The sequence below is a fragment of the Mustela erminea genome, chromosome 6 (assembly GCF_009829155.1).
Source record: "Mustela erminea isolate mMusErm1 chromosome 6, mMusErm1.Pri, whole genome shotgun sequence".
NCBI classification, from domain to species: Eukaryota; Metazoa; Chordata; class Mammalia; order Carnivora; family Mustelidae; genus Mustela; species Mustela erminea.
The window spans coordinates 117,621,115-118,700,021 of NC_045619.1; the positions used below are offsets into that span (position 1 = coordinate 117,621,115).

Below are 1,078,907 nucleotides of genomic sequence, written 5' to 3' on the forward strand. Positions count from 1 at the left end.
CTTGGATTCTGCAACTCTTGAGCAGATCTAGACATCCATGGGCACCCTGTCCCACCAATGGTTTCACTTGAGGAAGACCAAGCGAGACTATGGTTCACTAGGTTGAGCCACGTTTAGGTTCGAGACACGGAGACTCAACCAGAGGCAAAATGCTATTCCCACACTTCACTTTAAGGAATTGGTTTTTGAATCTGTTGGCTTTCCTTGTGTACCTTGGCAGGTTCAAAAATTGCAATTGTTCATGTGTTGACTTCTCATGAGAAAAGGTACAACTTACGGTTGAAAATAAATTATATTATCTGTGCCACCAATATCTCATCTAGAGAAAAACGTTCATCTGAGCATGTGAAATGAGCAGCTCAGGGACGTAGGTAGAGAGAAATCCAGATCTATGTACACACACACATGCAAACACATGACAGTTAATTATCTGAAGCATCATTATTTGTGCTTGCTTTACTACTTCTGAAAATATAGTAGTAGTAGAATAGTATAGCTATTCTGTCTCTCTTTATGCAGAACTGTAAAACTTAGAATTCAGATTTAACTCTTTTAAAGGCAATGCTAAATTCAGATTGAAACTGCTGGCTCATTCATCTAAAATCATAACTTAAATACTCTCATTTATTTATCTTAAGGCATGCTTGGGAGACTAGAGTACTAATTCAAAAAATATTGCCCCAAAAGTACATATTGCTTACACAGTATTTTAGAGTCTCTTCCTGGAAAAAAAATACCGGACAGTCCCTGTTTCCACACAGCCTGTGCAAATAACAAGCTAAGCTTGGATATTCTTGGGAAGTCACTCCTGTGGCCCGAAGGATGATTGAGCTCACCAGGCCCCCGCCTTTTCAGACTGTATGTAAAAAATTCGGTGCATTTTAACAAGTTGTATTTTTGGATGCAGCTATGCCATAGGATTTAAAGAAAATAAATCACTATACGGAGATCAATGTGAAGTTTGAAAGTACTAGCAGGAAGCCAAATAATTGTCTATTAACTACTCACCAAATTTTAAGATACCTTACACAGATATTGCTAGAAGTCAAAGACACATCACTGGATTCAAGAAGCTTCCAAAATAACATGGGGTTTTTTGTGTGTTTTGTTGGGCCCAGATGTCAATCCCCAGAGTGGTCAAAATGGGCAAGAACACTTCCAGGACAAGTGTACTGTGACAGCAGCTCCACTGTCCGTCCCTCCTTGGCCTCTCCTGGCCCTTGGTACCTAACTTCAGTACGCTCGGCCACGTGGGGTGTGTCCCCACGTCAGATTCCCTAGACCACCCGAGCTCGGACTCTGCACATCTGTGGCGTGACTGGAGAATGTGCCTGGGACAAGCAGCCCCAGCTGATGCTAAGGGAGGTGATCTGGAATGCTCTCTGGGAAATCCCGCTTTAGAGACCTGTTCTTCCTCCTCAGGATCACACGAATTATCCAGACCACCATGTACCCAGCATTTTCTAAATACTAATCTTCATGAAGATGGTTTCCTCAGGTGCATAATCTGCTTAGCTCCCTTCCTCTCAGCAGGCTTGCCACCGAGGAAATCAGCATTCAAGACACGATCAACATTAAAAAGAATTCAGTTAGTCATCACTAGTGAAAGAAAAAAAAAAAGCCCAACAGTCTGTTCACCTTACTCAGAGGTTTCCAACACATTTTATTTTTGTCGACCACTGGTCTTTAGCTTTTGAGGACCAACATCTGTATAAATCCCTAGAAAACGTCCAACGAATGTCCGTTCCGAAGCAGCCTTTTGGGTGCCGCACACCGTACTTATGGCTTGAGTTCCAGCTACACTTGCAAAAAGGCTGCCCTCTGGCTCCTGACGGAGGGCGCATCCCAAGGGAAGCCTCTTCGGGGGCGTCCTCTCCGCAGGGGTGGCTTCCTTTGGCAAGAAGATCTGTCGTCACGGCTTTGGTGCCCGGGCGCAGGAGGCATCAGAGACTCGCAGGGCCGGCGGCTGCTTCCCTCAGGCGGACACTCGAGGAGTCAGCGCGCTGCTTACTAACCGCGATCCCTCCTTATGGTTTAGTGGGTTAAAATAGAAGGAAGCCTCTGTTTTTAAGTAACACAGATAAACACCTTTTTAGATCGTCTATTTGTTCTAGCACTACAAAATTTAATTCAAGAAAATATAGGTCCCATGAAAGACTTAAAAGTTTTATAAAACTAAAATCTAGTTTTCCCCAATAAATTGTACTTTTAGCCAAAACCCTCCCAACGCTTCTCAAATGATACTAAAGGGGGCATCTGATTATACAAGAGCAATAAAAAAAATTAAATATTTATTTGAATAACAAGTTTCAGTTCGAGCTGCGACGTTGGCAATGCAGATTTTTAACACAGATCACAAAAAGCGTGCACAAAAACGTACTGGCGCCAAGGACAAAATAATGCTAAGATTTCGGCTAAAGAACTGCTGAGTTCAGGAAAACAAAAGGCCTGAAATCACTATACAAAATATAAAATGTAGTAACCACTACCATCCACAGAACAGTCTTTATTATTGATTATATTTCAAAATTATTTGTGTAGTTAATTATAGACTGAATTGTAAAGGAGTATTATTATACATAAACCCCCTTCCGGAAGGCCGATTCCTTGTTGCACGAGCGAACATCTAATTACACTGCAGTAAGGATCCTTGCTTGCTGTCCATAAAGAAAACAGTTAATAGTATTACTGTAAATATTAGGAAGGCTACAAAAAAAGAAACTAGCTTTCTTTTTTTGTCTTCAAAGTGCTTTCCATGCAGAGTTAAGCACTTGCCTTGCTGAACTGAATACACTACTGGGGAAATGTCTTGGGTCAAAAGAGACACTCTTGAATGAGGAGACCGGGCTTTACAAAGCAAGGACTAGAAGGAACCATGCAACCCTCTCACTCATGGGATACCAATGTGTCACTTACCAATTCCATCTTTTCAGAATACCATCCAAGACACTTACAAAAGACCAGACCGAGAATGATAAATACGCACAAAATGGAAAGACACCAACTGCTATCTGACACCACGACGGGCATGTCTGTGCTACGGGAAAGCACCTTTAAAAAGAGCCTATGCGGCAAGAGATAAGTGTCTAAAGATTCAAAATGAATCAACAGTATTGGATAACAATATAATTCTCAACTCAGAAGCTGCCTCAAGATTAGGTGCATCTTCAGTTAATGTAACAGGAAAAAAAGGCGATGGATTTTATTTTATTAATTGCATCCACTCACAAATCGACCTAAGGTCACCAGATGTGTAGACACAATGAGATTTTTTTGTGGCCGTTTATAGTCTTTAATTGAAACGATGAAAAAGGAAATAGATCTATTTAAAAACAAAACCAAAGAGCTACTTGGGTTGAGATTAAGAGGTGGCCCCCGGGGTGGGGTTCACGTTCTGAGTGGCCACCTGCGGTGCGACTTCGATGATCCGGGGCTTGTCTATGATTCTGGCCGTGCGGTTGCCCTTCTCCACGATCCCAATAATCCATGCTTGGTGGCCTTCCCCGTATTTGGGAGACTTGATCTCTGCGCAGAACCGGGCGGCTTGCTCTCGCGGTAAACAGATGAGGAGGCCTCCTGGCAAAGGGAAAAAGAGAGAGAAAGGATCATCGTCTACTGGGATGCCCTGTTGGTGGTTTCTGGGCCGCTGGCTTTCCAGGGCACATCCACCCCCACCGCCGGCTGGCCACCAACCTGTTTCTGCCTCTAAGTGAGCCACCCTTTTCAGTCAACAGACTTTCCGCTGATGACACGGTAGAGCAATGTGCGGCTTCTTGGTGAACAGCTTACTCTCTTAGAGGAACACACGCAGTGAACCTTAAACTCTGAAAATGACCTCGTGAATCCCTGAACATCGTGCACGAGTTAGGGGTCTGAGGGCTCAGTAACACACGTGGTAGCTACTTTCTTCTTCCCACACTCAAAGTACTTAAAACTGAAAAAGAACTTTTCTTTTTTGACTTGATTTTCTACGTGGATTCCTCCTTTTATAAAAAAAGACTTTTCTGTATTTTTTTTTTTAACTTAAAAGTTAAGATCATGAAGAGGTGTATCTCTCAAAGTACCAAAGGTCCTGTCACTGGCTCTGTTGCCTCCCAAAGAGAAAAAGCATAAAATATGTTACAAAAGCCTTCACCACAATGTCGCTAGCTAGGACAGAAAATTTTATGTATTCATAAGTAGAAATAATACAATCAGGAAAAAATATAGATCTATACTTATCAAAAAGTAGAAACTTCTCATTTTTGAGTAAAGGAAACAAAAGGAATTTGATGGTACTATTTGTTTGTTCATTCAACACTTATTCCAGGCCCACTAGGTGGCGGACACTGTTCTAGCCAGATGCGGAACCAATAGTTCCCACTGCCTGCCTGGAATTTTCTTACTAGAAACTGGATTTTGGTTTGTTGTTGTTCTAAGGACAGGAAACTGCAGGCTCCTGGACAGAGGCCGTGGGAAGCCTATAGGCAAAGCGCAGGCCTGCCTAGCTGGCGGGTGGGCAGAGCTCTGTGGTCTCGCCTCTGGCTGTACCCCCAGAAGCCCACTGAGGCACTGATAGAATTCCTGCGCACCGGGCCCACCCTAGACTGCCAAAGTCAGGTTTCCTGGGGGTCAGGTGTAGGCACTGGTATTTTTAAATCCCCAGATGATTTCACTGCTTTGTTAGGGCAGGGAAACTATGAAGTTCGAAAGAAAAGAGAAATATGAAAAATCGAAAAGAGTGGGAGGATATCCAGAGCGAAATACAAGAGTCCAGGTAAAGGGCACTCTGGAGACATCACATACTACCTCATTCTTAAAATAGCAATTTTGGACATTTTCTTCAAGGAAAAAAATAGCATGTTCAATGTAACCTATAGGGAATCACAGTTCATTCAAATGCTAAGTGTCCTAGGAAAGCCGAGGAAGGACTCATTTCCCCATATTCTCCCTCCCTCCTGTCCTGTCACCAAAAAAGCCACGGAGTTTCATGCCGCCGGATCACACACAGACGGGCAGGAGTCGGGTGACCTACAGCCCCCGGGGAAGCTGAGGACATTCGTGTGAAGAAGGCCTAGGTTATCTGCCAGCACTGACCTCACACACAGTGGGGTCGTGCTCATGTACTTGGCTTCCTCCTTGTCAGGGGACTTTCCGTTAGCCTCGCTAGTTTAATCCTCAGATCTGGGCCCAGGATCCTTGTACCTGATGTCTCCGGGCAAGTCCCGTGCATGAGGCCAAACATGTTTCCACAGGCCTTGCTCACAGCAGCCATCTTGGCCAGGACAGGAAGGTTGTGGATCACGAAGGACACCTCGTTCCTCTGCTGCTTGGCCAGGTTCTGCGCATGACCCAAAATTCCAAAGCCCGTGATATCAGTGGCAGCGTGGGCATTGAATGTGTGCATGAGCCCGGCAGCTAAGAGAAAACAGAGGAGCCATTTATTATCTGCTGACATAAATGAAGATGGACAAAAAAGCCGCCTTTCCTCAACTCAAAATTTTGCACACTTTGATCTCAAAATTGCAAATTTGTCGGGGTGGTGGCATACTGGAATAATGAAAATGTAATTTCTAAAACAAAACAAAAAAAAGATCAGAGTGAAGTTTTGAAAGCAGATTTTTTTTTTTTTTAAGATTTTACTTATTTGAGATAAAGCAAGAGAAAGAGAGAGAGCATGAGCCATGGGGAGAGGCAGAAGGAAAAGCAGGCTCTCCTGAGCAGAAGGCCCGACGTGGGGCTCAATCCCAGGACCCTGAGAACATGACCTGAGTTAAGGCAGATGCTTAACCAACTGAGCTACCAAGGCGCCCTGAAAGCTTGTTTCTTATTCTACAAGAACCATTTAGAACTATCAGCAGCTTCAATCAACAGTAATTTTCCAGTAAACAACCAAAAAAAAAAATCTGTCCAGAAGAATCAGATCTAAGCCATTCTAAAATCAAAGAACAAGACTTTTTAAGACCGACGTAATTCAAAGCACTATTATAAGTGACTTGCCTACAAGGTTAATTTTCTAATTTAAAAAAATAGTTCTCTAGTTTTAGGTTTAAAGAAAATTGAGCAGGATTACCCGAGGTTCCCGTATAGTCCTGCCTTCTTCTCCCATTATTATTGTTATTATTTTTTTTTAAAGATTTTATTTATTTATTTGACAGAAAGAAAGATCAGAGTAGGCAGAGGGGCAAGAGCTCGATCCAAAGACCCTGAGATCATGACCTGAGCCAAAGGCAGACGCTTAACCCACTGAGCCACCCAGGTGCCCTGCCCCTTCTCCCATGATTAACATCTACATCTGTTACAAGGGATCCAAGCCATTACTGATGCATTATTAAGTGAAGCTCATAGTTTACATAGACACCCACTCTTGATGCTGTACAATCTCCGGGTGCTGACAAGTGTACGATGTGTCCCCATGATTGCAGTATCATATAGACTAATTTCACTACCCTAAGAATCCTGTGCTCTGCCTACTCAACCCACCCCTCTCCCCAACTCTTGGCAACCACTCATCTTCCAACTGTCTCCATAGTAGTGTCTTTTCCAAAATACCAGAACTGGAATCAGAATATTTTCTCTTTTCAGATTGGCTTTTTTCACTCAGAACGATGCGTTTAAGTTTCCTCCACATCTTTTATGGCTTGATAGCTCATTTCTTTTTAGAACTGAGTACTATTCTATTGTCTGGATGGACCTGTTTACTTACCCATTCACCTGCTGAAGGACTTCTTGGTTGCTTCCAAGTCTTGGCAAATATGAATAAAGCTAGGACAAACATCCGTGTGCAGGTTTCTGGTCGGAGAGGTTTCAATTCAGGTTGGTAAATACCAAGGAGAACAACTGCTGGATCATATTAGTGTTTATTGTATGACTATGTGGGGTATAAGGACTTTCTCCCAGTCTGTGGCTGGTCTCCTTTCTTAGCGTCTTTCACTGAGAAGTATTTTTATAAAGTCCAATTTCTCAATTTTTTCTTTAATGGATCGTGCTTTCGGTGCTATATCTAAAAAAGTCATCACTAAACCTAAGGTCACCTGCATCTTCTCCGAGGTTACCTTCTAGAAATTTAACAGTTTGGGTCTATGATCCATTTTGAGTTAATTTTTATGAGAAGTGTAAGGTCACTGACTTGAATTTCTGCCTGCGAATGTCCACTTGTTCTGAGCCATTCGTTGAAAGGATGATCCATTCTCCATTGAACCACCTTTCCTCTGTCAAAGATCAAACTACGATTTTTATGGGTCCATCTCTGGACTGTGTATTCTGTTCCACTGATACATCTATTATTCTCTGACCAGTATCACACTGTGGTGATGACTGTAGCTTACACCGTCTTGGAACTGCTCTTTGGTGTCGGTCCTCCAAATGTTCTTCAACACTGTGTTGGCTGTTCTGAGTCTTTCCCCTCTGTATATAAACTCAGAATCAGGGGCGCCTGGGTGGCTCAGTGGGTTAAGCCTTCAGCTCAGGTCATGATACCAGGGTCCTGGGATCAAGGTTCGCATTGGGCTCCTTGTTCAGCAGGGAGCCTGCTTCTCCCTCTGCCCCTCCTCAATCTCTCAATCTCTCTCTCTCAAATAAATAAGTTCTTTAAAAAAAAAAAAAACCCTCAGAATCAGTAATAACTGGCTAGGATTCTGAAGGGGACCACACTGAATCCATACACCAAGTTGGGAAGAAGTGACATCTTGACAATATTGAGTCTTTCTATCCCTGTGCCTCGAAAACTTCTCCATTATTTACATCCTCTTTGACTTCTGCCATCAGTTTTACAGATTTTCTTCACATGGAGCACATACTTTGTTAGATTCATATTGAATTATTTCATTTTGGGGGAGTAAATGAAAGTCTAAATTTTAAAAAATTAAATATCTCTTTCTCATGAAATAAAATACATCCTATGTTTACAGGAGTACCCTGGAGGAAATGCGGTTTTTTGGCAAATATTCTCTTTGTAGTCCAACATTCTCAACCAGAGGTGGAGAGAAGAATTGACATTTTCTGGTCCATCGTGGTAGTTAGGCAACCAGACATCCCATTCTGTTAATGCATTTGCCCCAGGGCAGTGGGGTAAGAAGCCAAGACCTGCACTTCAGAAGCTCTTCCTGGTGTCATCTTGGGAGAGCTTAGAGGCCCAGAGGATACAAGAGGACACACGCGGACTCCTAGTCAGTAACAGGGATTCCATTTTTAAGGTACTCATCACCACCCTGTCCCTGCAAAGGGAACTACTGCTGCTAATATTTCCTATGGACATTTTAATGAAACACAGAAGCAGAGAAGAACAGTACAACAAACTCCTGTGTACCCAACAAAACCCAGCTTCATCCACTACCACCTTTCCACTAGGGTTCCCTCTCTTCTGGACTACTTGTTCCGGGATGGGAGTAGGGTGGGTGGATCACTTTATTTTATTTATTTTTTATTTGACACAGAGAGATCACAAGTAGGCAGAGAGTCAGGCAGAGAGAGGGGGAAGCAGGCTCCCCACTGAGCAGAGAGCCCAATATGGGGCTCGATCCCAGGACCCTGAGATCATGACCTGAGCCGAAGGCAGAGTTTTAACCCACTGAGCCACTCAGGCGCCCAAAGGGGTGGATCACTTTAAAGCAAACCCTAGTCCTACCACTTCTCCTGTAAATATTTTGATATGTAGCTCTTAAGGAGTTACGTATCAAATAGATCTTAACCATAATACCACTGTTATTCCAATGCAATTAATATTGTATGTAACAGATCTCTCTTAAACCTCTGAATTTTTAAGCTTCCCCTTTTCTCCCCCATGACCTCTGTTTGTTATGGAAATGGAGTCCCTAGAAGTTCCTGCATTCTGGATTTGGCTGTCCTCCCTGATGAGATAGATTCAAGTTCTTTTTTTCTGGCAAGACTACTTCGTTGGCGGGGATAAGGAGCACTTGTCACCTCCACCTGAACCTTTCACCTAATGGTTTTAGCAGCTGTTAATGCTTGTTGAGATTCCTTAAATCAAAGCGGGCAGCAAAGGTGGCAAGTGTGTGATTCAATCATTCCTCCTGCATTTATGAGAAGTGACTATTCTAAAGAGTTTAAAAAGCAATTGTTTGGATTTCCTGAAGTACAGCCCATACAAGAAAGGTGAAATGTGTGACTGATTCCTTTAATTTATTTTCAGGATGCACTGGTGTTCTAGCAACTTCCAAAGGTGGTGGCCCAAAATGTTAATTACTGCTATGGTTTCACTGATGTTTAGGGATGTGCTTCCGCTGGCTTCAGTCACTCTCCTTGCTGATGTCCACACGGCCCTCCTCCCCGTTTGATTGGCGGGAGCCTCCTCGAGTTCTGGTGCGGTGACATGACCCCATCAGTTGACACCTCCATTACTTTCAGGCACAGGAGGTCCCAGGCTTATCTTCTGTACTTCCTTTCCCAGAGCTGGAATCAGCTGTTTCCCCAGGGAGTGCTGGCACTTTTTCGTGGGAAATGTTAATTTTCGGATTAGAATCTGGGCACTACAAGTTCATTACTACTGGCTTATTATCACTTCCAGGCTTGGAGATAAACATATTTGGGGGGAAAAAATAGTCCTGAGTTCATACTGATGATTCCAAAGTAAAGATTATAGTTTTTAACAACTTAGCTTCTTCAGTCTTCTTTTTATTCTTAAAATCTTTGTTGCAAATTGTATTAACTTATTTGCTTTCAGGGGCGCCTGAGTGGCTCAGTCAGTTGAGTATCTGCTTTTGACTCAGGTCATGATCCTGGGGTCCTAGGATCAAACCCTGTTGGGCTCCCTGCTCAGTGGGGGAGTTTGCTTCTCCCTCTCCCCCGCCCCTCTCACCTGCTGATTCTCTCTCTCTCAAAATAAATCAATAGTCTCACAAACGCAGGCCCGGTGAATACAATGAGATTTCTTTGTGGGATTTTGTCCCAAGGATACACATTGAAAATATCGGGCTCAAAGTGACTTGAAATAATTTTTCCCCGTGTGGTTTTGCCACTAATTTAATATGTTAGGCAGCTTTTAAAAAAATTTGGTTTAGAACTGTAAGCAATGTTATTTTTTACATAATTTTTAACCATAGAAAACATTCATTCTGAAGGCAAACTACAAAAAGTTCTACTTCCTCTTACATGGAACTATTTAAAAAAATTTTTTTTTAAATTTATTTATTTAACAGAGAGAGAGAGAAAGAGAGAGAGAGAGATCACACGTAGGCAGAGAGGCAGGCAGACAACGAGGGAAGCAGGCTCCCTGCTGAGCAGAGAGCCTGATGTGGGGCTTGATCCCAGGACCCTGAGATCATGACCTGAGCTGAAGGCAGATGCTTAACCCACTGAGCCCCCCACGTGCCCCTACGTGGAACTATTTTTATTCGTGATTCATTTTCCCATTGTTCTTTGTGAAAGTATAAAATACATATTATTAACATAAGAATGCACAAAATGTAGCCTACCATATATGTTCTTCTGTCCCTTTCTTGTTTGATTATATCTTAGAGCATCCAGGAATAAAGAACCTGCTTTCCTTTTAATGGCTGTATAGTATTCCACAGTGAACATGTAGACTAGACAACTCTGTAACCTACGGGTGGATATGTAGATCGTTCCCCTTTTTTGCTATTATAATTAGTGCTTCAATGCATAGTCTTATAGACCTGCCATTTCATATTTTGGCCACTGCAGCTTTGAGGCAGAGTTATATAAGTAGGACTGCTTAGGTCAAAATAAATGTACACATAATTTGCTACATATGATCAAATACTCCCTCATAAGCTTCTGCCATGTTGTCACTACCAGCTGTGCATAAAAAGTAAGGACAGGGAATCTTAAATGCTCAAATACAAGGAAACTGAAAATTCCTACAAATAAAAATTAATCCATTACAAATCCCTTACTGTTAAATGACTTAACTTAAAGAATCAGAAAAGGGAAAAAGACTCCTTGTACAGTTTAAATTGCACAGGAATAGAAAGAAAAAGCCTTGGTGGTAAGTGAAGAGAGCATCGGGGGACAAAGAATTAAACAATTACGATGTCACTTTGGAACAGGGCCAAAGAAATATTCCTGGAATGCAGAAAACAAACTATGGAAAAATTTGATGCCCCAAAAAACTATTCAGGAGTGGGCAAAAGGTAAATTATGGTGTACCTCTCTGGTAGACCATCCAGGCATTAAAAATTGTGTTCCAGGATTATATAATGTGAAAAAAAGAACTCAAAAAGCAGACTCAAATGCAAATAAAATGTACGATAATCACTAGCTGAGAACATGAACAATAAAACATTAAGACAGTAAGCCCCGATCAACCACAGGAAAAAACCCTGGAAGGAAACACAAATATACAGTAAGAGAAGATGTTTTGGAGGGTGAAGACTATGGAAAAAGTTTCTTCTCTCCTTTTTTCATTTTCTAAGAACTTCTATAATCCGCGTGTCATATTATTACAGTAAAAAATATACATACAATAAATGGGAAGAGAAAGCACATTACAGAAATTTTCTAAAAGCAGTGGACCACTGGATGCCATCGTGTGTAGGGCCCCCGGAAACAGTGAGCACCGGCCACAAAAGCCACAGCACCGCTGACCTCTTACACGTAGTATCCCAGAAGCCCTGGCCTAGAAAGTTCTCAGCGGGAACCTGAATGCCCACCAGCAGTAGACCACATAAGTCAGTCACAGAGTGGAAAAGTATACAGCGGAGAAAATGAGTTAAATACAAGTACATATACCAGGAGTAACGCTCCGGAACGAAACAAGAAAAACACATAGGTAGGATTCAAATAAGCAAAAATTTTAAAACTAACTGCTTACAGATACAAGTCTCTGTGATGAAAAGACTTTACAGTGCAGAGAATGAACATGAGATTCAGAGCAGTAGCTGGGTCTCCCCCACCCCCGCCCCAGCAGCAGTCCCGGAGCTGAGTGTGGGAGGGGTAACTCTGGGCTTCCAAGGCCAGACTCTGTTTCTCATACCAGATGGTGCTGCATTGCTGATCCTGAAGCCCTGCACAGATTTTATAAAGTTCTTTTGTATAAACTTGGGATCTCATAAAAAAAATTAACAAGAGGGGAAAGGCAAATATTGGGGGAAAAAAAATGTTCTCACATTTTTAAGAACCTTTAAAACCAGAGTGTCAGTCATCAAGATCTTTTTAGATCTTTTCAGATCTGCTGGTCAACCCTAACATTTCTTCTTCTTTAAAACAACCGAAGACTCCATGATTAAGTATTACATACAAAATGATTTGGAGAATGGTGAAGAACAGAGGGAATAAGACAAAGAAAATCCATTCAAATGCATTTCTTTCTTTTTTTTTAAGAGAAGCAGAGTCAAGCAGACTCCACACCCAGCAAGGAGCCTACTCGGGGCTCGATCCATAACCCTGAGAGACCGTGATCTGAGCTGAAATCAACAGTCAGACTCAACCCTCCGAATCATCCAGACGCCCCACATTCAAATCCATTTCTGGTTGGTGGCTTAGGAAACCCTGAAAAACTAAACGAAGAGTGGTTTTTTTTGTTTTGTTTTGTTTTAGTAGGCTCCATGCCCTGCATGGAGCTCAGTGCAGGGCTTGAACTCACGACCCTGAGATCAAGACCTGAACTGAGATTGAGAGCCCAATGCTCAAACAACTGAGCCACCCAGGTGCCCCAAAGAGTGACTTTTTTCAGGAAAAGATTTCTGAACTTCATTTTTCAAGTTACAAAATAAAATGTCACCCAACCCACATCCTTAAATACAACATGCCAATAATGATGAGAAAGAAAACTGGTTTTTCCAGAAAAAAAAAAAATCATAAAAATTTCCATCACTGAGCTTATCAACATTGATGAAATGTGGTACTGGAGAAAAAGCAGTGTTTATAGTTATACAGTTTTGGGTCTGAGAACAGGATCTGCCCGTATTAATGCATTTCCTCTCGGGCAAAGGGGAGAAAGAAGGTCGAGTTCTCATGATTATGAAAGAAAGGTCTGTGAGGCACCGTAAAGAAAGCTAGCACGTGGTATACGAAGTGAACTCATCGGGTCCACATTTAACGAAGACCTACAGTGAGATCGAGTCCCTCGTTCTTCGAAGCACTGGGGCCACCACAGGGAACAAAACCAGTGGAAATCCCCGCCCTCTGGAAGCTGACATTCTACATGCTGGCTTGCTTCTAAAACATCTGCACAGAAGCTTTTCTAGAAACACTTCCTCTGGCATGTCAGAGGTCAGGCCTTCAAAGACCGAGGAGAAGAGCTTCCTTCTTAATTGCACAATATGCCTGATATTTTCTACATCCATATGAAAGCCAAGAAAGGGGGGAGGGAGCATAAGATGCTTGAACTGTATCAAGTAATTCCCTTGGCAAGCCTTGCTGCTTTCTAGAAGATGAATTGTGGTTCTTGAACTTTCCTGTTTCATTTTAATCTGCTTTTGAAACAGTGTGGTACACCAAAGCACTCACTCATTTACAGTGCATAAAGACTGTGGAATAGCCTCAATCTCTTACTTAACTGTTCAGAGACGATAGATAATAATACTTGAATGTGTCATAAGCGGTAGTCCCATTAAAGCACTGTGGGGCCCTGAGCAAGTTACCGCTCCGTAACCAGACGAGCCCTCCCACCCCAGTACCTGTTCTGTTGAGCCTCGCCATGTTCATCATTGCCTCCTGGTACGCCAACTCGACGTCTTCTTGGGTGACCACTAGTTTGATCTTATTCCATTTTTCAGGCTAGTAACAGGAATAGAGGTTAGGAGGAAAAGGGGGGAAAATGTGATTAATCTTCTAACCACTTGAAGAAAAAGCATACTTGGGGGGGTCATTTTCTGGGGGTTTGTTTACCTAATTTTGTACATAAAGTTAGGTTTCCAACTTCTTGTGACCAGTGTTTTAGATGCCCCCATTGGACGCTGAATCATGCAATCTTTTCTGTTTTCCACCCCCCTCCTGTGGTCCAGTCGTGCAGCTTCCTGGCCACATAAGCCCAGCAGGACACAGGGCTGCAGAGAGAGGCTGCGCAAGTGCCAGGGTGCCTTCTTCCCATGGAAGGGCGCAGATCACTCCGGGAATAGTTCCCAATGTCCTTTGCCGCTCTCCTCTAACAAGCTGATGACCTGCGTTTTCATACAATTATACTTTTACTGACTTTACCTAAATTCTGCATTGAGCCATCCTGATGGACAGACGAGGGCGAAAACAGCTTTGACTACATGTGCCCTGAGGACAGTCTTGGGTAACCACAAAGGAGGTCACAAAGGTCAGGAGAAAATTAGTTTCCTTTTTCCTCAGTCTGATTTCCAAAGACTCTAGCATCATGACACCATCATCCTGCTCCATGAGTGGCCGTCATCCAGGCATCTGGTTTTTTTAATAACACCGAATAATCCACCACCCAATGCAGTCACTGAAGTCCAACCATGTGCTCCTCCCTTAACCCACAGCTCCCCGAATCTCCCCCAGAGCTAACAACTAATTAAATTTTAAATTCATCTTTCTCCTACCATACAAAATGAAGTATTCTCATACATATAGATGCCAAAACAATATATTCTTTGGTTGCTTCTGACCTTTATGAAAGGGCATTACGTATTTATGTAATTTTTGGATCTTTCTCTTTTCAATTCTGAGCATTTAAAAAAACAAACAAACCAAAAAAGTAAAGGTGGTGTCAGGTCGGGGGTAGGAAGAAGGATCCCAAACCCCTCATCTTAGAGGCTCCTCTGCCTCACCTGCTTCCTTGCTAAGAGACTCCGACCTCAGCAGTCGCATGCAGAGTTACTGTGGACTGCTGGCCAGTTATGGCCTTCCGATCTGATTTAGAGATCGAACTTGATGGGGGGTCTCCCCTCCTCACTGGATGGAAGGGAAAAGTAATTCAAGGAAGTGGCTCAGAGATTTTTCTCTACTCTGCCATAACTAGGAAGATATATCTGCTTGATCAATAACATAAAATTATTATTCGTTTTCAACTGTTTCTCAGGAATGGTAGTTCAGATGACAGCGGCAGAAATTAAAAGCACCAAGCTATGTGAGGATAAGCCACAACTGTATTAATTTTTGAATTGTGGCAAGGAGAAGATCCCTAAATGAAGTGTGATCATAGCTCAGCAGAAAAGTGACTCAGGATAAACATCTTCATATTCTAGAGGTTTTCTCTACAAGATAATTATTTATCAAAATGTTTGAGTTACTTATTAGTTTAAAAAGACAACACAACCAAACACCTCATGAATAAAATTAAATTGTCAGCAACGCTGCCTGTATTTATACCCCCAAACACTACACTTTCCATATATTCTCCTATGATTTCTTTTAGTGATGCTTAAGACATGGAGATAAAGCACTCAATATGTGGAACTCTGATTTAATAAAAGACAGCCCCCAGAATCTGTGAAGGACATGGCTGACACTCTAATCCCTGGTGGTGGAGCTGAAGAAGCTCATTTCTGGAAGCCAGAGTGAAGACACGGGGACGATCTAGGTCTGAAACGTGCGAATGCATCTAAGGGGCAACGCTCGCTCCGGAGCAGACACGTCTCGAGAAAGCGTATTCCGGCACGAGCAGACCAAGGAGACACTCGTTCAATCTGAGGAGCAGAGTGAACGCCCTGCTCTCCACACCCATCAACATGCTGTCCACCCCGCCCCCACGGCAGGCGGTCCTCCACTCACAATGTCCAGCCACTGGTGCACGGCCACGGCCACCTGCGTCCCCAGGGGCTTCGTCAGCACTAGCACATCCCCTGGCACCGCATTATCTGGCCTGAAAAGAACAAGTCAGTTCAGTGTAATCAAAGAGGTAACTCACTAGCAATAGAACAGGAGGAAGAAAAGCCTGGTAAAACGGCAGTAGAACCTTCCTTGCGACTTGCCACTGAGGCCACTGCTAGAGCAGAAACACTGAAAGGACTGAAGGGTCTGCAAATTACCTACAGGATCGTCCACACCCCCAAGGAGTGGACGAAGAAGCAGACCACAGCCTTCGAAGGCAAAGGTCTCATTGGGTCACACCTGTGTGCTTCCTTAGTAGGGACCCACCATGGTTCTGGGGCAACAAGCCTTCTGACACCAAGCCCGTTTCTCACTATCACTTGTGAGGTAGAGACGCAGTAGGATGGGGCTCCAATCAGTGAGTCTAATGTTCTGGTGATTTCAGCAAAGTTCGCAAATTCAAACTGACCAACACTAGGTTCCCTAGTTGGCATCCAGACAGACAGGCCAACCCTAAAAACACAAAGTCCGACCCCCCAAGTGAATCCCCTGTCACACTGCATCCTCACTGAGGGTCTTCCTTATGTCAGTTCAAGCTGACCACCCAGCCACTCTTGTCGTCTGACGGGAGAGGACTCAGATACTCACCCACGTTGGGTCACCAAGCCAGGGGCACAGACTTAAAATCAACTGCTAGCTCCCCAGCTCATCCTGTGATCTCTCTATCCACTGTTAGCTTTGAAAAATGTTCACCTGGTAACGGTATCTAAGAAACTCCTCTTCCAAAAACTAGGCCTTAAGACATTAGTGTCTTTCAGGTGTGACTCAGCTGCACTTCAGCGCTGGTAGGTTCTTAGAAGACACAGGTCATGTGCCAGCCACAAACCTGACTATCCACAACTGCCGGGTGATTTTCAAGTTCACGGGCACTACTGGAGGCACATATACTCAGGTGGGCAGGCTCCTTCCTGTCTGACAAACTAAACATAGCACTGCTGACCAAAAAAACCCACTGAAGCTTGTTTTGTTATGTTTTCCTCTCTCATTTTTGCAATGGCTTAAGTTCTTTTTCTACCGAAAAGCTGAAATGTGGGAGGCAGTAGACCCTGGGATCTTCTGTCCTCTCTGTGTGGAAGCTTGAGAACCAGCAACACATAACACAGGAAAACAAAACTCTGGTGTAAGTAAAATGCAAGACCCGTCATGTGAAAGCTATCAGAAAATGTCTCTAAAATGAGCTCCCATCAATTAAAAAATGGGCAAAAGACATGAATATATGAAAAACATGCTCAACTTGCATCACGAAGGAGTAAGGTTTATGCCACCAAACAGAACAAGAGGGTTGCACGGAGTGTTGGTGGGGAGGTGGGGGCCGGGACACTCTTGTCCACTGCGGGCTGAGCCTCTACACAGGCCAGTCTGGAGAGACTGATGACAATCACTCTGCATGTATATCTGACCTAGCTATTCTTTTTGAAGAAGTTCTTACTAAGAGTCAGACACATGCAAAATGATGTACGTATCAGGTTACAATGAAATACCATTTGCAAAGTCAAATAAACTGATTAATCTAGATGTCAATATTAAATTGGCTCAAACGGCTCCCTCGCCCAGTAAGGGAAACCTGGTGATGAGGAGGAGCAGAGGCCCTGGCACTGCAGATCTCTATCTTCTGAACACAAGTCATGTGAACACGGAGCCTGCTAGTACTTAAGTACTCATGCACAAAAAAAGGCGAACGGGTGCCCGGGGGGCTCAGGTGGCCCCATGTCAGGCGCCCTGCTCTGCTCGTGCTCACCTGCCCTCTCCCATAAATAAAATCTTAAAAAAAAAAGGTAAACAAATGGAGTTTCTTCTTTCTTCATAAAATGGGACATTTTCCATTCTTAATAAGACATCAAACATGTGAAGTTAACAACTTACGTAGAGAGAATCCTTAAAAAAAAAAAGAGAGAGAGAGAGAGAGAGACTCTTCCCTGAAGATCTAGAAATGACCAGAAAGCACATGAACAGATCATACGATCGGCTATCAGCTACCAGGGAAATGCCAGTTTCACACAGGGACGCAGATGCCCTCGTGCCCGCGAGGATGGCTATTCTTAAACGCATAGACCGGGGAATGAGGACTAGTGAGGATGTGGACACAGGCATTCTCCTACGCTGCGGTTTTGAATATAAAATGGTGCCACCGTTAGAAACCAGTGTGATGGTGGCTCAAGCTACAGTTACCACGTGACCCGGTAATTTTCAGGTACATCACCATGGGAAATGAAATGTTATGTCCACAAAAACTGGCACATAGAGGTTCACAGCAGCATCATCTGTAACAGGTAGAAACAACCCAAAGGTCCATCAACTGTGAACACATGAACACACGCTGGTCTACCATACCATGGAGTGTCATCCAGCCATAAAAAGGCACAAAGCAGTGACACACGCCACGACACGGAGTCTGGAAACGTCACGCTAACTGAAGGCAGCCAGACCCCAAATACTGAAAGGGCCTAGGATTCCATTTTTCTACTTATCAGAAATGGTGAAAATGGGCAACTTCACAAGGCAGAAAGTAGATCAGTGGTTTCCAGAACACAGGGGGAGCAGGGAGTTGGGAGTGACTGCTTATAGACACAGGGTTTCTTTTTGGGGTGATCTAAATGTTCTGGAATCGGACAGTGGTGATGGGTACACAACCTTGTTAATACTAAAAACCAGAGAAGAATATATTTTAAAAAGCTGAATTTTGTGGGGTGCTTGGCATCTGACTCCGGTTTTGGCTCAGGTCCCGTGTCAGACTCTGTGCTCTGAACGAGTCTGCTTGCCCACCTCCCTCCCCCTCCGCCCCACCCTCTCCTTTCTTTAATAAATAAACAAATAAGCAAACAAAAAAATAAAGGATTTTTTAAAACGTTGAATTTTATGTGATGTGAATTTTGTTATATGAATTGTACTTCGGTTTAAAAAACCCCACGGGGGCACCTGGGTGGCTCAGTTGGTTAAGCGACTGCCTTCGGCTCAGGTCATGATCCTGGAGTCCCAGGATCGAGTCCCACATCGGGCTCCCCGCTCGGCAGGGAGTCTGCTTCTCACGCTGACCTCTCTCCTCTCATGCTCTCTCTCTCTCATTCTCTCTCTCAAATAAATAAATAAAAGCTTTAAATAAATAAAAATTAAAAAAATTAAAAACCCCATAAAATTAAAAAAAATAGGAATAAAGTACTGCTATGTGCCACAAAACGATGACCCTTAAAAATAGCATGCTAGTGTCACGTGACGTGAAAGAAGGCAGAATGGGAGTCGGAGAACGTGGAGTGACAGCGAAGGGGGATGGGCTCCCAGCTGGGGTGACGAAACGTTCTACAATCCTCGCTGGTGACAGGTATGTAACTGTGACACACCACTGATGGGATGTGAATTCATATTTCAATAAATCTTTACAAAATAAGAAAAAGAAAGGCAGAACCAGGCCAGGTGATGGGAAAACAAAATATGCTTACATGATGAATTCGTTGGGCTGGCAGACGGTTGTGGCCACTCCTCCCAGCACGATCCAGGGGTTTAATACCGTCTGGCCGCCAGTCACAGACGTTCCTGCCTCCTCTGCTGCATCTTTAAAACCCTGTATAATTAGGGGCATCACTTTATCCCTTTCCTAGGGTTTAAAAGAACACAAATTAAAAGTCACGTAACTCAGTTCAAAACCCAGAAAAGAGAATCTACGCTTATAGTTATAAAAAAAGGATCATAAAATCCTACAGGGGGTCCTGTGGTTTACAGCCAGGGTGGGGGATCAGAGGAAGAAGCAGGGAGCGCTTACACTGTAGCCATTTTTTATCAGAAGTTGGAAGGCGCTCTAGGTTACAACGTGGATAGAGCCCAGTCATCACGGAATTTAAAACTGGAATTTGATGGCTCCACAGGTCTGCCCACATCTGAGAGCCAACTCTTTCAGGGGTCCTGAAGAATGCCAGGACTAGCTTTGCATGCATCCACACGCCCTCCTCCAAATGTGTGGAAGCGATGACCAGCTCTAATTTCTACGAGGTATGGCAAACCTCTATCTGGGGCACAAAAACAGGTACCTTTTAAAATCTATAGGGAAATCATCCCTGTGTCAAAGGACAAGGGCTGGCAGCAAGGCCTTGGACGCCGCTGTGCGAGCAGGTGACTGCACGGGGCACCCCGCCATGTCACCGATCAGGACCCCATCAGCCAGCGGAGAGGCGCTTGCCCTACGTGGGGCACACCCTGGGTCTGTTAGGGTAGGCCTGGGCCACATCAACTTTAGTAAAGCAAACAAACATGCCTGTCTTGGCTTCAGTCTACCTGGAAGAGAGAAAGGGAAGCAGGTGGTGGAGATGAGAACAAGAATAGGCCAGAGTCTCTATTTTAATTCACCAGTAGCTGCCAAAAAATAAACGGGGAACCCGATGGAAGAGGACAGGCGTGCAGCTGGGCGCCGCGCATTACAGACGGGGGATGAAGGACTAACCGATCCAGTGACACCAGCAAGCCAGCAGACCACTTACCCTGTCGGTCATTTTATTACTGATTCCAAGCAGCATCAGCATATTGTCACATTCCGTGACCCCCATGGCGTACAGGTCACTGAGGACGTTGGCACATGCTATCCTGCCCTGGAAGAGAGAGGAGGCGTGAGAGAGGACAACTAGGGGACTTTCCGTGCGTGCCTACAGAGCACCTCCCTGGACAACTCGGGGACTTTCCAGGGACAGGGTCCCCACTTTCTGTGTCCTTTATCACACAACCATGAGGCCATTCCTTCACTTCTCAGACATTCCTGGGACCACCTCTTCTTTCTTGTGCAGAACACGTAATTTCCGTGTTCCTTCCCATTCGGAATATTGGGGGAAGCCTGCCATTTATTTAGATGCGGGAATGGGGGTGGAGAGCAGAAGCTGGGGCGAGCAAGGCGGGAGCTCATGGGTCTGAGAGGAGAGCTTAGGGAATGAAAAAGTTGGAAAACAAATGTCCTAACAAACTTGGAAACAGCCACGTATCCAGAACAGACTCTAAAAATATGTGGACTTTATTGGTTATAGAGAAGATGGTTTTTATAACACAGGAAGGGAGACATTTCGAAGTTTCTCTTCAAGGCTGTATAAGATAAACAGGAAAAACATCTTGCTTGAGAAATCAAAAAACAGAAGAGAGAAAAAACCATCTAGGCCTGAAGTCAGATTGTTTTCTAAAGCACATAAAAAGCATTTCCAAGAAACTATATTATTTAGTAAGGAGTTTCAATTCAAAAGAAATCTGAAAATAAACTTTTTTTCATCTCTACTGCAGAGTTTTTAAATATAAGTTGTCAGGGGCACCTGGCTGGCTCAGTGGGTGCGGCACATGACTCTTGATCTCGGGGTTGTAAGTTTGAGCCCCATGTTGGGTGTAAAGATTACTTAAAAATAAAATCTTTTTTAAAAAGTAGGGCCCCTGGGTGGTGCAGTCTGTAGAGCGTCTGAGTCTTGATTTCAGCTCCGGTCATGATCTTAGGGTTGGGAGACTGAGCCCCATGTCGGGCTCCGCCCCACTGTGGGCATGAAGACCGCCCGAGATTCCCTCCCTCCCTGTCCTCCCCACCACCTCCTAAATAAATAAGTAATAAATGCAAGTTGTCATTTCTAGACAGTGAAGGAGAAAATGACAAATTATCCTTCTGACACAAGGATAATCAAATTCCCAAGTATGATCACTTCAGCAGCTGGCTTAATGCTCGTTGAGGTTTTCTTATGACTTCCCGGCAGATCGGCAGTGAGCACGGAAGTGACAGGGGCAATGGAGGTTTGGCAGCTTGGAGATGCCTGCCGCTGCCTGGGGAGGCAGCCATGTTGTCCCCTCTCTGATGCTTGTAAGAGACGCTGGCTAGTGGTGCCTGGGTGTCTCAGTCAGTTAAGTGTCTGCCTTCAGTTCAGGTCATGATCCCAGAGCCCTGGGATTGAGTCCTACATCGGGCTCCTCGTTCAGCGGAGAGCCTACTCCCTCTCCCTCTGGCGTTCCCCCTGCTTATGATCTCTCCCTCTCTCTCTCTGTCAAATAAATAAGTAAAATCTAAAAAAAAAAAAAGAAAGAAAGAAAGAAAGAAAGAGAAAGAAAGAGAGAAATGCTGGCTAAAGGCTGAATTCTGGTCCTAGCTGCCTCCACTGTCTGGTCAGGTAGGGCACCAGTCTCTCAGGAGTCCTGCTCCAGAGGAGAGAACAGATGGTCATGCAGAGGCCAGACAGGTTTCTAGTCAACCGTACGTCTGTCACTGGCACCTGAGAAGTGACTTTCCTCTTCCCCATACTTAGTTGTCTCGGGGTCCAAGTCCCTATGCATGTGTGGCTTGAGTCCAATGCCCCTGACACACAGGGAGGTCCTTTTCTTTCTTTCTTTTTTTTAATCTTATTTATTTGACAGACAGAGATCACAAGTAGGTGGAGAGACAGGCAGAGAGAGAAGCAGCAGGCTCCCTGCTGAGTGGAGAGCCCGACGTGAGGCTCGATCCCAGGACCCTGGGATCATGACCTGAGCTGAAGGCAGAGGCTTTAACCCACTGAGCCACCGAGGCGCCCCAGGGAGGACCATTTCTTAACAGCATGATGCTCCCCATCTCTTCACTGGCTCCTTGTCCAGGAGGGTAGAGGGTCAAAGTCAGGCAGACCAGGGGGTTGCTGGCGTAGCCAGGCACTGAGCCATCTGGAACTAGATCTAGGCAGGCCACTGTCAGTAGCCAGGAACTTAACGCCACAGTTCAGATATGCATTCTACACAGTGACCCATGACACCCTGAGGTGCGTAGTGACCAGAGTCAGAATCAATGTCCAATAGCTTAACTGTGGTGAGATGCTAAGCTATTTATTTCTGGAAGGAAACAGGAATCCAGCTACTTAGTGTGATGAAGCCTGAAACACAGGAATGTGGAATTTACAAATGTCAGAGAGAGGAAAAAAGAAGAAAACGCTAAAAACGTCCATCAGCAGACGTGCTGAGGACACAACAGGTGTTGCGCAGGTCCAAGTGTGGCACAGCAACTCCCCGCGCCTGCCTCCACTGCCTTCTGCCAGGTACCGAGTGTGAACAGGGCAAACCTGACGGCTGTGAGGGCGGTAGGATGATGACAGCTGGCACGTGTATGGAAAGCAAAGGCCCCAGGTCCAGCCCCAAACCCAACCAACAAGCAGTTCCAGATGCAAACACACACCCGGACCAAACTCACCATCATGTAAGGGTCATCGACAATAGGATAGATGTAATCCGTGGTTTGAACCAAAGAGAGACCACCATGCCTCAAAGGAATGACGCAAGTATCCATTCCAATGCCTGCAAAGATGAAAGTTGTCAGCATCCAGAAACCAAAAGGAAAAGCCATTTCATTTTATACCATCAGTGCTGGGACCTGGAGCAGTTTCACGCATGACGCTTACAGAGCACTGCGCCCTGCCAATAAGGCAATGTGTTTCCTATTGAGACCGGAACTAAAATAAACGTGAAACAGAACTAGCTTAAGATGGAAAGTGAGAATACGATTTGTTAGTCATAAGACTCAACTTCAATATGGTACAATTTCTAGACTTTAATGGTGCCTCCAATGGACATTTTTCCTTTGTATTACTGCATCATCTGGGCTGGCACCACAGAGAATTTCTTTAAAGACGAGAAAGCATCAGTGGAACTTGGGTTGTCTTAACTACATTGCTTTTTGAGCAGATCTTTAGGCATTATTCTATTTTTCCCAATGGAAAATGTGTAAAAGCTTTCATATATAAGAAATGTTATTATTACTTCTCCATTTTAGTCAAAAATGAAAATGACAAAGGTGGGGAGGGCACCTTGCCAGCTCAGTCTTGTGACTCCTCATCTCAGGGTCGTGAGTTCAAGCCCCATGTTGGGTGTAGACATTAGTTAAAAATAAAGAAATTAGCTTAAGTGAGAGCAAGAGAGGGAGAGAGAGAAAGAGGAAGGAAAGAGAGAAGGACAAAGTCAGAACAGGTATTCATGGTTTCCAATCCAGCTTGGACAGACACTGGTACTTATGGGATCTAGTATGTAGGTTCCCAAAAGTGTTTTTTAAGAGGAAACTTTAAAATCCCATGTTATTTCTCTTGTGGAAAACTTGTAAATGTCATCTTTACTAATGCTATAAATAGGGAAAAATATTTTGCTAAACAAGCCTGCCGGAAATACTTTATTAAAAATTGTTACTAAACATTTAGAAAGACAATATGGACGGTGGATGATCTAATTAGAAATAATTCCCTTTTACTGAAATCAGTTTAGAAATAGTCAAAACTAAGATACAATAGGTAACATTACTTTGGAAATCACCTGTATGGGGGACATTTTCAAATTAAGACCGGCCTTCCCACCAAGTAAGCAGAATACAGAGTGCTTTCCCTCCCCTCTCTCAAAAGGACACCAACTTAGATATCAACTTGGCAGCACGACAGCCGAAGGTGGAGAAAAAAATCTGGTTAAAATACCAAAGGAAGTAAGTGGATGGCACCCTCTAAATTCAGAATTCCAAATGGAACAAGAATGAATCGTATCTTCACGTTGAAACGAACACATGAGCACCCCTCATAGGGAGTAAAACTGCCGTGGCACGACCATCTCCGCATTGCCATGGCAAAGAACCCACGAGAGACTGCGTCACAGCGGCGCCTCTTATTCTCAGGCCTTGATCCATTATTATTAATGCACAAATAGAAATTGAGTTTAATAAAAAGTCACGCTCTGTGAAGGCAGACTGATTTCCAGCACACAAGATAGCAAGGTGGTATCTAGGTGGCAAGTCTCAGGGAATGTGGGACCACAGAGCACGCTGCCCCGGTCAGGAGTGTCCATGTGCATCAGATGGGACACGTGTGATAATTCATCCAAATGACAAGTATGTGCACACCTCCCAGAATCTTCACCAGATGACTGCTTTTGAACAGTAAGTGGAAAGAGGGTGAGAACCACAATTTTACTCATACTGAGTCTCCCTAAATTGACCCAACAGGTCATTCTGAGGATATTAGTGTTCGCTTTAGGAAAGAGGGAAATACAGTTTTCTTTGGGGTTTCCATGTATAAACTACAGGACTCCTGAAAGAGATTAGACATAGCTACTGAATGTTAGCTTTAAATGTTTCCCAGCAGGGTGCCTGGGTGACTCAGTGGGTTAAGTGTTTGCCTCTGGCTCTGGTCATGATCCCGGGGTCCTGGGATCTAGCCCCTCATCCAGCTCCCTGCTCAACGGGAAGTCTGCTTCCTTCTCTTCCTTGGCCCCCGCCCAACCCCCCCGTTTGTGCTCAGTCTCTCTCTCAACTAAATAAATAAAATCTTTAAAAAAAAGTAAATGTTTCTAATCTGGTTATCCAAATTTGAATTAAATAAATTTGATTTGTGAAGGATTTAATTTCTATTTATATGTATCATCAGAGCACTTAAACTGATGACTCTTAAGCATGTTTACCAAAAAAACCCCAATATTTCATTAATAATATTTTATAACAATTGTGCGTTTATTTTCTTTTACAGATTTTCTTTATTTTTTGACAGAGAGTGAGCAACAGCAGGAACATAAGAATAGGAAGTGGGAGAGAGGTGGGAGAGAGAGAAGCAGATCACCCCGCCAAGCAGGGAGTCCAATGAGGGGCTAGATCCCAGGATCCTGGGATCATGACCTGAGCCGAAGGTAGACGCTTAACAACTAGGCAACAACTTAGCCAACCTAGGCACCCCTCAATTATGTGTTTAAATGACGTTTTTCATGTATAGGGTTAAGTAAAATACGTTAGAACTAATTTCACCCAATGCTCTAAAATTACACGTGGCCCACATAGTATTTTTTTTTTAAGATTTTATTTATTTATTTGGCAGACAAAGATCACAAGTAGGCAAAGAGGCAGGCAGAGAGAGAGAAGGAAGCAGACTCTCTGCTGAGCAGAGAGCCTGATGCGGGGCTTGATCCCAGGACCCTGAGATCATGACCTGAGCTGAAGGCAGAGGCTTAACCCACTGAGCCACCCAGGCACCCCCACATGGTATTTTTTTCATACAGCACCCGTCCACAGTGTCTGGTGGTGAGAGGGCATCTGAGATGAGCCCTTGGCCTAAAAAAACCAGGATGAAGTTGAAAGGGAGGGACAGTCCAGGGAAAGGGCAGGTGGAAACAGATGCAAATACCACAGCAGGGAGAGGAATTTTGGGTTTTCAGCAAGACTGAAACCATCCATCAAGAAGAAGAACCTTGTGGGGCGCCTGGGTGGCTCAGTGGGTTAAAGTCTCTGCATTCCCTTCAGGTCATGGTCTCAGGGTCCTGGGATGGAGCTCTGCATCAGGGCTCTCTGCTCAGTGGGGAGCCTGCTCCCCCCCCCCCTGCCTGCCTCTCTGCCTATTTGTGATCTCTGTCTGTCAAATAAATAAATAAAATCTTTAAAAGAAAAGAAAAAGAACCCCAAAGACCATACTAGCACCAATGTCGGCAGTGATCAGTATTTGACAGCTCTTAAGTCCCAGGCAAGAAACACCGACTTCAACATTTCTTTAATGAGAAAACATCTAAATCAACACATATACATTTAACAACTGTCATCATCTTAGGATCCAGGAAATCTGACACTCCTTTAGAGAAACAGTTTAAAAACAGATAAACACATTGACTGCTGTGTACATAGATTATATGTCTGTCTGGGTAAAGATACACATGGTACATACACACACACATAATTTCTTGTACTTCCAACACTTAGAAACCATAAGTATGGTTAGCTCATTCTAAAGATCGGGACACTGTCGCTCAGATTAACATTAGTGACTCGGTAGTGACTGTGTCCAGACAAGAATCTAGATCTGATTTCAAAGCAAAGCTTTGGCTCTCTAGAAGTTACCACTTCTGGACGAGGTTTTAAATACTACGCTTCCTTCAGCACCCATCTGCTGGTAACCTGGGGTCCTTCTACCCCTGGAGAATGCCATGAATGCTCAATTTTGTGAGTGTGCATTTTTCTGGGAAAAGGTCATGGCTTCCAAATGCTTCTCAAAAGCCCTAGGAGACTAGACTCCTTCGTGCTAGTGTTCTAACAGCTTTTCCCTGCCTCTCCTCTTGCTGTTCCCATCTGTCCCCTCTGCCACAGTTAGTATGTAGCCTGCAGTCCCTCTTCTCATTGCAAACATGCTGGACTTAGAGAAACTGGGCGACAAAACAGTATGGTGAGCAGAGGAATCAGAAAACATGGATTCCAGGTCCCCACCCTCGCTTGCCAAGTGACACGGAATGGATTACCTGGCTTTCCTGAGCGTCATGGGGCTGAGGCAAGGAGCAAATGACCTGACCCGTTTTCAAAGTGCTTAACAGTCCATGGCATGCTCATCAGGTCAACCGGGGACGTCATCAAGAGGAACTCCCACTGTATCCATAAGGCTTCTATTGCATTTGGTTTTGCCCATTTGGCAGCTTATTTCTCTCGACAGAGTTAACTGACAGCGTTCTCAGTACATTCTTATTTTTTGACAAGTAAGCCAACATCTAATCCAACTCATTCACGTGGTATTTCTCCATGCTTAGGCATCAGCTAGACGAGGCTGGTTTTCTAACTGAGCTCGTGGGAGCCAGCCCTGCAGCCCCTAGAGCGTGGGGTGTGAAGTTTCCCCTCCTCCAACCAAAGCAGCTCTGCTTTTGTATCTGCTTTACATATCAGGGAAGAAAGGAGCATCCTGGGTTGTGAGACAGAATGCTGTACACCAGAACTGCACAATAAAACAATGGGTGAAAAAGAACAGAATGAAGACCTTACGTAACAAAGCTGATCGGGTCACACACCACGATCACCAAACACTCAAACTTCTAGAGTCTGTGCCTGACACTCCAAAGGCCAAGTGATCATGGGGTTATGCCACGTCCTTAACACACCAGACAATAAAAGCTTAACAAATATCCCAAGAGCCTAGAATTTCCTTCTGAACTCTGTGTTTGGGAAGAGGCAAACCACTAAAAACATGAGGAATTTAGTCAAAAACAAAACAAAACACCACACTCTCCAGGTCAGACTACATCCTAGGGTCAGGCACAGACTGGGCCTCGTCTTCTCCTTCTTCCCTATTGGAGCTCATCAAACAGCGCACGACGCAGAGGAACACCAGAGCCCGCCCCAGCCCAGTTACCACCCTCCAAGTACCGCACAATGACACATACGGACTACCTTTCCTAAGGCAAAGGAGAGAATGCAAGAGCTTTAAGGAAAATTTTAGGACAGGGGTAATAAGGAGTTTCTGCTTAATCCTCAGCTAACTATAAAATTCCATTTAGTAAAAAATACTCTTACTGTAACAGAACTGTCTCAACTGCACACTTAATGGTTTAAAAATGGTTAGAGTACATTTGATGCTTTTCAATACTTTCTCCAAATAAGTTAGGAAAATAGAATAGTTATCGTTGCTTTGCTCTTTAAATCCTTATAGAAATTAAACTTGTTGAACAAGGCACCACGGGATGACAGAAATTTGGCTTTCAACTCATTGACTACAGTTGCAGCCAAGATGCTCTCCTTTTGGGAAGCGTAAAAGAGATAATGGTTCACATACCAAGCCTTGGCATAACTGCTCCCAGAAACTGCTCATCTTCTTGGAAGTGGTTCTCTTGTAAAGATTCCAGCAATTTCTGCAGGACATCTTGGGGCACTTTGCAGCCGGTGCCCTTCAGTTCAGTGAATCTGGTTAGCCGGAAGCTCTTGTCCAATTCATAACTTTCCGGGTTAAAGGACTCCCGCGTAGACATGGTTCTGGGGCGCGCACTCCTCACAACCCGGCTCCTCCCCTCCCTCTCCTAGCTGGCTGGTTTCTTCAGAGATCCACCTAGGTCAAGCCAAAAAACAAAGACACCATTAAAAGAATTCTCACCGGTACTTGCTAAGAATCAAGTGAATACAGGACAGTGACAAGTAAGTGTGAAAAGAGCTGGTCATCAGACCACAGGCAGAGGGCGACCAGAGGCCCCAACAGTTCATCACAGGGATGCATAAGCCAGAACAAATCATTTTAAAAAGTGACTGCACCATCACAGACATCTTCTAAGAAAGAAGACCTGACGTCTGTGTTGCTGTAACTGGGGCTCTGAGGGGCAGCCAGGACACCTCCCCTGAAGAAGGCAATCTGTGCCAGCTGGCACATAACACAAGGCCATCTTGAGCAGTAAGTCCCAAAGGTTCCTCTGGCGGCCAGCATCATGAGAAAACTTCTAGTCACTGCATCTGTCAACCTAGGAGCTCTATGGTTTAGAAATTACAAGGCCTGGCTAACGGCACTTTTCTGGAAAACCTTTTAATATCTTCTGTTATCTCACATAGAAAAATAAAATGCCCATGAGACAGACACCCTGCAGGAAAAGGATGCTGATGGAAACGCATTTCATGAAATTCTTTGTGATGCTCAATTCAATTTTAGAAAAGCATGTTTTTACTCTCAGCCAAAAGTAGAAGATGATCCAAAACTAAGGAAGCCTCACTAAAGAACACAACTTGAAAAGTGGAATGCCTGTTTAACACAGCAAGATTAATTTTCTCCAAGAGAGCAGTGGAAAATTCTCTAATATTTTAATGCAGAGCGCTTTCCTAGAAAGCAAACATCCCGCCCAACCAACCAGTACACACACATCATTGACAAAACAAATACGCTTGCTCCTGCTCACTACGGTGTCACTGCAGAACAAAAATGAGAAATTAAACTGTACTAAATCACCGGCATTTATGGTACTAGGTACCAGTGAAAAGTTTCTAGGGCAAACCCTTCTAAATTTGAAGTCTCCGAGGTTAAACCAGAATCTTACAAGTGCTCCCAGGTTTTACAAACCTCCAGATTGATATTTTATTGGGCATAAGATTACAAACACCCAAGTTTTTTAGTCAGTTTCCCCTATAAAATTTATGATAAAGAACACAATTCCCATTTATAGAGTTTCTGATCTCCTGGGAAGCACATCACTCATTTAAAATCTCTCTCTCTGGCACTCATGCGTACACACACACACACACACACACAAAATAACTAAATAAAATAAATCTCACAAAGCCCGAGTATGGGCAGTAATCCAAACTGTCCTTACAAAAACATGTTTGGGGGTGAGCAATCATTTCGGTTTGAAACCTACAACTCTGAAGGAATAAACCTCCCAAGACTCCAAGAAAACCACCTGTGCAAAAGGAGGGTGGCAGGAGAGCAAAGCAAATTACCCAGAGGGGAATTCTGAAGCCATTTCAGAGTTAGGAAAAGTCCAATAGCACTTTGACTTGGAAGAGTTTGGAACAAAACAACAGTGCTTTGCTCACAAAACGCCTCGCACTTAACACAGCCTCACTCCTACCAGAGGGGAAAAAAATCCAACTCACGAGGCATCCAGTTATTTTCCTACCTCCAGCCCTACCAACTCCCCCTTCCCCGAAAGAGGCGGGGAATTTGAGCGACTAACTTCTTTTTAAACGTAATTTCTATTTTCCCAGATTTTTAAGAGAAATAAAGTTTAAAACACCTTAAGTCCAGAAAGAACTCAGGCGCCTTAAAATTCGAAATGGAACGAGGGACACACATCCACACTCTCGTCCGAACCTTGAAAACTTAGTTTTTGGAGGGTGGGTGTGCGAAAATGGGGGTGGGGGGGTGCTTGGGGAAATCGTAATTAATGGGGGGGAGTAAATGTGCATAGCATGAAGCAGTCCCCTCCAACCCAGAAGCCGCCTGTTTACACCTTTAAAACAATGATATGAATATTTAAAGACAACGGTTAACCCTTTCCTTCTCGGCCACCTTTAATTTTTTTTTTTTTTTAAACCGAGGGCGCCAAGCGGGCCGCACAGCTCGGGGTGCACGGTAAGCAGGGATGGGGAGCGTGCTGCCACAGCCCCGTACCTACCTCCCAACCCCCAAGCCCCTGAGCCCAGGAAATAAACAAAGAGGTGGACTCCCGGCCCGACGCGCGGAGACCGGGCGCTCTCCATGCAGCACGCGTCCAGGACGCAGCCCGAGCGCGGAGGCCGGCACGCGGGGACACCTTAAGTCCCAGGCTGCCGCCTTTAAAGGCAGACCGGGCCTCCGCTCTTTGTGCTGCGCGGCGCGACCGGCTGGCCGCGGCCGGGCGGAGGCAGCGCGGCACCGCCGGCTGGGCCATGCCCGCCAGCTCTCCCGGCGACGGCGGCGGCAACCGCAGCGAGGGCGCGAGGCGCGCAGGGCTAACCGGCCGCGGAGGGGCGGGCGCGAGCGCAGCGGGACCCCGGCCCGCGAGGCCGGCCTGGCCCGGGCGCCAAGGGTCAGGCGGCGCCGGCGGGCCGGAGGGCGCGCGCGTGGGGGCGGGGAGGGCCCCGGAGGGGCCGCGCGCCGCGCCCGGGGACCGGGCTGGGTTCTCCCGCCGCGCGCGCGGGCCGCCGCCGCCGCCGCGCAAAAATGTCGGCGGGCGAAAAAATTAACCCCTGCGTTGCCGCCGCCGCCCTCCCCCTCCACTCCTCCCCCGCCCTTTCCTCCCTCCCTCCTTTCCCGGCTCCGCGCGGCGGCGGCGGCGGCGGCGGCGCGGGCGGTGCTTCTTTTTTAAAGCGGCCCCACCAAGCCCTGGCTCTGCCCCTCTCCAGGCAGCGCTGGAGAGCGCCGGCCGTGCACGGCTCCCGGCGGGCCCGGGCGGCCCGGAGGGGGATCTGCACGGCCGCCATGGGCCTGCGGACGAATATTCCCCTTTAAGCCTGGCGTCGCGCCCCCCCCTCCCCAAGCCAGGCGCTTACCGGTTCGCTTTGCGCCCTCCTCCTCCTCCCGAAAACGGGACTCCGGCGCTCCCACAATGCACCGGGCGCGGCCGGGCTCCCTTAAGCGTCGCCTGAATAAAAATGCCGCTCCCGGCGGCGGCGGCGCGGAGGGCGGGAGGGCCCGGGCCGCGCCTGGGCGCCGCGGGGGCTAGGCCTGGCTCGGCGGGCCCCTGCCGGGAACCGGGCCGCCGCGCTCCGCCGTGCGCCGCGCGCGAGGGGCCTTTAAGGGCCGGCTACCGCCCTTTAAGAGGCGGCGGGCCGCGGCCGGAGCGGCTCGGTGGCTGCGTGCGGCCCGGGAAGGGGGCGGGGGCGATGTGCAGGCCCGAGCGCGGCAATGATTGGTCTCGGGGGAGGGGTGGGGGGTTGCAAACCCGAGGAGCGGTGGCATCCGTTGCATGATGCAAAAAGGATTGATTTCAAAAGTTGCGAGTTGCATTGGCAGCAGCTTTTGGCGCCCGGGCCACCACCTACTTTTCCTCGACCCGCCGGAAGGGCCGGGAATGTTTTCCAAAACCTGGCCAGGCTCCACCGCGCTACACCCTGCGGGACTCTGTACCTGCTCCCCGAGCGCCGCCGTCGTTTCGGGCTGGGAGACAATGACCGTGGAAAACAATTTGAAAAAGAGTGGGAGCAGAGGGGAAGCCGCCTCTGCCACGGGAAAGATTTTTTTTTTTTACAAAAAAAAAACATAAACGGCGCCTTTGATTAATGATGACCCCTGTCGTCTCTCCTTTTCTATTGTTTAGCCTGGCTCGGGAGCCAACGTGAGCCTTAGTGGATATGCAGACGTCCCGCAAAGTTTCTTGACTGTTCAGCGTGCTTGGTGGGGAGTCCGAGCCCAGGGTTCCTCGGTTACATTGTTTGCTCTTCACATGTCCAAGTAAATATGGCAGCCTAATAACTCTGTGTCTGAATTAACACTGATAGAACAGCTTCCGCATGAGAGAAGGCTTCCTTCAGGCTTTCCACTCTCTAATGCATTGCTGATTCCAACAAAACGCTTTCCCAGAACTGCGTCTTTCAGGGCTGCCCTCAAAACCAAGCAGTGTGCAAGAATGCCAACCAAACTTTTCTAGGGTGGTTCAGCATTTTCTAAGTGGATTTGGGGGCAGGAATTTTTCCGGTCACCGAAAGGTGCTTTTCGTTGTGCACCAGGTTCGCAGGCTATGCAGATGCCCTTTTCAATCTTTAAATTTCTGCTGAACGATTCCTCCGGGGTTTAATCTCAGTAAGGATGCAGAAGTGATGTAACCTAGCAGACCGGCTGATGCAGGCTTTTCCTCTCTGTGGGTCCCGCTCCCCCCCCCCCCCAGGACCTCTACAGTAAGTTAGAAAAGAGCAGAGTAGCCAGGATTGTCTAATGTGAGTGGTTGGACTTGTGTAAGAATGGCATAACGTTGTGTTTGGCAAAGCTGCATCGCCTCTGAATCACCTGGGATCCCCAGGCAACCCTCCAGACCTCCGGAACCAGGGACAGGGGATGCAGTATCTTTATTCCTCCCATCCTCTCCTTTTTGAGATAAGTTTTGTGAGTTGTTTGGGGATTTTGGTTTTGTTTGTGAGGTGTTTTGTTTTGTTTTGTTTTTAAGCAAAAAAGTCACAACTAGGAAAAAAAAGATTTGGGGGATTAGTGGCAAGGTGAGTAGGGCCCTGCATGGAGATGGTGTGTCACGCTGGGGAGTTTGGTATTTATGCCTTAGTCACCAGAGTTTGTCAGATTTGGTTTTTACAACTTGAGCTCCTAAAAAGGCTGTACCACATCTGGGAGGATGCCCTCCCCCAGAGGGGAAAACGGGGCCACATCTCTAATTAGGAGGTAATTGTAATCATCCAGCACAGAGTTGAGGGAATTTAATTTGGAGGAAGAAGCTGAAGATGACCCCCCAGGTTTCTGGTTTTGGGGGACTGGGTGGGTAGTAATGCTAACAGAAATAGCAACTATGAGAAGGCAAACAGGTTTAAGGCTGAGTTGGGTTTTGGAAATAGTCAATTTCAGGCACCTGCCAGATATTCTAGGCAGAGTGCAGCTGGTCAAACTAGGGCTTGGCACTTGGGGTAGGGGGGTGGGCTCTGAGTTTGAGATGGAGATGTGGGGTCTATCAGCATGTAAATAGGGTTTAAAGCCGCGGAAAGAGGTAGGATTAACCAAGAAGGGGAGTTCGGGATGAAAGTGACGTGGAGGAGACCTTGGACAGAGCCCTGCGGGGCTTCCAAATGGAATAGCTAGGCGAGCTGGAGGCTGTTCCTGCGGAGTCTGTGGGAGGCCAGCATTCTCAAAACCTGCTCCTTCCTCTCCCAGCACCCCCCACCCCCCACTTTAGCAGTTCCACAACCACTGAAGGCAAATTCTTCTGGGCAGAGGCTGTAGACTCTTCTCTAAGCCACGGATGCCTTCATTCATATGGAGTCCGTCTCCAGGCTTGGGACCCGGTAATCTACTGGATCTCTCCACCCGCCTTCTTTGCCCTAAAAGCATGCCTCTCTGTGCTTCCCCCAGTACGCTTTTCTCGCACCAACCTTTTTCCGAGTCCTCCCCAATGGAACCATCGAGCCCCATTTCATTGGAAGCCTTCTTCCCTGGGTTTTTATGTCCTACAGACTCCAACTAAAAGATGGTTCTCCTGGATTCCTTTACCTTGTGGACCTTTGTTTAAAAAAAAAAAAAAATACACATTTACCAGCCCTGCTCCAAAGATTGTATCTAGCTGGCGTAATGGGTTGAATCGCTAGAAAGATTCTTTGCTTGACCAAATTTTAGTCGGGCTCCTGAAACTTTTAGGCCCATCTAAGTGCTTCCTTGTAAAATCCCGTTTTAGCAAGATTCCCTCCCCCACCCTCAAAAATCTGATCGGTTCCTCACCCCTCACCATCCCCCAGGTGCTGTCTGATCACCCCAGCTGCCTGTTGCAAGAATCCTGTTAGGTCGGTTTAGCCAGAATCCCCCCACCCCTGTTATTTCCTCCTAGTAATTTTCCACACACGGGTCCTCACCCTGCTCCTTGACTGTAAATTCTGTCTTGCCCATGCTGTATTTGGAGTTGAGCCCAATCTCTCCCCCCTACTACAAAGTTTTCTTGCAATGGCCCTGAGTAAAGTCCTGCGGTGTCTAACCCCTGCCATAAACCATTTTTTTTTCTTTACTAATTGTGTCCCCTACCAGAGATGGGTTTGAAGTCTTAACCCCTGGTACCTGCGAATGTGACCTTATTTGGAAGGGTCTTTGCAGGTGTCATCAAGTGAAGAGGAGGTCATGATAGATTCGTGTGGGCCTTAAATCCAAAGACTTAGGAGAACAGGGAGATTTGGGTACAGAGACACAGGGGAAAAGGCCTTGTGAAGACCAGGGCAGAGATGGAGTGAGGTGCCTTCAAGCCAAGGAACGCCAAGGATTGCTTCTGACCTCTAAAAGCAAGGAAGACCCTCACTAGAGCCATCAGAGAGCACGGCCCTGCCAACACCTTGACTTCGGACGTCTGGTCTCCAGAGCTGTGAGAGAGTACATTTCTGTGTTCTGCATTAAGCTGTCCAGTGTTGTGGTATCTGTCACGGCAGCCCCAGGAAACGAATAGAGCCAGTTGGGGTATGTGTTTGGGAGCAAGGAGTACTAAGAATCATTGCTTTTAATGGGCTTCCCTGGTGATGGTGATGCTGATGCTGGGGAGTGGGTGGTGAGCACTATCTTATCCGGCACTCGAGGGACAGGAGGCTGCCTGTTCCGCCTCCCACATTCTGCAAGCTCCAAAGCAGCTTCAGTGTCATGGCTTACCTCCTGTCCTGACTTTCTCACTTAGGTTTTTGCTATCCAGCATTACCACCATCTGTTGCCGGGGTAGTCACTCCCCTATGTTGTTTGCGTTGTTCATGTTCAAAAGTGGTCCCTGATTTGTCATCATGGGAGGGGGGTATGGGAGGACTCTCTGGTCATGACTAAGACCTGGTAGGTGATGGACACCTCAAATCTAAGGACTTTTATCTTCACTCTACTGTAGCTACCCATTCTCATCTCTACACTATAACTGTCTCTTCTCTGGAATATTAAGCACCAGCATCCTATCTCCGGTCCAGTAATCCCCTCATTTCTTTATACCTGGCCTCCTGCACTTCCCCTGTGTGGGGGTCACTGGTCTCTCAAAATGGTTCCTTTTCCTTCTGTCCAGCCTGGGGCCTTCAGTATGCTCCACAGCTTTGTGTCCAGCCTGGAGTCCTCAGTATTCTCCACAGCCTTGTCTCTGGCCTGGAGCCTTCAGTACACTTCCACAGCCTTGTGTCCAGCCTTGAGCTCTCAGTTTTCTCCACAGCCTTGTCTTGGACCTGGAGCCTTCAGTAAGCTCCACAGCCTTGTCTCCTGCACTGCCCTTTGACCACATCCACCCTCAGACGTCCTCCACCCTCTTCCCTACCATTTTACCAGGAGAGAAAACTCAGAACTTAGTGCTATGATGGATATACGCTATCCGGTGCCCACTGGGCTTTCCCAGCAGCTCAGAAATCCTTAAATATGCTCTTTCGAATGTTCTTTATTGTCCCCAAAGTCTGTACCACGCCTGTATTGCCCTCAGGAGCAGATGTAGCTCAAGAAGAAAATGGATGCCCTCAGAGGAAACCCTCAGTTTTCCCACCGTGTCCTCACCCCTCCCTTCTGACCATCAGTGTCTCGGAGGGAGAACCATCTCTGTCTGTCTGAGGCTGGCCCCTCCCAGGGCACCAGCTGTCCCCTTCCAACAATAGCTAAATTAGGTTGAGGACTTACTATACACCCCACTGTATAGACTCTTTTATGTACGTTCACTCTTAGAATTCTCCCCAACGGTCTTGCAGTCCAAGTACTATGATATATTTTGCTTTCATGGTGGAGGAAACTGGGGCTCAGACTGATTGAGTCACTTGCCCAAGATTACTGTCTTACTTAAGTTTCTTCTGCGGCAGATCTCTAGATGAGGATTTGGAGGAAGGGAGTTGATTTGGGTGGTGATCTCAGGAAGCACAAGGCAAGAAGTGGGCAACATGAGTCAGGGAAGGAAGAGAGTGCAAAAGAATATAAGTGAGTGGGTCGCCAGTGTAGGCTCAGCCCTGTTGGCGTCTGTCTGGGAAACTGGAACCCCCTCTGGGAGGTAGACTAATGTCCCTTCCCCAAAGACGTCTGTGTCCCAATCCCTGGGATGTGTGAACCTGTTATGTTATTGGATAAAGAGGAATTTGGGTTGCAGATGGGACTAAGTTTGACCTTAAGGAGGTTATCCTGGATTTCCTGGGTGGACAACACAGTGTAATTACGGGGTCCTTACATGTGGAAGAAAGAACCAAAAGAGAGACTCAGGGACATGACAGCATGACAAGGATTCAGCCCAGTGTTGTCAGCTACGGTGGAGGAAGTAGCCACAAATCGAGGGAAATGGGAGCTTCTGGAAGCTGGAAAAGTCAAGGTAACAGAGTCTCCTCTATTGTGTCTAGGAAGGAATGCCCCCTACAAATACTTTGCTTTTCGCCCAGGGAGCTCCCTGTCCAGCTTCTGACCCACAGAACTGTCCGATCACAAATGCGCCTTTGTTCACAAAGTTAGAGGTAATGTGTGTCACCGCAACAGTAGAAAACAAGTATGCCCTCCTAGAATCATAGCACTGGCAGACAGGGAGACTGAGACATTTCCCCGATGAACACTCTGGGTCTCCCTCCCCCTGGACAGGAGGGAGGAAAAAAAAATGCACTGGAGCTTGAAGACTTAAAAAGAGAAAAAGAAGGTAAACTATCTCCATAGTTTTTATATCGATCCATTTTGAAATAGAATAATATTCTATTTCGGATAGGCTGGATCCTGGAAAATAGATTATTCATTTCATATGTTGCATTTTACTTGTTTTGCTGTGGCCACTCGGCCACTGAAAGGACATGGCGGGCTGACCACCTGATTCTACTGGGCGTTGCTGCTCCGGACCCTGCCCCAGACACAGGCATCCACCAGCGTCCCTCAGAACCTCACAGCGCACGTGAGGACCGAAGGAATCTAAAGAATCATTTCCTTCCAACCCTGACCCCTCCACCCCACCCCTGCACCCTGGCATCTCTCCCCCTTACGGACTATCCTGGCGAATGGACAATTATCCGTAGCGTTGTACATGCCGTGGCCCCAGTGGCTCGCCCCAGTCCCCCTTTTCCTTTCCCCTCCCCCTCCCCTGCACTGCCCTCCCCTCCCCACTCCTGTCTTGATTCATTTTCTCATCCTTCACCTTGACAATTGTGAAAGTATGCTAACTGTTTGGTTTTGTTATAATGTTCTCTTGTTTCCATTCATTCCGAAGGGACCGATGCTGCCGGATCAACGTAAACCTGACCATGTTCTTTTCCCTGACGAAAACCTTCAGGTGGTCTGCACTGCCTCTGGCTCTGTTTCTCCAAGTCCGGGGCTCATTCATGGGTGTGTGTGGGTGATTTTAGGTGGTAGATGCAAGACCGTTTTCTTTTTGTAGTTGTGTATTTGTTTTAACACACATTGGGAAGATAGACCTATCCTATAAAACCTGTGATTTGGGGGACATTATTCTTTAGGACAAAAAAAATGAGTCGAGAAAATTTTAAATGTTTTAAATTTGTATTTATTTACTTTACATTTTATTTATTTGTTGATCTGAGAGAGAGAGCAAGAAAATCTTAAGCGTGTTCCATGCTGAGCGTGGATCCCCGTGTAGAGCTCGATCGCACAACCCTGAGATCATGACCTGAGCTGAAACCAAGGGTTGGACGCTCGAACTGACTGCGCCACCCAGGCGCCCCTTTATTTATTTATTTGAGAGAGAGCATGGAGAGAAGGGGCAGAGGGAGAGAGAGTCTCAAGCAGTCGCTGCTCAGAGCAAGGAGCCCCAGATGGGGCTCCATCCCCTGACGCTGAGATCTGGACCCCACCGAAATCCCATTCAACCAACTGCGCCACCTATCCACCCCGAGTCAAGAAAATTTTTAAAGAAACAGTAGCCCACGTTCAAGTAATAGCATTGTTCCAGTGAATTTCAGATACATTGCAGACTCTTGACTAAGGTTTAAAAAAAAACCAAGAGCAAAGAAACCTTCTGTAATCCAGCTTCTCCTTTTTCTCTCTAATCTGGTCTCAGGAGGAACTCCCTTCCAGTTCTTCAGCCTTGCAGCCAGACCAAGCATTGGCCTATCTCCAGCCTCATCTTCTCTCTTTCTCCGCTTAGCTCAGCAAGCGCTGTTCCTCTGCTCGTACCTACCGTGTCCCCTCTTCAGGCAAATGAGAACTAAACCCGTAAGATTCTGCTCCAAGAGTCTTCTTTCTCAACAGAATTTCAAGAGTTTTCTCTCTCTGGCAGCTCCAAGAGGAATGACTGTGCCATCTCCAGGAGGCAGCTTCTTAGCCCCTAGTATGATTTTGCAGATATAAGTTAATTAAGGACTTTTTAAAAAAAATTAAGGATTTATTTATTTGACAGACAGAGATCACAAGTAGACAGAAGAGGCAGGCTGAGAGAGAGGGAGAAGCAGGCTCCCCACTGAGCTGAGAGCCCGATGTGGGGCTGGACCCCAGGACCCTGAGATCATGACCTGAGCCAAAGGCAGAGGCTTTAACCCACTGAGCCACCTAGGCACCCCGAGTTAAGGATTTTTTTTTTTTATAAGATTAGCCTGGATTATCTGAATGGACCAAGGCAACCACCAGGATCAGAGTGATCAGGAGTCACAAACCAAAGAATGTGGGCAGCTTCTAGAAGCTGCAAAAGGCAAGGATATTCTCTCCTTGAGCCCCTAGGAGGAACACAGCCCTGCCCGCCCCATTCTGCTCCTCATCTTGGAACCTATCCTGATGATCTACAATTGTTCCTTATACTTAATCTCCCTTCTCTCCCCAAAAGCCCTGAGTTCCTTCTAGAAACCGTCTTCAGTATCTTTGCCTCCCAGTGCCTAGCACATTCCCTGGCATTGGTAAGAATTGCAAGAGAGTGGTATTCTGGAATTGGGGGGACAAAGAATTTTAAGAAGGTAGGAGGAGCTGACATTGTCAAGTGCTAGAGAAAATCGAGGTAAGATCGTAACTGAAAAGAGATCATTGGGTTTCAGGGGTCCCCGGTGGCCTTGCGGGGAGATAGTTACATGCAGGGTCTAGGATAGAAGGTGGGACATGAGTGTAGACACCTCAGCATGCCATAGGGACCCCTCAGTGGCTTAGTCGTTAAGCGTCTGCCTTCTGCTCAGATCATGATCCCAGGGTCGAGTCCCACATGGGGCTCCCTGCTCTGTGGGGAGTCTGCTTCTCCCTCTCACTCTGCCCCTCCCCCAATCACATGCTTACATGCACGCACACACGCTCTCTCTCAAATAAATAAATAAAACCTTTAAAAACAAAACAAACAAGAAAACAAGATTGATTGCTATGTGCTGGCCCTCTTCTTGGAGCTCTACGTATATTAATTCATTGAGTCCTCCTAACAATCTACGAAGTAGGTACCATTATTATTTCCATTTTATAGATGAGGAAATCAAGGCACAGAGAGTGTAACTTGCCCAAGGTCACAAAGGCGGAAAGTAGAGGACTTGGATTTGAACTCAGGCCCTCTGTCCCTAAGTCCGCATTCCCGGATGGAGGCACTGAGGAAGTAGTTGTCAAGGGAAGGAGGAATGGCGCTGGGCTTCGCCCGCTCCCCTACATAGCAGGATGGGTTTGCTCTGCTGCATCTCTCTTCTCCCTTCCCCACAAAGGGCCTCCTCAGCATTGTCCTCTCACAGATGAGGCTTCTGTGAAAGGTCTAGCTGTCTATTGGACCAGGGCTGAGGCCGCAAAGATGTCCAAGATCTTATCCTTTAACCTCCATCCTGGAAGCAGGACTCCAAACACTCGGTTCCTTTAGCATGACCCCTTTCCAGACACCCCCCTCTTCCCTCCTCCTACATCTTGGCTGAGGCCAGAATGAGGATTCACAAGGTTGGCCCTTGCTTCCCAGCAGGTTGCTGGAATATTCCTTCCACGTGGCCCTCTGTGGGCTTGGTTTCACTGCCCTAGAATTGTCTGACAGCAGGGCTTAGAGCCAGGGTGAGGGTCCAAACACTACTGTAGGTAGGTTTCTGTCGGGGGAGGCAGAAATTCAGACGCAGAACCAGGAGGGTGAGAAAACCTAGGAAGGCATGATGGGGACTGGACAGGTCAGGCGGGAAAGTGACATGGAATCACTCATTTTGGGTAAGCTTGCAGCCAGCGTTGTCCTGGCAGGTGAATTCTGGAAAGGAACAAGTCCCCTAAGACAAATGCTAGGCTGCATTTTGATCTTTGGGAGGGGCGGTCCCCTCTGTTTTCTCCTAGGGCCCTGTTGAGGCTTATTCTTATAACTACACATTTTTCCAGATCAATTCTCCCAAGAGCTTAGGCTCTAGATCCCTGTCTGGATAAGAGAGATTGGCTCTGTTTCTTCATGCTATGAAATTTCCAAGGGATCCAAATCCTAATAAAAATGGAAATAACTGAAAGGCCAATAGAACATGTTTTCTTGCATACCATAAATATGTGTTCTCCCAACTTCCTAAATATCTTTTCTCTCATTCCACCCCTCTGGCCTTAAAAAGGTTAACAGTGAGTCTTAGCTTTGAGGAACTACTGGTTTATGGGCACTGCGCTCAGTATGGGGACCCTAAGAACAGGTCAAAATCCCAATCAGTGAAAGAATTGCTGTAATACCAAATGCTAGGTGGAGATCTCAGATTTTTTTTTTTCTTTTGGAGGGGAGTCCATGAACATTCTGAAATGATGTGCAAAATTGTGTCTGCTTGTGCATTTCTGGGAAGAAGAGCATTCCTAGCTTTCACCAGCCCCTCCAGGGGGGTCTCTGACCGCCAAACTGAATAACGTGGTGGCAAGTGTTATGGGAGGGTAGAATTTGAATGTAGAGGAGAACGTTGAAATACAGGGAATACGTTGTTATTCCATTAATTCATTAATGCTACAGGGATTTCAGTAATCATCATTCACTTTCACCAGTGGACTTTTACAATCTGCAGTAAAAACCGTAGGTTTTTTTGGTCAAGAAATAAAAGGTCACGAGAAATTTAACATGGTGTTGGCACTTCTGTGTTTGGTTTCAGAAGCAGTGACTTGATTATTTCTAAATGAAGGACACTTTTTTTTTTTTTAATTTTATTTATTTATTTGGCAGAGAGAGAGAGAGAGATCACAAGTAGGCAGGGAGGCAGGTAGAGACAGAGGGGGAAGCAGGCACCCCGCTGAGCAGAGAGCCCTATGCAGGGTTCCATCCCAGGACCCTGAGATCATGACCTGAGCCGAAGGCAGAGGCTTAAGCCACTGAGCCACCCAGGCACCCCATGAAGGGCATTTTTTAATTTTTTTAAGTTTTTTCTTTTCAAAGATTTTATTTATCTCTTTGACAGAGAGACACACAGCGAGAGAGGGAACACAGCAGGGGGAGTGGGGGAGGGAGAAGCAGGCTTCCGCAGAGCCGGGAGCCCCATGTGGGGCTCAATCCCAGGACCGTGGGTCAGGACCTGAGCCAAAGGCACAGGCTTAATGACTGAGCCACCTAGGCGCCCTATGAAGGACACTTTAAATAGAGTCGGTCCCAGTTAAGGAGCCCCCTCCAGACCTCCCCAGGGTCTCCCGAGTGACACCCCTCTCCCCGCTGAGCTGGAGGCTCCCTCTGAGACCGCCCCATGGCACCCTCCCCCGCACTGTGCTTGGCTCTGTGATTGGGCTCAGGAAGGCTCAGGGAACCATGTCGAGGTGGCAGGTTGGCGGCAGGATGAAGGATTCTGACTCAGTGTACACACTAATGAAAGAGGACACCCATCTGATGAAGATGGACAAAAAGACGATCCCCAGTGTGGTCGGTCACGGGGGAGAGGCCACTGAAATGGGATTAACGGTAAGGCAGTTTCCGAAATTCTGGCCCTGAACCTCCCAAAATGTGGCCACTTTCCATAAGATCCCACCATGTCGTGGTATTTTCCCAGCAAATCCTGTTTCTTTCAAGCACAAAGGTGATTAATTTGGTGCTGTGAAATGAAGATGTCATTGTTTGCACCCAGAAAGCATCTAAGGCTACAAAATTAGTAAGTTTTCCCTTTGTCTTTCTCATGCATGAAAGATAACACTGGGGGGAAAGGATTTATTGTCTTTTATTGCATGCTCTGTCCTTCTCTCCCTGTCTCACCGGATTAAAATGCGTCTAGTTTTGCATCTCATTTCAAAAACCCGCAAATCCTGAGACCCCGATAGCCAACCCCTCTTGATTATTATTCTTTTTTTAAAGATTTTTATTTACTTATTTGACAGACAGAGATCACAAGCAGGCAGAGAAGCAAGCAGAGAGAGAGGAGGAAGCCGCTGAGCAGAGAGCCGGATGCGGGACTCGATCCCAGGACCCTGAGATCATGACCTGAGCCGAAGGCAGAGGCTTTAACCCACTGAGCCACCCAGGTGCCCCCCCTCTTGATTATTTACCGAGTTTTTCACTCAAACATTCAATTCTCTTCTATTCTTTTTTTTTAAAGATTTTATTTATTTGACAGACAGAGATCACAAGTAGGCAGAGAGAGGGGGAAGCAGGCTCCCCGCTGAGCAGAGAGCCCTATGCAGGACCCTGGGATCAGGGGCTTTATTTAACCCACTGAGCCACCCAGGCGTCCTCCAGTCTCTCTTTTAAGAAAAGCTGCTCTGGGGATGCCTGGCTGGCTCAGTCAGGAGAGCGTGTGACTCTTGATTTCAGGGTTCTGAGTATGAGCCCCATGTTGGGTGTGGAGATTACTTAAGGAAGAAAAAAAATCCCTGCTCGTGCATTCTTATCAGGTAGCCTGTCCCGGCAATTTCCATCACCTCCAGCCTCCTGTCCTGCAGGGATTCTGCAGCGTAGAAAGAGTCTTGATGACCTGGGTTTGGGCGCATCTCTTCCCACTTTTTTGCATCACAGGTAACTAACTGGCTCTCTTCTGTCCTCTGCTCATGGTCATATTGTAATGAATGGTGGTGGTTAGAAGCCAGGCTGTCCTGTGTATTTGGCGGAGACGGGAGAGGAAGGGAGGGGGGTGGAAGGGTTGGGTGGAGAAGGCACCTGCGTGTGAATGCGCGTCTCGGGCTTCCTGTCTCTCTCCTATTCTCAGAATTGGTTCAATTAAAACTGGCCCCAGAGGGGCGCCTGGGTGGCTCAGTGGGTTAAAGCCTCTGCCTTCGGCTCAGGTCATGATCTCAGGGTCCTGGGATAGAGCCCTGCATCGGGCTCTCTGCTCAGCAGGGAGCCTGCTTTCCTTTCTCTCTCTCTGCTTCCCTCTCTGCCTGCTTATGATCTCTGTCTGTCAAATAAATAAATAAATAACATTTAAAAAAAAAAAAAAACTGGTCCCAGAACAACGTCCTAAGTTAGCTAGAAGTCACTGTTGTCCAAGCGGGGCGGAGGCGGGTGGGGGGGGACACGCTACTCATTCAGTCTTTGTTCCCAGTGCTCAAGCCATGGCCGACTTTACCCTTTGCCCCCCACAGGCACCATCTTCCTTAATTATCTCCTCAGGCCAGAGGTCACTGGGGGAAGTACTTACAGATTGAGCTCCTCCTACCCCATGGTGACTGTCCTCGCCCCGCACTCTGTGTTGGAGCTCTGCTGGGCATATGCTCAGGAGTGGATGTGGCCTTGGGGTCTCCGGGCAGGATGCAAAATGAAGAAGAAAGTATAATGGTGGAGGCAAAAGTTGTTTTTATTTTTACTCCCTTCAGAGCACCCACATCTGGAACACAGGGACCACGTCTGCTTTTGGATGTTGTTCAGGTTTGGCGGTCCTCGGCTCGGTTTTCTCTGCGCAGAGCCAATCCTCTGTCCTTTGCAGCATTCCGCTCTTCAGAGAGAGTGAGCAGGAAATGTTTCCATTTTGATGTTTGGCAGGCGGAGGCAGCACATGGGCGGTTGTACTGGGTGCACACTGAGACCTTTTCTGGTTCGGAGAGTCTGTGATTCATTTGAAGGGGAGGCGCACCCCTGATGGTTTGCTGGTATTGATTTCCTCTGCTCAGTCTGGCTTCCAGGGGATCCTACAAAGGCTGAGACCCCACTCAGCTGTTACAGGAAGCCCTGCCTTGTGCAGTGACTGCCTACCTCTCTGAAATTCCTGGAATGTCCACGGTGCTTAGATGTCCCACCCAGCAAGCCCAGTTCGAATGGCTCATTATCACCCAGTGCCAGATAGTCTTGTCCTCACTCTTGAAATGAGGAAGGTGGATACCAGAGGCCCTCAGAAGTCCAGACAGTAGAGGCCCCTGTGTCTTCCATCACGTGAGCATGAAAAATGCCAAAACTTGTAAGCAGGAGTGGTATCATTAAAATATATATATTTAACGAATTAATGGTTTTCATACCCATACACAAAAATCAATGCAATATAATTGTACAAGTTGCAGGGTAATTACAAGGTTTATTGAGGAAAAGCAAATCTTTACACTTAGAAAAGGAAGTATCAGAGTTTATGTCCGATGAGCAAGAAAGATTTTCTTTCTTTCTTTTTTTTTTAAGATTTTATTTTTAAGCAATTGCTATACCCAGTGTGGGACTCGAACTCACAACTCAGAGACTGTGTCAGAGACAACTCAGAGACTGAGCCAGCCAGACACCCCAAGAAGGATTTCTTTTTTTTTTTTTTAAAGATTTTATTTATTTATTTGACAGAGAGAGATCACAAGTAGGCAGAGAGACAGAGAGGAGGAAGCAGGCTCCCTGCTGAGCAGAGAGCCCGATGCGGGACTCGATCCCAGGACCCTGAGATCATGACCTGAGCCGAAGGCAGCGGCTTAACCCACTGAGCCACCCAGGCACCCCCAAGAAGGATTTCTTAAACAAGACAAAAAGCACATATCAGAAAGAAAAATATCAGTAAGTTCGGCTATATTAATACTTGAAAATGTTCTGTATATTTTAAAAATATGCTTAAACCAAGTTAAAGGACTAGGAGTAGAGACGTGTAATTTGTAATCAACGAAGGAACACTTTCCAGAATATGTAAAAAATTCATAGAAATAAATAAGGAAAAAAATCCAGTGGAAAAGAAATGGTAGAGATCTGAACGGGGAATTCACATAAGAGGACATCTGAGTTGCTAATTCATGAGAAGATGTTCAACTTCCCCGGTAATCAGCAGAATGTAAATTAAAACAAGATAGCATTTTATGGCCACTAGATTAGCAAAAATTAGCAAGACCACATGTGGCCAGGAATGTGGGGGAATTGGGGCTCTCTGATGCTGATGGCAGGAACAGAAGAAATTAGTAAAGCCATTTTGGAGAGAATTGGACGCTCTGTAGTAAAGCTGAAAGGTGCATGAACCTCCTGACTCATTAATTCCTCTAGCAGGTGGATGAATGCACAAAGAGACATATGTAAGAGCCAAAAATTGGAAACAATTTAAATTTCCATCGAAAAGAGGGGGGTGCCTGGTGGCCCAATCAGTTGAGCTTTGGACTCTTGGTTTCAACCCTACACTTACCATTTGCCTCCTAGAGATGTTCTCTGGTTTGCAAAGGCTGGTCTCACCTGGGAAGTTACTGGACATGCAAATTTGGGGCCCGCCCCCCCACCACCACAGGTGAACTCAGGTGCTTCTGGGGTGGGGCCCAGCAGTCTGCTTTAATGAGCCCCTGGGAGTGATTGTGGTGCTGGGGCAAACTTGGGGAACCATTGCTTTTCTATAATGAAGAGATTTCTGCCTGCTTTCAAAACTCTATCTGAGGCAGGGAGAAATTTCCCAGAAGTGCTGCAGCTCCCATGGAAAAGTGGGATATTGTCACATACCTGCATATGTTCTTCACAGTCCACAGACACTCTCCCTCACCCCCTAACCCCCACCCCTAGCCCCTGTCTGGTCAAAATATCGTTCTATCCTCCTTAGCTTGGCTTTTAAGACCTTCAGGAACCTGACCCCATCTGCTCTTGTCTCTCCCCTGAAAGCACCTTAGGCTCTAGAAAACAGCAGTACTTGCTCATAGAAGATCCTCGCGCTTTCCTGTCTCTGAGGCTTGCATTTTGTTGTATTGGTATTTCTTCAGTCTGGTGAAGGGTTTCCGTATATGACAACTCCATCCCCATCCCCCAACCCATCCCCACTGACGTAGCTTATCATTTCAGATCAGTCTCAAATGCCATTTCCTCCTTCTCTAGCTAGAGGCAATTGCTTCTTCCTTTGTGTTCGCCTCATAGAGGGTTTTATCAGCCTCTATAACCTGCCATTTATCTCCTACATCCCATCTGGTATTCTAGTTTATGTATATGTCTTACCAGGCCATAAAACCTTTTATTCGAACCTCTTAGTCAAGTTGAAGCTTCTAATAATGCTGAGCATATTTTCAAATTCAAGTGATATAAATAAGTGTATTATTCAAAAATACCTAAGACATGCTCTAAGGTATGTCTATGTCTAAAATACCTAAGACATACCCTAAGACCTCCAGTTTCTGGAGGTCTAGAGGGTGACGGGGACACCTATAACAAGGTGACAGAGTTAAGGACATGGTGATGTGGTTGCTGGGAGGATAGAGTCAGCTTGGGAAGAGGTGTGGGATGGAGGTGGGCATAGTTTGGACAGAAGGTGATACTGGATGTTGTCGATGAGGAGATGCTTAGACCAGGCACAGACCTCCTCTGCTTTTTTGGGGTTTGGGGGGGCGGTCAGAAAGGTATATGGGGCAAAGAAGAGAAGTAAGTTCAGTTTCACAGGAGCCAGGGCCAAAGTATGGAGCTATAAACAGCACCAAAATTTACGTACAGAGATGCCACAACAAAAGGTCAGCATTCCTGCAAGACTTATTGTGGAAAGTATTCAAGGTGCATAATCCCGAGTACAAAGATGGTGTCTGCGCTTTGCACAGAGCTGGAAACTGAAGGCACCTCTTAGAATTTAAGGCTTGGTTGCTGTTTGAACTTCTTCATTTTCATGATTTAGAATGGTGTTTTTCAATCTGGGGACTGCAGAGATCCCCCCTTCCCTTTAGAAAGTCTATTATGAAGCACTGAACGACAGTTTTCCTACCTGTGGGCTTTGTGCAGTGTCTCAAGGTGGCCAGAAGGGGGCAGCACGACCTAATGTTCTGTGTCAGGAGCCCCAGTTCCGTGCTTGGGTTCTTTTCTCTATACCCTGGAAAAGGTAGGAATTAACAAATAGCCAGACATCTTCAAACGTTCAATGAAATGGGGGTTCTGTGCCTTGGCCCTGAAATCTTGAAAAGCTCAAAGCTTTTTACAAGCTCGTCTTTCTCGTTATTGCAAGTGGAAAGTGGCATATAATTCACAGTAGACATAAAAAGTAAGAAGACTGGTGGTGGACCTCTGGTGTGCAGACATACCTGAACTAAAATAAACACCCGAACACACTTGCACCTACAGGTGTGAAAAAGTGGAAAAACATGGAAGAGAATAAATACACATCTAGAACAGGAAGTTAGGAGAAAATGGTGGTTGGCTCGCGTATGTGTTTGGATTCCCTGGCTGCTACAGTCTCTTACGGATTCACGACGTGCTTTAGTGTAGGGGAAGCTCAGAGTAGCTCTGTCCTACAGAAACAGAATACGAGCCCCAGGTGCAGTTCTGAATTTTCTAGCAAGCCACATCAAAAAAGTTAAAAGGTGGGGCGTCTGGATGGCTCAGTCGGTTGAACGTCCAACTCTTGACTTAGGCTCAGGTCATGATCTTGGGGTTGTGGGATCAAGCCCTGCATGGGGCTCCACGCTCAGCACGGAGCCTGCTTGAGATTCTCCCTCTCCCTCCCTCTGCCCCTCGCCCAATACCCCCATTCCTGCACATGCATGCCAGGGCTCGCTCTCAAAATATGTAAATCTTTAAAAAGTAAAAAGGAACGGATGAAATTAATTTTAACAATATATTTTACTGAACCCAGTATACTCAAAATAGTATCATTTCAATGTGTTACTTATTATTTTAAAAACTAGTGTCTTGGAGTGTCTGGGTGTCTCCATCGTTAAGCATCAGCCTTTGGCTCAGGTCATGATCCTGGGGTCCTAGGATCGAGCCCTGGTTTGTGCTCCCTGCTCAGCAAGAAGCCTGCTTCTCCCTCTCCCACTCCCCCCTGCTTGTGTTCCCACTCTTGCTGTCTCTCTCTGTCAAATAAAGAAATAAAATATTAAAACAACAACAACAAGGAACAAAAGCCTCTTAGTCTTTGACATGAGGTATGTGTTCTACACCTCAGCACATCTCACTTTGGATGAGTCACGTCTCAGTCTCCAGGGCTCAAGGGCCACACATGGTTGGCGGCTACCATATTGCACAACCCAGTCTCAGAGAACCCGTGCCTAGAGGGAATCTTAAGGAAAACCTAAAACATCAAGAAGGTACCGGGAAAATAGGGGAAAAGAATCAAAGGCACCTTTAGGTTAATTTGTTAATTTCAAGATCAACATCTTAGGAGAGTGTTAAATGATGATGACTTACATTAAGATGAAAAACTTCCTTGTAACTGTGTTTCTGCTAGCACTGCTGGCAGAGATCAAGCGAGGTGCTTGCAGTCAAGGCCAGGAGGCAGGGGGGCCTCGTGTTTGCTGCTTTGGCTTCTCGCTTAATCTTAGGTTTAGCTGCTTCTGAGTGTCTGCAGGTTGAGGCTGTGATTTGGTTGGGCGATTTTGGGTTGGGCGATTTTGTTTTATTTTAATGGGCAAATCGTGTATAGTAACAGCAACTATTTCTCAAACTCTTTGGTAACACGTAAGTTTAGCTCCCCGTGTCATCCCAATTTTCTGGCTCCCTTACTTTTCACTGTGTCTGCGTGCTGACATACTCTTCACTCCCCCTACCCCCGACTCTCTCTTCCCTTTGTCTCATCCTCAGACCAGGTTCCCCCAGACTGAAAAGGTGACAAACCTGAAGTATTCGGTCTCATTTTGACCTGCTCTGATACCTCCCCCCACCCGCGCCTCCGTAAAAATGTTGTATGATTCACCACATTAATGAGAGTGGTTCTTTTTCTTCTTCCTTCCTTCCTTCCTTCCTTCCTTCCTTTCTTCTTTCTTTCTTAAGGTTTGTTTGTTTATTTGAGAGTGAGACAGAGAGCATGAGCAGGGGGGGAAGGACAGAGGGAGAGGGAGAAGACGACGCCCCGCCAAGCAAGGAGCCAGATGTGGGGCTTGATCCTAAGACCCTGAGATCATGACCCCAGCTGAAGGCCGAGGCATTATCGACTAAGCCCCCCAGGCGCCCTAATCGGGGTGGTTTTTTATCAGTGCTGGCTGTATAGTTGCGTCATGAACTGTGACCACAAGTCGGAAGACCTTCTCTAGGGGCGCCTTGGTAGCTCAGTTGGTTGGGCAACTGCCTTCGGCTCAGCCCCCTCATTGGGCACCTTGCTTGGCGGAGAGCCTGTTTCTCCCTCTCCCTCTGCTTGCTACTCTGCCTGCTTGTGCTCTCTCTTTCTGTCAAATAAATAAATAAAATTTAAAAAGAGGAAGAAGAAGACGAAGACCTTCTCTAAACCTTTCTGTGAGGGCTCTGGATACTGGTCAGGAAGATGGCAGTGAAACTAGACCCCGACTCTTTGCAGAGAATGTTCAACCTACCTCAAAATTCATCCAAAGGCTATCTGCTTTTCCTTCTCAAGTACTTTGCTTGTTCCACCGTCTGTTAACAATTTAAGAGTCAAATCCTCCTCTAGGGTTACTGAGTGGGTATCTCCTTTTGTTATGAAAGAAGGTGTGTAATTATTCCGCCCAGGTTCGGACACCCGATCCAAGCCAGCAGATCTCCCAGGGACGCTCCTTAAGTGCCCACTTCCCCAGTGACTTTCTCCAGCGGGCAGTGCCACGAAACGGAACCTGCTATCGGGTTGCCCCTCTTGGAAAGCAGCAAACCTCCGCCAGGCTCAGAGGAGCCTGTTTTATGTAAACGTGCACAGCTTAGCTCTGTCATCTCGTGACTTGCGCATAGATCCAGGCAACTGAGTTGGGACCACATGCTTTCGATAATTTTTTTTGGCAAGTAAGCACTTCCTGAAGCCAGGATTTCTCATTATCCTTTCCCTTCCTTAGCTGTTGAGAAAAATACATACATATTTTGTTGATTGCATTTTTTGAAAGTCGCTTGTCTGTTTTTTGGTGTCTGAAATAACTTTTATAGCCAAGAGTGTTGGTTTGGGTTACTTCCCTCCTGTGGGTGAAGTGATTTTCCTTCTACAGGGGGACCAGAAAGATGGGCAGGAAAAAATGACCCGCAGAGAAAGAGGGACGGTGGGTTAGGGCAAGGCACCCCTATGCTTCTGTCTGAGATTCCTGTGACTCCCTGCTGTTCCAACCTTACTCCCTCTTCCCAGTTCAAGTTTGCTCTCCGGAGCTGATAAAGTCATTTGTAACTTAGGTGGTTTTTGGTTTTGTTTTGTGCGCGCGCGCATGTGTGTTTTAGATATAATACATGTATCTAACATTCAATTCTTTAAAGTGCTTTTTTAAATTTTTAATTTATTTTTAAAAATATTTCTTTTAAAGATTTTCTTGTTTATTTATTTATTTATTTATTTATTTGAGAGAGAGAGAGAGATCGATCAGGGGCGGGGGGGGAGGGTAGAGGGAGAAGCAGACACCCTCCCTCCCCTGCCCGACCCTGAGTGGGGAGCCTGACACAAGTTCAATCCCAGGACCCTGGGATCATGACCTGACAGACGCCCAACCTACTGAGCTGCTCAGGCACCCTAAAGTGCTTTTTTAGTATAGTCCAAGATCTTACCACCATCACCCCTATGTAATTCCAGAACATTTTCATCACCCCAGAAAGAAACTCTGTACCCATTAGCTGTCACGCTCCTTGCTTTTATTCTTTTTGTGCAGGGTACTGTGTGGGCATATATTTTCATTTCTCTTAGTTATAGACTTCGGGGTGGAATTTCTGGGTCATATGGTAACACCATGTTGAACTTCTTGAGGGACCGTTCTCCAAAGAAAGGGGCTGTTCCATTTTACATTTCCGCCAAGAACGCAGGAGAGCCCCGGTTTCTCCACATGCTCGCAGACAGCGGTTGTGGGTGTCCTCATGGGTGGGAAGTCGTATCTCCTGGTTGTCATTTGCATTTCCATAGTAACTGATGACGTTGAATGTCTTTTTGTGTGTTTATTTCATTGCCTATCTTCTTGGGAGAAACGTCTCTTCAAATCCGTTGCTCGTTTCTCAGTTGGGTTATTTACCTGCTCATTGTTGAGTTGTTAAGAGTTACTTGTGTATTCTGGGTACTAGACCCTCATCAGATAGAAGATTTGCAAATACTTTCTCCCATTCCGTGAATTATCTTTTTCCTTTCCCGACAGCATCCTTTGAAGCACAAATGTTTTTAACGTTGAGGAAGCCTGAATTATCTATATTTTATATGGTTGCCCAAGTTTAGGATATATTTAAGCTATGTTACCTCCTTTAGTGTACTGACTTTTTAGATCTTAGCTTTAATTATAGAATGATGGGCTGTTCCTTCGGTCAAAGTAATATAGGCAGTAAGATCAAGTTGGCAAAGATCTTGAGGGGCAGGGGACACCCAAACGATCTGTATGTTGGAAAACACTAGGTAAGGGGCGCTTGGGCAACTCAATCGTTGAAGTGTCTGCCTTCAGCTCAGGTTCTGATCCCGGAGTCCTGGGATCAAGCCCCACATCAGGCTCCCTGCTCAGCAGAGAACCTGCTTCTCCTTCTCCCTCTGCCACTCCTCCTGCTTGTGCTCTCTCTCTCTGTGTCAAATAAATAAGTAAAATCTTAAAAAAAAAAAAAAAGAAAAAGAAAGAAAGAAAGAAAAGAAAAGAAAAGAAAAAGGAAAGAAAACACTAGGTCACAGGCCAGTGGTGTGATAGGCACCTTAGTGCAGGGAACCCTAGAACAATCTGGGGGTGCCCTCCCCAGTCAGAAATCTGCATGTCACTTTTCACACACTCAAAACTTAACTACGAACAGCCTGCTATTAGTAGGGGGCCTTACCAATATCATAAATAGTCGATCAACACATATTTTGTGTCTTGTATGCATTATAGACTATATTCTTAAAATAATGTAAGCTAGAGGAAGGATGGTGTGAAGAAAATCACAAGACAGAGAAAATTTATAGTACTGCACTGCATTTATTTATTTATTTGGAAAGTTTTTATTTATTTATTTATTTGAGAGAGAGCACACAAATGCCAGGTAGGGCAGAGGGAGAAGCCGGCTCCCCAAGGAGCCCAGGCCCCATCCCAGGCACCAAAGGCAGATGCTTAACAGACTGAGCCATCCAGGTGTCCACTCTTAATGGTCTCCCAATTATTTTAAACATACTCAGATGCTGACAATGCTTTTAAAACATACGGCAACAGTCTCAAATTTTAAGCCTCTTGGCTCTGTTAAAGAACTAACACAGGGCGCCTGGGTGGCTCAGTGGGTTAAGCCGCTGCCTTCGGCTCAGGTCATGATCTCGGGGTCCTGGGATCGAGTCCCACATCGGGCTCTCTGCTCGGCAGGGAGCCTGCTTCCCTCTCTCTCTCTCTCTCTCTCTGCCTGCCTCTCCATCTACTTGTGATTTCTCTCTGTCAAATAAATAAATAAAATCTTTGAAAAAAAAAAAAAGAACTAACACAAAAATTACAGATCAAGATGAGAACCCGTGGTTCCCAGGGGACCTATGTGATAAGTGTGTTCCTGGGAGACAAGGGCTGGTTAAGCTAACCCTGATCTCAGGCGAGCAAAGTGGCCGCATCTGGCAGGTAGCAGGCACTCAGGAAGTGATTAGCGAAGCCGTGACCTCCAGGACCAAAACAATTATTCCCTTCGTTGATATAGTGGAAAGGCGACCAGCCCTGCAAGAGGGAAGCCAGGGTTCTAAGCTCAACTGTACGACCCTGGCTGGGATATTCGCTCTCCAGCCCTCACCCCATCATCAATAAGGGCGTACGGGTATGGGTGTTGACGCCTGACTTCAGACACGTGGCTTGCCGGTCAAATGTGATGCATGGAACTTGGAGACTGGCTCTTTCTCCCTCTCTCTGGGTCTGCCTGTCTGTGTCTATGTATTTTTTTTTTAAGATTTTATTTTGAAGTAATCTCTATACCCAATGTGGGGCTCACATGACTGAGATCAAGGGTTGTGTACTCCACCAACCGAACCAGCCAGGCGCCCCTCTCCCTGTGTATTTTTTTTTTAATTTTTTTAATTTTTTATTAACATATAATGTATTATTAGCCCGAGGGGTACAGGTGAATCACCAGGTTTACACACTTCACAGCACTCACCATAGCACATACCCTCCCCAATGTCCATAACCCCAACACCCTCTCCCTATCCCCCTCCCCCTGGCAATCCTCGGTTTGTTTTGTCAGTTTAAGAGTCTCATATGGTTTGTCTCCCTCCTAATCCCATATTGTTTCATTTATTCTTTTCCTACCCCCCAAACACCCCATGTTGCATCTCCACTTCCTCAAATCAGGGAGATCATATGATAGTTGTCTTTCTCCGATTGACTTATTTCGCTAAGCACAATACCCTCTAGTTCCATCCACGTCATTGCAAATGGCAAGATTTCATTTCTTTTGATGACTGCATACTATTCCATTGTGTATATACACCACATCTTCTTTATCCATTCATCTGTTGATGGACATCTAGGTTCTTTCCACAGTTTGGCTATTGTGGACATTGTTGCTATAAACATTCGGGTGCACTTGCCCCTTTGGATCACTACATTTGTATCTTTAGGGTAAATACCCAGTAGTGCAATTGCTGGGTCATAGGGTAGTTCTATTTTCGAGTTTTTGAGGAACCTCCATGCTGTTTTCCAGAGTGGTTGCACCAGCCTGCATTCCCACCAACAGTGTAGGAGGGTTCCCCTTTCTCTGCATCCTCGCCAGCATCTGTCATTTCCTGACTGGTTAATTTTAGCCATTCTGACTGGTGTGAGGTGATATCTCATTGTGGTTTTGATTTGTATTTCCCTGATGCTGAGTGATATTCTCCCTGTGTATTTTTTTAAAAAAAATTTTTTAAAGATTTTATTTATTTATTTGACAGACAAGTAGGCAGAGAGGCAGGCAGAGAGAGAGGAGGAAGCAGGCTCTCCAAGGAGCAGAGAACCCGATTTGGGGCTCGATCCCAGGACTCTGGGATTGTGACCTGAGCTGAAGGCAGAGACTTTAACCCACTGAGCCACCCAGGCACCCTCCCTGTGTATTTTAATTGAACTAAAATCCATGTAACATGAAGCTAACCATTTAAACGTGAACACTTAGTGGCAAGCAGTACATTCTCGGTGTTGTACAAACACCACCTCTATCTAATTGAGAACATTTTCATCACCTCAAAAAGAATCTCCACACCCATTAAGTAGTCAGTCCCCATGTCCCCCTCCCCCAGCCTCTGGCAATCACCCATCCTCTGGCCCTCTCTCCGGGGTCCCCTGTTCTGAACATTTCCTATAAACGGAGCCATACAGTATGGGACCTTTTGTATCTGACTTCTTTCCACTTAACGTGATGTGGGCTGGTTCTTTATTCCTTCTCATGGCTGAATAATATTCTGTTGAGTTGCCCCGCTAATATCTTTTAAGGAAAATTAATTCCTTACTATCCATAAATGGATAGACCAACGGTCTCTACCGGTCCTTTGCTGTGTTATGTAACCACAGCCTGCCAGGCAGAATGTTGCACTAACGGGATTGGACCTATTAGTCACTGTAGTCAAAGCCGACTCTAATTAATCAGATAATGTGAGCTGTTCCAATTTAATTCCACTCAAATAACATCATGACATCTGGGCGCTATCAGGGATTATTGGTAGAAGAAAATAGATAAATATGCTTAAAGCCTCTGAACGGATTTGATTTCTGTTCGAATTGTGTCATGTACTACTGTTGTGAACGGTCAACCTACCTACCATTCCCATCTGTAAAAACACCCCCGCAGCCTGCAGTCACAGTGGGAAAAAATACTCCGCCCTGGGGCTATTCCAACTCTAAAAAATGTGATTCTGTGGGTCCTTAGTTTACTGCCCAGAAGGGCTCACATTTCTTTATCTAGAGACATTTGGGGGAAACCTCCAGTATATATGAGGTTACCAGGGACACCTCGCTCAGGGCAGTGAGGATGGGGTTTAGGTTTGGAGGGACACTTGAGATCTCACACAGGCGGTGGTCACAAAAGCTGGCTGACTCCTGGACATGGACATCTGGAGAGCCAACGGTATGGGTTCTAGATGCTGACTGCAAGAGTTGAGTTACCTGTGGGTTTCTTCTTTGGTTTCTTTCTTTCTTCAGTTTTCTTTTTCTCTTTTCTTTTATCTTCTTTTCTTTTCCTTCCTTCCTTCCTTCCTAAATATTTTATTTATTTATTTATTTATTTGAGACAGAGAGAGCGCAAACATGAGCAATGGAGAGGGGCAAAGGCAGAGGGAGAAGCAGACTCCCCGCTCAGCCGGGAATGTGACACTGAGCTCCATCCCAGGACCTAGAGATCATGACCTGAGCCAAAGGCAGACACTTAACTGACTGAGCCACCCAGGCGCCCCTCTTCTTCAGTGTCTTTTATTCTTTCTCAGGGATAGTGGGAGAAACCAAGGGACCCTCACTAAAAGGGAAGGAGCAGAGCCGATTTTTTTTTTTTTAAGTGGTGGCAGCCACACATATGAAGTAGGCAGGGAAGAAAGCTGTGATTTAGAACTACAGGAGGTGGTCGAATTGAGTCCTTGGGAGGTGAGATCAGAGAAGGAAAAGGATGAATCTCTCAAAGCCACAGTTTATGCAACTGAAAAATGCAAATGATAATCAAAAAGCACTTCCCACTTACAAGTGAAATCAAAGTTTATTTGTCTTTCTTTGTCTTCTTTCATGTAGCATAATACCGTGTAGTTCTGTCCATGTTGTTGCAAATGGCAATATTTTCTTCTTTTTTATGCCTGAGTGATAGTCCATGATATATATACATATATATGAAGAAGGTGTGAGATATTTTTATATCTCACATCTTCTTTATCTATCTTCGTCTATCTTCTATCTATTGTCTCTTGATGGACGCTTGGGTTGCTTCTATATCTTGGCCATTGTAAATAATGCTGCAGTAAACCATGCATATATCTTTCTGAATTAGTGTTTTCATTTTCTTGAGGTAGACGCCCAGCAGGGAAATTACTAGATAGGATGGTACTTCTATTTTTAGGATTTATTTTCCCTTAAAGCTCCATTTATTTATTCATTTATTTATTTAGCTCCACCCCCACTGTGGGGCTTGATCTCACAACTCCAAGATCAAGAGTCCCATGTGCTATCAACAGAGGCAGCGAGGCACACAAGCAATGTTTAGTTTTGTTTGTTTGTTTGCTTGTTTCTTTTAAAGATTTTACTTATTTATTTCACAGAGAGAGAGATAGGGAGAGAGGGAACACAAGCAGTAGGAGTGGGAGAGGGAGAAGCAGGCTTCCTGCGGATCAGGGAGCCGGATGCAGGGCTCCATCCCAGGAGCCCGGGGATCAGGACCTGAACTGATAGGCAGACACTTAATGACTGAGCCAACCAGGTGCCCCAACTTTAATTTTTTTGAGAAAACGTCACACTGTCGATCATGGTGACCGCACCAGTTTACATTCCCAGCAACAGCGCACAAAGGTTCCCTTTTCTGGACATCCTCTCCAACACTTGTCATTTGCTGTCTTTTTCATACTAACCACGCTGATGGCATGATACACTATTGTGCCAAGCATTTTATAATATGTGCAATTGTTGAGCCACTATGTTGTACACTTGAGACCAATTTAATATTACATGTTAATTATTCTTCAATTTAAAACAAAAACAAAAACACTTCCCACTGTAAGGTGCCAGGAGAAAATGTCAGCCTTGGTTGCACACTCCAGTGGCCGGTGAGGCCGTTGGAGAAGATCAGGGCGTGGCACTCCAAAATGTGCTACTTTGGCAGAAGGATTATTTTGAGCTGAAGGCAATTGAGGATCAACAGATGCAGGCAGAGTTCTCTGGCCTCCCCTTATCTGCCGAAAAGCAGGGCATCAATTTCCTTTTGTGACAGTGTCCTCTCTTATACCAGGAAAAGGAGAGCAACTTATCACTGGAGACAGAGTCAGCACAGAGATGAGTCTGCATAAACAGATGTTACTAAAATAACATTCATAGTCACTTCCTTACAATTTATTATCCCTTGAAGCCCCAAACTCCTTTCCTTTGTTAAAATGGTATATAATGGGGCACCTGGGTGGCTCAGTCTGTTAAGGGTCTGCCTTTGGCTCAGGTCATGATCCCAGGGTGTTGGGATCAAGCCCCACATCAGGCTCCCTGCTCAGCAGAGAGTCTGCTTCTCCCTCTCCCTCTGCTGGAACCCCTGCTTGTTCTCTCTCACATTCTGTGTCAAATAAACAAATATAATCTTTATTATTTTTTCTTTTTTCTTTTTTTTTTTCCCAAAGATTTGATTTATTTATTTGACAGACAGATCACAAGTAGGCAGAGAGGCAGGCAGAGAGAAGGGGAGGCAGGCTCCCCGCTGAGCAGAGAGCTTGATGTGGGGCTCCATCCCAGGACCCTGGGATCATGACCTGAGCCGAAGGCAGAGGCTTAACCCACTGAGTCACCCAGGAAACACAATGAATATAATCTTTAAAAATATATAAATAAAAAAAGTATATATATATATATATATAAAATAAAATGGTGTATAAGCCTCCAAGTCTAACTATCTCTTTGAGTTTCACTTCTTTCTGTGAATATTAATAAATATTGTGTGCCTTTTCTTCTGTTAATATAGCTTTTGTTATTTAATTTGCAAGCCCTGGCTTTAAGAAGTTAAGAGGGTAGAGGAAAGGTTTTTCCTCCTACATACCATGCATCCTCCAACTTGGGTAGATGACCCTGAGGGGTCTCTGACTTTTGCCAGTGGAGGTGAGGGTGCCTACTCACAGCTTGATTCAATGCCTCCGCATTGTAGGAATTTGCCAAAGCTATTTTTGTGAGGGCTATCTCTTAGAATTGTTTAGTAAGTAGCTGTTGACTGATTGGCTGAAGACATTTTAACAGGAATTAGCAGAGAACAGCTTTCTTCTCTGGAGTTGTAGTCAGACTCAGAATAGAAAAGGGAGTAGAAACAGTCAGATGGTAAGGTGGGGTGTGGAAAAAGAATGGAAAACCTGTTTGCTGAGAAGTTTGCTGAAAAGTGTCAAGAGGCACAAAGTGGTAATGTTGTTAGTTTCTTTCATTTTCCATAAGAAAAAAGGAAGCTCCCCAAAGGTAAAAGGGACTTAACCCAAACTGTTGACTGATTTGAAAAGAATTGACAACCCAGTCATCTAGAAAGGATGCTTCTCATCAGAAAAATATTCCAAGGCAGGAACTTTGTTTAGAGAATGTAGATTACAAAGTCTCTTGACTGTAATCCCCAAGGACATGTTGGTGAAATTTAGTTTCCCAGAATAAGTGTGTTATTAAGCCTCCGGAGAAAGACAATACCATGACACATCTTTTAAAAAAAAAAAAAAAATAGTTGGGTATCCTAGAGAGAAGATGAATCACTATGTTGTTCACCCGAAATGAATGTAACATCGTGTGTCAACTCTACTCACATAAGAAAACTTGAAAGAAATATTTAGGGATCACACCGGGAGCCTCTGATTTAATTTTTCAATTTCACCACACCAGGCAGGACAAGAAACAAACTGCCTTTAAGTCTTAAATGAGAAGTAACTTGGTTATAAAAGGTTGCGGTGACTCACAAGCCGCTTTAATGCTAGCCAGGAAAAGCAGGAGCCAAACCCAGGTTATGGATGGAGGACCCGGCAGCCGGATCCGGCAGGCGGATGGTGGAACCATCCTTCCAATGTTTGAGAGCAGAGCAAGGCGACGCGTTACTGGAGAGCCTGCCACTGACCAGGCTAGCTCTGCAGGCGGCGGGGGGTCCTCGGCCAGCTGCTGAGATAGCATCTTTGAGATGGGTTCGTTGGCCCGGGATCACACTAGAAGAGGCCGGGGTAGGGGTCCCTCCGTCCCCGCACCACCTCCCCCCCCCCCCCCCCGGCCCAAACCCGCCACCCGCAGGTGGCTCCCACCACGGAGATCTCCGTGCATAAAGGGAAAAAAGAACCCTGGATCAGGAGTATACACACACGAAGAGGAAAAGTTCGGCCAGCTAAAAAGGAAGGAGAAAAGGGGAGGGAAAGAAAAATGCAGCGTGGCTAGTCCTTGTGGTCAGAAGCGAGAATCCGTGAAAACTGGTCGTTCTTACTCTCTGTGGGCAGAAGTTTCAGCCGGGCCAAGGGCAGATAAAGGAATCCAAGGCCGATTGCCAAAGACCGGAGGGAAAAGACTCTGGAGGAGTTCAGAAGTTCAGGAAAATAAAAGAGGATTATCGCTGAAGGGTTCTGTGAACCAGAGAGGTGAAGTGACAGGAAGCCCTGGGAGTGGCCGGGGGTGGGGCGGGCGGGCGGGGCGGGGCAGTGGCGGCGGAGGAGGGGTGGAGGGGAGGGGCTGCCCCGCAGGAGGGGTGTGCAGGGTTCCGGAAGGCGAGCAACCTTAGGTAAGCAGGTTGCTTCTTCCAAAGCACTTTAAACACCCAATGAGCTCCTAGGGGGAGGAAAAAAAAAAAAAAAAGTCGAGGCTGGAGAGGACCGTGGAGGACGGTTTGCAGGCAGGCTCCATGTTCCCACTCTTGGAGAGAAAATTCCTCTGCCACGGCCTTTCCATTTTTGGATGTGTTCGAAGTGTGTCAGCGCTGTATGTGCACGTGCATACGTGTTTACACTGTACGTGTAATCATATGCACCTGTACAGAAATGCGTGCACACGCACACACTTCCGTTTTACATAAAACCATGCCTGATGAGAGAAGGCGTTCGGAGAGCTGCAGGAACAAAGGGAGACAGACAGGTCCAGGCGGTGGGAGATAATGAAAAAAAGGGAGAGGTAGTTAAGCGGGGTGTAGGCAGGGCAAATCAGAGAGCTGAGCTACTACACAGAACCGGAGTCCGATCAACAGGAAAATATTGACAGCAAGGAAGAAAGGGGAAATCTATGCAAATGATGGGTGTGAAAAATCAAATGGAGACAAACACAGGAAAGAATGAAATCTAAAGCAGAAGGCAAGGCAGGTCCTAATCAAAGTCTTAAGCAGGAAGGCCCATTGAGGGGAGGGCAGAGAGTCACAATGTGGATAAAAATTAAGATAAGTAAGAACTGATGAAAAGAATTTTGTAAAGATATAACGTTTACTATGCTCAAGTTTCGAGGCTCTCTTAAGAGGAAGCAGATGGGACCGAATATTTAGATTTTAAAGGCTGAAATTAGAGCTTGAAAGGTAAGAAAGAAGATAAAGAATGTGGTTTGTCGTCATTGTTTAGCTAGACTTGTTGTTGATTTAAAAAATAATAATTTTCAGTATTTGGTCATAGGGTTTTGATGCATTCTTGGAAATTTGAAATGATAGCCAAAAAGGAAGTCAGAGATAATTTTTTTAAAAGACTTATTTACCTGAGAGAGAGAGAGAGAGAGAGAGAGAGAGCAAGCACGCACAGGAGCATGAGCAGGGGGAGGACCAGAGGGAGGAGAAGCAGACAGACAGACAGACCTGGGTGGGGCTCGATCCCAGGACCCCAGGGTCATGACCTGAGCCAAAGGCAGATGCTTAACCGACTGAGCCACCCAAGCACCCCCAAAGATAATTTTTTAATTAATTATTTTTAATTAACATATAACATATTATTTGCCCCAGGGGTACAGGTCTGTGAATCGTCAGGCTTACATACTTCACAGCACTCACCATATCACATGCCCTCCCCAATGTCCATAACCCAGCCACCCTATCCCTACCCCCTCTCCCCACAGCAACCCTCAGTTTGTTTTGTGAAATTAAGAGTCTCTTACGGTTTGTCTCCCTCCGGATCCCATCTTGCCCAAAGATAATTTTTTAAAAAACACAATCTATTTGCTCTATTTCTTTCTCTCATTCTCTCTCTGCACACACCCCCACTCAAATATTCTTTTCCTGAAACATTTGCTGACATCATGATACTTCAGTACGCATTTCGCATGAGTAACAACATTCTCTTACGTGCCCACAAAACCACCGTCCTACCTAAGAAAACCAGTAGTAATTCCACAATGTCTAATGAGCTGTCTTATCAGCAATGACAAGAATCGTTTTAGCTGTTTGTTCAGTTGGTTCTTTTTTTTTTTTTTTTTTTTAATAAACAAGAATCCACTAGTCCAGGTCACCCATCATATGTGCTTCTTTTGTTTCTTGGGAGTCTGTACACTTTCTAGCCCAACCTCATCATTTTGGGCATGAGAAAAATTCTGTCCGGACAAGGTGATTTTGACTCAAGGCCATTGCCGGGAGCACGTACTCCATTTTACTTAGGTGAGATTTTATGGTTAAGATAGATTTAAAGTTGTGTGTGTGTGTGTGTGTGTGTGTGTGTGTGTGTGTGTTTTAGAGGCAGGCAGAGAGAGGGGGAAGGGGAAGCAGACAGACAGAACTGGGTGGGGCTGGATCTCAGGACCCACTGAGCCACCCAGGCGCCCCTAGCTTTAAAGTTTTGAAGTAACTTATAAGTGATGGGCATCCAAACTGTCTTCATCGCACAGGAAGTGCTGCTGCGCCGGGCAGCACTGAGCCCTCTCAGCGTGTCAGAGGGCACACGGGACATTTGCACGTGGGAGTTCAGTTAAGGCTTCCGCAAACCCCAGGCTGCCAGCGTGGGGAGACCCACTAAGGTCCCCCTTGGTCCCCGTGCCATAGGAGAGGCTCCAAGCTGTTCTCAGGCCTGCCCGAGGTCTGGCAGAGGGCGAAGGACCCTGATGGCCCTTTGCGGAGCCTTTTTACCACTTTCCTGCCCTGGCACCTCAAAGCACTAATGCATGTTGCTGCTTCCAGATGTCGTCTGTAAATTGCACGCGACTCTCGAGAAAAATAACAATATGAGGTAAAGTCTTCAGCCTTGGCCACTTGGGCCGATGCAGGCTAATGGAAGCCGTAGGCCACGTTTTGGCAATAAAGGGAGACTGTAGCACACCTGTTAACACTAAGAGGAAGCACCGCTGATGCAAATGAGACACACTGTTTGTGTTGCCAAGTGAACATCCATTCAGAGTCAAGTTAATAGAAGCGGATCTTTCTCTCTCTCTCTCTCTCTGCCTTTTTTTTTTTTTTGTAAGTGAAATGAAGATGCCAGGAAGTCTAGGGTAGGTATTTTGCTTTATTTACCTTTCCATTCCCAGGATTTAGTGCATCATTTAGAATATATGTAGGTATTCAGATAATAACTTTGTTTCAGCAAATAGATCCTGAACGCAGGACTGTGTTGGTCCCTGCCCAGAGGTAAGAAGCAGACACACAGGCTACTTCCAGTCTGGTCCATACACAGGACTGGCGATGGGACAAGTGGCTGGTGTCCTGGGCATGCAGGGGGACCTGATACAGGCTGGGAAGGGACAGGAAAGGCATCCAGGAAGAAGTGTCATTTCAGTGGCGACTGAATGGAGAGCAGCGATGCAAGTTTGCGGAGCTGAACGGGTGGATTTTCTTTTCAGGAGCTCCAAGCCACAGGGCAAAGTAAACCATTTATCCAGACCTTTCTTGTTTGAATTGGCAAAGGATATCTACAGTCCATGAGCTGCAAGAAATGGGTGACAGGTAGCCTGTGGGTGTAGGAACCTGAGTCACCAGGGCAGGAAGGTACACCCTTTTGTCCCTTTTGAATTGTTCACTAATTTTTTTTTTGAGTAATTAAAAATAAATGTATGTTCTCTCTCTCTTTTTAAGATTGTATTTATTTATTTGTCAGAGAGAGCGAAAGCGCAGGGACAAGCAGGGGGAGTGGCAGGCAGAGGGAGAAGCAGGCTCCCCGTTAGCAGGGAGTCTGATGCGGGACTCGATCCCAGGACACAGGGATCATGGTGTTCTCGATGTAAGGTCACTGCAGGGAACAGACAAGGAGGGGCGTAAACATTTCCTCCTTCGGTTTCGTAAAATTTGAGGATGCCGTGGAACGGACAGTGGGAAGGAGCCACACTTTTTAGTCTGCGACCACATCTTCAGGGCCCAAAGATGGAAGACCACGTCAGTGAAGCTGTTGGAGAGAAAGATTGAAGGTGAATGGATTCATTCAAAATCTTGGCAGTGTTCAAAAGAAAACCTCTAGAAACAGAAATGGAGAGAAAATCTGGAAACAGAAGAGGAGAAAAGGAGACTCTTGGGAACATGCAGGCAAATGTACCCCTGAAGAAATTAACCAGTATTTTTCCATGCTTAGTTTTTTGGTGTTTTTTTTTTTTTTTTAATATTTTATTTATTTACTTGAGACAGAGAGAGCACATGCAGGGGGAGAGACAGAGGGAGAGGGAGAAGCAGACTCCACACTGAGCAGGGAGCCCGACACCGGACTGGATCTCAGGATCCCGAGATCATGACCTGAGCCGAAGGCAGATGCCCAACTGACTGAGCCACCCAGGTGCCCCTGGTTTTTGTTTTTTTAAGATTTATTTATTTATTTAAGATTTATTTATTTAAGATTTATTTATTATTTGAGAGAGAGAAAGACCATGAGCGGGGGAGGAGGGAAAGGGGTAGGGGGGATAGAGCGGAGGGAGAGGGAGAGATTCCCGAAGCAGCTCCCTGCTGAGCTTGGAGCCCGACGTGGGGCTCAGTCCCACAACCCTAAGATCATGACCTGGGCTGGAATCAAGAGTCAGACACTCAACTGACTGAGCCACCCAGGTGCCCTTCTATCTTTAGGGGTGCTTCATAATAATATGAATCAGAAAAAGAATGTTTGGTTTTTGGTTTTTTTTTAAGATTTTATTTATTTGTCAGAGAGAGAGAGAGAACACATGAGCAGGAGGAGCGACAGGCAGAGGGAGAAGCAGGCTTCCCACTGAACAAAGAACCCGATGTGGGACTTGATCCCAGGACCCTGGGATCATGCATAACCTGAGCTGAAAGCAGACACTTAACCGACTGAGCTACCCAGGCATCCCAGAGAAAGAGTGGTTTTGATGAAGACGTTTTGTAAAGGCGATGTGTCTTGTATGTTAGCATTACTGTGTTAGAGTGTTCAAATGTGAGTTGTTTTTTTTTTAACGGACTGATTTATTTTTTAAAAAACTGCACAAAGGCAGCACTTTAAAGAAAACACGAGACTTCTGTTAGTCCCAGGGAAGAATGAGAAGATGCTTGGTAGTCTGCAGGGAGGGTGTATGCCCCAGAAGGGCTGGAGTTTGGATCACTGGCTCTGTACTCACTGGCTTTGGGACCTTGGGGATATTATTTAATTTCTCTACATGGTTATGACTTTTTCAGTGGAATGCAGGGTGTAGCCTTTGGGACAGGATCGTTCTGTAGGCAAAAGTGGAGAGGCAGCCTCCTGCATCTTCCTCAGGTTACTAACACAGGCAGGGTGACCAGAGTCCTAGGACACCACGCATCTCATGGATGGGGAGCACGCTGCTGCTGGTTCTGGAAAAGAGCTGTGAAAAGTGTGATGGACCCCACAGATTGACAAGAAATTCCCAGTTGCTTGCTGGGTGTGTCAGCTTTTACAGCAGGCATCCAGCCCTGCATCAGGCTCCCTGCTCAACAGGGGAGTCTGCTTTCCTTCTTCCTCTGCCCCTCACCCTGCTCATGCTCTCTCTCTCAAATAAATAAATAAAATATTTTTTTTTTTTTTTAAGATTTTATTTATTTATCAGAGAGAGAGAGAGGGAGAGAGAGCGAGCACAGGCAGACAGAATGGCAGGCAGAGGCAGAGGGAGAAGCAGGCTCCCCGCCGAGCAAGGAGCCCGATGTGGGACTCGATCCCAGGACGCTGGGATCATGACCTGAGCCGAAGGCAGCTGCTTAACCAACTGAGCCACCCAGGCGTCCCAAATAAATAAAATATTAAAAAGAGAGAGAGAGGGAGAGAGAGAAACTGGGGTGCTTGGGTGACTCAGTTGGTTAAGCATCTGCCTTCGGCTCAGGTCATGATCCCAGAGTTCTGGGATCGAGCTCTGAATCAGGCTTCTCTGCCCTGCTTGTGTTGTCTCACTGTGTCAAAAAAAAATAAACAAAATCTTAAAAAAAAATACTACTGGGGAGAATCATGTAAGGGAAGTCACTTTCCTAGTCAAGAATCCATAAGTGTACCTCTCTTTTTTTTTTTTTAAAGATGTATTTATTTATTCCAGAGAGAGAGAGAGAGAGTGCGTGCCTGGTGGGGAAGAGGGGAGAGGGCAAGAGGGAAACCCAAGTAGACTCCATGCTGAGTGTGGAACCTGATGAGGGCTCCATCTCACAATCTAGGATAGCCCTGAGCCAAAACTACGAGTCAGATGCTTAACGGACTCCACCACCTAGGTGCCCCATAGCTGTACCTCTTGTCTGGGTGTTTGAGGCCTACTGTACTTTGGCCAGCACATGGCAAGAGGCACATAAAGTGTGGTTTTAGGGAGGGAGATGGTCAGAGAGGAAGGAAAGAACATACTAGAATGACTTTGTGGAGGAGGTAGCAAGAGAAATATGGAGGTTGGGGAGTTGATTCTAAGTGTTGGTTGAGTTTAGGATGTTTGGTGAGATGGGTGGGTTGCACCACTGGGTTTGGAATGTTTGGTGAGACGGGTGGCCATGGTAGTCTCTGGGTCACCAGCCTGAATTCTGTCTGCTGGACGTGCCACTGATTTCCACCCTGTGAAAGGGGCTTGGATCTATTCTGTTAGCAAGTTGATTTCAGCATTTCTGATGGCTTTTGTGTCCGTGCTTGGGATACTGCTTTGAGCCAGTTGTAATATTTTAACCCTTCCATCATTAATTAATGAATAATTCATGAACATATGTTTATTTTGTTTATATTTGTATAAGAATTCTAATTCTTTTTTTTTTTTAAGATTTTATTTATTTGAGAAAGAGAGTGCGAACATGCATGAGCAGGGGGAGGGAAGTTGGGGGGCAGGGGGAGAGGGAGAAGCAGGCTTCCTACTGAGCAGGGAGCCCCACTTGGGGCTCAAACCCAGGACCCCGAGATCATGACCTGAGCCAAAGAGAGATGCTTAACTGACTGAGCCACCCAGGCGCCCTGAGAACCCTGATTCTTAAAAACAATCTTTGACGCAGATTTTCTCATCCCAATTCACAGAATTGCAGAGGTACAAAGAGGGCAGACACGGAGGCTAAGCAAACACTAAAGACCCTGTTTTAGACTGACTTGGGCCTACCAACCCGTATCTCCAAGTAACTTTGTTCAACCAGTTACTAATCCACTTAATCCTACCAACATGCCTCTACTGAGAAACAAGTTGTCTGTAAGTCTGTGGTTCCTAAGTTCAAAGTCATTAAGGGAGGTGAAAATTCGCTGTCCCCAGATGCATTCCCAGCAATGATGAGCAGAGGTCAGATTTTATAACTTTAAAATCAGCCATAGATTTCTCCTGCTCGCTCATATACATTTTAATGGATGGATACCCTTTGCCAAGAGAAATTCGTTTTACCTATGCTGAACATGATTCATGATCCAGTGGGATAGCACTGAGCAGGAGGAATGCATTGCTCAGGAGAAGGGGAACTTGGGGGCTGGTTAGTAGAAACAGAATGTGGTAAGTGAGTGAAGTTAAGGTTGTCACAGGTCAGCAGGATGGGGTGGAGACAGAGCTAGGGTCAGGAGGGGGTGGCTACAGAGAATGTGCTTGTGGCCACATGACATTGAGACCACTAATGACACCATTGGACTGAATGGAGGAGGAGGTACCACGGACCCTGCATGACGCAGGTACCCTCCTCCCTGGAAATGGGTCCCTCCCACATGCTGATGATGTTGCAATGATTACGTAAGCACCCCGATCTGGATGTAAGCGAGCCAGTGTCTATCCTCCCTGGCAGGACGGGGGAGGGGGTTTGAGAGGGAGGTCCTTCTCAGCAGAGGGTGAGACACTGGACTGGAAAGATTGAATTAGGAGAACAGGAGCCGACCAGGCAGCCTGGGGCATTGGAGACCTTCTTGGGCATTGCAGAGCGGTGGTTTCTCCCAGGCTTGGTTCAAGGCTGAGTACATGCCTCACTGTGGCCCTCCCTGCACTAAAGGTACATTGGGAGGAACGGGAGAGGTGAGGCAACACATTGGGTAAGCTTGCAGTTCATTTCTGAGCATTCGCTGTGTTCAGATCCACGAAAAGTACTGAGGGTGGCCGTGGCATGCCCACTTTCCCGCAGGTGCTGGGGCGGGGGATGAAGCCAGCCAGCACTCACTCCCGACCCGCCTTGTCTCATCCGTGAGGTCTTCTGCTGAAAAGCTTCTGCATTACGGTTCAGCCCCCACTTCTCAACCTTTTCTCCAAGGTTGAGGGACTTATTTAACATCTTGCTAAAGTTCTGACCCGGTATGTTTAACACTTTTTTTCTAATTTACCAAGGTCACCATCGAAAGGAATTAAATTAATCGTCCAGAACACAGCTGTACCTTAGAAAGGTTAAGTTGTCACTGGTGTGCAGGATGTCTGGGAGGACAGGACAGAGAGGGGAGGGAGGAGTGTCAGGGAGACGGGTCTTGCTGGTAGGTGTACCCAGACAATGGCGGTTGGCCCTGGAGGAGACTACAGAGATGGAGAGGTGGGGAAGAATGAGCTGAATGAAGGCTTTCAGACTGAGCCACTGAAAGGTCTTTGGTGGTCTTGGGGTCGAGGTGAACTAGGTTACAAGAAATTAGGGAAGGAATGAATGGGTAGGAGATGGAGAAAACAGGTGTAAGCCACTCTTTCAATCAGGTTGGTGTGAAGAGAACACCAAAGTCGGGGTGGGTAGACCAACGGGAGTGGGACGGAGGGTCGTTCTTAGGATTGGGTAGTTTGGGAACAGTCATAAAAAGAGGGGAAGCAATTAATGTGTCTGGGAAGACTGACGATACGAGCAGAGAGGGGAGAACTACTGAGCTGGCGGAGAGGAACCCCGGGGAGGGTAGTAGATGGGCCATTAAGAGCTTAAGCACACGGACGAAGGATGTAGGAAGAAGGAGGAGGCTTGTTCCTGAGAAGGAAGGTGACAGTCTGGATGGACACTCAGGAAAGTGTTGACGCAAAGTGAAGGCGTGTTGGACTAGGTCACTTCAGAGGCTATGAAAAAAAATTTTTTTTTTAATTTATTTATGAGCGTGCACCACAAGCAGGGGGAGGAGTGGAGGGGGAGGGAGAGGGACCAAAAAAACTCCCTGCTGAGTATGATGAGCCTGACGTGAGGCTCGATCCCAGGACCCTGAGATCACGACCTGAGCCGAAGGCAGACACTTAACGCACTGAGCTACCCAGGCGCCCCGATGGCAAATTTTTAAAGACAAGGCAAACCTGCGGGTGAGGAATGGGTGAGCTAGAGAGTCAATTAACCACCCACTCAGATGCCTGAATTCTGTACTTGACTCCATGGTGCCCTCATGCCCTTGACCTTCTGTTGTGTCCAGTCTGCCCAACCCTACTTCAGAGAGACAAATTCCCTGTCTTTCTGGACTTTCTGTTCAACTGAGGTAGCCAGACAGTAAGTAGTGGTGTGGCAGTAGTAGTAGTAGTAGTAGTAGTAGTAGTAGTAATTTTATAAAAGGACCGTGAACAAAGACAAGGCAGAGTAAGAATTTACAGGGCTCTGGGGAAGGGTTATCTGGAGATGGCTGGATTACAGATGATTTGGGTTTTTTTTTCTTTGTATTTTTCTCTAGTTTCCAAAGCATTTACAGTAAACACGCGCCCCTTCTGTAATTAGAAAAAAAAAAAAAGAAAGTGATCTGGAGACACACTGTAGTGTCCCACCCGGTTTCTACTTCTACTTGGTTATTATGTGTCTATCCCCACAATGAAAAAGAGCACCTCTGGGGTTGTCCGAATCCACACCCTCCACCACGGACCACTGTGGCCCCAGCCTCAAGGCTCGGTGTAGATCATGGTTGACAGCCCCCACCAGCAGGGCCCTTGTCCGAGCCCAGTGCCACCTGGGGAAGGATGTCTGCAGCCCCTGGCTTGGAGCTCAGGGAAATGAGCCTGTAGCACCTGTCTGTAACCTGTTTAGGGGTTATGGAGCTCATAGAGCAGAGTCATGTAAAGATGGTAGATGGATAAGAGTCTGCTTTGGAATTCAGCATAGAGAATCTGAGGAATTGGAACCAGGTATAGGCCAGTGTTTTAAGAGAAACACCATAATTCGTTGGAGAAAGACGCTGGGGCCAGATAGAAAAGTTCTGTAGGTTCTTGGAAGGTAGTGCTATTAGGTCTCTATGTGTCACTTATTGGGATGTAGATGTCCTCCGGACATCCCGGTTCCTTGGATCGTTCAAATGCTCCTCAGCATGTTATCTCCCCACCGAGGAGATTCTCAAAATGAAAGACTTTCATTCCGTGATTGGATACAAGGTTGAAAATGGAAATTCTGCACTTTGGATGCCAAGCTTACTAAGACCTGGTTCCGGCCCCAAGGAGAACAGTGTGGTGTGAGGTGCCAGGTGCCGGAGAAGGGCAAGACGAGGAAGGCAGTGGCCACAGGAATGTGGGCCCTACGTGCAGGTATAATTTCCATAAATTATACAGTTCAAATGTGAATGAATTTTCAGGATTGTTTTTGTAGGGAGAATTGTTTTTCTTTGGGATTTCATTAGCTGAATCTATTCCACAACCTACCTTTTCCTAAGAGGACGCCACTGACCGATAACATGAGTAAGCACAGAGCAGCCCCACCTTTTGGCTGTTGGCACTGGACCCAACTCTAGTGGTCTTCTGAGGAGCTTTAAAAGTCACGTGGACCTGGGCACCTGGATGGCTCTGTTGGTGAAGAGTCTGCCTTCAGCTTAGGTCATGATTCCCACGGTCCTGGGATCGAGACCCTCATTGGGCTCTCTGCTCAGTGGGGAGTCTGCTTCTCCTCCCCGCACCGCACCCGTTGCTGTCTCTTTCTCTCAAATAAACAAATAAAATCTTTTTTAAAAAGTCATGTAGGTCAACTACAAAGTGAATTAGTGTATTGTGGTTTGTGAACGATAATACAGGAATAAGGTTTTATGTCTGTGGGTTTTTCTTATTGCCACTGTAACAAATCATTTCGAACCTGAGAGCTTAAAACAACACAGATTTATTATCTGACAGTCCTGGAAGCCAGAGTCCGAAAGAAGTCTCAGGGGGCTGAAATCCAGACGCATAGGCAGGGCTGCTTTCCTTCTGGAAGCTGCAGAGGAGAATCTGTTTTCTCAACTCTTTCTGCTTTTCGAGGCTGCCCACATACCTTGGCTCCTGGCCCCTTCCTCCATCACAAAGTTCATTGTTCCAGTCTCAACTTCTGTCCTCATGTCTCTTTTTTCTGACCTTGACCCTCCTGCCTCCCTCCTTATCTCCATTGTCATGTAATACATATTTAACACAAAACTGGCCATTTAACCCATTTTTAAAGTGTGCAATTCAGTAGCATGAATTACATTCACAAGATAGGGCAGCCATCACAATTTGTAAAACCCTTCACTACCCAGGTAGAAACTCTGTACCCATTAAGCAACAACCCCCACGCCCTCTTCCCCCAGCTGATGGTGACTGCAAATCTGCGTGCTGCCTCTATGAATTTGCCATTCCAAATATTCCATGTAGATGGAGTCCTGCAGTATTCGTCCTTTGTGTTTGATAATTTCACCTAGCATAAGGTCTTCAAGGGTCATCCAACTTGTAGCATGTTCTAGAACTTCCTTCCTCTTATGGCTGAATGATATTCCATTACATATACATATATGTGAATACTGGAGTGCAAGTATCTATTTAAGTTCCCGTTTTTTATTCTTTGTATTTATACCTAGGAGTGGAATTCTGGGATTACCTGAAAATTCCATGTTTACATTTTTAAAAAATTTATTTTTATTTTTTAAAGATTTTATTTATTTATTTGACAGAGATCACAAGTAAGCAGAGAGACAAGCAGAGAGAAAGGAAGGGAAGCAGTTTCTCCATCAGCAGAGAGCCTGATGCGGGGCTCGATCCCAGGACCCTGGGATCATGACCTGAGCCGAAGGCAGAGGCTTTAACCCACTAAGCCACCCAGGTGCCCCCATTTTTTTTTTTTAAGTAGGCTCCACATCCAACATGGGGCTTGAATCCAGAGTGCTGAGATCAAGAGCCGCATGCTCTATAGACCGAACCAGTCAGGCACCCTTATGTTTACATTTTTTTTTTTTTAAAGATTTTATTTTTATTTATTTGAGAGAGGGACAGTGAGAGAGAGCATGAGCGAGGAGAAGGTCAGAGGGAGAAGCAGACTCCGCATGGAGCTGGGAGCCCGATGCGGGACCCGATCCCAGGACTCCGGGATCATGACCTGAGCCGAAGGCAGTCGTCCAACCAACTGAGCCACCTAGGCGTCCCTATGTTTACATTTTTGAGGTGCTCCCAAATTGTTTTCCCTAAGTAGCTACATCACTTTACCTTCCCACCAGCAATGAATGGGGGTTCTTGTTGCTTCACATCCTTGCTAACACTTGGTATTGTCTGTCTTTTTGATTCCAGTTATCCTAGTGGGCATGAAATGGTATCTCCTTGTGGTCGTGTATTTCCCTAATGACGAGCAATTAGATGCACTCCTTCGGGTGCTTGTTGGACATCTGTGTATCTACTTTGGAGAGATGTCTAGTCAAGTCCTTTGCCTGTGCACTAATTAAGTGGTTTGTCTTCTTGTTGGGTTGTAAGAGTTCTTTATATATTCTGGATATCAGTCCCTTATCAGACATTTGATTTGCAGGTGTTTTCTCTCATTCTTGGGTTGTCTTTTCACTCTCTTGGTCATATCCTTTGCCTTCTTCTTCTAGGGATCCTTGTGATTATATCTAATAATCCATCTCAAGATCATAATGTAATCACATCTGCAGGGTCTATCCCGTTTGTGAGGTAATTTACTGAAAGATTTTGATGAAAGGATGTGAACATCTTTGGGGGAGCCGTTACTCTATCACAATTCCTTTCAAAAAATGTCTACAAGTCAGAAACTGTGAATGTATTTTTGGGAAGAGGTGAAAGCAAGCCAATTCAGCCTGTCTGGTATGCAGCCCTAAGGTAGGGCTTCTGCCCTGAATTCCTACTTTATTGGGGTTCCTCCTGTCCTCCCATGAGTTTTAAGGGTGAGAGGTAAATAGACCGAGTTTGGGACTTTTTGTCCTCTGCACCCATCAGAAGTCCCAAATATAAAAAAACCATTTTTGGAAATATTAGGAAAGCAGGAGCACAACAAACACACAAATACACACCATCAAATACCGTTTCTGTTTGGGTCTGTATCAGAAAGAAAAATCACAGACTTGTGAAGATTAATGAGACCATATCTCTGAAAACCTTTGAGCCCTTTGGAGGAAAAGCACTTGGTAAATGCCAGCATTTCTGTGCCCCCTCCTCACCTTTTCCCTACTAGCAGCTGCTTTGCTTTTTGATGCCCCGTATCTACCGCAGCACCCTGTAATTACAGGGAGTCCTAATGGTGCTTGGGTGGAAAAGTGGGCAGAGGGTGAACATACCCCTGGTAAGAATGTAGGACCAGATGTTGGATTAGCATCAGGGGAGGGCCCAGCAAGTTCTTCCCCTGACCCACGAAGTCACAGGCTTGGAAAGACAGCTGTTTTCCTGTGCTCCAAAGGCCTTGAAGGCAAATGTGTGCATGTTGAACACAGTAATTTCACTTATAGGAATGTAGCCAAGAGAAATGATCAGAAATGCAGGCAAGGGTGTATGCCAAAGATGTTTGTCAGCAGTATTTGTAATTGTTAAAAACCGGAAACAACCTAAATGTCCAATGACCGGAAATGGTTGAGTCATCTGTGGCCTGAAACACCATGCAATATTATACAATCATGCAACATGTCAACAGATCCTTTGTTGTTATTATTCAAAAAATTTGTAAAGATTTATTTATTTATTTATTTGAGAGAGAGTGTGCAAGCATGAGCAGGAGGAGGGGCAGAGGGAAAGGAAGAAGCAGGCCCCCTGCTGAGCGGGGAACCCATGTGGGGCTGGAACCTAGGACTCTGGGATTGACCTGAGCCAAAGGCAGATGCTTAGCTAACCAAGCCTAAAAAAATTTTAAAGTAGACTCCACACCCAGCACAGAGCCCAGTGTGGGACTTGAACTCACGACCCTGAGATCAAGAGTCAGATGCCTCAGCCACTGAGCCACCCAGGTGGTGCATCAATGGATTCTTTTTAATGATGTGTGGAAAAGTGTGTGATAAAATGTAACAGAAAAAAACAAGACTCTGATTTCAATATAAAGGATGCTCTCAACAATGTGAAATACTGGTGGATGGAACAAGTAAGAACGGAATACAGCACATGTTACCATGTGGTGTGGTGGGATTCTGGATGATGGCAGTCAACAGTGCCCACGGTGGCACTTGCCCGCCATCTTGCTAATTACTATAGGTGATGGTAACATGCAGGGTTGTTTTTTGATACCTGCCTTGCTTTGGGGATGGGTCATAAAGTCAAAGTATTAAAAAAAAAATTAGGAGAAAACCATAGCTAACAAATACTGAGATTTGAACTACTATAGGTGTTGTTTTTTGAAATTTCATTAACAAGCGTAGAGTAGAAGAGTAGAGAGTAGAAATGAAAATAACGAAACAATACAGTTTCTCTACATCCTTTGCTAGAAACTGAGCTATTTCCAGTAAGTTAAAGCATTATTGATTGGACTTGTGCTTATGCCATGTGCCACAGAGCCTCCCAGGTCCTTACCTACTGGGCTGGATTGTGTCCCTCACCCCCAGATTCCTATGTTGAAGCCCTAACCCTCAGTCCCTCAGAACACGGTTGTCTTTGGAGACCCACCTTTAAAGAGGTGATTTAGGAGCTCCTGGGTGGCTTAGTAGGTTAAGTGTCAGACTCTTGATTTTGGCTCAGGTCATGATCTTATGGCTCTGGGATTGAGCTTTGCGTGGGGCTCTGTGCTCAGTGCGAAGTCTGCTTGAGGATGCTCTCTCCCTCTCCTTCTGTTCCCCTCTACTCCCCCCATCCACCCATATGCTCACACACATGCTCATGTGAATGCGTGTGTATGCTCTCTCTCTCTAAAGTGAATAAATAAATCTTTTATTTTTTAAAAAAGATATTATTTATTTATTTGACAGAGAGAATGAGCATAAGCAGGGGAAGGAGCAGAGGGAGAGGAAGAAGCAGGCTCCCTACTGAGCAGAGAGCCTGACTTGGGGCTTGATCTCAAGACCCTGAGATCATGATTTGAGCCAAAGGAAGATGCTTAACAAACTCAGCCTCCCAGTCATCCCAAAAAAATCAATCTTAAATAAACTAAAGAGGTGATTTAGGTAAAATCAGGTCATATGGGTTGGACTGGTGTCCTTATAAGAAGAAGAGATTAGAACACAGATACTGCTATGGATTGAATGTTTGGGTCTCCCCAGAATACGTTAAATCTTAACCCCCAAGTTGGTGCTGTTAGGAGGTAGGGTCTTTGGGAAGTGATTAGGTCATGGAACCGTCCTGAATGGGATTGGCGTCCTTATAAGAGAGACCCCAGAGAGCTCCCTCATCCTTTCCACCATGTGAGGACACACAGAACCAGGAGGTGGGCCCTCACGAGGTACCAAATCTGCTGGTGTCTTGATCTGGGACTTCTGGCCTCCAGCACTGTGAGCAATGCAGGTCTAGTATTTATAAGTCACCAGGTTTCTTATCTTATGTTAGAGCGACCCAAATGGCCTCCCACGGACATACACGGAGGGAAAAGCCCGTGAGGACACAACGAGAGGCAGCCGTTTGCAAGTGGAGGAGGGACAACCCCACACGGCTGGCACTACGATCTTGGGCTTCCAGCTTCCAGAACAGTGAGAAAATATATTGCTGCTGCGTAGGCCGCCCAACTGTGCTATGTTGTAATGGCGGCTCTAGCAAACTATGAAATACACACACACACACACACACATTAAAATGTGTTTGTGTCCACTTTTGAGGAACCCAGACCCCTCAGGACAGGGATAGTTATGGTGGGCGGGGGGTGAAGCATCCGTGTCTAAGGCCCTGTGTTTAGGGACAGTGAAACAAGAAGATGTGCATTGTTTTTTAAACTAGAACTTTAATGTTTTCCTTGGATTTCTTCCTGCAGGGCTCTGCGTTCCTGTTCCCATTCCCTCCTCTGAGCCTGGTTACTCACCTCACTCATGGCGAGGGGCCTCCCACTAGTCCATGCAGACCATCCATCCCACCCAGCTCCTGTCCTGGGGCCAAAGGCCTTCCCACCACAAGAAGGGGCCCCAAAGGTAAGGTCAATGGCGATGTCAAAGGCAGTGGTCAGTTAAATTCAGACTTGAGGACGAGGCAGGTGGGGTTCGTACCCAACAGGAGGTTGAGGAGGGGTCTGCCTTCTCAGGGCTGTGGGGTCTGGCCCTGCCTGGGCCTCCCTACCACCCATCGGTCATTCAGATTGGGAGGTTCTGCTGCCTTCTGTCCTATCAGCACATCTCAGGCTGTTCCACTCTCCTCTCTTTCTGTTCGACAAGGACCTGAACAAGGGAGGCATTTTGCTTTCTTGTCATCAGGCCCTGTTTCTCATCCATGTCTGTGACCCGGCCTGGCAGGAGCCACGAGAGGTCTATGGATTCCTGACAGCTTGGGATGTGCTTCTGAGTGAGGGAATTCTGGGCTCTAAATGGAATCCACATGAGTGCTCTGCACCTTCCCTTCGGCCAGCCAGCTCTAACTTGGCTTCTTCAGTAGGAACTTCTGACTTCCTTGGACCAGCCATGGCGTCTCCCCAGCTGTAGGCCTAGAGTTTGTATGGCTTGTCATGGCTTTTGTCTGAGAAGTTTAATTGATAACACCACAGAACACCTAAAAATGCACAGTAACCCCCATCTCTTGAACACCGAGGAGCTATAGACCTACCCCAGGGTCCACCTGTCCTGGGATTGGGGCACTGCCCCTCCTGGCCTTGTGGGCTGGCTGAGGGTCCTCCTGACCTTGTCACACATGGCAGGACACCCTCCTGGCAGTAATTCCAGGGAACGTTTCTGGTCATAGAGTAATTTTTTCAAAGGTGATAGAATATTTGTCACCCATAATTGTAACTCCCCCTTCTTCGCTGGCTGACTTCTCATCCCTCTGCAGCCCAGCCCCGTGCCGGGAAGCCATGTCCAAATACGGTCAAGGGCTGGGATCCTGCTGCTTGTGAGCTATCCATTCAGCCATAAATTGGAAATTTTTCTTTTGTTTTATTGTGAAATGTGTTCCGTTAGTACATGACATCATAGGTAGTACAGTAGGTCTTAAGAAAAATGGGTGGCTCAGTCGATTAAGTGGCTGACTCTTGATTTCGGCTCAGATCATTATCTTGGGGTCCAGGGATGAAGCCCTTCATCGGGCCCCTTGCTTAGCAGGAAGTCTGCTTGAGGATTTTCCCTCTCTCTTTCCCCCCACCATATTCACATGCACACGCTCAGACTCTCTCTAAAATACATAAATGAATCTTTAAAAAAAAAAGAAAAGAAGAGAAAAGAAAAGAAATGTTTGGGCTCTGGTACCAGACTGCCTGAATCCAAATCTGAGCCTGGCCAGTTGGAAGCTGTGTGAACTTTTTCCGTTACTTAACAACTATGGTCATTGGTTTTCTCATTTGTAAAATGGGGGTGATGATATTGAACCTAATTTCTTTCTTTTTTTTTTTAATCATTCTCTGTCTTTATGAGTCTGCTTATGGTTTGTTGTTGTTATTCGTTTTGTTTCTAGATTCCACATATAAATCAAAATAGTGCCAAATAGTATTTGTTAATATTATAGTACAAACAGTGTTTGTTTTTCTCTGACATATTTCACTCAGTATAATACCTTCTAGGTCCATTCATGTTGTCAGAAAAGGCAAGATTCTTTTTTATGGCTGAGTAATATCCCACTGCAGATATATACCACATCTTCTTTATCCATTTTCCATTTATCTAAGGATGGACACTTGGGCTGGTTCCATATCTTTTTCTTTTCTTTTTCTTTTTTTAAAAGATTTTATTTATTTATTTATTTATTTGTGAGAGAACAAGAGCAAGAGAGAGCACAGAGGGAGAGTGAGAAGCAAATTCACAGCCGAGTGGAGAGTCCAATGTGGGGCTCAATCCCAGGACCCTGGGATCATGACCTGAACCAAAGGCAGATGCTTAATGACTGAACCACCCAGGCACCCAGGTTGCTTCCATATCTTGACTATTGTAAATAATATTGCAACACCCAATATTGCCTCACCCAAAGTGCATGAGGGTTCCCTTTTCTCCACATCCTCACCAACACATTATCTCTTGTCTTTTTGGTAGTACTCGTTCTGACAGGGGTGAGGTGATACCTCACTGTGGTTCTGATTTACATTTCCCTAATGATGAGTGATGTTGAGTATCATTTCATGTGTCAGTTGGCCATCTGGATACCTTCTTTGGAAGAATGTCTATTAAAATCCACTACTCATTTTAAATTTTATTTATTTATGTATTATTTATTTTTAAAGATGTATTTATTTATTTTAGGGAGAAAGAAAGCAGATATAGGGGGAGAGGGAGAGAATCTCAAGCAGACTCAAGCATGAAGCCCGACAGGGCTTGATCTCATGACCCTGAGATAATGACCTGACCTGAAACCAACAGTTGGATGCTTAACCAACAGAACCCCCTGGATGCCTCCACTGACATTTTAAAATCATTTATTTGTTTTTTGGCTTTAAGTTGTGTTTGAATGCTAACCTCTTAGAGGAAATGTCATTTGCAAATATCTCACCCATTCACTAGGTTGCCTTTTTTTCCCCACTATTTTCTTATTAATTATTATTATTAACATATAATGTAGTATTAGCCCCAGAGGTACAGGTCTGTGAATCGTCAGGCTTACATACTTCACAGCATTCACCACACCACATGCCCTCCCCAATGTCCATAACCCTACCACCCTCTCCACGCCTCCATCCCCCCAGCAACCCTCAGTTTGTTTTGTGAGATTAAGAGTTCCTTATGGTTTGTTTCTCCCTCCCATCCCTATCTTGATTCATTTTTTCTTTCCCTACCCCCGAAACCCCCACTCTGCCTCTCAAATTGTCTTTCTCTGATTGACTTATTTCGCTCAGCACAATACCCTCTAGTTCCATCCACGTCGTCGCAAATGGCAAGATTTCATTTCTTTTGAAGGCTGCATAGTATTACATTGTATATATATACACCACATCTTCTTTATCCATTCATCTGTTGATGAACATCTAGGTTCTTTCCACAGTTTGGCTATTGTGGACATTGCTGCTATAAACATTCAGGTGCACATGCCCCTCAGATCACTACATTTGTATCTTTAGGGTAAATACCCAGTAGTGCAATTTCTGGGTCATAAGGTAGCTCTATTTTCACCTTTTTGAGGAACCTCCATGCTGTTTTCCAGAGTGGTTGCCCCAGCTTGCATTCCCACCAATGGTATAGGAGGGTTCCCCTTTCTCCGCATCCTCTCCAACATCTATCGTTTCCTGACTTGTAAATTTCAGCCATTCTGAATGGTGTGAGGTGGTATCTCATTGTGGCTTTATGCTTGATCTTAGCCAAAAGGCCAAGAAGCAATCTCATTGTCGTTTTGATTTGTATTTCCTGAAGCCAAGTGATGTTGAGCACTTTTTCATGTGTTTGTTGGCCATCTGGATGTCTTCTTTGCAGAAAAGTCTTTTCATGTCCTCTGCCCATTTCTTTTTTTTTTTTTTTTTTTAAGATTTTATTTTAAATCTTGGGCGCCTGGGTGGCTCAGTGGGTTAAGATTTTATTTTAAATCTTATTTGTGGAGCATTTTATCTTATTTGTGGAGCATAACAAATATCATGGAGGACAAGGGGTGTTAGGAGAAGGGAGTTGGGGTAAATTGGAAGGGGAGGTGAATCATGAGAGACTATGGACTCTGAAAAACAATTTGAGGGTCTGAAGTGGCGGGGGGGTGGGAGGTTGGGGTACCAGGTGGTGGGTATTATAGAGGGCACAGATTGCAGGGAGCACTGGGTGTGGTGAAAAAATAATGAATACGGTTTTTCTGAAAATAAATTAATTAATAAAAAAATAAATTAAAAAAAGATTTTATTTATTTATTTATCTGACAGAGAGAGAGAGAGAGATATCACAAGCAGGCAGAGAGGCAGGCAGAGGCAGAGAGAGAAGCAGGCTCCCCACTGAGCAAGGAGCCCGATGCGGGGCTTGATCCCAGGACCCTGAGATCATGACCTGAACTGAAGGCAGCGGCTTAACCCACTGAGCCACCCAGGCACCCCTCCTCTGCCTATTTCTTGGCTGGATTATTTGTTCTTTGGGTGTTGTGTTTGATAAGTTCTTTACAGATTTTAGATACTAGCCCCTTATCTTATATGTTGTTTATGAATATCTTCTTGCATTCTGTCAGTTGTCTTTTGGTTTTGTTAACTGTTTCCTTTGCTTTGCAAAAGCTTTTGATCTTGATGAAGTCCCAATAGTTCATTTTTGCCCTTGCTTCCCTTGCCTGTGGCGATGTTTCTAGGAAGAAGTTGCTGAGCCTGAGGTGGAAGAAATTATTGCCTCTGTTCTCCTCAAGGATTTTGATGGATTCCTATCTCACATTGAGGTCTTTCATCCATTTTGAGTCTATTTTTGTGTGTGGTGTAAGGAAATGGTCCAGTTTCATTCTTCTGCATGTGGCTGTCCAATTTCCCCAACACCATTTGTTGAAGAGACTTTTTTTCCATCGGGTATTTTTTTCTGCTGTGCTGAAGATTAGTTGACCATAGAGTTGAGGGTCTATTTCCGGGCTTTCTTTTCTGTTCCGTTGATCTGTGTGTCTGTTTTTGTGCCAGTACCATACTGTCTTGATGATTACAGCTTTATAATAGGGCTTGAAGTTTGGAATTGTGATGCCACCAACTTTGGCTTTCTTTTTCAACATTCCTCTGGCTATTCGGGGCCTATTCTGGTTCCATATAAATTTTAGAATTATTTGTTCCATTTCATTGACAAAAACATGATATTTTAATAGGGATTACATTAAATGTGCAGATCGTTTTAGGTAGCATAGACGTTTTCACAATATTTGTTCTTCCAATCCATGAGCTTGGAATGTTTTTCCATTTCTTTGTGTTTTCCTTAATTTCTTTCATGAGTACTTTATAGTTTTCTGAGTACAGATTCTTTGCCTCCTTGGTTAGGTTTATTCCTAGTTATCTTATGGTTTTGACTGCAATTGTAAATGGGATGGACTCCTTAATTATTCTTTCTTCTGTCTTGTGTTGGTATATAGAAATGCAACTGACTTCCGTGCATTGATTTTATATCCTGACACTTTACTGCATTCCTGTACGAGTTCTAGCAGTTCTGGAGTGGAGTCTTTTGGGTTTTCCACATAAAGTATCATATCATCTGCAAAGAGTTAGAGTTTGACTTCTTCTTTGCTGATTCAGATGCCTTTAACTTCTTTTCGTTGTCTGATTGTTGAGGCTAGGACTTCTAGAACTATATTGAATAGCAGTGGTGATAATGAACATCCCTACAGTCTTCCTGACCTTAGCGGAAAAGCTCTCTGTTTTTCCCCATTAAGAATGATATTTGCTGTGGGTTTTTCATAGATGGCTTTGATGATATTGAGGTATATACCCTTTATCTCTACACTTTGAAGAGTTTTGATCAAGAAAGAATGCTGTACTTTGTCAAATGCTTTTTCAGCATCTATTGAGAGTATCATCTTGTTCTTTCTTTTATTAGTGTATTGTATCACATTGATTTATTTGCGGATGTTGAACCAACCTTGCAGTCCAGGAATAAATCCCACTTTGTGATGGTGAATAATCCTTTTCATGTACTGTTGGATCCTATTGGCTAGTATTTTGGTGAGAATTTTCACATCTGTGTTCATCAAGGATATTGGTCTGTAATTCTTTTTGATGGGGTCTTTGTCTGGTTTTGGGATCAAGTTAATGCTGGCCTCATAAAATGAGTTTGGAAGTTTTCCTTCCATTTCTATTTTTTGGAACATTTTCAGGAGAATAGGTATTAATTCTTCTTTAAATGTTTGGTAGAATTCTCCTGGGAAGCCATCTGGCCCTGGGTTCTTATTTTGGGGGAGATTTTTGATGACTGCTGCAATCTCCTTACTGGTTATGGGTCTGTTCAGGTTTTCTATTTCTTCCTGGTTCAGTTTTGGTAGTTTATATGTCTCTAGGAATGCATCCATTTCTTCCAAATTGTCAAATTTGCTGGCATATAGTTGTTCATAGTATGTTCTTATAATTGTTTGTATTTCTTTGGTGTTGGTTGTGATGTCTCCTCTTTCATTCATGATTTTATTAATTTGGGTCCTTTCCCTTTTCTTTTTGATATGTCTGGCAAGGGGTTTATCGATCTTATTTATTCTTTCAAAGAACCAATTCCTAGTTTCATGGATTTGTTCTACTGTTCTTTTGGTTTCTATTTCATTGATTTCTGCTCTGATCTTTATGATTTCTCTTCTCCTGTTGGGTTTAGGTTTTCTTTGCTGTTCTTTCTCCAGCTTCTTTAGGTGTAGGGTTAGGTTGCATACTTGCAAACTTTCTTGTTTCTTGAGAAATGCTTTTATCGCTATAAACTTTCCTCTCAGGACTGCCTGTGATGTGTCCCACTGAGTTTGAACAGTTGTGTTTTCATTTTCATTCGTTTCCATGAATTTTTTCAATTCTTCTTTAATTTCCTGGTTGACCCATTTATTTTTTTTTGTAGGATGCTCTTTAGCCTCCATGTATTTGTGTTCTTTCCAACTTTCCTCTTGTGATTGAGTTCTAGCTTCAGAGCATTATGGTCTGAAAATATGGAGGGAATGATCCCAATCTTTTGGTACGGGTTGAGACCTGATTTGTAACCCAGGATGGGATCTATTCTGGAGAATGTTCCATGTGCACTACAGAAGAATGTGTATTCTGTTGCTTTGGGATGGAATATATCTGAATATATCTGTGATGTCCATCTGGTCCAGTGTGTCATTTAGGGCCTTTATTTCCTTGTTGATGTTTTGCTTGGATGGTCTGTCCATTTCAGTCAGGGGTTGTTAAAGTCCCCTACTATTATTGTGTTATTGTTGATGTGTTTCTTTGATTTTGTTATCAATTGGTTTATATAGTTGGCTGCTCCCATGTTAGGGTTATAGATATTTACAATTATCAGATCTTCTTGTTGGAAAGACCCTTTGAGTATGATATAGTATCCTTCTTTATCTCTTATTATAGTCTTTGGCTTTAAATCTAATTTATCTGATGTAAGGATTGTCACCCCAGCTTTATTTTGATGTCCATTAACATGGTAAATTGTTTTCCACCCCCTCACTTTAAATCTGGAGGTGTCTTTGGGTCTAAAATGAGTTTCCTGTAGTCAGCATATTGATGGGTTTTGCTTTTTTATCCATTCTGATACCCTGTGTCTTTTGATTGGGGCATTTAGCCCATTTACATTCAGGGTAATTATTGAAAGATATGAATTTAGTGCCATTGTATTGCCTTTAAGGTGACTGTTACTTTATGTTGTCTCTGTTCCTTTCTGTTCTACTACTTTTAGGCTCTCTCTTTGCTCAGAGGACCTCTTTCAATGTTTCCTCTAGGGCTGGTTTGATTTTTACAAATTCCTTCAGTTTTTGTTTGTCCTGGAAGCTTTTAATCTCTCCTTCTATTTTCAATGATTGCCTAGCTGGATATAGTATTCTTGGCTGCATATTTTTCTCATTTAGTGCTCTGAATATATCATGCCAGTTCTTTCTGGCCTGCCAGATCTCTGTGGATAGGTCTGCTGTCAATCTAATATTTTTACCATTGTATGTTACAGACCTCTTGTCCCAAGCTGCTTTCAGGATTTTCTCTTTGTCACTAAGACTTTTAAGTTTTACTTTTAGATGATGGAGTGTGGACCTATTTTTGAAGATTTTCAGGGGGGTTCTCTGCACCTCCTGGATTTTGATGCTTCTTCCCTTTGCCATGTTAGGGAAATTCTCTACTATAATTCGCTCCAGTATACCTTCTGCTCCCCTCCCTCTTTCTTCTTCTTCTGGAATCCCAATTATTCTAATATTGTTTCATCTTATGGTATCACTTATCACTCCAATTCTCCCCTCATGGTCCAGTAGTTGTCTCTCTTTTGCTCAGCTTCTTTTTTTTTTTTTTTAAAGATTTTATTTATTTATTTGACAGGCAGAGAGGCAGAGAGAGAGAAAGGGAAGCAGGCTTCCTGCTGAGCAGAGAGCCTGATGTGGGACTCGATCCCAAGACCCTGGGATCATGACCTGAGCCAAAGTCAGAGGCTTTAACCCTCTGAGCCACCCAGGCACCCTTTTGCTCAGCTTCTTTATTCTCCTTCATTTGGTTCTATATCACTAGTTCTCTCTTCTGCCTCATTTATCCTAGCAGTAAGAGCCTCTATTTTTTATTGCACCTCATTCATAGCTTTTTTAACTTCAGCCTGGTTAGATTTTAGTTCTTTTATTTCTCCAGAAAGGGATTTTATTTCTCCAGACACGTTTCTCTAATATCTTCCATGCCTTTTTTGAGCCCGGCTAGCACCTTGAGAGTTGTCATTCTGAACTCTAGAGCTGACATATTACCAATGTCTGTATTGTTTAGGTCCCTAGCCTTATGTACTGCCTCTTGTTCTTTTTTCTGTGGTGAGTTTTTCCACCTTGTCATTTTATCCAGATAAGAATATATGAACAAGAGAATAAAATACAAAAAGGGTGCCAAAGACCCCAGAAAAGTGTATGTTAACCAAATCAGAAGAGATCCAAAACTGGGAGGGGGGGTGGTAAAAAGAAAAGAAAAAAATATATATAAATATATATTAGACTGGTGAATAGAACAGAGCCACCCACTTGATTTTGGGTATATTTTGGTCTCTTAGAAGAAACTACCTCCCATAATTTTAAAAAAGGAAAAACTTATATATAAACAAAAATAAGGGTAAATGTGATGAAGGGATGGAATACAACTGTAAAGATTAAAATTTTTAAAAAAATTCTAAAAAAGGAATTCACAAGATAAATTGGTTGAAAAAAGAAAGAAAAAAAAAGTGCAGAGAATGTGCTTAGGCTGGAGACTAGAACAAAGCCCTGTGCTAGATTTAGGGTATATTTTGATCTATTAGAAAAACTTGTATCCCAAAAATTTTTAGGAAAAAAACCCCTATATGTGTACAAAAAATAAGGTTAAATACAATGAAGTATGAAATATGATTGTAATAATGAAAGTTTAAAAGATTTTTTTAGAATGATATTATTAAGATAAACTAGTTAAAAATGTGAAAAGAAGAAAGAGGAAAAGTTTAAAAATTAGAATAAGAAAAAAGTAAAATTTTAAAAAATTAATTTAACTTCAAGACTAAAGAATCATGGGGGAAAAAGCCATGAATTCCAAGCATTGCTCCCCTAGCTCTGGAGTTCTGCTATTCTTCTTGATCGGCTTGGTCTTTGCTGGATTTCTTGCTGATCTTCTGGGGGAGGGACCTGTTTCAGTGATTCTTAAATGTCTTTGCCCATGCGGAACTGTGCTGCCCTTTCCAGGGGCCGGGCTAAGTAATCTGCTCGGGTTCTCTCTTGGGAGCTTTTGTTCTCTGAACACTTTCCGCAGAGCTCTGGAGGATGGGAATGAAAATGGCAGCCTCGCAATATCCAGCCTGGAGGAGCTGAGAGCTTAGACCCCACTCCTCAGTGCACCCTCAGAGAAAAGCAGTCAATCCCTCCTGTCTCCCTGGTGTCCGGTTGTGTCCGGTTGTGGTCACCTGGCCTGTGACTGAGCGTTTCTGTCTCTGGCGCACAGCCCCATTTGGAGTCTCCAAACCCAGGAGATTTCTACTGCTCTGCTCTTCCGTGGATGAAGGTGGGTCTCCCTGCATCTGTTGCCTGTGGGGTTCCTGCCCAAAGAGTAGTGGCCCGAATGTGTCACAGATCACAGTTTAAGGTAACCCCGAGCTGAGAGCTCACTCCAGGGCTCTGTCTCTGTATTTGGCTTCCTGCTCTGTGAGCTCTGCTACACTCAGACACTCCCGATCCTTCTGTGACCCCGCAGGGCCTGAGACTGCACTGTCCCTGTGAGGGCTCCAATCCTGCTTAGCCTTTGGAGCAACGTCCTTTGGTGGAACACACCTCTAAAAGTCCAGATTTTGTGCTCCGCTGCTCCACCGCTTGCTGGGAGCTGACCTCTACCCCCTCACCGTGGTCTATCTTCCCGTCACTTCGGATTCACTTCTCCTCAAGTCCTACCTTTCAGTAAGTGGTCAATTTTCTGTTGCTAGAATTGCTGTTCTTTTTCTCTTTGATCTCCTGTTGAGTTTGTAGGTGTTCAGAATAGTTTGATAACTATCTAGCTGAACTCCTGTGACTTGATGTCATCTCAGTCTGCTACTCCTTTGTCATCTTGCCTCTCTCTATCTTTTTGTTTTGTTAATGATTTCCTTTGCTGTGCAAATGCTTTTTATTTCAGTGTAGTCCCAGTGGTGTATTTTTTTTTTTTTTTTGCTTTTGTTTCTGTTGCCTGAGGAGACAGGTCCATAAACATGTTGCTAAGGCCAATGTCCTGGAGATGACTGCCTATCTGTGGTATCTACTTTAAAGATTGTTATGAGGGTTGGGACGCCTGGGTGGCTCAGTCCGTTAAGCACCTGCCTTTGGCTCAGGTTGATCTCTGGGTTCTCGGGTCAAGTCCCATGTGGGGCTCTGAGCTCCATGTTCAGTGGGGAATCTGCTTTTCTATCTCCCTCTAACCCTCCCCCAACTCGTGCTTTTTTTCTCATTCTCAAATGTATGAATAAAATTGTTTAAAAATAGATTTTTATAAGAGTTATATGAGTTTTAAACAATGAAAGTTCTTAGAATAGTGCTGGGCATATAGGAAGCACTCAATAAATAATAAATAAAATCTTTTTTTATTGTGATGAAATACACAAAGCATAAAATTCACCATTTTAACAATTTTTAACTGTACAGGTCAGTGGCATGAGGGTAGGTTCTCACTGTTGTGCAGCTATCATCCCCACCCATCTCCAGAACTTTTTCGTCTTCCCAAACAGAAACTCTGCCTCATTAAATATTAACTCCCCATTCCTCCCTCTCTCTAGCCTCTGGTAACCATTGTATGAATTCAACTACTCTAGGTTCCTTCTGGAAATGGGATCAAATAATACTTGTTCTGTTGTGAGTGGCTCATTTCTCTTAGCATAATGTCTTCAATGTTCACCCATGTTATAGCACGTGCCAGAATTTCCTTCCTTCCTTTTTTTTTTTTTAATTTATTTACTTGAGAGAGAGAGAGAGCATGTGAGAGAGCATGAGCAGGGGAAGGACAGGAGAGGAGAGGCAGACTCCCCCTTGAGCAGGGAGCCCCACTTAGTTCTCAATCTCAGGACCCTGAGATCAGGACCTGAGCCAACGTCAGATGCTTAACCCACTGAGCCACCCAGGCATGCCAATATCCTTCCTTTTTGAAGCTGAGTAATAGCCCATTTTATACATATAGACCACATTTTGTTTATCCATTCATCTATTGATGGACATTTGGGTTGTTTCCACCTTTGGCTTTTGTGAATAATGCTGCTGTGTATACCAGTGTACAAATACCTGTTTGAGTTCCTACTTTCACTTCCCTTGGGTGTATATCCAGAAATGGTATTGCTGAATCATATGGTAATTTGGTGTTTAATTTCTTTTGAGAGACCGCCATACTGTTTCTTATAGCAGTCTCACTATCACTCTTGTGTTTTATACACCACAGACTGATAAATTCTGCTTTATGCCTATGTTAGGTCTTTTCTGAGATGTAGAAGGATATACACAATTGCCTACTTGATCTTGTCGGTGAGATGTCTCACAGGCATCTTGAGATTAAACAAGTCCCAGGTGAAACCTTTTACCTCACCTCCTACTCTTCCCCATTTTGGGAAATGGCAGTAATGAAGCATCTAGTTGCTCAAGCTGGAAATTTTCAAGCAGGGCCAGTTTCATAATTTGGTAGACTCAGTGGAAAATGAAGACATGGAGCCTCAGCTGGGCAGGGAAGTCTGTTCCTTCTTCCCACCAGTCTATTGCCCCATCCCACAGTGAATGGGCAGCCTGCAAGGGCCAGCTGGCAGCCCGGAGGCTGGGAGGTGCTCAGTGCCTGGATCTGGGGTGGCAAAGAGCCCTCCACTGAGGCCCCTGCCAGCCCAATGTGGGGACAGCTTGTGTACTCATCATGCACCCATGTAGCTGGCCTAGCCTTCGATGAATCCTTGATTCCTGTTTCCCTCACCCTCCACATTCACTTTGTCACCAGGACCTGTAAATTCTATCTCTAAAATAAATCTCAGCCCTCTGCTTCTCTGTCTCTACTGTCATGACCCACCTCCAAGCAATCACTTTCTCTTTGTATCAGACCACCCAGTGGGTCTTCTTTCCTCCCATTGGTCCCTCCCACCATATTCCACATAAAAGTCAGAGTCATTGTTTCCACAAATGAATTAGTCCATGTTTACTGCCAAGTTTTAGAATATGGGCTCCTTGCCATACCTGGAATAAGATGGCAGCTCCTTACTATGGCATACAAGGGTGTGTACTGTCTGCTTCCACCTACTTCCTTGACTGACTTAATAGCTGTTCTCTTTTCTGTTCTTCTCCAGGCATGGTGTCCTGCTTTCTACACCTTGAAGGTGCTGAGCCTATGATGGCCTTAGGGAAGGCTTTCTCAACCATGTCAACCATTGACGTTTTGGATAATTCTCTACATAAAGGTTTGTCTTATGCAAACTGTAGGATGTTTATTTGCATCACTGGCCCCTAGCCATTAGATGCCAGTAGGTTGTTTTACCACCATGTTGTGTTGAGTACCAGAAAGTCTAGACGTGGACAAATTTTCCCTGTGCGGTGGGGGGGGGGGGCAAATTCCATATTCTTGAGAACACTTCCTTGCATCCTTGGGGTGCGCTGGTTCGTCTCTCTGTCTAGATCTTCGCCCCGACATCCAGCACCACCTTCCTCCTTCTAGTGCTTTCTTGCCCTTCAGATATCAATTTAATGTCACCTTCTTCAAGAGACCTCCCCTGACCAACCAATATAAAACAGCCACTGAGTCATTTTCTCTGGTTTCAGTGGCTGTATAAACCCCACCCCAATCTCTGATCTCTTTTTTAGGCAGTAATTTAGATCATTTTGTTGGGTGCTGTATTTCTAACACCAAGCATGGAACCTGCCACACAGTGGGGGTTCAGGACATATTTGCTGAATGAATGAATTCATGACACTCTGAATCTGCAACCTTTCTTGTTCCTGTATACTTGTTAGGTCATTTTCATATATTTCTAGTTTGTCCTCTGTTCTTCCTTTGTAAAATTGAAGGATAGTCAACCTACAGTGTAATATTAGTTGTAGGTGTTCAATACGGTGATTCAACAATTCCCCATTACTCTGTCTATCATGATGGCTGTGCTCTTAATCCCCATCACATTTCACCCCCCACTTCCCCTCTGATAACCACCAGTTTGTCTCTTTTTTTCTTTGTCTGTTTTGTTTCTTAAATTTCACACAAGAGTGAAATCATATGGTGTTTGTCTTTCTCTGTCTGACTTATTTTGCTTAGCCTTATGCTCTCTAGTTCTGTCCATGTCACTGCAAATGGCAATATTTCATTCTTTTTTCATGTCTAAGTAATATTTCATAGTGTGTGTGTGTGTGTGCATGTGTGTGTACCCTATCTTCTTTATTCATTCATCTATTAGTGGAAACTTGGGTTGCTTCCATATCTTGGCTATTGTAAATAATCAGCTTTTCTTTTAATACACATTTTTAGGGCACCTGGGTGGCTCAGTGGGTTGAAGCCTCTGCCTTAGGCTCAGGTTATGATCTCAGGGTCCTGGGATCAAGCCCCGCATTGGGCTCTCACTCAGCAGGAAGTCTGCTTCCTCCTCTCTCCTTCTCTGCCTGCCTCTCAGCCTACTTGTGATCTCTGTCTGTCAAATAAATAAATAAATAAATAAATAAATAAATAAATAAAATCTTTTTAAAAAATGCATTTTAAAAAAGATTTTATTTATTTATTGGAGAGAGAGTGAAAGAGAGAGAGCATGAGAGGGGGAAGGGCCAGAGGGAGAAGCAGACTCCCCACTGAATGGGGAGCCCCTCATGAGACTCAAGCCCAGGACCTCAGGATCATGACCCAACTGAGCCACCCAGGTGCCCAATCACCTTTTCTTTTGATAGCCTCTACTTTCCCTTTCTTATCCCCACTTTTGCTTCCTGTTGTTTTTTCTCTCTCTTCATTATGCAGTGGGTGATATTTCCCTCTATTACTCTGATTGAACATCTTCCACAACAGAAACTCAGACTAGGATAACAGGATGCAGATAAGGTTTCGGTGAAGTTATCCCTAAGGAACAAGATCTGACGATAAGAGCTTGTTGAACTGTACATGACAGGAAGGTTCCTGGGACATAAGTTCCAGGAATTGACTGGAATTGGAGAAGACAGCCCTGGTGGGAACCTAGGTGGCCCTCTCGCTCTGTCTCTTGTCTTTCCTTCCCTCTGAGTCTTGGCTTTATTCTTTATAAACCAATCCCCCAAGCCTCTCTTCATCTGGCAAGATCCAATGGTGCTGCTGTCTGTCTGCACCTCAGTAGGCTGTATTAATAAATCTTGCAGACTGAGCTAAGAGATTTTTTTTGTTGTTGTTTTTAGAGATTTTATTCTTTATTTATTTTTGCGAGAGAGAGAAAGAGAGCACGAGAAGTGGGGGAGAGACAGAGGGAGAAGCAGACTCCCCTGCTGAGCAGGGAGCCCAATGCAGACTCACTTCCAGGACCCCAGGATCAAGACCTGAACTGAAGACAGCCGCTAATGGACTGAGCCACCCAGGCACCCCTGAGCTAAAATGTCTTAATCCCAAGTTCAAACGTCTGCAGAGAAGATTCATTGGCTCAGGCTAAGGTGGAAGTTTTTCTTACTGTGTGTCTACCATGGGCTGGGTGCTCTCCAGGTGATGAGGGTCCAGTAAAGAACAGAAGAGACAGAATCCTGTTGTCACTAAACTTATATTTTTATGTTATTTACTCTATGTTTATGACTAAGCACCTATCAAGTTTCACGAGACTCGCAGCTGTAATTGCATATGGTGATAAGTTCGTTCATTTTTTAGTGAACTTTCTAGACTGCTATAGGAACATAAAGTAAGGGCACTTGATCTGCTGAGTGGGGGTGTGGGGCTGGGGAAATTTTTTTTGATGGGAATTAAATTAACTTTATTTTTTAGAACAGTTTTAGATTTACAGGGAAATTGTAAAGACAGTACAGAGAGTCCCAGATATTTCACGTCCAATTTCCCTTATTATTTACCTCTTCCACCACTGTGGCACGTTTGTCATGTATGGTGAACCATTATTGGTATATTATTATTAAGTCAAGTCCATACTTAATTCACATTTCCTTAGTTTGTACCTAATGTTCTTTTTCTGTCTCAGGAGCCCATCCAGGACATCACATCACATTTATTTATTTTTAGTTTTTAAATTTTTGTTGGTAAAGATTTTATTTATTTATTTGTCAGAGAGAAAGAAAGCACAAGCATGGGGAGTGGCAGAGGGAGAGGGAGAGGGCAAAGCAGGTTACTTGCTGAGCAGGGAGCCCAATGTGGGCCTTGATTCCAGGACCCCAGGATTATGACCTGAGCTGAAGGCAGACACCTAACCAGCTGAGCCACCCAGGTACCCCTCACATCACATTTTGTCATCATATCTCCTCTAGGCTCCTCTTGAATATGAAAATTTCTTAGACTCTTCTTGCTTTTGATAACCTTGACAGTTTTGAGGACTACTAACAAGTTATACTGTAGGAAGCCCCCTTACTGGAATTTTTCTTGTTGTTAGGCTGGGGTAACAGTGTTATGGGGTTACTTTCAACCTGACTTATCACTGTTGATATTGACCATGATCACTTGGCTGGTACAGTTCTTGTCACGTTTCTCCAGGGTGGAGGTACCTCCCTTCCCTCTTTCCCTTTGCATGTTATCAACTTTGGAAGGAAGTCACTATGTGCAGGCCACATTTAAGGGGGAAAGGGGCTCTACCTCCTTGACGGTATTGTTGGATTTTTAAAACTAGCTTTAATGAGGTATAATTTATATACCACAAAATTCACCTGTTTTAAGTGAACAATTTGATGAATTTTCAGAAATTTATACAATTAGGCTGGGGTGCACTAGTCTTTGAACTGCCATCCAAAAGATAAGGATAAGTTAAGTAGGCAGAGGAAGGGAAATACTATTTCAGGCAGAGGTAACAGCACATTCAAGCCCCTCAAGGGAGCATGGAGCATTCCAGGAATTTTGGTTCACCCAGAATCACCCAGAAAAGGTAGAACATGTCACCATCTTTTATTTAATATGCTTCATAAATATTTTCTTCAAAACATTTAAAAGTCAACAGCCTTTTATTGCCTGAATGTATCAACTTTAGTTCTTTGAAACACTTCTCTGGAACAGCTCATCCCCTGATGGTTTATCTAAGATTTTACTATAACAATAAGTAAACATTAGGGCAGTAAAATGCAGAGTGGTCCCTGAGGAGAAGAAAATGTCATAAAATTTCCTTCCCATTCAGGTCTTGTTTAAACAAGAATGTAAAGTGCAGGTACTACTTCCTTTCCGATAAGCCCTTGATTTATTTCCCTATGGAACAAACACACCAAAACAAAGTGGGAATGGGGAAGGTAACTCGGAGGTAGAGGAAGGAAGGAAACTATACTCTGAAATGTGTCCGAGACAAATTTAGCACTGAAAAAAATCCAGTTAGCAAATACACTGGAAGGCTTTTTCCATGCATAAAGTAGACAAGAGGGTCTCTCAGAACTTCTGTGGTGCACTGGAAAGTCCGGGCACGTATGGGCACCCTATTAGTCTGGATAGGCCGGGAGTGCTGCGGTAACAAGCAGACCACATATTCTTAGTAGCTTACTCTGATAGGTCCTTGCTTGTTGGAGGTCCGGCGGCTCTCCTGCAATGATTGATTCAGGCCTCTAGGCTCTGTTTATCTTGCCATTGTGTCATCTTAATCCTATGTCCTCAAGGTTTGCCAAGGAGGATGAGGAGTGAGTGTGGATGATGCCGTAGGGGATATTATGAGGTGGAAATGAGATATATCATTCCTGCCTGCATCCCTTCAGTAAGAACCTGGTTACATAACCAGAGCCTAGGCACGTAGGACGTTGGGAAATTTAGTTATCTCGTGGATGCAGGAAGAAGAAAATAAAGTGGGATTGGATGAAGGCATTTGCCATAGGCTTCTAAACTTTCTTCATTTGATGTTTTTCAAATGATAAAATATGTGCTTGGTATAACAAGTGAAACACGGGTGTAGAAAAGTGAAACTAATTATCTCCCTACTTCCTGTCAGCTCTCACTCCTCCCTGTCTGTGGATCCTGCCACACCTTCTTCCTTGCTCATATGACTGTATTCCACATACATGGGTGACTCAGGGGAAATGAACTCCTGGCAGACACTTCCGGTCTGGAGGTTTTCATGATAATGCTTCTAGTTGCTAAGAAACACTTGAATGAATTCTTCATCCAAGAGGTACCTCATGCTGACAGAGGAGAGAGAGAATTTTGCTGGAATTTAAAATTGAGTGCTTTTGTTTACGTTGGTCTTGGCTTTTCTACAGTTCTTTGGCATTTACACCTCCTCTGGGAAGGCTCTCCCAGCTCCCTTTGTATTAGGAAAGGCTCTGCCTCTGAGTGGTGCCAGCAGCCATGGAATCAGAAAGATCTGGGTTCAAATCCTGGCTCTGCCTCCTATAATTCCTGTGACTCTGGACAAGTGATAAAGTCCTCCAAGCATCATGGAAGCATAGCCAGCTTATATTTGAAACAAATCTAGAACCTAGGACTTGGGGGTATTTTCAGTACTACAAGATAAATTCTACTCTTAAGTCTTGGGTGGCTGGACGTCTGGACATCTTAATGTGCACAACTAGAGACCAAGGCAACTAGTATTTAAAACCAAGGGTGCCTGGGTGACTCAGTCAGTTAAGCTTCTGCCTTTGGCTCAGGTCATGATCTCAGGGTCCTGGGATCAAGCCCCACATCGGGTTCCCTGCTCAATGGGGAGCCTGCTTTTCCCTCTCCATCTGCCCCCCTATTCGTGTGCTCTCTCTTTCAAATAGATAAATAAAATCTTTAAAAATATAAAGAAAATAAATTGTGCACAATGTGACTAAGAAGCTGAGGTAATCTTCTATGAAACAAAGTACCGTAAGATGGGGAGGAAAGGGAGAGAAAATCCAGACTGGAAAATGTTAGTAGGCTGAGGAGGATTTGGAATATTCATTTAGGAAGGAAAGAAGACATATAGGGAAATGAAGATCGGACGATGTAGAAGTTATTAGAAACATGTTGAGACTGATCAGGCCGGATTGCTCCCAATTTTCCTCTTCATTAGTTATGCATAGCTCCCATCAACAGGGACACAGTCCTGCTGTGCGGACCTTTTTTGTTAATGACCCAGTGGAAGAAAAGGTTCCCTGGAACTTGGAGGTGTTCCCAGAGAAAGGAATGGGGGTCTGCTCGGTGTTTTAAGGCTGTTTTGCAGTTGAATGTAACCTGGGCCTAAAAGAGGAACCCGGTTAAGGGCAAGCATCCAATTTTGCCAATGTCAAGGGCAAGCATCCAATTTTGCCAATGTCGAGAGGGTGGTAGGAAGAAACATTAGCAACCACAAAATTAGCAACAGGAAGATCCTGTCAAAGAACTCTGAGGACAAAGGATAGGGAGCCAAACACAAAAACTTGGGCATCGCCACAAATATCCAAAAGAAAAATGTACAGAAGAAAAAAAAAAATCAAGGGTCCATCAGTAAGGGTGTGGTCAGGAAAACCAGAAACCACTTTAGCTATTTCAAAGTAAGAGGGAATTGTCTTAAAGCTGTTGAGAGGGCGAGGAGAGCAAAATGGCAGAAAGTGTTGTTACCCAAAGACTGGAAATTCCGGGAGCTGGACCGATCCCGTGCAGTTCAATTCTGGACGCTGAAGCCTGTCTATCACCCAGTGTTTTAAGAACAGCTCTGCAGCTTTCTGGTCTTTGTGTTATCCATCAGTATGGCATAGCCTAGAATCCCAAGCCTTAATTCTGTGCAGTTGCCTATAGGTGCTCAAGACTCTGACAATGATAAGGTAGTAATGGAGAGGCTATGAAAACTAGTCCATGGTGTCTCAAAACTTTAGCCCACTAGTGGCCATTGACACAGATGGGCTGCGGAGAATCGCTCTCTTGGTTTTGCCTTTCTCTGATTCAGGCCCCAGGGTGCGTTTGTTCTGTGACTGGTGGACATTTGTATAAATGAAGAGATGGTGTGGGGAGGCCTTTCGTGGTTCTGGGTAGTTCCCCCGTGAACATCTTTGTTGTAAGTCACGTTGCTGGGTAGCTAATTGATGGTAAAGCCATTTTCCTGTAAAAGATTAAAAAAAAAAATAGCTGGTTGACCGTTTGGTTTGACAGTTTGTTGGTTTCATCAATGGGTTTTATTTCTTCATTGATGCAGTACTCCCATTTTTATTGTATATAAATCTCAGCCCTCTTAATGGTCTGTGTAGCGCTGCAAAGTTTTGAACCCACATTTCCCATAGAACTTTGGACCATTTATCAATGGACATCTGATGATATGCCAAGAACAAACAACAGCGTAGAGGCTTTCAAAATGCAGCGGCTTTCCCAGGACAACGTAAAACTCGGGTATAAACATGCGTCGTAGTGTTTGGAAGCCAAAACCTTTTTTTTTTTTTTTTTTTAAGATTTTATTTATTCATTTGACAGATATCACAAGTAGGCAGAAAGGCAGGCAGAGAGAGAGGAAGGGAAGCAGGCTCCCTGCCACGCAGAGAGCCCAATGCGGGGCTTGATTCCAGGACCTTGGGATCATGACCTGAGCCGAAGGCAGAGGCTTTAACCCACTGAGCCACCCAGGCGCCCCCTGAAACCTCTTTTAATGAAGAAAGACACTTTAGCAAAAAAAGAAAAAGTATGCCGACAAATCAGGAAATGAACTAACATATAGAAAAGGAGACAGAAAGGAAGAAAGAAACCGAGAGAAAGCATGAGATTATAGAGGAGAGATTTTGAAGACTAGTGGTTAGGTACAACCCATAAGATAAAATCAGTTATTTGTGCCACCTATGGCTGAATCTACACACATGTTCAACGTGTTCAGATATTTTGTATTTTGCAGTAAAGTTCTTTTACATATGTTATACATTTTTTCACGTTTCATTATGTAGTTTTTTAGTGAAGATGCCTTTTTGATATTTTTGCAAGTTTGTCTTTTACGGCAACATCGCTTGCCTGCCGAGCAGGTGGCTAAGATGCTCATGGGGAAGATGCTGGCAGCAACGCCAGTGGACAGGGGAACAGAGCACAGTTCTGCACAGCTGCCTGGAGTGGTGCTCTCTCTTCCCGGCAACTGCACCCTGCTCATCCTGTCCTCTTTTGCACCCCTGCGCCTGTCCTGCCAGCGCTGTCCCTCCCACCCAGGCTGGAAGAGCAACCCTTGCTTCCCCCCATTCTCTCTGCACCTGCCGTTGACACACGTGGTGTTAACATGGAGCCCAGCATCCCGGCTGATCGGCCGTCAGCCGCGGCTCTGTTGGTGGAGTCTGTGGTTTTGTGAGGAAGTACTAAGTGATGGGTTTTCTGCTCTTAAGCCCCACTTGCTACCCTGGAGTTTCTACTTTGTTCCTCACCCATCACCTAAGATGGGAGATTATGCGTCAAGAAATAAATGTTGCCACTGAGTCCTCTCCCCAAGAGCTTTCCAGTCTCCCTAAAGTAGGGTCAGGGGGCGCCCGAGTGGCTCAGCTGGTTAAGGATCTGCCTTCAGCTCAGGTTATGATCTTGGGGTCCTGGGTCCATCGGGCTCCCTGCTCAGTGGGGAGCCTGCTTCTCCCTCTCTCTCTGCCTGCTGCTCCCCCTGCTTGTGTTCTCTCTGTTGTGTTGAATAAATAAATAAAATCTTTAAAAAAAAAAAAAAGTAGGATCAAGTGCCCCAGCCTGAGAAGTCTTTCAGACTTGGTGTGATACCCAACTTGTTCTGGAATCTACCAACAGTCACTGAGCAGGGTTCCCTCCCCCCAGCCCCATCCACTCTGATCCCGCATTTAGTTTCCTCCTTCATAAGGTGCCACTTCTCAAAGTTTTCTCGGCGGGGACCGTCTTAGAGCAAGTGTCTCCCAACAACTCCTGAGCCCAGCTGGCCCAAGGAAGGCGGCATTCTAGACAGCTTCTTGGAGAGTATGTTCTGGAAGCCTGAGGTTACTTCTCCTGCGTGTGATCGCTGGGAACGCCCAGACCTGGAAGCTCCTGCCAGCTGATGGAAGGCACGCAACTTTTCCCACACAGTGTGGTTTGCAGTTTGCAATGCTTCCTACATCCTAACACACATTGTTACTTTGATCCTCACGTTTGTGATTTTTCACAGATGACAAAATTGGAGTTTCAGGGATTAGTGTATTGATGCCTGCTCACACAGTAGAAAGTTGGGCAAGAAATCCACTCTAGATCGTCAGACTTTGACTTCTAGACCCTTCTCCCCATACTGAAGAAGGAACAGACTAAGGTGGAAACTATAACGAGTGGGAGTGTTTACAGAGAATTTGACCTTCCAAGGTCAAAAAGATGAATTTGGGCACCTGGATGGCTCAGTCGTCGAGCGTCTGATTGTGAGATCGAGCCCCATGTCAGCTTCGCACTCGTGCAGAATCTGCTTGAGATTCTCTCTCTCCTTCCCCTCCCCCTGCTTGTACGCTCTCCATAAGAAAAGAAAATCTTACGGGCGCCTGGGTGGCTCAGTGGGTTAAAGCCTCTGCCTTCGGCTCAAGTCATGATCCCAGGGTTCTGGGATCGAGCCACACATCGGGCTTTCTGCTCAGCGGGGAGCCTGTTTCCTCTTCTCTCTCTGCCTGCCTCTCTGGCTACTTGTGATCTCTGTTTGTCAAATAAATAAATAAAATCTTAAAAAAAAATAATCAGCAAGTCAGGAAATGACAGATGCTGGCGAGGATGCGGAGAAAGGGGAACCCTCCTACACTGTTGGTGGGAATGCAAGCTGGTGCAGCCACTCTGGAAAACAGCATGGAGGTTCCTCAAAATGTTGAAAATAGAACTGCCCTATGACCCAGCCATTGCACTATTGGGTATTTACCCTAAAGATACAAACGTAGTGATCCAAAGGGGCACGTGCACCCGAATGTTTATAGCAGCAATGTCCACAATAGCCAAACTATGGAAAGAACCTAGATGTCCATCAACAGATGAATGGATCAAGAAGATGTGGTATATATACACAATGGAATACTATGCAGCCATCAAAAGAAATGAAATCTTGTCATTTGCGACAACATGGATGGAACTAGAGCGTATCATGCTTAGCGAAATAAGTCAAGCAGAGAAAGACAACTATCATATGGTCTCCCTGATATGAGGAAGTGGTGATGCAACATGGGGGCTTAAGTGGGTAGGAGAAGAATCAATGAAACAAGATGGGATTGGGAGGGAGACAAACCATAAGTGACTCTTAATCTTACAAAACAAACTGAGGGTTGCTGGGGGGAGGGGTGTTGGGAGAAGGAGGGTGGGGTTATGGACATTGGGGAGGGTATGTGCTTTGGTGAGTGCTGTGAAGTGTGTAAACCTGGCGATTCACAGACCTGTACCCCTGGGGATAAAAATACATGTTTATAAAAAATAAAAAATTTTAAAAAAAATCTTAAAAAAAATAAATAAATTTACCCTTCTGAGCCTGCTGATCAAGGAAAGGAAGAAGATGGGGTAGACAAAGGAGAGGTTTAAGTATACATCATAACTCACCGTGAGCCTTGTTTTTCCTGGGCCTTCATTTCACAGGCTTCACTGCCCTGAGAATATTCAAGAAGAGTCGTGGAATTGATGAGTTTGAATGGTTGTTCTCTTCTTTTATCTAAGCATTTTTGCATCATTGGAGTAAGAGAATCTTGTTTATTTTAGTATGTAATGTATTCCTATCTCTCAGGGAAGATTGGAAGACAGAACAGTCTAGTGGGGGGAAAAAAAGCACGGACCTTGGATTAATAATCAGCTCGCCTTTGCTGACTTCTGACTTTGTCGCAGAGATGGTTCTAAGCACCTGACTTGTGCTGACCTGTCGTAATCCCTGGAGATAAGCACTATCCGTGTTTTATTGTACAGGGGGAAATGAGCATTTACAGAGATGAAATAACTTGCCTGAGGTTGCACAGCTAGTAAGTGAGGAGTTAAGATTTGAACCCAGGCTGTGGGACTCCGGAGCCCAGATTGTCAATGCCTCCCACGTAAGGTCAGGACGTTGCTCAAAGTCTCTGAGCCTCAGGATCCTTATTTGGACACTGGTGATAAATATACTCCATGCCCCATGGTCCAATGGAAGAGCAGGCTGGGGGCGCCTGGCTGGCTCAGTCAGTTAAGCGTCTACCTTCAGCTCAGGTCGTGATCCTAGGATCCTAGGATCAAGTCCCACATCGGGCTCACTGCTCAGCGGGGAGCCTACTTCTCCTTCTGCCTGCTGCTTCTCCTGCTTGTGCTCTCTCTCTCTCTCTGACAAATGAATAAATAAAACATAAAAGAAAGAAAGAACGAACAAACGGACTAAAGCATCTGGCGTGCAGTAGGTTCTTAGAGATTGGCTGTTATTATTAGCACAGTGGAAATCTGCCCTATGGTTCTTCTGAATGGAAACCAGGATGTGGCCCCTGATAGCATGTAGACATATAAGCAACTGGGCCCCCCTCTAACAAGCTCTGTGATTTTGGGGAAGTCGCTTCACTTCCCTGAACACGTGCCTCATTAGTAAAGTGGAGAGGATAATAATAATACTTCTCTGTTAGGGTTGTTGTAAGGATCACATGAGACCATGTGAGCTTGCCTGGCACCTGGAGCGGTTTCAGTGCATGTGAGCTCTTATTATTTGTTAAAGGTACGTTTTTTAAAAGAAAGCCTCTTGTGAATAGTGGTGGGGTGGGGGTATGAAAGCAGGGTATGGTAGTGGAGGAGCCCCTCCATTGAGGCAGCTATTTCAGACATTTTCCAGGGATGCCTGGGTGGCTCAGTTGGTTAAGTATCCGCCTTCCACTTAGGTCATGGTTCCAGAGTCCTAGGATCGAGTCCTGCGTCAGGCTCCCGGCTCAGCTGGGAGTCAGCATCTCCTTCTCCCTCTGCCCCTCCTCCTGCTCGTGCTCTATCATCTTTCTCTCTCTCTCTGACAGATAAATGGACAAAATTTTTTAAAAAATTATAAAAAAGAACATTTTCCAAAAGTAACATCTTTTGGTTAAAAAATATATATATATTAGAGGGGAGCCTGGGTGGCTCAGTGGGTTAAAGCCTCTGTCTTTAGCTCAGGTCGTGATCCCAGAGTCCTAGGATCGAGCCCCACATTAGGCTGTCCGCTCAGCGGGGAGCCTTCTTCCTCCTTTCTCTCTGCCGACTAGTGATCTCTGTCAAATAAATAAATAAAATCTTTAAAAAAATATTAGAAAAAGCAGCTCTGTTCAACACGTGGTTGAGGGAAGAGGAATTTGACTCTAAAATTCCCAAAGAAGGTAGTAGAACGTGGTGTAGTTTCAGGCTCCCGTCTCCCAAAGCAGGTTCATCCCTCTGATGCTAAATCTTAGGTATCCTCTAGGAAGAAAAGGGGAAGAGGACTTGAAAATATATTGATTTTTCCCTGCTGTGACACCCCTGGGCCCTCCGTCTCGAGTATGTCGAGAGTTGCTGATCAGACTTTATATCCCCGATTCAGGCCTCGTCTGGGGCTGCTGTGGGATTGGTGAGGCAGATCCTTGTTCTAGCTCCAACCCTGAAAGGTGTATTTATCTAAGAGTTTATTTATTCATTTTGAGAGAGAGAGCGAGGGGAGGGCAGAGGGAAGGGAGAAGGACAAGACGACTGGGCACTGACTGCAGAGCCTGAAGGCGGGCTCGATCTCAAGACTCAGAGATCATGACCTGAGCTGAGAACAAGAGTTCGATGCTTAACCGACCGTGCCTTCCAGGCGCCCCTGCGGGGCAGTTTTTAGCACAGCAAGGCCACCCATCACCCTTTTGGACATTGAAGGTACTCAGGAACCTCCACAGTGGCCCAGCGTGGGGTGGGGATGGCGATGATCCAGGGTTCTGTCCTGGAGGGAGGAGGCGGGTCAGCAGGTGGGCGGCATCCATGTCCTGGGGGAATTACCCAGTAGCCTCTGCTGGACCGCAGACCCGTGAACGGGAGGCAGGATGAGGGGGAGGCCCCTTGCTGGGGGGGTGGGGTAGCACCTCTCCTTGTAGGGAAGCGGAGCTGGAGTTGGAGAAGGTAGTGCATGCTGCGTTGCTGTGAGGGGACACACACATCCCCGTGACACTATTCCCGGAAAGGCTGAGAGGTCTCGTGGTGGCTGAGTTACCCTCCAGTGGCAGGCAGGGTCAGGGCTAGGGAACTGTTGGACTTCAGTATGAAATGTCTTCTTTGAGGGGTCTGTCCCCTGCCAGGAAGCAGCGTCCCCACCCCCTGTCGAGTGGCCACTCAGAGGCCAAGCAGGTACTCCAAGAGATGGCTGCAGGGAGCAGGAGGCTCACCCCGTCAGTGCCCATGTTTGCTTTGCCTCAAAGGGAGGGCATTCTTTCTGCTCAGGAAGCCCCAGACCACGGGCCTGTAATCGAAGGTATGTGTGACAAAGGTGACAAGGCATCTGTCTTTCATCAGGTTTCTAGGGGCAGAGCCATGCCTGGCTCACCTTCTTCTCTCCTCGGTCCCCCAATCTCTCACAGCCCCTAATCTAGACTATTCGTAGACTCTGGTTGGACTCCATCAGTTGGTCTCCCCCACCCCTCCCCTCCCCTCCCCTCCAGGCCCTGCTTGAGGACTCCACCTACCAGCCCCCCCCCCCCTACCAGCCTACCGGCCACCAAGCATGCTAGGGAGTGAAAGGAGGGCCCAGGGAAGTCAGGGAGATGGTTTGCAGGAAGGGGAAAAACAGAAGAAATGGGAGGGAGTGTGTGCAGTGAGGCCAGGTGAGGAAATGTGGTTAGTGGCTGCTCACCTAGTTTTCAGCCAAGCGACTCAAGGTAGATAGATCACTGCTCCCTCTGCAACCCTGGCCACCCTCCGTCTGCCTTGAAGCAATAGCAGAGGGCTCACGGCACATAACTGATGGGAAGAAAACTGTCCCGTAAACAATGTCACCTCTAGGGCTGACATTGCACAGTCTTCTGAGCTTTGAATCTGGATCTCGGGCTTAATCTTGAGGAGGCCAAGTAGAGTGGGGGTAGTGGTGGGAAGGTGAGGACTCTCGATTCTCGCCATCCTCACTGAGCACCGCGCGGATTCTGGAGAGCGGGCGGTATCAGTAGGTCTTCAGTGCCCGGATGTAGACCCTTAGTCTCCAGAATGTGACATGCCCCCAGAATCCGAGGGTCTCTGTCATCTTAGGCAGGGCTGGCTTCACATAGAACCTCAGGCACAGAAGGGACCTGCCCTTGAGGAATGCTCTGTTGCCACCGTGTTGAGATTCTTATTTTTTCTTATTTCATATATATATATATGTATATATATATATATATATACATATATATATATATATTTGTTTGTTTAAGATTTTAATTTTTATTTTATCTCTACCCCAAATGTGAGACTTGAACTCATGACCCCAAGATCAAGAGTCACACGCTCCCATGGCTGAGCAAGCCAGGTGCCCCAGTAAATTTTCTATTGTGGTTAAATATATATAACATAGTATTGTACCATAATTAAAAGTAAAACATATCATAAATTTTGCCATTTTAAAAATCCCAGGATAGTTAACATACAGTGTAATATTAGTTTCAGGTGTACAATAGGGTTCAACACTTCCGTCTGTCACCCAGTGCCTGTGACAACCAGTTCGCTCCCTCTCCCCATCATTTTTTCACCCATCCCCACACCCACCTCCCCTCTGGCAACCACCAACTTATTCTCTGTGGTTAGGGTCTGGCTTTCTGTTTGTCTCTTTTCTTCTTTGTTCATCTGTCTTGATTTTTAAATTCCACATATGAGTGAAATCCTATGGGATTGGTATTTCTCTGATTGACTCACTTCACTTAGCATAATACTTAGCTCCATCCCTGTTGTCACAAATGGCAAGATTTCATTCTTTGTGGCTGAGCAATATTCCATTGTGTGTATATTATATATACACATGTGACATGCATATATATGTGTGTTATATATTGTATATTATATATTACTATATATTATAGATATTACCTGTATAATGTATATGTGTATATATATATATTATACACACACACATACACTTTTTTTTTTAAAGATTTTATTTATTTGACAGAGAGAGAGATCACAAATAGGCAGAGAGGCAGGCAGAGAGAGAGGGGGAAGCAGACTCCCCTCTGAGCAGAGAACCTGATGTGGGGCTCGAGCCCAGAGCCAGGAGATCATGACCTGAGCTGAAGGCAGAGGTTCAACCCACTGAGCCATCCAGGTGCCCCATATACACATACCTTTCTATATATCTATATATATCTACCATATCTTTATCCATTCATCCAATGATGAACACTTGGGTAGTAAAATTTGCCATTTTATTTTTTAGCTTTTTAAAAAAATTTTTATTATTTTTTCTTAAGATTTTATTTATTTACTTGACAGACAGAGATCACAGGTAGGCAGAGAGGCAGGCAGAGAGAGGAGAAAGCAGGCTCCCCGCTGAGCAGAGAGCCCGAAGCAGGGCTTGATCCTGGGACCCTGGGATCATGACCTGAGCTGAAGGCAGAGGCTTTAACCCACTGAGCCACCCAGGTGCCCCTAGTTTTTGGCTTTTTTTAGAGACACAGAGTATGTTCGAGTTGGGATTGGGAGGAGCAGAGGTAAAGAGAGAGTCTTAAGCAGGCTCTATGCACAGTGTGAAGACTAGTGCAGGACTCGTTCTCTTTGACTGACTGAGCCAACCAGGTGCCCCTAAAATTTGTCATTTTGAAGTGTACAGTTCAATGGCGTTACATTCACAATATTGTGCAATTGTCACCACTACCTGTTGTCAAAACATTTTCGTCATCCCAAATAGACAATCTAAACCCATTAAGCAATGACCCTTCATTCCCGCCTTCCCTCGTCCCCTCAGCAGCGATTGCCTCTAACGCAGGTTCTGTCTCTGTGAATTTGCCTAATCTGGGTATTTGACGTAAGTAGAATCATACGATATTTGTCCTTTTGTGTTAGGTCTATTTCTTTTAGTATAATGTTTTAAGGGTTTATCCATATTAGAGTATATGTCAGAACTTTATTCCTTTGGGGGCACCTGGCTGCTTCCGTTGGTAGAGCCTGCAACTCTTGATCTTGGGGTTGTGAGTTTGAGCCCCACACTGGGTGTAGACATTACATAAAAATAAAAAATCTTTAAAAAAATAACTTTATTGAGAGATTATGGACTCTGAAAAACAATCTGAGGGGTTTGAAGTGGCGGGGGTGGGGTGGGAGGTCGGGGTACCAGGTGGTGGGTATTATAGAGGGTACGGATTGCGTGGAACACTGGGTGTGGTGAAAAAGTAATGATACTGTTATGCTGAAAATAAATAAATTAAAAAAAAATAATAACTTTATTTTTTTATGGATTAATAATATTCCATTGTGTGTATAGACCACATTTTGTTTATCTATTCCTCTGTCGATGGACACTTAGGTTGTTTCTACCTTTGTAGATGCAAAGGCATGTAATGTACAAATATGTGTTTGAGTCCCTGTTTTCAATTTTTTGGGTTTATTCCGGGGAGTAGTATTGCTGGGTCATGGAAATTCTGTGTTTAGCTTTTGAGGAACAACCAAACTCTTTGCCATTAGCTTTTGAACAAGGGGCCCTGCATTTTCATTTTGCACTGGGCTCTTCAAGTCATGCAGAGTTTCCTCTCTCAGGGCCATCTTCAGGGGCTATCCCAGTCTAAAGACGTCTTTTTTTTTTTTTTTTTTTTTTTTTTGGTAAAGATTTTATTTATTTATTTGAGAGTGAAAGAGCACAAGCAGGGGGAACAGGAGAGGGAGAAGCAGGCTCCCCACAGAGCAGGGAGCCCGATGCAGGACTCGATCCCAGGACCCCGGGACCATGACCTGAGCCGAAGGCAGACGCTTAACCATGTAAGCCACCCAGGCCCCCAAGGATATCCCAGTCTAAAACATACCTGAATTACCTGTCCCTTGGGAGGTCCAGCATGTTATCAGCCCTCTATAGCCAGAACTTAGCCATCCCACCTACTCTAGGGCCTGTGGACCCACATAGGTCTACTTGTCTGTTTTCTGGAAAGAGAATGGTTAATGTAAGCTAAGCCATTTAGCTTGAGGACTGAAACCACCAAGTCCCACTTAGCCTCTGGGTGTTCACTAAGCGTGACTTAATCCCACAGTCTTTACCAATATACTTTCTCTATTATAGAAACACTCACCAAAGACAAAAAGTCGTAAATGGCTGTTGTCTTAGGAACTTACCAAAACCCACTTAAAACTGCTTAACTTCAAAAGATAGCAGTAAAGGACTATTAACTCACCTTGCTGTGCCCACGATCCTGATCTTTTATATCATGAGCCTTAGCCAATCCTAATCCACCCCACACCAAAACACCCACCATAAATGCTGAAGCCCTGACTTCACCACCCCTCCTCGGAGATAGTGTTAAAACTGCTAAGAAGGGGGCGTCTGGGTGGCTCAGTGGGTTAAGCCTCTGCCTGCAGCTCAGGTCATGATCTGAGAGTCCTGGGCTCGAGCCCCACATTGGGCTTTCTGCTCAATGGGGAGCCTGCTTCCTCCTCTCTCTCTCTGCCGGCCTCTCTGCCTACTTGTGATTTCTATCTGTCAAATAAATAAATAAAATCTTTTAAAAATAAAATAAAATAAAATGTTAAAAAAAAAAACCAAACAGCCGAGAAGCAAATTCTCTTCATGTCAAGAGCTGTGCCTTATCAACAGATCGTCCTTGTGTTATTTTATGGGAGCCCGTATTCAATAAACTACAGTTCGTGTAGTTATATAGTTTATTGAATCTACGCTATGCATTTGCTCCGATTCTATTTTGGATATTTCATCCCATACCCATTGAGTTAGGCACCTTTAGACACTAGCTTTGTGATGACTGGGACAGATCCAGCTTTCAATTTCATAGAGCTCACCCTCTCCTTCATCCTTATATCACATTTCTGTTGCTAGGGAAAGTAGAGACCGAGAACCACTTTCAACTTGAATTTATTTGAAAATGGAGCTTCTCCAGCAAACAAGCCAGGACTCTGCTTTTTAAATCTGGATGTCTTGATATTGTTGGGGAGGGAAAAAACTTTTCTTCTACCCTCTTAGGTTCAGTGCCTGGGGACCTGCAAATTTAAGCAACAAAAGATAGACAAATAAGAGAAAAGGAATACAAATTTTATTAATCTATTTCTTGTGAAGGAGTTCACAGAAAAGAGGTGGTTAGACTTGGTTTGGGGCTTGTGTGCCGTCTTTATCAATGGAAAGGAGATTTGGGCTTTAAGGAGCCATACACTGCGAAGTGATGAGGATATATATGGGAAAATGAAGGGGTTTTTTAGTAAGGTCTGTTAATGCAGATTCATCTCCGTGATGACTCCCTTGGTGATAAGAGGCACTCTCTTCCTAGTATGGGAGATGGGGACACCTTCACAAAGGGAAATTTATGTTCTGCTTTTAGGCAGAAAAGCGAAGGGAGCAGAATTCTTCCTTCCTGCATTTTGTTGATTCTCAGATGCCTTCAGCTTAAAATAACTCTTATGCCAGGGCAGCATATATTTGGGTGGAATATCTTGATCCCCTTCAACTCGATCTTTATTTTTTTAAAGATTTATTTATTTATTGGGTGCCTGGCTGGCTGTCATTTAAGTGAAGGTGGCTGCCTTCACCTCGGGTAAGGATCGCAGGGTCCTGAGATTGAGTCCCACTGAGCCTGCTTCTCCTTGTTCTTCTGCTGGCAGCTCCCCCTGCTTGTAATCTCTCTCTCTGCCCAAATCTTTACATCTAAAAAAAAAAGATCTATTGATTTGAGAGAGAGACCAAGAGAGAGCATGCCTGTGAGTTGGGAGAGAGAATCTTCAAGCAGACTCCCTGGCTGAGCTCAGAGCCCCAGGCAAGCCTCCAACCCACAAGCCATAAGATCACAACCTGAGCCAAAAGCAAGGGTCAAGACACTCAACCGACTGAGCCACCCAGGTGCCCCCATTAGAAGGCAAGGCAGCAAGATGTTCTTCGAATGAGATTGTGGCTCGTAATGGTTCCTTGTTACTGCAGGCTACTGCTGTGCTGCCTTACCTCCAAGGTACTCCTTGTGTCCTGGTGCTGGTCCTTGCTGCTGTTTCAGGGACAGAGCCCAGGACTTGGACGTTGTGAAGCCGCCTGAGCCTCCCCAACCGGGCTGCTTTGAAGCCCTGTGTCCAGTTGGTGAAATGACCCCCAGAAGGGACATGAGAGCCCCCCGAGGGATATTTCCAGGATATGCCATCAGTCTGGTAAGGAAGGGACCTTATCAGAGTCTTCACCAAGAGATTAGGACCCGCCAGACTGGTTTGTCCACCAGCTCCAGCCACTTTGGGGTGACTGTTGGCTGTCTGGGGTAATGCAAATCTGGATGCTCAAACAATTCTGTCAATGTTTGGTTTTCTTTTAACTGAAGAAGCGCTTTCACTTTTCTTCTCGTTTAATCTGTGTTGCAGCTGGTTCTTAGAGACCCTCTAGCCAAGTCTGTTGATCTTGTGAGTTTCAGAAGGCGCCCCACCCCCATCCCCACTCCCATGGCTCCTTCCCCATGCATGTGATTACATCTTTCCTTGGTAATGGGGTTTCGACTGGCCTTTTGTAGCATGCGAAGTCACAATGGGACAAGAATATTCTCCCCTTATTTTTATCAGGCGCTTTTATTTCCTGAGCTGTTTTTGTAAGTGTGCTTGTTTCTGGTTCTGCTCCTCATCTGGAAGGGGGCCCGGGATTCAGGGATAAGATTAGATGCCCTGCTGTGTCAATTGGTCTTTAAAAGAAAGAAGCAAAAGTTGATCACATGCTGAAGCTCAGGGCTGATGCAGAACCGCCTCCCAAGAGGCCAATCAATTTCAATTAAGGAGATTAAAAGCCCCGAGCACTGAAAGGCCTGGTCACGGGTTTCTGAATGCCTTGCTCCTCCAGCAGCCTAAAAAGCAGGCAGCGGACCCCGGAAGCACTGGATCTCATCCTCCAGGCCAATGTCAAGACCACAATGAGGGAGCACATGCAACAGAAGAGGCTAGCTGAAGGGGCGCAGTGATCCTTCAAGGGGTCCTACTGGCATCTGTCACTGTCCTTACGCACACCAGGTATCCAGATCCACATTACTAGGTCAACCAACCGAGTGCAAACTAACACCCCATCATACTTCCGTGGACCGAACTACCCCAGGTTTTCATGGTTTGTCCCCTTCCCTTCCACTGGGCATCACAGAGGCTCCGAGGTATCTGTCCCCTCCACCGGATTCCAGGACCCCACCTTCCCTAACTGCTCGGGCATCCTAGAGCCCACACCACTGAGGGGTGAGGACAAAGGCCAGAGAGGGGGATTGCCCAGCAGAGGAGAAGGGCCTTAGCACCCCACAGGGTCTGCCTCTTACCAGCTCTGCACTGGCCCTGAGTCAGCACATGAACAAGTTTCTTTTTGAGAATGGTTGGCACACCAGGGTATCCCCTCAGCACCCAGGGATCTCAGCGAGCCTCCCTTGCCGTGTGTCTCAAAATGCAACAACCCCCAGGTTGGCCAGCCTCTCAGGAGGTCACGCATGTATACATCAAGCGCCTGACATCCCCTTGCCACCATCCGCAGGCAGCCTTTCTGATGACAGCGGCCCTGCGCAGACGGGGAGGTGGGGGGTGAGATGACATTCAGCACCGCTCCCCCCATCTGGTAGGTTTTGTTCAGAAGCCAGTGACTCAACAGTACTGTTAGTGCCCAGCCATCATGCTCTGTCTGCCGCGAATGCTGTGTAAATACTGACGCTGCGTCACCGGCCAGGGAGAGGGAGAACCAGGGCTGAATAAGGGGGGTGCCAGGATGCAGGGGAGGGGGCTTAGCCTGCTGCAGCTGGAGCAGGGCAGGAAGGAAGAAGGGCTCTCCAGGGAGGGGAGTGGCAGGATACTCGGACAAGAAAGAGAAGTGGCCTGCAACTCTGCTTCGTGCCCCGGAGTAGCTACAGAGACAAGATCTAGCAAACACCAAGAGTCCGAAGCCTCTGTTTCCCCTCGCTTCTCTCTCTGCCACTTCTCCTCTCACTGCTGTCCTATTTACAGGCTGGTCTGGTGAGAGAAGGTGCCAAGGAGGAGGCTTGGTCCAGGCCATGCGGCTGCACGTCTCTAAAGGACAGGAGGGGCCACTGTGGACCGCCACTGCATCGAGAAGTATGGGGTCACAGCTCTCCCAGGCCTGTGGGGTGCCAGGTGCCCAAGGTCGGCTCCTGCACTTGCTCGAGGTCACTCTAGTTCATGGCAGGGCCATTTCCCGTGGTCCTTCTCCCAAACCTCTGGCTTCCTGGGCCTGCTTTCATCCCTGACCTACTTCTCCCAAGATAATTGAGAAACGAATGACCAAAGCTGCAGGCCTCAGCTTGCCGGGAAGGCTTGGGATGGCTGTTCATCAACATGAAAGCATTTGGACCTTTTTCCCCCACTAAAACAACAAGAAAAGTAAGTCTTGGGCAGATTGCATTAAATACAAATGGCATATTTCTGGATACAGATATATTTTACAAATGTAGAAAAATGGAACTTATCATTCACATCGAAGAGGAGGAAACTATTGCTTTGTGGAGTTTTAAGGAAGCTCTAAGTTGCTAAAGAAGGAGTAGATGAGCTGCTCAGAGGAAGCGTTGCCTCCAGGTAGGACCAGCTTTGTGGGAGGGAAGGAATCAGGAGCGACTAGCCCGTCCTTCTTAACACAGAAACTACCTGTGGGATGGCTGCTCCGTCAGGCAGCAGGGAGGCCCTGGGCTGTGATGTGCACTCGGACCTGCCTTCTTCTTCTTCTTCTTCTTCTTCTTCTTCTTTTTAAGATTTTGTTTATTTATTTGAGATACAGAGTGAGAGAGAGCATGAGAGGGGAGAGGGCCAGAGGGGGAAGCCCACTTCCCGTGGAGCTGGGAGCCTGATGCGGGACTCGATCCTGGGACTCTGGGATCATGACCTGAGCCAAGGGCAGTTGCTTAACCAACTGATGCACCCAAAATGAAATCTTAAAAAAAAAAAAAAATTGTTGACCAAAGAGAAGAGTGGAGCAGTAGATTTCCTCCATGTCTAAGCCAAACATGGACCTTGTGAGCACCAAACAGCTGGTCAGTCTGGGCTTTCTGGGCTCTGGCATGGGAAACCCCATAGACGTGATCCTGGGGCACTAGGCTCGCTGTCTGGAGACCAGGGGTCTCTCATTCATCATCGGCAAAGTGGCAGCAACAACCCCAGTATTAGCTGGCGGGGGTGGGGGGATGCCCTAACCAAGCCCCAGGGCGTGAGGGGTTTAAACAACAGAAATGTATTTTCCCACAATCCCTTCCCTCATGGCCTCAGAAGGAAACAATCCTGCACATAACTCCATGTCCGATTTCTAACCACCAGAACTGTGAGAAAATAAATGTCTCCAGCAGTGAAATAAGGGGTGAGCCTGCGATCCCCCAGATTCAGCCCGACTAAACAGATTATGTGCCCGCGCAGAACTGCGCCTCAGCCTTCCCCACGCCGCCGAATGTGTGACTTTGACCGTGTAATCGCTCCAGGTTAAAATTTATGTATAAAGCACAGATAATAAAAATAGCATCTATTTATCTCCCCAGGTGTTCTGAGCCTTCAGTGTGGTTGCAGGGATGATGGATCACAAAACGAAACAAATGAGTCTTTGGGACGGTCGACCTAGGGGCAAAATCAGCTACCACAACAAAAAAGACAAGCTTTCAAACCAACAAGAGAAGACAAGATTGTAATGCCTTCCTAACAACGTTGCTTTATTGATGCAATGCAAGGAAAACGACATTAGATTCTATCGATTCTCTCTGAGATCTAATAATATGCTTTATTCAGATCTTATTCACAGACGGCTTTCTCCATGGTCTTCTTGGAGCTGAAATTGGCCAGTTACAAACAGAATTTGTTCTCCTGTCCTTTGAAATCACAGAAGCGGACGTGTTTTAGAACACAAAAGATACCAAGCTTTCTCGGGGAAACAAAGCAGAGCTGGGAAAAAGAAAACAAAAAACAAAAAACTCCCCTTTAAACAAAATTGAAAGCATGCCTTACTTGAGATTTATTTGATTACAAAGTCTTTCTCGGGGCTAATCAGTTTTAGAAGCCGTTCCTATTGGCACCAATGAGCCAATAAAAAATCCAGAAGGAGAGAAGAAGTATCACAACTCAGGGAAACAAGGTTGTTCATTTTTTAAAAAAGCACTGAATTAATGTTTACGCTGTAGAGTCCAATTATTTATACGTATGCTATAGGATTTGCATCACCAGAATTTGTTAGCATTCATAGTATGATAAATTGTACCTGACTGACTTGTGAAAAATCATCTCGAGGAGGATTTTTTTTTCCAGTGGGAAAATATGTAGATGACACACAGTGGTTTATTGGAACTGTTCTTCAGATGAACAGCCTGAAGGGAGAGGCAAGTTTTTAGATGTCACAACGAATGGTTAAGAATTTCGGCTATGGGGTAGTGTTATCAAGCTCATCGAGTCACTGCATTTCTCTACCTCGTGTTCATCATCTCTCCAGTAAGTTCCAAACTCAGGGTTTTCTGCAAATTTTCAGAATCTAATCAATGTCAGCTTTTGTATCATTATTATTATAGAGAATCTTTTCCTGTGTATATTGTATTTGCAAAAAAAAATTACAAAAAGGATTAAATCTTTTGGGAAAAAAAAAACCAACACAGTAGGTTTTTTGCACCTCCTTAATGCATGTACTATGTCAGGTCTAAGAAAGGAGGTTAACAAGTGTTAGGAAGCCCATGGAGAATCCAGAACACTCGTTTGTTGCTGGTGGGGCATTGAAGGGTCAGACACTTTGGAAATCTGGTCGTTCCTTAAAAATGTGAAGCACACGGTTACTCTTGGCCCAGCAGCTCCACTCCTAGCTGTATGTATACCCACGGGCATCGAATACATGCATCTATATAAAATTTGCCTATAGATGTTCCTTGCAGCATTATTCACAATAGCCAAAAGGCAGAAACAGCTTAGGTATCTATCAGCTCATGAGTGGAGAAGCAAATCATGGTAGGATATCATCTGGCCAAAAGTAGCAATGATAACACTGGTAGATGCTACAATGGAGATAAACCATAAATACATTGTACTAAGTCAAAGAAGCCAGGCGTCATAAAAGACACCTTGGTATGATTCCATTTTTTTAAAAAAAATTTTTGATGTAGAAGTTTTATTTTTATCACTGGCAAATTGTATTTTCTCTTCTGATTTTTTAAAAGTCATTTATTTTTTTTAAGTAATCCCTACACCCCGTGTGGGAACTCAACCCTGAGATCCAGAGTTGCATTCTGTGATGGCTGAGCCAGCCAGCCGCCCCTCTCATGATTATTTGAATATGATATTGTTAGTTTCAGGTGTATAACATAGTGATCCATCTTGTGCGTTTGTTCTAAAATGATCACTTTGATAAGTGTAGTCACTGTGGGTGATTCCATTTATGTGAAAGACACAGAGGGGCACCTGGGTGGCTCAGTGGGTTAAAGCCTCTGCCTTCGGTTCAGGTCATGATCCCAGGGTCCTGGGATCGAGCCCCACATCGGGCTCTCTGCCCCGGGTCTGCTTTCTCCCCTCTGCCTGCCTCTCTGTCTGCTTGTGATTTCTCTCTGTCAAATAAATAAAATCTTTAAAAAAAAAAAAAAAAGACACAGAACAGACAAATCCAGAGAGACCAGAAAGTAATTAGCTGTTGCTTAGGTTGGGTCAAGGAGCTAACGGGTGCAGGGTTTCTGGAATTCAGTAGTGATGATGGTTGTGCAACTTTGTGACTGTACTAAAAGCTACTGAGTTGTACACTTTAATATGGTTAGTTTTATGGTCTATGAATTATTTCTGGGGGAAAAATTTTGAAGGCTTAATGTGGAAGATAAGAAGGAAACAAAAACATTGCAGCATCCAGAGATAATCACTGCAAATGTTTTGATGTAGTAGATCCTTTAGACTCAAATGCAAATATACACATTTAAAAAAAAATAATAAAATGGGATCACACAGTGCATACTGCTGAGTAGAAGTTTTATTTTTATAGTAGTATGCTATATTAGGAAATTGCCTCTACACTTCGGTGACTTCTACCTTGGAATCTTCCAGAATGTCTGGCCTTTCCACCTTTCTTGCCATGTTGTTCTCTTTCCAAAGCTCTTCAGGAGCACTTTCCAAACTATTTTGCACTCCTCGGATCACCAGGATACTTCGGGGCTTGCTGTCCCAACTTGCCCCGTGTTCTAAGATATTTCATTAACACCTATAATTTCTATAGCATTGATTCATAAATCCATATTTCTACCTTGACTTTTATCCCCTCTACTAGGCATCTCCAAATGCCTACTGGAAATTCCCACTCGGATATTCATCACTGACATTATCGTATGACTAAAATCGAACTCATTATACTTTTCAATGCCACAGCCTGGCACGGCAGAAGATGTGCTGAGTGGTGAATCTTGAGAGGAGAGTTCGTGCCCACACTTAACCTTTCTGATTCAAATCAGGCTTCTTGGAAGTTACGGAGACCTATTCTGGCTAATTTAGAAATGGGATGCAGGGAGGGACTTGTGGTCGCTCTCGCCACAGGCAGGAAGGCTGGATATGGGACGGGGCAGTGAAAAACAGCATCCGTCCACTTGGCTTAGCCTTGATTTCCTTAAACCAAGAAAGATGGGGATCATTGTGCCTCATGGGATTTGTAAGGAAGACGGTTGGGATTCTGGAAGATACTTTGTCAACCAGGAACCCCTGCACAGGTGTGAAGTTGTTTATACCAGAAAGTGAGGTTTTCTTTCCAGTTTCTGTTCTGTTCCTGACCATTTGTAACCTCTGTGTCCCCTAAGCGTCCTCCTTACCCATTAGCAGGCCCTTCTCGCCTCCGTGCCCCCTCCCCGCTCCACACCTCCATACCCAAGCCGCAGGGTTTGTGTTCATTATTCCTTCACCTTTCTCCCATCTTTTTCTCCCCATCATCACTGACACCTTATTCAGCTGCACCAATGGAAACAAATGTTTCCCACGCCTGATTACACATTGGACTCACCTGGGGTAATGATTTCTGCCTCAAAAGGCCTATCACAGACCTCCTCCTCGCTTATTCTTTTTTTTTTTTTTTTTAAGATTTTATTTATTTATTTGACAGAGAGAGGGAGAGGTCGCAAGTAGGCAGAGAGGAAGGCAGAGGGAGAGGGGGAACAGGCTCTCCGCTGAGCAGAGAGCCCGATGTGGGGCTCAATCCCAGGACCATGAAATCATGGTCATGACCCGATCATGACCCAAGCTGAAGGCAGAGGATTAACCCACTGAGCTACCCAGGCGCCCCCCGCTGAACCAAGCTCCTAAGGAGGGCACAACAGAAATGGGCCTACCCTACGGAATCAATGACCAAGTTTCTCACTTGGAGCACTCATCCCCAGAAAGGGGTTCCCTATGGAAGTAAGTTTGGAAAACGCTGCATCCATCTCCCTCTTCAAGATCCACCATTTCAAGACATCCTGCAGGTAAGATACCTGGACGACTGTGCAAACGCGTAAGGCCTAGGAGACTGTAAACCCATTCTGTCCCGTGATACTGTGGTTTATCGTAAAAAATATGTATTTGGGCTTGTTTCTAGTGCAAAATTCCTCCAAAGCGTTGGAATTTCCTCAATGATGAGAGCCACAAAGGTGTTTGCTATGTAAAGGAGGTGACTTTTGGACCCCACCTCAGGCTAAGGCTGGTTGACAGGAGAACCTGACATGCCCTCCTTCCAGTATCCCCCCCGACCCCCACCCAGCCCGGCCCTTTTGGTGAAGGGGGAGGAGTTGGAGGTTGAGTTCAAACAAGAGTTTGAGTCTAACGTGCCTGTGTAATGAAACCTCCATGAAAACCCGAAAGGAGACGACTCCGAGAGCTTCCAGGCTGGTGGGCACGGGGAGATTCCGAGAGAGTGGCGCGCCCAGAGAGCCGGAGGCACCTCACCTCTTTCCCCACACCTGGCCCTGTGCTCCCTTCCATCTGGCTGTTGCTGAGTCCTCTCCTTTTATATGATAAATTGATCCTCTAAGAAGTAAAGTGCTTCTGAATTCTGTGAGCCACTCAGGCCAGCTGATCGAACCTGAGGAAGGAGTCATGGAGCCGGTATGACCTCCGGAAGTGTTGACATTTTGTCTCTTTGCTGACCCTTTGAAAGCAATGGCCCCGCATAGGTTCTTTTAGACTCTCTTCTGGGTGCAGGGCCCTCGTCCAGCTGGTGTGCAGTAAACGGTTGTTGGTTCGCTTCCCGTCTTTTGGGACTCGGTGGTTTTGCTATCTTCTCCAGCTGCTGCGGCTAGACCTCCTGGGACGTGATGTTGGTGGTGTCAGCGTCGTTCTGGAGGGCAGGGTGCTCGGGCAGCCATGCGCAGGGAGGGAAGGGAGGCCTGGGAGGAACCCGCTGGCCGACGCGGACTTAGGGAAGGGGGTGACAGGCTGAGTCTGTGCCCAAGGAGGGGACGTCTGGTGTTAGCCCTTGCTCTAACTCCTCCCTGCTGTCTGGGGTCCTCGATCACAGCAGCCACAAAAAAGAAGGGGCGGGGTTTCAAATTTTCCCCATAGCAGCCGTTCCCACGCTTGGCCCCGGCTTCACGGGGGTCCCTGGAGAACTGGGCACTTCCCGTTGCTTCTATAATGCCACCTGGTTCTCTCCAGTCAGAAGGTAAAGGGCAGTGATGCTGTCACAGGGAAAGCTTTGAATTGCTCGAATTCATTGAGGGAGTGAATTCACACCTTGTTCTCGTTGGTCACGAGTTACTGGTAATCCTCTTCGTGGCTCCGAGGATGGGGCCCTGCCTACCTCCCAGGTGTTCTGGGGCTGTGGCTCCCAAACTTTGGCGCATATCAGGAGAGGCTGGGGGGGGGGTGGCGGCGATTTAACACCCACCGCGCCCCACCCCAGAGCCTCTGGGTGAACTCCGGGAGATTGACAGCTCCTCCAAGTTCCAGGGTGACAGCAATGCTGCCCGTTTGGGGAATCCCAGCTTGAGGAGCGCTGACTTTTGGCATCACCTGCAGGAACTATCTCCCTGCTATATTATGGGGTTTTCCGTGATTTCCGTGGCTTTCTTCATTCTAGAGATCGTCTTTCTTCCATTTAGTCTCCCCCGATTCCTGTCCAGACGGATGGACAGTGGGGAGTGGGAGGAAATCGAGGATAAAAAGACACCAGAGCTAAGTGAGTGACAGATCTAGTATTTCAACTCTCGTCATTCTGGTTGCAAAACTCCTTCTTTTCAGCACTCTGCTGTGTTCTCTTGAAAGCTTTTTAATAAAGAACCTATCGTCAGGTTGAAGACTACGAGCTCCTTCTCGGCCTCTTTCTGGCACTATGTTGAGGATATTTCAAATGAAATGATTCAAGTAAAACACTTAGGGCCCAACATAGACTAGATAGCCAATACATTTATGTAGAAATACATCCTAAACCATAAGGTTTAGAAGCATGGCCTCTAGATCAGAATGCCTGGGCTTGAATCCTGGCTCAGTCACATACCAGGTATATGACGGGGGGAGAGTTATTTCAGCTCTTTGAGACTCAGTGTCCTCATCTGTGAAATGGGCATGATAATAGTACTTCCGGACTTATAACGGAGATTAACTGAATTAGTACGGGTAAGATACTGAGGACAGTTCCTGGCTCTGAAGAAGCCTCAATACACATGTGTTGAATGCTTTTGTGCAAAATCCTGGCTCCATGCTTTTGTGCAAACTAAGGTATAAAGAGTACTGGAAAGGAATATCATATATGCCCATCTCACCCGGGTCCTTCTGAACACTTCTCTTACCTGGAGTCAGAGTCCCATTCCCTGGTTTCAAATCTTGACTAAAACCAGTCCTTAGGTCTGGGAGCTGAGACAGGTTACTTCCCTTTTTTCCACCTGTTAAATGAGGATAATAATCGGATGTACTCTAGTTACACCACACGGCCTGAACTGCTTCAATTCTTGGCCTCATTTGCCTCAGCAACTCCCCGCCCCACCCGCCCCCGCCCCACCCCCAACACACTGTGGTGATTTTGTTTTTGTTTTCAGGTAGTCCTCCAAATCCCAAAGGCCCTGATGGTGTCGTTTTTTTTGAACTGATTTGTCAAATGCCCTTGTAGCTCCGATGGGCTTCTTGTCTTGCTGCTAATACATTTTTTACAGAGCATCATCTCCAGTTTCCTTTCAAGTTACTGAGAGGATATCCTTTTCTGGTTAGCCTGCGCAATGGTTGTTTTTTTTCCCCCCTCCCTTTCAAAGTAAAGCCTTAACCTTCAGAGTCCTGTAAATAGGTTCAATGTACATACCATTGGAGTAGCGAGTTGAAATTTTCACTGGAACTTATGTGACATTTCAGAAGCCGGCATTACAAGGAGTTATGCTGGTATTTCAGACATTTCCTAACAGCATCCAAGCGGCATTATATAGTCACGGATCTATAGACCACTGAGTGCCCTTTCTTCCTACACGTCATTCTTTTACAAAGGGTAACTAAGCTGATAGTAAAACATCATCTGTACCTTTTTATTTTTTTTATTTTTATTTGTTTATTTTTTAAAGATTTTATTTATTTATTTGACAGGGAGAGATCACAAGCAGGCAGAGAGGCAGGTAGAGAGAGGAGGAAGCAGGCTCCCCACTGAGCAAAGAGCCCGATGTGGGGCTCGATCCCAGAACCCTGAGATCATGACCTGAGCCGAAGGCAGTGGCTTAACCCACTGAGCCACCCAGGCGCCCCTCATCTGTACCTTTTTAAAGCAGTAGGTGGCTATTGGTATACATTTTGGGGACATCCTGCAATCTGGCTGTGTTTGTAGTTGCAATGACCATGACTTCTGACTTTACAAAAAGAAGTGCATTTCTGAAATTAAGAAGTACGAACAGGCTGAACATACTATTTAACGGTAAGCATACCACATTTCTCCACGCCATTCAGTTTCCTACATTATTAAAAAATCTTTAATTTCCCTTCTCATGGCAAAAGCAGCATGTTCTTGATCGCAATATTAATTTAGGTAACCAACAGGAAGAAACTTTTAAAGAACCTATAATCTTACTATCCAGAGATAACTGATCAACAGGTGGGTGTATGCTCTCTTCGAATTTTTTTTCTATGATTTTCTGCATTCAAAAAAAAAAGATCCTGCAGTATTTATTTTTCTGTGACCTGCTTTTTTTCAATGAACTGATTGTGGATTTTTATGTACACCACTTAGAATGGCTGCATAGTATCCCATTTTAAGGAGGTATTGGAATTTAAACTATGGTTGGTCATTGTAAATTGTCTTGGTTGGTTGGTTTTATTACTTTAGCTATGTGTGATGAACACGCTGTGGTTTTGTGGCTTGATCTTTGAGTAGATCTTTATCGCTTTCAGAAAAATTCCTTCGGGCACAATTGCTGGGTCAAAGGTTTTGAACAAATTTGATTTATGTTGCCAAACCACCCCCCAGAAATACTGTACTAATTAACGTGCCTATCGGTCGTATCTAAGTGCCTTTCATTACAAGAAACACTAGTGTAACCTTTCTTTAAACTTATGCCAGTTGAATGAATAACCAAAATATTTCCTGGTACTAAATTAATTTGTATTTCTTGGTTTCATTTGAGCCTTTTAGTATTTACTGGCCATTTGATTTATGAGTTGGATGTGTAATAAGTATAATCTTAACAACCATTTAGTTTGCAAATATTTTTCTCATTTTGTCATTTGCTATTAAGTCTTGTGAAATTTTGGTGCTCCTGGCTGGCTCAGTCCATGAGTCATGTGACTCTTGATCTTAGGGTTGTAAGTTCGAGCCCCACACTGAGTGTAGAGATTACTTGAAAATAAAATCTTTAAGGGGCCCCTGGGTGGCTCAGTGGGCTGGGCGACTGACTTGGGTTCAGGTCATGATCTTGGGGTCCTGGGATCAAGCCCACTTCTGGCTCTGTGCTCAGTGGGGAGTCTGCTTCTCCCTCTCCCTTTGTCCCTCCCCGCCCCACTTGTGTGCTCTCTCTCTTTCTCTCTCCTTTTCTCAAATGGATGAATAAAATCTTAAAAAAAAAAATTAAACTTTTTTGGTAAAATTTTGAAAGTATAATTTAAATGTTTTTAGTTAATGAATTCATTTTCACTTGATAATTTCTTCATGTTTTGGAAATCCTTTCTCTCCTCAAGCTTATGGAAATAAGAATTTAAAACTTCCTAGTATTTTTATTATTTGTTTTGCTTGAATCCTTGAAATACCTGGAATCAATTGGCACATACAGGTTAAGGTAGGAGGGTCTAACTTTATCAGTAGTTTTTATGACCTATTCATTGTGATAGAATTCATACACAGAAAATTCACATACTATAGACTGAACGTTCATGTAGAAGTCTTCTGTGTACACGTTTTCAGTTCTCTTGGGTCTATTCCTAGGAGTGTAACTGCTAGGTCTTACGGTGAGTCTATGTTAATTTTTAGAGGAATTGCCAATCTGTTTTCCAAAGAGCCTGCACCATTTTACATTCCCACCAGCAATGTTTGAGGGTTCCAATTTCTCCACATTTGTACAACACTGTTGTCTGTCATTTGATTCCAGCCTTCTTTGTGGGTGTGAAGTGGTATCTGGCGGCTTTGATTTGCATTTCCCTAATGACTGTAATGTTGAGCATCTTTTCATGTGCTTATCAGCTTATTGGCCATTTAGATATCTTTCTAGAGAAGTCTGTTGGAATCTCTTGCCCATTTTTAAATTGGGTTATCTTTTTATTTTTTAGTTGTAAAAGTTCTTTATATATCCTAGATATAAACTCTTTATCAGATATATGCTTCGGAAATCTGTTCTTCCCTTCTGTGAGTTGTCTTTTGACTTTCTTTGAAGCACAGAAGTGTTTTATTTCTGTGATGTCCCGTTCATCTATTTTTCTTTGTCACTTGTGCTTTGGGTGTCCTATCTAAGAAACCATGACCTGCCCCAAGAGTGTGAAGACTTACCTCTCTGTTTTCTTCAAGTTTTATAGTGTTAGCTTTTACATTTAGGTTTATGATCCATTTTGAGTTGATTTTGTTCTTGCAAATGGCTGGCTGGTTGCCTTCAACGCTATTTATCAAATCATTTGTCCTCTCCCGCCATTTAAAATGATATTTGTGGAACCAACAACTCTTTGTCCCCAGTATCCATTCTCCCACTCCTCTTGGTAGTAACAGAATGCAAATTCTGGCTGGACACATAGCCATCCAACTAGAAATATATTTCTTAGCCCCTTCTTTGTTGTAGCAGAAGTGATCTATGCAACCCCCAAATCAAGTTTTCCTAAGGAAATAGTTCCCCTCCAGTAACTTTTCCCCACCTTCACATGGGCTCAAACAGACTTCTCCTGGTGAGCCAGCTTTGACAACATGGTTGTAGACCTCTTCTAGGAGATGAGAGAACAATAAGATATGAATGGGTTTGGGGGAAATTGGAAGGGGAGGTGAATCATGAGAGACTATGGACTCTGAAAAACAATCTGAGGGGTTTGAAGTGGTGGGAGGTTGGGGTACCAGGTGGTGGGTATTAGAGAGGGCATGGATTGCATGGAGCACTGGGTGTGGTGAAAAAATAATACTGTTATGCTGAAAATAAATAAATAAATTTTAAAAAAAAGATATGAATGGGTTTCTAGATGACCTCATGGAACAGAGCTACCTACCATCAGTATGGACCATGCAACCCACTCTGGGCCATTCTGAGTTAGAGGGGGAAAAAAAAATCTGTATTTCGTTTGAACCCCCTTTATATTTAGGCCTCTTGTCATTACAATATCCTTAATATATGCTATATGTCTCTATAGGTAAGGTTTTCCTTAAATTCCCATTCTGTTTTATTGATCTATTCTTATACCAAAACCACAGCTTCAATTTCTGTAGTTTTATAATATGTTTAAGTGAGGGAATGAAGGGAGGGGAGTAAGATTCTGTCACAGATCCTAAAGCATTTTCTTGGCTCTTCTCCTGCATTCAATCTGTCCAATGAATTCAGACTAATTTTGTCAACTTCCACCGCCTTCTCCTTCCCACCTCCAAAGTCACTGGGTACTTTCCAATCAAAAGTCATTTCTTGGTCTTTGAGAGTTTGTTCATTTTCTAAAACTATATATTTTGCTAGCTTGGGCATGATCGAGGTGCATTTTGGCTCCTCTTGCTTCACGCAGGTGGTAGCCTGTGTCCGGGACTCAGCCCGATGCTGAAATACACCCACACCACCAGGACTAGTGAGCCAGTCCCATGAGGACAAAGTACAGGAAAGATGAGCTGTGGTACTTGCCCCCAAGGAATGCCAACACGATGGAGGTGGGTAGGACAGACATACTTTAACAGTACAGCACACAAACCAAATCTTCATGATGAAAGTCTTCTCATCATGAGAATCTTCATGATGAGAGTCAAGGCTGTCCACAGCTGTGGGTCTGTCTGTTACAGGGAGAACTGGCAAGAGGAGTGGAAGGAGGTAGCAATGCTTCACACCGTGAAATAGTTCCCCTAACCGGGCAGTGTTACAGTATTCCTCACAAGAGGGGGATAGGGTTAGCATAGGGGTTGTTAGCTGAGTTGCTTCTGGTTTCCAGGGGTTAGAAATACATCACTTTTGGAGGATGCTTAATTCAGTAATATACAGAGTCAGTGCCATCTATTCTAATGTATTCTCTTTTTCTGCCCGTTGCTAGTGTAGAGCAGGAGGTCGTTTTTTCTACCAGAATATGCAATTGGTCCACCACTTCATTGAACCAATTTAGGACGCTCAATTTCCTTTGTAAAATTGATTTTTCTCTCCGTATTCACATCGAGGGCCCTCCACGTTTTGGATCTGTTACGGTGGCGTGGTGGAGTGTGTGAACACCTGAAAGTCAAGAGAGCCAGTTTCTGACCAACGCCTCCATTTCCCATGCTCCCATCAGCTGCATTTTGGGGAAGTATTTTAAAAGGAATTATCTAAAGTAGCTTAGTTTCAAACTTTAGGTTTAAGATGTCCCTCTATTTCTTAGCATTAACAGATAAAAATGGCAAAAAACAAAACAAAACAAAAAACAAAAAAACCCAACCCACACAATTAAAAGGCCCTTAAGTATCAAGTCTTTTTGAAATATCAGCATGTGTAACGCACAGCATACTGAGGTTATCCCATCTGGGCTTTGTTTCCAGACTGTTCTTTGGCTTTTTCATATGTATATTTCATATGTCTGTGTGTGTGTGTGTGTGTGTGTGTGTGTGTGTGTGTGTGTGTAGTTTTAGGGGGAATTATCTGTTGCCTACTATTGAGGTTACAAAGTACAGACTGAGATGATTTGTGTAAATTCGAAGGGTTGCTCTGAATCATTTGAGTTCCCAAATTCTCATGGGTCCCACCTACATGTCTTGTGTGGCACTTGTGCTCTGTTGATGAAGAGTGTCCATAAAGGGACAGAGAAAGGGCATGGGATTGAAGACTAGGGGACAGAAGAAAGGAGAGGGCAGCACACAACACCCCGCATCTGTCACAGTCCACCCCTTCTTGGGGAGAGTGACATCCAGAAAATGTCTGAACCAGGGCTTCTAACGTTTCCTTCATGGTCTTACAGATAAGGTCCCTGACCTCATGAGGCTTAGATGCCAGTGGAAAACAGGCCATAAACAATCATGTTGTTAAACAAGGCAGTGTCAGTGAGTGGTAAGTGGGCAGACAGACGGAGCCTGTGACCTGATGGAGGCTGCTTGTGAGCCTCGGGTTAGGACTCGCTCTGTGCTGATGTGTAGTTGAGACTCGAATCATGCTGCATGAAGGGTGCTGCGAATCTTGATTGCCTCTAGTTTGGGGGTGAGCTACAAGTTCAAGTGCCTTCTCTGGTTCAGGAGCATACTGTACCTTATATCCTGGTGTTTCCTCAGGGCTCACACTTTGTAAATGATGGTCCTGGCGAGGACTTTGGCTCACTGTTCTCCTGGCCTCTAGAACAGCACCAGGCACATTCTACGTGTTCAACACACACATGTTGAATGAATGAATGGAGTCACCTCCACACCCTAACGCACATGTCATTCTTCTCCCAATGGCGCCTCTCCGTGTTCCCTACCTTAAGGAGGACAAAGGACCCTGAGGTTCCCCAACCAGAGCCCCTCCCTAGAGCTGCACTCCCCTTTCTACCCCAAGCTAGTCCTGTTGGATCTCTCCTGCTTGGGCATTCAGGGCTGTGTCCTCATGGCAGCTCGATCTAACACTAGCTATTCCAGCAGCTTCTTAAGGGGACTCCCTACTTGAGGCTCGCCTGTGCCCAGTCAATGTACCATATTTCAGCCAGACAGATCAATACGTTCTATGAATCTGATCAAGAGCTCTTAGGGTGCCTCAGGGGCCCTCGCGACCTCCCACCCCTGCCCTATGTCTTCCCAATTTCTTGGGATGGTCTGCACGGCCTAGCCTATTTGGTCTGGGGCCGACCTCCCCAGTCTTGGCCCTCACTGCTCTGTCCCTTGCTTCCAAGTGTCCCTGCTGGACCGAGCCAATGCAGCACTTGCCCACAGTGGGTGTTTAGTGAACGGCCGAGCTGGGCTCGAGGTGCCTCTGGGGAATGAGCCAGCGACTGCTCCCAATCATGCTGTGAGGCCAGGCCTGTGGAAGGGGAGGCGACAAAGGAAGTCTGTGAGCTTTCTGTCTGTGGGGATGGGACATGGTCCCCTTCCTGGTGACGCCTCCCATGGTGCACCTGGGCCCCCCACACTGCCCTGGAGAGCCCTTTAGAGCTGTCCGTTGGCTGACAAATGTGTGGGAGCGAGGGCATCCTAGGGCCTTGGGCCATTGCATCATGGCAGTTGGGGCCGGCTGGTGTCAGGCTCCCAGCTTCTAGGAGGCATGGGGATGTGAGAGCCTCCGGGCGGCTGGAGTTCGGGTGTTCCTGTTCTTGCAAGCACCTTGCCCTGCTGCCTTCTCACCCTCGACCCAGCTGCTTTCTTCTGTGGCAGCTGCAGAAGAGCTCAGGGCCCTCCCAAGTGGAACCCCGAACCAGACCCCGAAGAGAGGCCAGGAGAGAATGGACAGACCAGCCTGGGTAGGCTCCAGGCTGGGGAGCATTGGGGTGGGGTGGGGGCCATGAGAGGCAGCGCCCTCCTGTGTTCAGAGAGGAGAAGAAAGCGATTATGTTGGACCAGCCACTTTGCATTAAAGAAGACTGATTTGTCCTTCTGATGTGTTGTTTCCATAGAAGCAGGGCTTAACCTTTTAAGTGAAGATTATAAAGCTACCTAATTCATTTAAAATTAGGCTTCAAGCCTATCCGTACTTAATGCTCCAGTGGTACGAGGGGGACCGGCTTCAGCCATTCACGGGGACTGCCAGGCAGAGCCTGTGATTTTCTGTGTTTGAAGACAGTCTTTCTGGTGGCAATCTAGTTTATTTATTTACTTTTAAAAATTAGCTTCCTAAGGAGATGTAACCCTCTGTGTAGGATCACCCGATTATTAATAAATACCTTTTAATTAATGATTATCCCTGACTCCTCTTCATAAGCACAGGAGGACTGGCACACAGGCACGAAACAGGCATGTTCAATTAAAGTAATTTATTGTATTCTTCTGGAACGGACATAAAGAGCATCTTGGGAATTGATATCACAACACAATGTTATTCACCATTTCACAACTAGCCTTGTGTTGAAATTCTTTTTAAAGAACATAGTAATTTTAAAAAATCTAAATATTTACATATTAATAAAACATATATACAGAAGATTGAGACATCATCCATAGATAATGGAATTTTTTTTTTTTTACTAAGAAAGCCTATAAAAAGGATTTCTGAATAAAGTCTGAACAGTAGTCACAGTAAGTAAACACAAATACAATTTTAATGTACAAAATATGATTTTACTGTTGCAGTTTTGTGATATGTATTTCCAATTTGTGGATGCATTGCACATACTTGTGAGTTGAGCAGTACCCCCCCTCAAGTACTGAAAAATCCAAGCTGTCACCCAGTCTTGGAAGGAAGTGCTTTCGAAGGTTTGTGACGCGTATTTAACAGATCCCACAGTGGTAAGGTAAATGTTTCTACCTTTATTAGCAACACACTCATCTCACTGTAATAGAGTTGAAAGGTCACTAATTAATCTTTTCAATTCCCTTGAGAAATATCTCCTGCTGAGGGGCAAAAGACAAATTTTAAAACACACGTTGTGGAAAAACAAAAGCCCTGAATGCAGAACTTCATCAGGCCACTTGATGACCAGTGAGACCAGTTTCAGGGAAGGGATTCCTAACTGGCCTAGAAATGTAAAAGGCTAATAACTACAGAACGTGACGGAAACCGTTTTTCTGAACCTTTCTTGTGACTTCAGAAATAAGACAAAAGACGCACGGAAAAGAGATGGAGCTCTCCAGCAGGGAGGTGGATTCCACAAGCCACGCCTGTGACCAGCTTTGTCACATTTCAGGGACACCTCCTAGCTCTCATCTTTGGCTGATGAGCTGGTCTTTGGTGGCACTCCGCATCGCCCCCGAGCTCAGGGGGAGCGGCTTGGCGTGTTACGGCACATGTCCCCTGGACAGGGCAGCTCTACAAGAACTCGGAGCTCTAATGCTCTATGACTCATAAAACAAGTGCTAGGGAAATGACAGCCATTCTCTCCCCCTCTGGCTTGGCGCGGCTACAGACCCAATATCTTTCTGGCCAATTTTTGGCCTTTGGGTCAGGTGCCAAAGACTTTATGGTAATTTAATTATACAGTGAATGAGATCTACGTGCAATGTTTCTAAGTAAAACAGTATTTTTAAATTCACCATCTTTTTGGAGAAGGGAATGTGGAGGTAAATATTTCTGTAAAACAAAAACCCACATGGCAAGATATCTCTTTAGTGTAAACCCTTATTTTCATATGTTGGTTTCCTACGAAGCAGAGGGTGAGCGTCCTTAGAGCCAAATAAAGTATATAATATTAAGTCCCTTTGTGGCTGGTTGTCCAAAACCCTGGGCCCTGCAGTTTAATATCCTCTGTGCAAACAGTTGTCAGGTATCATGTGGGTCACTGGTTACTTTGAGTTCCTCGCCTTTTATTTTGTCACTGTGTTGATAACAATCTTTGTGAAATGTCTTTCTTTCCTTGGAGTTCCTAGATCAACTTACTTACTGAGTAAGTTGCACTTACTCAGTAACAAATGGCTATCTTTGGAGGAAATGATGTCACAAATGATTTCATCTACTAGGTCAGAGCTCTCCTGTCCCCCAAAACAACTTTTTCATCTTCGAAGCCACTGAAGGCCTAATTAATGTTGGCCTTCCCGACTGCTCCCCAGGGCTGGAAAGAGCTGTTTTCCTTTATTCTGCATCCAAGCAGTGCACATTAAAATAAATACGCTTCAAAACTCTATATATTCACATTGAGCTTATGAAAAAAAGAAAAAACGAGAGAGAACTGCTGCTTTTTAATGAACAATGAACTCACCGGTCTGACGCCAGACTTTTGAAAGGAATGAGTTAACTCTCAAAATGATTTCCAAAAATCTTAACACCAAATTGGAGGCTTGATTATCACACACGACAAAGTATATGACAACTATTCAGATATGACGGGAAAACTTCACAGAACGCCCACACTTTGCAGGAACCTGAAATGCTACGTGGATCTTTGAAGGAATTCAACGGAACAGTTACGTGTGCTAATGAACAGTGTCACTAAAAGGAAAGTCTAGGCAGTGAAATCTGGCTCTGTGTCTTCCGTGTTTTCTCTCCTGGTGTCAAATATATGACCTACAACAGAGACAAGACAATGAAGGGGGACCGCTCCTCTAAAGGGGAGTCGCACACTTCTCTATGACTGGGCAAGAGACAAGGAGGCTGGGCAGCTGGAGAACCTCACTGGTGAAGTATCGGCTTCACATTTAAATCCTGATTTTTCAGCCAAGGCTTTAGTTGCGAGCAATTTTAGCCCCTGGAGATTGGTACTGATTATTTTTACAGGAAAGTCCATGACACTGTGTCACTATTAGAGCATGTCCACATAGTGTCTGGGATAAGAATAGGGCTAAATAAAATAGGGTTTACCTGTAAGAGAGAACATGATGCAGCTATTAAAATAATGTGTACGAAGATCTGTGAAAAGTGGATAATGTTTGTTAGGTTAAAAAAAAAAAGGGAGAAAAACTCTCAGGAAACAAAAATTTTATGTAGTTGGGTGTCCGATGCGTAAATAAAAAAGTCTGGGGGGAAAATACCCATTAATGGCTGTCTCTGAGTGGTAAAACTAATTTAAATTTTCTTCCTTTACTTCTGTTAAGTGTTTAGAAGTATGTAAAAGATGGCCCATTTTTGACAAAAATTGCTAGGCCCAGGTGAGCTCTGTTCTCTCCTCTTTCAAATTAAGAAGCCTTCTTGGTCAATTTTAGAAAGCACTGTTTTGATTTTACTTTCTCTGTAGTTTTTTTGTCTCCCCAACACAGCGTGTTCCCCAGTCCTGGGTGGTTTCTTGGGGTTCTCAGAGCGCACTGCCCACCCTGCCCCCCTGCTTGCCTCACATGGGACCAGGCTTCCCCGAGGGCAGGTATTTGTTCCCAGAACCTAACAGGGCTGAGGCGATCGAGACACACTAGTCTAACCAAAATGATCTATTTCCAATGCTGTGACATTTGAGCACCAATCCGTGACTTCGTGTCCCCTTTTCTAAACTGATAAACGGTATTATTTATCATGCTGCTCAGTAACCTGTAGCGAACGTCAATAGACTCGTGAAAGACCTGGCCTAGTCCTCTGTGTCCGTCAGGACCTCCCCACCATGGGCAAGGTTCGAGAAAGAACTCCAGTGAGTTTAAACAGCAGAGGACTTCAGGTAGGCTTACAACAGACATTCTAACTGTGAAGACAGACAGTGGAATGGAATCCTAAAGGGATTAGCACATCCAGTGACTCTTAAGATCTTTAGGAAACATGCAGAGAAAAGCTGGCTTTGGCTTAGGTATAAGAAAGCTACGCGGTGTAAGGGCTGGAAGTCGAGAGGCCGGGGTCCGGCCGGGCCACCAACCAGCTGGGAGACCTTGACAGAGTCATTTAGTGTTTCTGGGCCTCAGGCTTTTTTACCTGTAAAATAAAAGGACTGGATAAAAAGAAGGGAGGGGACTAGATGATCTCTAACGTTCCTTCTTTCTCAGATTCCTTGAAATTCTTTTCAGTTCCGTGAGGTGTTTCTACCATCCCGGGTTCAATTTCCTCATCTGAAACATCTCTCTGCCTCCATCTTCAGACAGGAAAATGCAAAGGTATTATTTCAAGGGGAATGGCTTTCAAATAATAATAGCAGTACTGCTAATAATCACAAAGCCCGCCCACAGTGTCAGGAAGATCATGGGGAAGGGCAGCACTGTGGGCTCTGGGAGGGAAGGGGCTGGGGGAGCGGGGGAGGAAGGCTGGACTGGCACAACCAGGACAGCACAACCGGGACAGCGGGGATTCCTCCGGACCGCCTCCTGAAGTGCACAGTTTCATGCCTGGCGGTGATACTTCCTGTGTCTACTGGGAGCGGGCTGGGTGTGATCAGAACAAGGCTCATACGAGCTGTGCTGATGGACAAGGACACGATGGGAAGGAACAGTAGAGATCATGCATTTCAGTTATCTTAATTCATAAATGTGGAAACGTAGCCAAACAAGCAGTCTTAGATTCCCTTTTGTATGACAGCTGCACACGGTAAGGGCTTGATGTAAGCAGAGCTTTTTTGCACGAGGGGCCGCAGTTCATATATGTGCCCATCCATCTGTTCCTTAGCCACGGAGTAACTGAGCGAGCGGGACGACATTTACACGGCCTGGCTTTCTCACGGCCCTGACCTGGGTCTGTCCCGCAGCTGGGAGCTCTGCTCACCTTGCCTCCTCAGGACAGGTGCTCCCAGGGAGCACACGACCCAGCAGGGCTCCTACGAAGACTAGCTCCTCCACTTATATTTGCTAGATTTTACTTAAAACTTACCACCCTATATCTGGAGTTGGGCTTTTTGGGGTGTCTGGGTTTTATGGGCAGAAAATGGTCAGTTTGACTTTGCAGGGAGGTCAATAAAGAGTCAGGGAGTAAGCAGTCACGTGGCTCAGGGATCAGGGCCCATCCCTCGGGCTCTCAGGCGAGGGCGAACAGAGAGGCAAGAGGCCGGGGTCGGAGTCAAATACTATGAAGTCAGAATGATGTCTGTGGCTTCCCGCTGCAGCAAATGCTGCCTGGAATGTTGTATCAGGCTGATCTGCTTCTAGGACCATGAATTGGCAGCCGGGCTGGAGGGACTGGCCTGTTCATACACTGGCACTATTCGCTGAGTGCCTGTTTCATGATGAGCCACTACTGCCTCTCAAAACCCCTTTTGGGGGAGGTGGACGAGGACAGAATGGACACGAATTTTATCATAAAACTGGTGATCCTTGTTCTAGAAAGCAATATCGTTTCATGTAAAAGTCCTCTTAATGCCCACAGGTTTTGGGAAGCACGATGTTATGACACTAAGTTCTTAGGACTTGCTGTTCTGAGGCTCTCGAGAATGTGAGACAGTGTGAGAAAAACGGGAGCTTTTCAGACTCAGGGTAAAAATATCTCTGAACACAGGGCACTGAGAACCTCTGATTACTAGGGTCTGGGCCAGAAGCCGTTGCCTCAAGCATCTGCGTCTGTGACGTTACAAACATTTTCAATGCAAATATTTTCGTGTGCTGCATTTTCCAGCGGGTGGTGAAAATGTAAATGTGTTTTACCTGTTGGTGGTAGGGAAATGCTGTCCAGTCTTTCATCACCGTCAGCTACCTCTGCTGGTTACAAACATAAAACACAAATCTCATTAGTTTCAGGGAGCACATTCATTTTCCTGAATGCAGTAATACAATTTAAAAACTCCAATAATGCATAATAGTTTCAACTTTCTCCCCCCCTCTTTCAGCTTCAGTTGGTTCACATTACATATTTTAGTACCAGTAGTTAAGTAAAGTATTTTTTAAGATAATGATATAACGTCTTTTCTTCTGCATTGAATTTCTTTCTGGTATCTTATGAGCCTTATTCTGTCAATCACTGATGATTTCAGTTCATTTTCCCTTGTTTGCCAAGGCTTAAATATCCACCCAGTATCTGGGGGGAATTGTTTAAATATGATCATGGAAGGACAGAAGTCAGTGAATCCCTGTGGTAGACTTTTCCTGTGTCATCCCCAGAACCATCCCGGTGGGGGAGGCTTAGGAAATCCTGGAAACGAGCCTTTCTTTGGAGATGACTAGAAACTCTGATCCCAGAGCGGCCTGTCTAAAATTGGCATCAATTCAGTCATAAAGAAAATCAGAAGGAATAAGTGTCTCTTCAAAAGATTCGTCACGTCTGTGTTTTAAAATGCAAACCTTTGCTCATGCCTGATATGTTTTAATCTTCTTAAGAGTTTTCCAAAGGTATCTCCTTCAGTCACAGAGAACCTTCCACTAAGTACAAAAAAGAGAGTGCTCCCATGTCTCGCGATAACTGATGGGGTGCTCGGGCTCCGGGACCTGCTGGGAACAGGTCAAGACATTTCGTCAGGGTCATTTGCTCCCTGCATCCCTGGGCTGGTTCCCTCTCACAGGGGCGTGTGAGGCCAGTCATGTGGGGGCTACCATTTGCCATCATGTTGGAATGTTGACTGGGGGGGCAGCAAAAGTAATACTGTGCTCCTGTTTTTATTGCTGTGGCTTTAAATCCAATCAGGGGGGCAGATATGGCCGGGAACATTCCCCTCCAGTTCATGCTCTCACACCTTGTCCTCAGATTGCTACACCCTGACTGGCCTCAGTGAAAGACCCATTGTGTGCCCGACTGGCTGAATCCACCACAGAGAAAACACCGAGAGGACACAGCAGTCAAGGCCAGGCTGGGCTGGAGAAGAGTTTCTGGTCTTCTCCTCTAAAATGGTGCTGTAGGGGACTATTTAGTAACATAAAACATTCGATTGAAGTGTGAGGATAAATGAGAAGATTAAAAATCTTTAAATAAGCTTATAGACAAAATACAGGACATACTAAAATGTTAACAGTGTCTCCTTCTGGAGGAGAGGCTTATAGGCATTTAAAATGTTGTTCTTTGGGTTTTTAAAACCATTGTAAATATTTATGAAATGATGAACATATATTATCTTTATATTGAGAAGACACCATTTTCTTCTAATTGGCCTGAGTGAATTTCATTAGGGAGATGAACTACATGGTAGTCCTTTCACTGCCTAGGATTTAAAAAAAATTTTCAGTAATAATACCAATAATAGCAACAAGAGCCACCACCGTTTATTAAATGTTTACCGTTTACTGAGCACTTGACATACGTCGTGTCATTTAACTCTTAGAAAATCCTACAAGGGAGGTCAGTTAATATGCCTGTTTTGACAACGGAAACTACTAGAGGTTAAGAGACTAAGGTAATACAGGGAGCTGGCTGGCTCAGTTAGAAGAGTGTGTAGCTCTTGATCTCAGGGTCATGGGTTTGAGCCCCCGCTGGGTACAGAGATTACTAAAAATAATAATAATGATAATGATAATGATAATAATAAACTTAAAAAAAGAGAGAGAGATGAAAGGGCTGTAGCTAGTAAGTGGCCAAGGCTGTGAGTCAGGTTCATGCCTGGGCTCTTAATCTCTTTGCCGTTAACAGTCCAGACATATACTGCCTGCATCACTGTGAGCTAATTTTGAAAATCTTCAACTTCTAGTTCATTTTATATTTTAGTTACTTTCTCTACAAGTATAATTACTTTCTCTTTAGTTATAACAAAACCCCACCCTTTGTAATTTAACCGTCCCTACTTTTTAAAAAAACCAGGCCTAGGCAGTCCTGTGCTCTTGTAAAAACAAAATGTATACATCTGAAAAATATACAAATTATTGTATGCAAATTAGTGTCTGCTGGCTACACGAACAGGGCCAAGTGACACGGCTGAAGAACACGGCTGTGTTCCTTAAATTTAATTATAACATCTGTCTGTACCAACAAACTCATAGTCTTTCTTCTCAGGTGACAGTCAAGTTGTGAAATTTAGAAAAGATTGAGCAAGTTCAATAAAAATTTAATAGCAGTGACAGCTTTGCTCTTAGATCTAACACAAATAAAAAACTGTGGTTGCAAGCTCAGAGGAAATAACCTAATGAAAATGATTAAAAATCTACACTGAGAAAGGAATCATTCCAGTTACAAGAGGAAATTATTACATGGGAGGAGAGCCCCTGATGAATTTTTTTTTCTTTTTTTTTCTTTCTTTCTTTGACAGAGAAAGAAATCACAAGTAGGCAGAGAAGCAGGCAGAGAGGGGAAGCCGGCTCCCTAAAGAGCAGAGAGCCTGATGTGGGGCTCGATCCCAGGACCCTGAGACCATGACCTGAGCTGAAGGCAAAGGCTTAACCCACTGAGCCACCCAGGCGCCCCCCTCAATGAATTTCTACTCGGTCCTGCAGAACCACCTTTCAGATCTTTGTGGGGCTCTTCTCTTTCCTGGAGGCAGGGTGGGCTTCCTTCAGCAGCAAGCCAATGAGCTCGCCCAGTTGGGAGTCTGTGCCTAATCCCAGGAACTGCACCAAATATGGTAAATAAGGTTGAAGATGTGGAACATCTATGGGACACTGTTCGTATGATCATTTGGACAAAGAATAATCAAGACAAAAGAACATGGTGGGACCAACATTGATCTAGGACGCTCAGTTGCTATCAACCTCAGGAAATCCAGGCAAGGGTCCCACTTTGGTGCCGCTTGAGAATGAAGTGTAACAATATTTGATGAAACTAGAAGGGAAAAGCTATTTGGCAGGTCACCGCTGATGTGCTGTGCCTTGGTCTAGTCTGGTCTGTAGGTCAAGGCTGGGTTTGCCCTGGAACCACACCCCCCTTCTCAGATGCAGAAGAGACCTGCCGAGAAGGCAGAGGTATGCCAAGGTGCCCACCACAAATAGCTAGGCAGATCGTCTAAACCCAGTGGTCAGATGTGAAGATGCCCTCAGGCTAATACAGGGATGACAAGGGAAGGGGCAGACACCGTCTGAGCCTGTGAGAGGTTAGGAAGGGTCGGGGAGCGGTCCACACTTTGGACCCCATTCTGCACAAGCAGGCGTGCATCTGTGCAATGTGTGTATCCTCGTGAATTACTAATACAGATGTCAGGATGGTTAAGAAATGTGCTCACTGGCCAGTCTATGGGAAACAGAAGCAGGAACGTGGAGGAAAGTCCCCACTATGCGCAAGTGTGTTTGCTGGGGGGAAGCAGGGAAGGGAATGGAGACCAGAGCTCATCCTAATCGGTCTCAGCAGCTGACACTGGGGTGTGGGGGGGATGTGCTTCTGGATAGAAGATATAGCACAAGGGAAACAAAAATTTTTTAATCAAATATAAATTTATATCAAGATCAACTTTTCCTCCAACCAGCTTACAAGTGGATTTTCCTTTTTCTTTAAACAAACAAACAAATAAACAAACCCTGCCAACTATATGTTGAAGATGTTTCCACACTACCTTACAACAAAGAAACAAAATTTAAACCAAACTTCCTATTTTAGTCATGTGGGCTGTTGCCAGTTGAAAAATACAATTCACCTGAGTAAATGTGGAGACCCAGATGGCTCTATGAAGGGATTCAGGAATCGGGAAGCATCCCACCCAGCAAACAGACAGGAGCGCCAAAGGGCTCCGGCAAAGCATGAAGGTTTTAAAAGGCAGGACGAGAAAGTCATCAACAGAAGAAAGGATTATTGTGGGTAAGGTCACCTTCCTTTGGGGACAGAAGGGTCTTAGTAGGTAGATTACTTAATCTTGCTCGGGGAGACGGGGAAGGTCCATGTGACCGATTACTTTATTGGAGCTGACCCCCAAATCCCTGACTGACCAGTTAGGAGTACATTCCCAGGGGAGGTTGAAAGTGCAGGCAGATTAAGGATGACACCCCAATCTGGTGATGCGGACTGGCACAAGAGACTCCATTTTGAGCCTGTGGGTTTCCTTTTAATACCAGAAAGGCTGTTTCTGTGTCTCTAAAGATAGCTTTCCACAATACACTCTGTATACTCGACACCCTCCCTACTTCTCATGTCTTCTACCTCAGAGGTTCCTCTTCAGACTTAAACTTTTCAGGTCCCCCAGGGACTTATAGCCCTTCTCCTCAGCCAGAGGCACGTGTTCTGTAACACAAAGCCCCTTCCTCCTTCCTTGGAGTTGGCTCTGTCTTTCCTGAATTAGCAGTATCAGTACTCTGGATTCATACAGTTCTTTTTCCCCAAGTTCCCAAGTTGCTCCAAGTATTTCTCCCATTTTTCCATTGCCTCCCCACAACCCTCTGTGGAGCAGGCAGGGACAAGGCAGCTTCTGCGGATTCTAGGCTGAGGAACAGAAGGGCAGGCATATGCTAACACCCCTCGGGCTAGAGGTTGGTGGCATTCCTGGGACCAGTGTGTAGAAGCACCAGAAGGTAGTCAAGTGGCCGGGTCTTGGGTACTTTGGGCCTTTCCCTCTCTTTCAGGCTTACAGACTATTAAATTCAGGTTTCTTCGCTATGGCAAATTTCAGATTTCTCTCAGGCCTGACGATTCTCCTTAGCATCTCTGTTTTTGGGGCTTCAACTATTTCTTCAATAGGTAAACGAAGTTCCTATATATGCAAACAGTCCAGATCGCCAAGGCAGAATTTTGGCAACACAGGACCAATGAAATACTCACTAGCAAAGACACTATTCAGGTTTAATAAACGGAATGTCGCTTGGGGTAGAAAACTGAGGAGATACAGCACTCAGCATGACATCAGTGCTCAGTTTGCTGTGTGGTCTACTGGGCAGGTGTCTTTGAGAACACCTGTCATTCAACTGTGACCCTTTCCCCCAACACTTTCCTGGAGGCTGAAGTAATAAAACGGTCTTTGAGAGGCAAACAAAGCTGAGGCAGGCAGAAGACCTTTAGCATAAGAAGGAGTGAGTGACCCTAGGGGAGTTAACCTTCCTAATTGTTATTCAGTGTGTCTACCTTGAGTGAGGTCAGGCCACTGTGACTCAAGACTCTGAACCTTTGGGGGAGGAAGCAGGAAGAAAGGAAGTCGGGAGAGGACTAAGGAGGTAGGGTGCAGAGAAGGAAATGGGAGAACGCGCTGGAGGAGGAGGAGGAAGGGACACTCAAGGACGACCATGTGCGTGCCACAGGCACAGGAGTCCTAGGGACCTCATCCCCAGGGACCGAGCTCAGTGAGGTTGTCACCCTGTGGCTTCTGGGGGGCCATGGAATAAGTATTTGAATGTCAAGTAAGGAACTAGTAGAACAGTTTCCAGGATCTTACGTGACCAGGATGAGCTAAACAGTAAGACCTTTTTGTTGTGGACTATTGCGTCTTCTTTTCCACGGACTGATTTGTGGGTTTATTCGACAAATATTCTTGTGTACCCATGCTGTGCCACCCACTTGGGATAGAAACACGACTCAGGTGCAGACCCTGCTCCTGGGGATCTCGTGGTCAGTGGAAGAGACAGGAGTGCCATTATTCTGGTGGCAGAAAGAGCACGGGCCACTTATCAAGGCTCCGGGAGGAAGTGTCCTTTAAGATCTGTGACAAGAGTAGGTGCCGTTTCCCAGGGAGAGCCCAGCAGGTTCACAACAGGGAGGTGTCTGGTGAGGCTGGGGCAGGAGAAGTGGGTGAGGAGGGTAGGGCTAGCTGTCAGGGACGCTGCCTGCTGTGCTGAAGGGGGCGGTGTATGAGGGATTGTGTTTGGGGAAGACAAAAAGCTAGCGGAAGTACCTAATTCTCAGAGAGTGAAGTTTAGGGTCTCGGCACATGGCCAATCTGGAGCGGCAAACCGGTAAGCCATCCACGGCGGGACGGGTCAAGTCCTGGGTGAGGCCTTAGAATAACAGCAGCACCAAGAATGGAAAGCAAGCCATGGGGTTTCGGAGGTGCGCCCAGAAGGAGGCAGCGGCCGTGAACTAGACCGAAGGCAGTGTGGGGGAACAGGGAGGACAAGCAAAGACAGGGAGGCCCCAGAGCCCAGGGGAACAGACCCCATGGAGTCAAATCAACAAGCAGGTCAAGTGGAGTGTTAATGTAAGCAGAGAGCGAACGTGATCATCCCACGCGAATGCAGCGGGAGTTTCTGTATGGGGGCGGGGCAGAGGGCAAAAGGCAATGGGTTCTGAAGTGAGCGGGCACAGGGAAGCTGACTCTGGGGTTGGCAAAGGGAAGGAGGATCGGGGCCTGAACATTTTTTGAGCATTACCCATCAGCTTTATATTAGTGGCAATGCTTACATGGTCTGATTCTAACTCTGAAAACAGCCCTGAGGCAGGTATTAGCCTTGTTATATAAACGGAGAGCCCCAGGCTCAGAGAAGGTCCCAGGAATTTGGAAATGGCAGATGGGAGCTAGGAAGTCAGACCTGTTCTTCCCAGTGCTCCCCTGCTGAGTTTATTTGCGGTGATTTGTAGATTAAGAAAAAGAAGGCAGAGGAAAGGGAGAGACCCGGGGGAAGGGCGAGTGTATCATTTATTCATTATCCAAGCCTGGAAACCTGCTCAGGCACAAAGGGTATTAGTAGCAGTTACGCTGGGACAACAGGAGCAGAGAGGACTGCCGGGCAGGGCGGGCTGCCTGGGCCCCTGTCCTAGGACAGCCCCTCCCCAGTGCTGCTGCCCACGAATGCAGACATTTTCAGAAGGCACACTGGTTTTGTTTATGGAGACATTTACGTATGACGTACGTCTGGAACCTCGTGATGCAGGCTTATCTTTCCGTCCCTTCATGACTGAGTCACTGAGGACTGGGAAGCTGGAGTGACTTGCCCGGGGTCCAGGGCTGGTGAAGAGCAGAGGAGAGACCTGAACGTCAGGTCTGGACTCCACTACAACTTACTGCCTGATGCGACACTACGTCTCTACCAAGGACAAATACCAGTCGTCCACTGCTGTTTATGGAGAGCATCAGTTCGTATAAAAGAAAGCAAATGGGGGGAAAAAAAAGAGGAAGGGAAGGTTTTAATTAAAAATAAAATTATCTACAGCTAAGTACTGTAGAGTCCTGATAGCCACTTTATGGAAGAGAACTGTAAGGTTTTTCACCCTGAAGACGTACTTGGTCCCTTGCCGCCCATGTCTTGCTGCATCGAGGGTGTTCCCAGCCTGAGCTGGGGGGCTCCCCACTGGAGACTGGTCACTGTTCCCAGTATGCTGTGAATGCACCTAAGTGATGCAGAGACCCAGGTCCCGTGTGTGTGCTGCTGTTCTCAGGGCCTCCGTACCAGCCAGCTGTGCAGCGGTCAGCATCTGGAGCTTGGCTCCCACACCTGCGCGCTCTGCTAGAGAAGTACGGAGGCTCTTAGCGGGCCAGGCGTCCTGAGGTTTGATGGGAATTGTTTGTTTATTTAAAAAATAACGTCTAGAGGTTTGTGGCCTCCTAGAGATGATTATTCTTACATGATGGCAGAAAACTGATCTCAAAGGAATTCTTCACTGGTAAATCGGCCCACTATCATTTGGGACCGCAAATCACCAAATCTAAGTAGTCCTACTTCAACTGGTATTCACGTTCCTGGGTAAAACCATCTCCAGACTGCCAAAGCCAGATTTGAAAAAACATCTATGCAACTTAAAATCCCTTTGTCTATTTCATGCGGTGTTTCTGGTAGGAGGATTATTTTTTGTTTTTGTTTTTGTTTTTTTACACCTCAAGCAACTGGTACTTTTTAATAAAGTCATGCAGATCCAAACAAATAAAACTCAACGCAAATAGAAGTGGATCATAAAAGAGAGACCTTGCTTCACAGGTAAGACACACAAGGCCACGAACAAGATGAGTAATCTTCTTCATTCATACTAGTAAAAGTAAATGGCCTGATGTAATTTTTACTATTTAACCTTCAGCTGAATTTCAGAACTCACTCAAGTAAGACTTTAAAATGCAAAATCACGGCACCTTCTCCAGAGCTTTTTCTTCAAAAGACAAAAGACAAAATACAGCAAAGCGCCCTAGAGCAGAGGAATTGTACTTTGCTGCATCTAAGAATTCAGGAAAGGGCTGATGGTGATGATTCTTTTCCTGCAGCTGATTCATACCTGAGCCTCTTTTTAACCTTCTTCTGGCCAGTTTGATTTGATCCTGCAGAATCTGTACCCAGTCTCTCGGGCCAGGAAGTTTATCCACGTGGTTAGCCGTACAGTATTTTTCTGTGAAGACTGAGAGAAAATATGAAATATTGTTAAATACTTTCATAAATAAACCACGCAGATCTGAAATAGGAATATATCCCAAAAAGAAAAAAAAATGTGTTTTCCTAAAAGTGGGTATCTTCAACCTCTATACTACGTTCCCTTGGTAAAGAAGGAGGCTGGCAGGAGCCCCCTCACATACACTGGATGGTGCCTCAGGATGTAGCTGGCCATAGAACATGAGTAGATCTAATGGAATCTCTCTTTCTATTTGTTCCACATGCGTGTACATGTCTCTTATGGGCAGAGAAAAAAAAGCTTCCTCTGGGTCTGCTGGTGCCATGACAGAATTCAGCCAATGGATTAGTACTGTTGGTAAATTGAATCTCGGGCAAGATCATACAAAATTAAATGCCAGATGATACAAAAAGATGGCATTCTCACAGTGTTTCCCTCTAACTCAGTCAACACTCGAACAATAATGCAGGTGTGTCTTAGAGTCTGGGCAGTACTAGGAGTCAGCTTCTGGTGTGTGGTGCTTGCACCCGGGAGAGTGGTGTATGGGGAGCTACGGAGGGAGCCGCGATGGGACACAAGGGAGGCGGGACAGTGGCCCTCTCGGTAGACAGTCCCGCTTCCCTCTGCTCCTGGGCACTGTCATACCCTCATCTGTGCAAGAACAAGACCTCGTATGTGTCAGCGCCCCGGCTTTGGTGGTATTTAAAATACTGGCAGTTTTAATGTTTTAAAGGTTTCTTTTTAAAAAGAAAGGGCAAGGGGAAATGTTGACAGATTCCACTCTCTACAACTGTAAAACTTGTACTGAACAAAAAAGAAACATTTCACCAGTTTTAAAAAAGCTGATTGCGCTAAATATGACTGAAGAGGTTCCATATCCACCATCAAAAAAAAAGTTCATTCAAATAAAAGAACTACTTCAAAAGTCTCTGTAAATAAATGGACAGAGTGTGCCCAGGAGACTTGGCAGCTGATACATAAACCAAAGAATCACAGAACACACTTTATGTCACTGCATTAGGGAAATGACGTTAAAAAGCTAATACTTAATACAGAATCAACAGTGGGGACCAGACCCATTCAAACATTAGAGAGCAGGTGGCGGGGGTGACTGGACCTGGTAGATATGGGAGAAACGGCACGTTTGAGGGGAAAGGCACGCTGTGCTGGGTCTGGTTTGGGTCGTGCTGATTTGGGGTGTCTGCGATGGTTAGCCGTTACTTGGCATGGAAGCCTGAGGCTGAGGGAAGGGGTCCAGGCAGAAGATACGGACCCAAGGGGCACATATCTGTAGGTGGTAGTTACAGCAATGAGAAGAAAATGTTGGCCAGGAGAGCATATGGAGTGAAGAGAGCATGGTGCCAAGCCCAGAGCCAGAGAAAACCCCAGACGGAAGGAGATGAAGGCACAGGACTGGCGAAATCCAGAGAACCGGGAAGTGCGGTCTGTAAAGACAAGTAAGGGGTGCTAAGGAAGACAAGGGACAACAGTCTGAAGTGCAGAAGAGAGGGTCAGGCACAGCGCTTTGCTAGGTGTCACTGGAGCCCCTCAAAGGAGAGGTGGGGCGGCCACAGATGACATTCCAGAAATACCAGGTCAGTGGGGGAAGAAGAAGAGGGGCGGGTTGGGGGAGGGCTGTAGGCAGGAGAGACGTGAGCATGGTTTCCATTCTGGAGAAGGCAGGATCCAGGGGAAGGAAGGAGACAGTCAAAGGAACCACGCCAGAAGAACTGAGGCGGTGGGATCCGGAACGGGCTGGGGGGAGGAGCTGCCCTTGAAGAGGAAGAAGACTCCCCACTCGGAGCCCAGAGAGAGTGGGAGCTGGGGTGGATCTAGAAGTGGTCTAGGTTGGAGCAGTCACTCCTGAGACCTCAGTGACTCAGTGGCAAAGGGTAGGGAGAGTGTGGGGAATGTCTGGCATTGCCTCTGAGAAGAAGAGGAAGAGGACAGCGGTAGACCAAGGACGTGAGCATGGCGAGCCAAAGAGAAGCCTACACACTTGTGGTGGCAACAGTCCTGTGGCAGCTTGCAGCTCGGGGCTAGGAGTGGTGCCACTGGATGGCAGTTTTGGCCCAGGTCAGGATTCTGCTGGACGGTTTTGGCAGGAGGACAGGGACAGAAAGCCCTTGCAGACGCCAGTGAGACTCCATGACCTCTGTTTTCTTCACTTCCCTGCCCGCTCCCCAAATCTAGGGAGGAAGCAAAGCCAGAAAAAGGCTCAGACGCTTGGAAAAAAATCTCTGGGGATCAGGGAGTGGAATCAGTGGGGTTGGCAAGGAGGTGTCATAGAGTAAGGGCATTTGAGAGTGTCACGCTGGAATAGACGACATCTGTGGGGGAGCGGTTCTGGGTGAGAGTGCTGAGGTGTGGTCACAGGGGACTGGGTCTGACATGGTGTGGCTAGGGGTCAGGATCTTTCAGAGGATCGTGAAGTCACTCAAGCTGCCAGCAAGACCTGAGAGGGAGAGGAAGGCGTGTAGCTGTGGTAAGAGCCTTGATGGAAAGGGTCCACTCCAGCCTCCGCCGAGCAGAGGAAGGGAGACGATTAGAAAGCAGGGCTGAGGATGGGGGAGAGTGTCAACCAGGCCATCTAGTATACGGCCCGTGGGCATGAGCAAGCCCTGTGGTCTCTACTCTCTACTCTCTACTCGGGAGGGAGGCAGATGCTGTGCTATCCCCACGGGTAGGTGTGTCCTTGAATCTTCTGTGCCAGACTGGAGACCACTTCAAGGGTCCTCATGTATCTTGTCTCCCTCAAAGCACCGACAACAGTGCCCTGTACTGAACGAGAGGTCAATAAATATTTGATGAACACACATATTTTCCAGTTTTGTTTCTAATGGCAACAGATACAATAGCTCATGAATTTAGACTAATTAGGAAGTTTTAGTTCATGGAATATAGTTAAACAAGATTGAATTACATCCAAATGCCCACAGTAACACTTGCTAATCAGAGAACTGCCAAAAGGTTCTCGAAGTTCTATTTTAACAAAAAGAAAATAATTGTATGTAGCACACTGTTAATTTATGTGAAAATGTGTACCACAAAAATGACTGAATATATCATCTTACCAGGTAAACATCTCCCTCTCTGTGATATTATTTCTAAAATTAATTTCTATAGCAACCCCTCTTTTCTTAGATTGTGAAAAGCCTGTGTCCAAATTAGCACACACTAGAAAACAGTGGTTCCAAATTACAAAGTCAGTGTGGGTTATGCCAACATCGAAATGACTCCTAGCAACCACGCATGTCAATAACCAAGTTTAGGAGAACCAAAGGGAAGGCTCCTCTGGAATGTTTTCTCCCACTCTGTGAGGGACTTCCAAGCAAATCCTTCTAAGCTAATCTTGGGCTCAAATATTCTGTCACCCACTAAAAAGGCAATAATTTCAATTTCTTTTTTCTCCTTTCAGTTAAAATTCATCCAGTCACAATAAAAAGCCAGGGAAATCTCTGTCTTCTGGGTCTGCATCTGAGAGCTTTGAAGGCATAGCATTAGGCTTCCCAGAAAATACCTACACCAACAAATAGTTCCACAGGCTGTATTACTGATATTCTATTTCGTGGATCACATTCAAACTTAAAAGAGACTTTTAACTTGGATCTATCTCCTGAAAATAAAATCCTATTCTGTTACATGTGCAGATGAGGCCTTAGAACAAGGCCAAAAGATTGTCATTGTATTGATCCAAAAATGCTCAATATGCTGTGTGAATAGAGGTATCGAGTAAGCAGAATATATTTTGCTGTCTGAATCTATAGCTAAAGGTCAAGCTATTATCCTGGTAACAGTTCCATTAGGAGTAATGATGTGAAAAGAGGCATTGCATTAATGCACTGGGTTTCCTACTACGTTAATGGTGGGTCATTAAGAATCATAGCACAATTTGCATTCATCCTTAGAATGCGATAGGTACTAAAAAGAAATTTCCCTCTTTTTTCTATTTTCATGTATTAAGGAGAAGCAAGGACTAATTTTAAACAAGTCCGAATAATCCGAGCAAGCAGATTAGAGCCAACAATGAGACTAAGTAAAAAGAGTTGAAGCATCTCCTGCGCTTCATATAATTTGAGGTCCCAAGGTACAAAGGGTATGTTAAGTCACTAGGGAAATGACAAATGTTCAGTTTGATCTGTACATGAGTAATGACTTTTCTCATATGCTTGTGTTCATTTGAACCGTGCCCTTTAATTGTATATAAATTATGAATAAGCTGGCGGTGGCTGAGCAGATCTGTCCCTGGGAAATGCAGCATCTAATGTAATCATCAATGAACAGGCGGTCTATAGGGTGTCTGGTTGTGCCCTGCTGAGGACATGGCGGACTGGCCGCGTTCCCCAAACAGCTATCTGTTCACACAGTGGTTCCTAGAGGATTTTTCTGGCTCCCTATCCTGGGAAAAGCAGAACATGGAGAGGGTGTTTAAAGGAAGTCACTGGATGGCAGAGACCCTCAGAGAAGCAGGAGGAGACCTGCAGAGCTTTCGTTTCTCTGTGGCACCTTCAGACAAGGCCACAGCTGGCCAGCAGAGAGAGCCCAAGTTCTGATGTGATGATGCAGTTTTATGTTTTGGTCAAACAGACAAGTGGTAATCAAGGCGGACATCAAGCCACACTGAAGCCAGGTCCACCCGGGCCCTGCCCATGTCCCCAAGCACGAGAGGGGCCAGGGACCAGTGGGAAGGAGCTCTCTCTGTGGTTAGGTTTTGGGGCTGTGCCAAGGAGAGGGAACCCTGGCGCCAGCCTGCAGGGGGAGTCGATGAGGTCTTCCTGCAGGCGGCCCACCTTCCCCCTTCTCACATGTGAGCCACCCGAAGACCACGAGCACCCTCCCATGGCCCCCTCTTCCCTTTGCTCTTTTGAAACTATTATGTGGAGCTTCCTATGTGCTAATAAGCCTGTTAGAGATCTATCTCATTTAATGGTCGCTGTAACCTGATGGTACCAGTGTTGGGATATTGTACTAGAGACAAAATCAAAGTACAGGTGGGTTAAGTAACCTGTCCCAGACTGCATGGCTCATAGGGATTATTTTCCACATAAATTATTTAATTTTTTTAAATAATTTTTTTTTAAAGATTGTTTGAGAGAAAGAGAGAGAGAGAGCGCACAGAGAAAAGAATGAGAGGGAGAAGGAGGCTCCCTGCTAAGCAGAGAGACCTACACGGGGTTTGATCCCAGGACCCTGGGATCATGACCTGAGCTGAAGGCAGATGCTTAACCACCTGAGCCATACAGGTGCCTCCTAATTTGTAATTTAAAGTTATATATGAGCACATAGATTCTGCAGAAGAATAATGACTGAATTCTAAATATAAGCAAATCAATAGCTAACTTAATGTTGTGAATGTTGGTCTTACTTTCATCTACACAAAACAGAAGCAAGGGGGGACAAAAAGGGAGAGGACCCGGGTGTCTGTGAGATCACCTCCCCTCTAGATCAAAGGGGTTGGTCGGCCTGAGGCAAGGAAGGGAGAAGGAGAGTGGGCCTTGAGGAGGAGGGGCATACAGGTTTTTTTCAACTTCTGAGATTAAGGACGTGGTCCACTTTTTTTTTTTTTAATATTTTATTTATTTGACAGAGATCACAAGTAGGCAGGAAGTCCAGGTGGGGTGGGGAGCAGACTCCCTGCTGAGCAGAGAGCCCAATGCGGGGTTCGATCCCAGGACCCTGAGGTTATGACTCGAGCTGAAGGCAGAGGCTTAACCCACTGAGCCACCCAGGTGCCCCTTGGTCCACATTTTATATGGATCTAAGAGAGAATATCTTTTCTTTGATGATAATATGGTGCTTCATTTCCCAGATTCCAGGGGACAGGTGAAATCCCACAAGTCATAGGCTTGATACCCATTCCGCTAATTTATTAGTCACAAGAAATGTGGACGTACTAGGAGAGAAAGGGAAAGAGCTAGAAGAAGGGCTGGAGGATGCTGCATGGTGTTCTAATGCTTCAGATCTCAGGGCAAGTTCTGCTGGTTTGGAGATGGGCTCTCAGTGTGCAGCTTCAAAACTGTGATTGTCTCAGACCACCCAGGGCTTCAGGCCTGAGAAACCAGCTCACAATGTCTAGACCTACAAGGAACTAATCAATAAGCGACAATGAAATTAATTAGTGCGTAAGCGGGGATTACCTTCCTAGTATGTGGAACATCTGTCATAACCCAGTACTCTCACTTCTTGGAATCAAGGTGCTGGAATGAAAAGCTCAACAGAAGGTTTGACTTGAAGCAAAGCTACCTGGATGGTGTGGGGCTGGCCAAGCTCAAAGATGCCTCTGGAAAACCGCCCCATGCCCCCGACCCCTGCTGCTGAAGTGGGCAGGAATGTTTCTTACCTGCGCCCTCAGCTCAGTCACAGCAGTGGCGGGCGCTTGACCACAGACAGCAGAAAAGGATGAGCTTCTCAGAATAGCAAGCAAGGAGAGGCCGAGGGCTTGAGCAGTAATAGGTAAAGCCGAGACCTCATGGTGCAAGTGGCCCTAACACACCTTGCAAACCACAAGGGGGTGGGGTGGGACAGGGGAAGGAAGCAAGGGGAGGAAGCCAGCTGGGAAGGAGGAGAAGGAGCAGATGTGCAGAGAGAAGGGAGACAGAGAGACTGACAAGTGTCGCTTGGAAGCAAGGGAGGCAGCATGCAGGCAGTCAACAGCGTGTCTATTTTGCAGCCTTGCAAAACTTAGCTTCTTCCTAAGGGAGTGTTAGTGACACTGTGTTTTGAGACCAAAAGAGCCTTCTTGAAGAGAACATTTTATACACATTGAAGTCTGGTTTTTCTTTTTCTTCTTTTTTTTTTAAAAGATTTTATTTATTTATTTGTCAGGGAGAGAGAAAGAGAGACAAGCAGAAAGAGGAGCCCGATGCAGACTCAATCCCCGGACACTGGGACCATGACCTGAGCCGAAGCCACCATGATGCTTAGCCACTTAACTGACTAAGCCACCCAGGCGTCCCTCCTTTTTTTTTTTTTTTTTCTCCCTCTCTTCAAACTCACGACCCTGAGATCAAGACCTGAGCTGGAACCAAGAGTCAAGACGCCCAACTGACTGAGCCACCCAGATGCCCCAAGTTAAAACCTGATTCTTAATTCACCACCAATTACACATGAATGACCACCAAACCCTACCATTACCATTACAGTTACAAATTAGGCAACCAAGCACATTCATAAGAATATATACCTAGACAGAGAAAACAGAGAATACCAAGGCAAAGAGACCTTAAAAGCCACTAGACGGAAAAAGATTATCTACGGAAGAACAATAGATCAACAATAGCAACCAAATTTTGAAGAACATGGGATGTTTTCAAATTGCTCTGTAAAAGCCGCCCTCAGGCTAGAGCACAGTGCCCCACTGGACTGCCCACCATTCAACAGTAAGGGTGAAATAGGGAAATGGTCAGAACAGAGACTGCAGCAACGTACCACACAGACCCTCGAAGAATTACTACAGGCTGTAGCTGAGGAAGAAGAGCGCTGAGAGCAGAAGGGAGGAGGGAGAGGGGATGCGGGGAGGGGAGGAAGGGGAAGGGAGGGCATAAGCTCTGAGATACTAGGTGCTCCTGCAATGCCAAACTAATGAAAACTGTAGGACTGGCTCAGAGGCAGACAAAAGACCAAGTGTAAACAGGTAAAGTGCGAGCTTGGTATAGGACTGAGGGGCAATTACAATCCAGGTAAAAAAAAGAGGATGGTGTTTAAATGATGATTGCCCAGAGAGATAAACAAATTAAATCCTTCCCTCACGTTTTAGGCAAAAGAAAATTCTAAGGGGATGAAAGATCCAAACGGAAAAGATAAAACTTTAAAACTTGGTTGGGAAAAAAAGTAGGAATATCATTATATGTTATCATGGTAGGAAAAATTTCTTAAAACAGCCATCCAAAAAAAAAAAAAAAAAAAGGCATAAAGTAGTCTATCTGGTTGTTAGATCTCAACTTTGGTGTGGTAAGTGGTCAGAGACAGAGTTTTCACAGGTGAGAAAATAAGAAGAAAACATTTGTAACATGTGCAACTGACAGAAGAATTCATAGAAGTCAACAAGAACACAATAGCCTATTGGAGAGACAGAAAAAGGATGGAAATTCACAGAGGGAAAAATAACCAAAGAGTGGTGAGTAGGAAAGGATGGTCAACGTTCGTAATCAGGGAATCCACCACTGAGGTACCGCTTAAGACCAATCAGACAGGCAAAGAGTAAAGCTTGTTAGTACCACAAGTTGGCAAGAATGAGGCAAAACAGGATTTCTTATTTGTTGCTGGGGGATATGTAAGTGATGTGTCACATGAAAGAGCCATTTGGCAAAATGCTTAATGAAGCTGAAGACGCTCGTGTCCTCCGTTCTGCTCCCTGGTGTGTCCCCCAGAGATACGCCCACATGAGCCACAGGAAACACAAAGGGGACTGTCGCCAGCCTAACTAACCCTTAACAGAAGACTGCAGAAAAAAAAAATCACTGTGTTGATAGGATGGTTAGTGGTTAAACTGAATCAACGAGATTTATAATGTATTTATAATGTATCGATATGGATAAATCTTTTTTTTTAAGATTTTATTTATTTATCAGAGAGAGAGAGGGGGAGAGAGCGAGCACAGGCAGACAGAATGGCAGGCAGAGGCAGAGGGAGAAGCAGGCTCCCTGCTGAGCAAGGAGCCCAGGACGCTGGGATCATGACCTGAGCCGAAGGCAGCTGCTTAACCAACTGAGCCACCCAGGCGTCCCCGATATGGATAAATCTTAAAAAAAAAAAACTCACAAAGTTGCAAAAGTACAGTATAAGGCTGTGTGTGTGGATTCATAAATTCCCAAGACAGTAGTGCGGGTGATTTATGGACACACACTTAAGCAGTAATGTGGAAAAACATAAGGGAAAAAGATTCACACCAACTTCGGGTTACTCTGGAGTGGGAGGGAGAAAGAAAGGAGATGGTAGAAGAATATTTTTATTAATTTTTGTTAAGGAGGGGGAGGTGCAGAGGGAGAGGGAGAGAGAGAGAGAATCTAAGGCAGGCTTCACCCCCAGTGCATAGCCCCAAGGCAGGGCTTGATCTCAGGACCCTGAGATCATGACCTGAGCCAGAATCAAGAGTTGGATGCTAAACTGACTGAGCCCCCCAGGCGCCCCGAACATTTTGACTCTTAATTAAAAAAAAGGGTGGGTATGCAGTAAATATAACATCTGTTTTAAACCTCAGGGGTACGGTGGAGAGAAAATGAATCTTGGAAAATGTCTTCAACATACTTAAGATGAAGAAGAATGCTACTATTTCTACTTCTGGCCTAACGACCACTGCTAATGGGTACAAATGCCTATGAATCAATCAGAGTTTCTCCTAGGACAATGCTGGGACATCGTCAGTTCTGACGGGATCTCAAGTCTGCTGCCTATATCCACTCTCTGTTGGCGAAGGGGGGATCACAGAGAAGACTCAGTACTTTGCCTGCCCCAAGCAGCAGGGGAAGGCGTCAGTCACCCGCCCCTCTGGGCTCTCAGCTGAAATAAATGTGACCTTCTCAGCCAAGGGCCCCCTGAGCTCCTTAACCAGTGGTTTTCAGAATTACAGCATGTAGTGATCAGTGAGACTCTGCACTTGGCAAGGGCAGAGATAGCGGCTCCCTCGCACATGGTGGCTGGCCCATGTCAGGCAGTGGTTCGTGAAAGAATAAAACCTGAGAAAAAGTTTGCTCAGGTCTGTGGCTTCACTTGAAAGAACTAGAGAATTTCTTCAGTAAACAGCCGTAGGTCTTGAGATTACACGGAGCCCTCAAGTTCATTTGGGATTTCAACTAATCAAAAGATTCAGCACAGTTCATCAACTAATGCACCTAAAAATGACTTTTAAAAAAATGAAATATTTGAAGTTAATAAATGAAGAAAATACAGCAGTGCCAACAATGATGCATTCAGTGATGAAATGAGAATGTCCTCCTGGATTATCTATGCAGGGGACTGCAGGTGAGTCAGCTGGTCAAGCAGAATGGTGACCATAATGTCCATCGTATTCTTTGTCCCCTAGTGCTGATCCCCGTGCGGGGCTGTAATTTCCATAATTGATTCCCAGTCATATTTACTTAATTCTCTAGGATTACTTCTGAGAATGTGGACTAAAATTACTGAACCATAGACTTTCTGAACTGGCAGAGATTTTAAAAATCAGCCAACCCACACCTCTTCCTTTCTTTTTCCCCCCCAAGAGAAGGTAATGTTTCAAGACCTTAATCACAGCATTAGGAGTGGGTCTATACCCACAATGCTCCTTTCAGGATCCCCAAACTGGTGGGGCTTTGAGGTCTGAGCAATCTTGTTTAATCACAGCGATCCTCAAAGATTTGAGGCCAGAACAGTCTGGGGAAAAGAACAATATCCCTTGTCTTCCTTTCGCTACAATGGCATCTCTGTCTAAAAGAAAGTGCCTTTAGTGGTTTCTCAGATTAAACAAAGTTAATCTTAAATTTACTTCGATTCAAGAGAACCCTCAGCAGAGCTCACGTATAATACAACTTAGTGGGAGCTATGATGAACACTTTTCCTTTGGCTTGCTCCAACAACACATGTTTGTTTAACATGTTTGCTATATTTCGAGGGAATAAATTATATCTGTGAAATATTAAGGTCTGGATAATAACCAGTTTTGATGTCATGGTGGTTTTACTATTTACTCCCTTTTTCAGGCACAGAAAACATGCCTGGAAAAATCACAGATTTATAGAAATTCTACTTGGAAGACATCTTGGAGATAGTACAACCCACTTATTTTCTAGATCATAGCTAAGAGAACCATCGGTTCAAGAAGTCAGGCAAGTGGCATAAGGCACTCCCCAACCTTTGGGGCACAAGGCGCTGCTGTGTTTGTCGGCTCTGCATGTAAATGATGAGGAGAATGTACTGACTTTTTCTTCCGGTTTTTAAAGGTAGGGTTTCTGGGACACCTGGGGGGCTCAGTCGATTAAGCATCTGCCTTCGGCTCAGGTCATGATCCCAGGGTCCTGGGATCAAGCCCGGTATCGGGTTCCCTACTTAGTGGAACTGCCTCCTCCCCCTGCTTGTGCTCTCTCTCACTCTCTAATGAATAAGATCTTAAAAAAATAAAAATAAAGTATAAACTAAGGTTTCATGCAATATGAACTTTTGAAGTCATTCCACGAGGTGCTGAGTTCATGCCCTGGCCGGTAAATCTGGAAGCTAAAATACCCACAGTACCAGAGTAAGTTAGGGAACATTCTGGAAGTTCAGGTACTGTCCTGGTCCTCACAACCACCTATACTCAGAGATGGCTAAGGGGGGGAATAATAAGAGTGATGAGCTAGGAGGGCAGTGGTAGTGACAGGGCCTCACCTACGAGGATCAGGTCACTGGATCAGGACGCTTGCCACCATCCCTGCCGCTACTGGCCTGTGGGCGTTGTGTGGGGTGTGTGGTATGGTGGTGTGACTTCAGGGTGACGATGCTGGGGTTTGGGTAGGCCAGTGCCTCAGAGGCTTTTGTTTCCTGTTCTTTCTTAATGGTGATAACCACCTCCTCTAATGGAGATCTGCTAAAGGAGAATTTTGGGGCTCCCATTTTGAGGCTGACAATATAAAAGTTCTCTTTTCTTTGATACTGTCTTTGAGGCACCACGTTGCCATGATGGTGAGTGCTAAAAAACACACATGGATGGGTAAGCACACTCAGGTTTCCAGAAGACTTGAGATGGCAAAGACAGGAACTAGCACACTGAGCCGGCTGTTGGGTTCCACGATGGGGTTTGTTTCCATCACAGTCCCACAATACCATTATTATACGTAACATTTGAAGAGGACTGTTCTCCGGTATGAAGGAAGGCATGACACTCTGCTCCTTCCATGCAGCAGACCGAGGAGGCTGCTCTATGACACTTGACAAGTCAGGGATTTCCAGGTCTCCACTGGACAAAGCGGGTTTGACATTCAGGGTCATCGTGATGCTTCTGGCTGACGAGATTTCTACCAGCCTCGACTGTGGTGCACAACTTGACTTGTCGGTTGGCGTCTCTTCTCATCTGCAGACTTACATTCTGCCTTCTGGAATTTCAGCTGCCCTCCTCTGAGGGTTCATGGAGAAGCTGTGTAGTTCTCCCATTATTCGTGCCCTGTGTGCCTCCAATGTAGTGGAGCTGTGTTGGCATTTTTAAGAAACCACCTTTTTAGGGGCGCCTGGGTGGCTCAGTGGGTTAAAGCATCTGCCTTCGGCTCAGGTCACGATCCCAGGGTCCTGGGATTGAGCCCCACATCGGGCTGTCTGCTCTGTAGGGAGCCTGCTTCCTCTTCTCTCTCTGCCTGTCTCTCGGCCTACTTGTGATCTCTGTCAAATAAATAAATAAAATCTTAAAAAAAAAAAAAAAAGAAACCATCTTTTTCCTTGAAGAGACCTTGACTGCCTCATTCCTTCCATCCCTTTTTCCTTCCTTCCTCTATTTATTCATCATGGATTATGTGGGTGGCACTGTGTCACACGCCGGGGAGCATGCAAAGCAAATCTAGAACGTGGTCTCTGCCCCACGGGGCTTGCAGTCTTGTTGAGAAGACAAGAGGTGCGAGCGTAAGTAGGATGGCCACATATCCTGCTTTGTCCAGGACAGTTCAAAATGCCTGTTTTCCTGGTGAAATGATTGAGAGCCCCCTCTTCACTCTCCAAAGCAACATGGTTTGGGAAATAAATGATACTGTCATCTTCCACATAAACCATGAGTGGCAAAGCAAAGGGTTGAGATTTATGGGTAAACTACGCAAAGGTAACATGTGCGACAGGAATGCAGAGAAAGGAGAAATCAGGGCAGGCTGGGACACTGGGGAAAGTCTCATGGTAGAGATCGTGAGATGTGGCCAGACCATGAAGCGCTGGATTGGTCTAAAGAGAGAAGAGCGTGGCAGTCCCAGAACCCAGCATAACTCAGAGTCCATGATGAGAACGTGACCCCTGGGGAACAGTGTCAATGCTGGGCTGGCTCACCTGGTAGGAAGGGACACTGGGACACGTAGTTGTGAGAGAGAACTCCAGTAATGGCGAGTCTGGAAGAGGCCAGAGTTTGGACTTAACGGGCAAAGACGGGTTAGGTGGGGAAATGGTAGGAAATTTGGGTTTATAAGTAAATGTTACTTGGCCACATGCTAATACAGCAGGAACTGGAGGGGAAAAGGCAGGGCAGGAGGATATTTACAGAGATCTTTTTCCAGACCATCAAAGCCAAGATGATGCATGGCTGGATTAGGATTTTCCCAGTGATGAGGGAGTGAGGACAGAGAGAACAGACAGGGCTGGGTGAGTAGGCAGGATTAGGGGCAAAGGCAAAAAGGCACCAAAGAGGGTTCCGAGCGTTCAAACATAAAAAGAATGTTGATGTCTCTGCCGACAGTGTGATTGTCAGAAGTCCCATGCTACCCTTCAAGGGGTGTGCTGTGTGGGTAAGGAGGACACACCTGACTCTTTCAAAAGAGGCCAGGCCAGGCCCCAAGCCCTGCGATTAAGCCGGCGTGTTCTGCATGTCTTAGTCCCCACCGTCCACTGTCTCATCTGCTCCTGGCTTCTGTGCCCATTTATAATCAGAATCGGCCCCCACTTAGTTGCCTGTGGCTATACTGATAGTCTGGGTGGTGATGAAGAGGTGTGGGAGGGATGTACTTAATGAGTACTGGTTTGTTCTGGGGCCAAAGGCTCATGGTTGGTGAGGGGAGGTTCAGGTTCTGAGAGCTACCAGAAGCTGGCCACGGAGAGGCGTCAAGATCTCATCAAGAGCCCGGTGCAAGAAAGAAGAGCCTTTTCCAGGTTACACAGTCAGTGTAACAAGAGACTTAAGTGTTAGGAGCAGCCGTGGGAAGACGGGATGAGTCCAAGAGGCAGCCTCCCTCTCTTATAAGGGTGCTTTTAACAGGATAGATGCAGCCATGCCTGCTTTTAGACAAAGATGTCTTAAAGGTGGCCAAGATCAATGCCACTTTCAGTTCAATTTTAAATGAAGGTCTATGGATTTTCAAGGGGATTTCTTAATGGAAGCTGACATACACCCTCAATTTTTTTTGCATGGTACTACATGGACTAGAAGTATTCCACAATCGTTTGCACACACACTTTAGGGCAGAAATTCATGCGAGTCTCAATTTCTGCGTCTCTCAGATTTTGGAGGCATAGCTTGTAGGAGATCGTCAACCACCATTCATGGAACAGAACTGGAACTTGTGTCAGGTCACTGGCACCCATGACAGGTCCAGGAGAAAAGCTACAAGGAGTGTAACATGACCAGCGGTGGGCTTCCTCTACAAGTCTGCTCCCCTATAGTGGGAAAGAAAACAGAGATGCAGCTTTGTTGCCTTACGATGCTGGTGAGCGCTCTGGATCAGCTACGTCATTGAGGAATCCATGCAAAAAAAGATGACAGGCCATGAAAACACCGCTTTCTATTTCCGGGGCCATGGTTGGGCCATACGGTGCCGCCGTGCAAACCAGGAAGGCACCCCTTCCTCAGGACGTTTTACTTGTGCCTGCCAGGAAACTGTCATAATGAAGAGACAAATCGGCAAAGTCAACAATGGGAAGGTTGCCTGTAATGTTGTGCAATGCACAGTCACGCTGGAGTGGCCCTCTTTGGGCCACAGAAACTTATCTCTTTTGACAGGAGGCTTTTTTTGTCAACCCAGGTGTTAAAATGTGGGTTTTGTAAGAATTCAGTGACTGGGAGTTGGAGTTGGATCCTTGTGGGTTAGCCCACAGCTGTTTCCTGTCCATTCTGTGAGAGGCTGAATAAAGAGCCACGAGAAGCTGCAACCTTCTTAAGAAATATCTCTCCATTTCCACTTGCTCCTTATGTAGCAAGCAGATGGATCTGGAATTCTGAGGTAGGCAAGATTCCTTTGTTGAGCTTATGGAAGACCGGTGACAAAGGAGGGACAGAATTCTGACTTGCTGTGGCCACAACCCCCCAAATTCTGACTCCTCAGGTCTGACAGGGAGACAGTCAGAAGCTTGGGAAGAAACGTCTAGAAGTACAGCTTGGGCCGGAAACCCCTGGGGAGTGTTTCCCTGGCAGCTACATTCACAGAGTTTAAACACTTCAAGGAAAACAGGTCAGTGAGGACTCAAGGCCCAACAACTCAGAACAGACTTTAAACAGTTCTGGGGGCAAAAGGCTTCCATCCAGTGTTTTATTTAATTTCGGCCTCCTTGAACTTGTCCTGCAGCTAACCTTCTCCACCCCGCTTGCATTTGATCCACTTCTCATCCTTCACGGTCTAGTTCAGAGTCACCTATTCTGCGAGGCCTTCTTTTTCGGGGCTGTCCCTCCTCCGTGCTCTCCCTCCATTCAGTAGTGGGTGCTACTGTAGAGGTTTTGGCATTCTCGTGACTGACCCGGTACTGGAGAAGCAGCCAGGACCACAGTTTTGCTGTCATACATGGTGAAGAAGTTGGCTACACCGAGTGCACCAAACTCGCAATCGAGGAGACTGGCCGTGAGCTTGCCAACAACAGAGAGGACGCTTTCTTCAAGCCTTTACTGAGAAGGCCATACAGAAGACTATACAGCATTTGTTTAGTGATCCAGATGTGAGAGTTGTGGTGATGTCTGGAAAGGCCTTTCTGCCAGTGATAAACGAGGCCATTATTCAGGTGCAGGCATGTCTGAAAGCAGGACCCTCATGCAACACAACGGATATAAGTAATTCCTAGCCCCAGAGGTTCAAAGGACGAGAGCCTTGACATATGCTATTTTCTCATTTGCTCCAGAACAGAAGTAGGGCAGCCTTCAGAAAAAGGGCTGTTCTTGAAGAACAGAAGAAGGAGACCGAGTTTCACAGGGTGGCTCGTATGTTAGAATCTGCCATCAGCATCAGGAGTTCCATGGCGTGGCTTCCCAAGGGTGGTCTGACACCACCTACGTCACCGTGACCCGCTGTTGCTTGTCCAAAGTCAGATTTCTGGGACTACCCTACACCTACTGAATTAGTCTCTGAGGAGGGCACCCAGAAATCTGAATTTCGGTTCAAAATACTTCAGGTGATCCTGATGCATACTAAAATGTGAGACTCGCTATAGAAGGGGTTGAATATAGGGCTCTCTGCATAGAAAGGCCAAGATTCAATACTGCCTATCTGTCACCGGGTCTCCATAAAAAGTGGGAAAATACAACCTCAATAACAACTACGTAAGAGTTCCTGAGCCGGGGACAGCTATGTGTGTGATATAATTATAGAGCTGTTACATGTTATTTTGCTGTTATATATTATGCAGTTTATCCTGTTTTAAGCTGATCTGTTATGTAAAAATATGAACAGATAAATTAACAAATGATTATGCATCTTCCAAAAGGATTCTTGAATTAGAGCATTCATCAATTGGTTTCAATTGCCAAACAGTTCCGCTAGAATTAAATTTATAGACAACTTTGAAAAATTACTTGCATGCAGTGTGACTTCCAAGCTCCATGTACTGGAAGAGTCTCAGAAGTGTCTCTTTTCCTTGGGGAGGGGATCGCACTTCTCTTTTCCCTAGCATGATGGGACCGATTCTCACTAGCTTCAGCGGAGCCCTTGCCCTTGAAGTTGCTGAGTAAACTGAGCTATAGCCCTACCCTTTACCCAGAAACTCACTGTGAATGTGCTCTGCATACACAGTAACCGACTAGTCATTTTAAATGACTAGTCATTTTAAATGACTAGTATAGCCACCTTCCTAGGAATTTATAAAGGATCCAAAAATGCTAAATTTCCAGGCAGAAATTGAAAGTTGGGACACCTTTCTTCTTTCCTTTCAGATACTGCTTGGAGAAGGAAAGGACTGTGCTAGACAGTGGCTCTGGAGCCAGATAGGCCTGGGGCCAAGTCCCAGCTCTACCTTCTACTTGAGGTTTATCCTTAAGTTAGTTACTCAGTTTCTCAGATCTTCAGTTTGCTCTCCTGAAAATGAAGATAAAATCACCGACACCATGAGGCTGTTCACACCCAAGGTGATGGCCCATCCTTGATCTTACAGAGAGTTCTCAGGATGCACAGAGGTATCAAGAAATAAATAATAAATCAGAGGCAAATCCCACAACCATATTAATTTCTATCTCTGTGAGGTCAAGTGAAAAGCAGAATGATGTGCAATAAAATGGAAAATCGAAGTATTCTGAAAGGACTCCTATGGGTCCTTCAAGTCCCCAGAGTTGCCGGGATAAAATGCGAGGTTTTGGTGGTCAACTCAGCAGAGTCTCTAAGAGGGCGATGCCAACTCTGGTTGGGCTTTCCATTCTTGCTAGAGGCATAGTTAAGTTTCTGGAGGCCTGCCAGCCGCGGAGGGTTCCCTCTCAGGGAGGCTGTGACCCCCACGGCTAACGTCAGCACTGACTGCCCGCGGGGGTGGGGGCCAGCGTGTATTCATGTGTTGCAGGGAGTAAACTGAGAGCAGTTGGTGGGGTCTTTCACGTGACAGGCATACAGAATTTCCTCTGAATGCAAGAAGATTCAAGAATCTAGTAGAGTTTGATAGTAATAAAATGTTCTCAACTAATCACCATGAAACTGAATTAAAAACCAGAACCCAGGTCCTAAAAATTGCTTTACAGTAACTGTATTTTCCGAACACAGTCGGAGATCCAAGGATTATATCAATGTTCAGATAACGCTCACTAAGGCAAACTGTACAGTCTCCTGGCATATAGCAAGAATGAGCTGGTCTTCAGAGAACATACCTGGGTCTTGACCTCTATTCAATGTTCTGGCCATGAAGTAAGTTCTGAATTCAATCCAAGATACTAAACTATCCTCAGCCTTAAAATCTAAAGCTCCACTTAATAAGATCATAGGTGCTTCTTTCCAGAGTTAAACTCCAAGTGCTCAGGTAAATGCTTCTAATTAAAGATCCTTTCATCATTAATACTTTGGGTCATATTTATAAATGAATTTTTAATGAATTACCAGTAAGTGTTAACCACCATAAAACAGATTAAAATATGTGAAAAGTGTGATCTCTACAACGACTTACGTCTTAGTTTCAAGATACTGTCATGGGGAATATTAATTATCACTACAAAAAGCCTTGTTAATAATCCCACAATAAACTCTTCTTCTGGGGCGCCTGGGTGGCTCAGTCGTTAAGCGTCTGCCTTCGGCTCAGGTCATGATCCCAGGGTCTTGGAATCGAGTCCCATGTCGAGCTCCCTACTCCTCAGGAAGCCTGTTTCTCCCTCTCCCACTCCCCCTGCCTGTGTTCCCTCTCTTGCTGTGTTTCTCTGTCAATTAAATAAATAAAATCTTAAAAAAAAAAAACCCAAACTCTTCTTCAGTCCATGTCTGTTCTTATTTATAACCATATTACAGATTTTCATTTATCTTTTTCCCCCACTCCTGTTTTAACCAGCCCAATGACTTCATTTGAAACAGAATTCAGCCCCTACTGTTATTTTTAGTTGTAGTATCTTATAAAATTGACCAGTCTTTGCAAATTCCTAGGTTGTAGAACTTTTGCATTTATACGGTATTGGTGTATTATCCCTGAAAGGATAGAGGAAGGAGGACAGTACTTAATATTTGGAAAATCTTGTCCAAATCTGTGGCAGACACCAGCAATGACACGAGTGGTTCTGCCTCCTTACATATAAAGAAGCCATTTTTTTCACTTGCCTAGATGACACTGATTCAAAAGACTTAGGTTAGGGAAGTAAACTTGCCTTTTTATCTCTACCAATAAATAGCAAGAAAAGCCAGGGAGAGTTATAAGACCTTCAATTACTAGCTACTTGCAAAGACCTCTTTAAATTATAATATGTGTATTAATGAACTTTCTAGTGGAAGTATGGTAATGTATGTAAAGGAAAAAGTACTAAGGAATTAAGAGAGTTGTATCTAAATTTATACTGAATTTGGGTTTCCTTCCCCCCCCCCCACTGGCATTTTATTAACTGGTAGAAATTCACAACACTTTTGATGTCAATCCTTTCAAATCGGTTGAAGACATAAAGATGGGTATTTCATATAAGAACCATATGTCAATACATGAAGGCCAAAGTCAAGATAAAAAAATAAAACTCATGTCTGTCCACTCATCCAGCGTGTATTGATGGAAACCCCACTATATGTAAAGCTTAGTGAAGCATCAAAGGTAATAAAAAATATTTAAGACAGAGCTTGTCCTCAGGGTGCTTATGAGAAATTACCAGAATAAATCAGGTAAAAATGATGGCTGACCATTACAAACAGAATGTCCTTGTAGGAAAGACAAATCTGATACCAGAGTCAAACTCTGAACAAAGATTTCATGGGGAAAAAAGATAGGAATGTACATAGTAACTTCTGAAGAATGTGACTACAGAGGCTTTTTAGCTTTCTATACATTTCTATGGTTTGGAATTTTTACAAGCATGTACTATTTTTGTAACTAGGGGAAAAAATCTAGATCAAAATACACACATTTATGAGTAAATACTGCAAGGAAACAAGGGAATATATAGTATTTGTTGACTTAAGTTGGTGGCTTATGGTTGGATTTCTCTGTTTTAAAGTGTTCTTGTTGTTTTAATAGAATTTTAATGCCAGATTTAATTCAACAACAAAAGTATATAGAATATTTAATTTCCTTGATTTGAATAATCTGCTTTATTGAAATTAGGAGCAGAAGCCTTGTTACAATTGTTATTTCTAGCTAAAGAGGAGGGCTATGAAGAAAATGAAGGCATATTCTTTATTTCTCTGTGTAATATGCTTTTCAAACTATCGTATGATGACCAGTCTCAAGTGAAAATGGTAGAATAAACCCTATCACTACTTGTAATGACATATTTCATCACCATCTATCATTAGGGTAACTCCTCTACTGTCATTAAAATGGAACATGGTCACTTCCAGTTCCCTAATTTCTAAATTCTTTCATACTGTTATACACTGTCCTGAAAAAAGAAAATTAAAACTATTCCTGGTGACATTTCAATGTGTTTAAAAGCTTCAGCATGAAAAGTGTCATCAACCTTGACCTTCATGTTTCTAGAAGGCTCCAGCCACATTAAATGGAAATGGGACCCTTCCTGACTTTAGCTGGTCTCAGTTACATCACTGACCGTTTTTCAAATTCAGTAATCTAGTTTTTAGTGTCACTTCAGGCTGAATCATTCTTTTCAGAAATGACACAGATTGTAGTATCTCTGTAGCTTTTCCTATTTAATACAACTCAACTGTCACTTTAAGTGAAAAAATTTCTGTCAGAGAATGAGAAATTTTCTGTTAGTCAACGCTTGTGTCCTTCTGGCCATGAAAAAGGCTGTTGGGTACTTGCTAACTCCATTTAAAAGTCACATTATTTTGTAAAGTTAATTGCGGGTTTCCAAGTATCCTTTAAGCACTATTAAATTCATTTACTCATTTCACAAGATAACGGGGAGCAGGAGTGGGGAGGAAAGCACTCCGCGTCCAGTCCCAGGCTGCAACCCCAGAACGATGAAGAACGTCCTTATCAGCAATTCAAGTGTAAATTAAGGCCTGATCTCAAATGCCATTTTCATGGTAGTTGTGTTTATATTTGAGAATTCATTTACGTTCTTTTTTGAAAATAACGCTTAAGGACTTCTATTACATAAAATTACATTTATCAGAGTTCTACATAAGGACTTTTTAAAGTGAAGAAATGGGTTTAGGATGCAGACCTGGATATAAATGAAAAGCTACTCACACAGGCGCCTGCACGCCTACTGTCGCGTGTGGAGCTCGGGTGTGTGTGCACGGTGCCGAGGGGGAGAGACTCACAGTTTTCTCTGCACATAACTCACGTGACTCCACGCACAGAACCAGAGGGAGCAGAGCAGGCCAGGAATGGGTGCAGATGCACAGGGTTTGGCTTCACTTTTCAATTTCAATTTAAAATGTCTTTACTCTAGAAGCCATGACCTATGTATGTGAAGCAACTTCCGAACTTTGGAAGGAACTGTTTTCCTTTATTTTCCAAAAAACATCATAGTTTTATCCTTTCAACTAAAAATTGAAGTCAAAATCATATTTTGATGAAGTTCTAAGTTAGAAATTACTAAGAGGAAAGATACTTTCTTCTTAAACACTTAGGGAAAAACTTCTTGGTTCCGTAGCAGAACAAACTGGCTCTGAAATCACAATTTTAACAAGCCAGCCTCTCCTTCAAATACCAAATTCTGGTGATATTTGGGGTGCTGAGTTACAGAGCTCATACCCCGAAGCCACACCGGTGTGTAAATTGCCAAGGGCAAATTAAAGTGGCCTCTAGCTACGTGACTACAGGTTCCACTGCATCTTTATGAAATGAAGGCAAAGCTTAACAAAGAACCCATAAAATGAAATGACGCACACCAACCTTTGATTGCACCCACAATATTTTGGTCTAGTCCTTTCCGGTTGTCATTGAGTCCTCTTTTCCTCTTCCCATTGGGTAAGGAGTTAGCCAAAGTCTTGTCATCAAAAAATGCACACACCAGCTTTCTAAACAGAAGGCTTCCTGAGCGAGTGTAGTTTGACAATATAGAGTCCAGCTGTGATTTAGGCATGAACACATCAAAGCCTTCAGCAAGTTGCACTTCTGGCTACCAAAAGAACATAAATATTTCATTAAAAGCAACATTTGAAGCATCTGACTTCGGGCATATGCGTAACAAAAAACCCATCGCTAGCTTCTGCAATGTCCGTATCCTATAAACGAGGTGGTTTCGGCTTTGTGCACCAGTGTTTGCAATTTATAAAACCCATGACTAGTTATTACTCACAAAACAAGATGCTCTAATTCCAGCATTAAGTCTCTTCCAAAGCAACGGACAGGAGCATGCTGAAAAGGCATGTTTGTCCTCAGAAACAGTCAAGAGAAGGCAGATCAACTCAAATTCATAGAACTGTAGAGCTACAGGGGGCTTGAGATTTCTAGGTGAAATACTCTCATTTTCTTTTTCTTGAAATGAAGGAACTAAGGTCCAAAGAGATAATAATAAAATGATTTAAAAATAATCTGAATGTACTCAGTGCATTGTACTTGACAGGCTACTTTCTCCTACGTTAAATAATTTCATTTGCCTAAGCACACGAATACGGGCCTACCCAGAGGCCTCTGCTCTTTTACTCTGCCAGTGGTTTTCGGCTGTGGGACTGCATTCTTTTTTCCTCCAGTGAGAACTTATGGAAACTAATCCATAAAATAAATAGACAGGAAGAGCAGGTGCCCCAGGCACTTTCATTCTGCCTCTCACCCCTACCCCGGGAGGAGAACCTGCAGCCAGGTCCCACAGCACAACTCGAAAACCAATGCACCTGTCACCCTGCTTCCCTGTCAGGGATTTTCTGCCTGGGCTGCCGGAGCAGAAGACCTATAAGGCACCTTTCAACTTGGACTCTATGTGGTACGATATGAGCTCAGATGGTGATAATATATTGTCTGTCAGCACTCCGTGGATGCTTACAGCCTGTCTTTTCCTCTGCAACCCAGTGAACACTTCATTTTCAAAGCCTTTGCTAACTCCTTCCTTCCCGTGGAGGTGGCCACGTACTCTGACTGCTCTTTATGTGACATACTCACATGGCTGCATTTATTACTCTGGATAATTATTTCTTAGATGTGGCCCTTTCTGATGCCTGCAACTTAAGACTTTGTATCTCCTAGGCCTGGCACATAGTAAGTACTCAATAAATTCTTGAATAGAGAAAAATTCATTAGTCATAATCTAAACTATTATGTCATTGGCTATTGATTATAACATAACTCTCAAATAGTAACTTTATTTTTAAAAAGATTTTATTTATTTATTTGACAAAGAGAGAAAGATCACAAATAGGCAGAGAGGCAGGCAGGAGAGGGGGAAGCAGTCTCCCTGCTGAGCAGAGAGCCTGATGCAAGGCTCCATCCCAGGACCCTGAGATCATGACCTGAGGGCAGAGATCTAACCCACTGAGCCACCCAGGTGCTCCTCAAATAATGACCTTAATACGAAGAAATGCAATTGGTAAATGTTCATTAGGAAAAAGGAAGAAAACCTCACGTAAGTAAGATGTATTATAAAAGCTGATTCTTGGATCATTATACTTAACACTTTGCAAATCTGGTCCTACTTTAGATTTTTAAAACCATATTGAAAACAAGAGGATCTGGGATTTGTTCTTCTCCTGGTGAGTAGGAATTATTAGTTTTATTTGTCCTAGTGCTTCTCAAAAATGCCTAGCACACTATGGTCAGCGTAAAGAGGGCGTCAGTGATTCAGATGATGGGGGAAGTTTAGGCCCTGCCCTTGCCAAATACTATTCTCGACTGGATTATCCACGACATCTCATTTCTCTGCTTCACTTTGGTTTTCAACTTGTGGTCCCTGGATGCTTGGTAAACATCATTATGCGAAGAGTGCTGTCAGACCCTTTGCTGAGTTTGGGGTCCTGCGGCTGGTAGAGGGTGTGTAGGGGCGTTACTGGGAGCCAGAGGCTGTGACTCTGACTCCTGTCCCATACTGGGTTCTCCATGCATGTTTGTCGAATGAGTCGATGTGGGAATATTAGATGGAGAGAGTTTTACCATCATCATCTAAGATGAAGTTTTATTCATAACCAGAATTTTGCTATGCCTATATGGCTGCATTCAGACTTTATTCCAAATCAATTGATCTTAGATTTTTGCTAAGTGCTCCTATATCATTTAGAAGCCATTAAAAAAAGGAATCCCAATTTACAGAAGCAGCTGCATATAGCTATATGGGGGCTAAGGGGGTATAGAAGCTTTTCGAGGTTCAGGAGTCAAAAGGGGAAGACACCAGTCATTCTGGTTCGTACACCCAACCGGCTGCTTCACACTCAGCCACCTGACCCGAGACTCCCAGAAGCCGCCCAGGACCCACCCGGCAGGACTTGACCCTGGTTTGAGGACTGTGGACCTAATCTAGCCATCAGGCAAAACTGAGCCCCTCCTTTCTTCAAAGACTCCGTCTTTTCTAGCAACTATGTTTCCAGCACTTTCCACACTGCATTTCTTTGGTTGGGAGTTTTTGTTTCTCATAAGAATAGGCGTTCTTTTATGCTCAGAGAGCCAAATGCCCTGTTACTGCCCAATAGGTATTTGTCAGAATAAACAAAACACTATGTAAGAATTCATTCAAAATTCATTCATTCAAAAATTGTATTGATTTAGAGACCTTTTGGCCCCATGCAAAGGGAGCATATTTGAGAGCCTGCCATGCCGTGGCTGAGCGGATGGTCTTCCCCGGGGCAGCTCAAGTGCTCGCTCGAGGCGCAGACTGCTTGGAGGGCACTGAACTGAGTCAATACGTATTTATTGTGTGTGTAGCTCCACGTGCAGGGGATTTCGGGTTGGGATCCCCAGATGAGATACATGCATAAATATCTGTCATATAAAGTACAAGGTGATAAATGCCACAAGAGAGGTTCAGGGCGTTAGGAAGCATTTGGTGGGTGAGGAGTGAGCGGGGTTGGGGAGGGGCCGGGATGGCATTTTATGAGGGTCTTACAGCAGCATTTAGAAGACAGAGATGCAGTTGCTGTTTCTAGCATTTGCTGCGACTCCTAAAACTGGGTATCTGGAGGTTTCTGTGGGACTCCCTATGGGATCATACAGCATGTTGACTTCCGAGACGCTATCCTAATGCAGAAGCTGGCAGTGCTTCCTAGTCCACTTTCTACTGGCGGACAAAGATTGTTATTTTGAAGTGTTCTTACCAGATCAAGGAACATGAACTTGTCCAGTTATGAGCCGCGTACAGAGGGGGCAGCTTTCTGACTTATGGCCATAGCAGTGGCAGCAAGAGCAGAGGTGGCTCATGTTTGGCCCCTTCCTGCTCTCCAGCCCTTCCTCTTATGCAGGTTCTTGTAGCTCCTTGAAAGGGGCGCCAATGCCATGTGTACAAGGGACACAGAGCAACAAACTCCAAAAAAGAGGGTCGCTTTATTTTCTGAGACATGAAGAAAACAAATCTCGAAATTTCACTATGAAACCTTCTGATTTCCTTCATTTTATAAATAAAATCACCGTGGACTACCATGTGATGAGCTGTAACTCTGCACGCATGTTTAAAAACAGGTTAAAACTCCAGTTGTATCGTTGGATCGCCTCTTTTTGCTTACTGCTGCTGGCTTAAACGAGCTCTCTTTGCTTACTAAGGATGGCTGTGATAGAAACCACACTATTCCAAATGAGCATCATTTTACAAACTAGACTTTCTTTGACAGCATCACTCTCCGCTATTCAAGCAAAGACAGGTCTCTAATACACTAACTGACAGATTCTGTTGTTTACTGAGGTAGTTTGAGATTTAAAGAAGGACATCCAAAGTGTGGGGTTGGGGTGGAATTTACGACACTTAGAGTCCTCATCTTAAGAGTTAAGAGTCTGAATTTGTGCTATAAATTTGGGTTTTCATGGATGTCTTGCCCATTTTGGGAACTGCAGCTACTTAGGACCAGAGCATATCAGAGGTTGAGTTTTCTTTATCTTGTGGTGGGAGGTCCTCTACCCGGGAAATCTGGAGGCAGAAATCACTTGTAATTATAATGTCCCTTAAAAATATTCATGGACTCAGGCCTGGGGGCATTAACTCTCCTGTTTCTCCTTGCACTTCAGTTGAGGCCTTCCTTTGCTTAGTAGAAGTTGAGGGCAGGATCTAGTATGGGTGGAGGATTCCCCTAACCAGGTAAATTAAAAGATTTCCCCCTCAGTCTCTGTGAGTGAGGGTATCATGTGATTCCCTTGTATAATCCAAAGAAACACTTGTAAAGCAATTTTAAAGAGATCATATCAGTGAATCACAGAAGGAACAATTCTGATAGAGGCTATTTTCCGAAGGTATTATCAATGTTGAATTATAGTATAACACGTAAATAGCTAAATGTGGTCCATGGTTAAAGGAGTAAAAAACAGCTGTGTGAATATTCACACCGGACATTAATTAACCTCAGGTTTTCAATTGCCAGTTAGTAAATTACACACAGTAGTTGGTATACTCCGCTGGCTAGCTAGTTGAGCTTCAGAAAAGGGGTTCTGAAAGGGGCTCAAGAAAAAAACTCAAACAAACCATGAATGAAGAGGCTGGATTCTGGGGAATAAGACTGATTTGGGGGCTGAAAACCCATAACAGAATTTTTAAGATTGTGTAAAGACTATGAATTTAGTCTTTCTGCTCCTAGGACTTCCATATACAATGGTCCTTTATTCTCATTTCATATTTATTTTGCAGTATTAGATGTATTTCTAGGCAAATGAGCTTTAGTTTATGAAAAGACATTTTTTAAAAACCACAAAAGCCCCTCACAGTGGATTTTATTTTGCTCAAAAATGTGATCTGGTTCGGTTGCTCACAAATGTGATCTGGAAAAACTGAAATAATTTCCTCTAACTCGGGTCTGCTCCAGGTAGGTGAAGCAGGAACCACTATTACTGTTTATTAAATGCAACGCCATCATGATGGCCAGGGAGCTGGGTAGCCATGAGAATACACCAGATCACAAGGCTGGGCTGCCGCAGCCGGTCTGGCTGAGAGCTAGGAGCCTAAGTGTCGAAGGGGCAGAGTCTCCACCTTGGATGAACTATAGCAAGACTCGATTGTAAGGTGAATGCTCAGCAGTAGGTAAAAAATGCTCGGGCAAAAGTTCTAGCTCAACTATATACTAGCGTACATGTAAGGTTGAACTGGATGAAAATGACAAGAAGTGATTAAAGGGCTAAGCCTTTACAGACTTTTGTGTTCGACAAACTTTTGGTAGAACTAAGCATTTAACTTCAGAAAACACAATACAACCTGGCCCCTTGAAATTTCTCCGTGCACTTGCATAATGAGACACTCTAACGTCTTTTAGAGATGTTTTTGTCTTTTTTCTTCCTCAGATGGTAAATTAATGACTCCAAGCACTATGGCTTGATTATGCCTAAAGATATTTGAGCCCAAATGTTGAAGATGTAAGATGTTAGCTACGGCCCTCTTGCTTCTTCAACTCCAGTGCACCTGCTTCTCAGAGAGCCTGTCCTTGACCTTCCAGACAGAGGGCCAGTTCTGCTCTTGAAGGTTCCTCTGCCATCTTCTGACTGCCACAACTAGACCTTCCATCGTATTACACCGTTCCTCTTGCTTCTGTTTTCCTCCTATACTCCTTGCAGGTCAAGGGCTGTTTCCTTCACTTAGGTATGCCCCGGAAAATGGAGATGTCATTAACATTTACTTGTTCCTCCATATTCCAAGCCCTAGGCTAACCCACGTGAAGTGGATTTTTCTAACTTTTATCCTCACCCCGCGAAGTGAGTATTTTATTATTCCCAGCTTGCAAATGCAAAAAACTAAGGCTTGGAGAGGTCAGATAACTGGTTTAAGATTATCCAGCTAATTAGGGGCAAAGGCAGGATTTGAACCCAAACAGTCGGCACTGGAACATCCTTACTTAAGAATATGCTGCCTGAAGTGCAGTGTGTCAGTGAGTAACAGTCATCTGCTTGACTGATTGGCTTTACTAGTTCCCAGTGGGTGACATATTTATTGGGCTAAGAAGGTGTTAAGAAACCAGATTCTGATTTCAGAAGTTACTTCTGCTGAGAGCAGCAATACATTTTAAATTATTTATTTTTGGAAGAATGACTTAGTATAAACATTAATGAAATTAACTTCAGTTAATGAGTAGCCATAGATTTATCCTCTGATACCTTTTAAATTTGTATAATCTAGGTTTACTGGAAAGTATTCACAATAATTCCAATAAAGAGAAAAAAGTGCTCTACTATTAAAAATTATCGGGCGCCTGGGTGGCTCAGTGGGTTAAGCCGCTGCCTTCAGCTCGGGTCATGATCTCAGGATCCTGGGATCGAGTCCCGCATCGGGCTCTCTGCTCAGCAGGGAGCCTGCTTCCTCCTCTCTCTCTCTGCCTGCCTCTCTGCCTACTTGTGATCTCTCTGTCAAATAAAAAAAAAAATTATTAAAAAAATAAAAATTATCATAAACATATATGATAATTAAAAATTATCATATATGTTTATGATATACTACATATATATGTACACTACATATATATATATATCTATATATATAGTATTTAAATTTGAAATTCGGTTTTGGGTTTTGGGCTCCTGGTTTGGCATCTGTGGAACTTGAATTTTATTTAATGTGCTAATTTAAAACGGGTCAAATATTTCTTCCCCAAAGTAGAAACATTTCTGGCCACTCTATTTTTATAAACACTATTTATTCGTGTATATTATTCATTTACATGTACACTTCAGTTTATTTAACAAACATTTAGATCTGTCCCTATAATATACTCAGCTAGGACTGCTACGGTTCAAAAAAGAACCAATATTTATTGAGTGTTTAAATAATACCAGGAACTATTCAAAGTGCTTCACATAGATGACTTCCTGTAACTCTTCCGGCAGGCCAGTTCGAGGAGGTCAGCATTCCTATTATTCCCATTTTATGGAGAGAAAACTGAGGCGAGGGCTACCTGGCTGAGCTTCTCACAAAGGCAGCCTGATTTCAGATTTTACCATTTGCTTCTCTCCTAGAACCTTCCAAGTAAACAGAACTGCCTTGATCCCACCTTTCTGTTCTCCTCACACAACGATCGTCCTGTGACCAGTTACTGAGTGAGGGTCACATACAGAAACAGAGCTAGAACAGATGCCCAAGAGTGTCACTCAGTGATTAAGGGCGACTGCAGACCTGAGTGTGAGAACCAGCTCAACCTTTCTGGCTGAGACCCTGAGTAGGCTACGTAAGCCCTTTATGCCACTGTGTCCTCATCTACGAGGACAGTAATGACACCTCAGAGAGCGGGGATGAAAGTGATTTAAAATTATTGAGCCAAGGGGGGCACACAAATACTATTATTACCATATAGCCCCTGCTCTGGAGAAATTGGTATTCCTTCCTGGAAGGAAGGGAAATCATGTAAATAATTACAGACCAGTATAAAAAGTTCTATAGAAGAGAATTATCTTGGGAGCACCTGGGGGGCTCAGGCGGTTGACCATCTGACCCTTGATCTGACTCATGATCTCAGGGTTTTGAGATCAAGCCCTACATTGGGCTCCAGGTTCGGTAGGGAGTCTGCTTGAGATTCTCTCTCCCCTTCTCCCTCTGCCCCTGCTGCCTGTGCTCTCTCTCTCCCTCCCTCTCCCTGTGCCCCTCCCCATACTCCCATGCATGCACGAGTGCTTATTCTCTCTCTCAAAAAAAAAAAAAAAAAAAAAAAAATCTTAAAAAAAAAAATTACATTGGAGCCCAGGGAAGGGGTTAGGGGTAATGAGGAGAGAATGAAGAAATAGGAGTTAAGGTGAAGAGAGGTTTCTAATTAAAGCTGAACCCTAGATCTAAAGTTTCCAAAGTTTATTTTGTATATTGTGCTTCATGCAAATGCAGCTGCTTTGTTGTTTGCAGACTAAGTCACATTTATTGAGTACCTTTTACGTGCCAGGCCCTGCAGGAGGGCAGTCGCACATGCTCTCTATCATTTAATGTTTACACACTCGGCGGGTCAGTGCTGTTGGCTTTGGTGAGAGCGCAGTGTTTTTACATATCTGAGTAGGGGTAACCATTGTGGCTCAGAGGACGGGCAGTCTCCCTGCAAGGTCCTGCACGGCCCCTAGACAAATCTGTATTGGGGTGACCCTAAAAGTCACGGTGCAAAACAGAGGACTTAATACACTGTGAATGAAAAAAAAATTAATGTGAATTTTTACACCTAACAATGCCGTGAAAGCACAAGTTTTACATGTATTTTTCTTGTTGCTTCTAGCTCTAATCTTCCAGCCACCCTCCTAAAGACCCAAGAACCTTTTTGCGGTACAAACTTACTTGTGCTTCCCATCTGGAGCTGAAGGCCCGCTTCTGCCCTCGTTTCCCCTACATCTCAGTTAACTGAGTGCCTCACCTGGTTATCCAAAAGAGAAATGTGGGGGTTGTTTTCGACCGAGCCACCACGGCCTCTGTGCGCTTCCTAAATGGCTCCTTTCTCTTTCTGCAGGCTCACTGCTCATGTAGACCTTCCCAGACCTGACCGACTCTGTCTTCTTCCTGGTCTCTTGGTCTCTACTATCTTTTCTCCATCTCCCTCTCATCTACAAGGCAGTGCCACTCTCCACTCTTAACACACAGGTGTGATCATTCCTCTACTTGAAACTTGCAATGGCTCCCTAGTGTCCACAAGATGAAGGTCGAGGGCATCGGCATGGCATAGTAGGGCTTTCACTACCTGGCCCCATACTACCTTTGTATCATCATCCACTACCAGTGCTGGTCAGACAGCTGTTCCAGCAGTCTTGGGCCACTTGCCCAATCCTATAGCTTTGGACCTAATCCTCCCATTGCTGGGTACTTCCTAGGGGCCATCTTCAAATCCACAAATATAAAATTCCCATCCACTTATATATAATCCAATTATATTTCATTTTCTCATATTCACTCTATAGAACAATTCCTACAAGATCACTATGTATTTCCTATTTTCTCCTCTGGATTTCCACCAGATTTAAAAGGACCATGGCTGAGAAATAATAAAGAATAGAAGGGCACCTAAATCTAGATGCCTTTGCACTGATGATTCTGTCCACTAAGGGAGTCAATTCACACACCCTCCCTTGCCCCCCATACCTGCCCTGCCCAGCAACCGTGGAAGCTGGCTCATTAATGCCAGTGAACACCATCTGTGGACAGAACTGCCTCACCCATTGATGGGATTCATTGCACAGAGCTCTTGGCGCCTGTATAGTTTCTGCTGAACAGATGAATCGGATGGTATATCAGCTGGATAATGTAAAGATAATTATCTCTATATATTTTTTGCTTTTAGAAGCATGTTATTCTTCATTCAAAGATAATCAGCATCTAACTGAGTTTTCATGGACAATTCTGAATGTGCTTTGTTTAATTTAACAGCTCTTGTTAGCAAAAATAATTATGAATAAAAGGCAATTTGTTTTTATTTGGCATATAAACAAAATTATGCTGATATTGGTAAAATTCTATTCTGTTTTATTAATGTACATAAGGCTTTTATCAGATCTTCCTCAATTTACCTCTGAAGTATATCTGGAGCTTAAAAATAAAGAAAGGAGGAAGTTCAGTTATTAGCATGGAAGTGACCCATTTAGGAGATGGGTTACACAATTCGAATGATGGCTCCTGATACATTAGTGTCTATCAGAAAAGAACTCTTGGAATGTTCAAGAAAAATATAAAAGTTTTACGAAAACTGCTTAAGATGGAATGTGCTTTGTGTCATGGAATAATTCACCTCTGTTTCCAAATATGTGATCTATCTGTGTTTTGAAACCGGGGCCTTAGTTGCAGTAAGCATATGATATAATCAAATCAGCTGACTGGCCTGGGGTAGAACATTATCAACATTAGTGATTTTTTTTGAAGTTTAGTTTTGAGTTGATAAGAACTGTTTCATAATTTTAGCATGCATTCAAAGATAAAAAACAAAAACAAAAACAAAAACAAAAACAAGAAAACCCTTTTACACTAAGGACTGGGCAAAAGTTCAAATGACTTTATAGTCTAAGAATGTCACCTCCCTTTAGTAAAGACCCAATGTGGATACATACTAGCAAACTGCAATTTCAAAGAGAACACTTTTTTTTTTAATAGTAATTATTTTTTATTTAAAGTTTAAAAGGTAGGGCTGAACTCCAATCCCATATAGGCTTGTGGGTGTTCTCAGCAGGATTCTCATCCTATGCAAACTGATAATAATAGATCACTCATTCTTGTTTATTTTAAGAACTCCCCCAACAAGATGGGGCTCGCATCCATGTACTTAGATAAAGATGTTGTGAAAAGCGTGTGCAGTTGCAAAGATGCATATTCTTAAAGACATGAGTTTATGATCACAGGGCTATAAAATGGCTGGTCGGATGGATATCTTAGATGTCATCCAACATCTGGGACTGCACCAACTTTCTAGCTAGGATATTAAAATAGAAAAACCTTTGCAGAGCGTTAACCTATCATTACACAGAGTAAATGGCATGGCACTGCGACCTAATTAGCAGTGTGGCTTGCATCTGTAAAATAGAATTAGCACTACTGCTCTTTTTCTTTATTATTAGTTTGTGTTTCTAGAAAGGTGTGACCTTATCTGTAAGGCTCTGTTCATTTATGCCCATTTACAAAGGATTTAATTATGTTCCTTTAGCTCTCTACGATGAGGAAATTGAAAACGGCCACATCAGAATTAAAACTGTTCAAGAAATTAGTAGCTGATTATTTACTCCATCAGCCTCCGTGCAGGGATAAAGGCTGGAGGCAGGTTCAAATAAAGAAAGTAGAAGATTTGGGGAAGAGAAAATTCTAGGCAAGGAAATTATTGATAGTCTTCCTTTCCTCTTTCCCACATATCTTTTGCAAGTTTCTCTAGTGTTCTTGCGAGGAACCAGCTACGGAGAAAGTGTACAATGCTACAAAATTCCTGCAAGTGACGTCAGCTTAGTGTCAGCCGCGAGAGAACATAGACTTACATCTGAGGCAGGCGACTCCAGGACAATGCCGAATCCCAGCACGCGGTTCTCCCCGGCAGAGGGGGGCTCGGCAGCCTGGGGGCCAGGCTGCTCGGAGGCCCCAGCTGTCTTCTTCTCCATTTCTAACATGCCAGGCTTCTGCCTCACGGTCAGAGGTTCAACGGTCTTTGGGGGCACTTTTTTCTTTTTATTTCTCTTGCGTGAGACAGCAGTTCGCTGGGAGCATATAAGGGAAATTGGGGGTTGTTGTCTGTTTTGGGTTCCAACTGTGGAGAATGAACAAAAATAGGGTACAGGCACCTGAGTCTAACTTAGGAGAAATTATCACCCATCTACATGTTCCACAAGCTGAGACTGAAACAGGGTTCAGTCAAGGAAGCAGACCAAAGGCAATCTCCTGTGGGACCTGTAGGTCACCAAAGGTGGTCTCTGGAGCATTGTCGAGTTGTACACGCAGGAGAGTAACCCAGAGAAAACTCTGTCCCCCACGCTGGTAAATGATGACACTGACTGCTGTAGCTGGGTTCCGGGAATAGAGGGTTGATGAGCTGTAGGAAAATACCTGAGCCTGATCTCATAAGTCGCAGGACATTTTTATATAAATGGGAACCCAGAACTTAACTTCAGGTGTAGCTGTCCGTGCTTCCTGGTAAGCCAAACTCAGGAATGTTCTAATTGTCCTTTGAGGATAAAATGATCAACTGCTAGCAATCTACAGACACCAAAACTGACTAAGACTGAGCAATGGTGACCACGTACTAAAGAACGAGTCTGGAATGACTACTCCGTATGTGGTCAAAGCCTGCTGGTCATTTCTCAGGGACAGTTACTGCTTCCGCACAAACCCATACTGTCCACACATCAGCTATCTCCACAGCCTTACACTCACTACTGCATTCTGCCCAGGCTGCCCTCCATACCTTGGTTTTAAGTAGCTAAAAGATAGGAATGACATAGTTCTGCGCAAGTCAAGAAGACCAGTAAAATCCAGAAACAAGAGGGAGTTCCAAAGACGAAAGCACCGAACAAAGGCCAAGTACCAGTACTGAATCTACACTTAAGGAAACCAAGGATACTAAGTACAGTTTTCACAGACGCTCTTTGGCAAATCATGTTTGTTAACCATTTAGAAATATTCTGATGGAAAGTGTTAGAGAAAAATACGGCATCATTATTTAAATCTTCATGTATCAATATGGCTTACTAAATATGATCAGAGGATATGCCTGCTTTTTTACAGAAAGAAGCCAAATGAAAACCAAAGATCTTTAAATGCACATAAATATGGATCATCTCCTATCAGTTTGCAAATAAAGGGTATTTATACTTTGAACTTGGTATTTGCATCTCTAGACTGGCAAGAAATTTACAAGTATTAGAAATGAACTACTTGGAGAGCCTGGCTGGCTCAGCTGGAAGAGTGGGCAAACTTGATCTTGGGGTTGTAAATTTGAGCCCCACGTTGGGTACAGAGATTACTTTAAAAAAAGAAAGAAAGAAAGAAAGAAACCAACTACTTGCACTTCATAGGAGCACTGAAACAGTTTTTAGCCACCTGTGCAGTAATTAGTCTTGTTCATTGGAGCTTGACCTTGACTGCACATTAGAATCACCCGGGAGCTTTTTTAAAAAAAAAAAAAAAAAAAAAAAAAAAAGTCCGTGCCTCAGCCTTACCCCAGACTAACTGAATTGGAATTTGCAGGGATGACACCCGGGCACTTAGATTTTTTTTTAAAGCTCTGCCGGTAATTCCAGTGTACAAGCCCGAGAGAAGAACTCTTGTCTCTTCTCTGGACTTCGACCGAAGGCCAGGTCTCCACACCCAAAGTCAAGCGGACAAGGGAATCAGCTCTCAGTGGTCTAGGACTCACACCTCTCCAAGTCTCGCTATTCTAAAGTAGAAGTGAAAATGCTTTGGCTTTAAAGAACACAGGGACTATCTGAGTTTTTCTCCTCCGTTGGCAAGTCTAGACACAGTTGTCCTCCGTTGCTTCCAGATCTTATCATTTTATCGTATTCCTTGTCTTCTCCCTCAAGCAAAGGTGAAACTTTCTGAATATAATTTAAATCTACATGTTACAGGCAATAAGCCTTAAGTCAATCTACCCACACAACACAGATTCTTAAGTTTAAGGAAATTAAAGAAGAGTAATTTTTTCAGTTTATCCTTTCTGCTTTCCTATGAGCTCTGGAATCATTTACTGGCCTAATCTGCAAAGGTTCAGAAAAGAAAACACGGTGACAAAGTGGCATTTACTTAATAGATTCCAAAAGGGCTTCAGTCAAGGATTTAAATGGTTGCAATTTGTAGTTTGCCATTTCGGTAGTAAGGAGCTTAAGTAACAAAATAAATCATTAGAATTTCATATGCATATTTTTTTAAGTGCTACCAAACTCTTCCTCCGAGAAAAGAACCTGTACATCATGGAGTAAACTTTCTTTCTGTGTTCCTCATTTAAGAGATGTTAACTTTTGCCAGGTCAGTAAGAACATGGGTTGTTATGTTGGAACAAGATGAGTGAACGCCTATTGGCCTGACCAAAATGTTTATTCCTTCCTCGGGCTAAAACCAAATTCAGCACATACAATTAGATGTTGCTTCTCAGGGGCCCTTTTGCTCACTTTCCTTTCCTGTGCTCTTGGGTGATGAGCGTATCTAAGTATTAAGCTTTTTATATCAAAACCACATCACTGAATATTATAATTTTACTAGAATTCACCAAATGGTGCCAAGTACGGTTTTGGAAGGACGACCTTCCTGAATCTCTTTCCAGTGCAGGGATGGGAAGGCTGACCGTGTATGACTGTACTATTTCCTGCTCAGGGACCAGTCTTCCCTCACCAGAAGAGGCCTTAATGAAATGACTTAGTATTTTCTGGACCTGTGACCAGAAAGTTGTATCCCGCCCCCCACCACTGATGGAGATTAAACACCACAGCCGCTGTGGTGAACCCGCTCCTGGTCTTTAGTACAACACTAATGAAATAGTTGCTGCCTGTATCATGCTTTACAGACTTCATTTACGTTTACTAACTCATCCTATTTTGAAAACCATCCTGCGAGTTAGAGATTAACGTTCCTGCTCCAGAGGATAAATGTGAGAGCAGAGAAGTCACACAGCTTCATGAGGAGAGCAAGGACCCTGACCCCAGCCTGCAGACTCATGGCTCTTCCACCCCTCCACTTGACTAACAAGAGTGAGAACAGAAGACGCATCGTGTAACTAAGGAAGACAGGACGCCCAGTGTCTTTGGGCTTCTATATGCTGAATATTAGGGAGACAAGCCAGAAGCAGGGCCTAAGAGGCAACACCTCATGTGCTTATGCTCGTGAATGTCTCTTCCAGGACAGCCCGCGCCCCGAGAGTGCCCTCCAGCCCCTGTATGACAGTGCGCGGCTTCCCCTCTGTCGCGCTGCACCCCACAAGGGAGGGGGACGGGCGTGGGAGTTGCTGACGCACACGCAGCCCCCAAATGGAGCACCTCAGGAGGTAAGAGAAGTCAGCCATGCTTTTGTTCTGAGGTGAACTTCATTGCTGACTCACACAGGGAAAGTGAGCTGAAGAACTATGCCCACCTTCACTTATAACTGTTTTCAAAACTCAGTTAACTGACACGTGTCAAGGCCTTGGAGATGAGGGAGTGAACTCTGAGGAGCACGTGTGCACCAGAGTGTGAGAAGTAGTATCAGCGATGAGAAACCTGTTAGAGTTGCTACGGGAAAAACGTGTTGGAGTAAAAGCTGAGGAAACAAAAAAGCACAGCGGAGAGCAAGGTGGGAAGAACCAGGTACGAAGAGCACAATAACCGTCCCAGCCCAAGAGGCCTAAGGCGTCACAAGCCTCCTCCCCGGCCTGGTCTCGATACCTGCTTGAATTTGCATTAATTTCCGCATGGTCCTGAGTTCTTGGAGGATGGCCTGCAACGTCGACTGGCAATTGCAAGTACAGCAGTTTGATCCAACGGACGAATTCATGGCCAGAAGTTCTCCTAAGCATCAGAGAAGAGAATGGCCCACTCCAAGCATCAACAACAAAATTACAAAGGGGTGGGGAGGGGGAGGAAGGTATCTTGACAGTAGTATGAGACAGTGCCCAAGGGATATGGACCTAATAACGGTTACCACCTGAATGTCGGAGGCCCACACTCACTCACAGCAGGCCTCCCTAGTGCCACACCGGTACATCTCAGGGGACAGCACTGTAAAAATTCACTAGAAACACACACTCCATTGTACAAAAATATGAGTTCTGAAAAGAACGGCCTTCCAGAAAAACCTGGGACACACCTGTTCTAAAATCTCACGTTAAAAATGAAATCTGTCTAACTATTAAAAAAAAAAAAACAGTTTTTCGGGGCACCCGGGTGGCTTAGTCATTAAGTGTCTGCCTTCAGCTCAGGTCATGATCCAGGGTCCTGGGATCGAGCCCCACATCAGGCTCCCTGTTTGGCGGGAAGCCTGCTTCTCCCTCTTCACTCCCCCTGTTTGTGTTCCCTTTCTCGCTGTCTCTCTCTCTGTCAAATAAAGAAAATCTTTAAAAAAATATATAGTTTTTCTAGTATTTCCCTAAATTAAGAACTGTCAACACATTAAAACTTTTAGAACACTCTCTGGGGGGTGGGACATCGGGGCGGGGAAGAGCGGGGGGAGCACAATGTACATGGGAGGCTGTATTCAGACTCAGTGGATTCCGGGCCGGGGGTGTGTTCCCTTTCCTCCACCTTAATGAAGGAGATCCTCATACATCTTTTCTCCATCCCCATGTTTTACATTTCCATCACTTTAGCCTCTTTATCTCTGTTTCAATTTAGTATCTTTTCCTTAATAAAACTGTCCTATTAAAGTAAACAGAGGTTGTCCCCTTGTCCTTGGGATGGATACAGGGGAACATTTGGAAAATCCCTCTTTCTGCAGCACTCCCTCTAGTGCCTGTATCCAGCCCGACCACTGGGAACTGGAAATGTGCTGCGGTTACTTAGGTTGTCCCTAGGCGCAATGGGAAAGTTCGAAGGATTGGATCTAATAGTATCTTTTATTATACATTAAATGCAATTTTAATTCTATGGTATGCATTATTTGAGGATACTATAAAAAACTTCACGTACGGACAACTTAAGGCTTGGGGTACCGTAATTATTTACACTCAAAGTTGTAGCAAACAGAAATGTTATAACTTTAAAAACTGCAAACAATTTCAATGAAATTCGAGGTAGTCAGTTATAGATGATGAATGTCTACTGAAAATAAGCAAACAATAAACACAAAAAATCTGTTTTCAAACCAATATGGGGGGAATTTATGTTTGTAACTTTTAACTTTAATAACATTTCTCCCAAGTAAATCCACCATCCTTGTCGTATGCTGTAAAACAGAACACTCTTTACACAGAACTTATTGATGTTGGGTGAACTAACTTCATACACACCTAAGGGTGTCCTATTTCTCTTACCATTTCTTCCATAGCAGTCAAATTAGGAGGGTCTTATAGAATATTCCTAGTCACTATGCTAAGTACTGTCTTTATCATTTTTACAGGACCAAATCAACCCTTTCCAGCTTGTTATAAATCATTTTCTAATTTTAAAGAGAACTGACTTCTTATTTTTATGGAGGAGTCTTTGAAGAGCCATGTCCCCTTAACTTGGAAGCATGCCAGCACGTGAATGTGATCTGGCTTATGCAATATTGAGAGAAAGAGAAGACTCCCGTACGTCTCTTGGGGTCCCTCCTGTCTCATCAGCTGCGCCTCGGGATGGCTTTTCATGCCTCTGAACTGGTTACTGCAAATTGTGTTAAAAAATAATCAAAACAGTTTTCTTCTTGAAGAAATAATGAATGGAAAAAGGAAACCCTTAACTTTTCAAGGAAAATGAAAAATGCAGTCTTGCTTTTTCTTGTTCTCTTTCTGAAAACTAGAGATCTGCACATCCATATATAATTTATGGGACAACTAACATCCAAGGTTACTGAATGGAAAGTTAACACATCCAAAAAAATTTTCAATTTCTTTAAGCTCTGGGAAAAAAAATGCCATTGTTCTTTCTGAACAATTAGGAATTTAAATTAAGGAAATTTTATTCTAAAGGGATAATTTTCAGCCCCAATGAAGCCTGCCCCACAACAAGGGTCACCTGCTGCTGTTGCTGGAACGTGCCATAAAAGCAAAGGTGTCTCTAGGATGTTGGGATATGTGTCCCCTTCCTTTCACCACAAGTCTTGTGCTCACAAAGAAAAGCAAAAAACAAAAAAGAATAGGATGTAATCATAATATACATATGACTGGAAGGTCCCTTTGATGACAAAGGGGAGCTCCTTCTGCCCTAATGTTCAGTCTCTTGTGATAAAAGTATCTGCATGTTGGCAAGTAATAGCTTTCACTTTTTAAAGGGCTGAAATCTCTACTAAGAAATCCTTACTTCTAACATAGAGCCTCAATCTTGCTTCTCAATCTGGTTTTTTATACCCTTTGCATTACTCAGTCAAGGCAGGTGACTAGGGAAGGATTTAATGTACTGAACTCAAAACCATGCTAAACATGTAGAAATAAAACACATTCAGACACACCCCTTACCCCCACAAGCATTCTCAATGTCTGATAATGACCATACCGTTGGAGCTCCCAGTGGTGTGGGGCTGACTCTGGAAGGTTCTAGAGCGGGTGCCATACTGCCCTGAGAACTGCCCGCTGGGGGGTGGTAACTCATTCCATGCACCACGTGAAGGAGGGTGGAGGCTCTGTGGGGCCTCAGCAGAGGAGTTCAAACGTGGAGGCCAGACTGCATCCAAATCCTGGGGTTCTTCTTTTAATTTTTCTCCTTCTTTGCCTACACGTTGATAGATCCTCCCAGTGCTATCATTCAGTAATCTTCTCATTCCTGTGATTTGTTTTTTAATTTCCATGCTTTCATCTCCTAATGGAAACAGGGCCAAAGAGATCACTGTGCATGAGCAGAAGAAAAAATAATCCACTGCCAAAAAACACACCCCTTCTTTGGAAATGGGAACGATTCCTGAGTTCAGAAGCAAGCTTTCAGAAACTTAAGTAATCTATAAAAATTAAAGGCAAGAAAACTGGCTATGGTCTCAAGCAACCCATCATATTCCTGGTGCATCTCATTTTAACTTTCTTTCTGGCTAAGTTCTCTTAGGATAAAATAACTTTTCCTGAGCAGGTTTCCTCTGGAACACATCTTAAATTCCCTCTGAGGGAGGGTGTCATAAGAAAAATGAGCTGAGGCAAAAGACCCACAATGGGACAATAGGGCTGAAAGCCCGGGCTTGGCTCTGCTGCAGACATTCACTTGGGTTGGACGTGGAAGCCAGCCAGCCCGCTCACCCACCGGGCCGGCAGGTGCAAGTACCAGAAGAGTATGTGGCATGGGTTGGGACAGAGAGCTTTCGGAGAATAGGCTGTCGGCACAGGAGACACCCCAGTATGATGCTGTTGCTAAAGGCATCACCTTCAGAAATGACAGTGTAGGAGCAGAGAGATATCCAAGGCAATGGAGGAGAGGGTTTTGTCTTTCTCCAGCCTTCACTCAGCGGGAGACGTCCCTGCAACTATGCCTTCCTGGACCTACCCAGACCAAATCCACTGCCATCCACTTTGTAACTATGTGTCTTCACTTTTTCCCCCCAATTACGGTTAAAAAACACACAACATAAAATTTACTATTTTAATCATTTTTTTAAAAAGATTTATTTGAGAGGGCGCCTGGGTGGCTCAGTGGGTTAAGCCTCTGCCTTCGGCTCAGGTCATGATCTCAGGGTCCTGGGATCGAGTCCCACATCGGGCTCTCTGCTTGGTGGGGAGCCTGCTTCCTCCTCTCTCTATCTTTGCCTGCCTCTCTGCCTGCTCGACCGAGATCTCTCTGTCAGATAAATAAATTAAAAAAAAAAAAAAGATTTATTTGAGAGAGAGAGAGCACGTGCATCCACACACACCCTCGAGCAAGTGGGGGGAGGGGCAGAGGAAGAGACTCTTGAAGCAGACTCTCCATTGAGCGGGGAGCCCAATGAGGGGCTCGATCTCACCACTCTGAGATCATGACCTGAACCAAAATCAAGAGTCAGAGGCTTAACCAATTGAGCCACTAGGCACCTCACTATCTTAACCATTTTTAAGTGCGTAGTTCAGTTAATGATATTTGCATTGTTGTGCAACGGATCTCCAGAACTTTTACAATGACTTTAAGATTCTTTTTCCCTAAAGGGATTTTGTTTTTGAACTAAGGTATCTCTGGATTGCACTGGGGGTACAATAAATACTACTTAAAGAAAAGTCTAATATTAGGTATAAAATTGTTTCCGTATATAATAACATTAGAAGATGCTATGAGGAGTTGTTTTGGACCTCCTGTCTTTTTACCGTGGGCATCACCCGGTGTCCTCCCAAAGATTGAGAGAAGTGGATTTTTTCCCCGGGGTGTTAAAGTGGAAGTCTTATGCCAGGATTTCTGCACCCCACGCCCATATCTGGGAGTTAAAATAAAAGTCTCACATGGTCACTCCATTAAATGCTTGAAATTTAAACTATGCTGAAAACAAAAGATCTATAGAAAGTATCTATCAGGAAAAGCACAGCTCTGGCAGATAAATACAGCACATTTACTATAATGATATTTTAATGCACTTAGCATCATATAAGCCAGATTTCTTTGTAGAATTGGTAACTGTATAATGAATCTAGGTATTTTGTGTTGCCTAGCTAGATATTTAGCTAATTAATATATGGATATATTATTGAATATAAGGAAATTTTATATACTGCTTTGAGATAAGTATCTCCAATTTTAAAAAAGGTAATAAAAGTATTAATTCTGCCTTTACTACCTAACATGGGTGAACACAAATGGCACAGATTTCCAACTTTACAATATCGTTATGTGTTGGTGTCTGCTTGAGAGGAGAAATATTTTCATTTGTGATGAAACTATTTTTACCTCGAACACCTGCGAAAAGGACAACACAGAAACAGTAAGTGATATGCCAGATCTTAGGAGAATGAATGACTAAGCACCATTTAAATAATGCAGAGCCAGCAAAATTTACGACCTCCTCAGGATATCTCCGGCACAGGGTGTGTCTGGAAGAGCTCGGGAGGAATTCCGAAGGAAAGCTGCACACAAACGTGGTGTTAGGTTCAGCACCCAAACACATACTTTCCTGGCTGGTGACCAGCACAGTCTGGGCAAGAAGCTGCTTTCCTGCGGGGTTTTTCTCCTCCATCTTCTCAATGCGGGAGGCCGGGCACCGGCTGATTTCCGCGGGCACGGCTGGTGGCTGCCACGCCCCCCCTCCTGGCACCCTGTCAGGAGCTGTGCCCACTCGGCCGCCTTCTGCCTGCTCCTCCGGTTGGTGCCAACCTGCTTCTCTGCACGAACCCTGACACATCGAGCTAAAGGGATGCTCTCTCTTCAGAGCTTCCACCTCTGCTTTGGAGATCGAGCTCGACGATAGAGGGCTGTCCTCAGACGGAGAGAAAGAAAGCTACCGGATTTGGGACATGCTAAAAGCCAATGTGCTTTGTCACAATCTGAGTTTCTTAGTTCTGAAAATTACCAGAATGAATGAACAGGCCACTTGAGTTTCACATGCTTTCTGTGTTTGTGGGGAGGGTCAGAACCCGGCCCTACAAGTTGAGTCTGCAAGAGGAGACGAGAGTGTGAAGGGAGCCTCTGGTTAGGGGCCATCTCAGCAATGTTTAGAAACATTTCTTCTGAAGTCACAACAAAAACCCACCAAATGACAACAAATCAGGACCCGGTGGGGCCCAAGGAGGAAGACACAGTGCTGGGAAGGAGGACAGCTCATAGTTTATCTGCCTGCAGAGGATCTCAAAGGACAGAAGACAGCGACCTGCTGCAGTCAATGAGGGGAAAGTCAGCGCGGAAGGCGGAGGAAGGCTGAGCTCAGAAAGCTCCTCAGAAGAGACAGGCTGGGCGTCCCTAGAGGACAACCAGATGGATGTGTGCACATGTCGTCAGGGTAACTGAACTGTCCTTCCTTTGGCCAGAGAAGCAGGGAGTAGCCCTGAAAATCCCACCTGAAGAAGATGTCCTGAAGTCCTGCTATACCTACGGGCGATGGCGGTCTTTGGCAGAGAGAGCGGAGAACCTACCCCACGCCTTGAGGGAAGATGGAGCGAGGGTCAGAAACGAGAGCCAGAGATCAAACCATCCGAGTAAACGGACATAAACTGGGATGGAGTGGGTGCCGAACGCAGCAGGCAGGCTGAGAGGGCACAGGTTCTTTGACTTAAAACGAAATGGTGAAAAGTATGTAAGAGATTGAGATGGGAAGCATTAGTTGACTTTACTTGTCTTTCCAGTTGGGATCGGTCAGCTTCTTCGCCATGTTTGTTTAATGCCAGGAAAAGGAAGCTCCGCAAGCATGATTCTATAAGGAAACGTGCACACTTTCTTCATTTCTTTCCAAATCTATGTCTTTACTTACACTCAACTCCAAGGGGCTGAATCTTTTTAGGAAAGACAAAAAGAAATTTTACTAAAAGGTTTAACAACCTCAACTAAAATCCTTTTGAGAGTTTGAACAAGGTCTTAAAAAAATTGCAGAATGAATTCTATCTTGGGCTAAATTTCCAGACTCTACCAGATCACTTTTCTTTGCATAAACAACATACAGGTATATCATAATAATAATCCTACATATGATGATTCTGCATAATAATACATACAAAGTCTTGCAACACAGAGATCATACATGATCTCTCTTAAGTTGGCCAGGAGAGAAGGATTTGCTACACAAATCATCATGGTCTGGGATGATAAAAGAAAAAGCTGGTAACATACAAATATATAGTAAGAGATTATGTGTAAACATCTTTTTTTAAAAATGAAGTTTATTTTTTTTAAAGATTCTTATTTATTTGACAGACAGAGATCACAAGAAGGCAGAGAGGCAGGCAGAGAGAGGGAGGGCGAAGCAGGCTCCCCACTGAGGAGAGAACCCGATGCAGGGCTCGATCCCAGGACCCTGGTATCATGACCTGAGCCGAAGGCAGATGCTTAACCCACTGAGCCACCCGGTGTCTACCTCTAAATGTCTTACTATGAAGATTCACAGAGAACAGTTATCCTATCTTTGCCCTACAAATGTTCTCATGTAGATGCATGGTATGTAGTCCATAAAATTTTCCTAAGTGAATGAAAGAAATGGCTTTTTGAAACCAGAATGAATCCAGTAGAATTAAATGTAATATTAACATTATAAGCAAACACTATACTCATAGAGTGAAGTGAAAAAAGTCACAGAAATAAATTGTTCAACAAACATTTATCAAGCACTTTCTGGGCCTCAGAGATGTAAAGATCATCTGGCACAAATTAAAAGATAGCCCCTCTCCAAATCTCTTGACATTTTTTACCCAGAATGCTTTATATTGATCAGTTGTTCTGAAAAATGGTCCTGATTTTTCCTGGCCCGTTGACCTCTAACATTGTGGACCTTGTGCCGCAGGACTTAAACCAGCAAACTACCCTACTATTTGCCAATGATTTTCTTCCTGCTAAAGCTGAAGACCTTCCCTGATGGTCCTGCTTTCCCTGAAGCCCCTCCCTTTGGGGCTGGAGATGGTGGCTCCCCAAAACATCACACTTCCGGCCCCAGGAGAAAGCTTACTCTTGTCTGAGCAGATGCCCCAGAGCTGTCCCCTCTCCCCCTTCTTCCTCAACGGCGGTTCTGTGTGCCAGGAGTTCAAGCTCTCTAAGGGGAAGGACAGGTGATGAAGTTGAACTGTAGAGCAAGGTCATCCCATTAAGGGCCATACATGCCAGGCGAAGGAAGAATAATTTTACACGGGAGATACTAGGTTATTACTCCGGGTAATTTTAGATTCATATCTCTTTCAATAGAAGGACAGTAAATAATCAGGTCTATCCCATAGAAAAAGAATTCTGGTAAAACTATGGAGAATGCGGTGTGGTGAAAGAAAACCAGTTAGTTACAGTGTCCTTGCTGATGGCTCGGTGAAGGACCTGAGAGTCTGTGCCAGGACTGGAGGGGCTGCGGCTGGAGAGAGACCCTGAAGAAGCTTCATCAGACAGACCTGGTGATGGGCTGGACATGGGGACAGTGGGGCTGGTGAAGGACGAGAACCCGTGAAATAGACACCATGATTTCCACTGGGAATTAGGAAAAAAAGGTTGCTGTGGAGTGAGGTTATAATGATAGTTCTGACAAAGAAAATTCCGACAATAAGCAGGCAACTGGGAATGCAACCGCGTTCATGGCTGGGGCATGAAGCGGACTCCAGAGCCATCCTCTTAATAGTTGCTACTGCCACTACCAGTAGTAGCCAGACCTCTGGGCCGAGTAAGCCCCTGGGGTTCACTAACAACTCAGGGGGTGGAAGGGCACCTTATACAGAGACGCCAGATTTCCTATCAATCTAGCATGCAGAGAGCGTGAAACCCCCATGTCCACAGGAGAAGAGCCACAAGCTCATCTGTTTCCAAGCTGGCAAAGTGGGTCACCTCATTCCTCCTGGGCTTCTGACCCCTGGGCAAGCAACAGTCACCTTGGTCAGAAATGAGTCATCTGCCAAGCCCTCCCTCCCTCCTGCCACCAACAAGAAGTCTACCACGGAATTGCCACCCTTGGTACCACGCCTCAACAGGAGGACTGACAGAATCCTAAAGAACCGAGGGACCATTCCACCATAATTGGCACTGGTCGACCTTCATTATACTGTCATGTCCAGTTTTGTCCTATTTTAAAGAGGTCATTGAGAGTCTTTAGGATGTCATGAAAAGTCAACAGGAAAGGTTAAAGGGACAAGGACAGGTTACTGGAGTTGGGTGTTTCACTGAGAAATAAACGTTTTTCCAGTGACTCATCTTCGACTATACTATGGGCTGTTATGGGTAGAACATTGTTCTTTATCACCAAAGGAGAAATGGATTGCACTGGAGCTTCTAGGCAGGAGGCTGGGCACATCTGGTCTTCAAGAGCTGATCCTTCCAGCCTATAAACACCAACCGTGCAGCAGAGATGCAGCAGAGAACATGTGCAGAAGGAGGGACAAGAATGCTTTTGTGTTTGGGATGATGAAGAAGTTCAGGAAACGGACAGAGGTGGTGGTTGCACAATACTGAACATACTTTAAAAAAAAAAAAAGAGAGAGAAAGAAAGGATGCTTTAAAGCTTCTTGTGTTTTTCAGGTAATGAAGTGTTAAAAGATAAAGAAGTTGAGTACATCAGTAAGAAGCACTAAGAGGACCGGATTTATACTAAACAGTCCAACTATGTCTTCTCAAGCATTAGTAGAAGCAGCACGGGGCCCCGGTGTAGAAGAGACTCCCCCACAGCAGCTCAAATGACAGCACTGAGAGAGAGCAGGAGAAGGGGACAGGGTGCTTCTGGCCAACGCTACAGCTTTCTTGAGCACAAATCTCAACAAACAGTCTCAGAGCAGAGGAAAGGGAAGCAGACGCTGTGCTGTGGGGAGGCCTGAGGTCGACATCCTCGTTCCAAGCCCATCCTCACACACACAGGCCATCAAGGTTCCACCTGGCCACCCTCAGGGCTGAGAGCCGTGTTGACAAAGCACAGGCAAGACTGGGATTCTACCTCAGCAAAAATGGTCTGAAAAGCATGAATTTACAGAGCAATCGTTTCCAAGTGAGCCCTTTCCTCTAATGCAATCTTAAGCGGGACCCCAATAAATAAAGCAGAGTAAAGCCTGCTAAAGAGAACATGCCAGAACGCACATTCCTGCATCAGTCCCTGGGGCGCATTCAGGAACTCTGTGGGCACCACACCACGGAGTCTAAATGCCACTGAGACGGAAGGAGGCAAAGAGTATCTCCAGAATCATTTGCTTGGTTGAATCAAACACTCTGGTAAGGAGTATCTCAGCCGCGTGTGCGTTGGCACATGTGCGGGGACCCAGTTAAACTGAAAGGTAGAAGTGCAAATAATTAAGCAGCTCAGTATATACATGGCATTTTCATTTAAAGGGCAACTAAGATCCTTTCAAATCTATTTAGGGAATAACAGGTTCATTCATCCATTCAATAAATATTTACTGTACTACTACTAAATATGAGATACTGTGGGACTAAAAAAAGGAAAAGAAAAGAGATATAAGCTCCAGTGGCTCCCTGTGAGGGTGCGCAGTCCGGCAGGGCAGACACTTGAATGTACAGACAATTTTAAAAACACGATGCCCCTCTTCTAATGAATGGAAGGCTCACCCAGGATAAGCCACCTGAAGCCAGGGTGGGAGGCTGGAGCTCTTTTTATTGAAGGCATATGAAGCCAGGACAGGTACCAGGAGAGGATGCCATGGATCCGAGCTGGAAAATAGGCCTTCAAAGCAAAAAGAACTTGAGACGACTCTTTAGGGCCCAAAGAGCAAAGACAGACCAGGAAATGAAGCAAAGCCTAGCGATTCAAAATGGGCCATCAGCATTAGTACTGAGCTGTAAGAAAAGAATGAGATCTTGCCATTGGCAACAACCTGGATGGACTCAGAGGGTGTCGTGTGAAGTGAAATAAATCAGACAGAGACAGATAGATACCATAGGATTTCACTTATCTGTGGAATCTAAAAAGCAAAAACATCCAAACAAAACTGAAACATACTCTTAAGGCACAGAGAACTGGGGGTCGCCAGAGAGGAGAGAATAGGAGGATGAGCAAAATAGATGAAGGGGATTAAGAGGGAGAAAAGTCCAGTTGTACAGTAAGACAAGGGGATGAAAAGTATAGCATCAGGAATCTAGTCAATAATATTGTAATCATGTTGTCTGGTGTCTACGGGAAGCACCGGGTAATGTACAGAATTGTCTGTCTGCCGTACACCTGAAGCTACCATACGTTGTACATCAACTACTTTTCAATAAATAAATAAAATCAACTGAACAGCTATAGAAAATGGGCTGTCATACTGCTTCTCAAATGTGTCCCTCAAAGAACACCTACAAAGGAGAATAAACACATAGAAGAAGTTTGGACGCAAAGTCCTAAAAAGGGACTATGGAATAATTTTCTTTGAGTCTTCATATTTTACCTTAAAAAATAAATGCCAGTATTATACTCTGCTCTCTACCCATCAAGTGCAGGTTCCTGTTAAATTGGACTGGTCAGCAGGAGGAGGCGCTGGGCTGTTACAGAAGGCAAAGGGCTTGGCTTTTTAAGTCAGGCTTTTGAATGCCCCCAGCGACTTTCTTTCTTTCTTTTTTTTTTTTTTTAATTTTTATTTATTTATTTGACACAGAGAGAGATCACAAGTAGACAGAGAAGCAGGCAGAGAGAAGGGAGAAGCAGGCCCCCTGCCGAGCAGAGAGCCCGATGTGGGGCTCGATCCCAGGACCCTGAGATCATGACCTGAGCAAAAGGCGGAGGCTTAACCCACTGAGCCACCCAGGTGCCACCCCTCCCCACCCAGCGACTTTCTAAGAGAACATCTCTAGCGTCCATGACGGAACAGACAAAACCAAGAGATTACATGAGAAATGTCTTGGACATTGCATGAATTACAAGGAATTGAGAGGCCGTTTTTTTTTTTTTAAAGATTTTATTCATTTATTTGACAGATCACAAGTAGACAGAGAGGCAGGCAGAGAGAGAGAGAGAGAGAGAGAGAGGGAAGCAGGCTCCCTGCCGAGCAGAGAGCCCGATGCGGGGGTCGATCCCAGGATCCTGAGATCATGACCTGAGCCGAAGGCAGCGGCCCAACCCACTGAGCCACCCAGGCGCCCCAGAGAGGCCGTTTTAAACTAGGAGTGCAACAGCCAGTGTCATGAAGATGCCTGATGTGAGGGGGTCAGTAAAGACGGCTGGCATTTCCACCGGCACTTCTGGGAAGAAGAGGGAGGGTACGGTATCGAGCAAAGACTGAACACAGAGAAAAACAGAATGGGTAATGGTAAACAAGCTAACTCAGCTGGAGTTGAGGCATGGAGTGGGCCAAGTGAACAACAGAAAGACACTGAAGCTTTTACTTTATCCTGCAATGTCAGGAAGTCAACAACGTTTTTCCATGAGACTCGCTGTGATACATAAAGAGTAGCTGAAACTCCCCAACCAATTCCAAGAGTCAGAATCGCTCCCTCAAATGCTCTTGTATCATGGAAAATGAACTTTTATTTTATAATAACTACAACATGGCTGTCCAACTGAATGCTCTTTGGATGTGGAATTCCAGCCATTGTTAACAGAAGCCATCACTTTAAACAATGTTCGAGAATAATTAAGCCAGGGGCACCTGGGTGGCTCAGTGGTTAAGCGTCTGCCTTCAGCTCAGGTCATGATCCCAGGATCCTGGGATTGAATCCCGCATTAAGCTCCTTGCTTCTCCCTCTGCCTGCCACTTCCCCTCCTTGTGTGCTCTCTCTCTCTCTCTCTCCCTCTCTGACAAATAAATAAAATCTTAAAAAATAAGAAACAGTTTAAATCCCTTTATCTCGGGACGCCTGGGTGGCTCAGTTGGTTGGACGACTGCCTTTGGCTCAGGTCATGATCCTGGAGTCCCAGGATCGAGTCCCGCATCGGGCTCCCAGCTCCATGGGGAGTCTGCTTCTCCCTCTGACCTTCTCCTCGCTCATGCTCTCTCTCACTGTCTCTCTCTCTCAAATAAATAAATAAAATCTTTAATCTTTAAAATAAATAAATAAATCCCTTTATCTCCATAATTATTAATGTAAAGAAAATTAAATAATATGACATTCTTTATCTATTAATTTGGCAAAGACTGTAGCTTCATAAAACCCATTTTTGGTGGGAGTGTAGGGTTACCGTTGCTCTCATATGCTGTTGGTAGGGAACCTTTCTGGAGGGAAATTCAGCAATTCCACTACCAGGAATTGATCCTACAGAAACATCCCACCAAGTGCCCATGACATATATACAAGGATATGCACGACGGCATTATCATACTCATGAAACCCTGCGAATCATCCAAACATTTGTCAATGGAGCTTCAGATAAGTGAATAATGGCATGTTGGTATAATGAAATTATGATATATGTTTACATATCCTGTAAAGAACGAAATAGCCCTTTTTATAGTCATTTGGAGGTATGTGCAAGACAAACTGTAAACTTGTGATGGTTGATATCATAGTGACTTCATTCACTACCTTATAACCAGGGCTGGCTGTCTGCCTCAAACTAGCCACTCAGTTCTTGTAGAATACATGGAGCCTCCGTTAAGCAAAAAAGTTATAAAACGTTATATAGCATAGTCCCATTTTCCTTTCATTATAACACACACAAAAACAACTCTATTGTTAACAGTGCTTGTTCCTGGAGAGTCTGATGGGGACAGGATGCTCTCCTTTTCACTTTCTACCTTTTTTTCACCTTTCTCAATTTTAAGTTTAAAAATGGTTTTGAAATTATTTGAAACGTATTTTTTTTGGTAAGAAAAAAACGACCTAGAAGAATTATGTACGATCCTTTCCCTGTGGTATTCTGAAGCTAGGTATAGTGGCAGCTTTGGACATGAAAGCATCTTACAGTGTCACCCAGGAACAGACAAAGGTGGACCGGAGTGAGAAAAAGGAGGCTAGAGGTAGCAGCAAAAGCAAGTCAAGGAAAGAGGATGCTGGGGTGCAGTCTCTTTTGCACCTCTTGGTGTACAGGTCAGATAAATTTCCTCTGAAGCTCACACAAGCCATGTATTCTGTTTTTTTTTTTTTAAGTTTGTTTATGTATGTGTGTGTGTGTGTGTGTATGTGTGTAAGTAATCTTTATAGCTAATGGGCTCGAACTCATGACCCTGAGATTAAGAGTCACATGCTCTTCCAACTGAGCCGGCCAAGCACCCCAACCCATGTATTATTATTATTATTATTATTATTATTTTAAGTAATTTGGCAGTATGTAGTGGGAAAAGTGTTACAGTCACCATTTATGGAGTACTCACTATGTACCACGCCCTTGGGCAAACTCTGCCTACTTTTAATCCTGATGACAAGGTAAGAGTTTTGAATGTTGATGAATACATTTTACCCAGGAAATAACAGAGACTTTGAGACTGGAGTTTTAAACTGGGTAGGTCAGGCTCCAATGTCCATGAACTACTCTACTAAAACGCTCAAGGAACAGGCTGACTGGCAGGAATGAGGCCATTCACAAAATAATGCAGCTGCGTGGTATCCAGGAAGCAGTGAGGACACACACTGGGTGCTGTGTGAACCAGTTAGCACCTTAACCACCCGTTATGTTAACACATATGGTGGAAACAATTCAGTCATTGCACCAAACCATCTATGAATTTCAGCTTAGTTGTACTGTTTCTAAGTAAGGAGAATAAGGCTCAGATATTTCTTTTTAAATTGGCAGCACGTTTCACGTGAATCCTGTGAGTTCTACAAAAGCCAAATATTAACACTTAGAGGAAACACAATCAGAATTTATTTATGTTCGCGATCCTGTGAAACATAGCAAAAGTCTTTGAATGCTGGCAATAGACAGAGCTTAAATAAAACAAGACTAGCATAGGAGCTGCTTCCGTATTCCTGTAGTGGCCTAGCCTAAATCTCGCCTTTATTCAACAAGAGGTAAAATGTTCATAACTTGGTCTGGAAAGAGTCCTTTTCAACAGAATTTGAAGTGCTGATCCTCTGCTCTCCTGCACAGAAAACTTCTAAAAGAATGCTCAGGGGATGCCTGGGTGGCTCAGTCGATTAGGCTGCTGCCTTCAGCTCAGGTTATGATCCCAGGGTCCTAGGATCGAGTCCTGAATCGTGCTCCTTGTCCAGTGGGGAGCCTACTTCTCTCTCTGCCTCTGCCTGCTACTCTGCCTCCTTGTGCTCTCTCTATGACTAATAAATAAAATCTTTAAAAAAAAAAAATGCTCAGAGTGCAAATCTCCTCTCTCCGAGCCCTCAGTTTACACATGCCATTCAGAGACCAGTTAAGTGTGAACGTGTTTAAGAAAAAGGCCATACTGTTTCTTCGGCCATTTAAAATTTTAAAATATTCCTAGTTATATTATATACACGCTATTGTCCTGTCTCATCTTCAGTGCGAATAGTGTTCCTGGTGACGAGAAACGGATCATATTCACAGCACCTTTTTTTCCTGAGGATTTCAGGGAACTCCGCTGAGTATGGGTCCAAAGCACCTGGAGAGTGGTAGCCTTTCCTGAGTGACACTAATGACAGAGCTCCAAGGGTAAGGCAGTCATGGCTTAGGTCGGTGGGTTCCAACCTTTTTTGACCAGGGTTCACAGCAAGAAATGCATTTTTCATGATTTCACACACTTTCATATGCATGCATGTGCATGTGCACACACACACACACACACACACACACACACACTACGTATGTAATTATAGAAGATTCATGAATTTATCCTTCCTGTGTGCAATGCACCCTGACATTTTCTATTCTACTCTCTCTTTGTTATTATTATTACCATTATTGTTGTTTGCTCCTATGGGTGACAATCTGCTAAATCGATTTCATGACCCACTTATAGGTCACAACACGGGTGTGAAAAGCACTGCCCTAAATGTCGAAGGTTTTCAGGATGCTGCCTGGGCAGCCTTCTCACTCCCCACCCCCTTTCTGGACCCACAGATCTTCTCTCTGGCTCCGTGGACCATCTGTATGTGAGGACTCCAGCCCTGATCCCACTTCGGGGCTCCAGACCCACACATCCAATGGCCCACTGGACAGCCCCACTTGTGCACTTCAAAAGCAGCCTTAACGCCATGTCCAAAACCATATTTAATGCTGACTCTCTGTGAGCCTTACTGAACAGCACCCACCCTGCCATTCAAGCCAGAAACCTGGGACTTCTCTCTCTCCCTGCCCTCCCAGAGCCCGTTAATCATAGAGTCCTGCCTACGGTGACTTCCAAATTACTTTTGAATCCTTCCACTTCTCTCCATCCCCCTGTGCCCATTATCTCTTGATGGGGCTACTGCCAAAAACCTCCAGTGTCGCGCCCCTCTCTCCAATCTCTCTTCCACCCTGAGGCCAGTGTGATCTCTCAGACACACAAACCTCATTACATGACACACCACAGTGGAATGCCAACCACCTCAGGATGGAGCCCAGCTCCACATCTGACCTTCTTGGTCTCTCTCTCCTGTCTCAGCTCTTGCCACGTTCCCTCCCCATCCCCATCCCCTTTAGTCTACCCAGGGTTTTGGGGGTGGGAGTTGGTCCGCAGGTCTGGCTGCAGTTAGGATCACCTAGACATCTCTGTAAAAATACCAGTGCCCAGGCCTCACTTCAGAACAATTAAATACCAATCCAATTAGTAGTCAAAATGGACAGCTGGAGGTCCTCTGCTTTCCTTTATTTATTTATTTTTTAATTTTATCTATTTATTTGACAGACAGAGATCACAAGTAGGCAGAGAGGTGGGCAGAGAGGGGGAAGCAGGCTCCCCACTGAGCAGAGAGCCTGATGCGGGGCTTGACCCCAGGATCCCGAGATCATGACCTGAGCCGAAGGTAGAGACTTAACCCACTGAGCCACACAGGCACCCCTGCTTTCCTTTAGAAGGAAGGTCTCTCAGTGGTCCAGAAGTGCTCTCACTGCCGGGCCTTCATAGAGCCTCGGCTCTAGCCCCTCCCCATACTTACCCCTCAGGTGTCTGCTGGAATGTCATCTTCTCAAGCTATATCCCCTAATCCCCCAAGCCTGGTGAGTCCCCTCCTCCCCCATTCCATGTTCCCGTAGAATCCTTCAACTCCCTGTCGCAACCTAGTGAGCTTCAAAATCTTTTAGGTTGGCACTAATGGCTACTCAACAAATACCCACAGAATGAACACAAGAATAAGTAAATTCCAGCATCAGATATGCGGAGAAGCTGCAGTTGAGGGGAGCTAACAAAGAAAACACTACTGACGGGTCAAGACGTAGACCATCTGTGCTTTCTTAGATTCTCAAGTCCACAGGGTGTGTAGGGTTGGAAGCAGAGGCCACTGGGGGTCTAAAGTCAATCATGTCTTCTTATGAAAGCTTTCCCAAAGGAACACAGCTCATCCTCATCAGAGGTGACAGACAGGGACTCACCCGCCCCATTTAACAAAGGATAAGACTAAGTTGCTTGCCCAGATTGACCAAAGCAGACCAGAGGAAGGCAAGTCGGATCTGAGCCGCGTGTGTCCGTGGTGCTCAAGGCAGCAGGCTCTGTCTTCCAGAGCAGAGATAGACAGCAGAACAGCTAACGCACAGAGAAAGCTAAGGCTAACATTCCAGCAGCAACTCCTTTTCAACCATATTTCACACAATGCTTATTACGGTACCCATTAAAGTCTTGCTAGTAATTGAAAAAATTATATATGTGCAATGAGCATGAGTTAATGTTAACAGAAGAACCTTAACTTTTGCATCTCCTGACTTTTTACTTTTAGCTTGTACCTTAACCTTGCATTTTTGTGGGGTTCTTTACATTTTATATGGAGGTGTAAAGTCACATTTGAGATATAATTCCATTAGCCATACAAGCAACTTCATAAGGCTATTATGTTGCATCAACTTTTTCTGTAAAAATAAATTGTTAAGGATATTATTCCTGGAACAGAATAAATTCTTGGAATTACTGAGTAACTTATGTACCGTACCACTGTTCCAAGAACACATTACTTATTTTATCATGACAAAGTAAAGTTATTAATCTTCTGGCTTCCATTTCAACAATGAGAAATTCCGTGAGAGGCAGAGACACCTGCATTACATTTCAGTTCAACTTTATATCATCCATAAACATCTCTGCTTTGGACACCTCATCCAAACAAATGCTCACAGAATCCTCTATGTAGCATTCGATTTTATGAAACTATAAAAGTTCCTTGCTGTTAATTACAGAGACAAATGTCTCATCACACATTTGGTTACCAGATAGCATAATTAGTTTTCTCCATTAACCTTTCAGATATAAAATTTGATTTCTAAGTAAAAAAACATTGTAAAACCCTTGCAATTCAAATGATACAGTATACTTGGACATGTTTGGGAAAAAAAGCAATACTAAGAAAACAATTTTATGGATTCTTATTTACAAGGATACTGATTGTCTGAAACACTCAAAGGCAATCTGTCTAAACTTCTTAATGATTTTAAAATATATGATGGAATATGCATGTAACAAGATGTACTTTGTATAGAAAGGAGGCTCAGTAATCTGACCGTGAATGGAATGTGCCCTTTGATCTCACTCTGGGTATGGTGATGTGGCTGAGTGGGTCCACCTTGGCCGCTCCTCTCTGCCCACTTCACATGGGCATCTGGGAGACAGCTGGTGATGAAGGGTGTATAGTCTAGAGCAGTGTAATAGCATTTCTCTGCTCAAAGCTAAATGATCCCACAGCCTTGTCCTGCAGAGGACCACATGCCAGCCAACATGTGTAGGGGGCATTTCTGATTATCACAATGGGGGTGAGGGGGTGTGCTCCTGACATTTATGTACACTGATGCTGTCAACATTCAGTCCTCTTGTAACACGCAGGACAGTCCTACACAACAAAACCGTCTCGCCACAAAAGACCGACCCACTTGATCAGCAGATAATTGGCAGCAAATTGCATTTTTAACATGTTTTAAACATGGTACTTACTTGTTTATTCAAAAAGAATTATCGAGACTCGACTCTGTGTCAAGTATCGTTTACTAGGAACACAGTCAACAGAGTCTTGGCCTGCAGGAATTCAAGCTGAGATGGGAAAAATGAAGCCTTAGACAGAGAGGGTGGCAGGGGTGGGCAGAGCCCAGCAGGCCAGATGCCAGGCCCACTGGACTGCGGCATCTTGGGAGGCCCGCACAGCATGGTGTACCTGCAGGGACCCGGGGGCCAGGGCTGGTACACATACACAGGCACAGGGATGCGTCCTCTCTCAGGGTTTAACTTTAAGAGGGGGCCCTGCCATTAACTAATCAAAAAGAACAAAAATAGGAAATGAAAACTAAATCATCTGTGATCAGTGTTGACAAATTTTACTCCTGATATGTGACGTCCAGTCAGCTACTAAGAAGGGAGTGTAAATTTTCACCCCCTGAAGCCAGGATGGAACTTGGAGGTAAGAGTTGAATAATAAAGTTTCAAAGTAGCTGAATCCACCACTTGATTTTGCATTTAAAAGTGGACATCTTACTCATTGCCTGAGCATGTACTGGTGATTATCACGTGACCAGCATGGTGCTAGGCAGTGGGGACACAGAGATGATTCTCAGGGAGTTTACTGCCCAGCAGGGAGAGAGAAGTAAACCAGCAATGCCTTGGCTGTAATGGCACCATGCCCTGGAGGCTGTGGGGGAGAGGTGAGGGCAATCAGAGAAGACTTCCTGAAAGAAGTTTCATCAACTTGAAGTCTTTAGGGAGAAGAGAAAGCCAAGCCAAGCAGAGGGAGGATGATGCAAGTGTGAAATTCCAAGCAAAGGAATTTCTCCAGCTTCTGTGCAGCCACCAGGGTGAGAAAGTGCCTGGCCTCAAAGGCCAGGAAGGATTCCTGCTGCAGGAATAAAAGAGGTCTGGTATGGGTGATGCCTGCGAAGGACAATGTCAGCAATGAGCTCCAAAGAAACAGGTGGCAGTTCACTCAGAGTCTTATCTATCAGGCTGAGGAGTCTTAATCCTAACCTGAAAGCCACAAATAATGAAGATGTTCAGGCAAGGAGCAACCCAAGTGGCCCAGCACCTGGACAAATCCCTGCAGGGTTGGGCACATGCCCCTTGCAGGATCTACCACCCCCACTACTGCGTGCACACACTCGGGCACATCGATTCCAGGTAGCATCCGCTCCAGGAATCTGTGACTTATGAGAATAACAGAGTTGCTTTGTAAATGTCCTAGATCTATTTTTAACTTGGAGATGCAAAACACACTGTTCCAAAATCTTTATTTTATCTTATAGATGGCCATGTTATTTTCTTCCAAAAGTAAAAAATCCATATTCCCATGGGAACCAGAGAGGCTAAATTGTTAATACATCTCCTTAGAGCCTGTCCTTCTTTTTTTTTTTTTTTAATTTTTTATTTTATTTTATTTATTTTTTAAATGATTTGGTCACAATCAGAGGAGGAACAGCCAATGATCACAACCTGTCATACATGTTACCCCGAGGGTGGCTCCTGAGCCACACCACGTCTGGAGAAACAGAAAGAAGCAACTTTTCCTGGGGACACGGAAGGGCGTTGGGGAGGGGGCACAGCGCGTGTGCTCCCTCACCGTGTCACATGCACCAAGGTCTGTTGCTGAAGGCTTGGCTTTTGGTTTTTCTGAAATTCAGGTAGGAAAACTTGCTTCCTTTGGAAACTGAGACCCAGACAATGCCAAAAATCAGTTGATAAACAGGTCAGTCCTCTCTTAAGCACCTTTAAGAGGGTGTACCAATGTCACTGCACATAGAGAGCTAGCAGAGCTCAGACTATTTTTGTTTTGATTTTCAACATGTCTCTGGCTTTCATATGCAAGGTCCTCTCCTTTTTGGTATTTCTAAGTTTGAAGGGGGAAAAAAGGTTTCAAGTTGTATCTTACAAATCAACATCAGAAATCCCAAATTTCTGTGCTAGTTGAATATATTATAAAAGATTCTTCCAGTTAAATGAGGCATATTTTAGTATGGCTCACTAAATGTCCCCCAAATCTCAATAGAGTGGTATATTTTATTCTATTTTTTTTAAAAAGATTTTATTTATTTGACACAGACAGAGATCACAAGTAGGCAGAGAGGCAGGCAGAGGGGAAGGGGAAGGGGAAAGCAGGCCCCCTGCTGAGCAGAGTGTCCAATGCAGGGCTTCACCCCAAGACCCTGAGATCATGACCCGAGCCAAAGGCAGAGGCTTAAACCACTGGGCCACCCAGGTGCTCCAGAGTGGTGTATTTTAAAGCAGCTCTTCAGGGTGGCTCAATGGGTTAAGCCTCTGCCTTTGGCTCAGGTCATGATCTGAAGGTCCTGGGATCAAGCTCCACGTCAGGCTCATGCTCAGAGGGGAGTCTGCTTCTCCCTCTCCATCTGCCCCTCCCCCCGCTAGTGTTCCTTCTCTCTCTCAAAATAAATAAATAAAATCCTTAAAAAAAATAAAGCAACTCTTCATTGGTCTATACGACAGTGTCCAAGCTACTCACGCACTTAGATATTTGAGTACCTATCATCTGGGTACCTATTATGAACACAATACTGTGCTGGGTGCTTCAAAGGATATGAAAAAGAATCCAGGTCACACTCGCTCTGTGATCTTACAATTTACAGGAGGAGAGATGGTGCAAATAAACAACCACAGTTCAATGCAGTAATTGTCCAGGTTTGGGGATGATGGGCATGTCTGCAGGGTAACTTGCAGTGCAATAAAGCTGTGTACAAAATTAGTAGGTATTAGGCAGTACATGGGAAGCGCCATAAAAGAGTGATGTTATTATTTAGTGCTAAGACATTCAGAAGAACATTTAAATTCTATTTCAGAAAGAGAACAGACAAGGGGATAATAAAAATAAGAATACAGCATTTCCTACTTTGAAAAAGTGTTTTGTCATTGGGGTTTCCTACATGCTAGAGGAGAACCTGCAGGGGAGGTCAGGGCCCACATTATTATTCTATTACGGAAGACAAAGAAAAACCCTCAAGAGTTTTGTGCAAGGTGTTATTAACTGTTAACCTGAGACTCAAACCAAGGTTTTCTGACTTCAAACCTGACTTCTCTCTACTGTGCTAGACAAACTGAGAAGGCCTCCAGGCTTAGGTAATGTTTGAATTGGGCTTTGAAAACCAATAGGAGATAGGATTGTTAATAGATGGAGTCTGGAAACAGGCTACGACATGGGAGCGCCTGGAGAGAACAGGCTGGAGAGAGGTGCACACTTGGGCAGGGCAAGGTGCTCCAGGAAGGAATGCTAAGAGACCAGGCTGACATGAGCGCATGTTTTTAGCAGGAGGAAAAGGGAGATAAGGCTAGAAAGGTGAGCTGGAAGCAGACTACGAACGGCAAAGGGAGGAGGAAAGGGGGCCTGGCTTTCTCAGAGGCTGCCTCGCAGAGCAGAGCAGCAACAACGTGGGAGCCATGTCCACAACCAGGCTCTCACCTGTGAGCTCTCTGACCTTGGGCAAACTGACATTTCCAAAGACGCCTATTTTTCATTTAAAAATGGAAATAACAATACTTCTCCAGTACGGGAAGTGCCCTGCGTACAGCAAATGTTCGACTAACTGGGCTTCCTTTCTTCCCAAGTGGGTCCTAGGCTCTGCCCAGTGGAAGCTTCCGCCCACCCCTCCCTTCCACCGAGAGCCCATGCCCCACCTCTCACATCTGGGGCCCCGCTCTGCCGGGGAAAGGATGAGACGTTACACACCCAACTCAGCCCATGCGTGCAGAAGGGCAGGCAGGACAGCTGGCAGAACTGCCATGGTGAAAGAGGGCAGGAATGGGCGTCAAGACACCGGAGTCTAAAGCATGCTCAACTACTAATTTCCGTGCGCCCTGGCGCGAATCACTTGCACCTCCAAGCTCTGCTTCCTGTCTGTATAGCCGGTATAACACCTGCCTCATGCGCAGTTGTGATGTTAGCTAAATGATTAACCCCGGTATGCGACAGGCCTAACTGCAAACTTCGCCCGAACTTGAGACCATGAGTAATATCTAAGAGCGTCTCTGTCTGCGTCTAAAGGTAACAGAAGCACATTTACAGGCGCGCTTCTACTCAAGGAAGCCATCAGTGTTCAAGAGTCTCAAGAGGCTCTCTCAACCTTGACTTTGCTTGCAATTGTTCGAGAAGCCATTTGTGGACCTAGAGGATGAGCAGGTCTACTGTTAGTGCTGTAGGAAACCTTAGAAACCATTCTGATCAGAGGTTTTTCCAGGGTGACGGGGGTGCCCTAAAAGCCGTGCAGATGCCTGCAGAGGTGGGGAGGTAGGTTTGGGATGTGTCACCTGCGATAACACGCGAAGTTCTTACCATGGTGGCTGGCACACGGCCAGCTCTTCCAAAATGACCCCTACAGTTACTGGCTGTGTTTCCAACCCCAGGAAACGCTCAGGCCCACTTGGACGGACCTCCATGATATTTGAGGTTGTTTCTCACTCATGGAACTCCAGCCACAGGTGAGGTAACACATCGGGGCCCTTTCCCTCTGGGGAAGAAACAGGAAGCAAGCGGGACCCAGGCTGCCGGACTCTAGGTGAAGAGCACCCCCATTTAACACATGCACATGTCTATGTCTCCGGGAAGGAGACTTATGTTGTCATGAGAGGCTGGCGCCCTAGCCTGGAAAAGTGGGTAGGGATTGAGTGTGTCATCTTTGAGGAGACTCTGGGACCCTGGTGGTGGTGGCTGTCATTGGCAAAGCCATGGACAAAGATTTCAAAATTCCGACATCTCGATCCTGCTCAACTGGCATGGCTACAACATGTGCTTTCTTTGTCTTCTGAAAGCTGTGTAACCGAACCGAGTATTGAAAGGAATGAGGACAAGGCCAGGGCCTGGCATGTAATTGGAGCTCAAGAAATATTTGTCGAATGAATAAATGAATGAGATCGAACACCTGAGAAACAGACATGTTCCAAATTTCTGTCTTATGACAGTAAACCTAAACAAAGCCCAACATCTCAAAAGAGATTTTATCAAAAGTTTGTATTATTGTTATGAGTAATAAACTTGCTGTCTCACTAATATATTTTCCAAAAGTGCCTTGTTCTTTCCGGTAAGGTCTCCTGATGATCCTTGAATTGTCTGGCCCAGCATGGTAGAGAGGAAAGGTCTCTGGACAGGAGCTGTGGGTCCGCTCCAGGTTCTGCTATTTCTGAGCAAGTTGCTTTACTCTGAGCCTCAGGTCTGTCCTTTAAGTAATGGGAATAAGAATGCCTGCCCCAGGGACCTTACAGGAAGTCAAAACCACAGCATGACAGAGGTGAAAGCAGTTCTTAAATGGATGATGCTCACTTAATATCTGATCCTGACAACACTTCCCTGCTGTAGCTTACAGCACCCTTTGCACCTGGAACCTTCTCCAGCTCCCCTCTGTCTATGCAAATTGTCTCCAACTTTGAGGGAGACTCCCCACTTGACCCTCCATTTGATCCTTCCCTTCCCATGCTGCTGTGGCTCACTGCCCCGATGGTCCATATTTGTTGGTTAATTACTGTTCACACCGAGAGGCCTGCAGTGGTGTGTCTCCAGCATGGGCGGATGCACTGGGCTCCCAGCTGTGGCACTTGCTACTTGAGCGGCCTCTGGCAGGCCACTAAACATCTAAGTCTCCTGTACAAAATGGGGAGGATAATGACTTACAGGTTTGCCGCGAGAGGTAAATGAACATAATTCATGTGAGGGACTCAGGTCAACACCATGTGCACAGAAAGTGCCCAGCGACGGGAGCTGTTACAGTCACTGAACATTGTTCCTTAACTGTGCTCTGAATGTGCCCCATCTCCTCAACTGGATTTCATCTTTGAGAACAAGGTCTCTGTCCTTTCCATTTCTTTGGTTACCCCCAATCCCACTCTCATCCCAGAAAAGCACTGAGCACATAGTCTTTTCTAAAAAAAAAAAAAAAAAAAAAAAAATCTGTTGAGTTGATTAAAACAGATAATTGTTTTTCTCCAAACAGGACTCAAATTTTTATGGTCACCCATCACAGCCCGCCTGACAATGTCAATGTCCACAGGGCAAAGTAACCTCCTCTGGCCCTATTATCACACTAAAAATGTGTGGGTAACTCTGAAAGGACTCAGCCAAGTCATTCACACTACTGAGCTATCCTACCATGTTGGATGTGCTGCATTAGTCAACAGCCTAAAAATATTCCAGAGAAATAAATTTCATGTGGGAACATTGCCAAAACCTGGAGAACTCACTCTCTTTTCCTGAGATGTGAACTTTAATATTACAGGTGCGGATAGTATTAAAAATACGACATACGTCTGAACACAGAAAATCCTATACAACATCCTAGGGGCCATGTATTAGGACTAGATTGTATTTGAAACCGTTCTTCTGGTGTTTGGCTAACAAAATCCCTTGGATGTCATAAACCTCACACTGAATTCTACACCCTAGCAAGTAACATCACGGATAGACTCAAGCAATTTATAAAAAAAGCATGCTTTAAATCTATGTTTTGAAATGAGAACCTAAAAACTAAAAAATGCCTGTTTTAGAACATCATAGACAACCAAAATCTTAATTTCCTATGTTTTCAGTAACTATTCCCAATTGCTCTAGAAATTATGATAGTGTAACCACTTATTCCTCTAGTTTTTAAAAAAATGACTGGAAATCACAAAATACAAATGTTCTTTGGGAACTACATCTCACGTCCCCCAGAATAAGCAAGACTGAGAAGGAAGCCAGGCACACGTCGGCACTGTTCAATCTTTGGTCTCTTCATGGCTGAGGCCTTCTTGACCAGAACTTGCAAAGCTTATCCTGACCCTGGTCTTTTGCTAATGTTCTCTTATCTTCCTGGACTCGAGCTGGGAAAAATGAAAGCAGCAGCGTGTGCCCCTTTCAAGAGTTTGCATTTTCCTGAATTCTGAGAACTAGCATCTTCCTATTGTTCAGCCCCCTACTCTGTCATACCCAGAATTACCTCACTGTATAGCATCTTACTGTTTTCCAAACACACAGCAGCCTGCTTTGTTGGAGAATAACTCAACCAAGGACATGATGTTCCGTTTTTATGATAAATGTAAATTTTCTACTAATGGGCAAATTCCTCATTTCCAATGACTACATCGAGTAGTACTTAGATACAGAATTCCAACCAATCAAGCTTAAGGAACTGAAAATACAAAATTCCAACTGATTAAGTTTAAGGAACTGAAGAGAGTGCCAACCAAAAATATTCTCCTTCTGGGTTGTAGCATTTCACTTGACTATTCACTTTTTGGTTTTTAGTTCTCTTAACCGTAAACAGGTGCTGAGCACAGCTGCCGGCCTCAGTGACAGTCTCTGCTTGAGTACAGAGATCTACGTGCTTTCAGTGGTCACTTATGACCACTAAGTTTGTTTGCTGATACTTCCCTCCTGTTTTACCTCACTCAAGTATCCGTTTTCATTTCTCTGTCCACCGCATCCCACCGTTTCTCTCTCTCAAAGCCAGAAAGAGAGATCCTGGTGGCTGAGGACTCCACCATGTGGCTTTCACGTTGTTGGGATCTGCACCAATCCTACGTCCTTCAGCCCTCAATACTCCTCAGGGAGCAGGCAAAGCTGACCCTTGCTTTTCATCACTCTTGCCCCAACTGTCTCCCACTTTATGCTCCCTTGCCATGCAGCACCCAGCTCTTACATCACTACCAAGGATGGTGGGGATGCTCAGGATGGGGAAGATGGGAAGCCACATGCCACTGTTTACTCTCTAATCCTACTTCTCCTCCTCTCTGGGTACTCACTCTTAGTGGCAAAATCGCAAGTTGTTTGCATTTTGGGTTCACAGTCTGCAAATAACGAACTGCACATTCAAGTTCTCTCCTGTATGACATTTGTCCCAAAAGCTGTACTTAGAGAGAGTGGCAATGCTTCTGACCACCTACTTATTCATCATGCAGCTAGCCTTGTCGGATGGTCTCCCGGACGCCACTTTTGCTCGGCCTGTCCCTAAGGGGAGCAGGGAATGAGGATGGTAAGAGCAAAAAGTATGGCTAGTCACCCTGACCACAGGTGTCGGGGTGAAATGCACACAGGTCCAGGAAAATGATACCTAGTATTCTCAAGCGGTGGTTAGGTGGACAATCACACTTTGGTTTTCCTTACGCTTTTTGACTGTAGATTTAATTTAATTTTGTCATGGCAGGATTAGCAACCAGGCCACAGAGGTGAAGGGACTTTATAATAAGACAGCATATTAATCCTCCATCCCACCCAAGGCAGAAGCAAAACCAAACAAATAGCAGCTTCCTGGAAATTGAATTTCTGTTATCCAGATGTCAAAGATGTAATACCCCAATTACACAAACTATTGCCAGTGAAGCATGCCAGCGAATATGCAATGTAAATGGGGTGAGCACAGAGCGACAAACCTGCACAGTCAGCATCTGGCTCTGAGAGTGAGTGATAATTAGCACTGTGTGTAGACACTAATAAACATTTATGTCTGAAATTACAACTTTTAGCAATGTTAATAAGGGATATATTGGCAATCTGTAAAATAAAAGGTCTTGAAAAGAATGTCATACATTAAGCAATGGCAGACATTTCCCGTTCTGGCACAACCTTTTTTTTTTTCCCCCTTCCCCCTAACTGCAAATGGCCACACTGTTTTGCTGAGAAATTAATTGACATAGGAACCTACCTAAATAAATGGGTTGTGTCTCTTTGGCCTCCCCATTAACATCGTTGCTGAATTCTGAGATCTTATATACCTCATGGTGATAATCTGGGATGAGAAAACAACCAAAAATTAAAATTCTAATGACCTGCAAGTTATGAAAAAAATAATAAAAACTAACTCTCCTTATATATAAGAAGTAGAATCTATACTTTAAATTATAAACATAATTTCCAAGAACTCAACTAATCACCGAATTTATAGTCACTAATAATCCCTAAAACTTTGCTTACTCTGAAGAAGTACACAGACTTGAAATATTACTTTGACTTTAGAAAACAGCTTTGCTGATCACATGGTTTTCACAGTAAATTTGGCCCAGAGATGCCAATTACTAGGCCTCTTTGCTTTCAAATGACAACTATGTTTATAAGGGAAAGAAAAACCTTGCCCAATCATAGGCCAGGAGGGTGATTCCAAAATTATCTCAACTCATTTCCATGAGTACAGTATATCAAGAGCATGCTTTAGGGTAAACCGACACTCAGTTTTCTCAGTTTACCCAGCAAAATCCCAGCCTTTAAGCAGCTTACCGGAAAGCACACACGAAAAATACTGATTTGTTATTTCAAATATAGTATAATCTAGATAAGAACGCGAAATTCTCATCTTTCTCACAATCTTTTGCATTCAGCTACTGCACTTTAATATGCAATAGTTTATTTGCTAAAAATGCACCTGCAGAGAGAAGAATCAGACCCATAATTTAAAGAGAGGAAAAAAAGTAAAAAGAAAAACTTGCTATGTCAGTCAAACTTTACAATACAGTACTTTAGGAGCTTCCTTCTTCTCTACCGAGGCTCCTGGGCTTGCCCATGGTCTATTATCTAAAAAGTAGGATCATCTAGGTGAGAAAATAGAGGTTCCTTCTTAACAGCCATTCCTTTTTTTGTGACTTGAGACCTGACAGAACAAGGTCTACAAAACTATTCTCACTTTTCAGATAAAGTAGGAAGTTTCCTGAGGTCATAAATAAGAAAGCAACCTACATTCCTGAATGAATCAATAGACCAACAGACCAGTCACATATGGAGAGGTTTTTTTGTTTTGTTTTGTTTTGTTTTGTTTTTTAAGTACAAATGACTGAGTAATCCACAAAGAGAAAGAGGGAAGAGCCAAATATTTTGAATACGTAAAACGATCTCAGGCCTCTTTCATTAAACAGTATCCAAACTAAATCAGGGGGAATAGACATGAACAGATCTTCAAAATGTCTATAATCAGACCATTTTCAGGCTAGCCAAAAGCAGGCTTTATTGAATCTACATCATAGTTAGCTCAGCTTAGCTTGAAAAGCTCTATTACTTGGAATCACCCTCTAATTTTCATCAGCTCACATGTGACTTCCCCAGGTTGCTGAAACAATCGCCTTGCTTTCTACTCTGATGCCAATGCTAGATAAAACAACAGAGAAAAGGGGACAGGTTCTGTGGTTTGGTTTTGACCTCAAGTTGACTCAAAGAAGATAGTTCAACAAGGTGATTCTAAACTCAGTACCAGGACTTGTGACATTAGGACGAGAAAAGTCACCTCTCTCTTATTTAAGGTGACACAATGCATTTTAGTAGACATATTTTTATTTCTGCTCTTATCTCAAGTTCTCATCGTCTCTGACAAAGTCCAGTCAGGAAAAGAAAGCCTCTGACAAGTAACTGAACACAGACAAGGCGATTCAACTTTCCCCTCCCCTGATAAAATAGACCCAAGCCCAAAGACCGCGATGTACACCTGTTAAATCGTCAGGAACCCGCTGGAATTTTTTTTTTTTTTTAAATAGGGATACTTTTCTGACCGATAAGTGATCTCTTCCCAAACACCTTTCCAACCCAAATAACGTCTCTAGAAAAGATGCCGGAGGTCAACAATTCTCATTTGGGCTCGTACACCTAACGAGCTTCTTTCTGGTTCTTAAGAGAACCACCACCTTTTTTTTTTTTTTTTTTTTTTTTTTGCTTCTGTTTGGGGGAAAAAAGCAAACCCACAACCATTGGTCGGTATCCGTGTGTGCACGGCCTGACGGAGAGGCAGTTCTCCCCCACCCCCCAACCTAGCCACAGGAGTGGAATACCAAAGAAGGCTCTCGGCTCCCCAAGTGTCATTGTTTGCTAATTTCCTGATGTGCCCTCCGACTTGTTTACGCTGAATAACATCCTGCCTCCCCCCCGCACAACTTTCCCCGCCGCGCGGCGTGTGCGGCCGCGGCCCCCGCGGGAGGAGATTCGGGGGTCCCGGAAGCCCGGACCCCCGGCTGGGACGCGCGGCCGCGGCGCGGGGCGAGGGGCGGCGGGCCGGGCGCGGGGATGTTTACGCGGCGCCAAGTCCTCCCTCCGCCGCCCGCACGCCCCCCGCCCGGCCCGGCGCGGCCCGCCGCTTACCTCGGCTCACCAGTTTGAAGCTCTGGGATTTCCTGCTCCTTTTCCTCTCGGAGAACTCCATGGTGCTGGCAGGAGGCAGGGGCTGCGGCCGGTGGGCGGCCGGCGGGCGGAGGGAGCGGCGGCCGAGGCGAAGGCGGTGGTGGCGGCGCTGGCTCTTGTCACCCGGCAGCGGGAGCGCCAGGACCAAGGTCCGTGTCTTGAATCCGCAGGGGGAGGCAAAGGCAAGGGAAAAACCACCTCGAGCCCACTCGGGGGCTGCGGCTTGCGGGGTCGGCAGGAGGCGCTTTCCCGGGAGAAGTTGCCCCCGCCTCGCCGCCGCCGCCCGGTCCCCTCAGCACGCCCCCCGACCCCCTCTCATTCCCGGTCTCTGTGCCACACGCAGCCGGAGCCGAACTTTCCGTTGGGGAGCGAGTTGGGGGCGGGGAGGGCGCGGCGCGGCGGGCCGGGTGCTGCCGGCGCCCTGCGCGCTGGCCGCGGGCCGGCCTGGGCGCTGCTCCGGACGCGGCGGCGGCGGCGGCGAGCGCGGCCCCGGGGACGCGGCGGGCGGGCCGAGGGCGGCGGCAGCGGCGGCGGCGGCGGTGGCGGCGGCGGGGTGCGAGCCGGGTCGGGGCGCTGACCGCCCCCGCGGGAGGAGGGGCACCGGGGAGGAGGCGGCGCCGCCGGGACCCCGGGGCCACCTGCTGGCGGAGCGCGGCCGCCGCCATCCCCGGGGGCCCGGGCAGCCGCCACCCACCGGCCTGGACGCGCGGCGCCCTGAAGAGGAGCCGGAGGCCGCGGCGCAGCGCCCTCGGCCCGGCCGGCCGGCCTGCCTTCCCGCGGGGACTGCGGGCTCGGCTGGACGCGGGGGTCGGGGGGTCGGGGGGTCGGGGTGCTGCTGCTTGGGGCCCGGCTCTCGGCCCCGAGCTCGCCTGCCTGTCGCCACCGCTTCCCGGGGCCGAGCTTGTTATACGTAGTGCTGGGTGTCGGGGACCCTCCGGCCAGCCCACTCCTTGCCTTGAGAGGCAGGATGTCGGAGGGCCACACTCACGGGCTTCATGCAAGTTTTAGGAAACACACACACACTACACACACACGGAGGGCCACACTCACGGGCTTCATGCAAGTTTTAGGAAACACAAATTACACACACACACACACACACACATACACACACACAACTTACCCTCCGCGCTCTGCAAGGAAACGAAGAGATTTGAGAATTTACTGGTAAGAAGAGTATGGAAAAGAGTGAGCTTCAATTCTTCTTCACCAACAAAGAGGGTTGTAGAAGGATCCGGAGTTATATTCTAGGAGACAACTTGGAATGTGGGGTTTGGAGCGGGTGGAAGGAACAAGGGGTGCAACGTCAGTGGGTGCTCGATGGCTTTGCTGACTCTTAGAGAAGAAACGGACAAGGCAGGTGCGGGGGGGGGGGACTCTGCCACCTGGTGTAATAGTGCCAAAATAATTGACAGCAACAATGCTTTTATTACTTTTATATAACATTCTTCTCTGGGGAGCTAGGAGCACGCCATTTCCTTCTTAGAACCTCTTTAGGGTGGGAATGGAAGAGAATTTTACACCACCTGGGAATGGCAGTACAGGACGGTAATCTGACATGCTTAAAAGTACCTAACCAAACTGACCGTCCCTAGACCTAAATACAAAAGAGAGTAAAGAGATGGACAATGCATTCAGCCGTGTGGCAAACTCACGTGGCCCTAAAATAGTGGCGAGGAATAAGGGAAAAGGGTATGTTGATAAATGCAATACATTTCATCACAGGTCACACTCAGAGGAGGAGACAGTACCTCTGTTTAACTGGGATACACGAATAGGACAACTTTGAGCAAGGGGGAAGCTGAAGGCAGCTAGGATACACAACACCAGGAAACAAAACCAAGGAATAAGGTAATCAGATAGTGGAAGCAAGCCTGGTATACCTTCTAAGGTCTTTTTGTAAGGCAGTATGCTGCAAGTGAAGAGGCTGGGTGTTCTACCTGACCAGGTGTGAGGAGAAATGTCCATTCACTTTCATTAAACAAACCTTAAACAAGAGGTTCTTAACCTTTTCTGGGTCATTGTTTCCTTGGAGATTATGTTCAACTAAGGGTCCTTCTCCCAGAAAATATGTAGAGGACACACAAAATTTTGTATAGTTTTCTTGGAGTAACTTAGACCCCTTGGAGCTTCAAAAGGTAGCAAAAGGGATTAAAGTGATAAAAAGGGATTAAATCCACTATGTTATTTGGTTCTCTTCCTTACCTCTCCCTTTCTTTCTTCAAAGTCAGGCAGTACACATCTCATGATGTTTTGAATGTTTCTGAAGAAACAAACATACCATTTTGTTATCTAGGCTCGGACCCTTTCTTTTTTGTGATGTTTACTTAAATGTTGTTCCCTAAAACCACAAGGTTGCATACTATACTGGTTGAGGAACATTTAGGATCGTTCCTGCCTTGGAGCATAAAATGAGATTTTATTATGCTTAAACTCTGGTGAAATCATTGCAGGTGTCACACCAGGAAGAAAATCTCTAGGGGAGAGATGAACACCTTTGCATTTTCAGTTAGAATAGAAATATAAGTTCCATGTATTGAAGAAAATATTTTTTATATAATTAAGAATGAAATATTTTTTTTAAAAAATTTATTTATTTATTTGACAGAGAGAGATCACAAGTAGGCAGAGAGAAAGGCAGAGAGAGAGGGAGAGGCAGCCTCCCCGCTGAGCAGAGAGCCCGATGCGGGGCTCGATCCCAGCATCCTGAGATCATAACGTGAGCCAAATGTAGAGGCTTAAACCACTGAGCCACCCAGGCACCCCAAGAATGAAATATTTTGAAGTAACAATGTTTTTAGATAGTAATAATTTTCCTTGACCCTTTTTCCTGGCTCGGCAAAGGTGGTCTATGAGTGAGTTGGTCTACACAGGCCATGGGTCAGACCTGTCCTAAAAACACATAGAGAAAATCAACAAATATTTATTTTTTATTTTTCACATTGTGCAAGTCACTATGCCTTTATATAACAAAAGTACGTATTCATAGCCTTAGATAAAGATTAATTATGATATTTAATAAAAAAGATTGCTTTGTGGGGCGCCTGGGTGGCTCAGTGGGTTAAAGCCTCTGCCTTCAGCTCAGGTCATGATCCCAGGATGCTGGGATCAAGCCCTGCATTGGGCTCTCTGCTCAGCAGGGAGCCTGCTTCCCTTCCTCTCTCTCTGCCTGCCTCTCTGCCTACTTGTGATCTCTCTCTGTCAAAAAAAAAAAAGAGATTGTTTTAAGCAGTGGGTATCTGTGTTTGTTGCTTGAACTACCATAACAAAATACAGTAGACTAGGTGGTTTAAACTATCAAAATTTATTTTCTCCCAGTTCTGAAGACTAGAAGTCCCAGATGAAGGTCTGGCAGGTTCAGTTCCTGGTGAGAGCTCTCTTCCTGGTTTGTAGATGGCTGCTTTTTCACAGTGTCCTCACATCAGAGAGTTCTGATCTTTTCCTCCTCTTATAAGGACACTAATCTATTAGCACCGCATCCTCAGGACCTCATCTAAACCTAATTATTTCCCAAAGCCCCCACTTCTTAATATGGTCATATTGGGGGTTAGGGCTTCAACATATGAATTTAGGAGAACACAGTTCATTTAATAGCATTTTTGGTGAATTGAATGTATCATTTGTATTGGGGCATCCTGGAAAGTCAGGTTGGAGATCATTTCTCTGGAGGTCATTTCTCTGCCTCAATAGTACAAAGCCCTGAAATGTTTTAGAACTATAGGTTTGCATACTACATATTATTAAAGCTCAGGGAAATTAAATAACCTGTGGCTTCATGGGGCTCAAACATCAGATGAGCATTCAAAAACTCAGTTGATTATGAAGATTCAACATAGATTTTAATTATTGGTAAAGACATGTAATTTGGGGGCGCCTGGGTGGCTCAGTGGGTTAAGCCGCTGCCTTCGGCTCAGGTCATGATCTCAGGGTCCTGGGATCGAGTCCCACATCGGGCTCTCTGCTCAGCAGGGAGCCTGCTTCCTCCTCTCTCTCTGCCTGTCTCTCTGCCTACTTGTGATCTCTCTGTCAAATAAATAAATAAAATATTAAAAAAAAAAAGACATGTAATTTGGCCAGAAAACATTTAAGCAAGCTTCATCCTAATTCTTAAAACTCTTTTGAAAACTCTGTCTTAAGAGAAATAGCATTATGAACTTTCCATCTTTAGTTAGATCTCTGCTGTCCAATAGAAATATAATGCCAGCCATTATAAAGAATTTGAAGTTTTCTGTTAGCCACATTAGAAAAACTAAAAATAAGCTGGTTAAATTCATTGTAGTATACCTTATTTAACCCAGTGTATTAAAAATACTATCATTTTGACATGTAATCAATATAAAAATATGAATGAGATATATTATGTCCATTTTTGTATGAAATTTTGAAGATGATGTGTATATTATACTTAGAGGACAGACAGATCAATTCAGATTAGTGAAATTAGTGCTCAGTAGCCACATATGGCTAGTGGCTACCACACTGGACAGCTCTGATTTATAGGAATTATGATTTGATCCATGCTATTTATATACAGAGAGACAACTGCAACCTTGTTTGTTTTATTAATAATTTTCAAAAAGGAGATAAGCAGGATGGTATTATTGGGCTTGAAAGTTTATAAATCTTTAATTGGAGTTTCTAGAATTGAGTATCTTGTCCCAGGTAGATTCTGGAATCCTTCAGGAAGATTTAATGTTAGGATAAACATTAACTTTTCAGTTGAATGAGAATTGCCTATCAGAAGGGTCATGGAAAGAGTGGGCAGCTCTACTTTAGTACCATTTATCAGTTTATCAATTTGTTGCTGGCCTAACTCAAGTTCCTCTTTATAGGTTTTACTTATTGTATTTTACAAGAATGGAAGTTGTATTTCTAAGAGATTACTTAAGTGAAAATGGTATCTTGGAAGGCTCCACAAATATTACCTTATAGCATTGATATTTTTACATTATCTAATACTCTTAGTTGCTATATGAGGTTGGTAGATATTACTACCAAATGAGGAATTTGCAAATGAGGAAAATCCTAAAACTTTTTTTTTCTTTTTAAGGATTCTATTTATTTATTTGACACACAAAAACACACAGAGATAGCACAAGCAGGGGAAGTGGCAGGCAGTGGGAGAGGGAGAAGCAGACTTCTTGCTGAGGAGACCCCGACTCGGGGCTCCATCCCAGGATGCTAGGATCATGACCAAAGCCAAAGGCAGTCACTTTAACCAACTGAGCCACACAGGCATCCTAAAACTCTTTTTTTAAGTGAAACTTCAAAATGGTATACTGGTTTTGTGATTATCTTAAATGTGATGCATTAACCAAGGTGCATTTCTACATTTCTGTCGTTTCTTTAAAATAAATATTTAATGTTCTTTTTTATTAAGATCTAATTTATATTTGGTAAAGAATATAAATATGGTGTGTACACTTCAATTCCTTTTACTTGGGTATACATCTGTGTAAACTCCCTCCCCCCAGATTAAGATACAGAACATTTCCAGCCCAGCAGCAGGCTCCCCTGTGGCTCCCCTACCCCAGATAATCCCCTAGGGAAACCACAGTTCTAACTTCTGTCACCATACTTCCATATGTGCCTGTTCTTGAACTTTCTGTTTTGCGTCAGGTTTCTTTTGGTCAGCGTCCTGTATGTGAGATTCATTCATGTTGGCTAGAGGGACGGTTCACTCTTTTCCATTGCCATGTGTTCTTTCTTTCTTTCTTTCTTTTTTTTAAGATATTATTCATTTATTTGACAGAGATCACAAGTAGGCAGAGAGGCAGGCAGAGAGAGAGGAGGAAGCAGGCTCCCTGGTGAGCGGAGAGCCCGTCACGTGTCTCGATCCCAGGACCCTGAGATCATGACCTGAGCCCAAGGCAGAGGCTTTAACCCACTGAGCCACCCAAGCGCCCCTGCCCTGTGTTATTTCATCATCTAAATCTACCACAGTTTTTTTTTTATCCATTCTATTGTTGATGGATATTCTTGTACATTTGCTTTTGTCTATTTTAATGGAAGTGTATTAACGTACCGTGTTATATTGGTTTGAGGTGTACACTATAATGATTTAACAATTCTATACTTTACTCAGTGCTCCTCAAGGTGAGTATGCTCTTGATTCCTTTTATCTGTTTCGCCCATTCCCAACACCACCAGTTTGTTTTCTGTTCTTAAGAATCTGTTCTTTTATTTCTCTCTCTCTCTCTTTTTTTTTTCTTTTGTCTGTTTGTTTGGTTCGTTTTTTAAATTCCACATGTGAGTGAAATCACGTGCTATTGTCCTTCTCTGACATATCTCATGTAACATTATACCCTCCAGATCCATGCATGTTGTTGTACCTGGCAACATATCTTTTTTTTTTTTTAAAGATTTTATGTATTTATTTGACAGCAACAGCAAGAGAGGGAACACAAGCAGGGGAATTGGGAGAGGGAGAAAGAGGCTTCTTGCCAAGCAGGGAGCCAGATGCAGGGCTCAATCCCAGGACCCTGGGATCATGACCTGAGCTGAAGGCAGACAACTAAGCCACCCAGGCACCCCAACATATCTCTCTTTTATGGCTGAGTAATATTCCATGGTATATCTGTACCACATTTCCTTTATCCTTTCATCTATGCATGGACATTTGGGTTCCTTCCATATCTTGGCTATTGTAAATAACACCGCAGTAAACATTGGAGTGCATATGTCTTTTAAAATTAGTATTTTTATTTTCTTTAGATGAATCTATAGTCATGGAATTTTTGCATCATATGGTGATTCTGTTTTCAATATTTTGGGCCCTCTGTACTGTTTTCCAAGCTGCATCAGTTTGCATTGCCACCAACAGTTCACAAGGGTTCCTTTTTTCCCACATCCTCACCAACACTTGTTTCTCATGTTTTCGATTTCATTCATTCTGACAGGTGTGAGGTAATAACTTGTTTGGTTTTGATTTGTATTTCCCTGGTGATGAGTGATGTTGTACATCTTTTCATGTGTCTGTTGGCCATCTGTATGTCTTCTTTGGAAAAATGTTTATTCAGTGCCTCTGCCCGTTTTTAAATTGGATTATTTGTTGTTTTTGTGTTGAGTTGTATACTTTATGTACTCTGGATATTAATCCCTTATTGGATGTATCATTTGCTAATATTTTCTCCCGTTCAGCAGGTTACCTTTTCATTTTGTAGATGGGTTCCTTCGCTGTGCAAAAGACTTTCATTTTGGTGTAGTACCAACAGTTTACTTTTGCTTTTATTTTCCTTGTCTGAGGAGATATATCTAGAAAAATGTTGCTAAGACAACGGCAGAAAGATTACTGCTTATGTTTTCTTCTAGGAGTTTATGGTCCCAGGTCTCACATTTAGGTCTTTAACCCATTTTGAGTTTATTTTGTAGATGGTGTGAGAAAGTGGTCCAGTGTTATTCTTTAGTGTATAGCTGTCCCTTTTCCCCAACACCATTTGTTGAAGAAACTGTCTTTTCCTTACTGTATATTCTTGCCTCCCTTGTCATAGATTAATTGACCATGTAAGTATGGATTTATTTCTAGGCTTTCAGCCTGTTCTATTGATCTATGTGTCTATTTTTAGGCTAATACCATACTGTTTTGATTACTATAGCTTTGTAGTATATCTTGAAGTCTGGGATTGTGATAACTTCAGCTTTGTCCTTCTTAAGATTCCTCTGGCTATTTGGCATCTTTTGTGGTTCCATACACATTTCAGTATTGTTTTTTCTAGTTCTGTGAAAAATGCTTTTGGTATTTTGATAGGGATTGCATTGAATCTGTAGATTGCTTTGGATAATAAGGACATTTTAACAATATTAATTCTTCCAGTCCATGAGTGTGGACTATTTTTTCATTTATTTGTGTTGTCTTTAGTTTATTTCATCGATATTTATAGTTTTCAGAGTATAGGTCTCACCCCTCCTTGGTTAGGTTTATTCCTATGTATTTTATTCTTTTTGATATAATTATAAGTGGAATTATTTTCTTAATTTCTTTTGCTGCTACTATGTTATTAGTGTATAGAAACACAAGATATGGGGCCCCTGGGTGGTTCAGTGGCTTAAAGCCTCTGCCTTCGGCTCAGGTCATGATCCCAGGATCCTGGGATTGAGCCCCGCATCAGGCTCTCCGTCAGCAGGGAGCCTGCTCCCCTTCCTCTCTCTCTGCCTGCCTCTCTGCCTGCTTGTGATCTCTGTCTTTGAAATAAATAAATAAAATCTTAAAAAAAAAAAGAAACACAACATATTTTTGTATTTTGATTTTGCATCCTGCAATTTTATGGAATTCTTAATGAATTATGTAAGTAATGTAACTATTTCTGATAGTTTTTTGGTGGGATCTTCAGGGTTTTACATGTACAGTATCATGTCATCTGCAAACAGTGACAGTTTAATTTCTTCCTTAATTATTCAGATGCCTTTTTATTTCTTTTCCCTGATTGCTGTCATTAGGACTTCCAGTACTATGTTGAATAGAAGTGAAGGGAATGGACATTCTTGTCTTGTTCTTGAGCTTAAATGAAAAGCTTCCAGATTTTAATGTTGAGTATGATGTTAGCCATGGGTTTTTCCACATATGGCCTTTATTATGTTGAGGTTTGTTCCCTTGAAACCCACTTTTTTGAGAGTTACCATAAATGAATGTTGAATTTGGTCAAATGCTTTTTCCACATCTATTATGATGATCATATGATTTTTATCCTTCATTTTCTTAATGTGGGATGTCATGTTGATCAACTTGCAGATATTGAACCATCCTTGCATCCCCAGAATAAATTCCACTCGAACATAGTGAATGATCATTTTATTGTAGTGTTGAGTGGGGTTTGCTAATATTGCATTGAGGATTTTTGCATCTATGTTCATCAGGGTTATTGGCCTATTGTTTTCTTTCTTTCTCTTCTTTTGTAGCATCTTTGTCTGGGTTTTGGTATCAGGGGAATGTTGGCCTTGTAGAATGTTTGGTTTAATTTACCTGTGAAAACATTTTTCCTCGAGTTTTGTTTGTTGAGAACTTTTTTGATTATCAATTCAATTTTGTTACTAGTAATTGGGCTATTCATATTTTCTATTTCTCCCTGATTCAATTTTAGAAGATTTTATTTTCTATGTAGTTTGTGTTTTTATTCTCAATGTTCTTTTTTTTTTTTTTCTTAAGTTTTTATTTATTTATTTGCTGGGGCACCTGGGTGGCTCAGTCATCTGCCTTTGGCTCAGGTCATGATCCACCTGGGGTCCTGGGACCAAGCCCTGCATTGGGCTCCCTGCCCAGCAGTAAGCCTGCTTCTCCCTTTCTCACTCCCCCTGCTTGTATTCCTTCTCTCCCTGTGTCTTTCTCTGTCAAAAAATAAATAAAAATCTTAAAAAAAAAGAAAAGAAAATAAGATTTTATTTATTTATTTGAGAAAGGAGAGCAAGAGGGAACACCAGCAGGGGTTGGGGAGGGGAGAGACAGAAGAAGAGGGAGAAGCAGATTCACTGCTGAGCGGGGAGCCTGATGCGGGGCTTGATCCCAGGAACCTAGGATCATAATCTGAGCTGAAGGCAGAGACTTCAGGCACCACCTGTGCCACCCAGGTGTCCCCATTCTGCATGTTCTAAATATCCTTCATTTTATTTATTTTTTGAGTGAGAGAATGAGAGTGAGGATGAGTGTGTCTGTGAGCATTTGGGTGAGGGTGCGGCAAAGTGAGAGGAAGAGAGAATCTCAAGCAGGCTCCATGCTCAGTCCAAGCTCAGCACAGGGCTTGATCTCACAACCCTGAGATCCTGACCTGACCCCAAATCCAGAGACAGAGGCTTAACTGACTGAGCCACCCAGGTGCCCAGCCTCCTTTATTTTAATGAAACTAATTTTATAAACCTATTTATGTCATGTTTAGAAATTATTTTCTATCTGTATAAACTTCTCTTTTAAACTTGAGTTTATCAGTATGTTAGCTCCCTGAAGATATTGTAAGAACTTATCACAAACTTGGTGATTTAAAACAATAGAAATTTAGTCTCTCACAGTTCTGGAGGCCAGAAATTGGAAGTCAGTAAAGCTGGGCTATTGTCAGGTGTCAGCAGGGCTGTGTTCCCTACAGAAGTTCTAGAGGAGAAGTGTTCCTTATTTTTTTCTGTGCCTTTTCTCTTCCAGCTTCTGGAGGCTACTGGCATTCCTTGGCCTGTGGCCACATCATTCCCATCTTTGCCTCCATCTTCACTACATCATTTCCTGTATGTGCATGAGGTGTCTCTCTGTCCCTGTCTAATGAGGACTCTTATGATGGCATTTAGGGGCTACTCTGATTATCTAGGATCACTCCTCTCTCCCCTTAATTTAATCACATCTGTAAAGTTCCCTTTTCCATATAAGGTTATACATACAGGCTTTGAGAATTAGGACATGGATCTTTTGGAGATCCATTATTTGGTCTCACACTCCAATTGGCCTCCAGAGTAACTAAACCTCAAGACAAGATCATGATATTATAGACAAGTTCTGGCTGGAAGTTGGAAGACTTGAGTGTACTTGTGTAAAATGTTAATATCTGTGGGCTTCAGTTTCTTTATAGGAATGATAGCATATGCCTTATCAACTCTACAGAGTTGTTTGGTGGTGAAACTTTGCATATAAAAGGGATCTGAGGGGCACCACCTTAGTTAAGTGTCTGCCTTCAGCTCAGGTCATGATCATGATCCCAGGGTTCTGGGATCAAGTCCTGCATCAGGCTCCTTGCTCAGTCGGGAGCCTGCTTCTCCTGTATTGCAGTTCTCCTTTTTGCAGCCTCAGAGGGACCAGGCTGGGGGCGGAGTTAATCCGGATTCTATCCCAAACACGGGAGACTGTAGCATCATATTTGGAGTGTCCCTCTGGTATCAGACTTACTGGGTTTGAAGTCCAGCTTGATTGCTTCCTAGTGGTACAGTCTTGGGACTATTTGGGGTCTGAAATAATAGAGTATCCTTCCAGCACTCTATCTAGGGACAATTTAATATGAAGACTTGCTCACTAGTAGAAGGGGGCTGACTACTTACAGGAGTAAAAGTTGTGTGCCAACCACTACCTCTTGGCTGAAGAGAGGAGACAATAAAGGAACTAAGGGCCAGGGTGGGAGTCAGTCCTCCTCAGAGAAGCTGTGGATACCTCAGGAACATGCAGCCTGCTGATGGGGAAGGACTTTCCAGAAGGTAGGACCAGAGCTGTGCTGCAGAAGCCGCTAGGGAGGACAGTGTGGCCCCAGGTATAGCTGGGACTCCTCCAAGCTGCCTTCTGGTTTCTCCTGATAGAAGAACAAACATGGAGGGTCAGGGCCTGGAGGGGAGGGTCTTCCTGGCATGTCCCTCTGGTGCCCTCTATTGACACAATATTTGGCCAGTCCCAGCTAACAAAACCTGGCAAAGGAGGGTGCATTTGGAGCCGAGGGACAATACAGTGATATCCGGCAGTTATTTTTTCTCTTTGGCTTTAATGTTCTTCGTCTAGAAACTGGGGATAAGAATTGTGCCCCCAGGTAGAACTATCATACAAAATAAATGAATTAATGCCTATAAGTGCTTTGACCAGTGGCTAGCACAATCTAGGTTAGCTATTCCAACCGATCTTATTTATTCCTCATTCCAGGTCTGTGTCATGTGCTGACATGGAGAGAAAAATCCGACATTCCCTCTGGCTTCATGGAGCCTCATGTTTAGCACCATAATTACCTGGTCAGATTTGAGATACTTCCGAGGTTATATTTTAAGGACAAATACTATCTCAAAGCCTACCCTCAAGAATTTAAAAAATTTCTCCCCATAGTAGAACAATTTTGGTGGGGGGGATCTAGTTCTTTTTAGCAGAGAATATGCATGCTATTTTTCTGTCTGACTCTGTAAATGGAGAATTTAGTGCCAAATAAGTGACCTCCTTTAACCAATCCTTAACTGCATGCTGTGGGTCAGGCAGTGTTCTAGGCACGGGAGTATAGGAGAAAACAAGACAAAAACAAAAAATTTCTGTCCTCGTGGAGCTTAGATTCTAGGTGAGAGCCAGAGGACACAGACAATAAATAAACTAAAAAATGATGTAGACATACTAAATACTATGGTGAAAACTAAAATTGGGAGCAAGGATAAATTTGATTCTTCTCAAATCTCACTACTTAAAAGGAATTGTGCACATGTGTTTTGGTACCAGATTCTTGTCCATTCGGTGATTCTGTGTCATCTGTGGAAACCAGAAACCCCAGGTTTCCTGTGCTGGAGAGCCTGTGCTGGGAAAGTTTTCCTTTTCACACAGAGGAATTTTGGTTAAATTGGAGTTAGGGGGTACCTGGGTGGCTCAGTGGGTTAGGCCTCTACCTTCAGCTCAGGTCATGATCCCAGGGTCCTGGAATCAAGTCCAGCATTGGGCTCTCTGCTCAGCAGGGAGCCTGCTTCCCACCACCCCTGTCTGTCCCTCTGCCTACTTGTGATCTCTCTCTCTTTCTGTCAAATAAATAGATCCTTGATAATGAAAAAAAAAATTGGGGTTAGGCTCTCTTATTTTAAAATCTTCTTCTCATACTATAAACACGTGCACAATTCAGATTCATTGCACCCAGTTTCACATATACTCTGTGAGCAATAAACTCCTCTTCCTTAATGTTCTCTTAACTGTTAGATTGTTGGTGATGATGTCGGGAGAGTTCCTAAACCTCATCTTTTTTCACCTATATGTCTGAATGGCAACATCTCCTTAAATCTGACTAGGAACTTTGTGTTAAGTTCTTTAAAAAAAAAAAAAAATTCTTTCTCTTTTCAATATTCATGGGAATGGCTGATCTCCAACCTATGAAATGAAAGGAGAAGTTTTAGAAGAATCTCTTCCATTTAATTCCCCCACTGTAAAGACTTTAGAAACAGGCCTCGAAATTATAGGAACCACAAATTTAAAAAGTGTTAGTTTGATATGTCTGAAATTAATGCTTTAATTTATTCACCACAGAATGTCTTCACACATCGCTGTTGTGTGTAATTTATACCATATACTGTCTACTCAAGTTAATGTGTGAAGCATGGTTAAATTATGCCTAAAATGGAATATGAAAACTATCTACAATATGGTGACGGGAAAAGGGCCTAAGTAGGAGTAATGGGGCAAAATTTAAATACGACAAATGAAAATAGAAGCTTCAGAAAAACTGTCAGGTGTCTAAGATGAGCCTAAATGGAACACGCTCCCCAGAAAAGACTCTAAGACATTCAGAGAAGTCTACTGGGAAAGGGGCAGACAAAGTTCTAGAAAATATTTCTATAGGGAACACATAATTGTACATGTGGCCTAAAAAATGGACTAGATAATCTAATAGGCTTTTGTGTGTCTCATATCTTCAGTTTTCAGTCTTTGGTTAATCATGTCAAAGAAGCTTTGGGATAAAGATCAAATGAACAATTCTAGAGAAAAAGGAGACCTATTTTGTCAATATGATTTCATTTGCTCTTTTCCCCAAAGTGTATAGCATGCTGATAGGACTGTCATTCATTTTTCTTATGGCTAATTTAATGCTGGTAAAAGGGGCCAAACCCATAGCTCAGGAGAATGCAGTCTGCCCTTCACTCCCCTGACCTTGTGCTCAGTCTCATTCTCAAGGCGTCTGGGGGAGAACCGTAAAGGCAGGATGATCTCCCAGTGATCCAATTTGGCTTTGTTGAGATTAATAATACAATGCTAGTAAGTGTTGTTAATATTAGCAATTTGGAGATTGTTTTCATTAATTCACTGAAACTCCTGCTTATGTGCAAGGCACTTGCTTCTAGGTTTTAGGCCATGTAGGAAATACAGGTCTCTGGGAGACTGCTCCTGCCTTCAGTGGTATACAGCTCGGTCAGCTGCTAAAATGAGAAAGAGCTGCTGTGTTTACAGTGGGCCATCACTTCTAAAACACCGAAGGCACAATGGGAAATGGAATTGAGATTAGGGGCTGGGGAGAGGGGAAGTGCAGGAAGAGGTCGCTAGGTTGGGTGGGTCTAAGTTTATTTCCCTCTGTGATGTTTAATAGTCTTGTTTTTACTCTTATATTAATCAGGGCTTTCCAGAGAAACAGAATCAATAGGCGATATAGATACAGACTCAGATATAGAGATCTGAGGAACTGGCCCGGAGGCGGAGGAATCCCACAGTCCAATTCTGGAAGCTGGAGACCCAGGAAGGTTAGAGGTGTAGCTGGGTCCGAGTCTGAAGGTCAGAGAACCAGAGGAGCTGAGGCTGTAACTCTCAGTCCAAGGGCAGGAGAGGACTGATGTCCCAGCTCAAGCAGGCAGGGAGGAAGGCAAAGGGGTGAATTCCTCTTTCCACTGCCTGTTTTCTTCAGACCCTCAAGGGTTTGGATAATGCCCACCCACCCACTTGGGGAGGGCAATCTACTGAACCAGGCCCACCGAGTCAACTGTTAATCTCATTTGGAAACACCTTCACAGGCACACCAAGAAATAACATTTAATTTGAGTGCCCATGTCCCAGTCCAGCTAACAGATACAATTAACCATAATCACAACTCTGAAGTTGTATTTCAGCAAAAGAGCCTAAGTTTTGGACTTTCCTAGAGGAGGCATCTCAGGACAGTCTCTTAGCTGTTGTCTGCACCACCATCCCTTAGACCTCGCCCTGTTTCACTCACGCCCTGAGTGCCTCTCCTTGATCCCCTGCTGTGTTCTCTGGTTTGGGGCAGAGGGTGCTCTGCTCTCACAGGAGCCGAGTCACCCCCTATGAGCCCACGGCTGCTGCTGCTGCCCCCAGAACTAGCACAGCCCAGGTCCACTCCGACAGTGGGGCCAACCAAGGGCCTCTCATTGCTTCCACACATCCTGGGTAGCTAAAATCCTTGCTTAGGAATGCTTGAATGAGATCTCTATCTTAGGGGGGACCTGTAGTTTTTTAAAAAGCAAAGCAAAACAAGTAAACTGGAGGTCTGCTATAAAATTCAAGTGATCTGGTACACCTTCTGGTTTCATAAATTGGTTATTAGTAATTAATAATCCATGCAGATATGTTCTACCATTTTAGTACTTTTTGCTAATTTCATCGAAGTCGTTTATTTTTTATTTTATTTATTTATTTATTTTTAAGATTTTATTTATTTATTTGACAGACGGAGATCACAAAGAAGCAGGCAGAGAGAGAGGAGGAAGCAGGCTCCCCACTGAGCAGAGAGCCTGATGCAGGGCTCAATCCCAGGCCCCTGGGATCATGACCTCAGCCAAAGGCAGAGGCTTTAACCCACTGAGCCACCCAGGCACCCTATTTTTTATTTCTTTAAAAGATTTTATTTATTTATTTGTCAGAGAGAGAGTGCACGCGCACAAGCAGGCAGAGTGAGAAGCAAGCTCCTCGCTGAGCAAGGAGCCCAATGCTGGTCTTGATTGCAGAACCCTGGGATCATGACCTGAGCCAAAGGCAGCAACTTAACCAACTGAGCCACCCAGGTGTCCCATCGAAGTAGTTTATAATTTCATTTTAAATGAGATGTAAACATATTCTGTATTTGCTTTGAAAGTAATGCTCAACCCCCAGGAAGCTACGCGGCACTAGTTTCAATCTCTGAAGCATTAGGCTGAGCCTGCTTTTTCTTTTCTTATGAGGATAAGCAGTATTGAAGGTGAGCAAGTGAGAATAAACCAGGCTAGACTGTGTTTATCTCTGCAAGTCTTCACATTTCGACTCAATCTATATTAGCGTTTTTCAAGACAAAAACTTCATAGGCTTTTGAGCACTGAAAGTCCTACCTTTCACCCCTGAGTTTTTCCAGGTGGGCCTGGTTTGTTTAGTGTCTTTGATCTCTTTGTCTTCTCAGTCGGGCCAAACAGATTTCCTCCGGACTTTTGTGTTCCTATAAGCAGTTAGCTTTGCAATTCCCATCACCCTTTACAGAAACTGAGAGGAGACTTTGATTTCATCTGTACAAGGTGTGCTCACAAGGAAAGTACCACACGGCTATAGCATCATTTACGCTTTATGGACAAACTGACGTAGTATCTCTCTCTAGTACACCAATAAAATATTTCCAGCTACTTAACCATCTTACTACTCTATGTCTGATTCTGCCGTTTCCAGAGACAGTTTACTATTATTTTTTGATATTCTGATGTTTTAGTTACTTTCTAAAAAAGATTATTTATTTACTTATTTATTTTTGTGTGAGAGGGAGAGAGAGAGTGCATGAGCAGGGGCAGAGGGAGAAGCAGATTCCTGGCCGAGCAGGGAGCCCGACACGGAGCTCCATCTCAGGGTCCTGGGATCACGACCTGAACCCAAGGCAGGCACTTAACCAACTGAGCCACCCAGGTTCCTCCAGGTACATTTTTAATGGGCAACTCAAGACATAGTATCTACCTAAGAATTCCCATTTTTAAGCCTAACGTATTCGTTCCTGGTTGGTATTCTTCTCATTGATTGTCCTAAATTAGGGTTAACAGATCTCTGGGCATAACTCATAAGGGAACACCTAGCTAAATTTGAACTTCACATAAATAATGAATGCTTTTCTTTAAAGTATAAGTATGCCCCATGCAATATTTGGGACCTACTCATACTAAGAAATTATTCATTCTCTACGTGAAATTGAGACTTAATTCAGTGTATCATGTTTTGTTTTGCAACCTTATCATAAATGGGAATTTCTGCTCTGCAGCATCTCCACCCTTCAACCCCCAGAAATTTGGGGGTTCAGAGTCAAAAGAGGGAGAAGGGGATATAGGAGTAGATACTTGGCTTTTGTTATTAGGTCTTTGGTAATTTCTGGGGTTTTAAACCCCCCTTGGAAGCCTAGAAAAGTTGTACCTGAGGCATTCAGTGAAAGGAGAGAGGGACCCCAGGAATGAGGTTGCCCCAGGGATGAGATAGCTCTTCATGACATGGTTTACACATCCATTTAAATCAATATCAATTTATCCACACCCCCGCAGGCCTGCAGCAAAAGATACCAGTGAGTGTGTGGTCCTTGAACTGTTCATCTAGAATCCGTGGGCGGGTCATGTTGTACTGTATGCTATCCTGATAGTGTCTGGCCGAGGTTACTTATCATACTATTGCTGTTTAGTGAAATGGAATTCTGCTTGTAAGATGTTGGTATGACAAGGAAAAAGATTCATATTTCAGGATTCATAGCTTCTCCCCTCCTCACCTTGAAAAAGAGAGTTTCTTTTCATCTGCGCTCTGTCTCTGGTCCCAGGATTGCACAGGGCCAGGTTAATGCATGAGGAAGGGAATTAATACAGCCAAGGCCAGTTCGATTGATCTGAGGAAGCAGCATGATGAGAAAATACCAGATTGAGAAGATGAGAGGGGTAGGCAGAAAAAGAACAGGGTGCTCTATGTGTGCAAGGGGGCCTGGAAGAGAATGAGAAAGGGGGCTTTTGGAGGAATACAACAGAAAAGGAGGAGGTCTGGAGGCAGTGTTCCTGCCAGACTCCATGAAACACCAGAGAAGAGAAAGAAAAGATTAGAAGTTGTGCCACGGATTGTAAGATTCGTCCCCCTCTTGGCATTTTTTGAGAGACTGTGGTTAATATCATTTTTATCTGATGACTTTTGCTTTCACAGAGATTTCCTCTGAGTGTGAGTAGTCCTGAAACATATGTACATGTAACCCAGCTTCTGCCGTTGACACAACAGGGGGAGGGAGGGTAAAGCAGGGCAGTAAGGATCCATTAAATTCTGATCAGACAGTTGTTGGGTAGCAAAACTGAAGCACTTGTATCTCCTGATTTCATCATATACAATTCCCTATTGGGGGGAGTAGGGGGGCTAGAACTGTTATTCCCGACGGGAACACTAAAAAACAAATCAACCCTATCTATTCATGTCTTTGTGACATTATGGATTTTCTCTCTACCTTCATTCCCTTTCCTCACGTAGTTAAGTATGTGTGTGACATGATGTATATATGACATGAGCATGAGAGAAATAAACTTATATTTTGGTCATGCAAGGTAGAACTTACACTCCAAATTAATGTGTTTTTCTTCCATAGTTGTCAACATGAATGCTTCAATCTTTGCATCTGTGCATTATTTCCAGATATTGCATTAACTTTGACACTGCATTGTTAAAAAAATTGGGACCTCCTGTTTGGGTATAATCTTCAGAGTCTACGTCAAATTACTTTGATTATCTTCAGTAATGGGAAATCTTCTTCCTTAAGGATGCATTTGACTTTTGGAAACAGCCAAGGATAATTTAGAACATGCTTTAACGGATAAAGTACATAATCATAATAGATAACACTTCTGTGGGTGCCTGGGTGGCTCAGTGGGTTCAGCGTCTGATTCTCGGTTTTGATTCAAGGCGTGATCTCAGATTTGTGGGATTGAGTCCTGTGTCAGGCTCTGTGCTCTGTGGGGAGTCTTCTTGATATTCTCTCTCCCTCACCCCTCCTCCTGGCCCTACTCACATGTGCTCTCTCTCTGTCTCTAAAATAAATGTTTAAAAAAGAAGATAACACTTCTGGATAAAAACAACTTAGGAAAATTGATGAAGTTTTTGTATCATTCATAAACAAAAAACAGTTATAAAAATAAGGTATTCTAAGTTATTTTCGAGCAATGGATTGAGTTGAATGAAAGTATAGTCTACTGAAAAACTATTTAAAAATAACCATTTGTTTGGAACTGTATTTATTTTTTCATTTATCTATACATTCAACATTACTTCAATAGATAATGCCTTGAGGACCTACCCAATCTTAGAATGGTAGCTGTTGAGAATATCTTAAAAATCTCAAAATCTTAAAAAAGGAAAGAAAGAAAGAAAGGAAAACTTGGTTCTTGTCCTCAAAGAACCTCTAATTCTATAGAAAAATAATTATGTAAACATGATATTAGTTTGCAGATCTTATCTGAAACCTTTCATGGGTTTTAGAACTCAGAATATTTCACATTTTTACAAGGTAATAGGAGGAGATTCCAATCACTGTGGCTGCAAAACATTACCCATAATTTTGTGCCTTAAAACAAAAACATGTATCTTTCTCATGAATCTGTGTTTTGGTCAAGGTGTGGGGTCATATCGCCCTCGACCCAACAAGAAGCCTGGCTCGGATGCATCTTCTCTCTCTTTATTTCCGCAAGTCTACACACTTATATATGCTTACATGACCAATCAGCGAGCAGGGTACAGGAGGGAGCGAATCAGGCTGTGCACCTAAACGAACAACTTCGCTAGCAACCAATGCTGTTTACTTCCTCTTTGGGCGTCCGCTTAGTCTCACGAGGCAATCCTAACCTGGCAACTAGCCAGGCGCCATCTTTTAATGGCGGAGGCCGCCCTGGCCAGGGGCCTGCCTCCGACATCTCCCCCTTTTTTCTTTTATGGCAGGGATTGTGCCTGTCTTCGGTTGTCAGTGGCGGGGAATATCCTTACCCGTCATCAGACGTCAGATATCAATGATCTGCATCCTGTCTTAGGTTGGTATATTTCCCCCACCAATCTTACCCATCGTTGACTACAGTAATGGGAAGAAGATTTCCCATTACTGACTAAGCATACTTAGCCACACTTGGGGGGATGTTCCAGCCTCGATGGCTAACAAGGCCTGCACCATGGCTTGCTGTTGCCTATGTTGCTGTCGCCTCCAAATACTAGCAGAATCAAGCCCACTACAAGGATTGTCATCAGACCAATTATGCTAGCCCATTGTTTCGTAAAGGTTAACACATCTTGCAATGTTTTGATTATCTCTGGGAGGGTTGCAAGCTCAACTCTGGTGTTATTTATCCTTGTTATGCCTAGTAGCAGGTGCTGAGTATAGTTTTGGAATTCTGCAGACTAATTCCCCCGCAAGTATTGGGAGAACTGTCGGGAGACATTCTGTAAGTCACTCATATTAGTATAGGCTATGTGAGTTACACAAATTGCCGGGAAGGGTACTATACATCCCAGTCCCAATAGGGCCCCCCATATGTCCACTTGTTCTTGAACCAAATCCACTCTCTGGTTGACTATCAGGATTCCTGCTTGCAGATGTGCATTGATCTGAGTCTGTGTTTGAAGGGCAGCCGCCGTTCCTTCTGCAAGGGTGTTCACAGCTTCTGCAGTGGGTATAGTTGCAGCAAGCGAGACTGCTGCTGCCGTGGCAGCTGCTGTAGATATAGACAATGCTATCACAACGGCGGCTGTGATACCAAAATCTCTCTTCTTTCTGGATAGCACCACCGGTAACTTGTCCTCTGGAATGGAAACTGGGATAGGAACATGGGTAGGGATACGCATAATCACAGCCAGCTTGAAGGCCGTGACATTCCAGCACTGGGAAAGATAGCAGTTCTTAGTGCAATTCAACGTATCATCCAGCTCACTAGCATTTGTTACGAGGAAAAGGAACGGTGGCCAGACGCATATGGGAGTGGGCTGATAATTAATATTATTGGGACAAGACACATTAACTGTTGTCTCAAAGGTACTAGAGTCATTTTGTTTATAAGAACAGTTGAGGAATTTGCCACCATTTAACATGTACACTGCTGAGATATCAGTACATGCTCCTAGCAAGTTACAGACCTGCCATGCATCAAAGGGAGAGGAGGGATTGCCTTGCTTAGGATTTTGAAAGGAATAATTGTACCCTGTAAAGGTATTATTTTTATAAGTAGGAAAGTGTGAAGTGAATGTAAAGCTATGCATTTCATTGATGTAAACTGAGCGCAAGGTACTCTGACATCCAGACCACTCCGGTGGCCATACCCTGTTATTGGTGCACCTGGGCAACTTAAAAGGTTGATATGGCCCTGAGGCATTAATAGGTTTCACAGGGGCCAAACCCTGGATCACAGGTGGTCCCATTGAGGTATGTTTAGCAAGCCTTCATCTAAGAACCATGGAGCCGCCTTTTCCACTGTATTCAAAAAGGCCCGAGCAGTTTTTGCTTTTGGTGAAGTTCCATTGGCTTTCAGCAGGTCTTCTAAAGACCCTTCCAACCGCACTTTAGATACTTCAGATCCCATTATGAACACACAGACAACAGACAACAGACGCGGACGTTAAAGACTCACTGCTAAATTCCAGCTCTAAGGCCGCCCCGCTTCTTATTGCGGACTCGCTAAATCCCAGCTCTAAGGCCGCCCCGCTACTTATTGCGGACTTGTACAAGATTCCCACCACTTTGATCGTGGTCCCTTCCCCGCTTACCTGTGGTTTCGATAAGAAAATCCCAGCTCTGTGGCTGCCCTGCTTCTTGTTGCGGTCTTGTACAAGTTTCCCACCACCTTTGTCATGGTTTTACCCCGCTTACCTGCGGACTTCTCCCTTGCACGGTTTTTCTATTTTTACTCCCCGCTTTACCGCGGAATTCCCACTTTTGAACGTGGCCTTTACTCCCTGCTTTACCGCGGAATTCCCACTTTTGAACGAGGCTAATATCCCCACTTACCTGCGGACCTTTACTCCCTGCTTTCCTGCGGATTACCTTGCAAGATTCCTTTATTTAGTTCCCGGATGCCGGCGCCATTTATCGCCCTCGACCCGCAAGGACGACAAGAAGCCTGGTTCGGATGCATCTTATCTCTCTTTATTTCCACAAGTCTACACACTTATATACGCTTACATGACCAATCAGCGAGCAGGGTACAGGAGGGAGCGAATCAGGCTGTGCACCTAAACGAACAACTTCGCTAGCAACCAATGCTGTTTACTTCCTCTTTGGGCGTCCGCTTAGTCTCACGAGGCAATCCTAACCTGGCAACTAGCCAGGCGCCATCTTTTAATGGCGGAGGCCGCCCTGGCCAGGGGCCTGCCTCCGACAGGGTCAGCTTGTCTTTGCTCTGCTCAGCCAAGGTGGGGGCACTTGAGTATCAAGGATAGGCATCACCTGAAAATGTCAATTCATTCTTATGTCTGGTCATTGATGCTGGTCAGTCGTTGATGATGACTGGTAACTGAGATCTTGGTTGGGGCTATGGGCTAGAACAGCTACAGGTGGCCTTACTACATGACTGAGCTTCCTCACAACATGGTGGCTGAGTTCTAAGGGCAAGCATTTTGAGAGTGGAATGGAGAATAGGTAGAAGCCATATCACCTTTTGCGACCTAGACTTGGAAGTCAAGCAGTGTCACTTCTACTACTTTTATTCATAAAATCACTCCCATTTTCAAGAGGGGAGTAAAAATAGACCTCCCCTCTTGATAAGTGGTAAAGTTCTAGAAGAATTTGTGGGATGCAACACGTTGCAGTAGCCATTTTCGGAATGATGCATAAGGTAGAGATATGTATACCATGTGTTACATACTGTCATCAGTGGGTCTGAGGCTTCACTCTTCAGTGAAACCCGTTAATATTTCTGCAGCAAAATTAATGAATATTAATAGAAAGTAGAATAAATTGAGATTATAAATATAAGTAGTTCAATTCAGATCTTATCACCAAATGAGTTACCAAAAAAATTTCAGTTTTAAGAGATGTTCTGATTCCATCCAGACTTTCTAGTAGCTGGTTTTTGAGCTGTCATATAATTCACGCTGATGGGAGGCCATAAGTATCTACAACACATCTGAACAAGAGACCGTAGGAGAACTGGAGGAGAAAAAAATCTTCACAGGACAGGTAGCTGAAAGTGGATTATTTAGGAAGGGTGTTCCAAACCAAAGAAACTCCAAAAGAATGGATGTCTGAGTGGAGAAAAGCAAGATTTTCAAAACAGGTAGAATGTACGCATTAGAGAACACAAGAGATCAGATCGTGAAGAGTCTTAGATGCCCTATTATGGAATTTGCATTTTATCCTGTAGAGACAAAATGAAGCCAATTAGGGGTTTTAAGCAGGAGGGAGATGTGATCATATTTGCCCTTCGGAATGATAATTTTGGTGACAGACAGTAGATTGAGGCAGATAAAGATAGGGTTCACTCAGAAAGCTCTTCAACAGGCAACCAAAACTGATGATCACCTGAAATAAAAGCAGGAAAGAACTGTTGCATTTAGCTGCCATTTTCTTTTGTGCTAAGATCAGCATTAAGCATGAAAACTGTGATGTGGAGATGGAGAGGAGTTGTCAGATTGTCTCTTATAATTAATTAATTAGTGCATATATCTTCTTTACAGTGTTAACTAACACAAAACATAGATTAAAAGCCAACGTGCACCGTACCACATCCCATTACCCCAAGTCTTACTCCTTAAAGGCTACGACTTTCTCCCCTTTAAATGGTTTCTTTTGGGATCTATGTAAGGTGCCGCATCTGCTGCAAGTAACAAAATAAACCAATTTGAAAATATCTTAAATAATAACACTTATTCTCACAACAGGATATCCAGAATGGACAGGCTTCAGACACCATATTTGCTTCCATCTCAGCTGGCTCATCATAATCATAAGATCAATGCTTCTGTTCCAAGAATCATATGAAAAAAATCCATTGTAAGAAGAGGGACCATTCTTCTTGTGAGTCTTTGGGGTTTGTTTTGTTTTGTTTTCATTTTTCTTTTTTTGTTTGTTTGTTTAGTTTATTAGCAATTTTTTTTTTCCAGAAGCTCTGTAGCTCCCTTTCCCTCCTGTGCCTTTGGCTAATTTGGGTCACATGCCTTGTTTGGATTCTGTATTGTCAACTTGGCATCACCGCCACCCCTTCTAAAGTCTCCTTTCCTTTGAAGAGAAGCCAGGAGCTACATTTGCTAGATTCCCCTTTGTTGTATGGTCCCAGACTAGAGAGTACTGATGAGAGGCAACCTTGAGCCAAAGTAATGGAGAGCTCATTATTCTCAGACAGTTGCAGCCAGAACTGGGGAAACTTCAAGGTGAGTTTTGAAAACCACCTGCTTGAACACTTCAGATTGAGAAGGTCAGTAGCAGTTTCTCTAACCATTGCTCTCTTAAGTTTCTTGTGGGGAGGGGAATAAGCCACCAATTCCGTGTCTTAAAGCCCCTTATAGCTAGCTCTGGTTTTATAGAATGATCTATGACCCTTCCTAAACATAGCACCAATGTAAGGGAAATGAATTACAACACTGATATAGACAAATCAGGATTTAAGTATGATTCCAGTGTGGAACACCATGGTAATATATGGGGAAATTTGACTTCAAGTAATGGTAGTGTAGCTCAGTCAAGCTGATCTTCCTACAGATAACAATGATAGAGTCTGGCTGGGAATGTTAAAAACCAACTATCTGAAGGCATTGGATGGAGACCAAACACAAGCAGATATTGAGGAGTCTACCTTTAAAAGATTAGAATTACGCCATTGTGGTTTTGAGTTTGTTGTTTTTGCTCAAAGTTGTCCACCAGTCCATTATGTGGCTCAGAATGAAAACCTTACTGAATATTGGTGTTAGAGTATAGAGCTCAGGACTGGAAGAGCAGCTGGGGAGCTGCGAGGGCGCATCCTAAGAGGGAGGAGGTCATAGAGGTTGTGAACCTAAATCTTCATATAAACTCTGCTGAATTTCTTGTTCAGCTGCTGAAATATGCATCAGTAGGAGAGACCACATAGAGTACAAAGAAAAAGTGACTACTAGAAACTGAAAGAATTAAGCAGAGATTTCAGCTATCACCCAGAACAGAGGAGACAGACTTAGGAGTTTGAGTCCAGCCAATTTAACTCCCTGCTGGAACAAAAATCACAGTCTTCTTAACAATGTAACAGAATCCAGAATTTCTACAATGTATAATTTCTAGTGTCTAGTATACAATAAAAGTAACCAAATGTGTAAAGAAATGGGAAAATATGACCCATATGCAAGAAGGAAAAAACAACCAAAGAAAACTAAACCTTACATGGTACATTATAGACAGAAACTTTAAAGCAGCTATTATAAATATGTATGAGAACTTATGGGAAAATATAGTCTTAATAAATGAACAGATGGCGAAACAGCAGCAAAATAGAATGAAAAGTCCATTTTCCTCTGTTTGTGCTACTCTAACAAAAACACCATAGCCTGGGTGGCTTAAATAACAAATATTTATTTCTCATACTTCTGGAAGATGGGCAGTCCAGGATCAGGGCGCCAGCAGGTCTGCTCTCTGATGACATTCTGCTTACTGGTTCAGAGTTGGCCATCTTCTCACTGTGTCCTTGCCTGGCAGAAAGAAGGAGCTCTCTGGGGCTTCTTATACAAGGGCCCTAATACCATTCACGAAGACTCCACCTCATGACCTCATTACCTCTCAGAGGCCCCACCTCCTCTAATACCATCACATTGGGGGTTAGGATTTCAACATGTGAATGGCAGGGAGAGACACATTCCATCTACAGCAGACTCAAATGAAAATTCTAGGTGAAAAATACAGAAACTAAAATGAAAAACTTACTAGATATGCTTAGTGGCAGATTAGGGAATGCCCAAGAATCAGTAAATTTGAAAGCAGATAAATGGAAATTGTTCAAATTCCAGAAAAGGGAGAAAAGATAGAAGAAATATGAATGGATTTTTCAAAGAGCTCTGGTTTCTTAAACACGAGCAGTCTAATACATGTGATTAGAATACTAGGAGCCAAGAGAATAGGGGGGAAGAAAAAATATTTGAAGAAACAGTGGCTGAAAACTTAGCAATTTGGTAAAAACAATAATGGATCCAAGGACAGTGAAGCACAAACAAAATAAATACAAAGAAAACAACACTAGACACATGACTGACTATTGGATTCTAAAGATAAGGAAAAAGGAGTCAGGAGAAGAATAAGGCCTATATGTTACTTAGAGAGAAACTACAACACAAAAAAGGCAGACTTCTCACGAGAAACAGGGGAGACCAGAAGTCTGTGATACACACCCAGATCACACCAGTGGAAAAACCCGTTGCCCCAGCTGAGAGGGGTCCCGTCAGCAGACACCCTTCCATTTTCAGCCCCGTTAGGAGGGATTGACTCAGCTGTAGAGCACTGACTTAAGATCAAGCCTCTTCCTGGGCTGTAGAGCCAGTGGTTGATCAGGGCGGGACCTGACCATCTTGGCCCAATGCAAGACAAATCTGAAGGGCCATTCTTGCTCCAGATCTCCCCCCGGGGCGTTGGCTGAGGCTACCAAAGGACACGCATCAGAGCTCAATTTTTCCTTCTTACTACTCTTGCTTCCTTCTCCTTTCCACAGGTTTTGATACCAAGGAGACTCCTTAGTAAACATTCTGCTGGCTCAATTCCACCTCAGAGTCTACCTCCTAGGAAACCCAACCCATGACGACTATTGGATAACACCTTTAAGTACTAAAATAAGTACAGCTGTTAACCCAGCTTCTATATGCTACAAAATTATCTTTCAAAAATGAAGAAAAACAAAGATGTTTTCAGATGGATAAAAGCTAAGAATTGGTGTGTTGTGCTATAAGAAATACTTAAGGGAATTCTTAAGTGGGAGGTGAATGACATCGGATGATAACTTGGATTCAATGGAAGAAATTAAGAGCACAGGGGTGCTCTTAATTAATTTAGGGGTAAACATGAGAAAATACACACATTTTCTTTTTTTTTCCTTTTTTTTAAGATTTTATTTTTAAGTAATCTCTATACCCAAAGTGGGGCTTGAACTCACAACTCCGAGATCAAGAGTTACATGCTCCACCAACTGAACCAGCCAGGGGCCCCTGGTACCCATTTTCTTAATTTCTTGAAAAAGCATAGGATTGCATAATGCGGCTTATAACATAGTATTGTGGGTTTTATAACACAAGTACATATAGTAGATATGACAAAAATCTCACCAAGTTGGGAGTGTGGTAAATAAAACTATGATTATTAAATGTTGCTATATTTTATGTGAAATAGTACAATATAAACTCTAAGTAGATTGTGGTAATATAAAGATGTATATTGAAGTCATTGGAGTAACTACTAAAATAATGGAAGATATATAGCTAAAAAGTCAACAAAGAAATAAAAATGGAATACTCTAAAGTATTCCAACAACCCAAAAGAAGGAAAGAGGTAAGAGAAAAAAATGAAGTGGACAAACAGAAAACAAACTGAATGCATTATTAATGTATAGTAACGATCGTGGGAGCTAGGTTTCTTATCATCAGAGAAGGAAATTATCAATGTAGAAAGTAGAGTCAACTAGTGGTGTTGGAATTTATTTATATAAGTAAACACACAAATAAGGATATAATATATGTATGTGTATGTGGGTATCCATAGATATCCATAGATACACACAACTATATTATTTCTAGCTGTGACCACCGACAAGGTTTGAAAACATCAACTATGAGCGTATTTAGAGGCCCAGTCTTGATTTCTGAAAATGTTTCTCAGTGTAAAAGAACCAAGCCTTTTTGTTGAGAAATGACTAATTTGAGGACTGGGGTAAGGAATGTACAAAATGAGCCTGGAACATTCTGTGCCCCAAAGTAAGGAAGTCCCTGAGGAGTGATGGGGATCTGTCAACAGCCATAGAATCCAGCTTGACTGGGCTTCCCACCGGTGAAATATGGAACACTGTGACTTCAAAATAAATAATAGTAACAAATTGTAAGCCATTGAATAATACAAGAATTCATGAGTCCACAGTTGCTCTGAGTAAATATGTGAGTAAATTGAAATTTAGGTGAAGGAACAGATATCTATATAGTCTTTACCTCTTCATGAAGCACTTATTGATTACAGAGGGAAAAAGTAAGTTGAGAGTGGGAGAGGCCTGCCAGATACCAGATCTTAATCAAATGAGCCACAGCAACATCCCTAGTAATGGGACAAACAAATCAGAACCACCTGCTAGAACACAATGAGAAGAATACACAAAACATCACTTCTGTGATCACTCCTGTTGAAGATTCATAAGCTGCATCTAATCATAAGGAAACAGCAGAGAAACCCAAACTGAAGGACATTATACAAAATAACTGTTTTGTAATCTTCAGAATTGTCAAGGTCATGAAAGTCAAGAAAGGACCAAGGAACTATTCCAGAGAGAAGGTTACAAAAGAAACATGACAAGTAAATGCAGTGTATTATCTTGGACTGGCTCCTTTTGCTATTACTGGAACAACTGGTGAAACTTAAATGGGTAGAAAAATTAAATAGTAATGTATTAATGTTAATTTCCTCACTTTGATGATGGTGTTGTGATTATGCAGGAGAATACCCTTGCCTTTAAGAAATAAACACTAAAGTATATGAGAGTAAGGAACATGATATTAGTAACTTCTCTCAACTGGCTTAGGATGAAAAGTACTGTGCGCTGTACCTGCAACTTTTCTGTAAGTTTGAGTTTGTCTCCAAAATAAACAAATACCCACTTAGGAACAAAACCCACAAGATAGCATTAGAATGGTTAAAATAAATTAGAAAGGATGATAGAAATGTTGAGAGAAGGGTTCAAAGCAACCAGTACTCTCATAAATTGCTGGTGTAATGTGAAATTATAAAATCATGTTGGAAAATGTTTGGTAGTTTCGTATAAGGTTATCCCTTCCTTTGAGCCAGCAATCCCACTCCTGGGTATGTACCCAAGAGAAATGAAAATGTATGCCAACACAGATACTTGGATAGGAATACTTGTGGCAGCTCTCTTCATAATAGCCAAAATCTGGAACAAAAGATCTCTCAGTAGGAAAATGGATTTTAAATTGTTGATATAATTGTACAGTGTAATATTACTCTGATCAAAATGTACTATTTATACATGTAATAGTATGAGTGAATTTCATAGACATTATGCTGAGTGAACAAAACTGGAGTACATATTGTATGATTCTATTTATGGAGAGTTTTAGAGGAGGCAGAACTACTTTATGATGCAAAAACTAAGAACAGTTACTGCCTCTGGTGGGAATAACTGCAAAAGGACACTAGAGATATTTGGGGGGTATGTAGATGTTCTACATCTTGTTGGGTTACAGAGGTGCATCAATTAATCTATATTGTAGACTGTTGACATAGACAATCCTAAGCAATCTACAAAAAAAAAAAAAAGATGAGAATTTAGCAAGGTTGCAATATACGAATTTGCTACTCAAAAATGAATTTTAATTTTATATACTAGCAGCGAACAATTGGAAATGAAAAAAAATTTTTTTTCAGGGAGAGAGTGGGTGCATGAGCATTGGGGGAGGGGCAGAGGAAGAGGAGTCTAAGAAGACTCCTAGCTGAGCAAGGAGCCAACATGGGGCTTGATTCCATGACCCCAAGATCATGACCGAGGCAAAAATCAAGAGTCAACACTTGACTGACTGAGCCACCCAGGCATCTTGGAAATGAAAAGCATAATGCCATTTACAGTAATGTCAAAATTTACAACATTTGGGAAGAATTTAGCAAAAGATATGTAAGACCCCTATCCTGGAAACTATAAAATAATTTTGAGAAAAAAAGTATTTTTTTAAATCTCAAGAAATGGAGAGAGATACCAAGTTGAAGAATTGGAAGACCCAATATTGCCAGTGTGTCACTTCTCCCCAAATTGATTTCAATCCAACTAGGCTTTTTTTGTAGAAATTGAGTAGCCAATTGTATTTTGGTAGAATTACAAAGGACTTAAAATATTCAAATAATTCTTGAAAAAGAACATTAGAGGTGTTCCTCAATTGTTTAGTGATCAATGGCCTGTCCTTTTACCTACAGAAATAAGATATTAAAAAATAATAATTGGAAGATTAATGTGTATAAATAGGGCTGTTGTCTGCATAGGATTACTGTCTGGTAGGCTTTACTGTAGGCTAATTGGCATAGTTGTTTTATTGGTAAACTATCAAATGCAAATGTCTGCACATTTTCTCCAGGAAGATAGGGGTAGGTGAGGGGTGGTGGTGTGAGGCACTAGTGGTTGGTGGTATAAGCTTGGGAGATGACACTCGGAAAAGGGACTTCGAATGATGCTCACTATGCAGACTTTCATGCAAAAATGTTTCAGGGACATTTCTTCATTGCCTCCCTCTACAAAGTGTCCATGGCCAGAGTGTAGGGTTAAACCTCTCCAAAAATACAATAAATGTCTTACCCCTTCTGCGGGTTGGTAATGGAGTTTATGGAGGATCAGAGATTTTTTTTTTATAAACACTTTAATCCCATTCTCACAACCACCTTCTGTCTTATTTGGTACCTCTAATGTCCAGGCCTTCCCAGGGTTCTTTTTGGTAAATTGAATTGCTTCTTGTCGGCATGTTATTGCCAACAAGTCTGGTTGTGGTTTTTTTTTTTTTTTTTTTAGCTCTCTCCTGTCCTGCTAAGAAAATTTCCACTCCACCATCTGTTTTCCATTTTCCAAAATTTCATTGATAATACTTATCTTTCACTTCCTTCCCTTTCCTTCTTCTTGTGTGTGTGTGTGTTTGTGTGTGCACATGCGTGTGTGGTTTTGCATTTTTAAATTCTTTACTATCATTTTTGTTTGGTTTCAGGAGTGAGCAGGTAAAAACACTTTGTTAATGTGATCTTTAGTTTAATCTACCATGAAAAACTGGAAATCCTTCCGAGCTTTCCTAAAAGGTAGTGTGATTCAGAGTGGTAGAGTGGAGGGGAGGGTATCACAATGGGAGAGAGATGTCTTAGATGGAGAGACGGGACAAATACAAAAGATAGCTATATAGCATTTTTTAACCCAATCCTATTACTTTATATTCTTGAATATATAGCCCCAATAACATGAGTATTTAATCATTCTACTATACAAAGAATGTAAATATACCCTTTTTTTTCTGCACAAACACATGTGGATTATTGTAAAATAATATATGTTTTACTGCTGCTCAAAAATCAATTCTTCCTCAACAGAATATTAGCAAATCAAATCAAACAATGAATAAAAAAATGATACGCCACAACCAAGTGGGATTTATCCCAGTTACGCAAGGCTAGTTCAACATTTGAAATCAATTAATGTAATCCATCATGTCAACAGGCTAAAGAAGAAAACTCACCAGCATATGGATAGTTGCAGAAAATCTGACATTTATTCGTGGTAAAAACTAGGAATGGAGGGGAACTTCCTTAATTTTATAAAGAATGTATACTAAAAAGCCTACTCAACATCATTCTTAATGATGAGAAACTAGGGACTTTCCCACTTGATTGGGAACATGACAGAAATATACTCTCTTGCCACTCCTATTCGACATCATATTTGAAGTCATAGCTAATGGAATAAGACAAGAAAAGGGAGGAATGATAAACAGGTTGGAAAGGAAGATGTAAAACAGTCTTTGTTTGCAGATGACATGACTGTCTATGTAGAAAATCTCAAAAAATCAACAACAAAAAAACGCCGGAAACAAAGTTAGGTCATAGCAAGGTTGCAGGATACAAGGTTAATATACAAAAGTCAATTGACTTTTTATGTACTAGCAACAAGCAAGTGGAATTTGAAATTTAAAACATAGTACTATATACATTAGCACCAAAACGGAAATAAAGATCAAAGAAGATATAAATGAACAGAGAGATATTCCATGCACATGAATAGGAATACACAGTATGTCAAGATGTCAGTTTTTTCCAACTTAATGTATAGACTTAATGCAATCTTAATCCAAGAATAGAAAGCCCAGACATAAATCCACACAAATACAGTCATTTTAGACAAAAGGAGCAAAAAGGAACTTAATGGATAAATAATAGTCTTTTAACCAAATGGTGCTTGAACAATTGGGATACTCACATGCAAAAAAATGAATCGATGCACTTTTCACAAAAAAACTAACTCAAAATGAATTATGAACTTAACTATACAGAACTCCTAGAAGATAAAATAGAAAATCTAAGTGACTGGTTTTGGTGGTGACTTTTCAGATAAAGCACCAAAAGCATGATCCATGAAAGATAAAATTGATAAACTGGACTTCATTAAAATTAAAAAACTTCTCTGCAATAGACACTGTTCAAAGAATGAAATAAGCCAGAAATTGAGAGGAAAAATCTTTGCAAAATACATATCTGATAAAAGACTGGTATCCAAATATGTAAAGAACTCTTAAAACTCAATAAGAAAGCAAACAGCTCAATTTTTTTAAAAGATTTTATTTATTTATTTGACAGAGCAAGACACAGCGAGAGAGGGAACTCAAGCAGGGAGCCTACTTGCTCCCGGGAGCCTGATGTGGGACTCAATCCCAGGACCCTGGGATCATGACCTAAGCCAAAGGCAGATGCTTAATGACTGAGCCACCAAGGTGCCTCAACAGCTCAATTTTTTTAATGGACAAAAGATCTGAATAGTCACATTACCAGAGAAGTTACACAAATGGCCAATAATTATATGAAGAGATGTTTAATATCATATCAAAAGGAATTGCAAATAAAAACAAGAAGATACCACTATACATTGCTATACATCTATTAGAATGGCCAAAATCCGGAACACAGATAACACTAAATGCTACTGAGTTTGTGGAGAAAGAGGAACTCAGTGGTGGTGGGAATATACAATAATACAGTGAGTTTGGAAGACAATTTAACAGTTGTTTTTTGTTGTTTTGTTTGATTTGTATTTTTTATAAAGCCTTAACATACTCCCCTTCCATATCATCCAGCAATCATGCTCCTTGGTATTTACTCAAATGAGCTGAAAATTTAACATTCACACAAAAATCTACACACGATTTACAGCAGCTTTATTCATGATTGCCAAAACTTGGAAGCAAACAAGATGTCTTTCAGCAAGTGAATGGGTAAATAGAATCTGGTATATCCAGGCAGTGGAATATTATTCAGTGATGAAAAAGTAATGAGCTATTAAGCCACAAAAAGACATGGGGGAAAGTTAACTGCATTTTGCAAAATGAAAAAAGCCCATCTGAAAAACCTACATAGTGCATGATCCCGAATATGTGACATTCTTTGAAAGGCAAAACTATAGAGAAAATAATATCAGTTGTTTCTAGGGATTAGAAGGTAGGGGGAAAGAATGATTAGGTCGAGCACAGGGATTCTTAAGACAGTGAAAATATGATACTATAATGGTGTATGTATGTCATTATGCATTTGTCAAAACCTATAGAATGTACAACACAAAGTATGGACCCTACTGTAAATTTGGACTTTAGATAATCATAATCTATTAATATTGGCTCATCAGTTCTGTCAAGTGCACTATACTAATGCAAATGTTAACAATGGAGGAAACAGTATAGAGGGGAAAGGGGGTATCTGGGAACTCTGTACTTTCTACTCATTTTTCTATAAACCTAAAACTGCCCTAAAAAGAAAGTCTATTTTACATATGTATGCATACTTTTTTTTTTTAATGTAAACTCTACCCAGCATGGGGTTTGAACTGACGACCCCAAGATCAAGAGTCACATGTTCTATAGACTGAGACAGCCAAGTGCCACAGTCTATTATTTAAAAAAAAAAAAAAGGAAAGAAAGAAAGAAAAGAAAAATAAACAGAGAAGAGGCTATTTAAAAAGCCATGTCCAGGGGCGCCTGGGTGGCTTGGTGGGTTAAGCCTCTGCTTTCGTCTCAGGTCGTGATCTCAGGGTCCTGGGATCAAGCCTAGCATTGGGCTCTCTGCTGAGTGGGAAGCCTGCTTCTCCCTCTCTCTACCTGCCTCTCTGCCTACTTGTGATCTCTCTCTCTCTCTCTGTCAAATAAATAAATAATAATAATAAATCTTTAAAAAAAAAAAAAGTCAAGTCCATGACAGAGTTATAGTGATGGAAGTTGTGTTTACACATTTGTGTATGTTAATCAAAACTCATTTAACCATAGACTTAAGATTTATACATTTAACTGCATGTAAATTTTATCTCAATAAAAAATCAACTCAGTATTATTATCTGTGCTTAATTTGGCTATAGCCAACTAAATATATGATGCAACTGAAAAATTTAAAGGAAGCAGGACTTAGCTATAAATAAGTGTTCTTGACCTTGAAGAGATGCTGCAGTGTTCTTGAGCATCATGACTAGGTGGAGAATGGCTTTCTCAAATGTATTTCCCTGTGTAGCTAGTCCTCATTAGTTAATATGCAGAGGGGGAAAAAATCTAGCTCCAGCTCTCATTCCTCTCTGACTTTTTTTTTGATGTCTCATTATATCTTTTCTTTTGGATTTCGTCAGAATCTTGGTAGAGGAGCACTGTTGTGAACTTGTTCTTGAAGGAAGTGAGGGGTCTGCATGGGAAGAGAAATTGAGATTCACAGCAGCAGGAATGCCCATAATCTACTGGTGAATGCTAGTGAATAAGAAAGAGGCAGAGCTGACCTGACTCACCAAGAGAAAGGTTGTATTCAGGATCCATGAGAGATAAGTACTTAAACATAAAAATGAGAAATGTGGGTTTGTTTCCATAATCTTGAACTAATTGGGAAAAGATACATTTATCTTGACCTGTCTCCCATATTCAGGAGTTGAGTGACCTGGATTTGTTTCAGTGGCTGTGATGGTTAATTCGCTATTGGCCAGGCTATGGTGCCCAGTTATTTGGCCAAATATATTAGAGGCTATTTGTTCAATGACACTGGCATTTAAATTAGTAGAGTCTTAAGTAAAACAGTTACTCTTTGTAACGTTGTGGGCCTCGTCCAATTAGACGAGGGTCTTTTTTTTTTTAACTTAAGATTTTATTTATTTGACAGAGAGAGGGAGAGAGAGAAAACAAGCATGAGCAGGGGGAGAGGGAGAAGCAGGCTCTTTGCTGAGCAGGGAGCCTGATGTGAGGCTTGATCCCAGAACCCTGGGATCATAACCCGAGCCAAAGGCAGTCACTCAGCCAACTGAGCCACCCAGGTGCCCCATCAGATAAGGGTCTTAAGAGAAAATGGCTGAGATTCCCCAAAGAGGAAGAAATTCTATCTCTAGGCGCCTTTACATCAACACTGAAACATTGGGGCATCTGGGTGGCTCAGTTGGTTGAGCATCTGACGCTTGATTTTGGCTTAGCTCATAATCACACACTTGTGGGATTGAGCCCCGCCTTGGACTCCACACTCAGCATAGAGTCTGCTTGAGATTCTCTCTCTCCCTTTGCCTCCGCCCCTCCCTCCACTCATGTTCTCTCTCAAAATAAATAAAATCTTAAAAAGCAAACCAAAACCAGCAACATCAACTCTTCCTGGGTGCTAGCCTGCTGGCCTGCCCTGCAGATTTTGGCCTTGTCAGTCTCCACAACTGCATGAGCCAATTCCTTAAAATCAGTCTCTTTGTGTATTCATATAGACTGTTCTGTTTCTCTGGAGAACATTGACTAAGGCAATGTCTAATAGCCCACTGCCAGCTCTGAATTCCTCTTGCCTCCTTTTCCCTTCAACCCATATTAGCTTCTAGCTAATTCTCAATTTGTGGAAAAATAGAGAATTTACATTGAAATATTGTTTATGTGAAGTTGGTAGGGCATTTCATATCTTTTTAACAATGATAACGCCCTCAGGCTAAAAAGTTGGTGGAGTGTACCATACATATACATCTAATTATTCATACATGGGCACGTGTTTTCACTTGAGTTTTGGTTTGAGGCTCTTTCTGGATGTCTGGTTGCTACCAGCGGCAGATAGGGGGTGCTAAGTCTTTGTGAATCTGTAATAAATAGATCTTTTCAGTCATGGGTAGTTCATTAAAAACCCAGGTCCACTAGTTCCAGATGTAGTCTGCTGCTCTCAATCAGACATCTCATGTAGTGATACCCCCAAAACCCAAATACTTACATGGGCCTGCTTTATACAACTGGGCTTCTCCCCTGTTTCCTTGTTTGCACTCTAGTAATCTGGTAGTTCTGGAATCATACCACAAAGCAAGACCAATTGGCTGCGCTCTGATCCCCTGTCTAGATTACGTTGTCTCCTCTGCCCCTGGGTATCTGACCTTGTTCACCCCTCTCTAAGTCTCGTTCAACCTGGATAAACTCCTCTTGAACTTTGATTTTGGTTCTGCTTGATTGTGTGTGTTACCACCCCTCTGTGACCACCAATGCCGTGTCCTTACTGGATAAGGCCTCCCAGGTGGATCCAACTTGAACTTGACCCAAATTTTACTTGCTTCAGTGGACATTGTAATATGCATTTAGGGACCCACTATTGTTTCTGGGTTGGTGTATCATGAATCTAGTCCCACTGGCTCCAGTTTATGTACTGGTTCCTGCTGTTTATTTAGCCTTTGGGGATTCAACACACTTCAAATTTTGGTCTGTAAGGGTTATAACAGAGTAGTCTAATCATACCACATGGAAGCAAATAAGGATATCTTAAGTGGGAAAATGACATGATGAAAGTGGTGTATTAGGATAATTAATCTCTTAGTGTTCTGCAGGATAGATTGGAAGCAAGGGAGACTGGGTAGCATGTTAATCTGTTAATTCGGAGATGCGATGCTTAAGATCAGGCCTAGAGTGGTAGTAAATATAAGAAGGAGTAAAGAATCTTAATACTTTATGCCAGTAAAATGCTATTTGCATAAAGATGTTCACTGCAGAATAGTTTATAACTGCAAAAACTTGCAATGATCTAAATACTCAACAGCAGGGAGATGATTTAAGTAAATTTTGGTTGTAGCCCACTTCATGAAATGTTATGTAGCTAATAAATAAACTGTTAAAGCTATTAGTCAAAATATAGAAGTTCCTATGATGTAATAGTAAGGGGGAAAAAAAGCAAGATACCAGCAATGCAAACTGGTGTATCTGCTATGAGAAACAGTATGGATGTTCCTCAAAAAATTAAAAATAGAATTACCATATGAGCCAGTAATTCCACTACTAGGTATTTACCCAAAGAATATAAAAAATGCTAATTTGAAAAGATATTTGTACCCCTGTGTTTATTGCAGTATTATTTGTAGTAGCCAATTATAGAAGCCGCCCAAGTGCCAATTGATGAATGAACGAATAAATACGTGGTGTATACACACAATGGAATATTACTAAGCCATAAAAAATGAGGTCTTGCCATTTGCAAAAACAGGATGGATCTAGAGGATATAATGCTAAGTGAAATAAGTCAGAGAAAGACAAATGCCATATAATTTCACTCACATGTGGAATTTAAGAAACAAAACAAACAAACAAAAGAGACAAACCAAAAAACAGACTCTTAAATATAATAGAACAAACTGATGGTTACTGGGGAGGAGGGGATGAGGGAAATAGGTGAAGGGGATTAAAGAGTACCCTTATCTTTTTTTTTTTTTAAAGATTTTATTTATTTATTTGACAGAGAGAAATCACAAGTAGTCGGAGAGGCAGGCAGAGAGAGAGAGGGAAGCAGGCTCCCCGCTGAGCAGAGAGCCCAATGCGGGACTCCATCCCAGGACCCTGAGATCATGACCCGAGCCGAAGGCAGCGGCTCAACCCACTGAGCCACCCAGGCGCCCCTAAAGAGTACCCTTATCTTAACGAGCAGTGAGTAATGTACAGAATTTTTGAATTACTATATTGTTATTGTAGTCCTAAAACTAATATAACACTGTGTGTTATTAATTATACTGGAATTAAAAGTTTAAAAAGGGTACAAAATACACACACAATTATTACAAAGTCTGTAAATATGCATATAAAATATGTATATAAGTTGTATGAAACGATAACAATGATGGTGGTAGAGTTGGGATTACATATGCTTTCATTTTCTCTATTTTCCAAATTTCTTGAATCTTTAATTTTAAAGACTATAGAATAACTACTACTAATATAATGTAAATATATATAATATAAATAATATAATAACTAATTCATTCTCTCATTTAAGTGATTATTTTGACAAATTTATTGGTGTTCTCATGTCTTCTAGGTCCTGGAATGAGCCTGGAGAAAGTATAAGCATAGCCATTTTGAGAAAGTCATCATTTCATTACCAAACGCAGGTTTGGCTGTTGATGAAAAATAAAAACAAAGAAGCAACAACCACTAAAACATCTTTTTCCAGGTACTCCCAGGAAGACCTACTTAATGAAGAGTTCTGCATTGGATTTATATTGATTTCTAGCATAGCTGGGCTCTAGCACTCTTCTGGAACAACCAGAGGACCATATTTTGTACTCACTTTCTCTTCCCCTTTGGCCATGGTGGGAATTAGTGTTGAAATCAATAAGCCCTAACCATTGTCTCGTTGACATGGCGTTCACCTGTGATTTTTTTGTCCTCTGACAGTGTTCCTTATTTTTACCTTAAGGGAGTGCTAACTTAGTTGGTAAGATCATAGACTTTGAACTAAGGCAAATATGGGTTCAGGTTCTAGGTCTTCTGCTCATAGCTGTATGACTCTGGACAAGTTACATAATCATGCTGTGTCTTTGTTTGCTCAAGTGTGAGATTACTTACCTTTGGGGATTGGAGGGTAGTTGAAGCAAGGCAAAGGAAGAGCTTTGATAGAGCTGTCTCTTAACTTTATCAAATTGCTGCTGAGTGAGAAGGGCTCTGAGTGGATCCTGTAACTTCCACTCCCCCCTTTCAGGGGAGGTCAGGGCAGAGCTGTACTCAAAGACCTTATGTCTTTTGACTCAATGGATTCTGAGATATCATCTGCATTAATGACTCTCCTGGGACATTTGGAAGTCACTGCCCAGATACTCTTTAGAGCTACAGAATTTATTAAGGACAATAATTTCGAGAGGAGGCTGGAAAGGTAGCATTCTTTGTATACCTTAATAGTGGCAAAGATGAGTAGATAAGTCAGTAATCAGAAATAACCTCTGCATTTATATATAATAGCTCTCTGAACTCCTCTCCCCTGAATGCTCCCTTTTTTGGTATTTATTGTTTTACTGTCACCTCTTCCAGGATGACCCAGAACCTCTGGGAGCCCAGCTACTGGTCAAACCTATGTTTGAGCTCAGGCTGCTTAGAAACACCTATAGGACATCCTCTAGCCTGACAAGGGACATTATAATACAAGGCCATAGTCAATAGGTACCAAATAGCAAGGGGAGTGAGTCAGATGGGAGAAGTCCTGGCTGTCCTTCTCCCACTCTCCTCATCTGTCCTTGTCAGAGAGTTTGGACCCTTTGTAACGACAAAGTCCATAGCTCTGGTTGCCTCCCACATTCAATTCCTCCATTCCTCCTTTCCTACCTCAATTTTAGCAACTTTTCTCTATTACACATCCTAGAGACTCACCCCAGCAATCTTATATGAGGCCCCAAACAAGTGATTGGTGAGGTTGATGTAGATACAACCTCCAAGAATAGTTCCAACTCTGGCCCAGTGGAAGGGGGCCAAGACTGCAGGACGCTCAAGGATGCTCATACACAGCCCAGCGGGCAACTCCATTTCTGTCAGAATACCCAGATGGGTGACTCCAGGTCTATCCTCTCTGGTGGGGGGAACTTTTGGAAGAGATTAGCCTGTCTGTATCCTTAAACTGGCCAGCTACTTCTAGCGCATGGGTCCAATCCTCAATGTAAATGAATTGCTACTCTGATATATTGTGCACAGCTTAGAATGCCAAATACTTATTTCAGGATTGCACTGTGTTTTGGGAAGAGATTTATAATGCCTTTGGCTCTTGATCCCTTGCCCCATTTCCTGTTTATGGGTATATACTTGTCCCTCTGACCTCATGCTTGATGCTGTCCTTTGGACATGGCCTTTTAATTTCTCTTCATAGTGACTTTGATTTACCCTTAGGATTACCTCTGCTTCTACTTCATTGAGTCAACACTTATGCCTGGTCCAGCCCTCCCCTCATGATTCCTGATATTATCTTTCATGGCAGGTATTTTCCACCCTGACCCTGTTAAGAGGAACCACATATAAAAAGTAACACATGAGGTTACCATCTACTGTAAGGACTATAGGTTTCTAGGGAGTTTCACCTCTTTCACCCCACAAAACCCCAGTCTAGTAACTCTCAGGGGTAAGATTTATAGCCAGCAGAGTCAGAAACTATCCAAGTATGAACACTTTAAGACTGATGGGGTACAACAAAAACAGGTATAGAATACAACTGGGAAGCTGTAAATAATACATGCATCTAACATTCTTGCTCATGACTCTGATCACGGCATTTTGTTACCTATGTTTCTTCTCTATCTGTTTCTAACTCTAAATGGTTTCCTTGTGGCTGGATCCATGAACTTGCTGGCTATTTTTCTTGACTTACTTCTTCCCCATTGCATTTTGACAATAGCCCTTATTCTCTGTCCCTCATCTGTCCTCCACCCTGCCTCTCCAGCATGGAATGATCAGGTCCTCCTCCACCAACTGCTACTCTTTTCCTTATTTTGTGATCTAGATACTTTTAAATAGGGCTTACACCCCCTATGGGAAATTTAGAAGAAAGACAGTTAAGTGATGGAAAAGGGGATGAGGCAAAGAGCTAGTAGGAAGTGGGAAAGGGTGAAGCCAGGGAAGAGCCATGGAGGGAGAGGAAGAATTGTAAGGTCATTCAGGTAATATTTGGTGGGTAAAACATTTGAAAGAATGAAGACAAATGGTAAATGGAATTCTCCAAGAACAAAAGTAAAGTGTGTGGACATGAGACCTGGACATAGGAAAACAAAATGGGTGTAATAGTCATTGGAGAGGTGTGTGGCAGGAATGAGTGCTGGGAAGGTGAAATACAGGGCCATTCCAAGGTGAAATGATAAAGGTGGGCAACTGAAGCATTAAACAGAGGACTCCCATGAAAGGTCCCTGTCATAGTTCTTGTCTTGAAGAAAGGGATATTTTAAAGTTTATTTATTTATTTATTTAATAATCCCTCCACCTAGTGTGGAGCTCAAACTCATTACCCTGAGATCAAAAATCATTTACTGTAACAACTAAACCAGGAAGGGACCCCAAGAAAAGGATATTCTAAAAAATGGCTTGAATAAGTACAAAAATAACTATACAACAAAGTAGACTATTAACTACAACCAGAAAAATACAAATAAAGGGTAAAGGGTTACTGCAAAAAGGATGCCATGGCAGTTGACACTTAGTGCTGTGCCTTATGTGGAATATATACTCAACAAAACCATTTCAGGAGAAAAGCTGACATTGGAAAGGGTACATGTGTGCTTTTGAAATCATATAGCTGATGTTTACTTCTCTACTAGTGATTCTCAACAATGGATGCACATAAGAATCCCCTGGGAAGCCTTTAGAATGACCAATATCCAGACTCGGCATTCAGAGGTTTTCAGTTAATGGGTCTGGAATAAAACCGGGGCATTACTATTTTTCTAAAGCTCCCAGATGATTCTAATGGTCAACTAAGATGAGAGACCTTTGGTATGTGTACATTTTTTTCTTTTGAAAGATTAAAAGGCTTAGAATCAAAGAATAGAAACACAAATTTGGGAAGTAGAAGGTACAGATTCTAAATTAAGCACTAATGCCAGTTAATACATCTTGGATAATTTTCTGCGAGGAGTGCCTGTGTGGCTCAGTTAGTTGAGTGTTCGACTCCTTGATTTTGGCTCAGGTCATGTTCTCTGGGTCATGACATTGAGAGCCCCACATCGGATTTAGGTGCATTTCAGTATGGAGTCTGCTTGTCCCTCTCCCTCCCCCTCTGCTCCCACCTCGGACTTGCTCATGTGCACTCTCTCTCTAAAATAAATAAATCTTTTAAAAAATATCCTTTCATCAGTACAATTTTTAAAATGGTATATAAACTCAGGGTAATATGTTGTTTCTGTCCCTTATCTTTCAGGAGTTTAGAGAATTAAATTTGGGGATTTTTTTCAGTAGGAAGTTACTATGTAAATACACTTAATTACTATAATCAATCAAAGGAAAATCATGGGTTTTTGTTTGTTTGTTTGTTTTGTTTTTTACTTTCTAAAAATTGAGGTTGGGGCATCTGGATGGCTCAGTTGGTTAAGCATCTGCCTTCGGTTTAGGTCATGATCCCAGGCTCCTGGTATCAGGTTCCGTGTTGGACTCACTGCTCATCAGGGAGTCTGCTGCTTCCTCTGCCCTTCCCCTTCTCTCACTCACTCCATCTCTCTCTCAATAAATAAATAAATAAAATCTTTTTAAAAATGAGGTATGATTGACATATAACTTCAGTTTCAGGTGTATCATGTTATTTTGGGTAACAAAAATCTATTATGATTAAGAGTCCATTTATCATATTAATTTATGCATTTTGACATCCATCATCTCTTTTTTTTCTCTCAAAATCTTTGCCAGTTAAGTATTATCTTTATTTTGCAAATGACTGACCTACAGTCACACCTCATTATATGACAAAGCCACTCTCTATTTTCTTTCTTTAATCTTAAGTATCTTTCTTTTTTTTTTTTTAAGATTTTATTTATTTATTTGACAGATAGAGATCACAAGCAGGCAGAGAAGCAGGCAGAGAGAGAGGAGGAAGCAGGCTTAAGTATCTTTCTAAATCTTTGTTGACATGGTATATTTTACAGTGAGTCAGTAGCATTGGTTATAGTGCAAAGAGTAAAAACTATAGCTCTGTTCAACCAGTTGTCTAACTGATAGGATGATGGAACAGAAATAAAATGTCTTGAGGAGAATAAATAAGTCGGGAGAAATTGGCATTTGCCATTGGCTGTTGCTAATCAGATTAAAATGACAGAAAAAAAAACCAGTAACAAACTATAATGAACTATTCAGGTTTTAGCATTATAACTGCTAAATAAATGTTGAAAGAATGAATAAATGAATAGGTGAATTTTAAAATATTTATGGAAGTGACCATAACGATACATAAACTCATTGAATACTTACATATGCTAGGCACTATTTTTAGCACTTTACGTGTATTATCTCTCTCTCTCTTTTTTTCTTTTTTTAAAGATTTTGAGTAATCTTTACACCCAGCGTGGGGCTTGAACTCACATGTCCAAGATCCATAGTTGCATGCTCCACTGACTGAGCCAGCCAGGTACCCCAGGCTTATCTCAATCAACATGCTAATTCTTTTAGGTCGGTATTATTATCATTATTCATTTTGCAGGTGAAGAAACTGAAGTGCAGACAGATTAATTATAGTGCTGAGGCATCTATTTGTCTTTTCTTTTTGTGGTGCCACCTGCTGGAGACAGGACCTGCTCGTGTTGCCTTTCCAGACCACTAGCTCTTCCATCCTGTTCCAAAGTCTGTCTGCACTGCTTGTCAATGCAGGGCACCTCTTTTGCCTTAACTGGGGATAGGAATACAGGGCCACAGGGCTGATAATGTCATACATAACATAAAGACTCTGGCCCAGGGCATGGATTCCAGTCCTCTAGATTCTGCCTTGGCTCTCATCTCTTCTGTCTTAACCTTGTCAGCCACAGTAAAAACCTGTGCATCCTCTGTCCAGTCATTCTGCAGCTTATTGATTCTGTGGAAGCCATGGATTCTAAGGTGCACCAGTAAAAGAAATTTACTACAAAGAAAAATAAAAAATACAATTATTATTTTATTTTTGTTTATTTACTTTTTTAGAGAGGGCAAGGGAGAGAGAAAATCTTAAGCAGGTTCCACACCCGGGGCAGAGCTGGATGCAGAACTTGATCTCACAACTCTTGAGAACATGACCTGAGCCAAAATCAAAAGTCGGACACTTAACTGACCGAGCCACCTAGATGCCCCATAAACACACCCAATTATAATGATATGATGTCACCAGTTGAAAGATGCATCCTTGTTTCAGAGAAGTTAAAATGTGTAAAAAAATTTTTTTTAATTGATGAAATACGTATTTCATGATGAAATATGTACATGTATGATGAAATATGTACATGTATATATATAAAATGTGTTTTGATAGATTTTTCTGACACTTAAGGGCTGTTCATAACCAGCTTTTCTCATGACCACTGCTATTGCCAACTTGCAGTGTTTGTCCCTCCTTTCAGGTGCTGTGAACTGTAGCAGCTTTTGTCACAAGCAGGGCTTTCCTTGAAAAAATTGTGAAGCATGTGTATTATGGGGAGTGGTGGTTCATACAGGAGAAGAGAATGGTGGAACGCTCTAAAGACTGGATACAATCAGATTGTGGAATATACCACATTATAGGGAGGTTAAGGAGGTTCTAGAAGTGTCTCTTTTACCACTTTGTGACATGTAGAGTTTCCATCCCCCCTCAAAGTTTCCTTCCTGCCCCTTTGTAGTCAACTCCAGCTCAGACCCCAGGTCCTGGCAGTCACTAATCTGCTATCACTACAGTTATAACTTTTTAAGAATTTGAGTGCATGGAGGGTTGCCTGGGTGGCTCAGTCGGTTAAGCATCTGACTCTTGGAACTCAGCTCAGATCTTGATCTCAGCGTGGTGAGTTCAAGATCCACACTGGTGTCCCTGCTGGGTGTGGAGCCTACTTAAGAAAGAAAAAAAAGAATTCATGTACATGGAATCATGAAGTGTATGGTGTTTTGTGTCTGAGATATCCTACTTAGCATAATGTTTTGAAATCTCTCAGCTGTTAACTACCTTCTATTGCAGAATAGTACTCCTTTGAATGGATTGTACCACCGTTTATCCATTTATCAGCTGGTATACATTTGGATTGTGCCCAAACCCAATGGGGGCACAATTTAGTCTTTCAACATCTAGTATGATATTAACTTTGTAATGATATTAACGTTGTATGATATTAACTTTGTAAATGCTCTTTTTCCAAATTTGCTGTCTTCTGCTGTGGGTGTTGGATTTTGTGAAATGCTTTTTCACCTATCATTTACTATAATCACTTGCTTTTTCTTCTTTAGCCTGTTGATATGGTAGATGACATTGATTTCTGGATGTTGAATCATATCCTTGCACATCACTTCATTAAGATATATAATTCTTTTTATACATAGTTGGATTGAATTTGTTAATGTTTTGTTAAGGAATTCCGTATCTTAAGTTTATGAGAGATGTTGGTTTGTTGTTTTCTTTTTCTGTACTGTCTTTGTCTGGTTTTGGTATAAGAGGAATGCTGGCCTCATAAAATAAGTTGGGAAGTGTCACCTCCTTTTCCATTTTCTGAAAGAAACTGTCCAAAATTTGGGTTAATGCTTCTTTAAATATTTGAAAACTTCTCCAGTGAATCTATTAGGGCCTGCGGATTTCTGTTTATATCCCAGAGATTTTTAGACCCTGTGCTCTGATTTTCATTCAGTTCAAAATACTTTCTAATTTCCCTTGTGATTTCTTCTTTGATTCTGTGGGTTATTTATAAGGGTGTTTAATTTCCAGTAATTGGGGATTTTTCTAGAAATATTTCTGTTACTGATTACTAGTTTAGTTCGTTATTAGAAAACATACAGAGCATGGTTTTAATAGTTTTTAATTTATTGAGATTTGTTTATGTCACCAGAATATGATCTGTTTTAGTACATATTCCAAATGGACTTCAAAAGAACATGTATATAGGGGCACCTGGCTGGCTCACCTGGTAAAATATGTGACTCTTGATCTTGGGGTTATGAGTCCAAGCCCCATGCTGGGTGTAGAGCACCCAGCTCTAAAGTTTTAAAGTTTTTTTTAAAAAACTTTAAAGTTTTTTTTCACTTTAAAAAAATAAATAAAAGAGCACATATGCATTCTGAAGTTCGGTGTAGATTGTTCTATAAATTTTAATGAGCTCATGTTAGTTTGGATAGTGTTCAAGCCTATTGTATTCTTGCTGATTTCCTGTCCGCTTATTCTATCAATTACTGATAGTAATGTGTAGAACTCTCTCTCTCTAATTGTGGACTTGTTTACTTCTTCCAATTCGAACAGTTTTTGCTTCATGTATTTTGATGCTATGTTATAAAATACATTCAAATTTAGGATAGCATGTTCTCTTGTTACTGCAACATGTTCATCATTATAAAATCTCTCTCTTGATCCTTAATAATATTCCTAATTCCAAAGTTTACTTTGTCTGATATTACTATAGCCACTCCCAATTTCTTTTTATTAATGACAGCATGCATATATCCTTTCCCATCCTTTTACCTTTAACCTATTTGTGTTTTTATATTTAAATTAGGATTCTTGAGGATGTCATATAGTTGAGTCTTGTTTTTGTTTTTTTTCTTTAAGTCCACCTGATAATCTCTGCTTTTCAATTATACTGTTTAGGCAATTTATATTTAATACAATTATTGGTATATATAGTTTGTTACCTTTCTTTTAATAGGATTAAACAATTAAGAAAAGTCTTTTCTATTTAATCCACGTTTAGCATTTCCATACTGTCATTAGTCCTTTTGCAACATTTTTCATCCATATGAAGAACTTCAACATTTCCTTCTTTTTTTAAAAGAGTTATTTCTTTGTTGTAGAGAGGTGGTAAGGGGCAGAGGGGGAGGGAGAGGGACAAACAAACTTGGCCCTGGTCACTGAGCCCCATGTGGGGCTCTATCTGAGGACCCTGAGATGATGACCTGAGCCGAAACCAAGAGTTGGACACTTAACTGACTGCACCACTCAGGTCCCCCAAGAACTTCAACCTTTCTTGTAGCACAGGCTTGCTGATGAGTCCTCTCAACAATTCTTGTCTAAGAAAAAAAAATCTTTAGTTCATTTCCATTTTTAATAGATATTTTTGCTGAGTGTAGAATTCTAGGTTGACAGTTTTTTCTTTCAGTACTACCAGCTTATGTCATTTTTAAAAATTTGTTTGAAAGAGAGAGAGAACAAGTGAGCGAGCACACACAAGCAGGAAGGAGGGCCAGAGGGAGAGGCTGAAGCAGCCTCCCCAGTGAGCAGGGAGCCTGACTTGGGCTCAGTCCCTGGACCATGGGGATCACGACCTGAGCTGAAGGCAGACACTTACCTGACTGAGCCACCCAGGTGTCCCTAGCTTGCATCATTTCTAATGGGAACTCTGTAGTCATTCTTTCCTTTGTTCCTCTTTACATAATGACTTTGGGTGCAGCTTTAAACATATTCTTTTATCACTGTGTCTCACAAATTTGATTATGATGTGCTTTGGTGTCATTTTCTGTTGGGTTTATGAGCTTTTTGGATATGTGTATTTTCTAGTTTTCATCAGATTTGGAAAAATTTTGGCCATTGCTTCTTGAAACATCTATCCCAACCCCTGCCATCAACCCCTGCCCTGCAACCTCTGATTTCCTGGGGCTCCAATTACAGACACGTTAAGACTACTTGATATTGTTCCACTGGTCACTCATGCTACCTTTTTTTTTGTTTGTTTGTTTGTTTGTTTGTTTTTTCATTTCATTTCAGATACTGTGTTTTTGATCTAAAATTTTCATTTGGTCTTGTTTTTTCCCTTTCTCTCTTCATTATGTTTATATTTTCCTCTGCATTCCTCAGTATCTGGAGCATATTTATAATAGCTGGTTTGGAAGATTTCCTAGTTCATCATCTCTGTCATTTCTAGGCTTATTCATATTGATTGACTTTTCCCCTGGTTATGGATTTTATTTTCTGCATGTCTGATAATTCTGTTTGGATCTCAGGACACTGGATTTTTATGTTTTGGGTTGCTGGATTTTGTTCTGTTCCTTAAAAAATGTTGGCCTTTTATCTGACAAGCAGTTAAGTTAGTGGGGATCAGTTTGATCCTTTTGAGGCTTGCTTATCTGCTTTGTTAGGGTGAATCAAAGCAGTCTTCAGTCTGGAATAATTTAGCCCCACTACTTGGGTGATTCCCTTCTGAAGACTTCATCCAATGGTTGATGCCCTGTGTGAACTCTGGGCATTTGCATGTCCCACTGCTTTATGTTGGTTCTTTACTCACTCTTTGGAATTTCAACGAAATATATGCAGATCGGGATTCAGACAATGACTTGAAGTCTCTCCTCTACAGATCTCTTGAGATCTCCCCCTGGACATCTTTTTGCTCATGAGTACTCTTCCTCCACAAATGTAGCTTCCTCAATCTGACAGTACATTTTCCTCAACTCAGTGAAACAACTGGGCTCTGTTTAGGTTTTCTATACCTGTGCTGTTATCCTGGAAACTGCCTCCATGTAGTAATCCTGGGCTAGGGCTCACCTCATTTGTTTTCCTTCTCTTAGGAATCATAGCCCTTTGTGGCGTGTTGTCCAATGTCTGAAAAATAGTTAAGTTTCATCTGTCATGCCTGTTTTTCTGTTTATGCTGGGACAGCAGTTCCTGTAGCACTTAGTCCTTCAGGCCAGAAGCAACAGTCCATTATACCTTTCCATTATTTTTGTGATTATTATTGGAAATGTATGCTTCCATATGATCTGCAAGTTCATTATCTCCTATTACAAAAACACTGCTCCATTATTATAAGTGAAACATGGAATTTATATATTACCTTTTGAAAGGTGACACTTGCACTCAATGTACAAAAGCAATACCAAGTTTGCTGACGCACTGGCAGGAATCAAAGCAGTGTCGCTAAACTGCACAAGAAGGCTTATTCCTCATCTGCCTACAGTCACACAAAAGCCAGTGTCATTTAAAAATTCTTAAAAAAATTAATTTTTACTAACTTGACACACGAGTAGGCTTTTCTGTAACATTCTGTGAGATGGCATGGGACACAGAAGCACGTCTTCTGTGGACTGAAGTATGATGGTTGGCTGCGGGAAAAGCGCTGGGTCATTGCTTGAATTGCAAGGTGAACTAGCCCTTGTTTTTATGCGGTACTACTTTTGCTTAAAAGAAAAATCAATGGACAAATATGGTTATTCAGATTTGGGTATTTGGCAGATGTTTTCTTGCAAATAAAGTGACCCTGTCTCTTAGAGAAAACAACTGACTATATTTGCTGCTAGTGATAAAGTATGAGCTTTCAGGGAAAATTAGCATTTTACAATTAGTCAATTGCGTCTGCCACCATGAGCTTAATAGCTTCCCAATAATTAAAAGGCTTTTCTGATGAGATTCAGGGGGTGATATTAATGGATGTGATTTCTAAAATGTTGTGTAATAAAGTGTGTCAACATTTGGAAGGTTCACGTGAATCAGTGAACTAATATTTTCCAAATGACCAATGCCTGATGTTACAACGTTATGCACAAGTAAAAGACCCCTTAGAAGTTCAAGATAGGCCAATGGATTTAATGTGATGGAGAATGAAAAGTTTTTCAATAGGTAGGACACCTGGATGGTTCAGTCAGTCAAGCATCTGACTCTTGATTTTGGTCCAGCTCATGATCTCAGGGTCATGAGATTGAGCTCCATGCTGAGTGAGAATCCTTCTTAAGATTTTCTCTCTTCCCGAACCATGAGAGATTATGGACTCTGGGAATCAAACTGAGGGTTTTGGGGGGGGGGAATAGGGGGATGGGTGAGCCAGGTGATGGGTAGTAAGGAGGGCATGGAGCACTGGGTGTTATATGCAAACAATGAATCATGGAACACTACATCAAAAACTAATGATTTACTGTATGATGACTAACATAACATAATACAAAAATTGTTTAACAAAAACAACAGAAAAACTATCTGAAACTTAAAAAAAAAGAAAAGATTTTTCTTTCTCCTTTTCCCTCTGTCCCTCCCCTACCGTGTTTGCACACTCCTGCTCCCCAGATCTTGCTCTCTCTCTCTCTCTGAAAAAAAAAATAATAATAAATTTTTCAAAAGTTTATCACCATGATTTTGGATTACAGGTAACTTTTAGGAAACTACCAGTTGTCATGTTCGGGTGTAGTATCAAAGAAGAATGTCCGCAATTATCTGATAAAGATACTCTTCCTTGGGGCCTGACTGGCGGCAACTCAATCTGGGGCTCCTGGGTTCAAGCTCCATGTTGGGTATAGAGCTTACTTAAAAAATAAAGATTCTCTTCTCTTTTCCAAGTACATATCTGTGTGAGGCTAGACTTTCTTCTTGTAGTTCAGATAAAATAACATATTATAACAGAGATTGAGTGCAGAAGCAGATATGAAAATCTGGATTTTTTTTTTTAACTTAGGTGTGACACTAAAGAGGTTTATGATAATGTGAAAGAATGCTACTCTTCCTAATTTTTTTTGAAAAAAATTTTTTACCAAATATATTATTTATATGGATATATATAATATTTGTTATTTTTAAATGAATTAATAACTTGACATTTTTCCTGTTTTAATTTCTAGGATGGTAAGTATTGATAGTTCTAACCTATATAAACAAAGCCTTTCTGAAAAATTTAAGAATTTTTAAGAATAGACAGGGGCTCTGAGCCAGAAAGTTTGAATTATCTGTTTTTTAAAGATTGCATGCAGTGAAAACATCAGGATCTGATGTTTTTTAAATGGGAGAATTTATAGTCACCTTTTCTTTCTTTCCACCGTAATTGCTTATTTCAGTTTTATACTTTTAGTTGAGCGATTTTGGTAAGTTTTTGTTAGGAAATCATATCTTTAAGGTTTTTTAATTTATTGCCATTGTGTTGCAGGCAGTAATTCTGACATTTCCTTTAATGTTTTTTGTACCCTAGGTTTTTCTCCTTTCTTATTCCTAACCTTGGATTTTTTTCTCCTGAGCCCCTCTTTATTCCCTTCAGTGCCCACATCCCATTAATAAAACAGTACAAAAGCTTTGGGATGAAGGGAATACAAGGGGAGACCATAGCAGACAAGCGCTGTTCAGGAAGAAGGAAAGAGGTCCGATGGGTGTGTGGGGTATCCCTCTAGTTTGATCCCTATGAAAGCTCCAGACAAAGAGACGTCAGTGGGGGTTGCCAGCTGGTCTCTCAGCCTAGGCTTCACAGGGCCATCGTTTGTAGACCCACCTGGATCCAAGCCTTTCTTCTCAAATTTTAGTGTCCTTAACTTTAATATTGCTTGTGTTACCAGATTTGGACCAGGTTCTGGAGTAGCTGGCTAACCCTAGTCACAGAAATGACTGATGTGAAAGCTAGAATGCCAATTTAATAGTTTCCTAACAAATGAAGCTGAATACCTGTTTTTTGTGGATGGATGCACTGTTTTCTTTTGCTTTCAAGTGTTTCTGGTTTCCTAGAGACTGTTCCTGGAGATGCATCTGTAAGGGAATGAGGAAGGCAGGGTTTGGCAGAGGGAGTTGCAACTCTGCTGTCCTGGGACCCCATGGAGAGCTCTGCAGTGAGAATGGCCCCTTGAGATGCTCTAAGTTGAGGCAGTGAGCCGGACCTTGGAATCCCCACATCAGTCAGTAGTTGGTAATGGACACCACCCGGGAGAGCCTGTAACCACAGCTGGGGCAGGTCCCTGCAGCCTGGGGCTTTGCCCAGTGAGGGATGCCGCTGTGCGCCCCCTGTCCCCAGCAGATGGGGGATGGGTGCCTGGGCCCTAAAGACAGGTCCTAGGCAGAACACCACAGCGTTCACTACAAACGCATTGGTTGTAGGATACATCCTGAATTCAGAAACATTAAATGGGAAGAACGTACAACTTAAAATATGGGTAGAACTAGGTTGTAAAGATTTAGTAGTGTTTTTTTGGTACAGAAGTACCAAGTACAAGTTGGACTTCAGGATGAATCCAAGCAGAGAATAGGAAATCCAGAGGGTGTCAGGGTTTATTCTCCATTGTCTGTCATTTATGATTTTTAAAAAAAATCTATTTTATTCTTCCTTCTTGATATTCCAACTTTCTTTGCTGAAGAGTTTAGCAAAGCCCACATGGGAGGTGAATGATGGCCAACACTGTGCTGGTGAGCATATAAGTTGGCTCTCTGGTGGAAAAGAAGTGTGCACATATAGTCATGTAATTTTTGCTGATATAAAGGATATGGAGGACACAATTTTAGGCAATAATGAACTCTACAATATTTTTTCCTCTAAGTTATATAACCAGTTGATTCTCACAGAATGCTTTAATGGATTTTTGCAGAACTCTTGTATCCCCAGCTAACCTGTGATTATAAAGGATGAATGAGTCTAGCTCTGACAAGAAAGCTGGTTAATATTTTTGCCTAAATTAATAAGGCAGAAGTGTAGCAACAACAATGCATGTTAGAACTTCATTTGTTTGTCACATAAGATGACTTCTTTATTGAATCAGATAATAGTTCTCGAATCCTGGGAGAATAGCTCCTCAAGGTTTTCCTCTTCACCTACTAGGAGACAGCTGCAGACACAACACTTTTAAATTTAATTTGTATCAATTCTTTTGGACGGGAGAGAGATTTTGCTCCCCAGAGGATCTTTGGCAATGTCCAGAGACATTTTTGCTGGTCACAACTATAGAAGGAGGGTGTTACTGGCATCTAATAGATAAATAGATGTCAAACATCCCTCTCCCCCAAAAGAATTATCTGGCTCAAGGTTGAGAAATCCTGATCAGTATCAGTAACATTTTCTCCATAACTCTTTAAAGTTTAGATAGTCAACAAAATAATAAATCAAGCCCAGATTTGTAGGAGCTGCCAATTTCAGTGGTGTAAATATTCCCACTATGGCTGATTGAATCTACCAATATGACATCTTCAAGTGTGGAGTCGTTGAAAAATGTGTGGTAGCACGTTACGTAGAATTTCTACCACAGAGAGGCAATAGTTAAAACTAACGCCAAGATTAGAAATTCTAAATTAACGTGTAGTAATATAATTGTATGTAATAGGTTCTGTGTATTTATTGCCTGTATTTATAATGTACTTATGTAAATAAAGATTTAACTTTTAATAATGGCTGTGTTTCACAGCTGGCTCATAAAATTCTTAAAGATTCAGTAGTTTGCTCTTGGAGGTCAGTATAGACCAGCCTGGCTCTAGCTTGCCACTGAAGTGACCATCCTCCACCCTTGAATTCACATTTTGTATTTCCTGCATCTTAGAAAGATCAACCCAATTCCAATGCCAGTTGCCTAGGGAATGGACTCTGGCTGGCCCAGAGTGGGTCAGGTACCTGCCCATGGGGTAGCTATGCAAATATAGCTGGATCTAAAGGGAGCCTGTCCCCTCCCATTAGGAAATTTCTGGACGCTTCCCTGTGCGTGGGAGGGCACCCGCAGAGGAGTCGATGACTGCTACAGACACATAGACACTTGCTTCCTCCTCCGCTCCTGTTTATCAAGACTCCATGCAGACTGAGTTTCTGACTCATCCACTTTTTCCTCCCCAGAGAGATTTCAAAATAATGTATTAGATCAGTGGTTCTCAAAGTGTGGTCCTGGGATCAACAACAGCTGCTTCACTTGGGAGCTTGTTCAAAAAGCAGATTATTGGGCAGGACTTCAAACCTCCTGACTGAGATGTTCTGGGGGGGGGGTGGGGACCTACAGTCTGGGTTTCAGAAGGTCCTCCAGGTTATTCTCAGGGAAGCTGAAGAATGAGAGCCACTGTACTAGATTATCTAGTTTTAAAAAAGAAGTTACATTCTATTCTTTAGGACAGCAGCAAAACAAACCCAGTCATCCTGATTAAATTTGGTATTTCTTCCAGTCTTCAGAAATGACAGACAATCTCCCTTTAGATGAATTACTTTAGCAGAGGAAAAATGTCATCAATCTTATATTGATTGATTTTCACTATTTCTTCTTTTAGGAAATGACTGGTCTTTTAGTTCTGTGAATACTTTATTATAACCTCATCTATGCTATTAAATCATAGTTAACTTATGTAATTTGACTTTTCAGGATCAATTTCTTGATTCCCAAGCCAGCTGGTACTATCCTCAAGAGTAGGGACAACATTTTGTATTTGGTTTAGGTCACAGAACCTAATGTAGTACAGAGCTTACAGAGGACACCTAAATATGGTTGAATAATTATAAAGATTTACACAATTTTTTTTGGTCCAATGCCTTTCTTTCTTTTATTAGCATTATTTAAAGTTTATCACACCTTATTTCTAAAGTAGTTACACTGGAAAAATTTATAAAGAATTTCAATAATTAAAACAGAAAATGGATATTTTCTGGGTATTTTCTCCAAATTACGGGACTGTTATCAAATTATGTGTGAGGAAGAAAAGGAGAATCACCAGTGGTTACTATGGACAGATAACAAGCTGATATTTTATGTTTCCTTCCAATCATTTTTTCTCAGTTTATATGCTTTTCTAGCCAAAAAGAAATCATATGCTAGATTTCTAGTTTCATTAGTTTACTTTTTCACTAAGCACTATATCATGAGCATTCTCATATAATTGTATATTTTTCTGAAACATGGTTTTTTTAATGTTCTAGATTATTCTATGTATGAACTGTAAGTCATTTAGGATATTTGGGTGACTAACAAAATTTGACTTTTTAAATAACTACTGTGATGGAATGGGATGCAGTTTTCTTAAAGGTTTTATTTATTTATTTAGAGTGCACAAGCCGGGGTGGGAGAGTGGGGGAAGGGGCAGAGGACTAATGAGAAAGAGAATCTGAGGTTGACTTCCCGCTGAGTCTGGGGGGCGGGGTTAACCTCCTGCCGCAGAGATCTTGACCAGAGCAGAAATCTAGAGCGGTTTGCTCAACGGACCAAGCCACCCGGTGGCTCCAGAATGCATAGTCTGGAAATGAACACATTCTCCCTCAGAGTCAGGATGGGTTGGTTCTCTCCTAGTCGTCTTTTTATCCCTTCTGTATTGAAAAGCTTACACATCAGTTCGCTTGTTCAAGTACACATCTCTCTGTTTCATTTCAAGGCTTTGTCAAGATTTAATGCATATGTTTACATAAACATCGAAATCAGCGAGAGCCTGAAATTATTTTATTTTATTTTTTAATTTTTTATTTTTTATAAACATATATTTTTATCCCCAGGGATACAGGTCTGTGAATCGCCAGGTTTACACACTTCACAGCACTCACCAAAGCATATACCCTCCCCAATGTCCATAACCCCACCCCCTTTCTCCCAACCCCCCTCCCCCCAGCAACCCTCAGTTTGTTTTGTGAGATTAAGAGTCACTTATGGTTTGTCTCCCTCCCAATCCCATCTTGTTTCATTTATTCTTCTCCTACCCACTTAAGCCCCCATGTTGCATCACCACTTCCTCATATCAGGGAGATCATATGATAGTTGTCTTTCTCTGCTTGACTTATTTCGCTAAGCATGATACGCTCTAGTTCCATCCATGTTGTCGCAAATGGCAAGATTTCATTTCTTTTGATGGCTGCATAGTATTCCATTGTGTATATATACCACATCTTCTTTATCCATTCATCTGTTGATGGACATCTAGGTTCTTTCCATAGTTTGGCTATTGTGGACATTGCTGCTATAAACATTCGGGTGCACGTGCCCCTTTGGATCAGAGAGCCTGAAATTTAAAAGGAGCCTGTTTTTGGTGGCTAGTTTTTTCTCTGTCTTGCGCTTAGCTGTCTCCCATTGGCCAGCTGTTCCTTTGCTGGAAACCTCCCCTCACTGTTACTATCATCCCTGTCAATCCTTCATTCAGGTTTCTGTGTAATAATCTCTCCTCCCTAAAACAGGAAAATGTTAATAAATTATTTGCTTAGGGAATTATAAGTGACTTAAAAGACTGTTAGCCATATAAGAGTGTTGCCATGTTTATTAGTTCAAGGACTTTTTCTTTGTAAAATATTTTAAGCTTTCCAAAGCCTTAAAAATTAGCTTAGTATCAGGGAGTGAGTTAACTTCCTATGTTGATTTATTTCTGGTAAAAGTCAGCCATCTTTTGGATGAAATGTAACCAACACACACACACACACACACATACGTGCACACGCGCACACACAGGTGTACAAAACTTTGTAAATCGACTAACAGTTCTCTACCATCTTTTATTTTGTTAAATCATCTCACCCAGTATCAACGGACTGAACTGAATGATATTTCTTTCCTTTTTTAGTGGGAGAAACTAAACTGTCAAATTTGTTCAATTATGACTTATTTGGAATTTCAAAAACAACTTCAATGGCATAGAACCAAAGATAAATGCTTTGTAAACAGTTCTTAAGATTTTTTTTTCCTTATAAAGATTTCTATTTATTTGGCAGACAGAGATCACAAGTAGGCAGAGAGGCAGGCAGAGAGAGGAGGAAGCAGGCTCCCCGCAGAGCAGAGAGCCCGATGTGCAGCTCGATCTGAGGACTCTGGGATCATGACCTGAGCTGAAGGCAGAGGTTTTAACCCACTGAGTCACCCAGGCATCCCTTAAGGTCATTTTAAAAATTAAAATCTTAGGGGTGCCTGGGTGATTCAGTGGTTTAGGCCTCTGCTTTTAGCTTTGGTCATGATCTCAGGGTCCTGGGATCAAGCCCCTGGGCTCTCTGCTCAGCCGGGAGCCTGCTTCCCCCTCCATCTCTGCCTGTTTCTCTGCCTGCTTGTGATCTATTTCTTTCTGTCAAATGACTAAATAAAATCTTTAAAAAAAATAAAAATTGAAATCTTAAATATAATTTTTCTCCACAATTTAATTTTTCTTAGGTTGGACTGACACACACACACACACACACACACACACACACACACACACTTTCTGATTATATCTCCAATCATGTCACTGAAAATCTTGATTGCTGAACACATGACCATAAAGATTATCTCAGCCTCGGGTAAAAGTTCAATTAGCACCAAGATATGTAAGCCCTTTAGAACTGCGAAATGAGAGACATTTACTTCTGAAGTGAATTAAATGGACGTAGTTGCTTAACTTTACAGGGAATTTAATGGGCTGGCAACGAACACTGTTCCTTTATTCTTTCCTGAGCTAATAGTATTGTTCACGGTTTTCCCACTTTAGTGCATTCATTTTGACAAGCAGGTAACTTCAAGAACTCTGGTTTAAACTGGTTTACTGAGTGAGGATCTGGCCCTAATTAATACAGTTGAAGTGTTCTATGAGGAGACTTCCTTCTGAACTAGTAGATACAAGCAGATGCAATAACTTCTCATTAAAAATACAGCATGTCGACCTCCACCGGCTTCAAGAAGACTCCTGTTTCAGCCTACTTTGAATTGTTAGCTCTCCTAACATCAACGACTGGCGCACTTCCGGAGGGCGCCACGAGGGGGCGCAAGTTTACAGAGGCTTCGTCAACAACAGGGACCCTGGAGCACTCCCTCCCCTCCTCTCACTCACTTCGGCTTCCGCCGGAAGTGGTTATTAACAGTCGTTGTCAGGTACTTGGGCTTGTTTGTGGTGGGCTCGCTGCGCCCTGGTGGGTGAGGCTTGGTCGGAGGAGTCCGAGAGGGAAGCTCGGGCGTAAACCCGGGCAACGAGATGGACGTTCTGAAATCGGAGATCCTCCGGAAGCGGCAGCTGGTGGAAGACAGGAACCTGTTGGTGGTGAGACTCCTGGGCTGTCGTGGGGCTTTGGCGTTCGAAGACGTGTGGATGGGGGGCGCAGGGAGTGAGGGTGGGGTGAAGGGGTCTGGGCAGAGATGAGGCTTGGTGGGAGCTCCTTGGCGACCCGGAGCGGCCCCTTTAGACCCACCCTTTGACACCTACCTCGGGAGTCTGAGGGAGGCTGGGAATCGCAGCAAACGCCCAAATTTTGGCAGATTTACCCCGGCTGCCCTCTTTCCCTCCAAGTTTCTCTGTTTACCCTTTACACCCACTCCCATATGTCTGTATTCTGCGAACGTGCCGCGGTTCTGGTGGTTCACGTCTGTGGTTTTACTGAGGGTTTGTGCCCGGCTGAAACGAGAATAAGGGAGGGCCAGAATTATTTAAAATCTAGGACTCCGTCCTACTTTTGAAACCCGAGTTTTTATTACATTCCCTCAAGCACATAGCACAAGTCTGTTGGCCAGCCCTTCGCTTGTTAGGACGGCTAAAACTGTTGTGGACAAACAGTGGAGTAAAAGGAGAAAGGAGAGAATTGCGTGATTTAGGAACTTCCTTAACTAGATGTTCATGACTTTGTTGCATAACAATAACAGACCAGCGGTTTTCAAAGCCTTAGGCCTCCGGAGCCCTTTACACTATTACAAATTAGGATCACAAAGGGCTTTGGTTGGGGTATTTATAGGTATTTGCCGCATTAGAAGTTAAAGCTGAGAAGTTTTTCTTATTGAAGTTTAGATGAGGTACAAAACTGTATTCGTTGCGGGTGCTTAACATAGTGATTGACAATTACAGACATTACGAGATGCTGACCACATTGCAGTTTAATATGTCACCAACAAAGGTATTAAAATGTTATTGAGTGTATTGCCAGTGCTGTACTTTTCATCAGCCGTGACTTAATTTTATAATGGGAAGTTTGTATCTTTTAGTCCTCCTCACCTGTTTTGCTAGAGCCCCACCCCATCACCTTTTCTCTGTATTTTTAAGTTTTTTTTTCTTTAGATTCTATATATAAGTGATATCATACGGTATTTCTTTCTCTGATTTACTTCACGTAGGGAAATGACCTCTAGCTCCATCTGTATTGTCCCAAATGGCAAATTTCATTTTTTTATATGCAACTATATAATTTTATATAGAATTGATGATTTATCATCCTTTCTGTGTTGAAGTGTCCATCAGTATTTTTCAAAATTTTCACTGGCCACAGTCACTTTAAGAAATTTTTATATTTTGCTCTGATACATATGTGGAAAAAATTTCGTGAAACAGTTACCTTAACTACATGTAATTCAGTCATCTGTTTTAATCTCTTCTGTTTGATTTAAAAATGCTGGTTGGGGAATGGCTGAATTGTTTTCATTACCTTATCTGTAACTGGAAAACACCTGTGTTACCTTGTTCTTCTGGTAGAGCTGCCTCAACTTGGTCATTTCAAGTGATGTCACAGCTTTTTATTGTTTGTCCGAGAGTTGAAATAGTAAGTAGTTATTGCAAGTGTCTCATTGTTAAATTGGAGAAGCTCCTGTAATAGCCTCCTGTCACCTGTCCTAAATTGTCTGCCTGGTGTAACTACTCAGTTAAGTATAGCTCTCATACCAGTGCTTTGGGGCTAGCACAGAGCATCATTATATGGAAAATGCAGGTGCTTAGGGAACAATAGAGCATAAGTAGCAGTTTTTGTTGTAGTGATGAGGATGGGTTTTGGGTAGAATTTTTAGCTTTGTTTTTTCCCCCAGTATTTATTGAATGTTTTGTATATTTCTATATATGTTACACTGTGCCACAGAAGATTAAAAAAAATCATGCTCGATCCTTTAAGGAGTATGCATTCAGTTTCACAGAAAATAGGGAAACCAACAGGCATGATACTCTCACCTTTTTTTCCTGTTAAAACAGGATGAGGTATCCGTTAAAACTTGGGTCAAACTTTCCACCTGCGCACTGGATCCGAGCTCATCCTAGCACCACCAGGAATCTGAAATGTCACTTATCTCATTTCTTCCTTTGCCGTCTATTGGCTTACCCCCTCCAGCCCTGGAACATACTGGATGTCTCTGTCGTCTTTAACATGGTGTTTTTTTGTTTTTGTTTTTGTTTTTTTTTAAGATTTTATTTATTTATTTGTCACACAGAGATCACAAGTAGGCAGAGAGGCAGGCAGAGAGAGAGAGGGAATGGGGCTCCCTCCTGAGCAGAGAGCCCGATGCAGGACTCTATCCCAGGACCCTAAGATCATGACCTGAGCCGAAGGCAGAGGCTTAACCCACTGAGCCACCCAGGTGCCCAACAATCAGGCTTCCTAAAATAAGTTCTAATTTCTGCACACTCCTTAACATGATGCACAAAGGTTGCTGCCCCCACAACAGTACTGAATCCGTTCTAATCAGGGACCCAGTGACCTCCATGCTTTCCAGCTGACCTCGACAACACTTAACACTCTTGACCAGTCTTTCTACAGGTGCTTCTCCACCTCTCCTCCTTTATGATAATACTAAAAGGATCTTGGACTTCCATTTTATTTGTTTGAAGGTGTTTTTTCATTTCTCCTTTGATTTCATCGACACTGCCTTTGTTCAGTAACATGTTGTTGAATCTCCACATATTTGTGAAATTTCCAGTTTGCTTCCTGTAATTGATGTCTGGTTTCATACTGTTGTGGTTGGAAAAGATGGTTGATGTGATTTGATTCTTCTTTAAGACTTGCTTTGTGGCCTAATGCATGATCTGTTCTGGAGAATGTTCCATGTGCACTCGAAGAATGTTCTGTTTTTGGATTGAATGTTCTGTATGTATGTGTTACGTCCAACTGGTTTTAAGGCATCATTTCCTTATTTTTTTAATCTGTCTGGATGATCTGTCCAATGATGTAGCATTGTGTCTCTTCAGATTGTTTGTGTGTCCTCCCATTTGGTATATTACTTTAGGGATTTTAAGACTTATTTTTGTATTTCAGCCAGATGTTGACCCTGCTACATGGTTTACGATCTCATGTATAGTGTCTTTTTTTTTTTTTTTTTTTTTTTTTTTTTTTTTTAAAAGACTGCATCTGAGAGAGCATGTGAGCTGGGGAGGGCAGATGGAGAGAATCTTAAGTGGGTTCGAGAGGAAGCCCCAGGTAGGGCTTGATAACAGGACCCTGAGATCCTGGCCTGAACCTAAATCAAGAGTCTGATGCTTAACTGACTGAGCCACCCAGGCGCCCATATAGTATCTTGCTTTGCATATTCAGGCTGTATATTTGTTGGCTTTCCAATGTGTTTTTGTAGAGTTCCTGGTGATGTTTGTATCTAATTCATATAAGCACTAAAAACCTTGACATGATTCAGGAAGGCTGATTTTAAATTATTGAAATGTTGACAGTCATGCTTGAAAGTTTAAAATTTTGCTTTTCCTTTATTAGTGAAGGCAGACATTTTAGATGATATGGTAGGTAGGTTTCTGTACTTTGGACCTATGAATCTCAGTTTTATAATCTAGAAAGTACGACTTGGATAGAGTCCAAGAATAACATTTGTGAAGCAGCATGTAGGAATTAGGTTCTGTCTTAAAAAGTAGAAGCACTTTTATATACATCTTTTGTGCATTGTTTTTTAAAATCTGTCAGGGTGAAAGGGTCGATAGAAATGTTGGGTGCTTTAGGAGAGAATCCAAAGAAATAAAAACCATCCATTCATATGCTGTCTTAAAATATTTACCAGCCACTTTTAGATTTTCATATTTGTAGGTCTTTATTATGCATTCTATAGTTCAACAAACTTTGAGTTTAAATATTTTGAATATAGTTAGAAAGGAAAGTAAATTTGTAAAGTGAATAAACAAGTTGTAAAACCTGACTGGCTGCATTCCTGCATAGCTCTATAACTTTGGGCAAGTTATCCAACCTCCTTGAGTTACCTTTAAAGGTACTGCATCACTGATATTTAAGTTTTCGTACTGTGTAGTTTTAATTCTCTCATAAGTGTGTCCCCAGCACCTTATATTTCAAAGCATATTTTCAGTATACTTTATAAAATAAAGTTTTATGGTTAGAGAAGCTTCAGTTGCTCTTGCAAACTGCTGTTTTTTTCTAAATAGAAGGCATATAAAGAGTGGCATTTGAAACATGGTGGGTAACCTTTTGTGTCAGACATCTTTTGTTGTCATAAAATAAATGGTCACATAGTACAAAGCAAAGTATTTTTATTTTTCTCATCCTAATTTTGAAATGAAAAGCTAAGTAATTAAAAATTTTATTGTTAGTCATTCATTCGGAGGTGCCTGGGTGGCTCAGTTGGTTAAGCGTCTGCCTCCACTCTGGTTGTGATCTCTAGGTCCTGGGATTGACCCCTGCATCAGGCTCCCTGCTCAGCGGGGAGATCTTGAGCTCTGGAATGCCCCTGGAAGGGATGGGCCTTAGGCAGGAGGAGGGTTTCCTTTTCTGTTCTGAAATGAGAAAAGTATTGGTACAGAGCCCCATAAGGATTGGTACTGGGAGGACTTCTCTTTCAGTGGCTTCCTTTTTCTCTGTAACAGAGTGGTTTAGTCATTTGCTGAGAGTGAGGGGGAAAATGAAGGGGTAAGAGGTCTAAGAGAGTGGAGAATGTTACTGGTCATTGTAGAGAATAGGAGAGCAAACTAAATGGATAAGTACACCAGGATCAGTGGACAGCATTGAGGCCCAAGTGGTTTCCTAATATGCTTAGCACACCGGGTGCCACCATGGGGAGGGCCAATGAAGGGATTCTACTAGGACTGTGGTTCTCACTTCTTGATTTCAGAACCCCTTTACATCTTTAGTTGATGGCTCCAGAGAGCTTTTGTTTATATAGGATGTATTTATTGATAATTATGCAATTAGAAATCAAAACTGGGAAATTTAGGGGCGTCTGGGTGGCTCAGTTAAGTACCTGCCTCTTGATTTTGGCTCAGGCCAGGATCCCAGGGTACTGAGATTGAGCGTCATGTCAGGCTCTGTGCTGGATGTGGAGCTGGATGTGCTTGAGATTCTTTCTCTCTTCCCTCACCCACTCCCCTTACTCTCATGCATGAATGCACTCTCTCAAAAATAATAATAATAATAATAAAGAATTAAAAACTAAAACTGGGAAATTTAAAAATACTTACATTCCATGTTGACTTCTGTTTTATACTATAGTAAACCCATGTGTGTTAACATAGTGCTCTTATGAAAACTGTATTTTCCAAAACAAAAGATATTAGCAAGAAGAATGACATTTTTTACAACTTTGCAAATCTTTTTAATCCCTGTCATGTTAGGAGACAGTTGGAGTCTCCTGTTTCTACATTCAGCCTGTTGGCCTGTTGCGGTATGTTGTTTTTGTTCAAGTATATGAGGAAACTTCATTTTCACATAGCTGGGTAGTTGGAAAAGGTAGTATTTTAATTGCCTTTTCAGATAATTGTGGATATTCTTCTTTGATACTATACTAAAACTACACAAATGGTAAATTTTTAAAGATGAGAGTATGGATTTTGGCTGATACCAATGAACTTTTTTTTAAAAAAGATTTTATTTTTAAGTAATCTCTGTACCCAGTTTGGGTGTCAAACTTGACACACCTTGATCAAGAGTCATATTTCCCACTGGCTGAATCAGCCAGGTGCCCCATCAGTTAACTTTTTATATATTATAGTCTATTGATCTATTATGCTCCAGATCTATTCTAATCTAGCCTGCTCATAAATCTTTTGCCTATGCATAATTTTGGAGCTTGTTTCCTTTGTACTGTCATAGTTTGCTGAGTTACATAGATCTTCTACATGGTGATATGTTTCAATAGATGATGTAAAAATGGCATTCATTAATATAACCACTGATTCATCTGAAAAGTTTTCAAATATTGGGAAGCCATCAAGTTCATAGTGATGGCTGCAAGTTTGCCACCATTCTGATTTTTGCTTGAAAGATGGAATTTTATCATAGGCAAGAAATAGTATTGTTGTCCTTTTAGTAACAGGCTTGCTTTGTCCAGCTTTGAGAAAACGTCTGCCAAACAGGAGACAGCTATCCTACTTTATTATGTAGCAGAACTGATTTATATGTTTAATTTCATCACACTAAATAGTAAAAGATGAAGAATACAATGAACTCTGAGGCATAAATAAAGATCAGTACTTTTATTTGTGCTGAGGTTCCAGTGGGTTTCAGCACCCCTTCAGTGCAAGTATGATCGCAGGGAAGGGGTGGAGGCACATAACCTCTTAGTATTATTATTATATGTCTGACCTTGTACAACTTCTGAAAAGGTCTTAGGGACCCCCCCGAGGTCCATGAACAACATTTTGAGTATCAATGTTCTGGGTAAGATTTTCTTAGGTATATTCCATTGGAATTGGGGTGTGGTAGTAAAAGATGCTACTGCAGACTGGACCACAGACTCTGGCCTGGAGAGTCCTTTACTTTTTTCCTACATAGCTGCTCCTTCTAGAGGATACCAATGTGTGTTTGTCAGTTTATTTATATGAAATGTGACGTGGTGCCTGGGTGGCTCAGTTGGTAAAGCGTCTGTCTTTGGCTCAGTTCATGATCCTGGGGTCTTGCTCTGTGGGAGTCCGCTTCTTCCTCTGCCCCTCCCCTGACTTGTGCATCTCTCCCTGACTTGTGCATCTCTCCCCTGCCCCCAACTCCCACACTCCCTCTCAAATTAAAAAAAAAAAAAAGAAGAAGCTTTAAATGAAAATACAACAGCTGTGTAGTCAAAAGAAATGGCTGATGCTGGGATAAGATATTGGCAGTGAAGAACTGTAGCTTGCAATACTGGATCAGTTCAAAGGATTTAAGGACCAGAGTTCTAGTTGTGCGTGTTACTCATGAGACTCAGTAAGTTGTGAGAATGTCCCCTGCTCTTTCTAACTCTCAGGTTTCTCGTGTCTAAACTAGGATTAATATTATTTGCTTCCGGGGTGCCTGGGTGCCTTCGGCCCAGGTCATGAACCCAGGGTTCTGGGATCGAGCCCCGCATGCGAGCCCCACATGTGCTCTCTGCTCAGCAGGGAGCCTGCTTCCCCCTCTCTCTCTGCCTGCCTCTCTGCCTACTTGTGAGCTCTGTCTGTCAAATAAATAAATAAAATCTTTAAAAAAATATATTATTTGCTTCCAACTTTCTCAGGTAGTTTTGATGTTGGGACGATGCCATCAGTTCCTTATTCCAGGGAATACCTTCAACTTGATACCTATAAAGCTGTGTTTAGTGTGTGGTAGATGAATCGGTAAATGTTCATTGAGTTAATGGACTAAAACAAAGCTGTTTATTGTGAGAAATTTAAACATATGCAAAAAGAGAATTATATAATGAACCTCTCTCTATCCTTGTCTTGACACTTTGTAGCTCTAGAAAATAAGAACATGTTTCTTTATAAACAAGATGTGATCATACCCCCCAAAATTAGGTCCTTAATATCATTAAATACTCTTCTCACTCCAGTGTCTGCAATTGAATGAAAATATGTACATACATGTTTTTTACAGTTGGTTTCTTCAAGTCCGATGCAGTCAATCCACTCATTGCATTTGTTTACTATGACTCTTGGTTTCTTTTAATCAAGAACAATTTCTTCAAACCCCTTTTTATGCCATTAATTTGTTGGAGAAACTGGCTAGTTTGGTAAGTGTCCCAGTTTCTTTATAGCTTCGATGGCGTTTAGTTTATTTCCCTATTCCCTACATTTCTAATAAACTAGAGATGAGACCTACCGTCAACAGATGAATGGATAAAGATGTGATGTGTGTATATGTGTACACACACACAATGGAATATTACTCAGCCATCAGAAAGAATGAAATCTTGCCATTTGCAGTGACATGGATGGAACTAGTGGGTATTATGCTAAGTGAAATAAGTCTGAGAAAGACAAATACCATATGATTTCACTCACGTGGAATTTAAGAAACAAAACATATGAACGTAGAGGGCGGGAAGGAAAAATAAAAATGGAGGCAAACCGTAAGAGACTCTTAGCTTATAGAGAACAAACCAAGGGTTGCTGAAGGATAGGTTAGTGGGGGGAAGGATTGATGGGCATTAAGATGGGCTCTTGATATAATGAGCACTGGGTGTTATATGCAACTCAGAAATCACCGAATTCTATCCCTGAAACTAGTAACACACTGTATGTTAATTAAATTGGATTTAAATAAAAATTTAAAAAGACTTAAATGTATGATTAGATTGACATGGAGCTTTTTGGCAAGAATACTTTGTAGATGTGCTGTATACCTCCTCTGTGTATAATATAGGAGACACTTAATGTTTTCCTGATGCCAGGCCTTCAGGTGTGGTGCCCTGAGCTGTTGATTGTTCACCATCAACTTCTGTTGTCATGATCTTAACATCCATGATCTTAACATCCATGATCTTAACATCCCTGAGCTTGGACACTGAGGTGCTAAATACATGTGTGGAGATATTACTGAAGTACTGTTACAGATACTACTAATAAAGTAGGGCAGTAGCATTATTTGAGCTAAATTATTAGTGCAATAGTATCCAAGATGGATAGCTGTAGACGATGGTAACAACATCCTAATTAGGGACCGTAGGTTTAACAAGAGACTAATGTATAGAACTAATATTTTTTTTCCTACAGATTTAGAGCTTGTCTCATAACATTGAATCCTATAAAACAAATAGCTTTAATGATTTTGTTAATACTTTCAAACCATTTTATGTCTGGATTAAGAATTAATGCAATTTTATGGCTTGATTAATACAAATATAATTAATTGATACAAAAAGATTACAAGTGACAAGAAGAACTTGGACACACACCCTTGGAACTGTCTGGGTAATGGGAGTTAAGATGTCAGATATAGTTAACCCTAAATTTTGTTTAGTTGTTTCTGTTAGGAGAAAATAAAGCATCTGATTTAATGTGGTTCATAATGAATTCATTTGTAGAAATTATCTTTGAAACCAAACATTGGGAAATCACATCAAAACAATGTGGACAATTGGAAAATATTGTTGGTTTCTTCTCTTTGCTATTGGATATGCCTGTTAAAATGATGCTGTAAGAAAAATACTTCATATTTAGAGCGGGGTAGAGGACAGATGCCATGTTCAAGAAATCAGTATAATCTCTGTAGAATCAAACTTGACCATACTCTTGAAAAATTGAAAAATGTTTTTAGGTTGATGGTAGAACATGAAATTTTTCCCCCAGGGACCTATTAATGTACTTCTTTCTTCAATAGGAAAATAGAAAGTATTTCAAGCGTAGTGAACTTGCAAAAAAAGAAGAGGAAGCATATTTTGAAAGATGTGGCTACAAGGTATGACTGCTTGCTTTTATGTTATTGTATATTTGAGTTTAAATTTTTATAGCTGTTGTTAAAGTGATAAAATTATTGATCTCTGTTCACTTTATCAATGTTATATATTAGCCTATAAATGAGAAGCCATCTGGAGAGGTATGAGCTTTTTTCTTTTCTTTTCTTTTTTTAATCTTGAATTCAGGAAAATACATGCATGACTTTTTGGCTTGGAATGGTTTGGCTTTTTGTGGACAGCATGAAGTGGCTTGAGATCAAAGCTTGATTTTTTTTTTTTTCTTTCAAAAAAAAATCTGATACTGGATCTGATACTGCCTCATCTTCATCAACACCACCACGCCTTTCCTCACCTCTCCCAATAAAAGTCTATTTTAAAGGGTTTCAAAACATTTTATTTATTCAACCACTGAGGTGTTACCAGTGGTATTTTCCCCACTTTCACTTGAATATTTTAAGCCATCCTTTTTGTTTGCATTGTTGGTTCCTTTTGGCCCTAAGTACCTCTGTCTGAGATAGTAAGTCATACATTTATATGCTTTTGTGTAATAAGGTACCACATTTGAAACACTGCTTGTCTATTGCATAGAAAATGTATAGAAATATTTGTTAGAAACAAGTGAGTTGTCTGGAAGACTGTATTTTTGAAGCATGACTAAAAGTATCCTTAAGGTTCCCCTATTATTACCCTATTCAACTATTATCCTAGTTGAATAATATTTTGGCGTTTTTATTGGGAGGGGTTAAATGTTATGAGGTGAAGTTCTGTTTAAATTATTTTAAAAGAAGACAATATCTAGTGTGATAATTTTTTAAACAATACTTAGCAGTTCTGTTGAAATATTTTTGCCAGATCATAAATTTGACATCAACTTTTTGCTCGTGAAATGTGTATAATATAATATTCTTGTGCATGTGATGGGGAAAGTTCTAGAAATTAATCTAGCAAAGCATTTCTAGATGGAAGCATGAGGAATGTAAATGGTATGTATATGCATTTGATTTTGTCTTGTAGTATGGCAGAGGGCAAGTGTTAATGTAGTTTTACATTTCTGATAGATTTCTAAAATATGAAAGTTTGCATTTGTATTTTTTATTTCCCATAAATATATTGGTTTCATTTGTTTCCAGTTTAGGAAGTTAAAACATAATTCATGTAAATAGCCATCAAATAGATAATAAGAAGAATTCTTTTGCTTACCCATTGTTGTCTAACTGACACTTGATCTGGAATGATCTGGAATTAGAATCATTGGTTTAGTCTGCTTTCCCCCATTCCTAAATTTGAACCTTTTCCACTTTTTGGTAAGGTAGGGAAATAATTTAAAACGGTCAGTTTTGCATTGTTTAGATTGCTTCAGTGATGTGTTGGTACTTGTTGATTCAGAGCGAAGCACTGAAGCAAAATCACTATTGTAAAGTTACTGATTACAACATGGAGTCCTGCTGACAACATGTCTTCGATTTTTTTTTTTCCTACAAGTGATGAGCTGGCATTCTATAATTAAAAATGCTTTTCATCCTCAGAGTTTGGGAGAAATACCTGTTTTTATGCTTAAAAAGAAAGGGTTTTCTAAAACATGTTTAATATTTCCTTTTGGTAATAATGAAAATACAGCACGTGTTACCTTTATTCCTTTATGAAAACTAGTTACCATTTATGAGGCTTGAGGCTGATGTGGTTTGTGAAAAATCTGGAAGTTTAGTTTTTTCTTCAGTTTTCTGTCTGTACCAGTTAATATAACCAACCTTTAACCCTTAACTACAGAATCAGAAATGATATAATTTTAACCATATAGCCTTTCTTAATTGCTTTTTTCCCCTTAATGTTGACCTTTTATTTATTTATTTATTTAATCTTCTTTTGGCATTTTATTTTTTTTTATTTTTTTTATTTTTTTTTTTTTAAAGATTTTATTTATTTATTTGACAGAGAGAGATCACAGGTAGGCAGAGAAGCAGGCAGAGAGAGAGAGAGGAGGAAGCAGGCTCCCCGCTGAGCAGAGAGCCCGATATGGGACTCGATCCCAGGACCCTGAGATCATGACCTGAGCCGAAGGCAGCGGCTTAACCCACTGAGCCACCCAGGCGCCCTTCTTTTGGCATTTTAGATTAGTCTCATGATCAGATGGAAAACCGTGTTTGAGTATGTTTTTACAGACCACACACGCCATGGGCCTTATAAATTGCTGAACTTAATTTTCCTAAACTGTGAGCTGGGCAGCAGACTCAAGAAAGCACATGTAGAGATTTTTCCCCCTGCAGGTCCCTATATACAAGAATGTCCACTCTCTGTGGATGAGTGGGAAGGTGCTAGAGCTGTTGTTGATGCTGTGGTGCTGTTATTTCCCTGGGGTTCATAGCACAGTTTGGGGGCAGATCTCTCTAGCTTTGGGAGTGTTTCTACATGTCCAGCAGTGATTTCAGTGCACTTGGAATCCTGCCTTTCAAAAAGGAGGGTAGGAAATAAACAGGAGCATGAAGCATCATGGGTTTCTTAGAAAGCAGTTTTTTGGGGGTCTTCATTTAAAACCCAGAGCAAGGATCTGGGTTTTAACCCTGTCAGATAATTTTCTCAAAGAAGAGAAGCCAATTGATTGTTTTTAAGAAAAAAGTAAAATTCTTAAGAGTCTAGGGAGGAAGGAGTCTAAATTACAGCCCTTTTAAAAGTTTTTGATTTTGGAAACCATTATATTTCTGTCACTTTTCAGTAGCAAGAATGCTGTCTCCTGTGTGCATGTTTGCTACTTGTGTCCCTAAAATGGAGGCATTTTATGAGTTTTCAAAAGCATGTCCATTTATTTAGAAGCTTTTTCCTTGGTGGAACATTTAGAAAACCTGGAATATTTGAAACATGTTTAATTTCCATTACCAACTAATGCACAGAATGGTAAATATTAGCTGTATTATACTTTAAAAACCTGAATTTAATTCTTTTGGCTATTTATACAGATACAGCCAAAGGAGGAGGACCAGAAACCATTAACTTCTTCAAATCCAGTGCTAGAACTTGAACTGGCAGAGGAAAAGTTACCCATGACTCTTTCTAGGCAAGAGGTAAGTTTATATATAAGTGTTTGATTGCAAATGCTCTGGAGATTTTTTTTTTTCCATTTATCTTCCATTCTTTCCAGTAAGCTTGTGTCATTATTGCCTGTATAACATGTCTGGCTGAACTAAAATAATGTGCAGCTAGCCAGTTTCCTTCTTGAGATTCTAAATCTCCACCTCGCCCCCCCTTTTTTTTTTAAAGAGAGAGAGATTGCATGCACAAGAACATGGGAGAGGGACCGAGATAAAGGGAGAGGGGAGAAGCAGATGCCCTCCTGAGATAGGGACTTGGGTCTCTATCCCAGGGCCCTGAGATCATGACCCGAGCCAAAGACAGATGCTTAATCCACTGAGCCAATCTCTGCTTTTCTTCATACTCTTAAAGTTTTAAAAGAATATATTTTTCTAAACTTTAAAAATGAAACACATTGCTCCGATATATATTTTTAAAATAATTATACATAGATTATTTGTCTAAATTATTTTAAATACACATTTTGTAACAATACCTCACTCTAGGTCAAAACACAGATCTGTATAATTTTTTATGACTATATAGTTTCCCATAATATTTTAAAAGCCTATTATTATTTTAAAAATCAAACAGTAATGGTCAGTTAGATTGTTTCAGGATTTCCCTATTATAAATCCTACTGAGATGAACATTTTTATACAGATGTCATTACATGCATGCTAACATTGTTCCCTTTGGAAAATTTGTGAAAAGCATGATTTCTGGAGTCTGTTGACTAAAGACTGTGCGTTTCTGTTACTCGGGGTACATATCACTACAGGGGTCTGTAGACATGTTGCCCCAGTTTGTACTCTTAACTGCAGTGCTCGTCTGTACTTGGGTCAATATCAGCTGTTACTTTTCTGGAAAAAAAAAAAAAAATCTACTGTTTTTTTTCTGAAAAAAAAAATCAATCAACTGTCAATATCAACTGTTACTTTTCTGAAAAAGCCAAAAACCACAAAAATTTCAGTATACTCCTGTGACACGAAGATTACATACTATACAGGGAGGGAGAGAACCAAACAAAAATGAACTTGGAAGGGAAGGAAAGGGAGGAAAGAAAGGATGGCTGACCCTAAACGCTATCATGGGAGTCAGATGAAGGATTTTGGAATACCGAGCCTGAAGAGAAGAATATTGGAGACCTTAAAAAAAAAAATCGATTGACAGCAGGTATAATTTTGAAAAAATTTTATATCTTCTGTGGTTTCATGGAGTAGAAATGAGATAAATAGGCAGAATTTTGAGGCAGAGAGATTTTAGTTGAGTGTGAGAAGTAAAGCTGTCTGTCCCAAACTGGTATGGCCTATTGCATAAGAGATGTGGTCCCTGTCATTGGTCAGTTGCAGACCTCATAGAGGTGCATTTGAGGTCATTTCTGCGTTGATGGGAGGTAGCACCAGATGGCCTCTTAAGCTGCTTTTGAATACCGAGCTTCGGTTAATTCAGTGGGAGCTCGACTAGTGGTTTCTGTGCTACTATTTATGTTTCCAGATAAAATTCTTGGTACTTAAAAAACATTTTGGATCAACCTTTATTTTTCTCAGTTACAATTTTTTCTTATGAAATGGAACATATATACAAATAACACACAAAACATGCATGTGCAATATAATGGAAGATTCTCAAACAGACACCATTGACCATCACCCAAGTCAAGACACCATATTCTCAGTCCCTCAAAAGCCCGCCCTGTGCCCTCCCCTGATCATTACTCACTTCTCTTCTGGGAGGTAAGTGTTTGGTTTTCATGTAGTCTTGGCCATGGTCTGTGCGTTATCAGCTGATTCTGGAGTATATAAAAGTATATAAAAGTTTAAAAATATGCTCAGCAGAAGAAGCCAGACATACTTTCATGACTCCATCTATATAAATATAAATAAATAAAAATATATAAAAGTTACCATTCCCTTCCATCTTAATGCTTTTCTTAGGTATTCTGTTATACAGATGGAGCCTTTGCTGAAACAGTCAGCCAAAGGACCTTAAATATGGTAGGGTTTTTTAAAGTGTGACAGTAACTCTTTGTATCCATTCATGGAAAATTAAAGAAAAAACAAACACAACGGACTTTTTCTGTCTACATTTCAAAATAAGTATTTTATCAGTTAAGGGAGGAATTACTATTACTCCAAACACTGGAATTACTATTATTGTTACTACTTCTTACAGGTTATCAGAAGATTGAGAGAAAGAGGAGAACCAATCAGACTATTTGGAGAAACTGATTATGATGCTTTTCAACGTTTAAGAAAAATAGAGATCCTCACACCAGAAGTTAACAAGGTAAGAAGTCAGAACAAAACTTGAGAAAGCTCACTGTACCACATAAACAAGAATAGTATGGAGTTTGAATTACTGCATTATTTTAGCCAAAGATGAAAAAGTAAAGTTGCCAGATTATTGCTGCTGAATGTAAGTTTTCTTTAATTCTTTTAAAAAGCACCTATCTTAAGCATACAGCTCAGTGCATTTTGACAAATCCACACCAGGCATGTAACCACCACCCTTAGGAAGATAGAGAAGGTTTTCACCACACATTTTTGTGTCCAGTGCCCCTTCTTAGCCAGTCCTATTCCTTCTTCTCAATGCCTGAGCCAACACCTTTTAAAATTCTATCACTGTAGATTAATTTTGCTTGTTCTGCATTTCATATAGATGGAGTCATGAAAGTATGTCTGGCTTCTTCTGCTGAGCATATTTTTAAAAAGACTGTTTCTGCAGAAATCGGTAGTTTGTTCCTTTTCGTTGGTGGTGATAGTTGCCTGAATAACCCACCATTTGTTTCCACCTTTGGGCTGTTATGAATAACATTGCTATGAACATTTTTAAACAGGTCTGCTTAGGACCTGTGTTACTTCTCTTTGGTAAATATGTTCTGTCTCTTAGTAAATACCTGAAGAAGAATTGCTGAATAATGAGTAAATGTGTGCTTTAGTTTTTAAGAAATGCCAGGTGTTTGCAAATGTCATCAGTATTTGTTATTTTAAGTCTTTTAAATTGTAACCGTTCTCTTGTATGTGTAGTAGTATTTCCTTGCGGTTCTGTTCACAGCCTCCTGTTAACTAACTGTAATGAACATCTTTCCTTAGATTTACTGCCCATACATTTCTCTGGGCAGTGCATGTTAAAACCTTTTGTTCATGTTTTAGTTGGTTGTTTGCCCTTTTATTTTTGAATTGTAGGAGTTCTTTGTATATTCTGAATACAAGCCCTTACATGTACAGATACATGGTTTGTTACTATTTTCTGCTTGTCTTTGGCTTACCTGTTCTTTTCATGGTGTCTTTTGCTGGGCAAATTTAAATTTTGATGAACTCCACTTTTTTATGGTTATCACTTTTGGTGTTTTTCTGAAGAAATATTTGCTTATCCCAAGGTTTTAAAGAGATTCTCTTTATTTTCTCTAAAAGCTTAATAGTTATAGCTCTTAGGGCTTTGATCAGCAGATGGTCTGTCTTGGTGAATATTCCATAGGCTCCTAAAAAAAAAGGTCTTTTATACGTTGGGTAAATGTCAGTTACAGTAGTGTTGTTCAGATCTTCTGTGGCCTTAATAACTTACCTGTTTGCTCTACCAGTTACTTAGAGACAGGTGTGTGATCTGTGCTGTGTACATGCCGCTCCAAAACTGAGGAGCTTCGAACAATTTACTGTAAAATCTTTTTCAGTCCTCTGTGCCTGTAACGAACCGCCCTGAAACTTAGTAACTTAAGATAATTTATTTTATCACTTAGGGTTCTGTGGTTTGATTGGGGGTGCACTGGACAGTTTTTTTTGCTTGGAGTCTCCCATGTGATTGCAGTCCGATGTGGACTGTGGCCACGGTCATCAAAGGGTCCCTTGGACTGGCCTTCCAACTGCATAATACCATAGAGGTTCATCTATGTGATAGTGTAGGTCAGAATTTCCTTCCTTTTTAAGGCTGAATTAATACGCTCTTGTTCATATGGATCCCATTTTGTTTATCCATTCAGCTTTGATGGACATTTGAGTTGTTGCTACCTTTTAGCTATTGTGAATAATCCTGCTTCCAACAGAGGTTTACAAATACCTGTTTGAGTCCCTGCTTTCACTTCTTTTTTGTATACCTGAGATGCAGACTTGGTTGATTCTACAGTCATTCTGTTTAGCTTCTTTCTTTTAAGCATAAATGAATAAAAACAATTCACCTGCTCTAATGTTCACAGCAATTTTTTGAAAAATTTTCAGACCTGTTGAAATTCTTAGAATTAGTGGTTTTTATAATGCTTAATTTTTACCAACATTTATTTCTTTTCTATATCCTGAATTCCTTTCTTTATCAAAAGATAGTATTAAGGGGCGCCTGGGTGGCTCAGTGGGTAAAGCCTCTGCCTTGGCTCAGGTCATGATCTCAGGGTCCTGGGATTGAGCCCCACATTGGGCTCTCTGCTTGGCCGGGAGCCTGCTTCCTCCTCTCTCTGCCTGCTTCTGCTACTTGTGATCTCTCTCTGTCAAATAAATAAGTAAAATGTTTTTAAAAAAGAGATGGTATTAAAATACTAATGCGAACTATTAAATTAGTATGTGATATAATTTTTCTACTAGTCATGTTTTGTTCCTTGAAAATTTTTCTGGTTATTAATACTAATTTATTACAACCTGCCATATTTTAATCTTCTAAAGCTTTTCCCAGGTACCAAAGAGCTTATTTGTAAATTTTTTAAAAATTGAGGTATAATTGATATATTACATATATTAGCTTCAGATGTATAGCTTAGTGATTTGATATTAGTGTGTTTTGTGAAATGATCCCCGCAATAAGTGTAGTTAATATCTGTCACCATACATAGTTACAAATTTTTTTTGCTTGTGGTAAGGACCTTTAAGATCTACTCTTATCGGGCTACCTGGGTGGCTCAGTGGGTTAAGCCTCTGCCTTTGGCTCAGGTCATGATCCCAGGGTCCTGGGATCGAGCCCCACATCTGGCGCTCTGCTCAGCAGAGAGTCTGTTTCCCACCCCTCTCCTCCCTGCCTGACTCTCTGCCTACTTGTGATCTCTGTCTGTCAAATAAATAAATAAAAAGTCTTAAAAAAAAGATCTATTCCTACCAATTTTTAAGTACGCAGTGCAGTATTAACTGTGGTCACCATGCTGTGCATTACATCCCAGTGACTTATTTTATAGTTGAAACAGACTATTTGAAGATGAAAACGTAAGCGTGAATGCGTTCTAAAGCTCTCCGTATTTACGCCTCCCGGCCACGTCTTAGTCACATTTTATATGTTTTTCTTGTGTATCCTTTAACTTAGCGATTATAGGTTTGTTTGTTTTTTTTTTTTTACTATTTTCATCTTTATAAGTGATTAATCTACTATCTTTACTATATATTTACCTATTCCAGTGAGATTTATACTTTCATATGTTGTTACTAATTAACCCCCTTTACAGCTTAAAGAAGGCCCCTTAACATTGTTGTAAGGCTGGTTTAGTGGCTATGAACTCATTTAGTTTTGCTTGTCTGGGAGATTCTCTCCTCCAATTCTGGATGATGACTTTGTGAGGTAGAGTATTCTTGGTTGGAAGTTTTTTCTTGTAACACTTTGAATATATTATGCTCTACCCCCCCTCCCCATTTTGTCCTGCAGAATTTCTGCAGAAAAATCTGCTGATAGGTACACAACAGATGGTTTTTCTTTTGCTGCTTTTAATATTCTCTCCTTGTCTTTACCTTGTGATATTTTAATTAGAATATGTCTTGGTGTGGGTGCATGTAAATTTTTGAGGTGATTGCCATACACTTTCCCAGCAGCTGTACCATTTTACATTTCCAGCAATGAAGAGTTCCATTTCTCCACATCCTAGCCAGCACTTACTACTTCCTGTTATTTTTGATCATAGCCATCCTAATGGATTTGAAGTGGTATCTTAATGTGTGTGTGTGTGTGTGTGTGTGTGTGTGTTAAGATTTTTATTTATTTGAGAGAGAGAGAGCATGAGCAGTGGGAAGGGGCAGAGGGAGAGGAAGAAGCAGACTCCCTGGGAGAAGAGCCCAATGTGGGGCAGGGTAGGGGGGCGCCTGTCAAAGCAGATGCTTAAATGACTGAGCCACCCAGGCATCCCCTTATTGTGGTTTTAATTTGCATTCCCCTAATGACAAGTGATGTTAGACATCTTTTCATTTGCTTATTGGCATTTTATGTGTGGTCTTCTATTCAAGACTTTTGCAATTTTTAGTGTTTTTTTTGTTGTTATTTTGGAGCAGTTCTTTGTATATTCTGGATATCAGTCATTATCAGATTAGTGACTTGCAAATACTTCTCCCATTCCACTGGTTATCTTTTCACTCTGTTGATAGTATCTTTGCAGAAAAGTTTTTAATTTTGATGAAGTCCAGCATGTACCTATTTTGTTCTTCTGGGTTTTGTGTGTGTGTGTGTGTGTGTGTTTGTTTGCCTGTGCCTTTGGTCTTATATCCAAGAAATGATTGCCAAATCCAATATCATGAAGCTTTCCCCATGTATTGTCCTCTGGGAGTTTTATAGATTGAGCTCTTAAATGTACATCTTTGATCCATTTTGAGTTAGTTTTTGTATGTGGTATAAGGGATGGGTCCAGATTTAAGGCTTCTTCTGTTTTTATCAAATGGTCACAAACTGGATGTGAATAGAATGTGGAATTTTCTGGTTTATTAGAAACCTGGTGAAAGCCTAGGATATAGATAAGACGCTATCTTCATGCAGCTGACTTTGCTGAATGTTAAGGCAATTCAGAGTTGTTGCAGTGAGGTTAGACATTTTAAGTAAACTGGGAAAATGGTTGAGGGCTTGAGTGGAGACCTGGTCACTCGTTCAGCATCTATGAATATTCTCATCACTTACGTTTTATTTTTCTGACCAGAGTGGTTTTGTGCATACATTCTTTTAAATTTAAATATGTTCATTATATTTAACTTTGGGCAATGATAGCTGCATAATAAATTGAAATCTTTCTCAAGTCTCTGGTTTTACTACGCTCTTAACTCCTGTGGAGGAAAAAAATGAACTGAACTTACTAGTAGTGAAAAATCAAAAGGGAAACATGAGTGAAATTCCGTAGTATGTGTAATTTTTCACCTTTCTCAGGGATTGAGAAATGATTTGAAAGCAGCTTTGGATAAGATCGACCAGCAGTACCTCAATGAGCTTGTGGGTGGTCAGGAACCTGGAGAGGAAGACACACAGAATGATTTGAAAGTTCATGAAGAAAATACCACAATTGAAGAGTTAGAGGTAATCTTTACACCCACCTGATCTCATTTCCCTATCACATCCTTCATTTCCTGGGGCAGATGATGCTTGATTTGATCGTGTTGTTCAATTCAGAGCATGCTACTATGGGCTGTGGTCATTACAAAGGCCCTTTTTATAACAAATTTCTTGCTTTTATTTATTCACTCCCTCTTTCTTCATTCTCCACTCACATTACCCTACTTCCTGCCTTCAGATGTAATCATTCTGACATATTTGATGTGCATCCCCTTATTTGTTGGGGGTCTTTGTAAAGCCAGTAGTATTTTGTATGCTTATGTTTTTAATATACGTAAATGATACTATACTGTGAAAATTTTCTTTTAAATGTTTCTTTTTTTCTATTTGAAACTATAGTTAAGATCCTTCTTTGATGCTTTATGTATATCTGAACCTTTGATTTTAACTGCTGCATAGCATTTCCTACTTGATGGCATTCACTGCCTTTTACTTTTTGTTCCCTTGTAATGAGAGCTGGATTTCTCCCAGCTCCCTATTACTGCAAACAGCTTTGTGATGAATAGTCTTGTACGTAACCCCTGTGGACTCAGAAGCAGGATGGCTGGATTTATCTGTGTGTAACTTGTCCAAGTACTGTCATGGTGCTCTCTAGAGTGGCTGTACCAGTCTGCACCCCCATCAAAAGTGTGTGCGTGCCTTTTATTCCCACAGCACTGCCAACACTTGGCAGTATCTTGCTTTTTAATTTTTGCCAATGTGTTGAATGTGGAATGATAAATGTAATCCTAATTAAAAATCCATGTTATATTATCTGAATATCTCGCTCGAGCAGAAATTATGGCTTAGCTGAAAGCTTCTACTGCTTAATAAACAGAAGCTGTTATTTTTCTGTTTCTTTTCATTCCTGGCTGCGTGCTTTGTGAGATCATAGTTGTTTTAATTGTGCCCCCCCCCCCCCAGCACCTCTCTGTAGATCCTAAATTTGACAGAAATAGTGTGACCAACCATTTCTGGCTTTTTTCTTAAATAGCTTTATTGAGATACTCACTTTACAACTTAACCATTTAAAATGTACAGTTCACTGGTTTTTAGTATATTCACAGGTTGTTGCCGCCATCATCATGACCTAATTCTAGAACATTTCTATTCCCGTAAAAAGAAATTTATCCATTAGTTCCCTAAGCCCCTCCCCGCCTTTTTTGTCTTTTGATTGATAAAAGATACCTTCCTGTCTAAATTTCAATGACAGATTGGTGTTTTCTTCTTTTTTAACTTACCTAGACGTTCCTTTGGGCTTTTTAAAAATAGAAATTAGTATATATAATAAATGTCCATGTTCAGACTGGTGTTGAGAATGACTTTTCAACTGTTGGTCTTCACTAATGAACAGAAGCGTTGTTTTTCTGCAGGCATTGGGAGAGTCTTTAGGAAAAGGCGATGATCATAAGGACATGGACATCATTACCAAGTTCCTTAAGGTATGTACTTTTAGGCCTGGGAAAGGACATTTGGGTTGGTTAAAAACTGTTGTTTAATTTTTGGATGATTTAAGGGTTAAGGACTGGAAAGGAAATCCCTCAATAAACATGTTTTGCATGTACACAGTTTATGTTATTGCTGTGCACTGGCATTTGGAGGTTAATCAAAGGAGACATATATTTACTTCACTGCAGCACTTTAAAACTGACTTGTCAATGTAAACACACAGAAAAGAGTCACAGCAGTGGAATGAACAAGAAGTTGGGGGATTTTAAAATTTTTAAAAAACATTCCAGGAGAGAGTGTGGTGAGGGGAGTATTCCAGAAGCTTTTATGAGTGGTGATGACAGTAGGGAGAGGAAGGAGGTGGGAAGACCTTGGCGGTGGAAAAAGGCAAACCCATCAGCAACCTTTCAGAGACTGTTCGTTTTCTCAGTTCTGCAGATAGCTGCGTATCCCTGCTGTGATGAGTTCAATCCATCTTTCTCCTCAGCGTTTCTTGCTTTACTGGTTTAGGTAGAGTGTGTGCAAATGCCAGATTCATTTTAGCATTTATTCACAAACCATTTGTGTTCAAGCCAAGAGATTAAAATGCAGGAAGTGCTTTTATTTATATTAACAGTTTAAGTACAACATATTAGTCATCAAGATTCCCAGTCTATTGAAGATATGGTATGGAATTAGATAAGCCTGGGAACTAATGTGAACTAGAATTTTCCTCTCTGAGTGACAGCCTCTCCTTATAGGGTTACCCATAGGTAATGCCACTAGAGGGCCACTAGAGGGATATGTCCTCCGCCATCTTCCCTGTGTATGTGCCTCTAGGAATGGTGCTTGATGTGTTTGAACCCAGGGGGCCCCAGGGTGGTTTTCCAGGGCCAGGAGGAGGGGTTATAGTTTCTTTATTTCTGTTCTTTGTTTTCCTTCTTTCTCCTTTAGTGACGTGCTTTAGTGGGAGTATTTAAATTGTCCCTACTACCGAAAGCAGAAAGTCCAAATAGAGGTGTACCCCACTTTTATAGTGCTTGGTTTTATTGTGCTTTGTTGATAATGCTGTTTTATTTGGTGATTTTGTTGTTGTTGTTTGTTTTTTTTTTTTTTTTGGTTTCCTATAAATGGATGGTTTGTGGCAGCCATGTGTGGAACAAGTGTACTGGCACTGTTTTTCCAGTAGCATTGATTCACTTTGTATCTCTGTGTCACATTTTGGTGATTCTTGCGGTATTTCAGACTTTTTCATTGTTACTATATTTGTCATGGTTAATTGTGATCAGTGATTAGGACATGAAAGCTTAGATGATGATTAGCATGTTTTAGCAATAAAGTGTTTTTTTAAGGTGGGAAGGGGAGAGGAAGAGAGAGAATCTCAGGGAGGCTCCATGCCCAGTGCAGAGCCTGATGCAGGGGCCCAATCTCAGTCTCATGACCCTGAGAATAGACCTGAGCTGAAATCAAGAGTCAGATGCTTAACCAACCAAGCCACCCAGGTGCCCCAGCAATGAAGTATTCTTTAGTTAGGGTATATACATTTCTTTAAGACGTAGTGCTGTCATACACTTAATAGACTCCATTACAGTGTAAACATAACTTTTATATACATTAGGAAACTAAAAAATTCATTTGAGTCACTTTGCTCTGATACTTGCTTATTAATCCGGTAGTGTGGAACCGGTCCCGCAGCGTCCATGGGGTGTGCCTAGAGCACAGCAACATACTTGGAAGATTAAGTATCACAGCACAGTAGGTATTATGGCAAATGAATCTAGGTGGGTTGAATTTTAGTAGAAATAGGAGTAAAAGTTTATTTCTGTCAAAGTTAGCTATGAAATTTGAAATTTGATAGTTGCTAGCAGGAAATTATTTGCATTAGGAATGAATATATATGTATGTAAATATAGAATAGGGAAGTTAGTGACTTGTTAAGCACTACAAACACTCATGTCATACATGACAAAATAAGCACAAATAGTTCATCAGTTAAATATTGATGCTATTAGAAAAAAATTTACTTTAAAGATGATAATACATTGTTGAGTGTGTTAGAGAACTTTTAAGCCTTTTGAACCACTGGGGGGCATCATAGTCTAAATTTACCCATTCTTTCAACAGTTTCTTCTTGGTGTTTGGGCTAAAGAATTGAATGCCCGAGAAGATTATGTGAAGCGCAGTGTGCAGGGCAAACTGAACAGTGCTACTCAAAAACAAACTGAGTCCTATCTCAGACCCCTTTTCAGAAAGCTACGGAAAAGGGTAAGGTTCCTTGAAAAACGCTTTCACATAACTGATTTTTTAAAGACTATCTAAAGTTAGTATAAATGGCAGTCTGTAATTATACACAGTAGCTTCCATAAATAGTTACACTTTTCTTTTCTTTTCCAGAATCTTCCTGCTGATATTAAAGAATCCATAACAGATATTATTAAATTCATGTTGCAGAGAGAATATGTAAAGGTACATTGCCATGCTGTGCATCAATATCATGGTTATGAGCTTATCTAGGTTGTGTATGCATAATACGTTCATTTGATGTGGAAGTATTTTACATAGGAGCTTTAAGAATAAATGTGAAATGAATTAGTAGTAAAAAACAAAACAAAACCTTTATCTTCTAATTCATTGTCACCTTTATTACTAGGCATCGATAATAAACTTTCCTGACCACATTGGTTTTTTAATCATTTTTACAATAGGTGTAAAGATTCTTCAGAGTATGAACTGGATATAGGCAATGTTTATTTCATGAATGGGATTGAATTTCAAAGATTGTCCAAGATTATGGCTTAGAACAAATTTTTCCATAGAAACAATGTTATGTGGTTTCCCAGGCCAGCTATAAAAGCCTACTTAATCCGTAATATAGCTGAACTATTGTACTAATGATACAATGGAATTTAACCACCCTTTATACTTGTATGAGAAAATATTCCAAGTAAGGCTGCTAGAATTCATCCCACCCATTTCAGAGCAGCAACAATAGCAGGCCCCTTGTTAGGGAAGACTTTTCCCCCTGCCCCAGTGTCTTTGTAGGCAGCGGCAGGGGGAAAGAGCTCCCCGCAGCCCAGCGCTCCTGGAGCGGAGTTCAGGAAGGGGAGTGGGAAGCTGTCACTTGCTGCAGGGAATGGAAGGAGAATGGCCTGCTGTACCAGTAGTGGGGATTGGAAACGTGCCCCTGCATCTGGCCCATCAGCAGAGTCTGAAGAGGGGAGGCGTCTAGTGGTAGTGCCTCTCAAGAGTGAGGAGGAGGGAGTTTTAGAGCAATGGTTCCCCTGTCCGTTCCAGAGCCATAGGTGGGGCAGAAAAGTGGGGAATGCCAGGGCTTACTCCTGTACTCGGAGTATCTGTAGTAAACAGAGGGTTGCCTGGCATGCCTCCCGGCTAGAACCTTGTGCTGATGAGGTGAACGTAGTGTTTTTACTCCCTCTGAGAGCCAGTTTGTTTTATCAAAGGAAATGTTTTTGTTTTGTGCTTATAAATTTTATTCCTGGATAGTTTCTGTTAGTTGCATGGTACTTAATAAGGACAGTTGCCTTGGAAGGGATGGATAAGGTCACCATCGCTGCAGAAAGAAATCAGATCACTTGCCTACTAGCAAGCATGCCTTCCCTCTCCTGGCTTTTTCTATTTTTATATTCGAGAAGCAGGTGAAAGTTTATTTTGTGTAAACTGCAGAAGAACCAAGAAACTTTAATAACCTATTGGGACAGTTTTCTTTAGAAATTTGGGGAGACTAAATATTGGAAATTTTATCAGTTAATAACCAGTGTGAAAATGGACACAAGTCAGAATCTGATAAGTGTGTAACATGCTCTTTAAAATTAAGCTTTGTAAAACTGAGTAGCTCAAATTCAAATTTGCCTTCAGGGCAGAAGATGGTCTTCTAGTTAGCCTATTTGTGGTACCTGATTTTTAAAATCAGCTCTGCATATCAATCGTGTATTTGGTTTTTAAAAATAAAATCTCTTCAAAACCTGGCTATTTGAGCTTCTCTGAAACCCTAGGGGTCTTTCAGAATTTACTTGATTTCTGTTTTATTTTTATTTTTTCCTCCTAGGTAGCCAGACTTGGTTTAGAAAAAGAGCTGTTTGTCTTCATTGATTTCTGTCTTTACATTTTGTAGCTTTTATTTTAAGGCTCTTGGCAGGTGGGAGGTGCAGAAGGGCCAAAGTGAAACGATCTCATCCAGTAACTATTCAGCTCAAGGGCTAGTATTTAATCTCTGTTTACACATCTGCTGTGGACCCTGTGTGATAGTCCCAGCTCACACAGCCGTCCCCACCCTCCCCCCACCCCCCAGCCTCAGCTTTCAGAGGCAGACAGTGGATATAGTTGCAGGTTGGATTCTGAAAAACCAGTCAGCCTCCATCTTCTCCATGTGACCACCTGTAGAGAAGACTGGGTCTAGAGGAGACCGAAACTAGAGTTGCATCAAAGTACCTACCTTGGAATTCCTGATCTGAAATGTATTAATTGCAGGGGCACAAAGGCTGCAAAGGAATGTTTGTCTTTTTACTCACAGGATTAGCTTTGGTTTCTGGTTTTCCATGGACGTTTGTGGTCCTGGGCAGGGCAGTCCTGACACCTCCTATTTTAATTTCTTTTGTTTGAATAATGGAAATGATAATACTTGCAACATGCTGAAGAGATGGATGAAATTTGTATTGTAAGGGGCTGTGAAATACTTCACAAATTGGGACCAACCCAGTATTTTTGTTTTTCCTGATCTCTTAAACTTTTCTTTTTAGGCTAATGATGCTTATCTTCAGATGGCCATTGGAAATGCCCCTTGGCCCATAGGTGTCACCATGGTTGGTATCCATGCCAGAACTGGCAGAGAAAAGATTTTTTCTAAGCATGTTGCGCATGTTTTAAATGATGAAACACAGCGGAAATATATTCAGGTAAGCAACTGTGAGGGAGAGAAGTTGCTCTGGAGGTTAACGTTCTGCAGTTCCCAAACTGTCAGTTTTTGAGAGCAGGAGAAGAATTGTAGCAAACTGGATACAATATGATAGGACACAAGTCCAATTTTTTTAAGTACTTACACTTAAGACCTCTTCACAGAATAGAAGAGAAACCTTGTAAGTTTCGTATACGACGCAAGACAGGATGAGACGTTGTGCTTTAATTCCCTTGGCATTGGAATAATGCTGTTTCATTTGGCTTTGGGAGTTTGGTGAAGAAGGACAAATTTAGACTGTTTAGCAGTAAATCTCATTTTGTCATTTTCCAGATAGATCTAATATCTACTGGGCTAAAAAGAAGGTATGAATAGTAAAAATCTGGCTTTAATGAAAAATTATTTTCAGTAAGATTTAATGATACTTCTTGACACAAACAGGGTGAAAGGGTTAATAGTTTATTTTCTTACGGTCCTCTCTGCGTCACATAAACTTGTTTGCGTTATTGTTGGGTAAAACTTTTCTCCTTAGTGGGGGAAGAAAGTCAACTGTTAAACCACTGTTGCCAAATTGTCAAAAATCCCAGATTCTGTCTGTATAAGGACTTGTGCCGGATGCTAATTCTAAAGTTTGAAGATGATACTCGGGAAGTTTACTTAAAATGTAAAATTTGCTTAGAATGCATAACGTGCTTTCAGATTTTGTGCCAGAGAGCAATTATTACCATATTCATGAATTATCTTGTTATGTGATTTCAGTTCCAAGTGCTGAAGATTAACTCGTGCGTCATGCTTGATGCCTTATTCATATATATTAGCATTTTCAAATAGTTCAACTTGACTCCCTAATACGAATTGTAGAATTTATAGAGTTCAAATATACTTGCTGAAATTCAAAGACCTTTCCATTTTTTAATAACCACTAGTGACTGTTGAAGGCAAAAAGCTTTTATTTCAGTGGGGGGAGGGGAAGGTCATTTGGCTTTAACAATAGAAAACAGTTTCCGATGATTAAATTTGCTAATTGTGTTCAGCTGTACCATGGCCAAAGCCAGAGTGTGTGTAAAAGTTCATATAACAACATAAATTGTCTCAGGGACAGCTTTTAGGTTTTTCAACAATAGCATGATTTCCACTTCCCCACAAACCGCTTTTCGTCTTAAAAATATATCTGACATTTTTAAAGATTCCTGGTTTATTTTTGAAAGCTATATAATGACCTGTTCTTCCATTGGTCTTCTTTTTCAACTCTTCCTTCCCATTTAAAAAAATCTTCTTTTTTTCCTCCAAGATGATTAGGGAAAATTGGACTTGGGCTGAACTTTAGGAGGATGTTTGACCTAAACCTAATACTTTTCTCGTGGACAGATACTGATATGCTAATACAGTCAGGTAGATGCATAGCTGGTTGAGTGCAGGATGCCTCAGGACTCGGTAATGGATCCATGACTCTTCGGATGGATGCTAGTGAGATATCATGGGGTTCTTAGTCACTCAATCCTGTCCTGTTAAAACATTTTAATGATTGATTTGGTTGGCTCTATCTATAGAGAGGTTTATTTATCAGATTTATGGACAATAAGGGTAGGGTGTGTGTTAAGGTGGAAAAGGACATTGGCATTCCAGCAGTTCTTGACAGACTGAAAGAAAGAACAGATTCTAAAAATGCAATATGTAGCAAGAATGACCATAAAAAAATTGGATCCAGGGAACTGGTTGCTTGAATATACAGTCTGAGCAATGTAGATATGAGAAAGGATTAGGGAATTTTGTAGGCTACACATGCAGTAAAATTAAGAGTATGATACGACTTCTACAGAATCTAATGGTAGTTTATGCTACATTATTAGACATAATAATTTAGGTGTAGGTTCCATAGGCAAGAACGTGGTTCACTGTTAACATACCCAGAGTCTAGAACAGTTCCTTACTCAGTGGTGTGTGCTTAGTAAATATTTGCTGATGGAATGAATATTGTATAGGACCAGAAATGTGAAAGTCTTGTTACTTTTGTAGTTCTTGAAGGAAAGGAGACTGTTGGTGGGGGATCTGAGCAAGAGACCTGTAGATAATGGTGGACCTTTTCTGGCAGAAAAGGGAGTAAACTTGTCCTGTAGTTAAGGATCAATTGAAGTAATAGGAAGGACGATGCATTTTTTTTAATCAGCGCAAGAAAACAGTGATTTTCTTTTTATTAAACTTTTATTTTTGAATAATTACAGATAAACTCACAAGAGGTTGAAAAATAGGACAAAGAAGCTTTTTAACAGAAGTGCCCTGAGACAGGAGTAAAGCCACTGGGAATATGTGAGGGAGATCCCTGCCACTTGATGTTTGCCAGCATCAGGTTAATTATTGCCCTTTTTGCTACTTGGATATCTTTGATTCTGCTCTGCCATTTTTCCTTGAGGCCATTGCTTAAACCTAAGGTTGCAAGCTCACATGCCCCAACAGTCAGTAATGAGTGAGCTGAGTGTATAAGAAACACTTGAGCCTCTGTCTTTTGTTTTCCTACTTCTCATATAGGCAAAATCGAAGCAGTATTTCATTTTGTCTCAACTCGTTGTAACAGGGGACAGTGTCAGCTGATGCATGACCCTCACTGGTACTGGAGTTACTTCAGCTTGTTGTTCCCTCGGAGGGATAATAGTAGTGCTCCATCCTCCACTTTTTTTTAATATGCTAAATATCTTAATTTTTTCAAAAAAATTGAATGGTTCTATTTTTAAAATAGTGGCACCAAATTAAAGTAGCATTGTGTATGGACAAGTAAAATGCTGATTTCTGATGTCTGTGGTGCGAATCAGCTCAAGGCCAAAAAACACTGCCATCTCTACGTGAGAGTTTTATGAAATTCTTGATGGCAATGAACGGACTCATTTACTAAGGTCTTTTGAGTCTCCCTCCTGTTACTTTGGTGTTTGGGTGAGGTGGATTTGGACTATCCTTGGAAAAGGAACACTTTAAATATATTATTTGAAGGTTAAGTCAGGGGTTGACAAACTTTGTCTTAAAGGATCGGATAGAAAATACTTGAGGCTTTGCATTTCCCAGGTGTCTGTTGCATCTCTTGGACCCGGCAGCTGGGGTGTAAAAGCAGCTGGTGGCTGCAGTCTGAGTACTATACTTAGGAAAGACGCGGGTGGTCTGTGGACCCTAGTTTGCTGACCTCCAGGAAACTGCCTGACCCACACGTTTTCTACTTTAAGATACTGGTGGAGTAGGCAGTAATGGAAATTCTTAATAGGGTAACTATTTCTACTAAATTGAGGTACAGTTAACCTGTCAAAGGCAGTGAGTGTGTGAGGTGTACTCACCTTCATTGTACAGCTCAGTGATTCTTGGTGTGCATAATAATTTATCAAGACAGAAAACAACATCTAGATGCAGAACGTTTCTGACGGCACCTCAGAAATTTGTTCATGCCTTTTCCGGCTCAAGTCCTCCTGCCGTCAAAAATAACCAGTCTTCTGACTTGTGTTATTACAGGTTAATTTTGCCTGTTTTTGGACATCATTTAATGGAATCTTAGATGTATGGAATAATCATTCTTTTATTTAGAAAACCTGGTGAGAAATATCTGTGTTAGAAAATACGGTTGAAAATAATTCAAGGGGCTATTTTATTGTACCATGATTTCATCTTTGGGTTTTATGTAAACCTCTAGAATTTAAACTGTGAAAGTTGTTTGAAGTGTTCTCTTGCTCACAAAAATTAAACACACCACAGGGAGGGTTTTTTCACCATGCAGATCAAAGAAAAGCTGTATAGTTTATTAGCTAGCCTCAAATCTGGGGTTAGATTTAAGTTGGTGTTAGTAACTTCAAGAACTTTATTTGTTTGCCAAATACAGATGTAACCTTTGGCCCAGATTTGGGAAAAGCTTCTTTTATACAGATTATAGTAAGCTCTTGCTATTGAGAGACTATAATTGAGTCATTTAAAGACATCTCTTGAAAAGGTTCATGTCTTGGGCATTCTTTGCTTGTCTGTGAAGACGAGGAGGAGGAAGAGCTAAAATGCACACCAGGTGGCTGTTTGCTCTGCAGGTCACTCTCCACTTTTCCTCACCTTGTCCTGTGCCCCGAGAAACCTGGCTTTTATGAACATTGACAGGCTCCCTTTTCTTGCGTCTGAGATGGGTAGGCAGTGACAGGGACGGGAAGGCATTTTGTAGGTGGCAGAAGCACAAGTTTGGAGTATTTATTTCCCCGCCTTCCTCCCTGTGGGGTCACTGAGGGATGATGGCACCTCCTACCCACGGCCGTAGCTTCTCCCAGATGGCCGTCAGCAAACAGTTACCCTCTCTGGGCTTCGGTTAACTACCCCCTTTCCTTGCCTCTCAGAGCACAGGCTGGCTACCGCTTCCCAGTGTTGGTAGTCACAGGGCACTGTACTGTCTCCTGTTGGTCCCACGTCCTGCCCATTCCATGCCTTTGTAAAGTTCTGGGAAATACTACCATCGAATTTTCAAGTTTGAGTGTGCTCTTTGTTTCCTGCTGGTAACATCCCTGATATATCTAGATTAATTGATCTGTGTACTGTGTTAGAAAAGATTTCTCTGGGGATTAGATGATTAAGCAGTAATAATTCATTCTGAATTTTTCTTAGAGTCGCACATTATAAAAGGCAAATGTCCTATAACAGTCTGCTCTGACAGTTGTTTTCTGTAATCTGAGTTAGCAAATTCCCTAGTAAAGACATCATTCTAACATGTTCTGTCCGTTATTTCAATCCATATTTCAGGTTTTGGGGTATATACTAACATTTGTAAATTTATAATATATTCATGTGTTGCCCCAAATGATAAAACAGACACTTTAATCACTGCACCGAGTGGTCACAACTTGAGCCACACATTGAATAGACAGTCTCATGGTTAGCTGGTAAGTATTCCCTTAGCGTCAAAGCATATGTCACACTTGTGGGTCATGTGGCTTCATGCTGCCTCCTGGCATTGTTGGCTATGACCTGCCATTTCTTAAATGCAGGTTATTGTGTGATATTGTACTGTTTACCCATTTAATGTTTTCTGCCATATTAGATTTTTAGAAAAAAATACTGCTAGCATTTATTGACCACATACGTCACCTTTTAAGATCATAGAATACCAGTGTTCAGTGGAAACACATTTGGGGAATGCTGAGCTAAGCAGTGCATGTTTCCTTTTCAGCTGGCAACTGAACTGATAGCAAACAGACATTTAACTTGGGGTTCTAAATCTTCTATTTCTCAACTACATGCTTGAGAAAAAAGATCACCCTGTACTGGGAAAGGTAATCAAATAACGGAAATCTTCCCCCAGATGGGTCAGTTAGTAAAAATTTTTACCTAACTTAGCTAAGCAGGCAAGTGCTATTTTTAAAATGGAGTTCTCACTTGTGATTGTACGTTGTTACTTTCTGTGAAATGTTGAGCCTTTGAGCTAGAAATACGTTCTCTTAAAGGAGCATTCAGACAAGTGAAAAATGAGTGCAGCTCTGCTTCTTACTGTGAGCCACAGAGGCACCCTGAGTCCCGAGTTACCAGTTTTGTTTCGGTGTCCATTAAGTTCTACAGATACTGAAAAATTTTATACTTTTGATACTTGCAGTAGGACTTTTCATCATCCCAGGTTGTGAGGTCCAGATAAGTTATTTAAAAGGCTAGAGTGAGTTATTTCGATGAAAGCGCTTTTAATGATCTTGTGTGAAAAGAATTCCTGTAGACAGTTTTTGAGGGATTAGCCTTTTTTTGTCTAACTATGGGTGTTAGTTGAAATTGTAGAAATTAACTTTTCATTATTAAGTACACGTTTTTTGAATATTCTGTTTTAGGTCAAGTGAATATTCCTTCAGTCCAAAGTCAGGATTAATTCTTAAGTGTCTTGTATTAATTCATTTTTTATCAGAACTTCAGCAGCTCATTGACAGAATTTTAAATAGCTAGGAAGAAAATGTCACTCAGCTAAGATCTTACTTTTCACATTCCTGGGCTGTATCACTAGACAGATCTGTGCTTTCATTTTCAAGACTTTGTTCTTAGAGTATAGACTAGTGATAGGGACAGAAATAATTGATGAAATGAAATGTCTTTTTTGTACTTCAGTACAGAGATTACTTAAGAACAGTAACAAAATCTTCCTTAAGTCGTAGTAATTAATGAGAATTTATAAATGAAAAGGCAAGTCTAGCCGAAGAATTGTGATTGTAGTTGGTTTGGTTTTAAAAAGTTACTGTTTTCTGCAATAATAAAAAAAAAATTGGTCATTTTTTAGTGGCTGCAGGTTGATATAATGGTTCATTGATTTTTATCTGGGTATAAACAGCTTTCATTATGGAGAATTTGTATCCTGTATCATGTGCTATAATACACCAGACTGTATCTGTATTTGATACAGATATACTTTATGTAGAATATTCTGTAACACTTTATGTAGAATATTTTATGTAGAATATTCTGTAGAATATTATACACTTTATACTTTATGTAGAATATTCTGTAACACTTTCAATTAGATTTTTGGAATATTGTGAAATAAACAGAATTTACCATGTTCATCACTTTTAAGTGTACAGTTCATCAATTAGACTTTTATTTCAATGCAAGTATTTTTCTAGAAACATACTGATGAAAATAGTTTGGTTAAATTTGTGTGGGGAAGAATCATTAAGAAGCCATTAATGTAAACTATAGAATCTGGAGGGATCAAGATGTGGGACTATTTGACAGTTCTTCTAAAAGGTCAGACTATGGGATGGGGCTGAAAATGAGGGAGTGGCTGAGAATTAGGATAAGTAGGCCAAAGAGATTACTTCTCCCTTATCCAGGTGGGCTCTCCTGCCCTTCTCTGGCAGAAAGCAGTTAACTTCCTAAGGGATCTGTACTGTTCAGGAATGGTGACATGCCTTAGTGAAAAGAGGAAACTTAACTGAGAGCCTGTGTATTGGCAGATGAGCCCTGTAGTTCCTGTTCTCCCTTGATCCCTGTGATCTTGGAAGCCGGGCTTTTACCTTCCCACTCAGGAATTGAGAGGATTCTTCTCTGTGAACTGACTCGAGAAAAGATTGGCAGTTACTTAACATTCAGTATTCCTCCAATGAAAAAAAATAGCTTGCTGCCATATTGTCCCCAAATGAACCTCCACTGACAGGCCCTGCCTATTCAGGGAGTGTCCCTTAGCTCTTCAGTGCCTCACTCGTAAATATAAATGTTCACCTAGGATCATCAGATCTTTAGAGAAAGTTTACAGTGTGAAAGAGACCAAAATAAACCCTAGAAAACAAGGAATTCAGAGAAAGAAGGAGCAGAAAAAAAAAAACCAAAAACCTTCAATTAAAAGCTTGCTTAATATCCTTAGCTAAGACTGTGACCATGAAATAAGAACAGTATACCACAAAGAAGAGTCAGAGAATCAAAATTAGCTTTGAGAAATTAAACATAACAGAAATTCAAAAGTTAAAGGGTTAGAAGGATAAGACAATGAGAGAGTCAGTCTAGAAGATCTGCAGTATTCAGATTCCAGGGAAAAGTGAACAGAGAAATTGGAGAGTAGGAAATAAAGACTAATGCAGAGAAACTTCCCAGAGGTGAAAGATCGAAGTGTCTAGAATGAAAAGAGCTCACTGAATACATAACAAATGAGGATGAAAGTTCTCACACCAAGACCTAATATAATGAAATACTAGAAGGCCAGAAGTTAAAAAAAAAAACTTGAAATGCTTTGGGAGAAAAGAAACAGGTCATTTACAGGGACTCAGGGATTCAAATGCCATCATACTTCTCATTAACAGTTCTGGAAGCTGGGAGAAAGTGAGAGAGTACCTGTGTCATAACAACGAAAATAATTTTCAACTCGTTTACATTCTTCTTTGAACTACCCGATAAGTGTGAATATAGGCTAAAGATGTTTTCAGATGAGTCTCAGAATGTCTTCAGAATGTGACCTCCACGTATCCTTCTCCGGAATCATTGTTAACATTTATATCGTGCTCACTGGATGCTTCACTTCAGTACTTGGGAGCAGCAATATGAGGTTGATGGTATAATTTCTCTGTTTTACAAGTGGAGAAACTGAGCTATGGAGAAGTTTGCAGGGTTACCCAGCTAGGAAGTGGCGGAATGAGGATTTGAACCTAAGTCCATGGTGTTAGACTGCCTCTACTTGAGGATATGCTCCATCACCGTGACAGAGGGAAACAGAGAAGGTCCAGGAAACAAGATCCAGGACAGGAGTGGATCAGAAGGAACTGCCGGATTGGAGGTGAAGGGATGCACCAGGGTAACAGCAGTACAAGGAGCTCCGGAATTCATTTGTTCTAGGTTGGAACACAGAGAGGGCTCCAGGAGAAAAATGGAACAGATTTAATACCTGTTCTGTTTGGCCATATTGAGCGTAGCCTACTGGTGAAAAGTAAATGGGTGGTATCTCCATAAACAAAAAGAGAAAAATATGAAAGGAGATACCGTCACAATATGCTGCGTGGCTCTGCTTTGAATAATATTTGTGTAGACAGTATGCAGTAAATCCTGAATATTGCATCCACTAGGAATTACGATTGGGGAGAATGGGGAAGAGAATTGCGGTTAGGTGTGTATGCCTGTGCAGGGCCAGTGAGTGTGGAGTAAGAGGATTAAATCTCAGCTTTCACAGTAGGAAGTCCATAGAGACGATTTTGAGACAGAAGAAAAATCAGGCACTGTCAATATCAGTACATACCAGAAGAAACAGGAGATTTAAAGTGGTTGCCTCTGGGGTGCTGGAATTAGGGACTGGAAAGTGTGAGGCAGAGGACTGCTATCATTTAAGAAGCATGTGACTTCAAAAAAATAGTTGTGTGTATACAAAACATGGCGTTATTTTTCTGTCGCAGAAATTTTGCTGACACACATAACCTGTGTGTCAGCAAACCTTGTGGTTCTATATGCAGAGTCTGTCTGTGGTCGGGGCCCTTCTCCATACTATCACTGCTGCCCCCTGGGCTCAGCCACCAACCTCTCTTACCTGGATTACTACAGCGTCTCCTGTCTGGACTCTGAGCTTGTATCCTTGTTCTTTTTTCTCTTTTTTTAAGATTTTATTTTTAAGTAATTTCTACACCCAACATAGGGCCTGAACTTAGAACCCCGAGATCAAGATTTGCATGCTCTACTGAGCCAGCCAGGCACCCCATATCCTTGCTCCTCTTCAGGATCTGCACAGCACCCAGAGCGAGGCAGTTCCAGTATGATTCAGATGATGATGCTCTCTTGCTCAGAGCTCTGCAGTGGTGTCCTCGCTCACTTGGAGTAAAAGCTCAAATGCCCTTCTGGCCACACACCCTTCCCTGCTATATTTTTCTCCATCACATTTATCATCTAATATTACGTGTTTTACATATTCCTTTTGTTTCTTGGCTCTGTTCCCTCATTAGAATATAATCTTAATGAGTGTGGGGATTTTTGTCTGCTTTGTTCCCATATTCTCAGCTGAAAACCGTGCTTGGCACACTTGTAGCCCCTGAATAAAGATTTCTTAAATAAATGTATTGCTTTCATGGAAAAAAAATTACATTTAAAAATGGCACCAGTTTTTAGGAAGCTGTTTGCAATAAGCCAAGCTAAGCAGTTCGTTGTCTGACTGGTGTAAGCATCCTCGAGCAATTGGAAACGGAAATCCCGGGGGATCTAATTGAAAAGATTTGTTTCCAATTTGGAAAATAACCATATGCTGTCCTGACATTACACCCCTTGAAAAATGTGTGCTGCGTACTATCAGTCCTTACTGCAGAAGTGGGTCATAATGTTTTGTGGTAACCATTTATGACTCAGACTGTTGACTTTCACAACCTTTTGGCAGCTGAGATTTCAGACAGGATACTGGTATTTATTTTTAAATCCTAGAATCTGCTTAGTGAGGTTAAGTAAACATCAGAGATATCTCCTATGAGGAGCCAACAGCCAAGATTCCATTTCTTACAGGGAACACTACTTCCAGCAGTCTGAACACCAGTTGGCCTCGTAGTGGCTCCTAATCCTCCTTGGCGTGTTGCGGCTGACGAAGGCTGCTCGCATCTCGTTGGCGCGGTGTTGCTCAGCCCTCTGCCTTCTCACCTCTTCGTTCAGAAAGTATAAGGTGCCACACGAGTGCGATCCCCTACATTTCCATGGCTCCAGATCACATGTGTGCATGCACATGGTTAGAGTTCCCAGCGGGAGAAGCTGCACTGTGAGAGGGGAGGGTCTTCATCCTGAAACAAACCCCGATCCCCGGGGGCCAGCCGCGAGAAGACGTGAGCGGGGAGCGACGTGAATGACACGGTCTCTCTCTGCACTGCCTGCCCATGTCTCCTTGGAAGTCAGCTGAAGCATAACCTTACTCCACACTCCCGCTTCTTAAGTTAGCACCGTGTGGCTACGCTTTGAATCTATGAAGGACTTAAGTGAGGTGCTTGAAAATCATGCTCCTCAGATGTTGGATCTGTTAGGCTGTAGTTCCGTGTGTATTTGAGGGGATGTATATTTGTGTTCAGTTAACTGTGGCACCAAAGAGGTTTCGCAGGGACTTTTGTTGTTGTCATTATTGATTTTGTTTGGCTTTTGGTGATTTCCTGAGTGTAAGTGTTGTTTGCATACTTTGGTAATTACAGAGCAAGAGTTCTAAATGCGTGATGGTGACTTGGGTCCCTGTTACGTCAGCGGGCCTTTCCAGGCTGTGTTTTGCCCTTCCTCCTCAGACTTCCAGATACGCCCTTGTGTTACTGCATTGTATAACGATCTATATAATGATAGCCACCCACTGCTTTTCCTGATAGGCTGTGAAGCTCTTTCTTGTTTTAAGAGCAGGTGTTATTTTGTTGTATTGTTTTGAGGAAAGACTGAATCCTGACAGAATCCTAGTTAAGTAGCAGGCAGTGTGCTGTATACCTTTTCATATTCAGTATCTGGTAGAGCTCTGACTGAAGCCAGCCTTTGGCCTGTGATAGGATTTCATTGTTCTTGTTACTGTGATAGGAACTGGGTGGCTTCAGCTTTTGCAAACCCACGATGAGAAACCTTAAACTAATTTGTGCCAAACAATACCTCGTGGGTCATTAAAATGAAGTGCCATTATGCTTGGTGGTGGTTTATGTATAGATCGCAATAAAACATTGGGCAGAGCGTCTCCTTGTAAACAAAGCTTGTAGACTGGCAGACGAGAGTGAATAGCATCCATTGCTGTTGGCGGAGCTCTGCCAGAATTGTTCTGGAGAGATCTGTAGTGACGTGTTGCAGATTTCTACTCTTGCCCCTCTCCTGTTGGTGAATTCGGATAATGACTTAGGGGTATATTTGCTCAGTGGTGGATGAGAAAACCGAGAGGAATAACTAAAAGCCAGATGCCAGCTAAGGGTGTTGAAAGATCACAGAAGGATCTGTGAAGGGTGAGCTGCAGGGAGCCGAATGCATTCTAATAGTGGCAGTTCTTGTCATCGATTCCCAAGTCTCTACAGAGTTACAGACTGGTGAAGAACTGGCCAAACTGCAGAAGAGAGACAGGCACTTGAAATTTGTGAAATCCCATGTGTCTTAGTTGCTTGAAAAGAACCAGAGCCTGGTGACAGATGCCAAAGGTGTAGAACAGAGGCAGTATGGGAGTCCTTGGACTGAATTCTGAAGGAATAGCTGGGTTAGGTTTGGGATGCTGTACTGTGCTCTTACACTTACATTAGAATGTTTTTATCATGTAGTACTTGGTAATATAAAAGAATACATGTAATATATAAGTTATGAAATAAAAAATATATCTAAAGACTGGTTCCCAGCTTAAGAACTAGAACACTCTGAAGAACATTGACTGTTTTCCTCCTCTACCCCAGAAGTAACTGTTATTCTGAATTTGCCATTGCCTTGCCTTTTTCAGAAGTAATTCTTCCATGCTGTGTGTGTATTTATAAGCCATGTATTGTTTAAAATTTTTCAGTTTCATTAAAATGACATTATACTTAAAAGCCTTTGCTCCTTGCTTTTTATGTTCAGTATTGTTTCTAAGATGCATGTGTTTCAGTTCTCAACAAGAATCCCTCATCAACAGAATTTCTGCATGGAACACAGAACATCTTGTGTGTTTTCTCAGTTCTTGCAAGGATGGTACATATGCAGCACTTTCTAGGTGCACTGGAGAGCTGCGATCTGGGTACCTACCATGGGTGCTTGAAAGCAGCACTTTGGGCTTCACTCTCTGTTGGAACCCACTGGAGTTCTAGTTAATACTAAGTTAATACTAGTTGATACTAGTTAATACTAAGTTAATATTAGTTAATACTAAGTTTATTGCTGTAAAATGTTCCATGTGTGAGCATAGTAAAGCTTACTCATCTCTTCTCTCGAGGACGTTTGGGCCGTTGCCAGCACTTCCGTTGTTGTGGACAGTTTCGCTCTGTGTTGTATGCATCTTGGGTGTATGTGAATAAACATTTCTCTCTGTGTACATCTGGTTGGTGTTGCTGGGGTGCTGCATTTTCATGGGGACATTGGTAAACCCGTGAGTAAAATGAAGGGTGATTCGGAATAGTTCATTCAGCTCTATCATAACCAGTCTTTATTCTTATTATCTTCTTAGGGATTGAAGAGGTTAATGACCATTTGCCAGAAGCACTTTCCTACAGATCCATCAAAATGTGTGGAGTACAATGCACTGTGAAGTCTGTGAATGGTGTCGAAGTAACAGGAAACTTGAGTGGTCGTGGCACAGACTTCTGGAATTACCAGCAAGAGTGAGGGAAGAAGAGCAAGGAACGTGGTTTCCTGTGTTTGAGTTCTACCTAATTCTCCTCTCACAGTGTTAAGAAATGGTGTTGGCTCTGTCACATCCGCTGCGAACTGATTTTTGTGTCATTTACTTTAAATAGTCAAAAAATTAAGTTCTAAAAACTTCTTCAAATTTAAATGTGTAGACAACTGTCCCAGAAGGGGATCTAAAATGATGTCTTCCCTCTAGACCTGCAAGCTGGCAGTTAGATGCCTGAAAAGGAACATTTGAGGATGGACTTACTTCTTTCTGTAAAATATGGTAATTTTCACATTGTCTTTTATGTAACATTTTTAAAAGATATTTTTATATATTTCAACAAAAATATGGAACCATTTAGTGAAACTTTATAGTCCTTAAACGTTGCTGAACTTTTGCCATCTTGCAGTAGAATTGGAATGTAAATATTACTACTGTTAACTCAAGTGTTGTTTTTCTTGCATTTCAAGGCTTGCTTTTACCTTCTAAGGAGTGTAAATTTTGGTATTTGTCATCTCTTGGGACAGAAAGAATTAAAAGGAAATCGTGATTTGAAAAAGATGGTACATGATACCAACAGAAGTTTAAGTTAAGGAACCCCAGTGCATCAAAGTTCAAGGTGGGGCAGTGGATTGTCAAGCCAGCCAAGGATGGAGCTGTTGGGACACCACTGGTTCTTCCCAGACCAGGACTGCTGGCAAGTCTCCCCATCGCAGGGTCTGTGGTGGGCTGCCGCCCCTGGCTCTGTGCCACCGGGCAGAGGGACGAGGGCCTGGGACTCCGGTCCCTGCCTGACCCAGTAGGCCGGGTCTGAGTTGGCCCAGATGGAATACTTGTGGATCTCACAGTGTCCTATGCAGATAATGCCGATGAATCGCTGCGGTCTGCAAGCTGCGAGGACTCGGTTAATAGAGGAAGGTGGGTGAAGGGAGCCGACCTGTCCAGGTGGAGTGGCAGTGTCGGATAGCAGTAAGGGGGTGCTCCCGAGGCAGCACTGCCGAGCTGGAGATTCCAGCTTTCCCCCCATGAGTGTGTGACCCTGGGCATCTCTTAGCCTTTCTCCACTTGACTTCCCCATCTGCAAGCGGTCGTGAGGAATTGCAGTGTATACCTCAGCGTGCCGTTGTGGTGTTCAAGTCAAATAAAACGCTTAGCACTCTGCCTGGCAAATGAGAGCTCAGCCGGTACTGGTTCTTGTGTCCTTGTTCCTAGAGTGTTGCCACAGTAGCGTTCCTGAGCCCTGTGCCTAGGGACGATGTGTGCTCAGGTCATGGGAACCCCAGCGACGGGGTGGGAGCGGTTACCAAGCAGGGACCGTGTCTGGGCTCTTGACTGCTCCCACTTTTCAGCCAGTTCGGAGTCGAAAGGGTGAGAGATCATGGGGGAAGCTGGAGTCCGCTAAGTTGTAGGTGGGGGTCGCGTCTCAGCTTCACGGTCACCTATTCTGGCCGCTTTGGGAAGGCTTGAGAGCCTTTTGTGGTCACTTGCGTATGGCCATGCCTGTCGGATCATTTCTGCGGGGTTACTGCTCGGGGTGGCTGGAGCTCGCCGTCGTGAATTGAATCAGGCTTACTCCCTGCCCCACTCCCCACTTTGGAAACCATTTCTTATGATTAAATTAGTTAGGACTTAAGAGAGCTTACTCTAGGGCAAATGAGAGACTTCCAGAAGCGAGGATGCTAGTCTAGACTTGAGTTATGTAGTCTTTTTTGTGTCAGACTTGATAAGTACTGCTGAATGAATACTCCCCAAATTACTTTTTTTTTTTTTTCGTCAGACCACAGCATGGTAATCTGAGGATTTCATACTCTCTTCCCGTTTGCTTTTAATTAATACTCCACATAAAGAAGAAACTATCGTGTGATACCAACACCTTCTAAAATTGACCCATATGGGTAGAAGGTTTGGGGGGAAAAAAATGGTCACCTTCTGTAGTCCTGTGGGCTTGGGTAGAGGGAAGCAGGTTCATAGAAAAGCTTCCATTTCCCTCAAAGTAAAGATCTTCTGCTAAGTGCAAATAATCATGTGGCTATATAGAACAGTGACCTCCCAGATTGTTCACAGCATGAAAATTGTAGCTCAGCATATACGACATTCTTCTGGTTTTAGCCATTTTTAAAATAATAAAGGCATCCTTCAGAAATCAATCACAGCCCTGAAGTAACCATTCTTCCCTTTCTTCATTACTGTCGGCCCAGACTCCTGTCCAAAGGCGTTCTGTCTTTTTGGAGTCAAATTTAAGAAATTCTGGTTTTCTCTCAGAAGTCATATTGTATTTCCTAGGAGTGTTCTTGCCAACTACGTGGAGACCAAGCATTGTATTTTAGCATTACAACACAGAGCCTGTGGCAATCTGGAAGCCAGGGCCGTGCTCTCAGTCTTTGGGGGAAAATTGGGAAAATAAAGTTCAAGCCAAAGACAATGGAGGGAGAGAGAATGAGGATGGTCCAGATCTCCTACAGAGAAGGGCGAGGTCCCGGGAGACCTGAGCTGGGAAGGCAGCCATCACGAGTCCCAGAACTGAGGGATTTGCTCCGAGTTTGGCCAGGATTGGGAGGAATGGGAAATAGGATGGATAGCAGTCGGCTTCTTGGTGTTAAGTTCTTCCATCTGGTGATTTCCTGACCTACTCTCACACTCTGGATTGCCCTGGGTGTTGACCTCGGTAAATATGCAACTGTCTTTTCACTTGAAAGAAAGTAATTTATTCTGAAAGCAAACAGTTTAGAAAAGACAACAAAAAAGTGTTCCAATGTCTTTGGTAGATTTGGGGATTCCTATCACTGACTCCTTTTCAGCCACACAGTCACCCCCTTTTAATGCTTCATATGGAAAGTGGTCGAACTTGGGGCAGTTGCAGTGGAAGGGGAGCCTTAAGTTGCAGTGTGGCAGTTGTCTTTGAGTGTCTTGGAGATGTGCCTCCCCCAGTGTGCTCACATGAAGCCCCTCGCAGACCAATTCGATCCTGTAGAAATGTAGGATATGGGATCACATTGGGAGTCCTGAACTGCAAGAACTTTCTCACGGCATATTTATGTAAGAGTTTCCAGCTGTCCGGAGTGTGGGGAGCCAGTGCCAGTCCCCCGAGGGTCACTGTGGGAACACTGTTATGGCAACTGGTTTTCATCACAGACGCTGTCGCTCCGTTGGCTGAATTTTAACCACACACTAGTAGTGTAATGGTTAATGGTATCCTGCAGATCTTTTGAAATTTAAGAATAAGTTCTGGTGGTGTGGAGTAACTAGGGGGAAGGCGGTGTGGCCGGCGGCAGCAGCTGTGGTATAAGCTGACCCCATTCGGGATTTTGGAGCCATGCTCATTTAGAAAAAGGCTTTTGTACATTTACCAAAACCGCTTATTATGAAAGCTGAGATTACTTACCCAGGTGTCCCCATTGTAACCCCCAGGGTCCTTGGTACAACTTGCTGGAGCTACCCGTCCTCACGCTGCCGTCGGGATTGCTCTGTTGAAGCGGGTGTCTTGGTTTTGTGGAGTTGTGCCTCCTCACCTTTAAGCACCAGGTTTGAAAATCCTGTCAGCCTTCCTTCACAGCATTCCAGCTGGACACATACTTTCACCGTGGAGAGCAGCTAAGAACTTTCGAGCTTCCTTTTGAGTATGATCGGTGACCTCAGACGTGTTCACCGAGCTTCTTTCCACAACTTGCACAGTCTGCTCTCCGTGCCTTTCTGAACTCCCAGTGTGACAGCTTGCCGAAACCAAATTGCCTTTCCTGTCCAGCTGCTCTGTCTTTAAGGCTTCGGAGCAGTCAGGAACCTTTAGCCTGAGCTTGACTTGAGCTTCTGCCCTCAGGGAAGCAGGAGAATTAAAGCTGTAGCTTTGGAAACTTCCTGACCACAACTCAAGACAGTAACAAATGCATCCATACATAAACGCATATGGGACTGAAACAAAGGCTCTCACATACCTCTTCTCTTGTATTTCTTTTAAAACATGCTGGCCTTGACTCCACAAACTGGCTTACAACGCATCAATGCGCCGTGACCAGTAGTTTGAAAACCATTGATTAAGACCACCAGTTATCAGTAGAGTTAAGGATGGAAATGACCTGGTAGATGAATTCAGGACAAAAGGACTCTACTTTTAAAAAGTTTTGTGTTTTTGTGTTTTTTTTTTAATACAGAGCTACAGAGATAATACTCAGCATTCAAGGCTAGTGTGGAGTAGAGCAGATTATAAAACTTTTCCAGTGCTGAGTACTTGGGAAGCAGTAATCCTATCTCAGATGAGGACTGTCCACCAAGGGGGGAGTAACCACAACACACAGCCTAGCACTGGCGGGGCCGGGTGGCCACCTTGTGCTGGCTGTCGGTGGTATAAAGCGAGATGCAACAAGATATAAAATAAATGGGAGCTCAGAGGTAGGGCTGAGGCAGAAAAAGATACCTAAGAGACCAGTATCATGCATCAGATATGTATTGAGAATTGGTGCAGGCCTTTAAAGATTACTTCCCAAGGCTTGGGTAGGGCTGGATTACATTCCCTTTTTATTTTCTTTTCTATTTTATTTTTATTTATTTATTTTAAAAGATTTTATTTATTTATTTGACAGATCACAAGTAGGCAGAGAGGCTGGCAGAGGGGGGAAGCAGGCTCCCTGCTGAGCAGAAAACTGATGCTGGGCTCAATCCCAGGACCTTGAGACCATGACCTGAGCTGAAGGTGGAGGCTTAACCCACTGAGCCACCTAGGCGCCCCTCCTTTCCTTTTACTGTAAATTTTTAAGCAACCGTGTAACACACAAAAAAGGACAAAGAGCACCATGTCCTGATAATATTTTTCAAAGTGAACATCTCCTAAAGTGTCTAGCCCCCGGGTCAGATAACGTTATTAATGCCCCAGAAGTCTCCTCGAGCCCCCTTCTGGTCACGGCCTTGGTCCTAATGTCCCACACCGTTACTGTTCTGTGATGTACACGTCATGTGGTTCATCTATTAAAAGTATCTAGTGGATTTAAAACATCAGAGTTGTGCTGCCATCGCTATGATCTAAGTTCAGAACATTCCTTCACCCCCAAAACTAATAGGTTTGCCTGATTTTTTCATCTGCTCATTTTTAAGTGGATTTGGTGTGGTTGATTTGTTTCATGTTTGCTTTTTTCCGGTTTCTGATTCTCTTCCTCACATGTAGTTGTGGTTGGTTCATTCTCATTGCCACATCCCACCATTTATCTGTTTGACTGTCGGTAGACTTCTGGGTTGGTTCCAATCTGTGTATGAACATTGTGGTGCGTTCTTTGGTAAATACAAATCTCTGGAGGGTACACGCCACGGCGTGAAATCTCTGGGACATGGGTATGTATGTACTCAGCGATATTAAGGTACTGTCCAGGAATTTCCCAAAGGGCTTGTACAGTGGACACTCCCCCAGGCAGGATTTGAGAGTTCCAGCTTCTCTACTTCCCAGCCATGCACGATATAGTCTCTGTCATTTTCATTTTAGCCCTTCTGGTGGGTTAACATGGTATTATTCCATGGCTTGAATTTGCATTTCCTGGCTGACCCGTGCTTGCTGGCCATTTGGATGTTCTGTTTTGTGCAATTCCCCATTCAAAATTTTATTTTTCCCCATGTCTTCTGTTTAACTGCCTGCTGTTTTCTTAGTGATCATAGTTTGTTCTTCTGGGTAGGAGTCCTTTGTTGGACGCATTTATTGCAAATACTTCTCCTACTCTGTGGCTTCCCTCTCTGTGAGGTTCCTCTTTATGCCAAATGGAAATAACCTTGTAAGCAGCTCAAATACTGACATAATTGTTGCTACTTGTGCCAGGTTGTGCAACAATCAAGTCATGTGTTAGTCTTAAAGGAACTTTTTCTCTTGATTAATAAAGTCATCATATTGGTGTGCCTTAAGGGTGTAGGATTTGAGAGAGAGGAAATCATGGATTTTGGGGTTTTTTTTAGTTTTTGCTATACTTCAGTTTTATTAGATTATTATTTTATTTAAGACTTGGCGATTTTTCTCTTCCTTTGGTGTGCAGGTTGGTATGCCATCTGTGTGTGGTGTAGACACTGCTAGTGCTTTACCCTCTTTTCATTCTTCCCCTCTTGGTAACAGAAGCTTAATTTGTTCAGAGCTACAAGGAGTTGAAACTTCTTGCTCTCCCAGGACCCTTTGAAGTTAGGGTTGGCTTTGTGACCTGTCCTGCTAATAACCTGTGGAGAGAAGTCTGTTGGGTGGGAGTTCCCAAAAGCTGTTGCTTTTCTAAGAGAAAAAGAAATAGAATCAGCTGACAGACATCTTTTGCCCTTTCTCTGTTCTGTTCTGGAAGGTGGTTATGAACCTCACATGCTTTGTAGCCATGGTGCAGTCCTTGATGGCGAGAGAGACGTGCTAAACATGGCAGAGCTGGTTCTTGGGTGGTGTCATGGAGTCACTGTATAAACCTTGAACTGCTTTCTTGGGGTTCTCCAGAGAGAGGGCAACAGGAGATTATGTATGTATCTCTATCTCTATAAAGTAAATGATGTAAAGTTATGAATATATATATTAAAATATAGGAGCTACGTGTAATTACATAAATGTATATGTATTATGAGGAATTGGCTCCTGTGACTGTGGAGACTGAGAAGCCCCATGATTTGCCGTCTGTAAGCTAGAGACCCAGGAGAGATGATGGTAGAAATTCCAGTTGGAATCAAATGCTTGGTATAATCAAAGCCAATGATATAAGTCTTACTCTGAGGGAAGGAGAAGACCAAGACCCTAGTTCAATGATCAGGCAGAGAGAGAGAGAGAGGCACACACAGAGCGTGTGTGCGCATGTGCACGTAGTCTGCCCTACCCTCAACTGACTGGTCGGGCCCACCAACACTGGGAGGAGCCATCTGCTTTCCACAGTCCACTGGTTCAGGTACTCATCTTACCCAGAATAATGTTTAATCAGACATCTGGCCCCCAGTGTCCCAGTTGTGTTGACACATGAAACTAACCATAACAGCTGCCTTCCTCTGGGCCTCTTGTTTCATGAGACTAGTACGGGGTCATTTCCTAGGACTGTGTGTTCCCGTATATGCCACTGGATTCAGTCCCTAAGCAATATGTATGTTACTCAGGTATTTTGTGGCTTTCAACATCACTGAGACTCGTGGCAGGTGTGTGATGGTGACCTCAGCTGGACTAAAATGGGACTTGGCCGCATCCTGCTAAGGTAGAAATAGGTGTCGCTGTTCATCGGAGTGAGTGCACTGGGTGCTGGCACTAGGCCACCAGCTGCAGAAGAGCCCCTCATCAGGCTGATGTTAAAGGCAGTTCAGAGACAACCATGTGTTCGAGCCCCAGAGGAGTGCTTCTGGCCGGTCGTGACAATTCCTGCTCATTTGACAAAGCATCTAGCTCTCGTCCCTCTCTTGGGTTTTCCCCAGAGCTTCATTAGAATAAGAAATGACTTGGAGAGGACAGACTCCTAAATACTTCTTACGGATGTGAGACACACTTGAGAAAACAGATGATTGTGACTTCTGTATTTTGGGGAAAATCAGCTTTGACTTGCTCTTCTTCTGAGACCGTGACTCACTTTACACTCCCATGGGCCCAAAAGATATTGGTGTCTTTTGTCCTTGATAACATTTCTTTTAATCTAAAAATTGAAGATTGGCTTGCTCTTAATGTGGCGGGAGCTTTTACCCCTGTCTGATGGCAGAGCCTTGGGGTCCCTGCGTTGATAGGATGCCGTGGGCCTGCCAGTGAGCCGACGGGGACAGCTTGGGGCATGCGGACCAGGCCTCTTCCCACTCGTACCACACCTTGCACGGCAGTTGTGACACGGAACAGCGGGCCGCCTTTCTCCTTGGGTGGCCGGCTTCCTGTTCGGTTCCACTCACGGCGGGCACACGAGAGACAGGCGGCTCCTCTCTGTTGGCTTTTGCCTTCCCTCACAGAGATGGCGTGGCCGCGGCTCCCCAGCTCGGCACAGCGGTCGGGTAGGGACGCAGGAGCTGCTTCCCGTGGGCGGTTTTCCACACGTGGAGAGGGGGCTCCGTTCCTCCGCTCAGAGATCACAGCCCTGTTGGCGGGGGCCGCCTCTCCTGGGGCCCGAAACCCAGCTCTGCGGGTCCTGCCGACTTGCCGGGGCCCCGGGCGGCCTGCTGCCGAGCCGAGCGGCTGCCCTCAGCCAGCTCCTCGCGGGGTTGCCTTCCAGCTCCGCGGGGTGCCTCCTCGTGCTTCTAGGTTTCCACAGTCCCTCACCTTGGTTTCCCTGCCCTGAGCGGGGGCTGCTTCCCTGGGGTCCTCTGCGATCTAGCGTCCTGTTGTGCTGTCCCCTCTTCACCGTCTGGGTGACAGGCCGGCCCTTCATAGGAAATCCTCTCCATTAAGGTCATGGCTGTGGTCTCGGACTCCTGATCCGAAAGGCAGTCAGATGGGCAGCGCCTGCACAAAGGGGAAGAGGCCCTGGGTCCTCTTCCTGGCACCCCCGAGCTCTGAGAAGTTTCCCCGCTAGCGTGCATTGCTGTAGCGTCGAGACCTTCCTCCTAGGTGATACGATTCACTCCGGGGGGCTGAGGTCGTGGGGACACCCGTATTGTCCCTGCTGTCTGGTCCTGAGGTCCTGCCCTTGCTACCTCTCTCCTTGCCCCCCGCTCTGCTCTTCGGCGGCCTCTTCAAGGCATCCTTCCATTCCTGCAGGGACTTCCACTTTCTCAGGACCGCCTTGGCTCTGCCTTTCCTTGTGGATCCCATTGTCATTGTCACTCTCCTGGGGACCTTCTGTTGCCTTGCTCTTCTGTCCTGCCACACGGTGCTACAAAAACCAAGCTCTGTCGTCCCATCAGTGTCCTCCAGAGCGTCTGGAGGGGACTGACCAAGTGTCTGGTGTCCCCTGGGCCCCACGTGATACCTGGAGACATTCTTCCATCTTCTCTCCTCTCGGGGGCTCTCCTCAGCGGACTGCTCGATGCGGACCTGGCCCCGCCGTCTCTTCCCCTCGCGCTTAGCTGCGGCCTCGCCTGGCTTGGCTCGTGCTGGGCTGACCGTGGAGGGGACCTTCAGCGCGCTGTCTGCCTCCACACTCGTCGGCAACTGGCCTTACTTGACTGGCAGGAAAAGCTGTTCTTCCACCCGTCCTAAGTAAAATCTGCTGTCTTAGCACCTGGTCATGTGTTCTAGAACTGATTTCATTTCTCCCTTCCTGCGCTCCCGATCTCACGGAAGTCTCATCAGGGCACGGATGCTGCGTTCTCGGTGTGCTGCAGATGTGAGGCGAGAGAGAGAATGACTGGATGGTCATCCAGTGGTGTGGCAAGATGGTCGGGTGATCCCGGGCTTTCTGGCCTGACCCTGGACGGCTGGAGATGCCTGGTGAGGGAGCAGGTTTGGAGGGAAGGCTCAGAACTCCGGCTCTGGCCATGTTAGCACGTTTGACCGCCGAGCGGTACAGGTGTTGTCAGCCCCTAGATGACACTGAAAACCGTGAGGCCAGGGGAGAGCTACCAGAAGCGTGGTGGCCGGTGGAGGGGAGAAGCCCAAGAGTAGAGCTGGGGGGGGGGGGGCACACCGATGCCAGGGCACCAGGAGATGACATCTGTCAGGGAGGCTGGAAAGAGGAGCTCCGCCCATCAAGAGCAGGAGGACCCAAGAGGGCGTCGCCTCCTGGCCTTGTGGTGAAGGACACTCGGGGAATCCACTGTTTCTTGTTGCTGGTAAGTCACGTGAGCTGAGAACAGAGACTTAGCCATTGTCTGTGGCGCTGTGCCATTCCTTCTTGACCTGGGCAGCAGTGGCTTTGAAGGGGGCGGTGGTAAATCAAAAGCACGCAAGGAGTAGGTTTGACAAAATGGAGGAATGAATGAAAAACAGAAGGAACCTGCTCGTGTGTAGGGATAGCAGTTTATGGGGAGAAGAATGGGTTTCTGGTAAAGACTCTTGTACAGTTCTAAATGTACGGGCTCTGTGAGTCCGCTCGCTGTTTAGACTCCGGCACTGCAGGCCCCGTCGCCTCTGTGTGAGGGGACAGTGGCTGTGCCTGGAGGCGGGGGGCCTTGGTGCAAGACAAAGAGGGTGCAGCAGGTTCGTGCCCTCTCCGCGGCTGTGACGCGCAGCAGCCGGCTCCTCGGACCAGGTTAGCAGTGAGATCCCATGTAGACACTCGGGGATTTCTTCCCCTTCGGACCTCTTTGACTCTTTTCCTTCCCTTTAACGTTGGTGACTTAGTTTGCTCTTCTGTTGCGGTGATGGGTCTGTGTCTAACCCGTGCAAGTGTACGCTTTTGGAGACCGGACTCCCCCTGTCCAGACACGCAGCGTGGCACTGCCTGCCTCCCCCGGCCGGGGCTTCTCGGACACCCGCCCTGGGAAGGAGGTTACGGACCGCCTCTTCTGAACTGGTATTCGGGAGAGAGGAGCCAAAGGCCTGGGCTATTTTTAATGCCTTCTACTGGGATCTTTGGGTGTGTTCTCCGAAAACCAGAATAATAGCTGTGTAGAAGTGCTTTGTGAGCACTTTGTTAGTATGGGGTCGTGGGGGTGGTGGGGGTGGTGGGGGTGGTGTGTGTGTGTGTGTGTGTGTGTGGGTGTGGTGTAGAAGGTGGAGGAAGTGCGAAAGCATGGTCTTCCTGCCGCTTGCCTTCGTGGGCTCGTCAGAGCTTCATGAGGAGATAACGGATTTGTCTCCCGAGCTGTGACATGTCTGCAGGGAAAAAACTTAGAGAAGATCTGTCTGTGTGACGTGAGTGCTGATCATCTTGAGATACGGAGCCCCTGGCTGCTTTCGCAGGGGAAGGCTCAGAAGTGTAAATGCCCTAATGAGCTCGCGTCCCACATGCTTCGCATTCTCTGTGGATGGTTTTCATTTTTGGCAAGGCTTAGCTCGCTCGGGCTGCAAGTGCTCCAGCAAGGGCTTTCCATCTGGGGGGTGCTCTTGGCTTCCAGACGTCTGGGCTCCTGCTGGCGAAGATATGCCTGTTGACCCAGGGGACGGGGCACGCGACCGCAGCACCATCCTTACGAAGGTGAGCAGGTCACCATCTTATCGTTAAGTAGCAGGGTCGGGGGGCTTTTGGTGCCCGCGGACCCCGCAGGCTGCTGCGTTGGGGATGTGACTCCAGCGGTGGGGGATGGGTTTGACGGTAGGGTGGGTGGGCATGGGGCTGGTGAGGAGCCTGAGCATCCCGCTGCCTCCCTGGTGGCCCTTGGCTTCCTGCACGGCCCTGGGCACCACACAGGGGTGGAGAGCCCAAGGACGGCCTCTGAAGCCCACATTCCCTCTCTCCCCCACCACATAGAGTTCTGTGCGGAACAGGACCCAAACCTGGCATGAACTGCAGACCGGTAACTAGTTGTAGCCAACAGTGTCCGACAAAGACCAACCTCTAACCTCAGACCCTTTTTTGTGGCGGGAGAATACACAGCTGAGAATGGATTATCTCTGTATCCTTAATAAGCCCGTTAGAGTAAGGGAGAACTAGACTTGACCACACAAACTGAGCTCATCTGTATCTAACAAGCCAGTAAGGAGATGAGCTTTCAATTGACTTTAAAAAAGGAGTCCAGCGAGGCTGCAGGCACCCGAATTAGAGATTTCCAGACCGTGGGTCATCTAGAAACAAAATCTCCAAGAGGCAGCTGAGATCTTTTCATTTTGAAAATGCTTTAATAAGTGTTGACAACACTGTTTTGCAAAATGTAAAGGTACTATACAAATTCTTAATACAAAAAGAATAAATTAAAAGCAGATTTCTTTTTTAATTCTGCAACTTTGTCTACAACATACATCCTTTTCATTGATTACAGTTGAACAGAATCCAGTAAAATCATTTTCCATGCTCTACAGTCAGTTTCAGGAGCAACCTAACCCTTTCTCCCCGTTATTAAACTAGAGTCCATTTTACACGACGTGTAATAAACTATTGACATGAATGTGTATGTAAAACTTTACACCTAGTTAACTAAGCAGTAACTGGTCATCTGATAGCACCTGGAGGGGTCTGCTCTATTTAGAACTAACACTGAATGAAAACAAATCGGGATTTTAACAGTTTCAACACTCACCTGCATTTAAAAAAAAAAAAAAATCCACCTGTCTTACAACAAAGTCTGATGTAGGTGTTCCTACCAGTCTTCAGGCTAAACAGGCAACTTCTTACATGTATCCAAAGAATCCAGTCGGGCCTTTATACCAGACCAGGGGCTTCAGATTCCATCTTACTTTGTTTTAAAGAAAGACGGATCTGTGAAGAGCTCACAAGTGCTTGTTTGCACTAACTCCCGTTCCCTGCCACACTGATCATGAATCCCGTGGCTCTCAAAGGACTAACATTATGTACATTTTGTAGTAACTGAACGCAGCTCAACAGTAAAACCTGTTTTACGTCATCTCTGTCTTTCCTACCAGACTCTCGTGGCGTTTGAACTATAATTTTCCTCCCTCTCCATTCCTTTCTGCCTCCTGAATTTGAAACCCAAGCGTTGAGAAAGAATTTTCATCTCTTATCCCTGTCACCCAGCTGGGCTAAACGCGCGATCCGAGGGACTGCAGGCTGGATTTGAAACTATGGGACATGCTGTCTAACCTGCAGCCACGTGACCTCGTCACCTCCTCTGTTTCTCTGGACTTTTCCCATTGCACACAGTTCAGTCTGATTAGCCAGTATGTCTCTGGGGTGAAAGAAAAATGGCCCAGTGTATAGTGTTCCGAATGGGGAAGGAAGAAACCTGTTGGCCGTAGCTCTGATCCTCAAAGTATGAGCAACAAAAATAACCGCCCCCTCCATCCCCAGAATCCGTTAACATTAGAACCAGTTTTGTTGATCCCGCAGGGTTTACCCACCTGTTGTGTGAATATTCGTCCCTTCCCCAAGCTGTGTCACCAGTCCGGTGCCCACAGGGCTGGGGAAGCAAGCCCTGAATTGTCCGGAGTGGTCCCAGTGTGCTGTGAGCCCACAGCGCTTTCGAAGCTGCAGCGGAGGGAGCATTGTTAAACTGAGTTTTTAGGGTCCATCTTCCCTCCTGGTCTGGTAGTCTCGTGCTTCTCGGATTACACATACATAAAAAAAAAAGATTTTTCTTTTTATTCTAAAGCTACCTGTGGTTTTGCTTTCCCACAAAACTACCCCACCCCAGCTCCTGTCCCTGGCTGTCAAATGCCTTTCCAATAGGAAGTCGTTACAAGTGAGAAAAACCGTCCCTCCCCCCGCCCCCCTTGCGCCCATAAGCACAGCGTACCACCTCCGTGGAGACCGTGTTTGTGCCATTTTGAATAACCCAACTAAGAGTGTGCGCTTGTTATGATTAGAAAAGTATTTTTGAGGCCTTTGAAGATAGATGGCTTTCCAGTTGTGTCTTAAGCATAGCTCAAAACACATGTAAACATGCAGCTCTTTCTTGCCCTCTGGGTTTCTGCAGACCACTGTGGTCGATCAGGGTCGCTGCCAAGGCCGGAGGCCCCTGGGCCCCCGGGGAGCTGGCGTGCTCTTCAGCCCCGCTCCGCCTGCTAGTAGACACGGGAGTAAACTCTTCCTACCTAAGGGCAGAGTTGGGTTCTCGGAGTAAGTGACACATGGGTAACCGGGTGCCGAGAGAAGTCGGGTCTGGGCTCTTTGTCACACAAGTGTGCTAACAAGTATAAAATGAGCCACAACAGTTAAACACTCGAATGGATCGTGATGTGCTTTTTCCCTTGGTTTCCCATAAAAAGTAAAATCAAACACCTTGTGCAAAACAATAGGACACGCTTTTACTGCTTGTTTTAATGAGAGAGAAGCGCTCTTGGCCATCCCCACCTTCCGCTTCCTACAGATCCCACCAGGAAAGCAGCTCGGTGCAGGGGGCTGGGCCCGGACCCCCACGCAGCCCGGGCTGGCGGCGCACCCTGCTCCCCACCTGCGGGCCTGGCCTCTGTGGGCACAGCCCTGGGGACCCGAGGCCGCAGTGCCGCTCTGGCTCCTTTGACCGGGTAAGTTTTCCAGGCTCTGGCCTGAGAGAGAAGGTGGGACGTTAAGGGCGAGGGATAAAGAGATGGAAACAATTTACAAATGGTTGACTTTTCACTTATGATGAGTAGTAGCAGTTGAGAATTTAAAAGACTTCACTGCAGAAAGAATGTCTTCCTCTTGGCCCCTCATATTTTTTTGTTTTATTTTTAATTTTTTTTTAATCTTTGGCAGCATAGAACTGATTGTGATCCTTGGATGCATCTCTGACACATGACGCTTCCTGTTCATTCTCCTTCCCCTCCCCCAACAGCGACTCCCCCAGGGAACATTCCAAGTGTCAACTGAGCAGTCCCCGCGCATGTGAGGTGTCCTCCTCACCGAGCGCCTGGTGGGCCTGCGGGTGGCAGGCTGACCACAGCGGAACAAACAGTCCTTTGGGATCACCCTGTACGTAAGTCCCCTTTCCTGTTCTCCTGCCACTTGTCCACAGGAATCGGATGTCTGCTACCTTCCCTGATGGTTTCTGGCCTGGGGGCTGTCACGGCCCCAGGATGAGGGGAAGCCACCAAGATGCCATTGAGGATTGGTGCCTGGCTCTCTGTGGGCGAGAGCGCCAGGGGACACACAGTGGGACCGGAACCTTCCAGAATGTCTCCTCAGTCAGGGTTTTAAGGGTGAAGGGGATGCGGAGACGGGAGGAAAAAAAAGTGCTGAGGGCCGAAGCTGGTGCAGGGTGACAGTGCGTCTGGGTAAGGCAAATGAGAGGCAGTGAGGTGATCTCTGAATGGCGTTGAGGCGGTCAGATTGCGGCCGGCTGGCTCACACGAGGGTCCCGGGCTTGGCTTTCTCCTGCCCGTACCACTGGACGTCGGCTAGTTCTGGATAGAGGGAGGAATCCAGGAAACAGCTGTCGGTGTAGCTCCTGCAGGGAGGGCGAGGAGGAGAGGAGCAGGTTAGTGGACGAGCGCGGCCTTCCTCGGCCCGCGAGCACAAGTCTGTGCGCCCGCACGGGGGGGTCTGCTACTGCGGGGGGTCTCCCTGGGTCATGGGGAGGTCGGCCTGAGTCAGGGCCCGGCAGGGGGAAGCTGCTCACAGGCCAGAAAAAAGAAATCCACGCTCAGGAGCCCTGCACCAGGGACGCCTGTGCAGGGGGAGAGGGAGACGGGGGCTTGAGAACTCTAGGAAACCCTCCGGTCGGGGCCCTGCCCTCTGTGCCCACGCCTCAGGAGCGTGCAGACCTCCGGGATGCCTAGAGTCCTCTTTCAGAGAGCAGCTGCTTGGGTCGCCCTCCAGGGGACCTCAGGCACCACCAGCTTTCCCTGCATTTGTATGTGGTCCTAGAAGCACGTTCAGAGTGTCAAGTAAATGGAGATGATATTTTGAAAGGAGTTTAAAAAATTTTTGAATCCGCACTATTTTTGAAAATTATATCCACTGTTTTCTGATTACAGAAACTATGAAAAATGTATTGGACACTAGAATGAAAAAAGAGACTTTTTCAAGTCCTCAAGAGACGCATCACCGTGGAGGCTGGGAGAGGTGAGGAGGTCACGACAGACAGGCCGAGGCCGGTATTCAGGACTAGGAAACCGCCCCTTTCTGATCCCAAACTGGCTCTTTCCCGGCAAGAGTAGAGGTCAGACTTCACCGCCACGGACCCAGGAGAGCGGGTGGCATTCGCCCGGTTGGTATCTGGAGGTGGGCTAAGGGTCTGGAGCAGCCCATGCGGCCTGGGTAGATGAAGGCCTGCCCTCCTCTCCCCTGCCCCGCTGGCCGCAGCCCTACCACTGGCCCGCTCAACTCTGGGCTCTGTTCACGCACTGCATGTCGGGCCTGGCGCCCCCTGGATGCTGTTGCCTTTGTTCCTAGCATAGTTCCTACTGTCCTCTGAGTGTCGATTTGTAGCGAGTCCCACAGCGACGAAACTAGAGGCCTGGAGCCTCCAGGTAATGAAGCAACATGTCCTGTGAGTGACATTGGTCTGTGATTCCGGGGCAGTAGGTGTGTCTAGGCCCCAGAGCATATGCTGTTTCAGGGTAGAGCTGCTGCTTTGGGAACACCATGGGGCTTCTGTGTATGTCAGAAGAGTCCTGGTTCTCCCCGCCCTTGGCGCTAGGGCTTGGGGTGGCAGAAAAGCGACCCCGAAACCCATGCCCCACAGCGAGGTGAGCGAGCACCTTCCCCCCAGCCCCACGAGCCATTCGGTGAGCGAGAGCAGCTGTTGGGCGCATCTGTCTGACTGGCCGACCTTGCTAGGAACGAAGGGATGAAGGCATTTTGGTTTTGTAGATGTTTCTCATCTGGCTTTTAAAAAAACCCATAAAAGTTGGAAAACCCAAGGCATCGGTGGCATCCAGGGGCCTTTACTGAGAGTCCTGGGCTAGGACTCCTGACCCAGTGGGATGAAGGCCGCTTTCAGGAGCAAAGTGACATATGGGCCCTTCCTCCTGGTGCTGGCCATGGGCACCTGTTAGGGCATTTGAGCGGTGCAGGGCCCTGGAAGTGCCGTTCGCCATGTGCCTGAGGACTGAGAAAGTTTTCTGGCAGGAGGTGGTTGGATCCACTGGGGGAACCTATATGTTGTACTTTGGGGGCTGGTCCCTCCCTAACTCCTTGTGGTCCTGACGCTGCCCTTCCCCTTCCCCCAGGTGAACCAGTGACCCAGGTGGGCCAGTTAGAATCCTCCGCTTCAGAGAGGCCCAGCAAGGCCAAGCAGCCTTCAGCCCAGGAGGACGTGTTTCCTCCCGACACTGTAGTTAGCGGGGGCAGGAAGTGGAGGCAGAGATGTACGAGAACTAGCCAGGTCTGGCTCCCCTTGTGCTCTAAACCAGGCATGATACCGGAAAACCCATCCATTTCTAAAACAACAGTTGGATCCAAATTGTTTCTGGGAGTTGGAATAAATTAAGGCTACCTGCTCAGACGGCTGAAGCACCTGTGGAGAAGACACTTAGGATTTTCACTCCCCTAAGTTCCAAATAGACTTGCCCTCTTTTTTCATTCTGGTAAGAATGACTGCCCTGAAGTTTGCACTTCAAAGAAACGGCCTGTATGACAGGTCCTGGAGGAGACCAGCTGGAGCATTTATGTCTCAGAGAGAGAGAAGGCAAGCTCCTCCAAGAAGGATTTTTGGAATTTGTAACAACAAGAACAAAAAACCCTTAGTGGAAGGGCTTTGAATTGCTTCCAGAGCTGCGGGACTATTCCTGTAAACACTGAATTAGTAAGACGGGGACACCTGTCCTTAGTTCCTCAACAACTGGGGTTGCAACTTGATTAAAAGCCAGTAAGATCCCGAAATTTTACTTAGTTGAATTTTGTTTCCTAACAGTTTGGTGGCAGTGCTGGGATCCCAAGGAGACCTCACACGGCTTCGGGGACAGCAAGAAACACAGGCAGCGGAGACTGTGAACCCCAAGGTGTCTCTGTCACCGTTTGTGAGGCCGAGGGTAAGTTCCTCTCGGTTCCGAGCTCTGCTTTCTTTGCGTTAAGCTCCCCATGGAAGTGGCTTGCTGGTCTAAGTGAACACTGTCTGGCCTGACAGGTGGCTCTGAGTCCTCGGCCCTCACTTCACCTGCAGTCCCAGGCCAGGGCGTGGTGGCTTGGCTTGAGCTGGCCAATGGTTGCACCTGGAACCTCAGTCCCTAGTCTCAGTTAGTCCCCAGGGACCACGTGTTGGGGGCTGCTGGTTGTGCACACCTGACACCTCCTTTTGGCCAGTGCACGGCATCATCTCTGCGGTTACTGCGGGTCTGTTAACCTGCCCGTGAGGTGAAGGAATAACAGATGTGATGTTCATGAGAACCTCAGAAGCCAAAGCTGCAAAATGGGTGGGCACAGGCCAAGCACTGAGAAGCCATTAGGGCACTTGCCCCCCAGTGCTGGGGTAAGTGGGTTACGGAATGGGTTAGACGGCCACCAGGTCGACCTCAAGAAAACTTCCACGACCAGGTACACTGCGAAAAGCCCCAAGAACCCCAACCAGAGGCATGCTCCTCTTGGGTGTTCACTGGTCTCTGAGAGACCGAAGGCTCAGCTGAGAGCTCGTGTCCTCTGGTTCCAGACAATGGCATGTGCCACCTGGTGCAGCTGCTTGGGTGCCTTCTGGTTAAACACGCTGGCGTCACCGTGGCCGTTGGGAAGCAATTTCAGTCCAGAGCAAGACCAGAGAATGTGAAATGGAGCCGCTTAGGCACATGCCCTCAGAAGGACGGATCGTAAATGCCGAGAGATTGTGTCCTGTAACTCCCTGATCAATAGAAGACGGACACTTCTCTCCTGAGCAGCCAAAACCTGCCCAGGATCTCTCCCTGTTCTCAAGCCAGTGAATTGGGACCGTGGACATTGCTAGAACACTTGCCACTTTTCTGTGAGACTACCTTCTGCAAAGCGTAAGACTGCTGTGTAAGATAAGGTGCTTACGGACACGTAGGCTTTACACCGGGTCACCTGTCACCCACCAGACGATCCCGTGCAATCAGGGACACCTGGTGTTAGGTCAGACCTCTTGGAAAAACCCCCCAAAATGGGATCCCAGTCATCTCAAGGCTCTCTGGGTGCCCCCACCAAACCCCAGGGGTTTCATGCTAAAAATAGTTATGGTGTCTCATGCACACAGACCAGCAGCACTGAAGACAACCTAGAATCCCAGAGATCCCTATGAGGAATGTTCCAGTGAGACAAGTTCATTCATTTAAGACGTGCACATGAATGTAAGGGGTTCCCAAACAGAATGGGATCCATGTTTTAACTGGTACGCAGAAGTCTCCGGAAGGCTTCAAAATTTGGAACTGCTTCACTAATTCTGATTCATTGCAAAAGGGTAATGAAAAGTTCAAGGCAGAGGTGGTACCTAAAACAAAAGACTGTCCGCCTGCTGGGACTCCTGCTACTCCCCTTTACCTTCCTTTGTACCGAAGCGCTTGTGGTATTACTCCTTTATCCGAGTGGTCTTCCAGCCCGCAAGAGACTACGTGAGCCTGTAACACGGCTGTCAGAGGAGGGTCCCCACACGGGGCCCTCGAGGGATTCTCTTGTAGCTGCTACCAGTGACTCCTGAAAGAGCCCAGCAGAAACTAAACCTGGGGCACCCCGTCAGCTTCCGGTAGTGCATGAGATACACTCTGTACTTCAGACCCCACTCGCTCTGGAGCCCACAGATAGGAATCCTGGAAAAACTAGCAGAAGCCCGCGACAGGCAGGAATCCTTACCAGAGTCCTCTCTCCCAAATCTCTGTAGCCCACTCGAGAGAGGAAGGTAAAATTTGGAGTTCCTTCCTTTCCAACTCCAAACTGACGGGTTACTGAACCCCTCTCTCCCAGGGACAGCTGTTGCCCTCCTGTCTCCTGGGTCCTGAGAGCTGAGCTTGGCAGCCAACACCTTGCCCCCCCACCCCCCAATATATGGCCAGGCAGAAATGTGGGTTGAACTCCATGTGCTTATCACCAGTCCTCAGGAAGTGTCTCAGCCTGTTTTGGTCATCTCTGGGAGTGGCTCTGGCTCCTGGGCGGGTGGTATTCTCTGTACCCTCTTCGGAGGACACCTTCTGTGTCCATGGTGGTGTTCAGTCCTAGCCAGGAATAGGTACTGTTTGGGCTCAAACCTGACAGAGTTGAAAGGATTTTTAGGAAGCTCTCTGGTCAGAAGTTGGCCAGATTGGAAGCAGACTATCCTCCCCAGAGCCTGACAGCAACCTCATGGGCAGCTTTCTCCCCATGTCCTCAGAGGGCAAGAAAAACATCTTGCCGCCATCTGTGGAAAAATTTACTAGAACAAGCCAGAGACTGAGCTCTAAATCTGGAACATAGGAATCTGGTGATTTCCATTCTAACTAGGGTGCAGTGGGATGGTGGGTCAGCCTGTGATGTCTCTCATGTTGCATCCCGATTTCTTAAGGAATTAAAAACGAGGGTTCCTGTCTGAGGACAAATCACATCTTCACCAGAACAAGTACAGCTCTAGGAGCAAGTCAGATCCCACATGTCGTTTTGACCAATCCCCAACCCTTCCCAGTTTGTCTCAAGAGGCTTGATGTGAATTTAAAAACGAAGGCCTTCTCCCAGGAATGATGGGAATGTTCTACTTGCAGAACTTGTCTCGTAGGCCATCCCTTTCCAGTGCAAACTTCAGGGAGGTCTTTCTTACCAGAAGGAGAAATAAAGGGGGGAGGCTATTTGGAATTAGGTGAATGACAGTCTTAAATGTCTTCTCCCCAAATGCTTTAGCTGTCTGAGCCGGTAACCTGAATTTATCCCAACTTTCAGAAACATGATTTAGTTCCAGCTGTTCTTTTGTAAACTAGTCAGTTTTGCATTCTCATACTGGTCTCCTGGCTACACTTTAAAACGAAAGCTGAAGATCTCTATGTCTGTGGATGTATGTTGTAGTTGGGTGATGTTTTTTCTACCTCTGGGTGATAATGCCAAAATTAATTTGTAAAAGTTTTTTAATTAATTGGCTTAAAAAGAAGCTTTCCTGGTCAACAAACCACTGCCAGTTTTGTAGCAACAAGATCACTTGAGAACACCATCTGGACCTGGGCCGCTGCCACAGGTTTGCACAGTGACCTCAGAGGCCATGTCCCTGGCCTGCCGACCCCAGGGCACGCACAGCCCTTCCTGTGCCTTAGAGGCTGCCCTGCCCTGCCCTCCTTAATCTCCAGAACTAGTCGAAAGGACTAAAGGCATCATTGAAACCCCATTAGGAAATTTCTGTGCAACTCTGGAATTTCTCTGGACCCAGATGCGGTCCTTGGACTTTCTGAAGCTCAAGTCCGTATGTTTAGGAAAGCTTGTTCCTTACAGAGCAGTAACTGGTGGGTGCACGCATTTGCCTCCTTCCTGGTACTCTGACCCTTAGATTGCCCAACCACACCTGTTAGGATATTGCCCCTTCTTCCCTCTTTCCAGAGCAAGAATACCACCTGACCTTCATGAGCCACATGCCGGAGAGCACTCGTACTGGAAGGGACATCAAGTCAAAGACTCCCTCTGCCCTATTGTGAAAGGACCTTTCTGGTACTGCTGACCAGTTCCTGCCCAGCTAACCCTGGAGGCATCTGCCCCTGGATTCATCTGTCCCAACGTCCAGGAGTCAGGGGACCTGAAAGGAACAGCCGCAAGCTCTCCAGCCACCAGGAGCGGAGGGCTAGCCCGGGTGTCGGACCAGGCCTCGACCACTGTCCTTCTTCTCTTTGAAAATCGTGACAGCCAAAAATGAACCAGACTCCTCCATGTAAGTGTTGTTTTTCTATCTGCTCTCTTCTGTTACTCCTTGGAAAGACTCGGAAAAACTATACGCTCCCTCTTACGGACAACTGCCCAGGGAGACAACCTCTCAGACTGCTGAATCAGCCTTCGCAAACTCTGATGTGTCTGTGATTTGGGGCACCCCTGGGCTTTCCTGTAGCCAGTTCTCCTTCATAAACCACATCCAAATTCCCTTCAGTGTCAGCTTCTACTTCGCAGCCAGGCTTTCCCAGTGCCTTCTTGTTACCGTTCTCCAGTGATACCAGTCCTTGACCAACAAGGTACAGATACCCGTGTGCCCTAGATAAGTCCACTGGCATCACCAGGCTCTTAACGATTTTCTAAATCAGATTCACCCCTCATCACAAAGAATTTTCACCAGAAGCATCTGCTTTGACAAGGAATTTAGAACAACTCTCTATTTCAGACTAGGAGACTGACTTCCTGAATGTGCCAAAAACCTAACCAATCCCTGGCTGGACCGAGCAGACGTGGCGCTGACCCCCTGAGCAGGGCCGCTTCAGCCCGACAGCACTGATCTTTGTCCGGGGCGGGGCGCTGATCCTTCTCCTGGGGCCTCTGAGCACCCAGACTGGCATATAAGCAGTTCTCTCCCTCTGGTTCTGTCAGTGAACCCCAGCTCTCCGCAGCCAAACTGAGACACCTTATTGGTCAGCTCCCCTGAATTTACATTATCAGGTTAGAGGAGACCAGGAAGCATTCATAATTCAGGAGTCGCTTCCTTTGGCTGATCTCTACCTCGCTGATTAGGGGTGCACGAACAGGCTAGGGCCCCAGACTTTGCTTTAACCCATCGAACCACTGACAACTCAGGTGCTAAGGCTATCGCTGCCCAGCAAGACTCCCGAGGTTCTCTGCCTAAACTTGTCTTGGATGGCAGGCTAGCCCTCGATTACCTCTTGGCAGTACAGGCTGTCTGTGCCACAGTCAGTCAAGATGCAGACTTGGCTTAACACTTCCAGGGAAGTCAAGGTTCAGTTACATTGTCTGAGAAAAAGCCACTGGTTACAAGTCCAGTTTGACTCATCTTAGAATTCTGATTTATTCAGCTGGTTCCCAAAAAGACCAGGCTTATGGTTTAAATCTATACTACAATTGGGTCTTTCTAGCCTACTTGTCATTTTGTTTTATGATTCTTTAAAGTACTGAGTTGCCCATCTGGCCTTTGTGAAAATAACGAGCCTGACGCATTTCAAAGCCTTGGGCAAGCAGCTGTCTGACATCTACACCCTTGACAAGGTCTCCTTGCCTTGACCGTCCACTTTGACCCAATATAAGTTGCTCAGGAGTGGCCTTTTGCTTGCTACGATTCCCAAAGCTGTTCTCACCCTGAAGGAAGGCATGGTAAAGAATAAAGATACGAGTATGAGTGAAGAAACAACACGGATCATCAAAAGGTGAAGTCCCTGCAAAAGACACTCAGCGTGTATTGCATGATTGCTGCCCCTCACTCGATACTGAAGGGGAAATGTAGAACCAAACTAAAATGGAGTCACTTATGTCAAGGACAAAATGGAGACCATCAGTGCAGGCTCATAAAGGAAAATTAACCTATCCTTACACAAGTTCTAGCTCTTCCCAGAAATCAGAGGACACCAGCCAGTCTCCCAAAGCCAATTCGGTTTAGTCGCTTTCTGAACTTTCCTGTCCCCTGAAAATATGCATGGTTTGGTTTTTGGCCTTGCTGTTGTTCAGATGGGGCCACTGAGATCCCCTTTCCAGTTCCCTCCTCTGTGGCACATGACATGTGAAGATGGTCTTCCCTCCAAGGGGCTTGTGCTCCATCTAACATCTTTGATTACGGAAGGAATAAAAGGGAAAACAATGCCTAAACAACATGGTTATCGGTGATGGTTTCTGCAAAAGATCTTGAGCAATAGTGGGGAATGTGAAAGGATTTCAATCTTAAATGAAATCAGAGGCTATGAAATGAACAATCTCACACATGTCCCGTCCCCTCAGAAGAATGGAACTTAAGAACTCAGAAATTGATTTTCCGTAAATACGTAACTTACTTACAGAAGACTGAGACTGACTGCTTAACCAGAGAACTATGCCAAGGATCTTTTCCTGTCCTGCAGCCGGCGAATTTGTTTAGACTCTGGTTGGACTTTTCCCTCTTCGCACACTTTGCAAATCCAGCCTGCCCAAGCCCTCAACCGCTCACCTGTCGCTTGCTACAGCCTGCATTTCTCAAAATGCACTTCTTCTGCCACTCCCACATGAACCCCATTTCTGGCCGCTGGAGCCTGCCTCAGTTGACCTACTTAGTGAGGTGGTTCGCCATCACTGGGAACATTCCAGTTAGATAATCCACGTAAGTCAACCTGAAAGCAAGGTTTGCCAAACGCATCAGAATGGGTTACCCACCTTCATGGGCATGCGGAAGCCTGCAAAAGATTTCACAATTCCAGAATAGCTTCATTAAGAGAGTCATGCAAAGGATAATGAAAAGTGAAGGCCACAAGAGGTACCCGAAACCAAGACCATAACACTGATGTGACTCTTCCTGAGCACTCATGATCCGCTCATCCTCTGAAGTGTCTTTTCCCTCTGAAGAGACCACATGACTGTCAACAAAAGTCTGCCCCGTTACTGGCCCCAAAGGTGGGCCTCCGATGAGCCCTTCTCATAGTTGACGGGACTCTGAGGGGTTTTCTGATAACCTGTGACCAGTCAGTCCATTAAACAGCCAACGGGAAACTAAAATGGAAATGAATGGAGAGCCTTGCTCAATTCTGATAGATTCCAGGGCTATACGCTCTACTTTATGCCTCACTTGCTTGAGACCCTGCAGGTGAGAGCCTGGGAAAAGCGGCAGAAGCTGGCAAAGGGCAGGAATCCTGATCGGAGTCCGCTTCCCTGACTTCTTACAACTCAAGTCTTTACAAGAACAGAAGCACAGCCATTTAAATGGAAGCAATGCAGAGCCCACCTAGCATTTTTAGCAATCCTCAAATCTCCACACCCACCCCCCCTCCTCCTGCCATCACCTCAAAAGCTTTATAATTACTGTAAAATTCTGGCCTCAGGATAACAAAATTCTGTCTTGAAGGAACTAGAGATGTAAGTGTTCTATCTGGTTTTCTCTAGAGTGTCCCTGGAAAATCTCAAAGGATTTGTTTCTCCCCTTACAAAAGATGCTTCACTAATTAGGTTTATTTGCTACATTAAATTACATGGGAAGCTTTGTCGTGTAAGTAATAAAAACCTTCTTAGGTTATTTTTATAGACCATGTTATTCTTGAAAATGTATGAAGTTTCTAGAAATCTGATATGTCCTGGTATAATGTTATTCATAATTTCAGTTATTATCTTTAAATGTTGTATATCACAGAAATAATCAAATTTCCTTATCAATTTCATTATAATGAACTCCAATCAGATCTGAGCATTTTAAAGTGTTTTGTCATTTATAGCCACTTGATTTTGCAGAACTGAGACTCGGGAAGGAATCCTACCAAGAACTCCTGACCCCTGACACTGCTGCTCGATTACAAGGTGCTGAACCCTGGTGCGTATTTTGTGACCAAAGAAGGCTCCACCTCCCGTCTGGTGCAGTGCAGAAGCTGGAGACGCCAGACTCAAACTGACGAGTTAGAGGGGTACCAAGTCAAGGTTGAGGGCTTCCTCCCAAGGTGTGGCAAATTTCTCTTTCCCTCTCTGACCATTCTTCCCCTAATTCTTACTCCATGAAGGTCTGTGTGATCCTTTTGTCCACCTTTCTCCTGGCTCTGGCCTGCAGAGATAATGCCATTGTGCACCCGTCTCAAGCCACTGCCACAGGAGAGGTAATCTGGCCTCCGGAAGATGGCCGGATTCCCCCCGATGCTCTTGCTCCCGCGGTCCTGCCCATCACAAACTTCTGCCTGACTGCCCGCGCCTCACTTGCCCTGGGCCCAACGCAGCCCCTCTGTGCACCAGGTCACACAGTCTCTGGTTACGAACCCCAGGCCCAGAGAACTTGGCATCCAGGCTCTGTCCAAAGAAAGGGACACCAGGCAAGGGTAATAACCAAATAAAACCACAGACCTCGAGTTGTACTGGCCTCCGTGGCTGTCCTCCTCTGAGTCCCAAGCCACAGACTCAAATAGGAATGACCAAGAAGCATTCACGAATCCAAGTTTGCTTCCCTTGGCAGATCGTCCGCCTCCTGGGCAGGAGTGAGCTCGAGCGAGCCTGCACTTTGGGACTTCTCCCTCACTCTCGCAGATGTTGCAGAATTGGCTTCTAGAACAAGACCTGCCTCATGAATTCCTAGGCTCTCTGCCCGAGCTGTTCTGACGCGTAGCCCCGGAGTGTCTCTCAGCTGAGGTGCTGCTGTGGCCAAACAGTGCCACTTGCTGAACTCGGACAGATGCTTTCCAGGAAGCGAAGACTCAGTTATCCAAGACCCCCGCACATGGCAGTGGGCTTACGAAAGGGACTCCGTCGGTGGGGTCCTCCTCAGCAGTTGTTCCTCTGCTCTAACCACAGTCATCCCACTCGCGCACGCTTTGCTCTCAAAAGCTTTAACTACATGGTTGCAGCCGTTCACCACCCAGCAAGGGATCTCCCTACGGACAGAACTTCAGAAAAGGAATGAAGAGAATGACCAGCTTATAGAATGAACCTGATCTAGTGACCTGTGAGTACCACACAGAGATTCAGCAAAACCTGTGAGAACTGAGTGTTAGCTACAAGTAACCCTAATGCCTTAAGTTTTGATCACATCTCTTGGTGAGGCTAGGAGTCTGAATAAAAGGAAGGAATTGTTAAAAATAAGAAAACAAGTCCAAAATGGAGTCTCCGATGCTAAGACCCACATCACCAAACTGAGACCTCAACTTAATTAGCATCAGTTCTCCCAGAGTCATAACCCAATCAAAAATGACCTTGCAAGAACCAGTCGATTTTTTGCCTAGTATAAATCCGTGTTCCTGCTCCCTTCTGCCTAGAGAAGTCTCATCTGGAACAGCTCCTTTCTATCTGCTAGAGATGCTGCCTGAGTCTTGAATTACTGAATAAAGCCTATACAGTCTCTCCGATTTCCTCAGTTTGTTTCATTGAGCACCATCTTCCTCTCAAAGGCTAAGCCCCTGTTTTCCTAATCTCCCATCTGCCAACTCAGGAACCTTTCATTAAAAACTGTTCCACGTGTCTTTCCTAGTTTGTTCAGGACCTCATCCTGCCCTACTTTTTAGGGAGAAGTCTCTACAACACTCACTCTCTACAAGATGAGGCTCTTTGCTGGTCATCAGACACCCCTGCCTGTTGCTGCATCTGTGTTTTTGCCCGTGGAACGCTGCCTCTCCCCACCCCGGCCAACCCACCCCAAGCCGCGGAAGCCAGATTCAAGAGCTACTGCCATAAGCCTGAGTCCTCCTGCTCCCCCGGAATGCTCTGAAGTCTCGGGGTAGTTAATACCTGCGTCCTGCTGCTCCTCCCTCTCCTCGAATGGCTCCTGTTAGAACTCCTGGTCTCAAGCATGGTTCCTGGGACACAGGGTTCTATTTTTGTCTGAAAAAAAAGCTTATAACTTTTTATCCGCTATCCTTATCTTTTTTTAGTCGACCCTTGAAATGCTATTTAGATCTCAGTGTCTTATCTACCAGTTGGAATCTGGGCCCTGGGAAGCAGAACCTGACCAGGAGGTACTGGTTTTCTGCCCACTACAGCAGGGCTTCCCAAATTTCAAGTGCATTTGGTTCACCCAGGAAGCTCATTAAAATGCAGATTCAGGGCAAAGGGTGGCTCACTGGGTTAAAGCCTCTGCCTTTGGCTAAGATCATGATCCTAGGGTCCTAGGATCGAGCCCCCCACTGGGCTGTCTGCTCAGCAAGAAGCCTGCTTCCTCCTCTCTCCCTCTCTGCCTACTTGTGATCTCAGTCTGTCAAATAAATGAGTGAAATCTTAAAAAAAAAAAAAATAATAATAAAAATGCAGATTCAATTTCAGTATGCCCAGGAGTTCAGCTCTCCACCAAGCCCCCAGGTAATGCTGGTGGACCACATTCTGGAAAGCAGGGCATTTGGCAGAGTCTGCATCTGTCCCTCAGGAATGCTAGACGAAATCATGGGTGATCTTCAGGTGCCCAGGTCAACTCAGGTCTGCTTTAGGTGCTTTGAAATGTCAACTCCAAGAAGCTCTTCTCTCCATGGACTAAACCATAGTCACTAAACCAATACATACACAGAGTCTGAAAAGGGCTAGAACATACTCTGAGGTCTTTTCTGGGAAGTAGCACGGGGACTAACATCTGCTATAAAAACAGACATAGACACAGAGCTCCATGGGTGTCCAGAAATAAGACATAACAATAACAGCTTCCACACCATTCACAAGTTTCCTTCTGGAAATTACGGTATGGGCAGGGGGGACACATGCAGCACATGTGAGACCACAAACTCATGAGCAGCGAAGGGGGGAGGGCTAGGAGAACCAAACATTCCCTTACGGTACCTCTATTCATCAGTGCTTTGGTGAGTTGGAGACTCAGACCCATCCATAATGGGTGAGTTTTCTGTTGCTTCTCTGAACAAAGGAAAGCAGAAGAAGGAAGAGAAGAGAGGTCATGTTAAAGAGAGGAACCGACACAGACATGATTAGTAGCTTATTAATACGTTGGAGAGATCGGCTGACTCCACACCCAGTGTTAGTGTTAGTGACAGACAACCCCAGCATGCAGAGCTTTCAGGCCCCTGGAGTGAGTCCGAGACCTCCTCAGTTCCATGAGGAAGGCAGGCTTTGGCACTTTTTACCCATTTCCCATTTTCTGATCACAGTGCGGGGAGTAGTTACTGGTTGTTCATGATCATTCACCTCCACATGATAAAGGTTCACTTCAAGGACCCAGATTGTCTCCAGTGGGTTTCTGGTTGGTCCTGAGGCCTCAACCAGCTCTCTGCGGTGACACCCAGGTATCAAGACCAGGACAAGCCACGTAGGCCTTTGGGGTTGTGTTCACCCACTTCCGGCCGGCTGTCAGTCAGTCACATTCAGATCACATTGGAGGAGCCAAACAGGCTAAAATCTTAAGTTCTTACTTGGGTGGAAGGGTTTGGCCCCGGGTGGTGCCATCCTGAGAGCAGACCTAACATTCTTGGAGTTTCTCTGGGTGCAACTCTGGGGCCCGAGGCCTTGCAGCAGCTGCCTGACCCCACAAGACGGAGCTGGCGTGCGGCTGGGATGCAAGGGAGGGTCATAATGATCTGGGACAAGGACAGAGCTGTGGCCCCAAAGGTACACCAAGACATGGGAGCGGTTGCAAGTTCCCTGCAGTTGGGACTGCGGGCTCTCCCACGGCAGACGGAGCGGGAGGTGGCAGGGGGCACAGCTCAGGGCTGGGCAATCTCAAGCAAGCCTCAGAACCTTGTTCAAACACAACTGCCCGGTCCCAGGCCTGAGTTTCTAATTTCGTAGTCATGGGTGGGCCCCAGAATCTGCCTTTCTCACAAGATCCCAGGCCACAGATGCTCAGGCTACTGGTCTGGAGACAACACTGTAAGAACCACCGGCCTGGCAGAAAAAGACAAGACCCCGGAGGTCAGGGAACACACACAGCATCATTCGGCCGTGTGACTCCGGGCAGGGCACGGCTTTTCTCTGAGCCTCCTCTGTCAAACCCAGAGATCTGCGTGTCGCCCCCTCGAGGCCGCAGTTAGGGACATACGAACGCCTCCACCTTAGAAAAAGCTCCTGGCCTTTGAGTACGCAGCAAGCACTCAATAAGCATTAGCTCGCCTTCCCTTCCGTCAAACACTAAGGCCCCAGAGAGCCGGGCCTTAAAACCACCACAGATAAGTGAACAGGAAAGGAAACAACATCTGCCAAGCACAGGAGCCAGAAATGCCGGCAGTGGAGCCGGTCGCGGTCCCCCTGATCCTGCTCCCGCACAGCTGCCAACCCTTCCCGACCTCCCCGCAGACGCTCCAGCAAACGGGGGCCTGACTAAAGCCAGACAAGGGATCCCCTCGCTTCTTCACCCCACGGTCACCGACAGGACGTGATAGCCAGGTCGAGGCGACATCTGAGGAACAACAGAGGCGGCAGGGACCTCGAGGACAGCAGCTTCCGTGCGTCCTCGGAGCTTCGGGAGTCGCGAGCTCTAACTGTCTGCGAGGTCAGAGGCGCTCTGCCCACGCTGGAGCCCAAGAAGGAACGGAATGCTGCTTCATCTGGGTGGACCTTGTCTTACGGTTCTCGGGGTGCCTGTCCCCAGTGCCCGGTGTTTGTTAAAAACAAGCAGCCGGCCAGGATGGAGACGGGCTCTGAGCCTCCTGCCCGTTTCCCTCAGAAGCATCCTGGTTCCTGGACGGGACACCCTGAGGAGCGAGTGAAGCCTGCACAGGGCCCAGTGCCTGATGCTCAGATCCTCTGCCTCTTGCCAGGCCCTGCAAGTCCACCTGAGACCATCTGAACACAAAGGCTGCGACCAAGAAGCACAGTCTACCTTCGGGCACCGACCTTCCCCATGTTCCTGGGACCAGTGTCGAGAGGGAGCTGAGACCCCTAGCCTGTCTAAAGGAACAGCCATGGAAAGGAGCCAGGTCAGAGGGAACAGCATTCTCGCAGCTTCTTCGGGAAGGAAGAGGTTTCCCAGGAACACACCCTCACCATGTGTTTGCTGACAGACCCTTCTGTCACTAGGATCTTGTACTTGTTACTACATCCTTCCTCACTAACAAGGAAAGCTGAGGGTCATTCTAGAGCCTGGAAGAGGAGTCCGGAAAGTCTGAAAGGGGGACTCACCCAGTCTGCCAGGTCAGGATGTGGTGGGGACTGCTTGGGGGCGTCGCTCCAATTTCACTCGACGGTGTTGAGCTTCTCTGGCTTTGAGGTAAGGCAGCTGCAGAGAGGGGACCCAGAAGAGACAGGGCTCACACACAACTCAGGTGAACTTCCTTCCAGAAAACCCAGATATGACCCCGTAGAAGGGTCACAGTGGGGAGATGCCGACCCTGCCCCCCATGTTTGGCCAGTTCCATTTTCATCCTCAAAGCATGCGGCTCCATTCCAGGTCCAGCTGCCCTGGGGCTCCTAGGCCCCAGCTCCGCACTGGGAAGTGGCCACAGGAATGGCGACAGCCCCCACTGTGGCAGGGAATCTGAAGCCCCAGGAAGAGCCCGTCTCTCTGGACACCAGGGAGAGAGGCCTCTGGGCATCCTCAGATGTGGCCCCATTGTTGAAATGGTGCTATGAACAGAGAACTTCCAGAAAGATGGCCAGCACTTGCTCCTTGTTTCAGGCCTATAACTGACCACTTGAGGACACGCCCAAGGGCGCGGGGCCTCTATAGGAAAGCTTATCCAAATTTGACTACTAGTGTATGGATACGGGTAGCATTTTTCTAGCTAGGAAAATTCATGTAAAGTAAATCCTCCTGGAACACATCCTCTGCCTTCCTGGGAACGGAATCTTTCTCATCAGTAACCCTCAGAGACAGCTGCTTTGAATTGTCACCTACCATATGCTCCTGGAGAGCTACCGAATCTCTGTCCAGGAAGCCAATCTACAAGGCAAGCGCTACCGTTTTGACAGAACAGAAACCACTGTTCCCATCAGCTGGCAGCTGCTAAGGCCATTCCAGAGGCTCGTGCTCTTTAAATGGTACCATGTAATGCATTCATTTGTTCCTTCCCAAAATCCACCTGGAGAGTCCAGGGCACATTTCGCCGGGCTTCCATAACAGCTGAAGGAGGAACGTGAGAGGGGCGAGGACCATGGTTCTCTCTTGGCTGCCTGAATCACTCTATTCTCATCTCTGGAACTTGTCATTTGGTTGGTGGGCCATAATGAATGAGTCAACGGGGACAGAAGGCAGGAGCTGTGAGCCCTGGTGCACCCAGGCTGGTGGCCCGTCCCTCCTCTTTGTCCCACTCATTCCAGGTCCCAAGAATCCCTTCCTGTTCCCCAAAGGTGAACCCCCTTTTCTGTCTTTCCCCCGATTACCCTCATCTAACGCCCGTCACAAGCCAGATCCTGACTTGGAGTTCCTTCTGTTGACTACTCACTCTCATTTTATTCTTCCATTTTTTAAAGTCATTTAACTATGTCTCAACCTCCTCCCTTTTCTTTCCCTATGGTCAGTCTGAGCAGAGCCTCCTGGCCATGCCCCCACCTCCCTGCCCTGTGTGTGTGCTGAGAGCCCTGCCCCTCACTGCTGAGCACTGACGGCCACTGTCACACTGTTGTTTCCCAGGCAGGAGCTGGGAAGAGAAAGTAGCCTCTGAAGCCAGCCATGATGGTGTTCACTCTGGCCCTGCCCAGTACTTAGTACAAGAATACAAAGTAACTCTTAATCAGGTTAGGAAAGTTTTCAAGATGTAGTATCATCTTGATACTACAAAAATTCCTCCGGTCACGTTCCTAACATCACGGAGAGGGGATCTCCAGAGCAGCTGGGGCTGAGCTCTGGCACTGGAGCCCACAGCTGTCCTCAGCCCCACCCAGGGGACACCCCCTGAATCCCAGGGCCCTGGCGCCGAAGCCCAGCACCAGCATCCGTCTGGAAGGGGCCCCTCGGGTCTCTAACTAGTGTCTCTTCAACCAGGGTGAAGGTGCACCTTGCACTGGATAAAGCCCGAGACCCTTCTGCACAGAGCTTCTCTGGCTGTCCCTACAGGAAGTGGCTGGAGGGACGGTTTGCACTCCCACCTCCGAAGCCGAAGTGGGGGCCAGTTAGCCCAGCACTGCCCCCATGTTCCCCGAGATCTATGGCCCCTGCAAAACCCGGACTGGCATCGCAGGCGTGAAGGAGGGAGGCTCCCCTGGAAGGCCTCCAGTCTCATGGGTCTGACGCCAAGGTTTCTAGAACTCAGGATACTCTGAGCAAACCAGAAGCCCCGCAAACAAGCCGCTGGCTCCACCCACCCCCACCCCGCACGAGGACGCATGTGCCAGGTCGTGTCCCCCCCCCCCCCACCTCACCTGACGTGGCCTTGCACATCTGGGGCATCCTGGTGACCCTGCTGTGCGCCACGAAGGTGCTCTGGGAGGAGGTGCTGTACTGGGAGCCGCTGTCCGAGGACGTGGAGCTGGTGTGCGACAGGCGGCTGTGCTCCTTGTGCGAGGCAGTGGAGCGCTGGTACCACTGGCGCAGCTCGTCCGACACGGCGGCGCGACCCGCGCCCTTGTCGTGGGCACCCTCGCGGCCCAGCGACGGAGTCCGCAGGATCTGCGAGCGCGACGGCGTCAGGCGGCCCGCATCGCCCTCGTCTCCGCCGCGCCAGCTCTCCCTGAAGAGGCCGCCCGCCGTGTACGAGTTGGAGGTCTTGAACTGCGCCTTGACGCTGTAGTGGCCCTCCTGGTCGCTCTCCAGGCTGCGCACCACCACGGGCGTGGCGCTGCCCTCGATGTACAGCGGGTACTCCTTGATGCGGTACTGCGAGCTCGGCTGGCTCTGGCTGTGCAGGTAGACGCCGTGCGCGCCGCCGCCGCGCGCCGCCAGGTTGGGCATGCTGCCCGAGTTCGCCGCGCCCAGCGCACCCGCCGCCCGCTGTCGCTGCCGCTGCCGCGCGCGCGCCTTGGACGGCGAGTCCTCGGCCAGCGTGGAGTAGTTGGCGTTCATCTGCGCCGGGTAGTAGTGCTCCGAGCTCGAGTGGCTGGTGCAGGAGGAGCAGTCGTCCATGGGGTCGGAGCCGTTGCTGCTACGAGTCCGTGGGGTGTAGAAGTCGGGGCTCCCCGTGTCGTTCTCCGAGCCCAGGAGCTTGCCCTGGGACTCCAAGCTGGAGCTCCGGTGCCTAAAGTGCAGGGCGAGGCTGTGCAGCCGCGTGGGGCTGAGGTCCACCGACCTGCGAGGAGACGGCGCCTGGGTGGGTGGGTGGGGCCCGAGGGAGGGGGACGGAGAGCGGAGAGCGGGCTCTGCCATCCTCGGACCTGGGAAAGGGCAGAACGCCCAGCCCGGAGCTGCCATCTAGCAGACAGAGGAGAAGCAGGGCCGCCCTGGGAGTCAGGGCTCTCCCTGCCATCGACAGGTGAACGCAGGGGCCGGAGGAGACAGCAGATCCCTGGAAGCCAGCCCGGCCTCTCCTGTGATGCCTGAGTCCCCCGGGGGGCCTGGGACAGGAGCCAGCACCCACGGAAGGGTGTCCTCTGAAAAAATACGCCACTAGCCTGGCCTGTTTGTTTTCTTTTCTCTTTCTTTCTTTCTTTTTTTTTAATCGTGGAAAGGGCTTCTATAGATACAAAGAGAACCAAGAGAATCCCTATTTCTAGTATTATGTTCAATCATCTGAAACGCCCACTTTTTGTAGATCAAACAAGAGTCCCACAGCAGGCTCTTCACAGGCTTCAACCAAATACTAGTATGAAACCAACAGAAATGGATTTCCGTTCCCCTGAAACTACGACGGAAGCCTGTGGGCACATGAGCACTTCGGAATGCCTGGTGCCAACATTCACCCTGCCACTACCTTGTCTACAGTGCCCGCTCTTCTTTTGGGCCCCCACTCCAAGCACCCACCTCTGTTGCAGGGGTGGCCAATGCTAGGACACGTGTGAGACTCAGGGTGGCCCCACTGGCCAGGGAGAGGTGAGTTCCTGTTCTGTCACTCAGGGTAGAACCTGAAGTCCCCGGCAAGGGGCCCTCCGGGACTCGGTCCTCAGTTTCCTCTCTGGTGCCACCCTCTCCATCACCTGCTCTGGGCAAACTGGCCTCCTGGGAATGTGCCAAGTGCAGGCCTGCCTCTGGGGCTTTGACCTTGCCATTCCCCGAGATGGCCTCAGAACTTGCTACCTCATCCATTCAGGTCTCTGCTCAAATGTCATCTTATTAAAGAGAACTTGCCTGTCCCTGATGCTTTCACTTAACAGAGACTCTCTTTCCATTGCGCAGACTCCTGCCCTGTTCCCTTTTCTTCCTTGTGCTTATCACCACTTGACATATATTTTTCTTTCTTGTGACTCCCCGGTGCTAAAATGTCACTCCAGTGAGGGCTGGAGTGTGGTCTGTTTTGTCACTGCTCTAACCCCTATAGGGGTACCTGCTACATAAAGGCACCTGATAAATACTTGTTGCATGAAAGGATGAAGGAGATAATCTTGCCTGGACCGCTCAATCTTATCCTGTATAAATCCATCCTTCGTGTCACAGTCCTGGGCAATCAGGCTTTGATAAAATGGAATGGTGGCTTTGGTTCTGCCTCTTTTCAGAAAAAGAAAATGTGATTCACGTTTTCACTTCTGCCTGTCCTTTTTGCTCTACAATGAACTTACACCTTGCAGCACTGAGAAGTCCAGGAGAAACAGAGACATCAGCGGGAAGCTACGTGGAGACTACAGAATAAAGATGCCCGTGTCAGTGCGAGGCTGGTGTGGGTCCAACATGCTTCCCTCTAAGCTGGCCAGCCTGGCCTGCCTCCACATTAATCAGCAAATGTCCCTCCATGGGGGCCTGGCGGACTCTGTAGTGCAGCCAGCTCTTCCTTTCAGGGTTCTGAGTTCAAGCCCCACAGTTGGGGTAGATATTGCTTAAACAAATACATTTTAAACAAATCTTAAAAAAAAAAAGAAAAAGAAAAAAAAGGGAAGCTCCATGCCCACTGGCTCTAGAAGCTTGGGGTTCTCCAGGCGACTCCTGGTGCCCACTGAACATAACTGGGATAAGAACAGGTCCTGTAGCTAACAAGGGCTGGCCGCCACCTGCTCGGATCTTCATCCTGCCTCGCTTTAACAGGAACCTCCCTCACTGGTTTGGGCCTGCCCCTAGTTTACCATTCTTTGGGCCAGTTTAGGGCCAGGGAGATCTGCTCTAGGGAGGAAAGTGGCCCCGAGGCCTGGTACACTCACCTCGTGGAATGAACATAGTGGGGACTCCGGACCCGGAGGTCCGGCGTGGACGGCATGCTGGACTGCGAGTTCCAGTGGGGGAGACTGCGGATGGGGCTGTTCTGCAGGGAGCTGCTGCCCCCGCCGGCTTCGGCACAGCTCCCCGTGCTGGGAAAGCGCTTGTGGCTGCTGCAAACCAGAGGACACCAGGCTGGTCACTGCCAAGACACAACTGGCCCTCTTCCTGGGGGCCACCTAGCTGCGGACATCAGCTCTGGTGTCGGGAAAGCTGGCCCAGGACCACCCCACCTCTCACTCGGATTCCAATTGTGGTACTCAGCCATCACCCCAGAAGTGTGGGGGTCCCCATCCCTGATCCCCATGGTGGTGTGAGACAAACACCCTCATCAGCCTTGTTCTGTGTCGTCCCTGCCCTCAACCAAGTTTCTGTTTTCCAGCCGACAAATATTTACCTGTCTGGACAGCCACTGGGAGCTTTAAAGGGCGTAATTAAAGGAAATGAGAAAAACAGAGAAACGGACCAAAAATGCCTTCCAATAACCCCTCTCTGCAATCTCAGCTGAGTAAGCTGATAACATACAGCTAAGACCACAGCTGTCCGGTTCCAGAATCCTGTTGGACGATGGTGCTGGATTCTGAGCCACTTTTGGGATTCCTACGAGTGGCATCTCACTTGCCATGCAGAGTAGTACCGCCCCAGACTTCCTCGTTACCTCCCGTGTCATCGCACAACCTTCTAGCCCTGTGCGAACATGCCAACATGCCGGCTAGACGCCCCCGGTTTCCTTGTGGGGACGGAGCTGCACCTCGACAGGGTCAGCAGCAGAGGGCGCTGTGAGCACAGCACTGCGGACCCGCCGTCTGGGAGGGAGGCCATCGCCGAGGGATGACTGACTGGTGGATGCGGTTTAGGACAGCCTTTGCTTTTTTTTCCCCTGTGGCCTCCCGGACCCGGCTTACCTGGAATGGCCGTGGGAGGAGCGTTTCTTGACCTTCTCGTAAGGCTCATCCAAAGAGGACTCGCTCCACATTTTGGGTTTTATGGGGGACTTGTCATAGTCGTTGCGGTGATAGTGCATCTGCCGGAGTCCCTCCAGGGACTGGGGAGGGGGGGGCCTGTTGTGTGACGGTGGCCGAGGAGGGAGTCCCTTGTGAGGAGACTGTAAGGGGGACAGTGTGCTGGTGACCTGAGAGTCTTCTGCGCAGAGATGGAGAGAGACGAACTGAGCAAGGGTCCCTCCCGCCGACCCAGACAGACCCGCCACCCCCGCCCACGCCCTCCCCTGCCCCGCAGACGGGGTGCGCTGGGTGAGAGCACCCCAGGCTTCCCCACTTGCCAAGACCAGTCCAAACAGAACAAACCACACTGACATTTCAAGCAGCACTGGGTAGGGAGAGGAGTTTGACTTCATGTTAGCTACAGACCGAATGAAGCCCGAATTCCATAAAGACCCACCGCGAATGATGGCGTCCTGATTATATCGTCAAGTTGTTTCTCGGCAGACCCTAAGTGTCTATTTTGCTCTGGAGAAGTTTTAGCTCTGTGAGGGTTCTCTTTTGTTCATGTCTACAACCTCAATGCCTAGAGTGATGGCACCCAGCAATAAATACTTGATGTGTATTATGTGTATTCTGACGGCTCAGTAAATACTTGTTACAAGAAATGACAGGTATGTATGTCGAGGGTCATGACCTTTTGGTGGCTCTGGGTTTCCCCCTCTCTGCTTTCCTCAGATCGCTATGGTCCTTTAATGTGTGCCTGGAGATTTTCCTCTCAGACCTGCCTTAGGTTCTTCTGGAAGGAGACAGGCTACAGATACTAACCAAATGGAAGACTATTCCCTGCCCTCAGGGGAGTCCCGATCCTTTGCACCCGATGTGCTGAGGGGGTCTGTAGTGGACGGGCAGAGAGGAGGAAGGGAAGAGCCCAGGGCCACATCCAGCTGGGACGGTGGCTGGTGAGGAGGAGGAGGGAGACAGTGGGGAGCTCCTGTCAGGGGCCAGGGCAGCTGACCTGCTGTGCCCCGCGAGATGACCCGGGTGCCCCAGCTGACAGGGGACCTTGGTTCTGACTAAGGAATGGGAATTTGCAACTTTGCAAGCATGAATGTGTCAGAATGAAAATCATGTCTGAGAGCCGGTCAGCTAGCAGGGTTCAGAGCAGGCAAGGCAGGGAGAGGGATGAGGCAGGGGTTGAGGGAGAGGGAGATATCCAGCGTGGAGAATGGCGGGGGTGTGAGGGAGCAGCAGTGAGCAGAGGGAGGGAGGAAGAATTCAGGGTTCACTGTGATGGCAGAGGGGGGGAGTGTGAAGGAAAAAATCCACAGAAGCAAACCTCAGCAACTCCAGCCACCTTCCACCTGGCTCCATCCACCTCCCACCAGTGTTCTTAATCACAGCCTAATTCTCCATCCCCGATCTGGGACTCTATTATGTACCCTCTCCTCAAATCGGTAAAGGCAAGAGCCCCTAGAAGGGGCAAGCCTGCAGTGGGAGTGGGGGTCCAGGTGAGGCAGTAATGCCCTCAGGGGGCCTGGGGGTCTGGAGACTAATCGCCCATGGGGCATCCACATTAGCTCACAACAGGCAGTTCCCCCAACTCTCCTCTTACCGTGGAATCTCACTAAATGGTCCGTGCTCCCTCCTCTGGAGAGACTGCAGCCCAGAGGCCAGAACCAGGGCTGGATCTCCCACATGCAAAACGCTTCTCCCTGCTCGTCCCCGCCCGTGTAATGATGCTGACAATAAAAATACTATGACCTGATCACTAACAGCAAGGCCAAGACCACCGGGAAAATAACCTGCCAGCCTCTCCCCCCATCAGTGGCACTATTACCAGCCTCGCAGTGATCACCACGACTCTGCACTGGGCAGATCGTTTTATATTTTCTGTGTGAACAGCTTCTTAGCACTGCCCACAGGTGGTTTCCCTCAAGGGCAAAACAAATTAAGTGCCACTTAATCTATTTCCATATCATTTAAGTCCTGGCCAAGGGTTGGTTTAAACCCACAGGAACATTCTCAAAGATGGTCCCGTGCCTGGGATTCTTTCTTCCCCCACATGTGGTGGAGGTGAGCTCGCGGGCTGGGGTACGGCGGATCAGTTCTGTTTTTCTAAGAATTTCCCAAGAAAATATCCTGATAACTGCTGGGCTTTCAGAGGTCAATGGAAAAGAGCAAGATAGTTTCAAGGCCTGACCAGCAATCTAAAGGGACATCATCTCTTCCAACTTCACTATTTCTCAGGACGATGTGGAGGGCTGCTTTGCTTCCTGCCAACCCCGGGCTTTTCTAGTAGGTTTCCATCTTTGACTTGTGATCCAGCCAAAGTCCATGTCATTCCTCCAGAAATGATGAAAAATCAAAAGGCAGCTGCACGCGGTGTTTAGTTACAAATGTGGTGTTGGCAACCACAACCCAGAACACCGTGCATGGTCTGTCACCTTATCCACTACCTCGGGGCCACCGAAGATACTCCAGTTCCAACAGACATGAGTGGACGTTGCGCCCACCTGCTCCCAACCGCACGCGTGAGCACTGGGGATGAGGGACTCACGGAGCACCCGGCTGCCACCCGGGCCTGGCTCTTGCCTTTCCACCCACTGTGCCCGGAGACACACAGCCCAATGCCTGTTTAATCTGGGCCCGAGTTCTGAAGCAGGAAACGGACAACCTACCGTCCTCTAGCACAAGGGCGTCTGAGAGGGAACTGTCTTCACTGGCAATATTTCCATCTGAGAAGATAAAAGGCAAAAGTCTATCAGTTTCACACATTCCCCCAGACAGAGCCCTCTCTGTAAAAATCGTGAGTTTAGGACCATCATGTCCTCTTTCTGATCAGAAGGATCGCCTGAAACACAATAAAAGTGCTGGTTGGCATTTCTTTGGACAGTCCCTGGGGTGGGTCATTCCCTACTCCTGACGCTACACTGTGCCCCAGTGCCTCTGTCTGTCTGTCTGCGCTCTTGCTTCCCTGGGACTGGCAGTGCTGAGTAGCTTAATAACCAAGATAAAGGCCGCCTGGGCCTGGTTAAGCTGTGTCACTGTCCCGGCCCAATCTCAGGGCGTGTTCCAACTGGACCAAAGAAAGAGAACTGCTCTTTATTCTACACACGCCAAACCAGGGTGAGGAACTTGGCTTTGCTCTTATGGCCATAAATGTCTTCTCCATAAACCTCTTAAGTCATTAGTAGTGAAAACAAGCTGCTAAATACAGCTTCTCTCTCTCCAAGGCTTATTTTTATGGATACTAGTTAACCATGAAGACGCGCCCAAGAGGGAGCCAAATAATCCTTCCTCTCTAACATCTGGGGAAACTGAGGGCCACCTAGGGAGGAGTGATTTGTCTGCAGTCGCTCTGCTCTCTTGGAAAAAGGAGCCAGAAGTCTCAGGTCTGAAAGTTCCAAGTTTAGGGTTTTAGCTCTTGAAATAAAACACCAGGCTAAGGAACTACATAGAACTACAGTTATTCCTCTAATTCGAGTGCAGCAGAAACCATATTTAAAGGATGCAGCAAAATAAAGAAGAAATATTCTTGAACAGTTAAGGAAAAAAAAAAAATGCTGCAAACCTGGGTGGGACCCTGCGCCGGCGGGGACAGGCACAGATCTGAACACAGACTCTGGTGGCAGGGCTCACAGAACAGACTTCGCCGGGCGGGCTGGGGAAGTTGGTTCTTCCATGGCCGGCCAGGGACAGGACCCCCGACCCCAAACTCAGCTCAGGTGACCATGCTGGGTGCTCCCACAGAGCTGCGACTCCCCGAGGGCCTTTGAGGGCCACAATGAGGCCCCAAAGAGGCATCACACAGACCAGGGCTGGCTGCTGCTGTGTTCAGAAGTGGGTGACAAACGGACAAAGTTTTGGCCACGGACAACGGGGCATGATGGGGAAAGACAGTTACTCCAAATTTCCTACAGGGAAAGGATTTTTTTATGGCCTCTCTCTGGTTTTCCTCAACTAGGAAGTCACTTTATTGGTGTTACTTGGTGGACTGAGCAACTAGGGGTCAGAGAACCTTGACTTTGGTGCCTTGGGAGTTTGCAGTACAGTGTGGCTTCCCTAGTAAGCCCACATTTTAAGGTTGCCCAATTATATTTCATGAATTAGATATTATTATTACATATATATGTAATATATATAATTGTGGTAAAACATACATAACATAAAATTTACCATTTTGACCGCCGTGAGCCGCACAGTTCAGGGGCATTAAGCATATCTGCATTCTTGTGAAACCAGCACCACCATCGTCTCCTGAACTTTTCCATTTTTCCAAACAAAACTCATACCCATCAAATTCTAACTCCCCGCTCCTCCTCCCCCAGCCCCTCGAACCTCTATTCTACTTTTGGTCTTCCTAGAGCCAAAGTGTTTTCAACGTGTCAACTATGAAAGAACACTTGACATGTACTGTACGGAGTCCGCTAAACACGGAAAAAGAGGTCTGTAACCGCTGGGGGACTTGGCGGTGTTGGTGGATTCAGGGCTATTTCCTGCTAGTGTTTACCACATAGAATCACCCAGATTCCTAACCCCTGCTGACCTGAGCTTGGGGGGCTAGAGAGTCAGAGAGGAGAAGCCGCAGCCTCCCCGGCTTTGGCTCCAGGACAGGGGCCCTTGGAGTGGCTCCGAGGACAGAGGCTCAGTGGGGGTGCCGGCTTGCCGCGTGCCCCAGCCATCCAGATGTGGGTAGGGCGTTCGGGTCCCTGAGGAGGTCAGAGCCTGGGCAACTCCAGCGAGGCTGAACCGGCTGGGTGAGCTCAGCCCGGCTCCTGGTGAGGGCGGGGGAGAGTGTGCGGCCCAGAGCTGCGGGCTCTTCCACGGGGCACTAAGGAGTGATCAGGACACTCTGACCGTGCACTCCCCCTCCTCTGTGGACCCGACCTCCCTTTGTTGCTCTCATTTGGTATCAGGCCTTGGCTAGCTTCGCTTTACGGATTTAAAAAAAAGCTAAGGCCCAGGGTGGTTCAATGGCTCGCTCAGATCCCACAGGGAGCCAGCTCTGGCCCCGCTCCCGGGGCTGGGTCCCGACGCCCCAGTGGGGAGCGGGCTTAGCGCGGGCTTAGCACGGACCTGCGATGATTAGGGAAGCCCTCTGCGTGGGCTTCTTCCCGGACTTGATGCGGTTCTCGTTGATGGCATTTTCAATCTCCTGCAGCTTCTTCAGTGCATTCAGGTAAGAGGTTTTCCTTTGTTTCTTCAGTTTTTTGCTGACATTGGGGTCACTGGCGAGGCGGCGGGCAGCCTCCGTAATCTGGGACTGAATGGCAAACTCTCGTTCCAGGCGTTCCAGCTCGGCTTCCTGTGGGAGGGAGAGGAGGCTGCTGACACTTTGAGGGACACGACTCAGGGAGCAGCTGAGGGAGGCACTGTCCTCCTGGGCCCTGCCCCAAGGCCAGCGCGCCCTACTCTTAGGGAGACTCTTCTACCAGGAAACCAGCACTCCCAGGACCCAGCCCCAATCTTGCTGACCCCGCAGTGGCCCTTCCCTAAAATCTCCGGCAGCCAGGTCCTGGCACTCCCACTTTCGGGACCCTTGGCCCCTGTTACATTCAGGAGACGAGTGCTGGTCACTACATGGGCAGCACCGGCGAGAAGCAGAGCTTTCCCGCAGCAGGCGGAGGCATGGGCTCACTCGGCTTCATCTCTCTGGTCTCCACAGCAAGGGTCACGAAGACCAGACCCTCGGGGAAATCAGAGCCTGTCTGGGTGGCGTCTCCCTGCCACCTTGGACGGGGAGGCACCACTGCTTCCAGAGCAGGCTTCCATGGGTTTGCCAGCAGGGGGCTCACATGGGCCCTCTGTCTCTCATATTTTGAGCCCCTCATGGTGGGATGTACCCCACTCCGCAGATCTCTTTTGGAAGCCCATTCTCCAACGTCCAGTGGTCCTCACACCTGCCCGGTGGCAGCAGTGCTGGGCTGTGAGACGCGACGGGAGGGCAGAGGAGCCGGGCCCCCACTCCTGGGACTGAACGCCCCAGGGCATTCTCTGATCTCCCCTCCGTCATCTCCCTGCGGCTGCCACCCCTGACTTTGGCCAGAAGAAGCAAATGAGTGAATATATCCTCAAACAGTTTCGGCCCCAGGAGAAATGAGGCTGCGGCTGCCAGGACCGGGCAGATGGACAGGGACGGCCTGCAGGTGGCCCGCCTCTCTGCAAACATCTGACATGAAGGGACCAACCCACCAACCCACTGCGAGGGACCCATCCCCGTGTTCACGGGGAGGACAGACCTTCCTGGTTAACGCCGCATAACAAAGCCTTGCCTCCCAGCAGCCCGTGCCAGCCCCGGAGCTGGCAGGGAGCACAACACACTTAGCGGGATTCCCTTCTGTGTGAGCACCTTGAGCCTGAGGGAGCGGGGACTTGGAGGGAGGGAAGCACGGGGAGGACACAGAACTGCTTCGGAGACGATCGGCTCCTTCCAGGTCCTTCCAGTGCTGGCTGCACTGGCTCTCTGGAGAGGGAGGAACGTGGGGATGGATGCCTGCCCAGAGTCTTGAAACAAACAAGTCACCAAGGACAAAGGCTGGTCTGGGAGGCTTCACTGCTAGAAGCAGCTGTCCCCGGGCGGTGAGGAGAGCTCTGGCTCTGGGGCCCAACCCGGCGTGGGAGCCCAGGATGCGTTCGCATTCCCGGAGCGGACAGGCACACGGACACCGGCCCCGGGTGTCCAGATGGCTGCCTGCGGTGTGGACGGGGAAGTCAAGTGCGTTCCCAGGAGAAACAGAGGCAGCAACAGAGCTGAGCGTGGGGAGCCCTTCCTTCCTAGAGGGCTCTTCCTGCATGGGCTCCTGCCGGCTCGGGGGTACTTCCTGTCACTAACTCTGGACCAATACACGCAGGGACAGGTAAGGATGACAGGTGCACAAGGACCTCTTAGGGAAGGAAAGGCCTCGCTTACTGGCGTGTGGGAAGGAGCTGCTGGTGGGAAGGCACTCAAGGCTGTGGGTCCTTGCTAAGGTGGGGTCTCCTCTTCAAAGTTTAGTCCAGCTGTCTGTCCAGCATAAGAGTGGAAGTTGCCCTGGCAATCCCGGTGACAGAGGATTTGAGAAGTACTTGACCTGATGGTCTTCTAAATCCCACTCATGCTGCCCCCTGCTCTGCCCACCCACAGCCCCTGCTTCGGCTGTCTCCTCCCCGCCCGCAGCAGCTCACGGTTACCGAGCATAGAGCAGGTGTCAAGTAGCAAGCTAAGTGTTTCCCACACACCAGCGCCTATAATCCTAGCGACCACTCCAAGACGTAAGGATTATGAAGCTCCTCTTCCAGAAGAGGAAAACTGCTGCGCGTCAGATGTGCCCGAAGCCTCTGGTGAGTCCACCTGTGCCCTGAGGCCCTGTGACCAGATCTCAGACTGGTTCCCTGCTGGTGGCTGCAGGGCACCTGCGTCCCCCCTGAATCTGCCCTCACACTCACCCGCTGTGGCTGTGACTCAAGAACGCCAGCTTCTCTCAGTCCCTTTTGTAAGAATATCTGTTTCAACGTGGCCACGATACCCCCTTCCCTTCCCCTTTGGCTTTGATTCGTATTCTTGTAAGTCCTCTGTTCAATAGCATTTTAATTCGTAGCTTCACTCAATAAATCCACGAAGACAGTTCCTGGAGGTGACCTTGAGGCCTAAAGGGTTACATGGCCTCGACTCTCTCAGTCTGAGGCTGGAGAGCTTGTTAACCAGAGGGAGACCCAAGTCCCCGTACCTCCTGGAATCTGGACTCTCCAGCCCTAGCCCCCAGCAACTTTTAGTGTCGGAGGTGATAAATGAGCAACGCTTCAGTGGCTCCTCCAAATGCGGACGAATGTCATCAGGACAGCCCAGCATCTAGCTCATCTGCTGGCAGCAGTGTTAGCAGCAAGGCCCTACGGTCCTTCCCCAGTCAACAGCAGCCCTGCGCCTATAGGCAAGACCTTTCTTTCTCCTTTGGTTGTTTCCTCCCACAGGAGGCTGGGCTCTGAGTAACAAAGAGCCGGAAGGCCATTAAAAAGACAGGTACCCCTGAGTGTCTGGGATGTTCTCCCAAGCTTCACTTTGCTGCTTCCGACAGGCCTATCATGTTGGACAAACAACTTCCCCAGAAAGCGAAATGCCTACTCATGCGAGCGAACGAATCGGACCAAGGGGAGCCCCACGCTGACTGAGCACCTAACTTAAAAGGGAGAATGGAAGATTCTGGGGAGGAAGGGGAAATGGCCTTTGGTATTGGGTAGAAGGAAAACCCTGTTACAGAAAACATGGAAGCCTCAATATTTGGGGGAAATATGGCTAAAGAGAGAGAATCCAGCAACATCAAGAAAAACACACCTCTCCTTTGGGCAGGATTTTCTGTTCATCCAGCTTGAAGGCTGTCCCGATTCTTCTTCGAACGATGGGTGGTTCCTCCCCTGGGTCCAGGGGATATTCAACGGGCAGCTTGCCTGTCAGCTCCTGCATACGAGCAACACCACGAGAAGAGAAATCAGAAGACAGCACGGGCTCGGTTCCTAGGACTCACGCATGCACACGCACCGGCTTCAAAGCCTAGATTCAGTGCGTAGGCTTGAAATCGTCACCTTTAGCAATACGTCTAAGGGCTCCTGAAATGCAATTTCATTTCTCTCTCTTAAGGTTTTATTTATTTATGTGAGAGAGAGGGAGAGAGAGTACATGCACGCATGCCTGAGTAGAGGGAGGGGCAGAAGGAGAGGGAGAAGCAGACTCTTTGCTGAGCAGGGAGTCTGATGCGGGGCCTTATCCCAGAACCCTGAGATCAGGACCCAAGCCGAAGGCAGATGTTTAACTGACTGAGCCACCCAGGCGCCCCTCTTTTCTCAAAAAATTATGAGAGCAGCCCTTTCTTTGTAAAACAGATGTGCTTTAAAAAGTTCTTCCCAAAGTACATGTCTTTTGGGTAAATAAAAGCGCCATTGATGTTCATCATAAAACCCGAATCTCACCCATTTGTTAATTTACCAAGTGTCCCCCGTGCCTGCTATGTGCCAGGTGGGACCACACAGCCAGGAGGGGCCAGAGCCCATAGGACAGCTCTGGTCTGTCCAGTTTCTGTGTCTTTCTGCTGCATCAAATAGTCCCTCACAAATATCTAAGTTCAGAATGTCCTTGAAATGAGTGTTCTTAGGAGGAGCGGTATCTAAATGGCAAAGCCAAGAAAGGTGCATATTACATAAACTAGAAACTGAACATAGTAATTTCTCAACTCAGGTTAGGTGCTCAAGGCGCAGGCTGAGCTTAGAAAACATTACATGTATACAAATAAGAGTTTCACTAGAAACTGAAAATAGACTCCATTTCAGTGACCAAGTAATTAAAAAAGACCTGTTGTGCATTTCCAGTTCTTAGAAATCTGTGTGACTATAATGACAGTGAACTTCGCTGATGGACCACCACAGTGACTGTGACCCTGGCAGACGCCGAGGTCTGTGCAGCGATTCCGGATTAGAACGAGGCTTCATATTAGAGGTTACGTCTGGGAATAAAGATCAATTTGTAACCCACGTGGTTGAGGTGAGGACTTCAGTGCACGGGGTCACCTCCAGGGGCCAGAGGCATGTGGGAAAGCCACCGTGCGCCTCCACTGGCAAGGCCCAGCCCTGGGTTTCCAGTCCCCCGAGGGGCTGCTCAGACACAGAGGAGCTCCCAGTCCATCTGCACAGAGAGCCTTTGTGCCAGGCAGCCCAGTATGAGTGTGTAATGTGTGAGCAAGCCCCAAACACAGGACTCGAGGTGTTCACCCGCCTTCTGATAGAAGGAGGGATCTCGCCTTTCCCCACCACTGCGTGTGCACATGGAGTGCTTGTGTGCACACTGGGATGGGCGCATGCACTGTGTGTGTGTGCACTAGGCTGCGTGTGTGTATGCATGTGTGTGTGTGCATGTGTGCGCTGGGAGTGAGACTAGGTTGTATATGTGTGCTCTGGGATGTATCAGTAAAGTGTGTGTGTGTGCACTGAGTTGTGTGTAATAGGGAGTGTGCACATACATATGTTTGTGTGTATATACACTGGGCTGTATGTGTATATGTGCGCAGTGTGTGTGTGTGTATTTGTGAGAGAGAGAGAGAGACAGCGAGCAACTGGCATGCACAAACACAGCCACCGCTCACTCTCCTGGGCCTCTCGCCTGGGTTAGGCCACCAGGAAATGAACTCTTGGGCTTTTTACTCCCCAGTGTAAGCGTTTCTGAACATAATGGCCAACTGTTGAGTATGAAATGCTCTGCAATTTTCTTCCCTGTTTTTGTAAAAAAAAAATGTGGTTCAAGTGTCTCCAGAGTAGTTATGTGTTTATTCTGCAACATTTTTATCTACTCCCCTAGAAGCCGGTCTATAAATAACATAACACACTGTGGATTTTATATGGTTAGAGCTTTTCCTTTCTACTTTGAAACTTACAAAAAGGAGGGGAATATGAACAGACCATTGACTTAATAACTAACGTGTCTGCAGTTTTGAAACAGACTACTTTAAGAATGCAAGGCTACTGATTTTCCAGCACCCACTAGAAGGTACTGGGTTCTCCCTATTTAATCTGCCTTCACAGATAACCAGAGCCACAGAGGGGAGGAGCTCACTTTGGCGCTTGCAGAGGGGGTCGGCCTGCTCCCTTCTGTTCTGACATAGCTTACACCCAAGCCACAGGCTCAGCTCACTCTCCTGCATCTGGGCACCCCACTCCCCAGCAGACAAACAGCGCTTCTCCATACTGACCCAGAGAAAGAGCGAGACCCTTACTGAGAAGGGTCTCCCGCCCCCACCACTTCCCTCTGGGGGAGTCAGCAGACTGGCTGAGCGACACCAAGCAATCAGCCCCCAGGGCCCCTGCCCCCAGAGAGGCGACTCCTTCCATTCAAGTTCTGTTTTCTGGTGTCAACGCTCTAAGAAGTGGGAGCTTTGTTTTCCTTATTTTGCTTTTATTTCAAGAGAAACAGGGAGGCCTTTGTAACACAGGCTAACCCTGCCTTGACATGTTTCTCCAGCTTTCTGATGCGGATTCCCTGCTGGGTTTAGGGATGTTTCCTTTATTAAAAACAAAACTAGTCTTATGCAAATTATTAAATGCAGACATCCAAGCTCTCCTTTATTCACTGCTTTCAGGAGATTATGAGAAGGTTACTAATATTGAGAGAGTCTCAGCACATATCCTGGCCAGGCCGCCTGCTTTCTGGAGCTCTGTGGGGGATTTGTGCTGGTGCGGGGCTGCTGAAATCAGCCCAGAGCCTAATTAAGTCAAGTTGAAATGTAATACGATCCCATTCTATAGCCCCTTGTTTCATGCTTCCTGGGGCAAGGCACTGGGATTTGGGGGCAGAGGAAATTACTCTCTTCAACTGAGCTCAGGAACCTCTTTTGCTTCCTATTCCGAGCTGCTGACCACCAGAGCTCTGTGTGACGTCACGCAGAGCACAGCCGCTCTCCCGAGGGCTCCCACCGGATAGCGTCTGTGTGCGAACCCGTGCTCATGCGTGTGTGCATACCCCCCCGGCATGTGTGTTGCATGACCAAATCAACTTTTCAAACATGCTAACAGTCATGGAATGAACAGGAGAAGGTGGAAGCAGATATTCCAGCAAACAAAAGTGGCGGGCCACAGCGTCTAAACCCCCTGGCAACACAAGACCAGTGTGTACACGGGCTTGAGGAAGGCTTGCTTTGCATAAAATTAAAAACATCACTAGGCTGAGACCTCATTTTTAAAAAGGGAAGCACCAGATCATGAGTTTGAAAGGGGATTGTATACCAAGCGAAATCTTCGTTTCCTTGTTGATCCCCACTGAGGCTTTTCCATAGGATTTCCCAAGATCAGTGTGAATTATCCTCAAGAGAAACAAAAGCACCATGACAATAAACTCGGGCACAAATTTTAGGAAGCTGGTGGCAAGCCAGTATGTCCAAGGAGGTAACACCACAGGAAGTGACGTTTTATAAACTATGTTGCACACAGGAGGGACCTCCATGATTACTTGTCATTTGGTCTCCAGTGGGGTTCCAATGAGGGTTCGAGCAGAGCAACTCTACCCGCGATGGTCGCATTTCACTAAGGTCCACTCTTCCTGTTCATAACAGGGCATGTTGTAGGGGTTGGGATTCCCACATTTGTGCTTCAGAAGTGGTCCTGCCCTCCGCTGATGCTCACTGTGCAATCCCCACCTTTGCTTTTCATAAAAACGTGAAGACAGAAGAACACACACACACAGAATGTGAACTGCTTACAGCTTCTCGAAGACAGAGTTTCTTCAGTTCCTCCAGCCGCTGGCGGAGTGTTTCCTCCAGCGCTTCCTGCCTGGATTTCAAGGCGGCCAGCATGTCCTTCTTGGCCGACTGAGAGCTATCGGATTCCTGAGAACCTGTCAATAAACAGTGGGGTTACTAGAGCAGCGGACAGGGGACCCATATCTAGACTGTGGAGCACGTCACTGGAGCCCATGCTGTGGAGGTGGGACCTACCCAGAAGTCAGCGGAGGGGGGCACAAAGCGGGTGCTGTGGAGTCCCAGGGCCAAGGAGCAAATTCTTGGCACTTAGTGGAATTTATAGTTCACTATAAATGGCAGGAAAACTGACATGCCTGGAAAAGAAGTTTCTCTTTCTTGATAATCTGAAGACACATGGCATACCTGTTTGATTTTCACTAGCATATCTTAATAAGATGTATGCAGTGAAGGGGAAAGTTAAAATTCAGGCCAGTAATTTTGATACATAGTTTTAATTCTCTCTCTTTTTTTTTTTTTCCATTTAAGAATGCTTATTTTTGGCTTAGTTCAAAGATGATGCATGCTTGTCATAAAAATTTTGAAAATGGAGACCTGTATAGAAATAGTCTATAAGTAAGTCCCCCAGAGATAACCACTTCTGTGTATTCTTTTGATCTTTTTTTATCAAAGTGCACATTTTTAAAACTAAATTTTGATTTTCATTATATGTATTTTTAACTTAATACTGTGTCATGAGCAATTTCCCTCCTGATGAAAGTTATACATATTTTACCACTCAGGGTGGAAATATCTGCATGATGATTCAAACAGCAGACTGCTAGATATGAAATCTTGGGGGAAGGCAAACTGTGAACAAAACACAAAAGGAAATATGCAAGAATGCCAACTGGAGGAATTTAGGTTGGATCAAAAGAACACTTTCAGGACTGCAGTGTTTGGCTCCTGAAGTGGGTTTCCAGCAATGAAGCTGTTAAACATGCTTTCCTTGATAGGTTCTGACAAGGCCCACTGATGCCGTGGGAAGAAGAAACTGATTACATCGCTTCTCATGCCCAAGAATGTGGACAGATGTTCCTGGGTGTGTATTCAAGGGGCTCAGATGATGATGCCATTTACAACAGCATCAAACAACATCAAATACCTAGGGATAAATCTAGAGAAAGATGTGTAAGATCTCTATAGTGAAAACTGTAATATTCTGCTGAAAAACATTAAAACCCTAAAAAACAGAAAGGTATACCATAGTCATGGCATGGAGGCCTGATGCTGTAGAGGTAACCATTTTCCAGGAATTAAACAAGAGAACTGTTGCAATCCCAGGAAAAATTCCAGTGGGATTTTTTGGGGGGTGGGTGGGTAGGGAAGCAGGTAGGAACTGTATTTCTGTATGAAATCTGGGACAAGTCAGTGATCAGATGACAGACTTGAGAACAATGCAGTCACAACTGCCAGGTTCAAGTGTTCTGTCTCTTCCAATGGTAAAGAAAGCATCCTAGAATCCTCAGGCTAGAAAGGTCTTTATGACTTTGCATCAGAAACCTCTGCTATACTTAAATCATCCCCCTAAATACACTATTCTTCTTAGTCCTTGAACAGTCTCTTACCATGTGACTAGGTTCCTAGAACCCTAATACTCAATATTTCTCAACAGCTATGTCTATTTTGACTCCGACTTGGGCTTTTCACTTTTTCTCCCTCAGCCCACCTTAGCTGGAAATAGAGAATATCACTGCAGGAACACATCATCTTCATGCCTCCACAGTAGCTAATAAATATTACCTTGAACAAACATATAAATGTCATCATTCATATACTTGGATGCTATGATTAAGCTGTAGCTCATCTTGGTAAAGAAATCTAGGACCCAGGAGTACCTTTAAGTTATAGAACCGGCCTTCCAAACTTTCATTAATTTTTGTAGCTCTTCCCCAGAATTTGCCAAGCTCAGTTGCAGCACTCCAACTTTAACAGCAAACCTGAACAAAAGCTTGAATCTTACTAAGGCTCTCCTGACCTCATAGTTGTCAGACATGAAGGCAACGCATCACTGGACAATACTCCAGGCTCCCCTCCTGATATGGCTCAGATTTCCTGCCTCTGGAAGTCAATTATCCTGTGCTTATCAGTCCTCAACTATCTCTAGTTTACACCCATCCAAGATCCCACAGCACAATCATGATGTGTCTTAACCCGGTTCTCTGAGCCATACTCACCGATCAAAATGGCAGACTCAGAAACCCTTAATGGGGCTCTCTCCATTCCACCATCTAAAGCATTAGTAAGGATGTAACAGAATGTGGGGAAGAAGTCAGACTTCAGGTTTCAAAAACAGACCTGGACAAAACTGGACCCAAGGATATTAAAGAAGTTCTAGCTCAAGTGAAAAACTCATTGTTCTAATCTAAATACTCTAACAGCTAGGGGAACAGAGGCAGAAGACAGAACTAGTGATCTAGAGGACAAACTGACAGAGAAAAAGGATCAGGAAGAGGCCTGGAACAAACAGTTTAGAAGCCATGAAAACAGAATTAGGGAAATAAATGATGCCATGAAACGTTCCAGCATCAGAATTATTGGGATCCCTGAGGAGGCGGAGAAAGAGAGAAGACTGGAAGATATAGCTGAACAAATTCTGGATGAAAATTTTCCTAGTCTGGGGAATGGAACCAGACCTAGTCTGGGGAATGGAACCAGGGTTTGTGTCCAAAAGGCAGAAAGAACACCCCCCAAGATCAACAAATCTAGAAAGACCTCGAGACACTTGATTGTGAGACTGAAGAATCATAATTTTAGACAAGAGCTTCTGAGGGCAGCAAGGGGGAAGAGAACGCTTATATACAGAGGAAGGTCCATCAGAATAACGTCAGACCTGTCCACAGAAACCTGGCAAGCCAGAAAGGACTGGCAAGACATATTCAGGGCACTAAATGAGAACATGCAGCCAAGAATACTTTATCCAGCAAGGCTGACATTCAAAATGGATGTCGAGATAAAGAGCTTCCAATACCAGCAAGGTTTAAAAGAGTATGTGACCATCATGCCGGCACTACAGGAAATATTAAGGGGGGGTTCTATAAAAGAAGAAAGAACCCAAGAGTGTCATAGAACAGAAATTTATAGACACAATCTATAGAAACAAGGACTTCACAGGCAACATGATGTCAATAAAAACATATCTTTCAATAATTACTCTCGACCTGAACAGCCTAAACGCTGCCATAAAACAGCAGGGTTGCAGATTGGATAAAATGACAGGACCCATCCACATGTTGTCTACAAAAGACCCATTTGGAACCTAAGGATACATCCAGACTGAAAGTAAAGAGATGGAGAACCATCTTTCATGCCAACTGGCCTCAAAAGAAAGCTGGGGTAGCGATTCTCTTATCAGATAAATTAGATTTTAAACTAAAGACTGTAGTCAGAGATCATGAAAAACTCATTGCTTTCCCTTTCACTCCTGCCTAACCTCTCAACAGAAAATGATGATCTATTAGGTCTAAGGGTTCACCGTGCTCAAAACGCAGACATCACAAGAACATTCAACTTCGGGAGGCGAAGCACAACATTTTTGGATAATCTGGCCTCTGAGCTTTGGTGTTGAATTACAGGGCTCATTAGTGCTACTTAAATTATTATTATTTATAATAATTAGTCTAAATACCAAACCCACATAAGACAGGGTGGATGGCTCAAGAGGCCCCTTCTGTACCTGAAACCATGGCAGGCTCCAGCTCATACCTTTATTCTGGAAATTGCTTCACAAGGAATGCAGTGCTGGGTACCAAGTTAAATTTTTACAAAGTAACTGAGCTGGCCTGGCCATGCAGATTTTTTTTTTAGTGGTAACTGGATGGTGAGCAGAGGTCAAACAGACCTGGTTTTGATGCACTCTATGCTGCTCACTAGTTGTGTAACCTTGGGTACATGACCTGCCCTCCTTAACCCATCATAAAGTCTAAAGGAGATAATGCACATATGACACTTAACACAGTGGCTTAAACAGGTCAGTCCTCAAAATCTAGGGTAGATTGAATGGGAGTGAAACACACACACAAGCAGAATTGGAAAGAAAAACCACTGATGCTACCTCCTCCTCGGTGCTCAAGAAGAGACCTCACTGTGCAACTCTGCATACAAAGGCAGTATTTTCAAACTGTTTCTTGGATGCCTGAGTTTGCGGTTAGGTTTTTGGAGCAGCTGTGCCTGAGGTTGGGAACAGGATCATGGAGATTCAGGGGTTCAGGGGCCTCCTACTCCATGCTCCTCAAGCTAGGACAGCTCTGCATTCACTGATTCACGAATTTGAAACACTGCATTTGAAAAGAGGTTCCCAGTGCCTTTGTTTCTTGAAAGGAAATCCAGGGCACTGGGGGAAGGGTTCTGAGCCTGGGCGGCTGTTCCATGCAACCAGGCAAACATGGTGACCACGAGAAGAGATGACTGCGTGCGATGCTACGGCAGCTTTCTACTGCCTCCGACGGGTGCCCTCGGGCATCCCTGGACCATCATGGCAGACCCGTACAAGGGAGGCCAGCAAGAGGGCTTGGAGTTGGGAAGCACTGATTCACTGCTATTCTCAAGTGACCCAGAAGGACTCCAGGAAGAAACTCAATCAGAGAAGGGCCTCAGGTCAGCAGGAGTCTTACAAACTAAAGATGTGTGAACAAGAAATGATTCCGGATGGCGAGATCATTTCCCATCCAGCACCTGGACTTGGTGAAAGGTACAGAAGTTCTTCACTGCTCTGGTTTACCCATTTCTGGTTATTTGAACACATGTATGCCTTGGCACACACAAGACCATGCTGAGGTTATAAGTTTCACCTCTTGGAAATCAAAAAAGATGTCACTCTGCTACCTCTGAGAGAAACGGTGATGGGCAGGGTAGGGACCTGGGTTTCCATCATATATCTGCTATTGATTGGTATAAGACCTCAGGTCACTCAACTCTTAGACCCATGATGTCCCCATCCGGAAAATGGCAACTAACCAACCTCCAAGATGCTCCCAAACTTGGAGACTGTGTTGCTTAATAAGCAGCTTACTTAGGTAGCACCCGCCTCCAGCAATCCTTGCTGCCAATGGTACAGTTGTTACATAACAGTGTCAACTTCTCTCTTCTTCACCATTCTGGCTTCCAGAAAAGACAAGCACCCTGCCAACTCTGGTCCTATCCCCAGTTACTGGGAGAGTTTGCCTCGAACTGGAGGGAATGTCTAATTATCGACCAGGGCTGAAAGGATTTACCCCTCATCTCAGCAACGGACCACATGGGTGTCAATTTGGATGCTAAAAGAGGCTCATCTGAGCTGTTTTGGGGATTAATGAAGCAGGAAGATGGATGGAGCTTCTCTTCCGCAGTCAGAGGAGGAAGATGGCAAAATTTATAGGTCGGCAGAACAGTAGTTGAGTGCTACTTGGAAAGGACACTTTCCACATGTGACAGAATCGTGCAGGAGCCAAAGAGAAAACAGAGGCGCTGTGAGCCCTTTGGAAAGATAGAACTGTTGCTCCAAGTTTTAAAGTGGTACCACATTTACGGAAGGAGGGGAGTGAATATTCTTTGGAAAACACACAGGCCCAGAGCCTCCTGAGGCAGGAGCGGTTTCGAGTGAGCAGGTCTGGGCTTGTGTCCCAGCTCTGCGACGCGCTAGCAGCGGGGACTTGGCAACGGGGCACCACGTCTCTCAGCCTCTGAATCCTCCCCCTACAGTACAAGAATGAACACAGAACTTCTTCAGAAGCTGGGGGAGATAAGGCCAGAAGATACCCGAAGAGAGTCAGAGCCTCATAAATGCTACGTGGGCATCTGTAGTTTTTGTATTCAATGGTGCACCTGGCCTTTATGGGGAGTTGGCACCCCAATTCCAGGGAACCCCATAACATTAAAAGACGTATTAGTGGGCAGGGAAGATGCGTGGAGAGCCAATAGAGGGTGCCCACCGTGGCCACCCTGTGCCCTCAGGACGCTTGGGAGGAAATGAAGAGGAAGTGGATTTTCCCAGACTCCTGGCAGGAGCTGCCTGCATCACAGTTCATGTCATCCTCACAAAAACATTAGCCCCGTTTTCACAGAAGAGGTCCCTGGGACACGAGGAAGCAGAGCTGGAATTTCGGTTGGGTGGTTCTGTTTGGCACCCTGAATGGAAAGGGCATAGAAGCTGGAACTTTCTGTCTTGGTCATGGCTGGGTTGCCCCAGTAAAAAACGGTGCAGTGTGCAATCGTATCTGCCTTTCACACCCAGACTCTTTCCACATCTGCGTGGGATACGGTGCAGCAGAAGGAGGGAGGAGGGGTGCAGGGGTTCTTCAGATGAGCCAGTGAAGACCGAGTGTCGGGGAGCACGGGGTGGAAGGGATGGGTGGCCAGATGTGGGCCTGCCCTCGGAGAGCCGGGGGCAGGGGCGTGTGCAAAGCTGCCAACCAGGAAGAGGCGGGAGACAAGCACCGCCACCTGACGAGGGAGGGAACAGCATACAGGAGGGACCCCTCGCCTGGGGCCAGCTAGGTAGTTCACCTGGAGAGCTGAAGGTCCGCTCCAGTCTGAGCAGCTGAGACGCTCCCCACCAACACCCCACCCCCCGGCCCCCACGCTGTTTCACTGCCAGGAAGCCACATGTCAGCTCGGTACTCTAGAAATCTCCCCAGGTAGTGCTCAGTAACCACCTGTTTGCATGACACCAGGTGGAGAACACCATCTTTAGGTTTTGGCGATTTTTATTATCATGTTTCAATCCGAATCCAAAGGGTTTTCTAGAAATCGGTCACTAATAATTTAACAATTAATTTAGGTGGGGGGAACACGAAAACAAACCTGACCTTCAAGAAGAGATTTCCTATCCATCCAGCCAGAGCCAGAGAGTTCTTGCCTATGGATCTCAACGGTCAGACAGAGTCGCTTTTGGTGTGTATCTGGACATCTTCGGAGAGAACTACTGACCCTGTGGGGCCAACTCTGCAGAGGTCACTGGTGGAGATGTGGTGAAAATCTGCTTGGCTACCTCTGGAGGAAAAGCCTCCACCACTTTCTCATTTCCCAGCTGGGGAACTCCAGACTTCAGCCCGTGGGCAGCCGGTGGCCGGGGGCAGGATGCTGGGGGAGGAGGGGGGACAGCAGCTCCCCTCCAGCCGGCAAACACATGGAAGGATATCCTCATTCGGCTGTGATGGAGAATTTGCTCCAAGCTTTGCAAAGACCCTCGGCCACTCAGCACAGGATATGAACACGCATCCTATGAAGAGAATGTTGTCAGGAACTGTGGCTCATCTGTTTGGACACAGATGGAAATCTGGTGACTAGCCGCTGATCTCAGAAGACAGAAGGGGTGCTTTCCTCTTTGAAAAGAGGGGAAATTTGAAACAAATAGTACCCTAAAGAAGAAAGAAATCAGTTGTCCTGAAAGTCAGGGAAGGAAATGACAATCTATCTGTTTCAGCCTTCGGGGGCGGGGCGGGGGGCGGCGGGGAGAAGGAGGAAGATGTTCCCAGCAGATCCATAAAAGCTGTAAGGAAAAGTTTCAGCAGACACCTCAGGAATAAATACGAGGGAAAGGTTTGAACTCTCCCCCATGATGAAGAGATACTCATTTCCCTTACAAATCCTCAATGATGAGTTTCTTCCATAAAAGATGTCCTACGAGACCCTGGGAAATAATGTCACACTGCAGATTTTAAGGAAAATGTTGTCCTCTCTGGAGACGGCCTCCGAGAACTAAATGTGATTTTTAAGATGTTAAACGTGTGCTTGGACAACTCGCCGTTTAGGCTCAGGAATTATAAAAATGAAGTGGTTCACTTCCAAGAGCAGTGATGTGAAGGCTCTGTGGAAAATCAGAAGCTCTGACGGCAACTGGGTGTCTCCGGCCGAGGTCCACCGGGTGGCTGCTTTGTTGCTCGGGGCCCGTGTGCCAATGGGTGATGAGGACAAACAGAACTGGGGGAGGGTCAGGTCTGAACAGTTAATTATAAAAATTAGCAGCAGCATCTAGTAAAACCACGAAGTGCGATCTCTAGCTGAACCTACTGCTCACGAGTGAGTGGAACGATTTCCCTTTCCTGTACTGTGGAAGGGAAGGCTTATCTTTGCAGTTCCCAGACCCTGTTGGTTCCCTCGCAGCATCAGGAGGGCTGGCCTAAACAGGAACAGAGCGGTGCCTAGAAGAGGCCACAGTGAAACTTATTTTTCCAGTGTTTAGAATCTCACTACTGAGCGGCGTTCACTCAGGTCATCCACGGTTCCTCTGTTCTGGTTCTCTTTGCCAGGCAGAGCGATTCCTGGAGCACCAGCACCCAAGGGCAGAAATAGAGCACTTTAAATGATTTAATTAGGCCTCTCCTCCCTCATCTGAGATCAGAAAGGGACAACTGTTCTTCCTTTTTGTCAGTCTCGACTCTGGCCCGTCCTACTCCAGCAAGCCCCGGAAAAAACCATCCCACAGAAGGAGATTTCTCAGCCGTCCTCGGTCATGCACTCCAGCAGGAGCACGGCCTGGCAGAGCCCCAGGCATCTGGCAGGGCCTGCGGGGCTGTGCCCGCCTGCAGAGCGCCGAGGTTCTGAGCAAAATCAAAGCCCCTGGAATCCTGCTCATGCCCAGACCCAAAAGCAGAGGCGGCAGGGAGCTGGTAACAGAGACCTTTAAGGGGCTGGTGAGAGACACACTGGAGAGGAGAGACTGAGGGCAGGCAAGACTGGAAGAGGACAGAAAACCCCGAACAAACCAAAAGACAATGAGATTCCTACCAGCGCCAGGCAGCGTGCTCTGAGAGAACAGCCGTGACCCTGAGGCTGGCTGATGCGATCAGATCACATCTCGGTGGGGAGCGAGGTCAGATGTTGGCATGCCCATTGTTGTATCAGTTATTAATAAACTTCCTAACAATGGAAGGAAGTGCCAGCCCCAGAGAAGGGGAATGTGTGAAAGGGTGAGTAATGGTTGTAGACAGACCCCAGGTGGCTCGAGGGCCCCAGCTCGGCATGTGGTGCCCCCAGGACGGAAAGCATCGGCCTGGGGCACGAACACACAGGGCAGGGTTTGGCAGGGGTGGGGGGGTGTGGGGGCGTTTTAGATCCAAGATCCCTCCCCCACCACATTCTCTGCAATCCTGCCGATCACAATGATGACTCAATCGCCATCTCATTAATCACACAGCCTCACTCCTATTTATAGACACAACACAGCCCTTTGTTTTGGAGCAAATGGGTGGCTGAGGCCAGCAGCAGTCCAATGGTTTCATCTCTTGAAGAGAGGACACACAGTACCTTTTTTTTTTTTTGTGGTTTGGGAGGCTCCCGGGACAAGCCACAGGGGCCTCAAAACACTTCCAAGTCAGTTTCCACCACTTTCTTTAAATAGTTCGAGAGCAAAACCCTGTTTGGCTCAGCCCCCCGCATGCCTGCGGGCCTCAGCTCTGTTCCCCAATGGTGTAGCCTCCAAACAAGGCCCACTCCTCTGCCACCTCCCACTGTCACTCGGTGCGGGAGGCCAGGCATGCACAGCTACCGGCACAAGCACAGGGGCTCTTCGGGTTTCTGTTTTGTGGCTACATTTTTTTCTCTTCTCCCATCTTTTTTTTTTTTTTTTTTTTTGAGATTTCAAGAAATGGGGGAAGGGAAGAGAGGTGTAAACCCTTTGAAGTCCCATAGAAAAAGATTTCAGATTTTTTTTTTTTTTTAAACTCAGAGAACACGGGCACTGGCTGGTTTGACTCCAGAGCTGTCCTCTCGGCCTCCGTCTGAACCTCTGCAGATTTGCTACCTGAGTGCAGAGGAGCCAGGGCCACAAAGGGGGAGGAACGGTGCTGGCTGTCCCAGGCCACAGTGGAGAGAGGGCCCCCACTTCCCGGCCCTGCAGCAGTCAGACAGTCAGTCTGCAGGCTCGGGGGCACCCGCTAGGCAGCGTCAAGCTTGCAGAGAGCACGGCATGCGGCTCAGTCGGCCTGCCTTGGCGCCAGTGCTGCCTCAGTGTCCCTTTTTCCAGGGATTCTGGGAAGACTGCACCACCTCTCAGTTGATGTGTCCTGGGGACAAAGGTCCTCACATCCTTTCAAGCATGGCTGCCAGGCCCCTCCACAGACGGATTCGGGATGAGGGTTCCATAACCTTCTCGTGGTCTGAATCACATTCAGTGTTGGATCAGGCAGATTCCTTTTGGTCCAACACAGGCCTTGCGTCTTAGGCTCAGACAGCTCACTGTCTCTAAGGGTGTCTACTAGGACAGGGGCCTACAGACCTAACACGGCAGGGCCCTATGCATCCCTGTTGAAGAATTTAGGGGGCCGGGCCCTAAGCCCCATAAATCATTTCAATTATGTGGGACCCTTTCTTTTTGAAAACTAGCCACTGGCTCAGGGCATTAGTGAGTGTGGACTACCAACTTCTTCCATACATAGCAATGACCCTGCTCTGTTTCTCTAGCAACTCATACCTCAGATGCCAAGTACGGGATACCTGTCATTTTAAAGGTATTTACATGTCTTTAGTTAAATATGAAGATCACCCTCAAAGTTACTAAGAGCCTAGAAATATTTTATCTCTGCTAACATCAATAAACAGTGTGAAGCACTCTGAAGAGAGGGACTCTCACTTTTTAAAATGTTGTGTATAGTACTCAGCAAAGCTTGGGGAGCTAGGAAAGGTGTTCACCCCACAGCGATACCGCATTATTGTTACACAGCTCAGCCACACCACAATCCGGGTATAGACCGGGGTGAAAAAGTGGACAGAAGACAGCAAGGACGCATGCTATTTGCAACAGGAGCCTGACCTGACAAGATTAACCTTTCAAGGTCTGATGCCTGGGTACACAGCGATACGGGACAATCCGAGGGAGAATGTCGGTGGTAAGCAGGTGACTCCGAGGCAAGGCCCAAGATGCCATACGCTCCAGGAACACCGAACGTTCTTAGAATGCAGCATGTGAAGGGTTGTTACTACGCATCTTCTGGTTCTGCTTTCAAGAACTCTACACCACGGACAATGGTTTTGTCAGGGATTTTTTTTGGATTTGACACCAAAATCAAAGGCACCCAAAGTAAAAGATGAACAAGCGGAACTACATCAAACTCATAGCTTCTGCGCAGTAAAGAAAACCGTCAACAAAACAAAAAGGTGACCTACTGAATGGGGGAAGGGATTTGCAAACCGTGTAACTGATTAAGGACTTAGTCTCCAAAATAAATCAAGAACCCATACAACTCAATAGCAAAGAAACAATCCATTTAAAAAATGGGCAGAGGGCGCCTGGGTGGCTCAGTGGGTTAAGCCTCTGCCTTCAGCTCGAGTCATGATCCCAGGGTCCTGGGATCGAGCCCTGCATCGGGTTTTCTGCTCAGCGGGGAGCCTGATTCCTACCGCCCCCGCCCCCCTCCCCCGTCTCTCTTCCTAATTGTGATCTCTGTCAAATAAATAAATAAAATCTTTAAAAAAAAATGGGCAGATCTTATTAGACATTTTTCCAAAGACATGCAAATGGCTAATAGACGTGAAAAGCTGTTCAACATCACTCGTCATCAGGGAAACGCAAATAAAAACCACAACAAGGTATCATCTCACACCTGTCAGAATGGCTAAAACCAAAAAGAGAAGAAATAACAGGAGTTGGCAAAGATGTGGAGAAAAAGGGACCCTCGTGCACTGGTGGTGAGAATGCAAACTGGTGCAGTCACTGTGGGAACAGTATGGAGGTTTCTCAAAAACAGTAAGAACAAAACTATTCTGCGATCTAGCATTCACTTCTGGGTGTTTATCTGGAAAGAATGAAAACACGAACTCAAAAAGATACATGTACCCCTCTATTCCCTGCAGCTTTACTTACAACAGAAAAGGTAGGGAGACACCCCACCAATGACTGGATGACAATGGAGTACTAGCCATAAAAAAATAAAAAAAATAAAAAAATTTAAAAAATCTTGCTTTTAGGGACAACACAGATGGACCTTGAGGGCACTGTTAAAGGAAGTAAGCCCAAAGGAGAGAAACAAATATTATACTGTATGATCTCACGTGTATGTGGAACTTAAAAAACTCAAACCCAAAAAACTGAAGCTCACAGATACCCAGAATACATTGGTGGCTGCCAGAGATGGGGTCGGGGAAATGGGTGAAGGGGTTCAAAAGGTACTATTTCCAGTTAGAAGTAAGTCATGGAAATGTAATATTAAAACATTTTTAAATCATGTTTAGAGTATCTACTGAATGTCAGGCCCTGGGCTAGAAGTAGAAAAAAGGATTTTCTTTTTTCTTTTTTAAAGTAGGCTCCATGCCCAAAGCAGAGTCCAAGGCAGGGCTCGAACTCATGACCCTGAGATCAGGACCTGAGCTGAGTCCAGGAGTCAGATGCTCAACGGACTGAGCCATCCAGCCACCCCTGAAAAAGGGATTTTAAAATGAAAATTCATTTCTCAAAATATTTCTAAGGAATATTTATTAGACACCTTTTTTTTTTTTTTCTTTCCTTCTCTCTCTTTCTTTCTTAGCATAAGGCAGTAGGTGAGGGAGCAAGACTAACTGACCTTACAGGATACCGAATTAGATGCATCATGTTTTCTAAATGCAAAGTAGAACATGGGGTCTGGCAAATGTAATAAAAAGAGCATTTAAAATCAGGGTGCTCCTGGGAAAGCAGTGCCTCGGCCATCTGTGGGAGCACATCACTCACGAATTCTCAAGGAACAGTTAGGCAAAAGGACACTGAAGGACAAAAAGAACCAAGGGGGACACCAGCCAGCTGGGGAGCTATTTAAGCCAGCTAGATGTCCTCACCATGGGGGGCAGGGAAACCCTCCCTTCCAGGTGAGGGCAGCAGACGGAGGGCCAGCAATCTGCAGCCCCAGGGGAAGTGATTACCAGATCTGCGGACACTCGAGATTCCCTTTGCTAACTGATGGCCTCTATTCCTGCCTGTTGGGGATCTCTCCCTGCATGGTCTTTCTAACACAGGAGAAAAACCTCCCCACGGACTCTCACCCTCCGCGTGGCCTCCGGCTCCAGCTGGCAGGACTGGGCAGGGTTTGAGTGGCTGCCCGGTCTGGTCGCCTCCTACTTTCTGGGCTTCTCATCTCCTGGGGCTTTCCTCAGAGAGGAAAGAGAGTGGGCGAGGAGAGAGCCCGGGGGGTCAGTGCCCATGGATGTTGCCCCAATGAAAGGGGACGGCAAGGTCTTCGGCTGCTGCCAACAACTTCCCAACAGCTCAGCCTGGGGCCCCAGAAACAAAATTATCACCCATTTGAAAATCACTTTAATATTCTGGTATAAATGGGCACCTGGGTGGCTCAGCGGGTTAAAGCCTCTGCCTTAGGTTCAGGTCATGATCCTAGGGTCCTGGGATCGAGCCCCGCATCAAGCTCTCCATCAGCAGGGAGCCTGCTCCCCTTCCTCTCTCTCTGCCTGCTTGCCTTGCCTGCCTCTCTGCCTGCTTGCGATCTCTGTCAAATAACATCTTAAACAAATATTTTGGTATAAGGATGCTTTATTTGATATTATTCTATTATTCTATCAGGCTGGGGGCAGTCACAGATGGACTGTTTTCTAATCCTTTAGATGCCTGGATCTCACTGGCTGATGACTGACTGATGTCCGTTTTAGGTCAGGAGGCTTGGGGTTCCTAGGCGCAGCCGGGTCCGGGCTCTGGTAGGTTACTGGCATGGTTCCCGCAGAGGCTGATAGGAATAGTCAGAGGAGACAGCCCAAGACATGGGTCTGGAAGCGGGGACCCCTGCGTTCTATGCTCCTGAGCAACCCTGTCACCTTAGGCTTTTATTGCTCCCTCAGCAGGAAGAGGGGCTCAAGGTGTGGGCCCCAGACCAGCTGCAATGGCATCTCTTAGGGACTTGTTACCAAGGCCAGTTCTCAGGCTCACCCAGACCCGCAGAGTCAGACACCCTGAGGCTAGAGCTCAGCTCTCTGTGTTTGAACCGCCCTCCAAGTGATTCCGATGCACCTAGAGTTTGAGAAGCCCTGGGCTGTAAGAATCCATTGTCCTTTGGGATAGAACCAGACCAAATTCAGAAAGTACCCAGATTTCCAAAAGGATATGAAACAACAGCAGGGAGGCAAACCTCACTGAGCCCCAAGGATGAGTTGGGCTCTTGTGTGGCTGGAGAAGGAGGACCGTGGGCAGATAAATCCAGACTCTAATCTCAGACTCTGGGTTTTGACGAGGGTTAGAAGTGTCTAGAGTACAAACACAGGGGTTGGTGCTGGCTCTGCCCTCCGCCACTCAGCAAGGGGCTGAGAGTGGCTATAATTTACAGCAGGGGTCTGGGGCTTTGTAGGATACCCTCTTCAATACAAGACAGCAATGTTCTCTACAGTGTTTGCTGTAAATCCTCAAGGCCTCAGAAGTAACGATCATTTGGCTCACTGTGCTAATGAAAACATCTTGAAGACTCTGAGGCAGGGAGGGGTGTAAGGTGAACCCCACGGTGACCTGGCAGAGGGAGATCTTATAAGCTTATATTGGTGGCTTCGTTTGAGGAAAAGAATGCAATTATTACAATAGCCAAGGTATGGAGGCAAGGTAAGGTCCGCTGATGGATGAATGGATAAAGATGATGTGGTGTATACACACAATGGAGTATTACTCAGCCACAAGAAAGAATGAGAGCCTGCCATTTCTGACAACATGGGTGGACTCAGGGGGTCCTATGCTAAACGAAGTAAGTCAGAAAAATGAATACCATATGATTTCACTTACATGTGGAATCTAAAAAACAAACGAACAAACAAAAAAGCAGAAACTGATCCAAAAATACAGAGAGCTGGTGGTCACCAGAGGGGAGGGGCGGGGAGAGGGGCAAAACAGGTAAAGGGGAGTGGGGGGTCCAGGCTTCCAGTGGTGAAATAAGTACATCCCAGGACTGAAACGGACAGCACGGGGAATACAGTCGATGCCATGGTACTAGTGTCGCAGGGTGACAGATGGGAGCCACACCTGCAGGGAGCACAGGGGAACTCCGACCAACTCATACACTACACGGTATGCCTGAAACTAACATTGGGACACATTGTGTGTAATCTGCACTTCAAGGTGAGAAAGCAAAGAATGCAAAATGCGTCACGGTCACAAAAACACACGGGCCCTCCCAAGGCCTCTGAATGGCGAGCCCGGTGTGGGCCCCTGAGCTGAAACTCCGTGAGCCCCGACCCCGCGCACCGCCACCCCCCAACAGGCCTCCTGCTCCAGGCGGGGCATATCCTCCCCGTCGTCCTCTGGGCCCACATCTCTTCCTGGCTCTGACTGCACTCAGCCAGCCTAGAAGCCACCCAGACTGCTTCAGGCTCTCCTCCACGGGCTCTCCTCCCTGCTGCGGTGTGCGGTCAGTAGACGTGATTCTAGGAAAGACCCTGGGGACTGACGGGCTTTTATTCTTACGGAGACATAATTACTTTCCACTGCTCATGCTTGCTTGTTTATCTTTGGTGATATTTTCACTTCCATCCTTTTATAACTGTGGAAGTGCCAGGGGAAAACAAAACAGAAAGCTAGGAGAGAAACACAATACGGAAGGTGCAACAAAGAGGAAGTGCCGTGAGGGGTGGATGAATCTAGACCAAAGCCAAGGGAGGCAGGAGAGGAGGTCTGGGCAGGCAGGATGCCTCTGTGAATAAAGGTGCTGTGGTTCTCGTCCAGCATCTCATCACCAGGGGTGGAAGCAAGAGCAGTGGAGAAGGAAAGGCTTCGTGTGAAGGGCGGGGCCTCCATGGACTGCATGGGGCGGGGCCTCCCTAGACACCACCCTCTATGGGGCGGGGTCATCAAAGACAGAGGGATGTTCCAACAGGTATAGAACAAAGGTGACACTAAGGACATAATGTTCAGAGGCAGCTCCTAGAATGCTAGAACAGGAAGGAGTCTTAAGGAAAAAAAAAAAAAGAAGAAGAAAGAGCAAACACTCTGGAAGATGAGGTCAGATAAAGACTTCTTGCTTCCCTTTCATGGCGCTGAGGCAAGGGTACACTTTCCCCAAGAACAATCAGCCTTTGATGGTGTGGCCTGGCGACTGACCTGCATTAGTTACTTTCTAACATTTCCAAACAATGATGGCTCCCTCCCTCTTCCTGCGGTCCTCGAAACCTCACCCTCCTTCCTCTCACTAAAGCGAAAGGCATTGCTATTCTGGACATCAGCCCCATCTGAATCCTCAGAACTCATCCACCCCTCACACACTCAGGACAGAATGACTTGCTGGGGGCTCTTAGAAACAAACTTGGGATCAGAGCCTCGGCCTCTCAGTTGCAAAGGCGCTTAACTGCTACACCACATTTGGTGACCCCAAGACTCTCCGTGCCGAAGGCCAAGAGTTTCTGTACCTTCTAGGGTCCTGAAGAGTTCCCCTGAGAACACGACGCAGTGTTGCTCCACACTAGGAGCCCCCCCTTAGCCCCTCCTCCATCTAACTCTCCTTTAAGGACATACAAATGAACGGACCCCACCCCGTCCTCGGACGTGACATTCCTGACCCTCACCCATCAGCATTCAGAAGGCTCTGGGGGGCGCCTGATTAGGGATACGGGGCCAATAGTCATTCCCACACAGCAGGGTTCTGCTGCTTCTTATTCCCCTCCACCCTTTGGCACTTTTGGCAGTTTTCTCAGATGCCTATTTGGCTCAGAAACTTGGTCTCACAACTGAAGCCAGCTCCTGGCGAGCCCGCCAAGCTGTGCCCTCAGCGGCTGCCGCTCCCCGGTCTTCCCCGGAGCCACTGTGGGGTGGAAGCCATGCGTCGGCAACAGTCTCTCCCACGTTCCCCACTCGGCGGCTCTCCAGCAAGAGCTGGCTTACCTGACGACAAGAGGCTCCCGCTGCTGCCACTGATGATCTTCCCTTTGCTCCCCATGTTGGCCAGCTTGGAGGTCTTCAGCGTGCCCGTCTCGGTGAGGTCAATAGCGATCTCGCTCAGGCTCCGTGCGGCATGGATTTTAGACTACAGTGGAAAAGAGAGCCGGGTTATAAAGAGGAGTTCGCCTGGAAGACAGAAATATAGCTCGCGGGCTTGTCTTCCTGAAATTTAGCAAATGGACTAACAGCATGGCTTGCAGCATTTTTAGGTGTGTGTTCCCAGACCCCATTCCTCATTACTGAAACTCTGCAGGGCCTGTGGCTCTAGAGAAGACACACTAATGCCTTTTCCAAGCTATTCTACAGGCTCTACTGTGCCGTGCCGAGAACGGGGGCTTTGGCAGCAGATGGACCACATCAGAGTCCTGGTTTGGGGAAAGGCCCTTGATCTCACTGAGCCTCATTATTCCCAACTATAAAATGGGAAAAAAAACACTACCTACCACTGAAGGTTCTGTTAGGGTCAAAGGAAGACAGGCATGGGAAGGGCTCCCCTATGCCGCCCCCCGCCCCCCGGGACACAGCTCTCAATAAATAGCAATGATTGTAGTTTATGTTTAAAGGAGGAGAAAAAAATAATTTTCAGCTTTATGAATGACAGAAGAGGTATGTGAAACAGATTTGTGAAGTTCCAGTAGATTCTGAGGGGATTTCAACTCCTTACAGTGTTAGTCACATGGCCATGAAGTGTTCAGAGGGTTGGCAAGTGATCCTGCTCTAGACGTACGAGAACATGTCTACATGTGTAGAAGCTGCTGGAACAACTGCTCCCATGGACACTCAGGTCCCACCAATAAGTGACCAACACTGTGCTCTGCTTCTATTTTGATACCTAACTGTGCTCTCCAAAGTCTTCAGATTCTACTTAAAGCTCCACTCTGTTTATCCTGCTTATTAACTGGCCTGCCTTGGCTAAGAATAGCATGGGGCTGGATTAATTAGAAAAATCCTCTGTTACCAGAATCATATTCCTAAAAGTGTTAGTTTTTCACAAAGCTACCTTTTTAGCTACTTGCCCTCAGTAGATGAAAATGGGTTTGCATTTCCTACATGTGTTTGATGTTTGTTTGGGTTTTTTTTCCTCCCTTTAAGAAACCAATTTTTGCGATCGTGCTTAAGGCAAGAGGCTTTCCCCACAGCATGAACTTAATGAAAACCACTGTAAATGCTAGTACAACCCATATATTTGCTGAGCTGTCTTTCTGTGGCCATTGGCTATAGCCCGAATATCAATGGAACCAGGAGACATCCCAAAACTGAGGTTTTCAGTCCCTTCATCTGTGTTCATCCAACCATCCCCCACCACAGCCCTGTGTGTGAGACCAAGTCTGTCCCCCACACAGGAGAAGCCAGCAAAGGGCAGATATGGGGGGCATGGCACAGGGGGTAGATGCAACCCATTCTTCCCTACTGGCGTCCTCTGCCCAGGTGCCCTGCGTTGCCCAACAGAGGCTCTCTGAACCCCCATGGCTTTGCCCTTCCTCTGGTCTCCACACTGATATAGACACTGATGAAGGATCAGGTCTTCTGACAGCTGAGCACTTTCTTATTGTTGTAAGAGTGTCTGAGGGACCGAGGAAACATGCAATGTTTTTGCTTGTTTTGTTCTCCGGGTATGCATGTCATCCCATTGGTCCTTCCTTGACTGATGTCTCCTTTCTGACCTTGACTCTGAATGTCCCTGCACTCAGATCCAGGTCACTTCCCTCAGGTCAGGGCCTACTTGCTCAGGATATAAGCCTGGCCACCAGGGACCCCACAGTGCTCTGGCTGGGGGTTGGCGGGGGGGCGGGGTACAGGAAGAAGCAGGAAGTGCCTTTCATTTCGTAAATAAAGCACAGGACCACGGGCCCAGCTGGTTGAGCTTCACCCTCTGAGCAAGCAGAGGGAGCACACCCATTCCTTTCTATAGCACTCCTCTTCACCAACGCCCACACTTGAATAAAAGGAGCTGTCGCTTGTAGCTACTTAATGACTCATGGAGACAGAGAACAACTCAGTGTGGTGGGGAGGCGTCCAGGCTTTGAAGTCAGAAAGATCTGGACTGGAATCTTGGCTCTGGCCAGTTCACCACTGTTTGGCCATGACCTTCAACCTGTCTGATACTCAGATCCCTGTGTGTAAAATGGGAGCTCTTAAAACTCACATGGCAGAGTTGTGATAAGGACTAAATTAGATAATACATGGAAAAGCCACTGGAATTGAAATAGGAAAAGATCCAAATCAGGGCCTGGAAGTAATTTGGTAAAATGAGGTGAGATTGATGGCTCAACCTGGGGGATCTCCCTAATCACATGGAACACCTGCCCCTCCCCCCACAACCTTCACTCCCACCACAGATGGATCTGAGAGGCAAAAACCCAAATATGGAAAAGGGACCAAGAGATACCCTTCCCAAGAGAGACTAGATTCTTAGAAGCTTTAGGAAATTACTAGCTTCTCTCCAAATGGAAATAGGACAATGACCCAAAAGACCCAGTGCAAAGAGCAATGCTAAGAAGAGTGGGTACAGATGGGGAGAGTCAAGCCTTTGGGACAACCTAAAAGACCCTCCAACATTCTGAGCTCTGTGCTTTGAGGGGCTTGCTCTACTGAGTTTTAGTACTGTCACCTGATTGCACTGTCCCCTACCATGCTGTCACTCTGGTTCTCATCTAGATGGAATGAGGAAGATGGATAAGGGAAAAAAAAAAAAAAAGAAACTACTGAGAAGAAGGAAAGATGTCTGGACTGGAGGCCAACTTGAGAAGTCCCCACTCTGAGTTCAGAAGAGAGGCATCTAAGGTTTACTCTCCACAACTCAAGCTTTCAAATATTTTCCCCCCAAGTCAACAAGACAGTCCTCGGATCTGGGCTTCAGAGGTTGCTAGGATGCTTGGGGTCAGGAAACACAAGTGGCCAGTTGTAACTGGTGCCTGTACAGCCCTTCATTCTGCAAGAGCCACAGGAAACCAACCAACAGGGGCTCTTTCCTTTCTGTCTTTGGTGATGGAAGGTGTGGTATGTGTGTGTGTGTATGTGAGAATGAGAGAGAGAAAGAGAAATAGAGCGAGAGAGAAAGAGAGAGAGTGCGTTTTTCTTACAAGAGTTGGACAAGGCTCCTGAAAGAGGAAAATGCCTGAGCACCAGGGAAGAACCCGAGACTGCTCGGCCCCCCACCCCCGCTGACTCAGACCACTAGACTGCACTTGTCTCTGGGGCTGATAAGCATCACTTGGGAGGCCCGGGCCCTGCCGAAGCACTTCAGAGAACGGAATGGCTGGCATGGCCTGGGGCAGCAGGGTGTGAAGCAACGGCCCCGTAGGCCAGCCAGCACCGGTTGCTCAGAAATATTTTGCAGTTCGTCCCAAGCCTGTCGGCCATCACTCAGCAGAGGTCATTCTGCCCACCAGAGATGGATCACATCACCTTTGTACAGAGAACGACATTCCAGAAGCGAAAGGTGTTGTAATGTACTTCCTAAGGGGAATTTTCTCCTCTCTGACTTCATTTGGGAAGCTTTGAAAGAACTTCACCTTTACGCAAGTGTTGGCCAGGGAACAGTACGGTGGATGAGTGCTGATAGTTAGAGACAGCACATATCTCAAGCGATTTCACACACACTATGTCATCAGGCCAGTCAAAAATGTCTGCCTTTCCTTTCTTGTTCTCTAATTGGGGAAGCTAAGCAGGAGCAATGGAGACTTGCCTAGGCTCACAGAACTGGAAACAGAGTCCCTGGGCTTCCACATGGGACAGTTTGTTTCTCCCTTGCCACTGTGGATTGCGGAATGTGTTTCCACGAGAAACGCTCTGGAGTGTCTCTGAGCATTCAGAGCTTACTGGGGGAAAGTTCTCCTGCTTCTGGGTGTGTATTTCCTTCGGTCCCCCAGGGGTCACTGAGAAGGACAGCTGAAATTTCCCTATTGCTGTGGGTACATGTTTGGCCTTTTAAAAGGCACTTCCTGTTAATAAATGATATTTGATAATTACTTTTTGAAGTTGATCAGAGGGCTACCCTCTAAGCCTGGTGGGTAAGGCTTCTTCAACTGCAGAGTAAAACCATCTTCAAAAATGGGGAAGAAAGAAGGCCCTGTTAATGGGCCTGTTGTGTTACCCAAGAGACCCTTAGTGCAAAGAACGAGTCTGGCAATGGAAGCGGAAGATCTCAAACCACTAATGCACTAAGCTAAGGGTGAGATACACTTTGTCTTCTCCTTTCAAAATTGTGCTAACAGTGTGTGGGGGGTCTGCCCACAGGAGGAACTGGCAGTGGGGTTCAGGAGGGCTGCCAAGGTCTCTACCCCTTACCACCCATTCCCAAACAATGCAGAGGTTGGAGTCCACATTTTAAGGTTTGGACCTCCAACTCCAGTGACCCGAGGGCAAAATGCTGACACCCACCCACCGTCTCAATCTAAAGCATGAGTCAAAACGCTTTGGCCCTGTTTCTTTTGATCTAATCAGGCTTCAAATCCCTGTGCCAATGTCCATCATCACCAGGAAAGCTGTGGAATGCTCCTATTATGCCTAACAACAAGCCCACCCCCCCCACTCTGTGCCCATTCACCCCAGAAAATGACGAAAAAAGGGGTCAGGAAGAAGACTTAGCCGAGGAGAAAAACGTGTTATAAAGAAGAAAGTGACAGCTACACAGGAAGGGCTCAGATTTGAAACTGAATTATGAGTTGAGAGATTGTTTCCTTTCCTCCTATTTTCGTACTATCTTTCTCCTTCCTCCCACTAGATGCCAAGGTCTCTTCTTCCCTCCCCTTCCCAAGCCAGGGAAAGAGCAACTCCATCTGGACAGAAAATAAGGCAGAAGAAGAAGTCTTAAGTATCCAAGAGGGGGCAGATCTGATGCATCTCAGGCCCAGTCAAGCCAGGGTCCGGCCACCTCCTCGCCTCCCGAGAGCCCACATGATGGGACAAAACCTCCCAGGGGCCAATGCCAGCTTCCTCCATAGCTCTGCAACCCCTCCTCCCCAAGCCAGCAGGATCCTGGGAAAGGGGCAAGACCCCTCCTGATGGGGCTCTTCAGCAGAGAGCTCTGGAAGAACAGCTCGTAGGGGGAAGGCAAGGCAGCACGGCAGACAGGGGCTGGAGGAAGAGGGGGCCGAGTGTTGATAGAAGCCCCGTGTGAACCAAGGAGACGTCATTCTCCCACCAGCCGGGAAATGCACCTGTGTGTCTGCAGAGGGGCTGGGTCAGATCTCCCTTGGAGGATGGCTGTTTACCAAGGCCTGAGGCTCCAGGCCTACCTTAGGGAAGCAGGGCTGGGAGGCTGCTGGTCCTGTTTTGTTTTGTTTTAAATGTTTCCAGTTCTGACTTTAAAAAAAAAAAAAAAAAAAATGGAGGTGGCAGTTGGAAAAGCCTGAAGCACTTTCATAGCAATTATCCTAAACAGTTAGATGGTGTCTATTAATTGCAAATGGTTGCTTTTTTTTTCCCCCTCTCAAAAAGAAAACAATATGCCACTGTTTAAACACCAGAAAGGGCTTGATGCTTGTTCCTGGGAGAAGTTCCTGAGGTTCAGAAGCACCCTCTGAATTCCTCAAAAGGGCCCTACCTGGCTACAGGAAATGGTTCCAGAGGCTGCAACCGTGGCTGGGCCCGAGCCCCCTAATCGAGGCGCGTGGAACGTGCCCCCCGGGAAGAGCCGTCTCCTTCCTCCCTCCCATAACCGAAAGGCAAGTCCACACCTGCACACGTCTCAGGGCGAGGGACACAAGGCCACCCCCACCCACCTAATTCCCAATCCCTCAACTAGGAAACTCGGGGCCTAAGGTGCCCTCAGGCAGGCCAGCGACGAGATGAAATGGCCAGTCATTATGGAGTCCCTCCCAGTCTCCAGAGAAGGACTTACCTTACTCTGCTTTCTGTCCAGATAGAACTGGTGTTGGCTAATGGCCATAGCCCAGATGGACTTGATCAAAGCTGGACATGCGTACCACGTATGCACCGCAATGCCACTGTGTCCAAACGTCCTCCTCGTCACTGAGGCCCTGGGACCACAAGAATCACAAGGTTCAACCGTGTCGATGATGCGGAACTCCAGGGACCGGTCGACAGCTTTTACTGAGAACCCAAGGGACCTAAAAGCCCTTGCATAAATGGACAGAGGAGCGTACACACATGCAAATACACACACACACACACACACACACACACTTAGGGAAACTAACTGGCAAAGGCCATCTCTTTAATTTTTTAATAAAAATTGCATTTTAACCATTCATCAGTCAATGGACATTTGGGCTCTTTCCACAATTTGGCTCTTGTGGACACTGCTGCTATAAACACTGGGGTACATGGGTCCCTTCAAATCAGCATTTTTGTGTCCTTGGGATAAGTAGCTAGCAGTGCATTTGCTGGATCACAGGGTAGATCTATTTTTAGCTTTTTTAGGAACCTCCATACTATTCCAGAGTGGCTATACCAGTTCTCATTCCTGCCAACAGTATAAGAAGGTTCCCCTTTCTCCATATCCTCACAATACCTAGGTTTCCAGAATTGTTAAATTTAGGTATTCTGACAGGTGTGATGTAATATCTCATTGTGGCTCTGATTTACATTTCACTGATGAGCGATGGTGAGCATCTCTTCATGTGTCTGTTGGCCATCTGGATGTCTGCTTCGGAAAAGTGTCTATTCATGTCTTCTGCCCATTTCTTAACTGGATTATTTGGTTGTATTTCTTTATATATTTCAGAAACTAACCCTTTACCTGATATGTCGTTTGCAAGTACATTCTCCCATTCCTTCAGTTGCCTTTCACTTTTGTTGATTATTTCCTTTACTGCGCTTTAGTTTTTTATTTTGATGAGGTTCCAATAGTTCCTTTTTGCTTTTCTCTTGGCTCCTTATATAATGGAGTATTACTTGGTGATTTAAAAAAAAAAGAAATCTTGCCATTTGCAACAGTGCGGATGGAACTAGAGTGTATTATGCTAAGTGAGGTAAGTCAGAGAAAGAAATATATCATATGACTTCACTCACATGTGGAATTTAAGAAACAAAACAGATGAAGAGAGGGGAAGGGAGGGAAAAATAAGATAAAACAGAGAGGGAAGCAAGCCACTAAGAGGCTCTGAGAGTAGAGAACAATCGGAGGCTGGAAGGGAGCTGGGTGAGGGGGTGGGCTATAAGGGTGATGGGCATTAAGGAGGGCTCTTGGGATAAACCCCGGGTGTTGCGTGTGGGTCATAAAATCACTGGATTCTGTTCCTGAAACCAGTGCTGCACTCAATGCTAGCTCGAATTTAAACTGAAAAAATTCTATTTCGGGTGTACGAGAGAATTTGATACACATACACATAGTGAAATGATTATTACTCTCAAGCTAATGAACATAGATCATGACTTCATTTATCTGTCTCCAGAGCCCCTGAGATCTACTCTCTTTGTTCATTTCCAGGATTCAGTACAGCATCATTAACTACAGTCCCCACGCTGTAGCTTAGCTCCGTGGGCTTACTCGTCCTACACAACCACAACTTTGTCCGTCTGACCAACATCCCCTCGTTTCCTCTCTTCCCGGTCCCGGTAACCACCCTTCTACTCTCTGCTTCTACATATTTGACTTTTGAGAGTTTACATATGCATGAGATCATGCAGTTCTTTTTTTTTTTTCCCCCGTGTCTGGCTTATTTCACTTCGCATAACGTCCTCCATGTTCACCCACATGGCTGCCAAAGGCAGGATGGCCTCCTTGCTTATGGGTGAATAATACTCCGTTGTATATACACACATCACCATGTCTTTATCTGCTCATCCCTCTGTGAACACTCAGGTTGTTTCCATATTTTGGCTATCATGAATAATGCTATTCTTTTTATTTACTGGCTCCTTAGGGTTCAGAATTTCCAAGCCTCTGTCTTGTCTGGGATAAGATGGGCCATTCAAGGTCACTGGACAGTCCTTTCTGAGCTTCAGCTCCTGGCGCTGGGCCAAGACAAACTTCAGAAACAGGAAAAGCCTTTGACAACGTCCTTTATTAAGGCAATACTGCCTATGGTGAAGGATAAGTAAATTCTGTTCTAATCACCAAGGCCACAGCCTGTGGGACGTCCCGAGGGAGTCTGGACTTCTCACACTGCTCTAACTCAGTGTTCCTTGAAAGAGCTGGTTATCAATTTCAAATTCAGTCAGCTGGCAGGCTGGGTATAAAGAGAGAGCCATGGTAGAAAGCAGTGTAGCCCATCTTCCACATTATCCCCACCAACACACACACATTTATGGAGCAGATAAGGCATAAATCTGGGGTACAAGAGGTGATCAGATGGTAACAAGTGGGAAATGTGGGTCCCAACATAATTTGCCACAGCCATGGTGTTGGGGGAAAAAAATAGTGACAGGATCATGCTTTCTGTGAAGTGTATTCCCTAGGCTAGGCAGATGATTTTGCAAATGAAATCGGAGAATGCGTTTGCATGCGCGCGTGTGTGTGCGCGCGTGTGCACACACACGCTCACATGCGCACAGGGCAAGGTGGGGGCTGGGTATCTGATGTGAACATCAGGAAAGAAGAGTGTTCTCAGGTTTAAGATATCTAATTTTTATTTATTTATTTATTTGACAGAGAAAGATCACAAGTAGGCAGAGAGGCAGGCAGAGAGGGGGTGGGAAGCAGGCTCCCCGCTGAGCAGAGAGCCCGATGCGGGGCTTGATCCCAGGACCCTGGGATCATGACCTGAGCCGAAGGGAGGCTTTAACCCACTGAGCCACCCAGGTGCCCTTAAGATATCTAATTTAGAAGAAACTCTCAAATAATCGTTTTTTTAATGACACATTTTCCCTGGAAGAAAATCTAGAGCTGTTCCCATGATTTTCTCTCGGGGGCTAAAGACCAAAAAGAGGGTCTTCTTCAGACCCACTTTTAGGGAAAAACTCAAATCTGGTGGCTCATTACTGCTACTGATTCTAGGCACAGTAATTCCTCACTTTAGTTAAAAGTCAGGAGAAAACGCCAGCTCTGAGAGAGAACACAGTTGAAGATAAAGGGGAAGGAGTCAGTAAGAGTTAGGAGCAGCAGCCCCACAGGTCTCTGGATAAGCAAAAAGTAACTGATCAGGGCTCCTACGTTGGCTTCTACACCCACGGTGGCTCCTGGGAGGAAGTGTTATCTTTTCTCCCTGAAAAGCGGAATTAGAAAGGAAAAGTAAGGAGCGCGTGAGTGCTCAGTGGGTTAAAGCCTCTTACTTCAGGTCAGGTCATGATCCCAGGGTCCTGGGATGGAGTCCCGCATCAGGTTCCCTGCTCAGGAGGGAGCCTGTTTCCTGCCTCTCGGCCTACCTGTGATCTCTGTTAAATAAATAAATAAAATCCTTTTAAAAAAAAAAATAAAAGAAAGGAAAAGTAACTGGGAGTGTGTCTGAGTGAGAGCATGAGTAGGTAGAGGCCAGGTGCTTGGCCTGTAAGGAAGGCAAGGGAAGAAGTGTTCAGGGGCTGGCCAGGTCTGGAAGGTTCTGCTGGAAACCATACCAGACACCGAGTCTTCTCCTGCTCCATTAGTAATCTATCTCTTCTCCACATCTTCCCCTTCAGGCTCTTCCCAGCCCACCAACTTCTGTTTTGCCTAAACCTTAGAAACGGAAGATTTGCCAAGCTCAGGGAACCACAGAATCCATGTGGGTATCGAGTTAAGGGGTCTAAGGTTACCTTCTATGGTCCTACCTGGGACCGGGGATCAAGGACGCACCCTCTGCCTGGGCTGATGCCCCGTCCCTACTGTGTCCCATCAATGGCCCCTTTAGGACAGGATCCTGTTCCGTACTTGCTCTCCGTCACTCTGGTTCAGACCCCCTTTCCTGGCTGGGACCACCCCAACGTAGAGTCAACCAGACTCGTCTTCCCTGCTCCAAACAAAGCTGGCAACAGCCGTGGGCATGGTGGTTATTGGAAGGAGCACCCTGCGGCTGTGGGAAGAGCGCTTGCTTGCTGCCGCGGGAGGGGAAACTCTCAGGGCAGAGCAAAGGCACTGTGCCAGCAGGAACCCGGTGCACACACCGAAAAGCTGTCTTTAAAGCATCAGGGCAGACACCATCCTGGCCTCCTTCCCCGCCCGCCCTGCTTTTAGGCTGACAGAGGGCTGTTTTCCTGGGGGAGAGGTGATCACACTCGGCGCTCCGCCAGCCTCCGGCACCTTCCTCCCCTCTTCTGACACCACCCAATGAAGCCTTCATCCCCACCAAGGGCCGACCTTCAGCCTGCAATCCTAGTCATGCTTTGGGGTTCAGCTCAGAATCTCTCCTCCTCAGGAACTGCCCCGACTAGCCCGGCTGCTGGCCACCTTCAGTATTTATGGCCGGTGCCCCCGGCCCCACACGCGGGCCCCAGTGTGTTGTGCTAAACACAGCAGGGATGCCGGTGGTTTGTGGAGCCAGGCTCCCTGGGTTGAAATCCTTCTTGGACCACTTGGCCAGCTTTTTACAACCTAGAGCAGATGATTTTGGTTCTTGTGTGCCTCAGTTTCCCCACATGTAGAATAGGAAGCTAGCAGTACCTCCTTCCTGTCCTGAGGCACAGCCCTTTAGATGACCCAGTCCCTGGGTTTCATGCTCTCAGGCAGCCCCTTTCTGCCTCCGTCTCACTGGGCATCTCACTCTTGTCACAAAGAACTTTTCCCTCCCCTTGTGCTTCTGAGACTGGTCTGGTTCAGTTCGCCTGCAAAAGCCTGGCTGGACTATTATTCTCAGCGTCTGCCTCACCCCCACAGGACCCTGCAGACGGCTTCCTGCTCTGCAGAGGCAGCAACTCCAGCCCGAGACATCCCCAAGGACCCCGAGAAATGCTGCACAAGTCGTTCCTCTGCTAACATCGCCGCCTTCATCTGATTGTGCAGACTGGGTCTCCACCATGTTCTGCACCTGCTGGTTGTGTGGGAACCGAGGGGCGTGGGCTGAGCCTTTCCCCTCTGCGGAATGGATGTGTCACGCAGATTACATGGCGGGGCAGGGTGGCCTGTCAGCCCTGCTGGGTTATCGCTGGCGGCAGGACCAGAGACACTGCCCCAGCTCAGCCCTCTGACTGGGGGGCCAGCATCCTGTTCTGAGAGCTCTCTGGGAGGCAAAGAGGCTTGTCTGGGCTGCTCAGACGCCATGTGTGAGGGTGGCTGAGGCCACCTTCTCTTCGGCAGGCCAAGGCTGTGGCATCCATGATACCTAAATGTCCTGTTGGCCCCTCTGTAGAGTCTGACTTTTCACCATCTTCCTAGGGCTACTTCCTAGTAAGTCCTCTCTGGACCTCCTGAAAGCAATTTATCCTTAGGTGTCAGGCCCGTTGTCAGGGGATTTTGCTGCTGTTTCTGAGCTGCCTCTAAGTCCAGGACTGCCAGCAGACAAAGAGAGGAAAAGCAGCCAGTATGTGCCGCCCGAGAACCTTCCACGCAGGGCTTGCTGCATTCCAGACTGGGACCCTATTGTTTGGCATCTGACTTAGAGAGCACAGCTTTTTACACTCGTGCTCCCTGCGACACAATGTGAGGTGGGGAGAAAAAGAACTCTCGCTTTCAACACCCACCCACAACACTAACTCCCCCAAATCACAGCTCGGGGAACCAAACAAGCTCACACTTTAGGTATAGCTTCCTTTCCATGCCAACCGTTCTCCCTGAAACATTCTCAGAAGCTCTGACAAGCTGTCCTTCAGACTCTCCTCTGGCACAGGCTCCCAAAAAGGACTCAGGCCACCGCCTGCTCAAGTGCCATCCATCTAAAACGCCCCGGCATGCCAAGACACCACACACGAACACCGAACACGTGTAGCCTGAGGAGATGATCTCAGAATTGCCAGTTCCTCTCATGCACACAGGCGTGCATGCGCACGTGCACACACACACACACACACACACACACACACTCCCGCACACATGCAAAGCACACTTGGACCCACCGCATCTATCGACATATTTAGTACAAAACAAAGCTTCACCGTCAGATTGGAGGGCACTCCCCATGGGCAGCCGCCCTCTTCCCGCTCTCCCTCTCCGCTGCTCCCGAAAACGAACAATGACAGCATGAAAATAATAATACAAATAACATGCCGGCTGGACCACGCACTCCCAACAGAAAAGCACTTTCCTGGCTTACCTGCGGGGGTCATGAACTTCCACGGAAAACTTCTTCTCTCTGAAATACAGGTTTTCCAACTGCCTCCATTGGAATATCTGGACAGAAAACAATGCGGTTTACGTTCAGGAGTGCTTGGCTCAGGGCTCTCCTCCTCGCTTTGCTACTTAACTTCTACAGCTGGCAGCTTCCTTATCAAAGCAGAGACCGCACAGTTGTTTGCAAGCCCTCTGCCTCTTGGTGCAGACACACACACACACACACACACACACACACACACACACACACACACACGCTGCTCTCCAATTCCAAACCCGGCAACGTGGGTGTGGATTTTCCTGCAGGTTTCTTAACGGGAACAAAACAAGTTCTTTGCAAGTTGTTCCCCTCTGCTTTACCTTTGTTGCTTTACCCAAGACCGTGCCCAGCTCCGCGGACTTTTCCCTCCAAAGACTGGGCGAGCGGGGGCGAGCGGGGGCGCTAGCAGGGCAAGCTGCAGAGCGGGGAGCAGGGGCGCGCTCAGAGGGGAGCGGGAGCCATCTGCGCGCAGCGCTGAACTGAGCTTCCTCCCTCCAGTGCTGAAATGGGAAGGCGGTCAAATTCCCAGCCTCCCATCGGGACTCCACTTCCTGCCCACTAATGTGTAAGAGCTCGGACTCGCCCAGGCGATCTGGCTCGGGAAGCTTCCCCGAGAAGGGCGGGGGCTGCTGGAACCTTATTTCGGGGCAGGCAACTCGAGATATCAATATGAGCTTGTCAAGCCCCTGCTTCTTTCCGCAGCACAAAGCAAATCCAGAGTCCGGCAGCCGGCAGGACGCTGCCGCCAGGGGCTGGCTGCCATCAGAGAGGGGGAGGTCGAAATGAGGCCGTTTTGCAAAGTGGGAGGGAGCGAGTTCCTCCCACTGCCCAATGCGTGCCCTCGGGGTTCTGGTGGGCACTCCTCCTTGCAAGAGGGAGCCTGTTAACAAGAAACTGCAGGGTCTGGGAGTGATTAGGGCAACAGTTCCGAAGGGGGGTGGGGTCCTTTCATCGGAAGAAAAAGAAAGTTACTTAACCCTCTGGAAAATGTCAAAAGAGGTTAAAGTTATGTGCATACACATTTGTAGTTCTATTCTTTATGCTTCTGTTTGATGCATTCCGCAGAACCTTCTAAGCACCTAGAATCTGAGTTGATTTTGCCCAAAGTAGGGTAAAACGGGAATCCTGTGCTTCCTCCTCACCTTGGGAGCCCCGATGCCTCCCTGGGGTCTTCTCTCACTCATTGCATTGAGGCATGTGCTTTTTAGGGTCTCCTCCTAGCCTCCCCCACAACCCAGTCCTCTGGGCCGGGGCTCCTGACACTCCCTGACCTACTCCCGTTTTTTGCCTCCTAGAGATGGGATAGTGATTTCCCTGTGCCCGATCAACCCTGCCCTTCCAGACCCCAGACCGAGACACGCCCACTAGTCAGGTCTTGGCCAAAGGACTCCACCCCTTCGTGGAACTGGGCTGGAAGAAAACCTGCTCCAAGAACGACTGCATTCTTTTCTTTTCAGGACCTGCTCTGCAGCATGTGACAATTATTTTGTCTGCGTAATAGGAAGGAGGTCATCTACTCTTAACGACTCTTTGGTCCACAGTTCAAAGACCATTTTGCTCTAAAGCCCAAGGAAAACTGTACTTCTCTTTTTCCTTTAGTGCTGGTTCCAAGCAAGCGGGTAGAGAGACATTCTCAAAGCAAGCAAGTGACCCAAAGCCCTACCTTGGCTCAGACAGCTGTGTGTGAGGTCACGGATGAAAGCTCACCTGAGCAGAGCCCATTACTCAAGTCACAGATCTGAGTCTCACGCTCCTGTTGGATGCTCTGCTAAGCTCAATCCCTCAATGAAATACCTTAAGTTCCTCCCTCACCAACCCCCTCCCCCGCTGTTAGATATTTATAGACATTCCACCTGAACTTTGCCAGACACAAAAACGCCCAACCTAACAGACCCCAGACACTGACCTCCTAGACCAGAGGTAGTAAGTCTATTGGATGCAGCGGCCAGGCACGCACGCTCTGGGGTCCAACTGCATTTGGGTGAATGCAGGGTCCCTGCATCTATGTTGTTCGACCTTAGGCAAGCAAGAGCATCTCCTCCAGCCTGTTTCCCCATTTATAAAAGGGCAATAATGCCCTTCTAAGGTAGAAGCAACAGATCCTCAACATGCCATCAGCACAAAGGAAGTGCTCCAAGAACTTAGATCTTAGTGTGATTCCTAATTGTTCTTATGTCTTCCAAATCCTGGCAAATAACAGAAACACCAAAATAATTTTTTTCTTAAATTTCCGAACTCAAGATCTGACATCAGTGTTTAAGAAAAATAAAATGTGATTATTCGCATGCTGGAAATCCTCGACTGAAGTGTGTAGAATTATTCCCCTGACCCCTTCTCCCATCCCTCTCTGAAAAATGCTGTGGATGGCAGCTGGCTATTCCCTCAGCGGGACCCTCAGCCCCGCGCCGCACCCATCTTGGCTATGACCAGCTTCACGGGCGTGTGCCATGTGCTCCGCAGAGCCCCGCACTTGGTTTGGTGTCCTCGTTTCCCTCACACTAAGTTTTGATCAAGCGGCCCCACAAATTCTATCATTGGTCCCAGTCTTTGGTCCCGGCTGGTGCTCAGGTCACAGGCTCGGTGCCGGACTGGGCAGCACTTAGGTCAGGTGCCTTCTCTGAATCTGATGGGTGCCTCCAGGGCTTTCTCCTCCTGGTCACAAGGAAAGAAAACAAACCTGGCGCTTTGGAACACCTCACCTGGGCTTTTGTGTGAAGCCCCTCCTGCCAGGTGGAGGAGCTGAGAGAGAAGAGCCCTTGCTCAGAGGGCTTGGCTCCCCGTCACCTCCTCCGTCCTGCTCCTCGAAAAGCAGAAGGCAAGCCGAGCCTCAGCTGTGGTCCCTGGCGGCCTGGTTCCTAGCATCTCTCTAGGAGGCTCTGTGCTCGTGGACATTTTCTAATAAGGGACAGGGCACGGGCTCTCCTTCAAGTCTGCTCTAAGCAGGGAGCTCGTCTGCAAATCAAACAAACCCTGGGAAGGGTGCGTGGGAGTGAGGTGAATGATGGACAGTTTTTTAGGAAAGAATTCCACTGGGCCATTAGCAGGGTCCCAGGAGCAGAAGAAGAGGATGTGCTCATGGAGGAACATGAGCCTGATCCTTTTCGCCTCACGCAGGGGGGACTGGGAAGGCTGGGGGCCCGGGGAAAGGCAGCTCACATCTCTCCACCTCCCCCGACCTCCCTGAGCATGCAGGCAGCTGCTGGCCACTAGGACTGACAGTTCAAGCAGCGAGCAAACAGAAGCTTCTCGAGCTTGCCTCCTCTCTGTTAACAGGGTCCACGGGGCGCCGTTGTGCCGGTTTTGGAGGCGGCCCCAGATCATCCATGTCCTTTCAGAGAGCCTCCCTGGCTTGTTGCAGCTGTCCTAACCCAGCTCCCAGCTAGAGCCATCGATGAGCTTTGTGAGTCCACACAAAGACACATACACACAGACGATCACCACCGCCTGGTTATTCCCTTATGATTTTGCATGACTTAGGCCCATGAAGCTAATTAAAAGCTAACATACTGGTTTATCAATAATTAAAGGATTTATTAATTAATACCTATTAAATCAGGCCTTTCTAAAGCACCTGGGCATCTTTAAAGCTCGGCAAACATCGCATCTTTGATCTTCCAGCACCCCCCGAGGAGAACCAGTGCGAAATTTTCTTCTTGGGGAAAGTGAGGCCCAGAGATTAAGGGGCACTGCCTAAGGCCACACAGCGAGTCAGGGAAGGAACCAGAAGCAGGAATCAAGGGCACCTGGCCCATTACTCTACGCTCCTGTCCACATGGGCCCACCAATTAGTGGGAACAGCTCTTACTTACTAATGGCTGGTTAACTTTATGAGCGGAATTATTTTTACAAATGAGCAACAATGGGACTGTCAGGAGGAAGTATAAAACCAAGTCTGTGCGTCCTACCCAGTGGCTTTTCTTTCCTGTTTTGGTACATAACAAATACTACTTCTTGATCCTCTTAGAGACCTGGATTCCTCTGGTTTCCTAAACAGCAAAGCCTCGCCGTGTTGCAGCGGCTCATGAAGGACTAACAACCAACAAGAACCAGGAGTAAGAAGGGCCTTCATCACGGGGCCTGCCTTAAAAACAAAGACTTGGAGAAACCCTCCAGTGGTGGCTTCATTGACATGGTGTCTGTCACCCTTGAGGGGACCACAGTGGGTACCAGACGTGGTTTGTAGTTTTTGCCCCAGACAGGTAGGTGACTCCCAAGTGATGACAGGTCCTCCACTCTCACCTTCTAATGTAGAGAAGAGGAGCAGAGAGACATTTATCCACGGAGAGCAAACAAGAGCGGCTAATACATACCGCCTTTGAGCCCTGAGGGTCACTGGGTCCCCTATATACAGTTCATGAGCAGACCTGGATACTGGATCCTATTAGCAAGTGTGCTGGATTCCCACATCCTGTGTATCACTGAAGTTTGGCGCAGAAAACAGCTCCTGTCCCCACCCCCCCCCCGCTCCACCCCCCACAAGCCCTGTTCCTTGTGGGTGGGGGAAGGCATAGCAAGGCCAAGTGTTTACAGAGTGCCGGAACAACACATGAGTGGTGGACGAGCTCTCGCAATGATGGCACATAAAGACCTGACAGGAAGCTCGTTTTAATGGCTCTGATTCTTGACCAGGACTTCAGGGAGCCTGTCTTCCTCCTGTCCCTGAGGCTGAGTCACCAAGCCTCTTAATGACCTCTGAGTAACTTCCTGCTTCTCCTGGGGTGGGAGGGGGGCACTGGACAAAAATTCCAGCAGCCATCTGCTCCTGTGTCCTTCTTCCACGGATAAAGCAAGCCCAGTGGAGAGAGGTCAGGGGCCAGGCGGAGGTTAAATAAGCAACTGATGTCAAGACTCATCCTGGGACTGGGTTGTCCTGGGCTCTTTCTAACACACCGGGAAGACCTGATCATGAGCAGGAACCACACTGTTGCGAGCCGATGGGCAAGGAAATGATCGGAAATGATCCCTTCTTCAAAGGCAGCGTCAAGATCCCACATCCTTTCCAAGCATCAGCAAAGAGTTCTCTTACAAAAAGAGTGAGACTCGCAGCCAGGAATAATCTCCAAGCTCAGAATGAAACAAACAAACTAGAAAACTCACTTCCTTGTTTCATTTCTGCTCTGTTCACCTTCCAGGAGGAGGGCTGTCACTCACAACTTGGTGGGCTCACACCATCTACCAGGGTTTGTGTGTCTTAATAGCAACTGCATAAGGATTCAATATATTTTACTTTATGCTTAAAGAAGAGAGCAGAGGCTCTGGGCTTTTAGGCCATCTCTTATCCTTACCCCCACTCCCATCTTCCAAGAAGGGGGTGTCTGTTTTGTGCCAACCCACGCTAATACGAAAGAGAAAGAACATGATGCCTAATGGGTGTCTGTATTTGTCAGGAGCTCACAATCTAGTTGGGAAGGTAAGTCAGACAAGGAGTAGACTGTAGAGCAATGACACAGCAATTAGCTTTGTGATGGAAAGCGAAATCGTCTACAGTTTCTAGCTTAGACTTCTCAAACTCTCCAGAGGCTCCGTGCTACCTTATTGAGATAGAGTTCCTGCTCCTGCCTCACATAATCAATCATGGCCATCATTTATTCTCCACTGTTTCAGTGTATCATTTTTAGGGGCGAGAACTCTGGCTTGGAAGTTGAGAGGCTTCATGATAGTCCTGACTCTCTGGGTCCCTCTCCATCCTAGCTGCCTTTACCATAAAACGGTGTGTGTGTGCACGCGCAGGGACATTCCTAGATCTTATGCACGGGCTAGAGGTCAGCACTGTAAATCCAGGGAGTGTCATAGGGCTACTCCTTGGAATTTAAAAATAAAGTTGCTTGTCTTAAACACTTCCTACTTCTGAGTAACACGGACTAAAAGATGGTTTTCAAAGCCACATTGTCTACCACTCACTGGCTGTGTATTCTGGTGATGTCATGTCTTTGGGTCTTAGATTTCTCATCTTTGAAATACGACTAATAAGTTGGTTTTGGTTTTTTTTTCCCCATAGAGCTGTTGTATAAATGTATTAATACATGTATTAATATATATACTATGCATTAATACATTAATACATGTATTAATATATATATTAATATATATACTATATATAGCCAAAAGCTGTGCCCGGTACCCGGCACTCGAAAATACTAGCTCTCATCATGTTCTCTCTGTTCCATCATTTACACACCAGTGTTAGTCTTCATGTCAAAATACAGTTCTGAACACATAGTCGCCCAAGGTACAGGTTATGTAATTTTTTTTTTTTTTTAAAGAGATGGCTAACATGGTAACATGGGCCTTCTAAAAACTGTTTTGTCTTACTTGGATTTTTCACAACGCAATCATTGGCCTAACCCGGGCTCTTGTTCATTGCCTTTCGGTTGGCGTTTGCTATATTCTCTTTGGGATCCTTGGTTCCAGTTATCCAGCCAATTCCTAGGTCCACTACAATTCTGACCAGAGTCAGCTTGACCTGTTATCTCAAAACATTCACCCTGGGAAGAAGGCATCTTACCATAATCCGGCTCAGTAGTCCGTGCAACGGACTACGTTGGGAACCAAATCAGGCCCTCCAACTTAATAAACTAGGTCCACAGATCATGAGCTTAGGAAGTGAAGAGGAGTATGGCCTTTGTTACCTGCACTGAAAGAGGGCTCCTTGACCGCTCTCTTCTTCTGAGAAAGCCACATATCCAGCAAGGAAAACAATGGCTAATTTTTCTCAGTAGACGTAATGGAATCAAGATGTCCCCCCAGCTGGCTGCCTACTCCTCACTGTCAGACTCCACAAGCTCTGAACTGATTTAGTTAATTCAGTGACAGATGCCCAGAGCACCAGGCCTTGACCCTTTAATGGATGACCTCTTTTTAACCCATCAGAAACCTCTTAGCTTCCTTTGGCTTAAGAGTCATTACTCAGGGCAGAGAGAGAAAGAGGGTCAACAAGTACTTAACAGGCCCAGAGAAACAGGCCACTTTTTTCCCCTTACTGGACTACACGGCCTTTTATTTTTCTCCCTGGGCAGGGGGGAACATCTCTATTATCTTCTTGTGTGTACTTTGGCCTTTCTTCTAGAAAGACCTTACCAGAAATCTCTGGCAAATGTAAAAGCTTTAAAGGAAGCTCAAAGTGTTTTTCCTTCTTATCCTTGGCCTCGTGATGTCCTTTCTTCCCTCCTCAGAGTGTGCTTCTGGGGGATGCTGCAGGGTTAGTGTTGAATGGAGAAGTTGGCCAGTGATTCTTGATATCTGGGTCTAGATTTGCTGTCTTTCTCTCGCTCTTATCTTAAACAATGAGCGCTATGGCCCAGTTTTGTGCGGGTCAACGTGAGCTCCAGGCTTTCCTTTAGAAAACCTTCAAGGCTTGGGGTTGTGGCGGGGGTGAGGGGAATGGGTTAAGCAGGAGACGGGGACGAAGGAGTGCGCTTGTCGCAATGAGCACGTGGTGATGTAAGTTAGTGCTAACTTACTAGATGGTACACCTGAAACTAATATTACACTTACGAAATGAAAATAAGAACTTAAAAAAACAATCCTTCAAGGCTAATCACACCTGCCCTGACTTCTTTCAATGGGAAGCCTCATGCAGGGAATTAAGGTGACATCTGGCACATCTGGAGGGAAAATGATGAGCACCTTCACCTGGAATGGCAAAGACCTCTGGATGGCCGTGAAGGGTTTTTGGTTGCTCTGGGGGAAAACCTGTGTTTTTCTCTTGGGGGCAGGAACAGGGGATGGCTGTCATCAGTCCTCTTATGCCTGGTGGCTCTGTCCGGAGGTGTGGCCTCACAGTAACCCCTGATTTCACAGGTGGAAGCCACTGGACTCCATGAAGATGGGGACAGGATAGAGAACAGGTTGGCAAGCACTTCTCCATGGAAAGAAAGGTAGACTCTCACAACTAGAACCCTGTTTAATTAAGCTAAAAAAAAAGCTTAAATGACAGTCCTCTACCTTTAAAAAAATTAGTAAGGCAGCCAAGGGCTCTTTGGGAGTAATTAAGAGCAGCTCATGTACACCTCAGGCTTCCAGAGTTGGCCGATCCCCCGGGAGGGGGAAGGTCTTGCAGACTGAGGGTTTTGTGGGCTCCAGGAGGGAAGCGGCCGGCTGCCGAGACCTCAGGTGTGAGCTCCGAGCCCTTCTGGCTGGATGCATCCCAGAGCGGCAGCCGAGCAGGCACGGGACCAGGACTTGGCAGGCTGCTTTCCGAGGCAGGCTGCAGCTGAGAACACTTGTGGTCTTACAGTGGGGACTGCAGCCAGCGGAGGTCAGCGACTGCCCCACTCCAGCTGCTGGAGGGTCCGGCCCCTCCCCTGGATGGAGGCATGGAGGGGCCCGGGCTGAGCTGCCAGCCGTTTGCTGGAGCAGTTTTGTTTCTGTGCCTCTGTGTTTTTTCCCAGAAAGGAGGTTTCCTCTAGGAACCTCCTCTCTTCCTCTAGATTTTCTCTCTCCAGAAGGACTGGTCCTATTTTATAAAACTATTTTTTTATCTCCTCTTCCTTAGATTCTGAAGTGTGCAGGTCAGTTCGGGGAACTATGCGTTTAGGGGAGGTGGGGGGAGCCAAGGAGGAAACAGACACTTGGACTCAGCAGCCAGCTCTCCCTGGGGCTTTCCCAGCCCCCAGCCTATTCTCTGTGACATTCACGTGAGTATTTCTGCCAAAGCAAGGACCATCCTGTATCACAATGGTCTTTTTTCCCCACAAATGTCTTCTCTACCAAGCTATAAGCCTCCTGAGAGAAAGTTCCTGGCACCTAACACAGAGCCCGAGGCTTATCAGGCACTCAAAAATGGTCTGTCGGGATGGTGAAGTTTTTTTAGTAGGTATTATGGCAATGGAAGCTCAGAGAGGTTAAGTCACTTTCTCAAAGTCACACAGGTACTAAATGATGGGAGCTAGGATCTGAACCACACTGTGAAGAACTGAAGGGTTGGACCTAGACATCCGCTTACAAGGAGAGCTCTCAATGGGAAGGCCTATGGCAACAGGGAAGTGGCAGTGAGGGCCAGCCCCAAGAGCCACAACCCAGGAACCACAGCCCTTCCCCCTTCCTGGCAGCCCTGCCTGAGCTCAACTCTATTCCACAGGCAACCGGGGGCATCTATGGTCGCGAGGTCCATCATCTGGACCTCACCAGACCTGAAGAGACCCCCACAACTCATTCTGCCTACAAACTGTCTGAAGTCAGCTGGAGGCTCCTTGTGAGCCTCCCCGCCCCCATCGTAGGGTCTTCTACCCCACCCGCAGGCACCCACGTGAAGCCCCAGAGAGCTGGGTCTGAGGGCCTCATGACCGCATTCTGGCTGTGCCAGCATTCAGGGTTCAACAGGCTCACACTTTCAGGAAGGTGAGGTTAGCCTGGGTTTCCCCTTAGAATCACACTCATTAAGTAAAAACACAATCTCACAGAACTCCCTGAATATCATATGGCTCAGCAGAAATGAGCTGCTAAGGTCTCCCCAAGACAAAGGGAAGGTTACTGGAATCAACAAACAGGGTTTCCCAGCAGAGGGTTTCCTGTCCTGCCTGAGAAAGAAAAGGCATCCAGACCCGCCAGCTTGGCTCATGGCCCTGTAGGAGTTCAGTGACACACCCCACATGTCCCAGGACCGTTAGCTTTTTGGGTCCTTTTGGTGCAAGAGACAGAAGAATAAAATCGAGGGATGGTCCAGACGGAAGGAACTCCTTATGCTTTCATCATCCCATCAATAAGCCCGACGTGTGAAAACGCTGGTGCCTCCCTCCTCCCTTCCTCTTGCTTCTAATGGGCTCCTTCTCACTGGAGTCTTCAAACCCTGCCTTACAGGGGGGACGTGCTTGTCGTGATGTCCACGAGGCCAGTGCAGGTGGACACGTCCCCATGACTGGCGGTGGGACACAACATGCTAATGCTCGGCTCTGCTTTCACTTGCTGAGCAGCTGTTTATGGAGAAGCTATCATGAGTCAGGCACTGGGCTAGGCAGCACACAGGCAGTACTGGGGAGAAAAAAGAAAGAGAAAAATCTCTACATTTTTCTGAGGGGGGAGGTGGGCAAATAAAACTACACAGTAAGGAAGGCGGAGCAAAACAGGTTCCAACGATGACCAGAAAGACAATAGGATGAGAGCTAGTAAGGCGGCTGGGGGAAGGCATCACTGAGCCACCACTGGAGTCCTTTCAGAAGGAAACTAGGAGGTGAGTCATTTGCCCTAGGAGAGGATATGGTGAACACAAAGGCCCACGGGCACCACTGGTGGGGGCCGGTGTGTTTGCTACAGTAATGCAGAAAATATGGAAGGAAACATTAGATGACAACAAAATATCCTTCAGCCATAAAGAGGAATGAACTCCTAATTCATACTACATAACACAATGACCCTTGAAAACATTCTAAGTGGAAGAAGCCAGACCCAAAGGACACAGATACTAGGATTCTACTCACACCAAATGTCTAGAAGGGGGTACTCCACAAGACAGAAAGTAGATTCAGGGGGCCTGGGACTTGGGAGATGACATGGGGAGGGACCAAGAGCTCCCTGTGGCTTTTCTACAAAAAATTGACCGGTTTGACTAGTCAATCCTAGTTTGGATTAATCACAAATCACAGGATGCTCTTTGGCTAAAACTTCATAAAGCTAACTATTTCAAAGGAGCCTGCAGTCCAGGACAAAGGGCCCCTGATCGCAGGGGGCTCCCCTTCTCCATAAGAAGCACCACCGACCCGTCAGAAGGTTCTCCTACCAGGGCCGTCTGCTTGGAGTTGCTGTGGTGGCTTCTGTGGGTGACAAAGGACCCTCCCCCCACCCGCCTCCAGCCCGACAACTCTGAGCTGTGAGGGTGAAGGCATCTGGGGCAGGGGGCGGGGTTGTTCTCCTCAACGGCTGCGGGACCTGTGGTGCGTCCCAGAGTTGGCTGGTGGGAAATCTGGTCAGGGAGCTGGTTTTTATGGTTTTTCAAGCCCCACAGCTGCAAGCATAAAATCAATGATGTACCTAAACACATTCACGTGTGCAGACATGTGGAGGTAGCTCCCTCAGCAGGGTTCCTAACGCCTCCCACAGCCAGGGCTGGGTTTGGGTTTCCAGTCAACAAGAGGCCTAGAGAGATGGGCATTCAGAGTCACTCTGGCTCTCTGCACCCCCGATAAAAGGCCGGGACAGAACATTCAGCACAAGGAAGCTGAGTCTGCTCTGTTCAGGGGGAGTCCATGGACCACATCTGATGCTAGCATACATCTAGCATTACATAACATCATTACATATACATTAACCATTTCTAGAATGATTGTAGGGATTGGTGAGGGGGCTTACAAAGTCCCACGGAGCCATCAGAAACACCTGTTGGTGATGCTGGGAAGAACTGGCTGGTTGGATGTCACGGGATTTCACCGGCCACGCCCCTCTAGAGTTGCCCCAGTTCTTGGCTCAACATAGGGTTGTGACAAGCTGTGCTGTGTGGGGGTGACAGCACCCCAGCAGAGCAATGGCTCGGGATATGGAAATGGAAGCACCAGCTGAGGCTTTAAGATGATCTTTCTTTTCAGAGGGACCAGTGAGCAGACCACCCTGTAGTGGAGGCCAAGAAAGGGTCAAGGGCAGGCTTGACAGGCCAGCAGAAGCCTTGGTCTGCTGTGACAGCCCTGGCTGGTCTGATGTCCTGGTTGGATTGCTCACTGGGGCCGCCATCCACCACCTAAAGCATCCTGGTTTTGGCATGATAATCTTATGGTCACGAAAATACTGATCCTCTATGATTCCACCCAGATGAAGTGCCCAGACTCACAGGCACGCAACAACGGTGGGTCCCGGGGGGAGGGGATGGGCCATGGTTTAAGGGGACAGACTTTCAGTCTTGCACCGTGAAGGAGTTCTGGAGACTGACTGAACGACAATGTGGATATACTTAACACCAAGGAACTGGACAAGTAGAAAGGTTCCAATGGTAAATTCTACGCACATTTAATCACAATTTAAAAATTAAAAAAAAATTTTTTTAAGCCTCATAGTTGAGACGGCTCTGCAACTCCTCACCCTCAATTGGGGTATAAAATGTTTAGGGTCACCTGGGTGGCTCAGTTGGTTAAGCCTCTGCCTTCAGCTCAGGGCATGGTCTCAGGGTCCTGGGATTGAGCCCCGCCCGCTTCAGGCTCTCTGCTCAGGGGGAGTCGGCTTCTCCCTCCTCCTCTGCCCCTCCCCCTGCTGTACTTGTATGCGTTTTCTCTCTCTCTCTCTCTCTCTCTCCAATAAAGAAAATCTTTAAGAGAAAAACATTTAGAAAGGTAGAAACTGAGGGAGAATATTAGGGGGAGAGAGGTGTGCTGTGAGCCTCCCCGACCTGGGGAGGGCAGTGGAGGAAGCCTTCTGCAAATATCCTGAGAGAGAGCTCACTAGGGGTACCGGGAGAGCTTGAGGGCTACCTTCTGAAGTTAGGGGAACCAAAAACGACTACGTCACTTCTTGTTCCAGAGATCAAAACACTGAGAAGCAGGCTGGCCATGTGAATCGGAGAAGGGAAAGGATTTAACTCTAAGCCAAGCTTGGAGCTTCGGTTGTTAGAAAGGACTGGCACTCTAATTACTTAACGAAATCAATTTTGCTAATCAAAGTGACTGTGAGGCTTTGTATTTATTACTTAGAAGTAATCCGACAAGTCAAAGGACTGCCCCTGTTTTCAATCTAGGGAAGAACCCATTTCTAACAAACACTATGCGATAAAAGAGATTTGCCTTTCGAGAGTCCCAGGTGATCGCGGTTCTTGTTAGACTAGTGAAGTCTTTGGGTTTTCATGAGCCAGAGAAACCGAATCTATTCCTGCATCCCTGCTGGCTCGTGGTTCCTTCTGGAGTGGGTGGGGCTCTGGGATGCTCCTTGCAGGGGTCTAGGATCCAACAATAGCATTTGGTTTTGATTTGCTTCTTCAACTTGCATCCAAGATCAGTGGGGCTCCCTGAGTAGCGGGAATCTGGTTCTGTGACTTAGAAGAGTCGGTCTCCAGGCGGCTGCTGGCCAGGCTGCCTGGGTGTTTATTAACATGTTATAAATACCTAGGCTAGTGTTTGACCCCTACTCTCCACGCATCACCGTGGATGTTTATACAGCCCATCCTCCTCCGCAGGATAAGAAGCCTGAGACTGGGCGAGGTTCTGGGAAGCAGTTGAGCCCTGGAAGACCTCACGCGTCACGGAAGGGACAGGTGTGTCACTCAGGGAGAAGAGCTGCCTCTGCTCATCTCATCAGGTCTCCCTTGGGCTCTGTCTGAACTGGGCAACCATCAAAGACAGCCAGGGGTTTGCCTACTTAGAAATGGGCATTTTCTCTTTCTACCACGTTCTTCTGAGGGAATGTTGCCCTTCACCCTTCCTTCTGTTAACTGCTCATTTCTAGTTCTATGATGGGCTCGCCTCTTGCTTTGTTCTCTTCAACTGTTTCTAGTCTCCTGACTCTCCCCACCCCAAGAGTCCTGACTGTCTATATTAGCTGTCTTGCCGGTAAGAATCCGAGGCCTGGAGAAGTGACTTGTCTTACAGCCCGAGAGCTAGGACTCAGGTGTCCTGACTAGCAGGCCCGCTGTCTTCCCACTACAATTAACGGCAGGGCAGGTGGAGGGGGCGCGGGGAACAGGAACGTGGTGCCCAAAGGGTTAAGCCAGCCCTGGGGGTTAACCCCCACAGCCAGTCCCCACCCCCCACTCTCCCGGGACCATCTGGCTGGGATCTTGAGGGCAGAGGGCACCCACCTCTATGGGGTACCTTCCAGCAGCTCAGCCCAGGAGAGCTTGGGATCTGCCTCTCCCAAAGGAGTAATTACATTCCTCTCCTTCCGTAGGGCTGCCGAGGAACTGCTCTTCCAGGACGGCTTCTTTCTAAGGATGATCCCCCTGGATGGGGCAGTACTTTTAGTTTCTGCTCAAAGACCTTGTCTTCTGCCAAAGTGCCCGACTGACAGCAGCACGAGTATTGTGGGACAGTCGCAACAAGAACACAACAAGATACAAGCCGTGTCCTTGGAGCTTTGGGTAACTTAGGACAAGGCTCTGACACGGCTTTCACAGAGACTTGTGCGAACAGATGGACCTTGGGTTCCCAGATCCAATGACCAAGGGAAAACAACAACAACAACAACAACAAAACGGTCGTCTTAACAAAGAGAGATTGTTTGCTCTTCATGGCAATTCTTTTTTTTTTTTTTTAAAGATTTTTATTTATTTATTTGTCAGAGACAGAGGGAGAGAGAGCGAGTGAGCACAGGTAGACAGAGAGGCAGGCAGAGGCAGAGGGAGAAGCAGGCTCCCTGCCGAGCAAGGAGCCCGATGCGGGACTCCATCCCAGAACCCTGGGATCATGACCTGAGCCGAAGGCAACTGCTTAACCAGCTGAGCCACCCAGGCGTCCCTCTTCATGGCAATTCTGCCTCTTTCGCTCGGTATAAAAGAGGCCAACGAAATTTCCTATGTTGGGGGCCGCAGCATTTTTAGAGAGGAAAGTAAAACTCAGATGTCAACATTCAAATGGAGAAAATCTGACTCTACCTCATGGCTTAGTCTCCATTTCACAGATATAACAAGAGAGTCCCACAGAGTGAATGGGTTATCAACACTGTTTTGAATATGCTGGAAGGACTCGTGGACACGGAGTGCCGAGTCCCACCCTCTGACTGTCTGAGTGCACGGCTCAGGCGGGGACGTGGAATGTGCCCCTTTTGCAGGTTCCAGGGTGGGGGGCTGTGCTGCTGGTCCATGGCCATGTTCTGAGAACCATGGCTGTAAAAGCCACATGCCCTACTGACTAGTCTCTCCCTCTTGGACTGATGGGCTCATGCCTTCTCTGAGAATTGCCCTCCATGGTAGGGAGCCACTTTGCCAAGGTCACAGCCCCTTCCCTGTGGGTCCCCTTCATCTAGTGATTGGGGATTAGGCTCGGCCCCCCCGTCTCAGGTGGTGGCTCTGATGGCTCCTCCCGAGCTCCAGAGCTTGGTCCAAGCCTGCATCGTAGCTCAGCTTCCCTCTCTGCGGGGTCCTGCTTCCTTCCCCTGCCCCACTGGCATTAATCCCAGAGTACTTCCTCCGTGCGAATCTGCGTTCGACGCTGCTTCCCACAGGGCCTCATGTGCCCCCTCCTGGAGGGAGGGTCACTTAAACATCACCTGCTTGGCGAGACCAATCATGACCATCTGCCACTCCTCCTTATTCTGACTTGTCTTTCTTCCTTTTTTTTTTTTTTTTTAAAGATTTTATTTATTTGTCAGAGACAGAGGGAGAGAGAGCGAGCGAGCACAGGCAGACAGAGAGGCAGGCAGAGGCAGAGGGAGAAGCAGGCTCCCTGCCGAGCAAGGAGCCCGATGTGGGACTCGATCCCAGGACCCTGGGATCATGACCTGAGCCGAAGGCAGCTGCTTCACCAACTGAGCCACCCAGGCATTCCTGACTTGTCTTTCTAGAACGGAAGACGCTGACACCGTGCATCGTAGACTGACTTTGTGTCATTATTGGACCATCTTCCCTGCTGGGCCGCACGTGCTGGGAGAGTAGGGACCTCTTTTGTTCCCTCCAGCAGAGCCTGGCCCACAAGCAGCAGTTCTTGAACAGGAGGGAGAGACTGGGATTCCCACGCTAGACAGAGAATTCAGCCATGCCTCCTACTGGTGTCTTGAGGACAGGAGGTCTCTCTCCTACTTTGGGAAGGGCATTTCAGCTTCCTTAGAAGACAACGGATTTCCCCCCTTTCTCTTGGGGAGTTCGGATGGCAAACTCCGGTAGAGCTCTATGTCCCCAACCACCCCATCACCCTTCTGGCAGGCCTGCTCCCCGGCTTTGAGGCAGGCCCCTCTTGGTGACCTGTGGTCAGGGCCCATCGCCTCCAGTCCCTGCACCCTTCTGGGTCCGCTCCGCACCGAGGGAGATCTCTGAACTGATAGGGGGCTACCAGAGGACATCCTCTGATCCAACACTGTGAAGGAGCAAAGGCTGCAAAATATAAGGAAATGCTCAAAGCATGGCATGGGGTTCTTCCTCCACGCAGCACACTGGGTGCGGTGTCCAAGAGGGATACAGACAGCGGAACTGAGGGAGGAGCCCACCCAGGGCCCGCCAAGGCAGAGGGCTCAGCAGCCTGAAAATAAGTCAAGTGCCTCCAAACAGAAGCTGAAAAAGAGGTCGGCAGTGCACTTAATGGAGTGCTTATGGCTGAATAATGGAAGCAGGCTAGCTCCACTGGGAGTCAGTTCACAGTTAATGGAATATTTCCTGTAAATATTATTTTTTCTTCCTGTCTCATCATCAGAAATCTTTACTAATCTGGGGAGGTGATAGTAATGCATCAATTCCCTGAGCTAATGCCCCTGCTTCTGAAATACTCTCAGGAACCGTAGGAAGCTCCGCTGGCTGCTTGGGGACACAGGGCAGACCACTTACTCCGGTTCCTTCTCCAAATGTCTCAGAGGGGACCCCACGGAGCTCCTAATTGTACATCTAAGTGTGCATAAAAGCGCCCCCTAATTGCATATCAAATAAATAAGTAAATGATGTCTGCTGAATATGTAACAAAGAGCATACCGCCATTCCTCCCCAGCGGGCAGACCTCATCAGATGCGGGCTGGCCTGCGGGCCGCAGCCATAAATGACGATGAGCAGATATCGAACATCCCTTCCGGGGGTGGGTGGTGGTCCTGGAGCCATGGGTCTCCTGCTGTTTGTCCTCTAATGCTTATGGCCTCAGACAGAGCCCACAGGAGGGAGGACTCGCACTCTCCTGGCGCCCCATTTGGAAAGCCTTTCCTCTTGTAATTTATGATGGCTTCTAATGGTTCCATTGCTGGGGTGTCCACAGCTTTGAAGGGTGCTAGCTACAGCAGCATGGCAGAGAAGCAGTTCAGCGTGGCACCGAGTGGGAGCAGAGTCCCGAGTGTGGGACACCCTGGTATCCCAACACCTCTGGCTCTCGCACTTCCAGGAAGGGACTGGTGGTCCCAGAGATCAGGCTTTCAGGCTTTCTCAGTTTTGCTCTAAGGAATGCAAGGTTCTCCTCAAAAAGAACCCTATGGGACAGATTTCTTCTAGTCTATTCATCTCTGCCCCGTGTGACACAGTTTCGTGAGAGTTAATAACCAACGCCTCCTCGAGATCTGCCACATAATTTTCATTCAAGTGACGTCCATAGCATGTCATCACGTCACCACCATCACTGTCACCACCAAGAGTCCTTTTACACAGCTGGCACTCAGTCTTCTTTTGATGGCTTAGGTCTCTTTGTTCAGCTGTAAATGCAAACTAAGACGAAGCTCAAGACTGACTTCAAGCGCCCTTCAAGACTGGTCCATGTTTCTTTCTTCCCCAAGGCCAGGAGGATGGAGCTAACTTCTAAGAGCAAGAACCTTGTCCTTAGGCAGCGCTCCCTTGCTCCATAGGCGTGCACGTGTGAAAATGGACTGTGGTAGCTAGGAGCAAATGTGCTAAGATAATCTCTGCAGCTGCAAGATTCTATTTCCGGACCACTGTGACCCTCCTTCCCTTGTGTGGCCAAAGCCACACAGGCAGATGCATGGACACTGGGGTTCCAGTACATGCAAACCAAGCTCTCGACGGTGTATGAGAACTGTCCAACCATAAGGAGCGAGGAGAGGAGGAGATAGGCAAGCTGAGGCAACCAGAGGGAGGTTTCCAAGAGTCACACAGTATTGCATAGGAACATCCTGGAGTTCAAGTGTGGGGAGGTGGGCACAGGGTGGGAGGGAACCACACGTGGCTGGGGAAAGGGGAGAAGAAGGATTTGCTGAGGATGTAGCGGAGTATTTGAGAGTTTATCACAGATGTGGATCCGTAGCCTTGGATACTGTTTGGGGTGCTCCCTAAGCTTCTCAAAGGAACTCATGCGTGCAGGCAAGGGCTCATGTTCTCGGATACGTGTATGTAGTGTAGATTCCTATTTTGATTTCATTCTTTTTGTGGATTTTTAAGTTTTTGGTGGGCTATTCTTCTGCAGATGCAGTTCTAAAATACTTCTGTGGGCAACCTGGGTGGTGCAGTCGGTTGAGCCTCTAACTCTTGGCTTTGGCGTGGGCCGTGATCTCGGGGTCCTGGGACGGATGCTCAGCAGGGAGTCTGCTGGAGCTTATCTACCTCTGCCTCTCTGTCCCCCACTCACGTGTGTGCTCTCACTCTCAAAATAAGTAACATCTTAAAAATTTAAAAAAAAAAAAAATACTTCTGGTGACTGGAGTGGAGGCGTTTTTGTTCACCTCTCTGCACTATGTCCGGCGGCCTTCTGAAGGCGCTGCGCAGCGACTCCTACGTGGAGCTGAGCCAGTACCGGGACCAGCACTTCCGGGGTGACAATGAAGAACAGGAAAAATTACTGAAGAAGAGCTGTACGTTGTATGTTGGAAATCTTTCCTTTTACACAACTGAAGAACAGATCTATGAACGCTTCAGCAAAAGTGGTAACATAAAGAAAATCATTATGGGCCTGGATAAGATGAAGAAAACAGCATGTGGGTTCTGCTTTGTGGAATACTATTCAAGAGCAGATGCGGAAAATGCCATGAGGTACATAAATGGAACTCGTCTGGATGACCGGATCATTCGCACAGACTGGGATGCAGGCTTTAAAGAGGGCAGGCAATATGGCCGTGGGCGATCTGGGGGCCAGGTACGAGATGAGTATCGGCAGGACTATGATGCTGGGAGAGGAGGCTATGGAAAACTGGCCCAAAACCAGTGAGTGGTGAGACCCCATCATGAAAACTCACTCTTTGGCCTGTTGAATTTGCCGTGCATTACCCAAGGTCTGCAAACCTACCCACGTTTACCATGCTTTGATCAAGGTCTCTACTGAGCTGGAACCCTTTTCATGGTTTTCTTTTGAAAACTATTAAAGGACAGAATCCAAAGGAATGCCTTTATTCTGTAGTCTTAGATCTTGTCCATATGTCAAGTGGCCAGAATGATTTTATGTCACCGTTATCAGAATTTGTTTTCAGTGGCAACAGATTTGTTCTGTCAGCCCAAAACACCACACTTCTTTTAGGAAGATGGAAAATTTTAAAAAATTGATAATAGATTCATGGTCTTCATGGGGGCCTTAAAATTTTTCAGTTTGCAGGAAATAAAAAAGTGTAATAAAAAAAAAAATACTTCTGAAGTTGGCTTTGAGCTTCTGAACATACACAAAAGCCATAACACCATTTTCAGGTGTCCCCGCGTGTTCAGCTGCTCCTGACACATGCGCCCTGAGGACAAAGAAGCGGGTTTTCTCCTGATAAACAGGAGCGGCTTGGGTTGGGGGTTGTGCATTGCAAGCCGGAGCCCATGTGTTAGAAGGCTTGGGTGGCAGTAGGAGCGTGTCATTAGGAAAGGACTTCCATGCTCTCTCTCCTCCACCTGTGAGGGACTCTGCTTTACTCCAAGTCCCCCAAAGCCACCAGGGCCTCAGAGTGACAATTAAGCAATTTAGGGAGACTCTGTGATCACAATGGCAAAGCGCACCCAACAGAGAGGCTAGAATGAGCCAGGGTCCCGCCCATTTCTGGACAGAGATCAGCTACCCGCCGCCCTCCTTTTCGGTGGATCACATGGAAACACTTGAGTGCGTTCTCACAGGCAGCTTCTGAGTTCCTCCGGCTGTGTTGATGGTTTGCTGATGCATACCAGAGGATGCCTCCGGGCCCTCCGAAGAAAAGGCAGCAGGCTCAGCCTGTCACTGCCTCTACTTGAATGTTGGCTCTTAGAAAAGCGCTGCGTGTGATGGAGCTGCTGGAACTGGGTCAGAGTGTCGGCTAGCTCTGCCCCGGCTGGACGTGCAGCTCTTGCTACAGAAGGGCCTCCAGGTGCGCAGAACTGGGCGCCACTCCCAGTCTCCTGAGCAGCGCTGGGGGCCCACCATGGTGGAGCTCCGCCTGGTCCCTGAGCAGGAGTGGTGGTGCTGCTGGAAGGCTACCCTTCCAAAGAGCTGGCCCTGCCTTGAGCCTGGGCTCTCCACGCACGGAGGCACTGCCAGACACACCTGCCAAGCTGGCTGACCTTCCCAGAGCTGGGCCAGGAAGTGCAGAGGACTGCAAGTCCTAACTCCAGGGGTCCTGACTCCAGCAGGCCTGGGGGGAATGGGGAAATGGCCACTCAGAGACAGTCATGAGTCTCTGCGGCCCCCGCATGGTCAGTTCCCTGTGAGTTTCCAATATTCATGGAGACAAAGCAGCACCTGTCCGGAACTCTGGAGACTGAGTTCGGGCACTTTCTGTGTCACTCCGCTTCGGCAGGCAGCGGAACAGACGTCCTCTTCGACCTTGCTGATGTTGGGAGTGAGGAGAGGGAAGAGTTCCCTGCTGCGTTCCTACCATGGCTCCGGTTTAGGTCTGGTTTCCTGTGGGCTCCACCCCGCATCTTTGCAGACAAGAATACTCCTCCGGCTAATGAAACTCAGACATCTCTTCCTCGTCCAGCCCTTGCAAACGCTTTTTCTTATTTCACGGGCAGACTGCTCATTAATTTCTTAAAGAGGACTCCCCAGATGACATCGGGTTCAGGGCTGCACCACCTGGTCTGTGCCACAGTGAATGTCATGGTGGGAAACCCAGCTAAAGTCTGTTCACAGGTACTAGAAATTTCTCTGGTGTGTCAAGAGTCTCTCCCATTCCTGTGCCCATTCAGTCTCTGGTTCAGCTATGCTTTTGGAAATTCTTCACACTCCGGAGCTCCCACTGGATACTGAACTGCTTACCTCTCACAACAACCCAGATGTCCCAACACGCCTAAAACTCTGCAGGTCCTAAACTGCCCTTATATCCCATGCTCTGGCTGGGAGGCATTCCAAATGCCCTCCTGCTCTGACGGCCACTGTCTCGACTACACAACAGATCAATCTTACCTACCTTCTAAACATCACCCTATTACTGAGACCCTGGGCCCCCACCAGGTCTGGCCTATGCCACCATAATTACGTCCCAGTTTGCAGGTTCTGTCCTGTATTTCTCCAGCTCATCCTCCACACACTGCCAGACCAATGCTTCTAGGACAGTGAGACTCCCATCATGCTGCTCCTCCACGTCCAGTGTTTGGTGGCTCTTACTGCCTCAAAGATGAAACCCTCTTCACAGTGCCTTCAGGGCTCCCCAAGCTGCCCAGTGGGGCCTTGTCACTCTCCTCTCTGGCTGGCGTCCTCTGCCTCTTGCTTCCAAGCCCAGAGGAGCTGTGTGCTTCTCCACCTGGCACGCTGCTCTCCTTCCTGAGGCTTCCATGCACTCTGGCATGCCCGCCCACCCAGTTCCTCCTGCTCTCACTCTGCTGCCTGGGAAGACTTTTCTTTCCTCCTTAAGCCCAGTGACTCTCCTTCAATTCTTCATCGACCCCCACGCAGACCTCTCTTAGAGCACTTGGGGACACCAACACAATTATACACCTCACTTCCTGACGACCTGGCCAGGCCTTCTACCTCTGCACCTTCTGCTCAACTTGGCACATAACGAGTATGCAATAAATATTTTTCTGAATGAGCAAATGAACGGTGACTTTGGTGGTTTTATTGTCCCTCAGTTAGTAATAGATTCAAGAATCTCAACTACTGGGGTGCTTGGGTGGCTCAGCTGGTTGGGAGTTTGCCTTTGGCTGGGGTCAAAATCTAAGTCCTGGGGTCGGGCTCCAGGCTCAGTGGGGAGTCTGCGTCTCCCTCTCCCTCTGCTCCCCACTAACTCATAACTACTTCCTCAGAGGCCACAGAAACATCAGTTACTTTGTGTAACAACTCAGTTTGAATACAGCCAATGCTCTGAATAAATATCCTGACCTTTTAACATTTTTATTTTGCTGACCTGGATAAACTCAACAAATGAGTCTCAGTCAATGGCTGACCCTCTCAGTCAGTGGCTGATTGCCCACCCTTTTGGCTTCGTACTTTTCCCGATCCTGAAGCCTGTCAGAGTCCCGAGGGACAGCAACAATTGATGGCATCCCTACCATGTGTTGTGCCCTACGTTTCCCATCTATTGGGTGCTATCTCATTAATTCTGCAATCTTCATTAGCACCTCAATTAGAGAAATGAAACCAGCTCACACTTATTAATAAATGAAACTGAATGCCCAAGAATACATGTCAGCATGTCTTTTTCACCCCCAGAGGGAGAGCAGAATGCTACTGCTGCATTAGAACTCTGTTCACTGGGAACTATGCACATCCGCCTTGGTCTTCCACCAGGGTGGGTGATCAGGAACTGGAGGGATTGGGACCAGGGTTTTGCGAGAGGATCTAGGAGGCTTCTTGGCTCTTGCAAGCAGGAAAAAAGGTCAGCCAGGTTCCAAAGAGAGGAGAGTGGATGTCCAAAGGAGGAGGGAGGGAAGAGACCATGCAAGGGGGAAAAAAAAAAAGCACAGAAACTTACAAAGGCCAAGTGGGAAAGAGGCAGAGGGGAAACTGAAAGAAAGAGACAGTGTGGAAGCAGCACAGACCCTGTGACCGAGAAAAACACAGAGAAACCAAATCACACAGGACCCAGTGCAGGTCTTACAGCATATAGAGAAAACTGGAGAGGTCTGGGATTTAGCCACCGAACCACATGTCCTTGGATGCCCAGGTGAATTGTTCCCAAGGGAGAATGCCCCCTTCACTTGCTCAGGATCTTTTCTTTGAACTTAACTGACTTACTGATCAACGGAGTGAAAATCCTCCCCAGCAAAGGACCATTTTCTCCCCCTATCATTTTAATAAAGCAGCTGGCTAAGGCAGATGCTAAGCAGACAGCCTACCATAAGCTCAGATATGTAGTATGGATTTCCATCCCGTTCGTGGATAAAGAAGCTTGGAAAGCGATCCAGAATGACATAATGGACCAATATTGCTTTCCCTCTCCTACAGCAAGTGTGGTTTTGATAGACTTTTAATATGTATTTCGGGGCTTGAACTGCATACTGTCTCTCCATTATTCTCTGCCAGAGGATCTGAATGACAGCTCTAGCCCAGAGACATTTTTCCATTATAATTTTTCAATTTGTTCTAGTCTGAAAAATGTGTGTAAATGAAAACAGAGAAAAGTCAAGCACTGTGTCCCCTTCAAATGTTCTGTTTTGCGTTTACGATGGCTTTGCAAACGCGGTTCTGCTTCCCTTTCTTTTTGGCAAATGACCTTATTTTTTCCAGATTTCTGATCACTTCTAATATGCCATAAACTATTTATCCGATTTGCAGGAATGCCCCTGACTCTTCTTTATTTTCACCCTGTTTTGACCTACAATTTCTTCTTTTAGCTCCCCGCCAGCAAAACCAAAACAAACAAAAACTAATGAAGCACACCGACAAGCTTCGGGAAAGCTCACATTGGCCTCAGGACAGAAGAGATATATTCCCTCCCTTTCCCAAGTGCACGGAGCCCCCACCTTCCCCAGCCAGGAAACGAAGGAACAGGACAGTCCCTCAAAGCCCTTTTGCCCATCTCCTTTGGGAGAGCTGGGCCAGTTTTCTTACCTTAAATAATTATAACAGTTCAGGTTTCCCTAGTGACCGGGAGAAAAAAATATTTACCCGGGGAACTCAGACTGGACGACTGCGGAGTAATCTGTATACACTCAGATTTGCGGGGGATTGGTGAGCCCGGGGGCCCCGAGGCTGCACAGTGTCATATTTTTACTCACTTCTCTCCGCGAGCCATCTGCCCACAGAGGAGAGCATGCTTACCTTCCGCGGCTTCACTTTATCATGGTAGTCATACTGGAAGATTCCTTTGTAGCTCAGTCCCAGCCACCATGGTATCCCCTGCTTGTCCTGGGGCACGGAAAAGAGTACGGGTAAATACAGGGTGGGAGAACACACATGGAAACCAAGGGAAGGCCTCTGGGCTCAGGAAAATGCAAATCCCTTGATATGGATGGAGGCCACCTCTCTCTTTTTCACCTTAACAGATGTGTCCCATCATCAACTGACGCTCAGATATGTGAACAGATGCCATGGAAGGTGCCTTGGGGTGGGGACCCAGCTCTGTTCGTAACCAGGAGGCCACCGTGGTCCTTCCTTTATGAATAAGTGACAAATGCCTTGTTCTTTGTCCTCCTTCTAAGACTCCAGGTTTCACCAAAACAGAATACCTGAGAGCATTCAAATAAAATGACCTGAGCAGAAAAACTGTCATCAACTATCAGAGCTGGAAGGGACCGTAAAGAAGGCAACTCCTCTAAAACCCTTTTTAAAGACCTTATTTATGGGCGCCTGTGTGGCTCAGTGGGTTAAGCCGCTGCCTTCGGCTCAGGTCATGATCTCAGGGTCCTGGGATCGAGTCCCGCATCGGGCTCTCTGCTCAGCAGGGAATCTGCTTCCTCCTCTCTCTTTCTCTCTCTGCCTGCCTGCCTCTCTGCCTACTTGTGATCTTTCTCTGTCAAATAAATAAATAAAATCTTAAAAAAAAAATAAAAAAGACCTTATTTATTCTTTTTTTTTTTTTTAAGGAGAAGTCTGATGTTCAGGTTCACAGGAAAATGGAGAGGGAGGTACAGAGATGTCCCACACTGCCCTGCCCCCATACCTGCAGGGTCTCCCCCAGGATCAACATCCCCACCAGAGGGGAACATATGTTATAACCTGATGAACCTACATTGATACATCATGGTCATCCGAAATTCACATTAGGGTTCATTCTTGGTGTTGAATCCTCCGTGAGTTTGGACAAATGCATAATGATGTCTGTCATTATAATACCACGTGGAGGAGCTTCGCTGCCCTAAAAATCCTGTGTTCTGCCTATTTGCCCCTTCTTCTCCCCAACCCCACCCCCGCCCCGCCAGGTTCTGGCAGAACCATTCCACTCCTTGGAACCCTACAGTATGTACCCTTTCCACCTTGGCTTCTTTCACTCGATGATATATGCATTTAAGATTCCTCCAGTTTTAAAGACATAAAAGTCAAAGCAGAGGCACCTGGGTGACTCAGTCAGTTAAGCGTCTGCCTTCAGCTCAAGTCATGATCCCAGGGTCCTGGGATGGGTTCTGAGTTAGGCTCCCTGGCTCAGCAGGGAGTCTGTTTCTCCCTCTGCCCTGCCCCCCACCATTTCTGCTTGTGCTTGTGCACGCATTCTCTCTCTCTCTCTCGCAAAAATAAATAAGTAACATCTTTAAAAAAAAAGTCAAAGCAAAGGGTTTACCCTGCTCTACTCAAAACCCAGGCTATCCCTCCAGTAGGCTAATGGCAGACACCACCATGTGGTCCTGCTCACCTTAAGAGATCCGCTGGACTGAGTGACTCATGCTGTCAGACAAAAGTAGCAAAATCCAAGCCTAGACCTTCTGAGACCCAAATTAGAAACACCAAGTCCCTTTCTCTATTCCTTTAACAGAGACCTCTTGCCACCAGATTATAAACTGGGATCCTACATTCAGGTAGGGAAGACTCTGAGATGTTAATTAGAGCTCCCACACACTAGGAGCCCAGTGGGCATAGGAAGCAGCCTTCCCCTACAAAAATTTGTCCTAATTGCCACACCCTTAAATAACTTAGGTCACCCCACTGAAGATGTCTTAACAACTCAAAATTGGCTTGATGTTTTGCAAATACGAGTTATCTCAAGGTCGGCACAAAGATAAGAAAGGGCAAAGAAATGCATTTGGAATTTTCAGAAAAGTTTTAGGGTATAGGATTTCCTACAAATTTTTTTAAAGGTATAAAACATCTGTCTCTGGAAAGTGTCTGTGTGTCCTGCAACAGTTCCGGAGAGCAACCCAAGGCGGGGATTCAAGGCCACCGCAACTCCGGGGGGCAGGTGCGGGCAGCCACCATGCCACAGAACACAGCCTCTGTGAAATCACGAGGCCTCTGACCGGCGAGGCTGGAGATGGCAGGTGCGGGCTTGCTTGGACTCCTGTGCTCTTTCTCCCAGTAAGTAGGAGTGCAGTTGTGGAGGCCTGAGGATTCCGAGCCAAACACACGCACGCTTCTGGCGCTCTGACCATCACAGAGTCTGCTCTGCTCTCACAGACTGCAAAAGAGCCTGTTTCTCAAGTTTTTTTGTAAGGCAGAGAGCATATATATCAGAAGCTATCTTTCTGTCAGGCTCCGGGGCTGACAGAGAAGGGACACGAGTTTACCCAAGTAGAAGACCGGATGGAGTCTCTGCTCAAAGATTTCCACTCTGTCTACAGTCTAACACTCACCCGGACTGTCCTCCAGCATCTGGGAGACTCTGGTGGGGGAAGCTGGAGAGGCAAATCTCATAATCTCTCTAAGTCTGAGAGACGGAGGTCAAATGATGATCAAACGGTGAAGGAGAGAACCTAGTCCAGGCCATTCCTCCTTCGCTCTCTAGAAAGCAGACTCATTTGCCACACATGCCCCTGAGACACAGACTCGCTGGCTGACTTCTGTGAAAGGCCTCTTGTAACACAACGGGTGTCCCAGCGTCTGCCTCATAACTGGGCTCCATGAGTCGAGGTCTGACGTTTGTTCCCATTGCAGGAGTGTACCTCCAACCACCTGGTTCAATTCTCAATAAACACTCGCTCAGTAAATACCTACTGAGCGTCTACGACGGGTTCCAGCAACATGGAACAGAAGGCAACACACAGTCTGGGCCACCAGAAGGCTACAGGTTGGTGGGAGATACAGGCATTTGACATGTACCAAGGACCCGCAAAGTGTTGTGTGGGCTGCCATGAGTGACGCAACGATATGTGAAACACGGAACACGTTCTGGCCCAAAGGAATGAAAAATACAGCTGGATGGAAACATGGGGAAAGAAAATGGCCAATGAGCAAGAGAATCTCAGGTTGGCTGGGGGAAGTGTCTTGCATTCAGGATTGCTGTCCCCTCTTTGTGGCTGGACTTTGGGCCAGGACTTATACTTTTTCATGGTGGGGTCAGTGAAGGGAGGAAAACCATGCCTTCTCATCATCGATAAGGCCCACCAGCACCTCGTTATCTGTGAGTTCAGGGAAGGGATCCCAGGCAGAGGCATTATGGATAAAATTAAAGCGAGTTTGGGAGAGGGTCCGCGTTCCACTGGACTTCACAATATTTAAGACAACAAGATCTGTCTTCTTAAATAGCCATGTACTCGTTCTGTCAGTCTTTCATGCCAGCCCTCCTCCAAAATTGCCTGCGTAGCATCTGACCACCAAGAAAAACACTGTGGACGCTGCCTAACGTTTTTATTCCCTACAGTGCGTTGCCTTTACATGGAATCGCCTCAACTCTGAAGTCCCGACCTCCCAGGGTTCTTCTGAGTATAAAAGTTAGTGGCAATGATTATACCCACTTTACAGGAGGGAACATGAGTTTTGAAGAGAAATTGCATCAATTCTTCCTAGGTGGAGGACTTCCTACATGGAGGACTCCCCCGGCACATAATCATCCTGACCTAGGCCTCCACCACACACCACCCCCAGTCCCCCAACCACATCTTCAGTAAGATTAAAAAGGAAAAAAGTGAGAGGGGCTAGTATTTTTTTTGGTGGGGTTAGTCTTGGCACTTACCTTCACTGCGTAATAGTGAACGCCATAGGTCGGGAGAGACTCCACGATGCTCATGTAGCTGGGAAGAGAGACAGAGACACACACGAGGGTGGTTATTTGGCAGAACTGGAACCATTATGTGTGTGTGCGTATGACAAAACTCTCAAGAGTGAAGGTTTACTTGAAAACGACCCTGGACAATCACCCCCGCCCCAAGATTGGTCTTTGCAAGCAGAATTGAACAGCCATGACACATGCTATGTGAACACACACAAACACAACCTCACGGGCACTGGGACGGGCCACTTACTTTACAATTGCTTGACCTCTGGTCTGGCCATTCAGTTTCTTGTAGTGTTCAATTACTCGATCCTCGCTAGAATTATAAGACAAACACTCTGTTATATATGGTCCCTAGATCACTGGCCAGCACCCTGCTAAGAGATACTTCTTCCAAGCCTAAGCCATGTCAAGAGGAGCTTCAAGGAGCCAACAGCTCCTGGAGAAATGATTTATCCTGCGTGGTATTTCTGAACTCAACCTGTGAGGTGCCTCGGGCTACAGGTTCCCTTGGGGTCAGCTCCCTGCAAGAAATGCTACCATGGGAGGTGAGGAAGCAGCAGTGAGCACGTGTGTCACTGGAGAGGGGCACAGACTGGGGACAGGAGGGAGACTGCCCGGCGGGGGATTGGGGGGAGGCTCTGGCTAAATGCCCATATGTCTTCATGGTCTTCCTCACTGCCCAATGTGCACACGGCCTGCGCAGATGTTGACTTCAATAGAATGCCCATGGCTTCCTTATCATGAATCAGTGGTCAGGGCTGAGGGCTTGCAAGGAGGATGGGAAAGTTCTGGAATCTAGGCCTGGCTAACACAAACCATGAGACAATAAAAGGCCCAGAGAAGTACTGGGAAACAAGCCAGCTACCAGAAGTGAGCTGGGAACTCCTTGATCTCCTGAAGTCTTCCTTCTAAAACAAGAGACCAGCTCGTGCCTTAGGAGACACTGGCCAGCCAAACCATTCTTTGACAGGGCAGAGGGCACGAAGGGACTCTGGGAGGTGACTCTGGTGCCCAGGAGGCTATGGCTGCTGTCTTTGGAAGAAAAGAACCAATCTGGGGAGTCACAGGGGACGCACATCCCACCTGGTAAAGAGTCAAGTTCAAAAGACTGGGCCTCTGTGACCTTGCCACACCACCAGGAGCCCCATTTCTCCACCTTCTGTCTGACGCCTCCCTTACCTCTGGCCAGGATCTCTAGGACAGGACGCAGCTCTAGGGAAGGACCCCATCTCTTATTTAGTATCCCAGAGCTGATCGAAAGCTTTTCCTGCCAACCATTTTTTTTTTTTTTTTTTTTTTTTAAAAAGGAGAAAAGAGGGCGCCTGGGTGGCTCAGTTGGTTAAGCAACTGCCTTCAGCTCAGGTCATGATCCCGAAGTACCGGGATCGAGTCCCACAAAGGGCTCCCAGCTCTATGGGGAGTCTGCTTCTCCCTCTGACCTTCTCCCATCTCGTGCTCTCTCTCTCAAATAAATCTTTAAAAAAACATTTAAGAAAAATAAAGGAAAAAAGAAAGGCCATTTCTTGGGAGTAATGTGTCCTGTATGTTCACTAACTACTACTACTTGGGGGTCATTTACTGATTTTCCAGTTATTATCTTGATCTTTAATGGCTGTCTCTTCATTTTAGTACTCTGAAATCTGTGTGTGTGTTTTTGATCATCTGACTTGTCATAAGCGAGTGTCCTTACAAACACCCAGAAGAGGAACTGGCAAGCTACAGGAGCCCTGCTCTCGTTGGAGAGTCACTCGGATAGGCTCTGGACGCCTTCTCTTCAGAAAGGCGCAGAGAGAGCTCTGTTTCTCCTCGGCTGCCGGGCAACCCTGGACGCTCTTCTCAGAGTGTGCGAAAGCCCCTTCCTGAGAGAATTCTCCAGCAGCATCCTGCCCAGGGAGGACCCCACCCCACCAGACCTTTGGGGTCATGTCGAGACATTCCACGGTTTGCTTGCCTAGCTTGTTCACTCTCACTCACTGAATCAACGGCTGCCGTGGCATGTTTCCCACCACAGACAGGATCTAGCATTCTGTGAGGTCAGCTCTTGGATCCAAGCTCAAGCAACTCAGGGTAGATCTGAGTCGCTTCCCTTCCGAACTCTGGGAGGGAGGACCCTGGGGCTGGGCTGGGGAGATCAAAATCTGTGGTGTGGCTGTGAACACAGGCGAGGCTCAGAACAATGAATGTCAGAAAACACCTGCAAGCAGCTGTTCCACAGCTTCCCGACTAAGTGTCTTCTCAGCACCCGACAGCTGCAGGGCTCTGCCAGCCTCACAGCTCCCCGGGTCTCCTGCTGCCCGAGGCCATCGGTGAGGGCATGATATCTAGCTTCTCCTTCCTCAGCTTTCCCCACTTCTTTGAGACTTGAAACGCCCTGAAACGCCGTGGGCCCGTGCTGTGATTACACACGCATTGCCAACTGTGAACCCGCCCTGCCCCCAGCTCTGCCCCTTCTTCCTCTGGAATTTACGAGATGGCTCCAGTCCGCGCGATTTGCCAAGTTTCCCAGCTACCCCAGAGCTGCGGTAGGGGCCCCAAGGAAAAACTATAAAAAAAAAAAAAAATGCACCCAACCAGAGTAAATAGAATCCCAAAAACACTAATTGGAGGATACTGTGGTGCATGAAGGAAAAAGACAGGTGATTAAGGCTGACTATGACTCGCCATAGCCATAGTCGTTCAGTGAGATCATCTCTCTGCAGGCAAGGAGCCCAGGAAATGCATGGGGGATTAAGAGGAAACATGGGGATGATGATACAGTTTCCCATCTTGGAGGAGCCATCTCCTGCAGTGGGCAGTGACTCTGGAGTAAAGACTGGTGCCTCTGCAAAGCCGCTCTGGGTGGTGTGGGGGCTGGGGAGTCCAGCATTTGCCAGCTCGGCCCTGGAGAGAATCCGGGTCAGAGCCCTCATACTGCTCTGTTCCATGGCCCTGGGCACATATTTCTAACCTCTGCCTCATATGTCTCCAGATTGGGAAGTCCCATGGAGTGGAAGTCCAAGCTTGTTACATGCTTGGGGAAAATTAGCAGAAAGGATTACTTCATAGTTACTCAGCATTACTATGTACCTTTCACTATTTGTTAATTGTGTTATGTGACTTCTTACTTCTGCTCTTAATCACAGTCTGGATTGGGCTGGTAGGGTTAATTCTGTTTTATAGATGGGAAATTGAGGCAGCAGGGAAGTAATTCAAGCCTCCCTGAGCTGTCATTACCCCACTGTTCAGAAACCTGGCTGGGATTCTCAAACCCACTGCTTGCTCTGGAGGCGGTCACTAGTGTGCATGGGCGCCCTATGGCTTATTCCGGCCTGACGGTTGTCTGCTACATCCGAGAAGGCCAGCAAGAGCGGGAGACCCGGAGGAACTGCAAATCCGTGTCCTCCTTTCGGGGATGATCAGGGCTGCAGGCAGCTGGATAGAAACTGTGATGCCAGGGCGAGTGAGGGTCTGCTCCACCAAGGGGTCATGTTAATCACTGAGATGCATGAGCTGGGGCCGAGGGACGTCTTTGAACATGTTTGGCTGCCAGCTCTATGAACCATGAACATCATTCATCTCTTCCTGAAATCTCTGCTTTTCTAAAAATCCAAATAAGTAAGTTGGAGTACGAAAGCAAACTACGACTAGCCAACCACAGTGAAATAAGGTGTTTTTTAGCAAGGAATCAGCGGGAAGGTCCCCACTGCTGGCTTGCCTGTATGTAGCTGGGCTGTGGGGCCTGGGGGCACCCGCTTCAAAAATGGCCCCCCTCCCCATTTCTGCAACCTCTCTGTGATGTGTACACAGTGGCGTGGGTGTCTCTGGGTCTAAATGAGGCACAGAGAAGGTGCCAGCCAGGTCAGAGAGACGGAGGAATGCTCTGGCAAGATAGGTACAGATGTGGGTAAAGATGAAGATGTTCGTGTTGACACAGGAGAAGACAGGAACACGAAGGAAGGCATTTCTGTAATAGTAACAACGTGTGAGCAAGGAGCCAACTGCAGAGATCATTAAAGAGAAATCCAGAAAGAGAGGAGAGAGAGGGAGACAGTGAGGGAGAGAGGGACACTGAGAGAGAAGGAGCAGGTAAGCACAGGGTGTAGAAAGTCTGGCAACAACTGAATGAGGACATGGCTGAGGGCTGGTTTAGGCTAAAAGTGACCTTGACCCCAAACAACCCAGCAACGTCAGAGCCCCCAGATGGCAAATCCATCTCCTTCTTGGAGGAACTACTGGTCTCAGAGTCATATTCTTGTGTCTAGCTCTTTCACTACTAGTTCCCTAAACATGACCAGCTGGGAGGGAGGGGGTGGGACAGGGAAGATGAGGCCCAGGGAGCACAGGGGACCGGGAGAGGGCAACAGGGCTCCAGGAATAAGGGAGCAGGAGTGTCATCTGTTGGTGTTCCCACATGCAGACAGCCAGGCTGGAAGGAGGCGAGCAGACACATGCACAGTCTCAGGTTAAACAGAGTCTGTTCTGGAGGGCAGATTCATTATACAAAGCCATGACATATCGACATCTATGTTAGCAAAGGACCAATGGCAAAAACCAGCTCAGAGAGATGAGATTGGCGGGGGTTGGGGGGGGGGTTGGGGGAGGAGGAGATGCCAGCAGCCTGGAGGGAGCTCTCTGCCCCAGGAGTTGTCTTCATCATTTCTGCTCCCACTGACCCAACCTGTGGTCTCTTGAGAAGAAACGACTTCTGGACTGGAGTCTCACTGGGCTAATACCCTCTGCATCAAAGCATGCCCCATCCCAGCCAAAGGTTCTCTCAGAGTCACGTGCATGGCCGAGCCATGAGCGTGCCAACTGCAAACGTGTCCACACATGACGACGTGTTAGTAATCCATACATTTTGTAAAGCAGAGTAAAGAAGTGCTTAGAAGAGTCACATGGTACAATTGATCGGGATTGACCTGTCCTGTGATTTTTGTTTTACTGTTATTGTTCATAAAAGCAGTCAACACTTGCTGTGAGGGAGGCAGAAGGGACATGGGGACAGGGCCTTCTGGGTGTCAGGGGACGGTGGCCAGGGCCCGTGCACATGGCACTATTTGCACACACCACCCAGCAATGCAGGCCCCACTCCGCTGTGACCAGAACCGCAAGCTGGGACCCTTTCGCATGCCCGTTTTGGTCAGAATCAGTAATTCAGGGCCTGACAGATGAACTAGGGCATAATGTTACATGGCAGCCAAATCAGGAGATGTGAAACGCTGTGGGAAATATCAAAGAATCAATCTCTCTCTTCTGTGAAGGAAAAAAAAAACCCATAGTTCTCCCACATCTCAAAACCTCACACATCCTGTCATCAAATGACAAGGATTCCAGAATGAAACTCAAGCAGCACATGAAAGGGTCTCCAAGGAGGCAAACCATCCAAAGTGAAATTTTAGAAGTTTTTTTTTTTTTTCCTCTTGTTAAAGAAAATAGAAAAAGGAGGTCTCACGCAAACCATGGCATCTAAATACGTGCGGGAAATGGTTTGACCAAGGCCCAAGCAGCTCAGACAAGATGGAGTCAGTTGGGCTGGGGTCCAGCTTGACCCTCGGCAACCCCGAGCCCCCTGCGGGCTCACTCCTGAGGGGTGTGTGGAGAGGGCGCAGCTTACCAGTAGGCCAGGGAAGGGTGCTCCTTCAGGGCTTGAGTGGGGAGCGCCGGCAGCTTCTTCAAGTCACTCCTCACCACCTCATTGCTGGAAGAAAGAGAGAGGACAGAGACAATGCCAAGGAATGGCTCGCCCTCCATCCGAGAAAGCCGCCGTGCTCTGGGATCTGACCCGACCCAGGAGCCTTAGCCGAGACGTCCCACATCTGCTCCCTTTGAATGAAAAGTGGGAGGGAAGAAGGGGTGCTCCCTTTTAATCAGTTTATTTAATAAAGAGTAAAGAGGACACACAGGGTGCAGAGCCCAGCAGCCCTCCCCTCTGGGGCACGGAACAGGGCAGAGCAGAGCACTCACAGGTGGCCGGTACACAGAGTGGGACATGGACCCAGTGCCCCCGTCAACACAAATTTGGGAGGAAAAGGGTCACCAGGGTCCCTTAAGCTCTCAGAGGGAGCTCCTAGGGATCCGTCAGGGGCTCAAAGGCCTCCGAGAATGGACCGCTTCTCCTTGAGAGCTGTTTCCCTCGCTGACACACAACGCTGGTTTTCGTTGCTTGGACTGACCACACATTGAAAACTGTTGTCCAAAATAGGACAAATAAATAACTTTCGCTTTTGACAAGGCCTGGAAATGACTCTGAGAGCGGGAAGGAATTATCTGGTCCTTGTAGGAGGTCCTGGCACCAGAAATCCTTTTCCCCACAGACTCACATGTTTGAGCGATACTTTCCCCACAGACTCACAGGTTTGAAGGATACTAAAAACTCCTCTGGGTTTCAACCAGGGCTCTTCAGAGCCTCGACTCCTCTCGGCACAGTCAGCAGCCCTCCGGCCCTGCTGGGCCAGTGCATTTGCTGTTTGTACCCACTCTTTACCTGCAGAGGCAATCACTGGCCTCCTCCTTGGGAGGGTTTTGGTATTTAGAGGTCCAGGAAGCATCTCATGGCCCCTGCAGGGCTAGCAGACGCGCACCCCACGGAGCCTGCCTTGATCCTTGGTTCTAACTTTTGTGCACCTCACACAAAGCAAAGCAGAGTTTAGTCACTGGGACGCTGGGCAATAACATCAGAAGAGCAATGAATTAGGAGCTTGGTGAGCAGAGATGAAGGAAGGAGCAGCACAGTCACAGATGGGCAGCGCCTGCCGCATCTGGACAGCAAACACCCCAACACTCACGCTGCTCACTGATCACCCTCCACAATGACCCACCGGCCGGAAAAGCCGTCCTCACCAACGAATCAGCAGCTCCTCTCTGGATGCCACATGCCACGAGGCAAAACCACTCCAACACTCTGAGTTCATCAACATGGCGACAAGGAGACACACGGGTGTTGGCTGATGACACAGCCGTTCTCGGAAAGGGTGTTTCCCAAGTGGAGTGAGAAACGGTGTCGGCACTGTTGTGAGTCCTGGCTTAGAACCAACCCGCCAGAAGGCTCAGCTTGCTACTGTTTGAATCAATAAATCCAAGTATTTCAACTGTTATCACCTAGGTGTTAAGGCAAGGATTTACCAATCATTAAGAAGCTGAAGGTAGCTGGGGAGCCCCCGCTCCATGGATGGTAGCGTAGGGGTGCGAACATGACAGACCGCAGTCCTCATCCGAGAGGTGCTCACGCGTAGGCAGGCAGGCATGATGTGCAAACAGAAAGATAACTGAATACCAGGGCAGCGTTTCATCGCGTTGACTCAAACAACGAATTCAGTAGCTCAGAGGAAAGAAAGACCCTGGGCCCTTGGGGAAGAGCAAGCTTTAGGGCAGCGTGTGCAGGAAGAAAAGGACGGGAATATAATTTTCTCCTCGGTGGGACGCAGCAGAGTGTGGCAGCAGGTGCACTGAGCCAGAAAGATGGATTGGAGTTGGGGGAGGGCTAGAGCTGAGGGGAGAAAAGGCCAACCGAAAGGCAGAGGAGGCACAAACTGTGAGGACCTTTCAAACCAGGCTCAGGGAGTTCAAATGCACCCAGTAGGCTATGGTCAGCCACTGGAGGATTTCAAACAGCGAAGCTCCCCATGCTCAGGGCTGTTCAATTCCCAAGCAGGGTTTGGAATTTTTACTCACACGCTTTAAAGGCACAGTGTAAGCAAATATTCAGTTCGCCAGACTCTGGAGAGCCCACAATGATGAATTTCTGGGTCTTACCTCTCCCCTGTTTAACGACAAGCACCCTGAGATTTGAGTCGCTGTAAATATCGGAAAAGCACTCTTCGGGGATGAATTTTACTGGCTGAAGCAGTGGGAGAAGCAGCAAAGCTGAAGCTGGAGTTTGGGTTTACTCACACTCATCCTACTTAGAGTCTATTTGTGGAAGGAAGGAGCTCAAGGAGGAAGAGATTGTCTTACCCACCAAACACTAGTTTGTTGGCAAACAAGTTTCCCCGATGACAATCACAGGCTTGACTTCCTCGCTGGAGCCTGCAGTGGCTTCCCCAGCTCTCCCCCAGGGCAAGGTTACACAGACAAATAGAACGAGAAATCACTAAGGCGTGAAGACCGTCCAAATCCATTACATTCTGGAAGGGATCCATGGCTCTTAATCCTTCCCAGAGGACAACTATGTAGAAATGTTCTATTTGCCTTTCTGCTGTCTGTAAACATCTGCACTAACTTAGAGGGGGTCAGCCCTGTGGAATGATCTGGCCCTGCTCTGTGGCCACATTATCACACAGTTGCCCTGATGGGAGACCTGGCTGCCCCATCTCCAGAGGCGTGAGACGCTAAAACCTAATGAATATGCTAGAAGTTCTCAGCTTCCTCTTTCAGGGTCTTCTACTTACTTGGACCTCTCCCCCAGAGTTCAGTGCACCTGATAAATGCTAACTTAGAAGATAAATGCTAACTTAGAGTCATTTACTAAACTGAGAATAAAACAGAATTTTTTTTATTTTTAACATTAGCGAGATTTTTTTTTTAAGATTTTGTTTATTTATTGACGGGGTGGGGGTAAGTACAAGCAGGCAGAGGGGCAGGCAGAGGGAGAGGGAGAAGCAGACTCCCTACCGAGCAGGGAGCCCAATGTGGGGCTCGATCCTAGGATCCTGGAAGCATGACCTGAGCTGAAGGCAGACGCTTAACCAACCGACCTATGCAGGTGCCCCCATTAACCAGCTTCTATTAGAAACTTTTAGGTAGTTATTAATGTTACCAGCAAAAAAGTGGACTCCCGATGCTGCGCCAGTCTTTGGTTTAGGGGTTTTTGAGATGATGTGTCTCTCTTCTACCACTTATACTGGTCATCAAACATAGGAAGTTTGAATGATTTACTAAGAAAACTTTCTAAGATAGGAAACATCAGACGGGGAATTTGCCGCGAATAACAGCAATGACAAATTTAACTAAAACACCATAAAGCCAGGGAAGCAGAAATTAAGTTGCAGAGCAAATTAGCAAAATCTACAGTTTTGTTTTCTTTCAAAAAATGAGGAAATGCTTTTTCAGGAGATTCTCCTTGGGTTAAACAAGACATGTATAATTTGCGAGACAAATCTGGGGCCAAGAGAACACGCTTAGTGCGGCAGAATCCTGCAGGGGTTGACACACACAATTCTCAAACACTAAAGGGCACTAAACCCAGAATGTCAAACCAGTATAGCAGGGAGCACTTCCCTGAAATCCAGAAAAGGCAACACGACGCTAGCGTCACACTAATGCCTCCAAGTTTTATGAGCCCATCACGAAAGTCAAGTTCCCCAGCAAGATGGATTTCGTAAGTAACAGAGTATTACAGTTCCTCGTGATCCACAATTCCCAAACTGAAAAACTCTAAGAAACATTTCTTAACCCACTTGGAGGCAAACGTAAACTTTTCACATGAGGCAATGTGTGACCTTTCTCTGTTCTACTTGGTGCGATTATCCATCCATGTTCTGCTGCCGGCACAGTAAGGGATGGGGCTCCAGGTGCCATCCCAGACCCCGACACGGTGTGCAGGAATTCCCCAGATCACCTGTCTAAAACCTACACATTTCTGAATTTGGAAACACAGGGACTAAAGCTTCAGACATGCACTGTTGGTCTCGACAACTTTATGCCATGGTACAATGAACCTAGAAAACTCTGAGCTGGATTACTAAGGAAAGCTACGTATTTTTTCTTCTTTGTTGATCTTTAAAAGCCATATAGCAGGGGCACCTGGGTGGCTCAGTCTGCTAAACATCTGCCTTTGGCTAAGATCATGATCACAGTGTCCCCGTTCAGTGGAGAGTCTGCCTCTCCTCCATCTGCCTCTCCCCCTGTTCCTGCTCTTTCTCTCTCTAAATTCTTTAAAAAATGCAGGAAACTATTCCTTTCTTTCCTTCTCATTTCTCCCTCTTCTTTATTTTGTGAAACAAGTTCAAGTTCATGTTGCCAGACACTTGCTGATCGCCTCCCTATCACCTACTTTTTGTGGGGGTGGTGTGCAGGGAGGGCTCTCAAAGCTGGTAGCTGGGATGTTGTCTGTAAAGCTTCTCTTGGCAATAGTGTGACCATTTGCAGAAAAGGGAAGCACCTGGGCACCCACCTGGGACTTCTCCAGCATGGGATTCTAGATTCTGGGCATGGATCATGGATAAACAGGCCACATTGTACAGAGGGGCAAAATTACAAACATTTATGAATTATGTGGTTTTATTTCTGATGCTAAGTGTTAATTTATCTCAGTAAAGATTTTTTTCTTCATTGGTGAGTTTGGTTTCCTAGGGTGATACACAACATTTTGTGAGTTTCTAACATAGTTGTAAACTTGTAACATTCAAAACAAGTTTTTAAAATTTTTTCTAAGTCTATAATTGAAGACCATAATCTTACTCAAATAGCACAAGAAGAAGCAATTTGTTACATCACCCTTTAGAGTGGGAATCTTAATTTTGAAAAATTGACATAGTGTTAAAGCCATGAGCGCTGTGTTATTCACAAAGTCAACACGAAATATGATACTGACATTACATAAAGGCTTCACAAAAGAGACAGCTGTCATAATACAAAATCTCCTTACTTTATATCTAAACCATTCCCATAGGATTTGAAGGCTATCACCCTGCAAAATACCCTATCTGAATACTTTTCTACGCTCAGAAAACATGAATTACACACTTGAAAAACTCAGTAAAATGGATTTTTATGCAAAAACAAAGACTTCTGTAACAATGTATAACTTTTCCTTGAACATTTTGCTTCAAGTTTTCACAGATTCTGTTCCTTTCAAAAGGCCTTGCCTGCCTGAAAGATTTCAGCTGCTTCTCCATTAAATCATGGGAAAAACATCACACACCCCTTTCTCTTTCTCCCGCTCTCTTTTTGTGAAATAATATATGAGAATTATATAAATTTAAATTATTCCCACAGAAACTCTTCTTTGGGCTGACAGATGGGTTTCAAACTTAACTGATGACTTTTCTAGTAAGTTTCCAATAGGGACATTTGCAAATTTGGGGTATTAAAGATAGCATGAGGTTATATCAGTTATATTCCAAATGTTGACTATTTCAAACACCACTCTCCCAGTATTTCTTACTAATTATCTAAGAGTCTCAGCAAATCCATTTCGCTTACTCTATGTGATTACTGGCAGCTGTTTTCTTTCAAGAGGCCAATTAAAAAATTGCAGGAAAACATATGCCAAATGATCAAATGCTCCAATAATGATTTAAAGCTAAGCTTGCTTTGAGTTGTAGTAGTAAAACCATTTATGTAAATGCAAAGTAATGACATCAGTGGACTCGGAACTGTGACTTATAGACTGCTGCCTTAGATTAATCAACTTTCAACACCAAGCAAGAAAATAACATTGTCATCTTTTTAAAGATAGCAATCTACACTAATGTTTATGTTACTAAAAAAGTCTTTCAGAAGAAAACCAGCTCTTTGTCTTCTTTTCCTGTTGATCTTCCAAAATTCTGCCTTTAACACATGACTGCCTAAAAGGTTTCGTCTGGTCTGACAAAAAGGCCCCCCCCAAACCTGGAATTTTCAGACACCAGAGGGCCAAGCTTCATTTACATTAATTCACAAATGCTCCCTGAAAAGGCAGAAAAGATTTCAAACAAAGAACAAAAAACCAAGAGGGTACTTTTTTTTCTTTTTATGGTCACAGAAATTTCATTTTGTTTTTCCAGACAAGTGAACACACGGTCCCATGATTTACATAAGATAAAATATTAAATATTAAAAGGTCTTTACTTTTTTTTTTTTTTTTTGCTTTTTAACTGTTCCTCCAGAGACGTATGTAAGAACGTGCAGCCTTTGAAAGTTAAAGGGAATGTTCCAGCACAAGTAAACACTCCCAACTCCTCTTCTGAAAGGGAAGGAAAAATCAATTTCCCCTGTGACGGAGGACTGCTGACTTCTTAGTACTGATCGAGTAATGTGTTGCTCCATTTCAGAAAACATTATTCTATTATTAATACCGTATTATTATTATTTTAAGAAATGGAATTAAAGGCCTGCAGGTTGCTACTTGGGACACAGTGAAATTTCTTACCTACTACTGAACTCCACTGAACTAATACTCACTTGGACCTGCATTTTACTTCGTACAGATGTCACAGAAACTGACCCCAAGTACTCGATCACAGCCTCACTTTTTTTCCTGTGATTGCTTATGTTTATTTTGGAACAGAGAGAGCCTGCAGATGTAGGTTTCCCTCCTCCTGCCTCTTAGGCACATGACAGGCTCAGCCAAACAGGTAAGCAAAACGTAGCCCACGGACCTTTATGTGAAATGTTAAGACTGTCTTCTCCAGGTGCCGTTTGCTTGCTGGTTCTGATATATCTTATGCTGGTAGCATCCTGTTTTAATGATTAGCACCAGTACATCCGGTCCTTTATAAAAAAGATATTTCCAGGTCCCAAAGGATGGCCTGGCCTAACAGAGCTTTACTGATCTGGTTTCAATAAATCTTGTTAACAAAAAATTCTATATAACAGATTTTTTTTTTTTTTAACTAGTCCCTGTTAGTGTTCGGATGTTTCTTTATATGAAAAGTAGTGTGATTTGGGCATTTAGTTGTGCTGTTCAACATAAACTATTTTTTAATCAATTCACTGATTTGACAAAATGTTTACAATGGTTTTTCTTTTCTTTTCTTTTCTCCTGGCATCCTTCTGGAAGCATCCAAAGGGCTGATAGCAAGTAAAAGGTGAGGTGATTCTCGGAATCAAGACAGACTGGCCACCAGGCTTTTTAATAAAGGTCCCCTTAGAGAAAACAAACAAAAAATCAAGTTCTTGCATACAATGTAGCAAGAAGTCTTCTGTTAAATTGCATCAGAATGTAACTATACAATCTGGATGTCCTGTTCAGTTGATTCAAGGACCTTCTCAAGGAAGAGAATATTATTTTACTATAATAACCCAAGGTTTTTTCTTTAATTTTTTGAAATAGGAAATGTCAGTGCTCAGCGCTCAAACCCCCGTAGCATCTGGAATGCATGAAGTAAGTACAAATCACAGAAAGTGTGTGTTAGCTAACAAATGGCCAGGAGTGATTATCAAATAAGAACTTTTTGTTTTTAGGGGCGCCTGGGTGGCTCAGTCTGTTAAGCAGCTGCCTTCCTCGGGTCATGATCTCAGCATCCTGGGATCCAGTCCTACACTGGGCCCTTTGCTTGGCAGGGAGCCTGCTTCTCCTTCTGCCTCTGCCTGCCACTCTGCCTGCCTCTGCTCTCTCTCTCTGACAAATAAATAAATAAATAAATAAAACCTTAAAAAAGAAAAAAAAAGAACTTTTTGTTTTTAAACGGCATTGATCCTTCTCAACCTAACATCTGCCTACAGATCTGCCATGGTTAGCAATTCTCAGGCTATTCAATGGTTTTTAAACAGAAATGCCAACTCTAGATTTCCGGATTGTTGACGGGCACTCATTTTTGTACACAGACACACACCAGGAAGGAAAGTATGAGTATCATGCTGTGCTAAGGAAAATAATACAAGTGAGAAAATATTATTTTTTAGATAAGGCCATTTCCTAAACCTTTAATGCTCGCTTACAAATCCGTCCACAATATGTTAGAATATGAACATGTATGACATAGATTTCTTCCTACCAGGGACAATGCTTCATACCTATCTAGACCCCGGTCATTTTCTTTCAGCAAAGCTCAACCCGACATTTCATGGCCAAGTCCAAGAAGACAGGATGGTGAACATTGATACTCATTGGAAAGAAAAGGGAGTTACGTAAGAATAAGCCTTCAAAGGGTCTGCTGGGCAAACAAGTCCAAAAGAAGAAACAAAACAGCCTGTGAGGATTTTGATTCCGAGCTGTCTGTAGACAGTTCTCCTTCTATTTAAGTATATCAGCACTTTTGACTTCTCCCTTTTGTAAAAATAACCCTTTTCCACTTCAAGGAAACTAACTTCTCCCATAATTTGTAGATTAAATGTAATTCATATATATTCATGGACACGTAAATATATAGAATAGGAGCCCCGGGGGCAAAATAGCCTTTTAGGAAGTTAGATTCAGGAGCCTCCGATTATCAAAGTGTTACTTTGTCTTCCATGTGTAACCATTAATTTAAAAAGGTTCTGTAAGCCTCTAGATTCTAGAACACCCCCAACTTAAGCTCTGGACCATGCCTTATTTAAAAGCTTCTGCTGGGGCGCCTGGGTGGCTCAGTGGGTTAAAGTGTCTGCCTTCGGCTCAGATCATCATCTCAGGGTCCTGGGATTGAGCCCCTCATTGGGCTCTCTGCTCAGCAGGGAGCCCGCTTCCCTATCTCTCTCTCTCTGCCTGCCTCTCTGCCTACTTGTGATCTCTGTCAAATAAATAAATAAAATCTTAAACAAACAAACAAACAAAAAAAAACCCTTCTGCAGACGCACCCAAGTGGTTCAGTGAGTTAAGCGTCTGACTCTTGATTTTGGCCCAGGTCATGATCTCAGGGTCCAGGGATCCAGCTCCACATGGGGCGCCAACACACTCTGCTTGGGATTCTCTCTCCTTCAGAATCCTCTGCCCCTCCCCTTGCTCACACTCTCTCTCTCTCTAAAATAAATAAATAAATAAATAAATAAATCTTTAAAAACAAAATAAAAGCCTTCTGCCATGTTCTCTGTATTCTAAGCTGACATCTCATTTCATTGATGCTATTCAGAAAAGCGTATTATATTTACAGGTTATGTCTACAAGTTGAGGCCACCCAGTTAAATACAACTAAGGTGGCACAGTCCTGTATTAATTATTAATAGAATAAAAGATAACTCTAAAATACTAAATTACAAGAATGGGACACCTAACATGCCTAATGTTCAGCCACCAAACCAAATATGCTCAGTGTCAATGCTTTGGGGCTTTCCCGGGGTTTCGGTGAGAAAGGGCACAGACAAGGAATTTAGAATTACTTCTCTTCTTCCCAAACTCCAGGCCACTGGAGCCTGCAAACGCTGGGCCTGCTGCAGACACTGGGTGTTCATCAGGGCACCCCACATAATAAATCCTGTCCACCTTCCATGATGGGAGTGCTAGGCTGGCAGATAAACTGACCTTTGGGCCAAGGTGTCTGACCTCTCCCTTCCCTGACAGCTATTTCTCTCACCAGACAGCTGGGGACAAACAAACGGAGAGGCCACACTTTGACAAATGAAGCTAAACCAGGAGGCTTTGTTTCTCTGAGGCCCACAAGTTGGCATTCCACAAGCTCTTTAGGGGACCATGAATTACTGGGAGGCCGGGCCTGCGCTTCCTCCTCCTTGGCAATCCCTGTGGCCACACGTTCCCATGATCTGTGGGGCCAGACTGCTGGTCCCAGTTCACATTCCATCCTGTCAGAGGACTCTCAAAAATAAATAATATTTACAGCAGAGTTCAGGGCTGGTGAAAGCCAACGGGAGAAAATTACCTTCAGGGAATCCACGGGAATTGTGGTTGTTAAACTCTTTTTCATGAGACCAGAAACCTTTGTGAGTCTATGACCCTGCACTTATCAAAACCCCCAAATTCCAATGTCAAATGAAAGGCATAAAACAAGTAACAACTATAAAAAACGGGATATTTTCAGGATCTAGAAAATATTTCATTCAACAACTTCGGCGACTGGGTATTGGCCACCTACAATGTTTAAGGTCTCCAGCTCAGGATGTAAAACAGCCTTAGTAAAACAGAACAAAACAAAACAAAACAAAAACCCCCAAACAAGTGACTATCTCTGCTTTATAGCAAGAACTTGGGAAGTCTAAATAAAAGGGGCCTGGAGGTTCCCTTATACAAATATTCAAATGGAGCTGAAGGGACTAATTTTAGAATCCGGGATAAGCACACTGCAACTCACCAGCTAGCTTCAGCCCTCTCCCTGTTTTTATATGGCCCACGAGCTAAGAATGGCTTTTACATTCTTTAAATGGTGAAGGGGAAAAGAAAAATCAAAACAATAGTATTTCATGATACCAGAAAATGTATACAAAATTCATATTTCCAAGTCTATAAATAAAGTTTTATTGGAACGGGGCTACACTGATTTATTTACACTGTCTATGGCTGCTTTTGCGTTTACAAAGGGAGAGCTGAGTAATGACAACAGAACCATAGGGCTCGCAAAACCTTACCTTACAGATCAAATCCACCAAAGCAAGAGAAAACATACTGAGTTCCTTCAAGGAGTAGAGGCAGGATTTGTTTTTCTTTTTAATACCAGTTTAGCTAATTTCCTATTGATGAGACACAATGCTAGGCCCTCATACTCTGTTTTCTTGGATATTTAGACCCTGAGTCTAAAACCCAGATATCTCAGGGAGTTCAAAAACCAGAATACCAGGAGTCACGTCTGTCTTTGAGCAAACATTCCTGTTGATGGGCGGCCACAACTCCCTCCCCGATACAGGCTCCAGTAATGACCATGAGAAACTGAGAGGAAAGCAACCATGCGGGTCAGCAGGCGAGGCCTCAGGGAATGAATGGTAAGACTGAAGCTGCCAGTTCTGCGGGGTTAATAAGCAGCTCACATGTCCCCAGTGGTTAAGCGCTGACATTCTCTCCAATGTACTATCTAGAGAAGGAAGTAAAGCAGAAGTGGGGGACGGTAATACTTTTATGAAGGAACTCTCCCCATGGGATAGCTTTTGTCCTTTGGATGGTCAGGGAACTAAAAATGAGAGAGAGAAAAAAGATATCCACATGGCAGGGTTATCTGAAGCCCTATTCACACCAGAGGGGTGATTCCTGACTCCATGGACACACTTGGGCAACCTGACAACCCTCTAGACAACAGCCACGGGTGACACTGGGTGCGACTCCTAGCTTTTAGTCACCGCTAGACTTCTCATTTAGTACAGAACAGCCTCCTCGCTATGACTGTTTCCTCTGCCCGAGGTGGTTGGATCTCATCACCAATATATACTATGAAAGCACGGCCTTCCTACAAAGGATCCAATGAATAATTTCTTTTAATAGAGATGTAACACAGCACAGGACCCCCAAATTAACAAAAACAAAACAACCCCCCAAACCCCCAAACCTTTTGTAAACTCACCTAGAAAAATCTCCCTTTGCTTCCTGTAGAAGAAAAAAAAGTCAACGTCAGTGAAACATTCCAGTCCAGTATCCCAGACTTTCAAATACATTTCAAAAACACTCAAGCTTAGGGGCGCCTGGGTGGCTCAGAGGGTTAAGCCTCTGCCTTCGGCTCAGGTCATGATCTCAGGGTCCTGGAATTGAGTCCCACATCGGGCTCTCTGCTCAGTGGGGAGCCTGCTTCCTCCTCTCTCTCTCTCTGCCTGCCTCTCTACCTGCTTGTGATCTCTGTCTGTCAAATAAATAAATAAAATCTTAAAAAAAAAAAAACAAAAACACTCAAGCTTATGACGGCTGTTGTCCTATCTGCTACAGGAAGATGATGAGGAAAGGACCAGACATTTGCCACCTGAATCTAAGACACTAAATTACACCTTAGAAAGTAATATACAAAGAGAGTGATTCATAATGACAAAATGCAAGTTTCTCCCTCTTAGGACCCTGGTTTACCGTTTTCTAGTTTAAAGGTTCAGAATCAGAATGTGTGTCTGGGTAGAGCTGTCTCTGTCTCAACGTTACTTGTTTTGTCTTGTACTGTGGGCTCCTTCCCAATATTACTGCAGAGGAACCATAGTTAATGACTCTAGCACCATGCCTTGGATATAGTAGTTGTTCAATAAAGCTTTACGGGAGAAATAAATTAATGACCTTCTTTCAATTCATCTTGCTGGTGTGACTAATACTGTCATTGTTGCTAATTTTCATTAATAACTCTTACACATAAGCTAATGGTCTCCTTGCCTTTCCACACGTGTGAAATGATTCTCTTGTCCATTCATTCTGCTATTTACTTGGCTTTCTCCAGAGTGAGGAGGGCACCACACTTGAAGGAAATGGGGTCTCTGAATGATCTCAGTTTTCCCTGGACTCAAATGATGTAGAGACAATTTTCCGTTGCAGAGAGACCCTGTCCTAAAACTTGGGAATCCCAGAAGCTCCTCATTTACTGCTATGGCATAGCTCCATCCTGTTACTGTTGTAAATAATTAAGATGACGAATAGGGAGAGCATATGGCAGCTGGCTGTACATGTTACATCTTATTCTTGCCTCTTCTGTGTCTGGCTCTGGGATGCACACATGAGAGCAGAACGACCTACCTGTAAAATATAGGAGGCTAATTCAAACACCACTTCACTGTCAACGTCGATCAGCTCCTGAAAGGAAAAAACAACAAAGGTTAAAGCTGGTACTTCTACAGATTTTTTTCATGACATCTCCTAGAAAAAGGCCCACTCTTCCTTTTCTGAGCTGTGTTCCAGAACCTCAAACACTCAGAATATCTGTGGTCTCAATGACTGGACCCCCAAAAGCCCCCTGGCCCAGTTCACGGCTTTCCCAGTGGTCCCGGGCCTCCCCAGTCACCGCAAAGGCCTCATCTTTAAATCTTGAGAAATTAGGTGGTGAGCCAGTCCTGAGGGTCCTACAAACTTGTTAATCTGATTCAGCTATGCAGTATGGTTACTTGATATCCAATTGTGTTTTCTTCGTGAACTCTACTTAGAACCAGGAGTAAGGTTTTACTGGAAAAAAAGTTATTAACAGGACTGTAACTCTTTAAATTAAAATGAAATGAAATGAAAAAATACAGTTGCTCATTGCAATGGTTCATTGCTTTCAAGCACTCAACAGTTCGATGTAACGATTGGCTACCACAGGGATTTTGAGTAGATACAGGGCACTTCTGTCCTTGCAGGAAGTTCTGCAGACCAGCACTGCCAGAGCCTAAGTTTATTCATTCATTTATTTTTTTTTAAAGACTTTGTTTACTTATTTGTCAGAGAGAAGAAGAGAGAGCGAGAGGGCACAAGCAGGGGGAGCCGCAGGCAGACAGAGAAGCAGGCTCCCTGCTGGGCGTGAAGCCCGATTCAGGACTTGATCCCAGGACCCTGGGATCACGACCTGAGTCGAAGGCAGACGCTTAACTGACTGAGCCATCCGGGCGTCCCACAGAGTCTAAGTTTAAAAATGCTTCTTTCCTATTCCTTCTTTCCCTAAATATTTCATTATCATCTGTGGAAATGGTCTTAAAAGGACATAAACCTTTCTGTGGTTTTTGAAAATATATCTAATAAGTATGTATATTTCAATATGTATATAATTTCTATCTGTTTTCTAAACAGCTTTTTGAAGTGTAATTGATAGATAAAAACGCTGCATGTTTAATATAGACAATTTAAGGAGTTTGGATGTGTGCAAACACCTGTGACACCATCACCACATTCAAGGTAATACACATATCCGTAACCTCCAAAAGTGTCTTTGTGTCCCTTTGTGTGTGTGTGTGTGTTTACCATATGGCACAAAACACATAACACGAGATTTACCCTCTTCACAGATTTTAAGTGCATGACATTGTAATTGTCATATACAGTTCAGATCATAAAAATAGAAGGAACTCTGGGGCGCCTGGCTGGCTCAGTTGGTTAAGTATCTGCCTTTGGCTCCGGTCATGTTCCCAGGGTCCCGGAATCAAACCCCGCATTGGGCTCCTTGCTCATTAGGGAGCTTGCTTCTCCCTTTCCCTCTCCCTCTGCCGCTCCCCCTGCTTGCGCTCTCTCTATGTCAAATAAACAAATAAAATCTTAAAAATAAAAAAGAAAAAGAAAAGCAAATAGTGGGAATTCTGGAGTCCATCAGCACAGAAAAATAATAAACAAATGAACTAATGCTGTACTTCTGTCTTGAACTTCAACAAAAATGTCCATTTTTTTCTTTTTCTCTCCCTCGTATCGCTAGATGCTATAGCAGATGACGGGATCACAGCACGTTAGCGCTAAGCCAGGCTTGGACACCAGCTAGCCCAGCCCTCTGCGGTTATTGAGATCAGAAATCCAAAAATGTCAAGGGACTCTCCCAAAGCCACAAGACCTCAGGAGGAGGCCAGAAACAATCCCCCAACCTCTTGTGTAGCAGGTGACCTCTCTGAGTGCATGTGTTCCTCCAAGTCAATAAGGATTCTGGGGGTATCACCTGACCCCTGTTGGAAATGGCTCTTATTAAAAAGATAAGAAATTGCAAGTGTTGGCGAGCATGTGGAGAAAAGGGAACCCATCCGCACTGCTGGTGGGTGTGTAAAGTGGGGCAGCCTCTATGGAAAACAGATTGGAGGTTCCTCAAAAAATTAAACATAGAACTAACCTATGACCCAGCAAGTTCACTTCTGGGTATTTGTCCAAAGGAAATGAAAACACCATTGCGAAAAAATACCTTCACCCCCACGTTCACTGCGGCATTATTTACGACAGCCAGCTGCAAACTTGGAAACAACCTAGCTCCCACCAATTGATGAATGGATAAAGAAAATGTCACACACACACACACACACACACACACACACACACACACAATGGAATATTAGTCATAAAAAAGGATGGAATCTTGCCATTGGAATAACATAGATGGATCTTGAAGGCATTATGCTAAGTAAGATAAGTCAAACTGAGAAAGGCATGTATTATACAGTATCACTTATCTGTTCCACGTATATGGAACCCAAAGAAAGAAAATTCAAATTCACTGATACAGAGAACAGGTTGGTGGTTGCCAGAGGTGGGGCTGGGGGAAGTGGGTAAAGGGGTCCAAAAAGTTAAAAACTTCTCAGTTTATAAAATAAGTAAGTCCTGAGGATGTAATATATAGCACAGTGACTACAGTTGCTACTATACTGTGTATCTGACGGTTGCTAAGACAGGCAGATCTTGAAAGTTCTCATCACAAGAAAAAAAATGTGTATGTGAGATTATGGATACTAACCAAACCTATTGTGGGGGTCATCTCATAATGTACACAAATATTAGATCATTATGTTGTACCTGAAACTACTATAATGTTATATATCAATTATATTTCAAGCAGGAAAAATAAGAACTTGGTCTCAGCCAACATGTTCTCAGAACCATATGTGTCATTGAAGTTAGCTAAAAGTAGAATTACTTTTCTCTTGGATTATAAACCGAACTCCAACTCATGGATTTTCTTTCTTTCTGGGTTTTTTTTTTTTGTGGTCCACAGTCGGACCCTGGAATTCAAACCAACACACTCAAGCAAGCCTGTATCTTTTGAGGGATGGATATCATTTGGGCCCTTTCAGTCTCAGTAATTGCAAAGATGGATAATGATATTTGTTACCAAACCACCTCAGAAGTGTGGGCTAAGGGAACCAACGAGAGCATATGGAAGAATCGGGCACAATAATTCTTTATGCCTAACCAGCCGAGAGAGCTTTATGGCCACTGTCATTGATACAGACTGTCAGGGTCGGGACACAGCGGAATGCGTGGAATTAACCTTCTGGGATTACCAGATCCCATCAGAATGTAAATCATTTAACAGTGTACAAATGATTTAACAGATACATTGTCCAGGGTTTCCACAATGGCCCATTTCTACTTGTATGACGTTCCTTTCCATTCCCACCAAGGACATGCTGGGCGCTCACACGCACGGCCGGGTCCGGGGATGTGTGCTCTCCAGTCAAACATTTACGCCCGTGTTGCAACTAATGGTCAATGGTGGGCTAATCTTTAACCTTCGAGGAGAGCCTTATGCATGCAACCTAAAACCAGCCGCCGGGAACAACCCTTGTTAGTGTGAACGTAGCTTTTAGTTCATTATTTGACTCATCTGCCAAATGAAAATGTACCTCTGTTGTGGGGTGGGGGGAGAAGCAGAGTAACAAAGGCAGAACATTTTTAAAATTTCACTTTTTTTTATGTAGTCTATTACACAGTTCCAGGAGAGTCAGTCAGAGACCAACCTGGTGATGAGTGTGAGCTGGAATGTGCCATTATTCAGTCAAGCTCCCCAAAATGCACAGTTCAATGCCTGCCCCAATTTACCCAAGTTCTTCCTCACAGCACTTGTCCTCAGGGTAACCAGGCAACCTCGCCCTTCAACTGGGGTGAGTTTTCATCTCCTCTGACCTTGGCCATCTCCCGGGGACGATATTAAAAAACAGGGCAAGTCAAAACGTGGCCAGGAAGAGGGAAAAAAATTAAAGACTGACGTGGCTCAGACAGAACCTGCGCCTACACAATCCGATGGAAGTGCGGGGCATTAGTCTTTCTCACCAACTCTACTTAATACTGAGTTCAGAAATCATCTTGTCATCTGCCCTCAGTCAGCACAGACTTCTGAAGGACATACGTTCCTACCGTGCAGCTTCTACTCCATTTTCCGATGTCTCCTGTTCATAACGTGGCCCCCCCCACCGGCTTTATACACTTGACCCTCCCAGGGGATTTTCTTCTTTAAAATCCACTGCGATGCATCAGTCAGTGTTTGAGACTTTCTGCCCACACCACACATTTCCTCTTGTGCCTCAAAACCTACAAGCTGAGTTCCCTGAGTCAGGGGGTAGACAGATGTTTCCAGGGGACCTCCTGTCAGACACCACGCGCCAGCTAACATCCAAAAGATGACTCTCCCTTTCTTTTTTTTTTTAAATTTATTTGACAGAAATCACAAGTAGGCAGAGAGGCAGGCAGAAAGAGAAGGGGGAGCAGGCTCCCTGCTAAGCAGAGAGTCCAACGTGGGTCCTGATCCCAGAAGCCTGAGATCATGACCTGAGCTGAAGGCAGAGGCTTAACCCACTGAGCCACCTAGGTGCCCCCCGCCTCTCCCTTATTCTTATATGACTTTTCTGGCAATCCAGAGGTGGTATCTTTCACGTGTCCCTGCTCCAGCAGAGAAAATAAGCTGAATGAGACCTCACAGGGGGCATGCAAAGACCACGCTGGGTTTTCGCTAGCTGAGGACCACATGGGACAGGGGGAGTGGGAGAGGGCCCATCAGGGAAGAGCTGTAAGCCCCTCCCAGCTGGCATGACTCCGAGGCTGGGGTATGACCATCCTCTGTGCCTCTGAGGCTCTCAGAGCTGCTGGACAGGCGCATCTTGGGGGTATCTGCTGAGTTCCCAAATCGCCTCGGAATCCAGGGTGGTCTGATGGGCATGTAAGAACTTTACCTAAGACGCACGGGTATGAGGAAGGTGCTGGTAGAGGGCATGTGATGCCCTCCAGTTATTACGGCCATAGAGGGCTGTACTCTGGGCATCTGTTTTACTTACTACAGAATAATGTGTTGGGCTTTCTCTCATCTTTTGAAAAAATGCCAAGGAAAGACACATAAATCTGTCGGTGTGCGCTTGGCCGCTCAGAGGGGGGTGGGGGAGGATGGCCCCACTTCAACCCCCACTCAGCACTGCTTGATCCCAGGTGATTCACTAGCCGAGGGAAGAGGCCTGAGGTCATTTATCAGCAGCGTAACTGTGAACAATATTCTCAGAAAGATTTCCATCTGTGGATCTCCAAGAGTTCCAAATAAATGGCCCCAGGAGAACCGTGAGCGGCAGGTGTCATGGACGTTCTCCAAAAGTCCCGAGAACTGGAGGGCCTCTTCACGTTCCCCTCACTCTGAGGGACTTGGTGGTGGTCTTCATACAGCCCTCGATCTTAATGGAAAGCATTCCGCTGTGGTCAGGAGTGACAGAAATTCCAACTTTCCACATAAGATGAATAAGATAATTGTAAAAGAAAATGTGATTAACCACCACATGCTAGGTTGACAAGATTTCACTGAGGATGATCTATACCGAGTCCATCCAGAACAGCTGGCAGGGATGCCCCAAGGGTCTTCTCTTGCTAACTGCCGCCACCCCTCTTCTCACCACAAAATGCCTAAAGATGTCCATTTCTTGCCATCCTCCTTAAGATCATTTCTACCCCCACTGGAAAGTTCCAGGTACTAGTTCCCATCTCCTAACAGCTCTGAGACATTGAATAAATCACTGGGTCTCCTTGAGTTTCATTTCCCTCATCAGAAGAAGGGGGATAACGATTTCTTTTCCAATAATTTTACTGAGTTTGGTGAGGACACGGATAGGTGACTTGGAAACTCTGAGACACACTGCAAACATCCTGACTGCAGTATTTACTTAGATTCATGGGGGTTTATAAACGGACTTCCCCAGTGTTGCCTCTGTTCTCAGCACCGGTGAGCATTTATAGGAATCGTGGTAAGATGTATTATTTTAAAGAGGAGGGCAGCATTATTTATATGTGTGTGTCTACCTGTGTCACTGTATGACCCAAGTGGTCCTGATGCTGCGCCTGGCCTCCCTGTGCCTGTGTAGGTGGCCCAGCTCCCTGCACAACTCGCAATGGCTACGTGAACATGCTTCGAGCAAACGGGGACTGTGGTGCCGGACAGGACCGACATGGTCTTGCACAACCGTCTTCCTCAGCCCTCTGCCAGTTTTTCATCTGTCAAGTTACTTCATGTTTAGCTGATGAGCCACTGAGGGGGACAAGCCAGCCAGGCTGGGTCACCATAATCTCATTTTGTGGCTCAGCGATTCCTCCTGCTGCCTGTTTACCACCCATGTCAGGCCCTGGGGGGAGTCTCCCTTTTAGAGGCCCCAGGCACCACCAAGATGATGAGCCCAAGTGAATTTGTTTCTAGAATTGAAAACGAAAGTCCCCCTCTGTTCTTTTTTTCCTCTTACCCCGTTACATGAGCACACGCACTAACACACACTGACCCTGCGACAATTGCGCTAAGAGATAAGGAAGAGGATTCTGATGGTCTGAGATGAACATTTATGTTTGTTCCTTTGTGCTCTGGGGCCTGATTGTGGGCTTTGTTTCTCTCAACTCCAGACAAGATGATACTATCTGCTCCTTAGCAAAGCTCTTTGAAGATCTTGGATAAAAGACAACTTATTTCAGTTCCAACAAGAGCGACGGTGTTTAGCCCTACATAGCAAATGTGGCCCAAGGATGCTTATTTAAATGTCAGTAACATGGGAAGCTCTAGACCAATGTGGACATCTCAGAAAAGTAGGGGAACAAGACCCCCAGCCCACATGAAGCAGGAATCTTTAGCTGCTTCTTTTCTGACATGATCTGCTCTCAGTGGGTACACGCAGACACCAGACTTGGTAATTTCATAGGAAATATGCAAATCCTTGCTCCCTGGGTTTGGAAAGCCTTAAATAACAACAATCTCCTAAGCGCTGTCTATATGCCTAGTTCAGTGATAGGTCATGGAAGGTGATCCTAAAAATTCACTCTGAAGAACGCTCATGCCAACTTTTCCTCTAACCCAAAGAAGGAAACTACAGTCAACCCTTAGATGGTGATCATGTGTTTTATTTCTTTCGTTATCATCGTTGGGCAGGATAAGGGCTGGGATTAAGCATTTAAGTATGACTTAAATATTAAGTATATTTAAGTGTGGATGGGTAATCCCATATTACCTATGGGATTCCTTCTTCGTCATCTTCTTCTTCTTTTTTTTTTTTTTTTTTTTTTTTTTTTACGATTTTATTTATTTATTTGACACACAGAGAGAGAGACACAGCAAGAGAGGGAACATTAAGCAGGGGGAGTGGGAGAGGGAGAAGCAGGCTTCCCGCCAAGCAGGGAGCCCTATGTGGGCTTCAGTCCCAGGACCCTGGGACCATGACCCGAGCTGAAGGCAGACACTTAACAACTGAGCCACCCAGGCACCCTGAGATTCCTTCCTTTTTAAAAATTAAAAAGACACTAATTTTATGACCTAGCAGTTGTGGTGTGCAAGACTTTTGAAAATCGTTGTGGTGACTAATTTTTGACAGCGATTTCCCTTTACCAGTGGAGAGAGGGCAGGATTCAGTTGCGTAGCCCAAAGGTGGGGCAAGAGCGGAGATTAGAATCCACACCCACCCTATCGCGCCCATCGGGTGGGACAAGCGCACTGCCTCCTGCCGGGCTGGCCTATGGCTTCTTTAGTTTGGCAAGAGAAGCCACAACCAAAGAGAAAAGCCTTGGCAGGAGAGCTCTGCTTTCTTGTGTGATTTTCCAGGGAACACACAACATCAAAGGCAGACTTCCCACGGGAGTCTCCCACCCAATAAGACACACATTTCTAAATGAGTTCTATCCATCCCCTGGTCATAAATTTTTTTTTTCCCTCATCCACCCGTAACCTTGGTGAATTAAAACATATCAGAGGGGCACCTGGGTGGCTCAGTGGGTTCCTGGATTGAGCCCACATCGGGCTCCCTGCTCAGCGAGGAATCTGTTTTTCCCTCTCCCTCTGCCCCTCCCCCTGACTCATGCTCTTTCTCTCTGACTCTGTCAAATAAATAAATAAAATATTTAAAAGAAAATAAGAGAAAACACCACACATCAGAAATGCTGTTGAGCATGCAACTGTATGGGGCATCAGGGACCCCCCCCCCCCATTCTATAGCCCCTCCTGCTCCACTTAAAGTTCACCATTGGAACCCTGTTCTCTCATGACCACACTCTAATCCTCGGCAACTTGGGTTGATTATGACTGTATTTTCCTGCTCTTCTTGTGCAAAACAGGGGACTATAAAATACAAAGCAAGGGGATGTGAGGGAGAAACCCATTGGGTCATGGGTTCTGCCTCCTGGTGAAGAAAGAGTGGCAGGCAGGAAGGTGGTGCTCCTACTCTCGGGAAAATGACAAATAGAACAAAACACAATGAAGCATCTTTCCTCACTTTTCCGCTGTTGAAATGTCAGAGATGCGTTCTCTGAAGAAAATGAATAGAAAGCTGGAATGAGGCCCCCATCAAAAGCACCAGGAATAGAAAGGGAGCCTATACCCCAAGTGGAGGGGTTCCTTCCCCTACCCTGGAAGTGGAGGACGCACCCAGACAGGAAGTGGAAGACCAGACAGGAAGTGGAGGATGAACACCTAGACAGGAAGTGGGAAGATTCTCCTCTGGAGAGAATGAAGAGCCACGGGAAAGGACACCCAAACACTGCTATTCAGAGTTCCTACTGAAAGAACCAGCTCGCCCGTGGATTGCTCCATGAGCATGTCCACCAGGAGACCACTCCTTCCCAGAAGCCTCACTCTTCCACATGGATGAATGGACCAAGATCAACAGACGACTGAGGCAAGCCTCCTACATGAAAGACAGAGACCAAACTAAATAGGAAATACACAGAGGGAAAAAAAAGAACTGAAAAGAAATAGGACACGGAACGTGTAATTAATATTGAAACGATAAGAGAATGTTACATTTAAAGGCAATAACAAGATAATAGACAATACAGTGTATACATGTAAGGAAAGATCAGATAATACCGAGTCTCAGGAATCGAAAACATGATCGCAAAGGTTAAAAAGCCAGCAGATTTCATCATATCGATGAAATCTTCCAGGGAGTAGAATAAAAAGACAGATGGAAAATAGGAGATACAAGGTATCATAGAAGGAGGCTATGCCCAGCATCTAATTAACATCAGTTCCATAAGGAGAACGTGAAAAAACAGAGGAGACCCCATCAATGAAATAGTACAGAAAACTCTCCCAGAACTGAAGAATACCAATCTCCGGACTAAAAGTCGCCATCAAATACACATCCTAGCGATTTACAAAGACCCATTTTAAGGCATATCGCCCTAAAATTTCAGATGAAGAGGAATAAAGAGGAAACCCTAAAAGAACCCACGGGTGGTCGTGGGAGAGGGGAGAGGGTCCACATACAAGGTGCAGCACAGCAGACTTCTCCCCAGCACACTCTGAAGCAACACCTTTGATACTCTGAGAGATGTCTTCATTCCGTATTTCCATATCCACTCAAGCTATCCATCAGATATAAAGGTAACACAAAGACTTTTTCAGATATGCAAGGACCCAAACACTGTACTTCCCATATGCACCTTCCCTGGATTTATTGGAGGATGTTCTCCAGTGAAAAAATGGTGTAAAAAAAACACAGGGAGACTCGGGATGTAGGAAACAGAGGACGCACTCCAGAGCTGGGTGAGGGACAGACTGGAGGGGAAAGGGGTCCCGTGCTGAGGTCTGTGGATGAGGCCAGGTCCAGGCTAGAGGGAGAGGATGGAGGATGGCTATAGGGAGGTCCCAGGACAAACAACAAAGGAGGCAACAACAAAAACGAAACCAAAGAGAGGAATGGATGGATGAATTACCCAGTGCATTTGGAAATTAATGTGGGCATGCACTTGGGAATCTACAGGAGCTCTTGGGGAAAAAATGATGGGCCCAAAGAAACTAAACAGGTAACAGCAAGGCAATTATTACCTTTAGGTAAAACAAGTGGTTGTCTAAAAAGGGTGCTGCTTGGATTAGTCATACTAATGGAATGCTGGCAGCTGGGGCTTTTACCCAGAATGGGGCTTACCACCACTTTGGGAAAATGGGAAATGGGAAAGTGTAGGTGGTTATATTGGAGGCCTTAATCTTCACACAACTGAGTTGAAATTCGATAAATCTAAAATGGATATAATCAAGGAATAATGATTTGTGCCAACTTATTTGGAAATAGGTAAGAAATAGCTGAAATTGTTGAAGGTGCTGGGACTTGGGGGTGGGCTTTTTTTCCCACAATAAGCCTCTTAGAACCATCTGACTTGAAAGTGCATCACATGTTACTTTGATAAAAGTATTAACTTAGAGGCACCTAGGCTCAGTCTGTTAAGCATCTGACTCTTGATTTCAGCTCAGATCATGATCTCAGGGTCATGAGGTCAAGCCCCATGTTGGGCTCTGTGCTGAGCATGGAGCCTGCTTGGGATTCTCTCTCTCCCTCTGCCCCTCACCTCACCCCCTCGACCACTTGTGCGCTCTCTCTCTCTCTCTAAAAAAAAAAAAAAAAAAAAAAAGTATTAATGCTTTATTATTTTTTTTAAAGATTTTATTTATTTATTTGACAGAGACAGAGGGATCACAAGTAGGCAGAGAAGCAGTCAGAGAAAGAGGAGGAAGCAGGCTCTCTGCTGAGCAGAGAGACCGAAGTATTAATGCTTTAAAAAGTGAATGAAATAGTGCTTGAAGGGAGCAGCAACAAAGGGCTCACTTATTTGAACAATTCAGATTCTGGTACACTGCAGGGATCATTGCCGGAGAAATGGGGAGGGAGTTCGTATGAATCCTGCGCTGGGTAAACAGTGCCCCGTCTACCAGCATCATGTCCAGGCTGCGTGCCTGGCACTGCCGTGTGGGCTTTTCCAGGACCCCCGTAGTGCTGGGGGGGCAGCATGGGTGGCACACAGAAACTCTCAGTTGAGACGAACAACTCGGGTCTGGATCCAAGAGAGCAGGAGCTCATAAGGTTCCCCGTGTGGAGCTAAACCAACCACACTCATGCTTTATCTTGCTTCATCTTTCCAAGAAGGGAGTGGGTCCGTTCCTTTAAATATTTATTTATATATTTAGAGAGAGAGAGAGAGCGCGCGCACCAGTAAGTGGTGGGGGGAAAGGGCAGAATGAGAGCATCTCGAGCAGACTCCATGCTAAGCGCAGACCTGGAAACAGAGCTCGTTTCCACGACCCTGAGATCATGAACTGAGCTGAAACCAAGAGCTGGATGCTTAACTGAGTGCACCCCCAAGGCACCAGGGTTTGGGTCCTTTAATGTCCTTGTTCAACCAAAGAGGAAAACTAAGCTTGGAGACATCAAAGAAGGAGTCCACATTCAATGCATGTACTAGGAAGCAGAGCGAGGACAGCGACCCAGGTGTGCGGGACTCCAAACTGAAACTCCCGATCGCCCTCTGCTGCAGGGCCTCCCACCAGGGCGGCATAGTTAACAACAGTGTAAACTGGACCGTGCCACTTGTTCAACCACTTTTAGTCCTTGGTCCTCGAGGAAGTCACATAACCTCTCGGACACCCTTTCTGGGTAAAGCTAATGATTCTGGCTCTACCTCTCGATTGGGCTCAATTAAAATAATATATGGGAAAACTTTAAAGAAGCTTGAAGTGCCAATGTATGCAAACGCACATATTATTTTTGATGACAGGAGGGAGACAGACAGGTGGTCTTGTTACCCTACTTGGTCCCCCACTTAAGCTTCAGGGAAGCGGGTTCTAGTAGGATCCTGAGGAGACAACCCGGGGTTCTGGAAGACAGACAGCAGCCAGGTCAGCAGGCAGGCTGACACTGGGCTTGTCTCGGTCCCAAATATGGCTGGTCATCTCCCCTGGAGGATCTGTAATATTAAATTTGGAGGACTTCTTCTTTTTCGTTTTCCATCAATCCCAGGTTCTTTTGCGAGTATAGTATTCAGAAGCACCGCAGCCTTCAGCTCCGGCTAAGCATCTGTGACTGGACTGAACTGAACAACTCTGAATGAATGGTTTCTCTCTTTTTCCCCAGGTGTCTGGACACACGATTTGGGGCCACCTTTTACTTGGCTGAGATTTCATCAGTTGGGGAATTGGAATTTCCAGACATTTACTGCCCCAGTGTGCCCCCTGGTGGACAGTCTCATGTTTTACTTCCCAACTTTCTCCAAGTGCTTTCACATTCATGAAACAAAAACCCTCAGAGACGCTTGGGAGCTGCAAGCTAGGAAGGCTGGTCTTAGTTCCACGCTAGAATGAGAAAACACATTTAGAGAGAGGAAGGATTTTGCAAGTTCCTGGAACTGTATTTAGTGTCTTTTTCCTCCATTCAGCAAAACCCCAAAATACTGCAGTCTGAGTGGTCTGGGTTTGAGCCCAGTGTAAGTCCTGGTTCAGCAACTGTCACCAAGCGAGGTCCTTTCACAGAATTGAACTTGATCCCTACCAGGCCCTTCATTATTGTGGTCATTTGCATTTGGAAGGACTATTCTGTGCAATGAATGTGCTGAAGTACTTCCAGAAGGAAGACTGACAGCTGATGTACCAAGCCAACTGGTGCGTGTGTTTTAATGTTTGGTGGGTTTGCGGCAATGCCTTAAAATAGGGTTTAGTTAAACCTGAAAATATAGGCGGTGGGATCTCCTCAGACTCCTTCCTCAGCTACTGACAACTTCACCATGAGCCCACTTAGCTTTGAAGTCCTCCGTGGCTGCTGGGGGCGGCGGGGGTGCGGTGGGGTGGGGTGCGGTGGGGGATCTCCACTCTGCGGGAGATCCTGCCCTCTGGGGCTCAGAGGTGGCTGACCTGGAGTCAGGTTGCCAGCTTCTGATCTGTGCCCTTGGGTGAATCTCCTCACTTCCCTGTGCTTCTTCTTCCTCCCAGGGGAAACAGGGCTAAAAAGTAGTATTCACCTCTAGGTGCTGGGAAGATTCAGCTACACAACTTACAGAAAGCGCTCAGCCCCAAAGCTGTCCTTCTCCATGGCTGTTGATGAGCTGACCTGGGCAGATGCCCCGAAGTCTGCATTTGTGCTACACAAGGGACAGCAGTGTGGGCTTTTCCTTCAAATACCTTCTTCCAGTAGAGGATCTCAGCCCTGGTGGTGTTTGCAAGCCCCTCTCCCCAGGCAGGGGGTGTGTGGGCATTTGGGGTTGGCCAATGAAAGGAAACACTGCAAGCATATGGGGGAACTGGACACAGTGCAAGGGAGAGACCATCCCACTCAATTAAGAATTGTCCCTGAACAGACTTGTCTCTAAAAAAGAAGTACAAATGGTCAATAAGCATATGAAAAGATGCTCGGCATCACTAATCATTAGGGAAATGCAAATCAAAATCACAATGAGATACTGCCTAACACCCATTAGGATGGCTATTATTTTTTTAAAAAGCCCAAAAAATAACAAGTGTTGGAGAGGATGTTGAGAACTTGGAAGCTTTACACGCTGTTGGTGGGGATATTATGCGGTGTCGTGGATAAATGTACTGTGGTACTGTGGAAAATAAAATGGCAGCTCCTCAAAAAATTAAGCATACAATTACCGTACAATCCAGCGATTTTACTTTTGGGTACACACCCGAAAAAACTGAAAGCAGGGACTGGAAGAAATATTTACCCATTTTCATGACCCATGTTCATGGGAGCATTATTCACAATAGCCAAAATGTACAAGAAACCCAAGTATGCATTGGTAGATGAATGGATAAACAATACACGGTCTCTACGTTCACTGGAGTATTATTCAGTCTCTACAAGGAAGGGAATTCTGACACACACTACAACGTAGATGAACCCAGACGTGAAATGCCAAGTGAAATATGCCAGTTACAAAAGGGCAAACACTCCATATCCATGATATGAAGTGCCTAGGGTAGTCTAATTCACAGAGAAAGCAGGAGGGTGGTGGCCAGGGGCTGGGAGGTGTATAGAAGAGGGATTTTGTGTTTGCTGAGTACAGAGTTTCAGTTTTGCGAGAGGAAAAGATCTGGAGATGGACGGAGGGGACGGTCATTGCACAAATGCTGTGAACGCACTCGGTATCATGGAACTGTATACTTACCAGTAATTATCATGATAAATTTTATGTGTATTTTAGCATAATTAAAAAATCTGCCCCACCTGAAGTGCCAATAACATCCCTTTGAGAGAGAAGTGGTCAGATAGGCATGCATTTGGTTGTAAGAAGTCCGCTCGTCCCTTGCACGTAACACCCAGATCTCCCTACAACGTGCACCCTCCTTAATGCCGGTCACCCAGTTACCCCATCCCCCCTCCCTTCACCCCGGCAACCCTCAGTTTGTTTCCTATAGTAAGAGGCTCTTATGATTTGATCCCTTTCTGTTTTCACTAAATTCTACCCCTGAAATTAATAATACACTATACATTACCTAATTGAATTTAAATAAAAAATTAATTAATTGAAAAGAAAGAACTATACATACTACAGGACTAACGGACATAGAAACAATTTAATAAACGGAGGAATGTTTCATAATTATAAATGGGAAGAGTTCATCTTTTAAAGTTATATATTATCCCTGCCCTTCTGAATTTTTCTCCATCATTCAATACGACTGCAATTAAGTTTTTTGTGTGTTTGTGTTTGTTTTGCTACATCTTTTAGCAAGTGCTCTCACATTTCTAACATTTATCTGGAAGAATAAACCAAACAGACTTGTGCAAAAAGAAGAAGAAGAAGAAGAAGAAGAAGAAGAAGTCGTCCACTCGTCCTTAGGGGCGCAGTCTACGCGGACTACGGCATCTGCCCTCCCCGTCCGTGTTTCCTCTTTGTCTCAACTGCCAGGGAAAGGAGACCCCAAGGAGCCAAAACTTGATGAACTCCTGATGGGATCAGGAGTCCCGTAGTTAAATGGATAGTGTTCTTTCAGGATGTTCTCACTTATTTATAGAATTCCACTTATAAATGACCTATATTAATCAATAAAATCACACTGGGGCAACAACATGGGATTTCTGGCTTCACATGATATTCCGGCTTTCAGTGGAAAACTGAACAGGAGGAAAGAGTTCTTACCTTGTAGATACAGGACTTAGCATTCAGAAAGAAGAGCTCGATGGTAGCATTGTCCTTCAGGTACGAGATGCTTTCTATATAGAACCTGAAAGAGAAAAACTACTAATGAGCCACAGAGGCAGAAACTGATTGAGCTGAAAATCAGCTATTTTCTGAGCTACAGGATTTGACATGAGGACCAGAACTCCCCATCCTAAATGAAAAAGGAAAAGGCGTTAATCCGTTTTTTGCATACGGTTCCTTTTCAAAAGAAAGCACAGTTTTTCAAGACCCTTTCTAGCACATGAGGACTGCCATGCCTGACAACCTTGTCCAGAGCCAAGAAGCCAGGCCTCCTACCGGAGGGGGTTAAACTCCACCATCGCCTTTCTTTTTCCTAAGCCATGTTCCAATTTTTAATAATATTATTTGATTTTCATACCTTGCTTTTTTGGTCCTAATCATTGTTGAGTTGGATTTCTTGAGGATAATTTCTCCTGCTCAATTGAAGAAGGGGGCCGTCTTTCTCTTTGAAATGGTTACAGCGTTATTTTCCCAAAGGTGGAGAGGCGCGATTTGATTTCTGCGAATCCCGAGAGCTATGGCAGTGCTCTTAGGCTGTGATATTAATGCATATTAAGCCAAACGAGAATTGGATTTTTATCCAGATGGAGCTTATAGATTTCTTTCACGATGAAACATGCTGAAATTATTTACGTTTACATTTAATGCACCTTTTTACGCATCGACTTTGGAGTTTATTAAATCATGTAATCAGATTAGGCACTTGTACTTGTCTAGGGACCAGCCGCGCAAAGGGAGGGGTGATGGAAGGCAGAGCCCTGCCGGGGAACAGGCTCTGAGTGGGGCCTCTGCGTACCTGCCACCCGGAAACTGGGGCTACGCCAAGGTGGTGGCGGCAGGTGTGATGGGAAAACAAGGGCTATGTTCTTCTAGAACAATGTTACAATATGATGGAAAGAATCCTGGGGAGGAAGTCAAGGGGCCAGTGATCTGGTCCCAGTTCCATATGATTTAGGGCAAATCACTTCATCTCTCTGGGCTTCTGTTTTCCACACTGTAGAAGAAGACCGCAGGTCAGTGGTTCTCCACCTGAGAAGTCTACCGTTTTCAAATATTAGAAACTCATTCAGATGAAAACAACAATCACAACAGCAAAAACAAGAAACCAGTATTTCATGAGGCTAGCAAAACCAGTTTGCAACCACTTGTCTGCAGACAAATAATGTTTTCGGTCATTCTTCGTGTTTGTGTGTGTGTGTGTGTGTGTGTGTGTGCGCGCGCAGAGGCTGTTGTGATGAGTATCTCACAGATTCATTTAAATTTGTGAGTGAATCCACAGTAACTTCAGATACCAGCAGATATTTTCAATCAACAGGTTCTAATACAATTACCAGCATGTGAGAGTCTACAGAATGTTTGGAAATTATAGTATGGCTCTCATTCTTGCAAAGCTTGGGAATGAGTAGGATCCTTAGTGGACCCCTGCCACCCGCTCTCTCCCTGCAAGAAAAAAAAAAAAAAAAGCAAGTACCAGCCTCCTGCTTTTTGGAGCAGCTGTTTTAGGTCATGGAAGTTCCATAAAGGGTCTACAGTGGTCCCCCTTACAGCACAGTGGTCCCAATGGAACCGCAAAGTGGTACAACTTCCTCGTCTCTACAAGTGGAGACTTGAAATGCAGTAGCAGGACGCTTGGGTGGCTTAGTTGGTTAAGAGACTGCCTTGGGCTCAGGTCATGATCCTGAGTCCCAGGATAGATCGAGTCCCACATACATCGGTCTCCCTGCTGAGTGGGGAGTCGGCTTCTCCCTCTGATCCTCCCCACCTAATGCTTGCTCTTGTGCTCCCATTCTGTCTCCCAATAAATAAATAAATAAATAAAAATCTTAAAAAGAAATGCAGTAGCAAGCTCTAAGTCTTGAAGCAAAGTAAGTTAAATTGGATTTAATAATTAATCCACATTTGTTGTGAAGGATTTTTTTTTAAACATTTATTTTATTTATTTATTTGACAGGCAGAGATCACAAGTCTGCGAGAGGCAGGCAGAGAGAGAGAGGAGGAAGAAGGCTCCCCGCAGAGCAGAGAGCCCGATGCAGGGCTCGATCCCAGAAACCTGGGATCATGACCTGAGCTGAAGGCAGCAGCTTAATCCACTGAGCCACCCAGGCGCCCCTGTTGTGAAGGATTTTTAACTGGGAGCAGTCAGAATAGCAAAATCAGAAGGAAGGAAGGAAAGAAAGGGAGACGGAGGGGTTGGGAAGGGAGAGCAGGGAGTGAGGGAGGCTGACTTGCAGGCGTGACTCATTATAGATAAATCTTGCTTTGCACCTTTGTCCAAGCTACTGCTCTTGACCCAGAAACCACCATTCTCCATGCCCCAAGCCACTCCTGCTCCCTTCTGCCCTCACTCAGGAACACGATGTTTCCTGGACTTCGCTGATGGCCCCCAGGGAAAAGCGCTTCTCCTGGGCTCTTCCTCTGCTTGCTGTGCTGCCCCAGGGTCCTGCACTTTCCCGTTCCCTGGGGCATCTTCTTTCTAGGCTTTGGTGGCCAAATCCCATTCATTTTTGTATCTCCACCACTAATACAGCACCTGGCACACACGTGGGCTTAGCAAGTGTCTGGGAGGGAAAGCTTCTGCAGGAAGGGGAGGAGCTCAGTGATCCCCGGATGTCCTGAAATTCCCGGTCAGGGGCTCATATTCTTCATCCAGGCCCTGTCCCCCTGCCCATCCCTCACTGTCAACATGGAAAGATGCACAAGCAGGCGCTGATCCCCTCGGATCTTAAAGCCAGGACAACAGCAGAAGTTTCTGGAGTTTGACCGTGAGTGACCTCAGTTCTACAATAATCACTCTGAGTCTAAATCTGTTGAGTTTGAAATCATGTAATTTTCAATGCAATGCCTTGTGTCTTTTCTGCATTTGTTTCGATTCTTGAGAATTAAGGAGGGAAGACGTTCGCTACTCCTGCCATCCGTTTTCTCCTCAATAGTAGGAGGAAACATAACACCCCCCACCCTTGCCAGAACTGAAGTTGGAAAGGACAGAGCGGGTTCTGTTCTCTGCAACAGCATTCGTGTCCCCCGAGTTCCAAGGGGTCTGGCTGGACACGAGGCAGGAACGTAGAGAAAATAACCTAATCTGAGAAGAGGAAAAATAAACCATCTCCTCTTGACAGAAACTGAGAAGCAGGTTCCTGTTAACCTTTATCACCGAGAAGCAGCCTGGAAAACAGTGTGAGCTCCAGGCCTGTCATATTACTATTCTGTAACCCTGGATATTTAACTCATCCTGAACTTTCCATCTGCGCTAGGGAACTTGTGAGTCAAAATGCCCAGAGGAAAACAGACCTCAGACATCTCAATCCACACACTGAGGCTCAGGGCAAACTAGGGGAGCACCATGGAGAAGAAACTTCTGGAGAAGTGGGAAACATTGATGGTTCGGTTACAAAATCTGAATTTTTTTTTTTTTTTTTTTAAACAACGGTTCTGTCCTTTTTGATTTTCATGCGAGCTCCTCGTTTTTGCCAGTAGGTGGCGATGTTGCATTTCCTTAACCACCAGTGCGCAGGTTGGGTTGGGTTGGGGGATCCGGCAGAGCTTCCTCATAGACCTGGTTCACAAAGAAAATTCCAGGTCTCTGGGTAAAGCCTAGGAACTGAATGCTTTCGTGTAGATTCACAGGGTCTGCACGGACAGTTCCAAGTCTGGCTCTGTATTAATCTTGGGGTTCTGCTGCTATGACATTTGGGGCCTTGGTGGCTCTGAAGGGACTGCCCCTCCCAGGGCTGACCAGTTCCTTTAGAGGCCTGAGCTTGCCTTTCCTATGCAGACCAGCCACCGGAGAGCTCACACACCCTTCCCTGCTCCTTTGTAGGGCCCTCACACTCCAGGTCAGGACCTTCCTGCCCTCATCACCCCAGGGCCTGGGCCAGGGCCAGACAACTCTGTATAACCCCTATGCCCCAAAGCCTACTGAAATTATTCAAAGAAGCCAAGCCTAAACCTGATTACCCTGCCTCACCCATTCCTTCCTGTAGAAACCACAGAACAAAGGCTCTTCCCCATATTTCCCCCCACTCCCTCTGCCTCCTGACCAACCCTTAGTGCGCCCTGGGCAGCGCTGCCTGCTGCGGCGTGCCCCCTCTTCCTGCAGACTGTGAGTAGCAAGCTGTCTTTTCAATGGCCACCACCCCCTGATGGGTTAGGAGTACCTGTACCCGAGTAATAATAAAACTTACTTTCAAACGTGTTCTTTGGCACATTTAGCAGGACTGAATAGGACAGCTTCCCCCCTCCCCCGCCCCCCGCCGTCGAGTCAAAGGGCCAACCTCTGTTCTAGGCCCAGGGCAAACGTGGGTCTGTTCCCTGAATCGCTTCAGCAATGTCACACCCCACCTGGCCCAATCATGCCAGCCTGAGCTCCTGCATCTGACACTCCGAAGCAGGAATAAATATGGGCTGTGCTCCTACGTGTTTGGGCCCATAAAATAATCAAGAGGTTCTGCAGCCTTGGGGAGTCTCCTCCCCTTTAACCCGCAGACGCCTCGGACAGCAGCAGCTTGCGCGGGTGTCCAGTGCAGGACATCAGTCCTCTGGCCCCTTCTGGACGGCCCGCTCCTCCTCTTCCCTCCCGCATCCACCCCCCGCACTGGGGAATCACCGAATCTTTACAGCAAGTGTTAATTAAATGGACCGCTGATTTCATTTTGTCAGGAACACAAGGGTCACATTCGGAATGCTGACTTTGAGTAGCAAAAAGGAGCAATGGGAACGAAACGGGTATGTGGTGCCGCTGTGAGTTTCTGGGGCTGGGTATCTCTGGTCTTTAGAATTTCACCAGCTTGAAAAAATCCTCACTGGGGCACCCCGTTGAGATCTAGCAAGTTCTGGTTAGCAGGCACCTCATTTTAGGATCCCTGACTTCGTTGTTACTATGGTGACAGGAAAGAACCACCGTGTCTCAACCAGCCAGGAAAGACACCAACAGTCAGGTCATAAACTTGGTTGTAAAATCCCCACTCCCAGATTAAACCTTCCTGGGATCGCCTCTCTCTCTCTCTCTCTCTGTCCTAGTGCTCACTTCAGTTTACTGTTGGTGAACGTCAGTTTGAGGAGACAAATCTAATCTCTTATTTATTTTGCTACCAACAGTGGAGATGATCAGCGTTGCAGGGACACTTGGCTGAAGACGATACAACTGAAGCAACAGCCCAGGCATGGAGGGGACCATCCTGAGCACAAACGTGATCCTACAGAAATACACAGAGATTTCCCTGGGCGTGCAGGGAAATTTTTCTTAGAATTTTTCTTTACCTGTTTCTTAACCTTGCCTGGTGAATACGATCAGAGGGTTGTTGTATTCAGATTTGGGGAGTTTGTTTCCTAGTCCCAGACAGTGGTCTGCAGAGGGACGTGACCTTGCTCACACACTGCTGTCCGGGCTGATCACAGAGCTGCAGGAGGGGAGGCCAGCAGGTGCGGCAGTCAGGCCATGCCGGTCATGCTAAGGAGAGCCGCAGTGTGATGATGGGAGACCAGGAACATTTTGAGGAAGGGAGCAGACGAGAATTCTGGAAAGCTACTCAGTGGTCACCTAGAGAGGGCCAGAAGGAGCCATAACCAGGACAGTGGTTCAGGGAGAGTCAGAAGTGGGTATAGGACCTATTTAAGACACAAAAGACAGGAATTAGTGAATGAAGGAAGGCAAGGAGGCAGGGGAGGGAGAGCAGGGGAGTCAAGGTGGACTCCCGAGTTTCCGGCTGGGTGTGTGGCTGTGCCAATCACAGAGATAAGGAGGTGCCACAGGAAGAGGAGGAAGTTTGGGGGCAGAGAGATGAAGATGCCATTGATTCAGGCAGAGGAGGGCAGAGAATCGCCCATTTAATTTGGGGCCTAGAGACTGCCCGTGACCATGGCGGTGATGGGGGGACAGCCACGAGCTGAGGAGCCAGCGGGATGAGGAGAAAGGAGACGAGGGCAGACCGTTGGTGTGGACATGGGTGCGGGCAAGGAAGCAGCAGCTGGAGAAGGATGCAAGTCAGGGACGGCATTCACTTTTGTCAGGGTAGAAGAGTCATGGTCATGGGGGGAAGAATCCGTGGAAAAGGAGCAGCAGAAAACAGAGAAAGACGGAAGCCTGGAGACAGGGAGCTCTCGGAGGAGCTGGAAGGGCCTGCACTGGAGTGCGCGTGGACTGGCTGGCCTCGGACGCTGGGCTAGGGTCGGTCTCCCTCCGAAGGGTATGCATGTGTGAGTGGGTGGGCACGCGTGCAGCAGGTGGCTAAGGAGGCCACAGGATGGGTGGATACGGTGATGTAAGGGAGCAGGAAGCCGCAGCTCCTTGGGCCAGCTTTCCCTTTCTCTACAAAATCATAAGCAGTATCACCTTGGAGCAAAGGAGTGAGCTTCTGGTTTGGAGTCTGTGGCAAGAGCAAAAGCTACCATGGGCAAGGCAGGGGACCCCGAGCAGGTGCCATGGACAGAAGTGGCTAGAAACACCAATGAACTGTGTGGACCTTCTTCCCCGGCCCAGTCATAGTCCACAGCTCAGGGACAGAAATAAAAAAATATGTGACTGGACTGATCCCACCCCACATGTGTGTGCGCGTGTGTATGCGTGTGCGTGTGCATGCACAAGAGCCATGGATGCACGGGGCCAGCAGCCAAGGGAGGGGCGGTCCTGGTGAAGGGGTGATTGCAATGGTGCATAGCAGGCTTTAGACTGAATCGGCAGAGATAAGGACAGGCAGGGCTGAGAGGACCCCAGAATTCAGGGAAATGGATGCACAGGTGCACAAGGGTAAGGGTTCGTATGCTTTGCCTCCCCCCCACACACCCCCTGTGCTCTACCCTTAGCTCCTAAACCAATGCCCACAACATAGTCAGTGCCTGGCTGATGGGACCATGGAGTCTTCTTTATAGGAGAGGGAAGAGCAAAATAGGGAAGAATGCTTCCCCACTGGTGTTCACCCTCATCAGCTAAGGGCAAGAGTTTCTCAAGTGGGGCTAATAGCACACACCTCGGCTCCTGAAAGCTGCTGCTTTATCATCTGCGAGGCCCCTTCCTCCACCGCTATGGAGTTTCCAACCTGCCACCAAGATTTGCGATTGGGGGCTGGCCCCCTGCTAATGGGGTGCACTCCACCAAGGCCACTGGGAGTTCAGCAGGGCTCGATCTGGAATGTCAGGCCTGGGAGGGTTGCTCTCCGCACCCTCTCACCCAGTGGGGGTGCAGCTGGGCCTGACGCCATCTCTGCAGATGGACCCCGGTTCTGCAGCTGCAGCCGAGTGTGCAATGCAAGAGGGACCAAAGTCACCAATCCTGACTTGGTCTGTGGCCCCGCCAGAGTCTCTGAGAAGCTATCATGGGGTCGCTTTTCACTTGCGGAGAGAGAGGCAGTGTGGTGGAGGGGGGAGGGGGGAGGTCTGAAGTTTGGAGTCAGATCTAACTGAACAGAGGTGGTAACTTACTAGCGGTACTAGGAGGAGAATCAGCATGTTGGGCCCTCATCTCCCTCCCTTCTTAATTTTTATTCTTTTACATTTTATTTATTTATTTGACAGAGAGAGAGAGAGAACATGCAGGGGCAGAAGGAGAGAGAAAGGCAGGGTCCACACTGAGTAGGGAGCCCGATATGGGACTCGATCCCAGGACCCTGGGATCGTGACCTTAACCGGAGTCAGATGATTGACTGTCAGAGCCACCCACGCGACCCTCATCTCCCTCTCTTTACCCAGGAGTAATAATACGTGATTCGAGGGCTGTGAAGATTTACAATCATTCTGAATAACGGACGGGTGTTTAATAATGGATAGTTCCCTTCCCTCAGACCTTTTTTCTTTTTAGGTAATTATTAAGACTCTGAAGGTTCTGTGATCACTCCCGGTGATCCGTGATCTGACTCAGGAGAAGGAAAGGGGAAGGTCCTCTTCAGGCTACAGCATGGGTCAGTGAGGACAGATTCTCAGTCCTCTGTCCCACCATGCTGAGAATACCCCGCAGCACGACACTAGCCCCAGGCCCTTCGAGGACCTGCTCAGAGGAGAAAGCAGAATTACCTCAATTCAAATTCATGTTATTTAATGTATTGGGGTCTTGTTTTTCATCATCGGTTGAATGGAGGGGATAATTTTGCCCCCACTCTCACAGATGTTTCGAATATGCATTACAGCAAGAGAATATACAACTGCCAAATAGTAAGCCATGCTGGGACGGCAGCCCAAATTTAGCTCCCCAGTGGCACGGGGTTAATATTTCCACTGGATGAATTCCCAACTCTTAGCTTGAGGCAGTCAGCCTTTTCCACGGTCTTTTATTGGGTGCTTTTATTCTTCATTTCCACAAAGGCTAACGGTGCATGTGTTACAGAGATGGAATCTCTAGATGTTTAAACAAAAGGAGAGAGGCTAGGAGCAGCTAGAGAGACTGCTTGTAGGCATGCACGTGGGCTGCTGGCTGGGCCGGGGCTGCTTCGGCCACCACGCTCTCACTGAGAAAAGAGAAAGGTCAGCGTGCACACGAGGGAATTGCCCAGCCAGATGGGGGCTCCTCAATGGACCCCAGGATCATCCAAGGTCTGAGTCCTTTATAAAGATAATTCGTCCAGCCATTCCTTTGGAGAAAACAGCCTGCGGGCACCCCTGGAAAGGTACCCAGGTATAAGTTAGGAATTCTTCCCAGGCACCAAGGTAAAAAATGCACAATTCGCCTACATGCCAGCATCAGCCTCCTCTCTTACAGAAAACAGACCCTTGGTGTTTTGCTTCTGTGTTGCACAGTTGGCTGCAAAGTGGGGACTCAGGAGAGTGGGGTCGGGAGCCAGGCTCCTCTGTGATGGGTGCCAAGGGGACACCCACTCTAGGAGGTGGCGCCAACAGTTCAAGTGACAGATGATGGGGAGACAGGCAGAGAGGGCAGAAGGTGGAAGTAGCCGCAGAGAATTCATGCACCTAAGAATCTGAGGAAGAGGAAAGACTTCAAGTTTGCAGCCTATGGGACTGAATGGATAATGAGGTCACAGATTTGAGGAACCACGGAAGGCCTGGGGAGGTCAAGATGCTGAGACTGGCTTTGGAGCTGCAGAGTTAGAGGCAACTCAGGTGGGCCAAGACTAGACATAGAAACCCGAGGCTCTGCAGAAAGAGCAGCTTTTGTGATGAGCTACAGAAGGAACTCTACCTGGTGATAATATTCTGCTGGGGTCTATCCCCAAACGTGGCCCGGGAGAATTTTTCCCTGGGTGTGTCCTCCCAAGTGCTGGCTGCAGCCACCTAGGAAAATGGGTGGTGGATGGCAGAAGCTTTCATTCCTGGTTCTCCATATTGTGAGCATGGGATCTACTTCTGCAGCTCTCCTCTGTGTATCTGGCGTCACAGAGAGAAGTCATGAGCGACTTGGAATGGCCTGCAAATCCTCAGCGACAATCTCAGGGCGCCCCAAGCTTTCTTCCAGGGCTCAGTTCCCGAAACCCACCAATAACTCAGCTTGTAACAGGCCCCTGCAAAATGCAGCTAATATACACCCAGCTCAGAATCTTCTCTTCTTGATTAATGTTGGTGAAAAGCAGCAGGAAGGGGGGAGCTCCTGATGTATGGCAAGTGGACTCAGCCACCTTTGATTACAGGTTAATGAAACGCTTAAATTCAACTGAGCCTTGCTGGATGCTGCCACACACCTCCCTGGTGGAATTGTGAACTCTCCTTTACACAGTTACTTTCCCATTTATCTGAGAAAATTGAGCCACCATTAAAGAGACTGTGACATCAAGATCACGCCCATCAGTAATGGAAATGGCTAAGATTAGCTCTGATAGGTTTGCTGCTCTGAAACAAATAAAAAGGGCATTAAATGCAAGTTTAGATCTGCTCCACCAGCAGGGGTAAAGATCCATACTCCGGCCTGGGAAATGGACCCTTTAATTCTCAGATGGGCTCTCTGATGCTTTCCGTGGTATCAGGATGGCTATGATTAAAATTGCATTCCTGACCATGTTCTCTTGGAAAAACTGAACTTTTAATTGTTTGTCCTGCTCTTGAACTTGTTAACATGTATTTTGTAAAGATTTTATTTATTTATTTGAGAGAGAGAGAGAGAGAGAGCATGAGTAGGGGAGGGGGACAGGAGGAGAGGAAGAAGCAGGCTTCCTGCTGAGCAGGGAGCCCAATGCAGAACTCAATGCCAGGACCCCGGGATCATGACCAAGATGAAGGCAGATACGTAACTGACTGAGCCTCCCAGGTGCCCCACTGAACTTGTTAACATATTTTTTTAAAAAGGACAGGGTGTGTATATTGGGTATGAGCGTTGGTGTCCACTGGAATACAGAGGCATTCGAGCCTAAATGCCCCTGCAGTTGTGCACAGTGACAGTTCTGCACAGACACAGACTGGTGGCTCCAAGAACCAAGGGCTCCAGGAGCTGCTGGATCTGGACGCACAGATCCTGGCTTCGCCCGTGAACCCAAGACATGACCCCCCTCTCTGCCTTGCCAAAACTTTCTGCAAATGAAAGTGTAAGTCTGGCTGACTTCATGTTTGTAAATGTTAACCATGAGAAGCAAATTATATTCTCTGCAGTCACAAAATAAAACTTATAAGAGATTAGTGACCAGAAAATGCACATCGTTTCTGGTATTTTATTATGCCATGATCTTACTGGGCAATGCCGTGATCTATGGTTTGTTGCTGCATTTCAACTAGTCCTATTTGGGGTAAGATAAAATAGGCAAATTTCAAGAGGCCAAGTGCCACTTGTGATAAAAGGAAAGAAGACACAGGGTTGCCTGGGTGGCTCAGTCGGTTGAGCACTTGCCTTAAGCTCAGGTCATGATCCCGCGATGCTGGGATCGAGGCCTGTGTTGGGCCCCCTGCTCAGTGGGGAGTCTGCTTTTCCCTCTATCTCTGTCCCTCCCCTCACTTGTGCTCTCACTCTCTTTCAAATAAAATCTTATAAAAAAAAAAAAAAAAGGAAAGACGACATAGACATTTGTGATGTAGTTCCAAATGACTCCCACCACCAAAATAATAATAACCCCAGGGTCTGTGTTACTATAAGAGACCAAGTTTAGTTTGAGAAATATACCCCCCACCCCAAAAAGCAAAAAAGAACTTGGACACTCACACCCTAGGATCCCGTCTACTAGGAATGCAGCTCGACCATGACCTCTGTCATTGGCAGTAGATGGCAACGAACTTGATTTCCGTCTCCTTTAATCATGCGGCCCTCCCAGGCCTTTCTTGACAAAGAAAAGGAGCAGCAGCAGAAGGATGGACACGAGGTATACATACCTGACACAGAAATATAAAACCACCGGTCCGGACTTTTTGGGGAAGTCATGTTCCAATACTCTTCGATCTAGCTGAAGCCAGTTTAAGTGTCCCCTGAGGAGAAGAGAGATAAATGGGTTAGGACTCCGGAGTTTGCATCTGTGATGAAGGCCTGTGTGCGGCGGAACATGTTGGATCACAGATCAATGTGGCCCTCCACTTCACTCCTAAGTTCTCAGTATTTGAAGGACCTCAAGGCATTCCCGGGGCGGGGGGAGGGACACTGAATCAGCGGCAGATCCCGTGTGACCTGAAGTTGGCGAACAGCAATCAGGAAGTGCGGGGCTCACGACCTGCTATCCATTTCCGAGATTGTGCTCAGCTTAAAAGGGAGGCATTCTCTCTCGTCCTGAATTCCCTTATCACCACCTTCCTGGATGCCTTTTTTCCCCAAAGCACGCAAAACCCACTTCAGAAATGTTAGCAATCTTCACAACATCTTGCTGGAAGCAGACGGGGTGAAAAGTGAATCACAGACAGTTTCTTAAAAATTTAAACTTCCATGCATCATGGACCCAGACATTCTATGCCTAGATATTTACCTATGTCTGTGCCAAGACTTTTTTACACACAGATGTGCAAAGACACTTTAACAGCTCAAAACTTGGAACAAGCGAAGTGTTTATCAACGGGGGAATGAGCACGATGTATTATAGAGCAGAATACTATGACCCAATAAAGCCCATAAGCTATTGATACGTACACCCACATGCATGAATCTCAGAGTAATTACTGAGTGAAAGATGCCAGACAAAGAGTACAGACTGTAGGATTTCATCTATATAAACTGCAGAAGATGGGGCACCTGGGTGGCTCAGTGGGTTAAGCCTCTGCCTTCGGCTCAGGTCATGCTTGGCAGGGAGCCTGCTTCCCCCTCTCTGCCTGCCTCTCTGCCTACTTGTGATCTCTCTCTGTCAAATAAATAAATAGAATCTTAAAAAAAAAAAAATAAACTGCAGAAGGCGCAAACTGATCTATACTGACAGGGCTCATTGGTGGTTGCCCTGGGGGGTGGGTGTGAGGGAGGGCTTTCAGCGGGGCAAGAGGAAACTTTCAGGAGTGTTGGATATGTTCATTATCTTGATGGTAGTGATGGTTTCATGGGTGTAGACACATGTCAAAACTCACCAAACTGTACTCTTTAACGAGTGTTTATTGTATGTTAATTATACCTCATCAAAGCTATTTTAAACAGTGAACCACAGAGACCTTTGATAGACAAATGGAGTGGCTTGTGTGTTTCTTCCTTCCCTCTCTTCTTCCCTTTTGTAAATATTAATTAGTCACTTTCTCGGAGAAAGGGTCTGGAGATGCAGCGGTGTATAAAATAGACACCATCCTGATTCCCCTTGAGCTTATGGTCTTGTAGGGAGACAGACCCTCAGCCACTATTCCTGCAATTAATAGCAGGATTACTAATCAGAATGGTATTAGGACCTCACACCTATGGTACAAGGACCATGAGAAATGAGAACACGTAAGGACCTGAGCTAGGGTCTGAGAAGTACTGCCTGGTGTTCGAGATTTGAAGAATAGTAAGAGTTAACTTAGCAAAGAGAAGGGGGACTACGTTCCAAGCAGTGTAGCCAGCATGTGCAAAGGCCCCGAGGTAGGGAGAAGTCTGGCATGTTGATGTTGTGTGAATAGAAAAGGATGAGGTTGTAGAGGGCAGCGACCAGCTGCTAGGGCCTGGGAGGCCACAAATGAGGACAGTGGTCTTTGCAGAGTGAGGCAGAACCATGGGATAGGTATGAGGAGAGGCGTCTATCTTTTCTTCTCCTCTTCGGACCCAGTTTTGGTCCAAAAGCCTGGAGAACTGAGTCCTATAATCACCTTTACTCAGGAAGCTCATGTTGAACAGACACAACTGATCCATGAAGCCTCCTCAGGTGCCTGATGTTGGGTAACATGTTCATAGCACATATGCAATATGTGAAAGGCTGGCACTAGCTCTGTGGACAATGGGAGACAAAAGTTGTCTGACTCGCTGCATTAGAACGTCTGTTCCTCCAAGCACATGCTTGCCTCCAACAAATGCAAGACAGAAAACATGCTAGAGGTTTCCATCTCCACTTGAGGAGCTGTACATTTTACACAAAATCTCTTTCAATGAAGCCCACAGCTGTGGCTCTGGAGATGGTATTTGAATCCGCTTCTGAAGAGCGTCCACCTGAGGAACTTCTCTTTTCCCTCCTCCTAAGGATCTCCATCTGGAGAAACATTTTTTTTTTCTATTAACTTTATCTTTCATGTTTGGTTATTCTTCTCCGAATATAGTAAGGATAAAAAATAATGGGAAAAAAGGATTTCTAAATAAAATGACTAGATCACTTTCTTCCAGAAAGGTGGAATAAATTCCCGTCCAACTAGAAGATGGGATCTGGAAGCAGAAGACCTCGGTGCCAACTTGGTCTCTGGCTGTACCGGAAATGCTGAGACTGTCCCCACAGGGTCATACTGCTTCAGACCTCCGTGCCTGAGCTCATCTCTCTGCCTAGTATGCCCTTCCCTTCCTTCTTCACCGAGTGTAGCCTGACCCATCCTTCAAGACCTGGCTTTCCTGTGTTTCTTCCAGAAAGCGCTCCTTGACCTACCTTCCCATACCACAAACCAGCCTGGGCTGGGTTCCTCTCTGGACCCTCACGGCGCCCACCCCAGGCATACCTGCTCCCATACACCCTCCCTACCATCTGTGGAAGCTCCTCTATGTATGCTTTCTGTCTCCCCAGTAGACTCTTTACATCTGAAAAACAGAGACCTGATTCATAAGGTAAAATGTGTATGTTTGATCAAGGGGAAGGTATTAGCACAAATGTTAGCCCTAAGTACTGGATAGTACGTTACAGTTACGCTCTTCCTGTCTCTGAAAATGTCCAGAATCTCCCAGAGCCTTTTCTTTGGGCTCAGAAAATCTTGAGAAAACTCTGAACAGCAATCCATCCAATAACTAAGCAGATTTAAATTTTAATCTAAATTTTAATCTCTTGCCTGACAATAATTTGTGATAAAGGGTCTGTCAGGAAGAACCTTTTTATGATTATCACAAGAGAAATCCACAGTGCGGTCCAATGGCCCAACATTACTGACCACACCAACTGCTTGGGATTCAACCTGGCCTTGGCAGGGGCAGGGGGGTGAAGGTGGGCCATGATTCACTTGGTGAAGAACCTCTAGGTGGGGACATTATGTATGAAAGGACACAGACATAGGTGTCCCTTGGATGCCACTCTGTTTAGGGTGCTCTGCCCTACTTCATCCATGTGAGCAGAAGACAACAAGAGGAATAGATTATCTCTCTACAGAATTTCATTCCCATTAAAATTTTTTTAAAGATGGGCACCTGGGTGGTACAATAATTTAACTGTCTGACTCTTGGTTTCAGCTTTGGTCGTGATCTCAGGGTCATGAGATTGAGCCCGGTGTTGGACTCTGTGCTCAGCATGGGGTCTGCTTGAGCTCCTCCCTCTCCCTCCATGCCCCAGCAAATCAATCAATCAACCTTTAAAATAAATAAATAGAAATAAATAAATAAAAATAAAAACATTTTTTAAAGAATGACTGTTTCATAATATATTTATTTAATTGGAAATTCCTTCATTGGAGCCATTTTATCAGTTTAGCATTTACCAAGCAGTGAAATAGTCAGACACTAAGAACACAATCAGGAAGCAGGAGGCCAGAATCACCCCAGACTGAATAGCCAGCATCCGAGGAAGAATGAATTTCCTTTCTCCACTTCCTCTGCTTGACTCCTGAACCCCCAGCTGAGGGATGTGGGCGATGGCAGGACGCACACCCAAGCACAGGGTTCTGACAGCCACAGACAGGTGGACCCCAGAGTCCTGAGGCCCTTGGGCAGAAGGAAGCGGCCCCCTCCATTTCGCTCCATTTCATGTGCCTGCAAAAATCTCTTCACCGAAGGCTGCTCACTAAGACAAAGACCAAAGGGACTAGTGACTCATCCAAGGTCTCTTAAGATAACTGCCTTATATTTGGGCAAAAGCTAAGAGATAGATTGAAATGTCGACTGGAAAGTCCAGTACCCTGGAAACTCCAGTACTCTGGGCTTGTTAAAATATTGTTCGCTCCTTGTATATGGTTCCAAGTCACATTTGTGATAGCTAATGGCCCCAAGAGTTCCTCACCTCTTCCTGCCCTGCGTCACACCCCACAGTCCCAGCACCAAGACCCTTCCTCAAATACTTTTTTTTTCCCTCTAAGTTAGGGTGGGATGGGGAATGAATAGATCAAAGGAGCATTTTCTCTATTCAGGGTAAGTAAGAGATGTCTGATAGCTCGGTTTTCATTATTCTTATTGATTTTTCATTTGAGATTTCACCTCGGTGCATTTACCAATAACAAAGCAAAAAATAAAAAAATGCTCCAGCCAACACTCAGAGTATTTGTGTTACTGCTTGACTGATAACTATCTTTAAAGCTGAGCGAGATAACACTCATTTGCTTTATGGTGGCAATAGGTCAAACTGTTGGGCCGGTAATAAATATGCAATTGCTTCCGGGCAGCAGAAATTGGATGCATTTATTTAACAGATTGCTTTTAGCTTCTACATATAATACAAATAGATTTTTGGTTCCAGCGTTGGCACCTTCAATAGAGATGGCCCTAAGGAGAGCTTTGTTTATGAGGAGCTACCACAGGATAGAGGTATCTGATAAGCTGGTCGCTGCTTGGACCCTTGAGGGAGACCAATATGCTGTGCCTTGTGCCTTTTAGAGGTTTTTAACACAGACAGGTTATTACCTATGGAATGAGTTTCCAAAGAAAGCCAAAGCCAGAGCATGAAATGCATATGGATGTCACTGGACTGGGGGGCCGTGGGGGTGGGCAGAGTGCTCCTCAAAGGGAAGAATGTTTGCTAGTTCATGTCCTTAGTTGGAAATACGTGGGCTCATCAAGGATAGCTCAGGGGTCGTAATTGAGCTAGAAACTCTCAAACAGTGGCCTTCAAGTATGTGAGTGAGTGTGTGTGTGAGACAGACAGACGGAGAAGGAGACAGACAGACAAAGATGAGTATCAAGGAAAACAGATGGCTATTTGGTCCCACTGACTTAATGGCTTTAATTTTTTATTTGTGGAGGAACTGTTCACTCCACTATGTTCTCTTAAGGCTGTTCTGAATTTTCATTTGTAGCACCTCCTACACTGTATTCTGATTATTTACCTTCTAAACTAAAAATGCAAGCCCTACAGAGGTCAAAGCTAGTCATCTCTCTATTTCCAGGGCTTAACAGTGAATGCTAAGTAAACCACGGCTCCAGAACAAATCCATCAGCTTCAAATACACTCCATCGATCAATACTGCTGGTGTAATGACAGCCATCCACGTAGAGACACAGCTCCTGCCCTAAACAGTCTCCACATTTGGGGAGAATTCACTGTTTACTGACCCCAGGATCTGAGCCCCACTGTCCTGCTGGCACTGGGAACGTAAATGTCAGAAGACAGGGATTCCTCAGGCCTCCTCAGATCACCCCATTCTTTTTTATTTATCTCAGGTGCACACAGGAAAAGCTCTAGAGCCCTTCTCCAGTCCCTAAGTGGAAGGCACTGTGGTTTGCCATATGTCTGGATGTCTACACGGCTGTCTCCGAGGCAGCACTGGGAGCCGAATGCCACGTTCTCACGAGCAGCAGTTACAACCCAGGCATGGAGGTCTTGGCATTGATTTTTCTCCCCCGTCTCCTGGTACACAGCATTTCCTGAATGGAAATCCCAAACTATTTCTAAAACTACTTTCTCAGCACTGTATCTTCCGCTATTTCTTCTGCAAGGGGAAAACTGCTTTTCTATGTTATTTTCAGATTGTAGATAAGCTTGAGGCTGGGAATGTTCACCACCTAAAGCCTTCTCAGATGCCTCCACCAATGCTGGTCATCCTTCTCCTTGAGGGGAGCAAGGACCCCGAAGGTTTTCTCCACTGTCCCAGCACAGGACTGCTGAGGCATTTCCAGTATAACAAGGCATTTGGGACCTAAGTTATTTGGATGAATCAAACTGCAAAGAGTACCAATCAATGATGTGATCAATGGAAACATAGCATGTTGTTAAAAAAAAAAAATCCTTAATTGGCTCTTATCCCAGGATTCTGGTTTCATGTATTTGAGAACCCTCTAAAACTTGAGCATAAATTATTATGTGTGTAAATTTTGGTGGAGGTGATGGAATGTAACTTGTTAACAAATTTCAAAGGGTTCTGTGATTAAATAAGAGGTTAAGAACTAGTCATTTTCTTAATTGGTATGTGAAAATACATTCTAGCTGTACCTGGCTTTTAAAATATGCAATGATGGCTCAACACGTTTCTTCCTCCCTCAGCTTTCTGAATACTTCTTTGAGGTTTTCATTACATAACAAGACTCATTTACAGCATCTGACACACAATTCTGCACACTTTTCATAGACCTACACCTAAAGGAGCTAGAGAAAGAACAAGAAAGAAACCCTAAGCCCAGCAGGAGAAGAGAAATCATAAAGATCAGAGCAGAAATCAATGAAATAGAAACCAAAAAAACAATGAACACTTTTCATAGAGATTCAAATTAAATAAATATACAATGAAAATCATTACTTCAACTTGGGGTGTGTTTGACTATTTCTGTTAAATAGACTAAAAGTTATTTTAAAATTTTATTATTATTACTATCTTTAAAGATTATTTATTTTAGAGAGAGAGAGAGAGAGAGAGCATGAGAGGGAGGGGGGAAAGGAGAGGGAGAGAGAATCTTAAGCTGACTCCACACGGAGCACAGAGCCTGATGTGGAGCTCAACCTATGAGATCACGAACTGAGCCGAAACCAAGAGGAAAGATGCTCAATCGACTCTGCCATCCAGGTGTCCCTATTTTTATCACTATTATTTTAAAGATTTATTTATTTATTTGAGAGAGAGAGAGAACATGTGCTGAGTGCAGGGAGGATGAGAGGAAGGGGAGGGAGAGAAACTCATAAGAAGATTCCACGCTGAGTGCAGAGCCTGACACACAGCTTGATCTTGGGACTCTGGGACCACAACCAGAGCCAAAACCAAGAATCGGATGCTTAACTGTCTATGCCACCCAGGTGCCCCTACCATTACTTTTTTAAGTAGGCTCTACACCCATTGTGGGGTTTGAATTCTCAAACCTGAGGTCAAGAGTCACAGTCTCTACCTACTGAGCCCAGTCAGGCACCCCTAGGATAAAAGTTAACTAGAGCTTTTGATGATGGGATCTTCTGTCAACAGTTAAAAACTTAAAACTTAACTATACACACCTGGCTGTGAAGGGTGTTTGCATGTGTCTAAATTCATTGAATTGCACACAAGAAATAGGCATGGTTCTTCGTGTATCAATTACACCTCAATAAAGAATTTTCCTTTAAAAAGAAACCCAAACAGGGGTGTCAGGGTGGCTCAGTTGGTTAAGCATCTGCTTTTAGATCAGGTCAAGATCCCAGGGTGCTGGGATCAAATCCCACATTGGGCTCCCTGCTCAGCAGAGATCCTGCTTCTCCTTCTCCCTCTGCTGCTTCCCCTGCTTGTGTTCTCTTTGTCAAATAAATAAATAAAATCTTAAAAAAAAAAAAAGAAAAACCCAAACAGAGAAAACAAAATGATGATGGAGAATAGATCAGATAACTGCAAACAGGGCTTTACTGGTTTAAATTATGCAACCAGAAGCATGGGCTCTGAAAACAAAACAAAACAAAACAAAAAACTTGGGTGTTAAAACCAAATAGTCCATGGAAATATCTCAAAAATAAAATGTACAAATAACTTTTCTTAAATGATGGGAGCCAATGACTGAAAATTTCAGTTATTTCAGTTATTATGGCTCATGGAAACAGTGAATCTGAGCTGATCTCCAAACATCAGGTTTCCTGATTCTCCCTGGAACAGAGACAACTTCTAACTGTGCAAGTCTCCGGCATGTGTCATGACATAACTGGTGATGTCTGGCCCCAAATAACTCAAAGTTTGTGTGAACTCAGCTTCTCTTCTTGGATCTCAGGGAGGAGGCAGAAGAAATTTACTCCAACTTTCCCTTCTCCCTCTAGAACAGGGGTTTTCAAACTCGGCTACATGTTACAATCTGTCGGGGACCTTTGAAAGATCTTGATGTTCAGGCCACCGCCAGACCAAATAAATCAGAATTAGGAAGGTATGTCCCAGGCACTGGTATTTTATAAAATGTCTTAGTGACGCCAGTGTGCGGTCAAGGCTGAGAACCGCAACTCTAGCAAAGCATAATTATTTTAAGATCAAATTTATACCGGGCTCCCACTTTGCTTCAGAATGTTTTAAAGGCTGCCAAAATGTCATTGTTTGCAGGGATCGCCAGCATTCAGACCATCTACAGATGACCACTGATGTCGCTTTGTATTAGTTACTAAAAATAAGAGGGGGCTAAAGTCAACTGGATCTCGGAACAGAAAAAAAAAGAGGCATTTGTGGAAAAACTGGTATAACTTGAAGTCTATAGTTTCATACCAATAATATCAAAGTTGGCTAGTTTCATGTTAATCTCTCCATTTTGAAAAATGTCACACACTTTGTAAACTGTAACAATCAGGGAAGCTGGGTGGAGGGTGTATGGAAATTCTACGGTCTTTTTGTCAACTCCTGTGAGTTTAATTATTTCTAAATAAAAAGTTAAAAAGTGAAGTTAAAAGGCGAAGCCATTACTAATGCCGCAAAACTGTGGATTAGTCAATGATATTAAATATCATGGGGCTCAAAGTCATGTCTGGTGCATTTAGGCACTTTATTAAAGAATATAACCTGATGGTGTCAGAGAAGCTTAGAGAAACTTCTAACTTCCTGTCTTCCATTTGCTTTCATAGACCTCATCTCCAGCCCCATCCAGATCCTACAAAATGTCATCAACAGCAGTTAATATGAAAGGCCATGCTGGCCATCAATGGCCTTGAAGTCTTCTGGTCTATCATAAGGAATCATAATACTGCTGGTGGGATCTTACACTTGCCTGGTATTTTACAGCTCACGAGCCCTGTCCAAATGTTAGTCTTGTTTGATCTGCATTAGGAAATATGCAAACAAGGTATATACCATGGGCTATAATGAAAGATGAAGCTTCAATTTCATTTTAGGAGGCACGGTGTTGCACCTGCATAAGTCACACACACACTCCATGTCGTAGCACACACGCACAATTCGGACACAGGGTTATCTAAAGATTCCATGTTGGGGACGCTGGGTGGTTCAGTTAGTTAAGCGTCTGCCTTTGGCTTGGGTCATGATCAAGTCCTGCCTTGGGCTCCCGGCTTCTCCCTGCTGTTCTGAATCTTCCCTCTGCTCGTGCTTGTCTCTCTCTCAAATGAGCAAACAAAATCTTAAAAAAATAAAATTAAAGATTCTACATGAGTCCAACAGTGCCTAGGAGTGGGGGCCAGAGGCACCCGTCACAAGGCCAAGTACTCACTGACACAGAACCACTGACCTAGGCCAGGACTCAGCTGCAGGCACAAGTTCATGGTGGCAGCTGTCCTCCTCTCTCCCTCCTACAAAAGGAAGGAAGTTCAGATGACCCACAAGTCCGTCAGCCAACATCTGCTGGCCCCAGGTGTTGTCAGGCCACAACTGATTGTGCCCTGAGTCATGGCCTCCCCTTTGTTTCTGTCTCCTTGGCCTAGTCCCTTGGGGGCCCTGGTTTTCCACGAGGCCCCTGACACTAGCCAGGTCACCGTGTGTCAGGCCCATCTGGCAGCTGCAACCCTTGCCCACTGAGCCCCCGCCAGCTGCCTGCCACTCTGACACTTGCTGGACGGATCCTCCCGCCCAGACTGGGGGGAAGGGGACGGTGGCGGCCATGCTTTCCCTGGATTCTGCCAGAGGATGGCTCACATCCTCCCTGTGACTTGCCCCCACACTTACCTGGCCAGCCCAGAGAACCAGGAGCACTAAGACCCACAGCACACAGGCTGGGTCTTTTGGTTTTATTTTGTTTTTAAAGATTTTATGTATTCATTTGTCAGAGAGAGAGCATGCATGCCCAGGCAGGGGGAATGACAGGCACAGGGAGAGGGAGAAGCAGGCTCCCCACTGAGAAAGGAGCCCAACGAGGGACTCAATCCCAGGACCCTGGGATCATGACCTGAGCCAAAGGCAGATGCTTAACCAACTGAGACACCCAGGCATCCTTGTTTTTTTGTTTTTAAGTAGGTTCCATACCAGCACGGACCCCAAGGTGGGGCTCGAACTCTTGAACCTAAGATAAAGACCTGAGCTCAGACTGAGTCAGACACCTCACCGACTGAGCCACAAGGTGCCCCAGAAAGTGACTTTCTACCTTACAGCCGATTCCTTGTGGCCTGTGCTGTTCAGACAGACATGTGCAAATTCAGCACCCGTATTTCTTCCTCACTGGCCAGGGACAACATGCCTCTTCTTTGATTCTTGTTTATTCCAAAGGGAAGTCTAATTGGGGCTCATGCAGGGTACACGGATCTTTTACAAGAGTAAACATACTCGGGCAATGTGAACAATGGGATATGATTAATTGAAACTTCTGGTTTCCCTCTAATTAGTGAAATGTATGACTAGCAATTTAGGGGGTTTAACCGTGATTCTCAGGGTAAAGGGTAGAACACCTGCATTTGTGAAAGTAGTTGCGATGTGTATTTATTTTAAAGCATTTGTTTTCTTTCTATGCTGGCTCCTTCCCACCAGGGTCCTCCAGCTCCCAGCCATGCTCGCTGGTCCTCCTTGCAGGCACAGTGATCATTCTAGACCAGGGCAACTCTCCTGCTCTCCTTTCTGACCAGTTCCCAAGGCTGACCCGGCCCCTCCCGGCTTTCCTGAGGAAGCTGGAGCTCTGTTCTCCACGCCTGCAACCTGATCACGCCACCACTTGAAATGTTGCTAATTCAGAGAGCAAATGTTCCAGTTCATCTAAGACAGCACTCATTTACCTGCCCTTTTACTCACACTGTACTGATTCAGACAATCAATCAGACGGCCACTCTGCCAACTTGCAACTCCTGAGGCAAAGTGCGCCCGTGGGCAGGTACATCTGACAACCCCTCCTACTGCCTGATGTGGGCGCCTCCTGTCCTTGTGTCTGAGCTTGTCCTGCCTTGATGGCACCATCTTAATGGAGGGGACATGGCCCCCCTCAACCCCCGAACTGTCTTGTCCGGCCTAACCCTTCTTTGTTAATATCCTAGGAAATCACATCTGTAATTCTAAACATTTGGAAAGAGAGAGATGGAGTAGTATACACAAAGGAAAAAAATTGTGAAACACTTCCTTTTTGTATCTTATCTAGGAATCTGCGCAGGTGTTCAATGTGTTCTTTTGATAACAGTATATTAAGAAGGAAATTGAAATTTTAGCAAAGATATTCCTTGCCTGGGTTGCAAAATGCCACTTTATAGAGCCAAATTGAAAACCACTGAAAACAAATGTATTCTTCATCAGAAGAATGATACAAATTTTCGATTTTTATATTCTATTTCAGCCAAGACAGTGAAACTGCACAAATACTTTTCATTTTGAGTTTATCATCAAATTCATTTCCTGTTATTGTTATTCTACCATTGGAGAGAAATATTTAATTTCCAGAAGTTTTCATTTAACTTTAATAGAAAACAAACCCATACACAATCCACTTTAAAAAAAAAAAATAAACATTTCAGTTCTGAACACGAATCTGCTTGATTGTAAGAACCAGTTTACCTAATAATTTTATATTAGCATCCCCCTAATTATATCCTTTGGCTGTTCCAGTCACGATCACAAGGTCTTTGAAATTCGGACGATGAACTCGGGCTGACCCCGTAGCACATGACCCAAGCGGCCCGCTGCTGACTGCCCTGCTGACAGCTGGGACAGCACAATGTCAGGGTCTCGTTCTCCCTGCAGGTTTGGAGGGCCCATGGAAGCACTTACGTCTCATCTGTGAAGGCTATTCCAAAGTATTCCTTTTCCTTCAGATTGAAGTGAGAGGCCACGAGGTCCAGCAGCTCCTTGGCCAAAAGCTTGGGCTGGAGGAAGAGTAAGGCGGAAAAAGAACAAGTGAGCAGAGGGGACTCTTCCTAAGACAATCTCAGGTAGATAGAATTTTTAAATGGGATACCTCAAAACTCAGGGACATGAATGGTTTTTGTAAAACCAACAGGAGTAGACGACGAGGAAGCCACCGAGCAAAAAGCCAAGCACAGGGCCATGAACGGGCGGAGACCTTCCGCCTTGTTTGCCCGGTAGTTTGCTCTAGAACAAATGGTACCTGCTGTGTTTGGCAGGGCTGTCAAACCATCTAGCTCTTCTTCTCCACACAGGAGAACATTTTATGCTGCACCACCAGGAAGATGCCTTATAGGAATATATTTTTATGGATACACATGTGACATATATTCGCATAGTGTGTGCTGCATGTCACACCCTGTTCTACGCACGTTACAGACCCCAGCATCTCTGCTCCTCCTCACGGCCCCAGGACGTGCACCTGCTACTTACTCTGTTGTATGGGCCAGAACAGGGAACCAGAGATTAATAGGCAAGTGTTGGGACTGGGATTTGAATCCTCACTCCCACTCCATAATTCTGAATACAAACATTAAAGGTACCCTCCTCTAGGAATGTTAAAATTAAAGCCAAAGAACCTTGGGACAGGAATTTGAGAATTACAAATTCACTCTCCAGTTGCCTTTCCAAAGGAGAACAGCCTTTTTTTTTTTTTTTAAATAAGATTTTATTTATTTATTTGACAGAGATCACAAGCAGGCAGAGAGAAAGAGAGAGAGAGAGAGAGAGGAGGAGGAAGCAGGCTCTCTGCTGATTCCAAGACCCTGGGATCATGACCTGAGCCGAAATCAGAGGCTTTAACCCACTGAGCTACCCAGGCACACCCCCCTCCTTTTTAAAGATTTTATTTATTTGACAAAGAAAGAGATCACAAGTAGGCAGAGAGGCGGGCGGAGGGGGAAGGAGAAGCAGAGTCCCCGCTGAGTGGAGATCCCATCGAGGGGCTTGATCCCAGGACCCTTGGGATCATGACCCGAGCTGAAGGCAGATGTTAATGGACTGAGCCACCAGGAGCAGCCCCAAATATTTTTTGTTTTAAAGATTTTAGGAGAAGAACAATCTTAATGTGAGAGTGTTTTTATCATAAACTCTTTTCTAAAACACCTCTGCCAATCTAAAGGAGTATGCCAGGGGTTTAGGCACGAAATCACTGTCGAGGTCTATACTGGTAACACATCGTTCACCTTTGCCAATCACAGGCGAGGCGGCCACAGAAGGCCGGGCGGTGGAGTGGGGCCATCTGCGGGACACACGGAGCTAACGCGAGTAGTTATTTCTAAGCCAGCTTCCAGGTCAAGTATCCACAAACATATTGTCCTTACGATAACTACAGTATTCCACTGTACTTGCTAGGTCTCCAAGCTCAGAGCAAAAACAAAGGTTCCAGAAGAGAAAGATTTGTATATTGCTTCTGTGTGTGTGAACGTTAGTGTGCATCTGTGCACATCCATATACCTTCCTGAGTATGTTTCCTATTCGAGTGGTTACCCTGTTAGGAGAATGGATGAGATATGTTACAGGACAAGAGTTACAGGACAGTCTCCTTTCTTTTTTTAAAATTTTTTAAAAATTAATTTATTTGAGAGAGACAGAATGAGCTGGGTGAGGGAAAGGGAGAAGCAGACTCCCCACTGAGCCAGGAGCCTTGATGTGGGGCTCAATCGCAGGAACCCGAGATCATGATCCAAGCCAGAGGCAGTTGTTCAAATTGACTGAGCCACCCAGTAGGCCCTAATCCCTACTGTGGCGGCATTTGGAGATGGGACCTTTAGAAGGGGAATTAGGGTTAGATGAAGTCACAAGGGCAGGGCTGTCACGAACGGGATCAGTGACCCTACGAGACAAGACATCAAAGAGATCACTCTCTCTCTCCACCATGTAAGGACATGGCGCCAAGGTGGCTGTCTGCAAGCCAGGAAGAGGGCCCTCATGAGAACCTAACCATGTAGGCACCCTGGTCTCGAACTTGCAGCCTGCAAAACTGTGAGAAAATAAATTTCTATTGCTCAAGCCCCCCAGGCTGTGGTATTTTGTAATGGCAGCCCGAAGGGACTAATTCAGGTACATTTCCCTTTAATTCAACAAATATTTACTGACCATCTAATCTGGGCAGGGCAAGGAGCCAATATTGCAAGACACAGAGAAATGAGTGGCACATAGCACCTGCCGATAAGGAGTGCTTATCAGGGGCACCTGGGTGGCTCAGCCATAAGGCATCTGCCTTTGGCTCAGGTCAAGATCCCAGGTCCCTGGGAACGAGCCCTGCATCAGGTTCCCTGCTCAGCAGGAAGCCTGCTTCCCCCTCTCCCACTCTCTCTGTTTGTGTTCCCTCTCTCGCTGTATCTCTCTCTGTCAAATACATAAAATTTTAGGGGGAAAAAAAGGAGTGCTTATCAGGGGCACAAACTACTAGTTTATGCTCATTTTAAAAAGCCAAAGCAGACAGTTTCCTTTGCTGTATCACTCCTGGGCTCATAGGGTAGCAGCCTCTGGGCCTCCATGGCCATCTGTTTACCAATAAAAACAACTGGAAATGACAGGACTGGGTTTGAAGGTAGGGCAGAGTGACCCCTCCCTGGAAGCCAGAAATCAACAGGGGAATTGGTCTCGATAAACTAACACCATTTAATATTCTATACTTCTGCTCAAGCTAAAACGGGAAAAAGTGAATATGTAATCCCTGTTACCAACAGGGAATTTGAGATTTTCTCTAAGACCCACCTTCCAAACGGTAGGTAGCCTACCATGGGGGGTTGCGGTGGGGTAAACGTGGCTCAGCTCAGGATGTCACCAATCAATTACAAAGTAGATCCAAGGGAGGGGGTGCATAGATCCAAGGGAGGGGGTGCAGGCCACGTTTGCTGCGGGCTCAGCCCCACCTCTTGGCCTGTCCCCGCCCCCAGGAGGTCCCTGGCTGCCCTGAAACACAGCATTTAATGCAGATGTTGTGACCGAATGTCAGGTAGGTATGGCCGACTTTTAAATCTCAATGCGCCATACTTTATCTATCCAAATGATGGCCATTGCTTTTCAAGTAGTCACAGTATTCCTATGGTGCTTGCTAATTCTTAAAATGTTTTAGATAATCTTTTGAGTTGCTTGTAAAGCTCGGGTCATATTTGTAAAAGCAATCCTCACTTGTGATAAATTTTTTGCACTCAGAATGGATTTGATCCCTTTTTTCCAAGTGGCAAAAGTCACTTAAAGTTAAGTATAGGGATTGGAGACAAGACGGGGAGGAGGAGGTGGTCAAACTGGTTTTATAAAATGAGGTGTGACTATTAGGTAATTACTGTGGGTTCTTGGGGTTTATGGTGAGGTTTCTGGCCCCAAATTGGAAATGACAGAAATCAGATTTCCTTCGCTTGAAGATTCAGTGTTAAAGCCAGCATCTCAATGGGATTGATCAGAGACACATAAACTTACCCACAAAGGGAAAGAATCACTGTCAGGGCTGGTCTAGTTATTCACTCTGTGGAAGGAGTGGAGGGAGTGGAAGACGTGTGGGGGCTGAGGGATGAGGGGAAGCAAATGGGGTCTTAGCCAAGAGGCCTCGGACACCAGGGCCCCAGCGGTAAGACCTCTCACAAGGACAGACGTGGAGGCAGGAGGCTACTTCATCTGGTCATAGGAAATGCGCCTCTGTGTAACTTTCCTAACGCCGCGCTTTCTGAAGAACTCACTGAGGCCCTGATACACCCCAGGCGTGGTGCTGAGCCCTCTGGGGTGCCATCGCCTTACCATCTAGAATAAGATTCTATCATTCCTTTGCCAGTGGAGATTTTGAGGCTTGGAGATGGAAAGGCAGTCCTCGTTCTCACAGCAAATCCAGGATTCCAGATAAAGTCAGGCCAGACTCACAGGCCACGCACATCCCCCCTCTGCCATCCTGCCCCTGCTGACTCTCCTTCCTGGGTGGGAGGTCAGAGATCATGTGCCCTGAGGGCCCCGTCCGGGTGGGGGCGATGCCACTCACCCGAAGCCAGGTCACTCCCAGTACGGATTTACACTTCGGTACTTTGAACTTGGGTAATAGGAGTCTTCCCCCGAGAATGAAAAATCATGTTTCTGAGTCTGCAGAGCTTAAGAACTGACTCGACATGCTGAAGAAATCACCAGAATAATGGATGCGACTCCGGGAGCCTCGGAGAGATGGACTTTTGGCTTCTCTGTGGTGACAGAGCCCTGTGATTTAGCCTGTAACCACAACGCTGTCTATAGTAAGAAAACGAAATTTCTTGGTGACTCATCGACCAGGCAACAGCAGCAGCACCAGAATAAACTATCATCTCAAATGAACCCTTGTACACGATTGTACCTATCTGAATGTTTATCTTCGGTTAAAAAATGAAAAACGTCAGTCCCATTGCTTTATACGACGGTTATGATGGGTCGCACGCATCACTCTCAATGAAGAAAAGCCTAAATTTATTACGTGCAATTTACAAATAGGGAAATAAAGGCACTGAAGGGGAAGAGAGCAGATGCAGAAGATGCTGAGGTTACAACTCCTGAATCTCGTGTGCCTTGAAAAGCCACACTCTCTCTGCCACTGTCACGGTGAGTGGCGACAGCCCAGCAGGTTGCTGCCCATCGCTGGGAGGGAGGGCTCTGCTCTCACTGGCCTGATGGATGTGTAGTGTGAGCAGTTAAGCCACTGTGACGTACGGGGTTGTTTGTCATCACAGCCCATCCTAGCCTATCCTGATTGATTCAGGCACCGTCTCAGTGACTCTTTAATTCTCTGTATGGTTGGTTTAAAAACTACTTAAGGCATCAGCTCTGTGATTTCCTGATCTTGCAAACGGAGACAATATCCCACCTTGACACGCTTGTGATTAATGAACTACATTGTTCCGAACATTTCTTAAACTCATTTAGAGAAAGTTGCTGGGTAAGCAGAAAGCTTTAAGCCATTATGTGCTTTGAAGGGATGTTTACAGAATCTTGCTGATTATAGTTTGCTGGTTACTTGTGCTATAAACATTTGTGAGGCTTTGCAGGGACCAGGCTGGGATCAAGGCCAGAAAGGCAGCCGGTGGCCTAGTCAGGTTCTACAGGACACACTGGGTAAGCTGTGTGCGTCTCAGGTCAGAAGCAGCCTGTTCTGGGTCACGGGCACTGTCTTGGGCCCACGAGGACAGTACATTTCAGACTGATTTTCTCCTGGCCTGTAATTAACTACCCTTGCTCAATGGCTCTGCCTTTTCATTTTCTTTTCTCTTCTCAGATTCTTTTTCCACTTATCCTAAGTTTTTATTCATCCTTCTATTTGACAAAAAGAATCTCTTTATAAATGTCCCACTCGAAATGTGCTGCCTGATGGGAGCTGCATAAGATGCTAGCAGGATGGCCTTGCTGGGGCTTACAGAGCTTAGAAATCTGGGTTTTGGTCATATTCTTCGGGGAAAAGGGCAGAGTAGCTCTTTGGCCTTGCAGTGTGGCCCTACCACCCAGATTTGAGTTCCCCAGGGCTCTGGACTATTCCAGCGGGAAATGTGCTCATACCCAGCACACCACAGGCTTCCAGAATAGACCCTGTTTCATGCCTGATCTGCCTTCTAAGGTGGGACCTGATCAGAAGAACACTTCCCACAGAGGGAGGGCTATGGACTGCTCTAGGCAATGTCCCCCGGTAATGATCCCTCCAGATGACCACCGTGAGCTGCTCTGGCAGAGCGCAGGGAAAGGAATCAGATGACCAGTGGCACCCTGGCTCCTCTCCAGTTTCCCACGTGATATTTTACCATCACTCACACATATCCTTCCCCCACTTTAAACTTAACATTGGTACATCCCAGATGGATGCTCTTGGACAAACTGTCCAACCTGAACCTAAAAGTGCCCATGTCTAAAATGGCCAGGTGGGTGCATGAACTGGATTCCTGCCTTAAGACCTCCACCTTTATGTCATCATTACATGTTGTTTCTTCCTTCCCTAACAGTACCCAACCTTCTCAAGGTCTATGCACCTATTCTCAAAAGCTTTACAATCATTCTGCTTCCCCCCCCCACCCCTTGATCTCTTAAATCTAGTGAGTTTCTTATATAATTTTGGGCAGCTTACCCAACCTCTCTGGGCCTCAGTCTCCTCAGCTGCAAAATGAAGGTGATGACTACACCTACCTCTCAGGGCTGTTCTGAGGATTAAATGAACTAATACTGAGCTGCACAAAGTGCTTGGACAGTGGCCCGCACAAATCAAGGCTCTCCTGTGTTTACTCCAGATTCTCATGACCTCACCTCAGAATTATTAGGAGAATCTTCTAAATGATGTCAGCTTATAAATGCCAGCCTGGTATCTCAGGCCTCTCTTTGAATCTAGGTCCAGTTAACCCACGCAACCTCACTCCGCCCAGTTCCCCATACAAGTACTCATCTCTGTTCAACCTTTTTGTTTTGGCATAAAGGAAACACCAATCTCAATTTTAATTCCAAACTTTTGCCCACAGCATGCTCTCACCTTCCTCTTCCCATTTAAATTTATCCCTGTTCAAGGCCCACTTCTTCCAGGAAGCCCTCCTGACCTTGCCACGTCCAAATGGTCTTTTAACTCTGAATCTCTATAACATTTGCCACATGTACCTCAATCACCCTTAGCATGTTCTTGTGTTGTAGCGAATTTATTTTGATTAAAACAATCTTAAATAGAAGGGTGCCTGGGTGGCTCAGCTGGTTAAGTGTCGGACTCTTGGTTCCAGCTCAGGTCGTGATCTCATGGGTGGTGGGATTGAGCCTGACATTGGGCTCTGAACTCAGTGGGGAGTCTGCTTGAAGATTCTCTCCCTCTGCACCCCTACCCGCCCCTCTCTCTATATGAAATAAATAAATCTTTTAAAAAATTTAAATTGTAGTAAAATGCTCATAACATAAAATCTACCACCTTAGCAATTTTTAAGTATACAGTTCAATATCATTAAGCATATTCACATCGTTGTGCAACCAATCTCCAGAACATTTCCTCTTATAAAACAGAAACTCTGCACCCATTAAACAACTCCCCCTTTTCCATTCCCTAACCCCTGATGGGCACCATTCTGCTTTCTGTCCCTATGTGTCTAACCACCCCAGGTAACTTGTATAAGTGCAATTATATAGTCTTTCTCCTTTTGTGTCTGGCTTATTTCATTTAGCATAATATCCCCAAGGTTCATCCATTCCTAGTAGGTGTCAAAAGATCCTTCCTTTTCAAGGCTCAGTAACACTCCATTGTCTGTATAGACCACGTTTTGTTTACCCATTTCACCTGCTGATGGACACTTGAGTTGCTTCCATGTTTTGGCTAATGCTGTAGAGACATGGCGAATTTTTTGTGACATGATTTGTTCACCCAATAGTAGGCTAAATGATGGCCCTCAGAAGTTATGTCCACATCCTAATCCCTGGAACCTGTATTACCCTACATTATAAAAGATGTGACTAAGATTCCTGAGAGGAAGAGTTTATCCTGAATCATCCAGTTGGCCCTAAATGAATCACATGGATCCTTACAGGACAGAGGCAGAGGGATTTTTGACACAGAGACACACACACCACAGAAGGCCAGGTGAAGACAGGGACAAGACTGAAGTGACAAAGGCATCAAGGGACGCTGGCAACCACTGGCAGGCTGAAAGAGGCAAGGGAGGGATGGATTTTCCTCTCATGCCTCAGGAGGAAGCACGGGCCCCGCCAACAGCCTGGTCCCAGCTCTGCCTTCCAGAGCTGTGAGAAAATGTTTCCATAACTGTAAGCCACCAAGTCTGTGGTGATTTGTTATGGAGCCTCAGGAAGCAAATACACACGCTCAGACTACAACCCCCTAGATCTGGTATCCCTCCACAGTGCCTGACACAGAACTCCTAACAGCAGGAAACTCCACAATGGTAGGTTGGTTGGTTGAGGCGTGAGTAACTTGGGATCTCAGGTCAAAGCCTTTCATTAGTATTTGAATTCTCTCTTTACAGTACCTGGGGACTTTTGGGGCAAGGAAGCCATACAGGAACGTCCAGGTAGGGAAGCCTCTGTCTCAGAGCTGACTCTGGGTCAGTCAATGGCACAGTGGGTTTCATCACGAGGGACTCTCCCCTCAAACCCTTCCCGGTCATTGTTCCCTTGTGGCATCTCGCAGATTCTAAATCAAGGAAATTGCCACCCCTGAATTAACTGCATTAAAAAGAATTAAAACATCAAATGACTCCCATCTGTGCTTCCGAAGGAACCAAGGGCCCAGGGACCGAAAACTAATCCCTCCGCCCCCCTCCCATCCTTCCCAAGGCCATTTTTGGACAATTTGCTTCTCCTGCAGTGCAGGTGCACAGGGACCACTGGGCCACCAGGGCTGGCTCCACCCCACTGGCCAGCCCCGCCCCCCCATGGCACTCTGGTCCCAAGAAAGGGTGACTCTCTGCCCTGCAAGAGGGGCCACTGCCAGGTTGGTGACAGAAGAGCACAATGCAACACAGTCTGCCCTTTCTGTCCAAGTCCTCTGGAAACCTAGAGGGAGAGAAGGGTACAGAAGGGGCAGGTCCCAATACATGAAGTCTGAGCTCGCTGCCCCTTTGAAGACCCTGCCTGTTACTGTGTTCCTGAGCAGCTGGGAGTCTGTCTCCCGCCCTCCCCCTGCCCTGGGGGGGGGGGGTGCTCTGTAATAAGCTAGCCAAGTGCTTGTTGGCTGTCCATTATTCTTGGGGAGAGGGCACCAGTGATGGAGACAAAGCATGTCATCTTCCACGGGGAGAGAAAGCAGAAAGTCATTCTGCATGGGGACAAGGGTCTGGCAACACTCCCCTTCCCAGTCACCCTCCTGATGCTCTGGCTGATTAGCCTAGGAGACTAGCTCCCTTCCTGCCCGCTGAGCACGGCCCTGGGCTCTGGGACAGGGGCAAAGGGAGGTCACCTCCTTTAGGCAGGTTGATGTGAAGAACAATGGGCCTGGGGACTTCCAGCCCCCCCACCCCCAGGATCCTTAAGTGGGTCCTGCCAGGGAAAACATCTATCTGTTCAGAGGTCCCCATCCAGCCTGAACCCCAACCCACAAGAGGACACGAGACAAATGCTGTACCTCCAGTTTAGGAATGACCAGCGGGTACAACTTGTCCACAAAGCTGCAGAAGTACAGCTATTTACGGATGTGGCCTCTACCCGGTCACTGCCCGAGGGACTTTATACAAATGAATGCGTCAGTCCACATTGGCGGCCCAGGAAGTAGATGCCAGCATCACCCTGACTTGATGGGAGGAGGAAGCTGAGGCCCAGAGAGGAGTAACTGGCCATCTACCAACCACTAGTAACCAGCAGATCTTATTCCTACGGCAAGGGCGTGCAAGTCACTCTGGAATGCTGGCTCATATACAGAGCCCGAGAGACCATTTAGGCAACCCACTCAACTTCGAGGGGAGGAGATGAAGGGTCACGGGGTGGAGGAGGTCCAAGGTCCAAGGATGGAGGAGATAGGGCTGGGGTCCAAGCACCTAGTGCAGCCCTTGGGCCCTTCCACGATTCTGTGTAGTAGGGACTGCACAGGTTCTTTCAGGAATGGCTGCAAAGTTCTGAAGCAGGAAGCAGAAAATGACAAGGGGTGTCCCAGCAGACAGAAAGTGGTCATTTGCACACTATGCTCCTGTCCAGGCTTCCTAGCTTCTTCCCGGCTTTCCCTCCTGCTGCTTGTTTCCCCAACACCCCAGCACTGTCCTAATGTCAGGCCTCCCCACTGCCAGGTTCTGGGCTGCAAGCTTCATTTATATCATCTAATTTAATCTTCTAAACAATCCTGCAGAAGTTTCTGGAGGAGGACACAGGGGCTTACAAGTGTTAGTGTGCCCAAGGTCACAGTCCCCCCAAGGGCACAGGGTACATGCAGAGCTTACGTCTGTGAGTGACTCCAAAGCTTTGGCTTTAACGACTGGGCAGGGATCCAGCAAGTAACAGTGCAATCAGGAGAGGACTGCGCGGCTTTTTCCAAATGCAATAGAATTTTGCCAGACGAGAAGTTCCTAAAGGGCAGGGATCGGGTTTTATGAAACAGTGTACCCTGCCCCCCAGCACACTGGCCGACACACAGCCCGTGCCTCATGCAGGTTTCTCAGTGGCAGACAGGGACAGACCTAAGGGTCGCGTGGCTGACTGTTAACAGCAGCCTGGCAGGGAAGCAGAACACTGGAGAGGACACCCACACACTCTCTCCAGCACAGATCCGCCAGGCAGAGATGGTGTTGCTGCACCGAGCTAGCTGGGGCCAGCTAGCACAAGCTCAGATGTGACCGAGTTGCCTGGTTTCAACAGGATGCCATGATATGGACTTTGGCAACATGACCTGTAATCCCAAGAAGGGATGCTTCACGTCCGTGCTCCTAACCCCTATTTCGGTGCCCCTCTTCCTCCTACCCTGACTTCTCCCTGATGCCAACTAGGTCACAGCGGGCTCCTGTAATGGCCTCCCTCCCCCTCCTCCCCATTCCCTCTCCTGCCAACAGCCTCTGCCACTGAGCATGGAGATGGGGACTCCGAGAACAGCCGTCTTGGCTTCCCGGTTGGCCCTTCCACCTCTGGGTACTGCCCAGATAGCCTTCTTTCTACAATACTACTTTATTCCCTTGTTCTCTTCCTCTTACTTCCACATGGTTTCTTCCACATGTCGCTGAGAGACAGCCTGGTCTCAGGCTCAGAAAAGTTGGGGCTGCTATCCGTCTGGGGAGCTGAGTCTTTCTCATCCATGCATTTGAATGATGCCCAATGGGAAGGCTTTGACAGGCGTACATAATTACTGCTCCTCCAGAAATGCAAAGTGCTTCTGCCAGCCGGCCTTGGGGAGCCCGCTTTATTCAGGCTCTGCCCCCCCTTGGGACTCCAGGCGGGCGGGCAGGTGTTCATTAGGGAGCGCCTGCTGATCCGCATCGTAACCCCCCCGACGCCAGCCCGCTCACGGCAATGTCACAAGGGCTGTTCTTCCAGGGTGGCTCTCCTCGGCAGCCTCTTTGCAGTAATGAAATGATAACTGTTTCATGGAGGCGAAAACACAAAAAGACACACAGTCATCAGCTTGGCTGTACCGGAGAGGGCTGTCAAGTATGCACTCCCAACTCTGAGGTATTTTCTCGCAAAGAGTGGGGTGCCGAGGTTCCTGGGATTCAAGCTTCATGTAAGCATCATGTCTACCACTTGTATTGTTATTCCTTTAAAAAGAAGCCTGCTCTACAGTTCCATCATGACCCCCTCTGGTCCTACTGTGGGTGAAAAATCACCATTTGGGGTGTAAACTGTCCATACATTCACTGGAAGACGGAGTGAGTTTTCTCGAGGACCAGTGGGCAGATTAGTTAACTTTTCTAGTCGGCCAAATGGTACCAGGACCCAGTTTTGTGACATATCACACGGACCTATTCACTTTGCTTGATGCTCAGGGAAGTATGGAGAAGAGTGACGTTCACGAGTGCGTGGGACTGGATCTTTGAGGTTGGTGCTCTGCGTGGTGCGAAGTCTCGGGCCAGCTTCAGTCATTCTAACCATCACTTTTATAGTCAGCAGGAGCTTGGAGCTCTTAGGAGGGTTGTGAGCGAAGGCACTATATGGCCACGGGGCAGAGAGGAATAGTAGAGGTAGAGCCATTTGCAGGGACAGGGAATTGATCTGCTACCTTTCTAGTGTCATGGAGAGGAGAGGCGGCACCTGCTGTCCTCTGCCTCCGGCATGGCTGGCCTTCAAACAAGGTGACCTGCTTTCTAGCAGGGTGGGGGGAGGGAGTCTGCAGGGGGTAAAGTTAAGTGTTCCTTCGTGATATCTGGGCAGTGGGCTTGTAGTCAGACCACAGGGTTTGGAAACACAGTTTACCCTGCGCGTGTGGCTGCTCGGCATTTACTTTCTCTTTGAAACATGGGGACAGCAGTATCTATCTCAGAGTAGTCGTGAGGCTCAAGACATGATTGTTTCGAAAGTGCCTGGTGCATGAAAGGTGCCTGAGAAAAGCAGGCTCCCCTCTTCTCCTCTGACCAGTCACTGAATCCCCACAAAAATTACCGAACTTCTCATCAGGTCGCCAACAAACCCGCTCTGATCAGAATCTCAATCCTCTTTCTGATTGAACTGCCACACCCTTCATATCAGGAACCATGAATAAACCATCGCTATGCAGTAAGGAGACCAGAAAGCAGACGACTTCCGGCAGAATGCAACTTACCTGGGGAGACTTGCCCTAAATAGTACACCTTCTCCGCTCCCTGTGTCCACTCAGTAACACCGGCCTCCATTTACCTGCCTACTTGACCCCATCCCATCTGTCCCTGCCTCCAGCTTCTCCAGGGCTAACATGACACTTATCAGCTAGAAGAAAAAGAAGCGTCTCTCCAGCTCCGGTGTGATGCTTGGAGACAAGGCACTGGCTTTCCCTTGTTTGTCAGCATTTTAATTTGGAAGTTCCCTGAGCCTCCTCCCTGTGGATCCTTTCCCCATCACTCCTGTAAACTGCTGGCTGGTACATGCTGGAGAGAGAGACTGAGCTCTGCTGATGATGTCATTTTCAATATGATTAAAACGGTCCTCCCCGGGGGGTAGGAGCGACGAAAAAGTGCAGGTACGGGTGTCCCGGGAGGCGAAGAGCAACTTGGCTGAAAAATATTTGTTCCTGAAAAGCAGTTTCATTAAAGTCAGACAAGCAGCGATGCCAAAGGCACCGCAGCCCGCCCCCCTTCCTCGTGCTAATTAAGTGGATGAGAGCAGATGATGTGCCGCAGGGTCCAAAGATAAATTGTGCGTTTGTAATATCCTCGTTCTCAGATCAAAAATATTATTTTATTATTTACCACCTACCTCCACCCACCACCATTTTCAGGTCTGGAGGAGGCTTATAATATTTTAAATGGTGTAAAATCGGGGGCATTAAGAACATGTAGATGACAGAGGCCAAGGCAGAGGATGGGGCACAGGAGATAAACTAGCTCCAGCCACCAGCAGACTTGATGCAGTCACCCAGGCAAGTTCATCAGCAGGTTCAGGGAGCTGGCCAAGGTCCCACACACTTCCTTCCCTAGAAGTACACCAGAGAAGGAATTTGCCGTATGGTCCTGCACAGAAGGGCCACTGAAAGAAATGCAGCTCACGTGAAATGTTTCCTGGTTTAGCTTCTGATGAGGCCCAGGACAAGGCAACGTGCACCGCCTCTGTTGCTCAGAGCAGACTTTATAAAGCCTCTTCTCACAACTGGTGGTATATTCCTTCTGGGAGAGGCCTTAGATGTTGTCATAGGTGAATCTGGCCAGAAATTTTGGAGGCAGTATTTTGTTAGGTTTTAAACACATGCTAATATTAGACATTAGCAGCTCTGCATGGACATTTTGTCTTGATGTAAAAGCCAAACTGCCTAAGAAATGCAAAGTCAGTCCCCATCTAGGTAAAGCGAAAACAGCCTCCTGCAGACCTGTAAGATGAGAGGAAGGAATTGTGTTCAGAAAAACACGTTCAAGAAAGTGAAAGCAGGTGGACTGAGTCAAGTGCTCTTGGATCCCAGCGGGATGGACGGGAGCCCTGGTCATCGGCCAGGAGGCAGGGAATGGCCTGGGTCTGCCCTTCTGCTAGGGCAGGTCTACAAGCCCACCCCTAAGAGATGGCCAGGGCTGGGGCGGGGGGAGGTTCTGGCGGGTTCAAGAGCAGGAGGGAGAAGGGGTCTCTCTGCTCCCACCTGCTTTGGCTCTTGATGGCCCGGCTCAGCTCTACACATCTGCTCCTGCAGCCCCCAGGCCTCTTGCTCTTTGTCTACTGCCCAGATCACTTCTCGCTGGGGACCCTGCGTGCTGACCCCCGTGCACACAGCTGTCGCCATCTCACACTCCTCCCTCTGGTGCCTGCCCTGCTGCCCCGGTGGCTCCATGGCTGGCTCTGCTCAGGGAGGTACCCTCTCCTGACGTGCTTGCCCCCCACCCCCCAATACTTTCATCTTTGTTCACATCTGTCTTTCCAAGAATGACCACCTCCTGGAAGCAGGAACAGTGTCGCATGCTCATTTCTGTTAAGCTCAGCCTACATGGCCGGGGCAAAAGTCTTCATGAATGGATGGAAGAATCCACGAATGAGTGAGCAGGGGGGCGGGGAGATGCAAAGCGTTCCCCTGGGTTCAATTCCCAGGTCAAATCCCCCTCAATCTTCACACGAGTCCTGGGTGAGCTCATCTCTTCTGGTTCAAATGCCCACCAAATTCAAGTGTGTCCCAAAGTCAGAGGCAGGACTCTTCGAGAGAAGGTCCGGCTTAGAGGTCTGCTAGCCCCCAGCACCCTTACAAAGTGGAGCTGAGCAAACAGAGAGATCTGGCAGTGGGAATAAAGAAAAGTCAGGACAAGGTACTCATCCCAGCCTGATTTTGCCACCTGCCTGTTTCTCCGTGTCAAAACTGTTTCATCAAACTGAATCAAAGGCGTGGCCGGGCCACCTGCAACATCTCACTTTCAGTGAGAGGATGTGTGTGCGGTGTGGGGGACCCTCTGACCCTGCCTGTCACTGAGGTCTGCGTCCAGCAACGCCTCAGCTGGGGACCTGCCCGCGCTCCTCCAGCTCGTCCTCGTGTTCTCCTTTCCAGAGCACAGTCAATATGCTTTACATTCATAATAGCGTGTCAGTCTGGAAAGAGAGAGACCATCATGGGTTGTGACCCCGTGGCGGCAAGTGTCACTGGTTGCTAGGCAGGGTGTCCTTTGGGCAGGGAGCTGTCACTCCCGGACCCTCTTTCCTTCACTTGTAGGAGGGAAGGGTCAGACGAAGGCCCCTGTCACTGGCACAAAGGAGATTTTGTTGTCTGGGCTGCTGCCTTTCAAAGCCTCTCTGAATGTCTCCATCAAAGAAATCAAGGATTCAACTCAGCCGTAGCATCAGAATGAGAAGGTGAAACAAACAATGCAAATATAACACATTTTCCTCCCAGAGCTTCTCTAAAGCCTGGCTGGGGTAGAAAGAGTCCCGGGCCCAGCTCAGAATGAGTTCTAGGTGCTTGTCCCAACTCTGCAGACCCCAGAGTTCTGTGCTTCTAAGAGTAGAGGGGTTAGGATTATAGTTGATTTCCCACTGCGGATTTCACCTATTCTCATCCTGTGCAGAACCAGTAGGAGGCTCCGAAGAAACACAACTCTAGCACTGCCATGCAACACTTCGTAAGAAGCCTAAAGGCTCGCCCTGCAAGTTCATGGTCGGGGTCATACAAAGGGTGAACGTGTGCATATGCACACACATGCATGTACATCTGCACTCAGTATTGCGGCTTTTGATTTTTTACTTATTTTTATATTTTTAAAGACTTATTTATTTGAGAGGGGGAGAGCATGTGCACATATGCATGTGAGCTGAGGGAGGGGCGGAGGGAGAGAATCTTCAAGCAGACTCCCTGCTGAGTGCGGAGCCTGACTAGGGGCTCGATTCCACAACCCTGAGATCATGGCCTGAGCTGAAACCAAGAGCTGGATGCACAACCAACTGAGCCACCCAGGTGCCCTAGCGACTTTTGATTTTTTAAAAATTACTCCAGACCTATGTCCTTCCACATGACACTTCTCAGATGAACAGAGAGGCATGAGAGAGGTGGGACCCTCGCTTTCAGCCTGCCAGGTTTTTAGACCAAACATGCCTTCTCTGATCCCCCAGTAGAGCCTCTCTGGATGAAAATGACCCCATGAGCTTCCAGCTGGAGTCCTGGGCACTGATCTCGGCCTTAAGGACCCAGGATGGCCCCGGCTAAGAAATAGGAGGGGACTGGGCCAGACATCTGGATCGGAATCAGGATTCATGAACTGTTGTGCGATCGTGGCCAAGTAGCTTCATTTCTCAGAGCTTTAGCTTCTACTCTGTGAAATGGGTTTAATACTGCTGACCTTCTAAATGTTGTGAAAATGAAATAAGACCATATGTGCAAAATGTAATTCAGTTCTTGACACATGATTATGACAGAACGCCTGTTAATTCCCTTCACACTTTCTCTTTGCACTTCCCCTGCCACACCCCAACTTCTGTCAACGTCCTCATCCCAAGCTGCCTTCTTTGCCTAGGAGCTTCCCAGACTGTCATGACCAGGGAACATGATGGCATTCGCTGGGGTTGATGTCCACTGGATGGTCCTGGTGTGGGTGGATGTGCACCTTTATCAGAATTCATTAAGCCTGCTACCCCTAGACCTTCTTAGCTGAGCCCATGGAAAGTCTCCTCTTGATGCATACTTTCTAAGACTTTCGCTTCCTCAGTCGGAGAGCAGAGGGAAGAATGAAACAGAGCAAAAGCAAAAACAAAACCCAGGCCTGACTTATATTCCAGTGCATATAAGAGGACACCTCAGACTACAAGAACCAGCTCTCCCATGGGGCTCCCCAGAAAGTGAGCCTGGACACCGATTCCCTCCCAGCACACTTCTGACCGCTCCCTCCACATCTCTTCAGAGATACAGCCCAGGTTGGTCTTTCCAACTACTTGATTAAAATGCCCTCAATGACGAGCCACCATACTCCCCAGATCTGTTCCCCAACAGAAAACCTGGTGCTTTGTTCAGATTTGGAGGTTCTAGAACAGGAAGCAGGAAATGTGGGCAGAAAAACCACCTGGGATGTTCTACTCAATTAGTGATTTCCAATTGGCTGCACGTGAGGCTTGCCTGGGAAATCTGAAAAGCCAGAGCTGCCTGGGCCCCGTCAAGATAGTCTGACTGAATAGGTCTTGGAGGGGCCCAGGAACTGGCTGATTCTAATGAGAAGCCAGGATTGAGATTCCAAAGGAAGAAACAGTGAGTAGGGGGGACATTTACCTGTAATGTTATCAGAATCCTGATACCTTTCAGTTTATAGACCGTCTTCACACACACGCTCCCCTAACACAGAGTGGCGTTCACAGAGCACCCACTTTGTGCTGAGCCATGTGCCAGGCACGGAGCTCTGCAACAGGAACCCACAAGGAAGCAGTCCCAACTCCCAACACCATGGGCGCCCCGCCACAGGCTGCGTGGCTGATAGCCCTGGTTCTGGGGCTTCAGGGTCTTGGCGAGTTAGATGGACCTCTTGATACATAACAGCACTCATGTCGTGGGGGTTAAAGTCCTGACAACAGGTAAAGCCTTATAACAGTGTCTAGCATTTCCCAAGGTCATCAGAAGTTCTCCATGATATATACACCTCCGTAGTTCTCTCAACAACCCTATGAGACAAGTGCTATTGTCACTGTTATTCCTACAGCAAGGGTCCCACACCTATCAGGGTACCTGGGGATTCAGACCCAGGCAAGCAGACTCTAGATCTCGTCTCTTTATCCAGGGAGGCTGTAACTTGGCACTTCCGGCGCTGTTTGCAGGGAAGAAATGAAACAAAAAACCATGGGTGGTATCCTATGGCCAAGGTCTGAGCTTCCATCTCTAAGTGGAACATTCCAGAAAGTCAGAGGGCAGGACCCAACAGGAATCTTCTGTGCTTTCTGGAGGGACAGTGAGTGGAGGAAGCAGAGGCGGCAGTGGTCTCTGACCATGACCTTCCCTGACATCCCTATTCCAGAAGCATCTCCTGGCCACTCTCATTTCCTGGGAGTTGGTTCAACCACAGCTCCCCTCTGGACTTCCTGCCTTTCTCCAGGAGCACCCTCCTGGGCAATCTGGTCACTTTCAGGGGCTAAGTCTGGAGGAAAGATGGCCTGAACTCCAATCATGGGGCCTCAGAGCCTCTGGGGAGCTGCTGCTTCCTCCTCTTTTTGAGCATCAGGGGGTCAGAGAATGTTAAGCAGCGTTACTCTTGGAGCCTGTTAGTGCTTATGACAGCGAATTGTACAGGTGGTGTTAAGTACCTCTTTTTTTCCCCGAAGAGGGGATGACGTGAAATTCTGAGAAGAAAATTAACACGGGCATGAAGAATTCCCTCACTAAGAAGGTTTTGACAACCCAGATGCTTTCTAAGAAGGCTGCGGCTTTTTGGCGTGTGGTAAGACATACCACCAAATTTACCATCTCAGGGTTGAGAACAATTACACTGCAGTGCAATCAATCTCCAGAGCTCATCTCATTCAGTGACACTGAAACTCTGTACCTATTAAACAAGGTATTGAGTCTATTACAGTTGAAGGAAAATTAAATCAGCGCGGTTTTAAAAACTGGTCTAAAGATCTAAAGAAGACATGGAAGGAAAACACACAAACCTACAGGCCTTTTTCCATATATCACAAATTCAGAATTCTAGCATTTATTCTTTTCCTACTGCCTCCTCCTTCACTCCGGTGTTTCACACACGCAGCATTTTTAAAATGTCAGAAGTAAAGATTCTCAACAAACCCTGAAGTCCAGTTGTGGAGAAAACACACCAGTTCCCCTAAGAATCTGACCTTTATTTATAGCCCACCGACATTTCAGGAACCAAGGGCTTCCCTTATTTCATGCTGTTAAAATTGAATCTGAAAACCATGGAATTTTTTTAAATTTCTTTCTTTTCTTTTTTTTTTTTTTTTTAAATAAAAGCAGTCCTGAAAGGCAACCCCCTTAGTGACTTGAGACACTAGGTCACATTTCCTGCTGGGCTGGACTGCAGACCAAGCGTCATATACGTGTTGCTCAAAGCAGGACCCCTGTTCTTCATGCATCCCAGACTCTGTCTTTCAGTTTTAACTGACACAGGACTGGGCAAAAGGTCTGACCCTCAGTTTACCTTTATCCATTTCTTTCTGAATAAATCATAATCCTGATAATTGAAGAGTGAGCCACAGGAACAAACTTAGCATCTTCACAGAGTGAGATGTTATGTTACATAACAGAAAGGGTACAGGGTACCTGGTAATTCCAACAGGTTATGTGCATGCCCTGGATGAAGTTTTAACAAAACTTTAGGATGTAGACAAAGCTCTACGAATGTTGGTGGGTTGTACTCAATCTGTGACAAAGGACGTCCATGCTCTTCAATGCGGGGTATATAACCTTTTTTTTTTTTTTTTAAGATTTTATTTATTTATTTGACAGACAGAGATCACAAGTAGGCAGAGAGGCAGGCAGAAAGAGAGGGGGAAGCAGGCTCCCTGCTGAGCAGAGTCCAATGCAGGGCTCGATCCCAGGACCCTGAGATCATGACCTGAGCCGAAGGCAGAGGCTTAACCCAATTGAGTCACCCAGGTGCCCCCGTATATAACGTTTTATGCTTGGATTTCTTTTCTTTTCTCTTCTTTTTTTTTTCCTTTCAGATTTTATTTATTTATTTGAGAGAGAGCATGAGTAGGGGAGGGGCAGAAAGAGAGGGAGGGAGAGAATCTCAAGCAGACTCCCCACTGAGCAAGGAGCCCGATGTGGGACTTGATCCCAGGACCCTGGGACCATGACCTGAGTCAAAAGTGGACACTTAACCGACTAAGTCACTCAGGCATCCTTATGTTTGGATTTCAAACAATGGCCTTTGTATGTCAGACGTATGAATAAAGTGGGTATGTTTGAAATAAAAGTTTCATAACTCAACATTTTAAAAGTAACAGAACCTTGGTAATTTTTACTTTTTTTTTTTTCTTGTCTGTACACACCTCGGCAATATGAGAAGGAAAGGTGGAGGGCTCCATGGGACAGTCTGGGAAACAGAGCAGGTCTAATTCTTGCACTGACTTGTGCTCTGGTGTCCACCCCCCAACGCCCACCCCTGTCCTCACTGTCTGTGCCCTCCCTTTGGTATTTATTTTGGGTTTGGTTCCTGCTGAAATGCCTCAATCCTAGGACTCTTCCTGCCCGTCTTCCTGACTTGGTGCCAGTGAGGAAGTGAAAGGCTCCCCCATGCTGAGTGTGCTCTAGAACCCAGATTACAAGTGGCCAATGGTTCACTCCTCACCCTCAGAGTCCCTGCCAACTTTTCAAGGCCCGGGCAGTGCTATGTGTTGCATTCAAGACCGGAACACCCCAGCTTCGAGTCTGGGGGTAAAGGCATGGAGAAGTAAAAAAATGCTTGCCTTTCCTTTACAGAGCCCCTAAAAATTTCTAATGTGGTTTCCAGAAAGCTCCTGAGCATGCTGTGATAATCTGCTGGCCCGGCCATCCATGGTCTGCAAGGCGGGGTCTGGGGTCCGTCAGCTTCACCAAGTAGGGTGTCTGAGTGCCGGGGGTGCTGGGTGGGCCCAAGGGAGACATGCTTGTTGGCTGTGGCTGCGGAATGAGCTAGGGTTTTTTGATGGTTCCCAGGGTGTATACACACATCAAAACAATCAGATTACGTACTTTGAATACGCACATTTTGATAAATGTCAATATGCCTCAATAAAGCTGTTCAAGATTACTTACAAACTTTGCTTTTAAAACAGAAAGGTGGACATGATGCACAGTAAAAGGAATGCACAACGAAGAATCAGTCCCTCCCTCCCTGCCGCCCCGACCTCCAAGCCCCTGGTCAAGGGATTTTTCAGACAGACGCTCAGACACAAAAGTGGGCACTGTGTGCTTACACGTCAAACCCAAAGTGGGAAGTTCTCCTCCGTAAGGATGTGGAAGCTGGTTCGAAAAATACCAAGTGTTGAGGCAGCAGAGCCGGTTCTCTTAAGAAACCAGTCTCTGGACACAAATTCGTTTAGTCTTCCTTAAAATATAACTCTCTGCCTGCAGACATGAGCTCAACCCCCGTCCTCTTCTCCAGGAAGAAGAATGGGGAGTTACCAAACCTCTTACCCCTGAGGCTTCTTTCAGCTCCTCCAAGTATTAATTTTTGAATAGTCAAAGGGTACCAGAATTTGAAAGCTTGACATTAAAAAGAAAACTTTTGAAAAGCTTGACTTCATCCCCCAGGGCATATAGGAGACTAAATTGATGTGCCTGAAATTTCTGGTCTGGAGAATAGTCTTCACAGGGTTACAAAGAACATCAATAGAGAAAGGAATGGGGGCCACAGGAGGGGAATAGGGAATAGAGAAGGGCCCAAGTTAATGTATGACATACTTCCAGGAAGGCTATTAAGATGGGGTGATTTACATGAGCTCAAGGGAGCACCAAATGGCTTTTTAAGCAGACAGGGTTAACATTTCTCTTCTTGACTACACAGACCTCACTCTTACCTCTCAAATTCTTCTCTGCTCAGCTTTTTTCCTTAGTTCCACTTTGGCAAAGGAACTCGCAGACAATCAGATTGTCTCCATGGTGGCCGTGTGCACAGAGCATCATCTCAGACCACATAGTCAGGCTGCCGAGGGCGCCTGGGATGGAGGTCACCAGAACAAATTTTGAAAGAAACACAGTCTCTTTCTTTTCAAAACTCACTCAGTCGGCATGCCAGCAAATAGAATGGCTGAGAGCAGGGCTCTGGGACCAGACAAACTTGGGTTTAAGCCCTGTTCTTTCACTCCTGGAGATGTATTTGTGACTCAGTTTCCTCAACACCAGCATGGACATAGAAACAGTTGTTTCTAGAGTTGTCATAAAGAATCAGTAAAAACATACACATGTATTTAGTAGTGTGCCTGCCAATGTAAATATTTGCAACTTTAATATGTTATTATATACTTTAATGTATAGCTACCTACTCTTTATATATTATTATTTTTATTCAATGATTCAGTGAGCATCTAGAGAGTACCTATGATGGACTGGCGCTACAGGGCTCAGTAGAGAATTCAGTACGGAATTTTTCTTTAAGGAACGGGTGTCAGTTTTTCTTGGAACTCTTAGGACATTGGACATTTTGGTTGCACCATCTTCCTAAAAGGCTCAAAACATTATTATTATTATCATTATTATTTTGATCATTTCCTTGATCTCAGTAGTTTCTGGGAAAGGAAAAAGAGGTAGTATAGAAATCAACACTTTTTGTGGGAGAAACTGAGGCACAGAAAGGCCAAGTGGCTTGTCCAGATCACCCCATTTGTGACTTAAGTGCTGAGAGAAGACAGGTGTCTTGGCGGGGAGTCAAATGAGGCATTGCCCCGACTGTTAGACACAGAGTCCTGGGAAGACTGACCAACCTTTAAGTGCCTCTACAGCAAGCCTCCTCAATGACTTTCAGAGGAAATGTGCCCGCATCTCAGATGGGAATGCACTGTAAGGCAGTTCTCACTCTTGCTTGACATGGAACCCTCTCCTCAAACTTCTGGGCCTCATGTTCCATGGAGCACACCTTTGGGAATGCTAGTTCAGGGAATGGTCTCCTCAAAGGGCGTGGACTTTTGAAAGGACCATCCAAAATTAGAAATACAAGTTTAAACAAACAAAACTGCCTCCTTTCTCTCTCCCTTAATATGGTCACTGAGCTGGTAAGAAACTTCGGAAGCACAGCGGGTTGAGCCCAGCAAATATCAAGGGCCCCGACACTGGGATTCTGGAGTCCCAGCTGGGCTCTGAATCACCACTTCCCCGTATCACACACCAAGAATCCAGGAATTCTAGCCAAGATTCTTGACCCTGTTTAACGAAACTGTTCAGAGATTTCCATAAATCAGAATGCCAGCAGTGGGGAACGCAGATAAAATCCCAAAGGATCAGAGGGTCGTGTTTGCAGTCACTGCGCTTTTTCCAAAATTTGGTCAAAATGGGTAGCTTCTGCTTTTTTTTACATCCTTGGATAGTATTATTCCTTAATCTCACCCCTATGTCAGCCTGACACACATGTTCATCAGCTGTGCTCCCACTCTTGACCGCGTAACCCTGCATCCACCGGTAAGAAATGTGTGAGTGTGCTGCAATCATGACTTCCTGCCTTCTTCCCATCCAATCCCCATCTCACTCTCTGCTAGGTGCTCTGACAACCAACGTGACTGGTGACACACACCCGCCGGGCACCTCCTGTCTACTTCCTCACTCTCCATTCTGCTTCCTGTTCTGACCACAGCAGAGCGGTCAGGAATTTGTCTCTGGTCTCTTTGGTAACCCACCCAGAGAGCACCTCTAAAGAGGATGAAGAGGAAAGGAGGCTCAATGCCACCAGAAATCGTAACCTCTCCTCTGCTTATCCCAGTCTTCAGAACATCATGGGAAACGTCTCTCAACTCCCAGGCACCGTGGCGATCTGCTTTCATAAGCTCATCTCTCTGTACTGTGCTTCTTGGTTAGTCCTGTTTCTTCTCCGAATTGTTTTCTACGTATCTGACCATATTGGCATTAGATTCTTTACTCTGCAAGCTCCCAGGAGATGGAGACAGTTCCCATTTTCCTTATGATACCAAAACACGGACCATGACCATGTGAATAAAGCCATTGATGAAACAGATAAACACAATAATTAACATAACTTTAGGGCCGAACTGGAAGAACCACTTCTCAAGATATTTTGAGGAGGTCACTGCGTATTTAGTTATCTATCTAGATAGAACACTAAGAGAATTGTATTTCTGAGGAAATACTTTTCAAATGACCCTCCTCAGGGGTCATCTCAGCCAATAGGCTTCCTGCCCTAAAATGCCAATGAGATAAATTTGAGTCTATAGGTACAGTTGTCAAGTTCTAAGGTTTTCAGTGAGGTCCTAGATATTTTGGCTTTGGGCACAATTAACATTCTTGTCTTTTCTTTCTCCTTTAAGTTCATAGGCCAAGAGGGTTTAAGATTCAGATGGCATGCTTTTCCAGATTGCTATGTCAAAGACAGCTGGCTCAATGCTTCTCAAACCCAGGGCATCACAGACCCTGGCAAACCGTTTCCTGGCTCACGGCGGGGTGGGAGCTGGGGGGAGGTGCAGTCATCCATGTGTTATGGTGACTGAGGTGAGGAAGTAGTGGACACCACCACCAGAGCAATAACTTGGGCCCCAGCTGGCAAGTGCTGAGCAGGCTCGGACTCCCTCTGGTAAACACCCAGTCAGAGAGCGGCTTTAAGAGCCAGCAACACAGAGCCAGACTCATGAAACATTCACTTCCCAGGTGAGAAGCCAGGGTCTCATTGCAGGCAGCACACCAGGGTATGCCCACACAGATGATGGTGGGACGCCTGTTGCATTCCCTCAGGATGGCTGTGGGGGGCAGCTCTGCACACCCTATCACTTTTATGCCTCACAACTGTCCTTCAAAGAAAGAATCATTACTTTCATTTCCTTTTACTTACTTTCCTAACCAAAAGAAAAAAAAAAAAAAAAAGATTTCAATTCCAGGCTTGAAGAGGTCAAAATCACTGTTACGAACTAAATTGTGTCCCCCAAATTCTTCGGTTCAAGCGCTCACCCTCAAGTGACTATCTTTTAAAAGGTTAATTAGGTGGGAATGCAAGTTGGTGCAGCCTCTTTGGAGAACAGTGTGGAGATTCCTCAAGAAATGAAAAATAGAACTTCCCTATGACCCTGCCATTGCACTACTGGGTATTTACCCCAAAGATACAGATGTAGTGAAAAGAAGGGCCATCTGTACCCCAATGTTTATAGCAGCAATGGCCACGGTCGCCAAACTTTTTAAAGAACCAAGATGCCCTTCAACGGACGAATGGATAAGGAAAATGTGGTCCATATACACTATGGAGTATTATGCCTCCATCAGAAAGGATGAATACCCAACTTTTGTAGCAACACGGACGGGACTGGAAGAGATTATGCTGAGTGATAAGTCAAGCAGAGAGAGTCAATTATCATATGGTTTCACTTATTTGTGGAGCATAACAAAAAGCATGGAGGACATGGGGAGTTAGAGAGAAGGGGGTTGGGGTAAATTGGAAGGGGAGGTGAATCATGAGAGACTATGGACTCTGAAAAACAATCTGAGGGGTGTGAAGTGGCGGGGGATGGGAGGTCAGGGTACCAGGTGGTGGGTATTATAGAGGGCACGGATTGCATGGAGCACTGGGTGTGGTGAAAAAATAATGATACTGTTATGCTGAAAATAAATAAATTTAAAAAAAAAAAAGGTTAATTAGGGTTACATGTGATCATAAGGGTGGGGCCTTAATGCAGTAGGATCAGGGACCTACTAAGAGGAGGAAGGGATGCCAAGGATGCTCTCACACAAAGAAAAGGCCATGGGTGGAAACACAAAGATGGCCATCTGCAGGCCAAGGAGACCTCAGGGGAAACCAACCCTGCCTCCAGAGCTGTGAAAAAATAAATTCCTGTTATTTAAACCACCTAGTCTGTGGGTATTTCACAATGGTGGCCTCAGCAGCCAATAGGGTCCACAGTTAAAAAGTGGTCTGAGGTCCAAGTTCATGCTTGGGGGCAGCAGAGACTTCATTCATTAACTCTGGTCTTGTTTCAACAATCTCAGAACATGCTTTCAGATTTTGGATGCCTGCCTCATTATTATTGTATAACAAAGGATTTGATTCGTTTTTATCCCCAATTCCTGGAAGGTAGTCTCTATATCCTTGGAATTTCCCTAGTAAAGGAGTGTCTTGGATATTCACAAAACACACCTGACTTCATTGTAATGAGATGACTCAGAGTGGGGTTGGTCACCCTCCATCACGTGATTATCGGGCTGGGGCTCTGCGTGGTGTGCCATCAGCCTAACCAACAATCTCTGGAGACTGGGTCCAATCACACGGACAACGATTCCAACTGTTGGTGGAATGTAAAGCCACTAGAGAAAGCAGAATGGAGGTGACTCAAAAAAATTAAAAATCGACCTGCCATCTGATCCAGCAATCCCATTTCTGAGTACACATCCAAAGGAAATGAAAACACGGTACTAAGGAAGTATCTGTGCTCCCATGTTCATGGCAGCAGTATTCACAGCAGCTAAGATACGAAAACAGCCTGAGTGTCGGTCGATGGAAAAATGGATAAGATGTGGCGTGTACACACACACACACAATGGAATACTATTCAGTTGTGAAGATGAAGTCAAGCCTGCCATTTGCAACAAATGTGGGTGGATCTTGAGGGCATTATGCTAAGTGAGATAAGTCAGACAGACTTATTACAGCATGTAAATGTACCAAATCAACATCTTGTATACCTTAGACTTACACAATGTTATATGTCATTTTATTTAAAAAAAAAAAAAAAAAAAGCCTATATAATGAAACCCTAATAAAATCTCTGTGCAGTGAGGCTTGGTGGAGCTTCGTGGTTAGTGAACACATTGACGCACCAGGAGGGTGATGCCTCTCTGGGGAGAGAGCATGGAAGTTCTGCATTTGGGGTCCTTCCAGACCTTACCCCTTGTGCCTCTTCACTTGATGGGTCTGGGTTTATATTCTTTATGATAAAACTGTATAATCATGAATATCATGCTTTCCTGAGTTTTATGAGTCATTCTAGTGAATTATCAAACTGGGGGTCATGAGAACTCCCAGGGTTACATCCAGCTGGTCAGAAGTGCAGGGGGCGAGGGGATCCTTGAACTTGCAACTGGTTTCTGGAGGGAGGGTCACCTGGCTGGGAACGTGTGCAGTCTGCACTGAGTTCCCGTGCTTAGTGCCAGAACCACGACGCCACCCAGCACCCATCCACTCTCACCGACTCCCTCAGCACAGGGCACTGTATCAGCTGGTAATTCGGCAACCAAAGGCTTTGTCAGTTATAGATTGGCTATTATTACACAGCTAAACATGTGAAGAGGAGGTGTTGGGAGGCCAAGGAACAACCAACCCCAAGACTGCCTGAGCTTTAGGAAATAAAATGATTATCCCAAGAATAATCAATGGGGAATTTGTGTCCCATTTTCCCCTTTCTCTTTTTCTGAGGATCACCTAGTTTATATATTTGGATTCACTGAAAAATAGTTTGGTTGTTCCTTCTGTCGCAAATAAATGAAGATGGAAGCCACAAACTGAAGAAAGGAGAAATTTTCATTTGATAGCTCTTCATGCATTTGTTCATCTGGTTAACATTGATAAACTTTTTGGTGACAGCCGTTACCATTTACTGGGTACCCATGACTAGAGTACTTGGCTCTGTTATCTGTACTTCTCATCACAGTCCTGCAAGGTAGTTAATAGAATTCCCATTTTAGCAACAAGAAAGCTGAGGTTCATCAAGGTAAATATTTCCCAAGGCCACATACTGTCTGGGTGGGAAAAGAGAGCCAGGATTCAAACTTGGATCTGATTTTAGCCTAAGCGTGAGCTTGATCACATCAATGGCTCCTAAGCCCCAGAACATCTGTCCGTTAGTGGTACGACAGAAAAGTAAGATTAATATATGTAATTTTTTATACATTTAAATGTATCCCATTTAAGGACTTTTTTAAAAATTGTTTTCCTATTCTTTTGATCTGTTTCTCTTTTTTATTATACAGATGAAGATAAAAGCAATCTGCAAAGTTTTTTACTACCCTTACTCGGCATAAAACAAAACTTCCAGTCCTACTTTCCCTTTATCTTTAAATTTTCTAGTCACTTAAAGGCCAGTCTGGGAATCACAGTGGCCCTAGCAGTGAGCCATGGAGGAAAACTCCAGAAAGGTGAGCCTCAATACTACCGTTTGAACATAGAGCGTGCTGGGAAAACATACAAGCTCCAGAGGCTGACTCTATTGGGTCACATTCCGGTTCTGTTCAAGGTGGAGACTGAAAAGTTGCATTTCTAGCATGTTCTTGATGAATACTGATGCTGCCCACCCAGGACCATGCCATGAGAATCACCGAGTTAGCCAATCACATGAATCCTACCTCCCTTGTCAAGGACTGGTCCAGATAGGACAAAATGACCCAGTTATGGTCTGGGGTAGAGCAGGGACAGGAGGGACAGGGAAGATCATCTGAAAAGGTTTTTTTTTTTCCCCTCATGAGAAAAAGAGTTAATGAGAGGAGCAACTCCCTTTCCTCCTTTCCAACACTGCTGTGTCAAGATGTGGCTGGAGCCAGCCAGCCCCGTGACCAGGCTACCTGTGGCTGGGAAGCACACACATCAGGGAGCCCGCAGATTTTCTTTAGAATTGACTGTGTTTTCATTTCACTGTGCTCAAACGGAGTGAAGCTGAAGGGAAAGATTAGTATTTCTCTTCATGCTTCTGAGGACAATTTGGTGAGGACACTGCTGTTGAACCCAGAACTCCGGGGCAGAGTTCCTCCCCAAGATTTATGTGTTGTGTGGGGGGCGTGTACGCATGTGTTTGAGACAGCCAAATGAATGTTGAAGGCATCCTGCTACCACGTATTCACGTGTGTGTATGTATGTGTGTGTGTGTGTGTGTGTGTGTGTATGTGTATAAAAGATATTATTAATCCCCCAAAAGACGGGTGAGAAGGCGGTGGTTTCCCCATACCTCTCTGGCTCTTGCCAGAGTAAAATGTGGTAAAATGATGCAGAGAATGGAGGTCATCTGCAGGATAAGAGCAGTTCATTCAGATCTGTGCAGGAATGCAGTGATACCTTCTGTTATTTTATAAATCACAAGCCCTATTATAAGCAAGGAAGGAAGGCTAACGTAAAGGCTGACAAAGGATTTTGATAATGCCGACATATGGCCCACTTTGATGTTGTAATATATCCTAGGCTCTGTCAACAAGGTAAAATATAAGAATCGTTGTCTGGATCTATTGCCTCCCTCAAAAGGGCTCTGCATGGGATATTAAAATCTTCTTTCCTTAAAGAATAAAATAAAGAATAAAATTTGGACCGGTTTTGAACTGGCAGCCAGGCCTCCTGGGAGCCATGAGGTTCTCCTGCATTTCATCAAAGGCTGCTAGGATCCAGTAGGCTTGGGGAGGCCCCTGTTCTTCTAAGTCTCACAGAGTTGCACTGAACACATCTAAATGCCCCACATCGTCCACCCTATTGTGCACTGCAAAATCTGGCTAGCAGGCCGCAACCTCTGTGAAGGATCCAACCCCTAATGGGAAACAAGAGTTCGTACATGAACTTGAGAGCAGTTGAGTTCATGAGTAATAGGCTGGGAAACCAATCACTAATTTGGGCACAAGGGAAAGAATCTGCCTTCAGTCCTACCCTCCCGCATTATCACAGCCAATATGATCCTTCTGTATATAATTGTGCACCAGCGTCACTTTAACATGAAGCAGTAAGGCTGGGGTCACTCATCAGATACTGGGCTGCACCTGTCAAAAAAAATTTTTTTTTTCTATTTTGTCTCCAAATATGTTAAATGATTAACATGCCTTGACATACTTGGAGGTCAAAACTGAATTCACTGATCTAGATGGTTTTCGGTATTCTGCATGAACGCACGTCCGTATACATCCTGCCTGTCCTCACATGACCTTGTCTTAAGGATGACTTTGGAAGGATTAGCATTGTTAGCCAGTGTTTAGGGAAACATTAGGGGATGATGTGTAGGGAAACCCAGAAGGTGAAGCCCAGAAAGTGAAGGCATTTGAGAATCAACCCATCACAGTCACATGAACTTACATGAAATCCACAAATACACCACAAAGCCTTGCACAGAGTCATCATGTGACCAAATTACTAGGAGTGATAGCCCGGGAAATTATGCAGCATTTCCCTCCAAGGTCAGAGGTAGTTTATGATCCCATTCTATAGATGACATAGCAAAGGCACCCAGCTTGTCCAGATTACCACAGCTACTAAGTGGTCTAGCCTGGACACCTGATGCCAGGCTAAGGCAGTGCCTATGAGGTGCCAGTTAGTCTGCTGAGCACTTCCCATGTTCGAATCTATGAATCCTAATCACAACTCTAGGATGCCAGTAGTGTCCATTTACAGATCAAATCACGGCAGGAAGACTGCAGGCCTTATCCTTCCAGGGTTACAGACAAAGAAACTGAAGGTCAAAGAGGTTGGGTAATTGGCCAAGGTGACGGAGCTACGAAGATTTGGAGTTAAGAACCCCATGGCTTTGGTCAATTTTGAATTTTGGTCTGGTTTTGAAGCCAGGCTGCCTGGCTCCAAAGCTTGTGCTCTCAGCGCGCCGAAGTCGCTCTTACTCACATGGCCTGAGTTCCATGGCCTGACTTTGAATCTGGTCTCTACTCTTCGCTAGCTGGGCCACTTTGAATAAGTTATTTAACATCTCTGTGCCTAAATTTCTTCATCTGCAAGATGGGAACAGTGACAGTTACCCACCTTCTAGAGTTGTGGAGGTGATTATCAGCTGATGATTTAGCATCTAGGAAGCACTTAGAACAGAAAGAAGTGCTCAATTAGCTAATGGATGATTAATCACTACGTTAAAGTTTCTCATGGCATTTAAAAGATGGCTTATGTAATTAAAGTTTGATTTACACTTAACTGTTCAGGAATGCATGCATTTACATAAAGCAAGGCATACTTATGTTTTTCATCACCTGCTCTCTATCTAGAACAGTGAGTTCCAAGCCCCGAGGGGTGTACAGAGACGTCTCCAGGGAATCACTGATAGAGGCGGTGGGCGGCAGGTGGGATTCCAACCTCCTCTACTTACATGTACCAGACAGAGGATTCTACATGTAAGAGAAGTTGGAGAACCACTGGTTGCAAGGACTACTGTGGGGTCATGGGATTGCTTCTGTCCAGGACCATGGATATAAGTCCCCGCAGTTATAAAATGCAGGACGCCAGTTCTGTTGGCTGAGGCAGGCAAACAGGACCCCCTAGGGCACACCCAGAGAGGGGACAGTGAGGGACAACATTACACTCTTCATGTCTTCAATATATTGCTCTTGTAAGAAGGACCAGTCAGATTACGGAGGGCCGTGAGAGTCTAACAGAGGAGTCCAAACCACATGAACTACTGATTAGAGACATGTCACAAAGGAGTCCTTTCGGAAGAATAATCTGGCTGTGTCATGCAGGTCCAACTGGAATGGACAAAGCATGGAATTACAGAGGTCAGTGAGGAGGCTGCTCTAGGACTCCACGCAAACAACGGTGACAATGTCAAAGCCAGGTGGTGGTGACTGTCTATCTAAGGGTCATGGGAACCGGAGAAAGAGAGAGATCTGGCCACACATCAGGATAGGGATGGAGTCAAAATAGGAGCCTGGTTGTCTTGGCAGAGTGGGGGGCTCCCCTTCAAAGAAGGTACAAGAAGAGCATGATGTGGGCTTGATGAGGGTGGGGGTGTGGGCTGGGGGTGTGGAGCGCGAGCGGCCACCTAGGTGGTCACTTACGCATACCCAGCAGGCAGCTGAGGTGCGTGACTGGGGCTTGGGTGAGATCTGGAAATCTTCCATGTCGCTTGGATGGCAAAATCATTAGTTCTATGCTGGCCTTCGTGATGGAGCAGGAAAACAGAGAGCATGAAGGGCTCTGGGGCAGGCCCACCGGGGTGGAAGAGCCAGAGAAAAATACACAGCCGCTGAGATTCCCCCTGACTCTTCGATTCCTTGCTCCGCCACCCCTGGCTGCCTGACAGCTCTGTGTTTCTCAGGAGAGCTGTTTGCCTCTTTCCTTCCATCTTCAGGAGGGGTGGGACAAGGAGCAGCAGGGTTTCGAGAATGAACAGATCTGCTCTCCTTAAAAGGGAGGACAGGGTGCTGCTGGCACAGCTGTACCCAGGAGGCGGCTGTCCCAACCAGAGGAGGGAGGGAAAGAGAACACACAGCCCACTGCAGGAAGAGGAACCACCCCACCCCTGGATTTGTAAAAAGTCTTATGGCCTGAGTAATTTCTCCTCTCTAGACAGAACCTCTTGCCCCAAAGGGAGGTTCTCTTAGGTCTGCAGTGCCCACTGGTAGACGAATGGAGATTTACCAAATGAGCAAGGATCTGAATTGAGCAATGAGCCAAACACCAATCTGTGAGTTATGGATAAAAAACAAAAAACACCCAGATTTGCTAATTCCCAGATTCCTGTGATGCCATCCCTTCCAGATGGCCCCTTTTCTCTCCAGAGCCATACTCTTCTTAGGGGTGTGTGCATGTGTCTGTGTCTGTCCTCTAGAAGCACAGCTACTCCCATTTTGCGGAACTGTACTGTGTGTTAAATCTGTTTTAATCCCTTTACTCCCTGCTCCACCTTTCCTATCCCCCTTGAACAGAGAGATGAAAAACTAGGAGCCCCTGGTCTGCAGCCATCTCCCGAGAGTCCTCATCTGCCAACACTCCTACTGGGCTACTACGGAGAATATGTGGAAATGATTTAGTAAAGGGATCAAAGAAAAAAAAATAATAACCTCAGCAGTGACATCAAAGCGAAAACATAACATCAAGTTTCTGGAGGGTTGTTCCTAGAAGGCCAGGAGCTGCATCGTCTCCCTCTCCTTTCCTCATTCTCCATCCCATGTGGTGTGTGAACCATATGAAATGGTCCCTTCTGTAGGACAAACTTGGTTCCCAAACGGCCATTTAAATGGCTCCAACTAATACATTTTCAAACTGGTTAAAATTAGCATCCAGGGAGAATGGGGGTGTGGGGGGTGTTCAGAGGGAGCATCGGGTGGGGGAGGGGAACGGAGAAGGGGTTGTTGCTCAGCAACCAGATCCTGGACAACCCCCACCCCTCCAACCAACGCCCCAGACAGCCTCTTCCCCTTATCCCGAGCCCAGACGAGCTGTCTAGTCCAGAAGCTGTGAGCACTTTTGTGTTGTGGCGGGTCGGGGGGGGGGTGTCCCTGGATGATTGCATCAATCTGCTAGATCCTGACACTCCTCCCTCCATCACTGCCCCACAGGGAGACTGAGAGTCTCTTTTGTTCTCAACCAGAGCGCTGCTCACCAATTTCTCCGACACAGCCCTCGCTGGTGCAAAGGGAGATGTACCGGTCCCTCCCTCCTTGCCAAGAGGGAGACTCGCTAGCTGCTTGTGTCACCCAAGGCTATGCGTTCTGGACTATTTCTCATTCCGCCATGCCACTAAATTAACGCCAGATTACATGCAGAGCTACCCTTGTGTTACCTGCCTCTCGTCTATACCTTAACGTTGATTTGCTTCGTCACGTGCCTTTAGAATGTTAAATATGACCAGCCACCCCCAGGGCTCGGAAAGACATCTGTCTGGCTCATTTGGGGCAGGACCCAGCTTTGCAAAGAGGAGCCGAAGAAAGGATGACGGCAATCGTGGTGAAGTTTGAGGTCAGCCCAAAGCAGTGCTGCCCATTTCATGAGGCTCTTGTTTCACGAGGCAGCCTGTGGACTGGGAGGTCCCGGACAGAAGGTTCCTCCCACGGAGTCCCTCAGTCTGTTTCCAGTCCCTGCACATGGCTCCCCGCACGCACGTGGCTGACCCCGCACCTCCTGGTGAAGTCAGACCAGACAGGAGCAGATGGCAGACCCAGCTCACGCTTCAGCAGGCAGGCCAGCAAGCCAAGCAGACCACCCTTCCCAGTTGAGCACAGAGGATCAGCTCTGTGTTTTGTTTTGTTTTGTTTTTTTCTTTTTTCTTGGCCACACGTGCTTTGGGGGAATTCCTGGTTTACTTGGTAGAAAACAGTACCTTCTTTTTTTCTTTCCTTCTTTTTTTTTTTAATGGAAGAACATCCTTATCCACAGAAGCAGCTGACGAGGGAGGGAGGGTGAGTGTGTATCTGGGGGTGTGCACACACACAGAGAACCCCAGTCTGCTCATTTATTCTAGTAGCACTATTTATTCTAGTAGCACAGATTTTTTATAGTTTTTTTTTTTTAAGCCCATTATGGGCCAGAATATTCACTTTGTCCTCCATGCCGCTTGACTCAAGGACCATAGCAACTTACTGAACCTCTAAGAGGGAGTATCACCAGCACGGTAGTCAGACAGAGAAATGATCAGAAGGTTCTAACTGCTGTGGCTTGTTTCTTCCACACCTGATGCCTGGAGGCGGACACGTGATGTGGAAATCCGTCAGCACGTGTGTCCATGCTCAGATCTTCACCAGACAGATGAGCAGCTCAGCTCTAAGACATGAAATGACCTGGGTAAGCCCATCTTCGGTTCCAGACTTGAGATGTGGGTCGGAGCCTCTAATTCCAGTCATTTCCGAGGCTGGTGCTGGGGGTCAGCACAGTGGCCGTGTTACAGGGGAACTCTCCCATGTCCCGGGTCTTTATTATATATATTTGCTACAGTGCAGTGCTAGGAGGTCAGGACGTACTCTGTGTTCAGGCTGCATAGACTACTACTACTACTATGTGACCTCAAGCGAGTTATCTGACCTTCCTGAATTTGTTTCTTCATCTGAATTATCACTGACTTTACACAGTCAACATAAAAATTAGATAAATAAGCCCCAGCGACATTCTATAAGAACTATAAAGTATGATCATTCTTGCAGAGGACATCCAGCATTGATCTGGATAATCTGACTGTGTCCACAATCTTTTCTCTTGTTAAATGATCTTCTCTCTACTCTTTACAGATAGCTGTCCAACAGAAATAAAATGTCAGCCACAAACATGAACCCAATATGAAGTAGTCCTATTAAACAAGTCCGTGACTATTTTCACGGACATATTTTCTTTTACCTAATTATTATACCCCCCAAATATTTCATTTTCGACATGGAATCATCAATATAAAAATCCTTAAGAAGATGTTTTACTTTTTGTTTTCATAGGAAACCTTCAGAACTGGGTGTGTATTTTACACTTCGGGTCCGTGTGGACGGCCCACATTTCAAAACTCCCATTGCCTGACAGAGTCCAGCTTTAGATCCTTCCTAATGTTCCTGTCCCACTGGCTTTCTCAGAATTAGGGACACCGTGTCATGTACTACAATAACCCAGCTATGATTTCTCATTCTCCTGGAAAATAGCTGAGGTTTGAGCCACTTCTCAGAATCACAGGACACTCTGTTCCTCTATTTTCGCAGAAGTGGATGGTGGTGAAAGCCTGGGTCAGACCCGACGGTCCAAGGATGTTAGTGACATCACGGGGCAGCTTCCCAAACAAAACATAAAGTGAGGCAGTTGAGGCAGTTGTGGGGCTGGAGAGAATTGCAATTTGTAAAGCTCTATCATCACAGGGAAGAATTCCTGCCAACAGAGCATAACATCTACTCATCTATGGAGTTTGGGCAAAGCCCTGAAGTGAGAAGGCCCACGTCTATTTTCCTTGTCCTGGCATGTCTTCCTGTGAGAAAGGAGGCCACGTAATGTCATAAGCCTCAAGAGAACCTAATAAGGAAGAGCCACACCTCAGCCATTCCAATCAAGTGAAAATCTATTCTATTTTTAAGAAATTTAAGAGAAAGAGCCTGGGATCTTCCTTCCTTATTAACGGCTTCCGGGACTCCATCTTCTGACCCCCACTGTCCGGAAATTCTTCCCGGTCTTATTTAAATTGTTCTCACTAAGGCTAAGGCACAGTTTCCTTTCTTGGCTTTCAAAATGCTCACCTAAATATTCAGGGGAAAAAAATGGAGAAATTAACTTTAAAGGAATAGCCATATGAAGCTAAGACTTGAGGATTTTACTACAGAACATTGAAGACACCCTCTTAGCTGGCTACAGAAGCATCAGGAAGTGGACGACAGAGAGACATGCATGATGGCAGACTCTGTCATTCTGATGCAGGCTTTTCTGAGTACATTTCGAATTGGTTGAAACAATTTTGGGCAACAGGGCAAATGACACCATTTCCAGGCTGGATGGGAGGGTGATGTGCCTGGACCCTGTCACACATTGGTGACAGAGGATGATGGAGGCTTGGTTTTGTTGCGGAAAGCTCACGTCATCGTTCCTGCTGTCCTTAAGTGGAATTTAAGGACTATGGAGTCACGTGGTAATGCTGTGGGTACTGGGGACCTGGCTGTGGATTTTGAGATGAACTTTTCAAATATCCAATCCCAGTTTGTGCACGCTTGACCTTTGCCCTTTCCTCTGTAGGGGTGACGTGGGATTTACTCAGGGCAATCAGGGATTTGGAAGGACAGATCTGCTCAATCATCTCAAAGGGCTTTGTAAGCATTAAATGTTGGGATTATGGCCATTTTGCTCTCTAACCCGAAAAAAGGGAAATGCTATAGTCACAGGGACCAGGTCTACACAGGAGAAAATGGTCTGTGCGGGTGTCTGGTCACCAGAATCCTTCTGGTCGGAGGGAATCCTTGTTAGCTGCTGACTCCAGGCCATCTTGGGCCTCTTTCAGGCTGTCGGAGTTTCGTGAGGTGTAGCCTTCGATGCAGCTCTTACCCTAACAGCGGCTGAAAAACTCGATGTCTCACCTCTGCCACTATTTCAAATTGCAGCCACCCTTGAGTAAACCCGCTTGCCCCTCTGAGGGAGAGAAACACTTCCTCCCAACCTGCCTCTCTGTTTTCCAAACCTTGTCGGGTCCACACCTACCCCAGCCCAACTCCGCATCTCCAGATTGCAAGACTGAGAAGAGCTTTTCTTCATCTCAGGCGTGTTACGAATACTCTGAAATTGTGCTTCATGGCAACACTGACAAAACCGTCTGCACCTACTGTACTTGGGTGACTCAAGAGTAAATGAATCTGCCAGGTTGTCACTCTGTAGATTTACGGTATCAAAAAGAGAAGTATGGGATCCAAATGCTTTGTTCTATGATAACTAGCATGGGTCCAAATGAACCCGAGAGATGGATTCCCTTTAGAAAGGGTTTTGTCAAAAGAACATAATCCAGGACAAGGGAACTTTGTAGAGGAGAAAGAAAAGTCATGTTTAACTTGGTGTTTGTCCAATAGTTTTAACCTTGCTCCTCTATGTTTTGCTGAAGTCTGCTTTGTAATCATGCCCAAAGGACTTCAGAAGTGTTCCCCCCTTTTTTTTTAATCTATAGTGTTTTTGTGCTAAACAAAATCCCCTGCCAAGCAATTTGTTCTACGACAAAAAGTCCTTTGGGAAATAATACCAAGGCATTTTAGGATTAGTCCTTTCTTTCATTCCACAGGGATTTGTTTAGTGACATTTGTGCCAGGCATTGGGCTGGGTGCTGGGGATACATGGGGATCATGATGGAGACCCTGCCCTCAAACCGTTGGTGGCTCTGGGCAACAGAGTAAAGAGGCAGGGACAGTGAGCTGTGACACTGAGCCGTGATAGCGCCGTGAAGGGTGAAGGGGGCCTGTGGGGGAGAGCGACAGGGGGGGAGAACCTGGGGAGAAGAATGTCTTCTAGGCTGTGAAATGGAGGCTTAGCAGAAACCAGCCACAGGCACAGGGATGCCGGTGCAGGAAGCAGAGTTCTAGAAAAAGGGAGTAACACATGACGTGTGTTCTGGAGGGGGAAGGCAGAACAGGTCTTCTCTTGCTTGCCCTAATTCAACATCTTCTGGATTGTGAAGGGCTGAGAACAAGCCTTCCAGAGGCGCATATAGTAGTAACTAAATACCTTTTCTGTGATTCAAGTTCACTTCCAATGTCCTGGTTCACCTCTTCCCGGGGAAGGCTGGCTGACAGACCATAACTTCACTGCCACCTGAGGTTCCATTTCCTGTTTCAGAGAGTGGCTGCTTTCTATCTAAGTGTTGATATATACATATATGTGTGTGTGTATATATATATATTTTTAAAATATTTTATTTATTTATTTGACAGACAGAGTTACAAGTAGGCAGAGAGGTAGGCAGAGAGAGAGAGAGGAGGAAGCAGGCTCCCTGCTGAGTAGAGAGCCCGATGTGGGGCTCGATCCCAGGACCTTGGGATCATGACTTGAGCCAAAGGAAGAGGCTTTAACCCACTGAGCCCTCCAGGCACCCGATATATATATATTTTTAAAAAGCATCTAAAAAACACTGGACCACTCTCCTATAAACTCTTTACGCTGATTCTTAACAACTGAAAGCTCTAAGTGCTTTGTCAGTGATTTTGCAGATGAGATCTCGCTCACTTTACAGTTGTCTCCTGCCTCACCTCACCCCCCAAATCCAAACCACAAGTTTGACTTTTAATAAGACTGTAAGTCTTGGAATCAAGCCTAATAAGAACATAATCCAAAACACTGAAGACTTCTGTACTCGTGGGTAAATTAATGACAGTGTTTACTGGTAATAGTAGAAAACTATTAAACAAAGCAAAAAAAGCCTTAAAAGTGCCCAAATGAGTGAACCATTAGATAATAATGGTATGTCCATTTTTGTAATTTATGCTGATATTAACAAAGATGAACTTACAGTAACTTGGGAAAAGCCAATGAAAGACAATGTTAGATGGAAAAATAAAATAGAATTACACACATTATGATTACAACCACATAAGAAATAGGAATCTGAAAAATGCTGGAAAGAAATGTGCTGAAATGAGACTAGTAGGTAAATGAGTGGGCTGTGATTATGAGCTTTTTCCTACTTACTGTTTCCTACATTGCTTTTATAATTTAAAGCTAATTGAAAGTATTAACGCCTTTAAGTTATTAGCAATTCAAATATTTTCAAATCCAAGCAGTATGTACAAGGGAACATGACATTAGAGTATTTCTATGCAAATCTTCCCATCATGGCAGTATCATTCCCCCACCCCAGTGAATGAGCATAAAGGTGTTATTTCAACCTAGTGATGAATTACGTATAGTTTGGCAAAATGTTCTGGATAATGAGGGGCACCGCTCTAAGAATTTGATAGACATTCGAGAATTTCAAGCAAATATAGTTCTAAAACTTGGAGTCAAACAACAGATTTGGAATTAAGGTCTTTAAATCAAGTTGGGCAACTTTGTGATTCTTTGGAGCTCTAGGTATAATGATGATTTCTTTTGAGAACAAATTAAATAAGGCCAGGGTCAGTGATTCTAATACTGCTCTGATTTCTCTGACTTCGATGGGTGGGTACAAAGTTTGTAGATGGACTCACGGATCTCCTGAGTGTCCACAGAGACATAGGTATTCAAGAGTGATATATTGTGGACACAGGGGATGGGGGTTATGTTGCTCCTGGAAGGGAGCCAGAGCCAGGAGATTGCCTCTTCTTTCCCACACCTATGAAGGATTCACTTGGAAACAGCAAATCGTTTTCCAGTCCCCTCTAAGTAGGGAAGCGTGCATCAGTTACAGTTGCGGCAGGAGTCATTTACATTATATTCCAGTTAACTCCTGCAAATAGAAATTGCTGATGGCAGCTGCAGAATTTCCTTTTCTAGAGCTTTGCAACAATAGGTTAGATATACATCTGGCCTTGAATGCCTTAGGCGTGGTGTACAAAGAAACAGAATGAACAAAAATAGCACTCACAAGCACAAAAATACCATGGTGTGCTGCCCTTCTCTCCTAGATTCTACCAGATACCCATTTAAAAACCACTTCTATCCACTCCCCACCCATTGGCTGAATTGAACTCTGAACCACATCAGCCTCGGAAGAAACTTAGAACGTTGGCCAAAATCAGTTACCTGTACTAGCAGTTCCAGCTTCCTGTCATCAAGAAGATGTACTTGACATCGACGGCCCTCCGTCATCTACGAAGAAAGACAAATGATGGTCACTGAGAGTCTGACAGCCTGATACACAGCAAACAAACACGCCCCCTGGGCTGGGCACCACCAGGCACCATCCCTTGGGCAAGATGTCCCCCGGGGATGGAGCTATACAATGCTAAGAGCTGGCAGGACCAATTTGTTCATTTGTTCCTTCAAAAATATTTATGGAGCTCCTTTCTGTGCCAGGCACCATGCTGGGAACTGGGTGTACAACGACACATAAGATAAGGCCCCTGCCTGCATGGAGCTTACATTCTTATGGAGGAGATAGGAAATAAATTAGCAAACACATTCATAACCTAATACCAGGCTGTGATAAGTGTTCCATGCTTTAATCATTCTTCCATTCAATCATCTCATCACCACAAACTGGGGACAGACTTCAGCATCCGAGCTCCACCACCCCGTTCCCCTTACAGAGCAGCCAGGAGCAGACTAGCACTCCTCTGGCAACTGCTTCTGATTTCTTTCTTTTTTTTTTTTTTAAAGATTTTATTTATTTATTTGTCAGAGAGAGAGCAAGTGAGAGAGCAAGCACAGGCAGACAGAGTGAAAGGCAGAGTCAGAAGAAGAAGCAGGCTCCCTGCGGAGCAAGGAGCCCGATGTGGGACTCGATCCCAGGACGCTGGGATCATGACCTGAGCCGAAGGCAGCTGCTTAACCAACTGAGCCACCCAGGCGTCCCTGCTTCTGATTTCTGTGAAGCTTCTTTCTCCACAGGATTTCTGTGTTACTCATTTATTACCTGGTCCCCATAGTGTTTTCCCCGGTGAGAGAGGAACCTGGGAGCTGAATGTTCACAGCTAAACCTGACTCCTCACCCTTGCCCCTTTCACTACGCACACCGCCGGCAGTGTAAGGGAGGCATCCAGACAGGCATCCTCGGGTCTTGGCTGCAGGCCTTTGGACAAGGGTCTGTTCATCTCTGCAGCCCTGTCTCATGTACAAAAGTGAGTGGGCTGAGCCCAGGAGAGTGCAGCTGAAATGTTTAATCACTGGCTTTCTGGACGGAAGAAGCCTTCATTTGTAGCATTTGCTGGAGCCCTGGCAACACTCTCAAAGGAAATCTTTTCAAGAACGAGGCTTCCCATCGATGTCAGCTGGCCACCACTCCAACCCAAACTTGTCTTGCTGCACTCCAGATAGCTTCCCTGGGTTTGATTTCAAGCTAGTGTCCTGACAACATATCTCCTACACATACGGTAACCTTAAATAACCCCAGCGGCATGGATGAGAATAGAGTCAAATAATCAGGGAATTTTCCAGGCATGAGTAATGGGTTTTGAGTTTTTATTACCTTTGTTTTTAATATAAGGTACTTACCTCTAAATTTAGAGAATTTCATTTTAATTTCATAATGTTTATGTTTTTACCACTGGCACACGGAATTCCCAACAACGTACCAACGGGCTCTCACAACAGCTAAGAGCTGGTTCTGACACCACTGTCTGGACCAGAGGACCCAGAAGTTTCCGTCTAGCCCTCGTATTCTTCTATGACTCTGTAGCCCCCTCTGAAACCACCTTCTTTTTGCCCACCTAGCAGCCACGTCGTGCAGATCAAGGGGAGGGAAGCACGTGGGCAGATCCTGGCCCTATCTCCATGCCCAGCCATCACAGTCCCTTCTGATGAGCACTTTCTCCAGGAACAATGCAACAGATACCATCTTCTCTTCCTGTTCAACAGGGATTATCCTCTAACGATCAGCATGTCCAAAGCTGGCATGAACTCCTGTAAGAAAATTCTCTTATTCCCTCCTCAGAAGAAGCCAACCTCTCCAACTACCATCAAGTCAGATTTCCCTGGTTATGGCATCTTAACCAAAACAGCACACATGCTTGGATGGGGCCAAAATAAAGTCTCTTGAATCTGAGTTATAAGAATAACTTGGCAGAACCCAGCTCTGAGAGAAAACACCAAGAGAAGTTTTACATGCTCACAGGCTCTCCAACAGAGGTTAAAACAGAGTTAAAAACCAAGGAAACCAATCCAAAGGTCTGTCATTTTGCACATATATAAGCTGAAGCTGGTGGCCATGAATGTGAGACGGATCTATGAAAAGTCCTTATTCATTCTTTGGACTCCTAACTTTAGGTGTTAACTGCCTTAAAAGGAGAAAGGGCTCAAATTCCATTAGAATCTACCAACTTCGCACATAGGAGGCATCTTAGCTGACTGACTTCATTTAAAAAATCCGTCAGCTTCAAAAAACAAACAAGTGGGACAACATCATAATAAAATGCTCAGGATGGCTCAGTTGGTTAAGCGTTTGCCTTCAGCTCAGGTCATGATCCCAGGGTCGTAGGATCGAGCCCCACCTTTGGGCTCTTTGCTCAGCAGGGAGCCTGCTTCTCCCTTTCCCTCTGCTCGCTCTCTCTCTCTGACAAATAATGAATAAAATAAAAAAACAAAACAAAATAGAAAACTCCTGCACAACAAGGGGAATCATCAACAAAATAGAAAGCAAGCTACTAAATGGAAGATAATACTTGCCAGTTATGTATCTGATAAAGTGTTAATATCCAAAAGATATAAAGAACTCAGATGACTCAATAGCAAAACCTCACACAATCCTATTACAAAATGGGCAGAGGATCTGAACAGACATTTCTTCAAAGAAGACAGAGAGATGGCCAACAGACACATGAGAAGATGCTTGACATCATGCATCATCAGGGAAATGCAAATCAAAAATACAATGAGCTATCAAACTCACATGTGTTAGAATGGCTATTACCAAAAAGGCAAGAAATAACAAGTGTTGAGGAAAGTGTAGAGAAGAGGGAAGCCTCGCACACTGCTGGTGGGAATGTCCATTAGGGCAGCCATGGTGGAAATCAGTACGGAGGGTCCTCAAACAATTAAAACTGGAGCCACCACGTGATCCAGCAATTCCAACTCTGGGTATTTACCCAAAGAAGAGGAGAGCATTCATTCAAGAAGATAAATGCACCCCTATTTTCAAGGCAGCGTTCTGTACGATAGAAAAGACACAGAAGCAACCTTAAGTGTCCACGGGTGAATAAACGGAGAAAGAATATGGGGTGTGTGGGGCGCCTGGGTGGCTCAGTGGGTTAAGCCTCTGCCTTCCGCTCAGGTCATGATCTCAGGGTCCTGGGATGGAGCTGCACATCAGGCTCTCTGCTTCCCCCCCTCTCTCTGTCTGCCTCTCTGCCTACTTGTGATCTCGCTCTCTGTCAAATAAATAAATAAAATCTTAAAATAATATATGTGGTGTATATATACAGTGGAGTATTACTCAGCTGTAAGAAAGGAGGAAGTCTCGCCACTCGTGACAACAAGGATGGACCCTGAGGGCATTATGCTAAGTGACGTTAAATCAGAGAAAGACAAATGCTCTCATAGGTGGAATCTAAACAAGCAAGTAAACAAAACACACAAATTCATAGATACAGAGCCCAGATTGGTAGTCACCAGAGCTGGAGGGCCAGGGGGCTGAGGGAAACTGGTGAAACGGGTCCAAAGTTTAAAAGGTACACATTTCCAGCAGTCAGTTCTTAATGAAGGCACCCAAGGTTACCACAGTGGAAGTTCAAGGAAGAAAAGTGCTATAACCATCCAGCATTACTTTGAAATTCCTTGAAAGACATTTATTACAGGTTTCAGAAAAGTTTCTGAAGGGTGGGAAAAGAGGAGAATTTTTTTTTTTTTTAAATGCTGCTGGTCCTCGCGTCTTTAGAACACAAAGTTTTGAGCTTCCTTTATTGTACAAGATTAAGGATATAAACACGTTCTTGACTTCCTTAACCACATTCTAATAAATTTGACAAAAAAAAAAAAAAAAAGCGAAATTGGTACTGCCAAGATATTACTGGATCAAATGACATTATTTGTTTTTTTTGTTTGTTTGTTTTATTTTTAAAGATTTTATTTATTTATTTGACAGAGAGAAATCACAAGTAGATGGAGAGGCAAGCAGAGAGAGAGAGAGAGGGAAGCAGGCTGCCTGCCGAGCAGAGAGCCCGATGCGGGACTTGATCCCAGGACGCTGAGATCATGATCTGAGCCGAAGGCAGTGGTTTAACCCACTGAGCCACCCAGGCGCCCCCAAATGACGTTTTAATTGGAATGAAAGAGGTAGGACATCATTTTCCCAAAATATTTCAAAGCACACAACACATGACATGACTTTGAGTTCATACCCCATACCTCAGATTTACTGTGAGGCTCTCATTTTCATCTGAAAAATAAAATCCTCATTCCATTAAATAATCTCACCTTATCTGCTCAGCAGTTGAAGGAATTAGCTATACATCAAGATGTTAACATCTACTCAAAGTTTTCCAAGTTTACTCTTCTCTTCCAAAAAGCCTCGATTTTCAGTCCCGGGGAATTTATTTCTAAGCATGTTCCCTATTTGAACAGGGAATTTCTAAGCTGCTTCCCTTTGGGAAGGCAAAATGTCCCTGAAAAAAAAAAAAAAAGGGGCAGCCCAGAGCAGGGCGTCCAAACAGAGACTCAACTTTGAATCATCGTGTTTTTGAACGTACGCCTTTTGTTGGACGGCACTGCTGTGGTTTTTTTTTTTTCCCCCCTCCAAGCAGGGGCGGGGGGAAGGGCAGTCTGTCCTTCCATACTGAAAGAAGACTAGAGTATCCTGTTCTCATCAGTTCAGAAAAGGTTTACCATTCTGGGTGTGGACTGGGAAAGAGTGGACATCTGTAGCTTTGTCTGGCTTTTCAGGCATATTGAAATTTTCTGTTGAATGCTAACAATTGTAAAATAATACGGCTTTGCTTGTTTTCATCTTCAGCTGCTGAGGCACAATTGCAGTGTTGGCACCCCCACCCCCACCCCCAGAGGAAAGCCTTTTGGAGAACAAGGCTTCTGGTAGATGTCAGATGGCGACCACTCCAGCATAAATCATTTCGCTACAATACAATTCCATACCAAGCAGAGGCCTGCTAAAGGTTCTGTGCTTTTCAAGGAATATATGGCCAAGTGTTATTCTGGAAGTGAGGTGTCCATCCATTGACCCAATTTTGCTGTTAAGAGGAAGACTGAATTAGGAAGACTATTGATAAACAGAGAAATGCATTTCTGCTACTAGATTAAGGGAGCATACCAGAATATGAATTGCTACTTGTCCTATTGAGGCAGCCAATAAAATTATCATGCACTTGGACTGGAATTGCGAGGCAAAAACAAAATAGTTGATGTGCTAAGGAAGTAGGCATAGTTCCCGCCCATCCCATCTCAATACTACTAAAAGCTTTGTTGTTCTTTTTGTTTTTCCCAGTTAAAAAAATGTAAAAAAGACACTTTATCTAGAAAAATGAATGACAGTGTTTGAGGTCACCTATAGGAAATGGATCCTGAGAAGCTTTGTTCCCAATAAACTTGTTTTAGATTGCCTATGTTTTTAATGTATCAAATCAGATTAATTAGTTTACAACTAAGAATTACAACTGTCACACAGGGTCAAAATACTGGAGACGAAAGGTCTGACACATTCTCTCTCCGCAGGTGAAATTAATGGGAAGTCAACTGCGATCAGAAGTCGCTCAGGGAGCACAGAACCTGAAAAGGGGAGACATTTATAAATATCTATGTCTGAGGGCATCCTTCTCCACTATTCTGAAGTCTTCCTGTTGGTGGAAGGAACCACTGTCCGAATGTGGCAGGGGAGTCCCCCCTCCAAGTCATTAGTAAAAAACAAATAATAGGGACGCCTGGGTGGCTCAGTTGTTTGGACGACTGCCTTCGGCTCAGGTCATGATCCCGGAGTCCCAGGATCGAGTCCTGCATCGGGCTCCCAGCTCCATGGGGAGTCTGCTTCTCCCTCTGACCTTCTCCTTACTCTCTCTCTCAAATAAATAAATAAAATCTTTAAAAAAAAAAAAAAAACAACAATTAATAACTAACTAGCAATGACAAATACCCCCCCTCCCCAACCATGGGGATTTTCGGATGCTTTACATGGAGAAGGGCAGACTACCAAGTTCAGCACGTGCAAACATGTTTTATTAGGAACATTTTCTCTTCAAATTCAAAACTAAGCAAATCCCATTTTTAATTATGCTTTGTATTATCATCCTTTTCTCTACAGAGCACCTCTCCTGCTCTCTCCGTCTCTCTTCCTCCTGCTCTTCTTCTCTTTCTCTCTCTATCACTCTCTGAGCCACTACTTGGATACCTCCCTCTCCTGTTACTTGCCCTTTGCCAAGTAAGTTACACACTATGGTACACACACCTAGTTCCACTATGGATGACATTTTCATTGAAATCTAGTGCAGTTGTACGAATGACTATAGGGGCACTGATTCCAAGCTTAGCAATGCACGTGGCTTTCAAAAATAAAAACTTACAAAATATTTCCTAAGGCACGTTTAGACGGAGACGGTTATCCCTCAGGCACCGGGGAATAGGATGAGGGCAGGGTGGACACTGGGAGGGGAGGCTATGTTCACAAACCGCAAACAGAGCTTTGAACCCAGCTTTGAACACACCCACTTGGTGTGTCTCTGTGCATAGTCAGGCACTGTGCTGTGACTCATATCCATTTTGGAGACGGTAACTTTCTGAGACAACAAAGTAAGAAATATTAAAGCCTCACTAGGATTGTATAAAGGGAAGGATTAAAATTTCTAAAGCATGCTTTATTTAGAAAAGTTATTAATATTCCCCCTTCCCAAGCCTGAAATCCTATCTTTTAAAATTCTACCATCAAATAGAAAATTCGGATTTCAAAAGCCTCCAAGCCAAGGTCCAGACAACACAGAGACAAGCCTCCCCTCCTGGACTGGTCCATGAAACCGCGGGGCAGCCCAAGGCAGCTGGATGGGCGGATGTGCTTCGGCAGCACCTCACAATCCGCCCTTTGACCTGGGCCCTTCTGCGGCTCAGAAGGAAATTCCAGAAACATGACTACAACTTCCCAGTGCAACTCACTGTTAGAGCGTCTGCTCTCAGGGTCACCTCAACATGTGACTGACATTCCTCTCTCCACTCTGGTTTCCTCTCACACTAACGAAGGCCCAACAACCCAGCGAAGGTACCAGAAAGTCACAGGCTCATGACATAAAGCTATCACATCCAGGAGATGAATGAATGTGATATGCGCACAGTGTTCTCAAGAAATGCAACTCACAGTAAATACAAAGAATGGGCTTCGGGCAAATTAAAATTTACTGAAAATACCCATCCCTTTGCTGCTGCTCACATCTAACTTGTACCATGGAGATGCCAGACAGAATAAACTATTAAATGTAAATAGTAAGAATAAACTATTAAATAATAAATATTATTAATTAATTAATAATTAACATTAATAAATATTAATAGTAAGAATAAACTATTAAAATGTAATATTATAACATTTTAACAGGCATGAGGAGGCTCTGCCTCCCCTTTAAAGGTTAAAGGTATTTGCCCACTTTTATTATAATTATCCCCATAGTCAAGCCTACAATTTTTGTCTTGAAGTGACATCATATTAAAATAACACAACTGGGGAAGGAGACACATGGTGCTACACACCAGAGGTCCAATTCAGAGAGAATGACTTTGTCCCTATTTCGCCCTATGTCCTTTGCAGATTGTTTCATCTCTGTCTCTACCACTAGTCTCCTGGATTTAAAGGAAGGACACACAGGCATGTCCTTGATTCTCTTGGCTGCTGAATACACTTGTGACTTATCAAAACCAGAGGAAGGTGATTAAGTGAGTGGCTCCATTAGAAACAAAATCACGAGGCGATTTGATGGATTACAAAAGGTGAAAAAGCCTTGCATTCCCCAAAGCTCAACCTTCCCCAAGTTTGCATCTGATGAGGTCACAAGCAGGGCTGGTGTTTTACCAGAGGATCTTTGGAAAACGTGTTTTAGGGCCATGGTTGCTGAGATCCCACTTCTGCCTTCTGTACAAGGAACCGGTGCTTCCTCTGATAATGCAGGGAGAGAAGTCGTGGTGTCCTGGGTGCACTCAGGGCTCGGGGGCTGTGCAGGGCCACTGCTCTGGGGTGGACCCTGCCTCCCAGAAGACTACTGCCACGCATGATCAAGCTACAGGTCCTGGAGGACAATCCGTCTTAGTCTTTCCAGATGGTACTACAGGGCAGAGGGTCAAGAAACACTAACAGTTTCGGGCCTAACATCTAGAGGATGAGGAATGGACCCAGACAGGTGAGTGGTAAGAACAGCCAGGGAGCCCCAGTGATGAGTTTTGTGATTCCAGGACAGAGGGACTCGGGGTCAGCGCTAAGCTGCGGAGGAGGAAGGGAGGAAGGGTATTCTTCCCACCTTCCAACAAGGCCTTACCATTTGAGGACAAGCTGTTGATGTAGAGGTGGGACAGATCTGTTGCAGATGTAGAAAGACAAGGTGGAGTCGGTGCCACCCAGGGCCACCATGGGACAGGCCATCATTGTCCTCTGTCTGAGGCCAACCATTTTGAGGACACAGTCAGGAGGACTCGGGCGCCGGGAGATCCAAACACGGGCTCCGCAGGCTGCCTGTGTACCAACCCCAGGAGCAGAGCAGGAAGCTCACTCCCATGACCCATGTGCATGAAGCATCCAGGGTTCTGGAAGGCATGGAGCTTTCTGCACCTCCTTCCAACTAGCTAGATGCCTAGAGAGCAGTAACTGGATGGCCCCGCTTGGGTTCTGCTAGGGCACCTTCTGCAGACAGGCTCTCCTTTATCTCCGCATATGACCACCCCTGCCCCCACCCCCAACACCTATGGCCTTCTGCCGCCCACACTCTCTGCATCTGCAGCTGAGTCTCTGAAGACACGGAGAGACCTCAGCCTCTCAGAGGGAGGAGGAGAACATGTGAAATACCCGATCAGGCCTTATTCCCTGGTCCACGGCACGGGGACAATCACAGCACCGCCCTGTGAAGAGGAACGAGGTTAATGCAGGGAAACTGTGGGCTCTCTGCTTGGTGCACAGCAGGCTCTCAATCAATAGTACCTTTAGAAGTTTCCAGTCCAGGAATTCAAGACTCCTTTGAGCAGGTGTGTCAGAAAGCTGACGGTATACCTCTCCCCCGGTGCCCCAATTCCAGGATGGCCCCAGGTGAGGCTGAGGCTTTCTGCCCACTCACACAAGACTTTTGGCTATGTGGCAGGGCGGGTGGGGGGACCGGTGTGGACAGGCTTCATCTGGGTGGCAGTCACCTGCCCTGAGCAAGTGCCAGGCCCTTCTGGAGCAGAGCTCTGTGGGGGCCTGGCCATCCAGAGAGGGGGGGCATCTCACCCTGATAGAGGCCCAGGCCAGCCAGTCCTTCTCCCCAGCCACGGCAGCTCCCAGAGTCATGCTGGGAGAGCCGGCCATCACCAACAGAGAGCTGATATGAGGAACATAGAGTAGGCTGCAGAAGGGAGGCTGAGGAAAGTCAGCACGTGACACGTGGGCAGCCGGCTCTGCCAGACCATAGTCTGCAAGGTCAGTGGAAGAGATCAAAGTTCTTGCACCTGTTTCTCTGGGCAGGTTCAGGGTGTGATTCTTACTCACACACTGTTCACAGCACAGGTGTCCATGCAGACAGGCTTTAAAGGTGGCTGAGTGAGGTATAAACCCCAATAAAACATAACAGGCCAAGAAACAAGAACTTACATACCCAGCTAACATCTCACTGTGCTCCTGGAAGTAAGGACAGATGCAAGAAAATGATATGTTCTTGGCCGTGTGGAGTTTTAGACTTAGTATCTTAGTGGCAGAGCTGTGGGGTGGAAGGAAGATGCTTCTTCCAAAGGAAAAGGTAAATATTTACTCTTTCTTTGGTTTGATGACTGTACTTGGAATTTTTATAGTAGGAGGACGGTGTAGTCATCCAAGGACCCCAGACACAGGGGAAACAGTTTTTTAAAAGTCTAGGAAAAGAAATAAAAAGGTTGACTCTGTGGACCTTAAGGAATATTGTTTTTATGAGACGGAGACTTTACAGGTAAAAATTTCACAACCTAACAAAAATAAAATTGAATGAGAGAGTGAAGAGTGAGATATCCAAAGCACACAGAGTTATTTGCACAGAGAACTCCCAAAGGAGACAAGCTTTTGGTGGAATACATGCAATGTGTTCACGATGCACAGTACGTTATACGTATTCTGTACCAATATGATAAATGTTTTCAGTGCCTCACAGACTGACAGGGACGGAGCTGGAAAACCAAAGCTATCATGTGAAATAAGGGAAGTTTAAGAACAATCAAAGAACCTTTAAAGACAGGCTCAAGCAAGACAAGAAAGGAAAGGAATGTTTTCATTATCTGGGGCCAATCAATTTTTGTTGAAAGAGGAACCACTGAACTACTCAGTTCTGGGTTGGTGTCAATCTTCTGAAGCAAGAAGGGAAATGGTGGGCTAGCCACGACAAAATAAACTAAGTGTACCTCCTTCCCCCAAATAAATTCCTCCCAGGGTTCATAAAGTGAATATTAAAAATAGGTAATTACTGGGGTCCCTGGGTGGCTCAGTCAGTTAAGCATCTGCCTTTGGCTCAGGTAATGATCTTGGGGTCATGGGATCAAGTCCCATATCAGGCTCCCCGCTCAGCAGGGAGTTTGCTTCTCCCTCTCCCTCTGCTCCTTCCCTTGCTTGTGATCATGCACTTGCGTGCGCGCTTGCTCTCTGTCTCTGTCAAATGAATAAATAAAATCTTTAAAAAAAATAGGTAAGGGGCACCTGGGTGGCTCAGTGGGTTAAAGCCTCTGCCTTCGGCTCAGGTCATGATCCCAGGGCTCTGGAATCGAGCCCTGCATCGGGCTCTCTGCTCAGTGGGGAGCCTGCTTCCTTCTCTCTCTGTGCCTGCCTCTCTGCCTACTTGTGATCTCTGTCTGTCAAATAAATGAATAAAATCTTGAAAAAAAAAAAAAAAAGGTAATTATTAGGGCTTTCTAAGCATGAAAGCAATGGGTGAGCCCAAAGGGGAAAATGTAGACACTGGTCCACCTTAAAAATATTTCCATTAAAAAAAAAGTAATCTGGGGCACCTGGGTGGCTCAGTGGGTTAAGCCTCTTTGGCTCAGGTCATGATCCCAGGGTCCTGGGATGGAGCCCCACATCAGGCTCTCTGGTCAGTGGAGGAGCCTGTTTCCCTTCCTGCCTCTCTGCCTGCCTCTCTGCTTACTTGTGATCTCTGTCCGTCAAATAAATAAAATCTTAAAAAAAAAAAAAAAAAAAAAAAGAAGGGATTTTACTTTACAAACACCCTGAGCAAAAAGAAAAAAGCAACTGCAAATTTTGGGGTGAGGGTGATAACAACTACGATGAGGAGTTAATGTTATTAAAGATAAAATTATTTCATTAGTATATAATTACAAATTAATTCTCAGGTTACTAATACCCTACAGGAATTAAATTACACTGCAAATGGCTAAAAAGTTCCTCTGGCTGGGTAATTTCTCTTCTAAAGAAGAGATGTATCTCTGTCTCCAGTACTCCAGAGAGTAAGTAATCTTGTGACCAACCCATCCTAATGAAATAAGGGGGGGGAGAGGTTAGAGGGTGATATACAATAATGTCCACCAGAGTGTGGGTTCATTCGGCAAGGGTTTACATTATAGTATCATGTGCAGGGCATCTTATTAGATATATAATGATGAACATGATTTTGTTCCTATATTTAATGAGCCTCTGTACCCCACAGAGGAGATACCGAAGTTAACAGGCCATTACAGGGTAATCTGTGTGACAACAGGGAGGGTGTGACATGTTCTGGGCAGAGGGTAGGAGAGACCATAACTCACACCTGGGGGACTGGAAGTGGTCTATGAACAACAGGACATCTGGCAGAGGCAGCCTGATGTAAAAAGGTCTGGGATGGGTGGGAGCTGGGCATGTTCTGGAAACGTGGATTATGCAGAAGAGGTGTGAGCAGAGAGTGGTGGGTGGACCAGGAGCAGTGAGAAAACCAGCTAGAGAACCCTAATTATGATAAGAAGGCCATATATTCAATAGCTTGAGGGTGGTACATCCACTGTTGAAATAGTAAGGAGCCATGGAACATCATCTTCCTCCTCTTCTTCTTCTTAAAAATTTATTTATTTGAAAGGAGACAGAGAGAGCATGAGCGGAGGGAGGGGCAGAAGGAGAGAGAGAAGCAAACTTCCTGCTGGGCACAGAACCTGATGCCGCTCCATCCCAGGGCCCTGGGAGCATGACCTGAGCCAGAAAGCTAGATGCTTAACCAACTGAGCCACCCAGGCCTCACAGAGTATCATTTTCAAATCAATTTCATCCTAAATGATACAGACATAAGGGGAGTTTGGAAAGAGGGTTTTAAGTGCAAGTACTGGAGCTCAGTATCTAAGAAGAACCACACGCACTTGGAAAACTGTACGGAAATACTAAATATAAGCTGTCTTTCTTAGTATCTGCGTGACCCCCTGTGACTTGTAACAAATGAAGAACGTGTGCTGACCAAATGTATAGTTCACAGGGAGGTTCAGATGGTAGCTTCAAAATTTAACAGCTGGGATCAGATTATTTATAGTTTGGGGCCCTATTCTTAGTTCACATGCTAGAAGCATAACTTCCTGAATAATGGAATTAAGCAGCCTCCCACCCTCCACCACGGTTAAACCATTTCTGGAAACCTGTGTTCGTTCTGGGCACCATATTTTACACAGGAAATGAAAGAAAGTGGAGCAAGGCAAAGAAGAGCAAGCAGATTGGGGAAAGATCTGGAAACCAGGTCTTCTCAGGACTGAGAGGAAAACCGCACACCAGCCGAAACAGCATTGGGTAAAGATCTGGAGACCAGGTCTTCTCAGGACTGAGAGGAAAACCGCATACCAGCCGAAACAGCATTGGGGAAAGATCTGGAAACCAGGTCTTCTCAGGACTGAGAGGAAAACCGCATACCAGCCGAAACAGCAAAGGCTCTAGAGGTAGGATAAGTCTATATAATCTACTGTCCATGTCAAGATATGTGAGTGAAGAAGAAGGGGAGTGATGACTGATTCCAAGGAGTAACAGGTATAAATCCAACAGAGGATGCCTGGATAAGGGGACTGGTCAACCTAATGATTTTATGCTAATCTGATGATTACATTTAATAATTTAGCGAAGAGGGAGAACTTTGCTTTGGTGGGCAGAAATGGAATCAAAGAGCAGAAGTTCCAGAAGACACATGTGAATTCAACAGCGGGGAGAACTTTCCAACAAGCATCATTGTTCAAAACGTAATGGGTTGCCCCCTCGTCACTGCATGTGATCAGGAAGGAGCCAGAAGACCTTTGGCCAGGGACAGTGTAAAAAAGGGTTATTGAACTCCAGTGGACAGACACACTCTAAGGTATGTTATGGATATATGTGCACGGCCACAGGCAAGAATTCCCCCCCAAAATTTTCATTTTAATAACATATGTGTTTACTTATAATGCTCCTGTTACAATATTACATTTGATAACCAAATGTTCCCAATATCCATTTCCTGCTTCAGAAGAGTTTTTTTAAAAATCGCACTGTAGACAGGTAGGCACCAACACATTATTCTACCTTTTTTCCTACTAAATTCCTTCATATAAATATGCAAGCAAATGTCCTCTACTTAAAATATAATGCTGTGGAATGGTTGGTTTTATGCATCTGTTACTGGTTTGGTATTCATGTATTTGATATCCAAGAACCTCAATGACATTTTCTTGGTAACATGAATATGCCTCTTTAGCTCCAATGTCTAATTCAGTCAGTCATTTCAAATGAAAATTTTTTCAATTTTTGCTTATATTGTGATTAGTGGGATGAGATCACACTGTTACAACTATGGGTCTTATGAAGAAATAGGTTTTCCCATTTTCACTGGAAGTATTTGGTTAACGTTAAAATGATATTATATATGCATGAATGAAACAGAATGACTTAAAAAAATAAAAAATTTAAAAAAAGAAACAATGACTTGACTGCAATAACAGGCACTCACAATATGTATTTTTACATGAATTCATAGATATATATTCAAGTAACATATATTCTTATATACCATTTCAAGGACAACTCCAAAATCTAGGTACTATACAACTTAATTTGCATTCAGTGAGATATGTTTTTAATTTACCTATTCTGTAGGAACATATCCCCACACAGGGTATGGAACACCATGCATTCTTTGTAGCTAGAGGACCACGTGACAAATGAGCAGCATTGCTGTCAATCTTCCATCACTGGTAGCTGGTGTATCCTGCCATACAGACTATCCCTGGGGATGTGGTAGGGGGCAGAAAAGAGTATCCAAGACCATCTGCAAGCTAGTGTGATTCTGTTCTTAGGAGACTCTTGAAGCACAGGCAGAGAAGGTCGCCTAATATAATACATGGCTCACCTACTTTCACAGAACCTACTTGGGAAACGAAGCCGCCACTTGTGCCTCTCAGGCCTGAGTCCAGGGGCCCTGAGCTCAGATGCCAAGTCCTCCAGGTTTGGAAGGAAGCATTCCAGACCGACAGCTGACCCTTTTGAGATTCATGCTTAAATCAGACCAAATTCCCAGCAAAGTGCATCTGAAGACCATGGATGACTCTGCCTGGAAACCCACAGTCCCACGGGACGCTCCCAGCCCAGGAGACAGCTCCAAGGCCTCGTCCTCCCTGGCCAAATGCCCTATGAAGGGGTGTAGGGGGAGCTTAGGAAACGGAAGTGCTTGCATTAAGGGCAGTTTCTCCAGCTACCTCTGACATCTGTATGGGGGGCAGCCCATCCAGGCTGGCGGCTGCTGTCCGGAGATTTACAGAACTAGGGTTCTCTGGAAAGGATTCTGCTGGAGAGTCCTGGTAGGGACTCGCCATGCTTGCACGAGCTGCACATGGTGGTTCCCTTCCTCTGTTCATCTCGTCGGAGGTTTCTGTACTGGGTGGCTGCCCCATGAACCACCCCAGACTGTCCTAGGGACCTGTTTATGGGAATCCTGATGCTGCTGCCACAGCACCACGCACAGGACGGGTTTCTAGAGCTGTTCCATTTCTTCCCGAATACCACTTAAAAATGGGGGTGGGCATGAGGCTGGGTAAAGAAGAGAAATGGAGGAGAGTGCTGGGCAGAGGAAGGGAGAGGACCCCAAAACCAAAGGTCCTCCCCGCACAGTTCACAAGCCTCTCAGTGGAAAAGCTGTCTCGGGAAATAAAGCAGTGCCTTCAAACACAATGACCGTTTGGCAAAGGGCAGATCTAAAAATATCCGGGGTGCATATCATCAGTGAGCAGTTACAGAAGTGAAGACGTTCTGTTGTATCTGCGAGTCAAATCAAAAATTCTAATTGGACACAGAACAATTTCTCAGAGCTTTCGGCAGGAGGTAATTATTGTGTTGCCGACACACAGAAATAAAGATGAAGCTGAGCCTGCTGTTTGGGCTGCCTCCGTGGAAGGAGGAACGAGGGACGGGTTTTTGCCTGTATCAGCACTGATGATAGGATGGCAGGGTTCCTAATCTTTCCCCTTTCCTGATTTCACCAGGAGCGCGGTGTGAAATGGCTTACACGTGGCATTCCAAACTCTGAGGGCACCAAACTTCAGCGTACTTCCAGCAGAGCCCTTAGGAGAGAGAACTGTGTAGGGGAAGCCAGGATGCTGCATCAGAAATAGAGAGGGCATGGGTAGTGGCTACAGTCTAGATCCTTCCTACCACCTGGCAGCCTTAAACACACCAGAGTCTCAGGAAGTATCACTGATTGAAAAGATGGAGTGACAGTTCCTGATGGTGGTGATGGCTTCACAGTATGGACACGGGTCAAAACCGATCAAATAAGATCCTTCAAATATATGCAGTTTATTGTAGGCCGATGACCCATCAACAAATCTGATTCAAGTATGAAGGTTGAGATATTCTTTTCATGTATCCAAAAAGAGACAGACCCTCAGGAGGATATGGAGAGCTCCATCTGCAGTGGGACATCTCAACAGAGTTTTTCACATTTCAAGGAAGTACTTCATTTATTTTTTTTTTTAAGATTTTATTCATCTGAGAGAGAGAACATGCATGTGTGGGCACACAAGTGGGGATGGGGCAGAGGGAGAAGCAGACTCCCCCGCTGAGCAGGGAAACCCATGTGGGGCTCGATCCCAGGACCCTGAGATCATGACCTGCGCGGAAGGCAGATGCTTACCCACTGAGCCACCCAGGTGCTCCACTTCATTATATCTTATATCCTTTTCTCTTTGAAGTTGGGTGCTTACGGTGTCCCCCCAGATGTTGCCAGGTGCAGGGCTGAGGCCTCACATCGTTCTGCAACCCCTCTTGGTGGCTAAGCCCCACTTTGCTTCTCCACCCTGAATTCCTCCTTTCCCCGGCTCGTGTGTGATTCTGTCTAAACCCGCCCGCTCAACATCTGCATTTGGCTCTGTGTCAGGATCTCAGGCTCAGCGTGTGCCAGACAGAGTTGCTGACCTGTCTTGTCCCCTAAACCACCTCTACCCACAGCTTTCCCCTCCCGGGTAATGGCCACTCCCATCACCATGTTCTGTTCTGTGGCTCCCAGCTGCGGGACTTCCCTCTCCATCTCACATCCCACACCCAGCACACCAGAAAACCTCAGTGGTTCTCTCTAAAACATCCAGATCCTGAACACTTCATCATCACTTTATCACTGGCCCGATTCTTGCAACGGCCACCCCCTCCCCACCTTCCAAACCCCGCCCAGGGCACTTCCTGGCCTCACGGTCTTGTCCCCACACAGCACCCAAACCATCCCTGTGCAGCCCAAGGGGGCCACGGTGCTTCCCAGATCCATACTCTCCAACTGATCCCTCCTCTCCCCGTGGTTGCTTCAGGGCCCACAGGACCGCCACCTCTCCATGGCCCCTCATTCTGCTCTTCCACACTCGGCTCCTTACTGCTCCCTCCCTGTCACTCTTCCCGCCCAGGGCCCTTGAGGAGCTCCTTCATCTGCCTGGAATGTCTCCCCCACACACTCCCATGGCTCGGGTCTTCACACTCTTCAAAGCTCTGCTCAAATATCACCTTCGCATAGTGTCCCTTCTGATCCTGTATTCAAGATGGAAACCTTGCCAGACGTTCTGATCGCTGCTTTATGTTTTCTTAGAGCATTTGCCACTGTCTAATGCACCATGAAATTTACTGTGTTTGCTGTCTGCCTCTTCCTCTTGGCCTGCAAGCTCCCTGAGCGCAAGACTTTTTATCAGTTGTGTTCACAGATACATTCCTGGGACATAAGAGGCCCACCATTAAGTGTGTGTTGAATGACTGCCCCAACGATGGATTGGCTGAATGAAGGTACTTCCTGCCCCTCTGCCGCAGTTTCCAAGATCAGCCTCACATAAAAGATGACAGCTGTGTTGTAGCATCCTTACTCTCTGGCCCTCTGACAGACACATCCAGAGACAGAAATCCTGGCTGAAAAGCAGAGAGAGAAGAGCGGACAGATGGATAAGGACACCAGGCTTATGCAGGGAAAAACTCACTCTAGCTATCTGCAAACAAGCAAGGAAATGGGAAACCGCAAGATGTGACAAATAAATACTCAGTTATATTGTTGAGAACCCACCAGATAAATGCCAGACATAAGATCAGGTGCTGCAGAATCAAAGATCAGTAAGACACGGTCCTTTCTTAGCAAGGTGGAAATCCTACATAAACAGGTCATTCCAATTCAGGAGATCAAACCCAGAGCCAGGCGCCATGAGGTCACTTTGGGAGAGGAAGGGAAGGAGAGCTGCTCTGCTTGGAGGAACCTGAGACGGTATCATCATCAGAGGTCTGAATTCAACAATGAGCAGGGATGTCCCCAGCACAGGAGGGGTCAGGGGGGCTTCCCAGTCCCCAGGCTGAGTGTTTGCAAGAGGCTGACATCTAGAAAAGGCCAAGTGTGCTTGGGGAAAGGCAAGGGGGTGTGTGGCTATGTACGAGAGACGACACACTGGTGCTGCTGCCCTTAGCAACAGCCCTCCCCCTAAAGAGAGTCATGTGTTAAGTCTTAACCTGCAAGTGATGGTTTCTTGAGGGGGGCCTCCGGGAGGTGATGAGGTCATGATGGGAGCTCTTGTGATGGGATTCATGCCATTATGAAAGAGAGCTCAGAGAGCTCCCTCCTCGCTTCTGCCTTGTGAGGACAAGCGTGAAGACAGCCATCTATGAACCAGGACGCAGGTCCTCACCAGACACTCCCCTGTCTCCAGAACTTTGAGAAGTAATCATCTGTCATTTACAAGCCCCCCCAGCCTTTGCAATTTTACAGTAGCCGAGACAGACTGACATGGTGTGTGAAAGTTGGTCTAAGAAAAGAAGTTTAAGGAAGTTGGTCTAAGAACAGAAATGAGCTGCCAGGTTGTGGTGGGTCCCTCTAGTCCGTATGAAGTCCTATGGGTTATAGGAAATGAGGGCAGGAGGGGGGCAAAGAGGCTGGGGAGGGGATGTGCGTGTGCATGTGCCAGACAGGAAGGTGGGAAGCTGCGATGATCTTGTAATCACCCAGGAAAGAACGGGGGGTGCTCATCTATGAGTGGGCACCTCCCCCCAGCCCCCGAAGGAGTTTGGGGAGGAACACAGGAACAAGGTGTTAGAGAAATTTATTGTAAAGCCTTGAAGAGCTTAACACTAGTCATGCAGCCGGGAGGAAGAGCAAGGCGGGGCGAGTGACTCACTGATCACAGGACAATGGTGGTTGAGCCCAGGAGGAGGAGGAACAGAGGTCGTCAAACCACCACCGGTCGAAGTAGTCAGAGGTGACACTCGCCACCGCCTTTGCTAACTCGGGACTACTGTCACAGGGTGTTCCTCTGAGGGGTCACGCTGGGAGAAAACTGATACATAGCCAAATGGAGAACTGGCCATTTCAAAGCCCGTCTGGCAGGCAAGCCGCCCTCCCTGGGTGAGCGGCTGGAGAGAAGGGCAGGAGCCTGTGCTGGGCTCTGTCCTCACGCCCACTCTCCTCCGGCTCACTCGGGAAACTTCAAGAACCCGAGCGTCCTTGTTCCCACCTGTCCCCCATGCAGATAAGCACGTGTCCTCACATACTGACTTCTTTCCATTTCCAGTGTAAAACCGAAAACAAGATCTAAAACAAGAGATTATGAGATTTTTTTCTGATGGGTTTTGTCAGTTCCCTAAAAGTGTGGTCAGTTCTGTTGGCAAGAGGAAAAGAAGAATCTAGCTGCAGAGCAACAAGAAAAAGACACACACACACAAAAAACAAAACAAACAACAAACCTGTGGTGTTTTTGTTTTTGTTTTTTTGTTTTTGGATATTATTCTTTGAGTATCTGGATATCTTTCCAAGTTGGAAGTTCTAGATCTCTGTATCTTAACAGTGTAAATTCTCTATGTACGAAGTAAGTTACAACCTTAGAAATGGCGGGGGGGGGGGCGGGGGAAGGACAAACCACATTGTACAGGGACAAAGAAACCATATTTTCCACAAGAAAGAAAGCAGGAACCACAAACAAATCCAAGATTATATTTTCTCCAGAAAAACACTCACTCCACCCTGTCCAGGAGAACTATTCTTATAAGCTGTCCCTGAGGGTACACCTAAAATACATCCTGGTCCTGCACATGGCTATCATGTTCTAGAAATACTTTCCCTGTTTTTATACTTATTTCATGCTCTTATTCTTTTGCCTGTTTAATCTGCCTCCAGAAGATGGACCACATATCATTCTGATTTATTTTATCTAACACCAAGAAGGTTATTAAGAGCTTAAATAATTTCTAATGAATATTATGCAAATTGGTATGTTGACTGCTCCTGCTACAGAAAAACTCAATATTTTCGGGGTTGTCAGGCAGTGGGTGCAATGATAAAAATAACTCCCACAAACATTTAGGACATTCAGGTTCTAGGCTTATTTTTGCTACTAACTTTGCAGTAGTTACTTGAGTGAAGCATAAGTAAATAGAAGCTGAAAATTCACCTAATAACGGCAATGAATGGGAAGTAATCAAAGAACGGAACATAGTGACTGGATTTTTGCCTCTGTTGTGAAGAAAAAGATGGCATTACCACTGATTGACATAACCTCTGTCATTCTGGTTTTGATTCTAGGATTATTTTTCCTACCATTTTTGAAAACGGAAGAATTCAAATTCTCCCTCTGCTTTTCAGTGCCAAAGCAAAATCATCTCTCTTATTTTCCTCTTTTCCCACCCCAAACAACCCTCCCCATATTAATGTTCCAGGACCCACTGGAGTCTCACGGATGTGGAAGGATGCCAACAAGTCTTTACCATCCGAATAGGAGAGGATCGCTAAGGTGATGCCTTTGCCTGCAGAAGTCTTTCTGGGAGGCCAGAGGACACATAGTCTCAGAGCTAACAGCTGTTCCCTTATGCTGCTTTCTCTTTACAAAACGTGTCTCAGGATTGTAGGTGAGGAGGTACCATTTACTTTTTTTTTTTTTTTTTCAAGAAAAGACAATTTGTTATATTGTGAAGAATGTAAATTTGATATTATTTGATATTTACGTATTATTTGTTTTATTGAGGTAAAATTCTTGTAACATAAAATTCACCATTTTAAACAAAGTGTACAATTCAGTGGCACTCAGTACTCGCAGAGGTGTACAACCATCACCTTCATTTCTAAAATGTTTTCATCACCCCAAAAGCAAACAGGGTACCCACGAAACACAACCCTCTCATCTAACATGATAAAATTTTTAAAAAATGAAATAAGAAAAAAAAAAAAAAAGAAACTCCCTCCTATGTCTGTATGTGAAGAGCTGAGAAGAGTTGTTCAAACAAACACTTGTCCACCAGTATTCCTAGGAACACTATTCAACAGTCAAAAGGTGGCATCAACCCAAATGTCCATCAGCAGCTGAATGGATACACAGAAGGCACTGTACCCACAATGACGGAATATTATTCAACCATAAAAAGGAAAGACTTACTGCCAAAAACTACAACATGGCTTCACCTTGAAAACACGATGCTGTGTGCAAGAAGCCAGACTATAAGGTCACCTCCTGTATGAGCCTACTGATACGAAAGTTTCAGGACAGGCAAATCCACAGACACAGAAAACACACTGGTGGCGGGAGGAGGTACCACTTACTCGAGTCGTACTTCCAGGGCCAGTGGCCTTCTCACACCCCACTGTGTGCTCTCAAGTACCTTGCTGAACCTTCCGGTGACATAACCAAGTCACGCTGCGGGGGTTGGGGGGGGGTGAGGGTGGGGATGCAAAGACAAAAATCACTTATTCTAAGTCTTTCATGTTTTTGTGCTAGGTGTTTCACAGATAGTGTTTCACTGGCTCCTCCGAATGTAATGTTTCTTGTCAATGAAGAAATGGAAGCTTTGAGAGATTCAGTGGTTCAGTCATTCGTCCAAGGCCTCAGAGCTAGCAAGAGGCAAAACCGGGAATCAAAGCCACACTAGATGATATTATGGTTCACTCTCTTGTCCACCATACTTGCATGCCCCATCTAAGTCCTTGCCAGGCAATGGGGACTCCAGTCTTGGTGCTGTAACTGAGGCCGTGGCGAGGGCCCTGAGCATCTCTGGGGTTCTCTTCAACTGTTAATATGGTCTGCATACCCCTTCTCATTCCTAGAACTCCAACTATCTGAAATCTTTGACTGGACCGATAATCCCCAAATCCCATCTGTGCCTAGTTCACAGCCGGCATGGAACATTTGATGTGTCATTAGCCCCCGTTACTCTGATGGGTTTGAGGCCTCTGTCCTCTGGCCAAGACCTACAGGCTACATCTGTGCTACTGGTCACTCTGTAGTTACTCTGTTACAAAACACTTGACGATCCCAATAAAAGGGGATTGAGAACGGCGAACACTACTCTCCATTGTGTTCAGCTCCAATCTGGTTCTTGTCCTCACCCTCCCCTCTCTTCTGCTCTCTCTCTCTGAGACAGAGAAATGAGTATCTGATGTCCATTGGGGGCAGCCAGTGGGAGCAGAGGAATGGGTAAGCCAGCACTGCATTCCCCAGCTCGGTGTATAGGTACACCGCACCGCTCCAGCTGGCTCCACACTATTCGGTTTCCTAGTCTGGGTTTGTCACATCTACACACTTGTTCACAGGCGTGTGGTGAGAGTGTAATTGTGCATTTTATGGTTATGAATGGGGCACAGCCTGACAACACTCTGATCATCATTTCCATTCGCTGTCATGCATTATCAATCTAATTCCCCATTACACGCCTTTTTTTTTCATGCATTCTTCGTACAGCAAAGACAAAGAAAGGGAAAAGCCCTGCAAAGAAGACTGAATCATGAGAATAACAGGCTAGTCTTCGTAGAAACTGTAGAGCTATATCACCTTAAGTTTGGGCGGAGGGCGGGGGGGGTTAGGTTTTGGCTGATTTGAAGAGAAAATTATTGTTAAAAGGTTTAGAGTTTTTGGTCTGTACCAAGACTTCTGGCCCTAAGATTGGCGAGGCCACACCACAACATAAGCTAATGCAAGGTACCCACAAGCTGACTTCACAGGATACATTTTAGTTTAGGCCACGGGGTGTTCTAAAGATGCCTAATTATATCCATGTGGGAGCAAGGTATGATAAAGTCACTCAGTGACTGACTTATTCCAGTAGGATCTACCATGTGCCCCTCACAATCAGGGAGTTCAATGCAGTGAATGTTAAGTGAATAGGAAGTATGCAGTAACCATGGGCTGGTAAGTAATTGCTAGTAAGAGGGAGACCAGAAGACCCAGGTGGACATAGTCAGAGTTTAGGGGCAAGAGTGTGCATGTACAGATGCTCTCAACCATGGACAACTAATTTCTTCTTGTGATACATCATGGAATAGCCAGGGCTCCAAGTTTAAAACAAAACAAAACAGGGACGCCTGGGTGGCTCAGTTGGTTAAGCGGCTGCCTTCGGCTCAGGTCATGATCCCAGCGTCCTGGGATCGAGTCCCACATCGGGCTCCTTGCTCGGCGGGGAGCCTGCTTCTCCCTCTGCCTCTAGCCTGCCACTCTGTCTGCCTGTGCTTGCGCTCTGTATCTCTCTCTCTCTCTCTAGCAAATAAATAAAAATCTTAAAAAAAAAAATTAAAAAAAAAAAATTTAAAACAAAACAAAACAAAAAAAACCAGAAACCACCACAGACAATAGAGATCTAGCTTAACAACCTAGATCTAGATGTTCCACGTGTGAATTAGAGTTAGCGATGCCTGTGTTCTGACTGAGGCCACCAGCCTTGATTTTTATTTGGTTATTTTCTTTGATTCTTATTTGGTAGTAATAAGGCCACTAAGCTGAACCAGATTCCTTCTATTCTTCATATCCCTTCCAATAATCATGGTCTTTATTCTTGTCAGTAATTACCCAACTTCCACTGATACGGTTAAGAACTGAATACACACACATGCACTCACATACACACTCACTAGGCCTTACATGAGGATTAATGCGACTCACTAAGTAGGAGCAATGGCTCTGATCACCTTCTGCGAGAGGAAGAGAGGCATAATAATGACTGATTATTTTTAAGGTGATGCTTCTAGGAGGGGAACCGACTGCCATAAATGTAAGGGTATGTCTAAATTATTTCTTAAAAGAGAAAGACATGCTGATCCCTTGGGACACAGGAAAAGGTGGGAGCTGATGGATTTGGGGAACCAGAGGAAACTGCTGTGGAGAGAATTTTGGATAAGCTGGATTTAGGTTGATTCAGAAAACTTCTTGCAGGACACGGTAGTGAAACCAACAGGCCTGTGTGTGCAGTGGGGACCCTGAAGCCCAGAGCTCCAAGAGTTACTGTACCAGCTTTTCAGATTAGACATCTTGGGAAAAACAACGGAGGGAAATGCTATGGAAGTACCAGACTCTAATTAGGGCTCGAATGAACACAAGGTAAAAGACTCAGATCCCACCACTCCATAATAGTAGCCACTTTGTCCAGATGCTTTACAGCCCTGCTTTTGCTCACTGTAGGGCAAGTTCAAGTATCTGTGTATCCCATGCAACTGATGGAATGGTCCCTCTCCTTTTCTCACTTCACCTCCAGTATCGCCTTTTGTTGCTTTCATCACATTTCAGAAAGAAATGGACAGCAAAGAAGCAGAAGTGGGAAGGTGGAGTAAAGGGACCGCCCCGTGTCCTGTGGAGGGAAAGAGGGGATGTGGGCCTGAGGGACCTCGGCTCAAGGAGACTAGAGTTTTGGGGAATTTAGATCAAATGACCAAGAGAAGATCTTTATCCCAAGGCTTATGCTCCTGTGAGGTCTCAGAAATCATTTCTAATGGAGGTGCTGGGATTTTCACTATGAGTAAACCTTAACAGAGAACTTCTGCCACACATTTTATTGATACATCAGGCGGCACCTAGAAAATAAAAGATGTGAATGGAAGTCAGCACTGGATCTGGACTTATCCATTCTGATACTGTGGGGAGAGTAGATTAAAATAACTTCAAGAGTTCTTTAACCGTGAGCATGTCTACTTCTTGTTTTGACATATGAAAATTGAAATTCTCCAGAAGCTGCACTGTTCCTTCTTTTTTAAAAGAGAAGTAGTTATCAAAGAACAAAGCTTTAGAATAGAAATCACTTGTTCATTCAGTATGTCAAGATAAACGCAACCCTTGTAACAGAGAAGCATATGGCATGTGAGTAGAACTGTGTCTTACATACACACACACACACACACACACACACAGCAATGATGTGAACACAAGTGGTGCATGTATGCAGTAAAGTTAGCAGAGATCTGCGGAGGAGGTCTCGCTCTATCCCATACTTACTGAAGCACACAGGTGCCCAGCAGGTCCCCTCACATAAGATTTTTGGACCCTCATCTCTTCGCTACCTTTCCCATCACAAACCCATCACACTTTTTCCTCAACTCATCAAAGTTGATTCTACAGCCCCTTACTGCACAAACACTGGCATATCGACTCATCTACAGAGCCTTCTCCCAAGTTCCAGAACCCAAGCAAGGACTCATTGTTCTTGGCTTGTTCTCTGACCTCAGCCTGTGACTTTGCTGTTCCAATAAAACTGAGCACTCTACACATCTGGGATGCTCTTCTCAGAGATTATGAAATCGGTGACTCACTGAACCTCAAGGGGTCTCAGTTTCCCCAACGACAAGATAATGCTAATGGCACTAGCCACCTGCCAGGCTCTCAGGGGACTTGGCAACAGCATCTACAAATCACCAAGAGGCCCTATGCCATAAATAACAAGTCTTATTAATAAAATTAGTTCAAGACAAGTGCCAAAGAGAATACAGCAACAGCAGCAGCAGATCACACTTGGTCAGAACAAAAGAGGGTGGAGGGATTCTCTGATCTTCATTTCTACTAACAGTGCCTCCCTTTAATACAAGAAGACTTTAATCTATTTTTTTTTCCTAAGAGGTTACTTCTACCCACACAACTTTGCACATCAAGTGAAAAACTTCATTCCAAGTTATCAGGAGGCAACATTCTATTCATTGGCAGGATAATATAGTATCGATTTCAAAGCAAGTCCAAATATTGCTTCCAATTACATTAACTGTGGCTATTTAACCTCTCAGCACCAAATGGATTCCAATCTATTTGCTGCATGACCCTCATTCCTGTTGTGCCTTAAATAAATCCAGATTTCATTTGCAGCAGAATGGTTCCCTCAGTCAACAGAAGGGACTCAGCCCCTGATACTCTGCGTTGCCGGAGCTAAGCGACACGTTGAGAATCAAAATCCAGTTTCTGCTGATCTAAGGGTTTGGCTCTCTGGCCTTGTCCAAGTCAGACTCCAGAGAAATGGGGTCAAATGCATGAACATGCAGCAATGAAAAGACCAGAAACAAAACAGTGAAATGTGTTCTCCCTCCGCCACCCTAACCCCCACACTTCGGTCCATATTTTCAAGATGGCATACACAGCTAAGTTCCAGTAAGTGTAAGGTAGAGATTTCTGTGTCCAATTCCCCAGGGCTGGGAGTGGCTTCCCTGGATGAAGTCAGAAGTTTGCTCTGGGCTCTCTGGCTGGTGCTTTCCCACACCTGGCACTCCCACTTTTGGAAAAGGATGAGACTTAGGGGATGCAGAGCCAGGAGGGATGTCTAAGCAGCTGCTCAAAACCCAGTCAGGTAAACGCAGATAAGTCAGTCTGACCAGGTGCCTAAAAATACACCGGTAGCACACACACACCCCTCCCCACCGCTACTGAACAGCCCGCCAGCAGTGAAAAGCTCCGATTGAGAAATGTGCCTGTCTTAGGTGTTCTGAGAATTCCTTTCACGCGAAGCTGTGCGGTTTCAAACTGCAAGACGCCAAAGCAGCCCCGGCAGCCTCTACTGGGATGTTCCATTCATAGGGGAGAAAGAGTCTCATCCATTCACGGTGGGGTCAGGGAGTCCTTTGCCGGCATTGGATCACCCAGCTCAGCAAGCTGAGCTTCCGGCAGGCAGCCGGGCAGGGATGCATCATTCAGAATGAGGGTGTCTATTAGGAAACCACCGCCAGCGCTATTATTAGAACGGCCATCCCTCGGAAATTTTGCAGAATTTGCTTGAATCTACTGAGCGGTTACTTCGCTCACAAGGTATTGGAGAAAAGCACCAGGTTCCTTATTACACAGGGGCGGCGCGCACAGCTTTCAAAGTGCAGGACTGATTCATCTTCTCTAAAGGCAATAGGCACAAACGTTTGGGCATCTGTCTGCAACACAGATGCAATGCGTTTGGTCATTTTCAAATGACCACGTACTAAAGGTTTCCTCCCGTTCTCCTCCTCCCCTTTCTCAATGCATCAAACTTGCTGCAGCCATTTGGAGTGTAAAAGAGCAGTGTATTTTAGCAGGATCATCTGTCTGCTTCCTGCCACCCTGAGGCACGCAAAGGACAGGACTCTCCTGTCACTTTCATAAAAATGGCTTTTCTTAAAATAAATAAATAAATGAATAAATAAATAAAATCCCACCCAGGGCTGCTTTCTGCAATGTCGTTTCCTTTCTCCCTGGGTAAATTCAGACAGTGTGAGGTTGAGATGCCAGAGAAAGTGTATGGGGGGAGGGGACGGGTAGCAGAAGGGAGTGTAGTAGGTGCCGCACGTGGGGTTTGCAATGAAAAAATGTCACATCCGCGACATTAAATACTCTACGCTTCCAGTAAAGAAGAGTCATGTCCCTTTCACCAGCCCAGCATTTAAAAATGGACACACAAGTGCGCATAATCAACCTCCTCCTAGCAGTCGCGGCTGGGAAACAAAGACACATTACCTTTTTATTTGTTGCGCTTCGCTAGGAGCCGAGGAACTTGAGGTTTGCAGCGGCCGATCCACCGAAACCGGCGTCCCATTCGCCCTGGGGTGCGCAGGCCCGTGGCCTAGCAGGCAGCATCAGCGCCCGGCGCCTCCGCCTCCTCCACGGTGCCCGCAGCCGCCCCGCCGGGTCCCGGCGCGCCCCCGCCCCCGCCGCCGCCGCCGCCACCGCCACCCCCGCCGCCACCGCCGCCACCGCCCCGGCCCTGCCGCCGCCCCGCCGCGGGTCCGCCGTCAGCCCATCGCCCGCTCGCGCCGCTCACGCCGAGCCTGGCCGCGCGCCAGGGCGCACCGCCGCCGGCCCGCCCCCCACCCGCGCCGGGCCCGCCGCATGCTGCGGGGCGCCCAGCCCGCCTCCCCGCCCCGCGCCACGCCCCCGGCGCCCCCTGCTCCGCTTCTCCCGCCCTGCGCGCGGGGCCCAGGCGCGGCCGGCAAGGGCAGGCGGGCCGCGGGAGGCCGGGCGGCTGCGGGGCGGTGCCGAAGGAGGGCTCCGGCGGGCCCCGCGCGGCCCGGCGCGCGGCTCTGCGCGCCGCCCGCTCCCGGACAACAATGAGCGGCCGCTCCCCGCGCGCCTGGCGCGGCCCGGCCCCTTCCACGCCGCGGGAGCCGGGGGCGCCCGGAGCCGGCCAAGCCTCGCGTTCCCTCGCCGCCGCACACGCAGTCAGGACAAAGTTAGGTCCCGAACGCGCCTGCTAACCGCGAGAGGCTGTGCGGGGTCAGGCGTGGAGAGGAAGAAGAGCAGGGATTTCGAAACGGAGGATTCCACCCCCCACCCCCAGCCAAAACCCACCAAAGCCACCGCGGGAGTCCTTCTCCTACCCTGTGAGCCGCAGAGAGGGGCCACCTGAGCTGAACTGGGCTGAAGATGCAGCTCTTAACCCTCCATGTCCAATTGTTCTGAGTCTTTACCTCCCTCAACTCTTTGGAAATGGAAGTTCCTGCGAGATAACCTAGTCTTGGAGCTATTGTCAAGGATTCGCAACAATTACAGGGAAAGGAGACTTCCATTTCAAGAGACCTGGGGGAGGGAAACAGGCTGACACGTTCTCTTTCCAAAAAAAGAGAAACAAACTCAGAGAAATATCCCTACGAAGAACAATAACTCAATTCACATTATGTGTCTAAATGTTTATTGCTTCAGCAGCTCAATTTGCCCTAGACACATTTTTTTTTTCCATGAATTGTCAAAACACGGTTTGATAAAATAAAGGGAGAGGCAGACAGGAGCACCCGCTTACTGCGGGTGGGAAAGCCGGCTTGTCTCAGGGGTAAAAATCTTTCTCTAAAACTCACTCATCGCTTGAAATCCCAACATGTCTCCATTCATTCATCCATCCATCCACCCAACCTTCAAGGGAGAAATGGCTTCCCCTTTAACCATAGTTGAAGGATTAGATCTAACACAATTGTTTTCCTGACACTGGCAGGAGTGAAGACTTAAAAAGTTCATAATAAAAAAGAAACATTGTATATTCTTTCTTCCCAATGATTGAAAATTAACTCTTTCTAGCCACAGTTGGTATATTCTTCTCTAAAGATCTCTGGTGAAAATGTCTGGCAGTTCAGGATGTCTCCCAGTCAACAGAAGGGAATTTCTGTATACAATTAGTATTGGAGAAAAAGGTGAATGACCACCGGTGGTAAGGATGACCTTATTTCAACCTGTTGTCATCACAGACCCTTGACTGGGGAACTTGACTTAATTATCTGAGTCTGAGTCATGAGAAGCCATGTTTAGATGGGAGGTTTCTGTACCTTGGGAGTCCCTGAAGTTTGTTTTAATGCAAAGCCCCATTCTTTCATGATGGAGTTGAGAGAGTGCTCAGAGGGAGTGCTATTTCACTGAAAGAGCATTTCCAGTGTTGATCTGTTTTGACTACACCAGCTAATGAAGGGGTAATAGTGTTCAGACCTTTCTCTTGGGGTATTTAGTTCCCATCCTTCAAAAAGTCATTGGATTGTTTCTACATCTACCTGCTGATTTTCCACCTTGGCCAATGGAATTGTTAATTTGTCCTGAACTGAACTTGTCCCATTGGCAAATCCTCTTTCCAGATTCCCCATCTTCCTGCACAGTTTCCCTCTGCACAGTCTTCCCAAATGCCAGAACAGGGATACAGGGGTCTTTTATCTCCTTCCTTTCTCTCATTCCTTACATTCAGGTTATCATCAAGCCTGTCCTCATAAATGGCTCTGGAAAGTTCCTTGAGAGCAGCCTCTTGTCTGAGTTAGTCCAACAGTGCCCGATGACATTACATCTTTGCTGAACAAATAACCAGGGCCCCGGCCTCATTGATTCCCCTCACCTTTCACTGAGAGGTCTCCAGAAGCCTCCTGGCTGGACTGCAAGCTTGTCCCTCCAAGACATTGTCCACACCAGCTCGACTCATTCTCCTAGAACTCAGATTTGATCATAGGACTTCTTTGCTTCCACCTGTTCAGGGCTTCTCTGGCTCTTAGGAATAAGTCAACACTTCTTTAGGTGGCCAGATTGTCCTGAGCATCAGGACCTCCTGCTCCATCTAGCCTTATCTCTTGCAACCTGACCCCACCAGGGTCCACGTTACCTTTTATCCTCAGCTACATAACCCTTTTCCAAGCCCCCTCGATTCCAGGTTCTCACTCATCCCTGTCACCTAGCAGCCAGTGACTTCAGAAACAACTCATATCATGTCATAATCTCTGTGACTAAGCATGTCAGCAGCTTCTCATGGCTCCTAAAAGCATCTTCTCCACATCTGTCCCATGTTCTTCTCCCTGCACGCCCCCCCCAAGGCTTTCCCGCCCCCAAGTCACATTTCTGCCCTTAAGAGACTCTTTCCTCGCTTGGCTTTTTTCTGCATTTCTTGTTCCTCCTGCTAGGAATACTCTCCCATCCTCCTGGCCCCAGTCTTTGTATAGCTGACTCCTTGTCATCGTCAGGTTTTAGCTCAAACACTGCTGCCTCCTCCCTAACCTTTCCTAATCAACACAATGAAAGTGCCCTCCACGCACCTTACCCCACCAGATAGCCTTCCCATTAGTATCCTCTTTATTTCCTTGTTAACATTTAACCACAATCTAGAGTCAAAGCCCTGTGTTAAGAGCACAGAATCTTGCCTTGGCCACCTGTTAGCTGTGTAGCCTTAGACAAGTTTCTTAACCTCTCTGTGTCTCAGTTTTCTCACCTAGGAAGTAAGGATAACAAGGTTGTGAGGAGGATGAAATAAGTCAGTGTATGTAAAATATTTAGGACAGGGCCTGACTGCATAAGCCTAAGACCCATGAAGGCCTTTATGTATTTACTTCTCACTTTGTGCTCATGGCCTGGGCTAGTCCTGGCACAAGATTTCTTTACGCCTTATACCTTGTATGTTTGGGGTCCAGACTAAGAATGGATAAAAATTTAGGAAAAAAAATTTTATTTGAAGAATTTAAGTACTGGAGACATAGGCATTGAAAAACTTGATGAATGAGATAAAATTCAAACTTAAATTATCGGGAAGTTAGTGGACATATGAAGGAAATACATCCTTTGTTTCGCCAGAGGTAATCCTGGGAGCTGATGGATGGCAAGCTTTGCCAGTTGGAATTCTCTAATGGTTTGTTTTCCGAAGAGCAGCTGATTCTACCACCAAGAATTCAGGCAGTTACTTGCAAAGGCACAGAGAATCAAAGGATCTTTGCAAAGTGTTGGTCCATCAGCCAGCCCTAACATGCAGTCTTGATGAAAGAATACAGTGTTTCCATTTTCAGCCTGAGTTTAATACTTTTTGAAGAGTCTAACTCCAAAAAAAGAAAAAAGAAACGTGGCAGGCTGGTTTCTGGACATTTGCCTTTCTGTTTCCTTCAGCAGCTGGAGAAGATTCAGAAAGGAGAAATACTTTTCCTTTTGCCCTTCCTCAGGGCAAGCAGGATTTTGAGACTTGAATGTCTGAGGCTCCCATTGCCTCTTACACAGAGTTAGGGAGCTTTATTTTGAAAAAAGCTGAACCCTCAAAGGGCGGAGAAGTGCTCTGAGGCTTGGAAATGGGGGATGGAGACAAGAACCCCAGAAGGAAAGGAGTGACATCTGTAATTAGAGAAGCCCACACTGTCCCTGCTTCAAGAGGGCGCCAGACATCTGACCCCTGGGCATGTGGGCACAGGAGGGGTAGTAAGTTCTAAGAGGTGTGTCTTAGGCACAGCAAAGGATCTTGGGGTTTGGCCTCTGAGGGATGTCTTTGACATTCAAATGGATCTCCAGTTCTTGGGCACTGAGCATCTCAGTGGCAACCAGGATTGATAAACGGGAGACCCCTTTCCCATCTTAAGGTACAGTGTAAGCTGGGGGAGAGGAAGAATGAGTAAATCCCTACCACCTTTGTGAGTGAGAATATAACCACATTTTCACTGGGTTTAGAGAAATAAATTAGTGTGATGTTTTTTAGACCCTGAGTTGCAGAGCAAAAATTATCTCTGCTATATTAGTGAAAAAAGTACCAGGTTCTTAACTCTGGGATCTGAAGTCACAGCTTTCCTAAGCAAGTTCCAGGCAGTAAATGGGCCATTAGCAGAAGATTCCTCAGCTCTGATCTTGGCCAGGCTACCATGATTAGTGAAGAAAGATGGCTTCCATTCCTGCCTCTGTGTAGCTGCCTTGCTGAGGACAGACCAGTGTGGGAGTGGGTCTTTCCAGTAACATTGGATAGCCCTGCACTCCCACCTGTAAGGTCCAGTGTGACCTTGAAGGAGTCTTTTAACTCTTTGGTGCCTGTTTTGTTCACTTGAAAAATAACAGGCCTGATGATCCTATCTCTCTTCAACTCTGTGAAGACTATGGTTTCAACACATACTAAGGATTTTCACAACCATACAACTGATATTCAACATTATTAGGAATATGTACTCTACATATTATTACATTAGGAATATACTACATTAGGAATATATACCAGGCACAGTGCTATGAACTTTCCAAACATTCATTAATTTCATCATCCCCAGATTCCTATGAGATGGAAACTATTTTTGTTCCCCTTCTACAGATGAGGCACTTGGGGGTTTAAAGAGGTTAAGGAACTTGCTGAGATGACTCTGTTAATTGGATTTGAACCAAAGTCATCCTTTTGTGACTCAGAGCCCTCATCTTTCATGCTTCACTGCCATATATATATATAAATATATACATACACACACACACACAGTGAACAAGGCCTCAAACTTACTTTATACACAGCATTAATTATGGATTGAATCACAGTTGGCTTTGGATAGTACCTAGAGGTGACCATAACTTGTCCTCATACATTAGTTCCTTACTATGTGACACACAGTTACGTTCCATCTTGTATCTTTCTAGAGAATAACACTGCTGTCTTTTCCTTACATTATCCAACCAGGTCCTCTACCCCTCTGTGGTAGGCTGAAGTGCTTGACGGATTTTAAGTGAACCCTATTATATTTTTATACCCAATTGTTTTTTCTCCTCACTCCAGGTCAATTTAAGGCCAATGCTGAACCACTTCAATCAAAAAGAAAGAATCCCATCTCCTCTCATGGCTTGACAGCAAGTACTTAAAACCATGTTCCCTGGGGTCCATGAAGAAATCATCTAATAGCTGTGTTTTATTTTGTTATTTTTTTAAATAGCAATATCATTTTTTTAATAGCTATGTTTTATAATCTTGTTATGTTCTCATTACATTAGATTATTGCTTATTATTTTTTCCTGGTTGGGATCATGGTTTTGACTGCCTCAACTCATGGCAACAAAAACCCAGGCAATGATTTCTGAAACACAGACAAGAATCAATCAAAACATCACAAGCTAATTAATGTAATTTGGAGCCCCTGGGAGCAGCTGTGTTACAGTGAGTACCTCAGTATGAAACTGGTATACATTAGAAGCATGCTCAAATATGCAGGTTAGCTTTCACCAAACCCTTTCCATTTATTTACTCAGAAATAGGCATTAATAATCATAGTTAACACTTGGTTGGCACTTACCAAGCACCAGATCTGATTATGTGCTTTACACAGAACTCATTTAATCTTCTCATCAGTCCTATGAGGTTGGTACATTATTAATCCTATTCAGGAGAAAAGGAATTAAGGCACAGAGAGGTTGTATTTATTTATTTACTTAAGATTCTGTGTATTACAGAGCGAGAGAGCATGAGCAGGGGAAAGGGCAGAGGAACAAGCAGACTCCCCACTGAGTGCAGAGCCCAAAGACTTCGAGCTCCATCCTAGGACCCCTAGATCATGACCTGAGCTGAAATCAGACCCTTAAACAATTGAGCCATCCGGGCGCCAAACACAGAGAGGTTTTATAAACCACCTCTGGACCTATACATGTTAAGTAGGCAAGAGACAATTAGCAAACCCTGGCCACCTGACTTCATTAGTAACACTCTCTCATCTTACTTGCCAATTTCAGAGTATGCAGAGGCATTGCTTCCTTATAATGCATAGCACAGTGTCTGGAACTCAGTACCTGTTATTTATTTCTCAGCCCACTGTCTCATTTCAAAAGTGAGTTAAGACAGAAATATTTGTGAGATTGAATGGAAAAAAATTCAACAACTATTCAGTTTTCAGTTGTGTCTTCTAATAGTGTGGAGGCTTATGTGCAGGTGACATCAATCAATCAATCTCACAGGCAAGCATTAAGAAGATATTGAAATGATGAGTTAGTGTGGGAGGAAGAGCCCCAGGATTTATGAGAACACGGACCCCTGAGACCCAGGGAGGAAAAGGCAAGTCAGTTTCCTGGAGTTGAGATAGGGCTGGAAGCTGTCATGCTTGTGACAGGATGATTTCTTCTGCCCCCCAAACCAAATCCGACCTACCCCAAATTATTATGGCAAAGAATGGTCATAATTCACATTATACATTTGGTGAGTTCTGTGTAGCAAATTTCTAGAGTTCTCCCTCACTAAATGGGAAGCTGGTTCAGCTATTTGTTGAGATGGGGATTGGATATACACAAGTAGAACTCAAAAGCAGGGCACCTGGGTGGCACAGTCAGTTAAGCATCCACCTCTTGGTTGGCTCAAGTCATGATCTCAGGATTGTGACATCCAGCCCTGCATCAGGCTCTGGAGCTCAACAGAGTCTGCTGGAGATTCTCTCCTCCTCTCCCTCTACCCTCCTGCTTGTGCTCTCTTTCTCTCTCTCTCAAATAAATACATGAATAAATCTTTTTAAAAACTCAAAAAGAGATATTTGGCTGGAAAATTAAAAAGTTGACATAAAGAGCTTTGAAAACTATGGAAAATGATGGAATCATCTAAGAAGATATTCCAGGAAAGTAGGAATAGAGGAGGGCTCTGGACCAGTTCTAAGACAGTGTTTCTCAGATAAGCCAGCTTCAGGAGCACCTGCAAGTCTTCAAAGGATGCTAAATCCCACCCCTATAGTTTCTGATTCACAGTCTGAGTAGGGGGTTTGGGATGTAAAAATTTGCATTTCTAATAAGTTCCTGGGCTGTTGATTCTGCTGGTCAGCTGAGTGGATACAACTTTTCCACTTTGGCCTTCACTTTGCTCAAGGCAACCCTGGCCTCCCTGCTATAGTCCCTATTCTTCAGGCTCTCTAGCCCCAGGGCCTTTGCATGTCCCTCTGTCTGGAAGGCACTTCCCCAGATATCAGAAGGAATTAAGCCAGCGTCTTTTTCAGATCCCTGCTCAAATGTTACCTTATTAATTAGTGAGGTCTTTTCTGACCATCTTTTTGTTTTCTTTTTAGTAGAGAGGAATGGAAGGAAGTTCTTTTTTCCATAACTATATCACTTGATTCTTCTTAAAAAAAGAAAAAGATTTTATTTATTTGAAAGAGAGTGAGCAAGCAAGAGAGAGAACACACATGGGGGAGTGGCAGAGGGAGAAGCAGACTCCTCGCTGAGCAGAGAGCCCAACATGGGGCTCAATCCCAGGAATCGGGGATCATGACCCGAGCTGAAGGCAGATACTTAAATGGCTGAGCCAGCCAAGTGCCCCATTCAATTCTTTAAGTGCTCCAAATCACAGTGATCTGTGACTATTCCTTAAAATTGGATCCTCTCACTTGCCCTCCTGCTACTGCCCCTCTCCCTAATCCCTTCCCTGTTTTTTTTTCTCTATTGTCCTAATCACCTGCGAACAGACTGTATACAACTTACTCACTTATGTGCTTTGCTTATTACCTATCTCTCCCAGGAGAGTAGGGATTTATGTCTGTTTTGTTTATTGCTGACTCTTCTGAGCCCAGAAGAGGGAATATGTCTCTGGCACATATTAAACGTTCAATAAATATTCATTGAAGGGATGAATAATATGAATGAATGAGCATTCTTGGATGTAGAACTGTGGTTTTAAGAATTTAATTCTGAAGGGGGCACTGGGCGGCTCAGTTAGTTAAGCATCTGCCTTCTGCTCAGGTCAAGATCCCGAGGTCCTGGGATCAAGCCCCATTTGGGGCTCCCTGCCCCAGTTTGTTTTTCCCTCTCCCTCTGTCCTTCCCCCACTTGTGCTCTTGCACACGCTTTCTCTCTCTCTCTCTCTAAAAAAAAAAGAAAAGAATCTAATCCTGATGGACACCCTTCCTAACTGGTCACCTCCCTATCAAAAATGATATATGAATATGTTGCTCCATTCTGAAAACACCTGCTCTGGCACCAGGGGTAAAGCTCTTGCCTGGGTATAAATTCACCAGTAGGCACTGGGTGGGGCTGGGACATGGCAGGGCACCTCCCTGTCTTCCTTATCCTGACCACCTTCTCCTGCCTGTGCAGCCTCTTCCGTGCTCACCACCTCCCAGCGAGCAGCCCGTATGGGTCCCCAACTTGCTCACACTGCATTTCTGCTCAGGAAGCCTCCTTCCCCTCCCTTCAGCAGTCACCCCTCGCTCTTCACACTCACTTTCTGGGAAGCCTTCCCAGAGGCCCTCCTCCAGCCCTCCAAGAGAGCCCACTGTCTCTGCATGCGTAGCCCTTTCCCCTCTGCATTTGCGCATGGGCCTGTACTCCTCCCCATGGGCAATTCCTCACAGGTAGAAATCATGGCAATGCTTTGCTTGTTTTTGTTTTCAGAATTGTTTGGTTCCAGCTCCTCCGAATGTATTAATCTCTACATGGTGTATTTAATTTTGCTTTATCACTTTCTTTTGGCCAAGTATTGTGATAATTACCCAATAGATTTTTTTTTTAATTGAATCCATCTTGCTAATAAAAAAAAAAAACACAGGAAAAGAGCCTGCGATGGTCGAGAACAGCGTTTGACCAGTGTTTATAAGCAATTCCATATAATTGTCTTAATAAAGGCGGCCCAAATTATGGCCAGTCTGAAACTGTGAGTCGGCTCTGTCTCTCGTAAATGAGCTTGGGCCTTTCGCGATGTTACTGCCAACATCAGAGCCCAGCTTTTTTTAGAATACTTGCAATATGTTCTAAAGATTCCTGTGCTTGTGGAGGCCTAAACAAAACTCTTAATAACCCAGTGGCTGTAATTTCTATCTTTAAATGGTTGTCCTTCCATCTCTCCTTTTACTGTCTACTCAGGGACTCTAAATTGTTCTGGCATTGTCTTGCAGAAGCCTAAGGATCTCCCTTTGTTGATATTCTTGCACCTTCTCAAGTACGTTCTTGAGAATATCTTCCCTGATCTTTTCTCCTGTCCCACAGCTTTCAGCCCCCCAAAAAGCCAAAACAAAGCATATATACATTAAGTTCAGAGCAGCTGATCTTTTTTTTTTTTTTTAAGATTTTATTTATTTATCAGGGGGTGGGGGGAGAGAGCGAGCACAGGCAGACAGAATGGCAGGCAGAGGCAGAGGGAGAAGCAGGCTCCCTGCTGAGCAAGGAGCCTGATGTGGGACTTGATCCCAGGACGCTGGGATCATGACCTGAACCGAAGGCAGCTGCTTAACCAACTGAGCCACCCAGGCATCCCCAGAGCAGCTGATCTTAAGTAGAGGCTAGGAGGCCTGAGGGTAATTTTGGTCTTGACTTCTGTATAAGAGGGGCCATACAGTGGAGAGAAAGGAAAGTATCTTTCGATTCTTCAGAGAATGGCCCCAGTGTCCTTTACAAAGAAAATTCCCTTGCAAATAGTTCTTACTTGGGAACCAGTGGGACTAAACTGGGACCAGCTACTCATCGTCACCATTCTCCTCATTGCTCTTCTTTACCAAGAGGTCCTGGGCACATCATGTCTGTCCTCTACAATCCTTGCAACGACAGTGGCTATGATTCATTCCTGTTGTGCAGAACCAGAAATCGAGGCTCAGACACTTTAAGGAACTTGCCAAAAGGCCACCACAAAGAGGCAGAGTTGAATCAGAGTCTGTCTTCAAAGTCTCCAGTGTGTTCTGTCCACACACTTGCTTAAGTTTGAGCAAAAGCAGAAAGTGGTCCACGAAGGACTCTTAGGAAGAAGCGTCTTGGGGTGGTTTCTAGTGGAGTGGATGGGAGGAGGGGGAGCTCGAGGAAGGGAAGAGAAGCAGGAAGCACCAATGATAATATTCAGCTACGGGACATTTTTGTTGATCGCTGCCCCTCGCTGACCCTGGCCATCAAAACCATCCCCACCCAAGCAGAGGTCTGCAGACGCACAGGGGTATTCTCCAGTAGGACCAAGTCCAATGGTGAGCATAACTAGTCACTGCTCGCCCCCAGTTTGCTAACTCAACATAATTCTTGGTAAGTACTATTACAGCAGTTATTGAAGGATTCTACTTTCACCATGAACCTTCTGGTTAGCACAATCACAGGCTGGCACTGGGGTTACAATCCACTTTCCTGCTCAAAGATGCCGAGGGCAACAGTGTTCTGGTTAAGAGTGCAAACCACAAGAAACTAGACTGCCCGGTTTTGAACCACAAGTCAACAACTTATTGTTGTGTCGCCTTAGGCGACTGAGTTCTAAACTTCTCACCGGTTCCCACTCACAATTTTGCTCTGAGGATAGGCACTGTATAATATATGTGAAGTTTTTGGTATGGAGCATGTGTTTAATAAAACATATGTTATTAATATTCATACTTGCATTATCTGCATCGTCTAAAAGCATGAAATCTGGCAGCTTTTGCATCTGTATAATGCTGCTTTGCCCACTATGTTTGATGTTGATTCTTGGTTGAAGCCCTATACCTAAGTGTTGTGAGCTTTAATGAGATCCCAGGTGAGCTAAGCCCCTGTAAATAAATCATAGGAAATATCCTTGCCCTAAATAATTGTGTCCTGAATCCCTTTTCCCTTCCTCTGAGGACACTGAATGCCCTTTCCTTGTAGAGCATGTCCACCCTGCTCTTCTGTGATTCACGTGAGTGGGATTCAAATCTATTTACAGAGCCCATGATCTTGTTCATCAGTTAAGGGTACACCATTTGCTATAAATGGACTCTCCTAGGAATGACGACCAGTTACAGCATTTGCGCCTAAAGGGTCACTCCTTCTTATGTGGGGTATAGCATACCCACACCCACATATGGACTTCTGGTTCCTTCTGCCTACTCAGACCCTGTAGCCTCAGGTCACTCAGCACGCTAGTGACAGCAATGGTGAGGTGAGACAGAGCCTCCAAAATCGTATCCCACTCCTTAGGAATCTAAATTCAATTTCATTTTATGTAAGACAAATTCTGCAGCGGGAATTAGGAAATGACCCTGACTTTCATAAGTTTGTACTATCTCCAGTTCAGTGGGAAATCCAATGGGGGTTTCAGACTAGACAAAACCAAATGCCCTGACTGGTCCCTCCTGGGACACTTAGAGGGCCTGTCCAGTTCTGGTCCTGTTGAGGGTTGTAGGCTTCTGTCTGTGCCTCTGCTGGACACATGAGGAAGCAGGTGTTGAGCAGTTCCTAGCCAGTCCCAGGGCTTCCCGTGAATTTGTGGGATATCCCGACTCCGAAGATACAGCTTCTCACACTAGGTCATGAACACCGTACACCAATATTTGTCACCTACCGACCCCTACCTGCACAGGGTTGTTGCTAGATCAAATATTTATACACTCCTAAGTTACTTCCTACTATACTGAGTTCCTCATAATACAAAGGTACCTAAATTTTTTTTTCTTTAAAGTTTGCTGTCCTTCTTCAAAAAGTATTTTGAATAATAAAGCATATAAGCATTCAGAAATGGACAAAAAATAAAGTCATGAATAACTACCATTAAGACGAACATTCGGCCTTATTGGCTTTAGATTGCCTTTCTATTTTTTTTTAATTGAGATATAATTGACAGAAAACATTGTGTATGTTTGTGGTGTCCAACAGGTTGATTTGATACATTTATATTTTGTCATTTGATTACCACTGTAATACATTTATACTTTGTAATTTGATTACCACACCTCTATCATGTCACCTAAGTATTATTTCTTTTTTGTGATGAAAATAATTAAGATCTAGTCTCTTAGCAACTTTGAAGTTTATAATACAATAATGTTGACTTGTAATCACTATGCTATGCATTAGATCTGCAGAACTTACTAACTAGTTGTTAAGTTTGTGCCCTTAAACAACATTTCTCCTCTTCTCCCACCTGTCAGACTCTAGAACCACCAGTCTACTCTGGTTTTTATGAGTTTGTCTTCTTTAGATTCCACATATAAGAGACAGCAGACAGTATTTGTCTTTCTCAGTCCAATTTATCTTACTTAGCATAATGCACTCAAGGTCCATCTCTGTTTTTCCAAATGTAGACTGACCTTCATATCCAGAGAGAGGGAGAGAGAGAGAGAGAGAGAGAGAGAGAAAGGGGGCTGGGAAGAGAGAGAACCATACCTCTCCATTTTTCTCTTTCCCTCCCCAGAGGCTGAGGCTCTCCTACAGTTGCTGTTTATCTTTTCCATGACTGTTTTGTCCTTTGATTGCATATGTATGTAGCCATGAACAGTATATAGTTTTGTGTGTTTTTAAACCCTACAGAAATATCTTTCTTTTCACGAAAGAAATATCTTTCTTTTCACGAAAGATAAATAATGTTTTTGAGATTTATCAACATTGACGCATTTAGTCCATCCAATTGACTCCATCGTACAAATAAACCATAAATTATTTATCTTTCTCTTCCTGCAGAGCAAGTTACTTCTGAGTTTTCACTATTAGAACCTTTGTTCTATTTGCCCCACCTAACACGTTCACCTCCCAGTTACTTGCTCATTCAACAACATTCTCACGATGTTCACTCGATTTGCCCCCTCATTCCTGCAGGACGTTACTCGACTGTCACTAGGATTGCCAGGTAAAATACAGGGCGCCCATTTAAATTTGAATTTTAGGTCAACAAAGAGTAAGTGTGGAGTAAATACTGTATGGGGCATGCTTATTCTTTTTTGTTTGTTTTTGTTTTTTGAGAGGGAGAGAGAGAATCTTAAGCAGCCTCCACACTTGGCACAGAGCCCAATGCAGGGCTTGATCTTACTACTCAGATCATGACCTGAGCTGAAATCAGGAGTCGGATGCTTAACTGACTGCGCCATCTAGGTGCCCCCCTGGGATGTACTTATTCCCTTTTTTTTTTTTTTTTAAGATTTTATTTATTTATTTGACAGAGAGAGATCACAAGTAGGCAGAGAGGCAGGCAGAGAGAGAGAGAGAGGAGGAAGCAGGCTCCCTGCTGAGCAGAGAGCCCGATGCGGGACTCGATCCCGGGACCCCGAGATCATGACCTGAGCCGAAGGCAGCTGCTTAATCCACTGAGCCACCCAGGTGCCCCTATGTACTTATTCTTAAAGAAAGTTTAGTGATTATCTGAAATTCAGGTTTAGGGGATGTGTCTGACATTTTTATTTGCTAGATCCAGTAGCCCTAATTATCCTGTTGTCAGTGAGGTTCTCCCTATCCATCTTATTAAAGTTTTTCATCCCCTCCCAACACTTCCTATCTTCTTTATTTTTATCCATAACACTTATCACCCAATTTACATGCTATATATTTTCCTTACTTAGTTTGCTTATTTTGTGTCATCCTCCCCTAGAACATAAGCTCCTTGAGAGTGGAATTTTTGTTTCTTTTGCCCTCTGCTATCTTTGTAATATATATGTGGGACACAGTATGTGCTCAATAAATACTTGCTGGATGAATGGATAAATGAATGAAAACATGCAGAGATCATCGATGTCACCTTAGCACATGTCTGAGAACTTCTTCTGGATAAACACTCCAAAATGGAATTGCATTTTGCAAGGCGTGTGTCTTACCCAGGGATTGCAAATTTGCTCTTCAAGGTGATTGAAACATCTTTCAGTCCCATCACTCATGTCTAAATGTCCCCATTTCCCCATATTTGCCTGCTTGCTTCTCTCTCTCTCTCTCTCTCTCTCTTTCTCTTTGAAAATACAACAATTTTAACTTTGTAGCAATAGTTAAAACCAGAGTGAAAACATAAAATTCCCAGTGGTGAATTACAGTTTGTGAATTCATAATTAATGGAAATTGTTAATCCAAAAGGTTTCAGATGTCCTTAGGTGCTTATTTAAAAGATGGCTTAGGGGGCGCCTGGGTGGCTCAATGGGTTAAAGCCTCTGCTTTCTGCTCAGGTCATGATCCCAGTGTCCTAGGATCAAGCCCCCCATCGGGCTCTCTGCTCTGTGGGAAGCCTGCTTCCTCCTCTCTCTCTGCCTGCCTCTCTGCCTACTTGTGATCTTTGCCTGTCAAATAAGTAAATAAAATCTTAAAAAAAAAAAAAAAAGATGGCTTAGATTTTATGGATGTGAAAACAATCCTAAACCGTGGTATCTCTTGTGTAAGAAACAAACAGAAATTGCTACAAAACCATCACTACTGCAGAGACACTGAAAAGGCCGTTATACACATTTTGAAAGAAAGCCACCTTACTATTATTTTTCAACTAAAAATTTATTTTTTAAATAAGTAAAATTTATTTTATTTTTCAACTAAAAAGGAGGAAGTCTTGGCCAATAACCAGGACTAAGCAAAGCTATGAATGCTTTTTCCTGCACATGGTTAAGATCCCTTCTATAAAAAGGAAGTTCTACAACTGAATGCAAAGAGTTGATGGAGAACAATAAGCTTTTTGTAATCCTAAATTCGTTTCATGTTATGAAAACCACTGGGATGAGGGTCAAATAGAGAAGAATTCTTTCAGTCATCTTCACCGAAAGCCCTAGATAGCCAGGAATTTAAGAGACTGACTATGAGGCCAGAGGCACTCTCAGGTCCCCTAAGCAAGCAGATGCATTTTTAAACATGTCCTTATGCAGAAGCCTCAAATGCTCCGTGGTTTGGTAGCATCCCAGGGAATCTTTAGGGATTATGCTGGCAGAGTAGGTAAAGCAGGGTGAGAAGTGTTGCTCTTTCTGCTCACATATGTAGGGGCGTCCATGTCCTCAAAATGTGAAGGCACCAAGACATGGGAAACTCTCTGGACAGTGAAACTGACAACTTTCGTTTTCTTCACTCTTCTTTCACACAGCTCAGCTTTCCAAGATGAAAAGGCACCATTTAAATATTTCCCATTTTTTGTTTCCTTGATTGTTCCTGATAGTAAGTAATTTCAATTCTAGAAACAAACCCTTTCTATCATGGAAAGGAATGCAACATTTAAAAGGAATGCGAGATAAGCAATGAGACTAACAAGAAGTTCCATCCATAACCAGTTTGGGTGAGGATGGAGAGAAAATGGAACCATCATGCATTGGGGTGGGAATGTAAAATGGCGCCACTGCTGGGGAAGACCGTCTGAGGTAGCCTCAAAATGTTAAACATAGAATGACCATATGATCCACACCTAGGTGTAGATCCAAGAGAAATGAAAACAGACTTCACGAGAAACCTTGTATGTGAGTTTTCATAGCACCATTAGTCACCATGGGGAAAAGTGGAAACAACCTAAATGTCCCTCAGCTGATGAATGGATGAACAAAGTGTGGTCCTTCAGTACCATAGAATATTAGTCAGCAGCCAAAGGAATTGAGGACTGGACAGCTGCACGCAAAGAAATGAAACTGGACCACTTTCTTACACCATTCACAAAATAACTCAAAATGGGTTAAAGACCTAATGTGAGATCTGAGATCATAAAACTCCTAAAAGAAAACACAGGCAGTTAACAGACACATGAAAAAGTGCTCCACATCACTTGGCATCAGGGAAATACAAGTCAAAACCACAATGAGATACCACCTCACACCAGTCAGAATGACTAAAATTAACAAGTCAGGGAATGACAGATGCTGGTGAGGATGCAGAGAAAGGGGAACCCTCCTACACTGTTGGTGGGAATGCAAGCTGGTGCAGCCACTTTGTAAAACAACATGGAGGTTCCTCAAAAGGTTGAAAATAGAGCTACCCTATGACCCAGCAATCACACTACTTGGTATTTACCCTAAAGATACAAATGTAGTGATCCGAAGGGGCACGTGCACCTGAATGTTTATAGTATCAATGTTCACAAAAGCCAAACTATGGAAAGAGCCTAGATGTCCATCAACAGATGAATGGATAAAGAAGGTGAGGTATATGTATACTATGCAATACAATGTAGTCATCAAAAGAAATGAAATCTTGCCATTTGTGACAACATGGGTGGGACTAGAGGGTATTATGCTTAGCAAAATAAGTCAATCAGAGAAAGACAATTATCATGTGATCTCCCTGATATGAGGAAGTTTAGAGGCAACGTGGGGGGCTTAGCGGGTAGGAAAGGAATAAATGAAACAAGATGGGATCGGGAGGGAGACAAACCATAAGAGACTCTTAATGTCACAAAACTGAGGGGGTGCCAAGAGGAGGGGTATAGGGAGAGGGTGGTGGGGTTATGGACATTGGGGAGGGTATGTGCTAAGGTGAGTGCTGTGAAGTGTGTAAACCTGGCGATTCACAGACCTGTACACCTGGGGCTAATAATAAATTATATGTTAATTAAAAATTTTAAAAATTTTTAAAAAAAGAAGAAAGAAAAGAAAACACAGTCATCTCTTGGACATCAAACTTAGCAACATATTTATAGATCTTTTCCCTCAGACAAGGGAAGCAAAAGCAAAAATAAAACACTGGGACTACACCAAAATAAAGTTCTTTCACAATGAAGGAAACTATCAACAAAACAAAAAGGCAACCTATTGAATGGGAGCAGTCAGTCATTTACAAATGATAGATCTGATAAGGGGTTAACATCCAAAATACATGAAGAACTTACACAACTCCACACCACAAAAACAATCTGACTATAAGGTGGGCAGAAGATGTGAATACACATTTTTTTTCAAACAGGATATACAGATGGCCAATAGGCACAGGAAGCTATGCCCAACATCACCAATTTATCAGGGAAATGCAACTCAAAATCACAATAAGGTATCACCGCACACCCATCAGAATGGCTAGTATCAAAAAGACAAGAATCAAGTGTTGGCGAGGATGTGGAGAAAAAGGGACTCTTGACCACTGCTGTAAATTGGTGCAGCCACTACAGAAAACAGTTTCTTCAAAAAACTTAACAAAAAGACAATACTATCCAGTAATCCCATTACTGACTATTTACTCAAGGAAAATGAACACATTAATTCAAAAAGATACATACCCCTATGTTTTTTGCAGCATTATTTATAGTAGCCAATCTATGGAAAAACTGAAGTGTCCATCCAAAGATGAATGAATAAAGAAGATGTGGTGTGTGTATGCAATGAAATATTACTCATGCATAAAAAAAGAATGAGATCTTGGCCTTTGCAATAACATGGATGGAACTAGAGGGTATTATGCTAAATGAAGTAAGTCAGACAGAGAAAGACAAATATCGTATGATTCCACTTGTATATGGGATCTAAAAAACAAGTGAACAAATAAGCAAACATACCGCACACAAACTAAGCAGACTCTTACTTAAACGTAGAGAACAAACTGGTGTTTGTCAGAGGGGAAGTGGGCGTGCCAGGGATGGGTAAAATAGATAAAGGGATTAAGGAGCACAAACTTTCAGTTATAAGTCACGTGATTGAAAAATACACCATAGGGCATAGAGTCAATAATACTGTAATGACATTGTATGGTGAGAGATGGTGACTACGCTTGTCATGGTGAGTGCTGGGTCCTATATAACATTTTTGAAACTATGTGCCTTTTCATGTGTCATGCACTTGAAACTAAGGTAATATTTTATGTTAATTATACTTCAATAAAAAAATAATAAAGTGAGGACAAAGGGCAAAAAAAGGAATTAAGGACTGATACATGATACAACATGGATGAATCTTGAAGACATAATGCTAAATGAAGGAAGCCGGTTACAAAAGAAGACATATTTTATGGTTTCATTTATATAAAGAGTTCAAAATAGACAAATCTACCTAGAAAGGTAATAAATTAGTGGTTGCCTAGGGTTAAGGGGCTGGGGTGGGGGTGGTGAAAGTTAATGGCTACGTGGTTTCTTTTTGGGGATGACAAAAATGTTCTAAAATTGATGATGGTGATGGTTGCATTATTCTGTGAATATACTAAAAATCCTTGAATTATACACTCTCGTGGGTGAATCACAAAGTGTGTGAATCATTAGCATCCCGCTTTCATTAGGGCCACTCTACCCCAGCTCTGGTGAACATCTTTTGTCTTCTCTGCCATTGGTACTGGAGGATTCTATTATCCTAAACAAAAAGTCTGGAGATAATCTCAAGTACATAAGCCCCATTTATTCATCTAACAAACATTTACTGAAATCCTACAAGTCAGACAGTATTTTTAGTACCAAGGATATAGTTAGTGAACAAAACACATCCCCCCTCCCCAATTCTCTGTCTCTGTATCCATGCAGGTGAATTTGGACAACAAACTTAGTGGGAGCCCTAGAGTGTCATGTAGTGGACCCAAAAGCTAGCGCCATTATAGTATACAAAATAAATCACAGAGTTCTTGACAAGGGTGTTCACAGGACCAAGGGATTCAGAACATAAATGACTTGCTGTGTTCTGTTTCACGGGCTATGTTTTGAGATGAATGTTTGCAAATTTAACAATGGCAATAATTAGGATGAACAATGAGGATGGGGAAGCCCTCAGAGCCAACTTCACTGGTTGAAGGGATGGCAAAGATTAGTCCCAAAAGGAATAGGTCCAGTGGAAGGAGCCTGGGAGGCAGCTCCCTGGAGAGCTATTCCCAAGGAGGGCAGGTGTGTTGAGTGCTGGTGCCTGAAACCAGGATCGCTATGTGGGGAGGGGACAGAGTTTACCCTCAGGAGGACTCAGAGCTGCTAATCCAGGGGAAGGTTTCCTTGTGAAGTGGTGGTCAGAAGTCCTGTCACCAGGAGTATCCCTGCAGGGCTGCGGGCCACCGGTGAACATGATAGGGACCCCTATCCCTGGAGAGTGGTCGTTGGACTCCTGACGTCCCTCTGGATCTCAGAGTCTGGGAGCAAACCCCCACCAACCAAGAGCTCCAGCTGGCGGGTTGGCTCAAACATGGGGGTTCCCAGCACCAGTCATTCATATTCAGAGAACAAACACAACATTGGCAGATTCTTAAGCGCCGCCGAAGCCTGGGCTTTAAGAAGTAAACATTATCTGGAATTGGGCTGGCTGCAAGTAAATTAGAAATGCAAATCTCTCCAAAATAGAAGCATGCTGGCACCCTCTACAACTGCCTCACCCGGCTTGACCCAACCATACATGAGCCCTGGAGTCCTTTACAAAGTTCTATCCTGTCCCTCTGCTCCTGTGGACTATTTCAGGAAGCCCCTCTCCCAGCTCAGCCATCTGAGCTGCCTACGCCAATCTGCCCGGTCACCGCGGTAGACTGTTCACTCTGGTTTTGCTTTCTGCCTCCTCTCTGGGGTAGTGCCTCACTTCCTGCGGCTGCCTTCATCCAGCCCCTACACCTCACTGCTCCTTTGGCTCTTGAGGCTCCCCCTAAGGATTTTGTGGATCATAGCACAATTCAAGGCCTTTATACCCTGAATGGAAGGTCCAACAAGTGTGTAGCTGGCACTCATTAGCCCCAGAATGGTGTCATTTATTATCTACTATGTGCCAGACATGTAATGATTTAAAGTTCATTTAGTTCCAATAATGACATCTCAGAGCAGATGTTCTGTCCATTTTATAGACGAGGAACCTGAAGCTTGGAGGCTAAGTAACTTGCTCACTTCCCCATGAGTAAAGAACTAGAATCCTATCCTCTATCTGCGTCCCAGATGCACGTTTTTCTCTAGTTTGGAGTCAGAACTGTACTAAAACTATACCAGATTTTCAGTAACTATTTGTTGATTATTTATTTTTTGGCCATTTGCTTGTTTTTAGGGGATGAAGAAAAATATTTCACTCATTAAAAAAAGAAAGCAACAGGCCATGATCTTATGACTTTTACATAAACAGTGGCTGAGCACATTTCACATGAAAGCTTTCTTCTTGACAGATTTACTTTGAGGTTTTATACTTGGATAATTCTAAGTAGGAAAAAAAATGGTCTCTGTGGGTTTACAGAAGTTTTGGCTCTCAAAATCTCGCTTATGAATGAAACTAAAACAGTTTCCAGGATAGTGGGGATGACACGTCCTTCCTGACACAGACTCTCATCACCAGGAAGTGGCTTTCCTCTGATGACTAACAGGTCAGGTGATGGCCCATTGACACAGGTACGGGCACCAAATGTGGCAGGGAGAGCAGCCCTTAGCTGTGCCTCGCTCTAGATGTGTACGCACGGGATGGGGTAGGGGATTAGGCCCAGACTGTTCGAAGAGTCTTCAGTTTTATCTGATTCTTTTCTTTTGCTGTACATTAATACTCTTTACAGATTTCATTTAATAATAAATACACATTGCCCTTTTGTTTCCCCTAGAGAGAAAACAGACAGACACCAAACCCAGAAGCTAAAGGTCAAACTCCATGAAACAGCAGCTCTGTCTGAGTGGAACCCAAATGCACCACGGCAGGCTTCCCCATTCCGCCATTGGCAGTAGGGATGCAGATGGATGCTCTCTCCCCGTCACCAGAAGTGTGGAAGATGGGAGATCCCGACCAGGGCCAGACAACACCACTCACTGGCAAGATGACTAAACTGTGTAATCCCTCAGTTTTAACATTAATAACATGGAAACTGTGGAGCCCTCACAGGGTCTCAGAGAAGATCCAATGAGGTCTACATATGGGAGTCCATAGTGAACCATAAAACATTGCAAAAAATGGTTACCATTACTTTAGTCAACAGACTCTTTCCAGTTGCGGGGGGGGGATTCAACTGACATGCTCTTAAAAAGAAGATCTCTCATGTAAAATTGCCCACAACAAGCTCTCTTCCCCATCACTGGTTTGTTTTTCTCCTTTGTACTTATCACTTCCTAATATGACCCTTGTTTTCTTAGTCACCCATTATCTGTTTCCCCATATTAGGTGACTTCCCCAAAGACATTGTTTTCATTTGTTTTGTTCTCTGTTGAGTCCCCGAACCTTGTACCTACTAGGCTCAATACATTCTTATTGAATGAATGAAGGTCAAGTGATATTTTTAGTCTAAGTAAACCCCACACTAGCCCCTAGCTCTGACATCATGAATAAACTGTCACAAGATCATAGTTATAGGAACTTGAGCTTTGAAAGAAGGATTTAAGTGGTTTATTCATCTATGCATAATTTTTCTGAGCATCTACTATGTACAAAGCTTTGGGCTAGGCAATTAAAGAACCATGCTGAGTGTGGGTCATAATCACGAATATTATAAAATATGGGACACCTGGGTGGCTCAGCCAGTTAAGTAGCTGCCTTCCCCTCGGATCATGATCCTAAGGTCTTGGGATTGAGTCCCACATCAGGCTCCTTGCCCATCAGGGAGCCTGCTTCTCCCTCTGCTTGCCACTCCCCCTGCTTGTGTGTGCTCTCTCTAACTATCTCTCTCTCTCTCTCTTCAAATATATATATTATGAAATAAAGCAAAATGGGTTTTGTAAAAAAAAAAAAAATGATGTCAAATACATATTGAAACAACAAGTGTCCCCCTAATTCCCAAGGATCATTCTATTTGATGTCTTCATAGCCCATTTACAAACATCCTTGCTTATAGTGGCTTCTTTTTAGATTTAAGAGGTTTGTTTTAATTCCCAGAGTGACATCTGGTTGGATGCTGAGGGGAAGATACTATATTCTCTGGTCTCTTTCACACTCACTTTTAAAATATTTGCAATTACTGGAGCTCTGTGGGTTTAAAAGATAACCCTAGTGAGTGTGGTTGATGTGGAAAGCAATCCCTCAGCAGAAAAGGTTAAAAAGAAAGTCCCCATTCTCACATGATGACTTCTAAATGAGCCAGTTGTCTGTGACTTTTGTTTATCCTGCAGTTGGGTATCATTTTACTCGGGAAGCTATTCATTCATCATTGTCCTAATGAGTTAATAAGTAACCAGATGCCTGTATTTTCCAATTATGTGCCCCACTTTATTTCTGGGCAGTGACAGAAAGAATGGTTCGAAAGGAAGGACCCCAGAGAGAAAGAGAACTTAGCAACAGCTCAGAACTTTTAGAAATACATTTGTGGTACACAGATTTCAAAGAATAACTCATTATCAGTGGATTGAGGGTATAGAAAATGCTTCACAACGGCATATATAGACACAAAAAACACAAATAATTATTAGAAGTCACAATTAAGTGGAAGAATATCCATTTTGGAACCCAAGTAATTTTTTAAAAACTTTGGATTGAAACTATGCTGCTACTTAAACATCTGACCTTATGTATGAAACATAATAGGGACCGTGAAGAAGAGCAATGAAAACTCTAGAAATTTCCCACTCCCATAGTCCCACATCTGTCCCATCTCTCAGAAGAGGAAGAGGATCTGTAAAGCCATAGAGTTCACATCAACTGTCTTCAAGAGATAAGCAATTACAAAATCGCATCAGATCTTTATGAAATCAGTTAGATGAAGAAAAAGACATCAGGCCTGTTAGCGTTTCTCTAACACTAGGGCATTTTTATGGGGGAAGCAAAACTATTATGAATGAACTGACTGAATGCTCTCCTTTCCATCCAAATGTGTAGGTTTTGTTAGGACAATACTGCCATCCTGTCCTCAAAGCTATGGGTAGGTTCTTTTTTGTCAAACACCTGCAATGTCTCCCTTGCACGCCGCCTGTCCTCACACACTCTTGCCTGATTATATAGACAATATTAAACTCTTCCAACCAGGATGCAGACTTTCAAGGTGATTATAGGATTCCTTTCCAGAACGTAAGACCCTCCAGTACAATATATCCTTTGGTTGCATCCCAATTCGAACACCTCCTCAGAACATGAATTTTAATAATTTAGGTATGTATTGAAAAACCACCATACCTAACTATTTCCTTGATATTAGCAGGAAGTCAGAAATTCAACACTGGCTTCTCCCATGGGAGTCTTCTGTTTTAGGCAAGTGCCCTTCATTATTATTCCAAAGTTTTTTTTACACCCATTGTTTGTCTGGGTCTGGGAGCCAACTTTTATATTCAATGCATAGTGTTCTTTTTATCTTTTTAATCCCTCTGGAGCTTTTAGAATGGGACCAGGTATGTACAGATGCTCCCACAGTAGAGCAGTAAAGAACATTCGATAAATTCTTCCTCTGTGTCAGACACTGGGCCAAGCACTTTATCTACCTCAGTTCACTTAATCTTTGTAACATCTCCATTTTATAGATAAGGAATAAAGTCACAGAGCTTGTGAGAGCCAGAAGTGAAATTCAAACTCAGACAATGTGGCTCCAGTGCCCTTACTTTATTCCATATTGTTTCTCGTAGCAACCTCTGCTTCCTTATAGGTTACGAATTTAGGAATTTTATATGGTGATTGCTATGGACCGAACTGTGTCCCCCACTGCCCCCATTCATATGTTGACATTCTAATCCTTAAGGTGCTGGTTTTAGGAGGTGGGTCCTTTGGAGGAGATTATATTTGGATGAGGTCATAAAGGGACCTCCATGATGGGATTAGTGTCCTTATAAGAGAAAACACCAGAGACCAGAGCTCTCTCTGCCATATGAGGACATAGTAAGATGGTGGCCAGCTACAAACCAGGAAAAGAGTCCTTACCTCGTACTAACAAAATGTACCAGCACCTTGATCTCCAACTTCCGGGACTCCAGAACTGTGAGAATAAATATGTGTTGTTTAATCCACCTAGTCTGTGGCATTTTGTTATATAGTAGCCCCTCCTGCCTGAGACGGTGACAATTCATCTGTCTACCTCTGATATTGATGATGTGTGGAGAAGAACAAAAATTAAGGTACCATGAAAGTAAGCAGGTAGACAATGGTCTTTAAGATCAATGTCAGTGCTTGTATTATAACAAATATTAAAGAATTGTACAAAGCCAGAAAATTTGCTTGAGACAATGGAGTCCAACCCTTTTACTGAATAGAAGAAAGTAAATCCCAGAGAGCTTAAGTGACTTGCCCCAGGTCACACAGAGGTTAGTATAAGGAATAGACAGATGGTTGTCTATTTTATGGGGTTAGAGAAGATTATTTTCTATCTAGAAGGTAAATGGACTCTGCTTTGAAAATAAAAAGTTCTCATTCTTGTCCTACCCAGACTCAAAGTAGTAAGTGTAATTCCTGTTTCATTATTCTAATGACAAGATCCCACCACTTCTGACTAGAAAAAGCCAAAGTATGAGATGCAATTAGAATCATATGATGCCAGTTAAAAATTATTTAGAAACCAGCAAGTTCAGTGCTTTTTAATTTTTCTCCCTTTCTCTAGGACACAGTTAGTAGAAGTGAATCATTACAATGAGACCTGTGACAGAAATGTTGACTATTTCTGCCATGTCTGTCTATTTGTGACTTCTTCAAACTACAGTAATTGTCAGCAATAAATAGACCGTCTTCAAACAGCAGGACTGATTTGTTATTCAGTATTATAACCAACTGTGAGTAGTTCATTCTTTGGTTAAATTATGCTCGTCAAAACCGAAAAAATGGGAGGAAATAAAACGCACTCCATCTATCATGATAACCTACAGTAATCGTGTATCTTCTCGAGAGAAATAACAGAGAATAAACACCATGGACACAGAACAATGAGTATGGTGTATGACTGGAGCAGGAAGTCAACGTGAGTGAAGATTTCCGGGGACAATCTTATCAAAAATGTCCACCTGTTTGAATTTTAGAAGCATCCACACATGGTTCCTTGAAGGCGATAATTACCTGATCAGACCTTCCCTTTCACCTCAGGGGAGGAGAGATGTCCGTGTGAACACAGGTACGTGGGCATAAATATTGTGGCTTCCCTCTTCAGGTATCTGCAAAGCCTGAGGCCAAGCTAAACCGTGAAGGAACACAGCGTACCCAACCACCGGCCAGGTGTTCCCGAGTGTGGACCTTTCTGTTTCCAAACTACCAGTATCACAGCCTCAGCTCTAGGTTCTGCAGGTTGGCCAGGGCCTTATTCTGATGAAAGAGAAGAGGTTCCTGCGCTTGCTTACACACTCATGCACACACACACACACACACACACACACACAAATACACACACACATGCAAATCCAAACCAGGAGTGTTACACCACACCACGTTCCACGTACCGGGCTTTTGTGTGGGGTAGATGTAAATGTGCAACCTGTTTAGACTATAAGAATATACTTTTTATTTTTAGAGAAATTTTTTTAAAAAAATTTGTGAGAATGAGCAAGAGAGAGAGTGCGTACACATGAGAGTGGGGCGGGGGGGGGGGGGTGGGAGGAACAGAAGGAGAGGGACAAGCAGACTCCACGCTAATCTCATGACCCTGAGATCATGAACTGAGTTGAAACTGAGAGTCGGACGCTTAGCTGACAGAGCCATCCAGGCACCCCAAGATTGCACTTTTTTAAAGAAGCAGTTACAGCCCATGTGTGCTTCACACTAAATTCAGGTCTGCTAAAAATGGGACTTTTTCCACATGAGCTGTAGTAAAGCTAGACCTTATTTATCGTATACATAAGCGGCTGATTCTGAATCTATTTCATCTTCCCGGTGCTAATCAGTCCTGAAGGATTACTAAAGAATGCCCTGATTACAAAGAAATGTTATTGACTCCCTACTGCGCACCAGCGCCGACCAATGGGGAGGTGAATAGCACTGCTCTCCTGCTTTCAAGGATGGCTCAGTGCTGAAGAGGAGAGGACGGAACGCGCAAGTCACAGAGGGATGTGATGATAGAAGTGGGCACCTGCCTTAACAGAGCGTCACCTGGGAGGCCTAACCATGGGGAGAGGGTGAGTCTGGGGCTGAGTCTGGGGGTGAGCAGGGAGGACTTCACGGCGGAGGCTGCTATTTAGCTGGGCTGTGAGAGTTAAGAAGACATGTTTTTAAGATCTTGATTCTGTGGTGATCCCTGCTTTGTATTATTTGCAAGTCTCACAAACGCTTTCGGCCCATTAGAAAATGACCGAAGACCACCTGGGCTCCTGGGCCCGGCCTCCGCTAGCTTCTCTCCCAGGCAGCCGTCCAAGCAACCCTTTAAAATGATAAGCCAGGATCCCATTGTGTCACAGTTCATATCCCTCCAAGACCTTCCAACGAACCCAGCCTAAGTATGACTAACAGCGTTTGGAATGCCTTCTCCCTGCTTGGATGTGTCTCCTCCCGTCTTCCTCTCTCTCCCTCCCCTCATTCCAGCCACCAGACTGGCCATGCTCACACCTCCAGGCCATTGTCCTCCATTCTGTCTGCCTGGAACTGTTTTCCCCAAACGTAGTCTCTTGGTTAATACGGGACTTGTCTCACAGAGATGCTTCGTGATGACCCAGTCTAATGAACACCCCTGCCCCAGCCTCTACTCTCTATCCTCCTCCACTGCCTTCTTTTTCTTCCTGGCGTTGCTCAGCAACTGGGACAGTCCTGACTTATCTTCCGTCCACCCTGGGCCCTCACCAAATGGAACTTCATGAGAGTGGCAAGGACCAGTTCTGTTCTTTGCCTTCTCCCCGTGTTTGAGGAGCATCTGGAACGTAGTGGGTTGTCAGCAGCCATTTGCCGAAAGAATGACCTAGTAGAGAAGGCAGCTGGAGTGTTTCTTCATTGAACACAGGCCACCTGGTGACACAACTGGCGAGGCTCTGCGGCCGCTTGGAGAGATTGCTGGGCCGGCTGCAGCTGACCTCATCCCTGGTCCGGACTGAGAGTCAGTCACTACACCAATAGATTTGACCACAGGGCTGAGAGAGAGAGAGAGAGTAGTACAGACATTGCCCGAAGAATTCCTTCGAATGGCATTTTTTACAGGCAGTCAGAAGCAGTTGCATGTTTATTTTTGTGTAAAAATTCAATCTCACTGATGGGATCACTTTCCGCTCCTGTTTATTCAGACCGTTTTCCTGGGAAAGTTAATTTGAACCAGAGGAAGGGTATCAATGCTTTTCAGTTTTTGGCTTCTCTCTCTTTATTAAAACACACTTTCAATATAACACAATGAAGTGGTCCACTGTCGTGAAATGTTACCTATCTATCTATCTACTTATTTATTTATATAAAGGGTCTCTTTACTTCATGCTACAAAGATTAAAAAACCATAGTGAAGGAATATATTCAATTTTGGAATTGCAAAATCACTGGCGATTATATGAAGACATAGGACAGAGGAGAAAGTGAGGTTGTATATCGGGAAACATTTCTCAACCTGCCTGGGCAGATCCTGAGCACAGATCCCCAGGGAACCAGTGAAAACCTCCTTCTTGAGGTCATGTGCCTCCAGAGTGCTCCAGATACTTGAGCTTTTACTGGAGGGAATAATGCTGTCTGGGCCCCTGAAGGCACAGGGATGGGGAGAGGTAAGTACGATCTAACAGGCTGTTACTTTTTGTAGTGGGTATTGATTAATGCTAAGACTATACCCAAAGCAAGTCCAGTCCATGGGGGGGAAAAAAAAGGCAACACAAAGTCAGTGTCAATAAGCAGCTACTTACTGGGTCTCCCACCTTTCAGAGAAGGTAGTAACATGGTCAAATGATCCCAAGTCTAGAGTTGCACATAAATTTCTGAGATTTCTATTTAGACATAAGCCCAGCATCATTGTTCTCTCCCCAGCACAGAAAACCATCCAGTCAAAACGACCAGTTCTACAAGAATGGAAACGTCTCCTAGAAACTGGTGGTCTTAGAGCACTCAGGCTGCTATAACAGAATACCACAGACTGGGTGTCTTACGAACAACAGGAATTTATTGTTCATAGTTCTGGAGGCTGGAAGTCCAAGATCAGGGTGCTGGCATGAATGGGTTCTGGAAAGACCCCCCTTCCGGGCTGAAGACAGCCAACTTTGTGCTGTGTCCTCAAATGGCAGAAAGGGCAAGGGAACTTTCTGGGGTTCCTTTTATGAGGACACTAATCCCACGTGCAAGCCCCCCGCCCCCTTTCATGACCTAACACCTCCCAAAGGCCCAGCCTTTGGAGACCACCACTCTGGAGACTAAGTTTCAATGTATGAATTCCGGGGCGGGTGGCAGGAGGACACAAATACTCAGACCATAACACTAGCCTTACCCTAAATTCACATCTGCTTGTGAATTTCTGCCTGAATTTTTACAGCATAGTGAATCGTATACCGGTATCTGATTTTTCTCATTCCACTCAAAAAATGAAAATTTTGAATGTCAGTGGGGCTCGGTTGGGTTTTCCTTTTTACCTGGACACAAGTATCACAAGGAACAGCAAAATAATTTAAAAACAGCCAAGAAATATCCTGGAAAAGTTATTTCCATTCGCCTGTCTTCTTTTATAAGTGAAGCTAACATGATCATGACGCAGAGACTATAAATTCTATACATGTGGACAGACTGTCAGTACAAAAAAGAAGGCTGTAATCTCATAACAACATATGGAAACTGAACACAATTTGATCTTTAAATTTTAAAATAGTTGGCAGTGCTCGAAATTCCAGAAACTTAAGTTCTTTGGGAACATGTAAGTTAAGCCGGGGATCCTAGGAAATGAAATTCATTTTTTCCCCTAGTATCATTTTTAGAGCCCATTTTAAGAATTCGACTGAATTTATATTCAAGATTTAAAATTATAGCTCAATGATCTATTTTAAAAAGTAGAAGTTCAGCTGGGAGAAAAAGGATGGTTATACTTAATGTATCTTTAGTTGCTTTCACAAGTGAGTTTTTCTCTTCTACTTAAAAAAACAAAAAACAAAAAACAAAACCCTGAACTGTGGATTCAAATCAATGAAAAACTGAACTATTTGCACAAGTATTTGAATTGGCATTTATATCTTGGGCTGAGGCAAATGATCTAAATGTACAGTTTTGGGTTTTTTTTTTTTTTTTAACTTGTGGAATTAAAAAATAAAGACTTTCTAGAAGACAAACAGCAGGATTTTTTTTTTAATGGCTCCAATTCATTTCTTTTTACATTCAGTGATAAATAGGGATTATACGTTCTCCTGAATAGCCTGCTTCATGATTTCCCCAGTGGCAAGGCTGGCTAAGTGTCGCTGCTCAGGGGTCCCACGGGGATGACGCCCTATCCCTAGTCATCCACCCAGGCCTGAAGGACCCACTGGACACTCAGCCAGTACCTAGGGGATACAAGTCATGGGGGACTCTTTCCCCTTTCCCTTTTCCTCTTCCTCCCGCCTTCTCAGAGACGTGTAACAGAATAACGAGAAGCAGGAGGCCTGCTTGGAATAATGGTACGTGGAATTTTTAATTTAGCCTCCAGTTTGTTCCAAACATGATTGAGCATTTGGTGGCATGTTAGAAATTGGTCCGAAAGTAACTGGACATGCTCAGGATTCTTTTTTTCCTGTGCCAAGCCATCCTGCTATTCTCACATTTTCTTTCCTTATTATTTGTAGATGTGTTTGGCTGCCCAGCAAGCTACAAATTATTGGTGAGAAGGCAGCCTGCAGCAATTTTTTATTTTTAAATTAGGTTACCGCTTGACGTACAAAATGTAAATTTTCTGTAATCATACGGGGACAGTGGCAGCCCATGCTTTACAATTTGTCCACTCCGTTCTCTCTCGGATGGACAATCAGCAGATGGTCTGACGGACTTCCTCATGCATTCTCTATGACAGGCTCTTGCCAAAGACTATCCTCAGCTCCAGGGATGGGCATCCTCCCTGGAGGCCCTTGGGGGAAGCTGGGGCTGGGCCTGGAGGCCCCTTGGCATCAAGTCCGACTGTGTCTATGGTCACCTGTTCATGGGATTGATGACCCTTCAAGGTTTTCAGTGGCCCCGTCCAGTGGGGAGAAGTGTTGGCGACTTCCAGAATGAAGATCAATTTATGAACATGAGAACTGCAGTCTTTGGAAGGAGTAATATAATTGGCCCACAGCCTGATCCTTCCACCTGACCAGGAGAGGGGAAAGGAGCAGAGCTCCCCAGTGCGGGAGGATATGGGCACGAAGGCAGCCATTCCCAAGTGGGAACCTACGCATGTGTTTTATAATCTTCTGTATTTAAATTCTCTGTAGGCAAAAATGGTGGGAAGGTCTAAGAAAGAGGCAGGATCTGGGGTCAGCCTCCTTGGATGTGAGTCTTGGTCCCATGCTGTTTATTGGCTCTATGATTAGGCAAATTAAGTTACATGTTCTGTGCCTCGGTTTGTCCATCTTTTAAATGGAGACAACAACGGCCTCATAAGGTTGTCGAGAGGATTAAATGAGATCTTCCATAAGAAGCACAAAGACCAGAGCCCAGTACATAAGTACGCAATACACAAACACATTAGCTGGGATTACTGTAAATGTTACATGTCCATGACAGCATATACAGTGAGAATTCATCTTTTTTTTCAAGAAAATTCCTTGGAATTTCTAGGAAGAAGAGTTTCATAGAATAATACAGCATCTCAAACTTAGCAAGGAGAGAGAGGACTTCACTAGTACACAGAATTATGTGTTTGTGGAGTGTTTCCAGCGAAAATTCCAGGAGGCTAAGTCAGGTGTTCAAGGGCCTACCTCCGTTACTCATCATAGGCTCCTTCAATCAAAGACAGTCCGCTGCATTCGGTGGCTTGTGCAGCTCTGGTTGAGAACTGCAATAAAGAGGTGATGAGTGACAAGAGGGTAGGCTCCTGCCACTATCTGACTGCTTGGTTAAGTGTCTGACAATGCTGGTCTACACTAGATAAGCCACAGGGTTTTCTTGTCCTGTGTGAGCCTTCCAAGGAATGAGAAAGGAAGCCAGTTGGTGCCTATGGAGGCCGGTGAAATGCCCTGTGGATTGTTTTTCAATGAGGGACGGTTTACTCCTATGGTGTACAAGATGATTCTCTCTAATCTACTAGAAAATCCAGTCACAGGCAAAGAGAGTCACTACCAGACATTTCCAAAAGGGCTGGGGGGAAAGACAGAGATAAGGGGATTCCAGCTTTAGGGGATAATGTTGTTTCAGCAAAAGAACACTTAAATAGAAACATCGCAGTGCAGAGTTAATAATAAGGTAAATGGGCCCTTTAACTGCCTCAGAATCACAGAGCAGATGTTCTTCACCTAGATAACATGCTCCCAGGGAAACTTTCTCACATTTTAACCTAACACCCCAGGTGTGATGGAGCCCCGTAGAGGTCAGCGGGGAGAAGGGAATCGAGATACTCCAGTTCATTGATTTGTTGGCAGGAAGGCGGCTAACTCTGGACAGACAGGCAAGTTGCTCAGGCTGCAGAGCTAAGTCACAGCGAAGGCAGGAGTGGAATCCAGAGCCCTTGGTCTCTCCCTCTGGGCCTTCTGCGCAACCCCTTGTCTGCATATGAGCCTTCAGGACCAGGATAGCTCCAGCCAAGGGTGAGCCTCAGCCCAGGACTGACCAAATCCATTCTTCCTCCCCACCTTCATTCACTGTTGCACCCTTAGGATCCTTTACAGTGGCTCTGGTTACTCATTCATTCTTCTTTGTTCCTCACGTCTCAGAGCTCAGACGTCAGCACATCATTCCCTGGGAGTGTTGGTGGGAGGCTCATCTCCATTCCCCCTCCATCCCCACATATCTCACACCTGATATGACTATCTGCACTTGAGGGAGGAAACAAAAAAAAGCATCTATACAGAAACAAAAAGATCCAGAATTAAGAAACAACAAGGCAACCCCTTGTGCACTGTTGGTAGGAATGGACTTGGTGCAGCCACTATGGTACAGAGAATCTTCAAAAACTTAAAAATAGAACTATCCTATGAGCCAGCAATTCCACTTCTAGATATTTATTCCAAGAAAAGGAAAACAGCAGCTGGGAAAGATATCTGCACCCCCATGTTCCCCAAAGCATTATTTTATAATCATCAAGATACAGAAGTAACCCAAATATACATTGATGCATGAACAGATAAAGAAAACATCACACACACACACACACACACACACACACGGGAATATTATTCAGCCATAAAAAGGAAGGAAATCTTGCCATTTGCAACTATGTGATGGACCTTGAGGGCATTATGTTAAGTGAAATAAGTCAGACACAGAAAGACAAATGCTGTATGATCTCACACATATGTGGCATCTAAAGTAAAATAAATAAATAAATAGCTCAGCTCACAGGTCCGGTGGCTGTCTGAAGCGGTGTGTGTGTGTGTGTGTGTGTGTGTGTGTGTGTGTGTGTGTGAAATGAGTGGAAGTGGTCACATGGTCACACATCCAGTTACAAGGTAAGTCAGTCCTGGGGATGGCAGGTACAGCATGGTGATCCCAGTCAATAATACTGTATTGTACATTTGAAAGTTGCTGCCAGCACAGGTCTCAAAAGTTCTCATCTCAACCAAAAAAATTTTGTAATTATATGTGGTGAGAACGTTGACTAGGCTTCTTTTGGTGATTATTTTGCAATGATTGGAATTATTATATCATACACCTGAAATGAGCATTGTATATATGTCATTTATATTTCAGTTTATGAAAAAAAATTTTTAATTAGACCTCAATTTAAAAAGATGAGGCCTCTTTTCCCATAGAATTATAGAGAAGTGGTTCCTAAGTCAAACTATATTGCTCCTTGGAAAATGTTTTTGCTGGGTTTTCCCCCATGAACTCTAAGTTTTGTAAAAGCAGCAACCTGGTCCCTCTCCTGTTGCCCACGGTTCCTTTCCTGGGCACACAGAAGGTGCTCAACAAAGGCTTGATTAATGAAAGCTGAATGAATGCATTCATTATAACTAATAAGAATCAGTCCCGTCCTCCTAATACCTTCTCTTCCTTAAGCTAAACATCTCCATTTTTTTTTTCTGTTTCTCATGGTTTCCAGAGTCCTCATCACGTGAAAGCCCCTTCCGGGCAAAGTACAGGCTCTTCAAGCTCTGCTTGAAGATGTGCTCCAAAAGGAGCAGGCTGGCTCAATCCATTCCTCCCGTGAGCTGGTCCCTGTGTTTCTATGAACGAGACCAAAGACCGCGTTGGCTCCCATAACCGCGGGGCACCACTTTCAGTTCATCTGAACATAGTCTCATCGAAGCCCACCATGTATTTTTAGAAAGAACTTACCTAAAGAACTTACAGTCTATCTGAAGAAGTTAAGAATAACAATAACGTGATAGTGGAGTATATGTTGCCATATGTACGTGTGTGAATGCAGGAAAAGGAATTGATTTTATTCACTGTAATTACAAAACTATTTTGACTACATTTAGAAGAGTGAAGGGCTTCTAAATTATATATGTGCTAGAAGTCATACTCGAAACATAGCTGGGAGGCACTAAGTTAGAGTATAGGAACCAGATGTTCCCCTATTTGTTTAACTCAGACTTATCCACATTTAAAATTTTCCCTTTTCCAAGGTAAGGAGAAGATTGGTTGTTTTGGTGGTATTTTCACTGATCATGGCCAGTATATGTTGCCTGTCTCCTGTATCTCTCTCCCTGGTCACTCTTGGGGCACAGACAGAGAGGACCTGGTGTCCCCAAGGACCTGGGCAACAGGTGAGGTGGCCAGGGAGGGGAAAGCAGGTGGTGGAACAGATGGAGGGGAGAAACTCATTTCTGTGAGCTATCAGGCAACCCCAACCTTGGGCGTAACTGAGCAAAATATAGAAACATCACCAGTGTAACTGTGTGGGGAAAATGTAGCATCCTTGACAGCTCGATAACTATTATGCAGAAAATAGCAACAGCCAGAATCATCCAAGGTTGTAAAGAAACATTAAAACCATTATGAATGAAGATCTAAAAAGAAGTGATCAAAAAAAAAAAAAAAAACCACTACAGGATTTGGCAAGCACCTGGATGTGAGGTTAATTAAATTTTCACACTTTGGAAAAAATATATGAGTTCTATGCCTAAAATCCACTGACGATGACAGCATTGAGGGTGGTGAGAAATATTGAAGGAGGCCTAAGGAGGGCTGGAAAGAGCTTAGTTTTAGGGACCCATTTATTTTATTATATCTAAATCACAGACTGCTAGAATAAGGAACAGATTCTAGCAAGGTTAGCAATCTTGTTTCTAATCATGCTAGCAGGCTGCACAGAGGGAACCATTCGTTTCAACATCTGGACATCAGAATTTGGAGAAAAGTGTGAATTCTTTCCCTCAACAAAGATCTAGGTATCTAGGATTTTCATTTAATTCCTGGATACATTTTGTAGGTGGAAAACAGGGTTCTTAAAGTGTCCTTGCCATCCACTTAATTTTTTTTTTTCTATTAAATTGGAGAAGTTGACTGTTCTTTGATGTTCATTGACCAAAGGGCAAAGGGAAGCCAATTTTGAAGGCAACCCCACTTGATCTGTGTTGGCAAATACTGAAGCTTCCTCAGAGTATATGCTCTTTCACTACACACTTGCCGAAGTAAAATGCTCATCCTTTGCCCTCAGTGACTTGCAGAACAGTTTTTCGTCGCATTAGTTTAGACTGTTAAATAGTAGTGGTATTTTCTTCCAGATAAACTAGACATGGACCACGGGCCAATTACCTCGTAAAAATAATTCGTTAGCAGGTTATGAGGAAGATCATGTAAACTCAAGACTAGAACAGCAGTCCTCATTTCGGAAATGACACCAAATAATTGATGATATTCAAGAAAATCTCAGGACGATCCACATGCAGTGCATTAAGTAGAATAATTTCATATGAAGTGTGCCGTATTTTCTAGAGAGTTGGTACAAGCCAATTTTTCATCTCTGGTATTTATTTCTCTGTGGTAAAGCCAAGCAAAGCCCAGTCAGAAGACAAGAGCCACGGGGAGCCCTTTCCTGAGTGCACCCTACTGCCAGCAGCTGTGTTGCAATGGATCTTCCCACAGATCTCCCTGTGGTTGATTCTCACACCCATCAGGGCCACTCAGCTACTACTGTACTCCTTCTCACAGCCAGAAACTGAGGTTCAGGAAGGTCCACAGAGTCCCTATAGAGATGTCTCTTTTCGGTGGAAAAAACATGACTCGAACCCAAGTCTGTCTGCCTCTGGGATCCATATGGTTCCCATGGTAACAGATTGTTCTGACAAAGATGTCCCTTTTTCTTCACCCCCATGACCCATCACGGAAGATCTGTGTAAGTAAGGGAAAAATGTGTTTGCACAAGAAGTAGTTCTTCACATTCTCCTTTGTTCAAGATGCTGAGTTAGACGTTGTGAACAAAATATAAGGAAATGGATATCGTTCCTATCCCAAAGGGGCTGGTACATGGAGAACCATGAGCTGGGTTGCACACCCAGGAAAGAGTCACAGAGGGAATCAGCATAGGAACTTAGTGGAAAATCAAGACCTTCTGGATGGCATATATCTGGCAGGATGTAGTCATTGTTTGAAATCACCAAGCGGTGGTGACATGGCAAGAATGACCCGGTGCTAGAGTCTGAGGACCCAATGGGGCTCCTTGGCCCGGGTTCTGACTCCCTTTGTGGACTGAGATGGCTTTTCATTGTAAATGCTGAGAGGAGTCAAGGATATGTGGGTTGCTTTGAGTCCCAAAGATCTAAGCATCTATGTTCTACTTTGATTAAGAAAAATCTTTCTCCCTTTGTTACGCTTTCATCACTTATGCAGCACACTTGTGTGTTAACTAAGCTTTTCCCCATAAATGAATTGTTTTGACATTTCTTTGTGCTGCATCTGATCCATTTAATAAACACTGCGGAGGTCTCTGTCACCAAGGACCAGACAGGCACCGACAGCATTTTTGGATGGGCTAGCCGCAGGAACCTTGGTTCTCAGCCAGATGGGAAGACTCCTGACAGCAAAAGGGAGGTTGAAAAAGTCCTCTAGGGGTGACGTTTTTGCAAACCTTTTGGCGAGTAAGCCTCTTTACTCTCTGGAAAGCATCAAACTTGCCATCCCCAGAAGCGATGTGTCTTTGGAGAGGAAAGAATAACACTCATTTTGATAATAGCAAATCTCAGGTGGGTTGTAAAGGAGCTCCTCCTGTGATTACAGAGGTGCTTCCAGCAAGATCTGAGATAATTGACCCCATGGAGAATGCACGTAGGGAAGCCGAAAGGGGAGGGCTAAAATCATAGTTAGCAGAATCACTGAAAAACAGCTTTAGGATCACTTTGTGAACAATGAAAGCCAACACTACAACCCCTCCCCCGCAACCCAGCGCCAAGCTTTTTAATGTCCTACTTATATTTAGGGTGCTGTTCCTTTACTTGTGGTCATGAACAAGGAGGGGTGTCTTTCAGGTTCAGACCTGTGTGGATTCGAATAGCACATTATCAGTCTCTTTTATGCTACGCTGCTTTTTGGTTAACTGTGGTAGTGACGTTCATTATCTTCTGTGAGCCATACTCCAAGGCCCTTTGGGCACTGGTGCTCATAAATTAATATTTATGATGAAGATTAATAAAACTGAAATTAAAAAAGGGACTTAAAATTAAAATTTAAAAAGCTCTTCAAACTGTAAATCCATTTCCAGCAAAAGGGATGGAAGAGCAGTTAGTATCACGCGTGTTCTGAAACATTTATCAGTAGGCAAATCTCTTAATTGTAACCATTATATTGTGTTATGAATGATCCACTAATCTCTCAATTTCATTCTCCACTGTTCCTCATTTAAGCATATTCTTTTTTCCCTTGTATGCCTACTTCATCATTAAAGAAGGAAAAAAGCCTCTCATGAAATAATTTACTTTTCCTCATATTCTTGCGTACTCACATGCTTTTCTGTTTATGCTTTTGTTAAATGTGAAAGAAACCAAACAAAAAGTTTGAAAAAAAGACTTGAAGGAAATTCCACTCTATTTACCCACTCCTCCCTAAATTACCCACTTCAGATATCCTTAAAATTAGTTTTTTAAAAGATTTTTGGAGTGGCACTGAATATCTCTCATTAATAAGTACCCTCATATTTGAAAGTTGTTTTTTTTTTTTTTAACTTGTGTTCAGAAATCTTACCTGTGGCGGTTTTAATGTACTGCTTTTTTGCTCTGTTCTTGGGAATAAATCATAAATAAATAAATCATGATAACATATTCAGACAGCACAAATTCAGGTTAAGTCTCGCCAAAGCTTTGTAGCAGCCACAGAGGAGTTAACAGTGATTCTCAGCAAGGGGTGTGTGGCGGGGGAGACTTTGCCCTTCCCCATCCCCCACCCCAGGGGATATTTGGCAACATCTGGAGACATTTTTAATCTCTATAACTTGAGAAGGGCTCCTGGCATCTGGTGGGTAGGAGCCAGAGGTGCTAGTCAACATCCTCCAGGGCTCGGACAGCCCACGCGACAAAGAATGATGGGGAATGACAGGCCAATATCGCCTGGGGTTGAGAAAGCCCTGGTTAGAAGGAAGTGGGAGCCACGTGAGAAGGCAAGGCCCCCGAGACAGCTGTGGGGAATTCAACCCCAGTATCCACGGCGTGGTTCCAATTGTTCAGAGTCTCATGGGATTAATCAACGTGGAGTGAGATTAGGGAGAGCAACGCAACTGCCCTGGAGATCGTTTGAGGTTTTGAAAATTATTAACCACATGATTTTAGTTATATTTTGGGTTTATTTCCCATTTTATCATGAGATTACCAACCCCATTTGCCTTTATTTTCCATCAGGTAAAAAGCTGTAATTCATTATTTGGGAATTCTAATTTTTGAGGAAACATTTTGGCTTGGCCGGCTTCACTGTCAGCCTCTTGATAGGCTTCCCCGGCGTAAGGAGTGTGATTTATTTGTCATATAAACTTCAGGCTGGTTAGTCCCTGGCTCTGACTTTAGAAACTGTCACATTCTGGGGGCAGCTGTACTTTCCCAACGTTAATGTGAGAGCTTGAATGTTTTTTTACCCCCCTCCAGAAAAATGCCTGTGTGTCAAATGTCAACAAGATAAAAGTATTCCTAATTTCATAGCAGGCATGACTAAATATAGAATGGAACAAACTCCAATGACTTCGTGGAGCCAAAAACAATAAGATAAATCCATAGGGCTGCAAAGTGACTGTCTTCCTGACAACTTCCAAATGTGCCACATGGCTTTTCAACAGGATGGCCACAAGGGAAGTTGATACAGAGCCTATGTTAAATCAGGCTTCCTACCCTGGCAGCAAAAAGTTTTCCCATCTCATCACCTTGGTTGGAAATGAAGGTCTAATATCCTGACAGCGAGCAGAAGTACTCTGTAAACAGTAGAGGGATGCACACTTGTAAGAGTCATCAATGTGTTAATTTCCAGTTTGTTAAAAAGCAAACGGTGCAGCCCTTTGACAGAAATAAATATGGGAAAACAACATGTACTTGCTTAAGTTCTGTCCACCATAAGCCATTTGGCCCTATGAGTTAGAAAAAGAGATGTTACTACCACCCCCATTTGCTCCGTGAGACTGAAGGAGTTTGTGCAATATCCTTCCTTCCCTGGAGGGTCTGACACTGTTTCACTCAGAGCAGTGTCAACTGAGGCCAAGTTCATGGGTTGACTCCACCCATGGGCAGCCTGCTTCTTCAAGTCCTGTCACCAAAGCCCGCCCACCTAGCCTTCCCTAGATGTCCATTTAAGAATATGCAAACTGCTGTAATTGGAAGGCACAGGAATGTGGGATCATTCCTACTGGTCCACTTCCAAGAAAGGCCATCCTACAGTGTAACATTGATTTCATAGTCGAAAGATAGGAGTCTTTAAATTGAATACGGTGCCATATATGTCACCATTTCTTGCTCCATTAAAAAAAAAAAAAATGTGTCCTTGTGTTAAAATTAGATTTCTGTGAAATGTCCATTTATTGGCCTGGGAACATTTCTCCTTCTCAATCCAGATGCTGTGAGTCTGGAAGAGGAAAGACTCCATCTCTGCTTCTTTGTACCACATTAACTGTCTTATTTGGTGGATTCTGAGGGATTGAGAGATGGAGGGCGATAGGAGCAGCGATGGGAAGAGGGTGCTGACAGGACAAGGGTCTGATTGCTGCTGTGGAAGAACAGTGTCCTGATGGGGCCTAGCCATTTTGCTTCTCCAAGAGCCTGACCTTGTTACCTTATCTGCAGACTCATGGAAGGTGACCACTGTGGGCCAGAATGTGGAAGTATGTCAATGATTGCAGAGCCAGTCAGTGGCCAAGTTGCAATCAGCCTTCTACTGTACACTGCTCCTGATTACAAAGCAAGGGAGCAGGATGGACCCACAGGAAGGATGGAGAAGACCAAAGCCTTGAAATTCCAGTGTTTAAGAGCCATGGGACTCAAGAGTGCTCAATTTTGGTGAATATGAAGTATGGATGGAAAAGAAAACATACAGCTTTCCTTTCAAAAAAAAAAAAAAAAAAAAAAAGGCATACTAAAGAGTACAAGGGCTCAAACAACAAATAAACAAACCAAAAAACCAAAATCCCAGAACAAAATTAAACTAAAGGTTGAGGGGAGGCTTTCAGGTGGTAGACCTCTGACATTTTACCCAGTTTACCCAGAAGAGCTTTTCTGCTATCTAGAAGCTCAAGCTGGTAGAATTAAAGCAAGGATGTGTGCTTGTCCTTTGGGGAAGGCTGCCACAAGCTCAGAACTGTCCTGGAATAGAATGAGCCCTCTCCTACTATACTGAGAGAATCAATGTTTCTCTAGCCTGGAACCTCCCAGTTTCTGGGAGGTTCTCACAGGAAGGGAGCCAAGTGGCAGACAAAGGGTGAGGCCAGGAAAGGTCTGAGATGTTCCAGAAGCATGACTCAAGCTGGATTGTGGGGGGGGGGGGGGGTCCCTGGAGATGCCAGACCCTGTCCCAGGCCCATTGGAACCCCTGCCCTCAAAATGGAGACCTGAGAGGTCACAGGAAGGGGTAGAGAGGGGCCCAGCATGTCCAGCACACACCCTTAGATCTTCATTCAGGTGAGCTGCTTCTGGAGCCTGCAGAGCTGAAGGCAGGGGTCTGGGATCTCCAGGTCAGCAGTGTAACCTCCGTTCTGGGTCATATTAAATTTTCATCACTGTATCTCTGTGAGAGAGGAAGCCTGTCCTTTCTGATAGGGCTGACCCTCTCTGAAAACTGTTCTGTGACAGGGTAAATGATTCAGAAAGTTTCTGATTCAGCCTCAAATGAAACTGGGAAAGGCTCATTAAAGGCACTAATGGGTTGTCTCTTTCATTCCCAGGGCTGTCTTGACTTCTCCAGCACTGTGGCTGCAGCGCGAGGCCTCTAAGCTGCTCGTGGGAAAGCAGACTTACTCAGGTGGAACTCTGTGAACAAAGGCAGCATTCTAATCTGAAAGGCAAGTCCATCCTGAAGGCATCTGAAAGTCACAGAGTTATGGCTACCAAGGCTTTCCAGGGCTGGCTGATGACTGGCCAGTATTCAGGACATACAGTACTATAGACTGGATGCTGGGCCCCACACCCCACTTTGTATGTTAAGACCTACACACCAGTTGACGGAGTTTGGAGGTGATTAAGTCCTGAGGCAGGAGCCCTCCAGAATGAGATTAGTGCTCTTCTACCCTTGTGACGACGCAAAAAGAAGTGTTCCACGAGCCAGGAAAGGGCTCTTGCCAGACATGGAATCTGCAGATGTCTTGATCTTGGACTTCCTAGCTTCCAGAAATGTGAGAAGCAAATTTCTGTTGTTAACAAGTGACCCAGGCTATGGTATTTTGTTACAGCAGCCCAAATGGACCTAGGGCTTGATTTTTTCTGATCAAGATGCCTAGAAAAGGTGTGAATGAATTGTTTCACACCCATTTTACAAAGATCTCTGAATTTTGTGCAAACACAGAGAGCCTTCTTCTCAGATGGCAAAGAAATGGTTAAGAAAGCTCTCTTCTGCTTTTATCTTCCTTGAGAGAAACAAGATGTGTTGTGGTTTATGTCATAAAATTTCTGATCATATGGGGGGGTGGGTTTCATGAATTATAAAATGCTGTTCAGTCATTCTAAAACGATGGGTTATATGTTTCATATGGAAAATTTCTATGGACATTAGCAAATAACTGCTTTTTCACATGGCAAAATGTCCAGGAGAACACAAAAGCCCACCCTAACTTTAAAAAAATGTGTATGTATTTTTTAAAGATTTTTTTTTTTTTTTGAGAGAGAGAGAGTGGAGACAGGGGCAGAGGGAGTGAGAGTGAAAGAATCTGGAGTAGACTCCATCCTGAATGTGAAGCCCAAGGTGGGGCTCAATCCCACAACCCCGAGATCGCGACCCGAGATGAAAACAAGAGCCAGACGCTCCACCAACTTGAGCCACCCAAGCGCCCTGAAGCCAACCCTAACTTTTGATCAAAATGGTTAATTTGGTGAAAATAGACCTAAATGAAAAGTCATGTTTTATGTGAAACCATAAAAGCCAACAGTTTTTATGCTTTCAACTAATATAGGAGCCAATGATCTGTCTTTAAAAATTTCTGCCATGGAAGAAGGTTGGTATTTATGGGTTAAACTGCTGTTGAAAATCTGATTCAGAAGAGGCCGGAGCAGGGGGTCCTGCTATGGTGGGAAGAAAAGCACACTCCATATGGCAGCGAGAGGATATGGTCATAAATAACTTGAGCTATACGTGAGAACGCTCAAATGTGTTTTCCACCTAGAGACAACACAACTAAAGAGCTGGAGAAACAACACAGTTAAAGACCTCCCTTCAGACAGGTGAACACTGAAACCATCAGGGTGGCCTGTTTATTCTTGTGCTCATCTTTTTATGAGATGGGGACCACGCACCCATTAGGGTCTGCTTCACGTTCAAGGTGTTTTCCCTGGCATTAGATAGAAAACCCCTGTTGATACGTTTGTAGCAATTTATGGGCCCAATGCTGCCTCGATGCTGACCAATGGTTTCTTTGTAAGATGGGAATGGTTAATAAGTGCACTCTGATGCTGTGTCTACTCTGCCCGTGTATATGTGAAACAAATAGGAAGCAACCCTATCCTTCCAATGAAGACCACTGACTCTCTGAGTCTCTGTGAGATCCCGGCTGATGAGGACAGTTCTGGGCTGTGGATCCCATTGTGGGGAGGTCAGCTAATGCTAATGAAAGGTGGGCCCATGGTTATGTGATGTCATGTGAGTGGGGATCAGCACTGGCCTTACCCTGTGTCCCCCTCCATGCCTCTCCACCAGCAACAGGGTGGTGGGAATAACAGAGAGATACACCTGAGCTGGAGGAAGGTTGTGAAGGCACCAGGCTGCCCTAACCCCAAAGCTAGAACCAACAGACCACAGGTAGAGGGAAGGAGACAAGGGAGCAAAAAGAAAGGCATTTCTTGGGTGGGTCTGCTGAAAACTACCAAGTTCGTCTTAAATACTTTCTTTTCAGTAAAATTTTTATCTGTTACCTCGGGATGATCAGGTCTGTGTGGTTAGTCTCCTTCTAAATGCAATGGGTGCAGCTGTTTGGTTTGGTCCTAAGACTTTTTTTTTTTTTAAGGCAATGGTGAATTTTTAATAGGTTCCTTTCTTTCCTTTCCCTCCTACAACAGACCTGGGAAAGGAACTTAAAACCAGAATGCTATCAAATCCTTTATGAAACATTTGGGGCTAATTACCCTTGCTGGAAGTCTCAGGATTTTTTTCTGTCCCCCTCCCCACTTTCATTTTAATGGAACACAGTTCAAGTCTCATAAATGCTTAAATATGTAGTCGTAAAGTTTGAGATGTCTCACGGGCACCGCTGTCTGCAAACCTGCCAGGCGGGGCTCTGCGGAGGTTCAAATTTGAACTGGTTTCCGCCTCTCAAACAGAGCATTATATAAACTGAGCCGGGAGACTTCACATGCTCCGTGAGACATGTCATTTCATAAAGCTTTCTCGATTCCACACCCAGGGTCACCCCTGGAAATCTGGCCCCCCACCCTCTCATTTAACAGGGAGAAGAACTGTGCATTTGGCGGCTATTTCTTCTCCTTATCCAGTTATCACCAGCAACTAGACCTTTCATTTCCTTGCTCATTACTCCAGGTTTTGAGAAAGAAGCCAGACCAGGCCAGGGGCAGATACTCCAGTTTCCCCCTTTATCTGGCCACAGCCAAGGCCATAAATCACATATCCTCTAGAATTTGCCTTCCCCCCGCCCAGAGCAACATGCCAAGTGGTTTAGAGAGGTAAAACACAGGATGCCGGCGCAGAATAATTTGGGGCCCCACAACTATGAATTAGGACGGAACAGCGCAAAGGAAAGGATCCTGTGTACCCCTAACTCTGTTTGCTTCTAACCCTGCCGAAGTCAGCATGCCTGGCCGCAGCAGGGAGAATGGAGGAGAGATGGCCAGGGAAATTAGAGGCCCATGAATCCTTCCCGAACTTCAGAGCTATAAGAACAAATTTTCCAGGCGGGCCCCTCCCTGAACACAAAGGGCCGTATCTGACAGGTTGAGGATCTGAGCTTGGAACCAGGGAGCTGAGATGGGCTGGTTACCCAGAATCCCCTGCTCTCTCTTCCCAGGAGTCAGTGGGGTTCTCGGGAGAAGAAAAGATTTTTCTCATCACAGCAAAGACTTCAGGTGCTTTTGTGTAAGAGTCACTTGTTTGTGTACCTCGGATCATTTTCCTAATCACACAGATGTCTTTCACTCACTGAGTACATTTTCTTCCTTCCTTCCTTTCTTTCTTTTTTAAGATTTTATTTATTTAATTGAGAGAGAGAGCATGGGAGCACAAGCAGCGGGGGAGGGAGAGGGAGAAGCAGGCTCCCTGCTGATGAGGGAGCCCAATACAGGGCTCGATCCCAGGACCCTGAGATCATGACCTGAGCCAAAGACAGCCCCTTACCTGGCTGAGCCACCCAGGAGTTCCCATTTTCATTTCTGTTGGGTCACTCTACAAACCCTAGTGGTTGCTGACTCACTTTTGAGTGATACTTTACTGTGGGAATAGAACGGAGACTTTCTTTTTTCTTGTCTTTTCTTTTTCTTTAAAGATTTATTTATTTGTTTCAGAGAGAAAGAGAGAAAGCGGGAGGAGGGGTTGAGGGAGAGAGAGTCTTAAGCAGACTCCCTGTTGAGTGTGAAGCCTGATGAGAGGCTCCAACTCAGGACCCCGTGATCACAACCTGAGTGGAAATCAAGAGTCAGATGCCTAACTGACTGAGCCACCCAGGCGCTCCTTGTCTTTTGCTTTATACCCCCCAACTTGCTTGTCCTTTCTTTTACCCCCTTCTCCCCGTCGAGCAGTAAAGGTAATCGATTGGTTAAAAATCCACACGGCGGCCTGTCGCAGGCATATATCATGAGCAACACAAGCACAAGCGTGGAGACGAGAAACAGAATGTCTGACACCAAAGCGAACCCTAAGGTTAACTGTGGACTTTGGGTGACTATAATGTGCCCCGAGGCTTGATCTCTGATAATGACTGTACCATCTGGTGGAGATGCTGATGACAGGGGAAAGGCTATGTATGTGCGGGGGTGTGCTGAGGTATGTGGGATATCTCTGTACCTTCCTCTCAATTTTGTGGTAAACCTGAAAGTGCTCTAAAAAAATAAAGTCCTGGGGCGCCTGGGTGGCTCAGTGGGTTGAGCCTCTGCCTTCGGCTCAGGTCATGATCTCAGGATCCTGGGATTGAGCCCCACATCGAGCTCTCTGTGCAGCGGGGAGCCTGCTTCCCCCTCTCTCTCTGCCTGCCTCCCTGCCTGCTTGTGTTCTCTATGTCAAGTAAATAAATTAAATCTTTAAAAAATAAAATAAAATAAAAAAATAAAGTCTTTCAAGAAATTGCGTGTCAAAGAACCGAACAGGTAGATTACTTGCCAAGTGAGTGGTGTGTTTAGTCAGCCGGTGTGTCTATCTTGACATGTTCGATCTGTTTAGACTTTTCATAAATGCCTCTCCGGTGAGGTGACTCTTCATGCCGTCAAAAGTCAACAAGACGACCCCTGTACTGGCCTTTTCAAACAGTCAGGCCTATGAGCGTCCTCTGGTGTACAAAGTACTTATCAAAGTGCTGCGGAACTCTCTTTCTTGTGAATGTCATTCCCATTGAATGGTCTTATCATAACCAGATGCTGAATGGTTATGCTGTTAAAATGTCCTCCTTCAAACCTGCTTTATACATCAAGAGTTGAGCAGACGATCCCGCATAAAAGGGTGTTTTGCTGCTGCAAAGCTTGGCCCTGGAAAAGAAGCAAATAGGAACCCCCGGCGGTACCGATACTTGAGCAGACAAGGGGTGTATCTCATGGTGGGTGAAACCAGTGCAGGTGAAGACAGTAGGATGAGGTTGGGGAAGGAGTTCAGGGCAGTGAGCGGGAGCTCAAAGGTACAGGCTTGGGGGGCAAAGGCTGAACGAGATGGCAGGTGGTAGAGATGGGGAGACAGTACGAGCAGAATTGATAAGCCAATGGAAAGAGAGGATTTTTAAAAGGTAAAGTACAAAAAACTTATTTGATTGTTCAAACACCTTCTGACATTTGCAATAGATGCATCCCCTAAAGGATGGCTATTTGCTGGGGCGTGGGAATTGGAACTTTTTCGTTTTTAGGACTCATTTGATCTTTCACTGAATTACATATAATCCCAAACCTGGAATCGAACAATCTTTCATCCCTGTGTAGCCACTGGTAAAGGTCTCTCGCTTTTACCAGTTAACTCTGTAAACTCCATAAAAACAGGTCTGCCATGGTGCCCAGGGTACAAATTGTTGGTCATTTATAAGAGGGGCTCTTGTATATTCTAAAATGAGAGGCTTTCTGCTTGTATTTTCTAAAGCTTAATTTTCTAGGTATAGCCTTGCTTACTTACACAGCAATTTCGCTCATATGGGGATTAGTGCGTGACTTCAAGTTGAGTTTTCTTGGTGCACTCATCTGCCTGATTTGGAAGATACAGCATGGTTCCTAAGAGCTCACATCTAGGGCCAGACTTAATCAAAAGGAGCTCTGGGCATATTTTGTGCTTGCAGCTACACATAATGAGAACCAGAATGGAGACTGCCAAGACTACTCGAAAGCTTCAAACATACCTAAATATTCTATGCCCTTTCGTACTTCCAAAGCAATTTCACAACTTTGTGATCTTCACACCAACCACATTAGTTAAATTTTATAAATCCCTATTTTGTAGATAAGGGCGCTGATGCCCAGGGTGGGTAAGTAACAGTTAATAAAGGCTGCCAACTGATAACTAAACCTAGGTGTGATATTGTATTTATAATAAGAAATGTATATTTGGCTTTCATCCCTGTTCCTGGCACAGAGCTCCCAAAACTCTAGGCATTTCCTAAGTGGAAAGAGTGGTAAAGGTGTCTTTTGTTATTCATAACAAACCCCTTTCAATCATGTCTGAGTTTATGTTAACGGAGTGACTTTTGGAAAGCCCCAGTGGTTGGGGGGCAGTTGCTAAGAGAACCAACCACGTGATTATAGGGTAGGAACTTCCCAATCACAGGCACGGAAGAGAGAGTGGAGGTTGAATCAGTCTCCAATAGCCTATGATTTAATCAATCATGCCTACATAATGACACCTCCATAGAAAAACCAAAAGGATGATGCTTTGAGAGCTTCGAGTTGGTGAACATGTAGGGAATCTGGGAGGGTGGCGAGCTCAGAGAGCATGGAAACTCCCACCTACCTTGGCTTATGCCTCTCTTCCATCTGGCCATTCCCTGAGTCCTATCCTTTTAAAATAAGCCAGTGATCTCGTAAGTAAAATGTTTCCTTGAGTTCCCTGAACTGTTCTAGCAAATCCATCGAACCTGGGGAGAGCTTCGTGGGACCTCCTGAGCTATAGCTGCCTGTTGAAAACACAGGTGACAATTTGGACTTGCAGCTGACATCTGAAATGGTGGGGGGGAAGGGGACGGTTTGGTCTTGTAGGACCAAGTCTTCAGCCTGTGGGATCTGACACCATCTCTGGGTACACAATTATGAATGAGATAAACGGTAACTGAGCTGGTGCTTGACCTGTCACACACTGGGTGTCAGAGGTGCAGCAGTTTTGGGGTGATTACAAAGGGGGGGACCTAAGTGCTTTCCTTTTCACACTAGATTTTTTGATACCAGGTTGCACCCTGAACTCCCAAGACTTCTCGGTTTTTGCTCTAGAGGTGACGGTTACGGAGAGCAGACACCCACATCTGTGTGTTTGCCTCTGTGGAATGCATGAAATGAGATGCTAGTCATTCTCCATATCATTGCAAGTCAACGCTCCTCATGACAGATCACAACATCTCAGAAAACGTTTAATGAGCAGTTGTTTCTGGCTTTGCAACGTGCAGACTGCTTCCCCAGGAAAACCTTCTGGGTTAATTCAGTGTGACCTTATCCTGTGTTAGGAATTCTCCTCCACCCACAGCTGGTCTGCAGAAATGAAAAACATGCACACGCCCTAAAATCTTGTCCCAGATGAGTGGCTTTGGGGGATGCTAAATTCCCAGGCAGGAGGAGACAAAAGAGAAAGGGACACTTGCTGTACTTGTTCTGGCTACATTTCACTGATGTCTCAGTGTGATGTTATTTCTGGCATCATTTTGATTAGTGATTCAAAGACTGGTTTAACTTGGGGAAAGTCTGTCTTTTAACAGATTTCAATTCTGTCTTGTCTTCTTTGCTAAAATTCAGCTAATTTTGATACTGTGTTTATCTATGGCTGGATAGATCTGATCTTTCCACTTGAGAGATCTACAGTAGGAGATGTAAGACATTATGTAAATAATGTCATGACAAGGCAGAATGAAAGTAATGATAGAATTGCCAAATGATGTAGGAATTGAACATTTTATGGAAGAATCTACCTTTCCAAACATTCTTTCTTCCACTCTCCCTTTTGCTCACCACACTCTAGTCATGCTGTTTTCTTTCTCTTCCTAGAGCACACTATATTTGTTTCTGCCTCAGGCCCTTTGCACCTGCTCTTTCCTCTGCCCTTTGTTCTTCCTCTAGAACTTTGCTTTCTTCATTCTTTCTCATCATTTGGGTCTCAGCTCAGATGTCATTATGTCAGGAAGCCCCTCCTGATGGCCTTATCTTGCTTGTTTAGTTATTGTCCCTCTTGACCAACAGAATATAAGCTTCCCATATGTATTTGGAAGTTATGATTAACTATGTGGTGAACATGCTCAAAATACACTGAGATTCAAAGAGAGTAGTACAGTTAGCCCTTGAACAATACAGAGATTAGGGGTACCAACCTCCCACACAGTAAAAAATCCATGTATAACTTTTTACTCCCCCAAAACTCAACTACTAGCAGCCTACTGTTGACTGGAGGTCTTACTGACAACATAAACTGTTGACTAGCACAGATTTTGTGTGTTACATGTATTATATGCTGTATTCTTATAATGAAGTAATCTAGAGAAATGAAAATGTTATTAAGAAAATCATAAGAAAGAGGGGCACCTAGGTGGCTCAATGGCTTAAGTGTCTGCCTTTGGCTTAAGTCATGATCTCAGGGTCCTGGGATCAAGCCCCGCATCGGGCTCTCTGCTCAGCAGAGAGCCTGCTTCCACCCCCAACCCCGCCTGCCTCTCTGCCTACTTGTGATCTCTCTCTCTGCCAAATAAATAAATAAAATCTTTTTAAAAAAATTAAAAAGGAAAATCATAAGAAAGAGAAAAATACATTTATGATACTATACTGTATTTACTGAAAAAAAAAATCCACATGTAAGTGGACCCATGCAGTTCAACCTCGTGTTATTCAAGGGTTAACTGTATACAGAGAAAAGAGAACAAGACTGGGAATTGATCTTTGGCTTTATCCATTTAGGTGGAATGAAGGAAAAAAGACACTAGCAATGAGAGCTGAGAAGGAAGAGGAGAGTAACATAGAGAGAGAGAAGCCGAGGGTACTGGGTGCCTCCAAGTGAGAAGCTGATCTCACTGAAGAGGATGGGAGACTGGCATTGGATGGGACAGTGAATGGTCACCGGTGGCTTCTGAGGAAAGCAGGGGCAGTAGGGGCAGAGGCCAAAATAGCAAGGGCTTATGGAGGGGGTGGTGAGGATATAGGTCTCCAAGAATAGCACACGCTACCTGCTTGTTGGTAGACAAGGAAGGAGAGTTAGTGCGCCATCTTGGGACCACAGCCACTTGAGAGAACTAGCTTTGGGGATAGATGGGAAGGTCTTAGTTTGAGAGCAGACCAAGAAGAAACCAGAGAGGGGAAACATGATGAAAGAAGCAGGTGGAGTTTTTACAGGAAATGCTGCTAGAATATGCAGGAGAAGGAGAGACAGATTGCACAGAGGAAGGTTAGTGCCTGGCTTGGGGTCTGGGGTATCATCCTAATCTATAGGAAGAATGCTAAGGATGGCCATGAATTATGACCTAAAACTCTGCGGAGAAGTGGTAGGTGAGACTATCTGTTCACTTTGCATTTCCAAGTTTTGGAGTTCTTTTCTTAAGACGTTCTTTCAGATTTTTCATCTTAAATTAGAAGTGCCTTGTTTTAGAGCCAATTAAATCTGGTTTAACGAACATCTCTGAGATGAGGAACCATGATTTTTTTTTTTCACAGCACATATGGTTTTTAACCCCCTCTTTATGCTTTCTATTTTTTTTTTTTTTTCAGGTAATACACGTTCATTGTCAGAAGCAAAATTGAAAGCAGGATGTTAACATATATCTGTATTTCTACTATCCAGAAATAACTGCTCTAATACAGCATGGTGACAAAGAGCATGAATTCTAGAAGCACCTGCCATGCTTCAAATCTGGTTCCATCACTTCTTGCCAAGGGATAGTTACAAATTACGTAAACTGTAAAGTTTCAGCATCTTCCCGTAAAAAGATAGTGACAATGGTAACAGTCACTGCCCAGCAGGGCTGTGGTGAGGATTGGACTGTATAATGTTCTCAGAACATAAACTGGTACCTCAAAAGTGTCCACTTGTATGATAATGGAGTGTCTTCCACTTGACTCTTTAAACATATAGATATTCTGCCCTCTGTGACATGGGGATTGCTTTGTCTGAATATTATGCATCCTGTTTTCGTTCCCACATACCATTAACTTGTGAACACCCTCCCGAAACATCTACAACATTTCCTGTTATCCTAGGGTAAGCAACGGCATGATTCCTCCAGCTCGAAAGAATTGCTTGTGGTCATGACCTGGCGAGATCAACCGTTCCCACCCTCTGGAAGCAGAAGAACTCCGCCCATCATCACCCGAGGAGTTCACTTTACAGAGAATCATCACGGGGCCGCAGCCGGTCCGTATTCCCTCTTTACATAAACAAACGAGAAGCGAAAACGAAGGAGCGGCACTGTGCCAGGATGTCAGGGAAGAAACAGACCGAAATGTGCCCCGTTTCCAGTTCTCCACCCGGTCTTTGCTGCTTCTCTTTCGGTTGGGCTGTGTTTGCAGAAACACAGAAGGACAGTCCCCTTTCTAATCAGGGTTTCCTACATGCTCAGTGGCGCCGGTGGTTCAAGTAACAGGAAAGGGACGCAGCACGAGCAACACGGCCCAGCCCTAGGGCAGCCCTTGCAGACACTGGTTTCTGGGGCCCAGGGCGGCATTTCCCCATCCCCACCTCCTGGCAGTCTACGTGACTGTTGGGGTCATGGGCAAAGCTCCTCTAAGGCAGCACCCAGAGGATATCACAGGCCTACAGTCCGGGGTCCAAAACCCTCTCACTAATACCCCACCCCCAGAGTGCCCCTGCGAAACGCAGAGTCTGCACACAAACATGACTCCTGTCGTCACCCTCTTAATTTATGATACTTTAGATCACTGGTAGGCTAGAAATAATCAGCAATTGTCTTTAAAAACAATTTGAGTTCTCTTCTAATGAAGGACATTGACTTTAATTATTTGAGCCACAGACACAATTTTCTTTCTCAGACAGGCCGCATTTATCAAATGCCACAGGATTTTAAACAAAGCATACATCATATTCAATTGGGTAAGGAAGTCCTCCAACCTGGTTTTAATAATTCTGCTCCTAAATGCCACTTAATGGGTCATCGATCCATCGTTCTCCTAACCCAAGTTACCAAAGTGTAAATGCCCAAAGAAGGATCTGGAGGCCTATGAAGCTGACAATCAGCAGGGGTGGAGAAGGTTCTCAGTCGCCCAAGGTCTCTTCATTCTGCAGAGGAGTGGTATTACCAGCCTATGGACTCCCTCATGGGGCTAGGAGCTAAACCTGAAGTCTGGGGTTATAGTTTCTTCCTTAATTCAAAGCACATGGTAATACCAGAGACGGAGCCTGACGGCAGGCTGATCTGCCAACATGGAGGCAGTGCCCTGGCAGGGGCTACTTCGTTTTGGAATTTCTAGAGTATTAAAGGCCCTACAGAAAAACTGTGCTCCATGGGTGGAGATACCCAGCCCTCCAGAAAAGCAGAGGCTAAGGGAAGATGGGGTTTGGTTAGTCAGTGCTGGGAGGGGAAGGACATTGTTCTAATACATGAAGTGGTATATGTGAAGAACATTTCTATATTTTCCAGGCTCTCCCACCCGTGGTTTGAAATTGGTAATGCATGTGAAATATATCAAGGTGGTCTTTGTTGTAAGCCCTTTCATATTTCTCCCTAAAGCTGCTGCAAAGGGCCTTTCAAGCAAGGCTAGTTTTCCGGGAGTGCTTAAATGGTGAATGAAGAATTGATAATGAAACTACTATAATTTACAGAGCATCTTGTGTGTGCTAGTCAATATCCTGAGTGCTTTGGGTTGGATACCTTCTTCTCAAAACAATCCTATAAGAAATTGATCTTCACCCCCTATTTTGTAGAAGAGGAACGTGTGGCTCGGAACAGCTGAAGAGCTGTCAGATTCACGCAACAGGACATGATGGACCTGTATTTGGTGAAGACACGTAACGTGAAAATGTATCAGTCCAACCCCAAAGTCTCTGCTCATCTCAGATCCAACATGATGCTAAGCTAAAATTACTAGAATTATTTTTTTTAAAAAAAGATTTGTTTGAGAGGGAGAGAGAGAATAAGCACGGGAATGAGGAGAAGCGCACAGAGCCTGACACAGGGTTCGATCTCATGACGCCAAGATCATGACCTGAACCAAAAATCAAGAGTCAGACACTCAATCGACTGAGTCACCCAGGCGCCCCTCCTTGCAGCATTATTTACAATAGCCAAGGCATGGAAATAACCAGATTGTCATCAATGGATAAATGAAGAAGGAATTTGTAGCATATATACACAATGGAATCTTATTCAACCATAAAAAGGAGGAAATCTTGCTTTTTTTGACAGCATGGATGGATGCTGAGAGCACCATGCTAAGTGACATAAGTCAGACAGAGAAAGACAAATACTGTATTATCTTATTTAATAGTGGAATCTAAAAACTAAACAACACAAAAAGCAAACTCATAGCAGAAGAGATCAGACTTGTGGTTGTCAGAGACAGAGGGTAGGAGACAGAGGAACTGGAGGTAGGAAATCAAAAGGTACCAACTTCCAATGGTAAGATAAGAGTCCTGGGGATTTCGTGTACGACCTGATGACTATGGCTAACATTGCTGTCCAGCATATGGAAAAGTCGCAAAGAGAATAAATCCCAAGAGTTCTCATCCAGGGGAAACAACCCTTTCTTTCTCTCCTTCCTCCTCCCTCCCTCGCTCCCTCCTTTCTCTCTCTCTCTCTCTCTTTATACAGGATGACAGACGTTAGCCAACCTTATTGTAGGAATCATCTGACAATATATGTAAGTCAAATCATGGTGCTGTACACCTTGCACTTACATAGTACTTATGCCAATTATATCTCAACGCAATTGGAAAAAAAATAAAATCACCAGCTAGGAAAAAGAAAATAATTGTGAGTGTATAGCTATGTATTTTTCCCAGTGGCACAGAAAACTGTGAATTGATTTGGCAGTGAGTTTGAAGATGCAAATGAATTGATGTGAACTTCTGACCAGCAATCTGGAGAACAACACAAAGCCGGATGAGAAAACAAAGCAAACGAACTACTCCCAAGTCTTGGCCCTCAGCAAATGCCTGGGAGAGGCAGAAAGCAGGAGATTTTGAGCATTTTTGAAAACTGAGATTCACCACGAGCTCTGCATTCGTTTCTGATCCTGCCTCCCGCCTCCACACTGGGCACTTCCTCCAGGCCTGAGAACTGAGTGTCTGCTTGTCCAGAACATTCTTGTTAAATCACTGGCTTGGAAAGCTGTGAAAAGAGTCAGCAGACCCTGAACCAGAGGGTAACCCAAACAGTTTACAAATGACAAGACCAGCCCTCTCTAGCGGATGGCTCTGACTCTGCACAGATGTGTGTGTGCGAAGGCAAGTGTGTCTTGAAGCTGAAAGATTAAACAAACAGGCAGGTAACGCTGACAGGCTATACTGTCTAACTGTGGATGTTTATGGATCTCACCACTTCCTTTTGGTTTGTACTTTATCACAAGCAGAGTTCAGAGAAAATGGAGATAGTGTAAACCCTCCTTTGCTAGGAAGGAACAGTGTCTCCTATGGAGAATCTGGCTGGGAACTGGGAATCCTTGTGTTATTTCTGGCTGCAATAGTAATTCAGAGGGTTGAGCAAATAATAAGCTTTTTTCTGCCTTCAGTTCCTCATTCAACTCATTCCGATTTGTGTCCTTATATCTCTTTGCCCCCCTCCCAGCTCCCACCCCTACTGTCAGCCACTTAGGAGGTTGATCATATATGGTAACGTGGATATGTTATACGCTTGTTCCCCTTTGCTCGCACTGTTCTCCTATTTAGAAACCCTCCTCTGAACCATAGCCCGGATAAATCCTATCTCTTCTTCATCTTGAATCCTGCTCTGCGCACCCCTGAAATCCAGCAGGGTTTGTCGTCTGACCTTCTCATGGCCTCCTTCGACTCCTGCCAGGCATGGCCATTACCTCTTTCCCACTTGCCTGACTGATTTCCCCAGCTGCTTTGAAAATTGCAGCAAATATCTTGTCCCCTTCTTTTGTGTCTCTCCCTCAGCTATCAGCACACTGACTGGCATGGAACTCAATAAACGTTGGCTGATTGAAAGGTAAAACAGTAATGTCAACACAGCAGCTACCTTTTTTTGTTGTTGTTGTTGTTGAATGCCTACTGTCTCCCAGCACCATGCCAAGAGCTTTGCAATGCAATATCTCACTCAGGACAGCAACATTTTGGGGTCTCATTTATGTTCATTTTACCGTGGAGCGAACTGAAGTTCATTAACAATGATAATTGTTAGAACGATGATAATGGTCATACAACGAGCAGGTGCTGAAACTGGGATTTAGCCCTAGAGCTCTAGTGTTCCCTTCTGGTACCACTCCTGTGCCCCCCTGCCTCAATCAAGAAATACTTGATTGATTAAAACAACAATGATACAAGGCGGGGACATTTGCATTTGTGATTCATGGGACCATAGGAATGGTAAGTAGGCAACTAAAACAGGAGGAGGAAGGAGATAATTTGAGGACTCCCTGCCAAGAGCTTTACAGGCAGTAGATTCTCATGTTGGATCCCTGCATAGGCGACACCGCTGAGTGCTTCAAACCTTGAATTCTGAACTCAAACTGACTGGGTTTGAATCTTGGCCCTACAACTCACCAGCTGTTTGATCTTGAGTGATTGACTTAAACCTTCCTTGTGCATACATTGGACAATAATGGTACCTCCCTCATTTGGTTGCCTTGAGAATTCAATATATATGTAAAAAGTGCTCATATAAATTCATGTCAGCTATTATCATCAAGAACCTCTAGGGGCACCTGGGTGGCTCAGTTGGTTAAGTGTCTGCCTTTGTCTGAGGTCATAATCCCAGAGTCCTGGGATCAATCCCTGCACTGGGCTCCCTGCTCAGCGGGGAGTCTTCTTCTCCCTCTGCACCATCCCCCACCCCTGCCACATGCTCAAGTGCTCAATCTCTCTCTCTCTCTGAAATAAATAAAATTAAAAAAAAAAAAAGAAAGAAAGAAAGAAAGAAAGAAAAAAGGAAGCTCCAACTTAGACCAAGGCAATAGAATCTAGGCTTACAGGCAGAAGTTGGGTATTTCACAGGGATTTTTGGGGGGAAAGAGCTCTAACTTTTACCCTTTAATCCCTAACACAACAAAGAAAGTGCAGACAGGTAGTTTCAGAAGAGAGAGAAAGGCAACCCAAAGACCCTTTCTTAAGGATACACTGCTGTCACGTTGACCGGAAACTCGTCATGACCAAGGTACGAGAATAGGGTGAGCGCCAGGAAGGTCCTTCTGCTGGTACACGGTTGACACTTCACTATATTCATTGGCATTTTCTACAATTACTAAACCCAGTGATGAAAAGCTGATGCAAATCTGGCCTGAGCTTGTTTCTTAGGAGCGAGGTGACCTTGGGCTGGGTGACCTAACCTCCATTTCTTCTCAGTAAACTGTGGTAATCATAGTAGCTACCTCAGAGGATCCTTGGGAGAATTACTGTACATATTAAGCACTTGGAACCAAAGAAACACCTTTAATTTATTTTAATTTTTATAGTTATAACCAGTCTAGACAAGTAGTTCCCTTGGGTGGTTGCAATGTAGCCTTGACAGACCCGAAGGGCTTACTCTAGACTACCCTAACAAGATTCCCCAGCACTCCAAGTATTTTATTCTATAAAGTGAATTAAATATGGGACTATTATTAGACAGCTTTGGCTGGAATTCTCAGAATCCCCTTTCAACAACTCCCTCCCTGCCATGATTATCTGATAATGTTATTCAGATTCAGAAGCTGCGAATTTTTTTTTCTTTTAAGATCTGATATCATCGGGTGATGTGCTCTGAATGTCCTGCAGAGAGCTTTTAGTGGAAGTCCAGGTCGTGTGGCAACGGTTGAGCCGATTCTTTCCAAGGTTTTACCTAAGGCTTCACTGGGCCTGGGAGGCAAACTAAATATAACATCGGTGGCTAAAAGGAGGCCACACCAACCACATCCTTGTCCCTGATTCCGACCCTGAGCACACTGAGAGCTGGCATTTCAGGCCCTGTCTGCTGCCATGCCTGGATCAGAGCCCTCAGAAGAGGTGTTAGCAGCAATTTGCACCCCCGCCACCCCCAGGGCAGAATATCAACAAGCACTTCCTCTTGCTTAGAAAATGCTTGGGGGTGCCCCAAGTTCCTGGCCAAGAGAGAAAACAAACGGCAGGTTATTTGGCCCAGACCCGTATACGCTGTGGAAAAGCCACAGCGGCTTCCCCAGAACAGGGAAATCACAAACAACATGCTCCTTTAGGGAAACACAAACAAAGCCGCATGGTGTGGGAGACACAGCCCCCGAGCTCAGATCTGGCTCCTCAGGGAGGAGAGAACAGAGGGCCCTTCAGATTCCTAGGAACCACTACCCTACGACTTTCATTCAGCTCTGTGTCCCCAGTGGCATCTGCTACCTAAAACACCAAATTGCCTGCTTATGAGCTTGGGTCACTGCTTGTTTATTTTCTGACAGAACTGTCCATCAAAATATTTCCTTAAATTTCCCCTGGAAACTTGACAGGAAGCTCATGAATCATAACCCTATACACATTTGGAAATTGAGGATTTCTTTTCTTTCTTTGAGAAATTAAGAAATATTGTTTTGTATCCCCACTCACTTCTAGGATGAGATGATACAACACAATTGAAGATCTGCAAACTTGCTTTTATTTTGTAGCAAATAAATACATTGATAATAATGACTTAGTATTTATTGAGCCCTTACTATTTATGAGGCATGGTCTAAGTATTTTATATGTAACGTCTCATCCCACAGTTTTTATTTCCATTTTATATAGGAGGTTTGACCTAAAAATTGGGACTTACACCTAATTCACACTCCAGGGGACATGCTATTACCCCAGGCTAAGCTGACCCTTTGTGATAGGCAGGCCATACACCTGCTCTTCCCGGCATCCCTGTTGGGGGTGGTCATGTGACTGTTCAGGCCAATGGGATGTGAATAGAAGAGAAGACCACCACTGCTAGGTCCGTCTGACACCTAAAACAGTCTGATGGGTACTTACTTCCCTTCTCCCCCCTCTTTTGGTAAATGAATAGGTCTCTGGGCCCCTAGAGGAGGGCAAAGTCCTGAGATTACCTAAGTGATCCTGCGGAAAGCTGTCTACCAACCAGAACACTTTTGGACTTACCAGGAGTGAGAACTAAATTTCTGCTGTGTTATGTCACTTTGATTTCCAAGGTACCTGCTGCAGAAGCTCAAGTTACTTTACTTGATGTGCCCTATGATAAAAATGAATCAAGTGTCCACAGTTAAAAAGTTACTATTGGGGGAGCTAATGGCAGAATGGCCATATAGTTCTAAAGTACATGTTTTCTCTCAATCTGCAGGGTGTGCAGCCCTATTGGGAAATTCTCCTCTCACTTAGAAAGATGATAAGGACCAAGTACCCTCTTTCCATCTTCCAAAGGGAGTCAGCATGACATGAAAATAATCAGATTGCACAATCATCATTTATTGGGAACCCATCTGGTGTGGGGATGAGCTCATACCCTTGAGAAAGAAGAACACTTCCAGCTAAGGATGGTTGGTGGGGCTTCCCAAATAGCCCAGCTGGTTTTCAGAAGGTCCTGCAGTGGGTTAGGACCAGGCTAAGTGAAGAGTGTTCAATGATCACTCTGGTCAAGCAGTTTGGTCACCGTTATTGTAAATAACATAAAACACATGGTATTTATTAAAGGGCATGTGATTGAGGGGCCTAAGAAATTCAGTATTCTTGCTCTGTCTACTGCAGCAACTTTGGGTCAGTACCTAGTGTTACTCCTGACCTTCTCCCTCCTAACCCTTTGCCTTGTTCACCCCACTTGGCTTTAAGATCTCTGCTCATGTATCGCCTCTTCAGGAATACTTCCCTGAATATCTAAGACAAGGCAAGTTCTTACCTTCTTAGACCACCAGGTACCTTGTCCTCAAAGCCTTGACCCACAAATATAATTTCACCTGAGTTTGTATAATTATTATATTAGGGCTATTGAGTGAATGAATGATCGTCAGATCTCTACCATTGGCATATAGCCTCTATAAGAATACGGAATCATGTTTGGTTTTGTTCATCATCCCATCTCTAGAACATAGCCAATACCTAGCACATAGTAGGTGTTTGCTCGTAATTTGTTGGGTGGATGGACAAACACAGGAATGAATGAGTGAATCTGCATTTAATCAGTGGAGAAGCAGAGGCAGACGTCAGCCATATCCAGATTCAGTGTAAAAGCTAGAAATGTAACTTAGAATACTTGGCCAGCATCTGCTGCTGATCGTCGTTTTCCAAATGACTGTTGAAGGGGCTATGCAGAATCAACTTGAATATGCATAGCTGGGCACTGCCCCAGAGCAAATGTCTAGATCCAAGGTCCTTCTCCACAGGAGGCCAGCCACAAGCTTCCCTGAGTTTCCATGTGATGCCCTTTACTTATAACACCTCCCAGTGGTATGGAGAATCTAAAAGAAGGGAAAGCATTTGAAAGGACGGGGTAAACTATAAAAAAGATATGCCCGTGTAGTTATCTTGAAGTTAAGAAGTGTGAAAAATTCTCTCTCAAATGGTGGGATTTTGGAAAGATACCAGCTTGTGAAGAATAGGACATTTTGAGGATGTTAGGCAAAAAAATCTCCATTTAGTTAAATATCATTTTTCATAGCAATGGCAGAGAAACTAGGGCCCCCATGCATTCCAACAGCCCTAACCCAGAGACGCTGAAACATACAATTTAAGTGAAAAATTGGCCACTCCCCTTCTAATGGGATTACAATCCGCAGGCCCCACCTAAGTAGAATTTAGAAGTTCTTGCCATCCAAAGGTCGTCTGATATTGGTCCAAAGCTACAATTCTGAGTTGATTTGCACAGTGCTTTGAAAGTAGATTAGCATGTGTTGGGAGGGGCGGACCCAAAGTGAGAGACGGTTGAAGTAGTAACTAAGGGCTTTTTAAACCTCCCAAGTATTACTTTCTTACCGGAACCAAGGAAAATGCCTTCCAGGAGGATGAAAACAGACTCCATGTCAGACTCAAAAAATATTTTATGAACAAAGTAAAAATCGAGTTCCTACATTGTTTGCAAATCCTGTCCACATCAAAGAATTGGAAAAGCCAAGAATGGGAGTTTTGCTCCCGGTCTGATTGCAGAGACGTGCTTCCGTGTCAGTGTAAGAACATACTGTTGCAAACGACAGGGTGTGTGACATTCAAGCACTGGTGGAAATGCAAACACATCATTTTTGACTGACAGGCACGAGCCAATGAGTGGCAGAAAAGGTTAAAACACACAAATGTGCGGACTTGACAAAACTTAGAAAGACATATGATAAATTAGCTAATTGTTCTTTTTGGTGCAAGCCTTCCTTTTTTCCTCTCCTTTACCCGTAACACATGGTATAGATCACTGGAGAAAAGGCTAAGCCCCACGCCATATGGAGGCATTAAATAATACAAAGGGCACAGCCCTTTGAAAACATACATTGCCATAACACAATGATGAAAGGGGAACAGCAAAAATAGCAAATTGAGAATCAAAGCCCAACTTGCCACATGTGGAAACGTTTGCTGAAATCATGGCAAACCCACTGGTCCCAGATTGGTTGTGTTAGTTGTTTCAGAAGATATGGATGAATCATTGAAAACCCAATCTCATTTGAGAGGACTTGCGTGTCGTTAGGAGAACGCAGCACTGACCTCACTATAACTCATCATGCAGGCAGCTGACAACGTTGCACTTTCAAAATAGTTCAATTTCTAGAACCTCTCAGTTTCAGAGACATGTTTTTCTATTAGGAAGAAAACACACAAACCTTTCTCGCTGACGACGAACCCCATCCCACTCGGTAGGGCCCACAGGTTAGCTGGCGGGTGTTTGTGTGTGTGTGTGTATCCAGGTCATTGTGGGCCTGGTTCTGGGCCACAAAGAGCTAACGGTAGATACATGGATGGAAACGGCTACATTTAATTCAATAATTTTAAAAAAGATTTTTATTTATTTATTTGAGTGACAGAAAGAACACAGGAGAGTGAGAGGGGAAGCAGACTCCCTGCTGAACAGAGAGCCTAATGCTGGACTCGATCTCAGGACCCAGGGATTATGACCCAAGGGGAAGGCAGACACTTAACTGACTGAGCCACTCAGGTCCCTGGTACATATAATTTAAAAAGCACTCTTTCCTGATTCCGGACACCTGGGTGGTCCCTAGAAGCACTGGTCCATATTTCCTCCCCAAAGCAGCAGTGATGGGTGAACACAGATAATTTGAAAGCCACTTCTCGGAGGAAGGTGGGAATGTGCCCCAAGACATTTTTCCACGCCTACTTTCTCTGATACAGCTTCCATCCTAAAATCTGGAGGACCAGGTATGTCGCCTCCTTTGGGCTTTGTTCAGCAGCCATCAGAAACTAAAAGGCAGAAACAAAGTTGACAACTCTTGTGAAGGGTGCTGTTTCTACAAATAGACCAAAAATAAAAAGATAAAAAAAAATTTTTTTTAAACCGATGACATCCAACTTAAAAAAAAAAATCACAATCTAAAACAGGCTCACATATGCTATACATATGTGATCCACATCTTTGGGGCCAGAAGCAATCTTATGGCATGGCAATAATTCAGGTTGTTGGTCTTATTTATTTTATTTTTCTTATAATTCATACTGTACAACCAGGGGCTGGGGGAGGTAGTTGGGAAGGTACAGGGGTGCATTTATCACGAAGCTTAAACTCCAGGGCTTCTCACTTCTTGTCTCCGGGAAAATTCCTAGCAATATGTGCGCATACTCATATTTGCATAAGTAAGCTATTTTAATTGTCATCAGTTACAACTCATGGCTCTCTCCACACTGACTTCCCCTCTGCTAACCCTCCCCTCTTTATCAGGTAGCATCGGACTGACTGCGGGGATTTTTGGAATTCACGTAAGGGTAAAGCTGAGTTGAGGTACTTGTAGTTTGAGATTAGTGGGATGTATGTATGAGGTTCACAGTCATTTACAGCTATGAAAAGATGGAAGTGAGCTGTACAACTGTGGAAGGGGATTCCAGTCAGGTTCCTCACTCCTAAGTGCCAACACCTTGTCTTGTCCTCCACAGTCCAAAGCCAGACCTTATGCAGCTATGACTCCATGTTACAGCACCTGGCTCTGGAGGTATGTGACCTTCAACCACATAGGAGAAATAGGGTTTAAAATGCTGGGAGCCAAGGGCACCCGGGTGGATCAGTCAGTTAAGCATCTGCCTTTGGCTCAGGTCATGATCTCAGGGTCCTGGGATCCTGCTCAGTGAGAAGTCTGCTTCTCCTTCTCCCTTGGCTCTTCCCCCTGCTTGCGCTTGCTCCCTCTCTCTCTCTCACACGCAAATAAATAAATAAATAAATTTCTTTTACAAAATAAAAAATAAAATGCTAGGAGCCAGAAGCTAGTCTGTGGAGAAACCTTCCAACCATCAGACCAGTAAAATTATAAGTAAAGATTTTGTTTCTCATAACGCCTAGTCAAAAGTTGAAGTTTTTCCCTCTGTCAAGAGTACATGTAATATACAACATACACAATTACAGAAGCACTTATAATTTTTTTTCTTATCAAAGGGAATAGAATGTAATTGAATTTTCCCAGAATTCCTCTGTTCAGAGGGCACACACCTGTGTTCTTACTATAAACAAGTATGTTGGGTAAGAGATCACATGGAAATAAAGGTTGGCAGAAGATTTTTCCTAATTTAAGAGCAATTCTTGCACACTATTTCCAACAACGAGCATGCCTGAAAGAAACCTTTCTAATGTAACAGTAATGAAGGGGCACATTTTGCTAGGCCATGCGAGAGGAAGACAGTGATTGCCCAGTGAAGAAGAGATCAAAGAGTAAGAGAGTCAAAAGATGCAGGACAAAGCAGGGTAACAGCGATGTGTCCGGCGGTGAATTGACAAACATGTCATTTCTCTGGATTTCGTGATGCTTACGGTATTTGCTGCTTTACATTTGAATGAACTGTGATTTTCCATTCACGCCTGTTTGCACAATTTTTTTTCTTTTTTTGTTTTTGTTGTTGTTGTTGTTGTTGTTTTAAATTTTTTATTTTTTATAAACATATATTTTTATCCCCAGGGATACAGGTCTGTGAATCGCCAGGTTTACACACTTCACAGCATTCACCAAAGCACATACCCTCCCCAATGTCCATAACCCCACCCCCTTTTCCCAACCCCCCTCCCCCCAGCAACCCTCAGTTTGTTTTGTGAGATTAAGAGTCACTTATGGTTTGTCTCCCTCCCAATCCCATCTTGTTTCATTGATTCTTCTCCTACCCACTTAAGCCCCCATGTTGCATCACCACTTCCTCATATCAGGGAGATCATATGATAGTTGTCTTTCTCCGCTTGACTTATGAGGAAGTGGTGTTGCACAATTTTTAAGTCATTTTTCTTTCAAAACTTCCCCGCCCTGGATTATAGGGCTATAGATTCTGTATCGATTGTAGGCTCCATGATCAACCCTTGTCTGAGAGAGTGATGTGGAAAAGTGCAGAGCGCCAGCCACTTCGGAAAGGCAGAGGTCCCTGTGGGGAAGAGCCAGGCACTCCCAGCAGGGCTACCTTGAGGCAGAGCTTAGTGGGGATCTGGGAATGAGGAAGTCCCCCAGGGCCTGCAGTCCAGTCCTGTTCTAGAAGGGGTAACTATGTGCTGACTAACCCCTTCAGCACGACCTTGCGCGATCAGGTTCGTTCTTGTAATAATAAAAGCAGCTAATATTTACTAAGTGCTTTGTATGTGCTGAAAAATGGGCTTAATTTGATCAGAGTTCATCCTCATGATGATCTTGTCTTTTATAACCCTCATTTTTTGGAGGGCGCATAATGCTTTTTGTTTTCCATTAGTGGTTCCTACTAAAACAGTGGATCATGTATAGACTGCCACCTCTATGCTTAGATATTCTAAATCATTAAATCTAAGGTGGGGCTAATGAAATTAATACATGTATGTGTATATTTTAAAGTGGCTCTCCTGATTCTGCTGCTGCCTATTAGGGTTTTGTAAGCATCTGCTTACTCTATGGGGTTCCTTCTGCTCAAGGACCCTCTAGCACATTAGAATCACCTGGATAGCTTTAAAACATACCAAAGCCCAGACCCCACATCAATTAACTCAAAATCTCTGGGTCAGGCCTAGGAATGGTGGGGGAGGGGGACAGTTAAAATCATCCTAAATGAATCTAAAGTTCCGCCAGGATTGACAGCTATCTCTCTAGCCTACAAACAGACTGCAAACCATGAAACCATTGTTATGAAAACAGAAACAGAAAAATAGAAAAAGAATATATACTGGTCTCTGTGCCTGTGTCCTGGCACAGAGCTCATTAAAACCCTTGTAATTTTCCTAAGTGATAAGAGCATGGGGAACATCTTCTGTTCTAATATTTGGTCTTCGACCCTGGTTCCTGACACAGAGCTCCTAAATCCCTTAGAACTTCCTGGGTCGTAGCAGTGTCTTTTGTTCTAATGAGGGGACTCTGGGTGGGCTCCTGGATGGGGGCTGCTCACCAGAAAGTCCAAGCCATAATTAGAAGCTTGGAATGTTCAGCCCCACAAGTCTATCCTCCAGGAAGGGGAAAGGGGCTGGAAATGGACCTTCTGATTTATCAGGCCATCAGGGAGAAACCTCCATAAAAATCCCGAAAGTACTGGGGTTCAGAGAGCTTCCAGGCTGCCGGGAAGGTGGTAGAATCCAAACTCTCTAAGGGGACAGGAGCCCAGGATTCTCCCAGACGCCCCTGTGTGCAGGACACCCCCACACCTGGTCAGAGGGTCATGAGGATGGTAGCAAGATGTAAATAAAGGAGAACACACAGACTTTCCCCCAGATAATGAACTAAACAAAATATATAGAAATGACCATTAGTCACCTTTTCACACCAATAAAGACACCCTTGATGAATTTTTCCCAAGATAAAAAACAGTAAGAGGACAGTATGTTAAAAAACAGCACTCCTCATTTGTATATGCTTTCGTATGCGTAGCACACTCTCGGGAATGTGAACTTACTGGAACCAAGCACCGGTTTGAACTATCACCCCCGCTTTAGAAGGAAGAAAGCAAAGGCTAGAGAATAAAAGATTTTCTGGTGAAGTTTTCCTGAGCAAAGCTAGTTTCTCTCTGCTCTTTCCTTGAAGACTCTATTAGTCAAAATGCAATTATTTGGTTTCTTGACTCTTCCCCAGGAAGCTGTGAGCTTTTGAGGATGAGCCTGTATTTTATTTTAAATGTCCTTTTAAGCCAACCTGGCTTGTCAGCATGAGTGGGGGCTGGGCAAAGGGGGCTGATAAGTCCTGTCTGGAACACATTCAGACCACCCCTGCTCCGGCCAGCTGCTTTCGGCTTTGGGCTCCCCTACCTTCTCCCTGCCCCTCAGCTTGGTCCTGCAGACAGCTGACTGGCCATCCTGGACCCCTGGGTCAGTGAACTGTCTGGATTTGTCATCCTGGCTCTCCCCCCAACGACTGGTTTCCGTTTGTACGTGTGGGCATTACCTGCCGGCTGTGGACAAGGCAGTGGGGGTTACAGGCATCTGTCCCTGGGCTGACCAGCCCGGCTCAGCCAGAGGCAGGCGGTGAATAAGCCCGAGGTGCGATTAGCTAGCTTCTCACAGGGCTGGTGATCCGACCTGAAGCTGAGCAGGGCCAATTTGTTTTCCAAGACCTGGTGGCCAAAAATACAATGTTCTCTTTAGGACACTCGCAGTGTTAAGGGAAGTCCTGGAAAAGCGCCCTGGGTTGGGGGCTGGCCCACTCTGCTTCCTTGATGTACAGTCTTGGTCTTTATTTAACTTGATGAGACATGAGAGAGGAGACAAAAAGAGATAAAGTGGGAGTCGGAGGTAAGGAGTCAGGGCCCCCAAACCATGTGCAATTATAGCAACAGCTAAGAAGAGAGAATTTTCCTGACTAAGGAATCATACCAAACACCAACCAGGAGGAGTTCAGGAAAAGCTTCAGATGGACAAACCAGCCACGTGACTACTTGAATCTCCCATCTGGGAGACTTTTTCCAGAATTCTTTCAGATTCACAACTCATTATTTGGAAATGCCGTACACACTTTTCAGACTGCTGTCCAATTTGGGTAGACTGCTCTCAAGTTTCTTTTATGATGTATTGCAGATAGATTTGCTGTTTGTAGTAAAACTCCAGCTATGTGCTCTTCAAACACAAGAATTCTGGAAAAATATCTCATTCCCAGAAACCACTTGAACCATGTTCACCCCATCTGCCAACGAGGTGATGAAGAAGCAAGAGCGGGAGCCCTGGAGGGTTCTGTCCTTCTGTGAAGTCAACGCAGGGCTCTTCGGCGCGTCTTCCAAGGAAACGTTCCTTCAGTGAGCCCAGACATTCCATGAGGTGGGGTCAGGGGGAGGGGTGACCACATGGCCCTACACTGTTTAGCTATTACAGTTCATTAAGGGATTATATGCTGCCAAATTATGCCCCAAAATACAAAGGCCAGCTGTATGTCCTTGGTTCCAAGCAGTGGGTTGAGCCAGCTAACTGAGATAGCAAAACCACTCAAGTTGACTTAATGAGGGAAACTAGGTTAGAAAACCGTCAATGGAGAAAGAGCTAGTGACTCCCCCTAGAGAAGCAGTCAGGGGGAGACTTCCCCATTACTCCTCTGCCTTCACATCCCCAGTCAGGTCCACGTTCTTTTTCTCAGTCTCGGCTGGGCAAGTCCCCATGGCAAGTGGGATCTGGCTTTATGCCACCAGTCCGGATGGATGGATGGGGAAAGCAGACCTCTCATTTCCCTGCTGTGGAGTGCTCTGTACCCCCAGCCAGTGGACTCAGAAGGGCCACCCTCCTGCAGAAAAATGTTCTCTCATGAGAAAAAGAGGCTGAGTGTGGATGTCTGACTTCAGAGATTGCTGGGGAAGCCACCGAAGGACAAGGAGGTGAGGACAGAGACTCAGGACAACTTGTCAGTGTCCTTCCCTCCTTGTCTCCTGTCCCATGGCCACTCGCTCCTTACCAGCTGGTCACCACCCTCACCACATGGACACACACACACACACACACACACACACAAACATGCACCCACATGCACAGCTTTTGAGAAAATAGCATTTCTCCTGTGAGAGGAACATGAACCCATGGAAAGGGTATCCTTGTCTTTTTAGCCAGAAAAACCTTGCTCTGTCACAGGGCTCTGTCATTTACTAACAATGTGACTTTGAACAAATGATAAACCTTCTCCGAGTTTCCATAACCCCATCTCAAAATGCTGACAAAAGTACCTATTTTACCGGTTGTTTGGAAGACTGAATTGCATCCCGTTTATGAAGCACCTCTCACGGTGCCCGGTACCTAAAAGATGATGCTCGATTAATGTCAGCCCCTCCCCCACCATTACAACACACTTCATAGTACTCAACATGTGACAGCAGCTTATGCTCCTTCCCCACCATCACTGGCTGATTTCTTATACTGCAAAGAAATGTAAGAAGAGCTTCAGGTCCCACCTGGTAGACAGCCCTGGAGATGCACCATGGTTTCAGCATCAGCTGCAGGACCCGAAGGTGTCCCCCTCGACACGTCCTCAGCACCCGGGAAGTCAGGCCCCACACCAGACGGTCCCAGCTACATAGCAGGTCTTCTGAGCCCAGCGGCCCTGCAGCCATGCCAGCTCCAGGCCCCGCCTTTACCCCTCTGGTCCCAGGCCCCACGTATAGGGCTGTGTTCTTTTAGTAGTAACACAAAGTTCAAATGTCACCAAGATTTAATCAGGCAAGGGAAAAATGCAGTCAAAATAACTCTGTTTCCTCTGTCCTGCTCTCCTCTCCTCCTACCTTCCCGCTACCCTCACTAATCTGCAGGGACTGTTTTCCCTCAAGGATTAGCAAATAGCTCCTAAATCAAGATGTTTTCTCCCTGTCTCTGGGAACTAACCAGGGACAAGGTAGAAATAAGCCTCTCACCCTGCAGACAATCGCACAATCCCTCCCTGTCAGGGGACTGCCGCAGACACAGAGCGGACTTTGGGGGCAAGTCAACCCCAAACCGAGGGAAGAGCATTAGCCCCGAGTCATCACTGGGTTCTCGTGGTTTCGAGATTCCATCCAGGGCGAGAAGCAAAGGGGAAGGAGCTCTGGCTTGCCCTGCCAACATTCCCAAGGCATTCCGTCTCTTCTCTTAACTCTTTAAAACGTAGAGAGCCAAAGAGTTTCTGCGTGGTGAAGCAAGAAGGCCAACTTTGTATCACCACTGGAGAGACTGCTATTTCTGAGGGCACTTTACAGAAACGCACGCATTTTCTTTGGACATTTCCCAAGTTTACGTTAGGATTAAAGGGGCTGTAAGAAAACCTATCTATCAGATTTAATATCAACATCTGTGATTTTGGAGGAAAGCAGATAAAAGAGGGAAACACAATGTATCTTTTTTCTCTCCATAATGGGCATTTTCTGCAAAAGCTCTTGTGACTCTATTATGTGTTAGATAAGCCCTATGAAGACCTTATGCCAAGGGAAGACACCTTGTTAAACAGGGTACAGCTATTTGACATATCTATTAAGTTTTTTGAGTTTGGGTCATTTTTTTAAGATTTATTTATTTATTTGAGAGAGAGAGAGAGTGCCTGTGAGTGTGGGTGGAAGGGTAGAGGGAGAGGGAGAAAGAGAATCTTAAGCAGACTGCACTGAACATGGAGCCCGATGCAGGGCTTGATCTCATGATCCTGAGATCATGACCTGAGCTGAAACCAAGAGTCAGATGCTCAACGAACTGAGCCACCTAGGTACCCCGAGTTTTGATCATTTTTGACCCTGTTTGAGAAGGGCATCTGCCTTCAAATTCAATAGGCTATCTATGACAAAAGATGAGATCCCAAGTGGGGAGGGCAGGCAACTTGTAGGGGAAAATTCAGTCCCCACACAAGCTGTATGGTGTCAAGAGAAGAGGTGTATTTAGTCTCTTATTTCCACACACTCTGTCATAAAAGGTGATGGGGTTTTAAGGAATCTTGCCTTTCTACAAACACTCCATTAGCGGAGATTGTTTTATTAAGACAGAAGGAAGGAAAGATGGAAGGAAGGGAGGGAGGGGGAGGAAGAGAGGGGGAGAAGAAAGAAAGGAGCAAAATTAAAAAAAGAAATAGTATGTGGAAAATGATTGCTCCGTTAACATTAGTTAACCACCTTGGAATTCTCGAGAAAAAACAAAGGCAAGCTACATCAGCATTAGCTTTTGCCTGTGTCCCCGAGCTCATGCTCTCCATTCTCTGGGGATTTTGGCCATGAACCAGACTCTTATCCAAAGCATGTAATTATGGAATAGATAGGGACAGTTTTAAAGGCACTGTTTTACTCTATGATTAAACAATGTGACTTAAAAATTTTTTTAAGTTAAATACATATATTTAGCTTATGGTCTGGGAATCTTTTAAGTATAAAGGTACCATAATAGGCTTTTAAAAACACGCCTGAATATAAACATATTGGTTCCTGAGAACAGCAAGACTTACTCAAACTGCCTTGAAATCTTTATCACAGACACGTCCTCTGCAGAGCCTAGTGACTTTAGCAGATGTGCTGGTGGAGGACACCACCCAGTGTCTTCGGCTGTCTCTGACTCTGCCCTAGATTTGAGATCAATCATTCAGACTTTGACAGGCAGCTTCCCCGATGGCAGATGGGAAGTTGTGCGTGCAAACAGCACCATGACCATTGACCATGAAGCCCTGTGCTTTGAAAGGGATTTAGAATGCTCAGAGCAATGGGACACAGATGTGTGTGTCTCTGTATGCATGTGTGTCTGTGTGTATCTGTGGGTCTGTCTGAGTTGTGTGTCTGTGTGTGCATCAGGGGGTAGGAGAAGGAGAGCACAAGGAAGAGGGTGGTGGCGGTGGGCGCGAAACGCATGCGTATTGTGAGGGAACAAGGACAGGACCTCCGGGCTCACCAGGCATAAGAAGGGCCTCCATTTGCCTTACTGACTCCTACCTCTTTCTAATCATGTTCTTTATTCTTTCCTGGAAAATAAAAGAAAATCGGGGTTTTCTGGGCAGTGTAGCACTTAGACATTACTCACAAAACTTCAAAGAACGATTTAAAGAATGATGAAATCAGTGGTCTCGTGGGAGCCCAAGGGGTGACGAAAAGCATTTGAGATACCAGGAAGGCATCAGAAAGAGCAATTACAGAATCACCTCTCCTTTCAGAACACTTTTTGCTCCTGTTTGGGGTGAAGAGAGTCTGAGGACTGAGTCAGTTGGCAGGACTGGCTTAGTTGCTGAGTGCTGGCCTCCTGTATGCCTTGGGGGAACAACACTGGGAGATGCAGAAGTCTTGATCCTGTGGTTCCATATTTGGGAAGGGACCAAGACTGGAAACTCTAAATCAGGTGCTGACCTTGGGAAGGAGGTGGGCGTGGCCAAGCCAGGAGTTCCCGTCCATGGTAAGGGCAGCAGAGGCAGGTGGGGCATTGCCTGGGACATAGAGCCGCCTTGGGGCACTGACTGCACTGCCACCCCCACCCCTCCCAGCTGTGCACCCCACCATGCAACTGTTCATCATCTTGCCTGTGTCTACCTCTGCCTCTGGATTTTCTGTCCCTGTGCGCTCAGACTCTCATTCACTGTATTTGTATAAACAGAGGAATTCTTTTCAAAGCAATAAATACCTTTGCCTGACTCTAGGGATGTTTTCAGACTAATTACCGCCTCGAAAAGGACTTGGAAAAACTCTAAGTTGAAAGTAGTATATGGCACAATTAAGAACAAAATTTGCAAATACATAAAGATACAGGAAATTGCGTGCACACAGAGAAGTCTATTTATAGCAGCCCGAGAAATATATTCAGAAATGTATTCTAATGTAACCCATCTTAATTATTCAGTGATTATTTACTGCCTATTTTAGAAAATGTCAGCCCTAAGATGGATGGAGAACTCCTATGCTGTCTGTCAGGTGAAAGTCAGCTGCTGGGAGGCAGAAATACCATTTTTTAAAAGATTCTCTTGGATGCATTTTGATATCTTTTACTGATGGAATCTGAAGGTCAAGGACAGTTGCTCCCACATCAAAGCCCAGTCCAGTGGAGCTACAACACCAAGACATTTCAACCAGAATGAAGGTCTTACTCCAACCAGATCTGTTCTTTTGGAAGGACAGGGATCAATGGGCAACTTACTCCAAATGAGCCCGACAAGGTGCAGGAAAAGAAATGAATCCACAACAGGAAGGGGAAAGCTGGGGCTTCTTTAGAAACACCCAACAACCCTATTTCCAGGTTTTGGAGAAAGCAGATCCCTTTCAGTTTTGCAGTTACCATTTCTGTGCCACATGTGGACATTTTCAGTTCTTAGCTACTAACTCACATTTTAATTCTACTTTCACCTCCTGTCTTCCAACACAGGACTCAAACTTGGGCTTAAATTTATTGCACATTTTGTTCTTTCCTTCCATTGAATGCTTTTGTTATTAAATCCCCATGTGCGACCAAATGCTGGTCGGGGGCAGAGCTGGAAGCTTCATTCTTTAAGTGAAGGTGGCCCATACTTCTTTGTTAGTATTTTTTTTTTTAAGATTTTATTTATTTATTTGACAGAGAAAGAGTGTGAGCACAAGCTGGCACAGAGGCGGGCAGAAGGAGAGGGAGAAGCAGTCTCCCTGCTGAGCAACAGTCCAGTGTGGGGTTTGATCCCAGGACCCTGGGATCACAACCTGAGCCGAAGGCAGATGCCCAACTGACTGAACCATCCAAGCACCCCTTTGTTAGTATTCTTAAAAAAAAAAAAGAAAAAGAAAAAAAAAAGAACCCAACAGTAGAGATGTAATTTACAGTCCATACATTCCATCCATTTAAATAGTGTAACTGAATGGTTTTATAGTATATTCATGGGGCTCTACAGTCATCACCAGAATCTAAAGTTAGAGCATTTTTATCACCCCAAAAAGATAGCCTGTACTTATTAGCTACCATCAGCACTCCAAATTTTCTCAGCCCTTTCCCAGCCTCTGGCAGCCACACACCTCCATACATGTGCCTCTTCTGAAAATGTTATATAAATGTGATCTTTGTGACCGGCTTCATTCATTTAGCATAATGTTTTCAAGGTTCATGCATGTCATGGCATGTACCACACCTCATTTCTTTCTCTTGGTGAATACCCTTCCACTGGATGGACGGATCTCATTTTCTTTATCTGTTCACCCACTGGTGGGCATTTGGGTCCTTCCCACTTTTGGGCTATCAACCATAATGCTGCTACAGACACTTAGGGACCAGTTTTTCTGTAGATGTATGTTTTTCACTTCTCTTGGGTGGATCCCTAGGAGGGCAACTGTGGGATCACATGGTAAATCTACGTGTAACCTTCTGAGGAACTGCCATGGTGTTTTCAAGGCGGCCACACCAGCAGTTGTGAGGGCCCTAATTTCTCCACAGCTTCACCAACTGCCTTAGTGCCCGTCTTTCTGATTAGAGCCATCCTAGCGGGTATGAGGTGGTAGTGTTCTTGCTTACCTAGTCAAATTCTATGACATGTCTTTCAGTTGAGGGCATGTGGTAGCACGTGGAAAGGGTGCCTCTCAGGGGCTGGCTGCTGTCCCCCTGACTGAGCCCCATGCTTGCTGCTACAGATGGACTCTGGGGAAACAGGACGGAAGGTGCTGGAAAGCCCAGCATTTCCTCTTCCGTCCTCAACTGCTCCCTCCACCATGTCTTCCTTCCCATCCTGACCCTCTCATGCCCACCATCAGGGGCAAGAAGTCCAAGCACTTTTGGATGTCCTCATTCGTCTCTTTATCGTCCTAGCACCAGCTCTTTGGGAAAAGGATATTCAGAAATAGCACTGGTATGGTTAAGTGAGTGGGCGACAAAAGCAAAACCCAAACAATCTTTTGAAATCCAGAGGCGTTTCAGGGCCGCTCACTAACATATTTAATCCCATATTTGGGTCTGGAAGATGTCCCAACTCTGACAAAGAGTCATCACTGCATCATCATTCCTCAACCTGAGAACCCAAGAGGCCCATTTATATAAAAGCTAGGGAGCTCACTCTGTTCATTTGGGAGTATTATTTTAGAAAAAAATGCTTGTCTGTGTATATAAAAATATTTTGGGTCCCTGGGAAAGTAGAGGAGAGGCAGGAGCTGCCCTCTGGCTTAAGCGCTTCCAGAAAGGCACGCCAAGAGCTATGTTTAGAAATATTTCCCCATGCTCCACAAACCATTATACAAGTAGTCCTATGGCCTTAAAAGTGATGTCATCCTATCAATTACAGCGGTTACGAAAGTTAAGTTCTCATATATATGCCAGACCCCAACAGAAATACAATCACGGCTGTCTGAATTCAATCAGTCCAGGCCCTGAATGAGAAATTAAATGCTCTCAGCTCCTCTTTTCTTGATCTCTTATTATTTGGTTTCCATGGAACTTAGTGGCCAAGGATAATTTTTGAGCCTCTATTTAGCAGGCGTGTGTTTATGAGATCATGGCCTTCCGTGAAAACAATAAATGCTTTGTTTTGTTTAGGAGTCCCAGAACAATGGTTTGGGGCCTATCGGGAGTGAAGGTATAAGGTTGGGGGTCCTATTCACTAAAAAGGAGGTTTGCTCGCTTGAGAATCCCTTCCATCTTCTCTCACACAGGAAGACGTGCTAATTCTCACAGGAGAGTTGTTGACAGATCAACACTTGCCCTCCACGTAGGAACTGAGAAGACATTAGAAAACTTGTCTCTAGGAGCTGTGAAGAGGTCTGAGGATAACTCAGTGAGGAGGAAGTTAAGGTTTCTCCTCCAGACGTAAAAGGAGGCACGTAGAACTGAGGAAGACATAAACTGGGATAAGAACACTCAGTTTTTACCTATCGTTTAAATTCCTTTTAGCCCTTTACTCAGTTGTGGATATTACAAAGTTTATAATATTGTGTTACTTATAATATATTAGGAAATTTTTAAGACAATGTGTTATTCATTTCCTCAAAAGTCTATTTCCTCTCTAAAGTTTTTTCTAATTTAGCAATCTTATTTTTAAAAAAATCTTTAATGTTTGAACTTAATAGAAATGTAATGACTACAGGATGAATAAAAATGTGTATTTTATATAAAAACATAGGCTTGTGGTTTTTCCTGCTGCTCTTGGGTGACCTGCCTTCATAAAACCGACTCTGGAGTGGCTTAAGTTTCCTCACAGGAAGTTCTGTTGTTCTTGTTTTGGCTTCTCAAGGAGCAGGCATATTAGGTGGGGTTAGCCCTCCATCCCCTTTCTTATTCAGTAATGAAGACATGACACACAACGACAAAGACAATGCGGGAGGCTTGATGAATGGGAATGGAATGGCCTTCCTAATGTAGGTAGGGTCAGTGCAGCTCTGCAGGTCACAAGCAATTTGGGCGAGCTAATGACTTTGGGAAGCCATTTTCAAGGCTACATTTTTCTCTTGCTTCCTTAGAATACTTTTCTCAAGGGGGAAAACGAAAGCGGAGATGTAAAAGAAACCAGCTGGGAGACTATTCGCTGACCACCACACTGTCCCATCCCAATGCTCCATATCATTTGTATCACAGAGTCCAGAGGTCAGGACTTCAAAAAGCCCAGAGCTACGCCTGACTCAAGAGACCATATTCCAACATGACCGTGGCAGAAAATCGATTCTATTCTAGTCCGTCCCATGTTCTGAAGTTTAAAAAGAACTTTCAGGAAAATGCATTCCTACAATGACAGAAAACTCCAAAATGCACAAAACCAAATAAAAAGCAACCATAAGTTCTTTACTTGAATTGGTCAATGGGTATTGGATTAGTCCATCGGCTGGAGTTTGGTATTACAAATTTCAAGTGAGCCAAAAAGTAAATCCTTTGATATATATACAAAGTTAAGCCTGTTTTAGGGTAAGTTTATTGATGTGGTGAGTTTCCCTAGACTACCATGGAAGAACTCAATACCATACTTTTCTCATTAAGACCTCTCTCTCTCTCTCTCTCTCTCTCTCTTTGTTTCTCTTTTTAAGATTTATTTATTTGAGAGGGAGAGAATGAGAAAGAGAGAAAGAGCGAGCATGCAAGAGTGGAGGAAGGGGCAGAGGGAGAGAGAATCTCAAGGACTTCCCCCTACGCACGAATCAGACATGGAGCTTGACCCTAACTTGAGCTGAAATCAAGAGTTGGATGCTTAACTGAAGAACCACTCAGTGCCCCTTTCTCATTAAGATCCCTTATAGATAAAAGTATTTATTTGGAACGCTGCATTTTGGAACCATTTAAATTAGCCTGACCATAGGTAGCAAGATCTTTTCTGCATCCATGGCTCACCGAGGATGCAAGGATGGTAGGGGTGGGTTAGGATTTAGCAACAGAACTTGGAAAACCAAGAACTCTGTTGGGGTTGGTGGGCAGTCTGGGCAAATTATGTTTAGGAAATCAGGACAGTGGTCATAGACATCCAGAATGGGGGCCATGGCTGGATGGAAGACTGAAGGAGAGCCAAGCAGGCTGAACCCAACGTGTAGGTGTGCTGGTGAGGAAAAGATGAGGCTCTGACAGGCACCTGTGTGAACCACTTCAAATGCCCCCTGTCTGGATATCTTCTATGTCCTGCCAGTCTCTGAGTGGCTAAGTGAAATATTTACTGAACCCAAGGCTCAGTGTGACCCTGAAATTGCAGGAGGTCCTCTACCTCCTTCAGCAATCCTGCAATCGGTCAACCAGGGAAACAACCGATGAAACAAAATATAATGCCTTCTAACGACTCAAGAGAAGAAATGTAATTACACTTGTGCAGGCCATGAAAACATCTGAAAATCTATTAGGAAAACTAGCTTAGACTTTACCATTGGATTTGTCATGAGAAATAGAATATAAAAAATTTTTACCCTAAAAAAAAAAAAAAAAAAAACCAACTCCAACTCCGTGTGTTATATAATTTGAGGCAAATTTCCAGGAGAGAAGGAGGAAATTGGATCGGAGTATTGGTTATTTCCCCCTTGTTTCAGAAACAAAGGTGATGATTTAAGATTTAGCAGGGAGGGGATGCGTAGGAGCTACGCGCCTTCTCCTAGTGTCTCTTAATAAACCCAGGACAACTGCCTCATTGTATTGCAGCTGGGACCAGGCTTCTTGTTAATTAAGCACCGGTAATAGGCAGGTCTGAGCTCTCCTTGGTGAGTTTGAGCACAATTAAGCGGCCCGAGGTGCTCCCTCTAGGGAGCACTCCACCTCCTCCACCAAAACTCAGGATGGATCTCAAAACGTGAAAACCAGAGCAGCGCACGTGGCAGAGGTTTTGTGACACTGAATGTGTGTTCAGAGCCCAGACTCAGGTTGATAATCCCTTCTTCACTTCCAGTGGGACGCACGGAAGCATTCCCCTGTCGGCTTTCACACTCCCAATCCTCCAGGTTTCAGATATTTATTTTTTTATTAAGTTAAAAAATATATAAATTTACCATTTTGACCCTTTTTAAGTGTACAAGTCAGTGGCACCACATCCCAGTGTTGGGCATCAGCCATTTCCAGGACCCTTTTCATCTTGCAAAACGAAACCCCTGTACTCATGAAATGCTAACTCCCCACTCCTCGCAGCCCCTGGCCCCCAGCATTCTACTTTCTGTCCCCGTGAATTTGTGAATCTGTCACACATGCTCTCGTCATGTGAGTGGGAACATACAGCGGAAGCAAGCAAGGTCTGTCCTTCTGGGTGGGGCTTATCTCGCTTAGCATCGCGTCTTCAAGGTCATCCATGTTGTAGCAGGTGGCAGAGTCTGCCTCCTCTTTAAGGCTGAATGATGTTCCACTGTATGGCTAGACCACATTTCATGGGCCCATTCATCTGTCAATGGACATTATGGTTGTTTCCACCTTTCGGTTGTTACAAACAATGCTGTGATGAACGTGGGTGTACAAATATCTGATTGAGTCTCTGCTTCCATTTCTCGGGGTATTTACCCAAAAGTGGAACTGCTGGATCATATGGTGAGTCTATCTCTGATTTTTTTGAGGAACTGCCATTCCATTCCGTACTCATCTTTTCCATCTCCTGCTGCTGCCCTGTTCAGTTCCTAGGCCTTTCTGGAGGCAGAACAGGACTTTGCCCACAGACGGGCACACAGCTCCTGACATCTAGAAGTTGTTTGTCCCAGTGAGACCCCTTCATTAGGTGGCCCTGGGGTAGACCTACACATCTTTGCGTGCAGGAGCCTCCCTAGCTCTAACCTTTACCATGTCTGCTGGATTTGCATCCTCCTTCCCAGGCTGGACCTGGGGTCTCTCTCTGAAGTCTAGCTCAGTTATTTGCTGCCAAGGCTTCTGCAAGGCCCTCAGAATTCTCACCTCTGGGACATGGTGCTGGCCACTCTCCTTGTCATGCCCCATAGGGCCTTAGTGTTCAGGTAGGCAGGTTCCTCTGCTGAGGGCTGGGGAAAGGGAAGGAAGTCAGGAATGGCTGGTGTCCACTGAGAAAATCACACTGGTCTAGGGTATCTGGGGGCTGACCGAGGCTGTGGCCCCATATAAATTACCTTGAACTTAGCCTTGTGGGTGTGAGTGAGGTTTAGGCATCAGGACATGAGAAACTACCAGACAGGGATGAAGACCCTTCCTGATTTGAAGAAGGGGCCCCATCGCAGAGCAGGGTTAGGAAGAGTGAAGTGGGGCATTAGGACTACAGGCCTAGCAGGTTCCAGCCTCTGTGGGAAGGTAGACACAAGTCAGAGTCAAGAGCATGACCCTTGGGTTTAGCCTGGGTTTAGGATGAAACATCTACAATCTGGGTACATGTGGGTCCCAGCCACTGGATGCCAGGCTTCAGGGCCAAGAACTCTGCAGCCTTGCTCAGTGCCACCTGAGCAAGGAGTGGAGTCCTGACAGTTTGGACACCTGCAGCTGGTAAGAATCAGCGAAGTGGCCTCTGACAGGATGCTGCCACCTGGCTCTCAGTGAAGGCCCTCCCACCCCCACTGTACCTACTGATGACAGGGGAGCCACCTGTGGCTTTGGATGGCTCTGTTGCCTGGCATGGCAAGTTGGCAAGGCCTGCCCGGACCCTGACCCACGGGCTGACGGCTCCCTGTCCCAGGCATCAGCATTTCAGCTGACTTATTGGCACCCTATCCACCCGGGTCCCTCCTTTCCCTCAGACTCACGGTGGCCCACCCCGGCAGCTTGTTAGAGTCGCCAGGGTAGTCTTCATGAAATGTTTTGACTTGAGCTCCCCTCTTAGAGATGCCAGTTTTATCCATCTGGGGAGGGGCTTGGTGTCACTATTTTTCAAAAACATACCAGGGGTTCTAACCCCTGGCAGCCCAGGAAAAGATGCAGCACAGACGTCTCTGTCCTGCAGACAAGTTCCTTTGAGTCATGTGGTTACCAGTTGTCACACTGTAACCTGCCTCGGAAACACAGATCTCTGGTCGGGGGTGGGTGCTGGGTGGCTCAGTTGAACATCTGACTCTTGGTTTCTGCTCAGGTCATGAGTCCATGGGTCGTGAGACTAAGCCCTGTGTTGGCCTTAGCGGGGAGCCTCCTTGAGGATTCTCTCCCTCTGCCCTTCCCCCACTTGCTTGCGCGCTCTCTCAAATAAATAAATCAATCTTTTTTTAAAAAACAAACACCGCCCCCCCCCCCCCAAGATCTCTGGGCCTCATTCCAGAGTTTTTGACTCTGTAGACTGGGTGTCAGGCCTGGGTATCTGCATTTCTAACACAGTCCCCCGTAAGTCTGAATCTCTGGTCCTGAGACCACACTTTGAGAGTCACTGATCTAGGCCTGCCATAGCCCTTAATTCTCACCATCAGGCTGACTGACAGAAATGGAAGCGAGTGGGGCCTGTCAGTTGACTGTGTGCGGGTTGCATTCTTCAACAGCCTCTTCAAAAGCCCTGCGTTCACCTTGGAGTATCACGGGACGGAACACTCCGGTGGGATCGCAGGTCCGGGGTGGAGACTCCAAACGCGAGATGGAAAATCAGCACTTAAAGACCATCCACCAACTATTCCTCATCCCTGTCCTGAGAGAATAATTGGAGAATTAAAAGGGATGGAAGTTTCCTCCCTTCACAAGGATCACAAACGGACTTGAAAAGCCTGGGTATTAGTAACATGTGTTTATTTCTAAATTAAAATGGTTTCTTAATGATTAGTCCTTGGGCTCCCCAAAGGCAGGAATGAAGCAGCCAAACCGAGACCCTGAATCACTCAGTCCTTTGTCCTTGAGGCTGGGAGGCCAGAACGTTCAGAGGTTACAAACTGCCGTCAACAAAGAGCATTGAGACTCTTGTTTTAGAAAAGAGTGACTCATCTTCGGGTCATTTTCTTGTCTATCTGCCCTCTCTCTCCACTCTTCCCGAACCGTGAGGAAACTGCTCTTCTTTATCTCAATGCACAAAGAACACAAATGCTGCTGATCGCAGAACCCGACTTCCTGTTAAGGAGGATATCCTACAATTTAATGGAGGAAGATTTCTAAGCAAAGCAGAAAGTCAAGTGATTTTAGAGTTTGCTTCCCACCTACAATTAACGAGGCTACAGCTGTAAAGGAAGAGGGAAAAAAATTAAATCCCTCCAAGGCAGGAGCTCTTACTATCGTCTGTGGCTGAAAAATAAATACTTCATGTTTTTTTCTTAAAGAAGGAGCTCTAAATCTAACAGAAACAAAATACTTGTGATAGGATAGAAAATGAAAAATATCTGATCAGACAATAGACAAAGACTGGTGTCCCAGGCTTACTTATTTAATTTCCCACGTGTACGAAACAGAGAGGGGGATGAAATCATCTCTTTCCTGCCTAAAGGCCATGATCTGCCTTCCATCTGTGCAGAGGACTTTTTTTTTTTTTTTTTTTTAAAGGGTGATACACAACCTATAAACATTCCTTTTTGGTCATGCAAGGGTTACGGACGTTTTTAAGACCCAAGACTGTTTCAGGTCTGTAGGAGTTCCAAATTTGGCAAATGTAAAAGTCTCATAGCAGACTCTTTGACCTTGGGAGGATGTCAAGAAGGGAGAGACTATTTCAGAGGGGATTATATTTTAAGTGTCCACAATATGCAAGGAAGGAATGCCTTTCAGAAAGGACATCTCAATGTGTTATGTTCCTTCCTTTCTCTCTTATAACCTCTCTTATAACTTCCAGAAGGAATTCATACCTTGTTGAGTGCACTGGACGCTCACACTGATCTTGCCTGTATGTCTGTATAAAATGGTCAGGGTAAAGACAATAGATGGTATAGGGACAGTCGAAGGGACGGATGATAGATAATATCTGAAATAAACAAGGGAAAGAAAAGTAATCTATGTCCACATGCATCAGTTCAGATATGTCAGTCTTATTACTCAAAGTGTCCTGCATGCTCCCTGGTGTTTGCACTATCTGGGAACTGCTTAGAAATTCAGATTCTCGGACCCTGCCCCATGCTCCAGACCTAAAGAATCAGCATCCGCATTTGACAAGATTCCTAAGTGATCCCTTGTCCACTGAAGTTTGAGAAGCCCTGTTTTTGAACATAACAGCCTAGAACGAAGAATAGTGATTTTTAGGGACTTATTATGGAAATCTTATTAGCCCACGTGAAATCTTAGGTGGATACCTAGGAACGATGTCAGAAATGTTCTGGTGAGGCAGGGATGGGGGATCGAAGTCTTCCTAGTGTCCTCCCTGGCACCTCCCATCCCCACACCTCTGTGCAGCAGCTGTCTCCTCTTCTCTGGGGGCCGCAAGGATTCCCAGCGCGCATACCCTAACACTTAAAGCTTAGAGAACACAGGCCACCACTTAGAGTCCTCTGAACGACAGCTAAGCCCTGGGCATATTACAAGCACTCAAGCAATAGCAGATGATCATTAACAATTGATTTTAAAGCAAGATGATGTACCAAAGTCGAGCTCAGAAATTGCACAGAAGGACCCGGGAGGAGAAATCAAGAAAAGCAGGGGGATAGCATACTGAATACGAGAGGAAGACAAGAAAGACAAAGAGATGGAGAAAGGGAAGAGGCCCCAGTCGTCAGGGCTGCCAGATAAAATATAGGGCACCCAGTTAAATTTGAATTTCGGATAAACAACATCCTTACACTAAACAGCTATTTGTCAAAATTCAAACTTCACTGATTTCCTGTATTTCCATTTGCCAAATCTGGCCATCCCGGTTCCTGCATCAAGGACACTTTTCTCAGCAGCCTGGGCCCCAAGAGTCTTACTCTAATTTAGACCTCAGTCAGATTCCCTCCACAGAGATCCCTGGAGTCATACTGCCTGGATTCAAATCCCAGACCTGCCCCTGCTGTGTGTGACCCCGGGCCCATGATTTCCTCTCTCCGTCTGTTTTCCTCTACTATAAACTGCACACCCACACCCATGCTCATCGCAAAACTGTATTTTACATTGTTGGCTATCAGGTCACTGTGTCCTGGGTCTCGGCAGTGCTCTGTCTGACTTTGCCCCAGGTCATTTTCTAGAAGACCTGAGGTCAGTGTGGAGAGGTCTGGAAGGGAGAGGAAGATGAGGTGCCTGAAAACCCGTAGAAGGAGGTGCTCTCTCCTCCTTCCCCAGGGGCCTGGCCGTCGCGTCTATCCGGTCAGTGCATTTCCTTCCTCCTGTTCCCAGGGGGCTGTGTCTGGGGATGTGCTGGGGAAGGAGGGAGGAAAATGTGTCACTTGATATTTGCTCCTTGACCCTGGCTGACCCGGCTAATTCACTGCAGGATGGAAGGAAGCACACTGTGGAGGCCTTCCTTTGCCAGAGCTTCTCGGTCATCAGGGAGCGAGATCTTGCTTCCTCCACACTTTAGCTGAGCCAGGGGAGAGCCAATCACCTGGCAAAGTGTACAGGCCCTAGAATGATGATATCTTCTATCTCAAGGTCAGAAATTCTCAGAAAGCTATTAAATCCCGGAGCCAGCATTTGGGAATGTGTTATTTCTTCCTCTCAGAGTAAACCTGACCCACCAGTCAAACCTCATCTTGAAGCCTTTCTTACCATATTTCTTCCCCATGAACTGCAAGATCTGAGGCTAGATTCCAGGAATGGACTGTTTTTAAACATTAAACAAAACAAGAAAGCCAAGGTATCTTGAAGCATGTGGGGCTCAAAGCTCCCCCTGCTCCCGGAGGAGATCCTGGAGCCAGGTTCCGAGGTAGATTCTGACTCAGAATCCCTAATGGAATTGAACAACGATCCTGAAACTATCTGAATGCTTTGGTTTCCCTAAAACAGCATTCTTGGCTTTACTACTCTTCTTGGCACTGACCCATCGCCTGCAGCAGCAAATCTTTCCCAGGAACCTATTGTTATTTGTGTATCTGATAGTTTACAGCAGAGCACACTGACAGCAACATTTAGAAAGAAAAGGAAAAAAGAAGTGTAGGGTGAAAAGGACAAAACAGAGGCTTCCAACATCCTGGTGGGAATCGCAAAGCAGAAACTGCCTCTTTCTTGGCCCTCAGCACGGAGAGCTAGGAGGCTATAGAAAAGTCATTAACAGGAATAGCCACAGCCTGTACGGAAGGTGGGCATCAGACGCAGAGACTCCGAATGGGAGCATGCACTTTCTGACCCTTCACTGGAGATACTGATCTCTGGTGTACTCTCTGTTCTCCCCTAGAACACCCCTTCAACTGCCACCCAGGGGCTGTGCTAAGTCACCACGCACACACAACACACAATGGGGTGAAATGGAGTAGCTCTGCTTTGTCGGGGCTGAACACTGTGAATGAATTCATTCCCTTCTGGGAAAAAGGACTGCCTTGTTCAGAACGTGATGTTCCCATGTCTCAGCTTACCTTTAAGCATTTCTGATACACCTGTTGGGATCATTAGTTCTGCCAACAGAAGGCAAGTAGGATACTTTGTTCTATTTTTTACTCTCAATGGACTGTGTTGCCATTGTGTTGGCTTCCCTTTCAGAAAGGAACACAAGCAGGAGGGAAACTTACAGGATTCCATGCTGCTCGGCAGGGGTGGAAAATATAGGTGTATAAACAAATACATGGAAAATAAGAGTAAACTAGGAAATGAAGGATAATAGAAATAAAAGAAAGAGCTACTTAAAAGACTGGGATAAATGTGAAAAGGCTTCTGGAATGAGCTACCCCATTCATTAGCTGGCAGGAAAGGTAAAAAAGGTAAGCAAATTGAAACAGATATATACTGCTTATCATCTCCTAAAAGAAATTAACAGGGTGGAATTTATCTAAGGGATACTGAAAAGCGTAAGGAAAAATATATATGTGTGTGTATATATATACACACACATATATATTTCAAGATGTATTTATTTGAGAAAGAAAAACAGAGTGCAAGTAGGGGGTGTAGGGGGAGGGAGGGATAGAGAGAGAGTCTTAAACAGACTTGGCACCAAGTGCAGAGCCCAACTCGGGGTTTGATCTCAGGACCCAAGATCATGAACGGAGCCAAAACCATGAGTTAGATGCTTAATCAACTGCGTCACCCAGGAGCCACCAAGGGAGCAAGGCGCCACCAAGGAGCAATATCTTTAACTGTCATTTTGAAAAAGTCTCAGAAGCATTTTCGTATATTTCTTTTGTTGGCTTTGTGATCAAGGTTGTCCGACCCTAACCCCCTCCCCCAGCTCCCTGAGCTCAGACACGGGGCAGCTGTGTACTTCTGCCCAAACTCTTCCTCCCACCTTCTGCTTTGAATCTGCTTCTCTATTTCTCTGGTCTCTGACTGTTTCATTCCAACTGCTTCCAGCTCTAACACTTTCAGGCTCATGCCCCATTCAGCTGTCTCTGGGGCTTATTTCAGAGATCATGAGCACCTGCAAACCCTCTTACCTGGCCTTGGTTTTGTCTTCTCTAACTTCTGTCCCCCCCAACACCCACCCCACCATGTCCTGACCAAGACTGGGGTCAGTCAGCCCGGTTCAGGCCCAGAATGGGTTGCTGCTTGTTGAAAAAAAAGAAGGTTAAACACAGAGCCTCAATAAAGATGAATAAAATCCTAACTCAAAATAGTCCCTGCAGGGAGTTGAAAAAATACAGCCCAGGTATATTGATATTTGATTATTTAACTTCCTAAAGATAAAGCAAAAAGGAAATAAAGTAATGAAGAGCTGACACGTCCATCGACCTGCATCCCCTGGGGGCGGATGTCCCCAGGAAGCCTTGGGTTAAGTGCTAGAAGGCAGTCAGCTCACAGTTGCTGTATCTGGGAAGATGCAGAAATGAAGCTATTCTGAGATGACAATGAAAGAGACACATCTCTGCTGCAAAAATGACAAGTGAGGGCTGCTATTCAGAAGGGATAGTTAGGAAGCGAGACTGGCATTGTCTTCCAGCCTGGAGCGCCCTTCCACCTGGTAGGATCAAGAGTTCCAATGGGAAGAGCCAATGCTTTCATCAGAAAGGGAGCTGTGAATCCGTTCAAGTTCTCGCCCGGGGACTTGGCTGAGACCCCAGAATTCCCTTCCATCTAGCATGAAAGAAGTGATTTAGAACTAAAAGGTTTTAGTTCAGCTGTTACCAGTCAACCACCTTGATCATAAAAGAACCTCATTCTGGTTCTCATGTGGCCTCTGGTTTTGAGTAGGACCACACACTGCTGTTCTGTAAATATGGGTTAGCGGCAAACTGTAGACCTCTGGGTGGCAGAGCGATGGCTTCATTGGCTAAAATTGTTCGATATGGTTTCCTTTAACACTGGGAACATCTGCTGAAAGCAGAAGAATGTGGCTGATTCTAAGCCGTCCTATCAGGTGGTAATTAGACTGTAGGTTCAGTTGCTCCCAAGTTCCATTCTCCTTGCTAGGTGATAAAACTATGCTCTCAGCGAAGAGGATGCTGTCTTCCTGTTTCCTATAGCTGGAGGACATGAATCCAATTTATTTAAATGTATTTTAAAATTTGCATTTAACCTGTCAAAAGAGGTTTTTTTCTTTTCCTGTTTTTTTTTAATAAATTCTGATTTAGCAGTAGGAGGATTATGATGCCAGCTGGAAGGCCTGGGGATCTATTCCAGGATGAGTGGTTTTTCTTTTTTTTCTTTTTTTTTGTATTGAGATGTCCTGTTTTTATGAAATTCAGGACTGGGGAGAAAGAATACATAGATATTTAGGTCGGGGTGGCACTCATTTTATTGTAGAAGTTGAAAACTGGCATCTTGTGGGCCAAATGTAGCCCACAAATGTGCTTTGTTGGCATGCAAGGTTTTTCTTTGAGCTTGGATCGGTTGCCTGCATATAAAAATTGAGATATTTCTCCCTTCCCCTCTCTCTCTCTGTCTCACACACACACACACACACACACGTGTACACACGCACGTACACGTGTGCGCACGCACACACACACACAGAAGCATTTTCCCTTACTTAGAAGAAAACTGCACAAAGATTTTTTGGAAATGTCAGAAGTGCAGGACAAGAAGCCTCTGTCTCCCCGTGGCAGAGCTGAGTAGTACTGGCCCCATTTGCTAGGGCCCTTCTCCTTGTTGTCCTAGTTTATGACTACCTGGCTCATATAGGGTTTGAGTTATAATGCCTGGATGGGGCCTTAATTTACAGGACACTGAATGTGAATAGAGGCATTCCAGGATTAACATGAAGGATTAGGTCCCAAGGGTACCATAGGAAATAGATATAAGCTCTTGAAAATAACCACTTTCTGATTGGTGAGTCTCAGAAGGGACAGGAAAGTCTTGGTCTGCACATTATACATGTTTCTCTCATGCCACTTTAAGGTCATTTGACTAAAGGAAAGAGGAAGTCACAAGTCTCAAAGATACTTTTATCTGCTGTTAGGCATATTGGTTCACTACTGTCCAGAAGGGACCACAGAACACACACATCTAAGGAATTGTACTAGAAATAAAGGACAATGAAGAGGCTCTGAGCACAGACTCTGTCTGAACCAAATGCCACAGGATGTTAGTATGATCCCACAGAGGAGACAATGAGTGGGATGGCACATGGCCTAGGGAGCCTGGGTTCTGCTCTTCGGACACTGGTTCTTGGGAGAGACTGCAGAGCTGCCACTGGGGGCGAACACATGAATGTTTCGCTCTGTGCTGCAGAGTCCAAATCAGTAAGTGCTTCTGGAGGATTTTTTTTTTCTTTCTTTCTTAGCTCCTCTCCCTAAAAGCTCTCCTACTTGAAAACTCAGAGCTGGATCCCAGCACGATGAGGGGTGCCCTCCCCTTTTCCTCTCCTTAAGTAGTGGGTTGACATTTTAACAATAGGGGTTCTAGCACCTGGCACCTGCACTGATGCCTATAGGCATGGACCTGGCTACACAACACAGCCCTGGAAGGCAAGGGTGTTCCTGCTTGTGTGCAGAAGAGTGTGCTCAGAGCACTGGCGACTGAGCTCATCCACACACAGGCCTGCCAGCTCTGCTCCAGAAATAAAATAGTTTTATTCACCATAATCGGCCCAGAATCGTGGGAGGGACATGCAACACGTCTGCTGTTAGAACTGTTCTCTCAATAGTTCAAATGTGATGTGCCAGAGGCACCTCCTTACCTAGAAGGGGAAAATGGGCGGGGATGGAGAAGGGAAACCTGCATATTTTAACTGGGGGAGCACTGATGGGATCTACCTCAAGGACTGTGCTCAAATCGCTACTGGCTGTGATTTTCCTTCAACCTACCCAGCAGATATGAGCATGATTTTCTTCTACAAGAACGCCACGAAGACCCAGTGAAACAAAGCCTGATGTCAAAGACATAACTTCTTCTGTTTCGATTCAAATCCATTTGCTTTTAAAAGCCAGTTCCAAGGCCCTGGATGCAGAGTTCAATTTAGGACTTGCTCATTTCAGTCCCTCAGTGGCTGGCTCAACCCTAAACTATACTTTCTAAATATATTCTGGGACTTGGCTGAGTTATGAAGCCCTGACAGATGATTACATCAATCCATTTTTTAAAAAGTTTCAGAGGCCAAACAAAGCAAAAGAAAAGAGGTCTTCTTCAGATAGATCTTAGGAAAGCTAAAACTTTGAGATGGAACGCTCGCTTTTGCTATATAGGTGACCAAAAAAGATAGTGAAAATTTTCATCTGCTTTCTTATGCATGCGTGGGAGTTTTTTGTTTTGTTTTGTTTTGGGGTTTTTTTTTTTTTTTGGTTGGATAAGCCGTAAAGGACAGAACAATTCTACTTTTCTGATACAGTGGTTTAAGTGTGTTGCAGGGGGAGATGTCAAATAGGAACACTGTTCCTAGGGTGCCACCAGGAGGAGATTCACTCCTGGCCTTTGTTTTCATAAGCTTCGCCCCAATACTCCCCACCATAGCCTCTACTTGCTGTGTCCGGGATTGACTTTGGCTGAGTAAAAATTGTCCTGACATGCTCTCTTTTCCTGTCTGCATGGTTTCCCCCTACCGAGGCTGTGCTCTCTTCTCTACCTCACTGGTCCCTCTGTTTCTGGGAAACTCTATTGCAGGTACTGTTTCTCAAACTTGAGTCCGTGTTGTGTGGCCCAGATGTTCAGATTCAGTATGTCTGTGCTGGAGACTACACCTCTGAGATTCAGAAAATGCCCAGCAACTCTGATACACAAGCTGTTTGATAACAGTGATTTTCTAGATGATTTTCTAGTCCCCATCTTCCATGGCTATCAGCAGCACTGGACAGCCTGATGTTGCCTTCTGAGAATGTCTCTGCGATTCTATTTCTACCTCACTGGCTGTTCCTGATGAGTTTCCTTTGCTGGTTGCTCCTCATGGCACTGACCTCTAAACATTAGAGTGGCCTCAGGCCCAGTCCTTGGACACCTCCTTGCCCCCATCCACATACATTCCCAGGTGACGCCGCCTGGTCCTGTGGCTACACCATCGGCTAGTGGTATCCTAGTTTAACTATGAACTCTCTAGAAGAAAAAAAAAAAGACCTGATTCGTAATGTTTGCTAATTTGCATGGTACATTTCTCCCGCCAGGGCCCATCTCAAGCTGCCCACGTGTCACCACTGAATGGGGAGCTGGGAAGAGATGCACACAATCAACTCTCGAGAGCCCAGACAAGCCAACTTCAGGGCACAGGTGACAGTGTCCACGTTTACCTCTGTAGCCAGAACTGTCACACGCACACAAAACTCCATTTGAATTTTAATCATCTCAAGTTCACCCCATCCAAATAGAGCTCTCAGTCTCCCCTGGTTCTGCTGTCACTCTCACTGGCCTCTGGGCAGTGTCTCCAATCTTAGGGTCAACCCCAGGCTACAGCTGCCCAGCGGTCAGTCTTGACCCTTCTCTTTCTCTCCTCACTTGTCACCTGATCCATCAGCCATTCCTGTCAACTCTACCTTCTAGATAAATCCAGAATCCATTCATTTCTCATTTCTCAGCACCTCCAGAATATCCTCTGATCTAAACCATCGTCATCCTTCATCAGGATTTTTACACTAATGATGGAATGAGTCACCCTGCTTCCATCCATTTTTCTATCACCCTTGTAGCCACAAGGATTCCTTCAAAACATGTCAGCTTATGTCACCCTTCCATTCCTGGACCACTGGTCTTCTTCTGTCTCACTCAGAGGAAAACCCCCTATCCTTATCATGACCCACACAGCCCTCTGTCACCAGGGTTCCTAACACTTCCCTGATCGCTTCTCTGCCCCACATACACCATCTCCTCACTCTACTCTAGATCTGCTACCCACCCCCCATCCGGGACTAATTTCCAAGCCCATCAAGGTAGCTCTGGCATTGCACCTTTTGTGTACTGGTGATATCTTCTGCTGGGCATGGTCCTTCCCCAGAAGGCTCTGTGGCTTGTCGCCTTTACTCTTGGTCTCTTCTCAGACGAGAGCCACATCATCTAAAAATGCAGCACCTCCCTGCTCAATTTTCCCTTAGAGGCCTCAGCATCACTTAAAAGTCTTGGCCACATCCCCTCTGTCCAGAGCATGGCATGTAGTAGGTATTAAATAAAAATCTGTAGAATTACTAAATAGTGTGTTGGTTCCTAAGTATTATATTCCCTGCAGTATTTGTATTTTGAGACTGATTTGATTGAACTTGGACTGCATTTTCCAGAAATGATCAATATACTTCTAAGCCTTATTGGTTTTCCCGATTAATGTTCCAGTCAGGGCATCAGAGGACTATGTGGAAGCATTGTCCATGTAGAAATGTGACCTTGGCATTTTTGAGAAAAGTTAGCAAGCAGTAGAGGATAATGATCAGAGGTGTATTTATTGACGATCTCAAAATATTCACCTACAGATTCTGACTAGGAAGGAGGACAGCCTACACACTCAAAAGTGTTAATTGTGTAGAGAATTTCAGTAAGTTTTTCATGAGCAAGTTGTCTACCAAGAAGAGCTAGCATCCTAAAATAAGCCACCAATTAGGACTAACAGTGACACAAATATGTGTCTGCATAAGAAAGGAAGGCACTTTGCAACCCTATCCTTTGGGTGACAATTTTATTTGATTAAAGGACTGGGTTTATGACCATGAAGACATTCTTTTTATTCATCTATTCACAGTCATTCAATAAATATTTATCTGTCCAATATACATGCCAGGCACTGTTCTAGGTTCTGGAACTTAGGAGCAAAACTGACCAAGTCCTTTGAAGCAATTAATTACTGAGTGACCAGAAAGGAAAAGGGAAAGAATGAAAAATCCACAGATGTGGTATATCTACTCCCAGATTAGAAAACAAAGGTCCATGGCCATAGTTTCTCCCATATTGTTTTATACACATAAGATAATAGTGTTCTCAGAAGTGTACTGATGAATCAATACAATCAAAAGTGGACTGTTTTTAGCTGTCTGTCCAAAGCAGCTCTAATGTTACACAGGAGGATAATACTCACTCTGCTAGAGCAATTTATAAGAGATCTGTTTTCAAAACACCCACAGAAAGTGTTCAGAGATCACATGATGGCTTTTGCAGACATAGCTGCAATACAGCAGGTTGGACTGTCCCTGTTCCAATGAAGACAAACTCTGAGGGACTAGCTGGATTGAGTGTTTCTGATCTCAAATTGTCTGTCCTGCATGAAACTGGCTCCTGTGACTTCAGAACGTTGTGTTTAATAACCCAGAATTTGGCCTCCAAGTGCTGAGCACTGCCTAAGATGTCCTAGAAATACAGACCCAACTCTCAAGGAGTTTAACGGATTTTTTTCCTATTGAGAATGGCAGTTTTGATAAAAAATCCAATATGATCCACTCAATTATTTCTTTTTCATGTGAAGACACCAGAAAGTACGGGTATTAGATAATTTCCTTGAGCTCCACCAGGCCCAGATGATCCATCTTGGCCATGATCTTACCTCAGTGTCCTACACACTAGAATTTTCTGGGGGCTTACATAACCGTGCCCAGGTTCCCTCTCCAAATATTCTGACACACATAAGTCTCCCAACCAGCCTGAACACTGGGATTTTTTTTTTTTAAAGTTCCGCAGGAGCTTCCCATGTGAAACCAAGATTGAGAAGCACTGCTGTAGGATGAGTCATGGCATGTGACCCATGACATCTGTGTCCTAAGAAGCAGTCAGGACTGGTAGACAAGCTGTCTAAAGAGAGAAACCATCCTTTGGTTTCAAGCTCAGCTGGATAATGCCATTTGGTGCAGGATGGGGAAGCTCGTGGGGGTCCTAGCCATTTAAATCAAAGTTTCCTGCCCTATTTTCCACACTAGCCCGAGGAATGAAAACTCTAGAGTGGTACCTATAGGGACAGGCTTTCCACCATGCAATCTCATTCTGACCAAGATGGGAAGTCATAGCTTTAACTTGACAGAAGCTACTGCAAGAAATAAAATCAATATCAGCTCACCAAGTTTGGGTCACTTAGAATTGCATGGGAATAGCCAATATGGGGGAAAAGGGCCTTCCATGTGGCCTGTGAACCAGAGAATTAGAGTCCTTGATAGGCCATGTTCTTCTCCAGAGAGTGGTATATTTATAGAAGGAACAAAACCTTATGCAGGATGAGGGGGTTGGATAATAATATGTGTGAATACACTGATCTGTCTGAACAGTTTCTTGGCTGTCTGCTTTCAATGGTAATAAATATCCACTAAAAGCCGTCTGCTGTATGTGTTTCTGGTAAAGTCTCACACTTCCCTGCATGAATACATTCAGAATGTAAGCACCACACACTCGACTATAGAGACTCTGTTGTATTCTGAATTCTTAAGTTATTCAGCTTAGCAGCTGTGATAATGTAATGGTTTGCAAAATAATAGACTGGCAATACGTCAACCTGAAATAACACATCAAATAATGAATAATGTGGGTGCAAAAAGGTTTAATTTATACTGCGTTAAAAATACTGCTCCAGAAATATCACACCATTTCAGTCTTTCCAAGACAAAAAAAAAAATCCTTTCACTTAAATATTCAAATAATTGTGGTAAAAGAGAATGCTTTCTTATTTCTCCCCCGCCCAATAAAAATATCAAATTTGCATTACTCTGTGAAGAGACATATAAGCTAAGTCTGGTCAGTTGTTCGCACACACGCTTCTTTCTACTTTAAGATACATGTATGGTTGAAGAGTTCAGAGCATTTGTATGAACATTTAAGAGTAAACACATTTCCCATCATTAACAATTGGGCATGGGGTAATTGAATGTAAAAGAAAATGAGGCTGTTTCTGTTCATGTCTTAATTCTGTTCTTCTTCCCAAATTTTCTCACTGAGGGAAGTTTATAAAAAGCTTTTAGATTTCATTTATTTTTGTTTTCATCTAGTGAATATTTATTACACTCTTGTTATGAACCAGAGACCAAGATGTGCTTCCTGCCCTCAAGGAGCTTGTCATCATGTGGAGATTTGACATGATAGAAATAGGATGGAAACAGGGGGATTCAATACAGCGTGATCTGTGTTGCTGTCAGGGAAATGCAGAGGGAGGGGAGGGTGCAGGGTGTCTGGAAAACCTTCTCAATGGTATTACTTTTAGGCTGAAAGGATGTGACTAGGAAGTTAAGGCAGCAGAGGGAGGAGGCAGTGTGTGTCAGGCAGACCAAAGCATGTGCAAAGGCCCTGAGGCAAGAAAGAGCAGAGTGGTTAGGAGGAACTGCAGAATGTTTAGTGTGGTGGGAGCCCAGCACTCTCAGGGTACAGTAAGGGGAGAGCTGAGGCTGGAGAGGGTAGCAGGGTCCTAACCATGAAGGCCTTTTAGTTATATTTAGATAATTATATAAGTCCTTATCTTGAAGCAGAGAACCACATAAGGGTTTTAAGTAGACTAGTGGACACGACCCTGACTCTGTTTTAGAAAGATCACATTGCTGCAACACAGAGCATGGACTTGGGGAAACAAGAATGGCAATTGTTTGAAAGTGAAAGATAATGGTGGCCTGAGCCAAGGGGAGGGAGGAGGTAGGGTGGGTGGCCTGGGTTCTGTTCTGTGTGTTCAGGTAGCTGGTAGACTGAAGGAGGAGTAGGATTACGAGGAAATGACCAAATCCAGTTTGGACATGTTGAATTTGAGGTGCTGCATCATTCAGGAGAACAGAGATGTCCAGCCCTTCCTGGCATATGTGGGTCTGGATGCTAGAGAGGATAAACCAATGGGTAGAGGAGCATCCTTAATAAACATGCATCTGAAACAGTTTGGGCTGGGCCACAGAAAGCTTGGCCTACTTATTCTTGGGATTTGGAACTATAAAGAAAGATAATCTCCAACATGATACCATGTCCTCATAGTGTAGGGTCATAGTAGTTGAATAAAGACATTACCCCCACTCCAAGGCAAACTCCCAGGAAAAAGGTCCACATTTGCTCTCTCCTTAATTCGTTTACATGTTGTGCTCTTAGATTCATTAGAATTTTCCACAGGTTCATTTTTGCCTCTGGAGTAATAACATCGGCTTTGGAATGAAGAGAGACCCTATAGAAGCATATGGGCTTGAGTAAGTTTAGTTAGCTGGCATTCGTAAGCAATGAATTTGAAACACTTTGTTTTCTAAGTGTCTTACATAAAATTGGAAGTCCAAGGCAAATCATCACCAGGAAATCCTATGTGTCTTGGCTTTACTGGATAAAGATCCCTAAAGGACCTCTCCAGGTGACAGTGAGGCATGACCAAAAGTGTGTATATGTGTGTAAAAGACCATCAGCTATTAAAAATACAAGCCAAGTGTCCCTCCTCTCCAAGATAGGCAAATTTTTAAAATGTCCTTTCATTAATAATTGCTTTCTACATGTGAGGTATTGTGTTAGGTCCTTGCATATGTTCCCTCTAACCCATAACAACCGGCCTCAATGGCGGAGAGTGCTGATATATAAACTAACAACACGGAGCAAGTCTGGTCACTCTGTCAAGATCACACGATTAGTAGAGAGTGAGACTCTGAGTTTTGGGGACCTGGTGACTGCAAGCCCTACCCCTTCCACCCACTTTGCTGCTTTCAGTAGCATCTAAATTGTCTTCATTTCTTATTTTGTAGCTAAGATCGTGCCTTGTTATGTCCATACTGTTTTGTTTAGGTAAAACTCTATCCCTACTCTCTCCTACTTTACCAAGCAAAGTATCTTGTATTTCTTTGTTTTTGCCACCGCGCCTCACTCCGCGATGGGCTCGTGGCAGCCCGTGAAACTATGAAAAAGAACTGAGCCCGATCTTGCAGTCTGAGTGAGTGTTTCCGAAATCCAATTTGATGAACAGCATAGTTAGAAAGGTGCGTTTCTTTTCTTTCAACTCAACCTGCAGTTGGAAAACAGGACCAATGGAGCACTCCTGGGTGCCTGAGGGCACATGACCAGCCCTGGAAATCATTATTCTCCTCAGTCATGAGTCTTCTATATTCCCTTTCATGGGATGACCTTGTGACAAGTTGCTTACAATCCTTTGCTCGGGGGCAGGCCGCCATGTTGACGTTACTCCAGGGAGCAAAGATGATGAAACAGGAACAGAAGGTCCTGGGTTCCTAGACATGGGTCCTGCTCTGTGGTCGACGGTATGTCCCTGGACAGAAGATTAAACCCCTCTGAGCCTTGGCTTCCCTGTTCCTACAGGACAAGTGTGATAACCCCCATCCTCTGTGCCTCACCAGCAACTCAGGATCGTAATATGAAGTAACGATTAAAAAAGTCCATTGGAGTAAAGACAGTACAGAGGCGAGACCTTAAGATCATTATATATCTCGAGATAATGGAAACCAACCCGACTGTCTGTCACCCTCTAGGCTGCTGATGTAACTGGAAAAGGTGTTGCTGCTTTTAATTCAGGGAGTCCCAAGAAAAGAGTGCTAGTTCCCAGTATCTGCCCTTAAAGCAGATGCCACTTCTCACCTTTCCTGCCTTCATTTTACTCAAATGCTTGACTCTGATTCTGAAAACTGTCATCAAGTCAGCAACAGTATAAAATGCCCAGTTGGAAGTGACACATTCATCATAGGTTCCAATTAGCGTCAACCTTCCTTAGTGTAGAAGGGGAGATGGGTGGCTCATAAGGAATGCAGGGGCGCTCTTACTGTGAGCAATGGTGTCCCAACCCTCTCACTTCACCTCTAGCAGCCGAGATGAATAGGATGTCTGATGCTCCAGTGATGTGTGTGTGCTTTCTCCTAAGGGGCCAGCAGCTTGCAGGTCTAAGACCCGTGCAGCACGGGTGTGTGCCCATGGGCAAAAAATAGGTCTGCGTGTTTTCAACGTAAGTACATGCCAACACATGAGACAATGTTTTATGTATGATGCTGTGTTCACAGGCTGTCAGTTTTTTCTTAAATTGGTTAACAATGAATAACAGAAATGGTAACTGCATATATCAGGATTTATTAAAAATCCATGATCTATCGAATATCCATCTGGAGATTCTAATGGTTAAATAAAGGTTCCTATGGAATTTTTCTGTGCCTATGTCCAGATAACTCTCTCCTCAGTATTGTCAGTTTCCAGAACTCCGGTCTGTTCAATTCATGTTTCTAAATGACTAGTTGTGAACGGAACACATGATATAAACTTAGTTACCGCAAAGGTCAGAAAATTTTCAACCAAACCTAAAATCATATTCAATATAAGCCTGATATACTTTTAACATTTGCTGTAATTGTTAGTCCTATGCTCTAAAGCCACTGGTATAGACAGGAGCATGTGATAGGCATTTATTGTATATTAGCTGATGACTCTGATATAGAGCACAAGAGATCTGTCTCAAAATAAAGACTTACACACAAACAGAATAGGAAGTAAAGCTCCCCCCCCCCCAACAGTACTCAAATGGCAGAAAGAAATGTCACTCATCACAAGTCAGGAAATCAAGCCCACCTTCATTCTAGATAGACCCTTGTATTTTAAAGTTTCAACTGTGTTTTCCTTAAATTTAAAAATCACTGAGTAGTAAGTATACCAGCCAGAAAAAGTGACTCAAACTCAACCTGGTTCCCCTTTATAAGATGCAGCAGGCTGCTTATCTATCAAGAAAGCTTTTTGTGAAGTTATTTGCCTTATGGCTGTTAGATCACACCTTAAACTAGGATGTTTAAGTAGACTCCACGGCTCACAGAGGGGACTGCCATCATTCAAACAGGAGCTTTGGGGTTTCTGAGACCTACAAAGCCCTCCATGCCTGTGGGGGTGTAGGCATTTTGTCCTTACACGAAAAAGCCCGACATACCAAAGACAGCTAGCTTTGCATCACCTTCAGTCATCCCCAAACGTGCCTTGGTCACTCCAAAGAAGGACAAATCCTTATTATTCTACAGGATCATCTCTGCCAGGGGTTACCAAAAAGTAACCATGTTTCAGAAAATTAACAGAGTCATTTTGAGCCCAAATCCGTGGTATTAAGAAAAAAATCCAAAATGATGGCAAGGTGTGTGAAACAGCAATACCACCACAGAGGGGATTTTCTTCAATGGGGGCGTAATCTAAACCCTCGAGGCATCAAAGCTCCTTAACATCATCAGCGCCTTCTTGGAAGACACGGTCACCCCACAGAGGAAATCCGCAGCTGTGTCACACTAATGCATCTCTTTGCAGCCCCTGCTTTTCTCCCCAGGCACACACATCTCCCATCCTGACTCCAAAGGGCAGTCCCCACCCCAGTCTCTTCGCTCCTATCTCATCTCTCACGGCACCCCCACATGCACAGCTGGCAAAAATTTGTTTCAAATTTCTCATCATTCTGTGTTAAGAAAAAAATTTACACATGGCACTGTATTCTACAGTCCTAGGAATTCAAAATTTCAGGAAAACAGGGAGACCAGAAGGGATGCTACGTACAATGAAAACAAACATCTCCTTTTCTTTGGAGCAATTGCTCCACGCAAAACAAACAGCCCGCCACGTCGCTTACCCTCTCCACGCTGCGTCTTCTCAGAGATCCATAAGGAATTTTCAGTAAAAGTCTTTGAGATCTATTCGGAGCCACTGCAGCCTGAACCACCATGGTGTAGAGCTGCGTGTGTGCGTTCGTGTGTGGGTGTGTGTGTGTGTGAGAGAGAGAGAAAGAGAGAGAGAGAGTGTGTGTGTGTGTGTGTGTGTATGAGAGAGAGAGAGAGAGAGAGAGAGAGAGAGAGAGTGTGTGTGTGTGTGTGTGTGTGTGTTCCCAGCAAAGTGAGAGACAAGGCTTCCTCCAAACTAAGTTATGGTCTCCTGGAGGTTTCCCAAATATCAAATAACCGAAAAGAGTTTTTTCTTTTGACCATATGAGTCAAGATGTGGTTTGTCGGGAGGCGGGGGGATGGGGAAGCAGAAAAATAGCCCAAGTTCTCCAACTTCAGCCTGCCTTCGGCAGCACGGTGTTAGCAGCCCCCTGTCTGTCCCTGCCTGTCAGTCCTTCGGTGAGACTGTATGTCTCAGAAGTTGGCAAGCGACGCCTCTGGGGACAGTGATCCAGAAATGTCAACTTTGCTTCTCATGGCTACAGACAGTAACCAGGTCAGTTGTCTAATCGAAGCTCTATCAGTCGTATTATGCATTCCATCACGTGACTCCAAAGCCCCTCGGCCATACAGTAGGTCACATGCTCACCTTAAAAAGACTATTTGGAGTATCACCATCTGGTGCGGAGATTAATGTGAAATCCTGCATTCTGATTTCACTCTTTTCCGAACACAGGAAAAATATTTGCAGACCCATGACATAACGCACTGGGGACTTGGAGGAATCCCTGTTCGCAGTCATAAATTACATGTATGACCCTGAGCATCAGATGCACCTATCTGGTTTTTCTCTCCTGCTTTCCACTGCACAGAAAATAAATGTAGGAGTGCAATTAATTATATATGTGAATGTAGTCCACAAAGATAAAGTGTGAGAGAAGGGAAAAAAAAAATGCTGGTATCACGTGGTCCAGATGAATCGAATATACGAGACAGACTTACATTTGGCATCTCTTCATTTAAATGTTTGTGTTATAGAACATTTATTTTTATGTGTGCCAATAAACGTGAAGAAGTTCTGTTTGATTTTACAAGGCTCTGAAAAGGACGAAGTTCAGATTCATTCATCACGTTTCCCTATTCTTTTATAATAATAATAATAGTGTGTAATTCGTGATCAGACAATCCACTGAAAGATGGTACACATGTCCGAAATTTTGACTTTTCTGTAATGTTTTATAATTGATATATTCGTCATCTATGGCCCCCTCTTTCTGTTCTCCTCCTCCCAAATCTGCTTATCTCTATAACAGAGAAAATTACAATAAAGAAAAGCAAGTAAGGGGCTTCCAGAATTGGAGGTTTTTGTTTTTGTTTTTGTTTTCTTGTTTGTAATGTATTTTTATATCCACTGCTTCTCTCCATTCTGGGTTTTATGAAAGGGATGCCATTTCCTTGTAGAAATCCATGCTTTTCAGTATTAGCCTGATATCACTTATATGCTTTGGGATTCGGCTTTGTATTTACTCTCTGCAGACCAGTTTATTGCAAACCATGGAAAAGAAAGTTCTGTTTATTCAAAGATTCTAATAGGAAGTGGGGTGGGGTGCAAGGGGAAAGAAGTGAAGGTTTACACTGCTGGAAAATGAACCAGGAAAGACTCTCAGAAGGGGGGTGCTGGTGGGGGCGGGGTGGGAAGGATGGAAACGTGGGTCTGGTCACCCAGTGCAGACACACATTAAGAGGCAGTTAAAGAAAGCATCAAGTTGATGTGGGAAATTCCAAATATACAACAATCGGGCTTTGTTCGTAATTGGTTCCATATGTGCATCGGGGAGCCAGTGAGAGGGTGAGAGAGAAGGCCGGCAGCAAGGAGAGACGGGAAGTTCCTCAGCCCGACTTGCGGAGCGTCTCTGGCTAGGTGGTTGAGGTTTATATGATTTTTTCCCTCTTTTCTCGCTTCCTTCCTGAACTGCTTGGTTTCAAACTATTTTGGGGTGGCAATAGAGCTGAATTGATATGAATGATTTGGCCAAATGCATCGAATTTCCTTAAAACCCCACTCGACTACTAACAGTTTTGAACAAAGGACAGGCACATTTTCAAAACACTTATGTGTCTCTAGTCCTGGGTTTGCTTCCTTTCAGGGGGGTTGAGAGCGGGTGCTGGACCACATAAGCTGAGAAGTCACTGTCTCTCTCTCTCCTGACCTGGGCCAGGCAAAGCTCCTGGGAACTGAATTTATTTATATTTAACTAAATGCAACTTCCTGTTTCCCAGGGGTATTAATGAGTGTTTCGCTGAAGAGCTTAAGGCTTCGTGGCATAGTTCAGATCATAAGGGACACTTTGATGAACTAAGTGCAAATAAAACAAAAACATATGCATTTGATTAAGGTTAAAATACATATAGAAGAGAATGTTATTTGAAACAAAAATAACCCCGAGCCAGACTCATACACATTTGAGCCCCATATACTCTACCCCCCGGGGGGTGAGGAGCAGGATCATTTCTCACATCAGCATCCGCTCCTTCTCCCAGCTAATGGGGAGGAGGAGTTTGGCTCTGGAGCTTTCTGCCGTCCCCACAGAGTAGCCAGCCACCTCCTCAGACAGTTCTGAAGGCTCTCAAAGGGTAGCTTATCCAAAACTATTGTATTGATGGTTTTACTGTGGATGTTTAAGATTTACACATGTAAAATTAGTTATTGAGACTAAAGCATTTAATTTCAGAAGGCTACTGTTATAATACAAATATGTTTCCCAGGAAGGGATATGCACTCACACCTTTGCAGATATGACCACTTTAGGAGAGGTGAGGGGAACTGACGTTTACTGAGTACATAGCAATTGCCCATCAGTGTGATAGAAGGTGACCCAAGGCTATCTCCACAGCAGAAATGAGCTTTGTGGTCAGTATTTTACAACTGATGAAACTGGGGCTCAGAGAGGTTAATAATTTGAGCAAAGTATCCCAGCTAGAACTGTCAGATCTAAGATGAAACCAAAGTCAAGATGTTTTATTTCAGAGCCTGACCTGGTCCATTATACCCTCACATGACACAGAGGACTTGATCAGATTACAGCAGGTTTGAAATCCCGAAAAGACAGATGTCTGTGGGACCTAACAAAGAAGGGGAAAAATCGCTGCCTTTGAGAAAGAGAATTTAAGCCAGGAAATGGCATTAGAAGGAGCAGATCTAGAGTCTCTGGAAGTGCTGCTCTGCTGTCCCTTGGTAAGAAGCATGGGTGATAGCAAGAGCAAAGAAGCCCAAAGGAGCTGGGGAGGCAGCTCAGTGGGGAGGCAGGACCGTCCCTGACCTGAGGGGTAAAGGGAGGAGCCTAGGGCCAGGGTCCCCTTGTAGAGGCTGGAACACTGTTGTCCCTCTGGGTGAGACTCGATCACTGCTGAAGCCATAGGCCAAGGCAGAGTGAAGAGCTGGGGAGGGGGAAGAAGGCCCTGCTCCTCCCTTCTACTGCCCTCCAGCTCCCACCTGCATCCTCCAACCATAGCACTGATGCCGGCCAGTTGACTGGGAGCCCTGGAAACAGCCATGAGGGCAGGGAGGGAGAGAAGAGGAAGATATCTGAGGGTAAATGCCCAGGATCAGCACTGAGACCAGAGACATGGGAACAAAGGACTGGGAGAGGGTGACTATAGAGTAACTAAAAGACAACATACAAGCAAGGGGAAAACATTTGAAACAGAGTATTACTTAGAGAAAGCACGTTTTTGCCAGGATGCTGGGCACGGAGATCCTCCGGGCACCCATGGCGCCGTGTAATGGCCCATGGGACAGGTGGGGGGCTTGCTGAGGGGATGCAATGTGAGTGAACCCCAGGAGACGGGGTGGAGAAGACCCACCTCAGCTCTAGAGCCCCTGACACAGCTGCATCTGATGCCCTTAGAGTACAGCACCCAAGGCTGGCAGAGATTTTTTATTTGTTTATTTTGAACACTTCCTTCCCATCTCAGTGGAAGTGTTTACATTCAAACTCTGGAATGAAAATGCATAGGGATCAGCTGAACCATATTTCAGGAAAATCAATGGTCTTGACACACCAAAGCAAGATGTATCAAATCCAATGGGTGTTCTTGGTCATGAATAGCATGAGGTGGAAGTGGGGGCTTGGGGGATAATGGCCTGTCAGAGAGAAAGCATGTGACAACACCAGAGCTAGTGGGGGCTGCCACAGGAGAGGAGAGACCTCACTGCTGAGTGTGTGAGCAGGGGTGCAGCAGCTGATGCAGATCAGGTGAGCGACTGAGCGTACTGCACTGCTGTGAAGCCATGGGAGGGGTGTGTGTGTGGCAGCGGCAGGGGTGTTCCTGATAGGACACCGAGAACTGAGAACTGAGAACAGAAACAGGGACACTGGTCACTGTAGCCTCTTGTCCAGACTATGCCTTGGCCTACCAGCCTCCAGTGTTCATCCCAACTGTGGCCCAGTGCCTGAAATGACCATCTGGAGGCTCATCTCTCTGGCCCCCTGAAGCTCCCCATGCATGCGTATCTCACCTCAGACTTGTGATCACTGGTACTAGGTAAACTCGTCCAGTCGGCTTTATTTTGTTCTTTGGCCAGAATGCGGAGAGAAGGGATACAAGGCAGAGAGGTCTGGGCCAGGTTTTGGGGGTGGGAGGAAGGTCGTAACAGGTCACACAGTGGGTACAGTGGGGTGCCATAGTGAATGAAGCTCCTGGCCCGAAGGCAGCCTGGGGCCCATGTGAGCCGGGATGAGGGGAAAAAGGGCAATGACCCGAGCAGTGCTGGGAAGGGGAGTTGAAGCTCCCTTCTGGAAAATAAGGACAGAAGCATTTCAAGAAATGTTACCCTTGCCTTTCATTCTCTCTCTGGTAAAAGGTGAAATATCGCTTACGTTAAGGACATAGGTACAAAGCTGACGGTGTGAATGGCTCTTCTAACGTCCATCTCAAGCCATTCTTTGTTGTAAATTGAGCAGCCTGTTGAAAGCGGACTCTCTCTCAGTTTCATAAGAGGTCTGAAGACCACAGATACCAACCATTCCCTCCTTCTCCTTCTCCTCTACATGTCTCAAAGTGTATAAAGGAAAGTCTGAGACCAGATTTGAGGCCCTGTGTTGACTTGGCTCTGTGGTCTGTCAGCAAATGAGTCAAAAGAACAGGGAGGGTGGGACCTGCTGCCCCCTCACTTCAGGCCCAGTGAGGGGCTCTGAGGAGCCTATTGGGAGGCAGACAGCGAGCTTTTCAAGGGATGGGGACTGGTTGAGCATGGGTGACAGCCACGGGAAGAGAAGAATGGTGTAGGGGAAGTATGTCCAATCCCAATGTCTTGGGTCAGATGTGGGTGCCTGAGAGAGCTAGTCTTGGTCTGGTAAGGTGCTCAGTGCATTGTATGAAGGCCTAGGGAACCTCAGGAGAAAGAGGCTGGGTCTGTGGGGCAAGAAGTGATCTTAAATGACTAAGTGGAAGAAAAGATATCAGTTGTGCCAGGAAACAGTGGTAAGAAAAGGGCAGGGTCTTCAAAGAACCCATAAGGTACTCCACTTCACAAGGACAAGAGCTGGGTTTGGGTGTCTTTCAGCCCCACAGAGAGACCCCAGATGTGTTAGAGGCAGCTCGGTGAGCAGAGCCCGTGAGTAGTGACAAGAGGAGGAAGCCAAGAGCCACACACTGGCCTTTCCCATTGCAGCCCTGAGCGGAGGAAGGGAAGACAGGCCTTGAATGAAGTCTGCGGTGTTTAACTGTTATCCTATAAAACAGGTGGGAGGATAAATGGGCTGAGATTGAAACAAAGACACACAAAGAACTCCTCAGCAATTTGGAACATTCCTGGAGTAGGAGTGAGGGGAGCTGGGAAGGGAAACTCTGTCTTTCTTTAAATGCCCCATCACCCTTCCCATTAGCTCCTAACTCAGCTAACCTAGGTCATTCATGTCACGTTTTATTAGCGTAAGCTCTGACTGAGGTTATGCAAATAGCAATGCTGCCCGCATCCATAATTTTGTATTTGAAAAGTGGCTGGAATTTAGGCCAAACACGAAATCCAATATCCCCAAGAGCAGGGGGAAGATATCAAGCAACACAGTTATCACCAGACCTCACATGCTCAAGGCCTGCGAGATTATGCACAGTTCCCCCCGGGGCAGGATAGTTGAGGCTTCTCTTGGTTTTAATGTAGGTCTGCATCGATGGAGCGCATTGTTGGCATTTCCATCTTTGGACAGATTTTTCTTCTCTTATGGCATTTGGAAGAAACTGTAGTTATAATTACACCTAGGGTGGGTAGGCAGATAAAATTTTCCTTCCCTTCCTTGCCTTTCCATTCATTCTTCCTTCCTCTTCTCCCTTCTGCTTCTCTCCTTCCTTCCTTCCCTCCATTCCTTCCTTCCTTCCTTTCCTTCCAGCCTCTTTCAAGTGTCCCTTGTCCACTTGGGCTACGTTCTGGGCTTTATTTAATAGTTCTCCTCCATGACCAGCCAGACAAAGAAAATAAAAGAAGTTTGAAGTGAATTGTTCGGGTTGACTCCTAATTATTATTGCTGGTAGCGGTCTGGTGGACTGAGATGAGCCTACTACTTGCTTCCGAGATTACATTGTCTGTGCTCTTCTTGTATTCCATACCAAGCTCTATGTTACTGGCCTTGCCCTTGTCTAAACCAATTTTAAAATATCCTTTTACTGCTTATGCTGCATGGTTCACTCAACAGTTACTTTATTGAGTGTCTAACAGAGTAATGGCAACCCCCTTATATGGCACAGTCTTTTGCAGATACTATTCTAAAGGCTTTTAGATACATTAATTCTTTAAGTCTTATAACATCCTATCAAGTAAGCACTTTCCTTTTCCCTAGAGGAAGATGGAGACACTGAGGCTGAGAGAAATGGAGTAACCTGCCCAGGGTCACTCTGCAAGAGGCTTTAGGGTCCAATAACTGGTGGACTTGCTAGATAACTACTGTGTATCAGGCGTTGAGCTAAGAATTGAGGATACAAGGGAGCTTCTGCTTTTTGGAAGAGTTTGCTTTTGTTCCTCAAAGTTAGTTCCCTCTGTGATGAGGTATCCGTAGAGAAGTAAGAAATAAAAGAACCTTTCACCTGATTCACACCTGAAAGTTTACCGAACAGCTACCCAATAGGATGAAATAAAATTTATCAAAGTTCTTTGTAAATGGTACACACACACACACACACACACTCAAACACACTTTCCACCCTTACTTCTGCACACTGTTTTCCTGTTGCCTCCACATAACAGCCTTTGTGGATCTCACCATCCACCTCTCTGCCTCTTCATGCATAATCCCCCGTGACATCCATGTTTCATCTGTCTGCATTCTTTAAAGGTCGTCCAACTTAGCCACATATATTGGTGGTAAAGAGGCTTCTTCTTGGAACCTTGAGAACACCTTATTCAGTAGTTTCACTGGAGTAACTAGGAGCAGAGAATTAATTACCCCAGAATAAGACCCCCATTCCCATCAACTCAACAATACACATTCCATCATAAAGGAAACCAGACTACATTCTTCCGGGGTAGGGAAGAAAATACAGCATTTGCTGCATGGAAAACTCACGTGCTAAACAGGCATCCCAGAATCTCATTCAATCTTTCTGGCAATGATCACGCTGTAAAGAATGTCAAGTGGAAAATATTAATGGCCTCTGTGGAGGATTAGTCCATATTGTTTTAGCATCCCTTGCTTCACGGACATCAAATTCTAGCTCATCGGCATGCTGGCAGGATTATTCAATTATTCATCTGGAAAAGGAGGGAGCAGGTAGAGATCCTGCTTGCAAGGGGCAGACATATTATTCCTCCATATGAAAGTCCTTCACATCTGCCCTGGATATGATTTGCCCCCATCAGAGTTCCACTTGCCCTTCTCAGCATGAGACTAAGTCAGGCAATCAATGGCTGCAGCCTGGGATAATGGCTATTCTGCATGGTAGTAATGGCTTATTGCCTGTGCTATTAGAAGTGATGTCATGTCCAGGTCTTGAGGAATCGATAAGATTGCCAGGATGCCTGTGTGATTAATCAGGTAATAAACTGACCCATGTGGGGCTGGCTGTGTAGATTGGCTTTCGAGACCATTTTGCAAAGCTCTTTTTCATGGGCTATCCATCCATGTGGATGGATTTTGATAACTAGCATTGATTTGCCATTTTTATGAAGTGCAGTTTGCACAGGGTAAACTGTGTAATTGCACCCAGAATGGCAAAATAAATAATGTTCTTATCTATGGTATTGACGACCCAGGATTAGCTGAATATATATAGTACACTTCCAAACAGAGTCAATGGATGTTGACTTTTGATTTTATTATCTTGGCTCTCAAATTTCAGGTGTCTTAGATAAGCACTGGGTAGCAAATGATCAACTTTTTAATCTGCTTCTAATTTCTAGGCTTACTTTTTCCAGGAAGAGAAGTTTAATGTAATATTCTTCAATAGGAGAATGGTGGTCTCAGTTCAAGTAATCCCTCTGATGCTGCAAAGAGAAGGGCCTTCTTTGGGGCCATCAGATTGCTTCCAGTCCTGTGCCCAGGATCATGTAATTCCCAAAGGCAAGTGCCCATTTGCGCAGGGGTCTCTGGGATAAGTCACATGATCTGTATTTCCCCAAGGCAAGGAAGGAAAGCACTTGATCTGTCAAAAAGATAGGTACTGAGAAATCTCACTTTATGGGAATGGGTCTATGTTAAGTGTGCCCTAGAGGGCTACCAACACCCCGTAAGTCAAAATGAGAAAAAGTTACAAAGTAGAAGATCAAGGCCAGAATGGGTAAAATACATACAACAGACACCTGCTGAAATGTCAATGAGGATGCAAGGGGGATGCTCGCTGCTACTGTCTACATGGGGTCTTCCACTCCATTTGAATTTTAAACCTGAATTATAGCATGAATGCAGATAATAGACTTGTTGAGAAAATTAAATGAGACTGTAGTATCACATGTGTGGGAACAAAGGCATAAGAAATGCCATCAGAGCCAGGTTTTGACATGCATTCTGTAGAAAAATATATTTTAGACCTTATTCTGTGAGCAACAGGGAGTCATTACAAGTTACCTTTTTCAAGGAAGTGATACCCATCTAACTTGAATTTTTTGATCTTGAGTGGTAAAGACTGAGTGGTAGAATGGAACATACAGGTATATCCAAAGCCAGGAGAGACATAGCAAGGTTATTGCAATTGTCCAAATAAGAGGCAATTAAGCCCAGAACTGGGACAATGGTGATAGGCTGAATATAAGATGTTGGGGAACAATAAACAGTAGAGGGAGGTATACAGTCATCCTCTATCATGGGGTGGAGGTAGGGGAAGGATGGTCCTATTAGCTAAGGACCCAGGAGAAGGGGCAGGTTTGGGGAGATGATAATGAGTAGCTCTGGACATACTGAACTCCTGGTGCCCAAACATTGTGACCTGGAGCTTAAGAGGGGAGTCAAGCCTGGAAATGCAGTTTTGGATTTCAACCACAGACAAAAAACCACTAGTCAAGTTATTAGTTAAGTGTAAGGGCAGACATTCAAGAACACAGACACTGACTTCTCACATACCTCTTCTCAGAAGTTTATTAGAAGACAGTCTCCAGTAAAAAAAAAAAAAAAAAAGTTAAACCTACAAAGGGGGGATATGAATTCTAAGGAAAAGAGAATGATTCCTAGGAGAGCTGAAAATGGAGTTCTCAGAATAATGAAGAGAGAAGCCCCAAGGACCCAGTCATGCAGTGACTCACAGAGGAACTAGCCCAAGTGGTACAGGAGCATGGAGGGGCCCAGGAAGGAGGGGTCTCAAAAAAAGAAAAAAAAATGTATGGATCAAGTATCTAATGAGTGTGCCAAATGGAGAGGAGATACAAAGCTCTATTAAAGTTCTGAGAGAAAAATGACTGATAGGTACACAGAAAATCAAGCCCACAGTGTAAAGGCAATTAGTACCACCTGGAAAAACATAAAGTTGTAAAATCAGGGTATGTAATCATAACATACACTGTTACCCTGCTGTAAACAATGTATTGGTAGACATAATAAGATTCAATTTTTATTTAAACTGTGATATAGATATATCGGTAAAAATCAAGGGAAAGAGATACATGGGTATTTGTAGGGATGTGGAGCAGCGCTTTAAGTGAGTTAAAGCCTCATCTTTCAAGGGATGTCCTTGGGGAGAGGTCTCAGAGATCGGGAGAAAGGGTTGGAAGCCTGATATTTTTCTGTATGGGCCTTGTAGTACTCTTCAACTTTCGAATGTTACAAACACTGCCATGAACATGTATTATTTTGCTAAAAATGAGCTGAATTGTAAACAGAGGAGCAATGTTCCAGAGAGTGGGAGCAGATGAGGGCTGGGAGCAGTGTATGGCATTGAAGGGTCACTGATGGCCTTGAGAAAGTGTATCCAGAGTGCTGACAACAGAAGCCGGGCTGCAGGATGGAGAGCTGGAACTGTCTGGCCTCATTCTAAATGGACAGATTGGAGTTCAGGTACTGGGTTATTGAATCTGACAAGAAATGTTTCAGGAGCCCTGCTTGATTTCCCACATTTTCCTTTCCTTCAGTGTATGCATCAGGGCTCTTAGGCTATGGATCTGCTATTGAAATGGCTGCTGGATAAGAAACCTCCGAGCTATACCTGAAAAGGAAGAACCTTAAATCCTATGAAACCAGATGAGGACACATGGACAGAAGGAAACAGGACAAATACATCAGCAAGGCACTGGTGACAATTCTGGAGATAGTCCTGAAGAGTCATCCGTGTACTTTGACTGGACCTTCTGTGTGCGTTACTTTTGGTGTGACACTGTGTGTGTGTTTACATGAATACACTCGTGTACACACACATGTGTTATTTCCTCTCACGAGGCCAGCGGCACTGCAGCAGCTACAGGAGCCCCAGAGTGGTGACAACTAATTATGAAACACCAGGTCTGATATGTCCCTCTTATCGCATTTTGCAGAAGCCTTGAATTCCCACAAAATCCCCCGGTGGCCCCTGGTAATCCTGGAAAGGAAGTGACAATCTGGAAACAGCTGTTCTTGAGATAGTGGGATGACATCCTAATGAGCATGTTATGAGCAACAGAGGAAACCCAAGGCTGATGGGACTGTGAGGCAAATATTTTTTCTAGACAATTAGACTCACAACCGAAGCCTATATTCCCTAGCAAGGCTGACAGGAGAATCACTGACCTATAGATGTCAAGTTCCCAAGCCCTGTGGGATGTTGGGTACTTTCTCCGGCTCTCTCCCGGGAGATGGCTCTGGCAAGGCAGTCCAAAGTCACCTTGCTCAGAGGCTCCACCCGAGAAAGGCTCACCCAGCTGAAGAGCAAAAGGAGCCTAGTACAGGCCTGTACCTGGGCTCCATGTGCTCAGGTGTAGAGCTCAGGACAAGGTAGCTCCTGCATTTGGGGAGCAGGCAGGGAGGATGGCCTCACATTGAAGTAAATGCTTCAAATTCATCAATGCTTCAAATTGATGAGTAAATGCTGTGCTTCCACAGAAATAAAACCTCTGCTAATTTCATGGAGAAGGTTGAGGGTGAGTAGGGAGAGAGAGCTTAGGGGTAAAGGGGTAGAGAAACAGAAAATGACTTACTGCAATTAAGGGTTTGAAAAAGATGCATTTTCTAGGGGAAGGCAAAGGGAAAATGAGGACTAACTCATGACTACCTCCTTTGCATCAGGCATGGCCCTGGGCACTTCCTCGAAATTACCTCTTTTAGATCTTCCCTATGATCCTGTAAGCTGGGTAACATTAGCTACAATTCACTGATAAGGAAATCAAAGCTCTGAAAGATTAAATGCTTGCCAACAGTCATGTGAGTAGGACATGGTGCTGAGCTGGGATTGAGACTTGATGCTGGGCTGCTCATGTAACTTTAAAGTTCATTTTCCATATTCTTTAGGGATGTGTACATGGAAACACATCAGAGCACCCTGTCTTTAACAAGACTTGCCCTCAGGACAAACTACGTTATGAAAGCATAAACAATGGGGAAGGGAAACCCTTCTCAGGAGCCTCCCTGGGGAAGTGAAATACTCAACTCTAGCTGGCTCTAGCTTTCCTTGTGTGGGAAGGGAAATCCCCAATTCTAGCCCCTCCATCCACCCAGTCTCACCTAAGGGAGAAAAGCACCCTGAGAAACTGTGGTGTGGTTCACATCCCAAGGCCACAGGCTCACTAAAAGACTGAGAACTAGCATAGGGCTATACAGTGCCTCTCCTCCCATATCTTACCACCACATTGCTAAAGGCCTATTTCCCATAGTTCCTTTCATACAGTACATCATGTCCACTTTAAATTACAAGACATACTAAGAGGCAAAAAACACAGTCTGAAGAGACTGAACAAGCAACAGAAAGAATGAGATATAGCAGGAATGTTGGATTTATTAGACTAGGAACTAAAAAATTAACTAAGATTTATATCCTAAGGGCTTTAATGGAAAAAGTTGTCAATATGAAAGAAGAGATAGATGGCTAATGTAAACAGAGAGATGGAAATTCTAAGGATCAAAAAGAAATTCTGGAGATCAAGAGCTGTAAAAGAAGAGAGTAACTTGATAGATTTATTAGTAGACTGGACACAGATGAAGAAAGAATCTCTGAGCTTGATGACATGCCAATAGAAACTCCAAAAATGGAAAAGGAAAATGAAAAAAAAAAGAAAAAAAAGACTGAGAAAAACAGAATACCCAAGAACTGCAAGACAACTGTAAGATGTGTAACATTTGCATAATGGGAAACATATGCATAATGGGAATAGAAGGAGAATTAAGAAAGGAACAGGAGCAATATTTGAAGAAATAATAACTGGGAATTTCCTCAAATTTAATGTCAAGCACAAAACCAACCAACCAGAGAGCTCAGAGAACACCAAACCAGATAAATGCCTCTTTCCAAACAAAAACAATCCACAAAAACTCCAAACAGTAAAACCTCCAAAGTACTCCTAAGTATATCATAGTCAAACTTAAGAAGATGGAATATAAAGAAAAAATTTTGAAAGAAACCAGAGGAAAAAAAAATCTTCCCTACCATAAAGCAAAAGTAAGAATTTTATTCAACTTTCCCTCAGAAACCATGCAAGCCTAGTAGAAGGTGGAGTGAAATATTTAAAGTATTGAGAAAAAAAAAAGTCCACCAACCTAGGATTCTGTACCCTGGGAAATTATTCTTCAAAGCTGAAGGAAAAATAAAGATTTTCTCAGACAAACAAAAATTGAGGAAATTTGTTGCCAGGAGACCTGCCACATGAGAAATGTTAAAGCAAGTTTTTGAGAGAGGAAGAAAATTATATTGATGAGAAATCTGGATCTATGTAAAGAAAGAAGAGGATCAGAGAATGAAAACAGCAATAAAAATTTTACTGGTTCTTTTTTTAAAAAAATTATTTATTTATTTATTTATTTGAGAGAGAGAAATACAGATAGCAAGAGAAATCAGGAGCTGGGAGGGGAGGCTTCCCACTGAGCAGGGAGCCTACGGTGGGGCTTGATCCCAGGACCCTGGAACCATGACCTGTGCCAAAGGCAGATGCTTAACCAACTGAGTTAAGCCAGTTAAGATGTAACATTTAAGTATGTTCAACCTAGTAATAGTAACAGTGCATTTGATTATGTATGCTCATGTATTTATGTATATGCATGCATGTATATGTAAGTATATATTAAATATAAGTGAAATAAAGGACAGAAATGATACAAGGGACAGAGGGGAGAGGAATTAGGAATATTTTGTTAGATAAGGTACTTGTACTTTTTATGAAGTTGTATAGTGTTATTTACAGGGGTACTTGGTGGGGCACTTGGATGGCTCAGTGGGTTAAGCCTCTTCCTTCAGCTCAGGTCATTAACTCAGGGTCCTGGTATTGAGCCCCACATTGGGCTCTCTGTTCGGTGGGGAGCCTGCTTCCCCTCTCTCTCTGCCTGCCTCTCTGCCTACTTGTGATCCCTCTCTCTCGGTCAAATAAATAAATAAAATCTTTAAAAAAAATTTTTAAATATAAGTGGACTTGGATTAGTTGTGAATGTATATTACAAACTCTAGGGAAACCACTAAAAAGAAGTTTTTAAAAAAAGGTATAATTGATATACTAAGAATGGAGAGGCAATGGAATTATATAAAAATACTTAATGAAAATCACAAAAAGCAGGAAGGTATAGAAGACAAAATTAGGAACAGAGAACAAGGACAACAAATAGAACATAGTAACAAATATAATAAATGTTTATCTAACAATATCAATGATCATTTAAATGTCAATGGTCTAAATATACAATTAAAAGACAGAGATTGTCAGAGTGGATCAAAACAAAGGCCCCAACTATAGGTTTTCTATAAGAAATCCACAGACACATATAGAAAGGAAACAAAGAGATGGAGAAAGATAAACTATGCTACAACCAATTGAAAGAAAGTGGGAGTAGCTATATTAATTTCAGACTCAGCAGACTTCAAGTAAAACTATCAGAAATAAAGGGAGTATTAGGTAACGATAAATGGGTCAATTCTCCAAGAAGACATAACAATCATTAACATATATGCCCTAATAACAGAGTGTCAAAACATATGAAGAAAAAACTGATAGAACTACAAGAAAAAAACAAGTCTACTATTATGGTTGGACATGTCAGTACTCCCTATCAGGAATGGACAAATCCAGCAGGCATACATTCAGTTCAGCACATAGTTGAACTAAACAACATCATCAATCAACTGGATATGATGGATGTCTATAGACTATTTCACCCACCAACAGCAGAATACACTTCTTCTGAAGCTCACATGAACCATTCACCAAGATAAACCATTTTCTGAGACATAAAACATACCTTAACAAATGTAAAAGATTAAAAATCATACAGTGTCTTCTCCCAGACCACAACAAAATTAAACTAGAAATCAAGAACAAAAAAGATAGATAATACTTGGATATTAAACACCATAGTTCCAGAATAATACATGGATCAAAGAAAAAATCTAAAGAGAAATTAGGGGGTGCCTGGGTGGCTCAGCATGTTAAAGCCTCTGCCTTCAGCTCAGGTCATGATCCCAGGGTCCTGGGATCGAGTCCCACATCAGCCTTCCTGCTGAGCAGAGAGCCTGCTTCCCCACCCTTTCTCTGCCTGCCTCTCTGCCTAATTGTGATCTCTCTCTGTCAAATAAATAAATAAAGTCCTTAAAAAAAAAGAGAGAAATTAAACATTTTTTTTAACAAAATGAAACTGAAAACACAACTTTTAAAAGTTTGTGGAGTGCTGTGAGAGAAGTGCCTAGTGGGAAATTTATAGCATTGAATGCATAAATTAGAAGAGAAAACAAGAAAGATCTAAAAATCAGTAATATAATATCTTCCCATTAAGGAAAGTAGAATAAAGAAGAGCAAATTAAATCTAAAGTAAGCAAAAGAAAAAATAATAAAAATTAAAGCAAAAATCAATGAAATTAAAAACAGGAGATCAATAGAGAAAATCAATAAAACCAAAAGATGGTTCTTTGAAAGGATCAATAAAAGCAGTAGCTGCTTAGCCAGGATAAGTTAAAAAAGAGAGAAGACACAAATTACTAACATCAAAAGTGAAAGAGGAGACATCTTTGGACATTAAAAGGATAACAGAAGAAACACTATGAACAACTCTTGCCCACGGATTTGATAACCTAGATGAAATGGATCCATTCCTTGAAAGATAATCTGTCAAAACTCACACAAGAAGAAACAGAATCAATAATTGATAACCTTGAGATGCCTGCATGGCTCAGTCAGTTAAGCATCTGCCTTCAGCTCAGGTCATGATCCCAGGGTCCTGGGATCGAGTCCCACATCAGGCTCCTTACTCAGCAGAGAACCTGCTTCTCCTTTTGCCTGCTCTGCCTGTTCTGACTGTAGCTCTCCATGCTTCTGCTTTCTCTCTGACAAATAGACAAAAATCTTTAAAAAAAAATTTTTAAATAATAATTGATAACCTTACAAAACAGAAAGCACTAGACCCAGATAAGTACACTGCTAAATTCTGTCCGACTTCTATGGAAGAAATTATACCAATCTTCCACAATATTTTCCAGAAGATAGAAGCAAATACTTTCAAATTAATTTTATGAGGCCAGCATTGCTCTAATATCAAAACCAGAAAAACACATTACTAGAAAACTACAAACTGATACATGTCATGAACACAGAGGCAAAAATCCTCAACAAAATATTAGCAAATTGAGTACAACAATGTACAAAAAAATTATATACCATGATCAAGTGGGATTTATCCCAGGTATACAAGGCTGCTTCAACACTAAAAAATTAAATAATGTAACAAAAAATGCAAGAATAAAATGTTTAAGAAGAAAAATCACATAATCATATCAATAGATGTAGAGAAACTATTTGACAAAATTCAACACCTATTCATGACAAAAGCTTTTAAATAAGTAGGAAGAGAGGCGAGCTTTCCTAACTTGAAAAAAATATCCTCAAAAGCCTTCAGCTAACACCACACTTAATGGTGAGAAACTTAAAGTTTTCCCACTAAGATCAAGAGCAAGGGAATGATGTCTTTTTCACCATTGGTTTTCAATATCATCTTGGAAGTCCTAACTAGTGCAATAAGACAAGAAAAAGAAATAAAATAAATGCATATTGGGAAAGAATATATATAAAACTGTTCACAGATGACATGATTATTCATGTAGAAAATCTGAAAGAATTGAAAAAAAATTTGTGGAACTAATAAGTGATTACAGAAAGGTTACAGAATACAAGGTTAATATTCAAAAGTCAATTGCTTTCTTATATACTGGTAAGGAACAAGTAGAACTGGAAATTAAAAATATGTTACCATTTATGTTAGCACTCCCCAGTGAAACATTTAGGTATAGTTTAAACAAAATATGTACAAAATCTATATGAGGAAAATGGGAAAACTCTGATGAAAGATACCAAAAAAGAACTAAATAATTAGAGAACTATTCCATGTCCTTGGATAGGAAGACATGATATTGTCTAAATATCAGTTTTCTCAAATTTATCTATAGATTAACACAATCGCAATCAATCCCAGCAAGTTATTTTGCAGATATCAACGAACTGATACTGAAGTTTATATGGAGAGGCAAAAGATCCAAATTAATTGATTTAATATTGATGGGAAAAAAGTTGGAGAGCTCACACCACCCAACTTCAAGACTTACTCTAAAGCTACCTTAAGACAGTATGGTATTTGTGCAAGACTAGGCAAATAGATCACTAAAACAGATTAGAAAGCCCAGAAATAGACCTACATAAATATAGTCAGGTCTTTGGCAAAGGAGCAAAGGAAGTACAATGGAGCAAAGGCAATCTTTTCAACAAATGGTGCTGGAACAACTGAATATTCACATACAAAAAAAAAAAAAAAAAGAATCTAGACCTTATGCCCTTTATAAATATTAACTCAGAATGAAATTTAGACTTAAGTATAAAACCCCAAACTATAAAACTCCTAAAAGATAGCATAGGAGAAAATCCAGATGACCTTGGATATGGTGATAACTTTTTAGATATAACACCAAGGCAAGAGCCATGAAAAAAATAACTGATAAGCTGAGCTTCACTGAAATGAAAAGCTGCTCTGCAAAAAACTGCCAAGTGAATGAGAAGAGCCATAGACTGGGAGAAAATATTTGTAAAAAATTTACCTGACAAATGGCTGATATCCCAGATATACAAAGAACACCAAAAACTCAACAATAAGGAAATAAACAACCAGACTAAAAAGTGGACAAAAGACCTTAACAGATACCTCACCAAGGAAGATACCCAGATAAAGTAAGCATATGAAAAGATGCTGAACATCATATATCATTAAGGAATTATGAATTAGGATAATAATGAGATACCACTACATACCTATTAGAATGGCCCAAATCCAAAACACTGACAACACCAAAGGTTGGCAAAGATGTGGACCAACAGGAGCTCTTGTTCAATGCTGGCGGGAATGCAATATGGCATAACCACTTTGTAAGATAGTTTGTTGGTATTTTTCGAAACTAAACATTTAAACCACACAATCCAGCAGTTGAGCTTCTTGGTATTTACTCAAATGTATTGAAACCTACATCTACACAAGATGTAGAAACCTACATCTACATCTACACCTGCACACAGATGTTTATAGCCATGTATTGTAATTGCAAAATCTTGGAAGCAACCAAGATATTTTCAGTTGGTTAATGAATAAATAAACTTTGGTGCATCTGAACAACAGCCCATTACTAAACATCAAGAAATGAGCTATCAAGCCATGAAAAGACATGGAGGAAATATACATGCATATCATTAAAGAGAAGAAACCAATTTGAAAAGGCTACATATCAGTCTAATTATATTGTATTCTGGAAATGACAAAAGAGTAAAGGAGACAGTAAAAATATTAGTGGTTGCCAGACATTAGGGAGGAGGAGAGATGAATAGGTAGAGCACAGTGGATTTTTAGGGCAGTGAAACTATCTTATATGATTCTACAGTAGTGGATACATGTCAGTCAATTACAGTCAACCCATAGTGTGTGTAACACCAATAGTGAACCCTAATGTAAACTACTGACTTTGAGTGATAATGGTGTGTCAGTATAGGCTCAATGATTACAATAAATGTATCAATCTACTGTGGGATGTCTGTAGTGGGAGAGGTTGTGAGTGTGTGGGAATAGGAAATGTATAGGAAATCTCTGTACTCTCTGCTCAGTTTTGCTGTGAAACTCAAACTAGTCTAAAAAATATTTTTTAGCAATTAATAAAATAAAATATAAAGAGGTTGATCTGGAGATGATAATCTGAAATGAACAGGAGGAAAAATAGTGGATACAGGAGAACAATTAGATGGTTAGCCCAAGTGAGGGTGTAGTAAGGACCTAAACTGGGGCAATGAAATTATGGATTGTATTTACAGAAAAGGAGGGAGTATGTGACTGCACTTTCCTCTAGGGAAGAGGGTATCTGGGAGTTCTCAAATAAGGTAAAAGTGGTGGGTATATTGGAAAATAGTGGGGGGGGGGGCAGGTAAGGAGAGAAGGTGACTACATTAATGATTTTGTGGTATTTAAATGAAACAAATTCTTACTTAATTAATTTTTCCCTGAGGTGACCAAACTCACACCAACCCCTTGGTATGTCACTGACTGCCCCCACACAAGACCCTACAGCCACTTACCACCAGCCACCACCATGGCAGACCGTGGTTGCTGGGCAGAGGGTATCAGCTGCCAAAGAAACTTCCCATCCTCTTACTCAATCTCTACTTATACTTCAGAAAATCGTGATGCTGGACATGAGCCTCACATCACTGGAAATCCAGAAGGTTGCTCTCCCTTCTTGACACATTCCTTCTCGAAGGCATAACTTCCTGACCCTCCGGTCAGAATGAATGTGAGGTAGTGGGATTCCGGTATCCAGCCTGGAAAGGGCAGTTCCCTCCGGGAATCCTGCCAGTGTAATGTTGCCTCAAATAGATGACAGATTATAAATTAATAAAGCTCAAAAAAAAAAAAAAAAAAAAAGCCCCAGACTCTAACGGCTGCCAAAACACACCATTCCCTGTTAAGTTCCTGAAAGGGACTTAGTGATGTATAGTGAAAGAGCCAACCCCCCACAGCCTTTTCCAGATTCGAGACGCAGACTGAATGGTCCTCAGATGGACCACTGCCGCCTTTCCCAGGAGAGAGCCAATGTTGTTCTTGGAAGGAGAACACCTTTCTTTGCTAACTACCCCCTGCATGCTTCACACAGTCTGAAGCTCCCTAAACCCCCATCAATAATACAAAACAGACAGACCTATCACCAACAGAAATCCCCAAGAAAAGAGTAAGAACGACTGTGGTTGGTTTGGGGCAGAAACGATGTTTAAGTTGCTGTGGATGCCAGGGGTTTTCAAAGATTGTGTTTCTAAAATCATCACAGGAATAGAAGTATCCTTTGTCAGCTGCCGCTTCTTTCAAAATCAGTCTCTCAAACCGCCTCACGCCATAAAATCCGTTCCTGAGGAAGCACTGGTGACCTAATCTCTAGGAAAATGGCCAGGATCCAGCGGCTGGGGCTCTATGCAGAGCGACGAGCTCTCTCTACCCTCACCCTCAGCATTCTCCGTGGGAAAAATAAAGTATGTTGAGCCCACCTTCCCTTTTGTTTTCTGGAATGATCACTTCACTTCACCAGGAGATCCGCGTCTCCTAGGGAATACCTTCTAAAGCTGCTTTCCTCTCTTGGGCAAATGTGTTCCATTCATTCAGCCTCCCGCACATTGCTTGTTCTCAGAAGCCATTTCCCTGCTAGGTCATCTGTACAGACCATTCCCTGACACTCAGGCATTTAGCGACTTTATGGTTTTGTCCCCTCAAGGCACATAAGCACACGTCAAGCCACTGTGGGAGCACTGGACCGTTGCGGAATAGAATCCTAGTCGGGAATGGGGACAGAGTCCTGAAGACTGCGGGGATGCAGAAGGGGATCTGTTGTGCAGAATAAGGAAAAGCCTTTACTTACAAACACATCCATGAGCAGATGCTCCAGTGTCACTTCGAAGTCTTCCAGTTTGGCAGCTAATGTCATAGTGAACGCTCCAATGCGCGAGGAGGCTCCACTGACAACCACGCCCGCGAACTCCTCAGCTCAGAGAACACAGCAGGTGTCAGACGGAGCCACAGGTGGGACTGGCGCCAGCAGGACGGGGACTAGAACATCACAGACGGCGCTGATAGAGCCCCGTAGCCAGAAACCTTCAAGGGTTAAAGGAGAAAGCTGGGTTTTTCTAGCATGAGGGACCAGACCGGATGCGAAGTGATGTCACCAGGTAAAGAAACCAGCCACGGCCGGCTCTTTATGGCTCCCCAGTCTGAGGTGCTGTGCGAAATGCAGGGAAACCCCAACTGTGGGCGAGGGAGAAAGCACCGAGGAGGTGGTGAGGGGCAGCCGGGAGAGAATGGAAGAAGCCGTCTGACTCTGATATTTATAGGGCCACATGTTTTTGACTCTAGCCCATTTCTCAGTTCATTTCTGACCTTTCATAAATGGCCAAGCACACTGGGGTGTATTGTAGAGCGGGGGCAGTGGGTCCCACAGAAGTTGGCTGTGACCAATGCTAGGGCAATTCACACAGACACGCCATCAATAGTTCTTTGTCAAAAACCCATCAGACCTTGTTCTGTACACGATGACAGAAAAGCACATAGTCTTGTGAAAAACAAGGAAACGAAAGTCGTGGGGGTACTAAATTTTTCCTTGGAATATTATTAGATCCTTACACTCTCCCCCGTTCTCTGTCCTCTCCACCCCCTCCTCTGTGAGAGTAGATAAACATCAAGGAAAAAATTTAATCTCTTGTGTCAACTCTTCAAACTTCTGCCAGTAAAGAATATCCACTATATCTTGCAAATGTCATTTTTCCTTTTTGGTCTTCAAAATTTGACATTTTTTTTCATACCTAAAACATTGCAAAATTGTGGTAAAACACATGTAACATAAAATTTACCATCTTCACTGCATTTTATGTGTCAAGGTCAGTAGTGTTGAGTACTTTCGTATTGTTGTAGGATGCATCTCTAATCTCATATTGCAAAACTGAAACCTGTACCCATTAAACAAATTGCCAGCCCCCCTTCTTCCCAGTCCCTGGCACCCACTGTTCCAGTTTCCATCTCTATGGATTTGACTGGTCTCAGCACCTCACATAAGTGAAATTATACAGTATTTTGTACAAGTCCTTTTGTGTCTGGTTTATTTCACTTAAATTATCTTCAAGGTTCAACTATGTTACAGCATATGTCAGAATTGCTTTCCCTTATAAGGTTGAAATCTTATATCCTAAGAAAGACCCCTGCTTTGGACAATTCTTCAGGCCTGCGAAAATCTCTCAGGAACACTTGTCCATCAAGTCTTTAGTGACCATTCCTGCTGTGACTTTCCTAACAAAAACAGCCTTGCTCTACAAGTAAGTGCTGCACTGTTCCCTAAACAATTTCCAAGCTGAATGATCCATGAAAATTCTGGTCTCCAAATCCGAACAGGGTGTGACCGCTTAACAGTCAATATTGATGCCAAAGAAGAGGGAGCCCCATGTGAAGTTGAGGAAATATAAAAAGGCTCTATGATAAAACTTCTCCCCTTCTTGTCAGAGCTCTTAAAAGTGGGAACAGCTAAAATTCTCCAATTTAGTATCTTTCCATGAATTTTCATTTTCCCAAAGGAGATACAGCCCCACTTAATTCAGCATTTAACATTTAAACAAAGCAACCATAAAGGACAAGGAAAAAATTGATAAAAAGCATCATATTATTTCTAAAGCAGATTTGGAGTCTGTCAGGGTAGTTTAGCTTGACAGTTGGTCATAAATTGTACATAAATGTTCTTTGAGTTATGGTTTTGATTCTGTTTTGGGGCCTCTTATAGAGGAATGAGAGTGGCTTCATGACAAGCATTTCTGTTTAGGCAAAGGCACAAGGGAGGGGGCAGCGATGCCGTGATGAATGGCTCCAATAGCCAAGAATGTACAGAAAATATATTTCCTGGATGGCTGAACTCATACTCACAGCAGTTCCCATCAGCAAATGCATTTGCCATGTCTGCAGCGGGTGCAATGACCAGAGAAAACAATGCCAGCAACAAAGACTCAGCACAAGCCAACTTCTTGCCATGCGGTTGCCATGTTTTGTTAAAACTATGGATTTCCAGCCTAGACTCAAAAATCCAGGTGCCTTCTCTCACCAGGAAAGACAGCGTTGAGTGAAGAATCGGCCACATGGTCAGGAAGATTATTGGGGAAGACAGGTGTATCCATAGATAACAGTTTGGTTCTGGCCTCTTGGCCATCTCAGGAGAGCTTTCAAAATCAGGTTTTGAAATGCACTCTCTTTATGAATTACATTTGGATGAATTATTTCGAATGTCTGGAATTTTGTAAAAAGGATACTTGCTTCTTTCGTTAATTTTCTTCCTGAGATGGACAAGGCATGAACCAATGGAGAACAGTGAATATTTTTCCTTAAAGGCCGGCAGTCTCCCAGCCCCAGCAATGAGTTTACATGGTCTTAAGCAGCAGACAATGGCTTCTCTAGAATATGAACAGCAAACTTCATGGACTAGAAACTGTATAATTTGAGCCATGGAAGTGGTTAGTATTCGGGAACTAGGGCTCTGAGGATGATGTGTTGAGAATATCCTACTTTTAGGAACAAAATGACTTGAACAGTTTCCAAAGGGAAGAAATTGGCCAAAAGGGAGTCAGCATGAAGAGAAGAAGAAAACTGGTAGTAGGTTGTGGATGACATCCATAAGAGACATTTTTAATGAATTCCAAAGTTAGTGGATGAAACGAGGCATGTGGATTAAGTGGGTACCCTTGAGGCAGCAGGACCCCACCAGCCTTAAGGCAGGGAATCTGTTGGTACAGTACTATAAGGCAAGTTCACTGGCATCAGTGCTTATGAGAAGCTGGTAAAGGATGGCTTTGGGAAATTGAAGGTGGAAGTTTTTTTTTTTAAGTAACTCTGTTCTGTCTAATGAATATATATTTTTGCTAATGACAGAGTTTTCTTAATGCTAATGTCAACTCTGAACATTTATTTGCTCATTCATTTATGCATCCTTTCTACAAAAACGTACTCAGCACCCGGCACAGAGGGTGGGATGATGGGTGCTGGTGCTGCTAAGATGAAGGCACAGCTCTTTCTTCAAGACCTTACAGTCTTGAGAAGACATGGCAAGATGTGCTGGTGCAATTCTATACTATCCTTTTTCGAGGTTATAAAAAAAGGATATATCTCCCTGTCAAGGCCATTTTCTCTGGGACGTGGGGGGTTAGGGAGAGCTCACTGATAAAGGGGGAAAGGAGAACGTCACCCCCGCCCTATGGGAAAGGCATGAGCAAGAATAAGTGAGATTCAGAGTCCACCCCCAGATGGATTTACAGCAATAAGTGCAGGGGTCTGGCAGGGGGCAGTGATGGAGGCTAGAGGTCTGAGCCCCAAAGACCATTTGAGAAGGTGGCAACCAGGGTCTCAAGATTCACAACACAGGATCCTGATACCATCTCAAAGACATGCCTTTGATGGTATAAATCTCATTTGAGAAAAACGACAACAACACACTTTAACCATTGATCAAAGCTTCTGGGTCACCCAAGAAGGATCTGACACGCACCACTGTGCCAGCATGGTGGTGAATATGAGTCAGCAACACATCTGATACAGGAGGCAAATGCAACTTGAATAGTAACATTGGTGTGTATGGTTTTAAATCTCGAGTGTCTTCCTGTTTAAATCTTGGGTGACCATTTTCTTCTTCCTTGTCTATGAAAAACTCCCCCCAGGAAGCTCAACATTTTGGTGATAGAACTCAATAAAAGGAAAATCTGTGGAAGGTGGGGATTTGGCTGAATTCCCTATATAGCCAGGTAGACAGTCTCCCTCAGTTTCCCCAGGGGAGCTGTGGGCAAACCATCCTTCTAGAAGGATGTTTAGAGTACTGTGTTTTCTGCAGCCCTGAAAATGAACTGTCTACTTCAAAAGCATGAGTCTTGATGGAGGTAAGGTCCGTGGCTCAACTAGATCATAGTCCAATTCATATCAAACAATTTCTATTAAGTACAAAGATGAGCAAGCCCAAGGCGGTAGGCAATTGAATAGGCAAAAATGTTTTCCTGGAAAGGTCTCTCTCTCTGCCCTAGAGAAGTGGTTTTCTATTTATTTATTTAAAGACCATTTATTTAAAGGTCAGGTACAAAGCAGTGGATCTGACCACCATCAGGTCAATCAAAATTTGTCACTGAGATAACCTAGTAACCATTTTAATGCCTCAACTGGTGAATCTAAGCAGAAATTTGATCCAGTGATGAAATACTTATTGAGATTTTTTAAAGGCAAAATCACTGACTCTTATTTTGATCACTCACTTATGTCCCACAGACTCAGTTTATAATATAAAATACCCCCAACAATATGTGTAAAAGCAACTAACATTAATGTCCTATTGATGACTTTGCCTGTCAAGCTTCTGTCTCACCTTAAAACCAGAAAGGGGGGGGTTTTTAAAGAAATCATGCTTGTTTAAGTAAACCAGACTCTTCTACTTGCGCTAACAGATAGCTGCCTGTCTGGGGCTAGTTATAAAGGCTCTCCTGTCTGCTCTGGCTGTCTCTCGGACGACAGACATGGGAATTTAAAGGTTTGTTTCTATAGGGCCCCCGGCTGGCTGGCACAGCAGTGCGTCAGGGCTGGGGTATCAGCAGACCATGCTCTCAGTGTCTGCCCATCCTTCCCGTGTTGGTGTCAGATGGCTAACACAACCAACCTTGTCTTCGCTGCTCACAATGCACTTTCAATTTTGACAGCCTCTCTCACAAGTACAAAGGCTCTATTCCTCTATATCTGTCCCTCACTCCACTCCGCCTGTCTCTCCCACCCAAATCCCCCGCCTAGTCACAACGAAGAATTTCAAGACTTTCAAAGCCAACAGGCAGTGAAATTCGTGTCAGGCACATGCAGTAATGCCCTGGGCTCATGATGGAGAGAAACAGATAATAACTCTCCTGATCTCTCATTCTTGCCACCTGTCACATGGCCTACTACTTGGAGTAAAGGAGGCTTATGGAGGTTCTGAAACCAGCACCAACAGGGCGTGGTGGAGATGTGCCAAGAACAATCACCTCAGCCCCACCACCTGTGTTTTCTAGACACCTTGCTTTCCAGAGTTCAAATGCAAGTTTTGGAAACATAGACCCTTACCACATTCTCCCAAATTTTTTATGGATGTTTTTGATGACTTTTTCTCATCTGTAAAAGTTGCATGGGATTTAAAAGATTTCCATGCCTTCCAAGGTTGTTTTGGGAATGTACATGATAAAGGTAAAGTGCTTAGAGCTAGTTTGAAATGAGAAGATATGCAATATGAACTACACGATGGTTGCTAGTTGCTGGGGACTGAACATGTAGGTACCCCCTGAAACTCAGAGGCAGAAAACCTAATGCCCAGTGTGATGATATTTTGAGGTGGGAATGCAGGGAGGTGATTAGGTCATGAAGGGGGTAGCCCACATGAATGGAATTAGTGTCCTTATAAAAGAGGCCCCAGAGAGCTCCCTCATGCCTTCCAACTGCCATGTGAGGTCACAGCTAAAAGATGGTTGTCTACGAATCAAGAAGTGATAGGACTATAAAGCAGGAAGTAGGTCCTCACCAGACACTAAACTGGCCAGCGCTTAATCTTGGACTTCCCAGCCTCCAGAACTATAAGAAGTAAGTTTCTGTTACTTGTAAGCCACCAGTCTATTGTATATTGTTATAATAGCCTGAACAGACTGAGACACTACTGTTACATATGTTCCTCTTTGGGGACCTATGAGTTGACAAGTTGGCTCAGTTACATCATTGCCCAAATGAGTGGAGTCTGCTGGTGGTAAGAGAACCATCATCCATTTTTAGTAACTTTGACTTAGATTGGGTCTTCTCTCCCCAAAAGCCTTCCTCATGTTGCCTTAGAATGATCAATGACTCTTAATCGTTTCAGAGACAATGGCCTTTTGTTACAATGAATTTTTCATAATGTCCCTTACTGTCCTCAAGTGAAATAATGGATAATGTAACCTGCCTACACATATTATTTAAAAAATATCAACACAACTCTGCTACATAAAGAAGCAATAAAATGAAAGCAATCTATAAAGAAATAACATATACCAGCACACAATGCAACTACACAGAAAACATGGTGAACTGATCACTTAATCACTGTCAATGCAACCGGTCCAAACACAAACTGACATCAGCCTGCTCCCCATGATATCAGTGTGGTGGTCTGCCTCCTTCTCTTCTGTTGTTTGGGGACAGCCTCCCTGGGCATGACCAGTGGTAACAGGAAAGAGGAGAATCTGGACGGAAGGAAATATGGCTGCGCATGTTGGGCAGAAGAGAATGGTGTTTGGCATATCCTGACCAGTCTTAGCAACTTAGTAGCCTATTGCTTCAGACCAACTCAACTGTGATTTGAGAGGCTATAATAATTACCAGACAGGCCTGGAATGGAGCTGAATATCTCCTCATCTCCAGTATATTCTTGAGATACTATGGCCTTGAATAGCAAGAGCCATCTAGTATAACTTTAATATTTTTCCATTTGGATCATAGGGTCCTCCACTAAGGATAGACCAGGAAGCTATGGCACTTGATCTTGAATTTTCATTTTTACTTTTCACAGTGGCTCATCAAAATGCCTGCGTTGTATCTTGCATGTCCTGGCCTTACTCCTCAAGCTGTAGAGGAGACAGCTGGGGCAAGTGAGTCGGCTGTGGCAGGCTGGAATCACATGTGTGAGATTCTCTAAGAGCTCATAGGTGATCAGAATCCTGAGGCACTGGCTCCTAACTGTTGTTTCATCCTTCCTTTGGCACAGCCCTGTGTTTTCCACTCCAGAACCTGGAAGGGCATTCTGGGTACAGCTTGCCATAGACTTGCAGGGGGAAGATGACTCTTCACCTTTACTCTTGTTTGATTGATCTAATCCCATCACGGAGAAAAATGAAGCTTCCACAAAACAACAAGATAAATATTTTAGTTAGAAGCACTCTGAAGGTGTATGGATCTTGGGCTTTGGGTGTCCTCTACCCACACCTCACAGCCCTAATCAATGAGAAAAACCTAAGCTTCAGATGCAATTGACAACCCCTGGTCAAGGTTAGCTAGAGCACGAACCTGGATGAGAGAAGACTTGAAATGATGTAAATGTATATCGCCACAGCAGTACTGCTCCAGAGATAGGCCCTAACTTCCTTGCTCGGGGTGTCCTTTGAAGAGAGGAGGGCTCACTGCATCGTAGGTTCTCTGACATTTCCACAATAACTATAGTTCCTGGGGTAATTTCATAGCAGGGAGATGAGCCTGTAAGGCAGGTGCACACAGGAGCTCTTTACTGATCTTCCACAGTCGTAAAATGGAGTCCAAAACATTCAGTGTCTTAGAGCTTTGCTTCTCTTCTGAATCTGTGCACTGATCAGAGTAGAATGAATCTTTTCCAAAATATGGTAAGATGAAAAACCCATTAATCACATCAAGAAAACAGGGCACTGAAGTGTGAAAACTTTAGTAATGATGCTGTATTCAGTATATTATTAATTATGATACACAAATATGGAAGTTTCTACTTGCTTCATGATTTATCCCACATTATTAGGGCTGTCTCCATAATTAATATTGCTTCTCTCACTTTTAACAAACCTTTGGCTTAAGATGGAGAGTGAATGACCCAAGAATTTATTCCATGGGATTGCTTTACAAATAGCCAGGCTTTGCTGTAAGTTGCTTTCCACATGGTTACCAGTGGGCTTGCTGGTTGGAACTGTAAGTTACAGGCACAGTGAGGACAGCACAGGTGCCAAAATATTTTTTATTAAAGATTTTGTTTATTTATTTGACAGACAGAGATCACAGAGAGGCAGGCAGAGAGAGAGGGGGAAGCAGGCTCCCCTGAGAGGCGTGGAAAAGGGACGAAGCCAGATCAAGGGAGAGTGGAGTGATGCTTATTTCACTTCTCGATCCAAACACGTCCTTGCAGGCTTGTTCTGGAACCAGCAGCACGCTCTGGGAGCTACAGGCCTCACTATGATGAAGATTCTTCTCTAAGCAAGCGCCTGGGAGGGAGCAACCTGATTTCTGTCCACAAGACGGGACGCCCTCTTTTTTGAAACTTGTTTTGTTGATGGTTTAGAATAGGTAGTATATGCAGATGATACAAAATTAAAGATTAATAAGAGAGTACAGATAAAAAGTTAGTCTCTCTCTCTTTTTTTAAAAAGATTTTATTTATTTATTTGACAGAGAGAGATCACAAGTAGGCATAGAGTCAGGCAGAGAGAGAGAGAGAGGAGGAAGCAGGCTCCCCGCTGAGCAGAGAACCCGATGCGGGACTCGATCCCAGGACCCTGAGATCATGACCTGAGCCGAAGGCAGTGGCTTAACCCACTGAGCCACCCAGGTGCCCAAAAAGTTAGTCTCTTTTACATCTCTGACTTACAGCCACCCAGTTCCCCTTAGAAACAACCACCTTTATTATTCCCGGAGATGTTCTAATCAGATTCAGGCATAAAATATTACCTTTTGTGTATGCGATACGTATATGTAATACGTATGTTATAATTATTTACAACTGTAAATAATATTTCATCATCTGGAAATTTTCATTTAACCTATCCCCTATTAATGGGTATTTGCATGGTTGCTAAGGCAACATGAAAATGCATTTTGCCCAGGTGCCAAAATATTTTTTATTAAAGATTTTATTAAAGATTTTGTTTATTTATTTGACAGACAGAGATCACAGAGAGGCAGGCAGAGAGAGAGGGGGAAGCAGGCTCCCCGCTGAGCAGAGAGCCCGATGTGGGGCTTGATCCTAGGACCCTGGGATCATGACCTGAGCTGAAGGCAGACTTTAACCACCTAGCCACCCAGGTGTCCCAGGTGCCAACATATTTTTAAGGTAGAATTCTAGAAGTGGAATTGCTGGTTCAAAGGTCATGTGCATTTAAAAAAATTATATTGTAAATTTTACTCTCTGTAGAGCTTGTGTCAGTTTATACTCCCACAAAACAGAGAGCGCCTGATTCCTGACACCCTCAGCCACAGGGTATGATAGCTAGCTTTTGAATCTTGGGCGAGGTGATGTGAAAAATGGCATCACATTTTACTTCACTTTAAAATCTCCTTTAATAACTGAAAATATTCTTCACAAAAATTCTCCAATATTAATTCCCTTTTCTAAACCAAGGCATCACTGATCCAAATGGGTCCAGCTGTGTCTCATAATCATTCCAATAATGGGCATACACTAATGATTAGCAACAAGATGTTAGACCCATCTACCCAAGAAGTCCACATTTAAAGGCAATTTAACAGAATCATTATTAATGGTTCCCTTATGCATCTCTGTATTACATACCCCCAAACACACCTGTTAGGATGAATGAAAATTAAAACCACACTGAGCAAGAACAAAGGGTAATTCATCCAAATAGTCTCCTTTGTAGAGTTTCCCTTCGGCCTTGAGAAGAGATATCAAAGCAACGAAAAGATTTACTCTTGAGAGACTTTGGACCATGACATGTGATCAGATGTGGACTGGAAGAAATTGATAACATTTGTCAGCTACTCAGTTGCGAATCTCCCGCACTCCGAAGCTCATCTCATGGAGGATCAGCAGTGTAGGCAGTGAAGATCCCAGCATTTCCACTGTGTGCCAAGGTACATGGGCATGAACACCTCTCAGTGTGGCTGCAGGTTCCTTGTGGCTTTGCTGAGCAGACCTGCTACCCATGACTTTTATTGGCAAGGATGATCCTATTGCCTCACTAATTCTCCAGGTCATGAGCTGTGCTTGGAAAAATGATCATAAACATTGACCTTCGGGATACCAATTCTTGGGCATTTTGTAAAGGGACAGTGTAGATGCCATGAATTTCTTGGACGTGTAAGAAATCTTTACAGAACAGCAGCCAACAGGCTAAATAATTTATTTAATTCATTTAACTTAATTTTAACATATTAAATATTTATCGAGCTTGTTTTCTATCAAATTTGCATTGAGGCTGTAGTGATTTTGTCACACACTGCCAACCCTAAGCTATGAATCCTGTGTCTGGAAATGGTTAGATTCATGAATTGTTAGATTATTTTATAGACCATGACCTGTACTTAAGACTATTTACCTCTACTGTTGTTTAGTAATATCTTTTTTGCTCACAATGGGGTAGATACTGTATAGACTACTGGTGGAGCAGGTATTTCACATCTAGGGATTTGCATTTCTAATTTCTAAGTAAGATATGAAAGCTAGATTGCTTGCTCCCTTGCTCATCTTTCATCTATTATCTACCTAACCACCTATCACCTATCTGATCTTTGGTCTATACCGGGCACTGTTTTAAGTGCCTTATATATACAAACGTATTTAATTCTCACAATAGCCCAATTAAGTGGTTATCCCATTCTATCGCATTTCACAGACGGGGAAACTCAGGAACAGAAAGGTTAAGTCACGTGGTCACAGTCACACAGCCAGTTCAATGGTGCAGTCTGAACACAAGCTCAAGTCTCCTGGCCCTGGAATCTGATACAATGATACACTGGCCTTGTGTGTGAAAGACATTCTAGTTTTGTGAGCAATCACTTGTCCCCTGTCTCTGAGGGAAAATCATTCTTCTGTTGAACGAAACACAGAGAGCCCTCGTGAGGAAGCAGAGCTGGTTAAAAAGTGTGTGGGGGGGTAGGGAGGGTGACTGGAAAATATCTGGTATCCATTTATAAGATACTCTTAATAGCATCTCCATTGTGTCATGGAGAGAGTCAATAATGGTACCAAAGGAATTTAGTTGAAGTGAATGTTGGAGCAAAGAACATACAGTGATGTAATTCTTGAAGTTGGGGGTGGGGGGAGTATAGTGTTCATCTGGGACTGGAGATGAGGGAACAGGCCCTTAGGGCCTTGGCCTCAGTTGGCCTGTCTGCCTAAGGCCAGTGTGAAACTAGTGGCCTGAGTCCAGATGTTCTATCTATTATCTATCTCCTGTGCTCTTGCTTCCACCCCTGGTTAAGAGGACTGTGGACTGCTCAGACAAAACAGATTAATTCAGGCGTCTCCTTTTTGCTCTCTGCAAATCCGTTCTTCACAGGCACTGAGGTGAGGAGGAGATGGGGTACAGCGGTTCTGCCTTCCTCGTGCAGGTGTTTCCTTTAACGAGGTGTTGCTGGGAGGTGGTGGAGACAGAAAGGCATGGAGTGTGAGAAGAGGGAATGGCAAGATGTCTCACCAACAAGCCTATATAATTACACTTCTCTGGGCTTATAAGAAGCAGGCACCAGGCCTTCAGAGTGGAATAACTGTTTTTGCTTCCTCTTAATTAAAGGAATTATATGACTCCCTTGCGAGAAAGCAAAATGACTTATTTTATCATAATTAAGCTTTTAAAACAGCAACTTGCAGCACTTTGAAAAAGTCATGGAGTATATGGAGTTACACTTGATTCCTTTTTTTATTTTGTTTTGTTTTGATGCTGAAGTTGGGCAATTAGAACACTTCTTCTTTCTCCAAATGGAACAGAGCTCTTTCTGTCCTTCCAGTTTTTCAGAGCTGCTTCTTAAGGAAGCCTAACAGCTTCCTTCTGATGTTTTTCAAAAAGCCTTTCTTACGACGTTCTTCAAAAAGCCTTGCTTGGCTGTAGCATTCCCAAAATTTCAACACTTTATCTACAGATTAATTTTCCATCCTAAAATTCCAACTAACTGGAAGTTCTTTTGTCTGTTTACCCATTAGTTTTCTGCACCTAAAGGGAAACACATCACCATCCTCCTACCTGAGCGATTTTGTTAAACAAGACTTAAAATTAGGAACATTTGTAAATAAGTCCCCAATCTAGATATATACCCAAAAGAAACGTGTCTATATGAGCACTTAAAGATATGTCAGGGATTTTCAGAGCGGTATTATTCATAAGTGCTCCAAAATGAAAAGAATTCAAATGCCCATCAGAAGCTGAAGAGAAAAATACATAGTATATTCATATTGAGTAATCATGTAATGGGATAAAATAGATCAATAAAGCTAAATGAACCTCTGCTAATTCAAGAACATGGGTAAATCTTATGTATATAGTTTTGAGTGGTGGAAGCTAGACACAAAAGAATACATATATTGTGTTTACACTTACATGAAGTTCAAAACCACTGAAAATCTTGAAGATTTTCAAGATAGGACAAGGCTTAGGAAACTTTTTTAAAAAGGACACTTTGACTTGCAACATGTTACCATGTCATCTGTCTGCATGTTGAAAAGAATGTTTTTTTAATCAAAAAACTTGAACGTATAATACTGAAGTTGCTAAGGACTGAATGCAAATCTCTTTCCAACGGATTTTCTTTTTATGGGAAATTTCCACCATATATTCTATGTTATTTTGTGAAGAAATTCTCAGATTTGTTGTGCTATGTGGATACAAAGGTAATATCAAAGGAATTGTCTGAGAATATATGTTTATGTTTTAGCAGAGGATTAAATCACGAGCTTCAGCCACAAAACCATTTTTTTTCCTTCTCTTTTCCACCTCACATCTTGCCAACTGGCCTCCTAAATCCTCCCACTGCCTTTTTCATCCCCCTTCTCCTCTGATGTGCAATTAAGCTGTTCTCCCCAGTCCTATCTTCTGCCTTCCCCCTGCATCCCCTTGCCATCTGGAACTTTATCCTCTCTGATGATAATTTCTCTACCTCCTTCGGCTGCATTATTCCTAATCCCCATTACCTGTCCTAACCCCTGTCCAGCACTCTGGCCTCAAATGCCCCGCTGTCTCAGCCACACACAGCTATGTTTTTTGCCAAGATTACACAATACAACATAAAATCAAATGAATTCTCACTAAACAAGCTGTGGCTTTCTACTTGGTGATCCGGGTTGGTGGCACCACCACTCACGCAGGTGCCTGACCCTCACCATGGGTTACATTTAACTCCCCTTCTCCCCATTTCCAACTAGTCACCCAAGGATACCAACTCTGCCTTTTACTTTCTGTCTAATCTCTGTCCCCAGGGTTGGTACCATCTTGGAGATTCATCGTTTTATTGGCTGCTTTGGATTCCTCACTGATCTCTCTGTTGCAAGGCTCCCCTCAAGCTAATTCTTCCTACGTTTGGCTACTTAACTGGGTTGAATAGTGTCCCCCCTCAAATTCACGTCCACCAGGAACCTGTGGATGTGAAATCATTTGGAAATAGAGTCATTGTGGATATTAGTCAAGATGAGATCAACTGGTATTAGAGCAAGCCCTAAATTCAATACCACTGGTGTCCTTATTAGAAGAGGCAAATGGCTAACAGACACATGAAAAAATGTTCATCATCATTAGCCATCAGGGAAATTCAAATCAAAACCACGTTGAGATACTATCTTATACCAGTTAGAAGGGCCAAAATTAACAAGACAGTAAACAACAAGTGTTGGAGAGGATGTGGAGAAAGGGGAACCCTCTTACACTGTTGGTGGGAATGCAAGTTGGTGCAGCCACTATGGAAAACAGTGTGGAAATCCCTCAAAAAATTAAAAATAGAGCTATCCTATCACCCTGCAATTGTAGTACTAGGTACAGGTACTTACCCCAAAGATACAGATGTAGTGAAAGGAAGGGGAACATACTCCCCAATATTCATAGCAGCAATGTCCACAGTAGCCAAGCTGTGGAAGGAGAGAAGATGCCCTTCGACAGATGAATGGATAAAGAAGATATGATTCAGGAATGCCTGGGTGGCTCAGAGGGTTGAGTCTCTGCCTCCACCTCAGGTCATGATCCCAGGGTCCTGGGATTGAACCCCACATCGGGCTCTCTGCTCAATGGGGAGCCTGCTGCCCCCGCCCCCTGCCTGCCACTCTGCCTACTTGTGATCACTCTCTCTCTGATAAAAAAATAAAATCTTAAAAAAAAAAAGAAGATATGGTTCATATATACTATGGAATAGCCACCAGAAAGGATGAATACCCACCATTTGCATCGACATGGAGGGGATTATGTTAAGTGAAGTAAGTCAAACAAAAAAAGACAATTATTCTATGGTTTCACTCATATGTGGAATATAAGCAATAGCACAGAGGACCATAGGGGGAGAGAGGGAAGCTGAAGGGGAGAAATCAGAGGGGGAGATTGTAGACCCGAGGAAACAAACTGAGGGCTTCAGAGGGGAGGAGCGTGGGGGGAGGGAGTAATAGGGTGATGGGCATTAAGGAGGGCACATGTTGTGATGAGCACTGGGTGTTATACATAACTAATGAATCACTGAACACTTCATCAAAAACTAATCATGTACTATACAGTAGCTAACTGAACATTTCTTTGGAGAATAGTGTGGAGATTCCTCAGGAAATTAAAAATAGAACTTCCCTATGACCCTGCCATTGCACTACTGGGTATTTACCCCAAAGATACAGATGTCGTGAAAAGAAGGGCCATCTGTACCCCAATGTTTATAGCAGCAATGGCCACGGTCGCCAAACTATGGAAAGAACCAAGATGCCCTTCAACGGACGAATGGATAAGGAAGATGTGGTCCATATACACTATGGAGTATTATGCCTCCATCAGAAAGGATGAATACCCAACTTTTGTAGCAACATGGGCGGGACTGGAAGAGATTCTGCTGAGTGAAATAAGTCAAGCAGAGAGAGTCAATTATCATATGGTTTCACTTATTTGTGGAGCATAACAAATATCATGGAGGACAAGGGGTGTTAGAGAGGAGAAGGGAGTTGGGGGAAATTGGAAGGGGAGGTGAATCATGAGAGACTATGGACTCTGAAAAACAATCTGAGGGGTTTGAAGTGGCGGGGGTGTGGGAGGTTGGGGTACCAGGTGGTGGGTATTATAGAGGGCATGGATTGCATGGAGCACTGGGTGTGGTGAAGAAATAATGAATACTGTTTTTCTGAAAATAAATAAATTGAAAAAATTAAAAAAAATTAAATTAAATTAAAAAAAAAAAAAAAGAAGAAAGAAAGAAAGTATGGAGCATTATCCATCAGACCAGATAGCTGCGTCTTCATCTGTCATTTGATATGGTCAAAGTAAAATTGTTATTAAAAAAAAAAAAAAAGAAGGGACACCTGGGTGGCCCAGTTGGTTAAGCAGCTGCCTTCGGCTCAGGTCGTGATCCCAGCGTCCTGAGATCGAGTCCCACATCGGGCTCCTTGCTCAGCAGGGAGCCTCCTTCTTCCTCTGCCTCTGCCTGCCATTCTGTCTGCCTGTGCTCGCTCTCTCTCCCTCTCTCTCTCTGATAAATAAATAAAATCTTTAAAAAAAAAAAAAAGAAGAAGAAGAAGAAGAAGAAGAAGAAGAAGAGGCAAATTTGACAGAGAGACATTGTCACACAGAGAGAGAACACCATGCAAAGGCAGAGACAGAGATGGGAGTGGAGTATCTACAAGCCAGGGAATGCCAAAGATTGCCTGCAAGCAGGAGAAGCTGTAAAACAGCCACACATCGGGTTCTCCCCGAGAGCCTTCAGAGGGAGCGCGGCCCTGTCGATGCCTTGGTTCCACACCTCCAGCCTCCACAATTGTGAGAGAATAAATTTGTGTTGCTTTAAGCCACCCACTTACATACTTTGTTCTGGCAGTCCTTGTAAAGTAATAAAGTAAGCCACCACCATTGTCTTCACAAAACACTGCTTTTTCCCCGTAATACTTCTCTCTTCCAGAACTTTCAATGCCTCCTTCTTTTCTAATAGCTTAATTTCAGTGATGCCTTTACCGGTCAGGCGGTGTGCTCTGCTCCTGCTGTTATAACCTTATGGGAGTTCTGCTACAGCCTTACAAAGCCTCACGCTTCGTCCCTTCTTAGCATCTACCTGCCTTTTCCACTCCATGTGCACAAAGTCTGAGAGGACTTCTCCCCTTGACATCTTCCTGCTGAAACTGTGCTACTTTTTCAAGGTGTTCAAAGGCCAGGGCCTTCATAAAGCATTCTTCAGTTCAGCGGGGCATGTGTATTCCCTCTTTTAACACCTACAGTCAGTGCCACTGTTATATACTAAACACATTTTACCATGTCTTAGGGTGATATCTACATTTTAAACAAATTTACCAAGAAATGTTTATGGCAGAAATATAAAGAAATGCTATTTTAGTAAGTTGGATCACTGAAACATACTTTCAAGTTTACTAATCAAATACTGTAGCCCTTTAGATCTTCTGGGTCACCAGCACTGATGTATCCTGGCAGACGCACAAATTATGACTCACTTTCCTCAACGCATGTGCTGAAATAATTATAATATTTGCATAAGACACAATTGAACTTTACAATCTCTAATGCTCTACAGTGACTGCAGTGATTGGAGCTGTGACACTTTCTTCGCATGAAACCCTGGGATGGAAGCTTGTTAATGGAATGACAGGAGCCACTATCTTCTCCATTTTGCTAAAGCAATGTTTTCAACATATTATTTTTTCACGATTTGATGGATTGGTTGATTGATTGATTGATTTAGAGCATGTGAGCAGTAGGAGGGCAGAGGAAAAGGGAGAGAAAGAATCTCAAGCAGATTCTCCACTGGGCGTGGAACCTTACTAGGGGCTTGATCTCAAGACCTGGAGATTGTGACCTGAGCCAAGGTCAAGATCAGATGCTCAACCAACTGCGCCAACCAGGTGCCCTTTAAACACATTGTTAAAAGGACTCAGGGCAACATGCAAAGCTATTCTGCAACTTTTTTTTTTTTTTTTTTGAAAAAAAGGCTTTTCTCAGATCAGCTGAGCCTAAGGGGCTTAAGTTTGACCATATTTTAAGAAAATGAAAGGCAGAATTATTCTAATACTTGTTAATACCAATGAGGAGATAACTTTCAGCTTTATTAGTGTCTCTGGTGATTGTACCTCTGGCTCTAGCCTTTCTGATTCCTGACTCAAGAGAGGAAATCATTTCTCTTTGCTCAGGGCAATGATCAAGGCCCTGACCTTGGTGCTCACAGCTAGAATGCTTTGATGAGCAAGGTTTCAGTATCCTGGCTGGCTTTGGCCCAGAGCAGCCTAAACACCGGGGAAGGGAATAATTTTGTGGCTGCCCTAATGAAGAAAATCCAAACTGATCCACATGTGGAGATATCACATCCCACAGAGTGGTAACTGCCACTCTTGTGAAGCATGTTCATCAGGGCTGTTGCTGGAGGTTATCTGGAGAAGGGAAAGAGTGAGGTCTTTATAAACTGTAGACCTCATGCTATCCATATTCCTTCTGATTTGTCAAGAGATGCACTGGGCTTCTATCTCCAAGATCACTCTCACACTGTTGTGGAATAACCCTCTGTGAAGCATAATGATGTCTTGACTGGAAGAGAATTTTCATGACTTGTGTCAAAATTTTAATTCCATTAAATAGATCCATTGAGTAAGGAAGAGATTCTTCATAGTGGAAATATGTCATTGCAAATTGCTTTGTTTCCACTTCTTTATCCTTTGCAATTTTGTGTTTATTGTTGTCCTTGCCTGGAGGAAACGATGTAAAGAACGGCTCCCTGGTTCCTTGGGAGTGAAGGTTGCCACAGATTCTGATGGAAATTGGTTGTAGTAAACCAGTATCTTACAGCAAAGCTCCAAAATTTCGGAGAGTGTTGCAATACAATACAATACAATACCACTCTCTTGGAGGTCCAGATAAACAAGTTCTTCATATGCCTGCCTACAAGCTTGTAGTCTATGGACATTCTCTGCTCTCTTCTTGTCCCCTGATGGGAATGTAGTATTTACCCTCAAGAAGCTCTGTATGAATTGGCCTTTGTGGAGATTTCTGGAGTGGCAGCTAAATGGGTCTGCAGGAGGCAAAAGGTCCAGGCCTTGAGCACTGCAGACCACACTGAAAGATGGCCCAAAGTTAGACATCCCATCCATCTAGGACAAAGTGGAAGGTTTTCTTCTGGAGCCCAAAGCTGAGGTGACTAATCTGGTGTTGGCTTTGCAAACTGCTGGGAGAGAAAGAGGGTCTTAAGCCTGGAGACCACCGTAACCACTGCCTGACTCCAAGATTGACCACTTGATGGCTTTTGGAGCATCTTCTTTTAAAAACTGCCAATTCACTATTGATCACTCAATTCAGTTTTTACCTTGGGAACCCTTGGTTTCAACAGGACTGAGAAGCCTCAAAGACTGTAAATAAAATGTGTATAAGTACATGTATAAGAAACAAAGAGAAGCCATTGTGTTCATTTCAGTTTTTCAAACTGGGGCATAGTTAGTTTTGGTTCTTTCAGAGGCCAGACAGTCAAGGGGGTTGATGGGAGCTCTGTACCGTCATTAACTTCTTCTGTCTTTAATCAGCTGATTATCAGTAAATGGGGAAGCTAATTTCAATATTCCTGTCTACTCTTCTGGCTATGCTCTAAAAACCTAAAGAACCCCATTGTACTACTGCTGAATAACACAGAAAGCAAAACTGACTATAACATGAAATATGAAACTTAAGGAATGAAAAGTACTTTCTATCTTAGAAATCTCCCCTTTGAGGAATTTCCATGTCCAGGAAGTATGGTGGAATATGACTCTGGGGTTTTAATACCAGTGAGTAGCAAGGTAGTGGCATGAAATAGAGGCTTTGCAGTGGAGTAGAGCTAGAATCATGGCATTGCTGCTTCCCCACCGTGGGGCCTGTGGTGGGCCCTCTAAGTCAACTCTCAGCCTCCTTCTCCACCAGTGGTGGCAACAGTACCTACCTCACAGAGCTGTTCTGACCACTTAATGGAGAATGTATAAGGTATTTAGCACACAGCCCACCGCATTGTTGTTTCATAAACAATAGACCCCATTTCTGTGTTCTTTCTCAGTAAGATCTCAAGATAATGCAGGAGGGAAGTAGAGAGAGCTCACGGAAGAGGAGGAAGTGAGAGGAAATCGAGGAAGTGGGTGTGTGTGAAGGTGGAGGGGGCCACTAGCAGTAGCCAACGACCTCGGATCAGGATGAAGAATGAACCAGCCTACCAAGACATTACTAAGATGGCTGCTACTGTCCTGAAAGTCCCAGCCAGCTGTGGACCTGGAAGGCTCGCTGCACATATTCAAGCCAGAGCCAGAACTGCTGGGATTTGGATGGTGAAGCATGAATTTCGGAGAGTGTTGCAAGACTGCCTTATTCATAGCATCCACCTCTTGACAGCACAGTCCCCCTATTTTGCATGACTGATTTTTTAAAATTCCCCACTTATTACATTATGGCAGAGTTTTACAGTCATAAAATAGTAGTATTTTTGTTAACAGAATGAGACTTTCCCTGGTTGTTACAAAAACAAAGCTATTTCTTTCCTTCTGGCCCTGTGTCACCAGCTGGACTCCAAGACCTGACCTTTACTCCCCACCTGCTTGGACCCACTGACCTTTGTTCCACATTTTTCCTTAAGGTTTTCTTTTCAGCTTGTCTCTTAACTGAGGCAAAGGGCAGTATGGGCACAACATCCCATGATGGGATTTGAAACTACCCCCCCAAGCAATAATGACTCCCGCACTCTGGAGGCCCAGACCACCCAGACCAACTTGAGTTAAAGCCTCAACTCGTGCCTGCATAGATGGACCATGAAGTGACCTCTGGAATGACTGACACTAAAATCTCTGCCCAAGGAGAAGCACAAGCCTTGTTCACATAACATACTATGTACATATGGGTACATTTCCTTAAGGCGCATGTGTGACTTTAGGCCCTCCTCTATATACCATGCAAATAGTCCCTATCTAAATATTCATCTTAACCCTAAAGAGAAGGAATCCATTCATTCTTAATAGAGGAATCGTGGCTTTGGAAGTCATTCCCCATTATCTCCTGATTTGCTGCAAATAAGCTTCCTTTGTGACAACTCTCCTGTAGTTTCTGTCTGACTCACTAAGGAGCCAACTCACATTAGTTCCCTGATACCTGGAGATTTCCATTCACTGACTGTACCTCCAGTTCCTAAAGTTCGCTTGGAGGTGTGACAGGAGCTGACCTGAACAACAAAATATCTTCCTGGCAGAAAGTGGATTTCAAAAAAGCAGGATGGTCACACTACCAGGGTTTGTGACAAAGAACAATCTGGGACTCACAGAATCATGTGAAAAGGTGGGAAGCAATTCCTCTGGGAAAAAAAGGGTTGGTTTTGCCCAGTGCTGCCTTCCTGATTCACTGACGTGCTGCTTTAAAAAATTTGTACCTGAGACCTTTCTCATATTTTTTTTAAGTAAAGAAGTTTAAAGCTAGTAAACATAGCAATTAAGCTCATTAGAATTACAAATATGCAATGGGGGAATTAGGGGTAAGGAGATAATTGTCCCTATAAATAAGCAATTTATGGTGAAGTGGAGAGTTTCACACTAGATAGAGTCTTCATTTTTTTTTTAAAGATTTTATTTATTTATTTGACAGAGAGAGATCACAAGTAGGCAGAGAGGCAGGCAGAGTGAGAGGGGGAAGCAGGCTCCCCGCCGAGCAGAGAGCCCGATGTGGGACTCGATCCCAGGACCCCGAGATCATGACCCGAGCCAAAGGCAGCGGCCCAACCCATAGATAGAGTCTTCAAAATAAGAACAGGAAGCTGAAGAAACACACTGGCAAGCATTCTAGAACTTTAAGAACCACGGGTGGATGCTGGCCTTTTAAAACTAGGATCCTCCAGTGTGGTTGTTGGTGCATAAGGAAAGAGGTCAGCCAAAGCCGTGTCTTTCCGCTCCTCATAACTGATAGTTGTCTAAATCTTTTTTCCTCTCAAATTTCCTTGGGGGTTGTTGGATTTATCTTTTGTTGTTTTTTTTTTTTTTTTGTGTGTGTGTGTGTATCTGTTTTTTTTTTCTTTATTAATTTTTTATTTTTTATAAACATATGTTTTTATCCCCAGGGGTACAGGTCTGTGAATCACCAGGTTTACACACTTCACAGCATTCCCCAAAGCACATACCCTCCCCAGTGTCCATAATCCCACCCCCTTCTCCCAAACCCCCTCCCCCCAGCAACCCTCAGTTTGTTTTGTGAGATTAAGAGTCACTTATGGTTTGTCTCCCTCCCAATCCCATCTTGTTTTTTTTTTTTAACTTGGGCCTCGTTGGGTAATGATTTTGTTAAACACAAGGAAATATTTTGCTGTTGTATGTCAGGTATGTTTTCATAGTTGTCCTTCCCCATGCTTAGCACTATCTCTGTGTAGCCCAGATTCTCCTGCTAACAAAGGTTTACTGAGCACCTACTATGTGCAGAGAAAAGAGTCATGGTTTTGGGCATTGGCTTTGTCTTCACTGCTTACAAACTGTCTTGTGTCAGGTACTTCTTTAATTTCTGTCTCAGTTTTCTCATCTGTAAAATGGGACTAAGGGTATCCATTCCACAGAGTTGTGAAGATTAAATGAGTAAATACATGTAAATCACTCAGACCATATAACAAAGGCACATTCAGCAGAAACTTCTCTCAGGTACTGAACTGTTCCCTGGTGCCAGACACTGCTGTCTTGAGAGCTTTGCAGTGAATTAACTTATTTAATTCCCATGAGGACACTGAGAGGTAGGTACTATTATTATCCTCTTTTATAGATGATGAAATTAAGGCTTAGAGAAGTTAAGTGATGCTCTATTAGAAAGACTAGCAGAAATCATCAAAGAGTAACCAGTAACACAAGAAAATACAGATTAGTATTGTGGTATAATTAAAAAATAAATATTAGGTCTTAGTCCTTGCTTCCTGGCACAGAGCTTCTGAAACCTTTGGAACTGGGGCACCTAGGCAGCTCAGTCGGTTACACACCTGCCTTTGGCTTAGGTCATGATCCCAGGGCTCTGAGATAGAGTCCTATGTCAGGCTCCCTGCTCAGTGGAGAGCCTGCTTCTCCTTCTCCCTCTGCCTTCCCCTGCTTGTGCTCTCTTTCTTGCTCGCTCCTGCTCTCTCTCTCAAATAAATAAAAAAATCTTTAAAAAAATAAAACCTTTGAAATGTATTCTTTGTATGCTAATGAGATGATTCACTGGGGAGCAGAGGATATATAGTTAAAGGATGGGGCTGGTCCCTAGAAAGATCAAGCCGCCATTAAAGGGATGGAACTTTAAGCTCTGTCCCCTGAACTTCAGAGATATCAGAGGGCTGGAGATTGAGTTCAGTCACCAAAGCCAGTGATTTAATCAACCGTGCCTACATAATGAAAGGTGCTAGGAGGGTGGCTCACCTAAGAGAGGAAGTAGAAGCTGTCTGCTCCCCTCTCCCCAAACCTCACCCTATGTGTCTCTTCCATTTCCCTGTTTTTGAGTTATAGCCTTCATAATAATCCAGTAAACAGAGCAAAGTGTTTTTCTGGGTTCTGTGAGTTGTTTTAGTGAATTACCAAACTTGAGGAGAGTGTCATATGACACTCGGTTGATTTGCAGCCAGTTGGATGAAGTATGGGAGGCCTGGGAGCTGTGATTGGCATCTGAAGTGAGGGCCAGCTGTAGTACTGAGGACTTTAACTTGTGGGATCTGACACTAACTCCAGGTGGAGAGTAGTAGAATTGAACTGAATTGCCGGACACCTACCTGATGTTTTAGAATTGAGAATTGATAAGTATTGGTCTGATCCAAATCTCTTGCCTCTAGGTGTCCTCTCTTTCACTCTTTTTAAAAAAGATTTTATTTATTCATTTGAGAGAGAGAGAGAGACAGAGAGAGCATAGCAGGGGGAGAGGCAGAGGGAGAGGGAGAAGCAGACTCCCCACTGAGCTGGGAGTCTGATGTGGGGCTCAATTGCAGGACCTGGATATCATGACCAGGGCTGAAGGCAGATGCCTAACCACCTGAGCCACCCAGGTGCCCTTCTTTTTCTCTTTTTGAACTGAAACTGCATTTCTTCTGCTTTGGAAGGATTCTCCTTGCTGAGCATCTCACACCCATCCTTATCTCTGCATTCCCATGACTAGGTCACCTGTGCCTGCTCAGTGACAGCATTATTTCACCTGTGTCTTGCGTGTTCAGGTGATGCCTTAGACCCATCTGGGCATGTCTGGGAGGACCCATGGTGTAGCCATGCCAGGTGTCCCTGAGAGGGTACATGTAGCCTCCTGTAAACAACTCTAGAGGAAGAGAGCATCATGTCATGCAAGAGAAGACATCATGTCCTCTGTTAGGAGGGTGGGCTGAGTCTGCTACTCAGCTTGCCCTAGTGCCTCTAATCCCAAGGACTCCTACTTGGGACCCAGAAAGGGGAGCTGCAAATGAAACAGAGTTGAAACTCAAAGGGCAGTTTCCCCTCAAACCTCCACAGTTTGACACCAGCCTGGGGAGCAGCCCAACAGGCTTTGTCATGGGAGGGTAGGGTGGTGGGAAAGGGGGTTGGCACCGTGGGAGGGGGTGGCATCTCAGCTTTCAGGGGATGCCTGGGCAGTGTGGGTTTGCACAGGGCAATGGCAGCTTAGTGGAGCTTTAGTGGCCTTGGCAATAAATTTTTTCCCGGGAGAGAGCCCAGAGCAGGGCTGGAAGGAAATCACTGCCAGGGAGTTGCTGAAAGAAACATCCCACTTGCACACTGGGCAGGCTGACCAGTATCCCTCCATCAAATTCTTGTCCTTGGGATCTCAGAACAAGAGCTTATTTGGAAATAGGATTATTACAGATATAAGACACGGAGATGTTAGGGTGAACCCTTAACACAGCTGGTGTCCTTGCAGAAAGAGAAGAAGAGGCTCAGAGACAGACACACAGAGAGGAACATCATCACATCATCATGTGATGATGGCAGTTGAGACTGGAGAGATGCATCTACAAGCCAAGGAGCACCGAGGGTTGCTGGCAACCACCAGGGGCTTGGAGGGAAGGCATGGGACAGACTGTCCTTAAGAGCCTCCAGAAGGAAACAACCAGGCTGACACCTTGGATTTGGACTTCCAGCCCCAGAACTATGAGAGAAACAGCTGTGTTGTTTCAAGCCACCCACTCGTCAAGCCACCTACTCCATGGTGATTTGTCATGACAGCTTTTGGAAACTAATACGCACAACTTAGACCTCTTCCTGACCACTCCCAAAGTACACGAGGAAAGATTTTGAAGGATACCCACAGAGATTGTGGAGCGGGAACCAAATAAACACTTTTTTTTGATTCTTTGATTTCTGTTTTCTCTCTCAAGCTAATAATCACTATGAGGGAAACGAGGTCATGGGACTGTGTCTCTCTCCACAGTGACCTGTGGCCATTGATCCATGATGGCAGAGTATGGCTGATTTGCTGCACCGAAGGAGGATCAGATCACTGTGAGTGATTCTGGACCTGCGTAAGTGACACCTTGTAAAATGTGAGGGTCTCGGGGTCGGAGTATACAGGAAGTACCCAGCACAGCCTGAAAATCATGTAGATTATATGGCTTTGTTATCAGCAGAGCCCAGCCCTGCGCACCTCCCCTAGCCGGAAACTGGAACGCTCTTCTTCTCCATGGCCCGTATGTCCCTGGAATTCTACTTTAAACGTACATTTCCTATGATCCTTAGCTTACTATCCTCATCCCTCACAGGCAACTCCTTTCTTCTACGTTCTCTGAGTGTTTTAGTCTCTTCCAGTTGCTATAACAAACTACCATAGACCGAATGATTTAAAATAACAGGAAATTATTTCTCACAGTTCTGAAGGTGGGGATGTCTGAGATCAGGGTGCCAGGATGACTGAAGTTCCAGTGAGAGCCCTCCTCTAAAGTATAGACACAGCCTTATCACATAGCAGACAGCAGAGAGGGCAGTGCACTTGTGACTCATGAGGGCACCAGTCCTATTTATAAGGGCCATACCCTCACAGCCTCATTTAATTCCAATTACTAATGTACGTCCTAATACCACCACATTGAGGGGTAGAATTTCAGCATATGAATTTTGGGGGGACACAGCATTCAGTCTATGACACTGAGTACTTACTTTGAGTTGTTGGCTTTTGAGCCTCACAGCCCAGGACTCACCCTCTTTTGAATATGAAGTAAGGTCTTTATACCCAGATTATTATGGTATCAGGCTGCCTCCATCAAAAAGACCCCTGCTGTTTCTGAGCACTTCCTGAAGCCCTGACTTGAGTTTACTCTGGGGCAAACAGCTCTGGTCCCTGGACTTTGGCTCTTCTATCAACTGCTTATGCTCCAGCCATCCCCTCTGTTCCTGGTGGCCCTGGAGAAATGATCTTTCCTGGTCTGGCCACTGCTACCCCAGTTCCAGTTTTGAGGCAGGGGTTATCGTTCTTTCTTCCCTATATAACTCTGTCCTAAGAATGGACACAAGCTTTGTCCTAATTTCCTGAACTATACTGAGACAATGCCGAAACTTTTATAAGGTCTTACTTAGTGATGATTCAGCAATAACTGAAAGAAAAATTAAAATTGCTTTACAAGTGTAGACCTATCCTAGAGTCTGCTACACATCCTGTATCCCACACAATGCTTGGATAGTCTTCCATGGATGAAGGAGTCTAAGTCTCTCCAGGCTTCACTTTCAGGAAAAACTGCCTTCTTGGATCACACGAGAGGGAGTAATTGCCTCTACCACCATCTCAAGTCCACTTGGCTGGGTCTTCAATTCCTGCCTTTCCCCAGAAAGACAATGAGAGTATGGATTTACTCCAAGAGAAAAACTCACCTCCAGCCACATAGTATCATCTGGTTCTTTATCTCCAGAAACTCAACCACATTCACTTTGCTAATAAGTTAATTAATACATCAACGCTCTATTTTCTTCTAAGGAGGATGCAAGAAGCTTAAGTTATCAGGTTACATCATGAATATGCATTAATGGACCTGGTTTTTCCAGATGCAATGTTCATCTTCATGTCTGTATAACCTCTGTGTTCCTATCTAGACAATAAGATTCTTGGCAATAGAGAATAAGGGTTGTATCCCTTTCTTCTCATTTTCCTATACAGTCCATCCTTATGTTGTTCTAGCTACACACACACACACACACACACACACACACACACACACATTCTCTCTCTCTCTCAATGAAGACCTAAAATCATGGATCCTGTATACACAGCAGGCACTCAATGATCACCAGCTTGTTTGTTTTGTCACAAAGCTTCTGAAACAACTGAAGGATTAAAAAGACTGTAAATAATGCCTGCTTTCACTCTGAAGATATTTGTTCTTTTCAGTTTTTACATGCTAAATTCATTAGCTTTTTCAAATTGAAGAAAAATTGAAAGTATTTCTTTCCAGTATTTCTACAGTACCAGTCTCTGTCCCAATTACCATTTCTCTAGACCCCCTGCTGTGTGCATGGCCTCACCAATTTGCCATTGGCTTTCTAAGCTGCTACTCACACATCCTCCACCCTATCCAAACCCACATTCCCTGGGAGACCTCCCCACCATCTGCTCCCGTTCATTCACGCACAAATACTTAGGCATTTCAAATTCAAGCTAAGCTCTTTGCTGTTTCTTTGTCTCTTCTAGGGAAAGAAAAGAGCTTGTATTCTTGCTTCTTTGAGTTCTTGCTTTCTGCCCCTCACACAATCAAAAGAGAAAGAAAAGGTATTGTTAAAATACGGGATATTTTAGAAAAACAGTCAACTGTTCCCAACATTTCTCAAAGTAGCAAGTGAGTTTTTTGTATTTAGCACTGCCAGGTCTGGCAGATGATGTTTTGTCATAAAACCTTGAAGCCATTAGTGGACTGACACGTCTGTATGTCTTTGGGCTTGTCATATTTAAGAAGCAGCAGACAATAGAAATGCAGTTCAGTTAGGTTTAGGGAAAATGCCTCAAAGAGCTTTGCAATTAAGGCATTTTGCTTTTAGGTCAGTGAAAGTTACACAATGTAATGTTTTAAATACAGACCCTGGACTCTTTTTTTTTTTAAGATTTATTTATTTATTTGAGAGAGAGAGAACATGCACACACAGGGGGTCAAGGGGAGGGGCAGAGGGAGAGGGAAAGAGAGAATCCCAAGCAGGCTCCAAGCTCAGCACAGAGCCCGACATGGGGCTTGATCTCCAGACCCTGAGACCATGACATGAGACAAAATCAAGAGTCAGACACTTAACCAATGACATAACCGACTGAGCCATCCAGGTGCCCCAAGACCCTAGACTCTTATTTTTTTCTCGGATAAAGTAACACAAACAGAGAATACACTGGTGCTTTACTTTTCAAATTCCAATAAATACAGTGAAGTTCTTAATTAAATGAAAGCAATAAAAAAGAGGGTTTTTTTTTTTCCCCTACTCAGCACCATCTGAATCTAGTTTCTTCTTCACACATCATCTTCACCTTTGAGCTGAATTTATGAGGCTATGTCATGTTGACAAATACAAGAAAATAATAAAATCCAGGCTCTGTGGCTGTTTCATATTATTGCTTTAATTTGAGAAATTTCAAGGAAAGAGAGGCATGAATCAAACAAGACAAAAAGCAATGCATGTTGCAGCCAACATGCATTTCCTTTGGTTTGAAACCAAAGAAGCCCTTTCCCATCCACTGGGTTTATTTATACTCTTGCTCTCATTTGATGTATCAGAGTCTCTTAGAACCAAACTCAGTTTGCTTGACTGTGTTGGAGGATGTTATTAAAAAAATAAACTCACCCAGAAATAAAAGAGTAATTTTGATCACAGAAGTAATATCTAATTACAGATAAAATAATCTGTTCACCTTCACCTAGGTCTTAAGTTGAGCTCAGCATAAATGGGGGTATTTTCTGGTTCCGTTGGTGGGTGAAAGCCAAAACAAATGGGCTTGGTTGAGGGAAGTGGTGGAGGGTATGGTAGGTTCCTCTTTCCAAACGCATTCCATCCCCAAATGCTAGCTTCCTCTCCTTTTCTCAATCCTCAGGGATGAGAAAGCCCAGGGATGTGGTTGTTTTCAGTTTAGGGTCAATCCGAAGTTTGAACTTACATGCCTTTTGCTTTTTTTTAAAAGGACAAATTGTAGCTAGCAAAATGCAGTTTGAAAACACACTTTTGAAATCGTAATTTCTTGTCTTAAGAATCGTTTCCCCAGGGGTGCCTGGGTGGCTCAATGGGTTAGGCCTCTGCCTTCGGCCCAAGTCATGATCTCAGGGTCCTGGCATCAAGCCCCACATCGGGCTCTCTGCTCAGCAGGAAGCCTGCTTCCTCCTCTCTCTGCCTGTTTCTCTGCCTACTTGTGATCTCTGTCTGTCAAATAAATAAATAAAATCTTAAAAAAAAAAGAATATTTTCCCTGTTTCTCTGTTAGGTACATTGCCTAATCTGGATCAATAAAAGCACTGGCAGAAAATAGAAGAGTCTAAGAGAGAAAAAAAGAGTAAAGAGTATTTTTTTTAACATCTGTCTTATTATTCACATCCAGGACTTGCCATTTTCTATAGTATAGTTGAAGCTGAGAAAAAAAATTGATCACATTTCACAGAAGAGGATAAATATAGACATTCACTGTTGACCAAGGACCTAATCCAGGTGAGCAGAGAGTGGATTCACGGTCCTCTCTCCACGCCCTGCATGACCAGAGGGGATGGCCTAACTACAGTGCTGGAAACCTCCCAGCACGGCGGTCTTCAAGGGCACCATGCGGCCCTTTGGTGAGGCAACGTGCCACAGAGCTCCCTGCAACTGCAGAGTTTGCAGAGAGCGGGCTGCCTGTGCCTGTTGACACACACCCACCGGCTAAACCACAGGTCCAAATGCAGTGTGCAGCACTCAAAGGCCACATGTGGAGTTTTAGATTGCCATAATCATGTATAATGTCTACCCTTGGTTTAGAAGGTGGGTGGGAGCAGGAGAAAAATGCCCCGGTCAAACTAAAAATGTTTCCTGTAGTCAAGACAATAATGGATTTGGATATAATTGAGGAGAAAACAAAAGCCAAAATTCAATGCATGCTTACTGTCTGATAATTTGGGTTAAAAAACAATGGAAAAGCAAAGAGCTTATTTCAAATCATATCAGGATTGAGAGAGAGAGAGCAGACCTGGTCTAAATCTAATTATGTTTTGTGAAAGTCACTGTGGAGTCTAATGTTTGTGTGTAGATGAAACCATGTAGCTAACTAGCATTAGCTATTGTTTCTGCTAGGGTTCCAATGCTATTAACTCCAAAACAAAGAAAAATGTAGAATCTAGAGGTGGAATTTCCTGGAAACTCTGGCTATTCAGCTGGGTGGTTCAAGAATGAAAGGTCCCCAAGCACCCCAAAATTGTTATCCATTCTCCTTTAGTATTATTGTCAGGATTTGAAATTGTCCAGAATCAAGTGAAGATATTCCTTGGATAATAATAATAGCTCTTATGTATGTTGTGCTTACTGTGTAGGTGCTACTCTAAGCACTTTACATGTATCAATTTATTTAATATAATTACAGTAACCCTATGAAGTAGGTGCTTTCATTACTATCCTCATTTTACAGATAAGAAAACTGATGCATGGTGAGGTTAAGTAACTAACCCAACTGGTAAGTGTTGGGAGAAGGATTCCAACTGTGGTCCAGGGTGTGTGCCTTTAACATTATGATGCCCTACCTCCAAGTTTAAGCAATAATGCCCTCCCTCTGTGCCAGACTCTGAGCATTTTACATGAATTCACTCACTTAATTATTACATCAGTTCTAAGAAATAGGTACTATTATTATTACTATTAGCGTTTTGTACAAGAGAAAACTGAAGCACAGTGGGGCAAAGTATTGTGTTCAAGGTCATATGAAGTCACAACTTTTCATAAGTGGACAACCTCGGAATCAAACCAATCACTCTTGTTCTAGTACCTGTACTTTTAACAACAGGCATGTGTATGCTTTAAGAAAGACACTAGGTCTAACTCATCTGTTTCTACTTTCATCCATAAGCAAGGTGCTTTCAACTTTGAAAAACACCAGTAAATATGTATTGAATGCCTCATTTAAAAAACAGGTGTACACAAATAATTTACATAAAAGGAAATTAGTATCTTATAAAGATGGTATTCTCCAATTACTGGGGAGAAAATGAATTATTTAATTAATGTTTGGTGGGACAGATGGCTAGCCACTTAAAAGAAGAACCATTAAAAAAAAAAAAAAAGCCACAGGTAAATTTGTTTTGATCTTTGAGTTGGCATGGAGTTCTAAACATATTAACAAAGCCAGAAACAATAAAGGGAGGCATGATAAATTGGACTACAAAAAATTAAAAATTCTGTATGGCAAAATTCACCATAAAGAATGTTAATAGGCAGACAGTCAATTAGCAGAAAAATTAGCAGCATCTAGGATCCTAATATACAGGACTTACTTTTCCTAATATATCCAGAACACTTACAAACCAGTAAGAAAAAAATTATTGAAAAAAGGTCAAAGGATATAATCAGGTAATTTTATAAAAGAGCCAAAAAACAGCCAATAAATATTTGAAAAGATATTCAATAAGTAGAGAAATATGAAAATCAGGTATCTTTTTTATGTATTATCAGATTGACAAAAGGTAGAAAAACAGACACTGATGGTGAAAATACAGTGGACACAATCTTTCTGGAGAATACCCTGTCAGTATTCTCCTCATCCCGAGACTTTTCTTAGCTAGCAGATTAGGGGTCCAGCCAATTCTGGCTAAGGGATACAAGAGGGAATTTTCCAGGAGCTTCTGGGAAACATTGTTCTTGGGTAAAAAGAGATGCATGGGAAGAAAATGCCCTTCTTCCTCATACAGGCATTGTCATGTGATGCCTAGAATTCTGACGCTGTTTTGTAACCATGAAGGATGAGATTGAGAATGACACCAATACACTGAAGATACCAGATGAACAGGATGGAAAAAATCTTGTATTTGGTGACATTACTGAAGTTGCTGACTTAGCCCTGGAATGTCCCAACTTCCAAACTTCTTGTTATGTAATATACTCAATTCCTTATGTTTTTATTTCTTTAATCAGAACTCCTATTCTTTGTAACTGAAGGAATCCTGACAAAATGAATCAAACGTGTATATGCTTTGAATCCAAAATATAATTTCTACAGCTTCATCTCAAGGCGATAACCAGACAAGCACAAAGAGAGTATGTACAACATGTTACATGCAGTGAAAAACTCAAAAACCATTTAAGTGCCCTTCAAAGAGAAATTGGTTAACTACACAATTAATGTATTTATACAGACAAAAAAAATGATGTAGATTTATATTTACAGACAAAAAATGTTATTCAAGACCTATTACTCAAGGGAAAAAACCAGGTTATAAAAGAGCATACATCTAAGATGTCATTTGTGTGAGATTATGTGTATCTGATTAAAGAGATGTATAGAAGGATATTCACCAAATTGAGGTACGAGTAGGGTTGTTAAGTCATAGATGCACAGAGAAGGACCCTTCCAGAGACAAACACAGGCAGGGTCTGGTAGGCCATTGCTCCTGGGAAAGTGAGTGTTGGTCATTGGACTTCAAGTCTTCTTTTTTAATGGTAAAGCTATCTCTAAGGTGGTGATAAGAATAAGGCGTTGTAAGGGCTCCTGGGTGGCTCAGTCAGTTAGGCATCTGCCTTCGACTCAGGTCATGATCTCAGGGTCCTGGGATCAAGCCCCACATCAGGCTCCCTGCTCAGTGAGGAGCCTACTGTCCTCTCTCCCTCTGCTGCTCCCTCTGCTTGTGGTTTCACTCTCTCTCTCTCTGTGTCAAGTAAATAAATAAAATCTAAAAAAAAACCCAAAAAACAAAACAATAAGGCATTGTAGCCAAGGAACTTCCCATTTCTGGTCTCATTGGCAAGACTTCCTCTTGTGAGATGGTGCATCCAACAGAGCTGGTGTCTTCTGTTTCTGTCTGATGCCTTCAGCGGCAAGTTACACAATCCTCTTTAACCAGTGAGGAAATGATTATCTCGCCTAACTCAAGCCCTGAGTTAGAGTGGACTTGAGACATGATTGATTCATCAAAGACAATTAGCCAGTCACATTCTTACTGCGACACTTGAATTAACTGCTTGGGATAAGGATAGCATTGCCCTTGCCCAGCTAGGTTTTTCAAAAGAACTAAGGTTGGGCTGGCTTTCCCTGAATGGTGGGTACCTGACCAAAATGTTAAGAAAAAAGTGGGAGAAGTATGTGGTTTGTGGGTGGGCACTCAGCAGTGTCCACTAACTCACTGCACTGGTCCTCATTTTATTACTTCAAGTTCCTTGCTTTAATCCCCAGTGGTTTTGTCTATAGGAACATAATATGCTGATCTTTCAGACATTACATGTTTCCTGTTTGTTTGAAAGCACTTCTTACGATAACTTACATCTTAGTTATTATTTAATGAAGCACTAACCACATGGCAAACACTATTTTAAGAGCCTTACACATAGGAAGGAGAGGGAATGTACTTATTTTTGAACTTATTTTTCCATTCCAAATAATCAATCTAAAATTATAAAAATGCATTCAAATTAATAGCACCTTGGGGCCCACCTGAGTCTCCTGGGTGCTGTGATTACTGTGTGATTATCTCTCCAGCCTGAATTACTCTGGAAATTAACAAGAGTCAATCTCTGACTCTTCAAAGCAGAGACAAGATCCAGATGCTTCTTCTAGCTTTAGTCCTGATTTGCCTCATCAAAATGAGCCAGACATTTGCTATGCTATTTCTACTTATTAAGTTATCATTCTCTCAACAACACTATTAGGTTTATTTCATTATCTTGAGAGATTTTACAGATATGGAAACTGGCTCGGAAAGTTCAAATAACATATCTGAAGTTAAAGATAAAGCCAAAGTCCTTCACACCATGTTCCTTTTTCTCTTAAAAAAAGGAAAAAAAAGTCTTACATCATATGCTTTAATTGCATATCCTTAATTTAGTGATCCACTCCTTATTGTTCTTTTGAAACTCACCAGGTTTCAACCAAATGCTGAGCATGTAGTTATAGCTTAATAACTATCTGGCCATTATCCAATCAAATTAGGATAGACAGGGGATCACTGTTTTAAAGCATGCAATTTTGTGTGTGAATTTAGCTACCTCCTAGCTGGTATGTATTCTCCTGATGGTGCATTCTGAGCTACTTAGAATTTCCTATCTGCCTCTGTATAAAAGGCACTGTAGCCAAAACACAAGAATTAAGTCGATTTGTTATATACGTGCCATTGAAAAATTGCCCCACAGGTTTTTAGCTCACTAAAAAACTAAGAATCAGAAATAGAAATCTCACAGCTTCCCCAGGACTTTGGGGTGGGGAACGAATGGTTCAAAAGCTTAAGAACAGCAGCCTATCAACCAGGGATTTGAAAAATCAAGTCATGTTCTTCCTGCTGCTTAAGTCAATACCAAGGGCAAAGATTTTGCAATCAGAAGCTCACTAGCAATTTTGCTGGGAAGCGCTCAACAATGGAATGCCACTTAATCCCCCCAGCTGGATGGGAGCAGTGGCCCAACAGTACCAAGTGTGTCATCCTCATAAAATATGACTCAGAAGCATTCATGGAACTGAGATATTGAGGTCCTAAAAATAGCTTATTTTTATATTGGTGTTTTCCCTAACTACAGCCTCGCTGAAAGAATGCATGTGTTCACAGTTCCACTTTCCCTTTCATAGAGCTTTTAAATTACATGCCGTTACGGCCACTTCCAGTCCGCCCAGAAATTCTTATTGTAAAACAGGGCCTTGTGAAGGCTGCCATCTGATTATCCAATTCCTATACCCGACATTGCCATGGGGAAGGCTTCTCTTAACTTTTGGAAAATAAGAAATGCTTATTCTCAGGAATTTATGATTTCTTCTGCCCCTGAACTTTAAAGGCACTTGCTGGTGCCCATGACTGTTGTGCTCTGATGAGCTTCAGGAATCAGAGAATTATGCTTATTTTTAACATTGAGGAAATGGATCATTCTTTGACATAATAGAAGAGGTAATTTTAGAAGGCAAAACTGCAGTGATAATAACACATTATAATAAAGCCACCACATATTTACTAGATGCCATATCATTTTTAAGCATTTTCAAAGCACTACCTAATTTGAGTGGGAGAGCATGTTGTAAACCATGTCGTTGGCTCATTGGATCCTTGTTCACACTCATCACTGCTGTTTTATTTTACCAGTAACAGAAGGAGGCAGATGAAGAAGAGTAGCCTTGCCTCATTCAGCTGAACTTTGTTTTTCTAGTTCACATTTGAAGCAGCATCAGAGTGGAGGCCTCTGGGCAGCCTCTCCAATTTCCCACTGAAATACCTAAGGCACAGAGAATAAAAACTCGCTCAAGTACCTCAAACAGCCTCACTATTAGGCTGTTGGAATTAAAATGAACAGTAATCTGGCTACACTTGATTTTATGAAACAAAGAAGGCCTACTCCCATGAAAAAAGATAGGGACATGTCATTCCCTCTTCTTTGCATGTGCACCTGGCTTGGACTCAGGGCCTGAATTAAACATGAAAAGGACTGCAGTACACATTCTCTCTCTCTCTTTTTTAAAGATTTATTTATTTGTTTGTTTAGAGTATGTGTGTGTATGAGCAGAGGGAGGGGCGGGGTGGGGAGAGAGACTCTCAAGCAGCCTCTGTGCTGAAAATGGAGGCAGATGTGGGGCTCCATCTCATGACTCGAGATCATGACCTGAGCAGAGATCAAAAGTCAGCTGCTTAATTGACTGAGCCACTCAGGCACCCCTATAGTACTCTCTGCTACATGGAATAATTTAGAGGTGACCAGAGTCCTAGCCCCTAATTATCCCTAATATAATGATACTGGCATGAACATTCTGTGACTTCCAGGAAACAACGAAGGAGGAAATGGGAAGTAGAAGGAATGTAGGAGATGTGTGTATGTATTGGAGAGGTTGGGATGGGGATAGAGATTGGTGGTATCTCACTGTCTTCTGAAGGCACAGCCTTTGGATGTGAGTATAATGGGTGGAGGCTAAATGGAGATACATTATGGGGAGAGAATGTTCAGAAATAGTCCACTGATTTAGAGTTGCAGAAACCTGGCCAGCTGAGGAGGAGACATATTTGGTACAGGAGAGCCACACAGGAATCAGATGGGATGTCTTATACCAAACTGTTCCTCTTATTGAAGATCCAAATGCAGGGCCAGGCTGCAAAGACAGCTGAGTCAAAGCCTCTTCTGATGAAGGTGACTGGGGAGCCCACCTGTGTGCTCAGGGTATGGGGAGGTGTGTACCTATTTCCTCAGTGCCTTAAGATCAGGGAACCTGGCTGATTGTAACTCAGGAAGGCACTTGATATCTGTTTAAAAAAAAAAACAAGGCAATATTGAGTCTGGATAAAGAGGATGAGTAAGGGGCGCCTGGGTGGCTCAGTGGGTTAAGCCGCTGCCTTTGGCTCAGGTCATGATCTCAGGGCCCTGGGATCGAGTCCTGCATCGGGCTCTCTGCTCAGCAGGGAGCCTGCTTCCTCCTGCTCTCTGCCTGCCTCTCTGCCTACTTGTGATCTCTCTCTGTCAAATAAATAAATAAAATCTTTAAAAAAAAAGAATGAGTAAGAAGGATAAAAGTTACATATTGTGCATTAGAAGTGGAAAGAGAATCATACAAAAAGCAGATAGGAGTACAATAGGGAGCAACCACCATTTGAGGGATCCAGAGGCAGAGATTGTATCTTGTGTGCTACATCCTGAATTCATGGCAAAAAGGCTCACAGAAAACTAAGAAGGGCAAAGTATATTGGTAAAGGGCACAGAATTCACACTGAAACAAAGTTGTGAAACCCTATGTAGTAAATAACCTAACATAAAAATATGTAAGGCAAAATTATTAAAAAATATAAAGAGAAATAGGGAGAAAAAGGATTGTTATTATTATGAGAGACTTAAATGCACATCTTTCAGCTTATAGCTGACTGAATACACAAAATCAAATAATGCTATGCAACAATCACAGAGCTGTACCAACAGAGGTACCTCTAACTTTCTGTCCTTCAGAGAATAAACCTCCTTCTCAGGAGCCCATACAAAAACCTGTGATATAGTATGTCACATAGAAAATCTTAGTAAATCTCTCATGGAAGTTAATAAATTTTTAAGCCTTAAAAACCAGCATAGGGTAAAAAAAAAAAAAAAAAAACAACTAAAACTCTATAAAACAAAACTGAAAGAAAAAAAGTTAAACTTGGGAAAGTCAGCCTTATTTATGATAGCAGAAATAGAAAATAACACAAATGTGTCAGTCCCCTGGCTTGCTGCCTTATTACCAACACCAGCATGAACGTGTACCCATACATACATACATACATAAACAGAGTCATCTCATTACTAGTGATAGTAATAGCAGGGCCAAGGACAATTCTAGATTTCAAAAATAATAACTAATATAGTAAGATTTAGCTTGTGCTGGGACAGTTTCCTTCCAGTACAAGTATGTCCTCCAACCACGCATTATTTTATTTGGGATTCTACCATTAGAAGTTCACTTTAATACACTAAGCAATATACTTTCCAGGCTCATCTTTTGGAGGCTAAAGATGCCTTAGAGAAGTACTTAATGAAGTTATTATAAAGTGCACCTTTTCCAGGTTCAGGCCCCAGGGAGGAGTGAAGTTTCTGCTGGTGTCAATGGAAGGAACAGTGTGTCATTTCACTGATGGCTTCTCTAAGTTGTGATCATACCAAATATCTGAGGGGAAGGTTTGGGAGAGTGAACCAGTTATGATGAAAAACATATAATGTATAATATATAACAGATCTCTAATATTAATTTGTTTTCTTGTGATTTTTATCATTCAAGTGTGGTACAAAAAAATTTAGTTCAATAAAGCTTTGATTGATTCTAATATATATATATATATATATATATATATACACACACACATATACACATATACACACAAACCAACATATAAATATATATGTACATATACATATATATACACCAATATACCTATATATATGTGTATATATATATATACACACACATTTATATATAATCTGGTACATTTACTGTATCTTGTTCATTATATTCATATTTAAATCTGACTTTGGGCTGTGCTAAATAGCTACACTTAAGAGTTCCCAATCTTGGAATCTGAAAAAGGTTAGGGTATTAAGGAGGGCACATGCTGTGATGAGCACTGGGTGTTATATGCAATTAATGAATCATTGAACACTACATCAGAAACTAATGATGTACTAGATGTTGGCTAACTAAACATAAATAAATAAATAAATAAATAAATAATAAAAAATAAAAAAGGCTAGGGAGGGTGGGAGGGAAATTGTCCTTTCTTTACCACTGAAAATGATTACATGGTACAGAAACAATAATACCTTACATTGATATCACTTCCATATGTGTGAGCTCAAAATCTCACACATGCATTATCATAGACTGTTGGGTAGCAGCTGAACTCGGGATTTTCACATATTGGGATGTTAATTTTGTGATGGTTAATTGAAATTGTTTCCTGGATTCCCCCCTCCACCCCTACCCAAGGAAAGTAAATTGAAGGAAGCTATCTTATTTATTCAGTTCTCTCTCTTAAAAAATATCCTGAATGATTTGTGGGTATATTATTTTCTCATGTCAAAGTGCTAAGCTTTTGTTCTGTCTATTGTCCCTGTTTCCAATTACCTTTTTCCTCACTCCAATTCCTCACTCCCAATTCCTATTCCTATCTCTCCAGGATAGTAAGAAAGTAGATTTGCTGGTTTACTTTTCTGCATTGTTGGGGAAATGCCATTTGCTCATTATGTTATATTCTCAGTGTTAGGTAGTTTGGCTAAGTCAGTGCTCAACTTAGGTCATGTGAATATTGGTCTGCCACTAATTCACATGGTAATAGACTGTAAGTCATTGAACTGCCATACCTTAGTATGCACAGCTATAAAATTAAGATAAGATTGTAAAAACTTACTGGCAATGGTATGTTTAATTCAAATGACTGATCTCTATTAGTGCAATGGGTTCTCTGGGGCACAAGTACTTAGTTTAGAGACGACTCCCTGAGGTTCTCTGCAAAACCTTGTGTGCATATATGTGTTTTCTTAGGAGAGGGTTCCTAAGTTTCCTCAGGGTTTGGAGGAGCCTGTGTGCCCTGGAGTCTCTGGGGCAGCTGTTCATAAACACTGGTCTGGGGACCCATGTAGAATTTTCATTGGTTCATGATGAAATGAGAAGAAAAAAAAAAGAAAAGAAAGAAAAGAAAAAGACAGTTGTAAAGGAGTTTCTACATAGCTAAATGTAGTCAGCTTTAAAAACTGCATTTCATTTTAAAAGTATGTATTTTCCAGTTTGTTGGTATTTAATTTACTGTTATGATGGTGTTAATGTAGGGTAGTTCCCCATTCCCCTGTCCCAGTGGCTTCCCATGGCAAAATTTAAGTGAGCTTCAAAAAAATTTTAATATTTTCATGGCTCATGAAACTGAGTATTTGGGAATTACAGCTTTTCTAGAGGATTATACTGATCCTTTATTTTCCCTTCTAGCTTTTGCTATCTGTCTTTGGTTATTTTGAGAATAGTATCAATCAAGTATCATTGGTTTGCCTCTAGAGCCAGCCTATTCAATACCAATCAATAGCCATCAGCTTGAAGAACAGGTCTTCACCTCAGGTGTTATTGCAGGGATAGCTCTCACACACAGCACGGTGCACTTAGACTTTTCTTCCCCTCAGACCTCACGTTGAGCAGAACTTCTCAGCTTCTTTCCCTAAGGCCTTGCACTGCCAACTTCCCCCTGCCTTCTCTACCCCCTTCTGAATACAGTGCCATGTCCCATTCCTTGCTCCTCCCTGGGGACCCGCTAACTTGGCCAGATCCCCATGGGGTGCAAACCTACCTCCTTTCCAGTGCCTCTTTCCCCAAGCAGTCTTCCTAGAATTTTGGAAGATTAAAATCCTCCGTCTTGTAAAAGAAGTTACAGTTCAAAGAACTGAGACTTGAAAACGACAACTTGGCATGCCTGGGTAGCTCAGATGGTTAAGCATCTGCTTTGGCTCAGGTCATGATCTCCAGGTCCTGGTTTCAAGCCCCATGTTGGGCTCCCAGCTCAGCGGGAAGTCCTCTCCCTCTTGCTCTGCCTCTCCCCTTGCTTGCGCTTTCTTCTGTCTCTCTCTCTCTCTTAAATGAATAAATAAAATATTTTTTAAAAAGAAAGAAAAGACAATGACAAGTATAAACTACATTCTTCATCCTTAATCCTTCATTTCATTTGTTTTTCCCCCTGGTCTCCTTCTTCCACCAGCACTTTATTAGCAGTATAGAAGGGCAGTTCATTGGGGAAGAACTGGATGAAGGTAAAACACCTGGTCAAAGAAAATAAGCCACGAAGAGAGGCAGAGAAGTGAAGAGCCGGTCTTCAGTCTGAGTAAGACAGGACCTGATAACAGCGCTGTTGGTTTGGGGCTTCAGAAGTACTGGACAACTCATCTACCCCAGTTCTTTGAAGTGCCTTGAGACTGTTATCCATGCTGCAGTGCTATATCTGGGTTCATTCATTTATTCAACAACTGTCTATCGAATGTAGGCTGCACACTAGACACCGTGCTAGGTACAATGAACAAATGCAGGCATGGTTTCTATAAATGTGGACAGCTCAGACTGACACTGAATCAGCAGGATTAGGGAGAAGGGTATGTTTCAGATCAATGAGTTGACAGATGCATTTCCCAAGGAAGTTGCTTTAGCTTCTTAAAAGGCAATACAAAGATTTCACACCAAGATTGATGCATCTAATCAAAAGGAATTGAAGGGTTGCAAGGCAAGATCCATACCAGTGAGTCTTTGGTAATTATTCTCTAACAAAAGGCATAAACTGAGGTTACTGATGTACCAGAGCACATGCTCCTTTCTAAGAAAAGAACCCAGATCCCTAAATATTTGTGTCTTCCTCAATTTCTTGATTTGCCTTTCTGCAGTTCCATGTGGCCATTGCATCTGTGAGAGCATTGAGATCTCAGTTTCTCAGAACCCAGTCAAGAGCAAATATAAATCCAGGGCTGACTTAGTGCCCCCTGAAACAGATGCCCTCCACACCACATTCACAGAGACCAAAATTAAATCAAGCTGGCATCTGAATTGGCTGGGCAGGAAGTCTATTTAATGCACATGACCTTTAAACAAAGTTCATGTTAACACTGGCCGCTGTGTAAATCCTGTTTTTTTAGCTGAAAGGTAAGTACACCCTTCATACCTCATGCCCATGTTACCAAGACATAGGAGAAAACTTGGGTTTTAGGATGAATTACATTAGAAGTTTTTAAATGGAAAATTTTTCTACGTAAATGATCCAGGGTTTTTTTTTTTTTTTATCACCAGATGGAAACAAAACATAACTCCCAAATTATTATTGTCCTTAAACTCTATTGTTAGGAGGTGAGTCGACTGGAATTTGGATGCTCTTGGTGCCTTAGGATATGAGTGATAATAGGGCAGAGGGGATGACCAAACACATGTGTGGGAAGACCTGCACTTCTCCAAGGGAAGAACTGAATGAAGGAGAATAAGACTGGCTGACAGCACTGGGAGATGGTGCACACTGGGGTAGACAATGGACCAGTGGGAGCTGGTGGCTGGGGTGACAGGGAGAGGAAAGAAGAAGTGTTGGGAAGTACTCCTTTCCCTGTGTTACAAGGCTTCTTCTCTTAGTTTCGTAGCCTTAACACAAAGCACAAAGGACTATGACCAACATCTAATAAGCTTTCAATAAATGTGGATGTTACACCTGAAATTCTACCCATTAGACACTGATTTATACTAACAACTTCTTCCATAAAACAAAAATTCTTTTGGGAAGGTTTGAGTCAATTGACCATTCATTCTCTATGATGAATGTTTAGTAAGACTGCTTTCTTCAAGATATCTAGTGGAGATCAGCTGAATAATAAGAGTTTGATGGCCAAGTAGATAAGAAGAAGCAAGGAGATTTGGGGTCAAGGAGATACTGGGTGGAGTTTGGGCACAAATGGGGCCTTGGGAAGTCAGAAGTTTTAATTTCTCCAGGATAATGTCCATTGAAGGAGATGCCAGGAAGAATGAGCCAAATATAATAACTGTGGCTAGGCAATGTTTGGCATAATATAGGATTCACGTAACCCTAACTCTTCTAAGTTGTTAAGCATTCTTTAGAAAATAAAAACTTTAAAATATTTTTAAGATTTAAATTCTGTGAGTTGAAGTCAACTGGTCTGCTAAAGTCTAGTGCATTCTGAGCCTTACTGGCCTTACCCCATCCTGCAACCATCCACATCTGGCTGTCCAGATCTGCGAAGCTCTAATTTTCAGTAAGATGTGAAGTAGGCGTTTGATGGCAATAGAAGCAGCACCACAATCATCACCACAAAGGATCATTTATCAGTTATTTTGGGAAAGGGGAGGATTTTATCTTTTTTAAAAGACAGGAAACCATGCCAATAAGCTTTTGGTCTGCACTCATTTCTCACTGAGATCCCATATCAGTGTGTCCCAGTTTGCTACATATTTACCCTTAAAAGAAAATGAGGTGAGATGGAGATATCTGAGTCACAGAAGTAATAAAACATGCTTCTGAAAAACAGCTTTTCTAGCCTTATCCAACCCTGCACCTCTCAGCTGAGACTTGTTTCTTCAATGCAGTCTTGGTAAAGTATAGCTAGGGATACTGATTACTAGGAAGATATATACATATGTTCATAATTTGTATGAAGGGAAGGAGAGAAAGAGCCTGAGGAAAAACAATTAAAGAAAAATAGCATAGCATTAGAAAAAGAGAAGAGAGGGGTGCCTGGGTGGCTCAGTGGGTTAGGCCTCTGCCTTTGGCTCAGGTCATGATCTCAGGGACCTGGGATCAAGCCCCGCATCAGGCTCTCTGCTCAGCGGGGAGCCTGCCTCTCTGCCTACTTGTGGTCTCTCTCTGTCAAATAAATAAATAAAATCTTTAAAAAAAAAAAAAAAAAGAAAAGAAAAGAAAAAGAAAAAGAGAAGAGAAACAAGGACAAAGCTTGCTCTATGAGGATCTTCTGTTACCTGGACCAGCTTCCCAGGCTGAAACTCAGGGTGTCCCCATTTCTTAGTTCAGATGTTGGTGCTAGCCATTAACTTCTATTCATATGCTTTTCCTGGGGATCTTGCTGGTGGGTATACTTGTTATAATTCCTTTATTAGGCAGGAATAGGAGTGACATGAATGTTGGCTCCAAGGAGATTGATGAGATAAAGTTTGAAAGTATTTTAGTATAAAAGGAGGTGTTCTAAATGTGAAGAGCTAGATCCACTGGGTTCTCTGCAACAAATTTAGCATTCTTCAAGTTCCCAGGTGATTCACTTAACTTGACCGTCATCTTTGCATGGTTGGTTTTATGGTTGCGTGATTGAAACTAAGCACAAAAGACTTTGAATGTACCCGCCAAAATGAATATATAACTGGGACCTGAGGTCAGACATTGCTTTGCTGGTATCCATTATGGGAGAGATCTTGCATGAAGGATAATGTGGTGGTATCTTGGCTTGCCCAAGGGCTGTTATAGGGGGAGGGGACGGAGTGAGGGGCAGTTCAGAGAAAAGAGTAAACTATCTTCATCTATTTTTCATGATGCTGTTAGGACTACACAAATGGTCAAGTTGAAGTCCCTGAAAACTCAGGTGTTGGAAGGCTGAAAGCTGGCCTATACAAGTTGGGTCATCAAAAGTTCCTTTTATATTTTGTGTAGTTAGTACCATGGCAACAACGAAGTACTCAGATGGTTAGCAGAAGTGTGAGGGTGCAGGTTATGGAATAAGGTCTCAGTAGACAGAGTAAAACAGGGAGCCGTGAAAAGGGCTAGGTTCCGTGCTCCAGTCTTCCATTCGTCCAGAAACTGAGGATCAGATTCAGGCAGTACAAATGTTTAAGACCCCATCTTCAACAAAATGAATTATTAGCTATCTCATGGCTGAAATGTTAGCTATACACAGATGAGAAAAAACAAGAGCAACTGAAACAAATAGTTGAGAAGACATCAGAGCCACTGTGAAAGCTATAAAGCTAGGCAGAACAACATTTCTGTGCCCCTGGAAAGTGACGCTTTCAGACTCCATGCCTCATGAACACATAGAAGAGAAAATGCTCAGTCAGTAGGGTGCTGGATTGATCTACACACAGGTTTGGTTGTAAAACTAGTTCCTTCCCCTTAAAAATTTATTGAGCCCCTATAGATTCTGGGAAGTGTCCAGGAATCAGTCCATCTGCTTACATACAGTTACACACAGCTGGTACGTAGGTGAGTCCAGCCAGGGGACAGGAGGAGACCCACACAGGGTAGAAGGGGATTTTATGAAGGAAACACTGGTAAGCCCTGGCTAAGCACAGGGCACATGGTGATGGAAGGCTGTGTTAGAGAAAAGCCTACAGGTTTTAACTTCAAGGGACTTAGATGGTTTAATCTTGATCCTGTAGAAGCTTATAATAAAACAAATCCTGCAAATAGGTAGATGAGATTACCCAGAATTAGGTGACAGTCTACATATTCAAAGAATATGTAGACATATAGTCAGAGAATATGGTCAGAGAAAGACGCCCATAATAACTGGTAACCAAAGCCAAATTCTAGCTACTAGCTTTGTCAGGAAAAGTTTCCACAAGGTCATCAGCAGTGACTAGATATGGCTTATTTGAAATTACACTCGTATTTGCATGAAAACAATAAATGGTCTACATCTCTCAAACAATGATTTCTCCTCTCCAGTAAGTACTTTATGTCCTCACGAAATCTTAATCATGTGATTATTTTATTATACCAGGAAGAGGAGAGGCAAGAAGGGGAAGACACATTATTTCCTTTGTACCTAATCAATCTGGGCACCTATTAAATACATTACTTCCATTATCAGATTGAACAACACTATGCATTACTTATTATTAATTTTATTTTTCAAATCAAGAAACTGAGGCCTAAAGAGTTTATGTAGTTTTCCCAGCCCCTGAGAACAGAGACGGTCCCGGAAACTGTGTCTATCTGCTTCCAATGCCATTCCTCCAAATAAATGCCAGGATACCATGTTGATTCTCTAAAACAACAGTGGAAAAGTATATTTTAGAGCCCAACTTGGGCTGAAATATTTTATCTATGAATGAGTGAAGTTTCACTGGGTATATATGATGCAAAATTCTTAAATATTGGCTATATATATTTATGTATCTGCATGTGTGTATATGTAGTATGTGTATTCACATTCCATTAAACATTAATGGAATATATAACATATATTATATATGATATATTATATTATATTATATTATATTATATTATATGGTATATTATATATGATATATATTCCATTAAATCAATTATATAAATACATGTTTCATGAAATAACAAGCCTGCATTAATGATGTTCTCATATTATTGTAGACAGAGAGTGGGACTTCTCAAGTTATAGGAAGGCTGCGTGTCTGTGTCTTTGCCTGTTTGCTGATAAATGCATGTTAGGCAGAATGTGGCCCAAAACTTGTTTTCCTTGTTATACACCCCCTATCTTTAACCACCGGAGGCTACTCATATTTATTAGAAGAATCCGACCTTAACTGGATGGCTCCCTAGTCTTGAGTCCATCTGCCACTCCTGAGCCCCAGGACTATGAGGCCAGCCCACCATGTACCCCTTTAACTAGTCATCACCCAGCATGGGTTGAACCTAACAGCTGTATCATGAAGACCTGTATATGGATCCCTACCAGTCTCTCCCAGATTACCTGCATGCTTACTAAAGACCTGGGACTTTTTTGAGCATGGCCAAGGGTTTGCTTGTTATTTGCGGGGCTGAGTCAAAGCCATCATTTTAGAAGCTAAAAGGTAGATAATTGTTAAAACACATCACTGATTTGTGGGCACAAAGTATTAACATGGGTAAAATCTGCTAACTTGTCTTTCCCTGTACTTATCTGTATTTTCCCCTAATAATTAATTATTTAATTGATTTATTCATGTGTCCATTCCACACATATCCCCTGAATGTGACAACTTGCCCTGGAATGCAAAGCTGAATGGGGTGCGGGCCTTGTCCTCCCTGAGCACTTAAGTGAGGGAACAGAGGGGGATGCAGAGCGAAGGACAGATGCAGGGGCTGGGTGAGGAGATGTGCACCATGCAGCAAGCGCAGAGGGGAGGGGAGTGTCCAGGGCTTACGGGAAAGGCACCCCTTGGAATTCCCCACTTGGACCCTCCTACCATAGAGCCTGGTTCTAGGAGAATCTTGAAGTTCCTTGAGGGCCAGCTCAGGGTCACCCAAACACTCTGAGAAGCGAGGGATGCCAGGGATCCCAGGTTCTGCTATGCACAGTACCAAGGTGGGTACCGAAACAGACTGAGGATGATCCACGAGACAAGAAATACACGCTGGAAGAGTTGTCTATCTTCTGGGCCCCAAACCGTTGTTCCTATTCAAAACTCTTCTTGCTTACTGGGATGTAAGATTTGAACCTGGTCAGCTGGAAGGCAGGCCTATCCTCTAAGGCGGCATGACTATGCAGTCTCTGAGCATTGACCTTCTTATTCATCCCATGAGGGTAGGAACAGTAATCGTAGTAATAATAATGTTTAGTCCACTGACCTCTCCTCTTTGTTATGAGGCTCAGAAGGGATAATGCACATGAAGGTGCTTTGTAGACTCTACAGTGTGCCCTGAGTATTTGCAGTGATAATGATTCGTATGGGCAAAATCTCAATTTCTGCATCCCCTTCTATGTCAATGGAAAGTCTTTTCCTCACCCTGCCATTAGGAGGTCATGCGTGTCAATGCGCAGAGGTCCTCTGCAACATGGGAGTTTGATGTTGCACCTTGTGGGTTGCATTTGGAGCAACCTCCTCTTAAGGGTTGATGAGTCCATTAATTTTTAGAAGCAAACAAAAGATGAAGCCGGCCTGTCTTCCCCGAGGTTTTATGTCTAATGTTCAGAGGATTTTTAAAACTAAATAATAGATTCCATCTTCAGAAATACTCAGAAATAGTCCCATTCTCAGAGAGGCTCAGTATCTCGCATGTTCCTGTTGCTTGTTGCTGGGTGATACATGTGTCCCATGGTGTGGGGATGGGCCTGCCCCTGTGCACTCACCCACATGAGACTAGGGTGTAGAGTAGGGAAAGGAAAAGGTGGAAGGGGGAAAGGTCCTAGGAAGTGGACCCAGTTGTGCAAAACACAACACGACGGTGAAAGCCCCAATCCACCTGCCTATCACCGTGGCTTCAAAGATTAATGAAGCTTGTCATTAGATTTCAGAGGCAGTCAGCATCTCATTGCAGGAGACCATTTCCTTGAATGGATAATTTTAATAAATAGCAGCCAGAGGCTCATCTTCTCTCTGCTTTGCCAGACCCTGAGGGGACAACAGCCCTGCTTGTAACATTCTTGCGCTTTTTTGGAATCCCAAAGGTAAGAAAAACCTGGAGGATCACTGTTTTGTCCCTTGTCTCTCAGCAAGACTACCCCCAAACCAAACCAAATGGGGTGGGAACAACCTTGACACGGCTAGGGGAACAAGTTCGAGGCTTTAAAACCCTGGCTCTGAGGAAGTCTTCGGACTGCGGTGAATCTTACATGTAGCTTACTTTTAGAGCCAGAGGTAATGAGACTCGTTATCAGTGGCATACTTTAGAAAGCTGCTTTTTCTGCATCTCCCTCCCTCACCACCCCCCCCACCAGAGGATATATAGGCAGTGCCTTGGGTGACCTGAGGCCAAAGTGAAGACTGCCTCACTCAACATTCATTGAGCTCCCCTTATGTGCAAGGTGTTTTTGAGACATGCTGCATTTTATAGTGTTTGACAACTGTTTTCTCAGGCAGTGGGGGTTGTGACCTCGATCTTATGGACCAAGATGCTCAAAGAAGTTATGTGAGTTCTCCAAAGTCCAAAGACAGTGAAAGTCAAACTCGGGTCTTCTGGCTCCAAACTCATGTCTTCTGTTCTACCACATCAACCTCCTGACACCCTGGGCTGTCATTCCTCCCTGTGGAGACAAACATGTCTGCATTTAACTTCTCCCAGCTGGCCGCTTGTATTAAGGTTCCACATTCTGGATGAGTCCTAAGAATTCCTCACAGGAACAAGGAAACAAGACTAGCTTTAGGTCCACTGAATTTCCCTTAGAGATAGGAACAGTCCAGGGTCTGGTCATCTTGGAGTACCAAGGCAGGACACCAGTACACCTTGTCTTCCTTCCTATTGACCCCTGCCATCAAACGCCACAGCGCAGGAGGGCCCCAGCCCCTGCGCCCTGTGTGGCAGAGAGGTTTAGAGTAGATCCTTGCAAGTGGTTCAAATCCATTTATTTCCAAAGTATCCACTCTCTCAGCTACTTTTGCACTTTTTAATTTGTTCCTTAGGTACCAACTGAAGGCTTTTTTGTTCTGCACCCCCTTCTCTTTTCCACCCTATTTTTCCACTCTGTGGACACTGGAACTGGCTCTTATGCATGGATTAATCTAGAAAGGCACCCTCCACACACATCCATGATGTCCTAAGCCCCCCAGCACCTCACACAATTTCATCTGACTGGACTTGTGGGGAAAAGCGATTTGACAAGCAGGGAGTGTCCTTTGTCGGCACTTTGCTCTTTCCTCATGCCATGTTGGATCCAGGGCCAAGAAGACGAGTCCCTCCTGGCCTGGGGGTTTTCTGCCAACACTCAGCTGGACCAGATGACCTTTTGGATCCTGGGCATGGCTTGCAATTAATAAAGGACACCAGGAGCCAGTTATGCAAGCCCTCATTTTACAAGTGAAGGAACAGAAGCCTGAGAGGTGGCAAGTCCTGCCAGCAAGAGGCTGAATTGGGAAAAGGACCCGGGGTGGTCAGTGCTCAGTCAGGATCCCTTTATGCCTCTTCTGCTGTTTTCCTGATGATTTTTGCCAGGCTTCGTCGTCAGAGACTGATCTCAAAGAGAAAGATGAGTCAAGTGACAGAGAGGCCTGGAGAAAAAGGCAGTTCATTTGAAGTGGGGAGCGTGCTGCTGGGCACCTAAGCCAGCTTAGACGCGGGTAGGGATAGTCGTTATCTGTGCAAAGGGAGATAGCAAGTGTCATCCTAACGAAATCATAGCTCTTTGTCAGTTTTATAGAATGATCACTCACTTTATAATAACAACCCATAAATTAATAAATGCCATTAAGTTTATGGTCTTCTCCTAGTCAGAGTTCTTTTTAGCTGTCAATTTAATTTTTAATAAACTCTTCATGACTTGCAAAACCACAGTAGTCAATTTCTGGTCTGTGTTGAAGTGACATTTCTGATATGGACTTCCTTTCGCACATGTGTGTGCACTGAACTTGAAAGAGCCCTTAACACAAGAGAAATGCGGCCACGAGACAGTCGTCAGCTTACCCCATCAGGCAACCGGAATCAGGCTGCTGTGTCTCCCTTCTGGGCTCTCGGCACTCACTTAGTTAGAGAGTTCAGGCAGAAGAGCAGACAGGGAAGCCATCCCTGTGTGAGATCCTCTGAAACAGAACTGGGTGGGAAGCATGGCTCACCACAAGCGATTTCTCATCTAAAAATAATACCAGAGGTGCCTGGGTGCCTTCAGCTCAGGTCATGATCCCAGGGTCCTGGGATGGAACTCCACATAGGGCTCTGCAGGGAGCCTGCTTCTCCCTCTCCCTCTGCCTGCTGCTCCCACAGCTTGTGCTTTCTCTCTCTTTCTGTCAAATACATAAATAAATTCTTTAAAAATTTTTAAAAAATAATAAAAATATACCAGCTCTGAAGACCCTATATAGGCAGGATGACTGGGGATGAAACAGGCAAAAGCTGAGGAGCAAGCTCTATGTCATGGAGACCAACAGTGCAATAGTATGACGACAATGATAATGGCAAAGAAATATCTCATACTGAGTGTCTTCTACCACGCAAGGCAGGTGCCTAGCTCTAGATGCTCGTTACTGCTCCTGATCCCTACAGTGCTCTGAGGAGGCAACATCATTCTACTTGGGCTCAGAGTGGTTAGGTAACTTGTTTGAGGTGACACAGCTAGCTTCATGTGGCAGATTCAGAATCTGTTTTCAGATTTCAGGGGCTGGTTATCTGGCTCCAGCTGTGGTGATGCAATCTTTCTAAAGGTATATCCTTCTTACTTCCAGCCATATATTTAAAAGATTTTTCTATTGATTGTTAAAAACACAGAGACAGCCTGGCATATTTTTATTAGTATTCCAGGCATGGATTCTGCAGAAGACATGCCATCCCTACTGACAGCCAACACAAGAAGCTTCCTACAGAAGTTAACCTTTCTTTTTCAGGAGTGATAAGAATCCTTATGGACTTGGAGGTTAGGAGACACGGGGTAGATTGTGGGGATCCTGGTAACTCCTTATTCAAGGAGGGCCTAGAATTCCTAATGGCATTTGGAATAGATTTCTCATGAGCCACTAAATCAGAAGAGACTATAGAGTCCTCTGAATCCAACATCCTTAACCACACAGAACAAGGTTCTGTAGCTCACAGAGTTTGCAGTGCGGTATCTACTATGACCAACTAGTTGGTGACGGAACTGGGTAAGTTATTTTACCCCCGGTGCTCCCTCCTCCATGCCATGCTATCTCTTGGGCTGAGGGGCACGGCCAGTAGCCCACTGCTCTGGCATTTCACTGTGGCCCAAGCTGCAGAGAGATGGGGCTGAGGTCAGGTGAGTAGGAGGTATCTGAAACTCAAGTGCGTTTGACTTGGTACTGTGATAATGTAAACACAGTAGCTCTGTAGCCCATAAGCTAACTCTTCAAGTCATCTCTCCTGGCGCATTTTCAGAACTACATGATAGGTAGTCACAAACCTGGGGGGGTTTGATTGTGACTTTACTAGAGTGACCTGCAAAGATCCGCCAAAGATTGAAACAAATAGATTTTTCAAGAATGGTCACTATTTTATCCCCCGTACCTAGTGGAGAATCTTATACATAGTATCACTGATATATCTTTATTGAACAAGATAGATTTTAATATCTCCGTTTATTGAAACAGTGGCTTCTCAGAGGCCAAATCCAGTAACTTGTTCTTCATCCCACAGATCTATCGAAGAGGTAAGGTGAAATTTTGAAGTTAGATGTGTCTGCCTGCAAGGTCCCTAACCCACCCACTGTGCAACCCTACACTCTAAGGCGGGGCTCTCACACATTAGTGGGCTGAGTATATGTAAAAACCAGCTGGGGTGCAGAATCCTAGAACCTTCCTTAGGATTCTGTAGGACCCTTGTCATAGCGTCTTACATGATTTTGCTGCAGGTAGACCCTGGTCCATGTATACAAAGCTGTTTGAAAGATCGTTAATAGCGGCCGACATTTTTGAGCCCTTACTCTCTCCCTGGAATGGTTACTTAACTCACTCCGCTTATCAACCTTATGAAATAGGCTCTATTATATCACTGCATTTTAGAGATTAGGAACAAAGAACCCTGAAGCACAGAGAGATTAGGGGGCCGGCACTGGTCACTTACCCACTGGTGTGGGTAAGGCATGGAGCCAACTGCTATGCTGCAGGGAGCTTGTTTTCAGCCAAGGGCAGGTAAGGAGAGAAAGTAAAGTGTGATGGGCTCTGACCGTCTCCATTCAGTTCTGTCTTAGCCTAAAAGGAACTGGGTCCCCAGGAGCCTCCACCTGACTAAGGCAGCCCCTCCAGACATGGCTTCAGTCTAGGGACGTACCAGCGGGTGGAGCTAAGCAGGGAAATGACAGAGGAGTAGGACAGCGTCTCTAATTGCCTCCATTACTGCTACAATTTCATCCCCACCGATGAATGAGGAGACATTTCGAATAAATTCTTTTCTCTGCCACAACTTCTTCATTTATGGGTGCAAGACGGGCAGATAATTGGAAAAGACAGAAATAAAACAAAAACTAAGTATGAGCTCATACTATGACATCAATTACTTGGTTAAGTGCCTCCTCCACACCTTTGCCCAGCTGAAACTCTAGGTAATGAAAACTTTGGCTGTTAAAGAAGCAGACGATCATATTTCTAAAGAAATATTTCCAGGATCCAAACACTGGAGCTAATAAAGGCTCATTTATGAGGGGTTACACCCAGATGAAAGGAGTGCAGAGGCACGTTTCAGTCCTCATGGACTTGCAAACAGTGCGTACACAGTGAGCTCCACCAACATCAAAACTGTCCCATAAAATATCTGTAGCCAGGACTGCTGCTTAAATTTTAAAAAGGCACAGGCACAGAAGTTTTTTTTTAGGTGTTCCATTGTATTAATCATATTTTTTAACTTATATATTTTATGATATTTTGACATCTTGGCTCTCCCAGGGTGAGCTCATTCCTAGAGATAGCAAAAGACTTGCCTGCAAGCACACCTTGCTGCCCAAACCAACCAATTCTGAGTCCATACCCCCACCCACATCACTTTATCAGGCGCCTGCAAGCCAAGACACTATCCTCCTACCGGGGCCTGGAAAAGGACAACTGGGGACTGCCTCTATAGCCCAGAGCTCGCCCAAATTACTCAAAGCATCCAATCCTAAACGTGGTCAGCTACTTACACTGACTCGTCTGTTCTTTTCTGTGGAAAAAAACACAATAAAGGTTTTGGCCCACACTTTCACTTTGCTCCTTCTGCCTCTTGGCCAACCTTGATGTACCCTGGGTGGCCCTGCAAGGCACACCATGCCCCCTCCTCTTGGGAACTGTGAATCACAAATTCTCTTTCCAATAACACAGATATTTCTTGATGCTGGCTTCACTGAAGCTCAATGAAAACAAAATGCCAGGTATATATTGAAACACCTCCTTATTAAAAGCCAGAATAAATCCTCCTCCTTTCCACTAAGGGAGTCACCTGCCCCCCATCTGTTTGTACAAGAAGTGTTCCTCACCTGCTCTGAAAACCTTCTCACAGGGTAAGTAACCTCACGCCACGCTAGGCCCGTGGTTAAGTGTATGGATGCCAGAGACAGAAAAGTGCTTGAGTTCAAACTCCTATGTACTAGCTGTGTGACTTGGGGCAAGTTATTACTTCTCTGCTCTCTCATCTATAAATGCTGATGTGAACATCACTTCCTAGGGTGGGGGGATTACCTGACATGGTGTACGTGGAGAACTCAGGACTATATGAAGGGTAGCTTTTAGCAGTTCTTATTTTCTCCAATCAACAGTCCTGGTACAATTTCTTGACCACCTTTGGGTGAGGCTCTGATGCTTTGCAGGGGGCACACTCCCTTATCATAAATTCTTTCTGCAGCAGAGAGATTGTACAAGCCTCAGAACCTCACATTCAGAGCTCCTGCCTTTCAACCTGATGCCCCTGGGTATGCTGGGAAAAAAGACCGTCTCACACATTGGGCACCGCAACAGGCCAGTGAGCACTCAGCCTGCAGAACAGGGTGGGAACTTGTGGGTAGCTATCTTCCCATCTATTCATTTGCGCTCACTGTCCTGTGAAAACCTCTTCTCGGTGAAATTGGTGCAGTCATGATTTTGGGGATGGACCATCTGCCTGGTCCCAAATGTGATTCATGAACTTGGATGGATTTGCATTAAGTGTTCATTTCAGCAAGAGGAATTATCAATTAAATTCACAGCTTTGAGAATCTGCACCTTTTTCAGACTGCAGCAGGCATGCATAGACTCTGGTGTTCTGATTAGCATTGAAACCAATTTTGTCGTTTTTGTAAAATCCTCTGCTTTCAACTTTAATGTGATTGGCAGTAATCCTTTTATATCTAGGTCTTTCAAGAGCCCTCCATCATATTTAAAGGCACGTATTTTCACTCTAGATATAAATTTCTCTAGTGAATGTATACATTTGGTATGAGTGTAAAATAAATGAAAGTGATGTACTTTTCTATTTAACTCCTTAGATGTAAAACTAATTAGGTAGCTAGGGGATTGAGGTATACTGATTAATGATCTGTCTAAGTAAAGGCTAGACAGAAAGCTCATTTTGGTTTCTATCACTTTAACAAAAATAACCAGGCTGCTTTTCTGCCTTAGTGGACTGAACATTTGATTAATCTTTGATAATTCAACTTCTGGTGGAGTTTCAGATTCATGAATATGAACATCAAGTCTGCCAATCCAAAAAATTTGAATCAATTTTTCTTTATGTTAAACAAAGGCTAGAAAAACTTATTTTTAAAAAATTCTTCATAGTTTACTTTTTGATGATTTGTACCATACCCTCTGGAAGTGGAAAATAGGGCTATTTCCCACTAATAAAATTTGGGATACTCAGTTTCTGTTAAAAAGTATTTTATCATAAATTACCCCCACTTCCTCTGAAGGGGGTTTCCAACATTGGCTATTTCCAACAGTGACTTAATTAGGTTACCATTCTTTCAGAGTCCTATTTTGGGCGAAGTTTGTGGCCCTCCTTGACCAGCATATAGTTGCAAATAAAGCCTATCCTGACAAACTTTTATGTGTAAATCCCCTATGTGTTTATTTATACGTGTATTAGAATTATGAGTGGTCACCATGGCATAAAAAACATCCCTGCGTGGACTGATTCTTGGTCTTCTGCCTGACTCCAGAAGATCCCTAGCCCTGTGTCCACCACTATCCAGTAGGAGCTGGATACGTGGTTTCACTGCCCTCTACCTCAGCTTCCTGATTTCTGGGCCAATTCCAGAATGCTGGAAGTACATGGTGCATTATACTAGTGGTGTGTGTGGGTGTGGGTTTGTGTGCATATGCATGCATACACACATATGTATGTGTTGACCAACCATCCTGGTTTGCCCAGAGCTGAGAAGTGTTCCCAGGACTTAGAACTTTTTTTTTTTTTTTAAAGATTTTATTTATTTATTTGACAGACAGAGATCACAAGTAGGCAGAGAGGCAGGCAGAGAGAGAGGGGGGAAGCAGGCCCCCTGCCAAGCAGAGAGCCTGATGCGGGGTTCGATCGCAGGACCCTGGGATCATGACCTGAGCCAAAGGCGGAGGCTTTAACCCACTGAGCCACCCAGGCGCCCCAGGACTTAGAACTTTTAGTGGGACCACCAGCAAAGTCCTGTCCCAGCCTGGACAGGTTGGCCACTTAGTGGGGAATGTGAGAGCACAGCCACAGATTCATGCAATCTGTTACTAATGGCCTTTGATTTGGAGGGTGAGGTGAGAAGGAGAGAAATTATATCAGTAAAGTACTAGCATATGACCTGGAACATAATGTTACTATTACTGCCTTTCTCAAGCATTTCCACAATTTGTTTCCCCTATTCACAGCAATTCTGTGTGTGAAGCAGAAGCATTTCATCTCAAGAAGGCATAAGGGCTTCATCAGTGCTGTGGGTCCTGGTGGAATCCTGAGAGAAAAGCAAAACTTCTGAGTTGAAGGGCTGGAACCACCCTTCTCCTCTTACCTTTCTGGGGAAAAGGAATTAAACGTGGAAGTCTATTTCAGATGCTGCCATACTCCTAACTTAGAAGAGGGCTGTGATTTAAACAGCCTATATGCAGCAAAGATTTCGAAGTAATTTACAATCAATAATTAATCTAAACAACAGGGCTGTGTGCGCCACATTGTTAAACAGAAGAGGAAACAGAAAGGAGTCTAAGAGACTTCCCTCTGAAGGCTCATGTTGCAGTGGTTTCTGCTGGAGAGTGAATAGTAAATGCTAGTTGGGGACTGTCTGTCATTCACAAGAAGGAGAATTGGATTCCTATACTTTCATAAAATTGCCTTGGTGTCTGGAAGGATAATTGTAAAAGTAGAACCCAAAATAAATGCGTATAAATCAAACATAGCAAAGATGTTCAGGACATTGCCTCCCACCTGCTCACACTTCTCTTTAAGCCCAGAGCTCATGTCCATCTATTTTGCCATGATTAGCCCTAAAGCTAACGCAAGGTATAGCTAAGTCCCCATTCACTTGTCTTCCCAAAGCAAGACTAATTACAATAGACCTTTTTGTATTTATTTCGGTTGGACCCCAGGTCCTACATCCATCCAGCTCTCTATCTTCCTGTCTCTCCATCTATCCTTCTGTCTCTTCATGCATCTATCTATCATAACAATCACCATCCTCTATCTGCCTATCTGCCTGCCTCTCTCTCTGTTTATCAATCCACCTGCTTATCAGTCTACCTATCATCTATATATCTCTTCCTTGTTAACCCTTGATAAACATGATGGCTCTTGGAAGTTGGGGTGAAGAAGGGGTTCTTGCACGTTGGAGTCCCCTCCACTGATTGTCAGCTCCTGCACAAGTGTCCTGAGTCATGAGGGCACGTCTGTCCTGATGAGCCTCCGGGAATTTAGGTGGTCTTTGGTAAATTCTGATGAAAGGAAAGTTTACAAAGAAATTCCATAAAATATCCTCTTATCAGGCCTCCTATTCTTAGCTTCGTATCTTCTTTCATATGACAATTTTTGGAATAATTGAAGATATTTGTCTGCCTAAGCTTTTATTATCTGGCTGACCACCCCTGGTGCCATCCATGCCCTCTGATCTAAGGACACATTCCCAATTACCCCTGCTTCCCCCAGAGGGTAGCGGCAGGGACCGCTCATGACCCCAGAGATGGCTGAGTGAATTTAGACTTGGAGAACACTGCTACTTGTAGAGATTTTAAAAAATAATAATAATTATAGTTCTAATGGTGGAGCTAAAGTCTGTATGATGTCTTTGGTAGTTTCAATGATGCATTGACTCAAGGGGAGAATACAGTTGGCTGAGTCCTCTGTGCTCTTTCCCAGCTTCCGACACACTCAGGGTGGTCAGCTTTTCTCTCTGTGCTCACCCACTGCTCCAGCTACTGTGGGCCCTTTGGATGCTCCTTATGTCATTCATAGTTTCCCCAACCTCCTGCTTTGAGTCATCTACCCAATGGTATCACCTGACTGAGAAGTGGTCCCACAAGTGAGCTAATCATCGTGAACACTGCCACGGAAACCAGCACGTGTAAATGCACAGAGTGGAGTGGCTCTGCTCCCAGCACGCTGGGTGAGAGGCAGGGCATAATAGGCATGATGCTCATTGGGCAAAAAAGAAAGACCATGGACAGTTTGCTATGTGGATAGTTCCAGGGAGGCACTCAGTCCTCACATCAACCCGGTGAAATAGACAAGAAATATTCTTGTCCATGTAGAAGACATCTCTGCTGGGGCCCAAAACCAGCCTCCGTGGGCTTTGCTGCTAACAGAGGGCACATGCTGCCTGCTTTGGAGGCTTGTCCTCAGACTGCTGGAGCTGTGTTGCCAAAGAGGGAGAGAGAGCCGGAGGTACATAGAAATCGGAGTCTACCCCACTGTCCTTGCAATGACCTGACTGCTGAGAGGGTACAGAGGCCTGGATCCCTTTTCTCCAGAGGAGGTGAACTCAGAGATGCGATTAGTACTCCAGAGCTCCTTGGAGATCAGGCTGAAGCTGGGACTTACTTTGAAATCCAACCCTCAACCGGCTTCTTTGCCCACTTATCCTGTTCACCCTCCTCCTCTCCTGGTTTTCCTGGGAACACTTCCTGAATTAATCCCTTTCACCGGGGTCCTTGGTTCAGGGTCTGCTTCTGGGAGGAACAATCGAGACCCTTGGTTTTGCACACGAGGAAATGGAGGTACATGAAGGTTGAGTCACGGCACAAGCTCACACAGCTGGGATGCGGGAAAGCGGGGACTCAGGCAGGGAAGGGAGCTGGCGGTGAGGCTCTGATGAGGGGCAGGGGTGGGCTTGGAGGTGCTGGGAAAGGCCTATAAGCTGAGCCTCATTTATGAGGGAGCCCGTGGGGCTCATCCAGCAACTCTGGTCCCCACCACTTCAAAGCCTCTTTCTTGGAAAGCCCCCAGCACTTAAAGTGCATTTACTTCCCCAGCTGGTTTTACTGTCACAAAGGTTCCCAGTTCTACCTCTTTTCCCACAGACCCCTGGCAGTGGCTCTCTGGAGGTTCTGTGTCTGCAGGGAGAGAACAGGGAGCAGGGTGACTGCCTCTGGCCGACTTCCCACCCATTATTCATTCTTCCACCCACCGGACGGGCCCACCGGTCCCACGTGTGCACGTATCAGCCAGGTTCCCAGAGAGCACGGGCTCTCTTACTCTGAACTGTCACCTCTTCCAGGGAAAACAAAGACCCTTTCCCCCAACCTTCCACCCAGTACACTGGGAACAGGGCCAGCCCCATTTTATGTTTTCAGTAAGTTTCCAAACATGCTCATTTTGGTGGCAGCTTTTGTGCTGATTATCTCATTAGGGTCTTGGCCTTAAAATACCTATTTATGGTAGATTGAAAAAAAGTTTACTCTCTCAAGCTTTAAAAAAAAACAAGAAAACAGGCTATAGTTTTACTAGAAATTCTTCACTTGTAGGAAAAGATCTACTTGGCCTCTTGAGAGATGCTATCACCAGTGATTTGGATTTATGGGAGGGGACTGGCCCCGTTCCATGGAGCAGAAGCTCACGGATGGTGCAGATGTCTAGGTAATTTCCAGACCTTGTTTTGTTTCATCTGTCCTCTTCAGAGGAGTCCAGGATTAAACCTCATGAGCCAACAAGCTCCTGACTGTGTAGTATAAATTGCACAGATTTTTCATGAAACTAGAATAAATCTTACTCTATCCTGTCAGAGTGGGGCTGACAGTCTCTAGAGGACAGGGGAACCATTGGAATGGCTCCAGAATGGATGGCAGAACTGTGGCTATGTCACCCCAAACAGCAAGCATAAATAGTAAAACCTGGCCACAGGTGCAGATGGCCGCTAGGAGGGTATGTATAGCAGGGGCCTAGAAATCACTGTAAAGGGAAAGCCTCCTGAGTAATAAGAGACAGCTCTTCCAGGTGGCACTCCATCTAGAAGACATCCTTGCTCCTGTCTGAAGTCCCAGAGGTCTGTGTGTCCACCACCACCCAGGAGGGAATATTTGCTCTGTTCACAGAGTACACAAAATTCATACCTCAGGGACTCTGTGCTGCATAGACAGACAGGGATTAGAAACGGGAAAGAAGTGGTAAGATTATCAGGAGCACCTTAGGGAATTTCATGCTGCCCACTGCAGACTTGCAGAAAGAGGAGACCACAGTCAGCATGATAATGGGCATCAGGAAGGGGCTACTTTGCAAGGACCTGAGCACAGGCAGGAAATATAGAACTGGGTCAAGGGGGGACGGTCAGGGTCCAAATCAGGTTGCACTGCCCCCGAACTCCGCAACCACTGCCCAGAAAGCAGGTGATTAACTAATTCTGGAATCATACTTTGATGAGGCCTGGGTACTCATTGTTGTTGTTGGTGGTTTTTTTTTTTTTTTTTTTTTTCTGTATTTCTAACTGTATGAACTGCAGCAAGTGCTCTTTGTAGCAGGGTTCAGTACTTCGCAATAGATCTTTGTGTCATCATTTTAAATTCCTGAGCTTCAGGTTTTACTAAAGAGAAGGACCTAAATTAAATATCAATTAGCAAAGAAATCATTACCCTTGGGTTCTGATAGCAGAGACTAGCAAAACATAAAACGACACCAAACGAAAGTATAAGAACATCAAGGCAAGCACAAGACTGCCAGAAAATGAGGGAAGTTTAGACTCCTAAAAAAGTCTTCTTCAAAGGATGTCCTTAAATACTTGATTTCTTAAGTAATTTTATTTTTTAAAAGATGCATTAAAAGCAACAGCTGGTGTGTGTGTGTGTGTGTTTGTACACAGGAGAAAAGGTATCTTGCATACAGTTTTCAAAAAAACAAAAAACAAAAACAGGACCACAACTTAATTTTAGAGAAAACAGCTGCATGAAAATATTGCACTAAGCATGTAAAGATTTTTCTTCTAAAGAGCATCTTCTCCTAAGCTGATTTTTTCCAATCTTACTTTTCATATTAGGGAATTTATCTATGTCTACCTCCTTCCAATGGGAGAAACAAAGAAGAGCTTGGCATTTACTTATTTGCTTTCCAGCTACTGTATCACTAAGACTTACGAAGTATATCTTTAAGTCCCCAGCTGGAATCGCCACTGTTATTAACACTCCACACTACTCAGTAGATAATTAACACAGGGCCAGGAGCACAGCTTTTCTAGAAGATACAACTGTCCACTACATATGGAATCTTACCCTCAGATGATTTCATTTCCTGGCTTCTCTTCTGCTTGCCACCACTTCGAGATCTCTTGATCGCCTACACGATTAGAGCTAAGGCAGGTGATTTTACACTCCTGACACATTCATCTCTCTTGCGGCAAGTGAATCAGGCAGAACATGAGTGGTCTGGGGTTTCACACCCCAAGCCAGGTGGTTCCCTCACATCTGCTCAGTGTTGTATTTGCTTTCTGGGGAGCGGACTGTGTGGACCCAGGAAGATAGTGACTAGCGGAATATTCAGCACTGTGATTTTTTCCCCCTCATGTTGAAAAACCTGTCGGTGGACAGCTAAGGAAAGAGTTCTACCTGAAACCAAGATGGGACCCTTTGATGACCTCAGGCACAGCCAGCCATTGCCCAGTTTACCACAACAGGACTGGTGGGACTGTGGCCCAAGAAAGCCTCTTCCTACAAAGGTGGGCAGGGTGTGTACAGACTCTGCTGGCGACCTTGAGAGAAGGTGCTAAGGCAGAACACAAAATCTACAGGCAGGGGGTAGCCCTCTGTGACAGGGACCATCCCCTATGTCCACTGTATCTCTTGTACCTAGCTCGGAGCCTCGTTTACAGTATGAGTCATTGAGCGCAAATGTAGCAAAGCTGCAGTTTTTAATGATGATCCTCTTTGGAGGAGTTCGGCGTGGTGGAATTGCGTGGTTCCCAAACAGCTCAGGGGAGGACACTCTTGGGGCCTGGGAAACTAACAATATTCAGCAATCAGAGGCATGCAGTTGGCATGGGAAAGGGAGTCTGTCATTAGAGAGTGGGGTCCTGGGACAACCAGGCACGGCTACCAAAGTAGCACTTATCTTGTGGGTATTTGGCAAGAGCGAGGTTGGACTAGAGGGGGCCAACTGGTTACCAGGATGGGGGCTCAGGTCTAGAGAATGGCAGAGACCTGGGTGTGGAGAAGAAGCCAAAGTGGGAGAAGCCCAGCCATGAGAGCTGGAGTATGAGATCCGGGTTAGAACAGCAACGTAACTGATGCAACAACACCTCTGTGTCCAAAAATGTGTGCTAGAAATAGAGCTCCTGACACCATTGTCATTAAGTCCTGGGGCCAGGGCCGGAGTAGCGCTGTGGATAGGGAGCCAGTTGGGTAGGGGGCCAACGTGATGGTGTGACAGTGCCTGTACTCCTGATCCCAGTGAGGTCAACTCTCAGCTGTAGGCAAGACTCAGCAGTTTACAGAAACGGCCTTTTTGGTTGATTTACAACTGTTTTCTTCCCCTCTGAACAGAGCGCATTTAGGTTAAAAACCAGACAGCATATAAATAAACTAACTGACAGTGTATGTACTCAGATTTTAGTGTCCTTTCATAAATTTAAAGTTTTAGAGTCTTCCCAAAGCCGAGGCTGTATAGATTCCAGGCTTCATCTGCTTAGAAAACAGAGTTTACTATGGTTGAAGCAATGTCCTTCTTGACTGATAAAAGGGGATGACAGTTATAATGGAGAAATTAATCAAAGAACAATGACACTTAAATCCTTGAAGTCATCATGAGGTGCACACATTCGCACAAGCACCCACATGCACTTACACACTGACACTGACACACACATACATGCAAAATTGTTTCTGAATGGGTAGGACCTAGTTGTAACCACTATTTTCTGCAAAGGAAAATGCCTATAAGCAATAATAAAATGTCTCTGGTTTCGACAATAGTATGAATACAACCGGGATAGAAATGATCAGCAGAATGTTCAGAGGAGGTTTGATAATAAATCTTACATTTCATCATTTAGTGAAAACTAGGTGTTCGCCTTACGCCGCAGCTGGTCTGCTATCAGGAATGTGTGTCAGAGCCCACAGCTTGAGGAAGGATTTTTTAAATTCGCCATTTGATATCCTGGAATGTTCAACTGCACTTGCCTCGGAATGCCTTTTGAGAGCAGCTCTCTTTCCCTCCTGTTCACTGCCACCTAGTGAATTACTTGGGAAAGAAACTATAGCTGGAATGGAAGTGTTTTCTTAAAAAGGCAATATAGCTTTGAGGGGTGAGTTTGATTGCAGATTTGAATGCGTACTGGAGAAGGGAGGTATTGGCTCTTGCCAAACAGCCGCGGCTGGGATAATGAAGTCCGCCCGCTGGAGCAGAACACACACACGAACTGTCCAGCGGGGGCTTCTGAGAAGTGCGGATTGAAGTCGGCAAGCCGTGACAACACAGGGCTTCTGATCACGACAGTCTGGTTTGACAGAATCTGTTCCTTTGACTGCCTCTTGGTTGAACCCGAATGCAGGGGCAACCTGTCATGCTGTCCACCCCATGCAGATGTTAGGGGCTTGGTATAGAAAAAAGGTGTTTGGTGGTCTGTGCAGGAGTTCCAGGGTATACAGGAGACATTAAAACTCTGTTAACGAGGTCCCCTGAGGGGACAATCACAGAAGTGAAGGAAATGTAATTAGAATGGAAATGTAATAACATGCGGCTTTCCTCCATCCTCAGCTCTGTCTTTGGCCAGCCTATCCCCACTATCAGTACAAAGGCTGTAATCTCATAAATTCAGAGCAGACCAGGGTGAGCCTCTACTCCCCATACTCAGAGTCACCTGGCACTTCCTCCATTGCTCCACACACAAAACTGCCTGAGACAGGTGGGCGTGGTGCTGATTCAGGGAGCGTTGCATGGCCCGATCTGGCCATCCTGGAAATATGCGGTTTGTTCCAGAATCTACCTTGTTGTTCTCTGTTGGGCAGCCATCAGCCCTGCCCAGTGTCGGCTGGAAAAGTGGGAGGCTCAGGTTCAGGGAGTACTACCTGTGCTGGTCTCTCGAAAGAAACAGTGAAGATCTGCAGGGATTACTGCCAGTGGAGTGTGTGTGTGTGTGCGCGCGCGCGCGTGCGTGCACGGTGATGACTGAGTATTTTGTCTTGTTGTACACTCTCTCTGAAGGGTGGGTTTTAATGCCTATGAGAATTGAGAAGATGGTAAGGCTGTTTGGCTCAGAAACTACGAAAAAGAACCCAATGATTTCAATAATCAAGTAAGACCAAAATGAAACTTGCTCACTCAGGAGATCACTGACCATTTACCTCATGACATCTCTTTCCCAGGCATCCTCCAGAGAAGATTTTTTCTCCCTAGGAACTAGTTTACATTTTAAGTTACAGAATGCCTGTAACTGAGTGCTTCTGGGAAGCCCTCACTGTCACACTCAGAAGACTGTGCCCTCCTGAAAAAATGGTGATATCATTTGGCACAGGGCCATTCACTGGTTTGATGCTATTTGTATTGCAATTTACAGTTGTCAATTGAGTTGGAATGCCTGCACTATTCGTGGAGACATAAGCTATTAATAGAGCAATATCTAGGGGCACCTGGGTGGCTCAGTGGGTTAAAGCCTCTGCCTTCGGCTCGGGTCATGATCCCAGCATCCTGGGATCGAGCCCCGCATCAGACTCTGCTCCGCGGAGGGCCTGCTTCCTCCTCTCTCTCTGCCTGCCTCCCTGCATACTTGTGATCTCTCTCTCTGTCAAATGAATAAATAAAGTCTTAAAAAAAAAATAGAGCAATATCTAAAGACCCTAAGCATACTGCAGGAGATCACTCAGGTTGAATTATTTTACATTTGCTCTTTCTAAACATAATTTCAGTGTTACTACTTTACAGTTTATAGGCCGTGTGTTCGCTGGATCCATTTCTCCAAATCATTGTTCCTATCCCACATGGCGGGTCAAGTCCTTATTCAATATGAAGTAATGAAACAAAGACCACATGGGTAGGTGTTAGCCCGTATACAGCATGGTGTGTAATTAAGGCTAGCTAACATGCTTTCCAAACAATAACCAACTTTTCCAGAGCCTAATAACACTGGGCCTCTTCCAGAGGTTGGTGGTCCCACCACAGGGCAAGTTCAAAGTGCACCAGTGCAAAATGGCCAGAGCACTAGCTCTCCGTGGATCAATAAAACCAAGAGAACAGGAAGATATGGGGAGTAAAAATGACAAACTAGAACACTATAGCACTGCTGTGAATTTGGATCTTCTGTGCTCAATTGAGAGAGGCTATAAAAATAACCCCTACCATCCTGTTCTTGGGGAAAAATAGTACCAAGCTTTAATTAGTTCTTTCCCTAGCAGCAATTACGTAGAGGGATTCTGTGATCTCCAAATTCCACTAGATGTAGATGTAGGGAGTTGACTTAACAGAAATTTTCTGGGCAACTCTGGGAAAAATAAATTTATAACCCAACTTTGCAAATAAATAAATTTTTAAATAATAGATATTTCCCTCCAAAGTAACAAAAGTTAATTCACTTAAAGAGAATACATTTTAAGCAACTAATTTTGTGTGGGACTCACTCTGGCCAAAAAGGGAGGCAGATGTGGACTCTGCAGTCCAGGAGTTAGGGACCCAGGATGGATACACAGATCTGAGCCAAACAGGCAGTGAAACAGAAACATAAGAGCAACACACGATTTACCATCCAGCCAGTGCAGCTCATTAGCAACACAGCTTGTTTTGCTGTGTTGCTTTTTAGTTTTTCAGCCAAAGGACAAAAATGTGTTTGTCTATGGAAGACACCATGGTACCCACCACAGATTCTTTACCCTACTGGTCCATAAGAAATGTTAGAAATGCCAATTTTGAAAAACTTTAATTGTTGAAATGAGTTCATAGTAAAATTTTTAAAACTTCATTCTGATTCTCTGCAGACTTTTGTTCTCTGGTTGAGAGGAAGGACAAAGTTAGTGAGGAGTATTGATAAATATTATAATGACAATAGAGTAGCAACTATTTATTGAGCACTAACTATGTGCTAGGCAACTGGATTATAATTCCTTTTGTCATTCATCTTTTTAAACCTCACTTTCATAATATCCTTTAAGATAATATCATTGCAATGGATTGGATGTTTCTGTCCCCCCCAAATTCATATATTTGAAACACTAACCCCCAGTGAGATGGTATTAGGAGGTGGAACTTTTGGGAAGTAATTAGGTCATGAGGATGGAATCCTTATGAGTGGGATTAGTGACCTTATACAAGGGATCCCAAAGAACTCTCTTGCCCTCTTTCTGCAGTGAAGGGATACGAGAAGTTGGCAGTCTAGCAGAAGAGGGCTTTCACCAAACCCAGCTGTACTGACCGTCTGATCTTAGACTTCTAGCCTCCAGAACTGGGAGAAATGTCTGTTGTTTATATGCCACTCAGTCTGGGATATTTTGTTATAGCAGCTCGAAATAGCTAGGACAATTCTTATCTCTGTTTTACAAAGGCAGAAATTTAATGTCCAAGGTTAAGCAATGAATACATGACAGACGGAGATTCAAACTTTGAACTATCTGATCCCAAAGTCAGTACCCTCAATTGTTATAGTTATGGATATGGTATACTTTAGATATTTAGTTACATATATAAAACTACTTTTCCATTCCCATCTTCCTATCCCAGGAAACCCTCAAGGGACTATGGAGATAGTCTTTAAACTGGTCACTTTTGACTCCTGACTTCTGTCTCTGCTCAAGTAAATCCAATCCCATAAGCTGCCATTAGAGTTATATTCTTAAAATGCAAGTCATATCACTCTCTCCAATATTCAAAAGTTCTCCATGGCTCCCTTCACTTGACAGATAAAGTAAATACTTCTGAATATGGTGCTCAAGGACCCCATGATTCAGCCTCATGTCCTCGGGCATCTTCTGTCCATTTGAACACCCGTGTTCAATGTTCCAAAAGTCCAGGACTCTTGTTCACGCTGTGGCCCCAGTCTGGCTTGCCTTCTGCGGGGGGCTGGGTGGGGGGGGAAGTATGGCACAGTGGGCATATATATGAGCTCTGGAGTTGACTGACTTGGGTTGGAATCCCAGCTCTGGCACCTACCAGCTGTGTTATCTTGGATGAGTTATATCACTTCTCTAAACCTTTTTTCATCTGAAAACATGCATTGCTGAGAGCATCAAACAGAATAACAGACATTTTGTACTTAGCACAGTGCCTTGCACACAGCATTCAGTAAATAGAAGCTAGTTTGATTTTCCTTGGGAAGTTCTCTGGCCTTTCTTAGATCTGTGTGTCAGGGGTTATCTAGACATACAGGCCTTGCTCTATTTCGTCTGAGCTTCATAGTCTATTCATGTCAGACTCAGGTCTGGTTTTTGGCTTCAGTCCCAAACACACATCTATGGTTTGGCTTTCTCTTGGTCTTCCAGATGCACCCAAGAAAATAGTCTTTATAGTCAAAATTCATAGGGTAGAGTCAGGAGAGAGGCGGGAGGTAGAAGAGGGTAAAAAACCAGAAAGTTACATACTAACTACCATCAAGCCAACTAAAATTTATTGAACACTATACGCCAGGCTCTGTGTTAGGTGATATAGGTGTATATACTTAACACACCTTCAAAAGATGGGTGTAATTTTTATTATCCTTCTTTTGCAGATAGGGGATGCTAATGGTCAGAGAAATTTAGTCACTTTTAAGTGACAGCCTGATTTGAACCAAGGCAGCCTGGTTTTAGGGCGAGGACCTTCTTCCTCCACCCACTGTCTGGCTGTACCTTCAATTCCCTGTCCCTGTCACTGACGCCAACTCTCAGGTAGAGCACAGACCACTGGTTGTCACCCCCAAATGTGCCAGCCTTGGGTGGCTCATCCGGGCCTTGTTTTATAGTCAGCTCAGCAAAGCCAGCTGCTGTGCTGCCCTATCACTTAGGTCATCCTCATTCCCACTCTCATCTTCATTCACCTGAACTCATGAATTTAAAACCACTGAATGCATAGGGTAAGGGAAGCATTTCATTTGCTTTTGCTTTTTTTTTTATTTGAAGTAGCAGCTGTGCTGGAGCTGGAGCTTCAAAGAATTCATTAAAGACATTCAGGTGTAGCCAGAGCTTGTGTACCTGGACACTCGGGAGAAAGGCTGAGGAAAATTCCCTGTTGTGCACATTTTCCGATTGTTCTGTCATTATATGCAAGGACAGGCTGGGTCTAGGTTCTGGGAAACCTAGTTAGGGAGGTTTTAGGATGAGATATTTTAAAAAGACTGTCCTACCATATATTTTTCCTCCTTAAAAATCAGAATAAATGAAATAACTCAACCTTTCTATATGCAGTTACCATCTAAGATCTGGGACATTTGATTTTTTATGCTTAGTGGGGCTCATGATCTGTCACACATTTGAATCAACATGAGAAAATCTAAATCTCTTTAAGATCTTGAAGCTGAAATTATTGAAGTTTATTTTTTTGTTGGAAATACAGCATAAATTGTTTTTGGATTAATGGGATTTTAGGTGGATTTAATTCTCCATCTCCAAACGTCCTACACTTTCCAGGTTTTCTAATAATTAGAAAAAAATATAAATGTCTAAGGGAAAATCAGTCATTTAATTACTGTTATTGAGTTCTGAACTAGAAGTGTGGTATGTGGGATACAGTTTTGACTCTGCCCCTTTGGGCAGAGTCAAGGTAACTTTGGATAAGTCTTTAGGCATCTCGGGGCCCAAGCTTCTGGATCTTCATGGTGCATGGACAGGATGGTACAGTGGGGTTTGGACTCTTGACCCCAAATTCCAGTGGTTCCTACATGAGCCTCTGGCTTTCCTTCTCCCTCCACCCCACCCCCCAACGATATCCACCAGGTTTCTACCAAAACAGCTCTGCTACATCTGCTGTTTTACATGGTAAGAATCCCAATACTGTGACTGTTAAAAAATATTCCACTTATAACCAAAAACATCTGAAAACTTCTGGGCCAAGTTACAGCTCAGTGAAGTTAGAGAGCTTCTCACTTGTGGTTTTTACAATCCTTTTGTCCATACTAGATCTCACACAGGCTATGGGATTGCCCAGAACTTCCTACGCTTCTTCATCTTGGGGGTGGGGGGTTGGGGTGGCCAATGAAACCAGTGGGACTAACCTGTAATAATTAATTTTGTTAAAACACTTCCCAGGTTTTTTTCTTAAAATTCCTTGCTGCACATTTCGACTTATGAGAAGGTAAAAAAGGCCTATGCACCCTGCTACTCAAAAGATCCTTTCTCAGTTACTCAAATTGGCTGACATTCCAATGAAACCCATTTACACTTTATTACAATTGAGGTGTGAATTATTTTAGCAGATCTTCTTGAGAAGGGAGAAGGGAGGAAAAAGTGACAGGGAGTCAAAGCGGAAAGGACATAAGGTGAAGGGAAAAGTGGTTAAAAAAAGGGGGGGGGGGATAAGGAGACACCAGTGATGCATTTTATCTACTTCACATCCTATTCATATCTGGATCTGGTCAATATGGCCGTCATCCCCTTGGCTTGAGAATGTCTAACTACAAGACTTAAGCCTGTTGTCTAAGACTAACACAACACAACACGACACAACACACTCACCCCAGAGAATAATGCTCACAAACTACCCACAGATCAAAGCACAGAAGTAGATTCTCTTCCTCTTCCCTACTTCATCAAGGTTATCTTATCTAATTTAAAGCATATCTCCCATCAGATATTTGATGACCATCACATCATCTCTCAACTATTTCTAGAACCTGGATTTCTAGAATTCTAGAATGAAAAAATCAAGATGCTTTTACTGGATTTAAGCCCAATTCGTGTACTGCCATGCTTTTAGGGATCCAGAAGATGCAGATTTCCTCCCAGTTAAGCATATTTGGGAAAAAATGCAAGATGCAGAAAAAATGATAGGAAAGAACACAGGTGGAGCAGTCCACTGAGCAAAAGATTCTTTGGTGAGTGGAAGACCGAAAGTACCTCACTAGCAGTAATGCTTCAGTAATAAACATTCACAGCGTGTAGCTTAATCTCTCTCAAGAGAAAGACTGACTCATGCCCTGCTCATTTCTTATTAACCAAGCTTTTGATTACATAGGTATGTCAGGGCACCCTGACCACGGATTATCAAGACCCAGTTGAACCTCACATAATGTTTAAGACATCGGCCTACCGTATTACGATCCAGTTTTAAAAGCCTTGGAAATTAAGAGACTTTATATGGAACAGGATATCTCAAAGAAGATTTCCCTCAGCTACACTGACTTTTCTAAGTTTTCTAAATTTTATACACAGCAAATACCTGAACTTCAAAGGCTTATTCCATTGGATTTGGCTTCCAGTACAACATTATTGTTAAGTCTTAAAGAGAGAGAGAGAGAGAGAAAGTCTTACAGAAATGTATTCTTGAAGAGAGCAGGGTTTGGGTGTTCCCATTTGGCATGTAGCCCTTAAATAGATCTGACAGCTCAATTTTCCAATATGATATGCAGGAAATATGAAATTAGCTCCCAATTATATCCGGTACAGTGATTATATGCACGGGAGGTTTCATGCAGGGCAACTTGTCACAGCTACTTCCTGAAGCTTTATTTTCTAAAATTCTAAACCCAGCCCACAGAAAATCAGGAGCATTTTTAAAAAGTTGGAGTGTGCGGCATGATAATGATTTGCTTTTTGTTCTGTTTGGGTGTATTTTATATCTGCTTTCATAACATTTGCTTCTCTCTTACACATGTGGTTTGGACAATAGTGGACTAACTATTGCTAGTCCACTTCTAGTCCACTGTATAAGCGATGGAAAAACCCGTGTCCCCCACAACACACTTTATCCTCTACCCCAAGTAACAAATGTGCCCTTTAATCAGATCGGCAATGAGCTCATCTAAATGGGTATACAAATGCGCTCTCACATAGGTAGGTTCTGTGAATATCCTTTGCCTAGTGGGATGCTTATGAAAGTCTTCTTAAATAGGCTTTCCCCTCTTCTCCTTACTGCAGTTTGGAAAACAGAAGTGATGCTCCAATCTCAAGGTGCCATCGGGGGTCATGAAGTGATATGGATGGTGAGGGTGATAGAACCCCAAATTACAGGAGGCCAGGGTCCCTGATGACTATGGAGCCTCCATGCCAGTCCCGGATTGCCTACCTGCAGATGGATGGGGGATTGCGTTACCATGTCTGCCCACGCTATTGGCCAGGATTTTTACTGGTATGGTTAGAAGGTAAAGAGATGTTTATTTTCCTCCCTTCCTCCTTCCTTCCTTTCCTTCCCTCTTCTCTTTCTCCTTCCTGCTCATCTTTCCTTTCTTCCTTCCTCCTTTCCTTCCTCTCCCTGCCCAGGCCCCAAGTCTGTGCAGTAACTCCAGCTGGCCGAAAATGCAGGAAAACATAATGCCAAGAGACTTTTCCTGACCACTCCTGCATCCACAGGCCAGTCCCAATACTCAACATGATGAGGCTGGGGCGTGTGAAACTGCCAATAACCAACCACTGTTGACCCATGAAGCTGACAATTTCGTGTGGTTCAGTATTCTGAATTCTGTACTGTCTGCTTCTCTCCTGTAAGGAGTAAAATAAAAATCACCTCACACAATCCTATCAGAACAGTGAGCTATAAAAGATTCTGAGTTGCATGTGCTATAGGAGCAGGGCTGAGAAAAGTGTCCTCAGATGACATCTTGAGGGGGCACTATCAGGGGCTCTCAGGATTTAACGTACCTGACCTCAGTGACACCGAGCCCTTCCGTATAACTTTCGGACATGGGGTACCCTCCCTATGGGCTGTCCTCCCCATTGTTCCACATCTTCATGTGGCTGACCCCCCCTCATCTTTATAGTCTCAGATTCAATGTCCTGCTAAAACCCCACGCAGCCTGCCCTAGAATAAACTGGTCATATTAAAAGCAAAGGGTGTTGGGCACCTGAATGGCTCAGTGGGTTAAGCCACTGCCTTTGGCTCAGGTCGTGATCTCAGGGTCCTTGGATCGAGTCCCACATCAGGCTCTCTGCTCAGCAGGGGGCCTGCTTCCCTTCCTCTCTCTCTGCCTGCCTCTCTGCCTACTTGTGATCTCTCTCTGTCAAATAAATAAATAAAATCTTTAAAAGAAAAAAAAAAAGCAAAGGGTGTTCTTATAAGAGTTTTCACAGTTATTTCTTTTCTTTGGGTCTTCTTTTAAAACAATTTATTTCCAGCATTATTGAGATAATTGACATATAACGTTGTGTAAGTTTAAGATGTACGGTGGGATGATTTCATACACAAATGTATTGCAAAATGTTTACCACAATAAGACTAATTAATATATCCTTCACATCACATAATCCCTGTTTTGCAGTTATGGTGAGAACACATAACATAAGCTCTACTCTCGTTGCAACTATTAAGTATATAATACATCTTGTTAACTATAGTCATCATGCTGTACATGAGATCCCCAGAACTTAATCATCTTATAACTGAAAGTTTGTACCCTAGAATATTTCCTAACCCTACCCCAAGACTCTGGGAATCACCATTGTGCTCTGCTTCTATGAACTGAATGCTTTTAGATTCTACATATAAGGGAAATCATATATTATTTGTCTTTCTCTGACTTATTTCACTAAGCATAATTCCCTGAAGTTCTGTTCATGTTGTCACAAATGGCAGGATTTCCTTCTTCTCATTACTGAATAACATTCCATTGTGCATGTATACACACACACACACACACACACATATATAAAATATACATTTTATATATTATATATGTATATATAATTATACATATAACAACTTCTTTATCCATTCATCCATCACTGGACACTTAGGTTGTTTCAATGTCTTGGCTATGTGATTAACACTGCAATGAATTTGGGGATGCAGATAACTATTTGAGATAGTGATGTCATATTATTCAGATATGTACCAGGAAGTAGAATTGCTGGGTCAAATGATAGGTAGCTCTATTTTTAATTTTTTGAAGAAATTCCATACTGTTTTGCATCATGGGGGCACCAATTTACATTCCCACCCAGTGTAAGATACTTCAAGCTCTACTGCTTCTAGAATAGTAGGCATTCATGTGCTTTCTGAATTGAATGGCAAATATGGGATGAGAAAGTGCTAGTTCAGTAAAAGCACCTCATAAAAAGCCTTGGAGACCATAAACATGGGTGAGATATTACACCCTACACAGGCTGAGAAGGACTATTTCATTGACTGTCTTATAGAGTCAGCTCTCTAGCAGAGCATACTGTCCAGTTTAGTTAACTGTTACAGAAGTTACAAAGAAAGTGAAAGAGGAGAACTTAACAAAGTGATGGAAAATTAGTGTTATAAGGAAAGACAAAGAGAATTATACTTATCTCATTTAAAGAAAATAAAAGTAGGAGGTATCCCATCAAAGTTTTCAAGTTCACTTAAATTTGAACATATTCTATTGCTGAAAAATAAAACACATAATCACCTCTGTTTCCCCTTATGTTTAAGCTGCCCAGAAAATTTATAGCAAAATTTGTTCATAATTGGCACAAACTGCTCGAGGTATGTGCATAAAGGTCTTCACTATTTTTAGTTCTTACAAATGTTCTCTTCTCTATTTCTAAGTGTTTAATGTATGAGCCACTGAAAGTCTCATCAAAAGTAGATGTGGCAAAGACAAAACAAAACAAAAACAACTATGCGCATACAAAGACTGCTTTCAAATGTATAAGTACAAGGACGTTATGAGAAGGCTGCTAAAATCTTTCAGTCTAGTTTAAAAGATCAAGTAAGGAGAAACTGTTTTATAAAAAGAATAGAAAGAATTCGTTTGAAAGAAAAAAAAAGTCTCTTGCCCATGAACAAACATGGAAACGAGGTTCTGAAGATGTCAGGGACATTCTTATCTTTGAAAATAACAAATGTGAGAGATTTTATAAACTGTAAAGTGCTCTGTAAGGTTTTTGTGGAAAGAACCACGATGCCCTTCAACGGACGAATGGATAAAGAAGATATGGTCCATATATACTATGGAGTATTATGCCTCCATCAGAAAGGAAGAGTACCCAACTTTTATGTCAACATGGATAGGACTGGAAGAGATTATGCTAAGCGAAATGAGTCAAGCAGAGAGAGTCAATTATCATATGGTTTCTCTTATTTGTGGAGCATAAGGAATAACACAGAGGACATGGGGAGATGGAGGGATATATTCACATTGCTGTGCAACCAGCCTCCAAAACTATTTTTATCTTGCAAAACTGAAACTCTGTACACATTCAACACCAATTCTCCATTTCTCCCTCCTACAACTTCCCTGGCAGCCACCATTCTACTTTCTGTCTCTGTGAGTTTGACTACACTAGGAACCTCAGTTAAGTGGAATCATATAGTATTTGTCTTTTTGTGGCTGCCTTATTTCACTTAGTATAACGTCCTCCAGGTGCAGAGGCAATATTTTAACTCTTATTTATTTCTGCTTTATAAAATCACAGGCCTCTATGCCATGGGATTCCCTGAGGCACGGATCCATTGAGGATAATGAGAGAATATACCATGCTGTGGTTTGGCTCATGATTTTGTTGTTGCCACAGGGTAGTTATAAAATGCACACATGTCCAGCTTAGGGATTACCTGAGCCTTACACATGCTTTCCTCCAAGACAAGAGTTACTTGTAAATCATTGCTATATCTTCCTTGGATAGATTCCTAAGCTTGAAATGTTATGGTCGGTTTTACTATGGGAGATACCAGAGTACAGAAATCATTAAGTCTGAATTTTAATAAAATCAATCCATTAGAAGAAATTGTTTATTAAACATACCTACCAAGGCAAACCAATATGTGAGGAACCAAAAAGAATAACACATGATCCTTGCACTGAGAAATTGGAAATCTTATTGATAGGTAAACACAATAAAAAAAAAATAAAGTGTATACTATAGACTGAGTATTTGCTGCCCCTCCAAACATTCAATCCTAACATTATGGTGATGATATTTGGAGGTGGGCCTCTGGAGGTGATTAAATCATGAAGGTGGAGCCCTCACGAATGGGATTAGTGGCCTTTTAAGAGATCCTCGGAGCAGAGAAATCTCCTGCCCCTTCAGCTATTTGGAGACACAGCAAAAAGATGGCTGCGTATAAACCAGGAAGCAGTCTTCACCAGACACCAAATCTGCCGGCATCTTGATCTCGGACTCCCAGCCTCTTAAACTGTGAGGAATAACTTTCTGTTGTTGATAAGCCACCCAGTTGATTGTATTCTTTTATAGCAGCCTGAATGGACAAAGACAGTTTACAGTAAGAGCATAAGAGACTGGTCACAGGATTCTATCGCTAACCAACGAACTGATGGCTAACAATGAAGTGCTATGTATTCCAGGGAAGGAGGACATCCTGCAGGCAGGCAGAGTTGAGAGCAGGTCTCACATACAGCCGCTAACACATTGTAGGTGTTCAAGGATTACTGAAGGCAGGAAGGAAGGTCAGGGTTTGAAAAGGCAGAGAGAATGATGTCAGAGATTTGTGGCCTGAGGAATGGCATGAGCAAATGCTTGGTGTGGGAAGGTTCACGAATGATTTAAGAAATGGGAAGCAGACTGGTTTGTCTAAAGGAAGAGGACAGCCACAGAGGTGTCTGAGGACGAAGGTCAGATATGTGAAAGTGGGCCCTGTGGGGGAGGGCTTGGAGCAGCCGAATCTGTTTTTGAATTTAATTATCTAAGTAATTAGGAACTATGAAGATGGGTGAACAGGAGTAACATGATTAATGTGGCATTCTAGGACAATTAATCTGGCAGACTAGTGAAGAGAAGAGAGTGGAAGACAGAGCAGTTGAGAACTCTTCACTGTGGTCTAGAGGTGGCCATGTCTGTGTTTCCTCTGAGCCCATTAAAAAAGAATGAGATGGTCTTGAAGAGAGAACACTGGCTCTACTGGAACCTCACCATCTTCACACTTTGGTTTAGACTTATAGGAGGGGATGATTAAACTTTATTTCTTTCCAAATTCAAATGTTATGCTTCCATCTCCACCTTCACTCAATGAGCGTAATTATTGTAATTGAGGAGACATACAAAGGCATTATTGAGTGTGTGCTAATTGTGGAATACACACCAAGAGGGTGGCCATGAACAATCTGTTGTGGGGAGGAGAGGCACTAGGGAAGAGGAGTTTATGTATCCGTACAGATTTGTACTTAAAATTCCTTTTAATGACATTTATGTTCTGCCTACTTTTAGGAGGTCAGGCTTTGACAGCTCAGCTGGCAGTGAGAGATTCCTTCTTTGTCCTTGGTTCTCTGTGCTTATATTTTCCCAGAGATACTCGTTCAGAGGTATGGTTGGGTTGATCTGAGTGTCTTGGCCAAATACTTGGCTTGACCTTATCCCCATGGCTTTTAACTTTCCAAATACTGCATTATCCTAGATATACCTTAATCTCATCTTTCAGAGCTCACTTCCCAGGTCACACACTTGCCTCAGATGTAAGCCAGGGACTAGTGCTAAGCAGACACCCTAGGAAGAACCAAAAGGAGCTTAAGTCCATGCTCCAAAGCCTATGTCTACATGGAGGCTTCTCAAGCTCTCACTTGGAGCCGATTTATTCTTACATTTAAACACAACTCTAAAAAGCCCATTTTTTGTTTCCTTAGTTCTCAGACCCATGAGGTGCAGAATGACCACTGATAATGTGGGAGCAGCCAGAAAAATGTTTCCAAGCAGGAACAACGGTCATGTAACTATCAGATATAAGAAAGGATGACCATACACTTATTTGAGTCAACTAAAATTTTTGAGAAATATAAGAGGTACGAGAGCAGGGAGCGAAATCTGAGTATACAGAGTGAAACCCCCTTCAGAGAGTTTCTGAATCCTACAGATCCACTGGCAGGTGTCCCGGCTTACCAACTTCCCCTTGAAGCTGCCAAAACTAGCCCAGGACTTGTGATGGTCATTTACACACTGGATGCTTTAGGACAAGCTCTGAGTGGACTTGTCAGAAGCTCAAAGAGGGGTGCCTGGGTCACTCAGTGGGTTAAGCCAGTGCCTTTGGCTCAGGTCATGATCTCAGGGTCCTGGGATCGAGCCCTACATCGGGCTCTCTGCTCAGCAGGGAGCCTGCATCCCCCTCTTTCTCTGCCTGCTTCTCTGCCTACTTGTGATTTCTCTCTCCATCAAATAAGTAAGCAAAATCTAAAAAAAAAAAAAAGGTACAAAGAGACTACAGAAGAGGAATGAACATGTGCAGAAGGAGTTAGTAAATAATCATCTACCTATCTGTGACACTCCTGACATTTACTTAACTCATGCACTCACTCACCCAGCCAACAGCTTAGACCACCTTGTACACTCCAGGAATTGTGCTGTATTCTAGGGACACAGCATGAAAACCTTACAATCTAGAACAGCCCCAACTGGAAACCCAGTGTGTGATTCATACTTAAAACACCCTAGTTTAGAAGAAGCATTTTGAATTGTATAGCAGCCACATGTGCAAGTGCAGTACTACATGCACGCAGGTACAGGCACAACTGGCTACTCCTCAATCACTGCATATGCAAAGGTCCCAAGCCATCTTTGGTTGGGCTCTTTGGAGCTTACTGTGCAGCCCTCATAAAATCACAAATTACATAGGAAAAATCATAAATAATTACTACTTTACCTAATTACATATACTATGATGAGTCTTTCAGTCTTTTTACCATAGATTAAGGTATTGCTTATATGACTGTTCTCTATCTCATTCACAGAAATCAATATAAAATTCTATTTAGCTCTCCTGAACTCTAGCCAACTGTCCATCAGCATCTCTGGCTGTACTGTATTCTCTTAAAAAATAAAATAAAATAAAGGAAACACCTTGACCATAATAGACACTCAATAAATATCTTTGAATGAAAGACTGAAGAAATGTTTTGTGAATGTTATCCACACTTATTCGTTTCAAAGCACCAGGAAAACAGATATACAATATCTGAACAGATATACAATATTCAGAAACACTTTCGATCCCAGAGCATTAGTTGCTTTTCTCCCCAGGCTCACACCGCTTTCGTGCATATAAGTGGAGGGGTTGGTTAGTGCAATTTCATGCCTTGCCTCTTTGCTCTGTCCTGTGAGGAAGTAGAGCTGACACAGAAAAGCAGGGACAAAATCCGTCCCAGATGCATGTGCAGCATCTGTCAGAAAGACCTGAACATGGTCACAACAGCTTGGACTTAAGGGAGGCATGCACACCGTGGGTGGTTTTCGCATGTTTGTTCCTCTGTTAAATTCAAATTGGACCCACTGGACCTGACCGGCTGAATGGACTTAATCACATGTTACGCCTTTTGTGTTTGCTATCTCAGCTGAAAGCGGATATTGAGAGTCACCCCAATAATGGGATTTCCCAAGCTCTGATGCTGCAAGGAAAGAAGCCGTGGTGTCAGAAAGAGAATCTCAGATGGCAGGACTCAAAGGCAGAGAGAAGCCTTGGGGTCCCTGAACTCAGCTTCCTTGATGTGCAAAGGCCCCATTTACTGCAGCTTTATAAACAAGCAATAAACAAAGGCCATCTCATAAAAACATTTGCCCAGCTTACCCTCCCTCCATAAATAGTAGAGTGAACTCAGACCAGCACCTGGCACCATTTACAGCCACCCACCATCAATTACCCCTGGTTTTCAGAAGGTAGGTAATGGCTCTTGGCCAAGAAGACCTAAGGCATCTCAGGAAGATGGATGTAACTTGCTCTTACATCAGATCTGACTTCACGCCAAGGTTTACTTGGGCTCCCTTTCTCGTTCTGATTTTGGTTAAAAGCATGGCTCTGCGGCCACCAGGAGAATGCACCTGGCAGACCGCCTATAGCCGAGAGCACACTTGATGGGGGGCTGTCTGCTATGTGTCAAAGTCCATTGCTGTGTTTTCCCTGAGGCCTCACCATGCACAGGTTGCTCCCTGCCAATGACTGAGTCCAGCACAGGTACTAACATAGACCTGTTGCAACATAGACATGATGCTGGACTCCTATGGCCAGTTTAGGCTTCAGTACCCCCAAGGACTTAAGCACTCTGCATGTCTGCACACAGCTTAGGATGCTTCCCCCCAAACCTCTCTTCCTGCCCTAGTCTGTTTGGGCTCCTGTAAGAGATTGACAACAGAAATGTATGTCTCACAGTTTTTAGGTACTGAAAGTCTCTCCAGCAAGGCCAGGTGAAGAGCCTCTTCTGGGTCACAGAGTTCTTCCTGTAGTCCTACAAGTTGTAACGGGTTGGGAGGTCACACTGGAGGCTCAAGATAAGGCACTAATCCCATACAAGTGGGCTCCACCTTCATGACTCAATTGCCTCCCAAAGGTTCCACCTCCTACTACCCTCACCTTAGGACTTAGAACTTTAGTGCATGAATTCGGAGAGGGGCAGGGGGATACAAACATTCAGACCATAGTGTGCCTTCCCCTTCACTCAAGGTTGAACTTAACGTTGTCTTTGGGCAACGTTAGACAACTAACTTCTCCTTGTCTCCTTTCACATGGGCAATTCCCCTAATAAAATCCTTGCTGTATAACCTGGTCTTGGTGTCTGCTTTTTACAAGACCTAGACTCACACAGGCTCCTTTTTGGTGACCCGGGAAAAGTCACAAGTCCATTCTAAGGCAGGGCCTGAAGAGGACCTCACACACAGAAGGCACTCAAGTCATACTGACTAAATGAATGAGTGAATGAGAGACCCTTACATTCTAAGGAGGTGGCCCTAGCTCTGAAGATGGATCTAATTATGACATTATGCAAGTGACAGTGCAAGTGCAAATGACAGTCTGCTGAATTCCTTATCATTGGGGCACCACCTCCACACCTAAGGAAGCAGAAGTCCCATTTTCTGAAAGTTGATGGGGACTTCTTCAAAAGCCACGGAAGCTGCAGTGATTCTCAATTTCTGAGATTCTAACTTGGAATTTAAGCAGCCTACTTTTTTGAACTTCATGTTCTTAAGGCATGGAGCACCTCCTTTCTATCCAGTGGGGCCAGAGAAAGGAGGCCTCATCATGAGGCCAATATTGCCAAGTAAAGGCTGAAGTTAAATACGAGTGAGACAGGTTGGTTACCCTGGGGAAGGGAGGATGGAAGGAAAACTAGAAGGAGAATTTGAGGAGGTGGCTCCTATCTCAATGTGAATCGTGAGGGCACCTATTGATGCAGTGGAGACCTGTACTTACCCCCATAAGGCACTCTTGTGACCCCCAGAGGCATATTAAGGTAACCTGGAAGTCTGGGGCAGCTGCGGTATGTTTCCTTGCCTGTGGAAGTGTGACCTGCCTAAAACCTGGGCTAAAGCGCAAATGTCCTAAATATTCAAGCAGTTAGTGGTAAATGCGGAACCTGAGAGATAAGACTGCCAGGAGGGTTGGCGGAATTGCCCCAGTGTGTCAACGCTAAACACTTACTACACCCCCATCTCTGGATCTAGGGCCCAGCAATCTGAATCTGAACACGCGTCCAAAAAATTATTGGCCCTAAATGTAGTCTACATGACCCCTGTTAAAGACACTATAATTGGGGATCTTGAGAGAATTACGGCTCATTTTTGGCAAGAAACCATAGAGGAGAGATTCCAGACAGAAATGTAACTGCAAAGAACTTCCACTCTGAGTCAAATAGAATCAAAACTCCTAGGCCCTTCTTCCTCTGAATGCCCAGGGTGTCAGAGGCCACTAGCTCCTATTAATGGGGAGGTAGGAAGAAGGACAGCAGATGTTTACAAGCAAAGACTTTGGGGAAGTGGCAGGAGGGTTGGACAATGGACCCATTGTCAGAGTCTGACAGTGTAAACTGCCTGTTATGAATAATGTTATAGACTACAGCACTGTTGATAGATTTAAGCCTCATTTCATCTCACAGAGGCATGAAAGAGAAACAGCCAACAACTAACCTCCTTCCTGTTTGGGGCATGCCCACTGGAAGAGTCTCCGTGGGCCAGAGGTAGTTTCCCACCATAAAAACTGAAAACAGAGGGCACTCACTGGCCTTGCCAGCATCTCTGTTGTAGGGTGTGGGCACTGGACCTGCGTACATGCACTGACCTTAGACCTGGAGTCAGGAGCTGGTGTCATAGAGCCCTGGACACTGAGACGCAACCCCAGTGGGAGAGCGTGTGGTCCCAGGGCACCCTAGTGAGGACATCTGGTAACCAGGTTTGGCATCTCTGGGGTGCAAGCTGCAGTATCCGGGCTTGGTGAAGACGCAGTGGGATCCTCAGGGGACCCTTTTGGTGGTGGGATGTGGGGCTTCTTTCCTGGCCACACGACCCTTAAAAAACAGCCTTTCTCTGGCTGGGTCCTCTGGAAATTCTGTAGCCTCCTGAGTGGCCTCATTTTTAACAAATTTCCTTCTTGCATGACCAGCCAGATGTGCTTCTGCAGTTAGAACTAAGCCCCCCAGCCGGCTGAAGTTGTCTTTTGTGGTAGGAGTCCTCGGTTTCCGGTTGAGCCTGCAGCTCTGGGGAGGTGGCCTGCCAGCAGCCAGGGCAAGCCAGGTGAGTGCTGGGCGACGGGGCACAGCATGACTCATCTTCGTTCCTGCTGACACCAGAGCTATAGGATTCTGCGGGACCATCTTTTGCACAGGAGGGGATGGTTGGAAAAGAATGATCCTTTCCAACAGGACTTGGTCCTATAGTACAAGCCCCTGTCCTCTGCAGGAGACAGCTGGCAGCGAGGGCAGGGCTCTGTGTCCCCGGGTGGGATTACGCCCCAGGGAACTCCCTGGCTGGTGCATTTGCGGTGGGGCAGTTTTCAGGACTTGCAGGGGGAGAGGGTGGGCTGGAGCACACCTCCCTGACATTCAGAGTTTACATTCCCTTGCCTAAGATGTTCTTTAGGAGCTGATGCTGGGCCAGTGACAGTGAGGTTTGCTGTGATATATTGGCAACGTTTTTGAAGCAGATCAGGGAGCAGTGGCGAGGTTACCCCAATGCAAAGCTTCAAATCAACCTGTCTCTTTTACATTCAGAATGTCGTGTGATTAATGGGGGCCCGTAGCACAACAAATGAGAGGAGGTGACATCGTGTGGGCTGCTCTCTGTTCTGATTAAGTTATTAATCACTCCTTAATTATGAGAGACAGAATTTTGTCTCCTGTCCCACAGACCTTCTAAAGGACATATTTAGGGCTGACAATTTGGAGGAGAGATGGTTTCCAGCTTTTCCAAAAACCCGTACCACACAGGGTTGGGAGGAGGTCTGAAATCTGCATATCCCCCTTTAAGTAATGAGTTCTCCAGGGCAAGGTAGGTGATGGCTGTTCCAGGAATATAAAATGTTGGGTAATTTAAGGCAGCTTGCACCTCCATTCTTGCAGAGATATAATGGGCATCTTAGCGAGGAAGCTCATTGTAGGGTGAGTGTTGCCATCTGGGTGACCAGGCACGAGGGGGCCATGCAAGTGTGTGGACAGAGCTATCTGCATCTTTTCCTTCCAGCATGGGCCAGACCTTGGGTCCACTTTTCTCACATCTCACAGGAGACAGACAGCTAAGCCATTCTGAATTGTGCTCCTTTCTATCCCTTATCATTCCCTGATACCACAGATCAGCCAAATGACATCTTCGTCTCCCAAAAGGAGTTCACCTGCCATTTCACACACACGCTGCTTGCTCTGCAGTCTGAGTCTTCAAACTTCACTCTCTGCCTTGTTTATTCCTTTCATATGCCTAAACTCAGATCAGTGTTAGTACCTCCAGGAAGCCTTCCCTGATGTCCCTGCCTGATGCCCATAACCTCTCCTGTGCTCCCAGAAGAGCTCATTCATACCCACAGTCTCCAGGCACCGGGCTGCTCATCTTCCCTTCTGGATGTTGCACTTTTTGTGAAGACAAATGGTTCTACTCAGTTTGTGACACCAAGTTCCTCCACGTATCAGGCATTAACAAACGTCCATTGAATGAAGAAAAAAATGAATGGGTGAATGCAAGAATCTCACTCATTATTCGGTATTATATGGAATGAATAAATGAACAGTTGAGAGCTAAAAGTTTCCAGCGAACTGTGGTGTAGACTGCTGGTTGTTGACTCCATGGTTTTCCTGAGCACACAGCTAGGGCCACCTCTTCCACCTTCCCTTGCAGTCAGAGGTGGCCATGGCGGGAGAGGGGGAGGGAAGGCCCGTCGCTCCTAGCTTACTGGGGGAGCAGAGCCCTCCCCTCTGATTGGATTTTGCATGAAGGAGAACTACATAGCCATGACATCATGTCATGGAGACTCAGTTTATCTGTCCCTGCAGCTATTGCTACCTTCACAGACACACCAGTCTCATCCAAGGGCTGTGTCTCCTGGCTGATGTCCCTTCTTGTGACTCTGGGGAAAGTCACTTCCCTCTCTTCCCTGTCTTGGAAGTATTGGGACTGGAGAGCGGTTTGGTCAATGTAATCTCACTCTGCTATAGCGTAGGTCCATGCTTTTCCACCTTTAAGGTACATATAAATCATCTGGGGGGTCTAATCAAAACACAGGTTCTGATTTCAGCAGATCCGGGTGGAGCCAAAGATTCTGCCGCTCTAACAAGCCTGCAAATGGTGCCAATATTGTTGGTTCACAGACCACACTTTGAGGACCTGGAATTTAAGAAGCAGGGTGCAGCTACTATCAAGTGTTCCCTAAAGAGGATATCACCTACAGGTGTGACAGAGCATCGCCAGATTGCTTGGTGCCTTTATTCCGGATATTCTGGGGCAAGGGGCGAAGATGAGACTCTGCATTTCCAACAAGTTCTAAGGTGATGTTCATGCTGCAGTCCTAGGGATCACGTGCTGAGAGCCACTAGCTTCATGACTAAAATTTTGCACTTGGGAGCCATTCGTGCCAGCTTTGGAACCTGGCTCTGCCACTTATTTGCTGTGCAAACTTGAGCAAATTAACTTCCTGGTGCCTCCATTTCCTCCGGAGTGAAATGGAGATGATTCCGGTAATAGTATCACCCTCACAAAGTGTTCTTAAGCACTACCTTAATGCTTGGCAAGTGTGTTCTGTGTCAGAGGGAGCTGCTGCTGTTATGTGATTAGAGTGTGCAAGTGTGGGCTTCAGAAGGAGAACGACTTGGGTTCTAATCCTCGCTCATCTCTCTATCTATCTTTCCACCCGCTCTGTCCCTGGCCAGATGACCTCTCTAAGCTTCCTGGTCTCCATCTGCTGAATGGAAATCATTGCACTTGCTTCACAGAGGTGCCCGGGCATTAAATGAGAAAATGCAGAGAAAGCATTACAGGACTCCAATGAGTAACGCTGCACCCGCACCAGGCGGATTTAAGCGTGTTCTTGGCCTGCCCCGCTGAACAGGCAGTCGGCCAGGCCTCCTCTGCTGTGGCATTTTCCATCTGCAGAGCAGCCGTAGGATCCCACCAGCCTATGGGGCACTGCTGTGAGCCCAGGCTTGCCCTATATCCTCGCTCTGCCCCAGAAGCCTTCCTTCGTGCCAGCATCTTTGGGTTTATGCACGAACCTTTCAGCAGTTGCGTCCAGTTTCATTTCTGTGAACAGCTGGGAGGAATAACTTTGTCAAAACAGCCAAAACCCACAGGACTGGAGAGCTCCCATCTTCTCCTGACATACGGAGACTGGAAGTCTCTGGAAAAGCCAGCTTCCTCTGCAAGTGTCTAGGGCCACCTTACTGGGCTCTCCCCCAGTTCTCCCCCATCTTTATTTCTGGCTGTGAAGGGACCCTGGGCTGAGTCTTCTTTCTCAGTAGTGTTCCTCATATAGCCTTTCTTCAGTAGAAAAGCCTCCTGTGTGCTAGAAATCCCATTTACCTTCCAGAACCTTTAAGAACTGTGACGTGCTTTGGCTCCTGTCCTAGGAGAGAGGCCACTGGGCTGTCTGGAGCTGAAGTTTAAATATCCACTGTTGTTACTACATCTTCTGTGCCATGTTTTCTCCTCCTCGTGCTCAGTGTTCACGGAGGTTTGCTTGTGTTCAGTGGCCCCCTTTGTGTTTCAGACTGATGGGCCAATTTTATTTGCAATGCATCATACAATCCATTTAGTCTTCCAGGTACCTTAGGAGGATACCGAGGGTTGTGTAAAATGCTCCAGAGAGGCGGGTTTAGGGCAAATATTTGGCCAAGAGACCACCAAACCACACCGGTATCACCCTGCAACCCGGACACCACTAGTCTCTGGAGTTTCAGTCAGTGAAACTGTTTCCTGAGCCGATATTACAAATACCCTTACCCAGGAGATGCAGGACCTCTTTACTCAAGCAGAGCAGTGTGATCTAGTCAGACAGACTCCAGAGACAAAAATTTAAGTTCCAATCTATCTGCAAACTCCTTTTGTGCCTTTAGCTATGATAATAACTACAATATCTGGTGATGAACACCTGCTCTGTGCAAGGTACCATCGTTGTTGCTTGATCTGTGGTTCCCACAACAGCCCCACCCGGTAGGTGTTAATATCCCCATTTCACAGAGTAGAAAACTGAGGGTCAGAGGGAGCGAAATTGCTTAACATGTAGTAAGCAATGGGGCCAGGATTTGAACCCATGGGTAGCTGATCTCCAACAGGACTCTATCCAATACCTACACGTTCCTTTCCCTACCTGTATAAAAGGCAGGTGCGGAGAGGGTAGGAACTCTATGTCCCCTCTGGATGGGTCCTTCCCTGGTGGTCAAAGTGGGCCGCGTGAGCCTGTGACTACAATTATAGGCCGTATGAAGAGCAGGAGAGAGAGAAAGGGAAGAGGTAGTGCTTGCTTTGAAACATCAGTTTTTCAGCACAGGGGAGCATGAAGCCCTATGTAGGGCTGTTTCCAGCTTCCCTTTTACAAATGAGGTTGAAGAAAGTAAAGTTAATGAAGCAACACAGCTATGATGGGGAATGCAGCAGGAAGTAATCAAGCCCGGGACTGTGGGACGGTTGCCATGACATTCCAAAGCATGCACCATGATCACCATCTATGAATATTCCCTCCCTTGATTGATGGCCGGTTGCCTCTCTTTTCTTGTAAGCAAATGTGATAACAATATTAAGCAATTACAAGTAATATCCCCCAGCTGCTTCTTCACTGCCTCTGAAATATTATTTTGCATCTGCCCAAATAATTGGAAACCTAATAACAAGGATGGGGACAGCATATGCCTCTACCTTTCAAAGACAAAAGGATAACAAGCCCCCTCTTTCTAGGACATTCAAAGATGCCATCACCCTGCCAAACAGCCCAAGGCTTGCAAAGGTCCTGCTGCACTTTGAAGAAGCTTGCTGGATGAACCCTGTGAACACGCACCCACTGGAGGCATGATCAGGAGTGAGGGTTGCTGATGAGGTGGACTGGGTTAGCTCCAAGGTTAGAAGACAACTTTCCCATCAGTGTGAAGCTATCTGATCTTTATAATGCCACAGGCCAGCTAAACCCACCAAATGTTTATCCAACACTTCCTGGGGACAAAACAAGAATTTGCCATTGGGAATGTGGTCTCTCTCTCATACACACACACAACCGTGCATGCACATGCGCACATATCTTCTGCCATGTCAGAGCTCTCAGGCTGGTCTAAGGAGGAAATGTGAACATTATTAGTAAGTAAGTTCAATACAAGGAGGACTGTGATTAATAGGACAACACGGGGACCAATAGAGTACAATGAAAGCAAACAAGAAGTTGGGATGAATTCTGACTCACTTTAATTTATGGAACCAATATGGAACACTGCATGAAAGTCTGGTCTGAATGACTCTCCTTTTCTCCAGTATTTTCTATCTCAGCAACGGGAACCACCATTCAGCCAGCCAGAGGTCAAACCTGGAGAAATGAGTATTCTTCCTTAAGACTATCTTCTTCCTCATCTGATGTCCATAAACATCATCAAGTCTTATTCACTTTTATCTGCTAAATTTCTCCCCATTTTTTTCCCAACCACAAGACAATCACCAGCAGCAGAGGCAACCGGCAGCCTTGTTCACCTAGAAGTATATGTCCCCTCCTTTGGTCTGCTTGGGCAGCTTACGCCATGGACCATCCCTGGGTCAATAGCAATTGCTAGAGAAAGACTACAAGGTGGTAGAATAATTAGAAAGTCTTTCTAGAACAGGGGAGTGTGCAGATGTCTAAACAAAATGTGGATTTTATAGGAAGGAGAAAGAAGAGAACGCTTTCTTGGGGGGGGGGGGGAAATAGCAATTTCCCTCAGGGAAAAGGTACCAGAGGAGAATAAATCATAATTAGTAATTTGTCATATTACATACTTCTTGTAGTTGCTGAATTCCTAGGCACTACATAAAGCCATCATTTATTCATGTGGAAAGTATTTAAGTGACAGGCATTAGGATACAACACTGAGCAAAAATCCACAGACTTCCTTCCCTCACAGTGCCTGGAGTCAACCAGGGGGTACTGACATTAATAGGGTCACATAATAAGGGAAAGGGCAGCCCTGCTACAGGGAGGAGACCCATGTACATTACAGGAGCCTCTGGAAGCAGAGCTGATGCCAGCAAAGAGTTAGGAAGGCTTCCCTGAAGAGGTGGCACTTGAGCTGAGACCAGGAAGATAACAAGGGAGGGGGTGGAAACTGACCCAGGAGGGTGGCCCATGAGTGGAGAGAAGGGAAACCCTAGGTTCTTGAAATTACAGTTGAGCTGTTGCATTTATCAGTGATGGCTCTTGTCTAATCTCTGAACTTCTTGTTTTGTGAGGTTATATATTTCCTTTTTATTTAAGCTCATTTGTTTTGGGGTCTCTTGCAAGGAAAAGCAAATTAAGAGACACCGAACTTACCATCCCACAAGGTAGAGAGGAGACTTCACCATACTTTGGGGAAACTAAAGACAGAGAAGGTTTTGAGCACCCAGATAAGAGGCCCTAGCGTGTGAGTTTGAGGATGGCTTCCACAGCCAGACTACCCAGATTCATTTCCTGGCTTTCTGACTGTGTCTCTCTGTGACTCAGTTTTCTCACCTGTAAAATGGGATAATGATAGTATCTGCCTCTGTCTCCAAGACAATTCACAAGTGGACCAACTGCCTACCTTTTCAGCCTTTACTCAGAACCCAATTTCCTATGATCTTCCAGTTGGATCACTCATGATTCCCTCAACTTGCTCATGTTTTTCTCTTCCCTGCCTTTGGTCAAAATGTATTCTCTCCCCAGAATAAACCTCCTACTGAAGGATCCAATCCATCCTCCAAAAATTCGCTCAGATTTCACCTCCAAAAACCATCCTCAATTACCCCTAGCCATCTCTATTTCCTCTAGGCTCACTTTTATACACAGGCCATTTTTCCCAACACTTCTCATCTCTCACTTTTTTTTGTATGGTTATAGGAACATATGATTATTCCCTCTTCTTCAGTGTGATGTTACTGAAGGCGAATGCCATTTGCATTGTCATTGTACACCCCTAAATCCTAGGCACTCAAATCTGATGCAAATGTTGGTATATTTTCTCCATGAAAATAAAGTAAATTTGCTGGCTAGGACATGATTTTGCATATTGTAGCTGAGCAAACTCAGGATGTATGGTTTCCTGCCTCCCAACTCGGTGTTGCCAACATTACTGCAGATGAGTCCTCTAGTTCATGATGAGAAAATGCAGCGGTGGCTCTGCAGATGGTAAAGCATTTCATGTATATGAATTGCTACCATCATTGTCAACACTGTCTCCGTGACCACCGCCACCCCTACACTTCAGGCCTGACACCATCCTCAGGGGGACACAGTGCCCCTTTAGCCTCATTTCTCACCTGCCCTGCATGTCTCATCATTGGATTGTGGCATTAGATAAGATCTGATGTGAAAACGTGGTGCATGAATGGAAGCTGCACTGCTCCTTTCTTAGCTGAGAAAAAAAAGCTGTATCGGCAAGTCTGCATATCGATGGTGCAAATGCTTCCCCCAAACACCAAGTTTCTTCCTCCAAAGGCCTGTCCTCTGCAAACCTCTGCTTTGCCTGATAGCGATGGAATTTCTACTGATAGCAGCTCTATCCCCGGAGCCTTCAATCCCTCTCCCTTTTTGCACCATTGTGAATGGTAGTGAAGCATCTCATTATAGCATATCTAGTTAATAATTCAAGGAACCAAAGTATAGAGACATTTTTTTCTTTGATCATTTGATTTAAATCAGGAAAAAAAAAAAGCAAAGCAAATAAAAACAGTTCCTCTGAGGACCGCAGGGTTGCTTACTGATTAAAAATCACCACTGGTTTACAACAATGTCATTATTATTCTTGGATGTATGTGAACCGTAGAACACAATTTAGGCTCAGCAATTTAAAAACTAGCTCAAGGGCACAGAGAGGGTCAATACCAGAGTGGAATTACCACTCGAGACAGAAGCCTAACTTTAGATGGTGCCCTGCTAAGAAGGAGGTCTCTGGGGGGCCCATCTGCTGGGCAGGAGGCCAGTCCCTGGAGAAACAGAGGCATCTGCACACTACCAGCCTGGGGAGGAGGGTCACTTCTAACACATCTGCTGGTGGCACCAGCTAGTCAATTCTATGTACTACTGCCGAATTTACCTAGTCCTTTTACCTCAGGTTTCACCACTCCCGGGAAAAATCTAAAATATAAGACAGGAAGTCTTACCCTTGGGTGATATTAACAGCTTTCATTAACATTAAACAACAGGAAGTCAGTGGTTGATATTTGAAGTTGGCAAACCTCTTTGCCCATATGCTGCCAAATTTTCCATCTTGTGGGCACCTGGTAGCTAGCTTTCTGTGGCTGAAGCTTTGGAGAGATGTTCTGTCTAGCTCCTTCCATGTTGCCACACGCCCTCTCGGTTCTCATGGCTCCCAGGGAGGTGGGGGTGGGGGGCTGTCCTCACTGCCAGGCTCCCTGGGCTGTGCTCCAACCACTGCACCCAGGCTGCTTCAGGGCTCATGGACCTGCCTTGCTGGCTCTCCAGCCCAAGGTTTCTTCTTCCCTTAACCCCCCAGGGACAACCACAGATGCACATGTCCCTTTGCTGTCACTAACTTGCCTTTTGACCCGGCCCCCTGGATGCCTCTGACTTTTGTCTTTACTATAATCCGAGACCTTCTTGGCTCCACTAAACCAGAGGCCCCTCTCTGTGACACCTGCCATAGTCCTAGTTTTATGTTTCCTCCTTAGGGTTTGCTGGGCTATTTGGTCTGTGCACAGTTGCAGGTGACACTGTCAGAGGCAGTTAAACACATGTCTCATATTGTAGATTCTCCTTCACATTAGAAAAGCGGGGAGATTATAGCATGCTATATACTGTGTACCAGCTGCACAGCTTAGGCATAGGCAGGACTACCTATCTGCATGCACACATTTGTAAATACGTGTCTATTTCTTTGACATAGGAAATAAAGCTTTATGCCTTTACCTCAAAACTCCCAACTTCCCACTCCCAGCAAGCCCTGAAGCCTGTTTGGCCTGTGATCAAACCTCCACAATTTCTGAATTCTCCAACGGGACATCTGACTGGTTGCCAGGTTGCAGCTCCAGCTCCCATCCAAGTGTGATGTACCCAAGTGGGGTCTGGCCTCTTTGGTCTACGCCCCTGACAAGCATGCAGGGCGGTCCTTCCTTTGGAGGAGGTGAGCTGTATCAGACAGCATCACATTCTCATGTGCCAAGGCCACAGTTCTCCTGTATTGGCCCTGTTATACCGTAAGCATCTCATTGCCACACCTATAATATGGAAGTTACCCATGCATAATCCCCAAATTATACTTTTGCTAGAACAAAGGAAACAATGGATTATAGAGTTGACAGATTTCTCCTCTAATTAGACCATGCCCAGAAAGCCAGGCCTGGCAAAACCAGCAGAGGGAAGAGAGGCTCAGGTGATGTGGCTACACTGGGGGAGCTCCAGGGCAGCTGGGAGTTGGAAGGTGGAGAAGGACAGCCAGCCTCCAGCAGCTGAGCCCGGCATGATGCCCACGGTCCGGGCCCCAGACACCCAGCTGCCTCCTCTACAGCATCCTTCCTAGGCCTTGCTGGCTCAGTACTCAGCCCTGGGTTTCCAGTCCAGTTAAGTGTGACTATTCGAGAGGACCCAGATCCAAAGCATGAATAAACAGACAGTGTAACTTCATGAACAGTCTATGACCCAGCTGTGTGGCTGCTCCGGCTCCTGTAACTAAAGTCTAAGACTTTAGTCTGAACTCTCAGATCCATTGTCAGTCCATTACAAGAAATTTGGGCACAGATGAGAATACGCTATAAAATCTTGGCTTGGGAGAAACAATGTGGCAGACGACACATTGCACCACGAGATGGATGGGATCCTTTTCTGTACTTTACTGACCTAGGAGGCTTCATTCTTCTTCCTCTGCAAGATCTACAAAATGCTGTCAGGGCTGGGAGCAGGGCCGCTGAAAAATCACGAACCTCTGTCCTCTCCCTTTCACCCTTGCAGTGACCTCTTCACTTCCGATCAAAACACCCTGCCTCTGTTCTCCCGTCTGAAGACCCCTGCTTGACTGGCAGTGACCCTCTGGTCTATAGGCACACGGGCAATTTCCAATTTCTTATCCTTGACCAATGGGGCATAAAACTCAAACACAGTCAGGTGGGAGTTCCCAGAGAGCCATGCATTTCAAGTTGTCAACCAAACAGACTGAGAAATATGGAGGGAAAAAGAGAATGGAGCAAGGGTGATTTGGGGGGCGGGGTGCTGGGAGCTCGCAGGAACTGACAGCAGGCCGCGTTCACCTCTAAGCGTCTCTGATCGTGCTGAGGTGGTTACCACCTTGGACCCTGTCTGCCTCCCCACGGGCACTTGGGCAATTGGGGAGGCTTTCATCATGAAAGGAGGGACGACAAAATCTGGTGCTCTGGGTGGAATATTTGTCCCCCTCAAATTCATAGGTCGAAACCATAATTCCCAACGTGATGGTATTTGGAGAAGTGGCTTTTGGCAGATGGTTAGGGTACAATGAGGTCATGGGAATAGAACCCCCTTCCACCCTGTGATGGGATTAATGTCCTTATAAAAAGAGGAAGAGACACAAAATTCCGCCTCATCTCCCTCCTGCCCCCTGCCTCCTTCCTTCTTTGCATACAGACACTAAAGAAAGGCCACTCAAGGACAGAATGAGAAGACAGCTGTCTGCAAACCCTGAAGAGGATTCTCACCACACACTGATTCTGCCCACACCTTGATCATGGACCTTTCAGCCTCAAGAACTGAGAAATAAATGTTGTTTAAACTTCCCTGGCTATGATAATTTTTTGGTAGCAGCCTGAGATAACACAGCTGGGTCTTGAGTCTTTTCCTACCATCCCTCCTTCCTCTCTTCTAAAGCCTTCCATTTGATACGGGAGTTTTACTTCCACATGGCAGGTGGACGGGCAGGGGCTGCCAGGGGAGCCGAGAAGCAGGACACACTGTGGCCTCAGTCACAGGCCCAACCATGAGAGGGCCCACTTGTGGGAAGCCACAAGTGAGGTACATCCCTAAACCTTGCCCTGCTCTCTGTGAGTAACACTATGAGTGAAGGGAAACTGGTTTTATTCTGCCTTGGGCACAATGTGGCCCCACTGTGACCTACTGAACAGGAGGTGAGCTCTTATCATAGTTCCAAGTAGATTCAACAATGGCACAAGTATTTCCTTGTACTATTAGAACTCCTAAGTAGGTAGGACAGCCATTGTGGTTATCTAATTCATTAAGAGGTAGTCCTATTTTACCTTCATGCCCTGAACAGTGAGATCAGAATATGTGTGTGTGTGGCAAGGGGGGAATCACCAAAATTTGAGTAAGTTAATTCTTACCAAACTTCAGAAGATTGGGTACAAGATTTTGGCTGTGGAGGAAACAGCACTGCTGACAAAAGTGATTTCAATTCAGCATATGGGTGAGTTAACTGATGGTGAATTAGCAGGAAAAGATGATGTCTTACTAAGGGGTCCTTGGGACATTGCTATTTGGGGCCAATTCAATACCAGTTTCTAAAAGTCCGTAGGCTTTAAGTATAAAGCTAGCCAATGAAAATTAAGTGAGTAATGGAACAGTTTGGTTTTAGGTGACAAAGCAATGCTTAAGCATATAAAAATGAGGTGGGGATCTGGCCATATGTTTTCAAAGCATCCGTGGTCTCTCACACCCACGCAGCACATGCTTGGCTATCTTAACAAGAAAGAGGAACATGGGCCATACAGAGAGAGTCTGATGGCCATGGCTGGGCCACTGTTTCCTGGGCTTCTTTTTACTGTTTTCCCTTTGTCTTTCTTTCTTTGTTCCTTTTCTGCTGTAAGGCATGTGTTTTGTAAAATGTCTTGAAATCTATTGGGGAGGAAACTTGGAAAGCATTAATGGATGGATGGATGGACAAGCATGTGGACAGAAGGCTGAATGAAGTAGAGATAATACTGGAGACTTAGGCAGTGAGGAGAAGAGTGCACACTACCCTATCTGGTTGTTGACATGGGAGATAAAAGAAAAATTACGAGGGGAACTGAGGTTGAGGTCTCAACTCAGGTGACCGACATGTGGTCACAAACCCAATGCTGGCAGGGTCTAGAACACGATTCCCTCATCAATTACATAAAAGGGAAACAAAAAAGGATTTGAGGAGCTTTTTTTTTTTTAGGATTAGAGGCTACACAGGTCATCTGCCACTCTATTTCCATGGATATTTGTTTTTACAAAATAAGAAAACAAGCACTCCATCTATTGGCAGTACTAAACTGAAAATTTGGCTTTCAGATTCACTTTTTTAAGTTCTCAGAGGTAGAAGATGAATTTCAAATGTTCATGTCATTGTGAATATACTCTGAGCACCCCCCTCCATCCTCCAACCCTGATTCCCTAATCAGCAAGGTTGGCCCTGACCCCCTCATTGCCCTTTCTAGCCAGGCTACTCAAGGCTTTCCTATCCCCTCATTGTTAATTAATCCCTAGGAAGTGGTGGGTTTCTAGCATTCATAATTAGCACTATGCATTTTGCAGGAGTGTGAGAGCGAGAATAAAATCAGGCACTGCCAAGTGAAGCAATCCTGAATCTCAGCGAAATTCCTGGGGATGTACCTGTCTTGTCCATGTTCCTGCCAGCTAACAGGTCATATTTAGTGTCAAGCTCCTTCCCCCTCAACTATTTGCACTTGCCCATTACGGCAGCTTAACAAGAGCTGTGTCATTAGGTGAAGGCATGGAGAGTCTTGCTATTCTGAGCTCCCAAAAGCCAGCACACATGGACGAATTTTCATAAGGGAGGGTCTCCTACTTAGCTTTGTTTCCCTCCCACTGCAAGGGAACAAGTATAATTTGGACCTTAAGTCATTAAAAATCAATCATTTTCCTCCGCGGGAATAACTCCCCCTCTCCAGTGGAAGGACATGCTTGGATTCTGAAATAAGATTTGCTGTCTACATGCAGGAGCTGGGCTTTAATTCTGTCTGGGAACGTTTGGGTTTTGAAGTAATGAAAAGTGACAAAAAGGTGTTGGATTTGACTGAACAGAAGCTTTGAGTTGGTTTGGTGCCTTTCTCTCTTTCTCCCTCTCCCAGTGAAATTCGACCCTTTGAATTTTGCCTCGTGACTGGAGAGCCAGCAGCACACGCTGATTTTGACATCAAGAAGTTGTTTGCCTAATATGAGTGAAGTGATTGAAGTTGAGTAGAGATGAATAGAGAGACATGATAAAAATTCATGCTGCGTAGCCCAGGAAAACCTGCTTTCACTGAATATAAACACCTCTGAGATGTGGTTCCCTGTCCCCTGCCCCTCCTTGCCTCCAGCTTCCTTGTCTATTCTTGATCGTCTCTCTTCTCATTAGCTGCCAGTTGCTTACATATTTTTCCTACCTCTGAACGTGCAAGGGTATTATGCTGCCCTCTCTCTCTATTTTCTAATTTAATTTTAATTCTGTCTGAACACATTTTCATACCTGTCTCTTTTCCCTCTCTTATAAGATGGAATTATTTAAGTCCCAAGTGCTTTTTCTCTGGGAAGCACTTTGGGGCTGGGCACCCCAGCATACTTCGAAGAAAGCTGCTCTGCACTCTGCACTGGTAAGCAAACATGGGCAAGCTCTTCACAATAAGAAGCAAGTTGTTATGTACAAAAAACCACCTATGCATTCTAGCAGGTAAGGCAAGGGACTAAACAGTGTCAAACCGTATTTACTTGAAGGGAATTGAATGTGGGTCATTAGGTTTTCAACTAGCTCTGAATTCTGAAGGAATCAAGAACAAGTGTGTTCATTTGCGAAGCTGTATTGATCACTTTCTCCATGCCTAGCTCAGTATTAGGTGTTGAAAACACCAAGTTGACCAAGATGTATGTGCCTTTGGTCTCTAAGATGTTCCAATATGGTAGGTAGGACAAAGCAGCTCAGTACAACCCTGCCTAGTGGAAAAGAATCTTTATTGCTTTTTAAGGAGCTCTTATTCCTAACATAATGATCTATTTCTAGTAATGCAGTAAATGTTTGATGACAATAGTAACAAAATAAATGAATAACTTGCTTTCCTAAATTCCCAGTGCTGCTGAGAGAATGAACCAGTAGAAAATTGGAGGCCTAGTAATTTCAACTTACCTATGAGCATCCATGATATTTAGCTAGTCAACCATTATGGCTAGACTGGCCGTTAAAATACTGACATGTCTCGCAAGACATGACCTTGAGCCCCATAGCCTGACTGCCAAAGTGTCCTTGTCCCCATGGCCTGGACTGTCGAGCCACTCTGCCTCTTCCCCGGGGCCTCTGAACCTCCCTAAAATCAATATGGTATGGGCCTCTGAGATCTGGCTCCAATGCTATGTATGAACAGCAATCATTCTGAGTGGCAAATACTTATGTCCTATTGGTTGTTAGACATTTTTGTAATCACCCTCTGTGTTATACACAAACAGCAGAAACAGGAAGAAATATATGTTGAACAAAGCCAGAAGTTGTTTAGAAATTGGCAAAGTACAGCTGTAGCAACGGTAGGACATCAGAGATAAAATGGTCATATAATACACGGCATCTGAAGAATATAACTTGTTTCACAGTCTGTGTGTTTGAGCTGACTATCATTCTGTTTCTTAAATGGCACACATTAAAGGTCACTGAAGTCATGGACTAGGCAATACTCTTATCTCTGCTGACCAAGAAAGTTAATAAATGCTATCAAAAACATGTCTCTTACAAGACATATTGTCATTCTTGTCTTCTTGGCCATCAGAGTTGGTTCAGCCCTCTGGAAACCCTTCAAATACTAATTTCTAGGACTTTCTTGCACAAGCTGTAATTCCCTTTCTTTACTCCTTGTATATATTCACATATTGCTGAAAAAAAGGGAAGAGCTCCTACAACTGAAAGATAGGTTTTAATAAACAGATTGCTTATTTTCCTTATGACTCATATTAAACTGTATGCCTCTGTATTTTGAAGTATACCTAAATCCAGAGACCCAGATTAACATAAAGAAATTTTCAACAAGGATTTCAGAATCTGCCGTATCAATGAGTGCTCTGAGCACTTTGGACATGTTATTTAATACCCACTGTTGAGATGGGCATTAATTTCCCATTATTATTTATGAAGATCTGAGCAATTAAATTTTACATATTTTCTATACTTGACCTCTGAAGTCAGGCATCAAACTCTTCTCCTTAAAAATCTTTCTTCCCTTCTCTTCCTTGGCACCAGCCTGGTTCTTCTTCTCTCTGAACACTCATTCTGAGTTTCCCTTTCCTTTCCTTTTTTTTCCCATTGTTTTTTTCTTTAATTTAATTTTTTCAGTCATCCATAATTCATTGTTCATGTACCACACAGGTGTTTTGTTTTTTTTTTAAGATTTTGTGTATTTATTTGAGAAAGAGATGGTGAGAGCACAAGTGAGGGTAGGGGCAGAGAGGAGGGAGAAGCAGATTCTCTGCTGAGCAGGGAGCCCAATGTGGGGCTCAAGCCCAGGACCCGGGATGAAAACCTGAGCTGAAGGGAGATGCATATCCAACTGAGTCACCCAGACATGTTCTCTTGAAATGTTGGTGGCTCCAGAGTGTTTTCCTTAGACCTTATCTCACTGTGGGTTTATCTTTCTCCTGTGTGTTGACATCTATTCCCTCAAACATTTATGGGAATGAGAAGGAATGGCCATCACTTCATCATCCTCACTATATATAAATACAGAATCATGCCATTGCTCTTCTCAACATCCTTCGATTCTCCCATTTTTCACAGAATAAGGCCAGAGCTCCTCAGGAAGTAGGTAGTTTGTCACTATCCCTTTCAGATAGAGCAGAAGCCCAGTGGTGCTGAGAACTGGCTAGGGGTGTGCTTTCCCTGGGGCCTGGATCAGGGAAAATGACAGGTGACTGGCCTGCACATGCACCCAGACAGAAGAGCTTCAGCCACAAAGGGCGGTGGAAGAGGCTATGGCATAATGACCCAAAGAAGTATGTGTCTAAAGAGACTTGAGTGCAGAGTGCAAGCACTGGCAAGAAGACATACGCTAGGGAGAAGGAAGATTTCAAAGAGTTGGAGTCTGGACATGTCTTCCGAGCTTAAGAGGCAGTGACGATTTGATATATTCCTCTACCAGGAATGGGTAGAGAAGGAGCCTTGAACAGTGGCCCTCAGAAGACACACAATATGTACCTTACAGATATTTGGTGAGCACCCAGTAAGTGCCAAGTGTTGCATGAACCACTTCAGGGACTGCACCAAAATCTCACACCATCTGTGAGGCAAGCATTTTTATCCCCATTTTTTTAATTAATTAATTAATTAATTTATTTATTTATTTATTTTAAAGATTTTATTTATTTACCTGACAGAGAGAGATCACAAGTAGGCAGAGAGGCAGGCAGAGAGAGGGAGAGGAGGAAGCAGACTCCCCGCCGAGCAGAGAGCCTGATGCGGGACTCGATCCCAGGACCCTGAGATCATGACCTGAGCGGAAGGCAGCGGCTCAACCCACTGAGCCACCCAGGTGCCCTTTATCCCCATTTTAAAAGTAAGAAAAAGAGGCCCAGAGAGCAGGGTATTTAAGCCCCTTCACTGTAGGACCCTGTGCTACCCATTCAACCTGATCTCCCATTTCTTTCCATAAAATTAACCATCACCCAGTGTTCTCCCTCAAGGGATTCATCCTGAAACATGCCTGTGGTGGTTAACTTTATGTGTCAACCTCACTGGTCATAGGGTGCCCAGATATTTGGTCAAACATTATTTGAATTTTTCTGTGAGAGTATTTTTGATAAGATTAATATTAAAATTGGTAGACTGAGTACAGCAGATTGCTCTCTATAATGTAGGTGGGCCTCATCCAATCAGCTAAAGGTCTAAATAGAACAAAGAGCTAACCCGCCCTGGAGTAGGAGGAAATTCTCCCTGGTTGGCTTCCTTCAGATTGGGTTGTCAGCCTTTTCCCTGCCTTTGGACTACAACTGAAGCACTGGCTATTTCTGAGTCTCAAGTCTGCCAGCCTTTGGATTAGAACTTGCAGCACTGGCTCTCCTGGTTCTCAGACCTTCAGACTTGGGCCGGAACAATATCCTTGACTCTCCTATATCTCCAGCTTGCTAACTCACCCTGCAGATCTTGGGACTTGTCAGCCTCCAAGTGAACCAATTCCTTGTAATAAATCTATATTTTATACACACACACACACACACACATTTACATATATGTATATGTTTTAATATATGTATTATAAGTATTATATGTATATACCAAGGCGTGTTTGTGTATGTATACATACATATATATATTATAGATAGATGTATATGTATAGTATATGCACCCACACAAGCTATTGGTTCTGCTTCCCGGGAGAACCCTAATATAAGAGCTATTCCTTTTGGCCAAAATCCCTTCCTGAACAATTCTATCCTCATCCCATCTACCTAGTGAAATCTCCTTTCCCCTCTTTAAGGAGAGCTTTAAGGAAAGGTAACCTGAGAGCTTACCTTTCCTGTGAAGCCTCCCTTGTTGTCCTTCTAGTCCTCCCCATCCTTCCTACCCACAGGCAAGATCTGACTGTACTGAATAAAGGCTGGTTGCCTGAAAAATCTCACTTCCCTTGAAACATCACAAAATACCTATTTGCAGTAATGGGCTATATTGTCACAAAGGAAGGATCATGTGAAAAGCAGGGTTGTAGTGACTGCCTTTACTAGGATATCTGATATATGATAAAAGCTCTATTACACATGAAGGCAGTACAAGAAATGGAAAAAAAATTTTTTTTAACAAAGGTGTTAATTAACAGAAAGGATTTTTTGTCAGAAAGTTCCAGCTTTCTCAGCTCTTACCCCTTGAGTAGGCATCCCCTCTGTCATGTCATAATGGTTATTCAAGATGTATGCATCATTTATATACATGTTCTGGTGACATTCTCTAAATTGTTGAGCACAGGTTTCCTAAGTAAAGTGTATTCTCTGCTATTAAGGGAAACTGTCAAGCAATTTAAGCAGAAAATGTGACCTAGTAAAATGCTGACCCTTCAGAAGCTGTAATCTCATGGTGACTGCTTCTCAGAGTACAAATACTGTCAAAAACCCATCAGATACCCTAAGAGAATTGAAAGAAGCAAAAGCATTAAGCAGTATGAAATGTATCCTTAACTGGAAATCTGGCTCTAGGACATGGATTTTAAGAGTTTGCATAATAAGATCCCCCAAACTGGTGTTTGAATCATCATTAGCATCAAGGACTTTCTACATCTGCAAGAGACCTTGAGAGATAATATAATCCAACTGCTCCCTTTACAGATGAGGGAAACTGAGAACGGAGTCAGAAGTCCTTAAAGCCAGAGTATTTTAATGGATAGAATAAAGCCCCCTGCATTAGAATTATCTGAGCTTGGCTCTTCCTGCCATATCTAACTGCCAAGGTGATGTTGTTGGTGTAATAAAAATGGTGCCCAAAGGTAGACTAGATGTATCTTTTTCAGTAAGTGAGGAAAAAGAGTGAGAGTTTAAAAGAACTGGAATAAAATGCTCAAACTGAAAAGGTGATAAAATGTGAGCAACATAAGTGCATGGAAGAGGAGGCCCCAATATGCCCTTGGGGAGGACTCAAAGCCTCCCCTTCACACCCCTCTGAAGTCTTCCCCACCTGCTAGCTGAGTCTTGAAACTTCCTCCTTGGAAGTTCATTCATTTGACTTGCAGTTGTGTGAAAATGCAAATCAGCACTGCTCCTGAGAGCTCTAGCACAATCAGTTATGGTCATTGGTGACTTTCTTTGGAGTAAAGGAGAAAAGGGTTGGGGACTCCCCTGGGAACTCGTTCTGAGGCAGGGAGGGTAGAAGAGGGGAGGGAAAGCAGGTGTCTAATAACTCAAAGAATTCTTTCTTATTTCTCTTGTTCCTTTTTTTTTTTTTTTTTAGTTTATTGTGTTCAGGTGAATCTTTTAAATAGTACAGATAATTATCTTTGCTCTGCCTCATATGCAATTTACATTTCCCAAATTGAAAAGCATGAAACTCTCCTGGGTTTCTGCTCTAAACCACCTCACTGGCAATAAATGTGTCTGTACAGCATTTTTCTATCTGCTGTCAGCGGCATTATCGTAAGTTTGGTACCGTCTCAGCGCAATTTGTGTCACTCAAAGGGTATTAATCATGCTGGGGTGCTATGGGGAGAGTTGTTCCGATGGATGGCATGGCCATGTTATCAAGCTGTGAGTAGAATAGACTGTAGCTTCAGAAAGAGAAAAACCTAGACTCTTCCCTGTTCTGTTTAGCTCAGGGGCTAGATAGTGCAGAACATGAACGGACTGGGGAAATGGCACAGGGGATGGGGACAAGAGGTGGGCATGGCTGGAAGAAGATGCACACATGGAAACCAAAAGATACACTTTGCTTGACTAGACCATAGTCAGGCTCCTCTGAGCCTCCACATCCACGGTCTGTCCTGGTGTCCTCAGTGGGCCTTCACTGCCCAGTTGTCACAAGAATCTGGTCAAGCTGGTTTACACAGAATCCCCACCCGCCATATCTGATCAAATTCCATACCTCTCACCACCTCCAGGTGATGTCTCATGATCCTAGCCTTCCACATCTGTGTCTCCTCTTAGTAATTTCCCTGCCTGCTGACCCCACCCTGCTCCTTGCTTCTCATTCCTCACTGGCCCATGCTGTGTTCAGAATGGAGCCCAGGGGCACCTGGGTGTCTCAGTGGGTTTAGCCCCTGCCTTCAGCTCAGGTCCTGGGATTGAGCCCCGCATCGGGCTCCCTGCTCAGCGGGGAGCCTGCTTTCCCTCTCTCTTTGCCTGCCTCTGTGCCCACTTGTGATCTCTCTCTCTGTCAAATAAATAAATAAAATATTTAAAAAAAAAAAAAAAGAATGGAGCCCAGTTCCCTTTTCCCTGGGTCTCTTTTCCCCTATTGCCTTAGGTCCTGATAAAAATGTGCATTACTCTTTTAACTACTGTCCAGCTCTAGTTTTCTTTGGTAAGACAAACTTTTGGAACTAAAAGTTTCTTCGAAACCATCCAGTGTTGTTCCTTTTACTGAGGCCCGGAGAAACTGCTGGTGGTTAGTTGGATTTTGGTGGTAGAGAAGGGAAAAGAACCTAAGGTCACTGCAAGGTCCATTTCCAGAGTGACTTGGAGAACAGTGTTGCCATGGACAGAAAGAAGCTTCCCCTGAAACAGAAAGAGAGCAAATACGTGCGTACAAGGACAATAGCAAGAAGCAAAAAGAGCACACACAAAAAGAGGGTGGCAATCACAGAGCAGAACTGCTCAGTAAGCAAGAAAGCCATAGGAAAGTAGACTTCTAATCCTGATTCTACCACTGATTTATTGAGTTGCTTTGTTAGAGTCACTTAATTAACCTCCCCCTGATCCAACTCATCATTGTCTTCTTCAGATCAAGATAATGTATACAATTAACTAATGCTCATGGATTTAAAAAATGGGTTCTATTTATAGGTCACTGAGGGACTCTGTCTTGGGTCCTGTGTCCAGTTCTGAGGACTACTCTGAGAGGTTGTCCCCCAGGTTCAGGGGGTAAGTCCCAGCACTAATGATATCCACTGCCTTGTGCTGGGCCCTCTTCTACTTAGACAAATGATTAACACATTATGGTAAGGCTATTTTGTAGATATAATTACTAGTTTAGTAGTTTACTAGTTGAGTATCTGTATCTGCAGAATTTGTGTTTCCTATTACCATGTACAGAAAATGAGGCACAGATTGGTTATGTAACATACATGGTCACAGAGCTGATGGTTGGCAGAACTAGGATTTGAACTTAGGTTGCCTGGGCCCAGAAGACAGGCTCTCAGTCTCTCACTAAGCTGCCTGAGAGACAAAAATTAATTCGAAACATGGGGGATTATGTTCACCTTCCTTAGAGGCAGGGACTTAAGGTGTCTGACATGGGATTAGCAGGATTTTCATTTTGGAAGAGGAATGGGCTTATTCTCCACTCTTCGAATAAATAGGATCAGTGGATTTGGGGCACATGAAGGCAGATTTCAGAGGAGCCTTAGAATATTTTCCTAACCATGTAATCTAGAAACGAGATAATTATCTCAAAACTTTGGTGGTTAAGAGTTCTGCTATCTGCTGGAGTGACCTCGAGAAATTACTTAATATCTTTTTGTCCCTTTCTCAGGAATATGGTTAGTGGCAGGACCAGTCTGAGCCTGGCTTGAGTTGATAATGAGGAGAACTTAAAGGATGGCTCACAGAAAAGAGTTCCATCAACATTAGCTCTTATCTTTGTTATCATCTCTCCATTATGCTGACCATGGCAGTAGACAATCATGTGACAGCAATGATACAGAAAGAAAAAGATTCCTACTAAGTGTGGAAGGTAGTCAGTGAGTAAGATCTGTAAGTCCAGTAACTTCACAGAAAAATGCAGTACAATTCTACACAACACAATATAACACACAGCAAACCCACACCTAGTATAGGATCAGAGCTCTATCAGTATAGCTGTTGACCCCATCATGGTCATAATCAAAATATGATAGGGTCACTGATACACTAATGAGAATCCCGAAAATCCAGGGAATAGGTTGCTCACACTGACTGGTTCTTAACCTCTCAGAACCCTTACTAATACAATGTATGACACAATAAGACACTGCTTTAGATGTGATCTAGTTCCCAGCTACTGGGCCTCAGGCCAGACTGTCCCTGAGGCTAAATGTTAGCATCTATCCACGTCTTAAACATCTTTGAATCACCTGCAGCACCTAGTACTAGTTGGGTACATGGTAGGTTCTCAGTAAAAATAAGTTGATTGATGAGGTTAAAAATAAATATGAATTTCTGTGATCAGTTGGGGCAAATGACAGGGTAATAACTGGATAATAACTAGTAATGCTGAATCACAGGTATAATCATGTATTTCCTTCAATTCCTTTTCAGGTTTACAATTTCTGTTTTTATTTCATAAACACATGTGCACATGTCTTTCTTGTAAGCTGCTTCAACCTCCTTTCAGGTAAAAATAAACAAAATGCCAGACAGGCCAGTTCGTTGAAAGATGCTCTGGATTTTGCAGATTTAAGAGCCCTAGGACTTATTATCTTTTAGAAAAGATATGATTTGTCTTTTCTTAGGCCAACTTGTGGCTGAAGAATAACTTATGAGTCAAAGTAGGTGAGAGTCACCGGTAAGAGGTGAGATGGTCTAAGAGTCAACCCCCTGGGGGTCTTCATTATGTTCTCAAGATGAGTTATTTGGCTGTAGATGTGGGGGCAAAACCATAACTTCTAACCTGAGATGCCAGTAGAGCATTCCTAAGATTGCAGGCTCTTTACCTAGATTGTCTAAGTTCACATTCTGTCTCCCCCACTTACTTTATAATCTTGGGACAGTTACTTAATGTTTCTAAGTCTTGGTTTTCTTGTCTGAAAAGGAGTGGATGCTCTAAATAATTCCTTTCTGGAAGTGTTTAAGTCTCAGAACCTTAAGTCTCAGAACACTATCTGGGATAGTGTATGCTCTCAATAACATTGGTTGTAATCATTCCCTTAAGAGGTACTCTCTGTATAAATGTGTATTATGCTATTGGTACAATGCTACAGAGAAGGTGTTGGAGAAACTCAGACCCAGCATGCATTTGACCAGTGCACACATCCTGTTTACCGTTCTGGAGTCCAAGAGACAGAGTCAGATATTCAAAGGAAATAAAATATTTTAACTGCCCTTCTTCAGTTTCAGATCGATGAGCTCCAGGAAGTGTACATGTCATGTCTGTTTTATAGAAGTTACCATTTTTCAACACAGTTAACCAAAATTCATGGTCATGAGTTGACCATGACCTCACCAAGAATTCTCCTTTGCAAACAGTGAATAAACAAAGAAGATAATCTCATAGAGATTGAGAATCAAGAGGAAATGTTTTTTAAAAAGAAATAATGAAATTAACATTTTTTCTCCCCTGTTTCTTGTGAGGACTTACAGAACCAAGAATGTTAAACTTTAAAAGCTGTACCAAGACCTTATAGTGTTAATGTGTTTTCACCTTATTAGAGGTTTACACTAAGATTTTACTTCTCACATACATACTCAGACATATGCAAATGCACACACATTTGTAATTATAAACAAGCTATAATACAGGCTTACATATATACACATCACTGAAAAAAAAAAAAAAAAGCCTAATTCACACACCAAAGCACAGAAATGACAAATTGATTAGGATGATTCTAGGAACCCATAAACATCATGAGAAGTCAAAAGTCAAGTTCTTTTTTTTTTTTTTAAGATTTTATTTATTTATTTCACAGAGAGAGATCACAAGTAGGCAGAGGCAAGCAGAGAGAGAGAGAGAAAGAAGGAAGCAGGCTCCCTGCCGAGCAGAGAGCCTGATGCGGGGCTCAATCCCAGGACCCTGAGATCATGACCTGAGCTGAAGGCAGAGGCTTAACCCACTGAGCCACCCAGGTGCCCCAAAACTCAAGTTCTTAAAACTTACCAACCTGTACTTGTTTAGAGATAAAATGTGCCCTTTCACAGACCATTGTTTTCACAGAAAACTCATGTCATGAAAGAATTTCAATTGGAAAATGATGTACAATATTCATCAGGCAACTGGATGCCTCCCATAAGATGCTTAGTATTTCAATATTAATTACAATAGAGGCATAAAAATATCCAGTGGTTCTGGGGGCACCTGGGTGGCTCCATGGGTTAAGCCTCTGTCTTGGGCTTGGGTCATGATCTCGGGGTCCTGGGACTGAGCCTTCAACAGGCTCTCTGCTTGGTGGGAAGCCTGCTTCTCCCTCTCTCTCTCTGCCTGCCTCTCTGCCTACTTGTGATCTCTGTCTGTCAAATAAATAAATAAAATCTTAAAAAAATATATCCAATGGGTTTGATCTAAATGTCTTTTAAATAGCCCCCCTATCACTTTAAATATGGAGTCAGCTCCGGTTCCTACCCTCAGGAAGGGTGGAAGAAGGAGGCATGCATGTTTCCGGTCCCCAAGTGACATCCCAATCCTAGCTAGTTCTCTTTCATTTAAGTCTTACTGTTGACTATAAAAAGAAGTACGTGAAGAAGCACAGACTTTTAACACATGTAATACATGACCTCCCTGGTAAAAACAAAAACAAAAATGATGCCCATATCTTAAAGGTAGAGAGTAAGTAGTAGCAGCTTCATTGTCAGAGTATAATTAGATTGGTATTTTCATTTACACTGCATAGCTGAAGTAGACATAATATTACTTCATTTGTACATTGCTTAATTTTTTACATGTTAATGGCACAAGATTGTATTCCTGTCCAGCCACTTCACCTGGTTTTTTCTTTTTTTTTCTCCACCCTAGACCTGCTTTGACCTCATAAACAGCTCCAAAAGATTTCGCTAAGAATATAGTATTTTCTTTATTAACTAAAGACTGGGGGACTCAGCCAATGATTTTTTTTTTTCCTTTCCCCACACATATTCACCCTCCTACTTCTCACTTCCCTTCTCAGAGATTCAGAAAGCTTATGGCACTCCATCACAGGTGGTTTCCTAGGAGACTCACTCACAGCCAGAACCCCAAACTACACATTTCCATTTTCCTTCCCACCTCCTCTCCAATAAGCTTTAGCTAGTGAAACAAGGTGAAAAGACATCAGCACTTTTAAAAATTACTCTACAAATTACTCTACCGATTTCTTACTCATTCATGGGGAAAAAAATGCAATTGCAGACTATGGGCTTTTTCTAGACAAATCTCAATTTAGAATCACACCTAATACCCAAAGTATTGGATTTGTCATACGCTCAGGGATTTTCATGCTGCTCAGAGGCTAAAACGGAGGTTACTGAAATGCCTTGACTTCCCTAAGTCCTAAGCTCCATGGGTAGCTCTGGTAGTTTATTTGCTGGTATACCCCTTGTGCCTACTGCAGGAGAATGAATATCAGACTGAAGGAACAGAACCTTCTGCAGTGAGAACAGCCCACCCCTCCTTACAACCAGAAGGTGCATTTCTTGAAAATGCTATAGGTTTAATTTTTGTAGGTGTTTAATCATTTTTTCTCATATTTTTCTCTCCTTTGCTTTAGAAAGGCAGCAGACCCTTGTGACCCTCACTTAAGGAAAGCTTCCACCCCAGATCAAAGGCAGTAGCTGCTCACAGGACATTTCCTACCCCAGCTCTAGTTTCCTAAAACCAAGTTCATTGAAAAGATATTGACAGGATTTGCAGGGGGAGATGAGAGGGAGCGGGACTTTGAGTAGTATGAAGGGAAGGCTATGTAATGCATTTATGCTGTCCCTCAATACACTAGAATTTGCCAGAAAATAAATAAATAAATAAGTAGATAGATAAATAATGAGGCTAAACCAGGATATATTCATGTACTCACATTAGAGAACTCTAAAGATAGGATCTGGCTAGCATCTTGGTTGCACTCACCAAGGGGCCACCTGAGGACAAATGTCTTCCTTCTGGATGGCCTTTCTTGAGCACCTGCATTTAAGAATGGAGAAAAGAGGGACTCCCCAAGCCTGGGACAGTGGTAGAGGTCAGGCAGTTCCATGTTCAATGAGTAGTAGAGATCTTTACCTTGCTCTCTGGCAGAGCCCCAGGATGAGACATAATCCAAGGGAAAAATATTAGCAAGGGGCTCCTGGGAATGCTGGACCTTAGGGTCTAGGCTATGACAAAGAGTCCTGGGCCCCACACAAGGAAGGAAAGCAGAGTACTACCTGACTTCTCCTATGCAGCTTGACAGTGAGTGGTCAGTGGCATCATGGTGGAGAGGCATGGTGAGATATTTACCCATTTTCCATGCACCATATGAGAAGAATAACAAGATTAAAATCTCCCACCCTTCTAGAGGGATGAAGACTTAGATTCAAATTAATTCCATTTAAGAAAATAGAGAAATAGACAATCTTGCACACCTGTGTTTGTAGATAGACTAATATTCACCTGTGCTACATAGATACTAACTTTTGTATGTCTCCTGATAGATTTTTCTTTTCTTTTCTTTTTTGAGATTTTATTTATTTATTTCACAGAAGAGAGAGCATGCAAGCATGAGCTGGGGGTATGTTGGGGGTAGGAGGAACAGAGGGAGAAGGAGAAGCAGACTCCCCCTTACCTGTGGCTCAATCACTGGACCCTGAGATCATGACCTGAACTGAAAGCAGACACTTAACTGACTGAACCACCCAGGTGCCCCTTGAAAGACTTTCCTGATGAAGCCAGAAAACAGCCAGAAAAAAATGGTATATACCACATATGAATGCTGATAACTCACTTTCTGCACTCATGACAGACATATTTTTTTTTAAGATTTTTTATTTATTTGCCAGAGAGAGAGTGAGAGCGAGAGTGAGCACAGGCAGACCGAGTGGCAGCAGAGGCAGAGGGAGAAGCAGGCTCCCCGCCCAGCAAGGAGCCCGATGTGGGACTCGATCCCAGGACGCTTAACCAACTGAGCCACCCAGGTGTCCCTCATGACAGACATTATTAATTAAGCCATCACACTTTTCATTGTAAATTAAATGTATTTGTTACACACACACACACACACACACACACACACACACACACATTCAATGAAATTAAAATTACCTACACACACTCAAACAGAATCACAGGAACTTCAACATGGGGCTCCAGACAGCCACAGCAACCAATGAGAACGGATACAAAATAGGAATCCTATTTGCCTTTCCTTCCATAGGGTGAGGACATACCAGTGTGTAGAAGGTAGTCATTCATAAAAGTCATTCTCAGTGTCAGTCATCTGAGAGGAGTGATGGGTCATTGGACATGAAAACAGAACCCGGGAGTATGCCTTCATGTTCTGATTTTTCTCTTCTCCCCCGAGCTCTGTGTCAAAGAGAAGTACAATCCCAGGCTTGTTGTCTGCTGGCTTGCTCAATGAGAAGTGGTGAGGGAAGAATGGAGGAAGACCCTTTTTCTCTACTTCCTGTAGTGTTGTCTCCCATTTGAGCTGTCTCTTCCTCCATGAGCTGGGCCCTTACCAGGAAGCCCCTCCTGTCATGCTAAGTCCTAACAGATGGCTCAGGCTGGTACTTTCTTTTAACCTCCCCTCCTCCCTGTGTCCCTATAGCCTTCTGGCGGGGGCGGGTAGTGGCTTCCCGCTGTCACTTTTCCATCCTCTGCTGGGCTTCGTAGCTCTCCCAGCACCTGGGTAACCAATTCCCTGTCTGAAATGATCTGTGTTTCAAATTCTTGACTGGAGCCTGACTGAAACAGAAAATGACCCCAGACAGGCTGAACAGGCATGTTCTCTCTTGACTTCAAGTTCTAGGATGTGAATTTTGAGAGCTTCTAACAGCTTTGTAGGAACTGCAAGGTATGAAGAAGGAGGACCTTGGACAAAGAAAGGGGCCAACAGTAGACTGCAGGAGGACAGGAAGCTGGAGATGGAGAAATTACCCCTCCTGATAGAGATTACCATTGTAAATCTGTCTGCTTCCCTTTGATATCACTGAGACTTTAGAAAGTCATATGGGAATATTCCAGCTGGGTCTCAGCTGTACTGAGAGGTTTGATTTCACTTCAGAAATGTGTGGACCCCTTTTAACCTACTCCCAGGTTTCCGGTGTTGGCCTAACTTGTTTTTATTATAATTTTAGTTGTTTAAATGTGTACCACCAGAAGAAAATCTATGTATGATTACATTCTTACATAACTATAAAATCAAATTTGTAAATTAAATATATACATATGTATAAAAATCAACAAAATCCAAATGAACACAACTGAATTAATCTGATGATGTATATATATAATCTTATTTTTTAATTTTAATTTTATATTTTAAATTCTAACATTTTTCAGTTTTAATTTTGCTTTTAAAATTATATATATGTATATACATATGTATATATAAAATTTTATTTTTTTTACTGAAACTAAATTGCTTGAATAAGTTACTGACTCCCACCAAGCAGGTTCTTAGAGTGTGGCATGCCTATATTACCACGTGCCAGATAAAGAGTCCATTCTCCTACCATTTTCTTGCGGCTCAAACCTCTGCACAACCTTTAATAATACAAGGTGATGCCTTTGACCTACATTTGACAGAACCACATCATTTATTACTAAGTAAATCTTTGCTCTTTCCTCATTAGCCTGAAAGAAATACGGTGGACAGCTCGGTCATGTGCCAGTGCTCAGCCATGGGATCGTCATCAGATGGTGCATACTCTCCTACTCTTTGTGTATTGAAGATTATTATGTTAAAACACAAAATGAAAATGCTTATGGAGGTCCCCTCAGAAATAGGAATAGTTCTAGAAAATAGGAATATTGCCCCTGAGGCCAGTCTAGTAGTGGTGGCAGTAATAATGAACAATCCCCATGGAAGACGGACCACAAGGAAAGGGAAGGGAAGCTCAAAGGATTAGCTCCTGTACCTTTCCTTATGGACACTGTCCTTCCTTTGACAGCCTTACAGGACGAGGGCTTGGTTCTACTAACGGTCCTTACAGTTTTATGAAGTTTGCATAAGGACAATAAAATCAAGTGACCCTGACCAGGCCATATTGATGGATGTCATACATTAATTAATTAATACATTAATTAGTGATGTATATCAATGCCATACAGATAATACAATGAGCATCAGGGAAGAAGCTGAGATACTGGAATGATACTGAAAGTACATGTTTGAGTGGAATGACAGTGAATAGAAGTTTTGGAGGGAAGTAATAAAACTCTCTCTTACTCTCATGGACACAACGTAGCAATGTTCTATATGTAGGCAGGAACTTTTACACTGCCTATTTTCTGGTGTCCTTAATTGTGCACAGATATGCATACCACAGAACACAGTGGAGACAGAGGTGTAGCACAGGGAAATAAAGCATGTTTTAATAGTCATTGTCCTTGGGGAGCAATTTAGTCACTGTTAGGATGCTCATACCTCACAGTCCAGCAATTCCCCTTCCAGGTGTAGATGCTAGGGAAAAGTGTAAGAGGAGACATGTATAAGAACGGACACGGCAATATTGTTTGTAATGATTGAAAAGACAGAGAGAGATGTTTACCCACAAGAGGACAGATATATGACTGATGGGTTATTCATGCACTGTTATGCTCAAGCAATTCATAAAGGAGGGAAAATGAATGAACTACAACTGTGCACATCCATGCTCTTGACCGTCCCCCCCCAACAAAGACAGACACACAAACTACTGAGTGGAAAGAACATGTTGCAGAAGATTCATACACTTGGAATGTATACACTTAGGCACAAAATATTTGTAATAAAAATATGAATAATTATATGTTATGATAAATACCAAATTCAGGATAGATATTACCTCTGGGAAGGGAGTGCGGGTGCAATTAGAGAAGGTACACAGGGACTTCAACTCTATCAGCAGTTTTATTTTCTTAAGCTAACCGATACATATATAGGTCTATATTCTTTATGTGTTTTTTGTGTACCTGAAATAAGCCATGATAAAGAAAACATTTTAACAAATCAGTCATCTTACATAAAACTCAACTCTCCCTGAAAAACCCTTTAATGGAAATGTTTGAAGCTTCTATAGAAGCCCAGACATGCATGGAACAGAGCTTGCCTGGAACAGAGCTTGTAAACCTGAGTACAAGCCTTGTCTGATGAGCTCATTGGGTTTTTCCATCAAAAAAGGCTTATTTACTCTCTTGTTATTCTATCAAGACTCCCTACATGAAAACATTAGTCTGTAAAGTAAAAGGAACTTTGCAGCAATCTGGATAAGTGCTTTTCTTAAAGCAAAAGCATTTTTCCTAAAGTAGTTGGTTTTACTGTTCATGGTGGTTCATTTACTTGATAGAGAAAAAGCTCCTGGGGCAGAGGAAAGGAAGGCATATATTTCCACTGACAAAACTTGTCACCCTTTGGGAGCCCTGGGGTTCAGGCCTGAAAGTTATACCAAAAGTATAAACTGAATCTAAAACCAAGTTGAAAAAGACTCACCTGTGCTTCTTAAAAGAGGTGCCATACATTAGACTAATCTCGTAAGAGGGCATTCAGCAATTGTTCCAACACAACTGGGACATGGATCTTACATAGAGCCTTTGAGACTTTGCCAAGGCTCCTTGTCTATCTCTGCTCCCAAGTGGGGCCTAAAACCTACTGTCATCTGTCTCATCCTTCATTCTTCTTCCTGAGGAACTTTGTCATCTTTATATCATAATCAGAATACCAAAATCCACAAGATAGGTTTGGGAGACATCTGGATTAGTGAAAAGACTGAGTGTGGGATTTGTGGCCAAATAAGGGTTCAGATCCTGGCTCCCTCCCCTTAATGGAGGTAGAACTTTCTTGAGGAAGTTACCTGGCTTTTTTTTTTTTTTTTTTATGTTCTTATTACCATTTTTTTTATTTATTTATTTCCAGCATAACAGTATTCATTATTTTTGCACCACACCCCGTGCTCCATGCAATCCATGCCCTCTATAATACCCACCACCTGGTACCCCAACCTCCCACCCCCGTCCCTTCAAAACCCTCAGATTGTTTTTCAGAGTCCATAGTCTCTCATGGTTCACCTCCCCTTCCAATTTCCCCCAACTCCCTTCTCCACTCTAAGTCCCCATGTCCTCCATGCTATTTGTTATGCTCCACAAATAAGTGAAACCATATGATAATTGACTCTCTCTGCTTGACTTATTTCACTCAGCATAATCTCTTCCAGTCCCGTCCATGTTGCTACAAAAGTTGGGTATTCATCCTTTCTGATGGAGGCATAATACTCTATCCCCAGGGGTACAGGTCTGTGAATCACCAGGTTTACACACTTCACAGCACTCACCAAAGCACATACCCTCCCCAATGTCCATAATCCCACCCCCTCCCCCCAAACCCCCTCCCCCCAGCAACCCTCAGTTTGTTTTGTGAGATTAAAAGTCACTTATGGTTTGTCTCCCTCCCAATCCCATCTTGTTTCCTTTATTCTTCTCCTACCCACTTAAGCCCCCATGTTGCATCACCACTTCCTCATATCAAGGAGATCATATGATAGTTGTCTTTCTCTGCTTGACTTATTTCGCTAAGCATGATACGCTCTAGTTCCATCCATGTTGTCGCAAATGGCAAGATTTCATTTCTTTTGATGGCTGCATAGTATTCCATTGTGTATATATACCACATCTTCTTGATCCATTCATCTGTTGATGGACATCTAGGTTCTTTCCATAGTTTGGCTATTGTGGACATTGCTGCTATAAACATTCGGGTGCATGTGCCCCTTTGGATCACTACGTTTGTATCCTTAGGGTAAATACCCAATAGTGCAAGTTACCTGGCTTTTTTGAGCCTCAGTTTTCTCAGGTTTAAAATGGGGATGAAGACACCTAACTCATGCATGAATAACAGTGGCTAGAACTCAGCAGATGACATCATTGTCCCCTTCATTCTGGAGCCCAGCCAACACCAGCACACAGCACACAGCTCCTGCTACAGGTGAGCCCTGCTGCTCTGCCTCACATGAAGGCCACCTGATCCTATGCAATTTGCATGTACACATCTGTAGGTGATTATTAACCTTCTATGGTACAGCACACACAGGACATAAGGCAGATATTTCATGAATGAAATGTTAACTCTGCATTTAGCTAAACTTCCCATCTATTTGGGACAAGCCTGAGGGCTTAATCCTTGGATGATGGTTTTGTCTGTTCAACAGTCATCTGTTGAACATCATATGAATGACCAGGTGTACCAGGTGTAATGTGTTTACTGAAGGTAATGGATGTGGCAGTGGAGACATGGGAAAAAGAGACATTAATAAGTCTGCCCTTCAAATCAGGGGAGGCTTCATGGAAGAAGTGATATTTGAGTCAACTCTAGGGACTATGGAATTTCCAGGTAGACAAAGAGGAGAGCAGAATCTAGGCACAAGATTTGCCAAGTCAAAGTCATGGGCCATGGTAAAGCATCAGTAATGCTAGAGCATAAAATCCCAGAAGGCAGTGGTAGCAGCAGAGACTTGATCAGTAGGCAGGGACTGATCACAAAGGACCTGAGTGTCACACTAAGGCTAGAATTTTCTCCCAAAGGCAATGGGAGCAGCTAAAGAATTTTGAGAAGAAAAATTACATGACTAGATTTGTGGTTTAGAACAGAGGCTCTATCAGTAATGAACTGATGGATGAGAGGGTGTGAATCATGGAGCTAAAAGCCCAGCTAGGAGACTATGGGAAGAATCCAGTCAGAAGATGGCCACTTGCACCAGCTCTGTGACCATGTGGAAGAAAAGGAAGGGAAAGACAAGATATAGTGGAGAAATGAAATAACAGGACATGGAAACTGATGAGATAGGAAGAGCGGGGCGTGAGGAGAGGGGTATAAAGACCCAAGTGTCTGCCATGGGCCAGGACAGAGAGGTCTCTCAGCCCGTGAGATAAGGGACATAGAAAGAGGAGCAGCTTCACGGGCATAACAGTAAGTGCATGCTTCTATTAAGTCAAACATGTCTCTGGGATATAGCCAGGGGCTGATGAAAACAACAACAAATTCAAGCAATGACTTGGGTGTGTAGCTATAAAACCTGAGCATGGTGTAGACTGGGGGCAGATTTTCTGGAGGCCTTACATAACAGCGGTCAGCAAGTCCAAGAACTTGGACCCAATTATCTGGGGAGACTGAAGGGAAATGCTCCCTTAGCTGACGATACCCTTATACAGAGTGCCTTGGTATCTGCAGCAACTAGCTGAGAAAATCCCCACAGGCATGCAATTAAACAAAAGAGAAAGATCTGAAACAACACGTGGACTGGAAGAGAAAGAGAGAGAGATTGAGAGAAACTCAAGATCGGTGTTAAATTGACTGGGAAGAAAGTATGGAAAACCACCAAGTGAACTGCTTAGAACTTCTCCGGTCCCCTGTGTCCACATTTGCCCTCTGACCTGACCCTGCGTCCCTCCGGCACAATGGGAGCACTGAGCTAATTCATTCTTTGTGTGTGATCATCAGCTTTCTCTACAGAGGTCAAAGTGCTCTGGGCATTCATCCGACCAAATATGCTTGTACCAGAGGTCCAGGGCTGTGCCAAAATCCCAACGACAAAATAGCACTGCAGGGAGACTACACGGTCAAAACAGGCTATTAGGAGAGCAACTGCAATTTACCAGTATTAGACAAATCCCAGTTTTATGGGTTCTTTGGTTGTACCAATAAATCAGGTAGAGCCAGCCTGTCTAACACAATAGCCAACTAACCGTGTGTGTCTACTGAGCACTTGAAATGTGGCCAGTCTGGATTGAGATGTGCTATAAGCACAAAATGCACACCAGACTTTGAAGACAATATGGAAGAAAAAATGTAAAATATCTCATTCACAATTTTTATATTGACTATATGGGGAGATGATAATGATGGATATATTTGGCTAAGTAAAAAATATTATTAAACTACTTACAACTGTTTCTTTTAATTTTTTTTAATGTGGCTACTTACTAGAAAATATAAAATTATACCTGTGGCTCCCATTGTGGTTTAAATTATATTTCTACTGGCCAGCACTGGGTTAAAGGTTGTTTTTGTTTTTGTTTTTCAAAGATTTTATTTATTTATTTGACCGACAGAGATCACAAGTAGGCAGAAAGGCAGGCAGAGAGAGAGAGGGAGAAGCAGGCTTCCTGCTGAGCAGAGAGCCTAATGTGGGGCTTGATTCCAGGACCTGGGATCATGACCCAAGTTGAAGGCAGAGGCTTTAAACCAGTGAGCCACCAAGGTGCCCCTGGGTTAAAGGTTTTAAGTATCCTTCACTCCTCAGCATATACTAGGCATATCCTTGGGCACATACTATGCTCCATTGTCTTATTTATCCCCAAAATGAAAACAAAGGAACTTAGAGTAAATGTTAATATTTTTCCAATCTACCCACAGTAGACATACCCAAGAGCTCTGCCCCAGAGGAAACCATGATTTACTCCAGTTACAAAATGAAGACTTGCTTTATAGCTTGTAGGGTAATATCTAAATCCTACTCTGTTTCTATCATATACACTGGCCCTGGAATCAACTTCAAAGCATCAATATTGGAAGTGAATGACACTCCCCCCCACACACATAGGCAGGCACACTAAATATGACTCACCAAGAGTCTTCCAGATTCTTGGTGAATAGTAGAAAGTATATGTAAAATATGTATATGTAAAAAAGTATATGTAAAGTAGTAGAAAGTATATGTATGTGCTTAGGGTTATTATAGTTCTCAAATTTGTTGAAGTAAAGACTTTGGTCTTTATATAATTTCATAGTTTCCTATACTGTTTTCTAACCTGGTTTCCCTGGTGTTAAATACAGTGTTTTACTTTGAAATCTTAGGAGAAATGACTACATTTAGGTTTCCTCATTTAGGAAATATGTCCAAGTTCATGCTCTTTGTGTAAAATAAAGGAAACCTTTTAAGACTAAATAGGATCCTCCTTCAGGCATTTTTTCCCTTTGAAGACACTCAGTTATTACCATTAACGTAATTCCCTTTGAATATCAATGCGAAGTTAATTTACCCAATTGCTATCATCTTCTTGTATTAAAAGCATCACATTTAGTGAAAAAGAATGTGGCCTTTGGAAAAATCATTTTCTCCTGTTTGTAGCTCCTGGAGTGTGTGCACTCTGACTCGTTTAGAGGAAAAGCGATTGGGTGGCTTTGTTTTGTTTGTGGACCCTTCAACATTTCTCCTGTTGTTTGTACAACATTGACAGACGTAAATGTTCATTGCCTGACACTCGATATGAACGTGTAATGAGTCTTCCCTGGATGAATAAGTAAACGAGAGAGAAGAATGGCTGGACTACTCTGCGGCTCAGAGTTCTCTTCCTCCCCTGCTTGGGAGGTAGCACAAAGATCTGACCAGAACATGAATAGAATTGCCACAATTTAATCAACTCCCCAATTTTGTATATATCAGAAATCATCAAAAATCCTCATGTCATGCCTTCCCCTCCGTCAGTTGTGTTATGCTCTACCCACCACACTCCTATTCCAGTTTAAATATACGGCGTGAGGTCAGTGGCTTAGGGATTTTCATCCCCCTTCTTCTCACCAACTTGGTATCACCCCCTGCAAGTGCAGCGTGGCCTCCCAACCCCTGGAAGTGGGCCATTTGGGGCCCTGACTGACAAAGCCACTGGCCCACATATCCTCATTCCACAGGGCTGTCCAGACGGCTTCATAAAATCTTCTGGGCCAACAGGAGTTTTGTTGGCACATGACAGAAAGGCCTTTAAATCAACCATGGCTTTGAAAGGCCAACATTTACCAGGCCGACACTTGTGGTCTGTTCTGGCCTCTTTTATCTGCCTTCTGGGGCGTGGAGCATGGCTTGCATCCTGCTTTTGCCTAGGCCTAGCCTTAGAAGGCCAAACCTTCATTGTTGGGAAATGTAAGAGCTGTTCAATCTGGAACATCCAACCCCAGAAGGAGCCTCCTGTGCTGCTGCCTGTCCCCAGTCCTCCCTGGTGGACTGCAGCTACTGTAGTGAAGATCACGTGAGATGATGTAGGTTCAACTATGCAAGATCCAAAGCATAAAAGAGAGATTGTTCTTTTACTAAGATGTCAGTTAAGAGATGACAAAACCAAAGACTAAATAAGGGAGGTGATTTTCTTGAGGTTCTGGAGAGGAACTCTTCGGCTTAAGTTGAGTCTACAGTCCTTTTTTCTAAACAATCTACCTGCCATAATTAGTTCTCACGAAAGGCTTTATTCTAATGAGAGGGGATTTGTGCTCTAGAAGCAACTGTTTTATTCTGGGCTCTCTGAGCCGCACCTTGACAGGCAAGGACCCCACTTCACAGGGATCTTGCGGTGGGAGGAATGCTCTTTCCGTGTCTCAGTTAGCAGCAGCATCTTGAAAATACATTGCCTGCCTTCCCTACTTTTACTCATGATGATATCAACTCATTCCAAACACTGTCATGAAACTTGTATTTCTTCATATATTCATTTATATATTTCCTCATGCATTCGTACTCGTACTAGTTAGCACTTGTTATGATGTGCCAAGACCTTGTGGGCATTAAAGTATTTACTTTTAACAGCAACCTTTGATATAGATCCTATTTTTTAGAAGGATTTTTATTTATTTACTTTAGAGAGCATGAGAGAGAGAGCAAGCAGTGGGAGGGGCAGAGGGAGAGAATCTCCAGCAGACTCCCTGCTGAGCGCAAAGCCCTCAAACAGGGCTCGATCCCACCACCCTGAGACCATGACCTGGGTTGAAATCAAGAGTTGGATGCTTCACCAACTGAGCCACCCAGTGCCCCTTTAGGTCCTATTGTTGTATGCATTTACAAATGAGGAAACTGAGATTCAGGAAACACCTCAGGAAGGGGCAGAGCTAAGGTGTGAGTCTGTAGTCTCATTAGGACAGGCTATGATGCTTCGCACATCACCTTTTCCACATTAACACAAAAACTTATCCTACACTCCTCACCTTCCTTTGAACAGTTCACATTTGCCTTGAAAGGGGTTGTTTGAAAACGAATAAACTCATTTCCTATTTGCACACAACTGAGTTCAGTGGTTCAATAAATGCATTACAGGAGCTCTTTGTATAGGAATTTGATGCATGCCTCGTAAACAAACCTATTTCTGGTTTTATTGGCTTTATGGTAAAAATTCATGGCACCATAAAAACATGAGATGTCTTAAAGGCTTCTGGCTTCACAAGGAGGATCAACCTTACATGTCTCAGAGGCCTTTAGATTAGAAACTATACCAGCCTTTCTCAGGAAAACATTTTAATGTCAAGAAACAGCGCCTTGAATTGAATCTAAACCTGTCATGCTTCAGCTTCTGCAGGTTTCCTCTTATTTAAGCCTCCGTGAAGATAAAGGATAGCCTGTCATTAGCTGGCGAAAAATCTTCTGGATATTTCATGTGTTTGACAGTAATTGTGAAGCCCTCCTTAGTCTTCCTTGCTCAGGTTTACCATTCTTTCGTCCCTAATGATTCCTGGTTCACAGAGCTGTTTAAAAGGGATAGTTGAATATTTTATCAGAATCCCTGTATCGAGAAGGTGGAACACAATGGATCATTTCAGCCACTATGCTCCATGGAGTCCTGGCAACGTTTCAAGTTGATTTAGCATAATTCTAAGTAACTGTAAGGGTTTCAAGTACTGTATGATTATTGGTCTAATGAGCCAGAGAACCTTTGATTGTACTCTTTTGATTCTTTCTTTCGCTATCTGCATTACCTGTAATTTTAGGATTTTTCCATCTAACATCTTTATCTAATGTGTTCCCTGAATTGCAGTGTGGTGAAGAAGGATGATTCTTGGACTCACCGGAGCTATGTGTGGCACTTACTGTGGTTATGCAAGAGCTGGGCTCACGTGAAGGACACAATTCAAATGCTCATTCTTGATTCTCTCAGCTTCCAGTTCCCTGTAAATGTCCCTTTCATAAGACTTCCTTATGATCCTTTCAGAAGACTTCCTTTAGAAAACAACTTTACGCACACAGATCTGAAGTCATTCCTTCCAGAAAGTAACTGAAGTGCAATAAAGGAAGACACGATGACTTTGTGGTAGCAATAAAGGAAGTCTGGACAGATATCAAGCATCTTCTCTGGGAAGTTAGCTAATTGTAAATGAACTGTAATTGTAAATGGATGTAAACAGGTATTAAAGACAACATAGGGCACCAAGGTGGCTCAGTCGGTTAAGTATCTGTCTTCAGCTCAGGTCATGGTCACAGGGTCCTGATCAGGCTCTCTGCTCAGCAGGGAATCTGCTTCTGTCTCTCCCTCTCCCTGTGTGCTCTCTCTCTCAGTCTCTCTCTCTCTCTAGCTCTCTCTCAAATAACAAAGTTTTTTAAAAAGACAATAGTATCACAGCACACTAACTAAAAAGTCCAGCTAGTCCACAAAATAGTCACCAAATTGCCAAGTTAAACTTTGTAGAAGTTTAAACTCCAGTCTTTCTAGGGAGGTTAATTTAGGTCCACTCTCTACTTACTGTGCAAGCATTTGATAAACAGACAAACAAACATCTATAACCTTGTTTGGATGCAAAGAAGGACCTCCAGTTCCTCAAAGAATTTAAAAATAGAACTACCATAAGACCCAGAGATTCCACTTCTGGGTATTTATCTGAAGGAAATGAAATCACTACCTGAAAAAGATACCTGTGCCCCCATCTTCACTGCAGCATTATTTATAATAGCCAAGACAAGAGATAAACATCTGTGGACAGATGAATGGACAAATAAATTATGTGCATATACAATGGAATATTATTCAACCGTAAAGAAGAAGACTCTAGCATTTGCGACAACGTGGATGGACTCACCCTGAGGACATTACGCTAAGTGAAAGAAGTCAGACGGAGAAAGACAAACATGATGGGATCCCTCTTACATGCAGAATTTTCCAAATAAAAAACAGAAAACAAAACCAAACTCACAATAAAAGAGATCAGATCTGACTTTGCCAGAGGTGTGGAGCGGGGGAGGGAATGGGAGGAAGGTGGTCCGAAGGTGCAAACTTCCAGTTATAAGAACAGTAAGTCCTGAGGATGAAATGTACAGCATGCGACTATCACTAACCATGCTGTATGGTATATTTGGAAGTTCCTGAGAGAGGAAATCCTAAAAGTTCTCATCACAAGGAAAGAGACTTTTGGTATTTTTTGGTAACTACAGGCGGAGATGGATGTTAAATAAACTTACGTGGCTTTGTATACCTTAGCCTTATGCGGTGCCATATGTCATTATATCTCAATAAAACCGAAGGAGAAAAAGATGGACGTCCAACAAGCCACCTCACTCTCCCCACTCCTCTCCCTCCCTTCCTCTTCTCTTTTCTCTCCTCCTTCCTTCTTCATCCTCTTTTGACACCATAGCAGGCCCAGAACACACTCCCTGCAGAGTGCAGACTTGTCTTGAGTACACATGGCCCTAGCCAGGTGCTCACTGAAAATGCCACAGCAGGCACTGGCAAGCAGGAATCACAAGAAGCCGAAGATGAGGGGGGATGTTTTTTGCCAGCCTCCTTCACTGGAGGGAATGCACCAAGGATTAAAGAGAATCACGGAGGTTGGTGAATTAAAAATCGAATCAGAAAAGGACACATTTTAAAAAGTACACAAAGATGAACAGTTATAAAAATTCTTTCCTTTGCCCTCATAGGGGAAACGATTCAATCAGCGTCTCTCTTTTTTCCCTTTTTCTTCCCCCCTGCCTCTGCAAACATCGTTTGTTATGGTTAGAATCCTGAGGTCCGTGTCGCGGCCTGCCAGGAGGCCAGTCAGAAGTATATCCATCAGCCTGGAGACTCTCTAGATTGCATTATATAGAAAAGAAAGAATAAGTAGTGTGCCCAAGTGAATCCAGCCGAGAGCCAAAAGCTGTGCTAAGCCCGTGTATCACTGACAACACACTGCCTGTGACATGGGGAGGCCAGCTGCCGCCCTGTCTGTTTCTAGGTACGTCAAGTGTGGCCACCACCCAGGAGACAGTGTGTGCTCAGGTGCCCCCTTTGCAACTGCCTTCATTTTCACACTCCTGAACATTTTGCCCACCCTGTTTTGCCACTTCCAGTTAATCTCATGCATATTTATGTACCAATTATGCAAATCCCCAGATAAAAATGCATTAAGCACCCATGATTTAGACTGGTTAAGTCTATTACATGGCATAATGAAATTACTGCATGATGTCCAATTTACCTCAACACTTGCTTTAAACTGTCAGTAAGTTATTAAGTAACCATAACACACCAAAATTTAGCTCTAGGTGGCTTTCTTTGTCCAGCTCTCATGATACCATGAAATCAGAAACTTCAAGTTGAATCCTTACTAGAGGAGGAGAATATTCTAGAATAGGCTTAATGAGGCATAATGTGGGATAAAGTTTAAAAATGACAACACATTATCACTGATACAAGTCTTTGGGTAAATTTTCAAAAATCACTGGGCAATTTCAACAACACAGACATAGCAATTTAGGAACTAAAGCTGAGTCTTACCAAGGGGATCTCATTTCATAGTCAAGTCCCGTTCCCTGAGTAGGCAACTGTAGGTTGCCAAATTCAAGTGTAATTTGAATCTTCACTATGGATATATAAATTTCCAGCATCAGAAATAAAGAAATGAAAGAAGAATCCACAGGAGGAACTTAACACACACACACACACACACACACACACACACACACACCCCTTGAAATCTAAAAATTAAAGGGTTTGAATGAGAATCAGTTTCCTACATGAGATTTTTATGTTTGAACTTTGGTGGGACCCAAACCCCCATAGTTTCGACATTCACTAGACAACTAGATGGTTAAGGAACAAGCTGTGCTGTGAAATTAAACGATAAATATAATATATGAGTAGTCCGACCTTCTCCCCTACTACAGCATGCCATTTTAAGTGGCCCACTGTGGGATTTACGCAGCGTTTGGGTCCTGATTCATTTGCATAGGGAACTCCCCTCCAAGTCTATGAGAGTTGTACTCCTATAAGGCTACGAGCTCAGATCCATTGATCCGATGGAAGCAGAGTGTGCATGGTACAGGGATAGAGGGTCTGAGGTAGCAAATTCAAAAACCAGTCAAATAAACAGATTATAATAACATCCCCTAAGGTATTTATATACTACCCCATTAATAAAGGGTGCCATTTGCCATTTTCTTTGCAGTCGTACAAGATATTATGAACTGGTACCTGCCGTTTCCACAGCCCCTTGGATTGAGATATGCACCCTGCAACCATCAGGACTTCATCTACATACTCAGTGAGAGCAAACAGGTCACAGACGGGATCTCACCGGAGATCAGACAGATGGACAGGCAGCCAAAGGGCTGGAATTAGACTCTCTGGTAACAAACCCTCTCTTGGGGTGATCCTTCCAGAATGACTATCAGACGAGAGGGAGATCAGGAATTCTCCCAAAGGATGGGACAATTTCATGCTTAAGACCCTAGTTCTAATATTTTCTTAATACATTGTGGTCATGCTCATTAACTAGCAAGAAAAATATATTCAACATGCTTGTGCTGGAATCACTGAAAGGCGCATCAAAGAGAAGAGGTAAATGAAAGCCTTACTCTATTGGCTTTAACTATGCTGTGTGGTTACAAAGCCAATTTCCCCATTTTTAAAAAAATTTCTGAATAAAGAAAGTACTATTTCTAGCATTATTTAGAACTTTTGGCCCACCCATTTAGAGTTATATGTGGATGCAGCAAATATCAAATAGATTCCCCATCATCTGAGCTTTTAATGGAAAGCCCCAGCTCCAAGGCATCCCTTTCTCAAGTGAAAAAGCAAACTCCAGCCAAGGAAAACAAGTTTCCAGAGCTTCTAGGAGACTGTAAGCAGTTCCCTGGGAGCATCTCTAAACGTTTCAGGACCAAGTTCAAGATGTCAGGCAAGTCTGGTGCTCTGGATTCTTTTCTGTAGGTCTGGGAGCTCTCTGAGAACATACTGGCTTCCAGAATGCATTAACCTACTTTCCACAGAGGATCCCCTGACCCTCTTGCTCTGAAGAAGAGGAGGAGGAAAGAGGATATTTCCAGCAGGAGCTGGGCATGCTCTGCTTTAAACGTGTCACTCCTCCTGCTAAACAGCAACGCCGCCAGAGAAATTGGTAGTTCCTGCAATGAACAGCTCCAAGGGTTGCACAGCCTCCAAGAAGAGTGATTGGAAATCCTTCTAAAATATGGCTGTCTAATCAAGCGAGAGGAGAACTCATTTACTAGGATTCCCATTGTCCACACTGACAGATGGTTCTCTCCCCCGCCCCTCTTTCCCCTTCCCACAGATCGCGCTGCCTTTGAGGCTAGCCTATTCTTTCAGAGATCCAGTTGCATTCACCAGCCTTAGTTCTGAAACAAGACAAAAGCTCAGTGAGCCTCCCATTCACAGAGGCTCCGGCACCTCCGCTGCCTTCTCTGCACGTCCAAGCCGAATCAAAAGAAATTAAGATTCACTCTCCTTACCTTCGTCCTCATCGGAGACAGGAGCCCTTCCATTTTGGTGGAATCCTCATGCCAGTTCCTCTCCTCTCCAAGTTACTCTCTCCAGGGTGCTGTCCTTAAGCATCCCACATGAGAAGAGCCATGCGGGGAGTTGCCAGTCTCTCCCTGCTCCCAGGCGGCGCCGAGGCACCGTCACCCAGTCTAACTTGAATCTCCAGTGCCTGGAAAGCGCTGTTCCTGGAGAAGCCCGCTCCGTTCCTCGCCCTCTTCCCTCTCTTGCTTCTCTCTCTCCTGAGCTCTCTCCTCCCTCCCTTTCCTCCCTCTCTTTCCATAATCTGCCTAGAGCTCCCTGTGTACCGCGCGCTCACTTGACAAATGATCCCTGTCTTAGGTACCGCATCTGAGCCAAGAAAAGTGATCTGCACCAAACCACAGGGGCGGCTCACCCAGGAAAGGCGGCGAGGGGGGCTGAGCTTTGCTGGGGCATCCTCGGCTCCTCGGGGGCTCCCGGCTCCCAGGGTTCAGCTGCGCGGTTGCTCTCTCTAGAGCTGGCAGCTGAAGGCACTGCTTTAGCTACCCATTCATTGCTCTTTTAAGAAACAGGACCCTGAGAGCAGTGGATCCACTTGTCACCATTACTCAGCTGTTTTTCTGATTTGTGTTCTGAAAACTGAAAAAGAAATCTCACCTCTTAGGTATTTCTAAATACTCATTTGTTTTAGCCTAGTTGTTGACATAGCATCTGGATAGGTAAGTGGATTTTATTTTTTCTGTCTGACCAGATGTTTAGAAGTATATGAGCAGAGACTTTTCTTACGAAAAGTTTCAAAACTGATTTATAGACTCAGCTCCTAACAGCTGAGCATAAAATAATAAGTGTGTGTGTTGTGCAGGACTCCAGATAAACCAGATTTTACTATTTCATTCAGCATTGCTGGCCACTTGTAAAAAGTAGACAGAGAGAAAATATTGCCAAGACTTGGGTTACACAGCATTATGAAGTCGAAAAGAAAAGATTTTCTTTCTGGAACTTTCTCATGCTTGAGGAATTCTCTATGTGGGAATAATTCAACATCTCTACTTCAACTGGTGACTCCTGCGGCTAAGAACATTTGACCATTACAAAGGCTTTCATATTACATGGTATGCACATTCCATGGTATATGAATTCATCAATGATATTTAAGGCTGACATCCTGTGCTCCTTGTTCCTTGGATGGAACTTGTCCCTCTCTACCTGCTACATTTATGCCTGACTCCCAAGACACCTTCAACATGGGGCAATCTATACCTGTTCTCCATATGGTGTCAGGATGGTCCTTTCCTCAAGTTCTTAATCCTTGATTAACTCAAGTTTTCTCTAGTTCAAACAACGGCATTCTAAAGAACGTCAGATTCTACACCAACTACATTACCCTGATTCAACTCCTTGGCTAGTCCCTAATTTTCTTCTCTTAGCCTTTTTGTCCTACACTTAGGTGCATGTCTGCAACCTCATTCTCACTTTGCCAGGTGCTTATTACTGCCCTTGACCAGAGTCTTTACACCCTGACAAATCCTCAATGGCTCCGACACATTGAATGCAACACTCTGCCCTTATATAAAAGGTCTCTGCCATTTCTGGGGGCCTCTGGACCTTGTTATTGGCTTAACCATTACATTTTCTTACTCAGTGTCCTAGTGTTTGGGGTCCCTCGATTGTGTGTTTTATTTATTCAGTCAATCAGTAAATAGATGGAATGTACCTCCTGCATGCCAGGGCATTTTAGCTTCAGGTGACACAGTGGAAAGCAGAGAAAGCCTCTGTCCCTTCGATTTTGTAGTAGGCTTGCTACAGAACTCAACCAACTCATCAAGCCCTTCCATCTGTCATCTCATTTTGTATTTCCACCTCTATGTTACTGTGTTTCTCTACAGGATTATAAACCCTACTAGGAGATTTCCCCTTCCACTATAGCTTTGCTCTCTTTTGACCTTTTTCTTAACTGGGTACCCATTATTAACTTCCCCTAAAAACTAATTTATTCATAAGAATTCCATTCCTTCACCACCATCTTTAATTTTATTTCCTCTCCTCTTTCCCAGCTCTCCCTCTATCCTCTCAAAGGCTTTATTTTGGGAGTGGGGAAGGAAATCACTCTTGTGTTTTCAGAATGCCATCCCTCCTCTGTCCCACTAACTGGCCCCGAACATTTAAACAAACTTGCTACCCTGGCCATTGTGGAGATATCACTCATGCCACATGTTGTGTTCAGCTTTCATCTTGTTCGATTGCTCCTGATTTGAACAAGCTGTATCTGTTATTTGTTTTTTACTTTCAGCAACTCTTTCTTGAGCCATTCTGTTCTGGTCTTTTTGTCCCTTACTAATCCTGGAGACCCTCTCACCAGAATTACCAATTGGGATCACTCCTCTAGAGCTTTCTCCTTGCCATTTTTTGTCTTTGGCACAAAAGATCATCCCTTGCCTGTCAATCTGACCCTAAATTTTAGTTACAGCAGTAGAGCTGAGTGGGATGGTGTCACGATTTAAAAAAAAAAAAAATTTAGACTAATAACATGTTTAAGACTGGTTGGTTTCTGCTGAACTCCAAGCATAGTTTCCAGAACTAGAATAGACTTCCTGAGCTAGAGAAAGCGCCTTTAGCCAAGAATCTTGAATATCTTATATCATCACACCACATAAGAAAATTGTAACTTCTCTGGTTGTTTACATTCCAGTCCACCTAGTCCCCAGAGTCTGGGCTTGTTCACCATGTTTTTATAGTGGTTTGTGAGGTCCCTGACGAAACCAACCCCTGGGAATCAACAGGACCCAGAGCCATATCAGGATCTTGAAATTATGCTCATGGTGATGATAAAGATGAAGATGACAACAGTTGTCAAACATTTACCTTGTACTAGGCACGCACTAAGAGATTCTCCTAGAGGGAAGGCACCGTTCTTACTGCTATTTTGCAGAAGCTTTGGTTAATTGGCACACAACAGACCTACATTTAGCTCAGCGAGGCCACTACTAGTGAGAACACCATCTCCTTCTCAAATCTTCTATCAACACATAAAGAGTAAAATGCATATTTAATGATCTGTTCTTTATTAGTCAAAGGCTCCAAATTAAACATTTGAAAGTTTATTATTTCAGGCCATTATGTTAACTTTTGGTACCTCATTCACTTACTTGTTCATAGAACCAATATACTTTGGCCATCCCTCTCAAGCCAGGTACCATGTAAGACACTTATCAAGCACAAGTCTTGTATTTATTACACAGTTATTTATAAAATGGGATGTGCCAATTTGTTACTTTCATTTCCAAGTCCTTTAACTACTGATTACTCCACCTCTTATAGCTTAAGTAGTTAGATTTCTTTAATGATGGGAGGGGGCAGGAGGAGAGGAGGTAGTGGTTGAGGAGTTTAGGAAATACTCTAACCTATGCAACAGATGTGTGATGTTAGTAAACAATCATCAGATCATTAGGCGTCCTAACACTATTAAGAAAGATCAATGTTGCCCAAATATTTAGAATTGAGAACACTTATTCATGTTTCTACATCCCAAATTTCCTTATATTGGGGTTCTCTCAGGTTGCACTTCATGTTTCAAGAGAGCCTCTTCAGCTTCAAAAAGGGCAGAGTTTACAATCTGGATTAACTGAGCCTTGGAAGCAAAGGTCAGTGAATATCAAATATATAGAAACTGGTGGAATTAAGTTTGCACCACAGGGAAAGGGAGTCTTAAGATGCAATTCAACTTGGTGAATTTCCACTGTGTAGTGGGGGCTTTTGAGCTACAATGGGAATGTCCCTGTACCATGCAACCTCTCTAAGCAAATCTCCTTGTCCTTTGAGCCATTCTTCTTCCTTATTTTGACATTAAAAGAAGAAGGAAGGAAGGATGGATGGATGGATGGATGGATGGATGGATGGATGGACGGACCTCATATTAAACGTCTCTAGACCAGGAGCACTTGGAAATATAAAGACTGTTAGATAGGGCATTGTCAAAGGCTCAGATTTCCAGTCTCTCTTGCATGAAAACACTGACCCTTTCTTTCCCACAGCTCACATCCTCAAGGTTAATTTCTTTAGGCCCCTTGTAGTCTCTGGGGACCACAGCCAGTTGCACAATTAAGGTTCATTATCTGAGGATTGGGTTGCCTTGCTTCATAAATGGTTTTCGATTCATTAAGGTAAGAGGATTGTGACCTGACAACCACTTAGGTCTTTTCCTCTGTGACTCATCATTCTTTATTTCCTATTGGGAAACATCCTCATTAAGAATGAGGCTTTGAGGTGATAAAGGATAGAAAAGACCTTACTCCTGGACTGATTCCAGGTATCTTGGGCAACACTAAGGGAGTTACTTAGCTAAGGCGATAAATCTCTACCTGCTCTCAATTTCTCCTGTCTCTGCCCCTCATCTTAGACCACATATATTTGTTTTGTTTTATAATGTAACTATCAAAATATATCACAGAGAAAATTTTCACTTACTACATGCTAAACTAAAGCACTCAATGAAAATTGTGATTCAATTCCTCAATGCTTGAATTTATATTTTATCTGTGTAAGAATACGCATTCTATAAGTTGCTACAAAACAGAAATTACACAGTGACTGACATTCTTTCAAAGAGCTCTCACATGTGTTATCTTTTTAAAACCTCACAATAATCCTGTTAGGTGTGGCAGGTAATAGTTTCCATTTTGCAACGGTAGGGAGGTGAGTAGAAAGAAAGAAACATTTATTGAGCACCAGACTTTGTTCCAGCCTTGAGCTAAGTGCTTCAATGTGCCATCTCATTTCATTTTCAAAGGTATATTATTATTTGGGGAAGGGCACAAAGAGGGAAGAAGAGAGAGAATTTCAAGTAGGCTCCATGCCCCAGTGCGGAACCCAATGCAGGGCTCGATCCCACAACTCTGAGATCACGACCTGAGCAGAAATCAAGAGTCAGACACTTAACCAACTAAGCCACACAGGTGCCCCTCAAAGGTGTATTATTATTCCCATTTAACAGCTCTGAGAACTGAGATCGAGAGAATTAATTGTTATGGTAGATCTCATCATGTAGTCTCTGTTTTTCACGCATGTTGTCATCCAGGCCACTTGCCACTCAGACGTGGTCATGCTCTCGCACTTTCTCTGGGTATGGCTACGTGGCTTCTCTTGGCTGATGGAATGGATGTTAACAAATATGGTGCCCATAAAAGGTTAAAAATGTCCCTGATAGTACACAGCCCAGCTTGTCTGCTGATCCCCAGAGGAGGATGAAAGAAAAGCCAAATTACAGACTTCTGAGAAAGCTCAGCCAATACCAGCAGAGCCCAGTATAGATCAGTGAAACTGTGCACACTTGCGAACACCCAACATCTACCATGGTGTGGCACCAGGCAGTACATTTGTTACGCAGCTACTGGACAGAACAACCAGAGTTCTTAAACTATAACATGAGAACCAGAAACCTACATTCAGGACTTAGAACTTCAAAGATGTCAAGTTTTCCTACTTTTCTCTAGCTCTGAGAGCAAGTCATGTAGAGTGATGGAAATACTTTATGATTATTCAAGTATTTTCCAGAGCTATGGATCAGAATCTGAGCTTGCAGACACAGAGACTAGCACTCTTAAGTTACTAAACACCAAGTGTAAGACCTATGGCATTTCATGCCCAGTGTTTCTTCCTCCTTTATCTTCATTTGAAAACTGTGGAAGACTAGAGAAAATAGTGGTGTTAGGTTCCACGTCTTGGTTGATTAGTCATCTTGTCTTTATGATCTTTCAGATTCTCTGTCCCATTTTCTAAAGTACAGTGATTGCCTAAAGTTATCAGCAATCAGTACAGCAGTTAATTGGATTCTGGCCCTGGGAGACTTCCTTCAGCAGCTCTTGCCTTTCTGAAAGAGTACGCTACAGTGGGAAGAACAAAATTGCTTCCTTGTATTGTGCACGCCTGAGCTGGAAATGGGTCTCTACCTACCCCTGTGTTTTATGAAAAGGTATAAAGAACAGAGTGACATTACTTTGCAAAGTGTTTGAGAGGGGTATTTACATTTCTTTCTTTTCTTTAAGGTTTTTGGTTTCAGTGCTTTTGTTAAGAGCCAGGCAACCAACAGCTGCCCTGGCCTCAGATCATTACACAAGTGTTTGCTTAGGGGACCTCTGGGAACAGAGATAAGAAAAAAGCTGAGAGGAGCATCCAGGTGGAAAGGCTGAAGAAGCTGCTGGCACTCTCCCTTCCAGTCCCTGGAAGAGCGGGAAGCCCTTGGATACTCCTCTAATCCTCTCTACCCACCTCCCGAGACACAGGGCATTCAGTTAGCGTTTTTAAGGTGTCTTCTTTCTGTCATAGTGCTTACTTCAAAGCTCCAAATAAGGCAATAAGGTGCTGAAGGGTATCATGAAGAAGGAAGATTTTTTTTTTTTCTCCCTCAAAGTATTCTGGAAGGTCAGGCCTCAGACAAGTCACTTTCAAAAGCTGCCTTGCAATTTGTTTATAAAAATCTGCACTTGGATGGGACAAAAATGACAGTGATCAATAGAGATGGGAGTCCACATGTTTCTGCTTCTGAGACTTCTTGGAATCCTAAAGCTGAGTAAACAGAACAAAAACTTTTTTTCTCTAATGAGCCCATCCTGCAATCTGTGGGTGTGAAAGCCACCCCCCCATCTTACACCCTAAAAAAAAGCACATCAATAACTACAGAGCTTATCTAAGCTTGGCACTGGGATGCTGTGGGATTTTTTCAAGCCACACATATGTGTTAAGAAATGTGTCAGTCCATTCAGGCTGCTATAACAGAAATACCACGGACTGGTGGATTAAAAACAACAGGCATTTATTTCTCATAGTTCTGGAGGTCAGGAAGTCTAAGATCAAGGCACCAACAGATTCAGTATCCAGTGAAGACCTGCATCCAGGTCCACAGACAGCTCCCCTGCTCCCTCTCTCCTCACATAGTGGAAGGGCCAAAGGAGCTCTTTGGGGCCTCTATTTTAAAGGACACTAATCCCTTCATATGGGCTCCACCCTCATGACCACATTACTTCCCAAAGGCCCACCCCTTAATATCATCGCATTGAGGATCAACCTTCAACATACGAATTTTGGAGGACACAAGCATATAGCCTATAGAAAGAGCCTACTCTATGTGAGGTCTAGCCTGAGGCTCTGTCCTGAGGTTACCAAGGTCACAAATACAGGTAATGACTCTTGAAGAATTCTGAGGACTGAAGATGAAAATGCCTTAAACAATTGGGGAGGGAGATCTAGTAGTGCAGAAGGATGGCCAACTAAAGTGGAAGCAAAGGTGAAAGGAAGTACTCATTCACCTGGCACTGTGGAGTAAGTCCGCCTTGAGGGGGCTATTCTTGTGGCTCCAAGACCACACAGATGAAGTCCCTGTGTTGGGACTTAGGGCAGCTGAGATGTTGGGATGGGTATGGAGGAATGTGGGATTAAAGAGCGGATCTCAGACAGAGAGAGAAACACACACAAAGGATATCTAGAGGCAGAAAGTAACATGAGCTTTGAGGACAGAGGTGAGAACACTGAGATGGGCAGAGACCTAATTGTGATCTCCAGGTTATGTGACCTCAGACACAATTTTTCTTAATTTAAGACTTAATTTACATCTTTCCTTATTTGAAAATATCTACACACCATACACAAATAATGGTCATGGTTCACTTTATATTGTCAGTGTTCTTATGAAAAGTTGCATATTAATTTATTAAGTTCCTGAATGAAATTTTTTTATATTATGAATTCTAATTCTTTTAAGTAATGTAATATTTTAAGTTGAAGTGTGCATACCTGAGCAGTACTTGCTTGTCTCTTTAATTAACAATAGTGAGATTACTTAATAGTGGAATTATGTTGGGAATGTGACCTTTCAAACAATAAACGTGCCCGAATGTGCTTTATTTTCATAGCTCTGAGGAGTTTTTCAAATCAATTCTGCATCTTAAATTTCATTGGCCAGTTCTGACCTGAGGCACAAAGGAAAATAACTACTTGACTCAATTTCTTACTGTGTCAAAATCATGAAGTTATTGATAGATATTGATGGGCCTCTTTTATTAAAAATCCTGGAAGCACACTCTGTTTTGCAAATTATATTTTAACCTTGATATCTAAGAACATGCTTTAGAAGCAAAAGTATGTTTTTTCACAAATGGGAAAAGAGGCACCAGTGCCTGAGGTCATGAAGTCATTGGTATTTGGATCAATCAGACATGAGGAATTTTTCTGCCTCAATTCTAATAAAATATGATTCTTCTGATTCAGAACCTCTGCTTGAACCTGAGAGCACCAACTTTGAATGTGAACGGTACTGACTTCAAGCATAATGGCAATTAATCACAAGAACCAAGAGAAATGAAGAGAGTATGCAACTGAGCTTCAGAAAAAAAAGATTTTACTTGAAAACTTTGCTATGGTTTCTGAGCGTGGTCATGGAATGATCACCCAGCCACGGTGCAGGGAAAGGAAATGGACCAGATCATCAAAACTCTTCTATCCAAACTCATTTTCTCTATCTAACCTACTGACTGATCTTGACTATCTTCTTAGCTTCTCATGGCAGCTTTCTAGTCTACTAAATGTAAAATGGGAAAACCACTCACTCTCACATGTTTCAAAACCTTCCTGAAAAATGGTCTTTTCTTTCCAATTTAAGTGCATTCATTTGCTCAACAAAGATTGAAGGTCTCTGTGCCAGTCACCACGCTCATCTCCCAAGGGGCACTCTGAATATTCACAGAAGCACATACCCAGGCTGGGCAAGACACAACTTCTTTTTTACCTCTGCATGAAATAAATATCTCCTGGAGCTCTTCCCAAAGAAGCTCAGATGCATGGTACACAGGCTATGTGTCAGATTTGAAAGGAGAGAGGTTTGGGGAATGGAGTCACATTTCTTTTTTCTTTTTTTGAAAGGAAGTGCTGGATTTCCTTGCTGCATCCTTATGCACGGATGGCCAGGATGCAAATCTGTGGGCACTGTGGAGCATAAACAAACATGACCACTAACGTAGTATTGGGTGTCTCCCTTTCCTGTCTGAATATGTTTAGATAGTTATACAACCAGAGAACTTGGAATGAAAGAAAACAATCCCCAGGAGAGAGGAATGCTTTGAATCTGGGTCGCTGGGCCTGGATTTCGCTTGCTTCTTCTTTGTTAAACCAACCTGGGGCCATTGAACACATTTGTCTTCTTTTGCCAGGGTCTGTGTCTGGACAAATTTTTCCTAGGCATACAGCTCAGCAAGATCATTCCATCTACCTTTTCCTTGCATGTGTACTGTAGGTGTAGCCTACAGCCACTGTGGGGTCTAATCTGCATGGAGATATTTGTGACTTAACCTCGACCTCAGTAGGGTGTTCTTGGAGAAAGGGATACCACCCTAAGGAGAAGGAGAGGTACTGAAGATCAGAACATTGCAATAGAAGCAGATGCCCAAACCTGGGCAAGTCCTGCCACTGTGTGCAGTCTTCCTGATCCTCTTGAGGACTTAGTCCACCAAAACAGAACTAGATCACTAAAACCTCACAGGCCTCTTATGGCAGGGAAACAAAAAGGCTCAGTGTAGGGAGGAGTATCGCCCATGGGTAAGAAGTATGAGGATAGCAGTTAGCATTACAGGTGAGGCTGATCACAGTAGCTACACATTGATGTGAGCGCACATATCCATAATGCTCTTGCCAGAAGAGGTGATAGGGTGGCCGCAGAGGCAGTGGAGTAGGACCCGGGGTTGGACCTGGGTATGAGTGGCAGCAGCAGCTGGAATCAGCAGCCACATGGAGTATCTCCGATAACCACATTAGAGCAAGGCATCAGGGAGTGGCCTCTACAGCAGTCCTAGAGGGATGTGATGGTGGTGACAGTAGAGAAGGCTGACCAGTCAAAACAAGAGGGAAATGTAATCCAGACTAGTCTTGAACGGCATGGCCTGAGCTGAGCAAGAGCCAGCAGAAGCAGGAGTGGCCAGGTGCCACAGAGAGGGACAGAACGGTTATAGCGGTGAGGCACAGACAGACTTAACAATGGCTCCCAAACAGCAGCAGGTGAAAGTAAAGCCAAGGTGGAGTTACCTGGGTCAGTGGTCATGACAGGAGCAGGCCAAAGGACCGACTGCACAGAATCCGTGGTCAGTGGAGCAACGGAGTAGGTAGAAGTGTGGACTGGAACTCATGGGATCAAATAAAGGAAATACAATGGTCTGAAAACCCTGCTGTTCTTTTATTCAATGTCATCCACATGTGAACCTTAGGAGTAGACTGTGCACCTTCTTCCTTATTAACTATCTTCCTAGCTTCCTAAGAGAGGACAGGGTTTCTCAGCCTCTGAGGCTGTGTTGTCAGGTTGAGCCCAGGATTCACACCAGAGGACTCAGAAAGGGAGCTAAGGCCTTCAACTAGTCAACTGGATGTAAGTTTTACTCTCTAAGAATGATTTACAATCAATAGACAGCTTATAGCTTATCATCCATATTGTATTTATACAATTTATACAATTTATGATGCAAAGACATCATAAGCCTAACTCCATGCTCTAAAAACATAGGATATTGGAGTGGAATTCTCTATGAAGTGTTTATCCATTCATTTCCCAGATAAGTAAATTGAGTCCCATGGAGTTCAGTGAATCTCCTACGTAACTCCTCACAAAGAATTCAACATTCTTTTTTCTCCAGCATACTCTTATATGTCCTTTGTAAATGAAGGTATTTTATTTAGACCAGGTTTACCAATGCTGATGGAATGACTTGGAAACACTCCATAGACATTTGCTTTGACCTGTATCCAACCATTCATCCATTCACCATCAGTGCATGTAGGGAAAAGGCCAACCGGGTGTGGTGGGCAGAAGATGAGCCCTTCCCCTGGAGGTAGTCAATGAACACTTGCTGAATGACATATTTGGAAGTAAGCAATACCAGTAATTTGTCAGAAAAAAAGAAAGATAAATTTGCCAGAAAAAAGAAAGATAAAACAAAGAGAGATGGAGCCAAATAGAAATGTATAACTCACACTCCCCTAGCACAAGGACCAGAAAATGAAAGCCATTACTACTCTGGCCCTATAAGAAGGCAGAAGGTAGTTTTCAGTGGTGGCCAATCTCTCTATTCCCTAAAGAGGGAAGATAATGTGTGCCATTCGTCTCATAGGCCATGTGTGGCTGTGGGCTGCCCAGTTGCCCATGAGGATGGTGAGAAGGTGCATTCACCATAATGCAACTTCCTCATGTCTAATACTTTCTACCCCCACATGCTTCTACTTCCCTCAAATTTTATACACCCCAAACTCAACTTATACCTTCCTTCTCCCAAATGAGCTCCCTCTCCAGACTTTGCAAATGCTGTCATCAATGGTAATAATTCTCCTGGCCAACTTTATCCACATCCTTGCCTTCTGCCTCTCCTCCTGTGCCAAGATCCCAAGACCAGATGCCTGGGCTGTGTCAGTGGTCTCCACGGTTGCTTTCACCAATATTTCTTTCTTAAATTGTACAATGGGGCAGATAGCATTCACTACTAAGAAATGCGCAATGGCCCCCCACTACACAACAGTTAAGTTCAAACTTCTTAATTTGCCTTTCAGAGTTACCTGACATCCTCTTTCTTATTTATCTTCCCTCTTGCCAAACTTATTTGATCATTCCCCCTTGGAGACCACCATTCCCACTTTCTCACTTTTACTCCCTTATCAAGAATCCCCACCTTAATTTATCAGTGAAATCAAGCAGACACAGGGCCCACTGCCCATAATTTCATAAGCACTTCATAAATAATTAAATGCTCCCTTCAAAGTCCACATCCACCCTTCTCCCTGCAAGAAGCATCTCCTCATCAATGCAGCCCACTTCTTTTCTGTAATGTCTATTAGACACTAAATTCAGGTTACCTTTTGTTATCTTAGAACCATCAACTGCATTGTAACCCTCAAGCACAGGCTGTTACAACTCTGCACTTCCATCATTAGGTACAGTGTCCCCTAGACAGTGAAAGCTTAATACCTCACATTGATGATGATACGGCAGCATCTCCAGAATGTGGTCCTTTGTTCCAAACATGCTTACGTCACTGACTTACTTTTTAACTCCCACACAGCAAAATTCCAGAAATGCAAGAATTTTAGATGAAGAAAGGGGTAAGAGGAGGAAGGTGAACAACTACTGACTGGCTACCTTCTTATACAAGGTACCATTTCTTGTTCTTTTATAAATGTCCTCTCATATAAAGAAAATAACATAAAGGAGTGAATTGATTGAGCAGGATAACAAATGTCTCTGTTGTCACTTAGGACTAGAACCCATAAACTTCTGATTCCCCCTGAAAAACAGCCAATGTCAAGGTTAGTTTAGATGACCCTTAACCTGATGCTCATTTTAATGAGCATGATGGTATAAGTTGGGCACCCAAGTCTGCCTCAGTAAGAAAACACTTACAAGTTTAATGAGAGCTCAGGAGATATTATATGTCTAACTCATGCTTGCAAGCTTCTCAGTGTTCTCCCTAACTTCAAGCGAAGCCATGTAGCCCCTTGATGCTTCTCAGACGTACACCTGCGGCAGGTGGGATTCTCCTGACATGTACAACCCCACCCAAATATGTTTGACAAAACTAGTCTAAATGTTGCATAGATATTACCCTTTGAGCAAGAATAGGGACATCACTTTGGTCATCATTCCCCTTTAACAGATGGTAAAAATGGGGTGCAGATCATTGTAGCGACTTGTCCAATTTTTTGTGACACAATAGCATGGCCTGGCTCTCGCAGGCTAATCTGCTGCTCATTTTCTGGATGAAAATGGTACACTTTTCATGGCTAATGACCACCCCTCATATATTGACGGCAACTTTAAGACAACTGGGCATCGTAATTAGAAGGGGTTATCTGCTGGAAGGAATTTTATCCAGATAGATATACAATTCATGAGACAATAATACCGTTGATATAGAGCAGTGGCTCATCAAGGCAAAGCTGACACCCAGCAGAAGTGCCAACTTGCAGAAAAAAAATGATCATAACCTGGTTCTAGTTTATAAGGCTTAGAACCAACAGGAGTAGAAGTCCTTCGTGGTGGCCCCTGGTCTCCGTGTCACTAATTAGGAAATGCAACCAACTGCTTCTCTGTGCAGCAGTACATCAGGCATCATGTGACTACACAGAACAAAAAGTAGCATCAGGCTGTTGCTATGGAAACCTCAGAACCATCTGAATTGCTATGGCATCATAAAAGCAAAATTCCAATCATCAGTCTTTAACTATAGGGCTGTTGAAATCTATCTCATATTTTTAGAATGTGTGACATTTAACACACTGATGAGTATTTCCAGCTTCAGAATACATTCCCTGCTTTCATATTTAGATGGGATTTTTCAGTTCAACTGGCTGGATTCTTTTTTCTTCTGGTAAATGCACTGTCTTCTTACGAGCGATTGCAGCTCTTTATATACTTATTTCCAAGATGTTGCTTCATTTGTGCTGTTTATTTTCCTCTTTATTCTATACTTAAAACCATTTTCTCACTGGCTGCCTATCTCTGTGTCCCCTAGACTCTCTCTGGTTGTATGTTTCATATCCCTAGTCAAAACGTCATCCTGGTCTTAATCCCCACTGGTTTTAACTGATCACATTTTAAGCCGTAGCTGCTAATAATGAGCCTCAGCCAAAGGTGTATTGCTGCTTCCCTGGTGATTCTTTATCTCTCAAGTTACCATCCCCTTATCATTCAAGGTGATCCCCATTTACTGACTTTGCCAGGCTTCGTAGAAAATCTTTTTCTGGATCTGGAATAATAGGTGTGTCATTTCCACTTTCCCCCAGGAGAACTGCTAACAGGATTTTGTTTAACTCTGTATATGCCACATTTTGGATATAAGTGTCTACATGCACACACATGTTCCCAAATATGTTGTTTATCTTGTCTGAAAGATGTTAAAAGAGATTGATCGGCTGTTAAAGGGAACCACTCTTACAACCTAGTTAAGCTTAGAAGAAAGAAAAAGGGAAATTGTGGATACAGAGCCAGGAAATACAAATTCTGCTCAAGGAAAGCTGTTAAGTTAGTACACTGTTGTGTGGTAAGGGTCCTCCACAACCTCCTTGTTCATCCGGCACCAGCCTCTTCAAAGCTTCTGGACTATGTAAGAGCATTCTTTTTGGAACCCCCTTCCTTAAGAGAGTTTCAGGATCTCTTAGGTTTATTTATTTTCTTCCCCTCTTCATACCTCTCCAAAGAAGTGCCTTCTTGCGCTCTCCACATTATTAGACAATAAACTCCGGCACATCGGTGAGTGTGGTATTACCAAGATGTGACTTTCATCTGTGACTTTCCAGGAACTGACATCCCTGCCACTGTGTTACTGAATTTAAAAGCATAATGAATTCCTGGAAAAAGTGTTAAAGCATTTTTGAGTCAACTTTTTCTTCCAGAGTCACAAGAATCTCCAGAGGATTATTTATTTATTTATTTATTTATTTATCTATTTATTTATTAGCAGGTCTATAATCACCCACCAATATGCTGTAGGTATGTAGCGATGTGAACTAAACACATTTGCACAGAGAGCAATGCCACAAAAGAGATAAAGAATAAAAACCTAATTTGCTGGTTTCAACATCAGAAACTGCATTGTTGCCCTTGTCAATATCTAGGTCAAGTTAAATACTGTGCTCAGAAATTCCACACTGGGCCAACCACAGCTAATTTTTTTTGGTGTCTGAAAAAGATTTCTGGCAATCATGATCTCATGAAGAACATGCTCTTGCTTCAGATGATTTTTAAACACATTTCTACTGTCTATAAATGAATGGACCATAGTCCCATTTCATACACTCATCCATCCTCCTGCTCAATCCTCCATGCATCACCTCCGTCCCTGCCAAATGTTCCAACCTCACAGTTTGATGTTAGACTGATCCGTGATCACTTAAGTATATGCATAAAGGTGCACCCTAGCATTTGGATTTTCTTCTTTTTGTTGAGGTGAAATTCACATAACGTAAAATTAACCACTTTAAAATTAACAGTCCATTTAGTACATTCATAATGTTGTGTAACCACCACAGTCCTCTAGTTCCAAAATTTTCATCACCTTAAAAGTAACGAAAAAACAACCAATTAAAAATAGGCAGAAGATCTAAACAGACAGTTTTCCTAAAATCAACATATAAATGGCCAAATATGTGAAAAGGTGACCAGCATCACTAATCGTCACAGAAACACAAATCAAAACACAATGAGATATCACCTCATACCTATTAGAACGACTATTAACGAAAGACAAGAAATAACAAGGCAAGGGTGTGGAGAAAAGAGAACCCTTGTGCACTGGTGGGAATGTAAATTGGGGCAACTCACTGTGGAAAACAGTATGGAGATTCCTCAACAAATTAAAAAATAGAACCACCATATGATCCAGCAGTTCCACTTATGGGTATTTATCCACGGGCAAATGAAAACCCTAACTTGGAAAGATGTCTGCACTCCCATATTTACTGCAGCACCATTTATAACAGCCAAGACTTGGAAACAACCTAAGTGTCCACTGATGGATGAACAGGTAAAGAAAACATGTATCTTGCTCTTTGCGACAATATGGATGGACCCAGAGGACATTACGCTAAGTGGCATAAGTCAGCCAGAGAAAAACAAGTACCTCATGATCTTACTTATGTGTGGAATGTAAACAAACAAAAAAACCAAACAAGCAAGCAAGCAAAATCAAACTCACAGATACAGAGAACAGATTGGTGGTTGTCCGAGTTGGGTGAGAGGTGTGTAAAATGGGTGAAGCGGGTGAAAAGGTCCTAACTTCCAGGGGATGGAACATACAGCGTGGGGACTATGGTTGATAAAACTGTACTGCATATTTGAAAGTTGCTCAGAGAGTAGATCTTAGAAGTTCTCATCACAAGAAAAAAATTGTAACTACATGTGGTGATGGATGTTAACTAAATTTACTGTGATCTTCTCACAATCATTACATTGCACACCCGAAACTAGTAAAATGTTATATGTCAATTATATCTCAATAAAAAAAAATCTAGTATTAAATAATAAGTCATGGGAAAACACAAAATAATAGTTGTTCTCATTAGTTTCTTCTCCTCCAAGCTTAGACATAAGTAAAAATAGGATCCCTAAATTATTTAAAAAAAAAAAAAAAAAAAGGAAATGCTGTACCCCATAAGCAGTTGCTTCTTACTCCTCCAGCCCCTGACAAGCACCAGTCTGCATTCTGTCTCTAAAGATTCACTATGGTGGCATTTCATATAAATGGGACCATATAATATGTGACCCCTTTTCATCTAGCTTCTTTTGCTTCACAGAAAGTTTTCTGTAGTTCACCCATGTGATAGAATGCATCAGTACTTTATTTCTTCTTATGAATATCCATTACATGTATATGCCATAATCTGTTTATCCAATCAGCAGATGACATGTGGGTCATGTTTCTGACTTTGGCTACTGTCAACAGTGCTGCTATAAACATGCATGTACATGTGTTTGTTTGACTACCTGTTTGCAGTTTTGGGGGGTATATATGTAGGAGTGGAATTATAGGGTCATAGGGTAATTGCATATTTAACTTTTTGAGGAGCCACCCAATTATTTTCCACAACAACTAAACTAATAGCCACATTTAAGCTGGAGAATATTGATAGCTCCAGGAAATCTTACATAGATTTCTAAAGCTGCTCTCTGACCTGCCATATCCCCAAAAGGTGCCGGGGGACAGAACAGGCTGTGTGCACTTCCAGACAGGAGAGACAAGTTTCACCTTCCTTAGTAAAATAGACACCTGTAGGGGGGAAGTCATGACTAGGTAAAAGGAGAAATACAAGAGGTCAGTGAATGTGTGAATGCGTGGCAAAGTCAATCAAAGCTTCAAAAATGGCCTTCCCTTCGATGTATAGAAACTATCCTGAGGAAGTCATCTAAGATGGCGTAAATATTTACATACAGGGAAATTATTATGGAATCATTTTTATAGTGAAAATTTAAATGTCTAACCTGCAAGAAAATGTAATTATATCAAAGTATATCCAATCAACTTTTAAACACTATTTTATCTGAGAAAGTAGTCATGACAGAATATTAATTGAAGCAACAGTTAATCACAACTACGTATTATGATGTCAAGTTATAAAAATGGTATACACTTATACACAAACACATATGTGTGTCTGTGTGTGTCTGTGTGAGTGGATGTGTCTGCATCCATATGTGTCTGAAAAACAGAAGGCAATATGCCAAAATATTTACAATAGGATCCTCTGTGATTATTGTTTTTCATTTTTATATTTATCTCCAGTTTCCAGATTTCCTACCATGAAATTCTAGGGCAAAAACAAACAAACACACAGCACAGAGATGATGCCATAATACCCACTCTGTTTCAGTAATCCCTCTACACCCTTCTTCATTCATTCTTCAAGCACACACTGAGCTCTTTCTCTTCTCCCAGAGCTGGGCTGGGCAATGTGGGAGGGATGGTGAAAAAAACTAGAAGGGATCTTATTTTTAGGAACTTTTAATTTCTGACATGTCAAGAGGATGACATTTCTGAAACCTTGTATTTCATGATCCCTTCTCTCATCTCCTTAAAAAAAATGTAAAAGCTTCTTTTTGTTCTCAAAAAAAACATTGTTCTATTTGTATTTCAAATGTCCTTTGAAAAATGCCTCATCTGATCTGCAGATACTGTTCGATCAAAGCATTAACACAATCATCTTTCTGCTCACTTTTATTTTTCCTTCACTCCCTAAAAGTGAGAGAGTGATTCTTATTCTCAGGACAGGTTTAAATAGAACAACGAAACTATTATTAGTAGTATCGGTTATTTATTTCTTCCAAGCATTAAAAATAATCTACCATATTCCCTTGACATTCCTTTTTATGTAGGCTAGATGTCCTAATTTTTATTTTTGCTTGAACTGAAAAGCCCAGAGGGGTTAAGGATATTGCCTATTATACTGCAGTAAATTAGAAATGGAGCAAGAACAGGAAACCAAATCTCCAAAATCTGGCCCAGCATTTCAGTGAAATTTAAAAAGAAAAACATACCTAGGAGAGAAGTGTATCTGCATGAGATAGTAAATCTTTCTCACAGAAGTAAAGCATCTCCCCTGTGCTTCCTTGCATAAAAAATCAGTTACCATCAGGAAATAGCGGAGGGACTCAACGCTGCGGTTAGAGATTGAAAACTACCTGTAAAAATTATTTCCCTTAGGTTCTCCATTTATTCTGTTCTCTCCTCAGATAATAAATAAACTTGCTCAGTTTTGAACATCAAGGCTGACTCTTCTTGCTGCGAGATCTCCAGGTGTCCCGTGTTGCAGGTGGAGTCAAGCTGGGTCCAATCAATTTCATACACAACTGCCAGGAGCGGAGGTGGTAATATTCATGACTGAGAAGACCAGAGAAAAAGTGCCTCCTTTTCTGAGGGTGTATCCGATTAGAAAAAATAACAACCGCAACTCCTTGAATGAAGTGCTTTCTCCAGGATGTGCACAGCCCAGGAGAATCTATATGGAGGAAGGTGGCAACTGTCTACCCTCTCAGTTTCTTGTGCCTATGTGGAACAATACAAACTAAGGATCTGAACCAAGTTGTTCTTTACCACTTTCCAACACTGAAAGTTTTCATTCAGCATATTCAGAAAGCAGCTGTTTTGTCTATTAGCTTTGTATGAAAAATTCAACAAAGACTTTCCCAAGGAAGGCAAGTTAGTCAATATGGCCAGGAACTGCAAAAACATATTCTGATTCTTATGATAAAGGCTTCCAGCACAGGAGGCGTCTGGGTGGCTCAGTCAGTTGAGCTCTGTCAGACTCTTGATTTCCATGCAGGTCATGATCTCGGGGTCATGAGATAGAGCCCTACATTGGCTCTGCGCTGGGCATGGGACCTGCTTGGAATTCTCAGTCTCCCTCTACCCCTCTTCCCATCATGCATGCACTCTCTCTCTCTCTCAAAAACAAAAACAGAAGCAAAAAACAAGCCTTCCAGCATGACAAGTGCACACGCCCACACGTGCATGCATACATGCACACAGGTGGACACACACACAAAGGCACTGCCCACGCTTAAGGGGAATATGGTAGGGATCTTATTAGTACAAACCTGGGATAACTGGGGCAACTGAGACCAGAAATTAGGATCAACTCAAACTTCTATTCAAACATGACCTCCCCTTCAAGGGCTGAGCCCAGAGGCCCTCACCAGGCTGGACTTAGGCCATGAACCCAACAGCCCAAGCTTCACCAGTTCCAGATATGTTGCAAAACATTAAAATGTGCCTATTATCCAATAACTTTGGGGCATATAACAGACACGAAATTTTCAAATCAAAGCCTAAAATTCAATTTAAATCAAAATCTAGGGGCTCCTCGGTGGCTCAGTGGGTTAAAGCCTCTGCCTTCGGCTCTGGTAGTGATCCCGGGGTCCTGAGATGGAGCCCCGAATTGGGCTCTCTGCTCAGCAGGGAGCCTGCTTCCTCCCTCTCTCTCTGCCTGACTCTCTGCCTACTTGTGATCTCTTTCTGTCAAATGAATAAATAAATAAAATCTTTTTTAAAAAAATAAATAAAATTCTGAAGGCTCTATTTTTATAAAAGACCAAAACCAACCAGTCAACCAACCAAACAAATCCTCAAGCACAAACCAAAATAGTATCTCCTAAGTATATTATAGATATGGAGAGCCATGGACCTCAGTGGGGTTGGAATGTGCATCACAACAGAGTCTATAGTGTACTTCTGCTTATCATGATTTGGTGCTTGATTAGAAATGCCTTTCTTAATGTAAATTGCTGACCAAAGAAACCTCTCAGTAAATGTTAACTGTTATTGTGCTTAATGGTGCTAACTATGATAACTTGAATTCAAATACAAAGTGGTTGGTGGGCAATTCGCCGCCATCCTCTGTGTCCAGCCCTAGTTCCCTAAATGGTGTGGGCAACATTCCTGTCTAGGGGAGGGATGGTGGTAAAGGGATGCCAAGGCCAGGCAACAAAGGCAGGCAACCCTGTCTAGGATGGGTGGATGTAATCCCTGGAGTCTGCCAACCCAATCTCCATGAACTGGAAACCAACTAATTGGGAGACTCCCAGCATTGCTGCTACTGTCATTCATGTCTCAGTCTGTCACAATACTCAGAAGAGTCCCTAGGGACATTTAAGTCAGAAAGCTGTCACCAGGTGGCGCCACAACAAGACTGGGACAACAGTTCAACTCAACTCTGTTGTCTGACCCCTCACTTGTTAAAATGCATTATCCTCCCAAGTAAGAACCTCATCTTCTATACAATCAACAAAATGGGACCCACACTTACTGTGTTATGGTTATTGTGTTATGATAACTTTCAAGGGTGAAAGGAGGACCTATAATAATGGAGCAAAAAACAAATCAACATTATTCAGGGCAAATAGGATACATAGTCACCCTAGTTATGGCAAGGTTTATATTATTACTATTATTATTATCTTATACCATTATATTGCTTTATTTTTATATTTTATTCTTACCTTTTTATTTTTTTGTTATTTTGCAATGAGAGAAGGAGCAAGTAATGCTGAGTAAGACAAAGTTAGTGGTGCCCCCCACGGCCATACCTATCTAGAACCAGGACACTGCTTTGAAGTTATTTGTAACTGCAAACTTTGCTGTCCAAAGTGCCATCTTCCTGCTAATGCCTGAGTGTCTATATCTTACTAACCCTAGAAAACAAGGATAACGTGGATGTAAGCCTTGGGAAACAAATAGCCGCAAACCATCTCAAAGAGACAGAAAAGTCCTACTTATTCATCACCAAACCCATGACATTCCAGCTCAACCTGTTTCCTGATATTTCTACTCTGGCTTTTTGGTGAATTTGGAGTCTGTAAGATAGAATATGTCATTGTGGTTGCTTTCTGATGCTCACTTTCAGTCCAGCAAAATACATCCTTTCAGAAAATGTGCCTGCGGAGCATCCTGGGATCACCAAATTTTCCAAGACTCCCACGGAGGGTAAGAGTGGACACAGTGACAGAGCTTGAAGCAGCAGGTGCCTGTGGGGCATGGGTGCCTGGACATGGGGGAAGAGCCTTTTCCTTGGGATTTCTAGAAGAGCAGCTCTCTGCCAGGACTGTATGAGCATGGAGTCTTGGGGCAAGGAAGACTTGAGTCTTAATGTCAGATGGCCTCATCGGGATCTACAAGTTGATGAGGCCTGGGATATTGAGGCAGGGCCAAGCCATCACGATGAGGCAGTGGGACACACAAAAGTCAAACCAGGCTTCCCAGGGCCGCTGACAGGCCAAGGTTTCTTGGGAAGTCCTCTTTGTCAGGCCAGATAAGAGCAAGGCCTAACAAAGGGACCCATGCTCATTCATTAAGATTGAGGCAAAGGGCAGAGGAGATGCTCAAGGCTTAGTGACCAGGGGCCTTGATGCAGGGATAGAGAGGCCACTGGAGAGCAAGCCTGTTTCACAGGGGACTTTATAACTTCACCACATCCTCGATTTTTGTTATTTTGTTTCCTCCCATTTCCCCCATATCCTCTTCTCTGATTTTGCCGTCATTTTATCTTATCACAAGTATGCTTTATTGAACAAATTGTTAACTCATCGTTACTTTGGTATCTCACTAATATTATAGGCACTGATTAATATGTTTCTTCCTCTTTCTACTGTTCATTATCTTGGAACTTTCCTACAAAACTTGGGGTCTGCATCTAGACAGATCTAGCTGAATTTAAATTCTAGCTCCATAATTTTATGAGCTGTGAGGATGGTCTTAAGTCTCAGGTTCCAACCTATGAAATACGGGGTCTAAGAGGGCCCACCGTACAGGGCAGTGGGAGGTATAAGTGAAACACTACAGTAGAAGCACTTAGCACAGGGCCCGTCATTCATTCTTTAAATGCCTGAAAAATGGTAGTTAGTATTCTTTCATTATCCTTGTTGTTTTACATTAACTCAAATATGTATTAGGTTTTTGATTCTCTTACTTATTTTTGGTGAGAACACTGAAGTTCTACTCTCTTAGCAAATCTCAGTTATATAACTCAGTCTTACCAACGACAGTCATCCTGCTTTACAGGAGCTCTTCAGACCTTATTCATCTTTTTTTTTTTTTTTAAGATGTTTTTATTTATTTATTTGAGAAAGAGAAAGAGACAGCTCAGGGGGAGAAGTGGAGGGGGAAGGAGAGAAGCCAACTCCACTAAGGGTGGAGCCAGATGCCAGGCTCGAGCTCATGACCCTGAGATCACCACCTGAGCCAAAGTCAAGAGTCCAACACTTAACCCTTAACCAACCAGGCCACCAAGGTGTCCCCAGACCTTATTCATCTTAGAGCTGCAAGTCTGTCCCCTTTTACCACTGTTTTCCCCTCCCCTTGGTAACCACTTTTCTACTCTGTTTCTATAAATTTGACTCATATATGTTTTCCTTTTTGGTTCCACATATAAATGATATCATGCAGTATTTGTCTTTGGCTTATTTCACTAATTTCCTTATAAGTTAGTTAGACATTTCTCTATTCTTGTATTCTCGTTTCTTTTAACTTACTCTAATTGCAATTTTTAAATTTTAATCTTAACCTTTCATTTTTATTATCTTTTGCTGATATGAAGAAAAGGTCTTTAAAGATTTTACTTGCTTACTTATTTATAGAGTGAGTAGGGAAGGGCAATAGCAGAGGGAGAGGGAAAAAGAACCTCAAGCAGATTCTATGCTAGGCCCAGAGCCCAGTGCCAGGCTTGATCTCATGACCCTGAGATCACAACCTGAGCTGAAATGAAAAGTCAGACACTTAACTGACTGAGCCACCCAGGCACCCTCAAAGATACTGCTTTTAGATTGTGTGAACCTCTCCCACCTTCTAGGGGAGAGACAGATCATTTTATTAGCAGGGTGACAGTGAGGGTATGCAAGATTGGAGCAGGTAACACAGTGTGATTCATTTTGAAAATGAGGAGGTAGCTGTAGAAGGGGTCCAGGGTGAAGATACTGGCCAAGGGAAACAGATTTTGCAGGCATTTATTCTGGGTGGAAGGGACTCAATGTCCCCTCTGCATTATAAATCACCTCTCAGACACCTCCATACAACCTTCTACAAGACCTGTATGGTTCACCACACCAGTAATTAATCTCTTGTTTCTCTGTTTCAAATCCACCGTCCCAGACACCTCCTCCTGATGCGTGGGCTGCTTTCCACATCAGCCTGACCCTCTGCTTCTCTCTGAGGCTCTGGGCACCTGGGAAACCAGAGGAAACCTGCAAATCTGCAGGGGGCAAGGGGCTCACTTCTTCCTATCTGCCTCTTGTCCCATCTGCATCACTGCAGTCCAGCTGTGTCCACCTGCCAGAGCATTTCGGTCCAGCAGCAGCTGAATCCACTTTGCAGTTTTTCTAGCACCAGTAGCATGAGCCTCATGATGACAAGCTTAAAGACACCACACCCCCTCCTCAGAAATGAAGGTCCAAGCCCAGAGACCCCCTGATGTTAGCATCCAGATGCCCTGGCACAACAGGGCCCCCTCCTCAGAGGTCTGAGTTTCAACTCTGTGGAGGCTCTGCCTCCAGGCTTTTCAGACTAGTTTTAAAAAAATTATTTATGTATTTGACACAGAGAGAGAGAGAGAGAGCAGGACAGCACAAGCTGGGGGAGTGTGAGGGAGAAGGAGAAGCAGATGCCCCGCTGAGCAAAGAGCCATGTAGGACTCAGTCCCAGGACCCTGGGCTCATGACCTGAGCAGAAGGCAGACGCTTAACCCACTGAGTACCAGGTGCCCCAAGGCAAACAATTCTGAGTAGGGCTTCAGAGTTGGCTGGGGGGGAGGAGGGGAGTCATACAAGTGTCTCAGAAAGTGACAACCAGGGGCGCCTGGGTGGCTCAGTGGGTTAAGCTGCTGCCTTCGGCTCAGGTCATGATCTCAGGGTCCTGGGATCGAGTCCCGCATCGGGCTCTCTGCTCAGCAGGGAGCCTGCTTCCCTCTCTCTCTCTCTACCTGCCTCTCCATCTACTTGTGATCTCTCTCTGTCAAATAAATAAATAAAAATCTTTAAAAAAAATAAAAAAAAAAAAGAAAGTGACAACCATGTTTGAGTTATCCTAATGTTGCCTGTCCCTAGAATTACTTTTTGCTTCAACGACCTTAAAACTTATTTTTCATTATGTCCAGCAGAAAGTGTGGCCTGAGAGGAGAGGCTCCTCACCAAACCAAGGGAGCTGCTGCTCTTCTCTGTAGCTGCCCCTGAAGCCACCCTAAGAAAAGAGGGGGATGACTGGCCAAGACCTCCAGGGGCTATGGTTCTCTCCACACCAGCGCCACGAGGCATTATTCCAAGAGGTTTGCTTCCCGACACCTCACACTAACCACTCATGAAATCCACAGAGAACTGCTGGCTCCTGGAAACAAGGCAATGATGTGCCTCAAGGTGGCCGTGGGCGGGGGCCTGCAGCCGGGGGCCTGCAGCCGGGGAGCAGCTTTCCTGTCTGCGCCAGTGCCTGACTTTGGTCAGGAACAGCAGGTGGTGATGCCCTAGGGATACTGAAGACAGGAAAGTTGCTCTGAGGTGTCTGCATAATGATAGCTGCCCCCTTACGCCAAGCACCTGAATGGTTCTGACTGAACAGTCACCTTGCGGCTCATGACTGGGTGTTTCTAGCTGCGCTATCACACCCATGACGGGGGAGAGGGACATCCAATGAACAGCTGACTCAAGATCATACTAGATTCTGGAAAGCATCTGGATCCTAGAAAGTAAGCGCCTACGATATTAGTTGATGATACTAGTTCATCAACAATAACATAGCCAAGTGTCTTCTGCCGCCTTCTGATCGCACACAGAACAGACACTAACTCTGCTAATTTACTTCCATTTCGTTATGGTTATAGGATCATTTGGGTTTTGAATCAGTAAATAATTCCCACAGACATCACATGCCCTGTGTGTTATCTTACTTACCATTTGGCTCTATTCCACCACCATTTTTGCATTTTCCTTTTCAATTTCCCCCTTTCTTCCATTTTCGCATTTACCAGGAGTAGTAGCCGATGGAAAAGATCTTTTTTGGTAATGGGGAAACTAGTGTCACACTTTGGATAGTCAACTTTCTACTTTAACCACATGCCTTTGCTTTGAAAAATTACTGGGAAGAAGAAAGGGAGGCTCCTTTAACAATGTCCCCAAGTCCATCCAGAAATGATTAATTCAGATAACGAGGCTCCGTGTAAGAGCAGAAACTCACGACAGGCTAAGTGATCTTAGGTCACGGGGAGCTGCCAGAGTCAGGGTTCGCCCTTTCTCCCACGGCAGTAAACTGTGAACAAGGCCCCACTTCACCAAGGAATAGGGAGAGAAACCACATTTGGGGCCATTGGGTTCCTCTGGCGGGTCTTCATTTTTCCTTCATAAAGTTGCATTTTTATATTTTCCTATGTGGGCACATCATAGAAGCTGTCATACTTGATCAGCGCCCGGAGAGAAAGATGAAAACGTCATGCTCACATCTGTGCAGCCAGGATGAGCAGGGAGAAATCGAGAAGATTAAGCAGAGAGCTTTCACGCTGGAGATAACCCAGCTGTGTGAAAAATCAAGTCTATTGAACATGAAAGCACTGAACCACCAAAATAACTGCTTTAACCAGGAAGGAAGGGACTAAATGCCCCAGCAAAGCACAGTGACGCAGACCTCGACTGCATTTCTAACAAATTCATGACTGTCTCTCCACCCTGTGATGCGACTCTGGCTCAGCCGTTCTATTAAAGTTCTGCTCACTCATCCTTCTTTTTTGAATAAATAGTAACACCTTACTTCTGTGAGGCTGTATAAATTACAAGCTTTCGTAAAACACGATTTGGGCTTTCAACATTCTTAGCCATAAAACTAAAAAGCTTTTAATTACTTGTAACCTCTGTGTCACCCAATACAGCAGCCAACAGCCATATGTGACCATTTATATTAAAGTTAATTAGGATGGGGGGGCTAGGTGGCTCAGTTGGTTAAGCAACTGACTCTTGATTTTGGCTCAGGTCATGATCTCAGGGTCGTGAGATCCAGTCCTGTGTTGTGCCTGCTCGGGATTCTCACTCTCCCTTTGTCTCCCACCCCCCCACCCCAACTCACGCTCTTTCTCTTAAAATAATAATAATAATAATAATAATAATAATAATAATGTAGTGATAAAATAAAAGTAAAGATTCAATTGCTCAGATGCACCAGCCACATTTCAAGTACTCAAAAGCCACCTGTGTCTCCTGGCTATTGGACAGGGCAGTGTCCACATAACATTTCCATCACCGGAACAAGTTCTCTAGGAAAAGAAAGGATGGTGGGGCTCCACTTCCAGGATGCAACCATTTATGGGCTTTCTGACACTCCTATGAGCTTTCTGACACTCAAACACCTGCTTTACCCGCTTCGCAGTAGAGTTCCTGATATTCCTACCGATGGGGGCTCAGATGCCAGGAATTCAGGGCATAGGTGACTCAGGTTATTTAGAAACCATGTTCAGTCTTGCAGACTATGAGTCCCCTGCTTCATGTGGGATGCAAAAGGAAACTTCTCTTCCTAATATTTAAAGCAGCTTCCCACGATCCCTGTGAAGGCTAATTGTGTGTGTCAACATAACTAAATTGTGGGGCACCCTGATAAAACGTTATTTCTGGGTGTGTCTGCAAGAGTGTTTCCAAATGAGATTGGCATTAGAATCAGTGAACTCAATAGAGCAGGTGACTCTCCCCAGTGTCGGTGGGCTTCATCCAATCCATGGAGGGCCTGAAAAGAACAAAAGGTGGAAGAAGGAAGAATTCACTGCTCTTTTCCCTGCCTCGCTGCATAATCTAGCACATCTATGTCACCTTCTCCTCCTTTGAACAGAGAGTTACGCCATCAGCTCTCCTAGTTCTCAGGCTTTTGGACTCGGACTGAATTACACCATTGGCTTTCCTGGGTCTCCAGCCTGCAGGTGCAGATCATGGGGACTGCTCAACTTCTGTAATCACGTGAGCTAATTCCAATTCCCAGACATAAAGCATAGGCAAGCCTCTCACCTGGGAAAGAGCCTACCTTCCTGGCGTAAGCACCAGCTAATGCTCAGTGGTTAGAGGGTTCACACTTCCAATCTTTGAAATGTAACAAAGATAATGCCAAGGATAAATAGGATAAAGGTAAAGAGTATTCAGGGCCACCAGCCTCTAGGACAGTTCTTTGGCAGACAGCAGAGTGTCACACCTGGTCTGATCTGGATTGCTTGGATCTACTATGCATTATTAACAATGCAAATGACTAATCCCAGAATTTGTCACTTCTTGGAACTCTCACTTCTTGCCATGACTTACAGTATAGTGTGGATGGAGTGGGTTCAGACAGACAAAGTTGGCTCTTGGCTGGTTTTCCTTGAGGCCAGCCCTCATGTCAGTGCTCAGTCCACTTCTCTATTTGATGTCTAACATGTGCAGCTACTGCAAATAGAAGCCCAGCAATTGACTGCCTGTTTGAGCATTCTCAAGGCTAAATATTCAGGATGATCTAACAGACTCATGCATAAACACACATACAACTTCTCATAATGTTCTCAACATAAAAGTTCACATTTTTTCTTCCCATCCCAGCAACAAACTAACAACCAGCCAGTACTTAAGTGAGGGGGAAAAAATTAAAAGAAGACTCTATCACCTATGTCCAAAAACAAAAACAAAAACAAAACAAAACAAAACAAAACAAAAAGACTACAGCTGTCTCCTTTGTTCTAGAGGCCTATGTTTTCAATTTTAATTTATATTCAACAACTGTATGCTTGGTTACCCCCTTTCATCCTTATTTCTCTTGGCTGTCTCTTATTTCTAAGACCAAATGTTTTAATTAAAAAGCTATTTCAAATACAGTCTTTAAAAGGAGAAATAAGACTTTTTTTTTTTTAATTGCATAAAACACTGGAGGTAAGCTCGACAGGCTCATGCTGCACTGATAGGAGTCCAAAATGGTCCAATATTTCTAGGAAGCAGCTTCATCCAGACCAATCGATGGCTTTAAAATTACTCATGACCTTTGACCTAATACATCTATTTTTGGTAAACTAAAGACCCAATCAGATATTCCATAAAGATTTACGTGCAGGGATGTTCATCAAAGTGTTATTTATAATATTGGAATACTGCTGGAGAGGGTACCAGAAATATTCAAGAGAGACATGGCTACACGAACAATATATTTATACTCTGGAATGTTATGCAACCATTAAAGATCATGCTTTCAGTGAATACTTAATAGCATGAAAGCTTGCTGTTAAGTGTCAAAAGCAAAATATAAACCTGTATATGAAATGTGAACATAGTGGAAACTGAACCCCAATCTTCTTACCCATAAATGCTGTTAATTATGGTACCCCTCACTTTAGGTTTTCCATAAGGTTTCAATGAAACAGTCCTGTGAATTCTTAGCACTGTGTTTAACACTGGTAGGAGAACAATATATGTTAGCCATTGTCATCATATGTGACAAAAGGCACAAACACACGTATTTGCATTCACACACATGTATGAGAGAAGACTAGTTAGCAACATACAAAGGATCAATAGACAATGAGATTACTCGTGGTTTTTATTTCCTTCTTTACACTGTTTGCATTTTCAGTGTTATTTTCAGTGTTACCAAAGGAGCATATATTACTTTTGTAATCTGAAAAAGACAGTGTGAACCTCTCCATAATATAATAAAATTGTTGTTTAAATACCACATACTATATTGGAGAGGTCGCAGAGAAGGGTCCTGGTCATAACTGCGGAAGGAATAAAATGTGATTGGTCCACCATTGGCTCTTGGCTACCCTGGGTCTCTGATGAGGGATGTCACCTCCATAATAGGGAATTTCATTACATGCTCACGGATCCACCCACATACCCTTTTATGTTCACACTCATTCATTCTCCTTTCATTAACTGCAAGAATGCTAGTTAATCCCAACAGCCTAAAAGCCTACAGCTCATTCGGATACATGGTGCCTCAGTGATGCTACCTGCCTGCCTTTCCCACTTCTATCACCCTGGCCTCTGTCTTCCTGGTGGGCCCATTGGGCCTACAGGCCGGGAATATGGAGGCCAGAACAACTCCTGGCCATCCCAAATCCAGAACATTCCTTTTACAAGGAAACCAAAACTCAGAACGGGGCTAACTTTCAGCCAGCACACAGGGAAACTGCCAAATTCATGTTAAAATACTAAGTCCTCCCAGGATGGACAGAGAAGAGTCAGCAACTTGAGCACCTCACCCTCTGCTGCAGCACCTCCCCCAGGAGCCCCAGATCCCCCCAAATCAAGGAACTAGGAAGCCTAGCAGAGGACCTCAGTATCATGTGGCAGCATGGCTAGCCTCTGCATCTGCTCTGATAGCCAGTCCTGTGCTGGCAGGAAAACCCCACTTCCCCTCCCCTATGGGGGGGTGGACAGGAGATTCTGGGCTATCTGCAGGGAATGGTTCTGTGACTGTGGTCAGCCACCACTTGGGGCCCCAGGATCTTGCTTTAGAAATAAGGACACAGCCCTATGACCTTCCAGATCTCAATGGTAAAAATTTAAGATCTTAAAGGAAGCAAGAAGGATGCAAAAACAAATGACTTAATATTTAAGACCACGTGAACATCTCTTTAGCTAAAAAACCATGTGGAAGGTCAGACTATGGGTTCTAGCTCTTCTTATTTAGAGAGGGGATGATCTGGGACACCCTCCTCTCTACTGCCAGCAAGGTTGCAGAGAGCAAGTTATTTATTTCCATGGGGTCATTCCCCCGTATGTGGGAGAGGATTATAAATTACTCACTTGTACCTCTTGTGTCACTATGTCCATAGCAGGACTTCACTGAATGCAAGGTGAAGAACAGGATGGATGAATATAGGAACAAATGGACTAATCGTTCAGACCCCAGGCTTACAGATTGTATACAGGGATGGTGGTAAAAGGCGGGGTTCTTCTGGCTGAGCTATTTGCCCTTTACTAAAGTTACTACTTGTTAGTTTGGGTAGGAACAGGGTCTCTAAACTCAGACCTCCTGGACTTTGATTCTGTCTTTACCAGTTGTGACTATGTAACCTTGTTTAACCTCTCTGTGCCTATTTCATTATGTATAAAATGGGAATAATAATACTACCTACAACAAAGGACTGTGATAAGGATTAAATGCACATAAGAAATCCCAGAGCATAGTAAGGACCTGATAAGTTTTCTATCTTTAATACTATTAGTTTATATTTTCCTGTAACAAGTCTCATCTCTGATGCAGTAGATTATCCTACCCAGAAGAGGCACAGGTTGGGACTCTGGCTTCTTCTTATCCATATTCTTCTGTCCCATCCCGTGTTCCCAGATCCTTGGAAGATCCATGCTAGTGAGATAGTAAAGGGTAACGGGCATCAACAATTTGCATTTCTCCCACTTTCCCTCTCCTGAGGTCTTCAATATTTAACAGGAATCTCCTGACACTCCAGAGTAGGTGATTCTTTCATGGAAGTTCAGGGAGGTGATGGCAGGGGGAGAAGCTAACAAGGAGGCACCTCTTATACATATACAAAGTGCTTAGTTTCCAACCTCACAGGTAATGGCAAATTATTTGATCCAAACATAACACTAAAGAGGAATCAATCATCACAAGGAAAGAGAGCAAGAGAAGAAAAAAGGAACACAGAAGAGCTACAAACAACCAGAAAACAATTAACAAAATGGGAAAAGTACATACCTATCAATAATTACTTTAAGTGTAAATGGCTACATATGCCAATCAAAAGACACAGGGTAACTGAATGGATTAAAAAAACAAGACACATCTGTATGCTGCTTACAAGAGACCTAAAGACACATACAGACTGAAAATGAAGAGATGGAAAAGACATTCCAGGCAAAAGAAAGCAAAAAAAAGAAGGAAAGAAAGAAAGAAAAAAGAACCTGAACACTTATTGTCCCCCAAATAGGCTTTAAAACATAGAATATAACAGGAGACAAAGAAGGGCATTATATAATCATAAAGATCAGGTTCAAAAAAAAAATAAATAAAAAAATAAAAAAATAATAAAAAAAAAATAAAAAAAAAGATCAGGTTCAGTAAGAGTTGGATTATATATATGATATATTATTATATAATACATGTTATATTAATAATATATTAATACTTATTATATATTATATAGAGAGAATATAGAAATACAAGAAAAAATGGGAAATTACAAACATATGGATGTTAAACAGCACACTACTAAGCAACCAATGAACCAATAAAGAAATCAAAGAAGAAATAAAAAAGTACATGGAGACAAATGGAGATGAAAACACAACAGTCCAAAATCTTCCGGACACAGCAAAAGCAGTTCTAAGAGGGGAGGTTACAGACTGCCCTTGAGAAACAACGAACAATCAAAAAAAAAAATCTCATCTTTTGCCTAAAGTAACTAAGAAGAATAAACAAAGCCCAAAATTAGAAGGAAGGAAATAATAGAGATTAGAACAGAAATAAATAAGATAGAGCTGAAAAGACAATAGAAAAGATCAATGAAACCAACAGCTAGTTCTTTGAAAAGGTAACCAAAATTGATAAGTCTTTAGTGAGACACATCAAGAAAAAAAGAAAGAGGATTCAAATAAATCAATTAAATCAGAAATATAAGAAGTACCAACTGACACCTTAGAAATACAAAGATTGTAAGAGAATACTATAAAAACTATATGCAAACAAACTGGACAACCTAGAAGAATCGGACAAATTTCTAGAAATACAAAGATTGTAAGAGAATACTATAAAAACTATATGCAAACAAACTGGACAACCTAGAAGAATCGGACAAATTTCTAGAAACATAAAATCTTCCAAAACTGAATTGGAAGAAGTGGAAGATCTGAACAGATAAATTACTAGTAACAAAAGTTAACTGGTCATTAAAAAACTCCCAATGAACAGAAGTCCAGAACTAGATGGATTCCCAGGTGAATTCTACTGAACAGTTAAGGAAGAGTTAACACCTATTCACCTCAAATTATTCCAAAAAATAGAAGAGGATGGAAAGCTTTGAAATTCATTCTACATGGCCAGCTTTACCCTGATACCAAAACCAGACAAAGACACTACAAGAAAAGAAAACTATAGGCCAATATCCCTGATGAACATAGATGCAAGAATTCTCAACAACATATTATTAGTAAACAAAATCTGGCAATACATTAAAGGGATCATTTACCATGTCCAAGTGGGATTTATTCCAGAGATATATTATGGTTCACTATCTGAAAATCAATCAATGTGACACATCACATTAACAAAATGAAGAATAAAAACCATGTGATCCTCTCGATACATGCAGAAAAAGCATTTGACAAGATTCAACCTCCATTTGTGATAAAAACTCTCAACAAAGTGAGTTTAGAGGGAACATACCACACCATAATATAGGCCGTATAGGACGAAACCACAGCTAATCTCATCCTTGATCAGGAATAAGACAAGGATGTCCACTCTTACCACTTTTACCCAACAAGTTCTAGAAGTCCTAGCCACAGCTATCAGAGAAGGAAGGAAGGGAGGGAGAGCAGACAGGGCAGGAAAGGAGGAAGGAGGGAGGAAAAATATAAATTGTTAAGGAAAAAGTAAAGCTGGTGCGACTTGCAGATGACACGATATCTTATATAGAAAACTCTAAAGACTCCACCAAAAAACTATTGAGAATACTATTAAAGGATTCAGAAAAGTTGCAGGATGCAAAATTAATGTAACAGAAATCTGTTGCATTTCTATACACTAATAACAAAACAACAGAAGGAGAAATTAAGAAAACAATCTCACATTTGCATCAAAAAGAATAAACCACCTAGGAGTACATTTAACCAAGGAGATGAAAGACCTATACTCTGAAAACTTTAAAATACTGATGAAAAAAATTGAAGATGATATAAACAAATGGAAAAATGTATCATGCTCATGGATTGGAAGAATTGACATTGTTAAAATGTTCATGCTATCCAAAGCAATTTACAGATTCAGTGCAATTTTTATCAAAATACCATACTATTTTTGCAGAACTGGAACAAAAAATCCAAAAATTTGTACAGAAACACAAAAACCCTAAATAGCCAAAGAAATATTCAGAAAGAAGAACAAAGCTGGAGATATTATAATCTCATATTTCAAGGTAGACTAATATATATATACACATACACATTCACACACAATGAAGTATTACCCAGCCATAAGAAAGAATGATATCTTGCCATTTGTGACAATATGGGTGGACCTAGAGGGTATTATACTAAGTGAAATAAGTCAGAAAGAAAAAGACAAATACCATTTGATTTCACCTAAATATATAATCTAAAAAACAAAAAACAGAAACAGAATAATACAGAAAACAAACTGGTGATTTCCAGAGCACTGGGGTGGGGAGATGGGTGACACAGGTGAAGGGGATTAAGAAGTACAAACTTCCAGTTATAAAATAAATAAGTAACAAGGAAAGAAAAGTACAGCATGGAGAAGGTAGTTAATAATACTGTAATAACGTTGTATAGTGACAGATGGTAACTTTCCTTATCATGGTGAGCATAGAATAATGTATGGAATGTAATGTATGAATCACTATGTTGTACACTTGAAACTAATATAACATTGTATGTCAACTATACCTTGGTAAAAAAAAAAAAAAAAAAAAAGAAGGCAAATTCTTTTACATAATAATTTGTTTCTGTGATGCTTTTAAACACTCTTGCAGTGGGTTGAATGAGTGGTCCCTCAAAAGATATGTCTACCTAGAAGATGTAATTGTACCCTTATTTGGAAAAAGAGTCTTTGTAGACATAATTAAGTTCAACATTTCAAGAGGAGATCATCCCAGATTAGGGTGGACTCTGAATCCAATGACAAATATCTTTGTTAAGAAAAGGGTAAGGCAGAAGACACACGAAGGAGGAAGCCATGTGAAGACAGAGTCAGAGCCTGGGGTGATGTGGTCCCAAGCAAAGAACATGGAGCCACCAGAAACTGGAAAAAGCAAGGAAGGATTGCCCCTTGAACATCTAAGAGGAACCAAACTTGCACACAACTGGGTTCTGAATGGCATCCAACTATGTTGCTCCAAAATATACCACTTTGGCATACAAACTATTTTGAGCTGGAGGTAATTGAGAAACCACAGATGCAGAAAAAGCTCTTGGCTCTCCCCATTTTCTGCATAGAAGCAGGGTGTAACTTTCCCCTCTGTGGAGGTGGTCTCCTTCCTCTCCCCTGTACCAAGAATAGGAGACAACTCTTATCACGGAAGATGGCACTGACTTGAATCTTCACACAGACCCTGTGAGTCCTTATTTTCCATTACTATCCTTCCATATATTTACTTTTCTTGAAAATCTGAAACACTTGGCCTTCGTCCTATCATTCCTCCACAAACTTATCATTCTTTGTCAAAACAGCATACAAGCTTTCTGGTCCCACCCACTGCTATGGGTTTTCATTTCCTCTTCTGTGATAACCCTGTGTACACCTAAAAACTAAATATTAACATCAAACAAAATTGTTATGCTTCTTCTCTTGTTAATCTGCCTTTTGTTACTTAACTTGCAGGGCTCCAGGTACTAAACCTAAGGAGGTAGAGGAAAGAGTTCCTCCTCTCCTACAATTTTTTTTTTCTTTTAAAGATTTTATTATTTGAGAGAGAGAAAGTGAAAGAGAGCATGAAAAGGGAGAGGCTCAGAGGGAGAAGGAGGCTCCCTGCTGAGCTGGGAACCTGATGCCGGATTCGATCCCAGGATTCCAGGATCACGACCTGAGCCAAAGGCAGTTGCTTAACCAACTGAGCCACCCAGGCATCCCCCTCCATTTTCCTACATTTAATCCTTCCAGCTTCCACCTTCCTGGTGGATGTTCTGTCATAAACCCCACTGGACAGAGGAGAACACAGAGCATAGATAACTAACGTAACTCGCTCGGGGTTCCAGAACTAGGACTCAGAGCAGCTAGATCTGAGTGGCAGATCTGGGATTTGAACTCAGTCTGATTGGGAGCCTCTGCTCTTAATTACTATGTTCTTAGTCACTATGTCATTACAATAGCTCCTTAAGGGATTAATCTCCATTTCCCAGGCAAGGAAGCCAAGGTTCACAGATATTTCTACAGAGCTGCAGTAATAACCAGACCAAATTATGCATATTGTTTATAAAGGGCCATTTACTATTTCTCTTAAATCACCCTTCTCTCCCCTGCCATGGTAAGTTCTATAGAGACAAAAATTGTAGTTTACTTATTCCGGGTCCCCCTGAAGCTTCATCAACTGTCCCTGGGAAAGCAAATGACAACTGAGAGTCTGTTATGGGCCAGGCTGGATCACAGTGAATTTCGGCATTCCCTAAACCACTCTAAACACTAAAGTGTTTAGAGCTGGGATTTAACATTTAAATAAGAACCACAAGAATGGGTCAAATTAAGTGAATGAAAAACGGTCAGACTTTACAACATATTATAATTCAATTTCCTAATGGAAGTTGTACACAGGCTGCCATGAGATGGATTTAAATCTGAAGTGCCTAAAAGCCCTGACTTTTATATATCAATGATGCCTTAGCACCAGGAAACAGGCTGCCGGATTTTCCTCATCTCTAGTGGAAACCCGTGTGGTATAATGAGGCAGAATCAAGCTCCAAAATGACACCTAGAGTATAAATAGACATTCCCTTTGATGCTTCCAGACAGTAAGTCTTTGTTTGGGTTGAAGAAGTGCCCCAGGATAGCTCCAAATTGTCCCTCCTCCCACAGGAGGAGAAAGGGGGCAGGCTCTCCTTCAAAGCACCCCCCACCCCGCTTCCCTACAGAGCCCCCACTAACAAGGACTGCTCAGCAGCGACCACACCGAGATTCAGAGGCCCTGAGGTCTTTGTATTAACAGCCCAGGAAGGAAAGCCTTTGGGAGAATATTAATTGTAAGAGACAGCACATCATTACCCTTTGCCTTTCTAGACCTCCTGTGTCTCGGGAGAGATGCACCGGCTCCTGCTGTCCTTGTAGCTTCACCTAAATGTTCCCCCACGCCTGCCCCAACCCCACACTGCCACCTTATCAGAGAAGAAGGGGAATGTATCAGATGTCTGGCTCTGAGATCCTAGCATCCAGTGATCCTATTTCTCCCTTAATGGAAGAACAGATCTGCACTCCTGATACTGAAAATCACTTAGTACTTGTAATGCCGGCCACAAGCTCAGCCAGATCTTCTACTCTGGACACTGGACACCAGGAAAAGAAATTTTATATGCATACAGAGGATATTGAAGCACCAGAAGATGTTCTGAAACCAGTGTAGGAGAGCAGGAGAATGACTCTTGGTAATTTTGTGATAGATGCTTGTCCTAGGCAACATGGCAAGCTGTTTTTAGAGAAGGTATTTCAAAATTTGAAAACTGTAACGATCTTAATGGTCTTTGAATAAATGGCACAGTGCTTTATGGTCGCCAAGGGAGAGATGCCAGAAGGGCTGTACTCATAAACGCATTTTTCACAATGGCCCAGATACATGCCTTTAACTTTGTTGCCTCAAGGAAAAAAGTGAAATTGATTTCCCCTAAGGCCTCCGAGTCCTCAGAGGGATTGCTCAGGGCAAACCAAGGGCTGGATGCAGAATTTCAGGGTAGATTAGGACCCTAATGGTTAAAATGGTGAACAGTTATTTCATACTGCTACAGACTCACTGTTTATCCCAACCCTCAACCCCAATTCATACTGAAACCTAATCCCCAAGGTGATGGTATTAGGAGGTGGAGCCTTGGGGGAGGTGATTAGGTCACGAGGGTGGAGCCCTCATGATGGGATTAGTATCCTTATAAAGCAGACCCCACAGAGCTCCCACTTCCCTTCAGCTGTGGCAGGACCCAAGGAGAAAACAGGTGTCTGTGGACCAGAAACTAAATCCACCAGTGCCTTGATCTTGGTCTTGCTGGCCTTCACAACTATGACCAAAAAATAAAAAAGCTATTTAAGCCACCTTGGAGTCTGTGGTATTTCTGTTATAGCAGCTGGAATGAACGAAGACACTATAGACCAGGTGCTCTGATAATTGCTTTATAAACACCATCTCATTTAATGTTCACAACAACCTTGTGAGGTAGGTGCTACTATTATCTTTGAGCTCACAGAGGTTAAGTAACTTACCTAAGGTCACATGGACAGTAAGCAATAGAGCCATTACTCAAGCCCTCGTCAAGATTTTAGTAATGCCAAGGATTCCTGAAATGCCCATCCTTGAAGTGAGGTCTTACTGATTTGACCTGATTCTCCAAGAGGTTGCCCCGGGCTCAGGTGGTCTACTCAAACAGAAACACACCCAGGGATAGTAGAGCCAGACACAGTCAAGGAACCCCAACACATGATCATTTCATGTTCTCTGCTTCTATAAATCCTGCCTTACATCTTCCTTTCTGGGAAGTGGTCATCCAAGCCTATGCGAATGTACCTGCTAGAGATGTACAGGGCCCAACCTGCACAACTCTACCTAAGAGGCCCTGAACTTGAGTTTTCAAAACCTAATTCAAGGGGCGCCTGGGTGGCTCAGTGGGTTAAGCCGCTGCCTTCGGCTCAGGTCATGATCTCAGGGTCCTGGGATCGAGTCCCGCATCGGGCTCTCTGCTCAGCAGGGAGCCTGCTTCCTCCTCTCTCTCTCTCTCTGTCTGCCTCTCTGCCTACTTGTGATCTCTCTCTGTCAAATAAATAAATAAAATCTTTAAAAAAAAAACAAAAAAAAACAAAACCTAATTCAAATCCTATGTCTGCTATGAATTGTTCCCTGATCGCCCTTTGGAGGTGACAGCAGGTGGTGGGGGTCCATAAAGGACTGGACTGGGAGTTAGTGGACCCTGGAGCTGGCTACCTTCCACCCTGCCACAAACGCGTTGAGTGACCCTATACTAAAATTTTATGACCTGTCCCTTTTGAACTCAAGATATTTGTGACTTAGTGCTTAACATACATTAGCTTGTACAGCATTATTATTTCCACATATCTCATTTCTATCATATTTCTCTAAAAAGAAAGTGGGGGTTTTCAAGGCAGGATCTCTCTAGATTCTCAGTCAATATTTCATTGAGTTTTGATAGTCAGAGTTCCAGTGTCCACAGATAACCCTATATTTGACATATTTCCCAGGTGTCTCAAAATCCACCATCATTGTACCACAGGGACAGAACCAAAGCATTGTAACATTCTGAGAAAAACAGAAAGGAAGGAAATCAACTGATAATTTAAAAAATCTTCTTTGTATGGTGCCTAAGTGTAAACAAAGAATTATCTAAGAAATAGCCTCTTGTTCATTTATGCTTTAATATCATAATTTGTAAGACTGAATCACACCAATAAAGCTAACAGGCATGTAATGAAAAGCCCTCTATCCCAATTTTTTGCAGTTTATTTTTGTGGCTAAATTAGAGCAAGCATGAGGAGATGGGCCATTTAATTAGATTAAAGATAAAAATAATGTGAAGTTTAAAAATGCCAACAGTTGGACTGTTGACATGGCACGAGGGCAGCCAGTTAAGTAGGAAAAAGGTAGATGCCATCAACTTTACAAGCCATTGTCTTGACATTAATGGAAAATCCATGGAAAATAAATACATTCTGGGAGCTCAAAAGTTATTTTAAATTCCATGTGTACGCTTAAGTGAAAAACAAGCCAGGCCCTAAAATAATTAAAGCCATCAATATAAACTACTCAGGTTTGAAAGGGACAAATATTTCTTGCTCATAAAAAAATGAAATAATGTGCAATTTGGTTTCCTCGCCGTCTGCTACTTGAATTGCAGAGTATTGTTCAAAAGTTAATTTAACACCAGAATATAATTATTAAGACTATAGAATGCCTAATTTTAGCCACTGCATTAAAGAATGATTTTCTTTTTTTATGGTAATTTTTCTAACTTTATAAACTAAAAGTCACAAAAGTGATTTTAGACCTTTTTTTTTCCCCCAGCTTTCCCTCTTTGTAAAAGAGCATTAGGTAGAAAGAAAATTTAATAAAACTGAGTATAATAATATAATTCCCCACAGAATACTCTGGCAAGGTGTTCAGCTGTTTCTCCCACTCATGTTGAAAGCTTTTCTTAGAGGTTCTATTTGAAGAGCTTGGGTTCTATTTGGAAAGCTTGAAAGAATAGTACAAACATGTGAGCGACAGTCTATATTAACAAATCAGTCGGTAAATTCACTAGGTTTTACCAAAGAACTAGGAAAGACTCCTGTGAAATTAACTATTTCACACTTTTTAAGGATTTAGTCATGGGGGTCCCTGTTGCTGCTTCTCACACCTCCCAGCTGCCGTGCAGCCTCAGCTACGAAACCTTACTATCCTGAGCAGTTCATTCCATTTTCTTTTTGGAAAAAAAAAAAAAAAAGCTTTGATTTGTTTTCCTTTTTAAAATCCTGTTTTGCTAATATTGCAATACTCATTGGGAAAAGTTCAACCAGGCTTTTCTGATAGTGACACTTATGGCCGTATTTGCTGCTTTTGGAGATAATGTTTGGGTTTAAGAAACTCCCACCAGCTTCACGTACACTGTGGTTATTCAAAAGTCCCTCCAGTATCCTGAGATGTGCTGAGGATATATTCACTAATCCTTACCATTTACAATGGAATCGACTTCTAATGCAATCAAAATGTTTGATTTTATCTCCTCTTTTCCCAAATACTCCAATATTTTAGGGCTCCTTTCTGATTTCTTTAATAGTCTCAAGATAAAGCTCACAGGAATCTCATTCTCAGTTCCAAGCAGGGATACTATCTGGGTTTGCTCAAAAGTAGAATGGGCTTGGTTTTGTTTTTTTTTTTCTTTTTAAATATCGTTGGTCATGGGAAGAGGATATTCAGGTTTTTAAAAGAGAATGCAAACTGTCAGTCTCGCACCAAACACCTACTCACCAACAAGCCCTACTCCTTTTCCCAATGTCCTACCCTTCCTTCAGTTCTTTCACATAAATTTCCTAAGTGTCTGCAATGTGCCTGAAACATTACTGACTGCTCGGAACACAGGAGTGTTCTCATCTCTTCCTGACAATGGGTCCATGTGATGTACTCAAGTGCCCCTTCACTTGCTCACTTTTCTGTCATTGTGCTGGCTGCATTCTTCTTTTTTGATTCAACGTGTTACTATGAGAACAAATTTTCAAAATGAATGTGCACTCTCTCCTATGGATGATATTAAAAGAAGGCAAATGAAATAATCCCAAACACCAATTCGTACGGGACCCGGTGGCTCCCACTACTGACCCCCTAGCAGGACTGACAGGCGGTGGCCTGCATAAAAGTACCTGGTCCCAGTGGTATTCGGGCTGAACTCCATCTAGCTCTCTGTGGTCTGGGCCCCTCTCCTGAGACAGGACTCCTTCCACCAGCAGGAAGGACCACCTTTTGAAAATTCTCAAAAAGGTACTTTGTAGATATGCAGGGTCTCCTCCAAAACAGTCATCTCTTATCTCTACTGTCTCCTTTTTTTGCAATCTACAGCCAATCATTTCCCAATTCCATGATGATTCAGTTTGTTGAAGCTGGTATGAAATACAGTTGGAGATTTTCCTAAAGATTATACACACTGATCCCCTTCTTATCCACACACTCATTCACACCAGCAGAGAATTTATTTGATGACTGAACTAATTTTTCCTTTCACCCAGTAGGCACAGTTGCTTAAGTGTTCATTAACTATCCCAGATTAGAACTCAAAGCTGCAGAGTTACCAACCTTAGGGTTAATCCACTGGGGTTCTGGTCATCATTACAAGCATCATCCCCACCACCAATAGCACAATTCTTTACATTTGTTTAAGATTTTACAACTTACCAAGTTCTTTTGTATACAGAAAGTCATGCCATCTCACGCAATTCACCTAAATTGTGATAGGTCATGGGGCTGGATGAAGATGAATGGAACTTAGTTATGGAGTAGCTCGTGATGGAAATTAGGATAAGAAAGGGGGCCAGGAAAACAGGGGGTGAGTAGGGGCCAAAGAAAGAGCAAGAGAAAGCCAGACATACAGAGCTTAGACTCTGTGTGACAAAGAGAACTAGAAACAGGGGCACCTGGCTGGCTTAACAGTAGAGCTTTCAAAACTTGATTTCAGGGTTGTAAATTCAAGCCCCACATTGGGCATAGAGACTACTTAAAAAAGAGAGAGAGAACCAGAAAATGAATAATAAAGTCATCTCAAAAGTTGATTGCAGGATCCAGGGAGATGACTTGAACACCCCCCCCCTTCTTTAAAAACCATGTTGGTCTGCTATAGCTCTAAAGTCATTTGCCCTTAAGAAGATGAGTGGGAAACCCTCACTGTATCTGTCTTTCTTAATTTGTGGTGTTTTGATGGCAATGGTTTTATTTCTGAACTCCTCTGTAATATCACAAGGGGCACAGTTAGCTATTAAGGTATGAGGCCCAGCTTCCCTTTTCAAGATAACAGGCTTAGAAATGATGGTTGCTTCTCTCCAAGGCAGGTAATTACTTTTTGTGGGGTTTGCTGTCCCTGCTTCCTAAGAGAGAGGATGATTGTTCACTTGCCCACTAGCACATATAAACCATATGTGCCCAATGTCTCAATTTTAGTTCATCAGCGAAGTATGAAATTATTTTTAAATGACGTATCTTTCAATATTCAAATGAGAATCAATCTGGCAAGGAAAATTACATGATGCTAATTATTCTTTGTGCATATTAATCAGCTGTGAAATCATTCAAAACTCCTGTGTGTTTGGGTTCTTTACCAGCAGTGCGGAATAATTATCAACAAACCGCAGTAAGCTGCACTTACCAAAAGGTCTCGTTATTCAGCGTGAGCGCAGCTTTGCTTTACGTTCCCTGGCACACAAAATACCTAGCTGGGCTTGTGCCCACCACGAAGCACACCTGAAAAGGTATCTGATGGTTATCCAGTTCCCAAATAATCAGGAACATCTTTGGAGAGAAGATAGGAGAATCTGATTTGATTAGCAGGAGAGAGACAAACTAAGTCATCTATAACAGCAGATGTTCTAAATCAAGAGTAGGAACAGATACTTAAAAATTAGAAGCTACTTCTTATAATGACATTCAAAATGGGATTCTTACCACATGTGACTCCCTCCCATTCAACTCGTGCTCCTCCCCACGCTCCCACCCCTCTTGCAGAATGAGACCACAACTCTGAAATAGGTAAGTCCAGATCTGAAATGGGTAAGTCACCAGAGTAAAAGCATCTTGAGAAGATAAAAATCATTATTTTCTTATTGCTTTCAGGTGGTACTTCTGGCTATTGGTGATTGCAATGGGACTTCAAAATTTAATAAACTGGTGGGAATCATTGCTCTGGTGATTCCTACTTCCTCTGAGATGAAGATGAAGACCACTGTAGCCCACATTTCTTCAGAGGATCAGGCACAACTGCTCAGTATGGTCAGCATAACATCCTCTCCTGGGTGCCATCTTTTCTCCATGGGTACAAGGGATGCTTGGCCCCATTGTGGGAAGCAAGAAGAACCCTCCTCCATCTTTCCCGTAAACCTAGACTGGAGACCAAATCTATGCTTTATCTCTGGGAAGAGTTGCTCTCTGGAAGGCAACAGATTTCCTTGCCATTGGCTCCAAAGCATTTTCTTTGGGGTTCTTGGAGAAATGTTGAAAAGAGCCCCATGGGACATGTTGTCTGAGGCAGTTACAGCCAAGAGGGGCCACCCTGGCAACCCTCTACCTCCTCATTGTCGAACTCTCCTCTTCAACCCCACAGGCACCTGTGGCATGGATGTCCTCCCCACCACTAACTCATTCCTACTAAGAGGTTAGCTGAGAAGATTTTAGGGGACTCCTCCCTAAAACAGATTATTCTCAGCAGGGGCTTGACCCTGCTTTCCCTCGAACTACTCCCTTTGAGAAGCTGGCATTGTCCTCAGGTGATATTCACTAGACATTGTTCTGCTCAAGGAGGAATTCCTGCCCCTCATAGGCCTGCTCTGCTCCCTGACGGAAAGAACTAGTCCCTCTCTCAAATGCATACTTTCCCAAGAGTTTGAATAAAGCCAACTCCACAGAAACAGCAGTGTCTTACGAATCAAAGTTCCTTTTCCACATGTGTGGCACCCACCCACAGAACTGCCCCATCCTCCAATGGGCTTCTCTACACATCCTTTTCCTCTGCAACATCTTATGGCTCTCTGAGAACAGCTGCCACTGGGTGATTGTTACTTGTAAATATGTGTCTGTCTCCCCAGCAGTTCAGAGGCCCTTTGGGAACAGAACTGTGTTTTATTTCACTTGGTCTTTCTTCCCTCACCTCCAAGGATTTGGGGGTCTGGCCAATTTAAAGACTGGCAAATATATTTAGGAGGAAACATTTTTGACTGTGAAAATGACACCTTGACTCAATTTTGAACTCTTTTTCCTGTGAAGAGCTTCATCTTGCAAGCAAGCCTAGATGGATAAAATCCCAACTGTTAGGCTGTCCCATCCAGGGCCCTACTCAGAACACCAGCCAGAAGCAGCAAAAGATGAAAGAGAGCAAGTATAAAAGAGACTCGTGTTTATCTCTATAGAACATATGACTTTTGGTGACAAACTGTGTTAAAGGAAATAACCTATTAATTTAATTTCACTGGCCTGAAGCTATGGGGAGAGAGAGGCCCGAAGTTTTGTCAACTTTACTTATAAGTCCAACTTGCACTTGATAAAGAACGGCCCCAGAGAAAAACATTATTTACTTTTTTAAAGTAAAAGGAAAATATTCAAAAGGTCTCAAAGAAATGACAAACCTCAAATAAATGTGCACTGCCTTCCCCATCACAATAATGTATCATCTGAATTATAAAACATCCTAAGAGCAGAAGTGCCCCCCTGCCACCCCCAGTAAGAGTTGCCAGACTCCAGAGATGCATGGCATTCTTGTTAGAATTAGCAAGAAGAGTGAAACATTATATATAAAACAGACAAGAATATTTTACAAATCAACATCTACAGAAATTTGCTGGATAACATTTCTCCTGAAATAATCATTACCAAAATCACTGTTTCATGAAAATATTGTATCCATTCCCCCTTAAAAATTTTAAATGAGAGCCTCAACAAAGTCTCATCTCCAACACCCATCCCCATCCCCAAGGCCAAGAATGTAGAATTGAGAGAAAAGAAACTTTAAAATCCGCACGACATGGGTGAAAAAGCATAGAGATGTGGAGTTATTTCAGAGAAGGTGTATGGGTCTTAGGGCAGCAAGACCAGTCTTTAATGTGATTGAAGATATTAATATTCCAAAGACAAACTGTGTTTTCCTTAAAACAGAGCAGAACGGGGCACCTCAGTGGCTCAGAGGGTTAAAGCCTCTGCCTTCGACTCTGTCATGATCCCAGGGTCCTGGGATCAAGCCCTGCATCGGACTCTCTGCTCAGCAAAGGCCTGCTTCTCTCTCTGCCTACCCCTCTGCCTACTTGTGCTCTTTGTTTGTCAGATAAGTAAATAAAATCTTAAAAAAAAAAAAAAAAAAGAGTGGATCATCTGTGGAAGCAAAGAAAGTTGTAGAGATGAAAGTTGGCAGTTCTTCCCAAGTACTGTTCAGGACAGAGGGGCAGTCAGCTTATGGTAGATAGGGATGGATGGGCTACAGTCCACAGTCAAACTGGCAATCCCTCTTGCTCATGGGAACCACCACATCAGGTGACTGGAGCCTGATCTCATTACTAATTCAAATCATTAAACCAATTCCCTTGTTCTGGTTCCATGCGTATCAAACAACCTTCTGATAATTTGTTTCCCTCTGTAGCAATTTTGTAAATGATAGAAGAGACTGGTTAGGCAGACAATGTATCTGTTCCCCCTGCCAGTTCCATTAATTATAAATTAATAATTTGGTATTTGGGTGCTAGATATTGTCTCTCTAAGCTTTGTGAGTTTGAGTCATAATTTCTGAGTCTATTCTGGGAGCATCTCAAAGGGGAAATTCCTTAACCCAAGGGGTAGCCAAGTCTGGGCTCCTGGTGCTTGCCATTCTCCTTGGTACCACAGTCTTGCTGTAATCTCCTTTCACACTAATTCCTATAAGCAAATATTTTTAAAACAACATATAACAGAGCCCTTTTCTCTAAATGATGTGTGAGTCAGGTGTCCAATATCAAGGTAATAGTACGGCTTACTTTCAGTCCATCTGGCCTGCCGTGTTCTCCCAGATGTCCACTCCCATGGTGCCAGCTCCCGCCCACACACAATGACTTTAAATCTGGAACTCCTGAGCCTTGACTGTTCCACAGCCAGGTAGACCTCTCAATGTGGAGAGTCAACAAGTACCCCCAAAGCCAACTTGTCAAAACTAAGTCACCCCATCCCCCATGATGGGCTTCTGCTCCTTTGCTCTTGCTTAAAACCAATTCCTGAAAAGTACCCATATAGTCAAGCTTAAAACCTAAGTAGCCGTCTGTATCAGTTGCCTGGGCTGCCGCAACACCGTAGCAAAAACCAGGTGGCTTAAACAGTAGAAATGTATTACATCAAACTTTTGGAGGCTCCAAGTCCAAGACCAAGGTGTTGGCAGGGTTGGTTCTTTCTGAGGGCTCTGAGGGAAGTATCTGTCCCAAGGCTCTCTCCTTGGCTTGTAAGGACTATCTGTTCCCTGTATCTTCACATGGTCTTTTCTCTAGGTCTTTGTCAAATTTCCCCTGTGGATATGGACACTATGGGCTAGGATTTCAACATAAATTTTGAGGGAAAAAAATTCTAACTCCCTGCCCCCACATCAATGCTGTTACCAATGCCTGCTGATTCTAAGTATCTATCACTGCCGGGCTCTCTTTTAGACCTCCCAGTTTGCTTTACTGCCCTCCTGCTCCCCCACCAGACCCCTGATCTACTCTTCCCACCTAGACTGATAGGTCTTTTTCTAAAGCACTTGCTATTATTGCCTTTAAATTACTGCAGTGGTCCCCCCTTACCCTCAATATAAATTTAAAATGCCCCCATCAGAGTTTTTAAGGGCCATTAAGGTTGCGTCCACTTACACAGCCTCATTGCCAGACTACTCCCCCATCCAGGGCTACACGCCCCATAAGACAGATCCACCTTTCCCTCTACTTTCCTCTCGTCTCCTGATCTTTGAACATACTCTCCCCTCAGCCTAGAACACCTTGCTTCTCCCTTCACCCTTTTAATTTCTGCACATTCATAAACTCTCTGCTTGAGTATTACTCACAAGAGAGTGCCAAGTGTCATCCTCGTGTATTCTCCCAACATCCTTTCTTCACTCGTCTTAAAACACTGACATGGTCCATGTATTCATCTACATTCTGCACAGACTACAAGCTTCATGATGAGCTGGACTCTATCTGACACACAGTTGCATCCCTGGAGTGCCCAGCACAGGTTCCTGGCTTGTAGCAGGTAGTAAAGAGCATTGCTAGATACTTGTTGAAAATAATAACTTTCTATTTTTTCTAACAATGCTTTCTGACTAGAAATTTTAATCAAATCAAATTTTAATCAAGTCAATTTAGATTCCAAGCAGACAATAATGTTGGAAGACTTCTATTGTGGTTTTTGTTGCAAACCTCCATGGCTAGGAATTCAAATCCATCTATATACTCACATGACAATATGTTCACACAAGTGAGTGACCATAGGTCCCCATTCGATTGGAACCACCCGGGTTAAGCCTATTGTTCCAATGTAATTATTAATAACATTCCCGTTCACTCTCACTGGTATGCTGCTTTCGGTGATTAATTAAGTGGCCACCTACTCATAAACCAGTTCACAAACATTTCATTTTACAGATGAAAATAGTGTGTTCTTTAATCTGCTTTTTTACAGAAAAGTAAATAGGTATTGTCCAAAATACAGAATAAGATTTGAGAAAATGGGGTTTAAAAACAAAAGGCCGATAGTAGTCAAGATTTGTAAAGATGCAGACTTTTGCTGTAAAGCAAACAATGAAACAAGTTTGAGTCAACCTGTGATCAGGCCAACGGGAATTCACATGTTGGGAGTAATACAGTTAAAGGAGATTAGGTCTCATATTCACACAAACCACTAATTCTGAGGGGGGTTTTGTTTTTAGTCATTGAGAAATACATCCAATTAAGAAATTAATTAGACAAATCATGACCAGACCCTCCTAGTTCAAAAGCAGAAGGGGGTGGACAAGGACGTAGGTCTGTTTTCTAGAACTCCCTCACCAGATTCCCTGAGATCACCCCGTGATTCAATTTCAAGTGCTGAGTATGCCCGACTTATCAGTTTAACGACCATGTAGTGTGAGCATGAAAACACATCCCAGCCTAACACAGTCACTACTAGAATTATCTGTTCATATGGATTTCCCTTGTCATTATCCTCCTCCATATTACCAATGTTGGGAAAATGACTTAATGAGAAAAATGGATCTTTTTAAATAAGAGGAGGTAGATCAGGTTCACTTCTAGGGTAAAATTACTTTGTCATCTTTTGACTAACATAGTTCAGATTTTAAAAGCAAATTCTGAAAAGTAAATTCTAATAGAGGTAATAAAGCAAAGACTTACCATCGCATAAGCATCAACACAGGGTTTAAACATGTCAACTTAAGCACAAGTGGGTTACATCAGGGGAGGTGTTGTGGGGGGAGTGGTTTGCATGCACATGCCTATACCACCATTTAAATTTGTGTTTTTTGAAATAATACACTTCTTTAAGTGGTGCCATTTTTAAGACTAAAACCAGGTATGGAAATCCGGCAACCAGAGAAATTTATACACGCTTGTAAAATGAATTCTTGTGCTTTTTGTAAGGCCAACTACACAGGACTGTCATAATAAATCCTAAATATGTACATAAACACTCATTTTTATTTTCAAAAAAAACTAGTGATTTAATGTCAATTAGGTTCTATATAAAACATAAAACTAAGATTCTGACTCCCCAGAAGTCCCACATGAAATAGAACTGAACACTCCTATGATCTAGCTAGCCTGTCCTCTCTACATGGGGTCATTCTGGCCCAAATCAAAACTTGAATTGTCCTATGAACTACAAAAGTTGAGTTCATGCCCTTTGAAAATTGGTGGAAAATCCAATTTGCTTCATTCCACTCCTGTCTACAGAGACAGGCTGATCTAATTGTCAGAGAGGTTTCAGATCTCAAGTGCTCTGAGAGTTTCTTGTAAATACAGTCACCACCTTTCCTTTTTTTGAATACCACATGAGATTTGTACAATCTGTACAAATAAAGATCTAGATTTCTAGATCTGTAGCAGTAAGGGGGAAAGGGGGACTTTCTCTTATACCTGTTATTAAAATGCAAATTAATAATTGCTAATCAAACACACATTATTGCCAAGTAATTTTTAGCTCCTAATTTAACTACTGTGTTCATCAGCGGTGGGGGGTGGGGGGACCTTTTCCTAGGATAATCAGCTGCAAAGGGCAGGCAGTGTTGGAAGCCCCCTCAGTGATCCAGCACTACTCTGGAAAATATGCCTTCGGGTTCTTTCCCATTCCCCCAGGGCAGCAGCAAAACCTTCCCACCACCTCCTTTTGGCCAAAGCAGCCAAAGATTTAAAAGTCTGGTTCATAGATGGCTAGATCTGAAAGTACTTTCTTGTTGAGCTCTACCTGGCACTTAATTATACTGACAATGAATGCTGGATACTTCAGGCCATGTTCCCATCCCTGAAGAAAGCACAAGCAAAGGTATGGAGCTCTCCCTTATAACCTACAGCAGGTTCATTACAGTTGCTCATTTGATAAATTAGAAATGTGGGGCCCTATTCTTCCAGGTAGCATGGGACAAAAGCACCTAATGTAGGGACACTTCTGCCTGTTTGTTCACTGAGAAATGGTTAAGAACTTCAAATCTGGATACTATGATCGGGGTAAAAATTCATAAACAGAAGCTCTCCCTGAGCAAATTTCCTTAGCCGTTCTAGGACTCAAGTCTCTCTGTGTTCATAAAACAGGAATACAAACTGGATATAGAAGGGCACTGGGGTAGCTCAGCTGGTTTAAGTGTCTGCCTGTGGCTTGGGTCTTGATCTCAGGGTCCTGGGATCTAGCCCCAGGACCAGATGTTCAGCTGGAAGTCTCCATTTTCCTCTTCCTCTGCGGTTCCCCTGATTGTGCTCTTTCTCTGTCAAATAAGTTAATAAAATCTTTTTAAAAAACTGTATATAAATCACAAAGATCCTTGCATCTGGTAAGGGCTCAATAAATACTAGTTATTATTATTGTTTTTGTTGTGGCTACTCTTATTGCTACTTATAAGAGTTATCAATGCCACTCCTAATCCCAAATATTTTTGAGTTGTATAGACTGGTACAGTACTTAAAAAAAAAAAAAAAAAAAAAAGATACAGGCCTTGTGATAAGCCACATCTATATTCTAACCCAGTTCTGACCCACAATAGTTATTCAATCCTCTGCCACTTTCTTTTCTTTTTCTTTTTTTAAAATTTTATTTATTTATTTGAGAGAGAACATGAGAGGGGAGAGGTCAGAGGGAGAAGCAGACTCCCTGCTGAGCAGGGAGCCTGGCTCGAGACTCAATCCTGGGACTCCAGGATCATGGCCTGAGCAGAAGGCAGGTGCTTAAACAACTGAGCCACCCAGGCACCCCCTCTGCCACTTTCTTAACCTCCCTGAGGCTCGGTTTCCTTATCTGTAAAATGGGGATAATACCTATCTCAGAGGATAGCTGTGAATTAAAGGTAATGTACATAAAGGGAATCAGGACAATGGGAATAAGCACTCATCAAATGGTTGCTACTGATGTTATTAGTTCTTCTACTTCCAACAAGGCATAAAAATATATGTTCTTAAAACCATCTGATTTCATGGCATTGCCCTCACATAAAACACAATTATCATGGACACTTTTTTTGACCCTAGTCAGTTCAGGATATAATATAAGAGCTTTGCAAACACACAAGAATAAGAACAGACTAGAAAAGAATAAAAACAGAGGACGGAGACCCACTGGCTTCGATTCCTTAGGAAAGAATGCGCTCAGCACAGGGAGAGGCAGAGGCAGCTGCAAACAGGCTGCACAGTCATGCAGTTGATTGGCTTTTGCAATCTGGACAACTGAAGTCAGAATCAGAATCCGTTTCAGGTTTTAATTCAACATTTAAAGGCTAGAAAGATGTTATTTGAAAGTAAGTCTGAAATAATAAATCAATGTGACACATGGAAAAGATTCTAAAGAGGCAGTTTGCCATTGCTGAGAATTCAAACATCTCCTCCTTGCTGTGGTGACAAGAGGCATAGCAGAGAAAGAAACCCCAAGCTGATGGCGTAGAAAGCTACCTTACTCCCTCTGGAGACTGAGCCCAGAGCACTATGTGCTCTAACTGTGCTCAGGAGCAGACAAGCAGATAAATGAAATGCATCTTTCTTGTCTGAACCCTTGACAGAGCATCTCTAAAGATAAGCATCTTTTATTTTGATTGCCTATTTGCAAGGACTTCAGAGAAAGGGGGAAAATTCAGCACTGGTTGAATCAAACCGCTGCAACCTTATTTTTCTGGGTGGGTTTTGATCTGTCCCTGGTGAAAAGTCTGTAAGTTTTGAGGCAGCCCATCCCCCTGATCAAAACATGAGAGACGGGTTGTGTTTTACCTCTGTGTTCACATAAAATTCTTATCAGTAATTTCCTCCTCTCTGCTGGTCCTCTGGAGCCCTCAGGGAGATCTCAGGGTTAACATGAATTAGACACGAGGGGATTCCTTATAGGCAACAAGGAACCCATCTCACACAGCGCTGCTCAACTTCCTGGCCGGGAAAGGAGCCATGGGGGGCTGGGCTCCAGCGTTGTGGAGGCATGTCCCATGCCAAAGCAGGTCTTGTGTGGCTGTGGCCTGTGAACGTGGGCCATGCACCAGGGTCAAAAGGGCCTTCATCTTGTTTTGGAAGCAGAACTCGGTAACTGAACCCTAATGCTAAAAACTACAGCTTTCTTATTAAGATGGCTGGAACTTTCAGCCAAGAGCAGCCAGAGAAATGTCTCAGTGCTGGGCCTGTTCACATTTTCTTGTATGAACAGATTCTGCTGCTTTCATTGTTCCACATCTGCTAACAGCTCTCATCCCTCTATGTTAGATATCACTTCTGTGTCCCATGGATTACAGGGAATTTTCAGCATCTTGCCCAACCAGCTCCAAGTTCAGGCTCTAAAGCATTTTATCACCTTCACCTACTGTCCTTATATTATATAGCTCTGGTTACTTTTGGGTTATTTGCTACTATAGAAATACACACAGGAGTAGAAGGTATAACACCCTTCCCCTTAGCAGTCATCCACCTGTGGTTGTGCTCACTACAATGACATTTTCTGGGTCTATGGGGCTTCCACTTTGGCGGGAAGGAATTGTGGGCAACATAAGCTGTCTTTTGGCAACAACTCCATCTTCCCACACATGCCCATCTCTGCATTGTGAGGAAGTGCTTTACTCTACAGTTACTTCCTGTACCACACCAGAATGCACCTTCCAGACCAACGTCAACACCTGCTCCTGTGTTTCTTCAGTGGGGCTTTGTTACTGAATGTCTGTTATGCCTGTAAACACATGTATTATGGGAGCGGCCACTGCCCTGTGGGCTATATGTAAGCTTCCTACCAACCACTGTCCAGTCAGCCTGAGACAGCTATGTTGTAGCAGAGATCACAGAAATGGATGGAAAGTCCCAGAGTACAGCAGGATCTCTTCTGCCTGGGGGACTAGGCTTGCCATCTTGTAGGCAAAGGCAATGATTCAGGTGAATTTGGAAGCACTGTATAGAATAAGGACAGTTATTAGTCCTTGTTCCAAACTATATTCACGCTTCTGTCTTCTAAGAAACAGGCAACAAAGCTAACCTTTCACATTAAAGACACAACAACTCAGAACAAAAAACAGAGTATCTGAGTCTCACTGAAAGCCCAATAGAGCCAGAAAGAAGGTGAACTAGAAAGAACACTGAGTCTCACGGGTGACTGTCTTCCATGAGGTCTCTCTGAATCTTTCCTTCCTATCCTTTGGGTTTTCTAAAAGGAATGCTCTTCTTGCTCTACTTGCCTTTCATCTGATGGTGAAGAAGAGCAAAAGAGAACCCTTTGCCTCAGTCCCAATCCATTCCGCAGCCTCACCTCCGTTGACAGATCTTTAGGGGAACATACTTTTTTCCTGGGCAGAACTCATATCAGTAGAATGCGGCCTCAATTTCTCAGCAGCATAGATGAAGAGTTCCTGGTTGACATCCAAGGAAGGAATTTCAGTTGATTCAAGCAAAAAAAGAAAAAAGGCATTACTGGAAAGATATGGGAGAGTGTGCTGAACTGAGAGGAGGGCTGAGGACCAGGGTTAGAGAATGAACAAGAGCTAGGGGTCTAGAAGGCTAAAGAGACAACCAAGGTCGCCCATGATCAGTCAGTTAGGACAGCTGGCTCCATATCAGTGCCTGCTTGATCCTGCCACCAAAACCTGGAGCACCTCTAACAATCCCTATCTGTCTCTGCATTGGTGCATTGGTTCTGCAGATGCAAAGAAACAGGCAGGGACAGCCGGTCAGCCGGGTCTGGATCACATGTCTGTACGTAGCTGCCAAAGAGTGAGGAGACGAAACATCTGCCCGGCTAGGCTTCCATCCTGAGCAGTGGGACCCTGTCTTACATACTGGGTGGGAGAATCCCCTAAATGGACCAGGAGCTCAGATGATGGCCAACCAACAAATAAAGGAACAATCCAAGAGGCAAACATTCAGAACAGATGATATTTAACAATAAGGACAACTAATGTTTCTAGGAAAAACCACCTAAATCCTGTGTGACCTTGGTCAAATAAGTTAGGGTTTTGGGGTCTTGCTCAACTCATTAGTAAAGTACAAATAATAAAGCCTATGTTTCAAGAGATGCTGGGAGATTTAGAGATACTATGCACAAAGTGCCCACAGGATTCATGATTTACTATTCTTATCTGAACATGAGAAATGACTTCATCAAAGAGGGTGGTGGTAAGAAAAGGGTCAATACTGTTTGGGTCATCTGCCTTCTCTATAGGATTTAGAAGCAAAAACACATGATATGAAGACATAAAATGTGTCACATGCTATTAAAGGAGGATTTGGGAAGCATGGGTTTGGGAGCCCAGAAGATGTTTTTATTGTCAGTATGTAAAGCAGGAAGATAAGGCCGAGTATAGTGCTGAGAAGGTAGGAGAGCTGGAAGTGAAGAATAAGGGGGTAGAGGTGGCATAGTCTGGGACAGAATTCTTCAGCCAACTGCTCACCCCTGGGGCCAGCCTGCTGTTGAAGAGGCAGGCAAGGCAAGAGCTCCAGAGCCCCTGCGCGTTAGGAGAGTGAGTGGGGTGGGGTGGAGGGCTACTACCACAGCCAGAAGGGCAGAGACCTTCTACAAGGAGTGGCTAGAGAGCATGGAAGAACTCTGGAGTCCACAGCTTAGGTCGTAGCCAAGGACGAACCTACCTAAAAATCACTTACAAAATGATAGTAATTATTTTCTGGGTTTCCTTCCAGTTAGGGTACTGACAGTCTCAGGTTGTCCTAGACTGAAGTTTGTCCTGTTCCCTAGAAAGTGGGACTTTCCAGGCAAATTGGGATGAGCTGATCATACTGTTACCAGTGCCAGGCTGGATCTCGGACAGAAATTCCAAGTGGAGGCAAAGCAACCATGCAGTGGCAGGAAGTGGAGAGAGGCAGAGCACAGCCGTCACCCCACGTCCTGCAGTGGCCTGGGTATTCCGAGAGAGATGAAACGGAAGCAAGGCAGATGTGGAGTGCTTCAGAGACCTCCATATTCAGGAGCAAAGGCAGGGGAAGACTGCAGGGAACACCAGACCGCTGGTCCTGGGAACAATCATTGTAGCAACGTCTCCCACGGTAGCAGAATGACTGTCTGGCTTGTGGTTGGCAACTAGCCTCCCGGCACTGACGTTACTGTTCTGGGGAAAACCCTGGCCTCTCTCCACACTGGAGAGGAGCCCTGAGTTCCGAGGGAGGCTCTCCTGCTAAGGAGAGTTGTCATGGTGCACAGAATGCACCAGGAGCCCCGGCTGAGCTGCCTTCCTTCACTGGCTCCACTCCCTAGATTATTGCACCCAGCCTACGCTCTGAACAACATGAGCATATTGATGTTACCAATTTTTTTTTTTTTAATCCATCGCAGACCTCTCTCCTGAGCAGGACTCATCCAGCTCCAGCTGTGTGTATAAGCGCCACTTGGATATCTAACAGGCATCTTTTTTTTTTTTTTTTAAAGATTTTATTTATTTATTTGAGAGAGAGACAGTGAGAAAGAGCATGAGCGAGGAGAAGGTCAGAGGGAGAAGCAGACTCCCCATGGAGCTGGGAGCCCGATGCGGGACTCGATCTCAGGACTCCGGGATCATGACCTGAGCCGAAGGCAGTCGTCCAACCAACTGAGCCACCCAGGCGTCCCTCTAACAGGCATCTTAAACCAATACAGAGCTCTTGACTGCACACCTTCCTTCTAAACCTGCTTCTCTGTGTTGGTAAGGAAAAGAAAGAGTGACCACAGGGAATTACAAACACCCAAACACTTGATATTTGCAGCCCACCATGAGGTAGGTATGGTTGTTTGTTTTTAGATTTTATTTTATTGTGGTAAGAACGCTTAATATGTGATGTACCCACTAATCATATTTTTTAATGTATGATCCGTGACTGTTGACTACAGGTACAACGTTACAGATCTCTAGAGCTTTTTTTTTTTTTTTTTTTGCTTGACTGAAACTAGCTGCTTGATTAGTAGCTCCTCACTTCCACATCCCCCTAGCAACTGAAAACCATCATTCCACCACTGATGCTATAAATGTGACTGTTTTAGAGAGCTTATTTAAGTGGGATTATGCACTATTTGTCTTTCTGTGGCTGATTTCACTCAGCATAGTATCTTCAAGGTTCATCCATGTTGCTGCACATGGCAGAATCTCCCTCCTTTTTAGGCCTGAATAATATTCCATTGTACGTATATACCACATTTTCTTTATCCATTCTTCTATCAGTGGGCATTTAGACTGTTTCTACATCTTGGCTATTGTGGATAGCGCTACAATGAACATAGGGATTGAGCTATAAGCCATTCAAAACTTGGAGTCTTCACAGGCTTTTGTGATAAACACCGATCATAATTTGACATCAGCTAGGTCAATGACTCACCTCACATCTTTCTTGTTCCTTGCTACTTAATTGGGCAGAAAGATCAATAGGTATCATTCTGTCAGTAGTACTTATCATATATACAACATTAAGATGAGCTACACATGTAAAAGTTATGAGAAAGCATCTGTGTGTGTTACACCGTGGTAGAGATTGGCTACCACACTGTAACTGCACTGAGTGTGATCTGCCCTAAAGGAAATCTGTAAAAAGATTCAGACACTAAGTACTGAGTGGTAATATTTCCAAATTTTAATTTTCAGATATTTTTGAAGATGCCTATGATATATCCACCAAAATTCCCCAAGATTCTTTCATTTTCATAACGCTAATTGTGCCTTTCTCACTAGATAATGAAAAATTTTCCTTCCACTAAGTGAAATTAGATGGAGTGGGAACTTACTTTATAAAGTTTATTTTATAAGTTGTCGATGGTATTTATTTTGTATATCAACATGTTTTCAATAGGTAAAGTTTACACTACAGAACAAATCTCCAGGATTTGGGGCTTCCTGAGCCTTTAGGAAAGGCTGGAGTTCCTCACTCTGAACTTGAATAAAGAACTCTAATGCCCAAACATAAATAAATGACATATTCCACCCAGTAGTTTTTGCTTTCTGGTAATTCAATACCCATAATATTTAATTACTAACAAGGTTAAGGTGATTCAGACCAACTTTATTGGGTCTCCAAAATCTCAACTACTTTGTGATGAAAAGAACACATCCATTCTCATGCTAGTCATGTATCCCCAATTTTGAGCATGCTGAACCTGACTGGGTTAGATACTGAGGATGGGGCAACTGGAGACATTGTCATCAAGGTATTCCATAGGGAATGCAGACAAACTACAGGCAATGAGGGAAGGGTTTGATGGGTCAACTTCAGGGCAGTACAAGGGCATGGAGTCACCTGACAGATTCTTAGTGGAGGGGTGGTCAGCAAGGGCTTCCTGAAAGAGGTCACCTTTAGGCTGAGACCTGCAGAGAAAGAGGGGTGTGCCGGGCAAAAGGGGGCTAGAGGTGGAGGGGAGATGGGAGTTGTCAGGTAGAAGGACCAGCAGCCTGACAAGATGGAAATGACTTAGTGAGCAGGATTCTTGTCACCTTTCTTCCCTCTTTCTCCTATCTACCCTCCCTACCTATAAAGATAAATAACTAACACTAGTTTCATTCTCTTTGGTTTTCTGTGCACATTCATATGCTTATCACCATCTCCGTGACTACAGCAATCCCCTAGGTTATATACATACATCTTTATTATCAAAGCTCCTTTTTCGCAAATGAAGACCTGAGGCCCAGAGGACTTAAGTGGCTTGCTCGTGTCCACACCAGTGAGCAGGAAAAAATTCCTGAACACAAACCCAGAAATTCTAACTGTACATGCCATGTGCATCCCTCTGAGTGAGGATGAATGAGCCCAGCCAGGGGGGAGATGCCCAAATCTGGGAGCTCAGTCTTCCCTGATACTCCACTGGCCGTTGCTGGCATTCCACCCACAGCTATGTGATGGGATTTCCCAGGAGGTGGGGTTAGGATGGGTGGGTGAAGATCTTTTAACATTTCTGTGTGAATCCAGCAAAAGGAACTGACTCTATGGAAGCCAAAAGGGCCCTGAGCAGTGTTCCAGTACATTCTACATTTGGGCAAGACCATAGTTAAGGGACAGCAAATCCACAAGGACACAGTCCAGTTGGTTTCACAGAAGACAATTTCATTTAACAATCCACAGCAAAAACCAGTCTGCCTTTTGTCCAGTTGAATTTTGAATTCTAACAGATTTTTTTCAATTTTCCAAAATTTATAAAAAGAGCAGCTCTGAATATTAAACTGGCACCTTCCCAATGCTATGGTTTTTGTCCTTCCTGGTTATAAAAGCTTTATGTTGGGGGTGCCTGGGTAGATCAGTGGGTTAAGCCTCTGCCTTCAGCTCAGGTCATGATCTTAGTGTCCTGGGATCAGGCCCCGCATCAGGCTCTCTGCTCAGCAGGAAGGCTGCTTCCCCGCCACCCCCACCCCCGCCACCTCTCTGCCTATTTGTTATCCCTCTCTGTCAAATAAATAAATAAAATCTTAAACAATATATAAAAAATTAAAAATTAAAAAAAAATAAAAGCTTTATGTTGGTTTGAGAGCTTCTTTGTTAAAAGCTTACAAAGCTATCTTAGCTTGGGTTTTCCCTGAATGCAGGATGTGGGTAGTTTACCTGAGAGGAAATCTCAAGAATTAGCAGTGAGAGGGCAGGCAGGTGAGACAGAAGGAAGGAAAGTAAAAAAAAGGTATATTATTAAATTGATTCCTGTGTGGTAAGAATAGCTCAGGCTTATTGGGAGACCCTCTAAGGAGTCTTATAGAGTGTCTCCCCAAGCTGTCTGCTTAGGAACTAGAAGAAACTTCCATTGGTTGAGAGCTGCCTCTGAAGGTGTTAACTTTCCTCCTTCAAGGTCAGGAGGCTTGTGGGTAAATCCTGGAGGATAAAACAGAGAGAAACCAAGGTTCTGCACTTAAAGTGAGTTTATGGGCACATATAGGCACTGTTCCCACAGCTGCAATGAAGCCAAATGTGACAAAGGGACATGACATGAGCACAGCAAACATTGCCACAGTAAGTCAGGTCTCTAGGATGTGAGATTAAGGGGCAGAAGACCTGCACTAAGTCCTGGGCCTTATAGTTCTTAGGCTGACTCATTTAATCAGGGGCAAGTCACAGATTTTGAGGATCAATTTCTCTCTGAGGAGAGAGAGGAAGGAAAAGTCTCAGCCCTCTTTGTGTCTTAGGGCCATTGCTAAGATCAGATAGGATAATGTGAGGAGCTATGAAGTGTTGGGCAAATGCTATTCATTATGTTGACCACTTATTGTCCCTTCTGGGAATCTGCTATTTACTCTGGTCTGTGAGCATCAAACACCGTGAAGGTTATTGGTTGAAGGTCCCCCTGACGACTTCTCCTAGCAGCAAGGCAGATGTGGCCTTGGTTTCATCTGCTTTAGGAGCAATCATTCCCTTCTCAGGTCTTGTCATTCCAGGATTCTGCAGCAGGTCTGTGCCATGGACAGGAACACTTCTACCAGCCTTTCAGCTGAGTGTCTTTAATGGGACAAGCAAGCAGCAAGCAGCAAGCACCACTCCCCACACACAAATAACACTCACGCTCCCTTCTAGAGTTCTGCCTTAAAATCCTCTTTCCCAGCAACTGACAGCAAAAATAAGGCATGAACTACCCTTTCATCTACTGCAAGCTTACAGTGTGCCAGGCATTACCTGGAACGCCTTATATACTGTGTGTCATCTAATCTCATTTACATGTCATATACATATAATATATAATTATTATCCTACATTTATGGGAGAAACAGGAGCTCATCTAGATTGATAATCTTGTGCAAAGTGGTTCAGCAGTAAGAAGTGGCAAAAGTAAATGAATCCAGACTCAATCCCAGAGCTAGAGCCTTGAACCACAGTGTGACAGTCTGTCCAGAAGTCGGATCATCACCCACTTTATTTCTTCCTTGGGGAAATAATACCATCCTCTCACCAATCACTTCTCCAAAGGACCTTTCAAATATCTGTTTCTTATCCCTGTTTCTTTTTCAGGCAAAATGTACTTTTCTTTGGTTGATCTATTTCTACTCTTCTCTCCTGGTGACCTATAAAAATGTCTTCTAAAAATGCGACTCTAGTTCTGAGAACACAGAAAGGCAGGTACAACATTTCACCCTGAAGCTACTGTCATTTTAATTACCTGGCACATTCACAGAAAAATGTCCTGGAGATGCTTCCTTTTCTTTTCGTTTGTGGTAACATAGTTGGATCACTCAGGAGTTGAAGGCCCTGAAGCAGAGATGCTATTTGGTTGTTAAACACCACATTTATGAACCACCTTAATTTGCTCTAATTAAAAATGGCTTTTTAACTGGTTAAAAAAAACAAAAAGCAAACCAACAAAAACAACAACAAAACCACCAGGAAAGTAAAGTAAAGAAAAGAAAGTCTGGTTGAGAATTGCTCCTTTAAAACTGATAAAGTAAGGCAGGGTTGGGCAGGTTTCTATTGATCTGCAATCTAACCACTCAAACCACTTGAATCCCAGCCCAGCTTCTGAGATTGCACAGATTGGCCACATGGATACAGAACAGGAGAAGAAGATGCGCTCCAAGCATTCGCTCATCTCAAAGAGTGGTGTGATTTTGGGAAACACCCACTTGGGCCCTGATTGCGTTGAGTGAATCTGTTCAATGAACAGTCATGATGTTTTGTGCTAGAACAGATGTAGCATCTTCAAAAGAGTAACTAGTTTGGCAGTAGAAGCCCTTTACACCTCAGAAAGTGAATTATATCATGAGATACTTGATGATCTAGAAATCAAATCATGTACTGATTTGGAGAATGCTCCAAATATATCCTCACTTAGGCTGCACACTGATAACATACGGTAAGAAGTTGATTATTGCCAGGGTTATAATTCCAACACCGATAGAGCAATGACATCTTCATTATTTCTTGCCCACTCTCCTCCCCATCCCTTCCAAGCTTCCCGCAATAGAGGCAGGCTGGTCACAGAGTAATCTAATACTGTCATGCAACTGAAACACGGGGTCGGAAATTACAGTCAGAAACCACACAGGCAGGGATGAGATGCCGGCTGCATGACAGCTATATATGATTTCTCAGACCTTTTCCAAATGCTTTCCTTTCCTAGTGTGTGCATGACATTTCTATCATGTGGCACACTCAATATCTGTGTCAGGCCTATCCCTAAACAAGACTGCTGGTGTATGATGATAAATAGTGCCATGATCAGCAGTGATTCGCACCCTTCCACATGCTGACAAAGGTCGCCTAGCAACTGTTGTTAGGGGCAACACCAGCTTGTTTAGTCTAAGGCAGTGCAACAGGACAGCTCTGGTCTCCTGAGGCAGGTTCAAGTTTATGCTCTGGAGATTAGGGCCCTGCCATAAGTCCATACCCCGTTATAACCCCCCTTGTGCTTGCATAACGTTTAACCATTATTACTAAATTTGCCAATTTAACAAGATCAAAGCGGTCATCCTGAGCTTATCACACCTTCCACACAGGCAATGGAAAAGGGTTAGTATCTGATTTTTACATCCAGGTAATAGCTTGGCCTCATTCCCTTCCCTGCTTAATATTCACAACGTTGAGTTCAAAATGGTTTCTAAACTGTGAAGCTTGGTATTAAAAATAAAAACTAAAAAAAAAAAAAGAAAGTCCTTTATTAAGCCCCTGCTGAGATGCTTTTCTCTTTAATGCATTTCAAAAAGAAAAAAAATATATACAATTTTGTATCCAGATATAAGTCTGTGTTTGTGGATTACACCACCCCCTACTGATTGATCCTCCTAATGGCTTAGCATTTTGCAAGTGAAGAAGCAGTTATCTCAGTTCCATTGGCTATTAATTCAATCTACCTAGATTTCTGCTGGTCTAATGAGCATAGACTATCGTCTACCAAAATCCAAGCTTTCAAAGTATTTGATAAAAGAGCCCTAAAAGATTGCCTATATTAAAAGTAGCCTATAATAAACAGCCAGATAATATAAAATTTAATTTTATGTCACCATACTTATAAAATAGCCAGTCAGTACCCATCCAGAGAAAAAAGAGTGTATATTGGGGGCATGTGGGTGGCTCAGTGGGTTAAGCCTCTGCCTTCAGCTCAGGTCATGGTCTCAGGGTTCTGGGATCAAGCCCCACATCAGGCTCTCTGCTCAGCAGGGAGCCTGCTTCCTCCTCTCTCTCTGCCTGCCTCTCTGCCTGCTTGTGATCTCCACCTGTCAAATAAATAAATAAATTCTTAAAAAAAAAAAAAGAAAAGAGTGTATATCGAACAAATTCTACTGTGACCTGAGCTCTTTGTATTCAACAACTTCATAGCGACTCAGCTGGAACTATCTGAACCTGCTACTTGAAATAGCTACTAGAACCCTTTTGCTACTGTCAGCATTTTTATAATACCCTTGTATTTAGGCAAGACTGATTATTCAAAAATAACTAAGATTCCTATTTAGCATAAAAGAGATTTCAATTATGAATTTATTTTTAATTCTTATTTTTCTTTTTAAAGTCTTCCATTCCTAAGAGCAGAAATACAAAAAAGTGCAATGGTTTGAAGGACACTGTAAATTCAGACGCTTGTGTTCAGTTTATATAATTTACACTCAAATCACTTTATTAGTCAGCAGTGATTGTAATCCCCTCCGACAGAGTAGTGGAGGGGATTTGTTTTCTTCTTCTAAGAAAAGCCAACAAGGAATTAAAACAGAGGTGGTATGAGGAACAGAAATTGCAAAAATAAAATAAGAGAACAAAAGTGTCACCTGCATGTATGTGCCTCTCTGCCTGTTAGGATGGGAAGATGGTCTCCTGAGGACTCCCAGACCACCCATGTACGGATTTCCAGGTGATCTGGGAAGCAGGCCATAGTTAGAAAGTCTTTGTTTTCCTGAGCTTGTATCACCACCAAGATGCTTTTCTTGGAATGCTAATTAGCACAAAGGTAGGAGGGGTCTGCTGGGGGCCAAGATATTGGTGATGGAGAAGAGCAAGCCTTGCAGAAGGGAGTTGTTATCAGAAAGAACCCTGGGGAACTTGTTTTACCTGTTCTCTTAATCCTTAAAGCATCTGAACTTCTCCTCACAGGCTAAACACACCATCTTGGGAAATTAAAACCCCCTCGGGTTTGGGACCTAAGAGATGTGGGGAAAATCCACCATTTCAAAAGCAAAAGGGAGAGATAATACTGAGAAAATGGGGAGGAACTCCACTGATGCCTATTTATCATCATTAGAAGTCATGGAGAGTGTGTAAGGGATTGGAGACCTATATAGTCAGACACTAACCAAACAGCAAATACAATTCTACAATTAATTTTATTCCCACAAATCTCTAAGGGGCTGCATTTCTATCTTAGCTTTTGCAAATATTTCTTACATGTCATTGCTAAGGATGTTGGAGAAATTCAGTGATAGATAGCCCAGAGGTGCCGGTAGTATATTAATGGTAATAAAAAATGACAAAAGTCCAATAAAGACATAGAAAGGATAACTTTCATGGTGACACGTTCTTTGTAAGGATTTAAAGTATAACTTAAGCCTCTAGCCCATGACCTCTGAACAAAATTACAAAGTAAAACAAGGATAAGGAAGCAATAGATGCCAAATTAAATAATGATAGATGGGATGCAAGAGGGGGCCCTGTCCTTCATACAATAATGTGAAACAAGCAACTAATGCTCCCAAGCTCTTCATAGGGAGGCCAGCCACGGAGCAAGGAGTAAAAGGGACATGGCTGGTGGGAAGATCAAGCGGCACAGCTGCAGTTGAAAACAATATTGCCGCTATTCAAAAAATTGAAAACAGAATTACCAGAAGCTCCAGCATTTGCACTTTTGACTATACACCCAAAAGAACCAAGGACCGGAACAGATATTAGTATACCTGGGGTACATAAATAATGCACAACATGGCATTACAAGCACCATTCTTTCTGTCTGACCATGCCAGCTCTCAGGGAAGCTTGTCCTAATAGATCCTGGTCCATAAGGGGCTTTGTCATCTCAATCTTTATTGTTTTTCTTAGTACTGGAAAAGTCTCATCCCAGTACTGTCTTCCCAGCATCCAGATTAGCGAGTCTGTGATTGGAGGCATTTCACATTCTTGTGGGAAACCAAAGACTACATTTTCACCTACACCATTCTCACCGCCTGTAAAAAAAAAAAAAAAAAAAAAAAGAGGCGGCCTTGGGACACCTGGGTGGCTCAGTCAGTTAAGCCACTGCCTTCAGCCCAGGTCATGATCCCAGAGTCCTGGGATCAAGTGCCTTATCTGGCTCCTTGCTCCACAGGGAGCCTGCTTCTCTCTCTGCCTCTGCCTGCCACTCTGCCTGCTTGTGCTCTCTCTCTCTCTCTCTCTCTTTCTTTCTGACAAGTAAGACAAAAAATAAAATCTTAAAAAAAAAAAAAAGGGGGCTTTACTTTCTTAGACTATCTTTGGGAGTGAAATTTCTGGCCCTTAAAAGGACTGCATTTTTGGGGCACCTGGGTGGCTCAGTGGGTTAAAGCCTCTGCCTTTGGCTCAGGTCATGATCCCAGGCTCCTGGGATAGAGCCCCACATCGGGTTCTCTGCACAGCTTCTCTGCCTGCTTCCTCCTCTCTCTCTGCCTGACTCTCTGCCTACTTGTGATCTCTGTCAGTCAAATAAATAAATAAATAAATAAATAAACTTTTTTGGAAAAAAAAAAAAAGGCTGCATTTTTGCACCTTCTTTTGGGATACTCTTATAACGGCTAAACTATAAAAGGTTTATCAGATTGAGTTGCTATTGTGATTAATATATTGCTCATCAGTGGCCAGATGATGGATCCTTTGAATTGGCTATATTTAAAAGAAAAAAAATTAGAGAGCTCTCATCCTAAACAACTGTCCTATTGGTACCTATGGAAATACTAAGTTAAAAAGTGGACACAAAAAAATACAATGGCTAGCATTAGGGACTCTGTTAACAAGATGAAAGGACAGAAATTAGACTTAGAACAAAAAATTAAAATCCACACCCAACATAAATTTCTCTTCTCCATATCTGGCCCCATATGCCTGTTTTAATTTTCCTTGCCCTATGAGATTTACACAGAACACTCCAGCCTAATCTCTAGGCTCGGAGTATATAGTTTACTCATGCAAATGTTGAAAGTCAGGAAGTTAATTTAGCAGAAACACCCAAGACAGGTGGTAGGGCTTTTTTTTTACTATTCCTTATAACCCTCCCGCTCTGTAATCAGGCTCTGACAGCTTTAGGCCTTTCCATACAATGTCATTTGCAGATGTTTTAGATCCCCACTGCAACGAATGCATGTCTCTTAGACAGCAGCAGATTTTGTAAATTAATAAGTCCTTTTACTTCCACTTTCAGAAGATCCTACCAAATTTAGACTGAAGTTAAAAAGATTAGTGATCATTCACAACCCCACTCAGAGGGACCTAGACCAGCTGTTAAGAGGTGTTCTTCCCATCCATGAATATACAGTAGTTATCAGGTAAGCCAGATGGACCCCCAAAAGAAACCACCTCACTGAGAAAACAGATGGCCATAATTTTTCCCAGGCCCTCATACAAAGGGCTAGGAAATAGCTCAGCAGGAGACTTGCTTATCCGGGCCAATAGAAGCAGAGGCAGAGAATCCCCCCTGCTAAGGTGAACTGGAACAATGTTGCAATGTACATTCAGAAAAAAGACTTTTGTTAAACATTTTATACATACTTTAAAAACATAATGCATTAAATCTTAAAGTGCTAGAAATATAAAAAATCTTTTGATTTCTATCCTTGTTGGAAATCTTCCTGAGATAAAGAACCAAATTAAAGAAAATGTTGTTGGATGGTACGGTCAGCCTTCTGATATCATTCAGCCATCAATTTTGGGGGAAACTGGAAACAACCAATTTCTACAAAACCAGAAATGTGACTCTAGAAGCAATTCAAATCCCATCTCTTCACCAATCCTGTAACCTCACCTATTCATCTGAAAACACTTGTCAATTTGGAGATATTAAAAACAGAATTATCCTGAACTTAAGAAAGAGGAAAGATTTAAATAATTCTAGAGCTCTGATAATAGGCAAATATTCCCCCAAAAAATCCATCTTGGAGAAAACTTGATACTTACTCAATGTTTTTTTTTTAATGTAGATTTTCAAACTCTCCTTCTTTAGGACCAAGAAGCCATTCTTTGAAATACAAACTCTGGAGAAATGATTTCCTTCAGGAGGAAAAAAGGGGGGTAGCATTTCGAAATTGGGCTTTGGCCATCAGAATAGGTGAACTTAACTTATTCAAACTGCCAAGACAAAATTTGGATCCAACTGTTCTTTTGTAAATTGATGAGTTTTGTATTGTTGTGTCTCTCTTGGCTAAAATTTTAAGGCAATGGCTATGGGAGTCTCTGTTTCTGTCTATATGTTTATGTATGTCTATATATGTATGTTGTAGATATGTGATATTTTTCTACCTCCAGATAGTACTGCCAAACGTAATTTATAAAAGAATTCTATTTAATTGGCTTAAAAACAAGCAAGTACTTATCTAAGAATTGGATATTCTAAAACTCGTAGAAATAGGGTGCCTGGGTGGCTCAGTGGGTTAAGCTGCTGCCTTTGCCTCAGGTCATGATCTCGGGGTCCTGGGATAGAGTCCCGCATCGGGCTCTCTGCTCAGCAGGGAGCCTGCTTCCTCCTCTCTCTCTCTGCCTGCCTCTCTGCCTACTTGTGATCCCTCTCTCTGTCAAATAAATAAATAAAATCTTTAAAATAAATAAATAAATAAACCTTGTAGAAATATAAAAGCTAGACCAAATGTTTTTCAAATCCAGATAATCTTTGGTAAATAAAAGCTAGTGGAAATTTGTTAGTTTAATTAAAATAGGTAGGTCTTCAGAATTATGAACATTGATTATAATTCAGATAAACAATTCCCTGGGTTTCCTAATCAACTTCATGTTATCTCACAGTTTTGTCAGCAAGAAAAATAGCACGGGATGATGGTTGACTGTCTAATGTCTCATAAAGTTTCATGGGTTACTGAAGCAAATGATCAAAGCACATGACTTAGATACAAGTAGGATAAGGATTTTTAGGTGAACTTTATTTTTTAGCAAATTATGTTTTTATGAAATTGTACTTAAAAAGTTTCTCAGATCTCTTTGGCAACTTGAAACCTTAAAGTTTTGCTAAGTTAAATAAAGCAATAGATAGAAAATTCCCTGAATGTCTAGGTAATTTTCAAATGAGATACTGAAACATTAATTACTAAACATAGGTTTATTGATTTTGGGCTTCTTATCACAGGAAAAACTAAAGATATATTTGGGTCTATTAGTAAGCATGTTTTCTGCCACATTAAAAGCCAGCTATGAAAAAGCATGTGGTTTTAGAAATTACAAGATATATTCATAAATTTTCTAATCTACAGAATGAGGGTGTAAAGATAGTTCTAAGGGTTAAGAATTCCAACTAAAATGTATGAACAAAGTTACAAAAAGTACTAAGGGAAATAATTCTATATGAAAAGGAAACAGAGGGTGTGCCTGGGTGGCTCAATGGGTTAAAGCCTCTGCCTTCAGCTCAGGTCATGATCCCAGGGTCCTGCTATCGAGTCCCAGAGCCCCATGTTGGGCTCTCTGCTTAGCAGGAAGCCTGCTTCCTCCTCTCTCTCTCTCTGCCTGCCTCTCTGCCTACTTGTGATCTCTGTCTGTCAAATAAATAAAATCTTTTTATTTATTTTATTTTTAAAAAATATTTTTATGTATTTACTTTTAAGAGAGATCACAAGTAGAGAGGCAGGCAGAGAGAAAGGGAGAAGCAGGCTCCCTGCCGAGCAGAGAGCCCAATGCAGGGCTCGATCTCAGGACTCTGGGATTATGATGTGAGTGGAAGGCAGGGGCTTAACCCACAGAGTCACCCAGGTGCTCCAAACAAAATCTTTAAAAAAAAAAAAAAGAAAGAAAGAAAGAAAGAAAGAAAGAAAGAAAGAAAGGAAAGGAAAGGAAACAGAGGTGTGTTTCTAGACAAAGAAAAGGTATGGGAAAAAAAAAGATATGAGATGAGGAAATGTCTTTTTGTTAAGGGAAAAGAAAATACACTTATCTTTTTTTTTTTTTTTTTAAAGATTTTATTTATTTATTTGACAGAGAGAGATCACAAGTAGGCAGAGAGGCAGGTAGAGAGAGAAAGAGGAGGAAGCAGGCTCCCTGCTAAGCAGAGAGCCCGATGAGGGACTCGATCCCAGGACCCTGAGATTGTGACCTGAGCCGAAGGCAGCGGCTTAACCCACTGAGCCACCCAGGCGCCCGAAAATACACTTATCTTAAAGTAAAATTTATTATTTCAAAATAGGAAAGGAGAAAATAAAGGACAAATTTAAATAAAAAGTGGGGCACCTGGGTGGCTCAGTGGGTTAAACCGCTGCCTTCTGCTCAGGTCATGATCTCAGTGTCCTGGGATCAAGTCCCACATCGGGCTCTCTGCTCATTGGGGAGCCCGCTTCCCTCTCTCTCTCTCTCTCTCTGCCTACTTGTGATCTCTCTCTATCAAATGAATAAATAAAATCCTTTAAAAAATTAAATAAAAAGTTGGGAAGAGAGAGAGAGAGAGAGAATCTTACTTTGTGTGGTTAAGTTGGCTAAAATCAAGTGTATAAAATGGATTATAAAATGAAGCTTTAAAATCTGCAGTGTATTTATGTAAAACTATAACAATTTTCTTTCATCTGCAAAAATAACCACTAGTCTGTCCTTGATAATAATATATTATGAAAGATTTTTCTTTATTTTTAAGTAATCTGTCTAAAAAAAAATTTTTGTGTCTTACCAAAATAATTTCCCATGCTTTATGTTGTCTTAATCTGATTTTTGATTATTTAAAAGAACTAAGTCTTCTCAATATTAAAAGAGCTGGATTTTACTTATAACTATGTAACCTTTTATATTTGCCTTTGAAATATCTTATTGCTACTTTGGTTAAATAGATAACTAAGGACTGTTTCATAATGATCTGTGATCCTCATGTAGTGAAGTGTCCAAGCCTTTTGATATTTTTGACAAACTTCCCAAAATCAAATTCTGAAGGAAGTCTGACCTGGAACTAATTTTGAGATTTGTCAGGTAGGTCCCTAGAACATATCTTTCCCTAGAACATCTCAAAAGAGATGTTCTTTCTTTTTATAACAATAAAATGTCACAATAATTAGACTTATTTGGTATGTTAAATCACATGCCAAGCATTGTCAAATAAGTGATGATGGCCTTTTTAAGTTATATTGGGTAGGTAAGTACTATTAATAAAATTGTATATAGAAATTGTATAGTTTCTAGAAATCTTACATGTTCTGGTATATTATTATCACTTGTAATTCAGGTTATTATCCTGAAATGTTGTGTACATTATAGAAATAACCAAATTTCCTTGTCAACCATACCATAATGAATTCTCATCAGGTCTTTAACCATGGCCATTTTTAAGTCTTTTGGCATTTAGCTATTCCTTTACTCTGATGCCTGTGCAAAAGTGCTGCATTTTCAATAAGACTCATGGAAAGAACTCTGACTACAGGTTTCTGATCACTTTAAGATCACACCATTGAACTAGGTAAAAATTTATGAAACTCTCATGAAAAAAGTAGATTCATAAAGATGTTAACAAAAGATCAATAAGAATTAATTAAATGGGACCAAATGAACTATGATGACTGTAATTTTTCTGACTTTGTGTTTGAAACATTGCTAGTTCTTTAATGTTTTGTTTTTCCAGATTTAAGGAAACTTTTTCTCTTTTTTCTGAAGCTAATTATGACTTAAAATAATTTGGTGAAGTGTGTTTATGTGAACAAGGATGAAACAATTTTTCTCCCTACCTTATCCCTTCAGATTTGGGAAACTCTTAGTGAGTGTATATTCTTATTTCCATACATTTTTATTTGCATAAGTTCAGTAAGAATCTGTTCTCCTGCATGGAGGACATGGGGACTTAGAGTGGAGAAGGGAGTTGGGGGAAATTGGAAGGGGAGGTGAACCATGAGAGACTATGGACTCTGAAAAACAATCTGAGGGTTTTGAAGGGACGGGGGGTGGGAGGTTGGGGTACCAGGTGGTGGGTATTATAGAGGGCACGGATTGCATGGAGCACGGGGTTTGGTGCAAAAATAATGAATACTGTTATGCTGGAAATAAATAAATAAATAAATAAATAAATAAAAATAAAAAATAAAAAAAAAAAAAGAATCTGTTCTCCTTTTTAATGGGACACAACTTGAAATACTGGTTAAATTATCACTGTTGTAATATGACTGGAATGCCATATTTGTTAATGATGTGCATAAAATCAGGTATGCCAGTCAGCTTTAAGATTAACTTTTTAGAGCTAATAAATTCTCTTAGAATAAAAGCCTAGTACCTTGCTCATAGGATTCCTATCAGCCTAACCAGGTGAGTAAGGTAAGAATGACGACTTCCTGGCAGATGTAGAAACCTCAGGGGGACCTGGAGAAATGAGGAATTCACCAAAATCTGTAGTACTACAGGGAAAGTCTGATGGCAAATCTTCGGCTTGGCTTCCTAGCCTCAAGAGACTTTTAAAAGTTCAATTTGTGATTCCTTATGAAAAGTTCAAGCAAAGCAGATTTATAATAATTGTGTGTGCCTGGGTGGCTTATCCAGTTAAGTGGCCGATTCTTGGTTTCTGCTCAGGTCATGATCTCAAGGAATTAAGATCGAGCTTCGCACTGGGTTCCTAGCTCAACACAGAGTCTGCTTGTCCCTCTTCCTCTGCTCCCCCCAGCCCTCGCTCTCTATCATTCTTTCTCTCAAATAAATAAATAAAATCTTAAAAAAAAAAAAAAAAGAGCCTAGATGATCAATCACTTTTCTTGCTGCACTAACATAAATAATCAAGCCAAATTTACTAAAATAAGGCTTACTTTGTAAACAAATTAGTTTTAATTCTGCTGTCTCTGATAGGAATGAGGGTGACTGTAGAGAGAGAGAAACTAGGTGTCAACAGCAACAATAATACACACTTATGGACAGTGACTCAAGTTCTGTTAATTGTCTTTGAGATTTTGCCATTATAAGGGCCTATTTAGCCAGAGCGGTCCCACCTCGGTTGAACAGCCATTTTGTTGTTTATGCAGTAAAACTTAAATTGACCCTGTCCCCCCCACCCAGGGGAATTTTATTAAAAGCAAGCCCAGGAAACCAGTCCCAGGTAACAAAGCCCAAATACAAGGGTGGGTCAGGTCAGGTAGAGATAACAGCCGGAATGCGGGGATGAGTCCGGTCAGGTGGAGACATCCAATCAGTAAACCACGCATACTGTCTCCCTAGCTACCAAGGAGTGTGGGCCCCACCTTTTGGGGGCCAATTCTCACCAAAGTGATAGGTTAGTGCAAATGTCTACTATGGGGTGAATTATAGTTCAACTGGCCACCCGTCTGGTCTGTGGCCAGGCTCAACCACATGGCCTTTGCTCTGTAAAAGTTAGTCTGTGAGGCAGGGAGGGGTCATCCTCTCTGTAAGGGGCGGCCCCGACTGGTCTGTTTGACGGTCGGTTTGATTCTTGATGGTTGGCATGAAATAAAGCTTTGCTTGACCTTTGCTTTGTATCAGTCTCGCTCCTTTGACCATGGACCCAACATTGGGGACCCAACACCATTTACCTGTGAACTGGACTGGATGCTAAATTCTTCTAGTTTCCTCATCTGGCTACAAATCTCCAAGCTAACACTTAAAATTTTCTCTCATCCTTTGACTTGGAATCACTGACAACTAAAACTACTTTTTGCCTGAAGCCCTACAAATGAAAGCTAAATGACTGGGTATAATGTTGAGAGAAATCAGAAGCCACAATTCCTCATTTAAGCCAAGCTTCTGCATGCCCGCTTCTGTACACACCGCTCTACTGGTTCTCCCAAAGACAACATCAGAGACATGCAAACTGCCAACCAGGAAAATCTGTCAGATTGCCACTGCCTGCCCTCACTCCATCTAAACATGCTTCAACTCTGACATCAAGAAATCTCAACTGGCAGCTCTTGGGACTCATGACTTTGTTCTTCTTTTGTTTCTATAGACATGCCTCTTATTAAATACCTGACGGCTGGCACGATACAGGCCTAAATTTGAAATTTCAGCTACATCAGTGCTTCTTGAAATGAGACACAACTGTGTAATTGAGTGGAGCACTTCTCAAGACTGAGACTACTTTAATCAGATATAGAGCAATAGATCAACTTAAAATTCTGGGTTATGAAATTTCTTATTTTAAGTTTCAAAGATGGGACTGCCACTTTGGCATGAGGACTGTTTTGAGCTAAAAACAACCAAACCCCAGCAGATTCAGGAAAAGCTCTTTTCTTCCCTCTTCAAATGCCTCAATTTACATCAGAAAGGTGGCGTACCTGGAAGGAAGTTATTATCTGGGAAAGGTAAGAACCTTATCTGCATAACAGGGCATCCTTTGATTTCCAAACATCTCCTCTGCCTTCCTGTGAAAGGCCTTCCTCCCCTTTGTATCCCCAGAACCCTACCTGTTTCCCTGGCTCAGAATGTTGTAGGAGACTCAATCACCTAGCTGCCCTTTGAGTCTCGTATTTTTATTGGGCTCTCATAAGCATGAGACTGTTTTTCTGCGTTAATGAGTCTTATGTCGATTTGATTATTAAACCAAAGAACCTAGAACAGGAAAAGGAAAAAAATTTCCTTCCCTACAAGATGGATGGTAGGGATGGTTGCACAGCAGTGTGAATGTAATTAATGCACTAAACTATTGCCTAAAAATGGTTAAAATGGTAAATTGCCCATAATGAGCATTTTACCACAATTTTTTTTTAAAAAGGGGGGAAGGGAAAAGTCAGTACTGGGACTGCAATCTAAGTATAATCAGGTCAGTGACAAAAAGTAGTGTGGCCCTCAGCTGTACATTTCAAATAAAAATGACTACCTCTGAACTTCACCCCCTGCCTGAGACACACAAACACTGACCAAATTCCACATAAATTCTTGTTTTCTGCATAACATCAAAATGGCTTCTTTCTATAAATGAACCTACACAGTTCCACCATGACAGCTCAGGATATTCATAGATAATTTTCTGCAAGCATGAGGGGGCAAGAGGACATCGGACTAAATCAGTTAGTACATTTAATTAGGATTAACTAAGTCTTGCTTGAAAGAGAGCAAATGAGACAAATTTCAGTCACTTTCAGAAAAGGCAGGAAGGTCATAAGAACGCTGTTATCATTTACTGAGCGCCTACTCTAAACTGATGAAATGTCATTACTTCTTCACCAGCTATCCCTGGCTTCCCCCATCAGGCACTGAAAGGTCTGCACATCAGAGCAGATTAGGTGGAGTGATGCCAGTAGGTCCAGTTGATGAGCTGTAAGCAGAAGTGACATGTGTCACTTCCAAAATGAAGCATTGAATTGCTGGTGCAAGATTCTCTGGAGATCTGTGGTGACCGTCAGAGCTTGTGATGGCGGCTCTCCCGTCAGAGTGAGAAGTCATGGGTAAACACGCTACCTGAGGTTAAATATTTCCAGCTATAAACCATTAAAAAGGGGAGGAATTTGTTACTGCAGTTTATTTAGCCTAGCCTATTTTTGCTATAAAATGAAACAAACAAGCAGTCTGACACTGAATCAAGCACCTTGCATTATATAATCTAAAATTCTACAATGACCATGCAAGGAGAAATTACATACATATTTCAGATGAAGCAACTGAGGCTAAAACATCACAACCAGTAAGGCAGACTTACGGTTAAAACTCCAAAACCTGCTTTCCTTCACTGTAATCTAATGTTCCTTCAACATTCATATCTCATTTGACCATTGAGCCATTTTCTGTCACCTCTATATGGCTATCATGTTCCTTATCCTCAAGATAAAAAGGAGGATTTCTCTTCCTCACTTTATTAACATCTAAATAAGTACCACCTTCCCAAAAGAACAATCTTTGGTAGGCAGAGACCTTCTGAATTCTTAAATCCCTTAACTCTAGAATCTTGCAAAAAAAAACCTCTCAACATCCTAGTTCCCAATGTGTAAAATGGGGACAATAATAACCCCCATGCTCATTTTCATGACAAGTTCATCATAGATGATACACAACCAGAATTTAGCTTGGGTACTGAGGAAGAAATAAAGTCATGATCCTTTCTTAGGGTCCCAGAGTCAGAAGTAGTGGCGCTGGAAGAGGGTGGGAGGCCACATAGAGGCAGATCAGACTAGGGACAAGAGCTTGGGCATTGGAGTTAGAACCAGTACTAACTCTGAGACAGGTTGTCTTTCTTCTCTGGTTTTCCCATGTGTGAAATGGGGACAAAAGGAATATATACCCCAAGGGATTGCTGTATAGAGAAAATTAGTTCCTACATATAAAACAGCCAGGGAGAAATGTGGAGAAGACCATCTGAATCAGTACTTTTGGCATTAGAAGAGAAGTAAGTGCTTTCCAGAAGCTGCTTGAATTCTGCTATGGGCTGAATTGTATCCCCCTCCCCAAATTCATATACCGTATATATTGTAGTCCTAAACCCCCAGTACTTCAGAAAGTGACTCTTTTTGGAAATAGAGTCTTTACAGAGTAATCAAGTTAAATGAGGTCATTAGGGCAGGCCACAATTCAATATGACTGGTGTCCTTATAAAAAGGGAAGATCAGGGGGCGCCTGGGTGGCTCAGTGGGTTAAGCCGCTGCCTTCGGCTCAGGTCATGATCTCAGGGCCCTGGGATCGAGTCCCGCATCGGGCTCTCTGCTCAGCAGGGAACCTGCTTCCTCCTTCTCTCTGCCTGCCTCTCTGCCTGCTTGTGATCTCTCTCTGTCAAATAAATAAATAAAATCTTTTAAAAAAAAAAAAAAAAAAGGGAAGATCAGGACAGACCAGAGAGACAGACACAGGGAGAAAATGGGTCATCTATAAGCCAAGGAGAGACAACTCAGAAGAAGCCAACCCTGCTGAAATCTTGATCTTGGACTCCTGGCCTGCAGAACTGTGAAGAAATAAATTTCTGTTGTTTGAGCACCACCCCCCAGTCTATGGTTCTTTGTTATGGCAATCCTTGCAAGCTATACAAGCCCCTGCTGGTTGCCAAGGCCAGAGGAACTTTGAAGCCCTCATTAGATAGGAATTCTGGACAGCCAAAGCTGGCTTTGCCCTGAGGCTTAAAGAGGACCCCCTCTCTCTCATCTGCCTTTGCTGTAATCATCCTGTGAACTGAGGAGAAGAGGAGGGCTTCAAGGGCTCTCCCAGGAGCTTCCCCAGCTCTGCTCCCCAACTCCCAGAGTCCAAGGTTCAGGGGTATCTCCTGGAGAAACTGTGGACCAATGTTTGGTTTCTTGTTAAATCATCAAAGTTTTCTCAGGTCTAATCAGAGATGTAAGTCTTCAATTTAGGGGTGTTACACAGAAATGGAAGCAGACTCAACTTACCTGGAAGAAACTTTATATCACAGCCTAACACAAACCTAGTATTCGTAGTATTAGGAAAATACTTTCCAAGTGCCCACGTGGACCTAAGAAGTGCTGGTTCAGAAACAAGACACACCACACACACCTACACACCTACACACCTACACACACACACACACCCTTTATCCCACTGAGCCATAAGTAATTAAGTTACTTTGACAAAACACAAGATCCACTAGACAAAAACACTGAACACTATTCTCAAAGGACAATACGGTGCCAAAAGTGAAAACAGCGGGGTAAGAACCCTCCTCCAGGGCCATAGAGAAGAGAGAAAATGTGATGACAGCAAGGGACTAAAAACTTGTAGAAGAAACAGAAGGAAGGGAGGATGACATCCAGGCAGAGGGGCATGGAAAGGAGATGGGTCACAGGCATGTAAGCACAACTGGAGGGACTGGGAAGACTTTAGAAGGATTTGCGGCCCTAGAAACTTCAGTGGAGGCTTTTCCTAATGATCTGACAGTGATGGCACTTTTCCACTTCTTTTTTTATACAGCTCCATCAGTGTGTGCACCAATGTGACCTGGGGAGTGATATAAACAGCTGATTGCCTCTGTCATCCACATACAGAAACTGCAGCTACACAGAGGTTCTAATGACCCAAAGAGACCAGAGGGAGACTGGAGAACCATTCTCTGGTGGAAACCAGTGTGCTATCCAGGCAGCTAGAGAGAACTTCAGAAGGACGCTCAGTTATCTCCCCAATGGCTCCCCCCAATGGCACTTTCTCCTGAAGAACAGGATTCAGGCCTCAGGTCCCTGGAATACAGACATTTACACAGTGCCCAAAACAATAGCAGATTGAAAATTCAGCTCATGGCAGCTGTCAAAAGAAATAAGATCACATTAAAATTCTTGCCATTTCTTTTTTCTGCCAAACTAGCTAGCTTAATATGCAGATGGACTTCTCCTACCCTCCCTCCCTGCTTCCCTTTCTCTCTCTCTCTCCCTTTCTCTCTCTCTCTCTCACTGGTATGAAAGACACATTTATTCTCTCCTTTCAGAGCACCTTGTGAAATCAGTCCCATTTAAGGAGATTCAAAGAAAGGCAAGGACAGGGAGTAGAAGGCCTCATGGAGCACGGGACCTGCTCAGAATGATAGTCTCACCCTTGCACTGAAGCCCAACCCCCACTCCATGCTTATATTTGTTGTGAGGAAATAGAATAGCTTGGTTGTAATTCTTAAAAAGCTTCCAAACGTTGTGCAAGAGTCAGAAAGCTCTCTTGGGCCCTCATATGAAATATCATTTCATGAGTTAAAAAAAAATCATTTTTGGAAACAGACTGTACATGGTACATGGTACATGGTGAACTGTACATGGTACATGGTAAAACCCTACTCTAAACCAAATGATAAAATAAGTAAAGTTTGTCTCCTGTTCTTCCCACTCCCACCACCCTAATGGGTACTCATCAGAGTTCACATCTGCTGTCTGAACACTCCACATAACATGAGCTAGCATTAATTGAACATGTACTATGCGCTAGGCAGAGGGCCAAGCGCCTCATAAAAATCACATTTGTATTCTCACACTACATTATCAGTTAGATCACCAGTGTAACTGCCCAGATGTAAGGAGACCCATCTTACTCAATGAAAATACCCTCCAAATACCACTTTTTATCCAGTTAATTATATAAACTCTTAGGGCTAGAACTGAAATAAATATGACTTATAAAATTTAATTTATTAATTCAGTTGCACATACATATTTAAAACCACAAACTATTTAAATTATACATTAATGTAGAAGTACTGCTTTTTTCCGGTCTTAACAGATCATTACACAGTTTTACTCACTGATGTGTTCTTTTTCTCTAGAGCCAAATTCGGAGTCAGTTAATTCATCTTTTCCAGGACACATTCATCTTCATTTCCATCTCAGTTGTTTGATATGCAGCATACTGTCACTGGAAATTTTTATCCCAAGCCACGAATACTCACTAATATAACATTAGGGTAGTTGTTCCATCAAACTACAGGTGTATACTGATGAGCTCCACAATGTAACCATTTACCGCACTGCCTTTTAAAGGAATCCTGAGAAGGTCTGTTTACAATGGATCCAATATTCGCATTCAGGAGATCACATTCCCAGAAACAATTGCTAAATCTGTGTTCAATTCACTTTACTGATTCTATTGGGCAGCCTCTGCAAGCATCCCAAACCAGCACTGATTGAACTCATTCCAGACCAATGTATTTTCTCTAAACAACACTTCTTTTTTTTTTTCAGTTAAACAAGACAGCATCCCAAAATTTGAAACATTTTGTACAGATTCCAATTTTGGATATGCCTTATTTTCTAAGGGATGATTTTGGTAAAAGCCCTTGTACCCATGTTCCAATTTTTACATGACACCATTAACCCCATTTTACAGATCGCGAAACCGAGGTTCAGAAGTTGAAGTAACTTTGCTAAATTCAAAGACCTAGTATTTAAATAACAGTGTTTAAAGGCCTGCCTAGGACTGCTGGCCAGGAGGCCTGTGTTGAACCACCAACTGCACTGCCTGTAGTCTCGCAGTATGGCCTCTGACCCATGCCAACTTTCTGTAGCCAATTCCCTTTCTAGAAGTTCCCTGAGGCCATGACAGAATCCATGACAATTCTCACTCCTGCCTCTGATTCCATTATTTCACTTACAGGAATTTAACTGAAGGAAATAATTGGAACGGTGCATAGTGATTTAGCCTAAGGATATTCATGATAGCATTATTTTTAAGGGAAAACACACTAAACATCCACAATGAGGGATGTGTCAAACTATATGCTCACATTAGAATGCTAAGCAGCCATGTTTAATGTTCATGAAATATTAAGTGGGAAAAAATGAGAAGTTGTGTAATAGGATTTTAGTTTCACTTTCTTAACAGCATCTATACATCAAAGAAGACTGGGAGGAAGAACATGTTAACTTGGTTAATCCCTGGGTGATGGAATTAAATGGGATGGTTATTCTCTTATTTGTATTTTTCTGTCTCCTACCTTCCAAAAAATACACCTCTTCTAAAAGAAGAAGTCCAATAGTGAGAGTTAGGTGGAAGAGAAAGAGGAAATGTGCCACATGGAGTGACAGGAGAAATACCTGGGTGAAAATGGTGTCTGATTTCATAAACTGTTGTCTATTCTACTTCCACAAAAGTATTGCCCTGCAAAAGGATTTTCCAATTAAGGGGAAAAGATTAAGTTTGTAATCCTGGCAAATTATCCAGCCCAAAATCTGTTTGGTCTCTCTATTACAACTGCACAGGTGTAATAGCTTGTCTTACAGAGTCAACTAAATGTACAAACCATATGGCCATATGTCAGACCCTCTGTTGTGGCCAAAAATCAAGTGAGCTCTCCTAGAGAATTAACTAGTGCTCTTTTAACCCAGTCCCTGGCTCAGGGTTGTACTAGGTGGGAAGTAACAGATTTAGGAATAATGGCACATTCCCTACCCTTGGGGAGCCCACTAATCCAGCAAAGACATGCTGATGAAGACATGGACACAGTGAGCAGAACAGGAATGAGCACTCTCTGGGGGAGGTCCAATATTCACAGCCAGTCACTTGCTGGTATCTCAGAGTAATGTCCAGTACCTGGAGAGCTAATGGTACTGGATTGAAAAAGGTAACAGGAGTCTAATTTGTATTCATTGCCAGGTAGAGGCAAGACTGTCTCTTAGAAAGCTACCATTCCATATCTCTGCCACATGATTTATGGCTCTTTCAAGAGAACAATGAGAACAGACAAAAACAAAAAAGAAAACCAAGAACACCCACATATATACAGCTAATATGTAAACCTTGAAAGGCAGCATCTAAGATGGCCATGAGTGATCCTCACCTCTTGGGATTTACTCCTTAGTATAACCCCTGCTCCCTAAGAGTGGGGTGGACTTACTGATTTGTTTCTAATGAACAGAATACAGAGGAAGTGATGGCATATCACTTCTGAGATTCAATTATAATAAAGTTGTGGCTTCTATCTTGAGCATCCTCTCTTTCTCTTGTTCTCTCTCTCTCTCGCCTTACTCTGGGGAAATACACCTGTCATGTCAGAAGGAAGTTCTATCGAAGCCCATGTGGTGAGGGACCCAGGGTCTGCCTCACCAAGTTGGGCTGCCAACAGCCAAGTGAGTGAGCTTGAAAGCAAATATCCCCCAATCAAACCTTCAGATGAGAGCACAGCTCCAGCCAACAGTGCAATCTCTTGAGAAATCCTGAACCAGAGGCATCTAGATGAGCTTCACCCAACCTTCTAACCAACAGAAATTGTGAGATATTAAATGTCTCTTTTTTTAAGCCACTAAATTTTGGGGTAATGTGTTACATGGCTAGTTATCTACATAACTAACATGGTTTTAAAATAAGAAGTCTATATGATTCACTCAGTCCTTACATGGACTCTGGATCCATATACCTAGGAGTTCATACCCCAGCTCCACCATTTACAAGCATGTAACTACAGTCAAATTATTTAACCTCACTCTTCCTTAGTCTCCTGGTATGAAATGGGAATAATAATAATACCACTTAGCGCATAGGTTAAAATTCAAAGGAGTGTGTGTGTGTGTGTGTGTGTGTGTCTTACATCTATGCCTAGAAAGAGTAATTGCATATACATGCTTGTTATTATAACTACTAAAACATGATAATAAAAGAGACATCAGTATATACCCTGTATTTTTAAATTTTTATTGTTTACATTTTATTTTTACAAAATCAGATTTACATTAAAACTTCAAAAATAAAAAAAAAAGAATGATCAGACACTCCTCTAGAGTCCTTAGATGTTAAATAATTTGTTCTATTTGCTCTGTGCTTTAGCCTTCTCTCTCTTTTATATTTTTCCAGACTGATTTAAAAGTAATCCCTAGATACTCTAGTGTGTCTTTTCAAAAAACAAGAAAATTTTTTTACATAACCACAAGAAATCATCAAAATGGAGAAATGAACATTGAAGCAACATTGTTATCTACTCTATAGTTCTTGAGATTTTTTTTTTCTATTGTCCCAACAATGTCCTTGAGAGCAAAAGATCTAAAATCTTGTACTGTATCCAGCTGTCATGTCTCTTTAGTCTCCATAATCAGTAACAGTTTCTCTTTTGGTTTTTGTATTTTTTGATACTAATATTTTTGAAAAATAGAGGCTAGTTATTTTAGAGAACATTCTTCAGTTTCAGTTTGTCCAATGTTTCCTTATAATGGGATTCAAGTTACACCTTTTGGGAGGAATACCCTGTAAATGATGCTGAGTTGTCACTGCATGATATCAGGCAGCACATGCTGTTGATCGGTGCCATTTCTGAAAATGTTAGCTTTGATCACTGGTTAATATGTCTACAAGTAACTCTAATGTTACTATTTTATTTTATGTAACAAAAAGTAGCTTGTGGAGGATAAAATTTGAGACTATGTAAATACCCTTTCATTCCTCGAACTTTGACCCACTATGCTAAAACCAATTACCACTATCCTAGTTGGCAAATGGTGTTTTTCTAATTCCATAATTTATTTTATATTTTTAGCTAACATTATACTATAAGGAAAATCCTTTTCCTCCTTCCTCATTTATTTATTAATTCATTTGTATCAGTGTAGACTCATGGATTATAACCTTATTAATATTTTACTATCCATAATTTTTATTAAAACCAAATATAAATCTGAAAAGCTCTAAGTCAAATAGATTCCTTTGACAACATTTATGGACCAAGAAAAGATACATTTATTTCTAAAAGACACAGGTATATTTTCTTTTATTAGAGCAGAGATTTTGATCATGTTAAGAATTTTTCATTGTCTTTTTCTATACTCTGGTCAAGGTTAGTACCCCTGAAGACTGAGAAACTGTGTTGGCATTATTATTAATCATTCCTGCAAAACATGACAGCAAGGAGCATTCAAGATAAATAGTGGGCATCTCTTCTAAGAATTTAAGAAACCTGGTTCTACCCCAATATTTTATCAACAATTTGGCAAAGATTCCAACATGACTTTACCTTTTCATATAGGTTTTTGTACAAGTATAATCAACATAGAGAATGGACTGCATTCATAGGGTGAAAAATCAGAAAACAGTTCTTTTTGAAAACCACTTCTTCTAAAACATTCTGTCTAATTTCTCTTTCCCAGGACTGAACAGATCTGCAGCTTTGCTCATCCTTTCAGAAGAACATCATTAAGACACCCAAAACTGAAGTTCCAATAGAAATAAGCACTTCAATCTCTCATCCAATCTAAAGCTTCTTTCTTTTTCCAGTTCAGAATAAACATATGAACAACCCTGATCTGCACAAGGGGAAAGAGAATTTAGTCTGTTCACTCTTCCAGCATCTTGGTCTTCTCTTTACCACTCTGCTCATTGTTTAGCCTTTGTTCCCTCTGCTCTCTGTAGGACCAATGGTGAGTGAGCAAAATCTTACTTGACTGGTAATGTAATTTAGTTATATGTCCTCTGGGGCAGCTGCCCAAATGCCAACTCCTTCTCTTTCACTAAGTGCTTTTCTGGGTCTGTTTGAGACAGCCCATTTCAGACACCTTCAGCTTATACTTTCCCTCCTAAGGCAATGCACTTTCTCATTAACCTCTCATAACTAGGCTCCTCTGTTGGCTTCTGTAACACCCAGTGATTCAAGAGAAGACCTAGTGTCTGTCCCTAAATGCTGGTGAAACCACTTCCACCAGTCAGACCTTCATTGAGCTCCAACTAGAATTTCACCATTAGACTTTCTTCCAAGAAAATCCATGCAACAACATGTGACTTTTCTCCTACTGTGACTCCAGGGAACCAAAGTCAATTTTTTCCAGAAACTCATCATATACACCCTGCGTGCACATATAAGTTTTTCCAGTTCTGAATGCATTTAATCAGGATGACATGTCAGTTTCTTCCTAGGAAGATAATCCTGCTCTTTATAAGTGACTCTTTGGAAGTTCCCTTTACTTGGTCTAGAGTGGAAGGAGGACAATCCTCTCAGGAGGTAAAACACTAGACAACCTGACAACTCTCATCAAAGAAATCCTGACTCCCTCACCCTCTCATTTCTGCCTTCTCATATATAGGCTTGGGTTCTAGCTATGGTAGAAGGACTAATTTCAGTCCCTTGTTTTCCTGTCGACATGCCTACTACCTTTATCAGGATATGAGGGTTCTTGTCACCTTCTTTGTCTGACACTTGCTGTCAAATAAATGCTTTGTGATTTGTATTTTTTCCACAATGTTGAATAAATTTATAGGAATGGCAGCCTAGACTTTAAGGGGAAGGGCAGGTTCATGAGGAAGGGCTTGTATAAATGTTTGAGAAAACTCTCCATTTTCTATGAAGGCTTCTTAATGAAAGATCCCCATCTATAGAACACTAGTCTCCAAAGTCTTACTTCATTTGCCTCCAAACTTCTTACCTCCCTATTAAGAATGGCATCTGGCTTATAGCCCAAGAAGCAAGCTCCAACAGCTTTCCACTGAAATATCTATGTGTAGGAGAAGAACTTAAGAACTTACAACCATTTCAAAATTAGAAGTGGCCATCAATTTGTTGCTAAAATCTAGGAAAGATTTTTATTATCTGCAAAGCATATGGAAATGGTACCAAATGAACCAAGCCATCCTTCTGAAATTGGGAGGAAAACCATTCCTGCTTCTCCCATTATATGCCTTCTCTGTTTATAAATCTGCAATAAGCTGAAAGCTGAGCATTCTCCTCTACAGTCTAATTGCTACTTTCTAAGTTAGCCATAATTCTGCCCATACCAGTTCTCCTCCATGTGACTGGACAGAGTAGCTCTCAGGAAAACACATAAGGCATAGAAACTGGTATTGGGACACTGTATCAAAGTCTGATGTCCAAAAGGACATACAGACAAGGACACAAGAGCCTTGGTAGTACTGTTTACCGGAAATCGTACATTTTAATGGACCACAATGTTGAGAATTTCAGGGAACAAAGCAGCAAAGACAGGACACAAGCAAACCGGTAGAACAACATTCTCCAAACACTGGGAGAGTGTCCTGCCTTCAAACTGCAGGTCTTAAAAGGAAGTTAATCCACCCATTAGAAAATGATCATCAAAGGGGCCAAAATTAAAAAAAAATAGAGTTCACATTTTGGAGGTCAAAAAGAGATGAAAGTAATTTTTAAAATTACAGGATTAATACAAGCAGCTTTAGTAAGCAACCAGATTAAATATAAATTTGTCAAAAATAAATAAATAAATAAATAAATATAAATTTGTCAAAAGCATTTATGTGCCTATATATCAGCAGAAACTGGTTAGAAAAATACAGTAAGAAAAGTAACAACTCCATATATAATAGAAGGCAATAAGTAGAAAATATCCAGGAATGATGCTAATAAAAAATGTGTGTTAGAAACCCACATGATGAAGCTTTAACCAACAACAGGAAAGACTTAAATAAAATAAAGCGTATTTCTCCATAGCATGACTAAAATTGAAAAAGTGACAGTTCTCCTCAAAATCATTCTTTGGTACAATGTTAGTCCAGCAGAAACTGAATGGACATTAAAAATTTTTTAATTATTTTGAAGTTTATCATAAAGAATATGCAGGAAAAATGAAAGTGTGAGAGATCTTCCCTAATAATTATTAAAGATAATTATAACATAAGATTAGCACTAGCACAAATCTCAAAAAAAGTAATAGAAGTCACCCCATATATATATAATAAATACATAATTTATAAATTTATTATATATAAATATATAAGTAAATGTATATAAATATATATTTATTTATTTATAAAAACTTAAAGAAAGCAACAAAGAGGGTATGAGATGAATTATTCCACAAGTGGAAAATGGTTAGTTTTAAAGTATATGTGATTGTGTATATGCATTCATGTGAAATTATATATATATCTTCAGAATTTAAAATGGCATTACAGACAAAGGGCTGATATCCAATATCTATAAAGAACTCCTCAAACTCAACACCCCCAAAACAGATAATCATGTCAAAATTAGGCAGAAGACATGAGAGACACTTCTCCAAAGAAAAAATGTTCATCATCATTAGCCATCAGGGAGATTCAAATCAAAACCACACTGATATACCACCTTACACCAATTAGAATGGCAAAGATTAACAAGACAGGAAACAACAAATGTTAGAGAGGATGTGGAGAAAGAGGAACCCTCTTCCACTGTTGGTGGGAATGCAAGTTGGTGCAGCCACTTTGGAAAATAGTGTGGAGATTCCTTTAAAAATTAAAAATAGAGCTAACCTATGACCCTGCAATTGCATTATTGGGTTTTTATTCCAAAGATACAGATGCAGTGAAAAGAAGGGCCATCAGTACCCCAATGTTCATAGCAGCAATGTCAACAATCACCAAAATGTGGAAAGAGCCAAGATGCCCTTCAACAGATGAATGGATAAAGAAGATATGGTCCATATATACAAAGGAATATTACACAGCCATCAGAAGGGATGAATACCCAACTTCTGTATCAACATGGACGGGAATGGAGGAAATTATGTTGAGTGAAATAAGTCAAGCACAGAAAGTCAATTACCATATGGTTTCAGTTTCTTGTGGAGCATAAGGAATAACATGGAGGACATTAGGAGAAGGAAAGGAAAAGTAAATTGAGGGAAATTGGAGGAGGAAACAACTGTGAGAGAGACTGTGAAGAGACTGTGGACTCTGAGAGAAAAACAGGGTTTTAGAGAAGATGGGGGTGGGGTGATGGGTTAGCCTTAATACATGATTAAGGAGATCATGTATTGCATGAGCACTGGGAATGGTACATAAACAATGAATCTAGGAACACTGGCAAAAAAATAAAAATTAAAAAAAAAGAAATTTAAAACACAAAATAAATACTAAGAAAGGAAGGAAGGAAATTCGTTATTTGGGGGGGGAAAAACCCTTAAAGTGCAACCATATACTCTATTCCAAAATTTACTCCAGATTTTAAGGTTAAATCATTTAACAAACTGGAATAAAACAGAAGTTAATATTTAAACTGACCTCAAGATCAGCAATGAGTTTTGAAGTGTAATGCAATGAACCCAATCATAGAGCGTAAATCATACATATGGTCAAACAATTTTCAGCAAAAGTACCCAATTAATTTGGTACTGAGTTAAAGTAAGTCTACCCAACACCTCAGAATGTAACCTTATTCGAATATAAGGCCTTTGAAGATACAATTAGTTATATTAAAGTGAGTTCATATGGAATATGGGGCTTCTAACTCCAATATGACTGGTGTCCTTATACAACAGGGAAAAGGAAATTTTTTCCAGTGGGTAAAAGAAAATCTTTTCAACAAATGGTACTAGAAATACTGGATATCCAAATTGAAAAATAAATAAAACTTGACACTTATTTCATACTATATACAAAAATTAATTCAAATGGATCATGTTCTGTAATACATTTCTAATAAAACATGGGTGAAAATTGTAGTCACCTTGGGTTTGTAAAAGAGTTCTAAAGTAGGACACAAAGAGCACAGATTATTTAAAAAATTAATATGATTTCATCAAAATTTAAAACTTACACTCTTCAAAATACATGTTATAAAATAAAAGGCAGGCACACAGTGGGGAGAAAATATTTGCAAAATATATATGACAAAGGGACTTTATCTAAAATACACATGGACTCTCAAAATTCAATATTAGAACCAAAAAAAGCACAAATCATCTTAACAGACATTTCACCAAGGAAGATAAAAGAATGCTAATAAACACATGAAAAGATGTTCAGCCTCATTACTTATGGGAGAAAAGCAAATTAAAATCACAATCAGATATTACCACACACTCACGAGAATTGCTAAAATTTAAAAGTCTGCCCATACCAAGTGGTGGTAGTGACATGGAGCAACTAGAATTCTCCTACATAGCTGAAGAATTGTAAAATGTTACAATCACTTTGGAAAACAGTTTGGCAGTTTGTTAAAATGTTACACCTACACTCACCATGTGACCCAGTCATTCTGTACCAAAGGATTTACTTAAGAGAAATGAAAGTCTATGTTCACACAAAGACTTGAACAGGAAATGCTCACAGTAGCTTTATTTGTAATATCTACAAACAGGAAGCAAACCACATGTCTATCAACAGTGGCAAGCATGTGGAGAAAGGGGAGCCCTTTTACGCTGGTGGTGGGAATGCAAGCTGGTGCAGCCACTCTGGAAAACAATATGGGCGTTCCTCAGAAAGTTGAAAAGAGAGCTACCCTATGACTGAGCAATTGCACTACTGGGTATTTACCCTAAAGATACAAACACAGTGATCCTAAGGGGCAGGTGCACCCAAATGTTTATAGCAACAATATTCACAATAACCAAACTAAGGAAAGAACCTAGATGTCCATCAGCAGATGAATGGATAAAGAAGTTGTGACACACACACACACAAACACACAAAATGGAATACTATGCACCAATCAAAAAAGCACAAAATCTTGCCATTTGCAATGATGTGGATGGAACTAGAGGGTATTATGCTAACTGAAATAAGTTGATCAGAGAAAGACAGTTATCGTATTATCTCTCTAATATGAGGAATTTGAGAGGCAGGGTGGGGGGTTGTGGGAGAAAGGGAGGGAAAAATGAAACAAGATGGGATTGGGAGGGAGAAAAACCATGAGACTCTTAATCTCAAGTAACAAACTGAGCGTTACTGGGGGGTTGGGGTGGAAGGGATAGGGTGGCTGGGTTATGGACACTGGGGACAGTATGTGCTATTGTGAGTGCTGTGAATTGTGTAAGACTGATGATTCACAGACCTGTATCCCTGAAGCAAATAATACATTATATATTAATTAAAAAATGAATTTAAAAAACCAAACTTTGGTATAACCAACTATATAATGAAATACTACTCAGCAATAAGAAGAAATGAAATATTGATACATCCAACAGCATAGATGAATTTCAAATAATTATGCTGAATCCAAGATGCTGGGGGGAAAGGGCATATTTTATGACTCCATTTTTATAAAATTCATAGTGCAAACCAAGATACAGTGAAAGAGAATAGATCAGAGGTTACTGGGGACATGGAGAAGGAATTGAAAGAGGAATTGCAGGGGCGCCTGGCTGGTTCAGTGGGTTAAAGCCTCTGCCTTCGGCTCAGGTCATGATCCCAGGGGCCTGGGATCGAGCCCCAGTCGGGCTCTCTGCTCAGTGGGGAGCCTGCTTCCTCCTCTCTCTCTCTCTGCCTGCCTCTCTGCCTACTTGTGATCTGTTTGTCAAATAAATAAATAAAATCTTAAAAAAAAAAAAAGAGGAATTGCAAGGGCATAAGGAAACTCCTAGGAATGATGTATATGTCCATTATCTTGACTGTGGTGATGGTATACTTTAAATATGTGTGGTTTACCACCTCACACCAGTCAGAATGGCTAAAATTAACAAGTCAGGAAATGACAGAAGCTGGCTAGGATGCAGAGAAAGGGGAACCCTCCTATACTGTTGGTGGGAATGCAAGCTGGCGCAACCACTCTGGAAAATAACATGGAGGTTCCTCAAAAAGTTGAAAATAGAGCTACCTTACGACCCAGCAATTGCACTACTGGGTATTTACTCTAAAGATAAACGTAGTGATCCGAAGGGGCACGTGCACCCAAAAGTGTATAGCAGCAATGTCCACAATAGCCAAACTATGGAAAGAACCTAGATGTCCACCAACAGATGAATGGATAAAGAAGATGTGGTATATATGCACAATGGAATACTATGCAGCCATGAAATGAAATGAAATCTTGCCATTTGCAATGACGTGGGGGGAACTAGAGGGTATTATGCTTAGCGAAGTAAGTCAATCAGAGAAAGACAACTATCATGTGATCTCCCTTATATGAGGAAATGGAGATGCAATGTGGGGGGTTTGGGGGGTAGGAAAAGAATAAATGAAACAAGACGGGATCGGGAGGGAGACAAACCATAAGAGACTCTTAATGTCACAAAGCAAACTGAGGGGGGTTGGGGGGAGGGGAGTAGGGACAGGGTGGTGGGGTTATGGACATGGGGAGGGTATGTGCTATGGTGAGTGCTGTGAAGTGTGTAAACCTGGCAATTCACAGACCTGTACTCCTGGGGATAAAAATACATTATATGTTTATAAAAATAAAAAATTTTTTAAAATGTGTGGTTTATTGTACATTAACTATACTTCAGTAACCCTTTGAAAAGTAAAGAGCAAAGAATAAGAGGGGAGTATTTTCAATAATAGGACACATAGCCATTAGTATACAAAGCATATAAAGTGACCTTACAAATCAGTAAGAATAGATAAATGAATTTAAAAGTCAAAAGTATAAACAAACCATGCACAACTGGAAACTATGCAAATTTTCAATAGTTATATTAATAATAATATTTAAAACAATGATTTGCCTGCCAATTCTCATTTATAAAAATGGCATTTTTAAACCTAATGATTAATGCTGGTATTGATACACTGAGATGGGCATTCACATTCCACCAATCAATGGAAATATAATTGAAAACTTTTCAGAAAAGCCATTTGCCAATATCATTAAAGTTTTCATATCTCCAGGTGTTGCAACCTGAAGTCATTTTAATTTTTCCCTTTATAATTTCCTCTGTGTACATTTTAAAAATTTAAATATTTTATTTATTTATTTGATAGAGATACAGCGAGAGAGGGAACACAAGCAGGGGGAATGGGAGCAGGATGAGCAGGTTTCCCACTCAGCAGGGGCCCAATGTGAGAGGCTCAATCCCAGGGTCTGGGATTGAGCCTAAGGCAGATGCCTAATGACTGAGCCTAAGGCAGATGCCTAATGACTGAGCCACCCAGGGATTGACCTAAGGCAGATGCCTAATGACTGAGCCACCCAGGCACTCCCATGTACATTTTTAACTGTAACCACATATTTTTTAATCAGAGAAAATATTTATAAAATGGGAAATATGTGAACTAGCTTTATTTTGCAAATGTACATACACAAAGAGTAGATTGTGTCTCCCAGGTCTCCCTCCCTATTGACTACTCATTTCCTGTGGTCCTTGTCACCAAGGGATCACTGTCACCATGTGCTGTATCTTCCACATGGCTCATAAAATGGACACCATGATGACAACCACATTGCCCCATTGCCATCTCCCAGCTATATGGTTCTAGCTCATTCTGTCATATATGCATCAGTCTCTTTCTAACACTGCTCAGATTTTTGCCAGGAGTCTCAAGTCTCTAAGGACATTAATACTAGCTTCTCAAGAAAACAAAAACAAAAACAAGAAAACCTAATCTTTATGTCAATGGATGAGGGGGAAAGGTCCATGTTTGGCCCTCTTGGCAACTAACCCAGACTTAAAGGGCAGATTATCACTGACACCATGCAGAATAAGGAACACAGTGGAATGGGTGAAGGGGAGGTAAGATGCAGTAGACCTCAGCAGTTCATGGAAGGCCCCAGACCAGCCTGCCATGACCCAACTTCCAAATATTGCTCTCCCTCCCTTCTATACTATATGGACTCTCATTTGCTTTCAGAGTAATCCAAGTTTTGAGTGGAGATCTATTTATCCTTGAGTGAACTAATAAAGGAGTTTAAGTTCCCACAAAGCAGACCATCTAGCAGAAGGAGACTGTCCGGTCTGCAGATACTGATATCATACAGTGACTGTGTCAATGGGTCAAGCTGCAGAGCAGCTGCAAAACACACACATGGCATGAAATGTCCTCTTGGGCTCAGGGTTCACACACCGATCCAATCCAAGGATTACCAGTTGTCCTAGACACTCACTTAAATCACAAGTGAAGAGGGTTTTCTCTCATGGCCTGACATCTCAATGACCACATTGTATAATTTTTTAACATTAGAACTAAAGCCAGAATGATTACCATTCAAGACACAGCTTGGTCTTATGCACTCCAAACTGGCCACTCCTGGTTACCTCCAATTCATTGGTAGAACAGATGAAAACATTCACAGCCATGCTCACAATCTTCACTTTTTTTTTTAATGATTTTATTTATTTATTTGTCAGAGAGAGAGAGAGACAGCACAAGCAGAGGGAGCAGCCGGCAAAGGGAGAAGCAGGCTCCCCACTGAGCAGACAGCCCAATGCAGGACTCAGTCCCACGACTTTGGGATTACTACCTGATCTGAAGACAGACGTTCAACAGACTGAGCCATCCAGGTGCTCCCATTTCTGTTCTTGAGAGAATGACCCAGCAATAACAAAACATGGATTTTGTCAAAGCAAACTATTTTCTTGACCCTAAAAACATGCTAAAAAAATTTTTTTAATGGATATGTGTGACAACCTAGACATTTCCCCAACTAACAAAGAAAGTCATTCAGAATGTTGGATTCCAAGTAGAGTTCTGGGGTCAAGTTTGGTTCTGCCATTAACTTTTCTGGGTATCTCATTCATCCCTCTATGCTTCAGTTTTCTCACTGGTAAAATAAGTGTGTTGAAGTAGATGATCTCTCAAAGCATTATGCCTAAACCCCTGGTTAGAAGTCTAATACAAGATGGCATCTAGTCAAAAGACACATGGTACCCAAAGGCTAGAGCTTGGTCTTGAGGCATAAAAGTGGTCCATGGTCTCTTTTTCTAGTTAGTATCCAATATTTCCTGCCTTAGGACAATATGCCTCATGATCCAGCCTTGCAAGTAGAGGCCACATGGAATCATGATTTAAGGGGGCATCAACATATACCCGGTTAAGTATTTGGAAATATTAATCCCAGTCACATTCGCTTATGAGCTTGCTTATGGATTCTTTACACATGGTGAGCTAACAACGTATTTGATGAATTAATGAATGAACAAGTGAAATGCAAAATCTGTGGACCACATTTTAATATAGCAAACTTTACTGATCTTGTCTATCTAGGCATCAGCAAAAAACAATACATAAAAGAACAGATACTGAAAAGTAAAACAGGTTTTTACTAATAGATATGTAGTAATTACACAGTAAGCAATATAAGATTATTAAATGAGCACAGTGAGACATATGGAACAAATGACAGAGTCTTTAAGCATAATATATAAAACATATTCACACAACTTTGGATTCTGGGATTGAGACCTCTGCCATTTGAATCAACTATTTGTGTTTCCTGACACCAGCCCCTATTAACAGATAGTTTTACTGGCTAGCTGGGGCTCCAAATGTGTAACGAACTCTTCCACTCAAACCCTTTCCAGTGAATGCTTATATTAATTTGAGGTACAGGGAAAGATTCATATTGGAACTAAAGTGAAGAAGGAAATTTGGTGCCACTGGGCAAAGTAGGAAAGAGAGAAGGGCCAGAATTTGGTGAAGGTATGACATCTGTTCCCCATCAGTGTGTATACTGGTTAGGAACTGGGATCCAGAAAAGGATTACTGGTTTGAGCTTTCACTGCCGCATCCCTTAGCTGGGTAACCATGGGAAAGTGATGCTCTCGGCTTTAGCTTCATCATATGTAAAACGGATGCTAGTAATTCAACCTGATAGGGTTACTATGAAGATTAAATATCACTGTTGTCTGGCACTTAAAAGACTGTCTGGTGTAGAGTAAGAGCTCAGTAAATGGTGGCTGTTACAATGGCCAACTTCTTAGATTGAGTCTGAGCCCATATGGCCAGGAAAAGGAGAGCTAGAGAAGGTTTTCAGGAGAGACTTACTGAGAGTCTGGTGAGGGGTTAAGCCAGAAATGGGACCAAGTATTCAAGAAAAACTTTATAAAACGCAAGACATAACACACCCAGAAGATAAAAAGTTTCTGTGTAGGAAGCATCCATTCTCTCCAGGTCTGCAGAGAAACTAACCATGCGAAAGCACTTTGTAAAGTAGAAGCTTGAGAGGCAGCCAAGGATGATGGTCTTTTTTTTTTTTTTTAAGATTTTTATTTATTTATAAAATAAATATGTCCTGACAGACAGAGATCACAAGTAGGCAGAGAGGCAGGCAGAGAGAGAGGAGGAAGCAGGCTCCCGGCTGAGCAGAGAGCCCGATGCGGGGCTCAATCCCAGGACCCTGGGATCATGACCTGAGCCAAAGGCAGAGGCCTTAACCCACTGAGCCACCCAGGCCCCCCAGGGATGATGGTCTTAGTATTAATATAGTGTGCATTTTGGGGGCACTTGTTACCTGTCAGGCCTGGTTTAAGAATATGGACTAATTTTAGCATGGAGATTCGTCTTCTCAAGAAGGGTAGGAGGAGTAGGAATGAGGCTGCTCCAAGCAGCTCTGAGGTCAGCAGCTGCGGATGCATGGGAACAGGGAGGCATGGACAGGTTTGTAAGATCATGGGAGGCACTTCTCTAGGGGAGCTCCTAGGACATCTAGGAGGCACGATCAAGGGGAGCTAATTCCAGCTATGAAACTGATGAAAGATCAAGCTTTCATATTATGGGTATCTAAAAGAAGTGACCTAGACTTACAAATATGAGGCTGGTCTGTGCCATGTTATTTGGAACATTCACTCAAATTGTCAAAAAGTGTGGATTTATCTTCATGGCTACAGCATTTGCCAACACGTGGGCCACATTCAATTTTTCTAAGGGAACCCGAGACCATGCATAATCACATGAAATCTTCACCCACATTTGACTCTTAACACCTCCTTTGCATTTGTTTGGTGTCTAGTTCTTAATTATTTTTGTTTATTTAGCCAATACACAGGCCGATCAATGCTATGTGTCATGTAGTTTGAAATGTTTTATAATTGCTAACCTGTTTAATCTTTACAAACAATTCTATGGGGTAGGTATTAGTCTAATGTCCATTTTACAGACTAGAAAAGTGAGGTAAACCAGTTAAGTAGAAATAAGTCTAGGCTGCACATATGGCAAAAGATAGAGCAAGGATTCAGACCCAGACACTCTCACTTCCAAGTATACACCAGCAGCCCTGCCACCATGGACTCCCACATCTCAGAGGCTGGGGAGGAGATACTTCTTTTTAAATACTGTTCTTCATCTAGTAGTTTCACTTTTAGAAGAAGAGGGAAAACAAAAAGGAACAAAAAGGTCTGGAAGCTTGGAGGGAACAGACATTCCCATGGCACCATGAAGTGCCTGTCTGACATTCCAGTCACTTTAGAGCAAATCCTTTTCCCTGATCAGTGGGCTGGAAAGTGATGAGACAATCCTATGGCATACAACCTAGAGTGGATTTTGCTGCAAAATGGACTGTCATACTGTGTCCCTCTTATCCCCTCTTCTAGGTGGTCCTAAACCGAAAAGTGACCTACTGGCCAAGGTCCTCATGTCCATGTCGTCCCTTTGGGGACTCAAATAGAAGCTGCCATGTCCATCACTGTAATAGCTGTCAGAGAAGCAGCTTCCTGACACCTGTGTTTTCTAGCTATTTTCCCCTCTAGGGAGCATGCCATCGCAATGCCACCCTGTCCCATTTCAACCTGGTAGACTTCAATCCCCCTGGAGAGCAGCGGCAGGTACTGGGTACTGGGTAATGAGCGAATCGGGCAGTGCCGACAGTTAGTTGTGCGGCCCTGGGTAAGTCATTTAACGTGTCTGTGCTCATCTATAACCTGAGCCAGGAAAGATCTTTGACAACATTAATGTAATTAGTAAAGATCTTTTAATACCCATTTTTCCAGGTTCTCTTCTGCCCACTTGTATCCAAAGCAAAGTAACTGAAAGGCTCCAATCCAGCTGGTGAGAGGCAACCATTCACACTCTTCCCCTGACACCCTTATCTCCGTGTGTTCGCACTCCCTACTTCTCTCTCTTTCTCTTCTCCTTTATCATTCAACATACGTTCTCTACCCCTACAAAATTCCGGACTTTTAAGAGTAGTCTTTGACTCACAAGTGGAAAGACTTTGGGGGAAAATCTATCTTCGGGATGCCTGGGTGGCTCAGATGGTTAAGCATCTGCATTCTGCTCAGGTAATGGTCCCAGGGTCCTGCGGTTGAGTCCCAAACTGGGGTCTCCACTCCGTAGGGAGCCTGATTCTCCCTCTGCTGTCCCCTGCTCACTCTCTCTGACAAATAAATAAAAAAAAATTTTTTTAAATCTATCTTCATATGACAGAACCACAAAACACAAACAGATAATCATGGCTTTCTCCAAATTTCTCCATGAACTCTGGGTGGAGAAATTGCTTTCCATTACTTACCTTCTCCAGTTATCTCTTCTCCTGGTCACTGAGTAAACTGAGGCATTTATGTCATTCTTTGAATTCTAGTTCTGTAAAATGGGGTTAAAATACTCTATCAAGTTGTGTTAAAATTTCGGTGCTTGGCACAGTGTAAATTCTTGGTCATTATTAAGTGTAAATATTAAGAATATTTTTTGTAAACCTGGTGATTCACAGACCTGTACCCCTGGGGATTAAAACATATGTTTATAAAAAAATAAAAAAATTTAAAAAAATAATAAAAAAAAAGAATATTTTGGGCGCCTGGGTGGCTCAGTGGGTTAAGCCGCTGCCTTCGGCTCAGGTCATGATCTCAGGGTCCTGGGATCGAGTCCCGCGTCGGGCTCTCTGCTCAGCAGGGAGCCTGCTTCCTCCTCTCTCTCTCTGCCTGCCTCTCTGCCTACTTGTAATCTCTCTCTGTCAAAAAAATAAATAAAATCTTAAAAAAAAAAAAAAAGTTTAAAAATTCTAAAAAAAAAAAAAAGAATATTTTTTGTATATATATTTTGTATAATGAGGCTTATCCAGAAGGCTCTGGAATGGCAGTATGTATGGGGCTGCTGGCATGGTCAGACAGGAATAAAGGGGCAGGAGGGGAGTGCTTTTCCTCAGAGAGCTAAACTGCCCTCACCTCATTCTCCTCAGACCCTTGCCAGAGCTCATGATTTATAAATACACAAAAGGCTCCTGGGTGGTGAGCAGCTGAAGGAATTTGAAATGAGCCTCTTCGCTTTCTTTGAGGGGTTGAGAGACAAATGATAATGCTCCGGTGAGGGGGAAAAAAATTGCAGACAGCACACCATAAACCCACGTGTGGTCTTCTGGGGCCTCAGACCCCTGTGTTTTTTAATAAGGACCTCAGGTGTGCAGGCATGGTGGTGAGGAGCACCCTGTCCTAAAGAACGTTTTCTTTTACAAGTTAATTAAACAAGTCAGCATACTGAATAGCTTTCTAATTCATCAGGAAAACCAGAGGGCAAGCCATAAAAGAAGTAAACCACAAATCCAGTGCATGCTGTTCTCATTCTGTCAGTCAGAGCCAGCAAGAGGGGTAAATAAACCAGCACAGTATTCCTCTGGCTTGGATCCCTGTCCCATCCTTGCTCAGAAATTTCCTTGCAGGATAAATGGCCTAGAGGAGACCATGTGCTATTTTCTAATGGCAGTGTTAAAGCAGATAGAGCCATAAAGTTTGGATCGACTTGATTTGAGAAAGCAGGACACTGATGTCCACTCTTATGAGCTGGCATGGCAGCCCAATGGCCCAGCTTGGTTCCCTCCCCTCAGCCCCATCAGAGCAAAGCTGCTCCTTGGCAGAGTCAAGGCCACTACCCAGAAACAGAGCACATGGCCTTGACTTCAGCCAGTTTAGGAGGAGGCAAAAGCAGCCCACATAAATCACTCGTGAAGCCACTGGACAACTTGCTCATAATCACCCAACATTTCCAATTTCCTTCATTTCACAAACTTTAAAAATTTTTTTAAAGTAAGTGGATCTATTCCGCATGCTTTGGAACCTCAAAATATCCAGGTTGTTCCCTGCAAATCTCCTTTATCCTTCACCAGAATGTCATCCCTGCTCAGAGTGGTCTCTGAGCTTCCTGAGTCTGTGTCCACTGTCCACACGTCATGTGTCCACTGCCCAGACGGATGCTACTGGGACTGACCAGGAAGTGCCATTGTCAATGGTAGGATCTTTGGATGCCAGAGCCAGCTACATTCCTGAATTCTGTGTGGGCAGAATGGGGATAATGTTCAAGGAGGCCCTTAGGATCATCAGAAGAACTATGTAACACTTCATTTCCATGGGATTCTTGCCTACCCTTGAGAAGTACTAGGGATTGCACATTTGTATCCCCACAAAATTCTTATGTTGAGACCTAAACCCCAAAGTGATGGTATTAGGAGGTGTGGCCTTTGGGAGCTGCTTCAGTGATGAAAGTGGAGCCCTCAAGAATGGGACTAGTGCTCTTACAAAAGAGACCCCAGAGAGCTCCCTCACCACTTCTGCCATGTACGGACACAGTGAGAAGACGCCATCTATGAACCCAGAAGCAGGCCCTTGCCAGACAAACCCGCTAGGCTCCTGAATAAAATGTCTGTTGTTTATAAGCCACCCAGTCTATTGTACTTCGTTATACAGCAGCCTGAACCCACCAAGACAATAAGCAAATCTCAAATCTAATTAAGACATTCCAGCAGCAAAGCAGTTGTCAGGAAAGACAACCCAGGGAAGGCACGTGGGGGTAGACTGGAGCTGGGGAAAAAGCAGTCAGCAGGCATCAAAAGGAAGGAACTGGTCAAATCAGCACAAGGCTCTTCTCTCCTGAGCGAATAGCACGCTAACCACAGAGCTGCTGCATTAATTCTACGTCTCCTTGCTGAAGAGTCACTGCTGGAATGTCACGTAAACTAATGAGCACAATCACAGCACCTCTCAAGAACTTTTCACCTGTCAAGCTCTTTACAAGATTAGCTCATTAATCCACACTGCCCTCCTGTGAAGCTGGTAATTATTATTATGCCCAGTTCAGAGATGGGGTAACTGAGCAGAGACAAAGCTTCCTCCTGGTGCCTCTGGGCATGCGGCAGCCCAGGTCTTTGAGCTACACTTTCCCTGTCTTTCTCCTTGGCCCAGCCTCCCATTGATACAAGTATCCCTGAACTGGGTGGAAAATACACGGGCTGAATCTTCATGTCATGTAATTACTGATCAATTCCCCTGTAAAACAGTCATTACCCAGAAGAAGTTACTCTCTTATACTGAGCTATTGCTAGACTCTTGCAGATGACCGACTCATATTCAAAACAATGAATTATTAATTTAATCAACAGATATTTACCAAACACTTTCTATATTTCAAACATTACACCATGCACCGCATTCAATTCTAAGTTTTAAAAAAAATAATGTGGATGTCCCCCTCAATTTTATTGTAATTTATTTAACCCAAATATAGGGGATTCCTATAGAATTAAAATGCCTATGATTCCATATTTCCCCTGCCCCCAGCTTTTGCATCCTCTACATTTCATTGATACAAAGAAGGAACTAATCACTTAATACTGTAATCTATCAACATTATCCCAGGTGTTGGAAAAGAAGGGAACCTTTTGCCCATTTGGCTCTGAACTTACTATGTAACCAGTTCTACTCTTGGAGCAAGTATGTGTCCCTCCCCTTGGTTCCCAGAGCATAGCAGGCATCCCTTAGGGAGCAGGAAATCTTAAGATGGTAGGAAACCTCCAACGAACCACTGTGCAAATTTCCAGGGTGTCCATTCTTATCAAAGATTCAGAAGGTAGAAGCTAAGTAAATTACCTGGTAAGTAATTTAAAGTATCGATTTCCTACTGAAACAAGCGAGATCATATTATGGAGTAAACTCAAGCACAAGACTTTAAACAAATACCAAGCTCATGGCCCACCTTCAGGTGGCTCAGTGCCTTGGGGTGCTTGGGGATATATTCAGAGGGGTGCTGCTGGTCTGTACTACCATATCATGTCTCTGTCCAGTTTTGGGGTGATCTGAGCCAGCACTAGAGGGAATGTTGTTAAGGCTCAGGATCAGATTTAGAGGTCCATTGATCTCAAGGGCGTCAATTAATGTAGACATCACTGCCTGTGTTATCACCCATGGATGTCAAGTTTCTAGGGAGCAGAGATCAGATGGATGTATGTCAGGAGGAAGACAGGTGCAACGGAGGGAGGCCACTTAGATATATCTTGTGGGAGCTGGAGTGGCTGCTCCTGATGCCAGGCCTTTCCTAATCCAGTATGATGGTGCTTATGAAAGCACATGGCTAAGAATTCAGAATCTGATCAGATAGGTCTGGGCTCCAGTCCTGGCATCATCACCCATTACTAGGATGAGACACTTAACATCTCCAGGCCCTCAATTTCTTCAATTTCTAAAACAGACTGAGCAGTTATGTTTCATGACATGGTGAGGATTAAATTAAGTAATGCACACAAAACGCTCTGTCTGCCTGGACCAATGTTCCTAAAATAATCATAAACTATTAGGATTTCTGAATTATCAAGTGCTACACAATTATAACAAAATATATTAATTTTCATTATTACTTTCCTTTTAAAAAATTTCTCACTCACTGGGTGGCTCAGTTAGTTAAGTGTCTGCCTTCAGCTCAGGTCATGATGTAGGGTCTTGGAATGGAGCCCTACATCAGGCTCTGCACTCAGAAGCAAGTCTGCCTGGGGATTCTCTCATTCCCTTTCCCGCTGCCCATACCCCATATGCTCATGCACTCTCTCTCCCCCTCTGTCTAAAAATAAATAGATAAATAAATAAATCTTTAAAAACAATTTCTCACTCAGTGCCCTTAGTTTAAGGTTATGCTGATTAAAATGAACAGATGATATTTTTCCTTAGTTATAACTGTAGGACCATGGTAATTTTTTCCTTTTTTAAAATTTAAATTCAAATAATTAACATAGTTTCAGAGGTAGAGTTTAGTGATTCATCAGTTGCATATAACACTAAGGACCCATTACATCAAGTGCCCTCCTTAATGCCCATCACCCAGTTACCCCCATCACCCCACCCACCTTCCCCCAGCAACTCTGTTTCCTATAGTTAAGAGTCTCTTATGGTTTGTCTCCCTCTCTGATTCTGTCTTATTTTATTTTTCCCTCCCTTCACCTAAGTTCCATAGGGATTTGGATGTATGTTCTATTCAGAAAAACCCATCACTTATTAGACTGAAAAATTTAGAAATAAATCATACAAACTTCAGAACAAGGATCCAATACATGAAATAGTAGAAGCCACAAACAATATGAATATATTCTACAGATTCAGTGCAATCTTGGGGTAGAAAAGCAAAACCAATTATTCCTATAGTCCTTTCTGATAATCCCACTGGGATTAAAACTGAGTGGCCCATTAGCAACCTGACAAGGATATAGTGCTGGTGCTAAGTGATAGGATGCAGTGATGGAATTCTAGGAAGAAGAGCATTTCATAGCTGCATATCAAAATCCCAAATCAGTCCCCTCCAGGTAGGTTGGGAACATGATTTCACTTGTGCGTGCTGTTGGCTGCCAGAGCAGTCAAAAGGAAAGAGAATCATTCCTTGTAAGTCCCACCTGACACTGCCCCAGCCCCCTCTACTCATGTTGAGGTGAAGACCTGCCCCAAACCCACTATAACAACAGTTTGTTGAGTTGTGCTATGTCTATCTTTCCTTATTATTTCAAAAGAAGTCATTTATTCAGCCTAAAAAAAGGTGAGCATGACGAATAACAGATCTTACCTTAGAACATATAATAACTGAATGAATGATCAAGCTGTCAGTGGGGAGGACAGAAGCAGTTGGTGGGAGGGAGATGTGGAGAGGAAGAGATGGTATACTCCGAAAATACGTAAGTATGCGGTACGTCCTAACATCTGACCCCCAACCTCTACAGCAGTAAAAGTCTTCAGATTTTCAAGCAAAGAAGCTAAACTTCAGATAGCCAATATAAATACTGCTGGGTCACCAGAACCCGCGAGTTGAATCAGCTGCAGGGTTGAGCTGGTTTTCTGGCACTATTGACATTTGGGGTTAATTCTCTGTGCTAACGGTGCAGTCCTGCACACTGGAGCGTGTTTAGCAGCACCCGTCTCTACTTGCTAGATGTCAACAGCACCTTCTCTTGAGTGACTGACAAGCAAAAACCTCTTGAGACGTTGCCAAATGTCTTCTTGGGGCGGGGGTGGGGGGTGGTTTAGGTGACAAATAGCCCCCAACTGAAAACCACTGCTTATCATCTCTCAAAAGTAGTTTCTCTCCAAGTCAGATAAGGATTGGGGAGGGGGCCTTAAGATTATTAATAATATTTTCTGGTACAATGCCATTGGACTATTGAATTAGATGATCCTATTTCTGCTTCTTGATGCTTAGAATTCTGGGGGGTGGGGGTGTGTGCGTGTGTGTTTAAGGCTATGCAGGGCTGTTTTACACAAACAAGCAGGAAATCATAATGCAGAAAAAGCTGTTTGAAAAATGTTCACAAAAGATTAATGACATAAATAGAACACATTCATACAAGAGAAAAAAATGGGGAAGGAGAAAAAAATCATTTTCATACTTGAAGGTACGTCTTAGTTGAACTGCCTTTATTTTCTTCCTTATCATGAAGAGACTCCAAGAAATGTAATTGCAAATACTGTCAAAAGTTAATTACATTATTATAAATTATATCCTTTTACTACTGTCTGGGGAACACTAAGAATTTTAGGATGAATAGACATGTATAAATGTTCATGTTGTAGTCAATATACAATTTACATCATCAAGCTAGTATTAAATATAATGAATTCCCACATTGTGTCATGGAAGTAATCAAGAATGGAACTATTTCTTCTTTGGAATTCCTAAGAAGCATTTAAGTTTTAGTGCTGTTAGCACTGTGCATTGACAAAACACGTTTTATTTGAGAGACTCAATGCCTGGGGCAGGCAGATAGATGTAGTTAACAGAGTCAGATCAGAAGCACATAGAGAAGACTTTGGCTGGAATTCTACGAAGCAAGTTAATGGCTGAAGAGAGAAAGAGAGGTTAAAAAAGGTAAGAGGTTAAGACCTTGGGATTTTTTAAATTATTATTTTATGTATCACACATCTCTTTCAGACAAATGCAGCTCTGTGTGCAATGTGGTTCTTGTGAACACGTGTTTGGAGGTTTAAAAGAAGAGAAGGAAAAGCTCAAAGGTCTTTATATATTGCTCCATTTAATCCTTATAATATCCCTGGAAAGTATGTGTTATTGACCCATTTTAAAGATGAGGAAACTGGAGGCCCAGGAAGTAACTTGTCCAATGTCAAGTAATAAAACAAAAATGCCACAGCCCAAGTTCAGCTCTATCAAGTTGCAAGGTTCTCCTTGTACTCACACACCACTTAAATAACCTCTCTGGCCAAAATATCTCTTTTCATTTTGAGAATGGTCTACTCTTTTCTTTTTCTTCCAGTGTCTACAATCAGCCAGGAAGGAATTTGTTTAAGTTAACAAATAACCTCTCCTAAAGATCTAAATAAATTAGGTTAAATGTTTATAAATCATATATGTGTCAGCATAAATAAACTGGAGATTAACACATATTTAGAATTTATAGTTGAAGCTGGCTATTCAATTTATTAGCTATGTATCTTGTGGAGTCAAAAGCTTTATGACATAGTAGTCTTCTGTGACCTGGTCTAGGCACCTAATCACCATGTGCAATCACTTTATACAAAATAATGCATTCTGGATTCTAAAAAACTGACTTAAAAATGTTAGAACACAATCTAACATTAAATAGACGATCCTTGTATTTTAAGTGTCTAACTTAGATTTAGCCATTTATCAGTGGGCTAATATGTCTGGGTTTCATAATTTGTAAAATAATACTCCACCCATGTTGTCACAATTCTGACAGGAATATGCAATGGGATATCATATGTCAAAGTGTTTTGGAAAATGATCAGAAGGGTACATGAATTACTAATATTGTTACTTAAATGTGTATGTGTGTTTTCAGCTAAAAACAGAAAAAATAATTACTATGCTACCTAAATGTTTTGGTTTATTTGGTTTTGGGCTTTAAGTTTAAAATATAACTGTCAGGTCTGGTATAGCTATAAATTAAGAAAAAATGACACCTCTCAATCAAAATGGCATGCAGCAAAGGGCAGTTTCTCCCAACGTCACAGGTCATTTGTACTGCCCACAATGATATGCACAAGAGATCACTGAACGTGATTTCTTTTTGTAGATGTCTTCATCTAATCAATGAACACCTCAGACTCTCCTCATCCATAATGCGTCAGCCATAGATCTATTTATTTTCTGCAAATAGGCCTAAACACTGCAAATGTAATATATTGTAAGACTCCCTCAATGCATTTACTTTTTCATTCATCTTCATAAAAAAAATATATAGCAATGAAATTGCTATAGTTCTTCATGTGCTACCTACCTGCCAAGGGGCTCTAACAAACTAGTGAAGATTAACTAATATTTGGAGAAAACCACTTAAAGTCTGAAATATTTGATGCATTATGAAATCTACATACTATCCTTATGGAAATGCAAAGCTTGGTGGCTCTTCATTTGCAATTCGTGTGCGTGAGCAAGACAGTCCAAGGAAATGTTCTGCCTAAGCTAAAGCAACTGCCAACAGAAGCCAGTCAGCATTTCCAGCAGTGTTAAACCATCCAGAGAGCCAAGATAATTTTTCAGTTTCTACATATTTTGTGCTTTTCTTCAGTTTATAAATGCTCTAAATAAAGTAGTAATTGTATTTTAAAATAGTCCCATATTTGAAGCAACCACTAGGTAACAGTTGTTCACTAAGCATATCCCTTGGGATAATAGGACAGGCGGTTAGTAACAAAACTAAGCTTTGATTAAATGAATTAGGAGAAAAGGCCTCAGATAAACTTCTGTTCTCTTTGTGTTTAGATGGTTGCATACTAAGCCCTGAAGTCATATCACAATAGCTCCATGGATGATGCCATTGGTTGGGCAAGGCCGTGGGTGGGTGATGGCTCTTCCTGAAGGAGAGAAGAGCAGCTAGGCAGTGTGTCACTGATGCCACATTAATTGTGAACTCAATAAAGAAAATGTTTGAAATAGCACCCACATTATAGTTTAGTTGGATTAGGGACTGGCTGCTTTATGAGCAGATTTAAAATCTTCCATGGTTGTTACTAGTTTCCCTTCCTCTCTCTCTCTGCCTGCCTCTCTGCCTACTTGTGATCTCTGTCAAATAAATAAGTAAATAATTTTAAAAATTTTTGAATTAAAAGAAAAAAGTGTTAACTGAGGTAAAATTAACCTGTTCTGCTCTGGAAACTACAGAGTGGCCAACACCATGGCATTACTAATCAGTGGAATGCTTACAGCTGTTATGTAGAAATTAGCTTAATTAGCACATTTATAATTAATTTTAACTAATAATAATTAAATGTAATTAATACTTAAAAATTTATTTGTTATTTTACCTAAATTGCTTGGCAGGAAAGTCATAAAGAGACCTATTATACTGGTCAGGTTAGAATAAGCTATGCTAGAGGCACCTGGTTGGGTTAGTTGCTTAAGTGAGTGACTGGATTTCAGCTCAGGTCATGATGAAGCCCCATATCAGGCTCCATGCTGGGCATGAGGACTGCTTAAGATTCTTTTTCTCCCTCTTCCTCTGCTCCTCCCCCACCCCTCAATTTTTTTTTTTTAAAGAATAAGGTATGCTATGAAAACTAATAAATACTGGTATTTCAAAAAAAACCCTAATAAAATGAAGATTTATTTTTTTCTCATGTAGAACCCAGTGCAGTTAAGGTAACTTCATCCCATCATGTAGGTAGCTATACCATCAGGAAAGTAGGGTTGCCAAGGTTGTTATGGGAAGGATGACAGACATGGAAAAGCAGACATGCTTTTAATTCCCTCAGGTAAAAAGTGACACATGTCACTTCCCCTCACAAATCACTGGCAAGAAATAGTCATATGACTCTGACTGGACCTCTGAGGATGCTGTAAACAGAGGGGAGTACATGGGTTATTTGATCAGAGCTAACTGTCTTTGCTACTCTATCACCTTCACCCTTTCACTGACTTTTGTCTTATGAAAGGTGACCAAGTGGGGCACCTGGGTGGCTCAGTGGGCTAAGCATCTGCCTTTGGCTCAGGTAATGACCGCAGGGTCCTGGGATCGAGCCCCACATCAAGCCCCACGTTGAGTTCCTTGCTCAGTGGGGAGCCTGCTTCTCCCTCTCCCTTTGCCTGCAGCTCCCCCCGCTTTTACTCTCTCTCTCACTATCACTCTCTCTGTGTGTGTCAAATAAATAAAATCTTTTTTAAAAAAGGCGAGCAAATGGAAGTAGAAGTGAAAGTGATCTGTAGTTAAAAAAACCAAGCCACCCTCTATCTTAATACCTCCATTAGTGTTCTACCATTTTGTAGTTCTAGAATTTTCTGAAGGTGTGATCATTTTCTATATCTAAAAGAGTCTCTCAAGGTTGTCTAATACGATTCATTTCCTTGTGGCAATTTCCGTGACTGACAGTTTAAAGCCACTTCATTTGTCTTTCCCTGAATGATTTACTTTTAGGATGGTCAATAATGTTGACTCACTCAAAGCTTATACATCACAAAGGGACCTGAGTGTCACTTTCCCAGGTACTTGAAGTTAATATTTTAATCAATTTAATTTGCAAATATTTTATTCAAATAGACATCTCAGGCTCTGAAATACCTTCTGGTTGCTTTTCAAAACATAGCCTTCATGGGGGCAATAAAGTGACCAATTCCACCACTTTAGAGAAATATGATTGAAGTTACACAGCCAGATGCAAAAATGTCAGTTCTCCAGGTTAAAGACTCCTTGTTGTCCTATTGATCTATGTTCAAACTTTCAGTCATTGTCTTAGTCATAACACTTGCTTCCTATAAAACTCAACAAAATTATTTTTGCAAATGTAAAATTAAAATAGGTGATATAAAATTTATCATATCACATAATCTTCTCACATTTCTGAGTGAATGAATTTAGTAGTTTTCCTCCACTTGCATCTTTTAAAGACTTATTCATCTTTTTAAAGATAGAACATGTACATGTAAACAGGGGAGGGGCAGGGGCAGAGGGAGAGAGAGAATCTCAAGCAGACTCCACTCTGCCCACAGAGCCTGATACAGGGCTCCATTCCTCAACTCCAAGATCATGACCTGAACCAAGAGTCGGACACTTAATTGACTTAAATGCCACCTAGGCATCCCTTCCCTGCTCACATTTTTAAGTTAAAACAAAGTCAATGCTTAGCTTTTCACTGTCCCTTCCAAATCCAAACACTAAACACTGATGTGGCGAGAGTTATAGTGCAACCAGATCTCCATACACCTCCAACCCAGGGCTCTGAGTGGTCAGAGTCAACTCCGGAAAGTGTTCTATGTCCTCTGGATGAATTGGGATGGGGACTCTGGGTCCTTTGATAAAATCTCTGGATTCAAGATTCAGACTGTCTCATAGAAAACTCAAGATTTATTCAGTCATTCAATAAAAAGAGCCCTTACTAGTGCCCTTACATTGTGCTGAAATCTGTTCTACAACAAAGGACAAGTAAGATACCATTCTGACCTTTCGACATTAGAGCCTAGTGAGAAAGGTGTTAAGGGAGCCAGAGAATGGAAGAAACAAACTCCAAAACTCCAGTTAAGTAACTATGAATGATGCTAATTGCTATGGAGAAAACAGGGTACTATTTGCAGAGACTACCAGAGGGAAGTCCTTTGCATAAATAGGGAGTACCCCCTGCAGAGTGGTGGGGACAGAGGCTGGTGACACAAAGCCAGGGTAGTGCCACCTGGCCCATCAGCTCAGACTGGAGCAGCCACATGTGAGCTAGAAGGGATGACAGAACTTGAGGACCACCTTTCTGCCCCATCTCCTTGCAGATTATGATCACCATCATTTCTTGAGGACTGAGCTCAGCTCTAACACTTTAAATGGGTAAATTCATTTTACAGATAAGGAAATGGTGGCAAGTGGCGCCACCCTGTCTCCAGAAAGGGTGGGTCTGACTTCCTGGGTGCCAGGCTCTCTGCCCTATCCCTGGCAAGTGAGGACTATCAAGGTAATCTCTTGTGGATCACTGACCTCCCAATCTAACAGTCAGGTCTTAGCAACTAGATTAACTGATTAACAGTTAATAGTGATTGCCAAAGTCTCAGTCTCTCCCAACAGGACTAAAGATAATAAAATTGTCTTAAATTTTACTAAGAAAGTATATAAATGCACAGTGTTATATGGCATCAATGGACAAAATATATTGGAAGTGTGTACAGCAATACTTCCTTTCCCTTCAGCCAAAATATTAAAATACAACCTGTATTTTCATAAGCAGTTACATGGTATTGGCTATCTGAATATGCTGAGCTTATGCAAAGACATTAGGCAATGCAAAGATGGGGAATATAGAAAGGACAAAAGAAAGAAAGAGGGAGAGAGAAAGAAAGACAGGGAGGAAGGAAGGAAGGTAGAAAGGTTGGTCCAAGAGGCAAGACTCAAGTCAATTTATACTTGTAGGTGATTATTTCTAAAGTCGTCTCAGTGCATTCTCAAGTTTTTGCCTTTCTTATAGACAACAAGATCGCCATTACATAATAAATTGGTTAAATGCAAATATCTTGGTATTTAAGTAAAATGTTGTCTTTCCCATCAGGAGTCCGTCTTCAAACTTACAAAATGGCAGAGTATATCGAGACCTTGGCTCGGGCCTTGATCCTGCTGGTGTCTGATGCTGGCCAAGTCACACAACTTCTAGGGGATATTTTTTTCCCAACCAGAAAACAGTATTTTATATCCATTAACCTGTAAGGACCCTATGAGCTCTACAATTCATGCTTCAGTGCCATGAGTATCAAACACTGCCTGAAACGGTGGCTCTCCAATTCTGTGTGCCCTGAGAGCTGGAAATCAGTGGAGCAGAAGTTAGATGTGGCCACCTTCACAATCTGGCCCAGTTTGACTCAACTCGGACACTTCCTCTGTGGAGCCTTCCCAAGACCCCCCAAAGAGCCACTTGGCTCAAACCTTGCCTCCCTCTTTTTGCTTTCCTCCCTACCCCTTGGGAAACCCATTCAAGAAGAGAATTCCCTTCAGAATCTCTTAATGAGAAGGCCCCAGCCTTCTGGCCTTTCAGCTCAGGAACTCCATGTCCCCATTTTCAAGGTCCAGCTTGCCACTTTGGCCCTCTGCCTCTGGCTCCTGTTCTCACCAGGGAAGTCTGAAGTTGTATAAAACCATGTGAGAAAAACTGCTGCTGTGTCAGGAGCCCCCATAGGCAGGAGGAAAAAGCGAGAATCCACCCATTGCTGGAGCCAGAGAGGGCTTTGTTTTTTTTCTGGTTTTGTGTTTGTGTTTTCTGTTTGTGTGCTTGCTTCTCTATGGTTTCAAGCCTCTACCTTCCCTTCTGACCTGGTCAACAGTGTGTCTGCGTTCATCCTGTCACAGATCCCCCACTTGGGCTAAGGCACTCTATGTTGCCTATCCAGACCAGTTGAGATACTCAGAAGGCCTGGCAGTCATCAGGAAGGAAGGTCAGAATCTGAATCTGAGTGCTAGGAAGAAGAAAGAAATGAGGTAAATGAGGAAGCAGGCCCTACCCACATGCTGTTACCATATACTCCATCTGGTCCCCTTCCCAGTCTCTCCTCCCCAATGCTGAACTGTCCACAGAGAACACTCTGGGTTGAGTCACGAGTTCTTTGCCTGCCAGGGAAGGAAGCTCCCTGAAGGCCCAGCAGGGCCCAGGGATAGGAAAGCTCAGGCTTTCTTGGACATCTCAAGGTCATTTCCTTGCAGTGGCCTAAGCTCAGCACCATGTACACTGCCATTTGGTTGTAAACTTAGCAGTATAAATTCAACACCAAGAGGGTATATCATGACTTGCCAGTTCTGGAATGGCAACAGATTATCCCAGAGCACGTTCCTCAGTGAACACCTTACCATCTGCACACTCAGCCTCCACCAAAAGGACCCTCTTCGTAATGTTAATCACTTTTTGTGATATTTTCCCTGCAGGGACCTCTCTGACAGGGTGGGGTCCTACATGTCAAGTGAGATATGAGGCTCTAAGAGTTTGAAATTGGGGCTTGCCTGAGCAGAGATCTACAATGTTGGGTCCCCATTCTCAGGTCACTTAGTAACTGAATTTAAGGAATAAAGATTAAAAGCAGTCTTTGTAGGGACTTAATCAATGAAAGCCAAGCCAAATTATTTATAGATATCCTTTTCCACTTTACCTTGTTCCTCTAACTTACAAACAATTTCCCAAATCAAGATTTAATTCCCCTACCACACTACTACCCACCCCCCAATATCCAAGTAGACCTCCACATTCCCCAGTGGGCAGGTGAAGCTCAGCTTTGAATATGGCTTCAAGTGAACTAGTACTTTTTTCCCCCAATATTTTGAAAGCATTTATCTAAAGTCCCCATAACTCAAAATGAAAATTCAACAATCTCCTCACATTCACAGAATTCCACACTTTAGCCACTCCTCTAAACAACTTTGGAAACATTTATTCTTACAACCTTTTGTTGAAATAAATAAGTACAGCCAGACTCCATTTTCTTAGAAACAGAAATGAAGGCCCAAAGAAGTGGCACACATCAAAAGCTTCTTCAGATAAGCTTGCAACAGAATCGTGTCCACCGTGGCTTGGAGTGTTTCCTCGCTGACCATGCAAAAGAGGCTGAGCAGAGGTTACAGCTCCCAGAGCTTTGTGGTTGGCCAAATAAAGCCATCAATTCCGTGCTGTCTGACAAATGTTATAGGAGACCGGCAGCTAGAAGAATGCGGGGGGGGGGGGGGGGGGAGGGCAATCTTTATTTTCTGCATTTGATTTTGTGTTCTTGGGATTAAATGTATGTTTTTTTTCCCCCTAGCTAATCTCCGCTGTGCTGCCGTAACTCTCCTTTATTCCTTTCGTCTTAGATGTCCTTAATTCACCAGCTGGGTGAGGCATGGGCACCTGGCAGGGTCAAGCCATTTTAGGGTGTGCTGACCATGTGGCCTGGGCTCCTTTGCAGTGTACCTGTTGGCATTGCTCTGTGGGTATGTAGAAAGTGGGACAAAGATTCAACCCAAACTCACCATCAGAGTGAACTATTTCCCTGAGGAAGCAGGACTGTTCAACTTGTATAAAACTTAGGAAAAGGATCTGAATTTACTACCTATAATGTCATTTCATCACACTTCTTTCGAAAGAGACAGTTACTCATCTAATCAGACAGAATTCTCTCCATTGTGATTTAGAATCACAGGACCAGGACATTCCAAACTTGGAGTGGAAGTTCAGATGGTAATGTTGATGATAATGATGGGTGCGCCTACTCTATACTAGAGTTTACATGCATTATCTCATTTCATCCCCATAATAACGCCACACCAGAGAGTCTGTTATTTTTCCTATTTAGAAGAAACTGAGGGTAGAAAACAAAGTGACTTCTTCAAGCTGACATAATCTTCCAACCCAGGTCTGTCTAACTCAAGTCCACAGTCATAACCACTATACACGCTTGCCAAGTAGTACATGTCCCTCACTTTACAAATGAAGAAACTAAGGCTCAGAGAGGCCGTTCTTCAATATCACCATGTTAAGTAGTGGTAGAGCGAGTGCACCAGCCAGGGCTCCTGACAACTCCGCCTTGAGCTGAATGCTGCCCACCCAGGACATAATTGGTCATTTATTTTTTTTTAAGAACAATCCTGCCAGGGGTTGAGAATGCAATGCGTGGCAGAGCACAGCAGACAGGGTTAAGGAGGGAGCAGTCCACCTTCCCTAGAACCTCACCTTGGTAGAAAAGGTCATGGAAATCACTTCCTGCTAGGTTGGTTATTCCTCCCGGAGACCTTAGTCATACACATCATGAAATTCCTTCTCTCTCAGAAACGTACTCTCCCCAACATACTTAAGTGATTTCCATGCATAAACAACATGATCTAAATTTACATCAATCAATTTTTTTACATTAAATATAATGATCATTCCTTAACAGACTCCATTGACAAATAACTCTGGTTTGAGCTATAAAATTAAGCAACTAGATCCATTCTTCCTTTCTCTCAGACTTGGCTCCCAGGGAGGTATTTCAAAATATCTGGCCTATGTGTCAAGATTCTGAAATTCCCCAGGTATGTGAATTTTGAAAAAAGCTTACAGGCAATCATGCCTTATTTGAGAACCACCGAGTTAGAAATTAAAAGTTGTAGACTCTTTCTGATAACACATCCAATCTGCTTTGTACAATTTTATTTTTCTTATGGGCTGAATTATAAAATTGAAATTCATATGATGAAGTCTTAACCCCCTCCCCCATTCCCTGAGAATGTGACTATATTTGGAAATTAGATCTTTAAAGAGGTGATTAAGTTGCAATGACATTATTAGGGTGGGCCCTATTTCAGTAGGACTGGTATTCTTTTATGAAGAGGAGATTAAGACATAGAGGAAAGTCCCTGACAAGAAACAAGGGGAAGACAGTCATCTGCATGCCAAGGACAGTCCTTGAGAAGAAAGAACCCTGCGAACACTTTGGTCTTGGATCGTCAGCCTCCAAGATGGTGAGAAAATGAATTTCTGTTGTTTAAGTTCCACTCAGTCTGTGATACCTTATGATGGCAGCCCAAATACAACAGTGGTAAAATGCACATAACCTAAAACTGAACATTTTAACCATTTTTAAGTGTTCAGTTCAGTGGCATTAAGTACATTCACAATGTTGTACAACCATCACCATCACCCATCTCCAGAACTTTTTTCCTTTTCCTCAGCTGAAAATCTGTTCCCGTTAAACCCTAACTCACTTTTCTGATCTATTCCTGATGATATGCAATGCGATGGTCTTAGCCAGCACAACCTCTTCATGCTTGATTCCCATGCAGAATGGTAAACTCACACAGGGACATGTAGGAACAGGTTAGTCAATAAATTAAAGGAAATTATGTGTGAGGATATTTATTAGGGGTGACAAGTGTCCTACTTAAAGGTATTGGGGCTTGATCTAAACCCTGATCCCAAGAAGCTCATGGCCTGCTTAGTCAACTCTCCTGTTTATAGACAAGATAAACAAGCAACTGTGATTCATCTACCCTTCCAGAAGGCTCAGTAGTCTGCAAGCAAGTACTCTAATAAAATGAGTAATTGCCTTTGCTTTAGCCATGAGAAAACAGCAACAACTCAGTACATTAAGCAAAGGCAGGGGAGACAGGGAAGTGAATGCATTCTAATATAGCCCTGTCACAGGCTTCCAAGAAGGACTTCTTTGGTCACTTCCAGTGTTAGATGGAGTTGAATGAAGTAAACACAAGCCAAGAAAGTATGGGAAGTTTCCAGGACAAAGCAGAGAAATGAACTATATATTAAAAAAAAAAAAGAGAGAGAGAGAGAAAAATCAACAGAGTTCAGACTAGAGGTCACATTTGAACCTTATGAGTGGAAAGATACACATTTGATGAGAACACATCTGAAAAGGGACATGCACGAGTTTGTTTACCATTTGAGCAATCATTCAGTGGTGCTGAGAATTTGAAATCAGGGTCCTCCAAGAGAAAATTTATATACATGGCCTTCATTTTTCCATCTACTGTTCTTGGACAGAACTTATTATACAGACCAGCGGGTCCTCCTCCCCTTCCCTTTTTTAGGTTGTTGAGCTAGAAATACTGCTTGCCTTAACCACAACCAGAAAAAGTGGTTTCTTGGGGTTTGGCCTAACATAATAGTACACGTCTCCAGAAGGCCACTAGAAGGAAGCTAACATCCAAATAACATTGCCACTGGACACCAACAGCTGTGTTTTCAAACGATGTCATTGTCTCGGGTGAGTTTCAGTTGTTGAGCCTGTAGCTCAAACTCAAAAATGTGGAGGGATTATCAAACAGCAGCATCAGCCAAGAGCAGCACTTGCTAAACTTCATTCACAAGCTCCTCCTCCAACTCTCCCAAAATCAGATTTGGACTCCTACTAGGAGCTGACTTTAAAGCTAAAAAGATTTCAGAACTCAAATGACTTCCAATCAAGACTTCCGGCAAATTCTGCAACTGTTAAAGGAGCAGAGCTCAAATTGGTAATAGCCAAAAAGTTGATTGTTGGAAGGAAATAAGGCTAGATATAAAAGAAATTACATAGTATACCTAATTACTGATTTATAGTATTGCTTTACCCTACATATCCCTAATATCCGTGGTAAAGGTGAAAAGAACTGAAAATTTTTCTTTAAACAAAACAGACTAGGAAAAAATTAATCCAAGAAGGGAAGGTTTGGGGACTGGTCCTGTGTACGGGTATTCAAAACCTGTAAGTGTTTATTTTCTCTTGTGTTCACATCTGTTTCCTCACCACCTCATCATCACAGGGATTCTTCTGATTGTGTGTAATGTTGACCTTCATTTACTTATTTGTGATACACAGTGTTTCAACAATTTTGTTTATTTTGCAAATCTTCCTTATAGGAGCTCTGATTTGAAAACATGCAAGTACACACTTTGGAATCAGAAGAGTGATCAATTCTGGGCATTTCTTAACCTCTGCAGTAATTACTAAAAATAGCTATACTTCATTATGCACAGGGACAAGGTCAATTAATCCCTCCATAGCCCTTTGATCAGTATACAAGTATTATTCCTAATTCTCAGATGAGGAAACTGATATTTGGGGTAGGGGGTTAAGGAACTTGCACATGGTCAAATAGCTAGTGAGGAGTTCCTATCTAAACGCAAACAGCCCAGTTGTATTCCTTGATCTGAGACCCACTTAACTGTAAAGTATAAGCAAAAACACTTAACTCATAGGATTTTTTTAAAATTTAAATGAGATTATATATGTAACCAATCCCACAGAGGCTGGCAGAAAGTAGGTACTCAATAAATATTTAGTTGCTAATATTGTACACCTTCCTAAGGTGTCTAAAATTGTCACAATGCATATCACCACTGAATGAACTTTACTTACTTGAACTTAATGTAGGCATGCCAATTTTAGATAGTGATGGTCATAACTGGTATAGTTAGCATAAAACAACAACAACAATAACATACTACTGCAGAGTTAAATATGTTAGGATCTCTAAGGAATAAAACATGTGTAGTGACAACAAAACTTGTATGGTGCTATATGCACTTGTGTAGTACTTATTCTATGTGCTTGTGTGATGGTAATATATCTCCAGTGCTCATTCCTCCCTTCTCTTCCTGGAAAACTTCTATTCATCCTTCAAGGCTTATCTCAAATGCTGTTTCTTCCAGTGCCTTCTGTTCCACTCGCAGAAGGGAATTGCTTTCTCCTCTGTAATACTACAGAACCCCACTAGATGGTACTCTAGAGTAGGGACTACGCCTTAAGAAACATTTGCAACTAAGGTCCAATATGGGAACTGATATACAGAAGGTGCACAATAATTGTTTATTTAATGAAGGAATACTTTGTACTGACTTTAAATCTCAAAAACCTGAATATGTGAGGTGGTATAGGATGGGGTTTAAAATGTAAGTACTGCAAAATTGAACATTCATTATACTTTCCGCTTTAGAATAACAGATGCCACATCGCAGTACAGATAGAGCGAAGGGTCAGACTGGAGTAGTGAGCAGATGCTGTAGACCCTCCAAGAAGATCCACCCAGCAGGGCTCCCCTAACTCACCTGCCTAATCTCCACATTCACACTGTTGAGCCAAATTCCTGTCTTTACAAAGCCTTCTCGAGGGTTCAGAGTCGTATTGGGGCTCCAGGCGATATACTTTAGGAGCTGCCACTTTTCTAGACATGAGAAAGGATGTGGGTGGTAAACCCTAGTCTGAAGAGTGAGGTTCAACTGTGGCACCTGCAGAGAACACTGGAGGCCTTGCGGTGGGCTCTCCCTTTATCCACTGAATGGAGTTTGACAATGTTTTCTTAGGGACACAGTGCCCACCCATATGGAAAGCTGAATCCTGGATGACTTTGCTACTCCCATATCTGCCTTGGTGTAGTGGAAAGAGGGTAGTTTCAGAGTGACACTGGTCTGTCATTTCACTTCTACCATGTGCTGTGAGACCACAAGCAACTTAGTCAACTTATCTAACCATCTGTGAAATGGGATAATACACCTTAAGGCTGTCATGAGGATTACAGAAAGTACTTCAAGTCAAGCCCCTATTGTAGGACATAACACTGGCTATGCTCAATGAATAGTCAAGTTCCTTTGCTCTTCTCCTTCCTCCAGCACCAGCTTTCTTTCCAAAGAGAGAATCTCTCTCTCCTCTAATTCTCATCTCGTGGTTTAAGATCACGGATCAGTACCAGCTGATTGGGAATCAGTCGATCAGTCTCCATTTACCTCAAGAACCAGTAAACTAATCAAATGATAGCAATGATGTTTTGGTCTGAATACTTTGGGTTTGGAAATACTAGTTTCCTACAAATCCAGTAAGAAACACAAAATGACAGACCCATGAAAGGACTTCAAAGTTCCTACAATAAAGTTATGCACCCCAGCATGGGGATCATTAGAATTCTCCTTGTGCACTGGGCTGCTAATTTAAGATCAGAAACTGTCCAACCGTATTTTGCTTTTCAAAGCACTGGCATTCTCCACGAAGCCCCAGTTCTCCTTGTATTTGGAGACGGACTTGTATTTGGCTGGCTGAGAAAAGGAACTGTAAATGCTCAATTCTCCTCTCATCCTCTCAACATTGTGAAATGGTCAAAAAGAGAAAGAGAGGATTTATAGCTTTGGATTCTCTTCCCCCTCAACTATTTCCTAACTGTCTCTTAAATGAAATCGTGGGCAGGACCCCTGTGTTCTTTAGCAATAATGTCAAGTCTCCAGGCTGAATGGGTCTCAGAAGCTCAGACTCAAGTTTTGTGCTGAAATTTCATTATTCATATTTATACTGCTCTCTCTTAAGTAATAGCCTGAGAAAAGAATGTGCCAGGAAAACCCAACATTTTTATGGTGGGGAAAGAACTACATGAAGAGAAACACAAGTGTCCACTCCCCGGTAAGGCTGTGTGTCTAACAGTGACCTGAAGTTAAGCAGCTGCATATTCCAGCACAAGGCCAGGAGCATGCCTGCCTCAGTGCCACAAGTCACTTCCACTTTGTTGCAAATGGGTATATGGAGGCCACAATCTATCTCCAGCACAGAGAATATGGACAGCCCTCAATCTGCTCTGAGCTTAGTAAGTCTGAAGAATGAACACTTCAAAAAACCAATTTGCTTCAGAGGCAGGAATGAGGCCAAAAAATGAGGTAGGAGGGACTTGTTCCACGTGGGAAGACTGCCAAGGACTGTCAAGGGACAAGACTCTCGTTGTCCAAACTGGTGAGGACAGTGGAAAATTTGAAATGGTAGAGGTCCCACAGCCTCCTGTGAAACAATAGGAACAGTACATTTTCATTCTCACAAAGGGTGTATTTCAAGTTGCCCTCAGGTTTCTCTCCTGTAAGGATCAAACTTTAATAAAATGGCAAAGCAGGGGCGCCTGGGTGGCTCAGTCGGTTAAGCGGCTGCCTTCGGCTCAGGTCATGATCCCATAGTCCTGGGATCGAGCCCCATGTCAGGCTCTCTGCTCAGCAGTGAGCCTGTTTCTCCCTCTCCCTGCCTCTCTGCCTACTTGTGTTCTGTCTGTCAAATACATAAATAAAATCTTAAAAACAAAACAAACAAACAAAAACACAAAAAATGGCAAAGCAGGTCAAGTTTATCTTCTAGTTTCACCTACCAGCATGCTAGTCTTTCTTCTTGCTCTCATTTTATACTTTGACCTCCTTCCTCTGCTACCCATTCATGCTCCTCCATGGCCCTCAGATCCCCCTACTGAGCAACAGACTGGTCATTATGATGTCCCTCTTCTGTGATTCTATAGAAAGTGTGTGTGCATGCGTGTGTGTGTATGTGTGTGTGTGTGTGTAGACACTGATCCCACTGCTATAATTATAGCCTTCTTGTGTACATTGCACCAGCACATGAAGTCCTTAAAGGGGAAGGCTCTGTTTCCTTCCTTTCTCTATCCCCTGACCTTAGCATTGGTTATAGCACTTAGTGGTTACTGAATACAATTTTTAAAAATAAATGAATAAACTAACAAGTTAGTTGATAACACCTTCTGTACATCTTCTCTCAGACATAAAAGCATTTTTAAAGAGACTACAAAGGATCACAAAACCTTTAGGATCTAAAGAGTGAGCTGTTGGTCAGTGTGGGCAGGAAACCCCACCAAACACCTTAGACCCAGTTCTACTGGCAGCCACCAACAACTCTTATACATAAGATAGACATTATCATAAAGAAATGTGTCCTTCACTAATGAGGAAACAAGGTCCCTCTTCATACCTGCCCTCATTCCTCTCTTGCTATATACCACCCTCCCTGATGAAGCAGTGTTCTCAATCTTCTGAAGGCTTTCCACTGTGCCAATTCTTGAGGTTTCCTTTGCAAACATCTGGCAACTGGGATTAATAGCAACTGTCAGCTTTGAGAAGAAACAGAATGTTAAGGTGATGATTCTTTAGTATCAGAAATAACAGAAAAACTCTTATCCAAGAAGCCAAAAGTGCCTCAAAAACTATCCACAGGAATCCTTCTCCCAAGACTCCCATGGAGAAGCTGAGTGTTTATCTTCCATTTTCAGAGGTAACTGATTCTTGAGATGAAATGACTTTCTCCAGTGAAGAAGGTAGGTGAAAAGACTGCTCCTGAGAAGAAAACACTTATGCCAACCCACCTCCTTCATCAACCTTTTCATCTACACTTTTATCAAGAAATGTATGACCTAGAGTATTTAAACAAGTAGTTAAGAACAGGGGCATTCATAATAAAGCTCGAAGTCCTACTTCCCAATAGTGAAGAGGTAGGACATCCCATTATTCCAAAAAGGAAATCAAAATTTTTACTGTAAAGTCAGTCTCCAGCCATCTTGCAATGTACTAGAGCTGGGGAGAAGGGGGAAGTTTCTCTATCTAAATTATAATTTTGCATACAAGAGGGAGTAAGTAGTTTTACACTGGGAATGTAGACCTTCTATAGTCTAAGCAAGCCATCACCTTGTATTAATAATACCCCCAGTAAAACAAGAAAAGCAGCATTGTGGTGTGGAATAAGGTTAGTCTTACATGATTCCATCCTGGAGGATCCTGGGCAAGTTACTCAACTTCTTTTAAACTCGGTTTTCTCATCTATAAAACAGGAATAATAATTGCCCCCAGGGTCTTGGGTTCCGAAACATGTAAAGAGTATGAAAAATTCCTAGTACAATGCTTGGCCCGTAAGAACACAATAAAAGTTATCTACTACTGCTAGCGAAATTGAGTTTTGACTCCATAGCAAGTAACTGAGGCTTCAGGAGTGTGTAATTTTTCCAGAGCAACGTGGGATGAGAAACAAACCCCAGATTGTGATCTTTTACACTCAACTCTTACTTCCTCTCTGTGAGACTTGGAGAAAAGGAAGACACAAGTTGAATTAGTGGTTTTATTGCTCTTTCCAACTTGTATTGAGATAGTAAGAATGAAAAATGTGGATGCTTTTTTCCTGGACATAGATTCAGAATAATGGTAATCATTTTTTTTTTTAATATTTACTTGACAGAGATCACAAGGAGGCAGAGAGGTAGGCAGAGAGAGAGCAGGGGAAGCAGGCTCCCTGCTGAGCAGAGTCCGATGTGGGGCTCGATCCCAGGACCCTGAGATCATGACCAGAACCAAAGGCAGAGGCTTAACCCACTGAACCACCCAGGAGTCCAGAATAATAATAATCTTAAAAATACAATGAATTGTGAGATATACATGTTACATATATTTGTAACATCATCTACAATTTTCAATGAAGTGCCTAAGATTTAACAAATAAGATTTACAAAACAAACTCTTTATAATAAGAGAGGGAAACTACTGATTATTCAGTTAAAATCTGACATCATTGAGACATGGCCTTTATTATTAAAAAAAAGAAGTAAGTAACAGAGAGACTTATAAATGTTAAGTTCTCTGACATAGGATTTGGATCTTTCTACTATCCCGCAATGTATTAAAAAGGATGCCCATCACATGTCCTTGGTTGTATGCCAAGAATGCAAGGTTGGCTTAAAGGATTAATGTAATTCACCTCATTAACAACTTAAAGGGTAAATACTATCTGATCGTCTCTGTAGATACACAGTAATAATAACTGAATAAAATTTGACATTCATTCATGGTAAGAACAGAATTAGCAAATTTGGAATAGAAAAGAATTTCATTTCCCTAATATCCTAATAAAGTATATCTATATAAAAATCTTTAAGAATTAATACATTTAATGGTGAAATGTTAGAAGTACTCTGTTACACTGTTTAGAGCAGAAGGAAGCTAAGAAGTCCCAGTACAACTACTCCCACACAACATCCTAGTTAACACAGTGAGATAAAATACATACACACACACACACATACACATACCTAATTGCAATAAAAAACACCAAATCTGTCATCACTTACCACTGATATAAAACTCAAAAGAATCTATAGATACATGACTAATAAGTGATTAAATATGATCAGTAAAAGATTAACTTAGATAATATAGTAAATTCAACTATTTTATTTTATTTATTTATTTATTTATTTTAAAGATTTAATTTATTTATTTGACAGAGAGATTACAAGTAGGCCAAGAGGCAGGCAGACAGAGAGAGGGAAGCAGGCTCCCCACCGAGCAGAGAACCTGATGTGGGACTCAATCCCAGGACCCTGGGATCATGACCCAAGCCGAAGGCAGAGGCTTTAACCCACTGAGCCACCCAGGAACCCAAATTGAACAATTTTAAAATGTTATATGTTAAATCTACCATCACAATCATTATATACATGTACATATTTCTCAGGAATAAATCTAAATACCTATAGGTGCTTTAGAAGGAAAATGAGATTTTTTTGGTTTTGTTTTTACTCTTAATCCCTTTTATCTACTTCACATATCTTCCCACTCACCTCACCTCTGGCAACCACCTGTTTGTTCTCTGTAATTAAGAGTCTATTTTTGAATTTGTCTCTTTTTTTCTTTGTTAATTTTATTTTGTTTCTTAAATTCCACGTATGAGTTAAATCATATGCTATTTGTCTTTCTCTGTCTGACTTATTTCACTTAGCATTATACCCTCTAGGTCCATCTGAAAATGAGAAATTTTTAATGAAAGACTGCAGAGATTTAAAATAAATGGAGACCTAAATAATTCATGGATAAGAAGACTTAAGTAGTAAAAATGTTAATTTTCCCCAAATTGACCCAAGTGTTCCATGTAATACTACTGAAAATACTAAAAGGAATATTTTATGGAACTGGATGAGCTGATTCTACAGTTTATGGGGAAATAAAAGGACTAGGAATAACCAAGATGTTCCAAAAGAATAAGTTGGAAGGAGGACTTGTCTTGAAGATATCCTACCCTTTTTTAAAAAAAAATATTTTATTTATTTATTTGGCAGAGAGAGAGGGACACAGTGAGAGAGGGAACATAAGCAAGGAGAGTAGGAGAGGGAGAAGGAGGCTTCCCACCAAGCAGAGAGCCCGATGTAGGGCTTGATCCCCGAACCCTGGGATCATGACCTGAGCCGAAGCTAGATGCTCAACGACTGAGCCACTAGATGCCCAAGATACCCCATTTTTATGAAGATAAAACAATTAGACAGTAAGATATTGCCACTGACTAAGAGGAAGAGGCCAACTGAACAGAACAGAATGCTTCGAAATATCTCTGAGCATATATAGAGATTTATCTCAGAAGGGCACTGAAGACACATGGAGAAAGGATAGACAATTCATAAATGATGCAGGAATATCATCATTCCATATGAAAAAAAGTAAACTGCATACCTTCCTCACATGCTATAAAAAAATCAATCCTGGGTAGACTGTGATAAACCCCACAGGGAAAATGGTAAAATTTTTAGAAGAAACAGGACCACCAGGTATAATCTCTTAAACACATCAATGTATATGTAATACGTAAAAGACTTATGAATTTGACTAGATTAGAATCAAGAATTGCTGTTCACTCAAAGCTATTATCTGAAAAAGAGTGAAAATATAAGCCACCAAATGGAGATATTATACTTATAATTGACGAAGGATAAGTATTATCAGCATGTAACAAACTGACAAAAGGTATTAAGAAAAAGACAAGCAATTGATAGAAAATGTGCAAAAGACAACAGAAATTTTATAGAAGAGGAAATGCTATGGTACAATGAACAAAAATAACCAATTTCATTGACAATAAGGCAAAAAAACAAAATCCCATCACACTTAGAGTTAGATTATCATTTCACACTATTGGGTTGGTAATTATAAGTTTTGATGGAGATACAGAAAAAAAAGGTAATGCTTGTCTACTGCTGCTTAGAGGTTAAATTACTACAATCTCGTTGGAAGCACTTTGCATTACATATATTACGTTTATCGTGAGCCCCAGCAATTTCATTCCTTGATATGAACCCTGCAGAAACTCTTGCAAGTGTGCACCAGGCAACATACTTGAGAATATTCACGCAGCAATGTCATACTAGCAAACATCCAGAAACAACCCAGATGTTCAGCAACTGTTCAATGAATAAACTGTGGCATGTTCAGAAATGAACATTGTATCAATGTGAAGGAAACTCAAAGATAAAGAAGGAAGTCAGAGGGGAATACATACAGGATCATTCCATTTATATACAGTTCAAATATAGGCAAAAATGAATGTATTATTTGGGAATAGCTACATAGAACAACCACCAAGAAAAAGCAATGGAATGAATAAAACAAAATGCAGACAGGTTGATTCAACCCCCCAGGTAAGGCAGGAGACAGTATGGTCAAGGAGGGGCCCCAGGACTTCTAAGGGCTACTATTTAGTTTCCTACTCAGACTGGTAAATACATTGATGTTTATTTTATTCTTCTTCAAACTAACCATACCTTCCACATAGTCTTTTATATGTATGATTTAGTTCCTACTTTTTAGTAAAAGGAATAGGCATGCTTTGGTTTAAGCCATCAGTGATGCTAAAAATCAGGGCTTTGAAAACCAGATGTCCAAATGGCCTAGTGGGGACTAATAAAAAAGGACAAGTAAACAAACATATTAGGTGTCCTTTACATCCTAGATAAAACAAGGCCATGCTGATGGCTTTGTAGTAAATGCAATATCTCTGCAAAGCACTGCAATCTATAGTTCACTGACCCTTGATAGAAGCATGATTACTACGCTCCCTTCATGCACAGCGGAAACTGGCCCCAAATTCAGGCAGATTCAAAAGGACAAGCACAGTGAAATTGAGGCCTTTAGTATCTTGCAAAGAAAAAAAAAAAAAAAAAAAAGAAAGTCTAATAAAGACATAAAGGTTTTTTCTCTACAACAGTGAGCACATTCTGCATCGTGTTAACCTGCTGACACTATTTGTAATGGCATAGAAAGGTCACCAAAGCCTAAATCTGCCCAGCAAGATTCCCCCCACAATCTTCTCAAAAACATAAGCTTTATTAAATATCAGCTCTCATCTTATTTCCAAAAAGGCCATCCAAAGGTTACTGTGGGCTCAGGTGTGCCAAGCACAGCTATTACTGTGGCCTTCATTTGCATAGCATCTGCCCTCTGAATCATTTAGAGCATCACATTCATCTTCTATCCACCCTGGCAACATGGGGGTTGGGGGAAGACGGGGTTCCGTGCTTTATGAAAGTGGGGGAACAGAGTTACACACACACACACACACACACACGCACACACACAGTATTTTTAGTAATGAGATTATTCTCTCTCTCCTCAAAGTAGTAATTCCAAGGAGGGTCAGGCTCAGGCTTTGGGACAAAATGATACAGAGTGGAAGAGATGAGGAGAGGCCAACATCAACATGATACGACCTTTCCAGGACACCCCTGGGGCTGAACCCCTTGGGATGGCATCAGGCACGTAGGAAAGCTGCCCCAGGTTTTCAAACCTGCCTCTGAGCGATGCCCTAGTTTACTAGGACGTTTACTCTAGTTACTGAAACACCTAACTTCCACTGAGACTCCAGCTAACTGGGAAGCTCTGATTTTTCTAGGAAGTCAAGTGATTAAAAAGATGTAAGAGGAAAACACAAGCTGATTTTGTTTCTGTTTTGCTTTTTGGGTGCAAAGAACAGGCTCTGTGTAGTGTCTCTGACCCCATATATTACTCAAACTTTCCACTTCAATTCCTGCTGCCTCAGACCCTTCATGCTTCGCAGTCACAGACCAAGGCACACAGCTCACAGTCAGTGGTGCGCCCATCAGAGTCACATGTCACAAGGCTCTGTCTAAACTCTGCTACCTCTTGTCAGTGGGGCAGGGGCGAGTGGAGACATAAGGCCATATAAATTGTGGCTGCAACAGGGACCACGAATGGACAGCTCTCTCTTAGGAGTTTGGGAGAGGGAGGTGGTGGGCAGGGATACAGAATTTTAGTTTAATTCATGTCTTAAAGAACAAAATGTACTGCTCAATGTGGAAAGCCTCTGAATATATTAAAATGTACATAAACTCAATATAGTAAGCTTTCAAAAAGCTCTTTTGTCTTGAAAATAATTTCAATTATTATTATGACAGTTTAAAATGGATCAAAATAAACAACATGACATAATACTTGTGGAAGTGCAGGGGCATATTACACTTCTCTTGGCCTAAGCACTTCATTAACAATTGTTTTCCCCTATTACTATTTCTACATTTAAAATCACTTAACAAGAGGTATCTTTATAAGAGAAAATGCGAAACTGAATCACCTGGCATGGCAATGAGACTCCTGCAATCACACCTCACCTCCTCCTCCCCATAAAAGAAAAATGGTGCCAAGAGGGAGTGATGTGTACCAAGTCATAAACATCTGGAGGATGAGAATATTTCCTGTGAAGGCCTTTAGCCAAAGCAATAAAATCTTGGCCGGACCTGAAAAGGCTACTCACACGCAGGAACATGCAGATGGAAAAACAGGGGCCAGTGCTCAAGAGAAAGAGCTAACGCTTGACCTCCTGCTCCAAGACGTGGGGTGTAATGTGCCCTTTGACCCGCAGTAGGAACTCTCTGTTCCCCCGACATCCTACTTGCCGTCTGCTCAGAAAGGCTTTCCTGTCCTTGCCTCCACAGGCCTATGGCTCTGTCCACTCAGAGGTCACCTTTCTCATCCCCACACCTTTGTTATCGACTGCCATCTGCCCTCGGGTATTAACGAGATCATCTCCCTACAATGTCTGTAACACTCAAATGCTCTCAGACATACCAACAAAATGGGCTAGTACCTCTGGCTCCTTATTAATATAAAATGCTAATGTGGAAAACAAATGAGAAGAGAGACCAAGTGCTTCAAGCCAAAAGGGGATTAATGATGAATTCCTGTTCACCTTCTCATTTACTTTCGGGAGAGAAACTACCATCAATTACGACTACTCTCCTCCCTGCCTCTGGCCTCTGTTGGTTATCTCTCCATCACAGCATCTGCCTTCCTTACAGCTTTGTCTGTATTACTGTCCCAGAGAGGAACAGCAAGGAGGAAGACAGCTAATGTAACTTCTCCCTCCCCAGTTATCTTCTTGTCCTAAATTAGAGACGGAATCATGTAGCCTGTATGCCCCCTTCTCTTTTCTGTGCCACGGCAGGCATTGCTGGTCGATCACAGAGCGCTCTCTCTCTCTCTCTCTCTCTCTCTCTCTCTGAGCCCAGATAACTTCACAGCACTGCCCATCACAGTGCTGCAGGCATCTAGGAACAAGTGCACAGAAACAGCCCACAAGATAAAACCTATTTTTCAGCTCCCCCTTACTTCCAACAACTACAGTTCTGCCAGACACAGAGAACCCCAGCTCTCCATAATCTTTTCAGACATTTTTTCCTCTATTTCTTTTTCTTAGAAAGGTAAAGAAGATATAAACAATATGCATATTACTCAGGCCTCCATTTTAAGAGATTATACTCGGAGTCAAATTGAAGGCACTATGAGGTTCAGGTGTTGCAGAGTACCAACGGGAGAAAGATCACTTTGTCCCATGCTCTGTTAAACCCCCCACCTCCACCTTCCATCCTTATTCCTACAGCTCTATTCATATCACTGTGGCCAGCAGGGCAGGGTTAAAGCCCAGAAGCCCGTGAGTTGAAGTGGAAGTATTCGTATCAGGCTCTTAAGAGCTGAAAAGCTAAGATCTTAGCATCAGTTCTGCACAAACTAGCAACTGGCATTATCTGTAAAATAAGGAAAATAAACTAGATCAGGAACTGATATATAGCTCAAGGACCAAATGAAACCCAACTTCGGTTTTGTAAAGTTTTATCAGAACACAGATGTATTCGCTCATTTACATATAACGATTGTTTTCACACCACTAGGGCAGAGTGGACTTAACTGTAAACATTTAGGTTCCACAAAGCTGTAAATACTTTAGGTTTTAAGGGATGTAGTATTTCTATTTGGTTCATTTTTATGCTTTCCATTTCTTTATTAAACTTCTCATTTCATGCATTGTTTTCCTGATTTCATGTAGTTGTACTTCTCTTGGCTGCAGGTGACAGTGGACAGGGACAGATAGGTTAAGGGAGCACAGGCCAACCCTGGCACTATATCTTAACCCCAAAGTTCAAATACCTACATGAATCAGACAAATAACATGAATCTGTGAAATACACCAGATTTATGGAAAGTCATTGGAGACACTTGTGACCTTGGCATTAACTATTCTGATTGGCTGGATCTGTGTTTGGCTTTATAGAGACAAAGCACTTCAGAAACAAGGAGGACCACCCCAAAGAAGTTCTAGAAATGAAGAAACATGATCGGGAGAAGCTGTGGGGAGCAAAGTGTTGGGGGGATGGTGAGGACATTTAGAGGAGGCTTGGAGGCAAAGCTCAGTCTGCAATTGTCAGACTAAACAAGGGGGGCAGCCTCTGAGTTATTCATTTGAAAAAATGGTGTTTCAAGATCAGTATTACGGGGGCATTATCAAAGCTATCTGGGGAAAGGGGGAATCATTGTAGGATAATGTGCTGTTCCCATAGAACTTTTGGTGCTTAAACTGGGACGGTCCTGGGAAAATGGACATTTGTTTGGTCTCGCAGAGAGACCTGCTTGGAGGCTCTGCTTGTAGTCCAGATACAAGGTGCCTAGACTCCTAAACTAAGAAATCATTAATCCATTCTGTTCTGAGAGACAACTTCCTGGCAGTTTTCATGGAAAGGAATGGCCTCCTCTTCTCTGCTTATGCCTTGATCCAGATGCCTTCTGGTGGCAAATTTTTATCTGAAGGACTTCACAGATTTAGTGCCCAGAACGTGGGCACATGCATGGCTGGACAGTGGAGGAGCTACTGGGCAGGGAGCTATAAGGAAGAGGAAGGAAAGCTTGCCACTACTACTAATAATAAAGTCTCCCACTGAGAGGCATTTGCTATGGCCCAGTACTTCACTTTATATTTATGACAACCTAGACAAACTCAATATTATTTTTGTTCCATTTTGCGAGTGAGGAAGCTGAAGAGGTGAGTTGTCTGCTATTAAGTATGTGGGTGCCAGAATTTAAGTTGAGGGTCATCCTAACCCCTCCTCCTGTAGCACATCTTACCTCCCACGCCCTACTCATCAACTCCTCTGTCTTTTGGGGGGTCCTGGTCATAAGCACCGATGCCCACCTCCTGGGAATGAAATGAGCTGCTTCAGATAAGACTTGTCAACTGCCAGAAAAGTAGCCTGAAGGGAATTCAGAGGAGAGCCACATGAATAATTAAGGGCTGAGAAGGATTGATCTGTCAGGGAAGATTAGAAGAATTCAATACATATAGTTTGGCTAAGCTGAGACTGAGGTAGGGAGAGGCTGGGGGCAGGGAGGAGCAAGAAAGCAAAGTCACTATCGAATGGATGGGCTCTCTACTCCCTGCAGCGGAAGGAGGCACAGCTGAGAGGAAGACAGGAGAAACTGGAAGCACAAGGAGGAGGTTCTAGAGCGATCTTCCAAAGGACAAATTTTGCCCCAGAACAGAGAGAGGAACCCAGTCTAGCACCCATGCTGTGTATATAACCCAGAAAAATCTCCTTGACAAGAGTCAATGCAAATATAAAAGCTCAGTAGCTCTGTTTTCTCTTTTTCCAAACAGAATGAATTTCTTTAGCAAAGTATTATATTCAAGGTCTTTCCCTTGTCTCTCCAGCCTCCAGGACTTCCCCAGGTCTCCCACAACTGCGAGTGAACTGGTTTATTCGATCTACCATCAATCCTCAATTACTTGGGAGAAAGCAGGCTTGGAAACATGCAGGACTAACATAAACACCCACTTTCCAGGCCCTGCGCCAACCACTGCATAAAACTTCAGTCTTTTATTTACGTTCCAAGGTCACAGTATGTGGTTAGCCAGCCTGAAAGTTTGTTGTTGTTCGTCTGTTTGTTTGTTTGTTTGTTTTTTAACTCAGTCTCAAGCTACAATTACTTGTTTCTTAGGTAATTGTATGAGCCCAGCACAGCGCTAAAAGCTAGCCAGGCACTGGTGCCCAAGGCAGGCTTGGGCCCTGGCTCCCTGGGATATATAATCCAATGAGAAAGACAGATATTAATGTGATATACTTGCCCAGATCATTGATGAAAAATGGCATGAAATAATATGAAGGAAAAGAATGTTGTATAAAACAAAAGGACAGCTCGGTCTGAGGGGAAAGAAAGTTTTCCCCGAAGAAAAGATGGGGAAATGTGGGGCACCTGGGTGACTCAGTGGGTTAAAGCCTCTGCCTTCAGCTCAGGTCATGATCCCAGGACAGAGCCCCGCATCTGGCTCGCTGCTCAGTGGGGAGCCTGCTTCCCTTCCTCTCTCTCTGCCTGCCTCTCTGCCTACTTGTGATCTCTGTCTGTCAAATAAATAAACAAAAATCTTTTTAAAAAAGATGGGGAAATGCAGGCCTGGATATTAGGTTAGCAGTGAGGGGCCATGCAGTGAAAAATTACCCTTACCCAAAAGAGAGGTCTTGTCTTTGCCCTTGGCTACTGGCATTTGATCTCCAGGCCCCCGGAATTGTCATGCTTGATAGTAGTGCCTATTTTTGCCTTCAGGCTTTGGCCACTAGACAGTCTAGCAATATGATTATGATGTGGGCTTGGGGCCACACTGTGTTAATTCTACCTCTGGAAGCACTGGAGACTAAAGGTTAGCCTTGTGGGAAATATGTTATTGAGCCCCAGTATACCTGCTGAATGCTAAAGGGTCATGTGATCTTCCCTGGCAGGGAATACTCTGTGCCTATTGTTGAACATCAATACTAAGAGAGTAATGCTGTCCTGAGACTAGAGAAAGGACAACAGAATATGATCCAGAAATCCCACTTCTGGATATACAGCCAGAAGTACTGAAATCAGGATTTGTAGAAATACTGGCACTACCATGTTTTTGGTGGCATTAGTCACAATAGCCAAAATATGAAAACAACCTAAATGTCTTATTAGTGAATGAATGGATAAAGAAGATGTGAGATATATTTATACACACATACAGGAATATTATTCAGCCATGAGAAAGAAGGAAATTCTGTCATTTCACTAGGATGAATCTTGAAGGCATTATGCTAAGTGAAATAAGTCAGAGAAAGACAAATACTGTATGTTATTACTTGTGTATGGAATAAAAATTTTAAAAAACCTCAGAGAAACAGAATAGAGTAGGGTTCCAGGGACTGGGGTTAGGAGAAATGAAGAGAGGTTGGCTAAAGGGTGCAAATTTCCAATTACAAGATGAACACATTCTGCAAGCTAATATACAGCATGGTATTATAGCTAATAAAACTGTATTATATATTTAAAAGTTGCTAAGAGACTAATCTTAAATGTTCTCATCATACAAAAAAAGAAATGTAATTTGTGAGAGCATGTAGGTATTGGTTAACACTATGTTGGTCATCATTTTGCAATACATAAAAAGGTATCAAATCGACACCTTGTACACATTGAACTTACACAATGCTGTATGCAATTAAATCTCAATAAAGCTGGGGGAGTATGGGGAGAATGATGGAAGCGCCACATCTGGAAACTTTCCTGGACTCTGTCCTATGTGCTTCTTCCCCTGGTTTTTCATTTGTTTCCTTTCACTGTAATAAGCCACAACTATAAGTGAAAGAGGATGCAGTGAGTTCTATGGGTCCTACTACAGAATTATTGAAACTGAGTATGGTTTGGGGAATACTTTGAACTTGTAATTCCTGTCAAAATTGGGGTGGCTGGCTGTGGAGTCCCCTAGGCAGAGAGCAGAATGTGAGACAGATGTCTCCTGTTTTACTTTTAGCATTGGGCCACTTTGCTCTTAATAGCCATAATTGTTTTCTGTATGTACCCCCAAGCCTCGCTCTTACTCAACTGACTTAATATTGACTGCGACAAAAAATACTCAGTGCCTAGTGAATTCTACCATTTTTTTACTTTCTACAATCTCAAGACTTACTAACACAACCACAGTCAATGTACATTTCTCATTTTGCTGTAAGAAAACATTTTCATGTTTCCAACATAATTTAGAAATGCTAAATTCACAATGGATCAGAAAAGATTTATAGGCAGTAAAATCGATAAGGCAATTCAAAAGGGTGGAATTGAGCCAATTATTTAAAAACAGGAACTAGAAATTGCCTGGAGAAGTAGGAGGTAGAATCCCGAATGATTGGATGTAGGTTGAAAGAACTCAGTGAGTAGCAAAAGCAGGGCATCAACTGACCCAGGGATGTCAGTTAGGAAAGGCTTTTGAGAGAGGAAAGTAATTGCCATGAGTGCTTCCCAGACAAATGTGGGGAAGCAGAACAGTGAAGTGGTTTGCTTCCAAGGCCAAGTGGCTATAGAACAGACCTCACACAAGGAGGTAAAACTTTGACTTTTACTCAGTGCATCAGGTGATCTTTCTTCTTAAGTCCTTTCATGGGATTCTCATCCTCTCTAAACTTCTCCTTAAATATTGATTTCCCTCTAAGATTCTACAACTCCTTATTTGCCTGGAGCCTGTCCTAGGACAATGACAGATCTTGACCACCAGAGGCTGAACTAGCTGGCTTGGGGGTGGGGGTGGGGGTGGGGGTGGGGGTACATTGTAACCATTAAAAAACAAACTAAACTTGTATGTTATGCAGAGTCCTCCTGGACTGAGTAAAGGAGCCACAATTAACACCCGCCTGCCTTCATGTGATGTGTTCAGGGAGATTTTCTTACTTTGTATTAGAGGATGCTTATGCAAAAATAGGATAACGGTTAAGAAGATGGGCTCTGGAGTCAGACTCTAGTTTCCAACTCTGCCATGGACCACCTTGAACAAAGTACTGTGCTGTGTCATGTCTCCAGTAAATAATGGAAAAAATTATAGGGCTGCCCTATAGAGTTTTTATGAGACTTAAATTACTGAACACATACAGACTTCATAGAAGAGTGCTTAGCACATAATCACTATTCAATAAATGGTTAAACAATTATTATGCTGTATCCTGTGGCAACACAATTAGAGTTTCAGAGTACTGGCAGTTTAAAAAATCTTCCTCCAGCTCCATGATTCTAATGGGTAACCAGGATTGAGAACCACTGGTCTTAAATTCTACCTAACTACTTCTCAAATTTTAATGTGCACAGGAATCACTGGGGATTCATGTTGAAATGCTGATTCTTATTCAGTAGGTCAGGGTGAGACCCAAGATTCTGCACTTCTAATAAGCTCCCAGGTGATGATGCTGTTGTTGGCCAGTGGACTGTAGAGCTAGGATCTGGTAACAGAGGAAGTGCTTGGATAGAAACCCAAAGTGAGTGCAGAGAATTGCAAGTAGGCTACTGGGGCCTTGGACTGGGAAATGTGCCTTGATCCTAAGCCCTACTGGACAAGATGGAAGAAGCACTGAAATCCATTACGTGCTTCTCAGGATGGTCAGAACTCTGGAGTAGGTCTGAGATTGCACACATGGGCAATTAGTGAATTCAGCTGTGCAGGGCTGGGGCAGCAGAGACCAGCTGACACAGGCAGCATTTGTAGTCGGAATGAAGAGATCTAAGACTTAAAAGTAAAAAGGTGGAGGAACTAGGTATGCAGCCACAGCCATTTTTCCTCCCCCTCTCCCCTGAATGCCATCATTCAATGAATTTGACTGCTCTCGGTACTTGCACCAAGGTGGAATAATACAAGTCATTCTATGACTGGCTTAGTTCACATAGCACAAGGTCCTCCAGGTTTATCCAAATTGTTGCAGGGGTCAGAATTCCTGACTTTTTAAAGGCTGAATAGTATTCCATTGTATGTTTCCACCACATTTTGTTTGCCAGTTCTTCTGTTGATAACACCTGCACTGCTACCACCTCTTGGTTATTGTCAAGAATGCTGTTGTGAACATGAATGTACAAGTATTGCATGGAGACCCTGCTTTCAATTCTTTTGGGTATATATCTACAAATGGAATTGCTGGATCTTAGGGTTATACTATTTTTAGTTTTTTGAGGAACCGCCGCACTGTTTTCTGCAGCAGCTGCGCCATTATACATTCCCATCAACAGTGCATGAGGATTCCAATTTTTCCATTCTTGCCAACACTTGTTTTCTTTTAATAGTAGCCATTAGAATGAATGTGAGATCATATCTCATTGTACTTTTGACCTGCATTTCCTAAATAATTAGTGATGTTGACAGCAGTAATTTTAATAAAAATGGGTAATATCACTCTCAGCATTTATAGGAAGCATCTCATCACTTATTACTCATGTGTGTGAGTCCTAGCTTCCAACTAGGCTGAAGACTGCATCAATTAAAGAGACATGCCATTTTTCTCCTGGGGCCTCAAGAACACATTGAGTCCAGCTAAGCCAGTGTCTGCTCTGTTCATTGATACTATGGTAGTCAGTCTCTGTGTCCCTCAAGATCTTCTCAATCACTGCCACCTACTTAAAAACTCTGCCTAGGGGCTTCCGGACCTGGCAGTGGAGGAATCCTCTTTCTCCACAGAACATAATGAAAGTGGTAAAGAATGAATGACCCCAGAATAGCCCTCCAACAGCAATAAACGGAGAATTGGTAGATCAATATCCCAGCTGCCTCTCCTAGCACTGGGATAACTCTGAAGGGCCCTCCACACCACCTCTAAGAGTTTCCCCATTGAGGGTCAGATGCTTATCATGAAAACTGGTTTGACAATGCTTTTGACAATCCTTTTCTTGCTGTCTTTCCTTCCCTGCCTTACTTCCCCACTTCCCTACAAGTATTTCTTCAAATCACCTCCTAACTTCATCAAGATAAAAAGCTTCTGCACAGCAAAGCTAACAGTCAATAAAACAAAGAGGCAACCCAGGGAATGGGAGAAGATATTCTCAAATGACACTACAGACAAAGGGCTGATATTCAAAATCAATAAAGAAGTCCTCAAACTCAACACATACAAGCAGATAATCACACCAAAAAATGGGCAGAAGACATGAACAGACACTTCTCCATAGAAGACATACAAATGGCTAACAGACACATGAAAAAATTTCATCACCATTAGCCATCAGGGAGATTCAAACCAAAACCACATTGAGATACCACCTCACGCCAGTTAGAATGGCCAAAATTAATAAGACAGTAAACAACATGTGTTGGAGAGGATGTGGAGAAAGGGGAAGCCTCTTACACTGTTGATGGGAATGCAAGTTGGTGCAGCCACTTTGGAAAATGGTGTGGAGATTCCTCAAAAAATTAAAAATAGAGTCCCCCCCGACCCTGCAATTGCACTACTGGGTATTTACACTAAAGATACAGAGGCAGTGAAAAGAAGGACCATCTGTACCCCAATGTTCTTAGCAGCAATGGCCACAATCATCAAACTGTGGAAAGAGCCGAGATGCCCTTCAACAGACTAATGGATAAAGAAGATATGGTTCATATATACAATGGAATATTACATCTCCATCAGATAGGATGAATACCAACTTTTGTATCAACGTGGACGGGACTGGAGGAGATTATGCTGAGTGGAATAAATGAAGCAGAGAAAGTCAGTTATCATATGTTTCAACTTACTTGTGGAGCATAAGGAATAACATGGAGGACGTTAGGAGAAGGAAAGGAAAAGTGAATTGGGGGAAACTGGAGAGGGAGACGAACCATGAGAGACTGTGGACTCTGAGAAGCAATCTGAGGGTTTTGGAAGGGGGAGTGGGGGGTAGGTTAGCCTGGGGGTGGGTATTAAGGAGGCCACATATTGCATGGAGCTCTGGGTGTGGTGCATAAACAATGAATCTTGGAACACTGAAAAAATAAAATAAATTTTTTAAAAATCACCACCTAAATAAACAACCTACACTCCAATCCTGGCCTCAGGGTCTGTTTCTGGGGGAACTCAAATCAATAAAGGCAATATTGTATTTCTTTCAGCTACAAATACTTGTAAACAGCACATGGCCAATCTTGGTTGGCATGAAAAAGTTAGTTAAAGATTGTTAGCTTTGAGAAAATGCTCAAGGGAGTCTATTCCTTTTCTTTGACCAATCTACCAGGTTCCATTTTCTGCATTTCTCCAAAATATGCCTGTTTCCAAAGGAGATTCATATGTCCCATACACTTACTTCAAGGTAGCACACTGCATACTGGAAATTGATTAAAAACAGCAAAGCAGTTCAGTTTACATATTTAAGTAATAAAGTTCATGCCTTTTCCTAGTACAAATATTTGAGTCCTGAGTACAACAATGTAGCATGTATTAGAACTCTAATATATCTCATGCCAAGAAAACATCTTCACAGAGTTTAATTCTAATAATAAGGTAATACATTTAGTAATCATGGAATCCTGAATGCCAGATGTTCTCTCTGCTGGGTTCCCCTTGATGGTTAGCTATACCTTCATAAATATCTGGTTCATAACTGTTACACAGAGAATGAGACTATGGAAAGCAACTGTTATATGAGAAACATAAAAGTTTTTCCTGGAGGGAATTATATGCATGTTTTAAAGCAATAGAGTGAAAATTAAAATTAGCCAAGTTCAATATGAAAAAGGCAAGGGAGATAGGTAATGTCTGTTCCTGACGCTGAGTGGTCATCAGTGCTATCCTTGTGGGAAAGTAAATGTTTACCCAAGAGAAACCCAGTGGTTTCTAAGCAGGAGACAGAAATAGTAACCAGTTAATGCTTCTAATGTAGCAAACAGCTGAGCAAACTGAGATGACATAGGAAAGATCCAATGTTCCCTTTCAAGGTTATGGCATTATAATAGTAGACAATGGTAACATCTAACCAATTCCAAATTTCAGGATGTGGGTACATAGGGTCAGGGGCATCTGTTCATTTTCTCCATGGAAAACAGAAAATAGTTAAGGTTCTGATATTTTTAATGTAATCCATAATTTGAATCTATGCCCCTAGAGGGGAATGCCCATATTACAAAAAAGTACCAATATAGAGGTAACAACTCAATAAGAATTCAGTAGAGTCTCCTCTGTTCAAGGCACAGTGGTTAAAATTCTTATTTTCAACTTTCAATTTCTTCAGCTCTTTAAAAGGTAAAATTATTTGTCCATTATTCAAAAACCATGATTTTACTTTATACACATGAAACTCCAAACCCAAAGCAATTTCAGGGTGTTTATGTGGGGGGAGAGGAGGGAGGAGGGTGGGGGAGAATGACCAAAATCATAACACTTTAAAAACAAAAATTTTGGCTTCTAATAAAATCCTACTCCCATGACTAATGTAGGAGCCAAAAAAAAAAAAAAAAACAAAATACCTGAGATGTGATGTTGGTAAAAGGCAAAATGCTTTTTTTATTTACAAATTCATTGACACTTATTAGCCATTAACATGGTTTATTAATTTTCTTTTATTCTCAGTTTCTGACTTCTGACATTTCTCTTTGATAAAACATTTGCATCCATTTGTCACCAGAAACAAAATACACTTCAGTAAGCTACTAATTTGAACCCAACAATGAATCAGACACAGTTACACAAAGAAGAAAAAAATCAACACATCAGGAAGGGGCTGACCCCTGCAGGTCTATGTTAACCAGTCGTCACGGACTGAAAGCTTATGTCCCCCAAATTTATATGTTGAAGCCCTAACCCCCAAAGTGACTATATTTGAAGATGGGGCTTTCATGCAAGTAATCAATGTCAAATGAGATTGTAAGGGCGGGGCCCTAATCTATTGGGATTAGCATATTTACAAGAGGAGGAGAAGCCAAGAGACCTCTGTCTCTCTCCCAGCCATGTGAGGATGGCACAGTGAAAAGGCACCTGCAAGCCAAGAGTTCTCAATAGAAACTCAACTGTCTGGTATCTTGATCTTGGACTTCTAGCCTCCAGAACTGTGAACAATAAATTCCTATTAGTTAAGCACCCCCAGTCTGTGATATTTTGTTATGACAGCCTGAACTGACTGATATACCAATCAAGGAAACTGGCCCCAAGTGACAAATCACTGTCCTCAAAAATGAGATAGGAAAAGAAAAAGAGCGTAAGACACCTTCCACTTGTTCTGGTCTGAGGTTGTCACCAGTGTCATTTACACAGTGTATTTGGAATCTATCTTGGGGGGCCTGGGTGGCTCAAGCCATTAAGTGTCTGTCTTCACTCAGGTCATAATCCCAGAGTCCTGGGATTGAGCCCTGTGTTGGGCTCCCTGCTCAGCATGGAGTCTGCTTCTCCCTCTCCCTCTGCCTCTCCCACAGCTTGAGCACACACACATTCTCTCTCTCTCTCAAATAAATAAAATCTTTAAAAAAAAAAAAGGGGGGGGGGAATCCATCTTGAAGAGGAAATGCTAAACCTGTTTCTTCTGCTTTTAATTCCACACCTTCCAGAAACAGAACTACAAACCTATTCTTTGTCCCTCCTCTGGGGGTGAGAAAACCCCTCTATGACCTGCTACACCTGTGCCAATAACTACAGAGGAAAACCCAAAAGGAAGAAACAAAAGAAATCCCTTCCCAGAGTGACAATTTGTGTGACAGGGAACATTAACTTCACTGAGGTTCCTTCAGAAAGGAGGAGAAAATGTGGGAGAAATTCTATAGGTAGTTTTTGTTTAGCAACATTTATTGCCTTCCCAAACTTGAGAGAACACAAGGAATTAATCTTAATGGAACTTCAGGTTGGGGCATACTGTCTGGGTAAGAAAGACATATTTGCCCTTATCTTAGAACCAACTCTAGTTCTGGTTCCGAGTTCTTTACTGGGGTCCTGATTCCCAATTCTTCACTTCTCCTCCACGCAGGATTTATTGCAAGTCACAGATTAAAGCCAGTGGCAAAACCTGTGTTAGTTAAGTACCCAAGATGCATCCAATACAGTTTCTCCTTGACCAATTGACAGATTTTGACACAAATAATCAAGGGAAAGGTGATTTTTCAGTGCTCTGAAGCTCAGTCTTTCAAACAAAGGGGAACTTGCTCAATGACATTTCATTTTCTCATCATTTAGCCATGGTTAAATGCAGCTATTTTTGAAGAGCATTTCAAAGTCTATTGATGGACAAATTCTACTATTGATTGGTACTGACTGTAAACTCAAAGTTTCTCACCCAAATCCCTTTAATTAGACTTGAGTGTCACTCCTTTAAATGACCTTAGGGAAGACAAGGGAAAGAAACATGCCAAGGATAACTCACACAAAGAAAATTTACATCCTGTCTTTGTTTCCCTTTCTCTGGCACAGATACTAACTTTTTTTTTTTTTTTCTTCCTTGAGGAAAGTAGTGAGAATGTGAACAGCAGTCTGGATTTTTCTTGTTCTGTTACCATAATTAGAAAGTAGGATAAAATTATGCAGGAGCAGATTGAAGAGGAAATGTAGCTCAGCTTTTATATGAAATAGCTACCTCTTTTTAAAATTCAAAGGTTCTCTCTCTGCATGTATCTTTCATCTTTGAGTAGAAACTGTACTTCTTTTAAGTCGATTTTCAGGTTGAACAACAAATAAACTCTTTGAAAAGGTTCAAGCATTGGTGGGAAGTGTGTTCCTGACCACAAGCCACCATTGGCATGAAATATTCCCTGATACCTTGGTGTCGTTCTAGGGGAGACAGGTAAAAGACCACCACCCCATAATTACAGGACAAATACAGGATAAAGATCAGTTTGGGGTTAAAGAAACTAGCTAAATTGTTTTCACATTAATTGATAATGTGATGTATCAAATCACCCTTAGATCAATCATCCTATAAGAGGCCATGACACAGCTAATATTGGGAAGAATTAACGAAAATTCGTTCAGCAGATGCCCATTTTTTTATGTACCTGAGGAGCTATTTAAGGATTCAGTAGTATTTCCTCTCTGACACCTGCCTTTTCTTCAATTCTTTTCTTCCTTGAAGAAGAAAAAAGTGCTTTATACCAGCCTATATTCAAACTACAGTTCATTCACAGATAAGCATGTTAGGGTACAGAGAATTTCTGAATGTATGTGATTCTTGGGTTACCTGCGACAGAATCATCTGCAGTGGTTTTTAAAAATCTCACATTTATGGAGCCACACCAGACCCTGAGAATCAGAATCTCAGAGGTCAAGGCCATGAAATTAGAATTTTAAACAAACTCCCAGTGGAGTTCTTGGGTTGTCTAAAGTTCTGAGACCCTCTAAAGCAGGTCAAAATCTACTGTCATTAGGGTTTCATGAGTGGGCATTCCCAAGTCCAGCCACCTGGCCCTTCTTTCTAGTTCCATACTCAACAGAGGTCATGCTGCTCTACTCTTAACGTCTTTCAGAACTCCTGTGATAATCTCCCCACTGACTGGCTCACCATCATCTCCCCACCCCAATAAAATCTCCTGCTTAAGAATCTGTAGTAGATGGTAATATGCAGCCCAGAATGCAAAGACTGATTTCTGGCCTGATTTCCTACATTTCCCTGTACTCCATCTATCTAAATTCCCAGAATGGCAGGTTACACTTCCAATGCCAGTGATGTCCACGTCCTTCCTTTGGTTCTTGCTCATCTCTCTACTGGACATCCCCTCCCCCTGGCCCTCTTCTTCAACTCTCCAATGTGTCCTCGAATGTCAGCCTGAGTCCTCCCAGGAAGCCAGGATCTGTTTCTTCTTTGAACCTCTACAGCATTTTGTTGACACCTATCTTTGACTCTCACTCACCTCACTCACCTCATCTGGCCTTGTTCTTTCTGGCTTTATGTATTCAACTAGCCCACACTACACCTCCTTGAACGAAGGAGATCTCTTACCAGCTTCTTCCTACCCTCTAACATGGGGTCTGAATACAGCAGACCCCCCCCCCCACTAATACTTACTGGATTGTTTCACAGACTCACTCTTCCCTCTCTTCGCGATCATCAAGACTGGGTTACTGGGTTTGTACGTCCCGGTTCTATTTGTGCGGTCCGTGCCCACCAGTGCACTGCTACCATGAGCCTTTTGTAGCCATGTGCCTGGACTACCACCTGGGGCTCCCTACCTCCTGCCCCAATTCTAATCCCCTCCCACCCATCGTTGTTCACCAGGAAATGTTTCTTGAGTATCCGTCCAGGTCCTGGAAAACAGCGGTCTCATCCTCTCAAGGCGTGGCATATTTAAATAAATTCACAAAGCTTTGGGACAGAGAAAGAGGACATTTTATATGTGGGACACTAAGAAGGGTCCACCTCAAATTCAAACTGCTGAGTGTGAGAGCCCAGGGCACGAGCCCTTTTGGTTCTAAAGAGCTATTCTGCATATATTAAGGTTCTTCTTTCCCCCAAACATTCCTTCCAGTATATCACACTCATTTTCCATTACTTCCTATTTTATTCCTACCAAGCGTGGTCTTTTGTTATGCAGCCCCACCCCATTCACCCAACCTTGCTTCCAGCATCTTCCACATAGACTCTCCTCAGCCAGCCTTCACTCAGTTCCTTGCTGCCCAGTGCTCTTCCATTTCTCCCTCCAGGCCCTCAACACCAAGCTAACCCACGTGTCTCTTAAAGTCCCTGACAGCTCTCACTCTGGGAGCTTTGTATTGCCACGCATGAAAAGGTAAATTACAGAGCTTAGCAATTGGATACTCCTTTTTATTTGGCCCTTAACCATTCAAGTTTTCTATGTTGATTTCTCAATCTGTTTGTAAAGTCACTGAAGGTAGGGACCATGTCTTATCAGTTTTGTTGTATGGCCCTCCTCATTTTATTTTTATTTATTTATTTTTTTTTTTAAAAGATTTTATTTATTTATTTGACAGAGAGAGATCACAAGTAGGCAGAGAGGCAGGCAGAGAGAGAGAGAGAGGAGGAAGCAGGCTCCCCGCTGAGCAGAGAGCCCGATGCGGGACTCGATCCCAGGACCCTGAGATCATGACCTGAGCCGAAGGCAGTGGCTTAACCCACTGAGTCACCCAGGTGCCCCAATAAATTCCTTCTTCTTTCTCTTCTTTTCTTCTTTTTTTAAATGACTTTCAATTTTTTTTTTTAAGATTTTATTTATTTATCAGAGAGAGAGAGGGAGAGAGAGCGAGCACAGGCAGACAGAATGGCAGGCAGAGGCAGAGGGAGAAGCAGGCTCCCTGCCAAGCAAGGAGCCCGATGTGGGACTCGATCCCAGAACGCTGGGATCACGACCTGAGCCGAAGGCAGCTGCCCAACCAACTGAGCCACCCAGGCATCCCGGCCCTCCTCATTTTAAACAATTATCAAAACTCAATATATATTAATGGGTTATATCCCAATCCCAGGTATCTGTTTACTAAACATGTAAGGTGGCTTCTTCGTGCTTTCTGTTAAAATTAATGTAGTATGTGAGAAGTGCAATAAACCATTTTCTCAGTGGAACTAGAAGAGGAGGGAGCAATCTGGGGAAGGGAATGAAATTTGGGTATAATTCTTGGGATATAAAATTAAAAGGCCATCTGCCTTTGAGATGCAGCAGATGCGTAATTGATATTCACTGCTCATTTGCCACTTGAATTTTGCAGACATTTAATGCTATAATTGTTTATACAGTAAGATTCTAAATACCCTTTAGAGAATAGTTAACTTTTCTTATAATCCTTCTATTTCTTACCAGCAGATAAGAATTGGTGCTTATATTCCTAGGGCTTTGAAAGTAGAATTTTTAAAAACAAATTTACATAGTGGCCTTTTGAAGATAGTAATACGACAATATCTATAAAAATTTTAAGTGGCTTACCCTTGATTCAGTACTCTCTCCCTAGGAATGTATTCTATGGGACACTCAAGCCATCTGCACAAAGATGGAAGCACATGAACGCTCACTGCAGGACTGTCTGTAAATACAGAATGTTGAAAATTGCCTCATGTTCATTAATAAGAGATTAACTAAATAATTATGAGTAATTCATACAATATAATATTATACAACCTTTAAAAAGAATGAGGTAGCACTGTAAGGATTGACAAGGAAAGATAGTGCATATAGGTACAGAAGGATACACAAGAATCTAAAAGATGAAGGAACTAGGGTGGCAGGCAATTATTTACATGTACGTATATAACATGTAAAAATATTTTTATTTTAAAAAATCAGCCAAACAATTAATTTACAAATAAAATGGTGTTAGTAAATGAAAGGATTCAGAACCAACAATCGAATGGCCAGATATCTACCAAGAGCTTTGAAAATATCTTCACCATATTGCCTGTTTGTCTATATACTCATAATTAAGATTCTAATATTTAAAAAAGACACAGTGTTTATTCCATCTCTCCTTTCTCCCCTGTTGTTCCCCAGATTCCATTTCATAACTGTCATCCTTGGATTTGGACTCGTGTCCTGACTGATGTTGCAGAGGATGCTGTCAACCGTGGCAACAGGGATGAAATAGGCTTAGGTTTTGTACGAACCACTCTTTCATATAGGCCACTTCTATAGAATAATAGTTTTATTTTAAATATTTTGATAACTTCCTAAAAATCTCATGTACTAAATGAAACACTGACCTAGTCTATTCTCTTTACAAACTTGTCTATGTCCACACTTACCCTTAGCAGGTATTTTTTTGGTTCACTACATAGCAGCCAATACCCTGAGCTTTCTTCTCTATTGCAAGAGCCTAAAAACGTCAGCTGCTCTCTTCCCTAGCCTCCCTTACAGCTGGAATGCTCTTGTGTGTTTCTCAGGATTCTTTGCTGCAGACAACAAGATGACTCAAATTAGCATAAGTAGAAAGGCATTTATTACAGGGTACTAGGTAGTTTAAGAATTGGGGGAACCAGGTGGTGGGTACTGGAGAGGGCACGTATTGCATGGAGCACTGGGTGTGGTGCAAAAATCAATGAGTACTGTTACGCTGAAAATAAATTTAAAAAATAAAAATTAAAAAAAAGAATGTATGGGAAAACCAGATAACCAAGGTCATTCCCCACAGACCAAGATGAATGCCAAAGCACACCTTGAGACCATCAGGGCAAAGACCGCATAGCATCACCCAGTCACCACCACTGACCCTAGACACTGACCACAGGAACCTCCACAAAAGCTGGTCCCAAAGGACCTAACATGTTGCCACCTTGCTCTCAAGGACATCTGATCTGCAACTGCCACTTTAAGTCATTCATTTCTCTTTTCCTGCTCTGGTGCCAGTGAGCTTGCTTGGTGGAAGTCAGGTCACATGCAGGGAGGTTGGGAAATGCATTGTTTAGATCCCCAGCCTCTACAGTTTAGACTTTGTGGAGAGGGATTGTGGGTGGGGGCTGAGTGAACCAGTCTGCTACAAGTCACATAAGTAACTCTGTTCTGGCCAATTAAAAATAATGGGATGTGTCCTGGGGAACTTCTGGGAGAAATTTTCCTCCTTGATAGAAATAAAAAGACACAGGAGAGCTCTCTTTACTGTTCCTCTTCTTTTTGCCTTTGGACACAGGAATAAAGGATGTGACGCTTAGAGCTTCACAGTAGCCTCTTGGAGCCAGGGAAGGGGGAGGTGTTGCCCACATTCCCTCCCATCTCCTTATATTGCTCATCTTTCAGAATCTCTGAGCCTCTTTCCTTGAGTCTTTAACAATCCTCTTGCTTTCCCCATCTCTGAAATACCCTCCTTGTTTCTTCCCACTCCTCAGGCTACTATCCGATGTCTCTGCTCTCAATTTCCTGTGTTCCCCTCTCTGTTTACTTGCTCACCTCCTATTCCCTCTTCATTCACTTGCAAACTGGCTCCTGATTTTATTCATAAGCCCACTGCTGCCATCCTGACTGGCAAATCTGGTAAGTATTTTTCAGTTTTTAACTTCCTTAATTTTTCTGATGCACTTGATAGTCATGATCACCACTCCTCTGTCTTTCTTGAAGAGAAATTCTCTTGTCATCCAAGACAGTATATAACCCTGGACCTCCTTCCACCTCTCTTTCTTTCTTTGCCTCTTATGTGGGCTTTCCTTCCACTCCCTACCCTTCCATTGCCTCATGCACGGTTCATGGCTTCCCCTGCTCTGCACTCCCCAGGTGGTCTTCATCCTCATATTGTTCTGTTATCCTGCTGTCTGCATACTGATGATTCTAAATATGTATGTCCAGCCCAGAAATCTTCCCCAGCTTCACACACATACACCAAACCATGGCTAAGCCCCTCCACTAGAACGTCTTGCAGGCCCCTCAGAAGAACCTGTCCAAAACGAAGGTGTCATTACTCCATTTATTTATTTATTTAACTGTCTTATTTATTTATTTATTTGAGAGAGAGACAGAAAGAGAGGGAACACAAGAAGCGGGAAGTGTGAGGGGGAGAAGCAGGGTTCCCCACTGAGCAGGGAGCCTGATGCGGGGATCGATGCCAGGTCCCTAGGATCATGACCTGAGCCAAAGGCAGATGCTTAACAACTGAGCCACTCAGGAGCCCCGTCATTACCCCTTTTAAACCTGTTCTTCGCCTGATTGCCACCTGCTTCCTTACTTAACATCATGATCTGAGGTCAGCCTCGACTCCTCCTCTGTCTCACATTTCCAATCAAAATCTAATCAGCTGCTGATTTACCTCATCATTTCTTACTCATATTCCTACAACAGTTTTCTACACACCATTGGCAAAATGGATTATACAAATGCAGCATGATTATTTCATTCTCTTGTCCCAAACTGTTCAGACGTCTTCCAGTATCTACAGGATATGGCTCAAGCACCTCAGCAGAGTGTAGTCCTTCCTTATCTCTCTAACCTTGCCCCTCCCTGTCCCTGCTTTGGATTTTAGTGCCGGAACTTCTTAACTCTTTGACTTGTCTGAAATATATCTTTCAACTGTATGATCCTTTACATTTACCAATAGTTTTTAACTCTGCCTGAAGCCCTCCCTTTATCACCTGGTCTGTGCCTTCAAGCTCAGGTACTACTTCTTAGATGCCTTTACTCACTCAACAAATCATTGGCACTTACTATGTGCCAGGCACTGAAAGAATCAATGGTGAACAAGATATAGTTCCTGCTCTAAAGGAACTTACAATCCACTTACTGACCTCCTTCATCCTCCAATTCTGGGTTGAGTAGGTTGAGTGCCCTATTCTGTGCTCCAGTTATAGATACTATAGGCTGTTCATGCAGCAACCACACTCCCCTTCTTCCCCCCCACCCCCACCCTTTTATGTAAGCTTCAGCAGTAGATACTTTTATTCCAAGCTTCAGCAGTAGATACTGATACATCAAATCAAGCATGGTGATTCCATGTCTCCCGGCTACTGATTAGTTCAGGATCTCACGCTTAAGCCAATCAGTGCCTGGTTTTCCTCTCAAGAGGGGAGATTACTTGAGTTGGCCCACTTGAAAAGAAAGGAAAAATTCCTGTTCCTATTTTAGGAAAGATATTTCTTTTCTCCCCCAGACTTGAACAAAGAAGCATACTGAGCGGTTCCTGTTGGCAGCCATCTTGTGACAAAGCCCACAGACAAGAGCAGAGCCCAAAGATTTAAGGGGGTTGGAGGTGAGAGTGGGACCAGAGGCATACTCTAGAACTGGCTTCACCTCTGGACTCAATATACAAGCTAAAGAATTTCCCTATTTTAAATCCTGTTTGAGCAGGGAGTCATTACAAATGACTCACCTCCATCTCCCACTTGAATATCTCATCCCTGCCTTTTCCTCCATTCCCACTGGGCCACCATTAGCTCAAGCCCATGTTATTGCTGGCCTGGATGACTTCCATATCTTCTTATACGGGTTCTCCTCAGATCATCCCTTCTTTGAATCGACTCTCTATATTACTTGGATAGTGATATTTCTGCATCCCTATGCTGATCATGTCATTTCCTGCTTCATATCATTAATGTCTATTAGTAAGTTCATGACAAAGTTCAAACTCATTTATTCAGAGTACAGTTTGGGTCTGTCCCTAGCTGGGATTTTGTCCTCCTCTCCTCTATTCTTTTTTATCTTCCCTATTCAAAAATGTTACATAGTTGTTGGAACACGTAAATCTCTCATTTGCATTTGTGTATGTTTTCCCTGTAGCTGGAACTCCCTACCATCATCTACCTATCCACCTCTAATCCGTCAAATCTTACCTGAAACAGCAGTGCCAGGTAGAGATTCTTGCTCTGTGCTCTCACATTCTATAGCACTTTGATGTCTTCTTTGTCATAACATTTATCTCACTGTGTTGGAACTCTTTGTTTATTAAGGCCTTTCCAACTAAACTCTAAACTTCTTGAGAGCAGGGACCAGGTGGTATTTACACATATGTCTACATATCCTCATTATGCTTCCCATAATGTCTCTCTGATTGCAACCTACCATAAGTGACTTTTTAAAAAAGAAGAGAAGGGGATGGGAGGAGAGGAGAGGAGAGGAGGGAAGGGAAGCTTCAAACTGTCCTGCCCTCGGTGTTTCATGCCTTTGGAGTGTGTATTAAAAAGGCTGCTTTGTTCAGTAATTGTGGGGAACGGGGAGGAAACAAATAGTTCCCGATACAGGTAATGTTCGTGTTCCCAACTGTAGCAGCATATGGCATTAGTTGTAATGGCCTAACATAAAGCATTCCCAGACAATATTAATGACCAACTAGGTTAATGACCGAAGACTAAGCCTCAGGCCATGAACGCATTCTCCTTGTCATTAATCCCTGGAAAATGACCTCAGCTGTGTTCATTACAGCTCAATTATGCTCACACTCCTCACGAGGAAAGAAGCATTTCAGCCTAATACCAAGCTATGTCCCTTCTTTTACTTTGACACACGGGCAATAAAGATACAAAACAAATTATGAGTCCAAACACAAGGCATGGAAAGGAAGCAACACTACAGTTTATTAACTCCCAATCATCAGCTGGAACTAAACCAGAGAAACTTTGAGGTCACAGAGAAGGCAGATCTGACCATTCATGATTCACACCTTCTCTGGGTGTTCTTTTTTTTTTTTAAGATTTTATTTATTTATTTATTTGACAGAGAGAGAGAGATCACAAGTAGGCAGAGAGTCAGGGGGAAGCAGGCTCCCCGCTGAGCAGAGAGCCGGATGCAGGGCTCGATCCCAAGACCCTGAGATTATGACCTGAGCTTATTATTATGACCTGGCAGAGGCTTAACCCACTGAGCCACCCAGGCACCCCTCTGGGTGTTCTTTGAAGGCATAACTGAGAAACGCTAAACATGTTACTTTTTAGATGTTTAGAATTTGAATAAAAATTTAAAAACTCAAAGGTAACTTTCTGCCAATAGGCAAAAATATTAAAACTGGGATTCTTCCAATACCAACTTATCATTCAATCAATAGTTATGGAATTCTTCCTCTGAGCAAATTTCCATAGCCAAATTGTGAATAATTCAAAAAGGATAAGACCCTCAAAGTCCATGAAATTAAATTACACAGAATGAACACCCATTGTGGTAGCTTTAAACATATCATAAAATACGTTAGTACCCTTTCACCAACAGGTAGGGTCTAAATCCTCTTCCTTCCAATCTAGCCTTAGTGACTTGTTTGTAACAAAGAAAATGCATCAGAAGCAAATCTGTGTGACTTCTGAGGCTACCTCACAAAAGGTCATACAGCTTTACCCTGGTAGCTCAGATACTTGGTTTTGGGCCCTGAGCTACCATGTAAGCTGTCTAGCTTCCTCAAAGCAGCCATATTGTGAGGAAGCCCAGGTCATGTGGAGTTTTCCTACGTAAGTGCTGTGGTCCAGCTGATTGCAACACCCAGCACCAGCCACATCAGTGCAAATGCCTCCAGGAGATTTCAGACTCCAGCTGTTGTGTCATCCCAGACTTTCACTCTTCTCAGGTGAAGCTCCACACATTATAGAGCAAAGACAAGCCATTCTCACTGCCACCTATTTCAAGTCCTGGCCCACATAACTGGTGAGCCTAACAAAATGGTTGTTTTAAGTCACAGATGCAGAGTAGTTCCTATGCAGCAGTAAGTAGTAAGCAGAAGACACACCCAACAGATAATGGTGCTTGGTAAGAGGTGACATGTGCACATTCCCAGCCCAGTTGTGCCCTACAAGAACATGGGAGGAGGTACAGTTATCTAATGAAATTGCATTTAACCTGCATCTAGTGAAAAATCTCTGAGGCTGCTTCAGTTAGGCCATGTGGTACATTTAATGTGAGGAAAATTAATGCCCAAGTCAAGGTAATACAGACCTGGTACAAACGTGGCCTGTATCACAAGATAATACGAACTCTTTCTGACCATGGCTTTTAGAACACCCCTTGCACAGGTGTAGTCTTCTGTTCTTTTCTCCATACAGTCTTTCTTCAGGATTCCTGGGTTCCTAATCTCATTCTCAGATCTGCCTCTCCAAATCTAATCACTGACCTAAGTGACCATGATCTCCAACTGCCCATCAACCATCTCTGCTAGGAAATCCCATTATTTCTTCAATGCCTTTAACTTGGTGTTCCTACATTAACTGCAGCCCTTTTAACTGCAAATTGTATATCCCACCCTGATGCTGTTCCTGTACCACTCCCTACAGCTCTGAAATCCAACACTCTGTAATCCTGGCTGGCTCCTCCCTGTGCCTGGGCCCCACTAGCAATCTATCCTATGGTCTTGATGATGCTGCCTTCAGAACATCCCTTGAATTCATCCACTTTCCTCTTTTCCCACGGCCACCACAATGCTGCCTCTTCATCTTCCACCTGAGTTAATCCATTTGACCAAACTGAATAGCCATTCTTCCTCCCATATCCCCAATGCACCTTGAGTACCATCACCAGATTAAAATTCCCAACCCCCACACTAGCTAAGTCAGTCCCCATTAAAGAACGCAAAGTCTCGTAAATTCCTATGGCTCCAATCCAGGTACTCATGGGACCATTTGCAATGTCTTCCCTCATTTAGTCCTAACTTGCTCCACCTGAAGTCCTCACTTCCATAATGCAAATCCTCTCCTGCCAAGCCCTCCTTCCCACCCCCACCTCTACCCTCATCTGATCCCCACCACAGCGGTTTATTATTGTTTCCTCCTGAATCTCCCTCATTATGTTGTTCCTTTTCCCAGAAAGATACTCTCTCCCTTTCCTCCCCCACCAAAAATAAATGTACCCTAAACTAAGAATATATCCAAAGGAAATGAAAACAGGATCTCTAAGAGATACATATATATTCTCATATTTATTGCAGCATTACTCACAATATCCAAGACATTGGCTAACCACAACAACCTAGGACATTGACTAACCAAGACAATCTAACTGCCCATTTATGGGGGAATGAATAAACCAGATCTCTCTCTCTTCCTTTCTCTCTCTCTCTCACACACACACTCACACACACACACAATGGAGTATTACTCAGCCACAAGAAAGAAGGAAATTCTGCCACTTGTGATAAAACGGGTGGACATTGGGGACATATTCCTAAGTGAAAAAGTCAGAGAAAGACAAATACTGTATGATATCATTTATATGTGGAATCTTAAAAAATGAAACTTACAGAAAGTAGAATGGCAGTTACTAGGGACCAACAGTGCGGTAAATGGGGAAATATTGGTCAAAGGTACAAACCTGCAGTTAGAAGATGAACAGGTTCTGGGGATCTAATCTAATCTAATCTAATTTGGGTGACTAGAGTTAACGACATACTTGAAAGTTACTGAGAGAGTAAATTTTAGATTTCTTTGCACAAAAAAAGAAATGGTAAATATGTACCTGATGGAGGTGTTAGCTAATGTTAAGGTGGTAATCACACTGCAATATGTCAATGTAACAAATCAATATGCTGTACACCTTCAATTTACCCATAGTATATGTCAATCACATCAGTACAGGTGGAAATCTGCACCTTTCTACTAGCTTAATGTCCTTTTCCTCCACAGACCCTGTCATAACTAGATCTCTAGGTCTCCCTCCCCTATCCCTCCCAGACCACTCCTCTGAATTCCTTTCTACACACTGTTGGTACCATGCCCTATAATGGGGGAGCCCATTTTCTCTCACAAGGTCAGTGTTTCCTTTAGGTACATTTCTTTTGTGATATGTAAGCTCTGGAGTAAGACCCATGTGTCTTAGGATGGTTCTGTGTTAAGCAGCCAGAAGTAATTAAGCAATATTTTAATTTACTGATTGTATTTAATACAGTGCAAGGTGCTGGGATGCAATAAACTCCCACAGGTCCTATGGCTTCTACCTTGACTGGAATGTCCTGCCCACAACTTTCCACCACTATCTCTTTCTTGCCAGTCACCCTTCAGTTTCTTCAGAGAAGGCTCCCTTGATCACCCACTTTAAAGTTGTCACTCAAGCATTGTCTCCCCATCATCACTTAGAATTTGCTCTAGAACAATTACCACTCCCTGATATTTCTGTGTGTTTTTAGTGTACTTACTTTTTTTTTTTTTTTAATTTCTCCCCAGGTAAGTAAAAGGACATCAAAAACCTTGTCTGTCCTGTTCACTTTATTATACCCTTCATGTTAAAATAGTGTCCAGAAGATAGTAGGTGTTCAATAAATATTTGCTGAATGAATGGACAAGAAATACTCTATATTGTTGATGTGCTCACATTCTATTAAGGAAAACAGGTACAAAAGTCAAATGTCATATAGTAGTGTTAGCAATAAGTGAAATGATAGAAAATATAAATATAAGTGATTCCTTCCTTCCTCAGGAAGAAGTGAGGAAGTGGAAAGAGCATTTTCAAAAGTACATAGGCTTGAACCAACATGATGTTTCTGTGGGGCAGGGGCCAACTTGGTCTTTCTTGGGAGCAGGAACAGACCAACACTACGAAGGCACCAATTCTCAGGAGTGGTGGGAGATACAGCAGCGCATGGAGTTAGATAGGGAGGCAGAGGTTGGAGGTGAAGTGACTAATATGTATGTTAAAAAGCTTGATCACTTTGTAGTGTATACAGATATAAAGTTATAATTTTGTACATCTGAAACCCTATATACTACTATATACCAATTTTACCTCAATTAAAAAATAAAAAGCTTGGGGCACCTGGGTGGCACAGTGGGTTAAAGCCTCTGCCTTTGTCTCAGGTCATAATCTCAGGGCTTAGGTCATGATCTCAGGGTCTTGGGATCAAGCCCCGAATCAGGCTCTCTGCTCAGCAGGGAGCCTGCTTCCCTCTCACTCTCTGCCTGCCTCCCTGCTTACTTGTGATCTGTCAAATAAATAAATAAAATCTTTTTAATAAATAAATAAATAAAAAGCTTGAGGTTTATCCCATGTATAATCAAGTACAATCAGGATTTTAGACCTTCATTTTAGAAGAAAATAATAGATCTAATTAGTAGCAAAATCAGAATTTCATTTTATAAATATCACTCTGGAACATATACAGAGGATGGACATAGGGAAAAGAGAACAGAAGCAGAGATCCAGGTGGAAGAGATTGTAAACTTGATCTAGACAGGGAGAGGGGCATGGGCAGGAGGGGCCAGATTACAGAGAAAAGAGGGAGCAGAGACAACAGAACCCGGAGATAACTGGACAAGGTGGATGAGGAAGAAGAAGGAGTCAATGGTGAGTTCTCGGATGATAGGCAAAAAGGTATTACCACCAATGGAAGACATGCAGACCAAGAAGAAGGTCACAATTTCTCCTTGGGGTGAACTGAGTTTGAGGCATCTATGGGACATACAGGAAGATAAACCTGATAAGCATTTGGATTGCTAGTCATGAGAAACCTGGGGGCAAGGCCTGAGCCAAAGACATGATTAGGGAGTCATGAGTGTACAGATGAGAGTTAAAACCATGGGCATACATGACATTGCTTGGGGAGTGGAACTCGATCTACTGCTCAGGAAACGGCTTCTCCAGGTCTGGATTGAGAGACTAGCATTTCAATGTCCAGGATTATAAAAAGCACTCATTAGTAGGAAACATGGGTGGCAGGCCAATGTTACCTTGACATTGGATTTTAGTCTTCTTATACTGTATATATACCATGGTTTTAGTCAAGCATGTTTCCAAGACCTTTGATTATGACCAGGCTAAATACCATATGTTCCATTTGACTTCCTACTTTGGCATAGAATTCAATGAGATACTGTTACCTGCACTAGTAACATATGCTCTCTAAATGACTATTAAACTTTGCAAAGCAGCCAGACAATTAATTTTTAGCAGAGATGCACTAATAGCCACCCAATCATGTATAGCAGCCTGAATGGCATGCATTTTGTATTTGCCAGAGAGAACATATTGTAGCCCATATTTCAGTCATCTTCCCTCAGAGGTTAAGAAAATTTTGTTAGTTAGTCAAGACAGGAATGCAAATTTAAATTTGCTCATGATCGGAACAATTCACCTGATCCTAGGAGCATCTGTTTTTCTAAAACAACTGACGGATTGTTCAAAGTGGTCACTGACTGTTCAGACACCGAGATGCAGAGAGGTTTGGGCAACTTCTCCTTTTAGATTGACTGTGGCTCATTCAGGAATCCAATGAGGTGAGTTTGGGTGGATGGTAGTTTCATATCATGTTAACATAACGTGAACAATTGCTAATACTGACTGCATATTTACTTTGATCCAGGAACAGTGCTAAGTACTTTACCCGCATATCTCATTGAATTATCCCAAATCTTACATGGCAGCTATTATTATGCCACTTTACAAATGGTGAGACATTTTCAATCTAGAATAAACTAGACAATTGGGCTTTTCCATTTGTATTTATTTTGAGGGAAACTGAATCAACGATTTAGGGTTCACTGATGCCTTTACCCACCTGACCAGTTTTATAGGAGCCCTATACTGGTATACAAGATATAAAGACTGCTAATGAGTATCTGTTGTGTTTACCTTGCTAGGATTCATTCCTCCTTGCTCTTTTCCTTCTGGAACTCTTCTATAAAGAGTTCTTTTTCCAATCAAGTACAAGAGCTTTTTTCCTTCTGGAACCTTGCCTTCCCACTCCCTGTTGATTCAGGTGGAGTTATCAGCCAACTGACACTCCTCCTTTCTCCTTACAAATCTAGACATAGAAGCCAACCTGCTGGGTCAGCGAACCCATCTCTGGACCCAGTGACTGGCCAAGAGCAAAACCTATTACCCAACAGTGCCAAACAGATGTTAAGAAATCCCTTTGTAAGGAAAGTCCTGCTCTTTTATCTGGGCCCACTAGCTCCAAGGACAAGTAATCCTGGAGCTGCTGGAAGAAAGAATCTGCTAGAGCCTAAAGACATGGAGAGAGGCAGGGAAACAGGGTCTGAACTCTGTCACCCAAAGTCCTCAGTCCAGCTTCTCCTGGAACCACTTCCATCCCTGGACTCCCCATTTACATCAGTCAATACATTTCCCCTCCATGTTAAGATTGGTGTGAGTTGAAATCTGTCACTTAAAATTAGAAAGACATAAAATGAAATAAAAATATAGTCAGCAAAAAATTATCTAAGAGAGGGAGTATGACTCATTGATTTTAAATTTCACCCTCTGAGACAGATAAATTTGTACATTGCACACTAACTATAAATATTATTAATATCAGGATTTCAGACATATTCATTAGGAAATTTCACTTTAGAAGATAAAAAATTCAGTTTAAGAAGGATTTTACCTACTGACTTAGATATAACAGTTACATAAACATTTTCCAGGGATGTTTTGACAATCAACCAACTTTAAATAAACAATAAAAGTAAATGATACTAAGAACCCATCCTACTATAGACCTGAACATCCAGGACCCCTGTCTGGATCCCACTCTGTTCACAGTGTTTTAGATGGCTATGCTCTGTATTAACACATAATTATTATCCTTTGAATTTCCATAAAGGTGGTCAATTTTCATATGTATGAGCTAACCATTATGGAAACCATTACAATTAGCCAAGTCATCTTGGGCAAGCCATTTACTATTTCTGGATCTCAGCTTGATGTTATAATAGAAAGATATAGTATCTGTCCTGACAGCATGCACAAAAGCACTTTGAAAAATATAAGGATTATTATCATTAATTCAAGAACAAGATTCCCCAAGACAGACTTTAATTTTATCCTATGCTTTTTGCCTTTTGTAATCTGGAGAAAAATCTATGGTTTTAGTAGAAACTCCAAATAGATACCTGTCACAGGTCAAATTTAGAGGAAAATGAGGTTGTAGTTATACAACTAGGACTTTTGTCACACCCTTAGCCTGCTTTTCTGCCCATATAAGACTTTGTCACCTCTAGAACTCTGTCCAAACCAGTCTACTTTCTAACTCCCAACAAAGTCTGGACTCCATCCTAATTCGTTCACTCATCTCACCTCAGATTCATTCTCATCTACCCTTTAACGTGTAACTAAGCTTGAACCAGTTTCCCCACTCTGATAGGGAGTGCACCCCAGGGCTTATTTGGTTACAGATTATGCACTGTCTCATTGCAGTTCTCATGTGATTCTCTGAAGTTGTCCTATAAATTCCTTGTTATAATTTCCATGTCTCTACCTTGTCTTTCCAATTAGTTTTTAAGTTCGCTAAAGCTAGTGACTACCTTGTATTCTTCCTGCACAGAGTACATACTCAGCAAGTATTTGTTGGTTGATTAATAAAGAAAATTTCCAAGTGAGGAAAATATCTGAGGAAAGAAGAATCAATAATAAAATGAAATGAGGGGCACCTGGGTGGCTCAGTGGGTTAAGCCGCTGCCTTCGGCTCAGGTCATGATCTCAGGGTCCTAGGATCGAGTCCCGCATTGGGCTCTCTGCTCAGCGGGGAGCCTACTTCCCTCTCTCTCTCTCTCTCTCTGCCTGCATCTCTGTCTACTTGTGATCTCTCTCTCTCAAATAAATAAATAAAATATTTTTAAAAAATGAAATGAAATGAAACTAGAGAGATAAAGTTTTACAAGAACAGATTATCAACTGGAATCTATTCAAAACAGACCAGAGACCTAGTCTATTCTTAGTCTACTCAAAGGAATCCCAGAAATCGGAAATCAAATTTTTAGAAATGGAAAGAATCTTCAAGATAATTTAATTCACATCCTTCATTCACTGAAAATAATCACCCACTAATTTCTCTGACTTATCAATGGAAATTTTTACATATTTAATTTTGCTATTATAAAACTTGACTCTTGGCAATTTTCTTAGAAACGGAGTCCAAGAGAATGCAACCTTGAGAACACAGGAAGTCTCATAGATAGAAAAAGATTTCTTTTTCTTAGAATCAAACCAGATGTCTTGAGCCAAATGTATGGTATCAACTTCTAATTTAAATTATAACATGGAAAAGAATAAAGATAAATAAGAAAACATCACTACTTACCTAGTGCAGAGTGGCTCAGAAGTAAGACCCCCCGAGGGGCTAAAACCAAAGTGTTAGAAGATCCTGGTGGCCAAGTTCTTGAGCTTTGACATGGTATCAAAGAAAGCCCTGGGTTGAGTATCAGAAACCCTGATTTTGAGACTTTGCCCCATCAATTTCAGTTATGTGACCACTGACAGTTTTTCAGATTCCGATTATCAAAAATTTCTGTCTTAACACCAGGATTGTTGAAGGGATTAAGTGAGATAATATATGTCAAGATAATTTATATGAAAGCATAATTTGCATTATTGCCTGGCTAGCTAAGTTACATTAAAAATATTTTAATCTAGCTGTCTGAGCTTTCAGAATCTAAAAGCCAAACATCCTAATACCACCTCTGTAGCCTCTTGGTTATACATCTCTAAGCTATCATTAGAGAAATGATCAACAAGTCCCTGGCTCTAGCACATTCCAACCCTTAAAGAGTTCCCTAAACTCATGTGATTTCAGCAAAAGACACATAGCCAAGAGCTTCCTGCTCTATAATTAGTCACATCAGGCTGGAAGCTCCCCACAATGTGGTGAACACAACACTGTCTTTTCTTGCTTCCCAAGATTTCTGCAAAGATAGAGGAGGCAGGCTTTTCAATGGCCTGTTAGGTGGTCTTTACCACCAGCACCTGACCTCGCTCTGAATCCACCCTTCCTTGGTTGTTTGAGGACCTCCATCTTGCATGGACACTCCTCTTCCTCCCACCCTGACTCTTCATTGGAAGAATCAGTGAAATCCACCCACCTCAGATGGTCAGCATCTGCTTACAACCCAGGCCCCCTTCCAATGCCCCACAGTCTGCACCAGCTTAGAAAGTTACCTTATGTACTTTCCAAAAGTCACCTGCTCTTGTCCAACAGAATAAATCAGGCTCCCATGGGATAGGACTCCAGACAGCAGAGTGTGAACAAACCCAGATGATCACCTCTTCCAGCAAATAATATCAAACACTTTTTCTGGCATAAAAGCCATACAGATGGGAACAATTCCACCATCTTTTTAAAAATTAATTATTTTTTATTAATATATAATGTATTATTTGCCCCAGGGATACTGGTCTGTTAATCGTCAGGCTTACAAATTTCACAGCACTCACCATAGCACATACCCTCCCCAATGTCCATAACCCAACCACCCTCTCCATACTCCACTCCCCCCAACAACCCTCAGTATGTTTTGTGAGATTAAGAGTCCCTTATGGTTTGTCTCCCTCCCAATTCCTTCTTGTTTCATTTTTTCCTTTTCTACCTCCCAAACCTCCCATCCTGCCTCTCAAATTCTTCATATCAGGGAGATCATATGATAACTATCTTTCTCTGATTGACTTATTTTGCTCAGCGTAATACTAGTTCCATTCATGCCGTTGCAAATGGCAAGATTTCATTTCTTTTGATGGCTGCATAGTATTCCATTGTATACATATCTTAAAAGCAACACTGTCATAGGGTACAAATAAGACATAACGCTGAATAAAGCATTAGAGTTGCCTCTGTTCTAGACATATTCCTGGAGGTCTTATACTATGTTTAACAGAGCTTAAAGGGACTCTACAGATGAGCATGCCCCGCCCCCCAAATAAGCAAGGGCCACAACTAAAGCTCAGTGAAAGGATCACCTAGCTCACTCAGGAACGCCCAGTGAGTGGCAAAGCTGGAAACAGAGCACAGGGATCTCCAATTACAGATCTTGCCACCTGCAAAACCAAATTAATCTTTTCTGCCCTGAATCATTTATAGCTTACACTGAATATAATGTCTGGTTGCCTCCTTATTCAAAACCAAGAGGTGTGGTCAGTTGCTCTCCCCGAGTTCCCTACAGCCCAATGACTCCACAGCATAAAACTGTGGAATGCAATCAAGCCACCTGATAGTCCCCTCTTCCCTAACTGGGTGTTTATGAGCTCTCACTCTGACCCTTATACTATGCTGCTTTCTTCAGTCAGCAGGTACACCATCAATACTGAGACTGACTGGCCAACTGATTAGCTAATAAATAATAATGTTTACACTTCCTTACTGAACTCACAGCCAAAGCAACTCTGCTAAATGGCTTCTTTTCCTCCTTTCTTCCCTGTTGACTTGCTTATACATTTTGAGACTCGTCATGTGATAGGTTGAGAAGCAATTATTTTGAGATTCACTCTTAAAAATGAAAAAGGCAACAAACGTGAAAAACAACACATGGGAAAATTCACCCGAACCAGTCACGGCCCTGAAAACATGCACTGACTACGGTTATACATGGTGCTCCAAGGTTGGCTAATCTAATGGTCCATCATGGTATCGAGAGCTATTTCCCTGGCTTCTGAGAGAGACATACATGCAAACCTTTAATCTGGGCAGGAGGTAAGCACGAGGGATAGATCCAAGGGCAGAGGCTGCTAATACACAGAAAATAAAGTCTGCTGCAGACACCTCCAGGGCAGCACTCAAAATATTTGAGAGTACCAGAAAAAAGAAAGCCTGAGTGTGTGTGTGGCAGGAGCAGCTGGACCAGGATGCTGAGCTGCATTCTGTTTGGGTACTGAGGATTTATCCTTAGTGCTCCTAGTAAAACAAACACATACCTGATTGCTCAGAAGCATGGGGAAGAAATCAGAACAGTAACTTGGAGGCAAAGAGGCCCGGCTCTCCCTAAAGCTAATTTTTATGAACACATTTCTTCTCTATATTAACATAACACAAGACTTGTTTCTATTAAACAATATTAGATAATATGCATACCTGAATAGGGGCATATGTGCCTATTTTTTTTTTTTTTTTTGCAAATGACTCAGACTCCCAGTTTTCTGGAATCTCTTGGTCCTCATAGATACTGCCACTGCATGTCTGCCACAGTCAGAAATGCTAAGATGTTTACCATCCACATACATGACCACAGGTAGACAATGGAAAATAAAGAATCATTAGACAATACAATTATGAGGAAAGGAGAGGAGTCAAGGATAATTTCTCCAGAAAACAACTTCAATTCTTTTGAATACTTATCTCCCAGTAGAATTGGAAGTCAGCAGAAGCCCATGAGATCTCAGTCATTTTAAATGGCTCTGTGGCCTAAGTGACATTTGGGATAACCAAAAACCCTGATATTTACCCCTCTTAATCTGACCTAGCTCCTCACTCCGGAGGCATGTTCCCCACTGGTTCCTCTTCCAAGTGCTCTTAATAAATGCATCAGGCCTCATAAAGCTGCATTTCCCCTTCTCAGTCAGAAAACATGGATCAATATACACAGCAGAAGCACTTATGCTTTGTTCGTAAAATCTCCTGTGCAACTGTTAGAGCATTCACACACCAAGCCTGATGCAGGCTATTTCCGTCAACATTTCCCTGGCCTATGGGCTATCCAGCGAGGAGAGGGGGAGCAATATGACAGTAAAAGCAAACTCTGAACCTAGATCCTAGCAAAAAGTCAGTCAGAGTAAAGCAAGGTGATGCCAGTGTCCCTGTTTGCTTAGATATGCTGAGTGGGGGCCTTCTTAACATGACGGAAATCAGAGAAGTTTAAAGTAGGTCAGTGGTCCACACACTGGCAAGTGCCTGGACAAGGCCTCTGCCAGTGTCTTCCCAGCAATCACAACTGGGAGGTGAGCTCTGCAGTACAAGTGTTAAAAAAAGGCCACAACCTCCTCAGCTGCTTCTACAGGGAAGTCTGAGTAGACACATGGGCACCTAGAAAGACGATCTTATTCCACGATCTTATTCCGATGCTGATGCTCCGTTGGCAAAAAAATTCCACAGTTGCTACGAGAGGTTCAAAAACAAACAAACACCATCACCTCAATTTCAATGTAAAAGGCAGTGGGACAGGATGCTGAGATGCCAGGGGGAGGCGTTGGTGGGAATCTATTTCCAGGGGCTCATAGCACCTGTTTGCAAGCATATCTCTCAAAACAGCATTAAGCAACAAGTTTCTAAAATGGCAAATCTAATGCTTCTTTTCTCTGAGAGTGCTTTGTCATGGCTGATACTCTCACCCAAGGAATCATTTCAAACAAGCCTGCAGGATAAAGCAGAAGGATTTTCCGCATGTCTGCAGCTACTGCAGCAGCCCACTGTGCGGGCAGGCAGGCAAGCAGGCAGGCTGGCGAGGCTGGAGCTGGGCGCTGCCTGGGCCCCACCTCCTCCCGGAGCACTCACCATCAGCAGGCTGAGAGCAGAGTCGGGCACCAGCTGCACGGCCATGGTCTCCGATTCCCATGCACAGTCAGTTCGCCTGGGCCCTGGATGACTGCGAGGCATCCACAAATACCTACAGCAAACAAGCCAGAAATCCAGACTCAGGGTGCAAAAGACTCAAGATGAAGACAGGCCACGTTTCACACGGTGGGGGGTGGTGGAGGGGGTGGTCAGGCGGATGTTGGGAAGAAGGGGTGGGAACAGTGCTTAGGGATAAAAAAAAAAAAAGAATGAAAATAGGAAACTGCAGGTTATTTAAAGGTGAGCCCTCCCTAGCTTCACTAAGCTGCATGAGCACACAAATCACATCTAACACAAATATAAAAACTGGGAACACAGAATTTTTAACTGATACCTTAGCCTAGGCAGCAACTCTTCTTTTTAACTGACAATTAAAATAAAACATTCCCTATTGCAGATAAATCAACCATCCCGAACATCACCACTACCACCCCCACCCCCCACCCCTCATCTCTCAGCAATTCTGCTGCATAAACATGCTGAATGTCACAACCTACCGCTTGCAATCTGGTCAGTGTCTTCTTTTCCTGCAGAAAGGTGTGTCCCTTTTGCAAAATCAAGTATCTGGGAGTGAGAGAGCCGAGCCTGACCAAAAGCATGAGGCAGTCACTGGAGATCAGCAAATGCCCTCATCATAACTGAGTAATAAGTCAGTTATGAAATGACCCCTTCTACCATCCTTAAATCTACTTTTCCTCTCCAAGTGGACTGGCCAGCTTAGTTCCCCGTGGGGCTAACATACTTACAAGGAACATGTAATTACACTGCCTGTTCTGTGAGCGTTCTGATCTCCCAGCCTGTACCACATGTACGCAGCAGACAGGCACCCTCTACCTCGCTCCCTCCCTTCCTCCCGCCCTTCCTCCCTCCCTTCCTTTCCCTCCCATCTCTCCACCAGGCTGCCTGTTAGGAATTTTGAAGGAGCCTCTCTAGCTCAGGGAGGTGCACAAGGCTAATTTGTAGCAAGAGACACTGCTTAAGACAAAAAGGCAAATTAGCCTTGAAAATCATATCATGCAGCATTTTCCTTGGAAGATGTCAATGGCAAAAAAAAGAGAGAGGGAGGCTTGCCCAGTCTTGTTATATAATGAGTGGCTGAAAAGCCTTCTCAGAGTCAAAGATTTAAGAAAATTAAACACTTTTTTTTTTTTTTTTTGATGAGCACCACCCAGCTTCTCTCTTCTTAGGGAGCACAATTATTCAACTACATGTGGCAATTACTAATACTTCTCGTAATAGTTTTCATGTTCTCTTCAGATTTCTTCCTTCACTCACCTGCTGTATTGACTCTAAAAATTCCTTGAAATTAACTGGATAGTGTGAAATGTAAGAACACAAATCACCACTCTAAGTAAGAAACTCGGGGAGGAAATTAATCACCTTTACATGTTCTCACAGACAAGTATAGCTGTTGTCCTTCTATCATTCATATTTTAAAAGCATTTATCTGAATATCACAAAGTAAATGCTCAAAAATAGTACTGAATGAATGAAAAGATTCCCTTCTCATTGTTTATCCTGTGGCCCAATGAAGTTGAACCTTTATTCCAGGTTGTCTGATTGGATTCTAATGCTTTTGACCTCAGGAACCTCTGAGAATCTCCTGCTATCGGGTGCTTGGAGATTGACAGCATGACCTCAGTCATGTGAATGTGTCCTTGAACTGAGCTCTCAGAATATTCTAGACTTGCTGGTGAGTTTCTCAAAAGAATTTTTATTATTATATTAATCTATTATTTGACTATAATAATTTAAAGAACATATCTACAATGTTATCTTTACCTTGCAGATAGCTTTCTAAATGTATCCAACAGATAAATGCTGAGTGCCTACTGTGTGCAGTGCTCTTTGATAAGTTTGGTAGAAGATGCAAAACTAAATCATATCCCTGCCCTCAAGGAGCTTTTTATCTGACAGATGCTGTGATGCCCAACAATCATATATGATACAAGACAATATGTGATAAATACTAGAAAGTGACTTAAAAACAGTTTGGGCTGCACAGAGTGAAGAAATTTTACTTTTGCCTTCAAGAACATGTTGATTTGGGGGCTGAAACTTGAGGAATAAGCAGAATGTATTTTTTATGACTTGTGTTTTGTAATTCTATATGGACTATGAGCTTGTAAAACACAGAAAGCACAAGAAGTTAATGTCATGCTACTGTAGCTGGGGGGTCCTGGAGGGGGGGACAGAGAGGGTGTGCCCACAGAGGGCCCACCAGGAGCAGCTCCAGGTGTGCCGGGGTGCAGGACACGCTCAGGTAGGACAGGCAGGCCTGAGAGATGTTATGTCAACCACTGGTACGAGGCCCCAGCACACCTGCCTTTCTTTCTCTACACTTTGCTGAACCTTTGCCCAGATTCTTTACAGAGAAGAGCCTGCAGCAGATCTCACGTGTGAAGACATTACTGGGAGATGCCCTCTTAGGGCGGCAGGAGTGAAGGAGCTGGGAAGGAGGGGCAGGGAAGGGATGAGAGCAGCTACAAGGTGGTATCTATGAGCTGCTCACAGTAGAGCTGCTCAGTCATGAGAAAAGGTTTCTAGACGGGCATGGAACGTCATTCCTTGGAACAGTCCATCAGGGAGACAGAGGGAATTGCTAGTCTGTTCCTGCCTATCAACTGAATCTTGCTGGTCACATTGACCCCAGAAGGCATGAACTCCCCTGCACTTCAGAGCCATGTTATACCAGATCCTGGCATAACACACCAGAGCAGAAACAGCAGAAAGGCATGGCATCTGAAGCCAGGAATGGAGGAGATGCCACAGACTTTGTGGGTCAGTCAGATAGGACCTTGGTGCTGGAGCTGCTAATGCTCCGTCCCCAGTGTATATTATGAAAATTGTGCCAAAGCCCACCGCACATTCTGGAGAAGTCTGCAATGGCTGGGAATGCCAGGAGTTGAAATGATAGTGATGGCACCTAGGGTCCCACCAAGCAAATAGCTAAATCCCAGGTGCTAGTTGGGGTGGGGAGGAGTAAATCTTGGGTTGGGGGGTAGATGAACTGAGTTCGGTACAAGTGTGTCTATTTACATATATTACTCACAATGTCAAAAGTTATATCCTCAATTAAATATTCCATGGTTTTTCCACTTGGGTATTCAAATTTGCATATTCATATCTGTAATTCCAAATTGCTGTTTTTTATAATAGTTATTGACTTTCCTCTACTATCCCCCTACTAGAGAGTAAGCAACCTGACATCAGAACTAGGTATCATTTATTTCTGTGCACTCCTGTAGCTCTGAGTATCAAACTCAGAGAAAGGAGACTGTCATATCAAGTTGGGCTTTTATAAAGGTGCTAAAATGTTAAGGACAAAGAGAAAGGGGCAAGGATAGCATCCCAGCTATGGGAGCAGGCAGGTAGAACACAAGTAATTTGTAAGGAAAAGTAACAGCTGACAGAGAAGGAGGGAGCCCCAGAATTCCAGTGAATGGTGGCTCCACAAAGATGCCAAAAGCTTTTAGTAGAGTTAGAGACATAGAAGTCAAAGTGGAGGTAGGCGAACCATAAGAGACCCTTAACTCTAGGGAACAGACAGGGTTGTGCAGGGGAGAGATGATAGGGGGATGTGGTAACTGGATGATGGGCATTAAGGAGGGCATGTGATATACTGAGTACTGGGTATTCTATGCAACTGATGAATCACTAAATTCTACCTCTGAAACTAATAATACACTGTATGTCAACTAAATTGTATTTAACTAAAAAAAATTTTTTTAAAAAGAAGTCAAAATACAAAGGATTATAGAGCAGTTTGTGAGAAAAAGGAGTTAATTGGTAAAAACAGACTCATCTTAAAAAAACAAAAACAAAAGCAGTGAGATAAGAGTCCTCTAATTCTTTTCAAAACCTCATCCAGAAAAACAAAAACAAAAACAAAAAACCTCATCCAGGAGGAATCCAGATCACAGAAGGTGTGCAGGACAGCAAGCAGTATTTTCTTCTAAGGAACTAAATTTCATCTCTGGCTAGTGTTATACCCAAGAAAGACACATAATTCCTTTCAGTATAGTTCCTCAACTGAAGGGCAGTTCAATGTTACAGCTATCAAAAGTCGTTACCAAAAAAAATCATTAAAAACTTCTGTGTTTAATATGAAGCTGCTGTGAAGACACTGATCATTGTATCACTCAGAGTTGCCCATATAAATTGCCCACGTGAGAAATTTCTCTCAGCATTCAGTACCAGGAAGATGTCTGTCCCTCCTGAGGTAGCGTGAAGATGGATGGCATTATCCTTGGAATGCCTGCTGTGACATTTTACTCTTGGGAACCAGAATGCCTACTCTGTCATTTACTCTGTGCCCCAGGGCAGGTACCATGAGGCTGAGGTAAAAATCAAATACACCTTTTGTTAAATTGCACATAGTAGGCATTCAATAACTGTTATTCCCTAGAAATCTCCTTTTCATTCTGATAATGAAAATAACAGAACTGATGACAGTTGTCACATTTGGCTGCCAGAATACCCAAGCAGATATTATCATAGTTGGCATTATTACTTCCTTGGTTTTTCTCAACCTTGTTTTCCCTTCTAATTCATAATGTATTAGTCTTATTTAGTAGGCCTTTTTGTCAGTAAGCCATCTGAAATTCTTTTTTGGAAAGAGGTAGAACATAAATCATTCTTTAATGTATAAACTGCTCTCAAATAAATTTGGCACACTGTGAAACATTTTGCAGCTACTAAAATGGCAATTATGAAAACTATTTAGGAAATATGGGAACTGTCTATCTGAGCTACAGTGTTTATTTGACCATAAAATGATACATATACTTTAATTGCAATCATATAAATATTTATATTTAAGAAAACATGAAGTAACTTTTGATTTCAGCTAAGATGAGTAAAAGGGACAAAGTGTATATTCCTACTTGAAAAAAAAAATGGGCAAAATATACACACCAATACTTTTCAAGACACTGGACACAGAACAACAAAGGACAATGATAAGACTTAAAATAATCCCAGACTATTGAATTCAGAGTGTTTCTGGGCCACAGAACAGAGGGGGAAACCCAGGTGCAATCAAGTGGATTCCCTAAATTGAGGGAGAACCAATGAGTCAGAATCCAGAGTCAGGGGAGACCAAGATGGATAGAATTCATAGGGCAGAGCACCAAAGAGGACAGTAGTTTAAGGAGAAGGAGAGAACTTCAGAGCTCTCTCCTTTGAGCATTTAGTTGGCTACTAATCACCACATGCACAAGAAGAAACTATCTGAAGTTGTGGAAAGAACCACCTAACATAATTAAAAAGACTGGTGACTTGTGCTCACCTAGAGCCAGGAATAGCACCTGTTCACACCAGCCAGACCGGAAGGCCTCAAAGATTCATGGTGCATTAGATAGGATGCTCAGAAGGTTATTGCCTAAGGCGTGAGGAATAATTAGCACTAGATTGATCACTCCCCTATGTCTGCCTAACAAATTTGAAAACCAAGATCCTGAACGGATCCAACCGTTTCCAAGTAACTTAATTGTGTTCCAAAACAATGTTAAAGAAAATTTATAGAAATACAAAAATATCCAATATCCAACATGGTAAAATTTACAAGGTCTGGCATCAAATAAAAATTAGATATGGTATCAGGTACAGAAAAAAGTAGGAAAATATGACCACTAAATTCAGGACAAATCAAGCAAAATCATCCAGATCTAACAGATTTTTGAATTAGCAGAAAAGAACATTAAAACAATTATTATACTTTTACACAATATGTTCAAAAAGTTAAGTAGAGATATAAAAGATATTAAAAAAAGAAATCTGAACTTCCAGAGATTAAAAGCTACAATGTCAAACATTAAAAAAAAAAAAAAAAAACACATTTGCTGGGATTAATGGAGATTAGACTATAATTACAGAAGAAAAACTTAGAGAACTTGAAAACATAGAAACTATTCCAAATGACACAAAGATTAAAAATGTTTTCATTAACAAAAATAAAAGTAAAATACCTGCAAGTGGTGGAACAACTTCAAGCAGCCTAATGTACAATGTAATCTGTATCCCTGAAGAAAGAGTGACACACATATTTGAAGAAATAAAGGCCAAATTTCCCCCAAATTATACACTGAACAAATTATAAGGAAAAGGCACATCATAATGAAATTGTTCAGTATCAGTGATAAAGGAAATATTTTGAAAACAACCAGTGGGGATAGATATATATAACACACAGCAGGGGACAAGGATAAGGATGACAACAGATTTCTTATCGGAACTAATGTAATCAAGAAGACAGTTCAACAACATCCTTTAAAAATTTTGAAGGAAAAACTATCATCAATCTAGGATTCCAAATCTAACAAAAATATCTTTAAAAAATAAAAACAAGATAAAGACTTTTTTTCAGACATACAAAGTAAATAAAAGGCAAACAGGTTGGAAAGGAAGAGGAAAAACTTCCCACAAAGAAAATTCCAGGCCCAAGGGCTTCAGTGGCAAGTTCTAGTAAATATTTAAGGAAGAAATAATACTGAGTCTCTTTGAGAAAACTGAAGAGGAGGAAGTGTTTTGAAACTCATTTTATGAAGACAGCATAAATATCAGACAAAGAGAGTATAAAAAAGAAAACTATAGATTATACCCATGAATTAAAATGCAAAAATTCTAAACAAACTTATAGAAAATAAAATCCAACAATATGTTAAAAAGGTAATGCATCATGACCAATCAGGACTTAGAAATATAAGGTTGGTTTAACATCTTAAAAGCAAACAGGGGAATTCACCATATTAACAAACTAAAAAAAGAAAAACCACACAATCAGCTCAATAGATGCATAAAAAGCAATCGACAAAATTCAGCAACTATTCCTGATTTTTAAAAAATGTCAGCAACTAGGAATAGAAAAGAACTTTTCAACCTAATAAAGAATATCTACAACAAATTACAGCTATTATATCATACTTAACATAAAGACTGAATGCTCTCTCCAAATGATCAGGAATAGGGCAAATAAATCTACTCTCAGGACCTCTCTTCAACTTTATATGGGAGATTCTAGACAATAGGTGCAATAGGACTGGGGGTAGGGGGACTGTGGTCAGGTCAGAAAAGAAAAAGTAAAATGATTTTTATTCCCAGCCAACATGATTTTCCATGTAGAAAATCTAATGGACTCTACAAAAAAGGTACTAGAATAAGAAAGTTTAATAACGTTGAAGGATACAAGACTAATTTCAAAAAGCTCTTGTATTCCTACATGCCAACAACAAACAGTGAGAAATTTAAATTAAAAGTATAATTAATGGAGTTCCTGGGTGGCTCAGTTAAGTGCCTACCTTCAGCTCAGGTCATGATCTCAGGGTTCTGGGACTGAGCTCCACATTGGGCTCCTTGCTCAGCAGGGAGCCTGCTTCTCCCTCTTCCTCTGTTTGCTCCCTCTGCTCCGGCTCACTCTCTCTCTGGCAAATAAATAAATACAATCTTTAAAAAAAAAAAAGTGCAATTAACAATACCATCAGACCATATGAAATGCTTAGGGACAAATATGACAAAGATATAAAAGATCTGTACACTGAAAAGGACAAAATATTGCTGAGATTCAGTAGGGACTTAAATGGAGAGATAGACTGGGCTCATGGATCAGAAAACTCAATGTTCTTAAGATGTTTATTCTCACCAAATTGATTCAGAGATTCAACAGAATCCCAATCAATATCCCACCTGGCTTTTAGCACAGAAATTGGCAAGCTAGGTCTAAAACTGATATGGAAATGCAAGGATATAGAATAGCCAAAACAATTTCAAAAAATAAAAATAGCATTAGAGAACTAACTCTGCCTACCTTAAAGATTTATTAGAAACTTACAGTAATAAAAAGTGTAGTATTATCCTAATAAAAGACAAATAGTTCAACAAAACTAAAGAGAGAATCCAGAAAGACATCTGACATACACAGACAACAGAGTTTTGACAAAGGTACAAAGGCAATTCACTGGAGAAAGGATAGTCTTTGGAAGAAATGGTAGTGGAATAATAAGATATGTATATGCAAAAGAGTGAACTCTAATCCATTCCTTGCAACATACACAAAATTTAACTTTAAAATATATCACAGATCTAATCACAAAACCTGAAACTATAAGATCAGTAGATGAAAACATGGGGAGAAAATCCTTTGGGTAGAGGAAAAATGTCTTAGATGTGGCACCAAAATTACAATTGATAATAGATCAATAAATTGGGCTTCATCATAATTAAAACTTCTGCTATTTGGAAGACACCATTAAAAGAACAAAAATGCTACCCACAGAATGGGAGCAAACATTTGCAAAGCTTATGTTTGGTACAGGTAATGTATCCAGAATATATAAAAAGCATCTTAATACTCAATACAAAGAGAACAACAAAATGAGATGTATACAAAATATCTGAACAAGCACTTCACAGAAAATATAGGTATGGAAATAAGAACATGAAAAAGTGCCTGACATCATCAATCATTAGGAAAATGCAAGTTAGGGGCACCTGGTTGGCTCAGTGGGAAGAGCATGCAACTCTTGATCTTGGGGTCATGAGTTCAAGCCCCATGTTGGCTCTAGAGATTACTTAACTAAATAAAACTTTTAAAAAAGGAAGATGTGAATTAAAATTATAATGAGACAACACAACACACCTATTACATGGCTACAATTAAAAAGACTGACCATACCAAGTATTAGGCAGCATGTGATGATCTGGTGGGATGTAAAATAGTATACTTACTTTGGAAAACAGTCTGGCAATTTCTTATAAAGTTAAACATATATCTATCTGGCTATCTGAGGAAAAATGAAAACATGTTCATACAAGACTTGTACATGAATGTTAACGGCAACTTTATTTGTAATAGTCAAAACCTGGAAATTGAAATGTCCATCAATGGGTGAATGTCTGAACAAACTGTACAGCCATATAATGAAATCCTATTCAGCAATTAAAAATGAATAAAGCACTGATACATATTACAAAATAAATGAACCTCAAAAACATTATGCCTAGGAGAAGAAGCCAGATAAAGACCACATATTTTTTATTCCATTTATAAGGAACATCCAAAAAAGGCAAAACGTAGAGAACACTAGTGATTGCTTCTTTGACACTGGCTACAAATGGGCACAAGGGATTTTTCTGAGGGGTAAATTGTTCTAGAATTGGATGGTGGTGATGGTTGCACAATTCCGCAAACTTACTAAACTTAACTGAACTGTACACTTAAAATGGGTTTTATTGTGTGTAAATTATACCTTTAAAATGCTGGGTTTTTTTTTAAAGAGAAGGAATGAACTAATGACACAGGCAAAAATATGAATGAATCTCAAAATCATTAAACTGAGTCAGGGACACTTGGGTGGCTTAGTCAGTTAATCATCTACCTTCCACTCAGTTCATGATCCCAGGGTCCCGGGATCGAGTGCCACATCCACGCTCAACAGGGAGCCTGCTTCTCTGCCTCCTGCTTCCCCTGCTTGTGAGTCCTCTCTCTTTCTCTCTGACAAATAAATGAAGGCTTAAAAATAAATAAATAAATAAACTGAGTCAAGGAGGCAGGAGGAAGGAATTAATGTGGGGCACAAGGAGACTTGGGGGGTGATGAGTATGTCCATTTTCTTCATCATGGTAGTAGTTTCATGGATGTATAAATGTGTCAGAACTTATCAAATTATGTGCTTTAAATATGTGCAGGTTATTGTATGTCAATTTTACATCAATAAAGCTGTTTTTAAAGGACACAGATGGTATGATAATTACCAAAAAATTTAAATTAGTTCTGTTAGAAGCTAGAATTTCCCTGTTTAAAATTTTTAACTTGTCCTTACATCATATTTTCAAAAATTACAATAATGATGGTTATAGAAATCCTTTATTGCCTAAATAAGAAGAAAAGTCCAGACTGAGGAGCCAGTAGAGTCAGGAGAAGATGTTGTTTGTTGCTGGCGAAAGCAGAAGAGCCCAGGCGTATCTTAAGGCACGGAACAAGAACTCAGCAAGAGGAAAAGACAAAAAGATTCTATAAACACCAAAGAGTGGAGGGAGAAGAGAATCCAGGCAGACAGGTTATTTTTTCATGCAGAAGACAGGAGTTTATTCCCATGAGATGAAAAGTAAACAAAGGTAAAAATGCAGAGAAATGTTAAGAAAGCATGGAGGAGTGGAAACAGAGATATTGTAGTCTGTAAAGGAGTATGTGAAGCACCTTCTATCAAGGGTCTTGATCTCAGTAGATGCAGTAGATGTTCTTTATGTTTCTGTCCCTCTCTTCCATTTCACCATGTAAAAACAAGCCCTGGCAGCTGCTGGTTCCCCCACTCCAGCCTCCTCCCCAGGTCAGGCCCCTCTTTCCAAGCAGGCACCAACCATGAATGCACAGGGTTCCAGAGGGAGTATCTGCCCCCATGCAAGTCCTGTGTTCGGCCAGGCTTCCCTGGGGACTCTCCCTGATGCCATTTCAGAGCCCCAGCCCACACTTAGACTGTCCTACCGCAGCCCAGACCAGGCTTAAGCCTAGGTCTCTGCCTGTTCCTCTGCAGCAGAACTGTGGATGGTAGCACTACCCCTGGTGTCCCAGGTAGTGGGTAGCCCACTGAGGGTTACAATCAATTATTTTGAATTCTATATAATCACTCTGCAGCAGAACTGTGTCTGGAGCCCCACCCTTAACCTCCCCAGGGGCCCCCACTGAGGGTTACAAAAGACACAGTCTTCTCAGCTATAAACCAGAGCAAGTTGTCCCCTGGAATCCTGTAATGTCCCTAGGGGACCTGGTCCCTGTAGCCTTCCTCTGCCACATTCTTGCTTGGGTAGCTGGATCCATACGACCTATGACCAGCTTGTGCCTGTGCTCCCTGCCCCGAATTCCAGTTCCACAAGAGATTTCAATCCTGTTCTCAAATCCTAGGTCACCTGTCGCCCATGCAACAAAGCAGCGTGGGTCACCTTGCCCAGCCCCACCCATGGCCAGGATTGTTCCACTCCAAAGGCCCAAAGAAGGAAGGTGCTTTCACCCACTCCACTTCCAAAATGAAACAAGCAACATTGCTTAAGGAAGTCAAAGCATAGGAAATGGGCAAATGAATACATTTCTTCTAATATCCTAAAACCTCCAATTAACCCATTAACATATGTAGATGTTTATACTCACTCCTTTTTATACAAATTATATCCCAAATTCCTTTACCTAGTTTAACTGCCCATCTTGATGGCATTTCCCATCTTTTTTTTTTTTTTTAAGATTTTATTTATTTATTTGACAGAGAGAAAGAGAGATCACAAGGAGGCAGAGAGGAGAGGAGAAAGCAGGCCCCCTGCTGAGCAGAGAGCCTGATGCGGGGCTCAATCCCAGGACCCTGAGATCATGACCTGGGCTGAAGGCAGAGGCTTAACCCACTCAGCCACCCAGGCGCCCCAGCATCTCCCAACTTTAACCAAGGTAAATGTTATCCAGTATTTGGATCATGATCAAAATTTTGAGTTCTGGCTCTTCTTTCCTATAACCTCTTCTGATAATATTTTCCTAATCTTCCATCTCAGACTCATAATAAGCAGATTAACATAATAAACCTATAACTGAGTAATAAGATTATTCAGTAATAGGTTACTTCATCACTCTCCAATTGTTGACCATTGTTTTGGTTGCTAGTCATTGTTCACTACAACAGGTGCACCACTATAGTGCACTTTTGCATAGTTAACATTTATCTTCGTAAAATTATTTTCAGACGAAAACTTCCCCCATAAAGAGATTCCTAGAATTACACTAAAAATACTTTGATGCCTAAAATACTGCTCTTTTGAAGAACTCCGCCTACTTACAGTGTCCTTTCTTTTGTGTGAGGCACCATTTCTTTAAGATTTATCTGTATGTCCCCTGATTTGAACTCACTTTTTTTTCCTTTTAAGATTTTATTTTTAAGCAATCCTTACATCCAATATAGGGTTAGAACTCACAACTCAGAGATTAAGAGTTTCATGCTCAACTGACTGAGCCAGCCAGGCACCTGATTTGAGTCCATTTTTTGACTCCTGCAAGTACTTAAAATAAAATATTTTCTTTATTTTGCTACTATTTTGTTTGTAATTTAATTGTAAAAATGTTTGAATGTTACTTAAATACCTTTGCCCATCTTTTCTTCATAACTTCTTTAAAAATCTAAAATGCTTTCCCTCTTTGGTTAAATAAACAATCTCTTTGCACATGATATAATTTTCTACTTTAATTTCTTGAGGTAAATTTGGTTTTTGCCATATTGAAATAAAGTTACTCTAGCAGCATGTATAAAATAATTATGTTCTCTGTAATTCTATTATGCTCATTTGCCATATATTATATTTTCATATGTACTTAAAATTATTTATGCATGCTCTATTTTATTTCAATGGGCTATATATCTCCTTCTAATCCAGTGTTATACTGGCTCAGTTATTGTTTTTTAAAGAACAGTCTGTTTTGGGAGATAATTATTACTCCTTCATTAATGCTTTAATATTATTATTCATCTTTCTTAAGTATTCTGTAGAATCAATTATTTTGAATTCTATATATTGCCAATGACATTGTTGGTATCTTAACTGAAGTTATGTTAAAACTGAAAATTAAACCAGAAACAATTGCCACTTCCAATCATTGTCCCTATCCAGGAGCAGGACATATTTCTCTAGGTATTCAGGCCTTTTTTTGCCATTAAAATTTTGCGGAATTTTTGGATAGATGTTATAGGCCCTCACACAAGTTTAATTAACATGTAATTCCATTTTGTGGCTATCATAAATTGGAAGTCTTTTATTATTATATTTTTAGGAGATAATAAAGGTATTTGAGTATGGGACTGATTTGTGTTATTCTATCTTTTGACCAGCAGTTTTTCTCCACTGTTCTATTATCTCTAATAGCTTCTGGTTGATTACTTTACCTCTTCGAGGTGTATAATCATAGTTTCCTAATGGGGTTCCTTTAAAAGCTCATTTCTTTTTTGTACTTTATTATGGGGACAAGAAAATATAAATCTCTACAAAATAGTCCCTGCAAAAAGTCTCTCAATCTTTCCTGCTGCTCCTGATGAAAGGCAACTCGCATCCACACTTGATTATTCAGCGAAACCTGCTGACTCTACCTTCAATATCTCCAGAATTCCACTGCTTCTCATCATTTCTGCTTCACCACCTTGCTCTCAGTCACCACCCTCTCTCACATGGATTATTGTAATGCCTTGCTAATCACAATCCAAAAGAGCTGCCAGCATGGTTTCTGAGAATTTAGGTCAGAAATTATACCACTTCTACCCAAAACTCTCCAAAATCCTAACAGTTTCTTATAAAGCTCTATATGGTGTACCTCCTCCATCCATCTAACCTACTCTCCAATAACATTTTTCCAGGTATAGTAGGCTCTACTATTTCTTAAATATATCAAGTATAGTCATGCCTCAGGGCCTTTGCACTTTCTGCTGTGGATGCCTGGAAAGCTCTTCCCTGGAGATTTGCATGTGTCTCTCCTTTACATCCTCCACACATTTGCTCAAATTTCAGATCATCAGGGTCACCTGGGTGGCTCAGTGAGTTAAAGCCTCTACCTTCGGCTCAGGTCATGATCCCAGGGTCCTGGGATCGAGTCCTGCATCAGGCTCTCTGCTCAGGAGGGAGCCTGCTCCCCCACCCCCCTGCCTGCCTCTCTGACTACTTGTGATCTCTGTCTGTCAAATAAATAACACAATCTTTAAAGGGGCACCTGGGGGGGCTCAGTGGGTTAAAGCCTCTGCCTTCGGCTCAGGTCATGATCCCAGGGTCCTGGGATCGAGCCCCTGCTGAGCATGGAGCCTACTTCCCTTCCTCTCTCTCTGCCTGCCTCTCTGCCTACTTGTGATCTCTGCCTGTCAAATAAATAAATAAAAATCTTTAAAAAATATATCGTATTAAATTTCAGATCATCAGGGAAGCCTCTCCTGACTCCCTGTTTAAAAACACATCCTACCTGTACCCATGGGGCTAATAATACATTATATGTTAATAAAAAAATAAAAATACATCTTATAGAAGAATTAAACTCAACCATTCTCTTACATCATACACAAAGATAAAATCAAAATGGATAAAAGACCTCAACGTGAGGCAGAAATCTATCAAAATCCTAGAGGAGAATATAGGCAGTAACCTCTTCGACATCAGCCACAGCAACTTCTTTCAAGACATGTTTCCAAAGGCAAAGGAAACAAAAGCGAAAATGAACTTTTGGAACTTCATCAAGATCAAAAGCTTCTGCACAGCAAAGGAAACAGTCAACAAAACAAAGAGGCAACCCACGGAATGGCAGAAGATATTCGCAAATGACACTACAAAAGGCTGATATTCAAGATCTCTAAAGAACTCCTCAAACTCAACACACACAAAACAGATAATCACATCAAAAAATGGGCAGAAGACATGAACAGACAATTCTCCGAAGAAAACATACAAATGGCTAGCAGACTCATGAAAAAATGCTCATCATCATTAACCATCAGGGAAATTCTAATCAAAATCACATTGAGATACTACCTTACACCAGTTAAAATGGCCAAAATTAACAAGACAGTAAACAACAAGTGTTGAAGAGGATATGGAGAAAGGGGAAGCCTCTTACACCCTTGGTGGGAATGCAAGTTGGTGCAGCCACTTTGGAAAATAGTGTGGAGATTCCTCAAAAAATTAAAAATAGAGCTACCCTATGACATTTGAAATTGCACTACTGGGTATTTACCCCAAAGATACAGATGCAGTGAAAAGAAGGGCCATCTGTACCCCAGTGTTCATAGCAGCAATGGCCACAATCACCAAACTGTGGAAAGAGCCAAGATGCTCTTCAATGGAAGAATGGATAAAGAAGATGTGGTCCATATATACAATGGAGTATGATGTCTCCATCAGAAAGGAAGAATATCCAACTTTTCTATCAATATGGACGGGACTGGAGGAGATTATGTTGAGTGAAATAAGTCAAGCAGAGAGAGTCAATTATCATATGGTTTCACTTGTGGAACATAAGGAATAGCACAGAGGACATTGGGAGAAGGAGAGGAGAAGTGAGTTGGGAGAAATCAGAGGGGGAGACGAACCATGAGAGACTGTGGACTCTTGAGAAACTAACTGAGGGTTTTGGAGGGGCGTGGGCTGGGGGGTTGGGTGAGCCTGATGGTAGATACTGAGAGGGCATGTATTGCATGGAGCACTGAGTGTGGTGCATAAAGAGTGAATCTTAGAACACTGAAAAAATAAAATAAAATAAAATTTAAAAATAAATAAAAATAAAAATACATCCTCCTCCTTTGTGGTCCCTAAGCCTTTCCTGCTTTATTTTTCTCCATTGCACTTTTCACCATTTGATATTATATGTGTATGCTTATGCTTTCATCTCCCCACCCATCTCTTTCCCACTCCACCCCCACCACGAAACTAAAATACATGATTCAGAGTGCAAGGATTTCTGTCTGCATTGCTCATTACTGTATCCTCAGCATTAGGAAGTAGGTGCTCAATAAATAATTGTATTGAATGAAAACACACCTGATGTTTTGCATCAGGATGTAGATAAATCACTCTGAATATATAAAAATACAGTATGATTTTTACCTATGAAATAAGTAGCCCTTTCTTATCATATTTTGGAAGAAAAAATTCTTTATTTTCATAGCTTTAATTAGGAACTTGTGTTGAACTTTATTAAATACTCCATTAGGCAGATGTAACTCTATATAGCATGCCAACCTTCAGGGGGTTAATGCACTTCAGTAAACATTTCTACCTTGAATGATGAAATGAAATTAATCTCTAGGGATACTCCTAGGAATATTGGATATATTGTTCAACTGGTCTTATTGCCTTTTCATGGATGCAGGCCAATGGTTGATCCACTAGAGAGCAAAGAAGAGGAAATTCTAATGATTTAGCCAGCATGAAAAATAACCAAGATGAAGAGAAAATGCTTTGCTGACATATTTCAAATTGACCCCTGTGAATATGTCTTATTTGTTTGTGTACATAACATTGATTAATAACTGTCTGGGTTAGTTGATGGGAATTCCAGTTATCAACAGCTAGTTTTATGCAGATAATGTTTCAGTCATATTACATGTTCCAGAGTTATAATTTCTTTTAGCCTCCTTGATTTTAACTTTCTCTTTTACCAACATCTGGAAATTTCCTTATTCCCTACTATTTCCTAAAATTGCCCCACAAGTAAGAAGTAAAAGGTAGGTATCAATTCTAACATATATATCTATAATACCAGCACAGAAAAGTATTCAAAAATTTTTAAAAGATTTTATTTATTTGAAAGAAACAGAGAGGGAGCATGGGGTGGGGGCAGAGGGAGCCCAACACGGGCTTGATCCCAGGACCCTGGGATCATGACCTGAGCCAAAGGCAGATGCTTAACTGACTGAACCACCTAGTCACCCCAAAGTGTTCAAATATTTTAATGAATAAATTGTATTAAATACTCCATTAGTCTTCAGTGGTAAAAAATTTGGCGTTTACTGCAGAATAGAATACCACAGAATTCAGAATGCTTAGAAATATTTTTGAGTCTCCCATGAGAGACTCTGGATTCTGGAGAACAAACTGAGGGCTGCAGAAAGGAGGAGGGTAAAAGGATGGGGAAACCAGGTGATGGGTATTAAGGAGGGAAATGGTGTTACATGCAATGGGCATATAATGATGAGCGCTGGGTGTTATATGCAATAAATGAATCGTTGAACACTACATCAAAAACTAATGATGTACTATATGTTGGCTAACTGAATGTAATAACAAAAAAAAATTTTTAAGACTTTATTTATTAATTTGACAGAGATCACAAGTAGACAGAGAGGCAGACAGAGAGAGAAAGGGACGCAGGCTCTCTGCCGAGCAGACAGCCTGACTCGGGGCCGCATCCCAGGATCATGACCCGAGCCGAAAGCAGAGGTTCCAACCCACTGAGCCACCCAGGTGCCCAAAAAAGAAATATATTTGAGCTGTTTTTATACTTACAAATATTTGAAAATCAAATGAAATCTTAACCTGATCAGAAATTCAAATATTTTGTCAATTTTAGGTAGTTTTGTTTCATTCCATGTCCATCCAATCTCTCACTACCCAAAATAAACATTACAGCCATAATTTGTTTCAGGTGAAAGCTGACAGGTGGCACATAAGTAAATTTCTTCATCACCCCTCAAATATGCAATGGAAACTTGCCATTAAAAAGAGTGCTATGCCAGCAAAGGGAACCATCAATAAAACAAAAAGGCAACTCAACAAATAGGAAAAAATATTTGCAAATGATTTATCAGATAAGGGCCTAATATACAAAAAATACAAAGAATGTTTGCAACTCAACACCAAAAAAACCCAAATAATCCAAATAAAAATGGGCAGAGGACCTAAAGAGACATTTCTCCAAAGAAGAAATAGAAATGGCCAATAGAGATGCGAAAAATGCTCAACAGCACTCATCATCAGGGAAATGTAAATTAAAACTACAATCACCTTACACCTGTCAGATGGCTAAAATAAAAAACACAAGATGTTTAAGTGTTGGCAAGAATGTAGAGAAAAAGGAACTCTTGTGCAATGCTGGTGGGAATGAAAACTGGTGAAGCCACTGTGGAGAACAGTATGAAGGTTCCTCAAGAAATTAAAGATAAAAATCCCATATGATCTAGCAATTCCACTATAAGAAATTCAAAAAGATACATGCACCCATATGTTTATCACAGCAATATTTATTTGGCTATTTATTACAATAGACAAAATAGGGAAGCAACACAAGTGTCCATTCACAGATGAATGGATAAAGAATATGCTTACACACACACACACACACAGGAATATTAGCCACAAAAAAAGGAATGAAACCTTGCCATTTGCAGCAACATGGATGGATTTAGGGTGTGTAATGCTAAGTGAAATAAATCAGAGAAATACAAATACCATATTATTTCATTCATATGTAGAATTTAAAAAACAAACAGAAAAAAGACAAAAAAATAAACTCAAGTACAGAGAACAACTTGGTGGTTAAGCGGGGAGGTGGGTTAGAGGAATGGGTGAAATAGGTGAAGGGGATTAAGAGTACACTTATCTAGATGAGCACTAAGTGATGTATAGAATTGTCAAATCATTATATTATATACCTGAAACCAATATGACACTAAATACATACATATATACATAAATGGTAATACTCTGTCTAACTAACACTATCTCAACCAGGTGATCAAAGTCAATATCAACAGTAATACATCAGGCTGATAGTATGTACCCTTGACACAAGGTGATGAAAATGGTACTTTATTTCACCAAAAAAAACTATATAACTCATGAGAAAAGCACTAGACAAATCCCAAATGAGGGACATTCTAAAAAATACCTGACCAGTGCTCCTTAAAACTGTTAAAGCCTTTGAAAACACGGAAAGTCAAAAAAAAAAAAAAAAAAAAAAAGAAAAGAAAAAAAAAACTCACAGTCAAGAAAAGCCTAAGCAGACATGACAACCAAGTGTAATGTGGTACCCTGGATGAGAGGTCAAAACAGAAAAGACATTAGGTAAAAGCAAAAGCACTCTCAACGAAGATGGACCTGAGTCAAAACTATGTATCAATACTGATTTTGGCAACCACACTATACTAATATAAGGTATTAATAATATGGGAAATTGTGAACTATATGAGAATTCTCTATACTATCTTTTCTGTAAAATCTAAAATTGTTTTCTGTAAATCTAAAACTGTTCTAAAATTTAAAAGTTTATTTTCTTTTCTTTAAAGATTTATTTATTTGAGAGCAAGAGAACATGCGTGCGCACCTTGGGGGCTCATGCTCACATGAGTAGGGGCAGGGGCAGAGGGAAAGAATCCTCAAGCAGACTCCCCACTGAGCACTGAGCATGGAGCCTGATGCTCAGGGCTCAATCCCAGGACCCATGAGATCATGACCTGAACTGAAAACCAACGGATGCTCAACTGACTAAGCTACTCAGGTGTTCCTAAAAAGTTTATTTTAAAAATTAGAATTGTGAACATGGCAAAAACTTGGTCAAATATATTATTATTGTGATTAGTTTTCATAACTTATGCTGAAAAAAGTCCCAAACCTATCTGTTAAAATTCAAGTAAGTGTAAATATTTTACAAATAAGTGGTAATATGGTTTCCGGTATTCTTTTCTCCCTGGATTCTGTGAAGATATCAAAGCAATTTTTGGCTTGAATTATCTAGATGATGATTTTACTATTCCAAGTTGCTTATATTTGTGAAAGTAGCCTATCTTTACAAAAATCCAAACAAGTAAGATAGCAGCACTGGTTCTGATCAGTAGAATAGTAAAGAAGGAACAGATACAGATCCCACTCAAAAAATAGAAAATAGAAAAAATACAGATCCCACTCAAAAAAAAAAATAGAATGATAAATATTTGTTTAAAACTGGTGATCTCTTGGGATGCTTGGATGACTCACTTGGTTAAGTGTCTGACTTTGGCTCAAGTCATGATCCCAGGGTCCTGAGATTGAGTCCCACATTGGGCTCCCTGCTCAGTGGGGAGAGCCTACGTGTCTTTCTGCTTGCTGTTCTCCCTCCTTGTGAGTGCTCTCTCTCTTTCTGACAAATAAATAAATAAATCTTCTTTTTAAAAACCTGATGATCTCTTTGAAAAATATACGGCCATTAGATTTTTCTCTTTGTAAAGCTTGATTTTTGTGCAGTATATTTACTTAAAGTAATGCATACTTCCACAAACAACAAATTATACAGTATATCTAATGGTATCAAACCAAAGATCACTCTAGTGAACAGGTGTCAGCCATTCTAGGAATAACCAGAAAGGCCACAGAGCTCTGGCCCCAATGATGCAAATGGCATCAGCCAGAAGGACAAATTTCAGCAATTTGACAGCAAATGATTACTCCATCACTTTCCCATGGAAACTAACAGTGTTGGGCCCTATCAGCTCAACAAGCTGAAGAGAAACAACCCATGGCATGAATTTAGCACTCTCTACCCCTCATCCTGAGCTAATAGCAAGATGGAAAAGTCAAGCAAAGAGCTGGAAGCAAAGAAAATTTTGAGTTCATAAACTCAGCATTACTACAAAGTAGACAAATCCCTAAACTGTGATTTTCTGTCTGTATCTTTCAGGGGCAACTTCCAATTTCCCTCACAGGAGAATTGAAAGCAAACCTTCCCTAGCAATGTGTTTTAATGTAAAAGAGGGAGCAAAGGGGTGTGGGAATGAATCTTGGTAGTTATTTCCAAAGGTCTAGCTTCCATGATCATGAACAAACCACTGATGACTTGTTATTTAAGAAATGTTTTTATATTTTAAATATTTACTAATATAAAAAAACCCACATTAGCTTTTCATAGGAATATACTAAATATGATATTTTTATGAAAGTTCTCAAGAAGACGTTTACTTAAGAATACTGAACATATTAAGGGGAAACTAGTAAATAAATTCACTATATGCAATATAGGGAAATTTTCTATTCCAAAATATTTTTAAAAACAAAATTATTCAATGGGGGTGTCGGGGTAGTGCTGTCGGTTAAGTGTCTAACTCTTGGTTTCAGCTCAGGTTGTGATCTCAGGGTCCTGGAATCAAGCCCCACATCAGGCTGCGCGCTCAGCAAGGAGTCTGCTTCGGACTCTCTTCTCCCTCTGCCCCCTCTGTCCCACAGTCTATCTCTTTCTCCTTCAAATAATTAATAAATAAGTCCTTAAAAACCTCAAAAAATCATTCAAGAAATATAGAAACCAGAGGGCAATTAACCTAAAAATATAAATAATCTGAGAGAAAAAAATACAGTATACTCTCCTCCTTCTCTCTGTCACACCGCCTTAGGAAATAGCTGCCATTAAGTGCTTTACTTCCATGTGTCTCACTTGTTTTTCGTTACCTTCATTCTTGTCTTAGTAATGATTTCTCCCGGGGTTACATATGAGCAGGTCCAGTGTTAATATGGAATTTAGATACAGTGTTTTTACCTGAGAAATAGTTAAACCAGCTGCTGGCAGCCAGCACCTTATTCCCCTACTTGGTTCCAACAACAGGGCCTCAGGAACCCTGTACCTGCCCCAGGCAAGAAGAGAACACAGTTGAGGAGAGAACTGGAAGGCAATGGGGATATCTTCCCGCCCTATTTTTTGCTAGAAAAGCTTTAAAAGAAAGAATTAAACAATGCCCAGTAAATTCTCCTGCCCCCTGTCAGGTTTCTGAAATGGAAACATAAATGCAATCTAATTAGGCCCTAAAAAAATGCAGGGAATGTTCAACATAAAATAATGAACACCAAATGCCCAAAAGGTCAATATCTAGATGGTAAATATCAGACTCCTCTAGCCAATTATTATGAAATGGTCTTAATCACGCAGTTAGTTTAAATATTAATTGCCCAATACACCATTTGTCCACATAGAATGAGAGAAAATACATAAATTTTGAGAATTCTGCTTTAATTAGTAGAGTTTTGTCCATTTAGTTAGTAACTGCTATTGGGGATAGGTGCTGAGTATGTGAATGGAATGTGATTAAAATATAGATGAATTTTTTATAGTATCTATCCACCTCTCTCATTTTCCATCAGAATGACCAAATATGTCTCATTATGTCCCAGCTATATGCTCATTAGGGCCCTATATAGTCATTTTCAGTTTCACACACTTTCTAAAAAAGATTAGCCTTTCTTTCAGAACCTGCAAAGAAACAATAACGCCAAGACTCCAAAGTCTGTTCCAAGGACTTCATTTACATATTGGGTCAGGCAACTGCTTCTTCCTGGGAACACCATGGCCCCCCTGCATGGGGAGAGAAGTGAAGAGCTCTGGGCCAGGGCATCTGCCAGTCAGGTGGTGTTCTGGCTCACTGCCCAGGACAAGTCCCTTGTCATAGCTTCAATGGGCGGCAGGAACCAGTACTGCTGAGTCATCAATCCTGGCGGTACTGTGGAAATTTAAACAGCATCCTTCTCGCTGCTGGAGTAATCAATGGTGTGCTCCAGATCCCTCCTTATTCCCAAGGTCCAAATGCAACTCCTTAACCCAAATATAAAAAGGAACATTGGCCTGAAGGCCCAGAACTACTGATGGCTTGGTAGACTTTGGGCAATGGGCTTAAAAGAAATGTAATATAACTGATTTTTCTTTTCTTGTGTCACCCCTTTTTGTTGGTATGGATTCCTATAGTGACAGGGATATTCCAGGGTACATACAGTAGGCAGCAATGAAAGTAGCTTCAATGCGGTTGGAACCAATGACCTGAAATAAAAGCTATCTGCAATCCTGCTTAACCTTCCCAGGTTCTTAGGTAGTCAGTGCACTGACATTTTAGAATGGAGACAAGTTTAAGAGGCAGGTGTAGCAAGAACCAACCTTCAAACTTAATTTACAAAGGTGCTGAAAGAAAGGAATGAGGCCCCTGGGGCAAAAGGGAAGCAGTGAAGCAAGCTGCCAACTCAATAAGTCAGACTGCCTACTGACACCTCTACTTCCGGACTTGGGAGGCTCAAGAAACATAAAAATGTTCCATAAAAATCCGTCTGAGAAAGCCAGCTTTCAAATGTTAGAGCATGTGTTCACAACAAGTTTACATTCCATTTGTGATTTTGTAAAATCAATCCTAAGCAAATTCTGCTGAGGGTACTCGGTCCCCAGTGCTCTGGTGACTCTCTAACTCTTGGATTCCATTTTTTTGCCAAGTCTCTATGCAAGAGATCAGCATCAGGCAGTCATGCTGATCAGCATCAGGACACCTGAAGATGCTCCTGGAAATGCCTCACTCCTTCCTTGAGCTTCCTTCTTCACCACTGTGTTTATATCCTCTTAGAGCACACATCCTGCTTTCCCACCAATAGTTTTTCATTAACATACCTATGGAGCCCACCAACCTGTGTATCTTATGACAGACCAAGTCTTCTGCATCTTTAAGATATCCTACAGTTCCCTGAAGATGTTCGTGCTCAATAAAGGTTTGCAAAATTAATAAGCACATGAAAAAATGGATAATACATAACTCAAAAGAATCATTTCTAATAGAATTTCAGTCTCTGTGATACCTGAGTGTAGTAAAGAAGAACTTTTTGTACAGAGAATTCTTTTCCTCTGGGCCTCATCAACTTCTGCAGACATGCATAAATGTATAGGCATCCTCTGAAATGTACTTGAGGGACATAAACCACAAAGAAACTGAAATTACTCTTTGCTTCCTAGGACGTAAAATATAAACATAACTAATTTTCTCTCTCTTTTACACTGAAATTTGCCATTTTATGATTCATAAACATAAATCACAATATTGTCTTCTCCCAGTATAAATTCAAGTTTTCAACAATTCAAGAAACATCTCACTTCTCCAGACTACCAGAATTATTACTAACTCCTTATGACAATAAGCTCATTTTAGATCAACTCTGCTTACCTTTGGCATTGCACACTTTTGTACTCTCATGATTCTTGTGTCAATATAGTCTTAATTTGTTACTATTAAATTATTATAGATGGTAGTTTCAATTCCATTTCTTCAAAAAACAAATCAGAGAAAATTATCCCTACTTGTCTAAACTTTAATAAATGCAAATTGGAATATTCAATGCAAAGAAAAGTTTTGTCTTCCATTTACTTCTTCTGCTTACATATAAATGGTTCTTGTTCATAGTTAAGTTTTAATACATGAACATATTCTCTGCTTATGTAAGCACAGAGGTAACAAAAAGATTGATAGATTATAGACAAACATAAATACACGAATGGAAGAAAGGGTGAACATGAATTTGAATTTATATTGTATATTCATATTACCTAAAGACAAAATTCCCATCAAGCTTGGAAATGTTCTTACAAGTGGTGAGATAGGACTTAGGCATGAAAAAGAATGGAAGAACAGGTTTACCACAGAAAGAGAGATTACCCAGCCAGAAAGAGAGGCTTACAAAAAGGGATGGAAGGGAAGTATGAGATCTGTAGCCAGATAAATGAGTGATGACAAACAGGCACAGAAAAAACACTGAGTTTCAGTCTGACTGAAATCTTGACTGAAATCATTAAAGTTCAATGCTAGAGATTTAGTAGGAATTTATTTATTGTAGATATTATTTTATTCATTTTTCTAGCAATTTAAAGAGAAATACTGTTTATATATGTACTCAACTGTGAATAAATAGAATTCATTTGCATATAGAGAAACCCCTTACAGCTCAGTAGTAAATTATATTCATGACAATTAAATATGGAGAGGCAGGGAGGGAGGGAAAAATAAAGTGAGAGAGAAAGGGAGAAAGAAGAGATCCCACAGACACACATACTATAGATTTAGATCCATTCTGTCAAAAGATAGAGAAGGAAATATTATAGGACAAACAGAGAAATTAACTATTTTTTGTACTGTTTTATTTTCCTACTGAAGTTTTCCCACAACAGAATGATGAATTTTCCTACCACAACTCCACCATTTAAGAAGAGGGTCCAAGGTGTTTGAACCCTGGGAATCAACACTTACCTTGCTTGGGAGTAGTTAATAGGCTTGTTTTTTGTTTTTTGCTTTTTGTTTTTTAAAAGTAGGCTACCAAGAAAACAAAGGTGACTCATTCAAAAACAAGAGAGCTCTGAGCTCAGAGCAGCTCCCAGGACTGGAAGAGAAGGACCTGGCCCAACCCAGTCTCAACTGGAAGTGGGGGAAAGAGTAAACACAAAAGGATAGTACTTTGCATAAGTGTGGGAATACACCCTCTGTCCCCAGGCAGCTTCCTGGAGACAGGATGGCAGGGAGGCTGGACACTAAAGCCACAGCAGTAGCAGCTGCAGCAAGGTCCCCTCTGGCCAAGCCTGTGGTTGGGGGATTACGCCCTCCCTGTGAAGAGCTCCCTGCAGCAATCCCAGTGCAGCTGGCTGGAGACAAGGGTAGCGAAGGCACCGTGCAGCAGATATAGCCATGGCAACAATGGTGTAGCTATCAGGGTGCTTTGGTTGTAAGCAACCAAAGCAACACTGATGATTAAAAAGGATAAAGGGTGTCTCACATAATTAAAGAAGAAAACTGAGAAACCAGGTCTCTAAAAGGATAGAAATCAAGGCAGTTCAGGGTACCAAGATCAATGTCCACTCCCCATGGGACTCTTCTACTGGGATGCTTTCATTCCACCTATTTTCTTTTCTTTTTTTTTTTTAATTTTTTTATTTTTTATAAACATATATTTATATCCCAGGGGTACAGGTCTGTGAATCACCAGGTTTACACACTTCACAGCACTCACCAAAGCACATACCCTCCCCAATGTCCATAATCCCACCCCCTTCTCCCAACCCCCCTCCCCCCAGCAACCCTCAGTTTGTTTTGTGAGATTAAGAGTCACTTATGGTTTGTCTCCCTCCCAATTCCATCTTGTTTCATTGATTCTTCTTCTACCCACTTAAGCCCCCATGTTGCATCACCACTTCCTCATATCAGGGAGATCATATGATAGTTGTCTTTCTCTGCTTGACTTATTTCGCTAAGCACGATACGCTCTAGTTCCATCCATGTTGTCACAAATGGCAAGATTTCATTTCTTTTGATGGCTGCATAGTATTCCATTGTGTATATATACCACATCTTCTTGATCCATTCATCTGTTGATGGACATCTAGGTTCTTTCCATAGTTTGGCTATTGTGGACATTGCTGCTATAAACATTCGGGTGCACGTGCCCCTTTGGATCACTACGTTTGTATCTTTAGGGTAAATACCCAATAGTGCAATTGCTGGGTCATAGGGCAGTTCTATTTTCAACATTTTGAGGAAGCTCCATGCTGTTTTCCAGAGTGGCTGCACCAGCTTGCATTCCCACCAACAGTGTAGGAGGGTTCCCCTTTCTCCGCATCCTCACCAGCATCTGTCATTTCCTGACTTGTTGATTTTAGCCATTCTGACTGGTGTGAGGTGATATCTCATTGTGGTTTTGATTTGTATTTCCCTGAGGCCGAGTGATATGGAGCACTTTTTCATGTGTCTATTGGCCATCTGGATGTCTTCTTTGCAAAAATGTCTGTTCATGTCCTCTGCCCATTTCTTGATTGGATTATTTGTTCTTTGGGTGTTGAGTTTGCTAAGTTCTTTATAGATTCTGGACACTAGTCCTTTATCTGATATGTCGTTTGCCAATATCTTCTCCCATTCTGTCAGTTGTCTTTTGATTTTGTTAACTGTTTCCTTTGCTGTGCAAAAGCTTTTGATCTTGATGAAATCCCAATAGTTCATTTTTGCCCTTGCTTCCCTTGCCTTTGGCGATGTTCCTAGGAAGATGTTGCTGCGGCTGAGGTTGAAGAGGTTGCTGCCTGTGTTCTCCTCAAGGATTTTGATGGATTCCTTTCACACATTGAGGTCCTTCATCCATTTTGAGTCTATTTTCGTGTGTGGTGTAAGGAAATGGTCCAATTTCATTTTTCTGCATGTGGCTGTCCAATTTTCCCAGCACCACTTATTGAAGAGGCTGTCTTTTTTCCATTGGACATTCTTTCCTGCTTTGTCGAAGATGAGTTGACCATAGAGTTGAGGGTCTATTTCTGGGCTCTCTATTCTGTTCCATTGATCTATGTGTCTGTTTTTGTGCCAGTACCATGCTGTCTTGATGATGACAGCTTTGTAATAGAGCTTGAAGTCCGGAATTGTGATGCCACCAACGTTGGCTTTCTTTTTCAATATCCCTTTGGCTATTCGAGGTCTTTTCTGGTTCCATATAAATTTTAGAATTATTTGTTCCATTTCTTTGAAAAAGATGGATGGTACTTTGATAGGAATTGCATTAAATGTGTAGATTGCTTTAGGTAGCATAGACATTTTCACAATATTTATTCTTCCAATCCAAGAGCATGGAACATTTTTCCATTTCTTTGTGTCTTCCTCAGTTTCTCTCATGAGTACTTTATAGTTTTCTGAGTATAGATTCTGTGCCTCTTTGGTTAGGTTTATTCCTAGGTATCTTATGGTTTTGGGTGCAATTGTAAATGGGATTGACTCCTTAATTTCTCTTTTTTCTGTCTTGTTGTTGGTGTAGAGAAATGCAACTGATTTCTGTGCATTGATTTTATATCCTGACACTTTACTGAATTCCTGTATAAGTTCTAGCAGTTTTGGAGTGGAGTCTTTTGGGTTTTCCACATATAGTATCATATCATCTGCGAAGAATGATAATTTGACTTCTTCTTTGCCGATTTGGATGCCTTTAATTTCCTTTTGTTGTCTGATTGCTGAGGCTAGAACCTCTAGTACTATGTTGAATAGCAGTGGTGATAATGGACATCCCTGCCGTGTTCCTGACCTTAGCGGAAAAGCTTTCAGTTTTTCTCCATTGAGAATGATATTTGCGGTGGGTTTTTCATAGATGGCTTTGATGATATTGAGGTATGTGCCCTCTATCCCTACACTTTGAAGAGTTTTGATCAGGAAGGGATGCTGTACTTTGTCAAATGCTTTTTCAGCATCTATTGAGAGTATCATATGGTTCCTGTTCTTTCTTTTATTGATGTGTTGTATCACATTGACTGATTTGCGGATGTTGAACCAACCTTGCAGCCCTGGAATAAATCCCACTTGGTCGTGGTGAATAATCCTTTTAATGTACTGTTGAATCCTATTGGCTAGTATTTTGGTGAGAATTTTCGCATCTGTGTTCATCAAGGATATTGGTCTATAGCTCTCTTTTTTGATGGGATCCTTGTCTGGTTTTGGGATCAAGGTGATGCTGGCATCATAAAATGAGTTTGGAAGTTTTCCTTCCATTTCTATTTTTTGGAACAGTTTCAGGAGAATAGGAATTAGTTTTTCTTTAAATGTTTGGTAGAATTCCCCTGGGAAGCCGTCTGGCCCTGGGCTTTTGTTTGTTTGGAGATTTTTAATGACTGTTTCAATCTCCTTACTGGTTATGGTCTGTTCAGGCTTTCTATTTCTTCCTGGTTCAGTTGTGGTAGTTTATATGTTTCTAGGAATGCATCCATTTCTTCCAGATTGTCAAATTTGTTGGCGTAGAGTTGCTCATAGTATGTTCTTATAATAGTTTGTATTTCTTTGGTGTTAGTTGTGATCTCTCCTCTTTCATTCATGATTTTATTTATTTGGGTCCTTTCTCTTTTCTTTTTGATAAGTCGGGCCAGGGGTTTATCAATTTTATTAATTCTTTCAAAGAACCAGCTCCTAGTTTTGTTGATTTGTTCTATTGTTTTTTTGGTTTCTATTTCATTGATTTCTGCTCTGATCTTTACGATTTCTCTTCTCCTGCTGGGCTTAGGGTTTCTTTCTTGTTCTTCCTCCAGCTCCTTTAGGTGTAGGGTTAGGTTGTGTACCTGAGACCTTTCTTGTTTCTTGAGAAAGGCTTGTACCGCTATATATTTTCCTCTCAGGACTGCCTTTGTTGTGTCCCACAGATTTTGAACCATTGTATTTTCATTATCATTTGTTTCCATGATTTTTTTCAATTCTTCTTTAATTTCCCGGTTGACCCATTCATTCTTTAGAAGGATGCTGTTTAGTCTCCATGTATTTGGGTTCTTTCCAAACTTCCTTTTGTGGTTGAGTTCTAGCTTTAGAGCATTGTGGTCTGAAAATATGCAGGGAATGATCCCAATCTTTTGATACCGGTTGAGTCCTGATTTAGGACCAAGGATGTGATCTATTCTGGAGAATGTTCCATGTGCACTAGAGAAGAATGTGTATTCTGTTGCTTTGGGATGAAATGTTCTGAATATATCTGTGATGTCCATCTGGTCCAGTGTGTCGTTTAAGGCCTTTATTTCCTTGCTGATCTTTTGCTTGGATGATCTGTCCATTTCAGTGAGGGGAGTGTTAAAGTCCCCTACTATTATTGTATTATTGTTGATGTGTTTCTTTGATTTTGTTATTAATTGGTTTATATAGTTGGCTGCTCCCACGTTGGGGCCATAGATATTTAAAATTGTTAGATCTTCTTGTTGGACAGACCCTTTGAGTATGATATAGTGTCCTTCCTCATCTCTTATTATAGTCTTTGGCTTAAAATCTAATTGATCTGATATAAGGATTGCCACTCCTGCTTTCTTCTGATGTCCATTAGCATGGTAAATTCTTTTCCACCCCCTCACTTTAAATCTGGAGGTGTCTTCGGGCTTAAAATGAGTTTCTTGGAGGCAACATATAGATGGGTTTTGTTTTTTTATCCATTCTGATAGCCTGTGTCTTTTGACAGGGGCATTTAGCCCATTAACATTCAGGGTAACTATTGAGAGATATGAATTTAGTGCCATTGTATTGCCTGTAAGGTGACTGTTACTGTATATGGTCTCTGTTCCTTTCTGATCTACCACTTGTAGGCTCTCTCTTTGCTTAGAGGACCCCTTTCAATATTTCCTGTCGAGCTGGTTTGGTGTTTGCAAATTCTTTCAGTTTTTGTTTGTCCTGGAAGCTTTTAATCTCTCCTTCTATTTTCAATGATAGCCTAGCTGGATATAGTATTCTTAGCTGCATGTTTTTCTCGTTTAGTGCTCTGAAAATATCATGCCAGCTCTTTCTGGCCTGCCAGGTCTCTGTGGATAAGTCAGCTGCCAATCTAATATTTTTACCATTGTATGTTACAGACTTCTTTTCTCGGGCTGCTTTCAGGATTTTCTCTTTGTCACTGAGACTTGTAAATTTTACTATTAGGTGATGGGGTGTGGGCCTATTCTTATTGATTTTGAGGGGTGTTCTCTGAACCTCCTGAATTTTGATGCTCGTTCCCTTTGCCATATTGGGGAAATTCTCCCCAATAATTCTCTCTAGTATAACTTCTGCTCCCCTCTCTCTTTCTTCTTCTTCTGGAATCCCAATTATTCTAATGTTGTTTCATCTTATGGTGTCACTTATCTCTCGAATTCTCCCCTCGTGGTCCAGTAGTTGTTTGTCCCTCTTTTGCTCAGCTTCTTTATTCTCTGTCATTTGGTCTTCTATATCACTAATTCTTTCTTCTGCCTCATTTATCCTAGCAGTGAGAGCCTCCATTTTTGATTGCACCTCATTAATAGCTTTTTTGATTTCAACTTGGTTAGATTTTAGTTCTTTTATTTCTCCAGAAAGGGCTTTTATATCTCCTGAGAGGGTTTCTCTAATATCTTCCATGCCTTTTTCGAGCCCGGCTAGAACCTTGAGAACTGTCATTCTGAACTCTAGATCTGACATATTACCAATGGCTGTATTGATTAGGTCCCTAGCCTTCGGTACTGCCTCTTGTTCTTTTTTTTGTGGTGAATTTTTCCGTCTTGTCATTTTGTCCAGATAAGAGTATATGAAGGAGCAAGTAAAATACTAAAAGGGTGGCAACAACCCCAGGAAAATATGCTTTAACCAAATCAGAAGAGATCCCAAATCGTGAGGGGGGAGAAAGGGGATAAAAAGCGGTTTAAAAAGGAAGAAAGAAAAAAGAAAGAAAAAAAACAAAAGAAAAGAATTAAAAAAAAGAAAACGAATAAAGAAAAATATAAAAAAGAAAAAATATATATATTAGATAAACTAGTTAAAAAACGTTAAAAAAGAAAAGCATAAAAGTTAAAAAATATTATCAGAAGGTGAGAAAAAAAAAGTGAAAAAGAAAAAAATTAAATTAATTGCAAGACTAAAAAAAAATCACAGGGAGAAAGCCATGAGTTCCGTGCTTTGCTTTCTCCTCCTCTGGAATTCTGCTGCTCTCCTTGGTATTGAAACCGCACTCCTTGGTAGGTGAACTTGGTCTTGGGTGGATTTCTTGTTGATCTTCTGGGGGAGGGGCCTGGTGTAGTGATTCTCAAGTGTCTTTGCCCCAGGCGGAATTGCACCACCCTTACCAGGGGCCGGGCTGAGTAATCCGCTCAGGTTTGCTTTCAGGAGCTTTTGTTCCCTGAGTGCTTTCCGTAGAGTTCCGGAGCACGGGAATACAAATGGCGGCCTCCTGGTCTCTGGCCTGGAGGAGCCAAGAGCCCGGGGCCCCACTCCTCAGTGCGCCCTCAGAGAACAGCGCCCAGTCACTCCCGTCTGCCTGACCTCCGGCCATGTTCCGAGCTCACCGAGCCTGTGGCTTTCAGAAAGTGGTTGTTTTTCTGTTTCCAGAATTGCTGTTCTTCTTCTCTTCAATCTGCCGATGGATTTGCAGGTGTTTGCAATCTTTAGATAAGCTATCTAGCTGATCTCCTGCTAGCTAAAGTAGTCTCAGCCTGCTACTTCTCCGCCATCTTGACTCCTCCTCCTCATTCCACCTATTTTCTGTTCAGATGTTGAGTTCTTGACTCCAATTCAAACTCCCTGAAAACTGAGTGTGATTAGTTTAGTGGGTTTGATGGCTCTCTACGGCCAAGGAAGAGCAGGACAGTTAGTTGAGAATCCCACCATACAGTATACATCGGATGGGGAGTCATTTCCCAAATAAACACGATGGGCTATTTGCAACAGAAGGGAGCAGACTGGCAAAACCGCAGGTGACCACTATGAATAGGCCCCTTCAGTTTTTGCTATAGTTATATACAGCCAGGATTTGTATATGACCCAGTGTCATACAGGGGAGCCTCCTAATAACTGACGTTTGCTTTGTGATCCACTGTAATAATTGCATATTGAGCCAGCTGTATGTTGATTTAGAAAAAGAAAGCAATGAGACATTTCTCGAGCCCAAGCATAGTACGGTAAATTCATCCCTACTATAACTCCTGGTGATTTTCCATTCTCCACATACACTTTGTACCCTTCACTGATACCCCAGGGGGCTAAACTAAGTAAGCTGTAGATGGCTTCTTTTGCCCTCTGGTTTCTGGCTGGGTTGGGTCAGTGAAGGATAAGAGGTTACAGGGCAGGAAGAATATATGAGGTTAGGGTATTTCCCCCCAATCCCTCTCTGCTAGGTGGCCAGAGAGCAGCTACATCTCTGAACTAAATGTTACAACTCCATACGGATCTCTGGTTAGGCAGTCCTCTCCTTACAACTGCTCTTCCCAGGCTCTCAGAGTGGTGACCTCTTTTTGTCCCTTCAGAGGTCAAAGCAGCTTCAACTCATCAAAGGGTACTTCACCATTCCTTCTTGCTACCTCTTTACCACCACCACCTCGACTTTATAAAAAGACCCTTTAATTAACTCTCTGCAATTATTCCATTGAAATATTCCATCTGTTTCCTACAGGACCCTGATTAACACACACAGTAAAAACAAATTCAAGTTGAAGAATCAGGAGAGCAATAGTCAGTGTGACTCATCAGTCAATCACACCCTGTTAACAAATACAAGTGCCAGGGCCTCCTTCTCCCAAGATTAAATATGATCTGAGCAACTCCAACAACAAACTTAAATCTGGCAAAGAGCTTAGAAATGATCAAAGTACAGCTTTCAGTGCAGCTTGTTCTTCAGGAGAAATAGGGGCCAATGTCACAAGAGCCCATGAAAACCCCACCTCCACACCTCACACAAATGCAGGGTCAGCTCATCTGCCATTTCCGCACCGCCCCACTCCCCTGGCAAAGAGAAGGGGAAAGATGGCAGCTGGGTTTGGGCACTACCATAAGCTCATACTCCCCCTCAACAGATCACATGGATACCACTGCCAGAGAGCATCCCCGCACCATTGGCTGCTGCGGCTGTGCTAGAGTGATCTTGGAAGGTGCGTGCCCTAGTCACCACAGTGGGAGAAAGTGGCCAGACCACACACTTTACATATGTGTGAGTGTGTACCAGCGCCAGCTGGCAGCACGGGTTGTTGATCCTATTTCATAAGCACCCAACAGTCAGCCATACCAGGGGAGACAAAAATGCATTGCCCATCAGAGATAGATCTAGAGGCAGGATGCCATGTGGTGCTGTCGTTAGAGTTATAGCCAGTCCCAGGAGTAGAACTGGAAGAACAAAGGAAAGTGGTGCCTGGAGGTTTCAAGAGTTACCTTCTGCCCCCAGCATTCTGGGAAGACAGGCAAAGCAAGTGTCTGGTGGCTTCTCCTATGGATTGGGAAATAGCTACTAGAATTTACTAGAGCTTTAGAAACCAGAGTGCTGTCACCAGAGAGCACAAGCAGGGCAAGTGGCAGGCAAAGGGAGAAGCAGGCTCCCTGCTCAGCAAGGAGCCCGACTTGGGACTCCATCCCAGGACTCTGAGATCATGACCTGAGCCAAAGGCAGATGCTTAATCAATTGAGCCACGCAGCAGTCCCTCACACCTGCTTGTTTATGGGCCTTCCTGTATTAAACATACTCAAACATCAAAAACTGCACTTCTCAGAATCTCCAGCATCCAAGTAAAGGGGGTTTGGACATCACCGTATCTTTTGGGGGCACATAAGTTAACCCACATCAGTCCTTCTTCCTTCAGAAAGGAAGATTGCTGCTCACTCTGAAACCTTACTGTGGCAATGGCTATGTAGTTTGGTGGTAGCTGAGTTAACTGAAAAACATTTCAACTTTCACTCAGTAGAATGTGTCTCTCATCTCAATTTATCCTTTTGTAGCCCCTGAAACTACTCAGACCTTCAAAAGCCCCTATGGTACTTAACACTGATAACTAAAAATACAATACTGAGGTAAGAAAAATTAAATGAACAAAGAAAAATTAAATGAACCAGGGGGCATGCTATGTTCATGAATTGTAGCACATGATATTATAAGCACATCAATTTTCCCCTAATTAATCTATAGATTTAATGCAACCCCAAACAAAATCCCAGAATTTTCTTTTCTTTTCTTTTTTCAAAAATTGACAGGTTGATCCTAAAACCCTCATGGAAATACAAAAGGCCAAAAAGAAGAAAAGCAGTCTTGAAGAAGGTAGACAAAGCTGCATAATTTCCACCCTTGAACATTAAGACCTATTACGAAGTACAGCTTTGTCTTAAATAGGACATTAAGACCTATTACACACTATGGTAATTAAGATAATACAAGAATAGAAGAGAAACAAGAATAGACAAAGTAACCAATGGAATAGAAGGTCCAGATGGAACCTTATACATACAGCCCCCTGAAAACATTCTTATTTCTTAAATAAGACACAAAAGATACTGAACTTAAAGGGAAAACTGATAAATTGGACTGTATTAAAATTAATAAATTCTGTTCATCAAAAGTCAAGAGTACTTTTGAGAGAGTAAAAAGATAATTCACAGAGAGAAGTTTATTTCCACACATATGTCAAATGATTCATATCCAGATTATATAAGGGATTCTTACTAACTGGTAAGAAAAAGACAGATATGGGGCACCTGGGTGGCTCAGTGGGTTAAAGCCTCTGCCTTCAGCTCAGGTCATGATCCCAGTGTCCTGGGATCGAGCCCCACATCGGGCTCTCTGCTTAGCGGGGAGCCAGCTTCCTCCTCTCTTTCTGCCTGTCTCTCTGCCTACTTGTGATCTCTATCTATAAAATAAATAAATAAAAATTAAAAAAAAAAAAGAAAAAGAGAGATAACCTTATAGAAAAACTGGCAAAGACTGGATCTCAATGCTTCAGAAAAGAGAAATTCCAAATGGCTGGAAATGTTCTGAAAGTGCTCAGCTTCACTAGTCATCAGGGAAATGCAAGTAAAAGCTACATCATGTCACTACGTACCCATCTACCCATCTAAATGGCTAAAACAAGAGAGACAGGCAATATCAAGTACTGACAAAGATTTTGAGCAAGAGGAACACTTATATACTGCTGAAGACAATATAAATTCATACAACTACTTTGGAAAACCATTTCAGAGCATCTAATGTAGCTGAACATACACAAACTCTTCTGGGAGTCTGGTAATACTCTGGGCCTTACTCTAGGTGTTGACTTCAGGAAAACTCATAAGCTGCATACTTTGCTATATGTACTTGTCTTTATGAATATTCTCCCCCAAAAGTTCTATTTTTTTCCTCAATAGCCCTCTAATATACTGTGAAGCAAGAGTCCCTAAACTTGGAGGACCTACCTCATGAGGACTTTATAGCCTAGAGCAATGACCCCAGGTATCCCATTTTGGGTGTCCCAAGAAGCAGACCCTGAGTCATGGATATTTAGGCAGTAGACCTGGGAAACACTGATAAAGTAATAGGATAGTGAGACCGAGAAGGGAAGGAAATCAATAAAGGACCCATTATCAAAATAGTTATAAGAGCAATCAAACTCAGTTCCAGAGAGTGCTGTGGGAGACAGTGAGGGGCAAGAGAGCCAGTGTCTTATCACCAACTCCCCATCTGTCATGGATTCAGAGATGTTCTCTAGTCCATTAACTCTCTCCAGAACTTCTGGTTTTCTCTGAAAGGAGGCTGAATGTGTCTCCAGAACCAGGAAGAAGTGTTCGGGCAGAATCTGTAAGCAGCCTTTGTTGTATGGATGAATGCCAAGGGATACGGGTACTTCACCAGGAGCGTCTGCTTCAGTCTAGCATTTACATCAGTCAGATACATTCAAACTACATGTTAAGTCCACTGTGTCCTTAAGATGGTGGCCACTCACAATTAAAAATAGAAAAGGGTTTCAATGTGTTAGTGGGACAAGATGCAACCACATCGCAGTTGGTCTCAAAACTAATTTTCATCTTCTCCCTGCTCCACCACCTGTTCTAGATTCCTCTCATCCTTGGACAGCATTTCTGCTACTCTAGTTTACTTGCGAGGGGAGGGGGGAAGTAGGGGACAACCCAGGCCTTCACCCCTACAGGGATCTGAGCCCTTGTCAGGGCTGTGGTTGTCCTTGTCACGATTTGGTTATCACTACTGTCTATTTACAGTAATCACCAACTATGGCAGCACCAAGAGATACCTGGTGAATCTCCTGAATCCCAGACATACCATTCAATCCCACTCCCCGCCCATCTCATTATGTAGGAACAACCCTATCTCCTTATGATAATCAGGGCCAATTATCACTAGTGTAGTAATTCCTTTGCCTGCTGGACTACAGGCAAGAGGAGCCCAAAATGACCAGGAGGTAGTCATACCTTGATTTAGTGGTATCCTTTCCAGGTGTGCCCTAGAAGAAGAGGCTCTCATTCCCAAAAGAGCCTGAAGTCGTGGGGATAGAAAGGAAATTCCCCAGTGGGCCACTGGGATTGACAGTAAGAGAGAGATGTATTCTACACCCACCCTTATTTCTATTTTTCAAGGATAGAGCAACAAACAATAGCCATTAGTTCAAAGTACATATTGCATCTTGAAAGAAAGCACCCCAAACCCTCAGGATGTCATCTCCAAGTTGGTACATTAGCTGCCACTTGAAAGAACCATACCAAAATTTGGGCTGGCGATCTCTGGCCAATTCAAAATAGCAGGACCAGTGGATCCTGGGTCATTTCCTTTGAAATAAAATTTGTCCCTTGTTCTAAGGTTACTCAAGATCCCAAGACAATACACCAGACATCAGGGAAGCCCTTGGAGAAGTGAAATGTTTGAGGTACCACAGGTAGAAAGGACAAACACATATCTAGAATATATGTCCACAGCAATCAAGAAGAATTGATGACTGGTATTCTACAAAAATTTCAATGTAATAAAGGGCAAAAAAAAAAAAAAATCCATGTAAACGTTCTATATAAAGAAGACTGAAGAGACATGACAATAAATGCCACACTTGATCTTAGGTAGGACCCTATACCGGAGGGGGAAAAACTAAAAAGGCGAATATTGGGATAATTGAGAAAACTGAAATGGTAATGGTAGAGACAATACACATCTACTGAGGTTGACTATACAGTTTTGAAGAGACGATTTTTATTCTCAGCAAATACATACTGAAGTATTTAAGGGTACATGTCAGTGATAGAGGCAACCTATTCTCAGGCGATTCAGGAAAAAAGCCAATATTATGAATACAGAGAGGAGGGTAAGGACAGAGAGAGGCAGAGAGCAAATGATGAAGCAAATGTCAACGAACAAGAGGTAAATCTGAGTCCAGAATAGATGGGCATTCTCTGCACTTTCTTTCACGTCTATTCTGTAAGTTCCAAATTATTTCCACATGAAGACCTGGCCACTGTCTTTCAGGAGCCTCAGTCTAGTGCAAGAAGGAGTGACAGTCCCTGAGTTGGGAGAATTTGTCTCAATCTTGCATTCATTTAGGACCAAAATTCCTCTTTAATTCACAGCAAAGGACAATACCCCTCTCCCACTTTATCAACCCCTTCTCCCTGGCCTAACATCTTGAATTATTCCTATAACACCCTATTACATATGGGCAACAAAACCTCCCACATACCAGAATCTCATATACCCCAAACAGCAGGGCTCAGCACACAGGAGCCAAGCTTGTGGTCCTGATTTGAGAACCACAGTTTATTATAGCCTCTGCTGCCCAACTGCCTTTTAGGCTGCCCAGAATCTAGAGAGCTGAAAGCAAAAACAGGTGAATCACCTGGACATCAGAGGCATCTAGAGGCTGAGCTGTCTGCAAGAAGTCTGACCCACCCAGTTTGGATCCCTGGGCTGGCTTGTTACTGGGCTTCCAGAAAGAAATATTCAGCTCTCCAATTCAGCTCATCTGCACCTTAAAGAGGAGCCCCCTTGCCACACTAATTAGATTTGTCTTTACTGCGGTCATTACCAGGAGGTTATTGGAAGCCAAATAAATCAACACTTTCTGATTTGCTACTTCCACACCTCTAACTTAGAGCAGTGTTTTACAGACCACCACTGAATTATGTGCCCCTGTCACGCCTCAAAGAATGAGGCCCTTCTCCCATGGAGTCACAGCAAGTGATGTGACTGGGTGTGAAACCTGAAATAGGCATTTGTCCAAAAGGTTCATTTGCTTTAAAATGGGACTTTTCACAATGATGTCATGGGTACTGAGCTTCCCTCTAAAACTTAAGTCATAAGCCACTTTGCACATTTACTCTAACAGTAGGATAGTCTTTTCCTAAAGCAGAAGTGGGCCTCAGCATTGGCCTCTCCACCTGTAGGTTGGGTTCAAAGCCATCTGGATCTCAAAGAGGCACATCATCATTGCCAGGGGAGACTGAACTCTGCAGACTGCATTGTCATTGGTTGCATTTTCTTGAAGAAGCTAACGTTCTCTACCACGCCCATTTGGTACAACACATCATGACTCTTTTCTACTGTCAAAATGTTTGGACCTCTATTTCCCCATCTCCCACCCACATCTGAACTCAAACATCAAGGTATTCCTGTGTGTTCCTCCTCCTTTATGAGTACACATGAAAACATGTTCCTCCTCCTTTTAATCCAAGACCTACTTAAACTTTGCCAAAATTCCTAAGATCATGGGTTATAACTTCTCTTTGTCATTCTTCTTCTTCCACTAGCCCAAGTCACGAGTGAAGGACCTCATGTGGTCAATTTTACATGTCAGTTTGGCTAAGCTGAAGGCTACACAGATAGCTGATAGAGCATTATTTCTGGGTGTGTCTGTGAAGATGTTTCTGGAAGAGATTAGAATTTGGATTGGTAGACCAAGTAAAGATAACCCTTCCCAATGCAAGTGGGCATCATCCAGTTCACTGAGGGTTTGAATGGAAGAAGCAGGCAGAGGAAGGACAAACTCTTCTCGAGCTGGGATGTCCATCTTCTGCGCTTGGACACTGGAGCTCCTGTTCTTGGGCCGTGGAATTCTGGGACTTAACACCAGTGCCCCCCACTCTTTGTTCTCAGGCCTTTGGCCTTGAACTGGGAATTATACCATCGGCTCCCCTGGTTCTCAGGACTTTGGACTTGGACTCAGTTATACCACTGGCTTTCCTAGTTCTCCACCTTACATATACAGGCTGTGGGACAGTTCAGCCTCTGTAATCATGAGAGCCAATTCTCATAATAAATCTCTCTGTATAAATCTCTTCATTTCCTATTGGTTCTGTTTCTCTGGAGAACCCTCACTAATATACTTAGGCAGCTCCAAGTATTGCATGTCAAATGCTCTGCTTTCAATGATGGCTTGTTCTCTGCTGCTCTTCAGTCAGGTCCCACCTAGGCTGTGACAGGAAACAAAGCACAACTGCGGAACAGTAGTCCCCACCACAGTAACTGTCACAGAGCTACTGCTTCTGGTTCCACTACTACCATGGCTGGAGAGCTGCCATATCCCAGGTAGTGTCAGAGCACTCTGCAAACATGCCCATTTAAACTCTATGGTAGGGGAACCCGGGTGGTTCAGTCAGTTAAGTGCCTGCCTTTGGCTCAGGTCATGATCTCAGGGTCCTGAAATCAAGCCCCAAGTTGGGGTCCTTGCTCAGTGGGAAATCTGCTTCTCCCTCTGCCTGCTGCTCCCCAACTCTTATGCTCTCACTCTTTCAAATTAATAAATAAAATCTTAAAAAATAATAAAAAATAAACTCAGTGTTATCAACCGATATTCCCAAACATTTCATTTCATTACCAACCCCCTCTGCATACTTAAAAAGAACTGAGGGACACTGAGAACTTTTGTTTATCTGTATCATACCTATCAATCCTATTCTCCATAATAGAACTTAAAACTGAGAAATGTTTTAAAATAGCTATTTATTAATTTATTTAAAATAATAATGAAAGGGTGCCTGGGTGGCTCAGAGGGTTAAGCCTCTGCCTTCAGCTCAGGTCATGGTCTCGGGGTCCTGGGATCGAGCCCCACATCGGGCTCTCTGCTCAGTGGGGAGCCTGCTTCCCCTCTCTCTCTGCCTGCCTCTCTGCTTACCTGTGATCTCTCTCTATGTCAAATAAATAAATAAAATATTTATAAAAATAAAATAATAATGAAAATTTTCTATTACTCAAATGACTATATATTTCAATCCAAACATTTTTATTTATTCAGTATTTATTTACTATCTTAGTTTTATTTATTATTCAGTTTTATTATAATTTCACATTTTCTGTAAAAACTCCTAAATATCTTGCTTAAATCTGCTCTGCATTCTATCAGTTGCCACACCAACCATCACGTAGGTTCTGGAACTCTACTACACACTCATGGGAGAATGACAGTGAAAGATGCAAATATGTCCTAGGATCATCATAAAGAGTTTTGTCGGGGCACCTGGGCGGCTCAGTGGCTTAAAGTCTCTGCCTTCAGCTCAGGTCATGATCCCAGGGTCCTGGGATCGAGCCCCACATCGGGCTCTCTGCTCAGCAGGGAGCCTGCTTTCTCCTCTCTCTCTGCCTGCTTCTCAGCCTACTTGTGATCTCTGTCCGTCAAATAAATAAATAAAATCTTAAAAAAAAAAAAAAAAAGAATAGTTTTGTCTAGAGGATGGGTACTAAAATTTCCTGGATTGGTGCAAAGGCTAACCAGCTAATTGGTGTAATGTGTCTTCTACAATAGTAATGTTGGTTATTTCATTATATCTGTTTTATAGATAGAGAAACTGAGATAGAGAGGTTGAACCATTTGCTGAGGGTCACAATGAGAGAGAGTAAGTCTTATTATAGAAAGTGGGTCATAATGAGAGTATCAAAATAGTTTCATCAGAATTTGAATCCAAGTCTTAACCATAAGGCATACTAGGTGTTTTTCATCGCTGCTCTTCTTCTCCATCATCAGGTACGAATGTCAAGTCAAGAGAATGGGGCTAAGGTCAAATGTTCTTTAAAAGAACACCCCTTAGAAGGGTGAATTGCTAGTACCTCGTCTAATGTAACCAAGAGAACTGACAACAGTGTTAATGTAACATCTGAAGATCTACTTCCCTTCAAAGGCTAGCACTGCACATCCATCTCAGGTTGCTCAAACTGTAAAAGATCTTCGATGTGGTAAGGCTATGCCCAGATGTAATGGATGAGTCAGCAGAAACCCTCGGAAACTGCTGGAACATCATATTTCCCCAAGCATGGCTTCCAAAAGAGATGCTTTAAAAAATTAGTTATGTATCTTTTCTACTTATTTTCTCCTCCCTGCGACAGCTGGTAGCTTCCCAAGGGATGACCAAGAGCCCCAATGAGCCCACAGAGGCCAGAGCAGGGCTGGTGTGGCTTCCGGCATGCTGAGAGCATAACACAAGGGAATCCTCCTTCCCTCAGGCAGCCATGGGTGACTTCCTTACCCTCTTGATATATTCTCCCTGTCAGGCTCTGTCACTCTCCTGTTTTCTCTTCTGCCCTCTTGGTCTTTCTTTCTAGTCCTCTTCATGGAAACTCAGGGAATTTTAAATTTAGATCTGATGATCCCAAATCTCCAGCTGTAGCTTCAACCTCCCTGTGAGCTTCAGACATATATCCGGAGGAGGGCACTGCACACTTTTCCTCAGCTCCTCCACATGCACCTGGTTGTGACCAAAACAGGTCTCTCATTAACTACACAGTTATCAAGATGTGAGGGATTTTAATCTTTCCACTCTGTCCAGATGCCTGTGACGATCTTCTAATTTGGGATATCTTCGCTCTCATGATCTATCACAGTAGCCTTCTAACAGGCTCCCTGCCTCTGATCACTTCCTTATTTAATGAATTCCTTGGAAGTTCCCCCAACAGCCAGGCACAGGCTCAGCGGATGACAGCCTGCACTCTACTCATCTTTCAGTTCACCATCCCCACTGTAAATAGCGTGATCTAACCTAAGCTCTTTTCTGCCTGAGGTAGTATAGGAAACTAGGTATGTGTATGGGATTTGGAGACAAATCCCTGCTGTTCTGGTCACTGACTGATAAACCATGGAAAGCTGACTTATCAGTATTTTGGTTTCCTCTTTTGCAAAATGGAGAACAGCAATTCCAAACTCATGAAGTTATTTCTAGAATTAAATCTGGAAACAGTACATTATAGAGCAAAGAGTAAATACTCATTAAGTGGCCATTATTATTATTGGCCATTTAAAACCCTTAAGGGCATGCCATCACCCACAGAAAGTATTCTGAGCTCCCTAGAATGGCATTCCAGGCTTGCCCACCTGTGTGTCTTCAGCCTTGTCACATCCCTCTGCGTCTGTCACAATCACAATGCCCACCCAACCCTGTGGCTCTCGTAAACCAACCTCTCTTCTTAGAATGCTTATCTCACCTCTGTCCTGCGTGCTCTCTCTCCCCAAAGCCCTAGGTGCTCTTCCTGTGTGGCACTGAGCCGGAAGGCATAGGTATAGCTGCAATGCAGTGAAAAGATCACACACGTCTAAATTGCCTAGTTGGCAAAAAGCTGAGGTCCCAGGACTACTAAGTGCCTCACCTCAAACACTCTAAACTCTCTCTCCCCACAAGGCTCCTTAGCCAGAGTGGGGCTAGACAGTGGAAAGGGAGGTGACTGCTCTGGTGACAGTTCTGGCACCCAGTTGGGCAAATGTCCTCATGCCTCCAGGAAGGAACCCCTACAAACCCCTGAGGACATAGTCGTCCCCTGCCAGCCAGTGCATCCCTTTCATCTGTCCAATGTGGGAACTCTGGCCTCCATGGGACACCCTACAGGCTGATGAGTTTGGACTAGCATCCCCATCCCCAGCTCCCCAGGCTTGGCACTATCCAATCACTTAGCCTGTCACACTGACGTTGCCTATTTGCCTTCTTCCTGCAACCAAACTTTAGGCAGAGTCAGGGAAAGGAAAGGGTTCAATCCACTGCACACCCCAATACCAAGCCCATACTGATACATCAGTAGCACTGGTGAAAATAATGAATGACCTGTGAACTAGCCAAGCTCTCTCCGTCCACTTAGGTAACTGGGAGTTAGCGATCTAGATTCCAGAAGGAGATTAGGAAAGGGGGGCATGCAGACGTAAGAAGGTCACATGGAGCTGCTCATCCCTCCAGGTCCTCCCCTCCCTTTCTGAAGACAGAGGACCCTTCCAGCAGGACAGCTGCTTCCCGTCAACTGAGCCCTCAGGAGGTGCCACCCACACAGCCAGGCCACCAAACTGAAAAGGCCCAGCCCCGCATCATTAATCCTAAATAGAAATAAAAGCCATCATCTGGTTCTGAGCTTTCTCCAACCCATCCAATTTAAATAATACCGTCTCCAGGCTTGTCGGCACATTCCATTTTAATGGAGCTCAGCCCGCTATTTTAGGGATAGATAGAGGTATCTGCAGTTTTCAAATTAGCCTCCAGTGCTCGTCATTAAATTATCAAATCTGTCCCTGCCAAAACTCATATACCTTAATGTTGAAATATTTCCTGTTTTATTATCTCCAGTAAACAGCCAATTTCCCCTGAACAGAGTCAGCTTCCAGTCAGTGATCTGCCCTCCAGCCTCGCTAGTCAGCTGTGCGCCTTCCTCCTTCATGATGCAGTGCCAGAGCCTCTTACCAATGGTGGAGGCCCCCATTCCTGGCCAGCTTTGACTGTCACAACTGCAGTTCCCTGTGGCCTGCAACTGTCTACAGAATATTTAGGGAGAATGTCATAGACAAGTTGACTGCTATTCACTAAGTTTCTGCTACAGAGCACTGGAGGATAAAGTTTTTTGGTGCGAGACAGACCAGAGGGGAAGTCCTGGCCCTGTTCTTTACCACCTGTGTGACCTCAGGCAAGATGCTCATCCTCTCTGAATTCCAGTTTCCATTTCTGCAAAATTGAGCTAATTGTACTCATCTTGCAGACTTTTTGGTGTAAAGATTAAATGAGATAACCTATATATAAAGTGCCTGGGTACATAACAGGCCTTAGATAAATGAGAGTTCCCCTTGCATTCCCTCTTTTCAACTCCAGTGGCATTAACTGGTATAATTAACATATTACTGAGAAGGTTAGACTCTTACTCAAACTGAGAGTGGGAATCCTGCTTAGTTAACAGGTGAGGTAGATGAGGCCTCTTGACACTAACCCTCTCCTAAAACATAAGAATTTGTGGCCAAGTAAACTCTCCCTCTCACTCTTGACTATACAGTGACCTAACTCCTCCATTAGTGTTGAGAACATTTACATCCACCGGAGAGATTCTGCTTGAGGCCTGCCACATACAGTTGCACAGGCTGTACACTGCACAATTAAGGAAGTATATTCATATAAAAACTAAGTAAATAGCACCTCTGGAATTCTGATACATGGATCCCTGGATTTTTCCAAGAGGAGAAGGATATATCTTCTCTTCTTAGGGAGAGCTAACAAGAGGGACAGAAAATTCATACCGGCAGCCAGGTGTGAGGCTGCAGAGAGCTGACTAGAATGCTGGCCTCAGAAAACAAAGTGGAAAGTGAGTGGTTTCTGATAGCTATTCAGCTGGGAAAGGGTCAGACTGTAACCACCCAATTAGTAAGCAGTTATGAAAACTTTACTCTGAAATACCATGATAAGACTGTTGGGGTAATGGGCCCTAATTTTTTCACACATCCCTGTCTCCATGCCTTCAGGCATCTCCTCTCACACTGGCTCTGGGGTTGGCCATAGGACTTGCTTTGGATAATAGGACAGTAGAAAAGTGTTACAGAAGCAAGGACTAGAGACTGCTAATTCCTCTTTGGTACTCTTAGGCCCTTGCAAGTCTGTTAGCAAGCCCAAGCCAGCCTGCTAGAGGATGAGACACCATTGAAAAGGGACCCCACTATTGAAAAGGGACCAAGGTAGGGTTGTAAGGAACCAGCCCTCCACAGACACATGAGTGAGCCCAGCTGAGATCAGCAGAGCCCAGCTTAGACCAGAATTGCCCAACTAAGCTGAGTGCATGTTGCCAACCTGCAAAATGATGAGTTCAATAAACAGTTACTACTTTAAGTCAATAAGCTTTAAGGTGGTTTGTTATACAGCAAAAGCAAACCGCTGCAGGTACATGGTAGGCTTTGCAGAGGATTCCTGAGACTAGGTAAAAGAAGAAGAAATTACAGAGCACATAATCCAGTTGAGGAGAAAGATTTGTGCAAGTAAGGAAGCACACTGAATTATGGCTAAGAGTCAAATGAGGTTTAAGCACTCAGGGAGGGGAAACTTGAATTGTCCTTGAGAGATATCACTTACTCAACCCAGCAAACATTTACAGTGTGTTTTACAAAGCCCAGCACTACACTGAGGGCAAACTCTATGTATATCACTGTCCCATCACCATATCTTCTGTGTAAGGGCAGGGCTGTCACCCCTGTTTGTGGGTGAGGTTAAGTAACTTGCCCAAATTCACACAGGAAGAAAATGCAGAGCCAGAATTTGAATCCAGGCAGTCTCACTCCAGAAACCATAGTATTCACCAATAGTTGTCCTAAATTCAGGCAAAACATATCCAAAAACCCTCTAGGGCCATTCTTGTACTCTGTCAGCTGTGGGACATGTCCACATAGGATTAGCCCTGTAATTACATGAATAGTTTATACTCATTCTTCCTGACAATGAGAGCAAATGCTGAAGGGATTGTTTCTCCCATTTATTGCACCAATTCTTGCGGTGGCAGGTAAGGACTGGCGCAGAATGGGAGCTCAGTGTCTGATGCTGGTAGCCCCAGGGGCAGGGGTGGGGGTTGGGGGGTGGGGCGGAGGGTGGTACGGGGCCTCCTCTCTCCTCCTGCAATGCTTCTGACATTCAGGAAGCCAGATGGGGAAAGGGAGGTAGTATCATAAGAGTAAGAGGGAAGGGGCAAGGGCTATGATGCAGAAAACAAGAAAAGGGAAAATCTTTCCCTTATAAATTTCTGAACTAGCAAAATTATTTCAAATGTATTATCTTTAAACTGAGAACATAACTAGATCTGATTTCTACTTCTGTCTGTGCTCTGTGGGAAATACAATTTTACTTCTCTATACCTATAAATAGAAGGGATAAACATAATTTATTCACATGACTCTGGGAGGGGAGCTTTGTGCATATTGATGAGCCTATGCCTAAAATGTGCTTAGAAATTCTCCAAAATGGAAGGCCAGAAATGCAAGAGCTGTTAATATGTATTGGGCAGTTACCAAGCACCAGGAATTGTGCTAATTGCTCTTCCTACATTTTGCCAGTTGATCCTCTTTTTTTTTTTTTCTTTTAAAGACTTTACTTATTTATTTGACAGAGAGAGAGAGAGAGATCACAAGTAGGCAGAGAGGCAGGCAGAGAGAGGGGGAAGCAGGCTCACTGCTGAGCAGAGAGCCAGATGTGGGGCTCGATCCCAGAACCCTGAGATCATGACCTGAGCCGAAGGCAGAGGCTTAACCCACTGAGCCACCCAGGCGCCCCACCAGTTGATCCTCTTAACAGAGCTATAAAAGAACGGACTACCAGTTTCCTCATTATAAAATGGGAAATTGGGACTTACTGAGAACAAATAACTTATCTGACATCACACAGCTCGTCACTTTCAGCCACTCTGTAATTGATTTAAACACATGATATCAAGCTTGAAGGAGGTTTTCAGTGATTGCAAGAACATGTACCAAGCAGATAGGAGGGATAAGGAGATGTTCATTCAAATGTATTGTGCAGGGACACCTGGGTGGCTCAGTCAGTTGAGCGGCAGCCTTCAGGTAGGGTCATGATCCCAATGTCCTGGGATCGAGTTCCACATTGGGCTTCTTGCTCAGCAGGGAGCCTGCTCCTCTCTCTGCCTCTGCCTCTGCCAGTGTGCTCTCTCTCTCTCTCTCTCTCTCTCTGACAAATAAATAAAAATAAAATCCTAAAAAAAACCCAAAAAAAACAAATGCATTGTGCAAACTAGAAATATTCACAGGCTAACGTCAGAGTTCCTAGCTTGAGACAGAGTTAGTCAAGGGATGTTAGATATTGAGAAACACAGCCCCAAAGCACCAATAATAATACATAGTGAAGATTTAAAACCCAGGTTAACTGGTATTGGATTTAGCGGCATGGAATGGAAAACCCTGGTAGTGACTTAAACTAGGTCATAAGTGTATTTCTCTCTTACATAAACATAAACACAAGTGTCTTTGTTCTATTCACCTCTACATGTGTTTTCCATGTGGCCCAAGTTAGCTACCGTAGCTCTAGCTGTTGTATTTGCATTCCAGCCATCAGGAAGAAGAAAAGGAAGGAAAAAAGCACACTCCCTCGTTTGAAGGGTGCTTCCTGGAAGATGCATACATCACTTACACTTACATCCCATTATCCAGGATTTAGTCATATGACTATACCCATACACAAAGGAGACTGGGGAATATTGTCTGTTCCAAGAGACCATATGCTACGCAAAAATGGGAAAGCAGATAAAGGGAGAAAGGTTATTCATAGCACAATAAGCACCATTTGTCATAGAAAGACGAATGAGGACGTTTACTATTGAGTCACTTCTCCCCTGTCTTTGGCATCGCACCAACACCAGGCCAACTCCAACAGGAGTTACTGCACCTCTGAGCATCCGAGTATCTAGTACTTTGCTCTCTTGTAAAGTACAATGTGTTTATTCACCTGCCTCTTCCTACAAACACACCTAGGAGGAGGGCAGCTCCTAGGTCTTCATCTCTCCCTCTGGAGCCCCTGACCTAACCCCCATAAGACGCAGGTTGGGGTTCAAATTTATATAATTATCAGAACTCTTTGCACCTCCACATGCATTGTCGAAGCCAAGCTGTGAGCCACTGGGGCCTAGATACAGTTGGATGCATCTTCCTTATGTCAAAGAATATTTTTTTGTGTGGGAATAATACATTTGATGACTCTAATATAGAAACTCTAATAAAGGTATACACTGAGGTGTCTAGTGTTATGTCTTCTATCTACTCCCTTCATTTTGTCCCCCAAAGTAACCATTTTTATTAATTTCCTTTCTACCTTCTAGTGCTTCTTTATGCATATGCAAGCAAATATGAATACATGCTTATTTTCCTCCATGTCTCACACAAGCATTAACACCATTCTGCTTCTTTCTCTCTTCCACTGAATAACATATACTAGCTTTCTTACCGTGTCAGTAAAAAGAACACATCCTGACTCCTCTTTAAATGGCATAGGCTCTACTGTGTGGGTGTGGTGCTAAAGATGTTATTTTGTATACAGGGAAGTAAACCTATAAAGTAATTTCCAAAAGTGGGAATTCTGCATGAAAGGGCAAATTAATTTGCCATTTGTGTAGCTGATGTGGTACAGCATTCTTAAACTCAAAAAACAAAAACAAAACAAAACAAAAAACCTAAACCTGAAGGTTATCTTCTGTGCATTAAAAAAAAAAATCTTTTCTAAGTAAATAGACCATAGATATAGCTTTGGCAAATTATATCATTGTCAGTGGAATGTTATGTCACCTTCACAGTGGACCATAAGAAGCACCAGGTGGGAAAAATCACCCTGGCTTTGCTCTTTTTACAAACGCAGCACATCTGAACCCAGTGATTTCTTGGCATTTACAAAAAGGCCATTTCTGCCTGGGGTTTGTACCACTACAAAGCTTTTCGTGGAGCTATAGACAAAATGACAAATTCCCCACACTGGAGGCACTTTCTTGGAAGCAAGCAATGCAGACACACATGCCACTCTGGGAGCTTTGAAAACATCACAGCATATAAAATTGCTGGGCCATCTGTAGTTTCCTGTCCATGAGAGGGAAGGGATAGGAGCTGCCTCTCTGGACCTCAGCAAATATGCTAGGGTTAGGCTGTGGCCCATGTCCATCTGCATCTACCCAGCAGATACTCTTCTGTGAGCTCAGAGTGAGTTCTGTGAGTTCCTGTCTCCTGTCTGAACAAGCACAGAGACTACCAGCTCAACATCTTCCTGACAAAAGCTGTCTTCAGGGAGAGCATACATTTAGTAGCATGTTCAAGTTCCCAAAAGACCAAAGCTAAATAAGTGTTGAGATCTAGAGGGATGTAAGGAGAGTCAGTGCCTCTAACCCTGCCACATACAGGCCTTAAACCCACAAGTTTGAGGGCTGCAGCCTTCATGAGCAAACACAGGGAATGTTTTCCTCTCCCACTACTTCCACCACTCTCTCCTAGTTGGTTTGTATTTGACATCAAGGCTAAATGATAGTCACTTTCAAAATATTTCATTTCCGTAGTGACCTAATAGCTGGTATTTTATTTTATCACATTATGATATATATATCAAAAAACATATTTAGAAATATGTGTTTATATTTACATATACACACATATATGGTCTACACACTCACCCTATCTATCTCTGTATGTGTGTGTGTGTGTGTGTGTGTGTGTGTGTATATAAATTTTCTTTATTTTATGTGTCTTTGATGTTAATCACTGCATGATCTTTCTAGAAAGTACAAGACTATAACATAATACACTCTCTCTCTAGTCCTAGATACATTTTCCCTTCAGGGCATATTTTTGTAGTAAAGGTAAGGTGAGTGACAAAATGACAATGGCTCTTAACGTGGTTGTGAAGCCCCTGAGATGATGTTGGTAAAGGAAGTACCAATAAGCAGTTCAGGGTCTGCAGCTGGACTAGAAGAACCCAGGACTGGAGGTGCAAAGTCCTAGGTCCAGTTCTTTCTTCCTCCCATGGCAGCACTGAGACCTGTGGAGGTGTTTCTCTGTGACACAGCTGTTTCCTGGCCTGATGAGGGTGTTATGCTAAATGCAGTCTGGTGTGACAACATCCACGTCTCATCAAAGCTGAAACAGCTTGCCCTCCCAGCCAATGTAGGAACATGAAAAGGGGCAAAACAAGATGATGATTCTGTGCACTCTGATGGTATTCCAAATCAAAGATGCCTGAAGCCAAGAACACCAAAGCTTCCAACTTGCCTTCCTTGGAGACTTCCGTGATTTGAGACGAATTAATAGTCAGATCTGAACTGTTATTTAGATGAATGCGGGGCAGTGGTTTTCTGGAACCCACTCTAAAGTCAGATTTTGGAATCTGCTCTGAAACTTATTTAAAGAAAAGACAGAACTGGGGCACCTGGGTGGCTCATTGGGTTAAAGCCTCTGCCTTCTGCTCAGGTCATGATACCAAGGTTCTGGGATCAAGGCCCACAACACTTCGGGATCTCTGTTCAGCAGGGAGCCTGCTTCCTCCTCTCTCTGCCTGTCTCTCTGCCTACTTGTGATCTCTGTCTGTCAAATAAATAAATAAAATCTTAAAAAAAAAAGAAAAAAGAAAAAAGAAAAGACAGAACTGATAGTAAAACCCTGTATCTGTTTCACAATATAGATAACCAACCATGCCCAGCTCTGACCACAATCATTGTTACTGAACTATTTACATTGATCTGATCTGTGCCCCAGGGACACTGGAGTGCCACCATCAATCTGGAATGTAACAAAAGTTCTAAGTCCAGCCATTTCCTGCATTCTTTAAGCAAGAAGTGCCAGAACTAAATTTCTGCACCGTGTCACCTACTGTCCGTGGTTGCTAACCCCTGCTCTATCTCAGCACCCCCTCTGACGTGCTGTATCAGCATCATGTAATCTACTCCTTCCAGAAGTCCTCTCCTTTCAGGACTTTCTGTGTGCTGCGTTCCCCAGATTCCTTCTCCCTGACTGGCTGCTCTTCCACTTCTTTGGAGGCATCCTCTTCTCCAAGCCTCTCTAACGTGAGATAGTATTTCCTAGTCCTACAGTCTGAATGAAGCCAATCTATAAAGGGAGGCCCTCAAATTCCTGTCCCATCCCTGGCTTCTGGGTAACAGGCTCACAGTCCAACTTGGCCTCTTGAATGTCTCCACCCAGACATCCAAGGGGCCTCTCAGACTTCAGACCTTCCGCATGGCGTATTGATTATTCACACCTTACCTGGATGTTCCACTGTAGTAAATGATGTCACCCTCCACCCAAATTGCTTAAGTTCAACTTCAGGGGCACTCCTGGACCCCTATTTACCCCAACCTGCACACTGACTTGAACAACAGGCCCTGTCCACTCTGCCTCAAGAACACTTCCCAACCTCATCCGTCCCTCCCTGTGCTGTGGCTACCACCCTAATGCAAGCCACCAGTGTGTCTGCTCTGAACAATGGCCTCGGCCTCCCAACTGAGCTCCCCCGCTATGACTCCTGCTTGCCTTCAATTCATTCTCCCCTCAGTAGGACAGTGATGTTTTTACAGTGCAAACCAGGTCTCTCTTTTGCTTAACCCTTTCAGAGGCTCCTAATCACCGTGAGAATAAAACTAACATTCACAAGTAGGTTAAGGGCACTGCGATCTAGACCCCACCTCCTTGGCTTCCCCTCATACATCCCTGTTTCTTACCTTGCTCTAGCACAAACCCATAATCCTCCCAGGCTCTCCATGCATCTACACTGCCTTTAACATCAGTAAATTATCTTGCTTGTTTGTTACTTGTTCGTTGCCTGCCTCTCCCACTGCGTGTCTACTCCATCAGAAGGAGTCTTGTTTCTCTCATTCACTGTTCTATCTCCAGGGCCTAGCACAGTACCTCACACATAGTTGGTGCTCAATAAGTATTTGTTGAATGAATAAGTAATGTCAGGTACCTAAAAAAAAAAAAAAAAAAGCCAGGTCTTCTTTTGTTCTTCCTCCTCACATTTTATCGTGGGCATTTCTCTCAGTAAATTCTCTTAGTATCTCATTAAATGGTACTTCTTATTCATGCGGTGAAGATAAATGGGACAGCTTACTCTTGAGTGTACATTGTAATAGAGCCATTAGTAGTTATTAATCACATACTCCTGAACCCCCTTTACAGCCCCAGGCAGTCTAATGGAGAGCATCAGTCACACCCCAAAGGGCATTCCTACTTCACATCAGAAATAGAAAATGTGAAATGAATCCATCTACCAAGTCGCATGTATAAGTCCCACAAAACAGAAAACAATCCCAACCTGGTCTCTCCTGTCTCCCTGAACCAGCCTTGACCTTGGCAGCTGAGGAGTGGCTCCCAGTGGCTCCCTGGGAACATGACAGTGGCTCTGACCCCACTCTTTGGCTCCTGTCCTCTGAGAGGCCCTGGTTACCCCACAAGGTTCCCAGGGGCCACTCTTGCCTACTCACACGTGCTTTCTGGTGTATTCATTTCTGCCTCCTCCAGTGTTCTCACCGCTACTTCAATGCAGGCTCTCCCCAGCCCTCACCTAGCTGTCCACATTGCCTCTGGTACCTCATCCACATGCATCCAGAATTACCTTTCTAAGAGACAAATGGGACCTCTTCTCTCAGCGCAGATCAGTTTCATATGTGTTGAGTGAGCTGCAGTGGGTATAAAGGAGGAATCAAAGACATTCCTGTCTTCAAGGAGGGCAGCGTGAGGAGTGCGAATGGCTTCCCCAACAATCTTTCTCAAGCAGCCCTTGCTTATTTATCCTGCCTGGTTCCAGCTACGTTCCCGTCCTCTGCCCCAGCCACATGGCCAACTGGGTCACTCTGGTCACTCTGCCCCTTGTTCCCTTGTGTCCTTAAAGCCTCTCCTGACTGCACCAGCCTTTTAATCTGGGGTAAGTCCCATTCCTTCTCTGATGTCTAGCTGTTCCTGGACATAATGCCTACTAAAGCTCTTTTCCTGTCACGTTCATTGTACATTTTATTTAAATGGCTAATTTTCTTGTTTGTCTGCTCCACAAGTGATACTTCTTGAGGGCAAGTCTATATTTCAATCACCTTTCAACCCAGGAGTCTTGCACAGGGCCTGGCAGGAAGCACCCCTCAGTAAAAGGTATACTCGGTACACGAGCAGAAGCTCGGCAGGGTGCAGTATACAGATTTCCCTTGGTTAGGTTGGCCCTCCAACCCAGCTAGAGTTCTTTGGTTACTTCAAGCATGTGCCTGAGCAGGAGAGATCCCAGCTCCCTACTCAGGTAGAAAATACCATGGCTTGAGCTTTCCGAATCATTTTTCCTAAGCCTGCCTTCAAGATGAAAGACACCAGATCCGCATCCCAGGTTCATCCATTCTGTACCAGGTAAACCTTTTCAATATGATGCTGTTATAATCCAAGAAAAGCATTTATATTTTTTTCAATAAAAACCTGCTACCCATGAGAAGAATCAATGAAACAAGATGGGATTGGGAGGGAGACAAACCATAAGTGACTCTTAATCTTACAAAACAAACTGAGGGTTGCTGGGGGGAGGGGGGTTGGGAGAAGGGGGGGTGGGGTTATGGACATTGGGGAGGGTATGTGCTTTGGTGAGTGCTGTGAAGTGTGTAAACCTGGCGATTCACAGACCTGTACCCCTGGGGATAAAAATACATGTTTATTAAAAAAAAAAATTTTAAATAAAAAAAAAAAAAAAAAAAAAAAAAAACCTGCTTCCCCTGTGTATGTATCTTGGGAGACTATCATTGTGGCATGACCGGCATCAGAGGAGGTAGATTCTCCTGTGAGTGCACCACAGACAGCCTTGAGCTCTCCCCCACCCCACCGCCCCGGCCTTCTTGATCCCATGCAGCCAGGCCCCTGCTCCAGCATTCCACCTGAGAAGCCATCAGCCACCAGGTCATGACGCGGAAGGAGAAGGGAAAGAAAGTGGAATTGCTCTGCATAAGAAAGTGGGGTGCACAGCCATCAAAAGAAATGAAATCTTGCCATTTGCGACGATGTGGATGGAACTAGAGGGTATCATGCTTAGTGAAATAAGTCAATCGGAGAAAGACAACTATCATATGATCTCCCTGATATGAGGAAGTGGAGATGCAACGTGGGGGGTTAGGGGGGTAGGAGGAGAATAAATGAAACAAGATGGGATTGGGAGGGAGACAAACCATAAGTGACTCTTAATCTCACAAAACAAACTGAGGGTTGCTGGAGGTCGGGGTGGGGGGGTCGGGAGAGGGGGTGGGGTTACGGACATTGGGAAGGGTATGTGCTATGGTGAGTGCTGTGAAGTGTGTAAACCTGGTGATTCACAGACCTGTACCCCTGGGGATAAAAATACACTATATGTTTATAAAAAAATAAAGATTAAAAAAATAAGAAAGTGGGGTACATTTGAGAATGTTGCATTGAGCAGAACAGTAAGAAACCCCAAAACAGGGATGCCTGGGTGGCTCAGTCATTAGGCCTCTGCCTTCGGCTCAGGTCGTGATCCCAGGGTCTTGAGATCCAGCTTGCATCCAGGCTCCCTACTCAGTAGGAAGCCTGCTTCTCCTTCTCTGATTCCCTGCCTTGTGTTCCCTCTCTCGCTGTGTCTCTCTCTGTCAAATAAATAAATAAAATCTTAAAAAGAAAAAAGAAACCCCAAAACAGGGGAAAGGAGGAGAGCTAGATGATGAAGCTTGGATATAGAATCCTAAGAAAACAATAGTAAGCAAGACTTGGCCAATAGGCAATTTCCTTGACGCAGGAAATGATTTTTAAGACCGTCATGTTGACAGGGCAACCATGTCATCTTCCCTGCACTATAATCCTGCACTGTGACCCCAAACACAAAAGCAAGCATGGACTGCCCAATGTTAGGTGCACACGGGTATGCACAGTCGCAGGACCACAGCAGAGCAAGCTTGGTTGGCAAGAAAAACAGGAGCCATGGGAACAACAGCCAGGAACAAGACCAGCTTCATTCTGTGAACCTGTGAAAAATTACTTTTGTTAATGAGCAAAAAGATATAACATTAAGAAATTTATTCTGGGGGGCACCTGACTGGCTCAGTCTGTTAAGCATCTGACTCTTGATTTCAGCGGGGATTGTGGTCTCAGGGTTGTGAGATCCAGCTCCACACTCAGTGCACAGTCAGCTTGAGAGTCTCCCTCTCCCCCTGTTTGTTCACTCATCTCTCTCTCTCTCTCTCTCTCTCATTCTCTCAAAGAAATAAATAAAATATTAAAAAAGAAACTTATTTTCTAAAATTATTAACTTCCAGAAACTTTTCTGTAGGAGAATATTTCAGTAAGAATGAAGTATCCCGGGCGCCTGGGTGGCTCAGAGGGTTAAGCCTCTGCCTTCGGCTCAGGTCATGATCTCAGGATCCTGGGATCGAGTCCCGCATCGGGCTCTCTGCTCAGCAGGGAGCCTGCTTTCTCCTCTCTCTCTCTCTGCCTGCTTCTCTGCCTACTTGTGATCTCTGTCTGTCAAATAAATAAATAAAATCTTTAAAAAAAAAAAAAAAAAAAGAATGAAGTATCCCACCCCTACTTGGAAGCAGCCTAGATTTCCAACCCAGAAGCAGAGCTGCCCATAAGTGGTTTGGATACAACATTCTGCACTTCTCTTAACCCTGTAGTTTCCAAGGAGACAGGACTGAATCTGTCTGCTCCTTAGCCCAGTCTGCTGTTAATTTCTTTACACACAGCCCTACTTTGCTTTGAACCTTGTATTATTTGAATTTTAGCTAAGTCCTATCATTTCCCCAAGTCCTGTTACAACCTAGCAGCTTCCTCTGTTTGAGGAGGACCTCTTTGGTTCCCCTGGAGCCCTCTCCTATGTAGTAATAATTCAGCAAATCTCACTATGAACTACACACTTACCCCTGGTGATCTTTGGCTTTATTATTTCCAACATTCCAGGGAAAGCAATCCCTGAAAGTACACAGGAATACTGTGGAAGATGAGGAATTCCCTCATACAAGAGAAAAGAAAGGATGTAAGACCTATTATATGTGATAATAGTATCATCTTACAATATAACAGGGGGTTTTAGAGTCTGACAGTCCTGGGTGAGATTCCAGCTCCCTAGATTACCAGCAGGGCGTCACTCAACATTATTCTGGGGTTAGTGAGGATTCAATGAGATAATACACGAGAAGCGCTTATTACATACAGTCCCTGTCATATAGTAACCGCTCGATAATGGTAACTATTCCTACTTGTAAACTAGGCACGGATATGAATGTGAAATGGAAAGAATCAGGAAAAAATATCAGCTCTGTTGAAATTGAAGGATTTGGGTGATTTTTTTCTACATTCTCTTTTGTTTTCCTTTTATTGTTACGTTTCCAATTTCTCCTGAGCACACAGCTAAAACACAGGCCTACTTCTGCAGATCTCCCCATCTCAGTGAACGGCAATTCTGTTGCTTTCACTGCTCCAGCTAAAACACCTGGAATCATGCGGGGGTCCTCTCCCTCCTGCCTCACACCTAAATGACTAAATCCTGTTGGTTCTTCCTTTAAAATGCCACCACTCTCATTCCTACCTTCACCCCTACCTTCTGACCCAGCTGACCATCACCATTGCCTTAGCTACTGAAACTGCATCATGAGTGATCTTCCTGCTTTCCTCATCACTCCTCTAGTATGAATACTCCATTCCGTAGCCAGGAAGAGCCTTTTAGAATATGAATCCTACTACTCCCCTCAACTGTTCAAAATCCTCCAACAACACACACATCACCACAATCTTTATAATGGTTTACTCGGTCCTACACAAGCTGGCCCTGATTACCTCTCTGAAAAAAAATCCTCTCTCTCCACACCAGCCACACTAACTTCTTAGCTATTCCTTGAAATGTCAAGGGCACTCTACTTCAGGGCCTTTGCACATGCTGTTCCTTCTCCCACCAGCTTTCTATATGGCTCACTCCCTCACTTCCTTCAAGTCTATGCCCTAATCCCACTTTCTCAGAGATGCCTCCCTGACTATTGTGTGTGTGCACACACACACAGCAAATTTCCCCATTCCCACTACATCCTATCTCCTGTACTCTAATGTTTTTTCCCCCTCACAGCATCTATTGCCATTGGACATATAAAAATACAACAAAGTATTTAACTTTCTCTTTATTTCTTATCCCTGCCATTAGAGAAAAGGTTCCACTTCCTTAGGGGCTTTGTGTTGTTCACTGACATATCTCTAGCATACAAAACAAAGTTAACATAAAATAGATGTTCAATTAATATTTTAATGAGCTGTATGCAGGAAATCAAAGTTTTAATGGATATTAATTAATTGCCATGTGCTTCTGAGTAATAGAGACAATATTATTTTTCTTTTTGATCACAGAAAACAATAGGAAGAATGATTTTCTCCCAGCCATATCAAGACCAGGAACTTTCAATTGCTGCTTCTGCACAGAGAAGCAATAGTCTCTGAAGACTCCCCAGTGGTCATGGGCTCACGTGTCTGTGTTCACTGGCACACACCCCCTCGCATACTATACTGTACAGACAAAACGCTTACTAAAGAAGGTAGGCAGTCTATTGCCAAACCACAGTAAACAGCAGATGCAATTACTGCTTTTTTTTTTTTTAAAGATTTTATTTATTTATTTGAGGGAGAATGAGTGAAAGAGAGCATGAGAAAGGAGGAGGTCAGAGGGAGAAGCAGACTCCCCAAGGAGCTGGGAGCCTGATGTGGGACTCGATCCTGGAAGTCCAGGATCATGACCTGAGCCGAAGGCAATTGCTCAACCAACTGAGCCACACAGGTGCCCCACAATTACTGCTATTTTAAGAACTCTAAATCAGATTGCTCAAAGACCCCAAAGAGCTATGCTTATTGTCTTCATGTGGAGACTCAAAAAGCAGGCCCAGATCAGTAGCAGCAGCATCTCCTGGGAACTTGTTAGAAATGTGAATTCCTGAGCCCACCCTGGTCCCATTAAATCAGAAGTTTTGGAGGAGTGGACCCAGCACTCTATAGTTTAGCAGGCCCTCCAGGTGGTTCTGATGCACTAAAGTTTGCGAACTTAATGGATAAACAGAAGCATATGAGAAGAATAAAACATGCAAAATATGGGTAAAATTATCAAGTGCCATGTTAGGTCTAATATTGAGTCCTGACGTGAATGTGTCTGGCTGTATAAAACTGCAGTAACGTCAGGAGGTGAGAGGAACTGGCTCCCAGGAGAGCAGAAATCCTATTGCTTCCCCATCACTGATCTCTTACTCTGATCCAGCTGTTCCTGTCAGGATGGTGTGAAATGAATTCACAATGTCACCAGCTTCCCAAGGAACAGGTGTCTCTGCCATATCACTGTAACCACTATCACTGCCTGCACTAATTAGGTTGCCCTTGTCAGGTCCTTTAAGAATCTCAGGGACTAAATGGGCCCAGGAAGGTAAATCACTTTCACAGGCTCAGAACTTTCTCAGCCCCACCCCATTTCAGTCTCCGTATATGGGAAATATGGGACAGCATGGGAGAAGCATGAAAATATAGGCCATTGCTAAAGTATGTGGGAGGAAAAACAGAACCCAGGCTTTCTGCCCTACTTACACTACATTTTTAGCTCATAGTGAACAAGGGCTCTTGTGGTTAATGATGTCATCAATATCCACCCACACTGTTTCTGGACCCAGGAGCCAATGTTGCTGAAGAGTGTCACGCAATCACTCAGAAAAAAAGGCACAGGTTCTTCCTAAAATATCACTCCCCTATCTGATCTCCAGGATGCCTTTCTACTGCCCTTAGAGTAAAATCCTAACCTCCTTAAGAACAATGTAACAACCCAATTCAAAAATCACCTAGGAATTTGAATAGACATCTCTCCAGAGAAGACACCAAATACTAATGATGTACTGTATCCTGGCTAACTGAACATAATTTAAAAAAAAGAAAATTAGAAGAGAAAATATACTTACATATATATATATGTATATATATATATATACATATATATATATAGAATAAGCATGTGAAAAGATGCTCAACATCACTAATCATTAGAGAAATGCAAATCAGAACTATAGTCTGATACCACTCCACACCCATTACCATGGTTATTATTTGAAAAACAGAATCAAACCAAACCAGAGGATTGTAAATATTGGTAAGAATGTTGAGAAATTCGACCTTTTGTGAATTACTGGTGAGAATATAAGGCACAGTCACTGTGGAAAACAGTACAGCGTTTCCTCAGAAAATTAAATATAGAATTACCATGCGATCCACCAATTCTTCTTAATAAATACTCAAAATAATTGAAAGCAGGAAATCAAACACCTATTTGTAAACCAGTGTTCAAAGCAACATTATTCCAAATAGCAAAAAGGTGGAAATGACTCGAATGTTCATTGGCAGATGAGAAATGGATAAGCAAAATGTGCTACATGCATGTAATGGAATATTACTCAACCTTAAAAACTGAAATTCTGATAGGTGCTACAACATATATTAATGTTGAAGACATTACACCAAGTGTAATAAGCCAGACACAAAAAGACAAATACTGCAAGATTCCTCTTATACAAGTTTCCTAAAGTACTCACATTCATAGATAAAGAAAGTAAACTAGTGGTTGCCAGAACTTGGGAGGAGGAGAAATGGGGAGTTAGTGCTTAATAGGTACAGAGTTTCAGTTTGGGAAGATGAAAGAATAAGGGAGATTAACAGTGGTGATGGTGGCATAACAACGTGAAAGTACTTAATGCCACCTAACTGTATACCTAAAAATGATTAAAATGATAAATTTGATGTTATGTATATTTTACCACAATAAAAAATCTGAAAACCCCAAACTCCTCTCCTAATTGGACTTATACCCATTTACCACTCTCATATTACCCCATCTCTGCTCCCCATGCTTCAGCCAACCCATTCTCATTTCAGCTCCTCAGACATGCCAACCTCTTTCTTGCCTCAGAGGCTTTGCATACATCTTTTCCTCTGTCAAGAACATTCTTCCTGCTATTATTTGCAGATGTTAAGTCCTTTTAAACCTTTGAATCTATGATAGAAACTAGCTAGATGTTCAGCAAGCTGCTTCATCTTCTTCCAGAGTGCAGAGCTAGACCTGATTTCCCAGCCTCCCTTGTAGTTAGATGTGTCAAATGATGGTGGGCACAAACAGCACACATCATTTATGGGCTTGCTACCCACTACGAGAAAACCACAATGCAGAAGAGCACAATGGCCTCTGAAAGCTGTATTGAAAACTGAGGAGCCACAAGATGGAAAGGGCCAGGGTTCCTGAACCACTGTATGGAAAAGAGCCACCTGCTGATAAAATCATTTGGATTTTATGTGAGTGACTTAAAAAAAAACAAAAAACAAACAAAAAAACAAAAAAACCCAGCCTTGTCTTTGAGCTATTACATATTTTGCAGTGTTCCTACTATGGTTAAAACAATAATCTTTAATACAAATCTCAGGGGTATTCTCTGCCCAATGACAAAAAGCTTTACCCCTCCACCATTTTCTGTGTCATCATGTTGTTTCTTTTCCTCTTCTACTTTGTAATTTATTAATTAATTTTAAGACACTGATTTTGTTATGTCTCTCCCACTAGATACGCAAACTCCCACTAGATACTTCTTCGTTACTCTATTTCCCACTGCCGAATACAGGCTTAATAACATCCTGAGTGAATGGATTAAGGTCTAAATTCCAGCCCAGGTATCAGTGGCACTTGTCCATTCTGTTAGACTCCCCTCTGCACTCCTGGCATTTTACAGAACATGTCTTCATCAGTCGTTTCCTTGATGGTCCCCCAGCTTTTTAAAACTTACACACCTTTATGATGCACTCCTTAACACATTGTGTTATAATTCTGTGACAGATGTCACAGCTGTCTGCTCTCCTCACACTGAATTTTTCCGGGGTGTATTTGCATTCCTAGTGCCTAGCATGTAGTAGACAGTCAAATGAATTGAGTGAGCCAGTGAATCTGTCAAGAAAAGGATATGGAACTGATCCTATCTCGATGTAGAGGCAGAGCACAGAATGTAGCATTTGCAAAGTTTGGCCTATTCCTTGTCTAGACGAGTTTCATGAGTCACCACACCTCAGGGATGGAGAATGGCCTGGAAAGAGCTATGGGTGGTGGGGAGCAGGAGACATGGGCTCAGAGCCCATGCCAGAGCTCACTCAGTCTCTAGCTCACTGTACACTCTCTGACAACTCACCTTCTCTCTCCCAGACTCAAATCTCTTATCTGTAAAAAGCGGGATTTGGACTAAACAGTATTGAAAGACTTAATTTTAAAATGACATTATTTAAATCCGGGAAGCCAAAGAAGAAATAAAGAACAATACTCTATCTGTACATATTCAGAAGTCACTAACCACATGTGGTGATGGGGTGCCTGAAATGTGGCTGGTCCAGATTGAAATAAGCTGTAAATACAAAATGCACGCTGGATTTCAATGTTAATAATTGTTATATTGATTACAGGTAGAAATGATAACATTTTAGATGTAAATTTAATAAACTATTAAGACTATTTGTACTCACTTCTTTGTATCTCTTTAAATGTCATTACTAGGAATTTTTAAATTACACATGCAATGTGCATTGTAGACACACCATTCTGTGCCATCATCAGTACACATCCAGCTACATAATCCAAACTAAATACGTAAATCATTGCTCTACATCCTTCCTTGGATTTGAGTTTTTCAAATTCATTGTCAAATAAATCCAAAAGAAGTTCACCAGAGTGTAATTACCTATAATAATACTTCATTATAAATGTGTGCCCAGGTAGACACTAAGCAATTTTGTTTCATAACCAGTTTGTGTTAGGTTGATACTATTAGTGACAAAGGAAACACCTGAAACAATGGAAAAAACACAAATGACCTAAGAGAAAGGATATCTTTTCTAGATACAGGATAGCCCTACTTCCTACCCTAAGTCCCAGATGTAATGTCCTCCCAGTGAAAGCAAGGATATATCCATTCTTTTTTTCACTCATTTCAGAAATGATCAAATTCTGAGCTGAGATGGTGGTTAGGACCAGGTAGAATTAGAGAGACGAGAAAAGTGATGAGAAGTATGGGGTGCAAAAAGTGTCCATATGAGACATGAGACATCTGAGAGAAGCAGAGAGATTATGGAGATCATTTGTAGGATCAGCAGCTTCAGGATTACCTGGGATCTTGATGGAAATACAAATTCTTGGGCCCATGCCAGGGGGTCAACATGTCAGCACTTTATCTTCTGAAACTTTTGCCTCTTCAGAGTCTTGAGAATATGGGTCATCTAGGCCTGGGGTTTCTGAGGAGTTGATCTCAAAGCATTCCCTGGTGGACCCCCAATCCAGTTACTACCACAGGTTCTCCCTCTCCGCCCCTCTCTACCACCCCTATCCCATAGGGCAGCCAGAAATTTCTCAAGGAATGGAGGAGAAAGGCCCTTTGTGGGCTGCTTTGCACCTTAACTGTCAACAATGTCTTCCTCCCACTTTTCCATCTAGCCTCCCCAGGGACCTCCCTCCCCAGGGACCTCGTCACCTCCCCAAAAAAGGCTGACCTGTGGAACTATGAATCTAGCACTTTCCAAATGAGTTGCTCAGACACTGAAAACGTGATGTAAAAAAAAAAAAAAAAAATTATCTCTGCAAGTTTCATAGTTACCTGGTCTCAGTGGTCAAGCACCAGAGGTGACATGGATGGAAAGCAACACTGAGCCAAACTGGGTTTTAATAGTGACAAAAGTTGTTTCAATTTTCAATCAAGTCCTTACTGGAAGTGGAACTGAAATGTAACACAAATGAAGAAGTAAAGTTTCATAACAATAAATTACTTTGTCTGGGATACACCCCCTCTTAATCAGGCCCTCTAGTCTTGATTTCTCCCTTTATGCTTTTGTTAACACTGTCTGCAATAGTAAATTATGTGTATATATTTATTTCCTTGTTTCATGTAGGTTTCTCCCACTCAATCATAGCTCCTTGGGAGCAAAAACCCTTGTCTGTATTTTCTCTCCTATATCCTTAAGGTGTCTGATTCATATTGGGCACTCAGTAAATATCTGCTAAAGGAAAAAAACAATCCAGAAATTCTTTAGAATTATAAAAGAGGTATAAGACTTAGTTCTCCATTGTTTTATGTAAAGAAAACAGGGTTTATAGAAGTGTCATGGCCAAAAACATCAGACAACTGAAAGAAAGGGCCAGGGTTCTGGAAGCTTTGGCCTCATTTTGTACACAATAGCTCAAGATGTGGGCTAAAAAGCCTGAGAGTGGAAATCAAGGCCAAAACCCCACCTGGCATGAAAGGGAAGGAAAGCCTCTTAGGTATAGTCAACTCAAAACCAAAAAGAAAGAAGAGACAGACTTCAGAAGTTGAATTTTTTTTTTAAAAAAGCCAACATTTATGGTGAAATTTTCCGAAGGTAAATTAAGAAACAAAGTCCTGAACTAGTTCTAAATCAGGTCAATTCTCAACTGAGACTCTTGAATATTTATTTGATCATATTTTCCATAGCCACTTGGAGAGCTCTTGCCTGTCTACACAGTGTTGTGATCTGAAACCCATTTATTGCACTTTCCAGTGACCATGTTGACACAACACAGTTAATCTGCAGGAATCCCCATCCTGAGGATAGAGAAGTCAACAACGGTGACTTCTATCAGTAATTCATCATAAATCTACTCTACTTCTACCAGAAACCTCTCACCTTAAGATACCAGAGGAGTGGGCATAGGAAGACAAATGTCAGGAAACCCTCAGCCAAGAGTTTATTTTTTCCTTAGATCTACAATTCCACTTGTTCTGCTGGCGACTTTAGTAGGCCACTTCTCTTGTCCTAAATAAATAAATAAGCTTTGCAGAAATGAACAGATGGAGGAAAATTTCAAAGCAGCATGTGGGCGTTTCAGGCTCAAATCCCATTAAGAGATGGCAGGATTTATAACAGCAACTCCCACACAGAGCTTTGGAAATTTTAAACTTGTGCGTAATAGACTGGGCTCCTCCTCCCCGAAATTATCTGCATTGAATTCAGAGACATGATTTTCCTTCATTTGGGCTGAACCTCTTTCTCCAAGCCAAAGAATTCACATTGCCACTCAAGAAGTACACATTAGGGGCGCCTGGGTGGCTCAGTGGGTTAAAGCCTCTGCCTTCGGCTCAGGTCATGATCCCAGGACCCTGGGATCGAGCCCCGCATCAGGCTCTCTGCTCAGCGGGGAGCCTGCTTCCTCCTCTCTCTCTCTGCCTGCCTCTCTGCCTACTTGTGATCTGTCTGTCAAATAAATAAATAAAATCTTTTAAAAAAAGAAGAAGAAGTATTAAGAGCACAATGGTGGGAAAGGGGCCCAAAGGTGGGCAGCACCTGTGGGATCATTTACTCTGCTTCTTTGTTTTCTCTCCTTCTTTCCCAGAGGAATTGCACAATTTCTGGAGGTTGGTGGGTTGATTGTTGTACATTAGAACTTTGACTCAAAGGAATGAGGACTCCAAGCATGGGAGCTCTCAGGAACCCAAAGCACATGGTTGCTGTGTATCCACAAAACAAGAAAATATATGTCCAATTTAATATCAAAATGCTGAAGCACCACTTAGCACTCTACCTAGCGAAGTATCAACACAGTTTTAAGTATAGGAGTGTTTACTACACTGACTCCATCTTTAGGTCTCCATCTTATTCTCTCTTCTAATACACAGACGGCTCCACTTTAGATAACCAGCAGAGTGCCTCTCCGGTGCACAGGTGGCTCCATGTTAAATAACTAGTAGAGATGACTGGTGCACAAAAGGCTCCACTATAGGTAACTAGGAGACGTCTTCTGGTGCACAGATGGTGCCACTTTAGATAACTACCCTGTGACCTCAGCACCACGCCCCTCTCTCCATAAAACGAGGGGATTAAGGTCTGGACTGGGTGGAGAATAGCTGGGTAGTACTACCTGGGTAGTTTGCCCATCTTCTATCAATAAGTTACCCTGAATAAAACTTTGTGTAAGTGACATGGAGTGGCTTGTTTTGTTTTTCAGTATTAAAGCGCCTTCTCAGTCTGGAGGATTACTGACCTTCTTCCACCTTCTAACAATTAAGAAATCAGAGTGAGAAAAACAAGGTGATCACTCCAGGATAATCAGGAAAGAACTCCGATAGGCACTCAGAAGTAGATGGAGGAGACCCACGGATCCCCGGCTGGATGGGAAGAATGTGTGGGCTGTGTTCACAGAGGAAGCTGTTGAGCAGCTCTTGTTAATAAGACCCGTGTTTACTTCATGTCCCCTGTCAGACTGCTAAGGTAGACTGAATTACCCTATGGTAGAATTCTACTAGAGTAGAAAGGAAGGTTCTTCATTAATTCATCGACTGTCCTGCAACTTAGTATAGTTGGGGATAAAATCCATAATGTCCATGACTCAAAGTTGAAGTTAAGTTTCCTTCTAGCCCATGACCTGGGCACAGGCCTCATAATTCATATGTGTCTCATGGAATCACTGCCCTCCTGAAATGCAAAGGCAAGTGAAACAGTTATGACTAATTCATGTGGCCCTCAGGGCATGGTAACAGAATCAGGGTTCTAGGCACATCTGAAAACCTGCTAAAAATAGTATCCATCCTACATACCAATATTCAGATGCTTCCATCCTATTTCAACTTAAATTTCCTCAAGAAAACCTTCCCTGACGTCCGACTCAGGTCTCCCTGTTGGATGTTACCAGAGCACCCAGTTTTCCCTTATGGCATTTCACCAACCTATAATCATGCATTTAATTATAATTATAATGATGTGCTTAATTTCTGTCTTTCCTGCTAGACTATGAGCTCTGTGAGAGTATAAAACATGTCTATTTTTTCACTAGTTTATCCCTAGAGCTTAGAAAGTTTATGTCAACCAACTCTCGACTAACAGCCAAGAATAATGCAAAGAATTAAGAATAATTCTTAAAGAATTGAATGAATAAATGAATGAATCAACCAACAGCATTTCATAAAGAGGGGGGCAATGATTTATGAGGTTTATTCAAATAGGGGAGCATTTAGTGTGAAGAAACATAGCACAAACCCCTGGTTCTAGACCATGAGATTCGAAAAATGTTAAGAGAACCTGGTTGGCAGATTTGGATCACTGATCTTGACAAATTTCAATGAGAGACCTCCATTGATGGTTATGAGTCAAAAACTCAACTTGATGTTTGTCAAATGTATATTTCTCCAATTTGGTATATCTTTAGCAGTTCCAGGTAAGCAAAGAATGTCTTGATATGTTTTGGTGAACTAAATTCATCAGGAGAATTAAGATACCAACTTCTAGTAATGATCACTTGCTAGTAAGCCTGATTAAGTTTCAGTCAAGAATTCAGAATGAGGGCGCCTGGGTGGCTCAGTGGGTTAAGCCGCTGCCTTCGGCTCAGGTCATGATCTCAGGGTCCTGGGATCGAGTCCCGCATTGGGTTCTCTGCTCAGCAGGGAGCCTGCTTCCTCCTCTCTCTCTCTGCCTGCCTCTCTGCCTACTTGTAATCTCTCTGTCAAATAAATAAATAAAATCTTAAAAAAAAAAAAAAGAATTCAGAATGAGCACCGCACTGTACAAATGACATTGAATCCTGAGAACCACATGTACCCTAGAAGGAATTCACTTCACACCAACACACATTTACTAGGCTATATTTATGCTAAAAAGTCTACAACATGATAGCCCTAAGGATGTTAGCTGATTATAGAGAATGTCCTATATTCATTACATAACCTTGGCTTCCTGCTTTAATTTAGGCGAAATCAATCAGATTTCTAGCTGGATGCAGACACACAATTGACCTATCCACACATATTAAACTCACTGACTTCAGTGAAGGTATTGTGTCTGATTTAAGAGGAAGTATATGCATTTCCTCAGTTCCCCACATCTGGTCAATGACAGTCATAAAACTAGGTATCAGCGTCTTGGGTTCTGATGACACAATGCATCCTCCAAGTACAGTGCTCTCATGTAGGCTTAAAAATAAGATTTGGCAGACCTCTTCTTAAATTGTGTAAACTCTCCTAGGTTCTCTTATCATCCAGGGGAGGGAAATACCCCCAAGAAACACTATATTTCCCACCTATCTTGGGGAGAAGGAGTACCTGTGAAATAATGAGTATTTATAATTGTGGACATACAAAAGATGTTATTTTACTTACATAGTTGATGCTCAGGGAGGAGATCCTGGATTCAAGAAAGTTGATTCTGAAATGTTTTTCTGACCAGCAAGAGAACTTAACCTAGTTTATATAACTGTGGCCAGTAAAACCATAAAAGTTTAGTTATTAGAGAGTAAAAGAAATTTCCTATGACAGAGTTTATAAATAAAGGAACAAATAGCGTTTCCTTTAAGGACTATCTTTAAACTTTGAGGTTTGCACAAGCTGGTGATTTGGGGTTCCAACCTTTGGTGATAATTATCCAAAAATAAATAATCTCAGAAGGAGAAGCCAGATCTCATCTAAAGGATTCGATGCCCTTCATTAATCAAATTTCAGGAAGCACCATCTTTATATCTACAGAAGTCAGAACATGTGAAAATTTAAACATAAAGATAAGGGTTTTTCCCTCAGCTGGGGGTCATTGGTCCATTGTATTTTATGAACCACCAAATTTAAGCATTGCTTAATTCAATCTTTTGTATCTTGCTGAGATACAGAATTGCTTTGCATGGCCCTCTGAAGTCTTGAACCAGTTTTATCAACAAAGTTTATTCCCTTTCAAGGTTTGACCCCATCAAAGCCACCATAACCTTTTTCTTACTCTTACAACCTTATTTCTATTTCTTCTAGTTTTAACCAAGACTATAATAATGTAATTTTAAGTTGATCCTTTTCTTGTTTTTACAGGCTAGTTTTAATTTAATTTGAGGAAATAATGGAGACATGACAGTATTTACAGCCTGAGGGCTATAGAACAGTTCGCACCTGCTATTTTAAATATAGATACAACATTGTATTTTCTATTAATTAACCCACATAGCATGACTTTGTGCAAAAGCTTTGCTTGACTTTCATGTGGCATCAGGACTGCTGAGAAAGGGGACTAAGTATCCAGTAATGGTCTATCAAGTGTTTTGTTGGGTGGTATGAGGGAAAATATATTTAAAAGTATTGGGCTGTGTTTTATACCCAGAAAAAAATTATATAAGAAAAGACCCCTGGAACTCAACCAATATACTGCTGTGTTTTAAATGAGGGGCTGGATGATTCCTTGTCTTTCTCCAGGAGAGCAGGATTCTAACCATCATTTTCATCAATATGTCCTGATTTTCCACCATTCTGTTCTTTCACAGTGCCAAGCCTAGCAATAAAGATGAAGTTAGCCTCCTTCTCTTGACCTACAGTCCCTCTCCCAGTTCGTCACATCACTCAGGTGCCTAGTGCCCTCATTCTTCCTCTTTCATCCTTCCAACAAAATCTAATCTCAGGAAGTGACCTGATAAACTCATGCTCATTTAGGTAGACATGTCTGAAAACAGATGAATTGGCCACCACTCCCAGGAGCCCTCGCTCTTTGATAAAAGGACAGGCTTAAGTCAAAAGAACAATGCTGGTCAAATTTCAGGATTCCTTAACCCGGTGGCCATGAATGGATGTCTAGGTGACCCTGACGCTGTGCTTCAGAAGGCCCCATACTCTATCAGCCTGATGTTGACTTCTCTGGTACCCATTTCCCTCGTCAGCCCAGCTCACAGTTTTATTAGTTATCTCAGCTTTGAAATTCCCTCTAAGATCCTGAACACTCCAAGTTCTGACACCACAGAAGGAGAGCAAGAAAAGTCAGTTTCTGTAGTTTCTTGGATCGTAATCATGGCATAATCAGTCCCAGAACTGATGGCATCAACAGTTCCCTCTCATTTTGGAGAAGAATAGAAAGAGAGCAGGGGCCTGGGAGAACAGACTATAAAAAGAGAAGTGCTGAGGTCTCACAAAATGTGGCTGTCATCTTAAAGGCCAGGGGCCAAAAATTTTTAGAAATCACTGAAGTGCTTAAATCTGCATCAATGGGACAGATAAAAATGGCTGCTATGACCACAAGCAGCAAGCTTAAATCTGACCCATCTGCTGGGCCCCTCATCCTAATCACCAGCTGTTTAGTGGCTGGCAGTCCACCACGACCCTCAAGCAATGATGTGCCAGGCCCACAGCTGCATGGCTGATAATGGCATGCCAGGAGCTGGCCAGCCATCTCCTTTGCTGTGAAACATTGCATATAGCAGGCTGAGGGAAGCTGGCAAGGCTGACCAGCCAGCTGCATCTGATGTTGCTGCCTGGGATGGACCTCACCTTTCTTTTTCCTCTACCCACTTAGTTTGGGCTTCAAAAGAAATGAAGTTACAAATCCAAATAGTACAAAAACCAGAGAATTTAGCACAGTTTCATATGCAATCCAAATACTGGAATTTCCTGTAGGATCGTCCTGAAGGAGCTTGGATTTGCAAAATCCTGCAGGGAACCTAGTAAAACTTCTGGCTCATTTGTATGAAAACATGTAACGGAAACTTCTTTTCTTTATGTAAGATAGGTAAGCAGAGATTGCTTTGTTCGTAGTAGCTGGCACCAGGCAAACAAGTGAAAGAAAATTAGTAATGAAACACATTGAGTCCATTTTCTTTTAAAACAGGGCCGCCTGGGTGGCTCAGTGGGTTAAGCCGCTGCCTTCAGCTCAGGTCATGATCCCAGGGTTCTGGGATCGAGCCCCGCGTTGGGCTCCCCGCGTTGGGCTCCCTGCTCGGAGGGGAGCCTGCTTCCTCCTCTCTCTCTGCCTGCCTCTCTGCCTACTTGTGATCTGTCAAATGAATAAATAAATGATAAAAAATGATTCTTCAAAACTTTAAAACAGACCACCTTTGTGGGAGTTTTCTGGGCATAACTTTACCTGACCAACTATTGTGTTTGAGACACATGGGAAATAAAAGTGACCCCTCACCCCCGATGTCACTTACTTTTTTTTTTTTTTTAAGATTTTATTTATTTATTTGAAAGAGATCACAAGTAGGTGGAGAGGCAGGCAGAGAGAGAGGAGGAAGCAGGCTCCCTGCTGAGCAGAAAGCCCCATGCGGGGCTTGATCCCAGGACCCTGAGATACATGACCTGAGCTGAAGGCAGAGGCTTTAACCCACTGAGCCACCCACTGAGCCACCCACGCGCCCCACCTATCAAGGGGAAGTTTCAGAATGAAGCTGCAGTTATTTATTCAGCACCCACCATGTGAAGGCACTTTACCAGGCAGTACATTCCCATATGTGATCTCAGCAAGCTTCTGAGGAAGGCAGGGGAGATGAGTTGAGTCCACAAAACAGTGAAATAACAGTAAGGGCCCTGTGGTTTACTCAAAATCACAATTACCAACTTAGTCGAGTAGGTTTATAACTCATGTTATCTTTTTTTAAATTTTATTTTATTTTTAATTTCTTTTCAGCGTAACAGTAGTCATTGTTTTTGCACCACACCCAGTGTTCCATGCAATCTGTGCCCTAATACCCACCACCTGGTGGTGGGTATAACTCATATTATCTTACTCTCCACCAAACTGGCTTCCCCAAGAATTTTTCAATCTAGCTAAAAGGAAAAGAAATGTAAAAACTAACTAAGGCAAATCTTTAAAACAAAATACACCTCACGAACAGTACAGTTAACAAAAGCCAAAGGAAGTAAGAAGAAGCAAAGGTGGAAGCAAAGAAATCGTGCAGGAAGAACTCACAAAGGACACAGAACATGAGCTGGTACTTGAAAATGTATAGAGTAAGTATAGTTGGAGAGAGGAGGTAGTGAATTTCTGGTGTACAAGAAAATAATGAGAGCAATTTTGAGGTGGTAAGGAAACACTTGTCCAGTCTAGTGATAAAGGACAACTTATAGGAGAATCGTGAAAAGAGTAACACATAGTCAGACAAAGGCCTTGTAGAAAATGAGGAGTCACAGAAAGGTTTTTTTTTTTTTAAGATTTTATTTATTTATTTGACAGAGAAAGAGAGAACACAAGCAGGCAGAGAAGCAGGCAGAGAGAAAGGGGGAAGCAGGCTCCCTGCTGTGCAGAGAGCCCAACTCGGGGCTCGGTCCCAGGATTCTGAGATCATGACCTGAGCCGAAGGCAGAGGCTTAACCCACTGAGCCACCCAGGTGCCCCACAGAGTCACAAAGAGTTTTAAACATGGGAAAGACATAGAGTCCTTAGAGACATTCTGACATATTGAAAGTCCCTTATCCTGTCTAGGAATTCCATGATTCTACAGTTTATGAAACAAAATCAGGGACAGAGGAGACTGATGTATGGACAACACTCAGATGCTTCCAAGTCAAGTCTAGCACAAGATGATGAGGCTATGAAGTAAGGTGGAGGTAGCAGAAAGGAAATGGGAAGGGTGACAATGTGTACTGAGAAGTGACAGTCATTAGGGTTTGATAATGGATTGTTTAAGCGAGTTAACTTGACTGACGTCAAAGCCTGCCTGGTTCTAGCCCCTGCTCCATCACTGATTATCTGTGTGACCTTGGATAAGCCAGTTCTGCTCCAAGAAAAGGTTTTATGAGACATCAGTAATCCTTGTAGATTCATGTATTTTCTTATCCCACATCTCCTGACCCAAAACACCTTCACTCAGCTTACATATTTCCCTTTCATCAACATGGGAATGGTGGAGAATTTATGAAATGTTGTCACCTTGTTGAAATGAGAAAATTAAAGTTATTTTAATAACTATTAGCACCCCATATTCAGGCACTCTGTGCTACATTTCATAATCTAATCAATTGCTGCCTTTCTCTCCCCAGTTTATCAGTGCCTGAGTCTCTCTTCCTCTCTATCTGGTCTCAACTCCATGACTGGTCACCTGAGTTCCTCTCCTGTCTTTCACTCAATTCTTTTTCACCTAGTCCCTCTTGCCCACTTACCCACCAAGCCCTCATCCTTGCATTGGTACTATATTCTACCTTCTCTGCTCCAAACACAAAGCTAGGAATAATGAAAACTGGACAGTGTCTACCAAGTCATGGCTACACCTGAAAAAGGTCCTTAGCTTGATCAATCAGTGATTTACTTATTGGCCCACTTGGTTTCTCCTCAGTAACAATTCCAAAGGACAGCCCTGTTCACTAATAAGCTTGACAATACCCGCTCTCATCCTTATCCTCCTCCTGAATCTCTCCATTTTGACTTCTACTGTGCATCTTCTCCTGGTTCTATCCACTGGCTCTCTTTCTCTCACTCTTCTCCTTTGCTTGCACTACGGGAAAAGATGTTCCAAGACCCGCAGTGAATGCCTAAAACCACAGAGAGTACGGAGCCCTATGTATACTACTTTTTCCTATACACACATACTTATGATAAAGTTTAACTTATAAATTAGGCAAAGTAAGAGATTAACAAAAATAACTAACAAAATGGAACAATTATAACAATATACTATTATAAAATTAGGTGAATGTATTCTGTGTGATAATACCTTATTGTACTATACTTATCCACTCTTCTTCTTGCAATGATGTCAGATGATAAAATGCCTACATGATTAGATGAGGTGAGGAGAAAGACATAGGCATTGTGATACAGCATTAAGCTACTACTAACCTTCTGACATCAGAAGAAGGATCTGCTTCTGGAATGTGGTTGACTGCAGGTAACTAAAACTGTGGATAGTAAAACCTTGGAGAAGGAGAGATCACTGTAAAAAATCTAAATGGATTAATTACTAGTAAGGGGATTGAATCAGTAATCAAAAACCCCCAAGAAATAAAAGTCTAGGACCAGATGGCTTCACTGGTGAATTCTACCAAACATTCAAGAAAGATTAAATACCTCTTCTTCTTAAACTCTTCCAAAAGGAGGAAGAGAAAAGCTTCCAAACTCATTTTACAAGGATAGCGTTACCCTGTTACCAAAACCAGATACAGATATTATAGAAAAAGAAAACTACAGGACAATGTCTCTGATGAACATAGGTGTAAAAATCCTCAACAAAGTATTAGCAAACTGAATTCAACAGTACTTTAAAAGGATCAAACTCCAGGATTAAGTGGGACTTATTCCAGGTTAAAGCCTCTGCCTTCGGCTCAGGCTATAACCCCAGGGTCCTGGGATCCAGCCCCGCATCGGGCTCTCTGCTTGGCAGAGAGCCTGCTTCCTCCTCTCTCTCTGCCTGCCTCTCTGCCTACTTGTGAGCTCTCTCTCTCTCTCTCTCAGTCAAATAAAAAAATAAAATCTTTAAAAAAAAAAGTGGGACTTATTTCTTGGACACTAGGGTAGTTAAATGTCTACAGATCAATCAACATGATAAACCACATTAATAAATAAAAACAAAAATCATATGATTATCTCAAAGATGCAAAAAAAATTTTTCCAAAAAATCAACATCCATTTTTGATAAAAACTCTTAACAATGTGGGCATAGCAGGAATGTACCTCAACATAATAAAGGCCATATAACAAATACACAGATATCATCATACTCAATAGTGAAAAGATAAAGCTTTTCTCTAAGATCAGATAAGAAAAGGATGCCCACTCTCTCTACTTTTTTCAACAGAGTATTAGAAGTCCTAACTGCTGAAATTAAGCAAGAAATAAAAGGCATCCAAATCGTAAGGAAAGAAATAAAACTTTCTGGGGTGCCTGGGTGGCTCAGTGGGTTAAGCCTCTGCCTTTGGCTCGTCATGAGCCCAGGGCCCTGGGATCAAACCCCACATCGGGTTCTCTGCTTAGCAGGAAACCTGCTTCTCCCTCTCCTACTCCCCCTGTTTGTTTTCCCTCTCTCGCTATCTTTCTCTCTTTCTGTCAAATAAGATAAAGAAAATCTTTAAAAAAAAAAAAAAGAAAGAAAACTTTTCACTATTTGCAGATGACATGATACTGTATATAGTAAAACCCAAAGACTACACCACACACACACATTCACACACACATACAAACTGTTAGAATAAATTAATTCAGTAAAGCTTCAGGCTACAAAATTAATATACACAAATTTGTTTCATTTCTATACACTAGAAATGTATTACCAGAAAGAGAAATCAAGAAAACATCTACAATTGCCTCAAAAAGAATAAAATACTCAGGAAGAAATTTAGCCAAGAAGGTGAAAAATCTGTACCCTGAAAATGATCATGACACTGATAAAAGAAGTTGAGGACAATACAAACAAGTTGAAAGATATTCCATTCTCATGGATATGGAGAATTAATGTTGATAAAGTGTCCATATTACCCCAAGAAACAATAGATTCAACCCAATTCCTATCAAAATGCCAATGCCGGGGCACCTAGGTGGCTCAGTGGGTTAAAGCCTCTGCCTTCAGCTTAAGTCATGATCCCAGGGTCCTGGGATCGAGCCCCACATCAGGCTCTCTGCTCAGCAGGGAGTCTGCTTCCCTTCCTCTCTCTCTGCCTGCCTCTCTGCTTACTTGTGATCTCTGTCTGTCAATAAATAAATAAAATCTTTTTTAAAAAATGCAAATGCCATTTTTCTCAGAACTAAAACAAAGAATTCCAAAATTTGTATGGATCCACAAAAGACCATGTATACCAAAGTAAGCCTGAGAAAGAACAAAGTTCAAGGTATCATGTTCCTTCATGTAGGAACTTAAATGAAGTTGTAGTGTAGTAATCAAAGCTATAGTAATCAAAACTATAGTACAAAGCTATAGTAATCAAAACAGTATGGCACGAGCATTAAACAGACACAAAAATCAACAAAACAGAGAACCCAAATATAAACCCATGCACATGTGGTCATTTAATTTATACCAAAACAGCCAAAAATACACAACGGTGAAAAGACAGTCTTCTTCAATGAGTGGCATTTGGAAAACTGGACAGCCACATGAAAAAGAATGAAACTGGATGACTGTCTTACACCATATGCAAAAATTATTTCAAAATGGATAAAGACTTGAATGTGAGACCTGAAATCATAAAAATTCTAGAAAATAAATAGGTGGTAAGTTACATGACATCAGTCTTAGCAATGTTTTTTTGGATCTGACTCCAAAGAAAAAGGCAACAAAAGCAAAAATAAACAAATGGGACTATATCAAATTAAAAAACTTCTGCACAGGAAACTATTAACAAAATGAAAAGGCAACCTACTGAACAGAAGAAGACATTTGCAAATCATATATCAGATAAGGAGTAAATTCAAAAAATGTGTAGAGAATTAATGTAAGTCAGTAACAAAAAAAAGATAATCCAATTTAAAAATGGGCAGAGGACCTAAATAGATATTTCTCCATGGAAGACATACAGATGGCCAATGGGCACATGAAAAGATATTCAATATCACTGATCATCAGGGAAATGCAAATCAAAAGTACAATGAAATAATCAACTCACACCTATCAGAGTAGCTATTATCAAAAAGAAAAAAACAGGAAGTATTAGCAAGAATGTGGAGAAAGGAAGGGGTGCCTGGATGGCTCAGTGTGTTAAACCTCTGCCTTTGGCTCAGGTCATAATCTCAGAGTCCTGGGATCGAGCCCCGCAACCGGTTCTCTGCTCAGTGGGGAGGCTGCTTCCCCCTCTCTCCTACCTGCCTCTGCCTACTTGTGATCTCTCTCTCTCTGTGTCAAATAAATAAATGAAATCTTAAAAAAAAAAAAAAGAATGTGGAGAAAGGAGAAGCCTCATTCACTGTTGCTGGGAATGTAAATTGGGGCAGCCATTGTGTAAAACAATATGGAGATTCCTCAACAAATTAAAAATAGAACTACCATATGATCCAGCAATTCCGCTTCTGTGTATCTATCCAAAGCAAATGAAAATGGTAATTGGACAAGATATATGCACCCCTGTGTTCACTGCACATTATTGACAATTGCTAAGATATGGAAACAACCTGTGTCCATCAACAGATGAATGGATAAAAAGATGTGATACACACACACACACACACACACAAACACACACAATGGAATACTACGCAGTTACAAAAGAGAATGAAATCTTGCCATTTGTGACAATATGGATGGACCTTGACGGTATTATGCTCAGTGAAATAAGTCAGGAAGAAAGACAAATATCACATGTAATCTAAAAAATAAAACAAGCAAAACGAAACCAATCCAGATTTATAGAACACAGACTGGTGATTGACAGAAGGGAGGACAATTGCAGGGGCAGGGGGGCAGGGAATGAAATGGATGAAGGGGATCAAGAAGTACAAATTTCTAGGTATAAAATAAATACGTCATGAAAATGTAACATACAGAATAGGGAGAATAGTCAATAAATTGTACTGACCTTATATGGTGACAGATGGTAACTAGACACTGATTTGATCATTTTGCAGCATATATAAAGGTCAAATCACTGTGTTGTTCACCTGAAACATAACATTGTATGCCAATTATACTTCAACAAAAAAGTAGGTATTTTGTCCTCAACTTGCTACTCCTGTCTTCAAATGATTTAATGTACCCCTATTGTTTTAAGTACTACATGGATGCTATACTGGGTTGAACAGTGTTCCCCAAATGTCATGTCCTCCCCTGAACTTCAGAATGTGAGCTTATTTGGAAATAGCATCTTTGCAGAGGTAATTAGTTAAGATGCAATCATATAGAGTTGAGGTGGGGAGGGACTTAAATCTTACATGGTGTCCTCATGAGAAAAGGCCATGAGAGGGAGATTTGAAAGGATGAGTCCATAAGCCAAGGGACAACATGTATTGTAGGCAAACACCAGAAGCTCTCACAAAAGCATGGAACAAATTCTCTCTAGAGCTTCCATTAGGGACTAACTTGGAGGATACCTTGATTTTGCACTTCTAACTTCCAGAAACATGAGAAAATAAATTTCAGTTGATTTAAGTCACGAAGGTTATAGCTGTTTGTTACAGAAGCAATAAGAAACTAATATAGATGCTGGTAACTCACAAAACTATATCACCATCTTAGCCTTCTCTTCCAAGGCCCAAACTTGGGTTTCCAACTCATGTTTGTTTTCACCTGGCTCCTCCAACCTGGTTGTCCTCCCTGTGGACATAACCAATAGAAATCAGGATTTTCCCATCAAAATAGGTTCTTCCGTGTACCCTTTATTCATTCAGTGCCACTACCATCCTTCCTGTCACCCAGGCTGGAGATATGGAATGCAATTTTTATATCTCCTTTTCCCTCACAGGATTTAGTAGCTAAATTCAAGTCTTCATCATCTTTTGACTGAGTTTCTACAAAATCACCCTCCACTGGTCTCCTTCTCCAGTTTTTGTCCCCACCCTTCAATCTCCTCTACATAGCCAAAAGAGTCCTCTACAAAGCAAATCTGACTCTACATTGCTTATAATACTCAAAAACCCTCAAGAATTACCTATAAGATAAATGCCATGCTCTATACTTAGCACAGCAAGGTTCTCCACAATCTGCTCTTACCTACTTCTGTGGACATAGCAGGTACTCCCTGTCACACTCTCTGTGGTCTAAGAACCTTGCATTGGCCCCTGATCCCTATATTTGTTGACTTCTCCCTGTGCCTTTGTTCGTGCAATTGGTCCGCCATGGCTGGTAAATCCTCCACTCCTCCTACCTTCTCCTCCATGGCACCTTTTGTGCTTAATTTGACTCCTGCACTGAGATTTGACTTACTGTCACTTCCCTAAGGAAGCCTGAACAGACACACCACTCAACCCTTCTCTTTCCTATACCTCACCCCACTCCCTCTCTATACTTACTTAATACTTCGAAAACAACTCAAGCTTTGGACTCATTATATTGTTTTATGGTTTGTATTTTTTTTTTTTTTTTTAAATTTCAGGTCCGTTCCTCTCCAGACTACTGGCTTCATAAGGACAGGAACAGTGTCCTTTTCATATTTAATATTTCTATCTCTGACATGTGACAGTTGAGCTGGGGACATAGTATGCCCTCAATTCACATTTGCTGAATGAATAAACAAATGAATGAGGGCCCAACTTATTTACCAGTCACAATACATGTTTCATTTTGATCAGTAAAATGAAGTCTTTCCAGTTACATCATCTCTCCTTTCTACCATTTTCTACCCCTTTAAGTACCAGAGACTGTGGTGGGCTAAAACAAAGTTCAATCAAAATGAAGTGTATGAGTTTAATCTGTTTCAGTTTTGTTTCATTTTCAATACCTAGATATCACCCCAACAAGAGCCAGTTGAGGCAAGTTGAATGGTGGTTCCCCAAAAAGGATGTCCATGTGCTAAAATTATGAATGTAAATATGACCTTCTTTGGAAAAAATGGGTTTTGCAAATATGATTAAATTAAACATCTCATAATAAAATCACAGATGAAATAAGTCCTGGATTACCCAGGCTGGTCCTAAATCCAATGCCAAATGTCTTTATAAGAGGTACACAGAGGACAGTTACATGAAGAAGAGAAAGCCAAGTGAAGACAAGAGAGATTTTGAAGTGATGTAGAAACAAACCAAGGAATTTTTGAACTACCAGAAACTGGAAGAGGCAAGGAAGGATCCTTTCCTAGAGACTTCAGAGGAAGCACAGCCCAGCCAACCCCATGACTTGTGGATATCTAGCCTCCAGAACGATTGGTGAATAAATGTCTACTGTTTTAAATCACCAACTCTTTGGTAATTTCTTAGGGCAACCCTAGAAGACTAATGCACAGGCCATCTTAAATACTTCCAAAGGGAATACCAGAGGACCCAGGCTACAGAGTATACCCCTTGTGGCCCAACTGTTCCTACTCCTGGAAAACTAACACTAAAAGTAAGTAATTTTTATTAGCATAATATTACTGTATAACAAAACAGGATACTTTGTAGTTATTGAGCTCTTATCAAGTACCAATCACTACTGTCCTAACCATTTCACACCTAGAATTCACTTAGTCTTCTTGACAATCCTATGATGTAGCTAGTGATAATCTCTCCATTAAATAGACAAGCAAACTGAGCTCAGAATGGTTCACTCACTTGTCCAGGTTCTCTTAGGAATGAGCAGCAGAGCACACTAGGCCACATCTTTGCATAAATCACAAAGAAATGCAGAAGAGAGAACATTCTCTCTGAGTTGGAGGGCTTGGTTCTCATCTCAGACGTCCTTGGGCAGGATTCCCAGCTTCTCTGAGCTGGACGAAAGCTCTGGCCCATCTCCCTGATTCTGACATTCTGGGGTCTCCCAAATCTGTTCTAGTTCTGAAATGTTATGATTTGTAAACCAGGTTTTTCCTATTAAGGAGTGATTTGCTTTTACATTTGCACAATGCCCTCCTGCCAGAATCTGGACACCTGGTCTGCTTTGCCACTCAGGGAAAATAACCAGAAATGCAAAAGAATCAGCAATTCTCCAGGCCATACGGAGGGGAGGGGAGAAATGCACCTCATATTTTAAAATGTCCTTCTTCCACTGCAGCCAGGCCTCATTGACAAAGCAGGTCCTAGGATTGCCAGGAAACCAAGCTGCCTCTCATTCTTATATTTAAATTTAATTTAACTGTAGCATTACCCTGCATGTCAACAGTTCAGGACAAATTGATGGATTCTAGTTTAACTATTTAGCTGTGCCAGTGGTAATATGTTCAATCATGCATTAAATTAAAAATGACACTTGGAAATATGTATATCCTGGACTTCAGTTCTATGCACCAAATAGGAAAAGATTTAAAATGCTGTCTGGTAGAGGATTACCACTGAAGAAGCATGAATCTCATTAGTGGAGGCTGCATGGAACACATTTGCAAAGCTCTGTTTTAAAGGCTCTCTGATGGTAGCAGCTTGGTTATCTGGCTGGCTAAACATGCCATTTCCTTCCCATAAGAGAAACCTCAGCTGCGGCCAAAGCAAAGATGTTGTCAGTGTCCCCCACCTCCTCATACCCACCTTGATTCCTGGGCAGCCATCCATGGCTCATGTGTCACCTGTCCCAACTATCCCTCCCCCCGCAATACTGCAGTCTTACCCTTCACAGACATGGACAAAGTCTTCCAGAGATATACATAACTAAAAGATAAGAGCAGTTACCATTTATTAAGCATCTCCTATGTGCAAGTCAGTTTGCTAAGCACTTTCTTTTTTAAAGATTTTATTTATTTATTTGACAGAGATCACAAGTAGGCAGAGAGGCAGGCAGAGAGAAAGGGGGAACAGGCTCCCCACTGAGCAGAGAGCCTGACGCGGGGCTCGATTCCAGGACCCTGAGATCATAACCTGAGCCAAAGGCAGAGAGGCTTAACTCACTGAGCCACCCAGGTGCCCCTGCTAAGCACTTCTTATATGTCACTCAATAGCACAACGAAATATTACTATCTTGTTTGGACATATATAAAAGCTGATGCTCAGAAAGGGCAGGTACATTCTTCACGGTCATGGTCAGTGGTTAATGGCAACACCAGAATTCCAATTCTATCTATTCTAATTCTAATGCCCAGACTCTTAACCATGGGCAGCACTGCTATTTAAACAATCACTCCTAAAAATGCCCAGTTAAACAAGCTTCTGTGTACCGTTTATACCCATTCAGGAGCCCAAATGAGCCTAGAGTACATTTTAGGTAAGAACTGCAAAACAAAAAGCATGAGCTTGGGATTCTCCCACTCTGTTTGCTGTGCCTTTATCCTCTGGGGCCAGCAAGTCCTACATTCCCAGCCTCTGGACTCTTTATGGGCAAGAATCGAACTTCTTTATCTCCTATACCCAACGTTCCACCACGTGTCCAGCAAAGAGCAGGCGCATATGGCCATTTCTTGAGCTATACTTAACTGGACACTGGGAAAAAAAGGAAAAGAAGAAGTAGGGGCACCACCAAGGTAAAGTGAGGAAGCCAGAGAGAGGACCCTGCCTACAAGAGGACCACAGTCATCAGAAACTTAATGGTGGGAGAGGAAATGCACATCATTTTCCCTTTTCAGTTACAGGAAAACAATTTCCCTAAGAGGCAAAGTAACTATTACCAGAAAGATTGCAGTCTTCAAATTCTTTCTTTTTTCCAAAGTTCATTTTTTTCCTCTAAATCACACACACACACACACACACCAAGTCTAACAGCAATTGTTCTCAAGGTTAAGTACAAACCTGAGTCAACAAGCAGGCAAAACAGACTACAGAAAACAAAGGGAAGGACACTTGATCTAAAATCCAACTTCAGTGGTTGCAGGTTCATTGAATTACTCAATTCTGTCTTCTTATTTCTCCACATGGACACAGCACTGTCACAATGGCAAAATACAAATAAACCTTATTGCTTCATCAAAAGTCCAATCACATAACCCAATTATGTCCACTGTTCCTGAAACAATCTTATCTTCTAGGAAATGAACACAGATCAAGTTGGAGACTTTTCCTATCACCGGATTCTACTTTTGTGCATTTGTCTCCTATTATCTATGCTCTACCCAACTTTCACCTCCTAATGATAGCCTGGCAATTTCTATTCCAAACAGAAGTCATGCAGCCACCCAGTTTTGCATTTATTTAGCACACACCCTGCTGAGAAATGCCCATTAGCGGGAGCTTTACCATGACCTAACCTTGCACAGTTCTGGGTTGAGCTGGCATTGGCTGTGAGGGGACAGCCGCAGGACGAGGCTGAAATTAACCTGATTGCAGCAGTTGGCTTCCGAGTGTGTTTGCATCTGTTGTCTTAATGGACTGTGAGGGCTGCCAGGTTGTCTTCCAGAACCTGCTGTCAATGTCGAAGGACACAGGCAGGAAGCCCAATGGGAGCCTGGATGCTCAGCAGCCATCCCCTGTTGGTTATTCCATTCTGTCAGCCTTGTCTATCTGGAGGATTTTGACTTCTTTTTATTTTAAAAATAAAGGAACTATTCAACATGCGCTGAGTTCATTCAATTAGAACAAAACTAAACATTATCATTAGCTTTGTTTCCTGGGGATCATTTTAGTGTCTTATCCCTCCACAGAAGGAACGCCCCATTACAGAGCTCAGGCAAAGTATACTCATGAGAGCACATGACCACAAACAGGGCTTCTGACCAATCAAATTGAAATTGCACAGTTTCAGCCTCTTAAAGGTACAGGTGAGGTGGTTTTTTGTTTATTTGTTTGTTTGTTTTTTAATAGCTATTGTTTATTGAATAGTAACTACATTCTAAGCTTTAAGATAAATACTTCAAGTAGCCCTAGTATTGTCCTCATATTACATATGAGAAAATTGAGGCAAGCAGAGGCCACAGATCTTTGCCAGAGTCACATAGCTAGGAATGGAGAAGCAGACCTGGAATTCAAACACAGGTCATTTGATTCCATTTATGGTCCATCCTGGCTGGCTCCTGGAGGGGAAACAGGTTCTACTCTCAGGAATCAAATGAAGTGGTGGAAGGTCTGGAGAACTAGGTGCTATTCTGAACCTCATTCTGTTGTTCCATTAACTTCCATCCTTTTCAACATTAGAATCCCTTTGCACTTCCAAAAAATACATCATCATCACTATATTCTCAGTACATGCTGAATAAGGCAAAAAGCTACTATAAATTTAATAATGTTTATAAACAGACTTGTATCTTGTTTCTTACAATAAAATCCATGAATCTCACATATGTACATAAGTCATTATTACCTAGGCAACACACAATGTTTAGGGCACATAAGGAGTCTTGGATCCCTTAAACTAATTTAGAAAGCCACAGCCAGCATTGATTTCTAACACTGCTCCTTGTCTCATAGGTGCCCAAAATAGTGCAAGGATGGAGATGCATTCTGGCTTAAAAATAACTTCTCAACAACAATAACAAATGAAACACTTTTAAATGTTTAAATAAAGAGGTAATTTAAGGAGATACTGAATTTCTTCTTAGGGTCCAACACAAAGTCAGCCTGCAGGATGATTAGAGGGTTCTGGGCTAGGAGAGGAAGTATCCTTTTAGAGTTTCTAGAGGCCTGAAGAAAGGATGCTATGTCTGAAATGAACTGCTTCCCTCACCAGGACAAAATGCCCAAGACTGCCCACTAGGGTCAACATGGATGCTGTTCTATTGTTTTGCTTTGTTGTCTTTTGCTGGAATACTAGGATCTGGTCTGGCATACTTGGTAGGTCACTCTCATTATGTCACCACACTCAGAAAGAAGATACCGAATCAATATATCTCTTCTTTTGGATCTAATCTGCCACAGATCAGATCTAACAAAAAGCAAAGAAGCTTTCAAATTGTTATTTTTCTTTTATTTTTTTATTTTTTATAAACATATATTTTTATCCCCAGGGGTACAAGTCTGTGAATCGCCAGGTTTACACACTTCACAGCACTCATGTTGTTTTTCTCTTGATGGAATGGCTTTACTGTCAAAGGGCTCAGAGGGCTATGGAGAAGGGCTCTCTGACCACAAAGACCTGGTGGTCTTTCCTCTGCCAAATATTTTGAGTCCCTTTATTTTGAGATGAGTTTTAAGTAACTCCTGGCATCAAAAGAATCACTACCTTCCAAGCGGTCCCTGAATCACAGCAAGTCTCACAAAGGAAGAATGCCCCTTTTCTGGATGTGTGTTTATTCTGAAATCAATATGGGCAAGAGAGTTCATTCTGAATGTTTCTGATTATGACTCTAGAATTTAATTCCATATTACTGCCAATGTTATTTATCCCAGGGAGAGGAAGCTAACAAAGGATTACTTATGTGTATAATATGACAGGTGTCCCTGTGCAGGTTCCATCCAGTCACGTATCCATGTTCAGATAGGATTCATTCTATGGGGTCTGATATTCCAATCCACAAATCATGGTGCTAACTCAAAGAACCTTAACTACTAAGTAGACACTAAGAAAGCATTTTCGACCCTTTTCACCTCTAATTCTCACACAACAGAAATGCAACCCAGATTCCGAATTTTGCCTCAGCAATGTAACCCAAGTCCCAATCTATTGTAGACTTGCCATGGCACACATTTACTGAGCAAGACCTAAGGGTGATCATGAGAAGAACCCTGATTCTGGCTGACTCTAGCAAGTGCTTTTCTCCTGAGGGGTTTTATAGCAGGCCTTGACTTCTTCTTTTTTTAATTTAAATTCAATTAGCCAAGGGCACATGATGTGAAGAGCACTGGGTGTTACACTGTAAAATCACTGAATATTATATCAAAACCAATGATATACTACACCTAGGCCTTGACCTCCTTATCTTCACAAACTCTTTGTGGGACTGAGAATAACAACATTCTTCTGTCTGTTTTTTGCCTTAGAGGATCTGAGAGATTTTAAGCCCCCTGAGTTCAAAGCAAAGCCACACCTAAGCTAAGTATTTTGTCACTCACCTTTTCTGCTGAATATCTCATGGAGCAGAAGGGAGAGACTTGTGACTGGGCCCCAGATGGAAAGAACTGAGAAGTGATCCTAAACTGAAAGGCTGTTTAGGATAGAAGGAAAGCAGTCAGAGTGTGGGGTCACCCCACTGGACACTGGGTGCGGGATATGAGCTGTCAGCACTTGGGATAACTTAAGCAGTCTCCTAAGTTTTGATTACCTTACCTGTAAATGAGATTAAATGACATCAACACTAGACAGATGTCATGAGAAGTGTATACATTAAATACATTAAACCTGGAACCAATGGACCTCAGTTCTCCAACATGGATCTTGCTTAGGATACAGCTAGGCTCCTGTCACTGTGCCTTAACATCCCTTACGTAGCCCTGTCCCTCAATGTATAAGCGTGGATTGGGTTCACAATGAAAAAAGAATAACCAGAAGTGAATTGCAATTCTTCTCTTTAATGTTTAAGGTAGGTCAAAAAATTCATCCATGCAATTCTTAAATGGCTCCCAAATCTCCCAGGATCCACCCCTCTTTTACTTTAACCAAATTCACCCATCCTGGCCCCATCTCTGCTCCCCATTCCCTTGTTTCTCCATGCAAATTACCTATATTCCCACCACCTCCAAGAAATATTTTTCTTTTCTTCTTCTTCTTCTTTTTTTTTTTCTTCTTCTTCTTCTTCTTCTTCTTCTTTTTTTTTTTTTTTTTTTTTTTTTTTTTACAAAAACTTCTGCATATGGCTTTGTCCTTTTTTTCCTCAGGAAAAGCAGGGTTGGAGAAGGTCAGGGAGCTGTGAACTCTCACACATAAATAATGTTTAAACCACCTTATAGAATTAAAACAAAATTATTTATTTTTTCAAGTATCATCTTGGTATATATAGTTTTTAAATTTCCCAGGAGTTTAAATAAAATATGTTATATGGCCCATAAATTGTGATATTAGCCCTTGGATGGCATGAGAAACACTGTAATTTTTTCCTGGCCTTCAAAATCATAACTAGCATCATTGCCAACACAGTACATTTTACAACCCTCTCTGGATTTTTTTTCATTCCAATTCTTATTTATATTTTAACAGTTATTTGACCAAGCACTCCTTTTCCTTCTTAACTTAACTGAAAACATATTTTCCACTCCTCATATAGCTATAGTAAACTTTAAAACAAAAATACTTGTTTTTAAACACACTTACACCACAGGGAACAAGCTTAAAGACTAAAAATATCATAGAAAGTTTAAATTTGTTCATTATATTAACTGACAAGGGAGATGATGACAACATCTAGGTGTGTGTAAACAGACTGCCCCCAATTTTTTTCAATAAAACCAATAACCTACTACTATTTTTAAATTATAAAATTAGATGGAAGAAAAATCTTGACCTGGATTCTCTTGAGCCCACACCCTCTTCTTGCTGTTTCCCCCTCCCACCCGCAGTGGGGAGGTGGTTCTTGCTACCTTTTGTTTCCATATTGTGGTTATTTCCTTGATTTTTATCCTCACACTACTCTTATGAATACTTCTCACCTCCCAACCCTTCACCCCATCCAAGGTCTTTAACCTTGACCTCCTATGAGTACCATCTCTTTTTGTCTACCCCTTTAGTCTTGTCCCCTCAAGTGACCACTAAATCCTTCACTTATTCCTTGACACATTAATACAACCATGAAGCCACACCATAATGAAAATAGTGGACATACCCATCACCCCCCAAGGCTCCTCATGCCCCATGTAATCTCTTTCTCTGCCTCTTTGATTCAGTTTAGTGATTCTGAGATTCATCTATGCTGTTGCTTGTGTCATTAGTTCATTCCTTCTCTTTAAAAATACCCTAGCCCCCTTTCTTATTCCTATGAAAATTAAGATAAAACAGGCAGTAAAAACAAAAATATAAACACTAGCTACATTTCACCTAAAATTCTTGGCTTAAAGCACCAAAGATTTAAGTAGAGATGCTCCGAAGCAGAAAATCCACTCCTCTGATGACCTGTGATATGAAGCAAGAAAGTTCTTGCTTTGAGTTGAGATGAAGACAAAGAGATAAGCCATGCTGAAGAATTTGTCACTGCCAGAATTCCTGGTGTCAGCCAAGAGGGAGAAGAACAAGCAATAAAGGATGTAGAATCTGTGGCTCTGGTTTGCCCTAGCTTTGTCCTTGATGTGTTATGTCACAGGCAGCAGTTTATCTCACTGAATTAGACCATCTTAAGTACCAACGCATTTGTTATTCTCATTTTGTTTCTCTCCTTCCATTTGGCAAAAATGGTACAACCATCCCACCTTTGCTGAGCCACCTTCAGCAGGAAAATCATTAGGAGTGAGTAGCAATCAGGATAGCTCCTTACCAGCAATACTAATTAGCCACAGAATCACATGGTTGCTAGCCTGTGTCAGAAAAACACAGATGTCCTTGGAAATAAAACCATGAAACACAACAACCAAAGATTTTTTCTGAGTCACAGGATTATGGACAAATTTTTAAAAAAATTCTTCTTGTTCATTTGAATTTTCTAATTCAAAATAAATTATTTTAAAAATTGACAGTTTTTATAATATCTAAAATTTTTGGATAACAGAGGTCTGTGGGTTTTTTTCATCAGTGTCCTACTCTAAACTATATGTTATTTTAAGTAAATTAGTAATTTGATCATTATACCTACTGACAGGTGAATTGCTACTGGTTTCTGAATCTCCCTCAGACATCTAGGGGATGTCTTCTGATTACTGCAGAACTCAGATAGAATAGCAGTTTTTAATCAAGAGCATTCAGAGTGCCTGTTTTTTTTTCCTTTTGCTACAATTAAAGGTCTCTGAACAATCCCCACTGACAGCAATGATTCCCTCCTTGCGTAATTTCAGTGTTGGGAAGACATTTAAGATGCAAAAGCTTCCTTCAGATTCCTCCTAAATGACCTGACTTACTCAAAGAAGAAGGATTTTCTAAGATTCTGTGTCCTCCCACTGAAAAGCTTCTGGTTAGAATTTTTTTTTTAATTACGTTATTTTTCTTAAAAATCATGCTTGCAGGGGCACCTGGTATCTCAGTTGGTTGAGCCTCTGACTCTTGGTTTTGGCTCAGGTCATGATCTTGTCAGTTGTGGGATCCCACGAGTAGGGCCCTGAAGTGGGGAGTCTGCTTGGAGACTCTCTCCCTCTACCCCTACCCTCACAGGTGTGCATTGCTCTCGTGTGCACTCTCGCTCTAAAATAAATAAATAAATCTTTAAAAATTTTTTTAAAAATCATGCTTGCAATCAAAACAGACAAACATTAAATTCAAAACACATATAACATACAGTAGTCTTAGATTTTATCAGACAATACACACATTGATCCAAAAATGTTACAACAAATGGGATTTATAAGCACGGTTAGCAGAAAAAGCTGTTTTTTTGTTTTTTACTCCTGTCAGATTTCAGTGTGTTTCTACTGCCACATCAAGATTCAGAGCACTGAGACTGGTGGTTACCTACCAAGGTGTATCAGGGATCATAACAATACCTATGTCATAGGATCATCGTGAGGCTTCATCGCGTAATGATATAAATAAGGCTCAGAATAATGATCAGCACCTACCAAGCCCTGCTTGAGTAGTGGTTTCTGTCTTGTTGGAATCACAAAGCTCTGTGAAAATCATGTCTCTATAGCTCACCATCCCCTACCCACATTCTCAGCTCAGGCATAAGCCCTAGAAATGTGTGTTACAGAGCAGTTGGTTTACTCCACCCCCAGAGTCACCTGGCCTCGGCTTAGTCTTTAGACTAAGTATTTATTGGGCAGTCTGATCCAGGTTTAAATCCCAGTCTTACCGCGTTATGTTCAGAGCCCAATTCATGTGTTATAGAAGGACCCTACCTGCCCTTTAAGGTTGTTTTGAGCATCCGAGTCAATGAATGCAAAGATTACAGTGCAGTGTTTGGTACATCACAGGCACTTCATAAATGGCAAATAGAGCATTATTATGATATAATATTATTATAATGATTTTTAAAGCTAAAGATGGCACCATTTAACGGTAGTTTTTTTTTTTCCTCCCGATTTCTGGTCTTTGATCTTGCCATGGAGAGACAATGAGAGAAGGCTCTGAAAACATTCCTATTCTTCCCTAGTAGAAACAGCCAGTGAGAACTCCCCCTTTGCAACAAGTAAAGCTCTGTAGTAATGTGAAGTATGTGTGGGTGACTTTAGTTTTCCTGTCTGAATCCTGGCATATTCAGAAGAACCTTGAGGAGTGCCCTTGGGGAATGAACAGCTCTCTGACTGCGACAGCACCATTTCACTGTAGTGGGGGAATCAAAACAAAGACCAGGTATAGGCTGTATGTGTATCACTATACATTCTCCCAAACCAAAACTACCACTCCATGCTAAACCCAGAATAACCCAAAATCTAGCAAAATAAATTGTACCATTTGAAGTGCCCTTGGGAATTTACTTTCTATGTAATTGTCAGCTTACCTTGTGTGGGCTTCATTTGACTTAATTATTTGATTTATGAATGGTCAATGTTATTGACTGTCTGACTACCCATAAACCCTTCCACTTAATAAAACAGTGGCCTATTAGCCCACTGGTTCAATAAACAAGCATTGAAGGGGAGCAATATCTGTGGGTACAACTAACACGAGGAAGCCAGTCTCCCCAGGCCCCATGAGCAATCTCCCAAAAAGAATAAAGATTTCATTTTCAATCTATAGGTGCTTCATTTGACTTTGTATAAAGAAATGACTACATGATTGAATTCTTAGTTCCTCTAAATAGCAGTGAACATTTCAAAGCTTCAAGAACACTGCTGAAAATGTTACCAAGTATAAATACCCATATGTAAAAAGAGAACATATTCATCTTATGGGCTACTCAACGTCTCAGCAGCATGTCATATATTACAATAGAAGTAATTCACTCATGTGGTGCTAGATTTGCTGCTCCTGTAAATAAAGCACGGGAAGTACAGACACATTGGAAAGGCCTTTTGAAGACAATAATATTCAATCCACACCAAGGAGATTAGGGGTAACTTAAGTGGTGACCTCAGCATGAAGTCAAGGTCTGTGTGTGTTTATGCCCTCTAAAAATTTACTGAGATTTCGCATTGCACAAAAAGATGCAACTCTGGACCATCATAATGAAAGTCTCCCCAGCTCTGGTAGGTTTTAACACTCCCATCCCCTCCACTATAATCAAACTGAAACCAAGGAGTTCTCATTTTAAGCACATACAACAAAGATCAGAGTTTAATAACTTGTCTCTTGCTGTCTCTGAACAGATTGGGAGTTCAGCTTATGATATAAGAGCACATTAAAAATTCTAAGACTCTGACATTCCTCACTGGAAGTGATGCCTGAGACTTGTTTCTAAAACTCACAACAGCATGCAAATGGAAACTTGGTTCTGCTTTCTCAGCATGGGGTCCTGCAGAAAGCCATTAGCAAATGGCAGGGTGAGAGCAGCCAGTCACACAGCACTTACTACCCATGGTGGCAAATCCTTTTTCTGTTCTTTCTTTTATTCAGATGTCTCCCACAAGCCCCTAAGTCTGTATGGGTATCTAGGAGGGCTGGAAAGAGGCTGAGAAGGGGCCGGATCTTGGTGAACTTATCCTGGAGTGGGTTGGGCTAGGACCCCTCCAGTTAGCTGGGCTTCATGCCCAAGAGTCTCAGAACTTCTGAGTATTTTGTTCATTTTGTTGAATATTTACAAATTTTATTATCTATGACATTGTTTATGAATTGATCCAATATTCTTGGAGCAAAGATATTCACTGTTTTGTATGAATTACCATTTAAACAAATAATTTGTACCCTAACTTGGTTTTTGAGGTGTTTTTTAAAATTTTATCTACTTATTTTTGCAAGAGAATGAGAGCGAGAGAGAGCACAAACAGTGGGGAGGGGGAGAGGGAGAAGCAGGCTCTCAGCTGAGAAGGGAGACCAATGTGGAACTCAATCCCAGGACCCTGGGATCCTAACCTGAGCCAAAGGCAGACGCCTAACAACTGAGCCACCCAAGCCCCTGGTTTTTGAGGTATTTCATGCTTGTTATTCATGAGAAAACTGAGAAGAAAATTATAATGCATGTGCTCCATAGTATAAAACTTACGTAGCAGGAAGAGGAGGGGAAGATATCTCATTTACGTGGGTGACAACATCTAAAAACTTCCATGTTGTCATAAGAAATAAAGGTTCCTAAAATTGCTTGGAAAGTGCTCTTTTTATATTTAGCTATATAATACTTTAACTTATTAAAACATAAATGAAAATGAAATATTCAAGTAATTGGAATGTTGGTCATTCCACTTTTGAATGGAAAGGTAAATGAAAAGAAGGCTTACATCAGGGGTTTATTTTATAACCCTTATTCTATAGTACCCAGAAGTACATGTAGATCATAGGTATTCTACATATACAGAACTGTCAATCCAATGAGACGGTCTTTGAATATTAAATAAGTACTGGAACAAACCCCTCAGACTTGCCAGGATGTCCAGTAATTTTATGACCCCTTCCTAAAGTATTTTAATTAATTATGATCTTCATGACCAAAGAAGGCCATGAGTACTTGTGTGCCTCAGTTATGATCCACTGAGCTCCACAGACAGATCAAGAAAGGAATAATCTTACAAAGATCTAGTTCAATAGATGTCCTACAGTTTAATCAACCTAGAGACATAAACTCATCAATAGATAAGCAATAAAAGTCAGTCAACTCGGAGACAGAATCTCATCATCAAATACTAAAACTAGCAGACAAAAGCTTAATGAGAAAAAGGACATAGAAGTCTAATGGTATCTCCCAGATAATATTCACTACAAAGGGAGCAAAAGTAACATTACAAGGGAGAGACCTCACTTTAACAAGTTAGCAAAATGACCATCACCAACACTGGGACAAAGAGACAAGTGTCTCCTGATACAGTGCACTGAGAGAGACACAACAACACTTCTGTGCTATTCCTGCCAACATGCAGGAATAGCATTCCTTGTTTCTATCTCCATCATCAAGAGATAGAAACAAGCCAAACAAACTTTCTATAAAATAAATGACCTCTACTCTTCAAAAATGTCATGGTCAAGAAGACAAAGACAGACTGAGAAATTAAGACAAAGTAGCTATGACAAATAAAGGCTTTCTGTATCCTTGGATCATCAGATCCTAGGCTAGGGGAGAAAACAGCATAAAGAACATTATTGTCACCAATGAAAAACTTAAGCATGTTTGGACTATGGACTAAATAATGGCGTTATAAAAATGGTAAATTTCCTGATTTTTATAATACATGATAACATAATAGAAATTCATGTTTTAAGGAAACATACTGAAGCATTTAGGGATAAAAGAGGATGGTGTTTCCAACCTTCTCTCATATAATGTCTTAAAATGCACATGTGTGCACATGGAAAGAGAGAGACAAAGAGGGAATAGAGAAATTGGAAACAATTGGTGATTTGGGTAAAGGGTATTTAGAAATTTCTTGTACTGTTCTTGAATTTTTCTCTAAGTTTGAAATGTTATCAAACTAGTATCAAGGAAGAAGTCACAGCTAGAAAAAATTTAATCCACAAATATTTATTTGTATTGCAGGGTGTCCACTGGGCAGAATTTTGAAATCTCTCTAACCTGCTCTATCTCCTTTAGAGGACACTACACATCATCCTGGAGATGTGTAGAATCACTGAATGGCCACTCTTGGCCATGTCAGTGTGGGGTAATGCTTCCCCAGGCTTCTCCTGGAGGCCAGGATATAGACAGACTTGAGGGGACAAGATGGACTAAACACTGGAGGAAAGGACCAAGAACTGTCCCAGAGGAGTTACAGAACATCAAACGTTCTGTTATTCAGATCCTATGCCCCACTTAAATACATTTGGAAAATCCCCTTAAAATAATACATAGCACATATCTTTACGATGTGAATCTCTCCCTAAGCTGCTGTCATATAATTTGTAAAAAAAAAAAAAAGAAAAGAAAAAACCTCACAGCAATCTATCTCTGCAGTAGCAGTCATATATTTTTTTCAAAAACGGAGATATAATGTGCTTTTCCCAGAGCCACAAAAAGCACAGCTGAAATCCTCATCTTCAAATTCATTCACTCATTTATCCAGTGAGCATTATATAATCCCACCTACTGACAAAGTAGACAAAGGCTCTTAAAATTCTCTTTCCCGGGCCACCTGGGTGGCTCAGTGGGTTAAAGCCTCTGCCTTCGGCTCGGGTCATGGTCTCGGGGTCCTGGAATCGAGCCCCGCATCGGGCTCTCTGCTCAGTGGGGAGCCAGCTTCCCCCTCTCTCTCTGCCTGTCTCTCTGCCTACTTGTGACCTCTCCCTCTCTCTCTGTCAAGTGAATAAATGGAGTCTTGAAAAAAAGAAAAAAAAAATTCTCTTTCCCATTACCTGGCACTAGAGATGCATTTACTGGCTCTCCGATAGACATGTCACATGCACACACCCCAATCATACTCCCTGATTTAAACACCACCCTCCCAACCTGGTTCGTCCTACATTTCCCATCTCAGTAATGGCAATGTCATTTTTCTAGTTGCTCAGGCTAAAACCTTGAAGACAGCCTTTACTCCTCTCTTCTTCTCACACCCAACACTTCAGCCAAGAATAAATTCCCTCTCTTCTACCTTGAAGATATATCCCAAATCTGACCATTTCACACCTCCTCCACTTACAGCTCACAGAACTGAACACCAGCAAATCTCATCTGGATTATTAATATAGCATCTACTTGTTCTTCTAGCTTTTTCCCCTGCCCCCACATTTTGTACTCACACAGAGGAGAGAAGAAGGTCAGTGCTTAAGTCTGCTAGGGCTGCCATGGCAGAGTACAGTTCAGGAGGCTGGAAGTCCAAGCTCAAGGTGTGGGCAGGATCGGTTTCCTCTGAGGCCTCTTTCCTTGGCTTGTAGATGGCTGCCTTCTCCCTGTGTCTTCACATTATCTTCCCTCTGTGTGTATCTGTCTCCTAATCTCTTCCCCTTATAAGGATACCAGTCACATTGAACTAGGTGTTCACTAGTTCACAAAAACATTGATTTTGCCTACAGTAACTCTTTAAAGGCCCTAACTTCAAAAACAGCCACATTCTGAGGTATTGGAGGGCCAGGACTTCAACAAATTTATTTCAGGAGGACACAATTCAGCCCATAAAAGCCAGACTACACACTCCTCTGGAAGTCTTCAGTGGCTTCCCTTACTATTCAGCACAAAAGCCAAAGTTCCTAGCATGACCTGCAAATCCTATAGAATCTGATCTCAAGACCACTCTGAATTTGTATCTCATTAATCTCATCCTTGCTCAATCCACTCCTGCCACACTGGCCTTCTTGTTGTTCCCACGATGTGTTAAGCACACCCCACCTCAAGATCTTTACATGGCATTCCTCCAGCCTGGATCCCTCTTTGCCTAAATAGCCACATGGTCTCTACCTTATTTCCTCCAGGTCTCTGCATAAATGTCACTTTACCAAGGTAAGGCCCTCTCTGACTACTCCATATACAATAGCAAACAACTCCCAATATGCCCTACCCCTTCCCTGATTTATTTTTTCCATAGACCTTATCACCACTGACATTTATATTTTTTCATTTATTTGCTTATAATCCTTTCCTCCACTGAAATGCAAGTTTTTCTTCAGGGAGCAATCAGTCCAGCTTGTTGATGACTATACCCCTAGAACTTAGAACACTGGCTGACTCAGAGTAGGCACTTGGTAAATATTTGTTGTGAAACTGAATAAATTAACTTATTTTATTGTCTTGCACCATGCTTTGGGAGAAATATAAAAATAACTAGCACACTTCTGCCTTCAGTAGAAGAGCTTATAGTCTTGTGTGTTAAGAAATCATTTATTAGTTACTTTTTTTTTATGTCAAGAAATAAAGGGGGAAAAACTAAATTCTCTTTAGTTTTATGAAGTGACTGAAGAGTACTTTCTAAGCCTATGCATTTTCTTGAAACATTTAACAAGTTCTATGACAGCATGTTCTTCATTATTATAAAGTTTGTGAGCCATAGAGAAGACATTTTAAAAATAATTACTCCTGGTAAATGGTGTCATTGTCCCTCTCTATAGAACTAAATCTGCCACAAAACATTTCACTGCTCTAAGGGTATTTTTAGGTTTCCTTTTTTAGACTATAAATATATACAACTCAAATGGCATCCGCCCACTCTTGTTAATTCTGCCTGGATAATTCCTATTTACACTATTGGTTCCAAAGTTTAATCTCTCTAAAGAGATCTGCAGGGGCCCAAAGGGAATTGTCTGAAAGACCCTAACAAGTTGTATCACTTCATTTATTGGTACTTAGTGACAGCAAAGGTTGAAAGTCTAAAGTGGAAAGGGAAGCTGTAATTCTATCCCTAATTATCATGATTAAGTAAAAGCTCTGATATTTGATTTGCTGCTTGTTCTTGGGACTCTTGTTGTCTTCCGCCATTCACAACTGTAATGCTAGGAAGACACTCTCTAAGCAATGAGCTGAACTCCTGGCCTGACAAAAGCCATTCTCTTGGCCACATACTCTACATGCAGCCAAAGTAATCTCCTGACGTGTCAGGCCATTTCAGCCCCAAAGCCATGCCCATGGTTCCACTACTTCGAAGCCTCTTTCTTGCCTATCTGCTCAGCTAACTCCCGATCATTTTCTCCTTTCCCTGGGCTTCAGTAGCTCAGAAATGAACACTAGCATTAGTCATTGTATCAGCTGGCTTAAGGTGTGTTATAGAACAATAAAAATCAACTCTGAAAATCTTACCTATTGTATAAGCAGAGGCTTATTTACTTCTCAAGCAAGGCTTTCTCACTAATAGTGAGCAGGATACAGGTCCTCCATGCAAACTCAGTGACTAAGAAACGATTAGTCACTTTGATCCTGCCTAACTGCAAGAAAGGGTGTACATCCAGAAGAAGAGCTTAAGATATGGATATGTATTACAAGTCTGACTGCAGTTAATTTTTATGTACTCTAATCAAGGTAAATGTCTCCAACAATAGAGTGTGAGCATCTTAATTAGAGGAATCATAATTATTCATCTCACTGCTATATCCCCAATTCTGAAAACAGCACCTGTACCTAGAAGGTTCTCAGTAAACATTGAACAAATTAATGAATAATTTATACTAATTGATACCAACTGCCTGGGGCTAGGAAGAGCCCAGCCTCTCCAAAAGCACATGGCCACCCAATATCAGAAAGAAATCAACATTTGTTAGGAAAATGAAAAAGATAAAGTGGCTGTTAAGGAAGCACAAGTATTGGCTACCACACTTCATGATTACTGAGTAAATGAATGGATGGATGGGTGGGTGGATATGTGGAGGAGTGTTAGGCAGACCCATCCCCAGTGGCACTGATGCTATCTTGCTCAGATCACTTTCTCTATCATCAAATTACAATGGCCACTCTAACGAACATCATCATCTCCAATCTTTTTTTCCCCTCTCCATATATTCTCTATACTGATGTCAGAGTCATCCTTCTAAAATTCAGCTTGAATCATGATAGCATCCTCTTTCTTTCAAAAGAGTCAATTATTTCATCATTTAAAAAAAGAAAAGAAAAGAAAAATACCCAAAGTCCTCCCTATAATATTCAAGATTCTTTACTATTATACCTTTACCATCCTTTACCTGCCTCTACCTACCATTGTCCTCCAACACAGACCAAGTTAGCTTTGTCCACACTAGATTGTTTGTTATTCCCTAGAAAGTATGTGCATCTTCACATCTCTGATCCTCTGCTGCTCATCCCGCTTTCTCCGTATCACAGGATGCCTAGGTCAACTGGCATTTCCTTTGTGAAACCTTCCCAGATGCCTTCAGACAGAATTCACTACTCCCTTCTGTGTTCTCCCATTACACCTGGATTATAGTTTTTTAAAAACACAGCACTTAGAATAACAAGATTTGCATTTGGATTTAGACACTAGAGGTGAAAAGGACACTCTAGGAGCGCCTAGGTGGCTCAGTGGGTTAAGCCTCTGCCTTCAGTTCAGGTCATGATCTCAGGGTCCCGGGCTCATAGGCTCTCTGCTCAGCAGGGAGACTGTTTGCCACGCTGGCCACCTGCCTCTATGCCTCCTTGTAATCTCTCTCTCTCTCTCTTTCTCTCGATCTCTGTGTTAAATAAATAAATATATTTTTAAAAGAAAGAAAGAAAAAGACACTCTAGTTGCAGATGTGTTTCTATTAGGCTGTGGTTTCCTGAGAGCAAGGAACTTACTTGATTCTCTTGATTAAGATAGTGCATTATAAACACTCCATCACTCATTCTTCACTCAACAAATACTACCAGGTGCCAAATATGTTCCAGGCAGTGAAGAAGACAGTTAACACATCTAGAATGAATTAAATCCTAAGTAGAGTTCCGTTCACCCAGAGCCCTTTTGTCATTTTCACATAGTACACAATTGCCACATGATGGTTATATCATTGATATAGTGGTGTCATAATTGTGAATTCAGCACCTTGTCCAGAAGCCTATTGCACTCTTATTCTTAGAAGAGTGGAACAGAGACCCTTACTATGAAATACTTCCTTGATAATATCTCATATTCATTTCTCAGGGGATAGGTTGCCAATGTCCGAATTTTATGGAAGTTTTTATGGGCCAACCTGACCCTTTGGATAAGGATTTGCCTTGGTTACAAGATGCAGAAATTGGACTCTCTGTTGTGCATTTATTTGCCGAACACATCCCCATTACTCAAGATGAAATGTTTGCAGTGTTTTTAAGATGATCCTTAATCTTCTCAATGGTCACATAAAATTGTTCTTGTACACATTGGGTTTTCATTTTATATCTTTTTAAGGCATTGATAGAGAAAAATGTAAATGCTTTCAAAATAGTTTCTATTTTCTGCATGGTGTAAAAGTTGGGTGTCGAAATATACACTGAATTTCTTCCCTACGGATTTAATAGCACAGCGCCAGCACTCTACCATAAACCATCCATTCTCCCTTCAGACCAGGCCCTGAAACTCCCATTAAAGTTAATGGAGACAATTATGCCCACAAACCAAAGGGAAAATAAACCCCTTCATTTGTAAATTAGCCTGATTCCAGTAGATTTTCTGTGTCAAACCAAGAAAGAGTAACATGAAAACATGTCAATCATGACCCTCTATTTAATTGTCTGAATTAAATGTTCATCTGGGAAGTCTCCCATTCCCTCCAGGAAGAAAAAAAGAGACAGCAAACTCAACAGCTATTTGGGACATTAGTTTTGAACTTGCTCACTATTTCCTTTCCAAGCCTTTTTGCTAAAGAGTAAATGGCTGTCTGCTGATTGCATCTGGAGATCCCATAAATTTATATAGATCAAGTCACACTTTCTACAAGCCATTTTCTATGGAGATAGATAGGTTTGCTTTCACTTGTACCAATTGTTTATTAGAAAGAATGAAAGTGGACATCTCTTTCCTTTAAGATTGTTTCTGTAAAATCAAAAAGTGTGGTTCCCCTTTCCAAAAACAACTATCTCTAAATTTTGTTCTAACTTATGGAAGTCATAAGTTGACTCCCTATAATAGGACTAAAATATCCCAGAGCACTGGCCCAGAAAAGTACGTGTAATTAACAGAGGACTTTGAAGAGTCTTTTCTTTCTTTCTTTTTTAAAATATACTCAGCAAGGTTTTAGTCATCATTTAGATATGGGAACTACAGGGAGTCTTCTGGGACACCAGTCCATGACTTGCCTACTTGCATGCTTACCAACAAGGCACAAGTAATTCCACTGCTAGGTATTCACACCCAAAAATGAACACACTAATTTGAAAAGATATATGCATGTATATGATTTTTGTGGCATTATTTATAACAGCCAAGATATGGAAACAACCCAAGTGACCATCCATAGATGAAGGGATAAAGGAGATGGGGTTACATATGTACAATGTACTATTACTCAGCCCCACAAAAAAATTGAGAGCTTGCCATTTGCAATAACATAGATGAACCAAGAGGATATAATGCTAAGTGAAATGAGTCAGTCAGAGAAAGACAAATACCATATAATTTCACTCATATGTGGACTTTAAGAAAAATAAACAAATAAGGGGGAAAGAAAAAACAAAAAACAGACTCAAATACAGAGGACAAACTGGTGGTTGCCAGAGGGGAGGTGGGTGGGAGGAATGGGTAAATAGATAAAGGTGATTAAGGAGCACACTTTCCCAAATGAGCACTGAGTAATGTACAGAATTGTTGAATCATTATATTGTACACCTGAAACTAATAAAACACTGTGTGTTAATTATACTTCAATTTTTAAGAAGAGATTCTGCCCATTTTGCCCTTAGAGTACAGCTAATATATTTCAAAAATGAAATGAGCTATGGAGATCATTTCCATCCATAAACAGCTGTTGCACATGCATTTTCCCCGGGACATGCTATCTTCATCTTCCTACAACTGGCCTTAGTCCCTCTCCTTCTACAGCACAATGACCCAGGGCCAAATTCACAGATCGGTGCATTTTATCCCAACCGAACACTCTGCCTTCACCAGGATTTGCTGCCCCAAGTTAATAAAGGTGCCATAGCTACAGCTCTTTGGTTCTGGGAGCCAGAGCTCCCAGTAGGTCAGCTAAGAAAGTTGCAGCCTGTTATTTTCATTGTTCTTTCTATTCATTACACTTACAAAAAAAAAAATTTTTTTTTAAGTTCAAACCATATGTAAAGCTATAAAAGATAAGATAAATTGATATATGCAATACCTTTCGTAAAGATACACAATTAGAATGAAATTTAAAAGAAAAAAGACATTCAAAATACAGTAAGAATGAGGGTATCTGGCTGGCTCAGTGGGTGGAGTATGTGGCTCTTGATCTCAGGGTTGTGAGTTTGCATCCCACATGGATGCAGAGATTACTAAAAAAATAAAAATCTTAAGGACACCTGGGTGGCTCAGTGGGTTAAGCCTCTACCTTCTGCTCAGGTCATGATCTCAGGGTCCTGGTATGGAGCCCTCACAGGGCTCTCTGCTTGGCAGGGAGCCTGCTTCCCACACCCTCCCCCACGCCCGGACTGCTGCTCTGCCCACTTATGATCACTCTCTCTCTTTCTGTCAAATGAAAAATTAAATCTTTTTAAAAAATAAATAAAATAAAATCTTTAAAAAAAATACAGTAAGAATGATCACAGCATTATCTACAATAATGAGAAATGGTTTCTGTCATTTTCACCAGTGATGTTCAGTGTCTGTGTAAAGCTCATTATAGTCATTAAATATTTGTTAAATTAATGAATGGCAAGTAAATTATTGTAATTTCCTACTTTAAAACTTTAACTAATTTTAGATAAGAAGTATAATGCTCCAATGATGCTGGCAATTAGATGGTAGTTTCCTTAGTAGGGATTAAGTATAGACTGGGAATGGGCATCTTGGCAGAAGCTGGAGGTATCGATCTTGGTAGGGGTTACATGGAGATACACACACTATATACATACAAAAATTCATCCAGATGAACACCTTAGATTAGTATTATAATTTACTATAGCTATAATATCCTCAATTTTTTAAAAAGTAAACGATTATAGCATGACACTTCTGATCTCTGTGAAAATCTGCTTTGTTCTCCATTTAGAAGGCCCTTTGTCTACTTTTATTGAGGGAAGAATCCTTTATTCTTGAACTCATTTATCAATTTGATTAAAATATAAATACTATTTCCCACTAGTTCCTGCTTAAATTATTGAGAATTCCCAGATATCTCTTTGAATTTGGTTTGTTTTTCTGGGGGCAAAACCCCACAGTTTGAAACTGCAAAATAAAAACCTAAAAGAACATAAAAAATACATAAATTTTCAAGCACATTTAGACACACTACAATAGAGATTTCTTAAAAGTTTGTCATCATTCAGTGTTTTGAGAATCTTAAAATATCTAATTAAGAAAAGACCAAACATTATGTGGAAAACAGTGTTTCCAGTCTGCAATATTGATGGGCCCTTTTTTCAGGAAACTTTCCACTCTACCTAGAGAGCATCTAACTAGCTCACACCATAGTCATTAAAGGAAGAGAGCCCCATTAGTCATGTGACTTTAAAGAGGTTACTAGCCCCTTCACTAGGTTTCAATTTGCTCTTAAAAAGCAAGGGGTGGGGTGCCTGGATGGCTCTGTCGGTTGGGCAGTTGGGCGGTTGGGTGTCTGCCTTTGGCTTGAGTCATGACCCCAGGGTCTTACGATTGAGTTCCTCATCGGGCTCCCCGCTCAGAGAGATCCCTGCTTCTCCCTCTGTATGCTGCTCCCCCTGCTTGTGCTCTCTGAATCTCATATTAAAAAAAAAAAAAAGCCAGGGGCTACTATTAGGTCTCTAAGGTCACAATCAACTCCATTTTTCTATATTCAATGAAAGAAGAATTTTAGTTGTATTAGAAGCACTTCTAAAGTCTTCGGTTTGATTTAAGGGGTAAGTCCTCAGTTTGATTTAAGGGAATAATAATAATAGTAATAATAATAAAAACAGACTTGTAAGCTTCTTGTCTATGTAAAAACGGTTTTGCCTTTATTCCCAATTCAGTGATGGCAATGATTATTGTCTCATATGATGAACATTCAATAAATATTAGTGAAGTGAAAATTAGAAGTGAAGAATTTTACTGTTTTTTACATTGTGCCAAATTGAATAAATGTCTCTGACTCTCAATAAATATTAACTAATGTCCTTGGAGCTATTAAAATTAATATCTCCAGTGCCCAGAAGTTTATACATCACTACAAAATAAATGGCTCATCTCGATTTTAAGAGTCTGCACTATCTCTAAAATTTTCTTAGAGTCTATGATTAGACCACTCTTGATATTATCAGTTAACTATTAATATTTTGACCAAGCTAGGTAAAACCAGAAAAATTCAAAATGAAGACTAAAACTCAACTTTGAACCTACTTTATGATCATAAAGGGCCAAAAATAAATGAAGTGCATTAGGTTAAGCTTCTCTACTTCTATGCTAATCTGCTAGGATTAGTTGCTTTAGAAGAATAATGAGCTCAAGATAATGTCTTAACCTGAAGCTGGAATTTACTAATATTGACTAAGTGTCACCAGGAACTACAAAGACTTGTGTTGCTGCACCAAAGACACCCATTAGTACTTCCCCATCAACAGGTCCTTCTCAAAGAATCTGCTTCATCACAATTCAGAAGATGCCACTCTGTTGGGGAAAGCAGAACATGATGTGTGTCCAGTCCTCCTCCCACAAAGGCATGTGGAATGAGAAACAGAGTTTGAATTGGTCAGACGGAGTTGGAGCTGAAACTCATGTAAAGTTAGACTCACATGGCATGAGGAAGTTAAATATTAGGGAAGTTATGGTCTTAGTTCGTGTGGGTGTCTGCCACAGCATATCAGAGGCTTATAAACAACAGAAATTCACTTCTCACTGCTCTGGAAGCCAGAAGTCCAAGATGAAGATGCTAGAAGACTCAGTGTCTGGTGAGAGCTACTGACCCATAGACAGCCTTCTCACATCACATGGTGGAAGGGGTAGGAGAGTTCTCTTCTATTTTTTATTTATTTATTTTTAACAAGGGCACTAATCCCATGCAAGTGTGTCATCCTCAAGACCTCATCACTTCCCATAAACTTAATCACTTCTCAATACCTAATCATCTCCTAATACCCTCACATTGAAGGTTAGGTGTCAAAACATGAATTTTGTGGGGACACATTCAGTCTATTGCAGCTATAGGGACCAAAAACTAGGAGGCTGGCTGAGAAAGGTTAATCAAGTAGCGACCATAAAAGATGCAGAGAGATGATAGGAATGGATGAGTGGACCCAAAAAGAAAAGGATGGAGACAACAGACACCTATGATTTCCTAGGTCCTTTGACACACTGCTATAATTCTGGCTATTGGACGTTTAAAAAACTACCTGTAGTCTTAACCAATGCCTTCACTTAGGTTTGCCATGGTAAAAATGATAAATGTAAGTATTTACAGCCTCATGAACTCTCTCTCTCTCTCTCACACACACACACACACACACTCACTCATAGACATTCTGGCACATGTATCTAGTATCCGTACTAGTTACAGAATTAAAGAAGACAGAAAAACTAGTCTTGGTTTGTATTGGGAAAGGAGAAGACTGCTCAGCGTAGGGGACAAGAGCAGACAAATACTCCAGACAAACTGTGGAAGAAGTTGTAGTTGTGTTGAGAGAATAAAATAAAATTGGAGGGACTGAATGAGATATTAGGAAACATTTTACAAAGTTGGCTATTGGCTTAAGTGGAATACTGCTTTGGAACTCTGCAAACTGCTTTATTTCCCAGGACTTTCTAAGGAAATAGACTTGCATTCCTCTCTTAATGAGATCCTATTATGAGCCTGGACACAGGGAAGTCCAGTTTTGCTCTGGTAATGGCAAACTGCCTTCTCTTTCACAGGTCAGGGTTTTCAACAGGTTTCTAACAGCACTTTCAATAGAACAATTCTTTATTGTTCAAGACTGTCTTGTAGAGTGCAGGATGCCTAGCATCACTGGCTCCTAGCACTAAGTGACAGAGTACCCACTGTCATTGTGACAACTAAAAACTCCCTCTACCTATTTCCAAATGACCCCAGGGTCAGGGGGGAGAAGGCTGCCCATGGTTGAACCACTGATCTAGACCTTGATAACCTGGTTTCCATTCATTGGACTGAAACAATTCCTGATGAAGATGGTGGCTAATATATAAGAGCGGACTCCTTTTAATTCCTCCCTAAAGCCTTCAGCTCAGCGATATGCATTATCTATCTCAGCAAGCAAACATGCTGTTGTTTGCTTCATCACACAGGACGATTGAAAATGAAGCCCAAGATACTATCCTCCTAGCCTTGCACGAAATCCTGCCCAGAAAGTGGGTGATGACAACAACAATCAGCAGGCAGATAGCAGAGCTGGGCTTCCATAAACGGCACGTGACAGAGAGGAATTAGAAAACGGGGCTCGGTCTGAGGACAGGGGCTAGGAGAAGCAGCTCTGGGACCTCAAGATCTCGGAGAGATGACAATAGGGTGAACACACTTCCGCACTCCATCCCGGAGTGCCAAGCCTCAGGGCCTCGCGGAAGGCTGACATTCTGCACACTCGCTGCAGGGGGCGCTCGTGAGAAGAGGCTAAAGTTTCTAGACGTGTGAAAGCAAGTACTACTTTTATACATGACACCATAACGTGCTGTCAGCAAGATCTGTGGTCCAGATACAAACAGAGTTCAGAAACGAAGAACTGTGCACTTGTTTTTCCCGGTTCCACCTGGGATGTTCCCCTCCCCGGGGGGCGTCCAGACGCTCACTCACCTTCCTCACGCCGCCCTGTGGAAAGCTGGCTGCTCCACCGTCCTTCACCGGGGTCCGGTCAAGATGGCGCCCCACCCCCGGGGCGCCATCTGAGGAGCCAGCGACTCTGTGGATTCCACCGTCTGAGCTCCAGCCCCACGTCGGGGGTAGAGGGTTTTTTTGTTTTGTTTTGTTTTTTTAATAAAATAAAATGGTGGAACTTATCGCTGTCTCCATCCCCTTCGAGGTGGTGACTAGGAAGGTCCTGAACTCTCCTCTCCCCTCACAGACACGCGAAACCTACAGCTGCCTACAGAACAACGTCCTCAGAAAAATAACCCAGCGACTATCTGAGTGACTCCCACGCCGAAGCGGCTGCGACAGGCGGATACACGGGGACACAGGTTCGCCCTAAACCCCATCCTGGACACTGCGCCCACCAGCCTGGAAGGAGCTCAAAACCCCAAGCTTCTGCCCGAGGGCGGAAGGGCTGGAGCCCCACACCCGGCATCCCAACTCTGAACACCTGTGTCTGAGAGGTCAGCCGCTGCCTGAAACATCTAGTAGCACAAGCCAGCACGTCTGTGCCCACGAGCCCCAGGAGCAGCCCCAGAGGCCCCACAAGCCCCGCGAGCAAAGGTGGTCCCGGCAGCGGCTCTTAAAGGGCCCGCGCTCAGATTCACCTGCCTCAGGGTCCCGGCAGGTGGCCATTGAACAGTGCCCAGATCTACTCTGAAAGAGGCATCTTTACCTATCTTCAAGCATCAGCCTGAGGGGCAGGCACCAAATTCGGTGTGTTAAATTAAACACACAGCTAGGGACCTATAAATTGCTCTCCAAAGATGGCAAGCCAGTGCCATCTTTGCACCTTTCCCTCTGCTGGGAGCCAACTCTGGAGCTCACTTTTTGCCACTGCGGCCCAGAGGACAGCTCTAGACCCCCTGACTCTAGTGGCCAGTGGGACTTATGCTGGGAGGACACCTATTTGTAAGCTATAAAAGCTGCTGCCTGAGGGTCTGGCTTCCAATCAGCCTGAATCCAGGAGCTGACTGAGATCCTAGGGCTTGGGACAGTGCAGGGTCTCGGCACCCTCCACTACTGGGAGCCACTGGAGGTGAAGTTACCTGCTCAGACAGTCGCAAAAGCCTGTGAGATAACCAAGGGTCTGCACAGGGGAGTATGACAAGGTTCATCTCCTCCAGGAGGCTGCTCTCTCAAGACACAGAGTCAAGCAAAATGAAGAAACAGAGAAATGTGTTCCAAACAAAAGTACAAGACACAGCCTCGGAAAAAGACTGTTATGAAATGATTGCTGCCTGTCCTCTTCTTTGATCCATTCTCCACAGCTTTCATCACCCCCTTGATACAGTCACAAAGTGTTCGTTCATTTACTTGTCTAGGTGGGAGGCAGTATCCCCACACTACAAACGCCATGAGGACCAGGACTTTAGGTCTGTTTTTTTTCATCCAGTGCCCAGAAGAGTACTTGAGAAAAGTAAGCACCTAATAAATACTGAATGGATGAATTTAACAATTCTGATATATAAATATATAGTAAATCCCTAACAAGAAATTAAAGAAGGCTAATGATGTTTAAGGTAGCTCCCTCATTCTTGGAGGTTGACACCATGGAAAACAGACAGAATTCTACCCAGTGGGTCCACAATTGTTATGTGGCCCCTTTCACTCCTATAGGCCTCCCTAACAGCAGCACCAAGGAGTTCACTGGAGCAGTGTTGCCCCCACCTGGTAGTTTCTGACAGCACAGTTGGAGGGAAAAGGGCATCCCTGAGTTCCTTAGCTCAGTGTTTCTAGAGTGCTGTGTTCCAGGTTCTGCCTGACAGTGTTTTCTTTTCTTTTCTTTCTTTTCTTTTAAACATTTTATTTGAGAGAAAGAGAGAGAGAACGTGCACAAGCAGGTGGAGGGGCAGAGGGATAAAGAGACTCCCCGCTGAGCAGCACCATCCCAGGCCCTGGGGATCATGACCTGAGCAAAAGGCAGACACATACACAACTGAGCCACCCAGGCACCCCTGCGTGATACTCTTCTAGAGACATGAGAGTGAATGAGTCGGACCCAGTTCCTGCCCTCCCAGTGTTTTCAGCCACAGAAACAAGGAGGCAGCCTTGGAGAAGAGGTTTATAAGAAAATGGTCTGTGGAGAATCTGGGAAGGAGAATTGAAAATAGGAGAGAATTAATTGGCCCAGAAAGAGTAAAGACTCAAGAGAGTTCTTCCCCTAACAGAAGTTAAATAATCTGTTTCTTCTTTTCTCTCTCTCTCTCTCTCTCTCTCACTTTTTTCTTACCTGTGGTAAATATCCATAGCATGAAGTTGACAATCTTAACCCTTTTTACGTGTACAAGTCAATGGCATTAGGTCTGTTCACATTGTCATGCCACCATCACCACCAGAACTTTTTTGATCTTCCCAAATGTAACACTGTACTTATTAAACAACTCTCCATTTCTCCGGCCCTCTGCCACCAGCCACCTGTACTTTCTGTCTCTGTGAATTTGCCTGCTTGAGATATTTCATATGAGAGGAAGCACTATATGTCCTTTTGTGACTGGCTTCTTTCACTTAGCACAGTGCCCACAAGTTTCGTCCATACTGTAAGGACCTATTCAGCCAGAGCGGCCCCACCCCGGTTGAGCTGCCATTTTGTTGTAAAACTTTAATTGACCCTGCCCCCCCACACCGCAGGGGAACTTACTTAAAAACAAGTCCCAGAAACCAGTCCCAGGAAACAAAGTCCAAATACAAGGATGGGTCAGGCCAGGTGAAGATATTTAATCAGTGGGGGTGCATACTGTCTCCTAGCTACCAAGCAGTATGGGCCCTGCCCTTTTGGGCACCTTTTGGGCACCAATTCTGACCAAGGTGATAGGCTGGTTCAAATGTCTATATAGGGTAAATTGTAATTCAATTGGTCACCTAGCAGGACTGTGCAGCTTTCTCTGTGTGTTACAATTTCATTGGCCACCTGTGCGTGGCCAGGCCCAACTATATGGTCTTTGCTCTATAAAAGCTAGTTTGTGGGGGCTCCTGGGTGGCTCAGTGGGTTAAAGCCTCTGCCTTCTGCTCAGGTCATGGTCTCAGGGTCCTGGGATCGAGCCCCGCGTCGGGCTCTCTGTTCAGCGGGGAGCCTCCTTCCACCTCTCTCTCTGCCTGCCTCTCTGCCTACTTGTGATCTGTCTCTGCCAAAGTAATAAATAAAATCTTAAAAAAAAAAAAAGCTAGTTTGTGAAACAGATAAGGGTCATCCTCTCTGTAAGGGGCAGCCCTGACTGGTCTATTTGACGGTCGGTTTGATTCTTTTTTTTTTTTTTTAAGATTTTATTTATTTACCTGACAGAGATCACAAGTAGGCAGAGAGGCAGGCAGAGAGAGAGGGGGAAGCAGGTCGGTTTGATTCTTGATGCCTCGCACAAAATAAAGCTTTGCTTGACTTTCGCTTTGTATCAGTCTTGCTCCTTTAATCACGGACACATTATTGGGGGACCCAATATTGGGGACCCAACACACACCACAGCATATACCAGAAGTTCATCACTTCTTCAGGCTGAATAATATTGAATTGTATGTATTTACCATATTTTGTATTTCTATTCATCATCAATCAACTGACACTTGGGTGTTTCTACCTTTTGGCGACTGTGAATAATGCTGCTTGGAACATGGGTGTACAAATTTCTTTCACTCCCTCGGTATTTATGCTGTTTCTTGTTCTTAAGTCATACAATATAGTTTCACATTCAGTACTTGTGAAGAGTTCTCCTGGTAGGTATAGGTCAGTCAGACACTGAACTCAGAGTTAATCCTCCCATTCACACATGGTAGTGATGTTTCCCTCATGTAGCTCACTCATGTTGAGTGCATCAATGGATGAAGTCCAGAGCCTTGGAAATTTAACATAATAACTGCAGGCTGCGGGGGACTCTTTTTCACCTGGTGACTTAGGGGTTAAGGATTTTGCTATCTTACGGTGTGGCCATCTCAACAAAGTTGACAAGGTCACTGTTCCAGGGTGGAAGAAAGGGATCATTCCTGAATGCCCTAGCCCAGAGGTGACACAGTCCATTGGCCAGAACTAGTCATGTGACCTACCCTAACTGCAAAGTGGTCTAAGAAACATAAAGGAACTGATGAAATGAAGGGTAAGCACTCATCACAAGTAGGTGGACTTAGCTCAACCTCACTACATCCTAGAGACCCATTCAAAAAGAAAACAAATAGGAAGAGCCTTAGTCAGCAGCCCTCTGTGGCACAGAACTTCCAGGTACTCCAGTCTGAAACCAGAGCATCTACAGAATTGCCATAATGTCCTCTAACCCACTAAAAAGAACCCTAATCATATAAAATGACTTTAACTGATGTGTTCACCAGAGTGGTATTTTGAAAAGATCCAAAGCTAAAGATGGCAAATAACCCACTCCAGTGACTTGGTAGGCAAGTGCAACACTACACTGAGGAAACAGAGGCCATTGGCAGTGGAAGGGAGAACATGCCCAATGGCAATGTCCACCATGGACACAAGAAAGGAGAGTAGGACCCTGCACAACAGCAGTGATATATCCCTGCCCTAATTCTTGGGTCACTGATGCACTGCCCCCTGAAATACAACCCCAAATGATCATATTTGGGAGACAAAGGTCACATTTAGATGATGCAAAGTTTATCCTAAGATTTACAAAATCATAAGAATATAGGGGGTGGGGAATCCAGCTGAACTCTTAACTCTGTAAAGCTGAACTCTATAATTCTTTTCTGAACTTTAAAAACTTCTATTTGGAAAAATAAGTGAAGAGGTTTAGAATGGAATGGTAGCCAAAAGATTGTGAAAGAAATCTTATCCCCAGAACCACATTAATTACATGATAGTGTACGTATGGTACCAGTGACCATCTTGGTACAAATTATAAAATAGGCTCATTCAGACATAAGTGGCTATGAATCAGAAAAAAATAATTGGGCTCTGTTGAGAAACAAAATATATTCCCAAAGCCTCAATCCCTTCTTTACCTCACTTTCCTATAACTAATTATGAATTCAAGTAGTTATGTTTCATTAATAATTGTGACATTTTCCAAACTATTATACACTTGGTACACAGACCACCTTTGACCCGCTTATCATGATCTGCAGCATAGGGAGACATGGAAAATGTCTAAAGGAGGATTTCTTTTTTTTTTTTTCCTTTTAAAGATTTATTTATTTATTTGACAGACAGAGATCACAAGTAGGCAGAGAGGCAGGCAGAGAGAGGGAGGGGGGAAGGAGGTTCCCTGATGAGCAGAGAGCCTGATGCTGGCCTCTATCCCAGGACCCTGAGACCATAACCTGAGCTGAAAACAGAGGCTTTACCCACTGAGCAACCCAGGTGCCCTAAGGGTTTCTTTTTTTAATTGGGATGAGGGCAAAAGAAGATTAAGATAGTTGGTGAATCATAGCTTTCATCCTTGGGGGGAAGCCATGCCTGCTAGAAATGTCCCCCATCCATCTAATGATAGCCATTCAACAAATTTTCCTTGAATACCCATCAAGCTGATAGAACCCATCATATCAAAACAAATAGCTCTGTTCTCCTGGAGCTTGCATTCTGGGGGAAACTCTAAAGTATTGTTTCAGATACCCTTTGATTATTTGACCTACTTCTGTTTAGCAGAAAATTTTGACTTAGTGGTGAAGATTTCAAAAGTTTTAAATTTTTCTCTGGCACTCACTTAGAAATCATCACTAGAAGTCCGTCTGTGCTTCCACTCATGGTATTAAAAGCATTGTATTCATACCAGAAATACGGAGTGAGAGGGCTTTCCATGGTAAGGAATTAAGTTAAAAAGTATGAAGGGATATAAACATGCATGAGACATACAAACTTGCCCTCTAGTGGTTACCCCCACACCATGGTTTCAAACGAAAATACTGTCATCTCTATGTTACAATGGCTGGACGACATCACACAATCTATGTCACCTCCACTAAATTGCACTATAGGTTTTGTGGTTCAGATGTGTCCACCATGGGGACCAAAATGGGAATCAAAGAGCAAATGGCAGTCTTGGTGGCAGTTTGGATGGAGGATCATCTAGGTCTGGTCCTGAGAATCAAGGTCCTAGAAGAATGAAGACGCATCCAAGGCCACCACAAACCCAGAGGCAGAAATAAAATGCACACTGCCTGTCATGTGATCATCCTAGGCCAAATATTAATCTCACTCTTTACATCTACCATTGAGAACTATGCTCTATGATAGAAGGCGATCTTGAAGGAGGTGACAGGGTTATCTTGACATGCAGTGCAAGTCAGCCAGAGCTAAAGAGAGTGGCCATGTTTTTGCAGGAACTGACAGAGTTTGTGCTGGAGGTGAAAGCAGGAGAGCATGAGGTCAGACATCCTGGTTAACTGAAAATGCTTGGGCCACATTTCAAGTTCCAAATCACATTCTACAACTTCTTGTTTGGGTTATGTGGCATAATCTTTTATTTTCTATTTTTTAAGTTTTAATTTTAATTTGTTTGTTAACATACAGTGTTATATTAGTTTCAGATGTACAACACAGTAAATTCAACACTTCCATACATCACCCAGTGCTCATCACAAGTACATTCTTATCCCAGTCACTTTTGTCACCCATCCCCCTGCCCACCTCCCCTCTGGTAACCATCAGTTTGTTCTCTATAATTAAAAGTCTGTTTCTTGGGGTGCCTGGGTGGCTCAGTGGGTTAAAGTCTCTGCCTTCGGCTCAGGCCATGATCCCAGGGTCCTGGGATGGAGCCCCCCATTGGGCTCTCTGCTCAACAGGGAGCCTGCTTCCCTTCCTCTCTCTCTCTGCCTGCCTTTCTGCCTACTGTCAAATAAATAAAATAAAAATATTTTTTTAAAAAGTCTGTTTCTTGGTTTCTCTCTCTCTCTCTCATTTTTTCCTTTTACTTGTTTGTTTTATTTCTTAAATTTCACATAAGAGTGAAATTATATGGTATTTATCTTTCTCTGATTGACTTATTTAGCTTAGCATTGTACTTTCTAGCTAAAACTACATTGTTGCAAATGTCAAGATTTCATTCTTTTTTATGGCTGAAATATATGTGTGTGTGTGTGTGTGTGTGTGTGTGTGTATGTATGCCACATCTTCATTATCCATTCACCAATCAATGGACACCTGGGCTGCTTCCATGTCTTGGCTATTATAAATAATGCTGCCAAAAACATCGGAGTGCATGTATTGGAATTAGGGTACTTGTATTCTTTGGATGAATGCCCAGTCGTGTGATTCCTGAATCATAAGATAGTTCTATTTTGAACTTTTTGAGGAAACTCTATACTGTTTTCCACAGTGGCTATACCTGTTGATTCCCACCAACAGTACACAAGGTTTCTTTTTTCTCCACAGCTCAATTTTCTATTTTTAATTTTAGTAAAAATGAGTTAAAACATCAATGAACCTCTGAGATTTTTTTAGACCTCAAAGGGCCTTTAAGAATAATATCTTGTTAAGTTAGGAATAAATGATTCAGAAATGTGGATTGAATTTACTAGTTTCTTAAGGATTTCATTTATTTGAGAGAGAGAGAGCACAGGAGCACAAGTGGGGGCAGGGGAGGGTGAGAGGTGTGGAGGGGAGGGGCAGAGGAAGAGGGGAAAGCAGACTTCCCACGGAGCAGGGAGCCTGACACCCGGCACCTGGCTCTATCCCAGGACTCTGGGATCATACCCTGAGCTGGAGGCATCCCTGAATTTACTTTAATATCATAATTGAACACAAAATGCATTAAAATAGTTGGCTAAACTCTGTGCTATAGGGTAAGCTAAAAGTCTGGGAGAATTATCGCAACATGAAGAACACTGGGCTACCTCCTGTACCTCCCTGCTTTCCTATGTATCTCTCTCTGTTTATTTTTGCCTTTCATGCCACTTGGAACACACACTAGACTTCAGGTACATTGTAAGGAATAGTAGCCAGTGGCTTGAAGGATCTCAACTTCCATTTCCCTGGAAGAATTGGGATTTCCCCAAGATGCTGTGTTCAGTAAATATGAACAAACACTGCAAAAATCCGCTGTGATCTCATTCCCATTGAGGGAGTCTGTTTTAGTGTTTCATCCAAATCCAGCTTTCTGTCTGTCTGAGAAACAGATCGGGGCATTTGATGACAGGACCAGCTCCATCATTTGAGAAGCACAAAGTAAAACGAGCAGGCGGGTCCCTTGTTCAATAAGCATGAAAAGTTGCAAGATGGCAAAGCTGAGCATTAAGAGAAATATGAGGAGTGTGACCATGAAGCCAGCCCTGCGTGTTGATGTACTGAGACATTTTCACCCTTAACATCTCTTACTACAAATAAAAACAGGATGGCAGAATATTCAATGTGAACTCAGATTAAAAATGAATATGACATGGGCTTATGATTTAAGGATTTGGATTTCCCAAGCACTGTAAACTAAAATCAAGTGATGGGACCAGATATCACCAAAGATTGCAAATGGCACCACAGCAGGAGTGAAAAGCACTTAAGTTGCAGATAAAACCAACTGGGTTCTAATTAGCAAAAAAGAAAGCAGTTCCGGGAGATATTATGGTTCTTGAGGACATGTGCTTTTCCTTCAGGGGCTCTGAGGAAAGCTATTGTTGCAAAGAAAAGAATTCTCTTTAAAACTGGTAGCACTGTTTTATGACAACACACAAGGATTTTAAAGGGATGCTGAAGAGCTCTGGGGTGTTTGACATGTGGACAAGTCTCTGCTTTTGCGATTTTTAATTTTATCATATTCTTTATTCAGTATGGTCTACTAAAGATCTTTACTTCTTCCCTTACAGTTTCTAGAGAAGAAAAAATACACAAAGTACCCACTTGAGTACAGAGAGTTCACCTTATAACAAACCCTTGTAAGATTAGTCTTCAAGAATCATAGAACTTAAAAGCAGACATTGCCCATAAGCATGTCTTTAAAAATAGTCTGCACATGGCATATGTTAAGATGTTTTCTTCACTCCTTTTTGCTAAAATTCACAATTATTTTTGAAAAAAAAAGTCATTTTTATCCTGTTAGTAAAAATTTGAGCAGTAACATACAGCACGAAATTTAAGTCCCTTGGTTATTTCAATCTCTCCATTTATTAGGAGCCTATATCTTTTCTATTTTTCTATACGATTGGTCATATCATAAAAGAACATTTTATAAGGTCAGTATTTTTCAGCTTCTCATTAGCCTTTCTTGGTTTTTTTTGCCTGTAGTGTCTATGAAGACTTGCTCTTAGAAAAAAAAGGAGACAAAAACAGAATCTGTTTTACATTCTTTACATACAGCGCTCTCTCTCTCTCTTTTTTTAAAAAGATAGCTGATTCTATTTCTTTTTTCTTAGCTAAACAGCATGAGGTCAGTTGCTAAGAATTCCATTGTACCATGTGTTTTATCTTCTTTATTTGTGAAGATGGATGAATCTGTTTTATGCATATTTTCAAAAATTTGTCAAAAAATAGGTAACCAGTGCTCCCTTTATTGCAGATAATAAATGCTAAATCAATAAGCAAACTAGAAAAATTAAATATGCCAGAGACTGGGCTTTAGATAAAATATAGATTTAGCTCCATTCCACAAACATTTATTAATCCACAAGTTACCTCTACCAAGGTAGGTACTAGAGATCTAAAGATGAATTGGACACAACCCTGGCCTTGTATTACTTCGTTATAAGTGATTACAGGTATAAAATAGCCAAACACTGCAGGCTGAATGAAGTACTAACAAGAAAGAAGTCCATGCTACCATAGCAGACCCAATGACTTAATAAGCCTTTCATTTCAAATCTATGCCATTTCATAAAGAGCAGAGCAGTGTATAAAAATACAAGGACCTCATTCCCTTCATAGACTCCACTAGGGGACACTTCCTAGCAGACTGGAAAGTATTTCAAACAACATAATCTACACTTGTCAGATCAAGTGAGCAAAGGCCATCTGAGGACACATTTATTTTCTTTGACTCTCTTCTCTAGGGATTTTTTGATTCCTTGCGAATGTTCAAGATTGGGTAGCTGGTGGCTGATCTCAGAGCAACAGCAATGAATTAGGCTAAGTCTGGCTGTGAGCACCACAGGGAGATCCTACTTAGACTGAAACCATTGCATTAACTCATCTAAGTCAGACATGGTAGAGGCAAGTCAGGGAAATTGAGGACATCAAGAATTCCTACATGGAAAAATTAATTTGGAAATAAATATTCTGTCCAAGCTAATCTGCATATTTTAATAAAGTTGGGGGACATAAACGGAGACTTTCTTTATCATCACAGAATCTACTGCATTTGAAGGTGCGTTGGCAAAGTTGGAGGGCGGGAGAGCGGAGGAGGAGTGTGGATGGGGAGTGGGGATGTGGCGGTGTGTAGGTGGTGTGTGAATGGGGGTAAGCACCTGGATCTTTGGGAAAGGAAGGAGAATAGTGACGCTGAGAAAGAGCGGTGACGTGTGGACCAGCAGAAGCGAGGTGAAAAGACAGGCAGGTGGAAAGGCAGTGAGTGAGCAGACTGTGTAGTTGTACCCGCTCATGCTCATTGCCTCTGTGGCATCCTGCCTTTGGCCTTGCTCTCTTGCATGCCCAGCAGAGCCGCCCCAGGATAGATGGTCTGGACAGGTTTAAGGAGAGTGAATGGAACAGAAAACATATGACTTGCTATCTAAGTCAGCTTAGACTGTCATGACGAATCCCATAGATAGGGTGGCTTAAACAACAAACATCTATTTCTCATAGTTCTGGAGGCTGGGAAGTCCAAGATCAAGGTTCCAGCAGATTCAACTCACAGGGAAGGCTCTCATGTGGGCTTGTAGACAGTCATTTTCTCACTGTATCCTCATGTGGCCCTTTCTCAATCCTAACCCACCATGGATCTCCATCCTCATGACCTCATCTAACCCTAATCACCAGTCAAAGCCCTCACCTCCAAATGCCATCATACTGGGGATTAGGGCTTCAATACGTAATTTGGAAGGGACACAAATATTCAGCTGTGATACTTGGCATCTTCCTACCACTATATTTCTCCATCATCCTCAGACTCCTGAAGTTTTCTGATTATCTAGAGTTACCCTGGAAACGTAATAACAACCTTACCCTTCCATAAAGTACTAGTGTTCCCCTGACCATTTGTAGGACACGTTCAATGACCAGGAGGAGAAACCAACTAGAGCCAGCTCAATCTAAAAAATCTTACAGTTTTGTCAATTATACCATAATAAAGCCAAAAAAAAAAAAACCTCCTGACAACTATTAAAATAAACACATAAAAGTAAGCATCTTCATTTTTTTGTTTTTTTTTTCTTGCATGAATAATTTCATTTATTATTGTAATTAGATCTTCACAACCAAAGTTGTCTTTTCACCATCTGTATTTGGTTAACATGAAATTGCAGTTATAAGCAAAAGTTGGTTGCCTAGGGGACAAAATGTATATACTCACTCTAACAGAAATGAAAGAATATTTGCCTTAAAATTCAAGATTGTAGGGGCACCTGGGTGGCTCAGGGGGTTAAGCTTCTGCCTTCGGCTCAGGTCATGATCTCAGAGTCCTGGGGTCGAGCCCTATATCAGGCTCTCTGCTCAGCAGGGAGCCTGCTTCCTCCTCTCTCTCGGCCCGCCTCTCTGCCTACTTGTGATCTCTGTCTGTAAAATAAATAAATAAAATTTAGAAAAAAAAGAAAAGAAAATTCAAGATTGTAAGATAGTCTATAGTATTACATTATAAAAAGATTTAACTTCAAAAGTGAAAATTATGGGACCCCTGGGTAGCTCAGTGGGTTAAGCCTCTGCCTTCAGCTCAGGTTATGATCTCAGGGTCCTGAGATCTGGGCAGGGAGCCTGCTTCCTCCTCTCTCTCTCTCTCTCTCTCTCTCTGCCAACCTCTCTGTCTACTTGTGATCTCTCTCTGTCAAATAAATAAATAAAATATTTTTTTAAAAAAGTGAAAAGTACTTGTGCTGATTGAGCTTTAAGGATTGGAAATTATAAGTGCAATATCATCTCTTTAAAGAAAAAGCAAATTGAACCAGGCTATGTCTCCCCAGTAAGAGGGAATTTAGATTTACAATTAACATGAAAATCATGTTTCACTCATCTGCAGGAGATTCTTCAGCATACCAGACTCAAAATCCCAGCAGGTTGAATCTAAAACTCAACCTCATACCATATAAAAAAAACAACTCAAAATAAATCAAAGACCAACATGTAAGAGCTCAAAGTATAGAATTTCCTGAAGAAAACATAGAAAAAAACTATTTGTGAACTTGAGTTTTAAAAAAAGATCTCTCAGGTAGGACAGAAACATTAATCACCAAAGAACAATATGATAATTTGATTTGACAAATTTAAAAAAAAAGAAAGTTTTTTCTTTTAACTTTAAGTAGGCACCACACCCAACATGGAGCTCAAACTTGTGACCCTGAGATCAAGAGTCTTGACTGAGCCAACCAGGGGTCCGGATATATCAAAATTTAAAATTTTTGCTCTTCAAAAGACACTGTTAGAAAATAAGAAGGCAAGAGGCACCTGGGTGGCTCAGTGCGTTGGGCCTCTGCCTTCAGCTCAGGTCATGATCTCAGGGTCCTGGGATCAAGACCCACATTGGGCTCTCTGCTCAGTGGCGAGCCTGCTTCCCCCTCTCCCTCTGCCTGCCTCTCTGCCTACTTGTGATCTCTCTCTCTCTGTCAAATAAATAAATAAAATCTTTAAAAAAAAAAAAAGAAAAGAAAAGAAGAAGGCAAATCACATCCAGGGAAAAAATATACGTAAAATATATATCTGATAAAGGACTTTCTCTGGAATATATAATGAACTTTAATAACATAACAAGAAAATCAACTAGTAAAAAACAATATAGACAAATGATTTGAACAAATACTTCACAGCCTTAAGAATGGCAAACAGCTCATGAAAAGAAATGTTTAACATCCCTAGTCATTGAGGAAATGCAAATTAAGACACAAGAGGAAACCACAACATGCCATTAGAATGCCAAAAGATGGTATGCCTGGGTGGCTCAGTTGGTTAAGCAGCTGCCTTCGGCTCAGGTCATGATCCCAGCGTCCTGGGATCGAGTCCCACATCGGGCTCCTTGCTCGGCAGGGAGCCTGCTTCTCCCTCTGCCTCTGCCTTCCACTCTGTCTGCCTGTGCTCGCTCTCGCTCGCTCCCTCTCTGACAAATAAATAAATAAATAAATAATCTTTAGAATGCCAAAAGATTAAAATACTAACAATATTTTTATTGGTGAGAATGCAAAGAAACTGGAACACTCATTCTTTGCCAGAGAGAACCCACATTACACAACCTACACAACCATCTTGGAAAACACGCTGACAAGTTTTAATCAAGTTAAATATACACCTGTCACACCACCAAGAAAACCTCCTTCTAGCTATTTACCTAAAACAATGACAATATATCCCACAAAGAGTCTTGTACATAATATTGACAGCTACCTCATTCGCAACAGCTGCCCCCCAGACTGGAGACAACCCAGACATCCATCAGTGTGTTAATGAACAAACAAAGAATGATGTATCCATACAAGGAAATCTTGCTCAGTGATGAAAAGGAATAAGCTACTGATCCATACGACAGTATGGAGGAATCTTGAGAACATCATGCAAAGTAGAAATAACTCAGACACTCAAGACTATAATATTATTCTGTTTCAATTTATTTCTAGAAAAATTTAGAGACAGGAAGCAAATGAGCAGTAGCCAGAGGCTAGGGGACTGGGGAGGGATTGAGTACAAAGAACCACAGAGGAACTTTCTGGGGTGATGGAAACATTTTATATCTTGATTGTGGTGTTAGTTAATGATTCTATACACTTGCCCAACTCACCCAATTGTACACTTAAGATGCATGAATTTTATTATAAGTAAATTACAGTTCAATAAAGCTGATTACACACACACACACACACACACACACCTGTACAAGCAGAAGTGAAAGCATACACATTATGTTGTTTAGAAAGATTGCCCATGGGAAAGGGAGGCAAATGGGAATGGAACATGGAAGTAAAAAAGGAGAGGGGGAGAGAAAAAGGAAGACAGGGAGAGAGGAAGAGAGAGGTAGACAAGAGAAGAGATTGCATGAACCAATAATAATAACATGCTATGAACTCAAGTACTTAATGATTAACTTCACCCTTTGTACTTGAGTATGAATGGGATACAAACCAACGGAATATAAAAGAAAACCCAGTCATGATATTACAGATCATGGGGACAAAATGGGTTATTCAAAAATGCTTGTATATCATTGTTATCCATTTAGGGAATAACATTTGACCTATCCTTCACAGTACACACAAACAGTAATCCCACAAAGAATAGGGAATTAACTGTAATGAAAACATTTTCATAGCTTGGAGTGGGGACGGTATTCTGATATAATGCCCAAAAAGAACAAACCATGAAGTAAACACCAACAATTTTGACATTATGATTAAGATGATCTCTTTTTCAAACAACAATCTAAAGATATTAAATATCAAGCCACAAGCCAGAGGATATGCAACACACAACCTAGCAAACAAAGAGTGTCCAGGTCTATAAAGAACTAATACAATATTTACAAAGAGACCACTTACAGAAAAATGCGCAAAAGGTATGAACATTTTCCCAGAACATTTTCTCACAAATGACCAATAGTTGAGAATGAAAAAATACTCAACTTTAATACTAATGGAGGAAATGTAAATTAAAACAACATGAAAATCAGTTTATACCCCTCAGAGAGTCAAACATTTTTTAAAAGAGGAAATATCAAGTGTTGGCAGGTCTGCAGAGTAATGGGAACTTTTATATACTGATAGGGTATAAATTGTTACGTTTTGGAAAGCAATTCCACATTATCTGATAAAGTTGAAGCCTCACAAGTCTGCAGGATCCTGCAATTCTACCCCTAGGACATCTACTGGAGAGAAACTCACACTGGAGCACAGGCAGCCACTCAGGAATGTTCCTAATAGCATTATCTGTAATGCCAAAAACAAAGACACTAGAATCCATGTCCTTCCATAAGAAAATGATAAATAAATGGTGGCCTCCTCATTCTTTGGAATATAGATCCGTTAAAATTAACTAGTTACAATTACATACATGAACAGATTTTTTAAAGGAATTCATCTATGCAACATGAAATGTAAAAAAGTCACAGAAGAATAAATGCGGTAGGATATTATTCATACAGTGGTCCAAAATACAAAAACGAAGCCATCTAGTCTAAGGATTCAAACTTAGGTAATAAAACTGTAATAAAAAGCCAGGGGGAGTAGGGGCAGGCTCCGGGGTGGCTCAGTCAGTTAAGCAGCTGCCTTCAGCTCCGATCAGGATTCCAGGGTCCAAAGTTCAAGCCCCGCATAAGGCTCCCTGCTCAGCAGAGTCTGCTTCTGCCTGCTGCTCCCCTACTTGTGCTTTCTATCTCTCTGTCAAATAAATAAAATCTAAAAAAAAAAAAAAAAAAGCAAGGGAATGATGAACACAAACTTTAAAATATTGTTTATTGCTAGGGGCTAACAGAGAGGAATGTGATGGTGACGTTCTCATAATATTCGTAAACTAGATGATGAGGATGTAGTTATTAATCATCCTTCATATCTTAAACGTAGATACATAAAATATTTTTTATGTCTAAACTCTATTATAGTAATTTTTAAATTTGTAAACAAAACTTTTTTTAATGAAGGAGGAAATAACCATGACATTTAGATGCATCGGGAAAGTTTTGCTTCTGTACAAAGTATACCTTCAGAACATTTTGCTACAAAGTGCTGTGGGACTGGGGCTTTTACTGTAGATTATTTTTAATTTCTCATGGTCTCAACCTTTGCTTCAGGGCTACTGGCTGCAGTCAGGAGAAAAGCCTAATACTACCCCTTGTTGACATTTTCTTTTAATCAAAGTATATATTTTACGTTTCCTTGGAAGAGCAGACACGGTTGGGGTGTCCCTTTGGGTTGGAAAAGCAGTTTATTTCTCAATGGTAAACAGATTTGTCAGCCATTCCGACAGCACAAAATGTCAGGGTGCCCGTGTGGAAAAGGACGGGGGGAGAAGGGAGATGGCTGCAATCTTTATTTGATGATCCTGTTTAATTATTGATATGCTGAAGGCCCAAATGTATAGGGACTTCTTTTTCAATAATGAACGCTACAGGAAAAAATATGTCCTCATAGCCTAGTCTGTCATTTCACAGAAACCATCCATTTAGACGTGCTCTGCACTCTTTCTTCCAGAAACAGCAATCACTGTTTTGTCCACTGTTGCTACAACCATGAGAAAAAGGAAATGTATACCTAATGACATATTGTATATAAATTATTTTGAATATTAAAAGCGAGAGCTATGTAAGCTATGACCAGTTGTTATTATCCTTGGCCCCCGGGCAAAATAAATGAGGTGGAACAAAGGCAAGTGAGTTGCCATAGGTTAGACCTTGCCTCAGGGTTAGAGAGTCATGTACAAGTCTCTTTCCAAACCTGAAGCTCAGTAAGTAATCTTTCAAAACAAAATAAAACAAACCCCAGAACTCTTGGTGCAATGCAGTCTGGCAAATTGTTAACAAATCCAGTAGAAACTGAGTGTCCCTGACTGGAACATGGACGATCTAGGGACACTTAGCTCAGCCCCTGCCCTGACAGGGGGACTGATCATCTCGCCCAAAGCCCTGGCAACCTGGAGACTTCTCCTGACCTTGCAGGTTGCTGACAGTGAGGGGGAGGCCTGCGTAGGCAGGGCAGGGGGATTTCCTTGCAGTCAGATCCCAAATTTTAAAATGTTTTGTTGTTTCCAAACACGCAATCAGTTTCTCCAAGACTGAGTGGCTGAGCCAGGGAAGAGTCCAGGGTCCTGATGACTGAGAACGCTGCCCAGCAGGTAGCAGGTAAGCAGTGATCATCTACCATGAATAAATAAGTGAAAGAATGAGTACTGAAGGAGCAGTGGTGCCTAGTCCATCTCCAGGGAGGCCTCCCCTCTCATAGCCAATGTGCAGTGTTAAAAACGGATCAGGGCAGGAGGTCTTATATGTCCTTTCCCACTGTGGTGTCAAAGCAGGTGTCCTCCCATTTGAGGATGCTTTCCTTTGAGGATGCTGAATGTGTTCATTTTCTTGTGTTACTTTATGGCCAGCCACCTTCCCCTATGTAGTCAGCTTTGAGTGATGGCTCCAAGAGCCTCGGGAGGGAAGGGGGGACCCTGATGCTGCTGGTCCACGAACCCCGTTGGCTTGCTGGGGATGAGTGCAGGACCTCCTGCTCTACAAATGGAATAGGTCAGCGAGGCTGGGGACGTGTTGCGGGAGCTGGCTTTTTAAAGCCACAGTTACTGACAAAGAAATCTAGTCACAGCCTGGGTGGGAGAGGGGATGGCGGAGAGAGCCGTGCCGGAGAGGGAGAGAGGTTCAGGAGGATGAGACAAGAGGGGTGGAAAAGGGAGGGAAGGGCATCTGTCTCCCTTTGATCCTGCTGGAGACACCATCTGGGTGGATAGGAAAGGATGTTGACATCTTTTAAGTTAGTTCCGGCCCCGGAAGCTGCCTCACTGCAGAAATTCATGTCTCTCTGCTGCCTTTAAATTCACTGCTTATGCTGGTTGCCTTCCCCCACCTTGAATCTTAACACTCTCCCTCCAACACACACATGGGCACACAAACACACACACACACTCAACACACACATAAGCACACATGCACATGTGCACACAGAGACCCGATGCAAACATGCATAAACACACAAATATACATACATGCACACATGTAAGAATACACATGCAAACACATATACATAGGCATGCATGTGTACACACCGAAATGTATGTACACACAACGCACAAATGCATACACATACACAAATGTACGAATACACATGCATAAACACACAGGCACATATGTTTGCCCACGTGCATGAACACGCTTACACACATACACACAAAGACATGAACAGATAGGCACATACACACATGCTGCAATATTTAATGCTCAATCACACTTCATTCCAGTAAAAGAAACAGAAAAGAAAGCCAAATGCAGAGGAGTTTCTAGATCTGATATCCCAACCACATGAATAGACACGGATTCCTTTGATTTAGCTGAGACCTCCCTGGAAGAGCTGGTGGGAAATCTTTTTCAGGAAGGAACAATTCCTTGTGGCTCTGCGAATGAAGCCGTCCTCCTGCCTGGCTCGACCAGTGGAGTCTCCCCCTCAGACCAGGAGGGTCCAGCCCACCTCAGCATGACGATCACAGAGGGGCTCCTTAAGGTCCCATGCCCAGGGCTTGCAACGTTGGCTTCCTTCTACCCCCCCTTCTAGCTTGAGAGAGGTTGGCCGACAGATCTCCAGGCCAGCTCAGTATATTGTTTTACAGTCAGTTCTGGTTGTTCCTAATGTTCTATAAGGTCGCCTGACCTCTGAATTAATGAATACTAGTTCGTTCCTTCTAGGGGAATTGTGTGTGTGTGTGTGTGTGTGTGTGCGCGCGCGCGTACACATACCTCACACAGATTATAATCTTACATCTTAAAAACAATTCATCCTGGTAGATTCTACGGTCTTGCCTTTACAAAGGAGAGAACGAGGGGCGCCTGGGTGGCTCAGTGGGTTAAAGCCTCTGCTTTCGGCTCAGATCATGGTCCCAGGGTCCTGGGATCAAGCCCCACATCGGGCTCTCTGCTCAGCGGGGAACCTGCTTCCTCCTCTCTCTCTCTCTGCCTACCTGTGATCTCTATCTGTCAAACAAATAAATTAAAAAATCTTAAAAAAAAAAAAACTAATGATGTACTACTATGCAGTGGCTAACTGAACATAATAAAATAATAAAAAGTAATCTTAAAAATTTTAAAAACAAAACAAAACAAAACAAAGGAGAAAACGAAGTTCAGAATGTTAAATGAGTTGCCTGAGGTGGCCCCACTAACAGGAGCCAAAGTTGGGATTCAAATCCTAACGACTGGCCTCAGGAGCCCTTGACCGGCCCTACGCCCCCCCACCATCCATGTCCATCATCTGGTCATCTCTGGATAAGGCTGAAACAAGAGACTTGTTTGACCTGAGCTGGGAACATATGCAAGAGACAATTAAAATATCTCACCCCTCCGTGTGTATCTGTGGACAACCAGTTGATATTAGGGTTACAGATCCACTATTAGCAATTGGACAAATCTGCAAATACAGAATCCACGAAAAATGAGGAAGCCTGTACTTGCATGTAGGGTTTCCACATCTGATATCATCTGAAGAAAGAATTCTGCTCTAAAAATTGTTGGAAAACCAATGATGTACAGCATCCCTCGTTTTGTATGAGGAGAGGCAGGACAGATAGGACTCAGTTAAGTGAGCAAATCCAGTCACTGGTATAGCTTTCTGGAGGATTCTGCAACCAGTGGGAAAGGGGACTTGGGCAACAAAGAATGGGAATGTGTATAACCCCATGGACCATGGCGGTTCGAAGGGAAGAAGCTGTCCCAGACCCCACAGCCTTTTAGCAGCCAAGCAAGAACTGGCAATCAGGACAATTGGGCACTAGCCTAGGGCATTTCCCACTATTCTAAGCTACTTCTATGTCAGGAGGTGAAAGAGAAATAAACTTAAAATCAAGGCACTGAGTCCCTCATAAATTAAAGGCCAAAGGGTCAGCCTGGGGCATGGGAGACACACGACAGAGTGGTGAGGACCACCAGTCTCCACGCAAGTCCTCCAGCCCCGACTCTCCTTGATCCTGTGAAGGCTTGAGAGGTAACCTGAGCAGAACGCAGTCATGTGCAGAGCAAAACCCACAGGGATGCCGGCCAACATCTGGTGCTCCCCACTCACAACAGAGATGCTCTGCGGAAGCCACAGGGAATGGAGTGAGCAGCACAGCTGCTGAAAACAAGGAGCCCAGTATTCTGCTAAAAAGTGTGCCAGTCACGTGGGTTGCAGCCTCATTCAGATTTAGGAAGTCGAAGGAAAGAAGCTGAAAGGCACATCTAGGAGACAGGCGCCGGGAGGGACAGTGCTGAGGTCAGCTCTTGCCCAGCGGGGGCACAGAGTTGCGCCATTTCTGCCAGGGCTTCTTCCCTTTAACAGGTAACGGAATGACTTCTTCCTTTTGGAAATACAGCCGGAAGAGAAAGGTAAGTAAAAGGATTTATGAGCAAAGAAGTGGTCAGCTGGGATTGAGTGGAAGTGTGGGGAAATTAATGAGTAGCTGACATGTCCCTTCAGAGCACAGAGTGGCCCAGTGTATCCCAACTAAATGAGGGGCGAGAAAACTCTGGCCATCAGCAAGCCTGGGCCTAGAAGCATGCCCCTGACTAAATCGCCTCCCTTTGTGGATTGAAGTTGTCAACAGCCTTGCTCAGGGCGGGGAATCTGAGGGAGGAAGGGGTTTGCCCACAGAACAATTCTACCTCCACTCTTCAGCCTTCTCTGAACTCAGGGAGGGATCAAACATAGTTTGCTTCATGTGTCACTTCCTGAGCTGGTTCCTTCTCCAAGGGAACTGTGATGAACTGAATGTTTGTGTCCCTGCAAATTCCTATGTTGAAGCCCTAACTCCCATGGTGATGATGGTATTTGGAAATGGGGTCTTTGGAATAAAATAGGTTTAGATGTGGTCATGAGGGTGGGGCCCTCATGCTAGGATAAGTACCCTTATAATAAGATGATTTCCCTTTCTCCTCACACATAGAGAAGAGGTCATGTGAGCACATACCAAGATGGCGACCAACCACAAGCCAAGAAGCCAGTCCTCACCAAGTACCAAGTCTGCCCACACATTGATCTTGGATGTCCAGCCTCCAGCAGCATGGGAAATAACTGTCTGTTGTTTAAGCCTCCAAGTCTGTGGTATTTTGTTATAACAGCCTTAGCTGACTAAGATGGGGGTCTCTCTGCCATTTGGAAGCCAAGGATTCTCCCTTCCAGGCACAGTCTAATAGACCCACTCAAAACATATATCCTAAGGTTTTAAATCCACAGTTGTTTAATAAAACATCCCTTTAAGTATTACATCTTCAGTTCCAGCACCATAAAGGGCACATGTGGGCACATGACAAATATCTGTTGAATGAACATAATAAAGAGTCATTTAATGTCACCAGTTCTAAGACACGCTACTTGGTGTATTTATGGTCCTTAACTCCAAAACTAGATCCTAAGTGAGTGTAGAAAAATCAAATAATATGGTCACTGTCAATATAACTGCCATTGTGACCCCCAAATTTGACATCCTTTCTACACATTTCCCATATCAATACACGGCAGCTCACAGAGAAGGAAACCCAGCAGCTCTGCCTCACCTGTGATGGAAAGGTAAAGTACCCAAAGGACTCCTGCTATGAAAATTAACATTTTAATCTTCATTGCATAATTAATTCAAAGTCAATTATTTCTCTGTCCAGAAGAGTGAGTGCATTCTTCGAAACCCTATGGTGGAAAAGCATTCATGACACGCCCTTTTATTTCTAGCAAAAGATAATTTGCACATGCTCTTCCCTTGGGAGGATATCCTTTAAACAAGAATAAGCTTCCTTGAAAAAAAATTAAAAAGGAAATGAAAGAAAGAAAATTAATGAGACATTGAGGAAACAACAACAAAAAAAACAATCACCAGAAAATCTCCTGCTCCATAGCAGAACGATCCTATCCCTGGGAACTACTCTCTAAGTATCATCATTGTACCCCCCCCAACTGTCACTATGAACATTTAGAACACTTAATCAAAAACACTCATCAGGGTGCCTGGGTGGCTCAGTGGGTTAAGCCGCAGCCTTCGGCTCAGGTCATGATCTCAGAGTCCTGGGATTGAGTCCCGCATCGGGCTCTCTGCTCAGCAGGGAGCCTGCTTCCCCCTCTCTCTCTGCCTGCCTCTCTGTCTACTTGTGATCTCTGTTTGTCAAATAAACAAATAAAATCTTTAAAAAAAAACAAACAAACACTCATCAGACTTTCGTAGCGATCACCAAGGGCCTAGCTGCCATCCACATGTGTGAGTCTCAGGTGGGAGAGGGTCCCCCAGAAGCCACATCAGTTTCTTCCTAGCCTGGGTCTCTGAAAGGGAAGGTACTATCTCCTTTTCTTGTGATGATGGGAAGATGCCTTCGGTGCCATATTCATTCTGCAGAGCCCAGCTAGGAAAGAGAACTGCCTACAGAATATATTTCCTTCCTATTCCCATGTCCAAAATCTTAAAAGAAAATGACTGGCTTGTGGACATAAAACGTTGATCCAAAGTGAAAAACGACGATGTGATTGTTGAAATTTGGTTTTTGCAAAACTTTTCCAGAAAGACAAAACTATTTCCTGACTCCACATTGCCCGGGAAGACAAAGAGAAAGAAGCGCAAATGATTATCCCCATAGCAACAAGGAACCATAATACTATCACCCTGTGGGCTTATACTCATTCAGACTTTCCAGACTGTTTTCCCTTTCCACCTCCACCACCGGCCCCAGTGACCATCCCCTCCCCTGGGCTGTCACAGCAGCTCTCGATGACCATGCCACACCCCGGCAGTGTCCAAATTAGGTGCATCTGGTGCTCCCCTGCCAAGTGCAAAGGTGCAGAATATACTGAAAAATGCAGGAATCAGGATAAATTCTAACTCAGTGCAACAGTTTTTAAAAATTTAATTTAATGCAAATGTATTCATGATGAACAAAATACCAAAATTATAAATAAAGACATGATGCAACAGTGCCATGCAAAAGTCACTCTGGAGCTTGGGACAGAAGGAAAAATGTGCACCTCTAGCCATAGGTTTTTAGGGCAAGTGTTAATCAGAACATTAAAATAGTTGAAAACATTGAAAAATTGAAAAGTAGATGAATTAAAAGTTGCAATGTTATTTGAAGTTTAAATATTTTACTTATATACCAAACAGAATTTATTATAATTTTTGAAAGATTTTATTTATTTATTTGACAGAGAGAGAGAGCATAAGCAAGGGGGTACAGCAGAGAGAGAGGGAGAAGCAGACTCCCCACTATGGAGAACCCAGTGCAGGGCTTGATCCCAGGACTCTGACGTCAGGATCCCAGAACCCTAAGCAGAAGTCAGATGCTTAACCGACTGAGCCATCCAGGCGCCCCAAGAATTTATTATAATTAAAAAATAATAATTTATTGGGACACCTGGGTGGCTCAGAGGGTTAAAGCCTCTGCCTTCAGCTCAGGTCACGATCCCAGGGTCCTGGGCTCAAGCTCCGCATCAGGCTCTCTGCTCAGCGGGGAGCCTGCTTCCTCCTCCCTCTCTCTCTGCCTGCCTCTCTGCCTGCTTGTGATCTCTGTCTGTCAAATAAATAAATAAAATCTTAAATAATAATAATAATAGTAGTGTATTATAATTTTACTTTCCTGGATATATTGGAAAGAATCAGTAGTATTTTCAAAACCTTTTTTATTCATCTTCTTTTCAGTTGGGAGTTGTAAGTGACAATCAATGGAAGAAAATGACTTTTAAAGTATGTTTGGTAAATGTTAAATTTATAAAAGATATCAATAAATTCTTCCAGTATTTCAATCTAAAACAATCACGGGAGTTTTAACACACCTACTTCCCCATTTCTTAATATTTTGCAACTACTATAATGTCCTGGAAAATTAATCATTAAAAAACATACAAAAGAATTTATAACAGAGTAATGTTTTCTCTTTTGCCTCAGGCCTCCATAGGGCTCAGCAGGGCACTGTTGGATCCTGTCTTGATTTAAAATTTGGATATGTTGCTTGTCATGGATTTTTTTTTTTTTTGGCACTAATCTTGAATTTTGAAAATAGTGCATCAAAATATCATTTATCCTAATGATTGAGCTTTTTGAGTCTCCTTAAGTTTCGCACCTGAGGCAAGTCTCTCACTCACCTCACGCAAATCACCGTGCTCCCTACCCACTCCATTCCCCCAAAGAGCACGAGGATGGATTCTCTCAAAATTGAGATCCCAGTACCCACAGTGCTGGTTTTCCATGACTCCTCCTCCCGTGAGCTCCATGTGTCCTAATAGCACTTCCGATAGCCTTCCTATTCACTTGTCAGTCTCTCCCTCTAGAACATACCAGCAGCGAAGGTCTGGCCCACAGATGCCTCCCCCTGCATGGCGCATGCACCTGCCACAGGCTAGAGACGGTGTGGCTGCCCCTGCCTGCAAGCAAATCGCAGAAGCTGGGGGCACTTACAATGTATCTGTTCTACAGGGATCCACTGACGTCAGCTAGCAGGGACTAAGGGGGAACGAGATGGAGACCAGGACACGGCCTAGGTTCCTGGGTCTAGAGCGGAGGAATGAAGAGCACTGTTGGTAAAGCTCACCGTGATCTGTCTCCAGCCACCCTACACAGTGCGACCCACACCGCAAACTGACCATCCAGTCAGGCAATTGCCACAGATCGGGAACCAGCGTGCCAGGTGGCATAGAGAGGAAAGTTCTGGCTGGAGCAATGTAGCTCCTCAGACATCATCACGGCCACTTTCGCCCGCATGGCCACGCCTCTCCAGCCAGCCCTGTGCGCTCCCAGCTGCCACTTGGTCCTTTCTAGCTGGATAAATGTTAGAGAAGGAAGCAGAGAGGGAAAAAAAAAAATGCAATTGCTCTTTTACTTTCTTCCGTTCATTCCCATTGGCAGCCTGGTATTTTTCACCAAGCACAGGTGAGAGAAGGAGCCTGGATGTGCCCACCTCACGATCGCGGGCATCTCCGTGCTCTGGGGCTCTAGCACTTGTAAAGCTTGGGAAGCCGTGTGGTTTTCTAGGAAATGTGTTGTGCCTCGCCACCGCCCCCTCCCAGCCCCCCCACCCCCCCACCCCCCCACCCCCCGCCAAATGATGAAAAGCAACAAAGAGACTTGAGCTGACATCATTCCTCTCTTGAGCATGTGCTTATTTTCTCTGTCCCTCTGAAGGTTATAACGACTTGGCTTTTGGGCATAGCAGAAAATAAAGCCGTGGTATTCTGAGGATCTGGAACACATCAGAACTGAGATCAGCCAGGGAGATGGCTGACTTTGATAACAGGAGCTGCAGCCCTGGCCTCATGCTTTCTGTTTTGGCTATTCTGGGTTCATATCTGATGTTCCTTCCTAAATAAATATGAGGATGAAAAAAGACCCAAGCCCCACCGGAAGTTTCCCCCACCGCTTAAAGCAGATCTGAGGAAGACACAAGCATCAAGATATTGCCATCAAGAATGGCATTTCTCACTGGGTTTCATTTTAAGGCAGGAAAAATAACAACAATAAAACTTGAGATTCAAAAGGAAAGAAGAGAAGATATTTCAGGTAGGTAATGAAACGGGTTTTCTGTCTCAGTGCTGGGTCAATGATGGTGCCATTGGTTTGTTGCAGTGGCCTCCCCAGGTGCTCTTTGGGGACTCAAAAGAGAACAAGGGACCCATCTGCACCTGGGAACTGCCAGCTCTGCTCCTGACCTTGCAGGAGGAAAGGGAGGCGGCAAGAAGGGAAGAATTACTGGGCTAGGACCTGAGAGAGGACAGGGTCCAGGGACATCTGCTGGCATTTAGCACTGATTTCTCCTAGAAGTATTTGCCCATTTCTCCAGCCATCGCTGAAACTGAGTCCTGCTTTTGACAGAGAAAAAGGGCTAGGGGTCTAGGCTCCAACAATGGAGACATCCTGGTGGTTGCCCTTTCTTGGTGAGGGCTTTAGAGTTCCATCCTAGGAGTCCGATAAGCTGAAGATACTGGAGGACCTTGGAGGGCTCTGAATGATATCAATCTCTGAGATCGCATCAAGGAAATCTCAAATGGTTCGTGCCCTCCACTCTACTAAGATACAATCAGTCTCTCTTGAGCTCGTAAATATGTCTGCAAACGATTTTGCAAATTCACAATCAAAAATAACCAGCACATGAATTGATAAGGCAACATGAATAAAAATGAGCAGAAATAACAAACAAGAGAAGCAGACCTATAGGATTCTAGAAATTATAGTTAACCAGACACAGACGTTGTAATTACAGTTTTCAAGGAGATAAACAAGACTGAGAATATCAACAGAGAATATGAACTATTTGAAAGGAAATTAAAGTTACAGAATTAAAAACTGCAATAACTGAATTAAAAACTCAAAGAATGGGATTAACAGCAGATTAGATAAGTGGAGGAAGAATTAACAAATCACATGTTGCTAACAATAAAAGATCCAGAATGAACCACGGAGACAGAAGGATTTAAAAATACAGGAAAAAAAGGGTAGGAAACATAAAGGGTGATGGGTGAAGGTCTAGCAGTGTAACTGGAGTCTCAGAATGAGATTAGAAGAAAACTGGAGAGAAGAAATATTTGGGTAAAATTGTCTAAAACTAAGAAAAGATATGAAGCCAAAAATTCAAGCCCTACCAATTCCAAATGAGAGGAAGGAAGGAGGGAGGGACGAAAGAAGAAAAATGCTTATTTGGGTACATATTAGTAAAACTACTTTAAAAAATACATAAAAATTAAAATCTTAAAAATCAGTCTGAAAAGAAAGACAAATTATCTTTAAAGGAGCAACACTTAGACCAAATGAAAAAGAAAAGGAAGACAGAACGCAAAGGAAGGAAAGAAATGTCAAATATACCCATTGGAAGGATCCTTCAAGAAGGTGAGATAAAGGGGCACCTGGATGGATAAGTAGGTTAAGCCTCTGCCTTCTGCTTAGGTCATGATCTCAGGGTCCTGGGATCAAGACCCATATCAGGCTCTCTGCTCAGCAGGGAGCCTGCTTCCCCTACCCCCAATCCCCGACCCCCACCTGCCTCTCTGCCTACTTGTGATCTCTGTCTGGCAAATAAATAAATAAAATCTTAAAAGAAGAAGAAGAAGAAGAAGGAGGAGGAGGGGGAGGAGGAGGGGAGGGGGAGGGGGAAGGAGAGGAGGAGGCAAGATAAAGACATTTTCGTGCAAACAGAAGCAGAGAACCAATCACACACACACTATGAGAAATACTAAGCAAGTTCTCCAGGCAGAAGAAAATGATCCCAGATAAAGTTCACTTTTGCAGGAAGAAATGAAGCACACTGAAAAGGGTAAATCTGTGGGTAAATATGAGTAACTTTTGACTATTTATGAACGCAAAAAAGTTTTGTGGGGTAGAAAATAGAAAATTAAAATAGACAGCAATGATCACCTGTGAGTTGGAAAGTATTACAAGGATCTTGTCTTGGGGTGCCTGGCAGAGGCTTAACCCACTTATCCATCCAGGTGCCCCTTTATCTCATGAGGTCATGACCTGAGCCAAAATCAATAAAACAGTGGCCTTTGGCTCAGATCATGATCCCAGGGTCCTGGGATCAAGTCCCACATCAGGCTTCCTCCTCAGTGCGGAGCCTGCTTCTCCCCTGCCTGACACTCCCACTGCTTGTGCTTGCTCTCTCCTTCTCTCTGTGTCAGATAAAGAAAAAAAATCGCTAAAAGCACCAAATATTAATTAGGCTTTGAGAAGTCAAGGATTATGCTGTAAAACCTAAGAGAACCACCAAAATGATAATAAAAAGGATGAAACAAAGAATGTCACTGTCCGCACTTTAATAACAGCAGGATATCTTCCAAGCATCATCCCTAAGGAATTTTTCCGAAACCCTAGCAAAGGTCAATGTACAAACTTGCTCACTGAAGTGATTATGATAAATGTCAGAATCAAACGTTCAGTGATCGAAGAATCTCTGTGACAGACAATGATACAACCATTTAATGTGGTACCCTCAAATAATATTTAATGGCACTGAAGAGATGCTGTGCGCATAAGAAGTGAAAAGGGCAGAAATAAACATTGTCAGTAGAGCATGATTAAATTTAGTTTTTAAAGTACATATATAGGCAGAGAAGTTACCATTAAACAAAACAAACAAACAAAAAAAGAGCATCCCTGGTGGTGAAATTACAAGGGATTTTTACTTTCTTCTTCTTTTTAAAAAGGATTGTATTTATTTATTTTATTTGAGAGAGAGAGAGAGAGAGCAGAGGGAGAATCTCAAGCAGACTCCAGGTGGAGCACAAGCCTGATGCGGGGCTCGATCTCACAACCATGAGGTCATGACCTGAGCCAAAATCAAGAATCAGTCACTTAACCAACTGAGCCACCCAGGCGCCCCTACTTTCTTCTTCTTTTTCTTTTTTTTTTTTTTTGCTGATTTTCTATCATAAGTGTATGTTACTTTTATAATCAGTAAGAAGTTCTTAACAAGCAATAAACTATTGTTTTCTTTAAAAAAATAAAAGGTGTGGGGCACCTGGGTGGCTGAATCAGTTAAGCATCTGCCTTCAGCGGGGGTCATAGTCTTAGGGTCCTGGGATCAAGCCCCACAAGCGCTCCCTCCTCTGCTGAGAGCCTGCCTCGCCCTGTCCCTCTGCCTGCTGCTCCCCCTGCTTGTGCTCTCTCTTTCCCTCTGTGTCAAATAAATAAAATCTTTTTAAAAAATTTAAAAAGGCATTAAGACACCTCTTCTGCTTAGACAAAAGGGAACTCAATCAGGATGTATGAAAATATAGCTCATTTCATTTTTTTTATCCTTTTGAATAAATTAGGAATATCTAGTATCAACTACAGCTTTTACCCAGGTAGGTCCATTTACATGTATATTTAATCAATTTAGTACATTCATTCAAAGTCTCAATCACACTTTATACTATTTTTTTGTTGCTTCTTATACTATAGGTGAACATAGAAAAATAAAATCATTATTTATTCATATATTGGGATTCTGAGTGCTTATTTTTTCAAATCTCTGTTACTGCTATTATAACATGGCTCATGAGATTTTTTTTTTTTTTTTTAAATCTCAGCTGAGTTGAGCTGGTTCCATGGTAACCTCTGGAAAGGTGAAGTGCAGTCTTCCCTAAGCTCCCATCAATCATGCTCACAGGGAGAGATCTTGGAACTGCGAGCATGACTCACTGGGACCAGCCATCTGTGACCTGGACTGGTGTCCTTCATGGCTCGTGAAAACCAACAGTATGACATGAAGTCATTCTGGAAGAAGAAAGACAGCTTGTGCTGAAACCCTGGAATGGGGCCCAAACTGTAGAAGGGAACAGGCATCAGTCTGCTTTGGTGTTAATGTGTTCTCTTTTTTCCATCTCTGCTTCAAGGTCATGTCCAGGGCAGGTCACTGATGATTATAAGAGAGACGCCCTGGCAGGGCTTAGAATTTTTTTGAACTTCCTGGATTTTTTTCCCCCTCAGTTTCCCTATGCATAATTTTAAAAAAAGAAGAGGAAGAAGAAGACCATTATCTGAAGTTAGATATGCAAATAAAATTGATTTAAAAGCAGTAAAAATCAGAACAGGCCAAGTAAGCATTCTTCTGTCCTCACATTTCCACGTGGAACCTGTGATTACTCACAGTGGCTTTCCTAGGTCACAGCACTCCTACCAGAACCAGCTGGAGATCAAAGAGAATGGGTGTTGTCAGCTACCTATTGGACAGATGGGGTCAAGGTCTCACACAAATGATCAAGCACACCCTGGGAGCCAGCCAAGAAACAAGCTCTGAAACCCCCAATTTTCAAGGGCTCATTTCTCCACCTTCCAGGAAGGAATTCATAGGTAACCATGAAAACCTTTGCAAAAGAACTACAAATATTTCATTAAAAAGAAAATGCCCTACAGGTCCCAGCTTGAGCTTCAGCCAGGATTCGTGTATGTTGAACTTGGATGTACCATGCAAGCATTACAGATTATGGGCACCCGTGCCTACACACACGCACACACAATATAGAGTAACAAAGAGAGAGGTTTTGGTTCTACCCTGTCTTGCCACAGACCATCACACAGCTCTGGCACCAGGAGAGTCCCAGAAGTTAAGACCAGTGCCCAGAAAAAGATGTGGTGGTAACAGAGGAAGACCATAAGGCCCAGCAAAAATAGTATGACATCAGATGCACCCAAGAGGCCACCACGTGCCGAGAACGGGCGCAGTATCCAACCAGCAGCCTTACCCAAGGGCAAGTGAGGCATGCCCCAGAGAGAGCCTGAGATGTGAGGGGAGAACCTCACACTGAAATGGAGGTCAGTCGGGGAGCAGAGGGGCAAGGGGGCACTGGTAGGAGACAATAAAAATTTGCGTTATGGCTCATAATGTGACCCCATTAGACACACAGGCTGGTGAAGCCCAGGGAAACACGGCTGTGAGACTGTATCTGAGTGAGGTTGTAATTATCAGCCCATTTATTTTCACCGGTGACAGGAGCAGAAGCACAGTAATTGGAGGAGAGTCGTGCAAAGACTCAGACAAATTGTGTCCCACTCTCTTCCATATTTTATAGGGAACGCGTACAACCAGATGAACTCTGGAACGGACTACGGCTCGTTACTTCTGACAGGTTGTGCCAGAAAACATGTATCGCCCAGTGATTCATCACCATTTAAACCCAGATCATAAATCTTTATTTTCCAAAAGCTGTGGGCTTTGGATTTGGGGCCGGCCATAGTGTTTATTCTTTTTTTGTTGGCTGTCAGAAGAACAGCCTCTTGATGTCCTTCCCTATGGATTTTATGGTTTCTCCAGGAACCACTTTGTACAGTTTCTTGGGACTTGTTTTCCACCCAACTTAAAAAAAAAAAAAATACAGTTGCTATAATCATGGAAAGATTTTTCACAGGTTGATTTTCAAAAACCTTTGGGGTGACTGTTTTGACTTGACCCCTGCTGCATTGGTTCATCTATTACAGAGTCAGAACCTGTGTCTAAGCCTGACATAAACTTTCTGAAATTGGTAGGGAAATGGAATTACTATTTTTAAACTCTTATTTTTTTAAAGAAATTATTTTAGGACCATAAGTTATCCTAAGACCATAAAGGGAATGAAATTAACTCTGACGTATCACTTACCAGCTACCAGGCCCTTCGTAGAAATAAAATAAGCCTCATTTAATACTCATGAAAACCTTGCCAAGTGGTCATTGTTACAGAAGCAGAGTTCTTTTTTTTTTTTTAAAGATTTTATTTATTTATTTGACAGAGAGATTACAAGGAGGCAGAGAGGCAGGCAGAGAGAGAGAGGAGGAAGCAGGCTCCCTGCTGAGCAGAGAGCCTGATGCGGGACTCGATCCCAGGATCCTGAGATCATGACCTGAGCCGAAGGCAGCGGCTTAACCCACTGAGCCACCCAGGCGCCCAGAAGCAGAGTTCTTTTCTCTCCATAGCTGGAGACCTCTGGGGTCCTAGCATAATTTAAAGATTGAAACCAATCCAGTCCCAACTATTCCATGGAGATTTTGTTGATATGATGTCCGCTGGCCATCACAGAGACCACACCATGGGTATCTACATCCATCTGGATGTCTGACCAAGACCTATCCGTGAAAAAGCATTCTAGAACCATGCCCACCTCTGCACATACACACCCTACCACCTCCACTACTCACTCCCAAACCAGTGGCAAAGCCCTATCAATTTTAATTCTAAAATATTCCTCAAATCTCTCCCTTCCCCCTCTTGCCGTGACCAGACTCATGATTACCTCGATGTTCTCAAGAATGTATCCTCCCTTCAGCTCTGTGTGGTGGGCCTATCTTCTCTCCTGTGGGAGCCAGCCTTCAAGATAGCATGCCAGTGATCCAGACCTCCAAGGATTCACACGCTTGTCAGACTCTTCCCCTGGGAAACTGGAACTGGTCCTGTGCGATCCATTGAATAAAGGAGGACTAACAATAACCTCTAAGACAGAGTTGTAAAACGCCTCGTAACTTCTTCTGCCTCATTTTTTTGATTTAAGTAAGAAGTTGGCCACCCTGAAGCAGCCGGTGATGGAGAGGGCACTTAGGGAGAGAGCCAATGAAGAGAGAAATGTCTGGATGGTCACAGGTTCTCCAGTCATCCCTATTGATGCCCCAGATATTGTGGAGCACAAATGAGTTGTCTCTGCTGACCTGTGTCCAAATGGTAGATACATGAGTGTCCCCCTGAATTCACAGGTTGAATCTCAAAACCCTGGTACCTCGGAATGTGCCCGTATTTGGAGATAGGGCCTTTAAAAGGTAAGGAAGCTAACAGGAGGACATTAGAGTGGTTCCTAATCCAATCTTACTGGTAATAAGAAGAGATTATTTAATCAGAAGAGGAGATTAGGATACCGACAAGAAGAGGAAAGACCGCACGAGGACACAAGGACAGGGGGAGAAGGTGGCCATTGAAGAGCCATGGAGAGGAGCCTCAGAAATAACCAACCCTGCCTACACCTTGATCTTTGAGCCTCGAAAAAAGAAATTTCTTTGTTTAAGCCACCGGTCTCTGGTGCTTCCTTATGGTCACTTAGCACACCATTATGGTGGCAATAAATGGATATTTTTGCCTTAAGCTACTTAAGTTTTTGGTGTAATTTGCAACACAGCAATTATAACCAGAATATCCCAATCTCTCAGACACACTTATTTTTAAATCACTGGCCCAGGAGATCCTCTACATCTCCCAAAGAAACGCATTCCATATAGAAAGAGATTGTAATGTTTTGAAACTGATGCTCTTCTTACTGAAGCTTAATTGTGGTTCCGCTGTAATCCCACAGAGGGGAGAGTACGGGGGTGCTTTTCCAGCACCTGCCAAAACCACGAACAGCACAGCCCAGAAGCAAGGGAAGCTGTGAGGGAGAATCCTGCCTTGGGATTCCAGCCTTCCAGGCTCTAGTAAAATGGAGAAGTTAATTGCCAGGCTCTAAAAGCGCAATGACTGTTAGGTCCCTCAATGCGCTATCATCAATTAGCATCATGACAACGGCAGAATAGGGGAAACAAATGTGCTGTATAGCCGCCCAGCTGAAACTCTGCATCAGAATCTGTGCACCTCACAGGAGGTTGGATGTGTTCATAACCAAACAAGGTACAAGATGCTGAGAAAATGCAGCTTGCTCTGGATCCAAGATTGCACACTGCCTCTCCCTCAATTAACCAGAAGGCAACTGTCAGGTTTTGAGCTTTCTTTCCCCAAAGTTTCAAGCCATTAGTGATTCACAGGTGTTCCTGCTCACTGGTTTGGAAATCGCAGAGGCCCCTGAGTTGTGTTTCTGTGGCGACAATGAAAACAGTAAGGAGTCAGCAAAAGAATTTCCTGAGTTCTTCCACTCCTGGAGGAGGGCCCAGAGTTGCCAATAACATGCGAAACACATTAACTTCCTCCCAGTTTGTGGCTAGGTCACAGCCAGCTAAGAGGCTCTGCCAAAGCCCCAAGCAGAATTCCAGGGTGGCAAACTAACAGATCTATAATCGGACACATGGCCTTTGCAAGTGAGGTGTTGGGAATGTCTGTGGCCTCGCCCCACCCCCATCCTTTGTAAATTCCTGGCAAAAGGGGGTTTGGCCTTATGGTTCTAAATTCCTCAGCTTTCTCTGGGTGTGTAGCCCATTCTGAAAGCAGTCAAGAATTACTTTGGAACAGGTCAGACCTGGGGACGTACAGGCACATACTGGAGATACCACGGGTTTGGTTCCAGATTCCCCGCAATAAACCAAGGGGAGTTCAATGGAGTTTTCGGTTTCCCACTGCATACAGTAGTTATGTTGACACTATCCTGTAGTTTATTAATTGCGCAATAGTGTTGTCTCTAAAAGAACAGCATATATACCTTAATTTTAAAAATATTGTTAAAAAATATTAACCATCATCGAAGCTTCCAGCGAGGGGTCAGTAATCACTAATCACAGACCACCAGACCAAATGTAATAGTGAAAAGTTTGAAACACTGAGAATTATTAAAATGTGACCTACAGACACAAATTGAGCAAAAGCTGTTGGAAAATGGCACCAATAAACTTGCTCAATGCAGGGCTGCCATGAACCTTCAACTTGTAAAAAAACAAAAACAAAAACTCAAAACCAAAAAACAGTATCTATGTTGGGGAGCAAGAACTCCTGTCCCCTTTGTGATCCTTCCAGCTGGACTACGAATCAAACTGACATGAGATAGATTAGAAGGGGAAAATCAAAATCAAATTTAGTAACATACATACGAGGGAATCCACACAGATACGGAAATTCCAAAGACAATCAGGCAAAATGAAGTGTATGTGTCATCCTGAACGAAGGGAAGAGGGTGGGGGTCTGGGACTTCAGAGGAAGGAAATACAATTCATGGAAAGATGAAAGAGTAAATGTTTGGTAACGAAATGCTTGCTGGGCCACTCAGAAACCATGGAACAAAGAGAGGATTTTGACACTGCAGGTTCCTCTCTGAAACCTTAAGTCCACCAAACTTGGTTCATATCATAATATAGTGATCTGGGTGACAGCCCTCTTCCTGGAGGGGGTCCTCTAAATTGTTTTTAGGCACTTACAGGGGAGGCAAAGAGCTTTCCCTGAATCTGTTCCATTTTGACTGCTTTGTAACTCAAAGTAATGTTTCTGCCAAGGTGGCCCATCTTCTGGTGGCCTGCCCTTGCCCCTACCTCCATCTGCAGAGTGCAAAAAAAATGAGTTATGCCTGGATGTAGAATTGCATAGATAAGCTATATCATTTTCTACCACTTCCAACTCCATCTCAACTCTTCATCAGAAGAAAGCTTGCTTTGACCAAGTATTTGCTGGATGAAATTTCCTTTGCTATATACATTTTGTGCCAAGTCCAAAGCCACTGGATTTGGTAAAAGACTTTAAGAACTTAGCCACTGGATATGGTTAGGTTAGTCATGGGATATTGTCTGGTCCTGAGTTGGGAAGGCATAGTTAGCTCAGGCAGCATTGAACATAGAAGCAGAAAACCAAGGATCACCCTTATGTCTGGTCAACCAGGGCCCCAGCCCTGGGCCTTGAGCTGGTCATTCTCCAGCTAGAGGCAGGAGTTCACAAGGCCGAGAGGATATCTGCCACCCTCAATAACCAGAACTTACCCCCGACCCTTCTTGACCCTAGAATTCCATGATCAGACCACCCAGAGCCTCTGCCCAGGGCTGCTACTAACTTCTTCCCCATTTCTGTGCTCTGTGGCCCGTGCTGCTTGCGTGCATCACTGGGGACACAAAATGCCAAGGGGCAGGTGCTTACAGGGGAAGGGATGGAGGCTCCTCATGAGGGTCTGCAGGTGGAGAAAGGGGTCTGCAGGGTTATAGTTGGGAGATCATACCACATTAGTCCTGAAAAAGCTATATTGGCCATTTCCAACCTGTGACCAACTGTTGGTTTTTTCTCCTATAACCAACAAGGAGGTTACAGAGAACCCTCTACCTTTCACCTCCTCTTCTTCACAACTCCGTCAGCACTGTGACAAAAAGCTGAAACATAATTATCGTATTTCCTTGAAAGTCATCTTTCTATTACTTCATAGCACAAGTTAAACTTAGTAACACAAGTTAAAATTTGTCTCTCATTTCAAAGCAGTTTTTACCCTTTCCATGTACTCCTCCACTGATTTCTTGTTATGAGTTATTGATCCTCGGTAGAAAGAAAAACATGCCCACCTAGAGTCTCCCTGCAGCACTTAAAGCTGCTTCTAAATAATGAAGGTTCTCCATGGCTGAGAGGAGCCCTGGCCCTTGAGGTGTGAAGCCAACCCTAGAAGAGGCACAGTCTGAGCTGTGAGACCGTGATACTTGAGTTCATTCCCATATCCCTCATGAGTAAGAATACTAACTTGGATACCAGGACCCACAAAAAGGTGCTCTCCCCACTCCCCCCACCAATGGCCTGACCCATGTCACAAGCCTAAATCTAAGTCAATCTGTTCTTATGGGAAACACCTGGCAAGGAAACCTAACCCCAATCACAATCCTCTGACTCAGCTTTAGCTAGCTCACCTAACTATAGAAGTTAGGACTGGCTAGCCAGTCATGCCCTGTTTCCATGCTGCCTCCTCTAACTCTTTATAAAACTTGTTCTTGCCCAGAATCCCTCAGGAAGCATGTTCCACTGTTTATGAGACACTGTATTCCCCCATCCATGGATTGTTTTCCCTTGGATAAAGGATATCAAATTCATTACTAATTGTTTATTTTTGTCATTGGACAGTTTTGGTGGCAAGATGGGACCCAGAAACACCTGTCAAAGATCTGGAGGACCTCTCCTAGAACCAGGTGAAGGTACCTACAAAGCCCTTGTGATTCTCTGCCCTGCTCTCCAGGATCTCCCAAAGCTTCTCTCAGATCAAACTCTGTTTATTTTGTATTCTGAGCCCCTTGAGCTCATCTTTATCCTTCCAGCTTCAGATTTTCCAGCTAAGACTTTGTGAACCACAGCATTTGGGTTTGTGTCGAAGTTTATCTATAAGGTAAGTGCCTTCTGACAGATCTCAGAAACTGTGCACAGGCAGCCCAAAATTGTAACTCTAGTTAAATTCAGGAGGATTATATCAATAAGGAAAACGATGGGTACCCTTCAGTCTAAGAAAACAAGATGGCAGCCAGCAGAAGACTCACTGGGCCTTGAGGTAAGTCCAGTGTAAATTCTACATAAATACAGAAGATAAATTTGGACTTTTTTTGACCACATCAAAAACTAAGCAGGCCTAAGTCAGGACTATTAATACCCATTAGGACATCTACCACTATAAAGAAATCTCATGAAAGACATAATAGATCTGTTGTTCATGGGACTCTGCAAGCTAAAGCTGCAAAGTTGGTGGGCACGAGTCCACCATTTAAAAGCTGTCATAGTGCTTACCACCCAACTCTAAGGCTCCCATGCTCATGAAATGGATTAGATTGACAGTAGGTCACCCATCAATCTTAAGAGGATCTCTGTGCAACGAGATACACTGTAAAACATCACAAAATCTCTAACTCAAGGGCACATCCCATTACATATTAATTTGGCTCCAAGAAATGCAAAACTTGGCTAAAGAAATGGGAATCCTAGGTTTCAAAGAATTAAACGTGTCCCCTTTGCACGCAACTGCTTATTTTATGTCTAAGAACTACAGTTCTGGAAGGTATAGATGTCTCCAAAAATGGCAAAATCTTACTAAGACAACCTAAATTTACAACGGTTACTACTGGGAATATTCCAATTAGACAAGATCATTCATTTAAGAAGTGCACTTGAAACCTATTGAATGGGAGAAAATATTTGCAAATCATATATCTGGCAATAGTTAATATTCAAATATATAAAGAACTCTTACAACTCAATATAAAAAAACCCAGATAATCCCATTAAAAAATAGGAAGAGCATCTGAATAGACGTTATTCCGAAAAAGGCATACGGATGGGGCATAGGCACTTGAAAAGCTGCTCAACATGACTCATCAAGAAAATGCAAATCAAAGCCACAGTGAGATATCACCTCACACTTATTAGTGGATATTATCAAAAAGACAAGAAAGAGTGTTGGCAGGGATATAGAGAAAAGGAAACCCTTGTGCACTGTTGGTGGGAATGTAAATTGGTGCAGCCACATGGAAAACAGTATGGAGGTTCCTCAACAAATTAAAAATAGAACTACCATATGATCCATATGATGAGCAATTTCACGTCTGGGTATTTATCCAAAGAAAACAAAAACACTAAGTCAAAAAAGATATATGCGCTCCCATAATCACTGCGGCGTTATTTATGATAGCTAAGACATGGAAAAAACTTATGTGTCCCTCGATGGATAAGTGGGTAAAGAAATGTGGCATATATGCACACTAATTTGAATATTATATAATATATAAATAATATATCATTCAATATATATTGAATATTATTTAGCCATAAAAAGAGAATGAAATTTTGCCATTTGCGACGTGACTGGAAATTGAAGGTGTTATGCTAAGTGAAATAAGTCAGACAAAGACAAGCCCCATACAATCTCATGTATATGTAGAATCTTTCAAAAAAGGAAAAATAAGCTCATAAATACAGAGAATGAATCAGTGGTTGCTAAACCAGGATCGAGGTGAAACAGGAGGAGGGCGTCAAAAAATACAAACTTCTCACTTATAAAATAAGTGAGTGATGGGATGTAACTATAGCTAGCTATATATAGTAACTATAGTAAATAATACTTCACTGCATATTTGAAAACTCCTAAGAGAGCACATCTTAAAAGTTGTCATTACAAAAGCAAATCGCTATAACTATGTATGGCGACAGATGCTAACTAGACTTACTGTGCTGATCAGTTTGCAGTATATACAAATATTGAATCACTAGGTCGTATACCTAACATTAATACAATATTATATGTCAGTTATACCCCGATTTAAAAAAGGGGCGGTGGTGATACTCAGACACCAGCTGTCTTGTGGCAACTGCTGTTCTGAGTGGGTTGCAGTCAAAATACTGCTCATTTTTTTGTTTGTTTCCTACTTTATAGATTGACTCATTTCATGATAGTTTCTTACAATTTTCCTCCTGCCATTTTTCAAACAAAGATGAGAGATAAAATATTCTGTGAGACTTCTATTCTGCCTTTTCTGGCCTCTCTTCTCTTTACATTTGCTGAGTGAATTTGCATATTTGTCTTCTGTTTTGACACTGACATTATCCAGGTCCTCACCATTTTACATATTCATTTTCTTCACTAAAAGCTTTTTCTGCCTTATTTTCCCTTCAATAACACATTTAAATTACCCTAACTTGTTCTCTTAAATAATCCTGCTTAGCTTAGGGATGCTTTAAAATTAAGATAAAAAATTTCTTTATAGTGGACTGAGAGAGAGAATGAATTAGAAAGTGGCCAGTGACTTAAAAAATGTATCCATCTTTTGCTGAAAGTAGTAGAAATATAATAAAGCAGAAAGAGCCTTGGTTCCACAATGACTCTACAAGCCAGCCCACACAAATAGCTCTCATGTTATCTTTGCTTGGCGTAGAGCAATTTCCTAAGGGTCAGGAAGCCCAGTTCTTAAATCTAACCTTATTGCTAACCTTTTAAGCCTTCTAACCTAGTTGCCTGTATGGACTTAGGGAATCCATTGAACTGTCCTGGGCCTTGATTTCTCTCTCTTTAAAAGGAGATGTTGGATAGAGACTAAATTCCTTCTCAGCTGCAAAATGCTAAATTAGGTCCTTACATTATTTTTGATGACCTGAAACATGACCTTGATAACATTTTTAATTTGATGGAAGAGTGTAAAATTTTTGGTGTTACTACTTTTGTACAGGGGGAGGGAGGAAGGGAATGGCCCCTTAAGTATTGTGAAAAAGTAAAAAAGTAATTGTTCCCAAATCAACAAAACAGAATGGGGTACCTATTTTAACTGGCATGCAGAAGCCTCCAAAAGGCTTCAAAATTCCAAAATAGCATCATTGAAATACTCATTGCAAAAAGCTAACAAAAAATCAAAGACGCAAAATGTACCTAAAACAAAAGACCATAAGACTAACCCGACTCCCACTACTCACACCCTTTTACCTACCTGAGAACTCAGGGTCTACAAATCCTCTAACTGAACTGGGTCTTTCTACTCTGAAGAGATTGCGTGACTACAACCAAAAGTCTGCCAAGTTAGTGGTCTTACAGAAACCCCATATCTACCCTCAATGGATGGCCCCCATATGGGCCCCTCCCATACTGACCAAATTCCAGAGGATTCTCCTATAACTGCTACCATCTATTCCCTTCAACAGCCAAGGGGAAACTAAAATTAAAATTAATGGAAAACCTTGTTAAATTCTGGTAGACAAGAATTTGTTTTAAAACAAATTCTCTGTTTTAAACCCCACTCACTTTGGACTCTGTAGGTGAGCAGACAAAGGGTGAGAATCACAAGAGTCAGCTCTCCTACCAGGGACAACTCTTTCCTTCTTCTAAAAAAATTTTTTTTTTTCATTTATTCATTCATTCACTTGAGAGACAGAGAGAGAACACAAGCAGTGGGGGAGACAGAGGCAGAAGCAGACGCCCCACTGAGCCAAGAGCCCAGATGTGGGACTTGATTCTAGGACCTGGAGATCCCCACCTGAGCTGAAGGCAGATCCCCAACCAGCTGAGTCACCTAGATGACCCACAACTGTTGCACTCTTATTTGTCTCACGTGGTGTCCTGAGAACTTGGCTTGCAAACATCACACTGGGGGCTCTAAAAACATGGCCAGACAGAAATTTGGGTTGCACTCCAGTTGTGGCTGGGGTCCTGTCCATTTCTGCCAGTCCTCAGGAAACTGTCTCCGTCTTGGTTATTTCAGGTGATCTTTGGCAGTGGTCCTGGAGAGTGTACTATCTTGAGAGTGTACTATCTATTGCACCTTCTGTGCGAATAATTGCATCCAGGGGCCGTTCAATTCTTTTTTTTTTTTTTTAAGATTTTATTTATATATTTGACGGATCACAAGTAGGCAGAGAGGCAGGCAGAGAGAGAGAAGGAGGGAAGCAGGCTCCCTGCTGAAACTGATACGGGGCTCAATCCCAGGACCCCAAGATCATGACTCAAGCTGAAGGCAGAGGCTTAACCCACTGAGCTACCCGGGTGCCCCGGGCTGTTCAATTCTACCAGGAAAAGTGACTGCTTGTCTTGGGTGAAACCTGACAAGATATTTGAAGGGACTTTTTAAAGCAGCTCTGTGGTCAGAAATTGGCCAAATTGAAAGCTGATAATCAGAGTCTGATAGGAACTTTTTTTTATGTCTTCCTCCCTTAAGCCAAATGAAACTGTACCCAGAAGGAAAGAAAAACATCCCAAAGACAAAGGGCTCTAAATCTAGAACATAAGAATGTTTTGATTTCCATCTTACTTGAAGATCTTCCCCCTGAATAAAGATAAAAAGAAGCAAACTGGAAAGAAAAAAAAAAAGAAGAAGCAAACTGAAGATAATGTAGTTGGATAAGTGGCCAGTCTGTGAGGTCACTCAGGTTACAACCCAATTCTGAGAAATTAAAAAACAATTGTCCTTATCTTATAAATTGAGCCTTTACAAGAACAGAAATTCAGCTCAAAAAGCAATTCAAAGCCCACTTATCCTTTTTGTCAATCCTAAAACCTCCCCAATTCATCTATAAAGGCTTGGAGTTATTGTAAAATTCTGAATTTAAGAAATAAAATCCTTGTCCAAGGGACTTGCATTCTTTCCCTGTGCCTTTGAGATGTAAATGCTCTACCTAGTCTTCTCTCTGAATTGAAGGCCATCTCTTTGAAATGCAAACTTCAAGGAGGTAATTCTTATGAGAAGGAAAAAAGAGAGAAAAAAGGAAAAGGCAATTTGGAAACTAGGCAAATGAAAAATCTTCACAAAGATGAAGTCATCTGAGCAGGTGAGCTTAATTTATTTCATCTGTGAGAAACACAATTTGGATCCAACTGTTCTTTTATAAATTAGTGAGTTTTGCATTATTGTATTTGTCTAATGGCTAAAATTTTAAAAGAAAGGCTATCAGATCTGTATTTTATTTGTCTGTATGCTATATGTACGTGTGTGTGTTATAAATATGTGATTTTTCGGGGCACCTGAGTGGCTCTGTGGGTTAAGCCTCTGCCTTTGGCTCAGGTCATGATCTCGGGATCCTGGGTTCGAGCCCCATACCCCACATTGAGCTCTTTGCTCAACAGGGAGCCTGTTCCCCGCCTCCCCTGCCTGCCTCTCTGCCAACTTGTGATCTCTCTCTTTGTCAAATAAATAAATAAAATCCTCCCCCCAAAATGTGAATTTTTCTTCTACTTTAGTACCATCAAAATTATTTTATAAATAATTCTATTTGATTAGCTTAAAGGAAATTAAGCATTTATATAAATCAAGTTTACTCTCAGAAATTTAGAAACCAACAAAAATGTTGTTTAAGTTTTCATGATCTGGGGTACTTTTCAGTAAATAAAAGCTAGTTTCTTTGTTAATTTAATTAAAACAGGCATGTCTTGGGGCACCTGGGTAGCTCAGTTAGTCAATTAAGCCTCTGACTCTTTCTTTTTTTTTTTTTTAAGATTTTATTTATTTATTTGACAGAGAAAGAGCACAAGTAAGTAGAGCAGCAGGTAGAGGGAGAGAGAAATAGGCTCTCTGCTGAGCAGGGAGCCTGATGTGGGACTTGATCCCAGGATCCTACGATCATGACCTGAGCCAAAGGCAGCAGCTTAACCAACTGAGCCATCCAGGTGCTCCAAGCCTCTGGCTCTTGATCTTAGCTCAGGTGTTGATCTCAGGGTCGTGAGTTCAAGCCCTGCATTGGGCTCCATGATGGGTGTGGAGCCCATTTTAAAAGAAACAAAAACAAAAACTCTTGATAGTGTTGGGTTCCCCAATAATGGGTCCATGATTAAAGGAGCGAGACTGATACAAAGTGGAGATCAAGCAAAGCTTTATTTCGAGCCAAGTATCGAGAATCAACCTGACCTGCCAGCGCCATCTCTTTCAAAGAGGCGACCTCTCTCTGCCTTACAGACTAGCTTTTAAGGGTAAAGGCCATGTGGTTGGGCCTGGCCATGCACAGGTGGCCAATGAGATTGTAACACAGAGAAAGCTACACAGTCCTACTAGGTCTTACATAAGTGACCAATTGAATTACAATTTACCCTATAGTAGATATTTGAACCAGCCTATCACCTTGGTCAGAACTGGCGCCCAAAGGGCACCCAAAGGGTGGGGCCCATACTCCTCGGTCGCTAGGGAGACAGTATGCGCCCCCACTGATTGAATACCTCCACCTGGCCTGACCCACCCTTGTATTTGGGCTTTGTTACCTGGGACTGGTTTCCAGGACTTGTTTTTAAGTAAGTTCCCTGAGTGGGAGGGGCAGGGTCAGTTTAAGTTTTACTGTATAAACAACAAAGTGGTTGTTCAACAGAGGTGGGGCCCGCTCTGGCTAAATAGGCCCTTAAAATAGCTCTCTAGAGTTATCAATCTTAGATAAAATACTACAAAAAACTTTTATTCTACTTAGGTTTACTAACAGTCGAATAAGCTCATGTTATTTCTGTTACAAAATTTGTTGGCAAGAAAGATGATTTAAAATGTTTAACTGTTTAAGGTCTCTTGAGTAATCTAAACATAATTACTAAGAACAAGTAAATTAAATAGATGTAAATAAGATACAAGATTTATAAACTTTTCAAAAATAATTACACTCATGGCACGTCTACTTAAAAAATATGGTAAATTGATACCTTAAAGTTATACTGAAATAAGTCAAATGAATACTCACTGAATATCTAGATCATTTTCAAATAAGATAAAATACTGAAACACTAATTACTATTTGTCCACTTTTGGCTTTGTTTGACAGAGGAACTAAAGATATGTGAGTCTATTCATAAACATGTTTTATGCCACATTGAAAAATTCACTACAAGGAAGAATATTCTTCTAGAAATTACTACCTATATCTATATCTATATCTATATCTATATCTATATATGCCAATCCACAGAATTGTAGTTTAACAGTCCACAAGTGCTTATTTCTTGATTTTCACTGGAATTTAATTATTACAAGGGTTAAACATTCTAATCAATGTATGTAATTAAATCTTCTAGAAATAATGCAGTTAACAACGTTGTGAAAGGAAAGTAAACGTATTTTTGGTAAGAAAAAGTATGACGTATGGGTATGCATTTTTTTTAAGGAATAAAAAGGCCAGTTTGTGCTAAAGTAAAATTATTGATCCAGAATGAGAAGGGGGGAATAAGACAAATTTGAATGGGTTATAAAAAATATAATGAAGTATTTATGAGAAAAAAATCTTAGGAAAGGAATTTTAGGTGTGGTTAAACTGGCTAAGATTAGAATGGATTTATTTAAGTTTTTTTTTTAAGTGAATTTTTTTTTAAAGATTTTATTTATTTATTTGATAGGTAAGAGATCACAAGTAGGCAGAGAGGCAGGCAGAGAGAGAGGAGAAAGCAGGCTCCCCGCCAAGCAGAGAGCCTGATGTGGGACTCCATCCCAGGACCCTGGGATCACGACCTGAGCTGAAGGCAGAGGCTTTAACGCACTGAGCCACCCAGGCACCCCTTAAGTGAGTTTTAATATAAAAAGTACACTGGAACAAAATTAGGATTTGGTTTTCTCTCTGTTAAAAGAACAAAGCTTTCCTGGACTATTGGTCTGTTCTTCATAAGAAATTGTGAAAGTTTTTTTTTTTTTTTTTTAACTTTTGAGTAATCTACTTGGACAACAAAGATTTTGTGTCTTACCAAAATAATTTACTGTGCTTCCTGTTGTCTTTATCAAGTACGATTATTTAAGAAAACCTAGTCTTCTTCATATTAAAGGAGCTAAGTTTTGTTCATCACTATGTTACCTTCTGTATTTGCCTTTAACATCCCACATTGTCCCTTTGGTGAAATAGATGTTTAAGTATTATTTCCTAATTATCTGTGCTTTTATTTAGTCAAATGTTCAAACCTTTTGCCATTTTGACAAGTTCCCTAAACCAAACTCTAAATGGAGTCTTTTGACCTCAAAGTAACTTTGAGATTTCCCAGAGAATCCCTGGAAAATCTCAAAGGATTTATCTCTCACCTTGTAAAGAAAAATGTTAAACTAATTTAACTAATAAGTAATTAGTTAAACTAATTTAACTAATTTAGCATATTTGGTATGCAAATTATGTGGATAGCATTGTCAAGTGAGAAGTGATGATAAACCTTAGGTTACATGTGTTTGGATATATGTTACTAATATGGGTATTCCAAAAATTGGTTAAAGTCTAGAAATTTGTCAATACTCTCACTATCCAACTATTTCCCGAAATTTTTGTATGCCACTGAAATAACATTTCCTTAGCAAATGAACTGCGCAGATGTTTAACCTTGGACTTTTTAAAGTCTTTTGTCAATAATAGATAGTATTTTACTGTGGTGCTTTTGCAAAAGTGAGAGTCACGGAGAAAACCATACCAAGAACTCCCGAGTGCAGACACCATTGCCAAATTACAAGACAGTGAAACTTCGATGCAGATTTCACAACAGAAGAAGACTCCACATGACCTCCTGTTCAAACACTGGAGACCTCAAAATCAAGCTTACTGGCACAGAAATCCACTGAAATCACACACTAGACTGCTTCCACCCAAGACATTAATTAGAACAAGAATCCTGGTCCCTTCCCTTCTCATCACAAAACCCCTTCTCCCCTTGGTATCTGCTTGGCCATTCTTTCTCTTTCTACCACTTGAAAAAATTATGCTATCATCCACATTTCTGGAGTTCATGGAAATGGAGAAACCTATCTGATTGATGAGTTTCCCACCAGATGACCTGGTCAGTCCACGAGGCTGGGGACACTATAGTTCTCCCAGTTACAAACTTTTCTCAGCTTTCCACTGCTTGATTGCCTTGTTCACATTAAGCTTTCTTCGTATAGAATCAGACTCCCTAACCCTCAGCCTGCAAGTCAATGATCCTGCCTCTGGTTAAAAAACTCCAAACTTGAGTAACATCCCAACCTTCCTCTGCAACAGAAAGAGAAATTGGTATAATATTCTCTTGTGGTTTCTAGACTCTTCAATCTGACTTGCCTCCAGGGCTATCATCTTTCCAGTTCAGAGCACTGGCTGGTCGCCATGCACTCCGCTGTTCCAACAGCCCCCACATGGGACATCACTTTTAGCAATGCCACGGTGCTCCTCCTAGGCTTTTCTTTACCTGTGGAGGACTAGCACCCCCCTCACTGATGGGCAGTTCAATGTTCATACAGATGGGAAATGGGTGGGAGCATCCCAGGCTCAAATGGGAATTGTCAGGAGGTATTCAGGATTCAAAATTCACTTGCTTTGGCAGATCCCTACCACTCTGGCTCCGAATAAGCATTCATGAGACTCTGATGAGAAACCTCTCCTTAACTCTTGAAAGTGTCACGGAATCTCTTGCTGCAGCCACCGGTGTCCAACAAAAATCCCTACTTTCTCTGGCCAGGGTTGCTCATGGTAAGAGGAGAGCCTTTGACTCTCTTGTAGCTGGGCAAAGAGGTGTCTGTGCTGTGGACAACATGACTTGCTGCGTTTAGATGAACGCTTCTGGGAAAGCTGAGAGCCAGCTAATTGAGATCACTGGACAGGCCACTTGGCTTACAAAAAAGGGACTCCTTCAACAGGGCCCTTCTTTGATCTATTTGATTGAAGTTAGTTTGGGTCATGGGGATCGTGGCTCCCAACCATCCTCCAAACATTGGATACTATCCTGCTTATAGTCCATCTAATAGCCTTCCGGGGAATCTGTGTTCTCTCAAAAGGTTTAAATGAGTGTGTGCAGCTGCTGGTGACCAACCAAATGATCTCCCTTCACTCAGAATGCCAAAAGCAAGATGGAAAAAAAAAAAAAAAAAGGCCAACTAAGGGACCAAGACCCCGATATCCCAACCTCGGATCTCCAGTTGGAGATCCAATCTAACTCCAACATCAACAAAAAGCAATTGTTCAAAATGGCAGAAATTTTGATTAATACTCTCAAAGGGAGGTGACTGATAAAGTTAATTCATATATTGGAACCCACAAAATGGAGGCTGCGCTAGTGGCCTGCCCCACATCACAAATCTAAACCTATGTCAGCCTGACTTTCAGGCAATAGCAGTCGAGGAAAGCTAACGTATGCCCGTCACTATCCTCCCTCAGAGCTCTAGCTCGCTCCCCCTACCCTAGAAAGCAGGACCTGCCAGCCTTAAAAGGAAATCCCTAAGCCATTTCCACGTTGCCTCTGCTAACATTATAAAACTTGTTCTTGCCCAGAATCCCACGGGAAGAGCGCACTCCTGCTTGTGAGGTACCCTACCCCCCACCCCCATCCACGTGCTCCTTTGAGGAAAGACCTCCACATCCTTGCTGAACTGTCCTAGCTTTGCCATTGGCCATGCCGCTCGGAGGGACAGGGGAACACCATTCCTTGCTGATATTCCAGTATATACTAAGAATTCAGTATAAAACCAGCCAAACCCAGATTGCCTCCCAGATGGGGATGAGCTAAAAAGAGCTGAATAAAATCCCATGGCTAATTCAAGAGCCAGATATAAATAGAATAAAATTAAACCGGGGCTAGAATTTGGGGGCAGAAAATAGTACTTTTCCTGTGGTTCTGCCAGAGCCTCGGCAATGCCGGCCTGATGTATAAGATCTAATTTGCGATGCCACAGAGAATTCACTGGTTCAAATTTCCTTTGCTCCTCACTTTTTGTTCCAAGCCAGAAGCCACCGAAACGGACGACTGGCCTGCCAAGGGCCACTGGATGATATGGAGAGAGGGACCTCTAGTGTTAAGCTACTTTTCTGCCACCCAGCAGCAAGCCCTCTTCTGTACTTTCTCTCTATATCTATGATTATCATAATACCGCTTCTCTGAGAAAGCCTGGATTTAAAGTTTAAAGTTAGTGTTTGTCTTTCACTTCTGGAATGACTTTGAAAAATTTAATAATGACAGAATATAAGTGGTGAACACATAATATTAAGGAAAGCCTTGAGTAACCAAACAATAGGAAATCTATTTTACAGGTCTAGCAAATCTTCAGGCCCGGGGCAGGTATTGAAAGTGATTTTGAGAAGTCTGAGATACAAAAAGGCAACTAAAATTCCAGGAGTGAATAAGTACCAAATGAATAATGAAACATGAAGTGTATATCTTTCATTTATATACACACATGCACACACAAAATGTGTGGAATAAATTTTGGAATAAATCCCATGTGCCAGGCACTCAACCAGGCTCCAAACCACAGCGACGAAAGATGAAGTGTCTATCCTCAGGGGTCCACAGATAATCAGGGGAAGCAGACACATTACAACCAGAACTGAACAGTATTAAAAAATGCAGCACTTCTACCCAGGACTTCAAGATGGATAGGAGTTGGACAGGCCAGGGAAAGGGGGAGGGATACTCCGGCCCCGGGGGAGTGAAAGCCCTGGTCAGGCTGGATGGCGAAGGCATGGCTGTGCTCAGGTCTCACTGACATCAGCTTTCCTATAGAGCACGGTGGGAAGGAATGTTGGCACCCAGAGGGCATCCCGCATCTCTGATGTGATACTGATTGTCATTCGTTGACTCATTCGACTACCTTGCTGAGCACCTTTTGCGATCAGGCACTGGGGCCTGCCCAGAGGCCTCCCAGATGAGCATGACATGGCCTGAACCCCTCAGAAACTCACAATCTAGTGGGAGAAGGGGACAGGAAAGCCACCACCCACTATTCCATGAAATGAATGCAACCAGACCAGAGATCGGGCACAACAGGAGCAGTGACGGCTGAGTCTGAACCAAGGATTCTGAGGAGGTCGCAACTGGGTTGTACCTTAAAGATGGACAGCAGTGCCGGAAATGGACAAAGGCAGGGAGGGAGGTGGAGGGGGCCACTCTGGGGATGCCTGGTGTCTGCAAACACCATAGGGAAGCTTCCATCTGATCAGAACCCCACTTAGGATCACTTAGGAGCGAGGATCTCTCCTGAGGGCCAGTGAGAACTATGAATTTACAGGGGGACCAAGACAGAGGTCCCCGTGGGGACATCTAGAGACCTTTCTTTCAGAACACTGGAGGAGGGGGCAGGAAGTAATATGGTAAGATTTTCACTATTTAAAAGTTGGAGATTGAATGACAGATGGATTGAAGGGACACATAACAGTCCAGTTTGTTTTGATCCCAATTACATTATGTTGAGGGATTCTTGAACTCGATTTTGGGGAATTTGACTGGCAAGAGAAGCTCTCCAGTCAGTTTGGTTTGGGCTAAAATTTCTTCCCATTCTTCTCTGGAATTAATGACAATAGCAGTAATCACACCACTGCAATGATTTATTGCACATTTAGAATATACAAGGCCTGGCATTAAGAACCTTACCTGAGAACCCACAAGACAGAGGTTCCTCATTTCATAGGTCAAGAAACTGAGGTTTCCCGAAGCCGGGTAATCATAACACTATCAAGTAGGAGACCTTGGATGTTTTCGGACTCCCAAGCCCACATTTGTAACCATATACAGTCATCCCTTTTTTTTTTCTTTAACCATTATTCAAGGTCCCTTGTAGCTGATATACCCCTTTTGCTAAAATGTATGCAGTTGTGTTATTTGCCTCAGATATTACTCCTGGACATGGCGGGGGAGGATTCCAGCAGTTATCTTTGTTGACAACATGTTGAATGTGGGTCTGGAAAGCTTGGAGTGCTAATGGTAGAGTGTTACTTGTCTGAAAACACTGAGCGCAAACCAGAAGAACATTAGATGACAACTTTAAGGCTGAACGGGAGGCAATTCTGTATTGTGGGATTCTTTTCATTATCCCGGATTATATCCCACCAGTTTAACATCACATCTGGTCTTGGTGCCATCCAGGGGCACTCAACCAAGAGGGAATTACAGAATGTTCCAATGAGAGATGGGATTCTCCTTTAACAGGGCTTTCATCAAAATGTACCCTTTGAGTTAGTCTTATTCTAGAGGTATATTGGGCTCCCACAGGGCAGCTGGCATCAGAGATCGATAACATAGGCCGAAAGTCATTCTGGGAACCAGGGCAGACTCTGGCTTCTCAACTTTAATCCAAGACTCGGAATGACTAAAGGAAAAAGGAAGAATTCTGGGAACAGTCCTTAGCATCTTTATTACTTCTGTCCATCAGTACCAGCTTCACTTCACAATCAGAAGCCTTTCAATGGCTGTTCTCTGTGTCCTGGAATGCTGCCAGAGCTGAAGATGTCCAGGGCAATTCTGACAACATCCAAGCACTTTTATTGACTTCTGGAGGTAATGCAGAAGTCAATGGAAAAGTGGGAACTGGCTCTTGCCCTCCTTAGTAAGTGTTCCAGATAGAAGGTCTTACAATGAGGTCAGAGAGCAAAATTCTATTATCATGATATTCTACTATTTCCCGACAAAACCAATTTTTTCTCTATTCCTCCTCTGCCTCCTCAGCTCCCCCTTCCTTCCTCATAACAGCTATTGTTCCGGTCTTATGTCTCTGTCCTGGAGGACTCTGCTACCTCCAGATTGCTAACGAGATGGCTGATCCCTGCTACAGCCTGACCTCAGTTCTGGAAGGCCAGCCGGCCGTGTGCACGATGCTCGGTCCTCCTCAGAACCTTCCTTCCTATGTTAACACTTCTCGGTACTTAAATTCTACATCTAGCAATTACTTTCCTCCTCGAGCAGTTGGTTTCCACTTGAACAGGCAGCTGGAGGTAGTCAAAGCATGACTTAAGTGATCGTTTACTATTGTAAAGCTCCCTTCATCCATAGGCTTACCATTAATCACACAGGAAAATAATAGAATGGTAAAGAGTGATTGCTGGTATTAATAAAATCATGTCAGCCGAGGACGGAACCAACCAAACAGAGCCACTGGGAACTGCTATACTGCCTTATTATCTCTGAGTGATTGTCCAGCTGGCAGAGCCGAGCCACATGCTCACAAACAAAAGGTTACACTCCGAGGGACACCACGGACACCGAGCAGACCAACAGCCGGGGTTAGACTTCTGACATGGTGACATCTCCAGGCTCCGTAACTCAACGTCAGAGAGGGCTGTTTTGTTAACCAGAATGCCGATGTATTACTATGCAATGAAATGCAAGATATTTTTTTGAATCCAGAAATGAAAAACGACTGAAACTATAAGGCAAGCTGTTGTGCGAATCTGACATTACAGAAAGGGAAGTGAGGACTGAGGTTCAGCCAACCCAGCTGGACCGGTCGCCCTTCTCCACAATCACAGATCCTTATATTCACAAACACCGGCAGAGTATGTCTGCATGCCAGGCATGGTTCTAGCTGCTAAGGAGAGACATGGGCAAAGTCCCTGTCCTTTTGGAGTTTCTACCTATTGAAAGGAAAGGCAAAAAGCAAACAGATGGATACATAATATGATATCTAGGAGTGACAAGTACTGAGAAATGAAGCAAAGAAGGAGAGAGAAGGTGAGGGTACTCAGGAACTGTCCCTCTGAGGAGGGGACATCTGCGTGGAGAATGGAGTGGAGACGATGAAGGCTCTGTGAGCATCTGGGAGAAAGGCTAGCCCAGCAGTGGGAAGAGTCAGACAAAGGCCCTGGGGAAGCACACTTGGTGTGCTCAAAAGAATGGGTTTTGCTTCTGTTTTTTTTTTTTTTTTTCCATCTTTATTTTTTATTTTTATTTTTTTATAAACATAAAATGTATTTTTATCCCCAGGGGTACAGGTCTGTGAATCTCCAGGTTTACACACTTCGCAGCACTCACCATAGTACATACCCTCCCCAATGTCCATAACCCAACCACCCTCTTCCTCCCCGACTCCCCCCAACAACCCTCAGTTTGTTTTGTGAGATTAAGAGTCACTTATGGTTTGTCTCCCTCCCAATCCCATCTTGTTTCATTTATTCTTCTCCTACCCCCCTAAACTCACCATGTTGCATCTCCACTTCCTCATATCAGGGAGATCATATGATAGTTGTCTTTCTCCGATTGACTTATTTCGCTAAGCATAATACCCTCTAGTTCCATCCACGTCGTCGCAAATGGCAAGATTTCATTTCTTTTGATGGCTGCATAATATTCCATTGTATATATATACCGCATCTTCTTTATCCATTCATCTGTTGATGGACATCTAGGTTCTTTCCATAGTTTGGCTATTGTAGACATTGCTGCTATAAACATTCGGGTGCACGTGGAATGGGTTTTGCTTCTTAATGAACATCCTAACTGATTTGGTACCCCCAAGTGAGTGTTCTGACCCTCAAAGTAAGCAGAACTTGTTATTACAGAAAGCTTGTTATTACAAAGGTGCCATTTTGTAACAGGGACCTGCATCTTCAGGTTGCCGTTCAGATGCCTTTCTCTCAAACTTACACCGAAATCACCAAAGAACATAAAAATGCACAAGGAAAAGACTGTTGGGAAATAGCAAAGAGGACCCTCAGCAGGCCCCTGAAAACCTTGCGAGTGAGGCGGAACATGTACAGTGGCTGGGGCGAGGTTGATGGAAAAACAGTCCCGTGGAGAAGGGGAAGCACTTTCCCCGACAGTCCTGCAAAGCCGTCGAGCTAAGAGCTGCCTGGAGACAAGACTGTGGCAAAGGGACATTGAGAGGAGGAGAAACAGAAACAGCTGCTGTGACTGCACGGGTTCCGTACGTCCACACCCCCAGGGTCCTGCAAGATGCACAGCACAGTAAGGGGTTGGGAGACCGACTGCCTGACAGTCTCCCGATATCCGTGGGGGGACCAGCGAGCCAGACAGTTTGATCCTCAAGGAGCCATGTGCCCCAAAGCTTGCAGAAGAGGGAAAGGTGACCAATAAAGCCTTTGCTTCTATGTTAACGCCTTCCCAATTTCCCACCAAGGGACCATCCCTCCCACCCCTAATCCCCCCTCCCACCTGCTAATCCCACCACGCTGGGCATTAGGATTCCACTGTATGAATCTGGGGGGATACAAATATTCAGACCACAACAGTCTTAAACCTCCCAACCACATCGACAGCAATCATTTATTTATGTATTTATTTATTTTTGATTTATTTATTTATTTATTTGACAGACAGAGATCACAAGTAGGCAGAGAGGCAGGCAGAGAGAGAGGAGGAAGCAGGCTCCCCGCTGAGCAGAGAGCCCGACATGGGGCTCGATCCCAGGATCCCGGGACCATGACCTGAGCCGAAGGCAGAGAGACTTTAACCCACTGAGCCACCCAGGCGCCCCGACAGCAACCATTTAAATGTAACTTCAACTGGGGCGCCTGGGTGGCTCAGTGGGTTAAAGCCTCTGCCTTCGGCTCAGGTCATGATCCGGGGTCCTGGGATCGAGCCCTGCATCGGGCTCTCTGCTCATCGGGGAGCCTGCTTCCTCCTCTCTCTCTGCCTGCGTCTCTGCCTACTTGTGATCTCTGTCTGTCAAATAAATAAATAAAATCTTTTAAAAAAAATGTAACTTCAACTATTAATAGTTTCCCTGCTCACTGTAGTATTTCTTTCCCCTTATTGAGATTATTTACTTAATTCACAAATACCGAGCTAGTGCCAGGTACCTGGCCTGCATGAAGATCTAGCGGTAACAAGGGGACAAAGTCTCCGTCTTCAGTGAAGCTTCCATCCCAATGATGGCTTTAAATTATCTTGAGGTTGGCTGCAGGATAGCCTTAAGTAAATCTGCATTTCAGCTGCTCTTCCCAGAATGCTCCTCCGCAGCAAGGAAGCAAGGCTGTCTCGTGCTCCTCCATGTCTGGGCTCCAGTGCCACATTCTCAGGGAACACACACACACTCACACCACTGAAAACAGCACCCCCTCCCGACCTCACCCCTATTATACTCTCCTGCACAAGACATCTGACACTCAAAATATCTGATTTCCGCTAAGACAGCATGAATTTTAAGCCGCGCCATGATGTCGACTTGCCAGCAAGTCACGGCCTTCCTGTGAGGGCAAACCTCTCAAGTTTCCTTCAGCAAGTCAGGGATTTTAAGAGACTTATTCTGCCTTTGGTTGAATTCCTTGGCATGTAATAGTTGATCCTTCTGCAAATAGAGCTCACTTGTAAGACATGACACTGCTTCTCCTCCTCACTTGAGGGTACCCCCCCCCCCCGTGGTGTCAAAACTCTGCTGGTTGTTTATGAGGAAATACGGCATTGTGGTCCTTCCAGGAATGAATATTCGCTTCTTGGTTTCCATGTGTTTCTGGGGACAAGATAACTTCTTATTTTAATGCTGAGTCACCATGGATTCTTTTTGGAAGACGTGCTGAACGGCGAATTAAGTCCTACACGTACCTGCACCATGCGTGACCGAACTGAAGTCGCAACAATACGAACAGCTCTCCTCAGGCTTGCAGACTCATAGGCAATGACAAAGAGTTAGCGGCGGCTGCCCAGGTGACAGATGTTCCTGCACGCCAGGAATCGCCGAAGGCTTCTCCACTTCAGAGTGGCCAAAGTGAAACATGGTCAGAGAAATGCCAAGCAGGAGAAGGACACAGTGTTGGTCTTGCTGGCCAAAGAGAGGGCTCCAGGTCCTATGAGTGGGTCCCCACCACCACTACTGACAGCAAACAAGAAACAGGATCTCAGTGTTACAATCACAGGGAACTGACTCCTGCCAACAACCTGAATGAGCTTGGAAGACAAGAGCCCAGCCCAGCTGGCACCTTGACTTTGGCCTTAGGAGAGCTTTAAGCAGAGACCTCAGTCCAGCCCGTCAGACTTCTGACCTAGAGAGCTGTGAGCTACGATGTGTGTGCTGTATGTGCGGTGGTTTTTGTTACACAGCACTAGAAAATGAATCCACCATCCATACCAGGGAAGTGCTGAGGTCCTAGCATGTGAGCACACGCTCGGCGGTTACCAAGTAATACTGGCTGCTTTCCAAAATGTTGCAGCAACATCCACTCTCCAGGGTACAGCAGTTCTAGTTGCTCCATATTCCTGCCAAAACATGGTATTGTCAGTCCTTTAAAACTCCAAATCTAGTGTGCATGTAATGGCATCACATTATGGTTTTAATTTGCATTTGACAATCACTAATGAGGCTGGCCGTCTCAGATGCTTTCTGGCCATGATCCTTCTTTTATGGTATATTTGTTCACACTTTAATGCAATGCTCTGTTCAGTTCTTTGTCTTATCTTATTAATTGATAAAATCTCCTTATCGATTCTGGATGGGAGCCCTTTGTCAGTTATTATTTTGCTAATAACTTCCTTACAATTTTTGTCTTAAGAAATGCATCACTATTCCAAAGCCCTGAAAATACTACTTTCTAAATGCTTTCAACTTTTGCTTTCATGTTTAGGTTCTTTAATCCACCTGGAATCGATTTTTGTGAATGGAATGATTTAGAATCCAATTTCATTTTTCCCACCTGGATAAATGATTGTTTCAGCAACATTTATTAAAATGTCAATCCTTTTTCCTTCAGATTTGTAATATCAGCTATGTTGTATAATCAATGACAATATCTGTGTAGATCTGGTTTTTGAATCCTATTGTGTTCTCTTGTTCTATTTTTTTTTTATTTCTACATCCATACCACACAGTCTTAATTATTGCATTTGACTTTTGAACAATGCAGGGATTAGAGGCATGGTTGAAAATCAACGTATAACTCCCCCCCCCCAAATCACTATTAATAGCCTACTGTCGGCTGGAAGCCTTGATCAGTCAATCACATGATTAGTCAATTAACCCATATTTTGCAAGATAGGTATTGTGTACTGTGTACTTTAATAAAGTCAACTAGAGAAAAAAATGCTATTAAGAAAATATTAGGAGAGAAAGGACCCAAATAAATAAAATCATGAATGAAAGAGGAGAGATCACAACTAACACCAAAGAAATACAAACTATTATAAGAACATACTATGAGCAACTCTACGTGAACAGATTTGACAATTTGGAAGAAATGGATGCATTCCTAGAAACATATAAACTACCACAACTGAACCAGGAAGAAATAGAAAGCCTGAACAGACCCATAACCAGTAAGGAGATTGAACCAGTCATTAGAAGTCTCCAAACAAACAAAAGCCCAGGGCCAGACGGCTTCCCGGGGGAATTCTACCAAACATTTAAGAAGAACTAATTCCTATTCTCCTGAAACTGTTCCAAAAAATAGAAATGGAAGGAAAACTTCCAAACTCATTTTATGAGGCCAGCATCACCTTGATCCCAAAACCAGACAAGGATCCCATCAAAAAAGAGAGCTATAGACCAATATCCTTAATGAACACAGATGCGAAAATTCTCACCAAAATACTAGCCAATAGGATTCAACAGTACATTAAAAGGATTACTCACCACGACCAAGTGGGATTTATTCCAGGGCTGCAAGGTTGGTTCAACATCCGCAGATCAGTCAATGTGATACAACACATGAATAAAAGAAAGAACAAGAACCATATGATACTCTCAATAGATCCTGAAAAAGCATTTGACAAAGTACAGCATCCCTTCCTGATCAAAACTCTTCAAAGTGTAGGGATAGAGGGCACATACCTCAATATCATCAAAGCCATCTATGAAAAACCCACCGCAAATATCATTCTCAATGGAGAAAAACTGAAAGCTTTTCCACTAAGGTCAGGAACACGGCAGGGATGTCCATTATCACCACTGCTATTCAACATAGTACTAGAGGTCCTAGCCTCAGCAATCAGACAACAAAAGGAAATTAAAGGCATCCAAATCGGCAAAGAAGAAGTCAAATTATCACTCTTCGCAGATGATATGATACTATATGTGGAAAACCCAAAAGACTCCACTCCAAAACTGCTAGAACTTGTACAGGAATTCAGTAAAGTGTCAGGATATAAAATCAATGCACAGAAATCAGTTGCATTTCTCTACACCAACAACAAGACAGAAGAAAGAGAAATTAAGGAGTCAATCCCATTTACAATTGCACCCCAAACCATAAGATACCTAGGAATAAACCTAACCAAAGAGGCACAGAATCTATACTCAGAAAACTATAAAGTACTCATGAAAGAAATTGAGGAAGACACAAAGAAATGGAAAAATGTTCCATGCTCCTGGATTGGAAGAATAAATATTGTGAAAATGTCTATACTACCTCAAGCAATCTACACATTTAATGCAATTCCTATCAAAGTACCATCCATCTTTTTCAAAGAAATGGAACAAATAATTCTAAAATTTATATGGAACCAGAAAAGACCTCGAATAGCCAAAGGGATATTGAAAAGGAAAGCCAAAGTTGGTGGCATCACAATTCCGGACTTCAAGCTCTATTACAAAGCTGTCATCATCAAGACAGCATGGTACTGGCACAAAAACAGACACATAGATCAATGGAACAGAATAGAGAGCCCAGAAATAGACCCTCAACTCTATGGTCAACTCATCTTCGACAAAGCAGGAAAGAATGTCCAGTGGAAAAAAGACAGCCTCTTCAATAAATGGTGCTGGGAAAATTGGACAGCCACATGCAGAAAAATGAAATTGGACCATTTCCTTACACCACACACGAAAATAGACTCAAAATGGATGAAGGACCTCAATGTGTGAAAGGAATCCATCAAAATCCTTGAGGAGAACACAGGCAGCAACCTCTTCGACCTCAGCCGCAGCAACATCTTCCTAGGAACATCGCCAAAGGCAAGGGAAGCAAGGGCAAAAATGAACTATTGGGATTTCATCAAGATCAAAAGCTTTTGCACAGCAAAGGAAACAGTTAACAAAATCAAAAGACAACTGACAGAATGGGAGAAGATATTTTCAAACGACATATCAGATAAAGGACTAGTGTCCAAAATCTATAAAGAACTTAGCAAACTCAACACCCAAAGAACAAATAATCCAATCAAGAAATGGGCAGAGGACATGAACAGACATTTCTGCAAAGAAGACATCCAGATGGCCAACAGACACATGAAAAAGTGCTCCATATCACTCGGCCTCAGGGAAATACAAATCAAAACCACAATGAGATATCACCTCACGCCAGTCAGAATGGCTAAAATCAACAAGTCAGGAAATGACAGATGCTGGCGAGGATGCGGAGAAAGGGGAACCCTCCTACACTGTTGGTGGGAATGCAAGTTGGTGCAACCACTCTGGAAAACAGCATGGAGGTTCCTCAAAATGTTGAAAATACAACTGCCCTATGACCCAGCAATTGCACTATTGGGTATTTACCCTAAAGATACAAACGTAGTGATCCAAAGGGGCACGTGCACCTGAATGTTTATAGCAGCAGTGTCCACAATAGCCAAACTATGGAAAGAACCTAGATGTCCATCAACAGATGAATGGATCAAGAAGATGTGGTATATATACACAATGGAATACTATGCAGCCATC

At 43.6% G+C, this 1,078,907-nt stretch overlaps 5 protein-coding genes and 2 long non-coding RNA genes across 32 annotated transcripts; 4 read left to right on the plus strand and 3 right to left on the minus strand.

Annotated features, from left to right (window-relative positions):
- Window positions 1-1,633: 1,633 nt before the first annotated feature.
- Window positions 1,634-31,739, minus strand: SEPHS1 (selenophosphate synthetase 1). 4 transcript variants are annotated; one of them, XM_032349437.1, is made up of 10 exons: window positions 31,397-31,739; window positions 28,221-28,490; window positions 22,871-22,974; window positions 20,184-20,291; window positions 19,152-19,306; window positions 15,619-15,709; window positions 13,578-13,677; window positions 5,185-5,397; window positions 3,407-3,576; window positions 1,634-2,061 (listed from the first exon to the last, which is right to left on the minus strand). In XM_032349437.1, exons 2-10 carry the CDS (start codon window positions 28,411-28,413, stop codon window positions 2,035-2,037), a joined length of 1,161 nt encoding a protein of 386 aa, XP_032205328.1. In that variant the 5' UTR covers window positions 28,414-28,490; window positions 31,397-31,739; the 3' UTR covers window positions 1,634-2,034. The 4 variants fall into 4 exon arrangements, with proteins under 4 accessions (XP_032205328.1, XP_032205325.1, XP_032205327.1 ...); XM_032349434.1 differs by having other exon boundaries at window positions 1,634-3,576; window positions 31,397-31,738; XM_032349436.1 differs by lacking the exon at window positions 31,397-31,739 and adding an exon at window positions 30,541-30,647 and having other exon boundaries at window positions 1,634-3,576.
- An 88,474-nt stretch (window positions 31,740-120,213) lies between these two features.
- BEND7 (BEN domain containing 7) lies at window positions 120,214-203,914 on the minus strand. Of its 11 annotated transcripts, none has more exons than XR_004287129.1 (10): window positions 203,793-203,914; window positions 201,382-201,465; window positions 176,778-177,080; window positions 174,036-174,158; window positions 170,169-170,434; window positions 159,045-159,270; window positions 137,631-137,750; window positions 129,311-129,361; window positions 124,063-124,165; window positions 120,214-123,206 (listed from the first exon to the last, which is right to left on the minus strand). XR_004287129.1 is itself a non-coding variant. In XM_032349442.1 (9 exons), the coding sequence occupies exons 1-9, from the start codon at window positions 203,851-203,853 to the stop codon at window positions 126,274-126,276; spliced, it is 1,296 nt and encodes a 431-aa protein (XP_032205333.1). In that variant the 5' UTR covers window positions 203,854-203,914; the 3' UTR covers window positions 124,138-126,273. The 11 variants fall into 11 exon arrangements, 9 of the variants coding, with proteins under 9 accessions (XP_032205333.1, XP_032205338.1, XP_032205335.1 ...); XR_004287128.1 differs by having other exon boundaries at window positions 129,311-129,364; XM_032349442.1 differs by lacking the exon at window positions 120,214-123,206 and having other exon boundaries at window positions 124,138-126,335.
- LOC116594265 lies at window positions 203,894-245,017 on the plus strand. Of its 2 annotated transcripts, XR_004287131.1 has the most exons (4): window positions 203,894-203,980; window positions 227,053-227,188; window positions 229,836-230,053; window positions 241,391-245,017. It is a non-coding gene; the product is annotated as an uncharacterized LOC116594265 (long non-coding RNA). The 2 variants fall into 2 exon arrangements; XR_004287130.1 differs by lacking the exon at window positions 241,391-245,017 and having other exon boundaries at window positions 229,836-230,257.
- A 15,376-nt stretch (window positions 245,018-260,393) lies between these two features.
- PRPF18 (pre-mRNA processing factor 18) lies at window positions 260,394-300,447 on the plus strand. Of its 2 annotated transcripts, XM_032349448.1 has the most exons (11): window positions 260,394-260,608; window positions 269,808-269,885; window positions 269,997-270,023; window positions 272,835-272,939; window positions 275,122-275,235; window positions 280,036-280,182; window positions 281,571-281,639; window positions 283,750-283,890; window positions 284,020-284,091; window positions 286,383-286,538; window positions 299,097-300,447. In XM_032349448.1, exons 1-11 carry the CDS (start codon window positions 260,543-260,545, stop codon window positions 299,175-299,177), a joined length of 1,056 nt encoding a protein of 351 aa, XP_032205339.1. In that variant the 5' UTR covers window positions 260,394-260,542; the 3' UTR covers window positions 299,178-300,447. The 2 variants fall into 2 exon arrangements, with proteins under 2 accessions (XP_032205339.1, XP_032205340.1); XM_032349449.1 differs by lacking the exon at window positions 269,997-270,023 and having other exon boundaries at window positions 260,396-260,608.
- A 10,401-nt stretch (window positions 300,448-310,848) lies between these two features.
- Window positions 310,849-919,569, minus strand: FRMD4A (FERM domain containing 4A). 10 transcript variants are annotated; one of them, XM_032349452.1, is made up of 24 exons: window positions 919,493-919,569; window positions 918,687-918,798; window positions 499,357-499,422; window positions 460,283-460,377; window positions 448,334-448,426; window positions 437,042-437,126; window positions 421,991-422,047; window positions 420,852-420,874; window positions 409,406-409,489; window positions 404,060-404,125; window positions 403,771-403,828; window positions 399,990-400,076; window positions 376,309-376,385; window positions 370,086-370,224; window positions 364,184-364,325; window positions 347,401-347,534; window positions 343,497-343,619; window positions 340,265-340,493; window positions 337,867-337,923; window positions 335,150-335,387; window positions 334,190-334,357; window positions 331,331-332,193; window positions 329,153-329,249; window positions 310,849-314,075 (listed from the first exon to the last, which is right to left on the minus strand). In XM_032349452.1, the coding sequence occupies exons 1-24, from the start codon at window positions 919,552-919,554 to the stop codon at window positions 313,973-313,975; spliced, it is 3,258 nt and encodes a 1,085-aa protein (XP_032205343.1). In that variant the 5' UTR covers window positions 919,555-919,569; the 3' UTR covers window positions 310,849-313,972. The 10 variants fall into 10 exon arrangements, with proteins under 10 accessions (XP_032205343.1, XP_032205350.1, XP_032205347.1 ...); XM_032349458.1 differs by lacking the exons at window positions 918,687-918,798; window positions 919,493-919,569 and adding exons at window positions 326,864-326,935; window positions 621,812-622,007 and having other exon boundaries at window positions 313,966-314,075; XM_032349454.1 differs by lacking the exons at window positions 918,687-918,798; window positions 919,493-919,569 and adding exons at window positions 326,864-326,935; window positions 527,391-527,594 and having other exon boundaries at window positions 313,966-314,075.
- Window positions 316,539-325,444, plus strand: LOC116594268. Of its 2 annotated transcripts, XR_004287133.1 has the most exons (4): window positions 316,539-316,602; window positions 320,063-320,387; window positions 323,858-323,936; window positions 324,564-325,444. It is a non-coding gene; the product is annotated as an uncharacterized LOC116594268 (long non-coding RNA). The 2 variants fall into 2 exon arrangements; XR_004287132.1 differs by having other exon boundaries at window positions 320,063-323,936.
- On the plus strand, window positions 394,549-395,224 carry LOC116594267 (nuclear cap-binding protein subunit 2-like). The gene has a single exon (XM_032349462.1). The coding sequence runs from the start codon at window positions 394,581-394,583 to the stop codon at window positions 395,049-395,051; it is 471 nt and encodes a 156-aa protein (XP_032205353.1). The 5' UTR covers window positions 394,549-394,580; the 3' UTR covers window positions 395,052-395,224.
- Window positions 919,570-1,078,907: the final 159,338 nt, after the last annotated feature.

Coding starts and splice junctions, on each gene's coding strand:
- PRPF18 (XM_032349448.1), top strand. CDS start 260,543: ATGGACGTTCTGAAATCGGAGATCCTCCGGAAGCGGCAGCTGGTGGAA. Junction 260,609..269,807: donor AAGACAGGAACCTGTTGGTG/GTGAGACTCCTG, acceptor TTTCTTCAATAG/GAAAATAGAAAGTATTTCAA. Junction 281,640..283,749: donor TCATTACCAAGTTCCTTAAG/GTATGTACTTTT, acceptor TTCTTTCAACAG/TTTCTTCTTGGTGTTTGGGC.
- BEND7 (XM_032349438.1), bottom strand. CDS start 203,853: ATGGAGTTCTCCGAGAGGAAAAGGAGCAGGAAATCCCAGAGCTTCAAA. Junction 177,081..201,381: donor GACACAACCCATTTATTTAG/GTAGGTTCCTAT, acceptor TGTTTCCATTAG/GAGATGAAAGCATGGAAATT. Junction 159,271..170,168: donor TGGAGTCGCCTGCCTCAGAT/GTAAGTCTATGT, acceptor TTCTTTTGGTAG/CCAGAAGTGCAACTTGCTGA.
- LOC116594267 (XM_032349462.1), top strand. CDS start 394,581: ATGTCCGGCGGCCTTCTGAAGGCGCTGCGCAGCGACTCCTACGTGGAG.
- FRMD4A (XM_032349451.1), bottom strand. CDS start 527,579: ATGGAAGTCTCCTTTCCCTGTAATTGTTGCGAATCCTTGACAATAGCT. Junction 400,077..403,770: donor TTCACTATTACGCAGTGAAG/GTAAGTGCCAAG, acceptor TCCGTGCCCCAG/GACAAGCAGGGGATACCATG. Junction 340,494..343,496: donor AAATCCTGCCCAAAGGAGAG/GTGTGTTTTTCT, acceptor TCCCTCCCACAG/GAAGCCGAGCTGGAACGCCT.
- SEPHS1 (XM_032349434.1), bottom strand. CDS start 28,413: ATGTCTACGCGGGAGTCCTTTAACCCGGAAAGTTATGAATTGGACAAG. Junction 15,710..19,151: donor CAGCCCAACGAATTCATCAT/GTAAGCATATTT, acceptor TGTTCTTTTCAG/GCCAGATAATGCGGTGCCAG. Junction 3,577..5,184: donor GACTTGCCCGGAGACATCAG/GTACAAGGATCC, acceptor TCCCTTTGCCAG/GAGGCCTCCTCATCTGTTTA.